Source organism: Budorcas taxicolor, chromosome 7 (assembly GCF_023091745.1).
Source record: "Budorcas taxicolor isolate Tak-1 chromosome 7, Takin1.1, whole genome shotgun sequence".
NCBI lineage: Eukaryota > Metazoa > Chordata > Mammalia > Artiodactyla > Bovidae > Budorcas > Budorcas taxicolor.
In genome coordinates this window covers 96041045-97194477 of record NC_068916.1, presented here as the reverse complement: position 1 = coordinate 97194477, position 1153433 = coordinate 96041045, and positions in this window count along the sequence as shown.

Sequence of the window (1153433 nt, the reverse complement as noted above, 5' to 3'; positions counted from 1 at the left end):
CTGCTTTTACTTCCACAAACGTATTTTAATCCCTGTTGCCTTCTAGCATTGATAATCACCCCAAACTGGAGGTTAGCTTTGGGTCTCCTTGCTTTCCCCACAGTGAGCTGCAACAAGTCAGCACAACAAGGCTCCCCTCCCACCACGAGTGATTCACTGAGTGACTATGAACTGATAAAGAAATGGGCGGGTAGAAAATTTTGCACAGCTGTTGATGAGAACAAAGATCAAAGATGCTGACTTGGAAACTGATTAAAAAAAAAAAAAAAAGATAATATCTCTGTTCTTTATCCCAGGACCTCTCTCAATCTCCTGATGGGGAAGAGGTAAGCCACCACTTAAGAAACAGAAGAGCTAGAAGGCAAGAAAAATCCCCGCTGAAAAGAGACACATTCAACTTCTATACAATGAGGAGGTCTCTATTTGGAATTATCTGTTAGTGTCCCTTATCATCACGTAGCATTCCAAGTAAATGTGAACTAGGAATAAGGCTGTGGTCCGTCGGACAACTCACAAAAGCACTGGGTGGCTCGGGCTCACCCAATAAAATCCAATTTAGTGCTCAGCTGCAGGGAGACTTCTAGAGTAAAACTGGCATTTTAGGACCGTCATGCTAACTCTTGTCTTTTCTTCTACTGATTTGACTGCCACTGCCCTGCTGTGTTTTTGCTCGAGGCTGTACAAATAAAGACCTTCAAGAGGAAATCATAAATACTTGATTTAATTAAGGCCATTACCAACATCACTTCTCGCCTCGTTTCTCCAAGTGTCAAGGTATAGATTACGTTGACCAGTGGTGATGCAATAAATGCATAGGCATAAAATGCAATTCCTCTTTTATGGTTTGTAGAAATTAGAGCGACATGATACGATGCTCTGTAGCAAATATACATTTCCTAGTCAGCAGTTTCCTTTGGAATTGAGGTTTTCAGGGCTAGAGGAGAGGGGGATATATCAAAACCTTTTTGCTTCCCTTAAAAAAGAAAAGAAAAGAAAAAAAAAAAAACACAGCTGAGGTATCCAGTGCTATTATTTCAAAACCACAAGCCATAAGAACTGTGCTATTTTCTGTACCAGATGGACAATTTTGACTTTTGTGCCAAGAAGAACCATGTTAATCCTCTTTATCCGCTGACCCTTGTGTTTAGTTTCAAAATTCATAATGTTTAGTCAGATGCTGTTACTAATATTGGATATCATGGCATAGAGTGAACTAATCTTATCCACTCCTAGATTATTTCTCAGGATTAGGTGTATTTCTTTTTTATGGGTAACTTCTCCCAGTTTGTCTGGGGTTTTCCTAATTTAAAAACTGAAACTTCTGTACACTGAGAGCCTGTTCAGTCAAGGGCAAACCAGACTGGCTGGTAACACTGGTTTTCAATGATTTTCCAGTTCTACTCTCTGATTCTTATCTTTGAGAGATTTCCTTTTGAGAAATAGTTTAAGTATAGCTAACCTTTGTATACCAAGTACTATGTAAGTCCTTGAAATGAATTTGCTTTTTTAATACCCTCAGATGCCAGAGAAGAGGGTTAACTTAGACAGTTGTATTGAAGGTGTGCTGCCCAACTCTGGGGAGCAACAACCGTGTAAACAGGGTGACCCTGCTGACAAAGATAGATATCATTATCATCCCCATTTTACAGATGAGAAAACAGAAGCACTGACAGATCCAATAACTTTCCTATGATCAAACAGCTAAGAAGAGGTATATAGGGAATTCACCCTAGTGGTCTTCTTCTGGGGCTCCTTTGGGTGCTATCATTAATAACATTTGCAATAGTAATCCTTATTCACGTTTGAAATGCATTTTTTTTCCATATCTGTAGTCTTCACTCGCTCAAAGCTGTCTGAAATTGTTATTCCTATGGTGACTAACCTAGTAAGTTTTCTCCAACTAAATTTCTTAACTATGTCTTTCGTCTTTTTTAAAAATCTCTCCACGATGGCTGTTGGATAGAGTAATACCCAAGGATATGCTTAGGTATTCTTCCTGGTTCAATATGACAATGTAATGCTGTATAGAACAATACTTCTCAATAGAACATTCTGTGGTGGTGGGACTGTCCTATATCTGTACCTAGTCACTAACCCTGTCTGGCTGCTGAGTACTTGAAAAGTACCTAGTGTGACTGAAGAACTGAATTTTAAATTTTACTTAATTCTAATTAGCTTTACATTGACTGCAAATATGGTGGCTAGCGGCTACCATATTGAACAGCACAGATGTTCAACTTATTCGTCTATAAGAACATCTTAATATTTATTACAGAAATGACACCACTTGCTTTACTAGTTAGAAGTAGACCTTTCAGCTAGCTCCTGTGTGACTAGATAAAAAGGAGAGACAGGAGGGAGATGGTACTGAGAAAGAAACCATCCAAGAGGAAAGGATGCTCCCACCCCCCTATGCTTTTTTAATCTAATAATGTTTCTAAGGGTGTGAAGAGGATCACAAAGTAGATTACTTTGGGAACCATAAAACCTGTATTTAGACATTTTCATGAGGATTGGACACCGTCGAGCTTAGAGTCATTAAGGTGAAGATAAACACCAGAATCATAGTTTTCAAGAAAATGTCACAAAAATTATCTCCAAAATATAACTTTTCCTTAGTTATTTCCCATCGCCTTCTGCCATCTCTCTACATTCATTCACAATTTTACCTGTTGCACGTGGAATTAAATATAATTTGTTTTCTACTCTTTTGATACATTTTGACAAAATTATACCTGGCACATGTGCTAAAAGACTTCTTGGGAAATTCCTCCAAATCAAAATCTGCTTCATGGAATAAATGATTGTCCTTTGACCTTTGATTTTTCTGAATGACTGGGTAGAACAGTTAGAGAGACCGAGAAGAGAGGCGATGACTAAAACAAGCTGGATGGCTTGTTTCTCCGTCTAAGGTCTTTTCCTGGTTTTGCTTGACTATTTTTGTCACACATCATTAGTCTTGAAAAGAATCCTCACAGGGAAATGACGGTAAGGTGAAAACCCCTTGGGAGCAGGGGTGTGTCCTTTATTGAGAGCCCATGGACACCACTGAGGCCTTTGTTGTGGGTCACTGCTCTCCCCAGGCCTGAGCCTCTCTCCAGAGTCCAGCCCCGTTTCCCCCACCAGCAAAATCTCCCTTTGCAGGCAGGAAAGGCATTTTAAAAGGCGTCTGTGCTGGCTGCCACCCGACTGTCAGTTGGTACTTAAATCACCTGCAGCCATTGATCCCTTCCTCTCTAGTTTCACTGGTCCACTTAACAGTGATGTCATCAGGTAGGAATGCCAGCTAAGATGCAGGCTGTTTAGTTAAATTTGAATTTTAGATCAACAATGTATTCTTTTTAGTGTGTGTCCTAAATTGCACAGGACACACTTATACTAATATATATATATATATATATATATATATATATATATATATATATATATAAAAGTATATACTTATCTATGTTTGGATCACAAAAAATTGTGGAAAATTCTTAAAGAGATGGGAATATCAGACTGCCTTACCCATCTCTTAAGAAACCTATAAGAAGCACCAGTTAGAACTGAACATGGAACAAAGGACTGGTTCAAAAGTGGAAAAGAAGTATGTCAAGGCCATATATTGTCATCCTACTTATTTAACTTATATGCAGAGTACCTCATGCGAAATGCTGGGCTGGATGAAGCACAGCTGGAATCAAGATTGCCAGGAGAAATATCAATAACCTCAGATATGCAGATGGCACCACTCTTATGGCAGAAAGTGAAGAGGAACTGAAGAGCCTCTTGATGAAAGTGAAAGAGGAGAGTGAAAAAGCTGACTTAAAACTCAACATTCTGAAAACTAAGATCATGCATCCAGTCCCATCACTTCATGACAAATAGATGGGGAAACAGTGGAAACAGTGAGAGACTATTTTCTTGGGCTCCAAAATCACTGCAGATGGTGACTGAAGCCATGAAATTAAAAGACATTTGTTCCTTGGAAGAAAAGCTATGACAAACCTAGACAGTGTATTAAGAAGCAGAGACACCACTTTGTCAACAAAGGTCCGTCTAGTCAAAGCTATGGTTTTCCCATAATGTCATGTATGGATGTGAGAGTTGGACTATAAAGAAAGATGAGCATCGAAGAATTGATGTTTCTGAACTGTGGTGTTGGAGAAGACTCTTGAGCGTCCCTTGGACTACAAGGAGATCCAACCAGTGCATCCTAAAGGAAATCGGTCCTGCGTGTTCATTGGAAGGACTGATGTTGAAGCTGAAACTCCAATACTCTGGCCACCTGATGCGAAGAGCTGACTCATTTGAAAAGATCCTGATGCTGGGAAAGACTGAAGGTGAGAGGAGAAGGAGATGACAGAGGATGAGATGGTTGGATGGCATCACTGACTCAATGAACGTGAGTTTGGGTAAGTTCTGGGAGACAGTGAAGGAGAGAGAAGCCTGGCAGGCTACAGTCCATGGGGTTGCAAAGAGTTGGACATAACTGAGCTGCTGAACAACAATAGCATATACTTACATATATGAATATACATATATGCATATATATACACCAAAAGCTTATCTGAAATTCAAATTTATCCTGTATTTTTATTTGCTAAATCTGGCAATCCTAAATCTGAGCATTATCTCCAAATCTTAACAGGGAAGAAAATACTGATGTAACTGAAAACTTGTGGGAAAACATCACAAATCATCACAAAAACACCAAATGTGGTTTTTCCTGGAGTGACTAAAACTTTGGTAATAATAATCACTGAATTTGACTCTTAGGTATGACAAAACATTTGATGAAACTAATGACTTATTGACTGGCTGAGTGCTCCATGATGCTGTTATTTAATCACCACAGAACAGCAATTAAAACTGCAAAAAACTAATTCAGAGTCTGGAGCTTTCTTTTTTTCCCTCCTTTGGAGATGGGAAGAGAAGAACTAAAACAAAGTAGCTTCAGCTCTGGAAGTTGCTTGTTTTCAAGGGGAAGGCATGCTCCCATTAATTTTTCAGATTTGTTTTTGCAGCTAGCTGAGGCTATAGGACTTGTGGCGTAGTACTTTAAAGTGTAAGAAGAAAAGCATTCTGATAGTGTTTTACAATGCACAGTGGAGAACTGAAAAAAGAGAAGAGAATGCATCAAAATAAAATTCTTATTACATAGAGTTGGTGATAGAAACACCAACACCATTGTTCATTGTAAGTCTAATGACAAAGGAGACAGGATCAGGAAAGCAACTTGACTTTGCAGCCTACTTCTGAGTCTATCCTAAGTAACCCTAAACCTGAGGCAAAGCCACAACACTCAGTCCCAAACATAGCTCTTTTATAGCTGCCTGAGTTTGTTTCATCTCCCCTTTATTCTTGGATTAGTGGCTTTAAAATGGAAATGCTGGATTCATTTCAATTATTAGGCTGATGTAAGCATTGTAATTCTCTCTCTTGAATTCGTAAATGTGTTGACTGTACTCTGGGAATTTTATGGTTCTTTTAAAAATACCGAAAGTGCTTTGCTCCATTTTTCTGATGTAATTGCTTGTACTATTTAATTCCCAACTCTATTATATTTGAACTTTTGCAGTGGAATCAGGAGACATAAAAGGTGTTGTAAATGATAAATTTCCATTTCTTCTTTCAAAACATAAATAAAACTAGTTCGGAAGAATTTAGAGGTAAAGAGAATTCCTTTACTGTATAGCTTATTCTGAGTCTGGAAGTCTTGACTTCTTAAAAGAAATACTCTGGTGATCCACACAAATGCTGGTGAGTTGGTGACACAATAATAATTGGCAATCTCTGGTGTTCAAAGCCATTTGCTTGAATTATTTATGTCTCAAAACTGACAGGAATTTCATAAGAGCAAATAAGGCGAGTCCAGCGGGTGTCGTTTACATGATGCGATCACATGTCTGATTGACTGCGGGGCTCATCTGCCAGAGCCGATGCCTTAAAAACCCAGGGGAGGAGTTTATTTCAAGAGCATCCCACTCCCATCAAGGTTTGATTAGTCCTTCATGAGCTTGATTCCATTCACTGTCAAAGGCAGCTTGACAAAGACCAATTTGCATAATATGCCTTATATGAATTTAAAATGATTCAGTAGAAGTTATTGCTCCTGGATTGCTTCTTTAGATGCTGAAATTTCCTTTTAGTTCCCTAAAATATACTTTATAATATTTCATGAACCCAGTGATTTATGATTTATTCTTTATAGTAGCTGAGGTGTGTATAACATTTTGGCAACCTCCTAGGATGATCACTGATTATGGTTTCAGTGTGTCTGCCCTCTGATGCCCTCTTACAACACCTACCATCTTACTTGGGTTTCTCTTACCTTGGATGTGGGGTATATGTCAACTGAAACCATAATCACAGAAAACTAGCCAATCTGATCACACTAGGACCGCAGCCTTGTTTAACTCAATGAAACTAAGCCATGCTGTGTGGGACGGGTCATGGTGGAGAGGTCTAACAGAACGTGGTGCACTGGAGAAGGGAATGGCAAGCCACTTCAGTATTCTTGCCTTGAGAACCCCATGAACAGTAGGAAAAGGCAAAATGATAGGATACTGGAAGAGGAACTCCCCAGGTCAGTAGGTGCCCAATATGCTACTGGAGATCAGTGGAGAAATAACTCCAGAGAGAATGAAGGGATGGAGCCAAAGCAAAAACAATACCCAGCTGTGGATGTGACTGGTGATAGAAGCAAGGTCCGATGCTGTAAAGAGCAATATTGCATAGGAACCTGGAATGTCAGGTCCATGAATCAAGGCAAATTGGAAGTGGTCAAACAGATGGCAAGGGTGAACCTCGACATTCTAGGAATCAGCGAACTAAAATGGACTGGAATGGGTGATTTAACTCAGATGACCATTATATCTACTACTGTGGGCAGGAATCCCTTAGGAGAAATGGAGTAGGCATCATAGTCAACGAAAGAGTCTGAAATGCAGTACTTGGATGCAATCTCAAAAATGACAGAATGATCTCTGTTCGTTTCCAAGGCAAACCATTCAATATCACGGTAATCCAAGCATATGCCCCAACCAGTAATGCTGAAGAAGCTGAAGTTGAATGGTTCTATGAAGACCTATAAGACCTTTTAGAACTAACACCTAAAAAAGATGTCCTTTTCATTACAGGGGACTGGAATCCTAAAGTAGGAAGTCAAGAAACACCTGGAGTAACAGGCAAATTTAGCCTTGGAATGTGGAATGAAGCAGGGCAAAGGCTAATAGAGTTTTGCCAAGAGAAGGCATTGGTCATAGCCAACACCCTCTTCCAACAATACAAGAGAAGACTCTACACATGGACCTCACCAGATGGTCAACACCGAAATCAGATTGATTGTATTCTTTGCAGCCAAAGATGGACAAGCTCTATACAGTCAGTAAAAACAAGACCAGGAGCTGACTGTGGCTCAGATCATGAACTCCTTTTGCTAAATTCACACTAAATTGGAGAAAGTAGGGGAAACCACTAGACCATTCAGGTATGACCTAAATCAAATCCCTTATGATTATACAGTAGAAGTGAGAAATAGATTTAAGGGACTAGATCTGATAGACAAGAGTGCCTGATGAACTATGGACGGAGGTTTGTGACATTGTACAGGAGACAGGGATCAAGACCATCCCCAAGAAAAAGAAATGCAAAAAAGCAAATGTCTGAGGAGGCCTTACAAATAGCTGAGAAAAGAAGAGAAGTGAAAAGCAAAGGAGAAAAGGAAAGATATAAGCATCTGAATGCAGAGTTCCAAAGAATAGCAAGGAGAGATAAGAAAGCCTTCCTCAACGATCAGTGCAAAGAAATAGAGGAAAAGAACAGAATGGGAAAGACTAGAGATCTCTAAGAAAATTAGAGATACCAAGGGAACATTTCATGTAAAGATGGGCTTGATAAAGAACAGAAATGATATAGACCTAACAGAAGCAGAAGCTATTAAGAAGAGGTGGCAAGAACACATGGAAGAACTGTACAAAAAAGGATCTTCACGACCCAGATAATCATGGTGGTATGATCACTCACTTGGAGCCAGACATCCTGGAATGGGAAGTCAAGTTGGCCTTAGAAAGCATCACTATGAACAAAGCTAGTGGAGGTGATGGAATCCCAGTTGAGCTATTTCAAATCCTAAAATGTGATGCTGTGAAAGTGCTGCACTCAATATGCCAGCAAATTTGGAAAACTCAGCAGTGGCCACAGGACTGGAAAAGGTCAGTTTTCATTCCAATCCCAAAGAAAGGCAATGCCAAAGAATGCTCAAACTACCACACAATTGCACTAATTGCACATGCTAGTAAAGTAATGCTCAAAATTCTCCAAGCCAGGCTTCAGCAGTACGTGAACTGTGAACTTCCAGATGTTCAAGCTGGTTTTAGAAAAGGCAGAGGAACCAGAGATCAAATTGCCAACATCTGCTGGATCATGGAAAAAGCAAGAGAGTTCCAGAAAAACATCTATTTCTGCTTTATTGACTATGTCAAAGCCTTTGAGTGTGTGGATCACAATAAACTGTGGAAAATTCTGAGAGAGATGGGAATACCAGACCACCTGACCTGCTTCTTAAGAAACCTATATGCAGGTCAGGAAGCAACAGTCAAAACTGGACATGGAACAGACTGGTTCCAAATAGGAAAAGGAGTGCGTCAAGGCTGTATATTGTCACCCTGCTTATTTAACTTCTATGCAGAGTACATCATGAGAAACGCTGGGCTGGAAGAAGCACAAGTTGGAATCAAGATTGCCAGGAGAAATATAAATAAGCTCAGATATGCAGATGACACCACCCTTATGGCAGAAAGTGAAGAAGAACTAAAGAGCTTCTTGATGACAGTGAAAGAGTAGAATGAAAAGCCTGGCTAAAACTCAACATTCAGAAAACTAAGATCATGGCATCTGGTCCCATCACTTCATGAGAAATAGATGGGGAAGCAGTGTCAGACTTTATTTTTCTGGGCTCCAAAATCACTGCAGATGGTGATTGCAGCCATGAAATTAAAAGACGCTTACTCCTTGGAAGGAAAGTTATGACCAAACTAGACAGCATATTGAAAAGCAGAGACGTTACTTTGCCAACAAAGGTCTGTCTAGTCAAGGCTATGGTTTTTCCAGTGATCGTGTATGGATGTGAGAGTTGGACTGTGAAGAAAGCTGAACGCCGAAGAATTGATGATTTTGAACTGTGGTGATGGAGAAGACTCTTGAGAGTCCCTTGGACTGCAAGGAGATTCAACCAGTCCATTCTAAAGGAGATCAGCCCTGCGTGTTCTTTGGAAGGAATGATGCTAAACCTGAAACTCCAAATCTTTGGCCATCTGATGCAAAGAGTTGACTCTTTTGAAAAGACCCTGATGCTTGGAGAGATTGGGGGCAGGCGGAGAAGGGGAAGACAGAGGATGAGATGACTAGATAGCATCACCAACTCAATGGATATGAGTTTGAGTAAACTCCAGGAGTTGGTGATGGACAGGGAGGCTTGGCATGCTGCGATTCATGGGTCACCAAGAGTTGGACATGACTGAGCGACTCAACTGAAGTGAACATGATCTGTAAGGAAGGTGTCTAGGACTCAGCTGGTCCTTGATGTCCCCTCCCACCTCTCATTTACTCAGATTTCTCCCTCTGCAGTGCCCTCCAGTCAAGGCAGTTGGAGATAAGGATCTGGCTTCCCATGTACTGGCCTTCAGAGTTGGAAGAGTAAGTGAGCAAAATTAAACTGCCCCAAGACAATTTATAGAGTCTTCATTATGTACAGGTGAGTGGCTCTTCCTGCCTGTTTTCATGTGGACTTTGGAGAAATTATCATGGAGTTTACGATCCTTACTTCCTGATGTTCAAGCTGGTTTTAGAAAAGGCAGAGGAACGAGAGATCAAATTGCCAACATCCGCTGGATCATGGAAAAAGCAAGAGAGTTCCAGAAAAACATCTATTTCTGCTTTATTGACTAGGCCAAAGCCTTTGACTATGTGGATCACAATAAACTGTGGAAAATTCTGAGAGAGATGGGAATACCAGACCACCTGACCTGCCTCTTGAGAAATCTGTATGCAGGCCAGGAAGGAACAGTTAGAACTGAACATGGAAAAACAGACTGCTTCCAAATAGGAAAAGGAGTACGTCAAAGCTGTATATTGTCACCCTGCTTATTTAACTTATATGCAGAGTACATCATGAGAAATGCTGGGCTGGAAGAAGCACAAGTTGGAATCAAGATTGCTGGGAGAAATATCAATAACCTCAGATATGTAGATGACACCACCCTTATGGCAGAAAGTGAAGAGGAACTAAAGAGCCTCTTGATGAAAGTAAAAGAGGAGAGTGAAAAAGTTGGCTTAAAGCTCAACATTCAGAAAATGAAGATCATGGCATCCGGTCCCATCACTGCATGGGAAATAGATGGGGAAACAGTGGAAATAGTGGCTGGCTTTATTTTTTGGGCTTCAAAATCACTGCAGGTGGTGATTGCAGCCCTGAAATTAAAAGACACTTACTCCTTGGAAGAAAAGTTATGATGCACCTAGATAGCAAATTCAAAAGCAGAGACATTACTTTGCTGACTAAGGTCCATCTAGTCAAGGCTATGGTTTTTCCAGTAGTCATGTATGGATGTGAAAGTTGGTCTGTGAAGAAGGCTGAGCGCCGAAGAATTGATGATTTTGAACTCTGGTGTTGGAGAAGACTCTTGAGAGTCCCTTGGACTGCAAGGAGATCCAAGCAGTCCATTCTGATGGAGATCAACCCTGGGATTTCTTTGGAAGGAATGATGCTAAAGCTGAAACTCCAGTACTTTGGCCACCTCATGAGACGAGTTGATTCATTGGAAAAGACTCTGATGCTGGGAGGGATTGGGGGCAGGAGGAGAAGGGGATGACCGGGGATGAGATGGCTGGATGATATCATTGACTCGATGGACGTGAGTCTGAGTGAACTCCAGGAGTTGGTGATGGACAGGGAGGCTTGGCGTGCTGCAATTCATGGGGTCGCAGAGTCGGACAGAACTGAGCGACTGAACTGAACTGAAATTTTATTTTATAAATTTTAAGAAAAAGGGATGTAATGCTTGAAGAGAGTAACATATATGAAATGTCCATTGGATTTTGTATTTATTTATTTTTGTTTTTGCATGAAAACAAACTTTGGGAATTAAATGACTTATACTACTATTCTTAGGTAAAGTTCGTCCTTCATATCTGTGGGTTTCCCATCCACAGATGTGGAAGGTGGTCTGTACTATGTCATTTTATAAAAGAAGCTTGAGCTTCTGCAGATTTTGATATCTGCACAGGAGATCCTGAAACCAATCCCCTGCAGATACTGAGAGATGACTCTATTTTAAATATTTTGTTCATCAAAACTTCATTAGAGCAGGTTGTTCAGAGTATCATAGCAATTGTGTATAACTAAATTGCTTAAGTTATTTCAATATCAATTTATACCATTTGTGATAACGGATGAAATTTGAGGAAATTGTGAAATACATAAGAGAAAGATAAATTGTACATGATAATCACTTATATGTGGAGTCTGAAAAAGCCAAACTTAGAATAGAGTGTTGGTTGCCAGGAGCTGGGGATAGGGAGAATGGGGAGGTCTTGGGCAAAGAGCATAAACTTTCCGTTATAAGATGACTGTTTCTGAAGCTCTAATATACAGCATAGAGATTGTAACTAATGACACTGTATTATATACTTGAAAGTGGTTAAAAGGGTAGAACATAAATGTTCTCACCACAAAAACACATGGTAATTATGTGACATGATAGAAATGTTAGCTAGCACTTCGGTGGTAATCATTCCATAATATATGTGTGCTCAGTAATATATAAGTATGCCAAATCAGCCTGCTGTACATCCTAAATTTATACAATGTTAAATGTCAATTATATCTCAATAAAACTGGGGGAGAAAAAGAAAAAAAACTCCTGCAGATGGATGGTAGTGTTGGTTGTACAAAATGTTTATGCACTTAACGCATCAGAACTGTACAAGTAAAATGGTAAATTTTATGTGATGCATATTTTTTCACAACAAAAAAGATTATTTTGAAAGCTATTTCCCTTGGACATCAAGCAAGTAGGTAAAAGGAATTGATATTCATCAGTGTCATTTATGATAAAAAGAGAATCTGCCCCGCCCCCCAAAAAGTTTCTGAAAAACAAATACTATCCTATTCACAAGTAAAAGTTAAGATGAAACACCACAAATTTTACTCTATCAGAGAACTTGGGTGACTGCACAACTGTTACAGATTAAAAGTAGAGTTAGCTCACGTAAGAGCCAATCTAAAGAGCAGAGAAGGTCAAATGCTTTCTAGAAGAGAAATCTTTAGTTTAAAAAATATCTAACTGAAGACAAAAAAGGCCCATTTCTTTATCATCTGAGTCACCAGGGAAACCCAGTAAGAGTCAGGCCTAAAAAGGTCCATTTCTTGTCCTAACATTTTTCTATTCCTTCTAATTATCTTTTCCCAAGTCTGTGGCATGTTATTTCTTCTCTCTTACACTGAACACAATTATAACATTTCTCATTGTTAGAGACCCAAGCGTTAAAAACAATTGCATTAGCAGGAAGAAACTTATCTTTTTCTTCCCAAAGGGAGCTTTTTAGTCTTTGTTGAGTGGGTTGTCTTTTCAGGGGTATCTGGAGGTACCACTTTCCTAGACCTTCCTAAAATGTCCTATACTCATCTCTCCAGCTTGGTAAAAGAAATTGCTCCTTCTACAACCTCAAACTGAATTCACCTTAAATGTCTGTGGTCTTGATGTGAGAGAAGAGACCTCTCCAGAAACCATGTTGGTTTTTGGTCAGACTTCTTCTAAGCTCCTCTGGTCCAGGCACATGTGAAAATGCTTAAGTCCTGCCAACATCATGAATAAATGAGTTGTATTCCTCTCCAACTCCTGTGTTTACAAAGATGTCCTGGGCACCTGGAAAAGCAGTCAAACCTCACTTGACATTAAGTTTAACCTCTGAGCTGAGCTGAGGGAAATAAGCTCTTTAAATCTGCTGAATCATCGATTCTCACACATCTTTTTATGGGAACCACAGATCAGGAGGTTTCCCTGGGTGCACTTACAGCTGGAAAATATCTATCATTTTTTTCACTGCTCAGCCTCGACTTTTGGAACATAACTCCTTCTTGTGAACATATTCAGTTCAGTTCAGTTCAGTTGGTCAGTGCTGACCGACTCTTTGTGACCCCATGGACTGCAGCACGCCAGGCCTCCCTGTCCATCACCAACTCCCGGAGTTTACTCAAACTCGTGTCCATTGAGTCGGTGATGCCATCCAACCATCTCATCCTCTGTTGATACTTGCAATTTTAAGGCTTTTCTTCTCTTGGTCATTCTCTCCTTCTACTCTACCTCCTGAGGTCCTCTGAACAGCTCCTCTCTCTGTCTTGCCCAGAGAACAGCAAGAGATGACACAGTGATCACGTTCAGATCAGAGAAGGCAAGCAGATGACTATTCTAAAATAGAAGAGAATAAGATACCTTAGGCAGGTAATATTACTCCTTAATGTTGAAAGAAAGTTTACCTTGTTGGAACACTTACAGCATGGTAAATCACTTCAGTTGTGTCTGACTCTTTGCAACCTCATGAACTGTAGTCTGCCAGGCTCCTCTCTTTGCAACCTCATGAACTGTAGTCTGCCAGGCTCCTCTCTGTCCAAGGCATTCTCCAGGCAGGAATACTGGAGTGGGTTGCTATTTCCTTCTCCAAGGGATCTTCTCACACAGGGATCGAACCCATGTCTCTTATGTCTCCTGACTTGGCAAAAGGGTTCTTTACTACTAGCACCACCTGGGAAGCCCCTGAATACTTATTAAGGTATATCTTTAATTGCACTGCATTTAGTAGTCATCAATGAGCATTGTCATAGCATCCACAGGTAACACATTAGCAAAGGAAGACCTGGAAGATTGGACAGGGTTTTGCCATAATGAACACACAGTGGGAGTTTATCATCATAAACATCCAATGGAAATATGTGCATGTGAAAAAACAATTACAAAGTAGACAGAATATTTAGTATTGAAACAGGAGGGTTGATGTTAGTAAGGAAAAACTTCCAAATAGCATTATTGCTAGAGAGTAAATAAATATTAATTCATTTAAATATGACAGGAAACGAAATCAATCCTGAATATACATTGGAAAGACTGATGCTGAAGCTGAAATCTGAATATTTTGGCCACCTGATGTGAAGAGCTGACTCATTTGAAAAAACCCTGATGCTGGGAAAGATTGTGGGCAGGAGGAGAAGGGGATGACAGATGATGAGATGGTTGGATGGCATCACCAACTCGATGCACATGACTTTGAGTAAACTCTGGGAGTTGGTGATGGACAGGGAGGCCTAGCGTGCTGCAGTCCTTGGGGTTGCAAACAGTTGGATACGACAGAGCGACTGAACTGAACTGGTGACCGGAAAAGGCAAATAAATATTCAGTATGTATTCCTCTCTGAATTACACCCACCATTATACAGACAACTGCACAGCTGCTTCAAATTTTGTTTATGTGCTGTACACTGGAAAAGTCTATAGTTTTTACTATAGAGAAAATACCCATTTCCTCCTCCACAGGGGTTGTGATATACCCTCCAATTTGTCCCATTTGCCTTGGCAAGCCTGTGGGAGAATGGGGGAGAAAGGAGAAATATTCCCTTATCTTTCCTTATATTACTAGATTGTAGCTCATTCAGGAAATGTGAAGTGGTATAGCTGAACTGTGGACAGAGATACTGATGCGCAGAGTTTAGCATAAATGTCTGTTAGCAGAGAGTGAAAGAAGTTGGTTGAACTTTCTAAGTACCTTGGTAGAGGAACAACTAATTTGAATGTAATAAGAATAATGTGTTTATACATATTGAATACATTTTTAAAATATTCTTTTAAATGTTTGATAAATTAGTAAGTTTGATGAATTTGTCATTTGGCAAATTGATTCTTTGTTAAACTGGCCTGCTTTCATTTCAAACTGACAGATTCTTTCATTAATACTAAAATAACATATCTGATGAATACATGCTATAATATGCCAGGGATTTAACATTTAATACTGTATGAGACAGTATTAGACAAATTACACTTTAGTGGAAGAGGGCATCAAGGACATTATCACAACAGAAAATGCTACAGTAGTAATGCTATGAGAATTCAATAGAAGAAGATTATAGGGAAGAAAGAGATTGTTCCACCTGGCTCCTGCTCATGGGAGGCTTCACAGAGGAGATGATGCTTTTGCTGAGAGTTGGAGGCTGGAATTAATTCACCCAGGGCAGTAAACAAGTGCTCAGAATGTACATTAAGGAATCAGAAGGTGCCAAGGCAGTGAAACTGGTGCTGGTTCATGGTTCACAAAATACGTATCAAATAAAAATGGTCAGGACTGACATTTAAAAATAAAATAGAATGGAACAGAAAACATCAGAAGGCAGTGAGTGTGGTGAGTACTGTGTTTTGCAATTCTGTTATGTGTATGTATCTAGGTATACATATGTCAAGCTATCATATATATTTCTTACTGTTCATCACAGAGAAGAGGTAGATAAGCCACAGAAGAAAGAGAAGATGTGTTTAGAAGAGGTACTGCATGTAGAGGGTTAAGTGGGAAGGAAAAAATTTGATGTGAGAAATGGCAGGGAAGAAAGCCTGTAGAAAGAGGTCAGATCGTGAAGGGTTTAATAGACGTTCCAAGAAGCTCAAAATTTAGCCTGAAGCTAAAAGGGGTCACTAAAAGGATTCAGGCTTCAGCAATACATGAACTGCGAACTTCCAGATGTCCAAGCTGGTTTTAGAAAAGGCAGAGGAACCAGAGATCAAATTGCCAATATCCACTGGATCATGGAAAAAGCAAGAGAGTTCCAGAAAAACATCTATTTCTGCTTTATTGACTATGCCAAAGCCTTTGACTGTGTGGATCACAATAAACTGTGGAAAATTCTGAAAGAGATGGGAATACCATATCACCCGACCTTCCTCTTGAGAAACCTGTATGCAGGTCAGGAAGCAACAGTTAGAACTGGACATGGAAAAACAGACTGGTTCCAAATAGGAAAAGGAGTACGTCAAGGCTGTATATTGTCACCCTGCTTATTTAACTTATATGCAGAGTACATCACGAGAAATGCTGGACTGGAAGAAACACAAGCTGGAATCAAGATTGCCGGGAGAAATATCAATAACCTCAGATATATAGACGACAACACCCTTATGGCAGAAAGTGAAGAGGAACTAAAAAGCCTCTTGATGAAAGTGAAAGAGGAGAGTGAAAAAGTAGGCTTAAAGCTCAATATTCAGAACACTAAGATCATGGCATCTGGTCCCATCACTTCATGGGAAATAGATGGGGAAACAGTGTCAGAACTTATTTTTCTGGGCTCCAAAATCACTGCAGATGGTGACTTCAGCCATGAAATTAAAATACGCTTACTCCTTGGAAGAAAAGCTACGACCAACCTAGATAGCATATTGAAAAGCAGAAACATTACCTTGCCAACAAAGGTCCATCTAGTCAAGGCTATGGTTTTTCCTGTGGTCATGTATGGATGTGAGAGTTGGACTGTGAAGAAAGCTGAGCACCAAAGAACTGATGCTTTGGAACTGGTGTTGGAGAAGACTCTTGAGAGTCCTTTGGGCTGCAAGGAGATCCAATCAGTCCATTCTAAAGGAGATCAGTCCTGGGTGTTCATTGGAAGGACTGATGCTGAAACTCCAATACTTTGGCCACCTCATGTGAAGAATTGACTCATTGGAAAAGACCCTGATGCTGGGAGAGATTGGGGACAGGAGGAGAAGGGGACGACAGAAAATGAGATGGCTGGATGGCATCACCAACTCGATGGACATGAGTTTGAGCGAACTTTGGGAGTTGGTGATGGACAGGGAGACCTGGCGTGCTGTGATTCATGGGTCGTAAAGAGTTGGACATGACTGAGCAACTGAACTGAACTGAAAAGGATTCATGGATTAAATTAACCAATTTTCTTTTATTTAAGAAATAATATAGAAGTATCAATGTAAGAAGGAAAATTTTCCTTTCCAGTGCTACTATTTACCCCTCAACTCAAGCTTTTATTCCTAGAGGGTAAAGCTACTATCTGTTTCTCCTTTGATTTCTTTTGGTAGTAACATTAAAAGAGTAAATGATATGCTCTATTTCTTGATTTTTAACTTTGGACAAGATCATTTGTTCTCTTGTTACAAAAGGTAAAAAACCTAACATAACTATAGTGTTTAATACCTCCTCTTCCCTTCTGCTTCATGAATTGTGTTAGATTTTTTGTTTGTAGTTGTATTTGTGATTTTAAGTAGTATACTGAAATACTGGCATATCAGTTTTATAGCATACCTACTGACTCTTTTGTCTTCCCCGGTGACTCAGATGGTAAAGAATCCACCTGCAATGCAGGAGACCTGGGTTCAATCACTAGGTTGGGAAGATCTCCTGGAGAAGGGAACAGCTACCCTCTCTACCCTGATGCTGGGAAAGACTGAAGGCAGAAGGAGAAGGGGACAACAGAGGATGAGATGGTTGGATGGCATCACTGACTCAATGGACATGAGTTCGAGCATGCTTCAGAAGATGGTGATGGACAGGGAAGCCTGGCACGCTGCAGTCCATGGGATCACAAAGAGTCGGACATGACTGAGCAACTGAACAATAACAAATTGACTCTTTATTATGGAAATAGGGAATTAATGTAGTAAATTTTTGATAGACAGGCTGAGTCATGTATTTACTACCCTTAGAAAATTCCAAATGTAAATGATGGAAAGATATTTCTCTTTCTGGATCTCTCTCTCTCTCTCATATCTATCTACCATGTACCTACTTATCTATGTATCTTTAAATAATTAGCCCACAATAGCCTTAAAAATCAAGAAGTGGCATCCATAGCCAGATATTTGAAGACACTTTGGGAAGAGAGACAACAGATGTCATCATATGAATAAAGCTATCAAAACACAATAACACAATAATTGCTGGATATTCTGAGTTGAGATCTAATTCTTTGCTTCCCTCTGCGCAGCTCAAAGTCTTCTTTAAATCTGTAACCTCATTAGCCATATTGGTTTCCTTGCATTAAGAAATCTGTATTTTTTATTTTCCTTCTTTTCTATACCTCAATTTTAAGTACTATTTTATTTATATAGCATTTGATCTGAAAACTTTAATAACTGCTTCTAAAGTCATTAAAATGAGTTGGCAACTACATGTTCTTGAATTTACAGAGCACTTTCACATGTGCTTCTAATTCAGTCATGACAGGAAGCCTGAAAAAGAGGGTCAGACATTCTTACTATTCAAATTTTATTGATAAGGCCCAGAAATATGATGTCACTTGCCCAGAGAAATGTAGACAGTAATACTGTGGTCCAATAATACTAATAATTCTTACAGTAACTAATATTATTTGGAAGCTTACTAAATTGCCAGGTACCATTTTATTATCACAACTTTTGCAATGTCTTTTTTTTTTGAGAAATTTAATCTCTTCAAATCTTAAGTTCCTTAAGCCAACTTATTTAGAGCCTTGTCCAGCTAAATTTGTGTTTAGGATTCCTGTGTGGCAGCTAATGACAGTTACCTCAAATATTGTTGGGTATTGCTATTTACTAGACTTCCTATTTAACAACTTTTGATAACTTATGAATCTATACATATCGTATGATTTAGACTAATTTGAATGAAGACTAGATAGTGTGCTCTAGTACAGATTCTTGATTTTTCCCAATTAGTTTTATGTAAGTAATAAAGCCAATGATCAATTATTAATTCTTCCCACTATGGGGCATCTCTGAGTTCAGAATTTTGTTTGAAATTTAGGGTACTAATCTTTGGGTAAGGTGATAGAAAAGTGTGAAGTGTTTTTAAACTTAGAAGCCAAAACAAATAACCAAAAATAAAGTATATAGTATATGTCGTTTTGACATGAGCCACTTCTTTCCTATGGTATCGTTCAGTTCAGTTCAGTCACTCAGTCGTGTCCGACTCTTTGCGACCCCATGAATCGCAGCACGCCAGGCCTCCCTGTCCATCACCAACTCCCGGAGTTCACTCAGACCCACATCCATCGAGTCAGGGATGCCATCCAGCCATCTCATTCTCGGTCGTCCACTTCTCCTCCTGCCCCCAATCCCTCCCAGCATCAGAGTCTTTTCCAATGAGTCAACTCTTCGCATGAGGTGGCCAAAGTATTGGAGTTTTAGCTTTAGCGTCATTCCTTCCAAAGAAATCCCAGGGCTGATCTTTAGAATGGGCTGGTTGGATCTCCTTGCTGTCCAAGGGACTCTCAAGAGTCTTCTCCAACACCACAGTTCAAAAGCATCAATTCTTCGGTGCTCAGCTTTCTTCACAGTCCAACTCTCACATCCATACATGACCACTGGAAAAAAGCCTTGACTAGATGGACCTTTGTTGGCAAAGTAATGTCTCTGCTTTTCAATATGCTATCTAGGTTGGTCATAACTTTTCTTCCAAGGAGTAAGTGTGTTTTAATTTCATGGCTGCAATCACCATCTGCAGTGATTTTGGAGCCCAGAAAAATAAATTCTGACACTGTTTCCCAATCTATTTCCCATGAAGTGATGGGACCAGATGCCATGATCTTCATTTTCTGAATGTTGAGCTTTAAGTCAACTTTTTCACTCTCCTCTTTCACTTTCATCAAGAGGCTTTTTAGTTCCTCTTCACTTTCTGCCATAAGGGTGTTGTCGTCTATATATCTGAGGTTATTGATATTTCTCCCGGCAATCTTGATTCCAGCTTGTGCTTCTTCTAGCCCCGTGTTTCTCATGATGTACTCTGCATATAAGTTAAATAAGCAGGGTGACAATATACAGCCTTGATATACTCCTTTTCGGAGATAATATCACATATATGACTTTTTTTTTCCAGATAGGCCCACCTTACTCCTTTAAGCAATAGTAACAAAAATCTCTTAATTCAATTACTTTTTGAAAATGGGTACATCTTAAAAATGAATTAGGAACCACATAATTTCAGTTTTTAATCTATACCATATTGTTTTGCTTTCACAGTTTGGACAAGATGCTAATTAAAGTATGAGCTGGCTTTCTTTAAGTTGCAAAATGAGAGACAGGGTGTGATAATGATGTCTGTCCTGCCTACTTCTCAGGGTTCTTCTGAAGCACTCTGCAAAGTTATGGTGTAATTATTATTATGATCCAAACTCTTGTGTTTACATGTACATACATAATTATCAAAGCTAACCTTTACATAGTGCTTACAATGTGCTAGGCACTGTTCTAAGCATGCAACATATAACTATCAGGACAATCTTATAGTGTAGATACTACTATTATCCCTTTTTTATAGTTTAGAAGACTGAGACCTGGGGCATTGGTAGGTGCCAGGCATCTACCTGAATTTACACACAACTTATGTGTCCAGAGCCTGTGTCCTTAATCATAATGTTCTTCTGTATTCTAGGAGACTCTTCAGGATTCTTGTATCTTGCAGATATTTTTTCTTTTTTTTTTGCCCCTAACTGTATAGACATCATAATACGATGAAAAGACCACAATTTTTTTAGAGTTCCCTATATTTCTATTGATCTGTGATTGCCACGTCTTTTTGCTGTACATATGCCTGCTTCTGTGAATCTTCCTGTCCCCATTTGTGTTACATCTAATAATTACTGAGGACCTTGAGACTAAGTTAAAGAGACACTATGATCTATTTGTTATGCAAAATGAGAGGGTTTCTATTTTCACATTAACCCATTTTCTAACCCTTTAGACACCAACTGCTGCTGCTGCTGCTAAGTCGCTTCAGTCGTGTCTGACTCTCTGCGACCCCATAGACGGCAGCCCATGAGGCTTCCCCGTCCCTGGGATTCTTCAGGAAAGAACACTGGAGTGGGTTGCCATTTCCTTCTCCAATGCATGAAAGTGAAAAGTGAAAGTGAAGTTGCTCGTGTCCGACTCTTAGAGACCCCATGGACTGCAGCCCACCAGGCTCCTCCATCCATGGGATTTTCCAGGCAAGAGTACTGGAGTGGGGTGCCATTGCCTTCCCCTAGATAGCTTCAATTCAGCACTGACAGCAACTTCCTGGAGTCAGCACAGACCCACGGGTTAAGGGATCAGTTCCACAGGACCGCCCTCATTTGGGGGCACCAATTACAAGTCTGGGATACCTTACTTCTCACTCGTGGGCTCTAAATCCCCCACTCCCTACATTCCCTCCTCAGGTTCAATACATTGCTTAAAGGGCTCACAGAACTAAGAGAAACACGTTATGTACTTTTGCTGGTTTACTATAAAGGACTCCACTCAAGACCATCCAAAGAGAAGAAATGCTTGGGGAAGGGACAAGAGAGACTTCTGTGCCCACTCTAGGCACATCGTCTCTCCAGCAATGCAGTGTGTTTACAACCGCGGAAGATTTCAGAAACACCACGGTTTACAGTTTTTAACGGAGGTTCCATTATATAGGCATGATTGACTACATTATTGGTTATTGATGATTAAAGGACCTCCCTAGTGGCTCAGATGGTAAAGCCTCTACCTACAATGTGGGAGACCTGGGTTCAATCCCTGGGTCGGGCAGATCCCCTAGAGAAGGAAATGGCAACCCACTCCAGCATTCTTGCCTAGAAAATTCCACGAATGGGTAGGCTACAGTTCAGTTCAGTTCAGTTCAGTCACTCACTCGTGTCTGACTCTTTGTGACCCCATGAACGGCATCATGCCAGGCCTCCCTGTCCATCACCAACTCCCGGAGTTCCCTCAAACCCATGTCCATTGAGTTGGTGATGCCATTCAACCATCTCATCCTCTGTCGTCCCCTTCTCCTCCTGCCCCCAATGCCTCCCAGCATCAGGGTCTTTTCAAATGAGTCAGCTCTTTGCATCGGGTGGCCAAAGTATTGGAGTTTCAGCTTCAACATCAGTCCTTCCAATGAACACTCAGGACTGATCTTTAGGATGGACAGATTGGATCTCCTTGCAGTCCAAAGGACTCTCAGAGTCTTCTCCAACACCACAGTTCAAAAACATTGATTCTTCAGCACTCAGCTTTCTTTATAGTCCAATTCTCATATCCATACATGACCACTGGTAAAATCATAGTCTTGACTAGATGGGGCTTTGTTGGCAAAGTAATGTCTCTGCTTTTTAATATGCTGTCTAGTTTGGTCATAACTTTCCTTCCAAGGAGTAAGCGTCTTAATTTCATGGCTGCAGTCACCATCTGCAGTGATTTTGGAGCCCAGAAAAATAAAGTCAGCCACTGTTTCCCCATCTATTTGCCATGAAGTGATGGGGCCAGATGCCATGATCTTAGTTTTCTGAATGTTGAGCTTTAAGCCAACATTTTCACTCTCCTCTTTCACTTCCCTCAAGAGGCTCTTTAGTTCTTCTTCACTTTCTGCCATAGGGTGGTGTCATCTGCATATCTGAGCTTATTGATATTTCTCCTGGCAATCTTGATTCCAGCTTGTGCTTCTTCCAGCCCAGCGTTTCTCATGATGTACTCTGCATAGAAGTTAAATAAGCAGGGTGATAATATACAGCCTTGACGTACTCCTTTTCCTATTTGGAACCAGTCTATTATTCCATGTCCAGTTCTGACTGTTGCTTCCTGGCCTGCAGACAGGTTTCTCAAGATGCAGGTCAGGTGGTCTGGTATTCCCATCTCTTTCAGAATTTTCCACAGTTTATTGTGATCCACACAGCCAAAGGCTTTGGCATAGTCAATAAAGCATAAATAAATGTTATTCTGGAACTCTCTTCTTTTTTCCATGATCCAGTGGATGTTGGCAATTTGATCTCTGGTTCCTCTGCCTTTTCTAAAATCAGCTTGAACATCTGGAAGTTCATGGTTCACGTATTGCCAAAGCCTGGCTTGGAGAATTTTAAGCATTACTTTGCTAGTGTGTGAGATGAGTGCAATTGTGTGGTAGTTAGAGCATTCTTTGGCCTTGCCTTTCTTTGGGATTGGAATGAAAACTGACCTTTTCCAGTCCTGTGGCCACTGCTGAGTTTTCCAATTTGCTGGCAGATTGAGTGCAGCACATTCACAGCATCATCTTTCACTATTTGAAATAGGTCAACTGGAATTCCATCACCTCCACTAGCTTTGTTCGTAGTGATGCTTCCTAAGGCCCACTTGACTTCATATTCCAGGATGTCTGGCTCTAGGTGAGTGATCACACCATTGTTATTATCTGGGTTGTGAAGATCTTTTTTTTACAGTTCTTCTGTGTATTCTTGCCACCTCTTCTTAATAGCTTCTGCTTCTGTTAGGTCCCTACCATTTCTGTCCTTTATTGAGCCCATCTTTTCATGAAATATTCCCTTGGTATCTCTAAATTTCTTGAAGAGATCTCTAGTCTATCCCATTCTATTTTTTTCATCTATTTCTTTGCACTGATCGCTGAGGAAGTCTTTCTTATCTCTCCTTGCTATTCTTTGGAACTCTGCATTCAGATGCTTATATCTTTCCTTTTCTCCTTTGCTTTTCACTTCCAGTCTTTTCACAGTTATTTGTAAGGCCTCCTCAGACAGCCATTTTGCTTTTTGCATTTCTTTTTCTTGGGGATGGTCTTGATTCCTTTCTCCTGTACAATGTCACAAACCTCTGTCCATAGTTCTTCAGGCACTCTGTCTGTCAGATCTAGTCCCTTAACTCTATTTCTCACTTCCACTGTGTAATCATAAGGGATTTGACTTAGGTCATACCTGAATGGTCTAGTGGTTTTCTCCACTTTCTTCAATTTCAGTGAATTTGGCAATAAGGAGTTCATGGTCCAAGCCACAGTCAGTTCCCAGTCTTGTTTTTGCTGACTGTATAGAGCTTCTCCATCTTTGGCTGCAAAGAATATAATCAATTTGATTTTGATGTCAACCATGTGGTGATGTCCATGTGTAGAGTCTTCTCTTGTGTTGTTGGAAGAGGGGTTTGCTATGACCAGTGGTTTCTCTTGGCAAAACTCTATTAGCCTTTGCACTGTTTCATTCTGTATTCCAAGGCCAAATTTGCCTGTTACTCCAGGTGTTTCTTGACTTCCTACTTTTGCATTCCAGACCCCTGTAATGAAAAAGACATCTTTTTGGGGGTGTTAGTTCTAGAAGGTCTTGTAGGTCTTTATAGAACTGTTCAGCTTCAGCTTCTTCAGTGTTACTGGTCAGGGCATAGACTTGGATTACCATGATATTGAATGATTTGCCTTGGAAACGAACAGAGATCATTCTACAGTTCATAGGGTCACAAAGAGTCTGACATGACTGAGCGACTTCACTTTCATTTTTCTTTCATTGATGATTAACTCAATCTATAGTGCCTGGAGGTTTGGAGTTGTGGAACTGAAAGTTCCAACTGTCTAATCACATGGTTGGTTTCCTTGGCAACCAGCTTCTATCCTGAAGCTTGGTGGATCCTAAGGGTCCACCAAGAGTCACCTCACTAGCATAAACTCAGGTATGATTTAAGGGGCTTATTATGAAGAAGAAAAGATGATTTCTCATTCAGGAAATTCCATGGGTTTTAGCAGCTCTTATGTCAGGAACTGGAACAAAGATAAAACATTTAAACAAAGTCCTCCTATCACCCAGGAAATTATAAGTGATTTAGAACCTTGTATGGAAAGGGGGATGAAGACCAAACGTATGTTTCTTATTATAACATAATGCCACAGTAGACCCTTAAAGTTAGGTCTAAGATGATTGAAATGATCATCGAAGGAGCCCGAGGAATTTACCATGCTGCTGCTGCTGCTAAGTTGCTTCAGTTGTGTCTGACTCTGTGCGATCCCATAAATGGCAGCTCACCAGGCTCCCCCGTCCCTGGGATTCTCCAGGCAAGTACACTGGAGTGGGTTGCCATTTCCTTCTCCAATGCATGAAAGTGAAATGTGAAAGTGAAGTCGCTCAGTCATGTCCGAGTCTTAGCGACCCCATGGACTGCAGCCTACCAGTCCATGGGATTTTCCAGGCAAGAGTACCTGAGTGGGTTGCCACTGCCTTTTCCAAATCCACCGTGAGTGAAGTACTGTAGTGCTCTTATGTGGACTTGATGACATCCACAACTACTTTGCTGCTTGACTCTGCATAGCTCTAGTTAACAGCTATCTATGGTGACCATATTGCCTGAATTTAAACAGCTGGTCCCACAGTTAGAGATAATTTCAGTCCATATGTTCCAATTTTGGTTAAAAGCTTTTGTTGCTGTACAAATAAAAGACTTCCAGAGAAGCTTTACTAAATTCTAGTATATCACCATGAAAATCTGTCAGACTCTTTGTGACCCCCTGGATCATCAGTTCAGTTCAGTTCAGTTCAGTCGCTCAGTCGTGTCCGACTCTTTGCGACCCCCCTGGACCATACAGTCCATGAAATTCTCCACGCCAGAATATTGGCATGGGTAGCCTTTCCCTTCTCCAGGGCATCTTCCCAACCCAGGGATCAAACCCAGGTCTCCCACAATTGCAGGTGGATTCTTTACCAGCTGAGCCACAAGGAAGCCCAAGAATACTGGAGTGGGTAGCCTATTCCTTCTCCAGGGGATCTTCCTGATGCAGGAATCGAACCAAGGTCTCCTGCATTTCAAGTAGATTCTTTACCAACTGAGCTATTAGTTCAGTTCAGTTCAGTCGCTCAGTCGTGTCTGACTCTTTGCGACCCCATGAATCGCAGCACCCCAGGTGTCCCTGTCCATCGCCAACTCCCGGAGTTCACTCAGACTCATGTCCATCGAGTCAGTGATGCCATCCAGCCATCTCATCTTCTGTCGTCCCCTTCTCCTCCTTCCCCCAATCCCTCCCAGCATCAGAGTCTTTTCCAATGAGTCAACTCTTCCCATGAGGTGGCCAAAGTACTGGAGTTTCAGCTTTAGCATCATTCCTTCCAAAGCTGTTACTTACTTAACAGTCTTCAGTTTATTAATAAGAACAAATTTCCAAAAGGAATATAAGAATTAGAGAAGAAAAGGCTCATTTGGTTGGGGTTTGCAGCCTCTTTTCTGATGTGTCTAGTATCCCCTAGGGCCAGTTCCATTCTGGTTTTAAATGACTCAGTTGGCAAAGTTTCTTAGCCCCCACCTCCCACCCCATCCCTTTCAGGAGTGTTCCTGCCTAGTAGCTATCACATCCAGGAATGCTTTCCTGATTTTCAGCTTGGACATCACCCTGCAAGACATGGCTCTGGGAATGCCAACTCAGAACTGCAATATTTCTTTGTCTTTATGAGTCCTCATACATCAGACGAAGTGCTGGATAATTATGTAAAATACTTTGGATGGATCCCAGGCTGAACGTCTTCCAAAGACAAACAGATTAATCATATACTGAAAGAAGTCACAGGATCCACTTGTACTCTTGCTGGATACACAAGACGTCCCTGAGTAATATCTTATTCTGAAAGAAATGCCTGAGCAAGAGAAAAAGCAATGAAGATGACAGACAGTCCAGAAGTTTCTGTTTTCTCCCAGTTCTAGAAGGCCTTCCCCTCCCCTCCCCAATCTTCCTGCCTCTAACTCAGTCAGCCACAGATATTCTTGTAATAAATGCTGACCTATACAGAAATAAACTTGAAGCATATGTTTACTCATGTACACTGTACTTTGGCATTAAGTTTTTGAATGTTGTTCCCACAAGTTGTGTCTAAGGCCTTTGTCTACGTTCAAAGCATCTCTGATCCTATAGTTTATTTCTGATGCTTTTGAAACCAGGCTAGGAAAACTGACCAGAAACTGTATTAAGTATTCTTGTGGATTTTCATATCCAGTAGGAAAGACACTGACTATGACTTATTTCGGGTCTTTAAGATTTTCTTTTTTTCAGGAACACTCAAGGAACCATAGCTCCTAAAGCCTGTAAAATTTGATTTCAAGCATATAAGCAGTGAACAGACTTCAAACCCACATAACACCGAAAAGAAGAAGCAAAAAAAACAACCCTTTCATCTTGAAGAAATATCTTTAATACGTGTTGTTCTTAATTAACTACCTCCTAACCTTTTTAATCTTTAACTTTTCATGCTCTGGATATAAGTGTTTTTAATTTCAGGTATGTTTATATGGTTCTGGGGCCCTCTTCAGCTTATTTCCTGATTGACTTTGGAGTGGAAGAAATATATTGATATCATTCTGATGTGCAGTGTTTGTGTTCTTGGTCTATTAGTGGGTTATAAGAAGGTTTAGAGAGGATAATGTAAACATGTAACACTTTTTACTTTTGTTCATGATTAGGAGCTGATGGGAGAAAACCTGGCACTGTTTTGCCTTCTTTTTCAGCAAGCAACAAGAATCTAAAAGTACCAGAAAAAGATCTACAGGTACTTTTCTTTGAAGGCAAAGAAATGTACCTATAATTTACCGACTCAGCTTCTCATTGCATACAAAAGACTTATTGATTACTCTTAGTCATGTCAATAATGATGATGACAAAAAATAACAACATTTTTTGTAAGTCACTGTAAGTGCGTTCAGTACATTATCTCATATATTACCCATAAAAATTCCATGAAGAAGGTACTATCTATCCCAATTTTATTTCTATTTGTCTTCAAAAAAATAAATTTTACTGAGGTATAATTTACATGCATGCTTAGTCCCTCGGTCGTGTCCCCCTCTTTGAGATCCCATGGACTGTAGCCCTCCAGGCTCCTCTGTTCATGGGGATTCTCCAGGCAAGAATACTGCAGTGGGTTGCCATGCCCTCCTCCAGGAGATCTTTCTGACCCAGGGATTGAACCCCGGCTTCCTGCATTGAACGTAGATTCTTTACTGACTAAGCCACCAGGGTAGCCCCGAGGTGTGATTTAAGTGCAATAAATTGCACATATTTGACTTGCTTTGAGAGAGACACATTTTTGTGAAGCTACAACAATAATCAAGATACAGAACAATTCTATCTCCTGTAAAAGGACCCTTTTACCCCTTGGCAGTTTATTCTTTACTCTGTCCCTTGCACAAGGCAAGTCCACTGTTTTGTTTGCAGTTAGTATAGATTGCAGGGTGGGTATTAGAAGCATGCATGCCTTTTCTTAAGCTTCCCAGGTGGCTCAGTGGTAAAGAATCTGCCTGCCAAGCAGGACATGTAGGTTCTGTTCCTGGGTAGGAAAGATCTCCTGGAGAAGGAAATGGCAACCCACTATAGTATTCTTGTCCAGGAAATCCCCCGGACAGAGGAGACTGGTGGACTGGAATCCATGGGGTTCGAAAGAGATTGACATGACTTAGCAACTAACAACAACAAGACTTTTCTTCTTATTTAAGAAAAATGAATGTGTTAAAAATTGTGGCAATCCATTTAGTTTTTAGCTTTAACAAGTTTGATAATATATAATTATACTTGATAGAAATTATTTTATCAGTTTTTCTAAAAAGCTAGTTTTAAAATTTCACTACTAATTTTGGGCTATTTTTGTGTTGTGTCTGCCCACAGTAGTAGATATAATGGTCATCTGAGTTAAATTCATCCATTCCAGTCCATCTTAGTTTGCTGATTCCTAGAATGTCGATCCTCACTCTTGCCATCTTCTGTTTGACCACTTCCAATTTGCCTTGATTCACAGACCTAACATTCCAGGTTCCTATGGAATATTGCTCTTTACAGCACTGAACCTTGCTTCTATCACCAGTCCCATCCACCACTGGGTGTTCTTTTTGCTTTGGCTGCATCTCTTCATTCTTTCTGGAGTTATTTCTCCACTGATCACCAGTAGCATATCGGGCAACTACACACAACCCTTATGGCAGAAAGTGAAGAGGAACTAAAAAGCCTCTTGATGAAAGTGAAAGAGGAGAGTGAAAAAGTTGGCTTAAAGCTCAACATTCAGAAAACAAAGATCATGGCATGTGGTCCCATCACTTCATGGGAAATAGATGGGGAAACAGAAACAGTAGCTGACTTTATTTTCCTGGGCTCCAAAATCACTGCAGATGGTGACTGCAGCCATGAAATTAAAAGACACTTACTCCTTGAAAGGAAAGTTATGACCAGCCTAGACAGCATGTTTAAAAGCAGAGACATTATTTTGCCAACAAAGATCTGTCTAGTCAAGGCTATGGTTTTTCCAGTGGTCATGTATGGGTGTGAGAGCTGGACTATAAAGAAAGCTGAGCACCAAAGAATTGAACTGTGGTGTTAGAGAAGGCTCTTGAGAGTCCCTTGGACTGCAAGGAGTTTCAACCAGTCCATCCTAAAAGAGATCAGTCCTGGATGTTCATTGGAAGGACTGATGTTGAAGCTGAGACTCCAATACTTTGGCCACCTGATGTGAAGAGCTGACTCATTGGAAAAGACTCTGATGCTGGGAGGGATTGGGGGCAGGAGGAGAAGGAAACGACAGAGGATGAGATGGCTGGATGGCATCACCAACTCGATGGACTTGGGTTTGGGTGGAGTCTGGGAATTGGTGATGGACAGGGAGGCCTGGTGTGCTGCGATTCATGGGGTCGCAAAGAGTCGGACACGACTGAGCGACTGAACTGAACTGAACTGATGAGGACTATGAAGAAGGCTGAGTACCAAAGAATTGATGCTTTTGAACTGTGGTTGTGGAGGAGACTCTTGAGAGTCCTTGGATTGCCAGGAGATCAAACCAGTCAGTCCTAAAGGAAGTCAACCCTGAATATTTACTGGAAGGAGTGATGCAAAAGATGAAGCCCCAGTACTTGGGCCACCTGATGCAACTAGCTGATTCATTAGAAAAGCCCCTGATGCTGGGAAAGATCGAAGGCAAAAGGTGAAGGGGGTGGTAGGAAATGAGATAGTTAGATAACATCACCGACTCCATGGACATGAATTTGAGCAAACTCTGGGAGACAGTAGAGGACAGAGGGGCCCGGTGTGCTGCAGTCCGTGGGTTGCAAGGAATCGGACATAACTTAGTGACTGAACAACGACAATGAGGAACAGTGGGAGTGGACAAGGAAGAAAAACAATACCGAGATCAGGATACATTATCAAAATGCGCAAAGCTGATTAACCTCATGCGGCCCTTTGAGGAACCTTTTAAATTATGTCTTAGAATTGTCCACCTGCAGATTAAATGTGGATACACGATTTACCATCAGCTCCCAATCTTAAATAGCTCAAAATTAGTCTTATGGGCCTTAAATTCCTTGAGCTTCAAGCCTGAACATAACTAAGTAAAGAAAAATGGATCACATCCATACCACAGCATCAGAGAAGTCTTAGGACAGGAAGAGAGGTGAACAAAAGGTGATCCAAGCCTTAGTCCTCTCAGGTGCATATACTTGAATATACCCAAAGCTTGTGTGGAACTGCTTACCAAAGGGTGGTAGCATTAAGAGGATGCCCACAGGTTATAAAAGTACACAAATGTCTGATACAGTTTCCTTTTTAACTGAAGAGCTGTTTAGGGGTGTAATTTTTTAAACGTCCATAGAGTTATTTTTTGCTCCACTTTTGCTGTTAGTTTCACAATTTGTCCATCAGTTTTTTTAGGGTTAGATTCCATACTTTCTGTGGATTGTATGTCTCCCAGAATTCTTACACTCTTAAAGAGGAGATGCCCCTTTGAGGAGAAAGTCCTATTTACTAGAAGGAAATATAGAACCAAAATTTAAAAATTACCCTAAGCTCTAAAAACTGCGAAAATCTAGAGTATTTCTCAAAACCCTCCCCATCTAATCTAATAAACCCATATTTACAGTGCATCATGGCCAACACTACAAAGAAATGCACAAAGGGCAATGGGAGGAAAGGCAGTGACAAATGAAGCTAGAGAGGGTAGTTCAGGGAGCAGTCAGAGACAGCGTGACTTTTGAGTGGGGCCTTTACGACGGGGTTGATTTTGTCAAGCATAAGCTACAGCGTGAGCAGAGGCCCAGAGATTTGAATGAGCTCTGTGTTAACAAAGAACTGATGTTGTCTACATCAGGGGAAGGAAGCCTACCTGTCTGTTCACTCTGGGCCCCAGAATTTCTACTATAATTTCCAGCAGGGTCTACCTACCCTCATCATTTATCCAAAACAATATGTAAAATGATTTTACTATGCATACTTCATGAACACAACACGACACGTGTACACCCGTGGCGGATTCATGTTGATGTATGGCAAAACCAATACGATATTGTAAAGTAAACAAAACAAAACAAAAACAAAGCAAAACTGAAAAAAAAAAAAAGAACTGACGACCCTATGGAATGAGAACTATATGCAGTTCATAAAATGGTCCAATGACATATTTTTGTTGCTGTTGTTCAGTCACTCAGTCGTTGTCTGACTCTTTGTGACCCCATGGACTGCAGCACGCCAGACTTCCCTGTCTTTCACTATCTCGCCGAGTTTGCTCAAACTCATGTTCATCGAGTCGGTGATGCCATCCAGCCATCTCATCCTCTGTCACCCCCTTCTCCTCCCACCTTCAATCTTTCGCAGCATCAGGGTCTTTTCCAATGAGTTGGCTCTTTGCATGAGGTGGCCGAATTATTGGAGCTTCAGCTTCAGCATCAGTCCTTCCAATAAATATTCAGGGTTGATTTCCTTTAGGACTGACTGGTTTGATCTCCATACAATACACACATATATATGTACATGATACATATGATGTACATATATATACATGTACATACATACGAAGCTGGAATATTTGTTCTAGAGAACCGACAAAAGCTTTCGTTAGGTACAATCAAGGAAATGTTTCTTTTCTGCTCTAATTTGTATAGAATTGATTTTAAACACTTTGTTTTTCTGTCCATTCTGATAGTTCCACATTGGTGTGCTCTGAAATTGTGGTTTCTTTGAATTGGTATTTTTATAGAAGTTCTAATGGAGAAAGCAATGGCACCCCACTCCAGTACTCTTGCCTGGCAAATCCCATGGATGGAGGAGCAGTCCATGGGATTGCTAAGAGTTGGACACGACTGAGCGACTTCCCTTTCGCATTTCACTTTCATGCATTGGAGAAGGAAATGGCAACACACTCCAGTGTTCTTGCCTGGAGAACCTCAGGGACGGGAGAGCCTGGTGGGCTGCCGTCTATGGGGTCACACAGCATCGGACACAACTGAAGTGACTTAGCAGCTGCAACAGCATAGAAGTTCTAAAGCTTGAGGTAAGAACAGTTTTTATCAATTGTATTTCCTAGGGAAGTTTTGCAAGCCCCCAACACAATTTATGAAATGTGTACCTCAAGTTACTTATGAGCCAGAAAAAAGCTTCCATTTTTACTTTATATTTCTGTAGCTCTACATATATGTCCACTCAATTAGAGAACACTACTATTTCTCCTCTAACTGTATTGAGTCAGAGGAAAAGGGAATTTTAAGTCCTTCTGTTTTTTGTAAAGTGAAACAACTTCCAAACATAAGTCAAATTGAAAAAAGTGTCTTCATTTTGAAAATGTGAACTGGGTGGTTCTCCCTATGTATCATAAGGACACATCCCTTCTGACTGTAACAGCCTGTGATGTAGTTTTTATTATTTTTTAGATTTTATACCCATAGATGGGCTTCCCAGGTAGTGCTAGTGGTAAAAAAAAAACGTGCCTGTCAATGCAGGAGACACAAGAGATGCAGGTTCGATCCCTGAGACAGAAAGATCCACTTAATAAAGTGGAGTAGGAAATGGCAACTCATTCCAATATTCTTGCCTGGAAAATCCCATGGTCATACAAAGAATGGAATGGAGAGAGTCAAGTGAGAAGTGATGAGAGCCCATACTAAGAGAAGACAGGGAATTTAGAACATATTCAAGAGATATTCAAAACACAGATTGGCCCAGACCCAGGAACTGATTAGATTTGGAAGAAGTTAGTGAAAGAGGAAACATGGATGACTCTGGGAAAAATAACTCTGAGATTAACATCATGAGTTTATTTCCTATTATTTGAGAAAATTTAATTCACCTGCAAATGCTGTTTAATCATTCAAGTTAAAAAGTAAATCACTTCAGTTTCACACTTTAAAATGGGATTAAAAAATCTCAATGGAAGGTACAAGTTCCAGAAACATGATTCAGCAAACTGAAGGGCTCTGTGTGAGCCTTAGGTGGGTTGAGGGAGGCTTATCATGAAGCAATGAACTCAGACTTAGCTTAAAGAGCGAAAGAGTTACAAGGAGATGACATAAATGGCAGGCCTGTAGTATGTACTAAAAGAGCCTCTGTTTAGTGGAAAACAACAAAACAAACCAATTCTCGTTCATACTTGCATTTAAATATTTAAAAGTCATTGATGAAAGCTAGGTTCTCCAAAATCAGAAAAAAATTTTCTGCTTGTCAAAGAAAAAGTTGCGAAAAGGATTGTTCCTTGGATCTTTCAGTGAATGAACAATGAGAAGCTCTTTCACTATTCCAGCACAGTTTCACATCATAGACAACACTAATGTACACTATTGTTTTATTATTTTTTTTCCTGTCCTTTTTTACTCTTTCCCTGCCCATTTTCTCTTGACAACTAAAGTCTATGGAAACAAATTAGACTAAATATATTAACAAATAATTCATAGACTGAAAAAATAGGGTGAATTTTCCATGAAAGATTTGCTCATCATCATGAAGATTCTCTTGGAGATTGAATTATCCTAATATATTGATGACATTTTCCTGGATAAAAGACTTTATATAGTGTAAAATATTTGTATTTTTTTAAAGGGATGTATTTATTCTAGCTGAACATTAGATGCTAATAGGCCATATTATAGTTAACCATGAGGACAATTCTACATGACCAGACAACAAACTTCCATAATTCTTGTACTTTTGATTCCTAGTCAAAGAAACCACTAAAATTATTTGGGTTCTCAATCCTTGGAATTAAATCCATGGCCTACCTTTAGAAGCAACACATCTGCAATACTACTTTCTCTAATAACAGGTTTTTAGAATCCTTAAGTACCTGTAACTTTGGACTGGCAGAAAATATTTGTACTACAAATTGTCAGAGCTGGTATTAAAAGATAATTGATAATTGAAAAGATAATGCTCTTTTAACAGAGCAGGGAAGACATTCTAGTGGTAAAGAACATTTTATACTGTGAGAATTAAAGTAATTATCTGGCTATTCCAGGCAAGATAATCCTTTCTTTTATCAATATCTGGTTAATTTGAAATTTTGTTTTTGTCTTGAAAGTGAAAGTGTTAATCCTTCAGTCATGTCTGACTCTTTGGGACCCCATGGACTATAGCCTGCTCTTCTGTTCACAGAATTCTCCAGGCAAGCATGCTGGAATGGGTTGCCATGCTCTCCTCCAGGGGATCTCCCCACCCAGGGATTGAACCTGGGTCTCCTGCATTGCAGGCAGATTCTTACTGTCTGAGCCACCAGGGAAGCCCCTACTGTTGGAAAAGGGACTTACAAATACAAAAGGGGAAAAAAAAAACTAGGACGAACCTTATGATGTTAGATGAGAAACTGTAAAAAACAAGGTGTTTGTATAAACACACAATTTTCAGTATGTTCAGTTCAGTTCAGTTCCATCGCTCAGTCGTGTCCGACTCTGCGACCCCATGGTCTGCAGCATGCCAGGCTTCCCTGTCCATCACCAACTGCCAGAGTTTACTCAAACTCATGTCCATTGAGTCAGTGATGCCATCCAGCCATCTCATTCTCTGTCGTCCCCTTCTCCTCCCACCTTCAATCTTTCCCAGCATCAGGGTCTTTTCAAATGAAGTCAGTTCATCACATCAGGTGGCCAAAGTATTGGAGTTTCAGCTTCAGCATCAGTCCTTCTAATAAATATCCAGGACTGATCTCCTTTAGGTTGGACTGGTTGGATCTCCTTGTAGTACAAGGGACTCTCAAGAGTCTTCTCCAACACCACAGTTCAAAAGCATCAAGTCTTTAGCACTCAGCTTTCCTAACGGTCCAACTCTCATGTCTGTACATGACCACTGGAAAAACCACGGCAAAGTAATGTCTCTGCTTTTTAATAAGCTGCCCAGGTTGGTCATAACCTTTATTCCAAGGAGCAAGTGTTTTTTAATTTCGTGGCTGCAATATAAGCAAGTACACAAACATACCCATATGTGTTCCCCAGCTTTGTCCACTAGGAGGGCTTGGGAGGAGTAACTGCCCAATAGACAGTGTCACATACAAAGTCCAGATCTTGATTTCTAAACATTATTTTCTACTATAAGGATGGAATGGCTGATTCCAGGGTTTGGGGGAGGGGTTTACAAGATGGTGTTGAAATATCCTGTACCATAAAGTAAGGACGTGCTCAAAAATGATAAGGACATATCAGAAGGGTTCAGGATCCAGCTGAAATGGGCTGCCACTAAGTAAATTTGGGGTGAACTGGACATCAATATAAATAATGATACTAATGGGTTGCAAGCAACTGACAAGACTGTGATGAACAAATCTATTCTGATATAAAATGAATGTACTAAAATATGATGAGAAGTAGTTTCAAAGAAGCTTCTCATAAAGTATATCATTAATGCAATGGGTAAAAAGTTTGCAGTATCATTCTGTGATATTCCTGACAAAGATGTATAATCCAAATCTAATCATAAGAAGAAAATTTCAAAATATCTCAAGTGAAGGACCTTTTATAAAATAACTGATCTGTAACCTTCAAAGGCTTCCCTGGTGACTCAGATTGTAAAGAATCTGCCTGCCAATAAAGGAGATGTGGGTTCAATCCCTGCATCAGGAAGATCCCCTTGGGGAGGAAATGGCCCTCCACTCCAGTCTTTTTGCCTGGGAAATCCCATGGACAGAGAAGCCTGGCAGGCTACAGGTCATGGGGTTGCAAAGAGTCAGACTTGACTTAGCAACGAAACAACAACAGTCTTTAAAAATGCCAGGATAGTCAAGGCCAAAGCAAGAATGGGGAAAATTCTAGAGTGAATGACATTAAAAAGACACAAAAGGTAAATGTCATATGTGATTCTTTTAATATAAAAGGTAATACTGAGACAATTGGAAAAACAGGAATAGGATATGAACATAAGATGACAGTAATATGTCAGTGTTAATTTCCTGGGTTTGATGGTTGTGTTGTGATTATCTAGTGAAGGAACGTCCTTGTTTGTAGGAACTACCCATTGTGTATTTGAGGGTGAATTGGCATCAGATAAACAACTTACTCTTCAATGGTTCTGGAAAAAAAAGATTTTTTGTTTTGTAATTATATGCAACTTTTCTGTAAGTTTGAGAGTATTTCAAGATAAATCTCCTAATACAAACAAACATTGTTCAGGGTTCATTACTGGCTCTGCTCAATTATTATAGGAGAAGAAACCAACGTTCTAAAGCCCACTTTCCTCTCTTTTCCCCTTGAGCTTTGATTCAGCTTTTCAAATGTTATTTTATCGTGTAAAACAACATCCTTAGGAGATTTTTCTCTCCATAACTTATTAGCAGTTAATATTGTCCAAATCAAATTATCACCAACTAGCTAAAACGCTTCTAAAAGTCTTCTGATGGACATGTGCACATTTTATGTTCAGGTTTTTGCCTATTAAATTACAAAGGAAAGATTTCTGTCAGATCCTATGCTTCATGTAATTATAAGGAAGTCCTTCCATGACAAGTTGCAACTAATCGTTTAAGGCATTTTTTTTTTTTTTAATATCTCAGAATTCTTAAACTGCACCTAATTACTGCCAGTCATCTCTCTGGTGTTAAACCTGAGCAAAAACTTGTTAACATATATGTACCTTGACCTGTTTGTTTCTCCCTAATATTCTAATTCATAGCAGTGATTAATTTTGAAATAAAGATCATTTGAAAATTTTCCATGACTGAAAGTTTCAAGGAAGAACCCTGAGAGCTGTAAAGACAAGTATTCTTTTATTTTTTTGAACTTGAACTTTATTTTTATTTTATTTTTTAAATATAAATTTATTTATTTTAATTGGAGGTTAATTACTTCTTAAATTAATGAAGTTCCCTGAAAAGATGATAAGCTGAAATCATGTTGGTAAGTTTTCCCCTATCCTTTCTTCTGAACAGATCTATCTAAATAGGAAATGACTCACCTTCTTTAGGCTCAGTTCAGTTCAGTTCAGTTCGGTCGCTCAGTCGTGTCCGACTTTTTGCAACCCCATGAATCGCAGCACGCCAGGCCTCCCTGTCCACCACCAACTCCCGGAGTTCACTCAGACTCAGGTCCATCGAGTCAGTGATGCCATCCAGCCATCTCATCCTCTGTTGTCCCCTTCTCCTCCTGCCCCCAATCCCTCCCAGCATCAGAGTCTTTTCCAATGAGTCAACTCTTTGCATGAGGTGGCCAAAGTACTGGAGCTTCAGCTTTAGCATCATTCCTTCCAAAGAAATCCCAGGGTTGACGCTTCAGGCTATACTATGGAAAATGCTGTTTCTTTACATAAACAGTTTATTTGTGTGGGTAAGTCATTTTCATAATTTTAGTCAATATGGTCTAGAACTGTTACTATAAAAATTAGCAGAAAAAATTCCAGAAATATTTGTAGGAGGTAAGCATATACAAATGCTCCAATTTGTAGTGGTACATGTGTAGAACAAGTCTTACTGACTTGCAGAATATATTAAAAACATATATGTGTGAAACATTCTGACTTATCTGAATATATTTAGAGTCTTAACTTCACATTGTGAAATGTTAAACCATTTCCTTATTTATCACATTGCATTTGTTGAATACTGTTTGTGCATAACATGGTCTATGGCCAGACTGTATGTATTTTTAATACTTGTTGGGAATATTTTACCTAAGTTATATGTAAAAAATGCATGTGCATTTTACCTGTTCATGGAAAAATTAATTTAACTATAAATTAGTTCAATGAAATAGCTAAATCTGTGACACTTTCATTGTTCTCATCAGCAAAGATCAATGATAATGATTGACTGAAAATTGTGCAGTGATTGTTGGGCTTTAACTGTGTCTGCTTTTCTCATTCTACTAAAAGGCCTGATAAGTCAGGTGCTTTGGAGAGCAGTGCCCTCTTATTTATCCTTCTAAGTTGTTTTAGTCCGGAGGAAGATGAGAAAATATTGATCGAGAAGAGGATGGTTGCTTTATTTGAATAAAACAGGGATTTCAATTTGCATATACTATGTTGTATCTTCTTAACCATATGTGTTCCATTTTTTGATAAGAAAACTTATATGTTTCTTTTTTTCTAATTCCTTTTCCATATTCCCATCGACAGCTGGTTGAAATAGCCATCATGCTTATATTAGCACAGGATTCTTAGAGATTTTCATACTGTTGATTAGTAGGGTCTACTTTACCTATGATTCAGAAACACGGATCAGCAAAAGAAAGATTGGACTACTGTTAAAGCTGCAAGTATAGTTTCTGTGTTCCTGTAGCAGTTTGGTAGTACAAAGCAAATGAAAAATCTATCCTGATATCAAGGCTGAGCAGTAACAATTGTCAAAGTTTTCAACGTAACACAGATTGCTGTTAACAATAGCCAAAGGGAAGATTCATAAATTCTTTCATTTACTCAGCACTGCCAGCCACTTTGCCCAAGGATATAATGCTGCCCAAGTCACATATGATTCCTGTCCTTATGGGGCTTATAGTCTGGTGGTGGAACAGAGAGTAAAATTGGCTCGCAGACAGTTTGCACTGTGATAAGGCTCTTTGAAAAATAACAGATATAAAGAAGAAAGATAGAAGTGGCTATGTCCCAGAAGAAATAAGCAGAGAGAAAACCTTTTCAGGTACGGGCTGTGAGGGAATGGTATGGAGTGTAGGGAGTGTTTCTTTGGGCAGGATCTGTGGACAGGGATGTAAGACTAGCTTCCTTGCAAGGGAACTGAGGTTACAAACAGAAGAGGGGACATATGGTAGTGAAGATAAGCTTTGTTCTCTTTTCATTTTGATGGAGGAGCCCAAGAACTTTGGACGAAGTAGTTCTTACTCTACCTGAACATTAAAAAATGTACAATTGGCTGCCGTTACTTAAAACTCGCCAGTAGGTCCCCATGCCACTGGAATATGTTCCAAGGTCCTTACACCATGGTTTCCAGGCTCTGAATCAGGCCTCTGACTATCTCTTTAATCTCGTTTTGTGTCTGTGCCCTACTTGCTATACTGCAGAAACATTAGGCATCGTACACTTCCCTATGAGGCCAAGTTTTTCCTGTTGCAAGCTCTTTGTACTTACTGAGTGTCCACCTTGAAATCTTTTCTTCCCTTTCATCAAAGGGCTGTCTTCTTATCATCCTCTAGGTTTCAGTTAAATATCAGTTACTCTGAGAGGTCTTTCCTAATCATGTTGTGAAAAGCAGGACCTCTTCTGCCCTTTGCAGTTTTATTTTCTTTCATAGTGTCCTGTTCTGCAGTATCTTTTACAACTTGTAATTATTTTTGTTCTTTTTCTGTTTAATATCTGGTTTTTGTTTCCTAATCTACTTTAATAGGATCTAAGATTGTGAAGACAGGCTCCTCCTTGTTCACCAGGCACTGTCTGTCACATAGATTTACACTCATAGATAAGAGGCCACTGAATCAAAGCACCCAAGTGACTCGCCGGTTAGCACTGCTGTTCCTGAAACTGAAGCTCCCTGGCACCACCACAGCAGTGAGTTTTTCACACAAAGTAAATCTCATTTGCATAATGCACTTAGACTATCAAAATCAAGGGCATCATATATTTCATAGTAGAAAGAACATTTTAAGTCACGGTTTGACAAGTTTCAGAGAATTCACCAGTATTTTCATACAAGTCAGAGTTCATCTATATGGCATGCTTGTTAGACTGTGGTTTAAAAATACTTCTCAAAGCTCTGTTTATTCACCTGGGAACTTTGTATTTAATGGTAAAATGTTAATTTTATAACACAAAAATACTGCAGCAACCATCAGTAAGCATGACTTATTCAGAGGGGCAGAAGTAGGGATGTTACATGCAGCAGATATTTAGATATTTGAAATTCACAGGTTGGGAGGATCAACACAGCCAAATCTCATTTATCCTCAAGATCTCAATATTTCTAAGACAAAATATAATCAATACAGGTTGTTTATGTCATGTTAGTTTTTGCTCTTTTTGTGCAGTGTCTTTGAAAATGTTTCAGGGTGCTTTTTTTCCCCTTACAAATACATGGCATCCTTTATTAGATTCTCTCATATAAGGTTAGCTCCCATAAAGGATTCTGCTGTTAGCTTTGCCCTCCTTTTGAACTGCATCTAAAATAAAACTCTTTGAAATATATTGACATTTCTGGCTGGTTGGTTTCTGAAGGAAACAGAAATGTCTGTGTGTGGGAGGGAATGAATTTTTAAAATTTTATGATCAGTATAAAGAAAGCCAGATATTCAAAAGTTATGTTTTTACTTCAAGATTCATACTCATTATCACAAATAATCATTATTACAATCTAGTCTCTGTAGGAGATTTCTATTTCATTTTAATATCATCATCATTTCATCTTCTATATTCTTGTGTTTATAATATAGTTAAAAACAGGCAAGTTTGACCTCAGAGTACAAAATGAAGCAGGGAAAAGACTAACAGAGTTTTGCCAAGTGAACGCATTGGTCATGGCAAACACCCACTTCCAACAACACAAGAGATGACTTTACGTATGGACATCACCAGATGGTCAATACCAAAATCAGATTGATTATACTCAGAGGTTAAAGCATCTGCCTCCATTGTGGGAGACCCGGGTTCAATCCCTGAGTTGGGAAGATCCCCTGGAGAAGAAAATAGCAATCCACTCCAGTATTCTTGCCTGGAGAATCCCATGGACGGAGAAGCCTAGTAGGTTACAGTCCACGGGGTGGCAAAGGGTCGGACACGACTGAGCGACTTCACCTCATACTCTTTGCAGCCGAAGATGAAGAAGCTCTATACAGTCAGCAAAAACAAGACTGGGAGCTGACTGTAGCTCAGATCATGAACTCCTTATTGCAAAGTTCAGACTTAAATTGAAGAAAATAGGGAAAACCACTAGATCATAGGTCAGGCATGACCTAAATCAAGTCCCTTACAGCTATATAGTGGAAGTGACAAATAGATTCAAGAAAGTAGATTTGATAGACAGAGTGCTTTAGGAAATATGGATGGAGGTTCATGACATTGTACAGGAGGCTGTACCATCCTCAAGAAAAAGAAATGCAAAAAGCAAAAGGTTGTCTGAGGTGGCCTTACAAATAGCTGAGAAAAGAAATGAAAGGCAAAGGCAAAAAGGAAAGATTTACCCATTTGAATGGAGAGTTCCAAAGAAAAGCAAGGAGAGATAAGAAAGAAAGCCTTCCTCAGTGATCAGTGCAAAGAAATAGAGGAAAACAATAGAATGAGAAAGACTAGAGATCTCTTCAAGAAAATTAGATATACTGAGGGAACATTTCATGCAAGATGGGCACAATAAAAGACAGAAATGGTATGGACCTAACAGAAGCAGAAGATATTAAGAAGAGGTGGGAAGAATACACAGAAGAACAATACAAAAAAGATCTATAACCACAATGGTGTGATCACTCACCTAGAGCCAGACATCCTGGAATGTGAAGTCAAGTGGGCCTTAGGAAGCATCACTATGAACAAAGCTACTGGAGGTGATAGAATTCTAGCTAAGCTTGTTCAAATCCTAAAAGATGATGCTGTTAAAGTCTTGCACTCAATAAGCCAGCAAATTTGGAAAACTCAGCAGTGGCCACAGGACCAGAAAAGGTCAGTTTTCATTGCAATCCCAAAGGAAGGCAAGGCCAAAGAATGCTCAAACTACCACACGATTGCACTCATATCACATGCTAGTAAAGTAGTGCTCAAAATTCTCCAAGTTAGGCTTCAACAGTACGTGAACCAAGAACTTCCAGATATTCAATCTGGTTTTAGAAAAGGCAGAGGAACCAGAGATCAAATTGCCAACACCCATTGGATTACTGAAAAAGGAAGAGAGTTCCAGTAAACATCTACTTCTGGTTTGTTAACTAAGCCAAAGCCTTTGACTATGTGTATCACAATTAATTGTGGAAAACTCTGAAAGAGATGGGAAAACCAGATCACTTTACCTGTCTCCTGAGAAATCTGTATGCAGGCCAAGAAGCAACAGTTAGAACTGGACATGGAACAACAGACTGGTTCCAAATAGGAAAAGGAGTACATCAAAGCTGTATATTGTCACCCTGCTTATTTAACTTACATGCAGAGTACATCATGAGAAACGCTGGGCTGGAAGAAGCACAGGCTGGAATCAAGATTGCTGGGAGAAATATCAATAACCTCAGATATGCGGATGACACCAACCTTATGACAGAAAGTGAGGAGGAACTAAAGAGCTTCTTGATGACAGTGAAAGAGTAGAGTGAAAAGCCTGGCTAAAACTCAACATTCAGAAAACTAAGATCATGGCATCTGGTCCCATCACTTCATGGCAAATAGATGGGGAAACAATGTAAACCATGACAGGCTTTATTTCCTTGGGCTCCAGAATCACAGCAGATGGTGACTGAAGCCCTGAAATTAAAAGACACTTGCTCCTTGGAAGAAAAGTTATAACCAACCTAGACTGCATATTGAAAAGCAGAGACATTACTTTGCCGACAAAGTTCTGTCTAGTCAAAGCTATGATTTTTCCAGTAGTCCATGTGTGAATGTGAGAGTTGGACCATAAAGAAAGCTGAGCACCAAAGAACTGATGCTTTTGAACTCTGGTGTTGGAGAAGACTCTTGAGAGTCCCTTGGACTGCAAGGAGATCAAACCAGTCTATCCTAAAGGAAATCAGTCTTGAATATTCTTTGGAAGGACTGATGCTGAAGCTGAAGCTCCAATACTTTGGCCACCTGATATGAAGAACTGACTCGTGGAAAAGATCCTGATGCTGGAAAAGATTGAAGGCAGGAGGAGAAGGGGATGACAGAGGATAAAATGGTTGGATGACATCACTGACTCTATGGACATGAGTTTGAGAAAGCTCTGGAAGTTGGTGATGGACAAGGAAGTCTGGTGTGATGCAGTCCATGGGATCGCAAAGAGTCGGACATGACTGAGTGACTGAACTGAACTGATAGTTAAATAAGATGTGGCTTTCTTAAAACACCAATGCCAGTGTTAACATTATGATCAAATTTATGGACCTGACCCTCCAGCTACTGAATTTGATTCTGAAGTTTGGGCTTGGAAATCTGTATTTTACAAAATATTAATGCTAGCTATATCCCACTGAATTTTGAAAACCATCATGTAGGGCTTCCCTTGTGGCTCAGCTGGTAAAGAATCCCCCTGCAATGTGGGAAACCTGGGTTTGATCCCTGGTTTGGAAAGATCCCCTGGAGAAAGGAAAGGCTACCCACTCTAGTATTTCGGCCTGGAGAATTCCATGGACTGTGTAGTCCTTGGGGTTGCAAAGAGTCAGACACGACTGAGCGGCTTTCACTTTCACAGATACCCGAGCCCAAACCCCAGAATCAAATTGCTTAGTTGCAACAAAAGGGATCCCAAACCTTGTGATAATATATAAGATGTCCCAGGAAACTGAAATCAGGAAGTGCAAGAAGCTGCCTCCAGGGAACTCTGTGGTCCCAATTATGACTTTGTTTTAGTCCCAGGAGATAGTTCAATTCAGTTCAGTTCAGTCGTTCAGACGTGTCTGACTCTGCGACCCCCGTGAACCGCGGCCTCTCCGCCTACCCTCAATCTTTTCCAGCATCAGGGTCTTTTCAAATGAATCAGGATAAAAGACTGAAGCTTCCTGTATACTGTTTAGACAATAGGTATAAGTTGGCTTTGGGGAGCTAATTGAACATCCTAATTTAGAGGACTTTAAGCTCTAAAAGCATTGTGATATCCTCTCATATATATATATCCTCTCATTTATCCACGTCATAAAAAAACATATGCATGTTGAAATTAAAATAGCTTCTTAAAGATGTTCTGTTGGCAGAAGTTAGAACTGTCAGTAAATTCATCAAGGCAGAAATGTTTGTTTTCTCTGTGTCTCTCTCTTTCTGTCTGGTGCCCCAGTTTTGCTGGAGCCCTTAAAGCCTGATGACTTTGCCTACAAATTAATCAAGCCCCAGCTGAATTGGCCATCCATTTCTTCTGATGCTCTACTTATTCATTCAATAAGTCCAGAAGTTTTGGTGTATGCATCAGTGTCACAGGAGGCAACAGAGCAGGGAAGGTCGAAGGACATGCTCTAGGGAAAAGGCGATCAACCCCACTGGGTGAGACGGGAGCTAGATGGAGCCAGCCTGGAGACTCAAGCTCCCTGTGGTGTTTGCGCGCTAAGTCATGTCCCACTCTTGCTATCCAAGGACTGTAGCCAGCCAGGCTCCACTGTCCATGGGTTTTCCAGGCAAGCCTACTGGAGTGGTTTGCCATTCACTATTTAGCATTTATATCTGAGAGGAAAACGATAAAAGTGAAGCATAGGAACCCATATTATCATTATTTTCTTTTCCTTCTCATTTGAGAAATTTTAGTTCAATTTTTCAATATCAGGAAGCATTCAGGAAGAGAAAAGTAAAGACTGAGAATAAAATGCTCCCCAAAAGAAATGTTTCATAATACTGTGTCAATAGTATGTGACAACCTTCTGGAAAAAAAGGAGAAACTATAGCTCAGTTTTCATCTTGTATCCAGTTCATCATCTGTCTTATGCCTAACTCTCAACAGGAACATTTTTTTGTATAAATAGTACCAAGGTATATGTTCCATACTCCTACAGGATTTTTAAGTCTAAACAAAGTGTTAAACGAGGTGTTGAAACTATAAAAGAACAGAGGCTTTTCAATTCTCATTTAAAACTCACCTAATTGAAGTACAGACTCTTCTACATTCACTTCAACATAAAGGACAGAAATGAACTACTTCGATTGTCTGGCAATATTGGCTAGGAAGTTAAAGTTTGAAAGAAAAGGGAGTAATAGTCTTTTGGCTGAATTTTTACTACTAGGGGATGGTCCAAAAGAGTGTTTCCTCTTTCCTTTTAAGCACAACGTGCTGGGATTTAATTGTATCATAAACCATTTCCTTAATATACCCGTGAAATAACAAGCATACATATACTTCATTCTCTTTTTACCATAACATGTCAGAGAGTCAGTTGAAATTACAGGGAAAAAGACGGTTTTGCAGTAAAGAGGGAACCAGCAAGTTAATATTCCTAAAGAGATAGAAAGAGACAATCATAAATAGGATCAGAGCTTTCTTTTTATTTTTTTTGGTCCCTTTCTCACTGGAGGAACCTGCTACAAAAACGTGGTTGGTTCTTCTGTGGACTCTTAACCAGCTCTAAAAGGATAAATGGAGAATGGGCAGTAATGCCTAACTACCTCAATCTAAATCCATTGTATTAGGGGGAAAATGGAAGAAAATCTTTTAAATGGACAGGAATCTGAAGTTGGACTCTGGTATAAACCCTTGGCTTAGAAGGGAGAAATTGAGGCCTGCATCTCTTTTTGAGTCACCTCCAGAATGAACTAGGACAAACATACAATGTCCGTCTCCTTCCTTCTTGTCCCCCCGAAGGAAATATCTTTGGAGGATTGTGTTTATTCCTGCTGTTATCATGGAAGAAACAGCTCTGGTTTCTCCCATATGCCTTTCCCCCAAACAAGGAGATCCTCCCCACCCAGGGATCGAACACGGGTCTCCCACATTGCAGGCAGACACTTTACCGTCTGAGCCACCAGGGAAGCTCAAACAAGGCATTAGTAGTTGTGAATAGCAAACTTTTAAAGAATCATGAAGGATGCTCCAAGAGCAGTGCCCTCCTCCTTTTAATACACAAAATCTCATCTCTGTTCTTTACAAATCTTCATTGTTTAGCTGGGAAAGGACAGAGAGAAACACCTCAGATTCTCTGGCAAGAAAGTTCAGTTGTTAGAGATATTTACTGATCGTGCTCCCCAGGATCTGTGTGCCCTAATTCCATTAAAAGCATCCTGGATTATTGCACGCTTGTCTCTAGGCTTGGCCGTTTAAGACATAACATTGCTCAGACTGCAGTGATTCCTTCAGAAGGAGACTTGTGACCCAAAGCCAACAAAAGGAGAAAGAGAGGCTTTTCCTGGCATTGCTGGGCAAGAGACACTTGTGTCTTCCTGCTGGTCTTGGTTGAGCCCGACCGTGAGCCTGGATCTGTTGGAGACATTCTGACATCGCAATAGGAGAGGTTGTTTGAAAACAGAGCAAACACAGAGACTTGTGGGTAAGGATGTAGAGAGGGATACTATATGCTGATCTCACTGTGTGCGTCCTTGCTGGGCTCCTTCTGGAGTTAGCCTTGGTTCTGCTCTTGGACATTTCAGTTATGGGATCGCATACATTCCCTTTTTCCTTAAACTAGTTTTGTCTGGAATTTCTGTCATTTGCCAAAAAAAAAAAAAAAAGAAGCCTAACTAACATAATTTAATTCTAATCTCAGCTCAGTCATTTCCTACCTAGTGAAAGTGGACAAGTAATTTATCTTCTCTGTGTAGCTTTTATTACTCAAAAGAAGACTATATTATAATTATCTACCTGACTGATTTTTGTAAAGATTAAGTGAGGTTGCTATTCAGTCACTCAGTCGTGTCCAGTTCTTTGTGACCCCGTGGACTGCAGCATGCCAGGCTTCCGTGTTCTTCACCATCTTCCAGAGCTTGCTCAAATGCATGTCTACTGAGTCAGTGATGCCATCCAACCGTCTTGTCCTCTGTCGTCCCCTTCTCCTCCTGCCTTCAATCTTTTCAGCCATCACAGTCTTTTCTAATGAGTTGGCGCTTCGCATCAGGTGGCCAAAGTATTAGAGCTTCAGTCCAGCATCAGTCCTTCCAATGTATATTCGGGATTGATTTCCTTTAGGATGGACTGGTTTGATCTCCTTGCAGTCCCAAGGGACTTGTCAAATACTTGACTATAGTAAATGCTCAATAAATACTAGCTATTTTTTACCATTAAAAAACACAAAAATTGTACACAACCCCACTATCCAAAACAAAACAAATCTCCAAAGAACTTCATAATCTGAGTGCCATTTTTTTGTATACCGAAGGGTCATTCTAGTTCAAATTTCATTCTTTCTCTTTTCCTATAGTTGATGAAAAGACTTAAATCCCTTTAGGCTCAATAACTGCTATTTTGTAACTTTTCAGCTCACCCCAGTTTGATATGATGTTGAACTTCAATGAACTTCCTGGTAACAGAGAAACGTACTAGTCAAGAGAATCTTGAGAAACTATGAGATTTTTCAAAATAATAGTTTAGAAGCTGACTGATAAGGAAATAATGACAATGAAAATCAAATTCATTGATCAGGATACATCTAGGAAAGATAAATGTCAACTTTGAACCCCCTCAATAGAGGAGCTAAACTAATGAAGGAGAATCCAGGGGTGGAGGTACTGTCCACTCCGAGTTCTCAATTCCACCCTCTCATCTCCGACAGTTCTCTCGGCTCTGACCTCCATCCAGAGGACTCCCAAGTGTACCTCTTCACATTCTGCCAATTTCACCCTCCCAGATTATTCCCAAATCTCGGCCCTTCTTTCTCATTTTTTTGGGTACAGATAGTCCAATGTCTCAGACTATAATCTTAGCTTATACATTCACTCAGCTACCAATCCTATAGATTCTAACTTACATCCACTGATTTATTTCAATTAAGTCAATGTGCGGGGTTTGATGAATTGGGAGATTGGGATTGACTTATATACACTACTGTGAATAAAATAGATAACTAATGAAAACCTACTGTATAGGACAGGGAACTTTAATGCACTGTGGTGACCTAAATGGGAAAGAAGTCCAAAAGAGAGGGGATATATATATATATATATATATATATATATATATAGCTGATTCACTTTGCTATACAACAGAAACTAACACAGCATTCATTGTAAAGCAACTACATGCCAATAAAAACTTAAATTCATTGATGTCCTGGATTAGATTCTGATTGCTTCTTGCCATAGATTTCTGACAACCTTCCTTATGTACTGTTGTTATTTGTCTCATTCAGTGCCTTCCTTCCTACCTTTTCCCTCCTTTCTAAAAAATGCTATTATTTCCAGAGTTATGTTACCTAAAGAACAATTTCCATCACATTGTCCCCCTTCCAAGACTTCATATTACCTCTGGAAGTGCCCCCCAAGTTTGGATCTCATGGACCAGTGAAACAAAATATATTAGGGAGCTCAAAACAGTGTTTTCAATGTTTATCTTGCCAAGTAAGAATGTTAGAGCGCCTACAAAACTGCCTTATCTATTTTTACCATCACTTCATAACAGCAATTACATTTAGTTCCAAATGTAAGTGGAAAGAATTTCAGAATAAAGACCTTTGAATTGAATACATTTTGCTTCATTAAAAAAGAAAAGCCTTACAAATTGTCTTGATTCTTCTCATTTCTCCTCAGTCCAGTGAAAACTTAGGACACAAACCATTGCTGACCCATGGCCAGCTTTTGGGAACCACTGATCTCCAGAATAAAGTGAAAGTTCTGGGCGTAACATGTGAGACCCAAAACTGGCCTAAAGGAAACTTTTGTTGTGAGGCAAAATGCAATTATTTATGGTTCACAAAATGCATTTTGAAATTTCCCTCTTCTACGCCTTACCCGTTCTCTCTGAGTTGTAACAAGTTTTTTGGTTATCCTCCTCAATTCTCATCCCTTGCTGACAACTTGCTCATATGCTTTTTTTCTCCTCATAATGGTAGTTCTTCCACTTATAATTACTCTCTCCCTTGTGCTGAGCTCCATATCAGCTGAAACTTGCATACCTTTTATATTCTTGCCATGTGTTATAGTGTCAATACTTTTGCAGTTTACTTTATGGGCAGAGACTATTTCTTATGTCTATTAATATGCTGCAAGGTAAATATGTATGGAATTTGGATAGAGTTTAGTAATCTTAATTTTATAGGAAATGTAGTTTTTAGAAGATATAAAAATAATATTATTCATAGTGTCTCATTCCATAGTATCAGTGGATTAGTTACCAAAAGCATCCCTATGCCAACAGAAGAAGATAATACAGGGTTGAAGAAGTCAGACATTTGATCCAAAAGGACTAACAGAGAGGAATGGGAAGAGGGATGGTGATCCTCCCAAAGGAAGGGCACTTTGGGGATCCTGTGGTTATTTCTGTCTGATTGGCAGTAGATGACATGATCTGATGGTTACTGAAGAAGTCCTAACCAGGAGGCAGTGGCCAGGTTTACCTCAACTGACTTGCGGGCTGACATTCCTATGAAGTCCTGCCTGCTGTTTAGGAGAAATGCCAAAGTAAGTGTAGAACGTTGACAGGAAGATAAACAGAAGTCAGGACACAGGGAATGGCATTAAAATAGAACAAAGCACAAAAACCTTTTGTTGGGCAATTCATTTGATTCCAACACATGTATTCCAAAAGGAAAAGTACTATGTCAGTTTAACTGGGAAAGGGTTAGCAGGTTGGAGGTGTGTGAATGATATTCCTCCCCCAGACATGATATTCCTTGACACTTTGCTCTGTTTCACAAATCACAGTGCAGTGAGATAAAGAAATAGGGAGAAAGAAAAAAACAAAATGTGTGAATCCATTTACCAAAAGGAAAAACTATTTTGCCTCTGACACAAACAAGTGCTATTTTTTCAAATGCCACTGAATTGTAAGTCTAGTAGACTAGGAAAGAGGTCTCCCTATCTATCCACCGGTCGATCGATCTGTGTATCATCTCTATCTCTCTTCTATTTAATGACTTACAAGTTCAGTCAATTTGCCATTCCTCACAGTGAAATTCTACAAGAGCAGGAGGCTGCTACGGTATTTCTCATTGTGAAATACTTGGTACCTGCTGATAGAGACTGTGACTCCCCTAAGGTCCTAAATTAACTGCATAGATGCTAGAGATATCTGTTTGACTGGCTTGCTACTGTATATAGCTATTGTATATAGGGCTTCCCTGGTAGCTCAGAGAGTAAAGCATCTGCCTGCAATGCGGGAGACCCGGTTGGATCCCTGAGTCAGGAAGATCGCCTGGAGGAGGAAATGGCAACCCACTCCAGTACTCTTGCCTGGAGAATCCCATGGACGGAGGGGCCTGGTGCAGGCTACAGTCCATAGGGTCGCAAAGAGTCAGACACGATTGAGCACTTCACTTTCACTGTATATAGTGGAAAAAATTTTTGAGAAAATTCATAACATTTATCTTGGTTCACCATTGTGAGAGCAGTATTATTGATAGGCTATGGTTTCAAATACTGTGTTATGCTTCAATGTGCTATTGAAAAATATTGACAGTGAAGATCATAATGAGTTGAGTAGGAGCTGAACCGTGTCACAACCGAAATTCTAACAGAGCGCAGGCTTTTATGGAGGGCCTCAGAGTTTTATTTCTAGTTACCTTCCTTTGTATTCAGTTACTGTATATAATATACATGCTTACTCTTATTCTTTTGTTTTTCCATGTAAACCATTCAGTGTTGTTAGGCTTAATTAAAAAAAGAAGTATAAACAACATTCCTGGAAAATGCTACAACTGATTATTTCTTATCTCTGTTATTTGTAATTTGTGTACTAATCTCTTCTCTAAGCATATAAATACACAGGTTCCTAGGTTAGATATGTGATTAGATTAATGCTTTTTTAAAAAAAAGCATAGTTAGTGAAAGAGCATATCCCAGGCAGGGTGAAGGTATGGACTTAACACTATAGGTTGATGAACACTACAGGTTTATCTAGAGTCTCATCAGAGCTGACCTTCCAACAACTCAGATGCTTTGCCTGAACTTTGTCTTTAGGTCTCTGATATAGCTCCCTTCAAAGGTCAGCCATTGTTCATCTAATTGGCTAAACTGATACGAGCAATGAAGAGTATCATTTCTTTAATCTCTGTTCATGAGGACTGCAGTACCCTGTGATACTTCAGTTTTATTTATTTGCTTATGCAATTGAGAAGTACCGATTGGTTAACATGTTGATGAACTTGGAATAATTTTCTTCTGGAAATGCAGTAAGTAGTTCTCTGTTTTTACGGACTGAAAGTTTTATGCCCCCTACCATCCCCAATTTACATGTTGATCAAGTTGAGTGAAGTCATTCAGTCGTGTTTGACTCTTTTCAACCTCATGGACTGTAGCCTCCCAGGCTCCTCCATCCATGGGATTCTCCAGGCAAAAGTACTGGAGTGGGTTGCCATTTCCTTCTCCAGGGGATCTTCCTGACTCAGGGATTGAACCCGGGTCTCCCGCACTGTAGGCCGACGCTTTACTGTCTGAGCCACCAGGAAGCCCGTATATGTTGAAACCCGACTGTATTTGCAGATGAGACCTCTGAGGAAGTGATTATGGTTAAATGAGGCCAGAGGGGGTGGATCCTCAAGTTGATGGGGCATAGGATCGGAGTCTTTATAAGAAGAGGCCCCAGAGAGCTCTCCCTCGCTCTCTCCTTTTCCGTGGACTCACAGAGAGGTTTCTGTGGGCTCACAGTGAGTGGTAAGCTGCTTACAGGCCAAGAACCTAGGCCTCAGAATGAAAGCTGACACCTGCAGGTGCTTTGATCTTGGACTTCACAGCCTTCAGAACTGTGAGACACACATTTCTGTTGTGAAAGGCACTCAGTCTACGACATTCGGTTATGGCACCCCAAGTAGGCTGATACAACTGGAATCTTGGGTGAACTGTGAGAAAATGTGAGCCTTAGCCAGAAGAGTGTCTGTAGCACACAGTCAGTGCGGTAATTAAGATCTCAGGAATCACTTTCCCTTGGAGTAACTTTCCGATAACCCTTGTTTTGTCAGCTCACCAGACTTCAGCTTCTTCACTTGCACAATTGTGACAGTAAAAGATTCAACTCAGTGAGGCTGATACAAAGACCCAGAGTTAATAGAGGCTTGGCGGCCTTCGGTGCTCAGTTAATATTAGCTATTATTGTGACCTAAATACATCGTCCATTACAGTGTCAACTTCATGGAATGAAAATGAGCAAATGCCCTTACGATCTTTCATAAGCTAAAATCACAAATGCTATACTCATGAAAGATTTATTATTCTGATTTAATAGTGCAAGCAAAAACTCACTTTTCTTTTTCTTTTGGAATTATATTGGTGGTAAAAAATATTTCATTTTCATGAAATTCTTTTTTTATAGTGCACTAGAAATTTTTGTAGTGTAGGTCATATAGCGTGTTAGATTACTTAATAAATATTGTCCATTCTGAAGAATAATTACCTGTCCTTATACCAGTACATACACAAACTCACCGAAGATAACTCCTTAAGAGTGGAGCTGAAGTCATACAGTCAGTTTGTAAATGTTGAAACATGCGGAGAAGGCTTTCCATTCAGAGTGGTTGGGATGGTGGTGCATTAAAGAGTGATGGGATTAGAACCAGGGAGGAAAGATTCCCTCCAGTAAGGACAACAGTTTATTAGCCCTACTGCAAAGACAAACCTGAAAAGCTTCAGAACGTGTACCTAAAAGGCTGCATAGTGACCAGTCTAACCTTTTGTCAGAATGAGTCTAACCGAACTTCTGAAGTTGTGTCTACTGGGAAATTCAATTTTATTCACAACTTGGCAAAAATCTACTGTTAGTAGAATTAAAAAGTGCAAAGCCAGTGAAAGAGAAAGAATTGAAAGCCTGTCTTCTTTCTCCCAAACATAAAATTTGTGGTTGATGGTTAATTGAACACTACAACAAACAATTTTTGATATGGGTAATTGGCAGGATTTGTGGTTTATGCCTGCCTTGCAATTGTGGAAAATTTCCACAAAATTTTATTAGAAAATGCCCTTGTTTTTTATTTTTATTTTTTATTTTACTTTACAATACTGTATTGGTTTTGCCATACATTGATATGAATCCACCGTGGGTGTACATGAGTTCCCAACCCTGAACCTCCCCCCCACCCCCGACCTCTCTCCCCATATCATCTCTCTGGGTCATCCCAGTGCACCAGCCCCAAGCATCCTGTATCCTGTATTGAACCTAGACTGGTGATACATTTCTTACATGATAGTATACATGTTTCAATGGCATTCTCCCAAATCATCCCACCCTCTCCCTCTCCCACAGAGTCCAAAAGTCTGTTTTATACATCTGTGTCTCTTTTGCTGTCTCGCATACAGGGTTATCATTACCATCTTTCTAAATTCCATATATATGTGTTAGTATACTGCATTGGTGTTTTTCTTTCTGGCTTACTTCACTCTATATAATCGGCTCCAGTTTCATCCACCTCATTAGAACGGACTCAAACGTATTCTTTTTAATGGCTGAGTAATACTCCATTGTGCATATGTACCACAGTTTTCTTATCCATTCATCTGCTGATGGACATCTAGGTTGCTTCCATGTCTTGGCTATTATAAACAGTGCTGCGATGAACATTGGGGTACATGTGTCTCTTTCAATTCTGGTTTCCTCGATGTGTATGCCCAGCAGTGGGATTGCTGGGTCATAAGGCAGTTCAATTTCCAGTTTTTTAAGGAATCACCACACTGTTCTCCATAGTGGCTGTACTAGTTTGCATTCCCACCAACAGTGTAAGAGGGTTCCAAAAATGCCCTTCTTAAGAAACAAATTAACTAAGGAAGGACCAAACTGTCATCCAAGAGACTGGGAAATACTGAAATGAAGGGCATTCTTTAAGTGCCGTCTGAGTATAGCCTGAAAACTAATGATCTACTTAATCTCTTCTACTCTGAAGACACATACTTTGATTAGTGTCTGGGGTTGTTGTAAGGGACTCAGTTTGTGGCTGCCTGCTCTTCCCTGAGCTTTAGAAGAGGCAAGAAATACTAGCCAGTATTTCTCACAAACTGAGTAAACAAATCTCTAATTATCACAACTACAGTTGACACCAAGCAATTTAGAGGAGAAACTAATTTAACCTTCAAACATTTCAAGATGCTTTATAAACTACTTAACGTCGATCTAGATATCACAGGGACTGACAAAGGATTATCAGCATCACCTTAAGAACCAGAAGTTGTTTCCATAGTCCTAAAAGGATCTAACACATTTTCAAAAGACAAACCTCACTGATATCACCTGCTGTTAAGAGGTTTCAGCTCTTTGGTATCTGTTACGTCTAGCAGTGCTTGATCTTCATATTGTGAGATTTGTTTCACTGGTGAGAGGAACAAAGGGCTTGTTCTATTGTTCAGTAGCTCCACTGTTATCTCAGCCTTGAAATGCCAGCGAGGTGAATGCCCATTTCGTTTGGTTTCTGGTATGGCTCTAGTTCACGACCCTTTGAGTACTAACGGGCCAGTTAAAACACTGCCTGTGAACCAGGGACATGTAGAGATACACCTGGCATCACGGGGGAGGCTAGAATTGGAAACCAGAGTTCTACTTAAAGATAAATGCATTTATTGTAAACATAAATGTTGAATTCTGGGCAGTTGAGACTTGTACAGTATTTGAAATCTCTTTCTCCGACCATGAGGGTAGAAAGCCAAGAGCCTGTATTTCCTACAAGCTGTGGCTTAGGCTTCTGAAATGTATATTTGCTTCACCCCTGTACTTATCACAACCAAATCTGCAGGATCAGCTAAGTTCTTTTGTGAATTCAAAGAATATTGTTACAAAAGTCATTTTTTTTTTTTTTAGAATGAGTAAATAGATATAACAAATGTGAGCAAATATCAGCTCATAATTTCTTTGGTGCTAAATTCCATGTGCTCTAAAACTCTTTCTTGTGTTTGGATAGAGAGCTTAACATTTTTGTTTAGGCTTTTTTTTTTTTTTAAGTGAATTAAGGCAATAAAATCCACTCACCTGAGGTTTGATGAGGGTAAATAATTGGTTCCACAGGCATTCTACAGCCTGCTTTAGGCTTTCTTGACTCTCTAATGCTGCTCATCAGTCTCATTTGGTGAATAATGTGAGCAAATATCCCTCTGATCTCAGAAGTGACTCCAAGGCCAGAATTATTCAGATTGTTTTGTTCGGTGACACCAATCTCTCTCTGTTTTCCCCAATTTTTTGGTTTGAAAAATTCCAAGCCTGTGGAAATGTTGAAAAAATACCACAATAAACACCTACATACTCTTCATCTAAGTTTACAAATTGTTAACAATTTTTAATGTGTGCTATTGATCATCTATCTAGGTAAGGATGGATATACATGTATTTATATATATATACATATGTGTGCGTATACATGTGTGTGTGTTTATGTATGTCTTTAATGAAAAATTCATTCTTCTACTTACACGAGGGGATAAATAAATGAAGAGTTAAGAGGAAAGAATACATTCTCTTATCTGCTTGCACTCATGATTTCTGCAGAATCACCTTTATCCATTTCTTTTATATATATATACATATATATTTTATCCATTTCTTAATAGGCACCAAATCTGCAAAAATTACATAGATTCAGAAGATAAATAGGCAATTTTATTACTTTAAATTTATTTCATAATTTCAAATTTATAGCATTTACTTATTATTAATTCAATATATAAGATACATGAGCCTGTTTTAATGAAGACAATAACTTAATATTGGGTGTCTAGTTAATATTTGCAGACTCAACACCCAACTTATAGGTGAAGTATATTTCACTGTTCAGTGAGGAAAAAAAAAATGATTGTGAAAGGTAGCAGCTTATTGTGAAATCTTAACATATTTTAAAAAATTTTCGCTGGAAGCTTTAAAGAGATATAAATAATACTGTTAATTCTGAGTAGTATGGGATAACAATATTTCAAAAATAGTTTGCATTCCTTATCAATAAATATGTCAGGTTAAAGGTAATCTAAACTAAAAATGATGGTTAAGGTTATTATAACATAGTGTTACCGATGTGTTGTAAAGAGCCCGCCTGCCAATACAGGAGATGCAGAGACAGGCTTGTTGGATTCCTGGATTGAGAAGATGCCCTGGAGGAGGGCATGGCAATCTACTCCAGTATCCTTGCCTGGAGAATCCCACGGACAGAGGAGCTTGGTGGGTTACAGTCCATAGGGTCACAAAGAGTCTGACACAACTGAAGTGACTTAGCATGAACGCAGGAACCAATATGTTCTGGATTTACTTATTGTTGCAAAAGCGACATAAACAGACATACCTAAGCCTTGTTCAGCACGTAATTTGACTCCGCCCACATCAACTGTCATAAAATGTACAGTGTTTGCTTGAACAGACAGGTGTAGGTCTGATCTTAATTGGTGTTAGTGCCATATTCAAATGTTTACGAAGAGAATACAGGAAGTGAAGTGAAAGTCTCTCAAGTTGTGCCCGACTCTTTGCGACCCATGGCCTATACAGTCCATGAAATTCTCCAGGCTGGAGTGGGTAGCCTTTCCCTTCTCCAGGAGCTCCTCCCAAACCAGGGATGGAACGCAGGTCTCCCGCATTGCAGGGCAGATCCTTTGCCAGCTGAGCCACAGGGGAACCCAGGATACAGGAAAACTCCCCATAAACGAAGTGCCTAAGTGTCACTGGAAGGCACTGTGGTCAGAGGTCTGATGACCCATAGGGCGCTATTCCATCTCCACCTCCTCTTTTATGTCCCCTTCTTCGGCTGGTAGCCTGGTTGCCCTTCCCACTCTCCAGCATGCTCCTGTCTTAGGATCTTTGCTTCAAATGTCCTCTCTGGCTCCCTGCCCACTTCCTTCCTATCTTTACTGAACTGCGGCCTTCTCAGACAGGTCTACTCAAACCTCTCGATTCATTCTGCAGCCATGGCGTAATTTTCCTCCATTGCCCTTATAAAATTTTAATATTCTATACAATTTGGTTATTTTAATTTTCTTTTTTGCTACTGCCACTAGAATGTAAATTTAATAAAGGGCAAAAATCTTTGTCTGTTTCTGTTCTTTTCTGAATCCTAAGACCTTTAACTCTTTTCAACGGATGATATGTACTCTATGAATGTTTGCTGAATAAGTAAACATGTTTTTTTCAAATAAATATATACACATTTTATATAATTTACAATAAACATTTTAAAATGTGAAATTCAGATCAAATAATTGCAACATCCCTGAAGGGCTTTATAGAACGTTAGGGTTTTATATGACCAGTTTGAAACAAATCACTAAAGAGTCTGTTCTTTTCTGGCAATGGAAGATTGTATGTGAACTTCAGGAGTGAAGGGGAAAAAACAAGCGTTTGGAATTCTTTTAAACAGTTGTTTGAACAAAGGATATCACAAAATTTATCACTGCCACATACCAATGTTCTCACCTACATGTTTTATAGTTCCAAATTAAAAAAGTTTTTAAAAACCACTTTTTATTTCCTTCCAATACAATTCGAAGCTGTATAATTAAGAAATTGATAGAAGAGCTCCCTTTCTAAGCTTCATATAAGTTATTAGAATTTGAAAGAACTTTAGTGGTCATCTAATACAAATGCCTCATTTCTAAGCAAGGAAAAACACCCTGGAACCTCAAGAAGTTGTATCTTGACCCAAGTCATGTAGCTGATTAGAAGAAACTAATCATTCCTGATTGAAACTTGATCTTCTGGAGCCCAGTTGAGTTCTCTTTTCCATGTTGTTGTTTAGTCACTAACTTGTGTCTGACTCTTTTGTGAATTCATGCTGTAGCCTTCCAGGCTCCTCTGTTCATGGAATTTCCCAGTCAAGAATACTGAAGTGATTTACCATTTCCTTCTCCATGGGGTCTTCCCAACCCAGGGATCTAACCGGTGTCTCCTGCACTGCAGGTGGATTTTTTTTTTTTTAACCACTGAGCCACCTGGAAAGCCCATATATGCATGAAATGACATGCTCTATTATTATACAGCATGGAGTCATTTTTAAATAGAGCTGTAGCTCTCCAGCACAGGAAGGGATTACTTAGAGATAGGATTTCCCTGAAAGGATATGCTCAGGTGTCCTCCTGTATTGAAAGGCCAGCCTTACGTCCCTGTTTGTCCAGATGAGAAGTCCCAGAGTCAACATAAACACTGTTTTTATCACCACTGCATTTAGATTTACATAAGTCTGCATTCCTTAAAAGAGAATTTTTGTCAAGGAAGAGAGAACACAAAACCTGTAACAAGGATTGGACTTTAAAAGGCAAATATCATACAATTTTCTTCCTGTTGCACCAAAGAGGCAATGCTGATAAAACAGGATTAACAGCATGTCAGCAGATAAGCTCTTCAACATCCTCTGGTAAAATCTTTGTGCTGTGAAAGAGAGCTTCGAAGCAGGTGAAAATGTGGAGGAGACTTGAATATGATTTTGTTTGAGTGTGGTTTTCAAGATTAAATACTTTCTGGTTTCCAGATTCTCACTAGTTCCACTTTTCAAAATATGTAGGAAAAGAAACAAAAATCTACATAATTTTATCAGTGGAAAATCACTATGAAATTTTAGCTGGGAAGACAGTACATTTTTTTTAAACATTCAGATCCAGATAATTATTTACTGTTAACAAAAACTCATTTTGGATATCCAAATAGTTTAGGGGAAAAAAAAAAGCTTAGATAAAAACTTCAAATGAAGTATAAGTAGTCTGTAGCGATCCAGTCCTCTTCATTTGTTATTCTGACACAAACCTCCCTGGAGTGTGAAAAAAAGCCTCGGACTATGACGATGGTTGGAGGATGTAACCATATCCAGATTTGTGGAGTACCTCCCTGCTCTTGGTCTTTCTTTTTGTGTCATTAGCCAAGTTCTTGTTAAATAAAAATAAAAATGCATTTTTTCTCATGTACCCTTAAGTAAGTCTAATATTTTCATGTTCAGTTCAATTCAGTTGCTCAGTTGTGTCCTACCCTTTGTGACCCCATGAACTGCAGCACGCCAGGCCTCCCTATCCAACTCCAACTCCAGGAGTTCATTCAAACTCATGTCCATTGAGTCGGTGATGCCATTCAACCGTCTCATTCTCTGTCATCCCCTTTTACTCCCACCTTCAATCTTTCCCAGCATCAGGGTCTTTTCCAATGAGTCAGCTCTTCACATCAGGTGGCCAAAGTATTGGAGTTTCAGCTTCAGCATCAGTCCTTCCAATGAACACTCATGATTGATCTCCTTTAGGATGGACTGGTTGGATCTCCTTGCAGTCCAAGGGGCTCTCAAGAGTCTTCTCCAACACCATAGTTCAAAAGAATACCGGAGTGGGTAGCCTTTCCCTTCTCCAGGGGATCTTTCCAACCCAGGGATTGAACCCAGGTCTCCCGCATGGCAGGTGGATTCTTTACCAGCTGAGCCACAAGGGAAGCCCTTCAAGGGTGCATTCAATGATTTTTATTAAATTCACAGTTATGCAATGGAGTTCCTCACAATGGAGTTTCGGAACATTTTAAAAAATATGAGTTCTTAGAAATGTTTGTGCGTGGGGAGAAGATTCTAAATTCCTCTTAAAGGAAGTTGGAAAAGAAAAGCCTTAGGGAAAATGATAGTCTTCAGAAGAGGAGGGTGTTTAAGCATCTCTCTGAGCATTCAGGGACCTTCTCCCTCCTTTTCTCTCCAGTAGGTAGTTTGTGAGATTTTTGTGTGAATTCAAGCCTAATGACCAGAGAATGAATAGGATCTGTTTAGAGTTTGGCACTTCTAATTAAACAAAGCCTATTTGTCTTTGTTTTCTTTTACATTTTCAACAATGACAATGAAATTACTTGAAAACAATATAGCCATACCATTTAAACTTATACGTTGGTTCTATGCTAACTCCATAAAACAATAATTAGATCTATATTTTTCTAAGTGAACTTCTTATAATCATTCTTCTTCCTAAATGGTTATATAATAGACTTGTTCAAGGTAGAATTATAGAATTAGAGGGAAATAAAATTTCCAATTATTTCAATACTGTATCACATTTCTTCTTAATATTTTAATTTCTCCCTAATATTTTTCCTAATTTCTTCCTAATTTTCTTCTTCTTGTTTTTTCCTAATATTTTTCTTTGAATATATGTGCATACAGGTTGTTTTCCTTTTGGGGTCCAGGTGAACATAGAATCATAAAACATATAGAGTTTTCTGCTTGGTGTATCATTTATATACCATACATGTGATCATTTATATACATTCATAAATATTCTTCAGAAACATAGTTTATTTGTGTGAGTGGCAGCTGATTTTGAACAAGAGGAGTGCCTGGGAGCAGGGTTCAAATACAAGACTGAGTATGAGACTGATTAACACGTATACACTATTCAGATCTTTCTAGATTCCTCTGTAGCTAAGAAGACTCAAGATGATAGAAATTCCCTGGGTCATCTCATCATAGAACTCCAGTATGAAGCAGGCTAGAGAAAGCAGAATACATTTTAAATAATTTACTTAGATTAAAACAGCACCGAGTCCTTAAATGTGATTGCTTTCTATGCTTTCTACATATTTCCTTTCTTTTTTTTTTTTTTCTTGGCATGATTTCATTTATTTGAAATGTCCAGAATGGACAAGTTCTTAAGAGGCAGAAAATAGATGAACAGTTTTCAGGGTCTGGGGCAGAAGGGGCTTGGCAGTGATCACCAACAGGTATACGGTTTCTTTAGGGAGTCATGAAAATGTTCTAGAATAAAATGATGGCACACTGTGCATATACTCAAAAGTTATCAAGTTGTGCATCTTTAAAAGGTGAATTTTATGGTATGCAAGTCATATGCATTTCTTAATATATTTACATTGCAGTATTTGTATGTTTCTGCTCCCGAGATCTATGCCTAGTGCAATCCTTAACACATAGTAGATGTTCAATAAAGTTAGTTGGAGAGAGAATGAAGGAGAAATGAGAACAAAGTATTTTTTTCTTTTATCCTTAGTATTTGGGCCACTGAGTAAACGCATTCATCTCCCCGAATGCAGAAAGCCCACAGATATCTAATTTATGAGATAAATACTGTTAGCCCATATAAAATCACCTGGCAAGATGCCTGGAATGTAACAAGCACTCTGTAAATACTAGTTATTATTATTAATAAAAATAATCTGACTCCACAGAGTTGGAAGCGGGAGCATCCAGCACGGGAGGCCAAGAACAAGTCGTAGTTGCAAAAGAGTAGCAAGGTGGTGCCTGCACCCAGGGATGGGGTTTGTCCAGTTGGAAGCTGCTTGCAGTGTCCCTCAGGCCACCTTTCTTTTCATCCTCAGATATATTATTGAAAGTTGCAGCTCAGCCCTGTCAGTCTAAATCACATTAGAGGAATTAGGAGACACTCTGCAAGGAGCAAACAGGGTTTGGCAATTTGATTTCAGGAAAACTTGAAAGGTCAGAGATGGAAGGCCAAGGTGAAAAAAATCGAGCTTTGAGCTGCGGTGAGGACCAACAGCCACAGCAAGAATGACAGTAATGAACATTTAGGAGCAATGTCTTCAGTAAGAATCATCAACCATGATAGAATTTTGTCTATACAGGGAGGTGGGAGATAGATACATCGAACTGTCTAAAACGAATGGTGTTTGTAATCTTGCTCTTATATGATTTCTGGTTAAAATAGTATTTTTGGTTCAATCATTTTCCTTATTTAGTAAAGCTAAAATGTTATTTTAATTGCCCCTTAATGTTTCTCATTATTTTCATCAAATTTTATCCAAAACTGCTCTTAAAACCAGTGAGAAATTTTTCATGTTTTAAATTAAATCTGTTGCTTTCTTGTAAGCAGTTGGAAATGATGTAAGAAGTTAATGAAATGAACACATATCTGTCAGATTTTCCAGAATACATATTTCACACACAGCCTCTTATTTGTTTCACTATGAGTTATCATGTTATGTTTTGCTGGTGGTTTGCAGATAAAAGGTTTTTTTTTTTTTTTTTTTTTTACATAAGTAATATAGTTCCATAAGTAGGCATAAGAACCACAAACATAGCCATGTGTTCTTGATCATTGTTACTTTTAGGCACAGTTGGTGTCTGACCCTGGATGAGTACTCAATATTTCTGAGCTTCAATTTCTTATAAAATCTATAAAATAAAAATAATGGTATCCTATTTATAAGATTTTTGTGAGGGTTTACTTGGAAAATGAAATTGTTAAGGATAAGACTTGGTGCATAGTAAATGCTCAACAAATAGTTTTTTTTTTTTTTTTTTAATTCAAGTGTCCGAATGTGAGAGGCAGTCCAAGATGCATTGTTTTCCTGACAGATTATGTTTGTATGACTGGGCAGGAAGATTGTAAACATCTGTGCTTTGGTTACCACTTGCCTGATTTATTTAACCATGTGGATTTTGTCAACTCTTTTCGACTAATCACATACAGGCAATACCATCTACACTGCACAGATGGTTTCGTCAATCCATTAGCAATGCCTGGGTGGGGCATCCCCAAGGGATTGGGCATGTTAAAAGTTAGACGCAAGGAAATTTGAGTTTTTGCATCTTGAGTCTCAGGGAGTGCTTCTAAACTCCTGTGTGCTTCAGCTCTATTATGAAAAAGCAGATCTTTCTAAACATATATATATTTTTAGAGATTCAGCACCATCACAGATGTCTAACTTGTTAGGAAATGTTCTGTCTGTGACAGCAAGCAAAGCAAGTAAGAATGGCAGAGAGAGTTAAAAAAGAATTTAATGCTTACTTCGATGTTCATTTTTATTACTAACATATTAAATAAAGGTAAACATAAGAGAGCAGGATTTTTCATCTTTTTTTTTGCCAGTTTCCTCTTTCATGGTCCATTTTTGGAAAATGTCACGTGGACTTGTCACTGGAATATGAGGAGGCAACGCAACTATCTGCTTTGCTGTGTGTGTGTGAACCAACCGAATGACAGCTGTGCAGTGAGCAGTTCACTGACAGGCTTTAAACGAAGGGACATTGTTGGTCATCGGTCAGCATATGTGTCTATGAGTGATTTGTGGACTGAAGAGCTAGCAGTGATGTTTGATTGTACTTTATGCAGTTACTCACAGTTACTATACTGCGATACTGGAAATGTGAGCCAGGTTGTCTGGGAGCAATGTTTTCAACTAAACAATGATAACTAAAATGTGCAGATTGGAACTGTGCAAAGCCAGGATTGCCTGTATATATTTACACATAATGATGAAAGGGATGACTTCCCGATTCGGTCTTGATAAGCTATGAATGGCTGTACCTTTCCCTATCCGAAATAACCTGAGGATGCAACGTTGGTCTCCTGGTACCTGAAGAGGATGGTGGACTTAGTTCTCTGACTATGCCATCCCCCATAAAAGGGGAATCATGCTGGTCATGCGATTCACTGGCATGAGATAAAATCTAGAAACTGTTTATACTTCTTCTCTTATTCTATAGTACAACTGAGATCGTTAAGGATCTCAGTCTAACTTGGGGATCTGATTCTTTCTTCCATACTCCCCTGGGACTTCCTTCCCTGCTCATGGACCATGATAAAAAGAAGCTCAAGTCCTGCAGGGCCAAGTCTCCATGACAGTTCAAAAGGGATAAATATTTGTCAAGGTCACATCAATGGTATTAAATAGAGAGGGACAAAGAACCAAGAAAATTGAGGAATTTACAGTTCAGTCTATAAATGAAGAGGACTGGTGGTAGCTGGAAACAAAGAGCAGATTCATTGGAAAGAGAATAACATAGTCTTGGGAAGTAGGAGTTTGAGAGCTTGGAGAGATTCCTCATAGGGTTGTGATAAATGGTCTCAATTATATTTGCACCACAGTGTCTATCTGTCACATAATAAGACCTTACAAATATTTCTTAAATGAAGCAAAAAGTATTGTTGGAATTCTACTACAAAGACAAGCATTTTTTATCAATGTTAAGTTTGGAGAAATAATACTTTTATAAAACCTAGATTAAATATGTCTATATACTGCATGCAAATAAAATGGACCAAAGATGAAAAGCTAGACCCAAGAAATTCAATGGAAAATTCATTTTTCTCTCTTTCTATTTGATAATTTGTGTTCCTCTCCAATGTCCCTGAGGGACATAGGGCATTCTTTTGAAAGTGTAAATCATGTCATGTAATTTTTTTGCTGAAAAGTTTATAATGGCTGCCACCAAAAATATAATCTGAAGTGTTTCTCATAGTTTACAAGGTTTATGTAATCTGATCCCTGACAAGTTCTTTAATCCCATCTCTTATCCTCATCCTTCACCAGCTCTGCCCCACACTCCAATATTCTTTAGCTACACAGGCCTTTGTGTGTGTGTGTTTCACAAATATGCCAAACTCACTGTAGTCTCAGGATCTTTGCTTTTGCTTCGACTTCTGGCAAGTTCAACCTATAGATCTTCACATGGAAAACTCTTAGCACAGTGTCTAACATATGGAGTTAGTAAATGTTATTATTTATGATATTATTCTTTGGAGTTTCCTCTGTGCTTAGAATGTCCAATTGATTCTGTATTTCCCCTTTAACTCTTTGAATCTGCCTGCAGTGCAGGAGACCTTCTCTGGGTCAGGAAGATCCACTGGAGGAGAAACTGGCAACCCACTCCAGTATTCTTGCCTTGAGAATTCCATGGACAGAGAAGCCTGGTGGGTTACAGTCCATGGGGTTATAAAAAGTTGGATAAGCCTGATCGACTAACACTTTAACTTTGCCTGTTTTTGAGGTAAAGGACACATGATAATGATCCTCTCTACTGAGAAAAAAAAATGAAAGGTGTATCTACATCAGTTAGGAAAATCTTGTTATGCTGAAAGGTGTATGTACATTAGTCCGGAAAATCTAGTTACGCTGAAGTCACATACAGCCCTCCAAATCTCAGTGGCTTAAAGCAGCAAAAGTGTATTTTTGCTCATGTTACATATCCAGTGTGGACTGCAAGAAGATTCTACTCATTGTAGAGATGCTAACATTTTAAATGATACCACCAACTCAACAGGAGGTTTCAGGGTTTGCATGCCAGAAGAAGAGAAGAATAGAAATTAATAGCACTGTCAGTTACATTGTTTACCCCACATACGCACAGATCATTAAATTATTTACCTTAGAGATGACACAAATCATTGCTCCTCAGATTTCATTGACCATTAGTCAGGATGTGCTGTCTCATATCTGCATTCCTGTCTTTTTATTAGGCCTTGATGGCAGGTATCACATTTTTAAATTGGGGTTCCCAAAATAATCTGGGACTACTTTTAACAATTTGGACTCCTAGGTTCCACCCTCCAAAATTCTGATTTATTTAGACTAGGATGGGAGGTGACCATCAATTTCTCTGCAGTATTTCTAGTATCTCACTTGCCTGTGTTTTGGAGACCACAACTTTGAGAAAGATGGCTCTAATGACTAGAACAATGACTTATTGATTGTAGTTCAGTTCAGTCTCTGAGTTGTGTCTGACTGTTTGCAACCCCACGGACTGCAGCACACCAGGCTTCCCTGTCCGTCACCAACTCCTGGAGCTTGCTCACACTTGTTCCCCTTTGAGTCAGTTATTGATTGTAAGTGCTTAATAAATGTTTTTTGATTGGCTGTATAATTAGAATTCTCATGAATAAAGATTTAATGGCTAAATCAGGAATCTAAATGAAAAGCATTTGTATATGCTAACTTGCATTAGGAGGAAGATGAAGGTCCTGAATTTTTTTCCATTTACCCTAAAATAACTTTTAACTCCAGTGTGGGTGGTGCTGGGGCTGTCTTCCCTTCACTTCATTCAGGTCACTAGCTTCAGCCACACAGCATCCCAGCCAACTCCTATTCCTCATTCAGGAAGAAAGCCCAAGTCAAACGGTATTAAAGAAAGAACGGACGAACTCTTTCATTCATTCCATTTGAAATGGATTCTGTAGAAAGCAAATACAATCTCTTGTAATTAAAAGTTACTCTGTGTGAATCTAGCTCACATTTCTTTGACAATGATAAATATTAGCCTTCTTTTTATGCTGTTTTAAAAATCTAATGGCAAATAACTCTAGACCCTAACTAACTGACAACTAAACTCTTGTCATTTATCTCTGCAGTATTTTCACATTCTAATTGGAGAATAACAATACTAGGAGTAAAGATTATAATGGTGTCATAAAGTAATAACCACAAATGTATGCTTTTTAAGTGAAGTTAATGTTCCATTATGATAGATTACCCATCCCCATGAAAAACTCAACCATTTATAAACCAGATCTACTGCACTTTCAGTACTCAGGCTTTTTTTTTTTTTTTTTTTCCTAAAAGGCAGCTTCAGCATGGAGGTCTCCATGGGTGTATATTTACAAGCATTTTATTTTGGTTCATAAAATCTGAAGGCTACTAAAGTATTAAAATGTTCATGCAAAGCATGCAGAAAAGAAACACAACAAAAACTAATTCTTAAAATATCCTTTAGTTGTTTTAAAAATTAATTTGTAGGAGATTACATTTTCATAATTGCTATGAAGTCTTGCTTTAATAGTATCACTATTTCCTTCTCCTCTGGGCAAGTTACTCCTGTTAGGCTACTGTTATACACTACGTATGAATATGAGCACTCACACTGGAGTATGGGCTAGAGAGAAGACAACCGGAGAAAAAGAAAGTGAAAGTGGCCCACTCATGTCCAGTCTTTGTGACCCCATGGACTATACAGTCTGTGGACTTCTCCAGGCCAGAATACTGGGGTGGGTAGTCTTTCCCTTCTCTAGGGGATCTTCTCAACCCAGGTCTCCAACCCAGGTCTCCTGCATTGTGGGCGGATTCTTTACCAGCTGAGCCACAAGGGAAGCCCAAGAATAATGGAGTGGGTAGCCTATCCCTTCTCCAGCGTATCTTCCCAACCCAGGAATCCAACTGAGGTCTCTTGCATTGTAGGTGGATTCTTTACCAACTGAGCTATCATGGAAGCCCTTATTGTTATATTCTGACCAGCATATTCTAATTATCTTGGCTGGGAAGCGAATAGATAATTTTGCCTTTGCTTGAATGTGGATCGAGTCTAGCTAATACTTCTCTAATAGATGAGAAAAAACTAAAAGGGCTGAAAGAAATGCAAAAAAATTACATATACTCAAAGACTTTATTTCCTTACTGCATGAACATCTGTGTTTTTCTTAGATCACATCCAAAAAAGCTGTGTGCAACAGTGGAGTCCTGGCCTTCTTTCCTGTACATTGCTCTGGAGTATCCTTGTAGTAAAATGACTTTATGTGTTTAGAATATGTCATGAACAATAATGGTCATAACATTAATACTCATGACTATTACTGTTCATAGTTTATTCTAAATATGTAAAGACTCATTGTGATGTGCTTGTTAATAAAATATTATCCTAAAGCACAGAGTGAGATTAATATTGAGAGTCAGAAGTTTTAAGTGGCTATGTTGCTTGGGACGATTAGTGTGACAATTTTTTAAAATATAAATTTATTTATTTTAATTGGAGGTTAATTACTTTACAATATTGTATTGATTTTGCCATACATTAGGTATTGAGATAATAGTATCCTTCCACTTCCAGCTCATTATAATGACTGGTCCTGGGGAAGCCTCTCTGTTTCTTACTTCTCTTTTGTCTTTATTTTCCAGGCCCAGTTCCTTCTTTCCTCTAAAAATAACACAATGTTTTCATTATGTATCTTTGTATGTGTCCTTGTGAAATGTATATGGTTGTTTTGTGCACTTGCATTTTTAATTTTCATAAATGAAGCTAGGTAAATCTCAGTTGCTTTTACCTTATTCAACTCAGTCTCTGTGTTGCTGTGTATTTCTACTATTCTGGGCTGCTCACTGCTGTATCATTTATTAAGCTCTAATAATATTAGCTCTACTAATATTAAGTAGTAATCATACTCACTTTAAAAAATACAATTTTGGTTGTCTTCCCTCATGCTCACCATTTAATTTGTTAACTATTTTTCTAATAGTCAAATGTATTTTGAAGTGAAGATGATAAAATATCAACATTTTCCAGTGAATTTCTGAAATGGCACAAGCATATCACAGCTCTCTGTCCAGGGAGAAGACTTCATGGACAAATTAATTTTTAAAACAACTAAAGACGAAGACACAATGTGCATGAAATATCCCATACTACTCTTTCAGTCTCCCTCCATACTTTAATTCTCAGTAATAGCCTAAGAGATATTATGAAGCTACCCTTCAGAATGCTCATTTTCATTGAAACATAGAAGCTTCTTGTGCAGATGTGGGATCAGGGATGTGTGAACAAATATGTAAAATTAAAATAACATAAAGACAGAGGGACCTGGAGTCAGATCTGCTTTTGACTATCTTGCTCAGTCACTGTGAATCGGCATTAAATGACTCTTAAAGTTTTCTCTTCATAGCTCTTGGACAATAACTCAGGGTATGATGAGTTTCTTTTTTTTATTATTATTATTATTTTTTTTAATTTTAAAATCTTTAATTCTTACATGTGTTCCCAAACATGAACCCCGCTCCCACCTCCCTTCCCATAACATCTCTGTGGGTCATCCCCATGCACCAGCCCCAAGCATGCTGTATCCTGCGTCAGACATAGACTGGCGATTCAATTTTTACATGATAGTATACATGATAGAATGCCATTCTCCCAAATCATCCCACCCTCTCCCTCTCCCTCTGAGTCCAAAAGTCCGTTATACACAGCTGTGTCTTTTTTCCTGTCTTGCATACAGGGTCGTCATTGCCATCTTTCTAAATTCCATATATATGTGTTCGTATACTGTATTGGTGTTTTTCTTTCTGGCTTACTTCACTCTGTATAATCGGCTCCAGTTTCATCCATCTCATCAGAACTGATTCAAATGAATTCTTTTTAACGGCTGAGTAATACTCCATTGTGCTTATGTACCACAGCTTTCTTATCCATTCATCTGCTGTTGGACATCTAGGTTGTTTCCATGTCCTGACTATTATAAACAGTGCTGCGATGAACATTGGGGTACATGCGTCTCTTTCAATTCTGGTTTCCTCGGTGTGTATGCCCAGCAGTGGGATTGCTGGGTCATAAGGTAGTTCTATTTGCAATTTTTTAAGGAATCTCCACACTGTTCTCCATAGTGGCTGTACTAGTTTGCATTCCCACCAACAGTGTAGGAGGGTTCCCTTTTCTCCACACCCTCTCCAGCATTTATTGCTTGCAGATTTTTGGATCGCAGCCATTCTGACTGGTGTGAAGTGGTACCTCATTGTGGTTTTGATTTGCATTTCTCTAATAATGAGTGATGTTGAGCACCTTTTCATGTGTTTGTTAGCCATCCATATGTCTTCTTTGGAGAAATGTCTATTTAGTTCTTTGGCCCATTTTTTGATTGGGTTGTTTATTTTTCTGGAATTGAGCTGCATAAGTTGCTTGTATATTTTTGAGATTAGTTGTTTGTCAGTTGCTTCATTTGCTATTATTTTCTCCCATTCAGAAGGCTGTCTTTTCACCTTGCTTATATTTTCCTTTGTTGTGCAGAAGCTTTTAATTTTAATTAGATCCCATTTGTTTATTTTTGCTTTTATTTCCAGAATTCTGGGAGTTTCTTAAGGAAGAATGACTATTACTATGAGAACCAGCTCCTACTCTCTCTTTAAGATATTTGGGCCCTAGTGAGGAATGTGAACCAGTCTGATGAAGACTCAGTTCCGATGGCAGCCAGGCTGAACCTCCGTCCTCTGGAACTGGGCCAGGAGGTTGTGTGCCTAATCTGCCCAGAAATCATTCCTTTCTGTCCATCGCTGTAGCCTGAACACACTCCAGGAATTAGGTACTAATTAATGTCAACACATTACAAATGAAGAAAGAAGGGAAATTGCTTGGACTCATTTCTGAGGAAATCTTCAGTAATTCTCTTTAAAGTTAATGTGTACCTCCGGGCAGCACTGAACCAAACCAGAAAATGCTGCTCATGTGGATGGGTGACCTGGAGGCGACCCATGAGAGCCACTTGACCTAGTATTTGTTTCCATATTGTGTCTGTTTTGTTAGAATGCTGCTTATAACATAGGGTAATCTAGTTGATGGCATCAGACAGGCTAAGAATTCCAACTGTGGCTTCATTTGCAGTAAATTCTAGAGTGTGTTCACAAAAATCTAGGAAATAACTTTCAAAATGGCACTTTCCTGACCTTAATTTGTTGCTGCACTATGGACTCTGATTAATATATTTTTTCCAAGAGTGGAACAAATAGATCATTACATGGATCTGAGGAAGTCTTCCTTTTCATCAGAAGCAGATTTTAATACATTTTTAGGTCTATAAAATTTGGAATTAGATGCTAAAATCCAAGTAATCACTTTGGATAATTATGATAGTTTTTACTGTTTAGTTGCTAAGTCATGTCTAACTCTTTTGTGACCTCATGGACTGTAGCCCACCAGGCCCTGTCCATGGGGATTCTCTAGGCAAGAATATTAGAGTGGGTTGCCATGCCCTCCTCCAGGGCATCTTCCCAATCCAGGGATAGAATCTGAGTCTACTGCACTGCAGTCAGATTCTTCACCACTGAGCCACCAGGCTAGCCCAATCATGATAATAGATGTGTACTAGTATATCATATTTGATCTAAAGTTTGGAGAGTAAGTCCAAGATAGGAGATTCCAATCAGTGGCGAGTCTGCAGTATCGATGGGAGAGTCATTGTGCAGAAAAAGCAGTGGGACCGGTGGTAAACCAAAAGAAGGGGTGCAATTTTCTGTTTATTATTCTTTAGTCTTTCTTATTATATTTTCCCTCATTAAGGATGCTGTTGATGTGCACTTTACTAGACTTCATCTGAGTAAGAATGTCTGGGCTTGGACAATAAGTAAGGCATGCTTTGCTCGGACCTTCGGCTCTTTCGAGAAGACTTGGGCACTTAATCCTTCTGACTCCAGTATTCACACAACGCAGCACCTGGCACACAGAATGGGCCAAGATTATTGCATAAATGAGGACTAGAGTAAGGCAGACATACCTATAAGATCAGGCCAAACTTTGAACCTATTAGTAAACTGTTGGAGCTAAAAAATCTAGATTCATGTCCTAATAACTATATGGCCATGAGTAAGAACTACTTTTAAGTCTCTATTTCCTCATCTGTAAATTAGCGTTAATAATGGATTAGCATAGAAGAGGGGAGAGGGGACAGTGAAGATTAATTTGACCATATCAATCCCAATTATTTCGCTAAAATTAAAAAAAATTAAGTTTTAAGAAATTTGGCTCTTAATTAAATATTGCCTTGGTTGTTCTCTAACAGTTCCCCCCGCCCCTAAATTTTAATACATTAACTAGGATGAAGGGACTCAAGAGCATGCACTTTTCTCTTTGTTTTCCCAACCATCTAACCACACTGAGGTGGATATGGAAGAACAAGCCCATTAAAAATAATGATAAATATGGCTTATTAAGAAAAGCCCATTTGACTGACTTGTGACACGGTGAGGGAAGGAGAGGGTGGGACTAATCGAGAGAGTAAAACTGACATGCATATACTACCATGTGTAAAATAGAAGTCTAACATAGAGAGCCAGTGGGAAGCTGCTATATCACACAAGGAGCTCAGCTCGGTGCTCTGTGATGACCCAGAAATGTGGGATGGGGGCTGGGTGGGAGGGAGGTTCAGACATACATGCATCTGACTCACGCTGCTGTACAGCAGAAACTAATACAACATTGTAAAGCAATTAAACTCCAATTAAAAATAAATCAAATTTAAAGAAGAAAAAAGTATGTGAAAATATTGATTGTAACAATATTCTTAGTGGTTTTATTGGGAGAAGGGAAAAACAAATTTTTCTAAATAAACATATGCATAATAAAAAAGAAAAGTCTGTTTGAAGCTTCCAAGCTCTATCCATGCATGAGTATTCTGTGCAATTTTAATTATATTTTTATAAAGTCCTAAAAGATGAGAGAGCTGGAAAAAATGAGAGCAAAAACTTTGGGCCTTATCCTAGGTGAGTAGAGGCAGACTAGCTCTAGATAGAGAAGACACACGGGGATTAATTTGTTTCTAACAATGACAGTGTTGGAGCAAGAGGCTTTTTAAAAAATAAAGGTGGGCATGCAGGATGTATTTTGAAACATTTCAGAGCTGAAAGAAATAGATGTTCTAAAAATTTAACAAAATGGCACCACAAATGTATCAAATGTCTTATATAGCATCCTTATACTAGAAAGATATGTATTAAACTCATTAGAATAGCTTCCTGCAATATGGAAGAAACAATGGGGCCAACAGGGAATAAATACTCCAGTGCAAGGGGCCTTGCACAGATCACTGGTGATCAAATGCTTTGAACTGAATATGATTAACTTGACTCTCTGCACCTGGGGTTCAAAAGAAACCGATCACCCCCATCACCAAAACAATGAAAGGAAACTGCAGCATGTGTGCATGAAGAGCTCCCAGCGAGCTCTTTTCTGGGGAAGGATGCTTCGGGCCATGGAGTTCCTGGGATTCCCAGGCGCAGGTGTGAGTGTGTGTGCTTTCCTGTGACTTAATTGGCAGGAAGGGAAATGGAGCCTGAGAAAATTGCTGACTTTTGATTGATTTAGTTGTCTTTAGTTAGAATATTCACTGACCAAACATCCTTTTTTTTTTTTTTTCAAATAGGAGCTCTTCTTAACTTCCCAAGGTTTTTTTTTTTTGTGTGTGTGTGTATGTCTGTGTGTGCACACACATATGCGTATGCATAGGTCTTTGGAGTTCACAAATAGCAACAGCCACCAATTCAAGACTCGCACATTGTAAGGGTTAAAATTCTGCTTCTGCACAAAAACTCCAACAATAACGTTTATTTCATTAAAAATGTAATTAGACTAACAACTTGAAAATCCGCCTCCTTTACCAGGGTGAATAGGTTGGAATATCTCCACAGTTAATAAAAAGGGAAGAATGTGGGAACTTGGCTGAAATGTAACACAAAGGGAAATAAAATACTAATTTTTCAGAGAGAAACGTATAGGGATTTCTCAATACATTGAGAAATGATCAACCAAAAATATGACTTGTTGGCTTAAAGATCAGATTGAGGTTATATAAACTACCGGTCTCAGTTATTCTATGCCAAAGAGATACAGTGAATGCTATATGTACTTCCAATAAGATAAAGAGATTCTAGTCATAGAAATATCTCAATATTGTACTGTATTTTCTGTTTTATATTATCAACCATTTAGCTATCTATCATTTTACTTCATGTTTGATAGATTGAAGGTAACTACACATATTTGTCTAGAGGCACAATGTCTTGGTGAATGCACTCATTCAGCCCCCTGGTACCTTTGTATGACCAAGTTTCTCTCCCTATCTGTTTAAAAGTTTTAAAAAAGAAACATTATCTCTAAGTTTATGCCCAGGGCTGTGATCCATCCTAGTTCACGAGCAAAACAAAACAGGTCTGATCTGTGGATTTCTGGGTACCAGGCAGCTGCTGCTCATCATCTACCTTCACTGGAGTGTTTTCTCATAGATTGCATTCCTTCTTGTGCCTCTTTCCTCATAAAAGAGATGGAGAGAGGAAGAAAGGAGTTGAAGGAGGGAGAGTAGAAGGGAGGGGAAGAAGGGGAGAGGAGAGAGAGAGAGCAAGGGGCCAGCATGCAGACCACAGTCATCTCACAGCACCCACAGACTGATTGGTGGACATGCAGGGCAGAGAAGGCACACCCAAAATCGAAGTGAAAACTCACCTGCCTGCTTCACTTCTGTGTGTGTAGCAACCATGTGTCAGTTGAGCATTGGATAGTTTTGCCAAATCGCCTATTTTGCCTCACCTCTATTGGCTTGGGTAGCTTGAAGAAGAAAGAAGAATCATTCATGTGCTGCCCTCAGTGTAGAAAAAGAGAAATGACACAGCAACAATAAAACCTTTACAAATTGAAGGAAATTTTTCCTGTGTACCTAAGAGTCAGGATATTAAGGCAGAAATTAAATCATATCAACCTGGAGGTAGTAGGTACGTTGTTCCACTGCAACTTCAATAGGTTGCTCTCATTCGGTGAAAGAAGAAAAGGCTAAGTTCAGATGTTTTCACCATTTTTGCTGTTTATATTTATAATATAGGATAAGACACAACTGTTCAATGTATTGAAAAAGTTTAAGTAAAATATGAGCATGAAAGTTCCCATAAATGGCTCCACTTAAAGGAACCTTGTGCTGGGAATAAAAGGAAGGGAAGTCGCTCAGTCATGTCCGACTCTGTGACCCCATGGACTGTAGCCCACCAGGCTCCTCCATCCATGGGATTCTCCAGGCAAGAGTACTGGAGCGGGCTGCCATTTCCTTCTCCATGTGCTGGGAATAAATTGGTACAAATTAGACTTTTTGAAAGATAATATGATAATGACTATCAAAAATCTTAAAAAAGTGCTTGTCCCCCCCCCCCCCCATACAAATGTCTATTTCTAAAAAAAATATTCTAAAAAAATTAAAGTTAGTACAAGATAGCCTTATTTATAATGGTATATTTTTTGGAAGCCTCCCAAATAGGAGAGTAGTTAAGCAAACAATTTTATATCCATAGAATGGACTATGTAGACTTAAATGATCGTTACTAGAAAAATATTTATTGTGGAGAAAAAATGGTCAAAAATATTAACAACTGAAAGAAGTAGCCCACAAACTGATTCAACAGCATGCCTATTTTGGAAGGTAGAGATGTAGAAACAAATGTAGGGGTAGGAAGGATATTCGGCAAAATGTAAAACACTACCTTTCTTTTCACGCCTTTTCTGTATTCTCCAAATTTTTTCTTTGAGCACTTTCTTATGTGCTCGGATATAATCACATAAATGCTACTAAACATACTCATTGATGTTCAAAGGCCTTTCTCTCGCTGAGGTTAATGATTTGGTTAAACTTGGAGGCCATGTTCCACATGAAATACTGTGGGTACTGGGACTGATGCGTTCGATGAAAAGAGCCTCACAGCTGTCTCAAGCTTATGCTACTTGGAGGTTGTGAGTGCAAAAAGATGAATCAGAATGTACTACCATCTTAAGGGGGAATGGTTCTCCCCAGGTTTACCATCTTGTCTATCACCCATAACCAGATGCTCATACTGTAACACAAATGGTAATGAACTATGAGTTTATAAAATGAAAGGCACTATTATATTACTGATAATGGGGCAGTGGGTGTCTGACTCTAAATTGCTTTGGCAATCCTAACCCTGTATTTCCTGATTCTGATGCAACTGAAACCTCGACTTTCTCATATTACAAGGGTTTATATAGTATATTTAAAGATACCACAGAAGTAGATGATAAAGCAGTGTTTTATGGTTGGAGTAAGTAAGCAGCTGGATATGACTTTGTTTGAATTGTACAGACGAGTGGAAGTTCAAACGTAAACTGAAATGACTACTCCTTTGTTTAGCTATCATGGACTGTTTCTTTATCACAGTCACATGAAGTCCATTGGAAAATGTACAGGTAATAACAAACACAGTACCAAACTCCATTATAATAAGCATTGCTCCACTGTATAATCTCTGCATTGGTATCTCTTGAGAGTCAAGATAAGGGGAACAGCTTCTTATAGTCCATTTTCTGTTAAGTCACACAGAGACTGTTTAATGCACATTCGTAATCAGTATTCAAGGAGTGCTCACACACAAAAGCTCTCCATGTAGTCCCATCCTGACTATGAAGATGGACGATGTCTGATAAATCTCTACCCAAACCTTCCTCACTGTGCCAAGCACCCCTTACCTGAAACCAGAGTTTACAAATGCTGTACGTCCTTTGCGTGTTGCCCTACATTTGGCAAGAGTAAGTAAATTAAATCAGCTAACTTAATAATAAAAGTCACTAAGTAATTTTAACTTAAGAGTCTTGGGTTGGACCTCACATTTTCTTAAGTAAAATGAAGTGAAAATGTGTTTTTATAAATCAATTGCTATTCTGTTAATATGTGAAAGGAATTCCATCTTCTGTTGATAAAACCTTTTTACCTTTGTGAACATGGCCGTTCATGATAGAATGGTCTCAGGAAAGAGATTAAAAGACTCAAACAAGAACCCCAATGAAACAGTGGGAAATATTAAAGATTTCAGACTTTTTTCATCACATCTCTTTTTTCACATAATAAAAAGCACGACTCTGTTCAAATTAAATATTCTAGCATCGATTGCTGGATATCAGAGAATGGCCGTTAATTTAAGGTGCTATCAGATTACCAAACACTTGCAATGCTTGCTTGATTGACAGTTTTACAGCTGGTGCACTGAAACATATTCTGCTTAGCAACTAATGTTAAGCAGAGAAAATGTTCTGACTATGGCATTGTGAAAACAGGTGCAGAGTATCTGGAAAAAATTTTACTCTAAAAAGGAAGGCAGAAGTGGTCTTCAAATGAACAGCTTGAACCCAAAGTATGTTGTGGCATCTAATAATAAAAACAAATGAAACTTTCTGTCTCTCAAAATTGCATGTATTCCAACAAAAATAAACTTGGTTTCAGATACCAGAGCAAACTCAATCAACGAATTGAGTTAGAATAATTTCTCTTCAAAGAGTGTTAAAGTCTAAGGACACTTTTATTATCATTATGGAACCTATATTATATTTTGATTGATCTGTACTAGGGGTGCATAAACTGGTTCCTACAACCTTTTGAAATGTTTGTGTGTGTGAATGCTCATTAGCTAAGTCACGTCTAACTCTTTGTGACTCCATGGACTGTAGCCCACCAGGCTCCGCTATCTATGGGATTTTCCAGGCAAGAATACTGGAGTGGGTTGCCATTTCCTATTCCAGGGGATCTTCCCAACCCAGGGATCAAACCTAGGTCTCCTGCTTTGGCAGGCAGATTCTTTACCTCAGAGCTACCTGGGAAGCCTTAGGAAAGAGTTAAGAAAAACTGGAGGGCTTTTATCTTTTTTGATTGTTGCAGAAATTGTATTTTAGACTCTTTAATTTTGGACTCTTTAATCAAGAAAATGAATAATGCCCATGTCCTGTAAGTAACTAGAACAAGGAATCTCTGGGGTTTTTCCATGAGGATTTCTATGATGTATTGGCAGCTTGAATTAGGATAAATAGTAGTATAATTCTCAGGCTTTAGATGGTATGAAACATATCAGCAGTGGTTCCTACAACTAAAATTCAGTTTATTCTTTTATTTTTAACCCAAATGAAAATTCTCATGCCTCACTTCTCATCTGTTCTTATGTTATTTCTGATTGATTCTGGAAGCAATGGACTTTAATTTAAAAAAAAATAGGTGTCTTTTCTTTAAGTTAAAATTATTTAATTAAGCCACAATCTAGTACAGAAATACAAATACCTGGGTTTTGTTGGTTTAAAAATACTGGAAAATCACCATTTAAACAGACTTGGGAGTCATCAAATGACTGTAGTCCAAGTCGATCACCAGCAAATAAAAATGAACTGCTATTTAAGGCTTTTTCCCCCTGGTGTCTTCTACCTAACATTTTTCAGGTTATTTTATTCCTAAAGTTATCCAGTTTTGATTCAAATACGGTTATCAACCTAGTACAGAAGCTCCCAAAGAATGATTCATTCATTTAATGGCCTCTGTCTTCTTTCCAGGCAGTGTAAGAAGAACAATTATTTGGTCTCCTTTCTGAGCTATTGTTTCGCTCAGTGGGAACAAACTGGCCTCTGTACTTCCCAGCCCAGCCTGCCTCTTTTCAGCCCTTCAGGTTTGGTATGAGGGCACAAAGAGGAGTGATGAGCCGGGGGTCCACCTTCTCCCATTCAGAGGGGCGCAGCTGGGAAGGAAGGCTGGAAAGTCCTGCTCGTGGTCCACACAAAGTACTCCCCAGCAGGCTGCAGCTGTGACAAGCCAGCAATCCTTCCCACGACACTTAGGGCGCATATTTCATAGTCTAAGAATAGAAATGCTTACACTGATCAAGAGTGGGGATAGGGAGCTGACAGAATTATCCTCAGATGGCTGGGGCTCAGATGCATAAAGATGTCAAGAGATCTGGGTTTAATTGAAATGCAAGCATTTGTCATGTGGGATTCTATACACAGGGCTGTTTTGCCTTAAATGGTCAGTAACATATGTTTTGGCAAATGAAAGCAAAACAAAACAAAAACAGTGAATACGAGTTGCAACAAGAACACAGAAGGCACCTTAGGAAAAATTTATTGAATGCTATGAAGAAACAGGATATTGTATGTTTGATGGTTGCACAGATTCAACATGGGACTTAAAAAAATATTCCACAATTCATTGCTGTTTTATTCACTTTATAGAGAAGTAATTCTAGGGATAGGTGTTTCATGTGATCGATACATGAACAGCTGGTAAAACCCTTTGGCATTTTTGATGACCCAGTTGACATTAGGATTACTTCTTTGAGAAAGTCTGAACAGTAAAGCAAAGTGGCTACAATATTTTTATTATCATATTACTACAAAGTAAACACTGAGAACTGATTCACTATCCGACTGATGTAGAAAGATCAAAGGAGACTCATATCAAAATCTAACCTCAAGTGAAGGTTGGTGTGGAGATAACAGTTAGGATATTGGGTCAATCCTGAGATATAACTTATTTAGTCTACTTCTGCCTTTCAAGTATTAAAATACAAAGACTTCATTGGCAAATTAGTCCAGACGTGGGTTTAGAAAAGCCAAGTTCCATCAGGAAATGGTACTTGTTTTTTTATTTCTAAGAGGTCTGTACCTTCTTTTGACAAAACGGGAAGATTCCGTATTTGCAAACTCACTGCTGCCATATGCATTGGCCCTGAAGTCTGGCCACGCTGGTTTGTTGTTTTCCAGACTCTTAGGAAAAATGTTCCTAGGAAGGTCTATTGCAAGATTAAATGTAAATGCATTCTTTGTAGGGTGAGAAACTCCTGGCTTTATTATTGGGAAAGGAATAGTTACACCCTTGTGTATGGTACATTGTTTGTGTCCCGATCGTGGGCAGAGTTTATAGTTGAAGCAGTGTCCTTTCTTGCCCTGTATTGCTTAAATCTCATCTGGCCTGTGGCCACCCACTTTGCCTAGACTTAAGACAGACTACATAAAGAGAGAAGGTGATAGGCATGCCAAACAATTATCTTACCTATCTGCATATTGTTGACTAATTTGTTGATTAATTAAAAGCTATGTACAGTGATCATTGTGATCCAAGTCTGGATAAACCTGACATTCAGCTTCTGGGAGGTTGTGAGAATGTGGCCTAGACTGCTCTCACACACATGTCAGGTGCTTTCCTGTGAGGCTTCATTGTTTGCCCAGGAGAATTGAGGTCACCTTCAGGAAACCTTAACTTACCCGGGTGACATTTATCAGGCTGCAAGCGGGGGGCGAGAGGGACTTATGGTTCCTGACCCAGGGATCGAACCTGGGTCTCCAGCATTGCAGGCAGACTCTTTACCGTCTGAGGCACCAGGGGAGCCCTGCAGTAGTTACTGCCACATAGGAATTAATTATAACATCCTCGTGTTCTTTAGGTTTCGCCACTTTTGGGTGACTAAAGTCTAGTCCATTTGTTTCCTTTGTGCAAGGAAGAGGTGAAGACCCTGCATGTCACAAGCTGCCACAGAAGATAGCACAGAGTGTCACCTGGTTCAAAGGCCGGTCAAATCCCCGCCACACCTGAGCCATCTTCTTCATGGTTGGCATCGAGCTGTGGGATAGGACACTCGCTGCTATTATCCTCTGATACCAGAGAGACCTCAGGACCTTCCATTTCCTTGTGCCTGCCTCCCTGTTATGTACATGGGTTTGGTTTCTGGAATCTGGATCTGTTCAGTTACTGGACTCTTGTCTTTAAAATGCACTTTTTCTGTCATTGGTTCCCAGGTACCAGCTCCCTTCTGACCACTTGATCTTAGAATCCTGACGTTAGATTTTCTTTTCTGATCACTTTCTCCTGAAAGTTTTGGTTCTCTCTGCCACTTAACCAAGCATCAGGAAAACCAGAGTCAGAGCCTCCCCAGAAAATCCCATACAGGCCAAGTCCTGGTTCAAACTCTTGGCTGGGTGCTGACATCAGATTTCATTTCCTGTGTGGATCACTTTGATCCAGCAAAAGGAATCTGGGTAAACAAGTTGGGCCCTCAGTGGCAGGCCACATTGAGATGTGAGTGTTCTGGTATTCCTGAAGTTACACAAGTGTGAGAGTGTGTGTGATGACTATGGGTATGTGAAAGTGTGCAAATGTGTGTGTGAGCATGTGTTCAAGTAGAAGCTAGCAGTGAAGGTGTTCAGTCATGTCCGACTCTTTACGATCCCCTGGACTGTAGCCTACCAGGCTCCTCTGTCCATGGAATTTTCCATGCAAGAGTACTGGAGTGGGTTGCCGTTTCCTCCTCCAGGGATCGAACCCAGGTCTCCTGCATTGTAGGCAGTCGCTTTACCGTCTGAGCTACCAGGGAAGCCCCAAGCGGGAACTAGTACAACAGAAAAACCTTTGCTAGTAGCAACGTCCAAGAGAAGGGGTCCACTAGAGGCTCTCTGGGCTTAAAGACGGTGATCCAGGTTCGAGTTCTGCTTCTACCGCTATCTCTCTGGATGACCTAGAGCAAGTCACTTTCTGTCTCTTGGATCATAGTTTTTATATTCAAAAAATAAAAAGTACTACAAACTCCCTACCCTACAAAAAGTATGTGCTACAGAGTCACCATCATGACTTTCTTCCATCTGCCTAACCACCTATTAGAGGTTGAACATAGAGCTGGAAATAGGAAGTTCTGGCTGAGAAACTTGAGGGCAGGCTCAAGCTCTACTATAACACACCGTTGGGGTTTATTAAAAATAGCACAGGAAGAGAGGCTGAACTAGAGACTGAAAGGCTACCGGCCTCATCCTGGAGAGAAGAGAACGCCTACAGGAGGGAGGTCAAGAGGAGCGTGAGCACCCCAACATTCCTCTGCATGTCCTGCGGCTGGAACATCCCTCTCTCGAATTTTGCTGAGACTCCATAAAGGGAAATAAACTCACCTCTCTCTCCTATTGACTTAAAAAAGCACCCTGACTCTTTAATACGAAGAATTGGGTGACCAGGAGACACGGCATGCCATCTTAATTTGAGAGTAAATGAAACATGCCCCCAAGTGGCCTCTGTCAACTAACAGCCAAGAAAACAAGCTTGGCGCATCTCACTTCTCCCATTGACCATATCGGTGGCTCTCCCAGACTTCTACATAGAAGGCAGGCCTGAGAGGTAGCACACATAACATTTCTGGCTGCTAAAAATACATCACGATCTAACTGCAGTGCTACCTGAAGACTCAAACCAAAACTAGAGACAAATGTAAACATCGCCTATTCGAATAAGAAATCACTGATAAAGTTCATAGACCTCCATTCTAACTCAGACTGGGTAATGGGATGATCAGTTTATAAGCATCATAGATGTAAGAGAGAAACAGATTTTAAAGCAAGTATACTGGGAAGTCATAGCCCACCATCCCTCTCAGTTTTAAACTTAGACCATTAAAGTAAAGAAGGGCTTTAGAGATGAACTAGAATAAATAAAAGGTAGATTGAGGAGACTGAGGCTCAAAGAGGGCAAGTGGCTGCCACAGGATCCGGCAGGCTGGGTGGGTCGGGGGTCGTCATTCCTGCCTTCCAGATTGATGCCCTTGCCACTATTGTCTGCTGTTCACTGTATCATTGAGCTGTGAAAGTGAAAGTGAAAGTCGCTCAGTTGTGTCTGACTCTTTTGGACCCCATGGACTGCAGTCCACGGAATTCTCCAGGCCAGAATACTGGAGTAGGTGAGTGAGTGAGTGAAGTCGCTCAGTCGTGTCCGACTCTTTGTGACCCCGTGGACTGTAGCCCTCCAGTTTCCTCCCTCCATGGGATTCTCCAGGCAAGAGTACTGGAGTGGGTTGCCATTTCCTTCTCCAGGGGATCTTCCCAACCCAGGGATCGAACCCAGGTCTCCTGCATTGCAGGCAGAGGCTTTAACCTCTGAGTCACTCCAGGGGATCTTCCCAACCTAGGGATCGAACCCAGGTCTTCCGCATTGCAGGCAGATTCTTTTCCAGCTGAACCACCAGGGAAGTGTAAGAATACTGGATTGGGTAGCCTATCCCGTCTCTAGTGGATCTTCCCGACTCAGGAATTGAACCAGGGTCTCCTGCATTGCAGGCGGCTTCTTTACCAACTGAGCTATGAGGGCACTGTGCTTTAGGAAAGTCAAATATTTCCCCAGGGTTGAATTTTTAAGCAGAAATTACTGTGGCTCTTTCAGTGTTCCTCCTTAAAATTTCCTCCTTGGTTTGGCATCTGTCTCCTCGTAGGATTTCCCACCTGCTCTCTCCTCCTGGCCACAGACTCGCACGTTGGCACAGACCCCTAGCTCAGGCGCTCCTCTTCCCCAGACTCCCTGCACCTGAACATTTTGCTTTGCTCTCTTGGGGTCCCACCGCCCACCCCACCTTTCTTTCTTCAGTCACAAGGTAGCATCTTTAGCTCCTGAAATCTCTGTATGTATCTCATTTTCCTGCCTTCCAGAATCACTTATATCTGTCACTCTAAAAGTATAGACCTCAGACCATCAGCATCACATCACCTGGGAAGTTGTTAGAAATGCAGATTCTCAGGTCTCAGGCCAGAGTTACTGTCTCAGAAATTCAAGTGAGGAGACCTGGCAATCTGTGTTTCAGTGAGTCCTCCAGGTGACCCTGACCCTGGCCCAACTCTGAGAACCACTCACCTACTGACCTATCTTATCTTCAACAGGAGTTCAGGGGAAGAGCTCTGCAAAAAACTGTTTGTACTTAGGACAAATTACTTCACACCCTTGTGCCTCACAGTCCTCATCTGTGAAATGGGGATAATAATAGATTGGGTCTCAGAGATTTGTTGTGATACAAGATATATATGGAATATAATTTGCACAGAGCAAAACCTAGGAAATGCTAAAAAAATTAGTACTTACGCTTTCATAAGATTTTTCAACTCACAATACATGAAATGTGAGTCACTTTCCACATCATACTCTTATGAAACTTGAAAACAAAAATTAATCAATAGTGAAGCCATGTTACTTAGAAATGTAAATGACATTCTAAATTAGACCTTGATAATATCAATATATATGAAATTACTTTCATGTTTGCACTTTATGAATTTTTAATTTGTGTATTTCAACAGTTAATAAAAATGATGGCATAATATAAACTCGTAAGAATCAGTTTAGAGAAAGCTCTCTTATTGCCACATAGGACTAAACTCAGAAATCAGTGTGCAAGTTTGTTCTTGTAGCAGCTGATACCCTTAAAGGAACACACACATGTTTGTTGCTAATAATAAAGCAGCCAGTCTTTTTTCAGTCTAGGGCAACTGTAAACTTGCCTGTGTAGAATGTCCTTGAGGCATAAAAGCAAATTCATCAGAACAGGACCCCACAAGCAACTCTTGAAATATGAATCATGCATCTTTCTTGCATGTAAATATCATTTCATATTAATTGATACTACCTAAATATGTATTCATGATTGTTGCTATGCCTGTAATTATAAAGAAATGAATTCATTGACTTGCACATATAAAATGATTCCTATGTATATATTTAAAAATATATAGTTAAAGCTGTGGAATCCCTTACTCAATGTTAAAATTTAGTTTGTTTCTCTTCCATGCAGATTTTAAACCCTTTAAAATACCATTTATTATATTTCCAATAAAAAAAATCAAAATACCAGATACATCACTGGTTTCACTCTAATGAAGAGTTCCATTGATTAGCAAAGAGCTTTATACACGACACCCACATTTTAATTATCTATTGTTTTCCAGCATGACCATTTAGTTGATGGTTATTACAATTTTAAAGTTTGTGTTACTTAGAACATATGTACAGTGGATAGTCCTGGTGAAATGGCTCAGACCAATAGTGAAAATAAAAAAGCCCGCCCAAAAGGGACCTTTCTTAAAGGAGGCCAAAAACTGTATGTGCACAGCATTTTTTTGGCAAGTCAATGGTAAAGTCCTCAGCTGTGAATATCTTGGACATAAGGTTATGCAATTGTGGTTAAGGAAATATGGTGGTTGTTAATTTAATTCCTAGCTGACCCAATTTCCATTCATATAAAATATGCTTTAGGGCAGTCATCAGGAGACCACTTTGACTTTGGTTTAAACGGAATTTCCTTGCCTTTTATGACATTTTAAATTTTCACTAAAAGATAGAAGAATTCTGTCAAACAAATGACTTAACCAGGTTAAAAATATGCAGGTAAAGTTTTACAGTATATCAACAAAGATTCATATGCAGTAGTTAAGTAAAATGAATTCTAGGGTAAAAAAAATAAAATAAACTTAGTGCAAACCATAGGAAAACAAGTCTAAAAATCAGACACGAATTATAGTTGCTCCATTTGGAGGACACAGTTACAAGCTTAGTTCTCTGTGAAACCATGCTGTTTAGTGCTAGGAAGGAGATGGGAAATCAGAAATCCTAATTCTGGTCCCAAGACACTTACTAAGATGACTACAATTCTCTTTGGCCCAGTGTTCTTTTATGGGGTTAATTATTGTTAATTTCGCTAATAATCATCTTGGAATAAGGCATCTGTACTCGAATTCCCATTGTGAAGTCAATCCTTTTTTAAAAAAATAACAGAACCACTGTTAAGATTGAAACGCTGAGAGGATAATGGAATCAAAAGCTCTGCTGTAAAAGAGCAGATTTATAAAAACAAATAGTGCCAGACAGTCCTGATAGCTTTTTCAATAGAATTAAAAACGTAGCGAGCACAATGAATGTACCTTAACACACATATATTTATGTTTTTGTAATGCATTTGATACAGTATCTCAATAAATCTCGTTTGCCAACCTAATTAGCATTGGCTTTGCAATGGGCTCTGCCACATGGACCGAGAACTGGCTGGGGGACAAGTCCAAATGACTCAGGGCAATGTGTGGACTATAGGGTCAGTGTGAGGTCTGGCTTTGTGTAATGTCTTTATTAACGATCTGGAAGAAAGAGTAAATAATTCTTGAATGAAATAACGTTTTAATGACAGGCACATGGGCTAACCAGAGAACAGAAGTAAGCACCAGTTCCAGGCTTGCTACTGATTTGAAAGAGGCCGGTCACTTGATCTGAGTATGTTTCCCCATGTGGAAAATGGAGATAATGGTTCTCTTGTGAGAAAGCAAAGATAAGATTTTATGATTTCAAATACAAAGTATGATAATGCTCCCTCTGATAGTATTTGCGGCTTATCTACTGCTTACAACACTTGTTAGGAGTCACTTTAACGTGGCAGAACACAGCGTAGGCCCAGTGTCAGGGAGGAACAGGGCGACATTGTCGAGGGACAACACGTTTGGAGGGCAAATGGCTAAAACTCCTAGAGAAGGAGCTTTGTAAATTGGTAGAGGGAGCTTAGAGAGAATGGGAAGCTGAAGAACAAACAGCAAAACAATCTTTCGTGGGAAAGTAGATGGGAGAGGGCAGGACAAGGCAGAAGAGGCTGAAGCTGTCTTGCTGAGTTTGGGGAAGTAACTTCAGGGAGGCCTCCCATGCTGCCTACCTTTTTACCCTTCTAGTTGAGAGAGACAGTGCACGTGGAAAATGTCTGCACTCAACGGCTTCTAAATTGCAGGGCTTCCCTTGTGGCTCAGTGGTAAAGGGGCGGCCTGTCAATGCAGGGGACCAGGAGACGTGGGTTTGATCCCTGGGTCAGGAGGATCCCTGGAGAAAGAAATGGTAACGCACTCCAGTATTCTTGCCCGGGAAACCCCATGGACAGAGGAACCTGGTGAGCTATAGTCCATGGGGTCGCAAGTCAGACATGACTTAGCAGCTAAACAACAACCAACTACTCCTAAATTGCTGTTCAGCTTTTATATTAAAAACCTGAGCTATTTAAATACAAAGTAGAAGTCAGTAAACTATTTCAGGTCAAACCTTAAGAGTGATTTTCTTGGTAGAGTCACCTCTAGTCTGATGTGACTGTAATGTTAGGAACAGTTTTTTTGGATTACATGAGGCAATTAGCTAGAGGGAGGTGGCATAGGTGGGTGATGGTGCTCATTTATGCAAATGAAGCTAAACAAGATTTACTAAGATTTATTTCCCCACTGAAATTTGACTATTTCATAGTCATATTTCAAGCAGACTAGAGTTCTTGTGACCACTGAAGAGTATTTTTTCAAAGTGACAAAGAAGCTCAGGAACCAAATTAACACTGGAAGATCACTGGTTCTTTGCAATGTAAAACAGGTTTGTTTAAACCAACCTGATCATTAATATTTTCTAAGAGAGTCTCTTAAAAATGTAGATCTGTGTGTCTCAGCCCAGACCAACCAAAGCAGATTTCCCAAAGGAGCCAAAGTAATTTCTATGACCAAGTAAACTCCAAGGTTGACTAAAAGGAACCAGATTGTTCCAAAGTTATCTCATCAATAGTCTGACATAATCTACTAAACTATGGTCCTTCCAAGCTAACCCAAAATATTTACGTTGACTCATTAGAGATTTTTTTTCTTGCATATATCCAAAAATGGCATATAAAATAGGATCAGTTCAGTTCAGTTCAGTTCAGTTGCTCAGTCATGTCCAACTCTTTGCGACCCCATGAATCACAGCACGCCAGGCCTCCCTGTCCACACCAACTCCTGGAGTTCACTCAGACTCAACGTCCATCGAGTCCGTGATGCCATCCAGCCATCTCATCCTGGGTCGTCCCCTTCTCCTTCTGCCCCCTTCTGCCCCGCCCCCCTTCTGCTTGGATATCCTTGCAGTCCAAGGGACTCTCAAGACTCTTCTCCAACACCACAGTTCAAAAGCATCAATTCTTCAGTGCTCAGCCTTCTTCACAGTCCAACTCTCACATCCATACATGACTACAGGAATAACCATAGCCTTAGCTAGACGGACCTTAGTCGGCAAAGTAATGTCTCTGCTTTTGAATATACTATCTAGGTTGGTCATAACTTTTCTTCCAAGGAGTAAGCGTCTTTTAATTTCATGGCTGCTGTCACCATCTGCAGTGATTTTGGAGCCCCCCAAAATAAAGTCTGACACTGTTTCCACTGTTTCCCCATCTATTTGCCATGAAGTGATGGGACCGGATGTCATGATCTTCGTTTTCTGAATGTTGAGCTTTAAGCCAACTTTTTCACTCTCCTCTTTCACTTTCATCAAGAGGCTCTTTAGCTCCTCTTCACTTTCTGCCATAAGGGTGGTGTCATCTGCATATCTGAGGTTATTGATATTTCTCCCAGCAATCTTGATTCCAGCTTGTGTTTCTTCCAGCCCAGCGTTTCTCATGATGTACTCTGCATAGAAGTTAAATAAGCAGGGTGACAATATACAGCCTTGATGTACTCCTTTTCCTATTTGGAACCAGTCTGTTGTTCCATGTCCAGTTCTAACTGTTGCTTCCTGACCTGCATACAGATTTCTCAAGAGGCTGGTCAGGTGGTCTGGTATTCCCATCTCTTTCAGAATTTTCCACAGTTTATTGTGATCCACACAGTCAAAGGCTTTGGCATAGTCAATAAAGCAGAAATAGATGTTTTTCTGGAACTCTCTTGCATTTTCCATGATCCAGCGGATGTTGGCAATTTGATCTCTGGTTCCTCTGCCTTTTCTAAAAGCAGCTTGAACATCAGGGAGTTCACAGTTCACATATTGCTGAAGCCTGGCTTGGAGAATTTTGAGCATTTCTTTACTAGCGTGTGAGATGAGTGCAATTGTGCGGTAGTTTGAGCATTCTTTGGCATTGCCATTCTTTGGGATTGGAATGAAAACTGACCTTTTCCAGTCCTGTGGCCACTGCTGAGTTTTCCAAACTTGCTGGCATATTGAGTGCAGCACTTTCACACTTTCACAAAAAAGCACTTTCACAAAATAGGATAGTCTGTGGTTTTTTCAGTTTTCTTATCAATCACCAAGTGAAAGCAAAAGTGAAGTCGCTCAGTGGTATCCGACTCTTTGTGACCCCATGGACTGTAGCCTATCAGGTTCCTCCATCCATGGGATTTTCCAGGCAAGAGTGCTGGAGTGGATTGTCACTTCCTTCTCCAGGGGATCTTCCCAACCCAGGAATCAAACCTGGGTCTCCTGCATTGCAGGCGGATGCTTTACCGTCTGAGCCACCAGGGAAGCCACAGTCTAAGTTATTACTCTAGAATCTCCGTTTATAATTCTTTCTCAGTACAGCTTATTTTTTATCATTTATTTATTTTGAACTCATTTATAATTTATATTCTGCTTGTTTTCCAAAAAACAAGTTGAGGATTTTATCTCAAATTGTCTTTCTAGTGAAGGGTGAGAGGAAGAATTTTAGAATCCCCATGTGATTGGAGCGGTCTCTTCAACAACATCCTTGAGGCTCTGAGACTAAAATTCATGCCTTCCTCCCTTAAACAGTATTCTTTATGCTAAGCCACACAGGTGAATTTATTTGGGAGACAAAGAAATATAAAATAAGGTACAGATATGATGAAATACTTCCTGTGTGCCCTGATAGTACTGTAAAAATAGTATTAATAGAAAGTTGGAGGGAGCCTTAGTAGACATTCCCAATTACCACATTAGAGTCCTCTTTACATGGAATCCATTTCTAGTGGTATTTGAGCTGGGGAAAGCCAGCTCCATCTCTGACAAGTACTTGGGTCTCTATTATCATCATTACCAGAATTTTTTTTTTCCAGAAATAAAGATTACAGGATTAATTTGACATTTAGAAAACAAAAAACACAACCTAAATTAGTGTATGTGGAGGGTGGTGTCCTGGAGAAGATCCCAGAAAAACATATAGAAAAAAAAACCCAACTTACTGAGAGAGAGAGAAAAAAATCTCTGCTATAGAATAACATGGAAAAGAATCAAGATTTTTAAGATCCTTAAAAATCAAATCCACTATAAGGTAGGTTATAAATTCCACTATTGAATAGGTTATAAAATGATAAAACCTTCTTTTCAAAAGTAAATCTACCATAATGATCATTTGTGGCCATATTTTACTTTGACTAAATATTATCATGGTTGTTTTAAAAGATGTTTTGGTGTTTTTTTGTGTCTGAGGGAAGTTTCATCTATTATTAAATAGATTATTTTATAGATTATTAAACAGATTTTTATTAAATAAATTATTTTCTCCAAGGATAGCTGACATTTTGTTCTCTTCCTCTCATTACAGTCTGTGGCTAGTATATCTTGATTAATATATATATATTTTAATAGAAAAAAATTCCTCAAAGGGAATTCTGCTTGCATTGCATATTGGGACTGGGTAAATTCTGTCCCAGTGATGTTGGCAGGAACATGGTATTGTGACTCAATTAGGTTCAGATTGCACATATTTGGGACCTTTAAGCTGATGTCTTTCGGTAGCTCCCTCTCCACTTCTGCTTTCCTCCGTAAATAATCTCACTGGATTCTTCATTCATACATCTTTATGTTTCAGGGGAGCCGCAGAGAAGAGAAAGAATCCCTTTCTGATCAGAGCTTACCTCTTGGCCAGGGATCTGTCAGCTCAGCACGGTTTGGTGTGGAAGGGGCTAATGAGGCTGGAGTTTATTTTTTCATCAGTTTTTTTCCCACTTCTTTTTAAAGAGTCGGACCACCTTTTTAACATATTTAAAATGCAATGCATACTGAATTTTCTTCCCTTTTAATTTTAGCTCTTCTACCTACTGCGCCGTGCTTGCTAAGCTGCTTCAGTTGTATCCGACTCTCTGCGACCCAGTGGGCTGTAACCCGCCAGGCTCCTCTGTCCATGGGATTCTCCAGGCAAGAATACTGGAGTGGGTTGCCATTCCCTTCTCCAGAGGATCTTCCCCACCCAGGGACTGAACCCGTGTCTCTTGCGTCTCCTGCATTGGTAGGCAGGTTCTTTACCTTTAGAGTCATCTAGGAAGCCTGCTTCTGCCTCCTAGCAGTGTGAATTGCCAGTAGCTTCTGAGTCCTAATTACTTCATCTCTGAAATGAGGACATTACCCAGGGTTTGCTGTGCAAGGAGGAGCTGAGGACTCCAAAACATTCAGAAGAGTACGAGGCATATGGCTGGTGCTTGCAAATGGTGAAGCCACACCTCCAACTACGTTTAACAGAGCTCTTAGTATGTGTAAAGAAGGAAGCAAAATCTCGAGAGGCGTAGGATAGTCCTGACTTAACTCTCCCCCTGATTAAAATTTGCTTGATGACACAGAACAGCAGCATTTTTAGCACAGCAGCGTAGTCTCATGACATTCATTAAATACATCAGTATTTTTACTTTTTAGTGCTGTTTTTGCTCTCATTAATGCTGTTTCCTAGCAACACTAGTAGTTAAGCACATGCATGGAGAAAATGCAAATCATTCATTTTCTCATTTGTTTATTAAAAATTAAATAGTATCCTATTCATTAATTTAGCTACCAGCTAAAGATTGAATGCTTTGTCGAAGGGGCTGTCCCTGGACCAGTGCATCCACCATTTAGCTGTGAATTTCTGTGCTGACATAAATGCAGCCATTAACCATATGTAGTCAGCTGAGTACTTGAACTGTAGCTAGTGTAATTAAATCTAAATTTTATTTAATTTTAACTACTTAAAATTTTAATACTGAAACAGTATAAAATAATTTTCTCATTCAGCATGATTTTTTGGTACATACTATCTCATTAAAATTTTTTATATTGATTGTATGTTGAAATAATAATATTTAAGGTACATTAGGTTAAACTAAAATATATTATTAAGATTAATTTCACCTATTTCTTCTGACCTCTTTGTAGTGTGGCTACTAAAGAATTATATATATGGCTTACAGTGGCTTGGACAGTAAAGCGTCTGCCGGCAATGTGGGAGACCCGGGTTCGATCCCTCGGTCAGAAAGATCCCCTGGAGAAGGAGACAGCAACCCACTCCAGTACCCTTGATGGAAAATCCCATGGATGGAGGAGGCTGGTAGGCTACAGTCCATGGGGTTGCAAGGAGTCGGACACGACTGAGCAACTTCACTATTATATTTCCATTAGCTAGAGCTAGCATAGACCATCCTGCACTCACCAAACAGGAAGCAAGGGCAAGTAGTATCAAAATAAGACTAAAAAAAGTATCGCTGTTTGGTAGACATTTTAGGAATTTATAAAAAGAAAAGTGAAAGTGAAGCCGCTCAGTTGTGTCCGAGTCTTCGCGACCCATGGACTGTAGCCTACTAGGCTCCTCTGTCCATGGGATTTTACAGGCAATGGTACTGGAGTGGATTGCCATTTCCTTCTCCAGGGGATCTTCCTGACCCAGAGATTGAACCCGGGTTTCCCACATTGTGGACAGACGCTTAACCGTCGGAGCCACCAGGGAAGTCCCTCACACAAAAAAACAAAAGTTAATCATAATTTAGGAAGACTTCTGAAAGAATGACCTAGACACACATCTTCGTTTGAACCTGAAAGCTGATGAGTGTCCACAGAGCAGGAGTAAGCAATGGCCAAAATACCAGACTTAATAAAAAGGCTGACCTAATTGAGAAGAATTAGCATTGAGAATTGATATCATAATAGAAGAGTTAGAAGGTGCTAAAGATCCTTGTCTAAACTCCCCCTTGTGCAAATTACTCTTTATTCAACCTTCAGCAAGTATTTATTATATACTTTCAGTGCGTTAGGCACTGTTCTAATCTAGATGCTGAAGACACAACAGCAAGAAAGACAGACAAATCCTTACTCTTGTTATATTCTAGTTTAGAAAGATAATAGATGATTTATAAGTAAATGGACAAGAGAAAGGGCAATTTCAGATTTTGATAATTCTGAGCAGAAAATGAAATGGTCCTCAGTATAGAGAGATGGAAGATAAAGGAAGGCACCCTCAGCTAACTTAGATTGAGCATTATTAGCTCAAGGATGGCTCCTGGAAGGAAATGATCTGGGTACTGAAGACTGGAGAATAAGAAGTTGTCAGCCCAACCAAGGTGTGGTCAGCTGACAAGTAGAAAGGCTGGAGGATGAGTAAGGTTGGTGTGTTTCAGGAGAGAGACTACTGTGCTGGTCCACGGCGAGCGGGAGACAGGGGACAAGCAGAACTCAGAAACCAGTATGAGGACTCTGGATGTGCAACAAAAATCTGTCAGAAGAGTTTTGATCAGAAGTGTAATGCAAACTGATTTTCTGCTGCTCTGCGGAGAATGGATTGTAGAGGAGAGCATACTCTTCCCACATCCATGAACTGGAAGTTGTGCTTCCCTCGTTTGCAGTTCTATATGTTATTAATGTATCTTCTATGGCACTTCTCCTTTCTTACCTTGTTTTCTGATTATTCAATTTAATTCTTAGCTCCACTATCTCAGAAAAACTCAGTCTGATTCATCTTTATCTCTCCCACAGTCTCGGCACAGCATCTTGAACATAATAGCCTTGCATGAATATTTATTAAATGAATGAATCATGGAATGGATAATTCAAACTCTGCTTGAATACTTTCAATGACAAAAAGGGCACAGCTTCATAAGACAACCCATTCTGTCGTTACATGTTTCTTCTAAAATGGTAAAAAAAATGTTTTAAAATGGATATAAAATGAATGTTTCTTTTATTTTTACTTATTCATCTTTATTCTTTTATTTGTCTGTGGAAGAGCAGAGAAGAAATAAATTTTGTCTTCCAAAAGATCATCCTTTAACTTAATGCTGACAGTAACTGTTCTCACAAATGTTTTTTGTCTTTGTCATTCCTAATCTTTTCCGTATCTTTAGACAGTTTTTTGATTATTTGCTCTCCTTATCACTTTGCTCAGCTTACAACTTTTTATCATAACCCCTTTAATGGAAGATACCCAAAATTGAATACAGTATACCATATGCATCTTCAGAGTCTTACAAAGTTTGATGGACATTCATGCTAAGCATTTTTAATTGTTTCATCAAAATATTGGTTTATACTGAAGTGTTTAATCAGGTTATTAAGAAGTCTCAACTGGTTGGATGTGATGAGTGGGTTCTTAATGTCCCATATCCCTGGGTTTGTTGGTGGTTCATGGTAGCAACTGAAACTGGTAGGGTACAGTCAGGAAACATCTTGTAGAGACTTCTCTGAGTTAAGATTAATAAACAAGAGTGCTCAATTGGTAATGAGCATCATCTTTCTAAATCACAGATATGCATTTAGGAGGGATCTTAATTCTCTTAATCCCTTATTTCTCAATTTAGGCTTTGTTAACCACTAGATATTAGATAAACTGCACATCTAATATAGTCCAAGTCTTAGGAGAAGGAAATTTTGGGGTATAAGAAGGCTATTTGGAACAGAAAGTCCCTCTTCATAGCATATCTTATAGGTAAGTCTTAATTACACTTGCATTCAGAATTGGCCTGAATTACATAATCACAAAGTTGTAGGCAATCTTAAAGACCACTTTCCAATCTATTTAGGAATTTCTTTTTCCAAACTGCAGGAAATGAACCATAAACATTAGATCTAATCCCAGTGATTGATTTAACACTAAGTCAATGGAGAGAAAAGGATGAATCTGAGTGTTATTTGCTTGAATGAAGCATGATGATTAAAACATCTATAGCTTCCTTGCTTTGACCGTTATAGCACACATTACCTTTCCCTAGCTTCATCTAATTATACTTTTTATTTTTTTCTTTGCCCTGATACTTTCTATTCTTTTGAAATATACTTTTACTTTCTGTTTCTGTAAGTCATTTTGAATTTTTTTAGGAACAAGGTATGATATAATTCTTCATGAGCTCAGGGGTAACAAGCTCTTGCTCTTCTCTGAAGAGAAAAAAAAATTCCTGTAGCAGTGATTCATTAACCTAGAAACTTGCAGGTGATCTAGAGTCATGCTATTTCTTTTGGTTTTTCTGAGAGAAATAGTTCATACTTCTGGTTTAGAAATAAGAATTTCTAGACATTTGTTTATTTTCTCTCAATTCCGTCTTGAGTGACAGTTCAGTTCGGTTCAGTCGCTCAGTTGTGTCTGACTCTTCATGACTCCCATGGACTGCAGCACGCCAGGCCTCCCTGTCCATCACTCCCACCTCCCACCCCAGAGCTTGCTCAAACTCATGTCCATTGAGCGGGTGATGCCATCCAACCATCTCATCCTCTGTCATCCCCTTCTCTTCCTGCTTTCAGTCTTTTGTAGCATCAGGGGGTCTTTTCAAATGAGTCAGTTCTTTGCATCAGGTGGCCAAAGTATTGGAGTCTCAGCTTCAGCATCAGTCCTTCCAATGAATATTCAGCACTGATTTCCTTTAGGATGGACTGGTTTGACCTCCTTGCAGTCCAAGGGACTCTCAAGAGTCTTTTCCAACACCACAGTTCAAAAGCATCAATTCTTTGTCACTCAGCTTTCTTTATAGTCCAACTCTCACATCCATGCATGACTACTGGAAAAACCATAGCTTTGACTAAATGGACCTTTGCTGCCAAAGTAATGTCTCTGCTTTTTAATATGCTGTCTAGGTTGGTCAAAGCTTTTCTTCCAAGGAGCAAGTATCTTTTAATTTCATGGCTGTAGTCACCATCTGCGGTGATTTTGGAGCCCAAGAAAATAGAGTCAGCCACTGTTTCCACTGTTTCCCCATCTATTTCCCATGAAGTGATGGGACCAGATGCCATGATCTTAGTTTTTTGAACATTGAGTTTTTAAGCCAACTTTTCCACTCTGTTTATTGTCACTCAATTTTATTCACAAATTTACTGAGTGACAATAAAGTTGCCATTGTTTATGCTGAACTTTTTTGATTGGCGCGTTTTCATTATAAATTAGTTACATCTCATTATGGTCTCACTGACTAGATTCTTGACTCTAATAGTCTCAAAATTGCATCTCCTAAATCAACCTTTAGCTACATTACACAGAGTAAGTTCCTGTGTAAAAAAAAGTAAAATTTTGACAGTAAAAATTCTTTTTTGTAATTTATTCCATCTATTCACAATTAAAAGCAGAATCTGCTATTGAGAAAATACATCCATGAAAAATAAAACGTTCTAAACAGAAACACGGTTTTGATCCCCTTGTGCTTAGGAATAACTGGAGGTATGCTTTTTTCCACAAGAATGTTGAACAAAAAGTTGTTCTCTTTATGAAAGTTAGGGCCAAAAACTGTTGCTAAATAACTAAATAAATAAAAATTTAAACTTCTAGGTAGAATGAAGTGACTGTGGCCAACCAAGACTAGAATAAATAAATGAAATGTAAAAATAATTTGTTAAAAGCATCTGAGGACTGCTAAAAGAATAACAAGACCTGGAAGGGTTAATAATCCAGAGAAGGGATATTTTGCATCTGGGTATAGGTATTAATTTTTGGCGTAGGCAAGAAGATGAACACGCTGGTTATGTAACTGATGGCAGAAACACCAGCAGAGCTTCTGCAAGACTTAAAAACAGTTTGATGAAACTGGAGATCAAAGAAGCTTCAAACACAGGGCTGTTTCACTCTCAAGTTATTTACCAAATTTTGATGCTAAATAAGGGTAAAAGTGAAATAAAAACACAAGCAAAGAACACTAAAAAGCAGAGCAGAATTTGTGTTACTCTCTACTGCCAAAGAGACAGTGATCAGAATTTAAGACGGTCTGAGGAGAGAACTCAATAGATGGATTTGGCGGCAGATATAAAGATTAGCAGAGAAGATTAAGGATCCAAAAAATTCGTCATTAGGAACTAAGAGGATACGTTATAATAAAATTCATAAACTCAAACAAATAGAAGGAACCCTAAAATACACTAAAAATGAGCCTTAGATCCATGTGGGCTACAGTGGCAAGTTCTAAAATACGTGTATCTTTAGAGTACCAATAGAAGAGAGAGACAGAAGCGATATTAAATGAAATAATGACAGAGTTTTTCTTTGCCAAAATTGAAGAAGAACATTAACTCAAAGAGTCAAGATTCGTGAACCCTAAACAGGATAAAAAAAACTAACTAGACACACAGCAGTGAAACTCCTAAAGCCAAAGAGAAGAAGAGCAGCCCGAGAAAAAGACATTGAACCTTCAAAGAAGCAAGAGTAACAACAGACACAGGAAATAATGGAGTGGCAGCTTTAAGGTGCTGAAAGGAAAGCCGAACAAAACCTTCCATCTGGAATTCTATCCCCGGGAAAATATCCTTAAAAAATATCTTTTAGAAAACATGACCTGAGAAAATTAGTCATCAGCAGGCATGTTTTAAGACAAATGTTAACAGAAGTTCTTTATGTAGAAAGAAAATGATCTCAGATGGAAACGGAAATGGAAGGTATGAAGAACACAAGAGAGGATGAACAGATGAAAGAGTATAGTTGAATGTTGATTGTTCAGAATGCGATTAAAAGTTGTGTGCTGTGTGTGCATAGCCGCTCATCATGTCCAAGTCTTTGTGACGCCATGGACTGTAGCCTGCCAGGCTCCTCTGCCTATGGAATTTTCCAGGCAAGAATATTGGAGTGAGTTGCCATTTCCTTCTTCAGAGGATCTTCCTGACCCAGGGGTTGAACCCATCTTTCCTGCCTTTACAGGTGAATTCTTTACCATTGCACCACCTGGGAAGCCCCATTTAAAAATTATGTACAATTAAAATGCGTGAGAGGAACGATACAAAAGACAGAAAGAGTAACTATAATTAAAGTGTTTAAGATAATAGCATGATGAAAAAAGAGGCAGAGAAAAAGATTTGCAAACAGCCTTTGTGGAATTTGACTTTTTTTTACATGTTAGTTACTTGGATACACTTGAATAGATGAGTATTTTTCTAGTACAGCATCCTAGATGTTTTGGTACCAACATTGCAATAACATTATACAGAATGGTTACCATGACTTACGGTTCGTTATGCAGCCAGACGTGTTCCACTAAGATCCTCAAAAAAGAAAAAAAAAACCTGGAACCAATTTCAGAATAAACTATATATTACGAATGTCACTAATAACGGTGAGAATGCAAAACTAATTGAGTTGAGAAGACACGGTTCTTTCCTTTTACAGTCAATGTGTCAAACTTTGTGGTGTTTCACCAGATGAACAGTAAGCCCATTATCACATACGTTAAAGATCAGAAACTTCTTCCTGCCAGCACATAAGCAAGCACCTGCAAGAGCGTGGCAAAAGGTTTCTGTTATTTATCAGCAGGAGACCCTCTCTTCACAGAACAGCTGCCTGACACAGAGCCCAAAATGTGGCTCCCTTGTGTTTTGAAAAAGATGATGTCTCCCCTGAAAGGACAGGCATACAATAATGGGAGTTTTGGCTGGGAGTTGCTCTGGCTGAATGACAGATCTTCATGGGTGAAAAATGGACCTACATAACCTGCTTAACATCATAAACTCAGAAAACAGCATTTGAAATGTGCAGGTTGACAACCTGCCTAGTTCCTATTTCAGTTTCAGTGGAAAGCATGACACTCAAGGAAGTTCTGTTTCTACTGACCAAATTGAGGTTTTCCATCCTGCTATCCTCTCTTTCCTCCCTTTTTCCTTCTGAGGATACATTTTTCCCCTCTCTTGCTGATTTATATTGCTACATGGTATACAGTGCTGCTTTACAGAGCTATTTCTTTGTATGTAAAGTTTTGTTTTGTCTATCTCACGATGACAAATTGGCTCTCGTGGCATTGAGAGGAATTAACTTAATGTCCAGAAAGAACTAGTCAAGTTGAGGATGAAGTTCATGGATAGGAATTTCAAAGTCTAACTTTTTATCTAGTACATTGAGCTCTTCTTTGCAGAAACATTAAAGAAGTGTAAAGCTTTATTTATCCTACTAATTTTTGTTCATGACTTCTGATGTCTATTTTAAAAATATGGAGAGGGTGAACTCTATCAAAAGACATAAGATGTAAGCTTATTTTTTTTAGAACAAATTTCTCAAATTTTAAAAATTTGGTAGAATTCATAAATGCCATATATGCTAATCTCTAAAGCTTAAATTACATTTATTTTGACTCCAGGGTTGTTCGATGAAATATAGAACACTCAGTTTGATTTTGATTTCAGATAAATAATATTTTTTAGTAAAAATATGTCCCAAATAGTATATTTTAATCTATGGAATAGACTCTCTTCTCTGACACTATTTTTAAAAAATATAATCTGGGTGTCAATGGCTCAAGGACTATTAACTACAACTTAAAAATGAGACGGTTTTGTGTGGTAAAACCTACTTAGTTTGCTTTTGAGACACAAAAAAAGGCTGCAGTTATTTATCTGTCTCAAAAGATGATTTAAAGCTTTGGTCAGGTCTTTCATTTTGTCTTGATTTTTACTGCTTCAAATCTATATTTTCTTCAGCACCCTACTAGTAGTTTATGGGGCCATCATAAAGAAAAACAGGCCTGACTGTTTATAGGCAATTTAGCACAAGGTCCAGTTCTTCAGTATATGTGTATGTATATAGCTGCAAAGTTTAGGGAACCCAGTGTTCATGTTAGCACATACCTTTTTATTTCACACGTTAATGACAATGTAATTGTTTATTAAGAAGATAATCTAGTACACAGATTTTACAAACCGTGAATCTGAGTTTTAACCCTGACTCTAATATATTGTAACCGTATAGCTTTGGAGGAGTTCCTTCATGTTAAACATGTTAAACAGAGGTAATAATTGTACCTGATTTGTAAATTTGTTGTGAGGATTTAACATGTTAATATATACAAATTCTTAGACCAGAGTTCAACACACAGTCAGTGCTATACAAGTATTTGTGATTGATTATTTTTTGTTTCTTTTCTATGTACAGATAACATGTCAAGGTTTTTTTTTTACAAATCCTACACATTCAATCTTCATAACAATTATATGAAATTAATTATATTAATATATTTAATAATGTTATATAATTTGACTACTTAAGAGAGCCAGGATTCAAATTCAATGCTTTTAATCAGAATGATTTCCTGTAATATGTTGATTAGACATCCCCACCTCCACACACATATGCACATTCTTCTAGGATGAGTCGTTTTTTGAGACACGTGTTAGTGAGCTAACTAAATCTATATAACAAAGTCCATTTAGTAGGAAATAGTGTTCATTGATTCTACTGCCTTTTTCTTCCTTCCATCAAGGCTAGGTTCATGAAATCCTGGGACCGCACAACCTACATTTAACTTGTCTCTTTGCTTTTATTTGTTGTATTAATCAAGTATTCACATTTGCAAAGGTGTAACTTTGAAAAGTATGAGACTTCTCTTGATTATGATCCTTAATAGTTCTGCACGTTTGACTAGAGCTTCTTGTGGCTATGTGACAATTTACTTTCCCATCCAAGGACACATACTCACAAGCATGAATGTCCAAACATGCACGCACATGTGTATATTAAGCTTGTTCAATTTAATGAGAACCTGATTACAAAGTATCTGATGATTTCCTAGATTTTAAGACAACAGCAAAGAAGAATTGTTCATTCATACATAGGATGGTGAACTGATGACAGATACACCGAAAACACTTGAGAAAATTCAGTGAAGAGAAATATCTATTGGGGGGGAGTTGCATGTCAGTCAAATGAAAACACAGGAAGTTATTAAAACTGTGCAACCACACTGAAACCTACCTTTAAAAGGGCGTTTTGATCAAGGAAACACATTGCAACAGCAAGGAGATTTGAAGATAAAATAATTTAAAAAACTTGAGTTTCTCAAAATACTGTGAGGAAGACATGTACTCTTTCCTGATATGTGTATATAAATATACACACATATACATATATACACATATATTATATATACATATATATTACATGTATACATATATATATTAATTTTTTGGCTGCACCGCACAGCATGTGAGATCATAGTTCTCAGACCAGGGATCGAACACTCGCCCTCTACACTGAAAGTGTGGATTCTTAACTCCTGAACCACCAGGGAAGTCTTTCCTGATATTTCTTTTCTTTTTTTTTTTTTTTAATTTTAAAATCTTTAATTCTTACATGTGTTCCCAAACATGAACCCCCTCCCACCGTCCTCCCCATAACATCTCTGTGGGTCATCCCCACGCACCAGCCCCAAGCATGCTGTATCCTGCGTCAGACATAGACTGGCGATTCAATTCTTACATGATAGTATACATGATAGAATGCCATTCTCCCAAATCATCCCACCCTCTCCCTCTCCCTCTGAGTCCAAAAGTCCATTATACACAGCTGTGTCTTTTTTCCTGTCTTGCATACAGGGTCGTCATTGCCATCTTTCTAAATTCCATATCTATGTGTTAGTATACTGTATTGGTGTTTTTCTTTCTGGCTTACTTCACTCTGTATAATCGGCTCCAGTTTCATCCATCTCATCAGAACTGAATCAAATGAATTCTTTTTAACGGCTGATATTTCTTGAAGAATTATTTTTTCTTATCTCCACTCTCTTAACCTATTATAGATGTTTCTGTTCTTCTCTCTCCCTGAAATCAGCATGACTCTCCTCCATGCTCTGGATAAACCCCCTCCCAATTCTCCTTGGCTCCTGAAGTCTGCTCCCTCTCTCCACTTCCTGCAGCCTCTAGACTTCTGTCTCTCCACACCCCTCCTCGAGAGTACGTATCACCATCCTTAATCTCCATCATCTCCAGTCCTCTGGGGAAGGACGAGGGTGAGAAACTGTGCAGAGAAGAAGAGGATCCCCCTGGAGAAGCGGAGGAAAGAAAGGCCAGGAACATTGAAGAGCTCATTCTTCCTTCCTTTCCCTTCCCTCTCCTCTCCTTCACTTCCCTCTGCCCTGTCCTTTGCTGCTACTCTTGAAACACTTGTAATTCACATATAAGGCAAAACTATTCCAAGCATTATTGCAGGATGAAGTAAATATAATTTAGATTTACCTATTCTACAATTTATATCTACCTATTCTATTCGACTTTTATTTACCCATTCTTACTCATGTCTCGGAGAAGGCAATGGCACCCCACTCCAGTACTCTTGCCTGGAAAATCCCATGGATGGAGGAGCCTGGTAGGCTGCAGTCCATGGGGTCACGAAGAGTCAGACACGACTGAGCGACTTCACTTTCACTTTCACTTTTCACTTTCATGCATTGGAGAAGGAAATGGCAACCCACTGCAGTGTTCTTGCCTGGAGAATCCCAGGGACGGGGGAGCCTGGTGGGCTGCCGTCTATGGGGTCGCACAGAGTCGGACACGACTGAAGGGACTTAGCAGTAGCAGTAGCACCCATTTCTATTAAGTGATACTTTTGAAACTTTCCAGGTATAAAGTATTTATGACATCGATTCTTTTTCTTAATCTATCTCTGTCTGCCCTTTCTTCCCCTCTTATCTCTTTCTTTGTCTCTCTGTTTCTCTCAGTTTCTCTCTCTCTCTCACAAACGCACACACACCTGCACAAAAACACACATGCACACAGACACACATACACATAAACACAGAGTTCTTTGGTTTACATTTGAAGCCAACCCAGGCATTCAATTCATTTTGCACTGTGGGTCACAGATAAATGATCTCCCAACCAGTTCTAACCATCATTCATAGGAATGCTGTCTGAAGAAGAGTGGCAAATTACTAACAGTAACTGAGAGATGTGGCAAGAGGGGCAAATATGTGATTTATAATGGTGTATTTTTTTCCAGTTTAATTAGTGATGCCTTGCAATAAACATACAAAATAATCAAGCTCGATATTAAAAAGTTAAGGTTTTAATGTTTGTAATGTGAGAACAAGGAAAGCAAGTGGAGAAATTTCAGCGGACAGAGAGGATTATAAAACATTAACATTAATAACTGCCATTTACTGAGTAGTGACTTTCTACTAGAAATTGTGAAAATCTTTAAGCATATATTATCTAACTTCATCCTTGGATCAATACTGGTGGAGGTATTATTATCCTCATAAACCTTTCAGAATTTTTACTGGAGTACAGTTGCTACACAATGTTGTGTCAGCTTCTGCTGTACAGCACAGTGAATCAGCCTCACATATACACGCCTCCCCCCTTTCTTGGATTTCCTCTCAGGTCGGCACAGAGCACTGACTAGAACTCTCTGTGCTCTACGGTAGGTTCTCTTTCATTACCTATTTTATAATAGTAGTGCAGATACGTCAACCCCAAACTCCCAGTTCATTTATAGAGGGGAGATTTAAGGTTTACATGGACTAAGTAACTGCCTGTCATCTATCATAGGACTGGTAAATTGCAAAGATGGAATTCAAATCCATATCTACCTGATCTAATGTTGTGCTTTAAACTTTGTGATACATGTGTATAGACATATGTGCAATACATGTATACATATAGTTACATATTTACATGTATGTATACATACATATTTACATATATGTAAATGTACACAGTAATTGCTTCTGTAGGTAGTTTGTGATTTCAGATAGAAGATGTTTAGAAGGTGGGGACACCTTTCTTAAGCTTATATATATATGAGGCAGATGGCCATATTAGAATTAGTTCCATACATGCATTTGCAGAGTAGAGAACCAAAGAGTAAAAATAGGGCAACTGTGCCGTGGATCCTGTCAAGAGCAGTAGCTCATTATTACCTTTGCTGTCCTTTCCCTGGTGGCTTCTCTCTCAAGTTTCATTTACTTATTTACTTTTCATTGATTCATACTTAAGTTGAATTTTCTTGCATCAGGATTATTTAATATCCTTTTTCTTTTTGCCCCTCTTGACATCTGCCTTCAATGTTGCATGTTCTCATTAACTACTGTGATTGTAATTAAACAGAAGGATATGTGAAGGGAAGTGAATGCTGTTTCCCAGGTGGTCTTATAGAGGGTTTGTGCAGAGCATCACAAATTCCCAGGCAATGAGGACTGGTGCCTGTGGTTTACGGGCAGCCTTAGAGACTCTCATTCCTGAAAGAACAGAATAAGGAACCAGGATGGTCATGCTTTAACACAAACCTTGTACAATGCCATTTGGTACCATGGATAGTATCTGATTTTAGTTAGTCCCAGACGCCTTTTATATGAACATCAAAAAGCTAAACGTGTCCCTAAACTTCTGACATGAGGATTGGACTATAATTCTATATTACACATTCTCTGCAGTTGGTGGGAAGTCCAGGGGTCAAAGCCCTGCATGGGGCATTGTCAGACACAATGGTTTAAGTTTCTAGCTCGGCACATTAGTCAGTGATGGTATTATGGGGTTGCGTAGGGCTCTGACTTCCCATAGATAACTGGAAAGCACCAGCATCACAGCGCCTCACATTTGCTGAGTACCCAGAAGTCATGTATGAGACGCAGTGGGTTTTTACAGAATTTAGACGTGGTCACTAGTCTTTCAAATGCACTGTTGAGTGGGGAGACAGGGCAGACCAGCAGAGAACGGGAGCCCTGGAAATAGGTGTGCGGCAAGTTCCCTTTAGTTGGAATCTTGTGAAGTGTTTGAGGGCAGGGATAATTTATAGTGTTGCCACAAAATGCACCCTCTCTTATCTTGCAGCAGAGGACTCTACTGGAGTCTGGAAAGTATACTAATGATTACACAGAACATATCTACTGTTTTCAATAATGCTCCAAAACATTGTGTTGTAAGCATAATGGAACAGCCAGAGTAACAAGTATTGTTTTCTTACTTTCTCAAATCATAGCTAAAGACATTGACAGAGAAGTATTAAAATTACATATCAGTTCTATAATTCTTCTGCTGCTGCTAATCACTTCATTCGTGTCTGACTCTGTGACCCTATAGAAGACAGCCCACCAGGCTCCCCCATCCCTGGGATTCTCCAGGCAAGAACACTGGCTGGGCCTGTAATTCTGAGTCTTCCTTAATTTTCTCTCTAATGTACAGGCCCACTTAGCAGTAACTAAGTGAATGACGTGGGGAGAAATGGGAACTCTAGAACAAGGGCTGTCAGACCTCTGTGTGATCAGCCTCACATGGAAGGCTTCACACACACAGCTCTCAGGATCCAGCCCCAGAGTTCCCGATCCTCTAGGCCTAGGGTCAGGGGCCATAATTCGTGTTCCTAACTTTTGAACTGTGGTGTTGGAGAAGACTCTTGAGAGTCCCTTGGACTGCAAGGAGATCCAGCCAGTCCACCCTAAAGGAAATCAGTCCTGAATATTCATTGGAAGGACTGATGCTGAAACTCCAATACTTTGGCCACTTGATGCAAAGAACTGACTCATTGGAAAAGACCCTGATGCTGGGAAAGATTGAAGGTGGGAGGAGAAGGGGACGACAGAGGATAAGATGCTTGGATGGCATCACCGACTGAATGGTCATGAGTTTGAGTAAACTCCAGGAGTTGGTGATGGACAGGGAGGCCTGGCGTGCTGCAGTCCATGGGGTCGCAGAGAGTCGGATGCGACTGAGCGGCTGAACTGAACTGAACAAGTTTCCAGGTGATGCTCATGCTGTTTCTCTGAGGACTACTCTTTGTGAATTACAGTTTTAAAATACAAGAAGGGATTGAATGGAAACAATGCTTTCCTGCTGAGTGTTCTACCTTCTTTTTGAAAAACAGCGAATAAAGAAGGACTAAATGTTCAATTTATGAAAAGAATTATCATTCTTTTAAAGCAACATTAACTCTGCAGAGGAGACTTAGAAGTTCTGGTGGGAAATCCTAGGCCAGAACTATTTCATCTGAAGACAAAATACCACCTGCTGCTTTTGTTTACTTATTCTGAAGAAAGTGCTTCATTGTTTTCTTCCTTTCAACTGATTTTATTCTACAGATATATTTTAAGGAAGATTATAGACTTTGTGATATCCTGCTTCATAAATACTTCAGCATATATCTGTAAAAAAGATCATCGCCAACATAATCAAAATGGCATTATTACACCTAATGAAGTTAACAATAATCATTATTTAATATTTATTCAAATTTCTTAAAATCGTTTCTAAAATGTCCTTTTTTTGTTGGTTTGTTCATAGCAGGATCTAATCCAGGAAAACAGATTGTATCTGGGGGTGTGTGTCATTTTAAACCTTTTCAATTGAGACGAGTTCTTTGTTTCGACACTGACTTGACAAAAAGAAAGGGCCATTTGTTCTGTAGAATATTTCTTTCTTTCTTTCCTTTTTTTTTTTTTTAATTTGTCTTGCATCCTTGTGGAAAGACCCATATAAATCACAGTAAATGTTTTGGTAGGGGTGTATACTAGCTGTATTACTGTATTACATTAGGGGACACACACCATCCAGTTTCCCATCATTTGCATTGCTTTGGCTAGGCATGTTAATGCCTTCCCGATCATCAACTATGATATTACGTTTTCTGCCTGCTGTCAGAAAATCATCTGCGTGATGTTACTCTGGTACCTCACAAATGTCAGATCCCTCTATACATTTACACTACAGTTTTAATATCATGTGATAATTCTTATCTACAGCAGTAATTTCATTTAAGTTTGCAAAGTGATTATTTATTTGTTCTGTCACGCCTTCCAAGTATATTATTTGGCATTCTTTTTAAAACTAGAGCTTTTTCTTACAACTGAGGCTGTTTAAGATGGATTTTCTACTGGAAAGCTTTATCTTTCTCATAATTCACAAATTTTCAGTGAGTAATTGGTTTTAACTAAACGCCTCAAATGTTGACAAGTGAGGTAGCCTAGCTTTCTCTGTGTAAGTGTCATGAAGGACACGCTGATGTTCACAGATTAAATGTGGTTCAGTTGCCTACAATTATTCTGAAAATGTACTCGCATGACAGGAGTGAGCTGTCAAGAAGCAATGAGCTGAAGACCCAAAGGACAACTCATTATGACAGGAAACAGGTGACTGCGCTGCCAAGAAAACTCAAGGCTTCAAATTCCCTTATTAGCCTTTTTTGGGTAAAGCATCCAAGGAAGAGGCCCCTAACCAGTGCAACACTGACAAGAGAGAAGACACATTCCATTTGCTTTGAGAGGTATCCATTCCAATGTTGCTTAATAAAGCCAATCCAGGAAATTGTGGCCACCAATTTTTATCATTAATAATAGAAGTCATTTTTTTTAAAAGTCAGGGTGCTAAGAAAACTTTCAGGGTATATAGTCTTTGCAACATGTTTGCTTTGAGCCTATTTTGGGAATAGTGATGGTGGAAAAAATGCTGTTCCTTATGGTGTTTATAACCATGGTGAGCTTGCAAAGGGAAAACAGACTAATGTCATTGGATGAATGCAGCAAGGCAGTTACATGTAAACATAAGGGGAATGATTTATATAGAAGTCTTCAGCATTTTTTTCTATCTCCTGGAGTTGTTTTTTTTTTTTTTTCTTTCAAAAGATCAACAAACAAAAAACCTAGTACTGAAGAATTAGAAAGCATTTCCTGTTACCTTGGTTTGAAGTGCCAAATTACGTTGGTAAGACTTGGCGATAGCCACAGTCATAGGTTTTAACTGTGTATGTTTAAGTAGTTAAACTTCTAGCAGATGTTTTAAATCATCTCTCTTGGATGCTGTCACCCCTTCCTTTTGTTCAAGTCTCAGCTAAAGGGACATGAAATCTGTGCTCTGTATGGAGAAAATTACTATGATGGATTTGTTGATGTGAAAGATAGTCCTACTCATTCCCTCCCCCCTTTGCTGGAGAGACAGGTGTTATTCCTTGGAAAGTCACATAGAACTCTGAACTGGAAATTTTCAACAGCAAATACCATTAGCTGGGATCATATCTACCCTTCCTAGGACCCCTGTGCCAGGAATTCTCCTGGGTTGACCTTAAACTCAAGTCATGCTGACATCTTTCATCTCTGTCACTATTCTCACACCCATTCTCTAGCTCTGGAATGAGTTACTGGTCTTCCAGAAATTTCCATATATACATACAGACATGTATGCAAAAGTAATATCCTGAGAATTTTTCAGGTTGAACTACTTGGTCACACAAGGTTGTCCTTATGTGGAAAGTTGTCAGTGTGTCAGAGTTGACAAAAAAAATAAATGGTATCCTGTAGAAGAATAGTAAAGATAACATTATTCCTCATTTCAGAAATGTTTGATGAATATTTACTATGTATCATGAAGGAATAGCTCTCTTAAACCATCAAACTTGGTATCTTAGTTCAGTTCAGTCGCTCAGTTGTGTCCGACTCTTTGCGACCCCATGAATCACAGCACGCCAGGCCTCCCTGTCCATCACCAACTCCCGGAGTTCACTCAGACTCACATCCATCAAGTCGGTGATGCCATCCAGCCATCTCATCCTCGGTCGTCCCCTTCTCCTCCTGCCCCCAATCCCTCCCAGCATCAAAGTCTTTTCCAATGAGTCAACCCTTTGCATGAGGTGGCCAAAGTACTGGAGCTTCAGCTTTAGCATCATTCCTTCTAAAGAAATTCCAGGGCTGATCTCCTTCAGAATGGACTGGTTGGATCTCCTTGCAGTCCAAGGGACCCTCAAGAGTCTTCTCCAACACCGCAGTTCAAAAGCATCAATTCTTTGGCACTCAGCCCTCTTCACAGTCCAACTCTCACATCCACACATGACTACAGGAAAAACCATAGCCTTGACTGGACAGACCTTAGTCGGCAAAGTAACGTCTCTGCTTTTGAATATGCTATCTAGGTGATCAAAACTTTTCTTCCAAGGAGTAAGCATCTTTTAATTTCATGGCTACAGTCACCATCTGCAGTGATTTTGGAGCCCCAAAATATAAAGTCTGACACTGTTTCCACTGTTTCCCCATCTATTTCCCATGCAGTGATGGGACCGGATGCCATGATCTTCGTTTTCTGAATGTTGAGCTTTAAGCCAACATTTTCACTCTCCTCTTTCACTTTCATCAAGAGGCTTTTTAGTTCTTCTTCACTTTCTGCCATAAGGATGGTGTCATCTGCATATCTGAGGTTATTGATATTTCTCCCGGCAATCTTGATTCCAGCTTGTGTTTCTTCCAGCCCAGCGTTTCTCATGATGTACTCTGCATAGAAGTTAAATAAGCAGGGTGACAATATACAGCCTTGACGTACTCCTTTTCCTATTTGGAACCAGTTTGTTGGTCCATGTCCAGTTCTAACTGTTGCTTTCTGACCTGCATACAGATTTCTCAAGAGGCAGGTCAGGTGGTCTGGTATTCCCATCTCTCTCAGAATTTTCCACAGTTTATTGTGATCCACACACTCAAAGGCTTTGGCATAGTCAATAAAGCAGAAATAGATGTTTTCCTGGAACTCTCTTGCTTTTTCCATGATCCAGCGGATGTTGGCAATTTGATCTCTGGTTCCTCTGCCTTTTCTAAAACCAGCCTGAACATCAGGAAGTTCACGGTTCACATATTGCTGAAGCCTGGCTTAGAGAATTTTGAGCATTACTTTACTAGCATGTGAGATGAGTGCAATTGTGTGCTGGTTTGAGCATTCTTTGGCATTGCCTTTCTTTGAGATTGGAATGAAAACTGACCTTTTCCAGTCCTGTGGCCACTGCTGAGTTTTCCAAATTTGCTGGCATATTGAGTGCAGCACTTTCACAGCATCATCTTTCAGGATTTGAACTGGAATGCCATCACCTCCACTAGCTTTGTTCATAGTGATGCTTTCTAAGGCTCACTTGACTTCACATTCCAGGATGTCAGGTTCTAGATGAGTGATCACACCATTGTGATTATCCAGGTCGTGAAGATCTTTTTTGTACAGTTCTTCTGTGTATTCTTGCCACCTCTTCTTAATATCTTCTGCTTCTGTTAGGTCCAGACCATTTCTGTCCTTTATCGAGCCCATCTTTGAATGAAATGTTCCCTTGGTATCTCTAATTTTCTTGAAGAGATCTCTAGTCTTTCCCATTCTTTTGTTTTCCTCTATTTCTTTGCACTGATCACTGAAGAAGGCTTTCTTATCTCTTCTTGCTATTCTTTGGAACTCTGCATTCAGATGCTTATATCTTTCCTTTTCTCCTTTGCTTTTCACTTCTCTTCTTTCCACAGTTATTTGTAAGGCCTCCCCAGACAGCCATTTTGCTTTTATGCATTTCTTTTCCATGGGGATGGTCTTGATCCCTGTCCCCTGTACAATGTCACAAACCTCCATCCGTAGTTCATCAGGCACTGTCTATCACATCTAGGCCCTTAAATCTATTTCTCACTTCCACTGAATAATCATAAGGGATTTGATTTAGGTCATACCTGAATGGTCTAGTGGTTTTCCCTACTTTCTTCAATTTGAGTCTGAATTTGGTAATAAGGAGTTCATGATCTGAGCCACAGTCAGCTCCAGGTCTTGTTTTTGTTGACTGTATAGAGCTTGTCCATCTTTGGCTGCAAAGAATATAATCAATCTGATTTCGATGTTGACCATCTGGTGATGTCCATGTGTAGAGTCTTCTCTTGTGTTGTTGGAAGAGGGTGTTTGCTATGACCAGTGCATTTTCTTGGCAAAACTCTATTAGTCTTTGCCCTGCTTCATTCCGCATTCCAAGGCCAAATTTGCCTGTTACTCCAGGTGTTTTTTGACTCCCTACTTTTGTGTTCCCTATAATGAAAAGGACATCTTTTATAGACGTTAGTTCTAAAAGGTCTTGTAGGTCTTCACAGAACCATTGAACTTCAGCTTCTTCGGCATTACTGGTTGGGGCATAGACTTGGATTACTGTGATGTTGAATGGTTTGCCTTGGAGATGAACAGAGATCATTCTATCATTTTTGAGATTGCATCCAAGTACTGCATTTCTGACTTTTTTGTTGACCATGATGGCTACTCCATTTCTTCTGAGGGATTCCTGCCCACACTAGTAGATATAATGGTCATCTGAGTTAAATCACCCATTCCAGTCCATTTTAGTTTGCTGATTCCTAGAATGTCAACGTTCACTCTTGCCATCTCTTGTTTGACCCCTTCCAATTTGCCTTGATTCATGGACCTGACATTCCAGGTTCCTATGCAATATTGCCCTTTATAACATCGGACCTTGCTTCTATTACCAGTCACATCCACAAGTGCATATTGTTTTTGCTTTGGCTCTATCCCTTCATTCTTTCTAGAGTTATTTCTCCACTGATCTCCAGTAGCATATTGGGCACCTACTGACCTGGGGAGTTCCTCTTTCAGTATCCTATCATTTGCCTTTTCATACTGTTCATGGGGTTCTCAAGGCAAGAATACTGAAGTGGCTTGCCATTCCCTTCTCCAGTGGACCACATTCTGTCAGACCTCTCCACCATTGCCTGCCCATCTTGGGTTGCCCCCGCGGGCATGGCTTAGTTTCATTGAGTTAGACAAGGCTGTGGTCCTAGTGTGATTAGATTGACTAGTTTTCTGTGAGTATGGTTTCAGTGTGTCTGTATCTACTCTCTACTAATTGTGTGATTCGAAGCAATTAAGTCTATGACTAAAGATGGAAGAATGTTTATTCCTTTGTAGGTAGGGTCTTCAATTTGACCTGTATCACAATCAAAGAACAAGATAACAAGGGTCCAAAACACTTCAAAGTCTCACCCTACTGCCAATTTTAAAGGCTTTCGGAATGTCTGTTTCTTTCATACATTAATATATGTTTATTTATAACAAGGAGCTTATTATAGTGCGTAATTTCATAATAATTATCCATTGATTCATACAGCTCCGTGCTAAATTCAGTTCCAGGTGTATACCTTATTTTTTTTCATCCAAGGTTCAGATTTGCCTTTGAGATAATTTATCGCTGGTTTAAAGACAAGAGAAAAAGAAAATGAGAGACATTGCACCTTTGTGAATCCTTTGGGTACAATAAACATTGCAATTAAATCAGCAGTTCTAAGAACTCTGAAGTTGTTTTAAGAACAATTTTCCTCAAGTCTATAAAAATGCCATCCCTTGTAAAGCTTCTGAAATCAACTAGTTGTATCTTATAACCAATGAGGTCTTTCACTGGAGGTTTTGATGTGTGAGTTATGTTGACTTCAAAAGGAAACTTTTGAAGTGTGGAATGAAATATAATTTTAAGAATTTTAATTCTGTTTCAGTTCAAATCCAGAGGCAACTGTACTTAGTATTCTCTGCAGTGGCAAAAGTCTTTGAATTTAGATAGCCATGACTGTTAAAAATGAGAAAGTTTGAGAGTTGGAGTTGTAAAGAGTTTCTTGGGCACAGGTTGTATTTTCTTGTTGCTTCATTAACAAAGGGAAAAGTTTTGGCAACCCACTCCAGTGTTCTTGCCTGGAGAATCCCAGGGACGGGGGAGCCTGGTGGGCTGCCGTCTATGGGGTCGCACAGAGTCGGACATGACTGAAGTGACTTAGCAAACCTCGGATAAAAGCCAATATATTGTAAATAAAAACATCATTTTATTATATTTGTAGAGAAGATTTGAGATCACTTGCAAGGTCCTAGATATGGGGTGGAGGGGGCGGGATTAGACATCGAATCTTTCAGACTCTTCCATAGACCTTTAAGTATCTCCTATAAAGGTCTGCTCACCCACTGCAGAGACAGGAAAATGCAGTGATGTCTGCCACAAAGGCAGGCTTGTGTCCCACGTGCCTTGTTTATGACTCTCCCAAAAGACTCCCTCTGGCTCCTGACTTTCCCCATTTCTTAGGACCTGGACCGTAACAAGATGTTTATCCTTTCCTTCTCCAACCTTTAGTCTGATATTAGGAGAAGATGCTCCGTGTCCCTTATATGGAAACAGATGGTGCCATGCCTGAGATTTGCTGGAATATAGCTCAGAGCATCCTCCTGGAGAAGATTTTATGGCCTCAATCAGGACATGGGTCCAGCTCAGGGTGGAACATGCCTGCGAATCACAGAATTCCAGGCTTGGGAGATTCTTCTGAGTTTAGGAATTTACCACCTCCTCCTCCCCCGTGTTACTTTCCCTGGTTTGTTGCAGTCTGTCTGAGTTCACATAGCTGTTATATTTTTGAAACCACTGTGAGAATCTCTGTAGTGTCCCCCTCTTCCCATTGCTTCTAATTGGAGAATAAGATCATTTTGAATACAAATTTTGGCTCTGATAGTTTATGTTCCCATACTGCTGAAGCCTTAGTCTCCTTTATGCCAGGGTGAATCAGTAAGACCCCATGGTGTTAATGAAACTAAACAGGACCATATGGGGTTCCTGGTCAAGGAGAATTCTGTGTCCCCTGGTTCTTATAGGAGACAGACTCTAGATTCTATGAAAGTGAAAGTGAAGTCGCTCAGTCGTATCCGACTCTCTGCGACCCCATGGACTGTAGCCTGTAACTTCTCAGGCTCCTCCATCCATGGGATTTTCCAGGCAAGAGTGCTGGAGTGGGTTGCCATTTCCTTCTTCAGGGGATCTTGCCGACACAGGAATCGAATCCTGGTCTCCTGCACTGCAGGCAAACGCTTTACCATCTGAGCCACAAGGGAAGCCCAGATTCTATGAACGTCCCTGAATTCCAAAGTGCAAATTCAATCAGCAGAATAGTCGCTAATCCAGAAAGGAGGAAATGCAGACTCAAGGGAGGAACAGCCAGGAAACAGTAGTTCAGACTTGGGGCAGGGTCCTCAAGGGATACACTCAACAATGTCTTGAAGCCCTTGATAAAAATAAAACCCAGCAAATGAACAGCAGTCATCATGCCAGAGAACACCACATGAGACTAGGCTAAAGGATCCAGAGAAACTCATCAACAAGACTACCTGAGACAACTTTAAAGTCCCTTCAGTTCAGTAGCTCAGTTGTGTCCGACTCTTTGCGACCCCATGAACCGCAGCACGCCAGGCCTCCTTGTTCATCACCATCTCCCGGAGTTCACTCAGACTCATGTCCATCGAGTCAGTGATGCCATCCAGCCATCTCATCCTCGGTCGTCCCCTTCTCCTCCTGCCCTCAATCCCTCCAAGCAACAGAGTCTTTTCCAATGAGTCAACTCTTTGCATGAGGTGGCCAAAGTACTGGAGCTTCAGCTTTAGCATCATTCCTTCCAAAGAAATCCCAGGGTTGATCTCCTTCAGAATGTACTGGTTGGATCTCCTTGCAGTCCAAGGGACCCTCAAGAGTCTTCTCCAACACCGCAGTTCAAAAGCATCAATTCTTCAGTGCTCAGCCTTCTTCACAGTCCAACTCTCACATCCATACATGACTACAGGAAAAACCATAGCCTTGACTAGACAGACCTTAGTCGGCAAAGTAATAATCTCTGCTTTGGAATATGCTATCTAGGTTGGTCATAACTTTTCTTCCAAGGAGTAAGCGTCTTTCAATTTCATGGCTGCAGTCACCATCTGCAGTGATTTTGGAGCCCCCAAAATAAAGTCTGACACTGTTTCCACTGTTTTCCCACCTATTTCCCATGAAGTGATGGGACCGGATGCCATGATCTTCGTTTTCTGAATGTTGAGCTTTAAGCCAACATTTTCACTCTCCTCTTTCACTTTCATCAAGAGGCTTTTTAGATCCTCTTCACTTTCTGCCATAAGGATGGTGTCATCTGCATATCTGAGGTTATTGATATTTCTCCCGGCAATCTTGATTCCAGCTTGTGTTTCTTCCAGTCCAGGGTTTCTCATGATGTACTCTGCATAGAAGTTAAATAAGCAGGGTGACAATATACAGCCTTGACGTACTCCTTTTCCTATTTGGAACCAGTCTGTTGTTCCATGTCCAGTTCTAACTGTTGCTTCCTGACTTGCATACAGATTTCTCAAGAGGCAGGTTAGGTGGTCTGGTATTCCCATCTCTCTCAGAATTTTCCACAGTTGATTGTGATCCACACAGCCAAAGGCTTTGGCATAGTCAATAAAGCAGAAATAGATGTTTTTCTGGAACTCTCTTGCATTTTCCATGATCCAGCGGATGTTGGCAATTTGGTCTCTGGTTCCTCTGCCTTTCCTAAAACCAGCTAGAACATCAGGGAGTTCACGGTTCACGTATTGCTGAAGCCTGGTTTGGAGAACTTTGAGCATTACTTTACTAGCATGTGAGATGAGTGCAATTGTGCAGTAGTTTGAGCATTCTTTGGCATTGCCTTTCTTTGGAACTGGAATGAAAACTGACCTTTTCCAGTCCTGTGGCCACTACTGAGTTTTCCAAATTTGCTGGCATATTGAGTGCAGCACTTTCACAGCATCATCTTTCAGGATTTGAAACAGCTCCACTGGGATTCCATCACCTCCACTAGCTTTGTTTGTAGTGATGCTTTCTAAGGCCCACTTGACTTCACATTCCAAGATGTCTGGCTCTAGATTAGTGATCACATCATCATGATTATCTGGGTCATGAAGATCTTTTTTGTACAGTTCTTCTGTGTATTCTTGCCACCTCTTCTTAATATCTTCTGCTTCTGTTAGGTCCAGACCATTTCTGTCCTTTATTGAGCCCATCTTTGAATGAAATGTTCCCTTGGTATCTCTAATTTTCTTGAAGAGATCTCTAATCTTTCCTGTTCTGTTCTTTTCCTCTATTTCTTTGCATTGATCGCTGAAGAAGGCTTTCTTATCTCTCCTTGCTATTCTTTGCAACTCTGCATTCAAATGCTTATATCTTTCCTTTTCTCCTTTGCTTTTCACTTCTCTTCTTTTCACAGCTATTTGTAAGGCCTCCCCAGACAGCCATTTTGCTTTTTTTGCATTTCTTTTCCATGGGGATGGTCTTGATCCCTGTCTCCTGTACAATGTCACGAACCTCATTCCATAGTTCATCAGGCACTCTATCTATCAGATCTAGACCTTTGAATCTATTTCTCACTTCCACTGTATAATCATAAGAGATTTGATTTAGGTCATACCTGAATGGTCTAGCAGTTTTCCCTACTTTCTTCAATTTAAGTCTGAATTTGGCAATAAGGATTGCACAGATCCTAACCTTGCCAGCAAAGCAAAAGTCACTCAGTCCTGTCCAGCTCTTTGTGATCCCATGGACTATACAGTCCATGGAATTCTCCAGGCCAGAATGCTGGAGTGGGTAGCCTTTCCCTTCTCCAGGGTATGTTCCCAACCCAGCAAACCCACCCTTGAGTCATTGTCATAAAACTCCTCACCAAACTCTCCTGGGTTGGGACACACAGTTTTCAAGAGCAAGAGCCCATTATGTCTGCCTTTGTCTGGCAAAGCAATGAAGCTATTCTTTCCTACTTCACCCGAAACTTGGTATCCGAGATTCGATTTCAACATCATTGAGACATAGTTATGTATTCAACAGACATTTATGGAATGCCTAGCAAGTATGCTCAGGTTTCCCTAGTGGCTCAGTTGGTAAAGAATCCACCTGCAATACAGGAGACCTGGGTTCGATCCCTGGGTTGGGAAGATCCCCTGGAGAAGGGAAAGACTACTCACTCTAGTATTCTGGCCTGGAGAATTCCATGGACTATACAGTCCATGGACTGTATAATCCATGGGGTCACAAAGAGTTGGACACGACTGAGTGACTTTCACTTTCACTTTAGTAAGTACCAGACATTGTAGGTGCCAATAAGAAAGAAGGACAGGGAGGCCTGGCGTGCTGCGATTCGTGGGGTCGCAAAGAGTCGGACATGACTGAGTGACTGAAGTGAACTGAAGAAAGAAGTAAACGGAAATAAACAAAATCCCTGCTCTCAAAGAACTTATATTGTTCTTGGAAAGAAGATATTGGAAAAGCAAAAAAATAAAAAAAGTATGTATGTCTCTTAGATGGTAATAAATGCTATGGGAAAAAAGTAAAGTTCAGTAGTTCAGTTCCGTTCAGTTGCTCAGTCACGTCTGACTCTTTTGACCCCACGGACTGCAGCACGCCAGGCTTCCCTGTCCATCATCAACTCCCAGAATTTAATCAAACTCATGTCCATTGAGTCGGTGATGCCATCCAACCATCTAATCCTCTGTTGTCCCCTTCTCCTTCTGCCCTCAATCTTTCCCAGCATCAGGGTATTTTCAAATGAGTCAGCTCTTTGCATCAGGTGGCCAAAGTATTGGAGTTCCAGCTTTAGCATCAGTCCTTCCGATGAACACCCAGGGCTGATCTTCAGAATGGACTGGTTGGATCTCCTTGCAGTCCAAGGGACTCTCAAGAGTCTTCTCCAACAGCACAGTTCAAAAGCATCAATTCTTTGGCGCTCAGCTTTCTTTCTAGTCCAACTTTCACATCCATACATGACTCCTGGAAAAACCATAGCTTTGACTAGATGGACCTTTGTTGGTAAAGTAATGTCTCTGTTTTTTAATATTCTCTCTTGGTTAGTCATAGCTTTTCTTCCAAGGAGCAAGTGTCTTTTAATTTCATGGCTGTAGTCACCATCTGCAGTGATTTTGGAGCCCCCAAAGATAAAATCTCTCACTGTTTCCATTGTTTCCCCATCTACTTGCCATGAAGTGATGGGACTAGATGCCATGATCTTAGTGTTCTGAATGTTGAGCTTTAAGCCAACTTTTTCACCCTTCTCTTTCACTTTCATCAAGAGGCTCTTTAGTTCTTTTCACTTTCTGCCATAAGGGTGATGTCATCTGTGTATCTGAAGTTAATGATAAAGTTCAGTAGGCAAGCTGTGATTTAAAATCCAGAGGTCAGGAAAGCCTTGCTGAGATGGTGGCTTTGAGTAATGACCTGAAGGAGGTAAAAGGGAGCTGACATTTCAGGAAAGAGAATGCCAAGTAGACAGTGCGGTGGGTGGAAAAGCCACGGATTTAAGGAATGACAAGGAGGGAAACAGCAACCAGACTGGTGGGGTCTTGTGCAGACAACTGTAATTATAACCTTGACTTTCATCCATATTGAACTTGGATACTTATGAACAGAGAAGTGATACACTCGAACTTAGTGTTTCAAGGAGAACTCCAGCTGCAAAGTCACACGGAGGCCAGCAGGGGCCACGGGCAGAGACTGGGAGGGCAGTTCCAAGGAAGCTACCAGTAATAATTCAGGTGGGATGTGTGTGTGCTGAAGGGTAAGAGGTTAGAGCAAGCTGGAAACACCAGAGGTGGTGAGAACTATTTCAATTCTTAATACTTTTTAAAAATAGAACAGATATTTCTGCTAAAGGATTAGATGCAGGATGTGAGAGGAAAAGAGGACTCAAAGGTGACTTCAAGGGTTTTGACCCGAGCAGTTGGAAAGGCGGAACCAGGGCTTACTGAAGTAAGAAAGATCTGGATCAAAATCCCTGTCGGTTACTCAGAGTGTGACTTTGGATATGCAACTTAAAAACTCTGCGCCCCCAGCCCCCACCCCAGCCTTGGTTCCACTTATAAAATGGAATAATCTTATCTACTTAAAGGTTGATGTAAGAATTAGAGATAATGTATTAAAGCTTTTGCAAGGTGCCTGATACTGGTGGGTACTCCATAATAACTGGAACACTTAGTTATCATTGTTGTGCCTTGGGAACAAAAGTATGAGTCTGGGCTTCCCCCCATGATAGGCCTTCAGATATTTGCAAAGTACTCACACGTTTCTCCAGTCTTTTCAGAATGAATTCCATTGTTTCTTCTGGTGGGAGATGGCTGGATTCTTTGACTTTCCTCGGCACACTCAGGTTTGAACCACTCTCCTAATTTATAAAAGGAATGAGAAAGGTTTAGAAAAGGACTTTATGCATCTTTCAATAATGAGCTAAATGATCAGAAATCCACTTGTGAGAAATCTGTATTCCCCCTTCCCTCTCCCCTATAGCAACTGTGAATGGAAAAGCTTTTTTTTGTATGCAGTTTATACAAACATGAGTCAGAATAATGGGAGTCATTATTTACATATATTTTCTTTTTGTCAGTAAACCTTCATTTTATCCCAGGGCTGTAACGCAATTTTAGTGCAACCAAACATAACACCTCCAAGTTATAAAATCCATGCCATCCAGCCACAGTTACAATTACTCACAGTTCTGAGCCTGTCCAGCAGGCTGGTTATATAGGCAAAAGGTTCTAGAAAGGATGAAAACGTCAGATGAACTCTATTTGACTAGGAACCATGCATCAAAATCATATGCCTTGGGACTTCTCTGGCAGTCCTGTGATTAAGAATCAAAGCTTCCATTAGAGGGGGCACAATTTGGATATCTCGTCAGTGAACTAAGATTCCACATGCCATGAGGAGTGGCTAAAAAAAAAGTTATATGGTTTGAGCAATAGCCTGAATACAAAAGGAGATACGGGAGAACACATAAAATCAGATTATGTCCTTGGTCCTCATGGTTTTTTTTTAAGTAAAATTTATAGGCCTGGACTAGTTTCTTTAATTCTGTCTCACATTAATACTTTGTGTTCTATTTCCTTCCTTCTGTGCCATCTCAAAACACAGCAAAAATAAATGTTGACATTCCACCTGCTGTGGTGGAGTTGATAGCCTTCTGAAACTTTTCATGGATAATCAAGCCTCATGGGTTATACTGTAGTCAGCATAAAGGCAGGGCCCAGATCTTAACCTCTGTTGGGAAGGCAAAGCAAGGAATTTAAACTAACATATGAAGAAGACAACTAGAGACTGACACAAATTGGATTCTCACAGCTGTAACTTCAATGTTCCTTATCTAGAAAAAATTACTTTTACTAATTTATCTAAAGAAATAAACCTGACGATGCTTCTAAATTACGTAGCACAATGCCTGGAATACAGTACACATCCAACAGGTGCTGTTTCTAATAGCAATAATGGTAGTATTTCAATTTTTTATGTGTCTTTCTGGTGCAGCACTATTCCATATTCATTGAGACTGGTCAGTCTATTAGGCATCTCAAAATGCACAGCAACACTGACTTAACTTGTTAATAAACTGGAGCTTCACACCTGCTCCCAGCAGTCTCTCAGAGGCCCTGTGAAGTAGAAACACAGCTGAAATGGTCCAGGGATTGCCAGCTGATTTTAACGTCCTCAGCGTTCACGTTGGTCACACATATATTCACACTCCCAAATGAAACATGTCTTTGTGTAAAAGCAAAGAAGGTGAGTGAGGCTGCAAAAGCAAAAGCAGATGCTTTTATGCTTTCACCTCCTCCCCACACTAATTTTTGTTTAAATCCGGAGAAGAAAACATTCGTGACTCTGCTATACGTCAGTAGTGGAATGGTGGAGTGTAGAACCAGCAATCTCAAGTGAGTCTAGGGCTGCCTGGGTGGTAAGGGTTTCATCTGAAGCTTGGGAGCAGCCATGTGCATACATCAAGCCTGTGTCTACTCTGGGCATGCACCCTGGTGACTACTGGCTCACAGGCTTTCTCTTGGTGCTGCTGTGTGATGGAGTGAATTAAGATTTATGTTTGCCACTAAGAATTTTTCTCTCAGTGCAAACAGATATATATTTTATAGCCTAGACACAAGCCCTTAAAGTTATATTCTAAAAGACTTTAGAAGAATCTGCAGTAATATTCTAAAGTAACTTCTGGAAATTGAAAGAACATTAATCATTCTAAATATTGTTAACTTTTTCTTGTATGTTTTATTGTTATATGTGGATATAGAAATACATATAAATATATATATTATTACACTTATGTGTGTGTGTGTATATATGTGTGTGTAACCGCTGTTCCCCAGGAAGTGGCTAAAACTCTTCTTTAATTTTCATTTTATTTTCTTGTTGTGATGACTACAGGTTTTCCCTTTAGAATGTAAGATTCACAAAGAAGGAATTTTTCCATTCATCCTATGCTATGTCTCCCAGTGCCTATAAGAAAAGAAAGAAAAAGATAACACTAAGTCGTGTCTGACTCTTGTGATCCCATGAAGTGTAGCCTGCCAGGCTCCTTTGTCCATGGGATTCCCCAGGCAAGAATACTGGCATGGATCGCCATTTCCTTTTCTGGGGGAACTTCCTGACCCAGGAATTGAACCCAGGTCTCCCTCATTGCAGGCATATGCTTTACCAACTGAGCATAAGAGCATCTATTAAATACTATACTAAGTATAGAAAAAACTTAAATATTAAACACTCATCCAGCAGACAATAAAGAAGTACTTTCAAAGGATAATATAACAAGTGTACAGTGTTCTTAAATTTGAAAGTGCATTACAAAAAGAACTGGGAATTTATCAACAACTCATATTCTTAGTAGGTGCTCAGAGGTTTCAATTCAACCTGGGGTAGAGTCCAGGACTGGATCAAGCAGTCTTTTCTCCTCCCCCACACCACCTTCCTACACATGATTTTAAGATAGGTGTTCCCTTGAACCACATTTTGAGAAATACTGCCTTAGAGTCTGCTTTTTATTTACACAGACTGAATAACTAACACTCTAAACTTAGTGGCTTATTTCTCTCCCCATTCTACATTGCGTTCACTTTCCTTACCCAAAGTACATTAATGCCTCCTAAATTTCTTTTAGCCTTTGCTCACCTCTTTATCCCTTAGATTAGAACCACAAAGGTTTGGCCACCAATCAAAAAGTGTCTTCCCATCTATTGACAGAAGATTAAGGGGCATTGAAGCTGATTGACATCAGGAAATGAGCCCAAGACACAGTGTGGTTGCCTAGATTTGTGAAAGAAAGAGAACAAGTGAATCTGCCTGGAAACAGCAAAGACAGAGGAAATGAGCTTTGGATTAAGAACAGAAGGGGACAGCAATTGGTGGAAACAGGCCTGGACTGGGTGCTTTTGACAGGCACTCAGAGTGTTTAGTGACAGGGACAACCAAAGGGGCAGCTCTCAGCGTAGGTGTTCTACTCAATGCCAGACCGAAGCTCTGCCTTGAATAGAGGGCGTTGTGTCTGGGATTCAGCCAGAGAGGCTTTGGTTTCCTCATGGAATTAGGAATAAGGCAAATAGCTGGGTTAGCTTGAGTATGAAACAGGTTGGAACTGAAAAAACAGGCTTGTGCATTGCAATTTGCCAAGTTGGACCCTATGACTAAGTTTGGTAGTTGTAGGTGATCTGCCTGCAGGCTCTTTAGGCTCTGAAATCTTACTCTCTAGAAGAAAAAACTGTCTTTATTTTTATCTATTTACTCTTATTTTAAAATAAAATAAAAATGTGTTGGGCTGACATAGAAGGTAAGGATCAGGAGCATGGAGGCAGCCCTGCTGGAGGCAAGCTCATGGTTGAAAGGTTGCCTTAGAAAAAGAAACAGTTAATCTGCTTTGACCCTGGGAGTGAAACTGCTAAATGGCAAATGGAAATTTTGTATGTGCACCGTCGGTGCTTTCGAACATAGCTCTCAAGCAGGGCCAGTTGAGAAGCTTAATGGATGACTGGAGACTTCAGGACACCCTTGCCTAGAGCAGCAGGTGGTTATACAAGATCACTTTTCAAAATGCACTTCTATTTTCTGCTCATTCTGTTCACAACTTAAATAGTACAGATGATTACACTAACTAGTTGTGTCGAAACTTGGTTAAGAAATTTAATGTCTCTGCATACACTTTTGCCTTTCTTTTTTCATTTTAGAGAAAAGTACATTGCCTTTACAATGGGTAGAAAGTAGTGCCTATTCCAAAATTACAAGGATATATTCTGGCTTGAGAATTCAATGTCCAGATTCTAAAAATAAAGACACTTATTACAAAAACATTTATTGCATAGTATATAAGATATGGTAAGACATGGTGGCTAAGTGTTCTTACCCTAAAGAGCTTATAGTCAAGTAAAAATAAGAAAAATCCCCAAGTTTGTTATGGCACTAATCTAGAATCAAGAATTAAATTTGTTTCATGTAACATTTTAATGAAAAAAAAATAAGAAACTCTACTGGACTAGATTATTAAATAAGGAACTGGCAAAACACATGGAATGAATGAGCATGTTTCCACTGGACACATGTATGGGAAAGCAAGTGTTGGGAGTAAGAGGTCAAACAAATACAAAACAAGGCCCCAAATAAGCACACATCTGTGCAGCTTGAGCGTTGAAAACAACCATCCGTATCCTAGAGGGAGTTACATACTTTCAGCTCCTTGCTTTACAGTTAACTTCAAGTAGAATCTCTATTCATTTATTGTACAAATGATTAGTGCTTTCTGCTTGGCACTCTGCTAATGGGAAAAGGAAGACAAATGAGACAGGATTCCGCTTTCAAGGGGCTCACAGAGAGAAAGCAGTGTGTGTGCGCTCAGGCTCTTTAGTCAGGTCCGATTCTTTGCGACCCTCTGGACTGCAGCCCGCCAGGCTCCCCTGTCGATGGGATTCTCCAGGCAAGAATACTGGAGTGGGGTCGCCATGCCCTCCTCCAGGGGAATCTTCCCAACCCAGAGATCGAACCAGCGTCTCCCACATCTCCTGCATTGCAGGCGGATTCTTAATCCACTGAGGCACCTAGAAAGCAGTATTGTAAGGTAAGGTAAAAGCTTGAGGGGCCTTACAGAGGTCCAGGTGAGTGTGACAGCTCACAGCGGAGGCTAGAGAAGTCTGGATGGCTCTAGGGGAAAAGGTAGTGGAGTTGAACTGGACCTGAGGGCAGATGCAAGTGGACAGTCAGAGTCTGGAGAGCTGGCACATGTTCTAGATGGAGAGATTCTAGTAGGATGTAAAAAATGTAACAGAAAATAGGTCATATTCAGGGCTAATCAATGAGCAATCTGGTTTGTGTGCACTAAACAGATTTAAGAAAAAGGCACACTTGCAAAGTTGAAGAAATAGTTAAAGAAATAAAATGAGTGTTGAACAACATCTGATTATGTACTTAGTCTAGAGACTTGATGAGCAGGAGAACCAGGGTAAGGAACACTCTGAAGAGGATTGTGTAAAACGATTGCCAAGTCTTTCTCTGCAGAGTGGCAGTTGCAAACTCGACTGTCTAGGAGAGTCTGGTAAGGAATGCTGATGAGGGAACTGAGCCAGGGTAAGAAAAATAGCAACTCGGGAGATGATCAATGCCAGCAGACTCTTTTGATCTGCATGTCAGGAGGTGATAGGGACTGGGCTTAAAGTTGGCCAAATGGACAGAACATATTACTTTTGAAAAGCGCAGCTGCTACTCAGCTCCAGACACTTGTTGCCTTGTGGAAACTGAGGCTCAGTAGAGTCAAATATTCAAGAGAAATTGGAAGCTTATATTTTATGTTGGAAATGAATTCAAATTAAAAAAAAAAAAAAAACCCAGTGGACCTCAGCATTGTATGGGCCAAAAAAAATAGGTCTGCAGGCAGTTTGAGACCTCTGATGATTGGTTAGGAGTCCTTAAAATAGAAGGAATACGGAAAAGCCTTCCGTTTGAAAAGAAATCAAAGCATCATACTGCTAGGCCTAGCAGGAATAGCAAAGAGACATGTAGAAACCCCACAACTTGTTTGATTATTTATTCAATGTCTGCCTCGGTAGACTGTAAACACCCTGAGAGTGGACAGCTTCCTTGCTTTTCTTCTCAACACCCAGCACAGTGCCTAACATAATATGGGCACGAAATAAATATTTATTGAATGGACATTACTCTTAGAAATGTATTCTTAAGGCTAATGAGAAGTGCTACATTCTATTTTTTTTTTCTTTACTTTAGATGAGGGAGGAGTATATTGATGTCTGAATAATTAATGACTTGTAATTTTACCATATCCACATGCTATTTAATACATAACCTTTTTATTTTCAGCAGAATCTGTTCATATACTTTATCACAAAACCCTTAAAGTTTACAGTCTATGCGAAATCCATGAAATAACCGTGATCATGGTGTTCCTCTAATGATTTCCCATCACCCACTGAAGCAAGTCTAAACTCAACCTGATCCAAGATACTTATATGATCTGGTTTTTGCATGTTTCTTAGGGTCATCTTTTCTATTTCCCAATCTTGGCCTAAGTGAGTAGGTAGGTGAGTGGTTCTTGGTTGTTGAGAGCTGTTTCAGAGAAGAATTTTTAGGGGACATTCATTCATATTTGATAGTGATTTAAAAAAAAGACAATAAACACCAATACACAGGATATATTACCAGTTGCCAAAAGAATCAAGAGAAATTGGGCCAAGGTTTATGATAGGTTTAAGGAGTCACTAGCGTTCCAAACTTGACTTGTGCTTAGTATCCCTTTGTAGGTATTGGACCTAGTAAATAAGGACACACATTACTTTTAAAAGGTTTTATAATATTCAGAGTTTGTGTGAACACTTTTTTTCCTAGTTTTCTGGTTAAATATTCTAATATGCTTGTGAACACTACAGGCATTATGTAGGCAATATTCACACAGTGAGAATGGCTATAAACTGTAGAAGTATTTATTTTCTAGATGTTCTTTATCCATTGTATTCTATGTCCTAAAGCTGTACTTCTGAAAATAGAGACTAAAGAACAGTTATATTAGAATAACCTAGAATGTTGGTTGAAAGCGGGTTTCCAGAACATGCCATAGGTATATAATGAAAGTAAATCTCTTGGGAAGGGCTCAAGCCTCTGAATTTTTACAAAATTTCTTAAGATATCTTGATGCAGATGAAATTTCAGGACAACGCTTTGAAGGTAGGTGGTAAACTGAGAATAGCTTCACTTATTATAATGTGTGGTCCCCCTCTCTTTCTTTCTCTGTCCTAGTGTGGAGTCCACTAAAATGCTGTCCCCTGTAAGTTTGGCTGGGGAGATTCTGTGCAAACACCTGCATACCAGATGGACACGATTGTAGACCTCCTTCTGCTGATCCAGCTTCCATTCATGTCGTGCACCACTTGCTTAATTCAGAGTGAATGGAGAGGATGATGGGCATTTCACACAGAAGTCTTCAGCACATCAGAGTCATTTTTCTTTTTTTTTCTTCTCTATTTGCCATGATTTACAGTCTTTTTCTTTTTCCTGATCAAGAATTGCAGGGATTGAATACCCCAAAGTAAATGACTGAAGGCAGAAGGCATTGCTTCGTGAAAGCAAGTGACTCAATGCAGAAAGCCTCAAGAAGCTGGTGTTGTTATTTTTAGGGATAGACTTGTTTTTTTTTAAATAGATCCAAAAAAAAAATAAATAAATAAAATAGATCCAGTTTTCTATTAAAGCCACCCAACAGCTTAAATTTTATCAAGTACTAAGTGTAAAAGTATGTATAGCTGTACTAAAATAGGATTTGAAGGTAAAAGAATTATAATTTCTTTCTTTTTCTAATGCAAGTGACCTAAGTATCAAATAAATGGTTAATCTCAATCACCACAATGAGATACCAGGATAAGATTGTATACTAATCTTTTAACAAGGCAAGTAAGTATAGCATATATCTAATTTTCTTTACTTTCTCTCTCTCTCTTTTTTTTTCACCCGTACTTTTCCCTCTTACATAGTTTTTCCTACTGCTAGATCTAGAGGGAAGGATACTGCATTGCAAGATGGAAGGAAATAGTAACAGTCTGTTGTTGGACTCCTGGGGAACTAGGAAACACTATTAGAAATGGTTTAGGTAGGAGTCATAGATCATGGGAAGGTGAATTGGGTTATGATCTTTAGCTCTAAAGAACACCCTGCCTACTGTTCAAATTTAAAGGGAAAATAAGTTTCCGTAAGACTTTTTAAAAAGGGGATCATAAAGCACTGTGACAATTAGAACAAATGATTACAGCAGCAGCACCTCCCACCCCCGCAACGCACACAGCACACATGTATTGGGGGACAGAGGGCGGCAGCGAGGAGGGAGCTTTTCTTTTTCTATTCAAGGCTCTCAGCTAAATGCTTTGATTGTATTAACTCACTGAACTTCATAAAGCCCTACAAATCAGAATCCCCCCATTTCATAGATGAGTAAAAGTGGGGTTTATAGAGGCTAATTAATTGCCCAAGATTACAAAGTGGCAGAGCCAGAATGTGAATTCAGATGGTTTGTCTCTAGACCTCAAGCTGTTCACCACTCCCTGTAACTGCTAGAAGGGTGGTGCAGAGTAACAACGGTTGTTAGGGATCAGTGAATTCTGGGAATGTCTTAAAAAGAAAACAGTTTAACTGCTAATCTGTATTGGCCAAATCTGGATTGAAGAAAGAAAAGAAAAATCTCCAGTATACCATCATATCATTGACTCTGCCCTTTTCTGAAACGTGTGCAGCTGGGTAAAAGCAAAAACAGTCAAATTATTTGAATGTTATCTCTGCTGGTTTTGTTGAAGGCTGTTGCTTTCAAATCAAACTGGTAGAAGAATATATAGAACAAAGCTGAGTGAATCTGAACGATATCCACCAAGTCTGTCTATAGTTAAAACTGTGGAATACAGTTGCAGTTCATTTCCTTTCCTTGCTAAGCAGGGATTGAAATGCCGAGCATTTGCCAGTCAGTTGGAAAATGCCTCTTAAAGAGGCAGAAGCTGCCCCTGACCTCTCGTTACCCCTACAGTGGACTGCTGTTAAGTCTTCATTGTTATGTGCAGAGTTCAGTCCCAGCAACATCACCCTCTGTGGTGAGTTCACATGGGTTTGCAAAGGAACAGACATACTGTGAGCAGTTAGCCATTCCACAATGCTAGGCTGCCTAAGCTGACTTTGCAGTATTCACAACAGACCCAGCTACAGAACCCCAGCAGGAATTTCCTGTTTGGGATCCTTTTATTCTTGCCACAGCAAAACCTCTCAGAAATGTGTCCTATGCACGTCAGGTATGGTGGAATTAAGTAATATCAGGCAGCCACATTGTTTAAAGTTCCCATCAAAGGACTTTTATCCTCCCAACACACATTGTGGAATATACATCTGCTCATAGCTGATGCATGTGGTTTTGTCTGGTTCCTCAGCTAGAGATGGGGTTATCTTTTGGGAATATGCTTTAACAATAAGCTTGAGCATGAGAAATATATAACTTTTAAATTTTTTCCCAAGGTTTTTGTCCACTGCCTCTTTCCCCAACACTTTCATTACCTTTCCCTCTTTCTTTTTCTTTCTTTCATTTTTTTTTTTTTTGAGGAGATTGTGTACCATTGGTGTTAATTCTTTTTTTTAATTTTACTTTATTTCACTTTACAATACTGCATTGGTTTTGCCATACATTGACATGAATCCACCACGGGTGTACATGAGTTTGAATCCTGAACCCCCCTCCCACCTCCCTCCCCATATCATCTCTCTGGGTTATCCCAGTGCACCAGCCCCAAGCATCCTGTATCCTGTATCGAACCTGGACTGGCGATTCGTTTCAGCAAAAGAGACACAGATGTATAGAACAGACTTTTGGGACCCCTTTCTTTTTCTATTCCCTGCATTTCCTTCTCTGCTGATATCAGAATTTTGGAATAACAGCAACAAAAATATCTATGGCACTCCACAGCGATACAGGATTCAGACTGCAAAAAACATTAAGTGAGCTTTCATTAGTTTAGTCAGCAATGTTGTGACCAGTTGTCTGCTGGGTTCATCCATGTCAGGAAACTTTCAATAAAATAATCATTTCTGTGTCACAGGATGCCATGAGGAATAAATGAAGTTGTGCATAGGAAAGCATAAAGCTCAAGGCATAGAGGGGGTGCTCAAGAAACATTAATTCCCCACTTGACCCCACCCTTTTCTCTTGTGTCTTAAAGCTCCTGAAGGAAATATTTTGATTTGATGCTTCATAAAGGTAACAAACAAGACATTTTATTGTTTGAATGCTATTGAAAGAATTATTAGATTTATCAGAGTTGGCAAACATAAATGGATATAGCAGTTTGTGCTGGTCGCTCAGTCATGCCTGACTCTTTGCTACCCCATGGACTGTAGCCTCTGTCCATGGGATTCTCCAGGGAAGAAACCTGGAGTGGGTAGTCATTCCCTTCCCCAGGGGATCTTCCTGACTCAGGAATTGAACCCAGGTCTTCCATATTGCAGGCAGATTCTTTACCGTCTGAGCCACCAGGGAAGCCCCATATAACAGCTTGTATATAGGCTGTGCTCATTCTCTCAGTCATGTCCGACTCCTTGTGACCCCATGGACTGTAGCTCACTAGGCTCTTCTGTCCATGAATTTTCCAGGCAAGAATACTGGAGTGGGTTGCTATTTCCTCCTCCTGGGAATCTTCCCCACCCAGGGATCAAAACCATGTCTTTTGTGTTTCCTGAATTGGCAAGCCAATTCTGTACCACTAGCATCACCTGAGAAGCCATGTACAGCAGCTTACATATAAAAATTTATAATTGCAGTGTCATGCTGTGTTAACAGGCATACCTCCTTATCAGGGCTTTAGCAACCCTCAGGGCTGGCTACAGCAGGAATGGCAGATAGGTTTTGCATGGTGTTTGACCAGAGAACTCACTGGGGAGTAATTTTCTCTGCTTAGAAAAAGCCTCCAGAACATGTATAAGCCAAGCCTGAATCTCCATGCTGGGGAAACAGCTGATGGGAAGCGGGGGTGGGGGAAGAGACTAGAGCCTTTGATATCACACTGATATCACACTCCATGGCTGTTTTCAGTGCTAGGAACACGGTTTTATGGCTCTTAACATAACAAATACCACTGGGATCTATAATCCAATAGTCTTTCATTTTGTTCTTTCTTGTAACATAGAAACTTTTGACATCCTTGGAGGAGATAATAATATCCAAGGTGGCAAATCAGAATCCAAAGTTCTGGAATACCTGTCATTGTTGTATAAAAGTGGAAAGACCCACCTGGACCTAGCTTGTGGAATTTCTGGTTTATGCAATGCAAAGCAGGGAAAGCAGCCATGCATAACACGTGAACAAATGGGTATGGTCATTTTTTTCTAGTAGACTTTCATACAAAAACAGTACAGTCAGATTTGGCCCACAGGCTGGGGTGTACCCAGCCCCTGTCTTATGGAAGAGAGAGGCAGTTACATTGGACCCTTGTGCTCAATCCAGTGTCAGACAGGTAGTTCTACTGCGTTTGCGATGGCCCAGGGATTCTATCAATGATTTAGGACAGAGACAGAGAATGAGCTCTATCTCATCTGTCACTTTCAAACAATTGGTTTGAATGCATGTGAAACTATGTTCAGAAGCATTCTGACATTGTGTCTGGGCTAAGCAGAAAATATAAACAATTAGCAATGTTTGAAATAGGCATCAAGGGGGATACAGCGATACATTTTTGTCATTTTTGCTTTGGGATATAGGACTGACATGGCCTGATTTTGTTTCACACATTGCAAAATTTCCATTCAAGGGCCAAGAAAGATTTTTTTAGCTTTATGATCATATTTTTTTTTTTAATGATCCTAACAAAGATCCAAGGTTGGCTAAGACGTCAGCCAATGCAATTGCTCAAAAAGAATGTTTTTTTTTTAAGTTTAGTACAGAAATGATAAGATCATTTAAAGTATTTTATCAAGAGGAATTAATCAGAATTTTGGAGTAAATCCATCAGAATTTTGGAGTGAATCCATCTTATGGAATTTTGGAGCTAATCCATCTCATGAAATACTCCAGTGAGGTGCCTAGGGTTGTTGTTGAGTCATTAAGTTATGTACAACTGTTTTCCTGCAGTTGATAAGTCACATCTGACTCTTTTGCTACCTCATGGACTGTAGCCCGCCAGGTTCCTCTGCTCATGGGATTTCTCAGGCAAGAATACTGGAGTGGGTTGCCATTCCCTTCTCCAGGGGATCTCCCTGACCCAGGGATTGAACCCGTGTCTCCTGCATTGACAGGGAGTCCTTGGAGCACAGGTGACCACTGTGTCTCCTGGGGAGCCCATGATAATGATTAGTTTTGGGGATACTAGAATGGGATGGCTACATAGTATTGTTTTTTTTTTTTTATGTTTTCCTTTAGCTCTCAATTATTTTGTACATGCATTACCTATGCTGTGCTCTTACTAACCTTAAAAATTTTTTTTTCCATTCCTGGAGAAGGCCCCAGACATTTTGAAAGCCATAGGAGGAGAGGCGATTCCTAGTTGGCTGTTGCAGAATCCTGCCCACAGATAAGCAAGCACCACCTGCAGCTGTGCTATAAAACAAATGCTGCTTCTTGAAAACATAATCATTGGGAGGCAGTTGGCAGCTGTTAAAATTGAATCACCATTGCTCAGTCCAGAGGGGAGCAAATTTTAACCATTAGTCTCTCTAAATTGATATTTAATTACCCTCAAAAAGAAGAAAAATGTGAAATTTCTCTTCAGAACTCCTTATGTGCTATACCCAAAGTTTCATTAGACCAGTTTATTGCAGTCGTTTCGACAGCAGCTATGTGGGCAGAGGATACACAAAAAATAAATCCACGGTTCCTTTTAGTTGAAGTTTGGCTTTAACCAGCTCTATTTTCAGTTATTTTACTTACACTTTCCTAAAAAAGCAAATTAGCTTTCAAAAATATAGTGAAAATCCTTTTGAACACTTTCTCATGATTTTGATTGGAACGTGTTTCTTATCAGAGAATGAGATGTGAGAAAATGGGGAAAAGGATGGAGAGAGGAAGAAAGAGAAAACAGGAAAGAAGGTTAAGGCAGCAGTTGTTATCCTAGGCTGGCTTCAAGGATAGCCTTATAAATTACCTGAAATTGTATGCGAGACTTTACACCACTCCACTCATGTAAAGTATACTTCGGGGATAAATATTAACCCTTCAGTTGAAAATCACTGTTCTAATAGATTGAATCTTTATCCAGGGATGGTAGCTGGAATAAGTTCTGGAACGGCCAAGTCCAGCTTGAGACGTGGTAGAAAGCAGGGCCAAAGGAAAAGATGTTTAACGAAGGAAAATATCATGTACTTCACCAGTTTGCCCAGAGGCCGCCCTGATCCTGGATACATGATTATCAGTCCCGGAACCAAGGAGGAATCGTGGTAGTCAAGGCAGGCTCTTTTTGGGAATCAGTGACATATGACTGCTTCCCTCCTTCTCTCTGTTAAGAGAACAGCTGGTGCACCCTGGAGAGTCCCTGACAGTGAATGATAGTCCAAGGACAAGGCACCAGCTGAAAGCCAGCTTGGCTGCAAATTAGAGTATAATGGCGGAGTGGTTTCTGCTGCGAAGCGATTTGCATCAGAGCCCACTGACAGCGCACGGTCTGTAGGGCGGGCATTTGAAAGAGAAGGAAATAAAAAATGCTGCATTTCTAAATAATTTAGAAGATTCATCAAAGGAAGAGATGCAGAGGAGATAGGAATTTCTAGTATCTGTTTTTAGATTATATTATATGAACACTCATTTTACACCCAAAGAAATTTATCTATATCAAATTTACCTCCACGTTTTCCTGCTAGTTGCCCCTTCCTTCCCAACTCTCATAGTACTTAAATCATAACTCTATTATACAACTATATAAACGCAGTGCTTAGACATATATCTCATTAAATTGTGTATTTATAATGCTTAGGTGTGGTTCCCTAAAGATCAGATTACTGTGGTTATCACATCAACGCTCCAGCATTCTAAGAATCTGGGGTATGTGTGTGTTTAACAAAATCTTTAGGAAATATACAAACGACTGAATCTTGTGGAAGAACTCTGATAATGTGAAACATCAGAGAAAGTAAGTGAAAGTGTTAGTGAGTCAGGTGTGTCCGACTCTTTGCGACCCTACAGACTGTAGCCTGCCAGACTACTCTGTCTATGGGGATTCTCCAGGCAAAAATACTGGATGGGTTGCCATGCCCTCTTCCAGAGAATCTTCCTAACCTAGGGATCAAACCCAGGTCTTCCTCATTGTAGGTGGATTCTTTACTGTCTGAGCCACGAGGGAAGCCCCTAAACATCAGAGAAGAGATCCAGTAAATGCTAAATGAAATTCTGTGATAATGGAAACAGAAAATGCTGACGAAAATAAGCAGTTGGAAAGGGAAACAAAAGAGAAACATGATAAGATTCATAAAATTGAACTAATAACCAACATGGAGGAGCATAACATATTTATGTGCTATAGCTATCAGAGACATAATCCACTATTCTTGGTATAAGAGAAACATACTGACTAAACAGTATTATTTTATTAATTTAGCTATGAAACTCTGCTGGAATGGCACAGTAATTTATGACATTTGAAAAGCTGAGCTTGTATTTTCCATCTGATGGTGATGTTCATGGGGACAAAAACTATATCTTGCTCCTTTTATCATTTCCAGTACTTAGCTCAACACTTATCACACTGAAAGCACTGAATAAATATTTGTTTTTAAAAAAAGAATGGCTGACATTTAAGAATCTTTGTAATTGAAGGGCTGATATTATCAGTGCTTCTTAATTTTCCACTTCTTCCTATTCATACCTCCTGCCTCATGAAGCTTCATTTGAGAATGTTTTCTCTTCTCTTTTCCTTTCCCAATCTTCTCTATACCTATTTATACTTCAGCACGGCTTACATCCCACTTAGTCTGAGGTCTCATTTGTCTGCTTTTCGTGTATTGAACTCCTTCTAAGTTAGAATTCATCATGTTTACTTTTTAAAAATTTCTCTTACTGAAGTATGGTTAATTTGCAATGTCTTAATTTCTACTGTACAGCAAAGTGCTTCATATATATGTTCTTTTTCATATTCTTTTCCATTATGGCTTCCCACAGGGTATTGAATATAGTTCCCTGTGTTATACAGTAGGTGAAAGGGAAAGTGTTAGTTGCTCAATCGTGTCTGACTCTTTGCAACCTTATGGACTGAAGCCCACCAGGCTCCTCTGTCTATGGAATTCTAACCAGGCAAGAATACTGGAGTGGGTTGCCATGCCCTTCTGCAGTGGATCTTCCTGACCCAGGGATTGAAGCCAGGTCTCCTGCATTGCTGGTAGATTCTCTACCATCCAAGCCACCTGGGAAGCCTCATGTTGTTTATCCGTTCTATTTATAATAGCTTGCATCTACTAATCCCAAACTCCCAATCCGTCTCTCCCCACCTCCAAGCCCTGGAAACCACAAGTCTGTGAGTCTGTGAATCTGTGAGTCTAGTTTGTTTGTCTATTAAGTCTTTATGTCCATTAAGTCCATTTGTATCAGATTTTAGATTCCACATATAAGTGACTTATAATACAAAGATAGTATTTGGCTTTGTCTGACATCAGTTCAGTTCAGTTCAGTCACTCAGTTGTGTCTGACTCTTTGCGACCCCATGAACTGCAGCACGCCAGGCCTCCCTGTCCATCACCAACTCCCAGAGTTTACTCAAACTCATGTTCATCGAGTCGGTGATGCCATCCAGCCATTTCACCCTCTATTGTCCCCTTCTCCTACCCCCAATCCCTCCCAGCATCAGGCTCTTTTCACGTGAGGCAACTCTTCACATGAGGTGGCCAAAGTATTGGAGTTTCAGCCTCAGCATCAGTCCTAATGAACACCCAGGTCTGATCTCCTTTGGGATGGACTGGTTGGATCTCCTTGCAGTCCAAGGGATTCTCAAGAGTCTTCTCCAACAACACAGTTCAAAAGCATCACATCGTCAGTGCTCAGCTTTCTTTATAGTCCAAATCTCACATCCATATATGACCACTGGAAAAACCATAGCCTTGACTAGACGGACCTTTGTTGGCAAAGTAATGTCTTTGCTTTTCAATGTGCTATCTAGGTTGGTCATAACTTTTCTTCCAAGGAGTAAGTGTCTTTTAATTTCATGGCTGCAATCACCATCTGCATTGATTTTGGAGCCCAGAAAAATAAAGTCAGCCACTGTTTCCACTGTTTCCCCATCTATCTGCCATGAAGTGATGGGACTGGATGCCGTGATCTTAGTTTTCTGAATATTGAGCTTTAAGCCAACTTTTTCACTCTTCTCTTTCACTTTCATCAAGAGGGTCTTTAGTTCTTCTTTACTTTCTGCCATAAGGGTGGTGTCATCTGCCTATCTGAGGTTATTGATATTTCTCCTGGCAATCTTGATTCCAGCTTGTGCTTCCTCCAGCACAGCATTTCTCATGATGTACTCTGCATATAAGTTAAATAAGCAGGGTGACAATGTACAGCCTTGACATACTTCTTTTCCTATTTGGAACCAGTCTGTTGTTCCATGTCTGACTTACTTCACTTAATATGATAATCTCTATGTCCATCCATGTTGCTTCAAATGGCATTATTTCACTCTTTTCATGACTGAGTAATATTCCATCATATATATGTCCTACATCTTCTTTATCCATTCATGTGTTGATGTACATTTAGGTTATTTCTGTGTGTTGGTTATGGTAAACAGTGCTGCAATGAACGATGGGGTGCATGTGTCTTTTCAAATTATAATTTCCTCTGGATGTATGCTCAGGAGTTGGGTTGTAGGATCATATGACACATGTTCACTTGTTATTTCATTGACTATTTCACTTGTTCAAGACTTATTTCCTGGCACAGACTGCAAGCTGTTTCGGCAGAAGGAAGCATATTTAAAAGAAGGTAAGTTTCTATATTTCCCATGTTGCTGAGGACATTTTGTAGACAGACACAGGCCTGCAAATTAGAGAGCATTTCTGGGGAGGAGGAGGAATATAATGCCACAGCAGAAGTGATGCTTACAGGACCTGAGAGCATGGTAGGTGGGTGGGGATCCAAGCTTACAGGTTTCCCCACAGTGTGGATTAGCTTCACCATTTGCAGGGAGCTCCTGTCTATGGATATCTGATAAAACAGGAGGCAAGGCCCCCGAATTTAGTGTCCTTTGTGGGGGTCGCACACTTTGCTAAGCTTTCCACTCATTTCCTATCTCAGCTGCTGTAGTCTTAGAAGCGACATATTGAAATTAAGTGGATTTCTTTTACGTGGTTATAACTTTTAGCTTTTCTTCCCCTCTAGGGCATAAATTAGTAGTAGGTAAGTAAATAGTGGCATAGACATTTAATCAGTTTTCTATTATTAGAAAGCTCCCTTTTTTTTTTTTAATCTCTCTCAACTTCTAGGTGGAGAACATAAAATAGTAATAAAATCGTTCCTATATTCTCATCTGGCATTTACTGACTTAACAACATTTTTCAGTACATGGAATACAAACAATACAAAAATCTGATCTATACATTGTGCTAACCTTGAAATTTTTTTTCCTATGGTTTTTCAAGAGACTTTAGCTATATCAGTTGATAGATAGTATTCAGTAAAGAGAAAGAAAAATGTCTTTGTCAATTAAAAAGAACTGAAAACATGTTATATAAGCTCTAATCCTTCTGCCCTGTGAACTCTACTTAGGGAATAAGGCAGACTGTACCCTCCTGAAATTGTAGAATATTTTTATATAGTTAAGCAATGATGTAGCATTCTTTAGCCATGTTTTCCATAAAAACATCTAATAGCCTATTAGAAGAATAAAGAAAGGCAAGAATCAAGATCCATCCCAGTCTGATAGGATTGTTCTACGTGGTGGTGGCTTACTAATAGCTTTATTATTAAACCATGTAAGCAAAAGAAAGCACTACAGCTTAGAAAGAACTCAGATGGATCTTCTTTCAGCATGTAACTCAACCAGTGTGTAGAAACAAGTAATTAAAAGGACACAAAGCCCGTAATCAATTGCACACCAGTTATCTTTGATTGCTCTTGCAAAGGACAAATTACACACAAGCCTCTTGAAAGCCTGCAGAGAAAGAGGTTCTATTATCTTCATTTTGAAATCATCTCTCCACAAAGACAAGGGCGTCCCTATTCCTGATCTCTTGGTTTAATTAAAAAGACACAAACATCGGATGATGTTGCCGCATATCGAATGTTTCCGTCAGTGCAATGGAGTGAAAGAGGAGTAGGGGGAGGAGGGTGAACGGGGAAATGGGGCTGAGGGGGGAGTTGAGGGGTGGGGGTGTGGGCTGGAAGAATTTCTTTGCCATAAAGACTGGCCTTTTTCACTCTGACCATCTGTTTTCTCATGGTGAAAAGCCCCATTGCTGGTATCCTGGCATAGCTTTGCATGTCTTTGTGCTTGAGGGACATTCAATCTTGCATCTGATACATGCTGATCTGTGACACTTCCTAACAAATGAGGCTTTGTTCAAACAAAGAGGCTCCCTGATAGCAGCTGTAAACTTGGAGCTTGATATCCTGCAGGAAAGGCAGGCTACGGCTGAACAGGCACAGGAAATTCTCCCTGAAATGCAACAGAGCTAAAGGAGGTCACACGCCCATGCACACACACGGTCTTTCAAATCCTCCCAGACCTCTCATCTCTGTCTTCCCTTCAGATCCGATAGCTCTAGAGCACAGCTGTGTTCGGACCTGGCAAGAGTGGGACCCATCTCTATTAAAGGCCGAAGCTCACTCTCCATAATAATGGCACTTATTCCTGTAGTTTCTTCATTTTACAAAGCACTTCCACAACTGTTAATCCATTTGATACAATAAGCTCTTAAGGTGCAGTCCAAATGTGATCACATCCAAGAGCACTCCTTTGTAAACATCAGGGCCAGTCCCTGCTTCTCTCTCTCTCTTTTCTTCTCTCTCTCCTTTTTCCTCCAGCTGATGACCTTGAATTCGAGGTTCCCAACTTCAGAACTGTCCACTTTTTAAACATACTATGTTTCTGCAGTCCCTGACTACTTAGAAGTGAGCTGTAAAAAATGGATAATGAGCTATTGAATACGGATGGCAATTCGGAAAAACAAACAAACAAACAAAAAATAGCAGAGAAGACCCCAGATCAGGAAAATACTGCTTGCTCTTTCTAGGTATCCTGTTAGAATGTAATCAAGCACCATAGGAAGAATGCCGCTTTTTCTTTTCCTCCCTTAACGCGCTGCGTTCTCTCCTCGGCAACTCCTACGCACTCACAGAACTGACCGTCGCAGCTTCTGTTGCAGGCATCTCCTTCTTCCTCTAGTTGGTTAATTGGTACTTCCTTTGACGACCAAGGATGAGATGGCTGGATGGCATCATTGACTCGATGGACGCGAGTCTGAATGAACTCCAGGAGTTGGTGATGGACAGGGAGGCCTGGAGTGCTGCGATTCATGGGGTCGCAAAGAGTTGGACACGACTGAGCGACTGAACTGAATTGAACTTTCTCGCCCCACCTTGCTTCCCACTCTGCATGAATATGTATCTATCTCCCCTACTAAACTGTGAACCACAGGGCTGGAATGTGTATTTATTATACGTCCTTGTATATTTCCAGTATTTCACGGAGTGCCTGACCCACAGCAGGCTGCCAGTAACAGAATGTCAGATAGATAAATTTTGTTGGTTAAACACTGATACAGTTGAGAGGGAAGAAACAGGAAAATACGGCAAAACATAAAACATTGACTTCCCCCACACACATCTATAAATTTTTTCTTGGCCTGGACCCATCACTTGGCTTTCTGCTTCTTACCACTTTCACAATGTGAAGCAGTGTGTGATTCAGGAATTATCTTAGACCCAGTGTCTCATTTTTTTGGATCAGTACTTTTTTTTTTTTTTTTTAACCAAGATGCTTGAATTGCAGAGAACTTAAGTAACCTTTTATAAATTCTATCATTGATTACTTAATGGATCTATTACCAAATGTAAAGATTGTTGGCCCAATAAGGCTCTGGAGTTACAGGAAAGAAAACTCGTCCAGTGAGCAGTTTAACATGAAAATTTCTTAGGGAGGACAGTAAGCTGTGAAAAAAAAGGTCATATAGACTTTAAAATCTCACCTTTCAACTGGCTTGTTCAATTGCAAGTTGTTTTTAATGTTTCTGAACCTTGATTTCTCTAGCTATAAGATGAGAATATTAACACTAGCATGCCTCAATGGGATTTTATGAGGATTAACTAAATGTGATTGAAAAGCATGTTGGGAACATAAAGTACTGGATAAAATAATTAATATTCATAATTGTGAGACTGGTTATGATTTCAAAGGGTAATGGTGTGAGGCAAGTTGCAACCACATTGCAGTTTTAAAAGGAGCAGTTCCAACTCATTTTGTCCCTTTTCTAATCTCTTTCCCTCATGTGCTGGTAAAAACACAACAGAAAATTGATTAATTAAAGTTTGGTAGCCCAGTCGAATTTATTTGAAACCTGTTTTTAAGAGTAATAATGGTCAGCAGTCAAAGGGTAGAGTAACTGTAACTGCCCTGTTGTTCCAGCCAGTTTGAACATGACCGCGTAAAACATGGGTAATAACCACAAAGATATCAGGGCAAACTTCTTGGCTGTTAATGTCTAGCCATTTATTTAATTAAAACTAACCAGTACGGACTCTCTATATGACCGTCAACCTATGTTTCTGTTGGTTCTGCTGTAGCAAAAGGGTCAACTCTTGGCCGAGCAGTGAGCACAACCTGTGGATCTAAAATTTGAGGTTCAACTAAGAAATACCTTCAAAAGGCAATTTACACCATGGAATCAGGAGGTTAGTTTATCACCCCAGGGGAGTAGTTATGAGTTTAATGTGAACCTACTCAGTGTGATTCTATTTAAACTAATAGCTGACAGGAATGTAGTGCTGCCTTTTCCTCCGAGTCTCCGGTCTGTATCGTTGCATATGATGCTTCTAAAATCCCTTTAAGGAGACAGGAGAGACCGTAGTCACTCCAAGGTGGAGACAGGAGGGTGAGGCGCTGTCGCATGAGTCACGCACCCTGGGCATCCTTTCGCCTCATCGTCAATGAGGCTTCACGTTCTGATTAAGCTTGTCAAATTTTCCAAACTTGTGTATCGTGTGTGAAAAGGGCCTTTTTTTTTTTTTAAAAAAAAAAAAAGGGAATGGAGCTCTGGGAACAATTTTCCCAGCATTTTCAAAAAGCAGTATTGATTTTTCTTTCAAACTATCTTTCAGATTCCTTCCCTATTTTCCGTTCTCACGTCAGCCCCGAAGGTCAAAGTCTCATTATATTACTTACTAGAGCAGTAGTTTTCAACCCTGGCAGCGCACTAACATCTCTCTGGGAGTTTTAAAAGTGCTGACATTTGGATTGGAATCTCAGAGATTCTGATGTAACTGATCTGGGATGTGTTCTGAGCACTGAGATATTGAAAGTGCCTCTGGTGATTCTCAAGGGTGGCCCAAGGAGAGGAATCAGGGATCATTGACCCCAAGCTCTGCTCTCTCCAGATCCATCCTGCAAGTTCAGCTCATTCGCTCAGTCGTGTCTGACTTTCTGCGACCCCATGAACTGCAGCAAGCCAGGCCTCCCTGTCCATCACCAACTTCCAGAGTTCACCCAAACTCATGTCCATTGAGTCGGTGATGCCATCCAGCCATCTCATCCTCTGTCATCCCCTTCTCCTGCCCCCAATCCCTCCCAGCATCAGAGTCTTTTCAAACAAGTCAGCTCTTCGCATCAGGTGGCCAAAGTATTGGAGTTTCGGCTTCAACATCAGTCCTTCCAATGAACACCCAGGACTGATCTCCTTTAGGATGGACTGGTGGATCTCCTTGCAGTCCAAGGGACTCTCAAGAGTCTTCTCCAACACCACAGTTCAAAAGCATCAATTCTTCTGCACTCAGCTTTCTTTAGAGTCCAACTCTCACATCCATACATGACTGGAAAAACCATAGCTTTGACTAGACGGACCTTTGTTGATAAAGTAATGTCTCTGCTTTTTAATATGCTGTCTAGGTTGGTCAGAACTTTCCTTCCAAGGAGTCAGCGTCTTTTAATTTCATGGCTGCAATCACCATCTGCAGCGATTTGGGAGCACCCCCAAATAAAGTCTGACACTGTTTCCACTGTTTCCTCATCTATTTCCCATGAAGTGATGGGACCGGATGCCATGATTTCAGTGTTCTGAATGTTGAGCTTTAAGCCAACTTTTTCACTCTCCTCTTTAACTTTCAACAAGAGGCTCTTTAGTTCTTCTTCACTTTCTGCCCTGCACTCACTTAAACTTCATAAGCATTATAGTAACTAGTTCCATCTTGGTTTTACTAAAAGTACCTCTCATCTCCATTTTTCTTCCTATTTTCTGTTCCTAATATAGATATTTCACCTCATATGGCTTGAAACTAAAAATGGAATAGATGATAAACATATTGAAATTCCAGTGCTAGATAAATATTTCCCCAGTAGTGCTTTAATTATTTTACTCATCCAGAAATTCTAATACCTCAGCATTGCCATGCTGCAAAGCTGTTTGAGCTAGTATTTTAATATTCTTCAAATGCTTAAAATCTCATTTTACCTCTCCAGGTTGACTCATCACTAAGCTCTTTCTGTATTCCAAATGTACCACATTGAACCATTTGCTCTCCCACCGTGCCTCCTGCCTCTTCATCTCTGTGTCTCAGTTCTGACCTTTCCCTCCACTGAGAAAACCTTGAGCCAGCTCTAAATTTTTCAATATTAACCACCCCTAATGTGCCAATCAATATGCCACTTTCTTTAATAAGATGTTTCAGTTCTGATAAAAATGGGTTCAAACCCTTTTTCTACCCCATAACACTTTTATTGCTACATCTTATGGTGTGATCTATGATTATTTATATATTTTACCCTACATCCTTTCTTCCTCCCATTATACTTAAAACTTCTCAATGGCCAAAATAAAATATGATTAGAGCTGCTTTAGATTCAGAGAGCCTGGGTTCAAATCCTGGTTCTACCTCCTACGAGACACGTGATTTCTAGCAAATTGCTTTCCCCTCTGGGCTTTGTTTTCTTATTTTTCAAATGGGAGAAATAAATGCCACCTTCTTATAGGGCTGTGGGGCAAATTAATGACTTGTGTATACTTTGAACAGTGCCCTGCACAGAGTGAGTACCAGTAAATGTCAGCTCTTGTTGGCTGCTTGTTTTATCTTAACAGAGAGTAAGGCAGTATTTTGTATATTTTAGGCACCAAAAATATTTGTCAAATGTACTAAATTCTTTGGAGCTTGAAAAGATCCCAAATAACCATACTATAAATATTTGATAGCTGATGATTTTTAGGTCACTTTTTACAGCTACTTGACAGAGCAAGTGGGCCAAGGTGACTCAATATTTTGCTTCTAAAAATGGAAAACATAATGTCTGACAGGCTTGATATCCTGTGTTGAAATTCTTGAGTCCCACAGTTAGTGCTAGAGATTCACCTCTGTGAAATGCCAAAACTGCCAATCACAATGATTTATTGCATACTCAGTTCCACAGACATTAAAAAAAATAGTTGAAAATCCGGAAGCCATTGAAATTCTTTAGCTTAGGGCAAGTATGTGCAAAGAAACTAAATTAAAAAATTATGTATTCTGGTAACAAATCTTCCCAATATAGATATTTCATTTAATAATATATGCTTCACAGGTCTTTGGAGATAAGACTATAAACATGACTGTCAGATTTAACCAATAAATATTTTAACACCAGCATATTCTTAAACTCATAGGCACTTGTATATCAGATATCATAAAGGTGAACTGCCCTTTAGTTTTTCAAGACAGAAAAAAAGAATAAATAAAATGATCAAGTCAATGTCAAATGTGACTATTCAGCCAGTTACGGGGGTTTTCCCCCTCCTACATTGACTTTTGGAGTGTTTGAAGTGACTTTTTAACAAATTAATAATTAATCTTTTTAAGGTGTTCTTTTTGCAGGTGGTGAGGGCAGTCAATGTTAAAGGAAAAAAGATAAGAACAGAGGGCAAGTCCAGCCTGTCGGTGTTTATGAGGTAATATGACACCACAGGGATCGCACTGTGTGTACTTGTACTATAGATGTTAATATCATCTTTGTCTTCAGTGAATTCCCAGGAAACCTTGTCAATAAATTAACTCTGGAGGTGTTGTTTGTGTATAGGAAGTAGAATAGTAAAAGTCTGAAGTAACAGTTTACAGCTGCAGAGAGAAGGAGAAAGAGAAAGAAAGTAAGAGAGAGAGAAAGAGAAAACTTTTGAGGCAAATAAGGCTTTTGGGGAGCTGACTGTGGCTCAGATCATGAACTCCTTATTGCCAAATTCAGACTTAAATTGAAGAAAGTAGGGAAAACCACTAGACCATTCAGATATGACCTAAATCGAATCTCTTACGATTATACACAGGAAGTGACAGATTTAAGGGACTAGATCTGATAGACAGAGTGCCTGATGAACTATGAATGGAGTTTGTGACATTGTACAGGAGACAGGGATCAAGACCATCCCCAAGAAAAAGAAACGCAAAAAAGAAAAATGGCTCTCTGAGGAGGCCTTACAAATAGCTGTGAAAAGAAAAGAAGCAAAAAGCAAAGGAGAAAAGGAAAGATATACCCATTTGAATTCAGAGTTCCTATGAATAGCAAGGAGAGATAACAAAGCCTTCCTCAGTGATCAGTGCAAAGAAATAGAGGAAAACAATAGAATGGGTAAGACTAGAGATCTCTTCAAGAAAATTAGATACCAAAGACACATTTCATGCAAAGATGGGCTCAATAAAGGACAGAAATGGTATAGACCTAACAGAAGCAGAAGATATTAAGAAGAGGTGGCAAGAATAACAGAACTGTATAAAAAAGCTCTTCATGGCCCAGATAATCACAATGATGTGATCATTCACCTAGAGCCAGACATCCTGGAACGTGAAGTCAAGTGGGCCTTAGAAAGCATCACTGCGAACAAAGCTAGTGGAGGTGATGGAATTCCAGTTGAGCTATTTCAAATCCTGAAAGATGATGCTGTGAAAGTGCTGCACTCAATATGCCAGCAAGTTTGGAAAACTCAGCAGTGGCCACAGGACTGGAAAAGGTCAGTTTTCATTCCAGTTCCAAAGAAAGGCAATGCCAAAGAATGCTCAAACTACTGCACAAATAAACTCATCTCACATGCCAGTAAAGTAATGCTCAAAATCCTCCAACCCAGGCTTCAGCAATACGTGAACCATGAACTTCCAGATGTTCAAGCTGGCTTTTAGAAAAGGCAGAGGAACCAGAGATCAAATTGCCAACATCTGCTGGATCATCAAAAAAGGAAGAGAGTCCTGGAAAAACATCTATTTCTGCTTTATTGACTATGCCAAAGCCTTTGACTATGTGGATCACAATAAACTGTGGAAAGTTCTGAAAGAGATGGGAATACCAGACCATCTGACCTGCCTCCTGAGAAATCTGTGTGCAGGTCAGGAAGCAACAGTTAGAACTGGACATGGAACAACAGACTGGTTCCAAATAAGAAAAGGAATACGTCAAGGCTGTATATTGTCACCCTGCTTATTTAACTTATATGCAGAGTGCATCAAGAGAAACGCTGTGCTGGAGGAAGCACAAGCTGGAATTAAGATTGTTGGGAGAAATATTAATAACCTCAGATATGCAGATGACACCACTCATGGCAAAAAGTGGAGAAGAACTAAAGAGCCTCTTGATGAAAGTGAAAGAGGAGAGTGAAAAAGTTGGCTTAAAGCTCAACATTCAGAAAACAAAGATCATAACATATGGTCCCATCACTTCATGGCAAACAGATGGGGAAACAGTGTCAGACTATCTTTCTGGGCTCCAGAATCACTGCAGATGGTGATTGCGGCCATGAAGTTAAAAGATGCTTACTTCTTGGAAGGAAAGTTCTGACCAACCTAGACAGCATATTAAAAAGCAGAGACATTGTTTCGCCAACAAAGGTCCGTCTAGTCAAGGCTATGGTTTTTCCAGCGGTCATGTATGGATGTGAGAGTTGGACTAGAAAGCAAGCTGAGTGCCAAAGAACTGATGCTTTTGAAGTGTGTTGTTGGAGAAGACTCTTGAGAGTCCCTTAGACTGCAAGGAGATCCAACCGGTCCATCCTAAAGGAGATTAGTCCTGAGTGTTCATTGGAAGGACTGATGTTGAAGCTGAAACTCCAATACTTTGGCCACCTGATGTGAAGAGTTGACTCATTTGAAAAGACTCTGATGCTGAGAAAGATTGAAGGCAGGAGGAGAAGGGGTGACAGAGTTTGAGATGGTTGGATGGCATCACTTACTCAATGGACATGAGTTTTGGTAAACTCTGGGAGTTGGTGATGGACAGGAAGGCCTGGAGTGCTGCGGTCCATGGGGTCGCAAAGAGTCGGATGTGACTGAGCAACTGAGCTGAACCTAAGGTAGTTTATCTAAGGAATCACATACTGATAATGGCACATGAGAATTTATGTTGTTTTGTGTGTTTCATAGCTAACATTTTTTTTTTTTTTTTTTTTTTGCTTTTGCTGACTGTTTGAGTCGTCTTTGTTCAAAGAATTTATTCATGGTGTTACGCTCAGATTAAGAATGGAATATCCAGCCTGTACTTCTGGATGGGAGTATATTTCTTTATCTGATTCTTTTATAGGGGTCATTACATGCCAGGCACTATGCTCTAAGTTTTACTAAAATATAATTACTCTTTTAATGGTCCGAATAGTCCTGTAAGATAGATACCCTTATTATGCCCATTATACAGATGAGGTAACGGAGGCCCAGAAATGTAAAATAGCTTGCCCAAGGTCACAGAACAGGGCTAGAAATAGGACACAGGCTGTCTGATGGGCTATCTGGCTCATGCTTGTAAACACTGACTTATGTTGTTTTAGAAGAAAAGGCACAATAGCAATCAGAGCAGGTGCCCCCACCCTGCAGTTTTAGTGTTTTGCTCTTATTCTGTAACTATAAGCAGTACTCCCTTTTGAGGATAATAGGAGATAACGGGGCTAATCTGATGAAGGAAAGGAATTTTTAAAAAGTGCGGCAAAGGAACACCAAGAATTTAAATTGACAATAAAGTGAGTGTAAAAGTCTCAAAGTGTTTTGGCCCATGGCCTACACTGATCTGTGGGAGGAGCTGGTGGCTCAGGGAAAGGTGTGCACTGAGTGTGGAGGTACAGTTGGATGAGAAAGTGACAGAGGTGTGTGAGCGGGCACAATGAAGGCCAGAAGTGCATGAATTTAGCAAGGACGTTATCTCACATCAGAGAACGGTTTCACAGATCCTAGATACCGTCCCCTTCCTTCTAGCCTTCTCCATAGTAGGATAACTATTACAAGGATATTCTGCAAAAGATCGCTGTCTGGATGCCTGGATTTAAAACCTCAGTCCACAACTAACTGGCCTTATGGCTTCGGTCCAGATATTATATTTCCCTTGATATATAGTCCCAGCTTTCCTATTGGTGAGACAGGGTTGATAATAGGACTTACCTCAAGGTTTTTGTGAGAATTACATGAGCTAATCTACATGAAACACTCCTCGCACAGCGATTACTCAGCAGTACTTTTTGACTTTTTCTCTCCTTCATGACATTTGATGTCATGAATGCAATTTTATATTTCACAAATATTTATCTTCTACAGGCTAGGTGCTGGGATATACAAAGATAAATGAAATAAAGTCCCTGCCTTGGGAGTTTAAAAGATATTCATGATCTACACAACAAAGGCAAATATTTGTTACATGGTTATACCAATAAGTGAACTACAAATACTGCAAAAATTCCTAATCAATTTCCCAGAGCGAAAAAAATATAAAGTTTTAAAAATACACCTTAATTTGATAAAACACACTAAGCGTTCTCTGCCACGTGTGTCTCTGTTACTTTTCTGGAAGCGTGATGGATGTAGCCGGGTGGAAGAGGGTCCTCCACTCACAGTCTGTGTACTGGGTATCTCACAGCACAGGTATAGGCGGAGATGTCCTTGAGATGGGCAAAGTCTTCCTCCTTAATTATGCTCAAAGGGTATCAAACATACATTTTAAAGGGGAGGCATGATGGAAAGAATGGATTTATGCACAGGTTTCTTAACTATAGTAACAAGATGGTATCTAACATTTCTAAGGCCTAAATCATAATTTCTGGGTAGCAGGTCGCAAAAGTTCTTCGTACATTTTTCAAAATGGTTTCAGTTTGTGTAGGCCAATATGCTTCATAAGAAGATATGACGGGTCAATTTTAAATATTTAATATGAATACCAAATTTATTCTGTTGCTTCCTGTCCCACCCTGTAGCCTACCTCTGATTTTAGCCACAGCTGCAGGGCACACTTTTATATACTCTTAGCCGCAGGCTGACAACACCCTGGACCAAAGCCTCCTCATGCAGACACATTTTCTACCTGAGACCCTCTCCAGAACCACAGCTACTGCTCAGCCTATGGACAAAACCAGGCCAAGAACAGCTGGGTGTTGATGTCCAAGGTGAGTTAGTGGATATACTTGCCCTCCCCTTTTTCTACTGTAATAACTGTGAGACACACTCTGCGTGCTCTGGTTAAATTGTACCAAATACATTTATTTACATATATATTGCATTATATTTATATATATATATATTTATATATATATATATATATATCCTTTCCTATTTTACTTTCCTTGCTCTTTCACTCCTGTTTTCAAGATTATCCTTCAGTAAAAAGTCTGCATACAACACATTCAAATCTTTATACTAAGCTCTGCATGGAAAGGGTCCATATTAAGACATAAAATCCCAACACGCAGGTGATTACTAGTCTTAAGATAGTTAAATAAACTGAGTCAAGGAAAATGGGTAGATTAGGATATATGGGTGTTTCACTCAGAGAGATTTAGATAGAGATCATCAGTGGAATCTCCTTTCAGACCAATTAACACCAAAGGGGCAGGCAAGGTAGCACCCACTACAGTTTCTAGGATAAAAAAAATCTCTAAGTAAACTCATCCTTCTAAGAGATATTCAGTGGCTACATATTTCTATAATAGGAGCAGAAATATTATGTTTTAAATACATTATAAGAAAAATTACAATACATCTTTCTTCTCAATAAACAGTTTTAAGTCCTAACTGAAAAGTGCTGAAAAGACTTAGAGACATATGGGCCACTTTCACTGAGTTTGAATCAATGAGACTGACATAATAGCCTCATTCTTCTTTAGTTGGTTTATGACAGGTGCTTGTGTTAGAATGTCAATGAAAGACTGAGACAGCAATATAAAAGCTATCATATTGATTATGACATAAGCTTTGAGCTGATTAAAAGAAAAGTACATAGTGCAAAGTATAATTTTTATCACTTTATAGTCATTATAAAAAGACCACAGTGATTATCTCTAGCAAAGCTGTTTACATCATGGTGCATGAAACTGACATGTATATAACCCAAACCGAGGCAAACAATAGGAGTTAAGGAAAGAGCAAATACACCTGCTCTGAAGCAAGAGCATAATAAAATGATAGGGCCCTTTCTGAAAAGGGGTCTATATAGTTTGTATCCCTAAATTTGAAGCTCTTAACGAACATGATTATACTTGAGTTTTACGTTACCAGTGGTGAGCTAAAGAATTTCATTTTAAATGCCTTTATTGGCTTTCCCTCTTTTAGCTGTAGCAATGTCACTTTTGATATGATTCATGCATTTCAGATTACCTATGACTCTGAGTAAGCCCCATGCCAACTTTTAGAAGAACAATCACCCTAAAAATGATAAACAGTTCTTTTAATGTTCCAGGTTCATGGGAACATTATCAGAGCAAAATTAAGAAGAGCCTAAATAATCTGAGTCATGTAATCTCTCCTAGCACAAACCAGAAACTGAATTTGTCCAAAAGCTGCTGAAGCCTCTTGAAGTAAATTAGCAGAAGAGGCGATGCTCTCTGACTATGATGGCGAAATCTGGTCAGTGTCATGAGGCTGTCATTCCTCTTAAAAATTGCTGGGGAGCTATGTTCAACCTCTGTATTCGGGGCTGTTTGAGAATTTACTGGAGAGTTTTTTAAGAAATGGGAATGTTTGAGGTAGTGAGGTTCACAGAAAATTGCTAGGTGACAAATGACCTGAGAATTGTTAAATGTTGCAGCTCAGTTCACTTTAGATGTCTCTGCTATAAACTAATGGCATTTCTGTGGAGCATGTCTCTTAAATGGGCAGAACTGTTTGTCTCATAGGATATGATAGACATTACTCACAAACACTGCTGGTATGTCAATCCTTCTGGGAGCGTGGGAGGATTGCATGTCTTTGCCCCATTAAAGTTAGACAAACATCTACCATCCTCTGACCAAAAAAATGAGAGTAAAGTAAGTGGTGTCACCTGTGACCTAAAGCATGAAAGAAGGGGCCTATGCACGGTCCTCTCCTCTCTTCTTTGCCCTGCCAAGACTGGAAGGCTCTTCTGCAAGTTCAGCATGCAGGGGGTTAGACGCTTTATCTACCTTAGCCTCTGAGTGACTGCCGCAAACCAAGTACTCCCCCTGATGCACACGGGTTATGCGCTGTGTGTGGGAAACAGACCTTCGCTGCATCGTCACAGAAAGGGTAGTGTTTTTTGTTAAACTAGCAGATCCTGACTAATACAGAGGATCTGTTTTAAAAGGCACTGTTTATGTGAACCAGCCACCTGGGATTGAAATTAGCTTTGATATATAGAATATAAGGGTATAATATTTAATCAACTATAACTCTATAATCTTGTATTTAACCTCCAGGCTTATGGCAAGATAATACCTCAGGAGAATAAAATCTAAGTTAGTGAATTTTCAGTGGTAGAAATATAACTCATGTTATTCGAATTGAGTTGTGTTAGAAAGCGAAAGTGCAAGGAAAAAGGATTTTGGCCAAATACCTTCTTATACCACAGAGAAAAAAATGTGAAGGAGAAAGACAAAATCATGATGAGATAAAGAAAGGCACCGTAAGCGGTAGGGGTGATATATACTTAGCCATAGTGTAAGCAGGTTCAGACCAGAAAACTAGGAATATGCTGATTGAGCCAGCCCCAAGTTTGAGGACAGATAAAGCTGGTAGTACAGGTTTCAAAAAGTGGCTCAGATGGTAAAGAATCCGCCTGCAATGCAGGAGACCTGCGTTCAATCCCTGGTTCCAGAAGATCCTGGGGAGAAGGAAACAGCTTCCCGCTCCAGTATTCTTGCCTGGAGAATCCCATGGATATCTATTCCATGGATAGAGGAGTCTGGAGGTCTATAGTCCATGTGGTCACACAGAGTTGTATGTGATTGAGTGACACACACACACACACACACACACACACAGGTTTCAAAAGGGTTTTAACTGAAGCTGTGTATACATGATGTCAAAAGTTTTATGAAGTCCCATATTGGCTTTACAGATCTAATCGATTTTTTTCCTATCCAACTGATTGACTAATGCTATGTATACAAGAGTGATTTTTTTTTCTCTCCGAGAGTTGTATGTCATATCTAATCATGTGCCTTATCTCTCACAGTTTGGTGTTAATTATTTTTATGGTCAAAAAAGATTTTTTTCCTAATATCAACTTTTTAAGATCAAGAACAAAACTTTCAAAACTTTTGTACTTCCCCTTTTTGATGTTTATATTCCCTAAGGGACTGACATTCCATGAGGGCAGAAATGATATTAGTCTCTTCACCACAGAATCCCCAGGACCTTGCATAATGCCTTGGACACAGTAGATGCTTATTATTTTCTCAATGAATATATGAATATATATATCAAGCTTCTAAGCTCTTTTGGTATGGTCCTACTTTAACTTAATCTTCCCTGGTGGTTCAGACAGTAAAGCGTCTGCATAAAATGTGGGAGATTCGGGTTCGATCCCTGGGTCGGGAAGATCCCCTGGAGAAGGAAATGGCAACCCACTCCAGTACTCTTGCTTGGAAAATTCCATGGACTCCTGCCTAGCAGGAGCCTGGTAGGCAACAGTCCATGGGGTCACAAAGAGTTGGACATGACTGAGCGACTTCATTTTCTTTACATCTTTCTGGTTTTATTTCTGTTAGGCTCCCTTACACATACTGTGGCCAAACAGATCTGCGTATAAACTTCATTCCATCTTTGTTCTTTGATTTACTCTCTTTCCTCACTATGTCCCCATCTCTCTGTCTACTGCTAATAAATGCTTTTCATAGCTAAGAACTTTTCATATATGCTGCCACTCTCTAAAATGAAAGAAACAAAACTATGAAGTAGGTTCTATTCATAGTAATAACACCATTATACAGATGAGGAAAATAAGGCTTAGAAAGGTAAGGTATCTCAGTTCTCTGAGCCCCATAGGTCCCCAAAGCGCAGGGTGGCCAAACTCTGTCTCCTCACAGAACCACTGCCTCTAACTGCTTTGCCTACTGCTAACTCCTGCTGTCAGAGAAGGCAATGGCACCCCACTCCAGTACTCTTGCCTGGAAAATCCCATGGACTGAGGAGCCTGGTGGGCTACAGTCCATGGGGTCACGAAGAGTTGGACACGACTGAGCGACTTCACTTTCACTTTTCACTTTCATTCATTGGAGAGAGAAATGGCAACCCACTCCAGTGTTCTTGCCTGGAGAATCCCAGGGATGGTGGAGCCTGGTGGGCTACTATCTATGGGGTTGCCCAGAGTCAGACACAACTGAAGCGACTTAGCAGCAGCAGCAGCAGCAGCAGCAACTCCTGCTGTTCTTCCTTCAAGCCTCATTCAAACACCACTCCCTCCATAAATTTTTTTTATTATGTTGATCTTCACTGATCTCAGTCTCTCTTCTTTTCCAAACACCTGTTACTCTTAAACTCAGCAGCAGGCTGTTCACCCTTACTGGTTCTGTATATATTTTATGTGTACTAACTTAGCATTTCCAATGAGACCTTGAAGTCTCCAGCTGGAATTGAGCACTATCGTATATTCCAGAATCTAGCACAGTAGAGATGATCAAGGAAAACTTCCCAAGAAGCAAGTTGAGAAAGAATAAAATAATGCTAGAGTTGCGCTATTTAACCTGGAATTCTCATTGGTCAATTTTTCTCAAAGCTCACATCAAAGATCTAGCCTTTTCTTTTGATATTCTTTATTAATTTATTTTTTATTTCTGCCACTCTGAAACTTAAAACCATATCTTTAACTTTGGAATTGTTAAAAATAGTTTGGATGAAACAGGCTGCCTTTTCAAGATGAGGCAAAAACTGCTATTTCCAGTCATTAAAAATGTTTAGGAACAAAGGAATCAGCTGACAACTTGTGCCTGGTTCCATCAGAGAAGCCGGAGATTGGGATGTTTATTTTTACACATTGGGGAGGAAGAAGCAAGGATTAGCCCCCGAGGTTGACACCTTGGATGAGCTCAGTGGTTTTGCATTATATCACATGAACATAATGTCTTTCTTCATGCCCCCTTAGAACTAGGCAGAGGCCCAAGAGAAAGCCCCAAGCCAGAGCTCTGAACATAAACTGTATCTAAGCCTTAGTAACTGAATCTGATCATATAAACAACTCAGAACAAGTGAAGAAATGCCAAACTTGCCCTTGTGAGTTTCCTTGTAAGTTAAAAATAAACTCGAACAATTATGTATTCAGATTATAGAAAGGTAATGAAACTGAAGCTAATTTAAGTAAATGATTCATGATTCCAAAATACATAAAACTACTACAAAATTAAGTTTATTTTGTGCAAAAGGAAAATGGAGCCCTTGGTTAGGTTTGATATTCTTTAAGCAAATTGCAAAATATTTTCCCATGTCAGCTTAAATCATAGATTCAGATTTAGACCAATTTGGGGATAAGGAATAGGTATTACTGGACGGCTTTTTTGTGGACGATGTAAAACAAACACAGTTTAAGTTAATTCTCAATGTAAAGGTGTCCACTATAACTACAGATACTTAGGCTGCGGCCGCAAATAATCCACAAGTTAGGTGATAGTATCAGAGTGGTAAAGAATCCATCTGCCAGTGCAGGAGATGAAGGAGACTAGGGTTTGATCCCTGGGTCAGGAAGATCCCCTGGAGGATAAAACAGCTACCTGCTCTAGTATTCTTGCCTGAAGAATTCCATGGACAGAGGAGCCTGGCAGGCTACAGTCCATGAGTTTGCAGAGAGTCGGATTGACTGAGTATACACATAATCACACATATAATTCTCTTATACATCTATGCGTGTTTTTAATGGGAAACAAACATTTTTTTATTATGAGTTGATTTCAAGATAGAAAGTGAAAGAAAGTGAAGTTGCTCAGTTGTGTCCAACTCTTCAAGATAGAGACTCACTTAAAGATCACAGAGTTTGTATCGAGGACATAAACAGGCCAGATGCACGCCCATCTGGGACAGTATTATCTTGCTAACAACACTCCAAAGATCAGGCCGTGGGAGAGTGGCAGAGGCGCTCTTACTGGTACTTTATGGTCACTTGTTAACTTCCCAATGCTTTTTGGGGATCTTTAGACTTCTGCCATTATTTTCTGCAAAGTACAATACCTGTTATTCCTACCACCTCTTTTGATTCACAGGATATCAGGATGGGGATGGCTGCTTACCCTGAGGGACTTCTCTGTGAGATCTTTTCCAGTCTTACCTCACCCACCACCCTTCTGTCCCTTTCTTTGTCCTGTCTCTTTGACCCATTGTTGAGATTCAGATAACCTTGCAGCTAGCTGCTTGTGTTTGAAGAATTTACTCACATGTCACCTGAATGTGCAGCTCTCAATCTTTATGACTCTCAGGCTCTGTGGTCTTTACAGCTTCATGTTTTACTAATGTAGCAGTTTTATGACTCTTGCTCGTTCTGGTTGTCCTTCTAAATCTAGACCTCCTCAAGCTTTCTTTGTGTAAAATTACTGAAATGGAAAGTTTATGGTGTAGTTCAGAACCCCTGGTAATAACTCTAGATGAAGTTATATGTGGAAGAGATCAACTGAAGGAAATGCCTGTGAAGAATAGAAGGGGAGATGGAGCAGAACTTCAGACCAGGATGCAGGTCTGAAACCAGAAAGCAGAGAGGGGAGGAAGGAGGATTCAGAGGCATAGCCACACACTGCAGTGCAAGTGGAAAGAAGTCACACTCAAGTCAGATCAAAATGGCCCATTAAAGGAGTTTCCCATGGGTAGGGATGGTCCGAGTCCAGCATCCTTACTGTGCTCCACCACAGGCCAGCAGCTGTCCAAGAAGAGCATGGTCTCCGTGCGAGTGCTGTGAGGGAGCCCACTGGGTAGCCACTGGGGTTATCACTACCTACAATCAGGGCAGATTTCCTCTGGAAGATCAGAGTAACTCACCTTCACAGCTTCTATAATTCCCCCTTTGTGCTGCACAGACTCATTTCTCCACCTGCATTTGGGGCCCAGCCTCTCCCCAGTTCCTGGGACTCCTCTTTCTGTAGGATAAATTAGAAGATGGTGGTTAGGAGGATGGAAAACAGTTGTATAATTTCATTTGGCCTCAAGTCTGCAACACGGGCTTGCTGTCTCCCTCCCCTACAGTTTGATTAAAATGCACCTGGTTCGGTCTTCTCGGTAAGTCTTTGTAGTTAGCCTGAGGGATCTGAGCCCTGCTAGTCACTCCTTCATCAGGTCAGGTTGGGGTTTCTGAATGCGCGCACTCACAGCTGGGTGAGGGCGTATCCAGAGAGACCCAAATAGGTCACCTGGGTTCCCCCTGTCCCCCCCTGCTCTGTCCCCATCAGCTCAGAATGGCACCTCTTCCTACTGACCAGGGTCAGACTTTTGCTTTGTTGTGTGGGTTTCCTCATCTGTGGGTCATGTACTCTCTCCGAGACTAGACAGTGGTCCTGACTGAGCATCCCTGGGCAGGTAAAGCACACTCATACCCCAAATCAGTATTTTTCTCTGTGAGGACAAACTGCCAATCCTCTCAAGATAAAAGAGACCCAAGGTAGTCAGACTACCTGAGGGAGTTGCTGGTCTCCTGGAGGACTAGAGCTACATTGGAGACTCAGCGCCAATAGCAAGGTGGACATTCAGAGATGGCAGTAGAAATTATGTAGCTTCTGATGCTGACACCTTGATGTCCCTGAATTTTTACAGAACTTCTCTCTCACCCTCTTGACTACAGGTGCTTGACGAAGGCCTCTGAGGCTCTAGCCATCTCCTGCTCATCCTGCCTGAAGCCGCTGATGCAATAGATCAATGTGATTTTCTGTGGAACCTTTAGACAGCCCGTATCTCCTTGAATGGTACTACGACAGAAGGCAGGAGTGAAAGTGAAGGTGAAAGTCGCTCAGTTGTGTCGATTCTTTGCGACCCCAGGGGATCTTCTCAATCCAGGGATCGAACCCAGGTCTCCCACATTGCAGGTGGATTCTTTACCAGCTGAGCCACAAGGGAAAGCCAAGAACGCTGGAGTGGGTGTTCACTCCATTGAACCTATCCCTTCTCCAACGGATCTTCCTGACCCAGGAATTGAACTGGGGTCTCTTGCATTTGCAGGCGGATTCTTTAGCAACCGATTTATGAGGAAGGCAGGAGAGCTATCACAATAGAGTTATCAGAGCCATCACAATAGAGTTATCAGAGCCCAGGGATAAAGCTACACAGATATTTTTGTCTATTTCTTGTAAATGCAATTGTGTTTGAACTTTTTTCCTAACTGAGGTCTTATTAATCTCTTCTAGCATGAAACCATGTTTGGTCTTCCAGAGGTGATCATGGCTAACACTTGGTTGTGCTCTGGTAGAATGTAACCATTCTCCCTGATCCGTCCAGTTTTTGCAGTGGGCAGACTGGTGAATTATGCAAAGGTATGACAGAAGCTGTAGTCTTAAACTATTTAGCTCTTTAATGACAACAATCATCTCCGCCATCCTTCCATGAAGTGATATTGTTTAGATTTACTTTCTTGACTGAGAAATAACAGCAGCTTTAAAAGCTTTCACTCTGCTTCATCCACTGTGATAGTGCTTATTTCACATTCCAAGGATCCAATGTGAGGGATAGACTAACTTTGAATCCTAACTATACTCAAAACTAATAACTACTTAATGTGTCCATGGACTCAGTGGCTGGGACCACTATAGCAGATAAATCCACTGTACTAAGTTGGATTTTATCAAAGTGAGTGAGTCGTTCAGTCATGTCTGACTCTTTGAGACCCCATGGACTGTAGCCTACCAGGCTCCTCAGTCCATGGAATTTTCTAGGCAAGAGTACTGAAGTAGGTTGCCATTTCCTTCTCCAGGGGATTTTCCCAAACCAGGGATTGAACCCGGTCTCCTGCATTGCAGGCAGATGCTTTACTGTCTGAGCCATCAAAGATTCCATTTATTCCTTGGATCCCACTCAAATCAGGTGTGATAATGATGGTTTGGGTTCCACCTATCAATGTCAATTCAGAATGTAGTATCCAATAGTCTTTAAAATGTTGGATACTACTTTTTCCAGGAGTCAGTCGTCTGAGTAAAAGGCTACAGATCCCTCTATGAACATTAAGTGTAGTTTTACCGTATAGACTTGTGATCGAATTGGGAGATAGGCAGTGCATTCTGTTTCTGAAAATTGACCCAGAATTAGGAAATGAAAAGGAACTGTGACTTCTTACTGGCATGACTGCCCTCAGCTCCCTACCCGTGCACTGTTGTCAGAGATTAAGGAGCTTCACTGCCGTCAGGCTATTTATCTCCGAGGCTGTGACAGTCTTTAACCATTTTCCCAAGTCTTTGTGAGTTAATTTTCCATGGCTGCTTGCCAGTTGTCATGGTAACAGTGGCCCCATAGCTTCTGCCATTAAGTGCCACCTCTTGGCCTCTATTGTCCACTTGGCTATTAATGAGCCAGGTTCAATGCCCACCTCCCCTAGCGTCAGCCCTGGGCAGCAGAGGTGGTCCCCACTGAGGCTGGTGCTCCCCTCCAGAGTGCATTGCTGCTGGCCTTGGTGAACACTGGGTCTTGTGAGCTCTCTCCTGGAGCATAGTCCTGGGTTGGGTGTTCATTCCCATATGCCTATTTCTTCAGTTCAGTTCAGTTGCTCAGTCATGTCCAACTCTTTGAGACCCCATGGACTGCAGCACGGCAGGCCTCCCTGTCCATCACGGAGCTTGCTCAAACTCATGGTCCATTGAGTTGGTGATGCCACCCAACTGTATCATCCTCTATTGTCCCCTTCTCCTCCTTCCTTCAGTCTTTCCCAGCATCAGGGTCTTTTCCAATGAGTCAGCTCTTTGCATCAGGTGGCCAAAGTCTTAAGAGTTTCAGCGTCAGCATCAGTCCTTCCAGTGAATATTCAGGACTGATTTCCTTTAATTCCATCTTCTACTATCTTTCATGTCAACTCAGGGATTTTAACTTTGTTCAGTGTGGGCCACGACTTTCTCCAAGCTTCTAAAGCCCTCCTGATAGAGTGTTCCCTATTTCCTGTGGGCACTTGCTGATTTATTGAACCCGTGTCACAAGACAATGTCTGCAACTCAATAAATTACTGTTCATTCAGTCTTATATTCAGGATTCCTTGACTAAGCACCTTCAAAACCCAGTTCCAGGAGACTCCTCTGGATCCTGCTGGCCCATGCCTGCTAATTTTTGCCATTTCCTTGGTGTGTGAGGTACTTCCTGCCTTATTGGACCTGCACATCACCAGCTGGATTATATTGGGATTGAACTGTAGTGCTCGGGCTGGTGGCCAGAAAGGGGAGTAAGAACAGCTTCCCAGGGGCACTTGCCACCTTGCAGGGGAGGAGCCTCTGTCACAACATGTGCAAAGGAAAAGCGCCACATCTCAGGAGGTGGTGTCACCTCTGTAAGCTCCGTAGGCTCAGGAGAGTCTGCAGAGCTCCCCGCCCCGCCCTCCCCCTTTGGGGCATCAACCCAGTTCTTCCCATCCCTTAACTCCAGACCATAAATATTCTCAACTTAGCATAACATACCTTCCAGGGCTGGGCATTTAAATGATTCTGGAGCACCATGACCCTAACTCTTAGATTCTGTGCTTATTCCTCAACGGTGTCTGTCTTTGCACTGCACCAGATGAAGGACTTCTTCAAAAGGGTAGTCTTGACATATATACACTATGATGTGTAAAACAGATAGCAAGTGGGAAGCTGTTACACATTAATAACATAGGGGGCCCAACTCGGCACTTTGTGGCAACCTAGAGGGGTAGGTTGGTGGGACGGGATATTTATATATGGCTGATTTGTATTGTTGTACAGCAGAAACCAACATGACATTGTAAAGTGATTATCCTTCAACTTAAAAAAAAAAAAAAGCTGCCCTCTGGTTCACACATTTTGCAGTTAACTCTTTTTTAACCTGATTTAAGTTTCTCATTGTCCTTCAGACTGTCAGTGCAATTCGGAAGTAACTGGCTAATTCCACTGTCCTTAAGTGGCATTTTTCCACCATACATTTCAAACATCTGAATCATTGCACCATCAAGAGTATTCCCTTCTCCTGGGTCATTTTCCCAGATCAGTTCAGTTCAGTTCAGTCGCTCAGTTGTGTCCAGCTCTTTGTGACCCCATGGACTGCAGCACACCAGGCCTCCCAGTCCATTACCAACTCCTGGAGTTTACTCAAACTCATGTCCATTGAGTTGGTGATTCCATCCAACCATCTCATCCTCTGCCATCCCCTTCTCCTCTCGCCTTCAAGAGGAGGGTCTTTTCCAATGAGTCAGTTCTTCACCATTGGTGAAATTTTTAGCAGTTTGGCTCCTTCCTGTGTCAGAGACTCTCTGTGCCTCCTTCTAGATAAGTGTTAAGGGATCCACCAGCCGACAGACCTCATCTTAATATATTTCACTGGGATCATTTCTGGTGCCAACTGTGTCAGCTTGGGACACAGGTGCCAAAGTGGAATTAGATATATGAGAGTTTTATTTGGACAATGGTTCACAGAAGATGAAGGGGAGAAGCCTCAGCATTATGTAGGAGTGTGATGTATGTCTGACCCCTGTAAAGGGAGTTACGGAAGGAGGAAGATGGAATAGGAAGAGCCTCACGTCGTGATTCAGCTTGGAGAAGGCACTGGGCAGGCTGATAGGTAGCCCTAGAGGGAAGACTGCCCATTAGAGAAGTCCCACTTTGGGCAGGAATGGAACAGCTCTAGATAAACCTTCATGCTCTGTGGCTGGTCATAGCGTGGCCTTGGCACGCATGCTGCAGTGGATTCTGTGATGCGGCCCCAGAATACTCTCCTCACAGCAGGTTCTTTCTAGAAGGGAGATCTGAGCCACTCCAGTGGCTGCCACAGTTATATTTCAGGTGTGGACGCATCATGCTTTTATTTGAGGGAAGTAATAACTTGTTGATTTTTCCCCTTACATACTAAAATTACCAGATGCCTAATATTTGGTTCCCTTTCAAAACCCTAGTAACCTAATGCAAACAATTTCCACTCATCCTACGTCTCTTTTCTTGATCATGACTGTTAGCTCAGAACTCTTTGTATTATTTATAGTTTGAATTATTTATTGCCAAATGCATTACCTTGAGTTTTCCCATATTAAAATTTATCTGACCACTTTCCTACTCACTGTTTGGATTTAAATCATCTTTTCATAGTGTCTCTACCACTCAAATATATGTAATGGGGGTCACATCTATAATTTCCCCTTTATAATGAATATTTGCAAGTTTTGAAAAGTATTCTTCTGATTTCATGCCTAAGTATCTCCTTGGATTTACCTGAAGTCTATTAGCTTTAGACTATTTTGAGATCCATGAACAGAATCTTCTGAGAATATTCCCTTTATACAGCAACAGGGGACTCATCCTCTGTGTCAGCCTTGTGTTTCTGTACTGGAGAGATTAACTAAGGACCCATTAACCTGATGCGAAGAGCTGACTCTTTTGAAAAGACCCTGATGTTGGGAAAGATTGGAGGCAGGAGGAGAAGGGGAAGACAGAGGATAAGATGGTTAGATGGCATCACTGACTCAATGGACACAAGTTTGAGTGAACTCTGGGAGTTGGTGATGGACAGGGAGGCCTGGCATGCTGCGGATCATGGTGTCGCAAAGAGGCGGACACAACTGAGCGACTGAACTGAACTGAACCTGAAGAATCTGTGAAGTACATGCTGCCTTTTAAGGGGCTTAAGAAGCAAATTTTGCAGGGGAAAGCTGTCTTGCTATCTGACTTACCTTACTGTACCAGGGATACATAAAAAAGCAACAAACGCATGGTTACCCATGGGGTAGGCCAGTTGACTTTGGTGAGGCTCTGCTAATATTCTAGATGAACATGGAGAAAGGTGGTCACTTAAGTCCTGACCATTATACAAAGTTAAACAACTGCCCTCTATGTAATCTTTTATGTGTAATATGACTTCTCTCGTGAGGCAGCCCATTAATGTACCCTAGGTTGTATGTGCTAGCTATACAATTAGTATCTGGAGGTAATCTGTGCGCTCTCTCTTTCATGGTGAAGAATTTGATCAGCTTGATTAGCTTTACTTGGCTGTATAATTTCCATTTATGACTGTCCTGTTGTGTCTCCTGACTGTGCTTATGTATTTTTGAAAAGTCTTCATTTCTAACCCTTCTCCACTTACAGAGGAAATGTTTTTCTGGTGCTTGCTTTTTTAGGTTTTAGATCACATTAGTTTCTGGTTTTCTAAGTCATTCAATAATTTGGATGCCCACCAACATTTGTGTCCCCTCCAGGGTAGAATTATCACTGGAAGCAGATATTTAGTCGGAGACCTAGGTACCTAGGTACCTCCCTGCATCTAGATAAGGCTGTGCGTCTGGTTCTTGCTACTGGAATGGAGTGAAAATGTTGTGTCACGCCTTTTCTCTGCGGAATGGATACAAAACATAATAAAGTCCCTGGAGGTGGCACATTCCCAATATGGAGGGACCAAAGGTCTCTGACTTACACGTAAAAAACACTGCTTACTCATTGGGAATAACTGGACTAGACTTAAGAAAACAAGGAAAACAATTAACTTCTATTGCACTGACATTTTAGGGTTTATTTACTGGCATTACCTTAATGAATACTCGGCTTTCAATATGGAAAGATCTTACGAATGGTTTTAAGAAACATGATTGCATTTACCTTATGAACATCTCTGAGTGTGAGGAGGCAGAACTCGTGATGTCCTGTGACACAGGTAGAACAGAAGAAATTTTTATGTAAAAAATGAAATAACGTTGGTATATCTCTGGATAGAAGTACCACTTCTTTTGATATAGTCTGATAAAAATATATTACAGACACCAAAACCAAAATAGTGTGACTAAGTTTCAAAAAATGGAAGGATTTGGGTAAGCTGCAAAATTAAGCCGACGTGTAAATTCAGAAACTTCATTTAACAAGAGATAGACTGGTGGAATGTTACAAGAGCTGGAAGACAGGGAAAGATTTTGAATAAGACAGGGGAACTGTGTCAAGAAAGGATACTTAAGACTTCATAATTTAGCAGAAACAAAGCCAAAAAAGAGTAGTGAGTGAACCAGTAAAAACTGGCAATCATAAATCAGTAAATCAGTATTTTAAATATAGAAAGTAAGTACCACAGATATGTCTTTTTAAAAAATCTCCTGTACTTTAGTAGACTCTGCTGCTGCTGCTAGGTCACTTCAGTCGTGCCCGACTCTGTGCGACCCCATAGATGGTAGCCCACTAGGCTCCCCTGTCCCTGGGATTCTCCAGGCAAGAACACTGGAGTGGGTTGACATTACCTTCTCCAATGCATGAAAATGAAAAGTGAAAGTGAAGTCGCTCAGTCGTGTCCAGCTCTCAGCGACCCCACGGATTGCAGCCCACCAGACTCCTCTGTCCATAGGATCTTCCAGGCAAGAGTACTGGAGTGTGGTGCCACTGCGAAGCTAGAAGTAAAGATCCAGAAAAGCCCTGGATGAAATAAACAATATTTTTCTCTCGGCACTTTAAATGTTACAAAACATTTTACATACTTTACCTCATTTATTCTTTAACAATGTCCTTGACAATTAGAAATGTTGGATAGCATTATAAGAATGATGAAGATAAAGAACTGAGGCTCAGAAAATACAGTAATTGTTTACACCAAAGGGCTTCCTGTAAACACTGGCAAAATGAAGCATATTTGAACTTGACGTTTGTGACTCTTAAAAACTTTGAAAAATGAAACAAAACAAACAAACAAAAGCTTTTGTAGCCGCTTGTTGTAGGGAAAGTTGTGAAGGACTTGACATTTTCATCCAAATGTGAAGAGCCGCCTGGGAAAATCCATGGAACAATTTGAGGCAGTCCTATCCTTTCCCATGATGAGGCTGAGATATTTATGAACTAAATTTTTATGTTTATGCAACTCAGGAGTAGAGTACTGAACAGGCATCAAAGAGAAGTGTTGTGAGCTCTTCCTAACTGGATAGGCAACTTGTGTCAGTGGTCTTTGGAGGACATGTGTTTGGTAACTGGATTCACCTCCTTAGGAATTAATTTGGAATAATGTCATTTGAGGAATAATTGCTATTGTTGCTTTGGCTGACTGTATAGAACTTCTCTATCTTCAGGTGCAAAGAATATCTGATTTCAGTATTGACCATTTGGTGATGACCATATGCAGACATGTCTCTTGCATTGTTGGAAAAGGGTGTTTGACATGACTAGTGTGTTCTCTTGACAAAACCCTGTTAATATTTACCCTTACTTTAAAATAACACTTTGCACTTTTAAAACCATTTATCTCATTTTTTTTCCATTTTATAAACTCAGAATCTATTTTGAGGTATGAGAAGGTATTTAGGATACGAATGTGGAAGTCAGACTCATTTCCTAAGGAACTTTGAATCCACTGGGTAAACCAGAGTAGTGAACAGATAACATTACAAGGCAATCAAGCACTCTAATGTATTTACTGAGGGAAGTATATGTGTCAACTCAAAACCCATAGTAAATAAAGTCAAAATTCATGGGCCGCCAACTATATTTAGTAAGTTGTTATTAAAACATTTCGTTTTGATGAGTGAAAATAAAAGTGAAAGTGAAAGTTACTCAGTCGTGTCCGACTCTTTGCAGCCCCATGGACTATACAGGATTCCATATACATGGAATTCTCCAGGCCAGAATACTGGTGTGGGTAGCTGTTCCCTTCTCCAGGGGATCTTCCCAACCCAGGGATCGAACCTAGGTCTCCCGCATTGTGGGTTGATTCTTTACCAGCTGAGCCACACAGGAAGCCCAGGAGTACTGGAGTGGGTAGCTTATCTCTTCTCCAGTGGATCTTCCCAACCCAGGAATTGAACCAGGGTCTCCTGTACTGCAGGCAGATTCTTTACCAACTGAGCTATGAGGGAAGCCCTTGTTTAGGTGAGAGGGCGCTGGAAAAAAACAGTGGGATTTCTTATTTTTTCTTCTAATTTTCTAACTGTTTTGCTTTTATTATCTTCTCCTCCTCTCTCCTCCATCTGTAATCCACACTCTTGTTCGTTCTCCTATTTTTAAGCTAATCTCACACAGTTACTTAAACTTATTTCCATGGAGCACAATTGTGGTTTAAATATTGCGGTCTGTGGAGTCAGACTTTAGGTTCAAATCTGGCCTTGTCTCTTATTACTTGTGTCACAATTTACTTACAACTTCTGTGTTTAATCTCCTTGTAGAAAACAGCATTCGCTTGATAAGTTTTTTGTTTTTTTTTGTGAAGACTTTGAACTGTGGTGTTGGAGAAGACTCTTGAGAGTCCCTTGGACTGCAAGGAGATTCAACCAGTCCATTCTGAAGGAGATCAGCCCTGGGACTTCTTTGGAAGGACTGATGTTGAAGCTGAAACTCCAGTACTTTGGCCACCTCATGCGAAGAGTTGACTCATTGGAAAAGACTCTGATGCTGGGAGGGATTGGGGGCAGGAGGAGAAGGGGACGACCGAGGATGAGATGGCTGGATGGCATCACCGACTTGATGGATGTGAGTCTGAGTGAACTCCGGGAGTTGGTGATGGACAGGGAGGCCTGGCGTGCTGCGGTTCATGGGGTCACAAAGAGTCGGACACGACTGAGCGACTGAACTGAACTGAACTGAATGAGTTTACATACATAAAGTGCTTACTGTCTGGCATGTAGTAGGTGCTCTATGGTTGAGTATTAGTTTTCTTGTGACTGTTACAAATTGCCACATACCTTAGGAATATAAATCAGCATCCATTTATCATTTCACAGTTCTGTAGATCTGAATCTGGGTAAGTTTTCCTGGGTACTCTGCTGAGGGTCTAACAAGGCTAAAATAAAGGTATTGGCCAGCATAGGCTCTTATTTGAGGCTCTGAGGGAGAATCTGCTTCAAGGTTTAACCAGGTGATTGACAAAATTCAGTTCTTTGTAGTTGTAGGACAGAGGTCCCTGTTTCCTTGACATGTAGGCCCCTCCATTTCAAAGTCAGCAATGGCATGTTGAATTTGTCTTGTACTTTGATTCTCTCAGACATCTTCTGCCACATATTTCTGATTATTTTGCCTTCTGCTTTTAAAGGCTCCTGTGATTACATGACCTGCTCAGATAATTCAAGATAATCTCTCTATTTTAAATCAGGTAATTAGCATTTTAGTTACCTCTGTAAAGCCTCTTTTGTCATGAAGTGTAACATATTCACAGACATGAAATGGGGTGGTGAAGGTTATAGGAACCAAAATTCTGCCTACCACAGACCATTATCTATTATTACTGCTGTAATTTAAATGAGTGAAGGACTAACAGAGGTATGGAATAAAATGTTCAGGACAATAAAATTTTCTAGTGAATTGAATTGAAAATTGATTTGAAAATTATTTTAGGAGTTAAATTCTGGGGGTAAAGGAACTATTGCTCTGATGAACAAACTCAAACGTTAAACTCAGCTTTTTGAACATATATATACTGATTTCTCTATTTTTAAGGATAACATTGTGTTACTCTGAATCTTAACACAAATCTGTTGATACATTTCAAAAATATTTATAAAATTACAATGCTAAAGTCATCTCTCATTTCAAAAATAGAATACAATTATTAAGAAAGAGAAGTATTTTCTTATAAAATTTAGCTTGCAGAAAGCTTCAGAAATCTGAGAAATTGCACACTTTTCAAATAAGGTTTGTGAGGATGTGTAGAGAAATGAACACTTGTACACTGTTGGTGGGAATATAAATTGTGCAACCACTATAGAAAACAGTATGAAGTTTCCTCAAAAACCATGTGATTCAGCAATTCCACTTCTGAGTATATATCCAAAGAAAAAGAAAACATTAATTAGAAAAGATACATCACCCTAATGTTCATAGCAGCATTATTTATAATTGCCAAAATATGGAAGTAACCCATCCATCAATAGGTGAATGAATAAAGAAATGGTGTGTGTGTGTGTGTGTGTGTGTGTGTGTGTGTGTGTTCACACAATGGAAAACCATTCAGCCAAAAAATGAATGAAATGTCATTTGCAACAATGTGGATGGACTTGGAGAATATTATGGTCAATGAAGTAAGACAGACAGAGAAAGACAAATACTGTATGTTATCACTTATATGTGAAACCTAAAAAGTGAAACAAGCTAGTGAAAATAACAAAACAGAAAAAAAATGCTTTCTTCTGAAATATGATACAGTTGACTCCTGTTAATATAGTAAGGGGCTTCCCAATATAATAAGAAATAAAATATATTTATTAAATGTTTAAGAAATTATTAATTAATTAACATAAAATGAAAGTATTTAAATTGTAATTACTTCTAGGTATCTCACAGTCAGAACAAACTAGGTTTTGTTAGAAGCTGAGAACAGAAAGCTTCAAAAGATCATGAGGAAAGAAAAATAAAAATAAAGTAAAATGCAATGTTTCACTTATTTATGCCTGCAGTGTGAAGCTAGATAACTGTAATTAACATGGTTACTCTTTTTCTAAAGATATTTTTCTTTTGTTTTGCTTGTGAGCATAGTATTCAAAGTGATTTGCCACTCTACACATAGACATCACAAGATGGTCAGTACCAAAATCAGACTGATTACATTCTTTGCAGTCGAAGATGGAGAAGCTCTATACAGTCAGCAAAAACAAGACCTGGAGCTGACTATGGATCAGATCATCAGCTCCTGATGGCAAAATTCAGGCTCAAATTGAAGAAAGTAGGGAAAGTCACTAGGCCATTCAAGAATGACCTAAATCAAAGCCCTTGTGATTATACAGTGGAGGTGATGAATAGATTCAAGGGACTAGATCTGGTAGAGAGTGCCTGAAGAGCTCTGGACAGAGGTTTGTAACATTGTACATGTTAAAGTCATTCCCAAGAAAAAGAAATGTAAGAAGGCAAAGTGGTTGCCTGAGGAGGCCTTACAAATAGCAAGAGAAGAAGAGAAGCGACAGGCAAAGATATTCCCAACTGAATGCAGAGGTCCTGAGAATAGCAAGGAGAGACAAGAAAGCCTTCTTAAGTGAACAATGCAAAGAAGTAGAGGAATACAACAGGATGGAAAAGAGTAGAGACCTCTAAGAAAGTTAGAAATACCAAGGGAAACTTTCATGCAAAGATACGCACGATAAAGGACAAAAACGGCAAGGACCTAACAGAAGCAGAAGAGATTAAGAGGTGGCAAGAATACACAGATGAACTGTACAAAAAAGCTCTTAATGACACAGCTAAACACAGTGGTGTGATCACTCACCTAGAGCGAGACATCCTGGCTTGTGAGGTCAAGTGGGCCTTAGGAAGCATAACTACAAACAAAACTAGTGGAGGTGAGGGAATTCCAGCTGAGCTATTTGAAATCTTAAAAGATGATGCTGTTAAAGTGCTGCACTCAGTACACAAGCAAATTTGGAAAACTCAGCAGTGGCCACAGGACTGGAAAAGGTCAGTTTTCATTTCAATCCCAAAGAAAGGCAATGTCAAAGAATGTTCAAATTACCGTACAATTGCACTCATTTCACATGCCAGCAAGATTATGCTCAAAAATTCTTCAAGCTAGGCTTCAGCAGCATGTGAACTAAGAAATTCCAGATGTACAAGCTGGATTTAGAAAACTCAGAGTCAGAAATCAAATTGCCAACATGCTCTGGATCATAGAAAAAGCAAATGAATTAAAAAAAAAATCTACGTCTGCTTCACTGACTATGATAAAGCCTTTGACTATGTGGATCACAACAAATTGTGGAATATTCTTAATGAGGTGGGAATACCAGACCACTTTACCTGCTTCCTGAGAAACCTGTATGAAGGACAAGAAGCTACAGTTAGAAATGGACATGAAACAATGGACTGGTTCCAAATCAGGAAGGGAGGCTATATATTGCCAAGGCTATATATTGTCACCCTGTTTATTTAATTAATATGCAGAGTCTAATATTCAGAGTACATCATGCAAAATCCTGGGCTGGATAAATCACAAGTTAGAATCAAGATTGTCTGGGGAAATATCAACAACCTCAGATATGAAGATAATATCACTTTAATGGCAGAAAGTGAAGAGGAGCTGAAGAGCCTCTTGGTGAAGGTGAAAGAGGAGAGTGAAAACACTGGCTAAAAACTCAACATTCAGAACATGAAGATCATGACCTCCAGTCCTATCACTTCATGGCAAATAGATGGAAAAAATGTGCAGACAATGTCAGATTTCATTTTGGGGGAGCTTGACTGAGTGACTGAACTGAAAATCAATGCAGATGGTGACTGCAGCCATGAAATTAAAAGATGCTTGCTCCTTGGAATAATAACTATGATGAATAAAACTAGACAGTGTATTAAAAAGCAGAGATATCACTTTGCTGACCTTTGCTGACAAAGGTCCGTATAGTCAAAGCTCTGGTTTTTCCAATAGTCATGTATGGATGTGAGAGTTTGACTATAAAGAATGTTGAGTGCTGAAGAACTGATGCTTTCAAACTGTGGTGCTGGAGAAGACAGACTCTTGAGAGTCCCTTGGACTGCAAGGAGATCAAACCAGTCCATCCTAAAGGAAATCAGTCCTGAATATTCATTGGAAGGATTGATGCTGAAGCTGAAGCTCCAATGCATTGGCCATCTGATGTGAAGAGCTGACTCATTGGAAAAGACCTTGATGCTGGGAAAGATTGAGGGCAAGATGAGAAGGGGTCGACAGAGGATGAGATGGTTGAATGGCATCACCAACTCCATGGACATGAGTTTGAGCAAACTCCAGGAGATGGTGAAGGATAGAGAAGCCTGGCTATGATGCAGTTCATGGAGTTGCAAAGAGTCAGACATGACTTTGCAACTGAACAACAACAACAGTGTTAGAATCTTCTGAGCATGATTACTTCTCCCTAGCTTCTGCTCAGGGCTCGGAATCTCACTGTAGGGCTGCTGCTGCTGCTGCTGCTAAGTCGCTTCAGTCGTGTCCGACTCTGTGCGACCCCATAGATGGCAGCCCACCAGGCTCCCCCGTCCCTGGGATTCTCCAGGCAAGAACACTGGAGTGGGTTGCCATTTCCTTCTCCAATGCATGAAAGGAAAAGTGAAAGTGAGGTTGCTCAGCTGTGCAACTCTTAGCGACTCATCCGACTCTTAGCGACCCCAGGGACTGTAGCCCACCAGGCTCCTCTGTCCATGGGATTTTCCAGGCAAGAGTACTGGAGTGGGGTGCCATTGCCTTATTTGTATTTGGGTATTGTGTCTTAGCATAGGAGTCACTTGGTATTTTTTTCATGGATGTGAATCTCTATATATGTTTATATGCATATACATATATGGGTTCCCCTGGTGGCTCAGACGGTAAAGCGTATGCCTGCAATGCGGGAGACCTGGGTTCGATTCACACATACCCACATTATTAATTTACCTGATCAGTTAGTAATAATTTAAAATTTGCTTTTCAAATGTACTTTTGTCTTTAAACTTTAATGTGTACTCTGCATATTAAAGGCAGCATAATATCAGCTATCTTTAAACAGGGACATTTCATTGGGAAAGAAATTGACAGAGTTGGACAATGAGTACGTCTAGACCTTCTAAGTTATACCATAACTTGCAATGATCGTTCTATTTTTCTCTCATTTCCTGTCCTTATTTCTTCCCCCATCCATTTTTAGAGCTAACTTGCCAAAGTTTTTTCTACGTATATTTACTCACGCCATAAGTGCTTTTCTCTCACTTCCCTCACATAAATCAGATTTTGGCCTAGTACAGCCTTTGCTATACATCTTGGAGTATGGTGATTTAGACAAACATTCAATCTTCTTTTGCATAAGAAGGACAATATATGTAAATTTCCAAGGTTTTATTTATGCAAATATCAAAAATCACGAGTGACTATGAGTCATGATGAAATTTCAAAATCTCCTTTTAGCTGTAGTTAATAATTTACAGGTTGAAGGATACTTGCTGGATTATGATCAAGCCTTCAGACAAGAGGATGCTAAGATGATAGCTTTTCACTACTTAGTATCCATTTATATGATATCACTGAGACTTTTGGCATAAAGTTCATGCTCAAAATGTTTTTAACATCTGTGTGACTATTTTTTTTTTATGACTGAAGATTTAATATTTATTAATCTCTCAAACCCCAGTTGGGTTTCTGAATACTTTCTTTGAGGAGTGCACAAAATATAATCTCAAAACAAATCATAAGAAGTGTAAGGTAGAGGTTTCTAAGAAATGCAAGAGTTCTTGCTATGCTTAGGGAGTTAGGTTTAATGTAGTGAAATATTTTATATGTCTTTGCATTATCTTTCTCTTAAATCTGTCAGGCAGAATGCAAAGAAAGTTGAAAATCTCAGCAACAATAGGGAGATTAGACTTAGAAAGGAATGAATTGGTGCCTGTTTTATGATATATATCACAGTAAAGCGAGTTTCCAGATTCTCTGTTTTTCAGAAATGCATAACCCATGATGGTAAACATATTAAAACTGCTTTTGGGAAATGAGGATGACATTCATTTGACATAGAGGAGGATACTTAATCTCTGTAGGTACATCACATTGGGGGAAAGCAGTTTTTTCATTTGGGTGACATTTGTTATCATTTCTGCACTTTTGATAAGATGGTTAAAATGAATGGATCAACTGGGCTGCAAGCACACAGAAGGCTATGGTTATAGGCATGAAATAAACAGTTACTGACAGGGTTTTCAAGATAAATGTAATATACTGAGCTGGCATCAACCAGAAGGCTAATTTGGAAACAGCACAGAGAAGGTTTAGTAAGAGGAATTTTACTTTGGATGAAACATTAATACAAAATGCATAATTCCACAAAAGGTTGCTTTGTTCCTGATTTTTTTTTTCCTGTTTGATTTTGCTTAAAGCTGTCATGAATGGCCCCCTCCATGGATCACAGCCTTATGGTGCAAGGGCTTGTGTAACTTAATGAAGCTATGGGCCAAACCATGCAGGACCACCCAAGATGGACGGGTCATAGAGAAGAGTACTCAGAAAATGTGGTTCCCTGGAGGAGGAAATGGAAACCTACTTCAATATTCTTGCCTAGAGAACCCCATGGACAGTATGAAAAGGCAAAAAGATATGACATTGGTGAAGATGAGCACCGCCCCCCCCAACCAGGTTGGAAAGTGTGCAATGTGCTACTGGGGAAGAGCGGAGGGCAATTACTATAATAGCTCCAGAAAGGGTGGAGTGGCTGGACCAAAGTGGAAATGACAGTCCATTGTGGGTACGTCTGGTGGTGAAAATAAAGTCCTATGCTATAAAGAACAATGAACCTTACAATACTGTATTGGGTTTGCCATACATCAACATGAATCTGCCACAGGTATAACCTCCAATTAAAAAAAATAAATTTAGTCAGAATGGCTGCGATCCAAAAATCTGCAAGCAATAAATGCTGGAGAGGGTGTGGAGAAAAGAGAACCCTCCTACACTGTTGGTGGGAATGCAAACTAGTACAGCCACTATGGAGAACAGTGTGGAGATTCCTTAAAAAATTGCAAATAGAACTACCTTATGACCCAGCAATCCCACTGCTGGGCATACACACCGAGGAAACCAGAATTGAAAGAGACACATGTACCCCAATGTTCATCGCAGCACTGTTTATAATAGCCAGGACATGGAAACAACCTAGATATCCATCAGCAGATGAATGGATAAGAAAGCTGTGGTACATATACACAATGGAGTATTACTCAGCCGTTAAAAAGAATTCATTTGAATCAGTTCTGATGAGATGGATGAAACTGGAGCCGATTATACAGAGTGAAGTAAGCCAGAAAGAAAAACACCAATACAGTATACTAACACATATATATGGAATTTAGAAAGATGGCAATGACGACCCTGTATGCAAGACAGGAAAAAAGACACAGCTGTGTATAACGGACTTTTGGACTCAGAGGGAGAGGGAGAGGGTGGGATGATATGGGAGAATGGCATTCTATCATGTATACTATCATGTAAGAATTGAATCGCTAGTCTATGTCTGACGCAGGATACAGCATGCTTGGGGCTGGTGCATGGGGATGACCCACAGAGATGTTATGGGGAGGGAGGTGGGAGGGGGGTTCATGTTTGGGAACACATGTAAGAATTAAAGATTTTAAAATTAAAAAAAAAATAAAGCAGAAGTAGATATAAAAAAAATTAAAAAAATTAAAAAAATAAATTTATATTAAAAAAAAAGAATAATGAACCTGGAAAGTTAGGTCCATGAATCAAAGTAAATTGAATGTGGAAAAGCAGGAGATGACAGGAATGAACATGGACATCTTCAATCAACGAATTAAAATGGACAAGAAGGGGCAAATTTAATTCAGATGACCACTATATCTATTACTGTGGGCAAGAATCCCTTAGAAGAAATGGAGTAGCCCTCATAGTCAATGAAAGAGTCCCCAAAATGCGGTACTTGGGTGCAATCTCAAAAATGACAGAACTGTCTTGGTTTGTTTCCATGGCAAACCATTCAACATTACAGTAAATCTAGTCTATGCCCCAACCGCTAATGTCAAAGAAGCTGAATGTGACCAGTGCTATGAAGACCTACAAGATCTTCTAGAACTAATACCAATGAAAGATGACATTTTCATCATGTGTGAGTTACTAAGTCATGTCCAACTCTTTGCAACCCCATGGACTTTGTGGCCTGCCAGGCTCCTCTCTCCATGTGATTCTCCAAGAAAGAATACTGGAGTGGGTGGCCAATCCCTTCTCCAGGGGATCTTCTTGAAGCAGGAATAGAACTTGGGGTCCTTTTCATCAGGGGATTGGAATGCAAAAATAGGAAGTCAAGAGATAAATGTGGTAACAGGCAAGTCTGACCTTGTAGTACAACATGAAGTAGGGCAAAGGCTAACAGAGTCTCATAGAGAGAATACATTGGTCACAGCAAACATTCTTTTCCAACAACCCAAGAAACCACTGTACATGTGGACATCACCAGATGGTCAAAACTGAAATGAGATTATGTTCTCTGTGGCGAGTGATGAGAAGCTCTATACAGTCAGCAAAAACTAGATCTGGAGCTGACTGTGGCTCAGATCATGAGTTCCTTATTGCAAAATTAAGACTTAAGTTGAAGAAAGTAGAGAAAACTACCAGACCTTTCAGGTATGACCTAAATTGAATCCCTTATGAATATATTATGGATGTCACAAATATATTCAAGGGATTAAATCTGGTAGACAGAATACATGAAGAACTATGGATGGAAGTTCGTAACACTGTACAGGAGGCAAGGAACAGGATCATCCCAAAGAAAAAGAAATGCAAGAAGGAAAAGCAGTTGTCTGAGGAGGCTTTACAAATAGCTGAGGAAAGAACAGAAGCAAGGCAAGGGAGAAAGGGAAATACATACCCAACTGAATGCAGAGTTCCAGAGAATAGCAAGGAGAGATAAGAAGATCTTAAATGAACAATGCAAAGAAATGGAGGAAGATAATAGAATGGGAAAGAATGGAGATCTTTTCAAGAAAATTGGAGATATCAAGGAGATATTTCATGCAACAATAGGCACAATAAAGGGAAGAAATGGTAAGGAAGTAACAGAAGCAGAAGAGGTAGTGAGAAAACACAAGACAATCCAAAACAGGTCCTAAAGACCCAGATAACCATGATGGTGTGGCACTCACCTAAAGCCAGACATCCTGGAGTGTGAAGCCAAGTGGGCCTTGGGAAGCATCACTACAAGCAAAGCTAGTGGAGGTGATGGAATTCCAGCTGAGCTATTTAAAGTCCTAAAAGATGATGCTGTTAAAGTCTTGCACTCAATATGTCAGCAAATTAGGAAAACTCAGCAGTGGCCACAGGACTGGAAAAGGCCAGTTTTCAATCCAATCTCAAAGAAGGGCAATGCCACAGAATGTTCAAATTACCATGCAACTGGGCTCATTTAACATGTTAGCAAGATAATGCTTAAAATCCTTCAAGGTAGGCTTCAGCAGTATGTGAACTGAGAATTTCCAGATGTATAAGCTGGGTCTCAAAGAGGCAGAGGAATTGCTGACATTCATTGGATCATGGGGAACTCAAGGGAATTCCAGAAAAACATATACTTCTGCTTCTTCACTGACTATGCTAAAGCCTTTGTGTGGAAACTGGAAAATTCTTAAAGAGATGGGAGTACCAGACCACCTGACTTGCCTCTTCAGAAACCTGTACGTGGGTCAAGAAGCAACAGTTAGAACCAGACATGGAACAACCGACTGGTTCCTAATTTTGAAAGGAGTATGTCAAGGCTGTATATTGTCTCCCTGCTGATTTAACTTCTATGCAGAGTACATCATGTGAAATGCTAGGCTGGATGACTCAGAAGCTGGAATCAAGATTGCCGGGAGAAATATCAACAACCTCAGGTATGCAGATGACACCACCCGTATGGCAGAAAGTGAAGAGGAACTAAAGAGCCTCTTAACGAGGGTGAAAGAGGAGAGTGAAAAAGTTGACTTAAACTCAGCATTCAAAAAACTAAGCTCATGGCATCTGGTCCCATCACTTCATGGCAAATAGAAGGGGTAAGAGTGGGAGCAGTGAGATTTTATTTTCTTGGGTTCCAAAATCACTGTGGACAGTAACTGAAGCCATGAATTTAAAAGATGCTTGCTTCTTGGAAGAAAAAGTATGACAAAAAGCTATGATAGCGTATTAAAAAGCAGAGATATTACTTTGCCTACAAAGGTCCATATAGCCAAAGCTATGGTTTTTCCAGTAGCCATGTATGAATGTGAGAGGTGGATATAAAGAAGGCTGAGGGCTGAACAACTGATGCTTTCAAATTGTGGTGCTGGAGAAGTACTCCTGAGAGTCCCTTGGACAACAAGGAGATCAAACTAGTCAATCCTAAAGGAAATCAACCCAGAATACCCACTGGGAGGACTATTGCTGAAGCTCTAATACTTTGGCCACCTGAGGAGAAAAGACATGTCTTTGGAAAAGACCTTGACTTAGGAAAGATTGAAGGTAAAAGGAGAAGAGGGAAGCAGGGGATGAGATGGTTAGGTAGCATCACCAACTCAAAGGACATGAGCTTGAGCACACTCCTGGAGATATGGGAGGACAGAGGAGCCTGACTTACTATAGTCCACAAGGTTGCAAAGAGTCAGACATGATTTAGTGACTGAACAATAGAAATAATACCATGAATAATGCATGATGTTACCATAGTTTTCTCTCTTAGATATTTTTTACTCAGGGAATCTTTCATGCATATTTATTTGGTGTCCATTATTCAATTAAAGGGATATGTAAACAAATTCCCATTATCTGATTTTATAGCCTAATCATCAGTTGTTACATGTAGGAGTTTGAACCAATTATTTCTTAAACTTTTTAATTAAAATTGTGTAATTTAAAGTGTGCAACAGGATGACTTGACATACAGTAAGTCTCGTACATTTGAACTTTTAAGTTGTGAACTTTCAAACACACGTTTGTGTGTCCAAACAGGTAAGTTAGTTCACACATCTGATGTACGTTGAAATGTGTGTGCAGCCTTTTTAAGATGGTCGTACCTTTGTGAACTTTACTGTACAGTACTTAGGAAGTACAGTGGTACAGCGTCTTTATTTCAAGTCCAGGATGTCCTGGAAGCAAGTGGAAAACCAGTGGCAATGTAGCTGGTACAGATAAGAAGCATCAAGAAATAATTATGGAAACAAAGTGAAAATAACTGAGTGTGAAGTAAGGAGAAAAGATGGTAGACATTGCCTCTTCTTATAACATGAATCATTCAACCACTGGAAAAATTCTAAAGAACAAGGACAAGATCATGGGACGTATGAAGTCTGCTGTGCTGATGATGTAGACAACAATATCAAATAAATGTGAGACGTGATGGGTTGGATGGGGAAACTTCTCTGTGTGCGGATGCAACGGCATCAAGTCCTGCTCAACTTAACGCTGATTCAAGAGAAAGCTAACAGCCTTTATGAAGACTTAAAGAGGAGACACGGTGAAGAATAAGAGGGTATGACTTTTAATGCCGGCCATGGCTGGTTTTATCGATTCGAGGCTACAGCCAACCTTTAAAACATGAAAGCAAAGGGCAAGGCCGCAAGTGTGCCCTTGGTAGCTGCCCGGGAATTTCCTGAAATGCTTTGAGATATTATTGATGAAGGCACATACTGTAATGACGAAGACCTGATGGAAGCGGGGGCCCAGAGTAAGGATCAAGAGAGGCGAGAGAAAGCAGAAGTCACTGAAGAACTGAAGGGATTCATGATGCAGGGAATGACAAGGGAGTTTTCAATATTTGAGGAGGTAGGTAGTTTTTTGAGGCACAGGACCTGAATGTAAAATAGCACGTGAAGGTTGCAGCAGCCATTCAGAACACAATCCAGCGCTACTGAGCTATCAATGGCAAGAAAAAGACACAACTCAGAAATCACTGTATTTTTTTTTTTTTTTTTAAAGAGGGCAGATAGAATTGAATCCAGCAGGGAACCAGAACATGTGCCATCAACATCAGGTATGAGTGAAAGTGCAGCTTGCCCTTCTTCTCTTGTTGCTGACAATCCTTCAGCTCTACCGTCTCCCATCTCTTTTCCCTCCACCAGTCAGTAACTCTTCTTGCCTGTTCACTTGATGCCAGCCCCTGTGTGCCAGCTATTGTACTGTACTACTGGACTTTTCAAGGTACTGTACTGTAAGAAAAAAAAGTTTTACTTTCTCATTTGTTCATTCTTATGTATTATTTGTGTGAAAAATATTACCAACCTATGACCGTACAGTACTGATTGTGTTAGTTGGGTACTTAGGCTAACTTTGTTGGACTTATGAACAAATGGGAACTCATTGGTGGGTAGAACTGTCCATATGCACGGAGAATGGATTACCGCAGACAAGCTAATTAACATATCGTCTCACATTTCCATTTTTTGTACATAATTAGAGCCCCTAAAATCTACTATTTTAGCAAATGCTTCCTCCACATTGTGGCAACTGTGCATAATGCTGCTATGAACGTTGGCATGCATGTTATCTTTCCAAATTAGTGTTTTGCTTTTTTTTTTTTTTTGGATATATATATATACACCCAAGAATGGAATTGTTGGCTCAAACGGTAGTTCTCTTTTCAGTTTTTTGAGACACTTCCATACTGTTTTCCACAGTGATTGCACCAATTTACATTTCCACCAACCATGTATAAGCATTCTCTTTTCTCCACATCCTCACCAACATGTGTTATTTATGTTCTTTTTGATGGTAGCCATTCTGACAGGTGGGAGGTAATATCTCATTGTGGCTTTAATTTACATTTCCCTAACGATTAGTTCTAATGATTAGTTAGAACTGGACATGGAACAATTGACTGGTTCCAAATAAGGAAAGGAGTACGTCAAGGCTGTATATTGTTACCCTGCTCATTTAAATTATATGCAGAGTACGTCATGAGAAATACTGGGCTGGATGAAGCACAAGCTGGAATCAAGATTGCCAGGAGAAATGTCAATAACCTCAGATATGCAGATGACACCACCCTTATGGCAAAAAGAGGAGAAGAACTAAAGAGCCTCTTGATGAAAGTGAAAGAAGAGAGTGAATAAGCTGGCTTAAAGCTCAACATTCAGAAAACTAAAATCATGGCATCCGGTCCCATCACTTCATGGCAAACAGATGGGGAAACAGTGGAAAGTGGCTGACTTTTATTTTTCTGGGCTCCAAAATCACTGCAGATAGTGATTGCAGCCATGAAATTAAAAGACACTTACTCCTTGGAAGAAAAGTTATGACCGACCTAGATAGCACATTCAAAAGCAGAGACATTACTTTACCAACAAAGGTCCATTTAGTCAAGGTGTCCTTTTCCAGTAGTCATGTATGGTTGTGAGTTGGACTCTAAAGAAAGCTGAGCACTGAAGAATTGATGCTTTTGAATTGTGGTGTTGGAGAAGACTCTTGAGAGTCCCTTGGACTGCAAGGAGATCCAACCAGTTCATCCTAAAGGAGATCAGCTCTGGGATTTCTTTGGAAGGACTGATGTTGAAGCTGAAACTCCAATACTTTGGTCACCTGATACGAGGGACTGACTCATTGGAAAAGACCCTGATGCTGGGAAGGATTAAGGGCAGGAGAAGAAGGGAACGACAAAGGATGAGATGGTTGGATGGCATCACCAACTCAATGGAGATGAGTCTGAGTAAACTCTGGGAGTTGGTGATGGACAGGGAGGACTGGTGTGTTGTAGTCCATGGGGTCGCAAAGAGTAGGACTCAACTGAGTGACTGAACTAAACTTAGCTTAACTGAATGATTAGTGATGTTGAATATCTTTTCATGTTCCTGATAGCACTTTTTATGTATGTTGATGTATGTTGTTTATGTATATTGGATATTAACCCTTTATTGGTCATATCATTTGCAAATATTTTCTCCCATTCAGTAGGTTGTCTTTTTGTTTTGTCAGTGATTTCCTTTGCTGTCTAAAAGCTTTTAAGTTTAATTAAGTCATTTATTTTTGGTTTTGGAAATGTATTAGGAAATGGATTGAAAAACATATTGCCATGATTTGTGTCAAAGAGTGTTCTGCCTATTTTTTCCTTTAGGAGGTTTATGGTTATTTGGTCTTACACTTAGGTCTTTAGGGTTTCCCTGATAGCCCTGCTGGTAAAGAATCCGCCTGAAATGCAGGAGACTCTGGTTCGATTCCTGGGTCGGGAAGATCTGCTGGAGAAGGGATAGGCTACCCACTCCAATATTCTTGGGCTTCCCTTGTGGCTCAGCTGGTAAAGAATTTGCCTGCAATGTGGGAGACCTGGGTTCAATCCCTGGGTTGGGAAGATCCCCTGAAGAAGGGAAAGGTTGCCAACTCCAGCATTCTGGCCTGGAGAATGCCGGGGTTGCAAAGAATCAAACACAACTGAGTGACTTTCACTTCACTTTCATTTTAGGCCTTTATCCCACTCAGAGTTTACTTTTTGTATATTCTATAACAGAACGTTCTAATCAATCTTTTATATGTAGCTGTCCAATTTTCCTCACATCACTATTGAAGAGACTGACTTTTCTCTACTAGCACATTCTTGACTCCGTTATAGATTAATCGATCGAAAGTGTGTGGGTTGGCACAAATTTAATTTTTTTATGATGCAAAGAATGGTCTAATTTTGCTTCATTTTCTATGCTCATATCCTTTTCAACCACAAACTCCTGTGCATCAAATGTTCTATTAATTTATTTTTCCAGAAGCAGTATTTCCTGGAGCCCTCTGAGCTGCTTCAGTTGGGACTGTGTACCCTCTATGTCTGATTGCACGCATGCTAAGTTGCTTCAGTCGTGTCCAACTCTTTGCGACCCCGTGGACTGTAACCCTCCAGGCTCCTCTGTCCATGGGATTCTCCAGGCAAGAATACCAGAGCGAGTTTCCATGCCCTCCTCCAGGGGACCTTCCTGACCCAGGATCGAACCCTTGGTTCTTATGTCTCCTGCATTGGTAGGTGGGTTCTTTACCACTGGCACCAGCTGGGAAGCCCTAAGTCTGATTACTCAGCGGTCACTGTGGCCCCCTCTGTCACCGCCATCCTGGGACTCACCTCTTCTTCCCATGCTCTTCTTGTTTCCCGTGAATTTTCATCTTTGTTTCAATTTTATTTTGGTAGCTCATCTCTGTCCAGAAGATCCTTGAGAAAGGACACCCGGGGGTAAGAATTTTGAAGCTTTGTCTCATATGAAAATGTCTTTACTTCTATTCCTTTTTACTGATACTTCATCTTGACATTGGATTCTTTCCTTATTTTTCATCAGAAATCTGAAAGCTCTTCTCTTTTGACTCTTAGTGATACCAGTTTCCAGAGTTACTGCTGACAAAGACCTGAAGCCACGTTAATTTCTGTCCCATTTTAGGTGATCTCTCTTTGTCTCTCTGGGACCTTGTTGAATCTTCCCCTTGTGTTCTGAAGTATCACAGTGATGTACAATGGTTAGATCTGTTCACTGGGCATGTTGTTGGTCTTTCAGCCTGAAAACTTAAGTTCTTTGAGTTTTGGAAAAATTTTAAAAATCATTTTGCTTATCATTTTCTTCCCACTTATTTTTTCTTCACTTTTACACTTCTGGAACACTTTTTTTTTTGGATAGTAGACTTTTTGAATTGATCCTTTCATTTTCTTGTTATTTTTGTTCAGACCTAAAATTACTTTTTGCTACTCTTCTCATTTCTGTTATGCTGTATGAAATCAATGCTTTCTTTGTATTTTTGTCCTTGATACTTGGTGTCTAAACAGGCTTTTATTTCTATAAGTTGTTATGTCATAATTTAAAACAATTTTGTTAAATCTGCTTTTCAGTTTACTAGCTCAAATGTGTTATCTCCTTCCAAGTCAAGTGAGCTGAAGATCCTTACAACCCTTGTTCTGTTGTTTTATATTAAATTTAGAAAAAAATTTAAACTATCTTCTATTCTTTACCATCTGAGCCAATATTTTAACTGTGGAAGCACTCTTTTGGTTCTCAGAATGTTCTTTTTTATTATAGCATTTTATTCCTTTTCTACAAAGTTATACTATCTTCTCTTGCATTTCAGTGGATATTAATAATACATATATCTTCAAAGCTCTCTTCCCTGTGCACAGTCTGTTTCTCCTAAGTTGCCTTTTATATTTTTCATCGTTTTCACATTGCGGGCATTCCTCAGATGTCTAACAGTTCTCGGGGACCAAAAACTTTGACTGGAAGCTCTGATACATGAATGGATCTTATCACCTGTGAACCTCAGGGCAGAAGGATGTAGGTACACTTTTCAGTTTTGTGAGCTCTGGATACATTCTCTTGAAGTGATCTGAATCATCAGAGAGAGCGTTTCGAGTCCTGTGCCTGGAGGATGATGGCCTAGTTGCTAGTTGCTAGGAAGCCAACGAGGGGAGGAGAGCTGGGGGACTCAGTCATGGTGCTCATACTTGCCCTTCTGTTTCATCATGCTACCTTTGCCATCCACCCTGTAAGGGGTCCAAAGCCCCCTTGTTTCATTGTTTTAAGAGAACACGCTTCCCTATTGAGCAAATATTCAAGAGGCGCAGTCATTTGATTGCCTTAAGCTGGGAAGCAGATCTGGGGATTTGCCTGCTACTTAAAGTCCTCCTTATATCAGCTCTCTCCTTCTAGTCACACTTACAGTGGTACCTGATACTACCGTATCCTTAGGTTTTTAGGATTCTGTGTTAGAAATCTGATGAGTTTTCAGCTTTCTGAGTTGCTAGGATAAGATTCTGCTTTCTGGGGTCTCTTAAACCTTTTTTCAGTTGAACATCTGCTTTCCAGCTTCTAAAATTTTGTTGCTGCTGCTTCTTTCATTCTTCCTGTGTTTGGGGGTTGATATGCCTTGGGTGGGAAATCGATTTGCTATTATCTTAGTAGATTTCAGGAGGGAACAAAATTAGATGAATGTGTTCAATCTGAAGCAGACTGTATTCCAAAGGTGATCACCATAATATTTCCTGTCCTTCTGTGCTCTTTTGATGTGACTATGGCATTCCTTCCATCAGGTGGTTGGTCCTGTTTTTCCCTTCTCTCGAATCCTGATGAACTTCTGACTATGGTGGAAGTGCTGCTTTATGACTTCTGAAGCTAGGTCACAAAACGCCATGAAACTTCTGCTGGGACACTTGCCCTTGGAATCTAGCCATCACAATGTGACTAGAACACAGTTAGCCAGTTGGAGAGCAGTAAAAGCTGTGATGGAAGAGAGAGGTTTTGTTTTTACTGCACATGAGTCACAAAATCTGTTCTTCAGTTCTAGTTTTTCCAGGTAACTGTGATTGCAGCAGCCTCAGCTTCTTCATCAACAAAATGGATGCATTAAATAAGATGAATTTTAAGCTTCTGGTTCTAATGTGCTATTATTTTTTATGACATTTAAATAGTTCAGAGCCATACTGATGTTTAGCTTCAGGGAGTTTTATTCAAATAGACTGCAGTGAGAATGATATCCTAAGGTTGCTGCTATGATAATCAGCGAGGTTGATATGTGTATCTTTGAACCTAAGTTCCATTATTGGACAAGTCTATTATGCGTCTGACATTGAGATTGTATGGTAACTTGTCACTCTGTTACAGCATTTTAGCTATGAAGTAAAATAATTTGGTTTGCAAAGATTCATTGACTATAGTCTTTCTCTGAATGTCTTGTGATAGAAAGTAGACAATTTCTATGACTGTTTTCTTGCCTATTAGTTTGGTGGGAAAACAAAGCACAAGCACACATTTAAATATTGAGCAACAATATATTCAAGAACAATAAAGAGCATGGAGATGTCTTAAGTAATATCAAGTCACTTGCTTGCTTTCCGCCTACTATTCTGTAAGTTCTTCTTTCCACCTCATGCTGCTGCTGCTGCTGCTGCTAGGTTGCTTCAGTCGTGTCCAACTCTGTGTGACCCCATAGACGGCAGCCCACCAGGCTCCCCCATCCCTGGGATTCTCCAGGCAAGAACACTGGAGTGGGTTGCCATTTCCTTCTCCAATGCAGGAAAGTGAAGAGTGAAAGTGAAGTCACTCAGTTGTGTCCGACTCTTAGCGACCCGATGGACTGTAGCCCATCAGGCTCCTCCGCCTATGGGATTTTCCAGGCAAGAATACTGGAGTGGGGTGCCATTGCCACCTCATAGACACTTATAAATCCCCTACTTCTTTCTCTTATCTTTGTTTTAGAATTTCTGAATTCTTCAGAACTTCTAACAATTTCTTGCAATTTAAAAGTTTTTTTGTATTTTCTAAGACTCCCTGAAGCCAACCTTTCTTGGCAAGAATTTTTATCCATATTCTTCTGCTAATGTAAAATATTATATCTTTTCCTCATGGAATTCCTTATTTTCTACATAAATTATCCTGCAAAACTAGAGCTCCTGAGGGAAAGGAAGATTTCTTTTACACATGGAAAACCCCTGAATGTCCATATTTGCCTTGGATAATTTTTAATGTTTTTGAGAGGAGGATCTATCTTCTTTTCCAAAGTACCCCAGAGCTCTCACAGATCACCACTCTAAACATTAACAATTTAAAAAATCTGCACTCACAGGAAAGACAGCAATGAAATCTTTTCCCCTCCCCCAAGAAGAGCTCTGAACCTTGGGGGAAATCATGAAACCACATACTTTACTGTCAAATTAGTTTCGAATTTCTACTACTCCCTTCTGTGGAGAATTTTCAGTGGTTCCTGAGAAGCTCCCGTTTTGCACTTTTGTAGTAATATTTGGTTAGCAAACCAAGTAAAGGATAGAAAAGACGGTCATTTTTGGGATGAAAGCCATTCTGAATGAACTTTCTTAATTAAGAAGCTTAAAAAGGATAAAAACATATATGAACCACAGAGATGCCTTGGTTAAAACAATCTTGTAACCAATAAAGTTTTGTTCTTTGTGTGAGAATTTTTCAATTATTCTAGAGCAGTAGGTCTCAAACTTTTTGAGTGTCAAATTAACTGGAGGATTGATAAAACGGATTACTGGGCTCTACCCTCAAGGGTTTTAAATTCAGTAGGTCTAGGGTGAGGCCTAACAGTTTGCATTTCTGACAACTTCCCAGGTGACACTTGATGCTCCTGGTCTAGGAAACCACATTCTGAGAACCACTGCATTAGAGAGCCTGGATGCTGAGGGTCCTTCAGTTCAGTTCAGTCCAGTCACTCAGTTGTGTCCAACTCTTTGCAAGCTCATGAACTGCAGTGTGCCAGGCCTCCCTGTCCATCACCAACTCCTGGAGTTTACTCAAACTCATGTCCATTGAGTTGGTGATGCCATCTAACAATCTCATCCTCTGTCATCCGCTTCTCCTGCCCTCAATCTTTCCCAGCATCAGAGTCTTTTCCAATGAGTCAGCTGTTCACATGAGGTGGCCAAAGTATTGGAGTTTCAGCTTCAACATCCGTCCTTCCAATGAACACCCAGGACTGATCTCCTTTAGGATGGACTGGTTGGATCTCCTTGCAGTCCAAAGGACTCTCAAGAGTCTTCTCCAACACCACAGTTCAAAAGCATCAATTCTTCTACACTCAGCTTTCTTTATAGTCCAACTCTCACATCCATACATGACTACTGGAAAAACCATAGCCTTGACTAGATGGACCCTTGTTGGCAAAGTAATGTCTCTACTTTTGAATATGCTGTCTAGGTTGATCATAACTTTTCTTCCAAGGGGTAAGCATCTTTTAATTCCATGGCTGCATATATTTAGACATATATAATTAAAAATTTTTATACATATTAAGTATATAATATTTGATACACACAATAGAAAAGCAAAACATATGGACATTATGAAACATAAAAATAAAATGAACACCCATAAATAATTTCCCAGTTAAGAACTAGGACTTATCAATACTGTTCTATCTATTAGTGTGTTCCTTTATTCAATCCTCTTAGCTCCCTTATCCACTCTCAATTTAGTTTGGCATCCCACTGCTTTTAAAAATGGTTTTATCATGTAATTTTAAATCTTAACTAGGATATTTAATTTTGCTGATATTTAAGTCTTATAAAAATGGTTTCATACTGTATGCAGTCTTCTGAAACATGACTTTTTGGACTAAATATTGTGTTCCTAAGATTCACCTCTGTTGCTGTGTGAGATGTTATTTATTTTTTAGTCTCATAATTGTATAATTTTCCTTTTGTGTGAATACAGCAAAACATATATATCTCTTTTCCTGTTAATAGACTTCTAGGTAGAGCTTTTATGGACAAGACTATTTTAGGCGCTTTGTATGTATCTCCCTGGATGCCTGTGCAAAATTTTCTCTAGGATTTTTTATCTTGAATGAGTAATATATTGATTCTATAAATAAGAAAATGACATCACATCTTTTTTTAAACATTATTTAAAAAAATAAATGTAAAAGAATTTATGAAGTGTTTTCTATGGAAAACTAACCCCACAAACTGCTTTTTCAAAATGTGTTTCATGGCCAAATGATATTGATAAATACCCTATTTTATGTAAGTGCTTTGGAAAATCACAGTAAAATTAGCATGTCAATGGCTCTGAGAAGACCTACTATAAAGGAAATGTTTAATTATATTGAACCTAGTGGGTCCTATGTTTCTGATCATAGAATCCCAGTTGTTCATTATGTCTATTATTATCTCATGGGACCAAAAGTCTATTGAACACATCTTGCTACACTGACATACTGCATCAATACTGTAACACTATATAGGGTTTTTATTGCATCTCTTTGATACATAAATGAAATTTGACACATTATGTGTCACATTATATACATTATGGAATAGGAAGGAAATCTCTATGGAATGCTAGAAAATCCTAGGAGTACTAGAAATCCTTACCTAAAATCAATAATTCTGTGCTAATATGTGATCTTTGTGATCAGTTACCATTGACTGGTTCTGGTCCCATTCCCTCTTTTTATAGCTCAAATCCTGGAAATATGGGGGAACCATGAAAACAGTATTGAGATAGCTCTTGTCCAATTATCAGCTGGGTTTAAAAATGAATTCTTCCCTATATCTAAAAGTGGAAATATTAATACTTCTTGAGCAGGAATGCTAGCATGTCTGTTAGTCCACCATGCCAGAGAGGCCAGGATGCCTCCCAGATCCAATTATTCACTGTTTGGGTCCTTTCTGATAAAATCAAGACTTCAGACTTTTCAGAAAAATCCACAGTTGCTCTACTCTGGCACAGAAAGTAACTATTTTATATTTTACCACTCTTTGCTCAAAATCTTTTTCTTTGTGTTTCTCTTTGGTTCAGATTTTGAATTCTCCTTCTCCTTTTTTCAGCTGTTCAGATTGTTGGCTTATTTTGATAGTGTGCCCATATTTTGTTTCAATATTTCCATAGAATTTGTCTCCAGGATTTTCTTTTCAATTCCTTGCAAGCTAGCTTTTGGGGAAGTATAACCTCATCTCTGAGTTTCTTGGAACAGAAACTCCTATGATACTACACTCCATCTGAGCCTCAATTCTCAAGGTTCATTTAGCTGAGGAATTAGGTTCCAGGGTCTAGAATTTCTCTGTTTTCTTTCTATCCATATAACCCCTAGAGTTTAGAGTATGAAACCCTCCACTCCTTCCAACTGGCCAAGACCTGATTTTTTACCTTATTCTACTTGCCAGACTCTGGACCTCTTCTGACTCTTCTCTTTCTTAGATTTTGTGATTTTCCAGAGTGCCCCTTTTCTGACAAATGTTACCACCCTTTCTGCTTTGTGGCACTTGCTAGAGCACACTTTCTGTGTATTTTTGAATATTATATAGGTTATCAGCAATTATGATCTTATTGGATTTTAGTGATTATGATTGACCAAGCTAGGCCATATAAATTGCTTGCTTAGTTCCTAGTCTTTGAATATATTTCCAGAAATGTATTCCCTTGAATGAGCTCACCTCTCTGGAAAATTTATACTCTACCTTTGACGCTTTAAGTATAACATGGGTATAGTTCACTGAGCAGGGCTAAGTGTGTCTGAAGTATACCACATGCTCTATAGAACATACCACAATTTTCTCTTCCTAAAAGTGTTGGCAGCATACTACAGTCAGACATTTATTATATATGTAGCCAGTATGGAGGGACAACCATCACAACCATCTTCCAATTCTTTATTGGACGCCAGTGAATTTCTTTTTCCTAGCCCCTTCATTCACTTTTCAACCCAACCCTCTATTTGACCCCAGTCTAACCCTCTAGTTGGAAAACCTTGCTTCTTAGATCATCATTAAACCTCAAGATGAATTCTTAACCTCTTGCTGGCTCCCTCTATGGCCTACAAGAGATATACACCCAACCTTTCCACCTACTTTTTGTCTAATAGTATTAGTAGTTCTCCACTGAACCCCATTTCTTCCATCTGGTCCCTCTTCTCCTGCCTAATTAGGGATTTATCCTGCCAGTTACTACCTCTTTCTACAACATTTTCTAGCCATTCTATGTCCTCAGAGAGGACTTTCCTTATTGTAAACCCAGAGTAACCCAGCTGGCACTGTCCATAACAGCACTCTGTTTTATTGTTTTTTTAATGGCAGTTATCATCACCTCGTGTCCCTTATTTACCTGTTATTTGTTGACTTCTTGTGACTTCCTTGAAAGTAGTGATCTTGTCTCTTGTTTATTTCTAAAGTCTTAGTGCTTAGCATAATGCTTGGAACATAGTAAGAGTTCAGTTCAGTTCAGTTCAGTCGCTCAGTCGTGTCCGACTCTTTGTGACCCCATGAATCGCAACACGCCAGGCCTCCCTGTCCATCACCAACACCCAGAGTTCACTCAGACTCACATCCATCGAGTCCGTGATGCCATCTAGCCATCTCATCCTCTGTCGTCCCCTTCTCCTCCTGCCCCCAATCCCTCCCAGCATCAGAGTCTTTTCCAATGAGTCAACTATTCACATGAGGTGGCCAAAATACTGGAGTTTCAGCTTTAGCATCAGTCCTTCCAAAGATATCCCAGGGCTGATCTCCTTCAGAATGGGCTGGTTGGATCTCCTTGCAGTCCAAGGGACTCTCAAGAGTCTTCTCCAACACCACAGCTCAAAAGCATCAATTCTTTGGCGCTCAGCCTTCTTCACAGTCCAACTCTCACATCCATACATGACCACAGGAAAAAAACATAGCCTTGTAAATATTGCTAAATAAAACAATAAGTATATCATCCAATATCTTCATTTCTACATACTCTTTCCTTCTAGTTTATAAATATGTATATTACTTTCCCATCTTAAAAACAACAAAAGCAAGCAAATAAAAGATGAAAAAAACTTTTCTTAATTCTGTCAGCAATTGCCTAACCCAGGTATTGGCAATGTGTGGCTCACCAGCAGAACGCTTTTTTTTTTTTTTTAAATAAAGCTTTATTAGGAAGAGCCATGAACATCCATTTATGTACTGGCTATGGCTGCTTTTTGCCCTACAATGGTAAAGCTGTATCTTTGCCATAGAGACCATATGCCCACAAGCTTAAATTATCTGGCTTTTTCAGAAAAAGTTTGCCTACCTCCGGACCTAGCATCTATTTTTATATTTAGCATTCTCCAAAGTAGTAGTGTAGGAGAAGGCAATGGCACCCCACTCCAGTACTCTTGCCTGGAAAATCCCATGGATGGAGGAGCCTGGTAGGCTGCAGTCCATGGGGTCGCTGAGAGTTGGACACGACTCAGTGACTTCACTTTCACTTTTCACTTTCGTGCATGGAGAAGGAAATGGCAACCCACTCCAGTGTTCTTGCCTGGAGAATCCCAGGGACAGCGGAGCCTGGTGGGCTGCCATATATGGGGTCGCACAGAGTCGGACACGACTGAAGTGACTTAGCAGCAGCAGCAGCAGCAGCAGCAAAGTAGTAGCATGCCACGATTTCTTGCATTCTTGTAAGTCTCATTTCCTTTTTCTCTTTCTTTTAGTCTGATTCCATATTCATACTATACTACATTGCTTTCTCTAAGGTTAAAAGTGGTGCCCTAATTGCAAAATCCAGTAGATGCTTTTCAGTCTTTATATTCTGGAGCTACTGCTCTTGGCGTCTGCGACACTCACCCACTTCTTTTTTTTCCCTCCTCTCTGACTGTATCTTTTCTCTTTCCTTTTGCCTGATCCTTTAGAATCTGCGTATTACCAGATTCTGTCCTTAGCCAAAAGTTCTTAATTTGCATACTTTTCCTATATAAGTTCATTCAATCTGATTGGTTTCAATCCCACTGCTAAAGTTCAGTTCAGTTCAGTTCAGTCACTCAGTCGTGTCCAACTCTTCATGACCCCATGGACCACAGCATGCCAGGCCTCCCTGTCCATCACCAATACCCAGAGCATATTAAACTCATGTCCATGAAGTTGGTGATGCCATCCAAACATCTCATCCTCTGTTGTCCCCTTCTGCTCTTGCCTTCAATCTTTCCCAGCATCAGGGTCTTTCCCAATGAGTCAGCTCTTCGCATCAGGTGGCCAAAGTATTGGAGTTTCAGCTTCAATTTCAGTCTTTTCAATGAACATGCAGGAATGATTTCCTTTAGGATGGACTGGTTGGATCTCCTTGCAGTCCAACAGACTCTCAAAAGTCTTCTCCAACACTACAGTTCAAAAGCATCAATTCTTCAGCACTCAGCTTTCTTTACAGTCCAACTCTTACATCCATACATGACCACTGGAAAAACCATAGCCTAGACGAGACATACCTTTGTTGGCAAAGTAATGTCTCTGCTTTTTAATATGCTGTCTAGGTTTGTCATAACTTTCCTTCCAAGGTGTAAGTGTCTTTTAATTTCACTACAGCAGTCACTATCTGCAGTGATTTTGGAGCCCCCAAAATAAAAAGTCAGCCACTGTTTCCACTGTTTCCCCATCTATTTGCCATGAAGTGATGGGACCAGATGCCGTGATCTTAGTTTTCTGAATGTTGAGCTTTAAGTCACCTTTTTCACTCTCCTCTTTCAGTTTCATCAAGAGGCTCTTTAGTTTTTCACTTTCTGCCATTAGGGTGGTGTCATCTGCATATACACACCATTTCTTGACTTTGGAAGCAGCTTCCTGACTAGTCTCCCTGCATTGAACCATACCCCACTAAAGCCACCTTCTACCCAGATGCCAAGTGTCAGTTTAAGGCAGTGCTTTCCAGACTTTATTGAGCATCAGACTCTCTTACAGGACTTATTAAGATACAGATTGCTAAACCCCATTTCTGTAGTTTTCACCTAGTTAGTCTCCTGTGGGACCAGAGTATCTGCATTTCTTTCTTCCCAGGTTCGGCTGATGCTGCTGTTGTAAGCTGCATATTGAAAGGCACTGACTTAAAATATGTTTCTATTGCCCTCCTCCTTCCTTAATACTATGCAGTGGTTTCCCATAACCTCCAGGAGTAGACCTAACTTTCCTAGTATGTCACTTAATGCTCTCCAAGTATTTTACATTTTCTACTTTACCAGGATTCCTTCTTTCATTCTTTGACTTCCACTTGATTCTCCTGAAACCACAAACATTTGCATATTTCAACAAGTGTCCTGACATGTCAACCCTCTGAGCTCTGGTTCATACCTGTGAGATCCATAGCCATTCCACCCATCTTTCTTCTCGCTTTTTAAAGAGGTATTTCAAGTGTTTGCTCCCTTTCCAAGCTTCTGGAATAGTCTGCACACGCTCCCCTCACCACGCAGTTTCTCTGTCCACTCTGCACCCGCAGCAGTATCTTAACAGCAGTTATTTGTGTTTGTCTTGTCTCCTCTAAATTGTGAGCCACGCACAGAGGGCTTAGGATCTATGATTCTTTCCATTTCTTTCTTTCTCTCTCTCTCATCACAAAAATGTAGGCTCGCTTTGACGTATCAACCTAGAAAATATACTTCACACTGAGAGTTAGAACATGGACGTTAGTGTTCCCATACCGTACTGATCACACCATAAATTGACTGCATCCTTTCAGAAAGCAACTTGGCAGAAGCCATGGAGAGCCAAAAAAATAAGAAAAGCCCTTCATGTTCTTGGACTTAGTCATTCCACTTCTGGGAATCTAGTCTAAGAAAATAATTCAAAATATGCATAGAGATGCAAGTCACACATCGCTTAAAAGGGCAAAACAATGGAAAACACAGTGTTTAACACTAGAGAATGATTAAGTAAGATGATTCTGATGAAGTACTGCACATTTAAATAATTTTTAAAGCACATATGGCAAGCATAAGATTATTTTTATTACAATGCTAAGTAAAACATAAAGATACCAAATGTTAATATAAATTATAATTCCATGTATGTAGCAAGTTTTTTTTTAAAGCCTGGAAGAAAATGCACTCTAAGTTAGGGTAATAAACTTATGATATGACTGTATATAGTGGTTTTATTTTAGAATAAAGAAATATGAAAACTTATTTTAAATATCCATGGTCTTTCATGTTATGCAGTTTTCTTTTTAAAATGAAAAAGATGTGTCAGTTTTAGTTATATAGACAAGGCTCAGCTGAGATTTTAATACATATCTTTACTTGTATCTTTTGTCTAAATTACTGCAGGATACAATTTTAGAAACTGAAAAATATTAAGAGCCATAGTGTTGAATACTGACAAAATGCAGCCAAAGATTCATGCAACAATCAAAGGTAAAATGACTTTTGTGAGAAGCTGAGTATAACATGAAGACACCAAGTCACACACCAGAGCAGGAGCACCAGGGCGTTAGATGGATAAATGCACTCAAACATCATGTCCAACATTATGGGCTAATGTGCAGTTAGTACCGCATGGTGGTTAGAGTTCTCACCGTAGCACTTTAATCTGGATTTCAGCCCTACATTGTCCCTTACTAAGGAAGTAACTGTGGGTAAGCTTTTAGCTTCTTGAAGTCTGCTTTCCCATCTGTAAGATAAGGACGGTAACACTTGCTTATGGTGGACGCTGTGGATTGCTTGCCCACAGCCATCCTACTGTGTGTGGTCCGCCTCTCCCAACACGGCCAAGCTAGCACGCTCCTTCTCTCTTTTACATACACATTCATTTTCCATCAGAGTCTGTCTCTTACTCTAGAGGCTCCCAATATCAGATCCTTACTTTCTCAGCCCTCCCTTAGCCGGATTAAGGTTTTATGATCCAGTTCTGGTCCCTTGAATTGAGGCAAATGTCATAATACCTTCTGGGAAAGATTGTCCACCCCTCCCACTAAATATATTCATGGACAAAAACACTGCCTTTCTTTGCTTAGTGTGGTCAGTTTCAGGTGTGAGGTCTGCAACTGTCTCAGTCATCTGACAATGAGAGAGGGAACACTGCACAGGGTATGGGAGAACAAGAAGATGGACAGCCTGAACCTCTGATAACATCACCACCCTGGAGAACTTTTTTATCTGGAATAACAATATGGTCAATGTTTAAATCAGTTTTAAATTTGGCTATCCTATTATTTGCTTCCCCCCCGCCCCCATCACTTCATGGGAAATAGATGGGGAAACAGTGGAAACAGTGTCAGACTTTATTTTGGGGGGTTCCAAAATCACTGTAGATGGTGATTGCAGCCATGAAATTAAAAGACGCTTACTCCTTGAAAGAAAAGTTATGACCAACCTAGATAGCATATTCAAAAGCAGAGACATTACTTTGCCAACAAAGGTCCATCTAATCAAGGCTATAGTTTTTCCAGTAGTCATGTATGCATGTGAGAGTTGGACTGTGAAGTAAGCTGAGTGCTGAAGAATTGATGCTTTTGAAGTGTGGTGTTGGAGAAGACTCTTGAGAGTCCCTTGGACTGCAAGGAGATCCAACCAGTCCATTCTGAAGGAGATCTGTCCTGGGTGTTCTTTGGAAGGACTGATGCTGAAGCTGAAACTCCAATACTTTGGCTACCTGATGCAAAGAGTTGACTCATTGGAAAAGACTCTGATGCTGGGAGGGATTGGGGGCAGGAGGAGAAGGGGATGACGGAGGATGAGATGGTTGGATGGCATCACCGACTCGATGGACATCAGTTTGGGTGAACTCCAGGAGTTGGTGATGGACAGGGAGTCCTGCCATGCTGCAATTCATGGAGTCGCAAAGAGTCGGACACGATTGAGTGACTGAACTGAACTGAACTGAGTATTTGTTTTTAAATCAGTTTTGGTTGGCTATTCTAAAACTCCTGGTTGAAACGACTACACAATTTTATATTAAATTAAATAAGATGGGTGATGTGCTTAGCAAGGAAGCAAAGCACAGCGGTCAAGAGTAGAGGCAGTGAAGTCAGACTGAGTGTTCTCTGGTGCTAGTCATGTAACACAAAAACTTCTTAAACTCTCTGTCACTCAATTTCCCTATCTGTAATATGGAGATATTAATAGCACCTACATTGTAGGGTTTGAGTGAGGAATAAATGAAATATATACAGCACCTATGAAAATATCTGGCAACTATAAAAATTCCTATATTAGGAATTAAAGGTAGTGAATCAATGTCTCCCACATTGCAGGTGGATTCTTTACCAGCTGAGCTGCCAGGGAAGCCCAGTAGGATAACAAGAGTTCCGCAAATGAAACACCACTCATAGATGATTGGTTGTGAAATGACCTTAAAGACCATGTAGACATATCATAAACAAGCTGTAGTGACCAATCTCAGGTCGAATAATCAAGACGCCTAATTTTTAATTCGTGGCACTTTCTCTTATGCAGTACTGTCGTTATCTTTTCAACAATCCTGAAACATTTTTTATTGCGTTTTAATTATCATAAGTTTTATTGTTTTAATATGTGATGCAGAAGCAGATTCAATGGATAGATATTAAAATGTTTTTGCATTTAATTTGGGTAATTTAGACTCTTTAGTTAGACGCGTTATATTCCTGACAAGTTTATGTAAGTAGTATTTTTTTAAAATAAGGGGTTGCTGAATGATATTTTTTACTTTATAAAGTGTTCAGAAAAAATTTAGTACAAACTTTTCAAGCAAGACATGATGCAAATTTTGGAAGAATTTTCTGAAGCTTTCTCTCCTTAGGTGTCATATGATATATGATTGCTGACCCACAGCCATCCTTTCATCCTCTCCAGTGCTATAAATATCTGCAGAATCTAGATTTTAAAAAAGTAACAAAACCATAATCATAACTCATGTGACAGCTTCTGCTACTCTTCAGAAGTGTGTCTACCACTCAAAATGAAAGGGAAGCATTAGGTTGTCAGTCCCTCTGCCTGTGAGAGGGAGAATCCATTGTGTGAGTGTCTGGTAGAGCATCCACAGTTTACCTGAGTTCTTTCTGATGTAATCTACAGCTACTACAGTTTCTAAAAATCAGCAATCTCTTCTCTTAGCATCTAAAAGAATGCATGATAATACTCCATAAATGATTGGTAAATAAATGCATAAACCAATCACTTATATCTATTAAGCAAATTCATATATTGGGAAGGTAGAAAAAGTTCTTGATCACACATTTTAATTGTTACAAGTCACGGTAAGTACAATGAAGACAAAGCAATCAACCAAAAAACAAACAATATGGAGGTGTGTTTGAGAATTACTGAGCAGAGCAGCTGGCAACTTTAGATGGGGTAATTTCTGATCAAATCAGGTAATTTGATCTGAGACCTAAAAGATGCACTGCAGTTTTCCAGTTGGGGGAGGCTCTGCGGTAATCTAGGAAACACTATGTTCAAAAGCCTGAAAGCCGAAGTTAAGTTGGCATGGTCAAACAAATGGCAAAGCAAATCAAAACGGAAAGAAGACTGGAATGCTTGAAGCACCATTAATAAAGAGGGGAATAACAGACAATGAGATGGGTGAGGCTGGCAAGAGCTGTGTCATACAGATCTTGATACAACATGGAAAGAACTTTGGACTCCAAGAAAAGTTGGAAAACGTTGGAACCTTATGCATGTAAGCAATGAATAGAAATATATAGGGTGCTAAATCCTTACCATTTAGGCACTGTTCTTATATTTTACATTGATTAACCCACTTAATGCTTATAGCCGCCTTTTGAGAAAACTGGTTCACGAATATATTAAATAATTTTCCCAAAGACATACAGTGAATGAGTCAGAGTGCCAGGATTTGAAGCTGGGAAGTCTGGCTTCATCGTTCTTGCTAACTCCCTTAAACTTACAGAGTCCTTTACGTGTCAGTGTGAACGCAACACGATAAGGAAGCTGGAGAACAGAATTTGTTTCTTCTCCCCAAAGGTAAAGTACTACCTTACTTCACTTGTGATTTAATTCAATTCAGGCTAACGAAAGCTCACTGATGTCATACTCAGCACGTGATGCTGGCTAAAGTTCTGGGGTGTATAAATGAAGAATATAATGGTTTTTTCTCTCAAAGAACACACAGTCTAACCAAAAACTGACAAATGGCATATGATATACATATACATATATGTATGCTGCTGCTAAGGCACTTCAGTCATGTCCGACTCTGTGCGACCCCATAGACAGCAGCCCACCAGGCTCCCGTCCCTGGGATTCTCCAGGCAAGAACACTGGAGTGGGTTGCCATTTCCTTCTTCAATGCATGAAAGTGGAAAGTGAAAGTGATGTCGCTCAGTCGTGTCCAACTCTTCGTGACCCCATGGACTGCAGCCCACCAGGCTCTTCCATCCATGGGATTTTCCAGGCAAGAGTACTGGAGTGGGGTGCCATTGCCTTCTCCGACATATATGTATATATATACATAATATATGAATGACAAATGATATACATAAATATCTATAATGTTAGCAAGTCTCTGTGGTATTTAATATGAGTGTTCTTTAATATTCACTCACCTTCTCTATTTTAGGCCCACTTGCGTTAAGTTGGATCATGTCACTAATTTTGTCCATGGATTCTGAACATATCACTTCTGGACTAAGGCATCAAGAGCCTTGTACAATCCACCAGTTTATTCTTCCCTGTTGCAGTGACTGGGGAAGTTTCATGTTGCTAGGGCAGGGATGCAATTTAGAAGCAGCCTAGTCAGAAAAGAAATAACTACCCTAGGGAGTTAACCAGACTCACATCAGAGTTTTTTTTTTTTTTTTTTTCTGGTAAGCAAGAAATAAACATTGTTGGGATAACTGCTGAGATTTCAGGCCCTGTTTATTACCACGGCAAGGCAGAGACTATCCTGTGTTTTCTGCTTTAAAAAAGTGTATGTGATAAATTCTGAGACACAAGAGGAAAAGAAGAAACAACAATTCTTACTGGTAAATTGAAGATGTTTCCGTAGAAGAAGTAACATTTTAATTGTTTATAAAAGATGAAAAGGATGTCAGTGGCCAGAAAGATTAAGGGAGAGAGGTGAATAGGAATCAGGAAGGATATCCTGGAAACATAAACCAAAAGAATAATGAAAGTTAAAAAAAAAAAAACACTTATGAAAGTGAAATAAAAAGAAATATATAAAGAAACCTATAAAAAGAAATAATTTGAAAGATAGAAAATGAAGCCACATTTCTAGAATGTTCAGTAATTAGTAGTAAAATGGTAGGCAGTACAAGGTTAAACATAGAGAGATGTGATGAAAAGATAGATTAGGGCTTATTTTGACCATGCTAAAGATTTTGACTGGGTGGGTAACAACAAACTGGAAAACTTTTAAACAAATGGAAATCCCAGACCATCACCTGTCTCCTGAGAAGCCTGTATGCAGAACAAGAAGCAACATTTAGAACCAGACACAGAACAACAGACCAGTTCAAAACTGGGAAAGGAGTACATCAAGGCTGTATAATGTCATCATCCTGCTTATTTAACTTATATGCAGAGTACAATATGTGAAATGCCGGGCTGGATGAAACACAAGTTGGAATCAAGACTACTGGGAGAAATATCAACAACCTCAGATATGAAGATGATATCACTTTAATGACAGAGTGTGAAGAGGAACTAAAGAGTTTCTTGATGAGGGTAAAAGAGGAGAGTAAAAGGCTGGCTTAAAATTCAACATTCAAAAAACCAAGATCATGGGATCTGGTCCCATCACTTCATGGCAAAGAGATGGGGAAAAAGTAGAAACAGTGACAGACTTTATTTTCTTGTGCTCCAAAATATCTGCGGGCAGTGACTGCAGCCACAAAATCAAAAGACACTTGCTTCTTGGAAGAAAAGCTATGACAAACCTAGACAGTGTATTAAAAAGCAGAGACATCACTTTGCTGACAAAGGTCCATCTAGTCAAAGCTATTGTTTTTCCAGTAGTCATGTGTGGATGTGAGAACTGGACCATAAAGAAGGCTGAGCACTGAAGAACTGATTCTTTCGAATTGTGGTATTGGAGAAGACTCTTGAGAGTCCCTTGAACTTCAAGATCAAACTAGTCATTCCTAAAGGAAATTAGTCCAAAATATTCATTGAAAGGACTGATGCTGAAGCTGAAACTCCAATACTTAGGCCACCTGATGCAAAGTGCTGACTCATTGGAAAAGACTTTAATGCTGGGAAAGATTGAGTGCAAGAGGAGAAGGGATCAACAGAGGATGAGATCACTGGATGGCATCAATGACTCAATGGACATGAGTTTGAGCAAACGCCAGGATGTAGCAAAGGAGAAGGAAGCCTAGAGTGCTGCTGTTCACAGGGTCACAAAGAATTGGACACAACTTTGCAGCTGAACAACAATTTTGATAAACGTAAGCTCCTTAAACTTGATTTTGTACTATCTGAGAGAGCCATTAAAAACTTCATAGAGGAGACATTTTCTGACAACCAGTAAAAGACATGTTTTGAATAGATGACATTAATTCTGATATAGTCCCCACCCTGTGTTGGTTGCAAACTACAATCAGAGACATTGCATTGTTTTGAAATCATTTGTTCAGGTGATCTTAAGTGTAAAGGTCACTTTACATTTAAGCAAATACTTTCAGAATATTTTTTTAATATTGGGGCAACCTCACAGTTGCATTTGCTCTAAATCTTCATTTTTGGCCCAGTAGCTAAGACTTGCAGAAGGTGTTGAGAAGGAAGAACTATATGGGAATGGCTCGTGAGAGTATGAGTTGGGCTCTGAGATTGGATGCAGCCTGTGTCTAGCAAGATGACTCAGGCAGCAATAAGTAAGTAAGCATTAATCGCTCAGTCGGGCCCGACTCTTTGTGACCCCATGGACTGCAGCCCACCAGGCTCCTCTGTCCATGAGATTTTCCAGGCAAGGATACTGGAGTGGGTTGCCATTTCCTTCTCCAGGGGATCTTCCCAACCCAAGGATTGAACCCGGGTCTCCTGCACTGCAGGCAGATTCTTTACCAACTGAACTACAAGGGAAACTCCAATAATTGTTCAGGAGAGAAAACAGGGTCTCTCTTGGGAGGCTTGACTTGGGGAGAGACTGAATGGGTCAAGAGACCTTAGATGTGCCCAGATGTCTATTCAGCTACTAAATGAATGATGCATATGTCATTAGGAAGCTAGGAGAAGTAGCATTTTGAAGAGGCATAAAGGATCAGATGGCCTGCTTCAGCCTAGGTCTGTAGAATGCCTGATGGAGTCCCTGAAACTGAATGAGAAAACAGTTTCATTGTTGCCCATAGTGCTTAATGTCTCCACTGAATTCTCTCTTGTCCCATGAAAGATCCTAAGACAGAAATGAACCCTTTGAAAAATAGTATTGGCTCTATTGACAATAAATGGGAAGAGTAAAAGTAAGGAATAGACAGTTACTTGTTTTTTAATACTTGCAAATTCTAATGTGAAAAATATCATTAAAATGGAATAAATATTGTATTATTTTTCAAGTATATATAGGTATTAGTATTATGAATAAAATATAAATCATTAAAATGATATTGGATATTTGCTTTTTGTCATTATTGTAATTCTTTATCATTTGATGATAAAAATATAACTATCAGCATGATTAGAGGCTGAAAAAATTTTGATGTTAGAGTGAGAACTCTATCCATGGAAAAGTTGAGAACCATCTGTTCTGTTAAGAAATACTTATACCATGAGTGTACATTCTTAACAAACAGTGTTAAGGATATGTCTGGGATAACCTGAAATTAATAGAAATTCATCAGCTGACTCTGAATGTAAGTGAAAGTCATGGAGATGGTCTTGCTTTGACACAGTCCATAATTTACATACCTAGATAAGGCAAACAGCTACCAGAAATTTTGAGGAAGCTCCCAGAACATTGTTCTCATAATTTTTTAAGATTCCAATGCTGTGTGTGTGCATGCACGCGTGCACATACTGGGAGCTTAGCGGTGGCAGGAGGAACAGGAAGGATGTACAAATATTGCAATGCCCTTAGCACGTGACTCTCGGTGAAATTGGGAAGTTTGCCAGCTGTTTACATTATTTTCAGATAAGTTCTTCATCTGAAATATATAGCTACTTTGCTTCATTTTGCTTGTGAAAGCAACTGTTAACAAACCATATTGAAAATAAAATGGTTGGTTATTTTTACCCTACATAAGGACTTTGATCCCTTGTGAGAAATTCGTTTACTGAGAATATAGAATAATTTTGCTGAAAGCATTTTGTTGAACTTAAGTAACAGAGGTGATACCTTTTATTGTTATTTCACTGAAAAGTCAAGGAGGGTTTAAGTAAATGTTTTCCTAATAAATTGTATGGGAAATCTGTAACTGCTCAGTGGAAAAATCTAAAATAAGCAATTAGCAAAGGCACTGTTTGTTAAGAATGACATTTCCCTGGAAGCCAGCTGTTGCCATCAGCATGAAGGTTTTCTTACTCTTTGTGTCCCCTTACTCCTGACTTGGAAATCAGTTAACACCAAGTAGCTGCTGATTTCATTTTGCAAAGCGCTTTTTGTTAACATCTCCAGATATTATATAAGGCTTTCCATTGGCATCAAAATTTAATTAAGTGTAGTCAGTTTGCCTTTGCTTTGACTTTGATTATTTGAATTTCAACTGCCTTTAGGGAGCAAAATATGGAAGTATATTACTCACCATTTCACATCTGTTGCAGTTTAAAAGACTCAGTTGCCAAGAATTTTATGAAGCATCACTTAGTAATGATTCAGGAAATGATTAGTCAATGCATCTTATGCTCAAAGTGGAGGGCACCCTCTGTTGTCCATCTTGGTGTGATATTTCCTTTGTGTTGCTTAAACCACAGAATCAAGCTAAGAATTTGAAATTTCTCCTTAAATGGACATTGACCCATATACTCAAAAGAATCCTTCAATATTCTACTGAGAGTGTTAAAGTAGGGTGGCCTAAGAAAATTGGCTTCATTCTCATCTTCCATCAGTTAACTGGGATTTCCAAAGTCACTTGATATCTCTTTCCAAATGAGAAATATTAACAATTTAATGGTAATGGAAAATGAGAAAGTTGACAGTTGCACAATGTACATTTGCAAAGGTTTAATATTGCAGTTGTTGTTTAAATCTGAAGTACAAATGAAGTTTCCAACATTTTTGTCTGTTTTATGATTTTAAGACTCAATCATTTTTAACATTTTATATAAGGCCATGGAACTGAAAGCTATGTTTAGGCCATTGACTAAAAAAAGACACCTCAAGAAGTCTGCTTCTTTTTTCCCTTACACACTCTTATGAACAGTCATCACATCTTTGTTTTAGTCTTATAAAACATTCCCTATCATATTTTCAAATAGTTACTATGCTATTCAACTTGTGTAACACTCACCACGTCAAACTCATGACCTTTATCCCAAATCTACCTTAGGTTTGATCCCTATGGTAAGACTACAGATGGTATTACGTATTTTCACTGAAAAGCATTAAATATTTGGCTGACTCATTGCAACATAGTAAGTAATTGTCTCCAGATCTTTTCAGTGGTCAGAGCGCATACATTTTATCCATTTTATATAAGTATAATATGTGTATATTATATATTTTGTGTAACTGCATATTAAAGATAAAATATCTCATGAATTCATAGTACTTATAAAATTTTAGAATACATATTTTTTACTTAATTTGTTTTATATTTCACCTATATTACCATTCACATTTAAGACCTTAATTTTCAAGAATACAGGGAATCATAGAATTAGACTAGCCCATAATTTTTCTTCATGAAATCTGTGCATGTTTTTGCCATTTCCTCCCTTCCTTCCTTCCTTTCAAGGTATAGTTGATATGCAATATTATATGTTTCAAGTATACAACATAGTGATTCATGATTTTTAAAGATTACACTTCATTTATAGTTATTATAGAATACTGTGCTGTATAATGTATCCTCATAGTCTGTTTTATATATAGTAGTTTATACCTCTTAATCTTCTACCCGTTTCTTGCCCTGATCCCCCTTCTCTCCTTTCCCCACTGGTAACCAACTAGTGTGTTCTTTGTATCTGTGAGTGTTTCCTTTTGCTATATTCACTATTTTGTTTTGCTCTTTAGATTCCATATCTAAGTAATATCATAGGATACTTGTTTTTCTCTGTCTGACATTTCACTAAGCATAATACCTTCCAAACTGATCCATATTATTGCAAATGGCAAAATTTCATTCTTTTTTTTATGGTTGAATAGTAATTTGTTGTATATATACATACCACTTCTTCTTTATCCATTCATCTTTTGATGTATGATTGGATTGCTTCCATGTCTTGGCAATTGTAAATAATGCTACTATGAACACTGAGGGTGCATGTATGTTTTCAAATTAGTGCTTCTGTTTTCTTCAAGTATATAATAAGAAATAGAATTGCTGGATCATATGGTGGTTTTCTATTCCTGCTTTGTTGACTGTGCCAAAGCCATTGACTGTGTGGATCACAATAATCTGTGGAAAATTCTGAAAGAGATGGGAATACCAGACCACCTGACCTGCCTCTTGAGAAACCTATATGCAGGTCAGGAAGCAACAGTTAGAACTGGACATGGAACAACAGACTGGTTCCAAATAGGAAAAGTAGTACGTCAAAGCTGTATATTGTCACCCTGCTTATTTAACTTCTATGCAGAGTACATCATGAGAAACGCTGGGCTGGAAGACACACAAGGTGGAATCAAGAATGCTGGGAGAAATATCAATAACCTGAGATATGAAGATAACACTACCCTTATGGCAGAAAGTGAAGAGGAGAGTGAAAAAGTTGGCTTAAAGCTCAACATTCAGAAAACGAAGATCATGGCATCTGGTCCCATCACTTCATGGAAAATAGATGGGGAAACTGTGGAAACAGTGTTAGACTTTATTTTTGGGGGGGCTCCAAAGTCACTGCAGATGGTGATTGCAGCCATGAAATTAAAAGACGCTTACTCCTTGGAAGGAAAGTTATGTCCAACCTAGATATCATATTCAAAAGCAGAGACATTACTTTGCCGACTAAGGTCCGTCTAGTCAAGGCTATGGTTTTTCCAGTGGTCATGTATGGATGTGGAAGTTGGACTGTGAAGAAAGCTGAGTGCCGAAGAATTGATGCTTTTGAAATGTGGTGTTGGAGAAGACTCTTGAGAATCCCTTGGACTGCAAGGAGTTCCAACCAGTACATTCTAAAGGAGATTGGTCCTAGGTGTTCTTTGGAAGGACTGATGCTAAAGCTGAAACTCCAATACTTTGGCCACCTGATGCAAAGGGTTGACTCATTGGAAAAGCCTCTGATGCTGGGAGGGATTTGGGGCAGGAGGAAAAGGGGACGACAGAAGATGAGATGGCTAGATGGCATCACCGACTTGATGGGGATGAGTTTGAGTGAACTCCGGGAGATGGTTATGGACAGGGAGGCCTGGCGTGCTGCAGTTCCTGGGGTCACAGAGAGTCAGACACGACTGAGCGACTGAACTGAACTGAACTGAACTGAACTGATGGTAGTTTTATGAGGAAATTCTATTCTGTTTTCTGTAATGGCTGCAACAATTTACATTCTCACGAACAGGGTACAAGTGTTTCCTTTTCTCCACATCCCACTTGATCATGATGTAATCCTTTTACTATTGTATTTTATTTATTATTTTATTTTATTGATCATGATGTAATAACTTTTATTGTATTGTTGGAGTCAGTTTGCTTGTGTTTTGTTGAGGGTTTTTGCATCTATGTTTATCAGCAATATTGACTTGTAATTTTCTTTTTTTGTGATATCTTTTTCTGGTTTTGGTATTATGGTAATGGTAGCCTCAGAGAATGAATTAAGAAGGGTTCCTTCCTCTGCAATTTTTTGAATAATTTCAGAAGGGTAAATGTTAACTCTTCTATAAATGTTTGGTAGAATTCACCTGTGAAGGCATGTGGTCCTGGGCTTTTGTTTATTTGGAGTTTTTAAATTATTGCTTCAATTTCAGCAGCAATTGAGCTGTTCATATTTCCTGAAGTTGTTGTTCAGTTGCTGTCCTGTGCAACCTCGCACCTGCAGCATGCCGGGCTTCCCTATCCTTCACTATTTCCCGGAGTTTGCTCAAACTCATGTCCATTGTGTTGATGATTGCATTCAATCATCTCATATTCCATTGCCACCTTCTCTTCCTGCCCTTAATCTTTCCCAGCATCAGGGTTTGTTCTAATGAGTCAGCTTTTTGCATTAGCTGGCCGAAGTATTGGAGCTTCTGCTTCAGCATCAGTCCTTCCAATGAATAGTCAGGGTTAATTTCCTTTAGGACTGACTGGTTTGATCTCTACTCTTCCTGATTGAGAGTTGGGAGATTGTACATTCCTAGGAATTTCTTCTGGAGAAGGCAATGGCACCCTACTCCAGTACTCTTGCCTGGAAAATCCCATGGATGGAGGATCCTGGTAGGCTGCAGTCCATGGGGTCACTAAGAGTCGGACACAACTGAGTGACTTCATTTTCACTTTTCACTTTCATGCATTGAAGAAGGAAATGGCAACCCATTCCAGTGTTCTTGCCTGGAGAATCCCAGGGACTGGGGAGCCTGATGGGCTCCTGTCTATGGGGTCGCACAGAGTTGGACATGACCGAAGCGACTTAGCAGCAGCAGCAGCAGGAATTTCTTCTAGGTTGTCCATTTTATTGACATATAGTTTTTCATAGTAGTCTCTTATAATCCTTTGTATTTCTGTGGTGTGGGTTGTAATTTCTCCTTTTTTATATCCGATTTTAATGATTTGAATCCTCTCTTTATTGATGTGTCTGGATAAAGATTTATCAATTTTATCTCTTCAAAGAAACAGCTCTTCATTTTATTGATCTTTTCTATTCTTTTTTTTAGTCTCTATTTTATTTATTTCTGCTCTGATCTTTATGGTTTCTTTCTTTCTACTAACTGAGTTTTATTATTTCTTTTTTCCTAGTTGCTTTTCGTGTCAGGTTTAGGTATGAGGGTGTTTTTTTTTTTTCCTCCAATTTCTGAGGTAGAAAATTGAGAAATTATAAAGAAATGAAGTTATAAAAAATACAAAATTTTTGTATTGCTATTGTCTTTGTCTTTGCCAATGAGCTTTGTTCCTTTTGTGATTTCCACGTTTCTCATTGTATCCTTTCTTTCCCAAGTAAAGAAGTTCCTTTAACACTCTTGGAAAGCTAGTGCTAAATTCTTTTGGCTTTTGCTTGTCTGGGAGCTTTTCACCTCTCCATCAAGTCTAAGAGCCTTGCTGCATGGAGTATTCTTGGTTGTAGGTTCTTCTCTTCCAGCGCTTGAAATACATCATGCCATTCCCTCCTAGCCTACATTATTTTTCTGAAAAGTCAGCTGATATCCTCCTGAGAGCTTCCTTGTATATAGCTCATCACTTTTGTCAGATTTTTGGTTTGCTTTAATGTTTTGGGTTTTTTTGGCCTCACCATGCAGTATGCTGGATATTAGTTTCCTGACCAGGGATCAAACCCAAGCTCTTGCTAGGGAGAGTGTGGGGTCTACAGACTGGACCACCAGTGAAGTCCCACCGCTTGCTGCTTTTAATATTCTTTCCTTATCTTTAGTTTTTGCCATTTTAATTACAATGTGTCTTTCTGTATTCCTCTCTGGGTTAATCCTGTTGGGGGACTTGCCGATTCCTGGGCTTGGGTGTCTGATTCCTTTCCCAGGTTAGAGAAGTTTTCAGCTATTATGTCTTCAAATATGTTCTTAGCCCCTTTCTCTCTTTTCCTTCTGGAATCCCTAGAATGCACATATTCGTGCACTTGATGTCAGAATTCTGTTAAACTATCCTCATTTCTTTTCCTTGTTTCTGTTCAGTGTTAATCATCTTCACTACTACGTGTTTCAGCTCTTGTTCCATTACTCTGTATCATTTGGTCCACTTTTGATTATTCCCTCTAGTGTATGTTTCATTTCAGTTGTTGTATCCCTCATCTCTGTTTGGTTGCTTCTTATATTTTATAACGCCTGGTTAAAACTTTCAGCTTCACTCTTTGTGCACCCATTCTTCTCTTGAGTTCTGTGATCATCTTTGCAGTCATTATCCTGATCTCTTCCTTGAGTATATTGCCTATCTCCGTTTCACTTAGTTCTTCTGAGGTTTTATCTTTTTCCTCTGTTTGCAACATACTCCTCTGTCACCTCCCTGTGTCTAACTATTTTATATATGGTGGGTTAATACATTTCCCAGCCTTGGAGAAGTGGCCTTTTGAAGGAGGTGTCCTGTATATCCTGCAGCACACTCCCCTTTTATCACCGGAGTGATATACTCTAGGAGTTCCCCTTCCCTGCCTGTGTGTGCTACATGGGCCCTTCTATTGTGGTGGCCTGACTACTATGGGTGGTCTGGTAGGCTTGGTTGGCCCTAGGTCCACTTGGCTGGTGTACTTTGGCTTGTATGGAGGCTTCTGGCTGCTGGTTGGCAGGGCCAGACAGGAGGCAGCTGGCTGCAGAACCCCAGGGACTCCCAGGGCTAGTGCTGGCTCACTGGTATGCAGAGTCAGGGTCCAGGAGACTCCGGGGCTGCTGCCTGCCTTTTGGTGAGTGAAACCAGGTTTCCAGGCCAGGGCTAGTTCACTGGATGGCAGAAATGGGTTTTGGAGCCTGGTTGCAGGGCTCAGGGTCTCAGAGCTGGTCTTGGACTGTTGCTTGGCAGAGACTCCTGGGTGTGGGGTGTCCAAAGCTTGTATTGGCCTCCTAGCGGGTGGGGTGAGGGTCCAGCCAGTACCAGGGCCAGTGCTAGCCTGCTTGTGGCGGGCTGTGTCTGAAGGCTGCAGGGCTGCAGTTGTGCTGCAACTGGTGTCTACTTACTGGGGAGTGAGACTGGTCTCGAAGCCAGCTCAGGCTTGCTGGTGCGTGGGGCTGGGACCCAGTGAATACTAGACTGGTGCTGGCCTGCTGGTGGGTGGGCTGAGTCTGCAGGCTGCAGGTATTCTGGAATTTTTAATTCCTATCCTTCTATATCACATGCATAATTATGTTAGGGTTAAAATTTTAATGCTATCACCATCAGTATTATTTAAAAAATTAATAATGTTTTCATTTGTTCTCCTCATTCTCCTTGTCCTTTTAAAGAGTAATTGGCCTATATCTACATTCTCAGAGCATATAGTATAGCACACTATAATCTCTCACTCTGAACCCTTATTCAGGGTTAGTATTAGTTCAACAATTAATTATGTATTTAAGTTCACCACCAGATCTAAGGAAAGAGTACATCTATTTTTTTTAAGTGTTCCTCCTCATGTGTCAGTATGCTCATGAAACAATGAAAGAAGAAGGGTGCTGGCTTCACCAGGTAGATATGCTTATGCTCCCAGGCATGTTTTGGGTGGACTCCGGGAGTTGGTGATGGACAGGGAGGCCTGGTATGCTGCGGTTCATGGGGTCGCAACAGTCTGATGTGACTGAGCGACTGAACTGAACTGAACTGATGCTCCCAGGATAAGAACTGCGGAGAGATTGTCTACGTCAAATGGGATAAATTCAAGAAAATCCTTTTCTCAATTTCTAGAAATGTGTCTCATTCCCTGGGGAAAAATACTGAATCATATGTAGATCAGAAAATATTCGTTCATCTAGAGAACTTGAACTGTGGTGTTGGAGAAGACTCTTGAGAGTCCCTTGGACTGCAAGGAGATCCAACCAGTCCATTCTAAAGGAGATCAGCCCTGGGATTTCTTTGGAAAGAATGATGCTAAAGCTGAAACTCCAGTACTTTGGCCACCTCATGTGAAGAGTTGACTCATTGGAAAAGACTGTGATGCTGGGAGGGACTGGGGGCAGGAGGAGAAGGGGACAACAGAGTATGAGATGGCTGGATGGCATCACCGACTCGATGGATGTGAGTCTGAGTGAACTCCGGGAGATGGTGATGGACAGGGAGGCCTGGTGTGCTGCGATTTATGGAGTCACAAAGAGTCGGACACGACTGAGCAACTGAACTGAACTGAACTGAGAGAACTAATCCTTAATCTATGTATTACTTAATTGCTCCTGTTTTACCTTTATGCAGCACTGAAAAATTTTTAAAAGCCACTTGCAGCATTTGCGAAGAAAACAGATAATCAAGCAGTGAATGTGTTTGCAATAGCTAGCTTGTGGGAAGTTTCTGTATAACACAGGCAGCTCAACCTGGTTCTCTGTGACAACCTAGAGGGGGTGGGATGGGGTCAGAGTGTGGGAGGGAGTTTCAAGAGGGAGTGAAATATGTATACTTATGGCTTATTGTATACATTGTAAAGCAATTATCCTCCAATTAAAAATAAAAGAAATGAATGTGTTAACAGTAAGCACATCCTATCAATTTGTTAAAATATTTAGCAACACTAGTCAATTTTTATGTATTATTCAAAGTAGACATGTATATAAATGACTGTGAAAATTCAGGTTTCGGAGGTTTATTTAAATAAGAATATTTTTAATTATTGGAATTAGCTTCCGTATGTTCAGATATGACTGAAAAGATCATTGATAAACAATACAGTACAATGCACCAGACACTGTTAGAGATGCCATTGTAAAAAGCTCTGCTGAATTTGCTTTTAAAACATCAGCATGTATAAAAATAAAAATGGAAGTGAAAACAATCATGTAAATAAAAAATTAGGATGTGAGCTTTGTTATCAAGTAGATTTGAGTTCCAATGATGCTAAAAGCAGATGTTTAGCAATAATTGTTGAATGAATGAGAGAATAAATCAATCATTCTCTCATTTAATAAATCCAAGCTCTATTACTATAGAGTATGCAACATTGGACATGTTATTAGTAATAAAAGCAGAAGAGCTTTTATATGCCAGGGACTAGCTCACAGAACTGGAGTGAAGACAACTGGCATATTGTATGCAAACAGCAAAAAAAAGAGTCTTGAACATAATAATTGATCAATAAATGTTTCTTTGTCTTTTTCTTAAAGACGTTTGGGCTGATTTTAGCAATATACTGTCAAAATGCTGTCAAATAATAGGTGATTTCAAATAAGGGTATTTATTTATGCATCACTACATAATTGGGTTTTCAAAAAGACAGAAGCATTAACTCTATCCAACACTTAACCTGGAAAATAGCTTGAAGTTTACCAGACCATAAAGTTGCTTGGATAATTTTAAAACTCTGAGTGGATATCTAGGAAGGCCATTCTTGAGTATCTTGAAATGAAAGATAACCTGGAACTTTTCAAGGAGACTGTTACCAGAAAATTCACCAGAGTAAAGAAAACTCTTTTCCATTAGATCGGTTTTCTCATTTGAAATGAACATATCGCTGAACCAATTTAATTAATGTGTTTTTCTGGAGCTCAGCATTTTTACTTTTTGTATTGTGTGAAATCAGGTTAGTATAGAAGGTTAGTAACGGCAAGTGAATTTTTGGATAGAAAGTGAAGAACATGTTCTAAGGCCTTTTCACCACCCATCATAACCATCTTCTCATCTTGATCCACATCTCAATGGGAATAGAAGCTCTCCACTTAGCTTATCCTGAAACCTTGGATTCATTGCTTTCTCCTGTTACTCCTTTACCTCTTGTGTCAAATAACTCCTGAAATCACATAAGTTTTATTTGGGTAGTGAGTCTTAAATTTATCTTCACTATCACTCATTCACATTCTTTTTCACTCATTCACAAATATTTATTGAGGGTTTACTATGTCTTGGAACAAGTGTGAGACATTCATTGTCCTTAATCAGAAAAATTGTGCTAACATTGTAGTTGGTTCTTCACTTCCCACTTCAGCCTATGATCATGAAATGCTTATGTGCTAAGTCACTTTAGTTGTGTCTGACTCTTTGCAACCACACGGACTGTAGCCTGCCAGGCTCCTCTGTCCATGGGGATTCTCCAGGCAAGAATACTGAAGTGAGTATGATCATGAAATAGCTTTGTTCAAAAAAGCCTTGTGGTTTCTTCCTTTTCATAAAGTATGACCATATTCTTCAGCTTATCTTTTTAGCTATTTAAAATGCATCCTGGGCTTCCTCAGTAGTCCAGTAGTTGCAAGTACACCTGCCAGTGCAGGGTACATGAGTTTGATCCCTGCTTCAGGAGATTCCCACGTGCCATTGGGCAACTAAGCCCGTGTACCACAACTACTGAGCTTGTACTCTAGAGGTCATGTTCTGCAACAAGAGAAGCCCTTGCTCACCATAATTAGAGAAAGTCTGTGCAGAAATGAAGAGGCAGTGCAGCCAGAAATAAATAAATCTTAAAAAATAAATACATACATAAATAAAATGCACCCCTAAGATCATTTCTCGGAGAAGGCAATGGCACCCCACTCCAGTACTCTTGCCTGAAAAATCCCATGGATGGAGAAGCCTGGTAGGCTGCAGTCTCTGGGGTCGCTAAGAGTCGGGCATGACTTAGCGACTTCACTTTCACTTTTCACTTTCATGCATTGGAGAAGGAAATGGCAACCCACTCCAGTATTCTTGCCTGGAGAATCCCAGGGACAGAGCAGCCTAGTGGGCTGCCATCTATGGGGTCGCACAGAGTCGGACATGACTGAAGCGACTTAGCAGTAGCAGCAGCAACATCGTTTCTAAAACACGTCTCCTATCTCTCCTTAATCTATTCATTTAATTGTGATGGACAGCATGTGGCTGTTTTCCCAATTCCCAATCATGCCACACATACATTTTTATATCTCCATGCATGCACACCCTTCCTAGAGCACTGTTTTAAGGATTCTTGTTTGTTTTTTCTTTTATTCATGGGATTCTGAACTCATCTTCCAAATCTCAGCCAAAATTTTGCTTCTCTGGGAAGCCCTTCCTGAACATCCAGTCAAAATGTATTCCTCCTTCCATATTCTGTTATTGATCTTCTAATTTGATTCTGAGCCCCTCTATATCAGGAGCCACATCTTTGTCATGATATTATATTAATATCCAATATTTAAAAGCTATGAGTTGTATAAGCAAATGAACTAAGCTTCCTGCTTATATCAGTGAGTGGCCAACTGAACAACATTTTTGTTTAGTTTACTGATTTGAATCAGTATACCTTAAAGTTTAGCACAGTGCCATGGCTCCAAAATGTTGAATTTCAAATTTAAAAACATATGAGTAACTACCCATTCTCTACCTCTAGTTTACCCAATAAAATACAGCTGCACAGTCTAGGCACTGAGTTCTGCACATACACATACAGGGGGAAAATATGTAAATGGTGTGTGTGTATATGTGTGTGTGTGTGTATATATACATATATATATGTATATATATATAGAAAGAGAGAGAGAGAAAGAGAAGGTCATTACAGACTTAAACTTTAAGTTCCATGAGGGCACAAACATATTTGCATATCCCATCAAGTAAAATGTTTGCAGTGTAATAGAAAATGAATATTTGTTGATTAAAAAAACTAATTTAATTTCATCACAATGACTGAATTTTTTTTTTTCAGTCTAACTCTGGAGCAACCTGATACTTTATCCTAAAAAAACTTTGATTGACATTCTTTTTGGTTATAGTTTGATAAATTCTTGAGAACTTGTTCTTTTGGGAGTAAGGTCACATTTAAGGCACATGTGATTAATCTCATTTGTGTGTGATCTTGCAACCCAAGGGTATCTTAAGGTTGAAGCAATTCATAAGCATCTGGTACCTCTGGCACTGGTTGCCTCTTTGGTACTGCTCTAACATAGCAGCTTGCAAATCATCTGGACCCACCTATGTCCTCAAATGTCACAATTATACTCTATCATTCTGCTTTGATCTAAAGAAACACTGCCTTTAGACTATGAGAGTAGTCTTCATGATACATAAAAAGTTTATATTCTTTTATTTTAATTTATTTTTTTAATTTTTTAACTTTACAATACTGTATTGGTTTTGCCATACATCAACATGAATCCACCACAGGTGTACATAAGTACTCCTGAACCCCCCTCCCACCTCCCTCCCCATACCATCCCTTTGGGTCATCCCAGTGCACCAGCCCCAAGCATCCTGTATCCTGCATCAAACCTAGATTGGCGATTTGTTCCTTATATGATATTATACATATTTCAATGCCATTCTCCCAAATCATCCCGCCCTGTCCCTCTCCCACAGAGTCAAAAAGTCTGCTCTACACATCTGTGTCTCTTTTGCTGTCTCGCATACAGGGTTATCCTTACCATCTTTCTAAATTCCATATATATGCGTTAGTATACTGTATTGGTGTTCTTTTTCTGGCTTACTTCACTCTGTATAATCAGCTCCAGTTTCATCCACCTCATTAGAACTGATTCAAATGTATTCTTTTTGATGGCTGAGGAATACTCCATTGTGTATATGTACCACAGCTTTCTTATCCATTCATCTGCTGATGGACATCTAGGTTGCTTCCATGTCCTGGCTATTATAAACAGTGCTGTGATGAACATTGGGGTACACGTGTCTCTTTCAATTCTGGTTTCCTTGGTGTGTATGCCCAGCAGTGGGATTGCTGGGTCATAAGGCAGTTCTATTTCCAGTTTTTAAAGGAAACTCCACACTGTTCTCCATAGTGGCTGTACTAGTTTGCATTCCCACCAACAGTGTAACAGGGTTCCCTTTTCTCCATACCCTTTCCAGCATTTATTGCTTGTAGACTTTTGGATCACAGCCATTCTGACTGGGGTGAAATGGTACCTCATTGTGGTCTTGATTTGCGTTTCTCTGATAATGAGTGATGTTGAGCATCTTTTCATGTGTTTGTTAGCCATCTGTATGTCTTCTTTGGAGAAATGTCTATTTAGTTCTTGGCCCATTTTTTGATTGGGTCGTTTATTTTTCTGGAATTGAGCTGCACGAGTTGCTTGTATATCTTTGAGATTAGTTTTTTGTCAGTTGCTTCATTTGCTATTATATTCTCCCATTCCGAAGGCTGTCTTTTCACCTTGCTTATAGTTTCCTTTGTTGTGCAGAAGCTTTTAAGTTTAATTAGGTCCCATTTATTTATTTTTGCTTTTATTGCCAGTATTCTGGACATTGGGTCATAAAGGATCCTGCTGTGATTTATGTCAGAGAGGGTTTTGCTTATGTTCTCCTCTAGGAGTTTTATAGTTTCCGGTCTTATGTTTAGATCTTTAATCCATTTTGAGTTTATTTTTGTGTATGGTGTTAGAAAGTGTTCTAGTTTCATTCTTTTACAAGTGGTTGACCAGTTTTCACAGCACCACTTGTTAAAGAGACTGTCTTTTCTCCATTGTATATTCTTGCCTCCTTTGTCGAAGATAAGGTGTCCATAGGTGTGTGGATTTATCTCTGGGCTTTCTATTTAGTTCCATTGATCTATATATCTGTCTTTGTGCCAGTAGCATATTGTCTTGATGACTGTGGCTTTGTAGTAGAGCCTGAAGTCAGGCAGGTTGATTCCTCCAGTTCCATTCTTCTTTCTCAAGATTGCTTAGGGTATTCGAGATATTCTGCTAAACACAGCATAAAGGTAGATAAACATTTCACTGTGAAAGTAAACTTTTGGTTTTGAATAGAGCTTGGTGAAAATACAGTTCTGACTCCTACATATTCTTCTGCCCTGTTTTATTCATGAACATTTTCAAAATATGCTCCTCTCAATTTTTAATTCATTGTGCTACATATTTAGTCTCTCACGCAATGGACTTTAGGAGGGCTTCTTAACTGGAGCCTCAATAAAAAATAACTGCTTTCTTAATTTTTTCTGCTTTCTTCATGCCCAGTTTATGCCCTTCACCAAGCTTGTGTGTGTGCATGTGAGATTATCTGTATAAATGTTACTTGTAATCTGTTACCTTATTTTAGGCAAGATTTAAGATGTTTAAGGAGATTGTATTTTGGGTATATAAACATGTATAAATATGCATTAATTTCATATCCATTTCACATTTATTTCAATCCTTGTCATTGGCTAAATGGCTTATATTGGGATAAAAATATCTGCCAAATATACCAAGTTTCATATATGTGCAAGATTTATCTTCCTTTTTGACCAGATAAAGCACAACTAGTCAATAAGCCAAAACCCCGTTTTATTGATTGAGATCGGAAGATCAGCAGTAAGGCTGAAGAGGGAATAAACTGTTCTCTGGTCTTGATAGCCTTGTAAGAATATCATTAACAAGTCTCCTTTTGTGTGGATAGTTTCCTGACATATCAATAGAGTCCTTCAGGGAGATGATTAGCAAAATTAAGGTTTATTCACCCATCACCATTTTAGAAATACGTTTTGTTTTAACTAGTTGATGGAGATGGACTTAGAAAATCAGAAGCTAAGAAACAAACAAATAGCATCACAACTTCCAAAGGGCTAGCACTAAGTTAATGCTGAATTGACACATCTTCTTCAAAAATCTATGGTTAGAGTTTGTAAATATTTAACTAGTCAAGAATCTCAGTTTCCTCTGGTGGGATGGATTTGATTTCATTCTTGAGATTGAACTAATCTCTGCAACTAAAATTATAACTGAAAGTCTTTGAGGGCTGAAGCTCTGGGCTATAATAATTATTTTTCTTGTTTGATAGCAGAATTTCAACATGATGGCTATATTCAGTTTTTACACAGAGAGAATTTAAAGATGACAACCAGTAGAAGAGTGAAGTTGCTAGGGAACTCAGCCTGAAGCCACATTTTCTTATACTGAAACTTCTATTTAGATTGTTTACTTACTTGATGCGGTTTGTGAGGAGGCCCATCAGAAATCACAGGGGTTATTTTTCTGTATCACTTTCCCATTGTCAAACGTCCTACTATTTGCAACCCCATGGTCTGTCCATGGAATTCTCTAGGCAAGAATACTGGAGTGGGTTACCATTTCCCTTTCCAGGGGATCTTCCCAACCCAGGGATTGAACTCAGGTCTCCATCATTGCAGACAGATTCTTTACCATCTGAGCTACAGGGAGTTCCCAAGTCACTAATACTAGTTCTCAATTAATGTGCATTGATTGGTTGACTAAAGTCCACCACTATGCAACATTTTGCCTGGAATCAAATGCAAATGTATTCTTATAGTGTGTATTCCCTATTTTCCTTATTACAGAACTCATTACATACACTATATTAGTGTGTTGAAAGTGAAAGTCGCTCAGGCGTGTCCGACTCTTCGCGACCCCATGAACTACAGCACACCAGGCCTACCTGTCCATCACCAACTCCTGGAGTTTACTCAGACTCAGGTCCATCGAGTTGGTGATGCCATCCAGCCATCTCATCCTCTGTCGTCCCCTTTTCCTCCTGCCCCCAATCCCTCCCAGTATCAGGGTCTTTTCCAGTGAGTCAACCTTTCGCATGAGGTGGCCAAAGTATTGGAGTTTCAGCTTTAGCATCAGTCCTTCCAATGAACACCCAGGACTGATCTCCTTTAGAATGGACTGGTTGGACCTCCTTGCAGTCCAAGGGACTCTCAAGAGTCTTCTCCAACACCAAAGTTCAAAAGCATCAATTCTTTGGTGCCCAGCTTTCTTCACAGTCCAGCTCTCACATCCATACATGACCAATGGAAAAATTATAGCCTTGACTAGATGGACCATAACACTGAAGAAGCTGAAGTTAAATGGTTCTATGAAGACCTACAAGATCTTCTAGAACTAACACCCCCAAAAGATGTCCTTTTCATCATAGGGGACTGGAATGCAAAAGTAGGAAGTCAAGAAACACACGGAGTAACAGGCAAATTTGGCCTTGGAGTACAGAATGAAGCAGGGCAAAGGCTAATAAAGTTTTGCCAAGAGAACGCACTGGTCATAGCAAACCCCCTCTTCCAACAACACAAGAGAAGACTCTACACATGGACATCACCGGATGGTCTACAGCGAAATCAGATTGATTATATTCTTTGTAGCCAAAGATGGAGAAGCTCCATAGTCAGCAAAAACAAGACCTGGAGCTGACTGTGGCTCAGATCATGAACTCCTTATTGCCAAATTCAAACTTAAATTGAAGAAAGTAGGGAAAACCGCTAGACCATTCAGGTATGACCTCAATCAAATCCCTTATGATTATACAGTGGAAGTGAGAAATAGATTTAAGGGACTAGATCTGATAGACAGAGTGCCTGATGAACTATGGATGGAGGTTCATGACATTGTACAGGAGACAGGGATCAAGACTATCCCCATGGAAAAGAAATGCCAAAAAGCAAAATGGCTGTTTGAGGAGGCCTTGCAAATAGCTGTGAAAAGAAGAGAAGTGAAAAGCCAAGGAGAAAAGGAAAGATATAAGCATCTGAATGCAGAGTTCCAAAGAATAGCAAGGAGAGATAGGAAAGCCTTCCTCAGCGACCAATGCAAAGAAATAGAGGAAAACAACAGAATGGGAAAGACTAGAGATCTCTTCAGGAAAAAGTAGTGTGTTAATGCCTGTAAATTTCTAGTTCCCCCTCACTTTGATAGCGTGGGTCAGGAGCATATATTTCAATACTTATTACAGATTCAGAGCTATCCAAGGGCCTGCCATGTATAATAATGCCCCCAAATTTTGGTGAATAAAACAATGATCTTAGAGAGCATGATTTTACAGGTATTTTCCAAAGTCATTAGACTAAGAATGTATTTCCACTCACTTAGCCTTTCCTTATGTATCAGTGGCACGTAGCATTTTCAGAACTGGAATTTCTCCTGGCTATAGTAATTTCTTTTAAATTAGGATTTGAAAGAAAGCTTTGAAGCTAGTCACTGACTGCTTTCCCTACCACGTTTGGTGTTAAGAAAGGCAGCTGGGTCTTTTTGGTGTGTTTGATTTCTTTTGAGGTATGCATGAAAGTTTGTGATGGAGCAATTTCTGAGTATGGTCTTAGTTTCCAACTTTTAGCTTTTAAGTAGGTTGCACACATCCAAAAGCCATCATTTGATCAAAATGTTGTGTTTAATTCCTTGAACTAGCTATGATGTTATCCACATATTTAGGTTGACATTTATGTGCAAAGAAATAAAGTACAGAGATGTCTAGAAAAATACTGTGTGTGAACACAAAGGAAAAGGAAACTTTTCTAAATCTTCAGAATAGAACATTCATTTAACAATGATAATAATAGTTGTTATTTACTAAAAGTTTGTTCTGTAGCAGCTGTCTCATATAGTTTATGTTACTTAATCCTCAGAAGAATGCAATATCTATTTCATATTATTAATATTAATACTTTTAACAATGACAAAACTGGAGCTGAGGTTAAATAATGTTTCCAAGGCAACACAATTTATGAATCATGAGTGAGATTTAAAATCATATTTGATTCTTGAACTTGTATTTTCAGTCACTATATTATCCTGCACTTAATTCCATGGAATTAAATATCAACTTTTAAAGAGGCGCTGAAATGGAATATAACAAGTCTATTAAACCAAGGTTTAACTAGGGTTAACCAAGGGTTAACTAATAAAATAATATTTGTGCTATGGTGTCCTAAAAAAATTCCAAGCATTATATTAGATAAATAGATGATAAACATAGCCATCTTTAGCACCTGTTACACAGTTTCTCATGGAAAATTAATTGCACACCTTTTTCTTCCCTATAGTATTTAACTTTTTTTTTTAAATCCATTTGCCAAGCTCTGGTTTGGAGCCTGGAATATTAAACTGTCATCTCGCAACCAAAAAAGGACAAGAGTAAAGTGGAAATGGATCTCATCCCAAATAACTAAAAGTTTTTTTGGCATTGTTTAATATTTGGAGGGAAATAAGTGAGCTGTAATATAACAGAGCAGAAAGATCCTCACTGTCATGTTTTAACTATTGCTTTTAATCTCAGAATTAAACATAACAGAACAAAGCACATTTCCCGCAATCCACAATGAAGAAATATTCAGCCTCACAGTACCATTTTTGGAAACAAGCACACTATCTTTAAGCCTACTCATTTTCCTTTCTAAGTTCCAAAGCAGGAGACCTCACATACACAGTTTTTTTTCCTCTCAGAGCAGTCATTTTGACTTTTAAAAGAAAGTTTCCTTTGCATTGGAGAGCTCTAGGTGCCTGTTCTGTTGAAATTAAATATTACAGAGTGAAGAAGCTTATAAGGTCTATTATATTTTATAGAGTAATGTTTTAAAAGATAGAATTTGGAGCAATGTTTCAAAAGACAGGATTCAGAGAGTTGTAAATAAATATCTACATAGACTATGCTTTGCAACCTACTGTAAAGAGATTTTTTTCCCACCCCTTTACCTGAATTTTTTTAAAGAAATTACTGCTGGATAGGAAACTGCTATTTTTGTTGTGTTTTCTTACTTTTTTCTCTTTAGTTTGCATTTCAAGGGACATTTGCATAAAAATAGTCCTATTCAACTGAAGTTTTTCGTACTCCTATTTCTGATGGATTGACCACCAGTCATAATTAGTAACGAGAGAGCTTCAAAGGCTGTAATTCCCCATCCTTTATCTCAGGTTCCTTTCCCTTTATTTCGTAAATTCCCTTCCCCCAAACTTAGTGGCAGTCCTCCCTTTCACTGACCCTAGGAAAACTTCAGCTCCCTTTCCCCTTCCTTTGACCTTTGGTCAATAAACTCCCACTCCGATTTTGTGAACTTTTCAGTTGCAACTGCTAGGCAGTCCTTACTGCCTGGTGTCCCCAGCAGCTACTGTTTCTAAAGGTGCCTTACTGTAAAAACACACGATCCCCAGAGTGATGGCAGCTCTATGTTTTCATTTCACAATGGCACCAGTTAACTCCTTATCATCCCTGAAGAATCCATGTATCTCCTCTTCAGAAAGCTTTCTTGACCTTATCGATCTGACGGGTATCCTTGCCTTGTACTATCATAGCATCCTCTACTACCACGGTTGTAACACTCCTTGGATAGCTGCGGCTGTTTAATTGTCTATAAACTCCATGGAAATGAGGACATTAGTTTTGTCCATATCCTGTACCTCCTAACATAGTTTCACACTTAACAGGGGCTCATTAACCATGTATGAATGAGTGTTGCTCAGCTACTCTGTGTGTAACACTGTTGGGCTTTGTTGGGTGAGTCCACTACAGGCAGAGAAGGTGGTGCAACCTTTGCAAGGAGTTATTTGCATTTTTGGAGTGAATTAGTCTGGGATATCCATGTGCTCCACAACCAGTTGAGCAGGTGTGCAGGTGGAGACGTGGGGGTAGGTATCTTTGAAGAATAAACATCAAGAATAAAGGCACAAAGGTAGGCAAATGAGAAAGAACATATGAGAGGGTCTGAGGTGGCTTCTAGGCCAAATCAATACTACACTACTTCCACCTTCCCTGCCAGTCCCAGGCTATGGGAGTCTTCAAGTTTTGTCTCAAATGACCTTTATTTTATAATGCTTTTCATGTTCTCTAGAAAGCTATCTTCTTCAGGTCCCTTTAGAATTTTGTATTTTTAAAAATGAAACAATTTTGAATTGTAGTTATTTGTGTGCACATAATAATATCTCATCTGCTCAATCACATACTCTATAAGGGGAGGGTGTATTCTTTACTTATCCCATAGAAATTGGCACATAGTAAGTACACAGTATTATTATTTTTATCATTATTATTTTTCTCTTTAGGGTGAAATTGGAAGTGAAAGTCACTCAGTCGTGTCTGACTCTTTGGAACCCCATGGACTCATTAGTCCATGGAATTCTCAGGCCAGAGTACTGGAGTGGATAGCCATTCCCTTTTCCAGGAGATCTTCCCAACCCAGGGATCGAGCCCAGGGCTCCTCCATTGCAGGCAGATTCTTTACCATCTGACCCACCAGGGAAGCCCAAGAATACTGGAGTGGGTAGCCTATCCCTTCTCCAGGGCACATTCCTGACCCAGGAAATAAACTGGAGTCTCCTGCATTGCAGGCAGATTCTTTATCAGCTGAGCTACCAGGGAAGCCCTCTTTAGGGTGAATATCTTTATTAATGATACATGGCATACAAGAAATGAAGAAAGCGCCATTGTTTAAGTGCTGTCTACATAACATCCTAGTCTTGAGCTATTTGGTTTTACAGACTAACATATCTAGCCATTGGTGGTTTTTCTGTAGGGCTTGAAGGCTTGTGTATGAAGTTTAGCTATGGCAAAAAGCAAAATGATATTTTTCATTACTTTTAAATCCACAGCAAAATAGTTAAATTTTGACTATCAAGGTAGAGGGGAAAACTATCATTTGAATTAGAAATTAAAAACTTTAATCATAGACATAAATTTGTGTTCCTTCTTGTTTTGCTATTTCTTCCAATTGGCAGGAGCTGAGGTAATCATGAAATAGACCTGAAATACTGAAAGCACCAGTTCCGATCCCACTGCTGGGCATATATCCAGACAAAATTCTAATCTGAAAAGATTCATGGATTCCTGTGTCCACAGCAGCACTATTTAAAATAGCCAAGATATGGAAACAACCTCAGTGTCCATGGCCAGAAAAATGGATAAAGATGTGGTGCATGTATACAATGGAATATTATACTGCCATTAGACAGAATGAAAGCAGGCCATCCGCAGCAGCACGGATGGACCCAGAGATTATTCCATTAAGCGAAGCAAATCACAAAAAGAAAGACAAATACCATATGATATCACTTATGTGGAATCAAAAATGTGGTAGTCGCTCAGTCACATCCGAATCTTTGGGACCCCATGGACTGTAGCCTGCCAGGCTCCTCTGTCCATGGGATTCTCCAGGCAAGAATAGTGGAGTGGGTTGACATTCCCTTCTCCAGAGGATCTTCCCAGCCCAGGGACTGAACCTGGGTCCCCTGCACTGCAGGTGATTCTTTACTGTCTGAGCCACCAGAGAAGCCCAGAATCTAAAATATGACACAAATGAATTTATCTACAAAACAGAAAGAGAGACTCACAGACAGAGAACAGACTTGTGGTTGCTAAGAGGGCAGCAGTGGAGGGATGGATTAGGAGTTTAGGATTAGCAGAAGCAAACTATTATATATAGAATAAACAACAAGATCCTATTATATAGCACAGGGAACTATACTCAATAGTCTATAGTATTATATGAAAAAGACAATACATATACAACTGAATCACTTTGCTTTACAATAGAAATCGACACAATCTTATAAATCAACTATACTCCAATGAAATAAAATAAAAAAGAAAGCACCAGTTATTCTTGACATAGTATATCTAACTGTGCCTTTGGCTCTATGCTGGCCAGTGTCCTACACTGCAGATGAAAGAGAAGCTCAAGAATCCAGGAGATTTCTGTTTCTGTTTATTTGCTGTGTGACATTGCGTAAGTCAGTGTTTTAGGCAGATCTTACTTCCAAATTGTTTTAAACAATGCAGTTCAATTAATTAAATGGCTAAGATCCCTTCTAATATCACATTTCTAGGATTTTCTGAAATTGTAAGAAAACCAAGGAAAGAGATCATTGACATACAGCTTATTTTTTTTCACATGCAGTTGAGCTAGTCTTACTGCAGAGAGACCTATTATTGCTGAGCTTTCTATAATATAAAAAGCAAGAAAATTCATAGGCATTATTTGCCTCTAACCTTCTGTTTTAGTCTACTGGGTAAGATTTTGCCAAAGTCTGGAGATTGCATGTATTGCCCAGAAATGGCAATAGAGGTGAGAGTCAAAAGTCTCAGGAAGTTCTTCTTTCAAAAAGCCAATAGATTCAGCTATAATTTTCAGCATATTTTAAAAACTCCAAGTTAATCCCTTATTTAACTAATAATCATATCTTTTTATTAGAAGGATTTATTTGGATTTGTTTGGATTTCTAATACTATCATTTATTTCTTCATTTCTAAACTTGCTTATTGATATAAATTTGGGGGAGTGGAGTGGCAATATGAAATGATTTTGCTCTAAAACTTGTAAGACATCCTTTCAGATAACTGAAGACACCAAAGAAGGCTACAAGGCTACACAAATAGAAATAAAAATCCACTATGAATCTTCTGCTTAGAGAAAAATATTTAAGCACTGAAGGAGAGTGAACCAGTAGAGGGGCATATAAAGAAAGAAATGGCAGGAGAGACGAGTTAGTGGTTAGTATTCTTTTCCTAAAATTTTGAAAATCTACAGATTGAACTTTTATTTTGCAAAGTAGTTGATCTTATTAAAATAAGATAAAGTTGATCTTTAAAATAAAGTATCACATTTTAAATAATTTTAAAATTTACAGATTTTGGAAAATTTCAAATTTGAATTTTGTTAAGTGGAACTGAATTTTAAATATATATTTAGATCCATGTGTTATTATTGATACAGAAAGAATATTAACTTTTTTATATCAGAGATTAAATACTTAAATCACACTTACTAATTTAAATTCATATTTATGTCAATTTGTATAGAACTCTTAACTCATAAACTACTCCATTTCCATGTTTAAAAGAAAGATCTCCATCTAGGAACTCTTATCGATTGTTAATTTTATCCATAAACTTCCAGAAAGCGTATTTTCTGACACCTACTTAAAACTATTGTGAATCACAATATGATTCTAATAGACAATTCTCAAAAGTTTAGCTTCATTTTTTTACGTAAGTGTTTGCTCTATAAATATTTAATGCAAAATTAGTCAAAGTTGTTAAAACTTGTTATATAATTTTACTTAAATCCAAGAATGGCTTTTCTCTTATATAATTTTCTAGTTTGTGTTGATAAAAGAAGATATATACAAGAAGCAAAAAACAACTTTGGCATCAGAGTTTAATTCTGAACTTTGACTTAAAGACATGATTAATCTTAACTCTTACCTTTCTATCCTGAAATGACCCAAAGTCACATCCTCAGAGAGTACATTTCTTCTTGAGAAACCTTGGGATAAAAGAGAATTTATGATATTACAGCAAGAAGTTACCTATGCAAGAAATCAAGGTAAGATCAAGTGGAACAGTGTACACCAGAGTTTGAGATGCAGAGTTTGAGAAGTTTGAAAACTTCTAGAGAGTATCTTTTTGAATAGAAATTTCTTTGGGGGCAGAAGACTTCAAGGCCTGAAAGACACAGGCTTCATTTCTACCAGGTCAAGAGAACTAATCACAGTTGGGAAAAGACATTCTTATTTTCAACCACAAAATTGCTCTTCATTCCTGCAGAACAACAAGGAAAGTGAAACTGGAAGCAAGCCAGATGCTTTTCTGGTTTTTCTTTGGGTGTGAATTTGTTCACACAGCTCTCAGTTCAGAACATAATGTTATGTTCTGGAAATGCCACGGTGTATCGTTAGGGGATGTAATGTCACACTGAGGAACACTCATTTCACAAAAGGAATTTCAGTTGCTGAAGTGCAACTAGATACCAAGTGTGTGCACAATAAACACACACACACACACACATACACACAATTTAGGTATATGCTATGGATTTCAGATCTACTCAAAGAGTTGAAAGGAAAAAATGTCATTTTCAAAAGCCATCACAGCTAGAATGCTAAATAGCTTCACTTTTTCTTTAGAGGTGGAATTTCTCTGAGACCTGATTACCTCTAGAATAGGAGAGAAGGGTATGGATTAGTCCCTGTAAATTTTTCTTCCTAATATATTATTCAGATTACTTATTTGAAGGAATGTCTCTATATTTGCAACAAGGCTTTCATTTCTGAGCTCAGAGTATGACATACACTGTTTTGTCAAAACTAATTGAAACATGAAGCAAAGTCCTATTTTTTAAATGCCTGTTGCATTTGTTCACGTTTTATTAATGTCTCCTGACTTATAAGTAACAGAGACTCAGCAGCATGCTTAACATGGTTGCCTATGGAGCAAGTTGCTCTTCTTGTACTTTCAGAGAGTTGAGGGCTGGAGGAAGTGAAGCTGAGTGCAAAGCAATAAACCTTAACACCCTGACATGAGGTGACTGAACTCCTTTGTGGCATTCTGATGCCATTTCATGCCTATTGGCTTATTCTTTCCAGCTGAGTTACAAATTATTCCCGGGATGGAGATTTTTATGTCTTTCATGATTTTTCATGGGCTTCCCAGGTGGCGCTAGTGGTAAAGAACCCGCCTGCCAATGCGGGAGACGGAAGACACATGGGTTCAATCCCTGGGTCAGGAAGATCCCCTGGAGGGGAAACGGCAACCCACTCCAGTATTCTTGCCTGGAGAATCCCATGGACAGAGGAGCCTGGCAGGCTACAGACTGGACTCTTTTGTAGCATCCTGATGCCATTTCATGCCTCTTGGCTTGTTCTTTCCAGCTGAGTTGCAGATTATTCCTGGGATGGACATTTGTATGTCTTTCACAGTTTTTCATAGCACTCAGAATATGTATGCACAGAGCAGGCATTAGAATATATTCTTAATAATTAAGGGCATCATTTCAGTGTTGAAAATAGTATATGTTATATTTCACAGCCGTGGAAAGCTGGACATTCTTTTGGCTGTTTGACTGTCTCCTGCTAAGAAAATTTCAGAGAATTCATGGGCCTGCCATACAGTCTATGGTTCTGAGCCATGAGGTGGGTTGAATTACCTTTGGACCGTCAGCTCTAGAACTCGGGTAACATCCTAGGCAGTGCTAAGTAACAATCTGATCTTCTCAACCCCTAAAAAGTAAGAAATACAAAAATGAAATGGCACTTTCATTTTGAAACACATTTTTAACAATACTTCATGAAGTATCTTGAAGAAAATAAAAATTATGTTCCCATTTTGAAAGCAAAGGGACTGCTGGTTGACTTTGATAATTGGGCATGTCTTTAGCTCTGGGCATTTCCTAAAGTTATCTTCACTTTGGTTTCTCCCTTTTCTCTGACCTGGGTTAACAGAGGTTACAACAACACTGTAGGGAAGGCATTTACCTGGGCAACAGGCTGAATAAAAGAGAAAAGAAAAAATGTAATTTCTACATGGGAATGTGGTGAGGGCCTTGAGAAGATTATTCATAAGTGGCATTGAGGAAATATTTTCAGTGAATCTTAACAATATCTTTGAGAAGCACAGCAAAAAAGTAGACAGTCTTCTGTTTTTTAATGTGAAAGTTGCTCAGTCGTGTCCAACTGTTTGTGACCCTATGGACAATACAGTGCATGGAATTCTCCAGGCCAGAATCCTGGAGTGGGTAGCCTTTCCCTTCTCCAGAGGATCTTCCCAACCCAGGGATTGAATCCAGGTCTCCTGCTTGCAGGCAGATTCTTCTTTACCAGCTGAGCCACAAGGGAAGACTGATTTTTTAATGTAAGACCAGGATATCTATTCTGAGGTGATTCATAAACATCACCACTCCACAAAATCCCTTTTGATATTTTTTTTTTATGTTTGTAGTGTCATCAGTTTTTAGATTAAAATGTCATAAAATACTGACTTTGCAGTTCCTCAGTTGAATATTTTGGCTATTGTTCTTTTGGAATATAACCTGAGAAGTCCCACAGAATCTCACTTGGTTAAATAGTACAGTTAAAGATAATTAAGGAATATAACAAATCAGTTGTTTTTATCCATCAGTATGGGCACCTCAACTGGTAGATATAATCGATTCATCAACTAACTGGAGTGCCTGTCTTCTGCACAGCTGGAACTGTTATTCTGAAAGGCTTTTATTTTGTATTTAAACATTTTTTTTATTATTTATTTGGCTGTGTTGGGTCTCAGTTGTGGCATGAGAGGTCTTTTAGCTGTGGCATGTGAACTGTTAGTTGCTGCTTGTGGGATCTAGTTTCTGACCAGGCATCGAACCTGGGACCACTGCATTGGAAGCAAGGAGTCTTAGTGACAGGACCAGCAGAGAAGTCCTTGTAAGGCTTTTAAGTCTCCTTTTTGTCATATATTAGTGGAAAGAAAAATCAAAGGCGTGTCATTTTTAGAAGGCATTGGGGCTATAGCTTTGCTAATTTGTTATGTTGATTTAGGACAAATTAGTGCAAATTAATTTGCTGCTCCCTCTTCCAAAAACTGATACCAGGTTGAATTTATATGGGATTCCTTTTATATCTTGGAATCTTTTATTCGTTTTATATTCCTCTATATCTTTTTGTATACTTTAGATGCAAGGTTCTGAAGGTGATGGTTTGTGGACTTCCTAGGAGAAATTTTGGCATTGCTGTATATACCAGTAACTTTTAAAATTTAGTGTGGATCAGAATGAACTGAAGAACTTGTTAAAACACAGATCACCTCAATGCCAGAGTTTCTGATTCAGAAGGTGAAATGCAAATAACCTGTATTTTAGCAAGTTCCAATGCAATACTGCTGGTTTGGAGACCCCACAGTGTAAGAATTACTTGTCTAGAATATATCCTAGACCCACTAGAAATCTCCCAAACCTACTTGCAGAGCTGCAAAAGTTAAGGAATGATGGAGTTAAACAGGATGGAGAGAAACAGACATTACGGGTTGATTGGTCAGGCCACACACAGAAATGGAGGAAACTATGAAATCTAGAGAACTTTTTCTTTGCTCCTGGGATTTATCTCTGCTTAACTCCATAAAAGAAGCAAACTGACATTTATATGATGGCAAACTGTAAGGTGCCTGCTGCCAGCTTGAGCACTTCAGACTATCCACTGTTATTTTTAAGTTTCAGACATCCTGGGAGCAAGTGCAAAAAAGCAGATTCATGATCTAAACAATATGAGGGACAGATAGTACACTTCAAACAAGACATTCCTTTCTACTAAAGCAGGTTTGAAGACAGTGTAAAGCAGAAGCAACTATTTTAGAAAGAAAAAAAATACATAAAGGGCCTTTTAATGAATATTTCCAGACCTAAATATCCTTACCACTATTTACCAGTGCAGTTGAAATGTGGGTTATTTCATTTAGGAACATTTCTTACTCATCAAGAAAAGGTAAGAAAAAATGGGTACAACATGTGGGTTTCATAAAATGTACTTTTGTTCAAAACATGTAAATGATTTGTTCCCATCCCCTTAGACCTTTAACAAACAAGGGTGATGGTCACTGGGCCCAAGGTAAGGTACACATACCAACATTTGGATCATACTTACTGGATACCAGAAGTCCAAAAAGAGAAGTCTGATTTATAGTCAACAGTTTCCACAAGTGACCCTTGGCAGAAAGGGGCTGCTTTTTCAGCTGGCGCTGTTGTTGAAGTTCAGAGGAATAGCTCATCTGTCTCTATTTCAGGCATCTGGCAAATGGAGAACTGTTTCAGCATTCTCCATCCCACTAAACACTTTCAGATGACTTCCACATTCTGGAGCATCTGCTGGTTATCTCATTTCTCTCATTTTGGATTATTTTCCCTGTTGTGTTTTGCAAAGACTCCCTCTCTAACTTTTATTTTCTAAGTACGCTATTGTTGCTGTTGCCATTTTGGGAGAAATCTACAGATGTGTTTGGTATTACCCCATGAGATAGGCCACACCTGCGGATAATCTGAAACCAGAAATGGTAATTAAAAAAAAAAAAAAGAAACAAAAAATAAATAAATAAAAGTCCAGCTGAATCACAATTATAAAATATGTTCAGGAAATGATTCATGGACAGAAAGTAAACAGTCATCAATAATTTTAGGATCTTGTTTTGAAAGTTCTTATGAACAACACAGTACTCAAAGAAATTCTATACACATGTTAGTCTATGTGATGCATATATATGATATAAACATTATTCATAACTTATTATTCTAAATGAATCCACTCATTCTTATCCTTACTGTTGCTTTGCTGGGTACTGTGTTCTGCTCTATGCTTGTAAAATATCAGAACAGCCAAATACTCTTCCTAAGGGAATTTTTCTTCATTTCCATAAAATACAGACACATATAACTCTTAATATATTTATTTATTCCAGCTTCTTCGTTTCCTTTATGAGCGCATGAATGATGTTTCGGACATATTGAGGGTTTTCTTAGTCCAGTTAATCAGATATATGGGGCACTTATACTTGAATATTAATGTATTTATTTAAAAGCAGGGTGACTAGTGCCATTAAAATTATAATTTGAATTGGTTAGTGTCCAATGAACATTGCTTGATACATGCTGTTAATTAGACAACAAGGATGAGTCTTCTATTTGCAATCATTTCCTTCAAAAACAGAAAGAACAATGGGCATGTGATTTCACTAACAGTCTTGTTTTCTTAATTTTTTGAGATCTTAAAATCAGGAAAAGAAAGCCAAGGATTAAAAGATCACAAGATACAATATTAAAGACATACCACTAGATGTATCTATTCCATTATTTCTGAAAGAAGCAAAATATTTACAAATTTAGCCAAAGTCTGCTACAACCACTCCCTGCTATTCTTTTACTTGTTTCCCCTCCTCAAAGACAACTTTGTCCTCATGAGAGAACCCGGAGAAGGATGACTTGAGAGAAGCACTGACGCATATATGTACACTACCGTAGGTAAAATAGCTAGCTAGTGGGAGCTGCTGTATAGGGCAGAGAGCTCAATTTGGTATTTTGTGATAACCTAGAGGGGTGGGCGGAGAAGGCAATGGTACCCCACTCCAGTACTCTTGCCTGGAGAATCCCATGGATGGAGGAGCCTGGTAGGCTGCAGTCCATGGGGTCGCTAAGAGTCGGACACCACTGAGCGACTTCACTTTCACTTTTCACTTTCATGCCTTGGAGAAGGAAATGGCAACCCACTCCAGTGTTCTTGCCTGGAGAATCCCAGGGACAGGGGACCCTGGTGGGCTGCCATCTATGAGGTCGTGCAGAGTCGGACACGACTGAAGCGACTTAGCAGCAGCAGCAGCAGAGGGGTGGGGCTTCCCTGGTGGCTCAGACAGTAAAGTAAAGCATCTGCCTTGCAATGCAGAAGACAGGGTTCAATGCCTCGGTTGGGAAGATGCCCTGGAGAAGGAAATGGCAACTCCAGTACTCTTGCCTGGAAAATCCCATGAACAGAGGAGCCTAGTAAACTACAGTCCATGGGGTGGCAAAGAGTTGGACACAGCTGAGTGACTTCACTTTTTCTTTAGAGGGGTGGGACTGGGGGAAGGTGGGAGGGGGGCTTAAGAGCGAGGAGATTTGTATACTTATAGCTGATTCATGTTGTTGCACAGCAGAAATTAAAACAATGCTGTAAAGCAATTATTGCTCAGTTAAAAAAAAAAAGGCCAGATAGAAATCCCTGGCTCCCTCCACCATGTGAAGATAAAATGAGAAGTCTGGGACCCAAAAGAGGGTTCTCACAGAATCATGGTGACATCCTGTTCTTGATATTTCAGACTCCAGAACTATGAGAAATAAAGTTCTGCTATTTATAAGTCACCAAATCTGTGGTATTTTGTCATAGTAGCCTCAACAGGTTAAGACACGTAGCTTTTTTTTTCTTTGCAATTCTTAGCAAAAGATAAGACAATGATGACCAGAGGAACACCTTTCTCAGCTTTCCTTGTGCTCGTCCACTGGATGCAGAGATTAGTTTGAAGAGTTGAATTGTTGCTTGGACACAGATCAGAGGACAAAGGATGAAGTCCAGTGACATAAGGGTGTTGTCAAGGAAACAAAACCATTATGTTCTTTGCACAAATTAGGCAAAGATGAATTTTAACTGCAGTTTGAGAAAACATTTTTGCCATCTTCAGAAGAGGAGTTGGGTTAACATATTGACATCATCTCCTGCTTAGAGAAATATTGATTTCTGCCCTTTGTTTCACAAGATGCCTACATTGACAGCAATCTATATCTCTGTATAAGACAGAAATCTAAAAGACTAAATTGGACAGTCAATTGTCCTTGCCATGTTTCAGAGAAAAAATAGATTATATTTCTTTGTTGCTGCCAAATATTGTCTGTAGCAAAATATCACAGCTTACACCTAGCCTAACAAAAAAGAGCTCCTATGTTTCTTAATACTCTGTATCTTAGTCATTAGTGTTATTTCATGAGTATTTTTAAGGTATTAATAGTTCTGCTAAATATGATTTACTAGTTTCAGTTCACCCAGTAGAACCCCTCACACAGAGGCTGAATTATCTGGAGGTTTTTGTGATCATAACTGCTTGGCAAATAGACTTTTAGTCTCCCAATATCTCAATATCTGCCTTACTATTGACAGTTGCATAAATGATGCAAAAAAAAAGAAGTTTATAGCAATATATTAGGAATAAAAAGCAAATGCCTCATAACACAAATATCACAAGCAATGATCTACCTTGTCATTTTTGGAAAATCAAAACAGAAAAAATATATGTTTTATTAGCTCTTCTATGGATAAAGAATACAGTTAAAAGATTTCATTAGACTACTCATTTATGTTACCTGTAAAGAAAATTACTTTAAATTTTATTTCTATGTATGTATATAGTCCTGTATTGAGCTCTAACATCCCAAACAGCAAGAAAATAACTTGTCAATGGGCCATAAGTGCACAGCCAATTTACGTTAGAAAAATCACATTGTGGATATTTGATGACAATTCTAAGTCTGTAATTTATTGGCATATTCTAAAGATGTATTTATCAGTATCAGTATCAGTTCAGTCGCTCAGTCATGTCCAACTCTTGGCGACCCCATGAACTGCAGCACGCCAGGTGTCCCTGTCCATCACAAGTTTACACAAACTCATGTCCATTGAGTTGGTGATACCTCAACCATCTCATCCTCCCTTGTCCCCTTAATCTCCTGCCTTCAATCTTTCCCAATATCAGGGTCTTTTCAAATGAGTGAGCTCTTCGCATCAGGTGTCCAAAGTATTGGAGTTTCAGCTTCAGCATCAGTCCTTCCAATGAACACCCAGGACTGATCTCCTTTAGGAGGGACTAGTTGCATCGTCTTGCAGTCCAAGGGACTCTCAAGAGTCTTCTCCAGCAGTACAGTTCAAAAGCATCAATTCTTCAGTGCTCAGCTTTCTTTAAAGTCCAACTATACTGGAAAAACCATAGCTTTGACTAGATGGACCTTAGTTGACAAAGTAATGTGTTTGCTTTTTAATATGCTGTCTAGGTTGGTCAAAACTTTCCTTCCAAGGAGTAAGCGTCTTTTAATTTCATGGCTGTAATCACCATCTACAGTGATTTTGGAGCCCCCCAAAATAAAGTCAGCCACTGTTTCCACTGTTTGCCCATCTATTTGCCATGAGTGATGGGACTGGATGCCATGATCTTCGTTTTCTGAATGTTGAGCTTTAAGCCAGCTTTTTCACTCTCCTCTTTCACTTTCATCAAGAGGCTTTTTAGTGCCTCTTCACTTTCTGCCATAAGGGTGGTGTCATCTGCATATCTGAGGTGATCGAGATTTCTCCCGGCAATCTTGATTCCAGCTTGTGCTTCTTCCAGTCCAGCATTTCTCATGATGTACTCTGCATAGAAGTTAAATAAGTAGGGTGATACAGCCTTGATGTACTCCTTTTCCTTTTTGGAAGCAGTCTGTGGTTCCATGTTCAGTTCTAACTCTTGCTTCCTGACCTGCATACAAGTTTCTTAAGAGGCAGGTCAGGTGGTCTGATATTCCCATCTCTCTCAGAATTTTCCACATTTTATTATGATCCACACAGTCAAAAGCTTTGGCATAGTCAATAAAGCAGAAATAGATGCTTTTCTGCAACTCTTGCTTTTTCGAGGATCCAGCGAATGTTGGCAATTTGATCTCTTGTTTCTTTGCCTTTTCTAAAATCAGCTTGAACATCTGGAAGTTCATGGTTCACGTATTGCTGAAGCCTGGCTTGGAGAATTTTGAGCATTACTTTACTAGTGTGTGAGATGAGTGCAATTGTGTGGTAGTTTGAGCATTCTTTGGCATTGCCTTTCTTCGGGATTGGAATGAACGTTGACCTTTTCCAGTCCTGTGGCCACTGCTGAGTTTTCCAAATTTGTTGGCATATTGCGTGCAGCACTTTCACAGCATCATCTTTCAGGATTTGAAACAGCTCAACTGGAATTCCATCACCTCCTCTAGCTTTTTTCATAACGATACTTCCTAAGGCCCACTTGACTTCACATTCCAGGATGTCTGGCTCTAGGTGAGTGATCACACCATTGTGATTACCTGGGTCTTGAAGATCTTTTTTGTACAGTTCTTCCATGTATTCTTGCCACCTCTTCTTAATATCTCCTGTTTCTGTTAGGTCCGTACCATTTCTGTTCTTTATCGAGCCCATCTTTGCATGAAATGTTCCCTTGGTATCTCTAATTTTCTTGAAGAGATCTCTAGCCTTTCCCACTTTGTTCTTTTCCTCTATTTCTTTGCACTGATGGCTGAAGGCTTCCTTATCTCTCTTTGCTATTCTTTGGAACTCTGCATCCAGATACTTATATCTTTCCTTTTCTCCTTTGCTTTTCACTTCTCTTCTTTTCACAGCTATTTGTAAGGCCTCCCCAGACAGCTATATTTCTTTTTTGCATTTCTTTTTCTTGGGGATGGTCTTGATCCCTGTTTCCTGTACAATGTCATGAACCTCTATCCATAATTCATCAGGCACTCTGTCTATCAGATCTAGTCCCTTAAATCTATTTCTCGCTTCCACTGTATACATAAGGCATTTGATTTAGGTCATAACTGAATGGTCTAGTGGTTTTCCCTACTTTCTTCAATTTGAGTCTGAATTTGGCAATAAGGAGTTCATGATCTGAGCCACAGTCAGCGCCAGGTCTTGTTTTTGCTGACTGTATAGAGCTTCTCCATCTTTGGCTGCAAAGAATATAATCAATCTGATTTTGGTGTTGACCATCTGGTGAGGTCCATGTGTAGAGTCTTCTCTTGTGTGGTTGGAAGAGAATGTTTGCTATGACCAGTGTGTTTTCTTGGCAAAAGTCTATTTTCCTTTGCCCTGCTTCATTCTGTACTGCAAGGCCAAATTTGCTAGTTACTCCAGGTATTTCTTTACTTCCTACTTTTGCATTCCAATCCCTTATAATGCAAAGGACATCTTTTTTGGGTGTTAGTATTTATGTTTATCAATTAGAAAGACTTAGAGCTATGTCTTTGAATGCATAGCAAGAATCTTCAAAAGAGTAGTGAAGCAGTATGTTTTAAATCTTCTGATGAAGAAACTTGCCTTTTTATCTATAGGATTCTTTTTCCTCAACTGTATTGAGTCCTTGTTACTATGTATGTTTAAAAGATTACATGGAGGTGTGATGCTACTGGGAAAATATTTTTACAAGGCTGTAAACTTTGGTATCAGACTTTTTTGCATAGTTTGTGATTGAGAACTTCAGTATATTGCATTTGGGTCCTGAAGTTTTACTTCTTGAGCCTCCTTTGGTTTGGCTCAATGAAAGGTCACCTTTTACCTGATCTGTATTCTCATGATAGCTTTCAGTTCAGTTCAGTCGCTCAGTCATGTCTGACTCTTTGTGACCCCATGAATTGCAGCATGCCAGGACTCCCTGTCCATCACTATCTCCTGGCGTTCACTCAGACTCGCGTCCATCGAGTCAGTGATGCCATCCAACCGTCTCATCTTCTGTCGTCCCCTTCTCCTCCTGCCTCCAATCCCTCCCAGCATCAGAGTTTTTTCCAGTGAGTCTACTCTTCACATGAGGTGGCCAAAGTACTGGAGTTTCAGCTTCAGCATCATTCCTTCCAAAGAAATCCCAGGGTTGATCTCCTTCAGAATGGACTGGTTGGATCTCCTTGCAGTCCAAGGGACTCTCAAGAGTCTTCTCCAACACCACAGTTCAAAAGCATCAATTCTTCAGCACTCAGCCTTCTTCACAGTCCAACTCTCACATCCATACATGACCACAGGAAAAACCATAGCCTTGACTAGACGGACCTTAGTCGGCAAAGTAATGTCTCTGCTTTTGAATATGCTATCTAGGTTGGTCATAGCTTTTCTTCCAAGAAGTAAGCATCTTTTAATTTCATGGCTGCAGTCACCATCTGCAGTGATTTTGGAGCCCCCCAAAATAAGGTCTGACACTGTTTCCACTGTTTCCCCATGATAGCTTTATGACATGGTAAATCTAATATTCATAAACACCTGTAAGCTGAACTTGAAAAACTCATAATGACACCCTTGTGTTTTTATCATTTGTTTTTACTTATGTCTATGTTAAACTGAGTGAGAACTCCAAATTCCAGAACTACAGTTCCTGATGGAATATGCTGTCCATGTAGACTACCGTCTCCTAGTATTTTAGTGAGTATGAAGGTCTGATTATGCCATAAGAATCTCCAGTATTGTTGGTGATACCAGGAATATCAGTTTGCTTGTGAATGTAATCCCTTTGCATATAACATTTTACATGATTACTCTTATTCCAAATATAACACATGGAAGAATCTTTATGAACTTGCGTGATTCAAAGAATTCAGAGATTGAGAGCCAAGAATAAATAGTCACATACTTTGCAGTTTTACCTGGCACTAGGTTTAGGCTCATGGATGAGTGGATATTATGTAAAGTTGTTCGGTCTACCTTTGAATTCTTAGAATATATTTACCATATTGCATTCAATTTTGGTAATAGCTGTCCTAAGGGATTTTCCTTGCTTCCTTTGGAATTTCAGAAGGTAATTCAATTTCAACACACTATTTTATCTGGCCTTAATCTTTCAAGCAAACCTTTTAGCATAGGAGTGGGGTTGCCTCAACTACAGATACATATTAGAATCAGTGGAGGTTTGAAAAACAACAGCAACAACTCTAGTTTTCCATTTTAGCTCAGTGAAATCAGAATTGCTAAGAGGAAGGAATGTTCATAGTATTAAAAAAAAAAACAAACTTTAGATAATTCTAAAATTCAGCTAGGCTTGATAGCTCCTGACTTAGCATTTAAGCTTCCTTATGTCGTTTATATATCGTAATTACCATTATACCTTATATATTCTATGTTATATATAAGTATATTAAATGTTTACAAATCTGACTTTATCAGTATTGAAAAACGACCTTAAGGACATGGAATAAAGCTTACTTTATTTTGTATTTGCCCTAGTGTCTGGGTCTCAACGTGAGCTTGAATGAGCAAAGGAATTACAATGCAGGACATATTTACCCATTTATAAGAAGATTTATGTCAGGTAGTAATCAATAAATGCTATTTAAATGAATAAATGGAAGTGAAAAAGGAGTGAATTTTCATTCTTACATGACTTTGATAAAGACCTCATGGACAGTATTATGAATAAACACTGGGTAATAGTTCCATGGTTTGTGTATGTACTTGGTCGTCTTTATAATATCTTCATTCTTAGGTTAAAAATCAATCTTCTTGAAAGAAACAAAGAAACAAATATCTGAGTATTATTCTAAATTTATTGCTTTTACAATTTCTCAGAATTCCTAGTATTAAGGACTGTTGAGTACACATTACTGGACTGTCTGAATGGGCTAAAATAAAAGTTTGATTTGCCCATATTTTAGGCAAATTATTTTTTTATATACATTTCTTTTCACTTGTAATAATACTCCTCCCCTCCTCCAACATAAATAATCAATGAGCAAATTCCTCCATTATCCTGACTTGGGTAAAAATCTTTTTCTAAACTATTAATGTCAGTCAGGACATCTAGAAGTAATATGGATGCAGCTATTTAGCACAATTCTTGCTCAGTAATTCAAACATTACCAATTCTAATTCTCTACTGAATTCCACTTATCTCCTTCTTGTGGGCAGTAAGACTTTGAATGGGAGTTGGGTCTGCTTTGCTCTGGTATCACACATATTTGAGATTCAAATGACTGTGCAGTAAAAAGTGAACATTATGCATTGTCCTTACAGAGCTTCACTCTTTGAGGAACACAAAGAGCTTTAATATGTGATCTTGTTAATCTTCACAATATCCCTTCTAGGAAGTAACATGACATTTTAATGTAAGAAAATCCAGGTGCAGTGTAGAAAATGCCAACCTGACTTACTGGAGGGAATTTTTTTAAGGTTTGAAATCTCTTTTAAGATTTTTGTTTGTTTGTTTATGTATTTCAGACTTTAGGCTTTTCAGTGCTCTGTTAGGTGCCTGGTAAGCTTGAGATGATCCAGATGGTATTTCCAACCCAAAGGACATGTTTGTTTTTTTTTTTTTTTTTTAAACAGAGATTTGGATATATGTATATACATTTTTTATTTTCTTCAAATTAGTGTATCCATATGGTTTGACTTGGTGAAATGTGACCAATTTGGGGGATTTTAAATAATTAATTCCGGCTGCTTTAACAAGGAAGTGGTTTTTCAGTGTATAGACACCAGTATAATTTGTAGTAACAGTAAAAATAATCATAATGGGTAATAATTTATCTGTACCCTAAACAATTTTTATCATTTTATTTTTTCTTTGCCCTCAGTTTAATTATATTCCAATCTGCTGTCAACATTACCACTTGGATGCTCTTCTCAAAATGCTTGAATACTTTTAGGCTGGCCTTGTCCACCAGACTGGCATAATATGGGTCCTCATCATGACTGACTTTACCTGGTTTTTCTGCCACTTGCAAACCTACACCCAAATGCATCATTTACCTCAGATATAGTCACTATTACCTGAACACATCATCATATCAAATTCTCAGAACTATTTCCTCTCCCTGAAATGTACATCCATCTTTTCTTCATCTAGCTAAGCTCTACTTGGCATTCAACATTCAGATCAAGAAACATCTATACCGTAATCAATGAATATGCTATCGATGTTGGTTCAGTTTTTCTCATTCCAATAGATACTGGCTTCTTGAGGAAAGAAATGATATACTATTTATGTTTAAATCTCAGTACTTAACATAGTAACTGACATATATGAGAGATGCTAATAAAAGGGTCTATTAAAAGGATAGTTTTCTTCTTAAAGTGTATATGCTTAAATATCTAAAAGCATAGCTAAAAGCAGCCATTTAATTCTCATATTAGCAATTAATACTTAAACCAAATAACAGAATATATTTAGGCTTATTCTCTTCATGACGGTAAACATTTTATATGGTGAAATTTGTTGTTAACTAGGCAATATAAAGGTGTTGTTCCTGTTCACATAATAGACTTTTCTCACTGAATGCAACTGATATTTACTAAAATTAAACATTTTAGAGTCTTTACAGTTTAATTCTAGGTAGATTTTCTAGTAGAATATTGGTCCTTTTCAGAGGCTGTCCTGCAGCCACCTACATTTGAAGGTAGAAAGTATACTCTTCAAATAGGAACCTTCTGTAATATTCTTGAAAGGATGAAATCCTTCCTCCCCAATTGGTCTAATATCAAATCAGGTTCATCTGTCCTTCCTTGGAAACATGAAAACAGCTTATAAAACATTTAAGGGTGAGAAATAATTCTTGTGGTGTGCCACTTTAGAGATTTGAAGCCATCTGATCTCAGTCTGGGTGCTCTCTGGGAGTCTAGCCATGCTGCTGGGATGCGATACACACTGTTTGGGCTCCTCGAATCCTTGCTATCTGAACTCTGACATGATGCCTTAGGTTTACAATAATAGGCATTATGGAAAACAGTTGTGTAGAACCTGCTGTTGTCTTCAGTGCTAAAGGATCTTTTCCAAACATCATGTATTATAGGAGAGGATTTCAAATGTGACTGCTCAGAAAAACCTCTTGGAGAGCTTGCTAAAATACAGATTCCAGTGACCCACTTCAGACCTACTAAATCAGAATCTCTGGGAATAGTCCTTGTGCATGCTCAGTTGCTTCAGTCGTGTCTGACTCTGTGCGACGCCATGAACTGCTGCCTGCCAGGCTCCTCTTGTCTATGGGATTTTTCAGGCAAAAATACTAGAGTAGGTTGCTATGCCCTCTTCCAGGGGCTCTTCCCTATGCAGGGATCAAACTTGCATCTCCTGCATTGCAGGCAGATTCTTCACCGGCTGAGCCACCCAGGGAGACACCCTGGGAAAAGCCCTTGATATGAGTATTTAAAAAAAAGTTTTTATTTTGAAATAATTAGGTTCACATATAAGCTTCAAAAATAGTATAGAGTTTTCATGTTCTAGTTCCTCATCTTCATCCAATGATCGTATCTTACTTAACTCTAACATCTAACATAATGATCCAAACCAGGAAATGGACGATCGGATGACACAATTAACTATAGACCTTAATTTGGATGTCATATGCTGTTATATGCATTTTTGGTATATTAGTTTCATGAAATTTTATCACATTTATAAATCTGAGTAACTGCCAACCCAATCAGGGTGGAGAACTGTTCCAGCAACCCCCAGAACTCTCTTGTCCTATATCCACACTCTACTCCCAGTCCTAACTTTTAGTAACCACTAATCTGTTCTCTATAGTTTTGTCATTCAAGAAAGTTATAGAAGTTGCATCATATAGTAAAAGTATTGGCTTTTTCTAATCAGTAAAATGCTTGGTTTTCATTTTTGTTTTAAATCGGAATCAGTTCAGTTTTTCCAGTAATGCCACTAGTCTCTTGCATCAGGGTTGTGCCTGGCTGCCAGGGTTCTGGTTCAGGTGGCACAGGGGAGGAAAAGGCCCGAGTTCTACTCTTCAATTACACCTCACTTAATCACTCCTTCCTTTTCTGCTGTAAATCCCTTTTCTTCCTCCCACATTTTGTTAAGGCTACAGACTTTGGAGACAAGGGGTGTAGTGGTGAGGGGTGAGGGAAAAACAGAAGTCCAACCATTTTTCTTTAAACAGGACTTTCATGCCTGTTTTCAGCCCTGACCCTTATTCATCCTCAGTATATTTGATACGTCTGAATCCTGAGCCTTCTGTGCTTTCAACCAGCTCATTCTCACTGGTATTTCTGAAGCTTTTAAAATTTGCTATCAGTTTCCTGACCTTCTTCTGGCCTTCAAAATATTGTTGAAATTTCTTGTCCAATATGTTTCCATTGTTTTGTCCATTTTCTTTTTAAAATTTATTTACTGTCATGTTAAAGCTGTTTGAGAGGGAAGATAAATGTCTGTAGTCAATCTGCCATGTTTAACTTGATGTATAGCTATGTTGCTGGCACGGTGATGCTTTGCACCACGGTAATTGCTTTAACTCTTGGTTCCATTTCTGGGATAGTTATAGAACTACGTTCCATTCATTTCTAAATATTTTGTTTGCATCATTCCATATATTCCTCAAAACAATTAACCAGTATGTAAGATAAAGCCAGGGTCCTAATTTTTACCGTTTTTTGCCTTTCTCTGTCTTTAGCTCTTATTTCTATTTTCATTCCCCCTTTTCTTTTTCTTTATGTTCCTCCTATAAAATACTATATAGTATTTCAGTTAAAATTTCCTCAGATCAAATTTGGAAAAAGATGAGTGGATAAATAATGGAAAATAAAACAGTTAAGACAGCTAGGTAAATTTTTGATACTGATTAAAAGTGGTTGGATTTAAGACAAAGACTAACATTCCTTAAACTTCCATCTTGAGGCAGTTTATGAAAATTTTCTTTCTTCTCCTCCTCCTTAATTAATATGAAGCTCAGTGGGGTTTACCATCATGGCTAGAATGGAGAAGAGAGGTGAAAAGCGTACAGGCCTCACTTCTCTGCATTTATACTGAGGTCTTGAGGAAATTCCTTTATCCAAAGTAGTCTAATTCTCTTATATGAAAACTGGAGCTAATTATACATTAATGCTAATGTATATATTCATAAAAATGTATAGACTATTATTACTTATAGTCATATGTCTGAATGAATAAGTACTGGGTATGGCCAAAGTTACTCTCTTATCTTCTGAAGATTTTGTTAATATATTGTTTTTGGTAGTGCTGGTAAGTATCTAAAACTCATCCCAGGTTTTATTTCCTTCAAATTGGAAATAAAAATGATTTTTTACCACTCTTCTGCTTAAAAACCCTCAAGAACATTTTTAGTTTACCTAGAATAAAATTCCAACTGTATATAAAAGCTCTGCATGTGTGCGTGCTAAGTGGCTTCGACTGCCTCAGTCTAGTTATTCAGTTTGTAGCTCAAATGTCTGCTTCAGAGAGACTGTCCTGAACCACGTATTCAAAACAGCCTCCCTGCCTGCTGTCACTCTTCATTTTCCCATCCAATTGTAATTCTTTGCAAAGTCGTTATTATCTGATATTTTTGTGCTTGTTTCTTCTCCCTCCTCTTTATTTACATTTTATGGTCAGTCTCTCTAGTTGTTAAAAACCAAGGTTTTTGCCAATCTATTTTACTTTAAAATTCTTGAGCGTTTGCAAAGCACTTGGTATTTATTAAGCACCCAATAAATACAAACAATAAATTAAAAAAATACATAAAACTTAGATTAATTGGTTAGTCAATCTAGGTGAATTACTGGAGGAAATGGCTAAAAGTAGAACCAGTGAAATATTACTAGAATTAACATGTATTTCTCTAAGATGATAGATGAGAGGGATCTAAGTTTTTAAAAACATGGAATAAAATAACAAATCTTATGCTATTTATAATATGCTGAACATGCACCATTCTAATAGGCCTTGTTTGGGAAAACTTGATAGATTCTGGTCACCAATTTCAGTATGTAGAGTTTTTCTCTCTCCACACAGCTAATCAAATCTCTGACACCAGCTGGATGTCCTACAATTCAACTCAATTCTGACACTGTCTACCTGGCGGTAGCTTCAGATTCAGAGATTATGGACTCAATCCCAAAACACTGCTTCCCCTGCTAACTCCTAGCAAGCCCACGTCGTCCTGTGCTTTTGACCAACCAGCTATAGATTGGAGGTTCTAACCTCCTTCAACCTTGAATTCGATTAATTTGCTACAGTGGCTCACAGAATTTAGAAAAATACTTTGTTTACTAGATCAATCACTGGTTAACTGTGAAAGGATATAACTCAAGAACAGCCAGTTGAAAGAGACACATAGGACAAAGCACGGGGAAAGATCTTGGAGTTTTCACACCTCTTCATGCGTACCATTCTCCCCAAATCCTCATGTGTTAACTAACCTAGAAGCTCTGTGAGCTCTGTTCTTTAGGGTTTTTATGGTGTTTTCATTACCTAGGGCTGTGTGTGTATGTGCACACACACACGCTCAGTCGCTCAATTGTGTCCCCTATGTATGATTGATTAACTCACTGACTATTGATGATTGACCTCAATCTCCAAGGCCTCTCCCTTCTGCAGAGGCTAGGGAGTAGAACTGAAAATTCCAATCCTCTAATCACACAGTTGGATCATCCAAAAAGCAAGAGAGCTCCAGAAAAACATCTACTTCTGCTTTATTGACTACACAGAAGCCTTTGACTGTATGGATCACAACAAACTGTGGAAAATTCTTAAAGAGAAGGGAATACCAGACCACCTGACCTGCCTCCTGAGAAATCTGTATGCAGGTGAAGAAGCAACAGTTAGAACTGGACGTGGAACAACAGACTGGGAAAGGAGTACAAGGCTGTATATTGCAACTCTGTTTATTTAACCTATATGCAGAGTACATCATGTGAAATGCTGGGCTGGATGAAGCACAAGCTGGAGTCAAGATTGCTGGGAGAAATATCAATAACTTCAGACATGTAGATAACACCATCCTTATGGCAAAAAAGCAAAGAAGAAATAAACAGTCTCTTGATGAAAGTGAACGAGGAGAGTGAAAAAGGTGGCTTAAAAGTCAACATTCAGAAAACTAAGATCATAACATCCAGTCCCATCACTTCATGGCAAATAGATGGGGAAACAATGGAAACAGTGAGAGTCTTTATTTTGGGGGGCTCTAAAATCACTGCAGATGGTGACTGCAGCCATGAAATTAAAGGATGCTTGCTCCTTGGAAGAAAAGCTATGACCAACCTAGACAGCATATTAAACAGAGACATTACTTTGCCAACAAAGGTCTGTCTAGTCAAAGCTATGGTTTATCCAGTAGTCATGTATGGATGTGAGAGTTGGACTATAAAGAAAGCCGAGTGCTGAAGAATTGATGCTTTTGAACTGCGGTTGTAGAAGACTCTTGAGAGTCCCTTGGACTACAAGGAGATCTAACCAGTCCATCCTAGAGGAAATCACTCCTGACTATTCATTGCAAGGACTGTTGCTGAAGCTGAAACTCCAATACTTAGGCCTTCTGATGTGAAGAACTGACTCCTTCAAGACCCTGATGCTGGGAAAGATAGGAGAAGGGGACGACAGAGGATGAGATGGTTGGATGGCATCACTGACTCGATGGACATGAGTTTGAGTAAGCTCTGGGAGTTGGTGATGGACAGGAAAGCCTGGCGTGCTTGGGTTTGCAAAGAGTGGAACATGACTGAGCTACTGAACTGAACTGAATCCGACAGTTGGTTCTCCTGGCAACCAGCCCCCAAACTTGAGGTGCTTTCCAAAAAGTTGCTTCATTAACATAACAAAAGGCACCCTCACTGCCCTTACCACTTGAGAAATTCCAAGAGTTTTAGTACCCCTATGCAAGAAATGACCAGAAGACCAAATATATATTTATTGTAAACCATAATATCACATTTGATAACTTGATGCATAAGTTGAAGATAACTAGATGAATTCTCCTGATGACCTGGGTTACGCATACCCTCTGAACTCCCAGAGCTTCCAGGGGTGGCTTACCTTTCCCTTGAGAATTCTTCAAAGGCCTCTCCCTAGCAATGCAATACTTATCCCCTTAAGGAAATTTCCTCTCTTTGCTGCCAGTCTGATAATAGGGGTTGAATCTCAGTATTGCCCAGGTGGGGACATCCATCCAGTTCAGCCACTCAGTCATGTCCGACTCTTTGTGACCCTATGGACTTTAGGATGCCAGGCTTCCCTGTCCATCACCAAATTCTGGAGCTTGCTCAAACTCATGTCCATTGAGTCAGTGATGCCATCCAACCACCTCATCCTCTGTCATCCCCTTCTCCTCCTGCCTTCAATCTTTCCCAGCATCAAGGTCTTTTCCACTGAGTCAGTTCTTCACATCAGGTGGCCTGAGTATTGGAGTTTCAGCTTCAGCATCAGTCCTTCCAATGAATAGTCAGGACTGATTTCCTTTAGGAAGGAGTGGTTGGATCTCCATGCTGTCCAAGGGACTCTCAAGAGTCTTCTCCAATACTATAGTTCAAAAGCATCAATTCTTCATTGCTCAGCTCTCTTTATAGTCCAACTCTCACATCCATACATGACTACTGGGAAAACCATAGCCTTGACTAGACATGCTTGGTCTTAAGGAGGGTAGAGAGTACACACCAAGAAAGAGGTGAGAGCTTGCATGTTTGAGAGAGTCACAGAGCTCTATAAGACCCGTGAAGAAGATCCCTTAGGATTAGGCTCTAAAGTTGTTTTAGGGGGCCAGAATAAAGACAGGATAAGCAAAAATGTATTTGCCTGGTAATATTTTCTAAGGATGTGCGATTTAAAAACTCCCTTGCAAGGACTGCAGGAATGGGTCAGACTCACTGCTGAGGAGGTTGTTCAGTTGAGAGAAAACAAAAATCTATGCTGGGTGAAGTGGAAATTCCAGTAGTTATTGAACTCAGGTATTGGTATGCGGTATGAGGTATATGATAGAGGAAGGAATAGAGTCTCAGGAAAGTGGGTGTACTGGAAGGGATATATTGTGTAAGGTCAGAAGACCCACTAGATGATTAAGTCCCATCTCTAAGGCCTTGAGGAATGTACTGGTGAGAGGGGAAGGCCAGAGCTTCTGAAGGCTGGTGCTGATAGCTGGAGAAGCTCACTGACCTGGACTCTGATAGCCAGATGGCTTGTGAGGAACCAAAGTATTAGACACCAGGGGGCACTGCTTACAGCCATAAACCAGGAGGTCACAATTCCTGTAATAACCAGAAAGATCAGTCAGAACAGATTTGCAGAGATGGTTAATAGAAGATGGTGTCTATAAGGCAAAATAGATGGGAGGCCAACAAGAGTGCTGTTTAGTATCCACAACCAGAAGATGATAAGAAGGGAAGAACAGGAAATTAAGAACAGTCACTTCGGTAAACACTCATGATTCCTCGTTCAGTTTCTGGGTCTGAGCTGATTTTCAAATACAGATTTTATTAGCAGAAGAGGTGTTCAGACCCCTAAGAGGAGAGATCTGTAATTCCATAACAAGTGTACACTGTATTACATGTTATCCCCAAAAAGGCCCAGGGTCACTTACTTCAGTGCCTTTACAATGGGGAAAGATGAATGCCTGGACATTTTGAAAACTATTGCACACAGAATTTGAACTGATGTCCACACTTAGCGACTGAAAGCTTATTATGGTCCCCATGTGAAAGTAGCAAGTAAAAGAGGCCAACTAATAAAAGGAGTTCTAACTAAAGTCAAACTTATAATGGCTCCTGGGTCCACAGTATACCAGTAACTAGTATTTCTCTAGTCTTAGATATATAATAGGGTTTGATATTCTTGGCAGCTGGATAACACCCACACTGAATTCTTGACTTGTATAATAAGAGTTATTATAGTGAAGAGGCTAAGACCAAGTAGAAACTTCTGATACTATTCTGTCCTACCCTGACCAAGAAACTAAATTTTAAGAAACCATCACATCCTGGGACAATGGTGACCTGAAGATCATGGAGATAGTGGTGTCTATTATATCACAATTTAATTTTCCAGGATTCATTATTTCCTGCCTGGGCCTGTCACTCAAATAGCTAATATTATTCAGTTTATTTTATTGTAGACTGTCACAAGCTAGACCAAGTAGCTTTCATATAGATGGAATCATTCAGTATCTAGATTTTGTGTCTAGCTTCTTTCACTTGGGGTTCCATGGGCTCACCATGGGCTTCCCTGGTGGTTCAGAGGTTAAAGCGACTGCCTGGAATGATAGAGACCCGGGTTCAATCCCTGGGTCAGGAAGATCCCCTGGAGAAGGAAATGGCAAGCCACTTCCGTACTCTTGCCTGGAGAATCCCATGGAGGGAGGAGCCTGGTAGGCTACAGTCCATGGGGTCGCAAAGAGTCGGACTCGACTGAGTGAGTTCACTTTCACTTTCTTTCACTAACACCGTGTTTTCAAGGTTTATCTATGTTGTATAACACATAAGTACTTCACCTCTTTTTATTGCCAAGAAATATTCCATTGTGTAGATATTCACATTTTTTATCCATTGTTTTTATTTAACTATTTAGCACATGATGGACATTTGGGTTGTTTCCACAGTTTAGTTATTATGAATAATACTACTATGAAAAAAATCACGTGTTAATGTGACCACGTGTTTTCAGTTCTCTTGTGTGCATGCCAAGTCTCTTTGCAACACAGTGGACTGTAGCCTGCCAGGCTCCTCTGTCCATGGGGTTCTCCAGGCAAGAATACTGGAGAGGGTGTCATGTTCTTCTCTCAGGGATCTTTCCGACCCACAGTTTAAACCTGTGTCTCTTGTCTCTCCTGCACTGGCAGGCAGGTTCTTTACCACTAGTACAAACTAGGTATGTATTAACATATCTAGGAGTGGAATTGCTGGCTCATATGATACCTTTGTGTTTAATCTTTTGATCAATGCCAAAATGCTTTCCAAAGCAACCTAAGTGTTTACATTCCTACCAGCAATATATGGGGGCTCTAAAGTCTTTGCATCCTTGTCAACAGTTGCCATTATCTGTCCGTTTTATTAGCCATCCTTCTATGTATGAAATGATATATCAATATGGCTTAGACTTACATTTCTCTAATAACTAAGGATGTTGAGAATCTTTTTAGTTTTTCTTGGGCATTTGTACCTTCTGAAAATGTCTATTTAAAATCATTTGCTCATTTAAAAATTGGATTATTTGTCTTTTCATGTCTTATTATTCTTGAGTTGTAAGGGATTGTTACCAAACAAGGGCTCAGTGTCCAACACCCATAGACACTAACACTATGACACAAACTTCTGAGAAGAGAAATGATGTTTTCTTAAGGCTGACCATCCAGGAGACAGAGCTCAAATCTGACCTCTCCATCTGGAGTTCAATTAAACTTTCATGACTTAGGAGAGAATGGGTTGGAATGCTGAAGCACTAGCAGGGCAGGTTTCCATTAGACGGCTTTGAACTTGACTATTTATGGTAAGTTAGGGTAAAGGAGGGGCTGCCCTGGTGCCTCAGACAGTAAAGAATCTGCCTGCCATGCAGGAAACCTGGGTTCGTTTGATCCCTGGGTAGGGAAGTAGGAAGGAAGAAAGGAATGGCTATCCACCCCAGAATTTGGCCTCGAGAATTCCATGGACACAGGAACCTAGAGAGCTACTGTGGGGTCACAAACAGTCGGACATGACTGAGTAACTAACGCTTCACTTTGCTTCATGGTAAAGGAGACTTCACCATTAGATTTTCTGGGACAGCAGACCCTTTGCTTCTGAAAGTGTTCTGGTGTTCAGGTTTCAGTAATGTCCTGGTCCTTTTGTTCCATGGAAGGGAGATACTTTGATTCCAAGTATTAATGTTATCTGAGGTCAAAATTTTCTTCTTTACACAAGTTTTGGTTGCATGACTGGCAGTTTTGTCCTGTTGTTTCTGAAAAACAAAAACAAAACCCACTCAGTGTCTTGTTATCTGTACAATAGAACTATATCGGGCTGGTCCTGAGACTATTCATTCTTTTTGTATTCTATATTCTAAGCCCTCATCAGATAAATGATTTGCAAATATTTTATCTCATTCTGTGGGTTATCTTTTCATTTTCATAATAGTTTCCTTGAAGCACAGCAGTTGTTTTCTATTTTGGCTGAAGTTCAGTTCAAAAGAATTCCTGTTTTTTCTTTGATGAGTTGTGCTTTTGGTGTTTTATATAAGAAATCATTGCCTAAACCAGGGTCACAGAGATTTACATCTACATATTCTTCTCACAGTTCTATAGTATAAGCTTTACAGTAGGTCTTTAAAACATGCTTAATTAATTTTGTGTATGTTGTGAGGGAGGGGTCCACCTTAATCATTTTACATGTGGATATTCAGTTACCTGGCACCATTTATTGAAAAGGAGTAATTTTTTTCTATTGAATCACCTTGACACACTTGCTGTGATTGTTACTGAGGAGAAGAGTATACTTGGACTTAATCCTATTTCCCTCCCTGATTATTGTTGGTCACATTATCAATGTTTGTTGCCCTTACTGAATGTTTTATTTCATTAATAAAAGTGCTATAGTTTTTACTCTTAGTCCTATATTTAAATAGCTTCGAATTGCCCACAAAAACTCTTACCCTAGCTTCTCTAATTATGGAGTTCTCCATTTTGCATCATTTTGCTTAACTGATTTTTTTCTCAAGTAGTGTCCCCTCCACATTCAAGAGAGGCACACAACTTTAGCTCCCTCAGTATTAAAGATAATATCTGCCTGTTCTTGTAAATTTGAATGACAACTTGACCTGGCATATATTATTGCAGGGATCAGCAAACTTTTCCTGTAAAGAGCCAGATAGTAAATGCTTATAGCTTTGCGAGCTTTATGATCTTGGTTATTCTTGCTTAGTTCTGCTCAGTTCAGTTCAGTTCATTCAGTCGAGTCCATTTCTTTGCGACCCCATGGACTGCAGCACACCAGGCTTCCTTGTCCATCACCGACTCCCAGAGCTTACTCAAACTCATGTCCACTGAGTCAGTGATACCATCCAGCCGTCTCATCCTCTGTCGTCCCCTTCTCTTCCTGCCTTCACTCTTTCCCAGCATCAGGGTCTTTTCCAGTGAGTCAGCTCTTCACATCAGTTGGCCAAAGTATTGGAGCTTCAGCTTCAGCATCATTCCTTCCAGTGAATATTCAGGACTGATTTCCATTAGGATTGACTGGTTGGATCTCCTTGCTTGGACTCTCAAGAGTCTTCTCCAAAACCACAGTTCAAAAGCACCAATTCTTCTGTGCTCGCTTTCTTTATAGTCCAACTCTCACATCCATACATGACCACTGGAAAAACCATAGCTTTACTAGATGGACCTTTGTTGGCAGAGTAATGTCTCTGCTTTTTAATATGCTGTCTAGGTTGGTCATAGCTTTTCTTCCAAGCAGCAAGTGTCTTCTGATTTCATGGCTTCAGTCACCACCTGCAGTGATTTTGGAGCCCTCCAAGATAAAGTCTGTCACTGTTTTCATTGTTTCCCCATCTATTTGCCGTTAAGTGATGAGACTGGATGCCGTGATCTTCGTTTTCTGAATGTTGAGTTTTAAGCCAATTTTTTCACTCTTCTCTTTCACTTTCATCAAGAGGCTCTTTAGTTCTTCTTCACTTTTCTGCCATAAGGGTGGTGTCATCTGCATATCTGAGGTTATTGATATTTCTCCCAGCAATCTTGATTCCAGCTTGTGCTTCTTCCAGTCCAGTTTTTCTCATGAGTACTCTGCATATAAGTTAAATAAGCAGGGTGACAATATACAGCCTTGATGTACTCTTTTTCCTATTTGGAACCAGTCTGTTGTTCCATGTCCAGTTCTAACTGTTGCTTCCTGACCTGCATACAGGTTTCTCAAGAGGCAGGTCAGGTGGTCTGGTATTCCCATCTCTTTCAGAATTTTCCACAGTTGATTGTGATCCACACAGTCAAAGGCTTTGGCATAATCAATAAAGCAGAAATCGATGTTTTTCTGGAACTCTCTTGCTTTTTCAATGATCCAGTGGATGTTGGCAATTTGATCTCTGGTTCCTCTGCCTTTTCTAAAACCAGCTTGAACATCTGGAAGTTCACAGTTCACGTATTGCTGAAGCTTGGCTTGGAGAATTTTGAGCATTACTTTACTAGATGGTGAGATGACTCTATACATGGACATCACCAGATGGTCAACATTGAAATCAGATTGATTATATTCTTTGCAGCCAAAGATGGAGAAGCTCTATATAGTCAGCAAAAACAAGACCAGGAGCTGACTGTGGCTCAGATCATGAACTCCTTATTGCCAAATTCAGAATTAAATTGAAGTAGGGAAAACCACCAGACCATTCAGGTATGACCTAAATCAAATCCCTTATGATTATACAGTGGAAGTGAGAAATAGATTTAAAGGTCTAGATCTGATAGACAGAGTGCCTGATGAACTATGGATGGAGGTTCGTGACATTGTACAAGAGACAGGGATCAAGACCATCCCCATGGAAAAGAAAGTCAAAAAAGCAAAATGGCTGTCTGGGGAGGGCTTACAAATAGCTGTGAAAAGAAGAGAAGTGAAAAGCCAAGGAGAAAAGGAAAGATATAAGCATCTGAATGCAGAGTTCCGAAGAATAGCAAGGAGAGATAAGAAAGCCTTCTTCAGTGATCAATGCAAAGAAATAGAGGAAAAGAACAGAATGGGAAAGGCTAGAGATCTCTTTAAGAAAATTAGAGATATCAAGGGAACATTTCATGCAAAGATGGGCTCAATAAAGGACAGAAATGGTCTGGACCTAACAGAAGCAGAAGATATTAAGAAGAGGTGGTAAGAATACACAGAAGAACTGTACAAAAAAGATCTTCACGAACCAGATAATCACGATGGTGTGATCACTCACCTAGAGTCATACATCCTGGAGTGTGAAGTCAAGTGGGCCTTAGAAAGCATCACTACTCACAAAGCTAGTGGAGGTGATGGAATTCCAGTGCAGCTATTTCAAACCCTGAAAGATGATGCTGTGATAGTTCTGTACTCAATATGTTGGCAAATTTGGCAAATTCATCAGTGGCCACAAGACTGGAAAAGATCAGTTTTCATTCCAATCCCAAAGAAAGGCAATGCCAAAGAATGCTCAAATGACCGCACAGTTGTACTCATCTCACATGCTTGTAAAGTAATGCTCAAAATTCTTTCTTTATTAGAGAAATGCAAATCAAAACTCCAAGGAGGTATCACCTCATACTGGTCAGAGGGCCATTATCAAAAAAATCTACCAAAAAATTCTGAGAGAGTGTAGAGAAGAGGGAACCCTCCTGCAGTGTTGGTTGGGATGGAAATTGCTACAACCACTATGCACAACAATATGGAGTTTCCTTAGAAAAACAGGATAAAGCTACCATATGGGCCAGCAATCCCACTACTGGGCACATGCCCTGAGAAAGCCATAACTGAAAAAGACACACGTACCCCAATGTTCAGAGTAACACTATGTACAATAGCTGGGGCATGGAAACACCCTAGATGTCCATCAGCAGATGAATGGATAAAGAAGTTGCAGTACATATATGCAATGGACTCTTATTCAGCCATAAAAGGAATGCATCTGAATCAATTCTAGTGAGGTGGATGAACCTAGAGTCTGTTTAACTGAGTGAAAAGTCAGGAAGAGCAAAGCAAATTTCATACATTAACACATATGTACTGAATCTAGAAAAAGGGTACCAATGAACCGATTTGCAGTGCAGGAATAGAGATGCAGACATAGAGAACAGACTTTGGATACAGCAGGGGAAGGTGGGGGGATGAACTGAGCCAGGAGCATTAACATATATACACTACTATGTGTAAAATAGATAGTGGGAAGCTGCTGTATGAACACAGGGAGCTCAACCTAGTGCTCTGTGACAACTTAGAGGGGTGGGATGGGGTGAGGGAGAAGGTTCAGGATGGAGGGGACATGTGTGTACTTGTGGCTAATTTGTGTTGTTGTATGGCAGAAGCCAACACAACATTGTAAAGCAAATATCCTTCAATTAAATAATTTAAAAAAAGGTCTCTTCCCTAATTAACAAACACTTAATACATGTATGACAAAACAGAGGGGACAGACGATAAGGAAGTCAGGAGAAAGGGAGGAGATAAGAGGTGATGGAGAAATCATACAGAGAAATCAGACTGCATCAGGACACACTAAATTTGATAGAATGCCCAGCAGATACTTTGCAGAGATGATAACGAGAAAAGCTTTCAACTATGTGAAGATCTGGGCAAAATATTCCAGTAATGAGACCAAGCATGTACAAAGTCCCTTTGGTGTGATTTAGAAAATAGAGAAATGAAGTGTTACTGAATAAACTGATTCAGTGGGAGAGTGTGAAGGCTTGAGGTGGGGGAGGAAAGTGTGAGAATTGTTAAAACACTGGGATTTCATTGTAAATGCTATGGGAGGACACTGGAGAGTTTTAAGTGGTGCAAATAAATGACCTAATTTTTAAAGCAATCATTCTGATGGTATTTGGAGAGATTTATCAGAAAAAAGTATCAGAAGGAGGTATTTTGAAAGTTATTGCCATAATTCAGGGAGGAATTGATGGAGCCCAGCAGGGAGATGGCAGAGGCTTTGGTGAAAAAAGTGTATTGATAAAAGGTAAATTCAGAAGTAGAACCAGCAGGCATTATTGATGGACTGGATTAAATGGATAAAGAAGAGAACAGAATAAATGGTGACTGCTTGGTGACTGGCTTGACAAATTTGATGGTGCCTTTAATTGAGATCTGGAAGACTGAGCTCACTTCCCTGGTGGCTCAGACAGTAAAGCATCTGCCTATAATGCAGGAGACCAGGGCTCAATCCCTGGGTTGGGAAGATCTGGAGAAGGAAATGGCAACCCACTCCAGTATTCTTGCCTGGAAAATCCCATAGACAGAGGAGCCTGGTAGGCTACAGTCCATGGGGTCACAAAGCGTCGGACACAACTGAGTGACTTCACTTTAATTGAGATCTGGAAGACTGAGGGAATAATAGTCTTTCTTAGAGTCAGGGAGTATCCCTTACATGCCTATTTGATGGGGAGAAGATACATGACATGAAGAAGGCAGTGATATAGAAGTCTGGAATTTGGGATGAAACCAGGGATGGAGATAAAAATTTGGAGATCATTGTTAGATAAGAGGTCATAGAAAAGATAAGAGCTCAGGGATGAACTCTGGGCCATCCCAACATTTACAGCAAAATAAAGTAAGAAGATGGTAGCTGTGCTGCTAGTGATAGAAGACAGAGTAGAAGGAGGACCAATTAGAAAAGAAAAAGGAGAAGACACTTCAGGGAGGCAGGAGAAAGATGAGGAGAGCACAGTACCATAAAGTTAGAGAAGACAATTTCAAAAAAGAGGCAAACAGACAAGTATAAAGAATTTGATAACGGTTTCTTCTCAACTCTTTAAATGAGTCAAATTAGCTACTAGGTCATGGCTTCATATGGTACATTATGCACGGATACACCAAGGCTACATCTGATTATACATCACTCCCCAGTTAGTAGAGGAAGGAGTCTGGCCAGTGAGGTCACATAGAACTAGGAGAGGAACTAGAAAGTTTCTCAGGGAAAATGTGGGCTGTTAAAACCTGCAGGGCCAGCAGAACTGAAACCATTGACAGAGACTAGAGTCTGAGAAGTCAGAAAGGGGCATCTGGATGGTTATCAAAGAGGAGATGCCAGAATCAGATATCAAAGCTGGGTTGTGGAGCCAGGAAGGCAGAAACTGCAGACTGGAACAAGCTTGAGCAAGTTGAGAGTAGATGGGAAGTGTCTGGAACTTCTTCACAGATGGAATTTTTTTCTTTTATAATGTACCAGCCCAGGTGTAGCAGTGCTGGGTCAAGAGCTCAGAGGAGATTTCAGATCCATAAACTACATCATCTCTTCTCCAGCTAGAATGGACTAAGGCTTCTTGTATACTGTTGAGGAGAAAGCCCTGGCATGTTCTGATGAATCCTTGAAGAGCGGTAATCTGGAAAGTAGAACACAATCTCCCACAATCAGGGCTGGCTTCATGTGTGTGCAACTTATGCAACTGTGTGGAACCCTGGGCTTAGAAAGGCCCGTGCCTGCTGTAATGCTCTGATGTTATCATTTTGAAATTCCTAATTTTTTTTTTCCCAGCAGCCCCATATTTTTAGTTTGCACTGGGCCTTGCAAATTATGTAGATTGTCCTGCCCATAGTTGCTTTTCTGGCCGCATATTTCTTTTTTTTTTTTTTTTTTCCTGACTGTGGGGTCAGTTTGAGAGAGTGCTCTTTCCACCACAAGGCTGGGTTAATATATTCCATCTGGTTTTAGGTTTGTATTACTATCTCAGGGTTAGTAGATTGGAAAATATGAAAGCCAAGGGATATGAACAATGCCTGTCAGAGTAGATCTTAAGCTGGGAGCCATAATTATAGCTAGGGTGTCTGGATGGCACATGGAAGAAGGAGACTTCCTTGGTGAACAGTGTAGTGAGAACAGATAGATAAGGTACAGGATGAAGGCAGCATGTTGGTGAGAGGCCCACCACAACCCAGGTGATGGCAAATCATGGAGGAAAGGCAGCTCTCTGCCAAAGTTGACTATGGGGATGTCTGAGAAGTAAGTAGTGACAACAAGACATTTTGTTGGTCTTTTTGCCTTCACATTCGTCCTTGGCCAGGTTAGCAGGCAGCCACAGTATTTGGCAGATGTTATAAATAGAAGATAGGATCCTCATGTCTCTAATGACCAGAAGCTCCTGCTTCCTCCTGAGGGAGGTGTCCAGGGCTGCAATCAAGATCCTGACCATGCAGACCCAGTGTAGAGGTAGGATGGTTTCCACTCCAAAGTTGGAACAATTAGGTTCATCTTTGATGGGCTTCCCTTGTGGCTCAGCTGGTAAAGAATTTGCCTGCGATATGGGAGACCTGGATTTGATCCCTGGGTTGGGGAGATCCCCTGGAGAAGGGAAAGGCTACCCACTCCAGTATTCTGACCTGGAGAATTCCTTGGTCTGTATAGTCCATGGGGTGGCAAAGAGTCAGACACGACTGAGCAACTTTCACTCACTTTGATGTCCTAGGTTGGATCAGCGTAGGCTAAAGTCAGGGTAAAGCAGATATGGATACCAGTTAATAGCACGTTTTCCTAAAGAATTTGTAAGTGACATGAGAAATTGAGTATCTAAGGTGCTCACTTAAGGAAAACTCAGGAGCCACTAGACATCCTTGAGAGTTTGGGCTTTTAAATTCAGAACTACTAGTCTCTTGCCTTGAGATGGCATCCTTTAGGGGCTTTAAGCAGTTCAGATGATGGTTATGCTCAGAGAAGAAATGTAGCGTATGGGTCCCTCAGGTGATGATGATATCATGGACTTTTGGTAAGGACACCCTGAGGACCAGGGAAAATTCAGAAAACCATGATGGCAGGCATCATGGTCCCTGAGTCTGTCTTCATAAGGACTGTTGTATGGGGAACAGGGCTTTCTGAAGACAGGTGTTTTCAACAGAGGTTTCAATTTATCATGGTTTATCATGAGTGAGTGGAGTTACCAGGGGCTTCTTTCTTACCCCGAAAAATGAAGGGATGTTGTGCTGTGGGATTCAGGAGAAGACCCTGCCAGATTGTGAAGAAAACAAGAATTTTCTTCAGTTGAGGTAGCAGTGATCACGCTGGGCATCCACATTTGAAGGGTGTCTCCTGCCACAGAACAGGCACAGCAGGCCTGCCTCTGAATAGCGCTGCACTGTCAGACAGCTGGAGGCGGTGCACGTAGCTCCATGCTGAGCTTTAGATTCTTTCACTCATTGTGCCCTGAGTCCTTTCCTAAGTTGAGCCTATTAGAGCCACGCCATTGAAAATGCCCTTTGCCTACCAACCTCACTCCCTGACAGTTGGCTGCATGCTTCAAGGCTGTCACACACTTTCAGTTCTGGAAATTATATGAGGTTCACTTGAAGACAGGTCTATTTAAGACAGGTCTATTTTTGTAAGAACGGATCTCTCTACCATTTGTCTCCCATAAATAACTGGATCTCTAAATGTTATAATAAAATGTCTTTACTTGTAAATAAAATAATGAAGACCACAGTGACTAGACTAAGTGTAAATCATAAATTAGCTCTGGTTGTCTGAGACTGTAGAGAAGGCTTTTGGGGGAAGTATACATATTTTGTACAGACTTTCATATTCCAAGTACTTTCATCTTCCAAGTATTTTTCCATTCCAAGTCACTCTCTCTGACTTTAGTTTCAGAAACCTCATTTGAAATTTCATTTCATGGTCAATTCAGCATGTAATGAATAATTCATGGAAGGATTGGAGTGCATAACTGGGCCATGCGACACATGGATGCATTCTGTTCTCCTTAATTGATCCCTATTTGTAGAGATGGGTGAATAATCCTAATTCTCTTCAGGGATAGAACCACTGTACAATCTGCTAAAATCCATGGGTTGTTACAGAAACAGTGGGGTTTGTGTTCCCTGGGGTCTTCCACTGGGGGGTCCAAAGATGACTTGCTATAAGAGTCTCTTCTACTTTTGTCCCTTGACGGAGCATCTGTGACACAGCTGATGCTCTGCTCTCTTCCAGCCCACCTTCAACTGGTAGTAGTGGTTTAGTCTCTAAGTCAGGTCCAGTTCTTGCAAGCCCATGGACCGAAGCCTCTGTCCATGGGCTTTTCCAGGCAGGAATACTGGAATGGGTTGCCATTTCTGTCTCCAGGGGATCTTCCCGATCCAGGGATTGAACTCAGGTCTGCTGCACTGCAGGTGGATGTTTTACCAACTGAGTTAAGAGAGGAGCCCTTCCTCCACCTGGAGGAGGGTCAGATCATCTTGAGGAGGATAGCCTACTTGTCCAGGTCTTTATTCATGGAGAAGTGGTGTCCTTCTTTACATGTGGAGAACAGGGCTGCAAAGACTTCTAGATGTGCAATCCACCATGAAATACTTAGAAAAATACTGAAAGATCATTTTTTCTTTTAGAAGTGTATTCATGTCCTTTCATTGCTGTAATCGATTATAAATTATTTGGGGACTTAAAAACACACATTTATTCTGTTTCAATTTAAGTCAAAAGTTCAAAATCAATTTCACTGGACAAAGTCAAGGGATCAGCAGGAGTGGTTTCTTTTCGAGGTTCTGTGGGAGAATTCATTTACTTGGCTTCTATAGCTTCTAGAGCCTGCCAGTATACCTTGATCTGTGGCCACTTTCTTTTATCTCTGAAACCAGCCATGTAGCTTTTTCAAATCTCTCTTTGATCCATGCTACTGTCATCATATCACTGTCTGCTCACACTGACAACTTCTATGTCTCCTTTACAAGGACCCTTGTAATTCAGAAAATTCAGTTCAGTCCCTCAGTCATGTCTGACTCTTTGAAACCCCACAGACAGCAGCACGCCAGTCTTCCCTATTCATCATCAACTCCTGGAGCTTGCTCAAACTCATGTCCATCGAGTCAGTGATGCCATCTCATCCTCTGTCATCCCCTTCTCCTCCCAACTTGAATCTTTCCCAGCATCAGTATCTTTTTAAATGAGTCAATTTTTTTGCATTAGATGGCCTAAGTATTGGAGTTTCAGCTTCAGCATCAGTCCTTCCAATGGATATTCAGGACTGATTTCCATTAGGATTGACTGGTTTCATCTCCTACAGTTAATGGACTCTCAAGAGTCTTCTCCAATACCATAGTTCAAAAGCATCAATTTTTCAGCACTCAGCTTTCTTTATAGCCCAACTCTCACATCTATACATGACTACTGGAAAAACCATAGTTTTGACTAGACGGAACTTGGTCGGCAAAGTAATGTCTCTGCTTTTTAATATGCTATCTAGGTTGGTCATAGCATTTCTTCCAAGGTGCAAGCGTCTTTTAATTTCATGGCTGCAGTCACTCCCCCAAAATAAAGTCTCTCACTGTTGCCATCTATTTGCCATGAAGTGATGGGACCAGATGCCACGATCTTAGTTTTCTGAATGTTGAGCTTTAAGCCAGCTTTTTCACTCTCCTCTTTCACTTTCATCAAGAGGCTCTTTAGTTCTTCTTCACTTTTTGCCATAAGGGTGGTGTCATCTGCATATCTGAGGTTATTGACATTTCTCCTGGCAATCTTGATTCCAGCTTGTGCTTCATCCAGCTTGACATTTCACATGATGTACTCTGTATATAAGTTAAATAAGCAGAGTGTCAATATACAGCCTTGACGTACTCCTTTTCCTATTTGGAACCAGTCTGTTGTTCCATGTCCAGTTCTAACTGTTGTTTCTTGAGCGGCACACAGATTTCTCAGGAAGCAGGTCAGGTGGCCTGGTACTCCTATCTCTTTCAGAATTTTCCAGTTTATTGTGATCCACGTAGTCAAAGGCTTTGGCATAGTCAATAAAGCAGAAGTAGATGCTTTTCTGAAATTATCTTGCTTTTCAATGATCCAACAGATGTTTGCAATTTGATCTCTGGTTCCTCTGCCTTTTCTAAATCCAGCTTGAAGATCTGGAAGTTCATGGTTCATTTACTGTTGAAGCCTGGCTTGGAGAATTTTGAGCATTAATTTGCTAGCGTGTGAGATGACAGCAATTGTGCAGTAGTTTGAGCATTATTTGGCCTTGCCTTTCTTAGGGTTGGAATGAAAACTGACCTTTTCCAGTCCTGTGGCCATTGCTGAGTTTTCCAAATTTGGTGGCATATTGAGTGCAGCACTTTCACAGCATCATTTTTTAGGATTTGAAATAGCTCAACTGGAATTACATCACCTCCACTAGCTTTGTTCATAGTGCTGCTTCCTAAGGCCCATTTGACTTGGCATCCTGGAATGTGAGCCTGTGTCCAGTGATCACATCATCATGGTTATCTGCATAATGAAGCTCTTTTTTGTATAGTTCTTCCATGTATTCTTGCCAGCACTTCTTAATATCTTCTGCTTCTGTTAGGTCCATACCATTTCGGTCCTTCATTGTGCACATCTTTGCATGAAATGTTCCCTTGGTATCTCTAATTTTCTTGAAGAGATCTTTAGTCTTTCCCATTCTATTGTTTTCCTCTATTTCTTTGCATTAATCACTGAGGAAGTCTTTCTTATCTCTCCTTGCTATTCTTTGGAAGTCTGTACTCAAATGGGTATATCTTTCCTTTTTTCCTTACACTTTAGCTTTTCTTTTCACAGCTATTTGTAAGGCCTCCTCAGACAACCATTTTGCCTTTTTGCATTTCTTTTTCTTGTGATTACATTGGGCCAATTCATATACTCCAGAATTATTTTCCCATCTCAAGATCTTTAATTTGATCACATCTGCAAAGTTCCTTTTGCAGGAACTTTGAGTGTAAAGTAACATTCTCAGATTCCAGGAATTAGAAGGTGACAAATCTGGTGGGGGACATACTTTAGCCTACCACAATAAAGTAGAAATTTTGAAGCATGAAGTTGGTGGGTCTGTTTGTGGCATAGCTTTTACAAAATATTTGAGGAAAAGTTCTTATTTTTAGCAGAAATATTTTGTAAAAACATTTCAGTATAAAACTGTCCAATTTTTCCAATGCCAAGCCAACAAACAGTTTACAGTTTAATCACAGGCTGTTTTGCAAACATGTGATTTAAAACAGCCAATTACTTTGGATATATTTTGGATTTTGCTGTTCAGTGTTATGGCAATAAATTAATATTCACATAGTTGTCATGTGTCGTTTAAGAGTTTTACTTTAGCTCAGCACTCATTAGAATTTTCTAGTAAACATACAAAATAACTCTATCCTGAAATATTTTCAAATTATAATTAACTCATGTATACATAAAACCCCCAGGGATAGGATTTCTCAGTACTTCCCTTTGTTTCTCTTTGTCTCTCCCTCTGTCTGTCTCCAAGTCTGTCTCTCTGTTTCTCCCTCTGCTTCTTGGAGATCTCACTGGAGGCCAGCTGACCTGTAAGAAACCTCATGTACGGATATATTTGATGAGAAACTGACATTTTCACCCAAGAGCCAGCAAAGATCTGAAATCTGCCAGTGGCTATGTGAGTAAATTGGAAGCAGATCCTCCCCAGCTGACCTGCTAGATAACTGTGGACCTGGTAACACCTTGATTGTATCCTCAGGAGATGCTATAATATAGACCCACATAGCTAAACTGCACCCAGATTCCCAACCCCCAGAAACTGTGAGATAAATGTTTGTTGTTATCAATCACTAGTTGGAGTTGGGGAGTAATTTGCTACACACCAATAGGTAACTGGGGCTTCCCAGGTGGCACAGTGGTAAAGAATGCAGGAAACACAAGAGATGCAGGTTTGATCCCTGGGTCAGGAAGACCCCCTGGAGGAGGAAATGGCAGCCTCTCCCGTATTCTTGCCTGGAAAATTCCATGTACAGAGGACCTGGCAGACTGCAGTTCATGGGGTCACAAAGAGTCGGATATAATGAGCATACATGTACTAATAGGTCAACTAATGTACCAGCTTTGAGCATTTTATACTCTCTAAAAAAAAAAATAGTAAATTACGCAAGACTGTACAGTTGATCCTTGAACAATGCAGGTGTTAGGACTGCCAACCCTCCATACAGTCTAAAATCCACATATAACTTTTTGATGAAAATAATCAATAAGCAATCTATAATAGGAATAGAAAAGAATTTTACTTGAGCCAAACTGAAGACTATGCCCAAGAAGCACAGATTCAAGAAGCAATTGAATTGTGTTCTGCTGAACTACAAGATGGGGGCGGGAGGCTTTTACTTTATAAAGACCAAACTCACAAAATTATGTTAGGTATACAAAAACCAATTGCAAAATGGTCTGAGGCAGAGTGTGGTTCAGTCAGGGGTGCTGGAAGCTGGAGAGTGGACAGAATTATTTCCCAGGTGGTGGGTCCCAAACTGAACCACATCTTCAGACCACAGATTGAATGAGCAATTCATGAGTTCCTGGCAGCCCAGAAAAAAGAAGCCGTGCCATCACCGCCTCCAGAGCCTGAAAGCCAGGACCCTGCTGCTCCATCCCAGGACACTTCCTAAGAATATGCTTGACATGTTTTGGAAGCTCCGTTGAATTAATGGTGAAGAACTGGATTCAGTTACATAAGAGTACAACTTCAGAATGAAGACAGGCCGAAGTCCTCACTGACTTCAGAATTCAATGTTGACTGTGGGGCTGTGTCCAGATAGAATAGGGAGCAAGTGGAGCTATAGCAAAGCTGACCATGTGGGCCCCCATATTGTGCTGCCATCCAGCTAGCCTGTCCAGGGGGTGACACCCAGTAGACACTACAGCCATATTAAGAAACACTACATCACTTTGGGGTTTGTCCTGAGACGAACCTTTGTACTTGAACTTAGAGACTGTGTATGGATTTTAGGGTTTGTGCTTGAGGATAATCAGAAGCTATAGTGAAGGAACATAACCAGCCCTAAAGATGCAGTTTCAAAGAATTGACAGTAAAGGTTAGCCAGGGGTGGTAGGGTTTTAACAATGCTTATTTGATACTATCAGTTTCTGAGAGTTGTAAATCAGAGTTTACAAACCACTAGCATCGGACATGACTGAGCAACTTCATTTTCACTTTTCCCTTTCATGCATTGGAGAAGGAAATGGCAACCCACTCCAGTGTTCTTGCCTGGAGAATCCCAGGGATGGGGGAGCCTGGTGGGCTGCCATCTCTGTGTGGGGTTGCACAGAGTCAGACACGACTGAAGCGACTTAGCAGCAGCAGCAGTAGCAAGATTGGAGCTGGCAAGAAGTATGCTTATTAAGACAGTACTGGTTGCCATTTGAAATGACAGCATAGTTACAGGCGAGACCATGGGACCATAAGGTTTTGAGAACAGTGGGTGGTATCCGAGTTAGATAGATTTCAGAAAAGGGATATCTAAGTGATACAGGAATGTGTCTGAAATCACATTCACAATGGCCATCTGCCTCCATTTTGGATATCTGAATCATGGGCACTCCATTTTGATGTTTTAAATACATCCTCTTCTTCCATGGTTAAAGCAGATATCAATGCAAGTTTGATAGTCCATGTAACAGGCTGTTCTAGGTAGCATACATTTTAAGCTAGATTTTATATAAGTGACTTCTCTGTACTTCAATATGTGAAAATTTCTCTCATCAAACTTATAGTCAGCCCTCCATCATATTCATGATCCTTCCATATCCATGATTCCACACCAGCAGATTCAACCAAACACAGATCATGTAGTACTATACTATTTACTACTGAATGTAGTAAATTTCAGTACTATTGTTGAAAGTAGTATTTTCCCATGCAGTTCACTCCTGTGTTGTCCAAGGGTCAACTGTACCTTCAACTAAGTATTGGATTTGGTGTGTAGTCTTGCCTCAGCGTCCTTAGGAAATTGCTTCAAGGACCCCCACAGATATCAAAATGTGTGAATGTTCAAGTTCCTTACATATGATAAGATGGGGTAGTCCAGTTGGCCTGCCATATCGGGGTGCTGTATCAGCAAATTCAACCAAACTTGGATGGAATTCTGAGGGTGCAGCATCCATGGACACAGAGAGTTGACTGTCCTTTATGGAAGTCAGTAAAGCAGAGTTGACGGAAAGGGAGAGTTAAGCATGAATAAAACGCTGCTTATTCTCAAAGCTTGAAAAGACTGAATATGTCTATGACACTGATGGGGTAGATGTGTTGAGAATATATTTGCACAGAAACTTTAATAGCCTCCTTGCTCCATCAGCCAAGCCTTTCTGTCAGAAAAGGAGGGAACACAGCTTGGTGCATCTCTTAGACGAACTGCTTGGCCAGAAAAAAATAGAACTGTGGAGCAGAAAGCCTTGAGAAAAACAAAAACAAAGTGCTTTACAAGTTTTAGAAACAAAGTGCTAGGCAAGTTTTGCCAATGTTTCTGGGAGGTGATATATTAACCATTAGGCAGCACAGCCTCTTCCTCCCAGGCTGTGACTCTGCCATAGGGGAGAAGGGCCTCTCTGGCCAACTGGAGCACCTCAAGTACCTCAGATTCCTGGAGGCATCAGTGTGAAATGGCCCTGCCTTCCCTGCTGGTGAGGAGGGGTGCTCATAAGTCATCTGGGGCCAGCTGTCAGGACCAGAGCAACAAAGGGGGAATTGGCAGAAGCAACATGGGAGCTTGAGAACTGAGATGGCTGTTTACGAGCACCTAGAAGGAAGGGTGGAAATTCCACAGCCAGGAGAGGAAGCCAAAGTGGAGAAATAATATACTGCCATGATGATGCTTTCTTAGTCTACAGGCTGGTGTGGCCTATGAAACAGGAATTTTATTCTTTGGGCTTGTTTGGATAATTAGTAATTCGCAGCAGCAGCAGCAGCAGCATAGGATTACTAGCACACATCTGTTTGCAGCATGGATTAATTCCTACTCGAAGATTAGAGACTAACTTCCAAGGGTTTAGTGGCAGGGCCATGAAGAGAATGTTGCACACTGTCAGAGATTATTTATATAGCTCCAAGCCTGGGCATGGCACTAGAAAACTGGGTTCAAGACATTGCTGCAGGTAGTTGGAAAGGCTCTTTGGTCTCTAGGAGAAAAGTGATGGTCTTCCCTGAGAGATCAGAGAGGTCTCTATTAGCCTTAGGGGAAATGACTTTTGTCACTGGTTGAAATGTCCCACTCAGGTATTGTAAAAGGGGGTAGAAATGGGAAGAAGAGGGACAAGGGTGTTGTTGGAAGCCTGCAGGTACCATAGAAAAAAATGTCTAGCCTCTCAAGGCAGATAATGTTTACAACCGGGAATGGGGGATGCTTGGTGTTGTGTAAATAGGTGCCCAAAGCCAGGGAGAGTTACATGACAATAAGAATGAGATTTCTTAAGATATATCAGAGTGTAGAAAAGTTCTGCTCATGTGTTGTAAGGATGAAAACTTTCACAGATGGTAAGAGACACAGGACGTGAAATAGGGGCTCACTGCAAACAAATGGTTGCCATAGTGAAATGTTTTATGGTGGCTTAGATTGCAAGGGGAAAAAAAAAAGGTACGGCAACTTAGATTCCCATAATTAATACACACGAATAGAAGAGGAGGCCACTTTTAGCATTAAGATGGATGAAATCCTGGTGGGTGCAGGATGTGGGAAGCAGAAATTATTAGGACAGCTACCAAATCAGCCAGGATTTCAACAACACTGTCCTAGAAGTAAATTTGAGGGCCATTCAAACTGGCAGTTCATCTGTAAGTCCTTCCCAGTGTCATGTGTAATAAATATATGGGACTGTGAGTGGAAATATCGACCACTTTGTAACTGCTTCATTCATATCCTTTTCCTCATAACATGTGACAACAGGAAAAGCCAGATCTTAGAAGGCCACTTCTACCTGGTGAGCCATGTCAAGCTTAGCTTTAGCTTTTCTGGCCCTTTTAAAATAAGGCTGAGTTAGCGATGATTTGATTTCTTGGTTCTCAGCCTGTTTGTGTAGTAGGATGGTGCTGCTCAAAGTTGGACACAAACTCCCTGCATCTCAATCATGATAGGAAAATGCTGAAAGATATATTATATTTATTTTTCAGGCCTGCCTCTTAGTATTCTGATTCATAAGTTCAGGGTAAAGCCCAGGAATCTAAATTTTGACAAATGTATTTCCCTTCTCAAAGTGATGTTGGGGCCGTGCTTTGAGAAATGCAATTTAGGATATTTTGGCTCATGAATTCTGAGAAAAGGTAGTGAGATAAAGATAAACATCTGGAAAGGAAAGTACAAAGCTGTAAACGTCACCAGGAAATAATTTGTTTTTGAAATTGATATATAGACAGAAATCTGTTGTTAATGTTTCACAACCCACAATAAGGACAGGGGGATCTGGAATATACTCTTCTAATTATTTGACTCTGTAGACAAAATGGATATAGCTGATGTTATGGCCTGGAAAATCAGTTCAGGGATAGACTTCGGTTCACTCTGAGTCCCAAGCCCTGAAGGGGAGTTTTCCAGAATGCCAAGGAGCTTTGTTAAAGGCCAGCATGAATAATGATCATGATGAAAATGATAACAGCTAATGTTCTTAAGCACTTATTTTTTAAGCACAGACCCAAACAATCTTATGTAATTCTTATAATAAACACATGCTATCAGATGAGGAAAATTAGGTTAAGTAACTTGACCAAGTTTATTTAACTACTATGTGAACTAATTGCCCTTTTAATCTCTGTCTGACTTCAAATTTTGTGGGCTACATCATCAGTTTTTCTGCCTCCCTAAGTGGTACCACTGTGAGGGAATGAAGAAGGTTCTTCTCAAAGGAAATAACTTTTCACACGTCAGGTTGACAATGACAGACTAAATCAAGATTGATTACACTACTTCTGTTAACAGAACTTCTGGAAAGTTTTTACACGGGTGGCTCTTAGCCATTTACTATGTGGGGCTCAGCATCTCTCAGAATCAAGCCTAGGAAAAGGCTCAGTTTTTTTCTAATGAAAAGACTGTCCATCCCTGGGGTTAAAGACCATTTAAAAATATTACTTGAAGAATGTAGCAGGAGCCCCAGTCCTGAATTGAATGCACTTTAGGACTCCTGTTATAGAGGTCTACCAAGGCAGCTTTTATGAGAAGGCAAGCCTCCAGGGAAATAACTATTACAAGGGAAAAGGGAATCTGGCATATAATTTGTACACAACAATATCATCAGTACTGGAGAAGAAGAATCTTTATTAATATGGAATGGTGCCTGTCACTCAGCTTGTCCTTGAGCCCCAAAACACTCAGGTTGAGCACTAGGAGGAACCAGGGAAGATTTGCAAAAGCTCCTTCATCAAAGTCTGAAATCACTGGGAGTTTGTTACCCATGTAACAGAGTGTGATACATAGGCTCACTGTGGATTCTTCTCTGCCTGTACAGACAACACAGAGCATGTCACTGTTGCTACCTTGAAGACATTCAGCACACAGGTGACCTCTCTTGATCATTATGTAGTGTCTTTCCTTGTTTCTTATAAGTCAGAGACAAATATCATGATACCACTTATACGTGGAATCTAAAAAAAATGGTACAAATGAACTTATTTACAAAACAAAAAAAGAGTTACAGATGAAGAAAATAAACTTAGTTACCAAGGTGGGGAGGAAAGAGAGATTGGGATTGATATATGCACATTACTGTAAATAAAATAAGTAGCTTATAAGGACCTACTATATAGCACAGGGAACTCGACTCAATATTCTATAATTACTTATATGAGAAAAGAATCTAAAAGAGTGGATATATGTATAGGTATAACTGATTCTCTGGTGGCTCAGACAATAAAGAATCTGCCTGCAATGCAGGCGACCCAGGTTCGATCCCTGGGTTGGGAAGATCCCCTGGAGAATGAAATGGCAACTTGCTCCAGTATTCTTGCCTGGAGAATTCCATGGATAGAGAAGTATGGTGGGCTCCAGTCCACGGGGTCACAAAGAGTTGGACATGACTGAGTGACTAACTCTTACTTTGCTGTAGAGCAGAAACTAACACAACATTGTAAATCAACTACACTCCAATAAAAGTTAATTAAAAAAAAGAAAGAGAGACTCACAGATACAGACAGAAGGGAGAGGGATTGGGGCAGGGGCAAAATAAGTGAATGGGATTAAGAGGTACAAACTACCAGTTTTAAAAGAAACAAGTCACAGGGCCGTACTGTACAGCGCAGGGAATACAGTCAATATAAGAATTTTGGGTGGTGTATAATCTATAAAAATATCAGATCACTATGTTGTATATTAATACAGTATTATGTCAATTATACTTCAATTAAGAATAAAATAAAATACAAAGTAAAACTGAAAAAAAATAGAGAAAATTAAAAAAAAAAAGAATAGGTACTGAATTAAATTAAAGGCTTGGCCAGATGATCCTGTTTGCTAGGACTAGGGAAGGAGAGATTAGTTATACTACTTTTATCTTTGCTCAATTTCATCTAATAGTGCCCCCCTCCCACCCCATTATCTCTATCTCCTATCTATCTTGAAATAAACATATCTCAAGAACTCTCATCTTTGTGGGGGAAGAAATTTCAGGTAATTTTTTCTGTAAATAACAGTTGTCTGATGGTATAGTTCTGCTCAAAGTTAACATACCACATACCCAAAACATAAAATATCTGTACTACATTTCTTTTACATGCAAAACATTGACCTCTATAACCATAAACCTTATAGTTTCACTGAAGTATGAAGTACTGATTTTTGGAAATGTAAGAAATTTCTGAAGAAACGGATATGTCTAAGGACCATGTGTGTGCTAAGTAGCATCAGTTGTGTCTGACTCTGTGCAAACCTATGGACTGCAGCTTGTAAGACTCCTCTGTCCATGGGATTCTCCAGGCAAGCATCCTAGAGGGGGTTGCTATGCCCTCCTCTAGGGGATTTTTTCAAACCCAGGAATTTAACCTATGTCTCTTATGTCTCCTGCATTGGCAGACTGGTTCTTTACCACTTGCACGACCTGGGATGCCCTCATTTAAGGACCACTCAGGTCTAATTAGGAGAAGGCAATGGCACCCCATTCCAGCACTCTTGCCTGGAAAATCCCATGGATGGAGGAGCCTGGTGGGCTACAGTCCATGAGGTCGTGAAGAGTTGGGCATGACTGAATGCCTTCACTTTGACTTTTCACTTTCATGCACTGGAGAAGGAAATGGCAACCCACTCCAGTATTCTTGCCTGGAGAATCCCAGGGACAGAGGAGCCTGGTGGGCTGCCGTCTATGGGGTCGCACAGAGTCAGACACGACTGAAGCGACTTAGCAGCAGCAGCAGGTCTAATTAAGACTGTCTTTATTCTAACGTTTATGACATTAAAAAACAAAAACAAAAACGCCCTGATACTTATCACTCATTAAGAATTGTGAAATCAATTCAGTGTATGATAAGCATTAAAAAAAAGAGTATTTAATAGAAAATAACTCCAGATGGCTAACAAACACATGAAAAGATGCTCAACATCATTCATTATCAGAGAAATGCAAATCAAAACCACAATGAGGTACCATTTCATGCCAGTCAGAATGGCTGTGATCCAAAAGTCTACAAGCAATAAATGCTGGAATGGGTGTGGAAAAAAGGGAACCCTGTTACATTGTTGGTGGGAATGCAAACTAGTACAGCCACTATGGAGAACATTGTGGAGATCCCTTAAAAAAACTGGAAATAGAACTGCCTTATGACCCAGCAATCCCACTGTTGGGCATACACACCGAGGAAACCAGAATTGAAACAGACACATGTACCCCAATGTTCATCACAGCACTGTTTATAATAGCCAGGACATGGAAGCAACCTAGATGTCCATCAGCAGATGAATGGATAAGAAAGCTGTGGTACATATACACAATGGAGTATTACTCAGCCATTAAAAAGAATACATTTGAATCAGTTCTAATGAGGTGGATGAAACTGGAGCCGATTATACAGAGTGAAGTAAGCCAGAAAGAAAAACACCAATACAGTACACTAACGCATATATATGGAATTTAGAAAGATGGTAAGGATAACCCTGTATGTGAGACAGCAAAAGACACACAGATGTATAGAACAGTCTTTTGGACTCTGTGGGAGAGGGCGAGGGTGGGATGATTTGGGAGAATGGCATTGAAACATGTATAATATCATATAAGAAACTAATTGCCAATCCAGGTTTGATGCAGGATACAAGATGCTTGGGGCTGGTGCCCTGGGATGACCCAGAGGGAGGGTACTGGGAGGGAAGTGGGAGGGGGTTTCAGGATGGGGAACATGTGTACACCCGTGGTAGATTCATGTTGATGTATGGCAAAAACCAATACAATATTGTAAAGTAAAAAAAAATTAATTAATTAATTAAAAAAATAAAAGAAAATAACTCCAATGCATTTTACATCATAAGGGTAAGCACTATTTTACAAAACTTTGTTGCATTTTTGTACACGTTTTTGTGTACATGAGTCACAGTGCACAACTACCCCTTCTCTTGGATCACAGTTAACATTGTTGAAAGCTACTGATATTTGGTCATACAAATTTCAACATTTAAGAGGGTTTCCAAACATAAAAATATTTTGCTCAGTAATTTGTCTTTCTTCCAAATTAGAAACAGTATGTAATGGAAAATACAGTTAATATAAGTATATACAAGAGATTATTTCATACTGGTAAAAGTTGTCCAATGATCTGTAGTTATATACAAAATAAAAGTTAATAATTCCAAGGTTAGCTCTAAAGATGATTAAATTACTAACCTGGGGCTAGCTATACAAAACTGCCTATACAGGTCCCTTCATCTAAAAAAAAAAAAAAAAGTATTAAGAAATAGCATTAATTTTTATTTTTTCAAAAGACTGTTGCATGATGGTACAGAAAATGACTAAAATATTTTCTGGCTATAATATATTTAGCATTGAAGTAGCCAATTTCAATCAAGTTCCTGAGAAAGTTACCTTCACTACATAGGTATATATTTCTACCAAGAAATTATCCAGCTCCCAAATTCAGTCCAAAGCACACTATATTTTATTTGACATGAAGCCAATGAAAGTTATAATTAAGGACAATAACTATAAAATGAAAGCAATAATGAGGGAGAAAGGATAAAAAATGTTTCTTAAAGTAATATTTTTTTTATGAATTTGGTATATAAATTTCCCATATGACTTGTTATATTTACATTAATTACTGTATCTATAGCTTTGTATATCCATATTTGGCTATGTATAAATAATATGATTTGGTATTTGCACTCCATTTCATACCCTGAAAGCCTCATATTCCTAGTCTGCAACCCCTACACAGGATAGAAATGGGTGGTAATATTGTCAAACTTTTAAGTTATGGTAGAAGAGAAATTTAGAAAGATCAAATTGGCTTGAATTTAGAACCATATGGGAAACCATGGTGACTATGAAAAACACTCAGAGTTTGAAGTGACTTGCTAATTAACTCTTTGGTAACTCAGGTTTTTCTTACATTTACAACTTACAATCAATTCAAATTAATTCAATCCAATTCAGCAGACGTTTATCAATTCTCATTTAAGCAGAAAGTATAGCTGGTTTGTTTTTTGATTTCTGCTTTCAAGGTGTTTATAATCTAGACAAAGAGATAAATAACCACACAATTTGGAAATCAAAGTGGAATTAAGCCAAGAGATTATCAGCAAAGTACTATCAGTTCAGTTCAGTCGCTCAGTCCTGTCTGACTCTGCGACCCCATGGATTGCAGCACAACAGGCCTCCCTGTACATAATCAACTCCTGGAGTTTACTCGACTCTTGTCCATTGAGTTGGTGATGCCATCCAACCATCTCATCCTCTGTTGTCCTCTTCTCTTCCTGCCTTCAATCTTTCCCAGCATCAGGGTCTTTACAAATGAGTTAATTCTTTGCTTCAGGTGGCCAAAGTATTGGAGTTTCAGCTTTAGCATCATTCCTTCCAATGAATATTCAGGACTAATTTCCTTTAGGATGGACTGATTGGATCTCCTTGCAGTTCAAGGGACTCTCAAGAGTCTTCTCCAAAACCACATTTCAAAAGCATCATTTCTTTGGTTCTCAGCTTTCTTTACAAGTCCAGCTCTCACATCCACATATGACTACTGGAAAATCCATAGCTTTACTAAATGGACCTTTGTTGGCAAAGTAATATCTCTGCTTTTTAATATGCTGTCTAGGTTTGTCATAGATTTTCTTCCAAGGAGCAAGCATCTTTTAATTTCATGGCTGCAATCACCACCTGCAGTGATTTTGGAGCCCCAAAAAATAAAGTCTGACACTATTTCCATTGTTTCCCCATATATTTCCTATGAAGTGATGGGACCAGATGCCATGATTTTCATTTTCTGAATGTTGAGCTTTAGGCCAACTTTTTCACTCTCCACTTTCACTTTCATCAAGAGGCTTTTTAGTTCCTCTTCACTTCATTAAAGCAGAAGCAGATGTTTTTCTGGAACTCTCTTGCTTTTTCCATGATCCAGCGGATGTTGGCAATTTGATCTCTGGTTCCTCTGCCTTTTCTAAAACCAGCTTTGAACATCAGGGAGTTCATGGTTCACGTATTGCTGAAGTCTGGCTTGGAGAATTTTGAGCATGACTTTACTAGCATGTGAGGTGAGTGCAATTGTGCAGTAGTTTGAGCATTCTTTGGCATTGCCTTTCTTTGGGAGTAGAATGAAAACTGACCTTTTCCAGTCCTGTGGCCACTGCTGAGTTTTCCAAATTTGCTGGCATATTGAGTGCAGCACTTTCACGGCATCATCTTTCAGGATTTGAAGTAGCTCAACTGGAATTCCATCACATCCACTAGCTTTGTTTGTAGTGATGCTTTCTAAGGCCCACTTGACTTCCCATTCCAGGATGTCTGGCTCTAGCTGAGTGATCACACCATCGTGATTATTCGGGTCGTGAAGATCTTTTTTGTACAGTTCTTCTATGTATTCTTGCCACCTCTTCTTAATATCTTCTGCTTCTGTTAGGTCTATATCATTTCTGTCCCTTATTGAGCCCACCTTTGCATGAAATGTTCCCTTGGTATCTCTAATTTCTTAAAGAGATCTCTAGTCTTTCCCATTCTGTTCTTTTCCTCTATTTCTTCGCATTGATCACTGAGGAAGGCTTTCTTATCTCTCCTTGCTATTCTCTGAAACTCTGCATTCAGATGCTTATATCTTTCCCTTTCTCCTTGGCTTTTCACTTCTCTTCTTTTCACAGCTATTTGTAAGCCCTCCCCAGACAGCCATTTTGCTTTTTTGACTTTCTTTTCCATGGGGATGGTCTTGATCCCTGTCTCCTGTACAATGTCATGAACCTCAGTCCATAGTTCATCAGGCACTCTATCTATCAGATCTAGTGCCTTAAACCTATTTCTCACTTCCACTGTATAATCATAAGGCATTTGATTTAGGTCATACCTGAATGGTCTAGCGGTTTTCCCTACTTTCTTCAATTTGAGTCTGAATTTGGTAATAAGGAGTTCATGATCTGAGCCACAGTCAGCTCCTGGTCTTGTTTTTGTTGACTGTATAGAGCTTGTCCATCTTTGGCTGCAGAGAATATAATCAATCTGATTTCGATGTTGACCATCTGGTGATGTCCATGTGTAGAGTCTTCTCTTGTGTTGTTGGAAGAGGGTGTTTGCTATGACCAGTGCATTTTCTTGGCAAAACTCTATTATTCTTTGCCCTGCTTCATTCCACATTCCAAGGCCAATTTGCCTGTTACTCCAGGTGTTTCTTGGCTTCCTACTTTTGCATTCCAGTCCCCTATAATGAAAAGGACATCTTTTTTGGGTGTTAGTTCTAAAAGGTCTTGTAGGTCTTCATAGAACCATTCAACTTCAGCTTCTTAAGCGTTACTGGTTGGGGCATAGACTTGGATTACCGTGATACTGAACAGTTTGCCTTGGATACAAACAGAGATCATTCTGTTGTTTTTGAGATTGCATCCAAGTACTGCATTTCTGACTTTTTTGTTGACCATGATGGCTACTCCATTTCTTCTGGATTCTTGCCCTCAGTAGTAGATATAATGGTCATCTGAGTTAAATTCACCCATTCTAGTCCATTTTTGTTCACTGATTCCTAGAATGTCGACGTTCACTCTTGCCATCTCTTGTTTGACCCCTTCCAATTTGCCTTGATTCATGGACCTGACATTCCAGGTTTCTATGCAATATTGCTCTTTATAGCATTGGACTTTGCTTCTATCACCAGTCACATCCACAGCTGGGTATTTTTTTTGCTTTGGCTCCATCCCTTCATTCTTTCTAGAGTTATTTCTCCACTGATCTCCAGTAGCATATTGGGCACCTACTGACCTGTGGAGTTCCTCTTTCAGTATCCTATCATTTGCCTTTTCATACTGTTCATGGGGTTCTCAAGGCAAGAATACTGAAGTGGTTTGCCATTCCCTTCTCCAGTCATCTCAATAAATATTAGCCATCCTCCAGTATAAAAATGACATTTTGATGGGTAGTCCTCCTAGGGATACCTCAAAAATACTGTAACCACTTTGAACCATCCAAGACATGAGACATGGAATATTTCCTGCCATATCAGCAAACAAGCATGTCATGGTCATGGGTGATTCCGGGCTTCCAGATGTGAATTCCTGAGCCCTAAGGTTATTTAGGAAGGAGAAGAATACCTCTGAATACCTGGCAGCCATCAGGTTGCAATGACTCCTTAGGATGAACTCTGAGGATTCCTGGATGTGAAAAATACAGGATACTGGCCCCAGCTAGCTGAGTTGCATATGAAAGGAATGATTCCAGTGAGTCCAGACTCATACATCTTCCCATACACAGAAAAGTGCTAAATTACTTAACCTGGGATATCTGGTTTTCTTTAATCCACAAAAATACTTTTAATGTTCACATAATCTGTCTTTTGTTGCAAACCTCTATACAACCTGATTCCCCCTTGCCAACCTCTTTGCATCAGTTCTCTCAGGGTTACTTGAGATCCTGCCTCCTAGTCTTAAGTCCTAAAAATTCCCATCAAATAAAACATAACTCTCAACTTTTAGGTTGCATGTATTTTTTCAGTTGACAGATGTAAGGTATCAAGAGAAAGGTTCAAATATCACAAACTAGGGTGACCTACATAGGATTCATTCTCACAGAAGGTGAGAGAAGCCTACCCCAGTAACAAAAAGAAGCTATTTGCAGCTTTGCCTGATCTAAATCAAGAAGACAGTTTTGGGGTTTCTTGGGGATGGTCGATTGTTGCCACATCTGGATCCTTAACAATGGTCTAATAGCTATGCCTCTAAATGAAAAATTAAAATGACAATCATCTTTTTGAATGGAATTTAGAATGCAAAGGGGCCTTTTAAAAATTGAAAAAGCAATTACTTCAGACCTCTGCCCTTCCCCTCCCAGATTTAACTAAACCCTTTGACCTTTACATTCATGAAAGAAGGGGAATCCCCCTTTGGCCATCAGCTCAAAAACTGGGATCCCTTGCTTAGGTGACTGCTTATTCCTCTAAACCATTAGTTCAAACTGCTGCGAATAGCCTCCTTGCCCAAAGGGAGTAGCAGCTACTACAGACCAGCTAAAGAAGCCTGAAAAGTTAATGTTTGGCCAGCCAATCACTACATGGACCCCATGCCAGGTTCAGGCTTTAGTAAGTTCTAAGAGAATTGAGCAGTATCCTTGGAAGGTCGATTTAAGTCAGGCTATGATGTTAGACAACCCAGTGGCTACCATAGAAACCTGTCCCAAGCTCAATTCTGCCACCCTCCTACCCAAAGAAACAGAGTATGGCTGGATAGTATGACTGCATAGAAACTACAGATATGATCTATTTCAGTTGCCCTGACCTAGGAAATTAGGAAGTGAGCCTCTTCTAAACACCGAAGAAGAATGGTTCACAGACATAAGTGATTTTATGAGGGAGAAAAAAAGACCGGAGAGACACACAGTGAGTTCTCAGACTCAAGCCATAGAGGCAGGAAGCCTAACCCCAGAGACGTCTGCCCAAAAGCCTAGCTGACAGCTCTCACCTGAGCCTAGAGCATGGGACAGGGAAGATCTTAAGTGTTTATGCAGATTCCCAGTAGACTTATGCCATCCTACATGTCACTGTTATTCTCTTGCTAATATTTGGGCAGCATATTCATTATCTTCAAGAGCTGACTCATTGGAAAAGACCCTGATGCTGGGAAAGATTGAAGACAAAAGGGGAAGGGGGCAGCAGAGGATGAAATGGTGGGATGGCCACCGACTCAAGGGACACGAGTTTGAGCAAACTCTGGGAGACAGCGGAGGCCAAAGGAGCCTGGTGTGCTGAAGTCTATCTGGTCACAAAGAGTTGGACATGACCAGTGATTGAATAACAACTCAATATCTTAAATTATCTGCTGCCCTTTGTCTCCAAAAGGTAAGACAAATGGTGGTGTCGCAGGGATATGAGCAGTTTGGATTGAGACCTGGTGAAGAGCAAACAAAGTTAATAGCAGCTGGGAGAAGCTCTGCTCCTGGACTTGGGGTTTTGACGATGCACAGACTCAGCTCAAAGCAGTTTCAGGAGGCAGAGCTGCACCCCTCAAGAATGAGGAACACGACAAAAGACATTGAAGAGATTTGACACCGGCAAACCCCATTAACAAGCCCTGGGAGTCTAACCTTTTCATTTTTATTTTTTCCTTTACGCATCATGGAGTTTCACTAGCACACAGGGCTTCCCTTATAGCTCAGCTGGTAGAGAATCTGCCTGAAATGCAGGAGACCCTGGTTCGATTCCTGAGTTTGGAAGATCCCCTGAAGAAGGGAAAGGCTGCCCACTCCAGTATTCTTGGGCGTCCAGTGTGGATCAGCTGGTAAAGAATCCGCCCTCAATGTGGGAGACCTGGGATCAATCCTGGGTTGGAAAGATCCCCAGGAGACGGGAAAAGCTACCCACACCAGTATTCTGGCCTGTGGAATTCTAGGGACTGAATAGGTCATGGGGTCGCAGGGAGTTGGACACGACTCTGAGTGAACTCCTGGAGCTGGTGATGGACAGGGACGCCTGGCGTGCTGCGATTCATGGGGTCGCAAAGAGTCGGACACGACTGAGCAACTGAACTGAACTGAACTGACCAACTTTCACTCACTTAGGGTGCAGCGTGCTGAGGCTTTGTAGTCAGCTTTGTAGGCTTTGTAGTCAGGACCAGAGCTCCTAGAGTGAAACAGCTGCTCCCAACACCTCAGCTGGGTGGCTGAGCGGAGCGCACAAGCGCTGAGCAGAACACTGCAATTCAAGATGGCGGCGGGAGGTGCAGCGAGCCGTGTGCAGAGATGTTGCACCTGGCACTTCAGGCAGGAGCATGAGCCGATCTGCACCAGATCCGAGAGACTCCACCCCCTCTGGTTCCTATTGAGGAGACCTTATGAAGCAGCCCAACCTAAGGCCCAGAGAAGGCAATGGCACCCCACTCCAGTACTCTTGCCTGGAAAATCCCATAGACGGAGGAGCCTGGTGGGCTGCAGTCCATGGAGTCGCTGAGTCGGATACGACTGAGCGACTTCACTTTCACTTTTCACTTTCATGCATTGGAGAAAGAAACGGCAACCCACTCCAGTGTTCTTGCCAGGAGAATCCCAGGGACGGCAGAGCCTGATGGGCTGCCGTCTATGGGCTCGCACAGAGTCGGACGCGACTGAAGCAACTTAGCAGCAACCTAAGGCCTGTCAGGGAGTGTTTACTCTAAGAGCTTGGTTGGCACCTCTCCATTGTTTGATCAAAGCATAAAACTTGGCTTCCGAATGAGGTCTCCTACTATTAGTTGGAAGTACACTGGTACTTGCTGGGGACAGACTCGGAAAGGTCGGTAACAAAGCGAACTTCATTGATTTCCCCTAGAGCTTTTTTTTCACCATCACTTTTCCTCTCTTCCTAAATTCAGAAATTTCACTATAAACTGCCCTAGGTTGTCATCCCAATATCCCAAAGCCTCTCTGAAGGACCACTTGCTTATTCATACAAAGGTCATACCACTGATCATCAGAAGACTGTTTTGGCTATGATTTTCAGCCCAAGGGACTCTGAAGATTGCTCTTTGATTTTTTTTTTTTTTAATTGTTGTAACTATAGTTGAAAATGCTCTTTTTCTCTCTTCTTTGCTAAACACTTTTTAAGGGGTATGGGGGGAGCTTATTAGTTATTTACACATAGACAATTTTATTGTTCAGCTGCTATTATGCATTTAAGGTGTGGCTATCCAAATGTCACTCTTCCCTTTTGTGGGCTGTGATGAAAGTCATTATGTACTTCACAGGGAAGAAATGCTACTCGATTTCATCTTGCCAGGTTGTTAAACCTCTGAAGATGCCTACCTATTTCTTTACCTACGTTCTGGATAGCCTAGCAACGGTGGTTCTCAATTAAGATATCTGAACAATTAAATGAAATCAGTGTACACATTTTTTCTTTACCATCCTGTTTTTGCACTCAATCAAAATTCTATGCAAGATAATAAATTTGCCTAATAAGTCCTCATACTGATAAAAGGGAAAATCTCCAAGGACTTTCTCTCTCTGTTATTTATGGTGATAATAACAAAGGTTGTTGGTGTCTTTGAGTCAATGATTTTCTTTGTATATATTCAGATTATTCAGTCTGTCTTAGACAACTATTCATATTTTTTTCTATCTGAAGGAGAAGGAGACATTTTCTGAACAGAAATCAGCACACATTCTGAGGTTTGTATGGTTGCATTTTATCTGTATAATTAATTAGACTACTTTGATCAGAGATAGTTCAGTGTAGTGTAGCAGAGAGCACTGGGGCTCAGGACTTAGGCAGGTCCAGAGCTGGTACTCTTTAGGTGCATGACCTTAGATAACAATCTTAGCCTCTTATAGCTTCAGTGTTGTCAATGGGAAAATAAAGAGCTGCATCCTTCGAACCCCAAAGCTGCCTGTGAGCTCTATAATTCCACAATTCCAACATGCTTTGACCTGACAGGTAAAGTTCACTGGAAAATTGAACTTGATAATTCAGGGGAAAATATCCAGCAAGTACTCAAGAAAAAGACAAGGTGGAGAACTTTATTTATTAAATATGTATTGAGCATTTCCTATGTCCATGGCACTAGGCTAGGAGCTATGTGTGTGTGTGTGTATTGAATGTGGTAGTAATCCTGATCGCAGAGGCTTAGAGTCTAGTTGAGGGGGACTAGGTGTGTGTATGAGTAATCCTGACTGACAAGGGCTTTCCATTTTTAGGAAATTAATTACACAATTGAGCCACAATTCATTTTGACTTTTAAGATAGCACTTGATGTTCAGAGATAAATGACTCAATCTAAAGTTACTTCAAAGTGAAATATTTTTACTGCATATCAGAACATCACAATTTATAGGCAAAAAAACCTTACTAGGTCCATAAGAATATATGGGTGCACTTGTTTGGAAAACATATTATTAGGTCTGAAACCCTTCCCCATGCATCTATTTACCTGGAACAGAAAAACCAATCCTAATCTCTAATTGCTAATAATAATAATTTATAAAACAGGTGGTAGAATTGAACAGAGAGATTAGAGGAACATGTTAATCAGATTCACAGTGCAGGCTTTTATAGGAAAACAGAGCACAGCACAGTATAATCCATGGGGCCACAAGAGTCAGACACAACTTAGCAACTAAACAACAGTAGTAAAGAAATAGATGGTTGGTGTTTGGGACTTCTGGGTCTTGTTAGGTAATTTTTTTAGCTTTGATTAGTGATGCTACCAGGCCATATTTCCTAATCCCATGTAGCATATCAGAAATCTGTACCTTCCTTCATTCAGATTGCAAACTGTTTGTACTACCTTGATTTCCTAAGCAACCATCAGGCACATAAATGGATTTTCTTGGTGTGAATTTTAATTTTTCTTAAGTGTTTATTAATGCATAAAAGAAACGTATAAACACACTGGTTCTTGATTCATTGTAACAGCACTACATGAATTTATCACAGAATCAAGCAGAAGGCACTTCCAAATCTATCTGTCTATCTATATGGATATTGATTGATTGGATAGTTCATACACTAAGAGGGAGGGATGTAGAAGGAGGCATGTGAGTATAGATTTTATTCTTTTAAACATATGTGGGACAGTGTGTATGTGTGTGTTTTCTGAAAGAGAGAGTAATAAATAGATTTCCATTTTACTAAAGCAATCTAGGATGATAAAGAAGAATGAGAAAATGATTTAAAATAGGTTAACATCAATAATCCAAGTGAATGACCATGGAGATTTGTTAGGGCAACAAAAGTGGGGATCAAACAGTCATCAGAGTTTGGTGACTAGTTAACTATGAGGAGTGAGAGATGATGGTTTTACTGATCAAACCTAGAAAAATTAAAGAATCCATTTTTGAGCCATATGCTTAGAGGAGAAAGGAAAGAGACAGCATTATTATTTCCCTTTTATTTTTGAACATTTCAAATGGTAGAAGAATTACAAGACTAGTACAATAAATATCCATAAATTATCAATTACTTAGTTCACCTATTGTCAACATTTTATCTATATGATCTCTCTCTCTTTCTCACACACAGACAGAAGGTTCACCCCTCAATATTTTGGTATATATCTCCTAATAACAAGTTCACTTTCTTACACAGTCCAAACACAGTTATCACTATCAAATAATATTATGGTATTCTTAATACCACAATACTAATACACTGTTGCTGCTGCTAAGTCGCTTCAGTTGTGTCCAACTCTGCGTGACCCCAGAGATGGCAGTCCACCAGGCTCCCCCGTCCCTGGGATTCTCCAGGCAAGAACACTGGAGTGAGTTGCCATTTCCTTCTCCAATGCATGAAAGTAAAAAGTGAAAGTGAAGTTGCTCAGTTGTGTCTGACTCTTCGCGACCCCATGGACTGCAGCCCACCAGGCTCCTCCATCCATGGGGTTTTCCAGGCAAGAGTACTGGAGTGGGGTGCCATCACCTTCTCCGACTAATACACTAATTATACACTAATTATTATACTAACATATAATGTATACATTTTCCCCCAATATTCTCAATAATGTCTTTTATAACTTTTATTTTGCTGGAAGGACAACCATATTGGGATTCTGAAATGAAGCTAGAGCATGAATTAATTGTTATAAATGTAGATTTGAGAGTAACTCACTAGCATGACAGTGATATTACTAAGCCGATAGTATAAGTGAGTTCATTCTGGAAAGAGACAGCAAAAATTGAGATTTATTAAGATTAGAGCCAAGAAGTAAATTTATTTTAGCTTTTTCAATTTTCAAAATTATTGCAGAGTCAGTATTTTCTGTCAAGAAAATATTATTTTTGTCAAGTATTTGGGTCAAGAAAAATTATTTAAGAAATTATGACAAGCTATAAAGTTATTAAAAAGTGGAGCTAGGCCTTGATTTCAGATAAAGTATGTAGCCCTTCTGCTGTAACACAGTTACTGCCAATGTGTACACAGTGTCACTTGTGGAAGACATTTCTGTGTGGCTGATTAGATTTTTCAGAGTTGGCTACAGGAATAGTTCCCCCAGGATAAATTCTTCTACAACATGACTTGCCTTTCCTCCATCAAGGGGTGGAATCTACATTTGCCTAATCACTGACCATTCCCAAGAAAAGAAACACAAAAAGGCAAAATGGTTGTCTGAAGAGGCCTTATGAATGGCTGAGAAAAGAAGAGAAGGTAAAGGCAAAGGAGAAAATGAAAGATATACACATCTGAATGCAGAGTTCCAGAAAATTGCAAAGAGAGATAAGAAAGCCTTCCGCAGAGATCAATGCAAAGAAATAGAGGAAGATAATAGAATGGGAAAGACTAGAGATCTCTTCAGCCTTCCCTGATATCTCAGTTGGTAAAGAATCCGCCTGCAATGCAGGAGATCCCGGTTCAACTCCTGGGTTGGGAAGATCCTCTGAAGAAGGGATAGGCTACCCACTCCAGTATTCTGGCCTAGAGAATTCCATGAAATTAGAGATACCAAGGGGACATTTCAAGCAAAAATGGGCACAATAAAGGACAGAAATGGTATGGACCTAACAGAAGCAGAAGATATTAAGAAGAGGTGACAAGAATACACAGAAGAACTATGCAAAAAAGATCTTCACGATCCAGATAATCATGAGGATGTGATCACTCACCTAGAGTCAGACATCCTGGAATGCAAAGTCAAGTGGGCCTTAGGAAGCATCACTATGAACAAAGCTAGTGGAGGTGATGGAATTTCAGTAGAGTTATTTCAAATCCTAAAAGATGATGTTGTTGAAGTGCTGCACTCTGCACTCAATATGTCAGCAAATTTGGAAAACTCAGCAGTGGTCACAGGACTGGAAAAGGTCATTTTTCATTCCAATCTCAAAGAAAGACAATGCCAAAGAATGTTCAGTATCAGTATCAGTATCAGTATCAGTTCAGTTGCTCAGTCGTGTCTGACTCTTTGTGACCCCATGAATCGCAGCACGCCAGGCCTCCCTGTCCATCACCATCTCCCGGAGTTCACTCAGACTCATGTGCATCGAGTCCGTGATGCCATCCAGCCATCTCATCCTCGGTCGTCCCTTTCTCCTCCTGCCCCCAATCCTTCCCAGCATCAGAGTCTTTTCCAATGAGTCAACTCTTCGCATGAGGTGGCCAAAGTACTGGAGTTTCAGCTTCAGCATCATTCCCTCCAAAGAAATCCCAACTTGAGGCATATATATGTATGTTCATGTGCTCATGTGTGGACTGAGAAATCTGTTAACATCCTAAGTGACCTACAGGGTGTGTGTTGGTGAAAAGTAGATTGTGGATATGACTTATAAGACTGGATTTGTGTTCAGTGTGTTTGGGAGTGTATAGCATGTACATTATTACATATATTATTTAAAGGTCATTAAAATGCTCATGTTTAAAAAAAAAAAAAAGAAATCCCAGGGTTTATCTTCTTCAGAATGGACTGGTTGGATCTCCTTGCAGTCCAAGGGACTCTCAAGAGTCTTCTCCAACACCACAGTTCAAAAGCATCAATTCTTCGGCGCTCAGCCTTCTTCACAGTCCAACTCTCACATCCATACATGATCACAGGAAAAACCATAGCCTTGACTAGACGGACCTTAGTTGGCAAAGTAATGTCTCTGCTTTTGAATATGCTATCTAGGTTGGTCATAACTTTTCTTCCAAGGAGTAAGTGTCTTTTAATTTCATGGCTGCAGTCACCATCTGCGGTGATTTTGGAGCCCCCAAAATAAAGTCTGACACTGTTTCCACAGTTTCCCCATCTATTTCCCATGAAGTGATGGGACCGGATACCATGAACTTCGTTTTCTGAATGTTGAGCTTTAAGCCAACTTTTTCACTCTCCTCTTTCACTTTCATCAAGAGGCTTTTTAGCTCCTCCTCACTTTCTGCAGTAAGGGTGGTGTCATCTGCATATCTGAGGTTATTGATATTTCTCCCAGCAATCTTGATTCCAGCTTGTGTTTCTTCCAGTCCAGCATTTCTCATGATGTACTCTGCATATAAGTTAAATAAGCAGGGTGACAATATTGCACTCATTTCACATGCTACAAAGTAATGCTCAAAATCCTTCAAGCTAGGCTTTCTCAGTATGTGAACTGAGAACTTCCAGATGTTCAAGCTGGATTTAGAAAAGGCAGAGTAACCATAGGTCAAATTGCCAACGTACTCAGGACCATAGAAAAAGCAAGATAATTCCAGAATAAACATCTACTTCTGCTTCGTTGACTACCTTAAAACCTTTAACGGTGTAGATCATGACAAACTGTGGAAAATTCTTAAAGAGATGGGAATACCAGATGACATTACCTGCCTCCTGAGAAATCTGTATGCAGATCAAGAATCAACAGTTAGAACCGGAGATGGAACAATGGATCCGTTCCAAATTGGGAAAGGAGTACAGCAAGGCTGTATACTGTCACCCTGCTTTTTAATTTATATGCAGAGTACATCATGAGAAATGCCAAGCTTGATGAAGCTCAAGCTGGAATCAAGATTGCCTAGAGCAATATGAATAACCTCAGATATGCAGATGACACCACCTTTATGGCAGAAAGCAGAGGAATTAAAGAGCCTCTTCATGAAGGTGAAAGAGAAGAGTGAAAAAGCTGGCTTAAAACTCAACATTCATAAAACTAAGATCATGACATCCAGTCTCATCACTTCACGGCAAATAGCAAAGACATTGCTTTACCTACAGAGGTTGGTATAGTCAGAGCTACTGTTTTTCCAGTAGTCATGCATGGATAGGAGAACTGGACGATAAACAAAGGTTGAGCACTGAATAATTGATGTCTTCAAACTGTGTTGCTGGAGAAGAGTCTTATGAGTCCCTTGGACAGCAAGGAGATCAAACCAGTCAATCCTAAAAGAAATCAACCCTGAATACTCATTGGAAGGACTGATACTGAAGATAAAGCTCCAATACTTTGGCCACCTGATGCGAAGAGCTGACTCACTGGAAAAGACCCTGATGCTGGGAAAGATTGAAGGTGGGAGAAGGGGATGACAGAGTATGAGATGGTTGGATGGCATCACCGACTTGATGGACATGAGTTTAAGTAAACTTGGGGAGTTGGTGATGGACAGGGAGGCCTGGCGTCCTGCAGTCCATGGGGTCACAAAGAGTTGGACACGACTTAGTGACTGAACAATAACAACAAGTCTGAGAAACAATGGACACAGAATAAGTCTGGAAAATAAAATGCAAGTTCCTCTTTTGTAAGGGAAGTTTACATTTATAAACGAAATCTCCAATTATAAGGGTGGTGTATCAGGAAGAGCTGTGCTGTGCTTAAGTCGCTCAGTCATGTCTGACTCTGTGACCCATGAACTGTAGCCCGCCAGGCTCCTCTGTCCATGGGGATTCTCCAGGCAAGAATACTGGAGTGGGTTGCCATGCCCTCCTCCAGGGGATCTTCCCAAGCCAGGGGTGGAACCCAGGTCTTCCACATTGCAGGTGGATTCTTTACCATCTGAGCCACCAGGAAAGCCCAAGAATACTGGAATGAGTAGCCCATCCCTTTTCCAGGGGATCTTCCTAACTCAGGAATCTAACCAAGGTCTCTTGCAATGCAGGCAGATTCTTTACCAGCTGAATTACCAGGAAGGATGACTAAATTATTAATGCAGGAAGCAAAGACTTAAATTTGCATAAGAAACCTTGTTTATTCATGCTTTTCCCAGTAACCTCAAAACTGGCTTTCTTATAACCCAAACATACACCCCTTTTCCTCTTTGTCTTTAACTGAAGATGACATTTAAGCTACTGGCTTAGGCCACCTCAGGGAAATAATCATTTTTCCCTGGGTATATCTCTTGTACCCAGGAGGTATATGCACTAATAAACTTCTGTTGTTTTTCTCTTATTAATCTGACTTTTCTTACAGGGTTCGTTGGGTATACTTCAGAGTTTAAGTGTGGAATAGTAGAAAGCATGGCCAGTGAAATTAAGTCAGCTAAGAACTGAGGGTGGAGGGAAAATTGCTTTCCCTCCCCTACAATTTCATATAATTATACTGATTAAATTGAGTTTCAAGCTCTTGTTTCCCAATTTAAAAAGTGGAACTGTGGAAAATGTATATACTTTTTTGTAAAATTTTATTTATTTTTTCTTATTGTAATTGAGCTAATATTTTCTGGGGAACATTTGACCTCACGTGAAAGAAACAAATAAATACATTTCTAGTATATTATTTCAAAAGAAAAAGTGCTTAGGGCTTTGCATAGGAGACAGCTTAATATTTTAAATGATTATTTTCAGTTTTTATTTAACTCTTGTAATTCGTATGCTTGGTAATGTTGGGCAGCAGATGCATGTCTCATCCTGAATAATAAGTGGTAGATGATGCATCAGGCACAGATTGAATCATAGACTGGCCATAAGGGAGAGACTTCGTCTGTCATTGACAAAAGGCAGGGTGAGAAAATGAGATCTGGAGCTCATTTAGTCTCCTAACTATATAGAAGCACAGGGACAAGAAGCCAGAATTGTAAAGAGAAAATACCATCTTTATGGAAACAGTAAAATGTTATGTCTCCTTGGATTCCTGCTCCATTTCAAAATATGGAGAAACTGTTCAGAGCTATTTGCTGGCTTCTCTTCCATCAACCCTGTGCTTACTAATATCAGATTCTTTAAAAAGTATTTTTTAAATGGCAGACATTTGATTGGAAAATTAACATTTGCAGGCAAGAAACAAAGTTAATCAATTTATGTATAAAGAGGCATTGATAATTAAAATGTGGGTTGGAGGACATTAAGATCTCATTGGCTGAAATATCATTAATACTTTAATTCACAGAGATGTTTTTATTTTAATTATAGTTGTTTGATTCTGCTTTTCTTCTGTGAAAAAGAAAAGAACATGAAAACGACCTATCAAGGTTTCAAGGCTGTGTTTATTTCTGTAGACAAAATTTGACTAATCAAAGTAAAGTAGAATTACATCAATCCATGTATCCAGTTGCAAGAGCAAAAGAAAAACCTGCATTTTATAATCCTTACTATTTAAATGATAACATGTAATATTCAGAGCAGAGTGTTATATAAGTATATAAGCTTTATGAGTCTCAGTTTTCTCATCCATAAAGTGGAAATAATGAGTAATATAAACATTTATCTGATAGAATTTTTACAATAAATAAAATAATGAGTTTTAAATACTTAGCATTGTGCCTTATACATGGTAAGTGCTTAAGTCTAAGAAATTTGAAAAATATAACAAACTCCAGGGCAGAGAGATAAAGATGAATATAGCTAATAAATAGGTGTAACTTTCCAGATTTTCATAGAGTTTAGATGCATTATTCTGTTAAGAATACCTGAAGGAATTTTTTTTTTTTGCAGTTTATCTCTGAGAAATTAATAATATGTGTTCTAAAAAAAGAACTGTAGGGGATATTCTGAGCATACTGGAAAAGTTTTACATTTTCTTTTTAAAAGAAATTACATATATTTGATCTGTGTTAAAATATTTTTTCATAGATACCTTTAAATATCAATTTTATTATGATTCTATAAAAATCAGGCTCTACCTGCATAGATCCATTTTGCCAAATCGTTCCATCTCTTTCTCATCCTAGCAAACCATAGGCTTGAGGTACTTACTAGAAGCTAACAAATTCAAAGAGCAATCTTGTTCAGGAGCTCCCTCAAGCTTAGTAACAAAACCCTAAACATATAAAAAAATCTTCTGGACGTGATTCCCATCTCTTTTTAATGTTTATTAATTCGACTCACCTTTGTCTGACTTCTGAATTTTGCCCAGAGATGTTTCTTCCTTCTGTCTCATTAGTCCCATCCTTCTCCCCTCTTTCTTGTTTTTTCTACCTTTCTCCCTCCTACCGTGAAAAGAGCAGTATGGAGCTTCCCTCCAGAGACCTTCCACCTCAAATGGCCATATGGGTTTAATGTATAATGCATGAGAAGCAGTGTGAGTTGAAGATGATTCAAAAGAGAAGGCTTTGAGGCTGGGCTCAGGAGGCATTTTTCAATAATAATTAGAAAATCAAGCAGCATCTTACTGTTGTTCTAGTCATTTCAATGCAATATAATAACCCTGGCTTAAATAGTGCTGCAGAGTAATATATTGCTATAATACAACCTCCTCAACACAATTATTGTGCAAATGCACTTAGTCATTAGTAATGGGTTCTTTGTCCTCAGAATTTCCTTAGATTTAACTGGAAATGTCAGTTTTCTATGGACACCTCTCTAGCATGAGCTGTTTATCACTTAAGGTTGTTGGCAGAGACAAAATAATGTGAGTTTTAATTTGGATGTAATTTTCAGTATACTACATTAAGGAATTCTTTTGGAAGAGGCAGATCAGGCAATATTTCGGCATGACCTTCATGCTAGTGACATCAACTTGTGAGAGATATCTTTTGACCCAGGAATAACATTTGAAATTAAAACTGGACTTTTCTCTTTGCCATGGTATATAGAATTATTGCCTATAGTCAGGTTTTTTTTTTTTTTAACAACCTAAAAAATTGTAAAATAAGGATATATTTATCGGGTACTTGATATGTGAGGCAGATACCAAAATAATACTACTTCTTTATGAATTATGTCTCTTTGCCATATGGATTATTTTGGGCTAAAGCCCACTGAAAATCATCAGTTGCAGAAAAAGCTCTAAAAACAGGTCACACATTTTCCTTTTGTAAAGGAAATTTCTATTTGTAAAGATGTCTTCTCCAGAACCAGGAAGAAGAGCTTTCTTAATAAAAAGGCGGGCCTTAATAAAAAGGCATAGCAAACTCCATTAAACAACCTTTGTTTGCCGCACTTTTCCTGTTTACCTTCCTATAACTTGCCTCTTCCTCCAAGAAGTCCCAAACCCCTTTTCCTTTTGTCGAGAGAGTGTGTAATTTCCTTGGTTCTGTCTTGTCACAACAAAAATTTGAAGTGATGGATCAGTATTACAGCCCTCAGTTGGACCAGTGTTACAGCTCCATGTTACAGTTCAGTTTTATTTAGAAAATAAAGGAAAATACAGCCTCGAGGCATGAGGGCACGCAGACCCAAAAGATGTGAAGAGAGGCAACCGGCCCTTTGGCTTCTCTTTTAATATGTTTTTGCTCCTCCCTCTGAGCCTGCCCTATGTAAACTGGGCTAGCCAGGAATGCTGTTTATTTCCTTTGTTCTATTTCCATGGGCTTTTTCCTTCCTTATCTTTTCAGTTCAGTTCAGTCGCTCAGTCGTGTTCGACTCTTTCCGACCCCGTGAATCGCAGCACACCAGGCCTCCCTGTCCATCACCATCTCCCGGAGTTCACTCAGACTCACATCCATCGAGTCAGTGATGCCATCCAGCCATCTCATCCTCTGTCGTCCCCTTCTCCTCCTGCCCCCAATCCCTCCCAGCGTCCGAGTCTTTTCCAATGAGTCAACTCTTCGCATGAGGCAGCCAAAGTACTGGAGCTTCAGCTTTAGCATGATTCTTTCCAAAGAAATCCCAGGGCTGATCTCCTTCAGAATGGACTGGTTGGATCTCCTTGCAGTCCAAGGGACTCTCAAGAGTCTTCTCCAACACCACAGTTCAAAAGCATCAATTCTTTGGCGCTCAGCCTTCTTCACAGTCCAAGTCTCACATCCACACATGACTACAGGAAAAACCATAGCCTTGACTAGACGGACCTTATCTTTTAGCCACCACCATTTTGGACTCCTTTTTCCTATTCTAACTACCTAACAGTTTCTTTAGAATGGAAGAAAATTTAAATGGCACAGGATTACAGAATCATTGCACTTAATCTCCTGTAGGACTCTAGACAGTAGACAGCCTGATCCTCTTCCTTTGCACACGAAAGAACCGAGAACTGAGAACAAGGAAATGATCTACCACACACTTATTATATGGGCTCCATACATGCACAACATCTGCTTAAACATCTCTGGTGAAAGAGAGCTTAATTTCCTTGTGGCTCCTACCCCTACATTTGAATGCTTTAAATTGCTACACAAATTTTCCTTTTACAAAGTAAAAATTTGTTCCTTCCCAGTGAGAAGCAAATCAGAAAGCAATACACTATTTTATCTGAAATGTAGAGACCACTTTGAAATTTAGTTTTTGTACATTCTAGCATTTAATGAATGCAATCACATTTTGATGTTGCCACACAAATCAATGGGAAAAATAGATTATTTACTGGTGATAAACTTTTAAACTGTAAAGCATAAGAGGAAAACATATCTTTATTATAATGAAAGATATGCTCAGTGAAGAATATCATAGACCAAAATAATGCACAAGTAACAGAAGGGTGGTAAAGAATCTGCCTGCAATTCAGGAGACCCAGGTTTGATCCCTGGGTTGGGAAGATCCCTTGGAGAAGGGAATGGCTCCCTACTCCAGTATTCTTGCCTGGAGAATCCCATGGACAGAGGAGCCTGGCAGGGTAGAGTCCATGGAGTTGCAAGAGTCAGACATGACTTAGCAACTAAACCACCACCACCAAAAGAAGGGCAGAAGGGGGGAAATCTTTATAATATCTACAACTGATACGGGGTTAATATCCATAATATAAAAGAAACTTTTGCAAACTAACAAGAAGACAGAAGCCCCAATAAAATGGGTATAAGATTTGAAAATCAATTTATGAAAAAGAAACTCAAGAAAGTAACAAAAAGATTCTCAAATTCATTTGCAATACTGAAAGTGGAGATCAAAAGCATGAAGCACTATTATTTCATAACTACAACTCTGGAAATAATTAGAAAGCTAGATAGTACCAACTATTGTCAGGGTTGTAGGAATAGAATAGTCTGTATTTATTGCTGGTGGGGGATAAAACTGATGCAGTCATTCGAAAGAACAATCTGAGTGGACTTACTTAAAATAAACCTTCTCATACCTTATGTGTAACCTATTCTTTTCCTCAATATATATCCCAAGGGAAGTCTCAGAGAGATCCATTAGCAACATGTACAAGGATGTTCATTGCTGCATTATTTGCAGTGGTGGGAGCTGAACCAATCTTGGTGCCCATCACTGGGAGAAGAAATAATAGAATATAGTGGGTAGGGCTTCCCTGGTGGCTCAGTGGTAAAGAATCCATCTGTTAATGTAGGAGACTTGGATTCCACCCCTGATCTGGTAAGATCCCATATGCCTCAGAGCGACTAAGCCTGTTCACTACAATCATTGAGCCTGTGTTTGAGAGCCTGGGAGTCACAACTTCTGAGCACATGTATCACAGCTACTGAAACCTGCATGCCCGAAAGCCTGTGCTTTGCAACAAGAGAAGCCTCTGCAATGAGAAGCCTGCTCACGGCACCTAGAGAGTACCCTCTCCCCCCATCGCAACTAGAAAAAGGCCCACGCAGCAGGGAAGAGACAGCACAGCCAAAAATAAATAAATACTTTTAAAACATAAGATAGTGGGTGCATACCACAGAATACCATGTAGTGGTTAGAAACCATGTTCACGTAGCAAATATATAAGGATTTTTAAAATATAGGGCTTAGTGAAATGAGAATCTGAGGAACACAAAATTATTTGCCTATCTGAATTCCTATATTTGAATTCATTATTTGAATCAACCCGCTCAAAACAAGCAAACAAAAATCACGTTTTTAGAATAAGACATACAAAGAAAAAATACATTGAATGGAATGGAATGGCTTCCCGGAGAGGAAGTAGTGAGTGTGAGGCAGGTAAGGGAATAAAAAGAACTAAATGAATAAAACAAAAGAGGCCTTTTTATAGCCCAGCATTAATAACATGCTATGAACTATGGAGCTTGATTAACTCAGTCCTCTGCATCTGAGGGTCAAGGGGAAATGATATCTCGTAATAATGACCTTGAAAGAGCCTGAAGGGCCTTTCGAATCACCCAAGATATCATAAGTGTGTTTAGTATCAGTGCCATTTTATCACACACTAAATATTTGACATTAGATTACTGTATCTGAATATAGGCAACTTATTTTAAATTATTTGAAAATGTTTAAGATAATCAAATATTACAGTGAATTATGAAGTATTCTTAAATAGGTAGATTAAGGAAGAAAAAAGCTATAAAGCTTGCTAATGAAATGTTGAACATTTATTCCTGCTAACTCATTGAAATTTACACCATTTTGTACTAACCTTATTTGGAGACTCTCTTTGCTCCTTATTATTAATACATTGTAGGCAGTTCATGAGGTTGCCAAGAGTCAGACATGACTGAGCAACTGAACTGAGCTAAGGTAACAAAGAGGCCAAAAGCTACTGTCTTCTGCTGTTTTTGCATGTTTGTCAACATTAAAAAAAAAAAACAAAAAAACAGACCATTATGAAACAGAGTCATTTTTAAATAACTTCATACTCAGGAGCAGAAATAAAAGTCATGGGTAACTAACAGCATGGATATCCAGTGTGCTTAGCGGATAAGTGGACTATGCAAGTGAAAAGGCCCCATGTTCACAAGGAATCTGGGTTTGCAGTCACCATCTCAAAATTCCTAATAATTAAAAAAATAGGTGACCCCATATTGTGCCGTGGACTCTCAAATTATGTCACAAGTCCTACATAAATAGAAAGAGAACTCATTATATTTGACAATAACTTATTGAACAATTCATGTACTAGGCACTGTGCTGGGGCTGGCAACTCACAGGTTATAGAAACTGTTCCTCATTTTAGGTTCTCCTCCTAACAAGGGAGCTATGCATATGAACAACTAATTTACAGAGCAATATATATTCATAATTTTAAAACCCAGCGTCAGATGAGTGCATTTTTGTTCATTTTGGAGGTGTGGGGATTTGCCAGTGAACAAAGGGGCTGTCCCACACTGATGCATGGGATCAGATGGATATCAGAACTACTTAATTTAAAACACAATAAAAGTAAACCATTCCTATCAGGAAACTTTTTGAAATTTCATTTAGAAATAACACCTAATATTATTTCAAGCAGAGTCTCTGGCATGCCAAATTATATAACCTTTGGTTTTGAACTAAATAATGATTAGAATTAGCAACAAAAAACTGGGTCCAATTTCACTGGCTTCATAGTGCTTTGTTGATTCACATCCTCAGCTCATTTCCTCTTCAATTCCTAATATCAGACTTTTTTCTTCCAAGCTCTTATACGTTAACCTTCTAGGCTTTTCTTTGCAAAATCTGATTTCAAAAATTTTGGTTGCCAACAGCTTACAACTTATTTCTTTAGCTCTTCCAGTGGATCTGTAATATTTTAAATCTTTTTGTCCCAGAACTAACTCTCACTTGCACTTTGTTAAGCAATGGAGGCAAAGAACTAGGATTTGCACAGGTGCAACAGAATGCCACAGCTTTTCTCTAATTTTTCTCCAGTGGCCAAATTTCACTAGGGTTTGAAAACCTCTCCAAGATGGGATGTATTTAATCTATTAACTAGTTAGATCATAACAGTCATTTCAACTCATATGTTTCTTCTTGACATAGAAAGACTAATGTTGCTTTAAGAAGCAATGAATCAAAGAAAGCTTAGACCCATTCTTAGGTTCAACCTCATTGAATTATTTCTATACAAAACAGCTGGCATATTTCTATCTCATTCCTCTAATATTGGCTATTCTAATTTGTACTGCCATGTTATTAATAACTTAGCTAATTTCTTTCATAAGGTTTTCTCTTCATACATTATTGAAGTATAATTTACCAACAATAAATATTTCCAGTGATCTTTGTTGCCGAAGGTTCAATTTCCTTCTGGCCTTTTTTCCTTTAACTTCATTTAGCATTTCTAACAGTGCAGGTCTGGTAAAGACAGATTTGCTTAGTTTTCTTCATCTGAAAATGTCTTAATTTCACCATCATTCTTGAGGGATATTTTCATTTGATGTAGAATTCTGGGTTAGCAGTTTTGTTCTCCCAGTACGTTAAAGACATGGAACGACAATCTTCTAACCTCTGTGCTTTCTGATGAGAATGTTTGAGGCCATTCATGCCTTTGTTCCCCCGTATATAATGCTGTTTTAGGTTTTCTGCGTCTTTCCAAAATTTCCCTGAATCTGTAGTTTTCAACAATTTGACTAATGTATCTAGGCATGGTTTCTTCATATTTGTGATGTTATGAGATTTGAACTTGTATTTATAAATTCCTGTCTTTCCCTAATTTGAAAAGTCTTTAGGCCTTTTCTTTCTTTGAATTTCTTTTTAGTTTACCCCTTTCTTCTTCCAGAATTCTAATTACCCTATTGATTATATTGCCCCATAGAATTCAAGGCTCTTTTATTTTTTATATTTCTTTCTAATTATTAGAATGGATTTCTTTTGATCTATTGTTATGTCCACAGATTTTTTCCCTCTGACATCTTCATTCTGCTACAATGCTCTTTCAGCAGTTTTTTAAAAATTTCATCCATTCTATTTTTTCTGTCCTAAAATTTTTATTTGCCTTTTTATGTTTCCCATTTCTCTGGATTTCTGATCCTTTTCATCATGTGAATATTTTACTTTATCTCATTGAGTATGATTAAGGGGCTTCCCTGGTGGCTCAGAGGGTAAAGCGTCTGTCTGCAATGCAGGAGACCTGGGTTTGATCCCTGGGTCAGGAAGATCCCCTGGAGAAGGAAATGGCAACCCACTCCAGTACTCTTGCCTGGAAGATCCCATGGACAGAGAAGCCTGGTAGACTACAGTCCATGGGATCACAAAGAGTTGGACACTGAGTATGATTAGAATAGTTGGTTGAAGTCTTTATGTGATAACTCCAACATCTGAGTTTTCTCAAGGTTGGCCTCTCAAGATTGCCTTTCTTTGAGACTCACATTTTTCTGGCTCTCTGTATGTTGAAAAATTTTGGATTATATCATGGGCAGGCACTGTGGAAACTCTGCAGTCTGTTATATTTTCTGAAGAGTGTTGATATTTACCTATTAGTATATACCTATGAAGATACAGCCCATGAAAGAGAGTAGAACCACAAGAAATCATAAGAAGGATAGTATCTGATATCCATGCAGAGCTAAAATGGTACTTTTTTCTTATATGTCAGAATGGAAAACCTCATAATTCATAGGACAACGAATAGAGTATTCAAAATGGTCTTGCCTCAGTAATGGGAAATAATCTAATTACCTCTATGCTGAAAACTGCTCTGGTCTCAACCATCATATCTTAAACACATCTTAAAGATCAAGCTGTTCTTAAGTCACTTACAGGTGCCCTAAGACAAAACTCAAGAATATTTGTGAGACTACAAAATATCTCATTCAAAAAGGAAAACTTACAGTGTGTAGTATCCAGTGAAATATTACTAGGCATACAAAGGAGCAGGATAATATGATCCATAATAAGGAGAAAAAACAGTCAATCAAAACCACCCTAGAACCAACACAGATGTTATAAGATGAGAACACTGAAATACATTTTGTAATTGTAGTCTGTATATTCAACAATTTCAGTAGAGGCATGGGATACATTTCAAAAAAAAGATTGAAATCAAGCTTTTACAAAAGATAACAACAGTGTCTGATATGGACAATACAGGAACAGCAGATTAAACACAGCAGAAGAAAAGATCAGTGAGTCTGAACACATGGCAATAAAAACTATTCAAAATGAAACACAAGGGGAAAAAAGAGAAGGTCTCTGGAGCCCTCTGTGCTTCTGTCTTCTCAGGTATCCTGTCTTGCAAACTCTAGCCTCTTTCATCTCAGATTCTCAGGTCCACGTCCTCAAGCTCAGGGTGTCTGTCAGGTTCCATTTTAGTTATCTGTCTCTGTGCCAAGGCCTAGATTCTCTCCCAAAGCAAGGATTTAGGGGAATCATACTGATTGCCTTATTCATTTCCCATCTCTCAGAGAAGACTATCTTTCATTGCCTGGTATCCAGTGTCCTGAAAACTACTATTTCATATAACTCATTTAGTTTTCTGGTTATTTCAGGTGACAAGTCCAGTATCTATTATCACACCGTGCCCATAGTGGAAGTAAATTCTGCATTTTACGTTTCTTTTTGCTGTGGAAATGTCTGTAATTGAGAGTTCAGTGAGTCAAGTTTAGTATTTCATAAGTACCACAATTGTGAAAATAACTCCTTGTTACATGGACATCCTTGAATAGCAGAATTTCAGTTAGGTAGAACCTGGTTAAGCAAGAAGAACCAGACTCTTCTCTCTTTCGATGGAAATTTCATATCACCTTGGAACACTTCTTTGTCTTGTAAAGAATTCCTTGAGTAGCCTTTTTAAATTTCCTCTATGTAAAGGTAAATAAATTGGAAAGCTTCTGCTGATACAACTTCTTGGTTCAGCTGATGTATTTCATGAACAATTATTGGATTGTGCATAAAAGCCAAAGAGGTGTGTAACGCTGGAATTCTCAGAGACTTCGCTATGACCTCTGCAGGAAGCCACAACATCAAAGGCATCCTTGCAGTAGAAGCAAGTGCAGGTAAGGTAGGCGGCTTCCTTGGTGGCTCAGTCGGACAGAGTCTGACTGCAGTGCTGCTGCTGCTGCTGCTGCTGCTGCTGCTGCTGCTGAGTCGCTTCAGTGGTGTCCGACTCTGTGCGACCCCATAGACGGCAGCCCATCAGGCTCCCCCGTCCCTGGGATTCTCCAGGCAAGAACACTGGAGTGGGTTGCCATTTCCTTCTCCAATGCAGGAAAGTGAAAAGTGAAAGGGAAGTCGCTTAGTCGTGTCTGACTCTGTGTGACCTCATAGACGGCAGCCCTCCAGGCTCCCCTGTCCCTGGGATTCTCCAGGCAAGAACACTGGAGTGGGTTGCCATTTCCTTCTCCAATGCATGAAAGTGAAAATTGAAAGTGAAGTCGCTCAGTCGTGTCTGACTCTTAGCGACCGCATGGACTGCAGCCTACCAGGCTCCTCTGTCCATGGGATTTTCCAGGCAAGAGTGCTGGAGTGAGGAGACCGGGTTTGATCCCTGGGTCAGGAAGATCTCCTGGAGAAGGAAATGACAATCTACTCCAGTTTTCTTGCCTGGAAAATCCCAGGGACGGGGGAGCTTGGCAGGCTATATAGTCCATGGGGTCACAAGAGTCAGACATGACTTAGTGACTAATGACCAAGTATGGTAGGTAGGTTACTCCAGCATTGAAAAGCAGAAGCGTGTGGCGCTGACCGAAGACACGGAAACAAAAACTAGGCCTGAGCAGTGACTGGATCTTATTCTTTATTCTCTCCAGAATTCATAAACAGGAGTAGAAATTGGATTAGCATTCTCTTAAATGAGGGATAATTTATTTTCTATTATTTTGGAGAATATCTTTTTTTCAAAAAATGAAAGTATTCTAGTGAAATATGTAATATCATGTATGCATTATATTTTGTCTATCTATAATTCTCAGTATTGTGTGTATACTGAGTAATGTAGATCCATTTAAAATAAAATTTAACCTAAAAGAAATGGTGTTTTCTTGAGAAAAAATTGATATGTCTTATTGGAATAATTTTCTTAAAGTTATGCTACAGGTTTCAAGGACAGAAACACATTTCTGGTCTCCAAAGTTATAGGATGTATTTTAAGGATGTATGAAGAAGCAAAGTAGCAACGGAAAGTCCTCAAAAATAATCTCTAGCAAAAGAATAGCTCTCATTCCTTGGTAAGTCCATCCACATACTATTGTTCTCCTGACCACTTTCTCGTAATGTTTCTCATTTAAGCACCTGTGTTATTATCCAGTAGTGGGCATGCTTAGTGTTCAGGATTTTCTTGCCATTAGCTCACCAATAGCCAGCATTGACACAGCCTTAGTCACAGCCACCAAATATCGTCCATTCAGTTGCGATCACAGGTCAGAGCACTGACCCCCAAGTTACAAAGCATGGTCATTTAAATAAAAAAGGAAATAATGTGACTGATTTTTTTCTGCCCCAGAGTGGGGTCTGGCAGGCCTTCAGTCTTTCTTAAATACAAGGATATAAAGATTTACATCATTGCTTTTAGTAAGAGAAGAGAAACTGCTAAAACGTTAGAGGTTCCTGGCTATTGGGATTTCATATTTTGTAAGACAAACTCATCTATGAAACCATCATTCTGTCTGGGTTTGAATGCTGGACTCAAAATAAATCTGAGCTTATTTACTCAAATAAATTTGACTGCAATTTTGGTCGAATTATTTTACCTCTTCACTTATAAGTCTTATGCTATCCTCAGGGAGTTGTGAAAATTAAATGAGTTGATGGTTAGCGTTTGATAAATATTAGCCATTGTTATTATTGTTATTATTATCACTGGGGAAGTCTGGGAAATATATTTTAAATTTCTTTACAATTAAGTTAAAATTTGAGTTTCTCTATAAGTTTGTAAAGTTTATAAAAACAAATCTCTACATTTAATATGTATGTATATATTTCATGCTTACATTTGGTGTTTATGTCTACATTTATACTTATATTAATTTCTTTGTATTTTCCTCTTTTCAGAATTATTTTCAAGGTCTTTAAAAGAAGAAAGAGACTATGTTTTATTAATATATTAATGGCAACCCACTCCAGTGTTCTTGCCTGGAGAATCCCAGGGACAGGGGAGCCTGGTAGGCTGCCCTCTGTGGGGTCGCACAGAGTTGGACATGACCTAAGTAACTTGGCAGCAGCAGCAGCAGCGTATAACATCATATTTAAAATCTATTTGTTGCTTAGTAGATCTTAATAAATAATTATTGAGTTGAATTTGATTGAAAAATGAGAAGAAAAGCTGTTTGAGTCTTTTATTTTTCCTTCCTTAAGAGGCAGCTATGCTATGGTGCACTGAATATGAAGTTGGAAAGAGAAGTTCTGTTTTTAAGCCTTTTGATTATCAGTTCTATGTCCCTCAGTCATCATTTAATCTCTCCAAGCTCCAATTTCCTCATCTTTACAATAGGAAACTAATATACTACAGAAACAGAGTAAGAATTAAGGTGAAATTAAATGTGTGTACAGACACCCACATATTAGGTGTGAGTTTATTATTTTGTTACCGACTATTGCCCTTTATATTGAATTCCAGTTTGCTGGAAGATGTGGGAAAATGAATGCCCCAAGTTTCTAAATATTCTTCAAATTTTCAGGGTTAAGAAACCCCTCGGTCAGAATACTTTCTTACCTTCTTATCTGCCTGATCTGCGTCTTATCACTTCCCAGACTTAGCCCTCCAAACGTGTAGCAAGATTGGCCATTTCTAGATCTTATGTCTCTTCCTGCCCCCTGTCCCAACTTCATTTTATATCTTCCTCTTTAGAAACAACGCAGAGACATGACCGATAATGCTGCAGCCTTTACGCTTTGTAGATCCTGCGTTAGCTCTTACACAGCCATTCTTTGTCCCGCCTGAGGTCGACAAACATAATTTCATTTCAACCTGGATATTGCACGTGGATTGAAAGATACATCCTGAGTGACATCTTATCCCATTACAAAGAGAACAAATAAACTATATCTAGCCAGTTACAAATGCCGTGTAAAAGAACAGGATCTTTCCCAGGCAATGCTCTTTTTGTCATTCTCTAATGTAGTAAGTTTTATTGTACATTATTTTTCTCAGTTGTAATTCATTTGAGCTTTACCTACACATATATATATGCATGGCTTCCCTTGTGGCTCAGCTCGTAAAGAATTCGCCTGCTATGCAGGAGACCTGGGTTTGATCCCTGGGTTGGGAAGATCCCCTGGAGAAGGGAAAGGCTACCCACTCCAATATTCTGGCCCAGAGAATTCTATGGACTGTATAGTCTATAGGGTCTCAAAGAGTCGGACGCGACTGAGGGATTTTCGCTTTCACTTTATATACGTATATACATACATACGTATACATATAATCAGCCTATGTGACATTTTGTCTTTTAGATTTCCTCATGTGCTGTCACTATTACCAGAAATCTAACTCAGAATGCCCTTTCATCTCATAATGGCAAAGCAAGACGTCATCAGTTCAGTTCAGTTGCTCAATCGTGTCCGACTCTTTGCGACCCCATGAATAGCAGCACACCAGGCCTCCCTGTCCATCACCATCTCCCGGAGTTCACTCAGACTCGTGTCCATCGAGTCAGTGATGCCATGCAGCCATCTCATCCTCTGTCATCCCCTTCTCCTCCTGCCTCCAATCCCTCCCAGCGTCAGAGTCTTTTCCAATGAATCAACTCTTCGCATGAGGTGGCCAAAGTACTGGAGTTTCAGCTTTAGCATCATTCCTTCCAAAGAAATCCCAGGGCTGATCTCCTTCAGAATGGACTGGTTGGATCTCCTTGCAGTCCAAGGGACTCTCAAGAGTCTTCTCCAACACCACAGTTCAAAAGCATCAATTCTTCGGCACTCAGCCTCCTTCACAGTCCAACTCTCACATCCATGAGGCATCATAAGAGGTGTTATTTTGTGAACTGTATGTTTTTCTTTACAAATGAAAACTAAATTTTAATAATTGTCTTGTTAAAAAGCATTTAATAATTAAAAAATTTTAAAATGGGCTTAGAAATTCTGGAAGATGGTAAAATTCAGACTCTCAAATGTGATGATTTGTAGGTCAGTTTATAATGATTTATTATTTCCATGATTTCTGAGATCAGAGCTGGGAATAGGCCAGATTCTATAGTTAAAATTGTGAAGTAAATCAACATCTAATGCCTGGGGGATTGTCAATTACCTTTTAGCAATAGACTCTTGGATAATTGCAAAGTAAATAGATCACCTGGTTCCCCCATATGCTCAGGGTCCCCAAGCTCAGAGCTAATGCCATTCTTTATAATGAAGCTTGGGCTTCTGACCAGTTAATTGTCTAGCGATCCTTTTGGGATACTGAAGACATGAACAGTTTTTTGAAGCCATCTAATCTGAGGGACATAGTTGTTTTATAAAGAGACAATGGTACTTATGTCTGTTTCTCTAGGAACATTGGGCAGATGTATATGATACCTTTGCTAAATATAAAGTAGTATAAGGATGTAAGGGTCTATTGTTATAATTTAACAATGATATAGTTAATATTTCATTTCAATCACTTACAATTGCATAAAGGCCACCTGCCTGGTTTGGAACTCATAAGCTATTATCTACCTGGATTTGTCCCAGTCCTATTTAAGACCAGCCTGCCTGGCAGGAAGAGAAGAGGGGATCAAAGCTCCTCTGGCTGAATGATACAGCAGTGTAACTTTTCTATTCAGTCCTGTTTTCTGCATATGCTGCCATACATGGCCATTCATATGCAGTGTGCTGTATATTTATTTACTGATTGGTTAACCAGTAAGTTAATCTTGGTAAATTAAATCAGTATATTATACTGGTAAGTGAATAAAATACAATTTTATTTTTCAAAATATTCTCCAATTCTTTGCCATTTCTTCATCTTTCCCTACAAATCCTTTAACATAATTATAACAGACAGTTTAAGTTTCTTGCCTGCTAATTAAAGCAGCAGGGCCATTTAGTGGGTGGCTTTTATTAACATTTCTTTTCTCTTGATTTTGGGTCAGATTTTGCTGCTTGTTGCATTATTTGGCTATCTTCTGGATATTATGATTGATATGTTGCAGTCAGTCTCAGTTTTCTCATCTTTCTCTAAAGGTGTTAAGTTTTATGCTTCAGTTCAGTTCAGTTGCTCAATCATGTCTGACTTTTTGCAACCCCATGGACTGCAGCACACCAGGCCTCCCTGTCCATCAACAGCTCCTGGAGTCTACCCAAACCCATGTCCATTGAGTCAGTGATGCCATCCAACCATCTCATCCTCTGTCGACCCCTTCTTCTCCCACCTTCAATTGTTCCCAGCATCAGGGTCTTTTCAAACTAGTCAATTCTTCACAACAGGTGCCCAAAGTATTGGAGTCTCAATTTCAACATCATTCCTTCCAAAGAACATCCAGGACTGATCTCCTTTAAGATGGACTGGTTGGATCTCCTTGCAGTCCCAAGGGACTCTCAAGAGTCTTCTCCAACACTATAGTTCAAAATCTTCAATTCTTTGGCCCTCAGCTTTCTTTACAGTCCAGCTTTGACATCTATACATGGCTACTGGAAAAACATAGACTTGACTAGATGGGCCTTTGTTGGCAAAAGCAAATGTCTCTGCTTTTTAATATGCTGTCTAGGTTAGTCATAACTTTCCTTCTAAGGAGTAAGTATCTTTTAACTTCATGGCTGCAGTCACCATCTGCAGTGATTTTAGAGCCCCAAAATAAAGTCAGCCACTGTGTCCACTGTTTCCCCATTTATTTGCCATGAAGTAATGGAACCAGCTGCCATGATCTTCGTTTTCTGAATGTTGAGCTTTAAGCCAACTGTTTCACTCTCCTCTTTCACTTTCATCAAGAGCTCTTTAGTTCTTCTTCTCTTTCTACCATAAGAGTGATGTCATCTGCAAATCTGAGGTTATTGATATTTCTCCCAGCAATCTTGATTCCAGCTTATGCTTCCTCCAGCCCAGCGTTTCTCATGATGTATTCTGCATATAAGTTAAATAAGCAGGGTGACAATATACAGCCTTGATGCACTCCTTTTCCTATTTGGAACCAGTCTGTTGTTCCATGTCCAGTTCTAACTGTTGCTTCCTGACCTGCATACAGATTTCTCAAGAGGCAGGTCAGGTGGTCTGGTATTCCCATCTCTTTCAGAATTTTCCACAGTTTCTTGTGATCCACACAGTCAAAGGCTTTGGCATAGTCAATAAGGCAGAAATAGATGTTTTTCTGTAACTTCCTTGCTTTTTCAGTGTTGTTGACAGTCATCTTGACCTCTTGGTTTTGTCCTCAGTCTTAGGACATAGTCCTTAGTCCTGGCCTCATTTCTAAGGTGTGGTTTTAATGGAAAGTCTGAAGTCTTGATCAAGCCTCTCTAATTTGATAGATTTTTAAAAAAATTATTCATTTTAATTGGAGGGTAATTACAATATTGTAGAGGTTTTTTGCCATACATTGACATGAATCAGCCATGGGTGTACACGTGTTCCCCATCCTGAATCCTCCCTCCCACCTCCCTTCCCATCCCATCCCTCTGGGTCATCCCAGTACACCAGCCCTGAGCACCCTGTCTCATGCATTGAACCTGGACTGGCGATGTGTTTTACATATGATAATATACATGTTCCAGTGCTATTCTCTCAAATCATCCCACCCTAGCCTTCTCCCACAGAGTCCAAAAGACTGTTCTATATATCTGTGTCTCTTTTGCTGTCTCGCATACAGGGTTATTGTTACCATCTTTCTAAATTTCATATGTATGCGTTAGTATACTGTATTGGTGTTTTTCTTTCTGACTTACTTTACTCTGTATAATAGGCTCCTGTTTCATCCCCCCCATTAGAACTGATTCAAATGTATTCTTTTTAATGGCTGAGTAATACTCCATTGTGTATATGTACCACAGCTTTCTTATTCATTCATCTGCTGATGGACATCTAGGTTGCTTCCATGTCCTGGCTATTATAAACAGTGCTGCGATGAACATTGGGGTACACGTGTCTCTTTCAATTCTGGTTTCCTCAGTGTGTATGCCCAGCAGTGGGATTGCTGGGTCATATGGGTTGGCCAGAAAGTTCGCATGGGTTTTTCTATAAGATGTTATGGAAAGCTTGAATGAACTTTTTGGCCAACCCAATATGTTCCTTGATTTGCAGAGCTGATGAGATATTGCTGTTGATTTTTTAAGGGGAGAGGTTCTGAGTCATATTTTATACATAAGCAGCTAAACAATCAGTCAGTAATTTGAAGGCAATTTAAATGCATATTTTGTTCCTCTTTGATTTTGTCCTTTCTAGAATTTTCCTCTCAGCTTAACTGATTTCTCCTTAGCCTATTAGGGCATTGCTTTCTGCATGAGCTCTATTCCACTGGATTCATGGGGAACTGGGATGGTCTCTCAGAGGAACTGTGGCTAAATGTGGTGCCCATTTAATTTACTTCCCTTCTTTCAAGGACTGTGTTCCCTCCAGTATATGCCCTCTGTTATCTTTCTTTCAGCACATTTAAACTTCTTTTTTAGAAAAAGTATACTGCTCAGAGTTTATGTCAATGATACAAGCTATTCTGCCATTACCAGTAGATAAATGTAAACTCTTAAAAATGAAGATGCATTATATATATATACCTACACATGTACAAAATGAACAGATCCATGAAAATGTCACTCATATAGTGCTTTTTTTTGGTGGGGAGTGGGTTTTATTAGCTAACATCTATGGATTGCTTACTCCATGCTAGACAGAATGCCTAGAGTTTTACATTTATTGAATGATGTCTTTAAAAAGTATCAAACATTTACAGAAAGAAGAACAGTATGAAGCATTTCTAGGTACCTATCAACTTCCAAAAGTAGTTACACACAGCTGTTCTTGTTTCTCTTCTACCTCCACTCACTTCAGCCCCATTGCATGACTTTAAAGTAAATACAAGACTGCATAATACTATTTGTGCATACTTCAGTATGAGTCTCTAAAATATAAGAGATTCTGTTTCATTCATCCATTCATTTATTTATTGGCCATGCTGCAAGGCATGTGGGATCATAATTCCCAGACCAGGAATCTAACCTGAGCCCCTGCACGGGAAGCATGGCATCTTAACCAGTGCACATCAGGGAAGTCCTTTCATTTATTTTCACTGTAAGCAAAATATTATCAGACTTAACATTAATTTCCTAATGTTACCTCGTGTTCAATTGCGGCCAGTTTTCTCAGTTTTTTTTCAGGTGTGGAAGAAATTTGCCAATCGTCATTTAACACATTTCCTCTGTCCTCAAATAGCTTGCAAACTTAGAGGAAGATCAGTTGTTAGTTTTTATTCAACTGTCAGCATCAGGGCTTTGCCTGATTTCAAAATATTGAGTTTGAATCGATGGCTTAGTACTTTACATGGTTTTACTCCCTTCATGCTTCTTTCTGCCTGATGACACTTGAGAGTGTACATGTAAGTGCAGAAAATTTTCTTTTTCATAAGCACTAATATTATCCATTTTATTTCAGCCTTTTAAAGTACACTTCTGTGAAATATTTATATGACTGAGGCTGATCTATCACTCATTTTTGACCTCTGAGCAACACTGTGTTTCTTAGTCTCTTTGATGAGAAAATCTGGAACAGCTTGGCACATTCCTCCATGGATCTTGCAGGTGGAGGGCATGGCCTATTGGCACGTAGTCTTTGGTCTGACTCCTGAGTCACGAGCCTTAGACTTAATCAAAAGATAAAAAAGTAAACCCAATGCAGTCTATAAAATGTAACAACTCATTCTTGAAAATTTTCCATAGAACTTTAATATGTTGTGCTATGCTTAGTCGCTCAGTCGTGTTTGACTCTTTGAGACCCCCAAGGACTGTAGCCCGCCAGGCTTCTCTGTCCATGGGATTCTCCAGGCAAAAATACTGGAATGGGTTGCCAGGCCCTTCTCCAGGGGGTCTTCCTAACCCATGGATTGAACTCAGGTCTCCTGCATTGCAGGTGGATTCTTTACCAGCTGAGCTACCAGGGAAACCCAGAATTTTAATATAACGCTCTATAGATATAGTAAATAAAAGCTTCCCACTTAATTTTTGCAAAAGTGTCGTCTAGGTTATGAGCATAAAGCTCCAACCTCCTTTACAACCCAACTCTCAAAATTTCAGAAATTGTATTCATTCGCTGTCATCCTTCTTGCGATCTGATGGCTGGTGCCACAGACAAGCTTCATCTTTCCCAGGATGTGTTCATCATTTAGCTTCCACAATGACTGCCATCGTTCATAATGAATGCTTGTAATCCTCACTGTTTTTTGATCAGGACCACCATGCTGAATTATGCCATGAATGTATGGCACTTCTTCTGCACACTTCTTCAAAGCAATAAGGAAATTTATACGTATTCTTTCTTATCATAAAACCAAGTTAAGATCACTATAGAACTGTAGAGACCTGAAGGGGATAGGACCAGATTTTCTAGGGCAGAGAACATTGTAGGTAGATAAATCTGCAAGTTACAAAAGGAAATCTAACCAAATAGATAGCATAAGCATCTGGAGAATTCAGTGTTAGACAATAGATGAGTAACCAGGTAAGAAAGGAGAAAAGAAGAAATAGCTCTGTGTGTGAATTTTTTGGCTTAATGAGAGTCCTCTTTATGGTAATAGTATCTACTTGATATTCCTTTGTGGAACCATCTTATCAGATAGATGACCTTTATCTTGCTTTCAGGCTTGAGCAAAAGTACCACACTTACCTAGGGATGTTGATTGATTTGGACACGGCCCTGTGACCTCGGTGAACCAATACAAGTATCCTGGATTTTGATATAATTTTTTTTTGCTTGGTTTGCTAAATTCATGGATTATAAGCTCCTTGTAGAGAGAGCATGCCTTGGAATAAAACCATCAAAGAAACAGAGAGAGCCAAGGGTTGAAAAGAAAGTCATATGTAGATGAAATCCTTTAAGTTTCCTAGCACTAGCTAACCTAATGTCAATTTCATCTGTTCACTTTAGCCAGTAAATCCTCTTTTTAAATTTAAGTGAAATATAGCCAAGAATTCTGTCTTAGATTTTCAAACAAGTGCACAAGCAGACAAATCTAGAATAAGGTAGTATCTGGTGGTGGTGGTGATGGTTTAGTCACTAAGTCATGTCCGACTCTTGTGACCCCATGGACTGTAGCCTGTCAGGCTCCTCTGTCCATGGGATTCTCCAGGCAAGAATACTGGAGTAGGTTGCCATTACCTTCTCCAGGGGATCTTCCAGACCCAGGAATCAAACTCATCTCCTGCATTGCAGGCAGATTCTTTACCAACAATATATTTTGCAGTATCTGGAGACCTGGTCAAGTAGATTTGGGAGTCCCTTGAACTGCAAGGAGATCAAACCAGTCAATCCTAAAGGAAATCAATTCTGAATATTCATTGGAAGGACCGAAGCTGAAGCTCCAAGACTTTGGCCATCTGATGCAAAGAGCTGACTCATTAGAAAAGACCCTGATGCTGGGAAAGATTGAAGGCAAGGATAAGGGGCCAGAGGACAAGGTGATTGGATGGCATCACTGACTCAGTGAACATGAGTTTGAGCGACCTCTGGCAGATGGTGAAGGACAGGGAAGGCTGGTTTGCTGCAGTCCATGGGGTCACAAGGAGTCAAATACAAACAAGCTACTGAACAACAACAACATAAAATTTTGCCAGCAGAAATCACGGGCCCAGGGTCAGGAAGGTCAGGTTTGTTACTACTGAGGGAGCAGAACAAGCAAACCAGATTCTATTCTGTAAAGACTGAGAATATGGCTCTTTGGAACAAAGAATTATCCACCAATCATAACAGCCAAACTGGTCCAGGATCAAATGTTTTTGTTTTTGTTTTTAAGAATAAGAAAGAATCCTAATTAACAGAAATAGAGCTAGGATTGAAATGAATGAGACAAGAAACAAAATGCTTGATTTTTGACCTAGAGCTCCTTTTAGATAGGATTGTATCATTTCCAGAACAAAGTTGGAAATCAAATGTGTGTGTTCAGTTGCTCAGTTGTGTTGTACTCTTTGCGACCCCATGGACGGTAAGCCTGCCAGGCTGCTCTGTCCATGGGATTTTCCTGGCAAGAATACTGGAGTAGGTTGCCATTGCCTCCTCCAGGGCATCTTCCCAACCCAGGGATCCATTCCGTATCTTCTGCATTGCAGGCATATTCTTCACTGCTGAGCCATCAGGGAAGCTCAAATTATCTCCTACTAGGGGGAAAAGCAGGAATTTGGGATAAAGGTAAACAGTAGAGTGTTTAGGAGATGAGAGGGAGGAAGATATTGGCAAGTAAGTTACATAAATGCATCAGCTACATTAAATATAGTAGGTTTATGACAGTGCTTTCAGGAGCTCACAAAAATTTTTAATTTCTTTTACAATTAAGAAAGAAAGCAAACTTTTAGGTTGAAAAATTATACTTATGTACAATATTATTATATTTATACCAATGTACTCACAAAATATAATTTTACTTATTTACTGACATATAAAAAGAGACCCACAAAAACAAAAATCAGAATGTGGCCTTCCCTTGTCCTCTGATAAACTCTGCGATTGTCACAAAAGTCCTTCACAGCCACCTTTTCCCCTGATTAACTGTATTTGAAAAGCTCAAAAACTAGAAGATTCATTCTTACTAGATTCTCTTGCAGTTAGGAGTGGCATGTGTTGAGTTTCAGCTGATGGGATATAAAAAAACTCAGTAGATAATATGTCTATAAAAACATTTTAAAAAAGAAGGTGGTTTTGGTTCCCTGTGCCTAGGGTAATGGCTGACTCACAGAAAACACTCAATACATGATAGTTAATAATAATTTCATTATTGAAAGATCAGAGAACGTAGAACAAAGCTATGATGGCTAGCGTTAGCTTTCCATTTCCCACTTGTTCCTTGGATTCAAAACACATCGCCTGCCATGGAAACCACAATGGTCGCATAGATTTTCTTAAATGATAGCATGTCATAGAAACTAGCAGATGGTGCCAACTGCAGCCAGTCTTACTGCGAGTCTCCCAAAGGAGATCTGGTCCCTCTTAGACAGGGAAGTTTCATGGCAAGGACTAAAGCCTTAACTCGCTGTGGCATTTTCAGATTGATGAAGAAGCAGTGAGGACTAAATTATGGGGTGGTACATGGATTCTTCAAACTGTTGCCATTCAGAATTTATGTGGGTATTTGTCATACCTACTCTCTAGTGTCTCTCAGCCTTGTGTATAGCAAGGGGCTTTTCAGGGATACTGGTAGAGGGGAGTGAGCTGATAGTGGAATATTTCATCCAGCTTTATTCCACTTAATCTAAAATTCCTTAAAATGTTCTACGATGGTTGTGCAGTGCCTACATTACTCCATCCCCTCTCAACTTGTTCTTTTACTTTCCTATTCTCTTTCTTTCCCATCTACACATACATTTTTCATAGTATGCCTCTGCTCAGAAGCATGTGTGAGTCCCATTACTTACATAAGGGAACCTTCATATTCTCATTGTAAAACTCAAATCTTTCCACAACTAGGTCTCAGACTAATCTTATCTTTCATTTTACCTCTATCTACATTTTCCTTTCCAACCTTTTCTTGAAAGTATACAGTATGTACCATGTTATGCCATGCTGTTTGAAATCTCTTTACCAAGGTTTAATTTCATTTATTTCTTACTGATTATTGTAGTCTAAATTAAGATTCTTTCTCCATTCCTGAAGTCTCCTCTGGCCTCACTGATATTTTTCTACTTTGAATTATTATGGGTTTACCCCTAATTTTATGGCATATATTGATAATATCATTGAAGGGAAAATTGTATATAAATTTATTAGTATATTATAGAACAGGAACGAAGAAGAGGAATGATCTTAAAAAGTTATTTGCTTTGAAAATGTATATTTTGAATCTCCTTAGCAAGGATATACGTATCTGAAGAGGTTTTGTATGTATCACTTTTCTTGTATACCCCACGCTGTACAGCACTGCTTAGTAAATGCTTGTTAGAGAACAAATTAATTCTCAAGGAGAGAAAAAATTAATCCTCAAGGACAGTGGTTTTTAAGATGAAGATAATCTGGTCCCATCACTTCATGGGAAATAGATGGGGAAACAGTAGAAACAGTGTCATACTTTGTTTTTGGGGGCTCCAAAATCACTGCAAATGGTGACTGCAGCCATGAAATTAAAAGATGTTTACTCCTTGGAAGAAAAGTTATGACCAACCTAGATAGCATATTCAAAAGCAGAGACATTATTTTGCCGACTAAGGTCCGTCTTGTCAAAGCTATTGTTTTTCTAGTAGTCATGTATGGATGTGAGAGTTGGACTGTGAAGAAGGCTGAGCGCTGAAGAATTGATGCTTTTGAACTGTGATGTTGGAGAAGACTCTTGAGAGTAACTTGGACAGCAAGGAGATCCAACCAGTCCATTCTGAAGGAGATCAGCCCTGGGATTTCTTTGGAAGGAATGATGCTAAAGTTGAAACTCCAGTACTTTGGCCACCTCATGCGAAGAGTTGACTCATTGGAAAAGACTCTGATGCTGGGAGGGACTGGGGGCAGGAGGAGAAGGGGACGACACAGGATGAGATGGCTGGATGGCATCACTGACTCAATGGACGTGAGTCTGAGTGAACTCTGGGAGTTGGTGATAGACAGGGAGGCCTGGCGTGTTGCGATTCATGGGGTCACAAAGAGTCGGACACGACTGAGCAACTGAACTGAAATGAACTGAATGAAATCTTGGAGGAGACCTGAGAGTTCAAAATAATTTTTAGAGTAATAATAAAACATTTGCCTTTTTAAAAGTTTCTGTGGAGTTTTCCAGATGCTGTATAACTAGTAATGTTGTAACAGAGTAAATGTTAAGCAGAACTGAAAATCTAGCTAAATGTCTATTAGCTACACATTGACAAGATTGGAAAAATATAACACTCTTCTTGCTAAATATTTTTGGTTTTAAAATATGTTTTTTCATAAAATAAGCCATTTATAATAATATGTATCGGGCTTCCCTGGTGGTTAAGAGAGTAAAGAATCTGCCTGCAATGGGGGAGACCTGAGTTCGATCTCTAGGTTGGGAAGATCCCTTGGAGAAGGGCATGGCAACCCACTCCAGTATTCTTGCCTAGAGAATCTCATGGACAGAGTAGCTTGGTGGGCTACAGTTCATGGGGTCGCAAAGAGTCGGACATTTCCAAAATGTGAAAGACTTGTTGCTGAAGCAGAGTCATTGCTGTGGAAGGGGGGAAGCTAGGACAAGGCAAGGTGAGAAGGATGACAGAGATACCTCCAGCTCCTGTTTATTGTTTGAAAAGTGGAGATGCATTGAACAGAAAACTCAGAAGCTTTCCTATGAATGAGAAGATATTATGGAAGTTAAAGTGCTTTACCATCTTACCTGCAGGGAATTTAGTTTAGATATTTACAAAATGATGCCTTCCTCAACAATAACATGTCAGCCATTAGTTAAATCCCATGTTATATATTTTAACTATTTTTATAGATTAGAAATTTACACAAATCACTTTTTTAAACTCTAAACTTCCTGATTCCCATCTTTAATTTATTCTTACTGATATCAGGCACACAATTATAGAGCCTTTGATTGACAGCTGCTTACACTATTTTGCCACTTGAAAAGTGGAAATACATAGCATTATATGTTTCCAAATATTGATGCTGACATAACATTTGTTAAGTGTGTGGTATGAACCCAGTATTCTTCTATATTGACTCACTCAACACCCTAGAAACCTGTGATGCAAACACTCTTATTTTTTTCATTTCACAAGTGAGGAATCCAAAGAATCCAAGCCTTTGATAATTATGGTTACTCAGCTAATAAATGATAGAGCGAGGATTTTTGCATAGGAATGTGTCTAGGAGCAACCTCACATAGAATGCTATCCTGGATGTTTCACAAATATTTAGCTTTTCCCTTTGAAAGAGGAGAATATGGCAAGAGATTCTCTAATTGATGGCATTAACTAATTTTGATTATAAGCCCTTGAGATTTATAACACTGGAAGTCATTTAAATTGTAATGATATCACATGTTACAGGTCTAGAATTAAGATATTGTTGCTTGGAGGCATACCTTTTCCCTCAATCAACCTCAGAATAGGCACTCTCAAATTTCATGGGCTTGTTATAAGCTATCTAAATAGTGTAAATCCTAAAACTCTGCCTTAGAGTTGTAATTATTTCCAACTTCTCAAATTATGTGTTAGGCTATTAAATGTGAGAAACCATGACTCAGTATTTGCATGAGGGTGATATAATTGGTAAATAAAGTTGATGTGGAGGGAAGTCAGAAGGATCAGAAGTGCTGGGGTCAGAGATGATTGCATTACAGATGAGTAAGTCTTATTTATAAAACTGCAAGCAGATTTTAGGGCTCTGAAAGGTTAAATGTGACTATCGACTCTTTTCACAGCTGGTATAAAGTCAAATCCAGGCTCTGGTACTGCCAAGACTGCTCTGAGTATTGAAGACCTTTTGCCATCCTGGAAATAGACATTGGGTAGAATTCTGCAGCCTAGAAGGTGTGACCAAATGATTATTTGGATAATCAGCCCCAGGCATGCTGTTCATTGATTTGATAGATTATATACCAGAATTAGTTGAGCTATTTCAAATCCTGAAAGATGATGCTATGATAGTGCTGCATTCAACATGCCAACAAATTTGGAAAACTCAGCAGTGGCCACAGGACTGGAAAAGGTCAGTTTTCATTCCAATCCCAAAGAAAGGCAATGCCTAAGAATGCTCAAACTACTGCACAATTGAACTCATCTCACATGCTAGTAAAGTCATGCTCAAAATTCTCCAAGCCAGGCTTCAGCAATACGTGAACCGTGAACTTCCTGATGTTCAAGCTGGTTTTAGAAAAGGCAGAGGAACCAGAGATCAAATTGCCAACATCCGCTGGATCATGGAAGAAGCAAGAGAGTTCCAGAAAAACATCTATTACTGCTTTATTGACTATGCCAAAGCCTTTGACTGTGTGGATCACAAGAAACTATGGAAAATTCTTCAAGAAATGGGAATACCAGACCACTTGACCTGCCTCTTGAAAAACCTATATGCAGGTCAGGAAGCAACAATTAGAACTGGACATGGAACAACAGACTGGTTCCAAATAGGAAAAGGGGTACATCAAGGCTATATATTGTTACCCTGCTTATTTAACTTATATGCAGAGTACATCATGAGAAATGCTGGGCTGGAAGAAGCACAGCTGGAATCAGGATTGCTGGGAGAAATATCAATAACCTCAGATATGCAGATGACACCACCCTTATGGCAGAAAGTGAAGAGGAACTGAAAACCCTCTTGATGAAAGTGACAGAGGAGAGTGAAAAAGTTGGCTTAAAGCTCAACATTCAGAAAACGAAGATCATGGCATCTGGTCCCATCACTCCATGGGAAATAGATGGGGAAACAGTGTCAGACTTTATTTTTGGGGGCTCCAAAATCACTGCAGATGGTGACTGCAGCCATGAAATTAAAATACGCTTACTCCTTGGAAGAAAAGTTATGACGAACCTAGATAGCATGTTGAAAAGCAGAGACATTACTTTGCCAACAAAGGTCCATCTAGTCAAGGCTGTTTTTCCTGTGGTCATGTATGGATGTGAGAGTTGGACTGAGTGCCAGAGAATTGATGCTTTTGAACTGTAGTGTTGGAGAAGACTCTTGAGAGTCCCTTGGACTGCAAGGAGATCCAACCAGTCCATTCTGAAGGAAATCAACCCTGGGATTTCTTTGGAAGGAATGATGCTAAAGCTGAAACTCCAGTACTTTGGCCACCTCATGCGAAGAGTTGACTCATTGGAAAAGACTCTGATGCTGGGAGGGATTGGGGGCAGGAGCAGAAGGGGACCACCGAGGATGAGATGGCTGGATTGCATCACTGACTCGATGGACGTGAGTCTGAGTGAACTCCGGGGGTTGGTGATGGACAAGGAGGCCTGGCGTGCTACAATTTATGGGGTCACAAAGAGTCGGACACGACTGAGCAACTGAAATGAACTGAACTGAACTGATAACAGAATCTTCATTAATGAATTCAATTCATCTTTTCACAAAGTTCATTCAGTGGAGAACCCGCTTTTAATGTGTGTGTTATTATTTGGTGCTGCAGACATCTAGTGAGTAATGCCAGGAGGCCACCACATGTGCTATGTCAGCTTCAGCAGCGCTGTTCTGCTGGGTCTTCCCCTCTAATATGGGAGGTCTAAACCTCTTAAGCACACAGAGTCTGCTGCCTCAAGGAGTGTGCAGGGAGCCAGAGAAAGGCTCATGGTTTTTGGTTGGGGGAAATGGGGAGTAATTTGTATCTTGTTCACTTCTTCCCTGTTTCCATATGAAAATCTTTTTTCAATAAAATCAGAGCTCCTAGTGAATTGTCAAAAGTCACATATTTTCATTTTCTGTTTCAACCTTTGGGATTAAGGGGAATTTTAAAAAATGATGTGCTGTGTGTGGGAAAAAAATCCCCACAAATCAGAAATATAAAAAACAGATGAAAACCAGAAAAGAAAGCAGCCCAAGATGGAGACTGAACTCATATGAAGACACATAGAGATAGGAATCACCTCCACTGTAATTCAGGTTTAGAACTGGCACGTGAGATAGTCAAGGGGTTTCTCAACTTTGGGTCAAGATTTTTAGTTTCAAGACTGGGGCGTCCAGGACGTCCCAGTGGTTAAGACTCTGCACTCCCAGTGCAGGAGGCCTGGGTCTTTTCTATCCCCGATCAAGGAACTAGATCCTGCATGCCAAAACTAAGACTTGGCAAGGCCAAATTTAAAAAATAAAAATAAGCAAAAGACAGGGGCTTCCAGGGCAAAAAACAGAAGGAAAACATACAGTCATCAAAGTGAAAGTGAAGTCACTCAGTCGAGTCCAACTCTTTGTGACCCCATGGACTATACCTGCCAGGCTCCTCCTGCCATGGGATTTTCCAGGCAAGATTACTGGAGTGGGTTGCCATTTCCTTCTCCAGGGGATCTTCCCAACCCAGGGATCGAACCCAGGTCTCCTGCATTGCAGGAAGACTCTTTACCGTCTGAGCCACAAGGGAAGCTCTTATACAGTCATCAAATATAACTTAAATGCACATAAGCAGTGTTTACGACCTAGGCTGGCATGTCTAGAAAATTTCCTGATTACAATATTACAGGAATATTTTCCTTCTGCCAATGAGTGCTATTCCTGTCATCCCATTTCTCATGTATAACTTGTATATTGTTAACTAATTTAAGAGATTTTTACAGTCTCAATCATAAAGAGTCTTTAAGGAAATATGCTAAATCTGGAAACAACCTATTCGTATTTCAATTTTATAGGAAGTAAATATTTCAAGAATGGTACATTCATTTTCCAATAAACATGTATACAAATGTAGCTATTTTATAAATCATGTTTCCTCAGTTTCAGAGATTTAATAAGCATACTCAGTCTGGTTCTATTTTGGAAACAAAATTGGTATTTACAAATAAACAGAAAAAGCTAATTAATCAATAATCTCTTTAGGGTTTCACTCTATTATGATAGCATCTGTGTATAGTCTAGGCATGAGGAACTACAGAAACCAATACTCATAAACATGAAATGCAAAAATTCATGCTTTATGCTGAGACGTGTCATTCTTAAATATAAATATGCCAGCATCACTGATGCTAGCATTAACAGGATTTTTAATGTGCCAGTAGTTCTAGATATGACTCACTTGAATTTCTAGAATAAGTTTATAAAAACACTCCTGTTAACTAACTCTATTTCTAATTTAAGATTGTCTCTATATTTGACATATTCTTTGACATTTTCACAAAGAAGAATTAGAAAAATACCCTTTTGTGTTGATTGATTACTTAAACATTTTATTATCCACTTTCAAACTGAATCGACAATTCTAGTTTCATTAACCATATTTTTCTATCTTTTCTTTTCTTATGCTTTTCTGTCACTCTGAAATTCTATTTTGTGACCCTCAAAATTTTTATTATAACTCAGTTTTCATATGCTGGAGGGAAATTACTGAGGGAAAAAACCGAGTCCTTAGACTATCGTCCACGAGACATAGCTGCTGTGCTCTGATTAAATTTTCTATTGTAAGTACTAATATATAGCAGTAAGAACAATCTTCTCCAAAAGAAATGAAAACTAAGATTTTTTTCAAGTTAAAATGTATATTTACTTCTCCGCAAAAATCTGCTTTTTAAAGTGTCGCTCGTATTTTCCAATTTTTGGCTGACACTGTAGACAGGTCCTGGACCTAAGTCCTCTGGAAGGGAAAGGGGAGGGGGCAGAGCTGTCAACCTGAACAAGAAAGGTTCGAAAATGTCTGCTCTGAAAATGAGCTGAGTCTAAGAGTCGGACACGACTGAGCAACTTCACTTTCACTTTTCACTTTCATGCATTGGAGAGGAAATGGAAACCCACTCCAGTGTTCTTGCCTGGAGAATTCCAGGGACGGGGGAGCCTGGTGGGCTGCTGTCCATGGGGTCTCACAGAGTGGGACACGACTGAAGTGACTTAGCAGCAGCAGGCATGCCTCTGTGTTTGGAAACAAAGTTAGAAGTAAAATCTTTAGAACAGTGGGACACAGAGCTTGCTATTGGCATTTTCAAAGGACTACTGTAGCCTGATATCATGGATGAGGGCATAGGTACCAATTTCGTGTATGTGTGTCTGTGTGCTTAGTCGTTCAGCTGTGTCTGACTCTGCAACCCCATGGACTGCAGCACACCAGGCCTCTCTGTCTATCACCAATTCTCGAAGCTTACTCAAACTTATGTCCTTTAAGTTGGAGATGCCATCCAACCATTTCATCCTCTGTCGTCCCCTTCTCCTCCTGCCTTCAGCCTTTCCGAGCATCAGGGTCCCTTCCAATGAGTCAGTTCTTTGCATCAGGTGGCCAAAGTATTGGAGTTTCAGCCTCAGCATCAGTCCTTCCAATGAACACCCAAGACTGATCTCCTTTAGGATGGACTGGTTGGATCCCCTTGCAGTCCAAAGGACTCTTGCTTTGAAAAATAAATATTCTGTATGACATCATAAAAATGGACTTGTCATTGAACATTTGTCCAATCTACAGTATGTACAATACTAATAATAAACCATAAACATAAACTATGGACTCTGATTATGATGTATCAATATAAGTTCATCAATTACAACAAATGACCACTTTGATGGGGAATGTTGACAATGGAGGAGGTTATTCATGAATGGGGGCAGGGGGTATATGGGGAATCTCTACATCTTCCCCTCAATTTTGCTGTAAACCTAAAACTTCTTTATAAAGTAAATTCTTAATAATAATTAAAAAAAAAAAAAGCAAGCCAGGAATCTTAGTTGGTCAACAGAGAATTGCCTTTCTTTTCCTAAGAACTTGGGCTTTAAGGCAGGAACTAAGAGTACCAAATGCCGGCATAAGAGACATGCAGCCTACCCCAGTTCAGAGGAGGTTTCCTTGGAATGAAATGCAGACAGAAGACTAGGAGGAAGAGACTGGAGGTCCTTAGTTCTACTCAGTACCTTGAAGTACCTTGAGTCTGTGCCAATTTCAGTCTGGACTGGGTTAGCATCTAAGGTAGAAAGGAAGTATATAATTGGAAGATGGTAAAAGCAGCCTCAAATGAAGCCCCCTTATCCCATTCCAATTTACATAGAGGCCAGGGACCATTAATACCAGGACTTATAACAGTTTGTTATAACTTCTACTTTGACTTACTACTTATTTTTTTCTTTGCCTTTGGAACTTTAACGATATTATTCAAAAATGTAAAAGGGTTGAGCTTTCCTTCAGACAAATAAATCAGGTGAAGAAATTGGAAAATAATAGCCTCTTATTCAAAAGAATGAGGGTGGTGGATAGAGAGAATGATGGTGGAAGAACAAGATGAATACTAGTGTTAGGGAGGCCACATAGGGAGGCTCTGCATAAGATAAGAAAGGTGATGGGAACTTCAGCTATGCCCAGGAGGAAGCATCCTGAGATTTAAACTTGTAACAGATCTGTTCACTGCAATACATGATTTCTTTAAAAATAATCCTACCTGATTAAATGCTGGTCAGGAAAGATAAGTGCCAACAAGAATATTCTCTGAAGCTATAGCATTTTCATTTGATTGAATATTTGATATATTCCAAGTTTGTGTCATTCAGAATTTGGTTTCTAGATAATAAAAAACAATTTCCTGATAGCTGTATTAAACTCAGTAATCCTATTTCCTTTGCCTAAATGATTTATTCTAAGCTCATTTTGGATAGTTTAAAATAGTCACGTGTTTGCTGACACATTTTTAAAGTTTAATTATAGAATAAAAGTTTCATATTTTTCTCAACACTATTTTGGCTTAAAAAATAAAACTAAATAATCTTCTTTTCAAATCCATGCAGATCTCTCTCTCTCTCTCTCTCTTTTTTTTTAAATTTCAGGCAAAATGCAGAAAGCCATCATCTCCTTTAGCCTTTTCCCCCCTTTTTGGGGACTATCTTCGAATATCTTTGGGGATATATTTTAATACCCTTCATATTTCACCCTGCTTATTTCCCCTCCATGCAGAGTACATCATGTGAAATGCTGGGCTGAATGAAGCACAAACCCGAATCAAAATTGCTGTAAAAAAAAAATCAACAACCTCGGGTATAGAGATGATACCTCCCTAATGGCAGAAAGTAAAGAGGAGCCAAAGAGCCTCTTGATGAAGGTGAAGAGGAGGGTGAAAAACTCTCATTTAAAACTCAACATTCCAAAACCTAAGATTATGACATCCGGTCACATCAATTCATGGTAAGTAGATGGGGAAATAATGTAAACAGTGACAGACGTTATTTTCTTCTCCAAAATCACTGAGGATGGTGACTGCAGCCACAAAATTGAAAGACACTTGCTCCTTCGAAGGAACGCTGTGACAAATTTTGACAGCATGTTAAAAAGCAGAGACAACACTTTGCTGACAAAGAACCACATAGTCAAAGCTATGGTTTTTCTAGTAGCCATGTGTGGATGTGAGAGTTGGACTGTAAAACACTGAAGAATTGATGCTTTCAAATTGTGGTGCTGGAGAAGATTCTGAGAGTTCCTTGGACAGCAAGGAGATCAAATCAGTCAATTCTAAAGGAAATCAATCCTGAATATTCATTGGAAGAACTGATATTGAAGCCGAAGCTCCAGTACTTTGGCCTCCGATGTGAAGAGTTGACTCATTGGAAAAGACTCTGATGCTGGGAAAGATTGAGGGCAGGAGAAGGGGGCGACAGAGGATGAGATGGTTGGATGGCATTACTGATATAATGGGCATGAGTTTGAGCAAACTGTGTGAGATAGTAAAGGACAGGGAAGCCTGGTTTGCTGCAGTTCATGGGGTCACAAAGAACTGGACACTACTTAGTGACTGAACAACAATATCTTTCATAATATATTAGTCATCTAGCAAGTAAGTGAGATTTCCTGAGTTCTGTGCGCTGTTCTGGAAAATTAATTGTGACCAGGGAGGTTGTAGAAACCTATGATTTGTAACCATCAGAGGTACAAGTAACAACCTGTAGAGCCTTGGGGCTGGCATCTAAAGTGGAGGGTGGTCTTGTAGAACTGAGGCCTTTACCTATGGAATCTAGTGTCATCTCCAGGTGTCTGAGAATTGCTTGGTGGTTAGGAGAAAGTTACAACTTCTGCACACATACAACACACACACACTGGAACTGAGTCCAGGAATCTAATTTGGTACTCTTCTCAGGAATTCATAGATATTAGTTTACCAGGCCTGCCATGATGAAGTACCACAAACTGAATGGCTTAAGCAATAGAAATAATTCATTTTCTCATGTTAAAACAAACAAACAAACAAACAAACAAAAAGAGAAACAACGGACCTAAAATGGACGGCAAACAGAGACTTAATTGCAGTTTCAACCTCTCCCAGGAATGTTCCCACAGTTTTGGGGTCTTACCTGCTCATTTGCTGAGAAACAGCCAGCTGGTTCCTGTTTGTAATTGACTGCCATACTCTCACCCCATTGTCTTATTTTCTGGAAGATGTGGAGGTTACACTAAATTCTATAGTCCTACAACTAAATTCTACTATCCCTGCTCTTTCAAGTTGCAGGTGGTCTGGTCACTTGCTCCTCAACTCTTTTTATTCCTTTTGATGCTCTTGAAAAGGATAAGAAATGGTTGTAAAATATTATATGGGCTACCTGCACAACCTGTCACTTTGGAAGAGAGGGTTCCTAACATTTCACCAGATGGGCTCCACTTCCTCATTATTGCTAAGTGATGGGCATATTTTGGGCTTTCCCAGTGGCTCAGACAGTAAAGAATCTGCCTGCAATTCAGGAGTTGTAGGAGACATGGGTTTGACGTCTGGGTTGGGAAGATCCCCTGGAGGAGGACATGGCAACCCACTCCAGTATTCTTGCCTGGAGAATCCCATGAACAGAGGAGTCTGGCAGGCTATAGTCCATAGTGTCGCAAAGAGTTGGGCATGACTGAAGTGACTTAGCACACGTGCACAGCCATTTTTTAGGACACGCTATGATGGAGATGTCCAGTTCTAACTGTTGCTTCCTGACCTGCATACAAATTTCTCAGGAGGCAGGTCAGGTGGGCAGGTACTTCGATCTCTTGAAGAATTTCCCACAGTATATTGTGACCCACACAGTCAAAGGCTTTGGCATAGTCAATAAAACAGAAATAGATGTTTTTCTGGAACTCTCTTGCTTTTTCTATGATCCAGAGTATGTTGGCAATTTGATCTCTGGTTCCTCCGTCTTTTCTAAATCCAGCTTGAACATCAGGAAGTTCACGGTTCACGTGCTATTGAAGCCTGGCTAGGAGAATTTTGAGCATTACTTTACTAGCATGTGAGATGAGTGCAATTGTGCAGTAGTTTGAGCATTCTTTGGCATGGCGTTTCTTTGGGATTAGAATGAAAACTGACCTTTTCCAGTCCTGTGGCCACTGCTGAGTTTTCCAAATTTGCTGGTATACTGAGTGCAGCACTGTCACAGCATCATCTTTCAGGATATGAAATAGCTCAACTGGAATTTCATCACCTCTACTAGTTTTGTTCATAGTGATGCTTTCTAAGGCCCACTTGACTTCGCATTCCAGGATGTCTGGCTCTAGGTGAGTGATCACACCACTGTGGTTATCTGGGTCATGAAGATCTTTTTTGTACAGTTCTTCTGTGTATTCTTGCCACCTCTTCTTAATATCTTCTGCTTCTGTTAGATCCATACCATTTCTGTCCTTTATCAAGCCCATCTTTGCGTGAAATGTTCCCTTGGTATCTCTAATTTTCTTGAAGAGATCTCTAGTCTTTCCCATTCTGTTCTTTTCCTCTATTTCTTTGCATTGATCATTGGGGAAGGCTTTCTTATCTCTCCTTTCTATTCTCTGGAACTCTACATTCAAATGGGTATATCTTTCCTTTTCTGCTTTACCTTTTGCTTCTTCTCTTCTTTTCTTAGCTATTTGTAAGGCCTTCTTGGACAACCATTTTGCCTTTTTACATTTCTTTTTCTCAGGGATGGTCTTGATCACTGCCACCTATACAATGTCATGAACATGGCATTGTTCATGCCATGTTCAGAGTTCTTCAGGCACTCTGTCTATCATATCTAATCCCTTGAATCTATTTGTCATAAGGGATTTGTTTTAGGTCATACCTGAATGGTCTAGTGGTTTCCCCTGCTTTAATTTAAGTCTGAATTTGGCAACAAGGAGCTCATGATCTGAGGCACAGTCAGCTCCCGGTCTGGTTTTGGCTGACTGTATAGAGCTTCTCTGTCTTCAGCTGAAAAGAATATAATCAATCTGATTTCGATCTTGATCATCTGGTAATGTCCATGTGTAGGGTCATCTCTCGTGTTGTTGGAAGAGAGGGTTTGCTGTGACCAGTGCTTTTTCTTGGCAAAACTTTGTTAGTATTTATCCTGCTTCATTTTGTACTCCAAGGCCAAGTTTGCCTGTTACTCCAGGTATCTCTTTACTTCCTACTTTTGCATTCCAGCACCCTATAATGAAAAAGACATATCTTTTGGGTGCCAGTTCTAAAAGTTCTTGTAGGTCTTCATAGAACTGTTCAACTTCAGCTTCAGCATTACTGGTTGGGGCATAGACTTGAATTACTGTGATACTGAATGGTTTGCCTTGGAAATGAACAGAGATCTTTCTGTCATTTTTGACATTACATTCAAGTACTGCATTTCGGATTCTTCTGTTGACTATGAGGGCTACTCCATTTCTTTCAAGGGACTCTTGCTCATAGTAGTAGATATAATGTTCATCTGAGTTAAATTCACTCATTCCTGGCAACAATTAGAACTGGACATGGAACAACAGACTGGTTCCAAATTGAGAAAAGAGTATGTCAAGGCTGTATACTGTCACTTTGCTTGTTTAACACATGCAGAGAACATCATGTGAAATGCCAGGCTGGATGAAGCACAAGCTGGAATCAAGATTACTGGGAGAAAAATCAATAACCTCAGATATGCAGATGACACACCCTTATAGCAGAAAGTGAAGAAGAATTAAAGAGCCCCTTGATGAAAGTCAAAGTGGAGAGTGAAAAAGTTGGCTTAAAGCTCAACATTCAGAAAACGAAGATCATGGCATCCGGTCCCATCATTCCATGGGAAATAGATAGGGAAACAGTGGAAACAGTGTCAGACTTTATTTTTTTGGGCTCCAAAATCACTGCAGATAGTGACTGCAGCCATGAAATTAAAACACGCTTACTCTTTGGAAGAAAAGTTATGACCAACCTCGATAGCATATTCAAAAGCAGAGACATTACTTTGCCAACTAATGTAGGTCTAGTCAAGGCTATGGTTTTTCCTGTGGTCATATACGGATGTGAGAGTTTGACTGTGAAGAAGGCTGAGCACCGAAGACTTGATGCTTTTGAACTGTGGTGTTGGAGAAGACTCTTGAGAGTCCCTTGGACTGCAAGGAGATCCAACCAGTCCTTTCTGAAGGAGATCAGCCCTGGGATTTCTTTGGAAGGAATGATGCTAAAGCTGAAACTCCAGTATTTTGGCCACCTCATGCGAAGAGTTGACTCATTGGAAAAGACTTTGATGCTGGGAGAGGTTGGGGGCAGGAGGAGAAGGGGATGACAGAGGATGAGATGGCTGGATGGCATCACTGACTCGATGGACATGAGTCTGAGTGATCTCTGGGAGTTGGTGATGGACAGGGAGGCCTGGCGTGCTGCGATTCACGGGGTCGGAAAGAGTCGGACACGCCTGAGCGACTGAACTGAACTGAATAGAGTCACAATGGTGAGAGATAAAAGAATTTGAACAGTGTAAATCCATTTTATTAGATTTTAACTCAGATTACAAAATCACTACCCATGAATCATTACCCATAGAAACAAATGATTGATGGAATAAATAAATGGAATTAAAGAGGCAAATCTCCTATAATTAAGAACTTCAAATATTCATAAGAGTCTAAGAAGTGAAATGAAAATTGCTCAGCTGTGTCCAGCTCATTGTGACCCCATGGTACCCCCACAAAGGTGAAGCTTAATTCTCCATCTTTTGAGTATAGGCTGTGCCTAGTGACTTCCTTCTAAAAGGCAGAGTATGAAAAAGAGGAGGATTAACTTTTCAGTGTAGAAATCTGAAAAATACTACCTCAGCCTGATAAACAAGGTTAATATCTCATGTTGATGATCTATGTCCTTAATGTGAAGTGAAGAGAATGGCATTTCACATTTGTGGTCTTCCTTTCAAAAACCCTTTCCTTTCTTGATAGGGAAAATATCAGACAAGCCCCAAACTGAGGAACGTTCTACAAAACATATGACCAGAATGCCCCAAAGTCATTGACTTAGCAAAATCATCAAATATAAGGAAAGTCTGAGAAACTGTCACAGACTGGAAAAGGTTAAAGAGACAAGACAAAAATACTATGTGATATCTTGATGGGACTTTGGGACAGAAAAAAGGGTAGTGGAAGAAAATTAAATAAAATGCAAATGATGCCTGGAGCTTAGTTAAGAGTAATGTACCAATATGTATTATAAGTTATATCAAATATACCATATGAGTCTCAGTTCAGTTCAGTTCAGTTCAGTCGCTCAGTCATGTCCAACTCTTTGCGACCCCATGAATCACAGTATGCCAGGCCTCCCTGTCCATCACCAACTCCCAGAGTTCACTCAGACTCACGTCCATCGAGTCAGTGATGCCATCCAGCCATCTCATCCTCTGTCGTCCCCTTCTCCTCCTGCCTCCAATCCCTCCCAGCATCAGGGTCTTTTCCAATGAGTCAACTCTTCGCATGAGGTGGCCAAAGTATTGGAGTTTCAGCTTATCATCAGTCCTTCCAATGAACACCCAAGACTGATCTCCTTTAGGATGGACAGGTTGGATCTCCTTGCAGTCCAAGGGACTCTCAAGAGTCTTCTCCATCACCACAGTTTAAAAGCATCAATTCTTTGGTGCTCAGCTTTCTTCACAGTCCAACTCTCACATCCATACATGACAACTGGAAAAACCATAGTGTTGACTAGACGGAGCTTTGTTGGCAAAGTAATGTCTCTGCTTTTGAATATGTTATCTAGGTTGGTCATAACTTTCCTTTCAGACAAAATTCAGGCAGGTTATACATGAATACTGAGTACTATCTTAACAAATTCATAGAACTATAAGACTATTTCAAATATTAAAGTTCTATAAAAATTAAGTAGGTAAAAATTTCACTTTTCCATTTAAAATAATTCCTGAAAATTAGAGAAAATTTGAAGTGGCATCAACAAATAGAAGAAATGAAAATAACAATCCTATTTTGGGACAGATATATGGAGAGAACTGGGCAGAACAACTTTTACATTATCTTGTTTTTAATTTTGCTACATTTCTATATCAGATAAGGGTCTGATGCTAGACAAGTTAAATGACACTGTCTATAATTAATCTAGAAAGGAAATTATAGCAGGGGAAAGGAAAACTAAAGACAGACTTTCTCTTTCATCCCACATCATATTAAGTCCTCAAAATCTAAGCAACCTGCTTTGGCTCATTGGTGTTGCCACTTTAATTCAATATACAGACAATATTTTCACTGAAGATATTTCTTTCTTACCCAAAGAATGGAGGAAATTATTAGATTACCAAACTTTATGGAGGGTTGCATCTCTTATTTCCATGAAATAATGTAAACTTTTTCAAGGACATGAAAATATAGAGTCTTTTTCTTTTTAAAGAATTCTAACTTTGTGGCTCAGCTGGTAAAGAATCTGTCTGCAAAGTGGGAGACCTGGGTTCAGTCCCAGGGTTGGGACGATCTGTTGGAGAAGGGAAAGCCTGCCCACTCCAGTATTTTAGCCTGGAGAATTCCATGGACTGTATAGGTCATGGGGTCGCAAAGAGTTGGACATAACTGAGCAACTTTCACTCATTCCCTCAACTTGCTTTAGAAGAGAGAACTAGAACTTCATTGATGACATAAAATAACTTTTCTGAGTTTCAGATTCCCTGGGAATTTTCAAAAAATATTGATTCTTCAGAGAGGGAGAATGAAATAATAACCCACTGCCCTAGAAAATCCCCATTGATTTTGCTTTTCTGAAACAACAGGGTAACTTTTATCAGTATTGTGCTGTTTACAGAACATCAATTGTTTACCACAAATTCCCTGGCAGTGAATTTCAAATATATTTTGAGACTTTTAAGACCTCAAGTAAAACTGGATTCAACTTTTAGCAAAATGGAAATCTTTTGGGAGATCAGTGACTCCTGACATTTTCTTCTTGGGAATTATGGGAACAGATGTTCTCAAAACCGCACATGATGGCTGTGTCAGCTTCAAAATGGACTGGGAGACTGAGACAGCCTTCCAGATTATGTTAATTAAAAAACAACCTGGGACACAGTTATCTTGACATTGCATGGGACCTCCAACCTTTTAAATGCCCCTCTTGACAAGTCAAATACTCACTTTTAGGGAATTTTCATAGAGAAAGGACAGTGACATAAATAAATGCATGGACAAAGACATGGTTCGATATTGTAATCCACTTGAAACCGTGTTGAGTTAATTAAAAACTATGTTAATAAAACTTCTTATTTAATTTAGGCAGCTGCATTAAAATTTCATTAGGAGGAATGAAAAAAAAAAGGCAGAAATGACAAATGATGAAGAATTCATAGAATGTGATCTTGGAAATTTCCATATAAGCAGGGCCCTATTTCCTGAGATATCTGTGGTGTACATGACTTGTCCCAGAGTCATTATTAACTCTCCCAACCCCCAATCCCTTAATTATCAAATATTTTCTGGTTCGAATTAAATGACCATCCATTTAGAGGTCACTGAGTTTAACACCAACTCATTTTGTTTCCTTAAAGTGAAGGTCTCGAGAGCAGCAAAGCAAAGGAAATTTAGAGAACTAATGCATGTGACTGTTTATAATAGAATATCACTAATCAAAAGCATAGATTTCTTATTCAGTGTTTTCATATAGTTTTTTTTTTTTTTTTTACTAAGGTATAAGTCTTGAGATTTCTGGGTTTCGATAAAACATATCTTTCTTCCCTAACTGGATAATTCATTGAGAAATAAGGCAAATAAAAAAAAAAAGCAGATGTGAAATCTAAATACTAATATCACCTACTTTGCTGACCCTGGTAGCTCAGTCGGTAAAGAATCTGCCTGCAATACAGGAGACCAGGGTTCGATTCCTGGGTTGGGAAGATCCCCTGGAGAAGGAAATGGCAACCCACTCCAGTATTCTTGCCTGGAAAATTTAATGGAGAGAGGAGCCTGGTGGGTGGGCTGCAATCCATGATGTCACAAGGGTCAACATGACTTAGCGACTATACCCCAGTTTGCCAACAAAGGTAGGATGTAAGGTGCAGCTTAGTGTGAAAAGCAAATGAATTTCCTAATACCAAACCCCAGAATTGGACAGCTTTAATAGTCATAGACGTGCCAGGGCATGATATTTGATCCTGAAGGCATTGCAGAGAATTCCTGCTGCCTGAGGGGGAGCCGGTGATGTGAAGAATGGAGAGAGAAAGAGAGAGAGAGGAAGAAGAGGAGAGGAGGGAAGGGAAAGAAAGAGTTGTTTTCATAGTCACGGAACCTCTTTGGTTCAGGTTAGTCCTCTGCACTTAGAGGGACTGTCCCAGAGAAGAGTAAGAGTGGGAGCATCAGAAGAAAGTGCCAATCCTCTGCAAGCTACTCACCCCAAGGGGAGAAGAGGAACTGAGCCTGCTATGCCTAGTTCATTCGTTTGAACTGTACCAGTCTCCACCATGACTCAAATGGGTGAGCAAGTCCAGGCTTATACCAGTGGACCTTCATGCAAGGAAGCATCAGGATTGGGAGAAGAGCTTCTCCAAAGAAAGCTTCATTTATTAAGGAGAAGAGAGACACCATAACAAGTTTTGGTGGTTTAAGTCTCATGGTTTCAGTGTAAAGCAACATTCTAGGTAAGAACTGAGGTTAAATTTTCAGAAAAAAACAGATGACTTTCCTAGCATTGTGGTGGAACTGGACTGAGAAGCTGTCCTCTGAATAGCAGATTTAGTTCCTTTCAAATAGCTTCTAAAAGTTCTTCACACTGAAATTATAGTCTCTTCATAGGTCAGCATCTACATTTTGATACAACAATCACAGTGACGCTATCAACAAATGAAAATCGTAATCTGAGCTGCTTGCCTGTGGTTAGAGTTGTTTTGTGCATGAGCTGTTTTCTGTATGCAGCTGATGAATAGTGTTGGACCTGATATGAGAGTTGGAGCATAAAGAAAGCTGAGCACTGAAGAATTGATGCTTCCAAACCATGGTGCTGGAGAAGACTCTTGAGAGTCCCTTGGACTGCAAGGAGATCAAACCAGTCAATCCTAAAGGAAATCAGTACTGCATATTCATTGGAAGGCCTGATGCTGAAGCTGAAGCTCCAGCACTTTGGCCACCTGATGCGAAGAGCTGACTCATTGGAATAGACCCTGATGCTGGGAAAGATTGAAGGCAGGAAGAGAAGGGGCTGACAGAGAATGAAACAATTAGATGGCATCACTGATTCAGTGGACATGAGCCTGAGCAAACTCCGGTGAAGTACAGAGAAGCCTGGAGTGCTTCAGTCCCTGGAGTGGCAAAGAGTCAGGCATGACTCAGTGCCTGAAAAACAACTGGACCTGAAGACATTCTATTTTGCAGATTGATTGTTTACATTGCTTGTGATCTCACATCACACTGTTAGAACCAAATGAATTATCTGACACAAATCATCATGTCTGAAGGGTGTTCATTCTCAGTCAAAATTACAGACGTTTTATCAATTTTATCTTATCAAATTATCAATTTGAGCCACCAGGGATTTCCCTAGTGGCTCAGATGGTAAAGAATCTGCCTTGCAGTGGATGATTTGTGGGTTCAATTCCTGTGTTGGGAAGATCCCCTGAAGAAGGGAATGGCAACCTACTCCAGTCTTGTCTGGAGAATTCTATGGACAGAGGAGCCTGGGAGGCTATGGTCCACAGGATCACAAAGAGTTGGACATGACTGAGCAACTAACCCTATCAATTTGGGAAAGTGAAAACAGAGTATGCTGATGACTTAAAGCTGAACACAATGATTCATTTTCAGGAAAGGGAAAGGTAAGAAGATGACACGTTTCCCCTCTGTGGCCTGAAGGCTGTACCATCAGCAGAATGTTGTGGTTTACATAACATTAAATGTATATAATGAACTTTGGATTAAATGATTAAATGAACTTTTCCCCAGCAGCTGCCTGTTTGATATCCATGGAAGGGATTTTGATCATCGTGGTGAGAGGAGTGATTGCATTTCCTCCTCACCCAGTCAGTCTTTCCTTTGGCTTCTGAGCTATGCAGGGGCTGAGAGGTGAGTATTGATAGCTTCTCTGACTTGGCCCTTTGGGAGAACTGCTTTGTTTTGGATGGAATCTGGGCTTCGGGAGGGAGGTTCCTTTCACTGGAAATTTAAGGACAAGACATCCTCTCAAGGGCAAGGCCACATTCAGGGCATTTACCAAAGCAGGCACCACAAAGCAAAATAAGTGCTTTGGATTTAAGTTAATCACTGTTCATTTGACTTTAAAATACAGATTTCTTTGCATTTTTTTTTAATGGATCCTCTCACCTCCAACAAATATGGAGTTTTAAAAACTATATTTTTGAGGTCATATGGATTAGGGTCATTTTTCCTCTTCATTTTTTTATTTGTTGTTGATTGCTCATTTTGTTGGTTTCTTTATTAATCAAGCTGATAAAACAGATGATTAGAATTCCCTGCTTGGGTCCTAGATTGTTTATATAGTTACCTAGCAACTCAGATACACTTTCTGAATTGTTTGGAGCAACTTCACTGATGTACTAGATCAAATTATGGAGTTTGTTCTAGTAAATGTGAGCAGAGCATAGGGGGGTCAGCAGTAAGGGCAGAGCAACATTTCCTGGTTCCTTTATCACAATTCCTGAGACCATCTGGTCTCAGGATCACAAGTGCCTTGCCCTATGTGATAGATGTAGCCTGTGTTTAGTTCATCTCAAGCATGGTCCATTGAAAACTGCCGTTGCGTAGTGACATGGGCAGATGCTTTGAAAGCACATGGTTTTCAAGGTGTTCAAAAGGAGCAGCTTGTCCACCAGGGTGAGAATAGGGCATAGCATGGTTTTCCTTACGGTCATTGGTATGAATATGGCTGAAGTGAACTTCAGAAACAGCTGAAAAAAGGAGCTGTCCCACAGACCGGGTGGTCTAAGCTTAATTTCTTACAGATACCAGTGTGGAGTAAATGTTGACAGCCACAAGAGAATTATGTCTGAGCTTCCAAAATGTGATTCCTGAGAGTTCATGGCCCAGGGCTGCTATATGGCAGAGACATTAGGAAATTCTCTGTTAGGAAACTTAGCAATTGAATTACTATCAAATTCAAAATGGGGTTCACCTTAAAAATTTTTTAGAATAAAGCTGCAACCTTGTTCAGGCTGACTTTGATAGAGTTATTGCCTTTGCTTGAAATTTTATAGTCAAAAAACGGTGGATCTTAGACTCCGTCAGATATAAGCTTAAATTACACTTTGGGTAAGCAATTTAACCAGCTCTAACCTTGGAGAAAGTGATTTAAGCTCCCTCAACCTCAATGTCACCATATATAAAACTGGGATAAAGTTGTTCATCCTCAGGGATTGTGAGCATTAAGTTAGGGAACACTTGACATGACCAAGACATATATCACATATGTATTTTTGCTCTTTCCTCAACAAATAAATATAATTGGATGAAAATTTTCTACATATTCTGCGTTGATTCTCTAAAAAAAGAAAAAAGATCACATAGTTTCCTTCTTTAGGGGATCATTGGGGAGTGGAAGGAATTAGAGCACGGTTAAACTGTGAAATCGAGTAGTGCTGGGGATGAGCACTGCAAGCGTCAATGAAGCTGGCAGTTTAGGTCTTGAAACAGAAGGAAAGCCATTCAGCAGGCAGTTTCAGCACAGTGCCTTTTGTTATGGGCACGTTTGCCCCTCACTGGTTTTTACTATCCCATAAATTGCTTCTTAGTTTGCGAGAGGTAGGTTGTTTCCCCATTTATCAACCCTCCCTCATGTTAAGGAATACTTTGCACTCATTATGGCAGCATATCCTCGAGAATGTATTGAGCCCTGTTAAGTCACTTCAGTCATGTCTGACTCTTTGTAACCTATGGACTACAGCCCACCAGGCTCCTCTGTCCATGGGATTCTCCAGGCAAGAATACTGGAGTGGGTTATGAGTATGTGAGATTTTCACAAAAATCATCTGAAAAATCTTAAATTGGTCGTGGGGTAGACTTTATTCAAATTGCAGCAGTGAACTGTTCTTTCTTTTTCACATGGTTTTCAATTTTCAGGGCCCAATTCAATTTTTGTCTTTTTTTATGAAGTCTTTTCTGACTTCTCTCCCTTCTGACATCTCCTCCTTCAGTTCAGTTCAGTTTAGTTGCTCAGTCCTGCCTGACTCTTTACGACCCCATGAACTGTAGCACGCCAGGCCTACCTGTCCATCACCAACTCCCGGAGCTTACTCAAACTCATGTCCATTGAGTCAGTGATGCCATCCAACCATCTCATCCTCTGTCATCCCCTTCTCCTCCTGCCTTCACCTTTCCCAGCATCCGGGTCTTTTCCAATGAGTCAGCTCTTCGCATCAGGTGGCCAAAGCATTGGAGTTTCAGCTTCAACATCAGTATTTCCAACGAATATTCAGGACTAATTTCCTTTAGGATGGACTGATTGGATCTCCTTGCAGTCCAAAAGACTCTCAAGAGTCTTCTCCAATACTACAGTTCAAAAGCATCAATTCTTCAGCACTCAGCTTTCTTTATAACATTTAGCGCCAATGATCATGATTTAACTCTCAAATAAGTACTGCCTTGATAACTTCCTGTATTTTGCTGATGTGATTATCTTTCCTCTTATCTAAATATTTTATATTTTGTTGTTCAGCTATATTGCTTGTCAAAAGTCCTAATGTAGCACCATTACGTACAATGTGATCCATAAATTCGTATTGACTGATGGGGCTGATGTTTCAGTGTAATTTATCCTGGCACCCCAAAAGAGTACATGGAGATACTTCTAGAATTGATCTTTCTCTGAAAGTTCTCTCCTTCCTGGCCACGGGGGAGCACACACTGCCCAGTCCTCGAAGACACTGTGACAAATTCTGGCCTCTACACAGTGCGTGGATGTGATCTGTCACTTTCAGACTGAGGCGGTGAAAGCCCCTGCATAACTGTGGAGGCCACACGTGGGCGTGGTGAAGACCCTAGAAGGAGGAGTATGGATCACTAAGTCAGTGCCCTGAGGACAAGCTGCCCAGGAGACCTACCTGATGTTCACTGGGTATGTCCTGTGAGCAAGAAATCCATTTTGTCCTTTAAGTCATTGGCATGGCGAGCTTAGCTTGCTCTCATGGTGTCATTTAGCCTCTCTTGACTAGCTGTAGTGGATTATGATGTATCACCTAGATCTCCACTGTTGGAAAATTCACTCACTTCTCAAGGAAGTGGTTGCTGACCAAATATTTCTCTGGGAATTGCACTAGCTCCCGGGAGTTTCTGTCCCAAGTCTCATTCTCTGAACAGAGCAGCTTACATTCAATGACGGGTAAATGAGGCAGTATAAAGACCCAATCCCATTGTCTGGTTGGGGAACAGCTTTGAAAAAGGAGCACCAAAGCTCCCTGTAACAACTGCATTTAAGTTCAACTTCTCCCTCCGCCAACTTTGTTTCTCTCACTCCCTTACGGGTGGGCATGCTCATGAAACTTTTGCATGTGTGTATCTGCCTCAGGGTCTGTTTCCTAGGAAACTGGAACTAGGACACAAATGCAGTTGTTTCAAATTCCAATAATAACTAAAAAAACTTATAGAGTGAAGGTAGAAAGGCTGCATTTTGAGTCCTGGGAGAATCTTTTATATGCCTACCTTAAGAAACATACAAACCAAGATTCAGGAACCTAGTCCCTACATGTAGTTATTCTGCAAATAGCTTGCTGTGACTCAGTTTCTTCATAGGTCAAATAGGGGTGATAACATAAGTTCTAATGGAAGCAAAGAGCTACCGTGCTGTTCAAACAGAAAGTGTGTAAAATATTATCTTGCTTTCTAAATATGCTATGATCTTTCTGGACTTAGTCTCACTTCACCCATACCCAGACTGTCTTTGCAATATCATCGCTGACTTATTTTTCGCAGACTTCCAAGCAGATTGGCGCTCTCTCAAGACAAGAAGTATTTCAATACTTTTTAGTATTCACCTCAGTGCCTAACACAATGACTCACATCAAGTAGGAGCCCAGTGAATATTCACTGAACATTCCTTTGAGGTCTACATACCTGGTGACATATATAGGAAGTGTTGTTTCAGAAAAAAAAAAAATTGATTCGTGTCTGGGAAGAAAAGTGGCTCAGAAGGGACAAGAAGAAGACCCAGTCCCATCTCCCATTTTCACTTTAATTGGAGAGGACAGATTAACTTCCTTCATGGTGATATATCAACATTATGTTTTAATGAAGCAGACTTAGAAAGGTAGAAAAAGTGCATTAATTTCAACTCCAAAGACACAAAGGAAATTTTGGCTTTAGAAGTAAAATTTAAGAAATTAGATAAATGGAGAGATAATGATAATAATAATAAATAAAACAGAAAGCTTCTGGCCCAGGCAGTTGGTGGAGAAAGTTATGAATGAAGGACACAATTAGAGGTTAATCATGTTTAGAGCAAAATTATCATTTCACCAATCATAACATGTAGGCATTTATTTCAGAGAGAAGTTTCAAGCCACAGAATTTTTTAGAAGTAGTTAATATCCTGCTGTTTTGAACGTAAAATAGAATCATATCCCTGCTTGATATTTTGTTTTGGCTGGAGTCTGGCTACATTTGTCAGAGGAGGTGGAGAGAGGTCCCCATGATCCCAGGTGTGCCTTTAATAGCTAGCAGCATGTTAATCAGGCACGAGCAGTGAGAAGAAGATGGACTATCTCCTCCAAAGGAGAAGAGACCTACACCTCAATGTTTCCATCCTTGTATTCCAGTGAAGCATATCACAGAACATTTTTAATAATTTCCCCCACCCCCATCAGTACAGGCTGTGCTGAGGGGGAGTGTTATGTTATCATCTTTTAGTTAATTAAAAACTTATATTTGCTGGCAACAGAAAGAAATAAATGATCATCATTCTATAGCACATTTCAGTGGAATTGCTTCATAATGGCTATTCCCATTCCAGGATTACCTCACCAGATGCATGGTGATAAATTTCCACTTGAGACAAGAAAAACAATGCCATAACAAGATATTGTTGCAGAACTTGTCAGGCAGTTAGGATAAAAGGAGCATAATTTTCCCTCCTGATTTACCTTCCAACCAACTCTTCTGAATAGTTGGCAGCCATCAAATTACAGTCTAAACCTCTTTGCAGTTGATTTAATTTTAATTTACATGTGATATTTAAGTGGTTTGGCATTAGCCATGCAATCAGAAAAAGTGACTGTTCGAGTTAGGAGATCTCCTCAGAGCTAATCCTCAATCGAGGCCAAGAATGGCATAACAGGATGTTTTCTGCATAGCGTGGTCTTATGCAAAGATTCAGTGAAGTATATTTGGTTAATAGTTGCTAGGCATAGTTATGGAAGGCTGGGAAGTAGGCAGTAGAAAAAGGTTTAATGGATGGGGAAATAACTGAAAATTAAAATAGCCAGTTCTAACCAATTGCTTTCATCTGCCTAAGTGGCAATGGTAAGAATTATATTTCAAGGTAAAGATCACTAGTCTTACTGCTTCATTACAAACCTTCCAAATAGCCATTATATCTTCTATTTCCTTCCACTGAATATGTACTACCCATCATATTACATGAGTCCATTTTGCAACTTTTTCAAAATAAATTAAAACACATAATATATCAAAATGTATTTTGGATTATTTTCAGTTTTGGGGGATCTTGAGGCCTGGACAGGTGGTTGAAAATCCAGCGTCACCCAAATTAAGTTTGCGGTCCCTTATGTACATATTCTCAAATAATGGCAACTCCATTTTTAGACTTGATCAGACCAGAAGTTCTTGATGACATCTTTGAACTCTCTCTGGCACTCATCCTTAACGTTGAATCTGTCGATCTTGCCTTCAAATACGTCTGGAACAGTTTAACCACTTCTTGCCGCCTCCATCTCCATTCCCTTCAGTACCATTATCCTGCTCAGGAGTCATGATTGCATCTACTAAGCAGTATTTCTTCTTCCGTCTCATGCCCCTGACTCTGTTCTCCACTGAGCAGCGAGAGTGATCCTATGGAAACAAGAGCCAGATCACGTCTTTCCTCCATACCGAGGTCCCCTGTGACTTCTCAGCTCACGTTGTGGAAAAGCAGATTCATAAAACCCCATCTGCTGTAAGTGTGCGTCCCTTCTTTCCTGTGCTCCAGCTTCTGTGGTTTCCTTGCTTTTCCTCAGGTCTGCCACAGGGCGGGCCTATCTCAGGTCTTCCCACTTAGTCTTCTTTATTTCTCAAATTCTCTTCTCTCAGATATCCCCAAAGCTAATCCTATCCTGGCCAGCCTAACCAAACTCTTGGTATCCTGCAGAGCATACACACACAGACGTGCATACATGGACACATACATGTTCTCTCCTCCTCTACTTTATGCTTCCCTTTCTAGCATATACTAAATAAGTGCAACAAAAACAATCCTCTTGTTTATTTTCTGCCCCCTACACAAAAATCCAAACTCCTCAAGGCAGTGATCTTTGCCTGTTTTGTTCACAGAGGCACTGACTGTGCTAGAAGAGTGCCTGGGACATGACGGGTACTCCACAAATAGTCACAGAGCGAAGGATCCTATTCAGCATCCAACCCATGGCTTCATAGCTTCTTGTACCAGGTAAAGCTCTGATTTTACCCAACACATTATTTTCACTCTTAGTGCTCATGAGTGTTAAGTGTTAGTCGCTCAGTTGTGCCCGATTTTTTGTGACCCCATGGACCGCCACCCACTAGGCTCCTCTGTCCATGAGATTTTCCAAGCAAGAATACTGGAGTGGGTTGCCATTTCTTTCTCTAGGGGATCTTCCCCAACACAGGGATTGAACCTGGGTCTCCGGCACTGCAGGCAGATTCCTAACCAACTGAGATATGAGGGAAGTGCTCATGATGTACCCATTAACTTTGATGAGTTATTGAAAAAGAAAACTTTGTAGGAAAAGAAGTTGCATCTCTCAACAAGCTGAGAAATTAGAGAATTGATGACCTTCTTCTAGAGAGTCAACCACAATTGTGTGGACAATGCAAACTTCCAAAGGCTCTATGCAATTATACTGAAATCAAAATTTTTGATGAAACAAATATAAGGGTGTGATAATAATACTGCTTTAAATGTTACAAAAAGAGAAAACTATTAGAAGCATGTGATACTGTTAAGCCCAACGCCTGTGGTGAATTAAATGGAACACGACTAAACTGCTTCTGCCCGTGGGTTTCAGTGACACCTTCTGACATGTCATCTATGTTATCTGACCACTCTGGCTTTGATAAATATCTCTATCTATGTCTGCTTTTATCTTTCTCTATCATCTATTTATCTGTTAACACACATACATAACATTTTGCAAGAAGGTCTAAACTGCACTTGCCATTTTGGGTTTCTGCTTGACTCTAAAATGAGAATGTTTTATACTGGACTGAAGCTGTTTTCTTGCCTCACATATGGCATTATGTGACAGAAAGCCTTCAGTTTGTTCACATGCTTGGGGATTTTTCTGACAAAATGACTGATCACTAGAATCTGAGTTTGTTTCAATAGTTTGTAATGTCACCATTTGGTGAGTATTTGGAATTGGGAAAAGTCTATCTGTGAGATGTGAATGCCTACCAGAGGATAACAGAGGTGAAATTGCTGGGACAATATGCCCTGAATCTCTCCCATTTGCTGCAGCCCCTCCATCCTTCTCAGCCCTTCTGTGCTCGGGGGGGCCGCGGTCTCTGTGGATGACATCAACAGGCCCCCTTGATGCTGGAGTGAAGACAGGAGAAAGGGAGGGCTGAAGAATGGGATTGGAGTATATATTCTCCTTACTTCCTCCCCGTGGGTCATTTCTCAGGCTGCCTGTCTGACTGCAGGCTACGGTCCCTGGCAGTCAGCCCTCTCCCAAGCACAGTAACTCCTCTTTCCTGCTCCGGCAGGCCTACCTGGCCCATGCCATGGACCCCTTTGGTATTGCACTTCTCTTGTGATTTCCTGACTCTCTCTGACCATCGCTTCGCAAATGTGTCCTTTACTAGAATCATTGCAAACTCTTTCAGTCTGTGTGGCATCAACTTCCTAACTGGGCATCTGAACCTCTGGGCTGCTGCAGCAGGGAAGGATGGCTGTTGTATTGCATGAGACGGATGTTAGAGTTACTTCTTCTGTCTCGGTCATCAACCAGAAATGTCCACTCCCTGAGCAGAAGGCACAGTGCATGACAGTCCTCCGATTGCCAGGGAAAGGGCAGACGAACAAAAGTGACACACAAGTCAGAGGACTGAAACAGAAGGAGGAATGGGGGTCTCTCACAGCATCACCTGGAGAGGAAGGAAAATTATTACCAGGGAAGAAAGAGCACACAGAGTGAATCACCTAGAAAGACTGCTTACCTCTAGAGTAAATGAATCATAGATGAAGAGGCTGAGGATTTTTCATTAATAGTTATAAGTCCCTCAATATAAAGAAGTCCACACCGGCTCATGCTGTGCTCAAAGTAGAAAGATGCAAAGTTTCTCAACAAAACTGAGTAGCCCCACGTGGGCCGGAAGAAAAACCACACACGGTGACAGCTCATAGGGATCTCTCACGGAAAAAAACCAAAAACCAAAATCCCTCAAACCTGATACCAAAGTCCTACAGCATGCCACTTCATATTTTTATGTATTTTCTTTAGTTAAATTGATATAATGTTATAGAGATGATGATAGATACATATTAGAGTGACATAGATATGTAGATAGACAGCAAAAGAATTCCACAGCATATGTTAAGACATTTTCAAGTTCTAAATTAACAACTGCAAATCATAGAAATCTGAATTGAGTGAAATCTTCTGACTCTTGCAGCTAGGATGCTATATTTGGAATAGGCAATTAAAAATGTATTCACTGAAAAAAAATTAAGCACTGAGGGTATTCCAAGCGTGTGGATAACTACACTATTGGCTCAGCCACTCCTTGTGTGTGAAGCTCCTAGCACAGTAACGACTCCGTTCATGCTTGCTTTTCTCTTAGTCTGGCGTGGTTTTCCATCAGATTCTGGATGACCCACCTTATTCTCTTTCCTGTTGTTTCTCAAGAGGCCACCTGCCTTGGTGATTCTCTATACAATTTCAACTCTTCCAATTTTTAGTTTATTTTTACTTAGAGTTTATCACTCTTTTAGTAATGATCATTCTCCACCTTCATTGTAGAATATAAACCCGATGAGGGAGCAATTTTTAGATATTTTTTGTTTAGCACTTTAGATCTTAGATGAGTGTTTGGTATATGCAAAAGATTATTCTCTTTGTTTCCCAAATAAATGGAAGGCAGGAGGGGGAAGAGAGAGGAAGAAAGAAAGAAAGAAGAAAGGAAAAAATGGAAGGAAAGAAGAAGGAAGGGAGGGGGAGATAAAGGGTTTCAGGGGAGACATCTGGGAAAGAAGAGCTACTTTTACATTTGAGGAGTGGGCAGAATGGGCTGCATGGAAATCTTACTTTTGATCTGAGTCTCGAAAGATGAGTGAATTTTTTTTTTTTAAGGTGGAAGTAGAGGGTGTTGAATAAAGAAAAACCATGATTCAGGTGGCATTCAGTTACCGTGATTTGAGGGCAGTTCAAAGTTATGAATGTTTAATTGGAAGCCTGCCTTTACAGCTGTTTCCATATTGCTGCTGCTGCTGCTGCTGCTAAGTCACTTCAGTTGTGTCCGACTCAGTGTGGCCCCGTAGACGGCAGCCCACTAGTCTTCTCTGTCCCTGGGATTCTCCAGGCAAGAACACTGGAGTGGATTGCCATTTCCTTCTCCAATGCATACATGCATGCATGCTAAGTCACTTCAGTCATGTCCGACTCTGTGAGACCCTATGAACTCTAGCTCACCAGGCTCCTCTGTCCTCGAGATTCTCTAGCCAATAATACTGCAGCGGGTTGCCATTTCCTTTTCCAATGCATGCATGCATGCTAAGTCACTTCAGTTGTGTCTGACTCCGTGAGACCCTATGGACAGCAGCCCACTAGGCTCTCTGTCCACGGGATTCTCTAGGCAAGAATACTGGAGTGGGTTGCCATTTCCTTCTCCCTTCCATATTGTTGAGTGTTCAAGCAGATTCTGGATGAAAAGTGCTCGGGAAAGGTTTAGAGCAGCAGCTCTTAACTCAGGTGGTTTCCGGGGCCCTACTCCCTCTACGACTTGCACCCCTCCCCATTCCCCTGCCTCAAGCACCTGGGGAATTTCTGCAAGGTCTGGATACATTTTGGTGGAGGATACAGTTGGCATCAAGTGGGCACAGGCCAGGGATGCTGCTGAGCAGCCTGCTCTGCAGAGGACAGCTCCCACAACACAGAGTTACTCAGCTCAAAATGTCAATACCTCCCCAGGTGGGAAGCACCGGTTTAGTAGGAACCGGTGAGATTGAGACTAACACTGTAGTCTGTGCCAACAATAAAAGCCTGAGATTTATTTTATGGCTGGGATTAAAAAAAATTAAATTGATGTTGAATTTAACATCCTCAATTAACAGCATTGAACAGAAGCATTAAGTATGCCCTGGTAATGACTGAGAAAAAAATCTGAGTGCCCTTTAAAGCATGTGTGTGGGATCGTTACAGAGTATACTGGGCCTAATATTTTTCTGTAGCACCTATTTCTGGACAGATTCTTGAACCTTTAGGGAAAAGTAGCTAATTTGAAATTACAAATCAAAGGAGGCTCCTCAAAGGTAATGGACAGAAACTTATGTGTTATTGCTATAACTATGAGGACAACATCTGGTCATCTTAATTTTCATCCCCAGAAGCAGCTATCCCAAGTGCTGAGAGAGCACAATCCTAATATTTACAAAGCCATTCATATTTAAAAATAAACTTAGATAAGAGGCAAAAAACTGCAAGAGTTAAATTAAAAATTGATTTTCAGCAAAGAAAAAGAGTAAGGTTTTTTTTGGTTAATTAAAAACAAATCATCTGTTTTGTTACCTCAGCTAGAAAATCACACACAGGGTGATATTACAAAGATAAAAGCCTCTGGAATATTACATCTTGCCGTATAGAAACGGTGAGAATGGGAAAATGTATTTTTAAAAACAGCCATTCCTTTTTGAGCCCTGCTGCTTGTGGGGATGTATGGGAAGAAGATGGTTCTGGTTAATTTTGAGTGGTTTAGAGCAGGGGACATTTTGGGGAACATACACCTCAGAAGTGCATAGACTCAATCTCCAACTTGACAGTTCTCTTAAATGAAACACACCTTGTACTGCACTTCATCCCCTGTATCTTATCCCTGGCTCACATCCACTGTGATGTTTATTCACATAAAGATGCATTCTGGGATTCTGATCCATTTTCTTGACACCAGTTCAGACACGCCTGAGACCCATCATTACCACCCAGATTTCAGCACTAACCCTTGAGAGGCAATGAGATTACTGATATGCAGTCTGCCTCAAGTGTTTGGCTGTATCTAGTATGTTTTACACAGAGCAATCTAGTTTCATAGCTATATTATAAATGGAACAAGCTGATGCCAATAAGCCTACAGACCCAAGAACCTAAAACTCAGCAAAGCATCTCTTCTCAGACACAATCTCTTCTCTGCTCCTGCCCCTTTATACCGTCACAAACTTTAGCCAATTTTGTAAACTGATTCAGACCAATTTTTTCAGCTCTTCCATTTTTCCAAACAACCCCCAAGAAAGTTACTTAATAAAGTATTGTGGAAACCAGATCATCAGTTTCATTTGACTGAAGAATTCTAAAAATGGGTATGAATTTATCACAAATTCCAGGGAGAAATGTACATAGAAAATGCAGCACTTCATCTTCAAGCTGTCTTTTCTATTTGGGGATTTTTAAAATAAATAAGCTTTAATTTTTAGAACAGCTTTGTGCATGTGTGTATACTAAGCTGCTTCAGTCATACCTGACTCTTTGTAGCCCATCAGGCTTCTCTGTCATGGGATTCTCCAGGCAAGAATACTGGAGTGGGTTGCCACGCCCTCCTTCAGGGGGTCTTCCCAACTTAGGGATCAAACCCATATCTCTTGTCTCCTTCATTGGCAGATGGGTTCTTTACCACTATCACCACCTGGGAAGCCCAGAACAGTTTTTATTTTACATAAAAATTAGGCCAAAAGCATATAGAGTTCCTGTATTACTCCCTACCTCTAACACACACATACACATACACACACACACACACACACACATTTCCCTATTATTAACATCTTGCATTAGTGCAGTTCATATATTGCAATTAAAGAGCCAATATTATAGGCTGTTATTAACCAAAGTTCAGTGATTACCTAGGAATTCACTCTTTGTGCTATACAGCCTATTAGTTTTGACAAACGCATAGTATCCTTTATCTACCATTAGAATTTCACACAGAATAGTTTCACTGTCCTAAAAATCACCTGTGTTCTACCTGTTCCTCCTTCCTACCACCCTTGCACCCTTAGCGACCACTGATCTTTTTACTGTCTCTATAGTTTTGCCTTTCAGACTATTTACAAGCCATTTAGCAAGTCAAATGTTATGGCCTGTAATGTATGAACAGTGCATATAACATGATAATAAAAAGGCAGACCTTTAGAAATAAGACTCAAAATTTTAAAATACAATTAATTCACAGAAAAGAAAATATAAAAGGTTACTCAACATATGATTAAACGTTGAGAAGAAACGTAGAAAACAACTTATACTCAAAATGCTTTCCCCTCTATCAGTTTTAGTATAAATTATAAACCCTGGTGATATCCAGTTAGAAATATGGGGAAGGAAGTACTGTCACATTATTTCTGGCAATGACAGAGAACAATCAGGGAGCATGCATAAAAATTTTTAAATGTATGAACACTTTGACACTGAAATTTTTTTGTTCTTAGATTTGACCCTAGAGTAACATGCAGTTATGCACAAATATTAGTAGTTTACAGATACTCAGCATTTGTATCAGCAAAAGTTGCAGCCAAGCATCAACAAAATAAAAAACACTATATAATGTAGCTGTTAAATGGGGTAAATTTATACATTTTTTCCATGAAAATTTGTTCAGGATATTTTGGTAAAGAATTTTAAGTTCAAATTTCAGATAAAATTTTCTAATATATATTTCTGTCGTTGTTCAGTCACTCAGTCCTGTCTGACTCTTTGTGACCCCATGGCTGCAGTACGCCAGGCTTCCCTGTCCTTTACTATCTCCCAGAGCTCGTCAGACACATGTCCGTTTGGCCAGTGATGCCATCCAAACATCTCATCCTCTGTCATCCCCTTCTCCTCCTGCCTTCAATCTTTTCCAGCATCAGGGTCTTTTCAAACGAGTCAACTCTTCGCAACAGGTGGCCAAAGTACTGGAGTTTTAGCTTCAAAATCAGTCCTTCCAATGAATATTCAGGACCGATTTCCTTTAGGATGGACTGGTTGGATATCCTTGCAGTTCAAGGGACTCTCAAGAGTCTTCTCCAACACCACAGTTCAAAAGCATCAATTCTTCGGCACTCAGCTTTCTTTATAGTCCAACTCTCACATCCATACATGACCACTGGAAAAACCATAGCTTTGAGTAGATGGACCTTTGTTGGCAAAGTAATACCTCTGCTTTTTAATATGTTGTCTAGGTTTGTCATAACCTTCCTTCCAAGGAGCAAGCGTCTTTTAATTTCATGGCTGCAGTGGTTTTGGAGCCCAGAAAAATAAAGTCTGTGGATGTTTCCTTTGTTTCCCCATCTATTTGCCATGAAGTGATGGGACCAGATGATATGATCTTCTTTTTTGAATGCTGAGTTTTAAGCCAGCTTTTTCACTCTCCTCTTTCACATTCATTAACAGGCTCTTTAATTACTCTTTACTTTTCTGCCTTAAGGGTGGTGTCACCTGCCTATCTGGAGAAGGAAATGGCACCCCACTCCAGTACTCTTACCTGGAAAATCCCGTGGTTGGAGGAGCTTGGTGGGCTGCAGTCCATGGGGTTGCGAAGAGTCGGACACAACTGAGCGACTTCACTTTCACTTTTCCCCTTCATGCCTTGGAGAGGGAAATAGCAATCCACTCCAGTGTTCTTGCCTGGAGGATCCCATGGACGGGGGAGCCTGGTGGGCTGCCATCTATAGGGTCGCACAAAGTCAGACACGACTGAAGCGACTTAGCAGCAGCACCTGCATATCTGAGGTCATTAATATTTCTCCCAGCAATCTTAACTCCAGCTTGTGCTTCATCCAGCCCAGCATTTCACATGATGTACTCTGCATATAAGTTAAATAAGCAGGGTGACAATATACAACCACGATGTACTCATTTCCCAATTTGGAACTAGTCTGTTCCATGTCTAGTTCTAACTGTTGCTTCTTGACCTGCATACAAATTTCTCAGGAGGCAGGTCAGGTGGTCTGATAGTCCCATTTCTTTAAGAATTTTCCATAGTTTGTTGTGATTCACAAAGTCAAAAGCTTTGGCATAGTCAATGAACCAGAAGTAGATGATTTTCTGGAATTATCTTGCTTTTTCTATGATCCAATGGATGTTGGCAATTTGATCTCTGGTTCCTCTGCCTTTTCTAAATCCAGCTTGTACATCTGGAAATTCTTGGTAAACGTACTGTTGAGGCCTAGCTTGGAGGATTTTGAGCATTTTCTTGCTAGCATGAGAAATGAGTACAATTGTGCAGTAGTTTGAACATTCTTTGGCGTTGCTTTTCTTTGGGATTGAAATGAAAACCGACCTTTTCCAGTCCTGTGGTCACTGCTGAGTTTTCCTAATTTGCTGGCATATTGAGTGTAGCACTTTAGGAGCATCTTCTTTAAGTATTTTAAATAGCTCAGCTGGCGTTCCATCACCTCCACTAGCTTTGCCAGTAGTAATGCTTCCTAAAGCCCACTGACTTCACATTCCAGGATGTCTGCTTCTAAGTGAGTTTTCACACCATCATGGTTATCTGGGTCATTAAGATCTTTCTGTATAGTTCTGTGTATTCTTGCCACCTTTTAAAAAATATCTTCTGCTTCTGTTGGGTCCATACCATTTCTGTCCTTTATTGTGCCCATCTTTGCATGAAACATTCCCTTGGTATCTCTAATTTTCTTGAAGGGATTTCTAGTCTTTCCCATTCTATTGTTTTCCTCTGTTTCTCTGCATTGCTCACTTAAGAAGTCTTTCTTATTTCTCTTTGATATTTTTTGGAACTTTGTATTCAGATGGGTATATCTTTTCTTTTCTCCTTTATCCTTCAATTCTTTTCTCAGCTATTTGTAAGCTAACATATATATATATATATATATAATTATATATGATGATTTTTAAAATATGCCCACATATGTAACTTTATACAGAAACATACATTTATTCTTGTAAGCAAGAAATAGAAAGTCTAGAGAGTTAAGAATCAAATGTTAATAATCATCACCTTGGGGGATAGAAGTGGGGTAGGGATGAGATTAGATTCTCCCAGATTTTATTCCTTAAGAAAGACAATGAATTATGTGAGAATTTTATTTTCATTATTTCCTGTTGTTTTAATTTTTTTATAAAAAAAAACGGAAACAAAACTAACTAAAACATAAACCAGCAGCACAATTTTGGAAATACCCTAGATTTTACATTTAAAGATGCAAGAAAAATGCAGGTGCATAATACAATTCAATCTTAGTACTCAAATTACATTTTGCAAACCTCTAAATAGTTTCCTTTAAAACTCATTCAAATGTTCATTCTGGGGAAATTGCTGAGCTTATTGGTAAGGAAGCAGTATATTAATGGACACTGTATTCAAGGAATGGTCCTAAAGGAGCTCACATGCATATCTCAGCAGGGTTTCCCTCTCTCTCTCTTAATACCCTAAAACTTCCTTGCTTACCCAGGAAATGAGATTCATAATGATCAAATATAAAATGATGTTAATATTTTGGTCTTTCAAGGAATGCAGGGGGAGCACAGAGAATCACTGAGCATTTGCAGCACTAATCTTGGCCGGAACACTTGTGAGAGTCTGGTCTCTATTCTGTGGGATACAAAGAAGGTCTGTGGAAGCGCTCAGCTGGAACAAACAGGAATGTGGTGTGTCTCTGTGATTTCCTGTCCTCTCTTTTTTCCACAGAGATAGGTCCTTTGGTAAAAAGACATCTGTGCTTTCTTCTTTCTCTTCAAGACTGAATGTCATGATTTAGAACACACAAATGTAATTTCAGCTTTGACTGCCTGCTGGTTTATTTCATGCACCTGCTTTTGGAAGAAGGAGAGCAGGATTTTAAGAGGACATTTTGAGGCCAGAACTGACATTTGACCTGATACATCCCACAGGAATGTGAAAAACAAATGCACTTATTCATATAGGGTGATTTAAACAATGGAGGAACACATTTGCAATTATATTTACATATCAACACTTAGACTTGTTTCTTTCCTTGCTATTTTTTCTTTTTCTTGTCATGAATGAAAAGTTAAAGATTTCCCTTTTTGTATATATAGCCCTATATCAAATCTTGTATTGATTTATAAGTTAAACTGGTTTTTACTTCAGATGTTTTAATGTCTCTACACAATATTTTAAGTTTGGGGGCTTAAGTATAAACTACCTATGAAAATCTGCATATAAAATTTCTAGTATGTGTGAACTCATTGTTTCTAACTAAAATATCTTCTATTAAAAATAGATTCTTTTATTTCTGAGTGTTAAGCAATTCCAAAGACAAAACTTATAAAGAACCATCCTGAATGGTTTTGCTAAAAGTGTGACACCTAATAAATTGAAGATTGATTTAACAAATAATTCTTGGTCTTTAAGTTGCTTTCTGTATTAATAATAAATGGTTATGCAATCCAGCTTAATTGCTAGCTGCTTAACTTCTTATAGGGAAATAAATATCAGATTAAAAAAAAACCAAAACCAAAAAAGCAGATAAAATAGATGCCTATTAAAACTAGATTATCTTATGCTTCTTTTGCTCATCAAAGACATGGCTTTCTCCATCTTGATGCTTTGAGCTGAAGGAGTCCATCTCTACTACTACAGAACAAAAGCTGCCCCAAATAACTAATTTCTTGAGGATTTTAAGTTATAGAAGCAAAAATTGAAAAAAAGTAGAAAACCTCAGATTGTAAATACAAGAGTAATGCTTTGGCTTTATATTGACACCGTATATTTGTGACAGCTGACAAACAGCAGATGTCCTAAGACTTGTGAAAACATCTGCAACGATTACAGGAAGGTGTGAAAATAGTGATTCATTTCCTTTTTTGGTTTGTTTTGTACATTCTCTTATAAGTTATTTTCCAACCAAATAGTCTTTCTGTCTTTCCTGTATGAGACTAAGTAAAATAAGAAATCTCGCAGCTCCTGAATATTGTTAAAGATAAGCCATTATGATGAAAGGTCGACAACGCTGACTACATGGGTATGAGACCTGCCTTTTAATCTGAGAATATTTTCTATGCTTGTTTGCTAAATTGGTTAGACTCAGTGACATGAAAACAAAAATGAGTTATTGATAGATTTTTTTTAGATAACATTTTGTCTTCCTGGATGGGGTCCTATTGTGCTGTGAAGGTAAAGCAGATGCCTACTTTGAGCAGGTTCTTCACGTGACCTTCTGCTGTTGAGCCGTCCGTTTGAGCTGGCTGAGAGTGAGCACACTGCAAGCCTCCCAGGAGAGTCCTTTCCACTTTTTCATTTGTAAAGCTCAACGTATTTCTGTTTCTCAGTTAAGGTAATAATGTGTTGAGCTGAGTTGTAGATTTGCTGGGAATATGTAAAAGAGAGGGCTTCCCTGATGGCTCAGATGGTAAAGAATCTGCCTGCAATGCAGGAGACCTGGGTTCGATCCCTGGGTTGGAAAGATCCCCTGAAAAAAGGAATGGCAACCCACTCCAGTATTCTTGCCTGGAGAATTCCATGGACAGAGGGGGCTGGCGGGCTACAGTCCACGGGGTCGTAAAGAGCTGGACATGACTGAGTGACTGATGCATTTACCCTGAAAAGAAGTGACCATGTTACGGTACACATGACTCTAGCTCAAAGTGAAAGTGTTAGTCTCTCAGTCGTGTCTGACTCTGCAATTCCATGACTCCATGGACTGTAGCCCACCAGTCTCTGTCCCTGGAATTGGCCAGGCAAGAATACTGGAGTAGGTTGCCATTCCCTTCTCTAGGGGATCGTCCGACCCAAGGATTGAACGTGGGTCTCCTGAATTACAGGCAGACTCTTTACTGTCTGAGTCACCAGAGAAGCCCTAGCTCTAGCTGAGAGGAGTAAATAAAAAGAGCTCTTGAAAGAAATACTGTTTTGCCTTGTGATGCAATGAAATAGTACCCACTCCAGTGTTCTTGCCTGGAGAATCCCAGGGACGGAGGAGCCTGGTGGGCTGCCGTCTCTGAGGTTGCACAGAGTCGGACACGACTGAAGTGACTTAGCAGCAGCAGCAGCAGCAATGGAATAGTAAACTAAGACTCCATAGAACTACACAGAATTGAGTCCTCTTTTATTCTGCTTTTCCTGGCAAAAGGTTCTCCACTGTGTATAGCACAATAAAAAGTGACCTCAGGATGCTAATCTCTGGGGCAAAGAACTTCTATTTTCCTTAAGACCATTCAGACCATTATGTAGCCTATACTACTTTACACTCAATTTGAAAAGGGATTTGCCAGCTCTGGACCTAACCTTCTTTTTCTTTTCAAATTCAGTTTCTCCTACTTCTTGCTTTTTGGTTTATCCCCCTAACTTTCCAATGACAATATCTAAACTTAGCTTGAAAGAACAATTAAGGTACTCAATTCTACAAAGTATAAACAAAAAGAAGATTGTTTATTTCTTTAATTTTAGTTTATTTATTTTAAAATATTGTTTATTATAAATTAAATATTATTTCTTATAAAATAAATGGTTTATTATTTTATCGTTTATTTCTATATTTCTATTTTCCAATTTTTTTTTCAAAAAAAAATCTGCTCGGTGGCTGCAGCTGCGTTTGGACAGTCTTTGTCTGAAACACTCCCTCAGTTGACAGAGATAAGTACAAAAGTACAAAACCATTATCATTTGTGAACAAAGTCCTACCTGTAGCTAGAGAAAATGACTGCTTCAGAAGAGATGAAGGAGAAGCTATGGGTTTCTCTGTGGAAAACTGAGGAGGATGTGAGCCTGAGATGATAAACTGAATGGCTCTACTAATTCAAAATGAGGTTAAGGCTCTGATTTCTTTTGCACCCAAAGTATTGTTTCATCCAAAAAACCTTGTCCTGGGGGGATTCTCATGTGCCAAAATCTGTTAAACCAGAACTGTCACCAAAACACAGAGTACTGAACAAAGATACTTAAAAGAATCTAGGAAAAATAATAGATACTTAGGGATTTCCTAAGTAATCATAAGAGGCCAAGCATGCAAGTGAAATCTGAACCATTAACAAAGTTTAATCAAACTGAAATAATAATTACTTACTATATGTCTGTTATTTGCAAGACACTGGGATATGGCTATGTTGAAACATTGGTGAATAAGATGCAATTTCTGATACAAAGAACCCACTGTCCAGTGAAGAAAATAGACATAAGCACATAGAGATATAAGGGAGCTACTGGAGTCTTTGAAGGGTGTAGCTTAGAATCAGAAAACAATAAGGCATAACTCAAGGTCTACAAATCCCACTGAATGAAAAAGCTTTTCTTTTCTTCTCTTCCCACCAAGCCAGCTTTTTGCGATGTTTAGACCAGGGTTTCAATGCCTCTCCACAATTTATTATCACTGAATAGTAGATTTTAGTTCTCCTTTCCTCTACACATAAGGTAATTTCTACAAAATGGTTTCTCTAATGGAATCATATAACACATATATAAAGATCATTGTGTGCCGAAGACTATGCTAGTTTCAATACCTCAATCAAAAGAAACTGCATATACAGTCCTTAATGTTAATAAACTTCTGGAGAAATACAATATAAAAAATTAGAAGAGTGCTTGAAAATAATATTAATGAATAAATAAGATTTATATTTTCAAGTGTGCTATTGCAACCAGTTTACCAGAACTTCATGTCAAAATACACAGAATTGTTACAGGAATATCAAGTTCACATTTATTCTATGCATTCAGTCACACATGTGCACCCACACACATGTGATTTTACTGTACATATTATTGTAGTAATAGTTATCTTAAAACAGAAATTGTTACAATCTTTCTTCCCTAGTCATTTTTTTTTTTTTTTGGTTAAATGAATCAATTGACTAAATCTTTAAATATTTAAAAAAACTGAATTGACAGTACACAGATAAGTATTGAGATAAGAACAAAATTAGATTCCTGAAATGTTCTTATATATCTATGAAAAAGAGTACAAATATGATTTTTAAAATTACACTTGGAATATTTTGGCCACATTGCTGGAAGAGTGAATTTCCTTTAAATTTCTTAAATGCACAAAGTTTCAGGCATACTGTTTATATATTTTTTACCATATGATTTCCCTTGAAGTACTACTGAATTTATGTGAATTTCATCTGGAGGAGAAGAGCCACAGTGATACTACTGATTTTTGCACATGGACTGAATAGAATTGATTTATGAAACAATAATGTTGACGCAAAATAGCTTAGGTTCAGCATTTTATATGTTCTTACACATGCATGCATACTTGATCGCTTCAGTCATGTTCAACTCTTTGCGACCCTATGGACCATAGCCTGCCAGGATTCTTTGTCCATGGAACTCTCCAGGAAAGAATATTGGAGTGGATTGTCATGCCCTCCTCCAGGGGATCTTCTCAACCCAGGGATCAAACCCATCTCTCTTATGTCTCCTGCGCTGGCAAGCACATTCTTTACCACAAGCATCACCTGGGAAGCCCACGTTCTTACACAGCCTAGCTTAAACAGAAAGATATGTTTCTGCAACTTTATTTTCTGTCATATATGTGAAATGTCTATTTTGTCTTTAAATATGACAGAGAGGTAGAGAAAGAGAGAATTAATTCATGAAATCCTGAATAAGAGTCTCTTCATCAACCAGCCATCAGTGTTGCCCCCAAAAGGGGATTTGGATACAGATATAAAAACAGTCAAATGGAGTTCACTAGATGGGGCCTTGAGTAATTTGTGAAATGGTAATGAAACTACATGGATTTTTTTTTTTTTTTGACATATAAGAGATCAGCCTATGCCTTGATAATATTAAACCAAGTGACATGCAGAACATTTTTCACCTGGGCTTTTTGTCTATGACCCAAACATTCCAGTGTTGAGAAGAGGCAGAAATCAAGGCAAGGCAAATCCCAGGAAAACTTGTCAAGTAATTAAAGAGGCAGCGATCTCTTAGGCGTAGGGAGCACAGAGACTGAGCCATCCAATCCTAGCTGCTTTCCCCTGGACTTTGTTTTCATTATCTCTTTGTCTCTGTTTAGTGACTTTCACCTTTCAGTTCAGTTCAGTCGCTCAGTCATGTCCAACTCTTTGCAACCCCATGAATCACAGCACGCCAGGCCTCCCTGTCCACCACCATCTCCCAGAGTTCACTCAGACTCACATCCATTGAGTCAGTGATGCCATCCAGCCATCTCATCCTTGGTTGTCCCCTTCTCCTCCTGCCCCCAATCCCTCCCACCATCAGAGTCTTTTCCAATGAGTCAACTCTTCGCATGAGGTGGCCAAAGTACTGGAGTTTCAGCTTTAGCATCATTCCTTCCAAAGAAATCCCAGGGTTGATCTCCTTCAGAATGGACTGGTTGGATCTCCTTGCAGTCGAAGGGACTCTCAAGAGTCTTCTCCAATACCACAGTTCAAAAGCATCAATTCTTCAGCACTCAGCCTTCTTCACAGTCCAACTCTCACATCCATACATGACCACAGGAAAAACCATAGCCTTGACTAGACGGACCTTAGTCGGCAAAGTAATGTCTCTGCTTTTGAATATGCTATCTAGGTTGGTCATAACTTTTCTTCCAAGGAGTAAGTGTCTTTTAATTTCATGGCTGTAGTCACCATCTGCAGTGATTTTGGAGCCCCAAAAAATAAAGCCTGACACTGTTTCCACTGTTTCACCTTTAGCCTTACATTATCCAGTCAAGACTCTATTTTCCAAAGTTACATAAGGCAGCTCCTTTCTTTTCTACTTCACGTACTGTGTTAGTCGTTCCGTCATGTCCAGCTCTTTGCGACACCATGGACTATAGCCTGCCAGACTCCTCTGTCCATGGGATTCTCCAGGCAAGAATACTGGAGTGAATTTCCATTCCCTTCTCCAGGTGATTTTTCTGATCCATGAAATTCAGGTTTCCTGTATTGCAGGCAGACCCTTTACCATCTGAGCCACCAGGAAAACCCATTCAGTTAGGTTTCAGTTCAGTCGCTTAGTCATGTCTGACTCTTTGTGACCCCGTAGACTGCAGCATGCCAAGCTTCCCTGTCCATCACCAACTCCCAGAGCCTGCTCAAACTCCTGTCCATCGAACTGATGATGCTATACAACCATCTCATCCTCTGTCATCCCCTTCTTCTCCTGCCTTCAATCTTTCCCACCATCAGGGTCTTTTCCAGTGAGTCAGTTCTTCGCATCAGGTGGCCAAAGTATTATTTCAGCTTCAGCATCAGTCCTTCCAATGAACACCCAGGACTGATCTCCTTCAGGAAGGACTGGTTGGATCTCCTTGCAGTCCAGGGGACTCTCAAGAGTCTGCTTCAACACCGCAGCTCCAAAACATCAAATAGTGTGTATTCATAACCGTTAGATTCAGTTGTCAAGGTCTACATTTCATCTTGAATTCCACCAACGTTCTAGCTCACTTTAATAAAAATCCGCACACAGTAAAATTCCCTCTTCATAGTGGAGAGTTCTATGGTGGTGGTTTAGTTGCTAAGTCATGTCCAACCAACTCTTGTGACCCCATGGACTCTAGCCTGCCAGGCTCCTCTGTCCATGGGATTCTCCAGGAAAGAATGCTGGAGTGGGTCGCCATTTGCTTCTCCAGGAAATCTTCCTGACCCAGGAATTGAACCCTGGTCTCCTGCATTGCTGACAGATTCTTTATAGACTGAGCTATAAGGGAAGCTCTGGAGAGTTCTACGGGTGCAAACTAAAGTGCTGAACCATATATATTCACTTCTGCAGTATCGTAACCAAACAATTGTATCATTTCCCCAAATTGTCTCATGCTACCCTTTGTAGTACCTCTTCCCCTGACGCTTAACCTTGGCACCAGCAATCTGCTTTCTGCCCTACCATTTGGCATTTTCCCAGAATGCCACATATCTGGAATCATACAATAAGAAGTTCTTTCAGTCTGGCTTCTTTCACTTAGAAAAATACACTTAGACACAGATGTATAGAACAGTCTTTTGGACTCTGTGGGAGAGGGAGAGGGTGGGATGGTTTGGGAGAATGGCATTGAAACATGTATGATATCATATAAGAAACAAATCGCCAGTCTAGGTTCAATGCAGTATACAGGATGTTTGGGGCTGGTGCCCTGGGATGACCCACAGGGATGGTATGGGGAGGGAGGTGGGAGAGGGGTTCAGGATGGGGAACACGTGTACACCCGTGGCAGATTCATGTTGATGTACAGCAAAATCAATACAATATTGTAAAGTAAAAAATAAATAAATAAATAATAAAATTAAATTTTAAAAGATACACTTAGATTCTTGTATATTGTGAGAACCCACATTATTTTTCTTTATATAGGTTGTTAATATTCTACTTCATGGATATCCCACCCGTGTGTTTATCCACTCTTGTGCATTATTTCCAATTTCAGAGCTTGTGGATGAAACTGCTATGAACATAAGCGTACAAGTATTTATAAGCATAATATTGGAGTTCCCTAGACTAAATGCATTGGAGAAGGAAATGGCAAGCCACTCCAGTGTTCTTGCCTGGAGAATCCCAGGGACGGTGGAGCCTGGTGGGCTGCCATCTATGGGTCTGCATAGAGTCGCACATGATTGAAGCGACTTAGCAGCAGCCAAAATATCTTCCAAGGTTGCTCCACCATTTTGCATTCCCATCAAGTAGCTCTTCACATTCACATTCAGTGCTGCCATTTTTTTTTTTAGTCATTTTAATATGTGTGCAGTTGTAGCTCATTGAAATGTTAATTTTAATTTCCTTTAATGATGAATGATGTTGATTGTATTTTTTTTTCAGAGTAGATTAGTTTATTGGAAAAATATACAGCTGAGAAATACAGAATAGTGGTGACATTTTTTTCCCTTTTCTCCTTGATCCTCTCCTTCTTGGTCATGTTCACATGCTTATTTTTCATCTGAATATCTTCTTTGGTGAAATATCTCTTTTCTCTCTCTCTTTTAATTGCTAAGTCCTTTATATGCTGTGCATGACAGTCTCTTGTCAGATATGTGATTTGCATATATTTCCTTCCAGGATGAGGTTTGTCTTTTTATTATCTTAACAGTGTTGTTTTTTTTTTAAAATTCATTTATTTGGCTGTGTTGAGTCTCAGTTACAGCATGCAGGATCTTCACCATGTCATGCATTATCTTTACTTATGGCACACGGATTCTCTAGCTGTGGCAGAGGGGCTCTGGAGCCCATGGGGGCTCAGTAGTTGCACTGGGCGGGCTTAGTTGCTATGCAACATGTGTGATCTTAGTTTTCCAATGAGGGCTTGAACCTGCGTCCCTTGCACTGCAAGGCAGATTCTCAACCACTGAACCACCAGGGAAGCCCCCTTAACAGTGCATTGTTACAAAGCAAAATATTTTAATGTTGATAATTTATCCAAGTTATAATTGTTTTCTTTTATGAATCTTGCTTTGCCAGTCTTGTTCAAAAAGTAAGTGCAAAAACAATTCACACAGATTTTCTCTTGCATCTGTTTCTAGAATTTTATAGTTTTAGGGTTTTCATTAACACTTATTAAATTGAGTTAATGTCTGTGTAAAATTTGAGCTATGTTTCAAAGCTCACATTTTTGTATTTGGAAACTGAATTGTTTCAGCACTATTTATTGAAAGACTACTTTCTTGATTTGCATTTGCACCTTCGTCAGAATCATTTTCCTTTATTAGAATAGATGTGTTTCTGGTCTTTATAGTTTGTTTCACTGATCTAGCCTTTCATTAATACCACATTTTGAATACTGCAGCATTTGGTAAGTCTTGAAAACAAATAGTGTGAGTCCTCTGCAACTTTCTTAATTTGCTTCAAACTCATGTTACCTTAGTTTCTTTGCCTTTCCATACAAATTTTAGAATGTTTGTGAATATCAACAAAAAATATTGATTGATTTTCAAATATTGAACCAGTCCACATTTCCTGGGATAAATCCCACTTGGTCAAGATAAATTATCCATCTTATATATTATATATTCAATTAGTTCATATTTTGTTGAGGAGTTTTGTGTCTATGTTCATGAGAGATACTTCTCGGCATGTTTCTTATAAAACTCTGGTTTGGTTTTGGTGTTGAAATAATGTTGGCCACATCAAATGATCTGATAAATGTATTATCTTCTATTGTCTGGAACTTATTGTATAAACCTGTTATTATTTCTTCCTTATATATTGGGTAACATTCATAAATAAAATCACTTAGGCATGGAGTTCTTTTTGAATGGAACTCAATTTCTTTACTAAATAAAGGGCTATTCCAGCTATTTATTTCTCCTTGAGTACATTTTTATAGTTTGTATATTTTAAAAAATTATTTATGATATGTATGGAAAATTCAGAACTAATGAGCAAATAATTATTTATGATATTTCTGTATTAGTCTAGTACTGTCTTTGGTATTAGCAGTGATGGTTCTTTATAATTTTTTATAATGGTAGGTCACGTTTTCTCATTTTTTTGGTTAGTCTGGTCAGAGGTTTGTCAATTTTATTTTTTTCAAAGAATCAGTTTTTGGTTTCACAGATTTTCACTTTTCACTTTTTGTGTTTGAATTCATTGATTTCTACTCATCTTTATTATTTCCTCTCTTCTGCTTCCTTTAGGCTGTTTGATTTCTTCTTCTAGTTTCCTAAGGTAGAAAGTAAGATTACTACTCTGAGTCCTTTCTTCCTTTTTGAAGCTGACGTTTAACGCTGTGCATTTTCTTTTACACATTTCCTCCCCTGCCCCCGCCGCTGCTTAGTCCCTAAGTCATGTGCAACGCTCTGTGACCCGGTGGGCTGCAGCCCTCCAGGCTCCTCTGTCCACGGGATTCCCAGGCACGAATACTGGAGTGGGCTGCCATTTCCTTCTCCAGAGGATCCTCCCTACCCAGGGGTTGAACTTGTGTCTCCTGCTTGGTAGGCAGATGCTTTATCACTAAGTCACCAGGGAAGCTCCTTTACTCCTCCAAGCACTGCTTTTGTTACACATATATTTTTATATGTTAAATTTTTATATTCATTTATTTCAAATTATTTTTAAGTTTTCCTTGAGATGTCTTCTTTGACCCATGGATTAATTAAAATTGTGTTACCCATCTTTCAAATATTTGGAGATTTTTCAAAATCATTGTGTTGTTGTTGATTTCTCTATTAATTCCATTATGATCCAAAAACATGTCAAATGGTTTCTGTTTTAGTTAACTCGGTTAAAGTTGGACTGTGTTTGCTGTGGCTGTTGTTACCCGCAGTATACCACAGGCTTCCATTTTCTATGGTTGTACCTTGTGTTTGGTGTGGGAGTTTGTTTGCCAGAACAGGCATTTTAGGTTGCCCCTGGAAGCTTTTCTTCAGAAAGGATCTCTTTGCATGCTTATGTTCCACGTCTATCTTCTCCCTGCAGCATTCTGCTCTTGCTTATAATTAGCGATTTGAAGTGTGTTAGTTTGATAGTGACAGGCATTGTGGCAGGACCTTCTCTGCGGTTTTAAGTCTCGTTTTAGGCAGGTGTTGATTCCTGTGCCTCGGGGATGGAGTCTTCTCAGTTCTCTTCCCTTCTGTCTTCCCAGTTCTGAGCTCAGGGCATAATCCTACTCCCTACCCAGGAGTAGGTATTTTCACCTGCCCTCCTTTCCTTCCTCAAACTGACCTTAGATTTCCCTAGTGTATGAAGGGTGAGAATTTATTTCCCTTCTCTCAAGGCTTCTTTACCTCCTGCAAGGTGGTTCCACAGAGAACACTTTCTTAAGCTTCTTTTGGATCTTGTCTGTGAGCCTCTGTTGAAGTTCATGGAAGAAGCCTGCAAAAGCATGCCATCTCCCTCAATATTTTCTCTGCCTGACTTCACAGTGTCCTACTGGTCAACACTCAGTCTTTACCAATTCTTCTCACCAGCATCTGGCCGTAGGTGGTGTCTAGGAAGCAAGAACTTCAGATCTCCCCTATCCTTGCAAGTATCAATCTCTCCTCAGATTTTGGGCCATTGATTTGCTCTGTGATCTCAGGTCTCTGATGGTTCAACAAAGTCATGAATTTTAAATTAATCTGACTTCTTTTCATTGCAAAGATGGGCACAAAACTTACAGCTACAGTATCTTGGAAACCTCCACTTACTTTTTTTGTTAAAAACTAAGAGGAGAGTGAGAGAGGCTTTGTCCCAAATGCAAAACAGTTCTAAGCTTCTCTTACTTTATAAGATACATCAGTTAAGCAAGGAGTTGCAAGAAACAAGGCAAGGAGGGTGGATTTTGAGAAGAAATGGGTAATATAGCCTTAATGGCTTTGCACTCCTTTTCTTCATCTACTAGAAAAGTCCATACCTAGCACCAAGGTTCAAAGTTACACTTGTCACTGCACTTCTAGATTAGAATTCCTCTTGGGGTATAGTGAGAGATCCAGAAAAAGTGAGCTGCTTGTAGAGGCCAATAGTATAAAACATGAGGTTGACCGTTATTTAATAAATACTCTTTATCTGTTGTTAAAGTTTTAAAGTATATAAAGCTCAGTTGGTAAAGAATCTGCCTGTAACGCAGGATACCCAGGTTCGATTCCTGGGTTGGGAAGATCCCCTGGAGATGGGAATGGCAACCCACTCCGGTATTCTTGCCTGGAGAATCCCATGGACAGAGGAGCCTGGCAGGATACAGTCCATGGGGTCACAAGAGTCAGACACGACTTAGCAACTAAACAACCACCAACCACAGTTATCTTCACTGCAAGAATACTTTGAATTTATTCTGGCAGGCAACAGATCATACCATTGATCTAGAAGACCAGAAAGACTGGGAGTTCTCATTTCGTATTTGTCATTAAGTTCTTGGCAGACTCTGGATAAGTTAACTGCTTTGGATCTTAAAATTGTAAACTCTGCAAATGGAAATAATACTGCAATCTGAATTATACATTGGAGTGGTGGCACTCCCATGAGGTAATGTTCTTGAGAACCATTAGACAAGTATGAAGGTCTATTCAAACAAGGAATACAATTTCAGCATTAGTTTATTGTCATAGATTCTTAAAATGAGCAGGACACTCAACACCAAACCTCATGCAGAATCAGAGCACTCTCTGCTCTGGATGCTTTTGGGATGAACTCGGAAATTTCAAGCTTTTTCCAATTTTCCTTAACTCTTTGCTTGCTAGCAATAAGATATGATTATTTAACAGTTACTTCAGAAAATCACCATGCAAAGGTTTTCTGCTCTGACTGTCCTCCAGTTATGCACGTTTTACTTGATGTTTTGTGGTGCCAAGTCTTCATCATCCACAAGTTTTTCAGTTATCTTTATGAATGAGCAATTTTCCCGCTCATGGACCTACACATTTTGTACTATTTGTCATTTCAGAGGTGAAATTTTCTCTCCAATTAAGGATCTAAGGTCTTCAGCAACAGCAAATAAAAACTATTCAAAGCTCAGGGAAACCTTATGAGCAAACACGATGAGAAAAGGAGACACAGGTAGACTGCACAGAGTTGGAAGGAAAAATTCGGTAACTTAGGCTGCTCTTTCCCTTCTTCTTAATTATATTGACTTTCTTCTAAGTCCTGGGCATCTTTAGGTCTCTCATCAGCTCCTCTCCATTGTCTTGTCAGCAATCTTCACCCACAGCAAGGCCCCTAATTTCTAGTCCCTTGCAAAACCAATGCAGTATTGTAAAGTAAAATAAAGTAAAAAATAAATTAAAAATAAATTTAAAAAAAACAAAACACAAAACTTTGGGCTGTACTCTACTCTGAAAAACAAAGTGTTGACTATGGCCTAAACTTTACACAATTTCAAATTTTGAAGATTGTATTCTAGTATTACATTTAAAAGGATGAATTGGTGGGCCACAGGTTGAAAAAATACTCACAGAAGCCTGACTGAAGATGTGTCACAACTGTAAAAAAGAAGTTTGCTTCCACTTGCTTTCATTCATCTGTACCTCTTGCATTCTGCTTTTTTCTCTTGATGTGTTGGAGAAAGCTCAAATCCCAAGTCTTCCTTGAAAAATGACAATTACATTTTGTATTGTGCTGGATTTTATGTAAGGAAAGCTTTAGTGAAAGACATAGATGTTGTATAAAAAATATATTAGAGAGGTATGAGAACTACAAAAGTGGAAGAAGGTTTTCTCATCTGCTTGTTAAAGAAAGGATATAGTGCATATATTTGATTTATTGAATGTGAATAAAAATCTTGATATTAATTAGTATTTTGTTAGTCACTCAACTAATTTATGTTTATTATTACTCTTTTGGTAAGTCAGCATTATTTAATTTTAAATTACTTGTTCACTAGTATTAAATAAAAGGAACTCAACCCAAGCAGATATAATTATGATCAACTTAGACTTTATTTTAGAAGTTGAATAATTATACAGAACTAATTTAAATAATGGTTCCCTGGTGGCTCAGATGGTAGAATCTGCCTGCAATGTGGGAGACCTGGGTTCGATCCCTGGGTTGGGAAGATCCCCTGAGGAAGGGAATGGCTACCCACTCCATCATTTTTGCCTGAAGAATCTCTTGGACAGAGGAGCCTGGCGGGCTACAGTCCATGGGATCTCAAAGAGTCGGACATGACTGAGTGACTAACAGATATACACAGTCTTAATAGTAACTGCTTATTTATCTACTTAAATAACTTTCAAATATCTTCCACATATTTTATTTAATCCTCATAACTAACTTGTGAAATGTGTTATCCTTATAATTTGTCCTATGCAAAGAAAGTAAGAAAAACTGAAAGCCTGGTCCACACTTCCACATTGAGGGTTGGGACTCATAGATCTTTTGTGTTTTTCACAATACAATTTTGTTTGTCTGTAGTTATCTCCTGGAGAAAGAAATGGCAACCCACTCCAGTATTCTTGCCTGGAGAATCCTATGGACAGAGGAGCCTGGCGGGCTACAGTCCATGGGGTCGCAAAGTGTCAGACCCCACTGAATGACTAACACACACACAGTTAGCTGCATGTGTTGTGAGATTATTTATTCAACAAAGATTTATACATTGCAGTATTTTTGTTTGTCTTCTTATCCAAAATAAATATTTGTTTGTTAATAAAAAGAGTCATGATATTATAAAAAATATGTTATTTGCATTTCTTCTTGATTTCCCCCTTTAGAAATCCTCCTACTCATGTAGGTTATCATTTAGTCAAATAATTTTCCTTCTGTGTTTAAAGCCATTGGTAGTTCTCCTGTGTCAAACTCTTCTTTCAAAGTCAGATTAGACCTGCAATATTTGTAATAGTATGACTTTTACCAGATAACATAAAGCTTTAAAAATATGCTCCATAATTCAAATCTTGCACAATAGTGAGTTGGGAGTTGCAGCGTGTTAAAAGAGGAGATTGTATAGGGAAATAATTTTGTCTTGTTATTCTGAATTCTATCTATCTCTCCCAGAAATCATGACCAGCATCCAAATAGTATACATTCTACTCTGATGCTAGGGTCAGTGACAAGCCCTCGACATCACTTTGGGAAGGTTGTAAAGATAAGAACAATATAGATGTTTGGCCAAAACCACTACAATATTGTAAAGTAATTAGCCTCCAATTAAAATAAATAAATAATTTTTTAAAAAAGAAAAGAAAAAAATTCCAGATGCATATCAGAAAAAAAATAAAAATAAAAAGAACAGCATAGATGCGCAATAGATCAGATTTTGCTGTTCTGTCCTTAATATCAATACTACTAGCCTTTTAAGTCCAAACAGCCGCTAGCTTACTCTCTAATTTAACAAGATTATATTATTCTAGGAAATTGTTACTCAGAAAAAGTTGCACATATTATATTGCTTATTTCATATATTTCCTGAAAAGTCCATCTATCTGAATAATAGACTATTCTTCAGTTGTTTAAGTAGGATCATCAAATTGCTTTTTAGTCTTCAAGTGTCCTTTCAAATCTTAACATTTCTGTGGTCAATAATCTTAAACTACCATTTCACAACCTTAAGCCAACTCCTAAAAGGTCTTCAGTATTCAAAGATCTGTAAACTAGCTCCTCCAAACCTCCAAATGGCCCTGGTCTTGCAAGATGCGAAGACTGTCAGGATGGCGGTCTCTCTTACTGTAGTAAATAATAAACGTGGCTTTGTTCAGTGCATAAGGTATTTTTGTGATCTCTGGGAAATTATCAGCAAAGTTAATGGTCTACAGATAGAAGTCAAAATAGACACTCTACTTAGAGAAGATGTTTTAATTCTTGCTCCTCACAGGGCAGGTTCTAGTCTCTGCTGTGAAGCATGAACGTCTTGTCTTCCATGCTCCCCTTTCAGACCCTGTCCTCCTGGGCTCTGCACTCACCCCTTTCTTCCTATGTCTACTACAAGGTCTGGCTGACGCCTCACGCCCCATACACGCATACAGGCTTAATCACATTACCACTGTGCCCAATGGGAGAGCAGGATATAAACGAATTAGCTGATGAAAATTAATACCTGATAAAGCCACTGTCTGCTTTTGCTAGAGACTGTTCCTATGAAAATGTCTCTAGAAGCAATGGAATTAAGTGGATATGAAAGATACATTTTTGAGGGCTTCCTGCCCTCCCTCGCCTTGAATGTTTTCAGTCTTTTTTCCATGTAGTTTTGTCTTTGCAGATTGTTCAGTTCAGTTCAGTTCAGTTCAGTCGCTCAGTCGTGTCCGACTCTTCGAGACCCCATGAATCGCAGCACACCAGGCCTCCATGTCCATCACCATCTCCCGGAGTTCACTCAGACTCATGTCCATCGAGTCCGTGATGCCATCCAGCCATCTCATCCTTGGTCGTCCCTTTCTCCTACTGCCCCCAATCCCTCCCAGCATCAGAGTCTTTTCCAATGAGTCAACTCTTCGCATGAGGTGGCTAGTGTTTTAGCATCATTCCTTCCAAAGAAATCCCAGGGCTGATCTCCTTCAGAATGGACTAGTTGGATCTCCTTGCAGTCCAAGGGACTCTCAAGAGTCTTCTCCAACACCACAGTTCAAAAGCATCAATTCTTCGGCACTCAGCCTTCTTCACAGTCCAACTCTCACATCCATACATGACCACAGGAAAAACCATAGCCTTGACTAGACGGACCTTAGTCGGCAAAGTAATGTCCCTGCTTTTGAATAAATCTGAGTCTTTTTCATGGGCATGTGTTTTGCCTCTAATTTCTTCTCAGAACTCAAGTGAGCAGCTCATTTAGAACGCTCAGATAAAAATCATGTTTTTTTCTTTCTCTCACTAGAAACAAAAAATATTCAGATATACTGTAGCCAAATTTAAAGAATTTTTAGAAAAGAAAATAACCACTGAAACATCTTGCCAGTGGGGAAAAAATAGATCACCAAAGCAAGATTATATATAGCCAACAGTTTGAATGCTAATCTGTGATTTAAAATTTTAAATAAACTCATTTATTATGCAAATCTACATTACAAATTCAATATTACAAATATTAAAATGAATACTGAGTTTGTGTTACATAACTGTCAATAGAGAACCAAATACTGAGCTACTATTATTTGAAGAAGAGACTATTACATTTACATTTTTGTGTCGTTAGTTGCCCTTTCTCACTATTATATGACATGCGGTTTTCATTATGCAACAGCTGTTAGCCTATTTCTTTTGTTAAGGCTTATTCTATCTGAAATATGGAAGCTACATTTATCAACTTCTTTTGAAAGGAAGTATTTAAGTCCAAGTCATATCTGTGGAGTACAATGATCTGTGCCAATGAAATCTAAGTTTCTTAATTTTATTTGAATGCAAATTACTGCTGCCTCTACAGTACATTCCTGTTCATTAAGAAGCAATTTTGAAAGACTGCCTACTCTCAGAAAATTCTATTCCAGCACTTCTTTTTAGCATTCTAGGGGCATTTATGATAACAGCATGGATCATTTTAAGGAAATTCATTTTCAAATACAAGTCAAATGGGAGTCTTTTAGAAAACAACCTTGTTGGAGTGAAAAATGTGCTTTGGAATACATTTTACTGTTTCACATAGCAAAGGGACTTTTTTTTTTATCAGTAAAAGGATGTTTTATAAGTGATAATAAGATTTATAGTTTTCTGATAAGAATTTTATAGTACTCTGCCTTGAGATAATAGCCATTACCCTAGAGATTCTAGTGTTGGAGGTTCAAGTACCCATAAAAACAGTGACAGCATTAAGCTTAGTATCACGATCAACTCATTTATTCGATGTTAGGCAAGATGGATTTCAATGTGACAATGAATCAGGGAGTTATTTTGTTGTCTCGATTTTTCTTAACTTGATGACCCTGAAAGAAATGACTCACAAAAATATATTCTGCTTATTTTAACTTTTATAAGGACTCTTCAATAGCTCTGTCTTTGTCACACACATACACACAAATAATAATATATATACACGCATGCCAGTATCATTTCTCTTAACATGATCACCCCACTATCACTTTCTCTAAGCTATGATGGTGTTTTGTTGATTTGTTTACTTCACTTTGTGTTATTTGTTTAATAGCGAGGATAGCAAATCATTCCTTTGATATGGAAATTATTCTGTATGTTGTTTGCCTGACTCTTTTAGATTTCTCAACAGAAGGAAAGTCTTAAAGCTCTTTCTCATTATTTGGCTACATTTGTGGCAAGGACGTCCCTTAGAGAATAGAGTTTGCCTGATGGAGCTGGATTCCTCTATGTGAGTGTGTGTGCACTTGCGTATATGTGTCTGTGTGTGTGTGTACCTTGAACCCTGTTCCCTGATGAAGTCTCTCTCTTTGACTGTAGTCAGGCTCCTCTGAGTCCTCTTTCTGACTAGAACTTGTCCTTAGATCTAAAATTCAACAGAACTTTATTAACATGCTTGTTGTGCAAATATGTGGGAATACTTAGTGATGAGTACTTAAAGGGATGGTTAGAACTTGAGCACATATGATGCTTTGGCAAGGAACAATAGTTTTGTAGAAAAGTGGCAAGATCAAGGAAAAGGATTTTGAGCTTTGGGGATGGCAATTTTGGGGAAGGCAACTATATGAAGGGGCTAATAGAAGATAAGGACTAGTTCAGTTCAGTTCAGTCTCTCAGTTGTGTCTGACCCTTTGTGACCCCATGGACTGCAGCACACCAGGCCTCCCTGTCCATCACCAACTCCCCAGAGCTTGCTCAAACTCATGTCCATTGAGTCAGTGATGCCATCCAACCATCTCATCCTCTATCGTCCCCTTCTCCTCCCTCCTTCAATCTTTCCCAGCATCTGGGTCTTTTCCAGTGAGTCAGTTCTTCACATCAGGTGGCCATATTATCATAGTTTAAGCTTCAGCATCAGTCCTTCCAATGAATATTCAGAACTGATCTCCTTTAGGATGGACTGATTGGATCTCCATGCTGTCCAAGGCACTAGCAAGAGTCTTCTCCAACACCACAGTTCAAAAGCATGCATTCTTCTGTGCTCAGCTTTCTTTACAGTCCAACTATCACATCAATACATGATTACTGGAAAACCCATAGCCTTGACTAGATGGACCTTTGTTGGCAAGGTGATATCTCTGCTTTTTAATATGATGTCTAGGTTGGTCATGGCTTTTCATCCAAGAAGCAAGTGTCTTTAATTTCATGGCTGCAGTCACCATCTGAGTGATTTTGGAGCCCAAAAGAGTAAATTCTCTCACTGTTTCCATTCTCCCCCCATCTATTTGCCATGAAGTGATGGGACCAGATGCCATGATCTTCGTTTTCTGAATGTCGAGCTTTAAGCCAATTGTTTCACTCTTCTCTGTCACTTTCATCAAAAGGCTCTTTAGTTCTTCATTTTCTGCCATAAGGGTGGTGTCATCTGCATATGTGAAGTTATTGATATTTCTCCCAGCAATCTTGATTCCAGCTTGTGCTTCATCCAGCCCAGCATTTTGCATGAGGTACTCTGCATATAAGTTAAATAAGCAGGGTGACAGTATACAGCCTTGACATACTCCTTTTCCAATCTGGAACCAGTCTGTTGGTCCATGTCCATTTCTAACTATTGCTTCTTGACCTGCATACAGATTGCTCAGGAGTTAAGTCAGGTGGTCTGGTACTCCAATCTCTTTCAGAATTTACCACAGTTGTTGTGATCCACACAGTCAAAGGTTTTGGCATAGTCAATAAAGCTGAAGTAGATTTTTTTTTTTTTTTTCTGGAAATCGCTTGCTTTTTCGATGATCCAAAGGATGTTGACAATTTGATCTCTGGTTCCGCTGCCTTTTCTAAATCCAGCTTGAACATCTGGAAGTTCATGGTTTATGTACCATTGAAGCCTGGCTTGGAGAATTTTGAGTATTAACTTTGCTAGAGTATGAGATGAATGCAATTGTGTGGTAGTTTGAACATTCTTTGGCATTGCCTTTCTTTGGGATTGGAAAGAAAATGGACATTTTCCAGTCCTGTGGCCACTGCTGACTCTTCCAAATTTGCTGGCATATTGAGTGCAGCACCTTAACAGGATGAACCCCTTATTGAAAAATTCAGACTTAAATTGAAGAAAGTGGGGAAAACCACTAGACCATTAAGGTATGACCTAAATCAAATTCTTTATGATGATATCATGGAAGTGACAAATAAATTTCAAGGATTAGATCTTGTAGACAGAGTGCCTGAAGAACTATGGATGGAGGCTCATGACATTGTACAGGAGGCAGTGATCAAGACCATCCCTGAGAAAAAGAAATGCAAAAAGGCAAAATGGTTGTCTGAGGAGGCCTTACAAATAGCTGAGAAAAGAAGAGAAGTGAAAGGCAAAGAAGAAAAGGAAAGATATACCCATTTGAATGCAGAGTTCCAAAGAATAGCAAGGAGAGACAAGAAAGCCTTCCTCAGTGATCAATGCAAAGAAATAGAGGAAAACAATAGAATGGGAAAGACTAAAGATCTCTTCAAGAAAATTAGAGACGCCAAGGAACATTTCATGCAAAGATGGTCACAATAAAGGACAGAAACGGTATGGACATAACAGAAGCAGAAGATATTAAGAAGTGGCAAGAATACACAGAAGAAGTATACAAAAGAGATCTTCATGACCCAGATAACCAGTGTGATCAGTCACTTAGAAACAGACATCCTGGACTGCGAAGTCAAGTAGACCTTAGGAAGTATCACTAGGAACAAAACTAGTGGAGACGATGGAATTCCAGTTGAGCTATTTCAAATCCTAGAAGACGATGCTGGTAGGGACTAGTTAGTAAGGTTTATTAAGCAGGTTCTTTCTGTAACATCTGTCAGATGATAAAGGTCTAGAATCTCCAGTGATTAACTTCTGTCCTTCCTGGAGGAGACGGGAGGGAGGACACTTTTACAGATTTATGTTCTACTGTTAGGCGAATGGGGGAGAAAAGAGAGTTTTTCTAGCATCTGCTTCTTTTCAGTTTATTTCAGCTCTATTTAATCCATATGCCAAAGTGGCATACTTTGGTCTGGCATATTTTGCAATCCTTCACCTGCATAGTTCAGTTTTAGCAAGTATCTCACTATGTCAATTTAGAGTGAATTCCCCACTTGATATCCAGTCAAATTTCTCATCCCCAATCTTGATATCTTATCATCCTGGCCTGTATTCAGGAAGAATTCTAGTAAGTCTGTTTAGCAAGAATTCCCCTACACTTGTTGCCTTCTCTTAGTAATCTTCCATCCACTCACTCCCCTCTTTCTGCTCACTGGCTGTAAATCCCCAATGGTCTTTGCTGTGTCTGGAGTTAAGCAGATCTCTCTCCCCTACCACAAAGCTTTGACATCTATCACAACAGTTCTTAATAAAAGGATTTTTATTTCCTCCAGTTTAACAAGTGTCAGAATAATTATTTCTTTAACACCCCCATCATTAACCATTCATTCTTGCTCTTGGTCTCATGACAAGAATTCAGATGAAATTGGAAATTCATCTTGTAGAATTTCTAGGGAATAAGTATCTTCTGATTATTATTGTGCATCTTCTCTGGAGTTTGCACAGTGAGGTGGATACACTAATCCTGAATGCATGTTCAACATATTCAGAGCTACAAATGATTTGAATATGGAAAGGGAGAATGGGTCAATGATTTTCCAACTTCTCCACTGCAAAATTTTAGGCATGTCTCTTCTCATTCCTTTTTGAAAGGTCTCATAGGTGTGACACAATGAAAGGACATTTGAATCACAGAATAAGAGGAAAAAATATCTATTTCAAAGAGCAAGAAAGAGTTGATGATTGAGCTAAGATTCATTCAAGGGTGTGGAGACTGAAATTCATGAATAAAAGATGGAAAAAAGCTCTTAGTGCTCCTCAGAACATAAGCATTCACTGTGTCTTCACCCTTCCCTTTTCTTTTCTCCCTCTTTTCACTTTGAAAACACTATATTGTTTATATATCCTACCACTGACCAGCCCCTCATTACTCTGAAAAACATTTTTATATATTATACCAATAATCTTCAACATAATGCTGAGAAGTTGATATTGTTATAATCCTTTTACAGGTAAAGAATCTCAAGAGGTCACATAGGTAATAAGTGGTAGAAGTCAAAATTTAGAGCCAGCTGTAACTAAAACTTATTCTTGGTATGTTACCAGTGTTAACGTTCATCCTTCAGTTTACTTGGAGATCTTGTTAAAATGTAAATCCAGGCTCAGGAGCTCTGGGTGGGGACCTGAGTTTCTGTGTTTGTGAAGATGATGCTGCCTTTCTCTGGGCGACCCTTTCAGTAACATACAATGTCACTAAATTGAAGTTGGGAAGTTGTCACTGACAGTGTGGTTAATGATAATTTCATCTTATTATTTTAGTGTATGTGCAAAATCCCACAGATTGATTTAATCTCAAAGTCTTTATTTTTCACTCAATCCAAAGGGTAGAGCTTTCTGGTATCATTTAGCATTGCTCAGAAAGAAATTATTCCTCAAGGTTTTTGCTTAGGAATCTCAGATGCAGCACTTTTGTCTTCAGTCCATCTGGGGCATTTTTCATTTCACATTTTTTCTCCTTCTCCTCTGGAATTCCTTTCAATTTATCTAGATATTTTGAGTACCTATGAGCACAAAATGGCACGCTTTATTCCAGGTGCAGGCCTATCATTCATATGGAAAATACTATCACATCACATTTCTCTATTCTATTCAACATAACATAAGTGATACAATCTCTCTCAGTACTGAGTCCAATAGAATCCTGTATGATTTTGTGCCTGAGCTATATTGAAGATTTCCATCAAATTTGACATGGTAATTTATGGCCTCAAATATCTGTCCTTCTTCAAAAGAACTAATTTACATCTTTGAAGCTGGATGACATGTTTTATCCTATTCCATGCATGTTGTATCATTTGGTGGGGGGGCTGTTACTGATAATGGTACGCAACCTTCTTCATATTCTGATTTGGGTTTGCTGTTGGTGGGAGCTTCTTTCAAATTCTTTATAGCATGTAGACTACTCTCAAGCTGGAAGCATGCCCGTTATATCCCAGATGGTTCTGGATTGAAATGATGGAGCTCTAAGGCTAGTGTTTCAGTTGGTTAAGAGTAAGGAAATATATTATGAATTTTGTTTCAGAAGGCCCTGTGAGGCAAATCCATTAGGGCTTAATAGCTGATTGATTGGTTAATGTATTTAAACTTCTTTATATTGTAAAGGTTTCGTTTTCAAATGTTTTCTCTCTTTTTAGTTTTTTGCTCTTTCTGCCACTTTGCTACCTAAAACTCTTTCTTTTGAAAAACTCCAATATGATCTTCGATAAACTAGGAGGAAAAGGAGCGATTCATGAGTAGAGAATAGGCTCTCCCAGTGGAGAATCAGCACGTGGTCTTCTTCATTTGCACTTACATATATTTAAAGAATAGCCGTGCCTGTATGTGTGAGGCTCCTGTTTATTCAGTTTATAGCTGAGGCTTGGTGAACTGTCCTTTGCATCGATAACTCCATTACAGAGACAGTAAAGTCACTCAATAAAGATTACTGGAAAAACCTGGAAAAATCTCATTAATTGTGTGTGGGGGGTGGAGGTTGGGGCACAAATTTTAAATAGCAATCATGCAAAATATAAAAATGATCATTATCGTAATGACAGCTAATATTTATCAGTTGTTTACTAGGTCAGGTGCTATGCAAAATATTTTACATAGCTTTATGCCATTTGATCCTCACAAATATTTGAGCTAGATATTCATTTTATTAATAAGAAAACTGATGCCAAGATAGGTTAAATAAATTGTCTAAGGCTAGTTTGTGGCTAAGTGAGTCTTACTTTTCTGACTCTTGATACTGTATATATAACTTGTACACTAAACTTTCTGTGTTCAAATCCCTGAGGCATATAAACAGTTAATTAACCAGTGTAACAATATGTTAATGTTCAGTGAACTTACACAATGCAAGTATTATAGAAGAAACAAAAGATGACTATTATGTGACCCTTAGAACCCAAGAGAATATAGGTTAACACATTTACATCTATAATTTAAATATGGTGCTATGCTGAATGCTACAATAGAGGAAGAAATTAATGTTAGTGAAGGATACAGAGGAGAGACTGATTTTAACTAGGGAAATCTGGGGTGATTTGCAAAGGAGAAACAAACTGAAATGAGATTGAGGGAATATTTAAAACTCTGCTTAGTCACTTCAGTCATGTCTGACTCTTTGTGACTATGGACTTCTATGGACTGTGCCCCACCAGGCTCGTCTATCCGTGGGATTCTCCAGGCAAGAGTATTGGAGCGGGTTGCCATACTGAGTCAGGGGGTCTTCCTGACTCAGGGATTGAACCCATGTCTCTTATGTCTCCTGCACTGGCTGGGGGATTCTTTACCACTAGTGCCCCCTGGGAAGCCCATTTAAAACTCTAGCAGGTGGTTGTAGAGTTATAGGGGGTGAGGAGCTAACTGGGGAACATTCAAGCATAGACAGAGTCTAGACGATGGAGGGCATGTTTAGGAATTGGCAGGTGGACTGAGATAAGAAAACCACAGGAAAACTAAAAAAGGAAAAGGGACACTCACAGATGGGAGATGAAACCAGAAAGTTAGGCAGAAGAGGAGTTCTGGGCTGAGTCATTCCAATTTTATTCAGTAGGGGATTGGCGCTATCAGAGGTTCTTGAGTTGCCACGCAACAAGATCCAATCTATGTTTTAGATGGACATGTAATCGCTAAATATAAATAGTGATAAGGGCAGAATCAGAAAGTCCAGTTAAATCATAAGAGAAAATGAGTTAATGAACTGCTATTTTGGTCATGACCTGGGCAGATAACATTTACACTCACTTGCAATTATCCTGAAGTTAAGATATAATATATATGATAACTTTGACAAATGTCTTATGCTGGGGCAGAGTTTAAGTGATTTATTAACTAAAAAGAAAAAATCTCTATTTAGGACATTTATTAAGTATTCTTTTTTGGGGGGACTTATGATGCTTCATAAAATCAGCTGATATAAAGTTTCTGAATTTCATGTAATAGAACTACTCTTGATTTATATGTCATTCCAAACATCTTTATAGAACATTATCATTCTAATTCCTGACATTTTGAAATTTGCTTGGCCCTGCTATGCCAAACAAATTTTAATATAACTAGGATAGTTTAAAGGGAGAAAGACAGACCTAAAGGGAGTTCTAAAAAGTGAATGGAACAAGACCTTCCCTTTAAATTCTTCTGGAGGCAATTCTTTTTGACAAAGAGATGGATAGGATAACCTGTTGGGTCATTTTAAAATTTTAGTTTCCAAAAGTCTGTGAGTCATACATAAAAGAAATTGTTTTATCTCTTGACTGATGGTCCTCCTAATCTCTGTTCCCCCACCACCAAAAATAAAATTCCTCCAAGTATAAAAATATTTCAAGCAGACTTTTTGTCTCTGTAAGGATCCAAGTGATAAATACAACCCTAAAAATTGCCGTTTGAAATGGTAAATCACCTAAAGTTGAATTTATAGAATTCTAGAAATATGCTTTATTTAGCTATCCCTCTATTTTATTTTATTTTTATTTATTTATTTATTTATTTATTTATTTTTAATTTTAAAATCTTTAATTCTTACATGTGTTCCCAAACATGAACCCCCCTCCCACCTCCCTCCCCATAACATCTCTGTGGGTCATCCCCATGCACCAGCCCCAAGCATGCTGTATCCTGCGTCAGACATAGACTAGCAATTCAATTCTTACATGATAGTATACATGATAGAATGCCATTCTCCCATATCATCCCACCCTCTCCCTCTCCCTCTGAGTCCAAAAGTCCGTTATAGACAGCTGCGTCTTTTTTCCTGTCTTGCATACAGGGTCGTCATTGCCATCTTTCTAAATTCCATATATATGTGTTAGTATACTGTATTGGTGTTTTTCTTTCTGGCTTACTTCACTCTGTATAATCGGCTCCAGTTTCGTCCATCTCATCAGAACTGATTCAAATTATCCCTCTATTTTATATTGAAGTCTGGAATTCTCTTACAGTCTACTAAAAAGAAAGCTCAAAGTATTAAACAAAATTTAATGTATTGAAATTTCCCCTTTAAACAAATTCTATAGGTTTTCAATGATTTCAAAATTATATTTTATTTCCTTGACTAAATTTGCTAGCACATTATTCATATAATAGAATTAATAAAATACGAGCTCACAATTTGAAGTAAACAAACATACAAGGATCCAAATCATTATGGAAGAGAATCATTAAAACAATGAACAACATATCTAGATTGCCTAAAAATCCAAAAACTGCAAGTATCAGACACATACTTTCAAATTCCTATGTTGGAAATATTTACCAAAATAAAAATGGGATAACAAAAACAGTAATCACAAAGAAACTATAAGGAACTATAGATATGTCCTGATATTTAGTACTTCGGTTCTCTGGAGAAATAAAACATATAGGATCTATCTATTTATCTATTATTGATCCATTCATGCAAATATTGTATCTATCTATATTTAGATAAATTATCAACCAGTCTATCTATCTATTTATCTATCTATATAGGTATATGAAGATATTATGTTATCTACCATTGCAAGTAACTCATTATGTCTATATGATAAAATTCTCAGAAAGCTAGGAATCAAGAAAACTGCCTTCACTTGTAAAGAGCATTTTAGTAGTATTCTGTGATTGCTGTAATCTTACCTCAAAGCTAGTGACTTAAAAGGATGAATTTGGATTATCTTATAGTTCTAAAAATTCAGAAGTACAAAATGGGTATAGCTGGATCAAAATAAAGGTTGAACTCCAGAGGAAAATCCATTTTCTTGCTTTTTCTAGCTCTAGAGTCTGCCTGCAATCCTTGGCTCTCAGCCATCTTTGAAGCCATCAGGGTAAAATGTCTGCCTGCAATGCGGGAGACCCAAGTTCGATCCCTGGGTTGGGAAGATCCCCTGGAGAAGGCAATGACAACCCACTCCAGTATTCTTGCCTGAAGAATCCCATAGACAGAGGAGCCTGATAGGCTACAGTCCATGGGGTCACAAAGAGTCAGACACAACTGAATGCCTTCACATTCTTTCACTTTCCACTTTAAAGGACTTTTGTGATTACACTGAACCACTTGAAAAACTAAAGATAAACTCTTTATTGTTATTTGGATCAGTTGGTTCAGTTCAGTTCAGTCACTCAGTCGTATCCAACTCTTTGAGACACCATGAATCACAGCACACCAGGTCTCCCTGTCCATCATCAACTCCCGGACTTCACTCAGATTCACGCCCATCGAGTCAGTGATGCCATCCAGCCATCTCATCCTTGGTCATCCCCTTCTCCTCCTGACCCCAATCCCTCCCAGCATCAGAGTCTTTTCCAGTGAGTCAACTCTTCACATGAGGTGGCCAAAGTACTGGAGTTTCAGCTTTAGCATCATTCCTTCCAAAGAAATCCCAGGGCTGATCTCCAGAATGGACTGGTTGGACCTCCTTGCAGTCCAAGGGACTCTCAAGAGTCTTCTCCAACACCACAGTTCAAAAGCATCAATTCTTCGGCACTCAGCTTTCTTCACAGTCCAATTCTCACATCCATACATGACCACAGGAAAAACCATAGCCTTGACTAGACGGACCTTAGTCGGCAAAGTAATGTCTCTGCTTTTGAATATGCTATCTAGGTTGATCATAGCCTTTCTTCCAAGGAGTAAACGTCTTTTAATTTAATGGGTACAGTCACCATCAGCAGTGATTCTGGAGCCCCAAAAAATAATGTCTGACACTGTTTCTACTGTTTCCCCATCTATTTTCCATGAAGTGATGGGACCAGATGCCATGATCTTCGTTTTCTGAATGTTGAGCTTTAAGCCAACTGTTTCACTCTCCTCTTTCACTTTCATCAAGAGGCTTTTTAGTTCCTCTTCACTTTCTGCCATAAGGGTGGTGTCATCTGCATATCTGAGGTTATTGATATTTCTCCTGGCAATCTTGATTTCAGCTTGTGTTTCTTCCAGCCCAGGGTTTCTCATGATGTATTCTGCATAGAAGTTAAATAAGCAGGGTGACAATATACAGCCTCGATGTGATCCTTTTCCTATTTGGAACCAGTCTGTTGTTCCATGTCCAGTTCTAACTGTTGCTTCCTGACCTGCATACAGATTTCTCAAGAAGCAGGTCAAGTGGTCTGGTATTCCCATCTCTTTCAGAATTTTCCACAGTTTCTTGTGATCCACACAGTCAAAGGCTTTGGCATAGTCAATAAAGCAGAAATAGATGTTTTTCTGGAATTCTCTTGCTTTTTCCATGATCCAGCAGATATTGGCAATTTGATCTCTGGTTCCTCTGCCTTTTCTAAAACCAGCTTGAACATCAGGGAGTTCACAGTTCACGTATTGCTGAAGCCTGGCTTGGAGAATTTTGAGCTGACTTTACTAGCATGTGAGATGAGTTCAATTGTGCAGTAGTTTGAGCATTCTTTGGCATTGCCTTTCTTTGGGATTGGAATGAAAACTGACCTTTTCCAGTCCTGTGGTCACTGCTGAGTTTTCCAAATTTGCTGGCATATTGAGGGCAGCACTTTCACAGCATCATCTCTCAGGGTTTGAAATAGCTCTACTGGAATGCCATCACATCCACTAGCTTTGTTTGTAGTGATGCTTTCTAAGGCCCACTTGACTTCCCATTCCAGGATGTCTGGCTCTAGCTGAGTGATCACATCATTGTGACTGTCCAGGTCATGAAGATTTTTTTGGTACAGTTCTTCTATGTATTCTTGCCACCTCTTCTTAATATCTTCTGCTTCTGTTAGGTCCATACCATTTCTGTCCTTTATCGAGCCCACCTTTGCATGAAATGTTGCCTTGGTATCTCTAATTTTCTTGAAGAGATCTCTAGTCTTTCGCATTCTGTTGTTTTCCTCTATTTCTTTGCATTGATCGCTGAAGAAGGCTTTCTTATCTCTTCTTGCTATTCTTTGGAACTCTGCATTCAGATGCTTATATCTTTCCTTTTCTCCTTTGCTTTTTGCCCCTCTTCTTTTCACAGCTATTTGTAAGGCCTCCCCAGACAGCCATTTTCCTTTTCCCATTTCTTTTCCATGGGGATGGTCTTGATCCCTGTCTCCTGTACAATGTCATGAACCTCAGTCCATAGTTCATCAGGCACTCTATCTATCAGATCTAGACCCTTAAATCTATTTCTCACTTCCACTGTATAATCATAAGGGATTTGATTGAGGTCATACCTGAATGGTCTAGTGGTTTTCCCTACTTTCTTCAATTTGAGTCTGAATTTGGTAATAAGAAGTTCATGATCTGAGCCACAGTCAGCTCCTGGTCTTGTTTTTGTTGACTGTATAGAGGTTCTCCATTTTTGGCTGCAAAGAATATAATCAATATGATTTTGGGGTTGACCATCTGGTGATGTCCATGTGTAGAGTCTTCTCTTGTGTTGTTGGAAGAGGGTGTTTGCTATGACCAGTGCATTTTCTTGGCAAAACTCTATTAGTCTTTGCCCTGCTTCATTCTGTATTCCAAGGCCAAATTTTCCTGTTACTCCAGATGTTTCTTGACTTCCTACTTTTGCATTCCAGTCCCCTATAATGAAAAGGACATCTTTTTTAGGTGTTAGTTCTAAAAGGTCTTATAGGTCTTCATAGAACCATTCAACTTCAGCTTCTTAAGCGTTACTGATTGGGGCATATGCTTGGATTACCGTGATATTGAATGGTTTGCCTTGGAGACAAACAGAGATCATTCTTGAGATTGCATCCAAGTACTGCATTTCGGACTCTCTAGTTGACCATTATGGCTATTCCATTACTTCTGAGGGATTCCTGCCCACAGTAGTAGATATCATGGTCATCTGAATTAAATTCTCCCATTCCAGTCCATGTTATTTCACTGATTCCTAGAATGTCGATGTTCACTCTTGCCATCTCTTGTTTGACCACTTCCAATAACCCACGTCCAAGGAGTGGTGGCTGCACGGGCGCAGGAGGGCCTAGAGGAGCCATCCCACGTTGAAGGTCAGGAAGGGCGGTGGTGAGGATATACCTCATCCAAGGTAAGGAGCAGCGGCTGTGCTTTGCTGGAGCAGCCGTGAAGAGATACCCCATGCCCAAGGTAAGAGAAACCCAAGTAAGATGGTAGGTGTTGCAAGAGAGCATCAGAGGGCAGACACACTGAAACCATACTCACAGAAAACTAGTCAATCTTATCACACTAGGACCACAGCCTTGTCTAACTCAATGAAACTAAGCCATGCCACGGGGTCCCCCCAAGGCAGCTGGGTCATGGTGGAGAGGTTTGACAGAATGTGGTCCACTGGAGAAGGGAATGGCAAACTACTTCAGTATTCTTGCCTTGAGAACCCCATGAACAGTATGAAAAGGCAAAATGATAGGATACTGAAAGAGGAACTCCCCAGGTCAGTAGGTGCCCAATATGCTACTGGAGATCAGAGGAGAAATAACTCTAGAAAGAATGAAGGGATGGAGCCAAAGCAAAAACAATACCCAGCTGTGGATGTGACTGGTGATAGAAACAAGGTCCGATGCTGTAAAGAGCAATATTGCATAGGAACCTGGAATGTCAGGTCCATGAATCAAGGCAAATTGGAAGTGGTCAAACAAGAGATCAGTTGGTTAGCAATGCTATTTTCATCTGAAACCCTGATTTCCCTTTGCCATGTAACAGGTCCAGGGTCCAGGGATTAGGGAGTGGACAGATATGGGTGACATTATTGCATTGGCCACAAGCATAAAGAAAATTACTACCGCAAACATCTCAATAGACTATGCAGTTCTCCTTTAACTCAAGTTTATAGAGGTGCCTCTCTTCTCTGTGCTCCCTTAGCACTTGCGTCTCAGCACTTTTCCTACTTTAATGTGCCGTTGCTGGTTTGTTTGTCTGTCCTTCTAGACATGATGCAGTTTTAAACAGTGTATACATTCTAAAGGAGATTAGTCCTGGGTGTTCTTTGGAAGGAATGATGCTAAAGCTGAAACTCCAGTACTTTGGTCACCTCATGTGAAGAGTTGACTCATTGGAAAAGACTCTGATGCTGGGCGGGATTGCAGGCAGGAGGAGAAAGGGAGGACAGAAGCTGAGATGGCTGGATGGCATCACTGACTCGATGGACGTGAGTCTGAGTGAACTCTGGGAGTTGGTGATGGACAGGGAGGCCTGCTGTGCTGCAATTTATGGCGTTGCAAACAGTTGGAAGGCTTAGTTTCCAGTAGTCACTGTACCATTCAGGCACACAGAACGTACTTACTTGGGCAGAAAATCCCAAGAAAACATTCTGCTGTGGTGCCTTCTTTCTAATAGCCCCTTTTACATGGTCCTGAGAACAGAGAGCACGTTTAAAAATTCTTCCTAGATCAAAATAAGACCAAAAAGAGGTTCAGAGATCCAGTGTAATTAATCAGGAAAAACAGTACAGAGCACGGACATTTCATTATGTATGAAATATTGTTTATATATGAGTTACTTCAGCAGCTCATAGTTACTGAGCAGCTGTGTGGTTTCCTTTTTAACAGAAGTAAGTGTTGGAAAAAGATGTGTTAAATTTAACAAAACTGGTTTGCTTGTGTAAGCTCAAATTTTGGTCACATGTATGATATGGTTTTTCCTGTGGTCATGTATGGATGTGAGAGTTGGACTGTAAAGAAAGCTGAATGCCGAAGAATTGATGCTTTTGAAGTGTGGTGTTGGAGAAGACTCTTGAGAGTCCCTTGGACTGCAAGGAGATCCAACCAGTCCATTGTGAAGGAGATCAGCCCTGGGATTTCTTTGGAAGGAATGATGCTGAAGCTGAAACTCCAGTACTTTGGCCACCTCATGCGAAGAGCTGACTCATTGGAAAAGACTGTGATGCTAGGAGGGATTGGGGGCAGGAGGAGAAGGGGATGACAGAGGATGAGATGGCTGGATGGCATCACTGACTCGATGGATGTGAGTCTGAGTGAACTCTGGGAGATGGTGATGGACAGGGAGGCCTGGCGTGCTGCGATTCATGGGGTTGCAAAGAGTCGGACACAACTGAGCGACTGAACTGAACTGAACTGATGGACGTCATATGGGAGATCAATTTGGAGAAACTTTTAAAAACACTAGGTTGTTGTTAGAATGAAAGATAACTTTTTACATATTTTTAAGTTTTTTACTTTGTTATAGTTAATGTATAAAAATTGTATTCAGTGTATATGTAAGATATGGTGAAACAAAACAAAATCCCAAACTGACAAAACAGCTGTGTCCATTTTCTTTTCCTTCCTCATTCTATATCTCTATTCCCGTTTAGTAACATGTATTTTGATATTAAAATAAAAACCACATCAGGCCTCCCTCCCCACAATGTTTATGCCTTTTAATTCTTGTTTTTGTGTAACTGCTTTGACCTGCATTTACACCCAGTAAAATGCTTAATATGGGGAGGGAGGTGGGAGGGGGGTTCATGTTTGGGAACACATGTAAGAATTAAAGATCTTAAAATTAAAAAAAAAAAAAAGTAATCTAAATAGCTTCTAAGCAAAACCAAAAAGTTTATCAAATGTTGGAAACTGTTTTTCTATTAAAGCTTAATTACTGAAAAATGGAAAATTTAAAAAAAAAAGAAAAATTTAAAAAAAAAAAAACAAAAAACTTGGTCTGCAGCTAAGGAAACCATCAACTGAAGGTACTTGGTAGTACTTCTGGTACTAGTATCAGACAATATATGTATTTCCATGTGCAAGAAATACCACTGAAAGTGGTGGGAGAAAGCTGAACAAAAATAAAACTTTACCTTCTAAACAAAAAAAAAAAAAAAAAAAAAAGAAATCTGTTTTCTCTAGACTTTAAAAAGGCTGCTTCCAACATTTCATCGTTCAGACTAATGCTTGCTATATATTTTTCATGTGTTTCTTTTATTAAATTAAGAAATTTTATATTTTACCAGAATGTTTTTCTAAATAATGTTGACTTATCAAATAATTTTGTCTACATCAATTTACAATGGTCATGTGATTTGTTCTTTTAACATACTGTTGGATGGATTATATTTACAGATTTTATTTTCAGGTAAGCACTTTTTGTAATACTTTAACAAACTTGTTTAACAGCATAGTTCATTATACTATTCTTTCCTTTTAAAAAAATCCTTTTTCAATCCTTCATCTCAGGGAAAATAGAATAAGATAAATCCTGATGTTTCATTTAAAAGCCATATGTTGATGTTAAAACATATGGTCTTAATATCAATGTTCCTCTTTTAAAAATGAGAACAAAACTATTAATGTAAAGGACCTGTTGAAGAGTAAAACCTCATAAGGCATTTAATTAATGCCTGATCTTTATTTCCCATCCTGAGGATTCCTCAAGGCTCATCTTCCAATGCCACATGTAGCATGAACTCTTTCTTTATCCTCTAAAGGAAACTCAATATTTTGCATGTTTCATTTTCATGGACTTACATTTTCACTAGCATTATCATTTGTTTATTCTTTCCTAGGTAGAGTACATCAGTTCAGTCACTCAGTCGTGTCCGACTTTTTGCGGCCCCATGGACTGCAGTACGCCAGGCCTTCCTATCCATCACCAACTCCTGGAGCTTACCCAAACTCATGTCCATCAAGTCAGTGATGCCATCCAACCATTTCATCCTCTGTCATCCCCTTCTCTTCCCGCCTTCAATCTTTCCCAGCATGAGGGTTTTTTCAAATGAGTCAGTTCTTCACATAAGGTGGCCAAAGTATTGGTGTTTCTCGTTAAAACCAGGGACTATCTCATTTTTATTTACACTGGATAGTTGCTAGTTAGGTGTTGTGGGGGCTACCCAGGTGATGGTAGTAGTAAAGAACCCACCTAGCAGTGAGGGAGACATAAGATATTCAGGCTCTATCCCTGTGTCAGGAAGATCCCTTGTGCCGGCGACGGAATGAAACACCAACACTGCAGAGTGGTTTGAATCTTTATATTTTAACACTTGCTTCTTACAGCTACCTTATTTTATATCCCTTGCACAACAACCTACAGGGCAAGCTGCCAAGCACTATGATTCAGAGACTATACAGTGCGCAGGCGCAGGGCGAGATAACCTTTATCTTGGCTTATTTACTGCAGCTAAGACTTTGTTTTGGGGAACTTTTTTATCAACTTAGAATCCGTTTTGTCCCAGGGTCTGTTCCTTCTGAGGAATCAGAGAAACATCCTTGTGTGCAAGAAATGTTCTTTTCCCATGGGAATAAACAGGATTCTTAGCTGAACATCTCATTTGCAAGAATGTTCAGCTCAGGTTGAGAGTCTCGTTTGCAAGCACTTCTCAACCTTCCTTAAACCTAGTTCCCTACACTGGGCAGAACATCTCGTTTGCAAGAATGTTCAGCCCTGGTTGAGAGTCTCGTTTGCAAGCACTTCTCAACCTTCTTTATACCTTGTTCCCTACACCCTGGAGAAGGGCATGACAACCCACTCCAATATTCTTACCTGGAAAATCTCACAGACAGAGAAGCCTGGCAGACTACAGTCCATATGGTCGTGCAAAGAGCTGGATGTGACTGAAGCGAGTTAGCATAGCATAGTGCAGGTATTCTGGACTAAATTATGTCTGTCAAAATTCATTTGTTGAAGTATGTGACCCTCCAATACTCCAAAAAGTAACTATTTGGAGATAAGGTTTTGAAGAGGTAATTAAAATGAGGCTGTTAGGGTGGGCTAATGCAATGACAGCCGTCCCTATAAGAGATCAGACACACAGAGACACCAGGAAAGTACACGCACAGGAGAGAAGCCCAGAGGGTGGCCATCTGAAAACCAAGGCACAAAGCCTCAGTGGAAACCAGCCCTGCCAGCACCTTGATCTTGAACTTCTAGCCTCCAGGCTGTGAGGAAACAAAAGCAAATGCCAACCAATTCCTGCTGCTTAAACCATCCAGTCTATGGTATTTTGTGATGGCAGTTCTAGACCACTACTATACAATGTGTACAATAATTATTATTATTATTTTTTTAATTTTTATTTTTACTTTATTTTACTTTACAATACTGTATTGGTTTTGCCATACATTGACATGAATCCACCACTGGTGTACATGCGTTCCCAAACATGAACCCCCCACCCACCTCCCTCCCCATAACATCTCTCTGGGTCATCACCATGCACCAGCCCCAGGCATGCTGTATCCTGCGTCGGGCATAGACTGGCGATTCGATTCTTACATGATAGTATACATGTTACAATGCCATTCTCCCAAATCATCCTACCCTCTCCCTCTCCCTCTGAGTCCAAAAGTCCGTTATACACATCTGTGTCTTTTTTGCTGTCTTGCATACAGGGTCGTCATTGCCATCTTTCTAAATTCCATATATATGTGTTAGTATACTGTATTGGTCGTTTATTTTTATATTTAATTGTGCAAAATTCTGTGATAAAGAAAGGTGGCATGAATGTACCACCACTGTTCTCACTACCCTGCTGCTGCTGCTAAGTCGCTTCAATCGTGTCCGACTCTGTGCAACCCCATAGACAGCAGCCCACTAGGCTCCTCTGTCTCTGGGATTCTCCAGGCAAGAATACTGGAGTGGGTTGCCATGAATACTGGAGTGGGTTGCCATTTCCTTCTCCAATGCATGAAAGTGAAAAGCGAAAGTGAAGCCACTCAGTCGTGTCCGACTCTTAACGACCCCATAGACTGCAGCCTACCAGGCTCCTTCGTCCATGGGATTTTCCAGCCAAGAGTACTGGAGTGGGTGCCATTACTTTCTCTGTACTCACTATCCTAAGTATGTGCAAACATTTAGTGACCACTTATGGTTCTGGGGCAGGAAGTAAGACAGATAGGGAGAGCACATAAAGTTCCTCTCATTTATAAAACCAAGGATCATCAATGTTGAGCGTTAGAACCTTTCTTCAAGGAGTAGCTGTCTTATTTGTTAATAATTATTAATGAATTGATGCTTTTGACCTGTGGTGTCAGAGAAGACTCTTGAGAGTCCCTTGGACTTCAAGGAGATGCAACCAGTCCTTCCTAAAGGAGATCAGTCCTGGGTGTTCATTGGAAGGACTGATGTTGAAGCTGAAACTCCAATACTTTGGCCACCTGATGCGAAGAGCTGACTCATCTGAAAAGACCCTGATGTTGGGGAAGATTGAGGGCAGGAGGAGAAGGGGATGACAGAGGATGAGACGGTTGGACCACATCACTGACTCAATGGATATGGGTTTGGGTGGACTCCAGAAGTTGGTGATGGACAGGTAGGCCTGGCATGCTGTTCACAGGGTCACACAGAGTCGGACATGACTGAGCAACTGAACTGAACTGAGCTGAAGAATTTTTATATTTATTAAATGAACATATACTAGAGGGAAGATTGATAATCCATAAGAAAAGCAAAAACAAAAACCCATATCTGAATATGACTTCCCATATAAAAGAAATTAGGAAAGTAAAAAGTTTGAAAACTTTAAGGCCAAGTTAGTGAAAAATCATTTTACGTTGTGTAGCAAGTATTTTCATCAGAATAGGAGCTACTGGTGTGTGTATGTGTGTGTGTGTGACTGTGTTTTGGATGGGCTAAGGCAGTGAAATATAAAAGCATTATATGACACTGAATAACTCATTTTGAGGAATTTACAACATAATTTGAAAAGAAGAACGATAAAAACTAAACCTTTGCCTATATATTAAGTGGTTTGAGCAGAAAACGCCAAATGTATCTTCTCAGAACATAGCACAAAATCATGCTGTTCACATACCTAAAAAGAAAGTTCAGGGTTAGTGAGTGATCCGGAAAGCCTTCCTTGAGTGTTCTTTGAGAGTCAGAACTCTGTTATATATTTCCCTTTGCTTAACATAACATGTGATAGTGTTAGTTGCTCAGTTGTGTCCAACCTTTTGCAACCCCATGGATGGTAGCCTACCAGGCTCCTCTGTCCATAGAATTCTCCAGAAAAGAATATTGGAGTGGGCATCCAAGCTCTTCTCCAGAAAGTGAAAGTGAAGGTCACTCAGTTATGTCCGACTCTTCCCGACCCTATGGACTACACAGAGCTCCTCTGTCCATGGAATTCTCCAGGCCAGAATACTGGAGTGGGTAACCTTTCCCATCTCCAGGGGATCTTCCTGACCCAGGGATTGAATCCAGGTCTCCCACATTGTGGGCGGATTCTTTACCAGTCAACATGGATTATACCGAATTGGGTGGAGAAATCCAGTGTCTACTCTGATAATTTTGCTATCCTGTCTCTTCCCACAGCAGAAGAGCATTTTCCCACAGACCAGACTTCTTAGATTGAAATACATGGTGACACTATTTCTCATAGCCATTGTCAAGAGTGTGTACTATAGGAAATACTTGAGCTTGAGCATGAGAATCAATCTAGAGTAATGTAAATAAAGCTATGTGGCTCTTAGGGCTTTGGCGTGCCCTTTGAACCCAGTATTTCCCATGCTCTCATTCAAATTTACAAATATGCTCAAGTGCATGAAAACTCCAAAATGATGTTTGGTAGAGAAAGGCAAACATGAGGTGATAGAATGTGCTCATTAATTTACAGGTAGTAGATCTTTAAATTTAAATTGCTAAGATTGTTTCTATAAATTATTTTCTGATCCTAGAGGGCTGAGTCTGGCCTTTACCCATTCCTTTTCGATATTATCTGAATGTAAAATGTCCTGTGTTTGTGTGCCCTGATAAACATACTACCTCAATAAGCAGTTATGCCACTGCTTGTAAAGCAAAGTTTTCTTTTTTCTTATTGTCTGAATTTCAATGACATCAAAATCAAGAATGTGAGCCTTGAAATGGATAAATATTTAATTTGAAATTTCCTTAGAAAATAGCAGTTCTGCTTTTACATTTTTGTAAAGTAGATTTCTACTTGTCTTCTGTTTTAAAGAGTATTGCGTATTTGTGAAACAATTTGAGATTTAGAGACAAGTTGATGTAGAGAACAAAGAACTTAGATTAAGTTGCTGAAATGATGTCCCTATATCCCCATATATTTTAACTGTATTTCCTACAAATAAGGTCATTCTGTGACATAACCAAAATACAACTATTGGCGTCAAGAAGCTAATGCTCATTCATACTACTATTTAATCCTGATTAAACTTTTACCACATGCCACATTACATGCCACATTAATGTCCTTTATATCAGAAAGATTCAATTCAGAATAATGTTCTAAATTTAGATACCATGTTTCTTTGGTCTTCAGTTTTGAATAAGTCTTAACTCATTTCTTATTATTTGTGAATATTTCTGCATAAACTCAGCAATATTGGATGCTAGCATTCAAAACAATTTTTCCCCAAGAAAATATTATAAAGCAGTATCTCCGTTATTTTATATGCATTTTATTTACAACTAACAAGGTTGAACCATTTTTTAAGTTTTGGTGATTTGCATTTTCTATTATCTATTTTTTTATCACACTACTATTATTTTCATATCTTGCAGGTACTTTAGAAAATAAATCATATATTTTGCAAGAATTATCTTTCTATATTTTTCTCTAAACTTTGTTTACAGTGTGATAATTACAAGTATTTCAGGGGGCAAAATCATCAGTCTTCCTTCCTGGATTCAGTATCTTGCTAAAGGTTTCTTTTCTTCCAAAGTTTTACAAATATTCTCTTACACTTATTTTAACATTTTTATTATGTTTTAAATTTAGATTTCAGTCTTTCTAGGAATTATTTGTATATGGTATAAAACATAGGGTATTAAGTTTTTATTTATTTTAAATGAATAGTTGATTATGTTAGTATTATTTATTAGAGAAAAGATCTGCTTCTTTCTAAATTAAGATGGCACTTCTATCATATACTATGTTTTCCATATCTAGCACATCTATTTCTGGACTCTAGTTTTATGTCATGACCTATTTACCAATACTATATTTATATTTTTTTATGGTGACTTTATAAAATATTTCAATGATCTTGTATGGCAAGTCATCCTTTATGAGTCTTTCTCTTTTTTCCTCAGATGATTTTGGTAATTTTTACTCATTCAGTTTTCCATGTTAATTTTAGAATATTGTTAATAACAGCAAGAGAAGTTACAGCATTTGGTTTTTAATTAGAATTACGTTAAATCTATACATTATTATTGGAAAGATTACATTTTAAAGATATTGTCTATGTTTTCATTTGTACTCTTAGCTTTGAATGACATTTTATCTGATATTATATGACTCATATATTTTTTCCTGTTACATATTTGCACAGCAGTTTATTTTCCACTTTTCTTTTAATTTATTTAAATATACTTCTTGTACAAATCTAGTAGTTGGACCTTGTTTTTTAAGCCAATGTTGCCAGTAGTCATGTTAAACAGTATTTTTGGTTTTAATTAAAACCATCCCAATAATTCCAAGTTTTACATCCAGATGGCAGGCAAATTAAATTATCATTATTATAATTATGTAAGATTAAATTTTATTCTCTTTCTGTTAATGTGGAAATCAGAAATCTGGGTACTCGCAAAAAGTTCAATGGGAGTGCCAGAAGGAGACAGCTGATCTTTCTGCCTGATTTTTGTCTACAGTGGATTATTTGTCTACTTCGTGAGATCTTAGATTAAAACTCTTTCAATTTGGATCTTTTAAGTTTGTAAATATCAAGGTACTTTTTATGGTGTTGGCTTTTGAGAATCCCCTCTTTATCTATTGTGATTCTTCCTCTCATAGTCTTTTGTATCCCAATGCCAATTCCTCATTCAAAATAGAGCTAACATTCAAAGCTCATTAAATAATAATAAAAATTGAATTATTTCTGCTAAAGAGTATTAAGTAGACTTGATAATGGCATAAGGACAAATAGTATTGTGAGATTAATACTCTTATTACTAGTTTTAATTGATGACAGACCTCATTTAGGAAAAGAAAATGTTCATTCCAGACTGCCTGGTTCAGACTAAATACATATTTAAGAAAAGAAATAATGTCATCCTTTATGATTATCTATACAATTACTTCTGGCTTCAGTACAGAATACTCCTACAAAGAAAAAGAAGTGCTCATGAATGCAGTAAGATTTATGAGCTTCCCCTAGAGAAGGACTTTTAAAATAATGATTACTTGTGGTAATATATTTTTAAAATTTTGCATGTAAAATGAATGCTATTATCTCATTGTTATTGGATTCATGAGAATTATTCAGTATGGAATAAAGATAGATGCATATGAAAGATTTCAGATTCTAATTGGCATGGATCTTGTATTTGCAAAGTATAGGAAAGGACTGGGAAATGTCTCTTGTCCATTTGTTTCCTAAAGCATCTCTTTTCTTAAATATCCTGTGTAATCGATAACATTCTACATTAAGTTCAAATGTATCATTACACTTCTGTTTTGTATTCTGGAAAAGATAACACTCAACAGAGTTTTCCCAATAAGACTGCTAGGACATCTGCTATACCATCAGCACTTTGGAAGCATTGATCCCTGGCAGATACGTCTAATTCATACAGATTATCAGGGCTTAGTTCTGAACTGCATTAATCTGTAGGCTTGCCTCATTTCTAAGAGAAGTATTTAAGGCTATGGAACTTCTTTAAACTGTGTTAGCTGCATCCCGCAAACTCTGATACTTCATCCAGCTAAAAATATACATTTTAAAATCTTCAGTGTGGTTTCTTTGCTAACTTTTTAACAGTTTTTAAAGCTCATTACTTCAATTCCAATAGTTATGATTTTTTTACTTAACTATATGTTATTTGATTTCTAGCTTAATCAGCAAATACCTCAAAGGAAAAGCAGTGTCCAAAAAACTGGGCTGAACTTAATTATATTTTCTTCTCTCCAGGGACTGTCAGCCCTTTAAATCCTGATTGCTCTAGCCCATGTGACACCTTTAGGCAGCAATTTTTTTTTTTAATTGCCTTTTCTAGTTACTCTTGATAGAAGGTATCTTTCTCCTTCAAGCTATTTCATTGTAAATCAGAGGTGGAAGACTTACTGGATACATTTCTAAAAATTCTTTCATTGTTAACTTTAATACAAATATATATATAAAACACCTAACACATATGCAGCTTAAGTAAATACTGTAATCTGAACACGCATTAACATTCTCCCATACCCACACAGGATAGATTTTTGTAGCCACTTGTTACATAAGCCTTCCATATGCTCCCTACAATTCTCTCCCTTTAAGAGTGGTCACATGATAACTTTTATGGTAAATACTTCTTTGCTTTCCTTTACAATTTTATCACTAATTGTGCAGCTCTAAATGTTATAATTTAGTTTGCCCTTCCTCTCATTTTCATTCTTCTCTTCTAACTTATTTGTTGAAGAAATGGGGGCATGTGTCATGTCAATTTTCTCACAGTCTGGACTTGGGATTGTGTTTATATGGTATAGTTTAAACTGTTCCTCTGTATTTCCTATTTAAAGGGTATAACTTAGAGGCTTATTTGTTGACAAGACTATTGTGAAGCCTGATTATTTCCTGGTTGCAAAGTTAGCAAGCACTGATGATCATTATTAAGAGTTGCAAAATGGTGATATCTTAATTGACCATTTCTTCTTGACTTATTTGTTGGAATGCTGACCTCAAGAGAAATGCCACTTTACTATTTTGTTATATGGAGCTGTAATTTGTGTAGGAAAAATGTGATAAATGTTTCATTCTCTACTTTTTTATAGATTTCAAAGAGTTATTTCCTACATTCAGGAGTGGAGTATTTTTGGTGTCATTATACACTCATGGATTTAAACATATTAAGTGTGTTTTGATGCATCATAGTTATCACCTTTACTAATGTTCACACTATCTCATCTTGGCCATCGGGAACGTCTTCTACTCGGTTCCCAAGCCCTTCTAAATATCCTCCTAGTTTTTTTATTTTTTAAAATGAATTTAATTTTTATTGAAGGATAATTGCTTTACAGAATGTTGCTCTTTTCTGACAAACCTCAATATGAATCAGCCACAGGTATACATATACCCCTCCCTTTTGACACCCCCTCCCATCGCCATCCCCATCCCACCCCTCTAGGTTGTAAGCATCCTCCTAGTTTTGAAAAGCTTTCTTGACATCGGACATGAAACCCTGTTAAAGACATCATGCACATTTTCCACCTCAAATCTTAGAAGTAGTCACAGATGACCAGAAGTAGTCACAGACGGTCACAGAAATACCTGTGAACCTAGCTGAGACCAGAAGCACTGTCCAGATGACCCATAGGCTTGGGAGCAGAAATAACTGTTGCTTTAAGCCACTGAGCTTAGGGTGGTTTGTTGCACAGTCAATAGCTAGTGACATAGAAGACAGACAAAAAGATAGCAAATAAGAGCTAAAAAGTAAAGCCATCTGGCAAATAAATCCAGAAACAGTGGATTTTATCTAACATGAAGTTTAAGAGAATAGTGACCATAAGGGATAAGGTTCATTTAAGATCTAACAGATGTAAGATCTTCATCTAACGTTCAAATCTAACATATTTGCCTGGGTTATAACATATATTTTCAAATGGAAAAACTAATATAAACTTCATTTAATGTAATAACAGCATCATAGATACACAGAGAAAAATCCTGTAAGATATCAGAGAAGAAAAAGAGAAACTGCACAGAAATAAGTATGAGAGTGACATTAGACATCTCTTCAGCAGCATTGGCTATTAGAATTGAGCAAATTTCTATACTCGGGGTGTGTGTGTGTGTGTGTGTGTGTGTGTGTGTGTGTGCATGCGTGCATGTGCACACGTGTGTGAGAAAGAGAGAAGTTGAATGTTAAGGATGTCAAAGTCTTTAGTTCCTTCTGGGATGCACATGGAAATATTGCCAGTTATCTCCCAGCTTTAGAGGCCAGGATAACTGTATTTGGTCTACTTCGTTTCTCCCTGGTCTCTTGGGAGCCAGGAAGAACCAGCACATCATAGGAAGCTAGTGACCTCTCAGGAATTCAGAGTTCTCTGAAGTCCAAGCTCTTGCCAGAATTTGACATTAATCCAAAACTTAGTTTGGGGTTCTGCTCATGTCAGAGAAATTCTCATACCAGTTTTCCCCACTAAGACCTTAACTGAGCCTGTGGACTTACTGGCACCCAGCTGCTTATCTATTGAAGAAGCTCTTTAACTCAGAAAAGTCAGATATATTGAAGCTAACATTGGAAAAGAAGAGAAAGACAATAAGAAGTCATGTTCCAAATTCCTTCATAGAAACTTGTTAATAGGGGGAAATTTTTTGATAAAATTTAGGTTTTTCTTTATTTTGGTTTTAAATTTATTTTTGTTTCTCAATCTAGAAAGTTGTATAAATTATCTCTACACACTGCAAATGGTCTCTGAGACCCCTTTCAGGACTTGGTCATCCTGATATCTCCCTTCATATTAATAGAGGACTTGCTAGAATAAGATACACAGGTAGCTGGCCTTAAACAGCTGGTCTTGTCTTCAGGTTAGAAATAGAAGCTGCGCTGGCCCAATTCCCTTCTGTCTAGCCCCAAAACAAAAACTGTTTTCTGCCCACCTTGAAACATGATCCTCTCTTGGATTTTACTTATTCTGGTTTTCTTTCTGTTCTTGTATCAGCTTCTTCTTACCTTCTTTCCTGGCTCTGTCCAAACACTGCCTGCTTGTGCTTCTTAGCTATAAGGCCCAGGATTGTACTCCTCTGTCTTAGATTCACAGGTAATCTCAACCTTTACCTGTAAAAAAAAAAAAAAAGTTAATTGTCTCCTCAGAGAACTCTTCCTTTTGTGTCTTACCTTTATCTTCAACATCTCTCACATTCATCTATTTAACTACTCAGGCCAGAAACCTAACATTGTCCCCTTTCTTTCATATCCCAAACATAACTCCATAGCAGATCCTTTCCTTTCTAGACCCCTTTGCTCTCGTTTAGTGTTACCCATTTAGCTCAGCTCATCATGATATTTTGCTCTGGTTTCTACAGTACTATCAAACTGGTGTTCCTTTATTCCATTCTTCATACATCCATAAAAGTCATCTTAACATATATAAGATCTTCCTATATCTTTTTCGGAAAAGGCAATGGCACCCCACTCCAGTACTCTTGCCTGGAAAATCCCACGGACAGAGGAGCCTGGTGGGCTGCAGTCCATGGGGTCGCGAAGAGTCGGACACGACTGAGCCACTTCCCTTTCACTTTTCACTTTCATGCATTGGAGAAGGCAATGGCAACCCACTCCAGTGTTCTTGCCTGGAGAATCCCAGGGATGGGGGAGCCTGGTGGGCTGCCGTCTATGGGGTCACACAGAGTCGGACACGACTGAAGTGACTTAGGAGTGGCAGTAGCAGTGTATCTCTTTATCTTGCATTTCAACAACTTCTCACATGTTTATTTAATAACATTTGAATTTTATATGATGGTCAACAGATTCTTACATGATCTGGCCTTTGATCTGGACTTGGTTGCGTGTTACTCACACCAATCATCATCAGAATCCTTAAATATGCTAAACTTACAATTGCTGCAAGTTCTTTAAACCTGCTTCCTCTATCTACGTGGCATTCTTTCTCTTTTTTGTATGTCTGACTTTTAATTTTCCTTATAAGAAATCTTTTTCGTTTTCCACCCCCATAAGCAATTCAGTGCCCTGTTTTTCTCATCTATGGTAATTATGAGATGGTTCTTTTGCTTTTGTTTTCTCACGGCAATAATAGCAGATTTAAATATTATTTAATAGTATTAACTGCTTTAAGTTTTAATGTGAAGATTAAATGAGTAAAAAAAAATGTAAAATCATTTAAAACACCCTGGTTCTACAAAGGACCAGAGATAATACCTTAGGCTTTGCAAGTAGTATAAAATCTATCACTCATTTGTTTTCTTTTTTCCCCCTTTCCCTTGCTTTTTAAAACAATGCTTCAAAAATTTAAACTTAATCATTGGTTACTGGCTATCTGAAAACAGGATGCTAACTAGGTTTGATGATGGAAAGCAGAAAAACAACCCCTGAAATAATGTCAGGTAGAATGTCAGTGCTCAATGAATGTTAGTCATTATTATAAATTACATAATACAGTATTTTATTCATTGTTTATAAAAGCAAATCCCCCATAAAAAGTTAGGCTTCATGAAACAAAGGGTAGTAGAGTTTGTGTTCACCATTTTCTCAATATAATGCTTGACACATACAAGTACTAAAATGTATTTGTAATATGAGTTGGTGATAACATGGCAGATTATTCAGTGAAAACAAGAAACATATGATATTGGTATTGAGATGCTTCATTCATTCTTTGTGGGGGAAAATAGAAAATACTGAGATTGAGATCACCCTTTATTGTAAAATAAAATCCAGCTCAATCAATGTGTTGAAGTGAAAAATAAAACTATAAAAGTACTGGAAGAAAATTAGAAGATGAAAAAAAATCATCTTGTGGTAAAACTGTCACTATATGCAAATGTATATCTATATGCAGATACTTTATATAGAGAACCTGGAAGTCTCCACACAAAAACTACTAGAACTAATAAATGAACTCAGCCAGGTAGCACAATACAAGATTAATATACAGGAATCTGTTGTGCCTCAACACACTAATGAAATATCAGGTAGAAAAAAAAAATGCCTCGGAATAAATTTAACCAACTAGGCTTGGCAATACAAAAGACTGATCCAGGGAAACTAAAGAGGAATTAAAGAAACTGAAAGATATTCTATGCTCTTGACTTTGAAGAATTAGTATTGTTAAAACTGTCATAGTACTCAAAGCAATCTATAGATGTAGTGCAGGCCCTATCAAAACCATGACGTTTCTCACAGGAATAGATCAAATAATTCTCACATTTATATGGAATCACAAAAGTCCTGGAATTACCAAAGCAATCCTGAAAGGGGAAAAAAAAAAACAAAAACACAAAGCTGGAAGTATAGCCCTTCCAGACCTGAGACTATACTACAAAGCTGCAGCAATCAAATAGTACAGTACTGTCACAAAAACAGACACAGATCAGTGGAGGAGAACAGAGAATCCAGATATAAACCATGCATTTATGGTCAGTTAAGCTGCCCTGGGGCTTCCCTTGTGGCTCAGATGGTAAAGAGTCTGCCTGCAGTGTGGCAGACCTGGGTTCGATCCCTGGGTCAGGAAGATCCCCTAGAGAAAGAAATGGCAACCCACTTCAGTATTCAAGCTTGGAAAATCCCATGGACAGAGGAGCCTGGCAGGCTACAGTCCATGGGATCACAAACAGTCAGACATGACTGAGCAACTTCACTTTGAACTTTTGAATCTACAGCGAAGGAGACAAAAAATATGCAATGGAGAAAAGACAGTCTCTTCAACAAGTGGTATAGAGAAAGCTGGACAGTTAAATAATGAGATTAGAACATCCCTTCATATTATAACAAAAATAACCTTAAAATAATCTAAAGACCAAAATGTAAGACATGGCACAATAAAACTCCTAGAAGAGAACATAGACAACCATTCTTTGACATAAATCATATCAATATTTTCTTAGTCTCCCAAAGTAAAAGAGGTAAAATAAATGATACTTAATCAAATTTAGAAGCATTTGCACACAAGGGATACCACTGACAAAGTGAAAAAAAATCTATAGAGTGGGAGAAATTATTTGCAAATAATGTTGTCTATAAGGATTTAATATCCCAAATAGGTAAACAGCTCACAATCAAAACAAACAAGCAAACTAATGAATCAAAAAATGGGCAGAAGACCTAAATTGATATTTTTCTAAAGAAGAAATACAGATGGCTAACAGGTGTATGAAAAACTGCTCAACATCACTAATTATTAGATAGCTCAAAACCAGAGTGAGGTATCACCTCACATCTGTCAGAATGTCAATCATCAAAGTCTATAAATAATAAATGTTAGAGAGAGCATGGAGAAATGGAAACCTTTATACAGTGCTGATGGGAATGCAAGTTGGTATAGCCATTATGGAAAAATATATTGAAGTTTCTTCAAAAACTAAAAATAGACTTACCATATGATTCAGCAATTCCACTATATATATAGAAAACACAAAAACACTGATTTGAAAAGATACAAGGCAATGGTACCCCACTCCAGTACTCTTCCCTGGAAAATCCCATGGATGGAGGAACCTGGTAGGCTGCAGTCCATGGGGTCGCTAAGAGTCGGACACGACTGAGCGACTTCACTTTCACTTTTCACTTTCATGCATTGGAGAAGGAAATGACAACCCACTCCAGTGTTCTTGCCTGGAGAATCCCAGGGATGGGGGAGCCTGGCAGGCTGCCGTCTATGGGGTCGCACAGAGTCGGACACGACTGAAGCGACTTAGCAGCAACAACAGCAGCAGCAGCAGCAAGCACCCCGCTGTTCATAGTCACTCTATTCATAATAGCTGGGAATAGAAAGGAAACGGAGTGCTCATCTACAGATGATTGGCTTAAAAGATGTGATATATATATTTGAATATTACTCAGCCATAAAAGGGGCTTCCTACGCGGCAGTAGTGTTAAAGAATCCACCTGCCAATGCAGGAGACATGGGAGACCGGGCTTCATTCCTGGGTTAGGAATATTACTTGGAGGAGGGCATGGCAACCCACTCCAGTATTCTTGGCTGCAGAATCCCATAGCCTGGTGGGCTCTGACCCATAGGGTCACAAAGACTCAAAACTGACCGAAGCAATTTAGCATGCGTGTACACACACACACATACAGCTCTAAAAAGGAATTGAAATATTGCCATTTGCAGCAACAAGGATGGACCCTCAGAATATTATACTTAGTGAAATAAGGCAGACAAATACTATATGGTATCACATATATGTGTTAAAAAATGATACAAATGAATGTGAATTCAAAACAGAAACAGACTCACAGACATAGATAACAAATTTTCAATTTCCAGAGTTAAAGAGGGACAAATGAGCATGGAACTAACAGATACAAACATCTCTACATGAGGTAGATAGCAACAAGGATTTGCTGTATAGCATAGGGATTTATATAGCATGGTGAGTACGTCAAGGGTGTTTATTGTCACCTGCTTAGTTAACTTATATGCAAAGTACATTATGTGAAATGCTGGGCTGGATGAAGCGTAAGCTGGAATCAAGATTTCTGGGAGAAATATCAATTACTTCAGATATGTTGATGACACTACCCTTATGGCCGAAAGCTAACAGAAACTACAGTGCAAATTGATGAAGGTGAAAGAGGAAAGTGAAAAAGCTCATTTAAAGCTCAATATTCAAAAGGTGAGATATATAGTCTCATCACTTCTTGACAAATAGACGGGGAAACAATGGAAACAGTGAGAGACTTTATTTTCTTGGGCTCCAAAATCACTGCAGATGTTGGCTTCAGTCATGAAATTAAAAAAATTTGCTCCTTGGAAGAAAAGCTATGACAAACCTAGACACTGTATTAAAAATCAGAGACATTACTTTGTGGACAAAGGTCTGTCTATTCAAAGCTATGTATTTTTTCTCCAATAGCTATGTATGGATGTTAGAGTTGGGCCATAAAAAGGGCTGAGCGTGGAAGAATTGATGCTTTTGAACTGTGGTGTTGGAGAAGACTCTTGAGAGTCCTTTGGACTGCAAGGAGATCAAACCAGTCAATCCTAAAGGAAATCAATCCTGAACATTCGTTGGACAGACTGATGCTGAAGCTGAAGCTCCAATACTTCAGTATTGGAGTGCCAAATTACAAATTAGAGAAAAATTTTTTTTATCAAATGTCTAATATTATAGAGTCAGGGTACATGTTCGTGAGTGTATGAGTGAAATGAAGTTGCTCAGTCGTGTCCGACTCTTTGCAACCCCGTGGACTGTAGCCCACCAGGCTCCTCCATCCATAGGATTCTCCAGGCAAGAATACTGGAGTGGGTTGCCATTTTCCTCTCCAGGGGATCTTCCCAACCCAGGGATCGAACTCAGGTCTCCTGCATTGCAGGCAGATGCTTTAACCTCTGAGCCACCAGGGAAAGAGATTCTTTTATGAAATCAGTAGGATTTTAAACTGAGCAGTCTCTTCAGTCAGCTATATGGTATCACATATATGTGTTAAAAAATGATACAAATGATACAAATGATACAAATTTAATCTGATTAAATATGACATATATAGTATTACACACTAGGAACTTGCATTTAGAAAACTATGGCAAGTTTATGTGCAAGAATGTTCACTTGAATATTGCTTATTAAAGCTAAAAACAGGAAAACTCAATTGCCCATCTGTAGGGACCTTCTATTGTGATAACTCCATACAATATATGGAGGTATGTTAAGTGTTACACAGACATTACAAAGATGAAGTGAATCCAGATGCACTGATACAGAATGAGAGAGTTAAGTTTTAAAAAGCAGTAGATAGCAGACTTTTCTCAATTTGCAAAGCTTGCATATGATTGCATGAGTTTTGGAATGGTTACTGGCTCTGAAGAAAGAGGACTGAGAGAATCACTGGTATAAGAAGGAGACTAACATTAACATGTGCATAATTTAAATTTTTTCACCATGTTCATGTATTATTTTTTCAAATAAAAATACAGAAATGTTTAAAGAAAGCTTTATTTTTCCTAAAGAATATTTATAGATTGGGAGAACAGACTAAGCATTTAAAAAATTCTGGCATAATGAGTTCTTATAAAAACTTTCTTGATCATTGAATACTTTGGTATTCTCAGCATAATTCTTCGCATTCTGCAACTTGCGAATTTGCTATTTCCTGAGAATTTCTAGTAGATGATTACTCTCCAGAAGTTGATTTTTTTCTTCTTTAGCTATATTTATATTTAAGTAACTCTTCATCTCTGTAAATCGATTGTCATTCACATTAAAAGTATATTATCATTTAAAACTGTAGTGAGAATAGAGGATATGATAAGTAAACCAGCTAATACAGAAAAAAAACTTGGATTTGAGTTTCTCTTATTTTACCAGTTTAGGTCCTCAATTATCTCTTCATTGTTCTCAAATTACCTGAAATTTGGCAAATGCTGTGCAGAAGCTTAAATTCATGTAATAAACTCAACCTAGTTTTTTTTTTTTTTCCTGTTAGTTTGGCCAACCTAACATTGAAAAGGAGCTTTAAAAAGTAAATATTGAGCCAAGTGAGTTTAATTCTTTTTTCTTCTTCAAAATTCATAGTTAAGATGAATTTTCTTGAACTGTTATAAACCAAGCTGATGACCAAAATCATAACAAATTGCTGAATAACCACTGACAAAAAAGATAGATACTGGAAGCTATCAAAAAAGATATCCTAAATTCAAAGACAGAGAAGGCACAACAAAACAGTGAAAGTCAAATTCACTCAGTCATGTCCGACTCTATAGTCCATGGAATTCCCCGGGCTAGGATACTGGAGTGGGTTAGCCTTTCCCTTCTCCAGGGGATATTCCCAACCCAGGGACTGAACCCAGGTCTCCCGAATTGCAGGCTGATTCTTTACCAGCTGAGCCACCAGGGAAGCCCAAGAATATTGGAGTGGGTAGCCTATGCCTTCTCTAGGGGATCTTCCCGACCCAGGAATCGAACCGGGGTCTCCCGTGTTACAGGCAGATTATTTACCAACTGAGCTGTCAGAAAGCCCATAATTATACCACAGATGTTCTCCCACAGAAGTGAAAATTCTGAGCCTGACATGAGGTTCCCCAGACTGGGGAGATGGGAGGAGGGGCACTCAGAGGCACCAGCCCTTTCCACCATGAAGGCTGCATAAACCTTTTAGACAGGCTCATCCCCTAGTGGGCAGAGAGCAGAATCAAGAAGAACTACAACCCTGCAGCTTATGGAACAGAAAACATAATCACAGAAAATAAGACAAAATGACAAGGCAGAAGAACATGTTTCAGACGAAAAAATACGATGAAGCCCCAGAAGAATGACTCAGTGAAGTGGAGATAGGAAATCTACCTGACACAGAATTCAGAGTAAGGATAGTAAACAAGATTCAAGATCTTAGAAAAAGAATGAAGGCACAGATTGAGAAGACACAAATGTTTAGCAAAGAGAACTAAAGAATAAACAAATAGAGATGAACAATGCACTAACTGAAATGAAAAATACATTAGAAGGAGTTAGAGGAATAACTGAGGCGGAAGAACAGATAAGTGAGCTGGAAGAAAGAATAGTGAGACTCACGGCTATGGAACAGAGCTAAGGAAAGAGAATGGAAAGAAATGAGGACAGTCTAAGAGACCTCTGGGACAATACTAAGTGCACCAACATCCACCTAATAGGGGTCTCATAAGGAGAAGGGAGAGAAAGGACCTGAGAAAATATTTGAAGAGATAATAGCTGAAAGTTTTCCTAACATGGAGAATAAAACAGTTACCCAAGTTCAGGAAGCGTGCAGAGTCACAGGCAGGCTAAACCCAAGGAGGAATGTACCAGGACACAAAGTAATCAAACTGACAAATATTACTGAAGGCAACAGGGGAAAAATGACAAGTAACATACAAGGGAAATCCCATAAGGCTATCAGCTGATTTCTCAGCAGCAACTCTGCTGGCCAGAGGGAGTGGCATGACGTTTTTAAAGGAATAAAAGGAAAATCTACAATCAAGAATACTCTACCCAGCAAGACTCATTCAGATTTGATGGAGAAACCAAGAAGTTTACCGACTAGCAAATGCTAAGAATATTCAACACCACCAGCCCAGCTTTACAGCAAATGCAAAAGGAACTTCTCCGGGTGGAAAGGAAAATGCCATTTACTAGAAACAAAAACAAAATGTATAAATGGAAAAGCTCATTGGTAAAGGTAAATATACAGAAAGGTAGGAAATCATCTTCATACAAATATATCAAAACCAGTAGTTGTGAAAGGAGGGGGGCACAAATGCAGGCTACTGGAAATGCCATTGAAATTAAAAGACCAGCAACTTAAAACAATCTTGTCTATATATAGAACGGTCTATCAAAACCTCATGGTAACTGCAAACCGAAAATCTACAAAATACACATACACACACAGACACACACATATACACAAAAGGAATCCAAACACAACACTAAAGTTAGTCATCCAATCAGAAGAGAGGAGAACAAAAGAGGAAGGGAGGAGAAAAGACCTAGGAAACCAGATCCAATAATACATTAAAAGGGATCATACAACATGATCAAGTGGGATTATCCCAGGAATAAAAGGATTTTCAGTATCTGTGAACCAATCAGTGTGATAGTCACATCAACAAATCAATCAATGTGATACATCACATTAACAAATGTATGATCATCTCGATAGATACAGAAAAATCTTTTGACAAAATTCAACACACATTTATGATAAAAACTCTCCAGAAAGTGGGCACAGAGGGAATATATCTCAACATAATATAAAGGCCATATATGACAAGCCTTCAGCTAACACCATACTCAACAGTGAAAAGCTGAAAGTATTTCCTGTAAGATCAGGAACAAGACAAGGACATCAACCCTCACTACTTTGATTCAGCATAGATTTGGTAGTCCTAGCCATGACAATCATAGAAAAAGATAAACAAGAAGGACCTACTGTGTAGCACAGGGCACTGTGCTCTGTACTGTAACCTGAATGGGAAAAGAACTGAAAATAAACAGAGAGATGCATATGTATAAGTGAATCAATCTGCTATTCACAGGAAACTAACACAACATCATTAATCAACTACACTTCAATATGAGATAAGAATGGGAAAAAAGGAAAAAATAAACCAAGTTGACTTTTTCTTTGACAAATCAGACTTATAGAATCTTCACAAAATCCTTTTCTTCAAGGTGATAAATATAATTTATGCAAGAAATGATCAAAGATTACAAAGGTAACATAACAGAGCATGTCTCTCGCTAATAATTTTTAATGTTTTCAAAATTAAAAGTTAAAGTAATCAAATGACAAAAAATTACTGGTAATATTTTAGTATGTACCATCATTCATCTCCATGGCATTCATGATTTTACAGATGGAAAAATGAAGCTAGAGAGAGAGAGACAAATAATTTGACCCAAACTATTCAGCCATTATATGGCTAAATTTGTATCCAGGGCTTCCCTGGTGGCTCAGAGGTTAAAGCATCTGCCTGGAATGCTGGAAACCTGGGTTTGATCCTTGGGTCAGGAAGATCCCCTGGAGAAGGAAATGGCAACCTACTCCAGTACTCTTGCCTGGAGAATCCCGTGGAGGGAGGCGCCTGGTAGGCTACAGTTCATAGGGTTGCAAAGAGTGGGACACGACTGAACGACTTCACTTCATTTGATTTATCCCCAGACAAATCCAAAGTTTCCAGAACCCACATGGTAACCATTTATTCTGTATTTCCAAAACAACTGATAGACTGTATTGAGAATATACTATACAACAGACAATATTTTAAGCATTTTGATATATTACTTCATTTAACCCTAGCAATGATCCTGTGAGGTTGTTCCAAGTATTGTGGCAATTTCAAAGATTAAGAAAACAAGGTGCTCAGAGAAAATCTAGTGATTTGGATGCATGGTTCTGGAATGACTTCCTCAAGTAGCATGTGAAAAATTTATGCGGTAAGATTTGAGCAGCACACAACAGGTTTACATGAGAGAGGCAGAGAGAGACAGAAAGTACTAAGGTGTGTGGAAGAAAGAGACACATAGAACTACTCAGGAAAAAAACCAAACAAGCTAAGCATGATTGGATATGCAAAGGCAGAGTTTATGGGATACCAATGGCAATTTTGTGGTTTGGGGCCTGGATGTTGGAGAGTTCTGCAGGTAATGAACTTATGTGTTTCAGAAGGAGAACTCACTTTGCGAATGTATTGGTACACATTTCAGTAAATAGCACGTATCCCTTGGGCTTTAATTAGCACCTATTTGCTTTCCTTCACATCTTTATTCCTTCTGTTTTCCCTCAGCACAATCCTGCTTTTACATTGCCTTCTGGATGCTTTCACTTGAATCACTGCAAGTAACTGACCCACAACATTTCTAAAGTCAATACAGTTACCTTTTTCAAAAATTTTTTCCATCTTAATCAAAAGCAATCATTTACATAGTTACCAAAACCAGAACATGTTTCATAAAAAATTCCACCCTCATCCTGTCCCTCAATGCCCAATTTATTTACCAAATTTTACTAATTTTACTCACTATATCTTTCTTGAGTCCATCTGTGCCGTGTGCTTGGTTTCTCAGTCGTGTCCAACTATTTGCAACCCTGTGGACTGTAGTCTATAGGCTCCACTGTCCATGGGATTCTCCAAGCAAGAATATTGGAGTGGGTTGCCCTTCTCTCCTCCAGGGGATCTTCCCAACCCAGGGGTCGAACTCAGGTCTCCCACACAGAAGGAGGAATCTTTACTGTCTGAGCCACCAGAAAAGCCCTGCGTCCATCTACTTCTCTTCAAATCCTCTGTTCTACTGCTTGGACCAGAGACCAGCCTTCTTTCTATTCTCCAGTTTTTACTCATTCTTCAAATGCCAAGTCAAATGTCAGTTTTCCTGTGACAATGTCACTAATCTTCCTAGGAAGAATCAGTCACTTCCTTCGCAGTTTAGTTCAGTTCAGTCGCTCAGTCGTGTCCAAACCCAAGGATTGCAGCATGCCAGGCCTCCATGTCCATCACCAACTCCTGAAGCTTACTCAAACTCATGTCCATTGAGTTGGTGATGCCATCCAATCACCTCCTCCTCTGTCGTCCCCTTCTCCTCCCATCTTCAATCTTTCCTGGCATCTGGGTCTTTTCAAAAGAGTCAGTTCTTTGCATCAGGTGGCCAAAGTATTGGAGTTCCAGCTTCAGCATCAGTCCTTTCAGTGAATATTCAAGACAGATTTCCTTTAGGATGGACTGGTTGGATCGCTTTCTCAGTTCTGTAATAATTAATATGCTTTGAGTACGTGTTTTGTTTATGTGTCTGCTTGCTCCACTAGACAATGTGCTCCTCAGAAAGAGAAACAAATGCGTTAGCCATTTTCTCCAAAGTATAGCCATAGTGTTGCCATAGCATTTGACATAGGGTAAAGATTCAACAGTGTGAATGAATACATGAATAATGGAATGAAAGAGAAACACATTAGTTAGTTTGATGTATAGCTGTAGGGCTCAGGAAAGAGGGCCCACATCTCATCAAACTGGGGCTAAGCAGGCAAAGAATCTTCCTGCAGTGTGGGAGTCACCGTTTTGATTCTTGGGTCAGGAAGATCTGCTGGAGAAAAAAAAGAATGGCAAACCCACTCTAGTATCCTTGCCCGAAAAATCCCATGGACAGAGGAGCCTAGTGGGCTAATGTCCAAATTGTCACAAAGAATCAGAGACAGTTCAGCATGCAAGCACACACACACACGCACACACACACACACAAAAATCAAAGCAGCTGTAGAGCTCAGGGAAGAGGGCCCGAATCTGATCCACCAGCAAATCTCACTGTCTGGACCTCAAAAATATATCTAGCAGCCAAACATTCTCCAACATATGCACTGATTAGTCAATAATTTTTTGACCAGTACACGCAATAGCCACCCAATGATTCCCACTCCTCCTCAACCCTACCGCTGCAAGTTATTCTTACAGCAGTCGCCAGAGCGTTTCTAGTAAGACTTAAGTCAGATCGTGCCACTTTTCAACACAAATCCTCTAATGGCTTCACCTCACACAGGTTAAAAATGATAGTGCTTACAAAGGCCCACAAAGATTAATTCAATCTGCCACACTGTTACCACGTCTCTGCTGGGCCTGGAAGCTTCCTTCGGGGCTTCACTGGCTGTTTGCCCGAATTCAAAACCTCAGCTATCCACATGCTTTGTTCTTTCTCATCCTCTTTGGGTCTTGATGGAAACATCATATTTTCCCCATTTTTTTCCTGGTAGACTATATCCTTATTTATATTTATCTAATCTATATAATTTAACTACAATGTTAAATATATAAATACAATAATCTTAAGATATAATTTGCTGTAATATTAAATGATTATTGATAATTATCAGTAAAGTCAGATGTTTGCTATTTGTCTATGCCCCAACTAGACTACACTGTGGGAAGAGACTTTTTCATTGTTTTGTTTAGACCCAAGATGCTGCCTGGCAGAGACAGCCTACACGTACAGTAGAGCAAGGATATTGGAAATCAGCTTACTTTGAGTATATCTGATTTGCAGTCTCACTACTTAGCCATGCAGGAAATGCACCCTTAGGATATGGGGAAAAGCAATGTATTTCCTCAAGTCCCAGGATAGGATGGTTGTATATAGCAACTACTTTTGATCTGGACATCCCAAACACCTTGCATAAAATTTTGAAATAGCTTTTGTTTTTTCTCTTTTTCGGTTGAGCCGCCTGTGGGATCTTAGTTCCCTGACCAGGGGTGGAAGCTTCCCCATCCTGCAGTGGAAGCTTGGAGTCTTAACCACTGGAGCGCCAGTCCCTGAAATAACTTTTCACATGGGCCTGCATTTATTTAAAGGGAAAATGTACTCATATATGGTTTTGCAAATTGCTCATGACACTAGACACCTGGCAAGTCAGGACTGAAATCCAATTTGTGCTACTGGATATTGCCACTAGATAAGGCCATCAATTAAACATTGGCAAGAAGGATGCAGTCATATCATTTACTTATGACAGAATAACCAGAGTAACGGAATACAATACTGAAAACTATAAGAGAGCTCAGTATAGTGGCTGTTAATAAAATCAATTTATAAAAGTCAATGGATTTTTTAAGTGCCCACAACATTTAACAACACAACACACAAATACAAAGCGCAAAAGCTACAACAATTACCATACCAAAGAACACGCATAGCAAAATCTTCAAATGATATCGAAAGAAAATTGTAAAATTAATTGAAGAACATAAAAGAAGGTTTAAATAAATGGGTCAGTAATCTTTGTCTTCCTGAGGAAAGACTGTACAAATTCAATTTAATTCTTGGTTCATCTGGGGATAAAAAATAAGTATGAAGGAGTAGAAATGGGTGGTGGTAGAATTAGACCAATGTTTCTAATAAACATTCAGCATTATAGCCATGAGAGGCTAGCCATAAAAATACTTTTAAAAGAAACATTTGTATAAAACCTTAAATGATAGAAGTTAAGACACTGATGTACAAGAATTAGCAACAAAGCAATGGATCAGAATAGATATTGGAAACATAAAATACATACAGTTTTGTATAATATAAAAAGACAAAAGTGGCAATTTAAATCACTAAGGGAGAACCAGATTATTTAATAACATGGGTAAAATTTGTCAAACATTTTTAATAAACAGTGGATTTCAAACTTCATTTTTTAGGAAAAGAAATTCCATATGAATTAAAGAATCAAATATGTAAAATTAAACAAAAAACACTATGGATTGATTTTTAAATAATAATTAGGTGTGAAGAAGTCTTTCCAAATAAGACATATAAATCAGTAATAATAAAATGAAAATTGATAATTTTACTACATAAAAATTATAGTTAAATATAGGAAAAAAGAAAGCTTAAAAATACAGTCTGTAAGATGGGAAAAATTATAATATACATGCTTAAATTCCTAATATACTAAAAGCTCTATCAAAAAGCTAAAAGAAGGTAAGCTCTACTGCAGACAGAATGGGTTTTAGTGATGCCATGATTTAAGCCAGGGCTTTGCTGTGAAATGTCTAAATTTCTGTGAAGGAAGAATGCAAGTTTGCACCAATATTCTTTATAATTTTATTTTATGGTGATTGCAGTCATGAAATTAAAAGACGCTTACTCCTTGGAAGAAAAGTTATGACCAACCTAGATAGTATATTCGAAAGCAGAGACATTACTTTGCCAACTAAGATCCATCTAGTCAAGGCTATGGTTTTTCCTGCAGTCATGTATGGATGTGAGAGTTGGACTGTGAAGAAGGCTGAGTGCCGAAGAATTGATGCTTTTGAACTGTGGTGTTGGAGAAGACTCTTGAGAGTCCCTTGGACTGCAAGGAGATCCAACCAGTCCATTCTGAAGGAGATCAGCCCTGGGATTTCTTTGGAAGGAATGATGCTAAAGCTGAAACTCCAGTACACTGGCCACCTCATGAGAAGAGTTGACTCATTGGAAAAGACTCTGATGCTGGGAGGGATTGGGGGCAGGAGGAGAAGGGGACGACCGAGGATGAGATGGCTGGATGGCATCACTGACTCGATGGGCGTGAATCTGAGTGAACTCCGGGAGTTGGTGATGGACAGGGAGGCCTGGCATGCTGCGATTCATGGGGTCAGAAAGAGTCGGACACAACTGAGCGACTGAACTGAACTGAATGGTTTTTAATTTGATTTAAATATTTAATGCATCTGAAATATACACTTGTAAATTGCATAAAAAGCAGTTGGAGCTTTGTTTTCTTCTGGATGTATAGTTAATTATGTGGTTTAATAAATCAGTCAATTCTCATTGAATTGTCACTTAATTTTCCATGTGTAAATATATTTCACATCTCTAGATTTCATTTTGTCAAATTTTCCTATATCACAATAATACCCACATTTATTTAGCATTATTGGCAGATACTGTTGTACTTGTCATACCTATATTAATTTGTTCAGCCTTAAAAACAGCATAGGAAGGTACTATTACTATTTCCAATTTGACAAATGACGTAGCACTCATGTGAAATGACTTGTACAGGTTTATCCAACTAGTGAGAAGCGTAGATTCAAGTCTAGACAGACACTTCAGAGCCTGGATTGAGTCGCTTGCTATCTTGCTCCCTTTATAGAAGCAGCACGGCAGTGATGGTCTTGGTACATCCAATGAATGGAGTTTGTTTTAAGGGAGACACTTGTAAGTGGAATTGATGGTCAGGCATCATAGAGTCACAGGTTCATGCATTTTCAACTTTAATATGTCCTGTCATATGACCTTCATGGTGTCTGTATCAGTTCAATATGCCCTCTGCCAGGTGGAGGAGGGAGAGAGAGATTGAATGAGAATATATGCACACCATGTGCTTTGTATTGTGGTACATGCTATCTTATTAATCTCCATATGGACACTGAGTGATAGATATTGTTTTTAAATTTATTTTTCTAGGTTTCTTTTTTAGGTTTTGTTGAACACAGAAACTGAAGCTATGCGAGGTTCATTAATGTCCTGAGATTTGCACAGTGAAAAAATGAAAAAAAAAAAAAGAGTTGATCCCAAGTTATCTGACTTGAAATCTATATTAATATAATTTTATTTTAAAATTTTGAGATACATATTCCCACTGAAACAAAATGAGAGAGGCTAATATTCAAGAATTTAAAAATCATTATTAATTTTACTCAAGTATACCTCAGGATAACAAACATCAAATCAATTAATTTTGACCCTGGTTATAGGAATTTTTTTTTTGAAAGGCTTAGGTCAGAGGAGTTGCTATTGACCAAAGGTGCCTTTTTCAAAAACAAAAGAAAACAGTCTTTCAGTGAAAAAGACACAGGAACAAAGGCACAGTGATCTATCAGCATTTGAACCACAATTGGATGCTTTTCATATCAAAGGTCACCTCAGAAAAAGAAAATATATCACACACCAAATATCTCACTGCAACTGAGAGCAAAACTCAAGTAAACATTAACATTAAATAAGACTGTTGCTGTTTTAATACGGTGATGTGAGGTGATGTTTACTTTTAATTAAATGTTAGAATTGTTAATTCATAACACAGTAAAGCTTTAGAGACTGATATATAATAAAACTGAGCACTCCCGGAGATCGGACTCTTGGTCACCCTGGAAAATACTTGTGAATTGGTAGTAGTCCTAGGGACACATTTTAGGACCCAGTGACGCAAGAGTGATCACTTTCACTGGGGGCCCCCATATGCAGGTATAAGACTGAACCCTAAATAAAGGGTTTTAGAGCATGAACCCTAAATCTCACGCAACAGACATATAGTATTTTTACTCTGTGACCACATTTGGGGGGTCAACTTCAAATCTGTGATCTTTTTGTGAAACATGTGGACACTGCATGAACAACCAGAAGCATACAGAGTTAAATCCTGAAGATGTGATGATTAATAACACTTCAGGGAGAAGACAATCATCATCGTTTGGGAAAGCTTTTCCACTTGTGTGGATTTGGTATTCTAAGACTGAAACTCCAAAAGGGAAAGTAGAAGAGATGCCATTATAGCAGGCATAAACTACTCTAAAACCGGTCTTTTTTCTATACAAGATTTTTAAGACTGTATGGATTTGGTACATAAATATGTGAAGTATGGAATGTTTTAACTTCCTGGGAGGTCAAAACAATTGATACTGAACCCAGTTAGTGTAATTTAAGTGAAGATCATGTAAGGATGTCAAAGCTCATTACATCTTACATTGTATCTCTTACCACATGATTGAAACCAGGCTGGCTTTGAGTAGTGTGCACTTCAATATCTGTGATGATGATCCATGCGGCAATGGTGAAATGATACAGCAATTTCCACCCGGAGTGTGTATGCGTTGGGCAGGACAGCTCAGGGATGAAGAATCTAGGCTAAAATAGCCTCCTAATACTCACAGACAGAAAAATTTACCTCTAGATTAAGTTTCTGGTTTAGTTCTTACTATATTATGATTTTTTTCCCCAACAAGTCAGAAGATATTAGTTTCAGACAATTATGCTGTGGAGAAAAGAAATTCAGAGCAAAGCTCATATTCTCATAATGTACTCTTCTTGTTTAATATGCTTTTTGAGATGTCTAGATACCACAATAATTTTTATACCACAGGGTATTTCTATAATCATAGAATGGACATTCAGAGATACATATGTGTTTTCAATTTGGATCTGTTTTGGGATTAGCCACATAGTACTGCTAAGAGGTATGTTATAAATAGTTCAATCAGATACCTTTCCTCAAAAAATGACTTATTCATTTAGCAGTTTTTATAGCTGTCTCTAGACTTGATCAAGCCTGACTAAATAGTCATCCAAAAATATATATATCAAGAAATTTATATTTTAATAGGAAACAAAATACTCTAACTCAAAAAGAACAAAAATAAAAATAAAATAACTTAGGTTAAGGTCATTATTATTGGATTGCTGCAAGTACATTTTAACTTTGGTAACATCTCAATCAAAAGATCACTATATAATTTTCCTGGAAACAGATATAAGAGGCCAAAAATCTTTAAAAGATAAATCATTCCTTTTACTGAAAATGCATATTTTTAAAGTATAAACAAGATAACTGTGTGAGATCTATACATACTTTCTTCTCTTTGATAAAAAATAGCACTTGGATTTCTTTTGGAGTTCATTTTTAAGTGGTAGAAGTTTGAACAAGTTTAACAATTTATATCAGTCTTATCTGCCTAGGTTCACTCCTGCCTCAGTGTATTGTACCAATAACCTACAACAGTTTGAAATTCAAGTCTGAGCTTTAGTAAAATTATAATTTATGACATGGCATTAATTTTTAGATCAAATGGTTGACAATTTTAAAAAACTAATTTTAAATCCATTAAATTTAATGTTAATGTATGTAATACTTTACTAGATTAAAGATAAACTTTTCACCCTTGGAAGGCACTGAGGTACCCTAATATAGGATTCATGAAACAACAACAACAAAAAAAGTATCTACTATTATCTTCTTTCATGTTAAAATTCATTTTCTCTGTGTGTGAATTGTCTTTTATATTAACTGAGTTTGAGGGGATTTATACATTCAAGAATAACACAAAATATTTATAGTATATCAATATTCAAAATTCAAAAGAGATTTTTCTCACAGCCCTGAAATTAATCCACATGAATGCATGAGGTGAACTCCTGTACACATACTCAGTCACAGAGAAACAGTTTTATAAAACAAGACCTTCACGGACTCATCGGCATATGCATCTAATACCTCACATCACAATGGATGTGAAAGGGAAATGACAATTAAAACTGATCATTAAGTGTTGAGTTGCATGTTATATTCTACTAGGCTCAAAGGAATGAGCCAAACATGCCCAGTCCTCAAGGGGTTTTCAATTATTAATCTTCCTTGTGTGATTTCCTTCCTTTCTTTCTCTTCTTTTCTTCTTTTTTCTGTTATTGTTTTTTTAGCTTAACCAGTGATGTCAATGCTCTGGATTAAAACACCAGTGTGAGAATCAGATAATGCAGAAATATTCTCACGACACTACACTCAAATTTCACACCCAATTGGTGTAAAACAAAACTGTGTTGGTTCCACCACATTTTAGTTAATTTTTCAACTTACATTTAAGGGGCTTAATGTCACATTTATATGAGCTTAAAGCATGTTCTCCTGCCAGAAAAAATAGGAAATAAATATCATTTTTTATTACATAATTTTATTATTGGCAGTCAGAAATACCTACAAAAAGCAATTGATACTGTTGTTCAAATACACCCAGAAGGAACAGTTTAATATTAATTATGCTAAAACCAACATCAGTTTTTTGACAGATGTTCTCAAGTATCCAAACCAATGACACTAAATAAACCAATCTGGAAAGTAAATTCATTCAGTTACCTTGAGAATACCCTTTTCAGTAAACTCTTTTTTTTATGGGGTCTCCTTGAGGTAGTACTACCCTATACTATACCTTTTTTAAGCTGCTTCCTAGTGATTTTTATGATCAAGCAAGTTGATAAAAGCAACCTGGTGTTAAAATTTTCCAGGATAAAATAATCTCTTCCACATGTTAAGCACTGAATCACTGGTTATTTGTGGTAGGTGCATGAAAAAGCCAGAAAGAAGGACTGCTTTGAGTTCTACTCTGAATACTTAGACGCAATGAGTTTTTTAAAGAAAATTTTAAAAATGTTAAAGAAGTTTTAAAATTAAAAAATTTAAAGAAAATTGCAGATACTTAGCTGCCTTATTGGCTTCCCTGATAGCTCAGCTGGTAAAGAATCTGCCTGCAATGAAGGAGACTCTGGTTTGGTTCCTGGGTGGGGAAGGGATAGGTTACCTCTTCTATTCTAGAGCTTCCCTGGTGGCTCAGCTGGTAAAGAATCTTCCCGCAATGCGAGAGACCTGGGTTCAATCCCTGGGTTGGGAAGATCTCCTGGAAAAGGGAAATGTTACACATTCCAGTATTCTGGCCTGGAGAATTCCATGAACTGTATAGTCCATGGGGTCGTAAAGAGTCGGGCATGACTGAGCGACTTTCACTTTTAGCTGCCATATTTCTGCCTCTGTGCTGTGTATTATTATTGTTTGTACACAAACATTTACTATCTAAATGAAGTTATATTTAATCAGGTCGTGAAAAACTTCTTATCAGAGGTCTATCATTACTTTTTATAGAACTACATTTTGGGAAACTTGATCAAGTGCCTTAATTTTCCGAATGGAGGAGAGTAGCCAAGATGGTGGAATAGAAGACCCTAAACTCACTCACCTCCTCTCACAAGCATACCAAACCCACAACAATCTGCAGAGCAACCATCACTGAAAAGACTGGAAACCTACCAGAACAGATCTTCTACAACTACAGACAGAAGAAAGAAACCAAAAGGAGACTGGTGTGGGGGGGAGTGCAGACTCAAGATATAATCAAATCTCACACCCACTCCCCTCCCCAGTTCAGTGACCCACAAACTGGAGAACAATTATATTACCAAGATTCCCCCATAGGAGTGAGAGTTTTGAACTGTACATTCAGAACACTTTTGAATTCATTCCATGAGGCTACCATCACCCAGGGGCCAAAATCAGACAGTGATATAATGAAAATAAAAAATATATATATACAGGCCAATACCACTAATGAACACAGATGCAATTATCCTCAACAAAATACTAGCAAACTGATTGCAACAGTACATTAGAAGGATGATACACTATACTCAACTGGGATTTATTCCGGAGATGTAAGAGTTTTCCAGTATCCACAAATAAGTCAGTGCTATACACCACATTGACAAATTAAAGAATAAAAACCATATGATCATCTCAACAGATACAGAAACAGCTTTTGATAAAATTTAGCATCAATTTATGATAAAAACTCTTCAAAAAGTGGCTATGGAGGTGAACATATAAAGGCCATATATGACATTTATAATCAATGGTGAAAAACTTAATGTGTTTCCTCTCAGATCAGGAAAAAGACAGGGATGTTTACTCTTGCCACTTTTATTCAACACAATTTTGGAAGTCCAAGTCACATCAATTGGAGAAGAAAAATCAATAAAGGGAATCCAAACTGGAAAATAAGAAGTGAAACTGCCACTCTTTTTGCAGATGACATAATGCTATGCATGGAAAATCTTAAGCACCCTACCAGAGAAGGACTAGAGGTCCTCGTGAACTCAGTAACATTGCTGGATAAAAAATTAAAATACAGAAATATGTTGCACTTCTATATCCTAACAAATAAATATAAAGCATAGAAATTAAGGAAATAATCCTACTAAAGAATAAGATATACAGGGAAAAAACCTACCTAACAAGGCAAAATGTTTCTACTCTAAAAACTATAAGACACTGATGAAAGAAACTGAACACAACACAAACAGATGGAAAGATATACTGTGTCCATAGATTGGAAGTGTCAGTACTGTTAAAATGACCATACTACCCAAGGCAATCTACAGATTCAATGCAATCCGTATCAAATTACCAGTGGCCTTTCTCACAGAATTAAAACAAACAAAAACATTTGTATGGAAACACAAGGGACCCCGAATAGCCAAAATAATCTTGAGAAAGAAGAGGCATTACATGCCCTGACTTCAGACTACACTATAAAGCTATAGGAATCAGAACAATATGGTTACTGACACAGAGGCAGACATATGGCATAAAAGCTGACGTATCTATCAATGCAACAGGATAGAAAGACCAGAAACAAACACACACACTTGTGGTCAATTAATCTATGACAAATGAAGTCAGAATATACAATGGAGAAAAGACAATCTCTTCAATAAGTGGTATTGGACAAACTGGACAGCTACATGTAAAAGAATTAAATGAGAACATTCCCTAACCCCACATTAAAAAAAAAAAAAAATGGATTGACAATTTAAATATGAGATCAAATACTATAAAACTCCTAGAGGAAAACATAGGCAAAATACTCTGACATAAATCTCAGCAATATTTTTTTTGAATCAGGCTCCTAGAGTACTAAAAATAAAAATAAAAGCAAACAAATGAGACCTAATTAAATTTAAAAGCTTTTGCATAGCCAGGGAAGACATTAACTAAATGAGAAGACTGTATTTGTACTGGGAGAAAATATTTGCAAATGATGCTATGGGTAAGGAATTTATTTCCAAAATATGTCAATGAGTATCACCTCACACCAGTCAGAATGGCCATCATCATAAAACCTACAAGCAATAAACGCTGGAGAGGGTATGGTGAAAAGGAAGCCTCCTACACTGTTGGTGGGAAAGTAAATTAGTGCAGCCACTATGAGAACAATATGGTTGATCCTTTAAAAGGCTAAAGATAGAGTTACCATATAATCTAGAAGCCCTGGGTATATACCTGGAGTTAAACTCTAATTTGAAAAGATCCATGCACTTCAATGTTCATGAAGGGCATCTTCCCAATCCAGGGATTGAACCCAGGTCTCCCACATTGCAGGTGGATTCTTTACCAGCTGAGCCACAACAGAAGCCCTCAATGTTCACAGCAGCACTACTTACAATAGCTGGAAACAAACTAGATTCATGCACAAATGAATGGATAAAGAAAATGTGATATCTATACACAATGGAATATTACTCAGACATAAAAAATATCACTTGCAGCAACATGGATGGGCCTAGAGATTATCATATTAAGTGAAGCAAATCATATATATATATATCTTTGATGTATAACTGAAACCAAATGATACAACATTGCAAATTAAAATTAAAAAATAGAAACTAAAGGAAAATGTAGAGAGCCAAAGTGTATGAATTTTTCTTTTGTTCACAAATAGATTATCCCTATTTCAAGCTTTCACCATCAACAGTAAGTTTGAAGCATTAAATAGTTACTGTTAAAACACCAACTGAAATAAGTGATACTTGGGAAGTTTCCCCTGCCTTTTTAACTCTGTCTAGGAGAAGATTCTTGAGAGTCCCTTGGATTGCAAGGAGATCCAACCAGTCCATTCTGAAGGAGATCAGCCCTGGGATTTCTTTGGAAGGAATGATGCTAAAGCTGAAACTCCAGTATTCTGGCCACCTCATGCGAAGAGTTGACTCATTGGAAAAGACTCTGATGCTGGGAGGGATTGGGGGCAGGAGGAGAAGGGGATGACAGAGGATGAGATGGCTGGATGGCATCGCTGACTCAATGGATGTGAGTCTGAGTGAACTCCGGGAGATGGTGATGGACAGGGAGGCCTGGCGTGCTGTGATTCATGGGGTCGCAAAGCGTCGGACACGACTGAGCGACTGAATTGAACTGAGGAAGTTTCCAAAGATAAAAACTTGTTAGCTTAACTTCCTGCTTCATGTCTTGGTCACCGTTTGTTTCTGCATATTAACTTTAAATGACATTTAAGACCACTCAATCTCCATATTTTAAATTCTCCTTTATGTGTACATGCATTGTAAGTTGGTTCAGTCATGTCTGACTCCTTGAGACCCTATGGACTGTAGCCCATTTGGCTCCCCTGTCCATGGCATTCTCCATGCAAGATACTAGAGTGGGTTGCTATTTCCTTCTCCTGGGGATCTTCCCAACCCAGGGATTGAACTCATGCCTCTTATGCTTCCTGCACTGGCAGGCGAGCACTTTACTAATAGTGCCACCTATGTCTTCAACAAAAGCTTTCACTCATTATTATTGTTATTATTTTGGTCTAGGCTGTGACATTATTCTAGATGTTTGATATATTTATCTCTCTATATTGTCCCTAAATTTATAGTGTTTGTGTGTGTGTGTGTGTGTGTGTGTGTGTGTGTGTGTATAGTGACATCAGTGCGTTTATGGGAAATTATGTGAACTATAAGTATAAATATATAAATGAAAAAAATTAAGGTTTGAAAGCTTGTTGCTTTATCTTGTAGAAGCTCTAGAGCAGGGTTTAAAGAAAACTCTTATTTTTACCAAAATTTAGAAACAAATTATGTTTTCTCAGCATGAGTATCTTTAACTGTTTAAATGTTTCATTATTCAATGAAATATTACATTTTACTAATCTGGCTAAGATCAATCATATAAATTATCAAATAGAAAATTCTTTCAAATAAAAACCTTAAACTTCTTTCAAAAAGAAACTTCTTTTTTGGCCTTTGTGCCATAATCCAATATTGTATCATTTTTCCTGATTCAGAAGGTAACTCATCAATCAAATCATTCATCAAAAAATGGTATATTGTAAGAAACATACCAGGTGTGACATGGTTTTTAGAAGAAAATATAATAACTTTTTTATTTTACAATTAAAAATTCTTCAGCCTTTTGGGTTTTTAAATGATTTAAATGTTAATTCATAAAAAAGCCAAGATAAGAATTTGAGTTTATGTGAAACAAATAATATCTGATACTTTCATAACCCCGAGTAGTTTTTTAATGATATGTTATAATATTTGTTAAACAATTTTAATCAATGTTTCATTTCTTGAAAGTGTAACAGTTTGTTAAATTTTAAGTTTTTTTCCATTTAGACCAGCAAATGAGTAAGCTGGCACTGTCTCTAAAGTTTTACAAGACATTTCATTCAATCTTTTATGCTGTGCTTTGAAAAATTTTTGGTCAAAATATAACACCAATACAGTATACTAACGCATATATATGGAATTTAGAAAGATGGTCATAACCCTGTATGCGAGACAGCAAAAGAGACACAGATGTATAGAACAGTCTTTTGAACTCTGTGGGAGAGGGCGAGGGTGGGATGATTTGGGAGAATGGCATTGAAATATGTATAATATCATATATGAAATGAATCACCAGTCCAGGTTCAATGCAGGATACAGGATGCTTGGGGCTGATGCACTGAGACAACCCAGAGAGATGGTATGAGGAGGGAGAAGTGAGGGGGGTTCAGGATGGGGAACACGTGTATACCTGTGGTGGATTCATGCTGATGTATGGCAAAACCAATACAATATTATAAAGTTATTAACCTCCAATTAAAATAAATGAATTTGTATTAAAAATATATAAACTAATTCTTTAATCTAAAATGAGTAATCTATTTTTATTTTTTTAAGACACATTATGTACCTGCACAATGTGTAGTCTATAAACTTCTTTTAGATTTTGGAGTAAATATTATATTATTCTCATTTCAGAGATGAAGGTACATATATATAGTCAGAGCTGGTTAAGGTCAGAATTTAAGTCAAGTTGTTTTACTCACTGTATTGGCCTTTAAAGGGTTATTGTGAAACTTAACAAGAATCTATATACTACCTGACAAACACATGTATATACTATGAGCATATGGATTTTAGAAATGACAGAAAGTAGGCCTACTTTTATCAAGTCTTAAAACATTTCTCTTGAAAGGAAGTTATCCAAGCATAATTAAAACACTCTTCTATGCAGTTAATGGCCAAGAGAGGTACAGCTTGAACAATGAATTGCCATTTTCAACTGTTCACCACTTTTATACCAAAAGATTATAAAGAAATTTAGCCACTAAGGACACCCATATTAACTATTAACAGGGTATGTGGAAAATATTGATACTAGAACAAGATTCCCTACATTAGAAACACTGGAAGAAGAGCTCAATATTATTAATAGTAATAATATAAATTAATTTAATGAAAGATAAGGAGGTATATTTTTAATTTCTTTCATTTTTCTAGCTTTATTGTGATATAATTGCCATGTAACATTTTGTAAGTTTAAGGTGTACAATGTGATGATTTGATACACATATCTCTTGAGAAATGATTCTACAATAGGCTTTTAGTTAACACCTCCATCACCTTACATAATTACCTATGTGTGTGTGGTGAAAAAATATAACACCTACTCTTGGTAACTTTCAAGTATATAATCAGCACTGTTAACTATAGTCATCATATTCTACATTGGCCCCCTAGAATGCATTTCTCTTATAACTGGAAGTTTGCACACTTTGAGACACATCTCCCTCTTTCTCCTACCCCTGCCCCCTCCACCCCCAGCTCTTGACTATCCTCCCCTGTTTCTATGAGTTTGGCTTTTTTAGATTCCACCTATAAGTGAGCTTATATCAGGGCTTCCCTGATAGCTCAGTTGGTAAAGAATCTACCTGCAATGCAGGAGATGCCGGTTCGATTCCTGGGTCAGGAAAATCTGCTGGAGAATGGATAGGTTACCCAATTCAGTATTCTGGGGCTTCCCTTTTGGCTCAGCTTGTTAAGAAACTCCGCGCAATGCAGGAGACCTGGGTTCAATCCCTGGGTTGGGAAGATCCCCTGGAGAAGGGAAAGGCACCCACTCCAATATTCTGGCCTGGAGAATTGCATGGAATTGCAAAGAGTTGGACATGACTAAGTGACTTTCACTTTCATTATAAGTGAGATCTTACAGCACCTGTTATTCTCTGTCTGACTTGTTTCACTTAGCATAATGGCCTCAAGGTTTACACGTGTGTGTGTATATCTCACATCTTCTTTGTCCATTCATCCATTGATGGACACTCAGGTTGTTTCCATATTGTGGCTATTTTGAATAATTGAATAATGTTGCAATGAACATAAGAGTGCAGATACCTCTTTGAGATCCCAATTTCATTTTTTTGGATATATACCCAGAAATGTTACTGCTGGATCAAATGGTAGTCATATTTTCAATTTTTTGAGGAAGCTCCATTCTGTTTTCCATAGAGGTTGTACCAATTTCCATTCCTGCCAACAGTGTGTAAGGGTTCCTTTTTTCCCACACCCTTGACAACATTTGTTACCTCTTATCTTTTTTTATAATAGCCATTCTAACAGATATAACTAGATATCTCATTGTGGTTTTGATTTTTATTTTCTTGATAACTAATGATGTTGAGCAACTTTTTACATGCCTGCTGGCCATTTGTCTTCTTTAGAAAAATGTCTATTCAGGTCATCTCACCATTTTTAAAAAAATATTGTTTATTTTTCAAGGGGGCTTCCTGGGTGCCTCAGATGGTAATGAACCTGCCTGCAGTGCAGGAGGTCTGGGTTCCATCCCTGGATTGGGAAAATAGCCTGGAGAAGGGAATGGCAACCCTACTCCAGTATTCTTGCCTGAAGAATTTCAGGGAGAGAAGCCTGGCAGGCTACGGTCCATGGGATTGCAAAGAGTCGGCATGACTGAAAGACTAACATTTATTTTCAGTCGTTGAGTTGTATAAATTCTTTGTATATTTTGGTTACTAATCACTTATTAGATATGAGGTTTGAAAACGTTTCTCCAATTCCATAGGCTGCCTTTTCATTTTGTTGATCAGTTCTTTGTGTGCAGCAGATTTTTAGCTTGATGTTAAGTCTGACTTATTTACTTTTGCTTTTGTTACTTGTGCTTTTAGTATGATAGTCTCAAACTCATGACAAAATCCTATGTTTTCTCCTAGGAGTTTTATGATTTCAGGTTTATGTCCAAGTCAAATTCATTTTGAGTTAATTTTTGTGAGTCTGTAAGGTAGGGGTCCAGTTTCACTCTTCTGCATGTGATTACAAGTTTCCCCAATCATATTTATTAAAAAGATTATTTTTTTCCACTTTGGCTATTCAAGGTCTTTGTAGTTTCACATGAATTTTAGGATTTTTTTTTTTCTATTTCTGTGAAAAATGTCATTGGCATTTTGATAGACATTGAATTGAATCTATTAATGACTTTGGGTAATATGGACATTTAAACAATTTTAATTATACTGATCTACTAACATAAGTACCTCTCACTTTCTTTCATCAAATTTGTAATATTCAGTATAGAGATCTCTTGACATCATTGGTTAAATTTCAGTTCAGTCAGTTCAGTTCAGTCACTCAGTTGTGTCGGACTCTTTGTGACCCCATGGACTGCAGCATGCCTGGCCTCCCTGTCCATCACCAACTCCTGGAGCTTACTCAACTCATGTCCATCGAGTCAGTGATGCCATCCATCCAACCATCTCATCCTCTGTCATCCCCTTCTCCTCCCATCTTTCTAGCATCAGGGTCTTTTCAAATGAGTCAACTCTTCACATGAGGTGGCCAAAGTATTGGAGTTTCAGCTTCAGCATCATTCCTTCCAATGAATATTCAGGACTGATCTCCTTTAGGATGGACTGGTTGGATCTCCTTGCTGTCCAAGGGACTCTCCAGAGTCTTCTTCAACACCACAGTTCAAAAACATCAATTCTTTGGCTCTCAGCTTTCTTTATAGCCCAACTCTCACATCCATACATGACTGCTGGAAAAACCACAGCTTTGAATAGTTGGATCTTTGCTGGCAAAGTAATGTCAGCAAAGAAGCTCTTTAGTTCTTCGAAAGTTGGTTAAATTTATCAGTAAGTATTTTATTATTTTTTTCTTTATAATTATCAAGTATATGTTAGGCATTGTTTCTGATCAGAATGTGACTCCGTATTTTAATAAGTTAATCAGATGATTTTATGTGTATTGAAGTTTGAGGAAAACTGCTTTTGGGTAGAACACGATAAACAACTTTGGATCCCTGGTTGGTAAAGAATCTGCCTGCAATGCAGGAGACCCTGGCTTGATTACTGGGTTGAGAAGGTCCGCTGGAGAAGGGATAGGCTACCCACACCAGTATTCTTGGGCTTCCCTGGTGGCTCAGCTGGTAAAGAATCTGCCTACAATGCTGGATACCCAGGTTTGATCCCTGGGTTGGGAAGATCTCCTGAAGAAGGGAACAGATACTCACTCCAGTATTCTGGCCTGGAGAACTCCATGGACTATGCATGGGGTCCTAAAGAGTCATACACGACTGAACGGCTTTCACTTCACTTCAGCCTTTTGGAAAACAATGTACATGTTAGGCTTTAGATCTTTTCTCTTTCTATTACATTCATTTTCCCTCTCTGTTTTCAAAAAATAAATGATGACTCCACTTATTTCAATATATTTTCTGTTCAAGCCATAAATTATTCTGGGAAAGGGGGTCGATCTTTCTGGAAAAGAAAGGATTCGCCTCTTCCAATATTTCTGGAGTCATGAGCCCTAGATCATTGTTGCTTCAGACTCCAAACTTTGTTACTCCCTGAATTCCGGGCAGAACAGATACACTTTGCCTTTTTGGTAAGGGCTTTGGAACTCTCACAATAATGAATACTTTTGATGTCAAGAACATAAAGAGGGAACAGAGTTTCACTTCTTATAACTTATGTTCATAGAAATTTTCCTTCATTGTTGACTCTTCGGGAAGTCTTTGAGATTAAGACTGGGGTGCTGACAATGTTCCCTTTTTAAATATTCATTATATAGTCTCTCTCTCCTGTTTTTTTGTTTCCTTCTATGTGGGTTCCAGGAAATGAGATAAAATTTTAATCAGTAAATGTGGCTACTTGTTTAAAGCTTAGGAAACATTTTATAGGCTCCAAACTATTGTTTAAAATGAAGCTTATATTACTCTCTAAATTTCAAATTTTGTGTTAATTGAGAGTTGCTGATTTATGAATTGTTAATTTTAATAAGCAGCACTTTCCCATCCATGTCACTATGATATAATTATTGGATCTATATTCATCAAATTGAGTATAGTTATAGAAAATGATCTAAAACAAATATTGCCAAATGTAATGAAGCTGTACAAAGGGAAAAAAGGTTGCTTCCTTAGTAATTTTTTCAAAATATTTGTTTAATATTTCCAGAATAAATACCAATTTTCAAAATTTAGTATCTTGGCCTATTTAAAATCACATCATATTAAATTTGATCTGATTCATTTGGTCATTTGAAATGTAACCTCCAAAAGCTACAATTCTGACATAATTTCAGAAGTTTTTGGCCAAATGAAATAGAAAAAATCTAAAAGAAAATTGAAAGGTAAAAAAAGCTACATAATTTTAGAGACTAATATTTTTGAGTTAACAAAAGCCTACAGTCATTTAAAAAGTTATATATACATTTCCTGAAACATTATAGATCAATTATTTAACATTAATTTCAAAGATTGATTTTGACAGGTTTCTTTTATTATGTTTATGGAGACTTTAACACATTTTTTAAATCATAGCTTTCATCAAGTGACTGATAGCTTTATTTCAATATTTTTCAGAAATATCCAGGGTCTACAAATAATACAGGTTTCTGTGTCACTGCCTATAATCTCCTATGTTTTTGGTTCACTAAGTAAATAAGGACAAGAATGTACAGTGGGTAGGTCCCACTGAATTGGGCAAAATTGTGGGAGGAAGTTATATTTTCATTCTAAACTTACATCAAAGTCATAACGTCTTCTGTTCTAATAAAGTTTTAATCATGCAGGTTTGAGTCATTAAACTTTTAAAAGAACATTAAAACAGTTTTTCCTGAATATGAAAATACTGCAAATTCATTTTAGTCACTTAGGAAATTTTACAAAAGCATAAAGTAAGAACTAATAAAAATTACTTGCTTTTCCATATCTAGGGGGGTAAATACCAACATTTGCTGTCTATTTTGCTAACCTTGTTTTCCTTTCGGAATTGTATTACATACATGCTTTGTACCTGGCTATTGATTGATAGGTAATAAAAAAAACCTTACTTTAATTTTGAAATATGCAATTAAAAATAAAATATATCCAGAATAAAAATTAAAATATAGTATATAAGAAAAATATATCAAACTCTTAAAAATATTTCCACTTTTAGAGGTAACCAGCGTAATCAGAGTTAATAGTTTGATCCGCATTGGTGAATTTTCTTTTATGTATTTAAGGTATGTTATGAGTGATATATAAAATCACTTCAGTTCAGTTCAGTTCATTTCAGTCGCTCAGTCGTGTCTGACTCTTTGAGACCCCATGAATCGCAGCACGCCAGGCCTCCCTGTCCATCACCATCTCCCGGAGTTCACTCAGACTCACATCCGTCGAGTCCGTGATGCCATCCAGCCATCTCATCCTCGGTCGCCCCCTTCTCCTCCTGCCCCCAATCCCTCCCAGCATCAGAGTCTTTTCCAATGAGTCAACTCTTCTCATGAGGTGGCCAAAGTACTGGAGTTTCAGCTTCAGCATCAGTCCTTCCAAAGAAATCCCAGGGTTGATCTTCAGAATGGACTGGTTGGATCTCCTTGCAGTCCAAGGGACTCTCAGGAATCTTCTCCAACACCACAGTTCAAAAACATCAATTCTTCAGTGCTCAGCCTTCTTCACAGTCCAACTCTCACATCCATACATGACCACTGGAAAAACCATAGCCTTGACTAGACGGACCTTAGTTGGCAAAGTAATGTCTCTGCTTTTGAATATACTATCTAGGTTGGTCATTACTTTTCTTCCAAGGAGTAAGCGTCTTTTAATTTCATGACGGCAGTCACCATCTGCAGTGATTTTGGAGCCCCCAAAAATAAAGTCTGACACTGTTTCAACTGTTTCCCCAATTATTTCCCATGAAGTGATGGGACCAGATGCCATGATCTTCGTTTTCTAAATGTTGAGCTTTAATAGTTATTCATTATTCCATAGTATAATTGGAGCATAGTCTAACTTTGATAATCAATGTTAGTTTATTTACAGATGTTCCCTATTAAAAGCATGCTGCAGTGAATATATATGCACATATATCTTACACTGACTATGCTAAAGCCTTTGAGTGTGTGGACCACAAAAAAAAAACTGTGGAAAATTCTTAAAGAGATGGGAATACCAGACCACCTTATCTGACTCCTGAGAAACCTGTATGCAGGTCAAGAAGCAAGTTAGAACTCGAGATGAAACAATGGATTCCTTCCAAATTGGGAAAGGAGTACATCAAGGCTGCATATTGTCACCCTGTTTTTTAACTTATGTGCAGAGTACATCATGAGAAATGCCAGGCTTGATGAGGCACAAGCTAGAATCAAGATTGCCTAGAGCAATATCAGTAACCTCAGATATGTAGATGACACCACCCTTTTGGCAGAAAATGAAGAGGAACTAAAGAGTCTCTTGATGAAGGTGAAAGAGAGTGAAAAAGTTGGCTTAAAACTCAACATTTAAAAAACTAATATCATGAGATCTGGTCCCATCACTTCATGACGAATAGATGGGGAAACATTGGAGACAGTGACAGACTTTATTTTGTTGGTTTTCAAAATCACTGCAGATGGTTGCTGCTGCTGCTGCTACTAAATCGCTTCAGTCGTGTCTGACTCTGTGCTACCCCATAGATGGCAGTCTACCAGGCTTCCCCGTCCCTGGGATTCTCCAGGCAAGAACACTGGAGTGGGTTGCCATTGCCTTCTCCAGTGCATGAAAGTGAAAAGTGAAAGTCAAGTCGCTCAGTCGTGTCTGACCCTCAGCGACCCCATGGACTGCAGCCTGCCAGGCTCCTCCATCCATGGGATTTTCCTGGCAAGAGTACTGGAGTGAGGTGCCATTGCCTTCTCCAATGCATGAAAGTGAAAAGTGAAAGTGAAGTGAAGCCATATAATTAAAAGACTCTTGCTCCTTGGAAGAAAAGCTATGGCAAACCTACACAGTGTATTGTAAAGCAGAGATATTACTTTGTCAAGAAATGTCTGTACAGTCAGTTTTTTTTTTTACATCATGTATGGATGTGAGAGTTGGATCATAAAGAAGGCTGTGTGCCAAAGAACTGACACCTTTAAGCTGTGGTGCTAGAGAAGATTGTTGAAAGTCCCTTGGGTGCAAGGAGATCAAACCATTCAATCCTAAAGCAAATCAACCCTGAATATTCACTGGAAGGACTGATGCTGAAGCTGAAGCTCTAATACTATGGCCAACTGATTCGAAGAACTGACTCATTGTAAAAGACCCTGATGCTGGGAAAGATTGAAGGTGGGAGGAGAAGGGGGCAATTGAGGAAGAGATGGTTGGATGGCATCACTGACTCAATGGAAATGAGTTTGAGCAGACTACTGGAAATAGTTAAGGACAGGGAAGCCTGGCACGCTGTAGTCCATGTGGCTGCAAAGAGTTGCACACGACTGAGCAACTGAACAACAATATCTTTTCTTACAAACATAAAGAGCACTTTAGGCATTTCTGGAGGATTTCCTCGAGATAGGATTTCTAGTTTAATAGGTAAAGATACTTTATAGTTTGATACTTTTATATTTTTATACATTTTCTCTAAAATGTTCCTGGTCATTTCATTTACACACCACCATGTTTGAAAACATTAGATGCCTTGCTAATGCTGGAAATCATTTCTGTGTTTGCCAATATCATAGAAAACTTGAGTTTTAATTCATTGGGCTATTATTATGATTTATCAGTGGATTTTAACATTTTTCATATGCTTATTAAAATTGCTTTTTTTTTTCTTCTTTTGGGAATTGTCTTTTCTTTTGTCACAATTTTCTCTCATGTTTCTTGTTTCTTACTGATGTGTAAAAGCTCTTAATCTATTATCTGTGTTGAAAATATTTTCTCTCAGTATATATTCTGTTCTAAGTTTGTTCTTGGCATCTTTAATGGATATGCATTTAATTTTTATTCCATAGTATGTTTTCAAGCAACTGTTTTTATAAATAATACTATTATCCTATATCTATATAACATTCCCCATGTACCAAGCTATATTTTAAAGCTTTATAAATATTATTTTTAGCACTCATTGCAGCCAAGTGAGTTTCTATTGTTATGACTTTATCATTGCCATTATAAAAATGGGAAAAATGAGGCATAAGGGTGTCAATACCATAAGTGAATGCCGGTAGCAAAACTAGGACATGAATCTAGACTGTTGGCTCCAGACCTTTGCTCTTAGTCTCTCTATCACATCATCTCTCATAAAGGAACCCTGCATTCCTAGTTATTCCTAGAGTAGTAGGATTTTATAGAATACATCACAAAAGCTATGAGTATGCCAAGACTGGCTTTATGTGAAGATGGACCATGAACTGTACATGGGGGGATATCCACAGATGACTTTCTCTCAAGCAAATTCTTCTAGCATCCCTATTCTCTCATCTATTGAATGAAATCTTACAATCGATGCTTTCTCCAAACTTTCATGGTTCTTAAGATTATTAAAAAAACTAACTGAACGTGTTAATAAAGATAATGCTATAAATATTCGTTTATGCTGGAGGAGTGACATCAGCAAGATGACAGAATGGAAAGTCCCAGCCTTTGTTCCCCCATAGAAATGCTGGTTTCACAAGATCATATGGACCAACGCATCTTTATGAAGATTCCAGAATCCATTTAAGAAATTTCAGTGCTGTAGGTGAACACAAAGCCTGGAACAGCTACATTGAAATGGTTAAAAAAAAAACAATTTCACATAAGCTACATCAACCCCTCTCCTAAGACTGTACAGTTCAGTCCTAGAAGAGAACATCCCAGTCCACAAACTTTCCTTCAGGGTGGAAATTAGAGAGTGGGGCATACCACCAACATTCCGACGTTTTGTAGGATTGCCTAAGGAAATTGCTTCTGTCTGGACTCACTCACAGCACTGACAGAACCAGAATAGATTGGATTCCTCTGAACCACTGAGAACAAAGGAAAGTACCAGGTAGTTACTTAAACAGATGAACGAACATAAACAGAGCACCTTTCAACAGATAATGGATAATGAAAGTATGCTGAAAGTGAAAGTCACTCAGTTGTGTCCAACTCTTTGTGACCCCATGGACTATACAGTCCATGAAATTCTCCAGGCCAGAATATTGGAGTGGGTAGCCTTTCCCTTCTCCAGGGGATCTTCCCAACCCAGGAATCAAACCCAGGTCTCCTACATTGCAGGCAGATTCTTTACCAGCTGAGCCACAAGGGAAGCCCACGAATACTGGAGTGGATAGCCTATCCCTCTTCTAGGGGATCTTCCAGACCCAGGAATCAAACCCGGGGTCTCCTGTGTTGCAGGCAGATTCTTTACCAACTGAGCTATCAGGAAAACCTTGAAATTATTTTTTCTGGATGAATAATATTCTATTCTTTATGTGCACGCATTTATACATTGAAAGTATGGTATATGGAATGTATAAATGTATGTACATAAAGAATGGGGTATTATTCAGCCATAAATAAGGGAATTCTATCATATTTTACAACATGGATAAACCTTGAGGACATCACAGTAAGTGAAGAAATCAATTACAGAGAAACATATAATATATGATTCCACTTACATGAAGTACCTAAAATAGTTCAACACAGAGAAACATAAAGTAGAATCGTGGTTGCCAGAAATTCAGGAGAGGGGAAGATAGAACTGCTGTTAAATGGGCTTAGATCTTTAGTCATGGGAGATTGAAAACATTCCAGAGATCTGCCATTATACTTACAGATTATACTTACAGTTAAGAGTCTGTACTGTACACAAACATTTGTTAAGACAGTAGATCTCATGTCATATAGTTTTTAATCACAATCAAATATATTAATCTATGTTTATACTTTTGGTAGCTGTGTTTGAGATAACTTCCTAAGAACAAGAATCCATTTATACAGTAGATAGAGGGAGCATGAGGGAACTGAGAAGCTTAGGGACTTGGGAAGTTTGCCCAGCAGAGCATAAAAAGGTAAGACCTAGAACATCCAATTGGAGTCCCTGCTTTTGTCATATTTTGCCAGATAAGCGTTCTCTAATTTCCAGAAAATGAGTGAAGTTCATGGGCTCATCACCTAAGTGGATCAGTGTAGATACTCTTGGTAATTCGGGGTTACGCATCAATTCATTCTCATCACTTTGCATGACTTATTGATCAAATTAAATATCCAACCACCAAATTTCCTCCTCATTTTATAATCTATATATAAGCCAACTACATACGCCTATCTCAATGATGCTAATGGTTTATAGACATGTGAAGTAAGCTATTAATTTGGCATTAATTAGCAACTATAAATTATATACAAGTATAAATATATGTATTAAACCTCATTTACTTGAAAAATTTTTTTTGATGTTGACCATTTTTAAAGTCTTTATTGAATTTTTTACAATATTGCTTCTGTTTTATATTTTAAGTTTTTGGCCAAAAGGCCTGAGGGATCTTAGTTCCCCAACCAGGGATTGAATTCTCACACCCTGCATTGGAAGGGGAAGTCTTAATCACAGGACTGCCACAGAAGTGCCTAACCTCATTTATGTTTGATAGTAAATGTTCAAAATACAATCTTCTCTATTTCAGACAAAGTGTCATTCATCCTACTACAACTTTTTGCCTTTTCTTCCAAATATTTTTTTGATGCAGACTAGCGTATGGATCTAGTATTCTTCTCCGAAAGAATCATTAAGTATTTTTGTCATATTTTATATAGTTCTAAACATTATAGTTTACAAAATTATTGTTTCTTCAAAGATTTGTGATATTTTAAAAACTGCCATCTAGCATAAAAAGTTCAAAAGGGGAAATAAACAAACTACTTAAAAAATGAGGGTTTTTCAAACTAATTCAGTTATGTTATTTAGTGTGTGGATGAAGCAGATTAAAACTGCATTGACTCAGAATATTAATGGGTTGCATACTTTATTCTTTTACCTTAATATCTGAATTATTCTTTAAAGTCACCAGACAGCTATCAATTCACTTTTAAGTGGTGAGAACTACTCAGCAAAAGATTATCTGACAATATCAAATTGTGTAGTTTTTCATCCTTATTACTTCAAGAAAAAAAGAACCATGAAGATAATACAAAGGTAGAGTATTTAATTTGATATACTAAAAATATCAGTTTTAAGTTTAAACCTAATTTTGTAGTAATTTTACACATTTAATATGCTATCATATGGTTCTAGTATATATTGTTACTTGTATTTTAAAAAAATGAAAATTAGAATAGTAATTTAAAACCAATGTCTTACAAAAAGATAGATTTTATTCCTCCCTCCACAATTTTATAAATTTTTATTCTCCTTAAACATGAAAAGAGTATTACCACAAAATTTTCCTTTCTGTGACCGTTGCTTAAATGCAGGTAGTGTTAAGCAACTGTCAGAGAAAAGAAAGTTAGTAGTGTTCTGGAGTTACTTAAATTTTGCCTTTTTAAATATTATTCCTAAAAATAGGCTTAATTTTGAAAAAGTGAAGAGGGTTTAGAGAGATCAGAGACAGTTGGAACATGGCCATCTTCATCTGCAATTAAGAATCACGCAAGAGGACATTCGGTATAACAGTTTTGCCCAAATATACATAGAAAGAATTTAAGACTGGAAGGGACTTTAAGCAGTCTCCAGTCCAATATGTGAACACATATTTATGAACGTGAAACGCATGTATGCGCTCCCTGCAGGCTCTGGGCCGAGTATTTCAGCTTTGGAATGCACTCCCTAGGATTCGAGTTGAGCAGGACCACCCGCAAAAGCAAGGCCACCCAAGGGAAAATTTGAGACCTGGGTAAGCAGAGCTGTCAGGCGTGCCTTTTGAGAGCAGCTGGCCATCCCAGCACCTGCTGCCCAGTTCCAGACAGCTGGGGCTGAGGCCTCACGGGCCCAGCTGCTTTCAGAATGGGCACACACAAAGACCACTGCCACTTGGGCATCTGTCAACTCACTATATTTGGTGGAAAAAGTTTGGCAGGGAGTTGTGTGGTCTACCAACTAAAATTTAGGCTGATTAGTCACAAACCAGAGTCATAAAACCATAGGGCTGGAAGGACTCTCCCGTGAAGGAGGTCTCTCAAATTTTCCTGTGAATTAGAAAAACACAGGGAGCTTCCTGAGAACGCTGATTCCAGATTCCATACCTTGGAGTCCGATTCAGTGAGTCTGTGAACTATATGTCATCTGTATTCCTTAGTAAGACCTTAAGGTCAATACAGATAATATATTACACTAATATAGATGAACCAAAGTTTCCATTCCAAGAATTTGAAGAAATATCACAGTTTATGACTAATCCATCACTTGGGATCTATGTTAAAAGTAAATATTACTAATCCTTATCTTATTCACTCAAAAGTTAGAGAGTGTTAGAATTTACCTGAAATTGGGAATTCACCATTTAATCATTAAATATATGGGATCATCAGAATGGTTGTTTTCATATTTCTTACTGGTTAAATGGAGGGCATGAGTCTTACCATAAAGTAAAAAAATATATTTACACACATATAAAATTCTTATATGAGCTCCCCTGATGGCTCAGTGGTAAAGAATCCACCTGCCAGTGCAAGAGATGTGCGTTTGTAACTCACTCCAGTATTCTTCTGGCCTAGGTATTCAGTGGCCTAGGAAATACCATGCCCAGAGGAGCCTGGTGGGCTACAGTCTCTGGGGTTGCAAAAGAGTCGTACACAACTTAAACTAAACAACAGCAATTCTTATATAATTCCTCTATTTTTCCCTTGAAGCAAAAAATTATTACCTTGTGAACTTACAGAGATGAAGGTGTCAACTTCATGAACAAATCTCTTTAAATTCCTTTTTCTCAGTTTGAAGTATATCAAAAGTTTAAGAATATGAGATGGAAATCTGCCTTCATAACATAATTTAAGATATGGCAAATTAGACAGTTCTGTTAAGAAACTGGATATTTCTGCGTAGCCTGAAAGGGAAATATAGATATTTTGCACTAGTTTCTTTAATGAGAAAAGCATAGCAGGTGTGCTGACCCTGTCATAATTTCAGGATGTAGTCTGCCTGAGTGTGAGTATTTCTGGGAAGCTGTTTGTAATACTTCTCAGTTCTGCCTGAGGTTTTTACCTGGGCAGAGTGTCTGTGAACCATTCCAAATTATACTCATATGAATTTTATTTTTCAGGAGAAGTTCATGACTTTCATTAGAATCTTAAAGTGTGAAGCAATAAGATCTACTTCATCTAACACGGTAGTAATTGCACTTTATAATAATGTGATATGCTTTTTCAAGTAGGAATGAAGAACAGGCATATGTAACTTCCATCTCAGTAAATGTAAGCTAATCCAGAAAAGAGCAGGTGAAAACCTTCACTCTTTGTGTGTGTGTGTGTGTGTGTGTGTGTGTGTGTGTGTGTGTGCATGTGTGTGTGTTTACCTGTCAGGCAAGTAAAATAGTTTAATCAATTTAAGCACATTTTTTAGTTTATTAAATGTTTTAAATGGCTTTGGTATATATACTTGGCAAGTTTTAGAACAGTGTGCTCAGCTAGTTAGTAGTTTCCTTCTCATAAATTTCACCACAATGGCATCCTATATATTTGCCTCACTTACTACTTCTAGGTAGTTGGAATTTATCTACTATTTCATCTAATAATGTGTGCCCTCTCACATACCTACCTACATGTACAAAACACACACAGCACATACACTAATGTGATATGAACATGCATTTGGAAGACTCTATTCCTTTTTATTCTCCTTTTTCTTTTTTATGAATTGGAAGATTTAATATTTTTATTTTTTATTTTTTTTTAAATTTATTTATTTTTTCTTGTGACTGTGACAGAATATTTTCTGGTTCCTGCTTTGGAGAAAAGAGTAGAATTGAAGTCCCAGAATCAGCAAGGTCTGAACTGGATTTTAAAATGTCTCTACCATATGGAAACGTGAAAGAACTGCCATTCATATTTCTAGAGCCCTTGAGTGATGGATGTGCTGTTTATGCAGGGAGGAGGGGGTGGTAGAAAAAGAGAAAGGAGAATTTCTCCAGAATTTATGAAGTCTATTGAAGCCCACTTATGAGGTCTATACTTTTGCCAAATATTCCAAAATATATACATGTAGATACCTTAGTGAACTTTTGAGCTGGTGAAGACATAGATGTTTTGGGAGAGTGGAAGCTCTGCACCTCTCTTCCTCCAGAGAATATTGGAAAGAACTTAAGACTTTAAGCCAAAAACAATTTGAATCAGAGTTCTGATTCTGATTCTTACCTTAGAAAACTCTCTAAGTTTCAGTTCCTTGCTTATAAAATTGGAACAGTGACACTTGTCATGCCTACTTTAGAATCTTTGAGAGTCTCAAGTAAGATAGTGTATTTGAAAATTTCTGTAACCTGGGAAACTTTATAGAAATGTATGGTGCTTTCTTTATTTTGGTCTCCTCTTGATGTTATAACTATTTCACCCTAACTATGACAGCAAAGCTATCAATCATTGTGAATTTTTTCTACTTGCATTACTTAAAAATTCACCAATGGAGAGATTTCAAATTCTTGGTCAAAGCTTCCCACACTTGGGTAAACCTGTCAAACTGTCTCCTTTGCATATCACCGCTGAACGTCTCTGGCCTAAAGTGCCAGAATATTTTGATGCCTGAATATCCATCAGGAGAAACTCTAAATTTTTATTCTCTCCATTCATTAGCTAAATTGAATCCCACCTAAATCTTATTTTTATCTCTTTTCTTGAACTTCTGACCTCATCTCTGAACTGAGGCAATCTCTTCCTCTGTTGCACTATAAAAGAAGATTAGCTATTTTATCTTGGAGATGAACCCCTCTCTAGCTCGATTTTCTGCACTATTTCTCAGATGTTCTTTTTAATTTTTGTCTTAGGTAAAAACTTAATATGGTTGTGTCATATTTCATTTACTGAGAAATCATTTATGTTTTAGGCTAAGCAATACTAATTAATTATATTAATCTCTAATTAAAGATGCTTTCACTTTGTCTTCTTGTTTGAGGCTTTTACTTTTTTATGATGAATGTAAGAAAACATACAGACACATCAGATTTTTGTAATTGTTCAAATGATTTCGCAGCAAAGGAATGGTATAGACATGTTTGTGGTAGAATTCAAATCGTGATGAATATATCTGTTCTGTCAAACCCTCTAATGTGGAAGATGTCAAGCCACGTAGAATTTCTCAAATGTAAGGAACAAAGGGCAGTATAGTGGAGTCCTACTGCCCAAGGATAATTTTTGGTTAATTATTATATGACCTTAAGCATATAAAATATATAGAAATTTCCTATTGTACTTGATGTTACAACATGAATAGAGGAAGCAGAGTCCTTCATGTACTAGTTACATTTTTTCCCCCTAGAAAAGTATAACCTAGAAATTTATTGTCATTTGTACCATTTGGATACAACATGCTGCTGTGTACATTCATTAAACACTTGGGGCAGAGGAGAGAATATGTCCTGAGAACAAGATTTTTAGAGCCAGAAATTAATGTTCTTCGGGAAAGACAAAGATCTTGAGTAAAATACATGATTTCCTAACAAATAAGAGCTGTTGACAGCATTTTACCCTTTTCTACATTCCCATGCTAACTTCTTGTTACCTCAAAAGCATGTAGCTAGCACAGTATAATCTGTGCTTAAATACTATGGAGTCAATGTGCATTCAACTCAGAGTAGGTAGCATTGACCTGTTTGATTTCAAGGACCATTTTTTTTTTAATTGTGATGGAAGACAATTAACTAGAAATCTTGGAATCCTGTTTGCACTGGAACAGAAAATAAAGTTTTCACTGGTCATAGAAGTCAGAATTGGAGCTGATCCCTTTCTCCCACTTTATTTGTTGAGTATTCTTCATCATTGCAATTTTCTTCAATTGTAAAAACAATAAAAATAACATTTGAAGTTTTTACTTTGTACTGGACACAGTGCTATATGTTTTACATTTTGCTATAACAATAATTCATTGAGATTGGTACTATTATTAGTTTCACTTGTGTAATAGGAACCCTGGAATTATGAAGTTCAAATAAATACATTTCTGAGAATCTCACAGCTAGGAAATGGTGTAGCTGGAATTCAAACTCAGGTCTTGGATGCCAGGAAAATTAAATTGAGGCAAGAATGACATAATGGGTCAAAGGAAGCCACTAATAACTAAAATAGAATATAAGAAAGAGACTTGGAGGCTGACTGTTCTGGAAAACAAAACAAAATAAAACAAAGAAAATAAGACCTGAGTCTTTAACTTCATTTTTATAATAGATCTACTTATTTCCCTTAATAATTGAAGGAGTCAGTGAAGAGCAAGGCAAGTATATTAGAGAAACATTGAACCATGTCTTTAGAAATAGCACCTCACACTGTGATGTCTAACATGGGAGGCCGTAGGGTTTCCTGCATTGATGTATATAAAGGAAATAGAAGACAGTTTTCTAGGTTGGAAATTTTAGAGATTTACATATAGATGAGGTCCCATACTGTTCTGAGATTCTCCCAGTGAAAGATAGTCACCGGAAGGATCAAATAAGACTTGCAAAGGCAGCTGCATGGGTTAGAATTTTTGGTCTTCAATATGAAGTTGTAAATATGGTAATATTTGTCCAGAAGACTTAACTAAGGCCAAAAATAATGGCATATGGGGCAAAAGGAAGGCAACAGTAACTAAAATAGGAGCTCAGAGGCTAACCGCACTGGCCTGAATATTGGTGAGAACTTGAGAACCCTTCAAAATACAATAAAGGGTGGCCCCACCATAGTGCTGTGTAAGCTGTTCCATGGATGAAAGCCAAGCTTAGTGAACTCAGCTCCATAAACGGAAACTGGGCTTTGGACAGGCTTCTCTGCCTCCTATTAGATAGGTGGGATATTAGAACTCTTGATCCAAAGCAGATGTATACTTAAGAAATATCTTCCTTAAGAAGTGGTAATTAACAAGTCCAGTCAACAATTTTAAAGAATACATTCAATTAATGGATCTATTCTTAGGGAAATTTAATGCAAGTTTTTGAGAAATTTAAATGCTAGTCACTTTATTTTAGTACTAGGATGAATCTGTTTTATCTACAAGAAATCTAACAGTTCTAAGAAATTTGTTTTCATCTAGGTTTTTTTAACACCAAAAATATTTTGTATTGCGGTATAGCCTGATGCTGGGAAAAATGGAGAGCAGGAGGAGAAGGGGATGACAGAGGATGAGATGGTTGGATGGCATCACGGACTCGATGGACATGGGTTTGGGTGGACTCCGGGAGTTGGTGATGGACAGGGAGGCCTGGCGTGCTGCAGTTCATGGGGTCGCAGAGTTGGACACGACTGAGTAACTGAACTGAACTGAACTGAACTGATAGCCAGTTAATAATGTTGTGATAGTTTCATCAAGGTATTTAAATGGCCTTTAGGCTTACAAATGTTTGATTCCAGCAACTAATTTTTTACACATTGTCCTTGAAATCTTCAAGGGAATGTATTCTATTACAGAAGAAATAGAGCATTGAGAAATTGAAAGTGTTCATTTGAGCTGGGCTTTTTCTGCTAATTTGAACATGTGGTAATAGGTGAAGTATGTCATCTCCTAAGACTAATTTTCCATTTATGAAAAAAGTCAGGGTTATTATTAGATGACCTCTGAGGCATGTTACATCTCAAAGATTTTATAACATTCTCAGCTGTTATTCATTAGTTGAAAGTTAATTTGACTAGGCAAGCTTTCTGTTTGATATAAAGAGCATTATTATCTCCAAGAATATTAAAATTATTTTAAAATCTCACATAATAAATTTGATGCCTATTACTAATCTCCACTGCTTTGGCCTCCTGATGTGAAGAGCTGACTCATTATAAAAAAAAACCCTGATCCTGAGAAAGATTGACGGCAGGAGGAGAAGGGGCCGACAGAGGATGAGATGGTTAAATGGCATCCTGGACATGTTTGAGCAAGCTCTGGGAGATGGTGAAGGACAGGGAAGCCTGGCATGCTGCAGTCCATGGGGTCACAAAGAGTCAGACACAACTGAGAGTCTGAACAACAATAACATTAATTAGTGGATGTGTGTGTGTGTGTGTGTGTGTGTTTAGCTCCTCAGGTGTGTCAACTCTTTGTGACCCCATCAAGGGTAGCCTGTCAGGCTCCTCTGTCCATGGGATTTTCCAGGCAAGAATGATGGAGTGGGTTGCTAAGATAAGGTAGTGTTTTTGGCAAGCTTTACTTTTGGTCTTATTCTCAAAGAGGTAAAGGTAAAGTCACTCAGTCATCTCCGACTCTTTGCGACCCCATGGGCTGTAGCCTACCAGGCTCCTCTGTCCATGGGATTTTCCTAGCAAGAGTATTGGAGTGGATTGCCATTTCCTTCTCCAGGGGACCTTCCAGACCCAGGAATCGAACCCGGGTCTCCCACATTGTAGACAGACGCTTAACCGTCTGAGCCACCAGGGAAATCATTTCACTTTTTAATATTTATTTATCCAGCTTTTCATTATTTAAAAAAATCAGAATTCACAACATTCTTTTTGGGTTTATAAGTATTTGAAAACAGAAAATAAGGATAAATATTCGATCTTCAGAGAAACTTGTAGTTAGAATGAAATACCCTTGAAAGTCAAAAGCTGAAAAAATAGTCCCTAAATGTGAAAAGTAACCTCAAATTGCAAACTGAAAATAATTACAAGCTAGGAGACAAGTCTTTTAATTCAGAAACTTAATTGAGTTAATGAAGAAACATTTTAGATTCTTCAAAGCATCTTTTTAGTTAAACTATTTAGAAAGAATTGTTGGGAGAATAAATTAAATATTTTGAAACTCAAACAACAAGAAGCATAATACAAATAGTTGAAAGATAAAATCAAATTACTGATCATTTAAATGAACAAGAGGATGTTATAAGATGACTTTAAGATGATGCAAAGATTACAGCAAAGCATCAGTTCAGTTCAGTCGCTCAGTCATGTCCGACTCTTTGCAACCCCATGAATTGCAGCACGCCAGGCCTCCCTGTCCATCACCAACTCCCGGAGTTCACTCAGACTCACATCCATCGAGTCCGTGATGCCATCCAGCCATCTCATCCTTGGTCGTCCCCTTCTCCTCCTGCCCTCAGTCCCTCCCAACATCACAGTCTTTTCCAACAAGTCAACTCTTCTCATGAGGTGGCCAAAGTACTGGAGCTTCAGCTGCAGCATCAGTCCTTCCAAAGAAATCCCAGGGCTGATCTCCTTCAGAATGGACTGGTTGGATCTCCTCACAGTCCAAGGGACTCTCAAGAGTCTTCTCCAACACCACAGTTCAAAAGCATCAATTCTTCGGCACTCAGCCTTCTTCACAGTCCAACTCTCACATCCATACATGACCACAGGAAAAACCATAGCCTTAACCAGATGGACCTTAGTTGGCAAAGTAATCTGCTTTTGAACATACTATCTAGGTTGGTCATCACTTTTCTTCCAAGGAGTAAGTGTCTTTTTATTTCATGGCTGCAATCACCATCTGCAGTGATTTTGGAGCCCCCAAAAATAAAGTCTGACACTGTATCTACTGTTTCCCCATCTATTTCCCATGAAATGATGGGACCAGATGCCATGATCTTCGTTTTCTGAATGTTGAGCTTTAAGCCAGCTTTCTCACTCTCCTCTTTCACTTTCATCAAGAGGCTTTTCAGTTCCTCTTCACTTTCTGCCATAAGGGTGGTGTCATCTGCATATCTGAGGTTATTGATATTTCTCCCGGCAATCTTGATTCCAGCTTGTGTTTCTTCCAGTCCAGCGTTTCTCATGATGTACTCTGCATAGAAGTTAAATAAGCAGGGTGACAATATACAGCCTTGATGTACTCCTTTCCCAACTGGGAACCAGTCTGTTGTTCCATGTCCAGTTCTAACTGTTGCTTCCTGACTTGCATACAGATTTCTCAAGAGGCAGGTTAGGTGGTCTGGTATTCCCATCTCTTTCAGAATTTTCCACAGTTTATTGTGATCCACAGAGTCAAAGGCTTTGTCATAGTCAATAAAGCAGAAATAGATGTATTTTAATAGAAATATTTTAAAACTGCATTGTTAAACTTAGCAGTCATATCTCTTTGTTGCATTCATAATTAACTCACGTGTGTGTGTGAGTCGCTCAGTCGTGTCTAATTCTTTGCACCCCATGGACGGTAGCCTGCCTGGCTCTGCTGTCCATGGGATTCTCTAGGCAAAAATATAGGAATGTGTTGTCATTCCCTTCTCCAGGGGATCTTCCTGACTCAGGGATCAAACCTTGGTCTCCTGCATTGCAGGCAGATTCTCTACTGTCTGAGCCACTTAGGAAGTCCAATTAACTCATAAGTTATATATAATAAAACTTAAAATTAACCTCCATTTGCTTTTTAGCAATCATTTTATTGGCCATTGTCTGGTCAGAAAAGTCAGAGGGATTTGCCATGCTTAATTGTATAATTTTTGAGGACAAGAATCATGTTTCCTACATCTTATGTATCTTCCATGGAATTTAGCACATCAAGAGCTTTAAAAATACTGTCTAAATGCCTCTTACTGGTTTAGCCCATTAGTACATATTCCATTCCTGTTTCAAGCAATGCGTCTTCTTCCTCATGACAGGAGATTTCCCACAATGCTTTAATTTTTCTTTTTTTCCTTAAAATAAGCTCAAAAGCATGAAGGAATTTCTGCAATATATGTGCACTGCATGTTTCTATTCCGCCCTGTCAGTTGGGCCATGAACCCTCAGGGAGTAAGAATGGAGAGGAAAATATTCTCTCTTTCCTATTTGCCTCCATCAAGTGCTTCCCTTCTTATGTGTATAAACATCACCCAGAGAGGAAGATTATGTAATCTTGTAGATGCAAAAGGCTCAAGAGATGGGCTATATTAAAAATAGACAACCCAAATTTGGGAAAGCCCCAGAATTATCAGTGTCTTCAAAAACAAATTGTTCACTCTGTAATGTGCTGCTCTTAACAAAGTGCTTTAAAATAATCTCCTTTGATTCATATGCCAGCCTCTTGAGGTACAGGGCATATCTTATTATGTCCATTTTGTAGATGTGGAAACCAGAGCTTAGAGAAGTTTGAAAACTCTTAAAGCAGCAATTGCTGAATGTGGCCTCATATTCCATGTTCCGATCCCTGTTCTTGGGTTCTTTCACCATATCATCCTGTGAGCAGTCTGTGTACACCGTTAGAACAGTAGGTAAGAGTGAAGGTGAACCTATTATATGGCATGTTTATTAATGTACACCTATGTCTATAAGCTTGGTTGTGGTTATACAAATATTACTATCAAGAATAGCTAAAGGCAGGCATTTTTGGAGATTTTGGAACTCTATGAAGCAGGGATCAGAAGGAAATACTCAAAATATATTCAGAGGGGTAGATTTCCCTGTGGTCGAGCTGCATTGCAAATGTGTGAAAAACATGAGCTGCAATAAATTCTGGCTAAAATGAGTTAGCTTAGTAACTTCCTTCCTCTGTTTCCTGGTGACTGGCAGCTAGAAGTTCTTAGAAGCTTTCAAAACCTGGGAATGATAGGCATCCCCAAGTTCAAAGACTCCCTTGAACTTTTTGGACCTGCAACCTACAGCTAGAAGTCCTGTTGAAACAGGCTTCCCTGGGTAATTTCCAATAAATTTGGATACACAGCACTGTTAGAACTAGCTTCCTCAAGGTTGCACATCACTGACATTCTGTTCTCAGCTAGATTTAGAACAGAGGCTGCCCGTGAGACTGGCCTGAGGTGTGTACACCTGATATTTCTTACCTGAACCACCTGACCCTGGTCACTATTTCAGCGCTAATGGGCCTTCCCCCACTGACACAGATGTGAGGCACCGCTGGGTATTTCTCACACATAATTAGAAAAGACATCAGTGCACGAAGCTTGGAGGGGATGTCTTCCTTACAGAAACAAACTGTTGCTACCTTTCTCAAAAAACAAGTCTAAGAGGCTTGTTTTTCTACATGAGCCAATTCCTTAGGGACAGATTATTATCCTTGATATTAAATTGTATATATTAAAGAGCTATATGTTCATGATAATTGGCTAAGTAGACCACGGTCAGGAAGAGAGAACTCTGCTCAGAAATAAAGGATGACACAATCTTTTCTTGATTGGTTTTAGTGAAAAATGAGATTGGCAGAAGCAATGCAACTCCCACGGGAATTCCCTTTGATTTCTCAAGAGGGAGGTGAATATGCTGAGCAGGAATGATCATGTCTGAAAGATGAAACGCCTTTAAAAATATTCAACTTGTGGTCCCTGGTTCTTAGAAAAATAGCGAGTAAGACTGTAAACAACTCTTAGTCACACTCTTAGAATCAGACTCGGTGACCTGCTAGGGAAGCTCAACCACACTCAGTAGGCCCCAGGGTTTAAGGGCCAGTTGTTCAAAGCACTTCACTAGATCTCGCAGAGTTATTAAGACAACACCAGGGGCTTTAAAGACATTATATTACAGAAACACTGGCCTGTGTTGAGAAGTGGCCCAAATGTTGGAGGCAACAAAGAGCAGTCTTTCACCTCACAGAAACTTTCAATCCAATGGATCTCAGGCAGAGAGATCTTCAGGAAAGATACTGCTGAAAGAGGAGCCAACTACTTCAATATCTGACTCCTCTTTAATTGGATGCAGTGCCTAGGTCAAAGTTTTCCCCTTTATGTCTTCATGCAATCAGAAAGATAACAGTCCGGATTTATGCTCACAAGGGGTCCTTCTCTTCATCTGAAGCTAGAATTAACCCGATTTTTAAAAAGAGGATAGGGGTAGAGTGGCTTGAACATAGATTTGGGAGATTTATAAATTCTAGTGGAAATGGTAGGAGAGTTAGAGGTATATAGAAACTGTAAGAAGTCTGATCATCTTCCTTAAAAATTTGATGACTTTGCCATGACATGCTGACATCTCTTTAAAGGCAGGCGTGGATTTCCAGTGTCTCTCTGTGACAAATGTTCCCTATTTTCCTAGGTAAATTTTGTATCATTCCTGTGACTTTTTTTCTCTGCAGTTAAAATTACTTATTAAAATTTTATTTAAAAATAATGCAAGGTACTATCTGGAGCTACAAAAATATGCAATAATATTTTACAGTTCCTATATTAAGATGCTCAGATTTAGTTTGCCAAATAGTATGAAAGATCACGTGTTCCTGTGTGTTGTATATCCACTCAAACACATGTGGACTCAAGTTTGGAGCCAAATTATTTTTTATCCCTTACTCTTAATTCATTTGCAGTTTTAAACTTCCTCCTTAGGTGAAACAACTCAGAATTTCTCAGAATTTCTAGTTCTCAGAAATTTCTCAGAATCTTCTAGTTTTGTAAGATCATGATTAAGACAGACTAAAAACGAACCTATATACATCAATAAAGATAACAAAGATTTATATGCTGCATTATTATATGAGTTTCAAAGGTATTTCATGAATACCATGATTCTTACAACATTTTTATGCGAATTCATGGAAACAAAAGTCATTCCTTTTGATTTTTCAATAGAATGGTGTATTTTTCTCAGGGCACAAAATGAATTAGCCCAATGCATTTCTTGATTTGTTTGGAAACAGTTTTTCATGTCTAACATCTGTAAAGTCTCACGCATGGGCAGACACACACATACATTCTTCTTTTATTCTTATGCTTTTGATTCTTCTTAGGAATTTTATATCCAACATACTAAATATTTTCTTTAATTGTTACCTATCTCCTTCACTAGAATCCACGCTCTATCAGGATAAGAGTTTTGTCTATTTTGTTTATTGTCCTTCAGTACCTAGAATGTGTCTGGTCTACTGTAGATGCTCAATAAACATTTCTTGAATGAATATGTGACTGTTCTTAGAACCTCAGCACATTAGTCAATGGCATAAACTCTTTTAATTTGGGGTTTATTTCTCTAGATGATGTCATCATAGCGTGGGGGGAAAATGGCAAAAAAAGACTGGTTTACTCCATTATGAAGTCAACAAAACATTGATCAGTGTTTTTCAGGGCAAACACAGGTTGAAAGTTAAGCCTTCCTTTAAGGGAAAGCAATAAGACATGTCTACTATGTATCCAGATTTAAAATGTGTGTGCGCGCTCAGTTGTGTCTGACTCTGTGGCCCCGTGGACTGTAATCCTCCAGTCTTCTCTGTCCATGGGATTTCGCAGGCAAGAATACTGGAGAGGGGTGCCATTTCCTACTCCAGGGGATCTTCCTGACCCAGGGATGGAACCCACATCTCTTGCATCTCCTGCACTGGCAGGTGGGTTCTTTACTGCTAGCACCATCTGGGATATACCTCATTTAAAATGGGGTGTATCTTATAGATAGAACGATCTTTGTAAACTGAACATTTTCTCAAATATAAACTTCATGGTTAAAAAAATCACAGAAAAAACTTCTTTATAACACATTTTACATCTGATTTCTTTCCCTTTAAGACATACATAAATAATGCTCAAGGGCATTATTTTTTTAAAATGTAATATTGTTTAAATATTTTAAGAAGTACAATGATGCTGTTTCAAAGTTTTTAAGAACACATGTATACCTGTGGCAGATTCATGTTGATGTATGGCAAAACCAATACAATATTGTAAAGTAATTAACCTCCAATTAAAATAAATTAATTAATATTAAAAAATAAATAAATAAAGTAGACATATTTGAATATCTTGCTTGCTAAGTCACTTCAGTCACGTCCGACTCTTTGTAACCCTATCAAAGAATGAAGTCTTTAGGTATATGCTTATCAAATTTAACTTACAGTACAAATTTGTGAACCTCCCTGCTTAAGTCAATGGAGAATTCTAAATGAAGAAAGATTAAGGGACAGAATTCTGAAGATTTGACTTCTGCTCCATTATGAAACAAAATATAGGTAATTGACTCAAAATCACGGCAAAGGAAGCAACTAAAGCTAAAATGTGTGCTGAAGTCAGGTTTATAATTAAAATATTTCTCTGCTGCTGTTTGTTTTAGAATTAGATATTAGTAAATAGAATTTAGAAAGCTAAGAAAATAATGGCATATTTACAATGAACTTGCTTAACATTCCTATGGTATCCACATGCATTTGTTATTTAAACTTAATTCAGAGTTCCTAAATGAGCAGAGTCACTCTTTTGAGAGACCTCTTACCCCATGTAAAGGCAAATCTTCACTTAATGGTGGCAGCAAGTTTGCAATTGCTTTCTTCATGAAGATTCTATGATTACTGAATTTATGGGAAAAAAAGTTATAATGGAAAATAAGGTGATAATCTCAGTATTTATTCAACAGTAAGTTGAGAGCAATTTCCATTTCCCTCATTGATCTACACACTATAATTATGTTATGAGGATTATGCCTCTGTAATAATTCAGGACAAGGGTGTGCACTTGATTTATAGAGGACTTGGAAAGAAAGTTCCACCCAGAGGTGATCAATCTAAACTTGCTTCAATAACCCAGATGTCTCTCCTGTTACAGGGCAGTAAAAAACTATGACTAATTGATCTACAGATAGAATCTGGAACTAGGAGCTTCTCTCTATTCTAAAACAAACTTTTGTTGATGCAAGATCATACCAAAACATAAATGTATGTGTCAAATGTGTTTTTTACATGTTATGATGCTACTCCCTAACGTGTGCTACTTTACACAGAGTAAGTCACAAAATGGCATAAGATTTACTTTTATCTTTTCAGTCACAGTTTAAACTCTGCTTTACTTTGGTACTATTTAAAGCAATATTAAGAAGTAAATGAATTTGAATATAAAATGACTGCATGATTACAATTACTGAAACCATGAATATTGAATATGTATATGAACAGTTTTTAACTTTTTATTTTTGTATAATGCCTTTCAGGACTAATGTTCTGAGAAACAAACACTTAATGCTCTAAGAGAAGAGCTTTTTCTGTCTTCATTTTGCATTAAAGAAAACAAGTCATTTTGTCCTCGAGATTCCTACTTGTTTTCTTTTTTTTTTCTTTTTATAGTTTTTTATTTTTTTAATTTTAAAATCTTTAATTCTTACATGTGTTCCCAAACATGAACCCCCCTCCCACCTCCCTCCCCATAACATTTTTTGCTTTTCTTCTAGTTACATTTCTCAGTATTCCAAAGTTCAGAATGTAACAGTTTCCTCGAATGTGCTTTGAGAAGGCTTCCATGCTTTATTAATTTTTATATTCCACAATTCTAAGCTAGAACATTATAGTAATCAGTGTACTACTAATACTCTGGGGAAAACATTAACTTCCATAGCTAGCTTTGTAGGCTTTACATAATTATTTATGGCACATCATCATTATTCTTATTACTAGCGCAATATTGTACTAAATCATTTCTACCTCTGGTATTGTGTATTTTTCAGTCACTAATTATGTGGCTTTGTTTTATGTGCAAATGGCACATGTCAAATGTAGATTCTGTGAGATAATAGACCTGTTTCCAAATTTATTACTGTGCTTCTGTTGGCTTTAAATTTTTTCTAATTATGTTATCTTCTGTTTGGAAGGAAAGGAACATTTGTTTAAACTCACATGAATCATTTCTAAATTGATAGCTCAGAAAAGTATATGAGAAACGCCGCTGCTCTCATGCACTATTTTTAAATACAGGCTCACCTAAAACTTTGATGTTGAAGTAGTCAGATTGCTTCCCACATCACTCTCATTTTTCTATGTGTCAAGCTATCTCACACAGTGACAATTATCCATATACAAGTTACTAGCAAAGACTATAAGAACTTAGGAAGGTGTTTCCTACCCACCAAAGGAACAACTGTTAGAAATACTGCCTTTTTAACTCCCCCTCCCCAAGCACTGGTACCTAGCCAAAATAATAATAATAATGTGCAAACTAAATTTCCAAAGTATAATTCAATTAGTAAATAAAGAGTTCACACTTTCTGAACTAAATTATTCAATATTTCTCAAGCACATGGTAGGAAATAAAAACAAAAATATTTGTAATGTTAAGTCACAAAGGCACAAAGGGTCCTGATAAAATATCAGTATGAACAAAGGAATAAAAAAATTAGCATTTGAGGGTAGAAAATTAATGCATCACTAATTGTCTAATGTTTTTCTTTAACTGAAAGTTCTGACATGGTGGGAATAATTTTGTTTCCCTTCAAGCGCTCTCATAAGTCCAGTGTTTTCTTTGTCTCTGATAAACTATTCTGGGATTATCATTTTGCAGCTGCAGAGGAAAGTGACTTCAGCAATGCTCCACTCTGCATGCAGTCCAGGGACTTATTAATAGTCAGCGGGGAATTCCACATGCTCTCATATCAAGGATCAGACTTGAGAACCAAAGAGGAGGGGCCTGGAGAGGAGAGAGTTCAGTATTTGCTCATATATTATTTAAAAACCCTTGTTAGTGCTTCAGATGTCAGATTACTGAGAGATGGGGAAAATACCTTAGTCTCTAGTACGTAATGAATCTACCCCTTAATAGACTGGCCATGCACAATAAAACACAATCGGGGCTTACTTATATATGTCAGGTGACTTCCCCAGGCAGCATTGTGTGCAGGAATGAGGTGAGCGCTTGGGAATCAGAGAGGCACTCGAAAGTAAGAGAGTCTGCAAATCATTCCCACCTGCTATAGGACTTTATTTCAATGCATGTTGGGTTCTAATAAAAGTATTCCCACTGGGCCCAATTCTATACTGTTTCCTGTCATAAAACTCCTATATATGTCACAGGAAACTTCAAGGGAAGAAACCCCTAGAGAAGAAGGAGTTGATTTAATAACATATCTACTTCTCAGTATCATGAAGACATACACCTGTGCTTTCATAGCTGCTGAAAAATTGGAAACACACCAGACTATCACAGCCCTGTGTCCTGGATTTATAAACAGCAGAGTATGTATTAGCAGATGCTTACCACAGCACTACACTTTTACCATTTTTGTCTTTCATACTCTAGACAAAACCAACAGGATAAAAGAAGAGCCAGCAAAGATTTATGTGGCATGATTAGAAGGAGATACAGAGATGGACCCTCACCTCCCATTGTTTCTCAAAGTTGTTTGAACTTTTCAATACTAAAGTCTTCCTAAAGTACCTTCATAAAAGGCTGATCATTTGAATTGACTTCATAAATTTTTAGGATGCCATCACATTATTCCAAATCCCTCTAGGTTAGCAACATTTGATGTTTCAGAGGACAGCAGGAATCCAGCTAAGGTCTCCTGCATTGCAGGCGGATTCTTTACCAACTGAGCTATCAGGGAAACCCCAAATAGAAGGGTAACTGGACCCAACTTCACCATCATTCCATCATTGTCTAGGATGAGTTCCAGCTAGAGGCATTTGTCAATGGTAGTAACAGTCAGTTTACTGATTTGAAGGAGAAAAATATGAAAAAATATTACAGCAATACTTGAAATGACTATTGGGAATCCATACTTAATTTAGTTGTAACATCTGTTATTTCTACATTTTTTAATAAAACAATGTTTTTATTTCAATATCATTCTAGTAAAACTATTTATTAGAAGTTATTAACAGCTTAATAACTGACATATTTAATTAATCCTTGGGCCTAATGACTGATACTTTTAATCACTTTTTCCATTCTTTATTATCTTTGACTCATTCTTTATATCTTTGACCCATTCTTTTTGATATTCTTTCTCATCCTTTAAATATCCTGGCACTTTAGCTCTTTTCCTTAAAAAGTGACAGAGTGGGTTTGGACTTAAAAGAGCAGCGATCAGGAGGAATCAAGGCTACAAGTTACATGCATTGGAAGGTGGCTGCTTACTAAGAAAGCAAGCAATTAAGCAACTGATTAAGAGAATAAAGAGAAAGGATAAATCCCTGTATTATTTCTCAGAATATATATCTGCCTATTATTTGATGGATCCCAAAAGAGTTTTCTTCCTCTATAACAATTCAGTGTTAAAAGCATGTAGAATTTCTCAAGCTTCAACTTCTTAACCTAGTAAGTGTATATATTCTTCCTTCTATGAAGACCCATAGGAAATGTTAGGTAAAATATTTAGAATTCCCTGACATTTATAAACAATGTTCCCAATACTTTCAATTAGGGATTAGTTTTTCCTTTCAAGAGCTTTGAATTGGAATTCAGAATAGAGGGATTTATATGATTCTGGAATGCCTCCAAATTCACAAGTTCTTCATTGCAGAGTAAAGGGTGTGAAAGGACTTGTAAATATTTGGTGAGTAGCCTGAGTCATTCAAATCAAAATACCTCTTCTTCAGGTATTTTGGCATGAACTGAAAATGCCCCAGGCCTGGGCCTTGACTTTGGATTCAAATGTAAAAGATTAAAAATAAATGCAACATATAGGAATGTCTTAATCATTCCCCAGAGCCCAATATTTTCCATAAATACCTATTATAAAATGGGAACTTCCTATGTGTCTTGAATGAGGATAGTGTAGTGTGGGCCTGATGTCTGAGAGGAAGTTGGGGTGGGGCAGAATGTGAGAAAACAGCCATCTCACTACCACTGCTTCCTAATTTAAGCCAGTAGGGAGCAAGGAGTGTTTTTCATGTTAAGTGGGAATTCCCCAATTACTTCGTATAGCTGACTGTCTGACAACTAGAAGTATAAGATCTCTAAATTGGAGGGTAGAAGATTCTACTTCAACTAACTTTCAAACTTAAAATTTTAAAACTTTGCTGTTTTAATCTGGTCAGAATGAAAATCACAATCACAGAAAACTAGCCAGAATGATCACATGGATCACAGCTTTGTGTAATTTAATAAGACAATGAGCCATGCCCAGTAGGGCCACCCAAGACAGATGGGTCATGATGGTGAGTTCTGATGAAATGTGGTCCACTGGAGAAGGGAAGAGCAAACCACTTGCGTATTCTTGCCTTGAGAAACCCATGAGCAGCATGAAAAGGCAAAAAGATAGGACATTGAAAGATGAAGCCTGTGGGTCACAAGGTGTCCACTATGCTACGGGAGAAGAAGGGAAATAACTCCAGAAGGAATGAACAGGCTGAGCCAAAGCAGAAACAATGGCCAGCTGTAGACATGTCTGGTGGTGAAAGTAAAGTCCAGTGTTGTAAAGAGCAATATTGCATAGGAACCTGGGATGTTAGGTCAATGAAACAAGGTAAACTGGAAGTGGTCAAACAGGAGATGGCAAGAGTGAACATCAACATTTTAGAAATCGGTGAACTAAAACAGACAGGAATGGGTAAATTTAATTCAGATGACCATTACATCTACTACTGTGGGCAAGAATCCCTTAGAAGACATGGAGTAGCCCTCAAAGTCAACAGAAGAATCCAAAATATAGTACTTGGGTACAATCTCAAAAATGACAGAATGATCTTGGAGTTTGTTTCCAAGGCAAACCATTCAATATCACAGTAATCCAAGTCTATGCCCCAGCCACTAATGCCAAAGACGCTGAAGTTGAATGGATCTGTGAAGACCTATAAGACCTTTTAGAGCTAACACCAAAAAAAGTATGTCCTTTTTATTAACAGGGACTGGAATGCAAAAGCAGAAAGTCAACAGATACCTGGAGTAAAGGCAAGCTTGGCCTTGGAGTACAAAATGAAGCAGGGCAAAGGCTAACAGAATTGAACACACTGGTCATAGCAAACATCCTTTTCCAAAAAGAGATGACTCTAAACATGGACATCACCAGATGGTCAATACTGAAACCAGAATGATTATATTCTTTGCAGTCAAAGATGGGGAAGCTCTATACAGCCAGCAAAAATAAGACCGGGAACTGACTGTGGCTCAGATCATGAACTCCTTATTTCAAAATTCAGACATAAATTGAAGAAAGTAGGGAAAACCACTAGGTCACTCAGGTATGACCTAAATCAAATCCCTTATGATTATGTAGTGGAAGTGACAAATAGATTCAAGGGATTAAATCAGACAGAGTGCCATAAGAAACACGGATGGTGATTCATATCACTGTGCAGGAGGCAGACATCAAAATCATGCCCAGGAAAAATAAATGCAAAAGGGCAAAACGATTGTTTCAGGAGGCCTTACAGAGAGCTGAGAAAAGAAAAGAAGTGAAAGGCAAAGGAGGAAAGGAAACATAAACGCATCAGAATGCAGAGTTCCAAAGAATACCAATGGGAGCTAAGAAAAGCTTCTTAAGTGAACAATGCAAGGAAACAGAGGGAAACAATAAAATGAGAAAGACTGCAGCTCTCTTCAAGAAAATTAGGAATACCAAGGGAACATTTCATAGAAAGATAGACACAATGAAGAAATGGTATGGACCTAATAGAAGCAGAAGATATTAAAAAGTGGCAGGAAAACACAGAAGAACTATACAAGAAAGGTCTTAATGACCTGGACAACCACAGTGACATGATCATTCACCCAGAGCCAGACATCCAGGAGTGTGAAGTCAAGTGGGACTTAAGAAACATCTCTACAAATGAAGCTAGTGGAGGTGATACAATTCAGCTAGCTAGTTCAGATCCCAAAAGATGATGCTGTTAAGGTGCTTCACTCAATACACCAGCAAATTTGAAAACTCAGCAGTGGCCACAGGACTGGAAAGGTCAGTTTTCATTCCAGTCCTGAAGAAGGGCAATGCCAAAGAATGTTCAAACAACCATACAGTTGAACTCATTTCACATGTTGACAAGGTAATGTTCAAAAGGCTTCAACGTAAGTGTCAACAGTTTTCTGAGCCGAGAACCTCCAGATGTTCAAGCTGGATTTAGAAAAGGCAGGGGAACAAGATATCAAGTTGCCAACTCTGTTGGATCATAGGAAAAAAAAAAGGGAATTCCAGAAAAAAATCTACTTCTGCTTCACTGACTAAACTAAAGCCTTTGACTGTGTGGATCAAAACAAACTGTGGAAAATTCTTATAGAGATGGGACTACCAGGCCACCTTACCTGCCTCCTGAAAAACCTGTATGCAGGTCAAGAAGGAAAAGTTAGAACCAGACATGGAAAAATGAACTGGTTCAAAATTCGGAAAGGAGTATGTCAAGGCTGTATTTAATTTATATGCAGAGTACATCATGTAAATTGCCAGACTGAATGAAGTTCAAGCTGGAATTAAGATTGCTGGGAGAAATAGCAATAATAACCTCAGATATTCAGATGACACCACCCTTATGGCAGAAAGCAAAGAGGAACTAAACAGGCTCTTGATGAAGGTGAAAGAAAGTGAAAAAGCTGGGTTAAAACTCAATGTTCAAAAAATGAAGAACATGGCATCCGGTCCCATCACTTCATGGCAAATAGATGGGGAAAAATGGAAACAGTGACAGACTCTATTTTCTTGGGCTCCAAAATCACTGCAAATGGTAAGTGCAGCCATGAAATTAAAAGACAATTGCTCCTTGGAAGAAACGCTATGACAAACCTTCACAGCATTTTGAAAGCAGAAACATCACTTTGCTGACAAGGGTCCCTATAGTCAAAGCTATGGTTTTTCCAGTAGTCAAGTATGGATGTGAGAGTTGGACAACAAAGAAGGCTGAATGCCAAAGTTGTGATGCTTTTGAAAGTGCTTGAGAAGAGTCTTGAGAGTCCCTTATATGGCAAGGAGATTAAACCTGCCAATCATAATGGAAATGAATCCTGAATATTCATTGGAAGGACCGGCGCTGAATCTCCGATACTTTGGCCACCTGATGCTAGTGGCCAACTCACTGGAAAAGACCCTGGTGCTTGGAAAGCCTGAAAGCAGGAGTAGAAGGGGAAGACAGAGGATGAGACGATGCATGGCGTCCTCAATTCAATATACAGGAGTTTGAGCAAACTCTGGGAGATAGTGAAGGACCCGGCAGCCTGGCGTGCTGCAGTCCATGAGGTTACAAAGAGTCAGACACAACTAAGCGACTGAACACATCATAAATGTTTTCATGGGAAAAGTGCTTTACAAGTTATCTGATCTCCTCTTTTATTTTTATTTAATTTTTGTGGGGTTTAAACTTTTTTGAGGTTAACACATACACAAAAATTGCTGAAATTTTACATACACATTTACCCATTTCACCATGGCCTAGATGAAATATAGAACATGAAGTGTACTGCAAGTTTTTTCCCATGCCTGCATCCACCCCCAGTTAATAATATACCTCTAAAATTATTCACTTTTTTATCTTTATCACTATTAAATTAATCATGTTTGAATTTCATTTAAGTAGAATTTTATGGTATATATTTATTTATTTTGGATATTTTGGCCTGCATTTTGTCCGTAAGACTTAGTTATGATATTGTATCTCACAGTAGTCTGCTCTTTTTATCTATTGTGTAATATTCATCTATGAACATGCCAAAATTCACTTGTCCATTCTAATCTTGAAGGTCAAGTTAGTAGTTTGCAGTTTTTTCTATTATTAATAGAGTTGCCATGAGCATTCTTGTACATGTATTTTGCTGCACAAATGCCATAACTTTTCTTTAGCAGATATCTGGGGAAAAATTTCTGTATTATAGAACAAGTGATGCCAGTAGGTAGTGCCAAGAAGCTTTTCAGAAAGGCTGGGCCATTTTACAATAATGCATGAGAGTCTGGTTGCTCTGTAACTTCACTAAAATTTGTATGATTCAACTTGTATGTTAAAGTGGCAGTAGTTTCTGTTTTTAATTGCTGCATAGTGTTCTAAAATAAATATTTTATAATTCATATGTCTAGTCTATATGATATGGAATAGATATAATTCACGTATCTGCATACTACTGAAAGACATGTGAGTCCTTATCCATTATGGTAGAGTGTGATGGGATTCCTCTGGGGCTTCCATTTTTGTTTCCCTAAAAGGATATATTATGTTGAATATCCCTCTCATATTCTTTTGCAAGTGGAAAAAAATGTCCATAAAGGACATGCTATGGGTTGAATCATTCTCCCAAAATTTATATGTTGAAGTCCTAGATCCCCATATCTCAGAATGCAAGCTTATTTAGAAAATTGAATTGGTACAGACATAAAGGATGAGGTCATCCTAGGCTAGAGTGGGCCCCAGATCCAATATAACTGGTGTTTTTATAGAAAGGAGACATTTGGACTTAGAAACATACATAGGTAGAGAGTTATGTAAACAGATACAGGGAGAAAATGGCCATCTACAGGGCCAAGAGAGAGGCCTGGAACACATCCTTCCCTCACAGTCCTCAGAAGGAACCCACCCCAATAACATCTAACCTTCAGAGCTCTAGCGTCCATGACTGTGAGATAAGAAACTTCTGTTGTTGTAAGGCTGTGAGGCATACAGTCCACCTGCCAATGCAGGAGATGCTGGTTCCATCCCTGGGTCAGGAAGATCCCCTGGAGGAGGAAACGGCAAACCCCTCCAGGATTCTTGCCTGGGGAATCCCACGGACAGAAGGGCCTGGCGGGCTACAGGCCACAGGGTCACAAAGAGCCAGACACAACTCAGCAGCTGAGCACACATGCGCACACAGTTTGTAGTACTTTGTTTTAGCAGCCTAGCAAAGTAACACAGCCAGAATCTGGGTGCTCACCACTCTGCCCATGGTCGATAATTACTGATACGATGCTACCTGTCTCTTCTAAGGGGAAATGCCACTTATGTTGCAGCCTGAATGGCAGCATTCTTCCTCAGAATACATTTTGGAGCCTGCCATTACAGTAGGGAGTTGGCATAGGGATGACGTAAAATGGGACCGAACATCGAAGATTTTCATCCTGAAGCATTAATGGAGCAGGAAACAGTGCTAGCTAGGGTCCATGATAAGCCCGTTTTCTTAAACACACCTTGAGATGATGTTCCAGCCTTGCTTTCTGCTTTTCCATTTCTTTTTTTGCTTTTCCATTTCTGTAAAAGGAAAATGAATTTTCCATTTGGCCATTATTGAGAATTATCTGCACTTCACGATGCACTAAGACCAAGAATATTTATTTGTGGGCTTCATTAATCTCACTAATTCATTAGAAACATGATTAAAGCAAAAGAGAATTTATGATTCTGATGTCAAAATAATATTTATGAAGGTTTATGCATAAAAAGATATCATTCACCTAATAGATTTAAACCTGTAGTGATAGAAATAACGCTTAGGCTGTTTCAGTTCCGTACCATATTAGCCTGAATAATCTACCTTCTAGCTGTCACTCTAATGTTATCTGCCTTAGTGAATTAGAGATTGTAACGGGGCAAATGAAATATGGGAAAGAAAACTCTCTCTCCCAGAAGAATGCAAAGTTTACAAGCGCTAACTAAAACAGCACACAATAGCAAGATAAATAAACCTTTATGTATTGCAGATGGGAAGACACGTCTCAGTAGCACTTGTTTCTGAGAGACTTTCTGCCCGCCTAGAAAATAACAGCTGGAACAAACTGAAGAGAGAAATTAACACCTGAGAGTAATACTGGGACCATCTGTAGCTGTGAATAAGCAGGGGGGTATGCAAACATGAAACTGGTGAAAACAGTTAACTTTATTTTTATCTTTTCTTTTCTCTTCTGGAATACGCATGACAATATTAGAAGGATACAAATGACTTTAATGCACATTTTGGCATAACTAACCCTCACAAAGGATTGAGAATTCTGGGCTGAAACTTAAAGTGAAAATTATCTTCTTTCTTTCTTTCTTTCTTTATTTTTTTAATTGTATTGGTTTTGCCATACATCAACATGAATCTACCACGGGTGTACACGTGTTCACCCCATCCTGAACCACCCCCCCACCTCCCTCCCCGTACCATCCCTCAAGTGTCTGAAGAAAGGACAGCAGGTTGGCGGAGTTGCATTTATGAAGCTCCGACAGGGGAATGGTGTTATATGAAAGGTTAGCTCCCCTTATCAACCCCCTTGGACTTTTCTCTAGAAAATTGCCCTTAGTACATCCTGACATTCCTTCTGTCCATAATGGGCACAGTGAAAGGTTACAAGTGGAAAAGCTCTCAACATGTCCCAGCTTCCAGCCTGCAAACATTTCTCTGAAGGGTCCACTTACACTGATTTTCAGAGCAACAATACAGCATGCCATTTCCCTTTTCCAGCTGCCTGATAGTGAGCCAATTCCTGGACCAAAGTTTATATTAAAAATTAGAGAAACGATCTATCTTATTGTTCAGTGCTATGCATTTAAGTCATCTCTCCTGTGACTGTTTCACTATTCAGAAATATTCAGAAATAGTTCTTAGACAGTTTCACTTTAATAAATCCTTTTGGCCTGAATTTTGTATCTTGCACCTTTGGATCCAAGCAAATGATTAAGTAAGCAGCTCATCAGATAAAAACAGGCCTTCATCATTTGAATCTACTTTGCATGTTTTATATAACAACCAGAAAGCAAGCACAGAATACGGCATACCCATGTCTAAGAACTATTCCTCAGGCTCCAGGTTCAGTTTACACATGTGAAGAGATAAACAATTTTTGCCCCAACTATTAAAATATAAAGTATTATCTCATCGTAAAGTTCCAGGTGCTTTATAGTTCTAGTAATAGAATATCTCTTTCTAATAATAATGAAAATGTTACTTCAGAGACATCATATCATCTTTGTTTATACTCTATAGACAATCCTGTATATACAGATCTGAAATGATTTCACACACTGCATGTAAATCAAACCTGAATTTCAAAACATATATTCTTACCAGTCTCCCTTCTTTGCTAGCTGCATCTTCATAGTCAAAGTTGGAGGCAAATCCTTCAGAATGTTGAACCAACACCACCTCCAACTTGTCTGTTTCCTAGTCTGTTCCTCTTTGAGATATATCATCCTGCCATTCCCTCGAGATAAAGAGAGCAGGTGCGCACACGGGAGACTTGCTCTGTTTAACTGTTTCCTCATTACAGAATTTCAGGATTGCAGAGGGCTGTAGAGGTCATTTGGAGCAGCCCTAAATTGACTGACTATACACTGTCTACCCAGGAAAGCAAAGGACATTTACTGATCATGTTCAGAAAAACTTCTTGTGCCTGGAGGTGTCTTCATTAAATCTCAACAACACCTGCGACCTACAGATACAGAGAGATGAGTGAAAGGGTCCTTTCAAAGTAAGAAAACACAGTAAGGCAGGGGTATTTGAGATTCATTTATTCTCCACTTGTTTTTTTCCCCAGCTTGGTGATACACAATGGGGCTAGAAGAGCATTGTAACAATTTTTTTTTTCCTTGCTCAGTAATTTACTTCAGAGGAAGGATGTTAAAGAGAAGAAAAAAATCTATCTGTAAATATTTGCTTTAATACACAAATCATCAATTAAAAGCCTGAGTGTACTTACATTTTCACCTGCCCACATGTGATTCCTAATTCCACTCACTGTCATTTATGCTGTTTTGGTAAAAGGACATAAGCTGACACCTTCAGTGAAATAGACCCACAGTTCCTCCTTATACGTTCTTAGCAATAACGTACAAGATAGGTGAAGGAGAACATTCTCATTTACTGAAAATGTGACTTTATGCCCATATGCCAGGAATATGATTTAACTAGATGGGAAAAAGCAATATAAAGAAAACACCTTGTGATTCAAAGGACTCATGGCACACTAGAATACGACTAGAAACATGACGTGACCTTTTCAGCACAGACTATGAGCTCCTGAGCCACTGAGAGCTTATTGAGAATGGACAGACTGGCCTGATGAATTTAATTGCATTCGATATATATATATATATATATATATATATAAACATCATGCCTACTTCTTTGGAGGTAGCTTTTGTAAAGCAGAAATTATTTGAACATACTTCCTGTACTGAGGTTAAAGAAGAAAAGATACAAAGAGACAAATCAGAAAGTGAGAGTGGGAAGATTTGTATCTCCATGGAAATTAGAAACAGGAGAGTAAGGGGTAATTTATAATATGTATATGTGTACTTGCTCCAGTGAAGTTGCTCAGTCGTGTCCGACTCTTAGCGATCCCATGGACTATAGCCTACCAGGCTCCTCCATCCATGGAATTTTCCAGGCAAGAGTACTGGAGTAGGTTGCCATTTCCTTCTCCAAGGATCTTCCTGACCCAGGGATCAAACCCAGGCCTCCGGCATTGCAGACAGACGCTTTACCTTCTGAGCTACCAGGGAAGCCTGTCGTGTCAATTCTTTGGGACTCCATGGACTGCAACTTGCCAGGCTCCTCTGTCCATGGGATTCTCCAGGCAAGAATACTGGAGTGGGTTACCATTTCCTCCTCCAGGGGATCTTCCTAACCCAGGGATTGAACCTGCGTCTCCTGCATAGGCAGGCAGATTCCTCACCACTGAGCCACCTGGGAAACCTCTATATTATGGTTATAAGGAGATAATAAAGGAAACTGTTCCAAGAATATATGTTATTTTCCCAGTACATGACAAATAATGAATTTTCACTACAGAGGTAAACTCAGAAAACAGTTATTTCCTAATTTTCCCAGACAAGTATATAAAATGTATACACACATGTATTTATTTTGAAATACGCAGAGATATATACATGTCAATATATGTCTCCACAAATACAGTATGAATTCTCCAACTCTGAAAATGGGTGGCTGAAAAACTACATTTCTAGGCATAAATCCAGTCAAGAGCTACACGTCAATATATTTTTTTCTTGACACAAGTTACTGAAGAGAGAAAATTTACTATAAAGTAAGAGGAAGAATAAGAATTATACGATGGTAAATGCAACGATGGAGTAGTTTGCACTGACAAACATACACACAGGGATATAGGATATATATAGATAAACTCATACACAGTTTATGTATAGATATCAGAGATTCCTGGCTTCTCTGATAGCTCAGCTGGTAAAGAATCCACCTGAAATGCGGGAGACTCTGGTTTGAATTCTGGGTCAGGAAGATCCCCCTGAGAAGGGGCAGTGTACTCACTCCAGTATTCTTTGGATTCCCTGATGGCTCAGATAGGTGGTAAAGAATCCGCCTGCAATGGGGGAGACCTGGGTTTGATCCCTGGGTTGGGAAGATCCCCTGGAGGAGGGCATGTTAACCCACTCCAGTATTCTTGCCTGGAGAATCCCAAGGACAGAGGAGCCTGGTGAGCTACAGTCCACGGGGTTGCAAAGAGTCAGACACGACTGAGTGACTAAGCACAGTGCATCAGAGATTTTATGGAAAATCACACCCCAAAGACCAGGATATTAAAGAGAAATCATGTAAAACAAGATGGATAATTTGTATGAGAAATCATACTAATAATTTCATTATTTTTGATACATAAATGGGGAAAAAGGTGATGGAAGAATATTCTTATTCTAAATGAAAAACTTGAATACCTACCCCACAATTTTGTGATTACAGTTAATGAATAAAAGGTGCCTGGCACATGTATAGCCCTCAAATAATGATCAGAAAGTATATTCAGGTTCTAAGGAAGAAAGAGTTTGCATAAAATCATGAAAAGATAAAAATAAAAGCCTTCATGTTTTCATCCTTGGAAACCATGTATATTCTGTATTCTGATTTCCTTCTTAAAATTTCATTCTCATTTTCACGTGTTGAGTCAGACCTCATCCTGGATTGGATTGCACCTCCCTTTGTCCCCAGATACACATGCTGAAGCTATGGTATCAGGGTGATGGCATTTGAAGATGGAGTCTTTGGGAGATAATTAAATTATAATAATTAGATGATTAGATTATAATTATGATTCCTGTGGGATTAGTATGCTTGTAAGGAGAGATACCCAAGAGCTCGCTCTCTATGCACACATAAAAAGGTCAGGGGAGCACACAGTCTGCTGGTGGCCACCTACAGACCAAGAGAAAAGCCCTTGGAGGAAAATCTACGTTATAGCACCTTGATCTTGGACTTTCCAGACTCCAAAACTGCGATAAAACACGTTTCTGTTGTTGAAACCACGCATGTATGGCATTTTTATGGCGTCCCAAGCAGACTAGCATAACATTTAACTCCAGACGTGAACGTCCAGCTTCTCATTTGGCACCCCCACCTGTAAATAATCCCATAATCTCACAATGGTCTCTGCTTTCACTCTCATCTCTCTGAAGTCAGTTTTCACACAGAAGTCACAGCAATGAGGCTTATATACCTGGCTGAAATAATTCTATTTTGGGAGCCCTTTTGAACATTTCTGAGAGCGCCAACAATAAAGTGCAAACTCCTTACCAAAGTTTGCAGACTTTTCCCCTATCCAGTCTCCGTCTCTGTTTCCAAATTAGTTTCCTTATTCTCTTCCCTGGCCCGCTTTGCTCCAGCTATGAGAATTTTCTGAGTCTTTAATATAGTGAGTGAGTGAAGTTGCTCAGTCTTGTCCGACACTTTTCGGCCCCGTGGACTGTAGCCTATCATCCATGGGATTTTCCAGGCAAGAATACTGGAGTGGGTTGTCATTTCCTTCTCCGGGGGATCTTCCCAACCCAGGGATCGAATCCCTGCATTGTAGGCAGACGCTTTACCGTCTGGGCCACCAGGGAAGTCCTTGAATATAAACTCTCCCAGCTAAGTGCCTTTGAGTATTATTTCCTCTGCCCTGAAGGCTTGCTTATTAGTTTTTCACTAATTTGCTCCTTCTCCACATCAGGTCTCAGATCAAACCCTTCCCCAGAAAGACCTGCTCTGACCACCTTATCTAATTAAGGCCCTTTTCATTTTTATAATTAATCTCTGCAGTTGTATATGTATTTGTTTGCTTGTTATCACTCATTTCTACTGAAAAGTTTGCTCCATAAGGAAGAACACATGTCTCCTTGTTTCACAACTGTGTACTCATTCTGAGAAAGAAGCCCTTGTTCCAATCCCTGTTTAGAGGCTTGAAGCCACCTCAAAAGAAAAGATCACTATTTTTTCTCTTTCATATGAAATTTTTAGAAAAGTATTACTTTTTATTATTTTTGATAAATTAAGGTCTATATGATTTCACAAAAATAAAACACATACATTTTGACAAATGAAACATTCTATCCTTAGTTACTATATTGATATTACTGAAGTACAGAGAGGAATAGAATCATCAAATACATTTCAAATGAAGTAATGGTGTTTTGATGCGGCCTCACTGGGACCAAACTTTTCTGCACCTGGAAGGTAATAAGGTGAGCTTAAAAAGTTGTGATTTCTTTGAAACAACAGCATCAGCATAGCTAAAATATGACATGCTTATTATTATGAATAAAGAAATAGTAGAAAACTCTTTGATTAAGTTGCATATATATAACTAATACATTTAAATATATATATATTTATATTTATTTGCAAGTATAGAACTATTAATATTTTAATATATGTATTTTTAAGAGTTTAGGCCTACTCCAGAAAAAAAAGATACTTAGGTAATAGTTGGTGGTTAGTCAGGATGTAGAATATGGTGGCCACTTCAGCATATATTAATTAAATATATTGATAAATGAATTAAACTAGGGACTGGCTGAGAAAGAAAGCTTATACAGAAAGGAAAGGTCTTGCCTGACACAATAATTAATTTAAAATATGTACTTTACATGATTTAAAGTCACCCAAAATTTTTAAGCAAGAAAATGACCCAATTAGATTCATGTTTTATAAGTATCATTCTGGAAATATTATAATGGAGTTTAAGATCTAAAGTTAACGAGAGTTCAGAGTTTTTCCCAGGGTATTTGAGTGGGCTTAGCACACACTCTTAGCACACATTCTTCTCCAGGCAAGAAAACTGAAGTGGGTTGGCATGCCCTCCTCCAGGGATCTTCCCGACCCAGGGATCAAACCAGCATCTCTTATGTCTCCTGCATTGACAGGCAGGCTGTTTGCTACTAGCACCACCATTCCCTTCTCCATGGGATTTCCCCTACCCAGGAACTGAACCTGGGTCTCCCACATTGCAGGCAGATTTTTTACCATTTGAGCCATCAGGGAAGCCCCAGGGTATTTGAGAGGTTGTTATAATTTTCCATAGGAAGATTCACCAACGTCTAGTGTAAAATACAAGCCAATTAATGAAAAGGAGACTACTGATGTAAGACGTAGGTTAGTGATAGAAATTGTCAATTTTATATTGTAAATTGCAAATTGGAAAGAAGTTTCACTGATACCATAACTTTTGTTTATAAGAGGAAGAGAGATTGTGGTAGAATAACTAAGTCTGAGACTGATATTGGTGGTGTGAAGATGTGTTCTGCAACATATTTCCAATATTTGAAGTGCATGGAAGACTTCTGCTTGGACATATTCAAGAGGCTTTTGGAAATATTAATGAGGATATTAGAAAAAGGTTGGAGAAATAGACTAGAAAGTCATCAACATACAGGAAGCAGGCAAATTCATTCAACACATCTTTCCTGAATGCCTCTGGGATTGTTCTAGGTCATCTGGATACATCCATGAATTTAAAGAATGAACATTAATACTCTCTTTGAGACTATTTTTATTGAAGGGGGAAACAAAGACAGTATGCCAAAACATACAAAGCTCTTAATGCCCTGCTGTAGCCCCTTGACACTGACATTTCCCATAACTGTCTGCCTATCTTCCAACTATTTCCACCTCTTCTCTGGGGACTCTCTTGGGCTCCACCAGGAGCAGCCCTTAAACACCAATGAGTAGGAGTTGGCAACAAAGCGCCCCAGTTCCTTCATACTTCTTATGCAAATATTTAATGCTGTGTCTCAAAGTTTCCAGGTACCCACAGGGGCATCTTCTTCATTATATGTCTTCCACTTGATCCACTCCTGTTCCTGCCTTCCTTCCCTCGTCCACCCCCTCCTCCTTCCCCACCTTCAAAAATGTCCATAGATAACTTGTCTCAGGTTCTGATTCAACTAAGTGTATAGGATAATAAACAGCTAAATAACATAGCATGTTTAGTTACACAGCCGCTCAGTTGTGTCTGACTCTTTGCGACCCCATGAATCGCAGCACACCAGGCCTCCCTATCCATCACCAACTCCCGGAGTTTACTCAAACTCATGCCCATTGAGTCAATAATGCCATCCAACCATCTCATCCTCTGTTGTCCCCTTCTCCTCTTGCCCTCAGTCTTTCCCAGCATCAGGGTCTTTTCCAATGAGTCAGCTCTTTGCATCATGTAGCCAAAGTATTGGAGTTTCAGCTTTAGCATCAGTCCTTCCAAAGAACACCCAGGACTGATCTCCTTTAGGATGGACTAGATGGACCTCCTTGCAGTCCAAGGGACCTGCAAGAGTCTTCTCCAACACCACAGTTCAAAAGCATCAATTCTTCGGCGCTCAGCCTTCTTCACAGTCCAACTCACATCCATACATGACCAATGGAAAAAACATAGCCTTGATTAGACGGACCTTTGTTGGCAAAGTAATGTCTCTGCTTTTTCATATGCTATCTAGGTTGGTCATAACTTTTCTTCCAAGGAGTAAGCATCTTTTTATTTCATGGCTTCAGTCACCATCTGCAGTGATTTTGGAGCCCCCCCCCCCCCCCCACAAATAAAGCCTTCCACTGTTTCCACTGTTTTTCCATCTATTTGCCATGAAGTGATGGGACAGGATGCCATGATCTTTGTTTAATAAATGCAATGGGATAAATGCAATGGGAGAGAAAAAACTGGGGGAACAGAGAGGGCTATGACTGTCTGGAAGAGAGAGAGGGAGGGTGAAAGTAGGAAGAGATGAGATCGGATAATATATATGTATGAGGTGGGGGAGGTGGAAGAACGTATCTGTATGGGTATAGGCAAGTTCAGGCAAGAGATATCGAGCTGCAGGCCACCATAAGGACTCTGACTTATACTCAGAGAGAAATAGAGAACCATTAACAATATTTGGGCAAAATCCTGTAGTGGTCTGATATACATTTTAAAACATTCATGCTGACCCATGTGATTGAGAATAGAGAGTAAGAAGTCAGGGTTAAAGTAAAGAGACCAAAGAAAACTATTACAGTAATCCAAGCAAGAGTATATACAGTGACTCGTACCAAGGAGACAGCAGCTGGGGGGTGCATGAGGGTCAAGCTCTGAATGTTTTGAAAGTAGTCACCAGGTGTTGTTGGGATGTGATAGAGCAGGATGATACAATAATTTTTGACCTGAGTGATTGCAAGACAGAGATGCTATTAGTTGAGATGGGGATGTCCAACCTAAAGGTTCTGTTTTGCCCCTATCGGGTTTTCAGTGTTGATCAAACGTTCACATAGAGAAGTCCAGTAGGCAGTCAAATGTGTAAGTCTAGGATTTGAGATGGCTGCGCTGGAGATGCAATCCCTTGGGACTGGATGAGTGACCAAAGAAATGAGTGCAGATGTAAGAGACGAGAGGATCCTAGAGCTCAGTCCTATGGCATTAGAACACTTAGAGATCAGGGAGAAGAGATGGAGTCAGCAAAGCAGATCAGGGAAGGAAATGTTGGTGTGTTGGGAGAAAACCAATCGTTTGTGATGTCCTAAAACTCAAGGACGGAAAGTATGTCAAGGAGTAAGAAGTAATCAGCTGTGGAAAATACAGCTGATAGACGAAGTAAACTGAGATCTGGATACTAACCATTAGATTTAGCAATGTGGGGGGATCAGTAAACATGAGAGAAGCTCAGCTTCTGTGACTGTAAGAGAAATCCTGACTAGGGTAAGGTAGGGAGAATCAAAGGACAGGAATTAGGAAATATAAACTACTCTTCTGAAGGATTTTGCTGAAAAGAATTTCACTGAAAGAAAAGGGTGGTAAATAGTTGGGGGGACTTCCCTGGTAGAGAATCCACCAGCCAGTGCAAGAGAGGCAGGTTCCACCTCTGGGTTGGGAGAATCCCTTGGGGAAGGAAGCAGTCCACTCCAGAATGCCTCCCTGGGAAAACCCATGAACAGAGGAGCCTGGAGGTCTACAGTCTCTGGGGTCACAAAAGAGCTGGACACAACTTAGTGACTAACCGACAACAAAATGGTTGGGAAGAAGTGTCAAAAGAAGTATTTTTTTCTTGTAAAATGTTTGTGGATTAAGAGGAATGAGTAAGTGGAGAGCAACATATTGGTGATATAGAAAGAGAAGAGAGAGATGTGGGCTTGATGTCCTAGTTTGATGTTCTTGATGAGGCAATGGGGGTGGATGTGGTATAAAAGTGGTGGGGCTGGGTCCAATTACGGTCATGGATATTCTCCTATGTAGCATGCAGTAAGGCAGACATATGGCTTCAGATGCAGAAAGGTAAGTGTATATGGTGAGGGGAGTCTATAGAAGTTCTCTTGTGAACGTTTCTGGCTGTGGTTAGAAACCAAGTTATTGGGGAATGTGAAGCTAGGAAAGAAGATGTTGGAGGTTTGGAGAGAAAAGAGGTATGAAATAGTCATCTAAGAAAGTGAGAAAGTATATGGACTTCTGGAACATGATTATACGGTGGTATTAAGAGCCAACTTTGGATTTGTGGCCCTAATATTGGGGAGAGAACAGTTAACATTGTTCTGAGTTTTCCTTCATGATAGTTAGCCTCACAGGTATGAAATACATGGACTGATTTAACGAGGATTGCAGTTTGCCACGAAGAAGGCAATGGCACCCCACTCCAGTACTCTTGCCTGGAAAATCCCATGGATGGAGGAGCCTGGTGGGCTGCAGTCCATGGGGTCACTAAGAGTTGGACATGACTGAGCAACTTCACTTTCACTTTTCACTTTCATGCATTGGAGAAGGAAATAGCAACCCAATCCAGTGTTCTTGCCTGGAGAATCCCAGGGATGGGGGAGCCCGGTGGGCTGCTGTCTATGGGGTCACACAGAGTCGAACACGAGTGAAGCGACTTAGCAGCAGCAGCAGCAGCAATTTGCCAAGAGAGTGCCATGAAAGGAGACTGGGCAAAAGAGACAGTTTATAGAAAGGAGTGAATATGGTGACTGACAATGGAATTTCAACCACAGAAGGAGGGTGAAAAGAGTACCAGGGTGAGCGGCATGGATAGATGGGTGGGATGGTTCAAGAGCAGGATGTATGAAATTGAATTTCAGAAAGGCATGGGTGGTGGTAATGAAGTTTGGAGTATGACTGTAGCACTGAGTGGGTAAACCAGTGAGGTGGGACAAAATCGTCAGAGAAGTTAGAGTAATTGAGATTAAGCAACGTATATATAAAATTCACAAAAAGTGATGTGAAAGAACATTCCCCGAAATGTAGGGTATGATTCAGTAGAGGTGATATACTTTTACAAGTGATATACTTTTATGATCTAAGAGTTTCCAGTGCAAGTGGGAAATAGACCATTGGAAAAACAGTACCTTGCCCCTAGGCCCAGTGGTTTGAGGGAAAATGGATACTTCTTGGGTCTGCAGGGGGAACAATGTCCTTAGAGTTGAAGCAATTTTCCTGCAGATTAAGAGGATGAGCTGAATGTTCAAAGGAGAGATTGAGGGGTTTGGTTAATAATAATGCACTATGGATGACGGAAGGCAAAGGTGAAGGATTTCAGGATTTAGGGAGAGATGGGAGACGGGGATATATGTGCAAAGTGAGGTTCTATAGGGAGAGGAAGTCAAGTGAAACAATGATCATTTTTTAATGATACAGTCTCATTTTCTGCCATTTTCCATCTCTCCTATTGACTCATCACATTAATGTGTTGAAAGAGAGTAATAAGCAAGACCTCAGGCAGTACCTCTTACTCCTTAGAGATTATCTGAGAAGACTAAGCTATTTGCTCTTTAAAGGGATATTTAATGGGCTATGACTCTTTACTATAGCTGCTATAATTTTTCTTCTGCAGATTAAAGTTCTAGCTTTCCTTCTAATAACTGCTTCAAGCTGCTCCATATTCTTGTCAATACTTATCCCAAAACCAGAGGAAAAGCAGAGGTGTTCTATCTCTTCCAATCACAGTAAAATGAAGGCTAACGAAGCCCACAGGCCTAGACTTTTGACATTCCCAAACAGTTCTTGTTAATTTTAAGAGTGAGTCCAATCTTACTCCCTACCCTGCATTTTGATCACAGCCTAAGCAGCAAGTAGTGATATTATGCACACATGGTAATTAATGATTAGACTTACATTTTTTGACAAAGTCTAGAAATAGGAGTTTCAAATTAAATACAGTTAGTGTCTAACATTTCCATTTCTTTGTAACATGATAAATTTGAGTTAATGGAATATTCTTACTTAAAAAAAAGCTTGATTCATGTGTAGGTATTTATTCACCATGTTTACTATTTTATTCAAAAATTAAGGGATTTAACATTATTTAAATGCAAATAGCTTGGGTTTGATTATTGCTCATTTATCCAGTCTTTTTATATTCATGTTTTTCTCAAATTAAAATGCTCCTGAAGAAATTATTCATGCTCATATATCTTGTTTAGTAAAATTTAATCAAGCGAATGAAAATCAAAAGGATGACACTATGTTTCTTATATAGATAAAATTAGGGCTAATTTGTGTGAATTAATTGCTTTATTTTAAAGCACACTTTCCATTCAGCATGCTTTTCATGATCTCTATTAATTAATTCTTTTCATATACGAATATGGGGTTTCCCAAGTGGTACAGTGAGAAAGAACACACCTGTCCATGAAGGAGATGCCGGACACACAGGTTTGATCCCTGGGTTGGGAAGATGGCCTGGAGTAGGAAATGGCAACCCATTCCAGGATTCTGGCTTGGAAAATTCTATGGCCTGAGGAACCTGGTGAGCTACAATCCATGGGATCATGAGGAGTTGGACACAACTGAATGCACACACACATATATGTTAGAAATCATTTGCAGCGATCTAGAATTCCCAAAACCTCTGTAACTGTTCCAGAATAAAGACTGAGAAGAAACTGGAACATAAACATCATAGAATGATTAGTGCTCATTTCTGGCTTCTACAGCAGTCAAAACTAGTAGGAAATCAGCAAAAGTCATCTTGAAATATTTATAGATGATGCTGTTTGTAAAAGAAAGGTGACTCTTGAAATTTAAAATTGAACTGAAAGTGTCTGACTTTTTGCAACCCCATGGGCTATACAGTGCATGGAATTTTCCAGGCCAGAACGCTGGAGTGGGTCAGTCAGTCACTCAGTCCTGTCTGACTCTTTTGACCCCATGGTCTATAGAACAACAGGCTTCCCTGTCCATCACCAACTCCTGGAGCTTACTCAAACTCATGTCCATTGAGTCGGTGATGCCATCCAACCATCTCATCCTCTGTTATCCCCTTCTCCTCCCACCTTCAATCTTTCCCAGCATCAGCCGCTTTTCAAACGAGAGAGTTCTTTGCATCAGTGGCCAAATATTGGAGTTTCAGCTTCAGCATCAGTCCTTCCCATGAATATTCGGGACTGATTTCCTTTAGGATGGACTGGTTGGATCTCCTTGCAATCCAAGGGACTCTCAAGAGTCTTCTCCAACACCACAGTTCACAAACATCAATTCTTCAGTAATCAGATTTCTTTATAGTCTGACTCTCACACCCATACATGACCACCGGAAAAACTGTAGCCTTGACTAGATGGACCTTTGTTGGCAAAGTAATGTCTCTGCTTTTTAATATGCTGTCTACGATGGTCATAACTTTTCTTCCAAGGAGCAAGTGTCTTTTAATTTCATGGCTGCAGTCACTATCTGCAGTGATTTTGGAGCCCCAAAATATAAAGTCTCTCACGGTTTCCACTGTTCCCCCATCTATTTGCCAACCAGTCCATTCTAAAGGAGATCAGCCCTGGGATTTCTTTGGAAGGAATGATGCTAAAGCTGAAACTCCAGTACTTTGACCACCTCATGCGAAGAGTTGACTCATTGGAGAAGACTTTGATGCTGGGAGGGATTGGGGGCAGGAGGAGAAGGGGACGACAGAGGATGAGATGGCTGGATGGCATCACTGACTCGATGGACGTGACTCTAAGTGAACCCAGGGAGTTGGTGATGGACAGGGAGGCCTGGCGTGCTGCGATTCATGGGGTCGCAAAGAGTCGGACACGACTGAGCGACTGAACTTAACTGAACTGAACTGAGCTTTAAGCCAACTTTTTCACTCTCCTCTTTCGCTTTCATCAAGAGGCTCTTAGTTCTTCTTTGCTTTCTGCCATAAGGGTGGTGTCATCTGCATATCTGAGATTATTGATATTTCTCCCAGCAATCTTGGTTCCAGCTTGTGCTTCATCTAGCTCAGTGTTTCTCATGATGTACTCTGCATAGAAGTTAAATAAGCAGGGTGACAATATACAGCCTTGATGAATTCTTTCCCTATTTGGAACAAGTCTGTTGTTCCATGTCCAGTTCTAACTGTTGTTTCCTGACCTGCATACAGATTTCTCAAGAGGCGGGTCAGAGCGTCTGGTATTCCCATCTCTTGAAGAATTTTCCACAGTTTATGGTGATCCACACCGTCAAACTATTTTGGCATAGTCAATAAAGCAGAAATTGATGTTTTTCTGGATCCCTCTTGCTTTTTCGATAATTCAATCCGCATTGCAGGAGGATTCTTTACCAACTAAGCTATGAAGTAATGAACCTTTGCTATAAATTTATTAAAAGGTGTAAATATTTAGTGGGGAAAATGAAAGAACAAATAACTAGCTTTTAAACCTCATCAGGAACAGGACTTCATGGACTAGTTTCCAGACATGTTACTAAACTAGAGTTCTTTGCAGAGTGACTTGTGATCTCCAGAGTGACTTTGTGAAATGCTTGCTCTCAGTTTTGAGACAGCACTTACATCTGATCTTCACTCAGAAAGTGTCTGAGTTCATCTGCTCAGCAGTCTCTTAGAGGTCAGTCTGTCTTGTTTTGGAGTCAGATTTCCTGACTCAAAATCATCAAATGAGACCTGCTAATCACGCTCTGCTTTTCTCTCAACCAAACTCAACAAAGGAGGAAGTAAAATGATTTTGAAAGTACTTGCTTTCGATCCCTGGGTCGGGAAGATCCGCTGGAGAAGGAAATGGCAATCCACTCCAGTACTCTTGCCTGGAAAATCCCATGAACAGAGGAGCCTGGTAGGCTACAGTCCATAGGGTCGCAAAGAGTCTGACATGACTGAGCGACTTCACTTACACTTGCTTACTTAGTGATCCAAGAGAGGGTTCTGAACTAAATATGTTATTTGTCAGAGTCTATTATAATATTTTGGGGGTAGAGTCATTGTCAAGTATCTACTTTTTGCATCACTTAGAAAATTGTATCTTTGTGATCTTTCTTCCCCGTTTTTGAATATCTTTTTCCCATCTTTTTTGACATCCTTGAAGATTTGGTTTTAATAAGATGCCACTCCAAGGTTTTCACACAACCTAGGATATAACTTAGCCAGATATAGAAACTTCCTTTGCTGGATCAATCACTTCCTTCAGACACATTTCCCCAGCTTCATCAATGCTGTCTGCACGCAAGACGCATCCACATCTATATAGAGTAAGCTGCTATTATGCTGGTTTTAAAGTGCTATCATGTAGCACTGTGGACCTGGTCCTTCAAACAATTTGCTATCAGAAATAAGTTACTGACTTTTAGTTACAGAGACTTTAGGAAGTGATTGATGAAAACTCACTGAGTATATTAAGGGTTATTTCATTACACACATTACTCATTTAGACAGCTTGAAGTGAAATCTATCAGTCCTATTTAAATTTTTTTTTCCTTTCCTTTCAGGTTTTCTGCAACTTTTCTCTCTTAGCAGGATTGATTGCTACTACCATTTGTGTACTTTATTTATTTCACTTGGTATTTTAATATTTTAATCTATTACTATATACACTTAAAATATAACATATACAAAGAAAATAAAAATAATCAGATTTATATTACTACTCAAGAATAAATATTAGAATGGAGAATGATAAATTAAATATTTACATTCTGGAGTCTTATGAGTAACTACAGAGTCATTACAGCCACAAAACAAGAAAAAGAACAATTATTTCCTAATATATTTGGATAAATCACCACTTGGCTTTTAATCAATAAGTTTGCAGAAGAATTTGTAGACAATTGTGTGGCTTAATTCACATTGTTTTCATAGTGCTTCTAGATGTCATAAATAAAGTCACAGATGTGGCCATAAAATACAAAGAGAGAATCAAAGTTTTAAAAGGATTTATATGTTGTATTGTGCATGAGATTTATGTGTAGAACTTGTATAAAATGTACAAAAAGAGAGTAAGCTTCAGAATTCTTCATTCATGCCTTTATTTATGCATCTGTTCAATTATTTAAAAATAGCTACTCCCTGTTTTAATGATCTCAGCTTTAGAAAGTAGTAATTTATTTTTGTCTTTGAATTAAGGGCTCAAGACCTTATCTTGCCAATCAGGATTTCTTGGAAGCTTATTAACTGCACACTGTGTCCAGCTGAGCTTCCCAGGTGGCTCTAGTAATAAAGAATGAACCCACCTGCCAATGCAGGTTAGATAGTAACAGATGTGTGTTCGATCCCTGGGTCGGGAAGATCCCCTGGAAGACTTAGCATGCAGGCATGTGTCCAGTATAGATAATATTCATAAATAAGATGCAATTATTATAACAGGCATTTTTCATGTGTTTTAACTAAATAACTTTCATAATAATTATATAATTATAAATATCGAATATTCGGGTAATATTTTTAAAATAATCTCATATAAAATGAAATGATTGTTCTGGTCACATTAATTTCTGAGTATAAAACAGTTCCATCCTCCACTATTTAACATTTTTTAATTTTTTTATTAAAAAAATTAAGATTCAGGCTCAAAGAGTCTTAATTTCTTTGCTATGTCATTGTATGAAAATGCTTCACTGAAGCAGAATGATGCCCTCTTTTTTCCTTTTCTTTATTTTTTACCCTGTATTTTTTGTCATATAATGCCAGGGACTGTTGCTAAACTCTTTATTTTTTCCTCATTCAAATATTTTCAGAAATACGGCTACTGCCATATTCATCTTGGTATGAAAAATTTTCAGCATATTTTCAACAAATTTTCAGTTCGTTGTTCCTTGTATTCTTATATCTATAATACTGTGTTATAGATATTAATAAAATTGCATTTTGCTTTATAAAAGTAAACAAATTAAGAAACACTTCAGATTTTTATAAGAGTTTTCATTTTCAATGGAGAATTAATAAAATGGCAAGACAGGTTGTACCAATTAGAGGAAATTACAGGAAATTACTGTATTCTCAATATGCTCAAGGAGAAAACATCCCTGAAGGGACATTTCTAGGCCACTTAAAGGGTGGTGTGACTGGATTCTATTTAAAAACTACAGTCGAGTTGTTTAAGGGGAGAAAAAAGACAACGTTTCTGCTGTATAAAATTCCAAGCTTCAGTAAATCCGCTAGTACCAAACACAAGAGGCATTCTCCTATTCTTGGAAAAGTGTGGAGAGCTAAATGTGAATTTTGAAAATGCAATAAAACATGATATTACATAGGAAAAGCATAAATGTTAAAAGTACATTATTTTATAAATGTTAAAAGTACATTAATGTAAATTAATGTACATTAAAGTACATTTTTATTTTATAAATGTTAAAAGTACATTAATGTAAATTAATGTACATTAAAGTACATTTAATAGTGTACATTTAACATTTATGCTTTTTCTATGTAATATCATGTTTTATTGCATTTTCAAGATTCACTTTTAGCTCTCCACACTTTTCCAAGAATAGGAAAATGCCTCTTGTGTTTGGTACTAGTGAATTTACTGAAGCTTGGAATTTTATACACACTGAGGAAACCAGAATTGAAAGAAACACATGTACCCCAATGTCCATCGCAGCACTGTTTATAGCCAGGACATGGAAACAACCTAGATGTCCATCAGCAGATGAATGGATCAGAAAGCTGTGGTACATATACACAATGGAGTATTACTCAGCCATTAAAGAGAATGCATTTGAATCAGTTCTAATGAGATGGATGAAACTAGAGCCGATTATACAGAGTGAAGCAAGCCAGAAAGAAAAACACCAATACAGTATACTAACACATATATATGGAATTTAGAAAGATGGTAATGATAACCCTGTATGTGAGACAGCAAAAGAGACACAGATGTATAAAACGGACTTTTGGACTCTGAGGGAGAGGGAGAGGGTGGGATGATTTGGGAGAATGACATTGAAACATGTATACTATCATGTAAGAAACGCATCACCAGTCTATGTTCAATGCAGGATACAGGATGCTTGGGGCTGGTGCACGGGAATGATCCAGAGAGATGATATGGGGTGGGAGGTGGGAGGGGGGGTTCATGTTTGGGAACTCATGTACACCCGTGGCGGATTCATGTCAATGTATGGCAAAACCAATACAGTATTGTAAAGTAAAATAAAGTAAAAAAAAAAAAAAAGTACATTACTTTTTAAATGATGGAGTGAATGATCCTAATTTCTGAATATTTTTGCTTCTAAATAACTAATGGTATTCAAATAATGTGACTTTGATAATACAAATAATAAATATCAATTGTTAATGAGGGTATTATGTTTAAGGTACCATGCAAATATTGCAGTCAGTCCAAAGAAATAAAACATGGTCATTGTACTCAGGAATCTTCAAACTCATGAGAATATTATGGGGAACAATTCTGGGAACTTAGATTGAATACTCTTTCTTTGATCTTTTATACTTTATCCAATAGCCAGGGGTCACACACAAAGAAGGCAAGGGTTGGGGATGGGGTGATGGTGATGGTGAAGTCGCTCAGTCGTGTCCGCCTCTTTTCGACCCCATGGACTGTAGCTTACCAGGCTCCTCCGTCCATGGGATTCTCCAGGCAAGAATACTGGAGTGGGTTGCCATTTCCCTCTCCAGGGGATCTTCCCAACCCAGGGATTGAACCCAGGTCTCCCGCAATAGATTTGAGTAACAGGTAGATGAGCAAAATGAAACTTTAGGAAGATTAATCTGGAGGCTGGTATAGTGGAATTAAATTTTTGAAACATTGGATGGATGAAATTGGATCCAGGGTATCCAACTGTTTCACGATGCCTCTGTAAGGGTGAGGAAGACACATTTAAACTTGTTTACAATTGTTGTCTAGGAACCAAGAAGGCTTAAAGGCAGAGATCATTACCTTACTTATCTTGGGAGGGTTAGACATGTAATTCTTCCTTCAGGTGAGTAGTTCTGTTTTCTTGGCAAGAGCCTGAGGGAGTGAAGGGCTGTGAATGGCCTGTGCTGTGGGATGTATGTGTGAGTGACATGTTTCTTAAGGTACAGTCTGCAGCCCATGTAGAGAAACAGGCCTAGCCATGGTGGCTCTTAGCGTTCAAATACAGATGAGTGCCTGACCTTATTACTGTGGTCAGTCCATACTCAGCCAGACTGTGGTCCTCAGAGGTATCAAGTGACAGGTCAATCCTTCTAAACTGTGTACATTTCCCAAGATAGAGCCTAAACTATTTTCCACTGACTTTCTCCCTCAGAAGCAGTGTGTGAGGACTCATGGCTTATGCAAGTCATTTGTAGCTTTGTTTGCCTTAAACATCACTGAAAGAGCTGTAAGTCATCATATTTCACAATTGCATGACTAATACAGGCTGAAAATCTGACTTAGAGAGAGTTGTATTGACCTCCATGTTAACTAAGATAATAGGAAACATAATCTTTCTTTCTTGCCTTGCTGCCTCAAAGAGGGTTTAAAGAAGGAAGCAGATACTTTGGATCTTTAACAAACTTCAACTTGCCTCTCTCCATCCTCCTGGGTGTGCATGTCAAGTTGGACAGAGATTGCAGTGGATGTTCTTCCCAGTACTTGTCACTACCCCTCCAAAGTCATAGTTTCTCAGGGCTGCACTGTTACAGCGATGGCTTTGGCACAGCCAATTAGTGGGTCCCAATGTATGGATGTGAGAGTTGGACTGTGAAGAAAGCTGAGCACTGCAGAATTGATGGTTTTGAACTGTGGTGTTGGAGAAGATTCTTGAGAGTCCCTTGGACTGCAAGGAGATCCAACCAGTCCATCCTAAAGGAGATCAGTCCTGGGTGTTCATTGGAAGGACTGATGCTGAAGCTGAAACTCCAATACTTTGGCCACCTTATGCGAAGAGCTGACTCATTGGAAAAGATCCTGATGCTGGGAGGGATTGGGGGCAGGAGGAGAAGGGGACGACAGAGGATGAGATGGCTGGATGGGATCACCAACTTGATGCACATGAGTTTGAGTAGACTCCGGGAGTTGGTGATGGACAGGGAGGCCTGGCGTGCTGCGATTCATGGGATCACAAAGAATCGGATACGACTGAGCAACTGAACTGAACTGAACTGAAAAGCTCTTCTATTAAGACCAGAAATAAAATCTGAGTGATAAGTTTTCTCTGAAGTCTTTTTTGTGTGCATGTGTGTATATCTAGGCTTCCCAGATAGCTGTGTGGTAAAGAATCCGCTTGCTCATGAAGGAGACACAGGAGGTGTGGGTTCAATTCCTAGATCAAGAAGATCCCCAGGGGGAGAGCATGGCCACCCACTTCAGTATTCTTGCCTGGAAATTCTATGGACAGAGTAGCCTGGAAGGCTGCAAGTCCATGGGGTCACAGGGTCAGACACGACTGAGCACACGTGTATACATACACATATAGGTCGTATATATACACAAGCACGCTATTTTATAGCAGTATTTAATGAAAGGCCTGAAACATATCACTTTAAAAACATTCTTACTGTTATTTAATCGATTTAGGGACACTGTTAATGAGTTAAAATTGAGTAATAAGCATTGGGTAAATACTTTCATTTTTTAGAAATAATTTCTCTTATTTAGTTTTTACTAACAGTTGTGTTTTCCTTGAAAAACATCTCACAACACAGATCTTCTATACAGTTTTATAGAGGATAAGAATACACATTATGAAGTCACACAGATCTTCCTCAAAAGCCAACATTTCCACTTGCCTATTTGGACAAAATACATTCTTTCTGAGTTCCAGTTTCCTCATCTATAAAATGAGAATAATAATAGTACCAATTTTAAAGCTACTTAAGTTAATGCACATGAAATAATTTACACTGTGCCTGGCACATAATCATTGAGAAGCTGAACCTATCTGTACTACACTTAGTATGTAGCCTTCAATATATATTATTCAATAATTCATTGAAAATTAAATTGAAGGAAGGAAAGAAGGTAACGGAATGGTAGAAAGGAAGAGTAGGGAATCTGCTGAATCTTAGCTTTATACAATGCATTATAAAGTGTTATAAAGCATCTTTATATGTCTTTCTCTCTCATAAGACTACAGGCGTCATGCAGGCCAAGGGATTGTTTTAAATGCCTATCTCATCCAGAACTCTCAACACAGTATCTTGAAAATAGCAGATGAACAAACACTTTAAAATAAATTGAGCAAATTAAATGATATATATTTGTTTGTATGATGATTTAATGTCTGTCACCATACTGAATTCTAAACTTCATAAAAGCAGGAAATGGGTTTGTTATTATTATTTTGCCACTATCAGTTTATAGAGTACCTGCTGCAATAAATGGTTACATTGGACTTCAGGGAAGAAACTTCCAAAGGTACCTATATCCCTATGTAGTTTGGCCCATCAGTAATACCCCCTATATAATAATGAAAAGAAATAAGCTCAAATAACATTGCTGTGAATAAGATCATCAATTTTTCAGTAGATGACACTGTAGATATCAGTTGCTTTACCTTGTACTATATAACATCCCTGAAAATGTGTAAACATAATGGCTGTTTGAAAATTGCAATAATAAAGGTCCTTTTACACTAGGCTATTATGCATTTAAAATATTCTTCAGAATATTTTGAATACATACAATCATAATGCATCACTGGTTATTCTCAACATATGCTGTGACATTCTTTGTTCTTGGAACTCCGAAGACTTCAGACAGACTGGTTCTGCCTCTAAGAGGCCAGAGAGCCATCCAAGGTCAGGTCACTGTAAGAATTAGGACTGGTCATGCAAAATGTTGCCTGGCCACAGAACTCTCAGAGTTGACTGTGAGGTTATCCAAACAAGTACTTTTCACCGACAGTGAGAAATTGTAAGATGTGGCCATCCCATGTTGAGAGAGCTTCTTGCTGTTTCTGCTGTCATCTTGATTTTTCCCTTTTCGAGTGGGTAACAAAGAAAACGGATCCCATGGGACTACTCTCACACTTGTTACCCTCCATTTCCTCAGTCTAACCGAGTGTAAGTAATGGAACCGTGTTTTAATGGCCCACTATCCCAAACGCCCTCCTAACCCTCTGGCAGAGATGCTTTGTAGCTGACAAATATGACAGGCAAGGCTAACGAACCCTTAGGCTAGCAATATTCTCATTTTTAATCCATCATAGACATCAAAAAATAATGAGATTTCTTGAAACAGTGCCAGCAGTGAGCTCATATGACACTGAGATGATAAATTTACTCAACCACTTACAAAGAAGTAGCTGGTACACTGAAAGACCTGGGTAATTTCATAACACAGAGTGATACAGTGTGAAAAACATGGATGCTTCACTGTATTTTCTGAATGGTATTTAGACCCATATTGTAGTACATTTCCATTTTTAATCTTGCTCATCATTTTTTTTTTTTAATTTCTTAGTATCTTGCATGGGAGATTAATTCTGCTCTCCTTCTCCTGGAGATGCTGATAAGAGAGATATTCAAGCCCATGTGTACCATGCTATTGATGCTGCAAAAGTGTAATAATAAAACGGGATATTGAAAAGAAGATGAATTTTAAGCATTTTTTTTAAGATTTAAGTTGAACTGATCTAACCTAGAGGACTTGGAAGAGGTTTTGAAATTGCCCCAACCACTGATCCTTTGACAGGGAAGTCCTGCTGACCCTAGGCCATTGTGGGGAAACATGTTTCTTTTCATCAAAGTTTACAATTTTGACTTGAGGAAAAGAACTGAATATGGAAACATATGTATATTTTTCTTACATTTCACAAGGCTCTACAGCTATTTCTTTTCTACTTTGCATCAGTATGCAAAGGATAGAGTTTCCAAAATCAGGGAAAAGTCAGTCACTTAAGTCTGTCATTTTAAGTATATCGTTTAGCTTACAAAAGCACTTTTATCTGCATGATATCAGAATGCCCTTAGAAAACTGGCCCATTTGGGTATCTGTCCTGGCCACAGCACTTGAAGAGGAAGTCCAGGGTGCTGCCCAGCGTTGCCACTGCAATTGTCTCTAGGCTCCCGTGAGGTTAGAGCTGCTATCTGAAGTTCCAGAAGAGATCTCTTACCTGATGTCTGCTTTATTTCTTGAAAAAAGCACCCACATCAGAGGATACTTCTGACGCCTTAAGGTAATACATGAAAACTGATTAAGTAGCTAATCTTAAATACTTAAGTGTGCATCTGCATCACCTTAAGGAGCATCTGCATCACCTTAAGGAGCATCTGCATCACCTTAAGGAGCATCTGCATCACCTAAGTGCTTATTGGAATTACAAGATTGCAAACCCCATCCCATGTCTCATGATTCAGCATCTGTATTTTTACAAGACACCCAGGTGATTTGTACTTAAATTAGGATTTTAGAAACACTGGATTAGATAGTTTGGATTGAAGGAGAAAGACACAAAGGAAATAAAGGTACTGATGGTTAAGAAAAAGACACAGAGAAGGCAGGTGTAAAACAAAACAGTATATTCCAATCAGCTTCCTGGGTTTTAGTTTATTATTACATCATGGATGATGAGGTATATTTATGGTTCAGTTCAGTTCAGTCACTCAGTCGTGTCCAGCTCTTTGCGACCCCATGAACCACAGCATGACAGGCCTCCCTGTCCATCACCAACTCCCGGAGTCCACCCAAACTCATGTCCACTGAGTCAGTGATGCCATCCAACCATCTCATCCTCTGTCATCCCCCTTCTCCTCCTGCCCTCAATCTTTCCCAGCATCAAGGTCTTTTCAAATGAGTTAGCTCTTCGCATCAGGTGGCCAAAGTATTGGAATTTCAGCTTCAGCATCAGTCCTTCCAATAAACACCCAGAACTGACCTCCTTTAGGATGGACTGGTTGGATCTTCTTACTGTCCAAGGGACTCTCAAGAGTCTTCTCCAACAACACAGTTCAAAAGCATCAATTCTTCGGCACTCAGCTTTCCTTATAGTCCAACTCTCACACCCATACATGACTACTGGAAAAACCATAGCTTTGACTAGACGGATCTTAATAGTTCAACTCTAATTATACTAAGAAAGTGTTTAATTCCTAAGAAAATGTTTCCTTTTAGATTTTAAATTTATGTTCAAGAGTGGAATTTATAGTATTCACCCCATAGGTAAGGAAAAACAAAGTTTTCATATTCAAGAAGGAGAATTTATTTATTAAATCTATTATGTGTCCTCACAGACAATGAAGACTGCTTTTGAGGGCTTTCGTAGTGCTCCTTAAGGAAAACCAAGTCCAATATCTATTTAATTAACCTCCCAGGGTGATAAGTAGAAGAAATAGTAGGGAAACATCGTGTGTGTGTGTGTGTGTGTGTGTGTGTGTGTGTGTGTCTTTGCATTTGGACTCTGAATGCTAAGAAACTGAAGATGAGAAAATAATTTGTATCTTCATTTCTCTTCAAGAGCTTGATTCAAAGAAATCACCAGAATTCTTCATAGTTCAAACCCTTTTATAGATATAAGCCAAATATGGTCCTTTCTTACTTAAGCCTTAACCTAACTCCTTACCTTCTATGCAAGCAAGGACTAAAGCTCTGGCCCCTGGTCACATTGTTCCTGGGAATTTGACTGGGGCAGTGTTGGGTCAAAGCTGGTCCACAAATTTCAGAGTGAGATGGTGAGAATAAAATCCACAAGCTAAAGCTAGAAAGAACACTTATCCAACTAGACCTCAAAAACGCACATCACAGTGAATGCTTGAGCAGAGAAAGAACAGATGAAAGGAAGAGGGTAGAAATGAGAGCCATCTGAACAGAGGACGTGCATTCAAAATGAGAGTGCAAATGAAATACAAGCTGAGCCCCTGAAGTGCTGAGGTGCAGGGAAAAGATCCTTTTCCTTCCTGCTTCCTTAGTTGGAGAGGGAGTAGTATGTTAAAGAAACTGAGATCATTCAGACAGCCTGGGGACAGAGTGATGGAACAAATAGGTCCTGGCATACATAGAGGCAGAATATTGTGGGGTGAAAGAATTGGTGGTCTTTGTAACCCAAATGGAAGCCAACTCCCAGCAGAGACGCTAGTGCACCTGTCAAGGAAAGCCTTGTGGAAAGACTCTCCTGTTCACAATTCTTACTTAGATGCCTGTTCATGAATTGTGCCAGGTTTTGGTCCACCAAAGGATGTCCCGATGATCCCTCTGGGCCCAAAGAACTAGTAAGTACTTTGTTCAGATGGTCAGTTGCTGGAGGGCTATTATTCAGGGAGTAATGTAGGCAAAAACCAGATAGGAAGCAAAGTTGTTATCCATGAAAGCACCTTGAGTGGACAGTCATCAATGACAATTCTGTGGTGAAGAGTTAACTGAATTCACTAATCTTACAAGTAGAAATTATGTAAACTTGAGTCTCCTCAAGTTCATTAATAACATGATCCAATTTATAGGTTAGCAGCGGTATAGGGTAGAAGAGTGGCAGATAGTGGACAAGTATTACAATTTTTGAGGGCTTTGAAAGCTCCAAGAACTGTTCTAAAGGGAAAAAAAAATGGTTTGGTTTTGCTGGGAGGTGAAACTCGCATCCTGTGTGAGGAAGATAGTATTAAATGGAGTAGTGTCCTAGAGCAGTTAGGATTTTGAAAGAGAATACAGAAGGAAGTTCTGGACTGTTTTCATCTTCTGGATAAGAGGATGGTCTTCTTGTATGGTTTAAAATTCAGCAAAGGGTAGATGCAGGTTTCTACTGAATGTGAGCCACCACCATGGGTTCTGCACACATGGGGAAGTTGGGCACCCAGTCCAGTTGGAAGCAGAGATTCCCCACCTCATATATTATTCTCTCCATGGACATCAGCAGGTGGTTAGCCTGAGCAGGCAAAGCAGTGAAGCTTTATTTTGTGTTCATATCATCAGTGTGAGGTCTAATGGCAGAGCATCAAGGAGAATAGAAAAGTTATTACTAGAGTGATTCTGATGCTGACTGGGAGGTCTCCCAGTTCAGAAGATCTGGAAAGCTCAGGCAATTCAGCCAGCTGTGCATGCAGAACTTCCCTGAAGCCTTCCTGGACCTGGGCCTGCACAACTGAGTCATTTCCTCATTTGTGTCCTAAAATTAAGGCCAGAATTCCACAGGGGAACAGGTCATTGATTCTTCCCCAGTCACCCAGCTGGCTGTATCCAGGGATGAAGCTGTGAAAGGTGTTGCTCAGCACTACTTGGATATAAGGTATCTTCAACAAGCAGACTCTCTGGCAAGAGGAGGGTATGACCCAGTTACCTGGCTTCCATGTGTAGTATGAGACCAGGAAGTTGCTATGTACATTTATCTGAAAGATGGCCTTGTGGGGAGACCAGCAGTAGTGATGTCTCTGTGGTGGACCCAAGTTCAGAGACCAATCTAGTTTCAGCTTTGATGCATAAACTGTCTATGGTGATTAAGTGATCTCAGCATAGCATTGAAGTGTTCTATCCTGGAAAACCCTGGCACATCCTCATCAGCTGGAACAGAATGCATATAACATGAGGATACAGTGCAGAGCTGTCTGCTAGCAATAAACCTGAGAACTGAGTCAAGGGGTAGACACAAGAACTGTTTCTTCAGGGGAAAACTGTAACTTCTGGTTTACTTTCAGATCCTTTCCATGACCTTTTCCTGCTCTGCCCTGCATTGTAGGTGGCTGATCCTGCAAGTTGCTTTCATAGATTCTTCTCCCATTGGCTTCTGGCTAATCCTGATCAATGGGAAGCATGGGTGGGAGACCCAGGAGGTGGCAAAAAGAAAGGCATCAGAGTATTTCTCTTTACCTTTTCTGCTCCCTGCAGTCTTTGACACGGGCTGTCGCCTCTTCAATAGTCCCAGTTAATCCATATAGTCTGTGAGTTTTATTAGCATCTTCTCCCTGTGTCTTTGCATGCTTAGTAATGCTAGCAGCTCCTGCTTTGTTAATTTTTGCCACTTCTTTTGCTTTTTAGCCCTCTGAACCCTTTTAAACTAATTCCCCAAATAAAGTACTCTTTACTTAAACCCTTGGCATGGGCTATCTGGTACAATTGACTGTCAAAGCCTCTTCCGTGGGCACGAAGGAGTGGAGAATATGGGATGTGGGTTGGGGATGCATGATCATGGGCTTATTTCAGCAGGAAGATGGGATGGAATCAAGAGAGATGAGTCATCGATTCTAGGGGCAGACCTGAAAGTAAGCCTGACAATCAGACTGATTAGAAAGTTGACATCAAGGTGTTAGGCAGAAAGGAAAGTAGTGTAAATCAATAACCTACCTAAGTGGGGTCACAAAACAATAGAAATTTAAAAAAATCAAATGTCGAGAATGAAACCTTTAAAATCAATATAATGCTTATTAAACATTGCCAAAATGATGCAATGAAGAGGTTATGTTGTATAATAAACAACGGAATTCCCCTATTCTCCTCTCTATTCAGCATCTCATTCACCATGACTATCCTTCTACAAATTCTTTCTCTTTCTCCCTCGCCCACTCCTTTCCTTCTCCCTTTCTTTCTCCTCCTTCTGGTCCAAACCGTCTGTGCTCCTCTTTTTACTTCTGTTTCCCCTCTGTGCCCTCATTATCACTTCTCTTCTTTCAGGAGAAGACTTTTCATGTGCAAATCAGTCCAGGAAGATACATGATGCCTTACAATTTATTGTATTTTCTTATATCCCTTTCACACAAGGTAACACAAATCAAAATGAACACTGTTGATATTAGGTCAGAGTAGACTGGCCTGAGAGGAAGAGGAAAGAAAAGCCCAGAGATATTGTGCTCAACAGGGCTGGAAGTGACCTTTTGTATGATGGTTTTAGGGCTTCCCTTATAGCTCAGTTGGTAAAGAATCTCCTTGCAATGCAGGAGACCTGCAGAAGATCCCCTGGAGAAGGGAATGGCAATCCACTCCAGTATTCTTGCCTGGAGAATTCCATGGTCAGAGGACCCTGGTGGGCTACAGTCCATGGGGTTGCAAGAGTTGGACACGACTTAGCAACTAAAGAGAGAGAGATGATGATGATGATTTTTGCCTTATCCCTACAAAGGGAGAACTCTCTATGACCCTGCGCTGATTTAGATATCTGGGCTCCAAAACAAGACATGGAAACCAACTATTCAGAACTCAGAGCATGTACATGCAGAGGGATAATTTAGGTAATGGATAGGTTTCCAGTGCCTCTCAGAGAGCGCACTCAATGAATATTTGTGAATGAACACAAAATGCCTAAAATACAGAACATGACTTCACCAAGAGTTTTAGAGAAAAATAACTACCGAATATAAATATGTTACTATGGTAAAACTCATTCATAATTCCAAAATGGAATATGAGAAACAGATCTTGTAGGAAATAAGAGTTGAAATCCCATTCCTCATTTTCTGATTCTCTGTGCAACAGATAAACTCCCTCAATCCCCACTGACTCAACTACTAATTACTGACAATGTCTCCCTGAGATAGAATTAAATTAAAGTACTCTGAAGAATGGGCTATGGCTCCAAGGGGATCAGGTAAATAGCTGTTGCCAGGAAGACACTCCTAGTCTGGAAGCAAACTTAAATATTCCCCTTTTTCTTTAATATGGCCCCAGAGAGTGGTTGATCAGCTTCAGCTTATTGCTTCTGATCAGATGTTACTTATCCTTAGTATTCTGCAATTTTGAAGAAAATCCTTCCATTCTTTCCAATCCTATTCTAGCTTTAAAACAAACTCATATCTCTTTAGAGGCTACTAATTTGTGTATCAGTAGCAAAATATGAGGAAAGGTATTAGAAGCAAAAATCATAACAATTTGATATGTTCTCAAGTATTTTTAAAGTATAGTTAAACATAATGTGGGGTCTATACATAGTATACTTAGTGGTGAAAAACTGAATGCTTCCCACCCAAGATAGGAGCAAAGCAAAGAGGTACTCATTCACAACTTCTATCAATATTATTCTAGAAGTCCTAGCTAATGAAATAAGACAAGAAAAGTAAAGCAAGAAATATAACTGTCTTTATCTATATGGAATATCCCAAAGAATTAGCAAAAAATTCCTGAAGCTAAAATCAAATAAAGTAAGGTCATAAGATACAAGGCTGATATACAAAAGTTAATTATTATTCTTTTATATTTGAGCAATAAGAATAACAATGTCACAAAAGCAACAAAAAAATTAAACTGAATCTAACAAAGTATGTAGAAAAAAGAAGAGAAGCTGAAGGCAAAGGAGAAAAGGAAAGATATACTTATTTGAATGCAGAGTTCCAAAGAATAGCAAGGAGAGATAAGAAACCCTTCTTAAGTGAACAATGCAAAGAAATGGAGGAAAACAATGCAATGGGAAAGACTAATGATCTCTTCAAGGAAATGAGAAATATCAAGGGAACATTTCATGCAAAATGGGGCACAAAAAGAACAGAAAAATATCTTCTTCTTCTAACAGAAGAAGAAGATATCAAGAAGAAGTGGCAAGAATAAGGGAAGAAATATGAAAAAAAAAAAAGGTCTTAATGACACAGATAACCCCGATGGTGTGATACTCATCTAGAGCCTGGAGTGGGAAGTCAAACTGGCCTCACAAAACATTACTATGAACAAAGGTAGTGGAGGTGATAGAATTCCAGCCGAGGTATTTCAAATTCTAAAAACTAAATGATGCTGTTTAAAGCGCTGCACACAACATGCCAGCAAATTTGGAAAACTCAGCAGTAGCCACAGGACTGGAAAAAGTCAGTTTTCATTCTGATCCCAAAGAAGGGCAATGCCAAAGAATGTCCAAACTACCACACAATTGCACTCATTTCACACGATAACAAGATTATGCTAAAATTCCTTCAAGCAAGGTGTCATAGTATGTGAACTGAGAAATTCCAGATGTACAACCTAGATTTAGAAAAAGAAGAGGAACCAGAGATCAAATTGACAACATCTGTTGGAGCATAGAAAAAGCAAGAAAATTCCAGAAAAACATCTGCTTCATTGAGTACATTAAAGTTTTTTACTGTGTGAGTCACAACAAACTGTGATCCACACAGTCAAAAGCTTCAGACTATGGCCTTAGGAAGAACTTAAGAAAATTCTTAGAAATGGGAGTACCAGACCACCTCACTTGCTTCCTGGGAAGCCTGTATGCAGGGAAAGAAGCAACAGTTAGAACTGGACGTGGAACAACGGACTGACTCAAAATTGGAAAAGGAGTATGTCAAGGCTATATGTTGTCAACCTGTTTATTTAACTTATATGCAGAGTGCATCAAGCGAAATGCTGGGCTGGATGAAGTTCAAGCTGGAATCAAGACTGCAGGGAGAAATATCAACAACCTCAGATATGCAGATGATACCACTCTAATGGCAGAAAGTGAAAAGGAACTAAAGAGCCTCTTGATGAAGGTGGAAGAGGAGGGTGAAAAAGCTGGTTAAAACTCGACATTCAGAAAACTAAGATCGTGGCATCTGGTCCCATCACTTTGTGGCAAATAGATGGGGAAATACGGAAACAGTGACAGACTTTAATTTCTTGGGCTCACAAACTACTGCAGATGGTGACTGCAGCCATAAAATTAAAAGATGCTTGCTCCTTGAAAGACAAGCTTTGACAAACCTAGACAGCATATTAAAAAGCAGGCATCAGTTAGCTGACAAACATCCGTATAGTCAAATATGGTTTTTCTAGTTGTCACGTACGAATGTTAAAAGTAGTGGCATAAAGAAGTCTGAGCGCTGAAGAATTCATGCTTTCCAACTGTGGTGCTGGAGAAGACTCTTGAGAGTTCCTTGGACAGCAAAGATATCAAATCAGTTAATCCTAAAGGAAATCAATCCTGAATTTTCAAAGGAAATCAATCCTGAATTTTCACTGGAAGAACCGATGCTGAAGTTGAAAATCCAATATTTTGGCCATCTGATGCAAAGACTCAGCTCACTGGAAAAGACCCTGATGTTGGGAAATATTGAGGGCAGGAGGAGAAGTAGATGACAGAGGATGAGATGGTTGAATGGCATCACTGACTCAATGGACATGAGTTTGAACAAACTCCGGGAGACTGAAGGACAGGGAAGCCTGGTGTGCTGCAGTCCTCAGGGTCACAGAGTCAGACACGACTGAACAGTGAAATATGTACAGAATATATGTGCTAAAAAACACAGAACTCTGGAACCAAAGGAAACCTAAATGAATGGAATGCTGTTTACATGAACTGAAATGCACAACATTGTAAAGATATTCATTCTTCCCCATTTGATCTATAGATTTAATATAATCATAGTTAAAATCCTAGCATGATATTTTGGAGATGTTGAAAAATGGATTCTAAAGTTTACATGTCAAGGTAAAGGACCTATAATAGCCAATACATATTTAATAAGAAAAAAATAGAGAATTTGTTTATCACCTGAGTTCAAAACCTAGTATAAATCTCAGTAATCATGATAGTGCGGTATTGATGAAAGACTACACACATAGATACGTAGATAGAATAGAAAACCCCCAAAGAGAAAACCCACATAAATAAAACGGCTCTTCATAAAGGAGCAAAAGCAATTCAACAGAGAATGTACGTGTTGTTGTTTTTTTTTCAATAAAGGAGGATAGAACAATTGGTTGCCCAAATTAAAGAAAAAAAAAAGATAATCTGGATAGAAACCTTATAACTTTCACAAAAATTAAGTCAATGGATCATAAGCCCAAATATAAAGACAAAACTATTAAAATACTAGAAAACAATAGAGGAAGAATTTAAGTGACCTTGGGCTTGATGCTGAGTTTTCAGATACAACATCAAAAGAATAACCCATGAAATTAAAATTATGAGGCTAGAATTATAATTTTTTAAATATATTTTATGAAAGGCACTATTAAAAAAATTTAAAAACAAGATACAGGGATTCCCCTGGTGGTCCAGTGATTAAGAATCTGCCTTGCAATGAAGGGGACATGGGTTCAATCCCTAGTCAGGAAACTAAGATCCTGCCTGCTACAGAGCAATTAAGCCTATGCACTGCGACTACTGAGCAATTGTGCCACAATTAGAGAGTCTGTGAACCACAAGGAAAGACCCCGCATGATGCAATGAAGATCCTGCATGCTGCAGCTAAGACCCGACACAGCCAAATAAATAAATAAATATTAAAAATTTTTTTTAAAGATACATACAGAAAATAGTTGGAATAAGATATGAGGAAAAATGTGCCCAATAAAGTATGTGTTTCCAATCTATATAAAATACTTGAAACTAACAACAAGGAAAAAAACAGCCCAATTTAAATAAAAACAGACAATATATATAACACATCATCTCACCAGAGAAGACACAGAAATGACAAATAAGCATATGAAAGATGTTCAGCGTCTTATAACATTAAGGAATTGTAAATTAAAACAATAACATACCACTACATGCTGCCGCTGCTGCTAAGTCACTTCAGTCGTGTCCGACTCTGTGCAACCCCAAAGATGGCAGCCCACCAGGCTCCCCCGTCCCTGGGATTCTCCAGGCAAGAACACTGGAGTGGGTTGCCATTTCCTTCTCCAGTGCATGAAAGTGAAAAGTGAAAGGGAAGTCACTCAGTCATGTCTGACTCAGCGACCCCATGGACTGCAGCCCACAGGCTCCCCTGTCCCTGGGATTCTCCAGGCAAGAACACTGGAGTCGGTTGCCATTTCCTTCCCCAATGCCACTACATACCTCTTACCAGTTGCTGGTGAGAATGAAAAACAGTAGAACACACACGACTCTTCAGAGGACAAACAGTCCAGCCATTTAGGGAGAGTTTGCTGAGTTCTTACAAAGTTATACATACTTTTACCATAGCATACAACATGTGCTCCTAGGTATTATTTCAACCAACTTGAAAACTGAGGTCCATGCCAAAAACTGCATGAGAATTTATAGCACCATTATTCATAATTGCCAAAACTTGGAAGCAACCAAGATGGTCTTTAATAGGTAAAAAGATAAACAAACTTTTATAAGTAGATGTCTTAGAATATTATTTAGTGATAAAAAGAAGTGAGCTATCAAGCAATAAAAAGATACACATGAAACATAACTGCATATTTCTAAGTGAAAGGAGCCATCCTGAAAATGATACACATTGTATAATTCCAGTTACATGACATCTAGGAAAAGGCAAAACTATGGAGAGTAAAATGATCAGTGTTTGCAAGGTGTCCAGATATAGGTGGAGAGGAATGAATGGTTGAAGCACAGGGGAGTTTTTAGAGTGGTGAAAGATCTGTATGGTATGCATACAGGATACATAACTTTATGCACGTGTGAAAACTCATAGAAATTTACAGCAAAAGGAGGAAACCTCACTGTTTGAAAATTAAAAAAAAAAAAGTCAGTAGATTCCAGGATGGAGTGAAGAATCATGAAATAATCAACTTGTATTATAAATATCTTAAACAATCTCATTTAAGGAAATTGGGGGGAAAGTGCAGACCCATGTAACTTGGAAATGAACAGAGTCTATAATAAGAAAGGCAAAATACATTGCATATGCATTACATGTATGTACACCCATGCACTGGACTCTAGCTGATAAAGTTGACTCCCATGCATTGGGGTTACCAATTCTAACACTGTTTCACAGATACTTACTAAACAAGTAAATGGTGGCAGATGGCAAATAGAAATATTTATAGATAGTGTATAGTATGTTGCTGTTGTTGATTAGTTGCTAAAGTGAGAGTGAAGTCACTCAGTCGTGTCCTACTCTTTGCAACCCCATGGACTGTAGCCTAAGAGGCTGCTCCGTCCATGGGATTTTCCAGGCAAGAATACTGGAGTGGGTTGCCATTTCCTTGCTAAGTCATGTCCAACTGTTTTGCAACCCCATGAATGGTAGCCTGCCAGGCTCCTCTGTCCATGGGATTTCCCAGGCAAGAATACTGGAGTGGGTTGCCATTTCCTTCTCCAGGGGACCTCTCTAACCCAAGGATCAAGCCCACATCTCCTGCATTGGTAGACAGATTCTTCACCACGGAACCACCAGGGAAGCCCACGCCAGTTAGTACGCACGCATATAATTCCTTGCTCTGCCATTTGAGAGGGCAATGACATCCCAATAGCAATGAACACATCTAAGGCCATAACATGACTTTTGCTACCATTTGTCAGTGAAAACGACCAGAGTTCATTGCTAGGACTTGAAGGATAAGAAGATAAGTCTAGAATATCATGTAGCGCCATAAAGTAAAGTGCTAGAAAAAAAAATATTGATGTCCATTGATCAAAGGACATAAGAAGCCCAGATTTGTGCTCTGTGATGACCTAAAAGGGTGGGATGGGAGGGGTTGGAGGGAGGCTCAAGAGGGAGGGGATATATGTACATATAAAGCTGGTTCACTTTGTTGTACAGCAGAAACTAACACTTCATCTTAAAGCAATTTTACTCCAATAATAAAATAAAAATGCAAAGGACACAGGAGTCAACTGAAAGTGCTTCCATGGTCAAAGCCGTAACAATTTGAGCAATGAAATAAAGTTGTATTAGGCTGTAATATAATACATACAATAAATACCCATGGGTTCATATTGATACAAGTAAATAACTGAGCAAAAAATTAATAGTGGAGACACATCTCTCATGCAACAGAATTCCAAGAATTTATTTAGATGACTCTGCCTTCAAGGAAGTAGAGCACACCTCTCCACAGCTTAAGTCTGGGCTGGGCATAACATATCTGTTTCAAAGAGGACAGCACGCTAAGCAGAAAAAACAGTAGGGTTTATAAAGAAAAAAACCTGACAAATGCAGCCTCAGCTAGGTGATGAAGGTCAACAGCACCATGATAAGTCATGTTGATAGTATGTTTCCTTAACATGATGCACTGGAAATGACACTTTACCCTGTGGCTTTCCTCTCCAAAAGTGACAATCTTGTTTTAATCAAGAGAGATACACATCATGAAAATTCAATTAGAGAGAGATTCTATAGAACACCACCTGATCAGTACTGTCAAAACTGTCAAGATCATCAAATACAAGAAAACTGTGTGACTGTCACAGATAAGAGTAGTCTAAAGAAATAGAATAACTAAATTTAATGTGGTTTCCTGGATAGAAGCCTGGAAAGAAAATGAACTTTAGGTGAAAATTAAGAAAATCTGAATAAAAGTATAGGTTTTGCTTATTAAGAAGGTTCCAATATTGATTCAATTCAGTTCAGTTCAGTCACTCAGTCGTGTCCTATTCTTTGCGACCCCATGAATTGCAGCCCTCCAGGCCTCCCTGTTCATCACCAACTCCCGGAGTTCACTCAAACTCACATCCATCGAGTCGGTGATGCCAACCAGCCCTCTCATCCTCTGTCGTCCCCTTCTCCTCCTGCCCCCAATCCCTCCCAGCATCAGAGTCTTTGCCACTGAGTCAACTCTTCTCATGAGGTGGCCAAAGTACTGGAGTTTCAGCTTTAGCATCATTCCCTCCAAAGAACACCTAGGACTGATCTCCTTTACAATGGACTGGTTGGATCTCCTTGCAGTCCAAGGACTCTCTAGAGTCTTCTCCAACACCACACTTCAAAAGCATCAATTCTTTGGTGCTCAGCTTTCTTTACAGTCCAACTCTCACATCCATACATGACTACTGGAAAAACCATAGCCTTGGCTAGACGGACCTTTGTTGGCAAAGTAATGCCTCTGCTTTTGCATATGCTAACTAGGTTGGTCATAACTTTTCTTCCAAGGAGTAAGCGTCTTTTAATTTCATGCCTGTCGTCACCATCTGCAGTGATTTTGGAGCCCCCCAAAATAAAGCCTGACACTGTTTCCACTGTTTCCCCATCTATTTTCCATGAAGTGATGGGACCAGATGCCATGATCTTCGTTTTCTGAATGTTGAGCTTTAAGCCAACTTTTTCACTCTCCTCTTTCACTTTCATCAAGAGGCTTTTGAGTTCCTCTTCACTTTCTGCCATAAGGGTGGTGTCATCTGCATATCTGAGGTGATTGATATTTCTCCAAACAATCTTGATTCCAGCTTGTGCTTTTCCAGTCCAGTGTTTCTCATGATGTACTCTGCATATAAGTCAAATAAGCAGGGTGACAATATACAGCATTGACATACTCCTTTTCCTATTTGGAACCAGTCTGTTCATTCATTCCAATAAGACTGTCATACTAATGTAAAACGATAAGAATTGGGGGAAAGTAGGTGTGAGGTCTATGGGCACTCTGTGTGTGTATGTGCACATGCTAAGTCACCTCAGTCGTGTCTGACTCTTTATCAGGCTCCTCTGTCCATTGGATTCTCTAGGCAAGAATACTGGAGTGGGTTGCCAGGCCCTCTTCCAGGGGATCTTCCTGACTGAGAGATCAAACCCAGGTCTCGTATGTCTTCGCTATTGGCAGGCGGGTTCTTTACCACTAGTGCCACCTGGAAAGCCGCAGGCACTCTCTGTACCATTTTGCAATTTTTCTATAAATCTAAATCTGTTCTGAAAAATAAAATTCCTTGGAAACATCATGTAGAAGAATGGATAGAATTACAGAATAAATATTATTTGGCTGTGATTTAATAAGTATTCTATTCACTTATGTGTATACTTGAAATTGTCCACAATAACACATTTTTAAAAAATAGATTAACAATAAAAAACAGCGAGAAAAAAAGCTGCCCCTTCCATTTATTAGATGTTAATTAGAAATAGATACTACTCTTTGTCTCACAATATTCATGAGAGCCTCAATCTCTGGGTAATTCTTTATATTTTAGAAAGAGACTTAAATTAGCATGAGTATATAATTTATTGCCCAGAGTGGGACACTCTGGCTACTAAAATGGGGTGCTATTAAGTAATTATACTGGGAATTATGACCAACCTAGAAAGCATATTCAAAAGCAAAGACATTACTTTGCCAACAAAGGTCTGTCTGGTCAAGGCTATGGTTTTTCCAGTGGTCATGTATGGATGTGAGAGTTGGACTGTGAAGAAAGCTGAGCGCCAAAGAATTGATGCTTTTGAACTGTGGTGTTGGAGAAGACACTTGAGAGTCATTTGGACTGCAAGGAGATCCAACCAGTCCATTCTAAAGGTGATCAGTCCTGGGTGTTCTTTGGAAAGAATGATGCTAAAGCTGACTCCAGTACTTTGGCCAGCTCATGCGAAGAGTTGACTCATAAGACTCTGACGCTGGGAGGGATTGGGGGCAGGAGGAGAAGGGGACGACAGAGGGTGAGATGGTTGGATGGCATCATGGACTCGATGGACGTGAGTCTGAGTGAACTCAGGGAGCTGGTGATGGACAGGGAGGCCTGGCGTGCTGCGATTCAAGGGGTCGCGAAGAGTCGGACACGACTGAGCGACTGAACTGAACAGGAGTATCTAGACAAAACAAGGATGCTCTATTTTTGATTCCCCCTTTCTTAACAAAACTACAATTTCCTTCTTCCACCTCTAGCTATAGGAAAAGACAGTTTACTTAGATTAAAATAGTGAATTTGTGGGTGTTTGAGCCCTGAAATAAGATTTTATACCATTATAGAAAATCTAGTATCTTCTTAGATGTCTTCTTTCATTATCAAGAAGGATTTGGAAGTTTACTATGGAAATGGAGGTGAGAACCTCAGGATGTATCCGTAAAGAAATAGAACTGGTCAAAACATGCCTCTTCTACTGACAGACTCAAGAATAAATCAGTTCAACCAACAAGTAGCCAAAGGTAGGTGGAGTTTATGGATCTGAGGTGGCATCAACTGCATGAAAGTAGAATGTGGATGAAAGATATCTCAATGGGATGATGTCATGGCAAACGGAACTTCACAGTCCTTTGGGACATCAATTCCATAAAAGAGACATCTAAATTGACTTAATATGGGCTCTCACTTTAACAGAAATTTAACACTGGAAATATTTTCACATAAAATAGCTATTAGTGTACAACTGACACCTCATTACATGTCTGTAAACACCTCTAGGACAGCACTGTGTTTTATGGATCTTTGCTTTTAACAACCTTTAACAATATCCCCAACATTGTAAAGCTCAACGGAGTTCATAGACATGAGCAGTTACACATAAATTTCAATACCTGAAAACCTTTACTTTGCAAGGCTTTGCCACTGGTTTGTACAGAAGTACTTCGCCAAAATTCACAGGCTGTAGGGTCTAAGCTGGACCCCCACCAATTGTATTTACACTGAATTTACAGTGGAACCTTGTCTTTGCCCAAACTACAATAGTGTATCGTGTTCCCACTAATCTGACAGTGTTATTTTATTGCTGAATCTGTCAGAGGATAGAAAAAGACAAGGGTGAGAAGATAAAGGGACACAGTAAACAAGACTAAGCAATGGATGACAGAGGAGAAATAGCTTGAACTCTCTGCTGGGAAGCTCTGTTTATATCTGATGACACACGTACTCAGCATTACTTATAACCTCATGAATTCTCATCATATTCTATCTTCTCTTCCCCTTCCTCTTCCCCTTCTGCTTACAATAATAATACTCAAAGAACTACAGAAATAAAAAATATATATATAAATATATTCCCAACAAATTTTCTTCTCTTGCAGATACATGCTTTCTTTCCTTTCCCCCGTTTAAATTTTCTTGTGTCTCTACTTCACCCATATTAGAACATAAGCTTTGAGGGAAGATATTTTTCAAATTATTTTACTATCAAAGATATGAATTAAATATCAGTGTACAGACTAACTATATTCAGTTACCTTAAGATATTTTTTGAGAATGACTTCATTTACCAGGATTTTCAGTGACCTCCTATGTGTCAATCTCTGTGAATGTTTTCATCATTGTTACTTGCCTTCTCAGAGACAATCAATATTATTAAACATTCTTCTCCTTTGGCAACAGGCTGCTTCATAATACTGTCCTTCTTATTTTTCATCATCTTTTTATTTTCAATCTTGGAAAAAAAAACTATGTTCTTTCTCTTACTTGTTTTTTTTTTTAATCTAAATGTAGATGGTTTTGTTCTTTGCGGCAAAATCAACAGTTTTTAAGATGACTCCCCATTCTGTACCTACAGCCATGGCCTCTGTTCAGGGTTTCAGACCTATCCAATGATAGTTAGAAATCTTTATATAGATCTAGGAGAAATACACCAAGCTCAGCAAATCCTCAATGAAGATCCAAAGTGCAACCTTGGGAGCCATCTTCATATTTCTCACTTAACTCACCCTCCTCAAATTTCATGTTCTGTTGATCCTATCTCGTGCAGGTCTCGTAACTCTCTTCCCTTCTGCCTTTACTGTTTTAGACAATATCTGCACTATCAAAACAGTTGCAAATGGATCACTCTGCTCTCTCCTTCCTGGTTATTTTTTCACTCTCATCCAACTCATTTTTCCATGTAAATGCCAGGGGTACACTTTTTCTGGAATGCAGATATGATCACATCTTTCTCCTGTTTTAAAATCTTCAGTGACTTCCTGTAGTCTTTAGGATAGAGTCAAATATAAAAATGAATTCTAGCCCTGTGTACCCACCAGCCTACCTCGTGCCCGGGTGACTTGGCTTCTGCTTCTCCTGCCCACCTCAAAGTCCCTGTCCACGCTTCTTTGGCCAAGTAAGCATCCCTTGGTGACTCACTTTAAATTGGGCGTTTTAGATGTATTTCCTGATTTTTTTCCAGGTTTCAGGTGAGAAGGATGCTCCTCTATCATACTTCCCTAATGCCCTATTTAGGTCACTTATTTCAGTGTATTAAAAGGCTTAATCTTCCTGTCTCATCAGATTGTGAGCAGTTTAAGGGAAGGGATTGTGTCTTGCTCATCTGAAAATAGCTTGCATCTAATACGTAGACGACGCATAACTAATGTTAGCACAACAAATGCATGATCGTTATCATCTAACCATAGAAAAATCAGAATCTATTTTTTCTCACCCATAGAAATCTGTTCACCGTATGTGGCTATAATTTTATATAAGTAATGTGAGCTTCATCTTATTTTCACTGTTATATTTAGGCTTTTGCTAAAACATTCCCAGCCTTAAGAGATCATTTCTCTGCCACTTCAGAGGTAGCAGCAGCTGTTATATGTTTTCAGCCTTGGGGAACAAAAAAAATAAACTCAATATTTGGATGTGCTTGAAGAAATTAAAGTCCATATCTTTGGACAAAACAAGCGTGCCATTCGCTACCCGTCATCCCTGACATTTCCCCTGGGTGCTTCCCCTTTGGTCAGCGTGGTCAGCCTAACATCTGTTGGTTTCTCTCTCAAGACTTCTCTGGGGACTGTGTTAAACTGGATTAAAATATTCCAATTTCTTTCCTGTATGTGAATTGCTTTAACTCTGATGACTTAATTTTGAAGTGAAGTCAATAAAATTATACCTTCTTGACCCGAGTCTCTTACGAATTTTTACATATCTTAATCATCTTCATTACAGCTTTTTTTAAGAGGGCAATGTGGTGGGAATTGTAGGTGAGGCAGTCAGGGAGTCTAAACTGGAGGATTTTTTTTTTTTAATTCATTAAGTTAGTTGCTGTCCATGAAACTTTCAATATCATTAAACACGCATCCTTTCCAGTAGCATATTGCTCCATACTGGGGATATAAACTCTGTTAAGGCTTGAGTTCTGTCCTCTCAAAATTCATCTGTTGAAGTCTTCACTCTCAGTATCTCAGAATGTGCCCTTCTTTGGAGATACCTTTATAGAAATAATCGAGTTAAAATTGATATCACTAGGATGGGCCCTAAACCAATATAGATAGATATAGATAGATATACATTTTGGATGTTAAGAGTGTGTGTGTGTGTTTGCAACTCAGTCGTGTCCGATTCTTTGTGACCCCATGGACTACCGCATGCCAGGTTCCTCTGTCTATAGGATATTCCAGGCAAGAATACTGAACTGGGTTGCCATGTACTTCCCAGGGGATCTTCCCAACCCAGGGATCGAACTTGCATCTCCTGCATTGGCAGGTTGGTTCTTTACCACTGGCACCACCAAATCAATATCATTGGTATCCTAATAACAAGGAAAAGTTTGGAGACACAGACACACACACATAGAAAGTGAGTGCTATGTGAAGACAAAAGCAGAGATTCGTGTGATGCAACCGCGTTCCAAGGAATGTTGACGATCCTCAGCAAAGCAGGAGAAGCCAAGGAGAGAGGCATAGAATGATGTCTTGCTCATGGTCCCCAGAGAGAACTAATACTAATGTCCTCTTAATTTAGCATGTCTAGCTTCCAGAACTGTGAGGCAATAAATTTCTGTTGTTTAAGCCATTCAGTTTGTGGTATTTTGTTATGGCAGCCTAGAAAACTAATATAGACCCCTCCCATTTAATTATTTTCTCCACAAATCTTTTCGTGGTAAGCCATGCTCATGTCTGCTCATGGAAAGACAGGTGAACATATATAAGTTCTATGACGCAGTAGGAATTTCAACCAAGTGATCATACAAGAAGAAAGTTATGGCTCAAAACCCATACATTAGGCCTAGGTGATATCATTTGATGAGTAACAAGACTATTTATTTATTCAGCATATATCTTAGTGACATATGTATCAGGCACTGTTAAAGATGCTGAGCATTTAGCAATGAACAAAACATAAGAAATAAATTTCTGTCCTCAAGGAGCGTACATTCTGGGAGAGGATCAGTCAATAAACAAATAAATAAGTAAAATGAATAGCATATTACATTGAGAACGCTAAAGCAGAAAAGAGAATAGGAAGTATGGTGAGAAGGAGGGTTAATTTTAATACGTGGTCACAGAAGATCACAATAGAAGTTGCCATTTCAATAATGATATGATATTGGTGAGGAATATAGCTACCAGAGGAAAAGTATTCCAGACAGAAACAGCATCAAGGGCAGGGCTCTGAGGCAGGAGAATGTTTCAAGAATAAAACAAAGACCAGTGCAAGTGAAACAAAGTAAGCAAGGGGGCAAGTCCTAAGAGATTAGGGTGTTACAGGCATTAAAATCTGCAAGAATTAGAGCAGAGTACTCTTGGAGAGAGTGACAATGAGTCTTTGAGAATCAAGGGGAAATGACTGATGGACTGATAAGTGAGAGCAACAAGGAGGGTTAGTGGGGTTCTGTGAAAAGAGGTAAGATTCAAACCTGGGGTGGGGAAGAGAGGGAGAAGAGACAGAATGTTCTGGAAGCAAGAATGAGAGGCAAAGAGGACTGCTAGCCCACCCAAAGGCCCAGAAGTAAAGGGCTCGAGAAGAAGAAAAATCTGTGACTGGACAGAACTGCGAGGAAAGCATCATCTTCAAGGGATGCTCAGTTGTTTTCACTTGGAGCCAGAGAGTAAGGGAGCAGCCAGAGAAGGTTTTGAGAATCTAGGAAATTCTGCTAATGATAGACTTTAAATTTCAGAGAGCACAGTAGTAGGGTTTCAGGAATGATGGAGGGACCATTACATTCTAGCCTCAACTAAGTGCCATCATGCCTTATGACACAAATACAAATTTGCCTAAAACCTTGGGTTGAATGAAGCGCATGAGGGAATTTGGATCTGCATGGAGTACCCAGGTGGCACTAGTGGTAAAGAACCTGCCTGCCAATGCAGGAGACATGAGGGACGTGGGTTTGATCCCTGGGTCAGGAAGATCCCCTGGAGAAGAAAATGGCAGCCCACTCCAGTATTCGTGCCTGGAGAATCTCAATGGTCAGAGGAGCCTGGAAGGCTGCAGTCCATGGGGTCACAAAGACTGGCTTGGACACAACTGAAGATTAGACACTGAAGCTACTTAGCATATACAGAAATTATGGAAATTAGTGTCTAGAAGGTAAAGGATGAGCTGGCTCAAGGCTTCTATTTGACCTTTACAGATGAAGGCCCTCTGTGGCCCCTGTAACAAGGAGAAGGAAGAAAAAGCTAGGAACTTTTCAGCTCTGGCAGCTTTATCACCTCATTTGGGTTTCTAAACCATCATGAACACATCCCTGAGAGAAACAAAAGACAGATGCTGAGTTTGGGCTTACTAGGGAGTGTCTTGTTCTTATGTATTTTCTTTGTATTCAGTAAAGTTTGTGAGACGATGCCAGTACATCCAGTGGGCTTTGCTTATTTATTTTTAGCCTTCCAATTAATTCTTAATTCTCATGAACTAAGGCCTAGGATAATTTGGCCATGACCTTTCATTTGTAGTGTTCACAGCTCTGCTGGGACAGACACACATACAAGAACCCCAACAATATCCTCTGACCCCTGTCCTTAACAAGCATTTTTAAGCCATGGTTCAAAGATGATTCAGAAAAAGCAAACAACAGACACATTAATATCCCAGATTAGGTCAGTTTCTCATTAACTACCCTAATGAAGTCCTGATTGGAACTGTTCGTATGGTAAAGAGGGTTGTATTCTTTCTACAGAGAGGGCTTCTCAGAGAACATTCAATCAAAATTACCAAAGTCATATTGCATATTCTGTTCTTTATCTTTGGGGAACAGTGGCAGAATTTCAAGGCAATCCAAGAGAAAAACATACCAATTACTGTGTAAGCCCTCTTGAGCACCTCAGGCTTTGCAGGGTTTTCATATCATTACCATTTGGGGGTAAAGTTATACAATTTCTGACCACTTTTTAATGATGACAAGTTACCATAGTATGCCAAAGCATCATTTATCAATTCCTAAGCTGACCAGTTAACCAGTGTGCCTCCAGCTGATGCTGTAACTCTAGATTAATGTCAAACCACTGCAATTTGCAGAGTATCTGCATACATTCCAAGTCAGAAAAGACAGGGTTTCCAAAGTCTGGAGAAAAATCCTGTTCACACTAGTTTGATAAAAAATAGGTTGAGGTTTTTCTTCAGTGGGAATTTAAGAGTGAGAGAACCTCCAAATCCCTCCCTTTTCAGAATAACCTGAGTTTCTCTTCAGAGCTCTTCCTTCTGGTTCCCTGTCCTAGGTGACCTCTCGCCCTATGCCTGCTCATCCTCTCCCTCGCTGGAAGCGAGGCCTTCCTTCTCCTCATCTGAGAAGACTGAGTAATCAGGTTCCAACAACGAAGCTCCCACATGCTTCCTGGAATGTCTTTCATGAGCAAACAATCCTGAGATCTGGAATATTAGAAGTGAATTCTGATATTTTTATAGCTCCCAAGTAGCAGTATTCCCAACTGCCATGCAGAACCAGCCTAGCATCCAGAACACTCCGTTTATCAATTGCTTAATTATGGCCAAAGTATATAACTCCTGAGATATTAGTTTTCATATTTGTAATAGGGAGGGACCAATACCTCATGGCGTTGCTAGAATACTAAAATCAGTTCCGAACTCCATGTAGGGCCTGGCATACTACAGATGGTTAAATGCAATTGCTTTTATGAGCAGATCTCCCAGAATCATCTGCTGCTTCATGGGACGTTTGCATTGGACTACCACTTTACCCCATTTGTGGATGTCCCCATGCGTTTTGTACTGAGATTAGATAATCTAGCATAGAAGGAGTTCATATCATTGGATACACTTGAATAAAATTTAACAAGGATTACAATTGTTACTTTTTGCACACATTTTCAAGAGCCATGAGCCAGTTATCACTAACTGAATTTCAAAGGGTCTTGGTTTACCTATAATTGGTTATACTATTGTAACTATAAAGGGAGGTTAAATGTTATTAAGGAAACTCCAAAATACCACTAATTGAACAAAATGTAATTCAGAAAGAAGTCTAAGTGGTGTTCCTGATTTTGGTGGTGATGTTTGTAGCAGTAATTTAGATATGTAAGATCCTGTTCTGCCCTTCTCTACATCATCTGAGGTATCTGTGAGGCAGATGGATATAAATCATAGAGTATCTCACACAGTAAGCTTTTATAGGAAAAACTGTGTGTTATGCATCATTTCCACCTCCATTCCAAGGCTAAAACTTATTTCCAAGGATGTTTAAAAACTGCCCAAAATGAAAGAAAAAAAAAAAAAAACCTGCAAAAGAGCCTAAAGAATATGGTACACCTAGATATCTAAACAGAGTAAGCAATGGCACCCAACTCCAGTACTCTTGCCTGGAGAATCCCATGGACAGAGGAGCCTGGTGGGCTGCAGTTCATGGAGACGCAAAGAGTTGGACACGACTGAGCGACTTCACTTTCACTGTTCACTTTCATGCATTGGAGAAGGAAATGGCAACCCACTCCAGTGTTCTTACCTGGAGAATCCCATGAACGGGGGAGCCTGCTGGGCTGCCGTCTATGGGGTCGCACAGAGTCAGACATGACTGAAGCGACTTAGCAGCAGCAGCAGCAGATATCTGAAAGTAAAAGAGAAACAATCTTTTTCACACAAAATGATATATAGAATGTGAATATAAATGTTTGGTTCATATTGGGGGAATAGCTCTTACCATTACCTTTTTTCTTGTTAATATTTCTGTTCCTTTTCAAATTACTCATCAATATTCCCCAGATGAGTTATGACGATTAAGGAGATACATAGGGTAGGAAAAGGCCGCAGGTCTATGCACATCTGTTTTAATTGTCTTGTTTCTGAAACTATCAAGTTCATATCCTCACTCTTCAGTAGAAGTCCTTGCATCTTACCCCTTGCCAGGGTCAGCTATACCCTTCTATTACTTTATTCCTTTCTCATAATTTCATGCTAGGAATAGAAACAGTAAATTTCAATACCAAGGTAGCAGCAAAAACATCATGGTGTTCTTGAAGAATAATACATACTATGATGAACTTTTAGACTTTTTATACACATATATATTTTTGGACTCCTTTTTAATTGATTGTTCTATGGGAAACCTTTTTTTCCTATTAATGCATAAACTATTTTCTTGCAGTTTTTCAAATTCTCTCAAGCTTTCTTACACCAGGAAGAAACCTTGGAAGCTCATCTGCCCTTTTTTTTTTCTTTTTTTTTTTTTCATCTGCCCTTTAACACACCTTTTCAGTAATGACTGACCCTGTAAGAGGCAGGAGGCACTGGATCATGAGCTTTCTACAGGTAGCAACAGCAGGAATAATCGCCAGAGAGGAATGGGAGGCAAAGGTTGAAATTGTTTAAGTGGACCAGAGTTAATAAACACAACACATACCTCATGATTAATATTATAAGCAATATTCACAAATCCTTAAATCTGAAGGGTATGTTCTATTCGCAGGGGTCATTTATAGACCCCATATCTTTTAGTGATTCTTATATCTTATTTCAAGTTTGCTGGAATTTGCTGAGGTCATTCCTCCAAATCGATTAGCCTCTGGGATTTTGTAAGAGCTTGACTGTAGTCATCCTGAAATGTTATACTACTTTGGAATATAGGCCATATGGAGCGGTTTTCCCCAACCCTCTACATAAGGCAGCCAATTTATATGACAACTGGTCAACATCATGTCAGCAGTATATATAGCCACATTCATGTGGGTTTTTATGACCAGTTTACATTGTGTTTAAGCCAGGCTCTGAATCTCTTCCAATTCTAACCACATTAGAGAAAATACATTAACACAAACATAAAAGAGATCTGTTTTCACTTTGTCCATTTTCATTAAAGTTGGAAAACCCATAATCTTTCCATTTGATAGTTTATTTGGCAAATTAATGATGATTGAGGAGTGTGTTGGTTGGATATGTGTATAATTTCCCCCCTTTATGCTTGAGAATCTCTGTACTCACTCAATCTACTTTTTTTTTTTTTTAGATAAAATGAGAAGAGTAAATAATAACTCATTTTCAAGAAATACTATGGCCATCTAGGAAACAGGTACTGTCTGGTGGTAAAGAAGGCAGATTTTGGATTGAACTAATCTGGGTACTGAGTTCAGCTCTGTTATTTAGGAGCTCTGTGACGACTCTGGGAAGTAAGGAGAAATGAGAGCAAGACTAACCTCAGGGAATGTGAAAAGGATTAAGTGTGAAAATGCACATAAAGCGCTTGGGCCAACGGCTGGTATCTAGCAGGTATCCATCATCACTGTCACTAACATCTTCATGTGCCAGCACTGAGCCACAGGCTTTACACAACACTCCCTACTGTAATCCACCAGAGGAAGTGACGTTTTAACACTGTGTTGTAGGGGCATAAGTTGAGACTCCTAGAATTGAGCTCCTTAAGCATAGTACTCATTTTTGTAGAAGAGTCACTGACTCAACTGAGTCACGCCATTTCCATTCTGCTGCCCCGTCCTAAGAGCACTGAATGATACTCCTAAGGGTATGAAATATGGTTTTCTAAAATAGCTAACGACATTATGCATGAGTTGAAAGTAACAAAGAAAAAAATAAATGAACACTTTTCTTTATCGGCTGCTCCATGAAGATGGCTTTCTCCCACTGCTTTTGCACCTACAGCCAATCTATTTGTTAGGGAAACAGACAGGCCCTGATGAAGGTTGTCTACAAGCCTTTGTTCAGCTCATGATAAAACTATTGCTTATTTTTCTAGGTTTTTCTCCTCACCCTGAGCAGGATCCCTTAATCCAATATCAAAAATAAAGAAGAAATTAATTTCTTTAGTAACAAGTTCTCTGGCATTCACTGCAATAAACAACAATAGGATTATGTATTTGGCTTATCATTTTCAAAAGAAAAACTATTATTAAACATTCAATCCTTAAAAATCATAATTTAGTTTTGTGCTGCATTTAGAAAGATTATATGCAATTAATCACATGTATATATTCATAGATTTCTATATTCACAGATACATATTTGACCTCAAATATTTGAAAAAGAGAAACCAGGCCACAATATGTTCTTTTCCCTTGCTTGTTTATGTTAAGATTCTATTTTACTACAAACCTGGAGAGCTGGAAATCACTATGCATAGAGTTTGTCATGACCTCACTCATTTCATATTAAGCTAAGAAAAATGAAAATGTGAGAGAATTCAATAAAGATGCTTATCATCTCTTTAATTCTGAAAACATTTGAGGATTTTCTTTTTCATTTGAGAATCAATGAAACAAATGATTGTGTGGGATCAGTGAATTATTTCAAAAAGCTTACATACACATTTTTACTCATTTTATTGATTTTACCTAGAAAATGTCATCATGTCACCCACTTAGTTGGTTCCTAAGTGAGAAAAACTTGGTCCCACCACATAATTAAATTAAAACTAGCATTTCTGAACCCAGATTTCATTTTAATTTGAACAACAGGTGATTTTAATGCTTTCCAGTATTTCCTATGCTTCTTGTTCACACATGCTTGTCAAGCAAGTGTAATATAAAACATCTCTTCCTAATGACTCCTACTTCCTGTGAGAGGCTCAGTTCAAAACTTATAAATATTTGGAGGATGAGGCAGAACAGCAGACTTATCAGTTTTAATTTGTCACTCCACAGCTTGCCTCCATATTAAGCCCTCATGTCCAGAGATGGTCCATAACTTTGAGATTAGGTAAGCCTATGAGATAATGCATCCTACTTCTTTAACCAGTTTTGGTGTGCTGCCAGAAATTTATAAATGTTGGTCAATGCTTAAGTTTTCTTCAGGATACTTCTGCAATCAGTCTGCAGAGATTTGAATAGAAACTTCTTGGCCTTAAGCAAGGGAAAAAAAAAAAAAAAACCTCACTCAGATAAAGAAAACTATAGGGAAAATAACTAAATAAAATATATGAGAGCTAAGTCAAAATAGAGAAGGTAGACTTCTTCGAAGGAAACATAGAAGTATAAAGTAAGAAGAATTTCAAACACTATGTGATTCTACTTTATCGTTTCAACAATGAAAACATAAATTCAACAGAGACTTTCACAAGCTCACTGGAATATTTGAGTTGAAGTCAACTCGAAATCCAGCAGTCATTGCATTTCATCAGGAAGCCTTACTCAGTAGGATCCCTCACTCAGAGGTAGCTGGAAGCACACGGCACCCCAGAAGGCTGGGCATCTATACTTAAAACAAAACCAAACAAAACAGAACAAAACTTAGTAAAGGACAGAGAAACACAAACCCACAAAAGGATTCTTATTGGTGAATAGATAACTAATCACTGGGTCTTTTCCACTTTTAATTTGAGAGGTTTATGATTCATAAGCCTGATGTGAGAGGCCACCCTCAGCATGAAAATGTCTGAGGAACCAGGGAAAAAGTGAAAAGAGGGAAAAGGATGATGATTAAGCCCACAGAATCAGACGTTGCAGAGTTAACCAGAGAATCTTCGTCCAAGACCTACAAGGTCGCCACACAGGTGAGGCAGCAGCTAAGTTTGTCTGTGCCCATTTGCCACCTTGTTACCCTCATTTTTATAGAATGAGAAAGGCAGAGATGGGGAAGCAGAAGAACAAAGTTGGCTCAGGCACTCTGCCTGTAATGTCTTAAAAAATTCCAAAGTTCCCATAGAGCAAAGATGAACTATCTGTGACCACATGGATTATAAAAACAATAATTCTAGCAGGGAGTACAAATTTGTATTTAGTCCATATGTATCCTTTGGGGAGGGGCAGTTAGTGTTCCATTGAGACTCGCGGGGGAAAAAAAAAATCTATTTATGAACTAAAAAGTTCCAGAGTTCTGTGGATATATTCCTGGGCCCCTCTGACTAAACATATACTGCATACACTTACATATGATCAGTCAGGTTCTACAAAATTGTGTAATCAGATTATATACCTTGTACACTAAAAATTCTAGACTGTATTTATGAATTTTTATGTACCTCTCAGAAATACCTATGCAATATATTGGCAGAGGAAACCCCTACACTATGTTAATGTGTGGGAGTGCTTAGTTGCTCAGTCATGTCTGACTCTCTGTGACCCCATGGACTGTAGCCCCTCTGTCCATGGAATTCTCTAGGAAAGAATACTGGAGTGGGTGGCCATGCCCTCCTCCAGGGGATCTTCCCAACCCAGGGATCAAACCCAGGTCTCCCTCATTACAGGCGGATTCTTTGCCATCGGAGCACCAAGCAAGCCCAAGAATACTGGAGCAGGCAGCCTATCCCTTCTCCAGGGGATCTTCCTGAACCAGGAATTATACTGGGGTCTCCTGCATTGCCGCTATATTCTTTAGCAGCTGAGCTACCAATGACACCCCCACTATATTAAAACATGATGGGAATCTTTGATTAAGCAAGAAAACAAGAAGAGAAAACTGACGTGACTTGTCCACACCTGGACAGTAATTCCTCCCTCTAGGCTTTTTAATATATTTTATGCATAATTCTTGCAGAAGGAAATGGCAACCCACTCCAGTATTCTTGCCTGGAAAATCCCACGGATGGAGGAAGGCTACAGTCCATGGGGTCGCAGAGTCGGACGTGACTGAACGACATTTATTATTTATTTTATACATAATTCTTCAATATATTAAGATATAGATTCAATGCTTGTACATGCTAAGTCACTTCAGTAGTGTCTGACTCTGTGTAACACCATGGACTGTAGCCCGTCAGGTTCCTCTGTCCCTGGGGATTCCCCAGGCAAGAATACTGGAGTGGGTTGCCATGCTCTCCTCCAGGGAAGCTTCTCGACCCAGGGATCAAACATGTGTTTCTCAATGTCTCCTGTATTGGCAGGTGGGTTCTTTACCACCAGCAGCACCTCGGAGACCCATAGATTCAGTACAATTCTCCTAGTCTTTACCTGATTCCAAGTTGGCTGAGGAAAACATCACTTTGGGTATAGTTTCCCATATCAGAATCCCCTGTGCCTTAGATATGGAAAATCTAATTCAGCAGAGCTAGAACAGGATAGAAATGCATGTTTTTTTAAAAAAAAGTCTTAGAAAGCCAAATAATCAGTCATATAGTTAAGTTTAAGAACCTCTGATTCCCAGCATCATCAATTTCCTTTCGCACAAATCCCAAACATAAAATTCTCAAACCTTAAACTTCTCTAAATCTAAAACTTCTCTAAATCTTAAAATTCTCTAACCCAGAGCTGTCCTTAAGAACCAAAGATCTTAAGTCATATGACAGGGTAGATACTTTGAAGCACCAGTGCCAGCCCAAACATTTGGGTAAAAGCTACTGAGAGTCAGTTCTCCAAGCCAGCATATCACTCTCATCAAGGGCAGCAATGATGTCTCATTTGCATCCCCAGGTTCTAGCACAAGGCCTGATGCTCCTGAAAAACTGCATGACGAATGAAAGTCACACACTTGTGGGGGACAGTGAGCCACACATTTTGTAGTATCTATGTAACTCCTGAGAAATCTGTACGCAGGTCTGGAAGCAACAGTTAGAACTGGACATGGAACAACGGACTGGTTCCAAATAGGAAAAGGAGTACGTCAAGGCTGTATATTGTCACCCTGCTTATTTAACTTATATGCAGAGTACCTCATGAGAAACGTTGGACTGGAAGAAACACAAGCTGGAATCAAGATTGCTGGGAGAAATATCAATAACCTCAGATATGCAGATGACACCACCCTTATGGCAGAAAGTGAAGAGGAGCTAAAAAGCCTCTTGACGAAAGTGAAAGAGGAGAGTGAAAAAGTTGGCTTAAAGCTCAACATTCAGAAAATGAAGATCATGGCATCTGGTCCCATCACATCATGGGAAATAGATGGGGAAACAGCAGAAAAAGTGTCAGACTTTAATTTTTTGGGCTCCAAAATCACTGCAGATGGTGAATACAGCCATGAAATTAAAAGACGCTTACTCCTTGGAAGAAAAGTGATGACCAACCTAGATAGTATATTCAAAAGCAGAGACATTACTTTGCCGACTAAGGTCCATCTAGTCAAGGCTATGGTTTTTCCTGTGGTCATGTATGGATGTGAGAGTTGGACTGTGAAGAAGGCTGAGCACCGAAGAATTGATGCTTTTGAAGTGTGGTGTTGGAGAAGATTCTTGAGAGTCCCTTGGACTGCAAGGAGATCCAACCAGTCCATTCTGAAGGAGATCAGCCCTGGGATTTCTTTGGAAGGAATGATGCTAAAGCTGAAGCTCCAGTACTTTGGCCACCTCATGCGAAGAGTTGAATCATTTGAAAAGACCCTGATGCTGGCAAGGATTGGGGGCAAGAGGAGAAGGGGACGACCGAGGATGAGATGGCTGGATGGCATCACTGACTCAATGGACGTGAGACTGAGTGAACTCCAGGAGATGGTGATGGACAGGGAGGCCTGGCGGGCTGCGATTCATGGGGTCACAAAGAGTCGGACACGACTGAGCGACTGAACTGAACTGAACTGAACTGATGTAGCTGGGAGGAGACAATGACTAGGGGAGGGATGCTAGATGTTTACCATCCACTTTCACACTGCGTGAGGTTTGAACCAAAACTTAGATGGTCAAGGACATGGAAGTCGGAGAGCTGTCCTACGCTGGACTTAAATACATGAATGAGTGGCTATAGTGTTTATTCCTCATTTGTCTTCACATTGTCAGATTATATATACATGCTTACTGATCCTTTTGCCTCACCATTAGTAAGAGATAAAAGTAGATATTTTCTTGCAATTCAAAGATGAGGATGCTGATTGCAAGTGGAATACAGCAAGTGGTAGGACCACTGTGCTGTGTGGTCATTCTGGTGAAGAGAGGGATGGTAGAGCTCTGTGATGCCAAGGTGTTTTTTTTTTTTTTTTAAAACAATGATGATTTATACATAGAAATCACTGCCCTTTTATGTCTAAGTCTTAAATGGGAGGATAAGGAAAAACCAAGAAGGATACCACCTGAGACAACATGAACTAAGTCTTTATTAAACATAACTTGACATTAACTGGCACCTAATTTCCTCTCAAATGCCAGATTACAAAAATTTTATTGTGTGTGGACCCCATGTCTATAGGGTAATGAGGTGGGGGTTTTATATGGTTTATAGAAGGCAATTCGTACTATTTTACAGCCACTTCCCACCCTTTTCCCTATTCTCTGCAGTAACTTCTCTTTCTTTTAATGTTCTATATCCTTACCTCAATTTCTAGTCTCTATCAGGTCAACAATTTGCTAAACTTTCAGGAAGTCCAACTTCAAGTTTTTCTCTCCATTTTCATCTTTTATCTGCCAGAATTTACCGCTCATTAGCATAAAAAGGAGAAAATACATTATTTTTGTTGAGACATATTTAGCTGTTTATAATTTCTATTGCATAGACAAGAAAGTTAAATCATGAAGAAACTAGGATGAATATTATAGATTAATAAGCAGTTCATCAGCAAGGAAAGCAGAAAAAAAGAAAACAAACCTTGTTTAGAACAATTTAAGAAATGAAGTGTAAAAACTTAATTTTTATAAGCAAATTATTTGGGTGAGTAATCATTTGGTTGGGAAGAAATTGAGGTGTTCTCAAACCATCAGGAGTAGGATAATCTACAACCAGGAGGTTTAGAAGTATGAAGATTTGGTTGTGGGAAAAAGTACAAGTATGTTATCAATTAGAACCATAGCATAGCCTTTTTCTCTTGGAAGGGGAGATTACTTTTGGATTGTAACATGCAGTTTTATGGTGTTTCTCCTCTTAGATTTAGAGTTTAAATAATTTCAAAAGAAAAGTTTTCTAGTTTCCCACAGTCCATGGGAGGCTTGTGTTTCTACACTCTTGTTCATACACTAGAAATTATGTTATATTAGTCTCCATCCCTCCCTGGGGAGCAGATGATGCCTCTTCATCCCTTGCAGAGCTGGCCTCAAATGGTAATGAAACCCACTGAGGAATGCAGGAAAAATGGAAAAGAAAGAGCCAGGTTAAGTGATACCCCAACTGCTAAATCTCAATTATGTCAGCTCCTTGAGAAACATATGTGTATGCATTTTCCCCCCAAAATCCTAAAGTTCCCCTTCTCTTAGTTTCTGAATTTTTTTCATGTCTCCTTCAACAAAAGGCTACCACCAAGGCTATATACCCATCTAAATTATCCTGCATATACCACATGACATTCAGAGACAGGGTTTTAAAGACACTGAGCCTCTGTTTGAAAATGAAAAGTAAATAAGTATTGTAAAATTGCTCAGCAAAATCAGTTTTCTGGGAGTGATTTGGAAGGTCAGAAGAAATTCTTTTTTTTTTTTTTCCTGTTGCAGCTGCTTAAACACTGACTAGAAATTAAGACTTTGGAACAGCTTTTTTGCTTTATGGCCACGATGCAACTCAGTGGTTTCAAACTTTTTACCAAGGACAAGCCAATCCTGAAAATAGGTCTGTTTTCCACCAGTTCTTTAGAAAAGAAAATGTTTAGCTTTCCCCAGTCTGTCAATCTTGTGGTGAAGCAATGCCACCGGGGTACCTTTAATAAGAATCTGGACTCAGAAACAGCTGTACAAATCATAAAATGAATTTTTTCCCCTTTTAATCCAACTGGCATTCAAGTTAATGGACATTTTCAGAGATGGAATAGAAAGCAAGCTCACTCTGAAACCCATCCTGGAGAAGAGACACACACCACCATGACAATGTGTTTAGAAGAGGACATTCTGATCAATGATACTGGAAGAAAATGAGGGATACTCATTTATGATACATTTATGATACTGTAAGCAAAGACTCTCCTAGGGCTGTCTACCAACAAGTACATAGTAAAGAAAATTGATGCAAAAGAACAGGGTCTCTTGAAAAGGAAGAAAAACGCCCTTAAGAGATGATATGAAGAATACTGCTCTTTCATAAATTAATATTCTCTCCCTGGCAGTGTTGAATGAAAGAAAGACTAAATCCCCACATGGGAAGCTGAATAAAAGCTTCCTAGTGCACAGTAATAACAGGGAATCCCTGAAATCCATTTCAACCTCAGCGTGACAGAGACTGGCGGGATCATTTCCTTCACCTTCACGCTCACCCCTCCCTGCCAAAGAAACCATTTTACTATTAGACTTCACCCTATTAAAATGTAATTTTATCTTACTTGGTGTCTGCCTTTGCTGCTGTTAAGGGTATAGACTCCTTTCTTCACACACGAATCAGAGTGAAAGCACTGCAGACAGAAGGCAGAGCCCCAGCTGCCCCGGGAGCAGCACAGGATGTGACCCTTGATTTAATTGTGCGAAGCAATGTGTCCCCCAACTAGGTTCTGAAAGCTCTGGTCTAAGAATATCTGATATGTGCAATGTGTGGCTCGGGCTGATCTCCTCTCCCGCTTCTCTTCCTTCCTCTGTGAAAAAGAATACAGGTCAGAGGAGGAGATAAAACACTCAGGTCTAGGACAGACTTTTCCATTTAAATTGTTTCAATATGTTCTGAGCATCTCACCTTGCGCCTTACAGAGAGATTGTGGGGAAAAAAAATAAAAGAAAAAAAAATACTGAACCCGGCTTCCTTAGTGTAACAATTTCAGAGAAGCACATAGCAAAATTTTGTTACAGATAAGTTATTATGAAACCATTTCTCCAAAGCTTTCATTTCTAAAGCGCTCTGCATGGCATTGGAGGAAGACATCTAGAGGAAAGGGGTTCTGTGGTGATGACCCAGGGCATGACCCAGGAGGTTGGAGAGTTAACTAAGAATCTGGCTGGTAGTAGACAAAGAGGAAAGGTTCAGATTGCTAAACTCATAGCTGTTGGAAAAGTAATAGCTATTGAGAAAACCCTCAAGTCATTAGGATAGAAAGAATCAACAAATTCTCCAGTAGAAAGGCTTCCCAGTGCACAACAACAAGTAAGTAAATGGAAAGGGAAATGCATGCATATGACTGGCCTTCCCTTTTCTTCCTTATCCTTTTCCTCCGTACTTGGGACCATTGAATATCATTCAGTAATCAGCATTTAATAAGAACCAATTATTAGGGAGGCACAGAACAAGACCTTCATCCCGCAAAGTCAATCAAGGCATGATTTCTAACTACTACACCACACCAAAATCCTTCAATGCAGTACTGCCTGTTTGGCTTTGAATCTATCAGCAGTTGTATAATAGTTGATGTGATCTTTCAAGGCCTAACTTTGCTGAGTGCTCCCTATGTGTCAACAACTCTTCTAGGCACTTTAAATTTGTCTGCTTAGAATATGCAGTTATATCCTAGTTATAATTTTCCGAGGTAGCACTATGAGTTAAATCTCTACCATCATTTCACTGATGATGATGAACCAGATTCTGAGCAATGAAATAATTTGCCCAAAGTTACTTATGATGGCAGAACTGAGGTTTAGGAGCATTTATGACTCAAAACTGTTGTCTATTAACACTCAGGTGTTGGTAATTCTTTATTTAGGTAGTTTATAAAACTCAGGGTTTGAATCTGTGGTCAACATTCTCCTCCCAGACTATGTAATGCAGACATGAAAACATCAGAAAAAATGATCATAAAGTGTGTATCCTTTTCATTGAGGAAAATGCTCATATTGGACACACTGTCACTTGGAATATCAAGTGTATTCTCTCATCTCCATCCTATGGGAGATGTGTCTCTGCCCATCTGCGTACCAGAGAGAAAGGCTGTGGCTAGCTGGAAGCATTATGACCCTAGGGGAGTCTGCAATGCGCTATCAGTATTATGCTTTCTGATTAGGGCAAAGATTTAGCTCACCACTTCCTCATGTGTTAGACAATATTAGCAAAGTTCGCATGAATCAAAAGAATAAATCAAAATTAATTTAGCTTGCTTCTAAAGGGTCCATCAACTTCCTGTAATTATTAAAGAAAAAAGCCATACACTATTTGTATCATAGGTTTCAACTTTGAATGTTGTAAATGTTTCCATTTATTATTTTATCCAAGTGTCCATTTTATCTCTCTATACATATTAATCTATATTTTAGAAATAAATAAACACACTGGTTTATTAACTTTAACAAAATTAATAGCAAAATAAATTATTCACAGATTCTTAACATTTTTGACTCAACAGTTTATTTTATTTAACTGGAAAATAGATTTAGTACAAAATACATGAGTAATTTTAGTTGTTTCTGGACTTCCCTGGTGACTCAGATGGTAAAGAATCTGCCTGCAATGCCAGAGACCTGGGTTCTGTCCTTGGATTGGGAAGATTCCCTGGAGAAGGGAAGGGCAACCCGCTCCAGTATTCCTGCCTGGAGAATCCCCATGGACAGAGGAGCCTGGTGGGCTACAGTCCATGGGCTCACACAAAGTCGGACATGACTAAGCGACTACGCACATGGTTCTTATACTCTATTTCAAAATACTATATATACTATTGCATATTAATCTCCTCTTAGGTTCATGCAAATATTCATTTGATGCCCAGTTATGTATTTATTCTTGGAGAGAGGTTTGATAAACAACCACTAAATAACCAGGAACAGACATAGCATTTAGGTGGAGTGGCATTGTAAGTCACATAGTGGAGTATGTGACTTTATTATTAGCCCTCAAAAACTGTTATAGAGGTATGAGAGGGGCATAGAAGCAGAGAAAAGTATATTTATGCATTTAATACTTTTTATTAAACATTTACTATGAAAGAAGCACATTCTAAGCAGAAAGAAAAGCAACTTGACAAGGTCTATTTTTACTTATGAGCATGTAACAAGATCAGTGTGGCTAGAGCTAAGTGTCCTGGGGTTAAGTGGTAGAAGATGAGATCAGATGGAACAGATCAGTTAAATCGTGTAGTGCATTGGGTGTTCAGCAAGGACACTGAATTTCATTATATTAGTGAAATGGGAACCCAGTGGAGGATACCATTCAGAGGGATTTCATGAGCTGAGAATCCCATACTATCTGGACTTGCTTCTTCTCTATTCATGGATATTACTCACCTATGAGCTGAATCATTACAGGCAATATATATTCTGGATTCCCTTTACAAGACCATGAATCTAGAGGTTCTGACTAGGTCCACTAATGGAATACTTAAAAAGAAAAATCCGGTAACCAGAGAGGGGTGCGGGGGTAGTTGGAGGGAGGCTGGGCGAACAATCAGGAGGTAAGCCTTTTGCATTCCCCAGGAATGGGTGGATAATAAAGGGAGGAGAGCCAAGTGACAAACCAGAAGTGGGGAGCTAGTGCCGTGGCAGGAGCCGAGGGACAGGCAACAGACGGGGATCAAAGATAATTCTAGGGGTTCCCTGGTGGCCCAGTGGCTAAGACTTGCTCCCAGTGCAAGGGGCCCAGGTTCAGTTCCAGGTCAGAGACCTAGATCCCACATGCTGTGATAAACATCCCACTCTGGTGCAGACAAATAAATAAATAAGATAAAAAATACATATATATTCTAAAACCAACAACACCAGTTATTGCCAGTAGCTTCATGGGGTTCAAATTAAATTGTCTAAATAAATCACAGCCTGCCACTGCAAGAAGCACGTTTAACATGAGGAGAATCAAACTTTTGTCAAAATTCTGCAAATAACTCCTTCTTTTGATATCTTTGAGTCGTATTCACTTTAATTTTATCTTTAAAGAAAATCTGCCTTTTTTCAATTAAGGAAATTCTAGAGAATTTAAGCCAAAAACATGTAATGCATAAGGGGTAATTCAATTATTAAATATTTTGTCAACTGTTTTGACTTTCAATCCAGTGACCTTTTTGCTCATTTAAACTTTTAAAAATATTACACTTACATGATTTCAGAAATTTTGAGTTGGAGATTTACCATAACATTCCATATCTTTTAGGAGTCACTGAGAGAAAACATTAATTCAGACCCTAAATATATACTTTACTTGTTTGTGTTTGATGATAGTTGAAGAGAAGTCATCTGTGAATAGTTGGATTCTTTTGGCAATAAATCTGCCACTTAGTTGAGGACTTTTTGGCTAGGTGTTTAACATAGATCAAAGTAGCTTAAAGCCAAATCTGTAAAATAATGGGATAATTCTGCTTATAATTAAATTCAAGATAGACTATAAAATCATAGACTTGTTTCTTTGTTTCCTATTTACAAATTTGAAGTGACGTAATTAAAGATAAGTATTAAAATTTCTGTTTAACCTCAGGCCAATTAAAATTTCTATTCATAATTAAAAAGAATAAGAACAATTATTATATATAAAGAACATGTAATGACTGGTTGCTGAAAAGTATGTTGCTAGAGAAGCCAAAATTTTCTTCCCTGTGGCTATATAAAAATTATATAATCAAGCAGATAGGAGGAGTGGAATGTTTGTCAAGAAATGAGTAACTATATGCAATTAGCTTTGTGAACAACAACAGTGGATGAGCAGAAAGAGGAACCAGGTTAGAGTGTCCCTGAGTCACAGGCTGTAATGGACAACAAAGACTATGTAAGATTTACCAAAAGTATCTTCTAAATATTTGGAGAGTCTGCATCAGTTGTTCTCAACAAGGGAGAACCTTGTATTCCATCCTCCCCCAGGAGACTTTTGATAACACTTGGAGATTCCTTTCTTGTCCTAATTGGGCTTCCCTGGTGGCAGAAAGGGTAAAGAATCTGCCTGTAATGTGGGAGACTGAAGTTCAATCTCTGGGTTGGGAGGATCCACTGCAGAGGAAATGGCAACCCACTCCACTATTCTTGCCTGGAAAATTCCATGGACAGAAGAGCCTGGCAGGCCTCAGACCATGGGGTTGCAAAGTGTCAGACATGACTGAGTGACTCACACTTTCACTTTCACGGCTGTCTTACGGGTAGAGCCAGGGATGCTGCTAAATAGTCTACAATGCACAAATATTCTAAATGAACAAAAATTTATCCAGTTCAAAATTTTATTAGTGCTGAGGGTGAGAAACACTGAGGTAAAGGAAAATTTTTACTGTGCAACCACGTTGAGGTTCACTTTGAGGTTTCACAATTCTTTGCTAAATGAATTGCAACCAAGAAATCAGTGGTAGATGATGCCATAGTGAAAGTGAAAGTGAAGTCGCTCAGTTGTGTCCGACTCTTTGCTACCCCATGGACTATAGCCCACCAGCTCCTCTGTCCATGGGATTTTCAGGCAAGAATACTGGGGTGGGTTGCCGTTTCCTTCTCCAGGGGATCTTCCCAACTCAGGGATTGAACCCAGCTCTCCCACATTGCAGGCAGATGCTTTAACCTCTGAGCTACCTAAGCCAGGACTAAATGATGTTGGAGAGTTGGAGGCAGTTTGAGTCACAATCAGTAGGAAAGGAGATAAGAAGAAAGTGAGAGATGTTTACCGTGGAATACTATATCACACTTAGAAGAAACAAATTAAACATATGAACAGCACTCTCCAAAAACACAACACTGATGAAAAATCAAGAAGCAGAATGAAACATGTATCAAAATATACTTTTGATAAACACAAAACAATACAGTTTATGAAAACACCAATACACAAAAAGATACTTATTAAACTTCCTGACATCATATCCTGTCTGGAGGAAGAAGATAAAGGGTTATGGAAGGAAGAGAAATGATCAACTAATTAGTCAATTAAAAGAGAGATAAATTAAGATAATGCTCCTTCAACTGAGATTTGTGATTACTTCAATTCTCTTCATCTGATGCTTAAATATACAGAGTGCTAAAATGGAGAAGGAAATGGCAACCCACTCCAGTGTTCTTGCCTGGGGAATCCCAGGAACGGTGGAGCCTGGTGGGCTGCCATCTATGGGGTCGCACAGAGTTGGACACGACTGAAGTGACTTAGCAGCAGCAGCAGCAGCAGCAGCAATGCTAAAATATTAACCCTAAGTGTGCATGCTCAAAATTAGGACAGATGACAAATAGAACTTTAATTATTCACATTGGGATGTCAAGGTTATTCTCACTAAGGAGAGATATGAAGAAAACATTTTGGGAAGAATAAACTCCAATACATTGGCTTCTTCGGTCAAGTAATTTTAGAATCCATATGGAAAGGAAATGCATTGACTGAGTTCTGCATAAAAGACAGGAAGTGAATCAGAAATTATATAAAACACTATGTATTAGTGATCAGTATATGATTAAGTTTCACATTCTGCTGGGAGTGGGAAAGCCAAGAAACAATGAACACATGCTAACTTAATTTTATAAAAGAGACCTACATCAAAATGTGGATATTAGGGAAAAAATGGCAAAGAGTTGGGGGAAAAAAAAAAGCAAATAATCTACCAGAAACCTGGAGACTGTTTAAAACACCTTATTATTAACAGAAGCCTGGGCAAAATGTGTGCCAAGGATCAAGAAACCCAGGTGCTCAAACAAAATTCCTGTACGGCTAACTGGCAAAGCAAAAGAGGTCATTGTGGGTGAGAGGGGCGAGTAGCATTTTTAATGGTACAATTGGCCTCCTGAGCAAAACAAGAAAATTCACAAAGTAAGGAATTCAGGCCAACTAAAAATGACTTTAAGAAACACCACACTCAATATTCCAAAGAAATCTACAAGCTTTATGTAACGAAAAATAGAGCAACAGCAAGATGCTAGGTCAAGAATCCCCATGATATACAATGATGGTAGTGAAAAAGCTGACCCTTGGAATTAAATGGATCTGACAAAAGAATCAAAGGATTCTTTATCTCAATTTTTATGATAAAAAATATTAGATGAATATTTAGTTCCAAATAACCCTCAAAATTTAAAAAGTCAAGGAATTTTAAAAATGTTGTAACTTTTTATATTATTCATATCATTATTTACCATCATAATTCAGTTCAGTCGCTCAGTCATGTCTCACTCTTTGCAAACCCATGTACTGCAGTGCACCAGGCTTCCCTGTCCATCACCAACTCCCAGAGCTTACTCAAATTCATGTCCATCGAATTGGTGATGCCATCTAACCATCTCATCCTCTGTCATCCCCTTCGCCTCCTACCTGCAATCTTTCCCAACATCAGGGTCTTTTCAAAGGAGTCTGTGCTTTACATCAGGTGGCCAAAGTATTGGAGTTTCAGCTTCAGTACCAGTCCTTCCAAAGAATATTCAGGACTGATTTCCTTTAGGATGGACTGGTTGGATCTCCTTGCAGTCCTAGGGACTTTCAAGAGTCTTCTCCAACAGCATAGTTCAAAAGCATCAATTCTTTGGTGCTCAGCTTTCTTTACGGTCCAACTCACATCCATATATAACTACTGGAAAAAACTTTGACTGGACGGACTTTGTTGGCAAAGTAATATTTCTGCTTTTAGACTTCTAGTTTGATCATAGCTTTTCTTCCAAGGAGTAAGTGTCTTTTATTTCGTGGCTGCAGTCACCATCTGCATTGATTTTAGAGCCCCACCCCCAAATAAAGTAACTCATTTTTTCCATTGTTTCCCCATCTATTTCCCATGAAGTGATGGGACCAGATGCCATGATCTTAGTTTCTGAATGTTGAGTTTTATGCCACCTTTCTCACCCTCCTCTTTCATTTTCATTAAGAGGCTCTTTAGTTCTTCTCTTTCTACCATAAGGGTGGTGTCATTTGCATATTTGAGATAAATGATATTTCTCCCAGCAGTCTTCATCTCAGCTTGTGTTTCATCCAGCCCGACATTTTGTATGATGTACTCCGCGTATAAGTTAAATAAGCAGGGTGACAATAAAGAGTCTTGACTTCCTTCCTTCCCAATATGGAACCAGTCTGTTGTTCCACATCCAGTTCTAACTGTTGCTTCTTGACGTGAACACAGATTTGTCAAGAGATAGGTCAGGTGGTCTGATGTATTCCCAACTCTTTAAGAATTTTCCACAGTGTGTTGTGATCCACACAGTCAAGGGCTTTTGTGTAGTCAATGAAGCAGATGTAGATGTTTTTCTGGAATTCTCTTCCTTTTTTGATGACCCAGCAGATGTTGGCAACTTGATCTCTGGTTCCTCTGCCTTTCCTAAATCCAGCTTGAACATCTGCAAGTTCACTGTTCATGTACTGTTGAAGCCTGACTTGAAGAATTTTGAGCATTACTTTGCTAGCTTGATGAGTGCAACTGCGCGATAGTTTGAGCATTCTTTGGCATTGCCTTTCTTTGGGATGGGGATGAAAACTGACCTTTTCCAGTCCTGAGGCCACTGCTGAGTATTCCAAATTTGCTGGCATATTGAGTGCAGCACTTTCACAGCATCATCTTTTAGGATTTGAAATAGCTCAACTGGAATTCCATCACCTCCACTAGCTTTGTTCATTGTGATGCTTCTTAAGGCCCACTTGACTTCATATTCCAGGATGTCTGGCTCTAGATGAATGATCACACCATCGTGGTTATCTAAGTCATGAGATGTTTTTTGGTTAGTTCTTCCATGTATTCTTGCCACCTCTGCTTAATATTTTCTGCTTCTGTTAGGTCTATACCATTTCTGTCCTTTATTGAGCCCATCTTTGTATGAAATGTTCCCTTGATATCTCTAATTTTTTGAAGAGATCTCTAGTCTTTCCCATTCTATTGTTTTCCTCTATTCTTTCATTGATCACTGAGGAAGGCTTTCTTATCTCTCCTTGCTATTGTTTGGAACTCTGCATTAAATGAGTATATCATTCCTTTTCCTTTGCCTTTTGCCTCTCTTATTTCTCAGCTATTTGAAAGGCCTCTTCAGACAACCATGTGGCCTTTTTGCATTTCTTTTTCTTGGGGATGGTGTTGATCACTGTCTCCTGTACAGTGTCATGAACCTCCATCCATAGTTCTTCAGGCACTCTGCCTATAAGATCTAATCCCTTGACAAACAGATTGAAAGTATTATACCTGATAGACTGTCATAATTAGGTGAGTAGCATTTGGGGCTTAGCTGGTAGCTCAGCTGATAAAGTATCCATCTGCAATGCAGGAGACCAGGTTTGATTCCTGGATTAGTAAGATACCTTGGAGAATGAATAGACTACCCATTCCATTATTCTTGGGCTTCCCTGGTGGCTCAGGACAAAGGTCCATCTAGTCAAAGCTATGGGTTTTCCAGTAGTCATGTATGGATGTGAGACTTGAGCACCAAAGAATTGATGCTTTTGAACTCTGGTGTTGGAGAAGACTCCTGAGAGTCCCTTGGACTACAAGGAGATCCAACCAGTCCATCCGAAAGGAAATCAGTCCTGAATATTCATTGAAAGGACTGATGCTGAAACTGAAACTCCAATACTTTGGCCTCCTGATATGAAGAATTAACTCATTGGAAAAGACCCTGATGCTGGGAAAGATTGAAGGCAGGAGGAGAAGGGGACAACAGAGGATGAGATGATTGGATAGCACCACCGACTCAATAGACATGAGTTTGAGCAAGCTCTGGGAATTGGTAATAGATAGGGAAGCCTGGTGTCCTGCCTGGTGTACATGTGGTCTCAAAGAGTCAGACAGGACTGAACAGCTGAACTGAACTTAAGCGCTAAGCTGTGTCTGACTCTTGCTACCCCATGGACTGTAGCCTGCCAGCCTCCTCTGTCCATGAGATTTCCCAAGCAAGAAAACTAAGTGGGTTGTCATTTCCTTCTCCAGGGGATCTTCCCAACCTAGCAATTGAACCTGGGTATCCTGTATTGCAGGCAGACTCCTGCACTGTAGGCAAATTCTTTACCAACTGAGCAATATGGTATTGTCTAAAGGAAAATTATTCCTATCAATTATTATGATTATTTGACAGAACCTACCAAGAAAGAAGCAGGTTATATATTTTACTCAAAATTTAAATGATATGAAATTATATAGTTAAAAGTGTTAACAATGGTTGGTCAACATGAAGTAGGAAGATTTTAGAAGAGAGAGTGACTTGCAGACCAAAATAAAATAAATAAAGCTGAGGAGAGTTAGGCACTTTTTCAGTTCTGAGGTAATGATACCAAGGTGTAATGGTTAATTTTATATGTCAATTTGACAGCGCCATGGGGTAGCTTATCTGGATAGTTGGTCAAACAGTATTCTGACTGTTTCTGTGAGAGGATTTTTGAATGAGCTTAGCATTTAAATCAGTAGATGTAATAAAAGACATTGCCCTCCATCCTTTGAGCAGGCCTTCTCTAATCAGTTGAAGGCCTGTTTGGAACAAAAGGCTGACTTTCCCAAGTAAGAAAAAAAGTCTCCAGTGTGATAGTCTTCTAACTGAAATATCAACACTTCCTAGGTACAGCAGCCTTCCAGCCTTCAGACTCAAAATCTTTGGCCTTGTGCAGATTTTGGACTCTCCAGCTTCCATATCATGAGTATATTTACAAAATCTCTTTCATTGTTTCTCTCCAACCCCTCAACCGCACCATTGACTTCCAGTTCCGTTCCTCCGGAAAATTCTGACTAATACAAAAAGTATCACGTAACTGGTAATCCACCAGGATCTATCTGAACAGTCTCTACAGTGACTTGAAAGAGGCTCAATTAGGGACTTTTCAAGACTTTCAAATAGCCCTAGATATTTAAAGAAAATGATATGTCTAGTGGAGGAGTATAAACTAAAACTATTTCATGCATGAGTTGGCAGAAGAATGTAAACTAAGTACCTATGTCAACTACTATGATTCATTTAGCAGATAGAAATCATAGACAGATACACAAAGGATACTGAAGGATAATGGTTCCTCCTGGGGAATCATTCCTAAAAATATTCTCTGAAAAGCACAAGGCCACAGAGAGCTATGGCAATCATTGGGAAGGCAGTTAAGAAAAAAATTAATCTATAAATATGTTCTTATCCTTGAGTGACATGTTAGTCATTTGAATAAGAATGTTGAATGTGTTCCTATATTGCATACCTTAAGAGAGAAGTAGTAGTTTAGAAACAGATTCAAGAGAAGGTACAACAACTAAGAAAAAGGTGTGTAACTTTTTCAAAAAGATATGAAATTTAAAGAGCTAAAAATTTGAGGGTAAGAGTGGAGTTGGAGGGATTACCTTCATAAAATGATAAAATATATGAATGTAATTAATATTTATTTCTTTTTCCAGTTCTGAAATATTATAATTAGTAGACATATCTATAAGCACAGAAGAGATAATCCCAGAATCAATTAATAGAAGCAGCTGAAGACCTTAAGGAATAGCAAATTTTAATAGTTTGGTCTCTATTAATATTTGGCCACCGATGTTTACCAAATGGAAAAACGCTATTCATGGATTATCAAGTAAGTAAAAGTTATTTATATGATCTAGATTATAGACTTAGAAAAAATTCAAGATATTGCCACTTCCAAATCTATGCTTCAAAGTAGGCAAACTATTATTATTTCCATTGTAATGCTGCTGCAATTGAGACACAGAGTGGTTGACTACTTTTTCCAAGAAATTTTCCAAACAATAAAACAATACCCAAGTATTTTGCCTCGGAGAAAATGTTCCTCCTATTGCATAACGTGGACATGTACATACATGTGCAGAGCGATCAGCTGTATGATGATATATTCCTTGAACTGCCATTGCTGTCACATACCTTCAATTAAAATAAAATTTATATTTAAAAAAAGATTATCATTAAACATTGCATAAAGTGAACATAATCCTATGGTTCTATCATAAAACTAACCTGAATTAAAATGGTATTGTTCCGCTCTAGTGGTTCTCACAGTATGCTCCTTGGATCAAAAGCAAAAAAAAAGAAAATAAATCTGGAAACTCATGACAAATGCAAATTTTTGGCTTAAGACCAAGCAAGTTGTGTTTTATCAACTCTTTCTGGTATGTTTGTTGCACATTTCAGTTTCAGAATTATAGATTTAAAAAACAGCCATTTTGGAGGAGTAAAAGAATAATTTTTTCTTATGATACTTTTTTCCATCTTCAAGGGTTTTGCATATCTTCAAAGAAATGTTTGAAATGAGGCTGATTGTGTTAGATGTATTATTAGAAATCATCTTTCAGAGTAAGGACGTGAGCTCCTATGTCCAGCATCTTATGCATAGTATTGTAGAATAAGTGCCTAGGATAGTGAGTAAATAAAAGACCTCAGATCGGGGGCGGGGCGGCGGGGGGGCGGAGTTTGTAAGCCATTTGTTCCCCACCTCACTTTCTTCAAGGCCCTTGTCTATTTTCAATAATGCTAGGCCACAGAGGTTTTATTTGGAAATGCTGGTAGAGTGCAACCCACTGTAACTCAGTATAAATTACAAACACTTTTCTAAGAGTGATATAACTGCCTCCACCTTTCCTTGATTACTAGCTGTAATTATACAGCTTTAGCACTTGGTCCTCAAAAGGACAAGTAGGTTATTCCATCAACTCCTAAGAAAACATAAAGGCTCAAGAATGATTCCATAACTTAAAATGTTTCACTGCAGAGATAACTTCATAGGTAAACCTTTCTTCCACTTATGTTATATACTTCATTCTGTTCAAAAAGAACATGCCCTATGTTTAAGGTGACTTTGATCTTGAAATCAAAACAATGACTTTGAACACTGGCATTCAGTCCTGTTCTAGAAGAACACATTTACAATTACTGGTGCAAGTTTCAACTCCAGCTGCCGCGCCCGACTATGGACAATCTGAACAGTGCTACCTCTGACTCTAACTCACCTCACTTAGCAATCTGAGATCTATTTAAAATGTAATTTGCAGTTTAACATCAGAATAATGAATATTCGAAGTTCTTATATCCATTCCCTTATCTGCAGACAACATTATCAGCATAAACATGCACAGGCATGAAACTCTCAAGTGTTGAACTGGAGCATCAACTCTCGGATACAAAAGCTAAAAGAATAGAAACGCAGAGAATTAGCTTTTTTTTTTTTAGTTGTAAACTTTTAAACTGGTAACCTGTGAATGGCTTAGAGATATGCTGGTGGGATGATTCCCAGGGGGCGCAGTGGTAAAGAATCTGCCTACCAATGCAGGAGATACAAGAGGTTGGGTTCAGTTCCTGGGTCAGCAAGATCTCCTGGAGTAGGAAGTGGCACCCTACTCCAAGATTCTTGCCTGGGAAATTCCACGGACAGAACACTGGGGGTCTGTGGGGTCGCAAACTATCGGACAGGACTGAGCACGCACACGTTATTGGAGGGGAAGGGATTTCACCTATCTAAATACGTCTGGGGTTCCTTCAAATGCTTTGGCCAAGAATTATAAGAGGAAAAAACACCTTATATTTCCAAACTACATTATTCTCTGTCTCTTCGGTTTGTTAAAGTGACAGTCTTATACAACTGTTTCAGTTAAATTTCATTAGAATTTGGTACAGGAGGAAAATTCACTGCAAAGTTATAGATTCCCAGAAAAAAAAATTAACATAACTACTATTTTATTAATTTTCTAAAGCAGGATGTTTGTCTTGGCTGAAATGGAGAAGACCAAGAAAATGCCCGTTTTCTCTCTCTGCTGTAGTTGTCGAGCTATATTTATGGGTCTTCGTAAACAGAAAGATTTTTTATGTTACTGAAAAAATTCATCTATGATATTCTGAATTTTACGTGACATCATCTACTTTTCACTTTAAACTTCTGATTTTTTTTCCTTTTTCAGCCATTTGATTTTAGCCCTGCTGCCCCTGTCCCTCTCATTTTTGCATAAATGAAAAGTATGGAATTCAACAAGTGGGGTAACTTGGAATAATAGATAAATAAAATAAGCTCAGAGCAGTTCCTCTTCAGGCCACACAAGTCTGCTCACCTTACCCTCACCCAGATATGTAAATTAAATATGATGCTGATTGACAGACGTTTCACCCCGAAATGTTGATGCAGTCCAAGCCATTATCACTTAGATCGACTCATATATCTTTTCTGGAATGGTGGTGCCATTGCTTTCTTTCGGCCATAGCTTAGATGAAGCCACTCAGCGTGAGGATTCTGTCTTCAACAGGAAATATTGATTATACCATCATATCCCCTGAGAAATAGACCCACATATACAAATCACTCAATACCCTCTTCACTGTAGAAAAATATCACAGAGTATGCATTTGTTTCCCTTATCTGGTGCAGCTCATTCAATTCTGTTCAGCAAGTATTGATCAGCATCCTTAGACTTTGTCAAGAATGGAAATAATCAATCCATCAGCTGGAAATCCCATGGGGAAAAAAAAAAAAAAAAAAAACTCCTAACAAAATAGAAGTCAACTGGCTAATTCATACACTCACAAAAGAGGAACGTGGTAGGAAAAGCACAAGAAAGACAAGCAGATGAACCAAAACCGACTTTTCTTGTAAATCTGTATATGATACAGTTAGGACAGTATCATTAATAAAGGTATCCTCCATAACATGCTGTGTGATAAAGAGTCTCTGCAGGGCTTCCCTAGTGGTCCAGTGGTTAAGAATCGCCCCAACAATTCAGGGGACACAGGTTTGATCCCTGGTCCAGGAAGATCCCACATGCAGCAGGGCAACTAAGCCTGTGAGCCGCAATTACTGACCAGTTGTCAGCTGCAGCCCGTGAGCTGCATGCCCAGAGGCCTCGCTCCTCAACAAGACAGGCCATCACAGAGAGAAGCCTACACAACTAGGGAAAGTCCCCCTGCAGCAACAAAGACCCAACATGGCCAAGGATAAATAAATACATCATTTTTAAAAAGAGTCCCTGCAAACAACTCTAAAATTGTTAAACAATAGCTGTTTTTAAATAAAATCAACACATTGACTGCATGCATGCCACTTGAGGCCATAGATAATGAATAAATCTTATTTTTCTCAGTGATGTGCTATACACTTCAGCAACAGCCTTTTTGACTGTGAATAGGTTTGTATATATACAGAAATCTTTCAATATAGATATAAAACATAATTAGTGAAAAGTTTGGCTCAAAATATCTACTCACTATGTTAACTTTTCCAAGCTTTTATCTCTAAACCTCGTCTTTACTAATACATGTGGTTTCTACCTGAACTAGATATTTTCATAAAACTTTTTACTTGTGTATATTACTCCTGGTAAAATATGTGATATGATTTCATCTGGGTTCTTCTATTTATAGATACTCTTAGCCTCTGCAGTCGGTTTTGTAGGGAGAAGGAACCATCCATCAATGTGAACAGCTTTCAGTGAAGGCTTTGAAGGGATTCCAGCTTGGCTGACTACATTTCTACAGCTGCGTGTTCCTGTGACTAAGACAGCCACATGTTCAATTATCTCACTTGAACTTGCAAGGAAGATAAATATATTTTTTAAGATAGTAGAATTGTTAGAACAATAAGTAACATATTTTTAAATGAAGTATCTGCTAAGAATAAACTTGCCATCTTCCAAATATAAACATTTAATTTTTCTGACCATAAAATTTGTTAGAAAACTATGTGATGAGTATCCTTTGATCTAAAACAGCAGCAATGTCACATTAAAATCACCTGGAAAGGAAAACAGAGGAAAATAGAGTGGAGTTTATGTTTTGAAATTATTAAGAAGAATTCAGGAGGTGGGCCTATATAAAATAATCTCCCTCGAAAACAAGATTTCATGTCTAGAATTTCCAATTCCACTTCTTTGGGGAAAGAACTTCAAATTTTTGTCTTTCCTTAAGCACATACATACAGCAGGCTCTTTCTTGCCTCTCTTCCCATTTGACAACTCTCTGAATACCTTGCATGTTCTTCCCTTCGTAAACACCTTCTGTTCATCTAATTTCATCTCCTCTAGGATATGCTTCTTGAGAATACCATACGCAGGAAAATGTCCCATTCCTTCACTTCTAGGCTCCTTTGATCCTTTGTTTCTACAGTTTTTATCACTCATTACAGAACTGTAATTATCTTCAAGTGTTAGTCTCTTTCACTAAACTTTAGAGATACTTTAAGTATTTCCTTTATTTAAAATCATCGATCATAGAGTGGCAAGCTAGTGACACATAGTCAAATTCTGCCTACAGGTACATTTTGTTTTAAACCTGAACAGTATTTCAAAAGGATTGGAATTTTCACATGAAAACCTATTAATACATTTCTGACTTGTATTAAAAAAAATCTAAAGATCTTACAACACTTGGCTTTCATTTTCACATGACACCATTAAGGTATAACTGAATAATGGCTTTCCATTTTAGACATGGCTAATGTCTCTTGGATGTGAGAGTTGAACTATAAAGAAAGCTGAGTGCCAAAGAATAGGTGCTTTGGAACTGTGGTGTTGGAGAAGACTCTTGAGAGTCCCTTGGACAGCAAGGAGATCCAACCAGGCCATTCTAAAGGAAATTAGTCCTGAATATTCATTGGAAGAGCTGATGCTAAAGCTGAAACTCCAGTACTTTAGCCACCTGATGCAAAGAGCTGACTCATTTGAAAAGACCCTGATGCTGGGAAAGATTGAAAGCGGCAGGAGAAGGGGACAACAGAGGATGAGATGGTTTGATGTCATCGCCGACTGGATGGACATGAGTTTGAGTAAACCCCGGGAATTGGTGATGGACAGGGAGGCCTGGCATGCTGCAGTCCATGGGGTCGCAAAGAGTCGGATATGACCGAGTGACTGAACTGAACTGAGCTGAATGTCTCCAATTTGCCTCAGTCCTCACCATTCAAAGTTAAATTAAATCTTTATTACTTTATAATTCTATGTACTTCCCCATGGTCTTGGAAATTCCTGGTCTATTCAGATTAACCATTAAGATTACTAGAAGAAAAATCAAAGAATGAAACATACTGATATTAGCAGGAGCTAAATTTCATAGCATATGGGGCATTATAGAAGGGCAGGTCTTGTTCAGGCACAAAAGACAAAAATCTAGGCAGTAGTGAATATGAGCAGAAATTGGTAGAACATTGTTAGAACCTCAAAGGAAGGTGGAGATCATAGAATACAGAACAGAAATTGCAAAAGATTATTTTCACCCTCTTCAAGCTCTGCTTAAGTACTAATCACAATAATTGCAATTAAATCAGTAAAGCATACATTAAAACAGTCAATACTGTAAACATAAAAGATTTTTGGAACAGTGCTGTGTGTATCATCCTGATATTTTCTTTCTAAAAATATGCTACCTCTTACAGTGTTTGGATTTCACATCCGTTCATTTTTTTCCTACACCTGATAATTTTAAAATTATCAATTCTAATGATCTCTGCTGGTGAATTTTATTAGGCATTGTTTATATAAAAGTCCCCAGGTATGATAATTTTGTGGCTAGATACGCGTGTTTGTGCACGTGTGCATGCACGCCTGAATAGGGAATATGTGTGCTTGTATATTTTGTAGGAAAAACAGAATTAAGAGGGAATAGGGATTGGAGGCTGGTAGAGGGAAAGAGATAGGGATATAGAGGTGAGAAGGTAGACATTGAAAAGCTGGGGCTCACACTAGTCATTAATCCTAAAAAATACATATTTTACATGTTGACTAAAATGCCTGCTTTCTATTGTGGTTACTTTGCATGCTCAGTCATGTCTGACTTTTTGAGACCCCGTGGGCTGTAGCCCACCAGGCTCTTCTGTAATCCTCTAGGCAAGAATATTGGAGTGGGCTGCTGTTTCCTTCTCCAGAGGATCTTCCTGACCCAGAGATCGAACCCAGGTCTCTTGCACTGCCAGGTGGGTTCTTCACGACTAGTGCCACCTGGGAAGTCCAATCGTCAAGTGAATCAGGCAACCAGAACTGATTGCCCCAGGCTCTTAAACTGTGAATTCCATGCAGTCGACGTCCTCCGTGTAACGCTCTAAAAGAGGGCTGGTATTTTTGCATACACACTGAGGAAACCAGAATTGAAAGAGACACATGTACCCCAATGTTCATCACAGCACTGTTTATAATAGCCAGGACATGGAAAGAACCTAGATGTCCATCAGCAGATAAATGGATAAGAAAGCTGTGGTACATATACACAATGGAGTATTACTCAGCCATTAAAGAGAATGCATTTGAATCAGTTCTAATGAGATGGATGAAACTAGAGCCAATTATACAGAGTGAAGCAAGCCAGAAAGAAAAACACCAATACAGTATACTAACACATATATATGGAATTTAGAAAGATGGTAATGATAACCCTGTATGCGAGACAGCAAAAGAGACACAGATGTATAGAACGGACTTTAGGACTCTGAGGGAGAGGGAGAGGGTGGGATGATGTGGGAGAATGACATTGAAACATGTACACTATCATGTAAGAAATGAATCGCCAGTCTATGTTCGATACAGGATACAGGATGCTTGGGGCTGGTGCACGGGATGATCCAGAGAGATGATATGGGGAGGGAGGTGGGAGAGGGGTTCAGGATTGGGATCTCATGTACACCCATGGCAGATTCATGTCAATGTATGGCAAAACGAATACAGTATTGTAAAGTAAAATAAAGTAAAAATAAAAATTAAAAAAAATAAAAGAGGGCTGGTAGCAGCAAGAACAGTCGGACACAACTGGGCGACTTCACTTTCACTTTTCACTCTCATGCATTGGAGAAGGAAATGGCAACCCACTCCAGTGTTCTTGCCTGGAGAATCCCAGGGACGGGGAAGCCTGGAGGGCTGCCGTCTATGGGGTCGCACAGAGTCGGACACGACTGAAGCGCCTTAGCAGCAGCAGCAGCAGCAATAAGAAAAGGTCTCTGCAATGATAAGAAACAATAGTCACATGTTGTAAATAAACGACCAAGATGCCAGTAAGTGCAGTAAAGAAACACAGAAAGAAGAAACTGTAATACTCAAGAGAAGAACATGTCCTTAACTATGTTTCCACAAAATTTTGCAAATTTTTAAAAGACAAGCAATTGTTTCAGGTTTGTTTTTCTCATCACTGTGCTAGGCATTCTAGAAGGTATGGGGACAGAATCTCTGTTCTTAACTAGCTCATTTGTAGAGATAAAATTACTGGCATTAATTGTATATGAGTGATTAGGTTACAGCTGTCACCTAAACTTATACCTACAGCAATCTGAAACAGTGTTGCGTAGGCTACTGTTATACATTTTGCTTCATGCATCAGCGATTGTTGCCACTGCATACCATTTGGAGTGTGTCGGGGCCATTTGGAGACACACTTTCTATTAGAATATTAGATGAAATCTCTAAATTCTGACTGAAATTCATAGAAATGATAACCTAGTAACATTAGGAATTATATTTCCAGATACTCCCTAGGGTTGGGGCCAAATGTGTAATCAGGGATTCACATATACATTAAAACTCCGGAGAAGGCAATGGCACCCCACTCCAGTACTCTTGCCTGGAAAATCCCATGGATGGAGGAGCCTGGTAGGCTGCAGTCCACGGGGTCACAACGAGTCGGACACGACTGAGCAACTTCACTTTCACTTTTCACTTTCATGCATTGGAGAAGGAAATGGCAACCCACTCCAGTGTTCTTGCCTGGAGAATCCCAGGGATGGGGGAGCTTGGTGGGCTGCCATCTATGGGGTCGCACAAAGTCGGACACAACTGAAGCACCTTAGCAGCAGCAGCAGCAGTGTGAGATATACAAATAAATATGGATATACAGGGGGCTTCCCAGGTGGCGCTAGTGGTAAGGAACCCACTTGCCAACACAGAAGACACAAAAGACACTGGTTGGATCCCTGGAAGGGGAAATGGCAATCCACTCTGGCATTCTTGCCTGGAAAATTCCATGGGTCAAGAGGGCTGGCTGCAAAGAGTTGGCACGATTGAGTGAGCACAAACAAAAATGAAAAAAAAGTCGAATATACAGAAAACTTCTCTATCTCTCTTTTCTCTCTTTCTTCAAATATAAATGCTTCATTTCCAGATGCCGACTCTGGAAACTGCATAAATAAATTTTCCTTACAGAGATATCCCAAATAAAAGCTATAGAGTTATTATAAAAAGCAATTATATATGTGTTTGAATTACTGCAGTTTGTGGTGGATTATCTCTCAGTGCAGTCCCTGTTTGATTTCTACACATGGCTGAGCTGAGGTCCTCATGCCAAGATTTCTGTTTAAATCTTACTGAACATTCATGTAATGCTTCATTCCTCTATATTCTTAAGGCATGAGCGTATGCTAAAGCAAAGCAACACATTATAATGCAAATGATTTCTATTAACAAACTGCAAGGATGTTTAAACAATCCGATGAATAATGAAGAAATATAATGATTTCATAACAATGTGTTAAACTAATAACTAGTTTTAAGTACTCAAAGGATAAACTATTGGAAAAAGAAAAACAAAACTGTCATAAATGAATGGCCTTTAGTTTTGCTGAATGCAGGTCTTTATTTAGATCTCTCTGGTTTCTAGCCTCCCTCGTTTCCCTCATTTACCCATTCCTAAAAGGGGTCAATGGATCAAGTATACGGCTTAACTTTACCTCCAGTTCTTATGACTAACCCTAGCTTGAGCCCAAAGTGAAGTAAGAATGCCTAGCATTACGTATGGTAGCCCACTGTTGGCTTTATTCATCCAAGAACCATAAATTGGAATAACAAAAATGACTGAAAAATGATCCCCGCGCTTAAGGAATTCACTCTCCAGAGGAAGGACGAGTAGTAAAGATGCATAATTACAATTCAGAGTGACGAGTATTGTAAAAGCTGTTTGTACAAGGCTGTGGTTGAGAAAGGGCTGTGGTTGAGAAAGAGTTAAGGACTCATCTTGCCCATTCATTGCACAGGAACTGATGAGGACTTACTGTATGATTTTAAGAACTCTCCAGCAGAAGAAAAAAATTCTGGTTGAGGTATCTTGTGCAAAATGCATAGGCAAAGAAGAATGCAATCCCCACATTTGTTTTAGTAGGATGAAACTAGAGAGGTAGTTTGGAAGACAAAATATAACCAGATTAAAGGCTGAGACACAGATGAAAAAATATTTCAGAAGCAAAGGCAAAGAATGTTGATCAATAGAATTTCAATGGTTTGGAGATGAAGGAAGAAGATGATTTGTGGTGAAACTTGTTCATGAGGCAGAAAAAAGAAGTACTTGAACTGAATGTCAGGAATATGAAACAAGTAGGGGTCAGATTGATTTGAGGGTGTTAAAATTTTAGCCTAGATGGATTATAATGTTTTTATTGCTGAGAGAGAATATAGGGAAATAAGCATGATTTATAGAGAAGAATTTAATTTTGAATATGCTAGGATAAGGTGCTTCCAAATATAGAGACTAAGAGGTAAAGATATTCCGTAAGAAGCTAGAAATACAAGTAAGAGAGATGAGGGCTGAAGACAGAGTGCTGAGAGTCGTTAGTGTAATCACTCACATCCAAATGTCAGACTCCATTGTTTACAAGCAAAAAATAACTTTATTTTTTTTTCCATCACTGTCTCTTAAAACAATTACAGGAAGCTATTTCCCCACTCACTGGATGATATTTTCAACAGATCCCTCTCTACAACACCTTTTGATAATAAAAAAGCACTTCATCTTTTTTTTTTTTTTTTCCAAAATAGACTCAGTGCTAGCTCAGTTGTGTCCAACTCTTTGGATCCCCTATGGACTGTAGACCACCAGGCTCCTCTGTCTATGGAATTTTTCAGACAAGAACACTGGAGTGGGTTTTTATTTCCACTTCCAGGGGATCTTCTCGACCCAGGGATCAAATTGAACCATGCCTCCTTAATCTCCTGCATTGGCAGGCAGATTCTTTACCACTGTACCGCCTGGAATGCCCTTCACTCAGTCCACCACATACCAATGATTAGTCTAAATAATTCTCAAGTTTCAGCTTTCGTTTAACCTCAGAGTGCCTCCTCTTACCTGGTTGGGATGGACTTCTTACATTTACTCATTTTGCACTTCCCTTCTTCCTTCCTGCCCTCATCCAGGACTTGAGGGACAGAAAGGAGCAGAGGCCATATATCTTACTTGATCATAGTGACATGTAATCTGTGCTTTCAGGATTTGAATCATATTCCAAGATGAGTCCCATGGATACTTCCATGGATTCCTTGAAGACTATCCTCCCAAGAGCATATGACTAGAGCTTCCTTGACTTAGGTGATGCTCTCTTCCCACTGGCTACTTACTACACCCTCCTCAGATTCTACAAATGTAAACCTCTAGTCGTTGATTCTAAGGCCTTTCCCAGTGAGGTTGCCTTGCTTTCTGCATCTTGGGAAATACACAGCTATTTCTTAGCATCTGAGAAATCACATCTGATTCGCATTGCAGCCACCTCTTTATGCTATGATAATGTGGCCAGTTCTAATCTTTAAATGCCTTAGTCATGCAGCATGCCCTTGTGTTCCTGCAAACTTTAGGAGACCATTTTTAACCACTGGATGCTTGCAGTAAGGGGAACGCTGACCCTTCCCCTCTACCATCAAGTAGAGTAAATTAAACAGAATTCTAATGAATGCTCACTTCAGATAAACTCTATTTTCTCTCATTCTTCAACTTCAACATTTCATATCCTCCAGGAAGTTGATAGAGTAACAATTTTTAATCAAAAGTTTTACCACAAAATTGCCTCTTTTAAATAGGCGGTACAGAACTTCATTTCAGAGCATGACGTATTTGACAACTATTGGCTAGCTTTTGTCCTTTTCAGGTCTCAAACAAAATGCTGTTTCTCCATAAGATAAAAACAAATAAAATTGCCCTTTGAGATTCTACAGGGATAGAAAAGAACTACCAAAACCCTAGAGAGAATCTTGGAAATTTAGGAAATGGGCCGATGAAGAAATTGAGAATGAAAAGTAATGAGAATGAAAAGGAGGGAGAAAAATGTGCTCAGAGAGCAGTTGATTTAAATAAGGTGGGCTTATTCTATAATGGGCTTCTCTGGTGGCTCAGATGGTAAAGGTCTGCCTGCAATGAGGGAGACCTGGGTTCGATCCTAGGGTCAGGAAGATGCCCTGGAGAAGGCAATGGCACCCCACTCCAGTACTCTTGCCTGGAGAATTCCATGGATGGAGGAGCCTGGTAGGCTACAGTCCATGGGGTTGCAAAGAGTTGGACATGACTGAGGGATTTCATTTTTTTTCTTTTTCATTCTATAATGACTTATGCTTCAAGGTGAACACTGAAATGATCTATTGGACATCAGAATTTTCAAGGTGTTGGTGATCTTGGTGAGTACAAATTAGAGTCAAAGTTAAGATTTCAATGAATTAAGATGTTTGGAGAGGAGAGGAAGAAGAGAGATGATGGTAATTCAAGAAGGGATCATGGCTAAATACAAAGCATCATTCAGATGTTTGATTTGGCTTGGGGAGTATAGAGTATGCTTGATAGTTATGTCACCTCTGCATAGCCAGACCAATTATATTTCTTCCTGATTCCAGAGAGGAGTTTATACCTAGCACTTCAGATCATATATCTATGCTTGACCCAGGATTCCTTCTCTAAGTTTTCATTCCAGTAACGTTTTTTCTTCATATCTGAGACCACGGACATGTCTGAAGTGAACTTGATACTGAAGGGAATCATGGTCCAGGGGAAGCTTGCTCCTGGCTTGACTGTCTAAGTATCATCTGACCCATTGTTATGCTCGCTATTACAGGTGTGCTAAGTCACTTCAGTTGTGTCTGACTCTTTGTGACCCTATGGGCTGTAGACCACCAGACTCCTCTTTCCATGTAATTCTCCAGGCAATAATACTGGAGTGTGTCTCCATACCCTCCTCCAAGGGATCTTCCAGACCCATGGATCAAACCCAGGCCTCTTACGTCTCCTGCACTGGTAGGTGGATTCATTACCACTAGCAACACCTGGGAAGCCCTCACTATCCCCTGCCACCTGTTAAAACACTCTCCTACTTTATTATGGGACTCCGCCTATGCAGCCAGTCTTTCCCTGGATAATTCTACACAGGGTTACATATTTTTACATTGGGCCAGGCCTAAAGACAATGGGCGATGCCACGCTTAACAGATGTTCCCACACTACATCAAAATGAATATTGAAGACTTTATATATCTGTTACCCTTTAGGAGTTAAGACAGAAAATATCTCTGGTTTCCATATTTTTAGTTGCTAATATTCTAGGGAATTGGGAAAAAAATGTTATTACATTATAAAATTCTCACTTAGCCAAGTCCAAATAGGGATATTATCTAATTGAAGTAAATTCTTGTATACTTTTCAAACCTTTGGGTAAAATCAAAACATTTGTTATTGTTAACTACTAGAGAACAAGAGGAAAAGACACAAATAATAATTCAGCACCACTACATTGTGCCTTCATTAGCTGTTTTTAAAAAGCTGATTGGTAAGAAAATAGATCTCTGGATGGAGTAAAGTAAAGCTTTTTTTCTCCTTTGGCAAATATTAAAGGAAAGGAAATGGAAACATTAAAGGAAACAGAGTTGTTTCCTCTGTTGTTTACTAAACAGCAGGCACTTAATGAAATTCAGCATCATTTATAATTATGTCATCCAAGAGTCCTGAGTAGGGTTATTGTTCCTTGTAGATGTTTTGAACTTTATGACTTCCCTAGACACATGCCATATTAAAATAAAAAATTTTCTTATTAATTATAGACATATTTAGAAGGAATGGTGGACTATAAAATATTCTGAGGTTTGGATTTCTAAATATTTTTAATATACTGCTGTTTCTTTTTTTTTTTAATATTCACACACACCAATATCCTAGATAAATGGTCTGTTTTCCAATGTATACTTTGAAACATATAGACTCCTCTATATGTGTATTGTATGGTACATCCCAAATTTGTTCATTTAGACAGTGAGTTTGTATAGAAATTCTCATTTCCAAATATTGCTGGTCCTCACTTTTGGTATTCTGAGTCCTGCTTATTCTTTCCTCTGCACATTGAAATGCTTTAGCTACTTTTTCTATTTATCATTTATAATAGGCATCTTCTTTAGGATTGTAGGAGCTTCCCTGGTGGTTCAAACAGTAAAGAATCTGCATGCAATGCAGGAGAGCCAAGTTTGATCCCTGGGTTGAGAAGATTTCCTAGAGAAGAGAATGGCTACTCCAGTTTACTTGCCTGGAGGATTCCATGGACAGAGGAGCCTGGCAGGCTACAGTCCATGCGGTCAAAAAGAGTTGGACACAACCAAGGGACTTTCATCATCATTAGGATTATATAAAAATGGTGACTTATAAAATTCCATTCTAACATTTGTGAGTTTTTAAACAAACATTAGGATTTCTTTAACAAAATGAACATCATCTCCTTCAAAGCTGACATTTTTAGAGGATTCATTCTAACAGCATTTCCATTGTTCATAATATTTTTAAATTCATCTTCAGCAGTGTTTTCCAGAACATATCATGTGCTTTTAAATAGCTTCAGGATTGATCCTTACTTTTCTTTTGAAGTTGATTTGATACATAGAGATGGCCAAATATGTAGCCAAGTCTTGTGACTTAGGTTTGGTGACCAAGCTTATGGAATGTGTTTGTTGATTGTTCAAAATAAGATATGAGTAAGAAAAACACCTGGAAATTTTGAGGACTCTGGTTCTGAAGGAAAATCTCATATACAAAATATCAAATTATTCATAGACAGCAGAACATGCTTGTTAGCAAACCTCAGAAGTACAATATTTTCAGTAAGTCAATTCCTTCCTGAATAATTAATATGCTATAATACATGAAAAAGATAAGATCTTCCATAAAGGTTGCCTATCTTTGTTCTACTACATATTTAAAATTTTATGGCTAAAAATACTGTATATTTTTCAGTTAATTACTACTAAGCTCTTCAAGAGGAAACCAATTACTTAAGAGCTGAAGAAATTGATTTTTGCCTATGAAAAAATTATCTGTGATATTCAGTTAATACTAAAAGTTAATTTTATTTCCTTAGTAAATTTTAAAAGACTTCAACTCTTGAGCAAACAAAGTGTCAAGAAAAATCTGTTTGAACTATGTAGAGTCTGAAAGACAGGTGGTTCTGTTATACACTTAAACACAGTAAATGCTCCACTCTTAATATATTAAGAATTCCTTTCTGAGGAGTATTTTTCAGAGAGAGGATTTTTTGTGAAGAGGAAATATTCCCTCCACAACAGTAACTTCAGTTGATTCCCTGGCAGAATGAGAATCTCACTCATCAACCCCACACCTGTCCTTCTCCCAAGACTTGGAGACATGAAAGGAATTGAAAGCTTTCCAGTTGTTAATCCAAATGGCTCCAATGAGTCAAATACCTACAAAGATATTAACCTTCAAAACCAAACTGAAAGATAGCAGACATTTTTTATTTTTTCAAATGGGGAGATAATCACAAATCATAGAGCTACAAGACAGAGCTCACAATGGAATTCAGAGCCCCTTGAGTCTGAAGTTAGGAGATGAAAAAGGGGGTCTCAAGTCATACCATGGCAGTGATCATGGGAAGAACCTGGCTTTGATCCCATGCCAAAATAGTGATTAGATGGCCTTCTTCTAAGCCTTCAGTGAACTTTCCAATAAAAATGTAAATAAGGTAAGGATACAAAGCTGGCAGGATGGAGGAGAACAATGACGACTAAGAAGCATCTAGCCACTGCTGCGTTTATCTACTGATCCCACAGTCCATGGAAGATTTTTTCACCATTCCTATTCTTACCCTTCTGTTCTGAAAGGCCCCTAATTATATCGGCACCTAGAACATACAGAGGGCATGGAAACAGAGCTCGCAGGATTCACAAAACAGAAAACGCCCTTCAGCCAAGCCTCACAACAGGGACTAGGTACATAGGGGCCCCGTGATCTTCACTTTGACTGCTATTAGCCCTATTCAGCTATTTTCAGCTTTTGTACAAATTCCCTCCTTAACTATTTGAAAGGTTTTTTTTTTTTCTCTTTTACATTATATATCTTGTATTTAACTCAAAATTCAGTTTAAAAGGAGCTTCTCTGTCTGAATATTAGTTCTCTCTTATCCATCCTGCCTCTGGATTTTCTTTCTACTTCTTGACTTCAGTACTTTCTAATTTCTCTGTTCTTTTCATATTGGAAAGCCAAATTTTCTAGTTCAGTCATTTGATTGACCAGTATTATTTCTGTGTCATGCTGAGTAAGTGCTATCTCTCCTGTGTAGTTAACATTTTGGGGGGCTGAGATGTGCATGCCTGCTCCAGACAGCAGTGCCAAGGTGGGTACAGAGTGGCTTTGGATCATGTTTGGCCCCCGTGGGTGGCCTCAGACAGCTTGTTAGGAGATGCTGCCCCAGGGAACACCCTGATTGTCATGGCTAATATATTCGTATCTTGTCTCCTCTCCCTTATATGCCCATCTTTATCATCACTCTCCAGACTCCCTGAAGTCTTTCCCTTGAGCTCTGCACTGACCGTCTCTCCTTTGTTTCACATATTCTAGTCAAGCCCCTGGAGTAAATCTCACAAGACTGTAGGGGCCTTCCTATGACTTGTTCTTTGGGAGATTTTAACTCGCAGAACTTATCCACATTTAGCCTTTCACGATTTGTCAATTTCAGTTCAGCTTCTACCCAGCACTGATCCCCACAGTGGTTTCCATTCTGTGTGTCTGCTCTGGTTAGCTGTGACTCCTGGAATTTGCCTGTTTCTTCAATCTCGGAGGCAGTAGTTAGTCCTACGTCTCCCTCTCTCTTACAGATCCGAGATGAGTTGTTGATGTTTCCATCTGTTCAACTTTTACTTGTGTGAGGATGGTGACTTTGAAGTTCTTCACATGAGGAAGCCAGAAACTGCAAGTCTGCTTCGCATCTTCTTACAAGAAATGCTATTGTTTCTTAGATGCGAAGTATGATAAAACACTTTCTGTTCTTATTCTTTAAATATTTTTTCTACCTTGCTGCTTACTTTCCTCCTACATATTTAGCCATTTCTATTCAATATCCTTTGCCAGATCATCTGCTTTTATCTACTTTAAAACTTTGAAGTGCCTGTGAAGTTATTAGGCTTGTGCATAAATATTTTAACTTACTTTTCTTCAGGATAGATGATAAGATTTCACTTCCCAGCCACTTGTAATTAGATACAGGTAGGTGATTTGCTTTGGGCCATTGAAACCTAAAACCTAAGTGCAGGCAACATGTGTTACTTGTAACCAGAAGCTTTAAGAGTCTGTACATGCTTTATCACATTCTCTTTCTGCCATGGTAACCATCAACATTTCACATTAGTGGCATCTCTTTTATCAGGATCCTAGAGTAAAGACAAGGTAGAAATAAACCCCAGCTAGTCACTCTAAATATGTAAAGAGTGAGAAATAACGGAGTTGTTTGTTTTTGCACTATAACCAAGGCTATCTTGACACAAAGCCATGGGGTTAGTCATCATGTCCTTATTTTTATTATTAACATTTACTGTTTTGGTGTTGTGATTTTGCCTTGTTCCATGTCTTTGAATGAGTGAGTGAGTGAAAGTCGCTCAGTCATGTCTCTTTGCAACCTGTGGACTGTAGCCCAACAGGCTCCTCCATCCATGGGATTCTCCAGGCAAGAATTCTGGAGTGAGTTGCCATTTCCTTCTCAAGGGGATCTTCCTGACCCAGGGATCGAACCCAGGTCTCTCGCATTGCAGGCAGACGCTTTAACCTCTGAGCCACCAGGGAAGCTTCAATGTCTTTAAATACTGTTTATATATTTAGCCGTGACTTCTCTGTGAAATCTCATCTGAATGTTCACTAGCTGCCTCAGTATCTCCACTCAAATCTGCCAAGCCTAACAACTTTAATTTCTAATTGTCACCTAAAACTGCTCATCATACGTGCTCTCCACCTGCAAATGGGGCACTTCCTTTTCCCCTAGGGTTCCTGGCCATAAAACTAGGGGTCGCCATTGATGATTCTCATACAGAAATTTCCACATTCATTTTATCATCAGATTCTGTTGGCTTGAACTCCAAAGTATAACTGAATTTAACCAATTCCTACCACCTCAGCAGCTACCACCCTAGTCAAAGCCTTCAATATCTCTTGGTGGGTTATGGTAATAGTTTTCAACCCTATCTCCCTGCTTCTTCTCTGACTCTATTCTCTACACAGAGATATTTAAAATGTGAGCTCATTCCCTTTGTGAAAACCCTCCAACCATAATTAATACAAGTAATCCTTGACCCTGGCCACATCTTCAATTCAATTTCATATATTATTTGTCTATCTTACTTTATTCAGGCCATACTGGCTATGCCTCTTCTTGTTCTCCAAACATCAAATACGCTCTAATCTCAGGGTCTTTGCAGTGGCTATCTCCCAGAGCTGCAAAGCATATTTTTATACTTTGTTGTTGTTATTTAGCTGATAAATTGTGTCCAACTCTGCAGCTCCACAGACTGTAGCCCACCAGGCTCCTCTGTCCTTAGAATTTCCTAGGCAAGAATACTGAAACGGAATTGCCATTTTCTTCTCTAGGGGATCTTTCTTACCTAGGGATTGAACCCATGTCTCCTGCATTGCAGGTGAATTTTTTACTGCTGAGCCACTTGGGGAACCCTTCTCTATTTAAAGTTCAATTTTTTTATTCTTGAAGATTTCCATTAAAAAAAAAATATTCCCTGCTTCTCCTATTGTAAATATGAAGATGCATCACCAAATCCCATTTCAAGGAAGAACATGCTGCTCAGCTGTGGGGAGTATAGTCAGTAGACCCCCAGCTTCTAGCCTTCAGTTCCTCCACGACCTGCCTCCCTTACAGGTCTGCCTCTCACAGAAACTCATTCCTTTTCTGTGGCAGTCCACATTCACTGACAGAGTAAAGCAGGAATAAAAAGGCCCTGTGATTTTCAGTCTGTGAGGATCTTCTACCGGGCAATGTTCACTCAAGAGTTTCACAAACAGGTTAGCTGAAGCTTTGTCTGCCCTATGTCACAATTGGACTCCTTTCTCTGCCCATTTCTACTGCCATCTCCTTTATTTCACAAGTATTAATAAATAATAAGCATCTTGAGTCCCAGACTCTCTCAGTATCTGCTTAATATCTCACAGAATCTATCTTAAATCTATCCAACTTGTATCTCCTTTGATTCTGAATACTCTTTGTCTGATATTTCTTTTTTCATAGCACTTAAGGCTATGTTATGCATTTATTTGTTTGTTTATTTATTGCTCTCTGTGATCAAGGACTCATCCTTGTTGTTCACTGCAGTATTCTAAGCACATGCAATATTGCCTGGTGCATAAAGGGTGCCCGTAATATGGGAGGACTGAAAGAATTAAGGCAGGCTGGCCCTAGGCACTTGATCTCCAGTTTTAACTTTCTCATGTAGGAAAACACATTCTGAATTAATTAATATATGTGGCTGAAATCCAAACAATTTGAAAGTTAGAGATGTTCAGCATATACTAATTAAAGCTGAACTATTTTGAGAATTCAAAACATTTTTCTCTCTTAGAGACTTACACATTGTGAAAAAAGTAAAATGTTCTTTCATTTTGTAAAAGATAAGTGCATCAGACCTTTGGCCATTGGTTCATCTTTGCATCATTAGTCATGATGGATAGTCTACTTACAAAGGCAATTATATTATGTGTGATTTGGATCTTGATGGCAAAAGATAAATTAACTGTAGGTTTATGCAACAGAACAGATAAATTGCATTTGGAAAAGAGATCCACCTTGAACAGCATCCAGAGGAGTCAAATCACCATCAACTTGGCCTCTTCTGTAACACACAGGATAATTAATGCTGTTTCCTGTTTCCTAACTGCCTGTCCTACTCGGATGCATAGCACTGAGTCATCCCTGGCTCTTGCCTTTAAGTCACAATGGATTAATTTGCATCTAATTTGCATAAAATCATCTTGTGTACATGTCAATGAACAGAAAGGCGGGGCAGCAACAGCACTCTCATAAATTATTCTTGCCCTGATGGTGCAGAGTCTGGAGTATTCAAGTGATGTTATTAAAATCCTTCTTAACGTACATAAAATAGACACATAAGCACCTATTTTTAAAACACCTTAACACTGTACTCATTTTCTTATTTTTAAGATTGCAATTTATTGAGGCCATACTATTTTTCACAACAGTATTTGTCTTTTCACTCCACTCATTTTTATCTCTTTTTTATTCTTTTTTTTTTTTCATTTCCATTTTGTCAGCTTTCCCTTTCCTGTTTCCATTTGCCTTCTTTTCTGTCCCTTGGCTTCCTCTAACAGCTAGTTTCACTCTTCTCAGCAGTCCCTTTCTTTCTCTGTCTCATACTTTCTATGTCCTTCCCAAGTATGAATCATAGAGAGCAAAGAAAAGAGACAGATACCAGTGAAAGAAAAACCATGATGTAAACACTGTAGTAATTATGCAGCTTTTTATTCCAAAATTCATGGACTATTTCACAGAATATTTGTTTCTTTAATTTTATTTTACTGTGCTCTTCAAAAAAAGTAACTATACATTTTTTGTGAGCTTTTGTGGCCAAAAAAAAAAAAAAAAAATCTTCAAGAGAGATTACTGTCAATTTTTTCTGTTGTGAAAATTGTTTCAAGAGGTGGCAGTTAAATGTTTTAATACAAAGATCTAGAACATTGACTCATTCACTCTGGGTGCTAAGTGATTTAGTTGTGTCCGGCTGTTTGCATCCCTGTGGACTGAACCCTGCCAGGCTCTTCTGTTCATGGGATTATCCAGGCAAGAATACCAAAGTGGGTTGCCATTTTCTCCTCCAGAGGATCTTCCCGACCCAGAGATAGAGTCTACATATGTCTCCTGCATTGCCAGATGGGTTCTTTACCAGTAGTGTCACCTGGGAAAGCCCCCATTCACTCTACATAGGCTATAACATTTTCATGATTAAGCAACAGAGTGATTAAAGTATTGTAAATGAAACATATCTGTCTGGGTTTGAATGCTAGTCCTACTATCTGCAAGCTGGGATTATCTTAGATAAGTAAATTCATCTCTCTATGGCTCATTTTTCTTATTTTAAAATTGAAATAGCACTTAACCAGCTATGCTAATGTGAAGACTGAATGATAGTTATCCTTTGAAAGTAATTCCTAGATTTCTGGCAAAGTAAGTGATGCTATTATTAAGTTTGCTTCTGCTAATGGAACCCCCTTTCAGGCAATCAACAAAAAGAAAACTTGAAATCAGCCTACAGTTCACCGTTTACTTTATCACCCCCAGCATACACTCAGTCACTGTGTCCCTTCACTCCCAAGACTGCAGTACTTCAGAGCCATAAAATTCCTCACTTTGATTATCAAAAGGATCTCCATTGATCTTGTTTCTGGCATTTCATACAAACTCAAATGCAAAATTGTTTTAAAAACAATTTTTAAAGGAAAAAACTTTGCTACTCTTCTGCTTTGAAAAGAACAGTTAATATTATAGATAGCTAGTTTATATGTTATATATACAAAAATGTAACTGGCTAATATTAAGTAGCTACAATATACCTCATACTACATAACTCATAGCTCTCATAGGAAACCTGAAAGTTGAGTATTTTTACCTCCAATCTAGTCGTAAAAGGACTGAGACCAGAAAGTTTGAGTAATTGCATAAGGCTGTCATAACTAGTGAATATAAGTAGTGCAGAAACCAAACCTATTTGGTACATGAATACGTGCTGCCTCCTCACTGTCAAGATAAAAATCTAAGGGGTCTGGCAAGCCTAAAAATCTCTTATGATCTGTCTCCTTACCTATCTCTTCAGAGTCATTTTTCCTGAGAGCATCCAATGTGGCTATTACACTGATTTAGCTCTGTACTTTCAGCCTTGAATGAGGCATTCTTTCTTAAGACTCTGTGCCGTACTTAACAAATGCTACTCTCCCTGTCTGAGCCTTCCTTTCTCAGCTTTTGTCTGTTCAGTTTCAGAAACACTCTTCTGATGTGCAGAACCGTTGGTGGGTTTGTAAATGGGTACAGCCACTAAAAATAGTTCTACCATATGGTCTAGCAATTCCACAGCCAGTATACATCTGAAGGAAAAAAAAAAAAAACTCATTTGAAAACATACATGTACCCCAATGTTCGTAGCAGCACTATTTACAATAGACAAGATATGAAAGAAACCCATTGCCAAATACAGATGAATGGATAAAGATGTTAAACACACACACACACACACACACACACACACACACACACAGAGATAGAAAGCGCAGGACTACTCAGTCAAAGAAACAAATGAAATTCTATTTGCAACAATGTTAATGGACCTAGAGAGTATCTTGTCTAGTGAAATGTCAGACAGAGAAAGATAGATACTCTATATTATCATGTATATGGGGGATATAAAAATAAAACAAATGAATGTGTGTAACAAAATAGAAACAGATCCATAGAGAGAATGGGGAGGACTGAGATAGGGCTGGGGATTAAGAGGTACAAACTATGGTGTACAAAATAAATAAGCCAAAAGGTAAACTGCAGAATACAGGGAAATGTAGCCATTATTTTGTAATAAGTTTAAAGAAAGTATAATCTATACAAATACTGAGTCAGGATGTGTACATCTGAAACTAATAAAATATTGTAAAACAACTTTGTTTTAATTAAACAAATAAATTTAAAAAATACATAATGAGAAAAAAAGCTCCTCTGACCTCTCCATGTTTTATATGGGAGTTAAGCACAACACCTTCATCAGTGCAGTTCAGTTGCTCAGTTGAGTCCGACTCTTTGCGAACCCATGAATCACAGCATGCCAGGCCTCCCTGTCTGTCCCCAACCCCTGGAGTTCACTCAAACTCATGTCCGTCGAGTTGGTGATGCCATCCAGCCATCTCATCCTCTGTTGTCTCGTTCTCCTCCTGCCCCCAATCCCTCCCAGCATCAGGGTCTTTTCCAATGAGTCAACCCTTCACATGAGGTGGCCAAAGTATTGGAGTTTCAGCTTCAGCATCAGTCCTTCCAATGAACATCCAGGACTGAGCTCCTTCAGAATGGACTGGTTGGATCTTGCACTCCAAGGGACTCTCAAATCTTCTCCAACACCACAGTTCAAAAGCATCAATTCTTCAGCACTCAGCTTTCTTCACAGTCCAACTCTCACATCCATACATGACCCCTAGCCTTGACTAGATGGATCTTTGTTGGCAAAGCAATATCTCTGTTTTTCAATATACTATCTAGGTTGGTCATAACTTTCCTTTCAAGGAGTAAGCGTCTTTTAATTTAATGGCTGCAATAACCATCTGCAGTGATTTTGGAGCCCCCAAAAATAAAGTCTGACACTGTTTCCCCATCTAATTCCCATGAAGTGATGGGACCAGATGCCATGATCTTCGTTTTCTGAATGTTGACTTTTAAGCCAACTTTTTCACTCTCCTCTTTCACTTTTATCAAGAGGCTTTTTAGCTCCTCTTCACTTTCTGCCATAAGGGTGGTGTCATCTGCATATCTGAGGTTATTTATGTTTCTCCCAGCAATCTTGATTCCAGCTTGTACTTCTTCCAATCCAGTGTTTCTCATGATGTACTCTGCATAGAAGTTAAATAAGCAGGGTGATAATATACAGACTTGATGTACTCATTGTCCTATTTGGAACCAGTCCGTTGTTCCATGTCCAGTTCTAACTATTGCTTCCTGACTTGCACACAGTTTTCTCAAGAGGCAGGTCAGGTGGTCTGGTATTCCCATCTCTTTCAGAATTTTCCACAGTTTCTTGTGATCCACACAGTCAAAGGCTTTGGCATAGTCAATAAAGCAGAAATAGATGCTTTTCTGCAACTCTCTTGCTTTTTTGATGATCCAGCAGATGTTGGCAATTTGATCTCTGATTCCTCTGCCTTTTCTAAAAGCAGCTTGAACATCTGGAAGTTCACGGTTTACATATTGCTGAAGCCTGGCTTGGAGAATTTTAAGCATTACTTTACTAGCATGTGAGTTGAGTGCAACTGTGCAGTAGTTGGAGCATTCTTTGGCATTGCCTTTCTTTGGGATTGGAATGAAAACTGACCTTTTCCAGTCCTGTGGCCACTGCTGAGTTTTCCAAATTGGTTGACATATTGAGTGCAACACTTTCACAGCATCATCTTTCAGGATTTGAAATAGCTCAACTGGAATTCCATCACCTCCAGTAGCTTTGTTCTTAGTGATGATTCCTATGGCCCTCTTGACTTCACATTCCAGGATGTCTGGCTCTAAGTGAGTGATCACACCATTGTGATTATCTGGGTCGTGAAGATCTTTTTTGGTTAGTTCTTCTGTGTATTCTTGCCACCTCTTCTTAATATCTTCTGCTTCTGTTAGGTCCATATCATTTCTGTCCTTTATCAAGCCCATCTTTGCATGAAATGTTCCCTTGGTATCTCTAATTTTCTTAAAGAGATCTCTAGTCTTTCCCATTCTATTGTTTTCCTCTATTTCTTTGCATTGCTCACTGAAGAAGGCTTCCTTATCTCTCTTTGCTATTCTTTGGAACTCTGCATTCAAATGGGTATATCTTTCCTTTTCTCCTTTGCTTTTCGCCTCTCTTCTTTTCACAGCTATTTGTAAGGCCTCCTCAGACAGCCATTTTGCTTTTTTTCATTTCTTTTCCATGGGGATGGTCTTGATCCCTGTTTCTTGTACAATGTTGCAAACCTCCGTCCATAGTTCATCAGGCTCTCTGTGTGTCAGATCTAGTCCCTTAAATCTATTTCTCACTTCCACTGTATAGTCAAAAGGGATTTGATTTAGGTTATACCTGAATACTCTAGTGGTTTTCCCCACTTTGTTCAATTTCAGTCTGAATTTGGCAATAAGGAGTTCATGATCTGAGCCACAGTCAGCTCCCAGTCTTGTTTTTGCTGACTGTATAGAGTTTCTCCATCTTTGGCTGCAAAGAATATAATCAATCTGATTTCGGTGTTGACCATCTGGTGATGTCCATGTGTAGAGTTTTCTCTTGTGTTGTTGGAAGAGGGTGTTTGCTATGATTGGTGTGTTATTTGTTGATTTCATCTTTTGGAATCAATCCCTTAGTTTTTTAGTTTTGCTTGTTAAATTATTATCATCTAAAAATTTAACTTAGGAAGTTGTTTTTGGAGGAAATTAGCTCAATATAAGAAATATGAGAACTTCAGAAATGGAATTTCAGTTTATTTTGATTTGCTGTTTACTCTATTTTCTAGGTTTTATTCCTCTTTATTTTTGTGAAAATATTATTTTCTAAATTCTTTTTTCCCAATCCCTATTAATTTCAAAGTACACAATATTTCAACTGGTTCAAGATTATATTTTATCATGAGTACATTTAAATCAGTTTTTTCATTTAATATTTAAAGATTAAATTAATTACTATGAAATCCCAAGTAATCACTTTATTCATCCACTTAATTCAACATATGAGGAAATACTTAGCATTGCATGAAAACTTTGCCTAATATTGAATACTACTTCCCTCATTGCTGAAGGCAGAATATTAAGAAATTTGCCCCCATTTATTTTATTCAACATAGGAAAAGTAGATAATACTTATGCTTCTAGCCAAGATGGAATTAAAAGAAGTAGCTTTAACCTCTCATCTGAAACAAAGAAAAAATCAGAAATACATTTTAAAAAGTGGTTTTAAGACATTGGACCTCTTGAGATGAAAATCAGTGATCTCTGAGATGGAGTAAAAAGGTTAGTTAGGTGAGGCCCTCTTGCCCCTTATGCTCCAGTTAACTGCCTGGTGATAATTTTCAGACCATAATCCAGCAACGGGAATTCAGTTCACATCAGCCCATCTCCCTAAATTGAAGTCACAGAACTTGGAGTTTGAGGAGGCCAAGATAGTTAAGAATTTGCACGATAGAGTACTGAAAATGAAAGAAACATACTAAGGGAATTTCAGAGGTCTAGAGAAGGTGTCAAGTCTCTCAGCTGGGTACTGATAAATCCATTTGTGTGGGGAAAACAACCAGGGCTAGAAAAATAACCACTGAAAGAATCAGATGTAACCCTGATAACATAAGTCTGTTTTTTAGTTGTTTTTTTTTTTTTTAACCATCAGGAAGAGTGAAAACCTCATAGTTCATGAAGTGTTGGATAGCCATTGAAGAATGGCTTTGCCTCAGTAATAGGGAAAATTAGCCCTTGTCAAAATTCTGCTCCTGGTCTGACAAGGTCAAAAGGGATAAAAACTTTTCCCAAGTAACTTAGCGGTATCTAAGCACAAAACTTAAGAATACAAACATACTCTAATCCAGCAAGATAAAATCATATCTGGCAGCCAATCAAATATTATCAGCCATGAAAATAAGCAGAAAAATGCAACTTAACAGGAAGGGAAACATCAAGAAATGAAAAGCAAACACAAACTACACCGATGATAAATTTAGTAGACAAGGATATTAGAATCATTATTATGAATGTATTCTATATGGTAAGCATATAGAAGTTAAAGGAAAGATTGAACACTGAGTAGAGATGGTAAATGTATTTTAATCAAAGAGCCAAATCAAACCTCTGGAAATAAAAATTGTGATGTCTGAAAGTAAAAAATGCTAGATGAAATTAAGGGCAAATTGGAGATTATAGAAGAAAATATTTATGAATTTGAAGATATAGAAATGTAAACTATCAAATATAAAACGCAAAGAAAATGAAGAAAATTGAACAGAGTATTAGAAATCTATGGGATAAGTTTATGTGGCCTAATATGTATGTACAACTGAAATACCAAAAAAAAAGAGGAAACTATGCACAAAGAAAATTTGAAGACAGAAGAAAATGGAATCCGCATAGAAAAACCTGAAGAAAGTGAAGAAGATTCATATCACGATTGATCACAGTGATTTCACTGATAAAAATTTAAGGGTAGCAAGAGATAAGATACTGCAATAACAAAAGAACAACAAAATGATAGAAAATTTGTTTTCAGAAACGATGCAAGCTGAAAAAGTATTTCTTTAAAACACTGGGGGAAAAAGTCAGCACAGAACTCTTGAGCCAGTAAAATCACGTTTCAAAAATAAAAAGTAGTGATTTTTTCCATTAAAACAAAAGCTCAAAGAATTTATAATCAGAATTTCTGCACTGCAACAAAGATTCAAGGATGTTTTCAAGACCAAAAAAGTGACACCTGATAGAAATTTGGACTATTAAAAAAATAGATATCCAAGAAATTTTTAAAAATGTGTTAATCTAAAAAATTGTTCCCATTATGTAATACCTCTAAAAGAGAATCGATTGCTTAGAGCAAAGATATGTATAAAAAAGCTTTCTACCATAATCAGGTGTCAGATATATGAAACTTGGTAAAGATCAAGGGGAGCAAAGCTGATATATGCTGATGTGAAGTTCGTAAACCATGTGTAAAATGGTATAATATTTTAGAGGAGGCTGCAATAGTTAAATATATACACTGTAAACAGTAAAGCAAACATTAAAAATTTAAAAAGTTGAAAGAAAGAAAGTGAAGTCGCTCAATCGTGTCTGACTCTTTGGGGCCCCATGGACTGTAGCCTCCCAGGCTCCTCTGTCCATTGGATTTTCCAGGCAAGAGTACTGGAGTGCATTGCCATTTCCTTCTCCAGGGGATCTTCCCAACCCAGGGCTCAAAGCCAGGTCTCCTGCATCGCAAGCAGACACTTTACCTTCTGAACCACCAGGGAAGTCTCCAAAAAGTTAAAATGTAGCTAATAAACTAAATGATGGAAGCAAAAATCAAATCTTAAAATTTAACACTCAGCTGATACAAAAGAAGTCATACAAAGAGAAATAAAGATGAGATAGCTCAAGTAGAAAGCAAATGACAAAATGTGTAATTCAAACATATCAATAATTACATAACTGTTAATGATTCACCACTCCTTTTAAAAAGAACATTGTCAACTGTGTAGCAAAGAATTTGCCTTCCATTGCAGATGCAGAGAATGGATTTGGAATATTTAAAAGATGCAAGTACAAGTTCAAGTTGAAAGAAGCTATTTCATTTTAAAGGGGACAGATGTATTCAGAATAGAAAAACATACTACATGGCTTTGATCTTATACATGAGCCATTTCTCTTACATGTTAGTTTCAATTTTAATTTCAGGGAAAAACATAATTGATTCTCAACGGAATTGGGAGGCAATTATGGCATAGCTCACAGCCATTATTTTTGTAGTACCCTCAGTAATTAAATGATGTATCCAGCTAGTGAAAGAAAAGGAAAAGAAAAATAAGGCCATTTCAGAATAAAACCATATCCCCTTTATTTCATATTATCTCTGTGATAATAATGCTAATGATCATGGGTAAGTACTGTTGATAGTCTGCTTCCCAGTACCAATGTCTCTGATATGTACTTAAATATTGTCATAGATGGTGCACATTTGAGGGTATAATGCTAAAATGTTAAACACCAGTCTACTCACTGGTACTTATTCATTTGATATTTTTATTTCGAATTATTGGGTGGAGAATATGAAGGAGAGACTGACAAAACAGGTGAAATTAGAAGCATACAACAATGGTGAAAATGTCAGTTTTCACTCCAATCCCAAAGAAAGGCAGGCCAAAGAATGCTCATACTACCATACAACTGAGTTCATTTCACATGCTAGCAAGGGAATGCTCAAAATCCTCCAAGCTAAGCTTCAATAGTATGTGAAGCAAGAACTTCCAGAAGTACAAGCTGGACTTAGAAAAGGCAGAGGAACCAGAAAGCAAATTGCCAACATGCATTGGATCATAGAAAAAGCAAGAGAATTCCAGAAAAAAACATCTACTTCTGATTCATTGACTCTAAAGCCTTGACTGGGTGGATCACAACAAACTATGGAAAATTTCTGAAAATGTCTGAACCAGATCACCTTACTTGTCTCCTGAGAAACCTGTATGCAGGTCTAGAAGCAATAGTTAGAACTGTACATGGAACAATGGATTGGATCCAAATTGGGAAAGGAGTGTGTCAAGGCTGTATATCATCACCCTGCTAATTTAACTTCTATGCAGAGTACATCATGCAAAATACAGGGTTGGATGATCACAAGATGGAATTAAGATTTCCAGGAGAAATGCCAACAACTTCAGAAATGTAGATAAGACCACTCTAACGGCAGAAAGCAAAGAGGAACTAAAGGTACTCTTGATGAAGGTGAACTAGGAGAGTGAAAAAGCTGGCTTAAAATTTATCTTCAAAAAACTAAGATCATGGCATCTGGTCCCATCACCTCATGGCAAATAAATGGGGAAAAATGGAAACAGTGACAGATTTTTATTCTCTTGGACTCCAAAATCACTGTAGATGGTGACTGCAACATGAAATTAAAAAAAAAAAAAAAAAAAAAAACACACAAAAACACACATGCTCCTTGGACAAAAAGCTATGACAAACCTAGACAGCATATTAAAAACAGGGACATCACTTTGCCAACAAATATATGTATGGTCAAAGCTCTGGTTTTTCCAGTAATCATGTACAGATGTAAGAGTTGGATCATAAAGAAGGTTGAGTGCTGAAGAATTGATGCTTTGGAATTGTGGTGCTAAAGAAAACTCTTGAGAGTTCCTTGGAAAACAAGGAGATCAAACCATTCCATCCTAAAGGAAATCAACCCTGAATATTTACTGGAAGGACTGATGCTGAAGCTGAAGCTCCAATATTTTGGCCACCTGACTCATTGGGATAGACCCTGATTCCAGGAAAGAGTGAGGGAGGGAGGAGAAGGGGGAGACAAAGGACGAGATGGTTGGATGGCATCACTGACTCAGTGGACATGAGTTTGAGAAAGCTCTGGTAGACAGTGAAGGGCAGGGAAGCCTGGCGTGCTGCAGCTCAGTTCAGTTCAGTTTCAGTTCAGTCACTCATTCATGTCCGACTCTTTGCAACCCCATGAATCACAGCATGCCAGGCCTCCCTGTCCATCACCAACTCCTGGAGTTCACTCAGAGTCACGTCTGTCGAGTCAGTGATGCCATCCAGCCATCTCATCCTCTGTCATCCCTTTCTCCTCCTGCCCACAATCCCTCCCAGCATCAGAGTCTTTTCCAATGAGTCAACTCTTCACATGAGGTGGCCAAAGTACAGGGGTTTCCACTTTAGCATCATTCCTTCCTTCGGCGCTCAGCCTTCTTCACAGTCCAACTCCAAAATCACTGCAGATGGTGATTTCAGCCATGAAATTAAAAGACGCTTACTCCTTGGAAGAAAAGTTATGACCAACCTAGATAGCATATTCAAAAGCAGAGACATTACTTTGCCGACTAAGGTCCAGCTAGTCAAGGCTATGGTTTTTCCTGTGGTCATGTATGGATGTGAGAATTGGACTGTGAAGAAGGCAGAGCGCCGAAGAATTGATGCTTTTGAACTGTGGTGTTGGAGAAGACTCTTGAGAGTCCCTTGACCTGCAAGGAGATTCAACCAGTCCATTCTGAAGGAGATCAACCCTGGGATTTCTTTGGACGGAATGATGCTAAAGCTGAAGCTCCAGTACTTTGGCCACCTCATGGGAAGAGTTGACTCATTGGAAAAGACTGTGATGCTGGGAGGGATTGTGGGCAGGAGGAGAAGGGGACGACAGAGGATGAGATGGCTGGATGGCATCACTGACTCAACGGATGTGAGTCTGAGTGATCTCTGGGAGTTGGTGATGGACAGGGAGGCCTGGCATTGCTGCGATTCATGGGGTTGCAAAGAGTCAGACACGAATGAACGACTGAGCGACTGAACTGAACTGTGGTCCTAGTGTGATTAGATTGACTAGTTTTCTGTGAGTATGGTTTCAGTGTGTCTGCCCTCTGATGCCCTCTTGCAACACCTACCATCTTACTTGGGTTTCTGTTACCTTGGGCATGGGGAATCTCTTCACAGCTGCTCCAGCAAAACGCAGCCACTGCTCCTTACCTTGGACGAGGGGTATCTCCTCACCGCCGCCCTTCCTGACCTTCAACGTGGGATAGCTCCTCTAGGCCCTCCTGTGCCCATGCAGCCACCGCTCCTTGGATGTGGATGGGGTGGCTTCTCCCAGCCGTCACCCCTGGCCTCGGGCGCAGGATGTCTCCTCTCGGCAGTCCCCCCCCACACCCCCCCACCCGCGGCCCTGACCTCGGACGTGGGGTAGCCCCTCTCGGCCGTTCCTGCGCTGTCGCAGCCTGGCACTGTCGTCCACTGCCCCTGTCCTCGAATGTGGGGTAACTCCTCTTGGCCACCGCCCTTCGGACATGGGGTCCCCCCAGCTTCCACCCCTGCCTTGGACGTGGGGTAGCTCCTCTCGGCCGTGCTTAGTGCACCGGTCGGTCGCAGCCGCCCAGCTCACGAGGTCACAAAGTTGGACATGACTAAGCGACTGAACAACAACAAGCATAACAATGTTGAAAGTGATATTCTTGTCCAAGGTTGACATTTAAGTATCTGTTACAGGTATATTTCCTTTGAGGCTCCCCAGGTGGCTCAGTGGTAAAGAATCTGCTTGCCAGTGCAGGAGATGCAAGTTCAATCGCTGGCTTGGGAAGAGTCCCTGGAGAAGGAAATGGCAACCCACTTCAGTATTCTTGCCTGGGAAATCCCATGGACAGAGCAGCCTGGCAGGTTACAGTCCATGGGGTCCCAAAAGAGTTGGACACAACTTAGCAACTAAAAGAACAGCAACGTATTTCCTTTATTCACAGTGATATCCAGAGACTTTCTGTGATGCCCACCCATCCTGCCTCCTCCCTTTATCTATACTGTCAGTCTTAAAATAGTGACCAACAATCTAACTCACTGCATTCTAGCTTATGTCTCCATCACCTGAACTGGAAAATTGTCTCAGTAAATTCAAGAGAAGCCTCTCCTTACCTGGAATTGGGAGCTGTAGCCCATTTTTATTTTGTTTTCCTTATCTAATCACACTGTTTTTTGTTGTTGTTGTTAACTGGCCCTACAGAGGTCTCTACTCAGTTTTAGAAACAAACAAACCTTATTCATTCTGATGGTCCTCTGAGGCTCTACAGCCACTGTTTGTTTAATATTTAATTACTTTGTTAGTGAGTGAACTCCAGATGTGTACCTTGAACTTTAGGTCTTCCTTCTTCATTTCACACTCTCTCACTAGAAAATCTCATTCGCAGAGAATAAGCCCTCATCTTTACAGCTATCACTTCAGTTTTTGTTTATTTGGCTCTGTCTTCCTGAGCTCCAGATCAACATTTTCATAGCTCACTGAGCAAATCCATCTAGAGGTCCTGCAGAAATGGCAGATTCAGCATATCTAAAATTAAATTTCTTTCTATTCAACTATACTTTTCTTGAGGGTCTCCTATCTAGTATAAAATCATTTTCACTCAACCAAATGCGTTAATCATCTCCGGCTTCTTTCCAACTACCGTAACCTCACACAATCTACAAAGACTGCTTACTTCCCAAATGTCCTCTGTGTCCGTATCCCCTGTTTATTCCCCACTGATATACCTTCATCCAAATGCTTCTCACTTCCCGTGATGATATCAAAGTAATCATCCTTTTTTTTTCCCCCAAAGTAATTACCCATCCTTTTTTTCCCCAGTGTCTTCCTCCTTCATATCATTGTCTTCCTTTTTGCCAGAAAAATGTTTTACAATATACACTTTATCTTGTCATAGACTGCATAAAACATATTTTATTATCAGTAGAGTAAGTTCAAAATCCATAGATTATAATGAGTTCTTCACATTCTGGTCCAAAGTATCTTTTCAGATCCATCCTTTAGCTATTATCTTCAGGTATATATTTCTGCATATGTCTCCTCTTTTTACCTAAGTATATCACGCAGTGAGTGCCTTCATCCTTTTACACATCTTCTTCCTTAAGAGATTCTTCCGGACAGACTCATATAACTCTCATGTTCCATACAAAAATGCTCTCTCTTCCCTAGCTTGAAAGTTAAGATTAGTCATTATAATTTATTTCTAATGTGTGTGTTTGGTACACAGTTCTATCAAATACTATGAATTCTATGATATAATTAGTATTTGTTAATGGCTGTTCCCTCTACCAGACCATGACCTATTTGTGGAAAGAGATCATTCCATGTCTGGAACATTACAGTTGTGAAATAAATATGTGTTGGTGAATAAATGAATGAGTGCTTTTGTAAATGAAGAAGCATTGAATTTTGTAAATAAATGATAACCTCATTTTCCAGGGTGCCTTCTTTCTGTTATTAAAGGGAAGCTACCTTCTACCTTCCATAATCTTATTCAAGTCAATGTTAATAACTTTTCATAAATTATCTTTTATTTGGTACAAAGTAATCTATATTTTAATCATTATATCTCTAAGGCTGAATTTGTAGCCTATGTGGTGCAATTGGTGGGCAAAATAAAAAAATTTTTTTTCTTGAAAAATTTTTTTTTTCCTAACATGCCTATTAAGCATCAGGACATGTATGTTAGCCCCAAAAAGGAAAAATTGTTGCCTATGAATTTGTAGTGTAACTTCTCTATAGGTTTCTATAAGCAGAAGAACACATTTGTTACATCAGCACATTTTCTGATCTTTACAGCCAAATATAAGCTTTTTTGCTTATATTTCTATATGCTCAGCTATTGTCTTTGGTATGTCTCAAAGATATTTTATATGAGAGTAGAGAGTAAAGGAGTCTTCAAGATATATACATACATACATATATATTTATATAGATATACATACACACACACACACACACACACACACACACACATATATATATATATATAGAGAGAGAGAGAGGTGGGGGATAACTATTCTTACTTTTGCATGTAAGAAGTGAACTTTCCTCTTCATAGATGAAGAACTTTAATCTATGCCCCAACCAGTAACGCTGAGGAAGCTGAAGTTGAACGGTTTTGTGAAGACCTACAAGACCTTTCAGAACTAACACCCAAAAAAGATGTGCTTTTCATTATACGGGACTGAAATGCAAAAGTAGGAAGTCAAGAAACACCTGGAGTAACAGGCAAATTTGGCCTTGGAGTGTGGAATGAAGCAGGACAAAGACTACTAGAGTTTTGCCAAGAAAATGCACTGGTCATAGCAAACACCCTCTTCCAACAACACAAGAGAAAACTCTACACATGGACATCACCAGATGGTCAACACTGAAACCAAACTGATTATATTCTTTGCAGCCAAAGATGGAGAAGCTCTATACAGTCAACAAAAACAAGACCAGGAGCTGACTGTGGCTCAGATCATGAATTCCTTATTACCAAATTCAGACTCAAATTGAAGAAAGTAGGGAAAACCGCTAGACCATTCAGGTATGACCTAAATCAAATCCCTTATGATTATACAGTGGAGATGAGAAATAGATTTAAGGGCCTAGATCTGATAGATAGAGTCCTGATGAACTATGGACTGAGGTTTGTGACATTGTACAGGAGACAGGGATCAAGACCATCCCCACGGAAAAGAAATGCAAAAAAGCAAAATGGCTGTCTGAGGAGGCCTTACAAATAGCTGTGAAAAGAAGAGAGGCGAAAAGCAAAGGAGAAAAGGAAAGTTATAAGCATCTGAATGCAGAGTTCCAAAGAATAGCAAGAAGAGATAAGAAAGCCTTCTTCAGTGAGCAATGCAAAGAAATAGAGGAAAACAACAGAATGGGAAAGACTAGAGATCTCTTTAAGAAAATTAGAGATACTAAGGGAACATTTCATGCAAAGATAGGCTTGATAAAGGACAGAAATGGCATGGACCTAACAGAAGCAGAAGATATTAAGAAGACATGGCATGAATACATGGAAGAACTGTACAAAAAACATCTTCACGACCCAGATAATCATGATGATGTGAACACTAATCTAGAGCCAGACATCTTAGAATGTGAAGTCAAGTGGGCCTTAGAAAGCATCACTACGAACAAAGCTAGTGGAGGTGATAGAATTCCAGTTGAGATGTTTCAAATCCTGAAAGATGATGCTGTGAAAGTATTGCACTCAATATGCCAGCAAATTTGGAAAACTCAGCAGTGGCCACAGGACGGGAAAAGGTCAGTTTTCTTTCCAACTCCAAAGAAAGGCAATGCCAAAGAATGCTCAAACTACCGCACAATTGCACTCATCTCACATGTTAGTAAAGTAAAGCTCAAAATTCTCCAAGCCACGCTTCAGCAATATGTGAACCATGAACTCCCTGATGTTCAAGCTGGTTTTAGAAAAGGCAGAGGAACCGGAGATCAAATTGCCAACATCCGCTGGATCATGGAAAAAGCAAGAGTTCCAGAAAAACATCTATTTCTGCTTTATTGACTATGCCAAAGCCTTTGACTGTGTGGATCACAATCAACTGTGGAAAATTCTGAAAGAGATGGGAATACCAGACCACCTGACCAGCCTCTTGAGAAATCCATATGCAGGTCAGGAAGCAACAGTTAGAAATGGACAAGGAACAACAGACTGGTTCCAAATAGGAAAAGGAGTCCATCAAGGCTGTATATTGTCACTCTGCTTATTTAACTTCTATGCAGAGTACATCATGAGAAACGCTGGACTGGAAGAAACACAAGTTGGAATCAAGATTGCCAGAAGAAATATCAATAACCTCGGATATGCAGATGACACCACCCTTAAGGCAGAAAGTGAAGAGGAGCTAAAAAGCCTCTTGATGAAAGTGAAAGTGGAGAGTGAAAAGTTGGCTTAAAGCTCAACATTCAGAAAACAAAGATCATGGCATCCGGTCCCATCACTTCATGGGAAATAGATGGGGAAACAATGGAAACAGTGTCAGACTTTATTTTTGGGGGGCTCCAAATTCACTGCAGATGGTGATTACAGCCATGAAATTGAAAAACCTTTACTCCTTGGAAGAAAAGTTATGACCAACCTAGATAGCATATTCAAAAGCAGAGATTACTTTGCCGACTAAGGTCCAGCTAGTCAAGGCTATGGTTTTTCCTGTGGTCATGTATGGATGTGAGAGTTGGACTGTGAAGAAGGCTGAGCACCGAAGAATTGATGCTTTTGAACTGTGGTGTTGGAGAAGACTCTTCAGAGTCCCTTGGACTGCAAGGAGTTCCAACCAGTCCATTCTGAAGGAGATCAACCCTGGGATTTCTTTGGAGGGAATGATGCTAAAGCTGAAACTCCAGTACTTTGGCCACCTCATGTGAAGAGTTGACTCATTGGAAAAGACTGTGATGCTGGGAGGGATTGGGGGCAGGAGGAGAAGGGGACGACTGAGGATGAGATGGCTTGATGGCATCACTGACTCAATGGACGTGAGTATGAGTGAACTGCGGGAGTTGGTGATGGGCAGGGAGGCCTGGCATGCTGCGATTCATGGGGTCGCAAAGAGTCGGACACGACTGAGTGGCTGAACTGAACTGAAGTACAGTTCTAAGAAAAAAAAAAAAGCAGGAACTTTATGAGACTCTTTGAAGAGTACAGAGATTTTTGTGAATTCAGTTCTGGATTTTCTTTTGATTACCAGAGGATACAACTGGACCATAGAGCCAGGGAAACTTGCTGTCCCTATTAGCAACCCTACCAAGTATGGAGAAGAAAAATTTTAAGGAAAACTTTACCCCCATACTTTTTGCAGAGTAATAGAATAAGGAGTTTAGGTATGAGGTTGTGATATGAACCAGAACACAGACACTTGCTTCTTGCTGCCTAGTTAGTGAGAAATGCAGGTTAAAGAATGAGTAGATGTATTCCATATGTTTTGAATCATTGTGTATTTGTTTTCATTTGTCTATAAGCAATGTTGGTTTCCTCTTTAATTTCTTCAGTGATCCACTGGTTGTTTAGTAGCACATTGATGTGCCTGGCTTTGTTGCTGTTATTTGCAATTTTCTTTCTTATAATTATTTTTAACCTCACAGTGCTGTGGCTGGAAAAGATGTTTGACATGATTTCTTATTTTCTTAAGTCTACTGAGGCTTGCTTTGTGGCCCGTCATGTGATCTGTCCTGGAGAATGTTCCATGTGCACTTGAAAATAATGTACATTCTGCTGCTTTCAGATGGAATATTCTATAAATATAAGTTAAGTCCATCTGGACTAAGGTATCATTTAAGGTCTGTTTCCTTATCGATTTTCTGTCAGGACGATCTGTCCGTTGATGTAAGTGGGTGTTAGATTCTCCTATATGGCAAATCCACAGCTAACATTATACTCAAGGGTGAAAAGCTGAAAGCATTTCCTCAAGGAACAAGACTAGGATTTCATATTTCACAACTTATTCAACACAATTTTGGAAGTCCTAGCCACAGTGATCAGAGAAGAACAAATTAAAAGGAATCCAAATTGGAAAAGAAGAAAGCTCTCACTGATAGCAGTTGGCATGATACTATACATAGAAAAACCAAAAGACACTATCAGAAAACTGCTAGAGCTCATTAATGAATTTGATAAACTGAAGTATACAAAATTAATAAAATTAACAGAGAAATCTGCTGCATATCTACAAATTAACAGTAAAAGTTTAGAAAGAGAAATTAAGGAAACAATCCCACTCACAATCACATCCAAAAAAAATAAAATGCTGAGAAATACACCTACCTAAGGAGGAATAGAGCTGTACTCTGAAAACTGTAAGACACTAAGAAACTGATTATCTAAGAAACTGTAATCAAAGATGGCACAAAGAAATGGGAACAAATATAGTGTTCTTGGATTGGAAAAATCAATATTGTCAGAATGAATATATTACCCAAGGTAACCTGGGTATCAATGAAATATTTATCAAATTACCAATGGTAGTTTTCACAGAAGTAGAAGAAAAACAAAATAATTTGTATGGGAACACTAGAGCCCCCAAATAGTCAATGCAGTCCTGAGAAAGAAAAATGGAGCCAGTCCGTGGCTTCAGACTATACTAAAAAGCTATAGTAATCAAAACGGCATCATACTGGCACAAAAACAGACATGTAGATTGATGGAACAGAATGGAAAGAGGAGAAATAAATACACACACCTAGGGTCAATCAGTCTATGACAAAGGAAGCAAGAGAATACAATTAAGAAAAGACAGTGTCTTCAAAAAATAGTCCTGGGAAAACTGGACTACTACATGGAAAAGAATGAAATTAGAACATTTTCTACACACACAAAAATAAACTCAAAATTGATTAAAGACCTGAATGTAAAATTGGATACTATAAAACTCCTACAGGAAAACATAGGCAGAATACTTTTCGACATAAATCGCATCATTTTGGACCCATCTCCTAGAGTAATGAAAGCAAAAATCAAAATAAGGAAATGAAATCTGATTAAACTTACAAGCTTTTGTTCAGCAAAGAAAACCATAAACAAAACAAAAAGACAACCTACATAATCAGAGAAAACATTTGTAAACAATGCAACTGACAAGGGATTTATCCCCCAAATATAAAAACAGCTCATACAGCTCAATTAAAAAAAAAAAAAAGCCCAATCAAAATTGGGCAAGCAATCTAAACAGACATTTCTCCAAAGAAGACATATAAATGGCCAAAGGCACATGAAAAAGTCCTCAATATTCTCAATCATTACAGAAATGCAAATCCAACATACAATGAGTATCACTTCACACCAGTCTGAATGTCCATCATTAAAAAACATACAGATTATTCACTCTGGACAGTATGTGGAAAAAAAGGAACCCTCCTATATGATTGATAGAAATGTAAACTGGAACAACCACTATGAAGAAAAGTATGGAGGCTCTTTAAAAAACTAAAAATAGAGTAAGAGTTGATCCTGCAATCCCATTCCTGGGCATATATCCATAGAAACTTTAATTCAAAAATATTCATGCACCCCAGTATTCACTGCAACAATATTTACAATATCTAAAACTTGGACATAACCTAAATGTCCATCAACAGAGGAATAGATAAAAGAGATGTGGCTTATATTTACAATGGAATATTATTCAGCTATAACAAAAATGAAATAATGCCATTTGCAGCAACATGGAAGGAGTTAGAGATTATCATACTTAAGTGAAATAAACTAGACAAAGACATATAAATGATATCGCTTATATATGGAATCTAACAAAATGATACAAATGAACTTATATGCAAAGCAGAAATAGATCCACAGTCATAGAAAATAAATATATGGTTCCAAAAGAGAAGCAAATGAGGGGGAAATAAATTAGGAGTGTGGGATTAATATACACATAGTACTGTATATAAAATAGATGACCAACAAGTACATAGCATATAGCACAGGGAAATATACTCAATATTTTGTAATAATCTATAAGGGACAAGTAGAAAGTATTAGTCACTCAGTCATGGCTTACGCTTTGCGATCCCATGAACTTTTGCCTGCCAGGCTCCTCTCGCCATGGAATGTCCCAGGCAAGACTATTGGAGTGGGTTGCCATTTCCTTCTCCAGGGGATCTTTCCAACACAGGGGTTGAACCTGAGTCTCTTGCATTGCAGGCAGATTCTTTACTATCTGAGCCATCAGGGAAAATAATCTGAAAATATATACTTTGCTGTATATATGAAACTAACACAAAATTGTATATCAACTATACTTCACTAAAAAAAAGTGAGAGTGAGCAGAGATATGCTTAGCTGCCCTCCCAGGATCCAATCACTTTTTCCTCTCACTATTATGTATATACCAATATGATTTAGGTGTCATACATCCCACCCACCCTGTGAGTGCAGAAACCGTTCTTTTCCCTCTAAAGAAGAATGAACTCAGGGATTGACTAATCATTATATCACCTTTCTACCAGTGATCAGTTCAGGAATGAGGTTGTGATGTAATTTTAGTCAATGTAGTGTGAAAAGAAAAACATCTGCTTCATTGACTATGGTAAAGCCTTTGACTGTGAGGAATCACAGAAAACTGTGGAAAACTCTTAAAGAGATGAGAAGACTGGAACATCTTACCTGTCTCATGAGAAATGAGTTGGCAGATCAAGAGGCAACAGTTAGAACTGGATGAGGAATAATGCCCCTGGTTCCAAATTGGGAAAGGAGTACATCAGCATGGATACTGTCACCCTTCTAATTTAACTTATATGCAGAGTACCTCATGCAAAATGCTGGGCTGGATGAATCACAAGCTGTAATCAAGATTGACAGGGGAAATATCAACAACCTTAGATATACAGATGATACCACTCTAATCACAGAGGTGAAGAGGAACTAAAGAACCTCTTCATGAGGGTGAAAGAGGAGAGGGGAAAAGCTGACTTAAAACACCATTCAAAAACCTAAGATTAACTGGTTTAATTTCCTTGCCATCCAAGGGACTCTCAAATCTTATCCAGGACCAGCACAGAGATCAAACCAGTCAATCCTAAAAGAAATCAACCCTGAATATTCATTGGAAGGACTGATGCTCAAGCTAAAGCTCCAAAACTTTGGCCATCTGATGCAAAGGGCCAACTCCTTGGAAAAACCTTGATGCTGGGAAAGATTGAGGACAGAAGGAGAAGGCAGGATGGAGGGGGGCGGTCAGAGGATGAGATCATTAGATAGCATCAGTGATTCAAAGGACATGAGACTGAGCAAACTCTGGGAGACAGTGAAGGACAGGGAAGCCTGGTGTGCTACAGTTCACGGATGGAAAAGAGTCGCATATGGCTTAGAGACTGACCAATAATAAAGAGAGCTTTTCGAAAGATGACCTAAAACTGGCATGTATGCAAGAGAAAATCTGAACATGAAAGGCCATCTCAAGTACTACCAGGAAGATGAATCCAATTATCCAAGTATTGTAAGTCCTTACTCTTGTGCAGTCACACTCAATTTAAGTATTATTTATGAATTGCTTTACGGTCTGAAAAATGTTTTCACATATATTTTATCATTTACATTCACACAGCTTTGTGAGGGAGATATATTTCTTTTACAAATAAAAAAATTAATATCTCAATGTTTAAAAAAACAAAACAAAACTAAGATCATGGCATCTGGTTCTATCATTTCATGGCAAATGGAAAGGGAAAAAGTGGAAGTAGTGACAGATTTTATTTTCTTGGGCTCCAACATCACTATAGATGGTGTGTAGCCATGAAATTAAAAGCCTTTAATTTTTAGCTTGCTCCTTGGACGAAAAGCTATGACAAACTTAGCATATTAACAAAGCAGAGACATCATTTTGCCAATAAAGGTCTATATAGTCAAAACTATAGTTTTTCCAACAGTCATGCACAGATGTGAGAGTTGGACCATAAAGATGGCTGAGTGCTGAAGAATTGATGCTTTTGAACTGTAGTGCTGGAGAAAACTCTTAAGAGTCCATTGGACAGAAAGGAGATCAAACCAATCAATCCTAAAGGAAATTAATACTGAATGTTCATTGGAAGGACTGATGCTGAAGCTGAAGCTCCAATACTTTGGCCACCTGATGTGAAGAGCTGACTCATTGGAAAAGACCCTGATTCTGTGAAAGATTGAAGGCAAGAGAAGAGGGAGGTGGCAGAAGATGAGATGGTTAGATAGCATCACTGACTCAGTGGACATGGTTTTGAGCAAACCCCATGAGATAGTGTAGGACAGAGGAGGCTGGCATGCTGTAGTTCATGGGGCCATAAAAAGTTGGACATGACTTAGTTACTAAATGACAGCAACAACATTGTAAGAAGAGGATGTTTGTTTTTCTGAGTGAGCTCTCATCATCAATCATTCTGATTTGAATGATTTTATGTCTAACTATCTGCAACCAAAGTACTATAAGCCTATGGTGATGTAGTCACACTGAGTGAGGGGTCATGGTGTAGAGTTGCACTGTTCAATACAGTGGCCACGAGGTCTATGAATCTACTTAAATTTAAATTACTGAGATCATGGCATCTGGTCCCATCCCTTCATAGGAAATAGATGGGGAAACAGTGGAAACAGTGTCAGACTTTACTTTTTGGGCTCCAAAATCACTGCAGATGGTGATTGCAGCCATGAAATTAAAAGACGCTTACTCCTTGGAAGAAAAGTTTTGACCAACCTAGATAGCATATTCAAAAGCAGAGACATTACTTCGCCAACAAAGGTCTGTCTAGTCAAGGCTATGGTTTTTCCTGTGGTCATGTATGGATGTGAGAGTTGGACTCTGAAGAAGGCTGAGCGCCGAAGAATTGATGCTTTTGAACTATGGTGTTGGAGAAAACTCTTGAGAGTCCCTTGGACTGCAAGGAGATCCAACCAGTCCATTCTGAAGGAGATCAACCCTGGGATTTCTTTGTAAGCAATGAGGCTATAGCTGAAACTCCAGTACTCTGGCCACCTCATGCGAAGAGTTGACTCATTGGAAAAGACTCTGATGCTGGGAGGGATTGGGGGCAGGAGGAGAAGGGGATGACAGAGGATGAGATGGCTGGATGACATCACTGACTCAATGGACGTGAGTCTGAGTGAACTCCGGGAGTTGGTGATGGACAGGGAGGTGTGCTGCGATTCATGGGGTCACAAAGAGTCGGACACGACTGAGCGACTGTACCGAACTGAACCAAAATTACCGAAAATTAAGTGAAGCTGAAAATTCATTTCCTTAATTACAGTAGAAATCTTTATATGCTCAATAGCCACATGTGGCTATGGATTACCATGGTATTATGCTAATATATTAATAGAACATTTCTGCTATTACAGAATGTTGTATTGGACAGTGCTGGCCTAGAGAATCATAAAGAAACAGCACTGGAAACATGAGATTAAATCAACCCTGAAGCTTGCCCTACCTCTGGACTTCCAGATGTGTGAACCAATACGTCCATTGTTGTTTAAGCCAATTTGAGCTCAGCTTTCAATTCCTTCCACATGGAAGAGTCCTGATTAGACAGTTAAGCCATTTAAATACTAAAAATTAAGATATATTTTACACCAAACTAGAACTGTGATTGTCTCCAATGACAGCTCCTATCATTTTGTCTGATCCTTTAGTAAGTACTAAAAGTTTGGTCAATTAATAAAGGAATAATTAAATAAACTGCAAAGCTCTTTCTGCTTAATAGGGTAAACATTTTTCTCCCCAAAACTATTTTTGGCTTCTTGTTCTTCCATGATTAATTTAACTTATTTGGACCATTGGAAATAAAATAAATGTTCAAATTTTCTGTTAATCAAAAGTCTCACTGAAACAACCAAAACATAATTCTTTGATTTTACAAGACAAAGGACAGTTTATCTTCAAAGCTGTGTAACCTCATATAGTCTAAAATCAGATGTAACTGTCAACCCTCTTGCACACCATCCCTTCCTATTTTTCATATTTAGGGGCTGGATGGGACTCATTAAAGGGCGATGTGACAATAGGGGGCAATTATATTTTTGTCATGAAGCAATCACGACTCTCAGAAAAGCTCAGGCACCCGTCTGTGGCTTTTGCCCAAGGGGGGCAGTTTTCTTTTGATAATCTCACCTATTGAACTGTCATGTTCCACTGCTCAATTAATTTGGCCCAGTAGATGGTTCAATAAAAATGTTCTCTCTATTCAGGCGATTTGATGATTCTCTCTGCCCTTTCAGACCAAACAAAATGAAATTGTGGGCGTGAGTTCCTGCTGTTGCACACAAAAGCTCTCAGAGGCCTGACTGCCCTGTGCCCTTCCTGTGACTCTGGCTCTAATGCAGATGGAAACAGAGTGGAGCTAATCTTTCTTCACCCATCTGAGAAACAGCCAAGCAACTTTTTCTACAGTCAAGACATGAAGATTAAACAAACAACTAAAATGCCAGGTTCAGATATGAATCTCATAGCTGACCTCAAAAATTAAAAAATAACCCTTATATATGAGACAGAATAATCTTATATGCTTCATATATATATATATATATATTTATGCCCCCACATATATACATATATACATATTTTATTAATACATTTTATTATTTATTATAAATAGTATGCATTATCTATTTATAAATTTATTAGTCATATTAATATTTTATTTTATATTGGGGTATAGCCAATTAAAAATACAATGACAGTTTCAAGTGGACAGAAAAGAGACTCAGCCATATATATACATGTATCCCACAATATATTTTGACAAACACAGTTTGGAGTTCAAAACAGAGCTAAATGCTCATTTTCCAAGACCCTAACAACTCTTCATATTATCAAATACTAAGGGCCTTTTGTTTTTTCAAATTGATGGTCAAGAAATAAATGGATACTTACTCGATTATTAGTGAGGTTAAGCATGCACTTATATATTTCTTGTAATGTAAAATAATACTGGGAATTGCCTGTGAATATATTTGCCCATTTCTTCTATTGTTTATCTTTTTAAAAAATGATTTATGGTATCTATGATGGAGCTAACAGAAACATTGAAATGAAAAGCAGTGAAAGATACGTTTAACTATCTTTAAGTATCAAAGAACTGAAACTTGTGTGATCCATTTGGGGTCATGATTCACATCAGTTCAGTTCAGTCACTCAGTTGTGTCCGACTCTGTGACCCCATGAATCGCAGCACGCTAGGCCTCCCTGTCCATCACCATCTCCCGGAGTTCACTCAGACTCACGTCCATCGAGTCATTGATGCCATCCAGCCATCTCATCCTCTGTCATCCCTTTCTTCTCCTGCCCCCAATCCCTCCCAGCATCAGGGTCTTTTCCAATGAGTCAACTCTTCGCATGAGGTGGCCAAAGTACTGGAGTTTCAGCTATAGCCTCATTCCTTACAAAGAAATCTCAGGGCTGATCTCCTTCAGAATGGACTGGTTGGATCTCCTTGCAGTCCAAGGGACTCTCAAGAGTTTTCTCCAACACCACAATTCAAAAGCATCAATTCTTCGGCGCTCAGCCTTCTTCAGAGTCCAACTCTCACATCCATACATGACCACAGGAAAAACCCTAGCCTTGTCTAGACGGACCTTTGTTGGCGAAGTAATGTCTCTGCTTTTGAATATGCTATCTAGGTTGGTCAAAACTTTCTTCCAAGGAGTAAGCGTCTTTAATTTCATGGCTGCAATCACCATCTGCAGTGATTTTGGAGCCCCCCAAAAATAAAGTCTGACACTGTTTCCACTGTTTCCCCATCTATTTCCCATGGAGTGATGGGACCAGATGCCACGATCTTTGTTTTCTGAATGTTGAGCTTTCGGCCAACTTTTTCCACTCTCCTCTTTCACTTTCATCAAGAGGCTTTTGAGTTCTTCTTCACTTTCTGCCATAAGGGTGGTGTCATCTGCATATCTGAGGTTATTGATATTTCTCCCGGCAATCTTGATTCCAGCTTGTGTTTCTTCCAGTCCAACGTTTTTCATGATGTACTCTGCATAGAAGTTAAAGAAGCAGGGTGACAATATACAGCCTTGACAGACTCCTTTTCCTATTTGGAACCAGTCTGTTGTTCCATGTCCAGTTCTAACTGTTGCTTCCTGACCTGCATACAGATTTCTCAAGAGGCAGGTCAGGTGGTCTGGTATTCCCATCTCTTTCAGAATTTTCCACAGTTTATTGTGTTCCACACAGTCAAAGGCTTTGGCATAGTCAATAAAGCAGAAATAGATGTTTTTTCTGGAACTCTCTTGCTTTTTCGATGATCCAGCAGATGTTGGCAATTTGATCTCTGGTTCCTAATGAGGACAAATAACACCTTAGATTCCTGGGAATTTAATTTAAAATGTCAAAACTGTAATCATTCAATTCTCTATTTTACCTGGCAAGTGTGTGGCTAGACTATGATTGCTTGTGTGTCTTTTTGAAGTGCTAAATAATATATTTTAATAAGGGATCATATCTATAAGTTATTCTCTGGATTTCCCAACATGAGCTGTAAACAGGGGCTTCTCAGTCCTATGCATGTTCTGAATCATGATTTATAATCCAAAATTGCTCTTAGGTGACTGGTATTAAAATATCTTCTAAACTATGGATCGTCGAAAAAGCAAGAGAGTTCCAGAAAAACATCTACTTCTGCTTTATTGACTACGCCAAAGCCTTTGACTGTGTGGATCACCACAAACTGTGGAAAATTCTTAGAGATGGGAATACCAGACCACCTGACCTGCCTCTTGAGAAATCTGTGTTCAGGTCAAGAAGCAACAGTTAGAACTGGACATGGAACAATAGATTGGTTCCAAACCTGGAAAGGAGTACATCAAAACTGTATATTCTCACCCTGTTTATTTAACTTATATGCACAGAATTATGAGAAATGCTGGACTGGATGAAGCACAAGCTAGAGCCAAGATTACTGAAGAAAAATCAATAACCTCAGATATGCAGATGATATCACACTTAAGGCAGAAAGCGAAGAAGAAATAAAGAGCCTCTTGATGAAAGTGAAAGAGGAGAGTAAAAAAGTTGGCCTAAAACTCAACATTCAGAAAACTAAGATCAGGGTATCTGGTCCCATCACTTTGTGGCAAATAAATGGGGAAACAACAGAACCCGTGATAAACTTTATTTTTCTGGGCTCCTAAATCTCTGCAGATGGTGACTGCAGCCATGAAATTAAAAGATTCTTGCTCCTTGGAAGAAAAGCTATGACCAACCTAGATAGCATATTAAAAAGCAGAGACATTACTTTGCCAACAAAGGTCTTGTTTACTCAAAGCCATGTTTTCTCCAGTAATCATGTATGGATGTGAGAGTTGGACTATTGAGAAAGCTGAGCACCAAAGAATTGGTATTTTTGAACTGTGGTGTTGGAGAAGATTCTTGAGAGTCCCTTGGACTGCAAGGTGATCCAACCAGTCCATCCTGAAGGAAATCAGTCCTAAATATTCATTGGAAGGACTGAGGTTGGAACTGAAACTCCAATACTTCAGCCACCTGGTGAAAAAATTGACTCGTTTGATAAGACCCTGATGCTGAGAAAAATTGATGGCAGGAGGAGAAGGGGATGACAGAGGGTGAGATGGTTGGATGGCATCATCGACTCAATGGACATGAGTTTGAGTGAACTCCAGGAGTTGGTGATGGGCAGGGAGGCCTGCTGTGCTGTGATTCATGGGGTCGTGAAGAGTCGGACATGACTGCGAGACTGAACTGAACTGACGTGATAGAAATATGTGAGATACTTTAAAAATATTATTTTTCTGTACCTAAAGTTATTTGAAATTAAAGATGAAGCATGGAAATGAGATTTTAAGCACAAAGACAAAAATCAAAAGTTACTTTAGAAAATCTAAGCCTAATAATAGTTGCTGTAATGAAAGGAGCTCTCAACTTTGTGCTTCCTAGAAGAAAAAGAAAATCGGAACATTTAAGGAGGGATCCAGAATAGGTTATCCTAAAGAAAAATAATTCAGCAATGTCATTTCCAATGGTAAACTTACCTTGGGCACATAATTTTAAAATTCTCGAGAAAAGTCTGTTAGTAGCTTACTACTTAATTAAAAACTCCTTGAAATTATCTCAGAGATCCTAAGAAGTTTTAATTTTACTTGTAGTCATCCAATAAAAGCCTGACTTTATTTCTTATCTCAAATAGTCACTTTAGTTTTCTAGCCTTAATTCTTAATATTTTTTAAAACATAGAAATCTAGATCAGTGGATCTAAGGCTTGTATATTCTGTCATCTTAAACAAGATCTTAAAATGGAAGAGAATATATGAATTTAGTCCTACACCAGGGGCTTCCCTGGTGCCTCAGACTGTAAAGAACCCGCCTGCAAAGCAGGAGACCTGGATTCTATTCCTGGGTCAGGAAGATTCCCTGGAGAAGGGAATGACTACCAACTCCAGTATTCTTGCCTGGAGCATTCCATGGACAGGGGAGCCTGGCAAGCTGCAGTCCATGTGGTGGCAAAGAGTCAGACAAGACTGAGAAACTAAGGCTTTCATTTTAGAACATCCCCAAAATATGTTCATCATTCACTGTTCCACTTTTTAACAATCTACTGAACAATTAGGGCCAGCATGAAGTTTAGATGCATAGCAGCCCCGTTCATGTAGAGGCTTCATGCACCACTCAGGAGTGGCCACAGGACTGGAAAAGGTCAGTTTTCATTCCAATTCCAAAGAAAGGAAATGCCAAAGAATGCTCAAACTACAACACAATTGCACTCATCTCACATGCTAGTAAAGTAATGCTCAAAATTCTCCAAGCCAGGCTTCAGCAATACGTGAACCGTGAACTCCCTGACGTTCAAGCTGGTTTTCGAAAAGGCAGAGGAACCAGAGATCAAATTGCCAACATCCGCTGGATCATGGAAAAAGCAAGAGAGTTCCAGAAAAACATCTATTTCTGCTTTATTGACTATGCCAAAGCCTTTGACTGTGTGGATCACAATCAACTGTGGAAAATTCTGAAAGAGATGGGAATACCAGACCACCTGACCTGCCTCTTGAGAAATCTGTATGCAGGTCAGGAAGCGACAGTTAGAACTGGATATGGAACAACAGACTGGTTCCAAATAGGAAAAGGAGTACATCAAGGCTGTATATTGTCACCCTGCTTCTTTAACTTATATGCAGAGTACATCATGAGAAACGCTGGACTGGAAGAAACACAAGCTGGAATCAAGATTGCTGGGAGAAATATCAATAACCTCAGATATGCAGATGACACCACCCTTATGGCAGAAAGTGAAGAGGAACTCAAAAGTCTCTTGATGAAAGTGAAAGAGGAGAGCGAAAAAGTTGGCTTAAAGCTCAACATCCAGAAAATGAAGATCATGGCATTCAGTCCCATCACTTCATGGGAAATAGATGGAGAAATAGTAGAAACAGTGTCAGACTTTATTTTTGGGGGCTCCAAAATCACTGCAGATGGTGATTGCAGCCATGAAATTAAAAGACGCTTACTCATTGGAAGAAAAGTTATGACCAATCTAGATAGCATATTCAAAAGCAGAGACATTACTTTGCCAACAAAGTCCATCTAGTCAAGGCTATGGTTTTTCCTGTGGTCATGTATGGATGTGAGAGTTGGACTGTGAAGAAGGCTGAGCGCCGAAGAATTGATGCTTTTGAACTGTGGTATTGGAGAAGACTCTTGAGAGTCCCCTGGACTGCAAGGAGATCCAACCAGTCCATTCTGAAGGAGATCAGCCCTGGGATTTCTTTGGATGGAATGAGGCTAAAGCTGAAACTCCAGGACTTTGGCCACCTCATGCGAAGAGTTGACTCATTGGAAAAGACTTTGATGCTGGGAGGGATTGGGGTCAGGAAGAGAAGGGGACGACCGAGGATGAGATGGCTGGATGGCATCACAGACTCGATGGACGTGAGTCTGAGTGAACTCCGGGAGATGGTGATGGATAGGGAGGCCTGGCGTGCTGCGATTCATTGGGTCACAAAGAGTCGGACAGGACTGAGCGACTGAACTGATATAGTTTGTCTAGTGAACAACTGGTCAATATTTAACAAAATAATGTAAGCCAAATACTTGGGACATTGCCTAGTACATGATAAACATTCAATTAATAATAGCTATTATTATTATTTATTAATAGCAGTTTGCTTATATAGCTTTTAAGAGTGTCCATTATACTGCTATAAAAATAAACTAAAAAATACTAATAATTTTCTAATGTTTCAAAATAAAAGCTCAATAGTCATGTAAGGAAAGTAACAGTTTATTTATGTCTTTTTAAAACTTTCCAACATTTCTTTTTCTCCACATTCCAACAAAATGTGTTACCATGTAGGGAAGCTTAGAGGATTATGAATCTTTAAGAGCCAATGTGAGTGAGGCAAACTTATGTTTATAATTTCTGTCTGTGAACTTCAATAGCTGTTAATTTTAAAATCACATTAATGTTTATTTTTTTGGAATACAAGAAACACAGCCCTTTCACAGGACTACTTCTATAAACTGTGCTGCCTGTATGTAGTGGGATAAGTTATGGCCTATAATTCTAAGGAGCAGTCCTCGTGTATTTGAATATGAACTGTTCATGAACAAAGAAAGAATTTGTCCCAGTTCCCAACACAATTGATGACAGAAACTCACAAAGGCTAATCATGTCCTATTTTAAAACATATGTATGTACTAGGGCTTAATTTTGGCAATCACTTTTCATAGATATGCTATTTTGATAATAAATCCTTTTTTTCTTAACTCATTTTTTTTGTAGGCACATAATTTTAGCCACCATGTTGATAGCTACTAACAAAAAGTAATGAACATGCATATAAAATAATTTCATAGTTTTTGTAGACCTCCATTTATTTTATTTGTAGTCACAAATCTGTATTAGAGCCTTCTATGAATGAAACATACTACTGTTATTTAAATAAGTATACATGTAAAATTACCTCTAATTTTCCCCTAGACTCCACTGTAACTGAAAATTTAACATAAAATCTTTCTGTTAAAAACTTAAAAGCAATTCCAGCAAATCAGTTGTTAATAGAGAAAGAACACTGTTATCAGTAGGATTTGCCAGGGGGGTATATTTTATTTAGAAAAAAAAGGTCTTGAAAGTCTAAAAAAGATCTGGTAGTTTCTAGAAAATAAGCTAATGTTCTCCAAGTATGAATGTCTGCTAATGGTTTTGATTGCTCCAACAGGATCTTCTGTGAAAGCTGACAATCAGCTTCCTGCAAAGGCCTCAGTATTAAAACGCACATGAGCAGGAAGAAGGAGCAACACTTTCACTGAGACCTTTTGCGAGATGCCAAAGTAACCAGCTGTAGATAATGCATGCAAACACACCCTAAGACTGCATTTTTGTTGTTGTTGTTCAGTTGCCAAGTCCTGTCCGACTCTTCCCGACCTCATGGACTGCACCATGGCCAGGCTTCCCTCCTTAAAAGACGGCATTCAAGGAGATTTAAAGGAAATTTTAGAGACGTGAAGCCACAAGCTAGCAAAGTCTTTTGGAAACATTCTGCCACTCCCCGGAGATTAAGCTTGGAACAAAACACACTGGTTTTAAGAGTCTAGTACTAAAGTGTATAGGTGGATTTCTATTTTTTTAGAATGTTTTCTGTTTTCAATGTGCTCTTGGGAGAAAGTCACAAGTAAGTCACTTGGCTCCTGTCCATTTGTAAATGCCTGATTTTGCTCATATCACTCTGCATTATCTCCTTAGAGTGAAAGTAAAAGTTGTTCCGTCCTGTCTGACTCTGTGCGACCGCAAGGAATTCTCCAGGCCAGATACTGGAGTTGGTAGCCTTTCCCTTCTCCAGGGGATTTTTCCAAGCCAGCAATTGAACCCAGGTCTCCCTCATTGCAGGTGGGTACTTTACCAGCTGAGCCACAAGGGAAGCCTAAGCATACTGGAGTGGGTAGCCTATCCCTTCTCCAGCGTGTCTTCCCAACCCAGGAATTGAACCGGGCCTGCATTGCAGGCAGATTCTTTACAAACTGAGCTATCAGGGAAGCCCCTCCTTAGAGTTAGGATGCAAATTCCATAAACAGCCTCTTCTCAAGAGAATTAGTTTATTAGTTGTGTTTATGCGTCAACTTTTGACATATGTAAAGATATTACAAATGCCCAGGAATGTGATTACAGTTTCATTCTTTGTGAAAATACCAAAAATTTCAAGTATTAAAAGGGCAGAGCTTTACTGAACTATTTTCCTTATGATTTTTTGTTGTAGAGGTATCATCTTATAATGTTGAAAAATAAACCAAACATTTACCGTCATGCACAGTCGACTGTTTTCATTTTTTAGCATGCTTGTCTAGGATCTGTATAACAGTGATATTTAAATGTTGCACTCTACCCATTCAACTCCTTTCAGAATCTTTTCAAGAAAATACATTCCCCAGTTTGACATTTAAGGGTGTTTCCTCAAGCCATCTTCATTATTTTTTATTAATTTCTAGTTATTTATTCCTGAAACCTGTTGGATAAAGAACTTTTTTTTTTCCTGAAAAAAAAGAAAGTTTTAACACAAGTTGCTTGAGCTCTCCTCCTCTAAGATTCAAAACAGAGAAGAAAAATACCTCATTGTATAACAAAAAGATTGAAGATAATTTGCAAGCTCCCTTGTATTTTTCAGGCAGTGATTTCAGCATCAATGTATAAAGAACTGTCGGTGAACTTGAATAACTGTCTTTGATAAATTTCATTTTTAATTGTCTTTATATGTACAATAATCCATATTTGGGGAATGCTTCCATGGTTCGTAGAAACTGAGTTACTTAGTCTAAGAGGCAATATGAAACACATCAGATTCAATACCAAATAAATCCATACTATATCACCCATTCTTATTATTTCTTTTTGGTGTTACAATGAATAACAATAAAAGAAGAGACAACCCAATTGAATGGGTAAAACTCATAATGTAATCCGATGTAACACACGTAATGAAGTGGTAAGGTTTGGGGATTACTATACATTCGGGATTTCTGAGTACATTTGTTTTTTTTCACCCTTGCATCATCAACATGATAAAGCCCCAAAACAGCTAGCAAGTATCTTCCTTCTGTATTTCTCACCCTACCAGAGTCCCCTTCCCTTCCCTATTTATTGGGTCAGCCAAAAGTTCATTTGGTTTTTCAGTAAAAATAAAAGACATGTTTTTAATTTTCACCAAGAACTTTATTAAATAACGTATTCACCATTTTGTTCCATTTTATTTTTTTCTCCCATTTTTTCAGGCAACTTCATAATTCCATCTTCCCAAAAGTTTTAAACTTTTTGAGTAAAGACCTATTCCGGGTACTTTTATTTTCCCAGGGAACTGAAATTTTGTCCATTAAGAGAATTTTGTAAAGACCGAAATAAATAGAAATCCAAAGGGGCAATGGCTGGCGAATACAATGGGTGAATCAGAACTTCCCAGTCAAGCTGTAACAGTTTTTGCCCGATCATCAAAGAAACATGTGGTCTTTAGTAATTCCAAAAATTATGCATTTTCTGTTCCAGACGCTTTTCGAATGCTGATTTCAATTGGTCTAACTGGGAGCAGTACTTGCTGGAATGAAACGTTTGATTTTCTGGAAGGAGTTTACAATAGAGGATTCCTTTTCAACTCCACCATATACACACCATCACCTTTAGCTGAAGACTGGGCTCTAGTGTAGTTAGTGATGGTTCATTTCACTTGCCCCATAATCTCTTTCATTCCACATTATTGTACAGTATCCGTTTTTCATTGCCCGTCACAGTTTGTTTTAAAAATGGAGGTCTGAAAAAAAATAAAAAAATAAAAAAAAAATGGAACACTTTGTTATGGTCCAGTAGAGAATCACATGCAGAAAAGAAGCCAAGAAGATTTTCCTGATTAACTTAGGTGGAACCCAAACATCAAAATGATTAAAATAACCAAGTTGCTGTAAATACTTTTCAAGATTTGATTTGGATATTTTGAGTATGTCAGCTGTCTCCTGCATGCTATAACATTGATTGTTCTCAATTAATGTCTCAATTTGATTGCTATCAACTTCAACTGATCTACCTGACCCTGGAGCATCATCCAGCAAGGAATTTCTAATGTAAATCTTAGTAAACCACTTTTGACATATTTGATCTGTCACAGCACCTTCTCTATACACAAAGTCTTGTTTTGCATTTCAGTTGCGTTTTTACCTTGCTTGAAGTAATAAAGCAAAATGTGCCGGAAATGTTGCTTTTTTCTCTTCCATCTTCAGTACTAAAATGGCTCCACAAAAATTCATCAATTTTCAGTTGTTTTTTTTTTTAAAGTTTGTGCTGACATGACAGCTTTCACAATACAATCTAACAAAATTGTTCAAATGAAATTAAAAACAACTAAGCACTACTAGAGCCATCTTATGGAAAAAAACAAAACAAAACAAAACACACAAATGAATGTTTTGCCCAATCCAGTAACTTCTACTGCAGATCTGTGAATGAGAAGGTGATGGAGCAAAAATCTATTTCCTTGTATCTCTCTGGTAAGTGATAACATCTGGACAAGATTCAGATCAGACTTAGGGATAAAGTTCATACTGGCATAAAGGCTTATGCTATCTTTCCAGTTCTGCTACACTAAAATAATAGAGATACATGGAAAGAGGCCCCTAAGTCTGGAAATGTAGGTATAGAGGAGGAATTATGAAATCTGTCAAAAGCGTTTCCTCAGAAGTGGTAATTTGCTAAGTTCTGAAAAATACTGTTTTCCTATGAAGTGTTGAGATACAGTTTGACTTCTATGCGGACAGGGATAAAATCAGTATCCTGCTTTCTCTCAGTCCTGTCCGACTCTTTGCGACCCCATGAATTGCAGCATGCCAGGCCTCCCTGTCCATCACCAACTTCCAGAGTCCACCCAAACCCATGTCCATCAAGTTGGTGATGCCATCCAGCCATCTCATCCTCTGTCGTCCCCTTCTCCTCCTGCCCCCAATCCCTCCCAGCATCAGAGTCTTTTCAAATGAGGCAATTCTTCGCATGAGGTGGCCAAAGTATCAGAGTTTCAGCTTCAACATCAGTCCTTCCAATGGACACCCAGGACTGATCTCCTTTAGGATGGACTGGGTGGATCTCCTTGCAGTCCAAGGGACTCTCAAGAGTCTTCTCCAACACCACAGTTCAAAAACACCAATTCTTTGGTGCTCAGCTTTCTTTATAGTCCAACTCTCACATCCATACATGACTACTGAAAAAACCATAGCCTTGACTAGACTTACCTTTGTCGACAAAGTAATTTCTCTGCTTTTTAATAAGCTGTCTAGGTTGGTCATAACTTTCCTTTCAAGGAATAAGCATCTTTTAATTTCATGGCTGCAATCACCATCTGCAGTGATTTGGGAGCCCAGAAAAATAAAGTCTGACACTGTTTCCACTGTTTCCCCATCTATTTCCCATGAAGTGATGGGACCGGATGCCATGATCTTCATTTTCTGAATGTTGAGCTTTAAGCCAACTTTTTCACTCTTCTCTTTCACTTTCATCAAAAGACTCCTTAGTTCTTCTTCACTTTCTGCCATAAGGATGGTGTCATCTGCATATCTGAGGTTATCGGTATTTCTCCCGGCACTCTTGATTCTAGCCTGTGTTTCCTTCAGCCCAGCGTTTCTCATGATGTACTCTGCATATAAAGTTAAATAAGCAGGGTGACAATATACAGCCTTGATGTACTCCTTTTCCTATTTGGAACCAGTCTGTTGTTCCATGTCAGTTCTGACTGTTGCTTCCTGACCTGCATACAGGTTTCTCAAGAGGCAGGTCAGGTGGTCTGGTATTCCCATCCCTTTCAGAATTTTCCAGTTTATTCTCTTGTCTAGAACCTGGTATTTCTGACCCATTCCTAATGGTCCATGAACAGTCACCAAGGGGCAGGACTTACAAGAAAATACACAAACCACCTCTCCTCACCTATAGTAGTTTAACTTATGAAACAGAGAAAAGGCAAATTTCCTGTGTAAGAAAATTTCTTGTCTGTCTCTCCTACCAGACACATGTTAGCAAGTTTAGGCAGATGTACAGAAAGGAGACTTTAACTAGTGAAAAATAAACTGAGAATGCATCTCTTTCATAAGCTTGAAAAGCGATAAGGACAGGATTCTCAAGTGAGTTCAGTGAAGCCTAGCATGCACTGTTTGATTTTAAATCTCTGATGGCTAAGCTGTATGTTTACTTAATTGTGTCTGTGTACTAAGTCATACCCCACTCTGTGTGACCCTATGGACCGTAGCCCGCCAGGCTCCTCTCTCCATGGGATTCTCCAGGCAAGAATACTGGAGTGGGTTGCCATGCCTTCCTCCAGGGTGCCGGGGTCCAGCCCCGGTGGACGGAGTCGGCATCTTTGAAAAAATACATATTTAATTGCAGATATAGAGAGATTAGAAATGGATAGTGTAGTAGGAAGATTAGTGGAGAAAAAGCTGAATAACTTGGATTATGTGGAATAGCATCCATGCTCCAGATGGGAATTCAGCCAGAAAAACGGGAGCAAGAAAGAAGCGACATGGGGAATCAGTCTCCAGAAACTGATCCGATTTCTTTACTTTTGGGTTTGCTTATATACCTTTTGTTACACATAGGGATGAATACAGAGTCACGCGGGGGTCAGCAGTCCTGACCTTTATCAAAATCAGGTGCTTCACATAAATGTATAAAAAAGGTACATCATCTGGCCATGAGTGAGACCTGCTGACATTTTATGATCCTTTCTTTTTGATAACCAAAAAACTTATTTCTTCCAAGGGTGTTTTTTCTTAAACCAGGCACCACCCTCCAAATAAAGTTACATTCCTATAGGGTGAGGGTGTAGTGAGTTACAATCAAGAAAGGAATTTATTTAACCCAAGGTTAACATGATTAATCTTAAAGGTTAATACTTATTTCTCCTATATGCTTAGTGGTTAATACTTATTTCTCCTATATGTTAGTTATATTCATTATAAGGGTAGGGAACATGGAGATTTAGCAGCAAACATCAGCTCAACAAATGAAAATCCTTTCACCAATGCTCCCCTTAAGATCTATTTAGTCTTAAGATATGATAAAGTTACATTTTCACATAGCAAGGACACAGTGATTTATAACAAAGTACAGTGATCTATTACAAAAGAGAAAATCCATTAACTCAAAAAGTCTAGTATTGCTAACATCAAACTACTATATTTCCTTTTCTATAGTCCAAATACATTGATATATTCCCAGGTGCCTAAGGATATGGAGGCCTGGCAGCAATCATTGACTCAAGAAGAAGAAAAACCCCTATGCTAATTAAGACTCTCAAAATACTCCAAAACTCTCTGTGCTGTTTATGGTTAAGAGGTAGTAAACAATCATCTGCATAGTGGCAGGAGTATGGATAATCCTGTCACACAAGCTAGTCTGTCAGCAGAGAGGTTTGACCTGAGACATCCTTGTCCCACCCAGAGTAGGGAATTAGCAGCAATTATTGACACAACAAATGAAGAACCCTTCACCAATATAATTCCTAACCAACCCACTATACTAATAATTTCTAACTCCCCAAAAGAATTTGCCTTTAGTAATTCTAAAACATCTCCTGCCTCTCAGATTGGGAGGCTGTAAACAATCACATGTGGCCGGACAAACCTATACAGGTGGGCTAGATAACCTTCAGAGGAGTCTGTAAGCTGAAACACTCTTGTCACGCCCAAGAATTTTTATTGCCTTGGAGCTGCACGTTTACTCCTTCTCCGAGAGAAATGGTTATGGGGGAGAGGATAAAACAGACTCTGGTTTTGGGGTTAGATGCTCGGGAACAGGGGGTTTCCTGAGGCTTGATCACGCCTTTGCGTATGCCAAGCCTCCTTCCTCATGACCTTTGCCATGGGCGGAGTTCCTCATGCTGGCTCCCGGCACCAGGGGATCTTCTCCACCCAGGGATCGAACCTGCATCTCTTATGTCTCCTGCACTGGCAGGTGGGTTCTTTACCACTAGTGCTACCTGGGAAGGCATTTATTCAAGTAAATAAGGTAAAAGAAGGAAGGTTTATCCACATTTCATTCTTAGGTTACCAATCATAACTCATCATACTTATTTTCAAAAGCAAATATATATTAGAACACAATTCAAGCAATAGTCAGCGAACATTTAATATGTGTCTGACATTGAATGATAAGGCAGTAAAATTGAGTAGGATACAGTCTTTGTCTTCAGTGTGTTCACAGCTATACAGCAGGAGAAGAGACATGAACTCAGTGAACAACACTAGCCAGTGGTTCTACTGAGACTTCTGCAAGAGTAGAGAGGGCTAGGAACTGATCCTCTGACTGGGAGTGCAGGGTGGGATCAGCAAACGTTTAAAAAGGGCTCAGAGGATGACTACAGACTGTTGTCGTTGTTGTCTAGATACTAAGTCATTTCGAACATTTGCAACTCCATGGACTGTAGCCCACCAGGCTCCTCTGTCCATGGGATCATTCCAGCAAGAGTACTGGAATGGGTCGCCACTTCCTTCTCCAGGGCATCTTCCTGACTCAGCGATGAAACTCACATCTTGTGCATTGGCAGGCAGATTCTTTATCACTGAGTCACCAGGGAAGCCTGACTACAGATTACAATCATAGAAATGAATGGAATAATGGTAGTGCTTAAGCAAGGGTTCTGGAGAAGAAAAGAACATACTGTATCTGAGACTGGTTGACAGGAACCATGAGTACAACCTACTGCACACAAGCAGGTGTGGCCAGTGATGCGGTTGGAAAGGCAAGCCGGACCCTGACTACGGCCTAATTGAACTTGCGTCATAGGTTTTAGAAAGAAAATGCTGATAGTCATGCAGGAAAGGAGAAACATAAATAACTAGAATTTTAAAAGCCTTTCTAACATAATGAGACAATTCTGAAATCAATTAGGATAAAAGCAGTGGGAGTAGAAAGGAGAGGACAAATGTCAGAGATATTTTGGAAGTACAGGACATTGTGATAGTGTGAGACGAGTAAGGAAAGAGAGACAAGATGTTCCTATGTAAGGGCAAATGATTACATCACTAACAGGAAATACAGGAGGAAGTGGAGATTTGAGGTCAAGATGGAGCATGAAAAAATAATTCACCAGTTTCTGATAGGTCAGACTGAGAGTTCTATGAGTGATCTAACTGATGCTGTCAGGAGGTAGGTGAAAGTCAGACTGACAAGGTAGAACTGAGACCTGCTAAGGGGTAAGTGACGACCAAAGCCATAGTATTGGCTGAGGCCTGGCAGCCCTGTGCACTAAGGTCTAGAATTTAAATGCATGTCCTTTTGGATGTCAGATACTGCTTTCTTTAAACCATTGCTCCAACAATCAGTAATTGTGTACCCCTCCACAATTAGCAGAGAAGGCAATGGCACCCCACTCCAGTACTCTTGCCTGGAAAATCCCATGGACGGAGGAGCCTAGTAGGCGGCAGTCCATGGGGTCACTAAGAGTCAGGCACGGCTCAGCAACGTCACTTTCACTTTTCCCTTTCATGCATTGGAGAAGGAAATGGCAACCCACTCCAGTGTTCTTGCCTGGAGAATCCCAGGGACGGTGGAGCCTGGTGGGCTGCTGTCTATGGCGTCGCACAGAGTCGGACATGACTGAAGCAACTTAGCAGCAGCAGCAGCAGCAGCAGCAGCCACAATTAGCATCAAACACATTCAGTTCTACTGTTTTCCCTCTACCATTTTCAACTATCAATTCCTTCAGCTACTGTTAACTATCTTCTAAATATTTTCTAAGTCTATCCACTTTCTATTACAAGTACCCATGTCCAAGGTATATTTATTCCTCACCTGGATTTTTGTAAGAGCTCTTAAAAAATATTATGGATATTTTAAAATGTAGTATGCATAAAAGTTACAGGGGTATTACAACACTCCCGTATGTCAACCACTTATATCAAAGTTTGCTGTATCTGTTTCATCTAAGTTTTTGTTTGTTTTCTTCTTTTTTCCTTATTTTGCTAAAGAATTTTAAAAGAAATTTTGGACACCATATTACTCTTATCCATCTCAGTGTGCCTCTCTAAGAAACAGACATTGTCTTACATAACCATTGCATTATTATCATACTTATAAATTAATATTTATTATCTATTATCATTTTATACCCATTCTATAATCAATTAAATTTCTTCAGTTGTACCCAAAATAACTTTTTTTTTTTTTTTGTAGTTTGATGAAGTAATCCAAGTGAGGTTTATAAAGTGAAAGTGAAAGCGAAGTCACTCAGTCGTGTCTGACTCTTTGGGACCAGGATCCTTCATCCATGGGATTTTCCAGGCAAGAGTACTGGAGTGGGTTGCCATTTCCTTCTCCAGAGGATCTTCCTGACCCATGGATCGAACCCGGGTCTCCTGCACTGTAAGCAGGTGATTTACCATCTGAGCAACTAGGGAAGTCCTAAGTGAGGTTTATGCATTATATTTAATTTAGTTTTGCTTATTCTCCCTAGAGTAACTTTGTTTCCTTCTTTTCCCCATGCTTTTAACTAATCTAGGATGACCCATCTCCTGGATTAGTCTGGTTACTTCCTTTTGGGTATTGTTTAATGTTCCTAATTCTCTTTATTTCCAGTAGGTAGAGATTAGCTCTAGAGATTTGAATAAATTCACATAATCTTTTGACAAGACAAGGATGAGATGGTTGGATGGCATCACCAACTCAATGGACATGAGTTTGAATAAGCTCCGGGAGTTGGTGATGGACAGGGAAGCCTGGCGTGTTGCTGTCCATGGGGTCACAGAGTCAGACACGACTGAGCGACTGAACTGATCTAATTAGTTTTGAGAGTTTGTTTGCTTTCTGGCACAGCCAGATGTCTCTGGCTGATATTGTGCCTAGAACAGTACTGAGAAAGAAATTAGAAACAGAGTAGAAACAAATTAATAATTACTGAATGGATAAATCCACCTTGGCTGTCCATTTGACATTCATGTTTATTATCACCTACTGCCTTGAGGTTATTTTCATATGTCCTTGAGAATTTGGAGAAAGTTTCTTTTCTACCTAATTTCTTACTTGATTAAGGCAATGCTGTTATCTATGTGGATGAAGAAAACTAGTCCCAGTAGTCAAGGATAATGGTCAGAAAATATTAAGTGACCACTATTAGAAGCTGAGAATTGGTGCAAGAGGCCAGTGAAGGGAAATGATATTAACTAAATCTGGACTGAGCACAAATAGCACCAATGTGAGTTCCGTTTATTTTCATCCCTGTCATTTGGGGAGATAAAGTCAATAAATGTCTCCTTGTTATGATGTAAACAAATAAATTTCCTACATTTTAAATTGGTTTATAGCTGGGAAGGATTGGGGGCAGGAGGAGAAGGGGACGACAGAGGATGAGATGGCTGGATGGCATCACCGACTTGATGGACGTGAGTTTGAGTGAACTCAGGGAGTTGGTGATGGACAGGGAGGCCTCACGTGCTGCGATTCATGGGGTCTCAAAGAGTCGGACACGACTGAGTGACTGAACTGAACTGACAGAAATTCGGCTTACTTTTTAATTTTTTTTGGATATTTTCTTATTGTACCTATGTTTTTGCCACTCCTATTAAGTCTATTTGACATCCTTATAGATATTCCCATATACTTTAGACTTCATTTTTCTTCTTGTACATCCAAGGCCTCCAAATTAGTTTGCTTCAGTCATTCTTTAACAGTAACTTATGCTTCTCTCCTCTAGAATTTCTGGCCCACCTGACTCAACTCCAATATCTATTTCCTTAGTTATAAGACTGTCTTCTCTTGATGGAAAAAAAAAATGGTAATGACTGGTAGAAAACATTTTGCAACAATTATGTAAATTATCTTTATTTTCCTGTCAGGAAATAAATTTATTAGCAATATTTAAAAATAGAAAATAATACATAGTTGGTACTTCAATAGTATTTATTTTAGCCTATTCTTTGCAGCCAAAGATGGAGAAGGCCTACATAGTTAGCAAAAACAAGACAAGGAGCTGCCTGTGACTTAGATCACGAACTTCTTATTGCAAGATTCAGACTTAAATTGAAGAAAGTAGGGAAAACCACTAGACCATTCAGATATGAGCTAAGTCAAATCCCTTATGATTATACAGTAGAAGTGGCAAATAGATTCAAGGGATTAGATCTTATAGAGCACCTGAAGAACTATGGATGGAGGTTCGTGACATTATACAGGAGGTGGTAATGAAGACCATTCCCAAGAAAAAGAAATGCCAAAAGGAAAAATGGTTATTTGAAGGGGCCTTACAAATAGCTGAGAAAAGAAGAGAAGCAAAAGGCAAAGGAGGAAAGGAAAGATATACCCTTAGCAATGAGAAATAAGAAAGCCTTCCTAAGTGAACAGTGCAAAGAAATAGAAGAAAACAATAGAATGGGAGAGAATAGACATCTCTTCTAGAAAATTAGAAATACCACAGGAACATTTCTTGCAATGATGGACACAATAAAGGACAGAAATGGTATAAACCTAACAGAGCAGAAGATATTAAGAAGAGGTGGCTAAAATGCACAGAAGAAGTACACAAAAATGATCTTCATGACCCAGATAACCACGATGGTGTGATCACTCATCTTGAACCAGACATCCTGGAATGGAAGTCAAGTTCACTCACTCCTTTCTCTTATTTTTGACAGTCTCATTCAGAATTGTAATCTACTTTTTACATCAGACATTTGATCTTCAACCTTTCTATCTGATTCTTTCCCCTGAAACCACAAAATACATTTAAACTATACAACTGACAAAGACCAAACCCTTCTTATAACCAGCCTTAACTCAAGGTTGGAGAAAGTTTCTTTTCTACCTAATTTCTTGCTTGATTAACGCAATGCTGTTATCTATGTGGATGAGGAAAACTAGGTCAAGGTTGTGATCTACAACTCTTTATTTTCAGAACCAAATCTTTGAAAAGAACAGCACATACTTTTCTCATTTACCACTTCCTAGCTATGACCAAATAGCTAGTCTAATCTTAGATCATCTTCTGGGTTCTTACTGGATTCCTATTTAAATTTTAAATTTAAATTCCCATTTAAATTTTCATTAAAAAATTTGACAAATACTTTCTCTCCATCACATCCTTAGTCCTTGGCTAACTACTATACTGCTCAGCACAGCATGTCCATCCTTTGTGATATTCTTGCCTTTTGGGAGAAAGATCAGGCATAACCATAACTAGTATAAAAAAGTCATAAAAACTGTGAGCATATTTAAGACACTAATGAGAAGCAGACGTTGCATTCATGGCATATATGTAATGTCCTTTTGTGCTAATTTAATCAGTCCACTTACATAAAACTGATTAGTTATTTGAAGTGACAAGACTAGTCCCTTCACAAGAGTAGTCAGTGTCTGTACTGATATAATAATCTCACTTACTTGGATGTATTTCGTTATTTATGCTATTTTATCTGGCCATTTCTAACACTCAAAGAATAGGTTTGACTGACTCTTTGGCATTGAGTTGACTTAACTAAACAATTGTGCTGAAATTTACTTGATCACTTCAAGGTAAAGTGATGGGGAAACAATGGAAAGTGATATACTTTATTTTTGGGCTCCAAAATCACTGCGGATGGTGACTGCAGCTATGCAGTTAAAAGAAGCTTGCTCCTTGGAAGAAAAATTATGACGAACTTAGACAGCATATTAAAAAATAGAGACACTACTTTGCGAACAAATGTCTGTTTAGTCAAAGCCATGGTTTCTCCAGTAGTCATGTGTGGATGTGAGAGAAAGAAAGCTGAGTGCTGAATAATCGATGTTTGGAACTGTGGTGTTAGAGAAGGCTCTTGAGAGTCCCTTGGACTGCAAAGAGATCCAACCAGTCAATCCTAAAGGAAATCAATCCTGAATATTCTGTGGAAGGACTTATGCTGAAGCTAAAGCTCTAATACTTTGGCCACCTGATGCGAAGAGCTGACTCATTAGAAAAGACCCTGATGCTGGGAAAGATTGAAGGCAGGAGGAGAAGGGGATGACAGAGGATGAGATGCTTGGATGGCATCACTGACTTGATGGACACGAGTTTGAGCAAGCTCCAGGAAATGGTGAAGGGCAAGGAAGCCGGGTGTGCTTCAGTACATGGGGTCACACAGAGTCAGACAAGATTGAGCAACTGAACAACAAATAGGCATTCTTAATATAGACAACAGTGGAACGGACTAAAGTTTGACCCTCTTAAGCATCTTCTCACCTTCATTATCACTATTCTAGGCTATATTATCACTGCCTCCTGTCTATATTAATTCAGTAATCATATAACTAACCTCTTCTTCCAAGGAGCAAGTGTCTTTTAATTTCATGGCTACAGATATTACAAAGAGGTGGCAAGAATACATGGAAGAACTGTACAAAAAACATCTTCACGATCCAGATAATCATGATGATGTGATCACTAATCTAGAGCCAGACATCTTGGAATGGGAAGTCAAGTGGGCCTTAGAAAGCATCACTATAAACAAAACTAGTGGAGGTGATGGAATTCCAGTTGAGCTATTTCAAATCCTGAAAGATGATGCTGTGAAAGTGCTGCACTCAATATGCTAGCAAATTTGGAAAACTCAGCAGTGGCCACAGGACTGGAAAAGGTCAGTTTTCATTGCAATCCCAAAGAAAGGCAATGCCAAAGAATGCTCAAACTATTGCACAATTGCACTCATCTCACATGCTAGTAAAGTAATGCTCAAAATTCTCCAAGCCAGGCTTCAGCAATACGTGAACCGTGAACTTCCTGATGTTCAAGCTGGTTTTAGAAAAGGCAGAGGAACCAGAGATCAAATTGCCAACATCCGCTGGATCATAGAAAAAGCAAGAGAGTTCTAGAAAAACATCTATTTCTGCTTTTTTGACTATGCCAAAGCCTTTGACTGTGTGGATCACAATCAACTGTGGAAAATTCTGAAAGAGATGGGAATACCAGACCACCTAACCTGCCTCTTGAGAAATCTGTATGCAGGTCAGGAAGCAACAGTTAGAACTGGACATGGAACAGCAGACTGGTTCCAAATAGGAAAAGGAGTACGTCAGGGCTGTATATTGTCACCCTGCTTATTTAACTTCTATGCAGAGTACATCATGAGAAACGCTGGACTGGAAGAAACACAAGCTGGAATCAAGATTGCCGGGGGAAATATCAATAACCTCAGATATGCAGATGACACCACCCTTATGGCAGAAAGTGAAGAGGAACTCAAAAGCCTCTTGATGAAAGTGAAAGAGGAGAGTGAAAAAGTTGGCTTAAAGCTCAACATTCAGAAAACGAAGATCATGGCATCTGGTCCCATCACTTCATGGGAAATAGATGGGGAAACAGTAGAAACAGTGTCAGACTTTATTTTTGGGGGCTCCAAAATCACTGCAGATGGTGACTGCAGCCATGAAATTAAAAGACGCTTAATCCTTGGAAGAAAAGTTTTGACCAACCTAGATAGCATATTCAAAAGCAGAGACATTACTTTGTCAACAAAGGTCCGCCTAGTCAAGGTTATGGTTTTTCCTGTGGTCATGTATGGATGTGAGAGTTGGACTGTGAAGAAGGCTGAGCACCGAAGAATTGATGCTTTTGAACTGTGGTGTTGGAGAAGACTCTTGAGAGTCCCTTGAACTGCAAGGAGATCCAACCAGTCCATTCTGAAGGAGATCAACCCTGGGATTTCTTTGGAAGGAATGATGCTAAAGCTGAAACTCCAGGACTTTGGCCACCTCATGCGAAGAGTTGACTCATTGGAAAAGACTTTGATGCTGGGAGGGATTGGGGGCAGGAGGAGAAGGGGACGACTGACGATGAGATGGCTGGATGGCATCACAGACTCGATGAACATGAGTCTGAGTGAACTCCGGGAGATGGTGATGGACAGGGAGGCCTGGCGTGCTACGACTCATGGGGTCTCAAAGAGTCGGACACGACTGGGCAACTGAACTGAACTGACAGTCACCATCTGCAGTGATTTTGGAACCCAAGAAATAATCTATATCACTGTTTACATTGTTTCCACATCTATTTCCCATGAACTGATGGGACCATATGCCATAATCTTCATTTTTAGAATGTTGAAATTTAAGCCAGCATTTTCAGTCTCCTCTTTCACATTCATCAAGAGGCTGTTTAGTTCCTCTTTGCTTCCTGCCATAATGGTGGTGTCATCTGCATATTTGAGGTTATGGATATTTCTCCTCTCAATCTTGATTCCAGCCTGTGCTTCATCCAGCCCAGCATTTCTCACGGTGTAGTCTGCATATAAATTAAATAAGCAGGGTGACTACTTACAGCCTTGACATAGTCCTTTCCCGATTTGGAACCAGTCTTTTACTCCACGTCCAGTTCTAACTGTTGCTTCTTGACCTGTATACAGCTTCCTCAGGAGGCAGGTGAAGTGGTCTGGCATTCCAATCTCTAAGAATTTTCCATAGTTTGTTGTGATCCCCACAGTCAAAGATTTTGGCATAATCCTTAAAGCAGATATTTTTCTGGAATTCTCATGCTTTTTCTGTGATCTGATGAATGTTGGCAATTTGATCTCAGGTTCCTCTGCCTTTTCTAAATCCAGCTGGAACATCTGGAAGTTCGTGGTTCACGTATTGCTGAAGCCTGGCTTGGAGAATTTTGAGCATTACTTTACTATGGTGTGAGTTGAGTGCAATTGTGCGATAGTTTGAACATTCTTTGGCATTCTTTCTTTGGGACTGGAATGAAAACTGACCTTTTCCAGTCCTGTGGCCACTGCTGAGTTTTTCAATTACACCAGTATATTGAGTGCCCCACTTTCACAGCATCATCTTTTAGGATCTGAAATAGCTCAGCTGGAATTCCATTACCTCCACTAGGTTTATCAGTAGCAGTGCTTCCTAAGGCCCACGTTATTTCACATTCAGGATGTTTGGCTCTATGCGAGTGATCACACCATCATGGTTATCTGGGACATTAAGATTTTTTTTATAGTTCTGTGTATTTTGCCACTTCTTAATATCTTCAGCCTCGTTTAGATCCATACCATCTGTCCTTTATTTGCCCATCTTTGTGTGAAATGTTCTGTTGCTATCTCTGATTTTCTTGAAGAGATATCTAGTCTTTTCCATTCTATTATTTTCCTTTATTTCTTTGCATTGTTAACTTGGGAAGCCTTTCTTTTCTCCGCTTCCTATTCTTTGGAACTCTGCATTCTGATGGGTATATGTTTCCTTTTCTCCTTTGCCTTTGCTTCTCTTCTTTTCTCAGCTGTTTGTAAGGCCTCCTCAGACAACCGTTTTGCCTTTTTGCATTTCTTTTTCTTGGGGATGGTCTTCATCACTGCCTCCTGGATAATGTCATGAACCTCCATCCATGTTATTCAGGCATTCTATCATATCTAATCCCTTGAATCTATTTGTCGCTTTCACTGTGTAATCATAAGGGATTTGATTTAGGTCATATCTGAATGGTCTAGCGGTCTTCCCTACTTTCTTCAATTTAAGTCTGAATTTTGCAATAAGGAGTTCATTATCTGAGCCACAGTCAACTCCTGGTCTTGTTTTTGCTAAATGTATAGACCTCCATCTTCAGTTGCAAAAAATATAATCAATCTGATTTCCGTATTGAGCATCCAGTGATGTCCATGCATAGAGTCACCTCCTGTTTTGTTGGGAGAGGGTGTTTGCTATGACCAGTGTGTTCTCTTGGCAAAACTCTATTTGCCTTTGCTCTGCTTCATTTTGTACTCCAAGGCCCAATTTGCCTGTTACTCCAGGTATCTCTTGACTTCCTACTTTTGCATCCTAGTCCCATATAATAAAAAGGACTCCTTTTTTTGGGTGTTAGTTCTAGAAGGTCCTGTAGGGCTTCACAGAACTGTTCAACTTCACCTTCTCAACATTAGTGGTTGGGGCATAGTTTTGGATTACTGTGATACTGAGTGATTTGACAGATATCATTCTGTCATTTTTGAGACTGCACCCAAGTACTACATTTCAGATTCTTGTTTGACTGTGATGGCTACTGTATGTCTTCTAAGGGATTCTTGCCCACGGTAGTAGATATAATGGTCATCTGAATTAAATTCACCCATTCTTCTCCATCTTAGTTCTCTGAGTCCTAAAATGCCTGTTTACTCTTGACATCTCCTGTTTGACCACTTCCAATTTACTTTGTTTCATGGACCTAACATTCCAGGTTCCTATGCAATATTGCTCTTCACAGCATTGAACTTTATTTCCATCACCAGTCACATCCACAACTGGGTGTTGTTTTCACTTTGGCTCCATCTCTTCATTCTTTCTGGAGTTATTTCTCTACTTTTCTCTAGTAGCATATTTTATACCAACTTCCCTAGGGAGTTCATATTTCAGTGTCATATATTTTTGCCTTTTCACACTGTTCATGGAGTTCTCAAGGCAAGAATACTGAAGTGGTTTGCCATTCCCTTCTCCAGTGGACCACATTTTGTCAGAACTCTCCATTATGACCCACCTGTCTTGGGTGGCTATACAGGCATGGCTCATAGTTTTTGTGGGTATTGTATATTTTTGTGGATATGGCACATTACATAATGACTACTAATTTCAGTATCTTTTTACATATCATGCTCTTTCCCATATATCAAGGTTGTTAATAATAATTCTTTCTACTTTTATAGCTTTAAAGTGAAAGTCGTTTAGTCGTGTCCAACTCCTCGTGACCACATGGACTGTAGCCTTCTATCCATGGGATTTTCCAGGCAAGAATATTGGAGTGGATTGCCATTTCTTTCTGCAGGGGCTCTTCCCAACCCATGGATCAAACCCAGGTTTCCCACATTGCAGGCAGATTCTTTACTGTCTGAACCACCAGGGAGCCCCTTATAGCTTTAGGGGATTAAAAGCAATTTGTATTAAGAAAGTGAGAATCCCCAGCAAGGAATGGTGCAAATCATTTATAAGCAGGCTGTATAGTTACTGAGAGTTCCACTGGAATGAACGTTAACATCGTGGGCTCCAGCCTCGGGTGAACTGTACTCTCAGTGTGTGATCTGGCCATGTGCTGTGTTTAGTTTCAGTTTCTTCATATGAGAATTAAGGGGACAAACCAGGAAAACCTGTGCTCTTTTGTAATTCCTGCCTGGGATTGGGATAGGGTCCTAAATTACAGATATAGTCCACAGTCTTATCTATGGAAACTGAACTGAAAATGATCGAGCTGTAGAAGGATTGGTGATGCTTCACTAAGTCTTCCAAGATAGTAAAGTGTCATCATCACAAACTGCAAAAAGAAAAGCGTATGTAGAAGTTTTCGAATTGAAAGAGACATGGGGGTTCCATCTTGTCCAGCTGTTTTCTTTTATTGTTGAGAAAACTGACATAGAGGTGAATCTTTTTGCCCAAAGTCACATGGCCATGGTAGTTAGCATCAGTGCTAGAATTTGATTCTCTTGGCTAAAGCCCAAGGCTTCTTCCTCACCTCATCCCCATTATTACTTGCTGTCTAACAGTGAGGACAATATTGGTGTAAATGTCTCTAGTTAAATTTGTTGATGAGCTATTGGCTAGAGACAGAATCAAATAGCTACTCTAATTAGCTAATCTATGCAACATGGGTCCGTCTAGTCAAGGCTATGGTTTCTCCAGTGGTCATGTACGGATGTGAGAGTTGGACTGTGAAGAAAGCTGAGCGCCGAAGAACTGATGCTTTTGAACTGTGGTGTTGGAGAAGACTCTTGAGAGTCCCTTGGACTGCAAGGAGATCCAACCAGTCCATTCTAAAAGAGATCAGCCCTGGGTGTTCTTTGGAAAGACTGATGCTAAAGCTGAAACTCCAATACTTTGGCCACCTGATGAGAGGTTTGACTCATTGGAAAAGACTCTGACGCTGGGAGGGATTGGGGGCAGGAGGAGAAGGGGATGAAAGAGTATGAGATGGCTGGATGGCATCACCTACTCAATGGACATGAGTTTGGGTGAACTCCGGGAGTTGGTGATAGACAGGGAGGCCTGGTGTGCTGAAATTGATGGGGTCGCAAAAAGTCAGACACGACTGAGCTACTGAACTGAACTGATAGTATCAGCTTCCAGAAGTGTACTTCAGACCTTAAGCTTTATTAGAAAGATGTGATCTTTTCACAACACCTTTTAGGCTCAATTTCAGGCTGTTATAAAAACTAGTTTAAGTTTAAAAGTAAATACTAACTTTAAAAAAGCAGAAATGGAATGGCTAACAAAAGATTTTAAAATGCTTGCTATAATAAACTAGAAATAACCACACTTTATTTTCAAATAATACAGAAAAGACAAAATATCTATTATTAGATATGTGCACATGAATATCCTGATTTTTGGTGGAATACTTTGACAGAATCATTTTTAAAAGTAAAAAATAATATATATGCATGAAGTGATGGCTATGAACAACTTTTAAACACAGGAGTAAGTTTTATCCCTTTACTTGGAATTACTAAATTTGATTTGAAATTACAATATGTATTTCATTACATAAATCATCCATGTGTTTCACAAATTTTTTTTTTCCATATAAACATCTGAGGTTACATTAAAGCTAAAGTTTTCTTTATTTTCTGTACTCAAAAGCAAATATATGACTTATTTTAAAACTTCTTGTATGATGACATACAGCAAATCCCATCCTTCTTACCTTCCTTCCTTCTCTAAATATGCACTGAACATCTTCCATGTGAGAATTATGCTAAATAAAGAGGGCATGAAATGAACAAGATAGACATGGTTCCCATCTTGGTGAATTTTACAAGATAGTTCAGAGATATACAGGTCACAAAAATTAATATAAATTATACTTTGGCAAGATTTATATATATATTTATATATATTACATATATATATTATGATATATATGTAATATCATATATATATGATATTATAAAATACAGAGGAACTGATTTAGGTTGAATTGAAACAATGGAAGGACCAGTAATTGCCTTTTGAAGGAAATGACACAAGTTAAGACTTGCAGAATGAATATGTGTGAAGTAAGGTAAGGCGTGAGAAAACACACTCACTGGCAGGTTGCACAAAATACAAGTAGAACTAAAACTGTGAAAGACCGAGCAAGTTTAAAGAACACAAACTAAGTTGCAATAAGGAGTTCATACAGAAGGTAAGCATACAGAATGAAGGAAATATCTAAGATGAGGCTGAAAAGGCAGGTGGCTAATTCTCAGGTTCTGATAAGTTTCGTGCAGAATCTAATCACTGTTACACACTGTCTGAACAACAAAACCTGTCCCAGGGCCAGTCCTTCTAAGCTCCCAAGAAATGTTTCATTAACTATAGTGGTTTAATAAATCTTTTCTTCCTTTATATCTATTTCTTGATAATATTTGCTCTACCTAGAAGAACAGCATCATTTTCCTAGCAACTTTGCACAGACTTGTGAATCACTGGCATAATCCAGGCTTTTGAGATTAAAGGATTTTTGAAAAAAAAAAATTGAAAAGAAAGAAGATAGACTATTGCCCTTGGAAATTAGTGGTGATCTGCAAGGCTGTCTGGTGCATTTGTTAAACTGGAACCGGAAATACTTTCACCGCTCACTATTATGAAGGATTCCAGAACTTAGTGATTCAGGTAATTCATGTATACTTTCACAGATACTGAACCTTTGCTATGTACAAAAAGCTCTCTCAATTTTAAGGAGAGGAAACAGCAGCTTGAAACTGATCAAAGCTAGTAGCTGGGTTTTCTGTCACTATTTTTTAAGTTCTCTGGTAGAAGAGCATGACCTTAAAAGCCTGGAAACTATTGTACACAGGAGGAGTTATCCGTGGGATTATTTAGTGTTTATGTTTCACTGATTGTTGTCATTTCCCAGCTCCCCAAGCACTCTCTGAGAAGATCCAATATCATCAATCAATAGTGTCAGAAGAATGTTTTATTAACTTACTTTTCTCTACAACATAGGGCTAAAGAAATCCACAGCTTGACACATTGCTTTCACCGATTCATTTTACAAGAATTGCTTGGCTCTTTGTATTTCACCATAAATCCAACAACCTGATATTCTTTGGAGGTGCCAAATTCTAGGGACACCCTAGAGACCAAACTTTCTTGTTAAGCATTAGGACATTAAACACGAGAATATGTGGAAGCAGACAGATAAGGTTTAACAACAAGCTAACAGAAGAATAAGCAGTTTTTTGACTCCTATAATAATGTTCTTTTTATTAGAGAATATAAGAAGCCAAATTGAGTAATCTGTAAGAAATGTAGTGATACTACGAAAATGATACTATTTAAGGACTGACATCCACATCATTATCACAACCATTCATCATCTTTACACTCCAATTAGCCTCTATCTTCCATAATTATATCTTGCCAGTAAATTTCAGAATTATATTACTAAGATCACAGACAAACAGCAATTTGAGTTTTAAAAATAAACTAAAGGTTTGCAAGCTATTTTCCATTTCATTTCTTCCTGGAATCTTCTAGCATAAATACAAAAGATCAGCGTAACAAATACATCACCATTTAGAAAGAGTATTTTCAGATAAATATTCAAATAAGCATTTGAAATAACTATAGAAAAAATGAATTCAGTCATCTAAAAATATAGTATAAGTTTAGTAAATTGTTGGGGAAATGGGGTCACTTTGTAAGAGTTGCCACTGAGATTTCGTCAGCCTAACCTAACAGAAGAGTAATTATTTTCACTCTTTTCAAATATAGTAGTAGTTGGGAGGGAAGGATGAATGAATAGGCTGAGCAGAGAGGATTTTTAGAGCAGTTAAACTATTTTCTACACTACTATACTGGTGGGCATCATTAAACATTTGTTAAAATCTCTAATACACAATACACAAATACACAGAACAAACCTTAATTAAGCTATAGAATTTGGGTGATAAGGATGAATTAATGAAGGTTCAAATTTATAGCACATGTATAACACTTTTGTGGGATTTTGCTAATGGAGGTTGTACATGCAGGGAAAAGGGTGTATATGTGCTCTCTCTTCACTTTTAGCTCTATTTTACTGTGGACCCAAAACTACTCTAAAAAATAAGATGTGTTAATAATAAAACAAATGTTTTTTGTTTATTATAAAATGCTTTTTGTTAATAATAAAACAAATACTTGTAGATATTGAAATTCCAGTATGAAAGTATTTCCTCCATTCTTGCCAATGTTACTATTGTTTATTCACTCAGTCATGTCTGACTCTTGTGAACCCATGGACTGTAGGCCACCAAACTTCTTTATCCATGGGACTTCCCAGCAAGAATACTAGAGTGGACTGACATTTCCTTCCTCGACCCAGTGATCACACTTGTGTCTTCTGCACTGGCAGGCAGATTCTTCACCGCTGAGCCACACGGGAAGCCCCAATGTTACTATCATTGAACTTTAAATGTGTGCATATTTGTAGACGTCAAATTGTATCTCTTTGTTGGATTGATTTACATTAGACTGATTACTCATATGACTAAAATTTTAAATATGCTATAGCCATTCATCATTTCCTAGTACTATAAAATAATTTTCACTTTTGAAAATGGGGTCTTTTATAGCATTTTTTAATGTTATTGCTATTGTATAGAAATACTACTGATACTTGCATGCTGATCTTAACAATCATCAACATGACCATATTCTTTTTTAATTTTAAGAATTGTTTTTATATTTAATTGGATATCTGCAAATAACATTTTTTTTAATGTTTTCTTTGTCTTCATTATAACTTTAGCATTTGTGCTGACATAATCTTGAATAGATGGGATGATAGCATGCACCATAAAGGCTTCCCTGGTGGCTCAGTGGTAAAGAATCTGCCTGCAATGCAGGAGACCTGGGTTCGATCCCTGAGTTGGGAAGATCCTCTGACATGGACATGGACATCCTCTGGCATGACAACCCACTCCAGTACTCTTGCTGGAGAATTCCATGGCCAGAGGAGCCTCGCAGGCTAGAGTTCCTAGGGTTGCACAGAGTCAGACATGACTGAAGCGACCAAGCAGCAGCAGCAGCATGCACCATGCTTTATTACCAGTTTCAGAGAGTAAATTTTACAGTGAAATACGAAGTTTTGCAATGGTGCATTAATGGATTCCTTTCACACAGTAAAGAAAATTCCATCTATGTCATTTGCTAGGGAATTTAAAATCACAAGCAGAGGTCAAATCTTAACCAGTTATTTTATTGCATTGATTGAAATAACCATAGAAATTTTCTCCCTCAACCACTTGATGTGGGGAGAGTTTCGGTTTACTAATTTTTTTTTTCAAAATTTCACATGCAATAATAAAATGTTTCAAATATCCAGAAAAAAACAAAATGATATGATAATATTAGTAAATGATAACATTTCTGCACCTCTGAATGACACTTTGTATTTCAACAGACAACATGCCCTACAAATACCCCTGAAGCTTCCCTTTTTTATCTTTTTTCTCTCCCTCCTTCCCCAGCATTGAATTTGCTGTATATCATCACAATGTATTTTATACGTTTACTTCAGATATATGCATTCATAAATAATGCATTCTTACATATAAGATGAACTCTGTGTCATCTTTTGACTTTTCTTTCTCAATATTTTATTTTTTTGAGATTTACGTCTATTATATATGTTTTGTTCATTTAGTTTTATTGTTCCTTATCATTCCATTATGTGCTTATGCCACTTTATTTCTTTATACATAGTTGGATTATTTTGCTTTCTCTACTTCAAACAGTAAATTCAATAAATATCCTATCTAAATCCCTTTATTCACAGCTATAGGGTTTCTTTCCCAAGGATGTGTTGCTGCATTTAGAATTGCTATGTCATAGAATATGGACATTTCAATTTTACTAACTACTAGCTTTATGCTCTTCAAAGTGTCTGTACCAGTTTTCCGTTGTACTGCATTTTCTAAATTCCATACATCGTGTTAATGTGTTTGTTATTAACAGATTTAAGTTTTTGGCTATGTAATGTCTGTGAAATATTATCTTTTTAAATTTTCATATCTCTGGTTCCTGTGAAATATCTGCATAAGCCTTTGTCCTATAAACCTATGGGAGTAGTAATTTTTGGTTTTAAATGATGAGAAATTTTTGCTTCCTCTACCTCAAAGACAGATTTTTAAAAAAAAATATTCCCTTAGGAATGGCTTATTTCTAATTTACCTTTATTCTGAGAGCATAGCCTTTTATGGAAATGGCTCGCAGTTAGATCTTCTAGGAGGCTCACTGTCTTGCCTTTTTTGTCCATGTATCCCATGAGTTCATCAAAATGTAATTTCTAAGTCACCTAAGCCTAGCAGATTTCTCCGAGTAGAAGCCAGCTTGCAATAACAGTTATCTTTTTGATTTCCCATTTTTAATCTATTTCTTGAGCTTCTGAGTATTTCTTAATTTATGATCATCTCTATTTAACATGGAATTTGAAATATTAAAAAAAAATATCCAGCATTTTAGTCTTTTCAAAAGGCAGGATGCCCACAAAAATAGACATTATTTTCTTTGTCTTCCTTACTAAACTGTATTTTCTGCCAGGCAAGTCTTCATGTCTGCATTGTTCATCATTCCAACTAGAACCCACATTCTTGCTGGCATTGAGTGAGTTGGTGAAAAAAAATTGACATACAGTAAGTTGGTGAAAAAAATTATATAATGAATGAGGAACTACAACATGGAGAAAACTAAATCTCAAATTATTGAACATGAAACATTGGGCAGAGATATTTACTTAAAGCAAAAGTACTTTCCAATAGAAAATTGACAAATTTTATGCCAATAATTCTTATCAGTACCTGATGAACTAAATTGGTTTGCAAGGAAAGCCCCAGAGGGACACGGAATGAACATACATTTGCTAAGTAGAAGCTCAAAGTTTCAGTTCTACTTCTGTATTTCTGTATTTCTGTAATTTTTGCTGATAATTTAATATCTCTGAGTGCCAGTTTCCTAATTTCGAAAATTTAAACCTCATTGTGTTATGGGTAGCAAATTAAACAATAAACTTAAAATAACAAGTGAATTTTACCTTCCAAAATGTAAATATAGCATCACTGCAATATTTCAAAAGAATCAACATCTGATCAGAATTTCATGACTGTATTCATCTCACTTCTATCATAAATATCAGGGAAAATGAGATTCCTAAATGATTTCCCCTTAGAAAATCATGAGTGATTACCATCATTTTCCTTTTGTGGAAACACCATATTATTTTCATTGATTTTTCATTTAAAGTAATTTTACAAGTATAGACATGAGAGTTTGCCATTTGGTAGCAAATTAAAAATTTCTCTATAAGCCAAATTACTTCAGTGGTAAATAATAGGTTTTGAATGTAAGTGATTTATCTCTCTCTGAATGAAAGTGTTAAGGAAATTATGGGACATACACTGGCTAATGTTTCTGTCAAGGATAAGTATAAGCTAGTATAAGACTGTCAACTGAATGGAACAAAAATGTATTTACATCCTACTCCATGTAAAATAACTGAAAGGTGATTCCTGCAAGGGATTTGCTTCCTGCTCAGGGGAGAAACAGAGAACCTGGGGGTAAGCAAATAAAAAATAAAGCAAAATGTAATAATGAAGGAATAAAATAAGTGCCAAAGAGAAGTATAATCATATGCAGATTTTAAAGGTTCTCAAAGAGCTTGAGCTTCAGTATGAATGGTATCTGAAAAGGCTTTCTAGATTATGTGACATTTTAGGCTACCCTTAATAAGCTGAGCAATTTTTGTGGTTTCAGGTTATAATTAGGAGGAGAGATACTTAAAAGAAGAAATGGCATTTAAGGCAGAAGAAAGAATAAAGAATTCTGATCATATTTTGAAATGACTTCACATTTAAATGACTTGAAGTATAGGAAACTAGCAATACTAAAGATGAGGTAGAAATTAAATTTGAGGATAGATCATGGAGATTTAAGCAAGGGACACCTGTAAGATTTTTAAATTAGGAAGTTATAAAACATGAGCTGAATTTGGGAAATTTAATTTGGCTATTGTCAGGAGAATAAATTAAGTGGACCAGCATAGGCCACACAAGACATAGTAACATTCTTTTCTGGGGCACAAGCACTGGAAATCAACAAAGTAGATGAGAAAGACACGACAGAAAACTATAAAAGTTGGCAATGGACTGATTTTCAGAGTGAGAGAGGAGGAGGTGACAAAGATAATTATAAGGTTTCCAGAGAGAAGGATCATAATGGGTAGATGGAAACGAGACTTGTCAAGAAGATAAGTTATCTTCAGGCAAGGAGTACTGGGTGCTGTTTTGATTAGAACTTAGATAAATTAAAATGCCACAAAGTATAGAAATGATGGTTGGACGTGTGTTACACGTGTCAAAATTTACCTACATTTGTAGCTCCATTTTTTTTTTCTTTTAATTATTAAAGTGCATAGATAGAACGTAACAGTCCTGGATAATAATTCTGAGGACTTAAGCAGCCCTGAGCCATCTGATTCTCTACTAGCCTAAGACACCAAGAATCCTATTGACTGGAAAAGTTCAGATCAGAACTTATTCAGGGTGGAAGAAAGAAGATTAGAGTGCATTCAAGACAAAATACCCATTTTACTCAAACAATCTTAATCCCCTGTTTCTTATGTTATCCCACCAAGTTGCAAATAACTTTTAGAATGTTATCACTGTGGTTGTTCAGTTCAGTTCAGGTCAGTAGGTCAGTTATGTCTGACTGTTTGCGACCCCATGAATTGTAGCATGCCAGGCCTCCCTGTCCATCACCAACTCCCAGAGTTCATTCAAACTCATGTCCATCGAGTTGGTGATGCCATCCAGCCATCTCATCCTCTGTTGTCCCCTTCTCTTTCTGCCCCCAATCCCTCCCAGCATCAGAGTCTTTTCCAATGAGTCAACTCTTCGCATCAGGTGGCCAAAGTACTGGAGTTTCAGCTTTAGCATCAGTCCTTCCAATGAACACCCAGGACTGATCTCCTTTAGGATGGACTGGTTGGATCTCCTTGCAGTCCAAGGGACTCTCAGAGTCTTCTCCAACACCGCAGTTCAAAAGTATTCAGATTTAATCACGGGAAATAACTGTTTAACAGAAGAAATCAAAAACATTTTCAGCTACTTGTTTATAGATCACCCATTCACAACCAAACGCCATGTTTTAAATGGGAGTGGTGGTAGTCATGGTGGTATCATTGCCTTTAATATTTAAAAAAAAAAGTATGTTATTATGGCTAAATTGTTAAAACACAACAAAAAAAATTGTGAAAAAAAACTCAGGACTACCTAAGGAACTGTCTTAGATACACTTCCTTTGTGGGAAAAATAAAAAGGATAGACTTTTTTTTTTTTTTTTTTTTCTCATAGCAAATCCAGACTAGGTTGAAATACTGAGTCTACCAGGAAGCTATTCCTAATCCCAGACAATATGAAAAGATCTGGAATGTCACTATAGTAATTGCAGATGGTAAGGAAATATTCTTTATGGATTTCTGGCTTTCTCCTAAGATAACTGAAAACCCAGAAATGTACCCTAATAATTTAACTTATTATTTAAAACATATCCAGTTTCAGTACATCTAGGGAAAGTCAGGGGATATAGAGAAAGATTCTTCCCCTAAGCAGCAATGCTCTCAACATTCACCCAGAGGGTTGTCCTATCATAAACATCACATGTCCTCCAAAGCCAAAGGATATTTAATCTTGTGGATTCATTAAAATATAAGGTTTCCCTTTCCATTGCCCATTTTTTTTTTCTACTACTATCTATCCCATATCATTTGCATATTTCAGTTGGCATTTTTTCCTGTTTCTCTAATCCTTTAGAATTCTGCATTTTTAAAAGCTCATAATGTAAACAGTCTACCTTTTTCATGAATGTTCTGTGCCTACCTTCATACAGCATATCCTAGCACTTTCATTAGTGAAAGGTAACTAAAATTACAGAGAGAAGCAATATTTCTAATCACCATGCCCACAGCTCAGGCAGCTGTCATTCAGGTGTTTGGTCACACCTGTTAAGGTTGTTGAGCAAGTATATCTTCTACAGCAGAGGGATGAAATAATTAAATGGCAAGATCATCTGGGAGAATGTATTTAAACTTTAACATAGAACATGTCAGGACAACTACATTCTGTCCAATAGCAGCACTGGATTTTTATTAAGGAAACATTCAGGAATTTATTATGACCATTGTTTAAGATAATAAAAAATAACTTCTTTTCCGCCTTCATCACTATAGCAAACTAGTTCAGGACAATTAGACACTCAGATTAGACACACACACACACATTATTTCAGAAATAGTAGATAAACAACAGCAGATATCCTGTAGAACATACTGGACACAGCAACTCTCACTGGCATAAAGTTGATAAAAAGTTTACTTAAAATAAACTTTGAAAAAGTACATGAGCAAAGTCTAGGAGTAAGAACCTTGATATACAATCCTGATCTATGTAAACTATTAGTGACCGGGGATAGCACAGGACAGAATAATATCCAGAGTAGAAAATAATCCAAGCAAGGAAATCCAGATACAAGTGGAGAAAACCAAATCTTAGTAATGGCAGGGCTTCTCTGAGAAGACCTCAGCATTGACCTCAGAGCACCACAGTATCATGGCTGCTCTTCAAGAATCTGCTCATGACAGTTCAACAACAGAACATGGAAAGGCCCCACTGTGACCTGAGAAATAAGCAAAACAAAACCCTTTATGTTTCGTCATATATATCTACACTGAATGACCCCGGTCAATGCAAAGCAGTCATTTTTATGGATACATGCTGGAACATAAGGATGATTGGAAATCCATAAGGACATATGGATTTTTGCTTTTAAGGATTAAAAGCAAAAGAAAGAAAGAAAGTGAAGTTGTTTAGTTGTGTCTGACTCTTTGCAACCCCATGGACCGTAGCCTACCAGGCTCCTCCGTCCATGGGATTATCCAGGTAAGAATACTGGAGTGGGTTGCTATTTCCTTCTCCAAGAGATCTTTCAGACCCAGGGATTGAACCCCAGGTCTCCCACATTGTAGGCAGATGCTTTACTGTCTGAGCCACCAGGGAAACAAAAGCTAGATATAAATTTATTATTTCCTTCAAGCAACTATGATTATTTTGTTGACTCATTTTAGACCTCATGGCTTAAAATGCTTGATTATTTAATTTTTACTCAGTTCTCTCTATTAAGTATTTTTCATGATCTCTATAAACTTCTGTCCCAACATGTATCCACCTTCTATTTGGAACACTGTCATTTCTTCCAAACATCTCTTTGTCACTTAGCCTGAGTGCCATGTTCATTTGCAAGTTTTTTTCCAGCTAACTCATTGATATCATCATCTCAGGAACTCAAATCTTTTGTCAAACATTATTGGGAGAAACTAATCAAGTCTATGATATTTGGGGGTTCACCTTCCACACCGTCCCTCTTGGACTAAATAATTACATTTTAAATTAAATTCATGAAAGAGTTCCCTGGTGTTCAATAGTTAGAATTCTGTGCTTTCACTGCTATGGCCCACGTTCAACCCCTGGTTGAACTGGTTGGGGAACTGAGATCCTGCAAGCCATGTGGTGCAGCCAAACCTAAAGAAGAAAAATTCATGCAAGATAATCACATTTTATCAGTCCCAAGTTATTATTTATAAGCCATTAACTTATCCCTTCACTCTTTCAATACATGCTTATGAAGCATTTGCTATATTCTTAAAATTTTTCTAAGTACAAATGATACAAAGATACAATATAATACCTGCCATCAAGGAGCTCACAATCAAATCTAAAACACCCCAATTTTGTACAATGCAAATTAATGAATCACATTCTTTGTGAAGCTGGGAATTATGGAACATGTATACTGTTAAAAAGACGCAGGTCCCAAATGGAATCACTTGTGCTAAGCCCACATCACCAAACCAATACTTGATTAGTACCTCACCTAACTGTAGTCTCAAACTTTCCCTTGGACGTCATCTCAACTGGTCAGTCTAAATTTTTCTGATCGGAACAAATGAGGTAATCTGTCTTATAGACCTTCTTATCCCCATAAGGAAGATAACCTTGCCTAAAATAATCCTTTTTATTTAATGACTTCCACATCCCATACCCTCTGTGATTTAAAATCTTTATTATCTCTAGCTGTTTGGAGTTCCTTTCTATTTGCTGGATGGGATTCTGAAATCATCTAAATCATTTAATAAAAACAGATCTTTGGGTTTACTCAGTTGAATTTTGCCTTCTAGCAAATTTGGTGGCAGTGATAGTATTCAAAGTGAACTTCTGACAGCATTCGGGGATAAGAAACACAAGCGTGGTAGCCTGTGAATCTTTGCGTTCACTCTCTTTCTTACCATTTGAAACAGGTGTAAAAAAAGTCCTCTCCATTCTGAGTTCCACTCTCTTTGCACTGAGAACCTGATCTAACTGGCTAGCCTTCACAGGGCTGGTCACCTAAAGCTGGTATTTCTGCCAGGAACTCAAGCCCCAAGCCTTTATTTTGGACCCAGTTTTCAAGGTTTTGAATGGAAACCCCCAATCCTTAATTCTATCCCCAGATCCATGTGGGAACTGTCAGTGGCAGTTCCCCATTTAATATGAAGCCCAAGGCTACAGTTCTCATTTGTTGAGATCTTCAGTCCTTTCCCAGTCCAAGGTTCCACAGTGGGGAACTGGTTGGGCACACGGTCTTTTCTTGATCAGGATATAATAGTAACTCTTCTTGGTTAGTGCCAGTATGTTAGGATGCAATTGTTTGCTTTCTGTAGAGAGAAAGGCTAATTGCTAATGGAAGTCTTGAAGTCAAAGAAGCACACACCCCCGCCCCCCGGCCCAAAAAAAAAAATGGTGGGCATAGAATGAACATTTAAGAGTTGTTAAAACACTTGCCACCAGATTCCCATGTTAGGTCACAGAATGGTTTAGATCAATCTTAGATCACCTGCTAATCTCAAGAAAATTCCCACGCAACAAGATATACTGTAAAACATAACAGCTTTCAAGCCAGCAAAACATCTCTCTTAGGTATCAGCTTGGTTATAAGAGACCCAGACGCTTAGTTTAAAATATATATATAATTTAAAAAATAATAATTGGATCCTTAAAATCCAAAGAATAAAATGTGCCATCTTCGAGCATACCTGCTTGTTTTATGTCCAAGAACTTCAGTACTGAAAGCTATAAAAATCTAAAAAAATAAAAAATGGCCAAAATCTTAATGAAAACAGCCTAGAATTTTGTGTCTTGAGAACTTGGCTCAGTAACCATCAGTTTTGGGGGACCCAAAATACAGCTGACAGATATGTGGGCTGAGCCCCAACTGTGGCTAAGGGTCTTACCGAATGGCTGCCAGCCCTCAGGGAAATTCATAATCTAGAATTGCAATGGCCATTATGAGGAATGCTCCAATTAGATAAAATTGTTTAACAAGTATGCTTGAAAGTAGCTGTTCCTAAATTAGCCAAACATAATGGCATGCCAATTTAATTTGTATGCAGAAGTCTCCAAAAGTCTTCAGTCCTCCAAACAGCTTCACCGAAAGATTCATTGCAAAAGGCAAATGAAAAATTAGAGACATAAAATGTACCTGAAGACAATAAAAGTGAAGACTTACTGCAACTCCTACTGCTTCCCTTTATCTTCCTTTACTTGGATATTCACTCTAGTTATCCTTGTCTACTTGGAAGAAACTACAAGGCCATAAGCAAAATTTTACCTAGCTAACAGTCTTACAGACTCCTGCATGACAAGACTCTGAGACATTTTTCTGGTAAACTCCTGTGTTATTCCCTTAAACAGCCAAGGGGAATCTAAAAAAAAAATTTTTTTTAAAGAAAAACCTTTCTAAATTCTGATAAACACTGAAGCCACAGCTGGGATTCTGGAAAAACCGGCAGAAGCCAGCCAAAGGTGAGAATTTTTACCAGAGTGAGCCCATCCCGATTTTTGCATGTAGTACCTGGTAGGAAGAAAGAGAATACCTTTTGAATACTTTGAGGGGATGCTTCTTGAGTCCAAAGGGTGGTTAAATGCTGCCAGAAATACTTATTGTTTGTCCCATATGAAAACTGACTAAAGATACTTGACAGGATTTGATAACTGTATAATCAGAAATTTGGCTAAATTGGAAATATTCAGAGCCTGATAGAAAAATGTTTTGGCCTCCTCTCCTAAGCTAAATGTATCCAGAGGGAAAGAGAAAACTTCTAAAGCCTTTGTAAAAGGATTTATGGGTAGATCAACCTATGATGTACCCTAAGCTGCAACCCATTTCTCTGAGGAATTAAAAGCAACTGTCCTTATCTTAGAAATCTTTGCAAAACCAGAAATACAGATCAACATGCAGTTCAAGGTCCACCTGTTTCTTCTTACGAGTCCTCAAGCCTCCCCTAGTTATTTCAAAGGGCTTTTAAAATCATGGCCTTAGAAATCTGAAGTCCTTCTTGGTGGGACTGAGATACTTACCCTGTGTCAGTCAGACGTAATGTTTACCCAGTCTTCTCCAGGAAGTCTTGCTTACTCCATCCTCAATTCATTAGACTGAAGAGGAACCAGAGAAAGAAAGAAAGAAAAAAGGGCTTTAAAAAAATGCAAGCTGATGCACAGCTTCCATAAGATTTGTATTTGTCCATGACAAATAATCTTTAGTGTCTTGTCCACAACTCGTAGAAAAGGCTTTAGTCATTTGAACAGGTAAACTTAACTTATGTCAACTGTTCTTGCGTAAGCTAGTGGGTTTTGTACTATTATACTTGACTCATGGCTAATAATAAAACTATAAGGTCTCTGTTTGCATTGGCCTGTATGTTTGTGTGTGTGTGCGCGCGCGCGTGTGTGTGTGTGTGTGTCTCATAGATGTGTGGTATTTTCCACCTTTAACTGGTATTCCCGTAATTAATTTCTAAATAGAACTCTATTTAATTGGTTTGAAGAAAATTAAGCATATGTATAAATTAACTCTCATAAATATAATAAAAAATAACCCCAATTTTGGGAGGTGCTCATAATCTTTAGCAAATGAAACTAGTTCAAGTTATTGGTTTAATTGAAAGAGGCCTGTCTTTAGTTATCAGCATTAAATATAATACTTTTATTCTACCTAGGCTCAGATCAAGTTAGTCCATGTTATTTCTTTAAAAATTTGTTGGCAAAAAAATAGCTTGAGTTGACTGGTGACTCTGTCTAATGTTTCATAAAGGTTTCATGGGTAATCTAAACATAATTGTTAAGAACAAGCATATTAAATAGATGCTGCTGCTAAGTCACTTCAGTCGTGTCCGACTCTGTGCTACCCCATAGATGGCAGCCCACCAGGCTCCCCTGTTCCTGGGATTCTCCAGGCAAGAACACTGGAGTGGGTTGCCATTTCCTTCTCCAATGCATGAAAGTGGAAAGTGAAAGTGAAGTCGCTCAGTCGTGTCCGATCCTCAGCGATCTCATGGACTGCAGCCTTCCAGGCTCCTCTGTCCATGGGATTTTCCAGGCAAGAGCACTGGAGTGGGGTGCCATTGCCTTCTCCTAAATAGATGCAAATAGGATAAAAAATTTAGAGGTGAGCTTTTTCAATAGTTTCCCCAAATCTTTTTTGTAACCTGACATCTTAAAGTTTTGATAAGTAAATTAAATGATACATAGTCATTAAATACCCAGGTCATTTCCTAGATAAAATACTGAAACATTAATTACTGAACATAGATTTGCCAATTTTTGTCTTCTTATCACAGAGAAATTGAAGTGTTTTTTTTATATTTGTTAGTAAACATTTTATACCACATTGAAAAATTTACAGTTAAAAAGTATGTTTTTAAAAATATATTAAATGTAGATTTTAGTTTGTTAATTAATTAACTGAGTTTCAATAGCAAAGTAAGCTGGTATAAAGTCAGAATTGGAATTTCTCTTGTTAAAGAGAAATTGGATTTCTTAGTTAAACCTAAAAGAAAAGTTTTAACTGAATCGTTGGTCTACTCTTAATAAGTCATTGGAAAAGGTTTTCTTTACTTCTTAAAATAATCTGTCTAGAAAACAAAAATCTTATATATTGTCAAAATAATCACCTATGTTACATGTTGTCTTTGATTACTTAGGCAAATATAGTCTTTTTGATACTAAAAGAGCTAAATTTTCTCAAAACTGTGTAACCTTCTATATTTGCTTGTGAAGTATTACTTTGGTTAAATAGATAACTAAGTATTGTTTCACAGTGAACTATGATTTTATTTGACCTAGTGTTTTAAATTTTTTTTTGATATTTTTGGAAAATCTTCCCCAAAATAGATTTCTAAACTAAGACTTCTTGACCTCAAATTAATTTTGGGAATTTCCAGAGGGTCAGTGGAGTATCTCAAAATATGTGTTCCTCTCTCCTTATTAAGAAAAAATACGTTAAACTAATTAGGATAATTTAATTTGTTAAGTTACATGGGACCATTGTCAAGAAGTAACATTAAGCATTCTTAATGCTATAACTGTGTCAGTTCGGTTCAGCTGCTCAGTTGTGTCTGACTCTTTGCGACACCATGAACCCACAGCACACCAGGCTTCCCTGTCTATCACCAACTCCCGAAGTCCACCCAAACCCATGTCCATCGAGTCGGTAATGCCATCCAGCCATCTCATCCTCTGTCGTCCCCTTCTCCTCCTGCCCTCAATCTTTCCCAGCATCAGGGTCTTTTCCAATGAGTCAGCTCTTCGCAGCAGGTGGCCAAAGTACTGGAGTTTCCGCTTCAATATCAGTCCTTCCAATGAACACCCAGGACTGATAACTGTGTAGGTGTATGTTATATCTGTTCCAGAAATTGTGTTAAATTTCTAAAAGTCTATTAGACTTTTAGTCTATTGTCCTGGTGTAATGGTATCAGTCATACTTCCAGTTACTATCTTAAAATTTTGTGTTTCAGAGAAATAAAATAATTCCCTTGTCCATTCTCTTATAATAAAATCTTATTAGACTTTTAACAATTGGCATTTTCAAGTCTTTTGTCACCTGTAGTTATTATTTTATTCTGGTGCTTTGCAAAAATGTTTCTGCAAAAGCACTTCATCTTCAAGGAGATTAAAGAAAATAATTTCAGTAAGTACAGGTTTTTTTTTTAATATATAATTTTAAGCTCATAAAACTGAACTGAATAAGGGTTTCCAGAACTAATGGAAAATTGGTCTTGAGAGTAGGAAGAATTAATTAACAGGAGACTGAATGAACTGAGGAGGATGATTATAATTCCTATTACTTTTTGTTTGAAACACTGGTGGTTACTTAATGTTTTGTTTTTCCAGATTTAAGGGAACTTTTTCTCTTAAGCTATCTGTGAATTATAGCAACTTGATAAAATGTAACTTTATAGATAAGGATAAACCATTTGTATTTTAGTCCTACCTGATCCTTCCTCCTTTAGAAAAGCTTGAATAGTCTTTTCACGGCAATACATATACACTTAATGGTTTTCATCGGCTTCATCATAATCTGTTCTCCTTGTAACAGGACTTGGAAAAATTGATGTGATACTTTGTTTACAAGGTTCTAACAAAGCAGTAGTTTAATAAAAGAGCTCATATCGTCAATCACTATTCTTGCCTCAGTTATAAAAGTAACCAGACCAAGTTTAGTGCAACATACTAAGATTATGTTTGAGGGAAAGTGGGGTCACTCTAGACAAAAAAAAAAAAAAAATGCTATTTGTACCTTTGTGAGGGTTCCCAGTTGTCTCAGAGGTAAATAATCCTCCTGCCAATGCAGGGTTCTATTCCTGGGTCAGAATAATCCCCTGGGGGAGGAAATGACAACCCACTCCAGTATTCTTGCCTGGAGAGTCTCATGGACAGAGGAGCCTGTGGGTTACAGTCCATGGGGCCACAAAGAATTGAACAGGACTGAGTGAATGAGCATACACCTTTCCACATAGTAGACTCCAGTCATCTGTTATATGTCTATCACCTAAACAGGATGCTGAATTCTAGTCTCTGAAATATCTATTACTTTCCAGATCAATGTTTCCAAATTTCTCCTGCCTCCTGATTTTTAATCATTAAGAATAAACACTACCCTTGAATCTCCATGATGGCTCAGATAGTAAAGAATCTGCCTGAAATGCAGGAAACCCAGGTTTGATCCCTGGGTCAGGAAGATCCCCTGGAGAAGGAAATGGCAACCCACTTCAGTATTCCCGCCTAGCGAATCCCTTGGACAGAGGAGCCTGGTGGGTTACAGTCCATGGTGTCACAAAGAATTGAACATGAAAGCAGAGACATTACTTTGCCAACTAAAGTCCGTCTAGTCAAGGCTATGGTTTTTCCAGTGGTCATGTATGGATGTGAGAGTTGGACTGTGAAGAAGGCTGAGCACCGAAGAATTGATGCTTTTGAACTGTGGTGTTGGAGAAGACTCTTGAGAGTCCCTTGGACTGCAAGGAGATCCAACCAGTCCATTCTGAAGGAGATCAGCCCTGGGTGTTCTTTGGAAAGACTGATGCTAAAGCTGAAACTCCAGTACTTTGGCCACCTCATGCGAAGAGTTGACTCATTGGAAAAGACTCTGATGCTGGGAGGGATTGGGGGCAGGAGGAGAAGGGGACAACAGAGGATGAGATGGCTGGATGGCATCACTGACTCGATGGACGTGAGTCTGAGTGAACTCCAGGAGATGATGGACAGGGAGGCCTGGCGTGCTGCGATTCCTGGGGTCGCAAAGAGTCGGACATGACTGAGCGACTGAACTGAACTGAACTGAACTGAGAGACTAACACTGCCCTTGAATCTTCCTGGATGAGAACATACAGGGCCTCCTCTCTCTCTCTGGATGGCAGCCAAACTTAAGAGACTGGAACCTTAGATAAATATCTCATAACTGAGGAAGGCTCCATCTGACAACTGACCCTGTACAAATGCTGGAGTCCTTCAAATCAAAGCAACCAAGAAGAGAAGCAGCTAACATCAAAGTAGGCTGCTTCCTCCCAAGACACCAGATCAAGACTTCAAACATGAAGCCCTTTCTCAATGGCCTGAAATGAGAACACCGTTATCGTATCTCTGAGGGCATTGCTAATGGGATTAATCTCTGGAGTTTAGAACAACTTTCTATTTCAGGCTAGGAGAAAATCTCACTGACCCCTGGCTTGAATAGGCAAATGTAACAATCTCTGCAAATGAATTAATTAATAGTGTCACTGTGGTAGAAATGGTTTGGGTACCCAAAGTATTCATCTTTGTCTGTGGTAATTATCATTCTTATTAATATCCAGATAGCCAGTGTATAGTCTGGAGAGATCTCAAGTATCAAACTGTGCTTCTGATTTTCCCAAAAGTGAACAAAGACACCTCCTTGGTTGACTCCCCTAGATTTACATCACTGAGCTAGAAAGATATTCATGACTCAGGATTTGCTCCTTTTGGTAAGGCTGTACTTCACTGGTTAGGAGTAAATGTAAATGAGAATATGATCAGAAACCTCTCCTTAAGGCTTGAAGATATTGATGAAACTGCTAAGACAGTAGCTCCCCCTTGCCCAATCAATAAAATTTCTAGATGGTTTGGCCATTGTCTTTGATTATCTATTAACTGAGCAGGGAGCTGTCTGTGTTGTAACCAATATCACTTGATACACCTGTATTAACACTTTAGGGAAAGCTGAAACTCAGTTACAGAAGATTACAGATACACAAGCCACTTGGCTTAAAAGGCTGACTCCTTCACTGGGATCTTTGTTTGGTATATTTTGTGAATGGTTTGTGTATTTGGGACTCTGGCTTTGAAGAGCACTGCAAACATGGGGAACTATCCTGCTTGTACTAACCATTGTAATCTCCCTGGTGCACTACCTTGGCCCAAGAGTTTTAAACTCTTTTCCATCTGCAAGTAATCTCCGTAAGACCGGCACATCAAAGGAAACAGAGAACTACTGACTTACTAATTGTAAACCTGAAGTCATAACCTGTGAATATTACAGTGATAAAGCAAAAAATGTCTTGACCTGAGAATACTATGCAAAAGATAAACAAAAGCTATAAGAACTGCAGAGCTGCAGCTGAGGGGGGCGCTAAGCCTTTAAATTTTGATCATATCTCTCAGTTGAGCTGAGAGTCATGAACAAAAGGTGGGTGGGGAGAGGCTGTTGAAAAGAAACGAGAGGCACAAAGTGGAGTTACTTGTACTAAGCCCACCACCAAACCAAGACTTCTTGCCAAACCTAATTGCAGTTTCATTCTTTCCCAATAATATCATCTCAATTGATCAGTCTGAAATTTCCTGGTGAGCACTAATGAGGTAATCTACCTAACAGACACTTTGTCCCCTAAAAAGAAGGAGCATGCATACTCCGTCACTTCAGTCGTGTCCAACTCTTTGTGACTCTAGCCCACCAGGCTTCTCTGTCGGTGGGATTCTCCAGGCAGGAATACTGGAACGGGTTGCCATGCCTTCCTCCAGGGGATCTTCCCGACCCAGGAACTGAACTTGCATCTCCTGCGTCTCCTGCATTGCAGGCAGAGTCTTTACCACTGAGCCACTGGGGAAGCAAAAAGAAGGTGACCCTGCCTGCCTGAAACAATCTTTTTTGTTTATGATTTTCTTGTTCCAACCTCTCTCTGCCTTTAAAAACCTTGTCTTTTTTGCAGCTCTTTGGTGCTCATTTCTGTTCGCTAGATGTGGTGCTGCCTGATTCATGAATCATTTAGATATCCACATGCACTCAGTAGAATTCTGTCTTTTAACAATACTTGATCCAGCTGATGTTAGCAAAATTAAGATGAGTGGGGTGACAGGAATGGAAATAAGGGCTTGGCTGGGTCACTGAAGTCCTAAATATGTGTCTTGTTAAATGAGAAAATAAGTGGAAAAGTCAGTTGTATTTTGGTGGATGAGGTAATTTAAATTGCGATGATAAATTTCATGACATGGAATTTTAGGGGAGTCAGAGAAAACACTTCCTGCATTAGCGTAGGAAAGACGTAAAGGCAATGGGTTTGAAAATGGCAACTGATTAGCCCAATACTGAAATATAACTCCAGTAGAAAGTTCTTCGGGATTCTTTGTTTTCAAACTTAACTCAGTAATCTATCAGGAGCAGTAATAACAGCAGTAATAATTGTAATCATCTCTGTGACTGAATGAGACACCTATAGCTCAGATAGAAAGATTACTCATCTAGTCCTTATACTATCTCATCTTCTCTTGTTTGAAGGCATCTCAAAATAAAATAAATTAAATGAAAAGAAATGAGCTTTTTTGTCAGCTCACTCTCAAATGTGCAACTCATTTTAATTTACACATGATAACTGAAACAGCCTACTGAGCCATGTGAAGGAAAAAAATTCAGAAAAACACATATTTCCCTAGACAACTGCCAATACAACATTTCTTTTTGGAAGAGCTGTAGATAATTCTCTGTGGTGAAAATAATTTTTTCTTGGGCCAATAAGTCAGAAAATAGCAAATGGAAATGGGAAACACTGACTTAAATTGTTACTGGAAAACAAAGCTTTCGGCTTTACTATTAACAAAAGTACGAATAGAATAGATTAGAGTAGATTTTGAACTTCCCTATTGTCCCCCCCCCCCCCCCCCCCACCACCTCTGGCACCTTTTAGTTCATAAAGTAAAACTCCAATTAAAAATTAAATTGCAATAATATAAAAAAAGAGAGAAAATGCTACAATTACTGTTTTACATAAGAATGATTCAAAAAAGGTATAAATAACCTCATCATTATTGAATATTTTTAAATCTATAACAACATCATATAGAATACCTGCTCACTTTAGATAATGCAAACGTTATTTATCTCTTTATTTTCTCCCAGTCTGCGGTCTTCCTTTTGCCCCAAATGAAACTTAATTCACCACTCTCAAGTTATGCATCTTTTTTAGTCAACATTGGTAAACTCATTGAAGTAAAAAAGAAGGCAAGGTCAAATAAAACGTTTCTACAGATGTGTGTGTGTGCGTAAGCATGTGCGTGCATATGAATGAATTTGTGTGTATGAGAATAAACTAAAGAATGGAGATACATTTTTTTGTGTGTGTGTGAAAGATTTTAAAATATTTGTAATGTGAAAATAATAATAATCATTATTTTCTCTTTGAATGACTACCATAGTTTTGTCTCCAAGTAGAAAACTTATGTTTTAAAACCAGTGCTGTAGTGAAGTTAAGTGACTTGGGTCCAACAGATAGATAAGGGCTTCCATTGCAGATTAGTTGGTAAAGAATCTACCTGCAATGCAGGAGACATGGGTTTAATCTTCAGGTTGGGAAGATCCCCTGGAGGAGGGAAAGGCTACCCACTCAAGTATTCTGGCCTAGAGAATCCCATGGACTGTATAGTCTAAGGGGTTCCAAAGAGTTGGACACAGCTGAGCAACTTTATATTTTTTGCAGAGAGATATATTCATTCAGTGAATGTTTATTGAGCTGTTATGGCAGCCAGGTACTTCAAAAGATAGCATATGTAGTCTTTAGGATGGAAAAACTGCTATTTGATCACTGTGATTCTTTTTGGCCATTGCTGGTAACCAGGACTTTGTCACCCTCAGATATGTCTCTTTGGCATAAGGATTATTTTAGGCTGATTATTTTTAAGAAACAACAGATCTAAGAAAAGCTCTAAACGTTTAGAAGAGGTTACCCTTTTGTAAGAGACATTTACATTTTCAACAATACAAGAGAAGACTCTACACATGGATATCACCAGATGGTCAACACTGAAATCAGACTGATTATATTCACTGTAGCCAAAGATCTCTTCAAGAAAATCAGAGATACCAAGAGAACATTTCAGGAAAAGGTGGGCTCAATAAAGGGCAGAGAGGGTATGGATCTAACAGAAGCAGAAGATATTAAGAAGAGGTGACAAGAATACACCAAAGAACTATACAAAAAAAGATCTTCATGACCCAGATAATCACAATGGTGTGATCACTCACCTAGAGCCAGAAATCCTGGAACGTGAAGTCAAATGGGCCTTAGAAAGCATCACTATGAACAAAGCTAGTGGAGGTGATGGAATTCCAGTTGAGCTATTTCATATCCTAAAAGATGATGCTGTGAAAGTGCTGCACTCAATATGTCAGCAAATATGGAAAGTTCAGTAGTGGCCACAGGACTGGAAATGGTCAGTTTTCATTGCAATCCCAAAGAAAGGCAATGCCAAAGAATGCTCAAACTACTGCACAATTGCACTCATCTCACATGCTAGTAAAGTAATGTTCAAAATTCTCCAAGCCAGGCTTCAAGAGAATGTGAACCATGAACTTCCAGATGTTCAAGCTGGTTTTAGAAAAGGCAGAGGAACCAGAGATCAAACTGCCAGCATCTGTTGCCAACTTCCACTTTATTGACTATGCCAAAGCCTTTGACTGTGTGGATCACAATAAACTGTGGAAAATCCTTCAAGAGATGGGAATACCAGACCACCTGACCTGCCTCTTGAGAAATCTACATGCAGGTAGGTCATAAATCAACAGTTTGAACTAGACATGGAACAACAGACTGGTTCCAAATAGGAAAAGGAATATGTCAAGGCTGTACATGGTCACCCTGCTTATTTAACTTATATACAGAGTACATAATGAGAAACGCTGGGCTGGAAGAAGCACAAGCTGGAATCAAGATTGCCAGGAGAAATATCAATAACCTCAGATATGTAGATGACACCACCCTTACGGCAGAAAGTGAAGAGGAACTAAAAAGCCTCTTGATGAAACTGAAAGTGGAGAGTGAAAAAGCTGGCTTAAAGCTCAACATTCAGAAAACGAAGATCATGGCGTCTGGTCCCATCAACTCATGGCAAATAGATGGGAAACAGTGTAAACAATGGTTGACTTTGTTTTGAGGGCCTCCAAAATCACTGCAGATGGAGATTGCAGTCATGAAATAAAAGGGTGCTTACTCCTTGGAAATACTTTGGCCACCTCATGTCAAGAGTTGACTCATTGGAAAAGACTCTGATGCTGGGAGGGATTGGGGGCAGGAGAAGGGGACGCCAGAGGATGAGATGGTTGGATGGCATCACCGAGTCGATGGACATGAGTCAGTGAACCCTGGAAGTTGGTGATGGACAGGGAGGCCTGGCGTGCTGCAGTTCATGGGGTCGCAAAGAGTCGAACATGACTGAGTGAGTGAACTGAACTGAATATGGTCCATAGCAGTTCCATGACAAAGAATCTGTTGTTATTATTATTAGTATTACCATAGTTACAGTTTAAAATTCAAAGCAGATTTTTAAAGTGATGAATTACTGGCATGTACAGAAAATGTGAATTTCAGTAAATGCCTCAGTTCAGTTCAGTAAATGCCTAGCTGTCACTAAGGAGCTCTGATTAACAATGCTTGCTTTCATTACGGAAGAAATACTCATCTCCTGTGTTTGGGATCATCTTGGTCCTTTCTATGCATTATAGGTGATTAGGACAAATGTCCCTTGACACAAGCTGAGGATATTGATCTGTTGAATAAAAGTATGTTTATAATAAATATAATTTGAGAACCATACTTTTGGGAACTACAAAAAGAGGATAGAAGAAAAAGATGGAGATGGAACAGGAGGTGGTTAAAGTCAGACAAGTGATGAGGTAAAGAGAAGTAGGGATGGGTCAGGAGAAGAAGGGAGAAAAGATGAGTGTTGGAGTGGGAATAAGGCAAGTAGGAAGGAGAAACACAGGAAATGCAGAAGTGAGGAAATGCAGAAGTGAGACCATGGGGAGAGAAGACGGAGTGAGGTAGAGAGGCAAGGAGATAGGAAGACAAGCTGCGTGTCTAATTATGAGACCACATGCTATAAAGCAAAGCAATATTAATAGTAAAAATGGCAAGACATGACATCAAGACGTGACCTTGCAAATTTTGGCCCAATTCCAATCTTTGGTATAGCTAAGATATTTCTTAGTTTATAGCTTATATAAGCAGAGAAGGTAATGGCACTCTACTCCAGTTCTCTTGCCTGGAAAATCCCATGGGCGGAGGAGCCTGGTAGGCTGCAGTCCATGGGGTCACGAAGAGTCGGACACGACTGAGCGACTTCACTTTCACTTTTCACTTTCATGCATTGGAGAAGGAAATGGCAACCCACTCCAGTGTTCTTGCCTGGAGAATCCCAGGGACGGGGGAGCCTGGTGGGCTGCCATCTATGGGGTCGCACAGAGTCAGACACGACTGAAGCGACTTAGCAGCAGCAGCTTATATAAGATGCAGAAGAATTAGGAAAACCTTTTTTGCTTGGGCTTCCCTCATGGCTCAGATGGTAAAGAATCTGTCTGCAATGCAGGAGCCTCGAGTTCGATTCCCAGGTTGGGAAGATCCCCTGGAGAAGGGAATGGCTACCCACTCCAAGAGTCTTGCCTGGAGAATTCCATGGACAGACAAGCCTTGAGAAGATCACAGATCTACTAATATGGGTGCTGCTATACATAAGCACAAGTTGAATCTGAATAAATTAGTAAATGAATAAAGTAGAAATCTGGGAGTGATTGTGCTCACATGGAGTTCGAATTTAGCATCAATACAAAGAAAGGTATTAAGCAAAGCTTCCATGTATGACTCTATGAATATTTTATGGTCAAGAAATGATGGATTCAACATTTTTCAATTCATTAATATCACTTACTGATTATGCAATATTGATCATATATACATGACATATAATATGTATTGAGGTTATGATTTATTTAAACATCATCTAATACTTAAGGTATCCTTTTTATATTTTGGAAGTCTCTGAAGAATACTAAATATAATATTTGTAATATTGAATATAAGTGTTTTAAAATACTGGTAAGAGTCCTTTCTTTGGGCCAATTATATTTCTTCCTACTATTATTCACAAACATTTAAACATTTTCAACATTCTTCAGAAATCTGGCACACCAAATGGAAATTCAAGTTCCATGTGTGGGTATGATTGCAGATGTTGAACTGCTACTGCTTAGAATCACTTTTATACCTTGGGCCACTTATTCTTCATATTCCACATGCTGGAGCAAATAATGCATTTGAAGGAATGTGTACTTTATTTTTGTCATAGCCTGATGGAAAAGAAGATTTGAGCCAGGTGTGGGTGAGGGAGTTTTCTTGACCTAGGAGAGGTCTTCTGTGAACCCAAAGCATTAGTTCTGACAAGGGCCCAGGGCCCAGACCCAGGCCCCCTGGAGAACTAGGGAGCTTTGTGGACTGAGAGGAGAGCCATCGGAAGGCTCAAGCTGAGAATTTCCAGATGGTAAATGCAGGCAATAAGGGCATTTCTAAGAAGATGCAGCTGGCCAAAGAGAAAGGGTAAAAATCTATGAACAATAAATCTAGAAATAGAAGCTCACTTTTATAATAGAGATTAGGTATCTGAGCAGAAAAAGAAAGCCAAAGAGATTGTCTTTGTGAGAGAAGCAAGACATACATGCACAGCAGACACTAATCCTTCCTGTTACTTACCAGGTGGGTCACCCTGGAAAGTTACACATTCTCAATTTCATCATCTATTATTAATAAAAGGAGATGAAAACTAATGGAGTGGTTGGAAAAAATAAATGAGGCAACATTTGTGAAATTACTCTGTAAACTGTTGAGATCTTGTACATATGATGTTTATTTTTAGATAAGTGCAAATTTCTTTATGGAGATAAAAGAATGTATGTGAAAAAGCTAATGTTATCTGTTAACATTCTGAGTGAGGGGCACCGGATTAACTTTTTACATGAAGCTTTAATTTTGAAATAATTGTAGGTTCTTACGTAGCTGGAAAAAATAATGCAGAGAAAATACATATTTTTGACTGTTTCTTTCAGAGGTAATGTCTTCAAAGCTACAATACAAAAGGACAACCAGTATACTGACAAAACGATGCACTGAAGAAGCAGAACACACCCATCACCACGAAGATCCTGGCTGTTTTTATTTTATATCACATCCACCTTCTTACTATTCCCATTCTTAACCCCGGGCAGTCATTAAGCTGTCCTGCATTTCTGTAATTTGTCATTTAAAGAACATTATATAAATGGAATCATGGAATTGCCTTTGTCCATTTAGCATTAGATACAACAAGAATTCTCATTCATTGCTGGTAGAAATACAAAAGGATTCAGCCACTTTAGAATATAAGGCTTAACAGTTTCTTACAAAACAAAACATACTCTTCCTATACAATCTAGCAGTCACACTCCTTAATATTTACCCAAATGAATTCAAAATATATGTCCATAATACCTGCACTGTGGATATTTATAGGGACTTTATTCATAACTGTCAAAACAAGAATATCTTGAAAACAAGATACTTTTCAGTAGGGTAAAAGACACTTACTCCTTGGAAGAAAAGTTATGACCAACCTAGATAGTATATTCAAAAGCAGAGACATTACTTTGCCGACTAAGTCAAGGCTATGGTTTTCCCAGTGGTCATATATGGATGTGAAAGTTGGACTGTGAAGAAGGCTGAGCGCCAAAGAATTGATGCTTTTGAACTGTGGTGTTGGAGAAGACTCTTAAGAGTCCCTTGGACTGCAAGGAGATCCAACCAGTCCATTCTGAAGGAGATCAACCCTGGGATTTCTTTGGAAGGAATGATGCTAAAGCTGAAACTCCAGGACTTTGGCCACCTCATGCGAAGAGTTGACTCATTGGAAAAGACTTTGATGCTGGGAGGGATTGAGGGCAAGAGGAGAAGGGGACAACAGAGGATGAGATGGCTGGATGGCATCACTGACTCGATGGACACGAGTCTGAGTGAACTCCGGGAGTTGGTGATGGACAGGGAGGCCTGGCGTGCTGCGATTCATGGGGTCACAAAGAGTCAGACACGACTGAGAGACTGAACTGAACTGAATGAATAAATAAGCTGTGGTATATTCAGATAATGGAATACTATTCAGCACTAAAAGCAAACAAAAAAGGCTATCAGGCTATGAAAAGACATGAAGAAACTTTAAATGACATTATTAAGTGAAATAACCTGAAAAGGATCCGTAGTGTATGATTCCGATTATATGATATGGTGGAAAAAGCAAAATTATGGAGATGACGAAAAGATCAGTTGTTGCCAGAAATTGGAGACAAGTGATAAAAAAATAAAAATAAAAATAAATTGTATCCTAAGCATTTTGGATATCACATTAAAAGAATTTGTAGCTACCATTGTTTTTTTACCATTTAGTCCCCCTCTTAAAGTATAGTATGAGGGTTCAGCTCAGTTCAGTCACTCAGTTGTGTCCAACTCTTTGTGACCCCATGAATTGCAACACACCAGGCCTCCCTGTCCATCACCAACTCCCGGAGTTTATTCAGTCAGACTCATGTCCACTGAGTCGGTGATGCCATCCAGCCATCTCATCCTCTGTTGTCTCCTTCTCCTCCTGCCCCCAGTCCCTCCAAGCATCAGAGTCTTTTCCAGTGAGTCAACTCTTCACATCAGGTGGCCAAAGTATTGGAGTTTCAGCTTTAGTATCATTCCTTCCAAAGAAATCCCAGGGTTGATCTCCTTCAGAATGGACTGGTTGGATCTCCTTGCAGTCCAAGGGACTCTCAAGAGTCTTCTCCAACACCACAGTTCAAAAGCATCAATTCTTCAGTGCTCAGCTTTCTTCACAGCCCAACTCTCACATCCATACATGACTACTGGAAAAACCATAGCCTTGACTAGATGAACCTTTGTTGGCAAAGTAATGTCTCTGCTTCTGAATATGCTATCTAGGTTGGTCATAACTTTTCTCCCAAGGAGTAAGCGTCTTTTAATTTCATGCCTGTCGTCACCATCTGCAGTGATTTTGGAGCCCAAAAAATACTGTTTTCACTGTTCCCCATCTATTTCCCATGAAGTGATGGGACCAGATGCCATGATCTTCGTTTTCTGAATGTTGAGCTTTAAGCCAACTTTTTCACTCTCTTCTTTCACTTTCATCAAGTATGGGGTTAGGTGAGAGTATATGTAAACATGCTTTGTGATGGGTACCCCTGCCATCACCTTGGTGAAAGTGGGACATTGACAGAGCTGTATCCTGGTGGAAACAGGTGATTTACTTTCAGGAACCAGTTTTCCAACTCATTTTCTGGTACAGAGCAGTTTATAACCTACACAGAGTTTCTCAATGTCCAGGTGATACCTGTAGGCAGAACTTACAGGAGTATTGTTTGATTCCTTAATTCTCTCACTTCTTGACTGTCACTGGTTTTAACGGTCAGTTTTTGGCTGTTGAGAGTTATGTTCATTTTCTTTCGAATCTTTGGTGTTAAGTAGCTTTTAGAATATCTTCTTTACACAATACTAAAGCTTTCCTGAATTTGGCAATAAGGAGTCCATGATCTGAGCCACAGTCATCTCCCGGTCTTGTTTTTGCTGACTGTATAGAGCTTCTCCATCTTTGGCTGCAAAGAATATAATCAGTCTGATTTCAGTGTTGACCATCTGGTGATGTCCATGTGTAGAGTGTTCTCTTGTGTTGTTGGAAGAGGGTGTTTGCTATGACCAGTGCGTTTTCTTGGCAAAACTCTGTTAGCCTTTGCCCTGCTTCATTCCATATTCCAAGGCCAAATTTGCCTGTTACTCCAGGTGTTTCTTGACTTCCTACTTTTGCATTTCAGTCCCCTATAATGAAAAGGACATCTTTTTTGGGTGTTAGTTCTAAAAGGTCTTGTAGGTCTTCATAGAACCATTCAATTTCAGCTTCTTTAGCGGTACTGGTTGGGGCATAGACTTGGATTATTGTGATTTTGAATGGTTTGCCTTGGAAACGAACAGTGATCATTCTGTCGTTTTTGAGGTTGCATCCAAGTACTGCATTTTGAACTCTTTTGTTGACCATGATGGCTACTCCATTTCTTCTAAGTGATTCCTGCCTGCAGTAGTAGATATAACGGTCATCTGAGTTAAATTCACCCATTCCAGTGCATTTTAGTTAGCTGATTTCTAGAATGTTGACGTTCACTCTTGCCATCTCCTGTTTGAGCACTTCCAATTTGCCTTGATTCATGGACCTAACATTCCAGGTTCCTATGCAATATTGCTCTTTACAGCATCGGACCTTGCTTCTATCACCAGTCACATCCACAACTGGGTATTGTTTTTGATGCTTACTCCTTGTTAGGAAAATTATGACCTAGATAGCATATTCAAAAGGAGAGACATTATTTTGCCAACAAAGGTCCGTCTAGTCAAGGCTATGGTTTTTCCAGTGGTCATGTATGGATGTGAGAGCTGGACTGTGAAGAAAGCTGAGCACCGAAGAATTGATGCTTTTGAACTGTGGTGTTGGAGAAGACTCTTGAGAGTCCCTTGGACTGCAAGGAGATCCAACTAGCCCATTCTGAAGGAGATCAGTCTTGGGTGTTCTTTGGAAGGAATGATACTAAAGCTGAAACTCCAATACTTTGGCCACCTGATGTGAAGAGTTGACTCATTGGAAAAGACTTTGATGCTGGGAGGGATTGGGGACAGGAGAAGAAGGCGACGACAGAGGATGAGATGGCTGGATGGCATCACTGACTCGATGGATGTGAATCTGAGTGAACTCTGGTAGTTGGTGATGGACAGAGAGGCCTGGCGTGCTGCGATTCATGGGGTTGCAAAGAGTCAGACACAACTGAGTGACTGAACTGAACTGAACTTACTATCCTTAATGTTCTCTTATTTGGATTCATCTTAACTTAGTAAATTTGAATGTTAAAATGGGAATATAAAGTAAAATTTTTTATGTGCTGCACGTTCTTTATGAAAAATCCTACCTACATACGTACCATTCTGTTTGTAAGAAGCAGATTTATTTTAAAAGAGATAAGAAAATGCGCCATACAGTATAGAAATCCATGAACATTTTCTTTAAATAAATGTGTATTTGAGCCATGAAGTAAATTTTTGTGTCTGATCTTAATTTTTGCATAAAGAATTGTTGAGCCCAGAATTCACCACCATACCCAAGATTACACAGGAAGAAGACAACTAGAAGACCTCTAAAAATATTTGTTTCAGGTACATAATGAAAGCCAATATCTCTATGGTACAACAGAACAGAGTTAAAATTATGGATACAGTATATTTGGTAAGGATTGGTATTTCTTACTAGATCTTGCAAAGATATTGTATGTCCTTTGTCAAGAAACTCAAAATAGTCTTTTTAAGCATGCATCATACAGCAATTATGCACCGTATCACCTTTTACTTTTGCAGCTTCCCAGAAAGATGGTGATCTTTCAATTTCAGTAATAGCTGAACTCTTTTTTTTTTTTTTTTTTTTTTTGGTACCTGAGGGAAAGGGAAAAAATGAACTGTATAAAAGGAACATCTCTTCTATCTCCCCTTGTGGTGGTTTTGGAAACTTGTCTGCACATTAGAGCCAACTGGGAACTTCTAAGAAACACTCAAGCAAGGATGCACTTCCAGGCTCTGCTGTATCAGTGGAGCCTGGGCAAGCATGTTGGTAATGGCTTTCCAGGAAATTCTAGGAGCACAGATCCATCTCTTGTACCCTGCAGGTGTTACATCTGTAATTATGTTCATTAAATGGAAACAAATTAGATTGAAATGTTCGGATTTTAGGAAGTATACATGCACTTGCTACCATTAAGTATAACTGAATTAGGGTATTGAAAGAAGAAAATTTTATTTTAAATAAGAAAAAATTTTCAAGTTCAATAAAAAGCAAAAACAAACAATTTTAGCACCTATATTTTCTTACTTACCACTGTAATTTGCAGTCAAGGTACATTCAAGGCAGCTCTTTATTGTAAACAAACAGGCTTTTAATTCTCATTAACTTTCCTTCTTTTTTTCCCCTAAAATGTTGATTTAGAAATTAATACACTCTTTAGATAGTCTTCACATAGCTTTGAAGAATGTGATTTACTGTAACTTTCTAAGGGTCTATTAAGAATTATGGGAACACATGTCTATTAAATCCATATAGCTGGGCCCAGTACTGAGTGGCTCATTTAATCTTGATGTAAGCAATGATTTTGGAAGTCAAGATAGTTCAGGAACTTGGAATCAGACACACATGATAAATAAAATTTGGTTCTTTCTTGTACAACTACTTAATCACACACAAAGCCATTTGCCTCACTAGGATTTAGTTTTGTAATTTAGTAAATTGATGTAGTAACCCCTCAGAGATGCTGTTCATATTGACCTCTTAAGACGGTAAGTTTTCTTGACCATGAGAACTGATATATTAATGCTATCTAGTGAAACTGTCAGTATATCCTTTTTTCTCTGAGAAATGAACCCCACTATGGATATTTGCCAGAAGTTTAAAAAAGATAGCCTAACTTAAATTATCAGTAAGGACAATTAAGGATCTACCATGCAAGGCAATATCGTATATATATAAGTATACTCTCAAGTGATATAGTATTAACTCTACAGCCTCACTAGTTTATACTATAATTAAAGAGACAAGAACATATAGGCACCAAACTTTCCACAAAGGTGGAATGTGCTCTATTCAATGAGTAGAATTCAATAGAAGACACATTATTTTCCTATTGCCACTTTGTGTAATTACCACAAACCTAGCAGCTTGCCGCTGCTGCTAAGTCACTTCAGTCATGTCCGACTCTGTGCGACCCCATAGATGGCAGCCCACCAGGCTCCCCTGTCCCTGGGATTCTCCAGGCAAGAACCTCGGCATGGGTTGCCATTTCCTTCTCCAGTGCATGAAAGTGAAAAGTGAAAGTGAAGTTGCTCAGTCGTGTCGGACTCTTAGCAACCCCATGGACTGCAGCCCACCAGGCTCCTCCGTCCATAGTATTTTCCAGGCAAGAGTACTGGAGTGGGGTGCCATTGCCTTCTCAGACCTAGCAGCTTAAAACAATGCAAATTTATTATCTTAGAGTCATTGTGTCATATGTGTCATTGTGCAAAAATCATTGTGTCAGCAGAGTCATGCTCCTTTTTGGAACGTCCAGAGGAGAGTCTGTTTTTTTTTCTTTTTCCAGCTTCTAGAAACCACCTGATTTTCTTGGCTCACAGCCACCTTCTTCCATCAACAAAAGCCAACATCAGACTGAATCCTTATCATACTGCCAAACAGCTCTATCTTTCTTTTCTGCCTCCTTCTTCCACTTCTAAAGACCCTTGTGATTACATTGGACCTACTTGGAAAAATCAGAATAACCTCCCCTCTCAGTGTCAGCTGATTACGAACCTTTACTCCATCAGTAAACGTGATTCCCCTTTGCCATATAAGCTAACATATTCATAGTTTCCAGTAATCAGGCTATAGGCATCTTTGGCAGGAGAGGGGAGAGTGGAGGAAGGACCTGGGGACATTCCGCCCACCACGAAAGGTATGTAAGAAGGAGCATTGGGCTGGAGAGAAAGATGCATCTGAGAAAGTATTTTGCGATCAAATTGTAGAGGCTCTAAGGAGGCTTTTGGAGAAGGCGATGGCACCCCACTCCAGTACTCTTGCCTGGAAAATCCCATGGAGGGAGGAGCCTGGCAGGCTGCAGTCCATAGGGTCACGAAGAGTCCAACACCACTGAGCGACTTTACTTTCACTTTTCACTTTCATGCATTGGAGAAGGAAAGGGCAACCTACTCCAGTGTTCTTGCCTGGAGAATCCCAGGGATGGGGGAGCTTGGTGGGCTGCCATCTATGGGGTCGGACAGAGTCGGACACGACTGAAGTGACTTAGCAGCAGTAGCAGCAAGGAGGCTTTTAGAGTTTATGTAGAAGACCATTAGAAGTGTTTGGCTGAAGAGAGAAATGATCAAAAAAGGCAGAATAAGAAGGTGAAGGAAAAGGGACTGTACAAAGGAAATGGGAAGAAAAGTGGACCAAGAGATGGGCTCTGGCTGTGCCTCAGGTGCCTGATGATAAAGACTTGGGCCAGTGCAAGGGAAGCAAGAATCACTGATAGAGTCTGGCAGCTAGGATGTGAAAGTAAACACACATGCCTCTGGCAGTGCAAACCTGGGCCCGTGTCTTGGATATTCTGAGTCATTCTCCGTTTTAATCAGGTTGCCAAGTAATTCATTTGCACATTAAAGGTTGCTAGCCCTTGTCTAGGGTTAGCAACTAAAACTGAAAATCTCTCTGGACCAAAGAAACTCATATCTGAAATTGGTTAAGGTCAGTGTGGCTTTTAGGATTTTTAAGGGAGAAAATTGAGCAACAGTCATCTAGAACATGCATTAGGCAATATTTTAATGAGACAAGTTAGTAATTATACATCTTTAAAAGAGATAAGAATATTTTAAAAATCTTACAAAAATACTAAATGTTGCATTATGATTAGTGAAATAAGTCAAAGACAAAAACTATGTTATACTGATATGTAGAATCTAAAAAATAAGTGAATGAATATAACAGAAACAGATTCACAGATAGAACAAACTAATGATTACAGGGAATGAGGGACAACATAGTGGAAGGGATTGAGAGATGCGAAGTATTATGTATAAAATAAGGTATAATGATATATTATACAGCAATGTAAATATAGGCCAATATTTTATATTTTATAATAACTGTAACTGAAGTGTAATCTATAAATATATTGAATCACTAAACCTGGAACTGATGTAATATTATAAATAAGTTATATGTCAATTTAAAAAAAGCTTAGAAAAAAAATTCTTCACTTAACAAATATTTATTATCTAACTTGTGCTAGTCACTGTTTGAGGCGTTTGAAATACATCCAAAAATAAAACAATCAAAAACAAAATACTAAATGTTAGTCTAATCAAAGAATTTAACTTTTAACTTTTGATAATACTGATATCTCCATATAGTATAAACTTCAATCATAGCTTTTATTTGAGTGAATGATCATATATACTAGTATATAATATGATTATATAAATTTAGAATATATACAATTTAGTCATTAAAAAAGCAAAGATGTTGGCCTAGTTCACAACAGGTTCATCTTTGGCTTCTATATTAGAAAGGTCTTATGAACTGGTTTGTCAGATCTGAGGTATAAGCTCTTTCTTTTATAGAAAATTAAATTCTCATTTATGAATGTCCTACCACAAGACTCATCTTATCATTCATTTACTAGATATTACTGAGAATGATCTATTTTCAATGTACTATTTCAATATACATTCAGCTGTAGATTGCTTTTATATTTAAAATATATAGTTCTATAGTAATTATCAATTTAATACATATACAAAATTACAAAATAATTGTTTAAAATACTAATTCCCCACTAGCAACCCAAGATAAACACAGTTCCACTGGGAATTAAGCACACTCTAAACAGATTTTATTGTGTACCAACATAAGAAACAGTAGTAAAATAAGAATTACTTTTATGATATGATAAGCATGCCTTGTTTCAAAAAATTCTGGGCATTCGTGTATTTTGTAAGAGACATTAGAGATACTTTCTTGAATGGAAGATTTTGCTGGAGTTTTATTGTCCCCGACTCCTTGGAAGAAAAGTTATGACCAACCTAGACAGTATATTCAAAAGCAGAGACGTTACTTTGCTGACTAAGGTCCGTCTAGTCAAGGCTATGGTTTTTCCAGTGGTCATGTATGGATGTGAGAGTTGGACTGTGAAGAAGGCTGAGCCCCCAAGAATTGATGCTTTTGAACTGTGGTGTTGGAGAAGACTCTTGAGAGTCCCTTGGACTGCAAGGAGATCCAACCAGTCCATTCTGAAGGAGATCAGCCGTGGGATTTCTTTGGAAGGAATGATGCTAAAGCTGAAGCTCCAGTACTTTGGCCACCTCATGCGAAGAGTTGACTCATTGGAAAAGACTCTGATGCTGGGAGGGATTGGGGGCAGGAGGAGAAGGGGACGGCAGCGGATGAGATGGCTGGATGGTATCACAGACTCGATGGACATGAGTCTGAGTGAACTCCGGGAGTTGGTGATGGACAGGGAGGCCTGGCGTGCTGCGATTCATCGGGTCGCAAAGAGTCGGACATGACTGAGAGACTGAACTGAAACTGAACTGCCCAAAGAGATTGTTATGGAGAAATGCTTTGGTTTTATCAGAAAGTTATATAGCTAAGCTAAGCACCATGAGGTTTGTTTGCACATGATTAAAGATAAAGATGCTGGTGATAGAGAGGATGTAATTACTCTTTAGAGTAATAAAGTAATATCCTCTCTAGAGAATAAAGAGGGGATTAGAGTTAGACAAGAGTCCCTTCCCCCAACCTTGTCCTCAGATTCCTTGAATCTTCTCTTATATTTAACATGAACTTAACAGTGACCCTCTGTCAGTTCATCAATCATCTTGAGACAGCAGAGCACAGGATTGTTAACAAACTTGTTGGAGCATCTCAAAAGAAAAGTGCTATTGAAAACGCACTAAGAAGGAATACGCCCAGATAATGACAGAAGAGATGGAGGTATACACATGTTCAACACAGAGTCTAAGCCACTAAACATTTCAACACCACCCTCAGCATTCAAGAGAAGCCTTATAGAATCCTTACACGTGCACATTCTGAGCTGTTTATTTTTTAGGAAGTGCTGACTCCAAGGCTCTCACTTAGAGAATTCTGGTTTGACATAATCAGTTCTGGTTGATGTGTCCTTAGATACCATGTCATGAGCCAACCGTACACAATGCTATCAATTCCAGCTGATTGGTCTTTGCCAACCTTTGTCCAAGCCTGAATGCCTGATTACGACCAGCATTCAGTGCACTGATTAGGCTCAGTGGCCCAAAGGCTCTTAGAGCCAGGCTTCAAGCTACCGCTTTTCTCAGCCCTGGGAAAGAAAACACTTGGCCAATACAGCTAAAATCAGCAAACCTATCGCTATAGGAGTATCCTGGGTGGGGACACAGATCATGAAACTATTACTAGTGAAAAATTAGAGAAATCTTATGCTTGTTATACTTAGAGTTTACAGAGGACCTTATATAATACATAACATAAATCACAGATGAAAGGCTAATTAAGTGTTCTCATAGTTTAAGATTAACTTATTCTGTGTCTTTCATTTCCCCTAATTTTTTCCCTAGTTTCTATACACTACTTTTCTATTCTTAAATTTAAAACTGCTCTGTTCAAGTTTGGGGCCATTCTTTTTGCTGTCACTGTTAGGAAATTTGGCACACTAGTGTTGACTGTAAGTTATGCAAGTTCTACAATGCGACCAGTTTAAATGATAAAAGTCAAATAACCAAAACAGTGCATATTATAAAACTTTATAACTAAATTTTATCATGAATCATTTAGAATGAATGCATGTACTTAATATCTGCCTCAAAAATTCACAAAAATGTAAACTTATTAACAGATATACTGAGTGTCTTTGTATAAAAACCCATGTAACACAGAAAAAAAAAAAAAAAAACAACTCTGACACTCTGAAAAAAAGAAACTCTATTTCTACTGTTTCCCCATCTATTTCCCATGAAGTGATGGGACCAGATGCCATGATCTTCGTTTTCTGAATGTTGAGCTTTAAGCCAACTTTTTCGCTCTCCTCTTTCACTTTCATCAAGAGGCTTTTGAGTTCCTCTTCACTTTCTGCCATAAGGGTGGTGTCATCTGCATATCTGAGGTTATTGATATTTCTCCAGGAACTCTTGATTCCAGCTTCTGTTTCTTCCAGCCCAGCGTTTCTCATGATGTACTCTGCATATAAGCTAAATAAGCAGGGTGACAATATACAGCCTTGATGTACTCCTTTTCCTATTTGGAACCAGTCTGTGGTTCCATGTCCAGTTCTAACTGTTGCTTCCTGACCTGCATACAGATTTCTCAAGAGGCAGGTCAGGTGGTCTGGTATTCCCATCTCTTTCAGAATTTTCCACAGTTTCTTGTGATCCACACAGTCAAAGGTTTTGGCATAGTCAATAAAGCAGAAATAGATGTTTTTCTAGAACTCTCTTGCTTTTTCCATGATCCAGCGGATGTTGGCAATTTGATCTCTGGTTCCTCTGCCTTTTCTAAAACCAGCTTGAACATCAGGGAGTTCACGGTTCACATATTGCGGAAGGCTGGCTTGGAGAATTTTGAGCATTACTTTACTAGCATGTGAGATGAGTGCAATTGTGCGGTAGTTTGAGCATTCTTTGGCATTGCCTTTCTTTGGGATTGGAATGAAAACTGACCTTTTCCAGTCCTGTGGCCACTGCTGAGTTTTCCAAATTTGCTGGCATATTGAATGCAGCACTTTCACAGCATCATCTTTCAGGATTTGAAACAGCTCAACTGGAATTCCATTACCTCCACTAGCTTTGTTCATAGTGATGCTTTCTAAGGCCCACTTGACTTCCCATTCCAAGATGTCTGGCTCTAGATTAGTGATCACATCATCATGATTATCTGGGTCGTGAAGATGTTTTTTGTACAGTTCTTCCATGTATTCTTGCCACCTCTTCTTAATATCTTCTGCTTCTGTTAGATCCATACCTTCTTGCCCTTTATTGAGCCCATCTTTGCATGAAATGTTCCCCTGGTATGTCTCATTTTCTTGAAGAGATCTCTAGTCTTTCCCATTCTGTTGTTTTCCTCTATTTCTTTGCATTGATCGCCGAAGAAGGCTTTTTTATTCCTCTTGCTATTCTTTGGAACTCTGCATTCAGATGTTTATATCTTTCCTTTTCTCCTTTGCTTTTCATCTCTCTTCTTTTCACAGCTATTTGTAAGGCCTCCCCAGACAGCCATTTTGCTTTTTTGCATTTCTTTTCCATGAGGATGGTCTTGATTCCTGTCTTCTGTAAAATGTCACGAACCTCATTCCATAGTTCATCAGGCACTGTATCTATCATATCTAGTCCCTTAAATCTATTTCTCACTTCCACTGTATAATCATAAGGGATTTGATTTAGGTCATACCTGAATGGTCTAGCGGTTTTCCCTCCTTTCTTCAATTTCAGTCTGAATTTGGTAATAAGGAGTTTATGATCTGAGCCACAGTCAGCTCCTGGTCTTGTTTTTGTTGACTGTATAGAGCTTCTCTATCTTTCGCTGCAAAGAATATAATCAATCTGATTTTCGTGTTGACCATCAGGTGATGTCCATGTGTAGAGTCTTCTCTTGTGTTGTTGGAAGAGGGTGTTTGCTATGACCAGTGCATTTTCTTGGCAAAACTCTGTTAGTCTTTGCCCTGCTTCGTTCCACATTCCAAGGCCAAATTTGCCTGTTACCCCAGGTGTTTCTTGACTTCCTACTTTTGCATTCCAGTCCCCTATAATGAAAAGGACATCTTTTTTGGGTGTTAGTTCTAAAAGGTCTTGTAGGTCTTCATAAAACCGTTCAACTTCAGTTTCTCCAGCATTATTGGTTGGGGCATAGACTTGGATAACTGTGATATTGAATGGTTTGCTTTGGAGGCAAACAGAGATCATTCTGTCATTTTTGAGATTGCATCCAAGTACTGCATTTTGGACTCTTTTGTTGACCATGATGGCTACTCCATTTCTTCTGAGGGATTCCTGCCCACAGTAGTAGATGTAACAGTCATCTGAGTTAAATTCACCCATTCCAGTTCATTTTAGTTCACTGATTCCTAGAATATCGACATTCACTCTTGCCATCTCTTGTTTGACCACTTCCAATTTGCCTTGATTCATGGACCTAACATTCCAGGTTCCTATGCAATATTGCTCTTTACAGCATCGGCCCTTGCTTCTATCACCAGTCACATCGACAGCTGGATATTGGTTTTGCTTTGGCTCCGTCCCTTCATTCTTTCTGGAGTTGTTTCTCCACTGATCTCCAGTAGCATATTGGGCACCTAATCACTGCAGATGGTAACTGCAGCCATGAAATTAAAAGACGCTTACTCCTTGGAAGAAAAGTTATGACCAACCTAGATAGTATATTCAAAAGAAGAGACATTACTTTGCCGACTAAGGTCCGTCTAGTCAAGGCTATGGTTTTTCCTGTGGTTATATATGGATGTGAGAGCTGGACTGTGAAGAAGGCTGCGTGCCGAAGAATTGATGCTTTTGAACTGTGGTGTTGGAGAGGACTCTTGAGAGTCCCTTGGACTGCAAGGAGATCCAACCTGTCCATTCTGAAGGAGATCAACCCTGGGATTTCTTTGGAAGGAATGATGCTAAAGCTGAAGCTCCAGTACTTTGGCCACCTCATGCAAAGAGTTGACTCACTGGAAAAGACTCTGATGCTGGGAGGGATTGGGGGCAGGAGGAGAAGGGGACGACCGAGGATAAGATGGCTGAATGGCATCACGGACTCGATAGACGTGAGTCTGAGTGAACTCCGGGAGATGGTGATGGACAGGGAGGCCTGGCGTGCTGTGATCCATGGGGTTGCAAAGAGTCGGACACAACTGATCGACTAAACTGAACTGAACTGAACACAGAAAAGGGATAATGAAAGCAAATGTAATCGTAGCCCCTCCCCTAGAGGGATGTACATGATATCACAGTGATTTCTGATCTGACACTTCTTAGACTCCCATTCCCTTCTTTCTCTCCTTCAAAAAGACCTAATGGTTATAGAAAATAAAACTTTAATAGGAACCATATATGTACCTGTTTGAAGTCTCCATAGGCTAATTAAAATATCAAGAGAAGCAACCTGATACTCGGTGCTTTATATATATAACACAGTAAACCCTCACAGTCACATTATGTGGATATCACTTTTCTTCCCCATCTATAACAGATGAGGAAGAGAGGATAGAAAGGTTAAATAAGCTGTTCATGGTTACATGGCTAGTAAGTTGCAGAGCCAGGATAGAAAACCAGTCTTCAACTTTCATATTCTTCACAGGGATGCTATACCATCTCTTGAGTTTTTTGTCCTTGACTCTATTCATGATTATCAGGATCTTCAGGGCTTCCCTGATGGCTCAGTGGTAAAGAGTCCACCTGCCAATGCAGGATACACAGTTTTGATCCCTGACCTGGGAAGGTCCCACATACCATGGAACAATTAAGCCCTGGCAACACCACGGCCGAGCCTGTGCTCTAGAGCCTAGAAACTGCAACTGCTGAGCCCATCTACCACAACTGCCAAAGCCCACACCGCCACGAGACGCCCGTACTCCACAGCTGGAGAGTGGCCTCCAGTCACTGCAACTAGAGAAAAGCCCAGCAAAGTATAGCAAAGACCCAGCAAAGTCAAACATAAAAATAAGTCAACAAAATAAAAGAATCTTCAGTTGACTCTTAATTAGAGAGAAAAAAAAATGAGAACTAAGTTCTTACTCAGTGTGAATGAATTCTCTACATGGACATTATTATTATATTATTTTTTTTTCCAAATTTCAAAGTCCATGAACTGAGGGACAAGCAATTAAAAAATTCTTGTTGTTAAAAAAAAATTGTAAACATTGATTCCTGTGAAGGTGATTGGCTCACTTATTTTGGAGAGGTTATTATATCATTTGACTATGTATATCCATTTTGGAAGAAAAAAAATACTGTATTAGGAGGAAAAATAGAGATTGTAGTTCTTTTTTTCTCAGAAAGAAGAGACAGAATAGAAATGCCATGTCAGAGACCTTTGAAGAATCACCCTGAGAATAGTCCCTCTAATCACACAATTCCCAAGAGCTCGTAAAATTCTGGCACTGGGAGATGGAAGCTGCAGCTTTATTCTAAGGACCAATCTGACATGAGAAAGTACGTAACAGCATATTTGATTCTTCTCTCTCCATTTTCTCAAGCTCTTCCTTTAATTATTCCCCAAAGGATATTTAGCTCAAACTCAGAGATCCAAATAGCTGTCTTATCCTGTCTGAAAATTGACTTTCACAAGTAAAGTTATCAGTTTTTAGTTTAAAACCAAAATTCTAGGTCTAAATTATGAGAAGGGCTGACTCCACTTAAGCCTCTAATTTTCTTTAAGTATTTCCTTTGGTAATTTAACATTCAGCTTTCTTGACTCTCCTTTCATGCAGAGTCATGCAGGCATAATTTTATTATCCCATATCCCATAAAACTCCTGCTTACCTCTCTTGCCTTCTGTTGCCCCCCTTCAGATTTGCACAATGTCATTTCTTTATATAGACTCATTTGCACACGGAGTTCCATTACAACCTCTAGAATAAGAAAACAGCCTTAACTCATGTATATGCTCAGACTTTTTTTATACTCTCAAGCATTATCCAGATGATATCGTGATAACATTTCCATAACAATCTCCAGTTTGAAATATGTAAGCAATATCTTCCAACATGCACAAATTACAAAACATCCTTGCTGAACAAATATTCAATTATATTTAAAATGGACACACTTCTTTATATATGAAGTAAATGTATTTCCCTTGGATATATACAAAGAACAAAAGAGAGGGTTATAAACAAAGAAAAATATCATACACACAAAAATGTATGATGCCTATTTATTTAAACAGAAAGATAGAAGGAAGAAGAGAGAGAGGGAAAAGACGTTAAACAGAGAGAGGAAGAAGGAAAGAAAGAAGGCTATCTGTGTCAAAAATATCAATTGTAATGACTAAATGCATGTCTCATTAATAGAACATCCCCACCATATGAGATACATATTATACAGTTGTCGGAATAAAGTACAGGGTGCAAATGTAGTTAGAATTTAACTTGCTTATGGATGTTTGATTAAGTATTTAATCAATTATATTCTTATTTCTCATCTAAGATATGATGAGAAATATTTACCTTTCCTGTTTCATCTGAACTTACTAGGAAGTGAAGTGAAGTCGCTCAGTCGTGTTCGACTCTTTGCGACCCCATGGACTGTAGCCTACCGGGCTCCTCCATCCATGGGATTTTCCAGGCAAGAACACTGGAGTGGGTTGCCATTTCCTTCTCCAGAGGATCTTCCCAACCCAGGGCTCGAACCTGGGTGTCCCCCAGTGTAGGCAGATGCTTTACCGTCTGAGCCACGAACTTACTATAGCTTTACAATATTCATGACCTCTAAGGAAAGATACGAAACAATACCTCATCCTCACATGTATGCCATCAAAATAGAATAATAATTTAAGATATTTACACAAATTTGGTTCATGTCATGCTGGAATTATACCTGACTCTTTAAACACTGCCAAATCTTTCTATCTGATTATTTTTTTAATTTAAATTTATTATCTCTGATAATTTTTTTCTTTCATCCTTAAATCTATTCAGGTTGTAAAGCATCTGGGAAAATGGAAGTAATAAGTGACATGACCTAGTTTGACAGATTCTTACTTAAGGTCCAGCTTCAGTTCCCTATGCTATAAGGCAAGGAACAGCTGATAAAAGATCTTTATTTATGCATATGTTCACACACACCTTATATATTTAACCATATTGATATCTAATATACACATAAGCATATCCATACACTTATAATGTTGAAAACGGTGATTAATGGGCTATTAAATGGTTGAAATAAAGTACCTTAATACCCTATCAAGACATATTAAATGAAATAGTACTAAATTAACCCACACATTATGAGAATAAACAGTTTAACTTTTATTAAAAATGTAACAGAACTTTAAATAGATACTCATATAAATAGACTTGTTAGTATTATTGAACTAAAGGGCACTTTACTTTTGGCAAAAACTTTTCAGACCAGCTGAAGAATAAATCATACTAATTACTTCCTATCCACTAAAATTTTCCTGTTGAATATGATAAAACAATCTCAGAAATTCTAATCTCAAAAGTTTCTCCTACCCTCTTCAATATGATATTCATTTAGCTGTTTGCCTTGGTAATGATGTTAACCTTTTGAACATCAGCTAAATTCTAAACTACCAGAGTCCAGTGAGCAATGAGTCCAGTTCGCCAGAGATGGGGAATTTTATAACATGGAGACACTTGGAAGAGTATTGGGCAAGACTGAATTCCATCATATCAATATACTGATATTAAGTGAAAAATTCGATTGAGGAAAATCAGGATTAAAATTATAAGTTAGACTTCTATAAATATTAGACACTTCTGGGCTGTATCATATGAGCAAGAAAATAAAACTTAGAGATAAAGGTTGAGATGGTGATAGTTTTATTTCCAACATATTTCCAAGGGAGGCCTTAGAGAAAAAAAGAAAAGCTATATATATATATATATTCCCCCTATTTAAGCTTCATGAACATTTTAGAGGCTTCTGTTTTTCATAGATTTCTTAGCTGAGAATATGTAAACCCAATGAACTTCATTAAATGTAAAAAGTAATCTGTAGATATTGTTGCAATGCAAATTTAAAAACATTCAAGTTGAAATGCAGATAATAGCAACACAATTTCATAAAGAAAAAATTGGAATAGGAGAAAAACATCACTGACATTTTTAAAATCTATACTTGGCTTTATATTTCAAATATCAATGGTATATACTGTCTTGGTCTTAATCTGGAAGACCAGATTCAGTAATAATGAGTAAAGTTTGAACAATTTGGTGAGTGATTAGATTCATGTTGAACACTGTTCATCTCCTCTTCATTAACCATTTCATCTTTACAGTCTCAATAGTATATATGTATATATATTTAAAAGGCATTTATTAATTTATCTTTACATATAGTAATTGGCCATAAAAATCAGTATTATTTGAACATATAACAGATATGGCTTTACATGACTCCTAGTCATTTTTCACCAACATGTCTAAATTATTTAATAGTTGGTTTAACTTAATTTATCATTTTAAAAAAAGAACACATTATATAGAAGTATGTGATATGACTGTTTGTGACTCCATGGACTGTAGCTCACCAGACTCCTCTGTCCATGGGATTCTCCAGGGAAGAATATCGGAGTGGGTTATCATGTCCTCCACCAGGGGATCTTCCCAACCCAGGGATTGAACCCTTGTCTCCCCCATCTTAGGCAGATTCTTTACCATCTGAGCCACCAGGGAAGCACAAATTGTTATTTTAAAAGAAATACAGTTATATAAAAGATTCAGTTTAGTTCAGTCTTTCATGCCTGTCTGATTCATTGCAAACCGTTGGACTACAGCACACCAGGCTTCCCTGTCCATCACCAACTCCCAGAGTTTACTCAATCTCATGTCCATTGAGTCAGTGATTCTATCCAAATGTCTCATCCTCTGTAGCCCCCTTCTCTTCATGTTCTCAATCTTTCTCAGCAGCAGGGTCTTTTCAAATGAGTCAGTTTTTTGTATCAAGTGGCCAAAGTATCGGGATTTCAGCTTCAGCATCAGCCCTTTCAATGAGTATTCAGGACTGATTTCCTTTAGGATGGACTGGTTGGATCTCCTTGCAGTCCAAGGGACTCTCAAGAGTCTTCTCCAACACCACAGTGCAGAAGCATCAATTATTTGGTGCTTAGCTTTTTTATAGTCCAACTCTTACATCCATACATGACTATTGGAAAAATCATACCTTTGACTAGATGGGTCTTTGTTGGCAAAGTAATGTCTCTGCTTTTTAATATGTTGTCTGCTAAGTTGCTTCAGTCATGTCTGACTCTGTGCAACCCCATAGACGGCAGCCCACCAGGCGCCGCTGTCCCTGGGATTCTCCAAGCAAGAACACTGGAGTGGGTTGCCATTTCCTTCTCCAATGCATGAAAGTGAAAAGTGAAAGTGAAGTCACTGAGTCGCATCCAACTCTCAGCAAACCCATGGACTGCAGCCTACCAGGGTCCTCCGTCCACGGGATTTTCCAGGCAAGAATACTGGAGTGGGTTGCCATTGCCTTCTCCAATATGTTGTCTAGGGTGGTGATAACTTCCAAGGAGCAAGCGTCTTTTAATTTTATGGCTGCAGTCACCATCTACAGTGATTTTTGAGCCCCACTAAATTAAATCTGTCACTGTTTCGATTGTTTCCCCACTTATTTATCATGAAATGATGGAACCAGATGCCAGGATCTTAATTTTCAGAATGTTGAGTTTTAAGCCAGCTTTTACACTTTTAAAATCCTGAAAGATGATGCTGTGAAAGTGCTGCACTCAATATGCCAGCAAATTTGGAAAACTCAGCAGTGGCCACAGGACTGGAAAATGTCAGTTTTCATTCCAATCCCAAAGAAAGGCAATGCCAAAGATTGCTCAAACTACCACACAATTGCATTCATTTCACATTCTAGCAAAGTAATGCTTAAAATTCTCCAAGCCAGGCTTCAGCAATATGTGAACAGTGAACTTCCAGATGTTCAAGCAGGTTTTAGAAAAGGCAGGGAGCTAGAGATCAAATTGCCAACATCCATTGGATCATAGAAAAAGCAAAAGAGTTCCAGAAAAACATCTATTTCTGCTTTATTGACTATGCCAAAGCCTTTGACTGTGTGGAACACAATAAACTGTGGAAAATTCTGAGAGAGATGGGAATACCAGACCACCTAACCTGCCTCTTGAGAAACCTATATGCAGGTCAGGAAGCAAGAGTTAGAACTGGACATGGAACAACAGACTGGTTCCAAATAGGAAAAGGAGTACGTCAAGGCTGTATATTGTCATCCTGCTTCTTTAACTTATATGCAGAGTATATCATGAGAAATGCTGGTCTGGAAGAAGCACAAGCTGGAATCAAGATTGCCAGGAGAAATATCAATAACCTCAGATATGCAGATGACACCACCCTTATGGCAGAAAGTGAAGAGGAACTAAAAAGCTTCTTGATGAAAGTGAAAGAGGAGAATGAAAAAGTTGGCTTAAAGCTCAACATTCAGAAAAATGAAGATCCTCGCATCTGGCCCCATCACTTCATGGAAAATAGATGGGGAAACAGTGGAAACGGAGTCAGACTTTATTTTTTTGGGCTCCAAAATCACTGCAGATGCTGATTGAAGCCATGAAATTAAAAGACGCTTACTCCTTGGAAGAAAAGTGATGACCAACCTAGACAGCATATTCAAAAGCAGAGACATTGCCAGCAAAGGTCTGTCTGGTCAGGGCTATGGTTTTTCCTGTGGTCATGCATGAATGTGAGAGTTGGACTGTGAAGAAGGCTGAGCACCGAAGAATTGATGCTTTTGAAGTGTGGTGTTGGAGAAGACTCTTGAGAGTCCCTTGGACTGCAAGGAGATTCAACCAGTCTATTCTAAGGGAGATCAGTCCTGGGTGTTCTTTGGAAGGAATGATGCTAAAGCTGAAACTCCAGTACTTTGGCCACCTCATGCGAAGGCTTGACTCATTGGAAAAGACTCTGCTGCTCAGAGGGATTGGGGGCAGGAGGAGAAGGGGACGACAGAGGATGAGATGGCTGGATGGCATCAGCGACTTGATGGACATGAGTTTGAGTGAACTCCAGAAGTTGGTGCTGCACAGGGAGGCCTGTTGTGCTGCGATTCATGGGGTTGCAAAGAGTCGGACACGACTGAGTGACTGAACTGAACTGAACTACACTGTCCTCTTTCACTTTCATCACTAGGCTCTTTAATTCTTCATTTTCTTCCATAAGAGTGGTGTCATCTGCATATCTGAGGTTATTGATATTTCTCCTGGCAATTTTAATTCAAGCTTGTACTTCATCCAGCCCAGTGTTTCTCATGATGTACTCTGCATAGAAGTTAACTAAGCAGGGTGACAATATACAGCCTTGACTTACTCCTTTCCAGATTTGGAACCTGTCTGTGGTTCCATGTCCAGATCTCAATGTTGCCTCTGGACCTGCATACAGATTTCTCAGGAGACAGTTCAGGTGGTCTGGTATTCCCATCTCTTTCAGAATTTTCCACAGTTTGTTATGATCCACACAGTCAAAGGCTTTGACATAGTCAATAAAGCAGAAGTATAAGTTTGTCTGGAACACTCTCGCTTTTTGCATTTCTTTTTCTTGGGAATGGTTTTGATCCCTGTCTCTTGTACAATGTCACAAACCTCTGTCCATAGTTCATCAGGCATAGTTCATCTGTCTATCAGATCTAGTCCCTTAAATCTATTTCTCACTTCAACTGTATAATCATAAGGAATTTGATTTAGGTCTTATTGAATGGTCTAGTGATTTTCCACACTTTCTTCTATTTAAATCTGAATTTGGCATTAAGGAATTCATGATTTGAGGCACAGTCAGCTCCCGGTCTTGTCTTTGTTGGCTGTATAGAGCTTCTCCATCTTCAGCTGCAAAGAATATAATCATTCTGAATACAGTGTTAGACATCTGGTGATTTCCATGTGGAGAGTCTTCTCTTGTGTTGTTAGAAGAGGGTGTTTGCTATGATCAGTGCATTCTTTTGGCAAAACTCTATTAGCCTTTGCCCTGCCTCATTCTGTACTCCAAGGCCAAATTTGCCTATTCCTCCAAGTGTTTCTTGACTTCCTACTTTTGCCTTCCAGTCCTCTATAATGAAAAAGACATCTCTTTTGGGTGTTAGTTCTAAAAAGTCTTATAGGTCTTCATAGAACCATTCAGCTTCAGCTTCTTTAGCGTTATTGTTCTGGGCATAGACTTGAATTACCATGATAATGAATGGTTTGCCTTGGAAATGAACAGAGATCATTCTTTCATTTTGGAGATTGTATCCAAGTACTGCATTACGGACTCTTAAATTGACTATGATGGCTACGCCATTTCTTCTAAAGGATTCCTGCCCACAATAGTAGATATAATGGTCATTTGAATTAAAGTCACCCATTCCTGTCCATTTTAGTTTGCTGATTTCTAGAATGTCCACTTCACTCTTGCCATCTCCTGTTTGAGCACTTCCAATTTGCCTTGACACATGGACCTAACATTCCAGGTTCCTATACAGTATTGCTCTTTACAGCTTCAGATCTTGCTTCTATCACCAGTTACATCCACAACTGGGTGTTGTTTTTCTTTGGCTCCATCCCTTCATTCTTTCTGGAGTTATTTTTCCACTGATCTCCAGTAGCATATTGTGCACCTGCCGACCTGGGGAGTTCATCTTTCAGGGTCCTATCTTTTTGCCTTTCATACTGTTCATGGGATTCTCGAGGCAGGAATACCGAACTGGTTTGCCATTCCTTTCTCCAGTGGACCACATTCTGTCAGATCTCTCCACCATGACCCCTTCATCTTGGGTGGCACTACAGGGCATGACTTAGTTTCATTGAGTTAGACAAGGCTGTGGTCCATGTGATCATATTGGCTAGTTTTCTGATTGTGGTTTCACTTTTTCTTCCCTCTGATGCCCTCTCTTAGTGTCTACCACCTTTGTGGGTTACTCTTACCTTGGACGTAGGGTATCTCTTCACAGCTGCTCCAGCAAAGTGCAGCTGTCTCTCCTGTGCCATGCAGCCAGTTGTCTGAGGAGGCCTTACAAATAGCTGTGAAAAGCAGAGAAGAGAAAAGCAAAGGAGAAAAGGAAAGATATACCCATTTTAATGAAGAGTTCCAAAGAATAGCAAGGAGAGATAAGAAAGCCTTCCTCAGTGATCAGTGAAAAGAAATAGAGGAGAAGAAAAGAATGGGAAAGACTAGAGAGGTCTTAAAGAAAATTAGAGATACCAAGGGAACATTACATGCAAAGATGGGCTCGATAAAGGACAGAAATGGTAGGGACCTAACAGAAGCAGAAGATAATAAGAAGAGATGTCAAGAATACACAGAAGAACTGTACAAAAAAGATCTACATGACCCAAATAATCACAATGGTGTGATCACCCACCTAGAGCCAGACATCCTGGAATGAGAAGTCAAGGGGGCCTTGGGAAGCATCACTATGAACGAAGCTAGTGGAGGTGATGGAATTTCAGATGAGCTATTTAAAATCCTAAAAGATGATGCTGTGAAAGTGCTACACTCAATATGCTAGCAAATTTGGAAAACTTAGCAGTGGCCACAGAATTGGAAAAGGTCAGTTTTCATTCCAATCTCAAAGAAAGGCAATGCCAAAGAATGCTCAAACTACCGCACAATTGCACTCATCTCACATGCTAGTAAAGTAATGCTCAAAATTGCCCTAGCCAAGCTTCAGCAATACGTGAACCATGAACTTCCACATGTTCAAGCTGGTTTTCGAAAAGGCAGAGGAACCAGAGATCAAATTGCCAACATCTGCTGGATCATCGAAAAAAGCAAGAGAGTTGCAGAAAAACATCTATTTCTGCTTTATTGACTATGCAAAAGCCATTGACTGTGTGGATCACAATAAACTGTGGAAAATTCTGAAAGAGATGGGAATACCAGACCACCTGACCTGCTTATTGAGAAACCTGTACACAGGTCAGGAAGCAACAGTTAGAACTGGACATGAAACCACAGACTGGTTCCAAATAGGAAAAGGAGTACGTCAAGGCTGTATAAAGAAGCTGTCACCCTGCTTCTTTAACTTCTATGCAGAGTACATCATGAGAAATGTTGGGCTGGAAGAAGCACAAGCTGGAATCAAGATTGCTGGGAGAAATATAAATAACCTCAGATATTCAGGTGACACCACCCTTATGGCAGAAAGTGAAGAGGAACTAAAGAGCCTCTTGATGAAAGTGAAAGAGGAGAGTGAAAAAGTGGCTTAAAGCTCAACATTCAGAAAACTAAGATCATGGCATCCGGGCCTAATCACTTCATGGGAAATAGATGGGGAAACAGTGGACACAGTGGCTGACTTTATTTTTCTGGGCTCCAAGGTTGCTGCAGATGGTGATTGCAGCCATGAAATTAAAAGACACCTACTCCTTGGAAGGAAAGTTATCACCAACCTAGATAGCATATTGAAAAACAGAGACATTACTTTGCCAACAAAGTTCCATCTAGTCAAAGCTATGGTTTTTCCAGTGGTCATGTATGGATGTGAGAGTTGGACTGTGAAGAAAGCTGAGTGCCAAAGAATTGATGCTTTTGAACTGTGGTGTTTGAGAAGACTCTTAAGAGTCCCTTGGACTGCAAAGAGATCCAACCAGTCTATCCTAAAGGAGATCAGTCCTGGGTGTTCATTGGAAGGTCTGTTGTTGAAGCTGAACTCCAATACTTTGGCCACTTGTTGTGAAGAGCTGATTCATTTGAAAAGACCCTGATGCTGAGAAAGACTGAGGGCAGGAGGAAAAGGGGATGACAGAGGATAAGACGGTTGGATGGCATCATTGACTCAATGGACACGAGTTTGGGTAAACTCTGAGTTGGTGATGGACAGAGAGGCCTGGCATGCTGCTATTCATGGGGTCGCAAAGATTCTGACACGACTGAGTGCCTGAAGTGAACTGAACTTGCTTTTTGAGTATACAATGGATATTGGCAATTTAATATCTGGTTCCTTTGCCTTTTCTAAATCCAGCTTGAATATCTGGGAGTTCAAGGTTCTGGCTTGGAGAATTTTGAGCATTACTCTGCTAGTGTGTGCGATGAGAGCAATTGTGCAGTAGTTTGAGCATTCATTGACACTGCCTTTCTTTGGGATTTGAATGAAAACCGTCCTTTTCCAGTCCTGTGCCACTGCTGAGTTTTCCAAATTTGCTGGTAATCTGAGTGTAGCACTTTCACAGCATCATCTTTTAGGATTTGAAATAGCTCAGCTGGAATTTCATCACCTCCACTAGCTTTGTTCATTATGCGCCATTCCTAAAAGCTGCAACATTCTAGAGGCATTAATTTTAGTTAAATATCAGCATAAATTGAAAGTAGAAATTCAGAAGCAGCTTATTATTCAATTTTCATTTATATTATCTCAGTTTGCTTTTTATCTGTTTTCTAGAAAATGTTAATTAATCACTAATATTTATGTACGAACACCTCTACTTTTGTAAGGAATCTTGTCATGCTAAACATCTAATTTATAATATTTTATCTCTCCCTGATATTTATTATTTAAATTAACTTAGTCACCTGTAGTTTAAGACTAGACAGCCTAGTGAATGGGCAAACTTTAATTAAGCAATGACATATCTAGAAGAAAGTAACAGGATTTCACCAAATACCTCTGCTCTCTTTCAAGGATTATGTAGTTAATAAGTTAGTTAGGAAAATTACAATAGAATAAATATAGATTTTAAAAAGATACTGATTCTCCATGCACTTAAATCTAAGCGGCCAGGAGATTTGGTATTGAGGTTAAGATGCTTTTGGTGATCTAGCATTTGGGTTTTGCTCTTAATTCTGCAACTTTCTGTTCAACTTGCTTTACTGAGACTCAACTGAAAAATGGAAATAATAATACATCTTTCTCAGGCTGCAGTGAATGTGGAATAAAATAATCTGTATGTACAGTCGTATATAAAACTCTTGGTGGAATGCTTAGCATAAAATAGTCATAATCATTAAGCTATCAACCTGAAAAATACCTCATTCTTAAGAAGGTAAGGGTAAAGAGGATGATAAGTAGAGGCAGCATTTGGCTTCAGATCAACATAATTTGCCATGTCTCTTGAGATTTTTTATAATATCTATGCTTTGGTGGTAGATGCCACTATCGTGTTATTATGAAGGATTTGCAAAGCTCATCTGGTATCAACAGGAATAAATGCCTGGAGCATTTAATTATATCTGCAGTGCTCACAGAGTGAGCTGAGAGTAACTGCCTTCTCACGCATGGGCAACACTTCCCCATCTAAGTTGCTCTTCACATTTTCTTACTAGTCTTGGCCCCCTACCTTACTAGCATCTTCTGTTAGATTATCCCCTTCTATCTTCTCATTTTTATCACTGAAATCTGAAGCTGGAAATATCCAGCAGGTTTACTTCATGGCTCCTTAAGAATCTAAAGAAGAAAAAAAAAAAGTATAGTATGCGATGTATGGCAAAACCAATACAGTATTGTAAAATTAAAAATAAAAAAAGTATAATATCAAGGAGAAAACAAACCCTTTCTACACTGATACTTGAGAGGACTTTTCTGGAAGACAGTATTTGTTTGTTCTTCTCATGAGGCAAGTCTATTTTATACTTTTAACTATTGGCATTTACTAAGAACATATTACATCGACAGAAAATATTGGCAGCAGGCCCTGATAACCACAATTCTAGTCTGTTTTTACAAGCTTGTTTTGTTGTTTTTTTTTTTTTCCCCAGATTCTACATATAAATGATACCTTACAGTATCCTTTCTCTGACTGGCTTATTTTACTTAGTGTAATGCCTTCTAGTTTCATCGATGTTGTCCAAATAGCAATATTTTTTCTTTTGTTTTTGGCTAAATAATATCCCATCTTATACATTTATATATATCAAAGAGACATTGTATATATTATATATATTATATATAATATATATATTGTATATATTAAATATATGATAAAATATATATTATATATAATATATATAATTCTTACATAGTGATAATTTATGTAATTTGTTATATATATGACTATAATTTATATGTATACTATATATACAATTTTTTGATATCTATAAATTTATATGATGAAATATTTTATATTTACATATATATATCTGCATTCATTCATTTGTTGATGGACACAGATGGTTTCCATGTGGGTACTATGGATAATGAACATGGGGTTATATATATGTCTTTGAGATACTGATTTTGTTCCCTACAGGTATATACCCAGACGCAGGATTGCTACATCATATTGTTGTTCTACTTTTAGCTTTTTGGAGGAAGTTCATACTTCTCATCACCATGGCTGTATCAATATACATTGTACCCTTTACAAGGGTTCCCTTTTCTCTACACCCTCACCAACTGCTGATAAAAGTAGTAGTCTCATCTTTTTTAATATCTGCCATCCTAACAGGCATAAGGTGATATCTCATTGTGGTTTTGATTTGTGTTTCCAAATTATTGGTGATATTGAGCACCTTTCCACACATCTGTTGGCCATTTGTATAACTTCTTTGGGAAAAAAAATATTTATATATATATATATATGGAACTCATACCTTAAGAGAAAAAACACAAATAATTTGATTAAAAAATGAGCAAAGGATATGAATTGAATGGTAGTGCTTTAATCTGTAAGTTTTAACCCTCTTGATGGCCAGTGCCTAAATATCACCTCTCTCTCAAGAGTGCTTTCTAATATCAACCACTTTCATACTCTTTACTGTGGTGCTATACCACCTCCTGAATCTTTTTTCTGTTGTTCTCTTCCTGCTAATGTCCCACAGAGCCTATTGCTCTTAGAGTCCTGTCTTGGATCAAACTTGCTACATTACATACATCATCTTAATCTACAGAAAAACTCGCATCCTTTTCCACCAAACACTGGAACAAGAGATCCCCTATGGATCTCTCTCCTTCCATTCTGCTCCCCAGCAAATACTACCAGTCTTTAGCTTTTCCCAGAAAGATTCAGGCCTGATTTTCTACACCTCCAAGCTCATTGGGTCATTCCTTTAAGCCCTAGTCACATGGCTTAAGTTGAAAAAGAGTACACTATTTCCCCAAGAAATGAGAGAGGTAAAGCATAGCACTACAAAATTTTCCTCAAGGAAATCCTTATTTGTCAGTCTGCGCCCATTAATTCAGAGACTTCCCTGGTGGCTCAGAGGTTAAAGCATCTGCCTGCAATATGGGAGAGCTGGGTTCGATCCCTGGGTCAGGAAGGTCCCCTGGAGAAGGAAATGGCAACCCACTCCAGTATTCCTGTCTGGAGAATCCCATGGACAGAGGAGCCTGGCAGGCTACAGTCCACGGGTTGGCGAAGAGTCAGACATGACTGAGTGAGTGAAGTTACTGAAGTTACCCATTAATTCACTAGCCTCCTCTCATGTATAAGCTGGAGGTGCTGATGGGTTAAGTGTTGCAGAGCCAGTTTGGGCCACTTTTAACAAGTTCTACATAGATGGCTAGCACCTCTGAATAAATGTGTGAGCACTTAACACACATGGTGCTGTTCTTTTGAGCCCCAGTTAAACATTGAAAACAGCAGGAACTGTCTCACTTACCACTGTGCTACAGTTATATAGAGGCAGCTAAACTGGGTAGACCTCTACTATTAGGACCAAGGCTCTGAATTCCTTAGAAAGAAACGGCAAGTGAATAGCAAGGTGACCAGATTTGAACTAGATGCTTATGCACTGCATTTATTCTTGATAACTTTCTTTATATATATATATAACTTTCTTTTAATCAAACCATAAGCATTTACTATCTACATATACTTGGCAAACACCAGGAGTTATTCTGAAATTTTGCCAAGTAGAAGAGACCATCTTTGTTCTTAAAGAAATTATTTTAGATACCCTTTGCCATAATTCAGTTCTTCTAAAACCTAAGTATGCCATTAAGAAGAGAATAAAAATATAGCCTTTGGTGTTTGAGAATACAAGCTGCAATAGTGAACAGCTTCAGTCTTCAATATTGGATAGCATATGTATATCACATGGGTACTTGAAGACTTGACAAGGAATATGCAGAAGAAATATCTTAAAGGAATTGATTTTTAGATCTTCACCTATCTTATGTATACATAACCAAAACTGATCTGCCCAAGATAGAACATGGAGTTGAATTTTGCTCACTTTCCTAACTTCTCTTCATCATTTTTATTCTCCAACTTAGCTCTTATTTTTTGCCTCCCATACTTTACCACCTTGCATTATTCTAAGAATTAAGAACTCTGGGACAGCAAAACATAGTGATGATTTTCAAATTACTGCTCTTGATTTTAAAAAAGTAAATGATTCTGATGAATGGACAATAAATAATAAATATCTTACTGCTCAGTGTTTTGCAACTGTTTACATTCAACAAAAGTTAAAGGAGCACAGAATTGAGTTGTTATCTGATAAGTTATTAGTGTTTGATGATAGATCACTAAGTGATTTAAGTGTATGACTAAAAAGAAGTTTAAAGACTTTGAAGATATTGCTGCAACTCCTTTAAGTTTCATCTACATATTTATATGAAGAGATTTCTCTGAATTTACACCTATTGAAAGACAGAATAGAATTGATGCTGAATATTGCCATTCTTATAAGGAATACAATTTAACCTCAGAAACATGAGTTAATTATAAACCATCACAGCAACTCACTAGTATATAAATCTTCATATATTTTTCCTTTTAAGTATTAAAATTAATATTTACATTATATTTTTATATCTCTATATACCTATCACTCAGGTGGCTCAATGCTAAAGAATCTGCCTGCCAATACAGTGGGCACAAGAGATGCAGGTTGGATCCCTGGGTTCGGGAAAATCCCCTGGAGTAGGAAATGGCAATCCACTGGGAAATCCCATGGACAGAGTAGTTTGGCGGGCTACAGTCCATGGGGTTGCAAAGAGTCAGACATGACTGAACACACACACATACATACATATGTTACATATAATGCATTCTATTGATACATATGTACAGATCCAAAATGTATTTATAAAGCTACTAATTGTAGCATTCCCTATGAAAACAAAACAAAACAAAAATGTCTATTAGTAGAAAATTACTTAAAACCTGGTACAGCTGTATGTGGGAGTATTAGTGAAAGTAAAAGTGAAAGTCGTTCAGTCACTTCCAACTCTTTGCGACCCCATGGACGATATAGTCCATGAAATTTTCTAGGCGGGAATACTGGAGTGGGTAGCCTTCCCCTTCTCCAGGGGATCTTCCCAACCAGGGAGCAAACTCAGGTATGCATTTCAGGCAAATTCTTTACCAGTTGAGCCACCAGGGAAGCCCAAAATAAGACCCTATTCAGTCAGACAGTTCAGTTGCTCAGTCGTGTCCGACTCTTTGCGACCTCATGAATCGCAGCGCGCCAGGCCTCCCTGTCCATCACCAACTCCCAGAGTTCACTCAAACTCACGTCCATCGAGTCGGTGATGCCATCCAGCCATCTCATCCTCTGTCGTCCCCTCTTCCTCCTGCCCCCAATCCCTGCCAGCGTCAGAGTCTTTTCTAATGAGTCAACTCTTCGCATGAGGTGGCCAAAGTTATGCAGCTACAAAAGGAAAGCAAAGAAACTGCACGTCTATGATGGATAGGAATGATTTCCAAGGCACAGACCTATCAGGCTCAATAATACACTCTCACCACAGATATCTACATTGTAATTCTCAGAACCTCCATTAGCTTATATGTCAAAAAATAATTTGCAACTTTAATTAAAATAAGGAATTTGATATGGAGAAGTTATCCTAGGTTACTCAGGTGAGCCCTAAATGTAATCTCCAGTGTGTCTGTAGGGGGGAGCCATAGGGAAATTTGAAGAAAAGAAAAGGCCATGTGAAGATGGCAGTAGATATTGGAGTGGTTTGTTTATGAGACAAGAAATTTCAGCAGTCTCTAGAAGCTGGAAGAGATAAGAAATAGATACTTTCTGGGTGCCCCAGAAATAATTAGTCTTGCAAACACCTTGATTTTACACGTGTAAACTGATTTTAGTCTTCTATCCTCCAGAATTGAAATGTAATACATTTAAGTTTTTCAAGCCCTTAAATTGATGGTAGTTTGTTACAAAAAATGTGAAACTATACTTTTCTTTACTAAAATAAAACAAAAAAATTAGTACATTTTATATACTATGCTCCTTTTTATAAAAGAACAGATGAGAGCTGTTTGTATATGCCTAAAAAACAGGGACAGTAATGAAAGTGGTTACTTATAGGAGACAGGTATAGAGATAAAACATTTCAGTGTTTGCTTTTTATTTTGATTTTGAAACAAGGGAGGTACAACATATTCCAAACAAAATAAGCATAAGTAAATATATAAAATTTAAAGAAGAAAAAGGCAGTTGATAAATCTGGTTCTTAAAAAACGTTCTGGTTTTTCTTCATTCAAATAAACTCATAAGTAAATAAAAGAATGAAAGAAACGATAGTTTTACTTTCAAAAGTTAATGCAAGCAATGCATTGGAGATTGAATCCTTTCCATCAATTTAGACTTATGAGGAACATTTTTAATACCAAATTTAAGTTAGATGCATAAATTTTTTTTTAATTTGAGAACAGGAAAGGAGAAAAATTGAACATCAGTTGTACAGAAAGCACTAAATTCTAGTAATATTTTGCACACTTTCTTATTAATACATGTAATTTTAAAAATTTTAATTATAATGAATGAAAAGCATTGCATTTAAAATCATTCCAAATATATGACGGACTGTCTTGTTGCCATATGGGTGAGATGCTACCGCATTATCTCTTCAGAATTGGAAACGTGGGCTCAGCTGAAGCTGCCTACAGCTAGGTTTCTTCTTTTCCCTGTATGCATGTTACATAAATGTATGGGTAGAAATGGCAATGGTGAGTTTGTTAGTATAGTTTGTTGTTCTTAATTTCACTCTGTGCTCAGCTAGGATAATCATTGAGAAGAAAAATTCAGAATTCTGTCAAGGATTTGGTACAGGTTTTTCCAACTACAGTTGGAGAAATTTTCCATGGATTCATCTTGTATACCTTACGGCACACTGAAAGGAGCTTTCTTCTATTGGTTGTAAGGATTAAATAATTTAATATATGTACATCACATCTCATGACTGCAGCCATGAAATTAAAAGACCCTTATTCCTTGGAAGAAAAGCTAGCACAAACCCAGACAGCGTATTAAAAAGCAGAGATTCACTTACCTGACAAAGGTCCATATAATCAAAGCTATGGTTTTTCTAGTAATAGAGTAGAAATGTGAGAGCTGGACTATAAAGAAGGCTGAGCACCAAAGAACTGATGTTTTCTAACTGTTGTGTTGGAGAAGACTCTTGAGGGTCCCTTGGACTGCAAGGAGATCAAACAAGTTAATCCTAAAGGAAATCAACCCTGAATACTCATTGGAAGGACTGATGCTGAAGGTGAAGCTCCAATACTTTGGCCACCTGATGTGAAGAGCTGACTCATTGGAAAAGACCCTGATGCTGGGAAAGTTTGAAACCAGGAGAAGGAGACAACAGAGGATGAGATGTTTGGATGGCATCACCGACTCCATGGGCATGAGATTGAGCAAGCTCCGGCAGATTGTGAAGGACAGGAAGCCTGGAGCACTGCAGTCCATGAGGTTGCAAATTGTCAGACATGACTTAGCAACTGAACGAAACAGAACAAAACATCACATCTCAACTCCAATCTACTTTCCTCGCAAAATCTCCATTTTTTCACTTGTTGCTCAAACTTTTATTACACTTCGCTGTGCAGCCAAAAGCTTTTGTGACTTCAAATCTGTTGCTGCTCTATATTGTCTTATAATAAAATCCTACATAAGACTTTAAGCTTCAATTTCTGACTTTAATACAATTTGGTATAATTGAACACAGTGATTGCCACAATAATGCTACATAACAAAGCACTCCTAAGTTTGGTGGCATAATGTATTATCTTACTCATCTGTGGGGTCTCTGGATGCTTCTGCTTCTGGCTATTGGTGTGAAGATCAACTAGGGCAATTGCACCTCATATATCCTATTCTGGATCTCAGTTTAGACAAAGTGAGGCTGTCTTGAAGCTACCAGAAAATACTGTATTGAACATTTTGTTATCATGTTGGAGGTTGGAAGCTCATAGCGATTTTAGCATTTAGAAACTTATCTCTCAAGAAAATGTGGCCTTCCTACCATACATACAAAACTTCAGACACTCAAAGCTGAGCAAAACAATTTGTCTGCAACACAGAATGCATTAGTTTCAATAGCAGAAGTCACCAGGACAACTTGGATCTAGAGACTTTTAATAATGAAATATATTATTTTAATAGCTCATAAAATGTACCTCTTTATGCAGATTACTTAATAACTGCATCTTGGTGTATATATAGGACTAGTTAACAATTTAAATGTGCATTTCCGTAGCCTAGTAGTTATCACATTCACTTATATGTGACAGGTCCTCGTTTTGAAACTAGGCAGAGACAGAATGGACATAAATTTGAGTCAACTCTGGGAGGTGGTGGAGGACAGAGGAGCCTGGTGTGCTGCAGTCTATGAGATCTCAACGAGTCAGATAAGACTTGGTGACTAAACAACAACAATTTAAGTAATATGAAATTAAGTGCATTAATTAAAAGAGAACAAGTAGGGTACAGTTACAGAAGAAGCTGAGGACATGAGCATAGAGCATCCTGGAAGCGAGAGAAGTGCCCACGCTGAAGGCAGGTGTGACTGACAATGCCGCTGTCCCAGAGAAGTCAAGGAAAATGAGACAGTGGCCTTTGGTGGCCATGAAGAGCCTAATTTTAGATAAATTTACTTGATGAAGAATGATCAGATGTTTTATGTGGCAAACAAAAAAAGATATTTTCATTTTATTTCCCCTTATTGGATTAGGTGTCATTATCATTTACTCTTTAATATCTTTAGGGCTGATATAATGAAAAACTTAATTGCACAATAAAAATTGTAGCTTAAACACCCTGTTCCCAAATGAACAAATTCTACATCTTTTGTATAAAATAAAATGAAGATAAAGCATCTAAAATGTTATTTTGTTAAAAAATCTCACTTTGTGTTTGAAATGTACATGCATGCATCCTAAGTTTCTTCAGTCGTGTCTAACTCTGTGACCCTATGATCTGTAGCCCACCAGCCTCCTCTGTCATGGGATTCTCCAGGCAAGAATACTGGAGTGGGTTGCCATGCTCTCCTCCAGGGGACCTTCCTGCCCAGGGAGCAAACCGATGTTTCTTACTTTCCCTGGATTGGCAGGTGAGTTCTTTACCACTAGTGTTGCCTGGGCAGCCTGGTGTTTGAGATAGCATACAGTAAATGATTGGAGAATGGTGCACTTTGGTTAAATGTGTAGTCACACATAGCTAAATCAAACTAACTACTGATTTTTAAAAACTGGATGTCTATAAAGTGCAGTTGGGATATTTTTCAATCTAAGCTAGAAATTAGTTGATGGCTTTTTCTTTTTTTTTTAATCATGGTCAAGGCATGGGGATATGGGAGACATGCAGACTGAAACTCTGTATTGTGGACCTATTCTATACCAATAGGGTAAGCTTTGAAGGCTCATAGACTTGGATTCAATTTTATTCCCATTATTTACTAGTTATATAAAGTTGCATAAGGTTCTCTGAATTACAGTTTTACAAACCCTATGATGGGAATAACTACAAGCTCTTAACAGGTCTGTTGAGAGATTAAACTAATTATTATAACACATAGCAATTAGGCCTTATCTGTAATTAAACTATATCATAACATTAGATTATTGTACAAATTGGTATCTAGATGAAAGAACTTAACACAAATATCTAACATGTCATAGGTACTCAAATATGTATTCATTTATTCAATATATAAGAGAGATACTGTGGAGAAGAAAATGGCAACCCACTCCAGTATTCTTGCCTAGAGAATCCTGTGGACAGAGAAACGTGGTGGGCAGCTGTCCATGAGGTCGTAGAGTCTGACACGACTGAAGCGACTTAACATGCATGCATGCATTGGAGAAGGAAATGGCAATCCACTCCAGTACTCTTGCCTGGAGAATCCCAGGGATCGAGGAGCCTGGTGAGCTGCCGTCTATGGGAGTCACACAGAATCGGACACGACTGAAGCGACTTGGCAGCAAAAGCAGCAGAGATACTGACTCTCCACTAAATTCATATATTGTAGGTACTAGAATTTCCAAGAGGATAAGATACAATCTTCTTCCTTCAGTTCAGTTATGCAAATTTTACGGTCACCACTTTTCAGAAAAATACAGTTTGTGCATTTACTAAACCAAAAAAGGATATAAATCACTTTGATGAACACAAATATATTAACAGAGACAATGGGATATATTTGAATTTACAACCATCTTGTCACTATTTTTATACTTCTCAAATTCATTAACCACATCAATTTCAAAATAATATATTTAAAATACAAATATAACCAACTCATAATATTCCTGCTTAAAACATTTCAACAGTCCCCATATCACCTTCCAAATGGATTCCATACTGCTTCACACGTGTACACACTTTTTATTATTTTATTGCTTTCTCAGATTCTTTTATTTTTCTTCCTATATTCCCTGCATCAGGTTTTTTGATCTAGTTACAGCTCACTTCTTGCTTTTCTCTAGATATATGGCTGTTTCTTTCACTCATGTCTTTGTTAAACTATACTCTTTATCTGAACAATTTCTGTGTCCTTTTCACTCAACTAATTCTTACTCATTTTTTAAAACTTAGCCCAGATATTTTCTTCTCTGAGATACTTTAATCACCTACAGTCATACTTTCTCCTCACCTAACTCTCTATAGAATGTAAACACCTTAAGGTGACTGTGATTATTTACCTTCAAGTCCCCAGTCTGATTCCACATAGGAAAGGAGCTCAACAAATAAAGATTGAATTAATATATACATGAAGCAAATGAAGCCCAGAGAGTTTATGAAATCAGCTTAAAGATGCATAAGTAAATATTTTGGGGGGAGCAAATTCCAGTGCATTACTTTATCTTTAGAGGCTGCAAAATACAATAGTAATAAAATATAAAACTATTTAGTATATAATTATGATAGTTAGATATAAATAACATAACCAATAATACTTTCTCTTATATAATTGTTTTGATATATGAAGAGAAAAATCATTAAGCCTGAAAAAGGCAGGGACTCTTAAAAGAGCTAAACTACAAAAAAAAAAAAAATTATCCCATCTGGATAATTTATTGACGGACATGTCTATTGGAATGTAATAGATACATAATTACCAAAGCAGTGTTTTCCTAATAGGAAAAAAATTTCATAACATGAGGAAAGATAAGCAACTTGATATTTCTTTCTTTTTTAATGCTCTTGTTTGCCATGGAAAAAAGGTAGGAAACCCAAGCTGAATAGTGCAGGAAAATAAATTAAATGAATGCTGCATATTTAGAAGCCAAATGGAAAGAAAGCAGCTCTTGCCTGTGCAAAGAATAAGATTAGTAGGAAATACTACAGACAAGATTCTCTAAGAGGGGATAAAAGTCAGCAACAAAGCATTAATAGCTCTGAGCTTTTTCCAGTAGCCTGGAGAAATCTTACTGGGCTGAAGCATGTACTTTATCTGTCATGCTTTACATCTTCAAGTATAAGAACCAATGAGTCAGACTGGCAAAAAATAGGTTAAATTAAATAGTGATTCATAAAAGTTGAATACATTATTATTGAAGTATAGTTGATTTAGAATGTTTTGTTACTTTCTGGTGTACAGCAGAGCAAAGTGATTCAGTTAAATAATATACATATATAATATTTATGCTTATTTTATATTCTTTTCTATTGTGGTTTATTACAGGCTACTAAATATAATACCTTATGTGTTGTGTGTTGTTTATCCCATTCTGCATGTAATGGTTTGCACCTGTTAGTCCCACTTCCAATCCCATGATATTTGAAATTCAACATTGGACACACAAGTCTTGTATAACTCACATTTATTGCATCCAAACTGGGCTCCTAAAGAAACCAGTGCTAAATCTGTATGCACCACAGTTTGGACTGACACCTAGAAATATGTTATGGAAGAAGCAGCTCTAGGCTTGGGTTTCAAGAATGACATCCATCTCTACCATTTAGCAGACTTGTGACTTTATAGAGTGAAGGAAACACTCTTTATTTCCCTCATCTCATCAGAGCAAAGCAATGTGAAGGTTTCAGGGAACTGCAATGGTGCTTCTTAGAACTCAGAGTTGATGCACATCATAAAATAAAAGCAATTTGCACCATAGACAGTTTTGGTGGTGTGCTAGTGAGATTTTTTGTTTGTTTTATGGCTTTATTTGCCAAATATTTTTGTGTTTGCTACTATTTTAAATCATATCTGCCCTCAAAATCAAAGAGAGTACAGCAAACTGCTTGGGTCAACTATAAACTATTCAGTTCAGTTCAGTCGTTCAGTTGTGTCTGACTCTTTGTGACCCCATGGACTGTAGCATGCCAGGCTTCCCTGTAATTAGAGAAATATAAAACAAACACTCAAAAAAAAAAAAAAAGTACAAGATACCACTCTAGACTCACTGGGATGGGTGAAATTCAAAATAGTGGACTATAACAAGTGTTGATAAAAATGATGGGAAACTGGAACCTCTATACACTGCTGCTGGGATAGTAAAAGGAAGTAGCCACTTTGGAAAACAGTTGGTGATCTGCTCAAAATGCTGTATATTATTGCCCTATAGCTATGTAATTCCACTCCTAGGTATATGCCCAGGTGAACTGAAAACATGTTCACACTTTTATAGGAATGTTCATAGAAGCATTATTCATGACAGCCAAATGTGAAACCAACATAAATGCCCACCGACTAATGAATGGGTAAGTATAATGCATTCTTCTAAGCAATGAATCATTGTTTATTAACAAAAAGAAATATAGTACGGACTGTTCTGCCACATGACCTTGAAAGAATTATACTAAGTGAAAGAAACTAGAAACAAATCATGGAGTGAAAATGGAAGTGTTAGTGGCTCAGTTCTGTCCAACTCTTTGAGACTCCATGAACTCTAACCTGTCAGGCTCTTCTGTCCATGGAATTCTCCAGGCAAGTATGCTGGAGTAGGTTGCCATTCCCTTCTCCAGGGGATATTCCCAACATATCATGTAACTTCATTATATGAACTGCCCAGTATAGGCAGATGATTAGACATAAGAAAAGTAAATTAGTATCTTCCAAAGGAATGGAAGGTGATTGCTAGTTAATATGAGGTTTCTCTTTGGGATGATGAAGATGTTTTAAATTAGTGATGGTACTTCCCTGGTGGTCCATTGATTAAGAATCTGCCTTGCAATGTATGGGCTATGCTGTGCTTAGTCACTCAGATGTCTCTGACTTTCTGCTATGCCAGGCACTGTAACCTGCCAGGCACCTCTGTCCATGGGAATTCTCCAGGCAAGAATACTGGAGTGGGTTGCCATTTCCTACTCCAGAGGATTTTCCCAACCCAGGGATAAAACCCAGGTCTCCCACATTGCAGGCAGATTCTTTGCCATCTGAGCCACCAGGGAAGCCCAAGAATACTGGAGTGGGTAGCTTATCCCTTCACCAGTGGATCTTCCAAACCCAGGGATCAAACCAGAGTCTCTTGCAGTGCAAGCAGATTCTTTACCAGCTGAGCTACCAGGGAAGCCCACAATGTAGGGGATATGGGTTCAGTCCCTGGATGGAGAGCTAAGATCCCATTTGCGGGGAGGAAACTAAGCCTGTACCCTGCAACTACTGATCCCGTGTGCTCTGGAGCTGGCGTGCCACTGTTAGAGAGTGGTGTGTCACAATGGAAGATCCCACATGACAACATAAAGATGTCACAGGATTCAATACAGATCCATGTGCTGCAACTAAGATCTGGTGCAGCCAAATAAATATACATATGTTTTTAAAAAATTGAACAAAACCACCTAATTGTACATGTTAAAGGGTGCAACTTATATATATGAATTGTTTCAATAAAATTATTGTAATAAAAGAAAAATAATACAGATCATAGGATACTCTGTGTAAGATGGTAAATATATGAAATTATTATTTATGGGTAAAGATAAAAATTTGTACAAAAACAAAGCATGTTATAAATACATGCCAACTTTGGGTCTTGGCTATCTGCAGAGATGAAGGAAGATGAAGGGATTACTGTGTTGTGCATAAAATGCCAAAGTGTTTTATTCTCAAAACTGTACTTAGAAGAAGTGCAACCAAACACTGAGTATTTTAAAATCTGGGTAGTTTTTTATTCATTAGAGTATTCTCTATAATATTTGTATATCTGAAATATTTTATAGCAAAATACTTAACAATAGAAAGTGATTATTAATGTGATTATGAATTAAAAGAAATTCTTCTGTTCATTCTGTTTATTCTGATCTACTTACCAACTTAAGTTTTCAGGCCAGCAAAAGCTTAGAGAGAGCTTCTTGAGACAAGAATAGCTTAGATTCAACAACAAAACCTAAGAAAACAAGCGCTAAGTAATTATATACATAGAAGATAGCCTGCTAATCCAACAAGAGTTAAAGGCAAAGCATGAAAGTCCACTAACAAAAATAGTAAATCCAGGCAAAAAGTATGCCAGAGAAAGGTATGGGCCACTGAAACTATTCATTACTTATCATCTGTGTTATGCACTCCAAATCCCTTAGTGGACCTCCTATCCTTATCACGTACTGGGCTTCCCTCGTGGCTCAGACAGTAAAGCAACTGCCTGCAATGCAGGAGGCCTGGATTTGATCCCTGGTAGGGAAGATCCCCTGGAGAAGGAAATGGCAACCCACTCCAGTACTCTTTTCTGAAAAATTCCATGGACATCGGAGCCTGATAGGCTACAGTCCATGGGGTGACAAAGAGTCTGACACAACTGAGCAACTTCGCTTTCACATAGTGAAGATAATGTGAGATCTGGAATAAGAAAATCTGGTTCAGAAGCTGCGTTCCCATTTATCACCTGTGTCTTAAGTGATTCACAACTTCTGAGGTCAATCAGCTAAATTTTCAGGTTATTTAAATGATCAAATGTTTTTTTAAGTAAATTGTGATGTGTTATGTACAATTATACTTATTTTTGGAACATACTTTCTATTGCTTGAGTGGATAAGGAAAAATAGGTTCCTAATATCAAAGAATCAAACAAAGAATCAGATCAATCAAACAGATATATGTTTATTAACAATGTTAGTGGGTAAGCATAAACAGATCTAATATGTGCACATGTGGAGTACTGCAAATTATTTCTCATTGTGATAAGGTTTAGAATTGAAGAAATGCCAAGGGACAGTCTTCCTAGTTCTGGGATTTTCCTACCCTGATATAATGTTGTTGTTTTAGCTGCTAAGTAATGTGCATGCATGAATGCTGTTACTTTAGTCAAGCCCTACTCTTCTGGCGACCCCCTGGACTGTAGTCCTCCAGGCTCCTCTGTCCATGGGATTTCCCAGGCTAGAATACTGGAGTGAATTGTCATTTTCTTCTCCAGGGGATCTTCCTGACCCAGGGATCAAACCTGCAATCTTCTGCATCAGCAAGCAGATTCTTGAGCCCTCCCCAATAGTAACAACTAAAAACATGTCCCTTAAAGAATCAGGGTTCTTACAGTGTATGCAATTTCTTTTCAATTAAGTGGAAAGTTGTTATTGCTGTTGTTGCTGTTGTTTTTTAAAGAGAGAATTTTTTTGCATTCCACCACCTTGGGTTGTTATTCAGGCATAAGAAACAAAGCCTAAGAAGTGCTCATGCCCGTAATTCCAAATACTAATTCTGTCCTTACCAGTTGGTCTTTTTATATTCTGTTGCCTAATTCAAACTTCAGTGCTCACTGAACAGTAAGATATATGTAATAGCTGCAGGATGGCGGTATTGCCAATATTTTCAAATGAAAACATCTGATTCCCCAAACACTCTGTGGCTTCTGCCAAATCTGAAAAATCTTCACTTTCTAGAGTTCTTCATTTGAGCTCTTTCCTACCGTACTCTGGAAAATTTAAAAACCAAGAGACAGACAGACAGGCACACACACACACACATACATGGACAGAGACAGAGAGAGAACAGAGTGGGAAAATGTGGTTCTATTTCAAATTATACCACTATAAGAACTGAGAAATAAAAATAGTTGGCAATTCTCCAAGATTTCTAAATAAGGTGCTCATATATAATATAACATTCTGAGATCCTCATAGTGCAGCTGCTTACAGGAATTTGAAGAGCTAGAAGTTTGGCATATCTTCCTTAACAAAGATGCCTTCTTGGATGAAGAAGGGCTGTGGATAAATTCCTTTGAACAAGATTCATTTGCCCAAAGCCAAACAACATGGGGGGCTTCCCAGGTGTCTCAGTGGTAAAGAACCTTCCTGCCAGTGCAGGGGACACAGCTTCAATCCCTGGGTCAGGAAGATCCCCTGGAGGAGGAAATGCCATTTCCTCCTGGAAAGTCCCCTGTGTGTGTGTGTGTGTCTAATTATTAGATTTTTTAAAAAACAATTATACTTTCCTCTTAACTGTAAAATTATAGAGATATCCAATTACATAAAAGAGGGAAATTAGAAGATTATTGTTTATTTCATTACAATTACTTAAAATCCAAAAGAAGCAAGAAAAGAGCAAAATTTAAAGGCAGTAGAAAATCCAAAGAAGGTGATGGATATCACAGTTAAAATAATGATGATGAATGCAAGACGTTTTGATTAAGTTCCTGCTTGGGATGGAAAAAGAGACCTGAGTTTAATATGTGAACTAGAGGAATGGGAATTTATTATTCAAACCCTCATTCTACAAGAAGGTCATTTTTATTATGTTGTTATTTCTGGAAAAGATGAAACAAAGCTATGCAAGGGGGTAATGGGGAAAAGGTAGCATGTATAACCCATTGCATACAATTTTACAAAGACTAGTCACTGTATTTGCAAACAAGTAGGCAATTAATTCTGAAATTTCTAGGAAAGTCATCAGTAATATAAAGAATGCTTGTATTCACACAGAGATCCAAGATCAGAAGTGCATGTTTATAAATTTGAATTTGGCTCAGATGTTATTCAGAATACAATTTGAACATTAAATTTGAAGGTAAACAGGACACACTGCATTGGAGTTGGATAAGCCAAATTATTCCCAAAGCATCCAGCAAAGACTAAGCTTCCTAAGTATTCACCATACACATTTACATTCTAGTAATCTATATGTAGATAGATAGAAATAGGGGAAAACAATGGAATGGGAAAGACTAGAGATCTCTTCAAGAAAATTAGAGATACCAAGGGAACATTAAGTGAGTGAGTGACGGTAAAGCATCTGCCTGCAATGTAGGAGACCCGGGTTCGATTCCTGGGTCGGAAATATCGCCTGGAGAAGGAAATGGCAATCTACTCCAGCACTCTTGCCTGGAAAATCCCATGGACTGAGGAGCCTGATAGGCCACAGTCCATGGGGTCACATTTCATGCAAAGAAGGGCTCGATAAAGGACAGAAATGGTAGGGACCTAACAGAAGCAGAAGATATTAAGAAGAGGTGGCAAGAATACACAGAACTGTACAAGAAAAGATCTTCATGACCCAGATAATCACGATGGAGTGATCACTCACCTAGAGCCAGAAATCCTGGAACGTGAAGTCAAGTGGGTCTTAGGAAGCATCACTACGAATAAAGCTAGTGGAGGTGATGGAATTCCAGTTGAGCTGTTTCAAATCCTGAAAGATGATGCTGTGAAAGTGCTGCACTCAATATGCCAGCAAATTTGGAAAACTCAGCAGTGGCCACAGGACTGGAAAAGGTCAATTTTCATTGCAATCCCAAAGAAAGGCAATGCCAAAGAATGCTCAAACTACTGCACAATTGCACTCATCTCACATGCTAGTAAAGTAATGCTCAAAATTCTCCAAGCCAGGCTTCAGCAATACGTGAACCATGAACTTCCAGATGTTCAAGCTGGTTTTAGAAAAGGCAGAGGAACCAGAGATCAAATTGCCAACATCCACTGGATCATCGAAAAGCAAGAGAGTTCCAGAAAAACATCTATTTCTGCTTTATTGACTATGCCAAAGCCTTTGACTGTGTGGATCACAATAAACTGGAAAATTCTGAAAGAGATGGGAATACCAGACCACCTGACCTGCCTCTTGAGAAACCTATATGCAGGTCAGGAAGCAACAGTTAGAACTGGACATGGAACAAAAGATTGGTTCCAAATAGGAAAAGGAGTACGTCAAGGCTGTATATTGTCACCTTGCTTCTTTAACTTATATGCAGAGTACATCATGAGAAATGCTGGGCTGGAGGAAGCACAAGCTGGAATCATGATTGCCGGGGGAAATATCAATAACCTCAGATATGCAAATGACACCACCCTTATGGGCAGAAAGTGAAGAAGAACTAAAGAGCCTCTTGATGAAAGTGAAAGAGCAGAGTGAAAAAGTTGGCTTAAAGCTCAACATTCAGAAAATGAAGATCATGCCATCTGGTCCCATCACTTCATGGGAAATAGATGGGGAAACAGTGGATGGAAACAGTGTCAGACTTTATTTTTGGGGGCTCCAAAATCACTGCAGATGGTGATTGCAGCCATGAAATTAAAAGACGTTTACTCCTTGGAAGGAAAGTTATGACCAACCTAGACCACATGTTGAAAAACAAAGAGACATTACTTTGTTAACAGAGGTCCGTCTAGTCAAGGATATGGTTTTTCCATAGCCTTGGTCATGCATGATGTGAGAGTTGGACTATAAAAAAAGCTGAGTGCCAAAGAATTGATGCTTTTGAAGTGTGGTGTTGGAGAAGACTCATGTGAGTCCCTTGAACTACAACGAGATCCAACCAGTCCATCCTAAAGGAGATCAGTCCTGGGTGTTCATCGGAAGGACTGATGTTGAAGCTGAAACTACAATGCTTTGGCCACATTATGCAAACAGTTGACTCATTTGAAAAGACCCTGATGGTGGGAAAGATTGAGGGCAGGAGGAGAAGGGGACGACAGAGGATGAGATGGTTGGATGGCCTCACCGACACAATGAACATGGGTTTGGCTGGACTCTGGGAGTCAGTGATGAACAGGGAGGCCTGGCGTGCTGTGGTTCATGGGGTCACAAAGAGTTGGACACGACTGACAGACTGAACTGAACTGACTGATATGTAGATAAGACCACATGTTGGCTGAATATATGACTAATGAAAAGTGTAGCTCCTTGCCTACACATGGCACATTTTTAGGTGAATTTTTTCCATCAAGGATAGGGAGAAGTCATAACTAAAACACGTTACTTGAAGAATCCTAACATATGGACAAATATGAGGCAAGCTTTAATGTTTCCCACTTGAGGAACAGAGTAGAAAAGAACTGAAGAGTAGTTATAGAGCTGAGTTTGACAATCTTTCATGTGAACTCACAAATACATCTGCTCTCCCACGCAGGCTGCCAAATAAACTGCTCTGAGAACAGCAGAGTCCCACAGATTGGGAAACCTTAACTCATAGGTGAGGCTCTAAAAGTGGTATCAGCTTAGTTCTTGGAAATGGAGTAACAATTCACATCACTATCTCAAAGAGTCACATTTTGCCAATAATTGAATGCCCTTGTTTGTTGTATTCTTCCTATTTTTTTTAAATTATGAAAGTATAATAACAAATTTACAGGAGACTTGGAAAATATAGAACAAAGTTACGTATTATTCTACTACTTGCACATGTGCTAAACCGATTCAGTCTTGTCCGACTTTTTATGTTTCTATGGACTGTAGCCCACAAGGCTCCTCTGTCCATGGGTTTCTGCAAGCAAGAATACTGGAGTGGGTTGCCATGCCCTCCTCTAGGGGATATTCCCAATTCAGGGATCGAACCCTCATCTCTTATGTCCCCTGCATTGGCAGGAAGGTTTTTTAACACTAGCACCACCTGGGAAGTCCTCAGTTCCAAAACTTACTACAACTATTTTTTAAGTAGATAAATTAAGATTTTTAGTTGGAATTTCAATATCAAACTCTCAAAAATTAATAGCATGAATAGACAGAAAAGTGAAAGGATAAGTAGACCTGAAAATCACTATGAACCAATTCAATGTAATTAAGATTTACATAATTTTCACACAACAGCACAATACAAATTCTATTCAAGTACCCATAGACTATAAACCAGGAGACACTTGCACATATCCAGAGACATAAAACAAGGTGCAAAAACTTCATGGTCTAAAGGTACTGAAATCATACAGTCTGTTTTCTTATCACTATGGAATTATGTTAGGAATCAACATAAACAATATATTTGAAAATAACCCACATATTTTCAAGTGCAATGTGACATTTACCAAGAGAGATCTTTGACTTGACCATGGAAAACCTAAATAAAGTTAAACAAGTGAATAAACACAGAAGGTGATTGCAGAGAAAAAAGCATTTAAATGAGAAATTAATATTAAAAGAGAAATTAATATCAAGAATACTTTAAAAAATCCATGTATTTGGAAATTAAATGTCCACTACTAAATGGTGGGTGTATGCTACAAGGGAAGCCCTATATTTAAGAAACCATAACAAGGAAAACTAGAAAATATTTGTAATAAATATGAATAGAGTAAAAATGGAAAAAGAATTTATCAGAATTTGCTGTCTGTAGCTGAAGCTGCTCATTGCAACGAAATGCCATGTGGAATCTTGAATAAGTTATGAAAATAAATAATGGACACTAGCATAAAAATTTGTGAAACTTGAACAAATCTGTACTTAATAATATTCTATCATATGTTAATTTCCTGTTTTTGTTTACAACATACTATTTCTTTATATTCTCAGAATTGGATTCTCACTCAATTAAAAAAAATCACTAGAATAATTTGCTTTCTAGACTTTTTGCAGTAATAGAAAGTGAAAAGAAGAAAGTGAAGTCACTCAGTCGTGTCCAACTCTTTGCGACCCCATGGACTGTAGGCTACCAGGCTCCTCCCTCCATGGGATTCTCCAGGCAACAGTACTGGAGCAGATTGCCATATGCCAAATAAATAGAACTGTAGCAAAGTTTTGAGTGAATATAAGCTGGAAATCTAGAATTCTATTCATACTTAGTTAAACAGGTGGAACCAGAATGTCATATATTTTTTAGCTAAGCCAAAAAAAATTGTTTCCTAAAATGTATACATTATACATATATAGTATATATATGCATATGTATACATGTGTATTTGTGCTTAGATGCTCAGTCATGTCCAAGTCTTTGGGGCCAGATGGGTTTTGGCCAACGGGGTCCTCTGTCCATGGAAGTTCCAGGCAAGGATACTGGAGTGGGTTGCCATTTTCTACTCCAGAGGATCTTCCTGACCCAGGGATTGAACCTGCATCTCTTGCATCTTGCATTGGCAAGCAGGTTCTTTACCACTAACACCACCTGACAACCATATATATGTATATATATACATATACACACATATATATATACGTGTGTATATGTATATATATATACACAAAAGCTTTTCCATTACACTTCAAAAAGGTTTAAGAAAGAACAACAAAGAGATGGAGAAATTGGAAAACATAAACTAAATGAAATGGGAGCATGGAATATGAAATAGAGAAAGTGAAACAGATTTGAAAAAGGTAAAAGATCAACATATGAGTCCAGTTGTTTTGAAACAGCTGATCATTAGAATCACATCTGGAGCTTGGGAAAAAAACTATACCTAGACATTTGTAGTTTTCCAAAAATTCCAATATAATTCTAACATGCATCTGGATTTTAAAAAGCGATTAGAGATTTTTTAATTAAATAGTAGTTTCATTGATAAAGAATCCTATTATTTTCTATTGACCAGTCTGGGTATAATAATATTAAGTCAAGTGGGCCTTAGAAAGCATCACTATGAACAAAGGAGTGGAGGTGATGGAATTCCAGTTGAGCTGTTTCAAATCCTGAAAGATGATGCTGTGAAAGTGCTGCACTCAACATGCCAGCAAATTTGGAAAACTCAGCAGTGGCCAAAGGACTGGAAAAGGTCAGTTTTCATTGCAATCCCAAAGAAAGGCAATGCCAAAGAACGTTTAAACTACCGCACAATTGCACTCATCTCACATGCTAGTAAAGTAATGCTCAAAATTCTCCAAGTAAGGCTTCAGCAATATATGAACAGTGAAGCTGGTCTTAGAAAAGGCAGAGGAACCAGAGATCAAATCACCAACATCCGCTGGATCATGGAAAAAACAAGAAAGTTCCAGAAAAACATCTATTTCTGCTTTATTGACTATGCCAAAGCCTTTAACTCTGTGGATCACAATAAACTGTGGAAAATTCTGAAAGAGATGGGAATACCAGACCACCTAACCTGCCTCTTGAGAAATCTGTATGCAGGTCAGGAAGCAACAGTTAGAACTGGACATGGAACAACAGACTGGTTCCAAATAGGAAAAGAAGTATGTCAAGGCTGTATATTGTCATCCTGCTTCTTTAACTTCTATGCAGAGTACATCATGAGAAATGTAGGACTGGAAGAAACACAAACTGGAATCAAGAGTGCCTGGAGAAATATCAATAACCTCATATATGCAGATGACACCACCCTTATGGCAGAAAGTGAAGAGGGACTCAAAAGCCTCTTGATGAAAGTGAAAGAGGAGAGTGAAAAAGTTGGCTTAAAGCTCAACATTCAGAAAACTAAGATCATGGCATCTGGTCCCATCGCTTCATGGGAAATAGATGGGGAAACAGTGGAAACAGTGTCAGACTTTATATTTTTGGGCTCCAAAATCACTGCAGATGGTCATTGCAGCCATGAAATTAAAAGATGGTTACTCCTTGGAAGAAAAGTTATGACCAACCTAGATAGTATATTCAAAAGCAGAGACATTACTTTGCCGACTAAGGTCCATCTAGTCAAGGCTATGGTTTTTCCAGTAGTCATGTATGGATGTGAGAGCTGGACTGTGAAGAAGGCTGAGCACCGAAGAATTGATGCTTTTGAACTGTGGTGTTGGAGAAGACTCTTGAGAGTCCCTTGGACTGCAAGGAGATCCAACCAGTCCATTCTGAAGGAGAGCAGCCCTGGGATTTCTTTGGAAGGAATGATGCTAAAGCTGAAACTCCAGGACTTTGGCCACCTCATGCGGAGGCTTGACTCATTGGAAAAGACTTTGATGCTGGGAGGGGTTGGGGGCAGGAGGAGCAGGGGATGACAGAGGATGAGATGGCTGGATGGCATCACTGACTCGACGGACATGAGTCTGAGTGAACTCCGGGAGTTGGTGTTGGACAGGGAGGCCTGACGTGCTGCGATTCATGGGGTTGCAAAGAGTCGGACACAACTGAACGACTGAACTGATCTGAACTGAATCACAATAGTAAAAGATTTTGATCTATTCTTTACAAACAATTGTTAGACAAAAAATAGGAAGATAATTGCGTTTGTAAGTCTTAATGCATTGTGATTAACCTAACAATATCAAATAATTACATACAATGTGGGGGGTTTAGTTGAATAATGTGATAAATGGAAATGCATCCATGCACATGTTTTCATCCACACAGCCGGTCTATGTCTTTTGGTTGGTTCATTTAATCTAATTGCATTTAAGATAATTATACATATATATGATCCTATTACCATTTTGTTAATTATTTTGTGTTATTTTTTGTAGGTCTTTTCCTTGTCTTGTGTTTCCTGCCTGGAGAAGTTCTTTTAATATTGATAGTAAAGCTGGTTTGGAGATGCGAATTATTTTAACTTTTGCTTGTTGGAGAGTTTTGTATTTCTCCATCAAATCTGAATGAAAGTCTTGCTGGGTAGAGTATTCTTCATTGCAAGTTCTTCCTTTTCATCAGTTTAAATATATCATGCCATTCTGTTTTGGCTTGTAAAATTTCCATTGAGAAATCAGCTGAAAACCTTATGGGAGTTCCCTTGTTGTCTGTCACTTTTCCCTTGCTGCTTTAACATTTATTGTTGTCTTTAATTTATGTCAGCTTGATTACCATGTGTCTTGGTGTGTTCCTCCTTGAGTTTATCCTGCCTAGGAATCTCTGTGCTTCCAGGACTTGGTTGATATTTACTTTCCCATGTTAGGGAAGTTTTCAGCTATTATGTCTTCAAATATTTTCTTGGGTTCTTTCTCTTTCCTTGTGGGTCCCCTATAATGTGAATGATAGTGTATTTAATGTTGTCCCAGAGATCTCTTAGGCTATCTTGATTTTTTTTTCATTCTTTTTTTCTATATTCTCCTTTGTGGCAGTGATTTCCACATTTTGTCTTCTAGGATATTTATCTGTTTTTTCAGCTATGCTGCTATTGATTCCTTCTAGTGTATTGTTCTGGAGAAGGCAATGGCACCCACTCCAGTACTCTTGCCTGGAAAATCCCATGGACGGAGGAACCTGGTAGGCTGCAGTCCATGGGGTCACACAGAGTCGGGCACAACTGAGTGACTTCACTTTCACTTTTCACTTTCATGCATTGGAGAAGGAAATGGCAACCCACTCCAGTGTTCTTGCCTGGAGAATCCCAGGGATGGGGCAGCCTGTTGGGCTGCCATCTATGGGGTCACATAGAATCAGACACGAGTGAAGAGACTTAGCAGCAGCAGTGTATTGTTCATCTGTTTGTTTGTTCTTTAGTTCTTCTAAGTCAATGGTAAACATTTCTTGCAAACTCCCCCTTTTTTTTTTTCTGAGATCCTGGATCATCTTCACTATCATTATTCTGAATTATTTTTTCTGGAAGATTGCCTGTCTCCCATTCATTTAGTTATTTTTCTGGAGTCTTATTTTGTCCCTTCATCTGGGACATAATCCTCTGCATTTTCATTTTGACTAACTTTCTATGATGTGGTTTCTTTCAGGTTAGCTCTCAGATTATAGTTCTGGCTTCTTCTGTCTGCCCTCTGGTGGATGAGGCTAAGAGGTTTATGCAAGCTTCCTGATGCTAAGGACTGGAGGTAGAGAAACTAGGTCTTGCTCTGGTGGGTAGCCAGAGTGCTGAGTAAAACTAACTCAACTGTTTGCTGATGAGTGTGGTTGTGCTTCTTCCCTATTAGTTGTTTAGATTGAGAAAACCCAGTTCTGGAGTCTGCAGGTGCTATGATATGGTTAATGGAGATCTCTAAGAGGGCTCACACCAAGGACTGGACTCATTCTATCAGGACTGTTGTTGCCAGTGCCCCCAGCCCCATGGTGAGCCACTGCTGACCTACATCTCCACAAGAGACACTCAACACTCACAGTTAAGTCTGGCTCAGTCTCTTGGAGTCTCTGCTCCTTTCCCATGGGTGCTGGTGCCTATTTTGTTTGTGGCCTCCATCTCTGTATCACCCCAGTCTTGTGGAAGTCCTGTAATTAAATCCTTCTGAACTTCAAGGTCAGAATCCCTGGGGATTCTCAGTCCCTTTGCTAGATCCCCAGACTAGGCAGCCTGACACGGGGCTCAGAACCTTCACAACAGTGGGAGAACTCTCTGGTATTATTGTTCTCTAGTTTGTGGGTCACCCACCTGGCAGGTATGGGATTTGATCTGATTGTGATTGCACCCCTCCTACCATCTCATTGTGGCTACTTTGTCTTTGGACTTGGGGTATCTTTTTTTGTCAGTTCCAGCATCGTTCTGTTGATAGCTGTTCAACAGCTAGCTGCAATTTCAGTGCACTTACAGGAGGAGATGAGCATACATCCTTATACTCTGCCATCTTGAAGAAATATTCTTCCCATTTTTAAACTATATTTACTATTAGGGAAACTTGATCTGTATGCTATATCTTCTTCACCTTAGTTCACTGAATTAATTTGGATAGTATAGATCATGACTGTAGAAACAGAACAATCCTGAAATCTCAGTGGCTTATTTTAAAAATGATTTCTTCTTTCTGGCTAAGAAGACTCAGTGTGAATTGCTGGGGGAAATCCCTGTTCTACACAGCTACTCAGTGATGCAAGTTGTCAGAAACTTCAGTATCTTATACCTTCCCCATGGTCTCAGTGGCTTCAATGACAAAGGAAAAGAGAGGTTAGGGAGCTAAACACTGGCTCCTAATCATTTCATCCTGGAAGTGACTTTTGTCACTTTTACTCACAACCCATGGACCAGAATTAGTTCCAAGGCCAAGCTTACCTTCAAAGATTGGGAAATGTGTGGTTGTTATGAATAGCTGGTAGCCAGTGATTGTCTCTGCCATAATCACCATATTACTTGATAGGCAGTATTCTAAGATTTTTTTTTTAATGAAGCCTTTTTAAATTAGGCTTACTCCTGGAAAAGTTTAATTTTGGAATTGAGTGTCATATGAATTTATTCTTAAAAGTATAGTTCTAGAAGAACTTCAAGAAATATAGTAGTTCTAAAGGAATTCATCTTTGAGTAGATTTCTACACCAGAAAAACAGATCCTTTTCTCAGTTTAGTCCTTAAAGTGGTTTTATCGTAATGAAGTTTCATTTTCTTGCTGATTTGAATAAACGGCAGCTATTACAAAATTGAAACTCACCAATTCCCTGTTACAGAAATGTATCTTCCCCATAATTATCTTAGCTTTCAATTAATTGCCTTAAGTTCATTGGCTTTAGATATAGCAGCAAAACTAGTGCTATACCTTTCCTATATAGAACTATAAAACCATATATATGTAAAAACCATAAATATCATATATTCCTCCACAGGACATTTTAGGACATAATTGCAGCAGATTTTGTTTTTATTACAGATATAATCAAAACAAAATTAAATCCAAACATAGTGAATCAAAGTTACTTAAGTTTCCTATTTCCTTAGTAATACACAACAGACTTGAGGAACATGGTATCATGACTCTGGATTATGGATTGTCATTTGATATTTTGGGAAAAGGAGGTTTCATTGTCTTATGAGCAGTGTCATGTCATCCCAGGAGGAAATCAGATTCTGTGGGATGATACTTTTCAGGTGGCAGAAGAGAAGTGATAATGGATTGCTATTTTTAAAAATGTTGCAACACTGGCTACAATCATGAGAAATTTACTAACCTATTTTGACAAGGCTGTCCAACTAGGTCCCTTGATGAATTATAGTGCTCTATCTAAGATCTTTGCAAACTATTCCACTGCAATTTTTATATCATTCAAAATAACTCTACCCAAAGGGGAAAAATAAATAGAATAGTCAATTAGTATTATGTGACAATTAAGTGGTAAATTAATGCTTCACATAGACTTTTAATCATTCATCTACCATTCAGTATAATAAGAGTTATTTAGTATTGCTGATGCCTGTCTTTAATGTAATTACTCAAATATCAGGAGTTGGAAAGGATCAAGAATTAACTGCTCTCATCAACATTCAGTTCAGGATTTGTAGTACAAAACTCTGAAAACATAACAAAAGTCCTTTTAGTTAGTAATATAAATTAAAAAATACAATATTTTTTCTGTAAGCTCCATAGTTTTTAAAAATATATTTTAATCTAATGTCAACAGGTAGATAATAGTGTTTACCATTATACATCTTTAAAAATTATAATTAGAAGTATTGTAATTTTCATTGAAACAACCTCAAAATGTCCAAAAATAAACTTAAAAATATTCAGAATGCCCACTCACTAAAAATAATCTTTGCATAGTAAGATATTCATAATACATTGCAATATAAAAAGATGTGTTGCATGAGAGTCTCTGTCAATCTATATTTGCATAAGGAAAGTATGTAAGGATATACAGTAAAGTGTTTAAAGAGATATTTCAGGTGCTGATCTAATTAGTTTCATGCTTATTAGTTTTTTGTATATGATGTATGAGTTTAAGGTAGAAATTACTATGAGCTTTGTTTTAGGCACTGTGATATTCACTTAATAGAAAATATTTCATTGGCTCTTAGCAGTATGTTGCGACTTAGATTATAAAATTATTCAATTTTAAATATAAAAAGAGAGCAGCTCAGGAGTACACAGTTAACGTGTAGATGCTGTTTGTGAAGTAGCAGAGATTTTAACATAGGCAGGCAACTTGCTTAGAAAAGCATGGTTAGAACTATACTACCTACTATAGATTGAATAATGCAAAAGAAACAAAAGAGACCATAGCAAAAACCAACAAAGCAAAAAGCTGGTTCTTTGAAAGGATAAATAAAATTGACAAACCATTAGCCAGACTCATCAGGAAACAAAGGGAGAAAAATCAAATCAATAAAATTAGAAATGAAAATGGAAAGATCACAACAGACAACACAGAAATACAAAGAATCATAAGAGACTACTATCAGCAATTATATGCCAATAAAATGGGCAACATGGAAGAAAAGGACAAATTCTTAGAAAAGTACAACTTTCCAAAACTGAACCAGGAAGAAATAGAAAATCTTAACAGACCCATCACAAGCATGGAAATTGAAACTGTAATCAGAAATCTTCCAGCAAACAAAAGCCCAGGTCCAGATGGCTTCACAGCTGAATTCTACCAAAAACTTAAAGCAGAGCTAACACCTATCCTACTCAAACTCTTCCAGAAAATTACAGAGGAAGGTAAACTTCCAAACTCATTCTATGAGCCCACCATCACCCTAATACCAAAACCTGACAAAGATGCCACAAAAAAAGAAAACTACAGGCCAATATCACTGATGAACATAGATGAAAAAATCCTTAACAAAATTCTAGCAATCAGAATCCAACAACACATTAAAAAGATCATACACCATGACCAAGTGGGCTTTATCCCAGGGATGCAAGGATTCTTCAATATCTGCAAATCAATCAATGTAGTAATACACCACATTAATAAATTGAAAAATAAAAGCCACATGATTATCTCAATAGATGCAGAGAAGGCCTTTGACAAAATTCAACATCCATTTATGATAAAAACTCTCCAGAAAGCAGGAATAGAAGCAACATACCTCAACATAATAAAAGCTATATATGACAAACCCACAGCAAACATTATCCACAATGGTGAAAAATTGAAAGCATTTCCCCTAAAGTCAGGAACAAGACAAGGGTGCCCACTTTCACCGCTACTATTCAACATAGTTCTGGAAGTTTTGGCCATAGCAATCAGAGCAGAATAAGAAATAAAAGGAATCCAAATTGGAAAAGAGAAGTAAAACTCTCACTGTTTGCAGATGACATGATCCTCTACATAGAAAACCTTAAAGACTCCACCAGAAAATTACTAGAGCTAATCAATGAATATAGTAAAGTTGCAGGATATAAAATCAACACACAGAAATCCCTTGCATTCCTATACACTAATAATGAGAAAATAGAAAGAGAAATTAAGGAAACAATTCCATTCACCATTGCAATGAAAAGAATAAAATACTTAGGGATAGATCTACCTAAAGAAACTAAAGACCTATATATAGAAAACTATAAAACACTGATGAAAGAAATCAAAGAGGACACTAATAGATGGAGAAATATACCATTCTCATGGATCAGAAGAATCAATATAGTGAAAGAGTATACTACCCAAAGCAATCTATAGATTCAATGTAATCCCTATCAAGCTACCAATGATATTTTTCACAGAGCTAGAACAAATAATGTCACAATTTGTATGTTTCGTAGGAAATCAAATAATGAAAGTTCAGGGGAAAATTTGACACCCAATAACTCTTTCACATATAAGTTTATTTCTGAAAAAGCATATTTAAGGTTCAATATAGTGTTATAAATACTGGGATCAAGAGGTAAAACTTTAAAATATTGTAGATAAATTTTCAATGTTTTTCTACTCCTGGTGAGTCATTATATAAATATATTATTTTTGCTTCCATTTAATGTGTTTATTAACTTGGTAGCTATGTTGATAGTTTTGTTTTCTTTTTTAATATGTAGAGAGGAGAGATATGTAATCCTTTAAGCACACGAAGTGGACTAAAGGATAAATTTCTTTCTTTTTTCTTTATCTGATTAGGTTAAAAATAAAGTATTATAATTTAGATGAATAAAGGCAGTTTTAAAACCTTCCTGAAATTACTAATGTTGTTAAAAAAAACAAAAATAGTTTCACTAATTTGTGAAATCTGAATATTGCATCAGATGCTTTGCCATAAATGATATTATGAATATAGAAAACAAACATTAAAAGTAAAAGAGACTTAAATATTCTAGCAAAAGTAACCTTGCTATGCTAGTCCACCTAATGGACTATGTTTTACAATATTTGGAATAATAGTAAGTCAAGAAAAACAAATGAAAAGATCTGCTTCCTAACAGAAACATTTTAATCTGAGTGGAAAACATTTAGCTAGTAAGTTATTGACTTGCATTTAATTTTTTAATTATTAAGGATATTGGTAAATTTATTTGACACAGATAGGAATACCAGACCACCTTACCTACCTCCTGAGACACATGTAGGCAGGTCAAGAAGTAACAGTTAGAACCAGATATAGAATAATGGACTGGTTCAAAATTGAGAAAGGAGTATGCCAAGGCTGTATATTGTCACCCTGCTTATATATAACTTATGCACAGCACATCATGTGAAATGCCAGGCTGGATGAAGCACAAGCTGGAATCAAGATTGCTGGAAGAAATACCAATAACCTCAGATATGCAGATGAAACCATCCTTAGGGAAGAAAGCAAATAAGAATTAAAGAGCCTCTTGATGAATGTGAAAGAGGAGAGTGGAAAAGCTGGCTTAAAACTTAACAGTCACACAGAGAAGATCATGGCATCCGGTCCCATCACTTCATGGCAAATAGATGGGGAAACAATGGAAACAGTGACAGACTTCATTTTCTTGGGTTCCAAAATCATTGTGGATGGTGACTGCAGCCTTAAAATTATAAGATCCTTGCTCCTTGGAAGAAAAGCTATGACAAATCTAGATAGCATATTGAAAAGCAGAGACATTACTTTGCCAACAAAGTTTCTTATAGTAAAAGCTATAGTTTTTCCAGGAGTCATGTATGGATGTGAGAGCTGGACTATAAAGAAGGCTGAGTGTCTAAGAATTGATGCTTTCAAACTGTGGTGCTGGAGAAGACTTTGCAGAGTCCCTTGGACTGCAAGGAGATCAAACCAGTCAATCCTAAAGGAAATCAATTCTGAATATTCATTGGAAGGACTGATGCTGAAACTGAAGCTCCAATACTCTGGCCACCTGATATGAAGAGCCTGTGCATTAGAAAAGGTCCTGACGCTGAGCAAGCTTGAAGGCAGGAGGAGAAGGGGATGACGGAGGAAGAGATGGTTGCATGGCATCAGCGACTTGATGGATATGAGTTTGAGTGAGCTCTGGGAGATGGCAAAGGACAGGGAAGCCTGGCATGATGCAGACCATAGGTTCATAAAGAGTCAGACATGACTGAGTGTCTCAACAACAATAGCAATTTTACTTGACAACATTCTTCTTTAAAAGACTTTATACCTCACATTAATAAAAAGTTAAATTTTCATAGAAAAAAATTATAGTTGATAAGATTGTGATCCCTGGTGTTAACTAGGTCAAACTTAAAACCAAAAAGGGGGAAAAAAGAGATAGGAGAGAAACTTCCACATATGGGAGAAAGAGGAAGTTCAGTTCAGTCGCTCAGTCGTGTCCGACTCTTTGCGACCCCATGAATTGCAGCACGCCAGGCCTCCCTGTCCATCACCAACTCCCAGAGTTCACTCAGACTCACGTCCATCGAGTCAGTAAGCCATCCAGCCATCTCATCCTCTGTCATCCCCTTCTCCTCCTGCCCCCAATCTCTCCCAGCATCAGAGTCTTTTCCAATGAGTCAACTCTTCGCATGAGGTGGCCAAAGTACTGGAGTTTCAGCTTTAGCATCATTCCTTCCAAAGAAATCCCAGGGTTGATCTCCTTCAGAATGGACTGGTTGAATCTCCTTGCAGTCCAAGGGACTCTCAAGAGTCTTCTCCAACACCACAGTTCAAAAGCATCAATTCTTCGATGCTCAGCTTTCTTCACAGTCCAACTCTCACATCCATACATGACCACTGGAAAAATCATAGCCTTAACTAGACGGACCTTTGTTGGCAAAGTAATGTCTCTGCTTTTGAATGTGCTATCTAAGTTGGTCATAACTTTTCTTCCAAGGAGTAAGAGTCTTCCAATTTCATGGCTGCAGTCACCATCTGCAGTGATTTTGGAGCGCTCCCCCCCCCCCCCAAAATAAAGTCTGACACTGTTTCCAATTTCCCTATCTATTTCCCATGAAGTGATGGGACCAGATGCCATGATCTTCGTTTTCTGAATGTTGAGCTTTAAGCCAACATTTTCACTCTCTACTTTCACTAACCAAAGAAAGGGCTGAGAAATAGTATCCTAGCACTATCTTGTCCAGGAACTTTATTTCTTTCTTGGAGATTCTTGGTCTAATACTGCAAGTATGTTTGGAAGATCCCAAGTTAACTGAATATTCTGTATGAGAAGAGTCGCTACTTATCAGAGGGTTGATAGAAAGGAAAAGCCATAGTACTGCTAATAAAATAACCAGAAAAATAAAAAAACATAACGACCCCCAAAACATTAAAACATGATCTACGGGAAAGTATTAGACTGTGGGAGAACAAAAAATATGAGCCTTCATGAGTTTACTTCTAATGCTGCTTTCATATTAAACCTCTTTGCAAACACCAATATTAGACCTCTAAGTTACTAGAGACAACTTAAAAGACGCTTACTCCTTGGAAGAAAAGTTATGACCAACCTAAGACAGCATATTGAAAAGCAGAGACATTACTTTGCTGACTGAGGTCCGTCTAATCAAGGTTATGGTTTTTCCTGTGGTCATGTATGGATGTGAGAGTTGGACTGTGAAGAAAGCTGAGCATCGAAGAATTGATGTTTTTGAACTGTGGTATTGGAGAAGACTCTTGAGAGTCCCTTGGACTGCAAGGAGATCCGTCCAGTCCATTCTGAAGGAGATCAGCCCTGGGATTTCTTTGGAAGGAATGATGCTAAAGCTGAAGCTCCAGTACTTTGGTCACCTCATGCGAAGAGTTGACTCATTGGAAAAGACTCTGATGCTGGGAGAGATTGGGGGCAGGAGGAGAAGGGGACGACAGCGGATGAGATGGCTGGATGGCATCACTGACTCAATGGACCTGAGTCTGAGTGAACTCCGGGAGATGGTGATGGACAGGGAGGCCTGGCGTGCTGTGATTCATGGGGTCGCAAAGAGTCGGACACGACTGAGCGACTGAACTGACCTGAACTGAACTGAAAGTTACTAGATTTCTTTTCACAACGATGTACTTCTTTTTATGTCATCTCAAAATAAGCCGCACCTCTGTCATACTTGTTAGAATAACTTCTACAGTATCTCTTCCAAGTAATCAGGTAGATTTTGCCTAAAGGATTTCATAGAGGGAACTCACAGATATTAGGTCAGGCTGTATTACTGAAAAGCTCATACCCCATATTCTTAGAAAGCTATTGGTGTCTTGTCAAATTTAGAAAGTAAAGGAGAGAATTATACTGGTCCTTATAACCATTGCAGAGATTACATGTCCGTATGAACAAAGACTGGGAACAAGAATTAATGAAATGAACAATGGAACTATATGTAAAATGATTTTTATGAATTCTATTTAGAATTAATAACATTGACTGTAGAAGAGGAAGAATAATATTCTTTGTATTAAGTCAAATCTCTATCTCACTATCCAGTGCCTAAAACTCTACCCAGCACATAACACTCAGTAAAAATATCGGGGGGAGGAAAAAATCAGCAAAATATTTGAACAGATACTTCACAAAGAACTTAAGTAAATGACAAATAAGTACATCAAAAGATGCTTAGTATAATTAGATATCAGGGAAAAGTAAATGAAAAACTTTAATGGGATACCAACTCACCTCTATTAGAAAAATTTATTCCATATTAAACAAAGGTTGGGAAGACATTTATATTACTAAAGTTTTATTCCATTCAGTCTGATAGAAAACTGTATATAGTAGTATCTATTTGTTGAATATACTTCCTGCCTCTAAAATAAATGATACCAACTGATTTCAAGGCAGTGCTGAATACTATTCATAAAGCTATTGATGAGAAATTAAGCTACCTGATTCCTAATCCTGGCTAAACCACTGTCTTTGTGCCCCCTGAAAATGTGATGCAAATAATTAAAGCATCAATTCTTGACACTGTGGAGTCATTCTAAATAAAATTCTAAAATCTCAAAAATCATATTTTTCTATTTTTTTCATTGATTTTAGTAGTGGACACACATAACATTTTATTAAATACTTTTGCAACACTTCATTGAAAATGGAAAGCAAGATCTGAATTAAATGAGAGAATGTCAGCTCCATAATATACGTGTGTGTGCGTGTGTGTGTGTGTGTATCTTCAGACTGTTGGGAGGATCATAAGAACTTGCTAGTTTTCAATGGCACAGAATTGCCACGAAATTCAATTATCTCCTGGAATGCAGTAGAAACAAGGAGTAAAGGGGAAGCAAGGAGAAAAGGAAATTCCACATGTGTGTGTCTTCCCACTGGCTAAACTGAAGGACAGTAAGGATGGAACAGGGATCCTTAAAGCTGTCATGGGTAGTCCTCATTGTGTTTGAAGGCCACCCACAGAATTACCATTCTTTCTTCTTTGATAACCAGGTGTTGATTATAGAAATTTTTTAAAGTTTATTTAAAAAAATAGAAATGTGGCTATGGCTGGAAAAGATAAAAATGTTCCTCTTATGTAGTTTATAACTTTAGTAAATGCCCATGGCACTAGCAGTTTCAAAGCCAAGAATTCTTACCACTCCCTAAAAAATAGCATTGCATAAATATGTCATACAAACACTTAAATATGACCATCAAATACAGCAGTTAATATTTTAGCTATAAAAGCACAAATATACCTTTTCAAGTCCCTGTTTTGTATTTTACAGATCATAAAGTCAATTTCTTCTCCTAAGATGAGGTGAAAAATTAATGTCTTAGAGTACCTAACTTAAAGTACCTAACAAAATGCTACCCTGTAGGGAAAAATATGACTTCACTATTTTATTTTTATTTTGTTCGAAAGTCAAATTCAACCTTAAATTTTTTTCTGCTCCATTATGGTAGCATGCTACTGTATATGAAGCATTCAACTCATACAACTACATGTACAAAAACACTAGTAAAATTAGTGAAATTAAGCATCTAATTAGAAAAAAAATGATATGCTGAAGAGTAAGAAAATAAAAATAAGTTTTTTGACTTATAAATTCTGTATGGCACATGTTTATATTTTTTCCTTTGAGTAATTTGTAATTTTTTTCATATTTTTTGCCTCAAAAAGAAAGCTCAGTAAAATAATTATGCATGCTTTATTAAGAATTTTATTTCTAAATAAGTCTATTTTTCATTGAACATTAAAGAAATTTTAAAAATAAACAGCACGGTGAGAAAGATGAGGATCAAAATCAATATGCAACCACAGAAGATGTCCAACTTTTTCTCTTGCATAAACTGTCCATTTGCCAGGGATAGATATTCTTTAAAAAGGGAATTTTTCTCCAAAAAGATCAGAATACGCCCCATTTAAGCATTCTCTTATAAGCAATTTGTCATTAATTTAGTGCATATTTAGCATCTGTGGATGAAATAGATGGACAATGACTAACTGACTGACAGTAACATATGCCTGCTTGACTGCAATCCATACTATTCAGTAGAACCTTGGAGTGTGCATAAAAGGTGGGAATGGGACAAGAAGCCTCCAGGAAAATTGGAGTGGGTCATTAATACAGCTGACTAATAAATATCCCACTATAACTTACTATGAGTTGATTTCTACCAAAACCACTACAGCCTTAAATTTCCCATAAAATCCAACTCAGTAAGTAGTTCCCATTCAAATAAAAAAATTCAATATCCAGGTAAGTAGAAAACCTTGAAGATTAAAATATAAATTCCATCTTTTCATGCCTTGGGAGAAAATCTGTATTTTGGGTGGCTAAAACAACAAACTAGAAGAGTGTAACAGAAAACTTGGGGCTTAATGACCTTTTACTACGACTAGCATTTTGTGCTCATTAGTCACTCTAACAAACTGAATTCAGTTTAAAAACTACAATGCAAAAAAGTAACTATCTGGGAATAGGTGCATTTCAAAGAAACTACGATTTATTTTCTCCATCAAAAACTTAATTTAATTTCCAAGTTCTTTGGTATCATGTCCTGAGTCTGTACTCCCCTTCTCTGTCCCTTTAGCTCCCTAACTGCATGGACTATGGCATCTTAGGCTCATTTGTGTCTTTTGCCATTTCTTTTCACTATATTTCTCCACCATATTATTCCCCATGTGGCCTCATGCTAATATAAGGCTTTAAATACAAGTGTTTTTGAATTAAGACGGTATATCTAGCCCACAAATTATAACTTTAAAGTTCAATAAGAAAATGAGTCCTTCTGTGTTCTGCATTTAACTCAGTAATCAATACTCTTCGCAGTAAATCTATTAAGGAAGAAAATGCTTGAACAAGTTAATCCATACGTGCATAATTAATTTTCAACAAAGTCAACAAAGTAACTTGGTGAAGAAAGGGATGTCTTTTCAATAAATGATACTGGAAACAATTGGATATGCATATAAAAGAAAATGTGAATTTTAAGCCATACCTCACAACATGTACAAAAATTAATGATTTGTCTGAGATCATAAACTTCAACATAAAATCTAAATTTATAAAGCTTTCAGAATGAAATATTCATTACCTGGGGGTAAACGTAGATATTTTAGGGCACAACAGGTAAGATTCATAAAAGAAAAAAATAAATAGATCAAAAGATGTCATTAAAAAAATAGGCAAGCTTCAGATTGAAAGTATTTGTAAATATATCCCACATAAGATTTGTACCCAGAATATATAAAGAACTCTCACCATCCAGTAATAAAAAGATAATTCAATACCAATATGTATATTTTAAACAATGACATTGATATACCTCTATACAGACTAATGTGCCTAAATATTAAAAGACTGACAATATCAAATATTGATGAGAATATGGAACAATTGGAACTGTTATATATTTTTGATGGACGTGCCAATGGAATAACCACTGTGGAAAATGTTTTGGTAATTACTTATAATTAACCAATTTAATGATGTAGAAATTATTCTCTCAGGTATTCCAGTAAGATAAAGAAAAATATATGCCTACAAAAAAACTTGTAAAATAAAAGAATTTAAGGTATATCCTTGCCTGAAAGGACTTAGGTTCTGTAAATTTAGTTCTTCATTAATTCTCACAAATATTTACTGAGCACCTTCTATGACTGAATGACTGCAGGTAAAATGGAGAAATATAAGCCAGATTGTGAAGACCATAGGATTCAATCTAATTAGGAACTAGAAGTTTTCACATATAAAAAAATGTAATATAATGTCAAATGTGATCTAGCATCAAAGAGCAATCCAATAAAGACAAAATGCCAAAGAATAAAAATTATTAACTAGGATATTTCTAATTGTATAACTGATTTGTTAGATTTTCTCCATCATTCCAACATCCCACACAGTAATCTCAAGCACTAATTTCTAAGATCATCTCATTTGTATCTAAAACCAGAGACTTTTTAAGGTGTGAAAAACCTCAAAAACCATCTATGCCTTCTTTGAAAAAAAGGTTGATTTAGATCTACCACCCATTTTTAAATCGGGTTGTTTGTTTATTTGATATTGAGTTGTATGAAATGTTAATATATTTTTAGATATTAACACATGTCAATCATATATCATTTTCATTTTTTTCCCTTTTAGTAGGTTGTCTTGCATTTTGTCAATGCTTTCATTTGTTAGACAAGAGCTTTCTCATTTGTTTATTATTGCTTTTGTTTCCTTTGGGAGATAGATACAAAATAATATTGTTACAATTTATATCAAGCAGTGTCCTGCCTGTCATCTTCTACAAATTTTATGCATTCTGGTCTTAGGTCTTTAGTTCATCTTGAATTTATTTTTGTATATGGTGTGAATAAATATTCTAATTTCACTCTTTTACACGTCCAGTTTTCCCAGAATGTATTAAAGAGACTGTCTTTTCCCCCCCCAAAATTGCCTCCTTTGTCACAGATTAACTGACCATAAGTTTCTGGGTTTATTTCTGGGTTTTCAATTCTGTTCCATTGATCCATGTGTCAGATTTTGTGCCAGTTCCATACTATTTTGAATACTGCAGTTTTGCAGTATAGTCTGGATTTGAGGAGATTGATACATCCAGCTTTGTTCCTTTTTCTCAATATTGCTTGGGGAATTCAGGGTCTTCTCTTGTTTGATATTAATTTTAGGATTGTTTGTTCCAGTTCTGTGAAAAATTTCATGGGTATTTTGATAGGGATTGCACTAAATCTACGGATTGCTTTGGCTAACATAAACGTTTTAACATGTTTTCCAGTTCTTGAACATGGAATATATTTCCATTTCTTTGTATCATTTTTAATTTCCTCCATCAATATTTTATAGTTCTCAGAGTATAGCTATATGGATAATAACTAAACATGATATCACTAAATATGAGAAATGTATTTCCTTTATTTAATATGTTTTATTACTCCTACCCTTGGCTAAGTTTATTACTAGATATTTTATTCTTTTTGATGCATTTTAAGTGGGATTTGTTTTTTTCTCTTTCTGATAGTTCATTATTAGTATAGAGAAGAGCAGCAAATTTCTGTAAATTATCTTGTGTCTTGCAGTTCAGTTCAGTTCAGTTCAGTTCAGTTCAGTCGCTTAGTCATGTCTGACTCTTTGCGACCTCATGAATCGCAGCACGCCAGGCCTCCCTGTTCATCACCAACTCCCGGAGTTCACTCAGACTCACGTCCATCGAGTCCGTGATGCCATCCAGCCATCTCATCCTCGGTCGTCCCCTTCTCCTCCTGCCCCCAATCCCTCCCAGCATCAGAGTCTTTTCCAATGAGTCAACTCTTCACATGAGGTGGCCAAAGTCCTGGAGCTTCAGCTTTAGCATCATTCCTTCCAAAGAAATCCCAGGGTTGCTCTCCTTCAGAATGGACTGGTTGGATCTCCTTGTGGTCCAAGGGACTCTCGAGAGTCTTCTCCAACACCACAGTTCAAAAACATCAATTCTTCGGCGCTCAGCCTTCTTCACAGTCCAACTCTCACATCCATATATGAACACTGGAAAAACCATAGCCTTGACTAGACGGACCTTGGTCGGCAAAGTAATGTCTCTGCTTTTGAATATACTGTCTAGGTTGGTCATAACTTTTCTTCCAAGGAGTAAGCGTCTTTTAATTTCATGGCTGCAGTCACCTTTACTTAATTCATTTATTAATTCTAATACTTTTTGGTGGAGACTTTAGGATTTTCTGTTTATAGTATCATGCCATATGCTAACAGTGACTGTTTCATTTCTTCCCTTCCAATTTGGATGGCTTTATTTTTTCTTCTCTGATTGCTCTAGCCAGGGCTTCTAATATTATGTTAAGTAGGTGTGGCATGAGTGGTCAGCCTTGTCTTGCTCCAGATTTGAGAGGAAAAGCTTTAAGCTTCTCACCCTTGAGTATGAATTTGTGAATTTGTCATAACTGGATTTTATTATGTTGAGATATGTTCCCTTCATACAAATTTTGATGAGACTTTTTACCACTATATTTTGCTCAGTGTTACTCAGAGATAAGTCAATGTACCTAGAGTTAAGTAATGCAAAAGTTTTCTGCAAAACTGTGAGGAAATCAGCTGTCTGACTTGGACTTATTGATTTACTGATAGATGCATTTGTAGTTTTAAATCCTAGAGGCCTGCTTTACTGTTGTTTCAGCTTATAACGGCAGATCTAAAAGCTAAAAGAAAAAGTACACTTAGGGATCTCCATGTGTATCTGCACTACCAAACAAAATTGAATTCTTTGAGTTTGCTATCATTGGGTCTTCAGGATAATTTGCTTTAAATAATCTTGCTTGGATTTAGTTATGAATTATTCCTTTTGGAATTGAAAAATGATATTTTTTCAAAATCATGTTTTAAGGATTTATATATATTTTTTCAAAGATCTTTCTTTCTCATGTAACAATTCTTAGCTGGCCTGGAACCATTTGTTCATTATCCTGGACTGAAGAGTGGCTATCAATTGATCTTCAACAGGGAGAATGTCAGTCATGTAATTTACCTTCTGTATTTGATTAATCTAAACCAAGACTGATAATAGACTAACAATCAGGCTACAAGGATAAAGTTAGGTGATAACTCCCTACCTTCCTGCCTGGAGATAGTTTGAGCCTGGATTCTTCCTACAAAGTACTACAATTAGAGTTGTAAACAACTGTATATAAACAACAGAATAACTGTATATGGATAATTATAATAACTATTCAATATTATCTATGGATAATATTAAAAAATAATAAAAAGTCAGTTGATTAGTCATGTCCACTCTTTGAGACCCCATGGACTGTATTTCACCAGCCTCCTCTATCCATGGAATTCTCTAGGCTAGAATACCGGAGTGTGTAGCCATTCCCTTCTCTAGCGTATCTTCCCAACCCAGGGATCAAACCCAGATCTCCTGCATTGCAGGCAGATTCTTTATTGTCTGAGCCACGAGGGACAATAGACAAATATATGTATGGACAATAGACAAATATAAAATGACTAAATATGAGAAATATATTTTCTTTAGTTAATTTAAGTTTTATTACTCCTAAATGACTTTCAGTTTTAAGTTTTATTCTTGGATTGTACAATAAACACTAAATGGCAAGATGACATTTTTTCATATTTCTGTATTACTGAAATAATTGTGTGAAAAAATAAAAATTACTTCACATTTTAGTATTTGTGTGAATCATATAAAAGTTATTTAATTTTTCAAATTCAATAATGGAATAGAATATGAAGAAAACTGAGTATCAAGTTAAATTTGATCAGTTGGAATTATTTATAAAATATTGGGTATAATTCTTTCAGATGTCTATTTTTACAAATATATTTACATATACAAACACTCGCAAAACTAGATATAGATAGTAGAGTAGCATGATTTGTTAATCAAGTTTGTTGTGACCTTAAAATTTAGCTCTATATCATCGTTATAATAACTGCACAGTATTTCACTCTGAGTTTATTTATTAATTTTTCTATTGATAGATATTTAATTTAATTCCACTTTTAGATTTATAACCAATATTGCAAAATATTTAGTTACATATACCATTGTGCTTTTGCCCAATTATGTATTAGAAATTAATACCTGGAAGTATAATGATGAAATCAAAATATTGAAACATGTTTCTTTCCAGAAACTAGTAACAGATTAAGAACATTCAAACACCACTTTCCCAGTGTCCTTAATAACGCTAGGGATTATAATTTTACCACTAGTCTCTCGTTAACAACAATGTTGGGACAAGTTTTACACTATAATGATCATTTTAGTTGGTATCATACAGAAAATAATTAGACAGTTGTACCTCCATTGCTAATCTACCCAGAAATGTTGTTTTTCAAATGTCAGGGCAAGATTTTATCACTAAATTATTCAATCTGAATATTTTGCTTATATTTGGACATCCTCCATGGGTGGGGGATTATTTTTACCAAATATATATGAACTAACATAACCATGCTGTCTGTGGTGTGTTAACAAAAATGATCATAAATTGCTAACTGCTAACTATACAAACTTCACATCACCAGAGAGGAGAAAAAGCAAAAATAAGCAGTTTGATCAATGACTAGTAACTGAGTTCATATGAAATGCTAGAATGAGCTATCAGTGTAAGACTGTGAGTGGTAATCATTCCTACAAGAAAAAAAGAAAATCACAGAAAAACAATTCTAACACTGTAATAGTGATAGGAGTAAAGGGATAGAGAATCACTATAAATTTTGATTTAAGAAAGGTCTACTTCCTGCCCCCCTGGTTCCATTCCCAAGGTAGTAAAGCCTTGCTACAGTTCAGTCTTTAATTTTTGGACTTTATATTGACCACCCTGCTAACTGGTAAAGATTTTCACTATCCTTTTCAAAACATTAAACATCAGTATCCACAATAGAATAGTCATTTTCCTCTTGAGATGCTTTTTCCTTCTGCCATCCTGGAGAGCTGAGACAGTGCATCGTTCACTCCCATTCATTTGAAGGCCCTGTCCTTCTCTCTTTATTCATTAGGGATTTTGGGGGGCTGAGATCAAATGGTCTGGCATCTGTCAAGGTTGGTTATTTCTCTTGAACTTTCAAGAATCGAGACTTTCCAACCTTCAAAACCTCCCTTCAACACACATATATACTTTCAATATTTTCTACATACAACTATTTTATAATGGGCATGGAGATCCTTTTATTGAGAACTATTTTCCATCCTTGCAAATCTGGAATGAAATGTCTAAACTGGTTCCGATTTTAGTACAAGAACAAGCTCCCTCTTTCCTATTTTTTGTTTCTGGTAATGTGATGAGATTTAAAGCTTACCTGTCAGCTTTCCACATTGAAACAGATAGAATAAGAAATTTGGCTGCATTGTATTTAAGGTTTTAATATGTTTACCTGAATTAAGCTTCTCATTTAGAACAATTTAGTGTTCTACATTAAAGTTTGAAACTAAGCCATTGTCCCTTATTCATCTATTTTTCCCTTAACTACTTTGCATTATGAGCAAGCAAGATGTGTTTCTTAAGTTCTTATTCATTATACTAAAGCATCTTAAAGTTACTTTTTTGTTAAGTAGCATTACTTTATCATGTTAAGCAAGAATAATGCACAGGAAATATTCAGAGACAAACTCCTTAGTAAAAAGTGAGTTTTCAGCATTGAGAGAGATCCTTAGGGTTTCTGAAAACTAGCCATTTGTCAAGCCAAGTAGACTCTACCTCTCTTAGAGTCCATGGGAGGAAGCAACATTTAGCTAGAATCAGGCTTTATTTGGGAATGTTGCAAGATAGCAGAGTCCAAAGCAAATCAAGCTTCAGAGGGTTAATATTCTTACTTTTAGTTTGTTGGTGTCAGGCATTGGCAGGTGATGCTAAATTGGCTGCTCTCATATTCTTCATAGTTAACTTAGTTTGAACAACTGAATTTCTTCAGGACCAAGAAAGTCCATAATAGGACTAATCTCTGGGGAATGGCAACTCTTGTTCAGAGTTTATCTGTGTGCCCCAAGGGTGCCCGTGAGTTGGCTCCAATTCTCTAGGTATACTATTGGTCTCTGGAAATTTGTCCTTCCAAGATGTTCTTATACATCATTAAGATAGTCTGTACCTTTGAAATGCCTGACTCAATACACCACTGGATATGTTAACCAAAAGGAAAAAGGGATAAGGTACTGGGCAACTAAGGAGAAAGAAAGGCTAAGACCCGTGGACCTCATGATCTTGTCTCTGAAGCAGAAAACATATACTGCTTAGCGAGTTGCTATTACTTATGACAAAACCAAAATATTCCCCTATATTTAGAGCTCTACTGTGTTATATTTTGGACTTCAGTCTTAAAGTCACTGAAAGATATAAGAACTATGAAAATATAGCCTTCCCCTGTGATTTTTTATTCTTCTTTTTTATACTAATTCTGGTCTCTGACTATGTAGGAAGCCAATGTGGTAAAGTAGAAAATTTAAAAAAAAAAACAAAAAAAAAAAACCATGAATCAACCATAAGGAATGGATTCAGAGAGATTGTGGACATGGATTCAGAGTAATTGTGATCTTGATAAGCCACAGTTTGTTCATCTATAAAGAAAAACCATGAGTATTTGTTGTGAAAATAATCCAAAGACAGTAATTTAAGCAGTTACAGTATATATATATACATGATAAGTGAATCATACATTTTTTGCTGGGAAAGAAATTACAATAACATTGTTTTGGTGATATTTGCCGACTAAGGTCTGTCTAGTTAAGGCTATGGTTTTTCCAGTAGTCATGTATGGATGTGAGAGTTGGACTGTGAAGAAGGCTGAGCGCCGAAGAATTGATGCTTTTGAACTGTGGTGTTGGAGAAGACTCTTGAGAGTCCCTTGGACTGCAAGGAGATCCAACCAGTCCATTCTGAAGGAGATCAACCCTGGGATTTCTTTGGAAGGAATGATGCTGAAAGTGAAACTCCAGTATTTTGGCCACCTCATGCGAAGAGTTGACTCACTGGAAAAGATTGAAGCTGGGAAGGATTAGGGGCAGGAGGAGAAGGGGACAACAGTGGATGAGATGGCTGGATGGCATCACTGACTTGATGGACATGAGTCTGAGTGAACTCCGGGAGTTGGTGATGGACAGAGAGGCCTGGCGTGCTGTGATTCACGGGGTCACAAAGTGTCAGACATGACTGAGCAACTGAACTGAGCTGAACTGAATAAAATATTATTATCTTTGCTGGTTTGTTTTATGAGTACTGAGAAAATGTGGTCATATCTAGAAAAATAAATATGTTGACATACCACAACCCACTTTATCTTGCAGAAGTATTATGAAAATCAGCCAACAGCTATATGCAGAGGGGTTTTGTACTTATATCAATAAATAACTCCTTATATGGAAAAGTATCAAATATGAATAATTATGAAAGTGAAATAATCTGCAAGAGATACTTAATATTGTAGAAGAAAGACTGTGAGGACAGGACAATGTCAAAACCAATTATTTTGGGGTGACACAAAAGAATTAGTGTAGTATAAGTAGCACCCATAAAAAAGGCCAAAATATCCATTCAATTGCCAAAAGAGATATGGAAATACTGCAACAGTAAGAGATTTAGGTCATTCACATAATTAACTATCAAGACAACAGCTCAAGAATTAAGTAAATATAATCATCAGAAAATTATGACATTACATTGAAAAGTAAACTCAAAATATAAGATGAACTACAGGACTACTTCTGCTTCCTTTTAAAACCTCACAAAAATGATACTAAAATGATTATTTAAAAAGACAAATTACCAAAAAAAAGAGAACAGGATAAGATGTGATGACAATAGTATCTTTAAACCTAGAAAGCAGAGGGTCAAGAGACAAATGATTAATTGAGGAAAAGGAAGGCTAAGCTTACAGAATTCAGGCAAACTGCTATAAAGCAGCATGGTGGTCACTTCTATGCAGAGGTGACTGATGAGCAAGGAGCAAGAGGGAATTTTCCAAGGTGATGATATGTTATACATGTGGGGTATAGTTACACAGATACTACTTTTTACAAAATTCATAGGACTATCCATGCAAAATCTATGCACTTTCTTAAATATAAATGTTCAGTTCAGTCACTCAGTCGTGTCCAACTCTTTGCAACCCCATGAACCTCAGCACGCCAGGCCTCCCTGTCCATCAACAACTCCCGGACTCCACACAAACCCATGTCTGTTGTGTCGGTGATGCTATCCAACAATCTCATCCTCTGTCGTCCCCTTCTCCTCCTGCCCTCAATCTTTCCCAGCATCAGGGTTTGTCCAAATGAGTCAGCTCTCTGCATCAGGTTGGCCAAAGTATTGGAGTTTCAGCTTCAACATCAGTCCCTCCAATGAACACCCAGGACTAATCTCCTTTAGGATGGACTGGTTGGATCTCCTTGAAGTCCAAGGGACTCTCAAGAGTCTTCTCCAACACCACAGTTCAAAAGCATCAGTTCTTCAGTTCTCAGCTTGCTTTATAGTCCAACTCTCACCTCCATACATGACCGCTGGAAAAACCATAGCCTTGACTAGATGGACCTTTTTTAACAAAGTAATGTCTCTGCTTTTTAATACACTGTCTAGGTTGGTCATAACTTTAATATAAATGTTATAGCAATAATAAAGAAGGTATATAAAGAAAATAATAAGAAAACACATAAATTTTACTGATTCCTTTCTCTCTTCACCAAGAAACTTGTACTACCAAGATAGGAAACTGGTGACTACTTTCTGAAAAAACTGACCAACCTAAAAGGTCCATCAGCAGATGAATGGATAAGAAAGCTGTGGTACATATACACAATGGAGTATTACTCAGCCATTAAAAAGAATTCATTTGAATCAGTTCTGATGAGATGGACGAAACTGGAGCCGATTATACAGAGTGAAGTAAGCCAGAAAGAAAAACACCAATACAGTATACTAACACATATATATGGAATTTAGAAAGATGGCAATGACGACCCTGTATGCAAGACAGCAAAAAAGACACAGGTGTGTATAACGGACTTTTGGACTCAGAGGGAGAGGGAGAGGGTGGGATGATTTGGGAGAATGGCATTCTATCATGTATACTATCATGTAAGAATTGAATCACCAGTCTATGTCTGACGCAGGATACAGCATGCTTGGGGCTGGTGCATGGGGATGACCCACAGAGATGTTATGGGGAGGGAGGTGGGAGGGGGGTTCATGTTTGGGAACGCATGTAAGAATTAAAGATTTTAAAATTAAAAAAAATAAAAAACTATTTAAAAAAAAAAGAAATTTAAAAAAATAAATAAATAAAATAAAGATTCTCCTAACGAAACCACTTTAAAACTGTCATTTCTTTTTAGGTTGGTCAGTTTTTTTCAGAAAGTAGTCACCAGTTTCCTATTGAAACCACTTGGAGAAGGCAATGGCACCCCACTCCAGTACTCTTGCCTGGAAAATCCCATGGACGGAGGAGCCTGGTGGGCTGCAGTCCATGGGGTTGCTAAGAGTCGGACACGACTGAGCGACTTCACTTTCACTTTTCACTTCCATGCATTGGAGAAGGAAATGGCAACCCACTCTAGTGTTCTTGCCTGGAGAATCCCAGGGACGGGGGAGCCTGGTGGGCTGCCGTCTATGGGGTCGCACAGAGTCGGACACGACTGAAGCGAATTAGCAGCAGCAGCAGCAACGAAACCACTATTCAGAAAAGTCCACCAAGTCTCACCCTGTGCACATGTCGTCTTGCCTACTTTTCTGTTTCTCTTTCTTTAATAAGAGTGAATGTTTCACAATATTCAGATATTGGAAAAGACCTCTAACAAAAATATGTAGAAAAAAAAAAAAGGCAAAGCACACAAATGGATGAAGAAAGTTGCAAGAAAATACACATTACAAAGAACACAACACATTTTCTTATTAAAAATATTTAGGGCTAGGAATGTCAGGCAATTATAATTCTGTATCTATAAAACAAGAAGTATTTGCTATAAATGTTGTGAAAAGTAGCATACAATAAAACAAATGGCGCTCTTGGAAATTAAATATATGATAGTATTTGAATCATGCAAAAGAAATCTGAAGGAGAAAATTTATCAAAGAAACCATCAAATAAAATTTAAAATGTATAGAAAAAAGTTAGTGAAAATAAATGGCTTGAACTCATCATTGAAGCATGGAAATATATAACTAATAACTATTATATACATATTATATATCAAAAACATAAGCAGGTTTTGCCTATATTGTTTAATTATATCAACAACCCTGTATAAGAAATATTATAAGAATATACATGCATAATCACATAGCAAGTAAGTGAGAGAAGCAGAATTTTATCAGAGCTGAAGAAATCTGCTCAAATACATGTGTATAAATTCAGGTTCTCCATTATACATGATATCATTCCCTACCCAGAGAAAACTTTCCTTTCTATATGAAGAGGGGAAACTGAGAAGGTTAAGGCCTTATTTTTTGTTATATGTAGGAAAGAACATTTGACCAGATAAAATTTATTTCTGTTAATATTACATTTATTTTGGAATCACAAACTATTGAGCCATCATGGGTCCTATGACACAGGGAAAAACAGTGACCAGACTGTAGAGATTCTAAAAAGCCAGGCTAAGGAAAGCATTATCCTGTAGTTACTTGAAAGTTACTTGAGTAATTATATTGCAAACAAAATCTTTTAAAATTAAATGTATTGTAAATGAATGTTCAAGAACACATACTTTGAAATGGTTATTTAGATTGATTAATAGAAGGTAAGAGTTAGTGAATATGTGCTACTTACTGGAAGTTAAGTACTTAACTAATCAACCCAATTTTACTAGGATGGTTTTAAAAATAAAATCTTAAAAACTGATAAAAATAAGCATTATCAAGAACAGTAAATGACTGTAATTCTCTGAGAATATAAAATGGAAAACTGCTTGAAAATTTATTTGGCAATATACATTTCTCCCAGGAGCACATTGGATACCTTCTGACCTGGCCGGGGAGTCATCTTCTGATGTCATATTTTTTTTGCCTTTTGATACTGTTCATGGGGTTCTCGTGGAGTGGTTTGTCATTCCCTCCTCCAGTGGACCACATTTTATCAGAATCACTCACTATGACCCATCCGTCCTGGGTGGTCCTACATGACATGGCTCATGGCTTCACTAAGTCATGCAAGACCCTTTGCCATAACAAGGCTGCTATCCATGAAGAGGATGATTCTGCTTAATAAACTTAAATAGAGAAAACAAAACTAAAAATATTGGTTGTATTTTAGGTAATAATGACTGAAATGGGTCATAAAAATTCTTTCCTCTTAACATTTGTGCACTTTGTAGTATATATGTCATATACAAATAAACACGTTTTTAAAAAGATAATAGTCCACTGCTATATAAGAGCCACCTGTGAAGAAGTAGAAGAGGGATAAATAATGGATGTATCTAATGGATATAGCTTTTTAATGTCTCCTTTCATTGTCAATGACTGTCAGTGGTAAATTTCAAATAATCCGGACTGTAGATGACTATTTCTGGTAATGGCTCTACACTTCTGAAAGCTTCTCTGAACACAGTGAATAAGAGTTCTATACCAAAGGCTGATGAAGAAGATAAACAAAAATGTTCAGATCATCACACACTGTGGGTGAACTGAAATCAACCCCCAAAATAGAGATTTTCTACACACATAGAGCTTCTGTTTTCTCATTCATTTTGATAACTTTATATTACACACCTCCATTCAATTAACTTTGTGTTTACTATAACAAGACATTTAGGTCACAAGCTTTATATACCCTCTATGTTTCCATAGGCTGTCAGAAGAAGTGAATATTAAGACAGGTATACTGCAAACAGAATAGTTAAACTAATGACATGCTCTACCCATGGAAAGATTAAATGGCATTCAGGAAGGCTATATGTGACCTAAACACCCAGTGTGTCTGATTTGAAGTACTCCACACTTACTTTCTTGAAAGGTTCATTAAATTACACTTTATTTCATTCATCTAATCAAAACTATTTCTACTCCCTCAAATGACAAATGTTCTAATTCAAGTTTCTCAAAAGAAGACTGTGGTCAGTAATTCCTAAAATCTGGTTTGCTTAATATATATATATATACACAAATTCATAAAATCAAGGCAGCATAATGATATTCCCCTAAGGATATACATTTTCAATTTAGAAGATTGTAACTAACAGTGAAATCATGCACACCGTATTCCTTTGGTATAAAAGACCCTGTATTTTAGGCAATGACTGTGACTTTTTGAGGATATTTTTAGATTGTTACATTTATTTGGAAAAAGACAAAGTTGACTAATGGGTATTGGTCCCCAATATTTCTTTGATAATTCTACTTCTTTGCTAAAACTAAAATATAAGAGTTACTGCACAATACTCCATGAGGACTTCCTTATCTATTACCCAAGTTCTGAAAAGATATGGTATATCTCATTTAATGGAGGCATTTATTGACTAGTTTATGTATTTAGTTCCCTTCAAAACTCAGTACAGGCATATCTTATTCTATTGTGCTTTGCAGATACTGTGCTTTGCAATTTTTTGCAAATTCTGGCAACTCTGCATTGAGCAAATCTGTTGGTTTCATTTTTTTCAACAGCATTTTCTGATTTCTTGCTTCTTATCACAATTTAATAAATCTCACATTTCAAACTTATTGTATTTGTTAAGGTGATCTGTTATCAGTGGTCCTTGAAGATATTCTTATTTTGGGAGTGCCACAAACCCCATCCAGAAGGCAAACTTAATCAATAAATGTGGTGTGTGTTCAGGCTGTTTCACTGACCAGGTTTTCCTCTCTCTCCTTCTCCTCAGGCCTCCCTGTTCACTAAGAGGCAACAGTTTTTGTTTTTTTTTCCCCCACACTCCTAAAACAATAACTTTCAATATCAAATATCCACACAGCATTCAAATAACCAATTGTCAAAACAGAGACTCAGACAGAGAATGGATGCCAGGGAGAAGGGGAGGTGGGTGAACTGGGAGAGTTGGATTAGCGTACACATACTGCTATGTATGTTGTTGTTAAATCAGTAAGTTTTGACTATCAACACAATTTTTAAATTAGGCCAATTAATAATCCTACAATGACTTCTAAGTATTCAAAATGAAAGGAAGACTCACACATCTCTCATTTTAAATCAAAAGCTGAAAAAAATAAATAAATAAGCTTAGTGAGGAAAGTATGTTGAAAGGTAAGATAGGCTGAAAACTAGGCCTCTCACCCAGTTAGACAAGCTGTGAAAGCAAAGGAAAAGTTCTTGAAGAAAATTAAAAGTCCTTCTCCGGTACAGAACACATGCATAATATGAAAGTGAAACAGCCTGGTTGCTAAAAAGGAGAAAGTTTTAATAGAAGATTAAATCAGCCATAGGATTCCCTTAAGTCAAAGCTTATGTCTAACTCACTTTAATTCTATGAAGTTTGAAAGAGGAGAGGAAACTCAAAAGAAGTTTAAACATATCAGAAATTGATTCATGAAGTTTAAGAAAACAAGCCATCTTCCTAGGATAAAGTGCAAGATGAACCTAGCAAATGCTGATGTAGAAACTGCAAGCAAGTTATCCAGAAGATCCAGCTAAGATCATTAATGAGCATGACTACACTGAACAACAAATTGGAAGAACATGCCATCTAGGCCTTTCACAGCTAGAGAGGAGAAGTCAATGTCGAGCTTCAAAAATCCAGAGAACAAATTGACTCTCTTGTTGAGGGTAATGTAGTAGTGAGTTAAAGTTGAAATCAATGCTCATTTACCATTGCTGAAAATCCTAGGCTAAATCTGCTCAGGCTATGCTCTATAAATGGAACAACAAAGCCTGGATAATAACAGATCTCTTTATAATATGATTTAATATAAATATTTAAGCCCATTTTGAGACCTACTACTCAAAAAAAAAAAAAAATTTCTTTCAAAATATCACTGCTCACTTCTCAGTGCACCTGGTCAGCCAAGAGCTCTGGTGGAGATAAAAATGAGATTCATGTTCTCATACCTGCAACACAGCATCCATTCTGCAGCCCATGGATCAAGGTGTAATTTAATTTTCGGTTCATTCTTTAGGAAGCACATTCTGTAAGGCCATAGCTGCCATCAATAGAGATTCCTCTGATGGATCTTGGCAAAGTTAATTGAAAACCTTCTGGAAAGGAGTCTAGATGCCATTGAGAACATTCATGATTCATGAGAAGAGGTCAAAATATTAACATTAACAAGAAGCTGGAAGAAGTTGATCCCAATTCTTACGAATGACTGTGAGGAGTTCAAGACTTCAGTGGAGGAAGGAACTGCACATGTGATAGAAATAACAGGAGAGCTAGAATTAAAGGTGGAGCCTGAAGATGTGGCTGAACTGCTGCAAAGTTGTGATAAAATTTTAATGAGTGTGGAGCTGCTTCTCATGGATTAGCAAAGAAAATGGCTTCTTGAAATGACATCTAATTCTGAAGAAGATGCTGGAAAAACTGTTTTCAATTAAAGCAAAGGGTTTAGAACATCATACAAGCTTAGTTGATAAAGTAGTGGCAGTGTTTTAAAGGACTGATTTCAATTTTGGAACAAGTTCAACGATGAGAAAAATGCTGTTAAATAGCCTTACATGCTGTAGAGAAATCGCTCATAAAAGAAGGTGCAGCAAACTTCATTGTCTTATTTTAAGAAATTGACATAGCCCCCCAACCCTCAACAACCACTACTCTGATCAGTCAGCAGCCATCAACAAAGTAAGTCCTTCCATAAGCAAAAAGATTAAAACTTGCAGAAGGCTCAAATGATAGTAGTAGCTTTTAGCAATAAAGAATGTTTTAGTTAAGATATGTATACTGATTTTTTAGTCATAATGCTATTGCATACAATAGACTACAGTATAGTATGGTGATGGTGAAGTCGCTCAGTCGTGTCCGACTCTTTGCGACCCCGTGGACTGTAGCCTACCAGGCTCCTCCGTCCATGGGATTCTCCAGGCAAGAATACTGGAGTGGGTTGCCATTTTCTTCTCCAGGGGATCTTCCTGACCCAGGGATCGAACCCAGGTCTCCCGCATTGGAGGCAGATGCTTTAACCTCTGAGCCACAAGGGAAGCCCACAGTATAGTATAAACATAACTTTCATATGCACCAAAAAATTCTTGTAACTTCCTTCATTGTAATATTCACTTCATTGTGGTGGTCTAGAGTTAAACCAGCAATATCTGAGACACACCTATATTAGTTAAGCTCTCTTTTAAAAATGTATATTTTTATTGCTATTGTCTTTCTTTAAATTGAGAATACTATGAAGTTGGGGTAAACTGTAAAAATCCACATTCTGTAAAAGACTTGATACTTTGTTTAGTTAAAGATAAACAGATATTTTAAGTAAGTATAAATGGGGTGGTTTGTCCAATAGCTTTCAAATTGTATGTTACACTGAAAGTAATTTCTTGTCTGATGTGGTCAAGGTCTAAAATGCAATGCAAAAAGCAAACTCTTACAAAGTTAGATTTTCTTTCTTAAAACCTTAAATTCATTAAATAGTACAACATGGACATTTCCTTAGGTCACATACTATTGAAAATAGTTTTCTCATTTAACCTATAAAGCATACACATTCATGCATTTTACCTGCAAAGTATTTCATCAAATGAACTGCACATTCATTAAAAATATCTGGCCACCAACAATTATATCATTTGACAGAACATATTTTAGATATATACAGTCTATTTCAATATTTTTAGAAGTTTATACTATATACATTCTGGAAAATTATTATTTGGAAAACTTCATTGCTCTTAAACAATTTCATAATTCACATATCTTTTAGATAAACTATTGTTGGAGTATTAGTATCTCATAAATCATGAAAAATGTACCCCTTGTACTATAAAGCCTAAAAATAAAAGATTTAAAAAGAGTAGGAGTAATAAATTCCCTCCCTCACCATTGCAAGCCAGTAAATCTTAGGTGAAAAATATTGATAATAACACAAAATAAAATATTGCAAAATTTTCTATTTTTTAAAAATTGTGTCTCAAATATAAAGCTCCTTAATGGATTTGATAAATAGTTTTCATTTCCATCCATCCAAGTTTAGGAAAAGATCATCTAAGCTATTCTTTTTTTTCAGTTATTGACATTAAACTTAAAATTTTTATAAGTAAAACATGTAATTCAAAGAGAGAAACTAGACTGGAAAGATTATTACTTAACTCAGGATTTAATTCAAATAAATTAAAATAATGAGATGTCAGATGTTTTTCAATTGACAAAAATTAAAAATAAGCCAAAGCTAATCTATGTCTGACGCAGGATACAGCATGCTTGGGGCTGGTGCATGGGGATGACCCACAGAGATGTTATGGGGAGGGAGGTGGGAGGGGGGTTCATGTTTGGGAACGCATGTAAGAATTAAAGATTTTAAAATGAAAAAAAAAATGAAAAAAAAAATAAAGAATATTGACATAAATAAATAAATAAATAAATAAAACATCAAAAAAAAAAAAATTATATGAAATCTATGTGTGAAATTTTTGAAAATTATAAAGTACTACAGAAGTTAAAGAATCTTGCATTCTATAAAAAAAAAACTTAGAAAGATAAAAAAAAAAAAAAAAAGCCAAAGATCCAGCCTAGGTAACAGGACATGGGGATTTTCATACATTGCTGTGGGGAATTTAAGTTGGTATCTTTCTGAAAGGTATTTGACCAATACATTTCAGTTCCTTAAATCACATGTATTCTCAGAAGAAGAACAACTGGTATTTATGCTTCAGAGAATTTTTCCCAAAGTTATTCAGTGGACTTAAGAAAGTCAATCTATGTAAACATTTAACAATAGAAAATTGGTTATGTTAGCTATAAAACACATTAAGCAACTAAATAAATAAGGAGGCAGAATTCTGGAGAGTATCAGTTCAGTTCAGTTCATTTGAGTCGCTCAATCGTGTCCAACTCTTTGTGACCCCATGAATTGCAGCACGCCAGGTCTCCCTGTCCATCACCAACTCCCAGAGTTCACTCAAATTCATGTCCATCGAGTCAGTGATGCCATCCAGCCTTCTCATCCTCTGTCGTCCCCTTCTCCTCCTGCTCCCAATCCCTCCCAGCATTAGAGATTTTTCCAATGAGTCAACTCTTCGCATGAGGTGGACAAAGTACTGGAGTTCAGTTTCAGTCCTTCCAATGAACACCCAGGACTGGTCTCCTTTAGGATGGACAGTTGGATCTCCTTGCAGTCCAAGGGACTCTCAAGAGTCTTCTCCAATATCACAGTTCAAAAGCATCAATTCTATGGTGCTCAGCCTTCTTCACAGTCCAACTTTCACATCCATACATGACCACAGGAAAAACCATAGCCTTGACTAGACGGACCTTAGTCGGCAAAGTAATGTCTATGCTTTTGAATATGCTATCTAGGTTGGTCATAACTTTCCTTCCAAGGAGTAAACGTTTTTTAATTTCATGGCCGCAATCACCATCTGCAGTGATTTTGGAGCCCCCCAAAATAAAGTTTGACACTGTTTCCACTGTTTCCCCATCTATTTCCCATGAAGTGATGGGTCCGGATGTCATGATCTTTGTTTTCTGAATGTTGAGCTTTAAGCCAACATTTTCACTCTCCTCTTTCACTTTCATCAAGAGGCTTTTTAGCTCCTCTTCACTTTCTGCCATAAAGGTGGTGTCACCTGCATATCTGAGGTTATTAATATTTCTCCCAGCACTCTTGATTCCAGCTTGTGCTTCTTCCAGTCCAGCATTTCTCATGATGTACTCTGCATATAAGTTAAATAAGCAGGGTGACAATATACAGCCTTGACGTACTCCTTTTCCTATTTGGAAGCAGTCTGTAGTCCCATGTTCAGTTCTAACTGTTGCTTCCTGACCTGCATATAGGTTTCTCAAGAGGCCAGTCAGGGGGTCTGGTATTCCCATCTCTTTCAGAATTTTCCACAGTTGATTGTGATCCACACAGTCAAAGGCTTTGGCATAGTCAATAAAGCAGAAGCAGATGTTTTTCTGGAACTCTCTTTGTTCAGAACTCTTTTTGCTCAGAATTCTCTGGGCGGGCAGGGAGTGACGGGTTAGCTTTGGGCCTTCCTGGGCCAGACCATGGGTGGCTGCGCCAGCACAGGAGGGCTGAGAGGAACTACTGCATGTTCAAGGTCAGGAGGGGCGGCTGTGAGGAGATATCCCTCGTCCAAGATGAAGAGCAGCGGCTGCAGTTTGCTGGAGCAGCCGTGAAGAGATACCCCATGTCCAAGGTAAAAGAAACCCAAGTAAGATGGTAGGTGTTGCAAGAGGGCATCAGAGGGTAGATACACTGAAACCATACTCACAGAAAACTAGTCAATATAATCACACTAGGACCACAGCCTTGTCTAACTCAATGAAACTAAGCCATGCCTTGTGGGGCCACCCAAGACAGGCGGGTCATGGTGGAGAGATCTGACAGAATGTGGTCCACTGGAGAAGGGAATGGCAAACCACTTCAGTATTCTTGCCTTGAGAACCCCATGAACAGGATGAAAAGGCAAAATGATAGGATACTGGAGAGTATACAAAGTACTAATACATCATTAAGAAAAAAAGCAGTAGAAGAGAAACACATACAATGTAGTAACACTACATTGCAAAAAAATAAAATTATATATATATCAATATTCATTTATTTAATAACTATTGTGACAAATAGCTATGTGTCTATATGAACTGATAAATCAACTGAAAGGGCAGCTACTGATGGGTTAATAAGGATCACTTTGCAGAGAGATGAATATAGGGGCGTTATTTTCACCTTTATTTTTTTTATAACTTTTTAAATAAATGGAATTATTTTGTAGTAAAAAAAATAACATTTCATTTAAAAATAAATCAATGAAAGAATTATAGATATTTCACTTTTATAGAGGACATGTCTTTCTAAAATATGACATCTTAAATGTGTGGATTCATGTATTATTATGCCAAAACAAATATATTTCTGAAAACATAGAAATAAGAATGCTCCCTGTAATACTTCATTAGTTTTTAAAACTGCTCCTTTCTGCATTCCAAATGTTTTATACATGTTCTTATTAATCATCTTATTATACCTTATGGTAAGTAGATGGTGAAAGCTATTCAAAATCACTCACTGCAGAATAGAATAATTAGATAATTAGGACATGTGTGAATATGAAGTACCCATTAGGGTGGAGAAGTACAAATAATTGCCATAAAGGACTATGACAAAATTGTCAGCTTTTTATATCTACTAGCAAAATGTTTTAAGCAATGAATCCAAGACATATTTTTTGCTTTTCCAACAATATAGGCACCTCAGGAGTGGGGCCCATTAACAGTTTTCTGCAGTGTGTGAAAAGGGAGAGGGGGAACTTCAACCCATTTCTTTTAAAATAATGATGTTTTCAAAGACTATAATGTAGTATTGGCTCACTAAGAACTAGGAAAATATCCAAACACACAAGTCTGCCTCTCTTGACTTTCAGATTACCCAAATAAAATGAAAAGCTAAAGAAAAATTAAGGGGAAAAAAAAAAACCGTGGAACTCTCCAATGCTCTGAGAAAATTCTACATGTGGTTTAAAATTAAAGGTCGTTACTTTCCAAAGTGGCTTTTCACAACTTAATAAATAACATTGAATATCTACATCTTTCATTCTGCCCGTCTTTGTCTCTATCTCTGTCTCTTCTAACTCTTTCATTTTATTCTACTTAAAAGGAAAAACAAACATATATTCTAGATACGTGATGAAATATTCCTTTCTGGGTGAATGCTGCTGGCCTAGGGTGTCCAGAAAGAGTGGGTGATTAACTTTTCATTGTAAGTTCATTTTCTCAATATCTAGGACAGTGGTTATTTCAAAGTTAGCAGGGTTTGGTTCCATTTTTCAATAATGCTTTTCTGAAAAACAAATGATTAGATTGCTTTAAATCTATATCAAGAATTAAATAAGTTTAAAGTTGTTAAAGAATCTAAAATTCTTTAGAGAACTTATAGGACTAAAGAAAACACACACATCTTTTGCAAAAAAATTATTTATAGAAAGAAGTCATATAGAACTGAAATTCAGGTATTAATTTTATTTAAATTGAAGTTATTTTCAATTATTTACCCTTAAAGAGGAAAAAATAAGCAAGCTAGAATTAAAATGAACCTTCCTCAATCCAGCAAAGAGCATCAACAAACTTCAGTTAACATTGTAATTGATGTGAAAGACTGAAAGCTTTACTTTTAAGATTAAGAACATGACAATGATGTCTGCCCTCACCACTTCAATTCAACATTAATAAAGTTTACAGATGATCACTCATCTAGAGCCAGACATCCTAGAATGGTAAGTCAAGTGGGCCTTAGGAAGCATCACTACGAACAAAGCTAGTGGAGGTGATGGAATTCCAGTTGAGCTCTTTCAAATCCTGAAAGATGATGCTGTGAAAGTGCTGCACTCAATATGCCAGCAAATTTGGAAAACTCAGCAGTGGCAACAGGACTGAAAAAGGTCAGTTTTCAATTCAATCCTGAAGAAAGGCAATGCCAAATAATGCTTAAACTACCGCACAATCGCACTCATCTCATACGCTAGTAAAGTAATGCTCAAAATTCTCCAAGCTAGGCTTCAACAGTACATGAACCATGAACTTCCAGATGTTCAAGCTAGATTTAGAAAAGTCAGAAAACCAGAGATCAAATTGCCAACATCCGTTGGATCATTGAAAAAGGAAGAGAGTTCCAGAAAAACATCTACTTCTGCTTTATTGACTATGCCAAAGCCTTTGACTGTGTGGATCACAACAAACTGTGGACAATTCTGAAAGAGATGGGAATCTCAGACCACCTGACCTAGCTCCTAAGAAGTCTGTATGCGGCAGGTAGAACTGGATTTGGAACAACAGATTGGTTCCAAATCGGGAAAGAAGTACATCAAGGCTGTATATTGTCACTGTGCTTATTCAACTTCTATGCAGAGTACATCATGAGAAATTCCAAGCTGGATGAAGCACAAACTGGAATCAACATTGCTGGGAGAAATATCAATAACCTCAGATATACAGATGACACCACACATATGACAGAAAGTGAAGAACTAAAGAGCCTCTTGATGAAAGTGAAAGAGGAGAGTGAAAAAGTTGGCTTAAAGCTCAACATTCGAAGACTAAGATCATGGCATCTGGTCCCATCACTTCATGGCAAATAGATGGGGAAACAGTGGAAACATTGACAGACTTTATCTTTGGGGGACTCCAAAATCACTGCAGATGGGACTTCAGCCATGAAATTAAAAGATGCTTGTTCCTTGGAAGAAAAGCTATGACCAACCTAGATAGCATATTAAAAAGCAGAGAAATTATTTTTCCAACAAAGGTCCATCTAGTTAAAACTATGGTTTTTCCAGTAGTCAAGTATGTATGTGAGAGCTGGATTTTGAAGAAAGCTGAGCACCAGAGAATTGATGGTTTTGAACTGTGGTGCTGGAGAAGACTCTTGAGAGTCCCTTGGACTGCAAGGAGATCCAACCTGTCCATCCTAAAGGAGATCAATCTTGAGTCTTCTTTGGAAGGAATGATGCTGAAGCTGAAACTCCAATACTTTGGCCACCTGATGTGAAGAACTGACTCATTTGAAAAGACCCTGATGTTGGGAAAGATTGAAGGCATTAGGAGAAGGGGACGACAGAGGTTGAGATGATTAGATGGCATCACTGACTCAATGGACATGAATTTGAGTAGGCTCTGGAAGTTGTTGATGGACAGGGAACCCTGCACTATATGGGGTCACAAAGAGTCAGATAAGGTTGAGCAATTGAACTGAACTGAACTGAACAGATGGAGCATTTAAAAAGAAAAGTAGGGGGGGCGGTCCTAAGATGGCGGAGGAATAGGACGGGGAGATGACTTTCTCCCTCAAAAATTCATCAAAAGAACATTTCAACGCTGAGTAAATTCCACAAAACAACTTCTGAATGCTGGCAGAGGACATCGGGCACCCAGCAAAGCAGATCATTGGCTTGAAAAACAGGTAGGAAAAAATATAATAAGACAAAAAAAAAGACAAAGGAGGTAGGGAGGGAGCTCCGTCCTGGGAAGGGAATCCCGTCCTGGGAAGAGACTCTTAAAAAGAGAAGTTTCCAAACACCAGGAAACATTCTCGCAGCCGAGTCTGTGGCAAGCTTTGGAAGCACAGAGGGCAACATAACAGGAAGGAAAAATAAATAAACAATTAAAACCAACAGATTATGAGCCCAACAGTAACTCCCCCAGCAGAAAAGCAGTGCAGACGCCTGCATCCGCCACTAGCAAGTGGGGGCTGGGCAGGGAGGAGCGGGAGGCACAGCCGGCAGTGCTTTTTAAGAATCGGGCCGCGGGAGGCGCAGGCTGCAGTGCTTTTTTGAAAATCGGGCCGGAACACCCCGCACGTGGACAGAGCGAACTAACTTGGGCTAGCAAACCAGACTGTGAGATAGCTACCACGCGAAACGCTCGAACATAAGACACCACCAGGACTGCTCACAGAACAAAGGACCGATCGGAAATAGCCGGCTGCAGACCATCCCCCTCTGGTGACAGGCAGCCAGAGCCTAAAGGGCTGGAAGGGGGCAATCGCAGCCCAAGAGAGACATTACCTACCAAAATGCAAGCAGGCTTCTTTGTTAACTAAGGCTTCTGGGGTTTCTGGACAGTCATCATCCGCCTGAGAAGGAATGCCAGCGGTACACCCAGAAAACTGATCAACAGGGAAAGGCCATAGTCGCAGCGATTGCACTCGCCAAACTCCTGAGCTACTTGGACCTGGGAAGGGCACAAAACGCAGGCCCAACCAAATCTGTGCCTGAGGGCTTCCTGAGCGCTGAGCCTGAGTGGCTTAGACCTGGGAGGTGCATGAAGCCTAGGGCCGGCCTCAGACGATTCCCCAGCGGAGCTACCTAGAGCCTGAGCGGTGTGCACCGCGAGCAGGGACAAGCCCAGAGTGGATGAGACACTGCAAGCACACGCCAGTAATATTTGTTTGTAGCATCCCTCCCTCCCCACAGCGCAACTGAATAGTGAACCTAGTGTGTCCACCACCGCCCTCCCTGTGTCAAGATAGAAATCAGACACTGAAGAGACCAGCAAACAGAGGAAGTTAAACAGAGGGAACCGCCTTGGAAGTGACCCCACACAATCCACAACACCAGAGAAACGGCCAATATACCTTTACTACTTATATAATCTTTTTTTTTTTGAGTTGATGGGGTTGTGTGATTGTTTTTTCTCTTTTTTTTTTTGTTTTTCCTCTTTTTAACTTTCTTAAATTTTTAAGTACTCTATTTCTCTAATTATTATTTTTAATAATTCTTGTGGCTTTGGTTTTTTTGTTTTTTTGTTTGTTTTGTTTTTTCTTTCTTTTTTTCCTCTTCTTCTTCTTCTTTTCTTTAATATCATATTTTTGAAAATCCAATCTCTACTCCAGATTTTTAATCTTTCCTTTTTGTTGTCAATTTTGTTGTCAACTTGTTGTCAATTTTGTACATGTAAAAACCCAATCTTCAGTACCCAATTTTACCTGAGAGCGAGATTACTGGCTTGACCACTTTCCCCTCCTTTGGACTCGCCTTTTTCTCCACCAGGTGGCCTCTGTCTCCTCCCTCCCCCTTCTCTTCTCTACCCAACCCTGTGAATCTCTGTGTGTTCCAGACGGTGGAGAACACTCAGGGAACTGGTTACTGGCTGGATCTGTCTCTCTCCTTTTCATTTCCCTCTTTTATCCTCCTGGCCACCTCTGTCTACTTCCTCCCTCTCCTCTTCCCTGTATAACTCCGTGAACACCTCTGAGTGGTCCAGACTGTGGAGCGTACATAAGGACGTGATTACTGGCTAGCTTGCTCTCTCCTCTTTTGAACCCACCTCATCTCATTCCAGTCACCTCTAACTACCCCCTCCCTCTTCTCTTCTCTGTGTAACTCAGTGAACCTCTATGGGTGACCCTCAATGTGGAGAAACCTTTCATCTTTAACCTAGATGCTTTATCATCAATGCTGTATAGATGGAGAAGTCCTGAGGCTAGGGTAAAAATAAAACTGAAAACCAAAAACAGGAGGCTTAAGTCCAAATCCTAAGAACATCAGAGAAATCCTGAATCCAGGGAACATTAAACAATAGGAGCTCATCAAACGCCTCCATACCTACACTGAAACCAAGCACCACCCAAGGGCCAACAAGTTCCAGAGCAAGACATACCACGCAAACTCTCCAGCAACACAGGAACACACCCCTGAGCTTCAATATACAGGCTGCTCAAAACTACTCCAAAACCATTGACGTCTCACAACCCATTACTGGACAATTCATAGCACTCCAGAGGGAAGAAATCCAGCTCCACCCACCAGAACTCCAACACAAGCCTCCCTAACCAAGAAACCTTGACAAGCCGCTGATACAACCCCACCCACAGTGAGGAAACTCCATAATAAGGAAAACTCCACAAATTCCCAGAATATAGAAAGGCCACCCCAAATGCAGCAATATAACCAAGACGAAGAGACAGAGGAATACCCAGCAGGTAAAGGAACAGGAGAAACGCCTATCAAACCAAACCAAAGAGGAGGAGATAGGGAATCTACCTGAGAAAGAATTCCAAATATTGATAGTGAAAATGATTCAAAATCTTGAAATCAAAATGGAATCACAGATAAATAGCCTGGAGACAAGGATTGAGAAGATACAAGAAAGGTTTAACAAGGACCTAGAAGAAATAAAAAAGAGTCAATATATGATGAATAACGCAATAAATGAGATCAGAAACTCTCTGGAGGCAACAAATAGTAGAATAACGGAGGCAGAAGATAGGATTAGTGAAATAGAAGATAGAATGGTAGAAATAAATGAATCAGAGAGGAAAAAAGAAAAACGAATTAAAAGAAATGAGGACAACCTCAGAGACCTCCAGGACAATATGAAATGCTCCAACATTCGAATTATAGGAGTCCCAGAAGAAGAAGACAAAAAAAAAGACCATGAGAAAATTCTTGAGGAGATAATAGTTGAAAACTTCCCTAAAAGGGGAAGGAAATAATCACCCAAGTCCAAGAAACCCAGAGAGTTCCAAACAGGATAAACCCAAGGCGAAACACCCCAAGACACATATTAATCAAATTAACAAAGACCAAACACAAAGAACAAATATTAAAAGCAGCAAGGGAAAAACAACAAATAACACACAAGGGGATTCCCATAAGGATAACTGCAGATCTTTCAATAGAAACTTTTCAGGCCAGGAGGGAATGGCAAGACATACTTAAAGTAATGAAAGAAAATAACCTACAGCCCAGATTACTGTACCCAGCAAGAATCCCATTCAAATATGATGGAGAAATAAAAAGCTTTACAGACAAGCAAAAGCTGAGAGAATTCAGCACCACCAAACCAGCTCTCCAACAAATTCTAAAGGATATTCTCTAGACAGGAAACACCAAAAGGGCATATAAATCCGAACCCAAAACAATAAAGTAAATGGCAACGGGATCACACTTATCAATAATTACCTTAAACATAAATAGGTTGAATGCCCCAACCAAAAGGCAAAGACTGGCTGAATGGATACAAAAACAGGGTCCCTATATATGCTGCCTACAAGAGACCCACCTCAAAACAAGGGACACATACAGACTGAAAGTGAAGGGCTGGAAAAAGATATTCCATGCAAATAGAGACCAAAAGAAAGCAGGAGTAGCACTACTCATCTCTGATAAAATAGACTTTAAAACAAAGGCTGTGAAAAGAGACAAAGAAGGACACTACATAATGATCAAAGGATCAATCCAAGAAGAAGATACAACAATTATAAATATATATGCACCCAACATAGGAGCACCACAATATGTAAGACAAATGCTAACAAGTATGAAAGGGGAAATTAACAATAACACAATAATAGTGGGAGACTTTAATACCCCACTCACATCTATGGACAGATCAACTAAACAGAAAATTAACAAAGAAATGCAAACTTTAAATGATACAATAGACCAGTTAGACCTAATTGATATCTATAGGACATTTCACCCCCAAAAAATAAATTTCACCTTTTTCTCAAGTGCTCACGCAACCTTTTCCAAGATAGATCACATCCTGGGCCATAAATCTAGCCTTGGTAAATTCAAAAGAATAGAAATCATTCCAAGCATCTTTTCTGACCATAATGCATTAAGATTAGATGTCAATTACAGGAGAAAAACTATTAAAAATCCCAACATATGGAGGCTGAACAACACGCTTCTGAATAACCAACAAATCACAGAAGAAATCAAAAAAGAAATCAAGGTATGCATAGAAACGAATGAAAATGAAAACACAACAACCCAAAACCTGTGGGACACTATAAAACCAGTGCTTAGAAGAAAGTTCATAGCAATACAGGCATACCTCAAGAAACAAGAAAAAAGTCAAATAAATAACCTAACTCTACACCTAAAGCAAATAGAAAAGGAAGAATTGGAGAACCCCAGAGTTAGTAGAAGGAAAGAAATCGTAAAAATTAGGGCAGAAATAAATGCAAAAGAAATAAAAGAGACCATAGCAAAAATCAACAAAGCCAAAAGCTGGTTCTTTGAAAGGATAAATGAAATCGACAAACCATTAGCCAGACTCATCAAGAAACAAAGAGAGAAAAATCAGATCAATAAAATTAGAAATGAAAATGGAGAGATCACAACAGACAACACAGAAATACAAAGGATCATAAGCGAATACTATCAGCAATTAATGCCAATAAAATGGACAACGTGGAAGAAATGGACAAATTCTGAGAAAAGTACAACTTTCCAAAACTGAACCAGGAAGAAATAGAAAATCTTAACAGACCCATCACAAGCATGGAAATTGAAACTGTAATCAGAAATCTTCCAGCAAACAAAAGCCCAGGTCCAGACGGCTTCACAGCTGAATGCTGCCAAAAATTTCGAGAAGAGCTAACATCTATCCTACTGAAACTCTTCCAGAAAATTACAGAGGAAGGTAAACTTCCAAACTCATTCTATGAGCCCACCATCACCCTAATACCAAAACCTGACAAAGACGCCACAAAAAAAGAAAACTACAGGCCAATATCACTGATGAACATAGATGCAAAAATCCTCAACAAAATTCTAGCAATCAGAATCCAACAACACATTAAAAAGATCATACACCATGACCAAGTGGGCTTTATCCCAGGGATGCAAGGATTCTTCAATATCTGCAAATCAATCAATGTAATACACCACATTAACAAATTGAAAAATAAAAGCCACATGATTATCTCAATAGATGCAGAGAAGGCCTTTGACAAAAGTCAACATCCATTTATGATAAAAACTCTTCAGAAAGCAGGAATAGAAGCAACATACCTCAACATAATAAAAGCTATATATGACAAACCCACAGCAAACATTATCTACAATGGTGAAAAATTGAAAGCATTTCCCCTAAAGTCAAGAACAAGGCAAGGGTGCCCACTTTCACCACTACTATTCAACATAGTTCTGGAAGTTTTGGCCATAGCAATCAGAGCAGAATAAGAAATAAAAGGAATCCAAATTGGAAAAGAAGAAGTAAAACTCTCACTGTTTGCAGATGACATGATCCTCTACATAGAAAATCCTAAAGACTCCACCAGAAAATTACTAGAGCTAATCAATGAATATAGTAAAGTTGCAGGATATAAAATCAACACACAGAAATCCCTTGCATTCCTATACACTACTAATGAGAAAGTAGAAAAAGAAATTAAGGAAACAATTCCATTCACCATTGCAACGAAAAGAATAAAATACTTAGGAATATACCTACCTAAAGAAACTAAAGACCTATATATAGAAAACTATAAAACACTGGTGAAAGAAATCAAAGAGGACACTAATAGATGGATAAATATACCATGTTCATGGATTGGAAGAATCAATATAGTGAAAATGAGTATACTACCCAAAGCAATCTACAGATTCAATGCAATCCCTATCACGCTACCAGCGGTATTTTTCACAGAACTAGAACAAATAATTTCAAGATTTGTATGGAAATACAAAAAACCTCGAATAGCCAAAGCAACCTTGAGAAAGAAGAATGGAACTGGAGGAATCAACTTGCCTGACTTCAGGCTCTACTACAAAGCCACAGTCATCAAGACAGTATGGTACTGGCACAAAGAAAGAAATATAGATCAATGGAACAAAATAGAAAGCCCAGAGATAAATCCACACACCTATGGACACCTTATCTTCGACAAAGGAGGCAAGAATATACAATGGAGTAAAGACAATCTCTTTAACAAGTGGTGCTGGGATAACTGGTCAACCACTTGTAAAAGAATGAAACTAGATCACTTTCTAACACCACACACAAAAATAAACTCAAAATGGATTAAAGATCTAAATGTAAGACCAGAAACTATAAAACTCCTAGAGGAGAACATAGGCAAAACCCTCTCCGACATAAATCACAGCAGGATCCTCTATGATTCACCTCCCAGAATACTGGAAATAAAAGCAAAAATAAACAAATGGGATCTAATTAAAAATAAAAGCTTCTGCACAACAAAGGAAACTATAAGCAAAGTGAAAAGACAGCCTTCTGAATGGGAGAAAACAGTAGTAAATAAAGCAACTGACAAACAACTAATCTCAAAAATATACAAGCAACTTATGCAGCTCAACTCCAGAAAAATAAACGACCCAATCAAAAAATGGGCTGAAGAACTAAATAGGCCTTTCTCCAAAGAAGACATATGGATGGCTAACAAACACATGAAAAGATGCTCAACATCACTCATTATCAGAGAAATGCAAATCAAGACCACAATGAGGTACCATTTCACACATGTCAGAATGGCTGCGATCCAAAAGTCTACAAGCAATAAATGCTGGAGAGGATGTGGAGAAAAGGGAACCCTCTTACACTGTTGGTGGGAATGCAAACTAGTACAGCCACTATGGAAAACAGTGTGGAGATTCCTTAAAAAATTGTAAATAGAGCTGCCTTATGACCCAGCAATCCCACTGCTGGGCATACACACCAAGGAAACCAGAATTGAAAGAGACACATGTACCCCAATGTTCATTGCAGCACTGTTTATAATAGCCAGGACATGGAAACAACCTAGATGTCCATCAGCAATTGAATGGATAAGAAAGCTGTGGTACATATACACAATGGAGTATTACTCAGCCATTAAGAAGAATACATTTGAATCCGTTCTAATGAGATGGATGAAACTGGAGCCGATTACACAGAGTGAAGTAAGCCAGAAAGAAAAACACCAATACAGTATAATGACACATATATACGGAAGTTAGAATATGGTAATGATCACCCTGTATGAGAGACAGCAAAAGAGACACAGATGTATAGAACGGACTTTTGCACTCTGAGGGAGAGGGAGAGGGTGGGATGATTTGGGAGAATGGCATTGAAACATGTATACTATCTGTAAGAAACGAAGTGCCAGTCTATGTTCGATACAGGATACAGGATGCTTGGGGCTGGTGCATGGAGATGATCCAGAGTGATGATATAGGGTGGGAGATAGGAGGGGGATTCAGTATTGGGAGATTGTATACACCCGTGGTGGATTCATGTCAATGTATGGCAAAAACCAATACAGTAGTATAAAGTAGAATAAAGTAAAAAAAAAAAATAATAATAATAAAATAATTTGCCAAAAACAAAAAGATAAATAAATAAAAAATAAAAAGAAAAGTAAATACATAAAGGATGTCCAGATTAAAAAAGAAGAAGTAAAATTATCTCTATTTTTAGATCCATGATGTTATATATAACATTGCCTAAGAAACTGGCAAAAGAAAAATTGCTAAAATTAATAGTTAAGACTGTGAGACACATGATTAATGTAGAATCTGAAAATTTTTCTATAAACTAGCTAATGAACAATCCAAAAATAAAATTAAGAAAACAAATCAATTTATATCATATCAAGCAGTATAAAATACTTAAAAATTTATTAAAAAAAGAAACACAAGAACTGTACACTGAATAGCACAAAGACTGTTGAAAGTAAAGATGCATAAGAAGATGTGTCAATAGAAATATAACTCCTGGTCATAGCTTGAAATACTTAATATTAAGAGGACAACACTCCTCAAATTGATCTACAAAAATAATAATAATCCTTTTCAAAATCCTAAGTGGCTTTTTGGCAGAAAACTACAATCCGATCCTAAAATTCATATGGAATTACCATAGGTCCAGAAGAGTGTGAACAATGTACAAAGAGAAAAACAAAGTTAGAAGACTCACACTTTTTGATTTGAAAACTTACTGAAAATCTCTTGTTATCAGGACACTGTGGTCCTCGGATTAGAAACAGAAACATCAATCGATAGAACAGAATTGAAAGTCCAGAAGTATGTTCTTACATTTATGGTTAATTGAATTTTGACAAAAGTACCAAGACAATTCAATGGTAAAAGAAGAATCTTTAAACACATGGTTCCAAGACAACAATATATTCACTTCATGCTTATCTCATGCTATATATAAAAAGTTAATTTAAAATGTATCAAAAATTCACATATAAAGAGTACAAATATAATACTCTTACATGGAAATGTAGGTGTTAATACCTCAGATTTAGCAATGGCTTCTTAGCTATAATACCAAATCACCATCTACAAAAGAAAAAATACACAAATTAAACATGATCTAAATTTAAAAAATTCTGCTTGAAAGGGAACCATCAAGAAAAAGACAACTCAGAAAGGGGAGAAAATATATTACATATTTTTCATCAGATACGATACATCTAAGATATTTGATAATGGACTTATATCAAGAATATATACAGAATCTTACATCTCAATGGCAAAAAGACAAACCAGTTTTAAAATGTTATGGATTTGAATACAAATTTCTCTAAAGAACATATGCTGTTAACTAACACAAAAATAGAAAGTGAAAGTCACGTCTGACTCTTTGCGAACCCATGGACTAAGGGCCATGGGATTCTCCAGGCCAGAATACTGGAGTGGGTGGCTTTTCCCTTCTCCCAGGGATCTTCCCCACCCAGGGATCAAACCCAGGTCTCCTACACTGCAGGCAGATTCTTTACCAGCTGAACCACAGGGAAGTCCAAGAACATTGGAGGGGTTAGCCTATCCCTTCTCCAGCAGATCTTCCTGACCCATGAATTGAACCAGGGTCTCCTGTATTGCAGGCAGATTCTTTACCAACTGAACTATGAGGGAAGCCCAACGTACAAAAATGTGTTCAATCAAATCATTAGTCATTAGGGAAATACACAGATTGAGTCCCCAGTGAGATATGCCTTTCACTCATAACTAAAATCAAAAATATGAAAAATAACATGTGTTTAAGAGGATGTGGAGAAATTGGAACACTTAAACATCACTAGTGGAATTGTCAAATAGTGCAGCTACTTCAGAAAAAAAAGTCAGTAGTTCTTTAAAATGTTAAAAATAGAGTTATCCTATTATCCTTTGGTTTCATTCTGAACAATTGAAAATCCCAGTGGAACCAGATGGGGTAGAGTCCATGGAGTCCCAGAGTCGTACACGAATGAGTGTGAGTGTATGCACGCACAAACAATTAACAACATAAATGCATAAAAACTTCTATGTTACTATTCACAGCATTATTTATAATAGCCAAAAAGTGAAACAATCCAAATGTTTACCAACTGATAAATAAACAAAATGTGTCATATTCCTTAAATGGAATATTATTCAACAATAAAACAGAATATTATACTGTTACATGACACAACATGGATAAAACTACAAACGTCATGTTAAGTGAAAGATATTGGTCATGTTTTAGGTCTTTAAGCATCCAAACTACCTCAGCGTACAAATCCACAGAGACAAAAATCAAATGAGTAACTTCTACCACTAATTGGGCTTCCCAGGTGGCACTAGTGGTAAAGAACCCATCTGCTGATACAGGAGACATAGAGATTCAGGAGGCTTAAAAGACACAGGGTTCCATCTCTGGCTCAGGAAGATCCCCTCGAGGAGGCCATGGCAACCCATTCCAGTATTCTTGCCTGGAGAATCCTATGGACAGAGAAGTCTGGCAGGCTACAGTCCATAGGGTTGAAAAGAGTTGGACACAACTGAAGCGACTTAACACACACTGCTAATTGGTATGAGTCAGTAATATTATGTCTTAGTGGTACTGTGAAGAACAGGGAAGAAATGACTGCCATTAAATATGGGTTATCTTTAGGGAGCAATGCAACTTTTCTCAAATTAGGCAGCCGTGATGATTGGACACTATGAATAGCAAGCACACATACTTTAAGAGGGTGAATTTTATGGCATATGGATTATATCCCAGTAAAAAAAAAATAGGTTTCTCTAGGTCTTTAAATTGATCCTGTTTTTTAATCTATAATTATAATTAATTTGAGGAGGGATATTAGGTAATGGTAACTCTATGCAGATACCATCAAAAAGACTTCTTTAAAACTAAGCAGAAACCAATTATCTCAATTGTAGTGTTCCCATATGATATAGCATTCAAATTCTAAGGTTGTCATTAAAAGTGTTACCAATAAGCCTACTCTGTGTCTTTATTTGGTTTCTTTCCCCTCTCTGTGTGCTCCAGTGACTATATTCAACTCTCCTCAATTGTAACCATTGTATTTCCATTTGAAAGTGTTGACTCACCTTATTTTCTTAGGAGGAAAACAGTCTTCCCTCATATGTACTGTGTGGAAATAGATAAATGTCACCTTATCTATATAACTTACTTTATTTCACCAAACATAATGATTTTCACAAATTCATGTTTCTATAAACACTTAGCAGGAGAAGGCAATGGCACCCCAGTCCAGTACTCTTGCCTGGAAAATTCCATGGGCGGAGGAGCCTGGTAGGCTGCAGTCCATGGGGTCAGTAAAAGTCAGACACGACTGAGTGACTTTACTTTCACTTCTCACTTTCATGCATTGGAAAAGGAAATGGCAACCCACTCCAGTGTTCTTGCCTGGAGAATCCCAGGGACTTAGGAGCCATCTATGGGGTTGCACAGAGTCAAAAGCGATTGAAGCGACTTAGCAGCAGCAGCATAAACACTTAGCATCTCTTGTCACATTTATCAGATTGACCTTATTATCATGAAATACACAGTAAATTTTTAATCAAATAATAATATTTCTCATGAATACTTAAGAAACAAAACTAATAAGTCTTAAATTACAATACCTTAAAATTGAAACAATATTTTAAAAAACAGTGCTGACTTCTTTTTAAACTTCCAACCCCAGCCTTTTCTTACCTTTCCCAACAGGTTAGAAGAAAGGCAAGTCATTTTCACAGCCCCATTGATTCAACAATCATATATTTTTTTCTGTCACAACCAAGGCAGAGTTTGAGTGTAATTGTTTAGGGACTTTGTGTCACTGATGTACTAGGTCAGCCATCTATCTAAAAAATGAACTGGACAACCTTCAAATAGCAATGACTTCAATTCCTTCGGGATATGAATTGGCCATAAAGCTAACAATAAATTGTTGTTAATGTAGTGATTTCCTGTTGCCAAGTTCCATGTATTTTACAAATACATCTCAACTTAGATGGAAAAAATCATTATAGCCATTCAAAGACTGAGAAGCTGTAACATAGAGCCATTAAAGGTATTGAGCAAGGTCAGAGAGTATATGATCAGTGAAAATGAGAATATCTCAAAGTCTCCAAATTGTGGTCTATCTACCAGGAGACATAATTTCTCAGTAAATACTCATCACTTTGCTCTGGGGTACTGAGAATCACAAGCAACTCTTTCAAATTGATGCTGAAGTCCTCAAAATACGAATCTTAAAATTACTCTAGGGCACACCAATTTCACATTTTTAAACAAGCTACTCTCCAATAATCTTCTGAGAACCCACAAAACACTCTAAAGGCATAAAGACAATACACTGAATTTAAATTCTACTTACAAAAAACCCTTCAAACTATTACTCAGAATCCACTTTAGATCATCATCAGTTCAGTTCAGTTCAGTCACTCAGTCATGTCAGACACTTTGCGACCCCATGAATCAAAGCATGCCAGGCCTCCCTGTCTCTAGCCAACTCCCGGAGTTTACCCAAACTCATGTGCATCGAGTTGGAAATGCCATCCAGCCATCTCATCCTCTGTCATCCCCTTCTCCTCCTGCCCCTAATCCTCCCAGCATCAGAGTCTTTTCCAATGAGTCAACTCTGCACATCAGGTGGCCAAAGTATTGGAGTTTCAGCCTCAGCATCAGTCCTTCCAGTGAATACCCAGGACTGGTCTCCTTTCGGATGGACTGGTTGGCCACCTGATAGTCTGAATGTAATAATCTACAGTAAAGTAGCAGCAAAATTGTAAGGAGAAAATATTCTATGAACAACATATTCTTTCAGCTTTGCCTTAAATATATATTTGGTGCTTCTACTTCTCTTCCTATTGCCTCAGTTCAGTTCAGTTCAGTTCAGTCACTCAGTCGTGTCCGACTCTTTGCAACCCCATGAATCACAGCACGCCAGGCCTCCCTGTCCATCACCAACTCTTGGAGTTCACTCAGATTCATGTCCATCGAGTCAGTGATGCCAGCCAGCCATCTCATCCTCTGTCGTCCCCTTCTCCTCCTGCCCCCAGTCCCTCCAAGCATCAGAGTCTTTTCCAATGAGTCAACTCTTCGCATGAGGTGGCCAAAGCACTGGAGCTTCAACTTTAGCATCATTCCTTCCAAAGAAATCCCAGGGCTGATCTCCTTCAGAATGGACTGGTTGGATCTCCTTGCAGTCCAAAGAACTCTCAGGAGTCTTCTCCAACATCTATTGCCTGAACCCATACAATACATTTCTAACTCGTCTCCTTTTCACTTTTATTTTCATATTTCCATTCTACACTCAGAAGACTGAATTGTCTTTGTATAAAAGTGACTACATTATCCCTATGATTTAAGTACATCCGTGCTTCTCATTGTTCAGTTCAGTTCAGTTGCTCAGTCATATCCAACTCTTTGCGACCCCATGAATCGCAGCATGCCAGGCCTCCCTCTCCATCACCGACTCCCGGAGCTCACTCAGACTCACATCCATCGAGTCAGTGATGCCAGCCAGCCATCTCATCCTCTGTCGTCCCCGTCTCCTTCTGCCCCCAATCCCTCCCAGCATCAGAGTCTTTTCCAATGAGGCAACTCTTCGCATGAGATGGCCAAAGTACTGGAGTTTCAGCTTCAGCATCATTCCTTGCAAAGAAATCCCAGGGCTGATCTCCTTCAGAATGGATTGGTTGGATCTCCCTGCAGTCCAAGGGACTCTCAAGAGTCTCATTGTAGTTGGAAAATATTCATCTCCTTGTGACAGGATCCTTTATGATCTGTGCCCCGTCCAGCTCTCTAGCTTCAACTCTTACCACCCCAACCCCCTTGATCATACAGCTTCAACAACCTCTCAGTTCTTCAAATTCATCACATTTATGTCCCCTTCTCCATCTTTCTTCTGCTTGGCTTATGCCTCGGAAATCCTTACCTCTCAGAAATTAGCATTATGAGATCTTCACCACCTACTTAGGTTTCACTTAAAAACTGCCTCTCATTAGGTGATTTCCCTCCTTGCCAGCTTACTCTCTATTGGCCTAATCCCTTACAACTTCTATTTTGTTTCCTTCAAAGTGCTTGTTACTAAGTTGAATTATCCTGATATGTGTGTCTCTTGTTTACTGTCTGTCTTTCCTCAGGACAGTATAAGGTCCCTAAGAAGAGTAAATGTGTCTTGCTCAGCATTGTACCCTCCGTGTGTAGAACAATGTCTAACACAATGTGAATTTAATACCTGGCTGAAGAAATGAATCAGTTGATAACTCATGGTCTAAAAATAATGAAGAATAAAGAGTAACCATGAGATTGATGTAGGACAATTTAATTAACACCATAGGATTTTACAATAACCTGCCATAGAAAAGTATCATGTCAATCCAAGCCTTTGAGTATATAAATATTTTACAGCACCAGCAATAATTGATATTCACAGTTATTACCATGCATTAGCAAGAAAATTTGAGTAATATTCTATATATGCCATACCAGGGAAGTATTTTTATTTAACTTTCAATTAGAAAATAATGAAAACAAAAGATTAGGTATTTTACATTTGGAAATTAAATTATCATAACTAGCTATTTATCCCTTATTTTCTATACACTATCCCCTCAAGCCAGAAACCTGAGAATAATCCTAAGTTCTTTTTATCTTCCTTATCTTCACATCCAATAAATTGGGTATTTTCAACTTTATTTCCCAACTGTTTCTTGATAATATTTCTTATTTAATATTCATATTACCAATGTATGATTTGTTATCATCATTTCTTACCTGAACTATTACTGAGAGATTCTTACTCTAGCTTTATAAATCATAAAATATAAACAGAAGTATCTAACAATAACTTAATTAAGCACTCCGGTAGATTACTATTGCTTATAGCAAAATTTCCAATGACATCATTAGGACATGCAAACATTTTCATGACTCTCTACCCAACCTACTTCTTTGCTTTACATCATAGTAATGTTTTTTTATGGACTTCCCTGATGGCTCAGAGGGTAAAGCGTCTGCAATGCAGGAGATCTAGGTTCGATCCCTGGGTCAGGAAGATCCCTTGGAGAAAGAAATGGCAACCCACTCCAGTACTATTTCCTGGAAAATTCCATGGAAATAGGAGCCTGGTAGGCTACAGTTCATGGGATCACAAAGAGTTGGACACAACTGAGTGACTTCACTTTAATGTTATTTTATAGCTTTTTACCTTTATCATCTATTATCTTTCCCTAGGAGGATATTCTTGAGAAGGCAATGGCACCCCACTCCAGTACTCTTGCCTGGAAAATCCCATGGATGGAGGAGCCTGGTAGGCTGCAGTCCATGGGGTCGCTAAGAGTCAAACACGACTGAGAGACTTCACTTTCACTTTTCACCTTCATGCATTGGAAAAGGAAATGGCAGCCCACTCCAGTGTTCTTGCCTGGAGAATCCCAGGGACAGGGGAGCCTGGTGGGCTGCCATCTATGCAGTCGCACAGAGTCGGACACGACTAAAGCAACTTAGCAGCAGCAGCAGGAGGATATTCTGATTTTTTTTCATCCAGGTAATTTTTATGCATCTTTCCATCATTACTAAAACCTTGTCCAATTTTCCAATATGCGGCAAGAGCTCCTTTATTTGATGCTTCCTCAAGCCTCAAACATATTTCATTGAACTCATTAGAATGTTTGAGTTTCAGTTATCAAAGAATCCAACTAAATATAGTTCATTCAATAGAGTTCATTACCTCCTATAATAAAATGATTTGCAGGAAATCATTTCAGGTTTGTTGGGAGCTGATTAATGTTAAGTATCTGGGTCACTTTTTTTCCTTTAAAATTCTTATTCTTAACATGGCTACCATATGTCCAAACCTCATACATTCCTCCAACTATATTTAAAGGCAGAGAGGAGAAGGAAATAGCTGATGGATGGGTAACCAAGAGTACCAGCAATTGTAACACTGATATTTCTGTTGATATGTACATTTTTCCCATTGTTTTTTAAAACTCTTCATGAATATATTGCTAAAGGCTATTATTTTGTATATCATGACATTAATAAAAGTTGATTATCAATAAAAGGTGACATAAATGCTGATCATCATTAACATCAAAATGTTAACTCAAAGTAAACTTAAACAACATTTCCTTATCGCTAAGTTGAAGCTATATTAGTTTTCTAGTGATGTCATAACGAAATACCACAACTGAGTGGGTTAAAACTACAGAAATTTATTCTCTCACAGGACTGGAGGCTAGATATCTGAAATCAAAATGTCAGCATGGCCACTGTCCCTCTAAAACTGTAAGAAAAACTCTATTTAACCTAACATCCATGGACCTACTTAAGGCACTTAGAGGCTATAACATTTCTGTGCTTCCGCATAACTTTCCACGCCAGAACAAAACAGGAACTCACAGATAAAATTTGAGTCATTTTCCCAATTTGATCTGGAATTTCTGTTTAAACTCAAACAATTTTCCATTTGACCAAAATCATAATTTGCATATTACATGTAAATAATCTTCAGAATAAGACTCTATAAGAGCATAAGGTTTTAAAAGCTCATCAGTATTCTGAGGTTGGTTAAGTACATTTATTTATGGTTAAGTACATTTATTAATGGCTAAGTATGTTTATTTAATTTTAAAGACATTCTTAGCTATATGAGCATTGGTGCTGGTGGGTAAGTGGCCAAATCGTGTCTAATTCTTACAACCCCATGGACTGTAACTCATCTGGCTCCTCTATCCATGGGATTTCCCAGGCAAGAATACTGGAGCATGTTGCCATTTCATCCTCCAGGGAACCTTTCTCACCCAATGATCAAACCAAGGTCTCCTGGATTGCAGGCAGTCTCCTGCTTTGAAGGTGGATTCTTCATCGACTAAGCAACCAGTTCAATTCATTTCTGTTGCTCAGTTGTGTCAGACTCTTTGTGACTGCATGGATTGCAGCACACCAAGCTTCCCTGTCCATCACCAACTCCCAGAGCTTGCTCAAACTCATGTCCATTGAGTCGGTGATGCCATGAAATCATCTCATCCTGTGTTGTCCCCTTCTCCTCCCACCTTCAATATTTCCCAGCATCAGGATCTTTTCCAATGAGTCAGTTCTTCGCATCTAATAGGTGGCCAGCCTATTAGAGCTTCAGTTTCAGCATCACTCCTTCCAATGAGTATTCATGACTGATTTCCTTTAGGATTGACTGGTTGGATCTCCTTGCAGTCCAAGGGACTCGCAAGGGTCTTCTCCAACACCACAGTTCAAAAGTATCAAGTCCTCAGTGCTCAGCTTTCTTTAGGCCAAACTCTTACATCCATACTGGGCTATTAAAAAATCTATAGCATTGACTAGCCAGATCTTTTTCAGCAAAGTAGTGTCCCTGCTTTTTAATATGCTGTCTAGGTTGGATATAACTTTTATTCCAAGGAACAAGCATCTTTTAATTTCATGGCTACAGTCACCATCTGCAGTGATTTTGGAGCCCAAGAAAACAAAATCTGTCACTGTTTCCATTGTTTCCCTATGTATTTGCCATGAAGTGATGGGACCAGATGCCATGATCTTTGTTTTTTGAATGTTGAGCTTTAAGCCAGCTTTTTCAGTCTCCTCTTTCAACTTCATCAAGAGGCTCTTGAGTTCTTCTTCACTTTCTGCCACAAGGGTGGTGTCATCTGCATATCTGAGGTTATTCATATTTCTCCCAGCAATCTTGATTCCAGCTTTTGCTTCATCTGGTCCCCCATATCACACGATGTACTATGAATATAAGTTAAATAAACAGGGTGACAATATACAGCCTTGACATACTCCCTTCTAAATTTGGAATCAGTCTCTTGTTCCATGTCCAGTTCTAATGGTTGCTTCTTGACCTGGACACAGATTTCTCAGGAGGCAGGTAAAGTGGTCTGGTATTCCCCACTCTTCAAGAATTTTCTACAGTTTGTTGTGTTCCACACAGTAAAAGGCTTTAGCATACTCAGTGAAGCAGAAGTAGATGTTTTTTCTGGATTTCTCTTGATTTTCCTATGATCCAAGAGATGTTGGCAATTTGATCTCTGGTTCCTCTGCCTTTTCTATATCCAGCTTGAACAACTGGAAGGTCTCGGGAACCAGGGAAACCCATATTAGAATTAAAGAGCACTTGTTAGATATCTGAGACTTTGGTGAATTATCCATAAATGGAGAAGAACAAGATGAGGGGAGAATGAGAGAAAAGAGAGGCATACAATATCAACACCATCTGATAACTACTATGGGCTATTTGTTGGAATTCACCAAAGTATTAAGAGAGCTTAAAGAAGGTATCACAAAAAGAGGCTTTAGTTTGGTAAAGAGAAGTGGGGAAGAGCACACCAAGTATAGCATACATACTATCTTTGCATGTATTGGAGGGAAGAAGGAGTGTGTAGGTACAGAACGGAGAGGAGAGAATGAAGAAAGAAGGGAGGATAGATGATGTCTTAAAGTGAGAATGGGGCCATATTGAACCACATCAGTACAAAGTAACTCCATGGTTATAAGCAAAAATTGTTTACCCTCAAAAACAGAGGATGCCAGAGTTTGTTTCTCTCTGAGTATAAACGATTTGGGATATGAAGCTTTGAAGAGATGGCCTCCAGGGTTTAAAGGGAAACTACAGTTTTGCTGGATTTAGGAAAGGCAGAAGTATCAGAGATCAAACTGCCAACATCAGTGGATCTTAGAAAAAGCAAAGGAATTCCAGAAAAACATATATTTCTGCTTAAAGATTTTGACTGTGGATCAAAACAAACTATGGAAAATTTTTAAAAAGATAGGAATACTAGCCTACCTTACCTGCTTCCTGAGAAACCTTTTGCAGGTCAAGAAGTAAAGTTAGAACTGGACATGGAAAAACTGACTGTTCAAAATTGGGAAACGAGTATGTCAAGGCTCTATATTGTGACCCTGTTTATTTAACTTTCATGTAGAGTACATCGTATGCCAGGGTGTATTAATCACAAGCTGGAATCAAGATTTCTGGGAGAAATATCAACAACCTCAGTTATGCAGATGACACCACCCTAATATCAGAAAGCAAAAAGGAACTAAAGAGCCTCTTTTTGAGAATGAAAGAGGAGAATGAAAAAGCTGGCTTAAAACTCAACATTCAAAACACTAAGTTTGTGACATTCATTCCCATCACTTCATGGCAAATAGATGGGGAATAAGTGAAAACAGTGACATATTTTATTTTCTTGGGCTCCAAAATCACTGTGGGGGATGACTGCAGCTATGAAGTTAAAAGACGCTTGCTCCTTGAAAGGAAAGATATGACAAACTTAGAAAGCTTATTAAAAAGCAGAGACATAATTTTGCTGACAAAGGTTCTTGCTAATCAAAGCTATGGTCTTTTCCGTAGCCATGCGTGTATGTGAGAGCTGGACCATAAAGAAAGCTGAGGGCCAAAGAATTGATGCCTTTGAAATGTGGAGAAGATTCTTGAGAGTTTTGTGGACTGCAAGGAAATCTAACCAGTCAATCCTAAAGGAAATCATCTTTAATATTCATTGGAAGCACAGATGCTGAAGCTCTAATACTTTGGCCACCTAATGCGAAGAGCTGACTCACTGGAGAAGACCCTGATGCTAGGAAAGACTGAGGGCAGGAGGAGACGGGGATGACAGAGGATGAGATGTTTAGATAGCATCACCGACTCAAGGGACGTGAGTTTGAGCAAACTCTGGGAGGTAGTGAAGGACAGGGAAGCCTGACGTGATGCAGTCCATAGGGTTGCAAAGAGTCAGACAGGACTTAGTGACTGAATAGCAACAACAAATAGTTTTGCTTTTCACCTACTTCTATAATAATTATGATCTTTTCAACTCATTTCTCAAATATAATTCCACACTGCTGTTTCCCAAACAAACAGCCTGGTGACAAACATTGAATGACAATAAAATAAATTGGATGATGTCAAATTCCAACTTTTTTGCAGTACAAATACTGAGTGACAGTATCATAAAGTGGATAATGTCAAATTCTAAGACATTTTATTTGATTCTCAATTCAAACCACAACTCAAAACAGTCTCCTGTTTATTTTGTTTAGTATCAATTTTATTGAACTAAATCTATCTTCTGTATTTAAATGAAGATAATTAGATTTGAGGTATCAATGTCATAACAAATCAAACATGCCTTGGGTTATAAATATAAAATGTACACATTTTTGGTGAAACAATTATCAGGGAAATATATCCTAAGATATCAGAATTTTTTTCAAATTCTGCTATGATACATGGGATTATATAATTGTGTTTTCTTTATTACAAAGCAAGTATTCTATATCTTCAAACTGTTATATAAATTAAACTCCATAGGGTACCGACTTTAATGAAAAAGATAAAAATGTAGAGATTATTTTACAAGTCTTCCTGTAGTAAAAACTAAGTAAAACTATCAGGTTTTAACAAAAATGGTCTGTGCAATCAGACCTAAATAATAAAGTATGTCTCATATAGCTACTGGCAAAAGGGAAGAAACAACATGAGGGATAAAGTAATCAAATGACTTGTCTTTTGTTTTGAGCAACAGTATTTTCTCTAACTCATAGAAACAACAACAAAATATTAGCTCTGATTAAAAAGCTAGAAAGAGATGAGGCTTAATTATCAAATTTCAATTCTCTATGAACTCAAACCAAATATATAAAAGAAGGATGGTTAGCCATTTTAAAGGTGAAAATACAAATTTTCAATCACACTTTAAAATTAAAATATTTTACTAGAGCCTGAAGTCAGGCAGGTTGATTCCTCCAGTTCCATTCTTCTTTCTCAAAATTGCTTTGGCTATTCAGGGTTTTTTGTATTTCCATACAAATTATGAAATTATTTGTTCTAGCTTTGTGAAAAATACCATTAGTAGCTTGATGGGGATTGCATGGAATCTATAGATTGCTTTGGGTAGTATACTCATGTTCACTATATTGATTCTTCCAATCCATGAACATGCTATATTTCTCCATCTATTAGGGTCCTCTTTGATTTCTTTCACCAGTGTCTTATAGTTTTCTATATATAGGTCTTTTGTTTCTTTAGGTAGATCTATTCCTAAGCATTTTATTCTTTTCGTTGCAATGGTGAATGGAATTGTTTCCTTAATTTCTCTTTCTATTTTCTCATTATTAGTGTATAAGAATGCAAGGGATTTCTGCGTGTTGATTTTATATCCTGCAAATTTACTGTATTCATTGATTAGCTCTAGTAATTTTCTGGTAGAATCTTTAGGGTTTTCTATGTAGAGGATCATGTCATCTGCAAAAGGTGAGTTTTACTTCTTTTCCAATCTGGATTCATTTTATTTCTTTTTCTGCTCTGATTACTGTGGCCAAAACTTCCAAAACTATGTTGAATAGTAGTGGTGAAAGTTGGCACCCTTGTCTTGTTCCGGACTTTAGGGGAAATGCTTTCAATTTTTCACCATTGAGGATAATGTTTGCTGTGGGTTTGTCATATATAGCTTTTATTATGTTGAGGTATGTTCCTTCTATTCCTGCTTTCTGTTGAGGTATGTTCCTTCTATTCCTGCTTTCTGTCGAGGTATGTTCCTTCTATTCCTGCTTTCTGTCGAGGTATGTTCCTTCTAATGGATGTTGAATTTTGTCAAAGGCTTTCTGTGCATCTATTGAGATAATCATATGATTTTTATTTTTCAATTTGTTACTGTGGTGTATTACATTGATTGATTTGTGGATATTGAAGAATCCTTGCACCTCTGGGATAAAGCCCACTTGGTCATGATGTATGATCTTTTTAATGTGTTGTTGGATTCTGTTTGCTAGAATTTTGTTAAGGATTTTTGCATCTATGCTCATCAGTGATATTGGCCTGTAGTTTTCTTTTTTTGTGGCATCTTTGTCAGGTTTTGGTATTAGGGTGATGGTGGGCTCATAGAATGAGTTCGGAAGTTTACCTTCCTCTGCAAATTTCGGGAAGAGTTTGAGTAGGATAGGTGTTAGCTCTTCTCGAAATTTTTGGTAGAATTCAGCTGTGAAGCCATCTGGTCATGGGCTTTTGTTTGCTGGAAGATTTCTGATTACAGTTTCAATTTCTATGCCTGTGATGAGTCTGCTAAGATTTTCTAATTCTTCCTGGTTCAGTTTCAGGCTCTACTACAAAGCTTCAGTCATTAGGACAGTATGGTACTGGCACAAAGACAGAAATATAGATCAATGGAACAAAATAGAAAGCCCAGAGATAAATCCACGCACCTATGGACACCTTATCTTTGACAAAGGAGGCAAGAATATACAGTGGAGGAAAGACAATCTCTTTAACAAGTGGTGCTGGGAAAACTGGTCAACCACTTGTAAAAAAATGAAACTAGAACACTTTCTAACACCGCACACAAAAATAAACTCAAAATGGATTAAAGATCTAGACTTAAGACCAGAAACTATAAAACTCCTAGAGGAGAACATAGGCAAAACACTCTCCAACATAAATCACAGCAGGATCCTCTATGACCCTTCTCCAGGGGATCTTCCCAACCCAGGGATCAAACCCGGGTCTTCTGCATTGCAGACAGACACTTTACCATCTAAGCCACTGGGGAAGCCCACCTTCTATGACCCACCTCCCAGAATATTGGAAATAAAAGCAAAAATAAACAAATGGGACCTAATTAAAAGCTCCTGCACAACAAAGGAAGCTATAAGCAAGGTGAAAAGACAGCCTTCAGAATGGGAGAAAATAATAGCAAATGAAGCAACTGAAAAAGAATTAATCTCAAAAATATATAAGCAACTCCTGCAGCTCAATTCCAGAAAAATAAATAACCCAATCAAAAAGTGGGCCAAAAAACTAAATAGACCTTTCTCCAAAGAAGACATACAGATGGCTAACAAAGACATGAAATGATGCTCAACATCACTCATTATCAGAGAAATGCAAATCAAAACCACAATGAGGTACCATTTCACGCCAGTCACAATGGGCACTATCCAAAAGTCTACAAGCAATAAATGCTGGAGAGGGTGTGAAGAAAAGGGAACCATCTTACACTGTTGGTGGTAATGCAAGCTAGTACAGCCACTATGGAGAGGAGTGTGAAGATTCCTTTAAAAACTGGAAATAGAACTACCATATGACCCAGAAATTCCACTGCTGGGCATACACACCAAGGAAACCAGAATTGAAAGAGACACGCGTACCCCAATGTTCATCTCAGCACTGTTTATAATAGCCAGGACACGGAAGCAACCTAGATGTCCATCAGCAGATGAATGGATAAGAAAGCTGTGGTATGTATTTACAATGGAGTATTACTCAGCCATTAAAAAGAATGCATTTGAATCAGTTCTAATGAGGTGGATGAAACTGGAACCTATCCAACCAGTCCATTCTAAAGGAGATCAGTCCTGGATGTTCTTTGGAAAGAATGATGCTAAAGCTGAAACTCCAGTAATTTGGCCACCTCATGCGAAGAGCTGACTCACTGGAAAAGACTCTGATGCTGGGAAGGATTGAGGGCAGAAGGAGAAGGGGATGACAGAGGATGAGATGGCTGGATGGCATCACTGACTCGATGGACGTGAGTCTGAGTGAACTCCGGGAGTTGGTGATGGACAGGGAGGCCTGGCACACTGCAATTCATGGGGTCACAAAGAGTTGGACATGACTGAGTGACTGAACTAAACTGAACTGAACTGATACAGAGTGAAGTAAGCAAGAAAGAAAAACACCAATACAGTATACTAATGCATATATATGGAATTTAGAAAGATAGCAATGATAACCTTGTATGCGAGACAGCAAAAGAGACACAGATGTATAGAACAGTCTTTTGGACTCTGTGGGAGAGGGTGAGGGTGGGATCATTTGGGAAAATGGCATTGAAACATGTATATTATCATATGTGAAACGAATTGCCAGTCCAGGTTTGATGCTTGATACAGTGTGCTTGGGGCTGGTTCACTGGGATGACCCAGAGGGATGGGATGGGGAGGGATGTGGGAGGGGGGTTCAGGATGGGGAACACATGTACAACCGTAGTGGATTCATGTCAATGTATGGCAAAACCAATACAATATTATAAAGTAATTAGCCTCCAATTAAAATAAATAAATTTATATTAAAAAACAAATAAAAAACTTTAAAGATAAAAATAACAGAAATCTCAAAAAGTAAATAAATAAATAAATTATTTTTAAAAAGAACTTGCAATTAACAGCCTTCCCATAAGTAGACTCACTATTCTCCTCTATTCAAAAGACTTGATTCTTCCTCTATAATACCTTATCTTGTTTTAATTTATATTGAGTCCCTCTCCTTTGTAGCAATTCAGACAGCTGACTGACTTGGATGCTTGGGAGTTTTTCTTGGTTTTCTCTTAATTTACTATAAAATATGCCTGGAATTATTCTTAAAAAGAGCATTAATATGAAAATAAACTTGGAATAGAAGAAAATGGCAAAAAAACAATCAATTATCCCTTTCCAACACAAAGTAATCATCTTTCATATAAATTATTGAGTTATTCTAACACATTAAATTACCTAAATGTCATGGGGATTAGAATTTCTCATTCACCTTAGATTAATCTGATACAACTCTCTCCTGGGTGTGTTAATGTAGGAGGGGCTTCTGAGAACACAATATACCCTAGTGAGTAGTAGTCCCTAACCAAGTCTTGGACAGACGGGTTAAATGTTTAAATAATATATTTAGCAACTAATATACTCTGCACTTGCACACCATGCATTACTAATTCTATTTTGAAAAAATTACTTTGCCTAATTGTGTTCTTGTTTCAATTCAAAACCAATATATGATTTAAAAAATAATTTATAACAGTCCTTTGGGTGTGCAGTAGAAAGGGACTATTCCACATGGAATTTTTACATAGTTTTCAACTTTAATAAGTAGGAATATGTTTTTCTTTGCTGATTAAAAATGAAATAGCATATTTTTGCTTCCAAAAATAAATTTTAAATGAGGAAGTAAATAAAAGCAAAAGAAAAATACATTCAGGCAGAGAGGAAAAATTGTTTGTAAAACAAAAGCTATGAATAATAGTAACTTTGTGAATTTCCAATTTAGTGTAAAAGCTCAAAAACCTTTTTTGCTTCACTATGTTCTTAAAAAGATAGCATCTTAATGCAATAAATTAATAAATAACAACCTCAATTAAACAGAATCAGGAGACAGAAGGGGGAGCCCTCATGTGCTATGATGGTAGCAGAGCCCAAAAGGAGGAAGGAAGACTTCCTCTTCTTGTCTGTCAAGAGCTTAGCCAATGAAAGCCTATCACAACTGAACAAATGAAAAAGCCACCATATATCAAACTCCCCATTCCTTCAGTGGACTGTTTACTGTAGCCCTCCCAAATTCCTTTCCCCCTTTCCAGGGATCAAACCTGGGTCTCCTGCATTGCAGGCAGATTCTTTACCATTTGAGCCACTAGGGAAGCCCTTTTTCCCTATATAAAAGAATATTTCTCTAGTTTCACTGAAGCTTTGCATGTGGGTTGCTACAATTAAGGACTGCAAATTGCAACTTTTGCTGACTCTGAATAAGCTGATTTTTGCCACAGAAATAACTGTCAGCCTATTTGTTTCAGGTCAACATCTTGACAGCCCATATGGGGATCCAGAGAAGACCCTGCACAACTCCAAGGCTGGTGAGCAAACGGGTTTTGTATCCACATGGAGCACGTTGTTGCTCACTGCTTTTCTTGCCAACCCTAGCATTTGACAGTAAGTCTTTCTACTAATTTCAAGCTCTTACCTTTTTTGTCCTGTGAAACTTCTCAGGTTTTATTACAGGTCTACTTTAAGACTTCCTTCTTTCTGATTAAGGCTTTGTTCTGTATGTGAGTACTCATTTGGCACTTTGGCCTGTTAAAATCAGGCTGTTTCAGTTGAAAGTGTGCTAGCCTTCAACCCATTGCCCTCTTGAACAAAGGTATTACTTCTGGAACAAACTGCCTTCGACTCAGTCCTTCAAAAACAGGAGATGTTTCATTGGAATTGTTCTGGTTTGGCCCTCAGCCCAGTTCCTTTGGGAATAAGAGCAGCTTTTGGTCTGGCTCCTAGGGGACTAGACTGTTCCCTTGGAATTTGCTGGTATTAGGCCTACAGACTGTTTGAGCTGTATAAGCAATTTGAAAAATTATTCTTGTACTCTAGAAGAGAAGTTCTGAGAAATGGGTTTCCAGTTATCTAAAATTTTGAAAGCATCTCCCCTACAGAATCCCCAGGCACTTCTGTGTTTAAAATCATAGTTCAGGTACTAATGGTTATCTGCTGGGGAGAGAAAGTTAGGGAGTTGGGGATTTACATGTACACACTGCTATATTTAAAACAAATAACCAACAAGGGAAAGAAAGAAAAAACTATGGTTCCTCCTCATGGACAATTCTAACTTAATGGACCAACTTCAATGAAGGTCATTCTGAGGAACTTTTGAAATTCCCACACTTAATTTTCATAAAATCAAATTGGGTAACCACAGCTTCAAATTTTCCAAAACTGAATGGAAAGTTTATTTCAGTCAGTATTTTGGAGCTTATAAATGTTGAGTCCAAAATTATTTCTCTGCAAAATAAGATGTTTAACTGAGTCAAACGATCAAAGAAAGATAACATGGCTTTAGAAGCCTCATGGCCTCTTTCCTTAACTTCTCTGTCTCAGGTTCCAGCTGACTTTCTCCTGACTTTCTCCTTTTCTTTTACGTAGGCTATACCTCTCAGTTTCATCATACTAATTCTCTCACTGAACTTCCTTTTTTTCCCCTGAAACTCTCCCCACTCTCCTTTCCTCTAGCTTATCAGAACCCATCACTTTAAAATTAAGCCTCCTGAGAATCTAGAGGCTGAAGCCCTAATTTCTTATTTTCCCTGGACTAAAACTGAAGTTTGGTCCATAGCTAAAGACCTTCCTAAAATTACTAATACCCTCACAGATTTGCTGGGGAATTTAAAATAGTCATTCAAACTTAGTTTATCTTACTCGTTTCAGCTAGTTCACATACTTGTCAGTGAAGGCCAGGCTTAGTGTTGGATGAAAACCACAATTGGGAAAATCCTGAAAGGTCTCTAGAATTACAACCAGGAGGCCAGCCTGCTAATTCATTGCATGACTAGATTCAAGCAATTGCTAGGAGATTTCATTAAGCAACTCCTAGGGTTTTACCAAAGCCTGTTGATTGGAACAAAATTCAGGCTTGCCACACAAAACCTTATGAACCTGGTCATGACTGCTATAATCAACTGCACAGATTGTTGTTTCAAATAATTCTTGTTTTCCTTTAGATGTTGGTTCCATTCAGACAGCTTTTAACTGTATGATTATTACTGAACTGAGACCTTTCCCTTCTAGTAAAGAGGACCAGGATGGAATGAGAAACTGTCTCTACATCAGATTTAGTTTATCTGGCAAACCATCTCTCCTGCATGCTAGAAGAGTCACCTAAAAAGAAAGACCACAAAAATTATTCATCTTCAACTCCGGTTAATGAATGAAGGCCCCCAAATGAAAGCAAAATCCTCCTGGTTTCTGCTATTATTGCACAGTCAGGATGTTGAAAGAGAGATTGTTACAAATTCAAATGCTTTAGGTGCCTTCAGCTTTCTAACCAGCCTTTTCAAACTCTTTCCTGTTCTCAATAATAGGGTTCCAAGGGACTACAGGAAGCTACAAGGACTCTTCCCAATCTTCTCTCTTATCCAGCCCAGAAAAAATACTTCTCCAGATTGGTGATGAACCTCTTCCATCATTAATTTGGAGCAGAGCCACACTCTTAGTGCTCAATTCGACTCCTTTAAAGTAACCACTGTCCTGGAGTAGTAAATCAATTCAAACAGCGGGGACTTCAAACAGCCTCAAGTAGTTCCTATCTCTGACCCATTCTCTTTTGTTTAGTCCCTATGAGAGACTCCTTAGTTTTCTCCTTAATCCCTCATTTCCCATCCATTTATTAAACTAAGATTTTGTAGATAAGCATAACACTGGACTTTCTTTCTCTAAAAAAGGGGGGAAATAATTTTAGAATTTGACAGTAGTCATCAAAACAGCCAACCAGGTGAATTTGATGACCCTTTGGCCTCTTCTATTTATCTGCCAGAAATGGTAATAGAATTGAATCTAGAAGAACTGATCATCTGTCCCTATTGAATCAAATCAGCTACCATCCTTGTTATAAGAAAAGCCTCCAGTTAATACTAGCAAAATTTACTGTGCACCAGCCATTAAAATTCAAATAGACTTATCAAAATCTCATTCCAGAATTAATCACTATCCTGTAAGTAAACAGGCCATTCAGCGTATAAAGTTTATGATAGAAGATTTCAAGACTCAAGGTCTCATTATCCTGTAAATAAGTCACTATAATACTCTTATTTTACCAATGAGAAAACTTAAGAACTGAGGGTGGAGGCTTGCTTAGGACCTCTGAGCAATGAACAACATTGTTTTTCCTTGACACCCTGTTGTTCTTGTCCCTCATACATTACTAACATCCATTCCCTCTCAAAGCAAACTCTTGACTATAACTGATGTATGCAGTGCTTTCTTTAGTATACTAGTTGATGAAGCTAACCAATAGTTTTTCCCCTTTACTTGGGAAGAGGAGTAATTCACCTGGACAGTAATAACTGAGGGACTTAGTGAGAGTCTTTCTTATTTTTCCAAATCCTGAAGGCTGATCTGGATGATATAAAGCTCCCTAGAGGATCTACTCTGGTGCAATATGTGGATGATTTGCTTTTTTGCTGCCTTCTAAAAGCCTCCTCATTGTAAGGCAGCATCCACTTGCTAAAGCCTTTAGCTTTAAGGAGACATAAGGCTGCCAAGGGAATTTTGCAGTTTGCCCAGGTATGATATTTATGATATCTGATATCAAAACAAGAACTTCACTTAGATCCAGATGGACTTCACGGTGTACTAAAGCCCCAAAACCCAAACCCCAAACTAAGCATCATTTATTGAAAGGTTTTCTTAGTCTGATGAGTTATTGTTGAAATTGGATTCCAAATGTTTCTCTTATGGCCAAACATCTGTATATTTTGCTAAAGAATAACAGTAGTGACATGATTTTTTTGGAAGAATTAGATAACACAACTGTTAATGCCTTAAAGGAGAGTCTTATAAAACCACCTGCTCTCTGATCACCAGTGATCAGAGTCCCCTTTTCTTTTTTGTATATGAAGAGAAAGGGAATGCCCTTGGCATACTCATCATAAAACACAGGCCCCATTATTAACCCACAGATTATTAATATTGTAGTCAATAATATTAATTGCAGCTACAACTGGAACCTTGTCTTAGGCCACTACTGCTACTGTCATTTTGGTTAAGACCATCAAGAAAATCCTTGTGGGATCCCCTTTAACCATTTTTGTACCTCATGCAGCAGAAGTTTTCCTGAATTCTCATCACACTAAATATTTCTCAGTCAGCCACCTCAACCCCTATGAAGTCCTTTTGCTAACTGCTCCTCACGTAGCTCATTTATGTTGCGGTAACCTTAGCCCTGCCTTTTATCTCTGTTGCAGTTCCTCACAGCTGCTTACTGCTGACTGATCACCTTCTGACCCTTGGTGATGACTTGTAGGCTATTCCTTTGGGTAACACCAGCTTCTCATGGCTCACTAATGATTCTTTTGTAAAAGGTAACAATGGCAAATATTGTGCTGCGTATGATCGGGCAGCTCCTTTTGGATATCGTTTAGTTAGAATCTTCATCTGTGGCTGCTTCAGTCCAACAGGTTGAATTATACACACATACACTGGGCTTGTACCTTAATCAAAGGCACAGTTGCTAATTGTAAAGTAAAATAAAAATAAACAAATATATTAAAATGTGGAAAAAAATAAAAAATAAACTGATAGTAGATATTCTTTCAGAGTATCTCATGATTTTGGAATGTTTTGGGAGCAATGTAGGGCTTCCTTATATTTACTGGAAATAAAATTTAAAATGGCATCTTTGTTCAGAAATATCTGAATGCAGTACTTTTACCTGCTGCTTTATCCATTAAGATTCTGGGCATTTCTAAACTTCACTCTCTGGAAGCTAGGGGAAATCACCTTGATGGCATTTCTGCAAGGAATGTTTCCTTTAAAGAAATCAATAACAGCCAAACCTCTGTCATAGTCTAAAGAGATATTTCCCCAAATGATAACTCAGAAAAAACTGGCTAGAGAAGCCCAACAACAGGCCTCAGAGAAAGAAAAACAAGATTGGAGATTCAACAGTTGTCAGTTTGATAAAAAGAGAAAGTTCTTATTTGGACCAAATAATATCCCAGTCCTACCAGAGACTCTACAATCCCTACTTATAGCCATAGACATACATTAAGTCATTGGTCTACTGATAAAATAATAGCATTTATGAATACATATTGGTGGGAAATGTTAAAAAGGCTGCAAAAAGTGCCTAGATCACTTGTTCCATTTGTCCAAAACACAACCTAGGAAACATGTTTGTTCAGCTTTTAGACATTCTACACTACTTAATGGACCATTTGAGGTCTGGCAAATGAATTTTATGCAACTTCCTCTGTCTCATGGATATAACTATGCTTTACTCCTGATTTGGTGTGTCTACACTGGACTGAAGCCTTCCTTTGCAGATAGGTTACTGCTTTTTCTGCATCTAAAGTGCATTTTGGAAAAAGTTATCTTTACATGGGGAACTTCTCTCAAACTTCATAATGATTGAGGAAACCATTTTACTGATCATGTACTGATCAGGTCGATGCTGTTTGACTGTTTTTACACTCTCACTATAGGTATCATCCTTAATTCTCTAGTTTGTTCAAATGCACAAAGAACACTATTAAAGCTCAACTGGCAAAGTTTGTAGAAGTCTTTCAAATAACTTAGACAAAATCATTACTGGTCCTTCTAAATCTTAGATCCATCCGTCTTTTAACTCTCACCCATTGAGATCGTCACAGGACACCCTCTGAATGTACTTGGCTCCTTTTGCTGTTGTCTCACAACTGATACAGGGAGAGATACTCTAATATTGTAAAAGCCTGACTGTTTCTATGAAAAATAACCATGCTCTCATAAAACAATCTTTTCACAGTGCACACCTGCTAGATGAAAATCTTATAACCTGGAGTTTTCCTCTTTTGGACAAGATACTTCCAGAAGGACCTCTCCAACCTCACTGAAGAGATTCCTATTAAGTACTATTAATCCACCTTTGTGCTGCCAAATGCCAGAGAATACACTCTCGGATTCACATGGCATGTTTAAACAAAGCACCAAACCCTGACTGGACCTGAACATCATCTGCCAGTCTGAAAGGAAGGACCCCTGGAACTGAAGCAAGCAGCGTCTGAGACCACTGTCCCGAGATATCTGGATCAGGCCTGTTGGAAGTTTGTCTGCCAAAACTCTGATGGTTCTGTAAGACTTCAGTTGATCTCCAATGTCTATGATCTTGATACGGACTTGAGATAAAAAGCACGTCAGATTTCTCCCTCCGTTTCCTCCCTGTTTCTTAAACGTGACCTCATTAGGTTTCCAATCTACGTTTTCCTCTGATGTGGGACTCTACACTCAAGATAGGCCCTTCCTGATACTGATAGACAAAAAGCCTTTGAAACCAGAAAATCTGACTCTTGATCAGTGATGCTTTCAGATAAAGATCTTAATCAAAAGGGGAAAAATGTTAAAAAAAAATTAATAAAGGGAACCTCAATTAAATAAAGGGAGACCAGAAAGGGAAGTTCTCACGCCCTGTGATGGTAGCAGAGACCAAAAAGAAAAAGGAAGACTTCCTCTTCTTCCGATAACAGCTTAACCAATGACTGTTACACTTAGCCAATAAAAAGTCACTATGCTTCAAACTCTTAATTTCTTTAATGGATTCTGTCTTTCCTATAGCTCTCTCAGCTTTCTTTTTTCCTCTAAAATGAGTTATTTCCATTTTTGCCAGGGACTTGTGTGGGTTCACCATGGTTGAAGATCTCAAATTGAAATTCTTTGCTGATCTTGAATAAACCCACTTTTGTTGGAGAAATAACTGGCAGTCTGTTTCATATTAATAACTTTTATAAGCAAATTATTTTCTGCCAGGATAAACAGAAGGAAAACAATACCTATTTCTACTCTAGATATACTATGAAAATGAAAATTTTTAAATGCATTTTTTAAAGTCCTTTTGCACTAAAAAAATTACCCTCAAATATTATACTGTACACAATTAATAATAAATTGGAAAATGCTTTAAAAACACCAAATTGTTATAGGCTTGTCAGCTTCTTAACTCTTATATGTGGTCCATTAGTTAGCTGTATACCACGTTAAGTAATTGTTGGTTCTAGGAATCATCTTTCACTCTCTACAGAGTCTGTAACTCCGTGTTTTCTACCTGCATCCAAGAACCCTATTACTCTGCACAGTGAAGTCAGATGATGTGTATTTTCTATGTGTCTGTGATCTCGCCCCGTTTTCTTCCCAATTTTTCCTTCCGATAACAAAATATGTTATGATAACAGAAACATATTCCACTTTCTTTAGATGTAGTTACCAGATGCATTCCGATTTCCTCATTCCTTCTTTCAAACACTGAGCCTTTCTTTAGTGTCTCTGGAGCCATATTCTGGCCCTTCCACTTGTAAACTAGATGATCACGACCAAATATATAACCTGTCTGGGCCTCACTTTCTTCTTCTATAAAATGAAAATACCAATAATGTGTAACCAATGGAGCTATTAGGAGGAGTAAATCACCCACCAGTATAAAACACACAGGCTGGTGCTTGTCACTAAAAATAATATCCGTTGTAATTATTACATCTCTTATGCTGCGCATGCATAAATGCCTATACATATTTTCCCCAGTCCTGATTTATAGAAGATTTGACGTTTAACAAAGTTGTTGGTAGTCCAGTATTCTTGCCTAGAGAATCCCATGGACAGAGGAGGATTACAGTCCATGGGGTTGCAATAGTCAGACACGGCTTAGTGACTAAACCACCACCACTATAGAAAATATTATGTGAACAAATGTTTTAAATAGCATTGACACACAAACAGATTAATAACAATGAAAATGTGTTATAATTTAGCTCCAAGATTTTTATAATCTTCTAACTGTAAATTGTAAGGTCTATATCTAATATAACATCCATTTCAACTCTCTTGACTCAATTCTCCTCCAGAATTTTGTCTGTCACAAGAAAGCTCTTTCCAAATAGCTTGAACTTCAAAGGAGTTTTAGCAATATTTCTTTGTAGCTAAATTTCCAAGTGGGAAGTTAATACCTGTGAGATTAACAAATTCATTACAATGGCACCTTACCTGTTCTTTATAGATATCAGACCCATTCTTGCCCCAAAGTCTTTGAATTTCCTCTTTCTAATGATAGAATCATTCTTTTCAGCTTGTTCTCTCACCCTCTTTCACTCATGAATGAAATGCCACTTTTTCAACGTGGCCTTCCTTTGTCACTTTATTTAAAATGTTAGTTTCACCTCTATACTCCCCACAGTGCTTCCCCAGTAGCTCAGCAGTAAAGAATCTGCCTGCAATGCAGGAGACCTGGGAAAGATCCCTGAATCTGGGAGGTCACCTGGAGTAGAAAATGATAACCTGCTCCAGTATTCTTGCTTGGAAAATTCCATGGACAGAACAGCCAGGTGGGCTTCAGTCCAAGGAGTTGAAGAGTCAGACACAACTGAGTGTGCATGCAGGATGGATGCTCCCTATCACTCGTACCTACTGTATTGGGATTGTTAGCACTTATCACTAATCTTCCTTTTTTTCCTCTTTCCTCCCTCCCTTCTTTCCTTCCTCCCTATTATCTATTGCTATGGATTGTTTCTGTCTTCCCTCATTAGAAGGCAGAGGTTTTAACCTGTTTTGTATATTATTTTACCTGTATAGCCTAAAATAATTTCTGACACAGTGGATTAAAGGCTCAGTTTCCCTTTACAATTCTGCTTCAGACCCATAGCAGAGACCTGCAATAGCTTCAGGTTCTTTGGCATATCATTTACAGGAAAATGCTCGGTTATAATGTATGAAAATTCTTCTGCAATTAGCCCATTACTAATACCTGCTAGTATTTTCAGGGCATCATTGAACTAATTGAATCCCTAAAGCCATAGCAAAGATACATTACAATTGTTTTAGAGACTAGATAATTCCCTGAAGAAATAAAACTGGTTCATATGTTAACAGGGCATAAACAAAAATTCATCAAGCTTGGGTGATTTGTTAATACCTTCCCAGAATTCTGTTTTACATGAAAGCATGAATCTAGTAAGTAACTCAGAGATTCTTCTCAGCAAACTGATCAGTGTAAAAACCAAAGCAATAAGAAGGCCAGATCATGACTCTGAAGTATAAGTATAGTAAACACATTTTTAAGTTAAGGAACAACTCTTCCTTTCTCTGCTGTCATTAATGTTAAATTAAAATTTCATATACCTGTAAATTTATTTAAAAAAACTAATAACCAATTCAGTTTAATACAGCCTAATTTTGACAAAAGGAAGAGTAGAGAGAGAAAGTGTATGGTAGAAAAGCAGTTAAACTGACAATATCATACAGGCCAAGAGATAATTTGTTAGCTGAATATGTCTCATTTTTCAACTAGTTTTATTCATCTTGTTTACAATTAGAACTAGTGAAAGATTTTTTGTAGAAAACATATCTCATGAAAACAAAATCTGAAAAGCCCAGGTTCTATGAGTATCCAAGTAAAGAAGATATCTTTTTTTAAATATAAATTTATTTATTTTAATTGGAGGCTAATTACTTTACAATATTGTATTGGTTTTGCCATACATCAACATGAATCCACCATATCTTTACACAATTTTCTTAAAACCTCTCAACCAACCCCCTTAAAGCAATTAGAAATGCAACTCTTAACAGTTAACTCAATTTTAAGTTTTAAATTCTTACTTTAAGTATAAATGAGCACATAGAGCTTTGGAAATTGGCCATGTAATTTTGGTATTAACTCATCAGATTCTGCTTGCAAGTATTTTTAAGACATCTTTTCATACATTTGTGAAATAGAGATTTAATCTGATTACAAGAAGCCCCTCAAAATATGACTGGAGCAGGTAGAACACTTTTTGCTGCTGTACTAAAGTAAGGCAAAACTGATATAAACCAACATGTGTTCTGAAATATAGATAGAGAAATTTGCATCAAAAAGCATATTAAGTTCATAATTTTGGAAAAACTTACAAGATGTCTGGGAATGCAGAAGCATTCCAGTGGTTAACGAACAATAGTCAAAAGTCTGATGGGAAATTTGTAAAGACAAACAAAAAAATGCTCTGATGTCAAATTTTGTTTTCTGGTGACTTTGAACTCGACAATGGCAAAGTCTGCTTTTATAATCTGTTTATTTTTCCAAATAACTTAAGAAAAATTATTAGTAGAATTAATTAGATGAATTTTTCATGTTTATATGCAAGTTCCTCTTTAATATGTTAAGAACTGAGTAGTATTTGACTTTAGTGAATCAGAATTTAAAATATATGTTCAATAAGGATTTTAGTCAGTTCTCAAGTAGATCAGACAATGAATATTTCTCAGGCTAGTACCACAACAAAGTGGAATAACAAATCTAGGCTTCCTGTAAAAGGACTTCTGCAGACAGCAAACAACAGTTTTAGGATACATGGATGAGAGTTCAAAGCAAGCAGAGGCTGAGAACCAGATACAGAAGATAGCTGAGAAAACTGTGGTCAAAACAGAAGAGAATTAGTTTACAAGTACAGCACAGTGTGGGAAACCCCAATATATGAGCAGAGGTTCCAAAATACTGAAGAAACATCAGTTACAAAAACTGGGCAAAACAATAAATTAAGAATATAGAAGAAACATGAGAAAGGAGAAATGGATTGCCTAAGGGCTAGGACATAAGATTATAGAAAATTTTTATTCATTTAGCTAATTAATGTCTTCTTTGCATGTGTATGCATGCTAAGTAGCCTCAGTCATGTCTGACTCTTTGTGACCCATGAGTCTGTGACTGTAGCCCGCCAGGTTCCTCTGTCCATGGAATTCTCCAGGCAAGAATATTGGAGTGGGTTGCCATTTCCTCCTCCAGGGGGTCTTCCTGACCCAGGGATAGAGCCTGTGTCTCTTATGTCCCCTGCATTGTTAGGCAGGTTCTTTACCACTAGAGTTACCTGGGAAGTCCAGATATCTTCTTTGAGTAAATATAAACCTCATTCCACAGGTCCCAGAAATTGTTAGGTGAAGCAGTTAGGTAAATCCTTGAGAACCAGTCTCTATCATAATGTCTTTAATCCCCAGGGCATGCTTAGCATAGTGCCCACTGTATAGGTAGTACCCAATAATAGTTATTGAATAAGTGATGCAAACCATGGATTTCTTGATGTCAGACTCTATTTTATATAGCAGTGCATTATCCACAGCCCCAAACACTGCTTGTCAAAGCTCGGTGACTATTTGCTAAAAGAATGACAGTGATGATCATTCTTTCTTCGATCCTGTCTTCAAAGATTAATTTCACAAGATTTTCAAGGTGTCAATCTATCCCGAGTCTGCTCTGAACTTATTGACAAGTTTTGTAAACCCTACCCACTCTGACAAGGAGTATTCAATCCTTAGCCTCCCTCTATTAAAAACCTGATTGTCAAAATGCATTTATTTCTCACTGGATTTTTAACACTGAGGCTCTCATATTATTTACTTGATAATAAGATTAAAATTTTAAGTAACATTTTCCAGTAAATTTTATTTTCTAATCCTCTCTGTAATTGCCTTAGAGTTTTTTTTCTAAAGTTAAACCTATTAAAATTATTTCTTAGATTGGAAAGTAATACAACTCAGAAAATTAAACCTAGAGCCATATTCAAGCCTCTTAGCACTATAGCCCTTTTTGGACAGTGCTACAAAGCTGAGGGTATGGGTCGTATGCTCAGTCATTCTTTTAACCAATTATTGGAACACTTTCACCCTTATCCCAGCAGATGTGCATTTAACAGATATGTATTCTTTGACACAGGTGGCTTAAGGTGTGGAGTCTGGATGTAAAGAGTAAAAACTCATTCTCACCAAAAGAAAAAAAAAGTAGATGTCCTATTAATGTTGGAGCAATAGTTTGAGCACCCCACATAACGATATGCTAAAAGCCTATTCATTTGATTTCTACTGAATTCACCAATCTTGGAACAGAGGAGGACTCTGTTTGATTAACAAGTTCTGTTTTGTTTTCTAAATAAGTAAACAATACTGTACATGCTTGCAGTAAATTGGAAGCATACTCCCACAGTAAGAAATTGATAATGCTTGGGAAACTTATTTTTCAAAACATTGTCTCACTTATTTGTTTTATGTTCTCTACAAATAATGGACTTTGCTGACTGCAGAATCACTAAAACATTTTCCCCTTGAAATATTCTAATCATCTCCTCAGTACAATATTCAACACAATGTATGATTATATCCTATCAAAAATCCCTAATCAAAGTGCTGAACACCATTCCAATTCCATTATCCTCTAATTCTCTGCATCGTTCTGATTTTTCCATGGGACAGGACCTGTGAGAAGATCTGGCAGCGAGACTAGGAGAGCAAGCTGCCACACATAAGGCAGCCTGTCTGCGCTGCTGGCATCTTTTGCCAGCCCGCACACACACGGCCTGATAAGTGTCGGACAGTCACTTGTCAGGCAAGCTTTCAGTGTGAAATGGAGCACAGCTGAGCCACTTTGTAATATGAAAACAAATGGTTCACTGGTGAATAAACAGAAAATCAAATAAGCCAAATCTGTCATGTACTGTAAGTATACAGTATACCTCAGGTAGAAATGGCAGCACAACCCGTCATGCTGATTTTTATTAGCAGGTAAAGTGGAGTGAAAGGAAACAAAGAGAGCTTCCTTTCAATCTTCATAACAAATGTGATGTTTTATAAACAAAAGATTTTGGTGGAATGATTGATAAAGATTTGCTCCAGTTTTGTGAGGCCTGTTTCTAGGGCATGTAATCTAAATTCATCCCCTCTCTCTCTCGTTCTCTCTCTTCTAATACAGCTATTTTGATGCCAAAGTACTGGACACAGAGATAGGAGACTTGGAAGAGACAGGTAATAAAGCAGATGTGGGGGTTGTGTTTCAAATTCTTTCCCCCTCAAAATTCATATGTTGAAATCCTAATCCCCAGTATCTCAGTATGTAACTGTATTTAGAGATAAAGTTTTCACAGAGGTATTAAAGTTAAAATGAGGTCATTACAGTGGGTCCCCAAATCCAGTATGACTGCTAGCCTTATAAAAAGAAGACATTTGACATGGACATGACAGACAGGGAAGATGATACCATGGAACAGAAAGAAGATGATCAATATGCAAGCCAGAGACGGAGGCCTGGAACAGATTCTTCCCTGGTGCCCCCCAGAAAAAATCACTTCTACTGACAGCTTGATCTCAGAATTTTAGCTTCCAAAACTGAGAAAATAAATTTTTATTGAAACCACCTAATTTGTAATATGTTTTTAGGTATCCTTAGAAGATTAATACACTAGTCTTTACAAGTTTACTTATTTATCCACAAATAATAAAGCTCTGGAGTTTTTCCAAATGAAATAATCTTGACCTGAGGGTCGAAGTACATTTCTAATGGAGAAACCACTTTATATTCTGGCGCCTATATTGAGTTGTTGAAGACAATTTTGCAGGCAAGGTGTATGATTGGCATTCTGAATATTATTTATACCCCAATTCTGATTTTAATATTCCTTTAGATAAATCTGGAAATTTAAACTTGCCAATAACTAGAAAAAGAGTAGATATCCACATTGGTAAAAAAAAAAAAAAATCCAGGCAAATCTTCTGCCTCTAGAGGAATGAGCAGTCAGAAGCAGTTACTATGGCAGATTCTGGATGATCCCTGCCATCCAGTGGTGGAGATATCATTTCTTTACTGACTGAATGTGGCTACACTAATAGAATATGATGGAAGCAACATTTAGTTGACTTTTAAACTCCAATACTTTGGCCACCTGATGCGAAGAACTGATTCATTGGAAAAGATCCTAATGCTGGGAAAGATTGAAGGCAGGAGAAGAAGGGGACAACAGAGGATGAGATGGTTGGATGGCATTACCAACTCAACAGAGATGAGTTTAAGCAAGCTCCAGGAGTTGGTGACGGACAGGGAGGCCTGGTGTGCTACAGTCCAAGGGGTCGCAAAAAGTCAGACACGACTGAGCAACTGAACTGAACTGAATGTTATGTTAGTTCCAGCCTACTATTTAGCAAAACTGGTGGCTTCTGCTTCCTGCTCTTGGAAGGCAGTCAACATGAAAGAATCTAACAACCCTGAGACTGCCAAGTTGTAAGAAGCCCACTCCACCTATCCACAGAGAGAGAATGGACACATGGAGAAGCACTGAGTCACCAGACATGCGAGAAAAGCCCTCTCGCCTTTCCAGCCAGCACAGCTATTAACTAAGGCCAAAGGAGTGGCAGGCCTCAGCCAACTGCAAGAACTAAGATTCTACAAACACGGTCCCAAGTAAGGAAGCCCAGCCTGTGTGCTCAGGTGTGTGAGTTATCCCAAGTAAGACCCCTAAGGTCGTGAGGCAGAAGTGAGCAACTCTCATATTTATGATCCTCAGACTTGTAAGAAAAATGAAAGGATTGTTGTTTAAGATGCTAAATTTGGGGTAGTTGTCTTTGTGCAGAAAGAAGTAACTGAAGCAGTCTTAAATAAGCTATTGAGACTTCATGGAAATGTATTTAGGGACAAGGATGTTGTGCTGTATTGCCGGGAGCCAGCATGGGGAAGCCCGCCCATGGCAAAGGTCATGAGGAAGGGGGCCTGACAAAATGCAAAAGCGGGATCAGGCCTCAGGGGTCCCCCTGGATTTTCTTGAGTATCTACCCCCAGAAACAAAATCTGTCTGCTTTACTATATTATGCCTTTCACCACCTCCTCTGACATTAACAGGGGGCTGTCCCCCCACCACCTTTTTCTGGAAAAAGTTAATTTAGAGGTTTTAGATAATAAGTCTCCTGGGCATAATAAGAGTGTTTCAACCCAAAAACCCCTCTGATGGCTTTCTAGCCTGCCTTACAGGCTTGTCTGGACTCTTACAGCTGCCTATGTGATTGTTTGCAGCCTCACGACCGCAAGAGGCACAGGAAGCTTAAAACATCCTAGGAATGTAGGGGCTTCCAAGGAGTCAAAATCATTAGAATAGGACTGATTAAGGGTTTCATTGTTGAGCGAATACTTGCTGCCAAGTTTTCATATCTTTTATTTGTTGATATAGTTGGAATGTAGAAAAAACAGGTAGTAGCCCTGGTATTAGCAACATTAGGTCTTTAAGTTAAGTACCTTCTTTGTTATAACCCACTGCACCTTTGTTCTACAGGGATATAACTTTATTTAGTGCTTTGAGGGTGATGCAGATTACAGAAAAACACTTCAGGGAAAATGAGATTAACATTCATTAAGGAAGAGAGCCGTAAAGTGTTAACAGGCCTCTTGGCCAGAAAATAATGTAAATCACCTGAGACCTTTTGTATACAAAAAGATATGCAGAAAGAAAGCTGGTATTGATAAGGGTCAGGACTGCTGCCCCTGCATGACTTTGTATCTTCCATTATGTAAAACTTAGAGTATATAAGCACCTTTCGAAAATAATGTTATGGGGTTTTTGCACAAGCTTGTCCTCCCCCGTGTCAACTCTCTCTTTCTCCCTCTCCCTCCCTCTCTTCTTCAGGCTGATCCCTTGGAACACAGAGGCTGGCCATGTCTACTTATTTGCCGGGCTTCTAAGACCCACGTGAGAGGGTAGCCCAAGGTGGGGCACCCTCCGCTATTCAAGCCGGCACACGTGGCCTAACGTAGACGGTGCAAGTTTCTTATCTTGAGACTTTATTAGCTTTCCGTGTAAACCAAGGAATATCAGTCTCTTTTCTCCTCTATTTTTTCACTACATTATTCTTCTTTAATCTCTCTTTAAATCTCTAATTAATCTATCTTTAATCGCCGACTCCGTCCCCACTTCGAATTACCCTGGATCCACTGGGGCTGGACCCCAGCACTATATACCCAAAAGAATATAAAATTTTGGATCCGAGAGAAAGAAAGCCTTTGCTAAATTCAAAATGCTGACCAATTATGAGCTCTAAATAATCATGAATTTTTATTGTACCCAGTTTTGCTCTTTAGTTCTGCAGTGTTAAACATTACTTACAGTAGTATAATGTTCCTCTAGAAGCATTACAGTTCTTCCATCAACTTGGGGACTTCCATAGGAGAAGCCCATTAGTGGAGCCCTTTGGTTTTGACCACTGCCCCCTGGCCATAGAGGAAAGCTTAGAGATTTGTTAGTTCAACTCTCTTATTCTACACAGTGGAAACAAGGCTCAGAGATCTTAAGTAACCTCTTCTATATCACAGGACCAATATTGGATTAGGGCACGATGTCAGGTTTCCTAACATGCAGCACAGTGAACGCACTCTGCAATATCACTTTCAATGGAATTTATAAATTATTAATGATTTTTGTAATTTCCGTATTTTAGTTATTTCTGTATTTTACAAAGTCCCACAAATCCAACATTAGCATCTACCTATTTTACTTTTGTACCACAGTACCTTTTCTATAGGTGGCGCTAGTGGTGAAGAACCTGCCTGCCAATGCAGAAGTAAGAGATGCGGGTTAGATCCCTGGGTTGGGAAGATCCTCTGAAGGAGGGCAGGGCAATCAAGTATTCTTGCCTGGAGAATCCCATAGACAGAGGAGGCTGGTGGGCTACAGTCCATCGCATTGCAAAGAGTGACAACATTCAGTCTCCTTTTCTATATGCATATCTTTTTTTTTTTTTTTGCTTGTTAGTTTATTTTATTTTAACAAAACTATCATTTCTCCACATCTTGATATTCGCATATTGATTTTTTTTGTTCCAATATTATATTTATAAATAAAAATATTTGGAAAAGGCATTACAGCAGAAAAATAAAGTATTTATGATATTTTTTGACACAACTTGATATTATATATATCTTATATAGTGGCACATATATGCATATCTTATATGCAGAGTACATCATGAGAAACGCTGGGCTGAAGAAGCACAAACTGGAATCAAGATTGCTGGGGAAAATATCAATAACCTCAGATACGCATGACACCATCCTTATGGCAGAAAGTGAGGAGGAACTAAAAAGCCTCTTGATGAAAGTGAAAGAGGAGGGTGAAAAAGTTGACTTAAAGCTCAACATTCAGAAAACTAAGATCATGGCATCTGGTCCCATCACTTCATGGGAAATAGATGGGAAAACAGTGGAAATCGTGGCTGATTTTATTTTGAGGGGCTCCAAAATCACTGCAGATGGTGATTGCAGCCATGAAATTAAAAGACACTTACTCCTTGGAAGGAAAGTTATGGCCAACCTAGATAGCATATTCAAAAGCAGAGACATTACTTTGCCAACAAAGGTCCATCTAGTCAAGGCTATGGTTTTTCCAGTGGTCATGTATGGAGGTGAGAGTTCGACTGTGAAGAAAGCTGAGCACCAAAGAATAGATGTTTTTGATCTGTGGTGTTGGAGAAGATTCTTGAGAGTCCCTTGGACTGCAAGGAAATCCAACCAGTCCATCGTAAAGGAGATTAGTCCTGGGTGTTCATTGGAAGGACTGATGCTAAAGCTGAAGCTCCAATACTTTAGCCACCTCATGCAAAGAGTTGACTCATTGGTAAAGACTCTGATGCTGGAGGGATTGGGGGCAGGAGGAGAAGGGGACGACAGGGGATGAGATGGCGGGATGGCATCACTGACTCAATGGACATGAGTCTGAGTGAACTCCGGGAGTTGGTGATGGACAGGGAGGCCTAGCGTGCTGCGATTCATGGGGTTGCAAAGAGTCGGACATGACTGAGCAACTGAACTGAACTGATGTATGAATATGTTTTTATGTGTGTGTGTATATATATATGTATTCCAAAGGCAAGCATACTAATTTAATTCCATACTATTAATATGGAAATTAATCTGTGTATACTATATAAGCATTATGAAGTAGGATACAAAGCGAAAGTTGCTCTGCTAAGTCGCTTCAGTCTTATCTGACTCTGTGAGACCCCAGAGACAGCAGCCCACCAGGCTCCCCCGTCCCTGGAATTCTCCAGGCAAGAACACTGGAGTGCGTTGCCATTGCCTTCTCCAATGCATGAAAGTGAATAGCAAAACTGAAGTTGCTCAGTCGTGTCCGACTCCTAGCGACCCCATGGACTCCAGTCCACCAGGCTCTGTCCATGGGATTTGCTAGGCAAGAGTACTGGAGTGGGTTGCCATTGCCTCAGTTGTTTCCAACTCTTTGAGACTCCGTGGACTAAACAGTCCATAGAATTCTCCAGGTCAGAATACTAGCATGGGTAGCTGTTCCCTTCTCCAGGGGATCTTTCCAACCCAGGGAAAGAACCTGAGTCTCCCACATGTCAGGCGGATTCTTTACCAGCTAAGCCACCAAAGAAGGAAAGTAGGATACAAATCACAGAGTGTTTCAAAAAGTTGGATTCTGTGGAGATTAGTAGACTATTAATATAATGAAACCCAGTTGTATCAGGCATTATCAGATGGGGAAGAAATGCTCTGTCAGTTTTAACCCAGTCTGCAAAGGCAGTCAGCCACATGCAACCACCAATGATGTGCTCCACTGTGTGATGCCAGATGGAGCTCTGGCAATACGTCCCTTACTGTGATGTGAGCCAGTGGGGACCTCTGTGTAGGCAGACTGCAATTACTTCCACATTACAGTGAGCACAGAAGAACAGAAACCTTATTAAACACAGATTAAGTTCATTATTGTATAAATTCCTCCTTGGAAATTGAGCCTAATCCTCTCCCAAAATATTAAACATGGCACTGATATTACATTAAAGATAGAAATAATACCCTCCTCCTTATCTTGGCTCACCTCTGTCATATTAATGAGGAAAACTTGTAATAGCTGTAGCTGCTGCTTGTGTAAAAGAGCAGCTGCCAACTAGATCCAGAGTCAGATTCCTCTATCTGGTTCGCTACATGATATTTCCCACAAAATCTTTTCAGACTGATCTTCACTCGAAAGGCCTTCAGCGCAAGCTAATCTGGAGTTTCATGTTGCAAAGGTCTTGGATGGCAAACATTATGTTTGCATTCTCCAGTAATTGTGTTTGACCGAAAACACATTTGTAACTGGCTCTGCATTCAGAGTAGGAACTCCCCAGGGCCAGCGTCAATGCCTCAGTAAGGCTGTTCAATTGGAACAGAATTGGAGAGCAGCTTGGCTCTATGCACACCTGCCTTTTTCCAATTAAATACATGTTTTTCATGGATGCAATGAAATCTTTTTTATTTTCAGTTATGTTTTAGGGTTTTCATTCAATGCTATGTTTTCTTGTTAGAGAACTTTATATGCATGTTTTGTGTAAGGAAATGTCCAGTAAAACTAACTCAAACCTGGGTCAATTCTCAGGGAAAGCTTAAAATGCAAAAGCATAATTTCAATAACTATTATCAACTGCCTCCATACCTTAGGGGAAAAAAATCATTTTGACTGATATTTTATATAATTGGAAGACAAAAGGGGATTGAAGAGTAATCAGAAAACAGAGAAAGAGGAAAAAAGCAAAGAAAACAAGACAGAGAATTTATGAATAATGGCCAGAGAACCAAGATGCTCTCAGAATTGAATTATGCTTGTTTTCCCTATCAGATGCTTCATTACTGCCAAACCTTTCCTCAACCTGATTTTTCCATAAATTATTAGGTTGGTGCAAAACTAATTGTGGTTTGTACACTGTTGAAATTTGCTGTTTGATATTGGAGTATATTCTTAATAAATGTAGTTATGTAATACTTTATTTTAATCCACATTCTTGCTTTATTTTTTTGCTAATGACTTATTACTTGCTGTATACTTTATATTTATTTTAGACTCTAGAAATGATGTTAGACAAAAAGTAAATTCGAGTGATTTTCTCATTCGAATTCAAAATGGGCTGTTAAACAGCGGAGACAACTCACAAAACCAACAACACATTTGGCCGAGGAACTGCTAATGAACCTACAGTGCAGTGGTGGTTCTAAAAGTTTTGCAAAGGAGACAAGAGCCTTGAAAATGAGAAGTGCAGTGACTGGTCATGAGAAGTGCAGTGACTGGCCATCAGAAGTTGACAATAAATAACTGACAACAACCAACAAAAATAATTTGCTTTTTGTCTAACATCATTTCTAGAGTCTAAAATAAATATAAAGAATACAGCAAGTAATAAGTCATTAGCAAAGAAAATCACTGAAGCTGATACTCTTTCAACTACAGAAGTTGCCAAAGATCCAAACATTGGCCATTCCATGGTCATTTGGCATTTGGAGTAAATTGGAAAAGTGAAAATCCTCGGTTAAGTAGATGCCTCATGAGCTGACAGGGAAAAAAGAGAAGAAGTATTTTTTAAAGTGTTGTCTTCTCTTATTCTATGCAACAATGGACTGTTTCTTGATTGGACAACGAACCATTTCTTGATCAGATGTGTGATCATGATGTGATCGCACAGCTGTGACATGCAACAAAGGTGGATTTTATATGACAACCAGTGATGACTAGCTCAGTGATTGGACTGGGAAGAAGCTCCAAAGCGATTCCCAAAGCCAAACTTGCACCAAAAAAAGGTCCTGGTTGTGGCTGGGTGGTCTGCTGCCAGTCTGCTTTCTGAATTCCAGTGATACCATTACATCTGAGAAGTATGTTCAGCAAATCAATGAGACACACCAAAAACTACAATGCCTAAAGCCAGCATTGGTCAATAGAAAGGGCTTGATTCTCCACCACAATGTCCGACCGCACATGGCACAACCAATGCTTCAAAAGTTGAATAAATTAGGCTACAAAGTTTTGCTTCATCTGCCATATTCACCTGACCTCTTGCCAGCTGACTACCACTTCTTCAAGTATCTTGACGATTTTTTGCAGGGAAAATGCTTCTACAACAGCAGAATGCAGAGAATGCTTTCCAAGAGTTCGTTGAATCCCAAAGGATGGATTTTAATGCCACAGCAATAAACTTATTTCGTGTTGGCAAAAAAAAAAAATGTGTTTATTGTAACGGTTCCTATTGTGATTGATAAAGATGTGTTTGAGCCTAGTTTTAATGATTTACAATCCATGATCCAAAACTGCAATTACTTTTGTACCAACCTAATATAATTGGTAAAACAACACAGTAGGAGGGCCCAGACAGAGAGGCCAATTTTTCCCCCTTATAATTAATGATCAAAGTTCTAACAGCTGGGCTCATATAAATTGATCAAACAAGTAATAGTCTCCTAATCTTTTATTTATTTTATCCAGATAGAGGGTAAAGGGCAGTTTGCTTGAAAGCTGTCATGGATATTAAAATCAACAAATGTCAGAGTGATTAAAAAATCAAATGATATTTCTTCATCTATAAACCAATACAGACACTCTATGAAAGTCACTTTATCAGGCTATTGCCATTTGTACAAGAAAATCATAACTTTATGTAGAATGATGTCTTCTATTATTGGTTCTTGTTTAGGGGGATGTTGGTTTAGGAAAAAAAAAATATTGCAGATATTTCATGCACAGACCTAAGTGTCTTCCAGGTCACAGGCAAAGATTGTAAGGCTTTTCTTAGTCTCTATGGACTAATTCCTACATGTTATTACTGTACGTTTTCTAGTCTCCTGGCTTCGAGGTTTATAGACAAATGAGATCAATAAAAGTGGGCAATAGCAGGACCGCAGATAGGTAAGTCCAGTGACTGCACACAAAGACATTATCTGTAATCATTCAATCAGGGATCAGTTTCTTCCTATTTACCCAGACAGTTAGTACCTGCCTTCTTCTTCTTAGCTATTTTCAGGCTATAAAATTCCTATCAGCCTTTCAGTTGAAAAGATTTAAGTTGTATCTTAAATATAACCTTTCTTTCTAATTATCAAAGCCACACAAATACTGATATATGACAAAGTAGTTTACAAGAAAACAAATAGATATGGTAAACAAAACAAAAAAATATACTTAATTTCACTTATAAAAAAAAAAAACAACTCCAAATGACTCATGGTTTTCACTAGTCATATTAGCCAAAATTTAAAAGTTGGTAATACCTACTCTTTCCTGCACTATTAAGCAATATGATAGGATGATTAAGTACCCAGAGCCTGGAGCTGCATTGCCTGAGTTCACACCCTAGCTCTGTTATTCATTAGCCAAACTATGTTGGCTAAGTGACTTAGCCAGTCTTTTGTGTCTCAGTCCAAAAGCTATACAATGTGGCTAAGGATAGAGTAGCTAGCTCTGTGAAGAATAAACGAATTAATAAATGTGCAATACAATATGTGATAATGACAGAGTTAATTCTTAAGTAGGCTGATAAGAGGAGAAGGCAACGGCAGCCCACTCCAGTACTCTTGCCTGAAAACTCCCATGGACAGAGGAGCCTGGTGGGCTGCAATCCGTGGGGTCGCACAGAGTCGGACACGACTGAGCGACTTCAGTTTCACTTTACACTTTCCTGCATTGGAGAAGGAAATGGCAACCCACTCCACTGTTCTTGCCTGGAGAATCCCAGGGACGGGGGAGCCTGGTGGGCTGCCGTCTATGGGGTCGCACAGAGTCGGACACGACTGAAGTGACTTAGCAGCAGCAGCAGCAGGCTGATAAGAAGTCTGAAGAGGAGGAGGAGGAAGAGGGAGGAGGAGAGAAGAGGAGGGGGATGGAGGAGGGTGAGGAGCGGGGAACACAGAAGAATACACAGAATACACAGGGGGGGAATACACAGAAGAACTGAACAATAATGATCTTCATGACCCAGATAATCACGATGGTGTGATCATTCACCTGGACCCAGACATCCTGGAACGTGATTTCAAGTGGGCCTTTGGAAACATCACTAGGAACAAAGCTAGTGGAGGTGATGGAATTCCAGTTGAGCTATTTCAAATCCTGAAAGATGATGCTGTGAAAGTGCTGCCCTCAACCTGTCAGCAAATTGGGAAAACTCAGCAGTGGCCACAGGACTGGAAAAGGTCAGTTTTCATTCCAATCCCAAAGAAAGGCAATGCCAAAGAATGCTCAAACTACCACACAATTGCACTCATCTCATGTTCTAATAAAATAATGCTCAAAATTCTCCAAGTCAGGCTTCAGCAATAAGTGAACCATGAACTTTCAAATGTTCAAGCTGGTTTTAGAAAAGGCAGAGAAACCAGAGATCAAATTGCCAATATCTGCTGGATCATTGAAAAAGCAAGAGAGTTGCAGAAAAGCATCTATTTCTGCTTTATTGACTATACCAAAGCCTTTGACTGTGTGAATCACAATAAACTGTGGAAAATTCTGAAAGTGATAGAAAAACCAGACCATATGCCTCTTGAGAAATCAGTATGTGGGTCAGGAAGCAACAGTTAGAACTGGACATGGAACAACAGACTGGTTCCAAATAGGAAAAGGAGTACCTCAAGGCTGTATATTGTCACCCTGCTTATTTAATTTATATGTAGAGGGCATCATGAGAAACACTGGGCTGGAAGAAGCACAAGCTGGAATCAAGATTGCTGGGAGAAATATCAATAACCTCAGATATGCAGATGACACCACCCTTATGGCAGAAAGTGAAGAGGAACTAAAAAGCCTCTTGATGAAAGTGAAAGAGGAGAATGAAAATGTTGCCATAAAACTCAACATTCAGAAAGCTAAGATTGTGGCATTTGGTCCCATCACTTTGTGGCAAATAGTTGGGGAAACAGTAGCTGACTTTATTTTTGGGGGGTCTACAATCACTGCAGATGTTGACTGCATCCATGAAATTAAAAGATGCTTACTCCTTGGAAGAAAAGTTATTAACAATCTAGACAGCATATTAAAAAGCAGAGACATTACTTTGCCAACAAAGGTCCATTTAGTCAAGGCTGTGGTTTTCCCAGTAGTCATGTATGCATGTGAGTCCATGTATGGATGGACTATAAAGAAAGCTGAGCACTGAAAAATTGATGCTTTTGAACTGCGGTGTTGAAGACTCTTGAGAGTCCCTTGGACTGCAAGGAGATCCAATCAGTGCATCCTAAAGGAAATCAGTGAGTGTTCGTTGGAAGGACTGTTGCTGAAGCTGAAACTCCAATACTTTGGCCACCTGATGCAAAGAGCTGACTCATTTGAAAAGACCCTGATGCTGGGAAAGATTGAGGACAGGAGGAGAAGGAGACAACAGAGGATGAGATGGTTGGATGGCATCACCGACTCAATGGACATGAGTTTGGGTAAATCCGGGAGTTGGTGATGGATAGGGAGGCTTGGCGAGCTGCGGTCCATGGGGTCGCAAAGAATCAAACACGACTGAACAACTGAGCGGAACTGAAGTGATATTCAATCAAGGCTAAAATAATTAGAACATTTCAGAGCCAGACAGACAAATGGTAAAACCCAAATGGTTATAAATACTCAGAATGATTTGTCAGCATGAGGCGGATAAAATATACCCCAACAAATGCACACACTGTCATTCCTTAAACGTTCACTTGTACCTGAGCAGGTAGCAAAGAAACCCTTGTCATCATCAGCTGTAGTTGCTCTTTCACTACCCAGCAGCCAAGGGAAATCACCCAGCTACCAAAGGTATCAACAGCATTTAACATCTGGCTATCTGAAAGTGTGAGGGAAAACCTCAGGCCTAAATTGATTCAGTTCAGTTCAGTCACTCAGTCGTGTCCCACTCTGCAACCCTATGAATCGCAGCACGCCAGGCCTCCCTGTCCATCACCAACTCCCGGAGTTCACTCAGATTCACATCCATCGAGTCCGTGATGCCATCCAGCCATCTCATCCTCTGTCATCCCCTTCTTCTCCTGCCCCCAATCCCTCCCAGCATCAGAGTCTTTTCCAATGAGTCAACTCTTTGCGTGAGATGGCCAAAGTACTGGAGTTTCAGCCTTAACATCATTCCTTCCAAAGAAATCCCAGGGCTGATCTCCTTCAGAATGGACTGGTTGGATCTCCTCGCAGTCCAAGCGACTCTCAAGAGTCTTCTCCAACACCACAGTTCTAAAGCATCAATTCTTGGGGGCTCAGCCTTCTTCACAGTCCAACTCTCACATCCATACATGACCACAGGAAAAACCATAGCCTTGATTAGACGGACCTTAGTCGGCAAAGTAACGTCTCTGCTTTTGAATATGCTATCTAGGTTAGTCATAACTTTTCTTCCAAGGAGTAAGCGTCTTTTAATTTCATGGCTGCAATCACCATCTGCAGTGATTTTGGAGCCCCCAAAAATAAAGTCTGCTACTGTTTCCACTTGTACCTGCTTGGTATCTATTGCAACTGTGCCGTCCTTCCAGTTTCTTGAGTTGAAATAGCTACTTTTAATCTCTTACCTGGACACTGGATAAATGAAAATTGAAGGATACTCCAATATGTGTAAAATAAGTTATCCTTGTTCATTCAAGGCAAGGTTGAAGTATTAAAAAAAAAGGTTCAATAGGAAGCACAAAGGAACCAAATCTCACAAACATAAACATGACAATATAATAATCCAGTGGCAGTACACTAGGTCCTGACCTTAATTTTTCATTTAATTTTTTTCTAGAAAGAATACTGAGAATGAGTGCTACTGTCTCATATTCAACTCTGTGGATATTCAAGAGTGTGATCCTAAAAACACATTTCACACAACTTAAAACATGCTGCAATCCCTGTTGTTTATCCCTGCCTCCAATTTTATATTCTAGTCCTTCTCATTCTCTAGATTTGAAGATCAGCCTACTGCTACACAGAGTACCAGGAATTACTCGTCCTTAATTTGATGTCGCCTGTCGCAGACCTTGAGCACTCTCACTTTATCTTTCTCAGTGATATTTTAGGGCATTAGTTCTCAGGCAGTCCTCACCTAGCTCCACTTCAGTCTGTCTTCTGCTTGCTAAGGAACCTTCATGAAGCAGTTCTACACTTGAAATATTGTTTTAGGGTAGTGTATTTATTCCTTAAGGCTTCCGTAACAACGTACAATGACTTTAAATAAGACTGTATGACAAAATAAGAGAAATTTATTTTCTCACAACTCTGGAGGCTACAAGCCTGAAGTCAAAACGTCAGGAGTGTCACTCTCTCTCTAAAAGATCAAGGAATATTTTCCTGCCTGTTTCCTAGCTCCTGCCCTTTAATCTTGGTGTTCTTCGGCTTACAGTTGTATCACCCCAACTCCACCTCTGTCTTCACATATCCTTCTTCCCTGCCCCTCTGTTCATCTCTGTGCTCATATTTCTCTCTTCTTATAAAGACATCAGTCATTGGATTAGGGCTTTCCCCCATTCATTATGACCTCATTTACTTGGTTACATGCCCAAAAACCTTATTCCAAATAAGGTCAGCTTCTGAAGTTTCAGGTGGACAGGAATTTATTCAACTTAGTGCAGATAGTATTTGGAAATGGCACCATTAGCTTGTGATCTTAATTGAAGATGCTTTTTTTTTTTCCTCTACAGACCACCTGCATGGAATCAGCCCTCCAAACTAGCAGCAGGATGTTTCCTTTGATATATTTCTCTAAAGGATAATCTCTATATTGCATGACTTCAGACTTATGCCATCTCAGATACCTGAAACATTTAAAAGTAATAACATAAATAAAGTACACTTATATAGATATAAAATCATGCATTTATATTATTTTATATTTTAATGGTATAAGAACATAAATAACTACAGCTCAGTTTTCAATTATTCCATAAATTTGATGATTTGTGAGTGTGACATGTGATATAATTTTTTTTTTCCTCAAAGAGACTAACTTTCAAAGACTGAGGTCAACAAAACATGCTTTTGTTTTGGATGGTTAGACAATGAAGCAATTTTAACATCTGGGGCTATAAACGTAAGTGGAAACTTCTTTAAACTAGGGTGATGAGCCTAATGCTGCATGGAAGACAATATATATTATATATATATATATATATATATATATATATATTTTTTTTTTTTGGTAGCTGAGACAGTTACTCATTTCCCCAAAGAAAAAAATATAGTACTTTCATAAACAAGGGAAAGATCTACAACTCAAAGTGACTTTCTGTAATAAAAGTTATGGTTTAGGGTGGAAATAAATTAACATCTGGGAATTGCTGCCAAGAAATAGATAGAAACAGAATATAATGTTACTCTAGAGACATACAGAATGAAAGGAAAAATTTTCAATAATCTAGTCAATTTCTACAGTGTTCACAAGGAATTTTAATCATTTTGGCTTCATTCTTTTTCACCCATTAAACTGCTTTTTTTCTCTTATTTATTGTCATTCATTTACTTTTCAATTAATTACTGCTGAATCAGAAAAAGCCTACTTGCCAGCTCTGAGTATACAGTGGAAGATGTGGTCCGTACAATCAAAGAGAAAGGGCTATTGTGAATGGCAAAGGAATGAACCATATGGTAGGTACTGTGGTAAGGGTAGGTATGAGGAGCATAACATGGGCACTTATTAAAAATCAGGATATCAGGGCAGGGTTCTCAAGTAAAGTGATCACAACTCTTGGACAGAAGATGAGTAGGAGTTAGCCCTGAAACAACAGCTGCAAAGACTCCAAAATAGGGGAACATGGTACTTACAAAAGGGTTGGTATGGAGATGAGGAATACAGACAAAAGATATGGCTGGAAAAGAAATAATGGCCATAGCTGACAAGGTTGCAAAACACTTTAAGTTTTTAGCTTATCCTCAGGGCAAATTTCAGTACAGTTTGGAAGAACTATTTAGGAGGAAAAAGGGATGTTGACTTGCTCAGGCAATTTAATAACATAGATTTATTCAGAAAAAATAAGGTAGTAGCTTTTCTGTATATCATTTATTCCCATATATAATATATAGACGCTTTCTCATATATATTATACATCCCTGAATACATTTATTGTACAACCTATATATATCATACAATACACACATACACATATAAATGTGTATCCCTAAATGAAATGGCCCCTGTAAGAGTCTGAAAGAAATAAAGAAGAAAACTAGAACATCTTCACCAACACACCAGAGCCATAAAACATCAATATTATATGAATATAATCAACTTTGATTATTTTATCACTTAAAAAGCAGGGCCCTATTTCATTTACATTTGTTATATGTACATTATTCTATGAGAGGCTCAAAGAAACACAAAAGGGTAAATAAAAATATAGGAGGGTTTTTCTACAAGCCAATTGGAAAATTATGCTTGCCTTTTTTCAAATGTCCTTATCCCACCCACATCCGCTGCAATCAGGGGCAGTTTTCCTGATGTACATAATGCAACTAAGATCTGTATTGAATGCCAGGGACAAAATGATAAATAAAACTTATTCCACACCACTGGAATAGACTTCATTACAGTCTAATGAAATGTAATGTAAATCAGTTTATTTTTACAAATTAAAAAAAATCTTTTAGGAAAAAACAAGACATGGAAAAGATGGAATTGAGTGGTTTGGAGACTGAGAATTCTCTATGGATTTCTGTTTTCCCAGTTACCTCTATTATTTATGTCACAAATGAGCGAGATGGCTGCACCTTTATATAAGTAAGAAATCATTTATTATCTGGATCTCTACAGCATTCTTACTGACATAGAAGAAAAGTCAAAGCTAGAGTATGAGGTCTGTAAGGTGAAGAATGATTCTTATGTTTTCCACAGAGACCAACCTAGTGATCAGCATATAGATGGTCTTAATAAAAGCCTATTTATCAAGGTGATGAAATAAATTCTGAAGAACTATCTTATCATCCATGCAATTATATTCCAATATATATATGCATTCAAATTCAATATATAAATATATTGCTAAAAAGTGGTGTAGAAAGTAAAATCAATAGTTGTTTAGTTTGTATACAGACATACTGATTAATATTTCTTAACTGAGTTCTTATTTTGGTGTTGGACTTCCCTTAAACAAGTAAATTTTGAGTTAGGGAAACTACAATATCAGAATAGTGCCATTAAAAGCATAGTTTGCATCAATTTTTTAAACTTATCTTACCAGCATCCTAATGAAGACTAAAATAGCCAAATGAGTTATTCCTGGCAGTTTTGGTCAGCACACATCAGCATCTGTCCCTGACAGAGAGCACCTAGATTTTCCACACATCTCTTGTTAATCTTGTTAGCATTTTAATAAATTTCTCCTACCAAACTGGCCTGGATAATTACCCATCATTTTCTTGTCAGTTTCATTTCTACAAATATCAGTCTCATTAGCCTTTTTTTTTTTTTCCTTTGATGAAAAATATTTTAGTTCACTTGGGCAGAGAATTACATTGGCTGGAAAGATAACAGCACTAAAAAGTAATAATTACAAACAAACCCATTAACATTGAGAATACTGTCTTAAAAATGAATCAGATTGAATTGTTTTTGCTACTGAGTTGTATGAGCTCCCTGTATACTTTGGATATTAACCTCTTATCAGATAGTTGATTTGTAGATATTTTCTCCCATTCCATAGGTTGTTTTGTTTATTTTGTTGACTGTTTATTTTGCTGTGCAGAAGCTTTTTAGTTGATGTGGTGACATTTGCTCATTTTTTTCATTTGTTGCTTATGTTTTTTATGTCACAGCCAAAAATACATCTTGGTAATATACAGCTCAGACCAATGTAAAGTATCATTTCCGCCACATTTTCCTCTGGGAGTTTTATAGTTTCAGGTCTTACATTCAATATGCAATACATTTTGAGTTAATTTTTATACACGATATAAGGAAATGGTCAAAGGATAGGAGTAGACATTTCTCCAAAGGCCAACAGGTACATGAAATGGTGTTCAATATCACTAATCATCAGGGAAATGTAAGTCAAACCCACAATGAAATGTCACCTCACACTTGTAGGATGACTATTATTAAAAACAAGCAATAACAAATGTTATTGAAGATGCAAAGAAAATAGAATCTTTGTTCACTGTTGATAGGAAGATAAATTTGTGCAGCCAATATGGAAAGCAGGATAGAGTTTCCTCAAAAATTTAAAATAGGACCACTGTATGATCCAGAAATTACACTTCTAGGTATATATCTAAATGAAATAAAATCATGATCTTGTGCAAATATCAGCACCCCTATGTTTATTGTAGCATCATTAACAATAGCCAAGACATTGAAACAACCCAAGTTTCCATTGATGGATGAATGGATAAAGAAAATATCTTTGTCCCACACAAGGGAGTATGATTCAGCCATAAAAACTGCCGATTTGCAACAACATAGATGAATCTTGATAACCTTATGCTGTAGAAATAAGTCAGAAAGAGAAAAGCAGTTATGATATGGTCTCATATATTAAATTTAAACAACAAAAACCTAAACGTAGAGAAATAGAAAGCACATTGGTGATTACCAGCAGTGGGTTGAGGAGGGTGAAGGTGGTCAAAGGGTATATAAACTTCAGGTTCTAAGATAAATAAATTTTGACTATGTAATCTACACCATGGTGGCTATAGTTAAGGAGACTGTATTGTATATTTGAAAGCTACTAGGAGAGTAGATCTTGAAACTTCTCATCACGCACATACTCACACATATACAAAAATTGTGACAATATGAGGTAATGGATGTGTTAATTAATCTTACTGTGATAATTACTTCACAGTTTATACATATATCGAATCATCATATTGGACTCCTTAAATGTACACAATGTCATGGGTCAGATATATATTAATAAATGTGGGAAAAATGAATCGGAATAAAAGCAATGAAAATTTTAGCATAATCTAGTCAACACAGCTCTTCCCATGAGCATGGGAAAGTAATGGCTGTTTCTAAGAATAAATACAGAGCTAAGGGATAGGAGGAATAGAGTGATACCTGCTTAGATTAAAACATATCAGAAGCCTGTCTATCTAAAACTGCCCTTGGCTCAACACTCCTCTTGGGATCTACTAAATGCTTCTTCAGTTCTACAGATGAATAATTCATCACCTGGACATCCCCTTACAGTCAACAAGAAAATGGAAAGGTCTTTGAAAGTTCATCAGTTAGTGAGCAATGACACTACTCATCTAATGCATCAGTGAGTAAAACACATGTAAGCCACCAGCAGGTGATGAACTAACTTAGCACTGTTCAATAGAAATAAAGTGCAAGCCACATATGTAATTTTAGACTTTGTAGTATATATACTAAAAACCAAGTGAAATTAATTTTAAGAAAAAAATATTTAATTCAACATATTCAAAAGATTATCATTTCAACATGTAATCAATGTAAAATTTATTAATGTGATATTGTACGTTATTTACTCCATACTAAGTTTTGAAATCCTATGTCTATCTTATAGTTGCCACATATTTCCGACTAGTCACATTTTAGGTGCTCAATAGACATGTGTCCAGATAAAAAGTGCAGGTGTAACTTGTGTTTTCCCTAAGTGGTTAATGGCTTACTGGATTATGTGCATTTTTCTGAAAGTCATTCTTCATTTACACAGGTCTTGTATTCTTTCAGGAGAGTCAATATCTATAGGGACTGTTTGATTTATTTTAAAATAAAATTTCCTTTTTGCTAATGCCTACTCTGAGAAAGTAAAAGGGATGAAAATGAATATCATGAAATGGTCTCTAAAAGATATATTCACAAAGCAATGATTTTTAAAAACTATGAAACCATACAAACAACTTTTTACAAATGCAAGCAATGCAAATTGACTATTATAGTGTTTTTAAATATCCACTAAAATAAATATGGATCATTTGATATAAATTAATAGTAGAGTGTTCTATTAAGCATAAAAGCATAAGGTAGAAATAAACACATTTAAAATCCTAAAGTTCTTTAGTAATCCTGAAACTTTTCTACAAGTCATAAGTTTCACTGATGTTTCTAAAAAGTATTGACTATCAAGAGGTATTTCATTTATACTGCTTTTCAAATAATAACATATTATTTATAGGAGAATACAACCTTAAACATGATGGATGACTTGGATATGTGTAGAAAGAAAATATAAATATATATACTTTTTTAACTGAACTTTAAACATTCACTTGCCTCAGAAAGAACTTGTCCTTTGTTTTGTTACAAAAACATCAAAAATCTCTAGTTGAATCCAGCTATAGAAACTCTATACTAATACCTGCAAACAGAGACTTCGGCTTTTGCCACTTGCAAACTTCACTCATTCAACTTGCAAATTTATTTAATTTAGGTGTCCAGTTATACTAATGTAAAACAGAATGCTGAATTCTATATGAATCCAGTTTAGTTCAGTCGCTCAGTCATGTCCTATTCTATGTGAATCCATGGACTGCAGCACACCAGGCCTCCCTGTCCATCATCAACTCTCAGAGTTTACTCAAACTCATGTCCATTGAGTTGGTGATGACATTCAACCATCTCATCCTCTGTGGTCCCCTTCACCTCCTGCTGCAATCTTTCCCAGCATAAGGGTCTTTTCAAATGAGTCAGTTCTTCGTATCAGGTGGCCAAAATATTGGAGTTTCAGCTTCAACATCAGTATTTCCAATGAATACACAGGACTGCTTTCATTTGAGATGGACTGGTTGGATCTCCTTGCTGCCCAAGGAACTCATAAGAGTCTTCTCCATACCACACTTCAAAAGCATCAGTTCTTCAGTGCTCAACTTTCTTTATAGTTCACCTCTCACATCCACATCCATACATGATTACTGCAAAAACTGTAGCCTTGACTACACAGACCTTTGTCGGCAAAGTAATGTCTCTGCTTTTTAATATGCTGTCTATGTTGGTCATAGCTTTTATTACAAGGAGTGTCTAAAAGACATGGCTTCAATAAGCATCTGCAGTGATTTTGGAGCCCAAAACAATAAAGTCTGACACTGTTTCCACTGTTTCGCCATCTATTTGCCATAAAGTGATGGGACCAGATGCCATGAAATAAGCTTTCTGAATGTGGAGTTTTAAGCCAACCTTTTTCACTCTCCTCTTTCACTTTCATCAAGAGACTCTTTAGTTCTTCTCTTTCTGCCATAAAGGTGGTGTCATCTGCATATCTGAGGTTATCGATATTTCTCCCGGCAATCTTGATTCCAGCTTGTGCTTCATCCAGCCCATCGTTTCTCATGATGTACTCTGCATAGAAGTTAAAGAAGCAGGGTGACAATGTACAGCCTTGACGCACTCCTTTCTCTATTTGGAGCCAGTCTGTTGTTCCATGTCCAGTTCTAACTGTTGCTTCCTGACCTGCATACAGATTTCTCAAGAGGCAGGTCATGTGGTCTGGTATTCCCATCTCTTTCAGAATTTTCCACAGTTGATTGTGATCCACACAGTCAAAGGCTTTGGTATAGTCAATAAAACAGAAATAGATGTTTTTCTGGAATTCTCTTGCTTTTCAATGATCCAGTGGATGTTGGCAATTTGATCTCTGGTTCCTCTGCCTTTTCTAAAACCAGCTTGAACATCAGGGAGTTCATGGTTCATGTATTGCTGAAGCCTGGCTTGGAGAATTTTGAGCATTACTTTATTAGAACATGAGATGAGTGCAATTGTGTGGTAGTTTGAGCATTCTTTGGCATTGCCTTTCTTTGGGATTGGAATGAACACTGACCTTTTCCAGTCCTGTGGCCACTGCTGAGTTTTCCAAATTTGCTGGCATATTGAGTGCAGCACTTTCACAGCATCATCTTTCAGGATTTGAAAGAGCTCAACTGGAATTCCATCACCTCCACTAGCTTTGTTCGTAGTGATGCTTCCTAAGGCCCACTTGCCTCCACATTCCGGGATGTCTGGCTCTAGATGAGTGATCACGTCATCATGATTATCTTGGTTGGGAAGATCTTTTTTGTACAGTTCTTCTGTGTATTCTTGACACCTCTTCTTAGTATCTTCTGCTTCTGTTAGGTCTATACCATTTCTGCCCTTTATTGAGCCCATCTTTGCATGAAATGTTCCCTTGGTATCTCTAATTTTCTTGAAGAGATCTCTAGTCTTTCCCATTTTCTTCTTTTCCTCTATTTCTTTGCATTTATTGCTGAGGAAGGCATTCTTATCTCTTCTTGCTGTTCTTTGGAACTCTGCATTCAGATGCTTATATTTTTCCTTTTCTCCTTTGCTTTTTGCTTCTCTTCTTCTCACATGTAGTAGCCTTTAATTTTATATGTTTGTTTGGGGATTTTAGAATAAAGAGTTCAATAAAAAATAAGCAAGTCCAATTTTTACATGAGGTACCATTCCTGATAATTAAAATGATACTACAGAACATTTTAGTAAGTAATGGGAGAGCTCAGAAAGTAAAGATAAGATCTGTCTTTCAAAGAATTTAGTTTAATAGGAGTAATTTTCCAGAGATTGTACTAATATAAGAGAATCAGTGGTGTGCCAAATAGTCTATGTAGACAAAGGTTTATCAGCCTTGAAGAAAAATAAATAAACAAAAATTATCATCAAGAAAAATTCTCAAAGAAATAAGAAGGATAATAAGGATTAGATAAATAATTAGGAGGGAGATGCTTACTCCTTGGAAGAAAAGTTATGAGCAACCTAGATAGTATATTCAAAAGCAGAGACATTACTTTGCCGACTAAGATCCATCTAGTCAAGGCTATGGTTTTTCCAGTAGTCATGTATGGATGTGAGAGTTGGACTGTGAAGAAGGCTGAGTGCCGAAGAATTGATGCTTTTGAACTGTGGTATTGGAGAAGACTCTTAAGAGTCCCTTGGACTGCAAGGAGATCCAGCCAGGCAATTCTGAAGGAGATCAACCCTGGGATTTCTTTGGAAGGAATGATGCTAAAGGTGAAACTCCAGTACTTTGGCCACCTCATGTGAAGAGTTAACTCATTGGAAAAGACTCTGATGCTGGGAGGGATTGGGGGCAGGAGGAGAAGGGGACAACCAAGGATGAGATGACTGGATGGCATCACTAACCTGATGGACATGAGTCTGAGTGAACTCCGGGAGTTGGTGATGGACAGGGAGGCCTGGCGTGCTGCGATTCATGGGGTCGCAAAGAGTCGGACATGACTGAGCGACTGAACTGAACTAAACTGAATAGTGAGTGAATAGGAAATGAAAAAAGTTACAAAATCAGTTACTGCACAAGTCTGTCTAGAATGGAAGACTTATAAGAAAGGAGATTATCTGTCAATATCAAAGGTTCTTAAAAACGATTCTTGAATGAATAGAAAACCACTGAGAAGAGAAGTGATAGAAGGAAATGATTTGGAGGTTGGGGGATTCTTTTGCAGTGTATGTATAACTTGGTGCTGAAGCTGAAACTCCAATACTTTGGCCACCTGATGCTAAGAACTGATTCATTCAAAAAGACCTTGATGCTGGGAAAGATTGAAAGTGTAAAGACTGACGGAGGATGAGATGGTTGGATGGCATCACCAACATGATGGACATGAGTTTAGGTAAACTCCGGGAGTTGGTTATGGGCAGGGAAGCCTGGCATGCTGCAGTCCATGGGGTCTCAAAGAGTCAGACACGACTGAGCGACTGAACTGAACTGACATAGCTTGGTCTCCCTAGAGATAGCACAGAGGTCACTGCAGCAATGAGGATAAGGCAGACCTAGGGCACAGAAAAATAGTGATAATCAGAACCAGAAGAAACAGATCAGCTGGGCAGGTGACATAGATATCAATCTGTAACTGTCACATTTTGAAGTTTATGCCTACTACATGCTAAGCATTGTACAAGTTCAATTATTTAATAACCATACATTAGATCTGCCTAAAGCTTGTATTGTAAGTTTTTATGATCCCCAGTCTGTACACATGGAAACTGAGGCTCAATAAATTCTCAACAGTTTTCAAAAGTCACCAGGCAAGTAAACAATAGAGCTGAGATGAAAATCTAGAAAATCTCTTTCTAAAACTTGTTCCTTTAAAAATTATGCAAAAATAATAAAATATCTCTGAAAATAAAAGTGATGGGAAAAAGGGAAATGTGATTCATCTCAGGAAGACTGTATTGAGTAGATGGGAAGCATTTATTTATTTGTTTTGATAAAACACCTTGGGTCAAGGATATGAGACTCCTTGAAGCACACCCAACAAAAACAGTCACTAACTCATCTTCCAATTAACCTAATCCTCTGAGGGGCAGATGTGGTTAAATTGGTAAAGAACAAGCCTTTTGTTTTGATGCATGGAGCATGAACACTGGAATTGTTCTCAACGTCCCTTTTGTCCACATTTTCTTCATCTGAAAAAATGCTGGGTAAATATTAGAATAGTATTCATTTGAAGAGGTCTCAACTTACCCGTGTGCCTGTGGTGTCCACAAGTCTTTGCTGGGTCTTGTTAAGCACAATTCACCATGAAAGGTAGACATTCTCACTGCAGGTAGATTCAAAGCTATGAATTACTGCTATCATTTGGAAACCAGAGTCAAGAGCTGAAGGGTTTCTTGGAATTAAGTTTATAACCACAAAGAATCACATCGATTTTTCTCGTTACTAATAGTCAAAGCATAGAAAATGAGGAATCTTCTTTTACAGTGACCTTTTAATCTTTCTGATCTGTGCTAATGTTGACACATTTCACCAACTTTAACTAATTTTATCTATCATATGTAGGTGGTAACTTCCTTTCCAACCAAATTATAACCATGAGCATGTTAATAACCAGGGGAAATTAGGATATGCAGAGGTATGCTATTTGGTTTACCACCTTTCTGAAAATGCATTAGACAAGTTTGGAAATTTCTCATTTATATATCTCTTTGGAGTTTCTCAGTTGTCATCAGCAGGGACCAGAAAAGTTATTGCAGACACAATCTAAAAGCAGAGATGAAAAGAACCTTAGAAATCTCACATGCTAACCTTTTAAGGCCAGTGGTATGCTGATTAAAGATACAACAACTAGCTACCTGGGATATTAAAAACAAACAAACCTGATCTGTAGCTCTTGCCAATTTCAAACTACCATTATGGCCAATTTCAAGCTAGGAATATGTGATATCATTGAACTTAGAGTTGGAAAGCCGTATGTACAACTGGGCTTTCCAGCTGATGAGGTAGTAAAGAATCTGCCCACCAATGCATGATGCAAAAAACACAGGCTCCATCCCTGGGTTGGGAAGATCCCCTGGAGGGGAGGAAATTGGCAATCCACTCCAGTATTTTGACCTGAAGAATCTCACGGACAGAGGAGCCTGACAGGCTGCATACAGTCCATGGGGTAGCAAAGAGTTGGAAACAGTTGAGTGATAGCACTCGCTCGTGCACAACTGGGTCTCCTGATTGACACCAATGGGGTCCTAATAGGTGCGTCCTCTTGAACCAATGGCACAGACATAGGCTGGTGCCCCTGTACCCAGAGGGCAATTCTCCTCTGCTGGAATGGCCAGGTGCAGCTGCCTGTACTTAACATGATTTTAAGTTACTCAGACATTTCTGGATTTGTGACTAAGTTTAAATGGTTACCTCTTAAAAACTGGTTATGCTTACCAATTTATTTTATAAAATAATAATCCAAGGAAACTTTCTAGGATATATTAATCATATGCTTCCTTTTTTTTTTTTTAAAGAAATATGCTTATATGAGCCCTTAAATTATACTTAATTTTTAAATATGGGAAATTGGGAACAATTAGTATAGAATTGTGATTATAAAGGTACCATGTGATTATAAAGTAAGGCAAAGTGTGCTAACCAGGTCTTGCTCAGAAGCAAATGGAAATAATTATAGCCATTCAATCCTTAAACCTGAGTCAGGGGACAGGGGACAATGGAGACCCAGCACTAAATATTATTACTAGGATTGTATTATGAGCAGGAGTAAAGCCTTAAATATATTACTTAAGAATCTTAAGAGGCCATCTGGTAGGGTTAATTAATCCAAAGTTTACATCTGACAGTAATTAAAAATCACGAAGCCAATGAGATATAAATAGGATTTCAACTGTAATAAAGAGAAAAGAGAGGAAGGAAGTGGAGGTTATTTGTAGAAAAGAGAAATTCAAAAGGTCAAATTCTTCCAGAAGAATTTAAAATCTCCAAATTGGAGAGGAATTTTCATGCACAGACCACAACTGGCTCCAAGAAGTCAAGAAAGCAAGAACTAGCTGACACAGGTGACTTTTCAAGCCATGGGTTGGGCTGGATCAGTGATTTCTGGTACTGTGAATGAGGACACTCTGAGTAGTTGAGAAATTAGTAATGCAATGTCTAGGGGAAAAACAGTATTTCTAATTATTAAAATGACACTTCTGCTAAGGAGGGGTGGCCACATTGCTGAATTTTGCATTACATTCAATAGTTTTGGTTACTCAATAATCTTGAGAGTTATATACTTTGCTTGTTGTGCTGAGTTGTGCTGAGAGGGAAACAGAGGTTCAGAGAAATAAAATAAATTTCTCAAAGCCACACAGCTTATTTGCCCAATGAAAGCCTGTGCAACTTACTGAAAGTACATTGTAGTAAAACTTCAAGGACTTCTTCTGGGTGGAAAGAAAAGAAACCTGTCATTTATAGAGACTGGAATGAGGGATCATAGCTTAAGAATTTGATAAATGAAAGAAAAGAATATCAAAGCTTCTGCTATTTCCTCATTAATGTTGATAGGTGAGGACCTAAAATAAATAGTCATTTGTTTAGCTGAGAAACTTCGTAATTTAGGACAACATAAAAATATGTAATGAAATCAGGATGGGTGAAGTAAAGGAGACAGCTAGGTATAAAAAATGTGATTGTAGAGCTTGGAAGAGAGATTTCTGGAGAGAACAATATAAAGAAGTTCAAGAAAAGGAAATCAAAGTGAGAACCTAAAAGCAGAAATCTTCATGGCCAGGAATGTCTGATGGCATTCTAGGGCAGTGAGATTTAATATTCCATTTTATATTATTGTGTGTAATCCTCTCCCTCTTTTGTTACTCCCAAACCAACCTTCAGTAATAGTCCACTAAAAATAACTTTGTGTTAGTGAAGCTTTGGGGAAATGAAGAATGCAAAATGTTGTTTAGGCTGGTTTGTCTGTAGAAATACTCAAAATAATCACTTAAAGGGGCAAAGGAGAAAAAATGTAGGAAGCAGGATGAGGTGGGTGCTTTGGAAACTCACTGAAATATTAAAAGAGATTTATAGCATATGGCTGGGGACTCAAGGAATCGAATTAGAATGCTAAAGCAAAGAGTGACCTCAGAAAGCTGGAGAACACTGAGATATTAAGATATCTGGGTGACACAGGAAAAAGGCCTGACCAAAGTATATTATCAAATGCTGTTGGAAGTTAGTTTCTGAAGGACTGGACTAATTTTACCTAGTTCTAGGCAGCAGCCCAATTCCTGAGGAGACTCGAGGTTGTTTCTGATGGTGACGCCTTTACTAATCTATGGAACTGAGATCTTGAGAAAACTGCCTTTATGATAAATATCACATTTAATACGTTTAAAATTTTCTAGTCAGAAATCCATAGTTTTCCATAAAGGTTTCATAGTGTATCACTTCGGAAACGAGAGTGAAAATGATAAACACAGATGCAAAGTTATATTACTACTTTTGGCCCAAAAAAGCAAATTCTTAAAATTACTATATATAGATGTTTCTGACTATGGCTAATAGAAGCTCTGAAATAATGAATTTTGAAGGCTAAAAACTAAAAATAATTTCTAAAATCTTTGACTTTCAAATAAATAGAAGAAATAACTTAAAAATAGATGTATTTAGCAAGAGAGTGTTTTGTTGTTGTTGTTGATTTTTTTTTTTTTTTTTTTTTACTGACAGCGTCTGTCTTTTTTGGAACACCCCCAGGGCAAATAAACCTGTGATTGAATTAATGGCTGATTCAATAAAATTAATACACTCCTGTAAGTCACATGAAGCACAGGTCCAAGGAACAGATGGCTGAATATATCTGCAGACTCACATTGACAAACTACAGATAAAGACCTAATGAAAACTATTAAAATAATTCATAAATGAGTCAAACATCTGCTCTTTTACAGTTAGACCAGTAAGTAACAGAACAGCAATGCACTCAATTTTACCCCCAAAATAAAAATTGCATTGTTGAAATTTTCACATTAACCAGATGCTTAAAGAACTCATAATTTAAAAAAAAAAAAAAGTTGAGGACTGTTCCTTTGCAAAAAAACTAAATAAATAAAAAGAATAGGAACATAAGGAGGTAGCTAATATTTTTTATCTGTATATTTCCAAAATATTCACAGTGGTATATTTTATACACATTTTACACAAAGAAATAATAATTTTATCTTGTTATCACTTAAAAATGTTCCATCTTTCACAGAGTCCTCTTTATCGCTCTTTATGCAGTTTACTGACAGACATCAAGTGTCTGTTTATGGATATTAGGTTTGGGCCATTTGGTCAAAAATAGAGGATAAGTTGTTTAAAATATCTAAATGAATTCAAAATTTATTTTCAAAGAAAAAGTACAAAATATAATTTAGGTATTATGTTTGCAAAGTCATCTCTTTTCATTAACTGTTTAAAACATCTGTTAATTTAAAAGAATGTAGAGAGAATATCTCATGACAAACGCTGAGTATATATGACATTAAACATGGATTTTATAAACTCTGAATTATCATTTTATCTGATAAATACAAATCTGGGTAGAAAGAAAGAATTCAGAGTATACTAAGACAATTTTTGACGTAATTTGTTACTCAGTTATTTACATTAAGAGCATTATTCATGCCTCTGGACACCTATGATCTTTATTCTATCAAATTCTGAGGGTCAGATATTAAGTTTCATTGCTTCAGTTTTCAGGTAAAACATCTTTTAGTACAGATCAAATCAATTAGCAGGATCCTGAGAAATTATCAAAAGCTTTTCAGTTTTACTAATGATTAAAATTTACTTAACTTTTTCCACACAAGTAATAAATTCAAAATGACACAATAATGTACATTTTCTGCCTATTCATCCAAAGAAACATAATGTTTATAAATACCGAGTATTTTTCATGGATATTCAATTATATTTAATATTTTAATGGCTTATCTCCAGTTCACTGGGGCTAATTTTATGATATAATATTTTAGAAATTAAACTGAAGTATCTAAATAATTTAATAATTAAGAATTAATTTAGAATGGGTAGATAGCTGTTTCTTTCAAATAGTGTTTATTAATAGTATTCAATAGAGAGACTGTAACTTTCTAACACAGCTTAAGAGTACATTTAACAATTTTCAGTATAGATAATAAATATAGATAATAAATCAGTATCTCTCATTCCATTATTTGCCATTTATTCATGTTTCAAATTTCACAAAAATACTCTGAGACCATACAATAATAAATAAATGAAGAGAACACTGAGATTCATTCTGTTTGTTGGTTTCTGCACAAATGTATTTTTCCCTAAAATATGAGACCAAAAAAAAAAAAAATCCAATTTTTTCTGTTTACTGTTGGTATAAACCTGAACAAATAAAGGGAAAAGAAAAACTAAAAAGTTAATCTCCAGGCAAAAATAAATGTTTAAATAAGAAAAAAATCCAACCTGTATTTTGTTAATTATTATTCAAGATTTTTTCAATTTATTCAATTACTATTACCCTAGTTTTTCTGAATTTTAAAGAAAGAATATATTTAGAATGACATTAGAGTTATAACATACTATTGCATTCCTTTTTAATGCAAATTAGAGATCACTGTAACTGATCTTGAAAAGCATTTTTTTTAATTAATAGCAATAGCATACTATTTAAAATTGGGGGCTCATAAAAGATAATGTACATGAAAATATTAGGAAACTGTGAAGCAACATAGATATAAGGTGTTATTATCATTATTTTATGCAATGGTCAGAGAAAAATATCAGCTGAATCTATTGTAAACAATTCTTAGCAGAGGATGAACAAAATATCCTATTGCTGATTCCCAGGTGTCTTGTATTGGAAACACTGAGCAAAGTGAGCAACCTGAAAAAAATAATTTTGAGAAAACTCACAGTCCAGAATCTCATTAAACAGTACGTATATCTTTTTTTGTCACATCTTTATTACATATATGCATATTTTATATTTGTTTATCTTAATATCTTTATTTTGTATATCTTTTAAAAATGTTTTAAACATATTGATAAAGAGTCCAAGATAGAATATTAGAAATATAGAATCTGGCCCTAGTTTTATTTCTAGTTTATTACATGGCTGCAAGAATACTTAATCTTTCAAATCTTGGTTTTTGCAGTATAAGTGTCTAAAATGCCTATTTCACAAAGCTTGACAAAACATTTGAGCAACTACCACTGATCTTGGTATATAACACATTTAAATAAGCATGTTGAAATAGTCTTTAAAGACTTTATCTTCTTTACTAGCCTTTTATTAATCGATGTTGTTAGTACTTATTCACAAAATTTGCTAGCTTATTATTCCCCATTTGATCACACATGATATTACCATGTACACTTCTACTTCTGAATATTTTCCTGGGTATCTTGATTGGCAGCACTAGAAATACATGGATCTGAACCTGATGTGAAGAACTGACTCATTGGAAAACACCCTGATGCTGGGAAAGATTGAAGGCAGGAGAAGGGGACGACAGAGGATGAGATGATTGCATGGCATTACCGAGGCGATGACCATGAGTTTGAGTAAGCTCTGGGAGTTGGTGATGGACAGGGAGTCCTGGCGTGCTGCAGTCCATGGGGTTGCAAAGAGTTGGACACGACTTGGCTACTGAACTGAACTGAACTGAGCTGAACTCCAGTTATCCGTCAATGAAGAAAGTGAAAGTGAAGTCGCTGAGTCGTGCCCGACTCTTTGCGACCCCATGGACAGTAGCCTGCACCAAGCTCCTCTGTCCATGGGATTTTCCAGGCAAGAGTACTGGAGTGGGTTGCCATTTCCTTCTCCAGGGAATCTTCCCGACCCAGGGATCGAACCCAGGTCTCCCTCATTGTAGACAGACGCTTTACCGTCTGAGCCACCTGGAAAGTCAAACATATTTTCCACATCCCTCTTGTCAGGGTGCTCTCCTGTACCCTATGACATTTTTATCCAAACTTCACTCCCCCAGACCATTGATTCTGCCACTTTCCAACTCACTTTCAGCAGATAACAGTTGGACTACTCAGCAGAATAAATAGAAGCTAATAATACTTTCTTTTATTTGTACTATTCGTTCCTCCTTTGCCTGACTTAGGTTGCAATATATGTCTAATCATTTTACCTGTGTTCTAGTGCATAAATTCTCAAACTATCTTTTAAATTATTAAATTTTTCTTATTGCCATTCCACCATGGGCCTATTTTTTAATATTCAACAAAAAAAGCAATCAATGGGAAAATAAAATAAAATATAGATATAAAATACAAGCCAAAGTTTGTATTAGGTTCAACTAACATAAATTTTGTCAATTAGAATATAAATTATCCTCAATTTCTTATATCTGTCTCAACAGTCATTAAAAGATAGTTGAATCAGCACCATTTCTTCGACATGAGTTGAATAACACTTATGAGTGTATGGCATCTCCCATCTTTTCAGGGATGTTGATATAGCACTGATTAACCTCTTTCCTGCATCATTTTCCTTCTCTATTAGCTTCTTCTCATTAGCATGTAAGCATGCTCCTGTTTCTGCCCTAGAGCTACTATCGCATACCTCAGCTCTAATTTACAGCAAGAGTTTTGAAAAGCAATCTGCAGTAACCATCAAGCTGCCCTCTCCTCCATCTGCCTTTGCAGCTCACTGCTATCCAGCTTCCCTCTCAATCGTTATCACTTCACTAGAATTGCTTCCGCCAAGCTCACAAATATTCAGAGTTGATTTCACCACCCACCATGGAACATTTGGCAACATCTGAAGACATTTCAGTTGTCACAACTGAGGGATGATACTGGCATCTAGTGGGTAGAGGCCAGGGAAGCTGCTAAACATAACTACAATACACAAGACAACAACTCTCAAAACAAAGAATTATCCAGCTCAACGTGTCTTGAGGGATATTTCAATTCTTTTGTGTCTCATTTCTTCCAGGATCTGACACTGTCAGAGAAATTTGAATTCCAGATCCAGAGGCTTGGGTGGAACATACAAGTCACTGAGTTCAGCTCATACTCCTGAGATCCAGATGATAACCAACCTGAAGGAAAAAATATCTGCTCCTCTATTTCCTTTCCATCTTAGAGTTTTCTTCTAATTGCCGTTCAGATGGTGGATAAACAAAAATGATGAAGTTCAACTGTAATGTCCCAAACCAAATACATATTTCCTCAATTTTGCTATACCCAGCACACTAGAATCATGAAGTTGTCCATGCCAAACCTGTCTTTCCCTCTTATTCTTTCTCTCTTTCATCCCTGCAACTTCCAAAGAGGTGCAGTGGCAAAGAATCTGCCTGCTACTGCAGGAGACACAGGGGTGTGGTTTTAATCCCTGGGTCAAAAAGATCACCTGAAGGAGGAAATGTCAACCCATTCTAGTATTGTTGTCTGAAAAATTCCATGGACAGAGGACCCTGGTGGGCTACAGTCTATGGGGTCGCAAAACAATAGGACATGACTTAGTGACAGCGTTCCAGCACTCTCCAGATCCTTCATCCCTAATATCTACTTAGGACATTATGCTCACTTTGTACTCGTGTGTGTGTGTGTGTGTGTGTGTGTGTGTGCGCGCGCGCGCGCGCGCACGCACTCAATGCTCAGTCATGTCTGACTCTTTGCAACCCCATGAACTGTAGCCCGTGAGGCTCCTCTGTCCATGGCATTTTCCAGGCTTGAATACTGGAGTGGATTGCCATTTCCTACTCCAGGGGATCTTCCTGATCCAGGGATTGAACCATCATCTCTTGCGTCCCTGGCATTGGCAGGCAGATTCTATACCACCGTGTCACTTGGAAGCTTATACATACTTGCCATAGCTCAAATCCATTCTTTTCTCTTCACCACTATCCCCAACATCAGTGTCAACAGGAAAGGCAAAGAAGCTGGCCTTAAAAATGGGCAGAAATTGTTAGGGGAAGCACACTGACTGGAACCGCCCACCCTAGCCAGGCACCATAGTAACCATTTGCATGAGTTGTTTTACGACTTCTTAGCAGGACCTCCTGCTAAGGAACACTGAACTAATAAGCCATCACCAAAGGGAAGAGTTCAGGAAAGGACAAAAGGAGACATCACATGTCTGACCACCTCCCAGAATCCTTTTCTCTGGCATCCATCTTGGCTGAACAAGGTGTGCACCATCAGGAAAGACTCTGAGTCAGAATGGTTGGCTGAAGACAACCCGGAAACTAATCCCATCACCATAAAATGGGAGTCTGCGAGCCACATGGCAGAGCAATTTTCCTGGGTTCCCTTACCTTCCTGCTCTCTGCCTGGGTGCACTTTCCCAATAAAATATCTTGTTTTCTCAGCACATGTGTCTCCTCAGACAATTCATTTCTGAGTGTTAGAAAGCTCAGTTTGGGGCCCTGGAAGGGGTCCCCCTTCTTGCAAGAAAACCACAAGAATCTGGAGTAAAACAACCTAAAGGAGCAGTAGATGATTTAGAATTTATCCCAGCGCTGATGGTGGCAATCATGGCTTCCAGTATCTCAAGGCTGCGGTGCTTGAGCTGTCCAGACTCACTGAGACTCTTCCCGTGATGGGAATTGTCATTCATCATTATTTTGCTGTTGTCCTATTATTAAAGAAGCCTGCATCCTCATTTTTCTGGCAGACTTTTCCCAGAACATTCTCAAGACACCATTCAGAGTTGTCTTGGTAAAATACAAAATCTAACCAAATCATACCTCTATTAAAACCATTCAGTGGTTCCTAATTTCCCTTTGGATAGCAATGTCTTTACTATGGTTGCATGGTTTTAGGATCCAGCACCTGATTACTTCTCCGTTTCATCTTTAACTACTTTTACTCCTCCACAAGCAACACATTGTACTATATACCTTTCAAGTCAGACTTGTATTTTCTCTAACTCTCCACACTCCCTTTTACCATAATGTTTGTATGAGATGCTCTGTCTGTAATAGTCTTCCTTTTCCCAGGCAAAAATCATACTCAACTTACAGCCATTTGATAATATAACTTCAACAGGCCATACTTGAACTCCTAATCTAGATTCCTTTCCCTTTTATGTTCTCACAGAACACACGCTACTTCTCCTTCTCCATATTACTTTGCAATATGTATATTGTATGTGCGTATTTACTTACGTTTACTCCTTCTCCCCTTCCCTCTAGAGAGATAAACTCTCTGACAGCAGAAATTCCATATGTCACATCCGTTGCTTTATTTCCTGTCCCTAGTTTACTGTCTGGTACGTGATAGGTGCCGATAACATCCTAACATGATACTAATGCTGGAATGGTATTCTGTTCTACCACTGCTACTTATTTGCAGGCAGTTTATCTTCTCTCATGCCTTACTATGGTCCTTGTGATCACCATGGGCTACAAAAGAATAGCACTACTTTTCCCTGGGAATACTTTCCCCATGTTTACCTGGTGCAAAAGGAGGAAGGTATGGGGGTGACAGGATTATGCTACGTTCTTTCCATTTCTCACTTAACAGAGCCATGCTTCCTTTTAGAGAAATGCAGAAACACCTCACTTCCTGGCACAAATATCTAAGTCCATGTTGGGAGTACATGCTCTTCCTTCTACTTCTAGTGTGTCCCTTACCCCTACCTTTTATTAATATTTGCTTCAAACAATATCTTCCGAAAATATTCTACTTATGGACATATCCCATATTCTTCATATAAATTATTTATGTAAATAAGACACCAGTCCTTAGGCTGAACCAGGACCACTGATAGACTGTATTAAATTTCATTCTTGCTCATATTTTTTGATTGTTATAAATTGAAAGAATAAGAAATGTATCCTCAGTTGAATAAAATTTAAGATGTATATGAGGAGGTACAAGCAAAAACATTGTTATATCAGATGTATATTAAATTTCCATTTCCATTTACCAGAATCCCTTTCATTGATAAATGTAAGCAAAGAATATAAGTCCTTGACTGAAACACAAAAAATGTAACAGAAATCTTACATTTTACAAAGTTTGTAAAAATTTTAATAAAAATAAATGGCAGTACTGTATACCTGATTAATAAAAACTATACATACTTTTGATAATTCAAAGCATCACACACATGACATCTACTCCAAAATATTTCATAATTCTATATTTTAAAATGAGAGTTAAAAATCAACGCTGGGAAACAAAAATTGTAATCATTATCCATGAGTTAACAATAGTATGTATTCATTATACAGAGAACTTTGACTTTTGTTATATAAAAACATTTTATAGATTTATAGGTTTTCAAGAAAATAAATAATAGTTTTAAACTGCTTATCCCATTCACAAATAGTAGAGGGATAATATTTCCGTAAATGATGTAAATTCTTTTTGTATTTTTACCCATAGTGGCAAATCAAATTATGAGAGACTAGTAAATTATTTCGGAGAAGGCAATGGCACCCCACTCCAGTACCCTTGCCTGGAAAATCTCATGGACTGAGGAGGCTGGTGGGCTGCAGTCCATGGGACTGTGAAGAGTCAGACACGACTGAGTGACTTCACTTTCACTTTTCACTTTCATGCGCTGGAGAAGGAAATGGTAACCCACTCCAATGTTCTTTCCTGGAGAATCCCAGGGACGGGGAAGCCTGGTGGGCTGCCATCTATGGGGTCGCACAAAGTCGGACAGGACTGAAGCAACTTAGCAGCAGCAGCAACAGTAAATTATTATATCAAGGAAAATAAAATGGTTACATTGAAGAAAGACCCCTGAACATTCATACTGTAACCAAATTGATTCCCATCCTGTAGCAATCTCTTATGATCTATCTGCTTACAAGTGTTACAGGATGGCCATTCATTACCCACTTCTATTCCTCTGTGTCTAAATTTCACACTATTTTATTATTCTGGGATGCATTAAACTATTGCATTCATCGTTTTGGCTCATATGTACAAAAGCTAAGAAATTTTGAGTCAGAAACAGATTTACAGTGACCATATCTCCTTTCCATTTTATGTACCATTTCTGGTTTCTCTTTACAGCTGAGCTTCCCTAATTCCATGCTCTCCTAACAACAGAAGAACATATTTCTGATATGTTTCAGTAAAGAAAGAGACTAGAACACTGATTTATTAAAAATGTCTCTTTGTTTATAAACTAAATCCAGGCCAGTAATTTTTTTTTCTTTATTTCTCTTTCTCAGTCCCCCTCCTTCTTTCTCACTTTTCAGTGTGGGGAATTTGTTTTCCAATTATATCACAAGTACACATTTCTAACTATTGATATATTCATTCTTACATACACCAGTAGTTGAATCAAGCCCTATCATTTATTTGTGAAATGTCGGCTTTTTGTTTTTCTACTACATAAATGATCATCTATGGCCCTTTGGATTGTACCTCCAAAACTTTAGATAGCTGAATATATTCTCCTAGTTTAGCAGATGTCTATATGAAATCTACCAGACTGAACCATATTCTGTAAACCAAATTATCACACTGGGAGTTGCTTTCTTCTTTATTCAAATTTCTCTCTCTCTAGCATTTAACAATGTCTTTTGTTCTGTTTTCAACTTGACTACACCAGCTCTTAGTTGTGGAATGCAGAAAATTTAGTTGGGGCATGCAGGATCTACCTCCCTGACAAGGGATTAACCCACCCCAACCCCCCATGTTGGGAGTGTGGAGTTTTAGCCACTGGATTACCAAGGAAGTCCCACTAATATTCTTTTACTTGTTTTGAAGTTTCAATTTAACAATTCAAGATACCAGTTATGAGTTTTATAAAGTTTCATATAGCTGAAGTGTTTTCCCTGTTACATAATTAGATCTTTGTCCTTAATCCATTCCCATAAATAACTGCTTGCTCCAGCACATATGTATTTGGAAGAACTCAAAAGTCACTTTGTATGGTTCCCCCTCAATATCTGCATTTTCACTAACATGGATGTTCTTTCTTCTCCTTTTCTTTATTGAGGATTTAGCATGGCTTTCCATTTTTTGTCATATTGGTAAACTTTTTTTAAAACTTTGTATCTTATATTGGAGAATAGCCAATCAACAATGTTGTGATAATTTCAGTTGGACAGCAAAGTGACTCAACCATACATAGACATGTAAATTTTTGCTTGTTTTTATCTTAAGCTGTCATCACCTCCTGCTGCTGCTGCTAAGTCGCCTCAGTCATGTCTGACTCTGTGCGACCCCATAGATGGCAGCCCACCAGGCTCCTCTGTCCCTGGGATTCTCCAGGCAAGAATACTGGAATGGATGGCCATTTCCTTCTCCAGTGCACGAAAGTGAAAAGTGAAAGTGAAGTCACTCAGTCGTGTCCGACTCTTAGCAACCCCATGGACCGCAGCCTACCAGGCTCCTCCATCCATGGGATTCTCCAGGCAAGAGTAGTGGAGTGGGGTGCCATCACCTCCTAGGCTAAGATAAATACCTAAGCACCATCTCTGATTCTAATTTTTCTCTCACTCTCCTCCTTAACCCATCAAAGCAAACTGTCTACTCAAACTTCAAGACACACCCTAAGTCTCATACTCAGTTTTGCCCCAATCCCGTGCTTAGTCACTCAGTTATGTCTGACTCTTTACTACCCCATGGACTGTAGCCTGCCAGGCTCTTCTGTCCATGAAATTCTCCAGGCAAGAATACTGGAGTGGGTTGCCATTTCCTTCCCCAGGGAAATCTTCCCAACCCCCAGATGGAACCAATGTCTCCTGAGTCTCCTGCATTACAAGCAGGCTCTTTACCCACTGAGCCCCAATTCTATTTACTATCTTATCATCTGGATTACTACAGTATTTTCTGTTTTCATTCTTGCTCTCATGTATCCATTCTCAACCAACAGCCAGAAAAATCTTTATAAAACTTCATTCCAACTGATTCTCAGAACACTTAGAATAAAATGGAAACTTTACCAGGAACAGGAGGCCTACCTAACATGGCTCTTCACTGCCACTCTGCCGTCATCTCCAGCAATATCCCTCTTGTACACTATGCTCCACATACCCTAGCCCTCTTTTCCACAAACATACCAAGCTCCTGCTTGCCCCAGAGCCTTTCCCATATTGTCCCCTGTGTCTGGAACACCCCATCCCCAGTTCCTCATGGAGTCTATTTACTTGCATTATTCAGACCACTCTGACCATCACATCATCCTCCCATCCCCATCCCCTGACCTCGTTTAATTCCCCTTATTGTCTTTGTTACTTCTGAAAGCATCTTGCTTGTTTACTTTCCCCTTATTTATTGTCTTTCTTTTAGAATGTAAACATTGTAGGGTAAGGATTTTTTCTATTCTTCTCTGTGTCTCCTGAACCCAAAACAGCAACCTACTATATGGTAGGTAATGAACACATTCTAAATAAACTGTCATAAATGCCATCTGAGGTAGATGTTATTTTCTCATTTTATAGCATGGTTAGGGGCAGAGCCAGGATTAGAGAGTCTGTGGCCCATAGACTGTATGAGAGTTGTTACACTGGTCCCTTCCAGCCACCTCACAAAATACTCTCAAAGGTTTTTGTAATTATCAAGAGTTTACTCCCATCAGTAATATTAAAGAGATAAAGAGATACTCCTAACCTCTATGACAGCCCATTAGATAGCATGCATAATAAATACAGTCTTCTTTCTTAGACTCACTACTGTACTAAACATTTTTCATATTCTTGTCATTAAAGAAAAACAGAATGTGCTCTGGACTTGATTAACTCATTAATCTTCACAAAACCTAGGCAAACTTAGTAAAATTAATTATCCTTGTTTTACACCCAAATAACTGCCACCTACAGAGATTATTAGGTATGTTCAAGGTCATATATGGTAAATTTGGGGCAAGAACTCATAGAGATCAGTTCCTCTTTTACTTTAGCAGTTCCCGCATCTTTATTAGAGAAGCTTTCAGTCTGTATATGAGTATCTGATTTAAACTAATAGTGATTTCTTTCATTTCTAAAAAAACAATTTACACAATTATTAAAAACCAAAATATTATTTGAGTTCACACTATCTATGCATTTGATTAGTACCTTAAAAGAAGAATGGAGTGGAAGCTGATACTTTATAAATTCTCTTCCATTTCTATGCTTTCAGATTTACTCTGAGCCATGAAGCTAGTTGAATGCTTTCTTTATTTTTCTTAATATAATTTCAGTAAAATAATAGAAAAATATTGATGTGAATTGTTAGGAAAACTCAGTTATATCAGTGAAGCAGTCGAATATGGAGTCTGTAATCTCACAGTCCTAGGTCGATATTCCTCCTCTGTCAAGTTTGAGTTTCATATCTGTGGGTTAATATTTTAAATCTCCTAAACTTAGTCTCTTCATCTGATAAATCTCTGTAATCACAGTACCTATCAGATAATCCTTTTGAATATTAATGGCATAGTGTATTTTCAGGACTTGGCACTTAGTTCTCAATGATGATACTGTAAATGATTTTATAGTTTTGCTACATAATTATTACTATTATTATAAAAAGTAAGGACCTGTGATTATTTGACATAGATGGAATAGAAATTTACATTTTAGATATTTTCAAAAAAATTTTTGCAAAGTAATCACGTAGTGTAAATATGCCCCGAGAAAGTGTTCAGCTTCCTGGTGGGCAAGCTGTCTTCAATTACTTTATATCAAGTGTGGACATTCATTTGCTTTCAATTGTATCCTTTGTATAAAACTTGTATCTCTTAATACAGCCAGGCAGGACATGACTACTAGTAATGATATTCATACTTACTTTAAGTAATCACAGTTATGTCAAAGTATTAAGTCCATTTTTATTTATATTGTTTTTTATTTTTTCCAGTTTTAAACGCACTTTCAGCTACTTTGAACTTCTAAGGTTTGCACTTTGGGTGTCAAACTTGATCTTAAAATCGTGTGGTTGCTAACCAGAAACTAACTCAAGCCAAATTTGGGATAAGGATCTAGGAAAATCTCAGGTGCCTCAACAATAGGAGGGTGTATGAAATTTCACGGAAACTGAAGCTCTGTCAGGCAGCTGCTCTCATATCACATGAAATCTCCTTCTCGATTCTGTGCAAATGTTTACAGATTTCATTCACCTTTGTGAATCCAGGTTCCTTAGCAAACTGTATAAGTCCCCCACCCCCACCCCGCCCTCCTTTATAATTTTCAGATAGCTTTCTGTGGCCAGGTCATCTGATCTGGCCTGATCTTACCACAATCTTTCTGTCCTAGTACTTAACATTAGGTGATTGATTCATGCTTGGGGATTACTTTCAAATTTCTTGGAGACGTAATCTGATTGAACCAGAAATTCTCAGTTATTCTCCCCTGATGTGATTATGTGTGCCCAGGACACAGTATCATCTCTAAAATGAGTGGTGTAAGCAGGGAGGAAATGATGGCATCTCCACTAATGGTTTGTAAAATAATGACTGTGAAAATGACTTTTCTTACAGGACTATTATTTACTCTATCATGAATGTCTGGCTTTCTAGTTTTCTGCAGGTCTGAAAAACATCACATGCTAGCTTAATATCAAGACAAAAATCTATGCTTTCTATGCACCATATCCTATAAATACATACTGGCCATTTCACATAATACACATAATACACTCTGCATGGACCATGCAGGAACAGGAATTTAAAAGATACTGTTAAAAAAAATAAAATAAAATAAAAGATACTGTTAATAATCCAAGTTATTCAGTAGGAACTGGATAAAATGGAAATAAATTGTTTGTAAGTCAGACACTTTTTAAATGAATGGGTCACTTTAATGTTAATAACTGAAAAAGCCATAGGTGTTCAAATGATTGATGAAAAGTCAATTATTCAAAATGAGAATGATCCTATGTAGTGTATGGTTGCAGTGGGTTGAATTGTATTCATCCAAAAGATACCTCCAAGTCTCAACCCTTATACCTGCAAATGTGACTTATTTGGAAATAAGGTTTTTGCAGATATCATGAGGGATCTCCAGATAAATTTATACTAAATTTAGGGTGAACCCTAATCCAATGACTAGTGCCCTTACAAGAGAAAGATGAGGGGAATTTGAGACACACTAGAGGAAAAGGCTGCATAAAGATTGAGGCAGAGATTAGAGTTATGTAGCCTCAAGCAAAGTTATGTCAAGAGCCACCAGAAGCTGGTAAAAGCAAAAGACGCCCTCCTAGAGCCTTCAGAGGAGCATGGCCTTGCTGGTACCTTGATTTCAGACTTCTCTGGTGGCTCAGATAGTGAAGAGTCTGCCTGCAATGCAGGAGACACTGGTTCAATCCTTGGGTCTGGAAGATCTCCTGCAGAAAGGAATGGCTACCCACTCCCACTTACGTATTCTTGCCTGGAGAATTTCATGTATAGAGGAGCCTGGTGGGCTCTTTCTCTCTCTCTCTCTCTCTCTCTCTCTCTCTCTCTCTATATATATATATATATATATATATATATGAAGTCACATTATTTTCCAGGTTCAAAAGATGAACTGTAATTAATGTACTGTATAACATTAAGTTTTCAGAGAGAATATGCAGAGATTAGGGTATATTTAAAGACTTTATGATTTTATTTAAAAAATGCAATAGTATATTTCATGCATTTCTAAAGCAAGATCAGAAAAGCTTCTTTCATTAAATAACTAACTTGCAATTTTAATTCAGATCTACTTTCCAAAAGAAAAAATTATGTTTTGTGTTAGCATCTGTCAGATTAAATATAACCCAGATTTCCTACTTTTATTCATATTTTAATGAGAAGTATCATCCTCCAAGTAAATTCTCTTATATTCATTCTTTAAAATCTCTTCAGCCAAGAAGAAAACAATTTTATAAAATGTGAAAGAGACACATGTACCCCAATGTTCATTGCAACACTGTTTATAATAGCCAGGACATGGAAACAACCTAGATGTCCATCAATAGATGAATGGATAAGAAAGCTGTGGTACATATACACAATGGAGTATTACTCAGCCATTAAAAAGTATACCTTTGAATCAGTTCTAATGAGATGGATGAAACTGGAGCCGATAATACAGAGTGAAGTAACCCAGAAAGAAAAACACCAATACAGTATACTGACACATATATATGGAATTTAGAAAGATGGTAATGATGACCCTATATGCGAGACAGCAAAAGAGACACAGATGTGTATAGCGGACTTTTGGACTCTGAGGGAGAGGGAGAGGGTGGGATGATTTGGGAGAATGGCATTGAAACATGTATACTATCATGTAAGAAACGAAGTGCCAGTCTATGTTCGATACAAGATACAGGAATACTGGTGCACGGGGATGATCCAGAGAGATGATATGGGGTGGGAGGTGGGAAAGGGATTCAGGATTGGGAGCTGTGGTGGATTCATGTCAATGTATGGCAAAACCAATACAGTATTGTAAAGTAAAATAAAGTAAAAATAAAATTAAAAAAAAATAATAATAAAATAAAATGTGAGTAATTAAAAGAGAAAAGAGAGACATGAAATTCTAAATCTAATATAGTTAAAAGTAAGTCTTTCAGATCTTAAAAAAAAAAAAAGAAAATCTCCTGAGAATACAAAAATAGAAAATTAATTCATTTTTGGAAAGATAACCACTAACCATAAGAGGGGAAAAAAGAAATATAATAAAGAAAATTCACTGATGAATAAGTAGTAAAGTCTGTGGACCTCTTGTCCGTAGACAAATAGTTGTATATCAGATATAGAGCATTTGTATATAAACTGATATAATTCTACAAAAATTCATGATGTTTTCAAATTTTAATTTTGGAGCTAGAATGCATACTATAATGGATAAACATTAAAGGAGAATTAACAACATTCCTCAGGAACTTAATATGACCTGAATTACCTTTCTTCCCCCTTATTTCATGTTATAATTGCTCACGTTAACACCTGAAACAGCCATCAGAATAAACAGTGGCTCAGATCCTCAGACTACAAAGCAGTCTAGATTGACAACTGGAAGACATTAAATCGTTTTGAGCTGGATAGTACGTAAATAAACCTAAATAAAGTTCACATCATTCCTATGTACAAGATGTCAGAAAACTTATTATCAGACACTTTTATGCTTTAATAATTGCATCCTACCTCAGTTTAGGCTAACTTTTATCATCCTCTCAGTTTCTCCTGTCTTCTTCTACTTCCATTTTCACTAGGCTCAGCTTAACTTGTGTAACTTTCAAGATCAGATATCCTTATTCTTAAAACTCTAAATGTATATTTCAAATGTAATACAAGTTAATCATTGAAACAGACTTTTCTGGTGACTCAGTGGTAAAGAATCTTCCTGCAGTGTAGGAGACCTGGGTTTAATTCCTAGGTTGGGAAAATCCCCTGGAGAAGGAAGTGGCAACCTACTCCAGTAACCCTTGCCTGGGAAATCCCATGGACAGAGGAGCCTGACGGGCTGCAAGAGCAGGCATGACTTCACTACTAAAGACGAGCACTAGTTACATCCAATCATTAAGATAAATAAAATTAGGATGAAATCAGGAGTATGCTCTCTGCTTCTCCTTCATCTAGAGATATGTTTTCGAGAGACTCTGATGCTCTCAGCTTCTCATTCAATCTACTGAGTTTATAGATTTCAAGAACTATTCAAGGATACAGAAGACAAGTGAGAAAACTTGATGGCACTGATAAACCAAGGTGGACTTAATGACAACTGTTCAAGTCAAAAATACATTTGCTAGATACCGTGAGGAATTAGCGTCAATTCTATTAACATTAGTGCCACAATATGAGCTTTCTGCTAATAGTATATAGGCATTTTATGTCTAAGTAATGAGAATTCTGTAACTAGATAATTCTAAGCATAATTTATTGAATGATATTTCAGGGAAAAAAAAGAAAAATAACATTGACATTTTTTTCCAAATAAATGCTTCAGCCTCACTGCCCTTAACTGATGTCAAAGGTTAGATTAACTAGTTTTCAATAATTGCAGTAAAAATTACACAGCCTTCTAATTTGCATAAAGGATATTGATGAAATGTCTTGAACTAATTTACCTTTTCACCTCTGAAGAACCCATCATCCATCTCCTCCATCAGAGTGATGACCTTAAACAGCCAAAATATGACCCAAGAAAGAAAAAGTTTTGAAAATACAGGGTCTTATCTCCTTCACAAATTCACTAGTGACACAGACATTGTAAAAGGTACTAAAGGTAAATGATAGTCTCACAAGTGTTAAACAACAAGATCATCAATATTCATCCAATGAAAAAGGGTGAGTCCCATGGTTGAAAAGCTTAATTTCATGTAATAATTTCATTATAGATTTTTCAGAGGAACATATAGCAGATGTTGATTGGGGGAAATTCATGTATAGAAAACAATTTAGTGACTGGCCTTTGACAACTATTTATGTTTTATGGAATTGATATGGCAGTCATAAATAAAAACAGGAAAACTTGAATCTTACCTTTTTAATAATTTGAATATTAATTTAATAAATTAAGTATTGATAAAATATTTAATTAAAATTTTCATTAAAAAAATTTTCTCCTGAACCCTGAGCATTTTCAATGACTTATGCATAGTTGTAACATAATTCTTTGTAAAAGTGTTTATAATTGATTATATAGTTTTTCAAACTCAATTAACTATATCATTATTTGCATAGCTATTTCTCAATGGCTGGACATTTATGACAACCTTTTGATAAGTCTGACTTTTTCATTTCCTAACATTCCTTACCCACTAGCTTTATATCCTAGAAAAAAAAATACTAATTTTAATGTTTTCCTATTAAAATCATGATTAACAGAGAAAATACTTTATCTGAATATGTGTAACCAGAGACACTGCTTCATGATGTACTTTATAAAAACTTTTAAAAATCCTCCTTTATTAAATTACACATTTTTCCGCTTAGGAAAGTAGACATTGTCAACACTTAGCTATGGTTAAACAAGCACAGTCTTTTATTTCATGTGAACCAGACTGTTTCAAACGTTGAAGGCATTTATGCCTAAACAATACGTATTTGGCAAAATTACATTAGGATTTAAGTCTTTGGATGCAATATATAAAGGTCACAGTATGGATCTTTTTATTTCATGCGGCATTTCTTTTCCTCTGCCTGTATTTCTTCTATTTTCTCCTTTAGTAAACATCTGCTAAGCCTCTAACCGCATCACGCATTAGGTAAGACATGTTTTTGTGTATGTGAGGGGATCATGCACTGTTCTTTTCTCAGTGTGTGGTTAAATACATGTTGATTTGTAGCTTATTTTAGAATCACTCAAGCTCTGATTTTTAATGCCCTTCTATCCAATAATTTGTCTTTTCTCCTTCTCTTCTCGTCATTCATCTGCTATTCATTGTTATTTATTCACTTTTAATTCAAAGATGTTTTTAGTATCTGTATCTATTAATTTTATAGTTTCCTTTCTGTAAGGATACCCTCCCCTTTTTTATACATATACCAATACTATACGGAATATAGTATTCCTATTTCTTCCAATAGTATAAGGAAGGAAAGAGATAATAGTAATTTTCACTAAAGTAAAAGCAAACCTAAAGTTGATACATGATTCTTGTCCAAGTAAATAAGCATAATTTGAAGTGTAAAATACTATTACAAAATTACTTATATAGCTAATTATTACAATTTACATTGCTTAATAGATTAAATTTTAAATTGATAGTTACTACAACTGAATATTAATTTACTGATAATGACCTTTTTGGGTTTCCCCGGTGACTCAGATGGTAAAGAATCCATCTGCAATCTGGCAGGCCTGGGTTTGATCCCTCGGTTGGGAAGATCCCTTGGAGGAGGGCATGGCAACCCACTCCAGTATTCTTGCCTGGAGAATCTCCATGGACAGAGGGGCCTGGTGGGCTACAGTCCATGGGGTCGCAGAGTCAGACACGACTGAGTGACTAAGCACACATAATGAACTTATCTTTTTATTAAGCACTATATTGTTCAAAATCAAGTAAATAGAATTTCTTTAGAAGTCCATGGTGATCCCTACACCATGCCTACATTATAGCACTGAATTTAAGCTAAATCAGAACATCACCACTGAGGCAAATGTTTGTGAGTTTCAAATTTTCAAGCCCTGAAAAACTCAGGACACAAAGCTAATGCCTTGAAAAATGAAAGAAACCCAGGTCATCTATACTTTAGAAAAGATAACATTTAACAGATTAGAGGAAAGCAGAGGAAGTGAGGGAGGAGATGAAGGACAGAGATTGGTAAGGAAAAAACAGCTAACTGGAAATGATCACATGGCCAGGAGAGAGGGCCCCAGCTCCACCCCATCTTGCATATCAGTTGTCTTTGCAAGAGTCTCAGCGAAACATCGCTTCAACATCTCAGATGCCTCTGAGCATGCATGTTCTGGCATTAGAGGGGCAGAGTCATTCTGGCTGGCTTATGGGTGCTATGCGGTGAGGACTTCCTAGTTTGCTAATCAGTATCTGCTTATACGTGCCCTGAGACTTTTCCAAGCTCCATTTGAATTATTCTGGACTAGCCGTCTCAGGATACACATAATCCTTTTAAGTATATTCTTGCCTGGAGAATCCCCGTGGACAGAGGGGTCTGGTGGGCTGCAGTTCACGGGGTCACAAAGACTTGGACACAGCTGAGGAAATAAGCACACACACAGGGTCCTAGATACTGGGGAATGCAAGAGGGTTGTGTGGCCTAGTAGAACAGAGTGAACCAGCCTTCCCTGGAGTCAGGGCAGAGATGGAACAAGGGCACTGTTATATTAGTACAGAAGTGTAGGTCATATAAAAAAGGAAAAAAAAAGTACGTTGTTTTTTTTTTCAACTTTAGGGGATTTGCACCAAATTTTCTGAATTTCCCCTTTAACTTATGTATCTCTCACTCCTCTCCACATGCTTATCTAGAAGCACACTGACAGAAAGGTCAAAAGCAATGTTACTTTTTCTCCTCCCAATACTTCAAGGTCTCAATACAAGGATAATATGAAAAATATCACAAATTATGATGTTAGATTCCACAGGGCTAGATTTCTGACACCTTTATCAACCAAGTGAGGAGGATTTGAATTCAGCACAGTGCTTCTTTTCAAGAGTGCTAGATATGATCACATTTTGCACCAATTAACGTCTTTCAGGAAGTCAAATACTCACTAAATAATTACTAACTCATATGCAAACCCTCCCTGACAAAGAGATAAAAATGATTTCAACATTAGGTCACTATCACATTATCATTGCAAAAATCTTGAACAATTTGAATCTTTATATTAAAAAAACTATACATAGAAACTAGAATACTTTTTATTCCACAAGTTTACTCAATGATAGAATAATTATGTAATAATAGAGATTAACATATTTCTGCACCCAAATCCTCAGAGATTTCTCTCTGTCTCTCACAAACACATAAATAGCCATTCATCCATTTCAAAAAAGTAATCTTATTATGTGCCAAGATCTAGCTGAACCACTGGGGATACTCTGAACAACTGAAACAAAATTCCTACTGCTATGATACTACATATTTTTAAGTAGATAACTGCTCATGAAGGTTTGTATATGACTATATTAAACAAGCAACATATTCTGAGAATGGCAATGCAGGGAGATATTTATGTTTAAATCAATAAATAATTATACCTGTGCTTATATTTAATGATACAATTTAAGAATTTAAGAATAGGTGGCAGCTTATTCAAAAGGCAGAGATGAACATTTCCCTTGTATAGTAAAGTAATGCTTCATTTTCTCTTTTCATCTTTATCATTCATTATTTAAACGTCAAATTTTCCCTGACTCCATGTATTTATACCATAACCTGTGTGCACACACACACACACATTGGGTCATAGACTCTTGACCTTTTTTCCCACCAGGTGTACTTTGTGTAGGACCCTATCCTTCCCTTTATGTACCCTCCTCCATACACTCATTTGAGGACTTTGGAATCATCTACTCATTCTGAGTTCTGGCGACCTAGCTGCTGGCCTGTTTAAAGTCATGGGTCACTGAGCTATAAAGGGCTTCCATTAGCTAGCATTAGCACTTTGGGGGTGGGAAGGGGCAAGACCTCTGCATCCCCAGCTTTGTGATATGAGGGGCAGAGGAGGAGGGAAAAAGTAAGATAACAGGATAGGAAAGCGAACATAAATGAATGAGGACAGTTCAATGAGCCTCAGTGCCTATATAATCCATGCTAAGGACCAAAATGAATAAATGTAAGTTTATCTTCAGAGCTATTCACATACATGATTTTGAACACCAAGATAAGTGGTCTAAGCTTAAATCTGCTCCCACACCTGTTTGATGGGATTTAAAATTCCTTCAGGGCAGGGATCACAGGTACCAATGCCCATGGGGCCAGACAGGAAATGTAAATAAGAGCACCAGGCTAGGATTAAGGCAAGAGCAAGCGGTGTTTATCCTGGGAAGTAGAGATTACATGACTCAGTAAAGGGTGCGGCTGCTTCTCCGTCCTTTCTGGTTGTTCTCTTTCAAATAGTGGGGGCCCAGAGTCGGACATGACTGAAGTGACTTAGCAGCAGCAGCAGAGTTGCCAAACCTCATTTTTTTTAAGAACGCTGTGAGAGGTCCTAATACCGTTTGGGCATGCACAACTCCTAGGTTTTTCCCAGGCAGCAGTGACATCTGAAGAAGTCAGGGCTGGTGAAGGTTAGTTTCTCATCCACAGACTCCCTACAAGTTCTAAAAAGAAAGCACCTTTTAGACCAAAATATGCCACAGGCAGACTTTGAGACAAATACTGAGTGGCACGCGAAGAAAGGAAAAATGAACACACCTTCTAGAAGCCTCACTCTGGCCTTTTAGGCAGCAATGTGTTTTAGTCTGAATGTAAACGGTTACCAGCCCCTGTCTGTGTGAGACGTATTTAAAGAGTCAGAAGGGGAAGGAAAGAAACCTTCTAATAAAAGCAAAGAAGGAGAGTGGAGAGGAGTTAAAGGCTCTGGTGGCTGCCTGGCGGCTGGCCCAGCTCTGCAGCCCGTTACCTTAGTCCTCTGCCGTGGGGGCAGGCATAACAGCTGGCCTGGAAGGGTCTTCGTTGTGTGGGCGTACATCTTAGCATTTTGGCAGAAAGAGGTCTCACAGTATGCTCACTTCATGGCATATCTTGTGTCTTTAAGTATTCTTGATATGAAAATATTTCACTCTGTTTTCCAACATCTAATTGCTGTATTCCTTCAACTTTTTTAAAGGGGTCCCATGTAAGAATTATTGAATCATGATCTTTGGGAGCTGAGTCTAATCATACAGTTTTTTGAGGAGGGAGAAGGGTTCAGGAGGGAAGGAACATATGTATACCTACAGCTGATTCATGTTGATGTATGGCAGAAACCAACACAACATTGTGGGGTAATAATCCTCCAATTAAAAATACTTAACATTTTAAAAATCACATGAATTTTTAAAATCTCCACCGACAGTTATGAATCATATTTAAAATTACTACTCCATGTGTTAATTGGGTCAAATGGTCAATAAAAGGCATAAGGGCTTTAAGGCTGTGTCCCACCATGCAGGATTCATTAAGAGAAAAAGATAAATAGAGGAGACAGGAAAAACTGAGAGGGGTGGTAAGGAGACCATGTATACAGGATGTCCTTCACGGGGTCCAAATCCCCAACCTTGATCCCTGAGTGTCATTCTTGCAGCCCATTATCTTTATTTCAGTCTTTCTTTACCTTTCATTTTCCTTTTCTCTCTTAACCACCTCTTTCCTCCTCCCTTTGTACAATCAGTCATATTTGCTCATGGTTTTGCTCACTCTGATCGACTTACTCGACTTTACCAATGCAATCACTTCTCGACTTACTACTTCTGTAAAAACTTTGTAAAACAAATAGCCCATGTTTGTATTCTATAGCTTGACTGTGGTGGTGGCCACATAACTCTATAAGTCTGTCAAAACTCATAGAATTGCACACCTGAAAAAGATGAATTTTACTAAATGTAAACCATAGTTAAATAAACCTATTAAATTATGCATTTAAAAAAATTATATTTCCAGTTCCATAAGCTTCTCTCTGAATCTATAAAAAAATAATAAGGAAAGGAGAAGCAGAAAATAGTGGGTATAAATTTTGCGATACTAATTGAAATACCATTTTTATTTGTGTTTTAATATACTTTTACCAAGCTGGATAGTTAAAAATAAATCCAGACACATAACTTTTCTTTTACCCTGAAATTAGGACTATTGGCACAACCAATGGCGTGTGGCCAAAGGGACCTAAATTAGGAAAGAAATGGTTGAGACACTTATTTACTATTTTACAGTTTGAGATTCAAGCTCCTCTTGGATTGAAAGAGAATAATCTTCCCCTCACTGCCAAATTTTTTTAAAAGGAGAAAAATTACTCCTTTTAGATAGAGATGATTTGGAGTCTTTCTTTGGTAGTAGATAGGGGCTTCCCTGGTGGTTCAGATGGTAAAGAATTTGCCTACAATGCAGTATTCTTGCCTGGAGAATCCCATGGACAGAGGAGCCTGGCAGGCTGCCCAAAAGGTTACAAAGAGTCAGACAGGACTGAGTGTCTGACTTTTCACTTTTCAGTCCTCCCTTAGAGTCTCATCAGTGCAGTTATTACATGGTAAAAGGGTAATACAAATAGTAAAGTTTGATAAATACCCATCATCCTCAGAACTGTCTCGCGAGGTTTTTTTATCTCTAGAATTATAATGAGAGTCCTGGAACTGTAGATGAGATTGTAGAAATGATTCATCAGGTTATGCAGCTCTTACAGGGCTCCAATCTTATAAACTGTCTTTAGTGACCTAACTTGGCTGAGATCTAATTACAATAGGTCATGTTAATTTGATCAAGGTTTCTATGTCCATGCAGATTTGGAGGTAAAATAACTTCTAGAAATACTATTTCTAATTTCATTTGTGACTATATACTCATGATTAATTGATGATGAGATTCCATGAGTGGAATTGTTTGTGTTGGACATTGGGAGATTTGTTTTAATAGAATAATATAAAACATTGACACTTGCCATTTTATTTCTCTCAGTATAAGTTAAATCCTTTCTGTGCATTTTTTTTTTCTATATCCACATCTAACTCCACTCTTATTTCCAGGTTACGCTGTCAACTGCCTCCATTTCCCAATAGCATGGCATTCGAAAGACAGATGCATATACTCCTACTGTCTCTCACTACAGTTAGGTCACTCAGTAGTGTCCGATTCTTTACAACCCCACAGACTGCAGCACGCCAAGCTTCCCTGTACATCACCAACTCCCGGAGTTTGCTCAAACTCATATTCAAGTCGGTGATGCCATCCAACCATCTCATCCTCTGTCCTCCCCTTCTCCTCCTGCCTTCAAATTTTCCCAGCATCAGGCTCTTTTCCAATGAGTCAGTTCTTTGCATCAGGTGGCCAAAGTATTGGAGTTTTAACTCTAGCATCAGTCTTTCCAATAAATATTCAGGACTGACTTCCTTTATGATTTGCTGGCTTGAGCTCCTTGCAGTCCAAGGGACTCTCAAGAGTCTTCTCCAACACCACAGTTCAAAAGCATCAATTCTTCAGTGCTAGGCTTTCTTTATGGTCCAAGTCTCACTTCCATACATGACTACTGGAAAAACCATAGCCTTGACTAGACGGACCTTTGTCCGCCAAATAATGTCTCTGCTTTTTAATATGCTGTTTAGGTTGATCATAGCTTTTCTTCCAAGGAGTAAGTGTCTTTTAATTTCATGGCCATAGTCACCATATACAGTGATTTTGGAGCCCAAGAATGTAAAGTCTGCCAATGTTTCCATTATTTCCCCATCTACTTGCCATGATGTGATGGAATCAGATGGCATGGTCTTGGTTTTTAAATGTTGAGTTTTCAGCCAATTTTTTCACTCTTCTCTTTCACTTTCATCAAGAGGCTTTTTAGTTCTTCACTTTCTGCCTTAAGGGTAGTGTCCTCTGCATATCTGAGATTACTGATATTTCTGACCACAATCTTGATTGCAGCTTGTGCTTCTTCCAGCCCAGCGTTTCTCGTGATGTACTCTGCATAAAAGTTAAATAATCAGGGTGATAATATACAACCTTGACGTACTCGTTTCCCTATTTGGAACCAGTCTATTATTCCATGTCGAGTTATAACTGTTGCTTCCTGACCTGCACACAGATTTCTCAGGAGGTAGGTCAGGTGGACTGATATTTCCATTGGTTTAAGAATTTTTCACAGTTTGTTGTGATCCACACAGTCAAAGGCTTTGGCATAGTCAATAAAACAGAAGTAGATGCTGATATGGGACTCTCTTGCTTTTTGATGATCCAACAGATGTTTGCAATTTGATCTTTGGTTCTTCTGCCTTTTCTAAATCCAGCTTGAACATCTGCAAGTTCACAGTTCACATACTGTTGAAGCCTGGCTTGGAGAATTTTGAGCATTACTTTGAAAGCCTGTGAGATGAGTGCAATTGTGCAGTAGTTTGAGCATTTTTTGGCATTCCCTTTCTTTGGGGTTGGAATGAAAACTGACCTTTTCCAATTCTGTGGCCACTGCTGAGTTTTCCAGATTTGCTGACATATGAGTGCAGCACTTTTATAGCATCATCTTTCAGGATTTGAAACAGCTCAACTGGAATTCCATCACCTCCACTAGCTTTGTTTGTAGTGATGCTTCCTAAGGCCCACTTGACTTCGCATTCCAAGATGTTTGGCTCTAGGTGAGTAATCACACAATTGTGATTATCTGGGTATTGAAGATCTTTTTTTGTACAGTTCTGTGTATTCTTGCCACCTCTTCTTAATATCTTCTGCTTCTGTTAGGTCCATACCATTTCTGTCCTTTATCGAGCCCATCTTTGCATGAAATGTTCCCTTGGTAGCTCTAATTTTCTTGAAGAGATCTCTAGTCTTTCCCATTCTGTTGTTTTCCTCTATTTCTTTGCACTGATCGCTGAGAAAGGCTTTCTTATGTCTCCTAGTGCAGGAGGACCGAGAGGAGCTACTCCACGTCCAAGGTCAGGAGGGGCGGCCGTGAGGATATACCCCTCATTCAAGGTAAGGAGCAGTGGCTATGCTTTGCTGGAGAAGCTGTAAAGAGATACCCTATGTCCAAGGTAAGAGACACCAAGTAAGATGGTAGGTGTTGCAAGAGGGCATCAGAGGGCAGACACACTGAAACCATAATCACAGAAAACTAGCCAATCTGATCACTTGGACCACAGCCTTGTCTAACTCAATTAAACTAAGCCAAGCTGTGTGGGACCACCCAAGATGGGAGGATCATGGTGGAGAGGTCTGACAGAAAGTGGTCCACTGGAGGAGGGAATGGCAAACCACTTCAGTATTCTTGCCTTGAGAACTCCATGAACAGTATGAAAAGGTAAAATGATAGGATACTGAAAGGGGAACTCCCAGGGTCGGTAGGTGCCCAAGACGCTACTTGAGATTAGTGAAAAAATAACTCCAGAAAGAATGAAGGGATGGAGCCAAAGCAAAAACAATACCCAGTTGTGGATGTGACTGGTGATAGACGTGAGGACCAATGCTGTAAAGAGCAATATTGCATAGGAACCTGGAATGTCAGGTCCATGAATCAAGGCAAATTGGAAGTGGTCAAACAGGAGATGGTAAAAGTGAACATCGACATTCTAGGAATCAGCAAACTAAAATGGACTGGAATGGGTGAATTTAACTCAGATGACCATTATATCTACTACTGTGGGCAGGAACCCTCAGGAGAAATGGAGTAGCCATCATGGTCAACAAAGGAGTCCGAAATGCAGTACTTGGATGCAATCTCAAAAATGACAGAATGATCTCTATTCGTTTCCAAGGCAAACCATTCAACATCACGGTAATCCAAGAATATGCCCCAACCTGTAATGCTGAAGATGGAAGTTGAACAGTCCTATGAAGACCCATAAGACCTTTTAGAACTAACACTCAAAAAAGATGTCCTTTTCATTATAAGGGACTGGAATGCAAAAGTAGGAAGCCAAGAAACACCTGGAGTAACAGGCAAATTTGGCCTTAGAATACAGAATGAAACAGGGCAAAGTCTAATAGAATTTGCCAAAAGAAGGCACTCGTCATAACAAACACTGTCTTCCAACAACAGAAAGGAAGACTCGACACATGGACATCACCAGATGGTCAACACCAAAATCAGACTGATTATATTCTTTGCACCCAAAGATGGAGAAGCTCTATACAGTCAGCAAAAGCAAGATTGGGAGCTGACTGTGGCTCAGATCATGGACTCCTTATTGCCAAACTCATACTTAAATTGAAGAAAGTAGGGAAAACCACTAGATCATTCAGGTATGACCTAAATCAAAACCCTTATGATTATACAGTGGAAGTGAGAAATAGATTTAAGGGACTAGATCTGATAGACAGAGTGCCTGATGAACTATGGACAGAGGTTAGTGACACTATACAGGAGACAGGGATCAAGAACATCCCCATGGAAAAGAAATGCAAAAAAGCAAAATGGCTGCCTGGGGAGGCCTTACAAATAGCTGTGAAAAGAAGTGAAAAGCAAAGGAGAAAAGGAAAGATATAAGCATCTGAATGCAGAGTTCCAAAGAATAGCAAGAAGAGATAAGAAAGCCTTCTTCAGCGATCAATGCAAAGAAATAGAGGAAAACAATAGAATGAGAAAGACTAGAGATCTCTTCAAGAAAATTAGAGATACCAAGGCAACATTTCATGCAAGGATGGGCTTGATAAGGGACAGAAATGGTATGGACCTAACAGAAGCAGAAGATATTAAGAAGAAATGGCAAGAATACACAGAAGAACTGTACAAAAAAGAGCCTCACAACCAAGATAATCACGATGGTATGATCACTCACCTAGAGCCAGACATCCTGGAATGTGAAGTCAAGCGGGCCTTAGAAAGCATCACTATGAACAAAGCTAGTGGAGGTGATAGAATTCCAACTGAGCTATTTCAAATCCTGAAAGATGATGCTGTGAAAGTGCTGCCCTCAACCTGTCAGCAAATTTGGAAAACTCAGCAGTGGCCACAGGACTGGAAGTCAGTTTTCATTGCAATCCCAAAGAAAGGCAATGCCAAAGAATGCTCAAACTATCGCACAATTGCACTCATCTCACATGCTAGTAAAGTAATGCTCACAATTTTCCAAGCCAGGCTTCAGCTATACATTAACTGTGACTTCCAGTTGATCAAGCTGGTTTTAGAAAGTCAGAGGAACCAGAAATAAAATTGCCAACATTCGCCAGATCATTGAAAAAGCAAGAGAGTTCCAGAAAAACATCTATTTCTGCTTTATTGACTATGCCAAAGCCTTTGACTGTGTAGATCACAATAAACTGTGGAAAATTCTGAAAGGGATGGGAATACCAGACCACCTAACCTGCCCCTTAAGAAACCTATATGCAGGTCAGGAAGCAACAGTTAGAACTGGACATGGAACAACAGACTGGTTCCAGATAGGAAAAGGAGTACGTCAAGGCTGTATATTGTCACTCCACTTATTTAACTTATATGCAGAGTACATCATGAGAAACCTTGGGCTGGATAAAGCACAAGCTGGAATCAAGATTGCCAGAGAGATATCACTAACTTCAGATACACAGATGACACCACCCTTATGGCAGAAAGTGAAGAGGAACTAAAAAGCCTCTTGATGAAAGTGAAAGTGGAGAGTGAAAAAGTTGGCTTAAACTCAACATTCAGAAAACGAAGATCATGGCATCCAGTCCCATCACTTCATGGCAAATAGATGGGGAAACAGTAGAAACAGTGTCAGATTTTACTTTTGGGGGCTTCAAAATCATTGCAGATGGTGACTGCAGCCATGAAATTAAAAGATGCTTACTCCTTGGAAGGAAAGTTATGACCAACCTAGATAGCATATGGAAAAGCAGAGATATTACATTGTTAACAAAGGTCTGTCTAGTCAAGGCTATGGTTTTTCCAGTGGTCATGTATGGATGTGAGAGTTGAACTGAAGAAAGCTGAGCACTGTAGAATTGATGCGTTTGAAGTGTGGTGTTGGAGAAAACTCTTGAGAGTCCCTTGGAGTACAAGGAGATCCAACAAGTCCATTCTAAAGGAGATTAGTCCTGGGTGTTCATTGGAAGGACTGATGCTGAAGCTGAAACTCCAATACTTTGGCCACCTCACACTAAGAGTTGACTCATTGGAAAAGATCCTGATGCTTGAGAGCGATTGGAGGCAGAAGGAGAAAGGGACGGCAGAGGATGAGATGGCTGGATGGCATCATCGACTCGATGGACATGAGTTTTAGTGAATTCCGTGAGTTGGTGGTGGACAGGGAGACCTGGTGTGCTGTGATTCGTGGAGTCACAAAGAGTGAGAAATTACTGAGCGACTGAAATGAACTGAACTGAAGTTGCTATTCTTTGGAAATCTGCATTCAAATGGGTATATATTTCCTTTTCTCCTTTGCTTTTTGCTTCTCTTCTGTTCAGAACCATTTGTAAGGCCTCCTCAGACAAATGTTTTTCCTTTTTGCAGTTCTTTTCTTGGGGACGGTCTTGATCCCTCTCTCCTGCACAATGTCACGAACCTCTGTCCATAATTCTTCAGGCACTCTATCATATCTAATCCCTTGAATATATTTCTCACTCCCACTGTATAATCAGAAGCAATTTGATTTAGGTCATACCTGAAAGGTCTATTGGTTTTTCCCTACTTTCTTCAACTTAAGTCTGAATTTGGCAGTAAGAAGTTCATGATCTGAGCCACAGTCAGCTCCCAATCTTGTTTTTGCTGACTGTATAGAGCTTCTCCATCTTTGGCTGCAAAGAATATATTCTGTCTGATTTCAGTTTTGAACATCTGGTGATGTCTATGTGTAGGGTCTTCTCTTTGTTGTTGAAAGAGGTTGTTTGCTATGACCAGTGCGTTCTCTTGGCAAAACTCTATTACCCTATTCTGTTCTCCAAGGCCAAATTTCCCTGCTACTCCAGGTATTTCTTAACTTCCTACTTTTGCATTCCAGTCCCCTATAATGAAAAGGACATCTTTTGGGGGTGTTAGTTCTAAAAGGTCTTATAGGTCTTCATAGAACCATTCAACTTCAGCTTCTTCATTATTACTGGTAGGAGCATAGACTTTCATTACTATGATATTGAATGGTTTGCCTTGGAAACGAACAGAGATCATTCTGTCATTTTTGAGATTGCATCCAAGTACTGCATTTCAGACTCTTTTGTTGACCATGAGGGCTACTCCATTTCTTCTGAGGGATTCCTGCCCACAGTAGTAGATATAATGGTCATCTGAGTTAAATTCACCCATTCCAGTCCATCTTAGTCCACTGATTCCTAAAATGTCAATGCTCACTCTTGCCATCTCCTGTTTGACCCCTTCAATTTGCCTTTATTCACGGACCTAACATTCCAGGTTCCTATGAAATATTGCTCTTTACAGCATCAGACTTTACTTCCATCACTAGTCACATCCTCAACTGGGTGTTTTGTTTGTTTGTTTGTTTGTTTGTTTTTGCTTTGGCTCCATCTTTCACTCTTTCTGGAGTTATTTCTCCACTGATCTCCAGTAGCATATTAGGCACCTACAGACCTGGGGGAGCTCATTTTTCAATGTCCTATATTTTTGCCTTTTCATACTGTTGGTGATGGACAGGGAAGCCTGGAGTGCTTATTTCCATGGTGTTGCAAAGAGCCGGACATGACTGAGTGACTGAATTGAAATGAACTTGCTAGCATGTGAGATAAGTGCAATTGTGTGGTAGTTTGAGCATTCTTTGGCATTATCTTTCTTTGGGATTGGAATGAAAACTGACCATTTGCAGTCCTGTGGCCACTGCTGAGTTTTCCAAATTTGTTGACGTATTGAGTGAAGCACTTTCACAGCATCATCTTTCAGGATTTGAAATAGCTCAACTGGAGTTCCATCACCTCCACTAGCTTTATTCGTAGTGATGCTTCCTAAGGCCCACTTGCCTTAGCATTCCAGGATGTCTGGCTGTAGGTGAGTAATCACACCGTCATGGTTATCTGGGTCATGCAGATCTTTTTTGTACAGTTCTTCTGTGTATTCTTGTCACCTCTTCTTAATTACTTCTGCTTCTGTTAGGTCCATACTGTTTCTGTCCTTTATTGAGCCCATGTCTGCATTAAATGTTCCCTTGGTATCTCTAATTTTCTTGAGGAGCTCCCTAGTCTAGTCTTTCCCTTTCTATCGTTTTCCTCTATTTCTTTGCATTGATCACTGGGAAGGCTTTTCCACTGACTCTAAGTACAGGTATTTTCCTTGTTTGATTTTTCTTCATAATTGATTATTTCACTATCTTTCATAGTAAATTTCATAATGTAAATACAAGGAAATGTGACTGCCTGACCAAAAGATGGGTTTATAACATAGTAATTTCGATAGTTCTCATCTCTTTCATTGTTTCTTCAGGCACTTTCAAGGAATTATATTTCAATATTTTGAGTATTCTTTCAAAAAGTCTTTAAAGTGGAAATATTCACAGGGAGAAATATCAACCATGGACACATTTATGAACTTAGTTTCATTAGAAGAGAGTGGAATGAGGAGGAAAGAAATCGAAAGACTTTTTGTAGTTCAGAAAGTTGATTGTTTTAGGATTTCAAGGCTTAGGACAGTCAGATGTCCATTTACCTCTTACTCATTTGTAACATACAATAAGACTTATATCTCTTATTGAAATGAAGTTCTCATAAGTAGATAACAGGTGAAACCTGCATACTCAAGAGAGGAAGACCTGCAAGTAAGTCGCCTGGAGTGAGAAAGTTGGAAAAACTTACCAATTCAGAAAAATTTTAAGTGACAGAATAATACATGTGGCATAAAGACCCATAAAAACCAAACAGGTCAGAATTACTATTAAAATTGTGAATCCAGTGGAATTTATTTTCAGATAATTCAGGTACAAGTGTGGTATAATGCTTTCTAAATTGTCCATAAAATTCAATAAATTAGCTTGGCTTGAAATATCACTTAACCATTTTTTTCTTATTTTCTTAGAACTGAGGCTAAAAGAATTTTATTGTGTTTCCACTAGAAATGAGTTCTTTCAGTGAGTTCCTTTAAAGGCAATTAAGAGCTACCTATGATCTGAATACGCTATTTTTATCAGAAAAAAATATATATGAAAGTAATCAGATAATGGATTATAGATCTCCATTAACAGCCATTTGGTAAGATTTCACGTTACTACCTCAGTGGCTATTTCTACTATGTCGTTTAATGAATCAGACTAAGTGGCAGCTCAGTTTCACATCTAGGTCATGTGATCACAGATGTGGCAGAGAGGAGTGAGTATTTGACCCACAGAAAGATCTTTTGCCAGAATTTCCATATTAATTATATTATATGAAAACAGATTCTCCTTGAAAGCTCTGATGCAGATTTTTTTATAAAATTTAACAGTTTATCATTTGTCTTCATTGCTAAAACAGCTAAATATTTGTCCCCCAGCTAGCAATCTGGAAATTTTCTTTGCTTCTCCTCTATTCTTTATCTTTCATATCTTAACAATTTCCATGTCAATATAATCCCATGGTTATTTTCTTCTCATACTTTATCACTACTACTTTGAAGAATATTTATGATCTTCCCAGTATCAGCTACAGTATCAGCTATGTGTGTATATCTCCTCACAAATTATGTTCTACCATCAGTTTCTTGCCCTTTTAGAGACAGATGGGTCACTTCATCACTCCACAACTCCAATATTTCAGATATTCTACAAAACTTGCCACTACTATTATTGGCTGTTTCACACTATCGCTCCTGTTTTTCCCTGGGTGTGTAAAGCCATCTTCTCTTGTCTACCTATCAAAGACAAACTTATACAAGACTCAAGATTAAGCATTTCAACTAAATATCCTCCTATGGCTACCTGAGCATACATTGCTAAGCACTAGGTGCTCATAGGTTCCCTTCCCTGTGAATCCATCTGCACACTCCCACATCATATTTAAGGGCTACCTTCTCTGTGACCAAATTACATATAGTATGCAACTTCCTTCCAGCTCTCCTCTCACCTTAACTTCTGTTAGTTTCCTCTTTAAATGCTTGCCTCCTTTACTGTACTGTAAACTCCTACAGAATATGCTCAACTCCTAACATGATGCTTCAGTTCAGTTCAGTTCAGTCGCTCAGTTGTGTCCGACTCTTTGCAACCCCATGGACTGCAGCACGCCAGGCCTCCCTGTCTATCACCAATTCCCAGAGTCCACCCAAACCCATGTCCATTGTGTCCGTGATGCCATCCAGCCATCTCATCCTCTGTGGTCCCCTTCTCCTCCTGCCCCCAATCTCTCCCAGCATCAGGGTGTTTTCAAATGAGTCAACTCTTTGCATCTTGTGGCCAAAGTATTGGAGTTTCAGCTTCAACATCAGTCCCTCCAATGAACACCCAGGACTAATCTCCTTTAGGATGGACTGGTTGTATCTCCTTGCAGTCCAAGGGACTCAAGAGTCTTCTCCAACACCACAGTTCAAAAGCATCAATTCTTTGGCACTCAGCTTTCTATATACTCCAACTCTCACATCCATACATGACTACTGGAAAGACCATACCCTTGACTAGACAGACCTTTGTTGGCAAAGTAATGTCTCTGCTTTTTAGTATGCTGTCTAGGTTGGTCATGACTTTTCTTCCAAGGAGCAAACGTCTTTTAATTTCATGGCTGTAATCACCATCTCCATTGCTTTTGGAGCCCAGAAAAGTGAAGTCGGCCACTGTTTCCCCATCTATTTCCCATGAAGTGATGGGACCAGATGCCATGATCTTAGTTTTCTGAATGTTGAGCTTTAAGCCAACATTTTCACTCTCCTTGCATCAAGAGGCTCTTTAGTTCTTCTTCACTTTCTGCCATAAGGGTGGTGTCATCTGCATATCTGAGGTTATTGATATTTCTCCCAACAATCTTGATTCCAGCTTGTGCTTCTTCCAGTCCAGCGTTTCTCATGATGTACTCTGCATAGAAGTTAAATAAGCAGGGTGACAATATACAGCCTTGATGTACTCCTTTTCCTATTTGGAACCAGTCTGTTGTTCCATGTCCAATTCTAACTGTTGCTTCCTGACCTGTATACAGGTTTCTCAAGAGGAGGTCAGGTGGTCTGGTATTCCCATCTCTCTCAGAATTTTCCACAGTTTATCGTGATCCACACAGTCAAAGGCTTTGGCATAGTCAATAAAGCAGAAATAGATGTTTTTTTGGAACTCTCTTGCTTTTTCAATGATCCGGCAGATGTTGGAAATTTGATCTCTGGTTCCCTCTACCTTTTCTAAAACCAGCTTGAACATCTGGAATTTCATGGTTCACATATTGCTGAAGCCTGGCTTGGAGAATTTTGAGCATTACTTTCCTAGCATGTGCTGCTGCTGCTGCTGCTGCTGCTAAGTCATTTCAGTCGTGTCCGACTCTGTTTGACCCCATAGATGGCAGCCCACCAGGCTTCCCCGTCCCTGGGATTCTCCAGGCAAGAACACTGGAGTGGGTTGCCATTTCCCTCTCCAATGCATGAAAGGGAATATTGAAGTCGTGTGAGATGAGTGCAATTGTGCAGTAATTTGAGCATTCTTTGGCATTACCTTTCTTTGGGATTGGAATGAAAACTAACCTATTTCAGTCCTGTGGCCACTGCTGAGTTTTCCAAATTTGTTGACATATTGAGTTCAGCACTTTCACAGCATCATCTTTTAGAATTTGAATTAGCTTAACCGGAATTCCATTGCCTCCACTGGCTTTGTTCATAGTGATGCTTCCTAAGGCCCACCTGACTTCACATTCCAGGATGTCTGGCTCTAGGTGAGTGTGAGTGATCACATCTTCATGATTATCTGAGCCGTGAAGATCTTTTTTGTACAGTTATTCTGTGTATTCTTGCCACCTCTTCTTAATATCTTCTGCTTCTGTTAGGTCCATACCATTTCTGTCCTTTATTGAGCCTACCTTTGCATGCAATGTTCCCTGGGTATCTCTAATTTTCTTGAAGAGATCTCTAGTCTTTTCCATTCTATTGTTTTCCTCTATTTCCTTGCACAGATCACTGAGGAAGGCTTTCTTATCTCTCCTTGCTATTCTTTGGATGCTTGATGTTTCACAGTTCTTTTTGTTGATATAATAAGGAAATAAATGAGTAAATGTTGATTAGAATGTGGATGGATGAAATTCTTGTTCCTGAATATAAATTAGATACTCGTTTACTCCTCCCCTGGAGAAGGGAATGGCTATTCATCCAGTATTCTGGCCTGGAGAATTCCATGAACTGTTCAGTCCATGGGGTCATAAAGTGTTGGACAGGACTGAGTGACTTTCAGTTCACTTTCACTTCACTTACTCCTCCCACTTTGCACCTAGACACTGAATGATGGTAAATGTATTAAATTAGAAACAAATTTATTGAAGTTATGAGAATGGAATGAGGGGAATTATTGAACTGGAATAAAAACATATTTCAGGAAGATTAAGCAAAAGTGTCCAAAGGCGAAAAAGGCAACAAAGGAAGGAAATTTTGTTTCTTGTTGTACTTTGTTCTTTTGTTTGCTTTCTATGGAGAAATGTCCTAGAGTTGATAAATTAACAAGTCAGAATAGGAGGAGGGGAACAAAATGAGATAATTGATCAAAAACTACAACGGCATAGCAGCACAAATCAATATCTCCAATTATCAGAGCATCTATGCTTGTCCCTGGACAGGCACATACCAACTAAGTAAACTGAAAATTCACCCAGAGGAAACTAGAATTATAAGACTGGAAGTTATCTACTGCCACACTTCTCTGAAAGTGTTTTAAGCAATAACCATTGGATCTTCTCATAAATATTTGGAGTCAAGATTTGGGGCAGCACAGTTCTCCTGCAGAAAAAGGAACAGTAAGTCAGCTGCAGTCAGCTGGTAACTGCCCTGGGCTTGAAAATCCAATAAGACTTCACTTACATCCCTGGTATCTAAGGGTTCCTCCACATGGATGCTGTCACTCCACAAGGCTGGTTGGGGCTTCCTCACAGCATGGCAGCCTTTGAATAGTGGGCCTTTGTATAGGGCCACTGGCTTCTAATCGGTGAAGATAGAAACTGCAGCAATTTCTGCTGTTTTCTATTGGTCAAACAGGGACCAGGGATGGAAAGCCCAGGTTCCTGCAAGAGGAGAAATAGACTTTATAATAAACAAAGTCAAGGGAAAGTCATATTGCAAGCTAGCAGGTGGAATGAAAAATATTTTTGTTACCAATTGTGGAAACACATATCCTGCCCTTTGACCACAGTTCCTTCCCTCAGGTAAAAAACACTTACCCCTCTCCCCAAAATCTCATGCTATTACAGCATCGGGCCCAGCCTTGAGGACCAGAATTTCTTTATCTACATTGAGTCAAGATGAGAATAAGTTTCTTCAAACACAGTTCTTTGGGTCCAGCACCTTCACTTCAGAGATATATGAATAAAACCCAAAAAGGTGTCTTCTCTCTTCTCCTACTGTCAGCCAACATAATGGGGAAATGGAGACAGGATAGCTGAAGTAGACTTTCTCATTCCAAAAGCAGGGATAGGAAGCACCCAACAGTCACGTCTCCATAACAACTTTAAAATCCACTGCTTATGTCATCAGTTCCTACTTCTCTGTGGACAAGGAGTGTCTTTTAATTAATATCTATCTCTGCTCCCATGGAGTGGTTCTTCTCAGAGGGTGAGCTCACGTTCCATTTTATGTTGCATAAAGCACTTCAGGTGAGTGGTTTTCTCTGCTTGTGTCTTGCCTGTAAAAGTTTGGGGCCCCAGCATTTGTCTCTTTTCATTTTAAACTCAAAACTTGCACAGTTACTATAAAATGAATGTTTCTTTCCCGTATATCAAGTTACAATGTATTCCACATCCATTCCTCTACTGATGAGCACTTAGATGTTTCCGTATCTTGGTTATTGTAAATAGTGTTGCAATGGATATGAAAGTGAAATTCATGTCTGACTATGTGATCCCATGGACCGTAGCCCCTCAGGCCCCTCTGACCATGGGGATTCTCCAGGTAAGGATACTGGAGTGGGTTGCCATGCCCTCCTCCAAGGGATCTTCCCAACACAGAGATCAAATCCTGGTCTTAAGCATTGCAAACAGATTCTTTACCAACTGAGCCACCAGAGGGTGCATAAATCTTTTTGAATTAGTATATTTGGTTTCTTTGGATAAATACCCAGAGCAGTGTTGCTAGATTATATGGTAGTTCTATTTTTAATTTTTAAAGAAACCTCCATACTATTTTCCATAATGGCTATACCAATTTGCATTCCCACCAAGTACATGAGGGTTCACTTTTCTCCACATACTTGCCAATACTTGTTTTTTCTTGTCTTTTTTATAACAGCCATTCTGTCATACTGTGATTTTGATTTGCATTTTCCTCAATATTAGTGGTGTTAAACATCTTCTCATGTATTGTTGGCTATATATATGTCTTGTATGGAAACTGTCTATTCAGGTCCTCTGCCCATTTTTAAATTGGATTTGTTAGTTTGTTTTGATGTTGAGTTGCATTATTTCTTTGTATATTTTGGGTATCAGGCCCTTATCAGATATATCATCTGCAAATATCTTCTTCCATTCATTAGGTGGCCTTCTGGTTTTTGTTGATAATTTCCTTTGTTGTGCAAAAGATTTTAGTCTGATGTAATCTCATTTGTTTATTTTTACTTTTGTTTCTCTTGACTGAGGAGACATATCTCAAAAATATTGCTAAGACCAATGTCAAAAAGTTTACTGCTAATTTTCTTCTAGAAGTTTTATGGTTTCAGCTCTTACATTTAAATCTTGAATCCACTTTGAGTTTATTTTTGTATTTTGTATGAAAAAGTAATCCAGTTTGATTCTTTTGCATGCAACTGTCCAGTTTTCCTCCCACATCATGTTTTGAAGAGACTGTCTTTTCCTCATTGTTTATTATCACCTCTTCTGTTGTACATTAATGGCCCATGTAATTGTGGGTTCATTTCTGGGCTCTCTATTCATATAGATTTTCGTTGACCTACACATTTGTTTTTGTGTTAGTGCCATACTGTTTTGACTATTGTAGTTTTGTAGTATATAGTTTGAAACCAGAGACATGATGCCTTCTCTTTTGTTCTTTATTCTTAAGATTGTTTTGGCTATTCAGGGTTTTTGCGTTTCCATAAAAAAATTAGAACTATTTGTTCCAGTTCTGTGAAAAAAAAGTGCCATGGGCAAGCTGATAGCAATTGCACTAAATCTCTAGATTGCCTTGGATGGTCATTTTGACAATATTAATTCTTCCAATCCATTAACATGGCATATCTTTCTGTTTTGTGTCATCTTCATTTATTCCCCTCAGTATCTCAATTTTCTGAGTCCAAACCTTTTACCTTCTTAGTTAGATTTATTCTCAGGTATTTCATTCTCTTTGATGCAATTGTGAATGGGATTATTTTCTTAATTTCTCTTTCTGATAGTTTATTGTTAGTGTAGAGTCTTCACTTTCACTTTTCACTTTCACGAATTGCAGAAGGCAATGGCACCCCACTTCAGTACTCTTGCCTGGAAAATCCCATGGATGGAGGAGCCTGGTGGGCTGCAGTCCATGGGGTCACAAAGCGTCAGACATGACTGAGTGACTTCACTTTCACTTTTCACTTTCATGCATTGGAGAAGGAAATGGCAACCCACTCCAGTGTTCTTGCCTGGAGAATCCCAGGGACGGGGGAGCCTGGTGGGCTGCCATCTATGGGGTCGCATAGAGTCGGACACGACTGAAGTGACTTAGCAGCAGCAGCAGAAACACAACATATTTTTACATATTAGTTTTTAACCTTGCAAGTTTACCAAATTCATTGATGAATTCTAGTAGTTTTTTCACGGTGTCTTTAGATTTTCTATGTACAGAATCATATCGCCCATAAACAATGGCAATTTACTACTTCCTTCCCAAATGAATTCCTTTTATTTCATCTTGTCTGATTACTAGGGCCAGAGTTTCCGCTATTATGTTGAATAAAAGTGGTGATAGTGGGCATTCCTCTGCCATAAAAAATTTCTGAAAAATTGTCATGTGCACCAACATGGTTGGACATAGAGGGTATTATACTAAGTGAAATATGTCAGAAAGACAAGTACTATATGATTTCACTTATATGTAGTATCTAAAAAGCAAAATGAACAAATATAAATGAAAAGCAAAATGAAACAATGTCATGTTCACAGAAAATAAACTAGTGGTTTCTAGATGACAAGAAATAGGTGAGGGAGATCAAGAGGTATAAACTTTCAGTTACAAAACAAAAGAGTCACAGATATGAAACATGAAGTGTGGAGAATGTAGTCCATAATTATGTTATATTTTTGTATGGTGACAGATGACAATTAGACTTAGCATGGTGATCATTTTGAAATGCAGAGGAATACTGAATCACTTTGCTGTGTCCCACAAATTAACATATGTTAAAGGTCAGTTATACTCAAAAACAAGTAAGCAAATTAATAGAAAAAGAGATTAGATTTGTGGCTACTGGAGCCATGTGTTAGGGGGTGGGGTGGATTTGATAAAAGTAGTCAAAATGTACAAGCTTCCAGTTATTCCAATTATAATATAAATAAGTTCTAAGAATGTAATATATGACATGATAAAGATAATTAGCACTGCTGTATGTTACAAATGAAAGCTATTAAGAGAGTAAATCCCAAGAGTTCTCATCATAAGGCAAGCATTTTTTTCTATTTCTTTACTGTTTTACCTATATGAGATGATAGATGTTTATTAAACCTGTGGTAATCATTCCATGATGTATGTAAATCAAATAATTATGTTGTACACCTTAAACTTATATAGTGCTCTATGTCAATTATATCTCAATAAAATTGAAATAACAACAATGTGAAAAAATAAAAATTTATAATGCATTCCAGTAGGCAAAGGCCACATCTACAAATATCTCCAAGACAACGTCCCTCTACTTTAGTTTGTGAATCAGAGTGTCGTGGAACAAATTACTTAAGATTCTTAGAAGCTCTTTTGTCAAACTGAGAGGTCAAAACACTACCATTTTAAATTTCCTGAGGCCCTAACAAAGGGTCTTCCAGGAACGAACATCCTTGACTTGAATTTGAGGTCACATTTTACAGGAAAACACCTAGGCTTGATCTTGGCTCTATATCCAGAGAGCCCTGGAGACTTTGTACTTTGTACAGTTCAAGAAGCTGACAGTGAGAACCAGTTTTATTATTTACCCTGCAAGTCCTAATTTAGAAATAGTTCTTAATTCTGTTTGAAAATGAAATGGCTCTTTTTTGTTAATTTCTCTCAACTTGCTTCAAAATATGTACTTAAATGAAGTCAGTTAGCACTGTCAATATTCTGCTTGCAAACACCCACAGCTGGATCCATGAGTTAGATACATTTCTGTCTTCCATGATAACACAGGGACAGTGTTGTCTAACATTCCACCAACAACTGAAACAAGCTGAATTTTTTTGCAGCTTCCAAGAACAATTTCCTCACTGCCTTTCTATTCTCCACAATAGGCTCTTGCCCATTTTTGCAGGTCTTCACCTGTATTTGATCATTAAGTCAGAAAATCATCTGTAAGGTTTTTGTTAGTGCAAAAGACACTGATTTTATTACAGGTGATTGCTTGTTCCAGCATGATTCATTGACAGCCCAGCTGCTGCTCTTTGAGTCCACCATGACTAGCCCACTTGCTACTCATGGCCAGTAATTGAGTGTGGCAGGGAAGCTATGGCAGGTTCATCTATATAGCAACATATGGTGATTTAAATCACAACCATTTTATTTTTTGATAATTCTTTGGGTGAGGATTTGAGCAGAGATTTCTCAGGAGGTGCTTCCGCTTCATGCAGTATTGGCTGGAGTCAGCCTCTCAACTGCATTTCTGCTGTCTGGGCTGAGAAAGAAGACCTAAAAGGCCTATTCACATGTTTGGCACCACTGTGCTTTCCATGTAGACTTTTTTCTTTTGGTGGATAAAATGGCCTTCCTCATGGTCATCTCAGTGTATTCAGACTTCTTACGTGACCTTTCATTTCCAAAAGACATTGTAAGCAGTGAAGGAACACACTACAGACCTATGGCTCAGCCAAGAAGTTATACACAATCACTTATGTTGCATTCTATCAGCTAAAGCAGCCCCAGCACATTTTGATGCAAAAGAGAAACAAATTCCACATTTGATGGGAGTGTGTGTGTTATATTTGATGGAAATACAACACCTGGATCTTCTGCCACAGGGAGAGTCATTGATTGATATCCACAGCTGCTGCACCGTGAACCAGCACGATCCGCACACAAAGTTCACACCACCACTATCCTCAGGCGCCCAGCCAATGACAGAGTGACACAGTGGGGGAGGACTGTCCTACAGGATATGGGAATTCTCAGGCAGCCTGCTTTGAACTGTGAGTGCCTCAAGAGCCTGACACAAAAGTTGCCCTCCTAAACAGGTTCCATTCTCCAGCTCCAGAAGAATGAATACATTTTCTGGCTCTCATTAATACATTGGTTAGTTCAAATATGTATGTGACTTTGGGAGGGTGACAATACAAGTTTGTTATTCCTTTAATCAAAGGAAGTTTGATTAAGCTTAAATGAAGTTAACTAGGAAAATGAAAAAGAAGAAAAAAGTCTAAGAAAAAAAACAGGGAGGGGGAAGTGCCCAACATTATTACTATGGTTTGGATTCCTAACAAATGAGTGTGTGTATTATAAAATTATAGGTATAAATTGATTGGAGGATGATTTGCTGGGCAGATGGACAGTGCTCGAATTTTTTCACCCTTTCCTTTAAACCTGAAGTTCCTCAAGACAGGCTATCGGGACTGGCAGACTGAAAAAGAAATTATTCACTCTCTTACAGAAGTGCGCATATTACTTTTATGTATACTTTTTAAATAGGAAAGTAATTACTATCAAGAAGAAATGAGGAAAGACCAGCTGGACTCAGCAGAAGTCTGGGAATGCTCCTTTCTTCCGTCTAAGGTATGCCCCCCCCCCATTCCAACAACAATGGTGATCAATCTAACCTTACTGGCTTTCAGTGTAACAGAGAAGAACAATCCCAACTCCACATTGGATCTATTCTGTTAGCACTGACGTTTGTGCTATGGTCATTCTGGCTTTGCACTTCTGTGAAAAAAAAAAATATATAGCCTATAGGCTGAAATATACACAATAGCTCATTCTCAAGGCTTTGACTCTCGGGTTTGACATCTAAAGGTACAACAGTTTTCATTCACATAGATGTGAAAAGTTGTAGAACCGAGAATAGCACTTTTCCTGTTAGAGGTTTATAGGAACATTGTGACCAGACCTTTGCAGACAGCTGCAAGAACAAATGATTCTGGCACCAAGAAGTTTGCAACAGTGGGCCACATCTCCTCTTGAGTAAGGTAGTTATTTGGGATACTAGTCCACCATCTTCTTGGTTTGCTGGCTATCCAAATAAAGTTACTATTCTTTGCTCCAATACTTCATCTCTCAACTTATTCGCCTGTCATGCAGTGAGCAGTAGGAACTTTGACTCTGTAACATTAGTTTTGTCATCTGTTCAGGGTAGGGCTAGAATATCTCCCAGGCTCTTTTCAGTTCAATGGTTTCAGATTATTAAAACTCCATGTGGACTGGGCCATTTCTGCTTTTAATTCTAAAGCTGTAATCAAATTTCATGTAGATGCGATTAAAATGCAATCTATCTAATATATGTGTGTGTGTATATATATATATATATATAAAATCAAAAATAAATAATCACAGCACCTCTAGCAATTACACTGCACTAGTCATAGTCTATGAGAAGAGCATGGCAACCCACTCCAGTATTCTTAGAGAATCTCATGGACAGAGGAGCCTGGAGGGCTAGAGTCCACAGGATCACAGAGGCAGACATGACTGAAGCAACTCATGCAGCCATATTCTATACAGCCTCAATTGAAATTCCAATCTCATGAGTAGAGAGTACTCTTTCTTTTTTTCACTTAAGTGTAAGAGGCAAACAAATGGAGTAAGATAGAACATCTTTACAACCATAAAAGTCATGTTATTGACCTAATTAGCTTATACATAAACATACACTCATTCAATAAACACCACCAAATTTATGGGCAGACATGCTATATAAAAGTTCCAAATGTTTCTTCTTTAAGTGGAATGTTTTGATATTGATACATTTTATTTATACATTTAATTACTCACAATTTTGAATGGAAAATGATTTGGATAACATGAAAATCTTAATAAAAATAAATACCAGAGTTCTGTCTAAAGAGATGATTCCTTATATAGTGAGAAACAGGGGAACAAAGGGAATGGATGCAAAGGGAAGAGAAGGGAAGGAAAGGGAAGGCTTTGCAGTGTCTTAAACCAGGCTGCCATTATCTTTATTCCCACATACTTTTGAATAGCACTGACAATTGTGTACTTTCCTGTCTCAACAGCTATGTTTTGTTATTCAATAAAATACTTCTCTGCAATTACTGATCTTCTAATTTTACCTTGAAAGAGCATGTAAATGAAAAAAACAAGAGCAACACTGGTGGAAATAACTCAAAAGCATAATTTTTTTTTTTAATATTAAAGACACTTTAAAGAAAAGAATTGGAAATGTTCAGGAAATCTGTTTCTACACCTAAAGCTATGTGCAAAAGAACACATCTGAAAAATAGAGCTATGATTCCAAGCTGTGGTTTAACATCCAGGATTTCATAGGGTTATTAAGTATACCACAATATCTATTAAGTACTGACCTTTGCCACAGAAACTTGGCATGAACTGTTCTTCTCAGGAAGCATACAGCAAGAGAACCTCTGGTTTCTGTTAGATTTATGCTGAATATTGAGCTGATCAAGCTGTGTTTATGGTAGCTATCCAAATATAGACTGTGGAAAAACACGAAAAATTATTCTTAAAAGGGAAAAGTGGAGTGATATTAATTAAATGCTCTGAAAATTAACTTTCAATTAAGCCATTTTAATGAATTTTCTGGTGATTAAGCAACTCTTCACTTAGTTTACCATGTTATTTCAAGAAAACCAGAATAATTTATAACGATAAAGGAAATAAGAAGCATATCATAAACAAAGACATGCGCTCTGGATGAGATTTTATATATGATAACATTTTCCTGCTTTAAATTCTTCAATAGCTAACTTGGCATCTAAGCAGTACTTACTATGGCAAGCACTGTTTTATAGGAGGTATGTATAATATCATTCTGTTCTCACAAGTACCATATGAGGTAGCCAGCATTATTATCCACATTTTTCATATAAGGAGACTAAGGCTCAGGGAGGTAAATACCTTTTCATCAGTCACACATCCTCTCAGAGACTTTGGCTTAACATACAAGACCTACCTTGACGTGGCCCACGGTCTCCTTGGGAGCCAGTCTTTTCTTCTCAAATCCTCAATGTCACCTATGCCAACCTACTTCAGTTCCTTTAACCAGTGATACCTTCTCAAGGTCATCACTATTTCCTTCTCACTCGGCCATAATTACTTTTGGAAATGCCAAAGGGCCCCTTCATTGATCTTTCTTTGCTGACTCCTTTTCCTGTGTCCTGCAATAAATACACTATAGTTTTCTCTGTCACTGAACCTATCAACTGAACTTTAAATTATCTATTTATCTTTTCTGAGGTAAAAAATTGTCATCTTCTCTGAATCGGATTTTACAGTTAGTCAATCGTACAAAATCCATGGGGTCGCTAAGAGTCGGACATGAGTGAGCGACTTCACTTTCACTTTTCACTTTGATGCATTGGAGAAGGAAATGGCAACCCACTCCAGTGTTCTTGCCTGGAGAATCCCAGGGAAGGCGGAGCCTGCTGGGCTGCCATCTATGGGGTCACACAGAGTCGGACATGACTGAAGCGACTTAGCAGCAGCAGCAGCAGCATTGATTACTAAATTCACTTTAAACTTATCCCAGCTTTGAGCATAAAAAATTCATAGCATGCACAGTGCAGTTGTAATGTAGAAACAAAAGTATGTATTAAACATATCTATCCCCCACAAAGGGAGCACACCATACTGTAGTGGAAGTAGCTAGTGCCTGTTTGACAAGATTTTTAAACTGACTAAATGAAAATGAAGAAAAATAAATTATTTCTGCCTTCATCTTAAAATGGCTATAATAATCATGAACAGTTGATATAAAGTAATACCAGATCCACTTTCCACCTGGTACAAATGTATTTTTAAATATAGAGATTTTCAATTAACACACAAGTAGTAATAATGTTTCCCCCTTATCACCTTGAAATATAACAGAATGAGATGAATGGTATAAAATTTAGAAAAATGTACAAAATATTTAGAACAAATTTGAAAAAGAGAACATTGCAGTTTTCCTGAGATGTAAATAATTTTGCCAAACCCTAAGTGCAAAAGAAGGCCTTAATTATCTATGAAGCACCTAGACATCAGAGGAAAGATTAGAGTAAGGAAAGAGAGTTACAAGACTAACTAGATCTCTGGAGGCAAAGTGTATCTTAGTAATTCCTAGGTATAGTTTATTATGAGGTTTATGTGTGACTTATAGAAATGTTGATAAAGGAAACCAGTTCCTGATTATACCAGCAAGCCTGCTTAGAGAATCAGATGTTTAAATGTTTCAGTACCTAAGGCCAAAGTCTGTCAAGTTCCAAGAAGAAGAAATAATTTGTGTGAAATACCTTCATATGCTCAGGAAATGTGCTCCTAAAAAGGAGGGGCACCAGGGAAGAAAACAACATTCAAGAATAGTTGCCCTTAATAATAAATCTTCACCAATGTGTTATATCATCTAGGTTAGGTTAACTGAGTCCTTTTCCTTTAACTCCAGAAAAGGAAGAGATATTGGTAATAACTGGGAAGATTCATAACTATAATAACACACTTCACAAACATCTTCAAACTCTTGAGCCATATTTCATAAGATAACAGCTATTACCATGAGTCTCTCATAACAGAGAAGACAGATCACAAAAGGAGTTAAATAATCCAACACCCACTTGGTCAGTACATAACTGTGTACAAGTACCATTTTGGCTAATTAATTATTATTTTAGTTCCAAGATGAGTCTTTTACTCTTCAATCTCAAATTAAAAACTTTTTCCACTCTCTTTTATTGTTTTCTAAATATTCTTTTCTAAACTATCCCTTAACATGATCTTTCCACTGGTTTTAAATTGTGACTTTTATAGAGTTACTGGGTTTATATGCCTTAAATATTTAAAGATATGAATCTGAACCTGGCCTAAGAATTTGCCACATAAATATGAACATACTTATTTAAATTAACAATAATTCTCTGGAATGCAAAATGACATGATTACTATTATCTTTAGATGGCTAGAACGAAAATCTCTGTCCACAGCATCAAATATATAGCAATCATAATTTGTTCCAATTATTTAAATGATCATCTATTTTGAGACATTCGAAGTCAGGAAACTGTAATGACCTGAATTTTCCTCTTGTTTTTCTGGATCTAGAAGATTTTTCACCTTAGAAGAATAGAACCAAAATATATCAAATCAAATATTAACATTTCTATATAATTACTTCATGTTTATTATAATTTTAAATTTTAAAAAGTATACAGTGTAGACATGGCACATATTATTAAGGGAATCAATGTAATAAATGGCAGATCCTATTCAGGTTGTAAAAAATACAGAGTAGAACCAAATGACAACTAGTAGTGATGTGAATGACTACATATGATCATCTCGGCATATATTTTATGATACTTCCAAATTCATCAAGCACAGTACCCTGGGAAGCAAATCTATAAAGACTATACCAATGGATTCCTTTACCCTCTGGCTTCTGCTTGAGTTGAGCCAAAAGAAGACACTAGGAGGAGAACAGAGGTTAAAGAAGAGAGTGAGATAGACTGAATACAGTCCCTCAAAGATATCCACATCTTAATCCTCAGAACCTGTGAATATATTACCTTATATGGAAAGAGGGTATTTGTATGGGGAGAATTTTGAGATTGGGGAATGTGTCTGTACTACCCCAGGGAAAGGGAAAGTGTTGGTCACCTAGTCATGTGACTTTTTGCAACCCCATGGACTGTAGCTGCCAGGATCCTCTGTCCATGGAATTCCTCAGGCAAGAACACGAGTGGGGTGCCATTTCCTTCTCCAGGGGATCTTCCTGACCCAGGGATTGAACCTGGGTCTCCTGCATTGCAGGAAGATATTTTACTGTCTGAGCCACCAGGAAAACCTGGTAGGCTCAGTGTAATCACAAGGTTCTTTATAAGAGAGAGACAGGAGGGCTACAGAGAGAGAATGAAGGCAATGCAAGGACAGAAGAGAGGTCTGAAAGTTAGAGAGAGGTGTGAAGATGCTACCCTACTGGCTTCAAGGATATAGCAAAGGGTCAAGAGCCAAGGAATGCTAGTACCCTCTAGAAGCTGAAAATGGCAAGGAAACAGATTGACCCCTGCATTCTTCAAGAAGAACACAGCCTTGCTAACACCTTGATTTTAGCCCAGTAGGACCTATGTAGGATTTCTGACCTACAAAATTGTAAGATAATAAATTTATGTTATTGCAATCCACTAAGATTGTGAAGACTTGTATAGCAACAATAGGACACTAATACATAGAGCAAGTACAAGCTGTTTCTTCTCTCAGATCCCTCCCTGCAGTTTTGTCATCAGCCGAATGAGTTCCTCTAGTGAAGGAAGGCCTCATCACCTATCAGATGGCCCTCTTCACACTGCATCTAGCTTCCATGGGGTCAATTACTTCATCCCCTCCCCTGTAGGCCTCAGGGTCAACCTGCAAGACCCTTGTTGGTTTCTTTAAGATTGGCCCAAACGTTAAGACTGGCAAGGAAGTAAACTGTCTGTTTCCTGCTGAGATCCTAAAACCCTGAAACATGCAACTGAGTCTTGAACTAGAGACTTATCCAGATTTAGTCCTGCCAAGCATTACTCCATGCACTTTATTTACGTGTTTATTACCATTTATTCTTATGGTACCATATACATCTGTTTAAATTCATTCTTTCAACCTACTTGTATTGATCGTCAGCTATGTACCAGTCTTTGCACTGTTACTGGACATACAACATTGAGTGAAGGTAGGCAAGAAACAGCCCTTCTACTGCTTTCAATTTTATGAGGACATCCACATCCACATAACTGAATCTGGATGCAGACCTGATACTCTTCACAAAAATTAATCCACGGTGGATCACAGACTAAATGTAAAATGCAAAACTATAACCCCCCTTAGAAGATAATATAGGGGAAAACTTAGCTCACCTTTGACCCGGTGGGTGACTTTTAGATACATCAAAGAGAATTCATGAAAGGAATAATTGTTAACCTGGACTCCATTGAAATTAAATACTGGGTCAATCAGTTCAGTTCAGTTCAGTCACTCAGTCATGTCTGACTCTTTGCAACCCCATGAATCGCGGCACGCCAGGCCTCCCTGTCCATCACCAACTCCCGGAGTTCACTCAGACTCACATCCATCGAGTCAGTGATGCCATCCAGCCATCTCATCCTCTGTCATCCCTTTCTCCTCCTGCCCCCAATCCCTCCCAGCATCAAAGTCTTTTCCAATGAGTCAACTCTTCACATGAGGTGGCCAAAGTACTGGAGTTTCAGCTTTAGCATCATTCCTTCCACAGAAATCCCGGGGCTGATCTCCTTCAGAATGGACTGGTTGGATCTCCTTGCAGTCTAAGGGACTGTCAAGAGCCGATGAGAATAAAAGCCACAGAATGGGAGAAATATTTGCAGAAGACATGTATAATAAAGAAATGTTATTCAAAATATACAAGAATACTTTCAAATCTCAACAATAATAAAACAAACAATCCAAGTTTTTTTAAAAAATGGCCAGAGACCTTAACAGATATCTTATCAAAGAAGATATAAAGATGGTAACTAAATCTAGAAAAAGATGCTCTACACATTGTATGTCAGCAGGGAATTATGCAAATTAAAAAAAAATAAGATACCAGTACATGTCTATTGGAATGGCCAAAATCCAAGATACTGACATCACCAAGTGCTGGTGAAAATACAGAACAACAGGAACACATATTTACTGCTGAAGAGGATGTAGAATGGTACGGCCACTATGGAAGACAGTTTGGTGTTTTTTTAAAAAGCTAAACACACTCTAACCATGCGATCCAGCAGTTAATGTGTTTTGTGTTCTTTCAGATTTGAAAACTTGTCTTCACACAGAAACCTGAATACATAGATTATTATAGAGGCTTTATTCATAATTGGCAAAAGTTGGGAACAACCAAGATGTCCTTCAGTAGATGAATGGATTAAAAAAAAATAAAAGTGGCACATTCAGACAATAGAACATTATTCAGCACTAACAAGAAATGAGCCCTCAAACACCAAAAAGACATGGAGAATACTTAAGTGCATATTACTAAGTGAAAGAAGATAATTTTTAAAAGCTACATACTGCATGATTCCAACTATATGAAATTCTGGAAAAGGCAAGACTATGGAGATATAAAAATATTAGTGATGTCAAGAGGTTGCGGAGGGTAGTAGAGGGGTAGTAGGCAGAGCAGAGGGGAATTTTAGGGCAGTGAAAATACTCTGTGTTACACTGGAAGGATGCATGTGTGTGTGTGAGTTGTTTAGTTGTGTCTGACTCTTTGCAACCCCATAGGCTGCAGCCCACAAGGCTCCTCCATCTGTGGAATTTTCCAGGCAAGAGTACTGGAGTGGGTTGCCATTTCCTTCTCCGGAAGGATTCACACATATCATCAAACATTTTTCCAGACTCATAGAAGTGAACCCTAATGTGAACTATGGACTTTGAGTGATTATGATATCCTAATGTAAATTCATAAACTATAACAAATGTTCCAACTATGGGTAGTGTTGGTCACAGAGGGGCTGGTGCATGGGTGAGGACAGTAGCTAAGAAGGAAACCTCTGTACCTTCTCAACTTTGTTATGAACTCAAAACTTCTGGTGGTTCAGTGGTAGAATTCTCGCCTGCCACACGGGAGGCCTGGGTTCGTTTCCTGGCCCATGCAGCCATAGCGTCCCCTTTTGGGCTTCCCTGGTGGCTCAGAGGTTAAAGCGTCTGCCTCCAATCCTGGAGACCTAGGTTCGATCCCTGGGTCGGGAAGATCCCCTGGAGAAGGAAATGGCAATCCACTCCAGTATTCTTGCCTGGAGAATCCCATGGATGGAGGAGCCTGGTAGGCTACAGTCCACCGGGTCGCAAAGAGGTGGGCACGACTGTGCGACTTCACCCTAAAAAAAAACCCAATAATAATCTACTCTTTTTAAAAAAGTAGATACCATTAAGACCCAGATCAGAGGGCTGTTTTGAGTCATATACATAGAATATTTAGGTCAGTGCCAGACAAGTAAGGGCTCAGTGTGTCTTAGGTATAACTATTATTATTTGCCTTAATTGCACACTCATTTTCAAAAGCAAAGCATGAATAAATGTTTATTCTACAAAGTCTCAAAACCTCAGACAAAGAATGGTCAAACAATGAAAAGAAATATATTTAAGTAACATAAAATATTTCCAAAAATATATTATGTTGTTACAAAAGTAATTGTGGTTTTGCATTGTTGAACTTTGCCATTTGATATTGGAACACATTTTAAAATAAATGTGATTATCTTATACATCATTTTAATGCACATTTCTCATTTTTTTGCCAATGAATTATTACTTGCTGTTTATTTTATATTTATTTTAGACTATAGAATTGAAGTTAGACAAAAAGCAAATTTGAGTGAACTTTTTATTCAAGTCCCCCCAAAAAAGTGAAAGTATTAGTTGCTCAGTCCTGTCTGACTCTTTGTGACCCTATGTGCTATAGCCCACCAGGCTCCTCTGTCCATGGAATTCTCCAGACAAGAATACTGGAGTGGATTGCCATGCCCTCCTCCAAGAAATCTTCCCAACCCAGGAATTAAACCCGGGTCTCCTGTGTTACAGGTGGGTTCTTTACTGTCTGAGCCATCAGGGAAGCCCAAAGTCAAACTTGCACCAAAAAAAAAAAAAAAACTCATAGTCACTGTATGATGATCTGCTGCTGGTCTGATCCACTACAACTTTCTGAATCCTGGCAAAATCATTACATCTGAGAACTATACTCAACAAATCAATGAGATGGACTAAAAACGGCAATGCCTGCAGCCAGCATTGGTAAACAGAATGGGCCCAGTTCTTTTCCACAACAATGCCCTACTGCATGTCACACAACCAATGCCTCAAAAGTTGAACAAATTGAGCTGCAAAGTTTTGCCTCATCCGCCGTATTCACCTAATCTCTTGCCAGCCAACTACCACTTCTTCAGTATCTCGACAGTTTTTTGCAGGGAAAACCCTTCCACATCCAGCAGGATGCTGAAAATGCTTTTCAAGATACTTTGTTGAATCTCAAAGCATGGATATTTATATTACAGGAATAAAGCTTATTTCTCATTGGCAAAAACTGTTCATTGTAATAATTCCTACTTTAATTAATAAAGATGTGTTTGAGCCTAGTTATAATGATTTAAAATTCATGGTCCAAAACCACAATTACTTTTTATTCAACCTGATGCATCTATCAAGCCATAAAATGAAATAATCTTTTTTTTTTTTAAATAATTTTCTGTTGTCCAAGTTAGCAACACAGAGGCACTTTAGTAATGGTAAAGATGTTTCCCCAGTCACCATTACAGAATTTGGAACAAGCTGAGTTGCAATAAGGATAAACTTATGGTTCTTAAGTGTACACTTTCAAACTGTTTTAAAATTCACTTAATTAAATGAGGGCCTATACTACAATGCAAATGTTATAGTTTTATCTCCAAATACTCTATCTAGATCAAAGTGTTTCTCATATATTGTCATGAGTTGTTATAATAAGAGTAAATCTGTTATCCAGGCCTATGAGTAGAACATTTGTGCACAAAGGTAAAATAATATAAAAGCAAAAGAAGAAAGCAGCATTCCTAGTTTGAGAGAGGACAGAAGGAGGTGAGCACTGGGACCATAAATCTCCTTTAGGTTGAATTAATTGTTTCATTTATCCAGAGGTAAGTCAATAAACTAGCTTTTTCAAAGTGCAGGAAAAAAATTAGGTATAAGATTCCTGTCAAGTGCATCTTCAGCCAATTTTTTTATGTTTCCACAAGATATATTGCAATCTCCTTTTTTGTTTTAATTTTTTCTCAGAGTCCCAGGTCAGATTTTATCAAGATTCTCTTTTGTGCTATTTATAGAAAAGAAGTGTGAATCAAACTTTACAAACATTCCCAACCCAAGGATTGAACCCAGGCCTCCCGTACTGCAGGTGAATTCTTTACCAGCTGAACCAGAAGGGAAGCCTAAGAATATTGGAGTGGGTAGCTTGTCCCTTCTCTAGCAGATCTTCCTGACCCAGGAATGGAACTGGGGTGTCCTGCCTTGCAGGTGGATTCTTTATCAACTGAGCTCTCAGGGAAGCCCTATTCAGTGAATAGCTAGCCTAAATTATCCTAAGGATTGAAGAATATGAGATTCTTTGTGTGCATGTGAAGAATTGAATGGTCCCAATCAGGGATAATGTTATCAGACTAACATTGAAATTGGCTAGAAGGAAGAGAGCTAGTATTGGTAGCAGGCCGATTCTGTGTATTTTTGGTCCACTTATTTTTGACTGAAGTAGAATATGTCTTTAAGCTGGCCCTTGCATCAAATCAAGAGCAAAGTTCCCAATTTATTAGGGGGGAAAAAAAGAAAGATTACCACTTAAAATTCAGAATATTCTAGAAATGTACCCAGGGCTTGTTTTGAGTAGATAGAGTAAGACACACAGACACAGAAATGATTGCTATGAAGGATAATTTCTTTTTTTCTTTTTTTAAACTATACTTGCAACCCCCTAGAAAGAGGAGACATGGCCCATGAGGCACAGAAACACCTGACTGAAATGAGCAGGCAGACAGATATGAGAACTAAGGGTTGGGGTTCTACTTTGGTTTTCAATATTCTATGGAAGGAATGGGCCAAACAAGATAAGCAAGCAGAAGAAATTATGATTGGATAGTTGGAATAATGTCAGCGGGCTCTGGCTATAGGAGTGGTCTCCAGTTGCCCATTACCTGGCCCTGTAGAAGATAGAGTCCCAGACTGTCTAAGTTTGGTAAAAGGAGACTTTATCTTTTTTTTGGTGGGGAGTCACAAAGGTCCATCTAGTCAAAGCTATGGTTTTTCCAGTAGTCATGTATGGATGTGAAAATTGGACTATAAAGAAAACTGAGCACTGAAGAATTGATGCTTTTGAGCTATGGTGTTGGAAAAGACTCTTGAGAGTCCCTTGGACAGCAAGGAGATCCAACCAGTCCATCCTAGAGGAAATCAGTCCTGAGTGTTCATTGGAAGGACTGAAGCTGAAGCTGAAGCTCCAATACTGTGGCCACTTGATGTGAAGAACCTACTCATTGGAAAAGACCCTGATGCGGGGAAAGATTGAAGGCTGGAGGAGAAGGGGATGGCAGAGGATGAGATGGTTGGATGGCATCACTGACTCGATGGACATGAGTTTGAGTAAACTCTGAGAGTTGACGATGGACAGGGAAGCCTGGCATACTGCAGTCCATGGGGTCGCAAAAAGTTGGACACAACTGAGCAACTGAACTGTTATCCACTGACTGGGAATTGATTGATTTGCATACCAAAGTGATGGTGGCAGGCAGTTTGTTAGCTCTTGGAATTGGTTTACTCTTGTGGGGTGGTTCCCCACTCCTCCAGGCCCAAAATGTCAGAGTACAAGTATAGATAAAATGAGAAATTGCAATTATTTCATAGCACAAATGAAGAAAAAGAAGGTTCTTTAAGCTCCATACTCTAGAAATGTGTTTTAGCATAAAATTCAAGAATTAGGATAAGGAATAAGAGCACATCAAAATGCTAATGCTTGAAAAAGCATGTTCTTTGGTTCCTTACTCTCCTGGATTTTGTCCCTCAACTTCCGGTCATACCACTGTCTCCAAACTCTAAGCTCAGTCTCCTTATTCTAGTAGAATACTATCAGAAGTTTAAACATTTTTCCCCTAGTGCTCCCAGAAGTAGAAAATGCTTGCAGGAGAAAATCCATGATAACTGTGAGGCTCACCTCATATGCTCCAATCCTTTCTAGGATCACAACAGCCCTATAAACTCTTTCCTGTTTTATTTTCTTTTGGAGCCCAGCAAATATTACCCTTAGGTATTACTTTTTGTCAAGTTTTTATAATTGCTATTATTAGCAAGCTTCTACATTACACTCTCCAAGCTTCCATTTTGAAGGATGCTTTTCATTGGATGGGTCACTTTCTTTCAGAACTCTGAATATATTTTCCCAGAGCGGTCTGTTGCCATTGTTCCCCTTGAGAAGTCAATTGTTGAGAAATTTGTTTCTTTGAGAATAATCTTATTAACTTCTCTGGTTTCTCTTAATATCTACTATTTCTCTTATTTCCTAGTTTTACTATGAAGTGCACTGAGATACAGATTTTGCTCTGATCCTATAAATAAGTCTTCTTAACTTTGTAACTTAGAATCTTCATTCATTTTTGGAAAATTTTCAGCCAGTATGTCCTCAAATATTGATGTTGTCTTATTCTCTCTCTCTCTCTCTCTCTCTCTCTCTCTCTCTCTCTCTGCTCTTTCTAGGACTCTAATTACATAAATATTCCATCTCCTCTTTGAAAGTCTTACTCTCTTTCTCCTCTTGATTTTCCATTCTTTCTTCTCTCTATGCTTCAGTTCTTTATTCTAGCACTTTTTAACCTACCGTTAACCATATCAATTATTTCCCTTAGCTATTTGATTTTTCAGATCTCAGAACAGATACTTATTCTGTCTCTTTTAGTTCTGTAATAAAATTCTCAGTTTTCCTTTTCTGCTCTTTGACTAAGCTAGTTACTTTAAGGTCTGTAACTTGTGCTGTGTCATCTAGATCCTCTGCGGGAGTCTTGACAGTTTCCTTTGTTTCTCTTGATTTTCTACTATGATGGCTTATTTCCTCACGGGCCTCATCTCTCAAGTAAGTTCACTGGGTTCACAGACCCATCCAGGGACGGTTTTCCTAGTTCCCAAATATACATTAGGAATGAACATACATAGATGTGGACCAAGTTCTCACAAGGCAAAACCTTCACTTTCAAGGTAAGAGCCAAGTAAAGCCCCTGAAATACCCTCCCTCTGCTAAGATAGTAAGTTAATAATGCATCCTGGGGGAATGGCAGGGGGAGTTGGTGATGGACAGGGAGGCCTGGCGTGCTGCGATTCATGGGGTCTCAAAGAGTCAGACACGACTGAGCAACTGAACTGAACTGAACTGAACTGAATGCTACTCTGAAAGACTTAAATACTGCTACCATAGTAGCTTCACTTAATTCACTAGTCTGGTCAGTGTAAAAATTGAATAAATTTTTATATGGTGGATAACAATAGCCTGCTGCAAACTTAATCAAGTGATAGTCCCAACTATAACTGCTTCTCTTGATGTAGTATCTCATCTACAGCAAAGTAACACATTTCTGTTTACATGGTACGTAAATATTGATCTGGTGAGAATTTTCTTTTTGATCATTATTAAAAGGAAAAAAAAGTCAAAATTGTTTTGCATTTACCTGAAGTAGACAACAGTCTACTGAAGGCTATTAATTACCTTGCTTTCTATCAGAATATTCTGTGAAGGAACAAGAACTACTTGGGCATATGAATTAATGTGATCCATCTGGTGAATAATACATTAATCCACTATATTGATGATAATAATTGATCCTGATAAAGAATAAATGGTAAGGGTTCTGAATTCCTTAATAAGAAGCATGCACTCACTCTAAAGAGTGAGAAGTAAGTATGAAAAAGGCTTGGTACATCGTGCATACGCAGTTGCTCAGTCACGTCTGACTCTTTGTGACCCTATGACTGAGCTCCTCTGCCCATGGAATCCTCTAGGCAAGAATACAGGAGTGCATTGCCATTTCCTCCTCCATGGGGTCTCCTAAATCCAGGGATCAAACTTGTGTCTCTTGGACTAGCAGGCGGATTCCTCACCATTGCACCACCTGAGAGGCCCTATTATGAAGTAAATGTTATCAAGCCCACTGTTACAGACTAAATGCCTGTGTCCCCTTAAATTTCATATGTCGGAAATGGAGTCCCCAGTATGAGAGTACTGACATTTTGAGATAGGCCTCTGGAAGATGATTAGGTTGTAAGAGTATGAAGAAGATTTTAGAGAGCTCACTTGCCCCTTCCACCATACCAGGACACAGAGGGTAGATGGTTTTATCTGAATTAGGAAGTGGTCCCCTCTCCAGTGGTCCCCTCCCCTCTGCTGGCACCTTGATAGTGGACTCTTAGGCTTTAGAACTGTGAGAAATAAATCTTTGTTGTTTACAAATGCTATAATATTCTGCTATAGTAACCTGAATGGACTAAGATACTCACCAAGTCACAAGATTAGGGAATGAAGAAGCTGTGCAACAATCTATCATGTTACATGTAGTATATTTGAAATTGTGAGTCAGCATGTCCAGAGACCACAAGTAAGTTGCAAAAATATTTTTAATTGAAAGCCAGAATTCTCCTTATTCCTTATCACTCTTTCACTGATGCCACTCCATCACCTCACACGCATGACCCTAAGACTGTTCCCTGTGATGAAATGACAGAGCAGGACAGATATCAAATTGCATTCAAAGATGGATCAGCTTGCTATGTGGGTGTAAGTCAAAACTAGACTACAACTGGACTATTCCCTTCAGGAGGGCCCTGAAGGATCACAGTAAGGGTCTTCAAGGGCTAACTTTTAGATAACGAATCATGTCATCTCTTTTTGTTTAGAAAAAGAAGTGGCCAAAATTATACTCAGGTCCTTGAGCAGTGGCAAAAGTTTTAAATCTGATCGGGAGCTTGAAAAGAACAGTATTAAAAGATCACTGACGGAGCATACATATGGAACTTTGAGAATAGGTCAAAATTCTCCAAGCCAGGCTTCAGCAATACGTGAACCGTGAACACCCTGATGTTCAAGCTGGTTTTAGAAAAGGCAGAGGAACCAGAGATCAAATTGCCAACATCCACTGGATCATTGAAAAGCAAGAGTGTTCCAGAAAAACATCTATTTCTGCTTTATTGACTATGCCAAAGCCTTTGACTGTGTGGGTCACAATAAACTGTGGAAAAGTCTGAGAGAGATAGGAATACCAGACCACCTGACCTACCTCTTGAGAAATCTGCATGCAGGTCAAGAAGCAACAGTTGGAACTGGACATGGAACAACAGACTGGTTCCAAACAGGAAAAAGAGTACGTCAAGGCTGTGTATTGTCACCCTGCTTCTTTACCTTATATGCAGAGTATATCATGAGAAACGCTGGACTGGAAGAAACACAAGCTGGAATCAAGATTGCCGGGAGAAATATCAATAACCTCAGATATGCAGATGACACCATCCTTATGGCAGAAAGTGAAGAGGAGCTAAAAAGCCTCCTGATGAAAGTGAAAGTGGAGAGTGAAAAAGTTGGCTTAAAGCTCAACATTCAGAAAATGAAGATCATGGCATCTGGTCCCATCACGTCATCGGAAATAGATGGGGAAACAGTGGAAACAGTGTCACACTTTATTTTGGGGGGGTTCTAAAATCAGTGCAGATGGTGACTGCAGCCATGAAATCAAAAGACGCTTAGTCCTTGGAAGAAAAGTTATGACCAACCTAGAGAGCATATTCAAAAGCAGAGACATTACTTTGCCAACTATGGTCCATCTAGACAAGGCTATGGTTTTTCCAATAGTCATGTATGGATGTGAGAGTTGGACTGTGAAGAAGGCTGAGCGCCGAAGAATTGATGCTTTTGAACTGTGGTGTTGGAGAAGACTCTTGAGAGTCCCTTGGACTGCAAGAAGATCCAACCAATCCATTCTGAAGGAGATCAGCCCTGGGATTTCTTTGGAAGGAATGATGCTAAAGCTGAAACTCCAGTACTCTGGCCACCTCATGCAAAGAGTTGACTCATTGGAAAAGACTTTGATGCTGGAAGGGATTGGGGGCAGGAGAAGAAGGGGACAACAGAGGATGAGATGGCTGGATGGCATCACTGACTCGATGGATGTGAGTCTGAGTGAACTCTGGGAGTTGGTGACGGACATGGAGGCCTGGTGTGCTGTGATTCATGGGGTCGCAAAGAGTCGGACACGACTGAGCAACTGAACTGAACTGAACTGAACAGAGTATGAGCAATTTTCCATGAGAGGCTATGCTATGGAGAAGAGCCAATAAAGAAGCAAATTGCAGGATAAGTCTTATTTTCCTGAGAGATTGTCACCAGTATATTTTGTTAATAAGCTTCCCCACTTCAAATTCTACATCTAGGGAACCTGACCTTTGTCAACTGGAAATGAAACTATCTGCTATCAAATAAAGAAAAGAAACTAATCTTCTTAGACTGACATTTGAAAGATGAAAAGAAATCTCTAAGAATGTTGAGCCACAATTCCAGGAAAATAAAAGACCCAATCAAAAAATGGGCCAAAGTACTAAACAGACATTTCTCCAAAGGAGACATACAGATGGCTAACAAACACATGAAAAGATGTTCAACATCACTCATTATCAGAGAAATGCAAATCAAAACCACAGTAAGGTACCATCTCATGCCAGTCAGAATGGCTGCTATCCAAAAGTCTACAATCAATAAATGCTGCAGAGGGTGTGGAGAAAAGGGAACCCTCTTACACTGTTGGTGGGAATGAAAACTAGTACAGCCACTTTGGAGAACAGTGTGGAGATTCCTTAAAAAACTAGAAATAGAACTGCCATACCACCCAGCAATCCCACTGCTGAGCATACACACCAAGGAAATCAGAATTGAAGGAGACACTTATCCCTAATGTTCATCGCAGCACTGTTTATAATAGCCAAGACATGGAAGCAACCTAGATGTCCATCAGCAGGCAAATGGAAAAGAAAGCTATGGTACATATACACAATGGAATATTACTCAGCTATTAAAAAGAACACATTTGAATCAGTTCTAATGAGATGGATGAAACTGGAGCCTATTATACAGAGAGAAGTAAGTCAGAAAGAAAAATACCAATACAGTATAATAATGCATATATATGGAATTTAGAAAGATGGTAATGATGACCCTATATGTGAGACCGCAAAAGTGGCACAGATGTAAAGAACAGACTTTTGGATTCTGTAGGAGAAGGCAAGGGTGGGATGATTTGAGAGAACAGCATTGAAACATGTATATGATCATATGTGAAACAGATCACCAGTCCAGGTTCGATGCATGAGACAGGGTGCTCAGGGCTGGTGCACTGGGATGACCCTGAGGGATGGGATGGGGAGGGAGGTGGGAGGGGGGTTCAGGATGCAGAACACATGTACATCTAGGTACATGTATGGCAAAAATCACTACAATATTGTAAAGTAATTAGCCACCAATTAAAATAAATACATTAATTTTTTAAAATGTGGAACCATAGGTCTTCCATCATATGGGTTTAAAATTTGAATATGTATTTATTTTGTGCTCCAGAAAAATCACACACAAAAAATAAATAAGCTTCTTAAAATGAACTATATGTGATCTAGGTTGGCAATACTACTAAGCACCTCTGTTGATTCAGATGAAAAAAATATATATATACATTCCTGAAAGGATATATATTCAATTAAGGTCTTCTATTTCTCCTACAATTAAAGCCTGGTGAATATGAGTTCATGATCCACAATAACAAAACACGTTAAAAAACAAGTTGTTACTCATGAGAGTAAACAGAAATGGTAAGTAGTATAGCCACCTCAGTAAAGTGTTAAAAATATAAATATATATACATGTATGTACATATCATATGATACAGAGTATGACGTAATGAAATTAAAATATTTAGATAAATTGAAGAAGCAACACAAATAGCAAAGAATATGACTGTAAATAAGTAAAGATTTAAAAAGAAACACACACTCACACACAATGCAAATATTAGGACTTCCATCTCTGTCTATGTGTAAAATCATTAGAATTCAAATCTAAATAGATGTTTATATCAAGAAATTTATTTTGAAGTTTATACGGAAAGGAAAGGGCCCAGCATAGTGAACACAGCATTGAAGAAGAACAAAGTCAGAGGACAGACACTACCTAACAGAATAGCGTGATACTGGTGAAAGCAGACAAATAGATCAATGTAACAATGTACAGAGACCAAATAAAAACCCACATATATGTTGTCAATTGATCTTGGACAATCCTATGGAGAAAGGATAGTTTCTTCCAACAAACAGTGCTGGAACAACTGAACATCCACATGAAGACAAACAATAAAATGACATCTAAAAAAGCTGATTAGTATATACACTGACTTTACCACCTTCCAGACATTAAATTAACCCAAACTGAATTGTGCTCAAAATGCAAAGCAAAGTAATTTACTGAAAATAACATGAGAGAACATTTATGTGACTTTGGGTTAAGTTTTGTCTGTGAAAGATAAATGTATAAGTTTGTATTAAATAAAAAAAGAAAAAAGTTCCAATCCAGGAAATACAATGTGAAGGAAATGAAGAGGAAAGCCAAAGATGGGGAGAAATATTTGCAAAACATTTATCTAAAAAGGAACTTGAATGCAAAATATATAAATAACCCTTCAAACTCAACAATGAAAAAACAACCACCCTAATTTTTAAAATTGGCCAAAAGATATATGCAGACATCTCATTGAAAAGATATGCAGATAATAAATAAACATATAAGAGATACTTGAAATCCCATCATCAGGTAATTTCAAATGAAAATAGCAATGAGATACTAGTGTACACTTATTAGAATGGCTAAAAGCCAAAACACAAATAACACCAAGTGCTAATGAGGATATAGAATTCATTGCTGGTGGGAATGCAAAATGATACTGTAACTGAAGAAGAGAGTTTAGCTGTTTCTTACAAAGCTAAACATAGTCTTCTCCTACAGTCTCAACAATCATGTTCCCTGGTATTTACCTAAATGAGTTGAACACTTGCTTGCACACAAAAACCTGTGCACAAATGTTTATACATAATGCCAAAACATGGAAGCAATCAACACATTCTTTAATTGGCCAATAGATAACCAAACTGTGATGCATCTCCACAGTGGAATGTTAGCCATTTAATAATAGAAAGAAAGGAGCTATCAAGGTATGAAAAGATAAAAAGGAAGGTTACATGTGCATTCTTAGGTAAACAAAACCAGTCTAAAAAGATTGCGTCCTGTGTGATTCCAACTATATGGTGTTCTAAAAGCAAAACTTTAGAGACATTAGAAAGATCAGTGTTTGCAAGAGTTCGGTAGGGTTTAGTGGGGGGATAGGAGAGGAGAATAAAGAGGAACAAACAGGCAGGGAAAAGAGCATGTTTGGGGCATTGAAACTGATTTGCATGTACTGTAATAGTGGGTAATGGCTTATGCATTTGTCAAAATCCATATGACCATACAATATAAAGAGCAAACTCTAATGTGAACTATGGACTATAGTTAATAATAATGTATGTATCAATATTGGTTCATCAACTCTAAGAAATATACTACACTCAAGCAAGATTTTATTAATAGGGGAAACTTGGAAGAAGGAGAGGAAATATATGAGAACTCTTTTTACTTTATATTCAATTTTTTAAATAAACTTTAAACTTCTCTAAAAATACAGTTATTAAAACTTAGTTGATTAATCTCAATGAACATGAAATATAATTAGATATTTCTGAAAAGAAAGTTAGTGAATTACAAAATAAATCTTTAAAATTGCAAAGAATGCAGCACAAATAAATAAAATTACAAAAATGATAAAAGAGATTATTGAAGACATGAAAAAGATACAACAAAAAAATTAACATATGCTTCCAATTTAGGTATATGAAAAAAGTATAGAGACAGCAGATTAGTTGCAGTATTTTAAAATATATTGGCTAAGAAATTCCTAGATTAATTAACTATATAAATCTTAAAATTCAGGTAGCACAAAAACTTGAAACAAGATTTTTTTTTTTTAATCCACAAGTAAACATGTAGTCATAAAATTGTGTAAGACCAAAATTAAAGGATGGAGCTTTAAATGGCCATTCAGAGAGAAAAGAAATGACAATAGATTGACAGCAGATTTATAATTATCAACAGTGCAAACCAAGAGACAATAAAATATTTCCCAAAAGTGAATACATGTAACTCTCAATATTAAAAAATAGAGAAACTGATCAAGATTTTAATACACAAAAGAATTTTATGTAATATTGTATTTTAAAATATCACTGACATAAATAATAGTCCAAGAAAAATGTATAACTAGCTAGCAAAATACAAAAAAGCTTTATAATGACTGAAATTATGTTCTTTTAGTATCAAGGCATAAGAAAGTTATGCAGTTCAGCCAGGCTGATGTCAATTGAAAGGAAAAATAGCTTAATAAAAGAGGTGTTATTTAGTGAGCTTATTATTAAGAAAAAATTACACATGTCAAGATCCAGTCTAAAAATCAGTTGAAAGGTAATACAATCTTTATATGAAAATACAGGTTCAAATATAATTTAGCTTTAAATAACACAGAAAATGAAATGGATTATTACAATAATCTTGAAGCACAATAAAATTTGAAAAGGATTTATGAGGAGAAATTTAACTATCAAATAAAACCAAATTTGAAAAAGGACTAATGAAACTGGTAAAACTTTATGTTAAATGTATCTATATCTGAAACAAACAAACAAAAATTTGGCTTTTTAGTTTATCCTGTCTCATAAACTCTAATGAAAAACTGAATATATACATGTGAACAAAGGAAGCATAAACTTAGCACAGGCAGAGGGATGTGTTTTATGAAAAGAAGAGATGATTAAATTGGTTACAAGGTGTGAAAAATCTTTAGGAACTTTGATATGTGGATAAAGGGTTTTCTTTAGGGCTTTGATACTAGCACGTCCCTTGAGAAAAAGCATCATTTTACAGGAAAGACATGAAAGCAAACTAAAATAAAGAATAAATCCATATTTTTAAAATGTGTTATGTTAGAGTTATAGATTCATTCATATTTTTTACGTTAGTTTCTAAGGTAAAATATAATGAATGAAGGGAAATGCAGAGAAAATGCAGCCTGCTCTGTGATTCAGATATGTGAGTTCTAGGAGGCAAGAAACACAAATTCAATAACCTCATGTAACTCAATAATTCATAGTTTGTGGAGATGTAGTTAAAGAAACAATAACTATTGGAAAAGAAAAAGTGACTGAACATTGTTAACATTCATGATTTTCAGAAAACATTGTAGCAAAGTTAACAAATGTAAAAAAAAAAAGAAAGCAAACCACATTTCAAACAGATGTTTCACTCCCAGACACTCTAAGAATGAAATGAATGGCTGACCAAACACCAGAGGCTCTTAACTTTATCAAGCCATTTACAAAACCAGAGGGGAGAAACATTTGCATTTTAAAAAGAATAAGTTTCTTTTTTTAATTAAATTATTTTAAATAGAAGGATAATTGCTTTACAGAAAGAAGGTAAGAATTTCTTTTTTTTAATATTTATTTTTACTTTATTTTACTTTACAATACTGTATTGGTTTTTCCATACATTGACATGAATCCACCATGGTTGTACATGAGTTCCCAATCCTGAACCCCCCTTCCACCTCCTATCTCATATCATCTCTCTGGATCATCCCTGTGCACCAGCCCCAAGCATCCTGTATCCTGCATCAAATATAGACTGGCGATTCATTTCTTACATGATAGTATACATGTTTCAATGCCATTCTCCCAAATCATCCCACCCTTGCCCTCTCCCTCAGAGTCCAAAAGTCTGTTCTATACATCTGTGTCTCTTTTGCTGTCTCACATACAGGGTTATCACTACCATCTTTCTAAATTCCATATATATGTGTTAGTATACTGTATCGGTGTTTTTCTTTCTGGCTTACTTCACTCTGTATAATACGCTCCAGTTTTATCCATCTCATTAGAACTGATTCAGATGTATTTTTTTAATGGCTGAGTAAATACTCCATTGTGTATATGTACCACAGCTTTCTTATCCATTCATCTGCTGATGGACATCTAGGTTGCTTCCATGTCCTGGCTATTATAAACAGTGCTGCAATGAACATTAGGGTACACGTGTCTCTTTCAGTTCTGGTTTCCTCGGTGTGTATGCCCAGCAGTGGGATTGCTGGGTCATAAGGCAGTTCTATTTTCAATTTTTAAGGAATCTCCACACTGTTCTCCATAGAGGCTGTACTAGTTTATATTCCCATCAACAGTGTAAGAGGGTTCCCTTTTCTCCACACCCTCTCCAGCATTTATTGCTTGTAGACTTTTGGATCGCAGCCATCGTGACTGGTGTGAAATGGTACCTCATTGTGGTTTTGATTTGCATTTCTCTGATAATGAGTGATGTTGAGCATCTTTTCATGTGTTTGTTAGCCATCTGTATGTCTTCTTTGGAGAAATGTCTATCTAGTTCTTTGGCCCATTTTTTGATTGGGCCATTTATTTTTCTGGAATTGAGCTGCATAAGTTGCTTGTATATTTTTAAGATTAGTTGTTTGTCAGTTTCTTCATTTGCTATTATTTTCTCCCATTCAGAAGGCTGTCTTTTCACCTTGCTTATATTTTCCTTTGTTGTGCAGAAGCTTTTAAGTTTAATTAGATCCCATTTGTTTATTTTTGCTTTTATTTCCAGTATTCTGGGAGGTGAATCATAGAGGATCCTGCTATGATTTATGTCGGAGAGTGTTTTGCCTATGTTCTCCTCTAAGAGTTTTGTAGTTTCTGGTCTTACGTTTAGATATTTAATCCATTTTGAGTTTATTTTTGTGTGTGGTGTTAGAAAGTGATCTAGTTTCATTTTTTTCAAGTGGTTGACCAGTTTTCCCAGCACCACTTGTTAAAGAGATTGTCTTTACTCCACTGTATATTCTTGCCTCCTTTGACAAAGATAAGGTGTCTATAGGTGTGTGGATTTATCTCTGGGCTTTCTATTTTCTTCCATTGATCTACATATCTGTCTTTGTGCCAGTACCATACTGTCTTGATGACTGTGGCTTTGTAGTAGAGCCTGAAGTCAGGCAAGTTGATTCCTCCAGTTCCATTCTTCTTTCTCAAGATTGCTTTGGCTATTCGAGGTTTTTTGTATTTCCATACAAATCTTGAAATTATTTGTTCTAGTTCTGTGAAAAACACCGCTGGTAGCTTGATAGGGATTGCATTGAATCTGTAGATTGCTTTGGGTAGTATACTCATTTTCACTATATTGATTCTTCCAATCCATGAACATGGTATATTTATCCATCTATTAGTGTCCTCTTTGATTTCTTTCATCGGTGTTTTATAGTTTTCTATATATAGGTATTTAGTTTCCTTAGGTAGATATATTCCTAAGTATTTCATTCTTTTCGTTGCAATGGTGAATGGAATTGTTTCCTTAATTTCTTTTTCTACTTTCTCATTGTTAGTATATAGGAATGCAAGGGATTTCTGTGTGTTGATTTTATATCCTGCAACTTTACTATATTCATTGATGAGCTCTAGTAATTTTCTGGTGGAGTCTTTAGGATTTTCTATGTAGAGGATCATGTCATCTGCAAACAGTGAGAGTTTTACTTCTTCTTTTCCAATTTGGATTCCTTTTATTTCTTTTTCTGCTCTGATTGCTGTGGCCAAAACTTCCAGAACTATGTGGAATAGTAGTAGTGAAAGTGGGCACCCTTGTCTTGTTCCTGACTTTAGGGGAAATGCTTTCAATTTTTCACCATTGTGGATAATGTTTGCTGTGGGTTTGTCATATATAGCTTTTATTATGTTGAGGTATGTTCCTTCTATTCCTGCTTTCTGGAGAGTTTTTATCATACATGGATGTTGACTTTTGTCAAAGGCCTTCTCTGCATCTATTGAGATAATCATGTGGCTTTTATTTTTCAATTTGTTAGTGTGGTGAATTACATTGATTGATTTGCAGATATTAAAGAATGCTTGCATCCCTGGGATAAAGCCCACTTGGTCATGGTGTATGATCTTTTTAATGTGTTGTTGGATTCTGATTGCTAGAATTTTGTTGAGGATTTTTGCATCTATGTTCATCAGTGATATTGGCCTGTAGTTTTCTGTTTTTGTGGCATCTTTGTCAGGTTTTGGTATTAGGGTGATGGTGGGCTCATAGAATGAGTTCGGAAGTTTACCCTCCTCTGCAATTTTCTGGAAGAGTTTGATTAGGATAGTTGTTAGCTCTTCTCGAAATTTTTGGTAGCATTCAGCTGTGAAGCCGTCTGGACCTGGGCTTTTGTTTGCTGGAAGATTTCTGATTACAGTTTCAATTTCCGTGCTTGTGATGGGTCTGTTAAAATTTTCTATTTCTTCCTGGTTCAGTTTTGGAAAGTTGTACTTTTCTCAGAATTTGTCCATTTCTTCCACATTGTCCATTTTATTGGCATATAATTGCTGATAGTAGTCTCTTATGATCCTTTGTATTTGTGTTGTCTGTTGTGATCCCTCCATTTTCATTTCTAATTTTATTGATTTGCTTTTTCTCTCTTTGTTTCTTGATGAGTCTGGCTAATGGCTTGTCAATTTTATTTATCCTTTCAAAGAACCAGCTTTTGGCTTTGTTGATTTTTGCTATGGTCTCTTTTGTTTCTTTTGCATTTATTTCTGCCCTAATTTTTAAGATTTCTTTCCCTCTACTAACTCTGGGGTTCTCCATTTCTTCCTTTTCTAGTTGCTTTAGGTGTAGAGTTATGTTATTTATTTGACTTTTTTCTTATTTCTTGGGTATGCCTGTATTGCTATGAATTTTCTTCTTAGCCCTGTTTTTATAGTGTCCTACAGGTTTTGGGTTGCTGTGTTTTCATTTTCATTTTCATTTATTTCTATGCATATTTTGATTTCTTTTTTGATTTCTTCTGTGATTTGTTGGTTATTCAGAAGCGTGTTGTTCAGCCTCCATATGTTGGAATTTTTAATAGTTTTTCTCCTGTAATTGACATCTAATCTTAATGCATTATGGCCAGAAAAGATGCTTGGAATGATTTCTTTTTTTTTTTTTTTAATTTATCAAGGTTAGATTTATGTCCAGGATGTGATCTATCCTGGAGAAGGTTCCGTGCTCACTTGAGAAAAAGGTGAAATTCATTGTTTTGGGGTGAAATGTCCTATAGATATCAATTAGGTCTAACTGGTCTATTGTATCATTTAAAGTTTGTGTTTTTTTGTTAATTTTCTGTTTAGTTGATCTGTCCATAGGTGTGAGTGGGGTATTAAAGTCTCCCACTATTATTGTGTTACTGTTAATTTCCCCTTTCATACTTGTTAGCATTTGTCTTACATATTGCGGTGCTCCTATGTTGGGTGCATATATATTTATAATTGTTATATCTTCTTCTTGGATTGATCCTTTGATCATTATGTAGTGGCCTTCTTTGTCTCTTTTCACAGCCTTTGTTTTAAAGTCTATTTTATCAGAGATGAGTATTGCCACTCCTGCTTTCTTTTGGTCTTTATTTGCATGGAATATCTTTTTCCAGCCCTTCACTTTCAGTCTGTATGTGTCCCTTGTTTTGAGGTGAGTCTCTTGTAGGCAGCATATAGAGGGGTCTTGTTTTTGTATCCATTCGGACAGTCTTTGCCTTTTGGTTGGGGCATTCAACCCATTTACATTTAAGGTAATTATTGATAAGTATGATCCCATTGCCATTTACTTTACTGTTTTGGGTTTGGGTTTATACACCCTTTTTGTGTTTTCCTGTCTACAGAATATCCTTTAGCATTTGTTGGAGAGCTGGTTTGTGGTGCTAAATTCTCTCAGCTTTTGCTTGTCTGTAAAGCTTTTGATTTCTCCTTCATATTTATGAGATCCTTGCTGGGTACAGTAATCTGGGCTGTAGGTTATTTTCTTTCATCACTTTAAGTATGTCTTGCCATTCCCTCCTGGCCTGAAGAGTTTCTATTGAAAGATCTGCAGTTATCCTTATGAGAATTCCCTTGTGTGTTATTTGTTGGTTTTCCCTTGCTGCTTTTAATATTTGTTCTTTGTGTTTGGTCTTTGTTTAATTTGATTAATATATGTCTTGGGGTGTTTCGCCTTGGGTTTATCCTGTTTGGAACTCTCTGGGTTTCTTGGACTTGGGTGATTATTTCCTTCCCCTTTTAGGGAAGTTTTCAACTATTATCTCCTCAAGAATTTTCTCATGGTCTTTTTTTTTTTGCCTTCTTCTTCTGGGACTCCTATAATTCGAATGTTGGAGCGTTTCATATTGTCCTGGAGGTCTCTGAGGTTGTCCTCATTTCTTTTAATTCGTTTTTCTTTTTTCCTCTCTGATTCATTTATTTCTACCATTCTATCTTCTATTTCACTAATCCTATCTTCTGCCTCCGTTATTCTACTATTTGTTGCCTCCAGAGTGTTTCTGATCTCATTTATTGCATTATTAATCATATATTGACTCTTTTTTATTTCTTCTAGGTCCTTGTTAAACCTTTCTTGCATCTTCTCAATCCTTGTCTCCAGGCTATTTATCTGTGATTCCATTTTGATTTCAAGATTTTGGATCATTTTCACTATCAATATTCGGAATTCTTTCTCAGGTAGATTCCCTATCTCTTCCTCCTTTGTTTGGTTTGGTGGGCATTTCTCCTGTTCCTTTACCTGCTGGGTATTCCTCTGTCTCTTCATCTTGGTTATATTGCTGCATTTGGGGTGGCCTTTCTATATCTGGGAATTTGTGGGGTTCTCTTTATTATGGAGTTTCCTCACTGTGGGCAGGGTTGTATCAGTGGCTTGTCAAGGTTTCTTGGTTAGGGAGGCCTGTGCTGGAGTTCTGGTGGGTGGAGCTGTATTTCTTCTCTCTGGAGTGCAATGAGGTGACCAGTAATGGGTTATGAGTCATCAGTGGTTTTGGAGTCACTTTGAGCTGCCTGTATATTGAAGGTCAGGGGTGTATTCTTGTGTTGCTGGAGAATTTGCATGGTATGTCTTGCTCTGGAACTTGTTGGCCCTTGGGTGGTGCTTGGTTTCAGTATCGGTATGGAGGCATTTGATGAGCTCCTATTGATTAATGTTCTCTGGATTCAGGAGTTCTCTGATGTTCTCAGGATTTGGACTTAAGCCTCCTGCTTCTGGTTTTCAGTTTTATTTTTACAGTAGCCTCAAGACTTCTACATCTATACAGCACTGATGATAAAACATCTAGGTTAAAGATGAAAAGTTTCTCCACATTGAGGGACACCCAGAGAGGTTCATTGAGTTACATGGAGAAGAGAAGAGGGAGGGGGTAGTTAGAAGTGACTGGAATGACATGAGGTGGGATCAAAAGAGGAGAGAGCAAGCTAGTCAGTAGTCACTTCCTTATGTGCACTCCTCAGTCTGGACCGCTCAGAGGTGTTCACGGAGTTATACAGGGAAGAGGAGAGGGAGGAAGTAGACAGAGGTGGCCAGGAGGATAAAAGAGGGAAATGAAAAGGAGAGAGACAGATCCAGCCAGTAACCAGTTCCCAAAGTGTTCTCCACCATCTGGAACACACACAGATTCACAGCGTTGGGAAGAGAAGAGAAGGGGGAGGGAGGAAACAGAGGCAACCTGGTGGATAAAAAGGAGAGTCCAAAGGAGGAGAGAGTGGTCAAGCCAGTAATCTCGCTCTCAGGTAAAATTGGGTACTGAAGATTGGGTTTTTACATGTACAAAATTGACAACAGATACCAAAAAGCAAAGATTAAAAATCTAGAGTAGAGGTTAGATTTTCAAAAATACAATATTAAAGAAAAGAAAGAGAAGAAAGAAAAAAAAAAGCCACAAGAATTATTAAAAAACAACAACAGCAACCACAAAAAGAGTATATATGGCGTTTGCTTTAAAAATAGGGTCTTTTTTTTTTTTTCAAGTAATCGTAGGTTATAAAAATAAAAGTTAAAGGAGAAATAGAGGACTTAAAATTTAAAAAGGTTAAAAAAAAAAGAAGAGGAAAAAGAAAAGAAGAAACAATCACACAACAATATCAACAACAACAACAAAAAGAATGATCGTAAAAATAGTAAAGATGTATCTGGCCCTTTCTCTGGTGTTGTGGGCAGTGTGGGGTCACTTCCAAGGCGGTTCCCTCTGTTTAACTTCTTCTGTTTGCTGGTCTCTTCAGTGTCTGATTTCTGCCCTTTCACGGGGAGGCAGTGGTGGACACTTTTTTTTTTCTTTTAAGGCTCACTTGTTCAGTCGCACTGTGGGAGGGAGGGATGCTGCAAACGAGTAACACTGGCGTGTGCTTGCAGTGTCTCAGCTCCACTGGGCCTGCCCCTGCTCGGGGCGCACACCGCTCAGGCTCTACGTTGCTCTGCAGGGGAACCCTCTGAGGCCGGCCCTGGGCTGCATGCACCTCCCCGGTCTAAGCTGCCCAGCCTTGGCGCTCAGGTAGCCCTCAGAGGCGCAGATTCAGTTGGGCCTACATTTTTGCCCTTTCCAGGTCCGAGTAGCTCAGGTGTTTGGCAAGCGCAGTCACTGCGACTTACCTTTCCCATCTCTGCTGCTCAGATTTCTGGGTATATTGCTGGCGTCCCTTCTCTGGTGGCTGATGACTGTCCAGAACCCCCAGAAGTCTTAGTTAGCTAAGAAGCCTGCTTGCATTTTGGTAGGTAATGTCTCTCTTGGGCTGCGATTGCCCCCTTCCAGCCCTTACTGCTCTGGTTGCCTGTCACTGGAGGGGGATGGTCTGCAGCTGGCTATTTCTGTTCCATCCTTTGTTCTGTGTGCGGTCCTGGCTGTGTCTTATGTTAGAGCTTTTTGCGTGGTAGCTATCCCACAGTCGGGTTTGTTAGCCCAAGTTAGTTCCCTCCGGTTACCCGCGGGGCATTCCACCCGAATCTTACGAAGCACTGCAGCCCACGCCTCCCGCGCCTCCCTGCCCTGCCCCCACTTGCTAGTGGCGGATGCAGGCATCTACACTGCTTCTCCACTGGGGGAGTTACTATTGGGCTCGTAATCTGTTGGTTTTAATTATTTATTTTTCCTTCCTGTTATGTTGCCGTCTGTACTTCCAAGGCTCACCACAGACTCAGCAGCGAGTGTTTCCTGGTGTTTGAAAACCTCTCTTCTTAAGATTCCCTTCCCAGGATGGAGCTCTCTCCCTACCTCCTTTGTCTCCTTTTTTGTCTTTTATATTATTTCCTATCTGTTTTTGAAGACAATGATCTGCTTTTATGGGTGCCTGATGTCCTCTGCCAGCATTCAGAAGTTGTTTTGTGAAATTTACTCAGCGTTGAAATGTTCTTTTGATGAATTTGTGAGGGAGAAAGTGGTCTCCCCATCCTATTCCTCCGCCATCTTAGGATCGCCACAAGAATTTCTTAATAAATGTATTATTTTACCAAGTACATTGACTGATTTAATACAAATACCAAAGACAAAATATTTATATGTAATGTATGTACATTTTTTTTGTATATTTTGTACTATGTGGATCACAATAAACTGTGGAAAATTCTGAAAGAGCTGGGAATACCAGACCACCTGACCTGCCTCTTGAGAAATCTGTATGCAGGCCAGGAAGCAACAGTTAGAACTGGACATGGAACAACAGACTGCTCCAATAGGAAAAGGAGTATGTCAAGGCTGTATATTGTCACCCTGCTTATTTAACTTTTATGCAGAGTACATCATGAGAAACGCTGGACTGGAAGAAACACAAGCTGGAATCAAGATTGCTGGGAGAAATATCAATAACCTCAGATATGCAGATGACATCACCCTTATGGCAGAAAGTGAAGAGGAACTAAAGACCCTCTTGATGAAAGTGAAAGTGGAGAGTGAAAAAGTTGGCTTAAAGTTCAACATTCAGAAAATGAAGATCATGGCATCTGGTCCCATCACTTCATGGGAAATAGGTGGGGAAACAGTGGAAACAGTGTCAGAAATTATTTTTGGGGGGCTCCAAAATCACTGCAGATGGTGTTTGCAGCCATGAAACCAAAAGACACTTAGTCCTTGGAAGAAAAGTTATGAGCAACCTAGATAGTATATTCAAAAGCAGAGACATTACTTTGCCGACTAAGTTCCATCTAGTCAAGGCTATGGTTTTTCCAGTAGTCATGTATGGATGTGAGAGTTGGACTGGAAAGAAGGCTGAGCACCGAAGAATTGATGCTTTTGAACTGTGGTGTTGGAGAAGACTCTTGAGAGTCCCTTGGACTGCAAGGAGATCCAACCAGTCCATTCTGAAGGAGATCAGCCCTGGGAGTTCTTTGGAAGGAATGATGCTAAAGCTGAAACTCCAGTACTTTGGCCACCTCATGTGAAGAGTTGACTCATTGGAAAATACTCTGATGCTGGAAGGGATTGGGGGCAGGAGGAGAAGGGGACAACAGAGGATGAGATGGCTGGATGGCATCACGGACTCGACGGACGTGAGTCTGAGTGAACTCTGGGAATTGGTGATGGACAGGGAGACCTGGTGTGCTGCAATTCATGGGGTCGCAAAGATTTGGACATGACTGAGTAACTGAACTGAACTGAATGTACGTACAACCATGCATAAATATCTAGGCTTGACTAGAAAGGAGTATCTAGGAAATTTTTCAAAATTAAAGAGTTGTTCTGTTTGAGTAAAGGCTGTCCATAAGTGATTATGTTGTAAGTTTGCAGTGATATTTGCATAATATCTATTGTTTTAAATGTTTTAAAACAGATATCATTAGCTCAGGCTAAAAATAGTAAAATCTATTTTTAAAATGTACCTGTATAAAGATGTGCATATACAATAAAATGTGAATTTACAGCATTCTTTCATAACTTCTTCCTTGTAATCAGAAAAACATTATGAATATATTTTTTCAAAAGTGGAGATGGTGAGTTAGGAAGAGTGTCATGGTGTAGAAAAGAAAGTAAAGAAGTTTGCTTATGTTCAAATAGATGCTAGACTACCACGGTCCAGCTAGGGTCATATCTAAAAGAGTCATCAAGCATGAAAGGACAGTAGTATACAACTGTTGGTCAGGGAGAACACTACATGTGTTAGCCATATAAGCAAAACTCCAGGAATAGAAGAGGAATGGCCTACTTGCCCCTGATATATAGCAAGAGGCCACACAGGAACATCAGTCCTGAAAAGGGATGGATTCTCAAAATAAAAAAGAAAAGAAAAGAAAAGAAAAGCCATGCGCGTCTGCAAAACAAGGTGGAAAAAAAAATGCGACTAAATCAGATCTAAAGACTATATATGTAGCAACTCAAGAGTCATGGGAGTCATCTTCTGTTTAGAAAAGTTTTATTTCTATATCAGCGGTTCTCAGGGTTCTTGTCATCAGTAAGAGTACAGGCAGTAGATTCCACCATAAGTAAACACATTCAGAGGAATGAAGGAGACCAGATGAGAAAAGAGCAAAATGTAAGAAAGGTTATAAATTGAGGTTGCTTTTTGGTCAACATTTCGGTTTGTTGGATCACTGGTTGGTGGTTTCATTTGGGGGGAGTGGTTTGGGGGTATATAGATATTATTCTGGATGTCTGAAGTCTAACACTGGAAAAAGTATCTTTTAATAATAAATGACTCATGAGCTCCAGTGAACCTAAATCAAATCTGGAAGCAAGGTAGTCTGAAGACTCACATGTAAAGCAAAGGTCAACCAGTACCTGGTGCGAACTGGCAGTCAGTCCACAACATAACAAAAGAAACAAAAGATGGTGGTCTATATTTTGTGCGTGTGTGTGAAATGGAAAAATGCATATTTTAAATAGTGAAACTAAAAAGACTTACCAAAGAATCACTTAACATGCATATACACACATGAGCATACACACACACACACACCACGAATTTAAAATGTGCATCTCTTAGTTATATTGAAAATTGCATGAAGTTGTATGGAATAAACGTGATGCTCTTTTAGAACTTTTTTTTTTCATAGTCTGAGTTATGTTTTTGTAAATTTTCAGCTTCCCTGACACGGATGCACCATGATTCTCAATGCAGCAAAGTATATCCACTAAGTGCATTTCAAACACTAAGTATGCTTTCCATTTTTACGATAAACATAAAATATTCATTCAACTAGGTAAGTTAAGATATATATGGGACCAAAATACATTTAAGAAAAGACTAAGTTGCAAATTAATAGAATAGAGAAACTCTGTGATTTAGGGGAAAATCCTTGATATTCAAAACAAGTAAATGCTAAAATTAGAAGTTTATAAAATATTTTCACTTCCTAAAGTCAAAGGTTCAAAATGCAGACGACAAAATGAATATATTAAACATTGGTCAGCCTCAACAAAAGAGCAATAATAAATTAAACCAGAATTGAAAGGGACACATGTAACCTAATGTTCATTGCAGCACTGTTTATAATAGCCAGGACATGGAAACAACCTAGATGTCCATCAGCAGATGAATGGATAAGAAAGCTGTGGTACATATACACAATGGAGTATTACTTAGCCATTAAAAAGAATACATTTGAATCAGTTCTGATGAGATGGATGAAACTGGAGCCAATTGTACAGAGTGAAGTAAGCCAGAAAGAAAAACACCAATAAAGTAGACTAACACATATATATGGAATTTTAAAAGATGGTAATGATAACCCTGTATGTGAGACAGCAAAAGAGACACAGATGTATAGAACGGACTTTTGGACTCTGAGGGAGAGGGAGAGGGTGGGATGATTTGGGAGAATGACACTGCAACATGTATACTATCATGTAAGAAACAAATCACCAGTCTATGTTCGATGCAGGATACAGCATGCTTGGTGCTGGTGCACGGGGATGATCCAGAGAGATGATATGGGGTGGGAGGTGGGAGGGGGGTTCAGGAATGGGAACTCATGCACACCCGTGGCGGATTCATGTCAATGTATGGCAAAATCAATACAGTATTGTAAAATAAAATAATAAAAAAGAAAAAAAAAGTTCCAAACCAAAATAAATAAATAAATAAAAACATACTCAAAGACTATACAAGCTATCATGTAACATAAATTGTTATAAACCCTGCCTGATACTTTAAAATTTTATTTATTTAGATTTGATTATTAGGTCAATTGATTATTAGGTCAACATTGATTTTCAGCAAAGTAACTTTCAACAAATTGGTCATTTGGCATATTGGCTTTTTAAAGATTAATATTAATCTCTCCCAAAAACCTGACTTAAAATCAAATTGTCACTTTCTCCATGTTTAGTCACACTAACACATGTCTTTCCTTTCAACATGTTAATGTTCCTTTCATAAATGAGTCTTTGGGGATATCATTCCATTTGGTTAAACACTCTTTTACTCTTTTGCATTTACGGAAAAGGCAATGGCACCCCACTGCAGTACTCTTGCCTGGAAAATCCCATGGACGGAGGAGCCCGGTGGGCTGCAGTCCATGGGGTCACTAAGAGTCTGACACGATTGAGCAACTTCACTTTCACTTTTCACTTTCATGCATTGGAGAAGGAAATGGCAACCCACTCCAGTATTCTTGCCTGGAGAATCCCAGGAACGGGGGAGCCTGCTGGGCTGCCGTCTATGGGGTCGCACAGAGTCAGACACGACTGAAGTGACTTAGCAGCAGCAGCTAAATTCTAAACATTGTCAGCTATATGTCAGCTGCACAAAACATTACTTCAACCTCATAGTTATACCTAGACTGTAATTACACGATCATTGGTTTCAATATTTAACTAATGATTTTGATAGATTGGGTTATATTTCAAAAAAAATTTATGTCATTCCCCCTGATGCAGAGTATACTTCCCTGCTAAGTTAATGTTGAGACTAGTTATGTGAATTGTTTAACTAATTGAATGTTTGCTAGTCTGAGACAAGAGCTCAAGAAGCATCATGGGGTTTCCACCTACCATCTTGCTATTGCTCTTTGGCCTGTGATATAAGAGGAATGCATACTGGATAGCCAGAAAATGAGATATGTTTGGAGCCAAAATAGCTCGAATTTGCATCCAGCAGTCAAGTTCAACACAGTCCAAGCCAACCCAGAGACTTGGACATGGGAAAAAAAACAGCGGTTTGGTTTTAAATTGGCTAGTTTAGGGGTAAATTGTTATATATAATTATAGTGACAATAGCTGACTACTACAAACACTGTTTCCAAAACTATAGTGAAACAATTCTTGAATAAATTAACAAGGACATAAAAATGGAAATAACATAAATTATTTTCAATATGCTAATGGTTAGATAAAACATGGTTCATTCTTTTGAAGATGACTCTACAGTAACTAGGAATTCTGCTTTCAGATTTATTGGTATGTGTCCTAATTATCTTATGACAGAAAGTGAAGAACTAAAGACCCTCATGATGAAAGTGAAAGAGAAGAGTGAAAAAGTTGGCTTAAAACTCGACATTCAGAAAATGAAGATCATGGCATCTGATCCCATCACTTCATGGCAAATAGATGGGGAAACAATGGAAATGGTGACGGACTGTTTTGGGGGGCTCCAAAATCACTGCCAATGGTGACTGCAGCCATGAAATTAAGTCACTTGCTCTTTGGAAGAAAAGTTATGACCAACCTAGACAGCATATTAAAAAGCATAGACATTACTTTGCTAACAAAGGTCCATCTAGTCAAACTTTAGTTTTTCCAGTAGTCATGTATGGATGTGAGAGTTGGACTATAAAGAAATCTGAGCACCGAAGAATTGATACTTTTGAACTGTGGTGTTGGAGAAGACTCTTGAGAGTCCCTTGGACTGCAAGATCCAACCAGTCCATCCTAAAAGAGATAAGTCCTGAATATTCATTGGAAGGACTGATGTTGAAGCTGAAACTCCAATACTTTGGCCAGCTGATGCGAAGAACTGACTCATTTGAAAAGGCCTTGATGCTGGGAAAGACTGAAGGCAGGAGGAGAAGGAGATGACAGAGGATGAGACGGTTGGATGGCATCACCAACTCAATGGAGATGAGTATTAGTAAACTCTGGGAGTTGATGATGGACAGGGAGACCTGGCGTGCTGCAGCCCATGATCGCAAAGAACTGGACATGACTGAGCGACTGAACTGAACTGAACTGATCCTAATTATCTCACGCCATTGGGTATTTCTGCTTAAAAATACAAAGCCAACTGAACATTTTTTATTTTTACAGGGTTCTAGATTTTTTGCTTAAATAATCCTTTATTTTTACTTGAATTACAATACTGTTTATAGAATATATCAGTATTTTTGAAGATTTTTTTCCTGATTCAATGTTTTTTGGAATTTAATTTTGCTTTTGATATGTGGAAGATTTAGTTCTCTTATCATTTCAAGGATTTTTTCATATTATTGCCTTGAATAAAAATATCTGAATATGTATATATATATGTATATATTTATATATGTATAAAATTTGTTGAACCCCTCTACAAATTTATGATGCAGTAGGAAACTGCTTATATTAAATTTGTACATAAAAATTAAGACTATAAAACTGATATGAGAGAAAAGACACTCATTTTCTTATACAGGAAAAAAATTAAAAAATAAAAGGGCTGTGTAGAAATACTCACTGAAATGCTTCAGTGTTTATACTGGATTGCATGAATGATTTGTCTTTACATCTCCCTCCTCCACGACACAGGTATTTTGTTTGTTCTCTTTTGTTTTCATGGATAAAGAGCTTTTGATATTTCAAATAAACAGAAAATAGAACAAAACATACAGTCAGACTGATTGGAGGTCAAAATACAGTTCAAGCTTTTATTAAATTATCTTAGGAAAGTTTCCTAGTTTCTCTGAGACTTAGCTTGCTCATCTGGTATGATTTAAGTGGGATAATGTAACGCACTCAATATCAGCAAGTAATAAATAACCAATAAATGCCTCGTAGGTATTGTCCTTCAACATCTCCCTTGCGACCACCTTGGTCCAAGCCACCATTACCTATTTCTTATACTACTCGTATGACTTCTCGAAGTCATTCTCCATACAGTGATAGTGAAGAGAAGTTCATGCAAGGGTTACATACTAGACTGTCGGCAATTTTTGTAATGTTGCAGAATAGGGTATGTGAGGGAAACTGTTTAGTCTTGATGTTTTCACTGTCAACTGAAATCATCAAGGCTGGTTCGTCCACAATGAGCCATTAAGAGAAGAAAGACTGATAAACAGTGAAGATGAAAAGAGGTGTGGGAGGATGTGGAGAGAGACTGCCAAATGATGCAGATTGACTTAATGAGTAATGAATGGTAAACTACGAGATACAAAATCATCAGTGCTCCATTTGGAACCACCAGAGTAGATTGGGCTAGAACTGTACAATCTGTTAAGCAAACACTGTGCATATCTGGAAAGGTTGTGTTCCATATGGAAGGACACAGTTAAGTCATGCTCACAGCAAGCACTTGGTCAGTGTGACAGGGTATAATGAGTCTGACTCCATGCTTTGTTGTATTTACTTCTGACCGCTTTTAAGCCACTCAAGAGCATTAGTCTAAACAAAAGAAGCCAGATACAAAAGACTTCACATTGTATGATTCCAGTTACATAAAATGTCTAGGGAAGACAAAACTATAAAGAAACCAGCGCAGTGCTTGCCTGGAGCTGGCAAGGGGAGCTCGGAGTGATTGCAAATGGACGCAAGGGAACTATGTTGGGTTATGAAGTATTCTAGAACTGAATTGTAATGATGGTTGCAAAACTGTACATATTTACTTAAAATACATTGAGCAGGACATTTATGGTAAGTAAACTGTATGCTCTGTAAATTATACCTTAATTTAAAAAATGAATTACTATAAAAAAAGACCTACAAAGTATAATCACCTTTGATATAGATTCAAAAGACATGAAATTATATTTTAATAAATACAGTATAAAATATAAAAAGTAAAATAGGAAAATGACATAACTGTATATACTGTTTATTGGCTATATGGATATAATTGATACAGAGTTGCTATTGCACTAATTTTTAGAGTGATTCTCAATATTGAATGACTACTTAAATGTACACTTTAAATAAACACGGTATTTTTTCAATATTTAAAGTTTTTAACATGAAAAATTCATGTGCTGCTTTTTGTTGCTCTTTTTGTTAACTCAAATAGATTGTGTTGACAATAATGTTACTAAAAATGGATTGCATAACCTAAACTGTTTTTATGTTTTACTTTATTAGCACTTATACTGGTGAAAGCCAGTTTTAGTAGTAGAAGCCTGACTTGAAAGTTATATTGACTAAAGGAAAGAAATTTTAAAGCCACAGTAAGAAATTCAGAATACAATATCTGGAAATCTCTGGAAATAGGTTACATGGTTATTGGAAATCTGTAGGACTGAGTGGCTAGAGGACGGACAGCTAATTTTCAGCTTTAGAGTTTTATTGAGTTTTGAGTTTTGTGGCAATGCTTCTGTTACCTGCTCAAATAAAATTAAACAAAGCAAAACAAAAAATAATGACATATTTTTCTAAGTAGAATTGGAACTATCTCCAAGATGTATGAATAAGTAATACAAAGTACAAAATATTTCTAATGCAGGCGTGCATCTCTCTACTTTTAAATGAACATATATGTACATTTATTTGCTTGCATTTGTGTAAAATATTTCTAGAATGATACAATCCATTAAACTATTTCAAGGATTGCCTCTAGTAGAGAGTCTGGAAGACTTAGGTCAACTATGGGCAGATGACTTACTTTTAATTTTTTTTATTTTGTTACTGTTTTAAGTATTTATTATGGATATTTTACTTTTCAAAAGAAACAAAAATAAATATTCCCAGAAAATGCCTCAAATTTATCTCTTTCTTATATCCTTTTTTTCCCCTAACAAAGCTTTACCTATACTCCAATACAGAGGTCTGTCTATATCATTATCCCCCCTTTTATTTTCATTCTAACTTGCTAATTATTCTTTTTGATGGAGATTTTGATGCTAAAGGAAAACTATGATTTCTTTATAACTCTATACCAAAGCCAAGGTTTACTTTTTTATGACGCACAATTTTGTATGACTATTGAGTGTCTAACTGGCAACATTCATTTTGATGTAGTTGATATATTATAATATGTATATCTTCATTTAGATTAAGACAAGTTTAATTAAAAACAAAATGCCTCTAAAATAAACTACAAAAAGAATAAACTCTGTAGTCAACATTTGTTCAAAAGTACCTTTTGATGATCATTATGAAAAGAACATCAAAATAATTCCAAAATAATTTTAAACTTTAATATGTATCACTTCATGTACTAAATTCACAATCAAAAACAAATTAAGATAGATGAAAGATCACTGACTTTAACTATTTTGAAATGCGTCTATTTGTCACTTGCTTCTCAAGGTCAAACAAAATAATAAATTATATTATCAAAATAATTCCAATTTTAATAGGCAATACCTTTGTTCCTGGTGAAACCATATTTCTCATAAAATAAGGATAAACTCTGTGCCTTGGTGGTGCATGCATAGATACAAACAAATTGATTCAAACTGGCAGGAGAACATTTCTATAGCCTGCTTTAATAAATTTTGCAAATTTACATCTTCTATGTTTTGATTTACTATCATAAGTGGGGTTAATTTGATAACAAACTTCAGTTTATTCCACACTATAAATTAAAGATCAGCCCTATAAGGTTGCTTGGCCAGCAATCCAAGTAAAAGCAAAATGGTTGCACTGATCTTCTGACTTCATCTATTATCATGAAATAATTGTCATTACCTCACGAGATTCCTAAATTATTTGGTTACAGTTTAAAATGCCAATCATATCATTATTACACAGTTATATTTCTTTGCCAATGTACTTTTATCACTTTTAACTTCTTAAAATGATAATCTAAAGAGCTTCAGTCCTTAAAGAAAATGCCCCTGACACCTCAAGTGAATTTTTATGCCTTTTTTTTTTTTTTTTTTAAAGGAGCAATAACTATTTACTGGCTGTAGCATTCACAAATCAGTTGTAACTGCTAGTTGAAATATTTACTTTACTTTACTTTCTGATCCAGAACCAATTTATTAGTAAAAATCTTGCTACGGTTGACAAAATAAACTTAAAAAAAAAAAGTTTCATTTATTCAGAACAGTCAAAATGTAGTGGTTTATTAGGTCATTTTAAAATTTCTCTAATTAAACAGAGTCCTTGGTAGCTCAGCTGGTAAAGAATCTGCCTGCAATTCAGGAGACTCTGGTTCAATTCCTGGGTCGGGAAGATCCCATAGAGAAGGAATAGGCTACCCACTCCACGACTCTTGGGCTTCCCTGGTAGCTCAGATGGTAAAGCTTCTGCCTGCAATGCAGGAGACCTGGGTTCGATCCCTAGGTCAGGAAGATACCCTGGAGAAGGAAATGGCTACCCACTCCAGTACTCTTGCCTGGAAAATTCCATGGATGGAGGAGCCTGGTAGGTTACAGTCCATGGGATTGCCAAGAGCTGGACACAACTGAGCAGCTTCACTGGGTCACTGCTGGCTCAGATGGTAAAAGAATTTGCCCACAATGCTGGAGACCTGGGTTGGATCCCTGGGTTGGGAAGATCCCCTGGAGGAGGGGATGGCAACCCATTCCCGTATTCTTCCCTGGAAAATCCCCATGGGCAGAGGAGCCTGGTGGAGTATACAGTCCATGGTCTCACAAACAGTTAGACGTGACTGAGTGACTAGGTACAAACAACTATAAGTTCTAATACCTTTGAGCAAACTAGAAGTTTGGAAATCTACTTATGCTACTCATGTAAAAGATAGAACAATTATAAAATATGCAACCATAGCAAACAATATATAATAAAAGAACAAAGAAATGCAGAAAGAAATAGTGTTTGCAGCTAATATACGTCATTGTGGAGGAGTCACATTCACAAAAGAAAAATTCAGTGAATTCTTCTTACATATCAACTTTCAAAATCGAAGGGGAATAAGTCCCTAAACAGGATGAACAATTACTTTACTGTTATTATGAGAAATATAATTTAAAATATATTCAAAGGGATCTGAAAATCACTGCCATGTGTGTTTACAAACAGGTGCAAACTTTCAACAGTCAAATTGGCTCACAGACAATTTATATACTATTGCATTCTCTTTCATCACTTTCAGCATTCCCATATTTAGCACAGAGTTGTCACAAAAGTTCCTTTATGTGAAAGCTCTTCTCAGATGTCCTCACAGCTAATATTCACTTCAAGGATATGCTCAAAGGTCATCTCATCTGGGAAACCTTTCCTAATCCACCTATTAACTGCACCCTCCTTGACTTTTCTTCTCTCACTCTGCTTTAGTTTTATTCTTAATATTTAACATAACCACCTAGATAGATAGAGATCTTAGACAGATAGATAGATTTTTGTCTCCATTCCCATCCCACCAAGAATACAGTTCCATGAGACAATGTGTACTGTTTTTCCCCACTCTGGTATTTCCAGTACCTAAATAGTACCTGACAAATAAAAGATAACCCAAACATCTTCTTAATTTAATAAACAGAATACTGAGTAGAATTTGTCCAACAAATTACTGGAAATGGTTGAAGACGAGGGGTTTAAACAACCACAAGCAACTAAATTTATTTTTTTTTAACTGAAGTATGTTTGGCTTACAGTATATTATGCACCAAAGTTATTAAAATATTACTGACTATATTCCCCATGCTATATATTATATTCGTATGACTTTATAACTGGTAGTTGTACCTCTAAATCTCCTTCATCTATTTCAACAACCCTCTATCTGCCTCCCCTCTGGCAACCACTTGTTTATTCCCTTTATATGTGAGTTTGTTTCTCTTTTGTTCAATTTATCTGTTTCATTTTTTAGATTCCACATATAAGTGAAAATACAGTTTTTGTCTTTCTCAGTTTGAAAGCTAAGTTTCACTTAGCATAAAACCCTCCAGGTCAATCCATGTTGTTGCAAATTGAAAATTTTCATTCTTTTTTAACTCTGAGTAATATCTCATCCTGCATACATACCACATCTTCTTTATCCACTCATCTGTCAGTGGGTATTTAGCTTCCTTCTCAGATCAGTTGCTCAGTTGTGTCCAACTTTTTGCAACCCCATAGACTGCAGCACACCAGGCTTTCCTGTCCATCACCAACTCCTAGGGCTTGCTCAAACTCATGTCCATTGAGTCGGTGATGTCATCTAATCAGCTCATCCATCCCATCCATCCCTTTTCCTCCTGCCTTATATCTTGTCCAGCATCAGGATCTTTTCTAGTGAGTCAGTTCTTTAGACCAGGTGGCCAAAGTATTGGAGCTTCAGCTTCAGCATCAATCATTCCAATGAGTATTCAGGACTGATTTCTTTCTGTCCTTGTAGTCCAAGGAAACCCAAGAATCTTCTCCAACATCAAAGTTCAAAAGCATCAGTTCTTCGATGTGCAGCTTTCTTTATGGTCCAACTCTCACATCCATACATGACTACTGGAAAAATCATAGCTTTGACTAGATGGACCTTTGATGGCAAAATAATATCTGTGGTTTTTAATATGCTTCCTAGGTTGGTCATAGCTTTTGTTCCAAGCAGCAAGTGTCTTTTAATTTCATGATTGCGGTCACCATCTACAGTGATTTTGGAGCCCAAAAAGTAGTCTGTCACTGTTTCCATTGTTTCCCCATCTATTTGCCATGAAGTGATGGGACCAGATACCATGATCTTCATTTTCTGAATGTTGAGCTTTAAGCCAACCTTTTCACTCTCCTCTTTCACTTTCATTAAGAGGCTCTTTAGTTCTTCTTCACTTTCTGCGATAAGGGTGGTGTCATCTGCGAATCTCAGGTTACTGATATTTCCCCTGGCAGTCTTGATTCCAGCTTGGGGTGCACATATTTTTTGAAGCTAGTGTTATAGTTTTCTTTAGCTAAATATTCAACAGTGAAATTGCTAGGTCATATAGTAGTTCTATTTTTACTTTTTTGGGGGAAACTCTATACTGCTTTCCATAATGGCTACATTAATTTACATTCCCATCAACAGTGCACAAGAGTTCCCGTTGCTCCACATCCTTGCCAGCACTTGCTATTTGTTGTCTTTTTGATGACAACCATTCAGACAGATGTGGAGTGGAGTAATATTTCATTGTGATTTTCCATGCATTTCCCTGATTATGAGTGATGGTGAGCATCTTTTCCTATGTCTGTTGGCCATCTGTATATTTTGGAATAATGTCTAGAAAGATCATATGATTATTTTTCAATTAACTGCTTATATTTTTGGTATTGAACATATGATTTGTAAATATATTCCCCCATTCAGTAGATTGCCTCTTTGTTTCCTTAATGCTTTCCCACATTATGCAATGTATTCCCATTTGTTTAATTTTGCTTTTGCTTCCCTTGTCTCAGCAGATAGATCCAAAAATACTGCTAATACTGATGGGAAAGAACATATTGCCTCTGTTTTATTCTAGGCTTTTCAGAGTTTAAGTTCTTACATTTAAGTCTTTAATACATTTGAGTTTATTTTTTTTATATGTTGTGAGAAAATAGCCTAGTCTTTTACATGTGGCTGTCTGGTTTTCCTAATGCTACTTATTGAAGAGACTGTCTTTCTTGCATTATATATTCTTGCCTCCTTTGTTACAGATCAACTAACCATAATTGTGCATGGATATTTTCTTGACTCTATTCTCTTCCATTAACTTATGAGTGTTTTTTTTTTCACACCAGTACCATACTATTTGTTAATTATTTTTTCATTGAGAGTTGAAGGTCTTATCCTAGAAGTACAATCATAGTGGGAACTCTGACAGACAGCAAGTGGTAGATTTATGTTTTTTTTTGCGGAGACAACATGCCAATTAAATAAGCATATCTTTCTCTATTCCTTTAGATGGCTGATGACCTGTTTGTCATAAATCATTATAAGAAAATTTTCATAGAAATGATGCAAGGATTAAATTATTTTCTGTATTCTGTATTAGAACAATATCAACAATAGAGAGTAAAAAAATATAAGACTTTCAGATCCTGGGAACCTGCCAACCATATGGAAGGCAATAGAATCCAGTGTGGTATAGTAATTAAGAGAAGAACCTGGAATAGCTGCTACTTTCAAAATTTAGGTCTGGCATTGGTAGCAATAGAATCTTGGGACTAATTTACTTAACCTCTATAAATTACTTTCCCCATCTATAACAGCAGTACTTACTTTATAGAGATATAGCAAAAATCCAAATTTTTTAAATCAACATAAGGCACTTACCACTGCTTAGCAATTAGCAAGGCCTATATAAATGTGAGTTATGGCTGTCTCTGTCACTGTTTCCACTGTTTTTTCCATCTATTTGCCATGAAGTGATAAGACCAGATACCATGATCTTAGTTTTTTGAATGTTGAGTTTTAAGCCAGCTTTTTCACTCTCCTCTTCCATCTTTATCAACAGCCTCTTTAGTTCCTCTTTACTTTCTGCCATAAAGGTGGTGTCATCTGCATATCTGAGACTATTGATACTTCTCCCGTCAATCTTGATTCCAGCTTGAGGTTCATCCAGCCCAGCATTTTGCATGATGTACTCTACATATAAGTTAAATAAATAGGGTGAGAATATACAGTCTTGATGTACTCCTTTCCCAGTATGGAACCAGTCTGCTGATCCATGTCTGATTTTAACTGTTGCTTCTTGACCTCTATATAGATCTCTCAGGAGGCAGGTGAGGAGGTCTGGCATTCCCTTCTCTTTAAGAATTTTCCACAGTGTGTTGTGATCCACACAGTCAAAGACTTTGGCATAGTCAATAAAGCAAAAGTACATGCTTTTCTGGAACTCTCTTGCTTTTTCTACGATCCAACAGTTGTTGGCAATTTGATCGCTGGTTCCTCTGCCTTTTCTAAATCCAGCTTGAACATCTGGAAGTTCTCGGTTCACATACTATTGAAGCCTCATTTGCAGAACTTTGAGCATTAATTTTCAGGCCTCTGAGATGAGTGCAATTATGCATCAGTCTGGACATTCTTTAGCATTGCCTTTCTTTGAAATTGGAATGAAAACTGACCTTTTCCAGTCCTGTGGCCACTGCTGAGTTTTCCAAATTGGCTGACATATTGAGTGCAGCACTTTCACAGCAACCTCTTTTAAGATTTTAAATAGCTCAACTTGAATTCCATCACCTCCACTAGCTCTCTTCATAGAGATGTTTCCTAAGACCCACTTGACTTTGCGTTCCAGGATGTCTGGCTCTAGGTGAGTGATTACACCATCTTGGTTATCTGGGTCGTGAAGATCTTTTTTGTACAGTTCTTCTGTGTCTTCTTGCCACCTCTTCTTAATATCTTCTGCTTCTGTTAGGTCCATACTGTTTCTGTCCTTTATTGTGACCATCTTTACATGAATTGTTCCCTTGGTATCTCTAATTTTCTTGAAGAAATCTCTAGCCTTTCCCATCCTATTGTTTTCCTCTATTTCTTTGCATTGATCACTGAGGAAAGCTCTCTTATCTCTCCTTGCTATTCTTTGGAACTCTGCATTCAGATGGGTATATCTTTCCTTTTCTCCAGTTGGAAACAGTGAACAGACTTTATTTTCTTTTGATCCAAAATCACTGCAGATGATGACTGCAGCCGTGAAATTAAAAGATGCTTGCTCTTTGGGGAAAAAAGCTATGAACAAGCTGAACATAAAAAGCAGAGACGTTACTTTGCCAACAAAGGTCTGTTTAGTCAAAGCTATGGTTTTTCCAGTAGTCATGTATGGTTGTGAGAGTCAGACCATAAAGGAAGCTGAGCACTGAAGAACTGATGCTTTTGAACTGTGGTGTTGGAGAAAACTCTTGAAGAGTCCCTTGGATTGCAAGGAGATCAAGCTAGTCAATTATTATTCATTGGAAGGACTAATGCTGAAGCTGAAGCTCCAACACTTTGACCACCTAATGCGAAGAACTGACTCATTGGAAAAGACTCTGATGCTGGGTAAGATGAAGGCAGGAAGAGAAGGGGATGACAGAGGATGAGATGGTTGGATGACATCACCATCTCAGTGGACATAAGTTTGAGTGGGTTCAGGGAGTTGGTGATGGACAGGGAGGCCTGGTGTGCTGCTTTCCATGGTATCACAAGGAGTTGGACACGACTGAGAGACTGAACTAAACTGAGTATCTTTTTCATGGTCAGGGAATGTGTCTTTTTTTTTTAAAGCAAATAATTAATGAATGACATTAAAGTCTTACTCACTGAGTATTTCACAAGTAGCTGCTTATTACAGAACTTTAGTAGACACTACTAACTTAAAAAAATACAAATGTACATTTTTTAAAAATTCCTAGACTGAGTTCCCACAGATGGGAGATGGGGGTGGGGGGGGTCTATATCTCTATTGCTTTATTTTTAGCATCTGACATGGAACATGTAGATAATAAATACTGCTGAATCAATGAATGAATGATGAACCCTTAAACCTAATTACTAATATTTTCATAATTAAATCTTTCATTTAACTATATTCTTATTTTTTAACTCATCTTTTCTCCTAGATAAGTCCCAAATCATGTATAATTGTTCTTCAGCCTAGAAAAGTATACATTTCTCCTTCAAGAAAACAGTAGTTTGGTCCCTCTGTCCTGCTGCTGCTGCTGCTGCTAAGTCACTTCAGTTATGTCCGACTCTGTGACCCCATAGATAGCAGCCCACCAGGCTCTTTCATCCCTGGGATCCTCCAGGCAAGAGTACTGAAGTGGGTTGCCATTTCCTTCTCCAACACATGCATGCATGCTAGGTCGCTTCAGTCGTGTCTGACTCTACGCGACGCTATGGACAGCAGCCCACCAGGCTCCTCTGTCCATGGGATTCTCTAGGCAAGAATACTGGAGTGGGTAGCCATTTCCCCCTCTGTCCTAAAGGCCACTAAAATAATTTGGATTATTATTGCCCTTTACAACACCCTTCTCAAGCCTTAAGTTTCTCTCTGGTAACTATGCCCTTTACCAACATCTTAATTGTCCATGACAATAAGACAGAGTTGCCCCTTTTCCTGGAGGGGGATTTTTTTTTAACCCTCTGATTTCTTGTTTCCCATAAGAAACACCCAGAATATGGCCCAAGTCAATATAACTGGGTATGCATCATTATGATCGCATAGGAATTATAATTCTCATAAAGTATATCCTTTTATGCAGTGACTAGGACAAAATGGATTTCACTATTACTCACGTTAAAAGAATAGGGTTCTTTTCTTGTATCCCTAGGAAATGATTCAGTCCCCAACATATATTTGGAATGATTGTTCAGTAAGTGATTGTTGAAAGCTGAATCATGACTTCAAAATGCCAGACTAATATAAAATAAGAATAAAATTTTCTATGATTTTTATGATTAGAATATATATGGAAAGGATATACTTATGAAAGACAATGTTAGAAAAAATAAGAAAAATGCAATGTCTGCAAAAGAGTATCTCTGACTTCTCAATGAATTGACAAATCTTGAAAAGTCTTTTTTTTTTTTTAATTTCTAGGAAATAGGAGTCATTAATAGTTTTGGTTGTCTGGGGAAGACTTACAAATAGCCGTGAAAAGAAGAGAAGCGAAAAGCAAGGGAGAAAAGGAAAGATATAAGCATCTGAATGCAGAGTTCCAAAGAATAGCAAGAAGAGATAAGAAAGCCTTCTTCAGTGACCAATGCAAAGAAATCGAGGGAAAGAACAGGATGAGAAAGACTAGAGATCTCTTCAAGAAAATTAGAGATACCAAGGGAACATTTCATGCAAAGATGGGCTCGATAAAGGACAGAAATGGTCTGGACCTAACAGAAGCAGAAGATATTAAGAAGAGATGGCAAGAATACACAGAAGAACTGTACAAAAAGGATCTTCACGACCCGGATAATCACGATGGTGTGATCACTCATCTAGAGCCAGACATCTTGAAATGTGAAGTCAAGTGGGCCTTAGAAAGCATTACTGCAAACGAAGCTAGTGGAGGTGATGGAATTCCAGTTGAGCTGTTTCAAATCCTGAAAGATGATGCTGTGAAAGTGCTGCCCTCAATATGCCAGCAAATTTGGAAAACTCAGCAGTGGCCACAGGACTGGAAAAGGTCAGTTTTCATTCCAATTCCAAAGAAAGGCAATGCCAAAGAATCCTCAAACGACCGCACAATTGCACTCATCTCACATGCTAGTAAAGTAATGCTCAAAATTCTCCAAGCCAGGCTTCAGCAATACGTGAACTGTGAACTTCCTGATGTTCAAGTTGGTTTTAGAAAAGGCAGAGGAACCAGAGATCAAATTGCCAACATTCTCTGGATCATGGAAAAAGCAAGAAAGTTCCAGAAAAACATCTATTTCTGCTTTATTGACTATGCCAAAGCCTTTGACAGCATGGATCACAATAAGCTGTGGAAAATTCTGAAGGAGATGGGAATACCAGACCACCTAACCTGCCTCTTGAGAAATCTGTATGCAGGCCAGGAAGCAACAGTTAGAACTGGACATGGAGCAACAGACTGGTTCCAAATAGGAAAAGGAGTATGTCAAGGCTGTATATTCTCACCCTGCTTATTTAACTTCTATGCAGAGTACATCATGAGAAATGGTGGGCTGGAAGAAACACAAGCTGGAATCAAGATTGCTGGGAGAAATATCAATAACCTCAGATATGCAGATGACACCACCCTTATGGCAGAAAGTGAAGAGGAACTGAAGAGCCTCTTGATGAAAGTAAAAGAGGAGAGTGAAAAAGTTGGCTTAAAGCTCAACATTCAGAAAATGAAGATCATGGCATCTGGTCCCATCACTCCATGGTAAATAGATGGGGAAACAGTGGAAAGAATGTCAGACTTTATTTTTGGGGCTCCAAAATCACTGCAGATGGTGACTGCAGCCATGAAATTAAAAGACGCTTACTCCTTGGAAGAAAAGTTATGACCAACCTAGATAGCATATTCAGAAGTAGAGACGTTACTTTGCCGACTAAAGTCCGTCTAGTCAAGGCTATGGTTTTTCCAGTAGTCATGTACGGATGTGAGAGTTGGACTGTGAAGAAGGCTGAGCGCCGAAGAATTGATGCTTTTGAACTGTGGTGTTGGAGAAGACTCTTGAGAGTCCCTTGGACTGCAAGGAGATCCAACCAGTCCATTCTGAAGGAGATCAACCCTGGGATTTCTTTGGAAGGAATGATGCTAAAACTGAAACTCCAGTACTTTGGCCACCTCATGTGAAGAGTTGACTCATTGGAGAAGACTTTGATGCTGGGAGGGATTGAGGGCAGGAGGAGAAGGGGACGACAGAGGATGAGATGGCTGGATGGCATCACTGACTCGACGGACGCGACTCTGAGTGATCTCTGGGAGTTGGTGATGGACAGGTAGTCCTGGCGTGCTTGCGATTCATGGGGTCGCAAAGAGTCGGACACGACTGAGCAACTGAACTGAACTGAACTGAATAGTTTTGTATTCAAAGTCATAAGAAGAATCAATTTTTAAGTTCAGCACAAATCTGGTAACTCAAGACAAAACTTTGTTGTCTAAAACAATTTGAAAGTATTGTACATATTTCAATGCCATTCTCCTAAATCATCCCACCCTCTCCCTCTCCCACAGAGTCCAAAGGACTGTTCTATACATCTGTGTCTCTTTTGCTGTCTTGCATAAAGAAACGAATCACCAGTCCAGGTTTGATGCAGGATACAGGATGCTCGGGGCTGGTGCACTGGGATGACCCAGAGGGATGGTACGGGGAGGGAGGTGGGAGGGGGGTTCAGGATGGGGAACACGTGTACACACGTTTCAGATTCATGTTGATGTATGGCAAAACCAATACAATATTGTAAAGTAATTAGCCTCCAATTCAAATAAATAAATTTAAATAAATAAATAAATAAAGTATTGTAGTTCAGTCCCCTGAGTAAAGGACTGAAAAAGATGTATTGAAATGTTAATATTCTTATATTTCTCCTTTTGTTCTTTGCAGCCTTCACTCACCTTCCTCCCTCAAGAAAATGTACCTTTATCAGTCTATTCTCTGAAAGTTCACACAGGGACTTAAAGAATGAGTGGAAAGAATCTTCCTCAATTCCAAGACGACCAAGGAAAGAAGGAACATGGTCCTGCCAAAAGGGGCATGGCCCCGGGCCGCCCATTCACTGTACCAACTATGCCTGATGCATGCCCAAGGACAAGGCCATTGAGAAGTCATCACTTAGAACACAGGAGAGGCTGCAGCCACCAGGACCTTTCTGAAGGAGTGTTTTCAATGCCTATATGCTTCCCAAGCTGTAGGTGAAACTACAGTACTGCAGGAGTTGTGCCCATCAGATTATAGTCAGGAATCATTCTTGCTAAGTCAGGAAGGACTGGACACCTCCATCCACCCTAATTTAGATCTGTGGGTGCTGTCTCAAGACCTCCACCAAAACCTGTGTAAGGATATAAGTCCATAAAGACTTACTTAAAGAAAGAAGTATTTCTTATTTCTTTAAGTAACAAATACTGTTCAGTGAAAAGATAAGAAAATGGAAATTTTACTTAAAGAAAAGAATGAATAGAAATAAACAAGACTAAAGAGGCAGGAAAAAAATTCAAGATATAGGAATCTTCATGACTTAAAATTCAGGCAACTTCTGAAGAAGGATGAAAGATTCAAAAAATAAGAGGTTTATAAGAATCTGAAGGTTTTGAACAAAAACAGAGAGGAAAAAAGGATGACTTCTGGAAGTACTTTTATGAGATAAATTTAATTAAAACTTAGTTATTTGAGAGATACAAGTTTAACTAGTATCACATAGCAATTACCTTATTTGCATACTGGTATTTTTGTTCTGTTTGGATAAGGAAATGGCAACCCACTCCAGTACTCTTGCCTGGAGAATCCCACGGAGGGAGGAGCCTGGTAGGCTACTAGTCCATGGGGTCGCAAAGAGTCAGACACGACTGAGTGACTTCACTTTCACTTTCACTTTAATGATGCTAAAACTGGGCCATGTGTGTCTCTAAGGTGATATTAGGAAAATGCTTAATGGATTGGAAACAGGAGTTGCTAGACCAAAAGTGTTCTAAGATTGGTTAATCATCAATTATTACATGTATTATTCTATTTATAAACAGGTATTTTTTAAAATTTAATGCTCACAGCCATACTGTGATTACAAGTAAGTGAACCAAGATTCAGAAAGACAGATTAACACACACTGACAAGTAATGCATGTAAGATTCATACCCAGATATCCTATTCTGAGTTTTATGAGCTACATCCTGCAACTTCTATATAAGCCACAAAAATTTATATGTCAATGAAGCAAACTAATCACTAATCCTTGTAAAATATAAATAGCAAACAAATTATTTAGATTAGATCTGCTATAAATATTTGGATTGAAAATGCCACCTTTTCAATATAACACTGAAAGTATTGTTGTTCAGTAGAAGTTAACATATCAGTATTAAGCAAAGCATTTTAGAAAATGCCTGTTTTAAGAAAACTCCTTTCACAAATTAAATGTCTGTTTGATGCCACTCCTACTGTGCATAATGCAATTCATCATTTTGTAATGATACAGAAATAGTCCAATTTTATTTCTTTCCATATACCTGTAATTGATCCAGAAAGAAGTTGCTCTATTTGAAATTTCAGCTGGCAAGTAGTAAATGAATGGGCAAGCAGCTCTTTTTAGTCATCTGCTTGCCTCTTGGCTAGCCTAATTAAATTTATCCAGTCAGAAAATCTCCAGTAGTAAATTCTTCTGTTACTCTGAAACACTATAAACATTTTCCCTGAAATGTTATTCAGTTCATCATAATGGAGTCTTTGGGAGGTATCCTCCAAAATATAAATAAATTTTAAAATGTATTCTCAACTCTCAGATCACTGTATACATTATGGGATCATATAATTTGCTTGTCTCTGCTATTTTCCAACATAATCATATCAATTTATACCATACAAACCATTAAAACACAATAAAAAAGGTCATGAGGTGAATTCTATCTTGTAAAGCTTTTACATGTAATAAGTCAATTTTGTTATCAAATGTGCAAATGATGAAGGAAAAAAGACTATATGATGAAGGAAATAAGACTATATGATGAAGAAAATTCAGTGTAAGTGTAAAATGCTGATTTTGTATGCAATCTATCAGATCTTGGAGAGGTAAACATTTATAACTGTCAATTAATATTAAAATAACCTAGTATAATATAGCTGTTTATATTGATTTGGGGACACATAAGGAGGAAATTGGTTAAAACTTAAGGGAGATTTCTTGACAGTAGAGGTAGTTAAACTCTGGTGCACTACTGGAAAGATTTTTAAATAAAAGTAATTTTCCTTTCTGAAATTTTTTCAACATGGTCTAACCCCACAAATCCATGCATGTTCTGCCCCCACTGTGTAATATGATATGATATAATATCATATACATATATATGCATAAGAAAAGACAAAAGTCATAGACCCTGCCTACACAGAACTTCAATCTAATTGTAGGCTGCATAAAATAATTAATAAAACCTAATTGTAAACACAAGGGGGCTTCCCTGGTGGCTCTAAGAATCTGCGTGCAATGTGGGAGACCTGGGTTCGATCTCTGGGTTGGGAAGATCCTCTGGAGAAGGAAATGACAACACAAGACAAATAAGTAAATATACATAAGAACAGAAAGGCTAGGATGATTACTGCTGGGAGAGGAGAGGAGGGTATGACAGAATTTAAAATGGAACTTCTATGATGAATGTAATAAATGGGGAAAGATGGAATTAATTTAAACAGAATTAAATTAGGAAAACACAGGACATAAGACAGTAACATGTCAGACATTGCTTGAGAGTAGAACATTTATATATAAAAATATTTAGAGATAAATTTTAACAAGTAGTTTAAGTCCAAGCCCTAAAGATCTTTGAATATCAGATTAAGAAGCATTATTTTTTCCTTTGATACATGGGAAATTTTATGGCCAAAGTCATGTTGGGCAAAGATTAATATTATAAGACTTGACATTGTACTGGGAAGCCTAGAAAGTTAAAAGGACAAAGAATCAGAAAAAAAATACTATTTAGGAAATTGTGAGAGATACTCTAGTTTGGCTGTGTTAGCACCCATGCCAATTTCCTTCTTATTAGCACTCCTTAATTATAAAGAATGGTGAGCTAAAAAATAACCCTTCTTAGATTCCTGTTAAAATAGGACAAATCATGTGACAATACCAGCCAATGAGACAAGGGTTTTCAGGCTATCTAGAAAATCCTTTGTTCTCCTGATACAGTTGCCACTCTGTTTTACACCTCTTTTACTTTCATGCTAGGAAAAGAGACAAAAAGGCAATTATGTTGTGACCTTATATGAAAAAGTCCAAGAGAATAACAGAAACTTCAGCATAGAAGTACTCTAAGACTTGATAGGATTAAGGTATGAATACATAGATTCATAAAATTAATAAAATCAGCAATCATCTTATCTCTAGCTTTCTTGTTATCATCTTATCTCTAGCTTTCTTGTTATGTGACTTAAAAAAAAAAATGAACCTCTATTTGGTTACACTGCTCTAAAGTTGCAGCCAAAGAATCTGACACAGAAGGTATTAAAAACAATCCAGAAGGATCAAGAAGAGCATCCAAAACCAAGTTACAGTGGAGGATAGGAAAACACCAGTGAGTTTTCCCATGGCTGATTAAATACAGGAAGTATACTTTAGAAGGGATATGTTGATCAGTGCTGTAACACTGAGGCCATGCATAATCACAGCATCTTAACATACCCCCACTGAAATAGATCAAAGGGTTTCCACCCAGCATGTCATCTGTTAGAGACCTAATGTTGTTCTCACAAACTCACATGTTGAAGCCATAGCCTTCAATGTGTCTATATTTATAGATATGTCTTTGAAAGTCAAAGTGTTAATTGCTCAGTTGTGTCCAACTCTTTGTGACCACATGGACTGTAGCCCAGATGTTAGTCATACAGTAATTACACAAATAATTATAGACTTTATATTGCAATAAGTCCTATGATGGAAGAAGATGTACACTGGTTTCATGAGACTATTATTTTATAAAATAAGGGGATTTGAGTTTCAGGAAAATAGGCATAGCTGGAAGGATTTTTTTGGGGGGGGGCCTTAAACAATATAGATTTATCTTTTCATAGTTCTGGAGCTTCGAAGTCTAAAATCAGGACACTTTCAGGGTTATTTTCTCCTGAGGGCCCTCTCTGGCTAACAGGCCACTTTCTCACTGCGTCTGCATGTGACCTTTCCTCTGGGCATACACATCCCCGCTGTCACTTCTTTTTCTTATGACACTAGTCCTATTGGTGGGACCAGGGACCACTATGACCTCATGTGACTTTAATTACGTCTTTAAAGAAATATCTATAGGGCTTCCCTGGTGGCTCAGATGGTAAAAAAAATCTGCCTGCAATGAGGGAGACCCAGGTTCAAACCCTGGGTCAGGAAGACCCTCTGGAGAAGGAAATGGCAACCCACTCCAGGATTCTTGCCTGGACATTCCCAGGGACAGAGGAGCTGGGCGGGCTACAGTCCATAGGGTCGCAAAGAGTTGACACGACTGAAGCGACTTGGCATGGACACATGCATGATTAACATCTATCTATCAAACTTGAATGTCTGTGGTCTTACAGAGCCTGTTACACTTCTGACAGCTAAGGAAATAAATACCTGTGCAATGATTGAGTATTCTGAATCAATTCAAGGAAAATGAAGCTCCATGAGCTCAAGAGCAATGTCCATTCTGATTCAGTGTTGTAACATTAAGAATAAATGAATGATCAAGATAAGAAAGACAAGGTAGAAGAAGTACCTTCTACCTTGAAAAAGTTCTGGAAATAGATGCTGGTGCTGATTGCACAACAGTGTGAATGCACTTAACGCCACAAAACTGCAATCTTAAAAATAGCTAAGATAGTAAATTTATGTCATATATTTTTTATTATAATTAAAAATTTCAAAAAAATAATAACTCACTAAACTGATTTGACCCAGATCTGCTATATGTTTGCTGCATATAGTATATGACCTATATTAGATCTGTATATATAAGCTGTATGTGACTTTAGACATAGCCTTAACCTCTTGACCTGTCTTCTGATTTGAAAAAAGGAGGTATTATTCATGACTTCACAAGAATTAAATATAATAACCAGACTTCAACAAGTAGTAGGTGTTTTATTAGGTTTCCTTTGTAGCTCAGACAGTAAAGAATCTGGCTGCAACGCAGAAGACCCAGGTTTGATCCCTGGGTCAGAAGATCCCTTGGAGAAGGAAATGGCAACCCACTCCAATATTCTTGCCAGGAGAATTCCATGGACAGAGGAGCCTGGTGGGCTACAGTCCATTGGGCCACAAAGATTTGGACACAACTAAGTGACTAATAAAACATGACTGAGGTGTTTTATTAGTACAGAATTTGTTGGATTTATGTATACTGAGAAGATATCTCAGAGTTACTTCAGTTCAGTTCAGTTCAGTTCAGTCACTCAGTCCTGTCCGATTCTTTGCGACCCCATGAATCGCAGTGCGCCAGCCCTCCCTGTCCATCACCAACTTCCAGAGTTCACTCAGACTCACGTCCATTAAGTCAGTGATGCCATCCAGCCATCTCATCCTCTGTGGTCCCCTTCTCCTCCTGCCCCCAATCCCCCCCCCAGCATCAGAGTCTTTTCCAATGAGTCAACTCTTCGCATGAGATAGCCAAAGTACTGGAGCTTCAGCTTTAGCATCATTCCTTCCAAAGAAATCCCACGGCTGATCTCCTTTAGAATGGACTGGTTGGATCTCCTTAAATAGGTATAATGTTTCCATGACAGCCTTAAGGAGTGTTGGCAAACAGATTTTTTACTTGCATGAATGGATGATAGTGATGAGAATTAAGTACATGGTTTAATGTGGCTACTTCAAAAGCATAGCAGTACCATTTAAATTCAGCTTGAACCAAGGATATCCAAATGTTTGATCCAAGTTTTCAGAAATAGTTTGCTTTAGTAATGGGAATAAAACCTATTCTTTCCATTTTTGGCAATTACACCAAAATTACACTGTCTCTCTTAACCTAATTTATCTTCCATATTGTATAAGGAAAATTCTTCTCAAAGGAAAATTGAATATCTGTATCAAACAGCGGTGCAATGACATTTTGTCCTAGCAATTGTAGCTGCTGTTTCATCTTACTGTGGGCAGGGCAAATGTTCTGTTCTTTGAAAAGAAAATGTACCTGCACACAGTTCTATTATAATTTTTCATTAAAAAAAAATCCAACTTTAAAAAGCCATGTTCTATACTACAGCTTTAAAAAAGAGACAAAATCTGGACCTGGAATGCATGTTAGCTCACATTTCATTGAACAATGTCACTCTCACTGGTTGAAGAACAGAAGAGATGTAGGTCTGAAAGGATTACAATGTACATCTGGCTGTTTCATGGTTGAATTAAAATGTGAATAAACCCACCCCATATGGTATCACTCACTAACATCAGTTTAAGTGGACTTTTTTAAAAAAGTAGAATGCTAAGAAAAAAGTAACTTGGCGCTCTCATTGTATCAGTAACAGTATATCAAAATCAGAAGGAAGACAATCTGCATCAATTTATATGCAATTGTATTTGTTCATTTGAATATGTCACATACCTACTGAAACATATTAATTTGTTAACAGCTTATGAGGTTCCAGTTTCTTCTTCAGTTCAGTTCAGTTCAGTCACTCAGTCGTGTATGACTCTGTGACCCCATGAATCGCAGCACGCCAGGCCTCCCTGTCCATCACTAATTCCCAGAGTTTATTCAAACTCATGTGCATCGAGTTGGTGATGCCATCCAGCCATCTCATCCTCTCTTGTCCCCTTCTCCTCCTGCCCTCAATCCCCCCCAGCATCAGGGTCTTTTCCAATGAGTCAACTCTTTGCATGAAATGGCCAAAGTATCGGAGTTTCAGCTTTAGCATCAGTCCTTCTGATGAACACCCAGGACTGATCTCCTTCAGAATGGACTGGTTGGATCTCCTTGCAGTCCAAGGGACTCTCAAGAGTCTTCTCCAACACCACAGTTCAAAAGCATCAATTCTTCGGCGCTCATCTTTCTTCACAGTCCATCTCTCACATCCATACATGACTACTGGGAAAACGATAGCCTTGAGCAGATGGACCTTGCTTGGCAAAGTAATCTATGCTTTTGAATATGCTGTCTAGGTTGGTCATAACTTTCCTTCCAATGAGTAAGCATCTTTTAATTTCATGGCTGCAATCACATCTGCAGTGATTTTGAAGCCCAAAAAAATAAAGTCTGACACTGTTTCCACTGTTTCCCCATCTATTTGCCATGAAGTGATGGGACCAAATGCTATGATCTTAGTTTTTTGAATGTTGAGCTTTAAGCCAACTTTTTCACTCTCCTCTTTGTCAAACTCAAAATTAAAATGTAAAAGCAATTTAAAAATTCAACAGGGCTTATATAGCACTTTGCATTAACAAATGGAGTAGTTAGAAGAGGGAATTAATGTGGCATTTTGCAATGCTTTGTAAGCAATGAACATATCAACTCCAAGGCAAAAAGAAAATGAAGTCTTGATAAAATAACTCTCTAATCATTACCTGTTCCATCATCACTCTTTAGCAATGACAGCTATTCTTTAAATGTTGTTATAATAGCCATGTCTCTACTGGACCAAGAGAGAAATTAGCAGACATAGTGTGAGAGAGAGGGAGTCAAAAAGGGACCTAGAAGCCCTCAGCTAGCTAGGCTAGTTTTCCATCATTTACCATCAGTCAGTCATTAAATGAGGGCTGTTCATGGAGGGATAAATATTAATTATCTGGAATACTAGCCTGCCCAGCTCATATGTAAAGAAAGTTGTTTTTATACACCTCATTAGAACTGATTCAAATGTATTATTTTTCATGGCTAAGTAATACAGAGATGGTATGGGGAGGGAGGAGGGAGGGGGGTTCAGGATTGGGAACACATGTACACCGTGGCGGATTCATGTTGATGTATGGCAAAACCAATATAGTATCGTAAAGTAAAATAAAATAAAATCTGGAAAAAAAATAAAGAAAACTCTACAAAAAAAAAAAAAAAGAAAGTTAGTGACATAAGAAAAAGGCTTTAGGTAAGAGGTGCAGGTGCTTCTGTTTGAAAGCTATCAGTTTATTATGCACGATAATAATACAAACCAAGGAAATATGAGCAGACCATCTTCTGTGACTGCTACCTTTGGTCGTTTCAAGTCAGAAACAGCCTCACATCTATATTTAAAATGCCCAATACCACCTAACACTCAACTCTTTCAATGTGAATCAAAATCAAGGCTACTCCACCTCCTTCTGGGAAGACAATAACCACTGTCTTTCTATCTAAAGTCCTTTCCCCATGTTATTTTGCTATCTCTAGTTTCTGAGCCTTCCAAAGCTGGAAAATAGAAAGGAGGGGAGTTGGGGGTGACTGGCAAGTTCCACCTTGGCTGGAAATGTCACAAGCTGGAAATGCGTCAAGTGCTCTCTGGACTCAGACAATGTATAAAATCTGCTCTTTAATGAACACTCTTGTGGCCCCCACTGGGGCCCTTGACATGCAATCTTTTCTGACTCATAGCTTTCTCCTCCTGCAGGCACAAGGAATCCTTGGCTATAGTTTCTCTGTCCTGAGGCTTGTCTACTTCTCTAGGAGGCCCTATGAGGCAAGATTTATGATACCTCCCATGCTGGTCCTCTGTGGTGCATGTGGCCCCATCCATTCACAGAAAACATTCCTGATCCCTCTAACCCTGACAAACTCTAAAAATGCAGGTGACCTATGCAGCCACCTCTCCTTTCTCTTACCACTGAGGGGCAAACCAGCCCATTTTTGTTCTTAGATATTCCCACGTGAGTCTTGGACGTTAGTTCTTTGCACCCCTCAGATCACAAAAAGCATCTATATATGCAACTCTCTTAATGGTTCTATTGAAGTTTCTTGCTAGGTTTAAAGTAGCAGGCAGAAATCCTTGACTTCTTTCCCAGGATTGGGGGGATGGGATTTTTCCAAAATATTCTCTCCACAAACTCTTTCCGAAACTCTTTTGTCCACTCTGTATACCCACAGTGTATGTAAGGGACTTCTAAGAACCATATAACAAATGCTTGGCCACCTACTTTTTGCAAAACCTTCACGGTGGTCTCCCTTATAATTCACTGTGGCTTCTGATACCTACTGTAATAAGACCATAGACAAAATTGAGACATAAAGGTCCAATTTTAGAATCTTAATATAGATATAAAAAATCAAACAATTCCTAGAAATTCAAACTGTAGTTGGAGAGATACATATAATAGAAAAAATAGGGGGAATAAAGTACAGAGAAAAAGAAAAACAAGCTCCATGATTCCAGCAATCACAGACAATCAACATATATCATTTTGATTTTATTTCTATCCAGTTGTCTTTTATTCTGTGCGTATGGTTCTTTACATATTATGATAATACTCTATGTACAGTTCCCCATAAGGATTTCCTATTACTCAGCTCTGGCGTTTTCCATAGGGTTCTAAGTACTTCACAAATGGAATTAAAAATAAAGTAGCCCACAGAAGTGATGTGGTACAATTCAATCCACTCTTCCTGTATTCCCATTGTTAAGGATTATGACTGGCTCCATATTTTAGTAATTTTAAGTATAAATACCACAAATGTTTTTTCTGCCCTAACATTTTTTTTCCCCTAGATTCTAGGTTTAGAATCTAATCACAGAAGCATAATTACTAGCTTAAAAGGAAACCCTCAAGATTTAAAGCCTTCTCACTGGTCTAAAACCAGGACCCTTCACTGTTGTTTTATTGGCAAGGTAACCATCAAAAAAGCTGAAAGACAGTCAGAACAGACAATAGACTGAGGCCCAGGCCTCACTCTAGTGGCCACTGCTGAGACCTTTGAAAGGACAGGTAGGAGTCCATGGTACAAGGACCCTCACACCTGACAGGTACTTTCCTGGGATAAGTTTGGCTGAAATAATCACACTCAGTTTGTAGAATTAAGAACTGAAATACTATTTGAGACTCATTGTGTAAGACAGAGGCAAAATCACAAAACCTTTTCTAGTCATAAGGAAGCGAAGTGGGCTCAGTGGATCTGCTGCAAACGGCCCTATCTAAGATGAGAAGTCACTACTCACCCTCAGATAGGCTTGTCACATTTAGCGAACAAAAATACAGATGTTCAGTTCAATTAGAATTTCAGAGAAAAAGAGATAAATCTCTACTTATTTAATATAACTATACACCAATTATTGCATGGAATAGACTTATGTTCACACATTGTTTGTTGTTTACCTAAATTCTAATTTAACCAGGCATCCCGTATTTTATCTGACAGCTCTATCCTCACTCAGCTGCTGTCATCCAAGAGTGTGGGCCTAGGATTGCTAGATATTCAAATCTCTCAAGAGCTACCAACAATCTGAAAGCTCTTACAATGTCTCCTTATTTAATGTTAGAAACATGTCTCCTAAGTGTTAGCAACTAGGTCAAAATGTTTCACAAACATCTGGAAGCCAATGATGGCAGCAAGCCATCCATTAGGGACCTCTAACAGTAGATGATGGTCCAGAATACAACTAAAACCTATTGACTCTTGGAAGGAACAGTTCCAATGCTTATTAATCCTGTTTTCTTTATGTCAGTGATTTTCTGAGAGCAGCTGGAAACAAGGGAAAGATGGAAAAAGCCACGTGGACACCATACCTCAGAGGAAGTTGGATAAGAGAGGGAAAGATTGGAATAACGTTGGAGAAGAGAGACTTTGGACACCATACATAAATTCTTCGTAGAGCCAGTCTTGTGCCTTAGAAAAGGCAATGTGTGATCTTGACATTGAAACATATTTAACTAACCATAGTCATGTCAACCATTTTCAGGTAATAGCAAGGAAAATACAAATTCTCCCTTTATTGAAACCTCACAATGAAGAGCTTCCACAGAAGACAATGAAAAGTTAACTGAGCTGATGTTTACTGGAATGAAACAAAATGTAGTTTCATTTCCAACCTCTATTTGTTAATTAGGCAATTACTAAATTGCTAAAATTACTAAAATTGGGACAATTTTAATTGAAAAATCTCCTTATATGAGGTAAGAAAGATTTTCTCTGATGGTGTGCAAGCCACAACTTCCTAATTAAAATAAAATAATGACTTTCCAGTTAACAGTAGGAAAGACATTTAGAGAATTACCATGAGGCACTTCACAGAAACACCATTAAAAATGATGAATATAGGTAGCTGAACATTTGCTGTTGCTAAATTGAATTCAGCGGATAGGTGAAAGAGTTTTTATTTACTTGACGCCAAGCCTTGACGCATTCGTATAAATTGTCTGGTATGTACAGTGTTATGAGTCAAATAGCTTTGCTTCTGTAAAATAATTCTCCATGCAGAGTTCTCTGGATGTAATTTCCAGAGTTCTATATTAAGCACATAGAATTCAATTCTTACTTTGGCTGAAATAGTAGTAACAGTGTTTGCATATGTGTAGGCTAAGTTGCCTCAGTCGTGTCTGACTCTTTGGACACTATGGACTGTAGGCCACCATGCTCCTCTGTCCATGGGATTCTCCAGGCAAAAATACTGGGGTGGGTTGCCATGCCTTCCTCCAGGAGATCTACCCCAATCAGGGATTGGGCAGGTGTTTCTTATGTGTCCTTCATTGACAGGCGGGTTCTTTACCACTCGTGAAGTCACTCAGTCATGTCCAACTCTTTGTGACCCCACGGACTGTAGCCCACCAGGCTCCTCCATCCATGGAATTTTCTAGGCAAGAGTACTGGAGTGGGTTGCCATTTCCTTCTCCAGGGGATTTTCCCAACCCAGGGATCGAACCCGGGTCTCCCGCATTGCAGGCAGACGCTTTACCGTCTGAGCCACCCGGGAATCGCTACCACTCGCACCACCTAAGAGTGTTTGTTGTTGTTCAATTGCCCAGTCGTGGCGGACTCTTTGCAACCCCATGAATCGCAGTGCGCCAGGCCTCCATGTCCATCACCATCTCCCGGAGTTCACTCAGACTCGTGTCCATTGAGTCCGTGATGCCATCCAGCCATCTCATCCTCTGTCGTCCCCTTCTCCTCCTGCCCCCAATCCCTCCCAGCATCTCGGTCTTTTCCAATGAGTCAACTCTTTGCATGAGGTGGCCAGAGTACTGGAGTTTCAGCTTTAGCATCATTCCTTCCAAAGAAATCCCAGGGTTGATCTCCTTCAGAATGGACTGGTTGGATTTCCTTGCAGTCCAAGGGACTCTCAAGAGTCTTCTCCAACACCACAGTTCAAAAGCATCAATCCTTCGGCACTCAGCTTTCTTCACAGTCCAACTCTCACATCCATACATGACCACAGGAAAAACCAAAGCCTTGACTAGACGGACCTTAGTTGGCAAAGTAATGCTCTGCTTTTGAATATGCTATCTAGGTTTGTCATAACTTTCCTTCCAAGGAGTAAGCATCTTTTAATTTCATGGCTGCAATCACATCTGCAGTGATTTTGGAGCCCCCCAAAAAAAGTCTGACCCTGTTTCCACTGTTTCTCCGTCTATTACCCATGAAGTGCTTGCCCCTCAGCAAAAAGGAGTGAGGTTGTCACAGGTAACATCCCTTAACAATTCCCAGGAAATTAGAATTTGAATGGTAAAATAGTCTAACCTCCCCCTTTCCTTCGCCTTCATTCTAGTTTCACTTTTTCATATGCTGTAGCACAAAGCCTTGCACCCACACTTCAGACCAGAGTTCCTAGTGCAAAATGGCTGTGACCAGCACCTTGGCTCAGGGGCCATGTGTGGAAGCACTGCACACACGTTGCAATTTAATACTGCGGCTGCAGCGGCATCACGTTGTGCAGCAACGATTTGCGAGGTACCACGATTCTGGAGCATAAGCAGCAGCAGCAGCAGCAGCGCCAGACTCGAGAGAACTCCAGCTCCTCCACACTGACAAGAACTCTTTAAAAGCAGTCCCACCAAAGGCCCTGCTGGGAGAGTGGAGACAGCACAGATCCAGAGTGCAAGCCTGCTCCTCTCCAGTCTTTAATTTTTTTTTTCTTTCTTTTTTCTTTCTTTTTTTTTTTTTGGTTAAATAGGAGGAAAATTGCTTTACAATGTTGTGTTGGTTTCCGCCATACAACAACAGGAATCAGCCATCAGTTCAGTTCAGTTCAGTTCAGTCGCTCAGTCGTGTCCGACTCTTTCCGACCCCATGAATCCCAGCATGCCAGGTCTCCCTGTCCATCACCAACTTCTGGAGTTCACTCAAACTTACGTCCATCCAGTTGGTGATGCCATCCAGCCATCTCACCCTCTGTCGTCCCCTTCTCCTCCTGCCCCCAATCCCTCCCAGCATTACAGTCTTTTCCAATGAGTCAACTCTTCACATGAGGTGGCCAAAGTACTGGAGTTTCACCTTTAGCATCATTCCTTCCAAAGAAATCCCAAGGCTGATCTCCTTTAGGATGGACTGGTTGGATCTCCTTGCAGTCCAAGGGACTCTCAAGAGTCTTCTCCAACACCACAGTTCAAAAGCATCAATTCTCTGGCGCTCAGCCTTCTTCACAGTCCAACTCTCACATCCATACATGACCACTGGAAAAACCATAGTCTTGACTAGACAGACCTTTGTTGGCAAAGTAATATCTCTGCTTTTTTTAATATGCTATCTAGGTTTACCTAACTTTCCTTCCAAGGAGTAAGCATCTTTTAATTTCATGACTGCAATCACCATCTGCAGTGATTTGGAGCCCCCCAAAAATAAAGTCTGACCCTGTTTCCACTGCTTCTCCATCTATTTCCCAGGAAGTGATGGGACCGGATGCCATGATCTTCGTTTTCTGAATGCTGAGCTTTAAGCCAACTTTTTCGCTCTCCTCTTTCACTTTCATCAAGAGACTTTTTAGTTCCTCTTCACTTTCTGCCATAAGGGTGGTGTCATCTGCATATCTGAGGTTATTGATATTTCTCCCGGCAATCTTGATTCCAGCTTGTGCTTCTTCCAGCCCAGCGTTTCTCATGATGTACTCTGCATAGAAGTTATAACTATATATATATATATATATCTCCTCCCCCTTGAGCCTCCCTCTCCTCCCTTTATCCTATCCCTCTAGGTCATCATGTAGCACCGGGCTGAGCTCCCTGTGTTGTATAATATCTTCTCGCCAGCCGCCTGTCTTACACATGATAGTAAGTGTATGCTGATGCTTCTTTCTTCATTGTCTCACTCCCTCCTTCCCCCACTGAGTGCAAGTCCGTCCTCTACAACTGCATCTCCATTCCTTCCCTTTGAATCCTAGCTGTGCTCTTGTGATTTGCTCTGACCAACAGTGGAAATGTGCCAATTCCAAGCCTTGGCCACAAGGGGCGTACATGATTCAAGCTCTTTCTTTGAAACTTGCTGCCGCTATACAAACAAGCCTGGGCTGGCCTAGTGGATAAAGTCAGCACAGAGTTGAGTCCCCCTGTTGCTCTAGTCAAACTGCCAGCTGACTGCAGATACATGGAGAAGTCCAGCTAAGACTGATCCTGGCCTGTTCAGCAGAGGCATCCAGCTGACACAGACTTATGAGAAAAAAGAAAAAAAAAAGTTGTTTTATGCCACAAATATTTAGGGTGGTTTGTTAGGCAGCTAAATAATGAATTCAATTAGCCTAGCTAATTTCAGAAAAGAGACAGCAGAAACTAGGGCTTTTATTAGCAGACAAAACTAAGATACACTAATGTCTCCGATTTTACAGGACTGTCGCAAATGCTTCAGAAATGCAAGCCAGTCCTCATTTCTATAGTGCTGAGCTTGACAAAGGGGTAGCTGTTTGAATACAAAGAAATTGAGGGGATAAAGGTTGGTTTGTGCCATAGTTCAGCAAGAAATGGAAAAATAAAATTGCAATATTGTCTCTATATATTTTTCTCATTGATGCTACAGATAAAAATATTTCCAGCAATATTTTCACTACAGGACCCAATGTACCATGTGAAAATCTTCTGAAATTGAAGTAAACCTAATAAGACAAAATTTCTTCAAAGATTCTTCTTAAAAAATACGTACCCACAATGCCTTTTTAAATGCAAATTTACTAAGGGTAACTTGGGAAAGAAGCTAATCTTTCTCTTCATTTAAATGGAAATATTTGGGTCCATATCATACTTTTGACTTAAATATCATTGATCTTCAACAAATGATAACAATAATGCTGGCACTGAACATTTCCAGTTGTATATATATTTTTGTAGTTGCCTAGACAGTACAGAATTAAAGCTGAAAAGTTGTCACTGAGGAGTAAGTACTGCATAAGGTTAAGGATAAGAAAAAGTCCGAACTTCAGAAAAGATCATAGTGACTGTTACTTCAGAAGAATTACGAATGAGATGGACATTACTGATTTTTAATGCCCTGAAATCCTGACAAGATGGCCAACCAGCATGAGCTGTTGGCTCAGTCTAAAATCAGCCCGTGAGAGAAACCACGCAGGAAAGGAACATGGATCTGAAGAACTAACATTAAAGAGGATGCAAAGTCCCAAGGAAACCACAACTAAAAAAGGAAAGAAAGAAAGAAAAGAAAAAAAACCATCCTGAAATTGTGTGTGTGTGTGTGTGTGTGTGTGTGTGTGTGTGTGTGTGTGTAGGGTCGTAGGAGCGGTAAGAATAGTGGAAAAGCCCATAGCAAAATGTCCCTACACTGCTGTGGCAGGAGGGGCTGAGATGGAGCATCTAAATTCTGCACTCACTTATTCCCCAGAATCAGTTAAGACAGTGGTAACTTGTGTCACTCACAGGTGCTCTCAGAAATGGCGAGGTCAGTGGAGAAGCGTCACTCAGCCTGAACGTCCAAGAGGCGGGAGCTCATGGAAACAGGTGCAGGCTGCGCCGCCTGCCCTCAGGCACTCATTCCGCCACTGCTCCTCCCAGCGGACAGCCAGCAGATCAAAAGCCAAGGAGTTTATTTCTTCCTGACAGTCCCCAACCAACTGAATCACCTGAAGCCGGGGCAGCAAATACTAGTCGTTCTGTGGTGTGCTGGGGCATTTGAACTCATAACCAATTGCCAAAGAGTTGTACACAACTTAGCGACTAAAAGATCACCACCACCATTTACCTACTAGGCATTTTCCTTTGAGTGCTTCATTAGACATTTTAGTCTCCATGTGTCCAAAATAGAGTTTGCCTTCTCCTTAAAATCTGCTTTTCGAAAAAATCAGTAAATGGAACTATTATCCATATAACCATCCAACCCAGAAACCTGAGAATCATCTCGGAATTTAACAATACCATTTGTTACTAAATCATGTCACATTTTCTTATCCATTTTCTCCATTCTCATTGTTAGTGCCTTAGATATACAATCTTAATTTATATAGAGCTGTATATAATTTTATTACCAGGATATTGTTGTTCCTGACTCTGTTATTATCAGTGAGCTTCCTAAAACAAAATCTGATCACACAGCAGGGTAAAACCTTAAAATTCCTCCTCTCCATCTAATTTGCAGATTTTATGTTCTCATAAACCACTCCACACAAGTAAAATATATAATATTTTTAAAGGCATTCAGGGAGGAAAAAACTTGTTCATGCCAGGACTTAATCATCCATGTTCTAAAGATTATTTTTTGTATTGAAATAATGTTATTTGTAACATTTTAGTTTATAAGTTAATGACAGCCATTTTTAGTGAATGTTTCTGAATTATCTTGTATGATGTAGTTATGTTATTTCAAAGACCTGCCACATTCCAATAAAAACACTAAGAAACTGACTGAGGAAAAAGATCACTCCTCAGCTTCATCAGTTCTTTCCTTCTCATTTTCAGTAGTGACTGCTCAGCCACCCAAATAATCCCAAAGGCCCTAAACAAGAGAAGTGTTTTCTCAACTGAAGGAGGTGGGATAGAGCAAGACCTCCCTTTGTGTTAATTTCCCTGGTGACTCAGATGGTAAAGCACCTGCCTGTAATGCAGGAGACCTGGGTTTGATCCCTGGATTGAGACTATCCCCTGGAGAAGGAAATGGCAACCCTCGTGTGTTGCCACCTATCTCTTCCTTTCCTAAGAAAATTAACATATTGGTACAAGTGTTTATGTGTGTTAAGTATATAGGATGGCTACAATAAGTAAATTGAAAGGGAAATGTAAAGCTCTTATTAATTTTGACTCTTCCCAAAGTCCCAAAGTGAAAGATTGTAAGGAATTAATTAGAAGTGTCCTTATAGGTATTTTCTGGATGTTAATCTCTCTCCTTTACCCTGAGATCTGAGGATTTTTTTTTCATCCTTGAGTCTTTTTTTCTGGGAGTTCATCTACCCAGATCTTCTTGTATTAAAAAAAAAAAAACTCCACCTCAGACCACGAGTAAGATCCTGCTCCCTCTGTTCATTCTACGCTTACTCTGTATGTAAGCACAAGTCTATGACATTCTGTCTGGAGAAGCAACCTGGGAGTCTGAAGTCCATCCAGTGATGCAAGTCTCTTATTAGACTAGCAGGTAGGAGCCTCAGGCATACCAAGTTCTGCAGTCCAGTCAAAAACTGGCTCCTCCAGTTTGGATTTTACTTTTGATGTCTCTGAAATAAGACGAAAGCTCGTCTAGTTCTTTAGCTATTGAACTTATTAAACAAAAGAGCTTTCCCCAGGGCAGGCATTAATTTGGGGGCCTGCACTATTGCTATTAAGGCACGTCTCCCTTCTGTGGGCATCAATGAGCCTCTACTGCATACTAGCACTTTGAGTTTCCTTCTAGTCCTCCTTGAGTTCAAACAACACAAAAAAAAAGAAAATATATTCCTTATAATGGCCTCTCCTCTTGGAATTTTTCAAGATTGATTATTCTAGGAAGAATTCAATTAAATACTTCTATTGTTCTCAATCTTTATCTTGTGGAATTTTGGGATGGGAAAAAAGGAGAAAATTATAGCCATTTCTTCTTTATACATTTATCTATGCCCCTCTTTCTCCATGTCTAGGCCGTTATGCTTGCTGCATAAATTCTGATTTTCCTTTAATCAGTAAGTCCAGTATGTCACTAACTTTGTGTTTGAAATATAGCTCCCTAAACATATGATGACTGCATGAATAAATTACTAAATACGGAAATATAGCATACAGTGAATGTGCATGGCTGTTGAAGAAAAAGACTATCTGTTTTATCATGGTACATCTTACCTGCTACACTTTTTGCTTTCTACCTAGAGAAACGGGGTGCTTGCTATTTTATGAAATGAATAAGAACAGAAACTGGCATTTTGAATATTACCAAAAAACAAAATCTCGGAACTGGCATTTTGAATATTACCAAAAAACAAAATCTTGGCTCCAAAACAGTGCCATAGCTACTAAAACTCAAAAGGACTTGTATTAAAACAAGAGTTAAAAGACAGTTATATCTGTGGGTTTATCCAGAGGCTCCTTTAGCACTAAATGTAAGGGCCAGAGTATTGCGGCTACACCCTGCAGAAGAAGCCAGCCAACTTTTCATCCCTCATCACTGGCTTTCTTTTTGCCAGTCTCAGCTCCTAAAGCTACAGTAACTGAAATCTCCAGAGTTTGTCAATTAAATCTTATGTAACAAAATTCTGATATATCTCTGTTTTGCAAATAACACTATTTTACTTGCATCTTCTCTCTTCCATGGGTACTCATAAGCACCTATTATTTTCTAGCATTGTCCTGGCCATTTTTAGGATTCCAAATAGATTATGAGCTAGGTGGCAAGTAGGAGAACCACACACATATGGTTTTGGGAAAACACATGAAAACATCATTAAGCACTTAAAAATAAAGAGTTATATATTCTTTAAAGAAACAGGAAGAGAACTAAGCAGAGATAGGAGAACTAACATCTTCAAACATAGGTTAAAGAAAAAAAAAAGCAAAGAGCAGGCAGGTTAGTCAATGGAAATTCAGTCACCGATGTTCTGATTGCCATCTCCCAAACCACAAATTGTACCTTCAATTTTATTATTGATAATACATATAAAACATATTGACACAAAGAACATGAAAATATCTTTGAGTAAATCAAGAAATCTATCCCCAAGGACAAATTAAAATCATACCAGGACATTGTTTCTTCAAGATTATTGAGAGTTTTTCTTTGTTTTTGGCACAATGAAAAGCAGAACAAACTTGGGGTGAACAAAAGACAAGCACTTTACCAGTAAGCATTGTGACCATGCACTAGCCCTCAGTTCAGCTCAGCTCAGTCGCTCAGTCGTGTCCGACTCTTTGCGCCCCCATGAATTGCAGCATGCCAGGCCTCCCTGTCCATCACCATCTCCTGGGGTTCACTCAGACTCACGGCCATCGAGTCCGTGATGCCATCCAGCCACCTCATCCTGGGTCGTCCCCTTCTCCTCCTGCCCCCAGTTTCTCCCAACATCAGATCTAATATTGTTCGTGCACCTGTCGCAATGGTATCTGGAAGTCGGTATTCATCATCAAATAAAATTACCAAGAAAACCAAGAAGCTCTGGGTGTCACCATCCAATATTGCTGAGGTCAGAGGAATGACGAGAACCAGGAAATTTCAAAGTTTATAAAACAAAAGGGAAAACAGCTGTAAAAGATGAGATCCAAACAGAGCAAATTTGTCTAAGGAGGAAAACAGATGTTGCTTAAATGTATTTCCTGTTTCATTCCTGTCAATGATGTAGCTTTCTGACATTAAGCCCAGACAGTTCAGGCCAAAGGAGACTTGTGACCAGAGACCTCGTATCAACCAATTTGTAAAAATCTATTAATTTTTTATGATTTTATCGCAGTCTTTATTTGCATGACTTTCAATTTCTGAATTTAAAAAATAATCTTAAACTTTTACTAAGAAAAAAAAAAATCCCTTTCTGGCCAGATTCATGCAAGGAATTATTTTAAAAGATTATCAAAATGAAATTCAAGGAAGAAGAACTGTCTTTGGCAACATTCACAGGGAAAGAAAGTGTGTGATTAAGATTCTAGAGGCAAGCACATGACACAACCTAATGTTATAGGGGAATAAATCTAGAGTGAAGCACACTTATCAGACAAAAAAAATGGTTGAAACAAAATAATGCTCAACATTCAACTCAAAAAATTTGAAATAGAAAGCAAACAAAATAAGGACGTATTTAGATAAAAGTAGACAAAAATTATAGAAAATTAGCGAAAACAAATCTTTGAAAATAGTAAGTCAGATGTGTGATAAAACCAAACAAGTGGAAAAAAAAAGAAAGAAAGAAAGATCAGACGCAGGAATGAATAAACACCTACAGATATAACAGAGACATGCGTGAACATGAAAGTTGCTCAGTCTTGTCCGACTCTTTATGACCCCATGGACTCTACAGTCCATTGACTTTTCCGGGCCAGAATACTGGAGTGAGTAGCCTTTCCCTTTTCCAGGGGATTTTCCCTGCCCAGGGATCAAACCCAGGTCTCCTGCACTGCAGGTGGATTCTTTACCAGCTGAGCCACAAGGGGAGTAAGATACAGTCAAACAAAATCATGAATAACTATTTACTTATAAATTAGAAAATTTGACTTCTTGGATTCATTTCCGCAAAATACAACAATGCAAAACTAGCTCAGTGAGAAACAGAATTTTAAATATACCAATAATTCAAACATATTGATATATTAATCCAAGACTCATAAAAACCTGCTCTTGGCCATGTACTAGTAAGTTCTATACTGACACTACTACTTACATATCTAGTAGTTAATGTGATCTAATGAAGATAATTTTAACCTGTTTTGTGGTAAACTGGATGAATTCTTCCTCAGAATAATGTCTTTACATGTAAAAAATCAATACAAGTAGTCCTTGGCTTGCACAGTACATACAATATGGTAACACAGAGTCTATGTTAGTTGCCACAAAACTATGCAAAGCAAGGACTGTCTGTATACAAATTTACAAAAAAATACTAAATATAATTATTAAGTATTAAGTAATAAGTGAATATCTTGCTTCTTGATTAATGCAGTAAGCAATAAATAAGTTCTAAAAGTGATTATTTTATCCACCATAATGTGAAAAAGGTGATGAACATTATTTTGAAATATCTGCAACAATTGAAAAGTGATATAAACTATATCTAAATACTGTCATTGGTAAAGGAACAGATACTCTTTTATTTTAACAGATACTCTTAATATTAGATTATTGAATTATTTTGCCTATATTCGTATTTGGAGAAAGTATTAAAATTCAGCTTTAGGTTAGTGAAAATAAACATGTAGATTTTTCCACTTCCAAATTTTTGATTGCCCTAAGTTCCATCCACGTTACCCTTGAGTCATAAACCTTAGATTAGGAATCTTTAGACCTCAGGTTAAGAGGCAAACTGCTCAACTCTTTGCACTACATTTCCTTATCTATAAAAAGGGAATAATAGTACTATCTATTGTGATATATTGTTAAAAAACAGATTAATAAATATAATATAAATCAATTAGAAGAATAGGTTCAAATATATGAATATTTTCTACTATTATTATTCATGTTATGAATCTTTTATTGAACAGTTAATTTCTATCTGATAAAAGCTGTTCCAGAATATGGAAAAAGATAAACAATGTTCATATGATTTAATGAAAGTAGTGATATTATCCAAAATCAGATAATGACAAAATACAAAAGCAATCAGAAATTCATTTCACTTATGAACATAGGAGGAAGAACCCTAAAATGAATATATTCATAAATAATAAATCCTGCTTAGTTTTTTAACATCAGGATATTTACCAGTGACACCACATTAACAAACTAAAGATAAAAATTATGTAATTACCTCAATAGACACAAAAAAGCAATTGTCAAAATTCAGCACTTACTTAGGACAAAAATTCTTTTTAAGCTAGGAATGCAAGGGAATTTCCTTAACTCAGAAAGGCCATAATTTAGAAAAGTACAACAAAAAAATCAAGTTTAATGGTAAAAAAATGTATATAAAAGCCCTTTAAGATCAGGAATTAAAAAGTTGTCTACTATCACCAGTATTCTTTAACAGAGAATGGCCAATATAATAATCACAATATAATTAATAAAAGGTATGAGAAGCATTAAGGGAGAGTTCATCTATATAGAAAAGTCTGCAAAATGAATAGAAAGATCATTAATATCAAAATGAAATTTTAGCATACTTATTAAAATCAAGATAAATATTAAAATGGATTAAATTTCTGTATATGATATAATCAAATATAAAATACAATAACAAATACAAATAGTGGTGTTTCATTAGTAGTAACAAAAAGAGTTATAATATTAACAAAAATTAAAAGTATCTAGCAATCATCTTATCAAAAATACTAGGACTGTTCAAAAGGATATGAAGGAACACTGGAGAGATTCTATGGTGCTGAATTGGAGTACTTCTTACTATGAAAACAGAATTATCTCCTGATTACTAATTTTACTCCAATCATAGTTCTAATTGGTTTTTTAAAGGAGTTCAATATATATATTCTAAAATTTCTGTGAAAGAATAAAAATCCATGAGCATTTAAGTACATATTCTGAAACAAAAATGTATAACAAAAACAGACCAGACACTAAACAAACTTTGAAGCAAATGTATAAAAGCAACATGGTACAGGTCAAAGAACAGATCACAAAATCAATGGAACCAAATGCAAAATTCTGACCAGACCTATATGTGGACAGATACTTAATATTGATTGAAGGTAAGACTTTGGCTATGTCTGTAACACTCCATCTTGAGCAGATTAAGAAAAAAAAAAAAAAGACGTGGTAAAGATGACAAAATGAAAATTTTGTCTGGAAAAATGGTAGCAGCAGTGACAGAAAGTTTTTCATCCTTTCTAAATCCCTACATAAAAGCAGACAGAGCAACTGGATTAAAAAAAACCCAAAACCAATAGAAACATTTCCAACAAATTAGGTGATTAAATATCACCATGACACCCTCTCCTGCAACAAACACAAGAGAGTAGGGATAAACACCAACATCCAAATTATCTCCATGATATTATCATCATAGGACATGACAGTCTCAGTGGCATATTTGAATGATAAAACTATAAAAGGAAAATCACAAAGATGTGATCACTCTAAACATCAGCATAGTGATCTTCAGTGGCAGAAGAGAGGGTAACATGACTGGAATGGGGACACTTAGGGGTTTTGTTTCTGAGGTGACAAGGTTCTATTGCTTGGCCTTGGTGGTGCCTGACTTACAACAACTGCGAAACTGCTGCGGTGTTTCATACGTTCATATCATACTACGCTTAGTACTTTTTTATTGCATTAAAATTTCCCCCAAAATACAATAAAATTTGGTAGTAGATCAAGAAGATGGCATGTATGTTTTCCTCAAAGCCCAAAGCTATAAGCTAGAAAGTCCACAGGCCATCTATTTCTCTAAGCCAAGCTTCAAGAATAGGGCTTAAACTTCCCCAATAGTCACATGTGATCACAAATACTAAAATAATATATAGAGAGAGCAGTATATTTAGAAATATTTCTCACTCAAAATTCTAGAACTTCTCAATAAATTTTAAACTAAAGTATTAGGAATGTGCTCTCATTCGTAGATAATTGATAGGTAGATGATACCATACAGAGATTTTATGATTAACTGCTTTTATAATAAAAGTGACAGACTGTATGAGAATCTGTCCAACTCGTCCATCCATGTCCCAATAATGATAATAAATGTGGCTATTATATTTTATATTTAAAAATTAATTTCACATATATTATTACATTAGATCTTTCCAATATCTCTAAAAATTAATTCAGATGCATTTAACACTATTTCTTTTTCACTCTTGAACCCAAGAGGGTAAATTAACTTGCCCAAGATTACACAGTAAGCTAGTGGAAGAAATAAAATTCAAAGTTAAGTGTTATATTTCTCTGTCTAGTGATTTTTCTGCTCATCTTAAGGCACTGATTTTTTCTGTATTTGTAGCTTAGCACAGAATATTTGGCAATTAAACCCATGGGCTTCGCCTCATTAACTTAATATTCTGTGTTAATTAAACTAAGAGACAGGCATGATCAAAATTGAGTTCTACCTGCAAAATATAAGTGCTCTTCAGAAATCTTTTCTTCTGCTTAAATTCATCAGAGATTACTAGGCAACCAAAGTAAAGTAATAAAAGGGATAGAAAACATGTTTTTGTTATCTACTAACAACCTTCACAACATCTGAAGTTATTTCAGAGAAGCAGCTTTCCTTAGAAAGTTTAGGGTATTAGCTGCAGTTAGGATATAAACAAGAACATGGATATACATAATGAAAATTCTATTTGCCTACAAAGAGAATGTTAAAGAGTTTCAGATCCCAGTTCTTTGCCATGCAACCTATGGGTGCTTAACACTGACATACTAACTCCAAGCATATGTAAGGGAGCTTGCTAAAATATTAATCACAGCTATCCATGTTGAGTTTTTATTCCATGTCAGCAATAAAAATTGTCACAAATGAGAACACTGGCATTAATTAAGACACTTTACTTATTCAACACCTCCTAATTTTAACTGCCTTGTTTAAAAGAAAAAAAAAATTATCAGCCATACACTATTTCTTCAGTAGCTCTGAAGCCTATTATTACATTATTTTCACAAAGATTTACAAAACAAACATGTCTGATATCTATTGATTCCTCACAAGCAATTCTGGGGGAAAATCAATTTAACAAATCAGTCCAACAAGTATTTATTTATTGCTAATTAGATTTAAATATATTAATAAGAGAATCATAAGAACTGCCATTCTTCTTGCAGTCTGAGCACACAGTTAAAATGCACTGGTCACTTGAGTGATGTTAAACATTCTTACTTTAATAGAGCTTGTAAGTACCAATATTAGAAGAGAGAATTTAGAAATAGAAGAAACAACCAAAAAATAACTTGAAATTTGTTTTCCTTTTTAAGGTATTCTATGGGAAGTAGTCTATGTTAAGCAAGAATTAGTATTATGAACCAGAATTTGCCAAACTTTATGATAGGGATGTATGCTGAGTTTGACAGAAGAAAGTATTTCTTTGTAAGAGTAAGTAATATCAAAACATAGTAAATATTGAGAAAATTTAATTTTAGTATTTTATCAGCTGTTATAATATTGCTTTGTGATTACATAGCTCAATGTAGCTATGAAATTAACAACAACAACAAAGACGATGGATCACATTATTCTAATGGAGTCCAGTGAATCACTGGGGCTTGATTTCATGTGAAATCAATGTTTCTCATGAAATATTGCTGTTACCAGATGAGGAAGCCCATTCTAGACTTCTAGAGTATCAAAGACCACATGGAGAGGTAAGCAGCCATTACAAATGTCCCAACGAAGCCGAGTCCCCTATAGACTCTAGCTGAATGAATCAGCATGAGTGAGACCAAGAAAGAACTACAAAGGACCATTGAGCAAACCATGAATAGTTAAGAAATAATATTTTTCATTGCTTTAAGTCAGAAATACACAGTTGATTTGAAAATTTGTACCAGAGTTGAATGACTGCTGTAACACAAATCTAAAAATTGTGGAACTGACTTTGAAACTGCTGCTGCTGCTGCTGCTAAGTCATTTCAGTTGTGTCCGACTCTGTGCGACCCCATAGATGGCAGCCCACCAGGCTCCCCTGTCCCTGGGATTCTGCAGGCAAGAACACTGGAGTGGGTTGCCATTTCCTTCTCCAATGCATGAAAGTGAAAAGTGAAAGTGAAGTCTCTCAGTCATGTCTGCCTCTTAGCGACCCCATGGACTGCAGCCTACTAGGCTCCTCCGTCCATAGGATTTTCCAGGCAAGAGTATTGGAGTGGGGTGCCATTGGACCAGTATTATTTTCTTCTGTAGTCCTTATCATTCCTAATATTGAGAAATGTAGACATTTAATTAGCACTGGATAATTGATTAACCTTTCCATATCAATTTTTTTTCCAGGGAGGCTTAGCTTTTAATAATTTATACATCTAAAAATACATAGCATATTTAAAGGTATTTAAAAGATAGGAGTTTTGTTGATTATCCTTAACTCTTTGATGCCACTGAAATAGACATTTAATTTTGGCTATTTCACTTTCCATTTCAAAAAACATGCTGTGATGTAGAAATAAAGGAAATTTGTTAAGACTTTTACCATTTAAATCAAATCTAAGATCACTGATCCATGTATATTTATACTGAAATTTAGCTTAGAAGTTTGGATTTGTCCTAAATAATGCTTTGCTTGGGCTGCAAGGACAAAAATGGATGAAAGAAGCCCTATGTTAAAATGCCATAGAATCCTACTATTATAACCAAGTTTCTGTAGTTTTTCTTGAATAAATTCTTTTAAATTTATTATATTCCTTATTCAGTTCCAGAGTCCTGAAATTATTTTTGACAATTTTCTCCAATTTTATCATTGCTTTTTGTGAAGAGGATTTTCTCAGTTTCTTATTCAGTCATTCTGAAAATCTTTCTCCCTCATTTCTTCTATTATGAGTCCTTATTTACTATTTTTTTTTACTAATTTTTAGGTGGTCTATCATTATTAGTTTATAAAGATCTATCTATATTACAATGTATATTATTATTCACCACCACTTCCTTTCCTATTCATCTTCCTCTAATTTTAGGACACTGTTCTACTTCATTTGCTTTGCTTTGTTTATATAATTTTTCCCAAATATTTTCCTCAAATAGTATGCATGAATGATGTGTTCTATATCCAGAGTCTCAGCAACAAGAGGAATGCTGTGTTCTGTTACATTATTCACCAGGGAATTTTTAACTTCTGCGATTTGTCTGGGATAGGTGTTGAGTTCCATGCAAGTGAGCTCACTTACATGATCTTGACTGAGGAAAATGTTTCACCAAAACTTAAGAGAGACAAGAAAAAATCTGCTTATGACTCAGGGATATCTTAGGAACTGCATTCAAAGATATGTAAGGAAAATCCCCTTCAATGAATCAAAATCTCAGCTTATGGGAGCAAGTCTCAATTCATGCTGTGTGCATTATGAAAAACCTGGATTATGAAGCTGACATAAAAATTGGACTACAATAAGCACCAATGCTGAGGTCCAATTAGAATTACATCCAGTAGTAACTCAAGTTGTAAGTGCTATTATCCACAGCACTCAGAGGTTCTTAAGGGAAGAAAATATACAGGGAAGATGGATCCATTTATAATTATGAAATGCATGATAAAGCCCAATGCCAAAAATAAAATGAAAAATCTGCATCAAAAACACTAGAGCAAATCCAGCAATCTAAGAGGATATTGAAATATGTACATTTAATGTTTGAAAAGATATACAAAGTCATTAGGTCAGTAAAATAATGATAGAAAATTATGAAACAAGAGGAGCCAGATTTGAAGAGCATCCAAAAAATCCATAAAGTTGAGTAATAAAAATTTTAAAATGTTACATGGTTTATAGATGGGATTTTACTGAAAGGATATTAATTAACTGAAATAGATATTTTAGGATATCATCCAGACATCAGTTCAGTTCAGTTCAGTCGCTCAGTCGTGTCCGACTCTTTGCGACCCCATGAATCGCAGCACGCCAGGCCTCTCTGTCCATCACCAACTCCCAGAGTTCACTCAGACTCATGTCCATCGAGTCAATGATGCCATCAAGCCATCTCATCCTCTGTCATCCCCTTCTCCTCCTGCCCCCAATCCCTCCCAGCATCAAAATCTTTTCCAATGAGTCAACTCTTCGCATGAAGTGGCCAAAGTACTGGAGTTTCAGCTTTAGCATCATTCCTTCCAAAGAAATCCCAGGGCTGATCTCCTTCAGAATGGACTGGTTGGATCTCCTTGCAGTCCAAGGGACTCTCAAGAGTCTTCTCCAACACCACACTTCAAAAGCATCAATTCTTCAGCGCTCAGCCTTCTTCACAGTCCAACTCTCACATCCATAAAATTAAAGAAATGCGGTAAAGCACCATGAAAAATATGCATCACCATCCCATACTTCTCTCCCAAACTCCAAACCTGTAAATTCAACTGCCTATTCAGCTTTGGGTGTCTAATGAAATTTCCAAACCCCAAAGTCTAGAGCTGAGCTCTTGATTCTTCTACCAACAGCTGCTCTGTTCACTATGCCTCTCCCATCTCCATGATGTCAATTCTATCTTTCCATTGACTTAGGCTAATTACCTTAGTGTAAGCTTGATTTCTAAGTATTTTCATATCTTAAATCTAATGTATCATCAACTTACTGACTCTAGTTTCCAAAATCTTAGATATCTGATCACTTCTCACCATCTTACTAAACCATCCCTGGTGTGAGCTACCATCATCTCATCAATAATGGCTTGTTGACAATGTCTCCTTTGCTGTTGCTTCACTATGACAAAGAGCATGATTAACTAATCCTGGGTACAGAAACTTGAGCCAAACTAATTTAGTTTTAAAATGCATGAAGGGCAGAGTAGGGAGGGCATTGTAGAGGACTATAAGCCTGATAACCCAAAGGAGCTACAAACTCAGATGTTGGTAGAAGTCAGGTTGGTGAACTACTAGGCAGTGTTTAACGCACAGGAAGTGGTGAGGCCTGTGGCAAGCAAAAACGTACATGACCAGTGAAAAGCAAAAGTCACTCACTCGTGCCCTACTCTTTGTGACCCCATGGACTATATGGGATTCTCCAGGCCAGAATACTGGAGTGGGTAGCCTTTCCCTTCTCCAAGGGATCTTCTCAACCCAGGAATCAGACCGGGGTCTCCTGCATTGCAGGTGGATTCTTTACCAGCTGAGCCACTAGGGAAGCCATGAGCACTAAAGAAAATCAAATATATTACCCTTAAGCTATATTTCTCCATGGGATATGATTTCTCACTTAGTTCCATTAAAAAAATGTTAACTCAACCAACCTACTATTTTTGTATTTTGTTGCAGTTTTATTATTTCATAAGATGACATGGGTTTTTGGGGGGGAGGCATTTAGACATAATTTAATAGTAGTTCCTCAGAGTTAACATTTCAGCTTCTGTGCTTAATGTCTAATTAAAAGAGCCACTTAGGTATTCTTAGAGTCCACTCTTTTATTCTAAAATAAATTCCATGCTTGGTCTTGATCAAGAATTTGAGAATCCAACTCCTTGTAGGTTTCAACTGTGATTTTGTTTGTTTGCCACCCTGATTCTTGCAGCAAGAGATTTTTAGAAGTGACACATAGATCTCTTGCCATATGGTTTGCACATGCATTTTCTGCATGCATGTCTAATTCAAGGGCATGAAAAAACATATGCAAACACTATTGGGCACAGAAATTTAGACATTTCTTTGAAATGTTGACCTTTAAATGTTTAACACCTGTAGTATCCAGGCTATACTAACACCTCACAAAACAAAAAAAAATCTTCAATGTAAATATAGGTAGCATGGTCGTCCTGTGGAAAAAGGAAAGAAATCTCATTCTTTATACACAAGAGGTAATTTCAACTAGCTGAATTTGGAATAGGAGTATTTGTCCGTTCCCATGTTACTTTTCAAAGTAGGCAAAATAGTTGACTAAAATCATCAGAAATAAAATGTCCATCATCCTGCAACTTTCACAAAACGAACTATAAAAAGCAACATATAATATTTCAAGATAGCAACAAAAATAAAATAAATTCTATCAGTTCTGTTTTGGCCCTGATTGTGATAATCTAAATGTATACATAAAAGTATGTTTAAGTGAAGAAACTATTGTATGATATCACTTTTATGTAAAAGCTAAAAGTTACAACAAACTGGTGAATATAACAAAAAATAAGCAGACTCACAGATACAGGGAACAAACTAGTGGTTACTAGTGGAGGGGAAAGAAAGGGCAGTACAGGAGTTGGGAAGGAGAAGGTACAAACTATTGGGTATAACAGGCTCAAGGACATATCGTACAACACAAGGAATATAGCCAATATCTTGCAATAATTGTAACTAGAAAGCAACTTTTAAAATGTGCATAATAATATTAAATGTTTTTAAATAAAGTAAAAATATACATTATCTGAATACCACCTAAGAAATATGTTTAGCTGTGAAAATTAAAAAAATAATAAATCTGTTACACTACAGCTACAATTTTAGCAATTATAAGTTTAATTAAAACTAGCTGAGCCACCTGAAACAGATCATTTTAATTTTCGGAGCCTATGTTTATTCATCTTTTAAATCAGCTCAACAAAACCTACCTCCACAGACTGGCATAAGTATCAAATGAGATAATGTAAATCAGTAGGCTTTGTAAATTGTGAAATGTGATCTATCAGCTAGCTTAAAATGTATCTAGGTCAACCTGGGACTGAATCTTGATTTTTGTTTCCACTTGCTGTATGACCTTGGATAAATTATTCAGTGATTTTAGTTGCAGTGGTGGCTGGGTGTTTCGACAGCATATTGATCTCCCCCCAATGTTTTATACCCTGTGCATCAGATGATTGCTTAGAGGTAGCTTGGGACCATAGCACCTAGTTTAATTGAAATGACAAATTTTTATGGATAATCAGACGATCCATATGCCAATAATAACAAAAATGGCTGATGTTTCCTGGGGATTTATTCTGTATAAAGAATTTACAAGTATACAAGTCATGATTCTCACAAGATGTTTACTATAAAGTACATAATAATGTCCACTCTGTTTAATATATAAATAAGACTGATGCTTAGGCAGTTTAAATAGCAAGCACCAGTCACAGAGCAAGTTAATACAACTAGGAATATAAAGATCTTTTCTGCTTCTCTGTGAGTTCATAATATTTAATTATTAATATATACTGGCAATAGTCATGGCAAAAAAAGATCATTGTATTTTTCACTAAGGCCATAATAAATGCTCACTTTGGCAATTATATGAAGTGTGTGTGTGTGTATAGTACTTATTCTTAGAATCCATTCTTTTTGCTAGTGAAACTACTGAAAAAATTTATGTAATATAAAGATTCTCAGTATCAATAATATGGGATATGTGTCTTAGACCTCATAATATGAGTACAGAGCAGAGAAACAGGGAATAAACTCAATACTCATGAAGGAAGAAATATCAAGTCAGAAGGCCATAGTGAGGGATGACAAGGACTTGTCATGTGACTACTGCTCTCCTCTCTAGAGTCCCTGGCAGACATCACGAGTGCATCATCTTAACTTGAACTCAGACGTGACCTTGGGATCATTCTTCAAGTAGCTCTGTAGACAGCTATTAACAACTGGTTGGTGAAAACTTATTTGTCATCCATAACCTAGACCAGTGATCCTCAACTATAAGTGTGCATTAGAGTCACTTGGAGAATTTCTAAAAAATATCAACATCCTGTTTCTTTGAGGGATTCTGAGTAATTTTGTCTTATTAATATAATTTAGGACCCAGGCATCTATACAATTTTTTAAACTTTCTGTGTGTTCTAATATGCAACCAAATTAAGAAATTCTGGCTATGATTGTGGATAAATATGGTTATTAGCATGTTAAAAGGACAAAAAAGATAGATGAAGAATAAATTGACAGAGATCTTTTGAAAACAATAGTATTAAAAAATAATTCACTATGAAATTCAGACTTCATAGTTATTTTAATAAATGTAAAACATGACAAAATTTTAAACTAATTTCTTGGTTAACATTTTCCCCTTGAAGAATATCAATAGCAATAGACAAGAGGAGTAGTATATATTTACCAACTGTGAGACCAGACTAGCAACATTTAGCATTGCATTCTTTCTCCTAATCTACTAAAAAAAAAAATCATTAGAGTTGACATCTGAGCCAGTGACAAATCACAAGAGTGTCTTCAGGACACTCAGGGGTCTTTTGCTGATGCTGAAGTCAAGCTGCCAGTTTCCACTGACATTCTCCAGCAATTTGGCAGTTAAAGCCTCTGAGTTACAAATCACCAGGTTTCATCTCAAACATCTGTGGACATTTAAGTTCACTGGAAAATTGGTAAAATTACCCTAAGGGATAAAAGACACTTGAGAGTGGTATCAGCCATCCATCATCTCTCACAGTCATTCCAGCAGAGCAGCAGATTTAGAAAACTGGTGTTGGGCTCACTTTCCTGTCTCCTCATTCTGCCAAAGCCCTCCTCCTTCATTCTCAAGTGCCGCGCAAGGTGTTTTCATGGTGGAACTTGCTCACATGGGCATTCATCATGGCTGATTGATGATCAATGCAAAGCATGAAAAATGCCCCCAAGTGACCCCTCATCAGACGTGTCACACAGCTGCCCAAACCAAACTGAGAATGTGACAGCAAGACAAGTTATAATGTGCAAATAGGAAGAAAGCAAATGGAGAAGGCATATGAGAGCAAATTACACCAAGTGAAGATGAATTGTCCAACCATGAGTTATTTCATTTTACTTGCTTTTCCTATCTTTACATTGACAATGAGCCCAATATTTGACCATTTACTGTGCAGGGTTTATTCCAGTCCCTTCTCTACCAATAAAGTAAATTTAAAAATCATCCTGTGAAATTGATCACTGTTTAAATAAATGGACACTAATAAGTACTAGTACACAACTTAGACTGCAGACTTTTTTTCTTTTCCTACTTGAAACAGTATATTTAAGACCAACAGTTCTCAAAGTGTGGTATGAGGCCCTTGTGAGCTCCTGAGACCTTTCAGGGAGTATACAAGGTCAAAAGGATATTCATAATGATACTAAGGTACTATTTATCTATCTCATTATCATTATCTCTTTAAGATATGGTAGATTTTTTTCAGAACCTATGTGAGATATCCAAAATTATCTTAAAAGGCTATTAAAATATTGCCATTCTATTTCCAATTACATATCTATGTGAGAGTGAATTTTCTTCATAAACTTTAACCAAAACAACACATTACAACAGGCTGAATGCTGAATAAAGAAGCACGTCTGATAGTCAAGTATTTTTCCTATTAAGCTGGACACTAGAAAGATATATAAAATGTAAAGCTACCACACTGTTCTTGATTTTAAAGCATAATTAATTTTCATAAAAATACTAGTTAAAGAAATATTGGGCTTTCAGTTTCATTTAAAAAGACTATTAAAAGGATATTTTTAAATGTCTCCATTTGTCTTTTTAATTCAGTACATATAAATAGATATAATCTACATAAATACCAGGGCTTCCCTGGTGGCTCAGATAGTAAAGAATATGCCTGCAATGTGGGAGATGTGGGTTCAACCCTGGATTTGGAAGATCATCTAGAGACGGGAATGGCAACCTATTTCAATATTCTTGCCTGGAGAATAAGAGCTTTTTGAGGTCCTCAATAATTTTAATGCATCCTGCGATAAAAGGTTTGAGATTGCCTGTTTAAGGCTATTTGTAAATGTCATCAATTAATCTCATTACCATTCTGCATCATGCATTAGTATTCTTTCTTAAAAAAATACCTGTGCACCAAGGACCCATACCTTGGTTGTTAATACTGCCTTCCAATTAAAGGAGTCAGGATTTGTTGAAGAGATGGTAAATTCTGTAATTTGAATAGTAGGTAAATTAGATAATCCAGAACCATCCTTCAGTACTGAAAAGTAAAGAAGTGCTAAATCAAATAAACAGTAAGACAGACAAACAAAACAATGAGCATACTAAAAGCAGCACTGGAGCATACTGGGAGGATTTCTGATGGCAAAAGCTGGAAAACTCTGAGCAACAAAATAAAGCAGTACTAGATTTATACTTTCGAACTGTGGTGCTAGAGAAGATTCCAGAGAGTCCCTTGGACAGCAAGAAGACCAAACCAGTCAATCCAGAAGGAAATCAACCCTAAATATTCATTGGAAGGACTGGTGCTGAAACTGAAACTCCAATACTTTGGCCACCTGATGCGGAGAGCTGACTCATTTGAAAAGGCCCCGGTGCTGGAAAAGATTGAAGGCAGGAGGAGAAGGGGACGACAGAGGATGAGATGGTTGGATGGCATCACCGACTCGATGGACATGGGTTTGAGCAAGCTCTGGGAGATAAAGGACAGGGAAGCCCTACATGCTGCAGTCCATGGGGTCACAAAGAATCAGGCATGGCTGAGTGATTGAACAACAACAAAGTGAAAGTGAAGTCGCTCAGTCGAGTCCGACTTTTAGCGACCCCATGGACTGCAGCCCACCAGGCTCCTCCGCCCATGGGATTTTCCAGGCAAGAGTACTGGAGTGGGGTGCCATTGCCGTCTCCGACTGAGTTATAATCCAAAGTGTAAAATACATACCCTGTGAATCCACACTGATACACTGATGAATAAACACTAGACTAAATAGACAAATGAAGGAAAAAGGATAAATGTTCTGCAGAAGAATTCAAATAATTTAGGCGATACTCCTCTCTCTTAAGGAGTTGGAATATAACCCCTCACACCTCAAGGGTAAACTTCGTTTCAAAGAATATGAAAAGAGGGGGAAAAGAGTAACTTTACAACTAAGAAACCTGACAAATATTGCATCAGCAAGGAAACTAAGGAAACAAAGTCTGAAAAAAGTATCACAGCCAAGAGGAACCTAGAGAGACGTGACAACTAAACACAACGTGGCCTCCTGAGTGAGATCCTGAAGCAGAGATGCGATCTTAGGCAAAGGATTTTAAATATGGCAAAACCAATACAATATTGTAAAGTAATTAACCTCCAATTAAAATAAATAAATTTATATTAATAAATAAATAAAATAAAAATAGAAAAAAGTGTGACTTCATTTAATAATAACATATTCTCATTGGCCCATTAGTTATAACAAATGTACCATGTTAATGTAAAAGGTTAACAGTAAGGGAAGCCAAGTATTTGCTCAATTTTTCTGGAAATCTAAAACTGCTCTAAAATACAAAGCTTTAAAAAATAAGTTAGTTAACCATAGATATATTACATTTTTGGTTGAGCTCTTAAATGACAAGCAGAAGAAGCAATAACTATTCCCTACAGAAATTAGACTCTACATGAATATAATGTTGTCCCAGGCATACCTACAGGAGAATCTATCCAAGGAGCCCAATAAACCAGGTTCCCAGAGCACTCTTTGCCTGATCCTACTGAAGTAGGAACTCTAGAGAGCAGAGCCCAGGAATCATCATTTTGAACAGTCTGAACACCATTGGCTGATGAAACATGCTATATTAGCCACAAAAATTTATGTTGCACCTTTTATTTACTTCAATAAAAGTAACAAAAATAATCTGATCAAATAATTAAGAAGCAGGTCAAACAAGTCTCCTCTAAGAACTTGAATAAATAAATATATTTTAATTATTTGCAATCAGATTAACCATCATTATTTTCAACAACATCACTTAGACATTGCCAAAATATATTTCTTTCTGTACTAATAGGTAACTGATACATTTTATAATTTAGAGTGGCAGAAAGTTATTCATTACTCACTTGTCAAATTAGATTATCACTCTAAAATTAGTTATACTTCATTTTATTAAGCAAAGAATATCCAAGGAAACAGAATTAATTTCACCTAATTTTGATTCAATTTGAAATTTATACTGTAAGTAAAGGGCAGCTTCATCAAACTTCTAAGAATCAACTTAATTTGCCTTCAACTCCGTAGTTGTTTCTTTCTGAAAAAAACTATTAATAAATACATAAAATTGTAAGAGGAAATTAGGTTTCATTATGATGGAATAATCAAGGGAAAGGGCACTACCAAAGTTCATGAAGGAGATAATTAACAGGGAGTAGGCTTTCTCCCTTCTATATCCTTCACCATCATTCTTAGAATTTCTAAGATCATCAGTCCACCATAGAGTGGTCCCTGAAGAAAGGTGACATGTTTTTCAAGACTGACATGATGAGAGGATATTAATATCGTTTTTCTGGTGTAATTTAGTAAAATAATAAGCTGTGCTTTTGTTTCCCACATTCTGGAGGCTTTTGAAATCATATCAAGAGAAAGAATAAATAAGACATCCATTGTACTTTTCTGGCTTCATGGAAATACTTGTTTATTTGTCTCTTAATAGGAATAAAAATAAATTTAAATGCTTGACAAACTTTGATTAGAGTGCAAGATAATTGTGAGTATTAAAATGGTTGAAAATATCACTCAGAGTTTCAGTTACAATCCTACAACACTTGAATTTTTGACACCTGCGACTGTTTGAAAGTTTTCTTGGAATATAGTTGCTTTGGAATATTGTGTTAGTTTCAGCTATACAGTAAAGTGAATCCATTGTACATATACATATATATCCATTCGTTTTTTAGGTTCTTTTCCCATATAGGTCACTACAGAGTATTGAAAAAGTTCACTGTGCTATATATACCTTATTAATTATTTTATGTATAGTAGTTTGTGATATCTGCAATTCTGCTAGGTATTAAATACAGGAAAATGTTCAAATTACAATGGCTGCCAGAAACTGTGGGGAGAGATCTTTCATTAAATAACTATCATCACCACTCTTCATAATGAAAAGGGGCAACATGAGTTGTCTGCATATTTGATAATATAAAGCTTAGAACTATTCAGATATTTTTAATATTTAGAACTATTTATTACAAGGGCTAATAACATCAATGAAATATTCAAGAGTTATATTAAAAGTACACATGGTGACTATCTATGTCTTTCTACCAAGTAACATATTCAAGAAATATGACTCCCTTTGCTGTGTGAAAGAAAGCGAAAGTGTTCCTTCCTCAGTGGTGTCCTACTATTTGCGATCCCATGAACTGTAGCCAACCAGACCCCTCTGTCCATGGAATTCTCCAGGCAAGAATACTGGAGTGAGATGCCATTTCCTTCTCTGGGGGATCTTCCTGATCCAGGGATCAAACCCAGGTCTCCTGCACTGCAGAAAGAGTCCTTTGCTATAACTAAATTTAATTTCTACTCCAAGCATCTAAATCACTGAGTGGTGCTTAGTCATTTCAGTGTTTCTTCTCATCTTTTCTCTGAATTAGCTGCTGAATTCCTTAGGAATTGTATAGTGACAGGTTATGTGGGTAGAAATCTGGGCATTTTCTATCATCATCTACACATATAATAACTTGCAGTCAGCTAGACGTTTGTGTTACAAGCAGTCGGTTGTCTTTAGCTTATGCACATCGCTGCCATAGTCTCCTTGTCTTGAAAACAAGGTATTTGCAGTTTCACTGGCACTCTGCATCATGGTCTTACTGCTTATTGCTTTCAGAAAAATATATCTGTTGCTCCATGAGCTCTACGGGAGCACAAGGATATTCTAGTGGGCTGCTTCAAGCCCATTTGCCTAGATGCCTACACAGATATTTTTGCACCATGCTGGAGGTACAAAGAAACTATGGAAACTTTTATTTCCTAGGATCTACCTGGAAAAAAAAAAAAAAAAAAGCACAGTGTCAATCCACTCTCAAAGTTCGCTAAGACCACTTAGGGGTGGGAGATGTTTCCCCTCCCTGGATTTGGCAACTAAGGGTAGAAAATGGAAAAGAAATATATCTGGCTCCTTTTCAGGAATCTACCAAAAGCTAAAAGCTCTTTTTCCTCTCTTTCTTCTCCCTACCATTTCCCAGGATAGATATTCTTTATATAGCTAGTGGAACATGGAAAAAAATCTGGCTCTTAATTATCTTGTATCTTTCCAAATTTTATCTATTTATATGATATTTAATTCAAAAATTAAAAACTTGACTCAAACTCTCTGCTTTCTACTGTAACAAGACTATCTTGACACATTGGATGCCTCATTGCTGAAAAGAGAGGAGGTCAAGGACAATTTAAAAAATATCAGTAGAGGGGGAGGAATACATAAGTTAATATTGCAAATATCATTCTACCAAATGCCTGTGTGTATACCATGGGAAATGTCTTCTGTGTTTTTATACTTTTGGTTCTTACTGAAAACATCACTGATATTCCTGGAAAGGTTATAAAACTGAGAGGAAATATCGGGGTAGAAAATCTTCACAGATTGCATCTATTTCTGGTACAGATTATTTTTCCATTCTGGCCAGCTTATTTAATACAGATATTCTGGGTAAAGTGGAACTGACCGCCTTCTCAACACTAAGAGACATAAACTGAAATTAAGATGTTAGCTTATGTGTAATCTATTTGTCTGACAATATTATCTGGATAAATATGAAAGAACAGTTTCCAGATGTTCTATGTATTATAAAGATTCTTAAATGAAGAAACAAGAATTGGGAAATATTTATGAGTACATTTCTATTAACAAATACTTTAAATTTAAACATTAGTCTTAGAAAGCAACCTTTCTTCACTAAAAGTCACAGGAGTTACCTCTCTCTAATTTTATTTCTAGTTCTTGACTGACATACACATTCCTTCCAAGAAGAAATAGCTCGAAGTATGTAACTGATAACAGAAATACCTAGTAATCACTTAACAAATAAGTGATTTTAAATTATTCATGGTCAGATGCTATAATTTATATTTTTACCTATTCCTACAAAAGGTATCCACTGTGAGTGCTCAACCTATATATATATAATGGGACAATTTAAAAAATGTTCAGAAACGAAAAAGAAGAATGAGGATCAGTGTGTTGCTTGAAATTAATTAGCAACTTCCAAGAGGAGTAATTAAAAACACGTTTTAGATGGATATAATATGCTATACTACTCTAGTTCTAAGATGAGAAGTCTTCTTGTTCAGTTGCGCACCTGTGTCAGACTCTTTGTGACCCCATGGACTGCAGCACACCAGGCCTCCCTGTCCCTCACCATCTCCTGAAGTTTGCCCAAGTTCATGTCCATTGCATTGGTGATGCCACCCAGCCATCTCATCCCCTGATGCCCTCTTCTCCTTCTGCCCTCAATCTTTCCCAGCATCAGGGACTTCTCCAGTGAGTCATCTGTTCGCATCAGATGACCAAAATACTGGAGCTTCAGCTTCAGCATCAGTCCTTTCAATGAGTACTCAGGGTTGATTTCCCGTAAGATTGACTGGTCTGATCTCCTTGCAGTGAACTGCAAGGAGTCTTCTCCAGCACCACAGTTCAAAGGCATCAATTCTTTGGTATTCTGCCTTCTTTACACTCCAACTCTCACAACCATACTTGACCACTTGGAAGACCATACAGACCTTTGTTGCCAGAGTAATGTCTCTGCTTTTCAACACAGTGTCTAAGTTTGTAATAGCATTTCTGCCAAGAAGCAATCATCTTCTGATCAGGGACCCCCTGATTTCCTTCTTATGAAATTAATATTCGAAAAATACAAGGCAATAATTTTTTCATCAAAGTGTTTATATTCTTACACATGAGCTTTGCATCATGGAACTCTATTGTTTTAGAGCGTCAAAGGCTTTCAATGGCTCTTACTGGCATGAGCATATGTATCTGTGTATGTTTGTATCAAGTGCATATCAAGTTGTTATAGCTCCAGGAGTTCTCCAAACCTCTCTCCTACTCAACTCTGGCCCACCAGGTCATTTAGTGGTTTCTTTGTGTGTTCTCCTGTCTGTCTTTCACTTTTATTCAATGCAAAAATGTTAATCATCTAAGAAATGCAACATTATGATTCACATATATTAGAAACCATGAGCAATAAGTATTCCAAGTCTCATTTTTCTTTAAGAAAAATTCAGTCCTCATTTTGTACATAAAACAAAAATTAATCACAACCTTTTTTCTCTTCCCCATCGAAGACAATGATATGCTAGGCTCAGTGTGCACATTTGAAACATTTTTACTCCATCTCTGTAACACTATATTATTCTTTCTAGCCATTAAACGAATCTCCCCTGATCATTACTTATGAATGAATGATAATACTATGTGCTATAGGTGGTAAATTGCATTTTAGGCAGTCCATATCTGAGAGATTCAACTTGTTCACTTTTGCCATCCAACCCCTTCATCTAACTGGTAGACTGAAAAACAGTTCTCTTAAGCCTTATCGTTTTTTTGCCACTCCCTGCATAAGGCTCAAGGATATAAATCCATGTGACAGTAGCTCCTCTAAGTACATAACATGGCTCTAAAGAATAAAGCCTTTTATTGGTTGTCTCCCTTTGTGCTGAGCTGACAAAAACTGCCCTCTGACCAAAGCAGGATCAGTTAAGCTGATAACATTAAAATCGTGTGAGAACAGTGAGACCTACCTCGGCCATAATGCCAGAGCTTTCATTATACAGATTCTGTGACTCCGCAAATGAATAAAGACACATATTCCCTGCGAAAGTCAGTAGATGCTAGTAGTTGGCTATGTTAGCAAAAGGGCGCTTGGGGAAAATACCATATATTCCCTTTCAAAGAGAAAGTGCTGACACCTCACTGAGCTGAGGACAATGAAAGCAACATGAGCCAAGACAGAGGACAGAATAAGAAGATTTGGAGAGACAGGGAGAACACACTTCCCACACACATTCTGGGACCTGAATGAAAAGACCAATCTGACTTTAGTTTCACAAAAAAGTACATAAGAATTCTAATGGGCCTATATATTAACATACAAAATCTTGAACTTGATCAAAGATCCATTACCTATCAACTGTGAGAAAAAGCAAAAGTAAGATTCTAGCCTTTAGCTATAATTAAGCAAAATGAGAAATCAACTTTTCTTGGAAGCCTGCAAATGAGACTTGATTCGCCACCATATCTACATCTTGATTATTGAGAATGCTTTCATTTTATACTTCTTTTTTCATATTATGCAGTTTCAGACAAGACTGTGTATAGTTCTGAATGACAGGTCTGCCTCAGAGAACTGTGCTATCTGGGGAAAAAAATGTCCAAAGTATTATACAATATTCCATGCAGAAAGGAGATTTGACATTCCCACTTAACTTTCTCTGCAGAACTTCTCCAGCCTACCATAAATGTCTATTTCCTGAGGTCCTCTGTTCATTTACTTACCAAGGCATTCTGAATCCCCCTCTTTAGTGTAGATTGTAGGCGCTATTCCTCATGCAAATGTGCAGGGTTGTAAATTCAACCGTCATGGTTTTGCCTTCAGGTTATGTGATTAAAAAAAAAAAAAAAGCAAACTTGCTAATTAACATCTATATTTTATTGATTTTATTATTTTGAGAAAAAATTATCATAACTCACTTAAAATGTTTTATTAAATTCTAGAACTGAAGGTTTTTCTAAAGAAAATAGATCAATTTGCAAAGCTAGTCAACAGTGGAATCCAGGAAAGAAATCCAAGTATTCTTCATGTATTTCATGCATAGAACCAATCCATTTTAATAAAAATCATAAATTAACTAACTAATCTTAGGGTTACATCACTAATTTAAAAGGGCTAAATACATGTTTCAATGCCATTCTCCCAAATCATCCCACCCTTTCCCTCTCCCACAGAGTCCAAAAGACTCAGGGAGGGAGGAGGGAGGGGGGTTCAGGATGGGGAACACGTGTATACCTGTGGCAGATTCATGTTGATGTATGGCAAAACCAATACAATATTGTAAAGTAATTAACCTCCAATTAAAATAAATAAATTTATATTTAAAAAAAGAAATAAAAAATAAAAGGGCTAAATAACATTTTAATACAAGATAACTCTCTTGGCTGATTCAAGAGGTCTGATCTGGGTGTTAAGCCAAGACAGTCACCTCTAGAAGTCCTCTCAAGTCTTCAGTTTTCTGTCTAAGAAGTTTCTGCTAAGAATGGCATTGCTTTAAGGTGATAGGACTAATGTCCATTTCAATGTTCATGTTTTATACTAATCTCTGAATTACTACCTCAAAGAGGTATAGCACAATTTCAAAAGAAGAGTACTATTAACAAAAACATTGCTTGCCATATCAGTAAACAAAAGACGTTGTGGCCATCAGGCCATCAGCCATCACAGCCACCTCTGAATGCACAAGGTCAGTTCAGTTCAGTCTCTCAGTTGTGTCCGACTCTGTGACGCCATGGACTGCAGCATGCCAGGCTTCCCTATACATTACCAACTCCCAAAGCCTACTCAAAATCATGTCCATTGCATTGGTGATGCCATCCAACCATCTTATCCTCTGTCATCCCCTCTCCTCCTTCCTTCAGTCTTTCCCAGCATCAGGGTCTTTACCAGTGAATCAGTTCTTTGTATCAGGGGGCCAAAGTATTGGAGTTTCAGCTTCAGCATCAGCCTTTCCAATGAACATTCAGGGTTGATTTCCTTCATGATGGACTGGTCGGATCTCCTTGCACTCCAAGGGACTCTCAAGAGTCTTCTCCAATACCGCAATACTTTCTTTACAGTCCAATTATCAACATCCATACATGACTCCTGGAAAAACCATAGCTTTAACTAGATGGACCTTTGTTGGTAAAGTAATGTCTTTGCTTTTTAATATGCTGTCTAGGTTGGTCATAGCTTTTCTTCCAAGGAGCAAGCATCTTTTAATCTCATGGCTGCAGTCGCCATCTGCAGTGATTTTGGAGACCCCCCAAAATAAAGTCTTTCCCTGTTTCCCCATCCATTTGCCATGAAGTGATGGGACCAGATGCCATAATCTTAGTTTTCTGAATGTTGAGTTTTAAGCCAACTTTTTCAAACTCCTCTTTCACTTTCACCAATAGGCTCTTTCATTCTTTGCTTTCTACCATAAGAGTGGTGTCATCTGCATATCTGAGGTTATATATATTTCTCCGAGCAATCTTGATTCCAGCTTGTGCTTCAGCTAGCCTGGCATTTCGTATGATGTACTCTGCATATAAGTTAAATAAGCAGGGTGACAATATACAGTAAGTTCCTCAGAGATATCTAAAAGTTGCCTCCCAGGCTTAAATTCTTAGAAAGTCCACCAAATAATACATAATTTCCACCCTTTAGGTTGCACCTTTTTTACAGTCAACAGTACACTGGTTTAAACTCCTCACAAAGTAGACACTAAGATAGGTAGTATATTTGGGGGACTGATCTCTGCAAGCAATATTAGAGAATGAGAAAGTAAACAAGGAAGAAGGAAACAATAAAAATGCCTTAATGAGTTTGATCCTGTTCTAGCTGCATCTCAAGGATCCTGAGAGACCAAGGAAACTGTTCTTCAGAATTCTGCATAAAGAAAGATCTCCTGTAGTCTACTAACAGGGAGGCCTGGCGTGCTGCAGCTCATGGGGTCACAAAGAGTCGGACACGATGGAGCAACTGAGCTGAACTGATTAAGTTATGTTGTCTAAACAGAAACTCAAAGAGTTGATCGCATTTTCACAGTAGACTTTGACTGCTCTCTGCTCATGCCCTACCTTGGTGACTTAGCTAGTACCCATCTCTCCATCTTTCACCCCTATTCTTCCTGTCACATTGCCTGTTTAAAGTTCCTGAGTTAGAGAGTCTGATTCGACTAGCCGACCTGTAGCATAGGACACTGATGTTCATCCTTAGGTCATTCTGAGCAACAGTATGTCATTAACCAGTCAACAAGTGGTTGGATTTAAGTCTGGTCTACCCTGGGTCCAAGGTGGTGGAGATGTGAGATGCAGATTATATCAACCCTTTCATTAGGAATCATACAGCACCTATGTATAAAATAGGCATTTTGAGGCTTTCCAAGAGAGGACTTTGGAATGGGCAAGTCCCTGTCTTGACTATTCTAACCATTGAGGTTGATAACTTTTCTTTCATTTAAAATTTATAATACATGATGTATGCACAGTCCATTGTTCACTGAACATTTTTCATAGCTCCAGCTACTGTGTCTCATATTCTGTACCTAGAATCTACTCAATAAATATTGCAGAGTGAACTCACAGGCTCTGGAAATTTCAAGAAAAAGATGATAGTGTACACAGCAGGCAAACATAGGCTGTAAGTGCCTACCCAAGTTCATCCAATTATGATTCATTAGGTCAAAACTAGTGCTGCTGGTTTACATGGCCATTCCAATAAAAAATATTATCAATCTAAGTTAAAAGTGCTACACTTGTCAGCAACAACCAATCTTTGCTAGACCGTGCATGTGTATTTATAAGTACTAATGGAAAGCAACAAAAATCCTTTCAAGAAAAAAGACCAAAGAAAAATAAATACCCTAAACCCAAATGTAGCTTGAGTTCTTCAATACACTTCAACATATCACTGTACATAGAATAAAATATTTAGGACTATAGGCAGGAGTGACTCAGAATCCAGTTGGAAAGAAGAAATTGTTACAAGTGAAATCCTCCTGGGCTACCTGCATTCTTATTGTTTTTCATTGTAAATCTTGTCAGAGAGCTTTGAGAAGAAAATAGAACTTTTAGTAACTCTCACATGATTACTTGCACTTTTTTAATATTCTGTATAGTCAAGGGGGTATTCCATTGCAAATTCCTCTGAAGATTTTCTTTCTTTCTTGTTTTAAAGTTAAATTTTAAAAATTTTAGCCTTTTTGTAAAACAAACTTGATTAGCATATAAGCCCACAGTTGCAGAAGGTGCTTCTTCTGATAAGATGATAATTTGTCACCTTTGTGATATTTGTTTTGGCTAATCAAGTAAGCAAATATTCCTGACATACCATGAAAATTTTCTAGGCTAGGGGTCATGGAACAGCTAGAGGATAGAGTCCACACCTTCAAGGAACTCACAAGACAGTGAGGGAATAAGGCATGTATGCAAATATGATAGAATATAATGTGCCACAAGACAGATATGAAATGATGCTCAAAGGAATAGAGTGGGTGAATAGAAAACTTAAAATTCATGGAAAATACAATATTTAAGATGGTTTCTAAAAACCAGGCTGTATTTAACAGACAAAACTGGAAGGAAAGACATTTCAGGGGTTTAAAAAAAAAAAAAAGAAATAAAAACCAAGGCATGATGTCCTAACTGTAATGATTTCTGTTGAGTAAAGGTGTGGATGGGTATAAGAAAGGAGACCAGAAATGAGTGATCATCAAGTACCAGTTGGAGAAGTTGTAATAAATTGAAAGGAAGATTCTAAAAGTTCAGAGGTGGGGAGCTAAATAACTAACTCTATACTGGTTGAGAATATGGGAGATTTTAAGAAACCATTAGAGGTCTTCAGTTATACCCTAGACCTTCTCCACAATTCATTTCCCAAATGACACTAAGTTATATGAAACAGAAACTCCTAGGCTCCCAAGATAAATCAAGGAGCCAAGCCCCATGGACATTTCCAAGGACATCTTTAGGCAAATCCTGCCCCCTACTCTCAGTCTTAATGATCTCTGGTTACTGTGAATACTGGGAGAGACAGGTGACAGAAGAATGGAAGCAAGGAAAGGAGGGAGGGAGAGAGAAAGAAAGGAAAGAAGAAAGGGAAATGGAAGGGGAGAGGCAAGGAAGAACCTACCTTACACATAAGACTTTCAAAGATATTTCACTTCTACCAACATTTTAATCTTACAACATTTCTAAGGAAAATAGGAGTGTTGCCCTGAAAGTAATTTAGAAGAAGCTGGGCTAGGTGATGTATCTAAACGGTATAGTTACTAACTGATGTGATCAGTTTGCACTATAATTTTTTTGCCCATTGCTTTTTACATTACACCAAATGGCACCTTTAGGATTCTGCAGTGGTACACCTACTTATTTGCCAGTGGTTTTCACATCTCTTATGTAAGCCTAGACATTTTCTTCAGTCATCAGGACTGTAAGTTTAGCTCTCAGCTGCAGGTCTCTCTCTAGATATCCTATAGACAGTCCACCAAGTTCACCACATAACTCACTGTCTTCCCAATAAACTTGACCTTCTCTTGCCTGTTTTACAATGGATCACATCAAACAGAGTCATAAATATTGTTAATTTTTTCCTCTGCTTAATTTACCATATCCAATCAGTCTCTGCCCCTTAATATTTTCTTAATATTAAGAACTTATTTAATATTTTCCTTAATATTTCTTTAATATTTCTTCCTTAATATTTTCCCCATTCCTAGTATAAACACCTTTGTTCTGATCTGCATTCTCTCTTACTCTCAAGAGATAACATTCAGTTATAAAAAGCACATGTGACCTTCAAACCCATACTATGTCCTTTGAGCACCTAAGCTTTTTTATAACACCTCTGTGCTAGAAAACACAAATGTAGCACATTGTTGGTGTCAAAATATTAAATCTAACTACATTGTCTCATAGCTTATATCACATATGCTATATTAGAAAAGATTTAATTGAGATTGTTTATTTTTAACATTTTCTTAAGAAAGGAATAAATAGAAAATGATTTCTTTTAAATTTCAGTAAACTAAATTCAATTTCCAGGGAAGAATGTAGTGTGAAGTCATTTCCTAAATTATTCTGCTCAAAAAATGTAGATAAAATGTCTTGATAGGTTGTGCAAAAGCATTTAACTAAAGTGTTATACCTAGAAAGAATGCATATTTATTTTTGAGGTTGCATACCTGTTTTGTTGCTGTTATCCACAGAGAATTCTATTATAATTCATGATATATGATAGTTTTATTTCTCAGAACTACTTTATTGTGCTTGGCACTCTATCGCTCATCTATAATGAGCCAGTCAGAATGATACCACTAAAACATAATCCAGTTGTCTCATCTATAAAGAAATATATAAACATATATATGTGCATATATATATATATTAAATTTTGTCCTAGTTCTTGAAACGATGAAAACATTTTCAAAGATAGAGCATGACAAAGACATTTAGTTCGCAAAATACCTTAGAGTAATGAAATAAGATAACTTGAGATATATATTGACACATGGTAAAAGATTTGATTCTGAATTATGCATAACTACTGCCTTGCAGCATAAACGTGCCCTGGCGGACACATAAACACACACTGCACAAGCATCCAAAATCCCACTCAAAACTTTAATCCTTATAACTGTGTATCAAGGGCACACTGTGTACCTTGGCAACCGGGCTAATTCATGTACCTCAGAAAGACACGGTAGCCACTCTGGGTTGCTCAACGCCCATTTGAACTCAGTTCTTTTATCAAAAGCTTCTTGTTTTACTTTTAAAAACAATTTTCAAAATATTCTGTTTTGTACTCATTTTGCCCAGGAGAAAAAACTTAAAAAACAAAAAAAATCAATGGCTATGAGACAAATACTTTGTTCACGTCCAACTTATCACTCATTATTAGAGAAATGCAAATCAAAACCACAATGAGGTACCACTTCACACCAGTCAGAATGTCTGTGATTGAAAAATCTGCAAGCAATAAATGCTGGAGAGGGTGTGGAGAAAAGGGAACCCTCCTACACTGTTGGTGGGAATGCAAACTAGTACAGCCACTTTGGAGAACAGTGTGGAGATTCCTTAAAAAATTGCAAATAGAACTACCTTATGACCCAGCAATCCCACTGCTGGGCATACACACCGAGGAAACCAGAATTGAAAGAGACACATGTACCCCAATGTTCATCGCAGCACTGTTTATAATAGCCAGGACATGGAAACAACCTAGATGTCCATCAGCAGATGAATGGATAAGAAAGCTGTGGTACATATACACAATGGAGTATTACTCAGCTGTTAAAAAGAATACATTTGAATCAGTTCTAATGAGATGGATGAAACTGGAGCCGATTATACACAGTGAAGTAAGCCAGAAAGAAAAACACCAATACAGTATACTAACACATATATATGGAATGTAGAAAGATGGCAATGACGACCCTGTATGCAAGACAGCAAAAAAGACACAGATGTGTATAACGGACTTTTGGACTGAGAGGGAGAGGGAGAGGGTGGGCTGATTTGGGAGAATGGCATTGTAACATGTATACTATCATGTAAGAATCGAATCGCCAGTCTATGTCCGACGCAGGATACAGCATGCTTGGGGCTGGTGCACGGGGATGACCCAGAGAGACGTTATGGGGAGGGAGGTGGGTGGGGGGTTCATGTTTGGGAACGCATGTACACCCGTGGTGGATTCATGTCAATGTATGGCAAAACCAATACAGTATTGTAAATTTAAAAAAATAAAACAAAATAAAATGTACTTCTCACTGTGAAAAAAAAAAAAAAGAGAACGGAGAAGGAACAAGCAGAAAGACCCCTGCACTCTCCCATCTCCCTTGTCCACATTCTGCTCCCACACTGTGATCCAGCCACCGTGTCCTTCAGACGGTTTCTCACGTATCAAGCTCAGGTCAGCCCTGGGGGGTTTCTTTCCACTACTCTCTCTCTCTAGAGGATTCCCACTTGCCATTGCCTGCACAGATCCTTCCCTTCCTTCCAGTCTCAGCACAACATCTCTGTCAGGGAGGATTTCTCTACCACCTGGTATAACACAGCCACCCACCCCCATCATTCTCCTTTATGAATTCTTCTTTTTTCGCAGCACACAGGACAATGCCCAGCTCAGTACACGGTAGATGTACAATAAATACCGAAGGAAAGAAAGTAGGAAGAGAGGAAGAACAATGGTGAAAACTAAGGAAAATGACAGTCAGAAAGAAAGTAGAGAACTTTTTAAAGGAAGGCAAAGATAAGAACAGAACAAGCAGAAAATAGAGAAAAGATAAGGACTGAGAACAAAGTATTATAAACTGTACTAGAAAAAAATAAAAAGAAAGCATAAAATAAAAAGAAAATGATCTCTGATGACAGTCCAGCCAATCCAACATTTTCCCATGAATATCAACTAGAGAACCAGAATGAAACAAGATTATGACTGTCACCAATGAAAAATTGTCCTACTGATGTCTCCTTGTAATGGATGCATTGGTTTATGGACCCAAACTCCTTGAGTCAGCACCACAAATCTGGCTAATGTTCTTTAGAACAGCAGTTGCCATTTAGGGTTCTGATTTAGCTGACAGATGTGTAAAATCCCTTGAAGCCAGTTACCTTACTATTGATTACACATCCGTGAGACTCATAGATCCGTATTTTTTCTAGCTAAGGTCAGCGTTACTCTAAGACCTGATACCGAGCTGTCTGTTTTAAAGGGCATGGCACAAACTCAAGCTATGCCTTGGCTATTTCCACCTTTTACCCCTGGTGGTTCTGTCGATGAATATGGAAGATATTGATCTTAAGTCCTCTGCTGGGAAATGAATGTGTGTTGGTGAATTTTGGGTTAAGGAAAAAGTCTGGTGCCCTTTATTTCTTATACATAAGTAAAGCTGAGGCTTGAAGCTGTCAAAGGACGCTCCCAAGTGAATTCAGGTAACAAATATGAAGCTGTCAGTGAAGCCTACCCTAGTGTTCAGTTGCTAAGTCATCTCCAACTCTTTGTAATCCCATGGACTGCGGCACACTAGGCTCCTCTGTCCTCCACTATCTCTCAGAGTTTTCTCAGATTCGCTCATTAGCCTCCACTAATAGCCTTATCTAAAATTGCAAATGTACTCTTTCTGCCACATTCCCAATTCCTCTTAATATGCTCTACTTCTATTGCCCTTCTCCCCCCACCAACATATGTCCATGACTTGAGTCATTTGTTTATTTCCTTCTCCTCCTACTAGAATATAAGTAAATGTGTTGGGGATACCATCTATTTTGTGCACAAATGTATTCCATTTTGTTAAATGATAACTAAATGAATGAAAAAATGAGTGACGGTAAGTATTCTGCACTGTGCGAAGTGAGGAGACAAGTAACATTTGGATCTTTGCCTCTGCAGAGCTTATGATTTCATTGGAAAAACAATCATATACACAGGAAATTAGATAACAACTCCTATGAGATAGCAAACATTAATAAATATAATTATAGATGTTAATAAATAACATTGAACCATAAGGAGAATAGCTTCCTGTAGTGGTAATAACACTGCATTTGGAAAGCAAGGGTTGAATCCTGCCTCAACCATTTACCAACCATAACTTTAACACTTATTAACTACGACTCAGACAAGTCACTTAAACACTCTGAGTATCAGATTCCTTATTAATATAAATGAATAAGAATAGCTTCCTCATAGGATTCTTGTGAGGGTAAAGTGAGATTACAACTGTGAAAACAATTGGCTAATAATATTTACTCAAGATATGTCAGTTGAATAGATGGACATTCTCATTTACAAATGAGACAAGCAGAGTGCTTAGCTGCTTCTCTGAGGTCAAACAGTTTAAATGTCAGATTAGGAGTTCCAAGTCTCCTGGTTCCCATCCCAGTATTAATGAAAATAGAATATAGTGCCTTCCCTGTCGCTTGACTTTATTACTATGAGCAATTCTGTTTCTCACATATAACAAAAATTTATCATTTGTTCTAGAAAAGGAGCATCATTTCCCTGAAACACCCTCATTAGGCTCCAAGATGTCTAAGCTCTGTCTCCCTTTAATCGGTTTACTTGTGAAGGAGCAATTTGCTTTACGACCTCTTTGCAGAGTCTGAAGGGTTTATGACCATGTGGTGTCAACAAGGAGCTCTAAGATGCTTTCAGTTCCATTTACTAGCTTCAGGGTCTTGTAAGAATTGTAGGAACCTATTTGTTCTGAAAAGACTGGAGTTTGAACATTAAATCTGAGTGGTGCTCCTGCTTTTTCCTCTCACTGTCAAATGGAACAGTCACTTCTTATGGTCCATTCAACAACCAGAGCAGCATTCCTTAGGAAAATATGATCAGTACCAATATGATGTGTTTTGAATAACACATCAACTTAAAACAATACTTCCTCTTGTCCTTTCACAAGCCTTCTGAAAGGCTGGGTGAATCTGTTTTAGTCAGTCTTATAACTTCTTTAAAAATGGAAATAAAGATTTCCAAGAAGCAAAGAAACTGATTACCTCAACCTGGAGTTCTGAAATCTATGATAATGGAAAGGTCATGCTATTTCCTTACTTTTAAATGTATAAGTTGAGACATGAAAACAAGGGGATAAAATAGTTAAAGGCTCAGAGGCCTTAAACCTATTCATCACGCAATCGTGTTAGCACCACGTGAATCTTAAATTAAGCAGTTGAGGAGGAGATACACTAAAAACTAAAGGAAATCTTACTCTAACTTTCTCAAGTACAAAAAATATGGTTGTCATGCAGGTATTACTGTGTTTGGTACTTTAAGAGGAGGCTGTGAAACAGAATCGAGCCATATTTTGTCTCTCAAATGCTACACTGACACTAGTCTCTGCCATAATCTGTAAATTTGCTTCAATTTCCTCCCTCTGATAAACAGTTGTTTAATTTTGTTTTGCTTTTTCTTCTTCCTTATCAACAGTTATACCATTTTTCAGACAAAATTCCCAATTTTCACTGATCCAATATTTTATGTCTCAATTCCTATATTTCTTCTTTCCTCTGATGGTATCAATTCTTAGTGTGGTTCCCTAGCCCCAGAGTAATTGAAGGGATTAGAATTGGCCTGCTGAATGGGTATTTAGATAAACAGATTGTCAGAGATACACTTCTGAGTCCTTAAGTCCCCACTGTCCTGCTAATAAAACCAGAAAATTAAAGTCTTCAACTGAAAGTGTAACCCTACCTTCTAAATAAATGGCCCAGCAATGCATCTCTATACAACTCCTTCAAGGTCGCATGCTGAAAAAAGCTGACCTTGCTCAGGCTAGGAAAGAAACATGATACCTCACAGCATTAAAAAAAAAAAAGAAAAAAGTTAGATTTTTCTTCTTTATGTCTGCCAACTGGAGCTGCTAACAGCTTTTTACTACGTTTAGCTGCTTCTTGTAGTTTGGGAATTATCTGGTAGACCCCATATGGACCTACAGATAGGGTTCCATATAGTTTTCATGTCCGCAAGTAACCGCCCCCACCCCCCATGCCAAACACACCTGACTCACTGAAATCTACCCACAGGATCAGTGGATTTCATTAAAGTTTGGCAAGAAGACAAAAAGCTGTTTAACTTTTTAGCTACCCAGAAAGACAACCTGAATTAGATGAGTGGAGGTTTAGTAGTTTATGAAACAAGGGTCCAACCAGCTCTTAAATCTTGGTTTTCTCTCCTTGTTATGCCTAAGCTTCCCAGAAAAGCATCCATTTAGCCTTTAGCTCATATCACCTCAGCTAGATTTCATGTATAGACACAGCTCCCACCAGCAGAAGCAACTTGTCTTAGTTGAGTATTTGAATGCTATCCATGCTAAAAATAGATTCTGTCTTATTTTTAAGCTGACGTTTCCAACTCATGGATTTATCTTTTTCCTTTTCTAAAAACATTTTTTAATTAAATGTCTTAAAAAACAAACCTACACTGTCTTCATCAGGTAACATTTCACTAAATCCTGACAAGAATAATTTTTCCTGAAACAGCATCCATCTGCCTCAGCATTTCTCTCATTTCAGGATCAATTCTATGTACACATTTCGTGTATACACATGGCACCACAGCAAGTGCCATAAATGATTGTGTAGCAACAAACTGGCTTGCACATGGCCCCTAGTACTCTTGTCAGGGGCAAAAGTGCCAAAACTGGGTTGTTATATTCTCTAAGAAGAGGGCTTTGTCCTGGATGAGTGATCTCATCCCAATCCTGTCTAATTATTAGCTTCAACATTCCAAAAATAACACCAGACTTTTGCCTTAGCATTGACCAAAATATTAACTTATATAGAATCTATGTGGAAAGATACTAACAAAAGAAGAAAATGCATTCATTTTGTTTCAGTGCAGAAGAGTATGTTTTCCTTTCTCAGGCCTTCTGGCCAAGCAGTAGTTTTAGAATTAAATAGTTTTGTAGTTTGTGTTTGGATAACCTGACCACATTCTCCAGGCAATTTTGTATGGTTCTGATCCATCACTTACAAGGATAGCCTTGTCCATAGACTATCACTTAGATTAAATTGATAAAAATGCATGAATTTTGGCCTGAGTAAGCAAATGCAGCCTCACTACATACATTACAGTTCCATCCAGAAACAAGTACTTAGTCAACCAAAGATATAATTTGCGTTGAATCTTCTGGAAAAATCTTCACATTCCCCACGTCTAAGAGGCTGTGTTCTACTTTTCATCACTCTATAGATTCACTCTCTCAAAAAAATATTACTCTGCAAATGACCATTTTCTATACCTCTTCTTCTAAGCTCTGCTGAAAACTCAGTGAATGTAGCCATAATTTTCTTTTTGAAAGTTTGAGCATTCTTTGGCATTCCCTTTCTTTGGAATTGGAATGAAAACTGACTTTTTCCAGTCCTGTGGTCACTGCTCAGTTTTCCAAATTTGCTGCCATATTGAGTGCAGCACTTTCACAGCATCCTCTTTTAGGATTTGAAATAACTCAGCTGGAACTCCATCACCTCCACTAGCTTTGTTCATTGTGATGCTTCCTTAGGCCCACCTGACTTCACATTCCAGGATGTCTGGCTCTTGGTGTGTGATCACACCATCATTATGTGGGTTGTGAAGATCCTTTTTGTACAGTTCTTCTGTGTATTCTTGCCACCTCTTCTTAATATCTTCTGCTGTTGTCCTTTATTGACCCATCTCTGCATGAGATGTGCCCTGCTGCTACTGCTGCTAAGTCGCTTCAGTCATGTCCGACTCTGCGTGACCCCATAGATGGCAGTCCACCAAGCTCCCACGTCCCTGGGATTCTCCAGGCAAGAACACTGGAGTGGGTTGCCATTCCCTTCTCCAATGCATGAAAGTGAAAAGTGAAAATGAAGTCACTCAGTCATGTCCGACTCTTCGTGACTCCATGGACTGCAGCCTACCAGCCTCCTCCGTCCGTGGGATTTTCCAGGCAAGAGTACTGGAGTGGGGTGCCATCACCTTCTCCGTAGATGTGCCCTCGGTATCTCTAATTTTCTTGAAGAGATCTCTAGTCTTTCCCATTCTACTCTTCCTCTATTTCTTGCCTTGATCGCTGAGAAAGTCTTTCTTACCTCTCTTTGCTATTCTTTGGAACTCTGCATTCAGATGGGTACATCTTTCCTTTTCTCCTTTGTCTTTCACTTCTCTTTTCATAACTATTTGTAAGGCCTCCTCAGACAACCATTTTACCATTTTGCATTTCTTTTTCTTGGAGATGGTTTCGATCCTTGCTTCCTGTACAATGTCATGAACCTCCATCCATAGTTCTTCAGGCACTCTGTCTATCAGATCTAACCCCTTGAATCTATTTGTCACTTCCACTGTGTGGTCTTGAGGGATTTGATTTATGTCATGCCTGAATGGTCTAGTGGTTTTCCCTTCTTTCTTCAATTTAAGTCCGAATTTGGCAATAAGAAGTTCATGATCTGAGCCACAGTCAGCTACTGGTCTTGTTTTTGCTGACTGAATAGAGTTTCTCCATCTTTGGCTGCAAAGAATATAATCAATATGATTTTGGTGTTGACCATCTGATGATGTCCATGTGTAGAGTCTTCTCTTGTATTGTTGGAAAAGAGTGTTTGGTATGACCAGTGCCTTCTCTTGGTAAAACTCTGCTAGCCTTTGCCAGGCTTCATTCTGTACTCCAAGGCCAAATTTGCCTCTTACTCCAGGTATTTCTTGACTTCCTACTTTTGCATTCCAGTCCCCTATAATGAAAAGGACATCTTTTTTGGGTGTTAGTTCTAGAAGATCTTGTAGGTCTTCATAAAACCATTCAACTTCAGCTTCTTCAGCATTGCTGGCCAGGGCATAGACTTGGATTACTGTGATATTTGCCTTTAAAAATGAATCAGTCTCTCCCATCAGGAAGCTTCCATAAGCTCTTATCCTTATCCATAAGAGGGCAGACAGACTGAAAACCACAATCACAGAAAACAAACCAATCTAATCACATGGACCACAGCCTTGTCTAACTCAATGAAACTATGAGCCATGCCATGTAGGGCCACCCAAAATGGACAGATCATGGTGGAGAGTTCTGACAAAATGTGGTCCATGGGAGAAGGGAATGGCAAACCACTTCAGTATTTGCCTTGAGAACCCTATGAACAGTATGAAAAGGCAAAAAGGTAGGACACTGAAAGATGAACTCCCCAGGTCGGTAGGTGTCCAGTATGCTACCAGAGATCAGTGGAGAACTAACTCCAGAAAGAATGAAAAGATGGAGCCAAATCAAAAACAACACCCAGTTGTGGATGTGAGCGGTGATGGAAGCAAGGTCCGATGCTGTAAAGAGCAATATTCCATAGGAACCTGGAATGTTAGGTCCATGAATCAAGGCAAATTGGAAGTGGTCAAACAGGAGATGGCAAGAGTGAACATTAACATTTTAGGAATCAGCAAACTAAAGTGGACTTGAATGAATGAATTTAACTCAGATGGCCATTATATCTACTACTGTGGGCAGGAATCCCTTAGAAGAAATGGAGTAGCCATTATAGTCAACAAAAGAGTCTGAAATGCAGTACTGGGATGCAATCTCAAAAACGACAGAATGATCTCTGTTTTTTTGCCCTGGAAACAAACACAGACCTTTCCTACAAAATAGGCTTAAATAATATGATCATGGCATATCAAACTCTACTACCCTGTGTTCCTTTTCCAAGGTTGCATTTTGCTATCCATGAACACCATGCCCCCACAAAAACATTATGTACTATCCTATTATTTTTCCCAGACACATCTTTGCCAGTCTTCTTTTTCCGTGTGTAACAGCCTTTACCCTACCTATTGAACCATTCCTGACACAAATTTTCCACAGGCCAACATGAAAAGGGCCCAGTAATATATGCACACACAATAGGCTGCATACAGAAGAGAACCCTGAGTTTGGGAAAATTGGATCTTTTATATTGAACACTGTTTTGCGTTTTTGCTTGAGAGAGAGACAGTATTTCTATCTTCCAAAGCTGCTTGCTATACAAATCTCCTTGAAAAGACTGTCTTGAGAAATGGTAGCTAGTGCCCCAGCTGACAATAGGTACAGACACAAGAGACATAGAAATGGCCTCCCAACAGTACTAGTTCTGAACATCCTCCAGATAGAAACAAAAATAAAATAAAACACATTTTACACAGTGTCATGATCTCCCATCTTCCAAACATAAGCCAGTTATGCTTACAAGCAATACTTATCTCTTTTGAATGTTTATGATATTTTCCATACATTGTTCTTTTTAAGCACAACTTTTTATTGTACAATAATTACTTGTGCTCATAACTTTCTCCATTATAAGACTGTAGGTTCTTGAGTTCAGGGTCCTCCAAAACACAGAGAAGATATGTGCTTTTAAAGAAGGAGCAAATTAGAATACCATGCAAAATGGAAAGATTCTCAGAAAAATAAAAATTACTGAAACTGCCTCCATAAGAAATAGAAAAATCTGAATAGATCTAAAGTAGAGAGACTGGATCAGTAATTTAGAAACTTCTCACAGAGAAAACTCCAGGTCAAGAGGGCCTCATTGGTGAATTCCACCAAACATTTAAAGGAAAAATCAACACTAATTCTTGACAAACCATTTTAGAAGATGAAAGAGGAAATTAACACTTCTCAATTCCATCTATGAGACCAATATTCCCTGATACTAAAATGAGACAAAGATAACACATGAAAAGAAAACTAAAGGCCAATATCCCTTATAAACATAGATGTGAAAATCTTCAATAAAATACTAGCAAAGCAAATCCAACAACATATAAAACAGATCATACACTATGATCAACTGGGATTTATCCAACAAATGCAAGGTTGTGTTACCATATAAGAATCACACCGTGGACATCTACACACTATTATACTTAAAATGGATAACCAACAAGGACCTACTGTATGGCACATGGAACTCTTCTCAGTGTTATTTGGCAGCCTGCATGGAATGGTAGTTTTTGGGAAAATGAATACATACAAATTTATGGCTGATACTCTTCACTCCTCAACTGAAATTATCATAACATTGTTAATTGGCTCTACTCCAATACAAAATAAAAAGTTTAAAAAAAATAAAAATCAAGCTGTTTAATGCTTCATATTAATGATGAAAGAAAGTGAAAGTGAAGTCGCTCAATCATGTCCGACTCTTTGCGACCCCATGGACTGTAGACTACCAGGCTCCTCTGTCCATGGGATTTTCAAGGCAAGAGTACTGGAATGGGTTGCCATTTCCTTCTCCAGGGGATCTTCCCGACCCAGGGATCAAACCTGGGTCTTCTGACTTGTAGGCAGACGCTTTTACCATCTGAGCCACCAGGGAAGTATATTAGTGATGAAAATGACACAAATTATATGGTCATTTCAATAGATGCAGAAAAAGCATTTCACAAAATCCAGCATTCTTTCCCTGTTGCCTCAGATGGTAAGAATCTGCCTGCAATGCGAGAGATCTGGGTTCAGTCCCTAGGTCAGGAAGATCCCTTGGAGAAAGGAATGGCAACCCACTCCAATATTCTTGCCTGGAGAATCCCAAGGACTGAGAAGCCTGGAAGACTACAGTCCATGGGGCCTCAAAGAGTCGGCCATGACTGAATGACTAAGAAAACACAACACAACAGCATTCTTTTATGAAAGAGAAAAAAAAAAAACCTCAACAAACTAGGACTAGAATGGAACTTCCTCAAGCTGATAAAAGACATCCACAAAAAACAAACCTATAGCTAACATCATAATCAATGGCAAAACATAAATGCTTTCCTTCTAAGTCTGGAGGGATGACAAAGATATCTCCTCTTGACAGTCATAGTCAACATTGCACTAGACAATCTATACAGCAAAATTAAGTAATAAAGAAATAATAAAAAGTATCTGGATTAGAAACAAAGAAGTAAAAATATCTCTATTGGAAGATAACATGACCTGGAATAAAGAACATTCCAAAGAATGCAACAACAATCAAACCATTAGAACTAAAAGAGGAATTCAAGCAAAGTTTCAGGATATAAGATCAATACACAAAAAATCAAGTTGTTTTTCTAAACACTAGTATAAACAACCAAAACTAAAATGTAATTTCGCTGGCAATAGTACCAAAAAGATTAAAACTTAGGAATAAGCTTAACAAAATAAGCATAAGATGTTTCCACTGAAAATTATAAACCATTGTCGAGAAAATGAAAGATCTAAATAATGGGGAAAACAGCCCATGTTCATGAATTGGAAGAATTACTGTTGTTAAAATGCAATATTCTCCAAACTGATTTACAACTTCAGAATAATCTCTGTCAAAATTCAAGTAACTTCTATGCAGAAATTGGCAAGCTGTTACTAAAGTTTATACAGAAATGTAAGAGACCCAGAATAGCCAAAAGAATACGAAAATGAACAAAGTTGGAGCACATACACTTCCTAATTTCAAAAATTTTATCAATGGTACAGTAATCAAGAGAGTGTGATATTAGCATAAAGACAGACATAGATCAATGGATTAGCCTTGAGAGTTCTGAATGAAATTCTCACATTTATAGTCAATTGATCTTTGACGAAGAAGTCAAGGCAATCCAGTGGGGGAAAGAATAATTAGTACTGAGGTAATTGAATAATCACGTGCAAAACTATGAATGAAAATCTACCCAAGAATAGATCACTGAGACCTAGGCTAGTCAAAGAATACTTCGAGATGACCTAAAAAGTACATGTGATAAAAGAGAAGATGGGAAAGCTGTGTTTCATCAAAATCAAAGCTGAAGTACCCCATGGACTATACAGTTCATGAAATTCTCCAGGCCAGAATACTGGAGTAGGTAGCCTTTCCCTTCTCCAGGGGATCTTTCCAACCTGGGAATCAAACCCAGGTCTCCCACATTGCAAGCATATTCTTTACCAGCTGAGTCACCAGGGAAGCCCAAGAATACTGGAGTGGGTAGCCTATCACTTCTCCAGCGGATCTTCTCAACCCAGGAATTGAACCGGGGTCTCCTGCATTGCAGGCGGATTCTTTACCAGCTGAGCTAACGCGGAAGTGCTGGGAGCCAGCGTGAGGAACTCCGCCCATGGCAAAGGTCATGAGGAAGGAAGCTTGGCATACGCAAAGGCATGATCAAGTCTCAGGAAACCCCCTGTTCCTGAGCATCTACCCCCAAACCAGAGTACTTTACTGGGAGCTCTCCCACATAACCATTTCTCTCAGAGAAGGAGTTAACTTGCAGCTCCAGTTAATAAAAATTCCTGGGCGTGATAAGAGTGTTTCAACTTACGAACTCTGGAGGTTCTCTGGCCTGCCTGATCAGGCTCGTCTGGCCGCATGTGATTGTTTACAGCCTCCCAACTGTGAGAGGCACGGGATGTTTTAAAACTTTCTAAATACAGACTCTTTTGAGAAGTTAGAAGATCATTAGTATAGTATTAGTAGGATGATTAGGAATTATATTGGTGAAGGGTTTTTTTCATTTATCCTGCCAATAATTACTGCTGATTCCCTGCCCTGGGTGTGACAAGGATGTCTCAGGTCAAACCTCTCTGCTGACAGACTAGCTTGTGTGTGACAACCTCTCAACCATAAACAGCACAGAGAGTTTGGAGTATTAGCGTAGGGCTTTTTTCATTGATGAGTCAATGATTGCCATCAGGCCTCCATATCCTTAGGCACCTGAGAATATATTAATCAATGTATTTGGAATATAGAAAAGGAAATATAGTAGTTTTTTGATGTTAGCAATACTAGACTTTTTGAGTTAATGAATCTTCTCTTTTATTATAGACCACTGTACTTTGTTATAAATCACTGTGTCCTTGCTATGCAAAAATGTAACTTTATCACTATATTAAGACAAAATAGATCTTAAGGGGAACATTGGTGAAGGGTTTACATTTGTTGAGCCAATATTTGCTGCTAAATCTCCATATTCCTGTCCTTATAATAAATATAACTAGCATATAGGAGAAATAAGTATTAACCTTTAAGATTAATCATGTTAAACCTTAGGTTAAGTAAATTCCTTTCTTGATTGTAACTCACTACACCCTCACCCTATAGGAATGCAACTTTATTTGGAGGGTGGCGCCTGATTTAAGAAAAAATCACCCCTGGAAAAATAAGTTTTCTGGTTAACTGACCGGTATCAGAAAGGGCCATAAAATGTCAGCAGACCTCATGGCTAAAAGATGATGAAACTCATAAGATCTTTGCATAATTTTATATGAAGCACCTGATTGTGACAAGGGTCAGGTCTGCTGACCCCTGCGTGACTCTGTATTCATCCCTATGTATAACAAAAAGGTATATAAACAAACCTGAAAAATAAAGAAATCGGATCAGTTTCTGGAAAGACTGATACCCCCATGTCGTTGCTTTCTCCCCGTTTTCCTGGCTGAATTCCCATCTGAAATGTGGGTACTCACCAAGCCTGCTAATTCTGCCTGGGCGTCTGAGATCGGACCGGGGAGGCCTCAGTGCCTCCTCTCCTTTGGGAAAATGGAAAGACGCCTGTGGCCTACGTAGATGGTGATTGGGATTCCATGTAAACCAATTATTCAGCCTCTTTTCTCCACTAATTCTCCTACTACAATATCTGTTTCTAATCTCCCTCTATATCTGTAATTAAATAAGTTTTTTCCAGGACACCGACTCCATCCCCACCTTCGAATCACCCTGGATCCACCGGGGCTGGACTCCGGCAGGGAAGCTCTTTAAATAATTAGTACTGAGGTAATCGAATAATCACATGCAAAATTATGACTGAAGATCACTTTTCATATTATACAAAAAAATAATTCAAACTATATCATAGATTTAAATGTAAGAGCCAGAACTATGAACGTTTCCAGAGAAAACACAAGAGTAGATCACTGAGACTTAGGCTAGTAAAAAGTACTTCAACATGAAATGAAAATTATATGTGATAAAAGAGAAGATGGAAAAGTTGTGTTTCATCAAAATTAAAACTTAAGTACATCAAATGTATCATCAAGAAAGAAAAGAGACAAATTGGACAAAATATTTTCAAATCATATATCTGATAGGTACTTTCCCATAATATATAAAACGCTTACAATTTAATAATAAAAGGCAATCCAGTTTGAAATGGGAAAAGTATTTGAATAGAGAGTAATATTATATGGATAATTATATGGATGGCTATTAAGCACAGAAAAGATACTCAAAAAAATTGGTTATTAGGGAACTGTCAATCAAAACATATTGCATCAGTCTCCACCTACTGTATCAGTCCAGTTCTCTCACACCCTAGTTTCTGCTTAGATTGAGCCAAATGTGGGTATAAACAAAAGAGTCATGGATGGGGGAAAGACAGAAGTTGGAGTATTTATTTCCCTGGCTACCTTCCTGCAGTATTTTGTGTTTAGAGAAAATAGATTCTTCTATATGGCATAGCTCTTACATACCCCTTGGAAAGGGGTGACCCACTTCAAAGTATATAGCTTCAGTGACAGATCCCAGTAATCATTTGCTGTGCTTGCAGCTTTAAGCTCCCTTACTCAGGAGCACTTCATCATTCCTTCTTGATTTTTCCAACTCTTTGTGATCCTGTAGACTGTCCAACTCTTCGCAGCCCCATGGACTGTAGCTGGCCAATCTCCTCTGTCCATGGACTTCTCCAGGCAAGAATATTGGAATGAGTAGCCATGCCCTCCTTTAGAGGATCTTCCCAAACCAGAGATTGAACCCAGATCTCCCATATTGAAGGGAGATTCTTTACAGTCTGAGCCACCAGGGAAGCCCTTAACCTTGCTCACAACTATGTAAGATAATCCCTTCATAAGCCTCTCTTGAAATCACCCCTTTTGACTGGGCCTTTTGTTTAGGGGAAGCTGGGACTCACATATCCATTCCCCATGGAAACTCCCCCATGTACCCCACCTCACCAAGTATTTGCTGATTAATTAGAACAAATACTATTTTTATTTCTTATTTCTATTTGGGGGTGGGGGGCTCCAAAATCACTACAGATGGTGACTGCAGCCATTAAATTAAAACATGCTTGCTCCTCTGAAGAAAACTTATGACCAACCTAGACAAGTTATTAAAAAGCAGAGACTTTACTTTGACAACAAAGGTCCATCTAGTCAAAGCTACAGTTTTTCCAGTAGTCATGTACAGATGTGAGAGTTGGACTCTAAAGAAAGCTGAGCACCGAAGAATTGATGCTTTTGAAGTGTGGTGTTGGAGAAGACTCTTGAGAGTCCCTTGGACTGCAAGGAGATCCAACCAGTCCATTCTGAAGGAGATCAGCCCTGGGATTTCTTTGGAAGGACTGATGCTGAAGCTGAAACTCTAATACTTTGGCCATCTGATGCAAAGAACTGACTCATCTGAAAAGACTCTGATGCTGGGAAAGATTGAAGGCAGGAGGCAAAGGGGATGACAGAGGATGAGATGATAGGATGGCATCATTGTCTCAGTGAACATGAATTTGAGTAAACTCTGGGAGTTGGTGATGGACAGAGAGGCCTGGCATGCTGCAGTCCATAGGGTCACAAAGAGTCAGACACAACTGAGTGACTGAACTGACTGAACTGAGAACAGATACTAGCCACAAACAGTTGGTACCTCTGAACAGAGGAATCCTAGTGAACATTAGCCCAGCCTTTATACTACCTCATTTCTTCACTATTACCTCACATGCAATTGGAAGTCAACAAATATTTATAGAATAAATTAAATCACTGCAGATATTATTTAACTTTGGCAGAAAAGCATATCTGTCCTCTTCACCTATGTTTTCCCTGCAATTAAACCAGTGTCAAATATATAGAGGGTATATGAAAATATTTATAGAATAAAATAAAAAATACTTTGAGGCATTCCATATTTCCTACATGCCAGACATAATATTCAGATACATTTACGGTACTATTTCAACTCAGTTCAATGACACCAAGAAGGCATTATTAGCACATTGCAGTTGCAATTAAGACATGCAGAGGTTAAACCATCTTGGAGTTAATATAACATTAGAAAGAGATTCAGGCTAGAGATGTGTAACTACTTAGATTTGTTGTTCATTAAAAAGTCTACAAAGTGGCCAGTGATAGTAAACATTTGTCCAGGAGTTAAGCAGAGGAATGGGTTGGGACATTTGCATTTACAAAAAAAGTTATTCAGAGAAAATATGAGAAAATGATCCTAGCCCTTTAATGTTAGACTTTGTCTTTTTCTTTTCTAAATAGCTTGTGGATAAAAGTTTCTGGTAGTTGTCATCCCATGCTCTATTTCTAGTGGTAAGAAACACAGATTCATACATGAACCTAAAGTGGGAGATTTAGTTCACACATAGAACAGAAAACTCACAACTTTCAACGAATGGGAAAAAAAGATGACCTAAAAATATCTCACCCCCAAATCTTCTAGAACTTGTTGTGGTGCTTTTGTGCTGATTAAAAATAACTGTGGACAAATATCGATCAGCTTCCACTGCCAGTGATTGCCTAGTATACCATAAGTACACACTGGGACCATGGGTATGAATGCCTTCACAACATTATTTCCTTTCAATATCTTCTTTCAGAATTTAAGAACATAAAACGTTCCAAAAACAAAGTGAGCTCGCACAGAAGCAGAGCAATTGAGTGCACCTGTGGTTAGTTGTTATTGACTATTGTGTTTAAGACCACAATAACCCTCTGGTGATTTTTGGTTTTGTTTTTTTTTAACTTGATCTTTTTATGAGTTTCGTCTTGTAGGATGGCTGTATATTATGTGAAATTTAATCAAGCAACTACTTTTGTGTCATTAAATGAAAACCCAAGCATCTGCTTTGTCAGTGACCGTTGACCAACCCAGGCTTACTGTAGTCAGGTGTACAAAAAACTTAAAAATTTATCTCAGAAGGTAAGAGAAGAAGTTATGGGTTTTCCAGTTACATTTTTTGTTACTTAGATACCAAACCTTGTTGCTTTCCCACCGTAAATTGGGCAAATACCCCATGAAATTATTTTTTTTAATGTCACTTTCCCATAAATTAAAGACCTAGGAGAGCCGGTGTTGCAGCACCAGTTTTGAGTCTGAAAGCCTGAGAACAAGGAAGACTGATGGTGTAAGTTCCAGTCCAAGTGCAGGAGAAAATAATGCTCTAGCTTGAAAACAGGCAGGGAAAACAAATTTCCTGTTACCCTTTTGCTTATTTTTTTTGCTTTATTCAGGCCTTGGATAAGACTCACTCACATGGGGCAGGGTAATTGGTTTTATTCAGTCTGTTGATTGAGATATTAATCTCATCCAGAAACACCTTCATGGACACACCCAGAATAATCTATAACCAAATTTGGGACACCCCAGATCTGAATTGTGTTAACACATAAAAGTTACCATCAAAATTTTATAGTCCTCGGCTCTGAAATTCAAGAAAATGTAAGCTAAATGATGATTGATCTAGTCATATTGTAGTCTTAGATCACAAACAGGAGACCGTGCTTTCTTTGAGAAAATTGCTCATATCTGACTAATCTCTGTATCCCCTGTATACAGTACAGTTTCTGACACATTTAGCCACCTACTAATATGATGGGGAAACAGAGGAAACAATGTCAGACTTATTTTGGGGGGCTCCAAATTCACTGCAGATGGTGATTGTAGCCATAAAATTAAGATACTTACTCCTTGGAAGGAAAGTTATGACCAACCTAGATAGCATATTAAAAAGCAGAGACATTACTTTGCCAACGAAGGTCTGTCTAGTCAATGCTATGGTTTTTCCAGTGTTCATGTATGGATGTGAGAGTTGGACTGTGAAGAAAGCTGAGCGCAGAAGAATTGATGCTTTTGAACTGTGGTGTTGGAGAAGACTCTTGAGAGTCCCTTGGACTGCAAGGAGATCCAACCAGTCCATCCTAAAGGAGACCAGTCCTGGGTGTTCATTGGAAGGACTGATGCTGAGGCTGAAACTCCAATACTCATGCAAAGAGTTGACCCATTTGAAAAGACCCTGATGCTGGGAGGGATTGGGGGCAGGAGGAGAAGGGGACGACAGAGGATGAGATGGCTGGATGGCATCACCAACTCGAGGCACGTGAGTTTGGGTGAACTCTGGGAGATGGTGATGGGCAGGGAGGCCTGGCGTGCTGTGATTCATGGGGTCGCAAAGAGTTGGACATGACTGAGCGACTGAACTGCACTGAATATTGAATTAATGTCTCTGTGCTATGTAAAGTTCAAGAGATTTGTTTTTACTATTTTGTATTAACAAGGTAAGACTACCCACGTTACATTTTGTCATCTCTGTAGCTCTCCAAAAACCAGCATCTATTGCAAGTGGATGAATTTCTATATGTAATTCTACAGAAGGAGCCCAACATACCAGGAATCTTTCCAATATTCATTTTCCCTGTAGCACCTATTTAGATATGTTCAGGGCAGAATAGGTTCCACATATAGCCTTCAACAGATGTCTCCCTAAGCTATACGTGACCTCCTGCATTTCCTGCTTGCCAATTTGCTTGCTAGTTTAATAGAAAGTCAATACTATGTAATCTTGTGGTTTTATTTCCTTACTCTTCTCCCTTGGCAGGAAAACTGCTCTCTCGTTAAAGGTGAACTCAGAGATGCAAAAAAGACAGCATTTGTACCCAGCTGTTTTCTAAGCTCTTACAAAGAAATTAAAGAAAATACAAGTGAATGCAAACTGGCATCGGGATGTCAGTTCACATCTATTATCTGAAACTGCCTTTCCCATAGTCTCTAAAGAAGAATTATATTCATCATGTTTAAAAAATACGTATGCAAAAATGAGCCCTGGGTTTATCTTGGTTCCAGACTGAATTTTTTGACCTGTCAGAGCCAAATGAGTTATCTGTACAAAGCCTTCTACCAAGGCTTTCTCAAGCACCAAGGTTAAGGAAGAGACCCCAAGGAACTGAAAAATATATAAGTAATATAAGGGGTCCAAACTGGACAAGTTAAATCTTCCAAATGTAGCCCCCAGGAACTCTAAACTAGCTGCTGATTCTTTTATGGCCCAGATGGGAAGCCATGTGGTTAGTCTAGCCCATAAAGGGTTATATTATCAACTGCAGGACTCATATTAGTAAAATGGAGTGGCTTGATGTGAAAGCCATAAAATTTACTGGCAGAAAATAATGTAGCCCCAACATGTCTATATATGTATAGATAACAGGAATAGAAATAACTGGCAACACACAGCACAGAACACAAGTGCACACAAACACTCAACTCATAATTCTACACATGATCACCATTTGGGGGGTAAGAGGGCTTCCCTGATAGCTCACTTGGTAAAGAATCTGCCTGCAATGCAGGAGACCCAGTTCTATTCCTGGGTCCAGAAGATCTGCTGGAGAAGGTATAGGCTACCCATTCCAGTATTCTTGGGCTTTCCCTGTGTGGCTTAGCTGGTAAAGAATCTGCCTGCAGTGTGGGATACCTGGCTTTGATCCCTGGGTTGGGAAGATTCCCTGGAGAAGGGAAAGGCTAACCACTCCAGCATTCTGGCTTGGAGAATTCTGTGGACTGTATAGTCCATGGGGTCCCAAAGAGTTGGACATGACTGAGCGACTTTAAAAAAAATGGGGGGATGGGGCATAAGATTTCTTTTAACCTCAAACCAACCCATGTTCACTACTCATCTCCAGTTTTCAAAAATAGTTTATCAAAGAAGTATGATTATTTTCCCAGATTAGCTCCTCTGCTTGACTTAATATAGCTGTCAGACTTAAAACATCTGACAAGACAATTAAGAAAAAGGCAGTCCAAAACAAAGAAAATAACACAGAATCCTAAAACCTTTTTAAAAAGCAACTTTTCTTATTAACTTGCCCCAAACGTTTTTGCATAGGCTCAGTTGAAGTATTGATTATCTGAACCAGCCTGTCAGTCCCAATGGGAAGCTGTAATATTATGAGTAATCAGTCAGTCAGTCCATTCAATTACTCAGTCGTGTCCGACTCTGCGACCCCATGGACTGCAGCACACTGGGCCTCCCTGTCTGTTACCAACTCCCAGAGTTTACTCAAACTCATGTTCATCGAGTCGGTGATGCCATCCAACCATCTCATCCTCTGTCGTCCCCTTCTCCTCATGCCTTCAATCTTTCCCAGCATCAGGGTCTTTTCAAATGAGTCAGCTCTTTGCATCAGGTGGCCAAAGTATTGGAGTTAATGGAGAAGCTATTGTCAGAGGGCTAGTGTAGTGTCACTCGGTAGCTCAGTTAAAAATTATGAAAAAGAAAACAAGAGCCTTACAAATGACCATCATAAAGAGTAACATTAAACTAGAGAAAAACAAAATTCAACTTGATTAAAAAACAAAAAACAAAATATTGAGCCTAGAGTGCAACCTACCTCACCAATTTTAGCAGTGGCTCGCCCACAGATCTTTATTCAACTTCTCTGGGGTGGGCCTGGGTATCAGGAGTTATTAAATATCCCCAGTATTCTATGTTTTTTGTTTTTTAATCAAGTTGAATTTCATTTTTCTCTAGATGTCTCTTTTTCTTTTGTTCTTTTCTCCTATCTTCTCACTTAGGTGATTTTAAAATCCATTTCCAATGTTCTTTGCATCTATATGCAGGTGATCCTCCAGTTTAAATCTCAAGCCAATTCCCCTTCTCCTGATTCCAGACTTGTTTTCCATTCTGCTTTCCCAGCATTTCCTCTTCTATGTGTAAGAGGTCTCTTACAGTTAGTATGGTCAAAATAGGCAATATGAATCCCTGACCTTTCCAGTACTGCTTCTCCCTAGATTTCCAATTTAAGTTATATTACATTCACCAGGATGATATGCAAAGACCCAGGAGTCATCTTGGGTGATGACTCTTTTACATAAAATACAACAAGAAACCCTAAGAACTCTACTATCAAACTAGACCCCGAAGCTAGCATCACATCACATGTATCACTACTGTCCTAGTCTGCTGCAACAGGATTCTTCTGCTAGACTCCTTCAATATCCTTTTAACTAGAACCCATTTTTCCAACCTATCCCTCTATGATTCAGCATTCACATAAAAATCATAGCAATACTTTCCACCAGAAAGTAAGCTCTAGTGGCACATGAACCTGTTCACGAGGACAAACTTAGGTCAACTAGCAGAGGACACTTGCATAGGATCCTACGTCCGTATTGACCTATAGCAGCTAGTCAAGATTCTGAGCTTAGCGAAATACAACACAAGCGTTTAATCCACCTAAGATTAATGCAATACGGAAAAGAACAAAGTCCGCTTGTTTCCTTTCCTCGCCAGTCTTCAGTGGCTCTGCCTAGCCCTGTTTTCCTTTTCAGCACGTGGCCTCCTCTTGTGCATTGTCCTCACATGAGATTTTTCCCTGGCCCACTGGCTGCTAAATGCTCCCTGTGGAAGTCATACCAAGCTCCTCTGGGGGGTGTGAAGGTGCCCGCAGGACAGCCATATGCCTGGAAGAGTATTTGCGCTCACTCGCTTGGACCAGATCTCTGCTTTGCCCCGAACTCTCCTCTTCCACCACTACTGCTCTACGCAGAATAATGTAAATTGTGCAAATTAGGCATAATTCAACAGCGAATATTTCTGGTAAAGTGGGATCCTAAGTGAAAGTATTCAGAAGTTTCAATTAAAGCATTTATCAGTTACCTAAGCCTTGTGAAGCCTGGTTTTGTCTGGGCCAATTGGAAGAACACTGAGAACACCTAAATGAACGTGGAGTGTGTCTCTAGTCCACGGTTCTCAAATTTTACTGTACTTCAGAATCACCTGGATGCCTTATTAAGACAAAAATTCCTGGACCCCACCACCAGAGTTTTTAATTCAATAGGGATGGGATTACCTAACATTTTGCATTTCTAACAAGTTCCCAGGTGATGCTGATACTGCTGAGGCTCAGAAACCTCACTTTAAGAATTCCTGATCTGGTCTAAATGCCAGAAAGTGGCTTCAAGTGAAATGAATTGTCTTGTCTTCACCTGAACTTATTCTTGCCCATCAGAGACTTCCTACAGACAATCTTTGTCATACTTGTAGCCCCTTTGCACCACAGGAAACTCATGCCTCACAGAAGCAGCTCTGAACTCCTAAAAGAGATAAATTAAAAGAGAACCCTATGAAAAGGACACCTTGTATCCTTGTCCCCAAAGGCAATATGTCAGATTTACAGGGCAACCTACTTCTCCAATTTTAGCAGTGGCTCACCCACAGATCTTTATTCAACTTCTCTGGGGTGGGCCTGGGTATCAGGAGTTATTAAATATCCCTGATGTGTTGAATGCATAGTCATGATGGAGAATCACTATAGTCTGGGTAGGATATGATTTTCCTTTTTGGTTGTTAGTGTGTCAAATTAGTTCTATTTATATCACCTAAAATGCACACTAAATCTCAAGCTAAGGCAGTGGCTCTCAAAGAGGGGTGATTTCTCGCCTGCCAACCCTCCCCTCTGAGGATACTTGGCAATAATGTCTTGAGATATTTTTGATAATTGCAACTTGCAATGCTACTGGCATCTAGAGGGAGCAGGCCAAGAGTGCTTCTAACACTCTACAACATGTAACAGAGTTGTCCACAACAAGGAATTACCCAGTACAAAATACCACATGTGACAAAGTTGAGGACTCATGGTTGAAGCATGGAGTGTGAGGTCCCTATGTTTCGCCTAGAAGGCTTTGTTTTGAACAATATATAAAACATCAGCAAATTTTTTTCTTTATGGTGTTGAAAGATGGAAGAGAAGAAACTCAGATTAAGCGAAGTGAAAGTTCGATAACTTCAAACAAACAAACAATGAAAATATATCCCCTTTCTCATGATTCTCCCTAAAGCCAAGACCTGAGCATGAAATACTAATAGTTTTAATATTTCACTTATTTCCTGGTTTTCTGCAACTTTTATTGCAAAACAAACTCATTTTAAATTCTGCTTGTTGAAATAACTGTAGTAGTTAATGGGAAGGCATAAATGGTTGCAAACCTTTGTAGTATGCTCTCTAGAGAAACTGGAAAAGCTTGACATAGTTTTAAAAGGTCAAAATAGTTTACAGTCTATTTATGGCACACTTTTGGGATTAAGAATATCATTTCTCAATCATTTGGTTAAGCTGATGTATAAAGGCCTGATATACAAAACAGAAGCCTCATCTGGGCTTCACTTTATTGATGTTTGCCATTGATTCTTCCATCACTGTTTCTCATCAAGCTGTTCCTGCTAATTACTGCCAGCACAAAATCACATTCTATGTTTTCTCTCAAGATTGGATTTTTTTCCCCAAGTATGAATAGGGACAGGTATATCCAATATAATCATGCATTTTATTACTTTTCTGCTTGTTTTTTAATTACCATTGACACTGGAAGCATTTTGTTATTCCTATTGTTTTTATATCAATAAAATTAAATTAAATGTGGAAATAAGTCAAGATATATAATTTACTTGATCTGAAGACTGATTACAGATAGATCCAGTCAATCAATTGACAGCATTTTCACTAAATAAGGTTACAAGGAAAATGCTTCTGTGCAACCAAAACAGAATGCAATAAATATGAGGTTTATTATATGTGCTAAGCAGCAAACATCCTGAATATATGCACCCTTTGCTGCCTACTTGGAAACAAAGAGCCCTGATGTTTTGCATAACCAGATATTCCCAAATAGTACCCATCTGGAGAACTGAGAAGAGAGATGAAAACAAGAACAAGAAAAAGGAAATATTTTGACATATGAAATCTCATTTGAGAAAAAAATAACATGAGACTGTCAACAAGTCAGAAATAGGTAAAAGGAGATTGTGTGCATGCGTGTGTGCTCAGCTGTGTCCCACTCTTGGCAACGCTATTGACGGTAGCCACTTTCGACTCTCTCTCACTGCCAACAGGCAATGGATAAGGCAACATATCTGATCTTTTAAGATCATTACAGCTTGCAAATTCCAAATTACACCCCATATTATCTCATAATTACCACATATTCTGATCAAAAAAGACATTATTATCACATTTATAGGGATGAGAAGGCTGAAACCAATGGTATTATGCCACAGTCTCAGGATCAACCAGCCAATAAGTGGCAGAACCTGGAGACAGAAAATATCTCCTTTCTACCATTCTATGCTGCCTTTACAAACACTGCTACGGCCTGAATTAGCATTGCCATATTATGCTATGTGGAAGGAGTTCTGAAGTGTTTATAAAATTGAGCTTGCAGTGACTCTTCTCGGGGCTGGAATCAGAGAGTAACTAGTTATCAAATGAGTACTGCTCATTTAAAGAAGTGGGCAGAGATGAACTATATTTACTTACATTGGAACTAGGCTTAGCATGGATTTAGCTGACAAACAAATTTAAAAGTTTTCATTATTACCCTATACTGGACATGTTTATTAATGAGGGGAGCCTCTTATTTGCAATTTTAAGTGACTGAGGGAGCTTTTTGCAATCTGAGAGTAAGTATAGTCTCTGTCCTTACATTTAACCATGTGAAGTTATGGATATGTTAATCTTATTTTGATAATCTTTCCACAAAGTATATACATATATACATATACCTTAAATATATGGTTTCAGTGTGTCTGCCCTCTGATGCCCTCTTGCAACACCTACCATCTTACTTGGGTTTCTCTTACCTTGGGCATGGGGTATCTCTTCACGGCTGCTCCAGCAAAGCACAGCTGCTGCTCCTTACCTTGGATGAGGGGAATCTCCTCACCCCCGCCGTTCCTGACCTTCAACGTGGGATGGCTCCTCTAGGCCCTCCCGTGCCTGCTCAGCCAACACACCTCGGGTTGCTCCTTCCGGCCGCTGGCCCTGGCCTCAGGCGTGGGTGGCTCCTCAGGGTCACCGCCCCTGGCCTCGGGCGCGAGGTGGCTCCTCCCGGCCGCCCCTGACCTCGGACATGGGGTGTCTCCTCCCGGCCGCCACTGACCTTGGACGCGGGGTGGCTCCTCCCGGCCGTTCCTGAGCAGTCGCAGCCTGGCACTCTGGGCCGCTGTCCCTGACTTCGGACGCGGGGTAGCTCTCGGCAGCGCTTAGTGCGCAGGCCCGCCCCTGCCGCCTGCGCTGAATGCAGTTCCAAAGAATAGCAAGAAGAGATAAGAAAGCCTTCTTCAGCGATCAATGCAAAGAAATAGAGGAAAATAACAGAATGGGAAAGACTAGAGATCTCTTTAAGAAAATTAGAGATACCAAGGGAACATTTCATGCAAAGATGGGCTCGATAAAGGACAGAAATGGTATGGACCTAACAGAAGCAGAAGATATTAAGAAGAGGTGGCAAGAATACACAGAAGAACTGTACAAAAAAGATCTTCACAACCCAGATAATCATGATGATGTGATCACTAATCTAGAGCCAGACATCTTAGAATGTGAAGTCAAGTGGGCCTTAGGAAGCATCACTACAAACAAAGCTAGTGGAGGTGATGGAATTCCAGTGGAGCTCTTTCAAATCCTGAAAGATGATGCTGTGAAAGTGCTGCCCTCAATATGCCAGCAAATATATATATACATATATACATATACCTTAAATATATAAAATTATATTTGCCAATAAAGCCAAAATTATATTTTGCCTCAATAAAGCTGGGGGAAATTACCTTCATAATAATAAATAAACAAATCCATAGAGGAATAAATACATACATATATAGAATTTCCAAGCATTAACTTCTCCAAAGTATTGCTAATTATATATAAACAGAAGTAAATACCAGCATCACATCAGCTGTGTGAGGTTATTGTTACTACCCACATGTCATAGGTGAGAAAACCACATTTCTACAAGCCACCTGGGCCAACTACTATGGCCACTAAATAGTAGGGTCAAAATTCCAAATCCTTCCCACTGGCCTGGAGATTGATTTAAGGAGAATTTACATATGAGGTTGGAGAAGGCAATGGCAACCCTCTCCAGTACTCTTGCCTGGAAAATCCCACGGACAGAGGAGCCTGGTAGGCAGCAGTCCATGGGGTCACAAAGAGTCAGACACGACTGAGCAACTTCACTTTCACTTTTCACTTTCATGCATTGGAGAAGGAAATGGCAACTCACTCCAGTGTTCTTGCCTGGAGAATCCCAGGGATGGGGGAGCCTGCTGGGCTGCTGTCCATGGGGTCACACAGAGTCGGACACGACTGAACCGACGCAGCAGCAGCAGCAGCAGCACATATGAGGTGAATAGAACCAGCTGAATTTGGATATTCTTTCTAAATCTCTAAATCTAACATGTTGTCAGTCTTTCATGACACTGGATTAAAAAAGAAAAAAAAAGAAGCAAATTCATTTCTGTAAAGGAAAGAAAAAATATCTGAAAAGGAAATGTTTATCTTAACTGTATTTACATAGTTTGCCTAATGCTTGCAAATAGCACTTTAAGTATATTATGTCATTCCCTTCTGTCCTCAAAAGTATCAACTGAAAAACAAAGCTGATGGTCTTATGAGAGTTTCCTTGTATGCTACCATTTGTTTTTGTCCTGCTGCCCTTAAAGTTCTCCTTTTCCATCTTTACCTTTTGCTATTTTAATTACAACATGACTCAGTGTGGAATTTTTGAGTTCATCTTGTCTGGGACTCTCTGTACTTCCTTCCCCAGGTTAGGAAGGTTTTCAACTATTATTTCTTCAAATAAATTTTCTGACCCTTTATTTCTTGCTTTTCCTTCTGGGACTCTTATAATATAAATATTAGTATGCTTGATGTTGTCCCAGAAGCTCCTTAAACTATCTTCATGTTTTTAGGTTTCCAGTTGCTGAATTAACACTAGAACTTAAAGTCAAGAGAGTACAAATATAAAAATACAGAATAGGGGAGAGGGAGACAGAAGATCAAATTCGAAAGGATGGAAATAAAATTCAAAAGAAGGTTGAGTGAAGAATGAGGAGCTGGAGAGAAAAATGGGGAAAGAAAAGTATTCTGGTGACAAAAATTCTCCTGCTTATATTACTAAAGTGGAAATATGTAAATCAAAACAAGTAGATTTTACTGATGCCTTGCCATTTTCAGTGGAAGTTTCTCCTGTGGTTAGAGAATAATTTGGAGAAATTTTAAATATCTGATTCAGTTCAGTTCAGTTGCTCAGTCATGTCCGACTCTTTGCAACTCCATGGAATACAGCACGCCAGGCTTCCCTGTCCATCACCAACTCCCAGAGTTTACTCAAACTCATGTCCATCAAGTCGGTAATGCCATCCAACTTTCTCACCCTCCGTCATCCCCTTTTCCTCCTGTCTTCAATCTTTCCCAGCATCAGGGTCTTTTCAAATGAGTCAGTTCTTCGCATCAGGTAGCCAAAGTATTGAAGTTTCAGCTTCAGCATCAGTCCTTCCAATGAGTATTCAGGCCTGATCTCCTTTAGGTTGAACTGGTTGGACCTCCTTGAAGTCCAAGGGCCTCTCAAGAGTCTTCTCCAACACTACAGTTCAAAGGCATCAATTCTTTGGCACTCAGCTTTCTTTATAGTCCAACTCTCACATCCATACATGACTACTGGAAAAACCATAGCTTTGACTAGATGGATCTTTGTTGGCAAAGTAATTTTCTGCTTTTTACATGCTATCTAGGTTGGTCATAGGTTTTCTTCCAAGAAGCAAGCGTCTTTTAACTTTATGGCTGCAGTCATTATCCGCTGTGATTTTGGAGCCCAAGAAAATAAAGTCTGACGCTGTTTCCATTGTTTTCCCATCTATTTGCCATGAAGTGATGGGACCAGATGCCATGATCTTAGTTTTTTGAATGTTGAGTTGTAAGCCAGTTTTTTCATTCTCCTCTTTCACCTTCATCAAGAGGTTCTTTAGTTCCTCTTCACTTTCTGCCATAAGGGTGGTGTCATCTGCATATCTGAGGTTATTGATGTTTCTGACAAAACATGGTTCACTGGAGGAGGAAATGACAAACTACCTCAGTATTCTTGCCTTGAGAACCACATGAACAGTATGAAAAGTCACAAAGATAGGACACTGAAAGCATCTGATTGCATCTGGTCAGTTGTCTGAGCTCTTGGACCCTGATTTTAATGGAAGCTCCACCCTGACTCTTCATTACCACCCACTTGCTCCACGCACAACCTGTCACAGTTCCATATGACTAAAAAATAAATGTTATAAAGTAATCCTTCCGATAAGCTGCTTTTCTTTTTCTTTTCATTTTTTATGATAAGTACTTTATATGAGTCTATTATTATTTTATAACTATCCCATTCCATAGTAGTATTAGCTCACTGTAACTTGCATCATAGTGTTCTTTTAAAAAATGTATTTATGCAGTTTTTATTATTGAAGTATAGTTGATTTACAATGCTAGTTTTAGTTTCAGTGTTAGTTCAATGTTAGTTTCAGGTGTACAGCTCTTTTTCTTTTATTTTGTATATTTCCACTGAGTGTTTTACTTTTGAGACTCCATCACCTCACATTAAAGCCCTTGGCTCTTTATATTACATCCTCTGTTCTATTACAAATGTAGAATCTCCCAGAAATGCAAATTAACCCATTAAAATCACTTTTGATTGTTATTCCATTTTGTAAATCCAAAGGGCAGAACATCTTACGTTAGAACATAACATCTTACGTTAGAAATTACTGAGCTCTCTGAATGAAGGCACTGGCAGAAATCATTAAAAGCATTATAGATAGAATGAGCTTTCTGTAAGAGAAAAAAAGACTCCAAACTCTACCCCACAGTGATATCTTGAATCATTGGGATTTATGATAGTATCCTATCTATGTTGTAAATACTGATTCTCTGCCCCTGAAAAAAAAATCTTCACCTCTGACTTCAAAAATGTTTTGTATGTTCTTTCATGGAAATGGCAACCCACTCCAGTATTCTTGCCTCGAAAATCCCGTGAACAGAGGAGCCTGGTGGGATACAGTCCAGAGCGTGGCAAAGAGCTGGACACGACTGAGAATACACACACGTAGTGTTTGAGATGGTCTTTTCCTCAACGGTATCATTCGTCCCTTAATAAAAACTCATCGGCTGTTAAGCAGTCTTCACGCCTGGCGCCTCTTCCCTGGGAAGGTCTCAGTTCACAGCGGGCACGTTTGAATAGCATGCAGGTATTTTTGTCTCACCCTTCCTAATTTCAACATAAAGGCACTGACGTGACCTTAACTAACATAGCCATGTGTTGAAATCAGAGCCACGTTCCTCATGTAGGAAAAGCACATTTATGGAACATGAGACATATATTTTTAAGGTGGTATCTTCCACTCACAGTCACCCAAGTGACCTAAATGAGACAGAAAAATCAATATAAAACAATCATTTATAATAGAAATCCTTCGGCATTTCTTCAAACAAAACAGAGCAAAAATGTTAATATTCTTTGTTTCTAAATCTGCAGAGTTTTATTTCTAGCTTGATCATTTTTAATTAATTTTTCCCTTTCCATTTAAAATATTTAAAGAAAAAAGTCCCACTGGAAATGGCCTAAAAATTAGATCTTGACAGAAAATTATGTTACTTCAGTGAAACAATTTTTTCTGCTAAAGCATAACATTAATTATTTAAGAGCATTAAAGTACTGGAACATGTATATAAATTGCTTCTAAGATCATCACGGAGTATGTGGGGATATCAGAAAGGAAGGAAAAGACTAGAAGAATTTAGGAGAGTAATTCTGAGGCTGCTTTCATCACAGCATTCTTCTCTTCAGAAGCCCAAGAGACTAAAATCGCTCTCGGGTTCTATGCAATCTGTTCCCAATTGTGCGCTCAACGTTTTGGAGATAAATGAGGAGGCTGACCTGGCTGCTCTCCGCACTGACTCTAAAATATGTCATTATGAAGTACCCTCCACCTTTCGTGCGTGTTTTATTGCGACCTAGGGTGTTCTCTCTTTGTCTTCAAGCACAGCCTACCAAGCTTACAGAAGGCAGCTTCAGCCTTTCCTCCTCTACAAGGACATTCCTGAGTCTCTCAGCCCATATTGAGGCCTCCTTCCTCTGATACACTTACTGTTTAAAACTCAGAAATGCAGAACTTATAAAAAATATATACCACCTATGATTCCACTACTCGGACAGACTACTACTTCCACTACCACAGGTACTATACAGTAAACAGTCTAAGTGCTAAGGAGAAAAATAACGCAAGATAGGAGGAGAGGCAGTGTAGGGGTACGTTGCATTTTCAGCTGGGTAAGTTCTCACTAGGGAAGGACCTGGGAGATGACCCAAACTCCTCTTCTTCCCAAAGAAAAGTTCCAGGTAGGGACAACATGCCAGGACCATTCACAGAATAGCGAAGAAATTAGTATTACTGGTTTAATTGAGTATTGATAGAAGTTAATAGGTAGGGGCTTTCCTGGTGGCTCAGATAGTAAAATCGTCTGCTTGCAATGCTGGAGACCCGGGTTCAATCCCGGGGTTGGGAAGATCCCCTGGAGGAGGAAACAGCAACCCACTCCAGTACTCTTGCCTGGAAAATTCCATGGATGGAGGAACCTGATAGGCTATAGTCCATGGGGTCACAAAGTGTCAGACAAGACTGAGCGACTTTGCTTTAAGAGGTAGGGGCAGGGAATCAATTGCATAGGGCCTTATAGAGGATTGTAAGGACGGCAACTTGTACTCTGATTAGGAAACTAACAGAGGAGTGGTGGAACCTGACACGCCCTGACTCATATTTTAACTGGACCACACTGGCTGCTGAATGGGGTAAGGACAAACAGAGGGATGCCAGTTAGGAAGCTATTGCAGTAATCCAGCTAAGAGACAATGGAGGCTCTCACCAAAGTGGTGGCCGTGGCGGTGCTGGGAAGTAGCTGTATCCTGGATATATTTTGGAGAGCTGATGGTTGAATGAATATGTAATGTAAGATAAAAAGTACCATTAAGGCTGAGGCTCTAGGTTTGGACCCAGGAAAACAGAAGACTGCCATTGTCATCAACCTAGATAAGTGGGTTATGAGAAGAATACTTTATTGGCAGGGAGGAGACTAGGAGATGGTTTGGGACATATCAAGGTCCAAAGGACTTTTATACATCTAAAATCAGGAAGGACTGATGCTGAGGCTGAAACGCCAATACTTTGGCCACCTCATGCGAAGAGCTGACTCATTGGAAAAGACCCTAATGCTGGGAGGGATTGAAGGCGTGAGGAGAAGGGGATGACAGAAGATGAGATGGCTGGATGGCATCACCGACTCGATGGACATGAGTTTGGGTGAACTCCGGGAGTTGGTGATGGACAGGGAGGCCTGGCGTGCTGCGATTCATGGGGTCGCAAAGAGTCAGACACGACTGAGTGACTGAACTGAACTGAGCGGCTGAACTGAACTGACTGAAAAATCAGTCATTGTGGCACACTTCTTAGATAAATGAAACTGAGCATGTTCTAAAAAATAAGGGGCACTTGGAAAAAAGATGAAAGACAACCTTTACATTTAGAAGGGGCTTATAAGACAAACTTTGCTCTCTCTTTTCTCATTCATATTGAAGGAAAGAATTATAAGTGATTATGTATAACTTGCAGAGAAGGCAATGGCACCCCACTCCAGTACTCTTGCCTGGAGAATCCCATGGACGGAGGAGCCTGATTGGCTGCAGTCCATGGGGTCGCTAAGAGTCGGATACGACTGAGCGACTTCACTTTCCCTTTCCACTTTCATGCATTGGAGAAGGAAATGGCAACCCACTCCAGTGTTCTCACCTGGAGAATCCCAGGGATAGGGGAGCTTGGTGGGCTGCCATCTATGCGGTCGCACAGAATCGGACACGACTGAAGTGACACAGCAGCAGCAGCATGTATAACTTGTGTAGAAAATGTATGAATCCAGATACTTTGGGAGGAAGAAATTGGGAATCGTTTGGTGGCTTAAAACGGTAAAGAATCTGCCTGCAATGCAGAAGACCCGGGTTAGATCCCTGTGTCGGGAAGATCCCCTGGAGAAGGGAATGGCTACCCACTCCAGTATTCTTGCCTTGGATAATTTCACAGACAGAGGAGCCTGGCAGGGCTACAGCCCATGGGGTCACAAAGAGTCAGACAGGAATGAGAAACTAACACTTCTCACTTCCACTTTGATTCAATACTAGTGCTACTGCTCACTGATCTTCTTTTATCTCTTCCCTGTGGATCGAGCTTGCTCCTGGCATGTTTCCTCAGGACCTATACGTGAACCAGTCAGCCATGACTAATCTAGCAGGGTCATCTGACGCAGAGTACAATGACCTATGCCTTAGGGACCTCTCTGAGGTGGGCGTGAGCCTTACAGGCATTCTGAGACTTCCCAGAAGGGAGCCGTGAACCTGACAAGCCCTCGGCCTGACACACCACCTCATCATCACAGAAATGAAACTTGATGTTGTATCCAGGCTTCCAGGGACACTCTTCAAGCTATTGCTCTATTTTAAAATAAAATTATGTTAATAGCTTGCCAATATCCAGGTAGAGTGAACTGTTGTTACACATTTCAACTATTATTTCTATAATTTCATTCTTGGATTCCTTTAACTCTTGGAAGAATGCCAGCTTGTCAAAAAAGATTGATGAACATCCAACTCATTAAATTTTTTCTATGCTATTAAAATGGTAGAGCCTCTAATACCAGTTATTCTGACTTCTATCTTCAAAAAGTTCACTTTATAATATGCCCACAATTATTCTTGTTTTTCCATAAATTGCAAAATTTGCATTAAAACCCACAAAGTATTTGTGAGATATTTATTTTAAGTGCTGAAATCTTAGCTATGGTATCAATACCCAGAGGCTATGAGAGGAAGTACAATGTTTATAGCCCTTGGCAAGTCTATCTATTCTCATGTTCCCTGTTAATTGCTGCATGATTATGTTATGATCAGACATGGGTCCTTGTGATGGGATGTTGTGAACGCTTGGCCCACAGAGGCAAAGAAATGCATGTAATACAAATGTACCACCTTTCGTGTAAGGAATCCAGGCTCCACAGTCATTCCCGATGGGACCAAATTCCTGCTCTGTCACTTTCTATCTGTGTAACTAGGCAAGATACCCCTCGTCCAAGGTAAGGAGTAGCCGCTGTGCTTTGCCGGAGCAGCCGTGAAGAGATACCCCACACCCAAGGTAAGAGAAACCCAAGTAAGATGGTAGGTGTTGCAAGAGGGCATCAGAGGGCAGACACACTGAAACCATACACACAGAAAACAAGTCAATCTAATCACACTAGGACCATACTTGTCTAACTCAATGGAACAAAGCCATGCCTGCGGGGCAAACCAAGATGGGCGGGTCATGGTGGAGAGGCCTGACAGAATGTGGTCCACTGGAGAAGGGAATGGCAAGCCACGTCAGTATTCTTGCCTTGAGAACCCCATGAACAGTAGGAAAAGGCAAAATGATAGGATACCAAAAGAGGAACTCCCCAGGTCATTAGGTGCCCAATATGCTACTGGAGATCAGTGGAGAAATAACTCCAGAAAGAATGAAGGGATGGAGCCAAAGCAAAAACAATACCCAGTTGTGGATGTGACTGGTGATAGAAGCAAGATCTGATGCTGTAAACAGCAATATTGCATAGGAACCTGGAATGTCAGGTCCATGAATCAAGGCAAATTGGAAGTGGTCAAACAAGAGATGGCAAGGGTGAACGTCGACATTCTAGGAATCAGCGAATGAAAATGGACTGGAATGGGTGAATTTAACTCAGATAACCATTATATCTACTGCTGTGGGGAGGAATCCCTCAGAAGAAATGGAGTAGCCATCATGGTCAACAAAAGAGTCCGAAATGCAGTACTTGGATGCAATCTCAAAAATGACAGAATGATCTCTGTTCATCTCCAAGGCAAACCATTCAATATCACAGTTATCCAAGCCTATGCCCCAACCAGTAACACTGAAGAAGCTGAAGTTGAACGGTTTTATGAAGACCTATAAGACCTTTCAGAACTAACATCCAAAAAGGATGTTCTTTTCATTATAGGGGACTGGAATGCAAAAGTATGAAGTCAAGAAACACCTGGAGTAACAGGCAAAATTGGCCTCGGAATGCAGAATGAAGCAGGGCAAAGACTAATAGAGTTTTGCCAAGAAAATGCACTGGTCATAACAAACACCCTCTTCCAACAACACAAGAGAAGACTCTACACATGGACATCACCAGATGGTCAACACCGAAATCAGATGGATTATATTCTATGCAGCCAAAGATGGAGAAGCTCTATACAGTCAACAAAAAAAAGACCAGGAGCTGATTGGCTCAGATCATGAACTCCTTATTGCCAAATTCAGACTTAAATTGAAGAAAGTAGGGAAAACCACTAGATCATTCAGGTATGACCTAAATCAAATCCCTTATGATTATACAGTAGAAGTGAGAAATAGACTTAAGGGCCTAGATCTGATAGACAGAGTGCCTGATGAACTATGGAATGAAGTTCGTGACATTGTACAGGAGACAGGGGTCAAAACCATCCCCATGGAAAAGAAATGCAAAAAAGCAAAATGGCTGTCTGGGGAGGCCTCACAAATAGCTGTGAAAAGAAGAGAGGCAAAAAGCCAAGGAGAAAAGGAAAGATATAAGCATCTGAATGCAGAGTTCCAAAGAATAGCAAGAAGAGATAAGAAAGTCTTCTTCAGCGATCAATGCAAAGAAATAGAGGAAAACAACAGAATGGAAAAGACTAGAGATCTCTTCAAGAAAATTAGAGATACCAAGGGAACATTTCATGCAAAGATGGGCTCGATAAAGGACAGAAATGGTCTGGACCTAACAGAAGCAGAAGATATTAGGAAGAGGTGATTCTCCAAGTCAGGCTTCAGCAATACGTGAACTGTGAACTCCCTGATGCTCAAGCTGGTTTTAGAAAAGGCAGAGGAACCAGAGATCAAATTGCCAACATACGCTGGATCATGGAAAAAGCAAGAGAGTTCCAGAAAAACATCTATTTCTGCTTTCTTGACTATGCCAAAGCCTTTGACTGTGTGGATCACAATCAACTGTGGAAAATTCTGAAAGAGATGGGAATACCAGACCACCTGACCTGCCTCTTGAGAAATCTGTATGCAGGTCAGGAAGCAACAGTTAGAACTGGACATGGAACAACAGACTGGTTCCAAATAGGAAAAGGAGTATGTCAAGGCTGTATATTGTCACCCTGCTTATTTAACTTCTATGCAGAGTACATCATGAGAACCGCTGGACTGGAAGAAACACAAGCTGGAATCAAGATTGCTGGGAGAAATATCAATAACCTCAGATATGCAGATGACACCACCATTATGGCAGAAAGTGAAGAGGAGCTAAAAAGCCTCTTGATGAAAGTGAAAGAGGAGAGTGAAAAAGTTGGCTTAAAGCTCAACATTCAGAAAATGAAGATCATGGCATCTGGTCCCATCACTTCATGGGAAATAGATGGGGAAACAGTGGAAAAAGTATCAGACCTTATTTTGGGGGGCTCCAAAATCACTGCAGATGGTGATTGCAGCCATGAAATTAAAAGATGCTTAATCCTTGGAAGAAAAGTTATGACCAACCTAGATAGTGTATTCAAAAGCAGAGACATTACTTTGCCGACTAAGGTCCATCTAGTCAAGGCTATGGTTTTTCCTGTGGTCATGTATGGATGTTAGAGTTGGACTGTGAAGAAGGCTGAGCGCCGAAGAATTGATGCTTTGCACTGTGGTATTGGAGAAGACTCTTGAGAGTTCCCTGGACTGCGAAGAGATCCAACCAGTCCATTCTGAAGGAGATCAACCCTGGGATTTCTTTGGAAGGAATGATGCTAAAGGTGAAACTCCAGTACTTTGGCCACCTCATGTGAAGAGTTGACTCATTGGAAAAGACTCTGGTCCTGGGAGGTATTGATGGCAGGAGAACGGGATGACCCAGGATGAGATGGCTGGATGGCATCACAGACTCGATGGACGTGAGTCTGAGTGAACTCTGGGAGATGGTGATGAACAGGGAGGCCTGGCATGCTGCGATTCATGGGATCGCAAAGAGTCAGACACGACTGAGCAACTGAACTGAATGAACTAGGCAAATTATTGAATCTTGGTTAGTTTCAGTCAACATCTTCATCTATTAAGTTACCATCTATCAAAAAAGTTTTGCATAAATATTACAAACCTCATAGAATACTTAGGATTGAAGAGATGAATGATGCTTGGCATGGCAACAAATCCAGTTTGTGTTTATAAACACTACCTGTTATTATTAAAGGGTACTTCAGTCTGAGATTACCTGTAGCATGCCAGGTTATTAGTTTTCTGGTTTCCAACCAAACTATACTGTGTTATCAACAATGGGAAAGCAAATTTGATTGATCAGTTGTTGTTCAGTCACCCAGTCGTGTCCAGCTCTGTGCAACACCATGGACTGCAGCACACCAGGTCTCCCTGTCCGTCACCATCTCCCAAAATTTGCCCGAGTTTATGTCCATGGCTTTGGTGATGCCATCCAGCCATCTCATCCTCTGATGCCCTCCTTTTCCTTCTGCCCTTAATCTTTCCCTGACAGATCTGATAAAGTTCTAAATAATCATATTGATCTGATTTAATTAGTTTTGATTAAAAAACATATTTCAACTATGAGTTATCTATAACTAAACAATGAGGGTTCTTTCTGAATGTGACATGAAGGCTAGAGCTTTGAATTTTGATCTGAGGTTTATTTTCCTTGTTAAGTCTCGGCCTCCAAAAGCTCATTCTACAAATAAATACATTAGGAATCAACCTTTTATTTTGAAAACTAACATGGCTATGACTGCCAGAAAATTATCCTGAAGAGGAAAGAACCATTAACTATGAAAAAATTATTCAAATAGAGAACTATGTAGACAACCTGTAGCAAACACCTATAGCCTAGAGCCAGGTGGTACCTAGTTTGTGAAATTCAGTCATACAAATGCAGTATGTATTTTCTTTCATTAACAGCCTTGGTGCTTCCTCATTAACCTCTCATTTCTTTAGCCATTACACCTCAAGTTTTCAATGGCTTCTCTGGGCTCTTTAACACTCAAATGTTTTCTAGAGTTTGGTCCTTGATTGTTTTTTAGTTTATTCCACCCAGTCACCTTATGAGATGTCATAAATGGCATAGTTTTACATATCTTCCCTATATTTATGATTCACCAATGAAAGTCCACATCATTTCTTACCTGTAACATTGCAACGTGTTTCTAACTAGTCATGGCTACCATCCTACTCACTGCCAACTGTGCCTCACAAATGACCTTACTTACATGTAAATCTGATTGCGCTACTTCATTGCCTAAATGTTGCCAATGACAGATACTCTACTATTTGCGATTTTAAAAAATAACTTGTTTAAGAATTCTCAAGAATACACAAAAGTAGAGACAAATGTGACAAGTCCTCATATGCCCATTCAGTTCAGTTCAGTTCAGTCGCTCAGTCATGTCCGACTCTGTGACCCCATGAATCGCAGCATGCCAGGCCTCCCTGTCCATCACCAACTCCCGGAGTTCACTCAGACTCACGTCCATCGAGTCAGTGATGCCATCCAGTCATCTCATCCTGGGTCATCCCCTTCTCCTCCTGACCCCAATCCCTCCCAGCATCAGAGTCTTTTCCAATGAGTCAGCTCTTTGCATGAGGTGGCCAAAGTACTGGAGCTTCAGCTTTAGCATCATTCCTTCCAAAGAAATCCCAGGGCTGGTCTCCTTCAGAAGGGACTGGGTGGATCTCCTTGCAGTCCAAGGGACTCTCAAGAGTCTTCTCCAACACCACAATTCAAAAGCATCAATTCTTCAGCCCATCACATATGGGCCCATCACAATTCTTTGGCCCATCAATATGCCCATTACAACACTACAATTACCAACACTTTGCCACATTTCTTCTATATAGCTTTTATTCTTTTTTTTTAAAAAGTCTTCTTTTTGTTGAAATAGTCTTAAACTAGTGCCAAAGTACTCCAAAATGTACCTTTTAAAAATATAAGAATATTTCCTCATATGTTTATTTTTGAAATGTGATTTTACAAAATGTACAAATGTGAATAATGAAGTTTCTCTAGTTGAAACTGATCACCAAAATTACTAAAATCCTGCCAGCTTTTATAAAAATAAAATCCAACATAAATCATAAATGTTCTCAAAGTTTAGCCTCTTTCTAAATATATGTCCTGACTGCCTATTACTCTTCCTTATATGTCCTATACCACATCTCCAGCTACTTACTGTGTATCATATTCTCTTTCACTTATGAAACTTTTCACAAAAGCTTTCTTTGCCTGGAATGCCCCTGGGCTTTTGTTCATCTGACAAATTCCTACTAATCTTTAAAAGTATGCCTTTACTATAATACATCACATCATAATATTTAATGAGATATCAATCAAAAAGTCTGAAAGCATTAAAACAACGAGATGCTACTACAAATCTGTTTGAATGGCTAAAATCTGAAACACTAAAACAGCAAATGTTGGCACAGATGTGAAGAACAGATGTGGAACATTCATTGTGGGTGGGAATGTAAAATGGTACAATCATTGGAAGATAGCTTCTGTTTCTTACAAACAAAGCATTCTTTTACCATACAATTGAACAATCATGCTCCTTGTTATTTACCTAAAGGAGTGGAAATCTTACATCCACATAAAACCTACACATGGATATTTATCACATCTTCATGCATAATTGCCCAAACTTGGAAACAACTAAGCTATCTTGTAGTAAGTGAATGGCTAAATTGTGGTACCTCCAGATAAGAAAATTTTATTCAGCAATAAAAATAAATGACCTCTCAAGACATGAAATCAACCCTGAATATTCATTGGAAAGACTGAAGCTGAGCTCCAATACTTTGGCCACCTGGTGCTAAGAGCTGATTCATTGGAAAATACCCTGATGCTGGGAAAGATTGAAGGAAAAAGGAGAGTGGGGGGTGGCAGAGGATGAGATGGTTGGATAGCATCACCGACTCAGTGGCCATGAATTTGAGCAAACTCTGGGAGATAGAGGAGGACAGAGGGGCCTGGTGTGCTGCAGTCCATGAGGGTGCAAAAAATTGGACACGACTTAGCAACTGAACAACAAGAGGACATTAAAAGACACAGAGGAATCTTAAATGCATATTACTAAGAAAAAGAAGCCAAACTGAAAAGCTGTATGATTCCAACTACATGACATTCTAGAAAAAGGAAAACTACGCACAGAGTAAAAAGATCAGTGGTAGCCCAGAGTTTGGAGAGAAAGAAGAATAAATAGCTGGACCACAGGAGATTTTTAGGATATTGATGGTGGAGGAAGTTATGAATGAGTGGATGCATTGTGTATAGGAACTGTATGCTTTCCACTCAGTTTTGCTCTGAGCCTAAAATCACCCTAGAAAATAAAGCCAATCTATTTTTTTAAAGTCTATGCCTTGTTAGAACATATAAAATATATTTCAAGAACATTTAATATTCATATCAAAATACATGGACTCATTAACTGATACCACTAGAAAATGAATTTACAGAGATCAGAAGCCATATCATTCTATTATCTTTGATTCTTAAGGGCCTACAACATTCTCAGGTACATGGGTTAGCTCAGTAGATATTAGGGAAATATATAATTCTTGATGAGACAAAGTCTTTAACACAAGCAAATTCTGTGAAAGTGTGTATGTAAATAGAAACAAATGCTATTTGTTTGCAACTGATTTACCCTGTCTCTATATTTTCACTATGTTATACTTGCATAATCAAATACATGAAATAAGAATATAATAGAATAGTAAAATTACAAGGGAGACTGAAGGATTTAATTTCCAAATTGACATTTTTTTATTTGTTATTAAATTCATCAACTTACTCCTTGGAAATATGTGTAACCAACACATAGACCACAGCTCAAATGCCTTACAGATATTGTTATGGATCTAAAACTGCCACTTTCTCGTAGAAATGAGAGTAGATGCTATTTTAGGCATGAAACTGGCTCTTTGTGACTGCAATTGACTTGTCCAAAGTCATTAATATCCATGGAAGGCTAGCATTCAAGCAATTCTCTTCATTCTCTTTTGGTCTTCTATTTGCTAAGCAATGCAACCTGATATTCATAGCTGGCAAAATTGAAATAAACAATGATTAAGTGATTTCTCCAGGTCAGAGCAGAAGACCAAAAGGGGCGTGTAAACTTCAGGGGACTAACACGAGTGCTTCTCTGTAGGTATCAACCATTACAATAATGGTTACAAGGCAATAATCAGAGATAAAATAACTTCCATATTAACCATGACATGGTTTACAAATGGAACAACAGCAAGCAACTTCTTCATAAGAGAGATATCTAATACCAGTTGGCAATCTCTGTCAAAATCTTTTAAAAATTCTATTTTTCAACTGTGATTTGTCTTCTTCCATGTAAATGTACACCAGTAGGAAGAAGAATTTGAAAATTAATTCACATAGCCAACAAGTCTCTGCCCAAGGATAAACAGAATCAAGAAACAACAGGAAATAGAAGATTAGGTAGGTGTTTCCTTTCTTCCAAAATTATACTCAATGAAAACGAATAGGCTCACATCAGTTTTAAATGTTTTAAGTCCAGGACTCAAATATAGTTTCCTGAGAGTCAGGAATCCTAGATCTGGATATAAGGAGCCAACCTGTATAATGCTGAAAAGCTATATAGGAATAAATGCCATCACTTGACACCAAGAACAGAGCCCTAACTGATTCTTGGAGAACAGTACAGTACTCCCCTGGACGTTGCAAAGTCTCGGAATTATTTTTGTGCTAGAGTTGGACTGAACGACTGAACGTTGGCTGAACGACTGAACAGCAGCAATAGAATTACAATATTTAAGGTTAGCAGCAAACAAGAACCCATTCCTGCTTCCACTCTTCCATGTAAGTCCACCCTAACTTCGCTTGCTTCTTCTAAAACTATTGACCCTACTTTCAACTCTTTTCACTGTACCTGTGGGATTTCTCCTACTGCTACACTCCTGTCTTCTAAATGCTTTTTCTACCTTCTATATTTATTTGAACTTCTTTCCTATATCCATTCTTGCTCACAAATTCTTGACCTCCTAAAATTCACTTCAGCTATCTACTCCCAGAACTACAAAGATTATGTCATAATCTATTTCAACTCAATATTTTATCAAAAACTTCAAACTCTGGGATATTTTCTTTCCTATCCTTTTCTATCCAACGTGGACACTAAGGTAAATCATCTGAGCCACTCCACACTGTTTATAATCTCATTAAATCCATTCTTTTCCTTTTCCTTTCATTTCTCTACCTGGTGAAATCTTGCTTCTGGATCAATGTTATAAATAGTACTCTCTCCTCTTATAACGTAAACACTGAACACTTAAGGAGAAAATCGTCCACAGGTACAAATCCGTGCCGCTACATATTCATGGTCTCCAGCCTCAGTTCCCCTGTTCTACCATCGTGGGTCTTTATCTCACACTCCTTCCATTCACATTCAGCCTCATGTGAACCCTTGCTCCACACACAGTCTAAATACAATGTTGCATCATATTAAAGCCCTCTGATTAGAGCTCTGTTAAGTTATTCTTACTGCGACCTATTGTATCCATAGTCACAGTCATTATATCAGCTTGTCTGTAACCTCAAAAAGATTTTCCTCCTTCTGTTTAAGGTCAACCCTTTACCTGTGCCTTGAACTACAGACCTCTTGCCTTTTATTTAATTTTTGCCAAATGATCTTTTATCTCTGAATTTTTCTCTTCATTGCTCTTTCCCTTCAGCCTAAAAATATGTCCAAACCTCCTCCAAGCCAGAACGAGATTCTCTCGGGACTATCTACCTCTCTCCTTTTTAAGGACCCGAACTTCACAGATTCTGACTCTACTTACTCAGGGGCCACTACAACACAGGAATCCAGATTCTGATACCATTTTTCTGCTGAAATTTCTCTTGCCTAAGTCACTGGTAGCTTCATGTAGCCAAATAAATGCTTTCTTTCTGGCTCTTGAAGATGCGTTTAACGCTGTTGATCAATCACATCTTTCTGAAACTCTCTTCAGTGTTTCTTTGATACACACTGTTCCCTTCTGTCTCTCTCTCTTTTCTATAAAACACGTGTGCTATAAAACACATTAGACGCCCACAAGTTGTTGGCTCTGTTTTTACCACATGACTCTGTTTCTATCTGGCACTTTAGACAAATGGCCAGCCCACAGCCTTCCTTTTATAAGCTAGCCTAAAAAGAAAATTCTGAATGATGAAAACAAAATGTAATGGCAAGGAGAGAAATTGACAGAAGTGGGTGGCAGGCATCTATTCCAACACAAATTCCAAGTACTTCAGAATCAATTAATTTAGCAAGTGACTTTTAAAATGCAGACAGTCTCCAGAGTTGTAAAATAGAGCAATTATTTTTCATTGCACTTACAACTCCAAAATATTTGTTTATTCACATACTTATTTTTTCTTAACTTGTTCCTGACTCTCCTCACTAAAACTTAAGTTTCATGAGCTCAGAAACTTCATTTGTCTTTTTCACAGCTGTATCAGCAATACAAATATTCAATACCTAATTTTGAATGACTGAATCAACTCTTAACTTTTGCAGAGTATTTTAAGGAATGTCTTTTATTTTCTTGTATAAAAGTCTCAGCATTAACAAAAAGGATGGCAGGTAAGAGCTGATTTTTAAAAACAGAGCGTGTGAAAGAGGGGGCACCTTTTCGATTATGCAGTTGCTAATATTGTTCATAGTGATGGGGATCATTGTAGGAAGGGGTGTTGATGAGTTCTCCATTAGACTCTAGTATCAGACAGTTAGTAATACAAGAGCTAACCAAAAATACAGGTGTGTGGCATGAATACAATGGAAAGTTTTTTAGACAGGTTTTTACTGTCAAAGAACAGCGTGCAAGGTGTGTGTGTGTGCATGGATGTGTGCCTGTGTGTACACAAGCATGTGTCCACATGCTTTGTCTACTTTGATAAATTTCCTAATATCTTATTGGCAACTATGCAACTGAAAATCATCCTGGTTCCATGGTACTAGACTGTTAGTAGTTTGAAAGCAAACAAACATATTATTAAATGATAACAGGGAATAATAATGAAAATGAAAACTCTGGACATATGCTAACATCTTGGTGCGGGAAACTCAATGCATTTCCAACCCCCACACTTGGAAGTCCAAAAAACAAGTGGAATTCACTAAGAAAGTCTGTGTCTGAAAGTTTTAAATTGCCTGAAACTAACCTTTGTTTGGGAAGAATCTCAATTCAAAAGTGAATAGAGGCTTAGTGTAAAATTTTGCACCTGGAATGAGTGGAAAAGCCAAAATTTGCAGGGTTTAAATCATGTGGGATGCTGCAGCCAAGCAAATATGGGTCCAAGAAATTAAATGACAGTACTGTGTTGGATCCAGAAAGTGATAACTAATGTAACAGCTGTTTCTTCTTCAAGACTGTTAATTCGAAGACAGAATGTTTGCACTTTCTCATTTTAAATATTGATTCTTGTTCACCTTATTACTCAGGATACCAGAGTCATTTGCTGTTAGATGTACTTTGCACTGTTGGAAATATGTCTGCTTCAATAAATTATATGACTTCTGATTAACTCTCCTAGGTACCACACAATGAGACTGTTTGAATGACTTGCCAGCTTCTCCCACTCTTTGCCCATTAAATATATGACGTTACAACAGGAAGCACACAGCACCAGCCCCCGTAATGTCCTTCTGTTTTGGAAATTCAGAATGACTGTAACATATGTGTTTAGTTCTCTTTCCACTCTGGCCAAATCAGAAAAGACATTACTCGGTGCATTTCCAGTTACGCAAATTAACAGATGCATTGTTCAACCAAGATGAAGAAAATGTTTTTGATCGTTAGTTACAAAATAAGAGAATTTTTTCCTCTGTAATTTACTGATATTAAAATTACACTTAAGAATAAAAAAGAAAAATCTAGAAAATTCTTTAGATTTTAGAAAAAAAGTAAAAGTTTAGTTAAGCCATCTGAACTATGCACCATATCAACATAGCGTATTTAAGTATTTTTGTGGTTGTCACTATCTGATTATTCAGTGCTGCTTTTCCTCCCTCCTTCTAGAAGTAGAATCCATATTCCTGGCTACAGTAAGCAAATGGCCCACCCTTGGTGTGGCTCGGCTGGTAAAGAATCCGCCTGCAATGCAATGCAGGAGACCTGGGTTCAATCCCTGGGTTGGGAAGATCCCCTGGAGAAGGGAACGGTTACCCACTCCAGTATTCTGGCCTGGAGAATTCCATGGACTGTATAGTCCATGGGATCGCAAAGAGCTGGGCACAACTGAGTGACTTTCACTTTCACACTTTCACTTGGTAAAATCTTAGTAAACAGTGGGCCTTGGCCTCAATGTTTGGACAAGAATTGTCACATGATATAAGGCAGGCCACTTAGAGTTTTCCCTAGGGTTTACCTGGCTGAAACTTTTGCGCAAAACATTCTTCTCTATCAGAGCTTGTAAAGATATATCCCCAGAAATATCAGGCAGTTGTTTTCCTCACCACATGGAGAATCCTAAAAAAGACTTAGCCTAGAGACCAGCGATGATAATGGACTGATGATAAGTGCTAACGTCATCAAGGGTGCTTGCTCCTCACCCTTGACCAAAGACCAACAGGGCATATACAGGCATGCAGCTACCCCATTTACCATCATTTACTATCTGATAATTCTTCCTGTTTGTTTTAGATGGTTTGAATTGGGCTTCAAATAATTTTTCACAAAAGAAGTCCTAACTAAAATGCATGTGTTTGTGCTCAGTTGCTGAGTCACGTCCCTCAACTTTTATATATATACATACATATATATATATATATATAAACTGTATATTTATATACAGTTACAACCTGAAAGTAGAGAGTGATCTTATCTGGTGGCAATGGTTAGGACTGGAGCTCAGGAGACAGCAACTTAGTAGCTCTGAGAAAACTGCTCCAAGGAGTTGGGAGAGGGAGTCAGGTTATATACAAGCTTGCAACAAAGGAAGCAGGCAGTCTGAATTTCAAAGATTATTGTGAAGTAAGACAAATCGGACATCAGGTTAAGGAATTGAGCGTTCTATGCATGGGAAGATGCAAACCTCTGGGCTCATTGAATTCATTCCTTTCACATACCCCTCAGCTTGTTGCGGTTGCCCAGTCGTGTCCAACTCTTTGGGACCCCCGTGGACTGCAGCACGCAAGGCCTCCCTGTCTCTCACCATCTCCTGGAGTTTGCCTAAGTCCATGTTCGTTGCACTAGTAACGCCGTCCAGCCATCTCATCCCCTGACGCCCAGGGGTCAAATCCTGTTCCTTGTTCATCTTGAAAGTGGCAGATGGCTGCCTCCTGCATCCCCCACCCCAACCCAACCCCTGCCAGCTCCTCATGGAAGGTGGTGGCATCTGCTGGGTCACAGGCATTGTGTTTCATTTTGGAAGCCCTCATTCACCCTTGAAGGCCAGAAATCACTGATGGCTGTGATATTTCTTGCCCATTGATATGGCAGGACATATTTTCATTTCATATGTCCGACTCTTTGTGACCTCATGGAATATTGCCTGCCAGGCTCCTCTGTCCATAGAATTTTCCAGGCAAGAATACTGGAGTAGGTTGTTATTTCCTTCTCTAGAGGATTTACCCAGCCCAGAAATGAACCCGCATCTCCTGTGGATGCAGGTGGATTCTTAACCACTGCACCACCAGGGTAGCCTCTAACTAGAATATCTTCTCAAATAATTTCATCAAGGATGTATACATCAAAATTATTTTTCTTAAAAAGAGGTATTCACGCTGTAAAGCAGGGTTGAGACAAGGGCTTTGGAGAGAGACAGACAGGAATTCAAACTAGTTCTTCCATTTACAAGCTGCATCACAAGTTACTTAAAAATCATTAGCCTCTGCTTTCTCCTCTAAAATGAAGATAATAATAACACTGACTTCAACAATTCTGTGAGGCTTAAATGATACATGTGTTTATAGTTCATGAAAACTAAATTAATGTTTGCTATTCTAATGATGAGGATCCTGGGACTCAGAGAGGTCCAGTAACTTACTCATTATGACAAAAATAAAACGGCAGGGTCAGAATACAACCCAGCCCTAGGTGTCTTCCAAATCCCTACTCTTTTGAGCACACTCAGCTGCCTAGGGACTAACAAAGAAGAGATAATAGATCTCTAAACAAGATGACATGCTTAATTCACTCCATTGGAATTAAGACACATCTGGTATGTTTTGCTTATGAATTCAGGAATTTTACTGAAACAAGCCTTCCATTTGGGTAAATGCTATAAGTAAGATGACTATTATCCATAAAAGTTTGAACCAGAACCTTAATAACATCAAGGACAAAACAAATATAGACAGCTTTCCTGGCGTTTCCATGCTTAGCTGCTGGTATAAATAAAAGGATTTCTATTCACATCTGGCACTGCATTGTACACTATGCCTCTTCTCTACTTTCCCATATAAATGTGATAACTTTCTATTACAGGACTGAATCCTTCAAGGGAAGAACTTCCCAGCCTGGCTCTCTGAATGAAGTTTGGCTGCCGCAGGAGCTCAACCCCAACCTCATCCCTTATTCCTGCATTTGTGTGTGTGTGTGAATTTCACACATAAGATGTCAAGTAGTTTTCAGAATTCATTCATCAAATTAAAATTCCATTTGAAGTGTTATATTCTACTCTGCCTACTCTCAGCCGTCTGCTTATCTTCTTTATGCTCTTCTGCTGTCCTTTTCACAAGCCCACAGACCCTGGTTTACTTCACAGAATTCAGAAACTAGCTAAAGAGACAGTCTCATCAGGAGCTCAATAAAAACATCAGGGAGACAATGGAATAGAACTATCTGAATCAGAATTGTCGATTGAGGAACACAACATTGCTGTTAATCACGCCTTGGCCACAAGCAAATTTACAGATTGCTAATGGGTCAACTGACAGTGTTTGCCTTAATTGATACCAGGATGTGAAAAGTCGTATTAGGAGTTATTAATTTATGAAATAGTATACTAAACATGGTTTTTCAATAGTTGCACTCCATAAGAATCCTAGAATTCCAGTTGACAGATCTGGCTTTTATTACAGTAAAGATGGTTTTCAAGCATATCGTATGGAAATCACTTGATTGGCATTATAAAGGAGCATTTTCCAGCTGAGACTATCTTTTGACAAAATAAGGTCCAGTTCTTCAGCAGGAAAGCTCTGGGGAAGAGCTCTAACTCTCTACACGGGAAAAGGTGGTGACAAATAGCCCAGGCTAACATCCCAGAGCAGCCCATTTCTTTTGAGGTTTCATGTTAATTAATATTGCCTTTATCATGGTTGGCTCCCTGCAAGATGGTAGTCCACTTTTAAAAAATCTAGCCTTTTATTAGCTCCCATACTCTCAGGAAGATAGGCTAGAACTGGCAAGGTGAATACCATATAACATTAAGACAAAAAATATACTAGAAAAATAAAAAAAGCATTTGCAATGGAAATGCAAATTTGTTCTCACAAATTTAACCAAAACTTCAACATTGAAAGCAATAAATGATGCTTCTATTTGCTGGAAGAATATTTTAGAAAGCTGCCGGACACTTCCTATCTCTTCAATCAATTGCTATGAGGTAGCAGAATTAGTCCTTCTATCCTCACTTCCATTCAGGGGATTCTTTTAAAAGCAGCGCTATGCCCTTCTCCCTCAGCTTGCTATGGATCTGTTTCTTCCCACACCAGATAAAAGCAGAGCCTCTAAGAAAAAAGCATACAGGTTTTGGACTTGCCTAAAGGAGCCTGGTGACTCAGTCCCCCTGGTGGACATTTGCTCAACCATGACACTCACTCTCTAGGTTCATCCTGGTGCCTCCTGGAGCGCAGGTAGGAGAAATTGTCGTGTTTCCTCCAGAGTTTGGGAGTATATTTGAAACAAGAGGCCAGGTTGTATTTCTGACATGAGTAATTCTGAATGCCGGGGAATAGCTGGCTCCCCCATGATTGCAGAGCAGGGAAAAAGGGGAAAAGCAGGACGAGTCTCCTTGTACGGTAAAGATGTACAAGTTTCCTGATGACAAAAAGGATGCCACAGAAAAATAACAAATTTGAGCTATTTTGAAGGTATCCCACACAAGAAGGAAATCTGCTAAGTTAAGATAGCCAAGAGTGGGAGAGTGGGTGGGAACAAAACGTTCCTAAAAGAGCACATCACCCATGTTCACCTGCGTTAGAAGGCTGCAGAGGGGCAGTCTGTGCAGGGGCTCTGACGAACGCACATCCGGGTCCACAGGATATCCAGAGACGTATCATTAGCCTCACAGAAGACACTGAGCAAACAGAAAATTATAAGAGTGGCTTAGTGAATGACTGCCGTGAAAAGTGAAAGTGACTCAATCGTGTCCGACTCTGTGACCCCATGGACTGTACAACCTATGGAATTCTCCAGGCCAGAATACTGGAGTGGGTAGCCTTTCCCTTCTCCAGGGGATCTTCCCAACCCAGGGATCCAACCCAGGTCTCCCACACTGCAGGTGGATTCTTTACCAGCCAAACCACAAGTTAAACCCAAGGATACTGGAGTGGGTAGCCTATCCCTTCTCCAGCGGATCATCCCTACTGACGAATCTAACCGGTGTCTCCTACACTGCAGCCGGAATTCCTCCTCCCAATGCTAAAATCCTGAAGAATCCAAAACATAGAAAAACAAAGAGTGAAAGAACCAAGCACACCTCCGTCCCCAAGCAAGTTTCCCAATTCATGGGTCAGGCTTAATGGCGGTAAGGGAAGATGTTTTTAAGTTGATATTGAAATTGAAGTTTTAGTTAAGATTGAAATAGACTTTTATTACTTTAAAAGTGGCCTTAATGATCAAAATGAGACTGTCCTTTTAGTTGAACATGGCTGAAAGTTTTGACATCTGCATGCATCCCAAGTTTCCAAGAAAAGGGAATGGGGTATTTTTTAAATATATGTATTTTTAAAAGTTGAAATACTGAAGAAAAAGTAAATTCACTCACTGCTTATATCCCATCTAATTCATCTTTATTAGTTAATTGATGCATATAAATAGGCAAACTTGCTTGTCCCTCTGGTATTTCATGACATATTTTGTATGAACAAAAAAACTGCAGCCTATTTAGAATGCTCCTAAGTTTTCCTCAATAGAGCTAGCTTTGAAAACAGACTCACCAGACAAATAAATACCATTGATCTAGACCCAGAAAACCTTCAACTCAAGCTCCTTGTGCTAATGATAAAAGCTAAAACTTACTAATGAACCATACAAGGATCTAGCTAATCTGTTTGCTCTCCTTTCTGATCGCCTCTCACTCACCTTGGACACTGACCCTATAAGTTTGATCTTAAAAGAACTCTTTATTTCCTTTGCCCTTCACAACACAGTGCTCCTTCTCATCTCCATATCACTGCACTCACTGCTCTCTGTTCAAAGTCCTTCTCTGTTCTACCTTTCTAACCCCTGGTGACCCCGGACAAAAGTCCCCTCCACCGCAAGCCTTAATTAAATCTTATGGGCAGACTCGATTGTGCCCTGGCCTTTCTCTCTCTGCACCTTCCTCAGACTGCTAGTGAGTATAATACTGATCCCACTGGAATTCTTCTAGTTACTTTAACAATGTCTCCTCAGCCAGACCACGAAGAGAGACTTATCTCATTCAGCTCTGTATCCCTGACTTACTAAGCACAGTTTCTACACACATAGAAGATACACATTCCACATATTAAATATATGAATGAATAAATGACCAGAGACAAAAAAATTACTGGATTTACAAATCCCATGTATTCCTTTAAGGCAACAACTAGTGCTAAGCACTAGCTAAGCATCGTGCTACCAGATGCATTATCAGGACACCAATGTTAAAAAAAAAAAGAAGATACTCTCAATCAGCCTACAGAAAACATCATCTTGTCTGCCTCTTTCATATTATAAGCAAGAAATGAAGTCTACAGAAGCCTGAGATTAGGTCAAAGCCACACAACTCTGTAAGTATCAACACTGAAACTCAGTTCTCCTGATCACTAACTGTAAACAAGCTTTTAGACTTCTCTATAGCTTCTCTACAAAATGTAAGTACATGAGAGAATAAATATTTGTTGATATTGTTTATGGATGCACCTTCAGCACCTGGAAGGTGTCGGACACATAAGCATTTAATGTATGCTTGTCTCACACATAAACAAATGAATAACAAAATTCTAACTGGTAGAATTCTACACTAAGAATCCAAGTTTAAACAAGACAGAAGAATGAATCACCTTTTCATCTATAAAAAAATCACTGGAGTTTCTAAATGGGAATAAAGCAGAAGTAACCTGGAATTCCAGTTGCAAGGTGTTGGAAAGTCTCAGATGTATTCATAAAGAAACCTCTTCCTTTTTAGTTCTTATTTTAGGGTGTGTGTGCCTCATGCAGGTTTGCGTGTATGTGTGTGTGTTTAATTTTGCTGTCAAAAAACAAAGAGCTTGAGATCAATTAATCTTAAGAAATGCGTACCTCAAGGAATCAGAGTAGGCAGAGTTTATATATAAGTGGCAGTGCTAGTAAGGCATCACTAGTAAGTGCTAGTAAGGAAACACGTTTTTCATAAATGTCACCTGTGAGAAGTAAAAGAGTGACTGAATAAAAAAAAAAAAAAAACAGCACAAGTGTACAAACTTCCAATCTTCAGTACAGAGTGAATTAGCACCTGAATGCAAAATCCCCATAGGCAGCTAGAGTGGTTCTCCTGACAGCATCGGACCTGGAGCAATTGTCAGCATTGTTTGCTCTGGGGCCTGGGCCATCTGCCCTGCCGTTTAGAGGATCAGGAAATTATGAGAAATAGTCATGAGTTAAAGGAATGTGTGGGGGTGGCATCCTCGGAAGGACCCGGCGGGACAGCCCTGGTTGCTATAGCACTACGATCTGGCATTTCTAGTTAGGACGAAGATGGAATCCATCTGCCGTGCCAGAAAGTGGAGGCGGCAAATAAAACAGGTATAGTTCATGAAGTGAAAATTTTGGAGTGCGTTAAACCAGACTTTAAAGAGTGAGGAAGGGTTATTTTTCAATGCTGCAAATAAATTACCATGTTGATACGTGCTCTGATGTCCAACAACTTTCAAAAGGCCAGCTGAGTGTCAGTTAAGCAGTAGACTTTCCCTCGGCATGTGCCGAACAAATCCATTGCTATTGTTTTTGCTTGATTTTTGTACTCCCGTGATTGATTCATTTTGCAGGCCATTTTCAGTTTTTTTTCACTCAAGAATATACACTCTGTTCAATTTAAACCAGAAAGACAAAAGGCCACTGGGATGGCATCTGAGGACTTCTTACTTAGGAAACTGCATTAAATTCTTAATCTACTTCCGGAACAAAGCCTCAGGACTGTATTTTCTCAAATGTATTTCAATAGAGAGAAAGTGGATGCTGGGTTGTTTCCCTGCTGAACATCTCACATCACAATAGATGCATATTTTCTGTGTGGTAATTGTTGGTCTCAGTCTCCAAAGAAACAAAGGCCAGAGGTAGCTTGGAGACTTAGTAACCTGTTATTATACGCACCTCCAATATGGGATTTGGGATCTCTCTACTTAAGTAAAATGAAATCTGTGTTTTCTCATTGTGATTTTGGGATTTATTAATAGCAAGGGAAGAAAGGCGGTACTACAAGGGGCATGGAAGTACAAAGGGGACTGAGAGAGATATAACCAATAGCAACAGGGTGGTGGAATTAACTTAATAAGAAAAAGCAATTGCTTGGATTGTTCACTTTTTCTTTTTTCTTCTGACACTCTTTGTTCCTATAGAACAAAGGATAGGAGACAACCTCTGGAAAGAAAGATAGTTGGAACATGGATAATGTGACAACAGCCTGCTCACTGCTGTTCAGATATCTGCTAGATGAATGACCGTTGCAGACTCTTGCCTGACATGGTGTTCAGAGATTGCCTTAACAGGATTATATAAAGCACTCCAAAATGCACTTTTGTAATTGAATTTGCTTTATGTCATTTCCCTCACTTTTGATCAAATGTAAGTGAATATTTCCATAGAGAATTCCCGATATTGAGTAAAATAAAATGTAAAAATCTTCCAATCGAATAAGCATATGACAGAGACTGACAAACTTATCTTTTAGTTCAAAGATTTAGATTGAATGTAATGATTTCTCTCTGAAGCTGGAAGTCAAAGGCAACATCAAAAGTGAAGGAGTTTCTATTAAATATAATCAGTTTTTATAGAGCCCATGAGTCAAATTAAAATGCGGATTCCAAGTCTGGACTTTCCAAGAATTATGCTTGTATTTATCTTCACCTGTTCTCCCAACATCTTTGTGAGTCAGGTTAAAAAAGAAGCTTGGCCTGTAAGAATCCTCAGTTTCTAGCCCCTATCTCCCTTTCTTGACTCAGCCTCTGGTAACCTCTGTTCCTCCTAACCTCCCTCTCATCTCCTTGGACCATTTGTTCCAGCCTGGCAAACCCTTGGCCCTCTCTCATTGATCAGAGTCTTTTGCACATGTGAATTCCTCGGCTTTGAATTGCAGTTATCCCTGCTCCACTGCAAAATTCCTGCTTCTCCTGGAGTCTTCCCTGTTTGCCTCAATTAGTGCCTATCTTCTTCTTGCAATTGCAAAATTTTGTTCTTATCTCAGATTTCTCATACATATGCATTTGTATTCCAGCTGTTATACTACAAGAGAATTCAAGTTGGGAGTGAGGTTCACGTGGGGAACATCCTGTATCTAAGTCAAGTCTGTATCTCCATTGCAAGGAGACTATTAACACAAAAGATCCCTACCAATGTCTCCATGATTCTATGATGTTTGGGCAAGTCACTTTAGCTCTCTGAGTCTAAATTTGCTCAATTGCAAACTCAACACAATAAAAATCACTAAATTGTGAGGTCGTTTCCAAGAATAAAATAATATGTATAAATGCACTTCATTCACTCAAAAGTGTCATATGAACAAGAGAAATGGAAGACTAGAAGGCTATTCCCACATTGTTACTTCTAAAATATGTTTTGGACATTAACTTTTTAGTTGCTTGAAAACCATGCTTACTTTCTCATTAACATTCTCCTGTTTAATAAAGTAGGGAATCTAAGTTTAAAAAGTTTTCTCCCCAGTACTGCCCTCCTCTCTCTTGAGATTCTTAAGATTATTTACATTTTTGACATTTATAAATGGCACTTATAAATATTTCTACTTACCCCTGAAACTTCCAAAATATTAGCCACCCTTATTTTAGAACTTTGTGACAATCTTTTAGAGTCTCAAAAGAATGAGCAGCATACAACCCAAATATTTTAAGTGTTTTCTGTTTTCCAATGTTGACCTCTTTGCTTGTAAGTCGTGAGGATGTGTGTGTGTGTGTGTGTGTGTGTGTGTGTGTGCGCGCGCGCGCACGCATTTATGTAAAGAAGATGAGTTTACTTTTAAATACACTGTACTTTATATCATGGCAGGACAGTAAGATGAGGACTTTTGAAGGCAATCAGGATCTTCATTGCGGAAAAGAGAGTGATGCAGAAAAAATAAGCCTTAGACAGCTCAGAAAACCCTCTCAAAGTACATCTCTCCATTTTGCATCTTACATAGTTACCAGGCAAGTACCACAGATTCACTCACATCAATAAGTTATTTGTCAAGGAGCAGAATGCCTACTGATTAGAATACATTTAATTCTGGATGCTGGTCTTAAACATGGCATCAGTGTCTTCATATCCAAGACCCTTTAGGGGTTTTAGATAGAAATAAAGGTCATGCCCTACGCAGTTTATTTGCCTTTGGAATGACTGAGTTGCTTTGAGATTTATGCAACATTTTCTCTTCAGTGTAGATGTCCTGAGGTCTTTGCTGCTCTTAATATTGTTCTATTAGTTCTGTGAATTTTCCTGTTAGTGTAACACAGGAAAACACCATTTGGTACCAATTATAAGTCTCCTGTTTTAAAGAAAAAGTGTGCCATAAAGTTTGCTGCTGTTTGTTTCTTTCCTATTAGCTTTGCCTATGTGAACATTGTGAAAAGGACAATGAACAAAGAAGGTAATATCTTTCCATCTGGAGGAAAACTCATGAGTATTCTATAGACACTCTATTTAATAGCACGAAATAAATCTCTAAAGAGTCTTAGTCCCATGTTCTCCAGTACAGGGTTTATCTTTAAAAAAGAGAAAGAGATTACTCCGTCTTTAAAACCGTGTTTTCTGGAAGTTTCAGAAGAACAGATACATGCATATGGCAAGTGCGTCACTTTACTGTGCTGCTGAAACTACGGCAATACTGTTCACCACCTCTGCTCCAATATTAAATTTATGAATTTCTGATTCAAAAGTGAAATCCAAGATAAAACACTGGCAGTGTGGAGAAACAGCGTTTCCGGAAAGTTCACTTTAGTTCAGTTCAGTCACTCAGCCATGTCTTGACTCTGCAGCCTCATGGACTGCAGCATGCCAGGCCTCCCTGTCCATCACCAACTCACGGAGCTTGCTCAAATTCACATCCATCAAGTCAGTGATGCTATCCAACCATCTCATCCTCGGTCTTTCCCTTATCCTCCCGCCTTCAATCATTCCCAGCATCAGGGTCTTTTCAAAGCAGTCAGTTCTTCACATCAGGTGGCCAAGGTATTGGAGTTTCAGCTTCAGCATCAGTCCTTCCAATGAATATTCAGAATTGATTTCCTTTAGGATTAACTGCTTGGGTCTCCCTGCTGTCCAAAGGACTTTCAAGAATCTTCTCCAACACCATAGTTCAAAAGCATCAGTTCTTCAGCACTCCGCTTTCTTTTTATAGTCCACTCTCACATCCATACATGACTGCTGGAAAAACCATAGCTTTGACTAGACAGGTCTTTGTTGGCAAACTAATGTCTCTGCTTTTTAATAAGCTGTCTACTTTGGTCCTAACTTTTCTTCCAAAGAACAACCATCTTTTAATTTCAAGGCTGAAGTCACCATCTCCAGGGATTTTGGAGCCCCCCAAAATCAAGCCTCTCACTGTTTCCCCATCTATTTGCTATGAAGTGATGAAGCCAGATGCCATATTAGTTTTTTGAATGCTGAGTTTGAAGCCAACTTTTTCACTCTCCTCTTTCACCTTCATCAAGAGGCTCTTTAGTTCTTCACTTTCTGCCATGAGGGCAGTGTCATCTCCATATCTGAGGTTATTGATATTTCTCCCAGCAATCTTGATTCCAGCTTGAGCATCATCCAGCCTGGCATTTCACATGATGTACACTGCATGTAAGTTAAATAAGGACGGTAACAATATACAGCCTTGACGTATTCCTTTCCTGATTTGGAACCAGTCTGTTGTTCCATGTCTGGTTCTAACTGTTGCCTCCTGACCTGCATACAGATTTCTCAGGAGGCAGGTCAGGTGGTCTGGTATTCCCATCTCTTTCAGAACTTTCCACAGATTTTTGTGATCCACACAGTCAAAGGCTTTGACGTAGTCAATAAAGCAGAAGTAGATATGTCTCTGGAACTCTCTAGCTTTTTCAATGATCCAACAGATGTTGGCAATTTGCTCTCTGGTTCCTCTGCCTTTTCTAAATCCAGCTTGGATATCTGAAAGTTCACGGTTCACATACTGTTGAAGTCTGGCTTGGAGAGTTGAACATTACTTTGCTAGTGTGTGAGATGAGTGCAGTTGTGTGGTAGTTTGAACGTTCTTTGGCATTTCCTTCTTTGGGATTGGAATGAAAACTGACTTTTTCCAGTCCTGTGGCCACTGTTGAGTTTTCCAAATTTGCTGGCGTATTGAGTGCAGCACTTTCACAGCATCCTTTTTCAGGATTTGAAATAGCTCAACTGGAATTCCATCACCTCCACTAGCTTTGTTCATAGTGATGCTTCCTAAGGCCCACTTGAGTTCACATTCCAGCATGTCTGGCTCTAGGTGAGTGATCACACCAGCATGGTTATCTGGGCCATGAAGATCTTTTTTGTATAGTTCTTTTGTATATTTTGGGTGGTTCTGGTGGCTCAGAGGTTAAAGCGCCTGCCTCCAATGCAGGAGACCCGGGTTCAATCCCTGGGTCGGGAAAATCCCCTGGAAAAGGAAACGGTAACCCACTCCAGTATTCTTGCCTGGAAAATCCCATGGACGGAGAAGCCTGGTAGGCTCCAGTCCATGGGGTCACAAAGAGTCGGACACGACTGAGCGACTTCACTTTCACTTTCACTTTCTGTGTATTTTAGGGCTTCCTTGATATCTCAGTGGGTAAAGAATCCACCAGCAGCACAGGAAACCCCAGTTCAATTCCTGGGTCAGGAACATCCCTGGAGAAGGAACAGGCTACCTACTCCAGTGTTCTTGGGCTTCCCTTGTGGCTCAACTGGTAAAGAATCTGCCTGCAGTGTGGGAGACCTGGGTTCGATCTCCAGTTTGAGAAGATCCCCTGGAGAAGGGAAGGGCTACCCACTCCAGTATTCTAGCTTAGAGAATTCCATAGACTGTATAGTCCATGGGCTTACAAAGACTGAGCCACTTTCATTTCATTCTGTGTATTTTTGTCACCTCTTAATATCTTCTACTTCTGTTAGGTCCATACCATTTCTGTCCTTTATTGTGCCCGTCATTGCATGAAATGTTCCCTTGGTATCTCTAATTTTCTTGAAGAGATCTCTAGTTTTCCCATTCTATTGTTTTCCTCTACTTCTTTGCATTGATCACTAAGGAAGGGTTTTTTCTCTTTCCTTGCTATTCTTTGGAACTCTGCATTCACATGGGTATATCTTTCCTTTTTTCCTTTGCCTTTTGCTTCTCTTCCCTTCTCAGCTATTTATTTGTAAGGCCTCCACAGACAACCATTTTGCCTTTTTGCATTTCTTTTTCTGGGGATGGTCTTGATCACTGCCTTCTGTACAATGTCACAAACCTCTGTCCGTAGTTCTTCAGGTGCTTTATCAGACCTAATCCCTTGAATCCATTTGTCACTTCCACTGTAAAATTGTAGGGATTTTATTTAGGTCATACCTCAGCGGTCTAGTGGTTTTCCTTTCTTTCTTTAAATTAAGTCTGAATTTGCAATAAAGAGTTCATGTTCTGAGCCACAGTCAGCTCCCAATCTTGTTTTTTGCTGACTGTATAGAGCTTCTCCATCTTTGGCTGCATAGAATATAATCAATCTGATTTCAGTATTGATCATCTGGTGATGTCCATGTGCAGAGTCTCCCCTTGTGTTGTTGGAAGAGGGTGTTTATGGTGCCTATCATGTGTTAATCCTGTGCTGAGAGTCATGACTACAAACACAGATAAAGCAGGACGCTGAAGTCAAGGAAGTTAACTAGTGAGGAAGACAGGAAACCACCACAATTTATAACGCAGAGTATTATGGATGCTATCAGTTAGAATTTAGTTTAGACTGTGTGCAATATAAAACAGAGATAACAGTGGCTTCACAAAATAAGCTTCATTTTCTTCTAACATAATAAGAAATGGGATGAAATCAATCCAAGTTTACTGGTGTAACTCAACGGTTCAATTCCTGGATTGGGAAGATCCACTGGAGAAGGGATAGGCTCCCCACTCCAATATTCTTGGGCTTTCCAGGTGGGTCAGCTGGTAAAGAATCTGCCTGCAATGCAGGGGACCTGGGTTTGATCCCTGGGTGGGGAAGATCCCCTAGAGAAGGAAATGTCAGCCCACTCCAGTACTCTTGCCTAGAAAACCCCATGGACAGAGGAGGATCTTCCCCACCCAGGGATCAAACCCAGGCCTGGAGAATTCCATGTCCTGGATAGTCCATGGAGTCACAAAGAGTCAGACACAACTGAACAACTTTCACTTTCATTTGTATATTATAGGAGCATTCTAATTTGTTTCCCTACTTCCACTCCTGCTTCTGTCCAGCCCATCTTCTACTCATTTAGTAACAAGAATAGTTTCTTATTCTTGTTGTTGTTTAGTTGCTAACTTGTGTCCAAATCTTCTGCTACTCCATGAACTATAACACATCAGGTTCCTCTGTCCATGGGATTTCCCAGGCAAGAATACTATAGTGGCTTGCCATTTCCTTCTCCAGGGAATCTTCCTGACCCAGGCATCGAACCCACGTCTCTTGCGTCTCCTGCATTGCAGGCTGATTCTTTACTGCTGAGTCACTGAGGAACTTCTAAAAATGTAAATTAAACCGTATCATTCTATTAGTTAAAAATCCTCCAAAGACTACCCATTGCACTTAGAATAAAATGCAAATTCATCTCAATGTAACAGTACTGGGCTAGAGGACTACAAATGCCAAATCCCAATACTATCTCTAGTTTCTAACTGCAGAGAAGATGTCAAAATGGTTCCAGTTGCCAAAAAGATAAATTTTACTACTTAGCAGCTGTGAGCCCAAGAATGAATTCCCTATCCTGCAGTTAGTTTTCTTACGTATGATAAGAAAGTTACTTTGATTAACACTAATCACATCCTTTGAAGAGCAAAAGTTGTGTAGATCTGCTGTTAATTGACTCTTAGTACTTTTAGCTGTGTGCCTGTCTATTCCTTCACAAACTAAAAATTAATGGTAAAAGGTCAGAGTTTCATCTGTAGGTGATTTTGTTTCATCCAGCTTTTCATTGGAGTAAGCAGATGGTTGTTAGCTCTGGAAACATACTGTAGTATTGTTATATAGCTTGATCCTGAATGTGATATTGGATCTTGAGTTTAAATATTCTTAATGATGCTCATTCAAAGCATATGAGGTGCCAAACAAGTCAGTAACTTTTATTATGTTCTGAAATGCAAACTGCACCTTCTTGAAAAAGTTTATCTCTCTTCATTACTCAGAAGATAAGTTAATACAAACTGGCTAAATTATCAAAGAAACAGAAGTTGGTAAACTGCTCCTCCATGTCGTCTATGAAGAAATTAGAAGATATTTCAGAATCACTGATTAATTGTTACAAGATTTTGAAAAATTAGCAAGTAAAATAGTGTATCTATTTTATCCATCCAACATATATTTATTTGGTGTTTGTATGCTTTGTACATAAACTATTCATAACATACAACTTTGTGTAATTTATTTTCAATATTCTTATACATTTCAATCTGTGTAAAACACATTGTGCCCCCAAAATCCATATGTATAAAATTCTTCAGGCTCTAAGAATCGCATGTTTTCTCAAACAATAACTCTCATTGGTTCTTTCCTGACTTTTAGTCTCATCATCCGATAAAACACAGCCTTGTCTCCAAAATCCTTACCATCCCTAGAGTTCCTATTTGCCGTCATTGGAGATGTAATCGGCAAAGCTGGCTGTACCTAACAAACCTTTGTATCAAGTCCTGTCACTGCTCCAAAGAAGCCATTACAGTGAATAGTTTTATGAGTAGGTTGGCTCCAAAGAAGCTGAAAGACACATTATAGTTTATTGTGTCAAAAAGACTGGCAAAAAAGAGGCCCCCCAATTTGACTTTCAAATGTAGAGTGAAATCACTCCCCCAGGATTGGTAGTGTGCAAGTTAAGAGTCTTCCAAAGCACTAAGATATGAGTCATTTTATTCTAGTTTGTCAGTGACTCATCTCATCCAAAAGGGCCTGAATCAGAGCCAGGAAGAATCCCTCATTGATTGATACAACCGCTCTCCCTTCAGCCTTTGAAAATGCAAAACTTCTTTTTTAACATTCAGTCATTTGTCAAGAATTATTTAATTTGTGGCAGCCCAAAGACGCTCCCTGATAATATTCCATAGAGTTGGCCTTATTTACTATGTCTGAATTGCTCTAATTTTCTAGTACAATAAAAGCAGTCTGTTGACCCCAAAGGGCCATATATTTTCTGTGAATGCCCTCAATGAAGCACCTTAGCTTATCGTGTTAATAAAATTCTTACCTTGGAAATCTTGAGGAGATTATACAAAAGAATACGATAACGAGAGAAACACCAAAGATTCTCACTGGCAAATGCAACTGTAGGAAGATCATCTTTTTCATCCCTCCCCTTTTATACAGGAGCTAAGTGGGATTTCTGTGATGGTTCAGTGGCTAAGATTTCAGGGGACCCAGGTTTGATCCCTGGTCAGGGAACCAGATCCCACCTGCTGCAACTAAAAATTCCATGTACCACAACTAAAATCTGGTGCAGCCAAATAAAAATAAATAAATAAACATTCATTTTAAAAAGAAGAAGCTAGGTGATTGAGGAAAATTGACCCCACTTCAAGTCCAAGTGAACTCTGAGGGATCTAAGCCATTTAGGTCATTCTTGATTCAAGTATGATAATATAACTAAAACCTAAGCTAAAGAGAACATGGGATTCTACTCATATAGTTTACAGTTTAGGAGTGAGTACAAAATAAACTCTTGCAAAAGTAAGTCTCAGGATATTTATTTCATGGCTAGGAGAAGAAAATGCCTGCCTTCCCCCAGATTTATGCAAAATCTGGGGGTCATAGATACCATAGCTGGCAGCCTTGATGCAATCATGAGATAAACCAGCCTAAGAACAATTTGAATTTGCAAAGGCATGCAATGAGAGACCACAGAGACACAGGACAGGCACCTCAGTGACGTGATCTATTAATAACTGGGTTAAACTTACCCTAAAGCTCACATTTTCACAGAATTTTTCTAGCTATATAAGTGAAGAAATCTCTTACTGGTTGAGTCAAGTTTTAGAGCACTAAATTTTTGATAAGCACAAGTCACTGAGACATCTAGACAAAGACTTTAAAAAAGGAACAAAAAGTAAACAAAATATGGGGAGAATGAATGAGAGATAAAGAAGCTTTGCTGCTGCTGCTAAGTCGCTTCAGTCGTGTCCGACTCTGTGCGACCCCATAGACGGCAGCCCATCAGGCTCCCCCGCCCCTGGGATTCTCCAGGCAAGAACACTGGAGTGGGTTGCCATTTCCTTCTCCAATGCATGGAAGTGAAAAGTGAAAGTGAAGTCGCTCAGTCCTGTCCAACTCTTAGCCACCTCATGGACTGCAGCCTATCAGGCTCCTCCGTCCATGGGATTTTCCAGGCAAGAGTACTGGAGTGGGGTGCCATTTCCTTCTCCGAAAGAAGCTTTACTGATGTCCTAATGTTACCTAGTACCCCTATGAGGTTACATCTTAAACTCTGAAGATTTCTTGAAAATGTAGAGGTATAAAATGGTTAAGTTATTATACTTAATTGTGTGAGCAACAAAAATTAACTTTATAAAGTAATATAGTAATATAGTTTATTCTGAGCCCCCATTCTGCCTCATGGCAGAAAACTTAATTCCAAATAAACTTAGCCATTGCAGGAAGCTACTGAGTGAGTCCACTCAAGTTTTCCTTCCCATTCCCTCCAGAGGGGCATTAAGATTCTGGAGCACTTACATAGCCTCGCAGCACTGATGGAAAGCATTTGGTGCCTGATCATCATCATTTGTCCATGCTGACAGCTACTTGACAAACACCAACCATCTTATCTGTCTTCACAATGGTCATGCCTTCCAACTGGCACACAGGTCTCAGATCACTGGCCATAGTTCTCTGTTCTATATGCTCTAATCATGAGACCCATTTAGTTTATCCTTTCTCTGCCCTCTCTAAGCATTCCTGTGTCACAGAGAATTCAGAGATGCTTTCCTCTGCTACCCTATGGATACTGGAGAATCAAGAGTGCTAGTGCTGCCTATATAACTACCTAAAATACAAATTCCTCCCTATAAATCTTCTAGTGTTACACCCATGGACGGAGGAGCCTGATAGGCTGCAGTCCATGGGGTGGCTCGGAGTCGGACACGACTGAGCGACTTCACTTTCACTGTTCACTTTCATGCATTGGAGAAGGACATGGCAACCCACTCCAGTGTTCTTGCCTGGAGAATCCCAGGGACCGGGGAGCCTGGTGGGCTGCCGTCTATGGGGTTGCACAGAGTCGGACACGACTGAAGCGACTTAGCAGTGTTACACCAAGCTAGTGCAGGAAATCTTGTTTGCGTCCATTGACTCCTCTCTAAAAATGTGAAAAAAACATGTCCTCTTTTCTCAGATTGCCAAGGTTGCCTAGAATATTCTCATAACTAATTTGAAGTGGGAAGGGAGTAGAGAGTTTTATTGGAGATTTACCCCAATGCCAAAGACTCTTAAGCTCCCATAGACTCTCATTTCTTTACCAGTCCAAAGATTTTATCTATGGTAGATGAGGTAAACGAAATAGTGGCTCCCCGAATATGTCAATATATTAGACCATGGAACCTGTGAATATGTTACCTTACAAGGCAAAGGGGATTTTTCAAATGTGTTTAAGTTAAGAACTTTGAGATGAAAAGATTATCCAGGATTTCTGGATGGGCCAGTGTGCTCACAAGGGTCCTTATAAGAGGAAGACAAGAATCAGAGAGAGATTTAAAGATGCTATTCTGCTTCAGGTTTTGAAGACAGAGGAACAGACCATGAGCAAGAGGATAAGGCTCTAGACACTTGACATGGGAAGGAAAGATCTTCTCCTAGAGATTCCAAATGCAATGCAGCGCTGCCAACCCATTTTGGACTTTCACCCTTTATTGTAAGACAGTAAATTTGTTTTGTTCTAAGTCACCAAGTTTGTAGTGATTTGTTACAGCAGAAACAGTAGGGCAATGAGTCCTCAAAAATTCTTCCAAACTTTTCTGATTTATGACCAAAATTTATGCCTTCTGGTTGTGCTGTGATAGCAGTTCCTGGCAGTAACGAGGCTTTGTATCAGGTAGCCAAATGAGGACAGCTCCCACTGACTACCGTGAATGTGGCCGCAGAGGAGGAAAGGAGAGTGCAAATTGGCTGATATCTCACAACAGCATCTCTTCACACCGGGTAACTTAGTGAATAAACTCACGCAAGACAGGTATCCGTGACAGGGACTGTATATGTTTGTTACAATCCACAACTGCATTTCTGTATCATTTTCTACTTATTTAAGGCAAATCCATGCCTTCTCGGTTTTTGGAAAAGCTGGAAATGGGGTGCTAAATATTTCTGGATATTGAGCTGCTTGAGAACAAGTAAAACCATGGAGAGGTATAAGGTCTAATTTACAACCTCAGAAAACAAGACTAAAATGTTCATGAAGATATTTCATATATTTGGACTATAAAGAAAGCTGAGTGCCAAAGAATTGAAGCTTCTGAACTGTGGTGTTGGAAAAGACTCTTGAGAGTCCCTTGGACTGCAAGGAGATCCAACCAGTCCATCCTAAAGGAGATCAGTCCTGAATATTCATTGAAAGGACTGATGCTGAAGCTGAAATTCCAATACTTTGGCCACCTGATGTGAAGAAGTAACTCATTTGAAAAGACCCTGATGCTGGGAAAGATTGAAGGCAAGAGGAGAAGGGGACAACAGAGGATGAGATGGTTGGATGGCATCACTGACTCAATGGACATGAGTTTGAGTAAACTCCATGAGGTGGTGATGGACAGGGAGGCCTGGAGTGCTTCTGTCCATCGGGTCGCAAAGAGTCAGACATGACTAAGCAACGGAACTGAACTGATTTTATATGTTTACACTTTGACTTGTATGGATAACAGTATTTGTAACTTCAAACATTTAATTACCAGTTGGTTTACTGTGGCATCATGGTTTCCAAAAGCAACAAGAGATACTTGGTCTATGTATTCCCAATCAGCATCAGTTAGTCCTAAAACACCAGTGCCTCATCCAAAGTAACATTCTATTTTAAGCTATCAAGCAGATGTTTTATTCTAAAAAATGGTTACTTAAAGCTATAATATAGTTCAAGACCTTCTGCATCAAGGTGATTGTTTAAAAACCACATTTATGGTTACTATTAAAGATCTACTGACTATACAAAGACCCAGGAGTCTGTATGTTAGTGAGTTCTCTAAGTGATACTTAAATATATCCCAGCTTTGAAAGCACATGGCCAAAATCACAGAGAGGCTTGTGTCCCTTGTTCAAAGGATGAGACAATGTTTCCCTCAGACACTGGAGAGAAAAATAAATTTGAATGCCTAGCTTAATCTGATGAAATTTATGAATCCTAAAAGCACCGTTACTTTTATGGGTAGGTTTAACTGTTTTCACATCTAGATTAATCTCTAAAAAATGTGTGTATTGCATTCCTCACTTGATTAAATTACAAAATGCTCTTTCTCTTCCAGAGTTTATAAAAAGGATAAAGCTAAGCTAGGGTTGCAGGGTTTGCTTTTCCTTTTCTTAGAATTTCAAATTTAAAATGTCCACATTTTTCTCAGTTTGTCCCCATCACAGAGCCAGCCGTAGCAGTGGGGTTCCTCACACTAGCACTAAGTGGCCCCCATTTTTCAGAGAATGGTGTGCCCTGGCTCTGGGGAGAGTTCTGGCTTTGTCTGGAGTCAGCCTGGGCACAGGCTGCTTGTGATGCAAGCCCTTCCATCAATACAACACTAGCAAAACCATGGAAAATTTCGAGGTCTCAATCACTCACAGGAAATGAAACTAAACTGTTCATCCTTCCATCATGGCAAGTAGCGGGCAGAACTCATCAGCAGTTCTTGAAAATGCCAGGCCTAGCAAATTATCCCTTGAGGTGAACATATCCCAGCTTGCCAGGATTTCATTGGCCTCCTTTCTGAGGAAAGGAACAACTATGGGTGCAATTAATTCGTTTTTATAAAGTATCTCTTTCTACTAGCATAAGTACATTGAGGCACGGCAGGCCCCAGAGAATCCTTTCTGATTTGAACTTTCTAATTGACTTACTTTACATTTCTTGTCTCCACTCTTCCATCTCTCACGATACTTTTCATTGATTAACTGTAGATTAAATTCTTTACTTCGTATACGTATGAGGGGAGAAAATCACTTAGTCTTCTGAATTCGTCTTCTGAAATTGGGTCTTTGACAATGCAGCATTCATTAAACAAAGCAATGAGCTATTGTGGTGGTTTGATTTTGTGTTGTTTCTGGTAATACCTAGAACTGTATCTCAAGGTCTTTAAAATGCAAAGATAAAGGTCATGCTCAACCTGGCATAACGCAGGCTGGTCCTCTGCTCCTAGCTGTCCTCAGCAGACACTTCCTCCCTAGATGTTACTCACATTCTTGTCTTCACAACTTAGCCTCACCAACACTGCTGTGTCAAAGGCTCCGTGAGATGTCTTGTTTCTGTTCTACAAACTCCAATCCTGTATTTTCTACTCATTATTCTACCAGGTAGCAAAGCCAAGATCACCCCAAACACAACAATCTAAATGCTCACCACTATCCCCTCAACACCCCCAAATAGTCATTGCTTCCATGTAAAATTCTAGACTTCAACATTCAACAGGAATATGAAAGTCATGGATACAAGCCACATATGTGAGTCAAGTATGTAATTTTAAATATTATATTGAATATATACACATTGAGGTAAAAATAAATAAGTGAAATTAATTTTCATAATATATGTGTAATAATATATAATTAATAATACATCTTTTTAACTGTATCAAAAGTATTATTGTTATTTTAATATGTCATCAGTATAAAATTATTAACGAGATGCTTTGCATTGTTTTGTTCATATTAAGTCTTCAAAATCTGATGTGTGTTTTATGCTTGGAGCATATCTTATTGTGACTAGTGGCTATCATATTGGACAGCACAGTTGTAGACTCATTAAACTGTGATTAAAGGTTATTCTCTTCTCAAGGCTCATTCAAAGCAGCCTCTCTTTCCAGTTTTAGTATCTGTTCCTACTCAAACATCCAATGCTTCACTTAGAGTTCTGCCATCAGCACTTCCTGATCATTCTCACTTTTTGTCTCTGTTGGTGCCACTCTGTATACATAGAATCCCATTCCTCTTCTCTGCCCTTCAAAGTCTTACTCACATTTCATGGTCTCTCTGCTTCCAAAATATGTATTTCCAAAATATATATTTCTGTTAGGTAACATGAAATTCATATTCTTATAAATAGCCCTTCAGGTTTCTATTTTCCTCTATGTTTTCTGCAAACTGTCATTTTTACCTATTCCTTCAGTTCAGTTCAGTTCTGTTCAGTCGCTCAGTCGTGTCTGACTCTTTGCTACCCCAAGGACTGCAGCATGCCAGGCCTCCCTGTCCATCACCAATTCCCGGAGTTTACGCAAACTCTTGTCCATCGCATTGGTGATGCTATCCAATCATCTCATCCTCTGTCGCCCCCTTCTCCTCCTGCCTTCAATCTTTCCCAGCATCAGGATCTTTTCTAATGAGTCAGTTCTTCGCATCAGGTGGCCAAATACCTATCCTTGGTAACTAGAAGTTTCCTTAGCATGATAAGTAGCTCTGCACAAGTAGGAGATCAGTCTGGTCCTGTTTATATTTTAGTGGCTGAAGCACAGAAACAAACTCAGTAGCTACTGCAAGAAAATAATTTAGGGATCAGAAGCTCTATTACTGTTAGACAGCAGTCATTTATAACACAGGCATCTGCTGACTCCTTGACAGATGATTTATTGGCCATTGAGTCTTTCAATCCTGAACTCAACCACCTATTCTATCAGTAATTAATTATTGAGGTCTTTTTCTCTTTGATGCACGAGCTTCATCATCTGGGTATTGAATAAACATTCACATTTGCTATGAACATCTAATTGTTTCCTCCCTGTTCCAAAATCCCCCAAACCCCCCAAATGTCTTAAAATATTCTATCAAAAGTTTTTATCCAAAAATTAAAAAAATAATTTTAAAAGCAACTTTTTCCAAAGATTGAAAGACCATGCCAGATTATTTCTTATTCAGTTGAATAACAACTCTTTACTCAAAAAAAAAAAAACACAGAAAATGGGCATTTTAAAATAAGTAATTAACCTCCAATTAAAATAAATAAATTCATGTTTTTAAATAAATAAAAATAAAAATAAACTAATTAAATATTTTAAAAAATAAAATAAGTGAGCTTCAAATTAAATAATCATATTCTCTTTTATGAAAACACAAAACATAAGTATGTGACTTGTTAATATAAACATTGAAGCCTTTTATTTCCCCTAAAGCATCACAAATATACTCTGTCAATACCACAGTATTAAAACATTGTTCAATTTCCTTATGTTTAAATTTTGGTCAAATTTCATCTGTGGACACTAATAGAATGCAATACCCAAAAAAAAACTATAAATTATGTGGACAATATTTTCTTTGAGAATTTATAACAGTTATACAGTGGAATTCCATGTCTCAATATGATTTATCTTAAGAATTATGGAACTATAGGACAAATAACATAGATGATCATGTCTCTGTGTGTGTGTGTGTGTGTGTGTGTGTGTGTGTGTCGCTTAGTCATGTGCAACTCTTTGCAACCCCACAGAATACCAGAGGTCAAATGAAGACCCACTACAATGAAATATATCCAAAGCTTTAGATATTATGACTATACAATAAGGAAAGTTCTTGTCACAGTTTCCAATCTGTAAAAGACCTCTCAAAACATAAAAATATAGCTTATTTAAAGTTAAGCAAATGTATAAAATTACAGCCAGATGATTACAAAGCCGTATTTGGTTTGTAATGGCACAGAAAGAATCCTGCCCAGAACTGTATAAAAGAAAACATTACACGGTAACAGATTAAATGTCCAAGTTGGCGACTGATTAGACAAACATACAGTGAACACATACGTTCTAAAAAGGATGTTGAATACCTATGTGTCCTGACATGAAGAAATTGCTACTACATATGACTGAATAGGAAAAATTTAGAAAACAACATATTAGCATAATTTCACGGATGTGAAATTGATTCTGTAGTTGGTACAAACTTCACAGTCAAAAGCAAAATCTATACAAGTGTATAACTTTTTTTTTCTTTATTTCTGAGTTTTCAAAGCCCCATATCCTCTCAGTAGTATAAAACTTAAATTTGCCAATTCATGTTAAACTCAGTTATTTTCCATTTAAAATTTATTTGGGGAGGGGTACTACGAACAAAGCTAGTAGAGGTGATGGAATTCCAGTTGAGCTATTTCAAATCCTGAAAGATGATGCTGTGAAAGTGCTGCACTCAATATGCCAGCAAATTTGGAAAACTCAGCAGTGGCCACAGGACTGGAAGAGGTCAGTTTTCATTCCAATCCCAAAGAAAGGCAATGCCAAAGAAGGCTCAAACTACCGCACAATTGCACTCATCTCACACGCTAGTAAAGTAATGCTCAAAGTTCTCCAAGCCAGCCTTCAGCAATACGTGAACCGTGAACGTCCAGAGGTTCAATCTGATTTTAGAAAAGGCAGAGGAACCAGAGATCAAAAAGCCAACATCTGCTGGATCATGGAAAAAGGAAGAGTTCCAGAAAAACATTTACTTCTGCTTGATCAACTATGCCAAAGCCTTTGTCTGTGTAGATCACAAGAAACTGTGGAAAATTCTGAAAGAGATGGGAATACTAGATCACCTGACCTGCCTCTTGAGAAACCTATATGCAGGTCAGGAAGTAACAGTTAGAACTGGACATGGAACCACAGACTGGTTCCAAATAAGAAAAGGAGTACATCAAGGCTGTATATTGTCACCCTGCTTATTTAACTTCTATGCAGAGTACATCATGAGAAACACTGGGCTGGAAGAAGCACAAGCTGGAATCAAGATTGCCGGGAGAAATATCAAGAACCTCAGATATGCAGATGACACCACCCTTATGGCACAAAGTGAAGAGGGACTAAAAAGCCTCTTGATGAAAGTGAAAGAGGAGAGTGAAAAAGTTGGCTTAAAGCTTAACATTCAGAAAACAAAGATCATGGCATCTGATACCATCACTTCATGGGAAATAGATGGGGAAACAGTGAAAACAATGTCAGAGTTTATTTTTGGGGGGCTCCAAAATCACTGCAGACGGTGATTACAGCCATGAAATTAAAAGACACTTACTCCTTGGAAGGAAAGTTATGACCAATTTAGACAGCATATTCAAAAGCAGAGATATTACTTTGCCAACAAAGGTCCATCTAGTCCAGGCTATGATTTTTCCAGTAGTCATGTATGGGTGTGAGAGTTGGATTGTGAAGAAAGCTGAGTGCTGAAGAACTTATGCTTTTGAACTGTGGTGTTGGAGAAGACTCTTGAGAGTCCCTTGGACTGCAAAGAGATCCAACTAGCCCATCGTAAAGGAGATTAGTCCTGGATATTCATTGGAAGGACTGATGCTAGGCTGAAACTCCAATACTTTGGCCCCCTCATGAGAAGAGTTCTCATTGGAAAAGACCGTGATGCTGGGAGAGATTGGGGGCAGGAGGAGAAGGGGATGACAGAGGATGAGAAGGCTGGATGACATCACCGACTCGATGGACATGAGTTTGAGTGAACTCTGGGAGTTGGTGATGGACAGGGAGGCCTGGCGTGCTGCAATTCATGGGGCTGCGAAGAGTTGGACACGACTGAGCGACTGAACTGAAATGAACTGAACTGAACAGAATATATTCAATTACTTCAGCAATCAAAAATTCCCACTTCCCCTCTCCCGCCCATCACTCCATCTTTACGTTCCCTTTTGCTGTGGGTGATCAAAGCTCTCAGAGAGCTTCTTTGGCATCCTCAGACTAGAGGGAGTTGTGTGTACCATCAGGATAGTTCAGTTCAGTTCAGGTCAGTCACTCAGTCGTGTCTGACTCTGCAACCCCATGAATCGCAGCACGCCAGGCCTCCCTGTTCATCACCATCTCCCGGAGTTCACTCAGACTCACATTCATCGAGTCCGTGATGCCATCCAGCCATCTCATCCTCGGTCGTCCCCTTCTCCTCTTGCCCCCAATCCCTCCCAGCATCAGAGTCTTTTCCAATGAGTCAACTCTTCACATCAGGTGTCCAAAGTACTGGAGTTTCAGCTTTAGCATCATTCCTTCCAAAGAAATCCCAGGGTTGATCTTCAGAATAGACTGGTTGGATCTCCTTGCAGTCCAAAGGACTCTTAAGAGTCTTCTTCAACACCACAGTTCAAAAGCATCAATTCTTTGGTGCTCAGCCTTCTTCACAGTCCAACTCTCACATTCATACATGACCAATGGAAAAACCATAGCCTTGACTAGACGGACCTTAGTCAGCAAAGTAATGTCTCTGCTTTTGAATATACTATCTAGGTTGGTCATAACTTTTCTTCCAAGGAGTAAGCGTCTTTTAATTTCATGGCTGCAATCACCATCTGCAGTGATTTTGGAGCCCAAAACAATAAAGGGCACCGACACTGTTTCCACTGTTCCCCCATCTATTTCCCATGAAGTGATGGGACCAGATGCCATGATCTTCATTTTGTGAATGTTCAGCTTTAAGCCAACTTTTTCGCTCTTCTCTTTCACTTTCATCAAGAGACTTTTTAGCTCCTCTTCACTTTTTGCCATAAGGGTGGTGTCATCTGCATATCTGAGGTTCTTGATATTTCTCCCGGCAATCTTGATTCCAGCTTGTGCTTCTTCCAGTCCAGCGTTTCTCATGATGTACTCTGCATAGAAGTTAAATAAGCAGGGTGACAATATACAGCTTTGACAGACTCCTTTTCCTATTTGGAACCAGTCTGTTTTTCCATGTCCAGTTCTAACTGTTACTTCCTGACCTGCATATAGGTTTCTCAAGAGGCAGGTCAGGTGATCTGGTATTCCCATCTCTTTCAGAATTTTCCACAGTTTCTTGTGATCCACACAGTCAAAGGCTTTGGCATAGTCAATAAAGCAGAAATACATGTTTTTCTGGAACTCTTCCTTTTTCCATGATCCAGCCCATGTTGGCAATTTGATCTCTGGTTCCTCTGCCTTTCCTAAAACCAGCTTGAACATCAGGGAGTTCACAGTTCACATATTGCTGAAGGCTGGCTTGGAGAATTTTGAGCATTACTTTACTAGCGTGTGAGTTGAGTGCAATGGTGGTTTGAGCATTCTTTGGCATTGCAATTCTTTGGAATTGGAATGAAAACTGACCTTTTCCAGTCCTGTGGCCACTGCTGAGTTTTCCAAATTGGCTGACATATTGAGTGCAGCACTTTCACAGCATCATCTTTCAGGATTTGAAACAGCTCAACTGGAATTCCATCACCTACACTAGCTTTGTTCACAGTGATGCTTTCTAAGGCCCACTTGACTTCACTTTCCAAGATGTCTGGCTCTAGATGAATGATCAGATCATCATGATTATCTGGATCGTGAAGATCTTTTTTGTATAGTTCTTCTGTGTATTCTTGCCACCTCTTCTTAATATCTTCTGCTTCTGTTAGGTCCAGACCATTTCTGTCCTTTATTGAGCCCATCTTTGCATGAAATGTTCCCTTGGTATCTCTAATTTTCTTGGAGAGATCTCTAGTCTTTCCCATTCTGTTGTTTTCCTCTATTTCTTTGCATTGATCGCTGAAGAAGGCTTTGTTATCTCTTCTTGCCATTCTTTGGAACTCTGCATTCAGATGCTTATAACTTTCCTTTTCTCCTTTGCCTTTCGCCTCTCTTCTTTTCACAGCTATTTCGAAGGCCTCCCCTGACAGCCATTTTGCTTTTTTGCATGTCTTTTCCATGGGGATGGTCTTGATCCCTGTCTCCTGTACAGTGTCACGAACCTCAGTCCATAGTTCATCAGGCATCCTATCTATCTGATTAAGGCCCTTAAATCTATTTCTCATGTCCACTGTATAATCATAAGGGATTTGATTTAGGTCATACCTGAATGGTCTAGTGGTTTTCCCTACTTTCTTCAATTTAAGTCTGAATTTGGCAATAAGGAGTTCATGATCTGAGCCACAGTCAGCTCCTGGTCTTGTTTTTGTTGACTGTATAGAGCTTCTCCAACTTTGGCTGCATAAAATATAATCCATCTGATTTCGGTGTTGACCATCTGGTGATGTCCATGTGTAAAGTTCTCTTGTGTTGTTGGAAGAGGGTGTTTGCTATGACCAGTGCATTTTCTTGGCAAAACTCTATTAGTCTTTGCCCTGCTTCATTCCTCATTCCAAGGCCAAATTTTCCTGTTACTCCAGGTGTTTCTTGACTTCCTACTTTTGCATTCCAGTCCCCTATAATGAAAAGGACATCTTTTTTGGGTGTTAGTTCTAAAAGGTTTTGTAGGTCTTCATAAAACCGTTCAACTTCAGCTTCTTCAGCATTACTGGTTGGGGCATAGATTTGGATAACTGGGATATTGAATGGTTTGCCTTGGAGACGAACAGAGATCATTCTGTCGTTTTTGAGATTGCATCCAAGTACTGAATTTTGGACTCTTTTGTTGACCATGATGGCTACTCCATTTCTTCTGAGGGATTCCTGCCGCAGTAGTAGGTATAATGGTCTTCTGAGTTAAATTCACCCATTCCAGTCCATTTTAGTTCGTGATTCTTAGAATGTCGACGTTCTCTCTTGCCATCTCTTGTTTGACCACTTACAATTTGCCTTGATTCATGCACCTGACATTCCAGGTTCCTATGCAATATTGCTCTTTATAGCATCAGATCTTGCTTCTATCACCAGTCACATCCACAACTGGGTATTGTTTTTGCTTTGGCTCCATCCCTTCATTCTTTCTGGAGTTATTTCTCCACTGATCTCCAGTAGCATATTGGGCACCTACTGACCTGGGGAGTTCCTCTTTCGGTATCCTATCATTTTGCCTTTTCATTCTATTCATGGGGTTCTCAAGGCAAGAATACTGAAGTGGCTTGCCATTCCCTTCTCCAGTGGACCACGCTCTGTCAGGATAAGCATCTGTCTATTCTGGCTTCTACTGATGTGCACAGCCCACACCAGCCTTCACTCTCCCACACACTGTCCTGTCTCATCATTCTCTCTGCCTTTTAGGCATCAGGTCTGCCCCTTCCTTATTCTTACCATGGGACCTCTCCAGGACTGTGGAATCCTGGTCACTTCTACATCCCTCTTGGGAACATGTGATACACTTGATTTCCTCTCATATTTGGGTGGGTGGAAGGGTAGAGGGCTCCTGAAGTAGCTCTCAAGCCACTGACAAGACAGCTTATTCAGTCACTGATACTAGTTATCATGCTGGAGGCAAAGATGCTGCACAAAAGTGGCAGATTCCACTAGCTTCATAAAAAGCTAAATAATTGTTTCTCTGCTATCGTATCTCCCCTCTCTGCTACCACACAGAGCACCTTCCCCATAGTAATCAGCTGTGGGTGGACAAGTTGCTAGGTCTCTGCTCAGAGAACCAATGCCATCTTAATTCTCTGCTTTTTACTACAGCTGATTCCTTCATCTCTTATAGGAGAGGATATGGATAAAATACTCTTTTTTCTCTTTGTAATAAGCAGAGAACCTGGGTTTAAGGCTGAGAAGCTGGCTTTTGAGTGATATTCAAAACTCTTTAAGAAGCCAGTATCTGAAGATGGGCCATGCCACCAAATGAAGTTTCAATGTAAATATTTTTCCAAAATATCATGATCCTTGTACCTACACTCTGCTATGTTTGAATGGATAACCAACAAGATCCTACTGTATAGCACTGGGAACTCTGCTCAATGTTACAGGACAGCCTAGATGTGAGGGGAGTTTGGGAGAGAATGGATACATGTATATGTTTGGCTGAGTCCCTTTGCTGTCTACCTAAAACTATCACAACTATTAACATTGTTAATTGGCTATACTCTGATATAAAATAAAAAGTTCTTAAAAATTTATGGTCCTTATCTATCACTGCCATATACACAAAAGGAGAAAAGAAGCATTTAGCTAACTCTTCTCCTATGTTCATCTAAGAATGAATATTCAGATTCTGTAGGCTGTTGACATTATTTGAAATCTCACTCAATTAAATCATTGCGGGGTTTTATGGTTTTCCACTTCATATTGTTGAAGTACCAGAAGTCACAGAACTTTGTGGCTAGAGGTCAAAACACTGGCAACAGAGAGATGTAGGTGTTAATGTTGTCTGTACCAAATATAATAATGGCTTGGTCTTGGACAAACATCCTCCAAATCATTTTAAAATTCTATAATAAAATAAATGTAAAGCACTAAATATGCAGACAATAGAAGATTCTCAATAAAAATTAGCTACTGGGCTGAGAACTCTAAGACCAACAACTGCTTGCTCCCATCAGCTCTCCTCTGAGTATCATTATGGGGCTACCTTCTCCCAGAATTGTGATGTTTCTTGAAAATAACAAAGGGCCCTTTTATACTCTACCCTTGCAGGAAACCATGGAAATAAATCCCTAACACTACCTGGTCAGATGGATTTGGTCTGGTCCTGAATTTGAGCAAATTACTGAACATTTTTGAAACTTATCAGCAAAATAGGAATACAATTACCTGTATTCAAGAGTATACCAGAAACAATCTATAAATAGTACAATGCTAACCTATAGGAGATGCACCAGTTTTATTTTATAGAAAATGCACCATGTTATTTCTTCACAAGCATTATGAAATGTGGGTCTCTTAATTCTCTGATCTTAGTGCTACTGTTTCTAAATTTTCTAGGTATTATAATAAATAAAAAGTATTTGATCTTCTCAATCACATGGGGGAATATATTCCCCAATCTAAACATGTACTGACAAGTAGTACGGAATAGAGCAACCACACACACACACACAAATAGTCTAAAAATCAAGGAAACATGAGACACAATTGATATGTCAAAACTCATCAACTGCTTTAAAATATTCAAATAATATAAGTTCTTAAGTGCTTTCCATAGTATTTTTCTTGGGTTTTAAGATAGCATTAAATAGAAGTTGTTCATTATTTCCATCTGAAACAATAATAAAGAAGACGATTATTAACTTTCTATAGCATGAAATACTATCTTAGTAGCAAAGACTGTAAAGGGTTGCTCTTCACCTTTTCAACATAAACATTGTCTTATAAAATCAACATAACAATGAAATAATTGCATTTTTAAGATCACTAAGTAAACTATTATTTGAACCAATGCTAAGTGTATTTTATGAATACGCTTTAGGTAAACTGGCAGCCTCAAAGAACAGTTTATGACAACCAGCCAATTCAATTCCTTTTTTAAGGCAGCTATGTATTTTCTCTAATACAAAGTGGGCTGTTTCAACCTTTTAATTTATTCTGAATCTTGGCTTTGATGAAGGTTTATACTGGCAGGAAACCAAACTGCATTTTTAGGATGTGTTTTAATGTATCTATTCTCTGCCTTTAATCAGAAATATAGTTGCTATGGCAAGAAAAATGGTACAACCTCCATTTTTTTAATCTTTTTGATACTTGCTCTTACTGGAAAATCTTAGTTAATATATTCAGCATCAGGAAGTATTATAATCTAATTTACTTCTCAATTTAGTTCAGTTGCTCAGTAGTGTCCAACTCTGTGACCCCATGGACTGCAGCACGCCAGGCTTCCCTGTCCATCACTAACTCCTGGAGTTTACTCAAACTCATGTCTATCAAGCCAGTGATGCCATCCAACCATCTCATCCTCTGTCGCCCCCTTCTCCTGTTCCCAATGCTTCCCAGCATCAGGGTCTTTTCCAATGAGTCAGTGGCCAAAGTATTGGAGCTTCAGCTTCAACATCAGTCCTTCCAATCAATATTCAGGACTGATCTCCTTTAGGATGGACTGGTTGGATCTCCTTGCAGTCCAAGGGACTCTCAAGAGTCTTCTCCAACACCACAGTTCGAAAGCATCAAGTTTTCGGTGCTCAGCTTTCTTTATAGGGACGGTAAAATATCAAATAATTCAGTCCCTAAGAACTTACATTTTCTATCAAAGATAACTACTGTCAAGAAAGGAGGGCAGCAATCTTAGAATCCTGTAAGTGCCAGATGCTTTGGTTTGCTGGGCTGCAGGGTTTTAGCCCCAGCTACTAAGCTCTGCCATAGGAATAGGAAAGCAGCCACAGATAACATGCAAATAAATGGGTGTGCCTGCGTTCCAATCAAACTTTGTTTACAAAAATGAGGATGACCAGGATTTGGGATACAGCCAGCAGATGCTTAATATAGAAGATGTATCATATTCAAAATACACAAAATACAACTCACTGTACAGAATATACAGTGTGGAATTTTGAGATTTAATTATACTAAGTTCCAAACACCTATGAAGTATATTCTATATCCAAGATTCATTGTTAGGTGTTACAAACGTATAACAGTACAGTAAGACCAAATTCTTAACTTCAAGAAGCCCATTATTTTCCTGGGAAGACAAGATTTGAATTGAATAAATTGAGAGTAATACTAGACATTATGTAATGAAGTCCTAGATGGATAGGCTTAAATTAAGCTCAGGTCTTTTAGACTCCACTGGGGATACACATTCATTTAATAAATTCTATCTAAATAAATTAAGAGTGAATAACCTTATTATCTTTGGAAAAGAAATTTGGTACTTTAATAGTTAGCTTGATATGCAGAATTACATTTTATTCTATATATCTATTTCTTGATATTTTGCAATAACATAAATATTTAAAAGTCTATATTTATTCTATGGGCCCAACAAAGAAGCATGCAAAAAATTTAAAATTGACTTTGAAGTTGTTAAGAAAAGATAGAAATTTTGACCCTACCAACTTTTCAGAAATTTGTAATTCATCCTTTCAAATTAGCTAGTCCAGGGCCCTAAACATGAGAGATAACCATTAGCAAGTAAGGAGAATAAGATTTTTTTTTTTAAGAAGAAGTAAAAGGAAATCTGAAGATATATTCATTGAGCCTGCTATCAGAGTCCTTGTTAATTTGCAAAGAAATTTTTAGTTAAATATTTTGGGTTTGAAAACAGCATTTTTTAAAAAAGGGTCCAAGATCATATGAATTTTTAAACTGCTGGTCTTTGATAAAAATCACTGCTTTTAAGAAGAGTATTTAAAGCCATATCTCAAGGAAAGTATTGCTGCCAGGGACTTTTAACAGGAGCTAACAAACCCTTTCTCTCAACCACAAGGTTGGCATGGCTTATCAAAACAGGAAAAATCCCTAGTGATCTGTTCTCCATTTTCATCTTCAAAGTACTCACTATACATAGCCTGTCCTATCTCATGCAAAAATATTTTGAATTTACTTCCTAAAGTCAGACTTAGGGAACTATAGAGAACTATATCATAGCTTTTAAAAAGGTACTTCAAGGCAGCAGAGCATTGAACAGTTTAAATAATCATCTGAAGATAACCAATGAAAGAGGTCTCAGTGTCAAATGGCCTTTTGATGTTTGCTTAATGCTAACACCTATGCCACCACTCATTTCCCCATTGGTTCCTGACAGTTCTGAACAGTCTTGCTAAGATATTTCCTTGCTTATTTCTTCTGGATACCCTTCTCAGGATTTTCTGTTCACCCTCCTAACTTGCTGACCTCCATGGAGGAAACTCACTTGCTCATGGTTGATTATGCAAAACAGGCCATCACAGATTTGTAGATGGCAGGTATAGCAATAGATAGAAAGTCCTAAAGATGCTACCATAAAAATACTAGAGCTAATCAATGAATTTTCAGATTACAAAATTAATAAATAGAAATCTCTTGCATTTCTACACACTAACAGCAAAAAAATCGGAAAGAGAAGTTAAGGAAACAGTCACATTTGCCATTGCATCAAAAAGAATAAAATACCTTGGAATAAGCCTACCTAAGAAGGAAAAGACCTGTACTCTGAAAACTATAAGATGCTGATGAAAGAAATCGAAAGTAACATAAACAGGTTGGAAAGATATTGCGTGTGTTAGGATTGGGAGAATCAACCATCAATACCCAAGGCAATTTACAGATTCAATGCAATCTTCATCAAATTACCAACAGCATTTTTCACAGAACAAGGACAAAGACTTAAAATTTGTATAGAAACACAAAAGACACCAAATAGCCAAACTGATCTTGAGCAAGGAAAATGAAACTACAGGAATCAGGCTCCCTGATTTCAGACTAGACTAGCTTTTCCTGTTTGCATTTAAAACAGTTCTGGAAAAGACATGAACCATCAATTTTTAACAACAGAAAAAAAGAAAAGCTAAATAATCAAGGTGGGCCAGTATTCTGTGTCTGCTTTGCTTTCTCAGATTCTGTGAAAAATGGTAGCTACCTTGGGTCTACAGTTTGAGCTTCTGTCCCCAGAAGTACACAATAGGATCATTGTGTTCTGTAGCAATATAAGTTCAGTTATCTTTTTCCAAAATAAAAAAAAAAAAAAAGAATCAGCTTATGGACACGGGGAAAGGGGAGGAGAGAGTGAGATGTATGGAGAGAGTAATATGGAAACTTACACTACCATCTGTAAAATAGATAACCAAGGGGAATTTGCGGTATGTCTCAGGAAACACAAGCAGGGTCTCTGTATCAACCTAGAGGGGTGGGATGGGGAGGGAGAGGGGAGGGAGGTTCAAGAGGGAGGGGATATATGTATACCTATGGCTGTTTCATGAGGTTTAACAAAACACAACAAAATTCTGTAAGGCAAATATCCTTCAATTATTGAAAGTAATTAGCCTCCAATTAAAATAAATAAATTTATATCAAAAAAATAAAACCAATGAATATTTATGCAGAAAAAAATAATAAATAAATAAATTTTTTAAAAAGAATCAGCTTTCCTCTTTTAAAGTTGATTCTTATTGGTGACTGATTGCTTTCCAAGATACTTTGTTCTTCCAAATAATATTGAGATAATCCTGAAAACAGCCCCAATACTTACCAACTACAAGCACACCTCGGAGACACTGCAGATTCGGTTCCGACCACTGCAATAAAGGGAGTCACCTGAGTTGTTTGGCTTCCCAGTGCATATCAAAATTATATTTACACTCTAGTATAGTCTATTAAATGTGTAATAACATTGCCTAAAAAAAAAAAAAGTACATACTTTAAAAATATTTTATTGCTAAAGAAATGCTAGCCACTATCTGAGCCTTCAGCAAGTCTTAATCTTTTTGAATTATTAACATTAAAGATTCCTGATCATAGATAACTATAACAAATATAATAATAATGAAAACATTTGAAATATTGTGAGAACTATCAAAATGTGACACAGAGACATAAAATGAACAAATGCTTTGGGGAAAAAATGGTGCCAAGAGACTTGCTCAACTCAGGGTTGCCAGAAATCTATTTGGGACAAAAAAAAAAAAAGAAACTGGTACCTGTGAAGCAAAATAACGTGCAACATAATGAGGTGTGCCTGTAGACTTGTTTTTATATACCCTTAAATTTATAACTAATTTGAATAAAGTGAAATATCTTTCATTTGTGCTTTTTGGAATCCAAGTGTCCATGGAAAGCAGCTGCTCTTTCACGGAGTATCAGAGTAGCAGAGTTAGGCTTTGAGTGCCTCTCTGATAATAAAGGCATTTTTCCATATTTCATATTTCTACATTTGTATCTTGTCTCCCTTTATGACTCCAAATATGTCATTTTCAATCTTCAACAGAATCTTTTTAGGTACAGTGATAGAGAACAAGCACAAAATATGAAGAATGGACATTGCTTCCTGAATAAGCTAATAAGATTATTTGAGAAGAAAAATTCACAACATAAAAATATGGGAAAATAAGATCTAACAGAAGTCTTGTTTTTCAGTGTCTTATTAGAGGCAGTGTGATATAGAGAGAGAAAGGGGGCTGTGGAAGCGTAGATAAAATTTTTAAAAGTAGGTTTCTTCATTGGTAACCACAACCTTTGGCAAAGTAACAAACCTATTTAACCTCAATTTTCTCACTTGTAAATTTGGAGTAAAAATAATCTACCTGAGAGGATTGTTTCAGGGATGAGTAATTTTGGCTAGTGCTTTTGATCCCTGGATCAGGAAGTTCCCCTGAAGTAGGAAATGGCAAACCAGTCCAGAATTCTTGCCTGGAATATTCCATGGACAGAGGAGCTTGGCAGGCTACAGTCCATTGGGTCGCAAACAGTCAGACATAACTGAACAACTGAGCACACACACATTGCACATAGTCTCCAAGACTGTTACTAATACTATTAGCAACATCTGAAAAGTAAACTGTAAGAGTAGGACCCTGGCCTCTGCCACTCTAGCTGGGTAAAGACATCTCCAAAGCAACCCCCTCTAGGTTTCTGAGGATTAATTGCAAGTGACTCTTGAAAGGAAAATGGTCTCCTTCCCCAAAACTCCTCAAAACCATCCTCCAAAATATACTAACGAAACTCTTTTTACTTAAGTGTACTATAAATTTCTAAAGGTCAACCAGAATGATATACAGCTCCTGGTTCCAGCTATGAGGCAAGCCAAAATAATAAAATCATAGCCAGCTGTGTATATCTAAATTCTGAAGAAGTGTTAGTTATATATACTTTTGTATTTACAATTTCAATGTCAAGATAAATTATTTGTTCTAACTGTTCTGAAGAAAAATTGGTACTGTTCTAGCATGAGGGGCTTTGTTATTAATTTATATAATAAGTCGTTAAATCTCAGCATAATTTCTTGTCAGCATCTAAGCTAATCTTTTTCTATGCACATTTTGAACGCTCTTTATGTAAATACTTATTCGGCCAGATATAATAATTGGGATGGATTTTTAGACTTAAAACGATTACTGCCACTCTGCAAGACAAGGCTTTTGGCCTCCTTCTCTATTACTTGTCACACATCCTGATATTTCACTCTCAAAAGGTCATCCTAGAAGGAAGGAGGCCTGAACAGTGTGTTGCCTAAGATAGGTAGAGAGACGCTTGCGAAGAGATTCAACATGGGAAGCCTGTTGAGAACTTACAACCTCAGTAAGTGAGCAGTTGCTGCCTCATCTGGAAGGCATTACCTTAACAAGTTGCCTCTTTAATTTACCTTTTTCTTTTCTCCTTTTCACAATTCATTATGCCTGACAATGAGAACATAAATAAAAAGTCAAACTCTGTAGGGAGACAACATCACAATCAAAAATGTAAACACAATGAACCTGGGAAATGCAAATGTAACGTACAACCGTAATGTAAATTAAAGAGTGTTCTGCAAACTAATAAATATAAAATGCAGAACTTAATTCCACCAAGGAAACTAAAGCAAATGTATATTGATTATTAGACTTTTATGTCATAAATCATAAGCTAAATATGCCATCAAATTAGATGATCACAACACATGGCACATCTGATTCATGAGCTAAAAGTTCTGAAGTGTCTTTCATTATTTTAATATGTAAACAACAACAATTAAGATTTATTTAATGCTTACTATCTATAGCGTGCTGGAGCTGGGTCACATAGGAGAGAGAACACCAATCGTGCATGTCTCTTTCCAACTGAGCATCTGGTGATGTCATCTTGAGGGCATTTACTCCATGATGGAAATATTTACATTATAGAAATTGGCAAACACTACATCAGAACTTCTTTTTGCAGAGCCAGTTGTTAACATTTCTCAGCACACCACTACCTACTAGGAGCTATTCTAAACACTTTACATTAACTCTGAAAACGGTGATATGACAGATTCTATTATTTATTCCTAATATGCAGAGAGAAACAATAGAGAGATTAGAGTTTTCCCAACTTGAGACAATCTACAAATAACAGAGTCATGATCTAAATGAATGCTATTTCACAGCCAAAACTCAATCATTTCTCTCTGTTACCTTATTTGTCTACATCAGGTTCAACTTAATGATTTCTTACTTTGAAGGATTTCATTATTATCCATGTGTTACTGAACTGGAATGTTCACCCATCAGCATTTTGAATTCATTTCATTGTAATAAAATTATTGAATGTTAAAAACAGATATTTACCTTCCCCGTGTGTAATTCTGCTATTAGACAAATTTCATTTCATTAAACCTTTCTTATTTAACAGAAATTGTAATTGCATTATAAAAAGCAAAGTAGTTATGGTATGAGTTGACCTCCACTCAGTTTCAAATCAGTAAATGAAGGAACCATTTGCATGCTAATGAACAGCAAAAGGAGAGTGAAAAAGTTAGCTTAAAACTCAACATTCAGAAAACAAAGATCATGACATCAAGTCCCATCACTTCATGGGAAACAGATGGGGAAACAGTGGCAGACTATTTTGGGGGGCTCCAAAATCACTGCAGATGGTGACTGCAGCCATGAAATTAAAAGACTTTTACTCCTTGGAAGAAAAGTTATGACCAACTTAGACAGCATATGCAAAAGCAGAGACATTACTTTGCCAACAAAGGTCCGTCTAGTTAAGGCTATGGTTTTTCCAGTAGTCATGCATGACTGTGAGAGTCGGAATATAAAGAAAGCTGAGCACAGAAGAATTGATACTTTTGAACTGTGGTATTGGAGAAGACTCTTGAGAGTCCCTTGGACTGCAAGGAGATCCAACCAGTCTATCCTAAAGGAAATCAGTCCTGAATATTCATTGGAAAGACTAACGTTGAAGCTGAAATTCCTCTTCCAAGGAGTAAGCATCTTTTAATTTCATGGCTGCAATCACCATCTGCAGTGATTTTGGAGCCCCAAAAAATAAAGTCTGACACCGTTTCCACTGTTTCCCCATCTATTTCCCATGAAGAGATGGGACCAGATGCCAGGCAAGAACACTGGAGTGGGTTGCCATGTCCTTCTCCAATGCATGAAAGTGAACAGTGAAAGTGAAGTCGCTCAGTCGTGTCCAACTCTTAGTGACCCCATGGACTGCAGCCTACCAGGCTCCTCCATCCAGGGGATTTTTCAGGCAAGAGTACTGGAGTGGTGTGCCATTACCTTCTACGAACAGCATACATATACATACATACATATATATATATATATATATATATATATATATATATATATATATATACATGTATTTCCTCTTTCTTTGGTTAAAAATAAATGGCAGTTTACATCTCACAAAGCCCTTTACTCTCATCAAAAGTTAATGTATATAAAACAAACAACCCAATCAAAAAGCGGGTAAAAGACCTAACAGACAGTTCTCCAAAGAAGATATCAGTTCAGTTCAGTTCAGTTCAGTCACTCAGTCATGTCCGACTCTTTGTGACCCTATGAATCGCAGCACGCGAGGCCTCCCTGTCCATCACCATCTCCCGGAGTTCACTCAAACTCACATCCATCGAGTCAGTGATGCCATCCAGCCATCTCATCCTCTGTCGTCCCCTTCTCCTCCTGCCCCCAAGCACTCCCAACATTAGAGACTTTTCCAATGAGTCAACTCTTCACATGAGGTGGCCAAAGTACTGGAGTTTCAGTTTTAGTATCATTCCTTCCAAAGAACACCCAGGGCTGATCTCCTTTAGAATGGACTGATTGGATCTCCTTGCAGTCCAGGGGACTCTCAAGAGTCTTCTCCAACACCACAGTTCAAAAGCATCAATTCTTCAGCGCTCAGCCTTCTTCACAGTTCAACTCTCACATCCATACATGAACACTGGAAAAACCATAGCATTGACTAGACAGACCTTCGTTGGCAAAGTAATGTCTCTGCTTTTGAATACACTATCTAGGTTGATCATAACTTTTCTTCCAAGGAGTAAGCATCTTTTAATTTCATGGCTGCAGTCACCATCTGCAGTGATTTTAGAGCCCCCCAAAAATAAAGTCTGACACTGTTTCCACTGTTTCCCCATCTATTTCCCATGAAGTGATGGGACCAGATGCCATGATCTTTGTTTTCTGAATGTTGAGCTTTAAGCCAACTTTTTCACTCTCCTCTTTCACTTTCATCAAGAGGCTTTTTAGTTCCTCTTCACTTTCTGCCATAAGGGTGGTGTCATCTGCATGTCTGAGGTTATTGATATTTCTCCCGGCAATCTTGATTCCAGCTTGTGCTTCTTCCAGCCCAGTGTTTCTCATGATGTACTCTGCATATAAGTTAAATAAGCAGGGTGACAATATACAGCCTTGACACACTCCTTTTCCTATTTGGAACCAGTCTGTTGTTCCATGTCTAGTTCTAACTCTTGTTTCCTGACCTGCATATAGGTTTCTCAAGAGGCAAGTCAAGTGGTCTGGTATTCCCATCTCTTTCAGAATTTTTCACAGTTTTTTGTGATAGATATACAGATGGCTAATAAAAACATGAAAAGATGCTCAACGTCACTCAGTATTACAGAATTACAAATCAAAACTACAATGAGGTATCATCTCATGCTGGTCAGAATAGCCACCATCAAAAAGTCTACAAGCAATAAATGCTGGAGAGGGCGTGGAGGAAAGGGAACCCCCCGACACTGTTGGTGGGAATGCAAACTAGCACGGCCACTATGGAGAACAGTGTAGAAATAGAACTGCCATAGGACCCAGCAATCTCACTGCTGGGCATACACCCAGAGCAAACCAGAATTGAAAGAAACACATGAACCCCAGTGTTCATTGCAGCACTGTTTACAATAGCCAGGAGATGGACGCAAACTAGATGTCCATAAGCAGATGAATGGATAAGGAAGCTGTGGTATGTAATTACTCAGTTATAGAAAGGAATGATTTGAGTCAGTTCTAATGAGGTGGATGAATCTGGAGCCTATTACAGAGTGAAATGTCAGAAAGAAAAAGACAAATACTGCATATTAACACACACACACACACACACACATATATATATATATATATATAGAGAGAGAGAGAGAACTTAGAAAGATGGTATCAATGATCCTACATGCAGGGCTGCAAAGGAGACACAGATGTAAAGAACAGACTTTTGTACTCGGTGGGAGAAGGAGAGAGTGGGATGATTTGAGAGAATACACTGAAACATGTACATTATCGTATGTGAAATAGATGACCAGTGCGAGTTCAATGCTTGAAGTAGGGCACCCAAAGCCAGTGCTCTGGGACAACCCAGAGGGATGGGGTGAGAGGGAGGTATGAAGAGGTTCAGGATAGGGGGACACATGCATACCTTTAGCCAATTCCTGTTGGTGAATGGCAAAAACCATCACAATATTATAAAGGAATTATCCTTCAATTTAAATTAATTTTAAAAAAAACAAAAAAGTTAATGTATAGTAAAGATGATGAGCATAAATCAAAATTATCACAAACTACATAGGAAAAAAATATCTTATTTCAGTTGAATGAATGTATATTGTCACCCTACTTATTTAACTTATAAGAAGAGTACATCATGAGAAATGCTGGGCTGGATGAAGCACAAGCTGGAATCAAGATTACAGGGAGAAATATCCATAACCTCAGATATGCAGATGACAGCACCCTTATGGCAGAAAGTGAAGAGGAACTAACGAGCCTCTTGATGAAAGTGAAAGAGGAGAGGGAAAAAGTTGGCTTAAAGCTCAACATTGAAAAAACTAAGATCATGGCATCCAGTCCCATCACTTCATGGCAAAGATGGGGAAACAATAGAAACAGTGAGAGACTTTATTTTCCTGGGCTCCAAAATCACTGCAGATGGTGACTGCAGCCAAGAAATTAAAAGAGGCTTGCTCCTTGGAAGAAAAGCTATGACCAACCTAGACAGCATATTAAAAAGCAGAGACATTACTTTGCCAACAAAGGTCCGTCTAATCAAAGCTATGGTTTTTCCAGTAGCCATGTATGTATGTGAGAGTTCGACTACAAAGAAAGCTAAGTATTGAAGAATTGATGCTTTTGAACTGTGGTGCTGGAGAAGAATCTTGAGAGTCCCTTGAACTGCAAGGAGATCCAACCAGCCATCCTAAAGGAGATCAGTCCTGAATATTCATTGGAAGGACTGATGTTGAAGCTGAAACTCCAATACTTTGGCCACCTGCTGTGAACAACTGACTCCTTAGAAAAGACCCTGATGTTGGGAAAGATTGAAGGCGGGAGGAGAAGTGGATGACAGAGGATGAGATGGTTGGATGGCATCACCGACTCAATGGAGATGAGTTTGAGCAAGCTCCGGGAGTTGGTGATGGACAGGGAGGCCTGGCGTGCTGCAGTCTGTAGAGTTTCAAAGTGTTGGACATGACTGTGTGCCTGAACTGAACTGAGCTGAATGAATTGCATATTCTGGCCTAACACATGGACTTTGCCACACTGAGATATTTCTAAATTCATTTGCAAATGTGGATTCTAACTACTTTCTGGATTAGAAGTGCCTAATAGCATTTTGTCTCCCGTATGCTAACTCCTTCTAATATGACCACCTGGATGCATGCTCCATGTTGTTCTGCATAGATTGCACATAATAGGTCTTCAATAAACACATGTTAAATTTAATTAAATTTATAATTAGGTTTTGGAAACCATTTGATATACAGTACATTAAAAAAAAAAAACTTTTGATAAACACTGACACTTGCTTGGTTTTACCCTATGAAGCTACTCAGAATCAATTTCTTCATCTTTTAATTACTGCTCCACAGAGTAATTTCCTTTTCGTCTGTGTTCATCCACATTAGAAGGTGAGATTTCTAAGGGTGAAGAACATGGGTGTCATTCTAGTCACTGTATGCTTCTTCCCTGAGCCTTCCACTTAGTACCTCATTCATTCATTCATTCATTCACTCATTTATCCCACTATACATCCATTCAATAAATCCAAGAAGCTTGAAAATATTTGAGGACAATTTATGCATTCCTTCTAAGTCTTCGGTGAGTATTCCCATTATCTTTTTTTTTTTTTTTTTTTTGTCATTTTTCTTGTGACATGTGTTTTAGCCAATAAAAGTAGAGGGTCACTGGGAGCACAAGCCAGAGAAAGGGAGTAAGAACATCTAGTCTCTCTCTTGTTCAAAGCCCATGCTTTTGTTAACGCAGTATAGACACCCATTCAAAATAAGTAGATGAATAACTGAGCCAGTTCTGGGAACAGAGTCATAGATAAAAATATGTCTAATAATCTAGTATGGTAAATTACGGTGAAAAAAAATCACAGTGTTACTGAAAAATGTGTTAGTAGACATGAAATAAAATGCCATTTGAGACAACCCTTTACCTAAAGTACTGATCCACTTTTCTTAACTTTAAAAATTTATCAACATCAAAACTCCAAAGACCATGTTTTCCTGTTTTCTGGAGATGAAAATAATACCAACAAAGGCAATGTATCTAAGCTCCTCCTTAGCATCTCAGTATAAAATTATGATAATCCTTAAAATGCACAACAGAATACTAACTTGATAATTAGTCTTGATCTTTTAACTCCTCTGCACATAATAAATTCAGGGAGCCTGGTGCTTTTCCAATAAAGTATCACGCAATTTTAAAAATAATAGTAATATGATTGAGGATAAATATTGCAGCTATGCTCTAAAGAGTATTTCACGGTTCACATTGTGGGGAGGAATCAGAAGAAGGGAGTCTGTTCCCTCTACTCAGAGCTCTGTGGTGACCTAACTTGAAAGGAAATCCAAAAAAAGAGGGGGTGTCTATATACATATCGCTGATTCACTTTGCTGACTGCGGAAACTAACACAACACTGTAAAGGAACTATGCTTCAATAAAAATCACTGTAATAAATCAATAAAAAGCAAAGAGAGAGAGAGAGTGAGAAAGGAGTCCATCACTCACATCTCAGGGAAAAATGATCTTCAAAATGCCAACCCTACACTGAGGACTGGAGCCACTAGCCCCAAACTGTGTTGAGTGCTGCTCTCTGGATATCAGCAGCGACCTTCATTGTTGTTCAGCTTTACCTCTCAGTAGTCAGAGTATTAGTATTCACACCATCTACCTTGGATTTGTAGAAATAATCCCTCAAACACTAGACAGGTTTCCAGGTAAATCTCTAATGTGAATAGTTTCACTTAAGAGTCAATGAAAGGTGATTTTATGTTATACAACCAGCTCATGTCAAGTTATTTCAGTAACTAAAATGTATGAACTTTGAGAGGCATTTTTTAAAAGCTCTGTGACTGACAAGCCCTTGCTTGAGCAAAGTTCTCTCCAGATCAGGTCTTCCCACTAATGCCTGAAGTCTCCTCTTTCTTCTTTGGTCTACATTACCTGGGGGACCAATTGCAAGCAAAAAGGAATTCACTTTAGCAAACCTTGTGACTTCTCTGAATCCACAGAGCCTCTCAGAAATGGAGGCTTTATGCCAGCTCATTATTACCCTAGCCATGTGGATCCTCCATTGAACAATTAGGAAATAAAGAATTTTATTATCCCCGGGAAGAGAGGAATGCAATGAAATACTCCATGGGAAGAAAGAACATGAAAGTCAGAACGTTGTGGCACTTTAGGCTAGCCAGTGATAAAATCTTGTATTCACGGCAAATATATAAAAAGATAGTCATGGAAATGAACCAGAAATAAGCCTGGAAATGTTTTTTGCCTCTCTGCTCTCCTCCTGCATTCAGTCGCGTTATTCACAGCCTTTTGCTTTACCCTTTCAGATACGGGGTCATGCTTTCTGCTTAGAAGCTATTGTCCAAGGATTAATCTGTTAGAAGTCACTGAAGAGTTTTTTGGTTTTTGTTTTTTTTTTCTGTGCATCATTCAGCACTGGGCTGAATTCCACATGAGGTATTTTAAAGTCAGGGAAGACACTGAGAAAGAGAAAATAAATAAAACTTTAAAACAACATAAGGCAATGGAGCAAAACATAATTATTGACTTGAAGAAATGTTGGGGTCTAATTTGTAATGGCATCTTTCTTTGGGGTCTAATTCATAATGGCACCTTTCTTGATTTGACATTAATTATTATAATTTAATTGTAAGCATATATCCCTACTAAAAATCTCCTAAAAAAAAAAAAGATTTGTCTTCATTTTACACTTAGTTAATTCTAGTTTTTACCTTTCCAGTTATTAGACAAGTCGACATTTAGGTAAACGGATTCTTTTTTAATTGCTTTATGTCTGTTGGCTTTACTTTTCTATGAAATATTTAAAAACTTATGGGTGGGGACAATGTCAAACTAGATCGTCATATTCCTGCATACTTGTGCATACGTTCATGCACAAATAAACACACACCTCATCCACCTTGATAATGCGAGAAATCCCATCCTCAAAATATTGAAAAGCAGGTCACATGGTATCTCTTTCTACCTCAAACTGCCCTAAAACTATAGGAAGAGGCTACAGGAAGACTGACCAGGGAGGGAAATTTTAATTTGTTATACAAAGGACAAGTGGACAACTGACTAAAGATCTGAATTTATTCATCCTTAGGGTGATTGATTATACACCAAATTTACTTGAAATGGTCCCAGTTTTTTTGCCCTGGCATAATTTTTCAGAACATCAGCCTTCTCAAAATTATTCCAATTTGACTAACAAATTATATGGTTATCTTACTTGTCATGAAGGGAATTTGAGGGGTTCTAACTACTTCAGCCACCTCATGCGAAGAGTTGACTCATTGGAAAACGCTCTGATGCTGGGAGGGGTTGGGAGCAGGAGGAGAAGGGGACAACAGAGGATAAGATAGCTGGATGCCATCACGGACTCAATGGACGTGAGTCTGAGTGAACTCCAGGAGTTGGTGATGGACAGGGAGGCCTGGCATGCTGCGATTCATGGGGTCGCAAAGAGTCGGGCACGACTGAGCAACTGAACTGAACTGAACTGAACACTGGGTCACTGTGAAATGCATGATACACCATGAGAGAGATCAATTCAAAGTTTCCAGGTTTGGATATTTTTTTCTCTTTAGATTTATGTGGAAACTGAAGGTATAAAGATAATCTATTAAAATATAAAAATATGAGAATTTTGGAATATCTTGGGGAGCTCAGAGAAGAATTATCAAATAGGATTAATAGCAGATATGGTACATTCCGTCTTATATATTTAAATTCCCATACATAGCAGTACATTATGTGTAGCTCCTCAACTGCAATTTGACCGGCCATGCTTTATCTTTTATCCCACTGTTAACACTGAGTTTTCTTTTGCACTTTAGCAGCTGCAGTGTTCCTACCAGAGCTGGTCCTTTTCAATGTTAAGTTGCTCAGGACAGATATGTAAATGACCTACTGGGCTACTAAGTCCAAAGAGTAATGAACTCTTCGCCAAGAACTTTAATAAGTGTTTCCATCAACAAAATCTGGATGCAATTCGAACAGAGCTTTCAACTTTTTAAGTAATAGATAATAACAAATTTTATTTGATGTATAGTAAATATTTCTTGAAAAAAAGGAATGGATAAGCTAGTGAACATACAGAGTCAATTCCTTTTTGTAATAACCCCCAACACTATTTCAAATCAATAACATGCACCATCTTTATACCAGCAGAATAACATGAAAAATGTAGAGTAATGAGCTATTATCCATCTCAACTTTTCTACTTTGAAGCTTGTGTCTATAACAGAAAAATCAATTTGAGACTGTAATTGAAAAACAGTTACAGACATACTTTGCTTACTTTTTCAACTGCTGAAGAAAGTCACCCATTACAAAATCCTATCTTTAGATTTCTCTTAAGCTTGTTGCTAATAAAAAGACACATCAACAGAACAAATTATTCATAGATAATTGGGATGCATTATTAAAAAGCTTTAAGATGTCTTTTTATTTTAAGGTATTTTACTAAAACATCAGTCTAAATATTCATACTCCTAAAATGAGTGTGTTTTTAGTATGTCTGGCTATAATCAAAGAGTGACCTTGAAACATACGAGTTTGTGAAACTCTAAATTCATGCACATAGAAGTCGTACAGTAACAGAACACGGTGATAGCCTGCGTTCTCCAAATGTGTTTAATTCAAAATTCAATGATGCTATTGATAAAGGGTGAGGGATAGGTGTCTCCAGAGCAGCTCAGAACTTACTTGGCACTAGCTGGGTCAGTTCAAGGGGTTCCAGACCTGGAGCAAGACATGTCTGCTGGATAGACATGGGTCCTTGAAGTGAACCAAAACTCAGAGCACAGGTGAAACTGAATCAGAGAGGCAAGCCTGCCTCTTCTCTGTAGGAAGAAACAGAGGAGCAGACAGTTGGCATTCTTTTCCTAGTTTATTCATTTATTAAAAAGTATCTATTGAATGGACTTCCCAGGTGGCTCAGTGGTAAAGAATCCACCTGCCAGTGCAGGAGACGCAGGTTCTATCCCTGGGTCAAGAAGATGCCCTAGAGAAGGAAATGGCAACCCACTCCAGTATTCTTGCCTGGAAAGTTCCATGGACAGAGGAGCCATGGGGTCACAGAGTTGGACACAACTAAGCATCTGAGCATGTACGCGCCTATTGAATATCAACAATACATCAGCACTGTACTGGGTACAATAGTGGGTGAAGCAAACCCAGTTCCAGTCATCAAGGAGTTTACAGTCTGGAAGAGTAGTGTGTGTGCTTGCTTGGTCATTCAGTCATGTCCCACTATTTGTGACTCCACAGACTATAACCGCCAGGCTCCTCTGTCCATGGGATTTTCCCAACAAAGTATTCTGGATTGCCATTTCCTCTTCCAGGGGGTCTTCCCAACCCAGGGATCAAACCTGTGTCTCTTACATCTCCTGCATTGGCAGGCAGATTCTTTACCATTGAGTCACCTGGGAATCCTGCAGAAGAGGAGACAGGCATTAATTAAACAATCCCACCAATGTATACATAAACATGAAATGAGACAGGAGCTCTGAAGGAGAAATTGCTAGCTGCTCAATCATGTCCAACTCTTCGCAGCACCTTGGACATAGCTCGCCAGGGTCCTCCATCCATGGAATTCTCCAGGCAAGAATACTGAAGTGGGTAGCATTCCCTTCTCCAGGGAATGCGCCCCACCTAGGGACTGAACCCAGGTTTCTCGCATTGTAGGCAGATTCTTTACCATCTGAGCCACTGGGAAAGTCCTCTGAAGGAGAAAGATGTAGTTAAATGAGAATCTATAACAAAAATCCCTGGCCTAGACAACAAGATAGGAAATGGGATAAATGAAGTCTGATCAATAAAATCAAGAGGATCATGAAGAGGTAACTAAGTACATATTGAGGGTGAGGAGGTGTTAGCATGAATCACATTTCAGCTAGAGGGACCGGCATGTGCAAAGATCCTGTGGCAGAAGGGAGCGTGGTGCACTCACAAGACAAACACGGAACACTAGGAGTGAGGGGAAGCGTGGCCAGCCTGGAGAGAGAGGCAGACATTAGGAAGGGTGAAGAATGTGGTCTTCCCCGTCCCCAAAATGGGAAAGGAGTTGACATGCAGGAGCTGCTACTGAAACTGAGATAGGGGAAAATGTTTTCCTGAAAGGTACAAATTCCAGCTTCTATAGACTTAGTGGCAATTTAATCACCAGCTAGACAATCTTTTTCTACAGAGAAATGAGAAATAAATCACGGCCAATTTTGTTGTTACTTGTCTATTTTTAAAAAACCATTGCTCAATGCAGCCATGCTGTAGAGAGAGAGAGAGTAGCTTCTCTTTACTTCAACATTAGACCGAATGTGTCCAAATCGTGGCTCTGCCCCTTCTCTGATGTGTCATCTTGGTCTGTTCACTTAGTTTGTGCTTTAGTTTTATTTAATTTCAAATGGAGAAATATTACTAACTCCCTCATATAATTAATACAATTTGTAAATGTAAAACATCTATCAGAGTGCTGGACCCTTAAACATTAAGCACGCAAGAAACATTAGTCATTGTTGTACCGGGTCCATGCACCCATCCATCCCTGAGTGGCTGTCACGGTGAGCTGCAAATAGCTCACAGATATGCCTCTCCAGAAAACTGCCTTCAGGGGACAGGAGCCAACTCACCAAGAAATGCTACAACCTGCAGCCAATTATGACTGGTACGGGACACACAAGCCTGACCCACCCCAAAGCGTGGTAACTCAGCAGTATCGATCATGCCCCAGAGGTCTCTGCAGGAAGACAACATGTTTATCTGGCTTCTTCCCCTGCCCCTTCGTGCTTCCCGCATCTACCTTCCAGGTTTCTTCCAAGGGCACTCTCAATAAATCAGCCTTCCCAGGCTCTGCTTCTTAGAAACCCAATGCAAGACAGTTATAATAATTACTGTGTTGATCTACTGGCTCTCTGAGATGTCACATTCTTTTTTTTGCCAGACTAAGACCTCAGCTCAATGGACTTCCAAAAAACAGGTCTTTGTTATCTAATAATTCCACACTTAGTGCTCAGTTAGCACCTTCTTTCTACAGGTTTCTCTTGATCGTAAGTTTATTGGTTTACTCTTTCGAAAATAAGCCTCACTGGGCCATAAACTTCACATGAGCAAATATCATGTATTACTCAGAATATACAATATTATATATTACTCAGAATATATATTATATATTACAGGTAAAATATTATGTATTTTAGCCTACAAACAAGGCCATATTTTACTTATGGGGGTATAGAATAGTCCTTACATATAATAAGGACTAAGCAATTCAGCTTCATCCACTTGATTATAAAGTGCAGGGTTGTATAATCACAATTTATAACATTACAGTCAGAAGCAAATCTCCCATGGAAAGAAATGACCTGGGTGCACTTTCACTTTGGAGAGTAACTCAAGCTAACCCAACTTGACACTTTTCCTGTTCTAAGCTGCTGGCTCATCCATTCACTTACACACGAAGTTCACTGATGCTTCCTTTCAGTTGTCCCTCCCTAATTCCTATACGTTCCTCTTTATAACACACTTTAAACACCTTGATGCTGTCGCATGCTGGGAATGAATCAGGCAAGAAACCAACCAGCTTTTGGTATGAAGAAAATGATTCTCAGCACAAAAACCTCTTTATCATTGTATTCTTGAAATTTCACTTAAAACACTGTCTGACACACTAATACGTTTGACACCGCTGCCCGACAGAGGCAAATGTATTCAGAAGGTAATTTTGGAGCAGACAACTGACACCTCGTTATTTCACTGTGTATGTCCAACAAAGATTAGCAGGGGATTGTAAATGAAGAGGTATTTGCAAATGAAGCAGTTGCCTGATGGAGCCCTATATCTGATGAAATGACTAGAGGAGAAAGTCAGCTCCTAGACGATTGGGAATATGCATATACGCAGTCCTATTTACATACAGCCTTCTCCAGCTGCAAAAGCAAGATATGAATCTATAATACTCATCTACTCTATCCACATGTGTGTGCAAATGGAATATCTGATGCAAGAAAAGAAAAACTCCTGATTCCTTCGTTGTCATAATCAGCACATTTATATTCAAGCTTCTTTTTATTCATCCCAAGTACTAGTCACCAGGAGGCACTGGGCAGGACTCTCAACATCCTAAGGCTTGTTTTTCTCTGTAAAATAGGGATAAAATCCATTTCATCACCAAGTCTAAATATTCTGCAGATCATCGCTGAATGAGGAGAAAAATATGCCAAACTGAGTATTTTTCTTTTCTTAGTTCAAGAGTCAGAGAAAAATGAGCAGCATCCTCAAACCCAAAGAGAACAGACTGGTAAGAATTTAGGTTGAAAGTTGATTTAAGCAAATCATTTAAATTGGAATGTCTAATCTACAAAATCTGAATAAAAAAAAGACAAGCAAGGCCATATTTTCCTCTTCAAGAAATAGGGGGGAAAATGAGCAAATGATATGGCTTTATTTTTAGCAAATAAGGAAACAGTGAATCATCCATAGATAAGACATTCCTTAATTTGCTATTTGTGCATACATATATATTGACAGGGATCTGGAGAATACAGATATTTGTCTCTGCGAGAGGAATCTACAGGACACATTTTAGTAGATAATTTTTAGTGTAATATGAACAATGCTCCATTTTTCTCCCTGCTAAAAATGTCATAATGACACAGTGAATAGCACGTTTCCCTCCTAATTCGGCAGCACACGCTGTCTCTGCAGTGATCACAGGTCTCATTAGTGCCCATGAGGTTTTACTATCAATCTCTTTAAGCAGAGACTGTGTACGGTCCCATGTGCTTCATGCGTTTGTGTCTTTTAGAATTGTCACAATTAAAGTCTTTGTCTGCAATCTGATTTGCAGAAATTTGTGTTAGCACTTGGAATGTAATTTCTTTTCTTCCTTAAGGTGTAGGGGGTGAGAACAAGGATAAGATGTGTTAGGCAGAGGTGTGCTAAAATAAGGAAGCAAGACATCTTATTTTTGATACATGGTATAATACATTTTCTATAGACAATCCACCGTGAATAACTCAGTGTGATATTAAAGCATTTACAAATAACTATGAAGAATCTTCAACATGCTTTCTCCATTAGTGGTCTTTCTGTTCCTGAAGGAGAAAATACACAAAGATTTTAATAACCTATGGATGTGTTAGCTGCTCAGTGGTGCCCGACTCTGTGCAACCTCATGGACTATAGCCCACCAGGCTCCTCTATGGGATGTTGACAACCTATTCCGTGCCTGGCACTGATTGTTTTCTTTTTGAGTTTATATCATACTTATACTTAAGTGAAATAGAGAATGAAACGCATTATCTTTGTCTTTGCTCTACAACAATCGTCAAATTCATTTCTCTGGTAAACTGAGAGCTAAGCAAAAGAACCAAATATATTTGAGCACTTTGTTGAAACTTTTAGTCCACTATCAGAAGTAAATACAGTCTCAGTCAGTTCAGTTCAGTCGCTCAGTTGTGTCCGACTCTTTGCGACCCCAAGGACTGCAGCACTCCAGGCCTCCCTGTCCATCACCAACTCCCGGAGTTCACTCAAACTCATGTCCATTGAGTTGGTGATGCCATCCACCCATCTCTTCTCCTGTCATCCCCTTCTCCTCCCGCCTTCAATCTTTCCCAGCATCAGAGTCTTTTCAAATGAGTCAGTTCTTCACATCAGATGGCCAAAGTATTGGAGTTTCGGCTTCAGCATCAGTCCTTCCAATGTATATTCAGGACTGATCTCCTTTAGGATGGACTGGCTATATCTTCTTGCAGTTCAAGAGACTCTCAAGAGTCTTCTCCAACACCACAGTTCAAAAGCATCAAAAATACAGTCAAAATGAACATATTTTAATCCAAGAGATTCTCAGAGGCACATTATGAACACATTTTAAGTATTTTTTAGGGTATAAGTAGAATTATATGGTTGTGGTTTAGTCGCTAAATCACGTCTGACTCTTACGACCCCATGGACTATAGCCTGCGAGGTTCCTCTGTCCATGGGATTTCCCAGGTAAGAATATTAAAATGGGTTGCTATTTCCTTCTCGAGGGGATCTTCCTGACCCAGGGACTGAATCCAGGTCTCCTGCATTGCAGGCAGTCTCCTCCATTACAGGTGAATTCTTTACAGATTGAGCCATCCAGAGAAGACCTAAATAGAATTATAAATGTATTGATTTGACTTTCACATTAAATGTAATTTTCTAGAAAGAAGGTACTTAATCTTTTTCAATTTTGTATTTTCAAAGTACTTATCGCTATAGTTTTCTTTTACATTTAGTGAATGAAGGCTATATGTAATAAATGCTGAATAAATATTTACTGAAGTAAAAAATATTTCCTCATATGTGGCAGAAATATCCTAGTGTGACTTCAGTGATTCCCACCTCCTTATGCACCATCCCCTTGAGAGCAAATAGATCTTGAGACCGGCTTCTAAGCAATAGATAATGCAAAGGTGATACATATTTTCCCATGATTAGGTTAAATGCTCTAAGACATCATTGAGCAAACTAGAGCGAGAGCATTCTTGCTGGTTTGGTGTGTTTAGCAGCTCTTTTGAAATCCATGGAGCAAGAAACTACAGGTAGCCTCTGGGACCTGGGCAGACTCAAGCCCATGCAGCAAAATATCAGCCTCCGTCATATAAGTTTACTGCAAAAATCACCAAACATAACATGCCTTTTAGTAATTTAAAAAACAGCTTGGGCCTTAACAAACTGTCTTGCTGTAAAGCTAAATTATTTCTGACCCTTCTCAAGAAACAAATCACAAGACTTTTAGAGTTTAAGCTCCAGAAAACACATGCTCACAAGATAGGGAATATAAATGAGCAAAGGAGGGCAGCTGTAGGAAAACATGCTCTGCAAGGGCTGCCTAAATGGCAGCTGTTATTAAGCCTCAGCATTGCTGCTGCTGCTGCTGCTAAGTCACTTCAGTCGTGTCCGACTCTGTGCGACCCCACAGACGGCAGCCCACCAGGCTCTCCCGTCCCTGGGATTCTCCAGGCAAAAACACTGGAGTGGGTTGCCATTTCCTTCTCCAATGCATGAAAGTGAAAAGTGAAAGTGAAGTCGCTCAGTCGTGCCCGACTCTTAGCGACCTCATGGACTGCAGCCCACCAGGCTCGTCCGTCCATGGGACTTTCCAGGCAAGAGTACTGGAGTGGGGTGCCATCGCCTCTCCAAGCCTCAGTGTTAGAGGAATCTAACAAGGAGCACAAGAAAGGTGGCGCACTGGAGAGCCACACCATCATCTGAAGCGTTCAGCAGCTTCTTGCCTTCAGATGTTGGTTGGTCCCAGGGTCTTGGTCCCTGGATCTCGTAATTTTTTTTTTCAAAAGACACCGAAAATATGAATTATTATTAGTAAAAGCATCATGTTCTCTAAACATTGAAAAATTAATTATTATAAGTTTTTAAGTCCTGCCTCGATAAAGAGGCACTGGTCAAATAACACATGCCCTCTGTTTTAACCCAAGCCTTTATTTTAGAGTCGAGGAAAGAACGATCCAGTATGGGTAAATTAGATAAAAGATCCTACTATTAGGAAATAGAATATTTGGTAATTATAACTCCAACTCATGCACCTAGAAACTACAATATAAAATTAGAAATTAAGAATTCACATGCAATCCTTTTTTAGTATAAAGTATACGTTTTTGTCAGTTGACTGAATGAAGCAAGGTACAGATGGTTTTAGAGTGAAAATGACATGCCTATGAGGTTAAAGGACTCTTTTTTTTTCTTTATTTAGACATTCAAAAGACAAAGACAAAATAAGTGCAAAATCCATTCAGTTTAGGCATGGCAAATCACTATTTACCAGTCATGTGCAATGTTAACATAAGTTTTAAATATTCATACACACTCCAAAGTGAGGCTGTCAGCTTCTCCTTTGTCTGAATCACACAGCCTTCCACTGAGAGAATGAATGTCAAATCATAGCTGGGCTGCTTGGGATACAGCCAATGAGAGGATTCACAGGAAAGGTATTCCTCCCCAGGGTTCCTAAGAAGTAATGGGGCAAAAGAAACCTCGCAGCCAGTCTCAGTAGATAGAGCCACTCAAGCTTTCACTGAGCTCTAGCTTTGATTTATGAGTTGGTGGCATATGGCTCAGATTTCAGAAGGTCTGATCATTTCAGGGATAATTGCCTAGGTGTGAAAGTGTGGATGATCAATAACATTATTTTGTCCTGGGTGGTCAATGGGTATACACATTCATATGATTTACAACTCACACAAACGGACTGGCAAATACACTCAGAATGCCTAATAACGTCAAGATTAAAAAGGATAAGAGCTGTATCAGGAGCAGCTTTTCCTTCTCAGGGAGTCAGAGAATTTTCAGAGGTATATTATATAACTGTGTTTATTTAGTATAATATTAAAACTTTTGAAAATGCAACTTAAGTCATTATTTATATAAACTGAGGGAGTAGTAACATAGTCTAAATAGTGACTAAAAAGACATTTGGGTTTTGCTTTGGGGTGCATTACCAAATTTTTCACTCATCATATGTACTCAGCTAAATTCTTACTGCAGGGGTGAGTGACAGAGCAGCTCTAGAGAGAAAGGGGAGGAACTGGGAAAGTAGCCAAACATATCTTAATTTATTGGTTTACCTTCATTCATTAAAAAAAAAAAAAAGATAGGGGGCTATTGACATGTTCTTTGAAGACCATTTCATTAAAATGCAGAGCACCCCCCACAGCCCTACAACCTCACAATAAATAAATAACACTTTCCTTTATATTAAAATTTTTTTAAGTAATGTGTACACAAGGTTCAAAACAAACATGAAAACTAAAAGAGAAAGCCTTCTTTGAAAGGCAATGAATAACTTTCATACTTTTACAATCCACTATTTCTGCTGGCAAAAGAAAAACAATTCTAACTCTGGTAATTGCTTCTGTTTCACTTGTAATGTTGAGAAATCTACAAATATTCAAAGAAAATCCTACACCATTATTTCCAGGTGTATTAATTGTCACATATAACTTATTGACTTTGTGCTATGATAAATGAGAAGAAAACTGACTCTCTAGCAGAACCACTCTGCTTCATAATTGGGTAGGTGCGTTTGACCCTCATTCTAGTTCTCTTTGTGGGGTAACATTTAAAAGCTTAGAGGTACAAGATTTAAAGAATAGGATAATTTTCTTCACGGGATGTCTTTTATTTCACTGCCAAGGTCTCTGCTACTCCAGACATCAGGATTTGGGATTCTACAGAGGTATTTGGATGTTGAAACCAAAAAATATGATTGAAGACATGGGCTGAAAACACAGTATTGACTATTACAGTCTCCTTCCTTCTGTTTGTCCTAGTTTGAACACCAAGCAACCCATTCTGGAAATGTTTTAAGGATTGCATGATCTATAATTTTAAGTGATGCATTTTAGGTACAGACTTTCATGATCTCTATAGCTTCTTGATTTCTTACTTTCTTATTTGTTTCATCTTCACTCTTTCCCTGCCCATGGTTTAGGTTACCCTTTTGGTTACTGTACCTGTAAGACAAACTTGCTCTGTCTCATTATTTAGCCATTTGGTTATTATCAACCAGATTACTCTGTCTACTATAACCTCGCTTCATTTCTCTCCACACACTTATATATGATGTAGCAGAAAGTACTGGCTACCAAGAGCTGACCACCTGATTTCCACTTCTTGATTTGAATGCATGGTATGGGACACATCTAGAAAAAGAATGGGTTGAATTAAATGAACCATAAGCCCTAAGCATGTGCCTACTTAATTCACACAGTGGTTAGTGTCATGCTCTCAGAGCTGACACTTAGTCCATAGGTACCCACTGTGGCCATGCCAGTTATTTAGGCCAGCTTCTGTTCTGTTCTTGAACTTCCCTGGTGGCTCAAATGGTAAAGCATCTGCCTACAATGCAGGAGACCCAGGTTTGATCCCTGGGTCAGGAAGATCCTCTGGAGAAGGAAATGTCAACCCACTCCAGTACTCTTGCCTGGAAAATCCCATGGACGGAGGAGCCTGGTAGGCTACAGTCCATGGGGTCGCAAAGAGTCGGACACAACTGAGCGACTTCACTTTCACTTTTCTGTTATAGAAGTGCCTAATAAAAATAATTTATTCACCCAATAAATATTTGCGTTGTTATTCAGAGCAAGGTAACTGCTAGGCCTGAAAGTGAAAGTGAAAGTCACTCAGTCGTATCTGACTCTTTGCAACCCCACGGACTATACAGTCCATGGAATTCTCCAGGCCAGAATACTAGAGTGGGTAGCCCTTTCCCTTCTCCAGGGGATCTTCCCAGCCCAGGTATCAAACCCAGGTCTCCCTCATTGCTGGCAGATTCTTTACCAGCTGAGCCACAAGGGAAGCCCTTTGCTAGGCCTGATTCTTTATCAAATAAAATATATATTCTAAGTCAGAGTCCTGACTCTGCTAGCAATCTAATGTGTGACTTTGGCCCAACCATTTAAAATAGCTGGCTTTCAGTTTCCTCATTTGCAAAATGGAGGATATTCAAAGCTCCTTCTGTTCAATTGATCTATGAGTCACTTATGATCACATGAATTAGTGAGATAAACTTTTCATAGTTATAAGTAAAGGAAGTAACATTTTTATAAAAGCATATAAGTTAGTTTAAATTATACATAAAGATGAATAAAGCCAATTTCATGGGCTCAAGCCAGTACAGCTATTTACTCTCTGAATGAATGTCTAATTATCTATCTAATCTCATTTTCCAGTTTCTAGCCATATTTATATTTTCAGCTATGATTATATTTTTGGTCTTAAGAAGAGATTTTGCTTTGACAGAGCAAAATATAAATTATAATCTAGGAAATAAATAATTCCCTTGAACTCTGCCAACAATAATTCCACTCGTTCTTCAAAGCTCTAGTTAGATTCTAACTCCTTAGCAAACAGATGAGCATATACTCTGGGTCAGGTCTGTGTGAGCTACCTGGCACACCAAAATGTGTCAAAAACTATCCCCAGCTTCAAATAGTTTAGAATACAGCCAAGTGACAAGTACGAAATTCTAACATAACTATAAATGGACATGGTCTGGGGAGTCCCTCCATCAGTGGCCTTGAAGGAGCCTAACCCTAACCCTAACACTGTGGGGTTTCACAAAGGGCTGTCAAAGGAGATGGGATATAAATGTGCTTGATTTAAAAAAAAAAAAATCAAAAGAGAATATATACCCAGACAGTAATAAATAGATATATACATACACATATTATTTTAATTAAAAATCAAAAGCTAATATATATACATATTATATGTAGAATACTTATGTAAATATGTGTTTATAGGTGTATGTATGTAGGGTGAGTGAAAAGAAAGGAGGACACATTCTCATCATTAAATTTAAAAAGCTATAAAGTGCTTAGAAAACACCTAGCATAGGTAAAGGGCAATAACAGGTGATAGGAACATTCTAATGCTGAGAACGGCCGGTTTGGCTGTGAGAGTAAGGGGTGCTCACTCAGCTTCCTAAGACTCCGGAGCCCTGGCTCTCTCGCCCCTCGCGCCTGGCACATTTGCCTAGCAGACCCTCCCTGGAGAAGGCTGAACGCGGGTGAGCATACAGAATGGCTAAGCCAATCAAAGTGCTTCACCCGCTTTACCAGTTTTGTTGATCCCTCAAGTGGCTAGTGGCCTTCGCTTGTGGCTCGGCTGGTAAAGAATCGCCTGCAATGAGGGAGACCTGGGTTCGATCCTCGGGTTGGGAAGATCCCCTGGAGAAGGGAAAGACTACCCACTCCAGTGTTCTGGCCTGGAGAATTCCATGGACCATATAGCCCATGGGGTCGCAAAGAGTCGGACACAACTGAGCGACGTTCACTTTTGCTTCGCTTTCACTTCCAAGTGGCTAGTAACTGTGACTGCGCCAGAACTTGCCTCTGGATTTTTCTCAAGTCTTACTTCTGCCACCAGTACAAAAGTACCAATTTCTCATGCAGAAAAATAAAAAAAGGGAAGAGATGTTGTTGCCTCTCAGGAAATAGTATCTTTGAACATAGTAAGTGAGTACCAGAGAATAAAGGAACAAAGAATATGTAGGACTTTAAAATACTTTAACCTCAGAAAATATCTATAATCATGCTGTTAACATAAAATCTATAGAATGACTTTTGAAATTTGTGCATAGTATTTATTTTTTCCTGTGAAAATTTTCTTAGAATTGTAATAGTATACTGTTTCTGACTCGTGTTTTTTAAAAGCTAGTTGCAGATGTAATTTCACTCTCATGTGAAAATCTAGCATTTGCTTAATTTAAATGTATATATTCTTTGCAAGCTCTCCTTAACAAATTCTTTTATAACACGTGTCTCTTAAGAAAGTGCAGTAACACTTACTAGAAGATAAAACCCTCTTGTTCTGTTCTTTGTTTTCTCAGTCATCAATATAGGGAATTAGTAATCATGTTTAAAATTTTTTTTCTGAAAGAAAATGATGCTTTTTACAATCCTGAATCTGATAATAGCATAAAAAATTAGCCTTTCTTAATTTGTAAGGAAAGACAAAAGGAGGAGTATTTTTACATTGTAAAGAACAAAACCTCAGACATACTGTCTTTCATGGGACAAATCTCAAAACCTTTCAAGGAGCAATTAAGCAAGGTATGCTTGAATATGCTGTGCCATGAAAATGCTGAATTAAAAATCCATGGCATATCTCCATTTCACTGCAGGTGAAGGCTGCTGCTTCGCTTCTAATAAAGTATCCTCTATCAGAAGGCTTTCAGCCAAAAGTAATAGTCCTTTCTCTAGCTGCAGATGTTCAGCAATAGGCATTATCTGAAGCAGTAGGGAAGCTGTTCACTAGATTTTAGAGAGAGATGAATATTATAATAAAGACCTGTCAGTCTTGCAGTCACAATTTCAATTCAGCCCTGACCCAGAAGCAGGAAAGCCAGCTGCTGTGCCTTGGTTCCCCTCTGCCTTCCTTCTCAGACTTGGACTATTTTTGCATACCATTTCTGCTACAGTTTCCTTTAACCAGTTCATTTCTGGGGAAGAAGCATCCTTAATGCTAGCAGTCCCTTCATGTTTGGTCCCTGTGTTCAGTTGCTTGATTGTACAGCCATATTAGTATTTGTGTTGTTAATTATGTAGATTTTATTAAGTAACATGTATTAGCAATGAACTTGATAAGCTTATTATTAGTTTTTGCAGCCATGTAACTGAGAAGACTCTTGAGAGTCCCTTGGACTGCAAGGAGATCCAACCAGTCCAATCTAAAGGAGATCAGTCCTGGGTGTTCTTTGGAAAGACTGATGCTAAACCTGAAACTCCAATACTTTGGCCACCTCATGCAAAGAGTTGACTCATTGGAAAAGACACTGATGCTGGGAGAGATTGGGGGCAGGAGGAGAAGGAGATGACAAAGGATGAGATGGCTGAATGGCATCACCGACTCGATGGACATGAGTTTGAGTAAACTCCGGGAAATGGTGATGGACAGGGAGGCCTGGCGTGCTGCAATTCATGGGGCCGCAAAGAGTCAGACATGACTGAGCAACAGAACTGAACTGAACTAACCCATGCCTTTCAATTTGCAGAGGTGAAAATAAAGACAAAGGAAGACGAACACATTAAAAGAATGAAAAATAGATATAGAATTATACCCTTGAATGAGGAGATTTGGTGACTAGACCAGAACAAAACCTTTAGTAAAATGAAAGGATGTGGTAGGACCTTGTTGTAGTTACTGATATGAAAAGATTACTGAAAAAAATCAGAGAGAATATCCAAAGTGATCTGAATAAACCAGCAGTGACCCATGGCAAGCCCACAAACCAAAAAAAGGAAAAGGGAAAAATAAGCCAGAACAGTCAAGTCCTACTAGTTAAAGTGCTGTTTAGCCCTCACCAGCTAAGACACCGGCCTCAGTCCCCAAAGAAAAGCAAGGATCCTGACGTTTACAATGTTGTAATTACTCATCAAAGCATAGATAGACTGTGGCCTTGTGCTGAATGCCTTTCAATTTGTAAAAATCTGGGGAGCTGTCTGGAGGAGGTGTTATCACCAGATCTGAGGAGGTGCTGCTTTTCTGCATTTCCTTCCCAGTTTTTTTGAATTTGTAAAAGTCATTCACCCTCTGTTTCTCCAACTGCACATCAGGGAAATAGCAGCAGCTACTAACCTAATTCATGGGGATAGATGAGTTTTTAATGAGACAATATTTATATAGTGCTTTGAGCTTCTAGGGAAACTGCTATATAAATACTAACTATTCTCAGGGTAATATTAACACAGTCTATTGAATAAAATGAGGGCTTTTATTAAAGATAGCTACCAAGAAAAATGGTCCTTCTGCAAAAGAGAAAAAGGCTATCAGAGGATTACCCCTGAAAACATCAATCTGTCCTCTTTCTCATATTTCCGTCTTGGCATGCATGACAAGCGGCGAGTAGGTAAGCACGGATGCAGCTCAGAGACACCTCAGCAGACCTAGGAACACAGCTACATCTAGGAATTTATTAATACATTTGACTTCTCAACAAGGAAAGGGACATTTCAGGCTTCATATTTAAAGTATAAGCTAGTAAATCAATACATGAACACAAAAATACAATGGGAAAAATAACTCAATTACTTTGATTTAAATCACCTGTCTGGAATTCATGCTGTTTCTGTGGAATTCATGCTGTTCGTTACGGGCAAAGTTGAAGAGTGAGATGAGACAGGGAGACAGACTATGTGCTACAGATGCAAAAGCAAGTTTTAGTGGCCACAGCAGTAACTCACAGGGCTTCCCAGGTACTGCTAGTGGGAAATTACCTGCTTGCCAATGCAAAAGACACAAGACCCAAGGGTTCGATCCCTGGGTTGGGAAGATCCTCTGGAGAAGGGCATGTCAGCCCACTCCAGTATTCATGCCTAGAGAATCCCATGGGCAGAGGAGCCTGGCAGGCTACAGTCCATAGGCTCCCAAAGAGTCTGACATGACTGAAGCAACTTAGTATGCACGTACGCAGTAACTAACACACACATTACACTCCACAGTTAATCAGCAGCCCAATATCATTTATTCCACCAAACAATCTTTGAAGTCAGCACTAATTATCCCTGCATTACTTTGCTAGGGCTGCCATAACAAAGTACCATAGATCACGTGGCTAAAGCAACATAAATTATTTCCTCACAATGCTGGAGACTAGAAGTCAAATATCAAGGTGTCAGTAGGGTGATTTCATCTGAGTCCATTTTCCCTGGTTAGTAGATGTCTGTCTTCTCTTTCAGTCTCCACATGGTCTTTCTGGGTCCCTATTTCCTATCTCCTCCTTAGAACCCATGCTAAAGCCTTTACTGAATCTGAATTGTCGCTTTAAAGGCCATATCTCCAAATATACAACAGTCCTCCCTTACCTGCAGGTGAAACGTTCTAAGACTCCCAGTTGACGCCTGAAACCACAGATAGTACTGAATGCTATAGCATGGTATATTGCATGTTTTCCTATACATACATAGCTATGGTAAATTTTAATTTACAAATTAGGCACAGTAAGAGATTAACAACCACTAATAATAAAATAGAACAATCCTAACAACATACTGTAATTAAAGCTAAGCAAATGTGGTCTTTTTCTCTCTCAAAATATCTTCTTGCACAAATTTAAAATTTAATACATGTTCTATCTTAACTAAGCACTTTTAAGTGTCCATAACTCTTGCATCTTAAGGTGTGACAGCAAAATTAGCATGAATTTCTTCTTCCTTCTTCACAATTTCACAGAAGAATCATTCTTACCATATATCTTAGCAACCACAGCAAAAAAAACAAAAAAAAAAATTTTTTTTTTCTTTAAGTTGAATACTTTCACCTTTTCCCTTAAGGAAGCACTTTGTGGTTTCTCTTTGGCATATCCAAATTGCTAGCATCACTAATCTTGTGCACTGGGGCCATCATTAAGCAAAAGAAGGATTTTTTTTTAACACAAGCACTGTGATACCACAATGCTCATCTGATAACTAAGATAACAGCTAAGTGTCTAACAGGCAGGATATGCTGGACAAAGAGATGACTGATGTCTCGGGGGAACAGAGCAAGACTAAGCAAGGTTTCATCAGGCTACTCAAAACTTCACACAGTTTTAAACTCATGAATTGTTTATTTCTGGAATTTTCCTTTTAATATTTTCAGATCCCAGTTGAATGTGGGTAACTGAAACCTCAGGAAGTAAAAGTGCAAATAAGGGAAGTTACAAATAACTAGTGCAAATAACTCTAGTTACATTCTGAGCTGCTAGGGGGGGTAGGATCTCAACACAGAAAACTGGTAGAGAGGTGGGCACAACTCAGACTATAATATTTGCTTTTAATGATGAAGAAGGTGAAGGAGGACATGTGACTTTTAAAAGGTCATAGACCATTTAACGCAACTATGTGGTGGTTTGGGTTTGAGTTCTGAGTTCTGACTCCTGAATCCTCACTCTTATGGAATGGGAGGAGTACAAGAGTCCAAGTGTGGGAGAGGACCACAAGGAAGAAACGATCTTACATGTCTTCCGGAAACAGACTAATTCAGCTGAAGTCATTTGTAAAAACCTAATCACTGCAGATGGTGATTGCAGCCATGAAATAAAAAGACACTTACTCCTTGGAAGGGAAGTTATGACCAACATAGACAGCATATTAAAAAGCAGAGACATTACTTTCCCAACAAAGGTGTGTCTAGTCAAGGCTATGGTTTTTCCAGTGGTCATGTATGGCTGTGAGAATTGGACTATAAAGAAAGCTGAGCGCCAAAGAATTGATGCTTTTGAACTGTGGTGCTGGAGAAGACTCTTGAGAGTCCCTTGGACTGCAAGGAGATCCAACCAGTCCATCCTAAAGGAGATCAGTCCTGGGTGTTCTTTGGAAGGATTGATGCTAAAGCTGAAACGTCAATACTTTGGCCACCTCATGAGAACAGCTAACTCATTTGAAAAGACCCTGATGCTGGGAGGGATTGGGGGCAGGAAGAAAAGGGGACAACAGAGGATGAGATGGCTGGATGGCATCATCAATTCGATGGACATGAGTTTGGGTGGACTCCGGGAGTTGGTGATGGACAGGGAGGCCTGGCGTGCTGTGGTTCATGGGGTCGCAAAGAGTTGGACACGACTGAGCGACTGAACTGAACTGAAACCACTTAAGAAAAAAAAAAGTTATGTATTAATCCTTGCCATTCCACGAATATCCCTAAACAACTAAAAAGGGAAACTTCATAAATACCAAAATTGAACAGAAATTATACCCACATTATTGGATACTTGATAATATATCTTATTGATTATGACCTATCTCAAGTTTTTGAAGTTAGCTGTAGAATAGTCTATAAGAATAACTAGGGGGAATAGTGGGGGATGGGAGGAAAGATTAACTGGAGATGGTAGTGGTAAGTTTTCATTATCCTTGCTTTGTTCTACAACACAGAGAATTGGGAATTACTTCTTTTGTATTCCAACTCCATGCTCACTTCATAGTTCTGTCATATTTACATGTGTTGTTATAAGCTTCTACCCCAATAAAATAGTTGACATTTCCTTCTCTTTCTTCCACGACTCCTGACACAAGACTTATTAAGGTATCTATTGGAGGGATCCACAGATCTAGACAGAGTTTATTAGCCACATGTCTCAGAAAAAAAGAGCAGAGATGTCCAAACAGAGAGTGAAGGCAAGGAGACCAGATAGCAGTTTTAATAGTAGTTAATTGGACTTCATTTCATTCTCTCAAAATAAACATTCTTTACTCATTTTGAAAAAAAGGCTTCCCCATTAGCTCAGCTGGTAAAGATTCCACCTGCAATGTAGAAGACCTCCATTTGATCCCTGGGTTGGAAAGATCCCCTGGAGAAGGGAGGCAATGTGGGAGACCTGGGTTCGATCCCTGGGTTGGAAAGATCCCCTGGTGAGGGGAACAGCTACACAGCTACCCGCTCCAGTATTCTGACCTGGAGAATTCCGTGGACTCTATGGTCCATGGGGTTGCAAAGAGTCAGACACAACTGAGTGACTTTCACTTTCAGTTTACTTACTTTGAAAGATGAGCCCTCATTAGATTTTTTTTTTTTTTCAAATGTGCTCTCTCAATAAGCTTTTTGCAGATAGTCTAGACTTCCCTGGTGGCTCAGATGGTAAAGCGTTTGCCTACAATTCGGGAGACCCGGGTTCAATCCCTGGATAGCGAAGATCTCCTGGAGAAGGAAATGGCAACCCACTCCAGTATTCTTGCCTGGAAAATCCCATGGACGGAGGAGCCTGGTGGGCTACAGTCCAAGGGGTCACAAAGGGTCGGACATGACTGAGTGACTTCACTTTCACTTTATATAATTTTTATTCATTTTATCTTAGAAAATCTTGAGAGGAAAAAAGACATGCCTACCCTCTAGGCCAGAAAGGCAAACCAGGCATTATCAGACCAGTCTCTACTTTTAAGCTGACCCCTACCAAGTTGCTGAGACTTACTTATTCAACTCTAACTTGCAAATAACATTAATAACACCGGCAGGGGCAGGCCAGCCTCATGGGGACACAATCACACAGAGCTCCACTTTTAGAAACACCTCATGCTTGGTTTAATGCTCTGTTATCATGGTCTTAAAATATTCAATTGCTTTAAAATAAGGAGACTTGATTTTTTTTTTAAATTGGAAGGTAATCGCTTTACAATGCCATTGATTTCTGCCATACAACAGTGTGAATCAGACATAAGTATATACAACCCCCTCCTTCTTGAGCCCCCTTCTACCCCACCCACCCCCCATTTTCATTTTGTGCTGGATTCCACAGATTTTGTAGCTGGCCCTATATATCTGCTCTACCTATCTTACAAAACCTGAAAAACTGCTTTGTAAACAAAAGTGTTCCAAATATGTAGGTTAAATCAAAGTTCATTTCACAGTATGAGGTTGGAGTAGTGAGAAAGTACCTTCAAGTGAGACTGGTTGGGAAGACAAAGTCCAGAGCAGGAATCAGCAGACTTGGCGTCTCAGCCTGGCTTCCCTCTCAGCTGCAGGTGATTTGGGCAAAGCATTTCATCCCCTCATATCCCAGTCACCTCATCTGAATACTAATGATGTTCAGTTCTCTTCTCTGGTACACATTAGTGCCATCTGGGGAGATTTTTAAAAATACAAGTTCTTGGGTCTGACCCCCAGGAACTCTGATTAAACTGCTCTGGGTGGAATCCCAGGTAGACCTTAAATATGGACATATTTTTCATCTCTCCCCATCCCCAAAGGTATTGATATTTTTAAAGTATCTAGATGGGTAAGAACGTGGAGCAACTAGACAATGAGTGTAGATTAGTAAAAAAAAAAAAAAAAAATTACTTTGGAAAATGAATAGTGCATATGCTAAATTGAATATACACATATCCCATGGTCCAGCAATTCCATTCCTGGATACATGGCCAACAAAACGCTTACATATGTCCCACCAAAACATTCAAAAAGTTATATTTATGACTGCACTGTTTGCAATAGCCAAAAACTGAGGCCAACTCAAAGGTCCATCAAAGTAGAAAAAAGTAAATAAATGGCTGCATATACAAAAATGGAGCACTAGGTAACAATGGGAATGAGCATACTTACTGCCTCTTGCAAACACTATTGAGCAAGAAAAAGGAAAACCAGACAGATATAAAAAAAACATAATGCACTATTATTCCATGGATGGAAACTTCAAAAATAATTATAAAAAGTTTAGAGTATTCAAAGTCAGGACAGGGTTTCCTACCATAGGGAGGCAATGATTAAGAGAAGAAAATGGGGGCTTCTGAGAGTTAGGAATGTTCTATTTCTCACCCTCGTAGTGGTTAATTGGGTATATATACCTTGAAAAAATTAATTGAGCTACACATTAACGATTTGTACATTCTATTTCTAAAACCATGTATTTATTATATTTCAACAATAAGTTAAAACTAAAATGCCTAATGTAATTTTAATGTACAGGCAAGATGGAGAACCACAAGACTAGACACCTATGAGCCCCTTAACAACACTGAACATTTCTGTTAGATTTTTCTCAGACCTTCATCCCTGTTAAGGGCACTAGTAATGCCCTTCATGCTTTGCTGATATGTTATTTTTTCCCTATTGTCACAAATTCACCTTCAACATGAAAAGGTCTGTCTAGTTGCTTGTACTACAAGCTGTTTAATCTGGTGGTCAAAAGGTCAGTGATTCAATATTGCACAAACTATTTGATCACGGAACAAATATTTCTTTATACCCAGGTGTTTATTCTCCCATTTTTTCATTTTACATCTAATAGATAATCAATAAAGAGAGAGAAGGAGCTCTTGGAAGCAATAACTGATGCCCTGGGCTTCTGCAAGCACTGTGATGAAGAGGGCAGTGTGTGTTCTCCATCTCAGCCAGTTATCCTGGAGATTGACCGTCTCTTCAGCATTTCAAGGCAGCAAATAACAGGCAGCCTCTTTACTCTCTGACAGGAAACAGCATGTTGGAGAGACCTATTCTTCAACCCAGCAAAAACACCTAATAGAATTCGGACCTGATTTATCAACAAAGCATTTATCCTGCTTCCTCCATGCCCCGTGGCTTCAAGCGCCCAGTGTACACATGCAAGTCAGGTAATAGTACATTGCTGACGTCATACCCGTTGAGCCCCTTGTACATTAGAACGGAGAGTACGAAAGAGGTAACATGGAGACGATCACGAACGTGAAGTCTCCACTTTCCCAGAAAGCAGTCAGAACCTCAGGGCCCTCAGCTGAACTGCCTCTCATACCATCAGGGAGACCCAATTCCACCCCAGCCCTTCCTCAGATCCATAGACCCAGAGGCGATTTGGAGCAACCACACTCATGACCACAATGCGAGTTCTATGCATTTTCTTCAGAGCAAAGGATGCTAATAAAAGTGCATCCGCTGTGGCACATCGTTAGCGAGGTAAAGTAATTTTTTATAGACTCAAAGGCATGGGAGTAAGAAATGAGGCTTGCGGGTGGTTACATTTTACACCTTACTCTGTTCAGTAGCAGGATAGCAGAGGTGGTATTTACATGGTATTTAAAGAAAAGGGAATTGCCTCTAAGGCAGCAGTGTTTAGAGTCCTATGCCCATTCAAGAGGAAAAGAAATCCATTTTTACATACTCAAGCTGCTAAGATTAACTGAAAGCAATAAGGAGTGTCATAAAAATAATTTATAAAATTCCTCTTTTTTTTTCAAATCAATTAAGTTGAAGTCTCAAAATGTGATAAGATTTCTTGGAGAAACTGTCTACAGAGTTTGTAAACTTTGTATATACTTTTTCTAACCAAACTTTCAATTGAACAATCTTCCAACCAATAAAATGAAGTTCTGATTTTTTGAAATTGTTAATACTTATAATAAAAATGCACATAGGTTAAATACAGATTAAATAAAGGAAAATTCTCTTTCCCTCACTCTTTCTCTCTTAAAATATATATATTCCAAAACAAGTACAAGAAATTTCAATATTGCTTATTTTTAATTTGTGTTTATGAACTTATAATTCTACTTAACGATGGACAGGGAGGCCTGGTGTGCTGCAATTCATGGGGTCGCAAAGAGTCGGACACGACTGAGCGACTGAGCTGAGCTGAGCTGAAAGTCTAGTGCACTGATTTAAATAGTTTTTTAATCAGATTCACTATCACTGGATCACATTGTTCTTCCTCATGGATTAAATATTCACTGAATAGCTACTGTTTGCTAATAGGAGATAGGGAAAAGTCTAAGCAAAGTCCTTGCTTTCAGGGTTCTTAGAGTCTCCAATGGGTAAAACAGCAAAGCAATGATACGATCCACACAATGAATGCTGTAATAGTTTAACCTTAACGTGACTCTAGGCAGTTAGGGATAGATTTGTCAACAGATTTTAAAGAGCGGTCAGCTCAGGTAATCGGAGGGTGTTGCAGAGAGAGAGAAGCGCAGGATCAAAGCTGCAAAAGAATGTTCCACAAGAAGTGGCGTATGAACAACCTGCATCGCAATCCCTTAAGAAAATGAAACTGTTAGCCACACCCCTACTTCAAGGTCACATCGAGTAAACCTCTTCTAAGGCTAAGGATGAACATTTTTAAGAACATATCAAACAATCTAGTATCAAGAATAGAACGCAGATAATGCAGTCACATTAAAGACTAATACAGAGAAAGATGGGCTTCCCAGGCGGCTCAGTGAGTAAAGGCGGCTCAGTGCAGTGCAGGAGATGCAGGAGACGCGAGTTCCATCCCTGGGTTGGGGAGACCCCTTGGAGGAGGAAACGGCAACTCACTCCAGCATTCTTGCCTGGAGAATCCCATGGACAGAGGAGACTGGCGGGTTATAGTCAAGACGGTGGCAAAGAGTTGGACACGACTAAGCGACTTAGCACCCACGCACACACACAGAAAAATAGAAGAGGCCTGGGAAAGTGGCTCGAAATGGTAGACTGGGATAAGAATGCAAACTTCCTTAAATAAAGAGTGCGGACTTTTTTTCGTAAACAAGGAAACCTATTGAAATACTTGAGAAGAGTACTAACAAGGCCACAGTAGCGTTCACTGATTCAGCAGTGCGGTAAAGGACAGAGTGGAATGGGCAGGGTGAGAGAGTCAGGGGGGAAAATGAGATGGCTACCCCAATCGTATAGATACCGGGGAATACGTTCAGAGGTGGACGAGGGGAAGGGAAGAAAGGGAAATAAATGGATATGGAGAAAATGAAAAACAGACGGCAACATTCAGAGCAGAAAACAGAAAATTCTCAGGTCATTCCATCACCATGTTCAGAGTAAGACGCAGGTCATTCTCTGGCAACAAAATGGGTATGTTTCCCCTTATCTGACTAAAATAACCTTTCTCCAAGTTGATTCTTCATCAATGGTAACTCCAGAATAGCTTAATTCCTCCTATATTTTAGATAAAATTTATTAAGACTCCCAGTCACTAAGTATTTCTGCTTCTTTAAAAAAAAGAATTGAGATGGTTGAATCTTAAAGTATACAGTGAGTTACTTGGTACATTTCTATATTCCAATATCAGTACTGCCATGGCATCGCTGCTGCTGCTGCTAAGTCGCTTCAGTCGTGTCCGACTCTGTGCGACCCCCAGAGGCGGCAGCCCAGCAGGCTCTCCCATCCCTGGGATTCTCCAGGCAAGAACACTGGAGTGGGTTGCCATTTCCTTCTCCAATGCATGAAAGTGAAAAGTGAAAGTGAAGTCGCTCAGTCATGTCCGACTCTTAGCAACCCCATGGACTGCAGCCTACTAGGCTCCTCCGTCCATGGGATTTTCCAGGCAAGAGTACTGGAGTGGGGTGCCATTGCCTTCTCCTAGGGCATTAAGCCCTTTCAAATCCTGAAAGATGATGCTGTGAAAGTGCTGCACTCAATATACCAGCAAATTTGGAAAACTCAGCAGTGGCCACAGGACTGGAAAAGGTCAGTTTCCATTCCAATCCCAAAGAAAGGCTATGCCAAAGAATGCTCAAACTATGGCACAATTGCAGTCATCTCACATGCTATTAAAGTAATGCTCAAAATTCTCCAAACCTGGCTTCAGCAATACATGAACCGTGAACTTCCAGATGTTCAAGCTGATTTTAGAAAAGTCAGAGGAACCAGAAATCAAATTACCAACATTTGCTGGATCATTGAAAAAGCAAGAGAATTCCAGAAAAAAACATCTATTTCTGCTTTATGGACTATGCCAAAGCCTTTGACTGTGTGGATCACAATAAACTGGAAAATTCTGAGAGAGATGGGAATACCAGACCACCTGACCGCCTCTTGAGAAACTTATGTGAGAAACTGTTGCAGGTCAGGAAGCAACAGTTAGAACCGGACATGGAACAGACTGGTTCCAAATAGGAAAAGGAGTACGTCAAGGCTGTATATTGTCACCCTGCTTATTTAACTTATATGCAGAGTACATCATGAGAAACACGGTCTGGAAGAATCACAAGCTGGAATCAAGAGTGCCGGGAGAAATATCAATAACCTCAGATATGCAGATGACACCACCCTTATGGCAGAAAGTGAAGAGGAACTAAAGAGCCTCTTGATGAAAGTGAAAGAGGAAAATGAAAAAGTTGGCTTAAAGCTCAACATTCAGAAAACTAAGATCATGGCATCTGGTCCCATCACTTCATGGGAAATAGATGGGGAAACAGTGGAAACAGTGTCAGACTTTATTTTTTGGGGGCTCCAAAATCACTGCAGATGATGGCTGCAGCACCATGAAATTAAAAGATGCTTACTCCTTGGAAGGAAAGTTATGACCAACCTAGGTAGCATATTGAAAAGCAGAGACATTACTTTGCCAACTAAGGTCTGTCTAGTCAAGGCTATGGCTTTTCTGGTGGTCATGTGTGGATGTGAGAGTTGGACTGTGAAGTAAAGCTGAGCACTGAAGAATTGACGCTTTTGAACTGTGGTGTTGGAGAAGACTCTTGAGAGTCTCTTGGACTGAAAGGAGATCCAACCAGTCCATCCTGAAGGAGATCAGTCCTGGGTGTTCTTTGGAAGGACTGATGCTAAAGATGAAACTCCAGTACTTTGGCCACCTCATGTGAAGAGTTGACTCATTGGAAAAGACTCTGATCCTGGGAGGGATTGGGGGTGGGAGGAGAAGGGGACAACAGAGGATGAGATGGCTGGATGGCATCACTGACTCGATGGACGTGAGTCTGAGTGAACTCCAGGAGTTGGTGATGGACAGGGAGGCCTGCGTGCTGCAATTCATGGGGTCGCAAAGAGTGGGACACGACTGAGCGACTGAACTGAACTGAACTGAGGGCATTAAGCTAACGCATCCATCACATGCTATAATTATCATTTCTTTCTTGTGCTGAGACAATCAAGATCTAGTTTCTAAGTAACTTTAAACTTTTTAGTACAGTAGTGTTTATTATTATCACTATACTGTGCATCAGATCTCCAGAATGTGCTCATCTTCTAGTTGCAAGCATGTACTCTTAAACATCTCCCCAGTTCCCCCACCCCAAAACCCCTGGTAACCATCATTCTAGTCTCCATTTCTATGCATTCAGCTTCTTTAGATTCCACATATGAGTGATATCATACAGTATTTGTCTTCGTCTGACTTCTCTCACTTTAATAACAGTCCTCTACTTCCCTAAATCCTCCTCAAAATCATCCAAAATAAGTTCAAATCCAATAAAAAGCCCCTCCCAACTTCTCTCATTGAAATGCTTCTGAGGTTTTTCCTAGAATGTTTTCTCCTTTCTATAGCAAGCTAAAGAGATCCAGCTTTGATCTGACCACAGGTGTGCTCCCACTAACAGTACCACTGAAAGAGAAAGAAGAGTTAGTAGTATGGCCTGATTTTAGACTTCTTGAACTTGAAGAGACAGCATGATATTCAAGAGAAAAACAGAGACAGACAACATGTTTATGCACCTCCAGCAGTGGAGAAGACATAAAGAGAGTTGGACCATAAAGAAGGATGAGCACTGAAGATTTGATGCTTTTGAATTATGCTGGAGAAGAATCTTGAGAGTCCCTTGGACTGCAAGGAGATCAAACCAGTTAGCCCTAAAGGAAATCAGCCCTGAATACTCATTGCAAGGACTGATGCTGATGCTGAAACTAAAGTTCCAATATTTGGCCACCTAATGTGAAGATTCTGATGCTGGGAAAGACTGAAGGCAAAAGGAGAAGGGGGTGGCAGAGGATGAGATAGTTAGATAGCATCACTGATTCAGTGAACATGAATTTGAGCAAACTCCTCCAGATAATGGAGGACAGAGGAGCCTGGCATGCTGTAGTCCATGGGGTCACAAAGTGTCAGACATGACTTATCAACTGAACAACAACAAAACAAACTACTTATTAGGATGGTTACTAGCAAAAATAGCAGGTGTTGATGAAGAGGTGGAGATATTGGAACCTTTGTGCATTGTTAATGAGAATGTAAAATGGTGTGGCCACTATGGAAGACAATATGGCCATTCCTAAAACTATTAAAAATAGAAGAACCACATGATCTAGGAATTCCACTTCTAGGTACATACACAAAGGAATTTAAAGCAGAGTCTCAAAGACATATCAATTCCACATTCACAGAAGCTTTATTCACAGTATCCAAGAGGTGAAAGCAACCCAAGTGTCATCTGACAGATGAATGGATAAAGAAAATGTGGTATATACATAAAATTGAATATTATTTAGCCTTAAAAAGAAAACAGATTCTGACCTGACATAACATAGATGAATGTCGAAAATATTATGCTAAGTGAAATTGTCCGATTACAAAAAAGAAGAATGTTGTAGGATTCCACTTAGATGACGTACCTTGAGTAGTCAAATTCATAGAGACAGAACGTAGAATGGCAATTTCCAATGGCTGAAGTGGGGACTAAGGGGGTCTGTGTTTAATCGATAGAGAGTTTCAGTTTAATACGATGAAAGAGTTCTGCAGATTGGTTGCGCAGCAACGTGAATGTGCTTAACACTACTGAACTGTACTCTTAAAAACAGTTAAGATGGTAAATTTTATGTCATGTAATACTTTACCACAATTAAAATTCACACATATACACACACAACAAAACCGCAGTAGTGCATTACAAGAGAAAAAAATGAGTTGTGTCCACCAGAGGTCACCCTTTCTCAGAGTTGGGCCAGCATCCAAAAAAACTGGCCCAATAGTAGGCAAGTCTCTTCAGAGCAGCTATGGTTTTGCTTAGGGTAGTCAGTGAGGGTCAGACTGAATAAAGACAGTGACCAACTAAAGAGGGAGAAACTTGAGTAACTTAGGAAAAGCTGATGTCCCCAGAATGATTCCCCACATAAAAGAAGCATCCAGTTTAGGAGTCTAAAATGTGATGACCAGGGGGCTAAGGTTTCTATGTTAAAGCAGTTAGAAAGATGAGCGGTTATCAAAGAGAAAACATGGTACAAGAAAAAAGCCAAACATCAGAAGGAAGACCGTGAAGTTGAGAGAATTCCAAACCTCTGGAAGAAGAAAAATAAATGATCAGGAAAGCAAGACACAATTCTACGAGTGAGAGTATGTGATTAAGAACCCAGGACCAAGTTACATCTGAAAGGGACTGTCAGCTGGGTTCTCTACTCTGAACTAGCCCATGGCCCTTTCTCCTTCCTCTCTGTTGTGGGAGCTATGTATCTGCCTACTAGTTTTTCAGGCATATTCTGATGCATGGAGGGAAAAGATCAACACGTTTGGTGATTAGACGGTCCATGTTGGGCTTGGAGAGAGCACATTCAGTATGCTGGTAGAATCTGAAGCTTCTAATTACAAGAGATCAAAGAGTGGGAGTGAAATGAAAAGTGGAAGGAACAGATAGCAATCATAATTTCAAGAATGCTGTTTTGAAAGGAAGGAGAGAAATAAAATGCTAATCTCTGAGGTTACCAGGGACAAGCATTAAAGATAGTGATGTCTCTTCTCTTCTGTGGTAGAATGGAAGAAAACTTCACTCCCCAAGATATCTACACCATAAGCTATGGATATGTTACTTCATATGGCAAAAGGGACTTTGAGGATGTGATTAAGGTTAAGGGACTTTAGATGGGGATATTATCTAGATGGACCAAATCTAATCATTGGAATCCTTAAAAGTGGAGAATTCTTCCTGGATGGGTCAGAAATGCCGTCTTACTGACCCTTAGATGGCAAAATGGGGATGAATCGGAAAGCCTCATGTCAAGATTTTATGCCATTTTTAAGACTTCAGCTTTACTCTAAGTCATGAAAATGTTGGAAATAAGTTTTTGAACAAAGCCATAACATGCTCCAAGTTAAATATGAAAAACATCACTGTGCATAGTATGTTGAAACTAATTGAGAGGAGGCGGTGAGGCAGCATACAAGAAGCACTGAGAACTGGAGATAGTGAGTGAACTTGGAGGAAGTGATGAGGTTCTGGAGCTGACAGGTTTACTAATCGGTTGTAGTTTATGAAAGTGATAAAGGCGTCAACAAGAACTGCAAGATTTGGGGCCTGAAGACCTGGAACATAGAATTGATGACATGGGGAGGTCCTCACAAAGTGATTTGTGGTCAGTTAACATTGGAGTCTAGGAAAACATTCCGAATCAGCTTGCCAGAGTCGAGGTTACTAGCTACACTCTCCCACTGCCCTCTCCATCGGCTCTGCCTTTGTGGCCGGCTTTCAGCCAGCCTTCTGCTCCAGCCTTTCCATCATCTGAGCCCCACAGACTCCAAGGATGCAATCAAATCTTCTTAGTATTACCTTCATTCAGCTTAAAGACTGGAAGAGGGAAGAAAAGCAACACAGTTTTCTCTACTCCCTGAAAACCCGTTTCAATGTATTCTCATCTAATAAATCTAAAATTAGTCTCTGGCTGCTTTGGTGGTAATGAGTCTCTGAAAAACTCAGATTGTGGAGGGTGTATAAGTGTATCCAGTTCCTCTGTTAAAAACATGATGGTACTTTTCCCCATCATTCTTATCTTTGATGGCTTAACCAAAATTCGGAGGCAACAGAAAGTTCCTTTTTGCATTATGCTAAATATATATATATCATGTATCCAATAAGGTAACAATTAATAAGCTTTAAATTTTAATCTATGAACTTAATTTAATTTAAAATTACTGAAAATAGTTAATTTAAAAAGTAACATCCCCTAACATAAAAATGGAAAAATAAAAATTAATCATATATAAATATCCAATAACTATATGAAAATATCAGTTCTCAGTAATGTAAAAGAAATACAAATGAAAACAAGGAGATAACATCTGCTTATTAAATTAAATATGATTAAATAATCATCTCATTACCATCACATGCAACATGAAAACTGCACAAATTCTACTAGCGGCATAAACTTATAGGTTCTTAAAAAATATTTTAAAAAAGTAACCAACGAATGACAAAATATTCATAGGGATTTTTGTTACAGTGTTATATGTAAAAGTGAACATTTGGAAGCAGTATGAAAGTCCAATGCTGGAGGACTGGTTAAATCAATTATAGAATACCCAATTAAGGAAATACTGCATGTTCGTTTAAAATAATGTATTTATACATATGTGTATGTATATATACACATGAAAAGATATTCATAATGTACTGCTAAGTAATAAAAGCATATTGCAAAATAAATAATTGTAATGTGATCACATACTTGGTATACATAAACAGATCACAGAATTAATGTTAATGTATACACACATATGCACACAACGAATAGCATTAGTAGCTTATGTTGCCATTCTCTAAATTTTTCTATAAGTGTATATTTTGCTGATAAAAAAACATCAAAAGAGCTGTATAGATATTTTTGGAAGATCTGTATTGACAAGAAAATGTTTATGATATAATGCTTAAAAAAGAATACATAGTTATGCACACACAATGATAGCAAGTTGATAGAAAAAATATTTTGAGAAAGAGAAAGGCTGTTAGGAAATACACTGAAATATTCACAATGGTGGTCTCTAGGTAATTTTTTCCTTAAGATTTATAAAAATCCTATGTCAAGCATATATTATCTTTAGCATAAAAAAGCTATTTTAAGGCTTTTTATCTGTATTGTTCTACCTATCCCCCTAGCTGAATTGGTTCATAAACTTAAAGCTGGTAAGACAATTGATTTTTTGTTTTTTGTTTCCCCTTTTCACATCCTCCACTGCTATCACTGTAAAAAAGCTTGCAGCTAATTGATTTCGCACTTCATCTTTGCCTGTCTCCAAAGCCCACATTCTTATCTTCACCCCAGCCCTTGTTACCACTTGTTTCTCTGTCTCCTCTGTTTCACCCTGGGATGGTTGATCTAAAATATGATTTATTATCCTGAAATATGAGCATTAATCAGAACAGAGAAAACACGATGCAGGCAGAAGCAGAAAAGTCTGGACTTTAATAATGCAATGTCTAATACTGATATACCAAAGGGATGTCTATGTAGAAAGGATACTATCCAACAGAAAAAGCAAAGATGCCGTCTCTGACTTTCTGATGGGAGGGGGTGGGGAACAGGAGCCATGATTATTAAGACCTGGCAGGAGGGAGATACAGTTCTGAGTCACAAAACTAGATTAGGTCCTCAAGGAAATCTGTAAAATTAAGTCTATAAAAGCTGGCCCAGCTGGTTAATTAGCACACTGTACAGCAGATTATGTTTTATAGTTTGATTTTTATATTCTAAGCTACAACCTAATAAGTCAAGCCAATTACATTACCTGTGACTTGATGACTTTTTTTCTCTTATGAGCTCACTACCAATCACTAAACTTGCATTTATTTACAATTAGGGCCACCTTTGTTATACACGTAGCTCCTCAAACCTCTGTGTTAAAAAGCATCAGCAGACAAGGAAATGCTTCTAGAATGGCTAACACACAAATGCTATGCTTAGAACTCCACAAGTGCCAGCCAAAGGAAATGATTCATTTATTAAGGTTGTAATTACAGCTATGAAACAGCTTGTTATGGGTTCTTTCTGCTGGCCTGAGCTACTTTCTAACATCTGCTAGTATGAGCAGAGACAGGCACTGACTTACTCATTTCACTATCCTTTGACTGGAAAAATGTTATATTTCAGAGGGTTTAGGATGTTTATTCAGAATAAACAACAGATCAAATGTTGGGGGAGTGGGGAGGGCAAGATTTGACCAGTATGAGAACTTGAACAGGACTATACTTAAGATCTTGTGACACGTTTTGATTAAGACCCCAAAACCCATGTCATGCATGCCTTTCTAGAACAGGCTCCATTGCCCACGAGTTCCAAGCTGATGATGGTGGTGGTGGTGGTGGTGGTGGTGGTCTCTAATCGCTTTGGCTTTCAGGTTCCATTGGATTATAGAATCTGTTTTAGTGTTTCACTTTATAGAATTCATCTCTCTGTCTCTTTCTTTCTCTCTCTCTCTCTCACACACACACATACATGTATAGATAAACTTTTCAGTTTTTCTTGAATATGTTCTCTATATTTCCATTTTATTGTATTTTCCTGTTTTGTTTCATTAGCTCAAAATATCTCTTTATTTTTCCCTGCCAACTCCTTTTTTAGAATCTTATTCATCCTTACTTATAATCCAAACAAGTGTTTTTCATGAACATTTCTCACTTGTTTCTAACTGGATGTTAATGTGAGATGAATCAGCATAGAGTAGTTGTCAAGAAAGCTTGTTGGATCCATTCTGCATAAGTTCATCTCTCAGTTTGGCATTTCTTACCTGTAAGAGGTAGCACAAGTTGCTTAACCTCTCTTTTCCAGTTTCCTTATCAGTAAAATCAGGACAGTAAATAGTATATTCTATAAGAATAAAATTAAGAGAACATGTAAATTTCCTAACATGGTGACTGGTAGGTAACAAATGGCCCAAAGCTATATTTATTAACTTCTGCAACACAAAACTCTCTCTATCCACAGTATTATTTGTGGAGAAAATATTTGAAGCCTGAGACTACAAAAAGAAAAAATAATCACTTTTATGATAATCTCTGCCAAATAGAATTAATAAAGATATCCAACATTCCATTCAATAGCTTCCAGTCTCAACATGAATATTCACCCTCTTGTTCCTGACACAAAGTTACAAAGTGGTAATATGGTGTACTCTGGGTGACTTAGATTGGATAAAAGTGGGTTTTTGTTTTGGTGGTTGGTTGGTTGGTTTCTCTGTTTGTTTGTTTTAGCTGTTTTGTCACTCTGCTAACCCTGTTATTAGCTAATATCTCATTGCACAAAGCTTTCCCTCATATTTCCTGGGTATAACTTCTAAGAAAATACTTAATATATACACTCCTGACATTATTCACATGGTAAGATGTACAATAATAGAAATTAATCAGATGTAGATAACATTATTAGTACAATTAGCAACAATCGTTAGTGTTATACAAATCCCTTCCAGAACTAACACCCAAAAAGGATGTCCTTTTCATTTTAGAGGACTGGAATGCAAAAGTAGGAAGTCAAGAAACACCTGGAGTAACAGGCAAATTTGGCCTTGGAGTACAGAATGAAGCAAGACAAAAGCAAACAAAGTTTTGCCAAGAGAACGCACTGGTCTTAGCAAACACCCTCTTCCAACAACACAAGAGAAGACTCTCCACATGGACATCACCAGATGGTCAATACCGAAATCAGATTGATTATATTCTTTGCAGCCAAAGATGGAGAAGCTCTTTACAGTCAGCAAAAACAAGACTGGGAGCTGACTGTGGCTCAGATCATGAACTTCTTGTCGCCAAATTCAGACTTAAATTGAAGAAAGGAGAGAAAACCACTAGACCATTCAGGTATGAACTAAATCAAACCTCTTACGACTATACAGTAGAAGTGAGAAATAGATTCAAGGGATTAAATCTGATAGCATGCCTAGAGAACTATGGGCAGAGGTCTGTGACATTGTACAGGAGGCAGTAATCAAGATTATCCCTCCAAAAAGAAATGCAAAATGGTTGTGGGAAGAGGCCTTTCAAATAGCTATGCAAAGAAGAGAAATGAAAGGCAAAGGAGAAAAGATATACCCATTTGAATGCAAAGTTCCAAAGAATAGCAGGGAGAGACAAGAAAGACTTCCTCAGTGACCAATGCAAAGAAATAGAGGAAAACAGAAGAATGGGAAAGACTAGAGGCCTCTTCAAGAAAATTAGAGATACCAAGGGAACATTTCATGCAAAGATGGGCTCAATAAAGGACAGAAATGGTATGGACCTAACAGAAGCAATAGATATTAAGAAGAGGTGGCAAGAATACACGGAAGAACTGTACAAAAAAGATCTTCATAATCCAGATAATCACGATGGTGTGATTGCTCACCTAGAGCCAGACATCCTGGAATGCGAAGTCAAGTGGACCTTAGGAAGCATCACTATGAACAAAGCTAGTGGAGGTGATGGAATTCCAGTTGAGCTATTTCAAATCCTGAAAGATGATGCTGTGAAAGTGCTGTACTCAATATGCCAGCAAATTTGGAAAACTCAGCAGTGGCCACAGGACTGGAAAAGGTTAGTTTTCATTCCAATCCCAAAGAAAGGCAATACCAAAGAATGCTCAAACTGCTGCACAATTGCACTCATCTCACATGCTAGTAAAGTAATGCTCAAAATTCTCCAAGCCAAGTGAACCATGAACTTCCAGATGTTCAAGCTGGATTTAGAAAAGGCAGAGGAGCCAGAGATCAAATGACCAACAGCCGGTGGATCATCAAAAAAGCAACGGAGTTCCAGAAAAATATCTACTTCTGCTTTATTGACTATGCCAAAGCCTTTGTGTGGATCACAACAAACTGGAAAATTCTTCAAGAAGTGGGAATACCAGACCACCTGACCTGCCTCTTGAGAAATCTGTATGTAGTTCAAGAAGTAACAGTTAGAACTGGACATGGAACAACACTGGTTCCAAATTGGGAAAGGAGTATGTCAAGGCTGTATATTGTCACCCTGATTATTTAATTTATATGCAGAGTACATCATGTGAAATGCCAGGCTAGATGAAGCACAAGCTGGAATCAAGACTGCCAGGAGAAATATCAATAACCTCAGATATACAGATAACATCACCCTTACGCCAAAAAGCAAAGAAGAACTAAAAAGTATGAAAGTAAAAGAGAAGAGTGAAAGTAAAAGAGGATGAAAAGTAAAAGAGGAGAGTAAAAAAGTTGGCTTTAAACTCAGCATTCAGAAAACTAAGATCATGGCATCCGGTCCCATCACTTCATGGGAAACAGATGGGGAAGCAATGAAAACAGTGACAGATTTTATTTTGGGGGACTTCAAAATCACTGCAGATGGTGACTGCAGCCATGAAATTAAAAGACGCTTTCTCCTTGGAAGAAGAGTTATGACCAACCTAGAGAGCATATTAAAAAGCAGACACATTACTTTGCCAACAAAGGTCCATCTAGTCAAAGCTCTGTTTTTCCAGTAGTCATATATGGATGTGAGAGTTGGACTCTAAAGAAAGCTGAGTGCCAAGGAATTGATGCTTTTGAACTGTGGTGTTGGAGAAGACTCTTGTGAGTCCCTTGGACTGCAAGGCGATCCAAACAGTCCATTCTAAAGGAGATCAGCCCTGGGTGTTCCAACCAGTCCATCCTGAAGGAAATCAGTCCTAAATATTCATTGGAAGGACTGATGCTGAAACTGAAGCTCCAATTCTTTGGCCACATGATGCGACAAACTGACTCACTGGAAAAGACCCTGATGATGTAAAAGATTGAAGGCGGAAGGAGATGACAGGATGAGATGGTTGGATGGCATCACCAACTTAATGGACATGAGTTTGAGTAAACTCTGGCAGTTGGTGATGGACAGAGAGGCCTGGCGTGCTGCAGTGCATGAGGTCGCAAAGAGTCAGAGATGGCTGAGCAACTGAACTGAAATGAACTGAACTGAACTGAACTGAACTGAAGGAGATACGTGTTGGGCTTCTAGGTGGCGCTAGTGGTCAGGAACTCACCTGCCAGTGCAGGAGACTTAAGAGACACTGGTTCAATCTGTGGGTTGAGGAGATCCCCGAAGGAGAGCTTGACAACCCAGTCCAGTATTCTTGCCTGGAGAGTCCCTGGGACAGAAGAGCCTGGTGGTCTTACAGGGTCATGAGTGGGACAAGACTGAAGCGACTAGCAGGCAAGGATATTTAAAATGAATACTAAGGATTGTATTTTGAACTTAATGAATTATTTTGAAGATCCTAAGCAAGGACCAGGATTTGGTACTTCCGTTTTAGATTATCTAATGAGAAAAGCACAATTGAGAACTGTGTTCTTCAGAGCCTTGCACTATGATACACAGTGAATTGCCTCATCTTTTAAGATCGATAAGCCACTTCAAGCTTCAGAACGAGATACCTCTTTCAAGCCAGGACTGTAATGAGATGACACAGCAAATTGCCTAAGGAAGAAGATAACCCTAAGAAAAAGAAAGTCATTCCGACTGAATGTCAATACTGTTAGCATTTGTTAGGGATAAAAGTAGTAGCTATAGCAACATGGAAGATGCATTCAATAAGTGAATTCTTATATATTCTTACCTAGCAAGTGTTCTACTCTGGAGAGTGAGTTAAAGGAAAAGTATTAAAGGCAGAGATTTGGCAGACTATTATTTACATACTCTAGAAAAGATATTTACTACCCAGTTCTGAAAATATTTGCTACATTTCTAGATTTCAGGCATGTGCTGAAAATTGCATTTTTTGTTGTTGTTGTTTTTTGCTACTATAACGGTTTGAGAATTAAAGCTCATGTTACTTTAGTTGTTAGGGTCAGTACAGAGATACAGGCAAGACTCTCCAATACCTAGTAATAACTCCTTCTTCCTGATAAAATTGAGCAATTAACCAGTTGAAAAAGAAACAGCTGGAGTGTGTCTGTAAGTATTAAGTATTATCCTTATTCAGTTCAGTTCAGTCGCTCAGTCGTGTCCAACTCTTTGCAACCCCATGGACTGCAGCATGCCAGGCTTCCCTGTCCATCACCAACTCCCGGAGTTTACTCAAACTAGTGGGGCCAAATGAACGGGACTGAACTATTTCCTCTTCCTGACTCCTTGAAGCAGATGACCATGACTATTCTTCACCTTCAGGACTGTCCACCAGGCAGAGTCGTTGAGAAGGCAATACTGGTCCAGGAGAAAAGGCTTTGTCCTTTTTTGTTTGCATGCATCACGTCAGTGAGGAAAGAGGATTTGTGTGGGCAGGTGGGGATATAGGCGTATAGTCTGAAACTGCATCATAGCCTATAGCCACTAAATCGAATTTACAGACTCATTTTGAAACTTAAATGTTAACCTTGATACTCGTTCTTCCTCCCAGCCAATTTCTATCAATTTTACCCTCTAAATAAGCCATGAATCCATCCTTCCTTTCCATTCCCTCTGCCACTGTGGCAATCTTAATTTATTTCTGTCTAGGTAGAGGAGATGAAAGCTTTTGGAGGATGGGTGGTTATGTTGGCATTTGTAAAAGAGGACACAAGCCATCATTCACAGGCATGAATTATGTAACATTCAATGCCTTTGATAGAAGAAAGTCATTAAATTCTAAGAGCCTATTTTTCTGAAATTTTAGATTCAGTTACTCTGCTGAACTGACTTAATAGGTTAACCCACAGAGGCCTGAGGGAGTACATATTGGGAACCCCAGACCACAGGGGTATGGGGGGAAATGGCGAAAAGGATCACACTTAATCACATGCTTTGAAATACAACAATAGTTTTACAGAAGATATAACTTGGAGGTAAGTCTTAGAAAAATCCTTTAGAAAGCAGACGTCTGAAGAGCAGTATTAATTTGCAGTGAAGGGTCTGTTCTGTAGGTGGGAGAACCTGAACTTTCCTTCTACTTTCAGGACTGCAGACCAGCCTTGCACATGGGCTAAGGGTCCCCCCCGACCCACTGTAGCATCCCGGGAGCCTCCTAGCAACTGGTATCTCCACAGCAGGATAAGGCTCAGGTCCAAGAAGAGCTCACCAAGGCATCGCTGTTCTCAGCCTTTGGTATATCAGAATCTCCAAATTAAAATCCAGATGCCTGGTCTCCCCTCCAAAAGATTCTGAATCACACCTTGTATTGGGGAACACCAATGGGTTCAACTTTGGTACCAGCTGTGACTGATACAGATGAAGCAAATAACAAATGCAACCTCTAATTGGACACCTTCTTCATGTCAAATGGGGCTTCCCTGGTGGCTCAGACAGTAACAAATCTGCCTGCAATGCAGGAGACCCGAGGTTTAGTCCCTGGGTCAGAAAGATCCCGTGGATGTACATGTACAATCCTAGGTACAGAGGAGCCTGACATGCTACAGTTCATGGGGCTCCCAAAGAGCTGGACATGACTAACACCTTCACTTTTGAGTTAAGTACTTTACTCAGTTATATATATAGTCTCATTTAATATTTAATCTTCAAAATAATATGAAGTAGGTGTTTTAGCTCCATTTTAACAACAAGGAATCTGAAGCTCAGAGAGCAACTTGTGAAGGACAGAGCCAGAATTCAAACCTAGCTGCAGTTTATGCCAAATCCTATCCCTTTACCTACCACAACATAATACATCCTCTTAGAGATGTATCTGTAGTTGTAACATAGTTGTGACATCCATATAGATACTTCCTGTAGAAGCTCGAATCACTGTCTCGGGACTCAGGAAGCAGGTGGGTCAGCGTACCTTACTTCCTTTGACTTCTTATTGGAAAACTGATGATTCGCTTTCTAAGATCTCTTCAAGATAGGATAGCATTAAGTAAAATGAGTTGATGGCAACATAACACATCTCTTTACCTACAGCTTGCTGATAGAAACTTTAGAAAATACTGAGATTGGTTTCCATAGCCTTTCCAGTGGTTGGTAAATAAACAAGTTTCTTGGACTAGTCATGTGCCCTGAAACCTGTTTAGGGATTCTAATTTCTCCATCTAAGTCTTCTACACCTGTTTCTATGCCCTCCAAATCCCAACTCTGAGGTTTTGCCCTTTTGTCCTGATGACAGCTGTTCACTTTTATTTGACTTGGTTAATTAGGCCACACAAGAACTTTCTTTTCTCGCTCTCTTTTTATTTGCCATTTCCCTTAAAGTGAAAAATGAGGTTCATCGCTACTAAGATCATAAAGTAAAATCCCTTCAGCATAATTCTGTTAAAAATCTTGGAGTTATTTCTTTGGTGGGCCCTTAACTACTCAGAACTCCACATGTTTTGGTATTATGTTACATCATAATTTATGTAAACGAATTTTTTAATTTTTAAATGAAAATTCTAATTAAAAATAGGGATTATATCATAAAATCAATAACATTCTTAATACACCAGGCTTTTTCAGATAAACTGGTGTTACTATTGCATTTAAAGTTCTAGTTAATTGACCAAGTGAAAGCAGAAGGAATTGGGATTGTCATATAGAAATTAAAACAGAACAAAACATGAATCACAAAGCAAAACACTGACAGGGTAACAAGATCATCTCCCTAAAGGCCAGCTCCTCATTTAAAAAAAATGATAAAAAATTTTCTTCTTTGTGGAGCTTAAGAGTTTATAGTTAGTTTATTTGACATGGTGAAGAACCACACATAGTAACCTAAACTTAATAAACAGAAAGCTCAATTTTTTTTTTTTCCCCAATCGTATCTAGCTTTCAGAGAATTTTGTTTGCAAATTTTGAACCAGCGATGTTACTTTTAACACCATACAGGATAGTGGTTCATAACATACATCACCTATAGAGAATGAAGACTTTTCAGGTCAATTCAATATTTACTGTTTTCTTCAAAATGATGCCAAGTTTCCCATTGTTCTTCAGATGTTCACCGTATTTTGTTTCTAGCACCAGAAAATTCTGTTATGTTTTAAGGTTTCTATTCAACTTCCAAATCGCATTACTTACAGTAGCTATGCTCTATAAAATTGCCACAAAATCTGAATTAGTGAACAATGAACATGCTCCTCAGAGACATACAGGGTTAGGTTTCTGTGAGCCTCTAGTCACGTCATGTTTGCCAACATCTTCTCTTTGAACAGAAACACACCTAAAACAGGGCTATGATGAACGCATCTCTATATTAACACATCTGTGTAAACATTCCTCATTTAGTACAGACTGTTGATTCATTAACATTGAGCTACTCATGCCTGAAAGAAGCTTACCTAACACACGTATTTTCTCCATAGGCACGTCACAATTTTCCTTGTTTAGGTGCATCAGCATAGAGCTCTTCAGCACTATGCACTATTTCAGAAAAATCACCAACCAAAAATAGCAAAATGCTAAGTGTGGCACTACACAGACCGCAAAAGTACGCTTGTTAATAGTATGAGAGCTGAAACGGAGGCAGAGCACTGCCTTGTTTAACCTCTGCTGGGAACATGCATATTGGGATTCAAATATTTTGTTGTTCTGCATATGTCTGCAAATGACTGAGAAAACATGGCAAGTATTGAGAACTGAGTAATGATTACAGGCTACAAGGACTTCCCTGGTGGTTCAGCTGGTAAAGAATCTGCCTGCAATGTGAGAGACCTGGGTTTGATCCCAGGGTTGGGAAGATCCTCTGGACGAGGGAAAGGCTACCCACTGAAGTATTCTGGCCTGGAGAATTCCATGGACTGTACAGTCTGTGGGGTCACAAAGAGTTGGACACGACTGAGCAACTTTCACTTCAGTTCAGTTCAGTTCAGTTCAGTTCAGTTGTTCAGTCATGTCTGACTCTGCGACCCCATGAACCCAAGCACACCAGGCCTCCATGTCTATCACCAATTCCCGAAGTTTACTCAACCTCATGTGCATCGAGTTGGTGATGCCATCCAACCATCTCTTCCTCTGTTGTCCCCTTCTCCTCCTGCCTTCAACCTTTCCCAGCATCAGGGTCTATTCAAATGAGTCAGTTCTTCGCATCAGGTGGCCAAAGTATTGGAATTTCAGCAGCAGCATCAGTCCTTCCAGTGAATATTCAGGACTGATTTCCATTGGGATGGACTGGTTGGATTTCCTTTTCACTTAGGGGCTACAAATAAATTTTGGTGAATAGAGGAATTTGGAAATACAGAATCTGTGAATAGTGACAATTAACTGTATAAAATAAATATATAGATCATTTCAATGGGAAGAGCTAACAAAACAGTACTGAGAGAATGGTACAAATTTTAACTATTTCCGTTGGTCCAGCACTTCTGTTACACTCAAACCTCATTAACAGGTGTTTCATTTAAAGAATTAATGAAAGATAGAATTGATCCCATTATATAAAACAAGAAAGCTCTTCTATATAAATGAAGTAATGCTTGATTTATTATTAGTCTGCTTGTTTCAGTAAGTGCAGTTTTATACTTGAAGAATTCAGAGACCCATTTATTTCACAGCCCAGAAATACTGAGCTGCAGGCACATGAGTTTCTTTAACTTATGGAATATGAGTAAAGGTAACAATTTTCTTTTCCAGGTGAAAGCATTCAATAGTACTTAACCAAGCCACTGTTCCTTGGTCCACTGTGACTCACAACTTTCCCAACTGTGAATTCTCCATGAGATTCAGTCACATGAGAGGATGATATAAAATAGAACTTTTCACTGCACCCTCAATGGTGGCATGCAGTAGACGTACAGTGTGAGCAAGAAAACTTTGCTGAAGCTGCTGTTTTGAAGAAATTTGGAAGTTATTTAAATTGAAGTATAAGCTAGTTTGTCATAACTCACACAGACACCTAAAATAAGATTCTCTTTGCTTCTGAGGAAATAGTGACAAGATTCACTGAATAATGATATTTAGGAAATTTAGTTGTGTGTGTTGTTGTACGATTTTACTAAAATTACTAAATTTTAGGGCAGTTCAGTTCAGGTCAGTTGCTCAGTTATGTCCAACTCTTTGAGACCCCATGGACTGCAGCACACCAGGCCTCCCAGTCCATCACCAACTCCCAGACCTTACTCAAACTCATGTCCATCGAGTCAGTAATGCCATCCAGCCATCTCATCCTCTGTTGTCCCCTTCTCCTCCCACCTTCAATCTTTCCCAGCATCAGGGTCTTTTCAAATGAGTCATTTCTTTACATCAGGTGGCTAAGTATTGAAGTTTCAGCTTTAGCATCAGTCCTTCAGGACTGATTTCCTTGAAGATTGGCTAATCCTATTTCCTTGCAGTCCAAGGAAGTCTCAAGAGCCTTCTTTAACACCAAGATTCAAAATCATCATCCTTCGGCCCTCAGCTTTCTTTATAGTCCAACTCTCATATCCATACATGAGTAGTGGAAAAACCATAGCTTTGACTAAATGGACCTTTGTTGGCAAAGTAATTTTTCTGTTTTTTAACATGCTGTCTAGATTGGTCATAGCTTTTCTTCCAAGAAGCAAGCATCTTTTAATTTTATGGCTGCACTCACCATCTGCAGTGATTTTGGAGGCCCCCAAAATAAAGTCTCTTACTATTTCCATTGTTTCCCCATCTATTTGCCATGAAGTGATGGGACCAGATACCATGATCTTAGTTTTCTGAATGTTGAGTTTTAAGCCAACTATTTCACTATTCTCTTTCACCTTCATCAAGACTCTTTAGTTCCTCTTCACTTTCTGCCTTAAGGGTGGTGTTATTTGCATATCTGAGGTTATGGATATTTCTTCCAGCAATCTTGATTCCAGCTTGTACTTCATCCAGTCCAGCATTTTGCATGATATACTCTGCATATAAGTTAAATAACCAGGGTGATGATATACAGTCTTGACATACTCCTTTTTTGTATAGTTTCTGTGTTTTCTTGTCGCCTCTACTTAATATCTTCTGCTTCTGTTAGGTCCAGACCATTTCTGTCCTTTATCGTGCCTGTCATTGCATGAAATGTTCCCTGGGTATCTCTAATTTTCTTGAAGAGATCTCTAGTCTTTCCCATTCTTCTGTTTTCCTCTATTTCTTTGCAATGATTGCTGAGGAAGGCTTTCTTATCTCTCCTTGCTGTTCTTTTGAACTCTGCATTCAAATGAATATATCTTTCCTTTTCTCCTTTTCCTTTGGCTTCTCTTCTTTTCTCAGCTATTGTAAGGCCTCCTCAGACAGCCATTTTGCCTTTTTGCATTTCCTTTTCTTGGGGATGGGCTTGATCCCTGCCTCCTGTACAGTGTCACGAACCTCTGTCCATAGCTCTTCAGGGACTCTGTCTGTCAGATCTCATCCCTTGAATCCATTTGTCACTTCCACTATATAATTGTAAGGGATTTGATTTAGGTCATACCTGAATGGTCTAGTGGTTTACTCTACTTTCTTCAATTTAAGTCTGAATTTGGCAATAAGGATTTTGTGATCTGAGCCACAGTCAGCTCCTGGCCTTAATTTTGCTGACTGTATAAAGCTTCCCCATCGTTAGCTGCAAAGAATATAATCAATCTGATTTCAGTATTGACCATCTGGTGATGTCCATGTGCAGAGTCTTCTATTGTGTTGTTTGAAGAGGGTGTTTGCTCTGACCAGTGTGTTCTCTTGCCAAAACTCTGTTAGCTTTGACCTGCTTTGTGTTCTACTCCAAGGCCAAATTTGCCTGCTACTCCAGGTATTTCTTGACTTCCTACTTTTGCATTCCAGTCCCCTATAATGAAAAGGGAATCTTTTGGGGGTGTTATTCTAGAAAGTCTTATAGGTCTTCATAGAACTGTTCAACTTTAGCCTCTTCAGCATTACTGGTGGGGGCATAGTCTTAGATTACTGTGATATTGAATGGACTGTCTTGGAAATGAATAGAGATCATTCTGTCATTTTTGAGATTGCACTCAAGTACTGCATTTCAGACTCTTTTGTTAACTATGATGGCTACTCCATTTCTTACTCTTCCACACAATAGTAGATATGATGGTCATCTGAGTTAAATTCACTCATTCCAGTACTCAATTACTAAAATTAATATTTGCAATTTATTAAATACTTACGTTCCAGTCATTGTTGAAAATGCTTTACATTTATTATCTCAATTAACATTTACAAAGATACAATGAACATTTCAATTTTACACATGAGGGAACCGACAGATCATTTAACCTAGAAGACTGGGTCCATACACATGCTTAAGTGCTAGGTCTGGGATAAGAACTTGCATCTGTCTAAGGTCAAAGCCTGGCTTTTAAACACCATGAAGCTTCCTGAGCATTTTGTTTTTTAACACAATGAAAGTGAAAGTGAAGTCGCTCAGTCGTGTCCAACTCTTTGTGACCCCATGGACTGTAGCCTACCAGGCTTCTCCGTCCATGGGATTCTCCAGGCAAGAATACTGGAGTGGGTTACCATTTCCTTCTCCAGGGGATCTTCCTGACCCAGGGATCGAACCTGGGTCTCCCGCATTGGAGGCAGACACTTTAATCTCTACATCTGCATAAATATGGAGACTTCATTCACTCAATCCAGCTCTTTGCAACCCCATGGACTGCAGCACTCCAGGCCTTCTTGTCCATCACCAATGCCCGGAGCCTGCTCAAATTCATGTTCATTGAGTCGGTGATGCCATCCAACCATCTCATCCTCTGTCGTCCCCTTCTCCTCCTGTCTTCAATCATTCCCAGCATCAGGGTCTTTTCCAATGAGTGTTCTTCGCATCAGGTGACCAAAGTATTGGAATTTCAGCTTCAGCATCAGTCCTTCCAATGAATATTCAGGACTGATTTCCTTTAGAATTGACTGGTTTGATCTCCTTGCAGTCCAAGGGACTCTCAAGCGTCTTCTCCAATCTTACAGTTCAAAAAGATCAATTCTTTGGCACTCAGTTTTCTTTAGAGTCCAACTCTCACATACATACATGACTACTGGAAAAACCATAGCTTTGACTAGATGGACCTTTGTTGGCAAAGTAATGGAAAGATGGCAAAGAATGAAGTAAAGACTTCATTCTAAAAGTAAATAATTAAGTACAGATTGTTGCCTGGGTCTAAAGCATCTAGATCATCTGGTAGCATGGATCCACAGCAAGAGCTATGAGCCTGGACTTTGGTTCAATGTGATGGGGCAAAAATTAACATGTCTATATATACACATGTTCTGTTTAGATTAATAACCAAATTTTCTCAACTGGTTTTGCAAGATAATTAAAACCCCCAATCTTAGAGTACCAACTATTTTATGTAATAAATTAACTTCTTTCTTAACTAGTGCTATCCTTGAGAGAATTGAGAAAATAATCATTCATGTAACTTTGTTTGGTTCAAATGAGAAATCCTAGCTGACAAAGGCTACTAGCAGCTTCACTTTGAACTACAGTTTTATCTCATCACTCCAGAAATACTTCCAGTTTTGTTTCCAGATATGACTTACTGATTACAGATATAACGTTCTGATGTAATGACTGTGATGCACTGATGTTTATCTATCTATCTATCTATCCATCTATCTATCTATATACACACAAGTATGGGCTTCCCCTGTGGCTTAGCAGTAAAGAATCCACCTGCAATGCAGGAGATGTGCGTTCCATCTCTGGGTTGGGAAGATCCCTTGGAGGAGGGTATGGCAACCCAGTCCAGTATTCTTGCCTGGGGAATCCCATGGATGGAGGAGCCTGGGAGGCTACAGTCTGTACGGTCACAAAGAGTTGGACATGATGGAAGCAACTGAGCATGCATGCAAATACATGAATACTATATATTTATGTATAAATATTAATATATATACAAATTCATGTACATTTTATATGCATGTGTGTATATGTATGTATCTGTATGTTTATACACATATAAATATACATGTATATTTTACATATATGATATTTAGTACATATTTAATCCTAATATCAAGTTTAAATAGATTTGTGTTACACATTTTTTTCACATGAAGAAACAGTAACTTAATACTCTCTCTGATCTCTCTTCTGACTTTCAGGATATAAACATGCTTAAATTCTCTTATATATTAAGCTTCCTCCTACAACTCTAACCTGAAATTTGGTTAGTCTTCCACCATTAAGCTTTTGAAAACAGTAATCCATGTTTATCACCTCTAATTAGGAGTGGCAAAATCAGGACTCACAGCACATGTACATTCATAGATTTATATCTTTACATTTCTTCTGGGCCCAGGTGTATAGAATGTGGGTCTGTGGGCACAAGACAGAGCTGAGGCTAAGACAGTAGGGTTTCTGCTGTAAGAGTCTGCTGTATAAGTCTGTGAAGCCAGTGGTCACAAACTCGCCCTTCCTTCCCTAGACTGCTGTTACAAAATCATTTTTACTTCGCTTCAACAACATCTCCCACTACTCATTTCACATGTTTCACAAGGGTAAAGGCAGATGTCAGTTTAGAGCACGTCTCACCACCAGTCTTGTCCTTGGAGGAAAAAGGGGAGAGAAAAACAAAAATTGTTTTTTTTTTAATTCAGTTTTTCTGCTTACCTCGAGCAAAGTTGCTTTTCTTTTAAACAAAGATATAATTTATATATAGATCTCATCACAGCACAGAGTGCCTACTAAACTTCCAGCATTCCAAGTTTTCCAGGTCAGAATTCTCTAACCCATTTAGTGAGACAGATGCTCCCAATCTATTTTCTGTTTGTGAGTCTTGTTTTTATTTTGTATGGACATCTACTTGTATTTGTTTTAGGTTCTACTTATTTAACTTGTATGCAGAGGACATCATGAGAAACGCTGGGCTGGAAGAAGCACAAGCTGGAATCAAGATTGCCAGGAGAAATATCAATACCCTCAGAAATGCGGATGACACCACTCTTATGGCAGAAAGTGAAAAAGAACTAAAGAGCTTCTTGATGAAAGTGAAAGAGGAGAGTGAAAAAGTTGGCTTAGAGCTCAACATTCAGAAAATGAAGATCATGGCATCCAGTACATCACTTCATGGGAAATAGATGGGGAAACAGTGTAAACAGTGTCAGACTTTATTTTTGGGGGCTCCAAAATCACTGCAGATGGTGACTGCAGCCATGAAATTAAAAGACGCTTACTCCTTAGAAGAAAAGTTATGACCAACCTAGATGACATATTCAAAAGCAGAGACATTACTTTGCCAACTAAGGTCCATCTAGTCAAGGCTATGGTTTTTCCTGTGGTCATGTATGGATGTGAGAGTTGGACTGTGAAGAAAACTGAGTGCCAAAGAATCAATGCTTTTGAACTGTGGTATTGGAGAAGACTCTTGAGAGTCCCTTGGACTGCAAGGAGATCCAACCAGTCCATCCTAAGAGAGACCAGTCCTGGGTATTCATTGGAAGGACTGATGCTAAAGCTGAAACTTTAATACTTTGTCCACCTCATGCGAAGAGTTGACTCACTGGAAAAGACTCTGATGCTGAGAGAGATTGGGGGCAGGAGCAGAAGGGGACAACAGAGGATGAGATGGCTGCATGGCATCACTGACTCGATGGACGTGAGTCTGAGTGGACTCCAGGAGTTGGTGATGGACAGGGAGGCCTGGCGTGCTGTGATTCATGGGGTTGCAAAGAGTCAGACATGACTGAGCTGAACTGACTTATAAGTGATATCTTTGTCTGACATCTCATTAAGCTTAATATTCTCTAGATTCATCCATGTTGCTGAAAATGGCAGTATTTCATTATTTTTTATCACTGAGTAATATTATGCTGTGTATATGCACACATATATGTATGTATATGTGTGTGTATATATATATCACATCTTCTTAATCCCATCATCTATTGATGGCCACACAGGTTGCTTTCATGGGTTGGCTATTGTAAATAATGCTGCTATGAACATTGAGATGCATGTATCTTTCCCAATTAGTGTTTTATCTGTTATATATATTTTCATATATATATAGTTTTTTCATATATGTATGTGCACATACACACACAGAGCATACACTCACAGACACCCAGGAGTAGAGTTGCTGGATAGTATGATAGTTCTATTTTTAGACTTAAGGAAGTTTCATACTGTTTTTCATAGTGCCTGCCCCAATTCACACTCCCACCAAGTGTACAAGGGTTTCCTTTTCTTCACATCCTCTCCAGCACTTATAATTTATAGACTTTTTAAAATTTTGTTTTACTATATTTATTAATGATACAAATAATGTTCCTGTTCTTAATAAAAATTACAGATAATGATATTTTAACATGAGAGTAATGTGACTGAATATGCTATCTTAGGTTAGAACAGTGATTGCACATACGTTTTCAGATGCTTTTCCATTATAGGTTACTATTTGTAGACTTTTTGATGATAGCCATTCTGACTGGTGTGAGGTGATAACTTATTGTGTTTTTTTCATTTCTCTAATAGTGATGTTGAGCTTCTTTTCATCTTCCTATTGGCCATATATATATCTTCTTTGTGGAAAACTGTCTAGTTAGGTCTTCTGCCCACTTTTTGATTAGGTTGTTAGTGAGGTTTTTTTCATATTGAGTTGTTTGAGCTGTTTATATATTTTGTGTATTAACCCCTTGTTCATCACTATGTTTGCAAATATTTTCTCCCATTTAGTAAGTCGTCTTCTCCTGAAGACATATCAATACATAGACCATCTACTCTCTGTTTTCTTTCTTACCGTGGATAAAAAAAAAATTGCAATCAGATTTTTTTTAAGAAACAAATAGACTCTCACATAAGTAAGTTCTATTTGTGGTCCTGTCTTAACTACAGAGAAGTCTTGGATCAAATTCATTGTGTCCCCTAAGGTCCTCTTTCCTCTCTTGTCTCCTAAGCTCTTTTCTCTCTTATCTCTAAGGCCCTTTACGCTGGTTTACTGCTGGCATTGCCAGGGTAACAACTCTGCATGAGCTCCACTCAGCTGACACCCTGACAGGACACAAAGTTGCTAGCCTCCTGCCTGTAACACAGAACTCTGACTTTCCTGCTACTGCTGAAGTGTGCAACCTGGAAAAACAAGGGAATTGACACCCATGGGGCAAAACTTTGACCAACTGGAGGGAGGAACCAGTAGAAATTTTTTTATCTCTTCTCCTACCCCTGGGCATACTGCTTTGAGAAACACTCATCCATATGTCTCTCAAACTATGGTTCTGCAAGGTCAAGGAATCAGTTTAACTTGCTTCTAATTGGTGGCTACTTGGCTACCACATTCCCTCCTTCACCGTTTTCTCACATCCTGCTTCCCTGGAGTTGCACTCCCCAATGAATTAGTATCACATAAACATTTGCTCCAGGATCTGCTTTCCGGAGAAGTTGGAGACATTTGTGTGCATGCATGTGTGCTAAGTGTTTAGTCATGTCCGACTCTTTGCAACCTCATGAACTGTAGCCCGCCAGGCTCCTCTGTCCATGGGATTCTCCAGGCAAGAATACTGGAATGGGTTGCCATGCCCTCCTCCAGAAGATCTTCCCAACCCAGGGATCTAATCCCGGTCTCCTGAACTGCAGACCGATTCTTTACTGCGAAGCCCCAGGCGTTCTACAAATCAGATCTTACGTTCAACCAGAGAGCACCACTGAACTGTGCTCTTTCTTTCCCTTTCCTTCTCAGGTTCAGCGATTCTTTTTGCAAAAAGACTTGTAATTTTACCCTTGGTTGTGGTATGCCTAGCATGAAAGAGAAAACAGTGGAAAAGGAAAAGTCACCTTTAAATAATTGTATGATGAAGTAGTGCGAATTGGAAAATGTTTGCAATCAATTAATTTGTTCAGTTAGTTATAATTTTCAGACATCACCCCTCTAATATCAACTATTTTCATAGAAAAACAATAGGAACAAAACAGAATTATTTTAACTTATGAATACCGGTTATGGCAAAGGAACTTCTCGGTACTAGATTTATTTTTTTTAAGAAGCACCTGTTAAGACAACCCCATCTATGTTCCCAATCTTCCTTCTCTTTTAACCTTGAATTGTGGGTCTCTGTCGGCAGTAAGTGGGAAAAATCACAACCAGACATATTACATTGTAAATTTCTTTCTTAAATTAGGTATGACTTTAACTGGTTTATCATCTTGATGTTGAAAGGAATAATTTCAATGTAACTTCATTAGCAATCTCTACATTCTCAGTGTGGTTCCTGGCACAGCCAGCATACCACTTGGGGCTACTCATCATAACATTACCAAACCTTCATCCACATTTACTGGATCCCATTTTGGAGGTTGGTGATTGAAAATACACATTTAACAATATCTGTAAGTAGATACTTTTGATAGAATTCAGGACACACCAACCCAAAATATAGTACCTTGACATTTTGACTCTTTTAAGCTGAAAAAGGTTGACAAAACAGTAGGTGCAGGAAACACTCTTGCCCTTTCCTTGAAGCGGTTCATAAGGGCCGCATGCGAAAGATCCTCTCCCTATATCCAGAGGAAAGCACACTCTTATCTCCAAGGCACAAAGGATACAAAAAAGAATCTGGTTAAACAGACCATGCCCAGCCTCCCCCAGTTTACTAGACTTACCTCATACTGTTTGCTTTATCACATGTCTTTCGGATATCTACAGCTCATCACACCTAGCATGAAAACACTGAAATTTAACCATTTCTTTAGCCTTTATTTTAACTTCCCTGGTGGCTCAGATGGTAAAGCGTCTGACTACAATGCAGGAGACCTGGGTTCGATCCCTGGGTGGGGAAGATCCCCTGGAGAAGGAAATGGCAACCCACTCCAGTACTCTTGCCTGGAAAATCCCATGGACCGAGGAGCCTGGTAGGCTACAGTCCATGGGGTCGCAAAGAGTCCGACACGGCTGAGCGACTTCACTTTCACTTCACTTTAGCCTTTATTTACTTATGCAGGCTCCTGTGTCTCAAAAAACTTCTGTTAAGTAAATTTGTATGCTTAGTCTGCTTTTGTTAACTATTTTCAGACCCAGTCAGGGATCCTAATAGAACCAAGTGGAATTTTTACCTCCCCTACACGCTTAGATTTTAAAATTTGAAGCCCAATGTTTTATTGAAACCTTCCTTCCAGCACACAGGTTTTTATAATCTTCAAACACCCTGAAGTTAAAATTGTAGTTCCTCTTATCAGAGAACCATCTCCATGAGTTGATTTTTGGGTACTGTATGAAGAGGTGCTGCTTAAGCTGGCATCAATTACAATGGATCTTCAAAAGGCTCGGAACCTTGAAGTAAAGGAACTAAGCACAGGGCATTCTTGGATTCACTTCAGAGGGTTTTTTTTTCCCTAAACCAAAAGCAAACCAGAATGTATTTTATTGTGAAATAGATGCACTGTGCTGGAAGAATTAGTGTTTTCAGAGAGAACAGGTCTTCTGTTAGTCATATTAATTTATTAACTGTTTTCTTCAGATTTTTCTTTCAAAACAAACTTTTACTATCCACTCACATGTTTTCTATATTAAACTTAATTAAATCACAAAGATTTCTAATCACATAAAGAGAGAGACACACACACACACACAAATGAGGTAGAAGAAAATTTCAAAGGTCATTTTTTTCCCTGATTAAAATTCATAATAAAATTACAACAGCTATGTTTTTCATCAAGGAAGTATTTAAGCAGCTAATTTCTATATAAATATATTCCATGCTAGTTCAATAAATTAGAAAAAGGAGCATAATCTTGTTAAGATGCAATTCAGAGGGAACTGTGGGTGGATAGCTATTAGCATGTAAAAGCAATGAATGAAGGCATTGAATAAATAAACCCTATAAATTACTCTCAGCTAAACAACAGAATTTAGATGATTCTGCTGAGACCTTAAAATATCTCTAACTTGCCAGGCAAATTTCCTTTTGTGCCTTTCAATGGCAGCCGAGTTTCCCAGCCGCTTGGGAATAAGGGCCAAGATCACACACCAGTCAGGAACCTGTGACAAGCCCCTGTCATTGTGCCAAAGCCTGATATTCTGATAAGCTTGTTACTGACTCCTTCAGAAACAACCACAAAGGATTGTAGGTTCCTAGGAAGCATCCAAAGTCAGATACAGTAGTAGTTGGTTTTTTTTCTCCCCCTTCTGACTTATTTCTTACACTGCTCTTTTCCCCTCAAAACCAATTTAATTAAATCGTTATAAAATATTGTATTTCTGCTATCGACTTAAAAAAGAAATCCTTTCATGCCATTGTTTCCATTTTAGTTTTGCCACCAGCATTAAAGACATAGGAAATATACATCTCTCATTCCTCAGCAGGAAGGCTTGTCCTGAGAATTTGGCCTAATAAAAGTACTTAGATAACTTCATCTTTCTCATGAAGTAGCAAGGCCTTATTAAGTTTAGACTAAATAAACAAAATTACAATGGAGGAAAGAAAACACTACTCATTGTAAAAGGACACAGCGTTAGCGATATTCTAGGTTTCATGTTTTTTATGCTCAATTCTTAGTGAATGCCTCTCACTCTAAAGTAGGAAGCATTTGTTGCATTCTTATCTCAATATTCCAATAGCAATTTCCATTTAATAACACTAAAGAAAAAACTACGGTAGCTATGATTAAAATAGCTTTATTTTGAATTCTTTGAATGTTTATTTCTAAGATATGTGAATGAGAGAAATAAAGGATTACAAAGGGGGAAATTTTCTTACTTTTAGAAGATAAAATGACCATGTTAATTGCTGACAGCCACAGAATTTTTTTCAGTATTATGCGCAAAAGTACTTAGTCAAACTGTGAGAGACGGAAAAATAATTAGAGATTTTTAAGCAAAGGGCGTTTGAAAATTAGAGAGTAGCTATTTCATAGATGCTGTTGCAGGTGATTATATTAGTTTGAGTTTCTTTCAGACAAACCTGCCAGTAAAGGCAGATTTTGCTTTGTTTTGTCTCATTCTGTTTCCTTTAGCAGCTTGAAGAAAAAGATTAGCACAACTAATGTGTCTAGTAGTTAAAACCTTATATGAAAAGGAATAATAGCCTTAAAGGAAACAACAATATAATTAAACAAGAGTTTGGTTATTCTAAGAATGTTTTGCAGTCATATATCTCACCAGATGTTTGACTGAGTTTAATGCAAGAAGTTAAAATGAATCCAAATGCATCTAATGTGTTTTATTCTGTTGTTGTTTAGGCTCTGAGTCGTGTCTGACTCTTTTTGTGACCCCACAGATTGTAGCCTGCCGGGCTCCTCTGTCCACGGACCATCCCCTGGCAAGAATACTGTGTGTGTTGTCATTTCCACCTCCAGGGGATCTTCCTGACCCAGGGACCGAACCCACATTTCCTGCATTAGAGGGCGGATTCTTTACCACCGAGCCAACAGTATTCTAAATACTGCTCATTTGATTTTCCTGGTTGATCATTTCTGAAAGGAAGCAAATCTAATTTATCTGCACACTGAAGTGAAAAAAAATATTTTAATGACAATATACAACAGCCTATATGCTGTAGTTGTCCTTTAGTCTGACATTCCTGTCTGAAGCTATATTATAAATCAGTGTCTTCAAGGAACCTCCTACAATTTGCTATAAAAATAGCTCATTCATAAAAAAAAGATTCAGCACCTACTATGTGCCAGCACAGTGCTAGGCAATGAGGGCAACTGTGTTAAGGCAGACACAATCCCTGATTTCAAGGCGCTTACATTTTCTGGTGAAAATAGGTATCAATTAAATAAACACATTTTTAGGACATTCTCTGGGAGGTCCGTGCCTGCCACCACAGTCAGGACTGAGATCACAACTGAGAGGTTCCTCTTCAGCCCCAGAACTATCAAGTGCCTTTCAAGGTGGGACACGAAAAATGGTAACCTTCTAACTTTTGAGTTATGTCTGGTATCTGCCTATTCCCACATGCAGATAACCATTTCTTGATGAAAGTTGCCATGCAGGACCAAGAATCTTTAGCTCTAAAAATCTTTATTCGGCCAAGTCCCCTGAAGAAAGTGTAGACACAATACTTTCTTCCTCATTTGAGAAATCTGAGGCAGATTGTTAACACTGTTCCCAAAATAGTATCATTTCTCTTTTAGAGAATGAAGGTAATAGATCCAAATGACCGGAGTGAGGCACCATGGCCACGACAAGCGTGAGACTGAAGAACAGTGGGAAAAAGGACTGCAGTTGTCTCTTTCCACTCCAGCTTGCTACCTACAGAAAAGCAGAAGAAAATAGGACACTCGGGAGCAATGTTATCTGATGAGTCACATAACAGTAGAATTTAAGGAGTAAAAGATTAACTATATGTAACCAAAAGAACTGGAATCAGAGTCTCAAAGAGATATCTGCACTTCCATGTTGATGGTAGGACTGTTTATAATAGCCAAGATATGCAAACAACCTAAACATTTATCAACATATGAAACACTAAAGAAAACAAGCTGTATATACACAATGGAATATCATGCAGCCTTAAACAGAAGGAAATCCTGCTCTTTGTGGCACCATGGATAGACCTAGAGGACATTATGCTAAGTGAAAGAAACTAGACATAAAACAGATTACATCTATACGAGGTATCTAAAACAGTCACTCTCAGAGAACAGAGGCGAAGAAGACACTGGCAGCCCACTCCAGTACTCTTGCCTGGAAAATCCCATAGACAGAGGAGTCTGGTGGGCTACAGTCCATGGGGTCACCAAGAGTCAGACACGACTGAGCGACTTCACTTTCTCTTTTCCCTTTCATGCACTGGAGAAGGAAATGGCAACCCACTCCAGTGTTTTTGCCTGGGAAATTCCAGGGACGGGGGAGCCTGGTGGGCTGCCATCTATGGGGTCGCACAGAGTCAGACACGACTGAAGTGACTTAGCAGCAGCAGCAGCAGAGAACAGAGGGTAGAATGGGGACTTCCAGAGCAGGGGAAGGGAAACGGGAGTTACTATGTGTGCAGCTATATAACTACATACTATGGGTATATAGTTTTAGTTATGCAAGATGAGTAGGTTCTAGAGATTTTCTATGCAACACTATATATATAGCTAACAATACTGTATTACACGCTTAAAATTTTGTCAGAAGGGTAGATCTTATACTAAGCATAATAAGAAAGAAATAACAAAAATAGATGAATGGATTAAAGAATGAGTAAATAAAACACTTGAAAAAAAAAAAAGATTAACCAGAGTCACTAGTCTCACATCACTTCCTCCACTCTCTCTACTAGAAACCAGGTCTGATTGTAGGGGCAGACCAGTAGACAGTTGAGTTTCTTTACCTTTTCTTTGTGAAAGCAAATTTTTATTCCCATTGAACAACTTCCTCTTTTATTATAACTTTTCACCCTTCGCTCTGGCAGTCTAACCAAACAAAATTCTTGTGTTTCAGGATCTCACCTGAGATTTAACTTATCCTGGTGGGTCTAGCAAAGAATGGGTGGGTCCACCCAAAGAATGTGGGTGGTGTAGGACACACAGTCAGTATCTCTACAAGGTTTTCTAAACATTTTCCCCCTAGATCAAGGTGGATGGCCAGAAAGTTGAAAGTCTATGTCTCACAAAGTTAGTTTAGAAATCCTTTCTTCACTTATGACTTAATGTTATGTTTTCAATTTTAAATCAAATGTTGCTGTTGGAAATAGCCATCTAAATGAAGAACATTTTGTGATTTCTACAACGTCACTGTTGAAAACACTGTCCATTGCATTTATCAGTGTTTTTAGAACAAGGTCACACACATGGATACACTAAGGAATATGCTGTTCCTTAAAGAAGAACTAGTCAGGCAGTTCTTGGCTTTTCCTAAAGTCTCAGACAACGTGCTAAAAGTGACCCAAGCACACTGTATACCATGTAGAGCAACTCTTCCCTGGGCCTTGACAGTTGAAGGATGGGAAAAATAGAAGAGGGCAGAGTCTGGCCCATGCTCAGCGGCTACTTCTCTCAGCCAATATGCTCTTCTTAAAAGAACAAATGAACTATTCTTTGAGGTGTTCAAAAATATGGACGGCAGAGATCCTTCTTCAAAGTTCATCTGGTATTCCTAGGACATATGAAAGTGTTTACTAAACAAAATAATAATACCCACAAGGAATATCCATTAAGCTTCTCAGGACTTAATCCTCCAGAATAAAGAGTGAATGGATAACAACAACCCTTCACTTATAAATAGCCTGGCTTCATATGCTCTTCTGCTTGTGGCCAGGATTTCTGCCATTGCAGAGAAGGGGTCCTCAAAAGGGTGTGTGAGAATACCAAAATAGCAGATGTACAGGTATTTACCACAAATCAGCTTATTTTTTCTGTTTTCTAAAGAGATTATCTTAAAAGGGACAAAAAGACTTTCCTCAATACATAGAGAAGAAGCAAGAAGAAAAGGAGCAGGAGGAAGGGAAATAAGAAAGTAGCAGCAGCATCAAAGGAAGGAGGAAAGGAATCTGTGAGTAACTTGAAAAGATATTAGAATTTAGAAGCTCTAAATAAGTTATAAAACAATGCACAATAGCCCTTCTAGTTCCAAAGCTGGAATATAATTTTTTGAAAAAAAAAAAAAAAAAAAACCCTGGAATCCAAGAAATATAAATGTCTGACTAATACAACATTGGCACTATTAGGAGATAGAGGTCTCCAAGTGATAAGATTCTGGGAAATATTTTACTCTTAAAATACAGATGTTAATATATCTTATTTATTACTCAATTTAGGATCATTTAGACCTTAAGAAAATGAACAGTTGAGTATATCACCCAAAATACCCAGGATAAACAAAATGGAAATTTATCTCATGAAAATTTAGGAAATGTAGGGCTAGATTTACAGTCCCCAAATCATAAGGAACTCCAGGATCTTCCTGTCCTGTTTTTTCTATCTCGTGGTCCAAGATGTGGTTCAAGTACATTCTTCACATCCATATTTCACTCAATGAGAAAGAAAGGAGAGAGAAGGGAGACCAATCTCATTAAAGGACACTTTCTGCAAGATGAACAGGTATTTCTTTCCCATTGTCTGGATTTTAGTCAAATAGTCCCACCAAATCATAAGGGAGGCCAGCTGTCCGTTTCTGGGTGGACATGTGGCCAGCAAACACTAAGGATGGGTAAGATCTATTTCACAGAGAGAAGGGAAGAACAGATAAGACACAACTCAGTCTTCACCACAACAGGAATTGCTTGTATCTTTAAAAAGCATTCTAAGTACATCAAAACAAAAGTTATCTACAAGGGAATATAAGCTTGGGAAAAGAAAAAAAGAAAACACTTTCAGAAGATCACACTGCTAATAAATTCACTTTGTGTAAGACATTCTGGGACCATGATAACTTAGGAATAGTTGGGAAAAGTGAAGGGAAGCTAAAACTCAGCGAAACTCTGTTGCTCAAGGCTCACAGCAGAATCTGTGTGTGCAGTTATCCCAGGAACAGAAGCTGGTCTGACAAGGAGAGACAATGGAGTCTGCTGCTGCTGCTGCTGCTGCTGCTAAGTCGCTTCAGTCGTGTCCGACTCTGTGCGACTCCATAGACGGCAGCCCACCAGGCTCCCCCGTCCCTGGGATTCTCCTGGCAAGAACACTGGAATGGGCTGCCATTTCCTTCTCCAATGGAGTCTGCACCAGCGTCTAAAGGATGAGGCAAGATCATGCTGGATTCAGTGGATCACTGCTATTTGGAGATCAGTTTAGCAGCTGGAGCCCAATAAAACTGGTGGAATGTAGTGATAGAAAAACTTCTGAGCTGAAATGGTAGGAGGAATCCATTCAAGGGACTAAGCTTGATGGACAAAATTCTGTTCCCAGGAAAGTGAGATAATGACTGGATACAGTACAAGTCAAAAATTTAATTCAGGGCAAGCGGCCACACCACAGCCAGTGCTGGTTAATTGCACATAATTCACATTAGTACCAAGGAAAAAATATCACTTAGAGTGAATCTGATATTCTACCATCAACTTTGCTGAATTTTTTCTTCCTCCACTGTTAAATGGTCTAATTCTGTAAGGCTGTTATTTGAGATGTCTCAATATCGCTTTCACCAACTTTATGAAATTTTATATCTTTTGTAATTTTGCCATTTTATTGGGGAATTACCCCTACATTTGTATTTTGACAGATATCAAGAATAGAAAGGCTGCTGCTGGCTAGTGCTAGATGCTAGGTAGTGTTTCGTGGAGAGAGATGGTTACATTTTCAAGTGCTTCGTTTGTTAGAGAATATTTTTAGGAAAGTGACAACAATGAACACTATGGCTGCAGAAATGTAGATAGTACATCGTAGAGAACTCATATATGAGTAGAATAGCCTATTATGTAAAGACCAAGACAGAGGCTCCTGCCTATAGCTGACCACCCAGCAGGTAGAAAGCATATCTGTTTGGTACTAAAGGAGACACTATCGATGTCAGAACAAATTACCACAAATCCAACCGCTTAAAACAAAATCCATGTACTGCCTGAAATCCGAGCCCAGTGTGCCTCAATTGTGCTCCCTATATAGGGTCTCAGAAGGCTGAAGTCAAGGTGTGCGCCAGCCTGGGATGGTATCTGGAGGCTCTGGGGGAGAATAAGCTTCCATACTTATTCAAGTTCTTGGCAGAATTCAATCCTGTGCAGTTTTTGGAAAGAGAACCAGGCCTTCTCTCTCCTGGTCAGCTAGGAGTTGCTCCAGCTTCTGAAAGTTGCCCCATTCTTCAACTTGTTGCCCCTCCAGCAAGAGTACATTAAATCCTCTCATGCTTCGAATCTCTCGACATTCCTCTCCTGCACTAAATCAGTAGATTTTAAAGTGTTTTAAAGGATACTGAATTCACTTAGACAGTCCAGGATAATTTCCCTATTTTAAGGTCTGCTGATTCATAATCTTAATTATATCTACAAAGCCCCTTTTGCCATGTAACTAATATAACCACAGTAATAAAACTGGGACATGAAAATCGCAGGCACCAAAATTCTGCTTAATACAGTGATATAGAGAGTGATTTAGAAAGATAACACTTATCACATGAAAATTGATTTATTATCAACTAAACTAGGTTCTAGGACAGAAAACTAGAGAATTTTTGATGCCTACTGTAACTGATAGTCAAGTAATAAACGAACTGAGATACAAATTCCTACTTGTAATATATACTTACAGCATAAATAATTTGTCATTTGCATTTTAATTTCATTTTCTCTTTTTCCACTTTGGCTCAGTGTTTTTACATAACATTTACATTAACCATTTGGGGCTTCCCTGGTGGCTCAGAGGTTAAAGCGTCTGCCTCCAATGTGGGAGACCTGGGTTCGATCCCTAGGTCAGGAAGATCCCCTGGAGAAGGAAAGGGTAACCCACTCCAGTATTCTTGCCTGGAGAATCCCATTGACAGAGAAGCTGGTAGGCTACAGTCCACGGGGTCACAAAGAGTCGGACACCACTGAGCGACTTCACTTTCACTTTCACTTTCTACAATGACCATTTACAGTGATGCATATTACACTGGATTCTTCAAAATTTACTTGACAACCCACTAAAATTGAATGATTAAATTGTTTTCATTTTCCAAAGATATAAATAATACTAAAATAAACATCTGTCTGTTAAAATACATTTTCCTTTACTTTAATTTCAGGTCAGGAAGCAACAGTTAGAACTGGATATGGAATAACAGACTGGTTCCAAATAAGAAAAGGAATACATCAAGGCTGTATATTGTCACCCTGCTTATTTAACTTATATGCAGAGTACATCATGAGAAATGCTGGGCTGGAAGAAGCACAAGCCGGAATCAAGAATGCTGGGAGAAATATCAATAACCTCAGATATGCAGATGACTCCAGGTGTTTCTTGACTTCCTACTTTTGCATTCGGGGACTGGAATGCAAAAGTAGGATGTCAAGAAACACCTGGAATAACGGGCAAATTTGGCCTTGGAATGCGGGATGAAGCAGGGCAAAGACTAATAGAGTTTTGCCAAGAAAATGCACTGGTCATAGCAAACACCCTCTTCCAACAACACAAGAGAAGACTCGACACATGGACATCACCAGATGGTCAACACTGAAATCAGATGGATTATATTCTTCGCAGGCAAAGATGGAGAAGCTCTATACAGTCAACAAAAACAAGACCGGGAGCTGACTGTGGCTCAGATCATGAACTCCTTATTGCCAAATTCAGACTCAAATTGAAGAAAGTAGGGAAAACCACTAGACCATTCAGGTATGACCTAAATCAAATCCCTTATGATTATACAGTGGAAGTGAGAAATAGATTTAAGGGCCTAGATCTGATAGATACAGTGCCTGATGAACTATGGACTGAGGTTCATGACATTGTACAGGAGACAGGGATCAAGACCATCCCTGTGGAAAAGAAATGCAAAAAAGCAAAATGGCTGTCTGGGGAGGCCTTCGAAATAGCTGTGAAAAGAAGAGAGGCGAAAAGCAAAGAAGAAAAGGAAAGATATAAGCAACTGAATGCAGAGTTCCAAAGAATAGCAAGGAGAGATAAGAAAGCCTTCTTCAGCAATCAATGCAAAGAAATAGAGGAAAACAACAGAATGGGAAAGACTAGAGATCTCTTTAAGAAAATTAGAGATACCAAGGGATCATTTCATGCAAAGATGGGCTTGATAAAGGACAGAAATTGTCTGGACCTAACAGAAGCAGAAGATATTAAGAAGAGGTGGCAAGAATACACAGAAGAACTGTACAAAAAAGATCTTCACGACCCAGATAATCATGATGATGTGATCACTCATCTAGAGCCAGAAATCCTGGAATGTGAAGTCAAGTGGGCCTTGGAAAGCATCACTATGAACAAAGCTAGTGGAGGTGATGGAATTCCAGTTGAGCTGTTTCAAATCCTGAAAGATGATGCTGTGAAAGTGCTGCATTCAATATGCCAGCAAATTTGGAAAACTCAGCAGTGGCCACAGGACTGGAAAAAGTCAGTTTTCATTCCAATCCCAAAGAAAGGCAATGCCAAAGAATGCTCAAACTACTGCACAATTGCACTCATCTCACATGCTAGTAAAGTAATGCTCAAAATTCTCCAAGCCAGGCTTCAGCAATACGTGAACCGTGAACTCCCTGATGTTCAAGCTGGTTTTAGAAAAGGCAGAGGAACCAGAGATCAAATTGCCAACATCCGCTGGATCATGGAAAAAGCAAGACGGTTCCAGAAAAACATCTATTTCTGCTGCATTGACTATGCCAAAGCATTTGACTGTGTGGATCACAATAAACTTTGGAAAATTCTGAAAGAGATGGGAATACCAGACCACCTGACCTGCCTCTTGAGAAATCTGTATGCAGGCCAGGAAGCAACAGTTAGAACTGGACATGGAACAACAGACTGGTTCCAAATAGGAAAAGGAGTACGTCAAGGCTGTATATTGTCACCCTGCTTATTTAACTTATATGCAGAGTACATCATGAGAAACGCTAGACTGGAAGAAATACAAGCTGGAATCAAGATTGCCAGGAGAAATATCAATAAACTCAGATATGCAGATGACACCACCCATATGGCAGAAAGTGAAGAGGAACTAAAAAGCCTCTTGATGAAAGTGAAAGTGGAAAGTAAAAAAGTTGGCCTAAAGCTCAGCATTCAGAAAATGAAGATCATGGCATCCAGTTCCATCACTTCTTGGGAAATAGATGGAGAAACAGTGGAAACAGGGTCAGACTTTATTTTGGGGGGCTCCGAAATCACTGCAGATGGTGACTGCAGCCATGAAATTAAAAGACGTTCACTCCTTGGAAGAAAAGTTATGACCAGCCTAGATAGCATACTCAAAAGCAGAGACGTTACTTTGCCGACTAAGGTCCATCTAGTCAAGGCTATGGTTTTTCCTGTGATCATGTATGGATGTGAGAGTTGGACTGTGAAGAAGACTGAGCACCGAAGTATTGATGCTTTTGAACTGTGGTGTTGGAGAAGACTCTTGAGAGTCCCTTGGACTGCAAGGAGATCCAACCAGTCCATTCTGAAGGAGATCAGCCCTGGGATTTCTTTGGAGGGAATGATGCTAAAGCTGAAGCTCCAGTACTTTGGCCACCTCATGTGAAGAGTTGACCCATTGGAAAAGACTCTGATGCTGGGAGGGATTGGGGGCAGGAGGAGAAGGGGACGACAGAGGATGAGATGGCTGGATGGCATCACGGACTCGATGGACGTGAGTCTGAGTGAACTCCGGGAGTTGGTGATGGACAGGGAGGCCTGGCGGGCTGCGATTCATGGGGTCACAAACAGTCGGACATGATTGAGCGACTGAACTGAACTGGATTTGTCAATATAGGTACTCATAGAAGAACTAATGTATAAGAAGTCTGATTTTTTTTTCTTGACCTCTGCTGTGATTGAGACCACTAATTTTAGTGTAATCTTAATGGGGCTAAATATATTTTATTACTTATTTGTTCCTGATTTAAGACATAAAATCTGCACCTAAAATTTTGATTTATTCTTCTTTGAATATTAGTGACATTGCACACTTTGCCTCTGTTCTGTTTACTACATGCCTGAAATGCCTCATCATGCCCTGTGCTACCTAGTACTGAGATCTCTACATCTCAGCCTCAGCACCACCACTCAGTGAAGCCCTGCTGCGAGTCTAATCATCCAGCCCCTGCCCATGTCTCTCTCTGATTACACCGTATTTCTTTCATTGCCCTCACTACTGTATGAAATTATCTTGGCTAGTTAATGAATAATTTTTATTATCTGTGTTCCCCTTCTGAAATTACAATTTTACCTTCATGAGAAGACCATCACTGACTGTACTATCTTCTAGACAGAAAAATAGTGTCTAGCACATTATAAATATTGAAAACTTATGTAACTCTTGTAAAAAAATTCGGTCATGATTACCAAATGATGTTTCTTCATTTATGTCATATGCATATTTCCAGAAGAGTATTTCTAAGCTCTTATTTTGCTTTTCTTATATTCTTTCTTATAATAACTACTGGAATAACTCAGTTCTGGCTGCTGCTGCTGCTGCTGCTGCTGCGTCGCTTCAGTCGTGTCTGACTCTGTGCGACCCCATAGACGGCAGCCCACCAGGCTCCAGGCAAGAACACTGGAGTGGGTTGCCATTTCCTTCTCCAATGCGTGAAAGTGAAGTCATTCAGTCGTGTCCGACTCTTAGCGACCTCATGGACTACAGCTCACCAGGCTCCTCCGTCCATGGATTTTCCAGGCAAGAGTACTGGAGTGGGGTGCCGTTGCCTTCTCCAACTCAGTTCTGGGGGGCCTCATAAATAGGTAGAATAGTGCTATATTTGAATGCCCGTGTCCTCATAAATGGCATTGTGTGTGTGCTAAGGAGCATCAGTCATGTCTGACTCTTTGCAACCCCATGGACTGCATCCCACCAGGCTCCTCTGTCCAAGGGATTCCCCAGGCAAGAACACAGGAGTGGGTTGTCATGCCCTCCTCCAGGGGATCTTCCCAGCCCAGGGATCAAACCCACACATGTTCAATCTCCTGCATTGGTAGGCAGGCCTCTACCACTGGCACTACTCGGGAAGCCAGGCTCTTATTAAAGAGACCCCACAACTCCCTATCTTCTACCTCCATGTGAGATCAGAGCAAAATTACACCTCACACGAATCAGGAAGCAGGTCCTCACCAGGTGCTGAATCTGTCAGGGCCTTCATCTTGGACTTTCCTGCCTCCAGAACTATGAGAAAGAAATTTCTGTTCTTTCTAAAACCATCCAATCTGATGTATTTTGTTACAGTGGCTCAAATGCGCTAAGATAGAGGTGGGGGGAGAAATTTCTCTGTAAGTCAAATAAAGCATTTATATTTATTTTACTATTTTTAGTGTGTGGATGGCTTATGACAATGAATGGCTCATTTTTTGGCTGGACATTTTGGTTTTTTTTTTAATTACTATTGATTAAAAATTGTATTTTTATTTGGATAATAGCACTTGTCCAAATAAGACTGTTATACAGACTAATAAGTATATTTGTGCATTAATATCCTCCAAAGCTAAGGCTATTTTGTGAAATTGTTATGTGGTTTTACCAGTGAGTCATTTGAAATGTGTATTTTTCTCTTACAGAACTCTATTTCATTATACCTAAAGTATTATATGTTTATTCATATAAAACAAATGCAGTGTTTAATGACTAAGATTCAATCTCAGATTTTCATCTGGTGGAAAAATATTATATATAATCAATTTACTGCAGGTTATTTATTGTGATTAAATTCTTTGGAACCACCGTTATTATGTATCCAATACACCTGATACTTTTCAGAGTTATGAAATGAGTCTAGTACGTGACATTATACACATTTGTTACAAAATACTATGTGGCAAAATACACACTTCAATGTCAGTGTGATGAGTGAGAGATTACAGGATGCCAGGGAGTTCCCTTGCCCTCCTTAAATTTTTTCTGTGCACACACACACACACATATGCACACAAGTGCACACACACACACACACATACACACCAGTGTCCAGATATTCCTGGGCTTTGAAAGGATACTTGCAGCTACCTTAATAAAATCAAATCTGATACCACATGAAAACAGGCAACTAGGGTTTATAGTTCAAATGGCTGATCTGCTGATCACCTATTCCAATCCCAAACCACACATTTCAATGTCAGTGTGAAAAATGACAAATTACAGGATACCAATGATTTCCCTCTCCCCTAAATTCTTCCTCTGTGCATACACACACACATGCACACACACACACACGTGTGTGCACACATTTCACACCAGTGTCCAGATAAACCTGGGCTTTGAAAGGATACTTGCTGCTCCCTTAATAAAATCAAATCCGATACCACATGAAGAGGGGCAACTAAGGTTGTAGTTCAAACTGCTGGTCTGCTGAGATTACCTATTCCAATCCCAAAGGATATTGGTTTGGTTTTATTCAGAATGTACAGATTTCCCTGTGTATGATGGCAGAAGTAGGATCCATTCAGGCAAGAATCCTTTCAGGTACCCCAAGCTAAAGATGATTAAAGCAAATTATAAACAGTGAAGTCGCTCAGTCGTGTCTGACTCTTTGCAACCCCGTGAACTGTAGCCCACCAGTCTCTTCCGTCCATGCAGGCAGATGCTTTAACCTCTGAACTACCATGAAAGTGTTTTCAGTTTTGTGTGACTCTTTGTGACCCTATGGACCATAGCTGGCCAGGCTCCTCTGTGCATGGCATTCTCCAGGCAAGAATACTGGAGTGGTTTGCCATTCCCTTCTCCAGGAGATCTTCCCGACGCAGGAATTGAATCCGGGTCTCCCACATTGCAGGCAGATTCTTTACTGTCTCAGCCACCAGGGAAGCCTCCAAAAAGCAAATTATAAAACAAAAATATCTAATTGGGTATAAATGTTTCCCTCGTTATTCCTATACCTTCAATGAGCTCCTGTTGAAATGTTCTAGCTACCTTTCTAAAACTAAGACTCTTTGACTATAGTAAATAGACTCACCAGCATCCATTCTGTTGACTCAGAGCCGAGCAGTTCCAAACCAGTTTGGAACTGCATGAAGAGAGTTTCACAGACCTCCTAGAAAAGAGAAGCTACTCTCTGTCTTGGGGCTTCCCTGGTGGCTGAGATGGCAAAGAATCTGCCTGCAATGTGGGAGACCTGGGTTCGATCCCTGGGTCTGCAGCGTGGGAGACCTGGCTTTGATCCCCGGAGAAGGGAATGGCTACCCATTCCAGTATTCTTGCTTGGAGAATTCCATAGACAAAGGAGCCTGGTGAACTATGGTCCATGGGGTCGCAAAGAGTCAGACACGACCAACAGACTAACACTTTCACTTCACTCTCTCTTTTGCTAAACATTACTAAGGGAGCATCTAAACTTTTTGGCCACTGGTAGCCTTCTTGCAATCACATGGAGGGGAACCCACCCTAACATGAAATTGATCCTGAAGGTAACAGAGTAGGAGAAGAAGATCAACCTGGATATTTGAAATGACATACTTTAACTTTTTATCACATCATGACATTATGTTTGGAACCTTCTCTGGACTTTCAGTTAAACTGAGAAAAAAAAAAAAAAGCTACTTATTTTTAATCACTTTGAGTTGTAACTTTCACTCACTTTCCACCTCAACTTTATAAATGATATACCAACCACAGTGGAGATAAGGAGCAACAATGGTTTTCTTATAGGTTAAGCAGAGATTCAGTGTTCTTTCCTCACCTACCTAGCCACAATGTAAACAATAATATCCACAGTGACCCTGACATAGAATAAATCCTAAAACAACCAAGACTAATCAATTTTTTTTATGGAATGCAATTTTTAGACTTTATTTTTTAACCCATAGTTTCAGTAACTTAATTTTTAAAGAAGATGTAGTTGGTATTGAAAGGAAATAATGTTTGATAGTCTAAGCAAATGTTTAGCTCTGATGGTGCCAATGGATTCGAGTTCCCCATGGGCAAAAAAGCCACCTACGTTCACCTGGGCCAGGCTATTGAATGACTCAGTTGCTACAAGCTAAAATATCAAAGAGTAAGCAACAGAGAAAGATCTTTAATCATGTGTGTATGTGTGTGTTTTATTTTAATGTCAGTCAAGCAAGAAGGAAAACATTGCACAGATGGGGAAAGGGTGGGAAACAGGAAGCAAAACTGTCTCTGATGTTCAAATGTTGTTCTTTCTGTTACTTAGGGGAGCATCAATGTTGAGAAGAAAATGTTCCACTCAGAAACACAATGACCCTTTACAAGTAGATGGAATGAGAACAAAGAAAAAATGTTTATAAAACACTATTTTTGGCATCAAGTTCAAAAAAAAAAGTTTAGCTAAAATTCAAATTCATATACTAATAATTCCCTTAAAAAGAAATAGTGTGATGAATATGCACCCTAAACTAGAAGTGATTTTAAATGCTTGAACTATTTTATTGTAAGAATGTTGCTTGCACCTGAAATCAAGCTAAAGAACCAGCTTCTAATTGGGATAACATTTTAAACATAATTCAGTTGTATAGGTCTTAGAAGTCTAGGCAAATGACTTGTTTAATATTTTGATTGCTGGGCTATCTAATAGAGTCTTCTTAGATGGAGACTTTATGAAAATAAAAGAAAGCTTATCACATAAACTTGAAAATAAGAATGCAAAACATTGTTTAAAATGTATCCTTTCAGCTTAGATCAGAAGCACTTCTTTTCCTTATTTTGAAGCAGCTTTATGTATGTATGTCATCCAGGATACGTGAGAGAAAGTGTGAAGAGCAATATTGATATCGAGGTCATCAGCATGGGGTTCATGAAGGCTGAGTGAGTTTATTATTTATTTAATCCAAATCCCTAACCTGAAAGACACATCTTCAGCTTGCCCCTGCTCTGTGTTTCTTTTTCAGTTATATATGTTAAGGTAAACGTTGTCTACAACTAGTTTTAGAGAGTACAAGAAATACTAAATACTATATTTTCCTATCAGACAATAAGCAAAAAATAAAATTAGAATAATCAAATAACTTAGACAAGCATGCTGACAAAAATTTGAAGGAGATCACAAAACCTGAAAGAAATATCTGTGTAAGTTGTTTAGCTTTTGGAAGAGTCAAAAAAAAAAAGGAAGGAAATAATGCTACTGTTCTGAGATGTCACTGGCAACCCACTCCAGTATTCTTGCCTGGAGAATCCCATGGACGGAGGAGCTTGGTGGGCTACAGTCCACAGATCGCGAAGAGTCAGACACAACTGAGTGACTTCACTTCACTTCGGAGATGTCACTAGTTTTTCCCTAATGCTCAGATTCAGTTAAAATAAGCTAACACCATCATTGAACAGCCAGACATCCCCATATGCCATTTCAAGTGTCTGATCTTATCTGAAAGTGTTGGTCACTCAATCGTATCCGACTCTTTGCCACTCCATGGACTGTAGCCCTCCAGGTTTCTCTGTCCATGGGATCCTCCAGGAAAGAATACTGGAGTGGGTAGCCATTCCCTTCTCCAGGGGATCTTCCCAACCCAGGGATCAAACCCAGGTCTCCTGCATTGCAGGCAGATTCTTTACCATCTGAGCCGCCATGGAAGCCCTGATCTTAAATCATGCAATTTTAATCTTTTATCTACTGACTATTACAAAGTTTCCTAATTAGTCTGGCTGCCTCTGGTCTCCCATTTTCCAAGTCCATCTCTATAGTATATTCAGATGTTCTATCTACAATGCATGTCACTCACTTGCTTTTAAACTGCAATGATTTTCATTGCTAATCCCTTTAGAATGTAATACCACATTCTCTATTATCTTTGCTTACTACTTCTTCAGCTTCATTTCTTACCACTCCTTGGTCACACTTAATATTTCATAAATTCCAAAATAAGTGCAAGTCTCCACGTTTGACCATCATTTATGCCACTTAACATTGCTGGCCATGCCTACCCAAAATTTGATCCTAACTTCCTGGAAAATTTTTGGATGCTTCTATAGATACTTCAGAATTCATATATGTGTCACAGTACCTCTGACACCTTCTTTAGCAAATCCTGAAAGACTTAAGCATCTCTCAGACAGAAAATGAAACCACTAACATTTACAGCCTTTGTAACCTATCAGTTCAGTTGTTCAATCGTGTCCAACTCTTTGAGACCCTATGGACTGCAGCATGCCAGGCCTCCCTGTCCAAAACCAACTCACAGAGCTTGCTCAAACTCATGTCCATTAAATCAGTGATGCCATCCAACCATCTCATCCTCTGAGGTCCCCTTCTCCTCCTGCCTTCAATCTTTCCCAGCATCAGGGTCTTTTCCAATGAGTCAGCTCTTCGCATCAGGTAGAGCTTCAGCTTCAGCATCAGTCCTTCCAGTGAATATTCAAGAATGATTTCCTTTAGCATTGACTGGTTGGATCTCCTTGCAGTCCAAGGGACTCTCAAGAGTCTTCTCCAACACCACAGCTCAAAAGCTTCAATTCTTTGGCACTCAGCTTTCTTTATGGTCCAACTTTCACATCCATATATGACTACTATAAAAACCATAGCTTTGACTAGACAGAACTTTGTTGGAGAAGTAATGTCTCTTCTTTTTAATATGCTGTCTAGGTTATAACCTATAGAACATACTATATATGTTAAATTTCATTTTGTACACAGAATTTATATGTAGTCTTATATTTAAATGTAAAACAACATATCATTACTAGGCTGTCACTAATTAGAGTAAATTTTATGGTCTATTGATGGTTGAAGTAAAGCTCTATTAATTTTTATGCTGTTTATAATGTTTGAACAATTTTAAACAATATAAAGGTACCTGAATCATAACACCTGCATTATATAAAGTGATCAGACTATCAATTATTGAGATCAGAATAACAGCATATTAATTTCTTGAAAAAATCTTCAAGATCATCACCCATAATACTTTCTTTAAGTGAGGTCCAGAGAGGTGAAATGAAAAGGCCAAGATTCTGTATTCAGTTAAAAACAAAGTCAACAATAGAATTCTCATTTTCTGAATAGCAGTCTGTCTCATCCATCTGGGGTCTGAGATATACCTGAGCATATAACCTTCCTCCAAATGCCATCTTGAACCACAGTATCCAGCTCCTTATTCCTACTCCTTTCTTAAATCTTCCTTAGATTTCTGTCAGTGAGGAATGTCCAGTTTAAAACTTCGTGTTAAGTAAATACTGTAGTATTTATTAAGACTATTCCAACATGTGTAAGAACATAGAAAGATTTTCTCAGACACATTCTGTGTGTTTACTTTTTTGTTTGTTTTTAATTATTTATTTTTAGCTGAAGGATAATTGTTTTACGATATTGTGTTGGCTTCTGCCGTACATCAGCATGAGCCAGCCATAGGTATACATAGGTTCCCTCTCTCCTGAACCTCCCTTCCACGTCTCACCCTATCCTATCCCTTTAGGCTGTCACAGAGCCCCAGTGTGACTCATACAGCAAATTCCCGGCTATCTACTTTACATATGCATATATGTTTCCAAGCTGCTCTCTCCGTCCATCCCATCCTCTCCTCCCTTCTCCACTTACCATGTCCACAATGTTTACTTTTGATGAAGGATTAACTATATTCACAGGATTTTCTAAACTTCACAGCCACCTGAATCTCAAGACATTTGTTACATGTTACCAACAAGGAACTAAATCAAATATAAGAGGTGTTTACAAGTTGAACATACTGTTTCTATTTCTGAGAATGTACCTGTGGGGGTGTGTTCAATTTACCCTTTGAGTAGGAAACATATTTTACAAATCAAACTTTTAAAAGTATAAAGTGAAATCTCTCTTGTAACCTCCAGTCTACTCAACTCCTATCCTCACCTGAAACAATATACTTAGGTTTTAACTAGGGATTTTCTCTCTTAAAACTCAACATTCAAAAACAAAGATCATGGTATCCAGTCCTTTGCTGTATTCTCAAAAGCATGGTCTAAACATTTATGAAAACATGAACTTTCTAAAAAGCATAGTTAACTGTCCAAATATTATCTCTGGCCTTTTAAGAGTCTGTAACTGCCAAAACCCAATTAAGAGTGAATTGTAAAACTAACCTTGAGGCAACAAGACTTCTAGAATGCAAAGAATTTGCATTTTGCTAATACAAAACACAACAAAAAATTTAAAAATCAATGTTTGTAAGCAAATAACATTAAAATAGTTGTAATGGTAATGGAATAACAATGAAAGGTACTTCATTATTAGGAGAAGATATTTTTATCCCCTGAAATAAATAAAGGTAAAAATAACTTTTAAGATATGTAAATTATTTTTAGCAAGTAAGGGAATGCTAAATGCTTCCTGATTTAAGAATGTTTCGATAGGGCATCCAAAAACCCAGAAATCATGGATCTGGACCAGCTTTGGTGAAGTTCTTACCCCTCCGAGTCATTTTGAAATTAGGCAACATGATCTGGCAACCAGGTGGAGAAATGTCCAATTAGCAAAGAGTGGCCTACCATCAAAATGGACAAGAATCTGTGTTCTTAGAAAAAGAAAATAGCTTTTTTAAGGTTAAGCAGGTTACTGTTGAAGTAAATGAAGGTTAAGTAAGGAAAATGTGTGTAGAGCCACATTATTCACAGGCTCTTGCGACACTGCCATGTGAAATCATTAAGTATTTCTTCTTTCAACTAAAGACAAAGGACAATAAAGGAGAATTTCTGAAACCAACTTCCTACTACAGAGATCGTTTTGAAAACTGATTTCTAGCAGAAATACAAATTTATATAACAGTGAGACCTCAGTTTGTTAAGTGAAGACAAGTAGACTTCCTCCTCTGACAGCCACTTCATGTTTACAGAGTCACAGTGAATCTGGAAAGGTGATTTTTCCAGTTACAGAGTCTCAGATTGAACAAATGAAATTGCTATCTTTGTGAGGTTGATTCTCTGATGGAGCAAAGTGTCAAAAGCATCTTGAATCTGTCCAACAGTGATTTAAAAAGAAAAAACAACATTAAAAATGTTTTTCAAAGTACCATCTGAAGCTTCCACTTTAAAGTCTACATAAGAAAAAAGAGCATCTGAAGAAGGCAGAGAATAACATTCTCCGGGAATTATGTCTGTCACTGACAGCAGAATAATACCAAAACAAAAAACGTTTAGCTTTTCTGTAAGCTTCTTTTGAGAGAGTTCAGATGTAAATGAGCTTGCACATGCTTGTGTGAATAAGTATGAAGCATGGCTGTATCTGGTTTGGTATTCTTGCTTTAGAAACAAACAAAGAAGGAGAGATCAGTCAGCTGTGAGAAAATAAGATATAGCTTTCTATAATAATAATTTACTATCAGTATTCTATTTGATATTTCAGTATCTTCATTTGGCAACCCTGAGTGAAATGTCTGGCACGTAATAAGCACCCAAGTTTTCAAAATTCAATAAAATAACAAAAAAGGGCAAATGGGGAGGGGGTGGTTCCCTGGCAGTGCAGTAATTAAGACTCTGTACTTTCACTACTGAGGGCCCACTTCAATCCCTGGTCAGGGAACTAAGAACCCACAAGTAGCATGGTGTGGCAAAAAAAAAAAAAAAAAAACAGGAGGAAAGAAAAAGATAACATATTACTACCAATATTTTAATTCTGTAGATTAAATTTTATTTACTTTTTCTCAATTTAAGTATGCCTCTCATACGTGCCAGGCTTTTTAAAGAAAGTCTTAATGGCTCAAATATGACAGTATATGTACTTCCAATCACTGAAGAGAGGTAGAGACAAAAATTAAAATCCTGCATAGACTCCTCTTGTAGAATTCATAAAAGAAATCAAGGTGCTGAAATTCTTAAGCATGTGTAGCCTACAAATAACAGCTATCATATATTAACATGACTGAAATAAAGATACACATAACAGATAAATCAGGTGTACTTTATCCATCTGCCACATATTTGAGTTTTGGATGCTGGCAGCTTGGTTAGAGATTATAAAAGAGGAAGTCAGGTAGAGATAAGAAAGGCTGGAACATAGAGGACTCAGCCCCACTGTTTTTCAGATGAAGAAACAACCCTAGCTCTAAAAGTAAGATAACCGTAAACTGGTCAAATAACTTTGTTAAATAAGGCACTACAATAAAGACAAAGGACAAAACAGTAGCTGTTCGGGAAATGAGACCAGTGAGACCCAGATCCCTTCCTCCTGATCTCATGCGAGTTTGCATGGACAGCATTTTCCCATTACGTGTGCATGGGAATAACATACAGATGGGCTAGCTGCAAAGCCATGACCAGGGGATGGCTTGCTAAGTGGAATAACAAAATGACCTGTTCAGTAAGGGTCTGTAAACACATCCACAGACAAGATGATATGAAACCCCCGCAGGTCCCTTCAGTGTCGCTGCTCCTGGGAAGCAGATAGAATTAACAGTCCTCAGCCGTTTTCTATTGTCCTTCACTATACAGCCACATACATCCCCTTCCTAGAAGTTAACACATACAGAGGTAAGAGAAAAGCCTCCAAAAAATTCCTTGACCAGAGTCCTACTCTATGTTTCTATTAGATGATAAAAATAAACCCACCAGATATGCTCCAACTTGGCCGACAAATCTCTGTCTAGTGAAAGCTTTGGTCTTTCCAGGAGTCATGTATGGATGTGAGAGCTGGACCATAAAGAAAGCTGAGTGCAGAAGATGTTTTTGAGCTGTGATGTTGGAGAAGACTCTTTAAAGTCCCTTGGACTGCAAGGAGATCAAATAATTCAATTCTAAAGAAAATCAGTCCTGAATATTCATTGGAAGGACTGATGCTGAAGCTGGAGCTCCAATACTTTGGCTACCTGATGCGAAGAACTCATTAGAAAATATCCCAATGCAAGGAAAGATTTAAGGCAGGAGGAGAAGAGTACCACAGAGGATGAGATGATGTCTCACTTTTTGATGGTATTTAATTAATTAATTTCTAAATTGGAGGATAACTACTTTACAATGTTGTGTTGGTTTCTGCTGTAAAACAGTATCAGTCAGCTGTGAGTATACATATATCCCCTTCCTCCTGGGCCTCCCTCCACCCACCCCAGTCAAAGCATGTCATCACAGAGCCCCGCTGGGTCACTGGAGGGCCCTGGGCTTAGCTCCCTGGGTTAGACAGCAGCTGCCCGCTAGTTCCCTGTTTTACACTTGGTGGCATATATCTGTCAACGTTACCCTCTCAATTCATCCCACCCTCTCCTTCCCCGACTGGGTCCACAAATCCATCCTTTACATTTGCGTCTCTATTCCTGCCCTGCAGATAGGTTCATGAGTACCATTTCTCTAGATTCCATATATATCTGTTACTATACAACATTTGTTTTTCTCTTTCTGACTTACTTTGCTCTGTATGACAGACTCTCGGTTCTCGGTTCATCCGTCTCACTGCAACTGACTCGATTTTGTTCCTTTTTATAGCTACTCATTTTTCTTATATTCTTTCTCTAACATTATGCATCCTAAAAGTGGCTCCTACCAGTGACTCCCCTACAAGATTATATTTATAAAATGCAACAGTGAGGTTAAAAATACAAACCTGATATCCGTTTGTTCATCAGTCTGTAGTGAACGACTAAGGGATGGACAGTTCAACTGGCATAATATCTACATGTGCCAAGCTACTTCATATCTCTTCCTGGAATGCTCTTCTTCACTTGTCAGTTGTTGGTGTTTAGGAAGGTAAATGTACAGCCTCCCTCACTCCCTTGTCTTAATTGGGAAACAATTTGAGAGACAGATGCAATAACCAGGCAGGTGAACAAATATGTTATTCCTGATAATGCTGTTCTAGACATATGGCTTAGGTCAACAGCAACAGCAGGCTTGCTTCCCCTGAATTAGTTATGCCACTGGTACAGGAGGATAGTTTCAGCCCACAGTCTCAGGAAAGGCACCTGATCTATAAAGCCTGCCTCACAGCAAACAGAAAATGAAATGGTATTCTTCTTCCTGGTAGGCAGACAACCAAAGGGAAGAGAAATGAGTGGCTCACACAAATTCCGGTCCTTCTGTCAAACTCACCAATCAGCTATTCATTTCTTCTTGCAGAGATGGAGTGAACAAGGATATGTAGAAAGGAGTGGTTTGGAGTATATTAAAGTCTTAGCACATCCTGGTGATTAAGAGCTTGTGCTCTAGAAGAGGGTTGTCTGGATCTGAATCTCAGCTACATTGTGCAAGCATGTTAAGTCAATTCAGTCACGTCCAACTCTTTGTGATCCCGTGGACTGCTGCCCACCAGGATCTTCTGTTCATGGGATTCTCCTGGCAAGAATACTGGAGTGGGTTTCATGCCCTGCTCCAGGGGATCTTCCTGATGCAAACACTGAATCCTCATCTTTGCAGCTCCTGCATTGGCAGGCAGGTTCTTTACTACTAGTGCCACCTGGGAAACAGGTGGATTTTCATTCAAAGCCTGAGTTTGAATCTCAGCTATACTAATCGGCAAAAATTTTAGTTTCAGTTCAGTTCAGTTCAGTCGCTCAGTCGTGTCTGACTCTTTGTGACCCCGTGAATCGCAGCACGCCAGGCCTCCCTGCCCATCACCAACTCCCGGAGTTCACTCAGACTCAGGTCCATCGAGTCCGTGATGCCATCCAGCCATCTCATCTTCTGTCATCCCCTTCTCCTCCTGCCCCCAATCCCTCCCAGCATCAGAGTCTTTTCCAATGAGTCAACTCTTCACATGAGGTGGCCAAAGTACTGGAGTTTCAGCTTCAGCATCATTCCCTCCAAAGAAATCCCAGGGCCGATCTCCTTCAGAATGGACTGGTTGAATCTCCTTGCAGTCCAAGGAACTCTCAAGAGTCTTCTCCAACACCACAGTTCAAAAGCATCAATTCTTCGGCGCTCAGCCTTCTTCACAGTCCAACTCTCACATCCATACATGGCCACAGGAAAAACCATAGCCTTGACTAGACGGACCTTAGTCCACAAAGTAATGTCTCTGCTTTTCAATATGCTATCTAGGTTGGTCATGACTATTCTTCCAAAGAGTAAGCATCTTTTAATTTCATGGCTGCAGTCACCATCTGCGGTGATTTTGGGGCCCAAAAAAATAAAGTCAGCCACTGTTTCCACTGTTTCTCCATCTATTTCCCATGAAGTGATGGGACCGGATGCCATGATCTTCGTTTTCTGAATCTTGAGTTTTAAGCCACTTTTTCACTCTCCTCTTTTACTTTCATCAAGAGGCTTTTTAGTTCCTCTTCACTTTCAGCCATAAGGGTGGTGTCATCTGCATATCTGAGGTTATTGATACTTCTCCTGGCAATCTTCATTCCAACTTGTGTTTCTTCCAGTTCAGTGTTTCTCATGATGTACTCTGCATAGAAGTTAAATAAACAGCCTTGCTGTACTCCTTTTCCTATTTGGAACCAGTCTGTTTTTCCATGTCCAGTTCTAACTGTTGTTTCCTGACCTGCATACAGATTTCTCAAGAGGCAGGTCTAGGCACATCCTTAATTTTCCTGTGCTTCAATTTCTTCATATTTGAAATGGGTAATTAATGGCATTAAGTTCATAAGAGCTAAAGGAGGATGAAAAGAGTCAGTATTTATAGATTACTTAGAATAATGCCCAGTATATAGTAAAATGTTGAACATTTTAAAGCTGGGAAATCCAGTTTCCTAAGAAGAATCATTTATATTACCAAAGCATTTAAAATATGTACCTGCAAGATAATATGCATCTTTATATAGTTTTTATCCCCTTTATATATCAGTCTCTCATAGTAAATTCTGAGTATTTTGAAGTTTCACTATGAGAGACTGATATATAAAGGGGATAAAAACTATATAAAGATGCATATTATCTTGCAGGCACATATTTTAAATGTTTTGGTAATATAAATGATTAGATGTTTGGTTTTCTCCATCTTGTTATCTATTGCTCCTGGCATACCATATACCATATACTCAGTTGTTTATTTAATTAATGAATATGTTAAACAGTCTATCATTTACTTTGTGGTGGAATATACAGATTAATGGACATCACTTTCTTCAAAAGATTGATACACTTGCTTTATGCTGTCACAAAAGTACTTCAGTTGCGTCAAATTTATAGATTGTCATTGCTCTTATGAAAATTAAATTCTGTTAATAAAGTATTTAACCGAAGAATAAAATTTTAAAACAAATCACAATCAGATGCAAGTGTCAGCTATAGCTGTAGTGGCAATCAGATGGCACAAATTAGCACTGTACAAGGAGAGCCTGTTTACAAAAGGGCTGCTCACTAAGGGGATAGAAGGGGAACGCAGGGATGCCAGCAGCCAAGCTGCCACCACATATAGGTCCAAACAGATGACCAGAGGAGAGAGAGGTATCTAGGACCAAGTGAGAGTCACATAAAATGACATACTCGGAGAGAAGCAATGACTTACAATTGCATGGCATAGCCAGCATTAGGAAACCCTCAAGGAGAGGCCAAGGGAATAAAAATCCAGCCCCACTCTGATCTGCCACGGCTCTCCATGGGCCAAACCCAGCCAGAAAGCAGAAGGCTAGGGGCTCTGTTGATGTGTCCACTCAGTTCAGCCTTCCAGGGCAAGGAACAAGGCGGAGAAGGGTAGAAAGTGGACCTGGTGGGCTAAAAGAAAACATTCAGTATAGTACAGTGTACAAAGTTCCCAAGAGAAATTCGAAAAAAACAACGTAATTCATTTTGTTCTTCCGCATGAATACAGTACAACAAACATGTAAACCACAATTCATTCATATTAAAGTCTTATCCATTTGTCAATTATTTCGTAAACACTGAATGTGTGCAGGAAAATGCATTGTATCCATAATGCAAAAATGAATGATGTGGGGTCCCTCTTCCCAAGCAGCTTGCTGTTTCAACAGAAGACCAGCAGGGTACAACACATCAAATGTGAGAACAGATGGAGAGGATAAAGCATTCCATGTTTAAGTTCTTAAAATCCACTTGAATTATGGTGATTTCTACCTAAACTAATCTGTATACTTCAATCTGTAGCACCTTTTTCTGTCCAACCAGAATAATATTTTGGCTTAATTCTGAAAAAAAAAGGTTGGTCATATTTAAATAATATACAATATTTCATAAACAACCAAACTAATTATCAATCAACAATTGGCAAAGCTAGAGAGAAAAGGCCAGAATAATTACTGATCTAACAAAGTTTAATTTACTACTAGGAAGACACAAAAAATATAAAACATTGCTTTATATTTTTGTAAACATCATATACACATAAAGTAAAAATAAAAAGAATAAAATTTATACATTTTAAGATGTTTGTTAAGCTTATAAACATAAAACAGCAACAGACCACAAATTAATCATCTAAATATGTTTAATTTACTCTACTCATATACATATTTAACTATCTATATAACTCCGGGAGTTGGTGATGGACAGGGAGGCCTGGCGTGCTGCGATTCATGGGGTCACAAAGAGTCAGATATGACTGAGCGACTGAACTGAACTGATTCAGTAAGAAAATATTTACAGCAAAATCAGTATTTTTGATGTAAATAAGACTCAAACCAGTCAACCCTAAAGGAAATCAACCCTGAGTATACAATGAAAGTAAATGCTGAAGCTGAAGCTCCAATACCTTGGCCACCTGGTGCAAAGAGATGACTCACTGGAAAAGACCCTAATGCTGGAAAAGACTGAAGACAAAAGGAGAATGGGGTGGCAGAGGATGAGATGGTTAGATAGCCTCTCTGACTCAATAGACATGAAGTTGAGCAAACGCCAGGAGATGGTGGAGGACAGAGGAACCTGACCTGTGACAGTCCACGGAGTTGCAGAGTTAGACACAACTTAGCAACTGAACACCAACAATAAGACAGAATGTTAAACATGGCCCTACATAGAAACATAAAGCATATTCAGTGAGTTACTTTATATTTAAAACAATGTGATCAATAACTTGGCCCATTTTTCCAAAACACAATTAATGTAAGGGAGCCACTGTTTGATTCTCAGAAATAGCCTATAAATTATATCCAGTTCTGCTAACATCAGGAGGATGCCTTATGAAAGTATTTCAGTTTCAACTTCACTGAAAGAGGTAAAGAGCAAACAAAATAGAAATCTGGTGACTAAAATAAGGTGTAACAATAAATGTATATTACCGAGGATCAAGAAAATGAATAGCAAATTCTCCTCAGACACCATCAATCTTTCTTTGGTTAATCCCTCTGCACACTAGGCAGAATATAGGAATGTAAGCAGTAAGATTCAGTGCTTACCAAACAGTATTTTTTTTTCCTCTTAGTTGTTGACACCTAAAATTATCTGAATAGAAAAGTATGAAAAAATTCTAAACAGTCCTATTGATCTATTATCTTTCACAAGTCCTTAAACTAAGTGCTTTCAAGTCTCCAAGATCAGAATAATAGAGAGCAGATATTCATAGGACCTTGAGTTCTACATTAATTTTACAAATTCTTAATGCAGAGTATGTGCCCCTCCAAAATATATCATGTTGGTATGGGTTAGTTTGATACTATTGTGGTGCTTGACCTTTCTATAAACAATGGCTTTTACCACAGAAATCCCCTGAAGTCCATGCTGTTTTCTTGAATGAAACTACCTCCTGAGAATCAAATGTATTTGACAGAAAAAATGGGATAAATATGGGCTTCCCTGGTGGCTCAGCAGTAAAGAATCCACCAGCAATTCAGAGGCTACAGAGATGGGTTCAATACCTTTATCAGGAAGATCCCCTGGAGGAAGTCAGGGCAGTCCACTGCAGTATTCTTGATGGGGGAATCCCGTGGACAGGGGAGTCTGGCGGGCTATAGTCAATAGGGTATCAAAGAGTTGGACATGACTGAAGCAACTTAGCTTTCATGCACACATGGAACAAATATATCAAACTTAGAATAACCTAAATATTGATTCTGTTGATGCTTGAACCACCAAACAGTTATGCATTTGCACATTAAACTTCTTCCCATGAAATAGTAAATAATAGTCATTATTGCAATAATCCTCTAAATGACTTGCCAAGTAACAATGTTTATTAAGCAATTAGGATGATGAAGATCCATTAGTACACCACTCTACATGATGATAGAAAGAGGAAATCTTCTTTGATTCAGAAATTAAAGATAATTATGTCTGAAAGTAAGGAGTCATGGAAAAAACTTAGAGACTTGCTGTGTATGTGTGTTTGTACACCTACATACAGATATGAGATAATAAAAATATGAAAACTCAATTATTCAGTGAATATTTACTGGAGCCCCCTCTTTACACACTATGATAGGTGGACACAAGCTACTTAAACATTAATGAACCAGCCATGGTTTCTGATTTTTTGGAGCTTTCAGTCCAGTCAAGAACAATACCAAGTTTAAAAAAAAAAAAAATTGCAGCATCAACTAATAAGTGCCTCCAAGTGGTGTGTTTGGGTCCTAAGGCAGCAATTGGGAGCAGCACTCAAACTGGGTGTGAGATGTTCCAGCAAAGCACCCTCCCCCTTCCCCAGGAAAGTAAGCTGATCACTAGGGCTCACAGAGAAGTCAGGTGAGAATAATTAAAAACAGTTTTTGAGACTGAGAAAACAAAAAAATACCAAGGACCTAAGATAAAAGAATATGGCATTTCCTCGAATTTGAAAGTATTTTGGCCTGAATAGAACCTAGATTTTGGAGAGTTGGTAGTGATAAAAATAAAACTGGAGGAATATGCAGGTAAACAGGGCCAGGTCCCTGAGGGGCTTTTATCTGTTGAGGCTGAGTATATGTGAGGAAAGGAGAGTGGGAAAATCCGGCAAGCAGAGAGGAGGGTAAGGCACCTGAGAAAGTCTCTCCCCTCTGCAACTCAATTTCTTCTCCTTTGTGGTGGACAGGTAGAAGTTTGAGTCAGTGCTCTCTAGGAGCCTGATCAGCTCTGATACTGTGAATCCATGGACTAGCAAGATCTGGTGGTAAGCCAATCTGTAAAGCAAAGAAATACTGGGAGCTTGGGATGGACGTATATACGCTACCATGTGAAAATAGATAGCTAGTGGGAACCTGCTGTATAGCACATGGGGCTCAGTTAGGTGCTCTGTGCTGATCTAGATGGATGGGATGTGGGCAGCTGAGAGGGAGGTCCAGGAAGAAAGGGATATACGTATACATACAACTGATTCCTTTCATTGTACAGGAGAAACTAACAAAACATTGTAAAGCAACTATATCCTCAATTTTAAAAAAAAAGCCAAGATACAGGTTAATATTGATGGCAGATATGAATGGCATAAAGCACACAGAGGACTTACAGGTTGTCTAAATAAGAATTGATTTCTTAATGTGGATAACAGTTACTGGAATGTTTGCTTTCAAAAAGTTCACTAAGCTATAAATTAATTTTTCATGGTTTTCTCTATGTGTTTTACTTCATGATTTTAAAAGAATTTCAAAAATTCAACCCAATCATATACAACTTCATGATAAGCTTCCCTGGTGGCTCAGAGGGTAAGTGTCTGCCTGCAGAGCGGGAGAACTGGGTTCAATCCCTGGGTCAGGAAGATCCCCTGGAGAAGGAAATGGCAACCCATTCCAGTACTCCTGACTGGAAAATCGCATTGACAGAGAAGCTTGATGCAGGCTACAGTCCATGGGGTCGCAAAGAGTCAGACATGACTGAGCGACTTCACTTTCTTTTACTTTCATGATAAAATGCACATGGTAAGTTTATTATGCTGAAAGAAAAATATATTAAAGTGCTTTAATATACGCATGATAATCAGCCTTTTGACAAAAATACTTACACACTCATATGTAACAAGAGTTTCATTTTTTTTTAAAATCTCTCAAATTCTATCTACCCTCAAGGAGTTTAACCTTCTGCAAAATATGAAAAGGAAGTGGTATGATTTTTATCAAAGTTTAAAATTCAACTAGAGCTTAAATGGTAAAGAATCTGCCTGCAAGACTAGAGACCCCGGTTCAATCCCTGGGGTGGGAAGATCCCCTGGAGAAAGAAATGGCAATTCACGCCAGTATCCTTGCCTGGAGAATTCCTTGGACAGAGGAACCTGGCAGGCAACAGCCCACAGGGTTGCAAAGAGTACCAGACATGATTGAGTGACAAACATATACAGAGAGTGAGATTATATTTCTAAATTTCAAGCTTTCAGGCCTAAAAATTGTGAAAACTTTCAGCAAATTGCTTAATTTATATAGGAGTTACCTTGTCATTCAGAGTCAGCAAGTGTAGTAAACTGCATAGTATCTACTGATTCAATTTTGGAGAAGTATTTGAGAAACACTATTGGTATTTTACACTCAAACTACATTCTGGTTCACAATCACAATAATAAGGTACTATCACAAATGCTCATCATCAGAATTTAAGGGGGAAAAAACTGCTATAATTTTCACTAAAATAATAAGTTCACAATCTTATTTTCATTTCTTAAACTATTCCCGGGAAATACAATGATACATTTAAATGGCCTGAAATCGTCAATAATTCCTTGTGTGTGGTGTATTAAAATTCAGTGATGCAGAGGGCAATTTGGCAGTTTCTTTCTTACAAAATTGACTATACACTTACTGTAGGATCCAGCAATCATGCTTTTTGATATTTACCCAAAGGAGGTGAAAACTTATGTCCACACAAAAACCTGTACATGGATGTTTGTTTTTAGCAACTTTATTCATAGTTGTTAAAATTTAGAAGCAACTGAAATGCCCTTCAGTAGGTAAATATGGATAAATAAACTCTGGTACGTAGAGACTGTTGGCTCAGATGGTAGAGAATCCACCTGCAATGCGGGAAACCTGGGTTCGATCCCTGAGTTGGGAAAAATCCCCTGAAGAAGAGCATGGCAACCCACTGCAGTATTCTTGCCTGGAGAATCCCCATGGACAGAGGAGCCTGGCGGGCTAGACTCCATGGGGTCGCAAAGAGTCGGACATGACTGAGTGACTATTGTAAAGTAATTAGCCTCCAATTAAAACAAATAAATTTTTTAAAAAATGACTGAGTGACTAAGCACAGCACACAGAGACAACAGAATATTATTCAGGACTTAAATGTAATTATCCATCAAGCCATGAAAAGATATGGAGGGAATTTAACTGCATTTTACTAAAGGAAAAGAGTCAACCTGAAAAGGCTATATACAATCTGATTTTAACTATATGACATTCTGGAAAAGGGAAAGCTGTGAAGACAGTAAAAAATCAGTGGTTGCCATGGGTTGCAGATAGATACAGAAGGATGAGTAGGTGGAACAGAGAAGATTTTTAAGGTGGTGAAAATACTTTCATGATACTATAATGATGGATACATGTCTTTAAACATCTGTCCAAACCAATAGAATGTATAATATTAAGAGTGAACCCCAATGTAAATGATGTACTTGGGGTGGTGATTTTGTGTCAATATAGATTGATCGATTCCATCAAATATACCACTTAGGCAGGAGATGTTGACAATGGGTGAGGCTATGCATGTCTGGAGACAGGGAATGTATAAGAAATAGCTGTACCTTCCTCTCAATTTTGCTGTGAACTTAAAACTGCTCCAAGAAATTGTCTTAATAAAAAATACAGAAAACTCAATATTCAAGTCTGGTTCGAGATGGTGGAGCAGAAGGATGTGTGTTCATCTCCTCCTGTGAGAGCACCAAAATTGTAACTAGCTGTTGAACAACCATCGACAGGAGGATGCTGGAACCCACCTGAAAAAGACACCCCACATCCAAAGACAAAGAACAAGCTGCAGTGAGATGGTAGGAGGGGCATAATCATGATAAAATCAGACCCCATAACCACCAGGTGGGTGACCCACAGACTGGAGAACAATAATACCAAAGAAGTTCTCACACTATTGTGAAGGTTCTGAAGCCCACATCAGACTTCCCAGCCTGGGGATCTGTCAAAGGGACCGAGGATCCCCAAGAATCTGGCCTCGAGGGCCAGCAGATCTTAATTATAGGCCTTCCAGAGGACTGAGGAAAACAGACTGCAGTCTTGGAGGGCATAAACAAAATTTTGCACACACCAAGACCCAGAGGAGAGCAATGCTGACCCCACACGATGCTGAACCAAAACTACCCGCAGTGCTAGAGAAGCTCCTGTGGATGTGTGCATTGACAGGGCCTCACCGCAGGGACCGGGTCACTGGGAGGTCCTCATTGACATAGCTCTTGGGGCTGGGTTGCCTCAGGCCAAACAACTACTGGGGAGGGGGGTGGGAGTGCAACCCCACCCATCAGCAGATAATTGGACTAAACCCTTACTGAAGAAGGCTCTGCCCACCAGAGCAAGACCCAGTTTCTCCCATTGCCAGTCCTTCCCATCAAGAAGCTTACATAAGCCTCTTAGCCTCATCCATCAGAGGGCAGACAGAAGAAACAAGAAGCACAGTTTCACAGCAGCTAAAACAAAAACCAAATTATTGGAAGTTAATCAAGATGATATGCCTCAGATCAAACCATATCTGATGATAACCTCAGATATGCAATGACACCACCCTTATGGCAGAAAGTGAAGAGGAACTAAAAAGCCTCTTGATGAAAGTGAAAGAGGAGAGTGAAAAAGTTGGCTTAGAGCTCAACATTCAGAAAACTAAGATCATGGCATCTGGTCCCATCACTTCATGGGAAATAGATGGGGAAACAGTGGAAACAGTGTCACACTTTATTTTGGGGGGCTCCAAAATCTCTGCAGATGGTAATTGCAGCCATGAAATTAAAAGACGCTTACTCCTTGGAAGGAAAGTTATGACCAACCTAGATAGCATATTCAAAAGCAGAGACATTACTTTGCCAACAAAGTCCGTCTAGTCAAGGCTATGGTTTTTCCAGTGATCATGTATGGATGTGAAAGTTGGACTGTGAAGAAAGCTGAGCGCCAAAGAATTGGTGCTTTTGAACTGTGGTGTTGGAAAAGACTCTTGAGAGTCCCTTGGACTGCAAAGAGATCCAACCAGTCCATCCTAAAGGAAATCAGTCCTGAGAGTTCATTGGAAGGACTGATGCTGAGGCTGAAACTCCAAAGCTCTGGCCACCTGATGCAAAGAGTTGACTCATTGGAAAAGACCGTGATGCTGGAGGGATTGGGGGCAGGAGGAGAAGGGGACGACAGAGAATGAGATGGCTGTATGGCATCACCGACTCAATGAATATGAGTTTGGGTGAACTCCGGGAGTTAATGATGGAAAGGGAGGCCTGGTGTGCTGCAATTCATGGGGTTGCAAAGAGTTGGACATGACTGAGCAACTGAACTGAACTGAACTGAATCAAGATGAAAAAGAAAGTTATGTCCCAGTTGAAGGAACAAGATATAAATCCCAGAAAAACAACTAAATGAAGTGGAGATCATCAACCTTCCAGAAAAAAGAATTCAGAATAATGATAGTGAATATGATTCAGGATCTTAGAAACAGAATGGAGACAAAGATCAAGAAGATGCAAAAAATGTTTACCAAAGACCTAGAAGAACTAAAAAACAAACAAACAGAGATGAATATGACACTAGAAGGAATTCATAGTAGAATAACTGAGGCAGAAGCTTGGATAAATGACCTGGAGAACAGAATGGTGGAACTCACTGCTGCAAAACAGAATATAGAAAAAAAGAATTAAAAGAAATTAAAACAGTCTGAGACCTCTGGGACAACATTAAACCCACCAACATTTACATTCTAGGGGTTCCAGAAGGAGAAGAGAGAAAGAAAGGACTTGAGAAAGTATTTGAAGAGATAATAGCTAAAAACTTCCCCAAGATTGGGAAAGGAAATAGCCAAGTCTAGGAAGTACAGAGAGTCCCAGGAAGGATAAATCCAAGCAGGAACACACCAAGACACGTAGTCATCAAACTGACAAAAATTAAAGACTAAGATAAAATATTAAAAGCAAGAAAGGGAAAATGACAAATAACATACAAGGGAACTCCCATCTGGCTATCAGCTGATTTTTCAACAGAAACTCTACAAGCCAGAAGGTAATGGCGTGATATATTAAATGTGATGAAAGGGAAGAACCTACAATCAAGAATACTCTACCCAGCAAGACTCTGTTTCAGATTTGATGGAGAAATCAAAAGCCTTCCAAATGAGCAAAAGTTAAGAGAATTCAGCACCACCAAACCAGCTTTACAATTGCTAAGGGAACTTCTCTAGGCAGGAAACACAAGAGGAGGAAAAGACCTACAGTAAATAAATCCAAAACAATTAAGAAAATGGTAATAGGATCATGCATGTCAATAATTACCTTAAATGTGAATGGATTAAATGCACCAACCAAAAGACATAGTTGGGTGGATGAAAACATGTGCATGTATCCACTTCCACTTATCACATCACTCTGCTTGACGCCCCCCCAAATTGTATGTGATTATTTTACATTGTTAAGTTAATCATGTTCCCATTATGGCTTGCAACGATAATTATCTTTTATTTTTTGTCTGCTATTGATTGTGAAAACTGACAAACATCTCTTACTATTGTGAAAAAAAAAAAAAATATATATATATATATATAGTGGCTTACAGAAGCCAAAAGAACAAGATTTGAGCCAACAAGATCTCAATTGAATAGTGATTTTTGGCTTTCCTTTGATGCAACCTGGGCCTGTTTCCTTGCATGTAAAATAGGGATGATTCTATCTATTTTAACAAATCATAAGGAAATGGCAACCCACTCCAGTACTCCTGCCTGGAGAATCCCATGGATGGAGGAGCCTGGTAGGCTATAGTCTATGGGGTCGCAAAAAGTTGGAACACGACTGAGCGACTTCACTCACTCACTCAATAAGGATTTAAGGATGTAATGATTAAAAGCGTTTATCACAGAAAATAACACATAAACATTCAGATATTTTGGAAGTATTAGTAGAAGCAGACATCATATTTTAGAGAGTGGGTGTAAGTTGCTAGAAAACAGGAAGACAAGTAAGACTGCATCTTTTTTTCAGTATAGAAAAATAAGAAAACAAGGTTAGAGATCAGCAATTTTAGTCAAATAATTACCTTTACTAAAAGAAAGTATTCCAAATGTTTTCATTAATAAAATTTTATTTTTCAAACCACTTTTATCAGAATTTTTAAACTATCCTCTTTATAAGGATATGATATCACAGTAAATCTCACCTTACAGTGACTCAGAAAAGTCAAGGTAAGTTTTGACATTTTGAAGGTATGGAGATATGAAAGTAAACATTAACTGTACAATAATGAAATTCTGTAGATATTTCCAAAGTAGTTCATATGAAGTATATTTAACTTCAGCAATATCACCAAAAATTAATAAACTGAAAAAGAGAACTGAACTATAGAATGGAAATAAAATGTCCACGAGAGTCTAAACTATCATATGAGAAAAGAACTATAAAAAGAATTTTAATAAAAAAGACAGACAAACAGATCAATAGATAATATAACTTAGCTTTATAGAAAATGTGGTGCTGGTTTGGGGACCAAAGGTGTCTGTATTGAATCTTATTTCCATCACTTATTGGGTGACTTTGAGAAAACTACTTCAGGTCTCCAAAATGTGGCTTCCTCATTTGGAAAATGAAAATATATACGCTTACAGTATTTCTATTAAGAAAAAATGTGTTCAAATATATCGGCTCATTGTAGGGATTCAGTAAACTATAACTGAAATCATTATCATTATTTAATACAATGTTATCTTTCAAAAGTAGTATGAATAAATCATTCCTGTAATTCTGGGTATATGTAACCTCACAATATACCACACAAAGAGCAATTCATTCTGATAGTCTGAATGTGCAGAGCATGCAATGAAATTTTTAGATGGACTTTGTTAATTCTGTTTGCTTTCTGTTTCACTGATTCATGCTCTTATCATTCTTATTTTCTTTTACTTCCTTAGGGTTTAATTTCTTTTTATTTCTCTAGCTTTTAAAAGTAAAAATTTAGACCACTGTTTTCAAATGTTTTTATTTGAATACAAGTTTTAAAGTTATTTATTTGTCTCTATAAACTATTTTAGCTGCATTGTACAAATTTTGACGTTTGTCTCTTTATTATCATACAGTTTGATATACTACAAATTTGCCTGGTGATTTCTTTTTTGACTCAGGTGTTGATTAGGAATAAGTATTTTGTTTAATTGACAAATAATTGAGGTTTTTCTATTTTATTTTTATCTCTAAGTTAATTAGTTAGTCAGAGAATATACTCCACATGATTTCAGTCTTTTGAAATACACGGATACTTACTTTATGGCCCAATATATAGCCTTATTGTTGAATATTCAATACATATGTAAAAAGAATATTTATTCTGCAGTTGTTGAGCATAATGTTACATAAATGAGAATTAAGGTAGTTGATTGTTGTTGTTATTTGTTGCTTAGTAGCTAAGTCATGTTTGACTCTCTGCCACCCTATGGACTGTAGCCTGCCATGTTCCTCTGTCCACGGGATTTCCCAGACAAAAAACTGGAGTGGGTTGCACTTTCCTTCCCCAGGGAAGGTAGTTCATAGTGTTGCTCAAATCCATCATATCTTATTTGACTTTTTAACCTATTTGTTCAATTAATTACTGAGAGAAAGTTATTAAAATCTCCGACTATTTTTTGCATTTCTCCCTTTATTTTATTTTTTTTGGACATATTATTTTGAAACTCTGTTATTAAGTAGACATGTAGAGTTGTCTTCCTGATTATTTAATCGTTTTATTATATGGTTCTCTTTATCTATTTGTCCCTTAAATTATTTCAAGAATTTTAAAACAAGTTAATTATCATGTGCCTCCCTTTACCTCTGGTAGACCTCCTGGCTGAAATATACTTTGTCAGTTTTAATACAACCACACTAGCCTGCTCTTCTTTACTCTTTGCATACCATATTTTTTCCATTCTTTTACTTTTGATATGTTTGAATCTTTGTGTGTCAAGGCACTTAAAAGACAGCATACAGTTGCTTATTTATGTAGTCTTATAATCTCTGATTTTAATTGGAGTATCAAGCCTATTTACATTTGACATAATTATTAACACATGTTTTCCTATTTGTTTTCCATTCTCACCTGTGTTTTCTGTTCCTCCTCTGATTTTTTTTTTTAGGCTAAGCAAAAATTATTTTAGTTTTCCATTTTAGCTTTACAATCGGGTTTTTAGCTGTTTCATAATACTCCATCAGTGGTTGCTTTCAGAATCACAAAATATATCCCAAATTTAACAAATTTCCTTAGAATTAAGAATATTTTATCACTTCAAGTAAAATGTAAAACCCCTACAACAGAATAATTCCATTTGATCACCTTCACTTTTTATACATTATATAACTCCATATATTTCATTCCACTATAACTCCCATATTATTAATTTCATAATGTTTCTTCTTTAAAAATAAATTGACTTTTAAGAAAAAAACCTTTTACATCAAAAGTCTTTTGTATTTAACTATATAGTTACCATTTCTGGTTATTCTCATTTTTTTCTGTACATTAAAGTTTCTGGTATCATTTATCTTAAAAAACTTCCTTGAGCATTTTTTAAAACTATATCACCAGATCTGTTGGTGATGAATTCTCTCAGCTTACATTCATCAAAAATGTTACTATTTTACCATTCTTTTTGGAGATATTTTCAGTACGTAAAGTATTCTAAGACAACAATTCTTATTTTCCTCTCAGCACTTTGAAGATGGTGTTATATTTGTTCTTGCCTCCATTGTTCCCAATGAGAAGTCAGATGCTATTCTTCTTTTGTGATCCTTCATGTGATTAATCTGCCTTTTCTTAACTCTAGTTCAAAAAGATACATGCACCCCAATGTTCACAGCAGCATTATTTACAACAGCCAAGACATGGAAGTAATCTAAATGCCCATCAACAAAAGAATGGAATACTACTCGCCCATTAAAAATGATATAATGCCACTTGTAATAATGTGCATGGAACTAGAGATCAACAGACTAAGTGAAATATTTGGACAAAGGAGGACAAATCTTAGATGATATAGCTTACATGTGGGATTTAAAGTATGAGACAAATTAATTATGAAACAGAAACAGACTCACAGACACGGAAAATAAACTCATGGATACCGAAGGATGAAAGGGATAGGGAGGAATAAATTAGGAGTTACAGATCATCAGATATACACTGCTATATGTACAACAGATAAACAATTGCCAACATCCATTGGATCATAGAAAACACAAGGGGATTCCAGTAAGATATCTATTTCTGCTTCATTGACTGTGCTAAACATTTTGACTGTGTGCATCACAACAAACTGGAAAATTCTTCAAGAGATGGGAATATCAGACCACCTACCTGCCTCCCGATAAATCTGTATGCAGGTCAAGAAACAAGTTAGATCCAGACATGGGACAATGGACTGGTTCCAAATCAGGAAAGGAGTATATCGAGGCTGTATTTTGTCACCCCGCTTATTTAACTTATATGCAGAGTACATCGTGCAAAATGCTGAGACTGATGAAGCCCAAGTTGGAATCAAGATTGCTGGGAGAAATATCAATAACCTCAGATATGCAGATAACACCACCCTTATGGCAGAAACTGAAGAGGAACTAAAGAGCCTCTTGATGAAGGTGAAAAAGAATAGTGAAATAGTTGGCTTAAAGCTCAACATTCAAAAGACTTAGATCATGACATCTGGTCCCATCATTTCATGGGAAATAGATGGGGGGAAAATGGAAATACTGAAAGAATTTATTTTCTTGGGCTCCAAAATCACTGCAGATGGTGACCACACCCATGAAATTAAAAAACACTTGCTCCTTGGAAGAAAAGCTATGACAAATCTAGACAGCATATTAAAAAGCAGAAACACCACTTTGCTGACAAAGGTCCGTCTAGTCAAAGCTACGGTTTTTCCAGTAGTCATGTGTGGATGTGAGAGTTGGACCATAAAGAAAGCTAAGCGCCGAAGAATTGATGCTTTTTGAACTGTGGTGTTGTAGAAGACTCCTGAGAGTTCCTTGGACTACAAGGAGATCCAACCAGTCCATCCTAAAGGAAGTCAGTCCAGAATATATGTTGGAAGGACTGATGCTGAAGCTGAAGCTCCCATAATTTGGCTACCTGATGCAAAGAGCTGACTCATTGGAAAAGACCCTGATGCTGGGAAAGATTGAAGGCTGGAGGAGAAAGGGATGATGGAAGATGAGATGGTTGGATGGCATCACCAAATCAATGGACATGAGTTTGAGCAAGCTCCAGGAGATGATGAAGGGCAGGAAAACCTGGTGTGAGAGTCAGACACAACTGAGCAGCTGAACAACAACAGGTATCACAGGGATATCCAATATCTTGTAATCACAATGGAAGAGTGTGTGTGTGTGTGTGTGTGTGTGCGTGTCCGTGTGTGTGTGTGTGTGTGTGTGTGTGTGTGTCAGAGAGAGAGAGAGAGAATCACTTTGGTGTACATCAGAACCAACACATTTTAAATCAGCTATACTCAAGAAAATAAACTGTGTCTTTTCTTCTAAGTGGTAAGATTTTTCTCATAAATCACCACACTGTACAGCTTAAATTTACACAATGTAATATGTCAATTATATCTAAATAAATTGGGGAGGGAAAATATTTTTCTCTTTTGTTTTTTTGTTTTTGGCTTTCAGCAGTTTTTTATAATGTGTTAGGTGTGATCTTATTTGCTTGATCCTATTTATATAGTTTCAAACCTGTGGCTGTAATCTCAGTTAGAAAAACAGAAAATCAACTGTTTAAATCTTCAAAGATTATGATCTTTAGTAGCCATTTAGTGCTAACTAAAACTGTAACTAAAACTCCTAGCTGAAATAAAAGAGATAACTGACCATAGTTAACACCTCACAAGAACACGTGAATTCAATTGCATATCATCCATATACTTTCAGAGTTAAGCTAAGATTGCTAAAAAAAAAAAACAGAGAGGGAGAGTCAGGTAATATAAATAAGCTGTAATTAGCATATTTCCACAACCAAGTAGGGAAAAATATCCCAGATGAAATATCCGTTTTAGAATTTACTGTCAAGAAAAAACTTCAGTCTCTCTTGGATAATTGGTTTATTTCCCACTTTCTGATGGGCAGCCTGAATGTTCACCCTCAGAGCTAATTCTTTTGTGTAACATTCCTGCCTTGGTAACAATTTTATTGTCATTTTAAACAACTATAAATGTTATGTTTTTGTTAAATCCTTCCCAGGCAGAGGATTAATAATCTAATGCAGAATATAAAACATGCACACACGTAAAAGAGAGAGAAAAGCACAATACGACAAGAGGGAAGAAAGACAGTTTCATTCATCCCAATATGTGGTACTCTTAAGACTGTGCATCTCAACCAGGACTTTTGCTCCCCAGAGAACATCCGACAATGTTTGGAGACATTTTTTATTACCACACCTGGGAGGATGCTACAGGCATCTAGTAGAGAAGAGACCAGTGATGCTGCTAAATATTCTACACTGCACAGGACAGAGCATCCCCACAACAAAGAATTACTCATCTGGAAACATCAATAATGCCACTGTTGATAAACTTTGTTTTAAGCTATTTCCATTATATATTTTCAGGCCATTTTATTTTCACAACTATAAGCATAAATAGAATATCACCAGTCAGTGTATAAACTGATAGCCAAAGAAATTAAGAAATAGGTTAGCTGATCTCCATTTGAGAAGCTACGTCCATAATTAAAATAATCAAAAGATGTAAGAACTACTGCTTGTTCTTTGAATACACGGTCTATAGTTTTGGTTTTTGTTATTGGTTTTTTTTTTCAGGTTTTTTGTTTTTTCTGTATTTTAGCAGCTTAGTAAAAGTCTTCATTGTTTGTGTTGAATGATATTACTAGACTGCATTGAACAGCTTCACTCCCAAACACAATACTTAATTTATTAAAGAGAAAAATTCAAAGATATAAATCATAGCTAAAACAGCTGATTTTCAGATTTACTTATTTATAGTCCCGTGTTTGATCTGAACAAGGTGGTAGGCAAGAGTCTGACGTAGGTGCAGGTCTTAAGTAAATTGCTTTTACTGTTAACTAATTTGTAAAGGTATGGATACCTTTGGTTAACACTGAGTCGTATTTTCTGCTTTCTCAAAATGAAACTTAAATAATCTAGGACGATTTGGGATTGTTTACATAGCTTCTGGTTATTATTTCCTTTAAAAGACTGTATTGACTCTTCCAACCTCTTTAATTGAAACATTCTTAGTATGACAGTCAGGTGTTGAGCATTCCAGTGAGTTCAAGTGTAAGTGGCTAACCAAAGAATATATTTGTTCATGGTACTTTTGGTCCTCTGGATAAATACACCTTATGAAAAATGTGTTTAATTTCATGTGTTACTGTCAGAAGACGTGGCTAACTCCCCCCTTATATAGCTGCAGTGGAAACCAGGTCCTGCTGAGAAATCATTGTTAGAGACAGAATGTGCTACTTCAAAATATGGCTTGAAAACACCACAGATTTTTTCAATCAAGTTCTTAGAACAACAGTTTATATAAATTGTTTAGCACCTTTTCTCCCCAAATGGTAAACGGACTGACTAACATTCTAATCACAGGGTGGTAATAAGTCATAAGTTGAATTGAATAACATGTTCTTAATGCTTGTCATGGAACCACCAAAAGACATCTGACTACTTAGGAGTCTCAAACTGAGAAGTCCACAGACTGACTGGATAAACAATAAAGGTTTAATTAGTGCCACACTTTTCAGACATTAGGTTAAAGAGAGTTGGCAGCTAGAATATGTTGACATCCTGATAGCCTTCAAATCTGAAAAGGTACTAATTTTTAGAGTTAACTAAACTTTTCAAAATTTCTCTCCTTTAATGTAAAGTTAAATTGCACACCTAAATTGTTGAATGTCAATTTTGAGGTCATTCATACTACATTCAATGTTCCCAGAAAAATTAAACTGTCTTTCAAAACTGTACATGTAGCTCCAGTGAGTTTGCTTCAAATTTTGCATTGAGGCGTTTAAGAGAAGGACAAGTTTAGGTTGCTTGACAATTCTACTGCAACACTTCAGAAAGGTCATAAAATACCTGCCAGAAGAATTTGATTAAAATGTAATAGATTTACATATGGTTCCTCTTTAGTTAGGGGTATGTGTGGAGAGGAACAGGTACACACATATATGTGTGTGACTGTTGTAGGATTTTATTTTTACTGAATGAAACAAAATACATAGGCTACTTAATCGTCAGAATATAACATCCATTCCATCACCACTGCCTAAAATGATCTATATATTTCCTAAAAAGCTATACCTTTTAATGGCAATTAATCATTCACCTGGAGAAGGGCATGGCAACCCACTCCAGGATTCTTGCCTGGAGAATCCTCATGGACAGAGGACATGGATGGGTGACAGTCCATGGGGTCACAAAGATGGACATCACTGAGCAACCAAGCAATCATTTACCATCTTATATCAGCTACGTATGTCTCTGTTTTTTGTTTTTGCTTTGTTTTTTTTGTTTGTTTGTTTGTTTGTTTTGCTGTTCTCATTTCTTTCTTTCTTTTTTTTTTTTTTTTCCTGGAGAGATTGGTCCTTTATTTCAAAAAGACACATCAATTTTCAGAATCAAAACAGTTATACTCCTGGTTTTTCTTCCTCTCAATTGGTCCCCAAAGAGATCACACCAAAGGAGAGAACATTTTAAGCCAACTAAGCTGCCAGATGTACACCTAACAGACCTCACTGAAACCTCACCAAAATCGGAGCTTTGGGTAGGGACAGAAATTTTAAAAGAATAGCACCCTGCCAACCCACAGACTGTGGAGAGCTCTCACAGCCAGATGGGGTGACCAGTGTACCCCAACCCCAAAGAAGCAAAATCTCAAAATAACAAAATTTTAAAAGAGTTTTGTCCATAAGCTATCCAAGATTTCTCCAGCACTATCTGATGACAAAGCACAATGAGATGGCACGTTTAGAGAGAGCATCCAGGTCCAAAAAACAGGATGATGAGATGAGTTTCATTCAGCTAAATCAGTGGCAAAACAATTTTCTGTACTTTCTTTCAAGGAGGCAGGAGAGCAAATGAGTGATCACCTCAACATAAGGGGCACATGGTCCATTCTGTGAGTAGTTGGGAATGGGATAGATATGGGACAATAATTTGGTCTCAGAGGTGCACCATCTTGTTTGGTCACTCCTGATGAAAAAAATAAAGTTGTCCAAAGACATTATAAAGCTGCTAACTCTTCCTGGAATCACCTTTCTGGTTTGGCAGGTACTTTTTACAGAGCCAATGAGGTTTCCTATAACGGAGTCTCTCTGGATTGTTTGGTTTTCAACAAGGCAGGCCCATATCTTTGCCATCCTCCATGGAGAAGGCAACATACATTAAGCTGACAAGCTATCTCCCAAAAGTAGGAAAGGGATTAGACTGCTGCTTCAGAACTGTGGAATCATTTGGATTGTTTTACAAATGCTTGCTACATCCAGATGTCTGAATTGCTACTGAAATCTAACACAGTATTTTATTAATAATTCAATTCAGTACATCTCTTCCTGTCATATTGTATGTTCTTTGAAGTTAAGTGATATAATCTTTGAATTAGCACCACATATGCATTCAATACATATAGGATGACTGGTTCAATAAAAATAGAGAATTGGCTTTCAATCAGATAGTTTTAAAAAGATGCCCACAATTCAAAAATAAAATATTTTCATGCCTTTTTTCACTTTCAGACAACTATTACATAGCTCCTTGTGATGACCTGTAAGCCTGTAGCATGTTTAAGCTCTCACTGATGGCTCTCTGCTACATGTCTGATTTATTCCACTTTTGAATCACATGACTTTGCACCACCAGATCACTCGGGGTAATTGCCCCATCAAAAAGATGATGCTATTCATTGGTTGTGATTAACAATTTTAGCATTTCCAATGATATTTAGTAATGTAAGATTAATTTGTTACTTGGATATAATGCTTTTTCTCAATATAAAAATATTTAATCAGAAATGGCCTGTGTTCGGATTTCCGTTATTCATGAATTTGGTATCCTCCTACTGCTTACTCTATAGCAGGTATTGTTCTGATAGATATTAGCTGAGATATATCAGCTTGTTAACCTTGATCATAATCCGATGGGATAATATTACAGATGAGATAAGGGAGGTAAAGAGGTAGCATAGTCAGGTAACACAGTTAGAACGGGGTCAAAGACACTTTCGGTTTTATGTAAGTCTCACGGAGTGGATATAGCTTTCCCTGGGTATAAATGATACATATCACACTAAGGAGAGGAGATATGTAATGCCTGCAAAATATCCATGAGAATTGTCTCCCTGTCCCAAAAGTATGTATATTTACTGGTTAATACATCTGTTTGAAAGAGTCTGCCCACTCATTGAGCTATGAAAGGAAATCATGAAAGTTAAACATTTCTGCTGCAAGAGAAAAGAGGGTTCTAGTCACCCTTTCCCTTTCTCACAGTCACCCACTTGTGCCTTCAACACTTAAAAGCAATATAATATTTCCCAGAAACCTTTACCAAGTTTTCTGTATGGGTAGTAGATAAACTTTCCTAGATCCGCTTCTTACAGTAAAGTGGGTAGTAGGCAAATTGGGAGGAAATCCCAGGTGGCGCTAGTGGTAGAGACCTGCCTGCCAAAGCAGGAGACATGAGAGGCATGGGTTTGATCTCTGCTCAGGAAGATCCCCTGGAGGAGGAAATGGCAACCCACTCCAGTATTCTTGCCTGGAGAATCCCATGGACAGAGGAGACTGGCACAGGGTCCCAAAGAGTCGGACACGTAGACAAACATTCCTAGATCTGTTTCTTAAAATAAAGTGAGTTCTGCAATATTGGGCAATGTTGTGCTATGCATAATATATGCCAAGTATTGTTTTAAGCTCTTTACACACCAACTACTGATTGGGTGCTGGTTAGCCGTTTACTATGAAATACAGAAATTGAGAACGAACATTCAGAAACTGCTATGGTAAACTATAACAGTATTTTTTTTTCTGTTTAATCTGTTTTATAAAATTGATACCAGTGTTTTGTGTCTTTACTTCATTTTTCTAGTAATCCATTGTATTATTTTTTTACAAAATTATCAGTAACATTGGAATTTTTTTTTAAAAAAGAGAACAAGCTATATCACCACAGATAGGATGGAAGGCATGCCTTTGTGTATATCAACACATTTAATTTTTACAATGACTCTATGAAGTGCTATTATTATTAGCTGCATGTGGAGATGTATACGAAGGCACATAGAGGTTAAGCAAAGTTACACAGCAGGTTGACAGAGCAGAAATTCAATCTCAAGGATTCTAACTAGTATCAAGACATGCTTTTAACCACTATAGTAAACTCTAAGGCTATCTTTGGTGGGTATCTGAAAAGCAGAGCAAAAAAAAATTTTTTTGACTTAGGGTCTTAAGTAGAGAACAAAGGTGTCAGGATGATCCTTCCACTTCCCTGATGTCCAGCCACCCCCACTCCAGTGCCAGTGTAAATCGATGCTGAGGACAGAGTAGAGCGTGATCCTTGACATCATTCCTGCTCCATCACTGAAGCTCCTGAGAAACTCCCACTCACTGGTTTCTTCCCATTGCCAAGGCTCTTCTGCACTTGGCAGTCTCCCTCTGGTTGGAGTTTTTGGAGTCTGAGTTTATAAAACTCATCAACTCACAAGCCACTCGTTACAGATAAAATCTTGTGATGACCTAAGTCACTGGCAGTCATGGAGCAAACATTTATGTATTGAATGCCCACCTCTGTGCAATGACCTGAATTTTTTATATGCATCAGCTCAGTCAGTTCAGTCACTCAGTCATGTCCGACTCCTGCAACCCCATGAATCGCAGCATGCCAGGCCTCCTTGTCCATCATCAACTCCCACAGTTCACTCAAACTCATGTCCATCGAGTCGGTGATGCCATCCAGCCATCTCATCCTTTCTCATCCCCTTCTCCTCCTGCCCCCAATCCCTCCCAGCATCAGGGTCTTTTCCAATGAGTCAACTCTTTGCATGAGGTGGCCAAAGTATTGGAGTTTCAGCTTTAGCATCAGTCCTTCCAATGAACACTCAGGACTGATCTCCTTTAGGATGGACTGGTTGGATCTCCTTGCAGTCCAAGGGACTCTCAAGAGTCTTCTCCAACACCACAGTTCAAAAGCATCAATTCTTCGGTGCTCAGCCTTCTTCACAGTCCAACTCTCACATCCGTACATGACCACTGGAAAAACCATAGCCTTGACTAGATGGATCTTTGTTGGCAAAGTAATGTCTCTGCTTTTGAATATGCTATCTAGGTTGGTCATAACTTTCCTTCCAAGGAGTAACCATATACCATATCAAATTTTTACAATCCAAAATTTTAATTCATTTGATTTGGATTTTTAAAACTCTTTAACCAACATATTTACTTACTGGTTTAAAATTTGCATCAATTTATTCTCAATCAATAGAAAAGAGATTGAGCCTCTCTGGAATGCCCTCCATTTGTCCTTTGCTTTTGCTGTTCCTTCGATGGATATGATATGATCATCCTCCTCCTTATCAGCCAGCAAAGTGAAGTGAATAGAGCATGGCATTTGAAGCCAAAGTTGCGATCTGATTCTTCCACCTATCCATCCATCCAACAGATACTGAGCTGCTGTTAATGGCAAGGGCTTCCCAGGTGGCACTATGTGGTAAAGAACCCACCTGCCAAAGCCGGAGATATAAGAGACCCAGTTTCATTCCCTGGGTGAGGAAGACCCCGCTGTTCAAACCGCTAAAGATGCAACTGTAATTGATATGACAAGCTTCCTGTTCTTACGGAGATTACATGTAAAGACTCAGGCATTAAACAAATACACTAATAAGAGAGTAGGAATAAGTGCTATGAAGAAATGAAAACAAGAGTAGTGAGACAAACAGTGATTGACAGAGAAGAGTATTTTCAATTGTATGCCAGGAAAGAATTCTCCATAGAGGAAACAACTGAATTGAGATCTGAACGTCAGATAAATGCTGCAGTAAGTCAACAGTTAGCAACTAGGGGAAAGAGGTTCACAAGGGATGGAAGTTTTTACTATATCATAAAAGAAAAAGGGAAATGAGTTTTTTAAAAAAGATGGGTAGATCTTGGTTAAGATAAGTAGAAATTCAAATATTAGCATAGGTCAGGGATGCTCAATCCAGTGCCTTGGAGATCTTCTCAACTCAACCTTCTGTGTGTCAGCCTCAATCCAGAGATGCTGGCAAGAGAGATGTCAAAGTTCCAGGTTTCACACAGATAGCCAACAAAGATACTTCCTCTCGATTTTGTTCTATTTTAAGAGCAATAAAATATTTCCCAGAAACCTTTACCAAGCTTTCCCTGTGTGACACTGGCTTGAATATGGTCATCTGCTCATTCTCCACTCAATTCCTGTTACTGAGGAAATGTTTTTGTATTGATTGGCATGGGCACTGATCCCTCAGTCAATATCTAACAAAGGGTTGGGAACACCATGATTGGCTTTGACTACTAGAATTATACCTCCAGCAGTCGTCTGTCCTAGAAACCATGTGTCTTCAATGCAACCAGGGAGATGGGACACCCAAACAAAAGCTGGGATGCTGTCAGGGAAAAAGCTGATACTGAATAGAAGCTACACAGGTAATCAACAACGTCCAGTACCAACAGTTCATGCAAACTTTTGTATCAGTTAAAGGAGAGAAAGGAGGTTCTAAGTGGCTAAGGTGTTACTGGGGAAGGGAAAGTGACATCAAGTGATCGTCATAGGGTAGACAAAGGTGAACTCTTGTAAATGTTCATGGGTCAAGATGAGCAGGATAGATTTTATTTAAAGGGTGATTGAACGCTGTCAGAATGTTTTAAACAGAGGAGTAGTGTGACGGGGCTGCAACGTGAGATAAGTTGTGTTTGTGTTGGAAGCAGAGGATAAGGCTGCATCACTGGGTCACTTGGGGGCAAATTGACTTCATCTTTCTAAAGTCCACTTACTGTGTTTCAAAGGGGAAGTGATTCAACTGCTTGTTTCAAAGGGCTGTTTTAAGTTGTAAATGAAAAATGTCTAAAAGGACTTTCAAGTTCTGTGTTAAACAAATGATAACAAATGCACTAGGCCTCCTTGAGTCTCACTCAAGGCAGCTTCTCAGCCTTATCTGTCCAGACCAGCTCTATACTGACTACTCTTCCCTCTGAACTCTCATGTTTCATTCACATAAAAATAATTCTAGTCTTAAATCTTATAATTATAACAGTGAAGGGTAGTATACACATGTACCAATATGTGGCACATACCAATTATGTGGCACACGTGTGTCTTCACCCAGATTTTAAGTACAAGGCATAGATCACACTTTCTTAAACAATGTCCAACCTAGACAGCATATTCAAAAGCAGAGACATTACTTTGCCGACTAAGATCCTTCTAGTCAAGGCTATGGTTTTTCCTATGGTCATGTATGGATGTGAGAGTTGGACTGTGAAGAAGTCTGAGCACCGAAGAATTGATGCTTTTGAACTGTGGTGTTGGAGAAGACTCTTGAGAGTCCCTTGGACTGGAAGGAGATCCAACAAGTCCATTCTGAAGGAGATCAGCCCTGGGATTTCTTTGGAAGGAATGATGCTAAAGCTGAAACTCCAATACTTTGGCCACCTCATCAGAAAAGTTGACTCATTGGAAAAGACTCTGATGCTGGGAGGGATTGGGGGCAGGAGGAGAAGGGGACGACCGAGGTTGAGATAGCTGGATGGCATCACTGACTCGATGGACGTGAGTCTGAGTGAACTCCGGGAGTTGGTGATGGGGAGGGAGGCCTGGAGTGCTGCGATTCATGGGGTCGCAAAGAGTCGGACATTACTGAGCGACTGAACTGAACTCAAAATAAGTACTTAATAAATATGAAATTTGTTTCTTTCTCTAGGGTCCAATTTCATGCTCATACTAGTATTGTTCCCATTCTCCCTTCCTGAAGAATCTACCCCAGGTCTAACCTAGTGGAGAAAAAAATAGGTTTTAATCAGTAATTACTGAAAGAATTGTGCATATACTTAAACAATAGAAAATTTTAAGTTGGCAATGCTAAAAGGAAAAAAGCAAATGACAAAGATACTCAATAAAAACAAAATTTTTTGTTGCATAATCAACTTGAAAGGATTGGTCATTTTTCATTTTTAGTAGATTTCAATTTTACTAGATTTTAACTTTACTAGGTACTGCTTTGTTTCTTCTCTGGAAGTTTCTATAGGAAAATCTGGAAACGAGCTAGCACATGCTCTATGGCAAGTTCTGAGCATGAGGAAGACAGAATAACCTACAGAAAAGAGTCCAAATTTCAGGTAATTATTCAGAAATGCCGATGAATTTCAAAAATAAGAGGGAAGAGCAAGGATCATGTGCCAAGAAATGAATCATTCAAACACATACACTTCATCTACTGTACATGGTCAAGGAGTTTTAGCGTCTGACTTTCTCACACACTCTGGCTGAGACATCAATAACCTAAACATCCCAAGTTAAACAGTTCAGACCCTGAATTATTTTAAGCAATGGAAAGCAATAAACCTTAAGATAAAAGACAAATAAAATGGCAGAGTATGCTGAAAAAGCCATGTGCAGACTATGTTTATGCTTGATTTATTGAACAAAGGGTGAATGCTAAAAGCCCCTATTGTTACACTTCTTTGGCAATATTAATACAGAGTTAGTAAAATCATATACTGCACAGTGTTAAGAAATAAACATTATCAATTTTCCTGACACTGCAGAATGCAGTCGAAATTCAGTTTAGGACAAATTTCAGAAGAAAAGCTAACAATCACAAAAGAATAAAATGAGATCAAAAGTAATGCAAATATACTTTATTGCCTTATACGTGCAGGCAAGGCTGAAGGAGCATGATTATATGATATTTAAGCTTAACCTTATTTTTTGTGTTACCTCTGCAAGCCATCCATTATGAAAAATATTAAAGAGTACACATTTCAATACCACATATTTAAAGCAAGTGTTAGTCGCTATATTTTGCTTAATTTGCATTTGTGATTTATACATTTTCCTGAATACATAGTTAAAGCAATATATGCTCAGTAGAAGAAGCAATATTACCCCTATATGCCTCACAAATCATCTACAAAAAATGTTGTATGTACCACCATTTACTTAGAGCAAATGGTTGTTTTTCTATAAACACATTATTTATAAGAACATCAGATGCAATCTGAATACTAATGTAGCCATATATTTCACAGAATTACCCACATAGTTTAAGTGATTTTTCTCTCTCTACAATAACCACTACTCTCCACCCCCAATTAGTTCTGTCCGCACTTAGATCTCCATCATCTAAATAGGTATGTATGCCAGAAATATTAATAGCTGAAAAACAGCCACAGGGAAATAACTGAAATCACAAAAACATTCTAAGCCCTGAAAATGTTAGTATTTATTCAATCAGCTTATTACCACAAACAAGCAAATAAACAAACAGATCTATCACCATCCAAACAATTTTTAAAGGCCTCCAGGATAGATCAACATAAAATAAGCTGTTAAAACAGACCTATACAATGTAGGCTGATAAAATGATGCAAAGCAAGTTCAAAATAATATTAACAGACTAAAGAAAAAACTCAAATCTAAAAGCAAGGATCTAGATTACATTATCTCAGAAGAGCAAGAGACTCAGTTATTTTCATTTGCCAATATTTATATGCATATAAATTACCAAATAATCATGTTTTAGTGATATCATCGTCCAAAGGTATACAACCCCCTGTATGCTTAAAGCATGTTATCTGCCTTAGACTCATCTTTGAGAGGAGTGGGTACCTAATACAAAGGCTGGCATTGTCACAACTCAGTGGCTTGGTGCCAAATTGTGACACTACCAGCAACCTCCCCATATCACAAATAACACAGCAATGTATAAGTGGTTTGAGGAGAGCAAGAGAGAATAAAAACTTGCATAAAATAAATGATATTATAAAGGCCAAATATTCATCTGTTTAATACACTCTACTAAAGTGCATTAAAAATTTTCCTAAGCCAATAAAAATGCAAATGCACTATAAAAAATTCTGATGACTAGGGAGCCTTTTATTGTCCAACTGTTGTACATTCTTTTATATATAGTCACCTTTGTACGTTTTGTTCTGTCAAAATTGTGATTCCCCAAAACGCTTATACAATAACGTGCTAAAATGTACTTCATAAATGCAATAGTTTTTCAGTGATTAATCAGACTTGAGGCCCTCAAGCAAGTATTAACTTGGCTGAACTAACGGCAAGAAATCACTATTTCTCATGGTTTGTATGTTTTCATGAAAGCTGCTATGAACTGTGTGCCCCCAAAATTTATATGTTGAAGACCTAACCCTCAATGTGTTGATATAGGGAGATCAGTCTTTGAGAGATAATTCGACAGTTACAAGAGTAGGGTCCTCATGAAGGGATTAGTGCCCTTACGAAGGAGACACGAAAGAGCCCGTTCTCTCTCTGTTTCCAACATCAGAAGACAGAATGAGAAGGCAGTCATATCAAATGAGGAACAGGGCCCTCACTAGAAGCCAACTATGCTGGCACACTGACCTCGGATTTCTGGCCTCTAGAACTTTCAAAAATGGCTTTTATTGTTTAAGCTAGGCAGCCTGTGGTATATTCGTCACAGTGGCCCAAGAAGACTAATAAAAGATCCCTAAAAGAACATAACTTTTGCAGAATATATAGGAGTATATCAAAATAATTACTGGCTTCCCCTCATGCTCATTTTCAACCATTCTTCTGACACAGTCATGATCTTTAAGACTGATATTAATATCATCTTTTACACATACATTTTATTCTGTCCTGGAGAATTCCATGGACTATCGTCCATGGGGTCGCAAAGAGTTGGACACGGCTGAGCAACTTTCATTTCACTTTCACTTTCACTTTACTTTTATAAGATTTGACATGTGAGAAAAACTTTTGCATAATTATATTGTTTATGAGTGAGTGAGTGAGTGAGTGAAGTCGCTCAGTTGTGTCCGACTCTTTGAAACCCCATGGACTGTAGCCTACCAGGCTCCTCTGTCCATGGGATTCTCCAGACAAGAGTACTCGAGTGGGTTGCCGTTTCCTTCTGCAGGAGATCTTCCCAACCCAGCGACAGACCACCATTCATAAATATTAATCATGCATCTTTTCCAATTACGTCTCCAGATATGTGCCCAAGAATGGAATTGCTGGGTCATACAGTATCTCTATTTTTAGCTTTTCAAGGAAACTACATACTGTTCTCCACAGTGGCTCTGCCAGTTTAGGAGGGTTCCCTTTTCTCCACCCCTCTTCATCATTTATTGCTTGAAGGTTTTTTGATGATGGTTGTTCTAACCTGTGTGAGGTTATACCTCATTGTAGTTTTGATTTGCATTTCCCTAATAATTAGGGATGTTAAGCATCTTTTCATGTGCTTTCTAACCATCTGTATGACTTCTTTGAAGAAATGTCTATTTAGATCTTCTGCCCATTTTTCAATGGATTTTTTTTATATTGAGCTATATAATTGCTTGCATGTTCACTGCAGCACTATTAAAAATAGCCAGGACATGGAAGTAACCTAAATGTCCGTCAACAGAGGAACAGATAAAGAAGATGTGGTACAATGGAATATTACTCAGACATAAAGGGACAAAATAATGCCATTTGCAGCAACACAGATGGACCTAGAGATTGTCGTACTGAGTGAAGTAAGTCAGAGGCAAATATCATATGATATCACCTACATGTGAAAGCTAAAACAAGGCTACAAATGAACTTGTCGACGAAACAGAAATAGAGTTACAGATGTAGAAAATAAACTTATAGTTACTGAGGGTAAGGGGGGAGACTGGGATTGACACAGACACACTACTATATATTCAGTTCAGTCGCTCAGTCGTGTCCAACTCTTTGCGACCCCATGAACCGCAGCACGCCAGGCCTCCCTGTCCGTCACCAACTCCCGGAGTTTACTCAAACCCATGTCCATTGAATTGGTGATGCCATCCAACCATCTCATTCTCTGCCATCCCCTTCTCCTCCTGCCCTCAATCTTTCCCAGCATCAGGGTCTTTTCCAATGAGTCAGCTCTTCGCATCAGGTGGCCAAAGTATTGGAGTTTCAGCCTCAGCATCAGTCTTATCAATGAACACCCAGGACTGACCTCCTTTAGGATGCACTGGTTGGATCTCCTTGCAGTCCAGGGGACTCTCAAGAGTCTTCTTCTCCAACACCACAGTTCAAAAGCATCAATTCTTCGGTGCTCAGCTTTCTTTATAGTCCAACTCGCACATCCATACACGACCACTGGAAAAACCATAGCCTTGACTAGACAGACCTTTGTTGACAAAATAATGTCTCTGCTTTTTAATATGCTGTCTAGATTGGTCATAACTTTCCTTCCAAAGAGTAAGCAGCTTTTAATTTCATGACTGCAATCACCATCTCCAGGGATTTTGGAGCCCAGAAAAATATATTACAAAAAAAAAAAAAAACTAGTAAGGACCTACCACATAGCACAGGGAGGTCTACTCAGTATTCTGCAATGGCCTATACAGGAAAAAAATCTAAAAATGTGGAGATATATATAGATATATGTATGTATGTATATATATCTCCATATATGTCATGGGGAGTGTGTAATTTCCTCGGTTCTGTCTCACCACAGCAAAAATTAGAAGCAATGGATGGACCCAGTGTTACAGTTCTTTTTTTTTTTTTTTTTACAGTTCATTTTTATTTGGCAAGTAAAGGAAAAGACATCCTTGAGGTGTGAGGGCAGCCGATCCAAAAGACACAAAGAGAAGAGAGCTCCCTGCTCAATTTTGGCTCCTCTTTTTATATGTTTTTTCTCCTCCCCCTGAGCCTGCCCTATGCAAATTGGGCTAGCCAGGAGGGCTGTTTGTTTTACCCACGGTTCTCACTCCTGTCCTCAGACTGTCCTTTGTTCTATTTTCACAGGCTTTTCCCTTCTTTACTTTTTAGCCACCACCGTTCTGGACTCCTACTTCCTATTCTAACTATCTAACATTATATATATATATATATATATATATATATATATATATATATATATATATAAAATAGATTCACTTTGCTGTACACTTGAAACTAACACAACAGTGTAAATCAGCTATACTGCAATAACATTTTTTAAATAAATAAAAACAGTAATCACATATGAGATAATTTATCTTTAACATTAAAGTTTATTTGAGCCAAAAATCTTTGTAAAATTTACGAGAGAAATCACCTTCAAAGTAAATTTTAAAGACCAAAGCAGAAATTTCAATGAGTTTATGCATAAGAATATGGAAACTTTCAAAGTATTTTTAAACAAACCACAAGACCACTTAGAATAACTAACCATCCTCATTTGCCTAGATCCATCTAGCTTTTGACACTTAATACCCCCAATCCTACAAGCTCATTCAGTTCAGGAACTGAAACAGGACGGGTACATCACTCCACCAGTACATTATTATGTCATTTTTACTGTCAGTCATGAGGTAGCTATGGTTTGGATTTCTGGAGAATCCAGGAAAAATAGACTTTCATATATATGTGTGTGTAGATTGTAATAAATCATTTTAATATAAATTTTAGAGCCTAATAACTAAAACAGACCTTAGAAATTACTTTCCTCAATACTTATGTTACTAGTAAGCAGATTACCAGTTTAGAGAGATGCGAGTTTGTAAATCAACCTTAATAAGAACCTCCCTCTTAATCAGTCCTCCCATTTTTTGAGAGTATTTTTCATAATAAAAAGTAATCCTGAAGAATTTCTTGATAATAGATGATAAAGAAATTAAAAAGTACTGATCTTTCATATAAAAATCCAATCCAATTAAATGGAGCACCTTATCAATAATTTTCTTAAATTTAGATAAATCTTGCAATTAGTATGAGAAAATGCCCAACATCTGCTAAGAGAAACATGAAAAGAAATGAAGGAGTGAGTGTTCATTTATATGTATGACACATAAGACAGAGTAACATTGTCAATTCTACATGGTACAATTGTTATAGGAACAAATTGTTTAGTGAGATATCACCATATAAGCACAGGAAAAAAAGTGGAATATTAGCATGACAAATGTGGAGCATGGGGTGCTTAGGAAATGGGGTGAAGGGAGAAGAAAAGTGTCCATTGGTAAAAACTGGATGATAGGATATGATACAATCCCATTTATGAACACAAAGTGTATGTGTATATATATATGTGTGTGTGTGTGTGTGTGTGTGTGTGTGTGTGCGTGTGTGTGTGTTATTCATAATAGTAATGCATGTTTATATAAGGGTAGAGGGATTGTATGGGGCTTCCCAGGTGGCACTAGTGGTAAAGAACTCCCCTTGCCAATGCAGGAGACATAAGAGACAGGAGGTGGTTCAGTCACTGTGTCATGAAGATCTGGAGGAGGGCATGGCAACCCATGCCCTGGAGAACTCTTGCCTGGAGAACCCCATGGATGGAAGAGCCTGGCAGGCTACAGTCCATGTAGTCACAAAGAGTTGGACATGACTGAAGCGACTTAGCACAGCACAGAGGGATTGCATATGACCTTTGTTTTCTTCTAGATAGTATTTAAAAAAAAATAATAATAGATACTCTGCCTTATTGATTTCTATGCTTCAGAAAATTAAGAACTAGTCAATAGATTTTGATTTGTCTTAAATTACCTGAGGAAGAATATAAAGAAACCAAGTACAGAGGTGATTTGCTTAAAATTTTGATGCTTGAAAATTGGTCTATAAACTAGCATACCTGAAACAGAATTAATGCATTCGTGTTTATAAACCCAATTCTGGACACAGTAAGATATAGAAAGATGCAAAATAACACTGTTTTCTTAATTTGCAAGTAAAATACATAAAATACCTATAAGATAGTTTTTAATTAAAAAGAAAATGAAAATTATAACAAACACTTCAGTTCATACCCTTTAGTACATATATGTGTAAATATATATGTGCTGTGCTTAGTTGCTCAGTAGTGTCCAACTCTTCACAACCCCATGGACTACAGCCCTCCAGGCTCCTCTGCCCATGTGGATTCTCCAGGCAAGAATACTGGAGTGGGTTGCCATGCCCTTCTCCAGGGGATCTTCCAAACCCAGGGATTGAACCAAAGTCTCCCACATTGCAGGGACATTCTTTACCAGCTAAGCCACCAGTGAACCCCAAGTAAATATATAAATATATTTATAAATATGTGTAAATATATTAATATGAAAAAATATATGTGTGTATGTACATATGTGTACAATAATATATGTATATCAGTTCAGTTCAGTTCAGTCGCTCAGTCGTGTCCGACTCTTTGCGACACCATGAATCGCAGCACACCAGGCCTCCTTGTCCATCACCAACTCCTGGAGTTCACCCAAACTCAAGTCTGCCGAGTCGGTGATGCCATCCAGCCATCTCTTCCTCTGTTGTCCCCTTGTCCTCCTGCCCCCAATCCCTCCCAGCATCAGAGTCTTTTCCAGTGAGTCAGCTCTGCATCAGGTGGCCAAAGTACTGGAGTTTCAGCTTCAGCATCATTCCTTCCAAAGAAATCCCAGGGCTGATCTCCTGCAGAATGGACTGGTTGGATCTCCTTGCAGTCCAAGGGACTCTCAAGAGTCTTCTCCAATACCACAGTTCAAAAGCATCAATTCTTCGGCACTCAGCCTTCTTCACAGCCCAACTCTCGCATCCATACATGATCACTGGGAAAACCATAGCCTTGACTAGACGGACCTTAGTCAGCAAAGTAATGTCTCTGCTTTTGAACAGGCTATCTAGGTTGCTCATAACTTCCCTTCCAAGGAGTAAGCGTCTTTTAATTTCATGGCTGCAATCACCATCTGCAGTGATTTTGGAGCCGAGAAAAATAGTCTGACACTGTCTCCACTGTTTCCCAGTCTATTTCCCATGAAGTGATGGGACCAGATGCCATGATCTTCATTTTCTGAATGTTGAGCTTTAAGCCAACTTTTTCACTCTCCTCTTTCACTTTCATCAAGAGGCTTTGAGTTCCTCTTCACTTTCTGCCATAAGGGTGGTGTCATCTGCATATCTGAGGTTCTTGATATTTCTCCCGGCAATCTTGATTCCAGCTTGTGCTTCTTCCACCCCAGCGTTCCTCATGATGTACTCTGCACAGAAGTTAAATAAGCAGGGTGACAATATACAGCCTTGACGTACTCCTTTTCTTATTTGAAACCAGTCTGCTGTTCCATGTCCAGTTCTAACTGTTGCTTCCTGACCTGCATACAGATTTCTCAAGAGGCAGGTCAGGTGGTCTAGTATTTCCATCTCTTTTATAATTTTCCACAGTTTATTATGTATATACCTGTTTGTAACCTGTGTTTTTTCACTTCACAGTGTATGAACTTTTAGATTACTAGTGATTCTTTTTCAACATTGTTTGGCAAGGCTGCATAGTACTACATGGAATGACTAATAAGATAATTTATTTTATTATACTCCAGCTGGGGCATGTGAAATGTAATTTTTACTATTATGAATAGCACAGAAGTAAATATTCTTACACTAACTACTTCCCTGGTGCTTCAGAAGGTAAAGCATCTGTCTACAATGTGAGAGACCTGGGTTCAATCCCTGGATTGGGAAGATTCCCTGGAGAAGGAAATGGCAACCCACTCCAGTACTCTTGCCTTGAAAATCCCATGGTCAGAGGAGCTTGGTGCAGGCTACTGTCCATGGGGTCTCAAAGAGTCGGTCACGACTGGGCGACTTCACTTTCACTGATTTTTTTAATGGACCAAATAATTTGTTGCTTTGATTTTTATCTAGAAGGCATGAATGTTTTTAGGATTTTCAAGTGTATTGTAGAAAATTATGTTAGATGGTTGCATACTCAAAAAAACTGTTACTTGCTACTGTTTAAGAAGATCTCAAACAACTTATAATTATATCAAATCATTCTAACAGGTAAAAATATTTTTATTAAGACGATAACATGTATGATGTGTTATTCATAAGAGGTCATCTTCAGTTAGGTTTCCAGTATTTGCACAAAAAGATATCTGAAAACATGTTCATTGAATTTTAATGATGACTATTTCTAGGTGGTAGAAATTTTGAGTAAGTTTTTACTCTTCTATTTGCAATTTCCTTATTACTTTTCAAAATTATTTATAAAAAATGTGTAGCAGATTTTTAAATTTGTCAGTGAAAATATTACCCATCATATGGAGCCATAAATTAAAATAACAACATGTTGACAATAATTATAGCAATCACAGTAATAATAGAAGCTCTAGTTTTATTGACTAGCATTTAGTTAAAAGCATCAGCTCATTTTCTTCTTAGCTATAATCAAACTAACAGTTTCTACAATTTCTAAGAACTTCCCCTAAGCACAAAATTTATCTACATACGGAAACCTGATCCAACTCTACTCTTGTAAGACAAGATAAAAAAGCTGAATTAATTGAAACAGCTATTTATTCAGGAGAGGATATTTATATAAGTGAAACAAATACCTCTTGGTCCTTTTTCCTTTCAATAGGGTACCCAATTTCAACTGGCCAGTTTATCATTTGGAATTTCTATTTAGATTACTGTTAAAATACAGTGCATTGTGAAATGGCGCTGTATATTAGTGCTATCTGTTAACTAGCACAGTCATATCAAATGTTTCATTTTCAAGTTCTCCTTTACTCTCTTATCCCTCTCCATAACACATGTATTAGTCTACTGGTTCAGTTCAGTTCAGTTCAGTTGCTCAGTTGTGTCTGACTCTTTGCGACCCCATGATTTGCAGCATGCCAGCCTTCCCTGTCCATCACCAATTCCTGGAGTTCATCCAAACTCATGTCCATCAAATTAGTGATGCCATCCAGCCATCTCATCTTCTGTCATCCCCTTCTCCTCCTGCTCCTTATCCCTCCCAGCATCAGAGTCTTTTCCAATGAGTCAACTCTTCGCATGAGGTGGCCAAAGTATTGGAGTTCCAGCTTCAATATCAGTCCTTCCAATGAATATTCAAGACTGATTTCCTAATACCAACCTAACCAATAGCTTTTCCTGTTTAACTGATGCAGTAATTAGAATTCCTTTTTTTCCAGTAAGAGCTTTAATTCTAGCTAAATTGAGCAAAATAGATGTTATTAAACTAAAGCACAAGAGTTGTTATTACAAGCGTGTGGTAAATAGGGCCAATCAGTGATCAATAGGACGCTTACTAGGGGCAAAGAATGGAGGAGCAGACGTGGTTGGTCAGAACCCAGGGAGCTGCAAGAAACAGGAATACAGAGATCCCTGGCACAGCCTTACCAAGAATGATCCCAACAGACATTGCACCTGAGATCAGTCATTTCTGACCATGTCCTCCCTCATAACTCTCTCAAGATTTAAAGTCTCTAGAGGGACAGAGTCCTGTGGGCCAAAATTATGTCATGTGATTGTTCCTTGGCTATTAGGGGCAGAGGTTGGTATCTAGAAAATGCACCCACCATGAACACTAATAGTGCAAGAAGGCCCATCTCCAAAAGAAAATCAGGGCACAATTACAAGTGGGAATAGCTTTTGAGCAACCAACAATGAAATATTCACTGCAACTGACTACATTTGGTGCCTATTATGCCTTCCTCCCTTGCCTTATACCCTAACTCTAAGGTTATCCTTTTTCAAGCTGAAGATCACAACATATTAATGAATTATTAAATCAGTTTTGTGGATCATATCTATTTAAAAGCAAAATTAAATGGAGCAGAAACTAACAGGACACACAGAAAATAGGAAGTTTGTGAAATGTCTGTTTATTAGATACTTATGAGGCATATGTGTGTTTGTGTGCATGGTGTGTGAATGTAGGTCATGATACGAAAATGTTTGAAGAAACTTTGTCCTATGTAAACTTTATAAACATTCTCCAGAACCAATAGTTATATGCACACCCTCCTACAACAATCTGAGAAATCCATTCCCATATAACTGGTATTATGGGGCCTCCATGATGAATCACTACACAGTAGGCATCTTACGTTATGAAGTGATTTCATTATTTACTGCATCACATATGGCCATTAAATTTTTAGTTAGGACAAGTAATCTGTACAATCATTTATTTAATCACAAGTATTCACCATCTCATCTGAAATCTTACCAGTGCTCCAAATGAGAAACCTCCCAATGTGGCAGTTTTTCATCATGAATCTTTTTATATCATTGCAGTTTTATTAGCTCATGTTGAGTCAGTCAGTTGCCACTTCTTTCATGAGGTTTCCTCCAATTACTATAATTCACACTGATTACTCTCCTTTTAATGAACTCATTTGACACGTAACTTCCAATAGTTCTTCACATTACTGTGACACCTCACCCAGATGAAACACACTTCAAAACTATGTAGGGATAAAAGTCATCTGAGTAGCCTAAAGAGAAATCACAAATTCCACACACTAAAATCAGTGCATTTTACTTATAGGAAATTTCTCTAGGATCTTGTCTGAAGCTCATTTTTTCTGCTTTATTCATAATATAATAAACATACTTTCTAAGTACATAAAAAAGTCAATAAATAATTGTTGAATAAGTGAATAGATAAGAGAGATAAAAAAAGAAAAGAGAGAAGAGGGAAGAAGAAGGAGGAAGATAAAGAGAGGGGACCCTTGAGGGTGAGAGCAAGGAAGGGGGGAAGGAGGGAGACAGAAGGGAGGGAAGAGGAAGGAAAAAGAAAGGAAAAGAAGGCAAAGGAAGGGAAAGTTAGGTTTCTAGGTCCAAGCAAAAGTAAAACGCAACGCTGGGAGATATAAGTGAGGCAAGTAAGGTGATATAGCACCACGGTGAAGTGGGCATCAGTGACAAGTTCTCTCCCTCTCTCTCTCTCTCTCTCTCTCTCTCTCTCTCTCTCACACACACACACACACACACACACACACACACACACACGCATGCATGCACTTAAGAGCACAAAGATCACAATAGAATAGTTTGGAGTTATTTCAAGTATGAGCAAACAGATGAAAAACATTTCAATAGGACATGAGTGTATTAACCAAAGAGTAAATGCTCACAATGAAGACCTTGAATCTTCAAATATAGTGAATTGTGTTCGGTATATCCATTTACATCAAGAAATGGCTAAGTGTTTTAGAATCTATAATATCGAAGGGGTTAAAAGTTAAATATCTTGTTACTTTTGTCTAATTGAAAAACCTCTGCCCAAAAGTTCTTTGTAGCAGAATTTTACTGCCACCATTCCATCAAATACTGTAGGTTGGCCAAAAATTTCGTGAACAATCTTTCTGGCCAATCCAATATTTCACTTTTGTGTCTTCATTGTAACCAATTTGAGAGCAATAATGACATTTTTTATTTATTACCTAAGGTGATTCAGAAGTTGTTAGTTGAAAACAATGTCTCAAGAGTATGAGCTCCTTAAGTCAGAAATGTGTAAATGGATAAACTTTAAATGAAATGGTTGGTTAAATTTTATATATTATTCTTTGTTTGATAAACTGATTTAAAGGAAAATATCAATGGCAAACATAATTTTGTGAATGGCACAAAGAAAATATGATTCTATGCAGTTTACAACAAAATGCTTAGAATTTTACTATTTTACTGAGCCAAAACCCTACAGTAAATACATACTCCAAAGAAAAAGAAATGAAAAAAAGGCAAAATGGTTGTCTGAGGAGGCCTTACAAATAGCTGAGAAAAGAAGAGAAGCTAAAGGCAAAGGAGAAAAGGAAAGATATACTCATTTGAATGCAGAGTTCCGAAGAATAGCAAGGAGAGATAAGAAAATCTTCCTCAGTGATCAATGCAAAGAAATAGAGGGAAACAATAGAATGGGAAAGATCTCTTCAAGAAAATTAGAGATACCAAGGAAATATTTCATGTAAAGATAGGCACAATAAAGGACAAAAATGGTATGGACCAAACAGAAGCAGAAGATATTAAGAAGTGGCAAGACACCCGTGATGGATTCATGTCAATGTATGGCAAAACCAATACAATATTGAAAAGTAATTAGCTTCCAAAAAATAAATAAATTTTTTTTTAAAAAAGATGAAGGTGGAGGGGGAAAAAAAAGAAGTGGCAAGAATACACAGAAGAACTATACAAAAGAGATCTTCATAACCCAGAAAACCATGATGGTGTGATCACTCACCAAGAGCCAGACATCCTGGAATGCGAAGTCAAGTGGGCCTTATGAAGCATCACTACAAACAAAGCTAGTGGAGGTGATGGAATTCCAGTTGAGCTATTTCAAGTCCAAAAAGATGATGCTGTGAAAGTGCTGCACTCAATATGCCAGCAAATTTGGAAAACTCAGCAGTGGCCACAGGACTGGAAAAGGTCAGTTTTCATTCCAATCTAAAAGAAAGGAAATGCCAAAGAATGCTCAAACTCCTGCACAATTGCACTCATCTCACAAGCTAGCAAAGTAATGCTCAAAATTCTCCAAGCCAGACTTCAACAGTACATGAACCATGAACTTCCAGATGTTCAAGCTGGATTTAGAAAAGGTGGAGATCACATTGCCAACATCTGTTGGAACATTGAAAAAGCAAGAGAGTTCCAGAAAAACATCTATTTCTGCTTTATTGACTATGCCAAAGCCTTTGAATGTGTGGATCACAATAAACTGTGGAAAATTCTGAAAGAGATGGGAATACCAGACCACCTGATCTGCCTCCTGAGAAATCTGCATGAAGGTCAAGAAGCAACAGTTAGAACTGGCTGTGAAACAACAGACTGGTTCCAAATTGAGAAAGGAGTAAGTCAAGGCTCTATATTGTCACCCTATTTATTTAACTTATATGCAGAGTACATCATGCAAAATGCCATGCTGGATGAAGCACAAGCTGGAATCAAGGTCGCCAGGAGAAATATCAATAACCTCAGATATGCAGATGACACCACCCTTATGGCAGAAACTGAAGAACTAAAGAGCCTCTTGATAAAAGTGAAAGAGGAGAGTTTAAAAGATGGCTTAAAACTCAACATTCAGAAACCTAAGATCATGGCATCTGGTCCTATCACTTCATGGGAAAAGGATGGGGAAGCAATAGAAACAGTGACAGATTTTATTTTCTGTTATGGGGAGGGAGGTGGGAGGGGGGGTTCATGTTTGGGAACACATGTAAGAATTAAAGATTTTAAAATTTAAAAAAATAAATAAATTTAAAAAGTTAAAAAAAAGATTTAAAAAAAATAAAATAAAAATAAAAATCTGAGACATTACTTTGCCAACAAAGGTCTGTCTAGTCAAGGCTATGGTTTTTCCAGTGGTCATGTATAGGTGTGAGAGTTGCACCATAAAGAAAGCTGAGCACTGACGAATTGATACTTTTGAACTGTGGTGTTGGAGAAGACTCTTGAGAGTCCCTTGGACTGCAAGGAGATTAAACCAGTCCATCCTAAAGGAGATCAGTCCTGGGTGTTCATTGGTAGGACTGATGTTGAAGCTGAAACTCCAATACTTTGGCCACCTGATGGGAAGAACTGACTCATTAGAAAAGACCTTGATGCTGGGAATGATCGAAGGCAAGAGGAGAAGGGGACAGCAGAGAATAAGATGGTTGGATAGCATCATTGATTCGATGGACATGAGTTTGAGCAAGCTCCAGGAATTGGTGATGGACAGGGCAGGCTGGCATGCTGCAATCCATGGGGTTGCAAAATGCCAGATGTGACTGAGTGATTGAACTAACTAACTAACTACATAAAGTGTGGAGTCAGGACTAAATCCTCGGACTTGGAGAGATTCAGATACTAATGATCATGCTGCCCATTAAGGACCCATCTGGCTTATTAACCATATTTTAATGAAGAACAGAATTCTATTCCACAAATGGTTTACATAATATCTGTAGCTCATTTTCATGAAGAATTTATGCAGTGTTTCATTCATGTGATTAATATTCATCCACTTGGATTGCAGACCTTACACAGACCACTCATCATAGGTTCCAAAGTAGATAAAAAGTAAGAAACACGTATGCGAACCCAAGAGGAAATAAACGATTTTCCACTGGGTTTGTGTGTATCTCTCTCACACACCTCTTTGTCCTTTAAAAAACATTTTCTCAAACTACTTCATCTTAAAGGGACTTTTTGGTTCTATGAAGATTTACCTAGCTGAAATTGGAAACATTATATTAAGGGATATTTGTAGGCTATTTTTATTCCACAAATAGTGAATATTTTAAGTCTTCTTCACCATATAAAAACTATTATAGCCTGATACATACCAAGTTATACAGAAATAGGAAAAGGATTAGAATACTTGATGCTTGCTTTTTATAACAAATGTGCATGCATTTTTCTAAAATGAATATATTTCAATACATGCATTTTAAAACTGTAGCAATCAGGTCAACAAATATTGAGCCTGTAAAAATCAAAGAAACTTTTTCCTCATATCACAACTGACTAACAGTGGTAGTTTCCAGGGTTTTACTGGAAACCTGGACGTGACAGTTCTTTCTATGTACTGCCAATATCTCCCAGCAATTGTGTTGGGGCTGCAATAGTAATTTATAAACTAATGGATCTAAATAAACAGAATATCAAAAAATGATACTATTTAAACAGTATTATTTTTTAAATGTATAAACAGACCAGATTGTTTCAAAATATAGGGAGTATATTTTCCTTCCTCAGAATAATCTTAGGTATATGTAGGTGAAACTGCTGCTGCTGCTAAGTCGCTTCAGTCGTGTCCGACTCTGTACGACCTCATAGATGGCAGCCCACCAGGGTCCCCCGTCCCTAGGATTCTCCAGGCAAGAGTACTGGATTGGGTTGCCATTTCCTTCTCCAATGCATGAAAGGGAAAAGGGAAAGTGAAGTCGCTCAGTCGTGTCTGACTCAGCGACCCCATGGACTGCAGCCTACCAGGCTCCTCCATCCATGGGATTTTCCAGGCAAGAGTACTGGAGTGGGTCACCAGTGCCTTCTCTAAGGTGAAACTGCTAATATTCAAAAAAAAACATAAAATGTTTTTAGAAAAATATATAAACTTCTCCTGATATTACCTCACTTTTAAGAGCCATGGACATGTTTTCCACAAGATCTCTCACTGAGCATAAAATCATGTGAAATATTTTGTCAGAAAAATGAGAAAGTGCTAACCTAGTGACAGCAACAATCCCCAAGGCTACAAATACAAGTAGCCAAAATTATGTCTCTGGGGAAAAAGACCAGAATTGGCACATTTGTCAGCAAGTTTACAATCTTTATTAAATTTCTATTCTGCTTTACCTTAGTAATAAAATCAAAAGGAAATGTTAATTAACATTTGAATCATTATAAGCTGAATACATCAGAGCATTCCTATGCAGCATTTCTCAATCTTTGTCACAGCATGGCACACATAGAAAATGATGCTACTTGTACAGCACAGAAAGATAATTGACTCCACAACTCCAACCTGCATGGGCTGCCCCAGGGCTGAGGAGATAAGTACTCCAGTCGATAAATAAAGAATTCTTGAATATAGAGATTAGAAATCTCTATCCTAACCAACTGAAAATAGAAATGTGTTCTGTAACAATATCCCAAGTCAATACACGTTAACTTTCACAGGTCAAACAAAATTAATAAATATTTGCTGAATAGCCGTTATATGCAAGGATCTATGTTCAATGATTGAACCAAATTATACCAACAATAAAGCTCAAACAAATGATTAAACCAGAAGATAGAATTGACTACCAGGCCAAATTTAAACATCAACCTATAGAAGCAAAGAAAAATCTGAGTAAGGGGTAATAGTTTAAAAGAAACAAACACAAGTCTAGAAAATTTCAAGACAATTTTGGAAGATATTAAAAAGATGGTTCAGTCCCAAATTTGTTTTTTCATTTTTCATGGGGGAGTAAGTGAGTTACCTAAATTGTTCATTCAGTGAAGAACTGTTCACTAAAATACAGGAGGAGCAGGAAGTCAATGATTTGTGGTGCTTCAGAGAATTTAATCCAGCAGTGAAATATCTCGAGGTTCAAAAGGAGATAAAGTGAAGCCAAGGAAACTGGGGTGTGGTGGATGTGAGAAAGTAAGGGCTTCAAAGACAGTAATGCGAAAGAAGTGTGTGCCTGCTCAGTCGTGTCCGACTCTTGGCAGCCCCATGGACTGTAGCCTGCCAGGCACCTCTGTCCATGGGATTTCCCAGGCACGGGTACTGGAGTGGGCTGCCATTTCCTCTCCGGGGGATCTGACCCAGGGATTGAACCCACATCTCTTATGTTTCCTGCTTTGGCAGGAAGGTTCCTTACCACTAGCGCCACTTGGGAAATCCATATAGTAAGGGACAGAACAAAACAATTTTATGGCTAATTAGGCATACTTATTGACACATGGGAGAAGGAAATAGAATTCCGTGGACGGAGGAGCCTGGTGGGCTGCTGTCCATGGGGTTGCACAGAGCCAGACAAGACTGAAGTGACTTAGCATGCATGCATGCACTGGAGAAGGAAATGACAGCCCACTCCAGTGTTCTGCCTGGAGAATCCCAGGGACAGAAGAGCCTGGTGGGCTGCCGTCTATGAGGTCGCACAGAATTAGACACGACTGAAGCGACTTAGCAGCTGCAGCAGCTTGACACACAAGGGGCAGTAAGAAAAATGTAAGATGCATCCAGTTTTCTGATCTAGAGCATAGGAAATGTGTGACATCATTATTGGAGCACATTTGAGAAGAAATAATAAATTAGATTTTAAATATTTCAAGTCTAAGTGATAAAAAGCCCTTAAGAGTTAACCAAATATGTTGCTCTAAAACTTGAGACAGAGTTGATACTTGCAACTACAAATATGAATGAGTGTTCCAAGGGATTAAAAGCAATGTTTAGTGAGAGAAATTATACAAAGTTCTAATAACAATATTATTAAAATGAAAAATTATATATAGATTCAATAACATGCAATACAAAATAGTTTATGCCACAAATTTCTTCCAATTGTCCATAGATTATTTATTCAAACAACATTCTGCAAATATGTAAATACCCAGCATGGCAGGACAGGGACATACTGTGAAAAACAAGATTAACACAGTTCTTCATCTCACAGAATGTACAGCATAATGGGAGATAAGGGCATTAAACTAAATCACATGGAAATAAATATATAATCGCCAACTAGGAATAAATACTGTGAATTCAAATTTAAAATGCCATGACATATTATTATTGTCAAGTCATAAACTTTCTATGTACTAAGTTTATGTCCTTAAAATACTCAAAGAGCTATATTTCATATTGAATATTCAATGTTGATCTTAATTTAAAACTTAATTTACATTCAAAATTCTAATTGCAAAACTATTTTATTGTACTGAGAAATGTACAGTTCTCATGCTCAAGAGAACCAAGTCTGAATCAGAGGTACCTTTCTAGAGCACTGTAACTATCTTTGTCCTTGGTCCCCCATAATGTTTACAGTTTTCTGCTCATGAGTCTCCCTCCTTTCCTTTTCTACAAATTTCTTGAGAGCACTGAGTCTTACATCTTATTTTATCTGCAATGACTCAATGTCAGGCACATGGGAGGCACTTTAGGCACTATAGTGAATGAATGAATAAATGACTACAAGCAGAAGAAAATTATTAGCAAGACCTCCATACTTTTATTTTTAGCCTCATCATCAATACCAAAAATGGCTGAACATCTGCCATAGCTTGAGAACTGCGCTACTTATTGGATAACAGAGAAATACAAATTACAGTGCTTCCTCTCAAAGAGCTTATACTTTAGAGACACAGACATACAAATCACACAGTATTTCATGGCTCACAAACTCCATTCATATACAGCAATTCTGTTTATCCTCATAATAATCTTGTGATACAGGGAAGGCAGGCGTTAACTTTCTTATACTACTGAAAAAGCCAAGACTCACAGAGGTTAAGTGTCTCGCCCAAGGTCACATAGCAAACAGACAGACTGAGTACTAGAGCACAGAGTAAGCTCATGTCTAATTCAGTATGTGGCACAGGAGTAGCAGAACATAACATTTCAGAAATAGGTAAAGCTAGCTTAAATGACAAGTTAGCTGTTCACGCTTACAGACAATTCATCTTCAAATCTCATCTTTTATCTTACATGCCACAAGATAGGCATGAAACAAAAATTGCGTCAGTACTAATAATGGAATACATTTAATCCAATATTTTAATGTGCTATTTTAATTAACTTCAAAAGATAGAGTTGTATATTCTCATAGAGCCAATTTAAGTGTTTACATATGCATTCTTTTGAAGAATTAATTTAAATATTTTTTCTCAAATCTGTGGCTGTAAATAGAAAAATACTATTTTAACAAGTAGCAGTAATAGCTAATGGTTGCAAGTAATGTACAGTATTTTACAGTTTTATTTCAAGCCTACACCTGAAGCAAATATAAGGGATAAGGGGTGAGGTCTTAAAAGTTGATCATGTGCCTGTAGTAGGTACATATGTTGCCTTCAGCCTACCTCTTCTTTGGAAACAGCCCCTCCTGACCTTCTTTTGCTACATTATTGTTCCCAGCCTGTCTTCTTACACAGTGCTAATTGGACCAGGTGTGGATCACTGATCCAGGAATTTCAATCACCTGGAGAAACAGAACTGAAGGAAGCGGACCTGGACCAGGTGAGCATAGTAACCAGGAGCACTAAGGGAAAGTTTGCAAATTTTCTTTGCTAAGAGTCCCAGGGCAGCCTCGCCCTCCCATTCCCAAAGCCTGAATGTTCTATCATATACCCTAATATCATCTCAAAATATTCCTTTGAAAAACAGAAACCAATTCCATATATAAAACACATGTCCTCACAAAATACATAAAATCATAGTTCACTCTTATCAAGATGAGGCAGAAATGGCATTTCCCTTTCAAATATTGTTTATTCATTAGGAAATTGGTGAGGGAATGAGTAATAGATTAGATATAGTGGGTAAGATCTTGGAGTTTAATAAAACCAAATTTCTAAAATCATTATATTTTTAATATAATCATTGGGAAAAATCACATAACTAAAAAAGATTTCTTTAAATCTGATAAGTAGGGATATCCTTCATCAATATTAACCTCAAATTAAAGCGGGCACAAGACACAAGAATGCCATGTTATATTAGATTAATGGAGAAGGAAATGGCAAACCACTCCAGTATTCTTGCTGGGAGAATTCCATGGACAGAGGAGACCGATGTGCTACAGTCGATGGGGTCACAAAGAGTCGGACACGACTGAGCGAATAACAGTATTAGATTAAAAGCCTCCTAGCATGCTAATTAAGTGGTGTCATAAAGCAACCACTGCTGCTGAACCGAGCAGTTCATTCTAGATACCGAGAAGATAATCTGACCTCTAAAGCTGCTTTTCTAAAAGCCTTAGATATACCACTTTTGACAGAGGTTTCATGCGTTGAAGAGTCATGAAGGAAGAGGAGACAGAATTGGAAACGTATTGAAAGACAGGCAAATCATTCATTTGGGGCTGTTCTCATTAAGATAACCATGTGTCTTATTTAATTCAGTGGCCTGTCAACTTTCTATATCAAAGTGAAGATAAATTGTGTTAATAATTGTATTAATAAGATCTCTTTTTTCAATTTTTATTTTTACTTTATTTTACTTTACTTTACAATTGGTTTTGCCATACATAATAAGATCTCTTCTTAAGACAGAGAACTCTGCATTATTAAGTAATTTCTATTTTTCTCATTGATTTCAATAATTGTGTTTAGTTAAAATTTTTAAACACTATTTTTCATAGCCTGCTAATGTTTTCACTGTTCAGTAATTGAGGAATGAAATTGTTTTTTCCCTCATAGATATTTTTCTGCTTGGCTAACATCAATGATAGCCTTCAACTTGTTTGTCTATGAAGTCTTGCTCAGACTACACTGACACCGTCACTGTCCAGCTAGTTCTGATGGCAAGCTTAGGATTGACAACATCTCTTTCAGAAAATAACTCACTGAGACCTAAGTTTTAAAAGTTACAATATTTGGGCAATTTCATTGCTTAACTTAAATTCAAAGGTTAAGAAATGAAAAAAAAAAAAAATTTCACCAAACACCCATATGCTGGATAACTAAGGTGCTAGGGTTACAACAGGGAAATTTTAAATCTTCTTGTAAATCACCTTTCCACAAAATGTCATATTAACCATAAAAATAATTTAGTGCAATATATTTGAACATACTTATCTTATGATCAAATGGGTAATAGGAAAGTTTTGTTTGTTGAAAAATAGGTTAAAATGTTGTAATATCTTTACTGCTCACAAAGGGCTGTGTAAATGAGTGAAAAAATTCCTTCTTGCAAAATACCTTTCTTAACACTGAATTATGTTCAAGGTGTCCTCTTGTTACCCCATAGTTAACTGGTTTGTGTGAAAATGACACACAAATTAAAGTAAGAGGTCTGCGATTGCTATGATAATTTACAGTCTAGAGTGTTAACCTCACTTTGAAAATTAAAGTTAAATAAAATCATTTTATATCTCATCTTTTTAACCATAATAGTATAAAAATCCCAATTCATCACTTTCACTTCAAACACAAAGTGTTTTTCTTTATGTCTGAAAATAAAGTCAATCTGTATTCACATTTCATAAATCATTTTCACACAATCTATTGCTGTCATTTAGTCAACTGTAGCATAAGTAACAGTTAAAATACTGACTGGGTAAAGTAACCATTCTCTGGGGAAAAAAATGTCCAAACTCAATTTATGGTTGAATTTATATTAATCTTTAATCAGAACTTAGCCTCTCTGTCCCCTTGCAATTTGAATTTCAGAAGGAAAAAAAATCCATTGCAGACTTCAAAATTATAAAACATTGCAATCACTCATGTTTATCCTCTTGAGCAAACGCACCATCTCAGATCTAATTTTTAAAAAGTCTGTGAGAAGGAACTAAACATGGTGTTACCTGTCCTGGGACAATATTTTTCTCCGTTAAAGGTAAGGTGTGATAACATTTTGTCAGCGTAGTGGCAGGACACCTTATGAGGAGTTCAGTCTGGTGCGTCAGGGAAAGAAAGATATGGAAGACTTAAAAATTTAAACAGTCGGCCTCACAGTTTTCCCCCTACCCCAATTCATCTCTGCAGTTAGCAAGGTGTCTACAGTCACATGAAGGTGAGGATCGTGTCTCCCCCTTCTTCTTCTTTACCCTCAAATTCTTTGAAGTTACTTTGTTTTTGTTCTGAAGAAATCCGTGCCTTTGTGGAACAGCCAAAGTCTCCTCTGTGGGGCAAAATGAAGCTTTATTTGAGACTAAGAAAAGTACTCATGGCTTCCCTTTCCCTCTGTCTCTCTCCATGCTCTGCAGGGGCACAGAGTGTCAGCATGTTCAAACACAAGCAAGTCAAAGTTACTGTCAAGAGAAGGAGAACAATCTAATCTCTGTCCTGCCCATGCACTACCAACAATCCTAAACCTAACTACATGTACCGGAAAAAAGAGGAATCGGATACCAAGACGATCTTAAGGCTGGATCCACTGCTTCAATTTTAGGTAAGAAAATTTAAACTCAAAGCTATAAAGTTAAGGGTTCAAGATCTCTCAGTTCCCAGTCCAATCTTGTCTTCACTTGTTTTTGCCCCACTGGCACCATGAAGCACCATCTGTATTTCTGGGGCAGTGATCTGCCCGTGCCCGGCTGGCAGTCTGCAATCTGCCACATTCTTTTCTGCCATGTTTTTTTGGACCTTTAATCCCACCATTCCTTTTCCTGCTCCTGGTTCTCCCTAAAGTTCCTTCTCAATTCAGATATTCTCCAGGGACACCTTACCAGACCACTCTAACTAAAATTACCCACCCCTTTCTTCTAGCATGCAGCTGTGCTCAGACACAAAGTCGTGGCCAACTCTGTGTGACCCCATGGACTATGTACATCCCACCAGGCCCCTCTGTCCATGGACTTTTCCAAATGAGAATCCTAGAACAGTTGCCATTTCCTAATGTAGGGGATCTTTCCAAGCCAGGCATCGAACCTGATGTGCATCTCATGCATTGGCAGGCAATTCTTTACCACTGTGCCACCTAGGTAACCCAGCATACAGCTACCATAATCTAAAATCATCTTTTTTATTTGCTTGTTCAATCACTGTCTCTGTTTCCCACCACAGTATAAGTTCCATGAGGCAGAGATCATAACTATTTATTTTACCACACTGTATGGTACAGTCTGCCATGGCAGAAATAAAGACGAATGAGCCAGGTTTCTACTTACCAGGAAGCAATGATGGAAGAAGCAACCACTTGCATAAAAAGCCTTTCAAACAGCAGAACCGAATAAAAATCAGTATAAAAATAGCATATACACCATGTGAAGAAAAGGACAAAGTAAATCATTATAAAGCCAGAGGTTTCTTGGAGGAGGTGATTTTTTTTTTAAACTGGGGTAGCCTTTGGTTTTAACAAAGGTTCCAGAGGAAAGAAACATTCTAGGAAAGATAATAATTTGGCCAAAACCTTAAAGAAGGCAAGGGTTACATTTGGGAAATAGCCAGCTGGTACATGAGAAATAAGGAAAACTAAGAATAAGCACAGAGTGAAATAAGAACATGTCACATGTCTTAACCACATCCTTTACTCAGTTCATGATACCATTCCCTTCAATTTCACTACCTTCATCACTAGCACAGATATCAAGACATCACTTCAATCCCTCTGTTTCAAAGAATGTCACACTCCGTTTTCCATTCTACATACCTTTCAAAGTCAAAATTCTTATCCAACCATAAGTCAGCTCTTGTTATACCTAGGCTGCCAAAAATCAGTCCCCAAACAGATCTGTATCCCTGCCTGAGTACCCAATGCTTCTTAGTATCCTTTTTCATATCTTTATTGGTATTTACATAGAACATTTCTATGTCCAACCTGGCCACTGCTTGTATGATCTTGTCTGGTTCTGTGTGTCCCTGCAGATGTCTTTGCTATACTCTTAGCTCACATCTTGTATAGCATTCATCACAGCACTGTATTCATTGGATCACCAGGAATTATGTGCCTTTTCAGGATTTGAGCTGTATTTTTCATTAATTCACTTTTTTATTTCTAGCACAATTTATGTTATATTCCAGATGCTGAATATACACTTTCTTATTCAATGAATAAATTCATGAATAACTGCAATACATACAAACAGCATAGAACTGGAAGAATTAAAATTCTGACTTGAAAGTTTACATTTTTCAACAGTGGGAACTGATTAAAAACTTTACATGATCAAATCTATGATTCAAGACCAATTCTGGTCTCTGACAATGTCTGATGTGGGAGAGAAAGAGCAGGGAAGAGCAACAAGTGGCAAGTAAATCTGTTGTGAAACCATCACAAGTGAGGAAGATATGGTCTGAATTAAAACAATGTTAGCAGCAAACAGCAAAACAGGCTATTTGAGTGATAGAATGATGAATTCAATAAAAGTATGCAGTATGAAATATACAATAAGCTATTGGGAATATGTGTCTGGGTATCAGAAGACATAAAGATTCACAGAATTCTTAGAATCAGAAATCAGCTAGTTCCCTTCTCCACCTCTATTTTAGCTGCTGAAACTAGGATAAAGGCAGATATTTCAGACATATGGTTCCAATTTCAATGTCATGAGCTTCAGTAACATTTCCAGGGAAGAAGCTGTACAGAGAATGTCTGAGGCAGCAGCACCTGGGCTTTTGAAAGTGCCTCTCAGTAAGGCAAGTGTGAGTCAGAGGATCCAGGAGAGGAAGCCATGGGAAATGGCCATTTTTTTAGCACCTACTCAGTGCTAGAGAGATCTCAATAACCCCAGATACGCAGGTAATACCACCCTTATGGAAGAAAGCGAAGAACCTCTTGATGAAAGTGAAAGAGGAGAGTGAAAAAGTTGGCTTAAAACTCAACATTCAGAAAGCAAAGATCATGGCATCTGGTCCCATCACTTCATGGCAAATAGATGGGGAAACAATGGAAACAGTGAAAGACTTTATTTTGGGGGGCTCCAAAATCACTGCAGATGGTGATGGCAGCCATGAAATTAAAAGACACTTGCTCCTTGGAAAAAAAGCTGTGACCAACATAGACAGAATATTAATAAGCAGAGACATTACTTTGCCAACAAAGGTCTGTCTAGTCAAAGCTCTGGTTTTTCCAGTAGTCATGCGTGGATATGAGAATTGGACTATAAACAAAGCTGAGCACCAAAGAATTGATGCTTTTGAACTGTGGTGTTGGAGGAGACTCTTGAGAGTCCCTTGAACTGCAAGGAGATCCAGTCCATCCTAAAGGAAACCAGTCCTGAATAATCACTGGAAGAACTGATGCTGAAGCTCCAATACTTTGGCCACCTGATGCTGGAAAAGACCCTGATGCTGGGAAAGACTGAAGGCGGGAGGAGAAAGGGACGACAGAGAATGAGATGGTTGGTTGGCATCACCAACACAATGGACATGAGTTTGAGTAGGCTCCAGGAGTTGGTGATGGACAGTGAGGCCTGGCGTGCTGAGTTCACAAAGAGTTCAACATGACTGAGCAACTGAACTGAACTGAACAGTGCTAGAGACAACTGTGGGCTGAGAGATCACAAAAGTCACTGAAAGAGTCACAAAGACCCACACATTTACCACTTAGCCAGGAACTTATATAAGTAACTTACACTTATTAATTCATATAATTTGTACAACCATCCTTTGAGGTTGAGCTACAGTGTGTTTAAGTAACTTTTCCAAGGTCTTCCAGCTGGGTAGTGGTGCACAAAGATTCAAACTCTAGCAATCTGTCCCCAAATCTGCTCTTAACTACTGTGTTATGTTGCCTATGAGGACATGGTTTCTGTTTTAAGAAAGCATGGAGTCCAGAATATGGAAATACATGCTTTAATTACCAATAAGTTAGTGAGAAACAAAAACCTGGAGTGTAAATTGAACTTTGATGTCATATTGCCAAATAAATGCGGTCATTTTCAACCTTTACTCTAAAAAAGATAAAGGGTAACATATAAGGTGGGCTTCCCAGGTGGCTCAGTGGTAAAGAATCTGCCTGCCAATGCATGGGACACAGGAGATGTGGGTATAATCCCTGGATAGGCAAGATTTCTTGGAGGAGGAAATGGCAACCTGCTCCAGAATTCTTGCCTGGAAGATCCCATGGACAGAGGAGCTTGGCAGGCTACAGTCCATGGAGGTCACAAAGAGTCGGACATGATTGAGCATGCATGCACGTAAGAAACGAGGCAGGAGTTTTCCGTGAGAGAAGACCTAACCAAGCAATAGGGTCTTCAGGGGAATGTTTCCTTTGGTTACTTTTAGCTTGGGTTGACAAGCAAGAAACTGCAGGCCCTGCACATTGCTCTATCATCTCTACTCCACCCACCCTGTCTAAAGAATACTTCCTGTACTTTCTGAAAGAAAGAAACCAAACATGATTTAATGCTCTATATTTGACAACAATATTCAGTGAAGCAATTTACATGATTTAGAGAGATATGATTTCCTCTTACAGAAACTGCATATGCTTAAAAATAATTTTATGATATAGCGTAGTGGTTTAAAAGCTCACATAGATATCATGCTTTAACAAATCATCTTTGCTTCCAGAAAGGAAAGGAGCAAATTAAGGATCATAAATATTAAAAGAAGAAAATTATATATTTTTTGAAATTGGGGGAAAATTCACTGAGGTTAGAGTATGATTAGAAAACCATCTGCATTTTCAGGGCAAGTATAGAAATCAATCGATCCAATTTTGATGTAAATATTTGAAATAATTACTATAGCATGCTATGGTTTTTCCTGTGGTCATGTATGGATGTGAGAGTTGGACTGTGAAGAAGGCTGAGTGCTGAAGAATTGATGCTTTTGAACTGTGGTGTTGGAGAAGACTCTTGAGAGTCCCTTGGACTGCAAGGAGATCCAACCAGTCCATTCTGAAGGAGATCAGCCCTGGGATTTCTTTGGAAGGAATGATGCTAAAGCTGAAGCTCCAGTACTTCAGACACCTCATGCGAAGAGTTGACTCATTGGAAAAGACTCTGATGCTGGGAGGGACTGGGGGCAGGAGGAGAAGGGGATGACCGAGGATGAGATGGCTGGATGGCATCACTGACTCGATGGACGTGAGTCTGAGTGAACTCCGGGAGTAGGTGATGGACAGGGAGGCCTGGCGTGCTGCGATTCATGGGGTCACAAAGAGTCGGACACGACTGAGTGACTGAACTGACTGAACTGATACTAGTGCAATTTAATCCAGTTATAATAGATTCTAAAATATATTCATAACACTTAAATTATATATACAAATATATTGAATAAGAATTAGATTTACCCAATTAATATCCTTCAAATGCCTAGAATTCTAAGTAGTACCCCTGGTACAGATGTCATTGCACATAGTGTATATAATGAATATAGACCCTCCATTGTTCTTGTCATTTTTCTGTGCATTCATTCACTTTGCACTAAATAAAAACACGTTTTTCTTATCCTCTATATTTGACATACACTCAAATAACCATCTCTTGAATTTCACATAGTATTTTTCATGAGGAAATATTTTAAATCCATCAATGAATTACAATAAAGGAAAAATGACACTAAAGTCAAAAAGAATTTTTTATTAGAAGCAAACAAACATACAAATTTCTGAGGAGGGAAAATGGCTTAAAAAAAAACAAAACTTGAAAGTACTAGTAGTTTTGTGTTCAAGGAAGATTTATGTCATATTCAGAGTGAGGTATTCATAGGGGCCAAAATATCAAATGTCTGTAGGTTCCAGGCAGATGATAAAAGACAGGGTCAGGCTATGTGAGGACTATGGCAACCACTATGTCACTGTAGGTTAATGTGATTCCATAGCAATCAATCTAAAATACTTTGTAATATAAAACACTAAAATAATTTTCAACATTCACCGAAAAAGAAAATAAACCTATGTGTCCTTTTTTAAAACTGGCAGCTTAAAAACTGTCCATAAATTCTTAGAGGGAGGGAGACTTCAGGCTTGCACTGATGTCTCTGTGCCTAAAGAATGATGCATTTTAAACCTTCATTGTTACACAAAGCATTTCCAGGTAGTAAATATAAATAGCTCCATTTACAGTAGTAAGATGAAGCTACAGATCTGCATTCCAAGGAACAGGCAAATAGGAAAATATAAAAAACCAATCATTTCACTTCAACATTATTCATACTAAATAAAAATCAAGAGCAAAACATCTATAAACGATGAGTTACTGAAAATGGCACAACAATGAGTTATTGAAAATGCTAATTTGTACACCAACCTAATGAATTATACCAAGCATGCCAGACAGCACAATGGAAAATGTCGTGCTCTTAAAAAAAAAAAAAAACAGAAGGGCAAGCTATTTTAGCCTTTCTGAAAGTGAAAGAGAAAGTCGCTCATGTGTGTCCAACTCTTTGCAACTATACAGCCCATGGAATTCTCCAGGCAAGAATACTAGAGTGGGCAGCCGTTCCCTTCTCCAGGGCATCTTCCCAATCCAGGGATAGAACCCAGGTCTCCCACATTGCAGGTGGATTCTGTACCAGCTGAGCCACAAGGGAAGCCCAAGAATATTGGAGTGGGTAGCCATTCCCTTCTCCAGGGTATCTTCCCAACCCAAAGATCAAACCCAGGTCTCCCACTTTGCAGGCAGATTCTTTACTAGCTGAGCCACATTATAAATGTAGCCACCTTCAACATGTATAATACTTTCCTACTTTTAACGCGGTAAGTAAGTAAGTAAGTGTTAGTCGCTCAGCCGTGCCTGACTCTTTGCGATCACATGGACTGCAGCCCACCAGGCTCCTCTGTCCATGAGATTTTCCAGGCAAGGATACTGGAGTGGGTTGCCATTTCCTTCTCCAGGGGATCTTCCCAACCCAGGAATCAAACCCAGGTCTCCTGCACACAGGCAGATTCTTTACCGACTGAGCTACAAGGGAAGCCATGTAACACTATAGTCTTTAATAAACATGGTACCTAATGTTTAGTTATATTATATCCTGGTGTTCTACTCTACTGGACACAAAGCAAACAACCTCATTGATCTGGTGAGATAAACTCCATGAAATGCAAAGAGTAGAAAGAGCTTTGAGGGGAAAAGCATCAGATGTGTTTTGATTCTATGAAGGTGTTGTCTGGAGTTAAGACTAGAAAAAAGATCTGATATAAGAAGGTTGCTCCTCAGGGAAGCAGAGGACCAGGTCATCTTTGAGAGGTGATGTAATGGGGTGCATAACAGAAGGGGATCTCTTGTTGATGCATTTGTAGTGAAATCAAACAGTCCATACACTCAGCACTTAGTCTTCCATTCCACCTGTGCTCCTATCTCCAGGCTAAATAATCTGACCTATTTAGAGATTTACATTTCCAACCCAGATATCTCATCTGAAGAGAAAACTCATACACCAAGCTTCAGATATGCTTCCTTTATAGTCCTCCCCCCATGGCAGTGACTGGCATCTGCATCCTTCTAGATGCTCATGTCAGAAACCCAGAGTGATCTTCAAAGCTGCCCCTCCAGCATCCGCCACATCCAATCAGTTGCCAGTTCCTGTGGATTTTACCTCCAAGGGGCAACTCAAACTCAGCTGTGTATCTATCCCATTACTGTCACTCTTATCTAACTTATCTACCTGGATCCATTTTTTTGCCTGGGCTCTCTTCAGTCCTTTCTCCATACCACAGTCAGATGATATTTTAAAGTATTAAATTTGAAATCATTCCTCTGAATGGAACCATTTATTAACTTCAAACTGCACTAGGGATAAAATCCAAATCCTTTAACATATCTATGGCCCACGCAGACTCTGACTCCTGCCTACCTCTCCCAACTAAATTCCTTTTGCTTTTTTCTTTTATTCTAGAAAAATTGGCATCCTCTCAGTTCCTTTGAAATGACAAGGTTTCATTCTCAGCAACCTCTGAGAGATGGTGAAGGATAGGGGAGCTTGGCATGCTGTAGTTCATGGAGTCACAAAGGGTCGGACACAAGTGAGCGAATGATGAACAATTCATGCCTTAGCACCTTCCCACTTGCTCTTCAGCTTGGTGAAGTGTTCCTCTCCCCTCTTCACCTATTAAATTTCAATCTAGCACTTAGGCTTCTGGATGAATCCGTACCTCTTCAAACGAGCCTGCTCTGCCTCAACTCTTCAAATTTCCCCAGAGATAATCTTTCATTATACTCTTTAATTTTCCTTTATGGGACTTACTTCAGTCCATATCTGCACATTTATTTGGATATTCATGTCAATTATAACTAAATTCTTTATGGTCAGGGACTATATTAATTCTATTCACTGCCTTTTCCCCAGTGTTTGGGACACTACCTGATACATGCATTAGAGGGAACTCAGTAATTTTTTTATTGTCTAAATGTTGAATTAAGCTAGTAAACAATAAATAAAAATTAAGACCTTGAGAGAAACTTTTAATTTAAGCTATGCAATAGCATTTGTCATGAGAGTCTTCCAAGGTGGCTCAAAGTGGTAAAGAATCCATCTGCCAATACAGGAGACACAGGTTTAATACTATGGTCAGCAAGACCTCCTGGGGGAGGAAATGGCAACCCCCTCCAGGATTCTTGCCTGGGAAATCCCATGGACAGAGGAGCCTGGCGGGCTCCAGTCCATGGGGCTGCAAAGAGGCAGACGTGACTGAGCACGCACACACGCTCATGAGAGTCTCCAGAGATGATTACTTGGTGAAGGGCTTGATGGAGTCACAGCTGCAGAGCATGGGATGAGCTTAAACAGTCTCCAAGTACCTTTCTTACCAAGAAAATCAGCATCCCCTCCTGAACTTGAAAAAACTAGTTTTCCCATGTGAAATACTCTGTATTAACCTCACATTGGGAAGTTGCTTTCTAAGAAAATTGTCAATTCTCTTATTAATTATTATTAGCTCTATACCTATAATTAGAGTAGACCCCAGTAAACTTCAGAGAAAGTCTGACCCAGAAGAAAACTGAATATATGCCAAAGATTTGTAAAATTCTGCTAACATACTTGGGTAGAAACCTAAAGAAAATGTTTGAAAATGTACTTTAAGTGAAGACAAATAGAATATAACCTCAGATTAAGTTCGAGTTTCTTATATATTTAAACATATAATGAAGAAGTTCCATGTGTGGGTATTTTGTCAAAAGAAATGAAAACTTAAACCCATGAACACTTACAAAAGAATATTTACAAAGTTATTCAGAATATCCAAAAGCTAGAAATAATTCAAGTGTCAACTAACAAGTGAATGGCTATACCCATGCAATGGAAGACTACTCAACAGTAAGAAGGAACAAAGAAATTAAAAACACAAACTTAAGTGTTGAGTGAGAGAAGGATGAGAAAAAACAGTACATACTATATGATTTAATTTAAATAAAGTTCTAGAACAGACAAAAATAAACTCTAATGATAGAAATCATATCAGTAGTCACCTAGGGCAGGGAGTTGGAAAGATTAGCTGCAAAGGGAACCAGGAAAATTTTTTGATTGGAGTGGTGGTTACACAGTCACCAGATATTCCTCAGAAGTCATTTATCCACAGACTGAAACTTGTAAATTTTATTTTTTGTTAACTATAAAGTTATTTTTATTTTTTGTAAATTATAAAGTTACTTTTAAGCTATTTAAAATAACTTTTAAAAGTTATTTTGGATTAAATAATTGAAAGTCGCTCAGTTGTGTCCGACTCTTTGTGACCCCATGGACTATATTGTCCATGCAGTTCTCCAGGCCAGAATACTGGAGTGGGTAGCCTTTCCCTTCTCCAGGGGATCTCCCCAACCCAGGGAGTGAACCCAGTCTCCCGTATTGCAAGTGGATTCTTTACCAGCTGAGCCACTAGGGAAGCCCTTAAAAACATCGGATTTGGTTAAATCTTCTGACATGGATACACTTAGAGATTAATGTGCTAGCTCAAGTAGCTGACAAATGGCTTTACAATTTTCTTAGTTGATTGACTGAAAATAATAAGAATTGTTATACCCTATTTTTTTTTCTTTTTTTTTTTTTAGTACTTCAGTCATGTCCAGCTCTTTGCCACCCCGTGGACTGTAGCCCACCAGGCTCCTCTGTCCATGGGGATTCTACAGGCAAGAATACTGGAGTGGGTTGCCATGCCTTCCTTCAGGGGATCTTCCCAAGCCAGGAAATGAACCTGGGTCTCCAACACTGCAGGCAGATTCTTTACCATATGAGCCACTGGGGAAGCTAATTCCCAGAGACTCAATAAAATAAACAGTCCAATTCTCTAACTCCACTTATTTTAAGTACAGTTGGTTTACAATGTTGTGTTAATTACTGCTGTACAGTAAATTGATTTGTATATATATATACATATATATATATATATACACATTCCTTTTTAAATATTCTTTTTCCATTATGGTTAACTCCATTTTTCCATGTTTGACTTCTGCAGCTTTTATGCCTCACTCCTGCCTCTACCCCCCTTCTTCCCTGAATCTGTGCAAGCTAAACAATCTCAAGGTGCTCTTTCCTTTGGCACAAGCAGGAAGTTCGAACCACGGGTTGGAACATTTACTTTGATCCCATCCCCTAGCCTCCAGGAAAACTCAAGCCAATCTCCTTTTCTTACCCTTTCAAGTCATTTCCATACTAGTGTAAGGAACCTGCTATGCTCTCCCCCAGAAACCTTTAACTGTGAGTAATAATCCTTTCAAAGCAATTTTTATGCTTGGGGTTTGGGGTGGGAAATGTCATCAATCTCGATACTTAAACCAGTTATTGAGGGAAGAGTGGAATGTCTACCTCACTACTGTGGGATGATCTAAAACACCCAAAATGCTACTGTGTTCACGAAAACAGAGCTAATAGAATGGTGGTTTGATAAGTTTTACCCCATGTATATTTTTCCCCAATTATTTCTTATTCCTAATACCTTATTGAAATACACATCCCTGTCAACTGAAATCACCACTTTTGTGGATACTGGTTGGAGAGTTACTGTGGTAGAAAGAGCCAAGTAGAAGCTCTTGAAACTCTTTTTCCCCATCAGATTAGAAAACCTAGTAATAGCCCCTATATCTGAGAAAGCCAAATATATTAGTGCTACCACCAAAGACTTGAAAAATGCAAGGTGGTGATATGTATTACATCCACATTTAACTTTCCTTTTTGGTTTGTGCAGGTGGTGGATGGATCTAGCAGAATAAAATTTGATCAGTTAGTGAGTTGCGGCTGTAAAATTCTACTGGAGTATCTTACTGAGACAAAGGAACACATATCCTAGCACCTGGTAGACAGTATTGACATGGCAAACGATTTTCTCGATACCAATCTGAAAATATGATATGACATACTTCATTCTCACCTGGGATGGGCAAAAGCACACCTACCCTGCCTCATCTCAGGGACGTCTCAATCCCTAATTTATTCTGCAGAGATCTTAATCATCTTGGCACCTCACAGAAAACCAGGTCCATTACATTGATGACATCATACCTAGTGAATCAGATAAGCAAAAAGTACCAAGTATAGATGAAAGACACAAGCATGCTACAAGTTGGAAAATAAGCCCACGAAAATTCAGAGACTTAACATGAGGCTCCTAGAGGTTCAGTAGTCTGGAGCATGTTTGGAAACCTGTCTAAAGTAAAAGACCAGCTGTTGCACCTTGCACCAATTATTGTCTCAAAAGAGTCATGAGGATCTGCCCGTCTTCATTTGATTTTAAAACACCATGTAACATATTACAGGCTTCCCTGATAGCTCAGTTGGTAAAGAATCCACCTGTAATGCAGGAGATCCCAGTTCGATTCCTGGGTCAGAAAGATCCCCTGGAGAAGGGATAGGCTACCCACTCCAGTATTCTTGGGCTTCCCTGGTGGCTCAGCTGGTAAAGAATCAGCCTGCAACGCAGGAGAGCTGGGTTCAATCTCTGAGTTGGGAAGATCCTCTGGAGAAGGGCAAAGGCAACCCACTCCAGTATTCTGGCCTGGAGAATTCCATGGACTATATAATCCACTGGGTCTCAAAGAGCAGGACACGACTGAGCGACTTTCACTTTCACTTTCATGTAACATACTAGTGTATGGTGCTCCTATCCATGTTCCAAGTAACACATTCTACTGAGGAACTGCGGTGTTCCAATGACCACTAAAAATGTGTGTCAAGTAGACACACACACAAATACATACACACAGTCTTTTATAACTGAATTTAAAAATATAAGTTTGCATTTTTAAGCCATTCAATGTACCAATGTTTCTGTGAGTGTCATAATTAGCAAGTTGCTGTAGCATTCCTCTGGAGACTGATTTCATAGACTCACATGATTTATCTCTCTAGCATAAAAAGCATCAGAGGGAATCTGCAGAGCCGGCTTGGGGGACCTTTGTCCTGGGCTAGAATGAAGTTGGTGTTTGCCTTGTGGCATGCAGGTGTCTGGATGACTTACTCACTTTGGTCCCAAGGGCACTCTTGTGAAAAACAAAGGTTAAGAAAGGATATGGTAAACACTGAGGAATAAAAGAAGGTTGATTATATTAGGTGAGAGGCCACAGATTTCTATTTTAGCACCTGCAAAAGTATGCCAGTATTTATACAATGATCTCCCAGGATTTATGGGAGATGTCAATTTTTGAGACACTCTACCTTTCCTCTGTTTTTTTACTTCCAGCCATCTGTGGGTAATATGTGTAGAGAGGGGATGATCTGACAAAGTATGAAACACAACAAACTGTAAGACTTTGAGCCTTGTATAGCAAAATATAAAAACAAAGATCAAAGCCACAAGGCGCACTAGATGATTGTTTGGTTTTTTAAAAGAACAGCCCAAAGCAAGGAAAAAAATTCCCCAACTTCTAAACAACCAGAGTATCAGCAAAACATAAACAAGAACATGTTTATCTTATACCTACCACAGAATCTCCTTGCGTCCTTTTCCTGTTTAAGCCTTTAGCCAGCTGGACACACAGTAAGCTGGGCAGCCTGCTTTAATTTACTCAGAATGAGAGTTTTTTTTGAAGGTCTAGTGGTACTTTCTATGAAGTCAAATCCAAGAAAATAAACTCAGATGTGTAAATGTGCAAATCTACAAAAACTAGACATACAATATGATGAAAATGAGTTCCATGAAACACTAAAAAATTTTCCAAGCAATACAGATTCTAATGATGATAAATAACTTGCAACTTTTTAAGAGGGAAACTTCACTCTATTTAAGGACAGTTTTGTGGTATTGCTGTGCTTTTTCTCCCATGAACTAAATGTGAATCAGATACGGTATACGTATTTTTCTGAGTAGAAAGGTAGTGTCCTCAGTTGTTCTTAGCCAGGCATATCCTACAAAGGTAAAGAAGGTAATATTTTTATTTTATATTCTTAGATCCAATTTATGAATCTAGCTTGATAAAAAATCTCTTTTCCATTAATGAATTTGATAATAGGAGCTTTTCAATGTTCCCTTGGTATAGAGAGAAATGAGCCTAAAGTGAATGACGTAGTATCTTTATCATATTTGCCATAGTGCTCAATACTGTTTCATATTGATTAATAGAAAATTGAAACAGAAAACATACTATGCAACTTAAGGACAGAAAAAGTGAACTGAAATTAATATATATTGCTTTTAAATTCTATAGTCATTGTAGTTGTTTTGTTGCTGGCCATGAACAAAGGATCCTTTTGAAGCCCAACTGAATCTTTAATTCATTCACTTTTGGTTGCACTGGATCTTTGTTGCTGCCTGCAGGCCTTCTCTAGTTGTGGCAAGTGGGGGCTACTGTTTCTACAACGTGTGGGCTTATCGTTGCAGTGGCTTGTCTTGTAGGGCAGAGGCTCCAGGTTCATGGTCTTCAGTAGTTATGATCCTTGGGCTCAGGAGTTGTAGCGTATGAGCTTAGCTGACCCACAGCATGTGGAATCCTCTCGGACCAGGGCTCAAACCTGTGATCCCTGAACTGGAAGGCAGATTCTTATCCACTGTACCACCAGAGAAGTAGCCAAATTAATCTTTGAATAAATCTGAGACTGACGGTTAAATGCACCTTAAAAAGTGCCCTTTAGGTTCTTTTCAGCTCTTTTCCAGTTGCTGAAATCTAACCTGAGCTGGTATCATCACACAAATCTGATGATTTCACTTAGTCTGCTCTTTATATTGGTGGGGCCTGAGCCAAGAGTGCAAATGGAAACCTATATACCATTTGTCTAAATATTTAAAGGTCATAAATCTAGCTAACAAATTATTATGTAAAATGTGTACTGTCCTCCTTCTTTGAAAAACACATTTCATAATCATCAGATAAGCAAGTTTGAATTTAGAATTTTTGGATTCCTTGAAGTTTTGTACAGAACTTGATAGCACAGGAAAAGCTTGTTCCTAATCCCCACTCTCTGGCATAGAGCCTGGCGGTCCACCCTCCTTTCCCTCCCACCATCAGCTCCAATACGCACATTGAGGTCCCCTGTATGGACACTGCAGCCAGCATGCCCCAACCCTATCTCTTTTGCCCACAGTAATTAGCTATCCATTGGCCACCAGTTGGGCACAGGTATGTGTAGCAAGGCAAGAGTCTGTCCTTGAGAGGAGAGACATGGATTAAAGGCCTGGAAGTGTGTTTGGGGCCCTCCGAACTGAAAATCCCAGTGTTCCAGGCACCCAGGAGCAGGGGATATACACTGTAGTGGGTCCAACTCCTTTCCCCATGGAGAAAGCATAGGCTGAGAACAGTTTAAAGCGGGCCTGTGTAAACACAGGGCCCAGGGCAGGGGACTTCTTTGCCCTGATCTATCAATGACATGGGATTCCCCACACACACGCTTTGCCACCTTTAATTCATTCTACATGTAAATGTTATACCCATAACAACGTTCATTATCAAATCGGGATTACATATTCACTTTCTTCTTAATTCCCTAACACAACCATAAAGATATCACAATCCAAATATTCATTTAAACTAGAAAATTTAGGGTCATCTTAAGCCCTTCTCATCCCTCATCACTATTTCCTAATCCTCTATATCCTTTAGTAATCATTAAGCTATTTTCCATTCAAATTTCCACTGTACTAGATAAAGCCTCATTAATTTTTTTGCATTACAGCAATAGCCTCTTAAATGGTTTTCCTATCCATGTCATGTCATAGCCCAATTCATTCCTACTCTTTTTAAAGTACAACTATAAGTCAAGTCATCATTATAAAAAGCTTTCATGCCTCTTCACTGCCAAAAGAATAAAACTAGCACATGAGTTTAGTTAGCACACATAGCTTTTTTCCAGTGTGGTCCCGGCCTCAGCAACAGCCATTCTTCCCTGCGCCCATCTTACCCTTCTCTTCAGCCACATGAAGCTGCTAATCATTCCCAAAATGTTGCATGCTTTTTCAGTTGTTATTCTCTGCTCATGCTATTTCTTCCACCTGGGATGCCTTTCTCTAGTTTTGATGTTTATCTTTCTCATCCTTCAAACTCAGTTCAAATATCTTCACCTCCCTATAGATCTCTTTGAGTCCTGGACAAAAGTAATAATTTGATTTCTCCCTCATCTGTGTCCTGATTGACTTTTATGTCTGACTTTCTTGAAGAAGTTCTCAAATTCATATTGAGCCTAACTGAATGGAAAAAGAAGTGATTGTTCAACTTATATTAATTTGCTTTTAGTTTGGACATCCTCAGATATATTCTGAGACAAGGATTTGTGTGCAAATGGTTCATTTGAGAAGCACAGAAATTACTGATACAAAGTGTGGAAGTGAGACAAGGGAAGGAAAAGAGCCGATAATGTTGTATCATAGAGCCAGATAATGCTTTGGGCAATCAGAATTTAGAGCATTAGAGTGAGGCAGCTGAGGTACACTAACTCCTTTGGTAGTACCTAATGGCTGCACCCAGAGGTGTTAATTCCCCTGAACTTCTGGCCAGCTTTAGACATAGAACAGTTTCCCCCTTAGTGCAGAAAAACTCTCAGGTGCAGAAGCACAGTCACCAACAGTTGGAAGACAGTTGGAAAGTACTGTGTGAGGCCCTTGTTAAATAAATGCTCAGAAGGCTCAAGTCTAGTATCTTATTGCCTTTGTGGCATGGTAGGCAATAGCAGGGAATGACGGCTTATGGTCCTCCCTTCCTATCAATCTATCCCTTAAACTTTAGCTACACTAACACTGCCCAAAGACCAACAGTGCATCAGTCACTGAAAAAGTTCTACTTTATTTTATTTCACAGCACTAAGAGATAGCTATTGTTAGTCATTTTACAAAAGAAACTAGTGCTTAGAGAATTTAATTCATAGAATTTAAACATGAGAATTTAGATCATAGAGTTAAGGAAATCCAAAAAGGCATTTGGATCCAGGGTATTTTCAAAGAAAATGCAATTGCTTCATAAAAAGATTTTGGAAGAATTAATCTGAGTTTTCCAGATTTAGTATATAGCCTATTTATATTTAATTTTAGAGTCAAAATATTGATTGAAATAAACATATTTCATCATTTCTGTGCCTAATTTCAATAGGACACTTTACATTTAATCCAAATTCATGAAATCTAAATAAGAGCTTTAGTTGCTTATAAATTACTATGAGGATGATCAGGGTTACTTTCAAAAATCAATTGTAAAAGCATCATAGTGCCAAACTAGCTAGTAAAAATACTAAATTGTATCATAAAATATTAGAATCATGTTCTAAATGCCTAAATGTCATTATTAAAAATATAAATGAATTTTAAGTCTAAAAATTATAACTGGATTTGTACTTAATATTTTAAAGAAAAGTTTAAACATAAATAAAAATTCACCTTTGTGAAGTTTATCCATGAAAACCATCCAAAAATATGAAACCAGTTTTTTGCTTGTGTTACTTACAAATAAGACCCTTGGCTACTGTATATTTGAGTGTTATTGTTCCTTCCTCCAGATTTCACAGCTTGCTTCCAAAATTTCTGGAAGCAGATAGAATATAAAACATTAAAACAAGAACTTCAATGTCTACAGTGCAAACACAGAAAGTATTGCTATATAACAATCATTAAGCCAGCCCAACTGACGAATCCTCCAAAAATGGGAGGAATTCTTCAAAGTATTTGGATATGGTGTTTTATCCCATTGAACAAAATGTTCTATAAGCACTATTAAGAGCTGATATGTATTGGGTCAAATGGGAAATCAACTCAATGATGACAGGATATTAGCTATTTTGCTGAAAAGCTCAGTAGAAAATTACTGTCAATTCAGTTTTGACTTAAAGAAGTATTTTGCTTCTTGAAGATTCCTGGACAAAAGTGTACATTAAATGATTTTTTAACTCCTTAAAGAATGATATAAGATATAGTTGGCAAATCTACTGGGCTTCCCTAGAGGCTCGGATGGTAAAGACATTGCCTGCAATGGAGAAGACCCAGGTTCAAGCCCTGAGTCAGAAAGATCTCCTGGAGAAGGGAATGGCAATCCACTCCAATATTCTTGCCTGGAGAATTCCAGGGATAGAGGAGCCTGGTGGGCTACAGTCCATGGGGTTGCAGAGAGTCAGACACGACTGGGCAACTAACAATTTCACTTTAGCAATTCTATTAATTCAGCATTAACTTACACATGTATATGTGCACAGTTTCTATTAACTCTTTTCTCAGCAACTTCGGGGAAGAACTTAACCCTGATTCCTCTCTCTGAAGAAAAAGAAAGAAAAGAAAATGAGAAAGAAAACCCTGACTTGCCTGACAGAGCAAAAACACTGGAAGAAGAGACCACTGAAGCAAAAGCTCTGGATGTTTAGAAGCATCTAGAAAGGGTTAATGTGTGCTACCTTTCAATAGAAGAAAAATACAATTATTCATGTTAGTATTCCAAGCCTAGGATTTTTCCTTCAAAGTTCTGGAATGTTTAATGATATATTTTGGAAATAATAAAAAATTTTTATAAAGAAGGAAAGAAAAAAGAGAGAGCGGAGTTAGCCATATATTTACTACTAAACTGTATTCTAAGGACTTTCCCATTTTATAGCCATATAAGCTCTGGCACAGGCTTCCCTCGTGGCTCAGCTAGTAAAGAATCTGCCTGCAGTGTGGGAGACCTGGTTCAATCCCAGGGTTGGGAGGATCCCTTGGAAGAGGGCATGGCCACCCCTTCCAGTATTCTTGCCTAGAGAACCCCCATGGCGGAACCTGGCGGGCTACAGTTGTGGGGTCACAAAGAGGTGGACGCGACTGAGCAACTAAGCATAGCAACAACAAGCTCTGGCACATTCTAAAATATCCATAAAATTTCTTCTATCTCACTTGTATTCTGCATTTGTAAATTCTGTCTCAAGTAAAATAAGCAGTTGGGTGCAACATTTTCAAACTTTTATAAATACTGCTCTAATTACTCTTTACTCCTGAATCCTTCTGTTTAGATTCAAGGCAGTGATGTCAAACATTATGAGAGTGTTTATTTCTTTGGAATGGGATGCGACATTTACATGACACATCTGTGTGTTTTAGAAGACTGTCTGACCCAAGCACATGCAGGATTATAGGTAATTTTGTTTTTACAATTGATTAATATAAATGGTTATTGGTTTCAGTAAGTAGTCTATATTTTAGAAAAATTTAGCTTAAATGAATAATAATATTTAACAATTCCAAATAGTTTCTGAATTCCCAACCATGATAACAAGCCAAAGGAAATGTTAGCAATATAAGAGAATTCTTAGATCATGAACTGGTATTGAGTTTTAGTTCTAGCCTTTATTTTACTGACTAATTTGCTCATTTATTCAACGAATGTTCAAGTTTCTTCTATTGGCAGCCCTTGGACTGGGCACTAATAACACAAAATACAGTAGTAAGTAAGTGCCTCCCCTTAAGCAATCACCAAAATGTGGATTTATTTTCATTTTCTTTGAAGGAAGTACCCTAATCTGAAATGCAAAAGACAATGTATGTGCTCAGTTGTGTCTAACTCTTTGTAACCCCATGGACTGTAGCCCAGCAGCTCCTCTGTCCATGGAATTTTTTAGGCAAGCAGACTGGAATGGGTTGCTATTTCCTACTCCAGGGGATCTTCCTGACCCAAGGATTGAATCTGCACCTCTTGCATCTCCTCCATTGGCAGGCAGATTCTTTACCATTGTGTCATGTCAGAAGCCCCCAGAGTACACTTGATCCTAGCCAAAAGGCCAAAAAGCAGTGGGCAGCACAGAGTTTTGTAAATAAATCCTCTTCTTTCATGGACTTTTCCTATTAGAAGTTAAAGTTCATGCCAATTTACAGAACTCTGACTTTCTCCCCCTTCAGCAGGCTTTACTCAGGTTACCAACACCCAGAATGTTCCTACTTCTGGAATCACAAACTTATTTATCTTCTTCTGAGCCAAATATCTCATTATTTTACTCTCTCAGTGCCTTAGTTTCATTACAGAAGTCTTTCCCCATCATCCACATCCTCCAGTCTCTTAATTTCCCTTTTTTTTCTTTTTTTTCCTACACTCTCATTCTACTTTTCTCATTTCCTTTCCCATATAGTCTACGGAATGATCCATCATTCCCCACTACTGCATTCCACTCTATCCTAAGCCTGAACAAATTCAAAGATTTGTGTTTCAGTGCCTATAGTTAGGCTCCTAAGTACAACAGGACGAAACCACACAACGCTAATGATTTGTTTCACAACAAAGTCAGGGTCTCCAAAGTCATCTGGGTCACCGATCAGGGATAACACATTTCCCAACTGTCCTTGGTCATACACTTCTTTCATGTTCCTTAGACTGAAATCTCTATGAATGTCTTAAAATGCAAGGTCTTTACCATTTAAAATATTTTTTTAACCTGTGCAACAGAAGCGTCCTTAGCTTGTGCAGTCATGACTCAGTATGTGCAGGGAATTTGTTCCAGGACCCGCCGCGGATATCAACACCTGTGACTGCTCCAACACTCTGTATTAGAGGATCCAGAACCTGGAGGGTCAGTGGGAACCAGTACAGAGGGCTGACTGTGCTTTTTCATCTTTACCCATATTTCAACCCATCTTCTTTGCTCGAGAAAAAATAAATCTTTACCCTCCTCCTCTCAGATTGTGCTTCACTAATTTCATACTCTCCTCCATCCTCTTTTCCTCATGCACAAGTCTCTAACATCCTACAAAACTTATCCTTGACTTCCAGCTGCCCTCCGTTCCTCTTGCTTTCTACAGTCAAGATTCTCAGATCATTCTACTAGTAGCTTTCTCTGTTTTTCCCATTCCCGACCCATGACCATCTGCTTCCAATCCATTTCCAATGGCATTTTTCCTAACGACCTCCTGGTTTCCAAATTAAATTGAATTGTTGCTGACTATACACAGTTTTGCACTTCTGTCATATCTGACATCAGTAAACCATTGTTGAAACTCTTTTCATCCTTGATTTACATGAATCCAACTACTTATTGATTTTTCAGCCTCCCTTTAAGGCCGCTCTTCAGCAGTGTTTTTCTAGGTTCCATCTCCTTCACCTACACCTCTGTAACAGTGCGTCCTCCCTTTAGCCTAGGCCTTCATACTCTTCTTATAATTTCATGTGGTTAATTTCAATCACACCTATAGTTTCATCTGATATGTAAATGCTGATGACTCTCAAACTATATAGATCTCCCTCTATTCATATTACTGCAATAGTAATGACTTCTGGGGAGTAGGATTGGAAGACATTGGAAGATGTAAACAGCACTTGTATTTTCTATAAGGAACATGTATTCCTTTTATTTTAAATATTGTGATTAAGAAGTCTTAATGAAAAGCAGAACTTCAGTTTGTACAGAACAAAAGTGTTTCGTAGTCGAAGCTCACCATAGCATTATGTGTATGATGTGATTCCCCTCTTACATATGCAATTAAACTCCCTGAGAGAAGGTCCAGGATGAGCCTACTACATATATATTCAAGCCTACTATGTATACTATATATATTCAAACTCCAAAAATGCCACAGGGTTCAGGCGCACTTATTAAATTTCTGAAGAGGTTGCTTCTTTTGACCTGTTGCTCATACAGTCAATAACCCAAGGTAATCTATTATAATTGTTTTGGTTCATTTAAAAATTGTTAGTAAAAGATCTCCTGAGAGAATTTTCTTCCCAGAAGTTTTCAAAGAACTTACTTTTTAAATCCAAACAGCGGTTTAGGATTCCAAATCAGTCACAATGTGTGTTTAGACTGAAAAATTAAAATACATTTCAAACTAAATATTTCAGAATCCATTTCTTTCATGTTTACTCATCAATTCTTTGGTTCCGGGCTCTATGCTTTCCCTGAAACAGTTGACAGTTTTGCTTTTGGTATTAAATAACATAGGATTAGTCTGCCTAAGGGACCATCTGTTGTTCCATGCCCTGTCATGACAATTCTGAGTCCTTTAGAATTGCAGCTTGTGGTTTCTTATTAAGGGGAGCAGAAGAGCATTCTCTATCAAGAGTCTAAGCCTCAGAAATGTTGTCCATTCTGAATGAATCAACATACAACTGTGACATGTGTCAAGTAAGACAGGATGTTTTCCTTTCATTATATGTAAATAAACCTGAGGTTTTAACAGATGGGACCTTAAGTTTGTTTGTTTGCTGTTCTTTCGTTAGGCTGTGCTTTATAATGTGGATATATTATTAAATGCTTCAAGGGGATTTCTCAGTTTTATGGGTTACTGCTGATATTTCTGATAAAGCTACGAGTAAAAATGAAGTCCTACTTATTATATGTTAACTAGTTTCAAGCAAATCAGCAATACTCATATCCTTTTAAAGCTATGAAAGAAAAGTGCTGTCTTCAACTTCAAAAATCCTTTAACAGAGTTTTAAAAAGCTCGAAAGTATAATAACTACATACAATAAAGATGTTACAAATAAGCAAAACAAATTCATACTGATTCAGTTTTTGTTGCTGTTGTTCAGTTGCTAAGTCATGCCAACTCTTTGTAACCCCAAGGACTGTAGCACGCCAGGCTCCTCTGTCCTTCACTGTCACCTGGAATTTGCTCAGATTCGTGTCCATTGAGTCGGCGATGCCATCCAACCATCTCATCCTCTGTCGTCCCCTTCTCCTGCCCTCAATCTTTCCCAGCATCAGGGTCTTTTCCAGTGAGCCAGCTCTTCACATCAGATGGCCAAAGTATTGGAGCTGCTTCAACTTCAGCATCAGTCCTTCCAATGAATATTCAGGACTGATTTCCTTTAGGATTGACTGGTTTGATCTCCTTGCTGTTCAAGGGACTCTCAAGAGTCTTCTCCAGAACCACAAGATGAAAGCATCAATTCTCTGGTGCTCAGCTTTCTTCATGTCCAACTCTTGCATCCATACATGACTACTGGAAAAACCATAGCTTTGACTCTACAGATCTTTGTTGGCCAAGTGATGTCTCTCCTTTTTAATATACTGTCTAGGTTTGTCATAGCTTTCCTTCCAAGGAACAAGCATCTTCTAGTTTCATGCCAACCAATTCAGTGAATGAGTGTTAGTCACTCGGTCATGTCTGACTCTGCAACCTCGTGGACTGTAGCCTGCCAGGCTCCTCTGTCCATGGGATTCTCCAGGCAAGAACACTGGAATGGGTTGCCCTTTTCTATTCCAGATCTTACTGATCCAGGGATCGAATCCTGGTCTCCTAATTCAGTAGGAGAAGGTTAAAGAAATCTTTCAACAGTCAGAATGTTGTATTATACTGCCAGCTGATGTGAAGAGTCGACTTTTTGGAAAAGATCCTGATGCTGGGAGAGATTGAAGGCAAAAAGAGAAGGAGGTGACAGAGGATGAGATGGTTGGATGGCATCACTGACTCAATGGGCATGAGTCTGAGCAAACTCAGGGAGATATAAAGGACAGGGAAGTCTGGCATGCCACAGTTCACGGTGTTGCAAAGAGTCAGACATGTGTTAGCAACTGAACAACAACAACATACAGCAAAAAAGAAAAGTGCTCAAAGACATTCTTGGGTCTGCCCTAAGCTCCTTCTCCTTTAAGAAAAAAATCACATTAAGTTAGTTTGAACTTTATACAAACACATTTTGTTTTTATATTTTTAATATATGTAATCATTTCCTTGTTTCAAAATATAAACCAACTAGTAGTGTATATTTATGACTCTAATAACCATGGTGTATAAGACATAATTCACAGGCCATAAGCCATGAGGGTATGAAAAGGAACCCATTGTCTAAAAGCCTCACAGAAGGTATGTACAGTCAAGAATCAGGGATAACGTCCTGAGATGCAAAAGAGGATCCAATATGATATAGATGAATGTAGTCATCCCCAGAAACAACAAATTTTTATTTTCTGAGAATATATTTGCAAATGACACAACAGGAACCCCAGATCTCCAGGAAGAGGTCTGGCCCCTCAACTCCAATACAAGTCAATTCACTAATATAAAAAGAGAAAGAAGCAGCTACTAATTTTACCCTAACATATCTGAGATACTTATTTTATTAAAATAAAAGAACTTTAAAAACTAGAAAAAAACAGCACAGTGTGAGCAAAGAAGAAAAGTTTATGTCTATCATGGTCCATATAATAACAAGGGATATAGACCTTGCTTCTGAAAAAGAAACTGTTCAACCACTAGATAGCGATATTGGAGGCCAGAGTAAATCACTTGCTCATGCTTTCCCATAGGCTGAATGAAACATTCCCTCAAGCTATCTCAAATGCCTTGCTCCTGTCTCTTAGAGTATTCTTCTGGTTACTAATTTCATTTCCAATGCCCTTCATATCTCAAAGTGATGTCCCAGATATAGGTCATAAGTATATCTCTGTACAAATTAATAAGCTAGCTCTACAACTTATAAAACCTTCTCTGGTGAGTTCGGGTATTATGAATTATACCAAGCTGAACTGCATAAGCCAGGCCCATAGAAAAACAAACAACAATATTTTCTGAAATTTAAATCTCACATCACAAAAGGTAGGCCAACAGGCTTGGCCCTGGCCACAGGAACTATATGTATGTTTCCACTCTTAATGCCATTGGGCGCCTAAAAGTCATCAAGACAGAGGTCAACTCCCAGAGAGCTTAAAGCCTAGCAAAAGAGTTAAGTGTGTATAATTATTTTTCTTGTAACAGAATGGTTACCTTATCATAGATATTCAAGTATCATGAATATACCAATGAGGAGATGATACATTTTACTGAAGGAACAAGAGAAGTTTAATAGATAAATCAGCCAATAAGCCAAAAAATATTTTTCACGATACTATGGCGCTGAACTAGGATTTGCATTTTAATAGTAGAAAAAAGGAATTGCCAAAATAAAATAAAAAGAATACCACAAGTGAAGCGTTGCCTATATTTAAGTCACCCAGAGATTTTCTCTAATTTGACTGATTTTACAATATATAATAGTAGAACAGATTTTATAGGTAAGCTGGGTTTCAATCCTAGTCTAGACCTGATCTTCTTTGTACCAAGCTAAGGAATCTCAGCTTAACTTGAGAAGACCCTATAAGAGGAATATTTTTAAGCAGAGATACTCTGAGTATATTGCTTCATCTTGTCTAGGCTCAGATCACTCTGGCAGTAAGTAAGGACAGATTTCCTACAGACAAGACAAGAAACCGTGGATTCAGTGGGGAAGCTATTGTGATTATTGAAATGAGAGTTATATGTTAATAAGTTCTGCTCTGAACTAGCAGAGTGGTAATAATATTAAAATGGCAAGAGATAGAATTATTCAATTTAGTTGACGACTCATTTATTGACGTGCCTTATGTACCTAAATCTTGATATTAAGTTACAACACTGAAGCCTTCAGTTACCAAAAACTAGAAGAGAATATCAATCTAAAATTTGATACTGTATATGCTTATAATCTATTGTGAACCTCAGAAATAAAAGAAAGATCTGCCATTATGGGTATGTAACAGGTCAGTAATATTATCTGCTATACAAAGATTAACTTGCTGCTGCTGTTGCTAAGTCATTTCAGTCGAGTCCAACTCTGTGTGACCCCATAGATGGCAGCCCACCAGGCTCCCCCGTCCCTGGGATTCTCCAGGCAAGAACACTGGAGTGGGTTAATCAATCTGATTCCCTCTCTCAAATGAGAAAGTTACTGACAGAATCAAAATTCCTAGTCATCTGGAACTGAGGAAAAGGAAATGATAAATGTAATCAATATAAAGATGGTGCTGTTGTCTTGAAAACCCCATGAACAGTATGAAAAGGCACAATGATAGGATACTGAAAGATGAACTCCCCATGTCGGTAAGTGCCCAACATGCTACTGGAGACCAGTAGAGAAATAACTCCAGAAAGAATGAAGGGATGGAGCCAAAGCAAAAGCAGTACCCAGTTGTGGCTGCCACTGGTGACAGAAGCAAGGTCCGATGCTGTAAGGGCAATATTGCATAGAAACCTGGAATGTTAGGTCCATGAATCAAAGCAAATTGGAAGTGGTCAAACAGGAGATGGTAAGAGTGAACGTCGACGTGCTAGGAATCAGCGAACTAAAATGGACTGGAATGGGTGAATTTAACTCAGATGACCATTATATCTACTACTGTGGGTAGAAATCCCTTAGAAGAAATGGAGTAGCCATCATGGTCAACAAAAGAGTCCGAAATGCAGTATTTGAAATGCAATCTCAAAAATGACAAAATGATCTCTATTTGTTTCCAAGGCAAACCATTCAATATCACGGTAATCTAAGTCTATGCCCCGACCAGTAATGCTGAAGTTGAAGGGTTCTATGAAGACCTACAAGACCTTTTAAAACTAACACCCAAAAAAGATGTCCTTTTCCTTATAGGGGACTGGAATGTAAAAGTAGGAAGTCAAGAAACACCTTGAGTAACAGGCAAATTTGGTCTTGGAATATGGAATGAAGCAGGGCAAAGGCTAATAGAGTTTTGCTAGGAGAACACACTGGTCATAGCAAACACCCTCCTGCAACAACCAAAGAGAAGACTCTACCCATGGGCATGACCAGATAGTCAAAACCAAAATCAGATTGATTATATTCTTTGCAGCCAAAGATGGAGAAGCTCTATACAGTCAGGAAAAATAAGACCAGGAGCTAACTGTGGCTCAGATCATGAACTCCTTATTACCAAATTCAGACTTAAATTGAAAGCAGGGAAAACCACTAAACCATTCAGGTATGACCTAAATCAAATCCCTTATGATTATACAGTGGAAGTGAGAAATAGATTTAAGGGCCTAGATCTGATAGATAGAGTGTCTGATGAACTATGGTCAGAGGTTTGTGACATTGTACAGGAGACAGGGATCAAGACCATCCCCAAGGAAAAGAAATGCAAAATAGCAAAATGGCTGTCTGAGGAGGCCTTACAAATAGCTGAAAAGAAGAGAAGTGAAAAGGAAAGATATAAGCATATGAATGCAGAGTTCCAAAGAATAGCAAGGAGAGATAAGAAAGCCTTTCTCAGTGATCAATGCAAAGAAATAGAGGAAAGCAAAAGAATGGGAAAGACTAGAGATCTCTTCAAGAAAATTAGAGATACTAAGGGAACATTTCATGCAAAGATGGGCTTCATAAAGGACAGAAATGGTCTGGACCTTAACAGAAGCAGAAGATATTAAGAAGAGGTGGCAAGAATACACAGAAGAACTGTACAAAAAATATCATGGGGTCACTCAGAGTCAGACACGATGGAGCAACTAAACTGAACTGTTGGTCACACTGTTTCACCATCATCCTAAGTTGCCTTCCCAGGATTGTTAAAGAATCTTTGTCAAAGCAGTTGAAATAAGAACATATGCATGGAATCTTCTTAGGAAAATCCAATCATAAGGTTATCTATTCACTCATTCAGCCAGTACTTAGTGTGCACTCGCTCGATGCCAGTAAGATATTAGGCTTTCAGTTCAGTTCAGTTGCTCAGTCGTGTCCAACTCCTGCCACCCCATGAATCAAAGCACACCAGTCCTCCTTGTCCATCACCATTTCCTGGAGCTTACTCAAACTCACATCCATCGAGTCAGTGATGCTATCCAGCCATCTCATCCTCAGTCGTCCCCTTCTCCTCCTGCCCCCAATCCCTCCCAGCATCAGAGTCTTTTCCAATGGGTCAACTCTTCACATGAGGTGGCCAAAGTACTGGAGTTTCAGCTTTAGCAACAGTCCTCCCAGTGAACACCCAGGACTGATCTCCTTTAGAATGGACTGGTTGGATCTCCTTGCAGTCCCAGGGACTCTCAAGAGTCTTCTCCAACACCACGGTTCAAAAGCATCAATTCTTTGGTGCTCAGCCTTCTTCACAGTCCAACCCTCACATCCATACATGACCACTGGAAAAACCATAGCCTTGACTAGATGGACCTTAGTTGGCAAAGTAATGTCTCTGCTTTTGAATATGCTATCTAGGTTGGTCATAACTTTCTTTCCAAGGAGTAAGTGTCTTTTAATTTCATGGCTGCACTCACCATCTTCTGCACTCACCGCAGTGATTTTGGAGCCCAAAAAAACAAAGTCTGAAACTGTTTCTACTGTTTCCCCATCTATTTCCCATGAAGTGATGGGACCAGATGCCATGATCTTCGGTTTCTGAATGTTGAGCTTTAAGCCAACTTTTTCGCTCTCCTCTTTCACTTTCATCAAGAGGCTTTTTAGCTCCTCTTCACTTTCTGCCATAAGGGTGGTGTCATCTGCATATCTGAGGTTCTTGATATTTCTCCCAGCAATCTTGATTCCAGTTTGTGTTTCTTCCAGTCCAGCGTTTCTCATGATGTATTCTGCATATAAGTTAAATAAGCAGGGTGACAATATACAGCCTTGACGTACTCCTTTTCCTATTTGGAACCAGTCTGTGGTTCCATGTCCAGTTCTAACTGTTGCTTCCTGGCCTGCATACAGATTTCTCAAGAGGCAGGTCAGGTGGTCTGGTATTTCCATCCCTTTCAGAATTTTCCACTGTTTATTGTGATCCACACAGTCAAAGGCTTTGGCATAGTCAATAAAGCAGAAATAGATGTTTTTCTGGAACTCTCTTGCTTTTTCCATGATCCAGTGGATGTTGGCAATTTGATCTCTGGTTCCTCTGCCTTTTCTAAAACCAGCTTGAACATCAGGGAGTTCACGGTTCACGTATTGCTGAAGCCTGGCTTGGAGAATTTTGAGCATTACTTTACTAGCATGTGAGATGAGTGCAATTGTGCAGTAGTTTGAGCATTCTTTGGCATTGCCTTTCTTTGGAATTGGAATGAAAACTGAGCTTTTCCAGTCCTGTGGCCACTGCTGAGTTTTCCAAATTTGCTGGCATATTGAGTGCAGCACTTTCACAGCACCTGTGATCATATTTCCCTCCATAACCCCACTCACATGCTGCTGGCAGTCCTGAACATGACATGTTGCTTCCTGCCTTTATGCATATTAAAATACCCCCCTTCTCCTTGTCATAACCCCCTTCTCCTTATCATGTACCTAACTTATTTTTTTAAGACAGCCTCCAATGAAGCTTTCCCTGGAGAGTCTTTACTGACAATCCTCTGAAACCTGGCTTTGTTAGGTGTCTCACATTTAAGATTCCAAAGCACTCGGGGCATAAATCTATCATAGCACTTATCCAACTGCAATGTAACTCTAAATTCACATGTGTATCTTTTCTACCAACCCTGAACTTCTTAGAGGTAGAGATCCACTTCATTATTCATAATTACTATTGAATAAATGAAGGAATGATTGAAAATGAATAAAGAATTGATGAATGAAGATCTATAATGTAAATAAAACAGAAGCCCATGAATTAAAATATAACTATTATATGGACAGACAACAGAGAAATGATTTGCTACACATGCCCAAGAGATGAAAGAAACATGTAAGGTTTTGAATTGACATATTACCCACAGGAATATTGAAATATATTTATGAATGAGAATTTTTGTAGAAACATATTTTATAGTAGAATTTCACCTGTATTTAACTGCTTTGATCTTTAAACTAAGGTCTTTTGAGGGTACTGGAGTCCTTAAAATTGTTCAGTTTTTAAATTCCTGGCCATGAAATCCCACTTCCACCTTTTTGATCAACTGATGAGATACCCATTAGAACAGACATCTCATAAACAGACAGTGTGAGAGCCTGTCTTCTATGATTGATGCTATAGGCTATTATCAGTGCAATCACTGTAAAAGTTGTACGTATAAACTATTCTAAACAATATTAAGAGTACAAATGCAATGGACAAGAGCATTACTCAAAAAATTTAAAAAAGAGAGAGAGAAAGAGGTGTGTCCCTCACCACCTCAACCTCTGGTTAAATACCACAGCAAGTCATTCTTTAATCTTTTCTTTGACCTTTTCAAGTACTAATTATTTTTTAAATGTTCTATGAATACAAATACTTGTTTGTCATTACCCTTCCTTTGATGCGTTTTGCGGCATTAGCAAAGCAAAATGAATCTGGTTTTGAAGGTTTAATTGCACAGCTTTGCATAGACTTTAATAGGCAATGCAAAACCTTCCCAGCAGGTGTACTATGAGATAAAGCAGTTTTTCATGAATAATTCATTATTTTAAAAAAACACTTCTGCTAAGATACAATTTGCAATAATGTTTTTCAGGAGAGACCAGTGAAAATTCAAAGCTGTCATTGCCAATTTGTTCGAGCTCAGATCCAAAAGGTCATCCACATGACACAATGGAAACTAGAAACATCCTTTTCTTTTTTCATGTCAACATGTTATGCTCCATATTTTCTTCAGTGTTTTTGAAGCTTATGAGTAAGAATGTTATGGTAACCTATAAAAATCACTTAGAAAAAATAAAATTGTTTTAAAAATTCCAATAAATTAATTCTAAGAGAATTGTCTAAGAAGGTAGAAATTATCCTAGAATGCCTTGTTATAAAATAGTTGGGAACATTTATATAAAATGCCATTTTACTCTACCATGGACTTGAAAGTCAGTAATTCAAATCATGCTCCTCTATAGGCTGTCATTTAAAATGTCATGGTTTAGGGGGTGAGGGAGGGAAGGAGTAGGAGTGTGGGGTTAGCAGATGCAAACTACTGTGTATAGAATGGGTAAACAACAAGGGCCTACTGTGTAGCACAGGGAAGTAAATTCAATAGCCTATGATGAAATGGAAAAAAAAATATATATATATATATATATATATATGTACAACAGAATCACTTTGCTCGGCATTTACAATAGTCAAGATAAGGAAGCAATCTAATGTGCATTGATGGATGAATAGATAAAAAACTATATATATTTATATATATAATTATTATTATTCTGCCATGAAAAAGAAGGAAATTGCACCATTTGGGGCAACATGGATGGACCTTGAAAACATTATGCTAAAGGAAATAAGTTGAACAGAGAAAGAAAAATACTGTAATCTCATTTACATGTGAAATCTAAAACAAACCAAAAAAGAGCTCATGGATACAGAAAACAGACTTGCGGTTGCCGGAAGAGGTACGATAAAGGGGTGGGTAAAATGGGTGAAGGACTTTAAAAGTACAAATTTTCAACTATAAAATAAGTAAATCATAGGGATGTAATGTACAGCATGGTGACTATGGTTAATAGCACTGTATTTTTGTATATTTGAAAGTTGCTAAGAGAGTAAATCTTGAAAGTTTTCATCATAAGAAAAAAATTTGTAACTACATATGGTGATAGATGTTAACTGGACTTATTGTGGTGATCATTTTACAAATATAAAATTGTTATGTTGGATATTATATGTCTAAGTTTTTAAAAGCTAAACATAGTATTACTATACAATCCAGCAATTACACCCCTAGGTTTTTCTCCAACTGAGTTGAAAACACATTCAAGCAAAAATATTTATATCAGTTTAATTCATAATCACCCCAAACTTTAAGCAACCAAGATGTTTTTCAATAAGTGAATGTATATAAAAAGTCCTGGTACATGTATACAATTAAATGTAATTTAGCGATAAAGACAGATGAACTAGTAAAGCCATGAAAAATCATGGGTGAACCGGAAATGTGTATGGCTGACTGAAAGAAGTTGGTATGAAAAGATCACATACCTTATGACTCTATTTATATGACAACATGAAAAAGACAAAACTACAGAAATGATAAGAGTATCAGTGGCTTCTAGGGATACAAGTGGGTGAAGGAGGTTAAATAGGTGAAACTATTCTATACGATACTGCAATGATGAATACAAGACATCAAACATTTGTCAAACCCATTTGAACTATTCATGCAGAGTCAATCTTGACAGAAGAACTGACTTATATTACAAATATGTGAAACAACTTCACTGAAGTAAGCCGAGGGGATAGTGCTAACCTAAATAGCTTTGAAAAACAGTAGAGTCTAAAAACTTAGGAGCAAAAGAAATTGTATACAAGCATTTGTGCTCCAGTTGATGAGTGATATCCCAAGAGGATACAGGATAATAATACTAATACTGCTATGCATGTGTACTTGATTAGAACAATTTAAGTATATGGATTGTGAAAAGCAGAAACCAGGTATCTCATTGTTAGAGTGGTAGGTAACAGATAAGCAAGAGGAGGGATCTAGAACAGCCATGTGGTAATGGATTACAGTCTAAGACATCATCATGAACGGATATTTAGTTTAATATAAGTATAGTGATAATACAAAGAAATCTCTTATAGATATGTGTACAAACACAAGTTAGTATATACACATGTATCTTTGCTCTATTAGCTGACACGGCTTAGACTCAATGATACCCGAGTTGTAATGGTACATCTGGCCACAGATATTGGTTTCTAATACCATTCTCCAATAAAAAGAACCAGGGCTGCTGGGAGGTCATGGCTAGTTCCAGCACACGAGCAAGACTACACAAGATGAGCCCAAAGTTTCTTGCAGTAGTACCAGAAAAGTATGGAAATATTCTCATACACATACACACACAGCAATGTCAGAGGGACACAGGAGTCAACTTGAGGTCCCAATGACCGAAAATGTGGGAATAAAATAAAGCTGAAACAACTGGAACAATAAAGTAGTATTGCATTAAAATCAAAGCACAAGATAAATATTCATGTTTCCACAACTAAGTAAATGATTGAATAAAAAAATAAGTGGGGGAAAAATAAACATAACACACATGCAGAATTCCAAATAATTTATGTAGATACTCCAACCTCCAAGAGGTGAAGCATAATTCCCCTCTCAATTACGGACTGTACCTAGTAACTTCTTACCAAGGAATACAATATGGAGAGAGGAAGAGAGAGTAACTTTACAATGGAGGAATTCAAGAAACAATACCTCAGCCAGATATCAAGGTCCACATTGACAGCAGACACATTATTAGCATGCTATGTAGATAATATGTACCCAATTATGATTTAATGAAAATAGCACTTTACTTCTGTGCTCTTATTCCCAAAAACACATAACCCAAAGCTAATCATAAGAAAAATATATTACAAATCCTAACTAATGGGCATTTCACAAAAATCTGGCCAGCACATTTCGAAATAAATGTTAGAGTGTTAGCAAATTCTTCTCCCTAGGCATGTATCAACCCATCAAATGGCTGCAATGCAGAAAGAGAGCGATAACCTCCTTTTGAAAGTCAATACATAAAATTCCAGGAAACACCTACTCGGGGTCATGTCCCTATTGCTAGGCTAATCCTTAATCAATAGACACTGCAAACTCATGAGAACGGGAGCAAAAGAGGGCTAGTCCCCTGAAGGATGTACAGTGGTTACCAGAGGAGGAAGGAAAGAAACTGAGACAGTCAGAAAAAACAGTTTTACTATAATGTTTATTTTAAATGTAAATCAATTATTATGTGAGCTATCTGCTGCTAAGTCGCTGCAGTCGTGTCCGACTCTGTGCGACCCCATAGATGGCAGCCCACCAGGCTCCCCCGTCCCTGGGATTCTCCAGGCAAGAACACTGAAGTGGGTTGCCATTTCCTTCTCCAATGCATGAAAGTGAAAAGTGAAAGTGAAGTCGCTCAGTCATGTCCGACTCTTCGCGACCCCATGGACCGCAGTCTACCAGACTCCTCCGTCCATGGGATTTTCCAGGCAAGAGTACTGGAGTGGGGTGCCATCGCCTTCTCCGATGTGAGTCATCTAGCCACACCTAAAAGGTACAAAGAAACAAACATGGATTCAGGTCACTTTACCAAGGACTTCCCTGGTGGCTCAGACGGTAAGCGTCTGTCTACAATGTGAGAAACCTGGGTTCAATCCTTGGATTGGGAAGATTCCCTGGAGAAGGAAATGGCAACCCACTCCAGTACTTCTGGCCTTGAAAATCCCATGGATGGAGGAGCTTGGTGCAGGCTACTATTCATGGAGTTGCAAAGAGTCAGGCAGGATTGAGCGACGTCACTCACTTACCTGAGTCAAGATTTCTTGCTCTTGAATATTAATAACCTCGATAGTCATTGATATTTAAAATTTCAGTTCATTGGTATTTAATGTTTCACACCCTGATCAGAATATATGTATTTGTTTTTTATCCAAGCATCCCTACACACATAGTTTAATCTCAGCCCCTTTTAAAACTGTCTTTTATTTTTTATTTTTTTAAATCTCTTTTAATCTATAGGTTCCTCCTTCATTCCTTTCTCCTCCTTATAACATATCTGTTAAAGGACCTGGCATTTGATTGGCTGGGTATTCCAGCAGGTTCCTTCAGCAGTTAAGTTGAGTCTGTTACTTCAGTGCTTCCAGTGATCCTGTGAGTCACTAATAACCTGAATAAATCCTTTCATGCTTAAACTAGCTTAGGTGAGTCCAGGTGCCTGCAACTAAAAATCCTGATACAAAACAACTTTTTATTATAAAGCTAACTTCACATACATAATTATATTTATGCATATATAAATGAAACGGAATGTAGGATGAGGAACGTCCTCATGCTACAGAACCTTATTTGAATTTTTATTACCCTAGGTGAAAAACAAAAATATATCACAGACAGCAGTGTTACAGCTTCATTCTTAAAGTGATTTAGACAGTAAAGCCTCAAACCTTTCTAAAGCAGTTTATCACTTGCTAGAGATTCATATGGAGATGGGTTGATAGGTAAAGACATGAGTTGATGTGGATGAAATCTTCATGCAGAGAAACACATAATGAGAGATCTACGGCAAATTTTAGGTTTGTAATATCTCCAACAAAACCAAAATTAGCTGTATAATTTGAAAATAAAATATAATTTAGTGTATAATAGGCATACACAATATGATACTTCCAAAATAAAGGTAATTATTTGTCTTTATACTCAAGTTGAATTGTCCAATATCAATAAAACCATAGATAAAAGACTCAAAACACAGACAGCATCCTTAACAAAAAGCAAAGTCTTGTAAGTGTGAAGTGACTTAAAAGTAATTACTATTAGATTTAAGGTAGAAAAGACCATGAAGATGCAGAAGTATTACCTGAGGGAAGCCAGGAAATAGCACATAAGATTATGGACAAACAGAATGTCATCATTCTCATCTAACACCTTTATTGACTACCCTATTCTGTAGATAAAAAAAGAAGAACTGAGGGAAAGACTGGATAATAAAATAATAAACTTACCACATGTTTTATATGTTTTCCATTTTACCAGGCAGGAGTCCAGAAGCATTATTACTGTTATAGCAAAAAGTATCCTTGGCATCACTCAGAGTGGTTGAAAGTTCTTCAATAGTAGTACCTAATAAAAGTGTAAGAAAATGGTGTCAAGATATATAATGTAGAATAGGAATATGTAGGTCATAATATCATGATGACAGAAACATTAACAGAGATAATGCTAAAAATCTGCACATTACATATATTATAAGGTAATATAAAGAGCGACCTATTCCAAAATATCTAGGTAGGAACAAAGCACTCTTTGTATTTCAGGCATTTCTTCATTCAGTTATATTTTACTTGATACCAAAATTCATTTATACCCCAACATATATCTATAGAACACGAAAAGGTAACAGACTGCAGCAGTAGTGGCAAGTGTGGCAGACTCTCTGCTGTCCTCCCCAGCGTATGTTTATGTAGATATTCCTAACTGATCATAGCACTCTTTCTTAAAGACCTGGACAAAAATATACAACATTTCTCGACTCAGTGCTCCAGACAGATACTACTAATTGAACAAACACAGCTGATCCTTGGGATGAAATCTATTTTCCCGGACAAGAGGATAACCTCATATTATTTGGCAAAAGATAAGCCCAAAAGTAGGAAGTAATAATCAGTAAGAGTATGCATTGCCAATAATTTCCATACAGAATAGTGCTTCATAATAGGAAGCTATTAACTTAGACTTGAAAAGTCATTTCTTCAAGTGGTATGATTGTCGACTGATTTACATCTTTTCTTTTTAAAATCATATTGTCCAGTCTTCTATATTACATAGAGTGTTTTATGTTCATTCTCATAACTCATATTTTGTAAAAAGTAAGACACTGTGAACATCCTGTAAATGCATCTTTTTTAAGAAAGCATATGTGAAATAGACTAGCCATGATGTACCAAACTTTGATATATAAAAGTATATTTCTTTGAAAATGTAAATTCAGTTTAAAACAATATTGAGCTTTTACTATCATCAGCACAGTATATTACTATGTAGTGATTTAGAATATATGCTCTGGAATCCTGAGCTTAACACCATAAAATCTTGGGGCAAGAAATATCTCTAGTGTGAGTTTCTTCATCTATAAAATGTTTAAAAGTATTACTTATGTCATTGTAGAGGATGAAATGGCAAACCACTCTAGTATTCTTTCCATTAGAATCCCATGAACAGTATGGAAAGGCAAAAGAGAGGACACCAGAAGATGAGCCTTCCAGGTCCAATATGCTACTGTGGAAGAGTAGAGGGCAATGAATAACAGGTCCAGAAAGAATGAAGTGGCCGGACCAAAGCAGAAATGATGCTCAGTTGTGGATGTATCTGCTGGTGAAAGTAGCGTCCAGTGTTTTTATTGCGCTTTTAAAGAACAATATTGCATAGGAACCTGGCATGTTGGTCCATCAGTTCAGTTCAGTTCAGTTGCTTAGTCTTGTCAGACTTTTTGCCACCCCATGGACTGCACCATGCCAGGCTTCCCTGTCCATCACCAACTCCCGAACCCTGCTCAAACTCATGTGCATTTGAGTCAGTGATTGCCATCCAACCATCTCATCCTCTGTTGTCCCCTTCTCCTCTCACCTTCATTCTTTCTCAGCATCAGGGTCTTTTCAAATGAGTCAGTTCTTCACATCAGGTGGCTAAAGTATTGGAGTTTCAGCTTCAGCATCAATCCTTCCAATGAATATTCAGGACTGATTTCCTTGAGGATTGACTGGTTGGATCTCCTTGCTGTCCAAGGGACACTCAAGAGTCTTCAACATCACATTTCAAAAGCATCAATTCTTTGGTGCTTAGCTTTCTTTATAGTCCAACTCTCACATACAGACATGACTACTGGAAAAACCATAGCTTTGACTAGATGGACCTTTGTCATCAAAGTAATGTCTCTGCTTTTTAATATGCTGTCTAGGTTGGTCATAACTTTTCTTCCAAGGAACAAGCATCTTTTAAATTCATGGCTGCAGTCACCATCTGCAGTGATTTTGGAGCCTAAAATAATAAAGTCTGTCACTGTTTCCATTGTTTCCCCATCTTCTTGCCATGAAGTGATGGGACCAGATGCCATGATCTTAGTTTTCTGAATGTTGAGTTTTAAGCCAACTTTTTCACTCTTCTCTTTCACTTTCATCAAGAGGCTCTTTAGTTTTTCATTGCTTTCTGCCATAAGAGTGATGTTATCTGCATATCTGAGGTTATTGATATTCTCCCAGCAATCTTGATTCCAGCTTGTGCTTCATCCAGCCCAGCATTTCTCATGACGTACTCTGCATATAAGTTAAACAATCAGGGTGATAATATACAACCTTGACGTACTCCTTTCCCTATTTGGAACCATGAATCAAGGTAAACTGGACATGGTCAAGCAGGAGATGGCAACAGTAAGCATCAACATCTCAGAAATCAGTGAAGTAAAATGGATGAGAATGGGTGAATTTAATTCAGATAACCATTATATCTACTACTGCAGGCAAGATCTCCTTAGAAGAAATGAAGTAGCCCTCATATTGAACAAAAGAGTCTGAAACACAGTACTTAGGTGAAATCTCAAAAATGACAGAATGAACTTGATTCATTTCCAAACTAAACCATTCAACATCACAGTAATCCAAGTGTGAAAGGGCAAAAAGATATGACACTGGAAAATGACCTGAGCTATTTAAAATCCTAAAAGATGATGCTGTTAAATGCTGCACTCAATATGCCAGCAAATTTGGACAACTCAGCAGGGGCCGCAGGACTGGAAAGGTTAGTTTTCATTCCAATCCCAAAGAAGGGCAATGCCAAGGAATGTTCAAACTACCGCACAGTTGCACTCATTTCACAAGCCAGCAAGGTAATGCTCAAAAATCCTTCAAGCTACACTTCAGCAGTATGTGAACTGAGAACTTCCAAATGTACAATCTGGGTTTAGAAAAGGAAGAGGAACCAGAGATCAAATTGCAAACATTCATTGGATCATAGAGAAAGCAAGGGAATTCCAGAAGAACATCTATTTCTGTTTCATTGACTACCACAACAGTTTCCACAACAAACTGTTGAAAATTCTTAAAGAGATGGGAATATCAGACCACCTTACTTCTCATGGTTTCCTGAGAAACCTGTATGGAGATCAAGAAGCAACAATCAGAACCAGACATGGAACAACTGATTGATTCCAAATTTGAAAAGAATGAACAAGTTGTATATTGTCACCCTGCTTATTTAACTTCTATGCAAAGTACATCATGCAAAATGCTGGGCTGGATGAATCACAAGATAAAATTAAGATTTCTGGGAGAAATATCAACAACCTCAGATATGCGGATGATACCACTCTAATGGCAGATATCAAAGAGGAACTAAAGAGCCTTTTGATGAGGGTGAAAGAGCAAAGAAAAAGCTGTCTTGAAACTCAACATTAAAAACGGAATATCATGGCATCTGGTACCATCTCTATGGCAAAGAGAAGCGGGGAAAGTGGAAGCAGTGACAGATTTTGTTTTGTTGGGCTCCAAAATCACTGTGGAGGCAAAAGTTAAAGGGGAAGGCAGAGTAGGAGGTGGTTAGAATGCACCACTGACTCAGTGGACAGAATTTGAGCAAAGTCTGAGAGATAGTGAAAGACAGAGGAGCCTGGCATGCTGCAGTCCATGGGGTTGCAGAGTCAGACACAACTTAGCAACTGAAAGACAGCAGCAACGTCACTGTAACCTGTATAGGTTAAACAAATGTTATACTGCAGCACATATAACAGTAGCTACCTCTAGTAAACACTTAAAAATTCAGATATAATTATTATTGTTGCTGTTATTATTATAATAATTGTTATTATTACACAAAGAGGAATATGATTCATTTATTATTCTCATCTCCTGCTTCAAGAGTCTGGGAGCAAGAAGATACTAGGTGGAGAGTGGGAGATGGAAGAAAGAAATAGAATATATATCACAGAATAATACTGTTCTAATATATAAAAGAATAATATTGGTACACTGACAAAAATGTTATATGAATTCAACTTGAATTATTACGATTCACAAAACAGGTGAAAGAATTAAAGAAGTCTTCATTGGGAAGAAAAAATTTAAGAAAGTTCTGGGAAAATACACATGATTTCAGAGAAAAGAATCAACATGAGTAGAGCTAGAAAGAAAGGAGAGGACATGTTTGGAGAATAATAAGCCAGAGGTTACAGCAGTGAGTAAAAATGAATGTGAAAACATAATTTAAAAGGCACACTGAACCCTATTTTGAAGGGCCAAGAATGCTGTACTGAAAGACTGAACTTGAGTAAAATTAAGTTAGATACTCAACATGTAATCTGGACCTATAAATCTGTTTATAATAATAAAGCATAGTCCTTTCATTTTATGAGTCAATGATAACCTTACAGTCAAAAGCTGGGAGGAAAGTCAAGTGTGCCTTATTATTCTTTTATTCTAAAGTATAGTAAATACTATTTTAAATTAATATTTTAGAATTAGAAGAAAACTTGCAAAGTATAATTTATCTCAAAATTTGTATAATGATACTTTAATCAGTGTTTTACTCTCTCAAATCATAAACAATAAATACAGGTCATGTAAAAAAAAATTGCTAAGTTGATGTTTTCAAACATATTCATAATACTCAAATAGTAACCTATATTAATATCAACATCTTCAAATTCAACAGTCTTCAAATATCCACTTATTATAACAAGTATTTAATGAGCTTTAAATTCTATATTCAACTAAGAAGCACTGGATTTGGTTTTATTCAATGTAAAGAATTGAAAAGGAACATAAAATCTTCTCAATCGAGGATATCTATTTAAGGAAAGGAGATACACTTTTTTTAATAATAATTAAATACCACATTAAATGGCAAGAATAAAGATGAAGGTGGATGGAGCCAACCTTTTTTGAGAGCTACATACTTCGTATCTCTTATCTCACTGAATCTACCCAGCAATCCTGCTTTTGCAAATGGGAGAGGTCACCAAATGTCCTTGTTCTTACAAACACTTGAGGCTAAGGCTGGACTCGAGCTAGCAGTTCAAATGCTAGTGCTGCCTCTTAGAGGCTTTGTGATCTTAGGCTAATTTCATTTGTTAAATTGGGAAAGCAGTGGTATTTAATTCACATAGATGTGGTGAAGAGGAACTAAGGAAGTAGATATGTATGATATGATGATGCCCTACAGTAGAATTTACACAAAGTATTTTCTGAAGAATCCTAGTCTTGGAAGATTGCTGAGACTGAAAAAGGATCTATAGTCTTTTAGACCAATGTTTGGGGAATCCTATGTATAATTTCTACCTCCTGGAGATTTATAGTGTTCACATGTAAAGTGCAAGACTGAAAACCAGATAGTAAATGAAAGTATGCTTAGTGAATATGGTAACCTACAGCCGTCTTGTCTTACCAGCTCCCTGAAAGTCAGCAAACAGGCTCATACTACCAAGCAGGAAACTGAAGAATCCTCCTCTGAGAATCTAACTAGACCTACAGACATCTAAATTACTGACATCTTAGAGCCCTCCAATAGAAAAAAGGTGTCATGGTCAGTCATGTCCAACTGTTTTGTGACCTGTGGTCTGTAGCCCACCAGGCTCCCCTATCCGTGGAATTTTCTGGGCAAGAACACTGAGGTGGGTTGCCATTTCCTTTTCCAGGGGATTTTCCTGACTCAGGGATTGAACTTGCATCTCCTAGGTCTCCTGCACTGGCAGATGAATTCTTTACCACTGCACCACCTGGAAAGCCCCAGTACCTCATACTTAAGGATATTTCAGAAAACCCAAAGAAGCCATTAAAACAGGGGAATCCTAAGGAAATGCGAACAATAAAAAGTACAGCAGCCAGATTCAAATAAATCATCTTTAATATCTTCAGAGAGATGAGAGAAAAAAATTTATCAATATAATAAGTTACGGATCGCTATTTAAAAAAAAAAAAGAAAGCACTAAACAAGTTCTTATAAATTAAAAATGAAAGAAAAGTTAGAAAAATTAACATGTTCACAAAATAAAATTCAGAAGATTCCTTGGAAATTAGAACAAAAACAAAAGAGAGAGTGAGAGATGAACAAAAGGAGAGAAGAGAAAATGAAAGGGCCAATTGATGAAGGTCAGTGTCTGACAGAAAGGGAGACCATTTGATGATGCTCTGGCCAATCCGATATAAATGTAAGTCACTTGTGTGGAACTTACATTTTGTAAGTCAGTTGAACTTACATTTGTAAGTCAATTAAGTAGAACTTTTGAAAAACATAAGAAAGAGGATGTAGCAAGCACAGGGGTTCTGCCCTATTCCCTTCCTTTTTTTCTGTCTGAATATAGATGAGACCCTAGAAATAGAGCATCCATCTTGCAACTCAGAGGTGACCTGCATGATGCAGAAGCCACGTAGGAAGAACCGGAAAGCCAGAATGAAACTTATGTCTCTAATGGCACACTGGAACCTAACCAGCACTTAATATTCCATCACTAGATTTCTTATTGGGCTTCCCTGGTGGCTCATTCAGTAGAGAATCTGCCTGCAGTGTGTGAGACCTGGGTTCAGTCCCTGGATTTGGAAGACCTCCTGGAGGAGGACATGGCAATCCACTCCAGTACTATTCCCTGGAGAATCACCGTGGACAGAGGAGCCTGGCGGGCTACAGTCCATGGGGTCGCAAAGAGTCGGACATGACTGAGCAACTAAGCACACGCGCAGACTTCTTCTTATCTGAGTAAAACTGAACTATTTTTTAAGGCACAGTGTAGACAAGTTCTCTATAATTAGCCAAATGAATCCAATTTCATTATCATAGTACACTAATGGACTCAGCAGAGAACACTGTGTAAATCATAAGAATGTAAACTAAATACTAATATAACCAGAAATTGCAATAAATAATCATATTACATACTGGAAAAAGGGATTGCAGTATAGCACAAATCCTTGAAATATAAAAGCTGAAATAGCATTGTCAAGTTTAAATAAATATATGAAATTAATGCATTAAGAGAGAGCAGTGTAAGTACATAATTTTAAAATATAGAGGGGAATATTTAAAAGAGATAAAAGAGTTGAAAGTGATTGCCACAGGGAGAGATGTTTTGATAGAAAAAAGATATATAACAGGAGAGTGTATTTTTAGTTGTAATTATTTTAACACTTGTAGACTTTATTAAGGGTTCTACATATATTTTTCTTAATTTGGAAATTATATGAAATAAGGGTCAGATTCCTGGAGTCCTTAACCATGCCTGTATCCTCTAGTCTTCAGACTAAAAATTTGAGAAAATTGTATTTTCTTTTTTTAATGGACATATAATTGACATAGCATTAGTTATATTAGTTTCAGATGTACAGCATAATGATTCAATATTTGTACATATTGCAAAATGATCCTCACAATAAGTCTAGGTGACATCCCTCACAGTTCTTTTCTTTAAGGTCTCTTAGCAACATTCAATGGAGAAGGCAATGGCACCCCACTCCAGTACTCTTGCCTGGAAAATCCCATGGACGGAGGAGCCTGGTAGACTGCAGTCCATGAGGTCGCTAAGAGTCGGACACGACTGAGCGACTTCACTTTCACTTTTCACTTTCATGCACTGGAGAAGGAAATGGCACCCCACTCCAGTGTTCTTGCCTGGAGAATCTCAGGGACGGGGGAGCCTGGTAGGTGGCCGTCTATGGGGCCACACAGAGTCAGACACGACTGAAGCGACTTAGCAGCAGCAGCAGCAGCAGCAACATTCAGTATTATCAACTATAGGCACCATCCTGTATGTTACACCCCCATGACTTAAGTATTTTACAACTGGAAGTTTATACTTTTTGATCCCCTTCACGTATTTTGTCCAATCCCCCACCTACCACCTCTGGTAATGGCTAATCTGTTCTATCTATGAATTTGGGGAGCGGGAGGTGGGTTGTGAATGCCTTAATGATTTATTGACAACAAAAAGTCATTCTGTCAGAAATAAAAAGTCAAAAATAGAGGACCAGGGAAAGAAGAGACACAGGAAAATAAAAAGGAAAAAACGGAGATGGGTTGTACCATATCAAAAAGATTCAATGCTATGACTTAAGACAAAAAAAGCCTAGAATGAGAGCCCCAGTCCTGCCCCATCATCAGAGTGGACAGAATCTACTTCCCAAAGCTATAGTTAACTCAAAACACTATACTCCTACATTTCCTAAATTACATACAGGGTATGGCTATGAATTTGGTTTTTTTAGTTCGCTTTTTTTAAATTCTACATTTAGCACTTTCATTTTCTTAAGCGGCTCACGAGCATTTCTAATGACTTAAAATTTAAAATTAAAAAAAAATACAAACGATTTTAGGAATTGCAGCACTCCTTTATGATGGCTGGCATTTAAACACCTATATGCTTCACATGCCCACCGGTCCAGTGATGGGCATACAGGTTCATCCATCCCTGCGCAGGTGACAGACATTCAGACTGCTTCCAACTCTTGCTTCCATCAACATTTCTACAAAGAAAACCTCCATACATTTCTTCTCATTTCTCCTGAGATTTGTACCAAGAAGTAACGTAATGCATTCATAGGGTACATTTGTACTTCCTATAAATAAGCCACACTATATTGTTCTCCGCTACCACCAGGAGTGCGATAGAGATTTTATGCCTTCATATCTCAGCTGCTATTGCCCATCTTTCTAATATTTGCCTACCTAAGGATTTAAAGTCATAGCTCACTGTTGCTTTAATTTACATTTTTTATAATACTCTTTATTTTTACCACCTTGTTACATGCATATTAGTAGTATAAGTTTGCTCTTCTCTAAATGTCATGTTTATCTATTTTGATCTTTTCCCTGGGGTGAATTTTTCTAGTTAATTTGCAAGAGTTGCTTGCATGTTGTTATTGGATTTTGCAAATATCTTTCCACTTCAAGTTACTTAATGTTTTCCAAAAAGTTCTTCATTGAATAGAATGTTGAACTGAGGTAATGTTATTATGCTTGCTTTTTAAGAAATCCTTCCAAATTTCTTAGCACACACCATGCTATAGCGTTCAGCAGTTAGAAGCTACATTAGATGTACAAGTAACAGCATGAATAATATCAAAAAAAAGAGGGTTCAGTTGTAAAAGAAATAAAATAGAAAATCTATGGAACATAATATTACTTATTAAAGTAAGAATGAACTGTGCTGGGCTTAGTCACTGAGTCGTGTTCAACTCTTTGCAAACCCATGGACAGTAGCATGCCAAGCTCCCCTGTCCATGGGGATTCTCCAGGAAAGAACACTAGAGTGGATTTCCATGACCTTCTCCAGGAGATCTTCCCAACTCACAGGTTGAAACCAGGTCTCCCACATTGCAGGCAGATTCTTTACCATCTGAGCCACCAGAGAAACCCAAGAATACTGGAGTGGGTTCAGTTCAGTCGCTCAGTCATGTCCGACTCTTTGCGACCCATGGACTGCACACACCAGGCTTTCCTATCCATCACCAACTTCCTGAACTTACTCAAACTCATGTCTGTTGAGTCAGTGATGCCACCCAACCATTTCATTCTCTGTCGTCCCCTTCTCCTCCTGCCTTCAATCTTTCCCAGCATTAAGGTCTTTTCTAGTCAGTCAGTTCTTTGCATCAGATGACCAAAATACCAGAGTTTCAGCTTGAGCATCAGTCCTTCCAATGAATATTCAGGACTGATTTCCTTTAGGATAGACTGGTTGGATCTCCTTGCAGTCCTGGAGTGGGTAGCCTATCCCTTCTCCGAGGGATCTTCCCAATCCAGGAATTGAACTGGGGTCTTCTGCATTGCAGGCAGATTCTTTATCAGCTGAGCTACTGGGGAAGCACAAATTAAGGATATACGTATGTTGAGGCCTGATAGAGGCCATGACTAAAATAGGCCGGAGCAAGCATCCCGGAAACAGCTGAGACACTGCCCAGGAGGGACCAAAATTACCCCTGCCGGTGACGGGAGGACTCAGCATGCTCCCCGTAGCCTGGTCTGTGCCAATCGGGACGAGGATAGGAATCTCCTAAGAAAGCCCCCACGCGTGAAAACCTAGCCAGTTAGTAGATGCAGAGAAACCCTTGTAACCAATCCAACCTTGCCAATTCCCTGTCTTTGTCCTAAACCTATAAATACTACTGTAATCCAGGGCTCGGGGCTCTGGCTCTATTCCACTGTGTTGAATGTGCCCGGGGCCCTAGCTTGAGCTAGCAATAGATTCCCTTTTTGCGTTTGCATTGCCGTGGATGTCTTGTTCTCTCAGTTCTGGGGATTTGGACCTTGAGCATAACAACGTATACAAAACAATGTGCTTTGGAGGGACATATTTAAATTAAAACATATAGATTTAAAATATTAAAATGGTTTCCAAAGACAGAAAAGTGAAAATTTTTCTGTATGAGATATGACAGATAAGAGAAAGAAAGAAGGATGGGAAGCTCTTTAAGAACTAATGAGATGAATAAGCCATGGACTGAAAAACATAATTAGTTTAATTAACTGCTCCTAAATTTTTAAAAAGTTGACCATATGAATGAAATCTGGAAGTCTGATCAAAATTACCTCAGTACAGAGAACAATCTAAATTGACCATTCATTCTATGCTTTAATTTATTTCTGATGATAAATCCCACTGAGAAATTAACTGACTTAACTTCCACTTTTTTAAAATAAAACTGAGCTAGATATTACCAATTCACATTCAAAAAGGAAAAACAGTCATTCAAATGATACCTATAAGTTTTCTAATTAAAAGAATCAGTAAAAAATTGTTAAAGTCACAAATAATCAGATTTCAGTTCAGTTCAGTCGCTCAGTCATGTCTGACTCTTTGCAACCCTATGAATCACAGCACGCCAGGCCTCCCTGTCCATCACCAACTCTTGGAGTTCACCCAAACTCATGTCCGTAGAGTTGGTGATGCCATCCCGCCATCTCATCCTCTGTCGTCCCCTTTTCCTCCTGCCCCCAACCCCTCCCAGCATCAGAGTCTTTTCCAGCGAGTCAACTCTTTGCATGACGTGGCCAAAGTACTAGAGTTTCAGCTTTAGCATCAGTTCTTCCAAAGAACACCCAGGATTGATCTCCTTTAGGATGGACTGGTTGGATCTCCTTGCACTCCAAGGCACTCTCAAGAGTCTTCTCCAACACCATACTTCAAAAGCATCAATTCTTCGGCGCTCAGCTTTCTTTACAGTCCAACCCTCACATCCATACATGACCACTGGAAAAACCATAGCCTTGACTAGATGGACCTTTGTTGGCAAAGCAATGTCTCTGCTTTTGAATATGCTGTCTAGGTTGGTCATAACTTTCCTTCCAAGGAGTAAGCATCTTTTAATTTCATGGCTGCAATCACTATCAGATTTAAACAACTTTAAAATGTAAATATACTGCTGAAATTCTATTTCTTCCCAGTACAATTATTAAATAATCATTAATGACAAACTTTTTGGCAACTTTTTATGATAGATGGTAAACAGGTAGATAGGTAGGTACATAGATAAAGAATGAGACAGATAAGGTGTATGTATGAATAATTGAATTTTATGCCAGTATAGTGATTAAGTTTTGATGGTTTAAAAATTAATGCTTAAATTCACTTTCAAAACTTAATTGAAAAAGTTATTTTTGTTTAAGACTTAAAACACTGAAAAACCTTCCTTTTCAACTTTAAATATTAAAACTTCATATAAAAGTGAAGCTGTCAGAAAAATTATACAGTAGAGACTGTCATCACAGAATAGCATTTGTTTTTGTTCTTGTATTTCTTCATACACAGAAGTATTATACTTCTGAATAGTTTTTATGAATACTTCAGAAGTATTCTTCACATAAAAGTCAAACTTGTAAAGTTGAGTTTTATAGTTGATCTATGTTCTAGTCACCTCAGTCTAACTTGTCACAATATAGAATAAAAGTCATATTTTCTTACATTATACTCAACACTTAAAAGATGAAAGAAATAGACTGCCAAGTACATCCTGCTCGAAAAGGGTGTCGACTCAAAGAAAATATTTTATAATAGGCATGGTATTACATCATTTTGAGTTTTAACAGGAACTAGCTCCTGGGGCAAAGCTGGAATCCCAGAATGAAATTTTGAATCTACTATAATCTTTATCACATCATGTCTCACCTGCAATTGCTTCCCATTTAGTCCTTATTAATCAATATTTGCCTTCTGTCTATACACTTCATGGGCTTCCCAGGTAGCACAGTGGTAAAGAATCTGCCTGCCAATGCAGGAGACACAAGAGATGCAGGTTCGATTCCTAGGTCAGGAAGATCCCCTGAAGAAGGAAATGGCAATCCACTCCAGTATTCTTGCCTGGAAAATTCCATAGACAGACCCCCCAGTCCACGAGGTTGCAAAAAGTCAGACACAACCGAGCGACTGAGCACACAGCACGCACACAACACACATCCACGGTAACCAGAGTGACACCTGTGAAATGCAAACTGGACGCACTTCCTCAGCTTAGAGGCCTTCAACCATCCTTAGTGAAGATAAAGCTAAAATCATCCACATGACCTACAACACTACATGATTTGGCCCTGCCTCCTAAAGCTCCACCCTAGTCTGCACTCCTTTCCATTTCCACATTCCATCTACACTGGCTTTCCTTAGTTGCTCAAGCATACCATGGTCCTTTTCACTTTAGTGTCTTGCACAAGCTGTTACTCTTGTCTGGAGTCTTCTGCTCTCTCCTCCTCCTTTCTCTAGCTAACTCCTAGCTAGCTTGTCTGAGATCAAGATGCTTTTCCCAAGCCTCTACTCTGTGTAAGTCCCCTATTATAAACTTCCAGATTTCCTTGAAATTCTCTGTCACGATACTTATCGCTCTTGCCATTTATTTACCAATATCTACCTGCTCAACAGAATCATGAATGTAAAAAGGATAGAAATATGTCTGTCTTGTTCACTGTTGCTTATCCCAGTACCTTCCATGGAATAGACAAATGCTCAATGAACGTCTGCAGAATCAATTTCTAAAATGCTAAAAATTTACACAAAAATGAAAAGGCAGGAGGAAAACTAGACTTAGTTTTGATGGATTTTCATTTAAAAATAAATAAAACAAGAGAATAATAAAAAATAAAAGCAGAAATAAGTAAAATACAAAAAATGGAAAACACCAAAGTTGTTTCTGTAATAAAAATGATAATAGCAAGACCAATCAAGTGAACTGTACTTTTTATAATTGAAAATATTCAGCTTTATTTCATTAAAAAAAGACTAAACACCTAAAAAATGAAAAAAATGGCAACACTATAAACACTAAAGACATTAAAAAGATAACAAATAGGTGTTATGAAAAATTTATGCCAATCAATTTGAGAACTTAAACGAAATGGACACACTTGGAGAACAGGTAAATAAACTCTGATAAGCTGATACAGTGGACATATTGCATGATGCACAGTAATATAAAGGAATATATATTGACACATACATTATGCTGAGTGACAAAAGACAGTCACAAAAGAAAATGCACTATATATTTCCATCTACATGAAGTCGAAGAACAGGCAAGAACAATCTATGGAGATGAACAAAAGGACTGTGTTTGACATTAGGGCAGAGGGCAATACTGACCAAAAACGGAAATGAGGAAATATCCTGGGGCAGTCCTTTTTCAAGTGAGTGCTGTAAGAGAATGAAACACTGCAAAGCATGATTTGAGTGACATTTTCCTAATTATCCTGATAATGATAGATGGACAGGAGCTAAGTTAATACACCATCAGCATTAAGGTTTAATTCTCTCTTAGAATCCCAGTTGAGAACTACCGAGGGCTGCACTGTCCCATAATGTAGTTACTAACACATGTGCCCATTTGAATTAAATTTAAATTTTTTTTAATTAAGTAAAATCAAGACATCAGTTACTTAATCAGACTAGCCACATTTCAAATGCTCAAAAATCACATGTGGGTAGTGACTATATTAGCCAACACAGATATAGAACATTGCCACCATTATAGAAAGTCTATTGAACACTGTCAGTGTGTTTTTGAGTGATAGCTACTTGGGTTCTTGTCAAGACTTACTAAAGTATACACTTAATATCTGGACAACTAACTGTATGTCAACTTTGCCTCTACTTAAAAATTTTTATACAAGTACAGTTTTAAATTATACAAGAATAAGGTTTTAAGGTCTAATGATAGTATGTGATATGTTTCATGAAACATGGAAAAATAAACTCTATTTTCTTCAGTAATTTTCATAATATAACAAATCTAATAAACTACAGTTGTTTAGTCGCTAAGTCACATCCAACTCTTTTGCAAAACCACAAAATACAGCCTGCCAGACTCCTCTGTCCATGGGATTTCACAGGCAAAAATACAGGAGTGGGATTCCATTTCCTTCTTCAGGGGATCTGTCCAATCCAGGGATCAAACTCGCATCTCTTGCATTGGCAGGCAGATTCTTTACCACCAAGCCATCAGGGAAGTCCCTAATAACCTATAGTATCTCATGTAATTAGCAACCTTGTGGAATCACGTTCCATGAAAATGGCAATTTGGAAATGTATATCTCAGCTTGAGTTCATTGTAAAATATATTCAATACCCTCAGGGCTACTCAGATCTATACCACATTTATATTATCCAATTTGTCTTTAAAGGATTACAGGACCAGGGTGTATTCCAACAATACATGGACTAAATGCTAATATTCAAGACAGAATTTAACACAGTACAGTTCAGTTCAGTCGCTCAGTCATGTCCGACTCTGCGACCCCACGTCAGGCAACAGCACGTCAGGCCTCCCTGTCCATCACCATCTCCCAGAGTTCAGTACAGTTGGTGACAAACATCACTACCTCCACATATAATAAAAGATACTCTATATTAATTAAACATATGAGCATTTTTCATAAAGTCAGACTTCATATTATAAAGCCACAAGGCACTGTTAATTGAATTCTAAGATGAATTTGAAAATTAGTATTTTAAGGCATTAAAATTTAAGAGAATTCACAGATTTCAAATGCCACTGGTTTAGACCAAAATGTCTTAGTAGTAGAAACAAAGTTATTAGTAGTCATCATCAGTCAGTAGGTACTCAACTTATATTAAAATATAAATTTATTCCAAATATCCAAACAAGAAAATGAAAAAATGACACTGGCACCTGGATTATTCTACAGTTAATTTATTTACACTTCATTTAGTCTATTTACAGTTTATTTCCTATCAAGACAGCATTTACCATAAATAAAGTAGTCCCAGCTATACAAACTGTAACAGATAAATTATCATCTAAAGTCTAGCTCATATACAGGCAAAAGATTTAACACATATGTAACAAACTAATGGGTCCTAAGTCTCAGGAGGTCCCAGAAATGTTAATACTGTAAGGATGGGTTCCGATATACATAACTCGGACACTCAGAGCTGTCTCTCCAGAGTGTTTTATACACATCTCTTCCCAACATCGCTTTCAGTGACATCATATTATTGGTAACATGAATTAGGCCATGGTGAGATCTGCCCAGATGGCTCTTATCAAAGTGGTAAAATAATGTAAGCAATGACATACTAAGAAGTGATAGGAATATGAAGTAGATCCCGTGTTAGAAACATGTTTGGTGACTTATTTTTGTGTTTGTTGCCCATGGCTGCTGCTCTTGACCAGTTCACTATCTTATTTAATGACATCTCCAACTTTCTGGATGCTCAGGCAAAAAAAAAAAAAAACCTTAGACTCACCCCTCTCTTTATCTCATGCCCCTTTATCACATTTACCAGGAAATTCAGTAGATGCTACTTTCAAAATACCTCCAAAATCCAGCTACTTCCTGCTCTGTCAGTTACTGCCCTGAACCAAGTCCCCAACAGCTCTTCCCTGCTCTTCCTTGCTGCCAGTCTCTCTCCCTGCTGTCTACTCTCAAAGTAGCAGCCCCAGGGATGCATCATTCATGTCACTCCTTTGCTCAAAATCCTGCTTCCCACTTCATTCACAGTAAAAGCCAAAGTCCCTGTGGTGGCCTATTGATCTGTTCCTCCTTCGAACATCATTTTAGCAATTTTCTCTCTAACTCTATTTCAGCTTCATTTGCCTCGTGGGTATTCCTTGAACACACCAGGAAAACTCCCACTTCCTTCCCTTTGTATGAACTGTCCCAGTGGTTAGAACGGTCTGTCCCTATCTGTACAGCTATCTCTTACTCCATTCAAGCCTCTAATCAAATAGCACCTTCTTCATAAGCCCTGTCCTGATTATTCTACTTCAAATCTAAATTTCCTCTTTATCCACCAGCCTTTCTAACTTGACATTCCCACTTCCCTTTACCCTGGCTCTACTTTCTCTTTTTTTCCTAAGCACTTATCAGCTTCTGTATTATATCATTTACTTATTTTATAAACATAAAGGTAAGTAAAAGGAAAGTGAACATTGCTCAGTCGTGTCCAACTCTTTGAGACCCCATGGACTATACGGTCCATGGGATTCTCCAGACAAGAATACTAGAGCGGGTAGCCTTTCCCTTCTCCAGGGGATCTTCCCAACCCAGGGATTGAACCCAGTCTCCCTCATTGCAGACGGATTCTTTATTAGCTGAGCCACAAGGGAAGCCAAAAGTAAGTAAGATTTATGCTTATAAAGGAAGGGACTTTTGTCTATTTTGTTCACTGATGGATCCCAAGCCTCTGGAAGAATGCTTAACACTGCATAGGTGCTCAAAAAATATTTTACTAATGGACAACTCAATGGCTATCTCAAACTGTAAAAATTGTCAAACGGCTTCGTACTTTCTCCCTTGATCTTAAGATATCTGACAACATGATAACTGGCTCTGAAAGCTACACTATGTGTTATGGATCTGAAAAAGTTCAAAATTCTTTAATCATATCTGTGATTCTATTCCGTAAACTAAAACCTGTTGGAAATCTAATGCTAAAATTGTTATGGGCATTTTCTTGCTCACTGCATCATTTCCAAAAGTAGTTTGAATCACTTCCCGTGACCCTAAAGGCTATAAACATACAATCTGCTTCTTAACTAGTAAATAGACTCTAGGTTTGTGAAAAGGCTTTCAGCAGATTTTAAGAGATTTGGCTTAAGGGCTAAAGCTAACCTCTGGTTTACAGGAGCAAAGAAACAAATGATTTTAGCATCAAGATTTTATACTTGCCTGCTGTGTTATTTTATACTTGCACATAAAACTACTTTCCTTTTTCTCTACTAGTTACTGTCAAGTCATAAATAGAAACTCAAAGTTTAGGAGCATAAGATTTTTATAACACAGAAAACAGTATAATGAATATATTTTGTATTGTTCAAAGATGTAGGTGGAGATGAGAGTACCTGTATAGTTACATTTGAATATTCCAATTCTAAACTTTTATGAAATAGTTTAAAATTACATGGACATGGAAATAATCATATGCATTTTGAAATAAATTTCTAAAATGGCCCCCAAACATAATTTCTCCATAACCATATAGAGATAAAAGCAACAGCTAGCCTAAATTTGCTTTTAAAATGTGTTGCAACGCTATATATACTTAACATATGCTTTAAAAGCTTAAAATTCATTGCTAATCGCAACAAGTATGACTGATAGCTTCAGCTTGACTTAAAGGAATGAAAAAGAATGTTTACACTCTCATGAATGCCTAATCGGAAGAAATAAAAAGAAAACAAATTAACTTCCCCATACTTCCAGAGGGCAAGAGTTGTTTACTTGTTTGTTATTTGGTTGCTTTTTGTCATCATTTAAAAAGAAAAGTGATGACACAAACCACATTTTCATCTGTCAACTTTTGGCAGAAATATCTAAAGTACATACCACAAAGACGAGCTTTTGGCTCTTGCTGACATGACTGAAATAAACATAGCCCTCAGGCTCAACAGTGATGGAAGAAATAGAATCACTTATAGCTGCTGAAGTCCACAAGCTTTACCTGGTCCATCCATGTGTTACTCAATGGGCACTGCTCTTCTGGGCAAGCTAAGCTCACAAGAGGGCAGGTGACTAGAAGATGTAACAGAACTACAGGTTTTACTGTGGATCCTAGATGGTTTGAGAATTCAAGCTGGAAGCATTTCAGCTAAAGAGGAAGTATCATTAGGCAATAACACATATAAAGAGCATGGGTTAATTAAATCCTCAAGTATTTACTGAATTTTCTTGTTGCTTTATACCCTAGCCTAGAAAAAAAACAAGACTTCCCTTGCCTCTAGAATTCCTGTTTCACTGTGAACAAAATAGTCATGACATACGGAAGTTTTCCAGCTTTGCTGTATCTTTCAATTAAATAACAAATATTTAGTGACCACCTACCATTTGCCAGACACGTGGTGGGAATACAACAATAAACAAGATAAGTGATGCCTGAGGTTTGTTATGAGTACTAATATGTGACTCTCAACCTCAGATCACATAAGTCAATGTATACATTGATTATTTTTTAGACAACAAAGAACATGAATATATTTAAATTCACAGAGTTCTGAAAATTAACAGTCTAAGATTTTGCCATAAAAGAAAAGATGAGGAAAAGGCAATTTCATGTTACAATCAAAGCTTTGGGATAAAATTTACTTTCACAAGGAATTCTGATGTAAGTCTCATTTTCTATGTTTTGTGTTCTGCACGTCAAAGAAACATTGATCTCCACACACACACACATCACCTTGGCATTGCAATTCTGCATGCACAGGTTGGCATAACAACTTAATAAGCCTTTATGAAGAAGAAAACTGGTTCTCAACTTACAAGAACTAGTGAGGAAGTGACTTTAGCAGAAGGTAAAGAACTTCGACGTATGGAATCCTGACGCCTATTCTCTAGTCCACTGTGGAACTGACAAGAGTTGTGATGTTAGCACCAAACCTAAGCATTCACTGCTGCCTGAAGTCTAGTCAAACACTTGAGATCTTTTACTTCTTGCAACCTCCTTCTTAATGATTGTGAGGGCCATTTTGAGTCTTTCAGCTCTGCAGAAATTATTTCCATGGCCCTTCATAAAGAAACTGATCGGAATCGCCAGTTCAAAAACTAAACTTATACGTGATCCCATCAACCAGGGACCAGTATTTAATTTCCCTTTTTTGGGTCAGACAACTAACCCATGATGACAGCAGTCCAGAGAAATAAGAGAGAATGACTGAGTAGGCCAATTTATAGGGTTATAGCTTGGATTCTACATTAAACCAGTTTGAAGAGAACGTGTATGCAGGTCATATTTTGGAGTGATAAATGGCTGAGAGTTTTATTTTTGCTTTCAAAATAACTATAAGGAAAAAAATCACCCCAGTATCTAGTAAAAAACAAAAAAAAAAGGACTAAGTCAAATACCAAGATCAGAACTTAATCTGTAAGCCGCCAGGCTGGTGTCAGTAAGGGAAGTCTGTACTTCCCACTATGAACTCAAAATAGATATCTTACGGACTCAGCTTTCAATTTTGCATCAAAAATATTACCCAGACTATTTTCATAAATCCATAACAGTCTCACTTATTTGGCTTTTATTTGTTTAACAAATATTTATTGAGCAACTATTCTGTGCCAAGAATACTCTAAACAGACAAGGAGCCGTTTTCTTACTTTAGCAGGAGTGTTAAATAAGCAATCTATAAATATACAGGTATAAGCTGGATCCTGTCACCTTCCTTCACACTCATGTATTTTATTCCTCTTGAGTTTGGAATATCCCATGATGGAGTCTTTGGATCTATTTCTTCTTTAACCACACTCAGTTTCTTGACTTGCCCAGCTAGTCTTGTAACTCCAATACTTATACCTCAGACTTATTATTCTTTTTGAACTCCAGATCAATATATCTAACTATTTAACATCCTCATGTGTCTACTGGACATCCCTTACTTGACAAGAACAAAAACAAATATCTTACCATCCCTCTCAAATCTGAAACTCCATCCATCAGTGCAAAAATCTTGGCATCCTTGATATCTCTCTCTCTCTCACTCCCAATACACAGTTTGTTAGGAAATACTCTCTTCTCTCGGAGAAGGCAATGGCACCCCACTCCAGTACTCTTGCTGGAAAATCCTGGACGGAGAAGCCTGATGGGCTGCAGTCCATGGGGTCGCTAAGAGTCGGACACAGCTGAGCAACTTCACTTTCACTTTTCAGTTTCATGCATTGGAGAAGGAAATGGCACCCCACTCCAGGGTTCTTGCCCGGAGAATCCCAGGGATGGAGGAGCCTGGTGGGCTGCCGTCTATGGGGTCACATAGAGTCGGACACGACTGAAGCAACTTAGCAGCAGCACTGTCTTTTCTACCTTTAAAACCTTTAAAATAATCATTTCTCACCACTTCCACTGCTACCTCTTTATTTCAATCTATCCTCTCTCTCTCTTTGCTTCTACCATTACCCTCCTCTGTCTACAGCAAACAGATCACTTAAAACCTAAGCCAAGTCACACCTTTGCTCACAACTATCCACATGCCCCCAGGTTAGTCTTCTAAGCCATCCTCAAGCGTGGCAGCTTTGCCTCCCCCTTCCATTGTTTGCACTTTATACCCTGTGCCTGGAATGCTCTTCCCCCAAATGACAGTATGACTGATATCATCTCTTTCAAGTATTTGGTCAAATGATAGCTTCTTAAAGAGGTCCTGAGTAACCTGTGTAAAACTGCCACACATATCCACTTTTTGCACTCCTTATTTCCCTTGAAAGGTGAAAGGTGAAGTCGCTCAGCCATGTCCGACTCTTTGCGACCCCACAGACTGTAGCCTACCAGGCTCTTCCGTCCATGGGATTTTCCAGGCAAGAGTACTAGAGTGGGTTGTCATTTCTCCTTATTCCCTTACCCTACCCTTTTTTACCCTTTTCCCCCATAGCATTTACCACCTTTTAACTACCTCTTTACAAGAAAATTGATTGTCTGCCTTGCATTACTAGAAAGTAAGCTCCATACAGGCAGGCATTCTTGTGTCTTTTGTTCACTCAAGTACCTAAAACAGTGCCTGACATATAATACTCACTCAATTATTTGTTGAGTGAATGCATTTAGTGAAAAAACTATTCCCTCACTCTCCTACAATATCAGTTTCTTTACTGGATTATTCCACCTACAAACTAAAATGGCAAGGAGTTTGAATTTTTATTTTAAATGTGATGAGAAACTGCTAGTGTTTCAAATAACAGTATGACAGGAGCTAACCTAAGTTTTAAATAGATTACTCCCAATTATTTATAGAGATGAGATTCTAGGAAGCCTAGGAGAGGAAGATGAAGTTGAGAAACTATTATTAAATAGGTAGCAGAATTACATGCTGCTGCTGCTAAGTCGTTTCAGTCATGTCCAACTCTGTGCGATCCCATAGACAGCAACCCACCAGGTTCCCCCGTCCCTGGGATTCTCCAGGCAAGAACACTGGAGTGGGTTGCCATTGCCTTCTCCAATGCATGAAAGTGAAAAGTGAAAGTGAAGTCGTTCAGTCGTGTCCGACTCTTAGCGACCTCATGGACTGCAGCCTACCAAGCTCCTCCATCCATGGGATTTTCCAGGCAAGAGTACTCGAGTGGGGTGCCATTGCCTTCTCTGGAATTACATGCTACATAAAACCAAAAGATCATTTAGAAAATACACTGAAAAAAGATAGGTCACAAAAAATGTGACTAGTAGGTTTACTGATATTCATTATTATGCAAAACTTCTAACTGTCTTTAATAATGACAATAATACTTGCATTCATGGAGTTGCAGAGTCAGACATGACTGAGCGACTGAACAACAAATACTTGCATTTGACCCTTGTTCATTATAAATGGACATGTGAGAAATGCTGGACTGGAAGAAACACAAGCTGGAATCAAGATTGCCGGGAGAAATATCAATCACCTCAGACATGCAGATGACACCACCCTTATGGCAGAAAGTGAAGAGGAGCTAAAAGGCCTCTTGAGGAAAGTAAAAGAGGAGAGTGAAAAAGTTGGCTTAAAGCTCAACATTCAGAAAACGAAGATCATGGCATCCGGTCCCATCACTTCATGGGAAATAGATGGGGAAACAGTAGAAACAGTGTCAGACTTTATTTTGGGGGGCTCCAAAATCACTGCAGATGGTGACTGCAGCCATGAAATTAAAAGATGCTTACTCCTTGGAAGAAAAGTTATGACCAACCCAGATAGCATATTGAAAAGCAGAGACATTACTTTGCCAACTAAGGTGCATCTAGTCAAGGCTATGGTTTTTCCTGTGGTCATGTATGGATGTGAGAGTTGGACTGTGAAGAAGGCTGAGCACCAAAGAATTGATGCTTTTGAACTGTGGTGTTGGAGAAGACTCTTGAGAGTCCCTTGGACTGCAAGGAGATCCAACCAGTCCATTCTGAAGGAGATCAGCCCTGGGATTTCTTTGGAAGAAATGATGTTAAAGCTGAAGCTCCAGTACTTTGGCCACCTCATGCAAAGAGTTGACTCATTGGAAAAGAGTCTGATGCTGGGAGGGATTGGGGGCAGGAGGAGAAGGGGACAACCAAGGATGAGATGGCTGGATGGCATCACGGACTCGATGGACGTGAGTCTGAGTGAACTCTGGGAGATGGTGATGGACAGGGAGGCCTGGCGTGCTGCGATTCATGGGGTCACAAAGAGTCAGACACGACTGAGCGACTGAACTGAACTGAACTGAACTGTGACCTCAAATACAATCCTCTGTATATTTGTCAACAGAAAGCAAATGAGTTCAGACACATACAACTAAAAATGTGTAACTCCATATTATTCTCATAGTCACTGATGACAAAAGATTTTCTCATATTCATACTGGTGGCCTAGTCCATGCTCATGTGCCAATCTTCATCTGAGAAGAAGAAATAACTATCCACTTAATGAAATGATCTAAAATTTTCCAGCTTTTAAATTGTTGAAAATATGGGAATTAGGACAAAGCATATTACATTTTATTTTATAAAACAGTGAATGAATCTACTCTCTCAAAAGAAATGAGTTAGTATTTTTTACAGTTACCTTATGGCTGCTTTAGAAGTTAGTTTTAATACTAAAAATTAAAATTCTAATATGAGAAGCTTTTTTAAAAATGAAATTATCCCACCTTTTGCAAAAGCTTATCTTTAAAATGAAAAGAAAAGCCTTCAATGCAGAAACAGAAGTTTTTTTTTAACTGTCGCTCAGATTGCAAACTGGAATCGTTTTTCAAAAATGTATTTTAACATTTGTAACTATTCTAACATAAAATTATTAGTATCATTTAAAATCATAAGTATCATTTCTTTTATAATTGGTAATTTTAAAATTGTGGTAAGGAATACTATGTACACAGGGAATTTGAATTAGTCTTCTATGGTTTCAGTATCAAAAGGTTTCCACAGAGTTGGGGGAGGAAGTGGAGGGTTTCACACGCTATTGTGTATTTTTGCTTGTTTATTTGCTTCACTGACCTATAGTCAAAACCAATGGCAAGAGGAAACACAAAGGTGGAAACAGCCCTAGGGACACATGCAGTCTGAAAATAAAAGCCCTGCATGATCTTTAGACATGCAAGTAACTTTCAAGCTACAAACACAAGGAGAATAATAAAACACTCCCAGTGCAGCTATGTTATTCAGCTGGCAAACACACATGTGTCTAAATCACCTGAGCAAAGCAGGCAGGGCACGGGGAGAAGAGGTTGATGAGAGTCCGCTGTACAGAAAGCACTCCACAGAGGAGATGCGATTTGGATAGACAAAATTTAAGGTAAAATCAGAATAATGTTAGGAGATTAAGATTAATTTCTATTTTTAAAATAGCCCTTATGCACATCATACATACTAGGAAAATACTGAAAAATTTACACTAGTCATTTTCTGCAAGAATTTACACAGATGTGGGTGCTAATGGCATTTTTTAATAAAATTAGTTTAAAATGAATCAAAATGCTATCAAGGTATCTTTTCATTGTTTTAAACCGTGCAAATAGAATTTCTGCGTATAATAAGGATTCCTATTTAAACTTACAGAGGTTAGAAGGGGTCTAATCTAAAACCTTATGAACAATATAGAACTTTACCCTGTGCTTATTTTTTGTGGCTTTGTATTTGTGTGCTTGTTTACACAGATACAGGTAACAGATTTTCTGGCAAAGGGAAGATGCACTTTCAAAAGAGAGACAGTATTAGGACACACATTTCCACATCGAGGATCACAAATAAACATGCCCCACCCTAGGAGAAAATGCGGTCCTCTCCGTTTCTTGTCTGGACATTACAAATGACCCCTCTGATTTTGATCTCTTATCCTTCCAATCAATATTCCATATTATCCCTTTATACCAGTTCACTCATAGTAACCAAAATATATTAAAACTATGTTCCCACTGATGCCAGGTTCACTGAATCTCATTTGGAATGACTTTGGAATTTGATTGCATTGTGAATGTTGGGGAAAAATGAAAATCATTATCATAGCCCTGGGATTAGTGGAAAATGAGCTCATGGGAGAAAAGAAAAATAAGAAGAAGTTCTATAGAATTTTTTTAAATTTATATATGAATGAAAGATATAAATTAAAACAAATCTTTCTGGGTCATCAATTACTATCCATATACATCTCACAAAATACATAATGTATATCTCAGAAGAAAACATCAATATCAAGCATTTCCAGAGCTAATCCATCTTTATCAAGTTTACCTCCAAATAAAAGGAAACCATTAAAGAAAAGTGTCATTATCCAAATCTATGTTAGTATGGGTTTTTTTTCTTACAGAAATAAGTTTTATCCTGAAGTAGCTTATTAATCCTTAATAATATCATCAAGATAGCGTAATAAAATTGCCAACACTTAAATGTGTCGTTCTACCCATTCTTATAATTTACTCCTAAGTATTATACTTCCTATTTTATTATTTATTTTATAATATAATACCATTATATCAGAGCTTCCCTGGTGACTCAGTGGTAAAGAATTTGCCTGCAAGGCAAGAGTTGCAGGAGACAATGGGTTCAGTCCCTAGGTCTGCAAGAGCCCCTGGAGGAGGGCATGGCAGCTCACTCCAGTATTCTTGCCTGGAGAATCCCATGGACTGAGGAGCCTGGAGGGCTACAGTCACTAACGTCACAAAGCGTCAGACTGAAGTGACTGCGCACAGCCCACACAGCACCGCTCTATCTGCCAGTGTACACCTAAACTTCACACAGCAATTACTACGTACCGCAACATTTATTTTCGATCAGGAAGGAGTACAAACTCACAACTACCATCTTAGCTATGCTTCTTACTGAAATAATGTAATATGCGTTTTTTTTTCCTCTTTCTAGATCACAGTAATTTCAAAAATAATGAAAGATAAAAATTGTCTATGTGGTTCAACAGAAAATTTCAATTTGTCCATCTTGTTAGAACTGGTGCTTTATGGTGCTACTGGAGTGTTTTTGTATATATTTTCAACCATCAATCTGAGTAGAAATTACTCCGCCTAAAAAGTGGAGGGTTATTTTTAAATGAGCTGGTTCTCTCCAAATAATATCCAATCATTAACTCCCCCCAAAATGACAATGGTAGTGTGGTTTTTATGTCTCTTCTATCATCTCCATTTATTCTTAAAGCAACCACATTTGGTATTTCTCAGTTAAGATATAAAAGAACCCCTCAACTATCCTCGTAAAAATCTCTCTCCTTTCTAGTACACTTTACCACTGAGGCTTGATTAATTTGAGAATGCTTTGTATTGAATGCATCTGCTACAGATTGATTATGTCCCTCCTAAATTCATATGTTAAAAACTATTTCATAAGGTGATGGTATCTGGAGGTAGGGTTTGGGGGAGATCCACCTCACAAATGGGATTGGTGCCCTTAGAAAAGAGGCCTAGAAAACTCTTTTCCTTTTCCATCATGTGAGGACATGGCAAAAAGACCGCCATCTGTGAACCAGGAAGTGGGCTCTCACCAGACACCAAATCTACTGCCTTCCTGATCTTGGACTTCCAGCTTTTAGAACTGTGAGAAATACATTTCTATTGTTTATAAACCACCCAGTCTATGGTATTCCATTTTAGCTGCCACAATGAACGAAGATATAATATCATTTTTATGTTCAAATCAACATCTATGTCCCTCAGTCTCCTCAAATGTGAGTGTGTGTGTACTCAGTCGCTAAGTCATGTCCGACTTTCTGCGACCCCCTGCGACCCTCTGGACTGTAGCCCACCAGGATCCAATACCATGGGATTTTCCAAGCAAGAATACTGGAGTGGGTTGCCATTTCCTACTTCAGGGGATCTTCACAGACCAAAGAACCTAACCTATGTCTCCTGTCTCCTGCACTAGCAGACAGATTCTTTACCACTGAGCCACCTGAGAAGCCCATCCTCAAAATAAAAGCCTAAACTTCATATCAAGGCATACAAATCCCTTGGAAATTTATTCCAACTTAGTTTCTAGCAATAGCCTCTAAATCTAAATCTCTGAACTCCAATCAGGCTAGATATATCATTTACCCAACACATCTTCCTTTGACTATTTCTATCTTATCAATTTTGTATAAAGTGTCTATATATTTGTCTAAAGTGTCTGGCTGTAACACCATGCACTCTGGCCCATTTAAGACCTTGGAGAATCTATCCATCTTTCATGGCCAAACTCAAATGTTCCCTTTCCTTGCCAAAGAAGGATAATCCATTCTGAATTAGCCTTTCCTTCTTCAGTGTTACCAAAACACTTAATCACATGTTTTTTAAAATCCATGTCATACTTAAATTTTGTTTTGTGGAAAGAGTAGTTAAGAGTTTTTTCATAAAATAGACTCTTAACAAGTGTGAATTAATTACACACTTTGATAATGACTCATAGACTGTAAAGAA